Source organism: Chanodichthys erythropterus, chromosome 3 (genome assembly GCF_024489055.1).
Source record: "Chanodichthys erythropterus isolate Z2021 chromosome 3, ASM2448905v1, whole genome shotgun sequence".
Lineage (NCBI taxonomy): Eukaryota > Metazoa > Chordata > Actinopteri > Cypriniformes > Xenocyprididae > Chanodichthys > Chanodichthys erythropterus.
The window spans coordinates 70,683,014-71,835,756 of NC_090223.1; the positions used below are offsets into that span (position 1 = coordinate 70,683,014).

The window sequence follows — 1,152,743 nt, forward strand, 5'->3', positions numbered from 1 at the left end:
GATCGGGCGGATGATGAAATAATATTTTAATTAAATTCGGGCGGGTGGCGGGCGGTTGAACCAATCAAATTAAAAATATATGTATACATTTGTTAAATATTGTTATCTGACTATACCTACATCCATGGGCGAGGCTAGCCCCTTTTTAGGGGTGCTTCAGCACCCCTAAAAAGGAGCTCAGCACCCCTAAAATATAAAATACCAAAAATATAAATCTTTTTTTAAAACATCGCCAAGTAAAATGCTGTGTTTATATAGAACTGTCTCTTTACGACACAACAAACGGGACACTTTTCATTCTGACTTCACCTCAGCGCCAGGCGCAAGTCAAACGAGCACGGAAAAGATAGGCTACAGGTGACGAGGAGCTTCAGTTGAACAACAGTGAACTAAGGTCAGATGAGATGCTGTCAGGCTATGTCGGTAAAACTCAGAAAAATTAACATGACTGTCCAATCAGCCGTTATTCTGTGCTCGTGGCGTGCACTCAAGAATTGCATGCGCAAATGCACCGGCGCGCTGCATAATTACTTTATTATAGCTTAAATAAAGCGCAAAAGAAACTACGAGCAATGACCGTCGTTGTTCTGTTGTAAGTTAAGTCATGAAATTACCAACATGCGATTAAAGCTGCCTCAAAACTGTGCAATGCATGTATTTGTTGACATGGTTTTAAAGCTATTGTTATCCAATTTGTTGGCCTTAAAACGTCTTAAAATGCACATATGTACACCAGGGAAATCTAAATTTTCTCGGGGGACCATGCCCCCGCACCCCCCTAGCAAACAACATTTTCTGACCTCGGTAATTAAAACCCGGCGTGCGGCCCGGCTAATATTATATCTAATGAAATCTGAGGTAAACGTGTATTTCTCCAAATGTGCGCAATTTTGGACTTAAAGTTTGTATGTGTATGCACTGTGATCGAAAATAAATGGGACCAAATGCGATTGAATGTAAATTTGTGTCTCGTTATTCAATTAATAACTACCGATTGATTTCGCAATTCTATCAGAAATGAAGAATTATTAGTGTCATTGTAGTGTTGCAAATATCTAAGCTATCTAATACTTCAAATCTCAAGGTTAAATCAGATTTTTTGTAAAAATGTTTATGTAACAGCTGCCAAAAATAGTATATAGCTCCACTGTGGTTTTTAACAAATTTTCAAAAAAAAAACCTTTTCAAAACATCCCCCACTCTGTTTTTTTTTCACAAATCGCACCCTGCCTATAATAAGTGTTTATTATCAGACTATTTTAGTCCAGCGGGTCGCCGCCGCTATGGAGTAGCACAGGATCTGGGTGACTCGTCCATAGTCATAAACGGAGAGAAGTAGCGCCGGTTACAATGTTCTTCCGCAAGACGCATGCAGTACTTTGTTCAATGACAATAAAGTTGAATCTAATCTAACCAATCTGATGACTGTTGATACAAAAGGAGGCACATGGAGTTAACGGTCAGGAAAACCAGCTGAGTGAAGAAGGTTTTGTGTTTGTTACAGGGGGCTGTCTGTGTGAACTCTCACATTAAACTGTGCCCATTAATTAGATGTACAAGGCAATGGTAAGTGTTTGGGGTTGTTATGGATAACTACAAATGTGAAAATTATAAATTGTAATTGTAAATGGCCCCGTTATTTTATTCGAGCTTTCTATCTATTTGCTAAAAAATAAAGTGAAATAGGCATTTAGTAGTAGGCTAAATAGCAGCATGTTGAAATGATGTGCCAAAATGCGTTTTCTATTAGGCTACAATTAAAATATTGTACAGTACAGTGCGTTTAATTTAGGCTATTTATTTATTTTGTCCCTGTGCGCCAATCGGAGACGGAGTTCACTGCTGATATTCTGAGAGCTTTCTAGTCTCGCGGCTGTCATCAGCAGCGCCTTGCATCGCCCAATCAGCAGATGGCGGGCGGGTGAGGTTTTGAAAATTGGTCAAAAACGTTGGTGCGGATGGATGACGGACGGATGATGAGTTTTGTGATGCGGTTGCGGATGAAATAATAGCCCATCCGCGCATCTCTACTGTGTATATAAGCCCTGTGTTCCCAGTCTTGTGTTGTCTGGTATTGTTCATGTCATGTTGGTATATGTTCCTGTGGATTCCAGTTTATCTCCTAGTAAAGTCTTATTATAACTCTATCTCCTTGTCGTGCACTTGATGTACCAGCTACCGTAACAGTATCTTCATGACGCCAAGTTTTAGTTTGTGCAAAAGAATAGGGATAGGACTCGGGAAGAAATCATGTTCATGGATGCGATTTATTAAAATTACTGTAGTATGAAGAAGAGCAGTGCCGAGTGTTGTGGGAGCTGAACGAGGCCGCTGGAGCGATTGACCAACACACGAGCAGCGGAGCTTTTATTATGACACAGTCGCCGGGGCTGCTTCCGCTTTTCCGGTCATGAGCATGAGGTGACGCAGCTCTGTTTATCATATTAGATACATGTGAGTGTGTTGAAAATGATGTTATAACGTTACTCTGTGCGTTCACTCGGCGGCTGCTGTGAGACACTGTTACACACAGATAGATCGATTTTACAATATCATATTAAATGCTGGATGGCTTGTGTTGATAGATGACATGCAATTCATTTTAACATACTATGATGGAGAAAATTCTATATTACTGTTAGTAAAAATAAAGCTGCATCTGATTATGCTACGTTATCTATTATGGTGCGTTCACACCAGATGCGAATGAACAGAGTAGACGCTGAGAGAGGTGTGACGTAAGCGGGAAAGCAAGACCTCGCGCTCACAGGACAGTGCTGGTGACATTTGAAAAGTTACTGAGGTTTGTCCAAAAAGTCACTAGATTTGTCGCTAGGCGCTTTTTTGAAAAATAGTTGCTAAAGGGGTCTGAAAAGTCGCTAAATCTGGCGACAAAGTCGCTAAGTTGGCAACACCGGAATTGCCTTCTCCGGCAGCTCCTTAAAGCAAAATTGCAGCCTCTCAACTACCGACACCTGAGTCTCTTTGCCACAATACACTTCAAAACCTTCACCTTGTGCACCTACAAACAAATGCTTTAATTACTGTACTGAAACATTCCTAATATTTCCAAAAAGTTCAATATTAGTAGAACTAACCTTAAGTTGTCCTAAAAACAATTTTAATGAAAGCTTTTTATCTTTACTTCCACCACACATTCACTACTGTTTATTTAAATATAAACACACTAAAAACATCATAATGTAAACTCTACTTACCAATCCGTTTAGTGAAGTTCTTGACTTTGATGGGGCTTTGATTCTTCTCAGCCTGCATGAATGCTGTATGCATATATTTTCGCCATATTTTTGAAATCGTCCCGATTGGTCTGTAGCACTGCGTTAAAAAGTCTTTTCACCAAAGACACCTTGCACTCACTGACATGGTGAATGCATCCAAAAATTGTATCATCATCCTTGATTTCTAATTTCGCTTGCTTTACAGGCGACGCCATTCTCCTTATCTCCTTCACCTTCTCTTCTAATGGTTAATTGAATCCTACTGCTGATAGGTTGTTTGCAAACACGTGAGTCTGATAACGCGCGGAACACACATGGAAAAAAACACCCTCCACGTGAATTGAGAAAAATTCCAAATTATTTTTAACTATTTCTGGCTTGTGTTTTGAATATATGTTCCCCTGCACTTCAGGCATTTTGCAGTTTGACTTGATCATATTTCATTTTTTAATTAGGCTATTTTCATTTATTAGAACGGTATATTCTGTTCTAATTCAATTCTGTAAATTAATGTTTGATAAAAAAAATTATAATTTTTAATTAAATTTTTTTGTTTTTTGGTGCATCAATGTTGCACAGATTAGTTAAAGCTCGCACAGACAATTTAGCCGATGTAATTTGATTTGCCGATATATGAAATGTACATCTATCTGCAGTGTGGCCTTTCTGCAGTTATTAATATATATATATTTTAAAGTTTATTGATCCAAAATGTTTTTATTCATTTTCTTCTATATCTTTGAGAATGTTCTGTATATCGTGGCTGTGAATGTTCATCCACATTGCCTTTCATTTGTTTAAAAAAAGATACCGTTCGGTTGGTTTATTAAAAAAATATTTTTCTGTGCTTTGTGTGAAAGAAAATAAAAGTTGTCTTAAGCCGCAGGTAGACTATAGCCAGGCCTTACTTCATTTTCCGTGTCCCACTCCATCTCGTGTACAGTCCTGCATGCGAACCTTTCAAAGTCCGTGCGCACTTTCTAGTGGACTGCTGTTTTTCCAAGACTACTGTTTTTCATGTCAAACTGTACCCTGACATGGGACCATCTGCCCTATATTTAAGGCCAAAGGTACAAATTTGCTTGAGAAATGGCCAGTTTGTTTTATAGTATTGACTTTTATACTGTGCTTACATGAAATCAGTGTTGATGTTGTTTGTAAGGTGGATCTTGAGGATAGTGAATCTGAGTTCAGTGTTGTCATGGACAGGTTTGTTGTGTCTTCCATCTTCTTGACATTTTTCAGTTGATAATAACAGAATGTCCAGTTTTAGTTTTTCCCTCATGTAGTCAATCATTTTATCCCTCCAAGCTGTTATTTGATCATCATCATGACATATTTAAACTTTTTCCTGCTTTTAAATAGCTTGAATTGCTTTTAGTATATACACAGTGTCACGGTTGCTGATCCGCTCTCTCACCCTGTGGTCTTGTGTACGTGTGTTTTGTCACGTAATCAGTTGTGTGGGCGTCGCCGCTGATTGTCATGATCAGCGGCAGCTGTTTGTCATCATCATCAGCCTATTTAATGCCCTGTCTTTCGTCTCACATTTGTCAGATAGTTGTTTGGAGTGTCTCGTGTGTTTTCCCCGTGTTCCTCGTGTGTTTTCCCTGTGTTCCTCGTGAGTCTTACCTGTGATTGGAGGTCTTCGTGTCTACATGTTCCTCTCTCTTGTTTCCTCGTTGGATTTGATTCATCACAGACTTCACAAGACTCTCACTCACCACGGAACACCACAGATCTTCACCCACCACGGACCAGATTCCACGATCTCCACTCACCTGTTCCACGGCCCATTGAAGTCCCTGCGATCACCACTCTCCTGCTGTCTGCCCAGTACTACTTGTGTTTTCCCTGGTGTGAAGCTCAATAAATGAGATATTAACTTGCACTTGCATCTGCCTTATTATTCCGTGACACACAGATGTATGAATATGCAAATGTGTCCCCGCCCACATTCATTCACAGCAGCTTGGAGTCCACAAGGTTTACTATAGTAAATGCCACACAATGGCAAGTGGAAATATTGGGTTAATATGTTTGAACCTGAAAGTGATTCAGAAGAAGATCAAGAGTGAATTATTCAGGCTTTTCTACTAGTCCTTGTGTCAGAATGATTGTGTTTTCTGCATTGCTCTCAACAGTGTCAGACACATTGTAGTATGTCATGATTACACACATTATGATGGATAATAAAGTTTTACTGTGATTTAAGGTTGACCTAAAGGACAATGATTCAGAACCAGAGAGCAATGTTACACAGGTTTGTTTTTTAACAATGGCCCTCATTTGGCATTGAACTTTGGTATATCACAGCTGTATATATCTGGCTTGTTGTACTTCTTTCTGTCATTGTTATTAGATGACATTAGTCGAGCTCATATCAGCTGACCCTCATGTAGGAGGATGATTCCTGTCACATTTGAACATGAAAACATGCGATTCACCATGAAACAATGAGTTTTACTTTACTGTTGGTGAACAGAATGGTTATGGACGGCACTGATCTACTCTCACTTCTTACTGTGTTATTCCTAGAGTCAAGGCAGTGACTTTAAAAGGTTCAATATTGTAAAAGATTCAGGCGATCATGTGACTTTCTCTTGAGCCATGTAGAGTCTGAGGACAGTGACGTCTCACAGGTTGTTGTCACGCACCGTACACTGTTAAAAAACATGAAGTTCTTCTGATATCACTTTGAATGTTTCAGGAATGGAGGGTGTGGCGAGGGGGGCGTGGTTCAGCGAAGTCTGCGGCGGGAGAGAGCATTGGGAGATCTTTGGTGAGTGAGCGAGTTAAATGTAAATCACGAACACCTGTTTCTAATTTCGGTAATTGGCGCGGAGACAGGTTAAAACGCCGCGAGAAGCAGGAGTCTGAGAGAGAGAGGGGAACTGCTGACTGAGCCGCTGGTGCACGACAACGTTTCCGCTCCCTGGACCTGGGCGAGTCCGGCCGGCCCTTCGTGTTGGCCCAACAGCTCCGGGACTCGTGCCGCAAATGGCTACTGGCTGAGGGAAGCGACGTGGACCTGGTTATCGATCGCGTGGTACTGGAGCAGTTTATCACTCGGCTCCCCAAGAAAACCGCCGAGTGGGTCCAGTGCCACCGCCCCACGTCGCTGGACTCAGCCATCCAACTGGCGGAGGACCACATGGTGGCGTGCCAAAGGGTCGGCGAACCCTTACCATCTGCCTCTCTCTCTCTCCTTCTTTTAATTCCCCCTCTCTCTCTAAACCTGTCCCTCTACCCAGGTCTCGTCCGCCCGGTCCGCCACGTGTTCCGCCCCGGGGGCGGGGTGGAACTGAACAGGGCTCGTATTATGGACCAAGAGCCCGCTCAGGGGGGCGGGACTCCCTGCTGCCGGGCTGGACTCCGCTCCTGCTTCTCCCCTCTCTCCGCGTCAACCATTTAACCCGCTCCCTGCCACAAGAGCGGCGGGCAGGTCTGGGCCGGCCTGTTGGCGTTGCGGGGACCCAGAGCACTTTGTGGACAGGTGTCCAGTGATGGAGGTTGGGACGTTGATCCGGGTCCCGGACGACCCGCAGGCTGCCCCCGGTCAAGCTGGCGAGTACCAAATACCTGTGAGTATCAAGGGGGGTACCTATCGGGCTTTGGTGGACTCAGGATGTAACCAAACCTCGGTGCATCAAAGCCTGATTTCGTCCAGGGCATTGGATGCAGGCCGCTTGGTTAAGGTGAGGTGTGTGCACGGGGATGTCGTGAAATATCCGTTAGTGCCCATCATTATTCAATTTAGGGGTCAAAAGCATAGTGTGGAGGTGGCAGTTAACCCGCAACCCGCAGTTAACCGTGGCAGTGCACCTCCGGCATCCGATAATTTTGGGTACGAATTGGCCTGCATTTAATAAATTATTGGGGTGCTTATGCTCGAATGACTCTTGTGGGGAAAAATCACGGGATAAGGAGGTGCGAGTGCAGGTGGGAGAGACTGATCAGGGACCAGTGAGTTCAGCTTCAGGGGAACAGAGCGAAATTGGAAGACTTATTCTTTTGGATCGCGATGACTTTCCCCTGGAGCAGTTTCATGATGAGACGCTAAAAAACGCGTTTGAAAAGGTCAGTACCATCGATGGTCAGCCTCTCCAGCCTGGACGTCCACTTTCTTATCCGTATTTTGCGATCATAAAAGATAGGTTGTATCGAGTGACCCAAGACACAAGAACAAAAGAAGATACGACCCAGTTATTAGTTCCAAAGAGCCGCAGGGAAATGCTTTTCCTCGCGGCTCATTCTAATCCGATGGCTGGGCATCTAGGACAAACGGCAACACTAAATCGTCTCATGACCCGATTCTTTTGGCCGGGCATTCACGAGAATGTGCGCAGGTGGTGCGCGTCTTGTCGGGAATGTCAGTTGGTTAACCCACCGGCCACCTCAAAAGCGCCGTTGCGCCCCCTCCCATTAATGCAGGTCCCCTTCGAGAGAATTGGTATGGACCTCATCGGGCCATTAGAGTGATCAGCAAGAGGGCATCGCTTTGCATTAGTCATCGTGGATTATGCAACGCGATATCCGGAAGCAGTGCCGCTCCGCAACATTTCCGCTAAGAGTGTGGCGGATGCACTGTTTAGTTTAATCTCCCGAGTGGGGATTCCGAAAGAAATCCTCACTGATCAAGGCACGGCATTTATGTCACGCACGTTACGCGAACTTTACGAATTGTTGGGCATTAAATCCGTTCGTACCCGCGTCTTTCACCCACAAACGGACGGGCTGGTCGAACGGTTTAATCCATGATTCGTAAATTCGTTCAAGAGGATGCCAAAAATTGGGATAAGTGGTTGGAACCTCTGTTATTTGCAGTGCGAGAGGTCCCGCAAGCTTCCACGGGGTTTTCCCCCTTCGAGCTTCTCTTTGGACGCCACCCCCGTGGGGTATTAGACGTCCTAAGAGAGACTTGGGAGGACGGACCATCTCAGGCCAAAAATGAAATTCAGTATGTGCTGGACTTGAGAACAAAACTCCACACGTTGGGGCGGCTGTCTATGGAGAATTTGTTACAAGCCCAGCACAGACAGAGCCAGCTGTATGACAGGGGAACTAACTTATGCAAATTTTCACCGGGAGATAAAGTACTTGTATTGCTTCCCACTTCAAGCTCGAAATTACTTGCAAAGTGGCAAGGATCATTTGTGGTTACACGGCAAGTCGGCGAGCTCGATTATGAGGTTGTGCGTTCCGATAGGAGGGGAGCACGTCAGATTTACCACCTCAATCTCCTTAAAAAATGGAATGAGGCGGAATCAGTGATGCTGGCGACGGTGATTAGCGGAGAGGATGATCTCGGGCCAGAGGCGAATATCAAAAAACAGTCCCTCGCTCTGGCCTCTGGGGGAGATCACCTCTCGCCCTCACAGCTCACTGATTTATCCAAGTTGCAAGCAGAGTCGAAATTCGACGCGTATCCAATGCCTCGGGTGGACGAGTTGCTTGACCGGCTAGGTACGGCTCGATTTTATTCGACACTGGACTTAACGAAAGGGTATTGGCAGATCACCTTGTCGCCATTATCCAAAGAAAAGACAGCTTTCACGACGCCGTTTGGATTGCACCAATTCGTTACCCTTCCGTTCGGGCTGTTCGGGGCACCGGCTACCTTTCAAAGGCTCATGGATAAAATTTTGCGGCCCCATGGTGCATATGCTGCTGCCTATCTGGATGATATTATTATCTTCAGTAATGACTGACAGCGGCATATGCAGCATTTGAGGGCCGTCCTGAGATCGCTGAGAGGGGCCGGGCTCACGGCCAACCCGAAGAAGTGTGCGATTGGGCACGTGGAAGTAAGGTATCTGGGCTTCCACTTGGGGCATGGACAGGTGCGTCCCCAAATTGATAAGATGGCAGTGATTGCGACCTGTCCGCACCCCAAGACCAAAAAGGAGGTTAGACAGTTCCTCGGGCTGGCGGGATATTATAGGAGATTTGTTCCTAATTATTCGGCCCTCACCAGCTCGTTGACTGATCTAACTAAAAAGGATGCTCCAGATACGGTCCAGTGGACGGAGCTGTGCCAGCAGGCCTTCACCCAAGTAAAGGCTGCTCTGTGTGGCGGGCCATTGCTTCACTCTCCTGATTTTTCTCTCCCTTTTCTGTTGCAGACTGACGCGTCGGACAGAGGGCTGGGTGCTGTCCTGTCCCAGGAGATAGAGGGGGAGGAACGGCCGGTGCTGTACATTAGCCGTAAGCTCTCAAAGAGGGAAGCTAAGTACAGCACCGTTGAGAAAGAGTGTTTGGCGATTAGGTGGGCCGTCCTCACCCTCCGCTATTATCTCCTGGGACGGGAATTCACTCTCTGTTCGGACCACGCTCCCCTGCATTGGCTCCACCGCATGAAGGATACCAATGTGCGGATCACTCGTTGGTATCTGGCATTACAGCCTTTTAAGTTCAAGGTGGCCCACAGGCCGGGTGTTCAGATTATATTTTATTTTCTGACAACAACAGGAATAAAAGTAACCATCACAATAATATTGATCAACAATCACATGTTCACAGTCCTGCTGAGAATCAGTGCGTCACTCGGGTAATTCTCGCCTACTGATTACTGAGGTTTCTGACACACTTATTCTCTAGCCTGCTGCTTTTCGCCTACTATATAGTAGAGAAGTAGACGGTTTGAGACTCTTTCAGTCAGAGTGTCTCAACTCTCATATTTAATGAATGAATAGTTGTTCTCACTGTCCAATGACAGCGCGTGTTACATTCACAGTGACAGAGGATTGGCTCTTCACACTGAGGTGAAAGCTGATTGGTTGCTCCACGTGTGTCTTGACCAATGGCGTTTTTAACTCGACTGACAAACGGATAAAGAAAAGCAATTGGCCAGTGCTTTATAAAAAGAGATTTAAAATGATTTATTAATGTACGTTTTAAAACATGAATCAAATAAACAGTTTTAAATGTATTTATTGATACGTGTAAAAATGTCCATTTCTGTCTGAATGATTAAATTGATAAATTGATTGTTGATGTTATTTTTCAGTGGGTTAGTGGATCTAAATCTTTAAGTGTCACTCCTGCTCCTCATAACGACACCACATGACACAATATACATGAACGCTGAGTTCAACATTTATTACAGTATTTCAACATTTATTTCATCATGTGATATTGAGTCATTAACACACATTTATTGTGTTGTGATATTTCAGTGTTAATGTCATGAAGAGACTCTATAACATTTGATTCATCATCAGCTCAAAGCATTATGGTTAGAGTCTCTGTTCTGATTCATCATCAGCTCAAAGCATTATGGGTAGAGTCTCACTGTCACTGATTCATCATCAGCTCAAAGCATTATGGGTAGAGTCTCTGTTCTGATTCATCATCAGCTCAAAGCATTATGGGTAGAGTCTCTGTTCTGATTCATCATCAGCTCAAAGCATTATGGGTAGAGTCTCACTGTCACTGATTCATCATCAGCTCAAAGCATTATGGGTAGAGTCTCTGTTCTGATTCATCATCAGCTCAAAGCATTATGGGTAGAGTCTCTGTTCTGATTCATCATCAGCTCAAAGCATTATGGGTAGAGTCTCTCTGTTCTGATTCATCATCAGCTCAAAGCATTATGGGTAGAGTCTCTGTTCTGATTCATCATCGGCTCAAAGCATTATGGGTAGAGTCTCTGTTCTGATTCATCATCAGCTCAAAGCAATATGGGTAGAGTCTCTGTTCTGATTCATCATCAGCTCAAAGCATTATGGTTAGAGTCTCTGTTCTGATTCATCATCAGCTCAAAGCATTATGGGTAGAGTCTCTGTTCTGATTCATCATCAGCTCAAAGCATTATGGTTAGAGTCTCTGTTCTGATTCATCATTAGCTCAAAGCATTATGGGTAGAGTCTCACTGTCACTGATTCATCATCAGCTCAAAGTATTATGGGTAGAGTCTCTGTTCTGATTCATCATCAGCTCAAAGCATTATGGGTAGAGTCTCTGTTCTGATTCATCATTAGCTCAAAGCATTATGGGTAGAGTCTCTGTTCTGATTCATCATCAGCTCAAAGCATTATGGTTAGAGTCTCTGTTCTGATTCATCATTAGCTCAAAGCATTATGGGTAGAGTCTCACTGTCACTGATTCATCATCAGCTCAAAGCATTATGGGTAGAGTCTCTGTTCTGATTCATCATCAGCTCAAAGCATTATGGGTAGAGTCTCTGTTCTGATTCATCATTAGCTCAAAGTATTATGGGTAGAGTCTCTGTTCTGATTCATCATTAGCTCAAAGCATTATGGGTAGAGTCTCACTGTCACTGATTCATCATCAGCTCAAAGTATTATGGGTAGAGTCTCTGTTCTGATTCATCATCAGCTCAAAGCATTATGGGTAGAGTCTCTGTTCTGATTCATCATCAGCTCAAAGCATTATGGGTAGAGTCTCTGTTCTGATTCATCATTAGCTCAAAGTATTATGGGTAGAGTCTCTGTTCTGATTCATCATTAGCTCAAAGCATTATGGGTAGAGTCTCACTGTCACTGATTCATCATCAGCTCAAAGTATTATGGGTAGAGTCTCTGTTCTGATTCATCATTAGCTCAAAGCATTATGGGTAGAGTCTCACTGTCACTGATTCATCATCAGCTCAAAGTATTATGGGTAGAGTCTCTGTTCTGATTCATCATCAGCTCAAAGCATTATGGGTAGAGTCTCTGTTCTGATTCATCATTAGCTCAAAGCATTATGGGTAGAGTCTGTTCTGATTCATCATCAGCTCAAAGCATTATGGTTAGAGTCTCTGTTCTGATTCATCATTAGCTCAAAGCATTATGGGTAGAGTCTCACTGTCACTGATTCATCATCAGCTCAAAGCATTATGGGTAGAGTCTCTGTTCTGATTCATCATCAGCTCAAAGCATTATGGGTAGAGTCTCTGTTCTGATTCATCATCAGCTCAAAGTATTATGGGTAGAGTCTCTGTTCTGATTCATCATCAGCTCAAAGCATTATGGGTAGAGTCTCTGTTCTGATTCATCATCAGCTCAAAGCATTATGGTTAGAGTCTCTGTTCTGATTCATCATTAGCTCAAAGCATTATGGGTAGAGTCTCACTGTCACTGATTCATCATCAGCTCAAAGCATTATGGGTAGAGTCTCTGTTCTGATTCATCATCAGCTCAAAGCATTATGGGTAGAGTCTCTGTTCTGATTCATCATTAGCTCAAAGCATTATGGGTAGAGTCTCTGTTCTGATTCATCATCAGCTCAAAGCATTATGGGTAGAGTCTCTGTTCTGATTCATCATCAGCTCAAAGCATTATGGGTAGAGTCTCTGTTCTGATTCATCATCAGCTCAAAGCATTATGGGTAGAGTCTCTGTTCTGATTCATCATCAGCTCAAAGCATTATGGTTAGAGTCTCTGTTCTGATTCATCATTAGCTCAAAGCATTATGGGTAGAGTCTCTGTTCTGATTCATCATCAGCTCAAAGCATTATGGTTAGAGTCTCTGTTCTGATTCATCATTAGCTCAAAGCATTATGGGTAGAGTCTCTGTTCTGATTCATCATCAGCTCAAAGCATTATGGGTAGAGTCTCTCTGTTCTGATTCATCATCAGCTCAAAGCATTATGGTTAGAGTCTCTGTTCTGATTCATCATTAGCTCAAAGCATTATGGGTAGAGTCTCACTGTCACTGATTCATCATCAGCTCAAAGCATTATGGGTAGAGTCTCACTGTTCTGATTCATCATCAGCTCAAAGCATTATGGGTAGAGTCTCTGTTCTGATTCATCATCAGCTCAAAGCATTATGGTTAGAGTCTCTGTTCTGATTCATCATCAGCTCAAAGCATTATGGTTAGAGTCTCTGTTCTGATTCATCATTAGCTCAAAGCATTATGGGTAGAGTCTCTGTTCTGATTCATCATCAGCTCAAAGCATTATGGGTAGAGTCTCTCTGTTCTGATTCATCATCGGCTCAAAGCATTATGGGTAGAGTCTCACTGTTCTGATTCATCATCAGTTCAAAGCATTATGGGTAGAGTCTCACTGTCACTGTCACATCAACAAAGTTTCACTGATGATCCTCTATAAACCCAAATCCCAGGATAGAGCGGTTGAGTGAATGTGGTCTGGACTGTGTGGATGAGGATCATTGTGTCTCCAGAGACGCTGTAGAAGGACAGAATTCCTGCACTGTGATCCACATACACTCCTACTCTACTGTGATTCTTCATATACGCGTGAATTCTACTGATCTTGACATTTTTTACATCATCATCATCATCATCATTCACTCCTGTTCTCCTGATCTTGATGGACTTTACAGGGAGATCAGTCCGTATGTTATTGTGCCAGAATGAGTAACCATTAGGAGAGCAGCTCAAACTCCAGGACTGATCATTACGTCCAAACATACACTCATCACCCCGTCCCTTCCTGCTGATGCTCTTATATGACACTGATATATACACACCTCCACTCCACTCAATCTCCCAGTAACGGCGTTGATCACTCACACTCTCTCTACACAACAACTGACGCACATCATCAAATCTGTCTGGATGATCAGGATACGACTGAAGCTCTGTGTCAGTGCCAGTAATCACTGTGTTGCTCTCAGACAGATGGATGTATTCATTCACTGTGTTCAAATCCAGAATGAGCCGAATGGAATCTGATGGAGATAAAACACATCACAATCAGGAATCATCAATCTGTCCATCTTTTAATCTTCACTGTAAACATGATTTCTGCTGCTTGTTAAATGAACTTCATTAAAATGAGTTAAAGCACACAATTACTGCACATTCTGTCCTGATTTAATTGAATAAATCCACTTAAACACGTCAAACTGAAGTTCACTTCATCATTTGTGTTGAATGAACTGAAACTGGACAGTTCCCAGCATGCTTTGCTCTGGTCTGGATCTGTTCCAGAATCTTGAGTTCATGTAGGATTTGTCTCAGATCTGAACTTGATTTAGGATCTTCTCGTCTCTCCATCAGTTCGGTGATCGACTCTCAGGTCTGTTACCAAGAGCAGCTGCTGTGAAGAAACGCTCCAGATTCAAATGGAGGATCAAAACAGGTGTGCTTTAATGAAGTTTGATCAAAGCCTGTCACTGTATTTCATGAGTCTGTCATTATTCATCAGTGTTTCAGGTCAAAGTGCAGCTCATCATGTGACCCTCACAGAGCTGGATGTTGATATTCAGATACAGATATTCAGATACAGAGATTTTTCAATACCAGGATTGATGGAGTTCATCAGTTATCAATCAAATCTGAATAAGCTCTTATGAACCGTCACGGATATTATTAAGATAAACATAAGAATCTTTTCAACTCCAGCCAAGCTCAAGATCACAGTGGCATTGAGGAAAAGATGTTCTGGGTCAATATATAATTGAGGGAGTTTTCATGTCCATGAGATTTATCTCGCAAACATGATTATTAAAATAAAATTTTAAAAGTCTTCAGTGTTCTTCATGATCTTGTCTTTACAAATTTCATAGTTAATTATTATGGAAATAATCATATATTTATAAAAATTTACTAGATATCCCTAAAATGTCAACTAAATAACCGTCCGAAATGAATTACAACCACAATCTCATTACCTAAAAAAACATTTAAAAAACTTATTTAAAAACAGTTTTAATTATATTATTTACATTAAGTTGAAGTAATTGTGAACAATGTGTCTTTTTGGGCAATATGTCACATTTTCAATAGAAATTGACAAATTGAATATATGTCCGAGAAGTCGCTGTCATCTAAGTTACCCATAGCAAATACACCCCTCAAGGAAGAGTGTGTTTTCCAAATCACATGACCTGCTCCACATGATGTCATTTCCTCCTGAAAAGAATAGTAGCAAGACTCCAAGGTATGTTCTCCCTCCACATTTTCAGTTATTTCACCTAAAGTAGTGCTTAGGGCAAATGTGTACTTATCATATGTCAACAATGTTACTACAATGAATTCATAAATAACTTTGAATTTCAATTCCACTCAGTTGTACATATACTATTTAGAAGAACCTCTCCGTAAAATGCCATGTGGTGTCTGGTGCTAGGCAACCATTTTGATTTTATCCCTAAAAACAGCAAAAATGTCAACTAGGTTACCAGTCACCTATGTTACTCTGCAAAGGTAACTTAGTTGACCAAGAGTAACATAGTTGACATTCATGACATGTTCTTATAGTTTTCAGGAGTTCATTTAATATTCTAATTGTACAGTAACTATAAAATACTTTGCAATAAATATTATAAAAGTAAACTTGTTTTCAGGCAAATGCCACGATTATCTGCTGCAGAAAAGATGTGCTCAGGTTGATTCCTGCCCCACAGCACGTGACAGCACGTCATGTTGAAATAAAAAGAGATGGGAAGATATTGCCAAATCATATCTTACATTTTTTCTCCATTGGTTTGGCTCATTTCTTGAAACAGAAATTACATTCTCAAAACTACATGGACAAACCTCTAAACCACTTGGCAATTGTTCACAACAGAATTTAATTTCTCATTCATTTTGCAAATTGCAAATGTCTAAGTACATGTCTCAATGTCTCACTACATCTTTGCAAATGATTAAGTACAGGTAGCCTACATTTAGCACAATTTCCAAGTGAATAGATCTTGTTGATCTAAACTGATTGTCGATTCTCAGTCTAATGGTTGTTTGCTCCAAAACGTGTCAGCGTCATTTCATTGTATAAGTCATCACACGCACAATAGTTTGTTCAATTGTCAAAATTAGTCAAGAACATAATACCATGAATACCATATATGAATCCTTGGAACATTTGATAAATTATTACAGCAATTGACAATCAGGTGAAACTAGAACTTGACTAACATGTAACATGTAAGTCAGTTACTGGTTGTCCATCATTATAACTTTTTTACAATTAAGCAGTTGTTCCCAAACTTGTTTGGCTTCAGTACCCACTTTACCTCATTTGTGTATCCAGGTAATCCAGGTATGAAAGTATTTGACTTATCTGACTTCAACATTTTGCCTAAAAACTGCAGCTTACTGTATGATGCAATTATCATTATAATCCTTATTTTGAAGAATATAACATACAATAAGAAAAAGGGTCAAAGAGCTGCAATTAGTGCCTCCCATGTAAATCTAATACTGTGGGTTTTACTGTAACATTTCAGTAAGTCTAGTCATTGATGATTTTCCCCCTCCCCTTTCTGTCAAATACCCCCTGTAGTACCTCTGCATAGGGCTACATGTACCCCAGGTTTGGAACCACTGGAGTAGTGGCCAGTAGTATAATGAAGTTGTGGAGAACATAGAACATTCCTATGTAATTGTCTGTAATGTAGTGTATGACTCTTCTGTATGACTGATTTGATGTTTTCTTTTTTTACGCTATTGTAGAGAATAATGGCATTGGAAGGAAACGAGCGACCAGTGAAGAACTGTTAGTTGTGAAACTCCAGCTTTATTTACAGCACTGTAGGCTGCATATAATTTTCATTATTTTTTGTTTGTGTGTTTATATTACAGTATATTATGCTGTATACATTTTCCTTTTACTCTGATGTATGGAAGTTACTTTATGTGTGTGAATGATAATGGTTACAATTTCCTTGGCAGTATGAGTGCAATATATGATGTCAAACCTTGGAGGCTACTCTTACCCTAAAATCCTGTCTTTTTTCAGTTTTACACACAATTGTATTCTGTTAGCTAGACAAAAACTGTACAGTAACCATTGTCAGTGAAGGACTGGACTAAGACTGAAAGGTGGACATGAGGGATATTTGCCATAGTGACAAAACATCTAAACATTTTGACTTGCAGTGCTTACACAATGCCAAAGGAACTAAGCATTTTGGGGGCACTGACTGTTTAAATGAGAAGGAAATTTAGTTTTGACACAAACAGTTTAAACTGATGTGCGTCTGTATTTCTCCTTTATGTCATGAAATATTCAACAGGTCTTAATAAATGCAATAAAAGATTAGTTAACATATAATAATTGATATAGTTTAGGATTGTGTTTGTTAAATACATCATCCTACTTTGTCATGTCCAGTCAACTATGTTACTTTTGTCAACTATGATACTGGGCTGTCAATTAAGTTACCATTATGTTTTTTAAAAAATATATGTATTTCAATGGTTCCCTAATCTCCAAGTAAATATTTAGAAACTGAGTAGCTGTCAAATATATACCTCAGCATAATTTAATCAAGAAAATTATCATGAATCAAGCAGTTTGGAAACAAAATATACAGACTGGTTACTTCAGTACTTGAAATTTGGGGTTTCAATTGAACAAAATGTGTATTTTCTTAATTAATTGGGTATTTTAATTGAAAAGGTAGGTAAATAGACACATATTCTTCCAAGAGTAATGATTTTTTTAAATGTCTGCCATTTACATAAAGTTAAAACTTATAGGTTTTGTCCGTAACATAGTTGACCAAATAATGAGTAAACTTCTTGTTTTTAAAACTAAATATCTGAAATCAATTATGCCTGAGCTTGGCAATTACTAAAAACAAAATATTTCAGGGATGATTTATCAGGGAAGATAATAATATTTTGTAAATAAATATATTTTTTCCCAGAATTATTCCAACTCAAAATCTCCCACAATTATATATTGACCCTTCTGATGTTGGTTTAAGAGTCAAAAGTGATGCTGAAGATGTTACTGAAACTCAACTATTGTGAGAAATCTCTCAAAGCCTCCTAAAGAGTGTGTGTTACTGCCCCCTAGAGGAACATGATGAAGTTGATCTGACTGAGATTGATATTCAAACATTTAATACATTCATTTAAATTCATACAGTGTTCAATCTCATCTTCACAGGGAGTGTCTTGATACTTGCACCTGAAAGATCATTTACATTCATATATTTATGTCATTTGTAATTCAGGATTAACCCTAAACCATGTGACATGGGTGACACAAACATTTGAGAGGCTGTGGGGAGAGTCAGGGAAAGTTTGGGTCTAATTTATAATGAGTGTTTGTTGTGAATATTTAGATATATTGACTTTGTTCATAAATTTGTTTATCTTACAGCCTGCACTTAAAAACAGCATGACCCCCTGTAGTGGGAAATCTACTAACCTGATAAAACTTGATATATACACATATATACAATATTTAAAATGTTGGTGTTGAGTGTTAGCTAATTATGTTTATGTTGAAGTTTTATGAATTTAAAATGATTAGCCTGTAAATGTTTGTATCACCCACGTCACATTGCTCATTTGGGGGTATAAATCAGCTGAAAACAGAATGCTTGTTTGGCAATGCGTATTACAACATTATGGCCAGATTTATTCACTCAAAACTTTAAACATTCTTTGTAAAAACCTGTTGAACAATCAGTATAATGCCTATTTATGAACATATTGTATAATATTTAATACACAAATTTCTAGGCCCTATAAATGATCAATATGACCAAAACTTTGCTGAAAAACTTGTTGTTCATGTAGTGATATGAACTCAAGTAGTCATCTATGTATTGTTTATCATTAATATTATTAGTTATCATTTATTAAAATATGGTTCTTGGGTTAAATGTATATGAAAATAAATTTGTATATAGTACTGTGCAATGATGCCAACTTGAACATCACTTATACCCCTTTTCCACCAAGGCAATTTGAGTGCTGGTTCGGAGCCAGAGCCTAGTTTCAAATCAGTTCTTTGTCTTTCAACACCCAAAGCACCAGCTCTGAACCAGGAAAAGTGGTTCGTAAGTAGCACCAAAACATTGCTGGGCTAGAAGTAAGATCCGCTTGTGTCAGGGGATCTTACTAAAGTTACTAAACCGGGGTTACCGTGACCAACAAGAAACTTGTGACCGGCATTTTTGAAATAGCAGCTAATCGAGCTAATAGGAGCTCGGCTGTAATCTCCGTCTATATACAAAATACGGCAAGCCATGTTTGGATGCCGATGTAGGTTCGCAAAGCCATGAGCATCAATAGTAGCGAAGCGTCCGCCATTGTTGATGGAAGGCTTGTTCGAGATGCATCGGAGCAGCGCGGACCGATTCGGGGTTTGGGATCGTTCTCGCAGTGCTTTGATGTCATGCGCCGATTGCTCTGCAAGAAGCCGATGCATCTCGAACAAGCTTGTTGTGTTTGTGTTTGGCACTGCAGCGCTAGCTTTGCTGTGAAATATGAGACGTATACAGTGACGCAAGACCTGGCTCTGTGCTGCTCTCTATCCCGTGAAAAGGCAAACCGGTTCTTAGAAGGCTCGTCAGTTGAACAACTCTGAACTGGCACTAGCACTAGCTCTGAACTAGCAACTGGTTTGTGCTGGTGGAAAGGGGGTATTAGACCTGTAGACGCTGGCGGGTGACGCTAGAGGGTGATCGTGAGCCGCAGGACAGGGAGCTTCATTTATATATGAAGAAGTCACTCTGACAGTCACTGAATAACTAATTCCTTGCTCTGTTTGTGTGTTTTTACAGGTAAGATCATAGACTGTAAAAAAAAATATGGATGACCACAGAACAGTTTTCCACTTTGCCACAGTCCACTTTAAATGAGCCTTGGCCCAGAGAAAACACCTGCGCTTCTGGATCATGTTTAGATATGGCTTCTTTTTTTGACCTATAGAGTTTTAGCCGGCAACGGCGAATGGCACGGTGGATTGTGTTCACCCCCAATGTTTTCTGGAAGTATTCCTGAGCCCATGTTGTGATTTCCATTACAGTAGCATTCCTGTATGTGATGCAGTCCCGGTTAAGGGCCTGAAGATCACGGGCATCCAGTATGGTTTTCCGGCCTTGACCCTTACGCACAGAGATTGATCCAGATTCTCTGAATCTTTGGATGATATTATGCACTGTAGATGATGATGACTTCAAACTCTTTGCAATTTTTCTCTGAGAAACTCCTTTCTGATATCGCTCCACTATTTTTCGCCGCAGCATTGGGGGAATTGGTGATCCTCTGCCCATCTTGACTTCTGAAAGACACTGCCACTCTGAGAGGCTCTTTTTATACCCAATCATGTTGCCAATTGACCTAATAAGTTGCAAATTGGTCCTCCAGCTGTTCCTTGTATGTACTTTTCCGGCCTCTTATTGCTACCTGTTCCAACTTTTTTGGAATGTGTAGCTCTCATGAAATCCAAATGAGCCAATATTCGGAATGACTTTTCAAAATGTCTCACTTTCAACATTTGATATGTTATCTATATTCTATTCTGAATAAAATATAAGTTTATGAGATTTGTAAATTATTGCATTCCTTTTTTATTCACAATTTGTACAGTGTCCCAACTTTTTTGGAATCGGGTTTGTACTTTAAACATACTATGGAAAAGCGTGATTCTTTCCACAGCAATAACGGATGGGTTAATATAACTATAGTGATATACACTCACCTAAAGGATTATTAGGAACACCTGTTCAATTTCTCATTAATGCAATTATCTAATCAACCAATCACATGGCAGTTGCTTCAATGCATTTAGGGGTGTGGTCCTGGTCAAGACAATCTCCTGAACTCCAAACTGAATGTCAGAATGGGAAAGAAAGGTGATTTAAGCAATTTTGAGCGTGGCATGGTTGTTGGTGCCAGACGGGCCGGTCTGAGTATTTCACAATCTGCTCAGTTACTGGGATTTTCACGCACAACCATTTCTAGGGTTTACAAAGAATGGTGTGAAAAGGGAAAAACATCCAGTATGCGGCAGTCCTGTGGGCGAAAATGCCTTTTTGATGCTAGAGGTCAGAGGAGAATGGGCCGACTGATTCAAACTGATAGAAGAGCAACTTTGACTGAAATAACCACTCGTTACAACCGAGGTATGCAGCAAAGCATTTGTGAAGCCACAACACGCACAACCTTGAGGCGGATGGGCTACAACAGCAGAAGACCCCACCGGGTACCACTCATCACCACTACAAATAGGAAAAAGAGGCTACAATTTGCAAGAGCTCACCAAAATTGGACAGTTGAAGACTGGAAAAATGTTGCCTGGTCTGATGAGTCTCGATTTCTGTTGAGACGTTCAGATGGTAGAGTCAGAATTTGGCGTAAACAGTGAGAACATGGATCCATCATGCCTTGTTACCACTGTGCAGGCTGGTGGTGGTGGTGTAATGGTGTGGGGGATGTTTTCTTGGCACACTTTAGGCCCCTTAGTGCCAATTGGGCATTGTTTAAATGCCACGGCCTACCTGAGCATTGTTTCTGACCATGTCCATCCCTTTATGACCACCATGTACCAATTCTCTGATGGCTACTTCCAGCAGGATAATGCACCATGTCACAAAGCTCGAATCATTTCAAATTGGTTTCTTGAACATGACAATGAGTTCACTGTACTAAAATGGCCCCCACAGTCACCAGATCTCAACCCAATAGAGCATCTTTGGTATGTGGTGGAACGGGAGCTTCGTGCCCTGTATGTGCATCCCACAAATCTCCATCAACTGCAAGATGCTATCCTATCAATATGGGCCAACATTTCTAAAGAATGCTTTCAGCACCTTGTTGAATCAATGCCACGTAGAATTAAGGCAGTTCTGAAGGCGAAAGGGGCTCAAACACAGTATTAGTATGGTGTTCCTAATAATCCTTTAGGTGAGTGTACATCTGTATTATGTAATGTACGTTGCCTTAATAAAAATGTTCATGAACTTCAGCATTGCATGGTACTATTTCAAAGTGATTTCCGTCACAGATAATAAATTGTATTTACCTGTGAAAACAAATCTGGAAAGAGACGTGAGGTTTTGAGGAGAAAAACGAGAGAGTGTTCCTTCATTTCAGTGAATTATTAATGGGATATATTGTAAATTATATCAGGAGAACAAACCACAAATGTGCAGTATATGTTGTCCTTTTTCATACTATTACAGCGGTATGCAAAGAGACAAAAGAAAATAATCACGAGGATAGAAAGCAACGACTGAAAAGAGCTTTTGCCATAGATATTCTTGTTATAACATGTTATGTTAAAATACCAAGCGTTACGTTATTCTCATGATGTCTGAAAATAAAACAAAGAAACATTGACAGCTCATTCAGTCAAACTGACGGATAAGCTTTATTTGTAGGGCAACCTTATGATTTGAAATGATTTGTTTCAGTGTTTTTGTATGGAAGTTCCCCAAACCGGAAGTGCAACCCATAATTCAAAACGCAGTAGGCTAGTCAGGAATAAGGTCAATAGGCTAAATAACATGTATTGAGAGCGTGTTATAGGCTAAATAACATGTTATAGCCAGATATGACAGCGCTACTGCTTCACACATCACCACAGTTGAGCTCATATGAAGAGATTTCTTTTATTTGTATTTGATTTAGAATTTGTTTTAAAATTTCAATTTAGTTGTTATAAAGATATTTCACAAAGAAATATGCAGAATTTTGTGTGAGAAATAATAAAAAGACATTTTCTCATTAAAATCTCATTTTGTAAAAAAAAATCATGAGAAAATCGAATTGCAAAACCAGTATCGTGAATCTTATCGAATCGTGAACTAGTGAATTGTTACATCCCTAGTATTTTGGTTTTCAGATAACCGATACCAATCAAAATAATGCATGAAACTCGCAACTCGTGAGCTATCATCACAGCCTCGGATTCTTCATCTGCCAAACAATCTGGTAGGCCTGTCATCCCTAAACAAATAAAGCTGGTCGATTCATTCTCTTGCGGTGCACCATATGTGAGAAATAGTAAAAAGTGGGTAGAGTTTTTACGTTTCACATAGCCAAAGAAATGATACCTGTCAGTACCGTGGAAAAACCTGTGCTTTAAACGGCTGCTAAAGACAATCGACCCCCCTGATACAATTTGCCTTGCCGTAAATACTTTGCCCAGGATGCACTCCTGAAACTGTATTTTAAAATTCACGAACAGCTGTCACAGAAGCTTTCTCGGATAATGCACTTCACGACCACTTCTGATCTATGGACGAGCCGAACCTGTGAACCCTACATCAGTCTTACCATTCATTTTATTGATGGCTGGGAGCTGAAATCCACTTGTCTGCAAACCAGTTAACTTTCTTTCCGAATAAACACACCGGGGAGATCATCGCAGATGTTTCTTGGAATTTGAGAGCTGAGCAACAAAATGTTGACAATATCGAGATATCAAATATTTTTATATATCGCTCAGCACTAATTTCTGCACAGACGCATTTCAGTACATTCACGTTGTTTTCACACACATTCAGGACAATGTTTGGATTTGTCCTGTGTATGCTGCTGTGTACTTCAGTAAATATGCAGGTCAAAGTTGGTTTAGGTTTTTTTGGCATCTCCATGTGGTCCTGTTCAGTATCACAACTTCACTTGTCTAAAATGTAAACAAGCTCTTTGCTGTTGCACACACTATACACTGTGAATTCTTTTTCATGGGTGATTTGGAGTACATAAATGTATGTATTATATGAAATCATGTCATTTGGTTATTTGGTGTCCTTTTGGAGTCTGCAAGTGTCCTTTTTTTTGGAAAGACACCTAAATTTACCTTGAAAAAAGCTGGAAAATACAGTTTTGTGAAAATCACACTTCAATCTGATGGTTTACTTTGCTGGATATACAGTTGTGGCCAGAATTATTAGCCCCCTTCATAAATATGATCAAAGATGACTCTAAAAATAAATCTGCATTGTTTATCCTTTTGATCTTTAATTTATAAAATTAGCAAAAATCTAACCTTTCATTGAAGGAAAAGAATTGAAAGTGGGGGGAAAATAACATCAAGAAATAAATGTTTTTCTCCAAAACACGTTGCCCACAATTATTAGCACCCTTTTATTCAATTCTTTTTGCAACCTCCTTTTGCCAAGAGAACAGCTCTGAGTCTTCTTCTACAACGCCTGATGAGTTCGGAGAACACCTGACAAGAGATCAGAGATCATTCCTTCATACAGAATCTCTCCAGATCCTTCAGATTCCCAGCTCCATGTTGGTGCTTCTTCTCTTCAGTTTCACTTCACTCATTTTCTTTAGGGTTCAGGTCAGGGGACTGGGATGGTCATGGCAGAAGCTTCATTTTGTGCTCAGTGACACATTTTTGTGCTGGTTTTGATGTTTGTTTTTGATCATTGTCCCGACGGATGATCCAACCACAGCCCATTATAAGATTTCTAGCAGAAGTGGTCAGGTTTTGATTTTTTATCTGTTGGTATTTGATAGAATCCATGATACGATATATCTGAACAAGTTTTCCAGGACCTCCAGCACAAAAATAGGCCCACAACATTAAAGATCCAGCAGTATATTTAACCGTGGGCATGGGGCACTTTTTATTCATATGTGCACCAAATCCATCTGGTGGGTTTGCTGCCAAGAAGCTCTTTTTTTAGTTTCATCTGACCATAGAAGCCGTTCCCGTTTGAAGTTCCAGTCTTGTCTGACAACAGTATATGCTGGAGATTGTTTCTGGATGAGAGCAGAGGATTTTTCTTGAAAACCTCCTAAACAACTTGTGGGGATGTAGGTGCTTTTGATATTTTTTTTTTGGCTTTCTGAGATTCAAGACTCAACTAATCTCTGCAATTCTCCAGCTGTGATCCTTGGAGAGTCTTTGGCCACTCAAACGTTCCTCCTCACCGCGCATTAGGATGATTTAGACACACGTCCTCTTTCAGTCAGATTTGTAACATCTTTAGTTGATTGGAATTTCTCAATTATTGCCCTGATAGTGGAAATGGGGATTTTCAATGCTTCAGCTATTTTCTTAAAGCCACTTTCTATTTTGTGAAGCTCGACAATCTTTTGCTGCACATCAGAACTATATTCTTTGTTTTTTTCTCATTGTGATCAATGATTAAGGGAATTTGGCGTTTGTGTTTCCTCATGTTTGTACTCCTGTAGTCATGGCTGGACAATTTCATGTTCATGATCACCCCGGTGAGCTAAAAATGTTTTAATATGAATGGGAATATACTTCAGAGATATTTTACTCGTCAAAAATTCTAGGGGTGCTCATAATTGTGGGCAATGTATTTTGGAGAAAAACATATATTTCTTAATGTTATTTTCCCCCACTTTCAATTCTTTTCCTTCAATGAAAGGCTAGATTTTTGCTAATTTCATGAATTAAAGATCAAAAGGATAAACAATGCAGATTTATTTTTAGAGTCATCTTTGATTATATTTATGAAGGGGGCTAATAATTCTGGCCACAACTGTAGGCAATGATGGCAAAATGGACATGTTAAACAAGATAAATGGTGTATGCTTAATTTCACCATAAGTGTGCAGTTAATCACAATTAATCATATTTTTTTTTTATCTATTGACAGCCCTAATATATATACAGGTGCTGGTCATATAATTAGAATATCATCAAAAAGTTGATTTATTTCACTAATTCCATTCAAAAAGTGAAACTTGTATATTATATTCATTCATTACACACAGACTGATATATTTTAAATGTTTATTTCTTTTAATTTTGATGTTTATAACTGACAACTAAGGAAAATCCCAAATTCAGTATCTCAGAAAATTAGAATATTACTTAAGACCAATACAAAGAAAGAATTTTTAGAAATCTTGGCCAACTGAAAAGTATGAACATGAAAATTATGAGCATGTACAGCACTCAATACTTAGTTGGGGCTCCTTTTGCCTGAATTACTGCAGCAATGTGGCGTGGAATGGAGTCGATCAGTCTGTGGCACTGCTCAGGTGTTATGAGAGCCCAGTTTGCTCTGATAGTGGCCTTCAGCTCTTCTGCATTGTTGGGTCTGGCATATCACATCTTCCTCTTCACAATATCCCATAGATTTTCTATGGGGTTATGGTCAGGCGAGTTTGTTGGCCAATTAAGTACAGGGATACCATGGTCCTTAAACCAGGTACTGGTAGCTTTGGCACTGTGTGCAGGTGCCAAGTCCTGTTGGAAAATGAAATCTGCATCTCCATAAAGTTGGTCAGCAGCAGGAAACATGAAGTGCTCTAAAACTTCCTGGTATACGGCTGCGTTGACCTTGGACCTCAGAAAACCCAGTGGACCAACACCAGCAGATGACATGGCACCCCAAACCATCACTGACTGTGGAAACTTTACACTGGACCTCAAGCAACGTGGATTGTGTGCCTCTCCTCTCTTCCTCCAGACTCTGGGACCCTGATTTCCAAAGGAAATGCAAAATTTACTTTCATCAGAGAACATAACTTTGGACCACTCAGCAGCAGTCCAGTCCTTTTTTGTCTTTAGCCCAGGCGAGACGCTTCTAACGCTGTCAGTTGTTCAAGTGTGGCTTGACACAAGGAATGCGACAGCTGAAACCCATGTCTTGCATACGTCTGTGCGTAGTGGTTCTTGAAGCACTGACTCCAGCTGCAGTCCACTCTTTGTGAATCTCCCCCACATTTTTGAATGGGTTTTGTTTCACAATCCTCTCCAGGGTGCGGTTGTTCCTATTGCTTGTACACTTTTTTCTACCACATCTTTTCCTTCCCTTCGCCTCTCTATTAATGTGCTTGGACACAGAGCTCTGTGAACAGCCAGCCTCTTTTGCAATGACCTTTTGTGTCTTGCCCTCCTTGTGCAAGGTGTCAATGGTCGTCTTTTGGACAACTGTCAAGTCAGCAGTCTTCCCCATGATTGTGTAGCCTACAGAACTAGACTGAGAGACCATTTAAAGGCCTTTGCAGGTGTTTTGAGTTAATTAGCTGATTAGAGTGTGGCACCAGGTGTCTTCAGTATTGAACCTTTTCACAATATTCTAATTTTCTGAGATACTGAATTTGGGATTTTTCCAAATTTTTCCAAATTCAGTTATAATCATCAAATTAAAAGAAATAAACATTTGAGATATATCAGTCTGTGTGTAATGAATGAATATAATATACAAGTAGGGCTGGGTATCGTTCAAAAATTTTCGATACCGAGACGATACCGATAACTTGACTTCGATACCGATACCTAAACGATACCTTTTTCGGTACCAGTTTTATAAAATCTGTTTAAACAAGATTACATAACCTCAAAAAAATCTTTGGTTTTATATTTTAACTTTGTTGACTTTTTTTCAGACTCAAAGACTCATCTCCTGAGCCACTGCGGGGAATAAAAAAAAGCACAAATTAACTAAATTTACCCAACACAATAAATCAGTGCAAATAGTTTTAATAAAGTTTAGTTGTCAATGCAAAAATTAAGTATGTGAGGCTCTTTTTAAATCACTCAGCAATTGTTCTTCTTCAAAAAATTAATTATTATTAACAAGATCAAAGCGGAAGTAAGAGTGACGCAAGTTCGTTGCGTCTTACCGTGAAATAAGAGTTCTGTGTCTTTATTAAAATCAACACATTAATGATTCATCTCTCATCCACCCGCAATTAATTTGAATGTTATTTTTTTATTACTTGGCCCGACCCGCAAATTATCCGCAGTATCAGGAGGACGCTGATACCTCTTTTTCAGCAGAATTGTTCGCGTTCTGGAGCCAGAGGCAGAGCCTGTGCTCGTGCAGGCGAACGAGCCTGTCACGAACCGGTCGCGTGTTTCCATAGACTTGAGGAACGAACGCTGATGTAAAGCTGCTGTGTGTTGTACCTGTCCATAACTAGACTATAAAAAACATTGCGCGTTCCGCTGTTTCTGCAGGCAGTGCGACACTTTTGTTTTCTGTTAACAGTATCTGTAGTGAACCGGCTGCTCACATAACAGCCGTTTCTCACCCGTCCATTCGGAGATAAACTGAAAACGAAACCGTTATATCCCTATAGGGATATAACCCTATAGGGTCTCTCTCGCGCGTATAGTTTTATATATTTAGATATAAATAACAATGTAGCGCAACGTTACGTGCTCCTCAACGAGACAGCGAAAGCATTTCTCCGCCCCTCTCCTCGGCTCCATTCTGAGGTACTGAAATTTGGTACCGAATGACAAGACACTTTTCGATACTCGATAGTATCGAGGCAGTTCGATCGGTACCTAAAAAGTATCGAGTTCGGTACCCAGCCCTATATACAAGTTTCACTTTTTGAATGGAATTAGTGAAATAAATCAACTTTTTGATGATATTCTAATTATATGACCAGCACCTGTGTATATAATATATATATATATATATATATATATATATATATATATATATATATATATATATATATATATATATGAGTCATTCTATAATTAGGGGTACATGTCACGTCCATGGACTCTATTACCAATTTTACTAATTTTCATTAACTTTTCATTTCAAGCAATGATCACTTTTATATCAGGGGACATTTCTAATTAATTTAATACAAAAATCTAAAAGATCCAATCTTTCATCTTGCAAAAATGCCATATTCTATACTGGAATTTGCTATTTTTGTGCTGTCCGATTTGTTAAATGTGAAGTTTTGGTCTTCAGATTAGCTCTAAAATACATGTTTATATATATTTTTCTTATACATATTTGTCCAAAATAATTATTACATTATGAGAAAGGTGTTTTAGAAAATATTTTGCTCATGCATCTACATTAAATCATCCATTTTGTGTATGTCCGAGAAATCAGTGTCAAACTGTGTTACTCCCTATAAAACCCCCTATAAATCAGCAATGGTTTGTTCCAAAGTCACATGTCCAACATCACCTGATGTATTTTCCTCTTTTGGAGGGAAATTTGAAGACAGTGTGGTAAGTCATAACTTCTCCTCTTCAATATTTTATCTATATTATTGTCTGCACATAGAGTGGATTAATTGATGGTCAACTGTGTTATAAACATGTTCTGGGGAACTTGCATCACATGTTGTATTTATGAATATGTAGAGAAAGAATATGAAAACATAAGTTATTCAACGTGATGTACTAACTAGTCCAAGGTCAGCAATTTGCACAATGCCCTAAAATGGCCGAAATGTCAGCTGTGTTACCTGTCAACTGTGTTATCCATCAGCTGTAACACAGTTGACAAGGATTGACACAGTTCACAATTTTGGCAATTCAGTGTCAATTTATGCTCACACGGAGTGTTGTTAATAAAAATAAATATTCACAAACTATTATCATTACACAGAAATTACATAGAAATTGTTTAAAACCATGATTTGGATTAAAATGGATAAACTTAACTAATCACGGCCACACTTTCTGTGAACTCAGTATCCATATATTATATACACTTTATATTCACATTTGCAAAAGATTATAAAGCGTTCAGAATTCCTTTAAGTGTCATGATGCATTATAAAACTGTTATTTTTAACTTTATAGTTAAATAATAGGAATAACTAATAGTAATAAAAAAAAAAACAATTCATATTACAATGATTTTCATTCATTAATTCGATACGACTCCATAATTTGAAATAAGCCTACCATAGTATTAAACAGAGTTATTTGTGTTTTAGGGAGATGGGTTTATCTGCTGCTGAGAAACAGCGCCGGTACAGGGCTCAGCGTGATTCTGATCCTGAGAGAAGGGCTGCATATTTAAAGAAACACAGAGAAAAGTGGCATGATGACAGGAAGCTAGGAAAGGTGAAGACAATGAAAGATTTAAGTGAGAGGGAGAAGAGAAGGAAAAGAGCATACTGGAGAAGAGCCCAGCGTCAGAGCAGAGAGAGAAAGAAGGTGACAGAGAACCAGGTTACTCCACCTCAGAGTCCTGAAGATGATCCTCAGCCTCAAATGTCGAGGTACAGGTTTATTGATCAGATAATAGGTTCAGCAACATGTTTTATTATGGAAGCATTCTTTGGTAGACATAGAGCTAATTATCATGATGATCATGAATACACCACATGACCAATAAAAAGTTATTTGTGTATTATTTCAGACAGGGAACAGCTGGAAGGAAAAAATCAAGAGAAGGGAGTCTAAGTTGTACAGGGAGATTCAGGTTCTGAAGGAAGCACTAAAGCAACAGAAAAGAAAAACTGACAAATTCAGAAAAAGATGTGAGAGACAACAGCAAAATACAGAGTCACCCAGATCAAAAACTCAACACCTGTTAGGAAGCATACCTGTGTCTAGAGAAGTCCGCAAAACTTTAGTTTTCCATCATGCCCTAATACACAACATCAGCAAAACATATGCTTCTGCCAAACACAAAAATACTAGGAAGATCATTGCATCTCTGGTGAAAGGAAAGATCTTGAGAAAATACAAGTTAACATACAAACTTCAGGAGTCCCTAGCAATTTCTAGGAAACAGCTGACCAACAGTGAGCAATCTAACCTCTCCAACAAGTTAAAGTATAGATCCTTGTGTCACAGACTACACAATAAAGTGCTATCTTTCATGACAAGGGATGAAAATAGTCGTCTCACAGCTGGAAAATCACAAACAATAACACGGGGGAAGATAAAGATGCAGAAAAGGTTCTTAAATGACACCATGAAAAACTTGCATAGGCGATTCCTCCTTGAGAATCCTGACTGCAAAATCTCATATTCATTGTTCTGCCGCATACGCCCATTCTGGGTAGTCCAGCCATCCATTGCAGACAGGGAATCATGCCTTTGCAAGGTACATGAAAATCTTGGATTTCTTGTAGAGAAGCTGCATTCTCTTGGATTCATTGGTGGTACAGACTTGGAGGAAATGGCAGAGTCAGTATGCTGTGACTCAAACTCAAAGGATTGTATGTACAATGAATGCCCTGCCTGCAAAGATAAAGACTTCTCAGTAGCAACTGAGGGGGACATCCAAGCAAGTGTTTTCTTCACACAGTGGACAACTGAGACTGTTGTCAGAGAGAAGAGCAAGGAAGGTAAAAAAGAGAAAGTGCCTGTTAAGATCACAGTGAAAAAGAAGACAGAGACGACTTTGGAGAATCTTCTCAAGCTCTTCCAAAACCAGCTTACAAACTTCAAAAGACATCTCTTTAACATAAAACAGCAATTCACGTACTTCCGGGAACTAAAGAAAAACATGACAGATCGTGAATGCTTAATTCATGTAGATTTTTCGGAAAACTATGCCTGCAAGTACTCCTCTGAAATCCAAGCTGTACATTTTGCATCCAACCAGCAGCAGGCAACACTCCACACTGGAGTTCTACATGTTGGTGGAGTGGATGAACCTATGTGCTTTAGCACAATCAGCCCATCAAAAGAGAAGGGCCCTGCTGCCATATGGACCCATCTATCCCCAGTACTTGAACTGGTTAAGTCGTCCTATCCAAATGTTACTATGGTGCATTTTTTCAGTGATGGGCTATGCACACAGTACAGGCAGAAAGGCAATTTCTATCTGTTCTGTACTAAGCTGCAGGAGTGTGGGTTTCAGTCAGGCACCTGGAACTTTCTGGAGGCTAGCCACGGCAAGGGTGCTCCAGATGGCATTGGAGGCTTTTTAAAAAGGACCGCAGACAGGCTGGTCAGCCACGGAAAAGACATCCCTAATGCTGAGCTCTTATTCAGTGCACTGCTGGATATTCAGATGTCAGTAAAGTTGTTCTACATCAGTGAAGAGAACATAGATGAGGCCATTAAGAGCATGCCCAATAACCTCCCAGTGGTGCCATCAACCATGCGCATTCACCAAGTTGTAACACTTACCCCAGGACAAATCATTTACCGTGATGTGAGCTGTCTTTGCTCAACAAGACAGACCATGGAGTGTCAGTGTTACAACTCCAAAACCTTTACCTTTGAGGTTCAGGTAACAGCATCTACACCTGAGGGCAAGAGTCAGAATTCATCTGAAATTCCTTGGCAAAACTCTTGACATCATCGGCCAGTGGTGCTGCGTTAAATACGATGATGCAATTTATCCTGGATTGATTCAAGATTTGAATGAAACTCATGTCAGTGTGAAATGCATGCACCGGATTGGAGTCAACCGCTTTTTCTGGCCAAGACAAGACGATGTCCTATGGTATTTGCATGAAGATGTTATCAGAATGATTCCTCCTCCTACTTCTGTGACCTCACGTCATATGGAAATTGATAGGGACATATGGTCTAAAATCTCAGATTTGTGAACTGACAATTGAAAGCAACACATTAAAGAAAACACAACTAAAAGAAAAGAACTGACTGAAAGAAAAAAATGACTGAAAGCACACAAACGAAAACAAAAGATTGACTCTAAAAGCAGTTAAGAAATACTTAATGAATGAGAAGAAGAAACACAAAAAACAAGAAGATTAAATACAATCAGTTAGAAATATAAATGAGTTATGAATGAGTTAAAGTACTGTTATACTGTAGAAACCACAGAGACACGATACATCGTAAACATATGGATTATACAGACACCAATGAGACATGTTCCAGAAACACATCTGGACTAGACAGACTGTTCTTGTTTGTTCTTGTTTGCAGTAGACACTATCAATTAAAAACTGTTGTTTGTTGTTAAGGTTTTAATAATTTCTGTAATGTTACATTTACATTTCATTGTAATATTAACTTAATCTTTTTTGTTTAACTGAACTCTGATTAACTGATTTTACTTAAATTTGTTGAATAAAAATTGAGATTTTATCTTAAAGAATGTTTTCTATTTTTCTTATAATGTGTCCTTTCAACTGTGTTACTCATGTCAACTGTGTTATTTTGTCTGTCAACTGTGTTATGTGTGGTTTTTATGTCATAAATCTTTTAAATGTGAACTAAACCATCAGAAAAAAAGATGGGGATATTTCTGGAGATGGATGTATTTGGTAAGTATGGTGAATAACACCAAATTCAGCATACTGTGGACTTATGTTGAATAAAAGTTTCATCCTTCATGATAATATCCCACAGAACACCCGTTATGATGCACCAAATTCATATTTTCAAATCAGTTAGACAGATAAACTCAAAAACTCTGGTGAATGGACACAAAACCCTTCAAACAAATGTGTTATCAAAAATGTGGTAGTTCGTTCATGTTTCATTTGACACAGCATTTGTCTGTAACACAGTTGACAGGATAATGAATTGAATGTTAATTTTTGTTAAGATATTTAAAAAGTCATTAGAGCTTAAGCTTGCCAAATAATTAATTAAGCATATTAAGGGGATATATTATTCAACCACCAAGTTTATTTGTCAAAAAATAATACTGATTTTCTGACTTTTTGGCTGACCTGAAATGTACCCCTAAATATAGAATGACCCACGTGTATTACACGTCCGTCATGACCCTCTGTGAAATCCTTGTTCAATATGCAAAAGCTGTGATTACACCTTGGTTAATACTGCAATAATTAAATAAAGTGCACCAAGTAGTTTTTAAGAGGGTTTTAAGAGGTTGTGAATAGACGTCCACAGACGTCTTTTACACGTCTCGTCAAGCAAGACTAGCAGGGGGAAAAAATAATTTTCTTTATGAAATACATGATTTGTATACAAAGTATATATATTTAATTTATCTTGTTTAAATAAATTGTAATCATAAAGTGCCCAGTGTGGTAAAGTGATTGCAAGCTACTGATTTTTAGTCATTATTTCAACCTGATTTATGTAGGTCTATTCGTTGTTATTATTTTCATGGAATGTACGCATATACATGTAAAACAGATATATATCCGGTCACCATATAGGTCTCAGTAATTGCAAAAACTGCGCTGCCAACATGTAGTAACAAATCTGGGGATATTCCAAAATCCCGCGATAGGATAGATTATCTCGCGGTTCCAAGAAAAGAAACTGATGGGAGTTCTGTAAAGTAATGCAATAAAGAATATATGGAGAAGTTTAAGTATTTAAAAAAGACAATATTAATGGAAAGAGTTTGAAGATTTGAATTATGTATACAATATCAGGATTATTTTATTTATTTATTTATTTATTTATTCTTCTATAGTTAAACCGTGTACGTTTCACACTCCAGACCAGTAGGTGGCGGACATGCACCTTTTACGATGGTTGGCCAATCCGCCAAAAAAACTCGAGAGAAAGATGATTATTTATGATTATTTCGCGATAGTGGTTAAGCGTTCACCTGTCCTGGAACATACAACCACGAGGAGAGGAGCAATTGAGGAGGGAGTTGTGTCTGTATATATTTATAAAATCTACTGTTGGGTAAGTACATTTTGTATTATTTGATTAACGCGCTTGAGTTTTACGCGTTTGACACGAAGGAACCGAGAGAAATGATGCGTACATTGTCAACTGAAATTCACCAGGTATGGCTAAAATTAGCTAACGTTAGGCTAGAAATTACTTTGAATTTATACATGGTACACCATAGTATAAAGTATATTTAATGATACAGTCAAAGTTATTACTGTAAATTATTAATGTAGCCTTTTGAGAGTTTCTTTCAGAAAGTAAATTATCTGAAAGAGATTGAAATGTTTAGCTGGATTCGAACATGTTTGTTTTCAGTAACTGCTTTAAAATATTTTGTAATTTTAGAATTGCTAATCATGTCCTCTGAGTACCAAAAGATATGAAACTCAAAAATTTACATAAATTATTTCAGTGTATTTTGTAAACACAGGTGATAGCACACAAAAAAATGTCACTTTTGCCTTTAATATGTCATTCTCATTTAGAGGTAAAAATGTATTCCATGAGTCCGGGTTTTGCCTGAATATCAACATAATATCCAAAAAAATTGATTTTAAAAAGTAATTTATTTTAATATTTTAGACAACTATGTACTTTTTTTTTTTTTTTTTAAATACATTTTGCATGTGTATGTTTATTGTACTTAATGAAATTACATGCAAGGTGTAATTTGTCTCGCAGGGTCGCATAATGAACAGCCATCTTCCAGACAGAGAAATCAGGAATTGTTCTGCAGGCCATCGTGGACAGCCGAAAGAGGCATAGTATTGTTTTCTTGTTTAATGTCATACACCTAAAGATGATTTTTATTTATTTTTTGGTAATTGTACAGTTATGCTGTTATTCATTCATTAATGTGACCTTTCTGACCTTAAATAACTTGCAATTTGCAATAACGTGCAATTTGTCTCTCAGGTTCACATAACGAACAGCCATCTGCCAGACGGAGAACTTATGAAACGTTCTCCAGGCCATCTGGGGCAACCGAAAGAGGCATAGTATTGTTTTCTTGTTTAATTTCATCCACATAAAGAGGATTTTTAATTAATCGTACACTTACAGTGTTCAACAATTAATGTGACATTTTCTACCTTAAATAACTTTGCATTATTTTTCACACCTTTTGTTTGTAATGTGTATTCAGTATTGTCTCCTGTCCCAAATTCTTCGCTGGCACCGCAGTCCCAGAGGACGCCCCCATCCCAGAGGGCACCCCAGTGTATGTGAGAACTTTAGTCACATCTTATTTTAAACGCAGTCCACCTTAGTGACAACACAGCTCAATATACACTACCAGTCAAAAGTTTGGAAACTGTACTAATTGATTGTTTTTGAAAGAAGTCTGTTTTGCTCATTAAGGCTGCATTTAAAAAAAAGTAAATAAATAATGATAAAATAATATTGTGAATATTTTTAATTTCAATAACTATTTTTTATTTTAAAAATAGTATAAAATGTCATTTATTCCTGTGATCAAAGTTACAAAAGCTTTATATTTCAGATAAATGTTGTTCTCTTGAACTCTATACTCATCAAATAATCCTGATAAACAGTTGTGTACAATTTTTCAACATTTATAGTGATAATACATGTTTCTTGAACATTAATTCGGAATATCAGAATGACTTGTGAAGGATCTTGTGACTCTTAAGACTGTAGTAATGATGACAAATTCAGCTTTGAATCACATCTTCTACACGATGGTCCGGAAAAATTAATAACAGCAATTCGTAATGTTGTTTTGCCTCTTGACAGCTGCATCGAGGAGTGAGCACAGACCTGACGGTATGTTTGTTCCAGCCATGGGGTTGTCCTATCCACAATTGAATTAACATTTTACAATGTTTTATCTATTTTCTTTTTTTTTTTTTTTTTTCTTTTTTTTTTCAATAGGTGGTACCAGACCCTCAAGGAGCGCCTACCCCATGTCAACCACAAGTAAGAAATATTATATGTGGTGGTTTTAAAACACTGGCCAGTAAAATAAAATGCAAATGCAATTTTTGTTAAAGTACTAGTTTATGGTTTTAAACCAAGTATTGAATGACAATAAGTGTTTTTGCTCACTGTTAATTCAGTCTTGCACTTCTGTTTTCACAACCTTATTTTTACCTGAAATCAGCAGGCAAAAAAGACTGGGAAAAAGTGTCCAAATAAACTGTAAAATGTTATGCTCTGCATAAACTCAAATTGTGACTGCAAGTGTCATAATGAAGAATTTTTAATTATTCAGGTGTCCAGTTGTGTGTACATATTACTCTAATTTTTCTTTCAGAATTTCAAAGGAAGTTCTTTTCAATGTTGTTCGATTTGAAAGATCAACTTAAGCAAATAGTTGGCATTCTGGACCCTGGCAGGTCTACAACATCTCTAAAGAAGATGGATTCAGAGAGTGACCTAAAACTCTCTGAAGAATCCATCTAAGATGTTGATGTCAAGTTGATCTGTCAAGTTGATCTTATTTCAATTGTTTTCACATTTAGGTCCAGCAACTGTCCAGGGTTGGTGGATATTCTGTTCGAGACTTTCAACAAAGTTATGAACAGAAATAAAAATATATATATTCTCTCCCCTTAGATGCTGTGAAGAGGTGGAGCCCAAATACTACCGACACCGAAATAGATGCAGCAATGGCGGAACATCTGAAGCACGCTCCAGGAAGACCTGGGGGTGGAGGATAGAAAAAAATAAGCCAAACCGCTGTAATGTGTTTAAGGGAAAGTTCACCCAAAAATGACCAAAAAAACGTCATGTTTCAGACCTGTATAACTTTCTGATTTCGGCTGAACACAAAGATATTTGGAAGAATGTAACCAAGCAGATCTCGCCGCCTTAACTATCATAATAATTTTTTTCTATAATGGTAGTTAATGGGTTGTGAGATCTGCTTGGTTACAAACATTCTTCCAAATATATTTGTGTTCAGCAGAACATAGAAAGGTATAGAGATTTGAAACATGAGGGTGAGTAAATAACAGAATTTTCATTTTTGGGTGAACTATCCCTTTATATAATTAAGTATTTTGTACTTGTTGTTTTAATTTGGTTAACAGATGCTAAACCGTTCCAAAAAAAATAAAAAGTGCTAAATCAGAACATGCTTCTTTTTTGCTTATGTCCACAAATAATGTGTTCTTGTTTGTGATGTACACGTGATTTTTTTTAATGTATGTTCAGGTCTGACTGGACCAATTTTGAACCTTTTGTCAAGTTAAACCTCAAGACATAATTAATTGCCTTTCACGATGTTACACAATGGGTGTGTGATTATTTCATAATCAGGCTTATATACACTTAAATATGCAGCAACACATTTACACATCCAGAAGACGACGCACTGACATGTCCAGAAGACGACACATTTAGACGTCCATGGACGTGCAGAAAAGACGTGCAGTTCACGTCCAGAAGACGTCAAAGACGTCGGTTCAACTTTCATTTTGGAACTATTTTTCAACCATGACGGGACGTGTCGGACGGACGTCTTTTCAACGGCCAATAGACGTCCGAATGTTTGCTGGGTAATGACACTCATCTTCATCAACCACTGCTGCTAAATAACTATGAATTAACTATAACTATGAAACATGGTTTGATTGTATGATAAGATTCATTGTAATAAAGTAATTAGATCTTGTAACATGTAACAGTTTTATGTGCAGAAACTGAAAACTCTCCCCGTCTCAGACTCACAAATCCTGCTGGAAAGATCTAACTTAGAGAAAAACTCTGAGATTTTAGATTTCTACTTAAACTATTTGCAATTTTTGTAAAGCTTTCATTCGTTGTATGGATATCATTGCATAAGGAACTACTTTGTCACTTCCTGGAACATGTTTATATTTTTTGTTAATATGGTCATTTATCTAAAACCATTATAAATGTTTTGCTTTTGATTTAGTATGACGTTGTTATTAAACAGTGTTTCGTTTTGTATCTGAATGAATCTACGTTTTGAGCGAATCAATCGGGTGAATCAATTATTCAGATGTGCACTCATAAAGAGAGCATTTACTTCATTCCTGAAAGCCGTTTGAATGAATTGAATGATTGGAAAGGACTCAATAACTCACTCATTAAGACATTTACTTCCACCTACTGGCAGTTTTAAATTCTTTTTTAGAGTATAACTTTAATAAATAAATCGTTTTTCCATATTAATAATTATCATTTACTCACCCTCACGTTGAATCAAATAAAATATTTAACGCTACTTTTTTGTAATGTCTCTTAGATGGTCTTTTGGAGGTAATTTCTCAGACAAATTTTACATGGGATTAAATTGTGATTAATTAATCGCCATATTGTGTAATTAATTAAATAAATTAATTTATCTAAAACTAAATGTTTTGTTTTAATATGGTAAAATGTTTAGCAGTAGTGGTTGTTGAAGATGAGTGTCATTAGTGTTTGTTTTTGTATTATTGGTGTTTTATCCATGTCATGTTGTGAGAAATATTTAAGTAGAGCAGTTTATAGGACTCCAATAATGGGTTTCTATCAGCAAACACTCTGATGATCTGCTAATGATGTGAATGTCTTGTTGAATGAGTGTTGATAGTCTGATGATCATCAATATTAACAGAGAAACTGCTGAAAACACTCTTTATTTCATGTCAATAGTTCCTGTTTTCACCTCATTTATTATGCTGATGTCTTCAGATCTGCTGTAAATTGACACTTAAAGCTCATTTCATTGCTGTCAACAGACTGAGGGGATTTGTGGACCTCAAATATGAACAATTATTTTTGTCTTTGTGCTTTTAACTGTTTTTCTTACAGTTTTTTACTACTTTTCTAGATATCTGTCAATATTTTATTGGAGAAACAGAATAAACTTCTGAATTAGCATCAGTTACTTTACGATAGACCGATATAAATTCGTAATGCATTTAGTTTATGGGTAAAATACAAAAAGGGTTAATATAGGGTAAAAAAATCATATTTCAGTCATTAAAAAAAAATAAAACTTGTCAGAATGAGATGAGAATCAGTTGATGACATTCAAACACTGTATAGGATCACAGTGAAGCCCAAAATACTCTTTGTCATATTAAAAATGTATACTTTATAAATCTTTATTCAACTTTCCTTCAAACCATTAGCTTTCACTCGTTTGTCAACAAGAAGATTTTAATCATTTAAAATATAATGAAATTTAGTATGATCTCTTATTCTTTTATATATATTTTTATAAAGTACAGGTCAAAATAACTGATTCCTTTTTGCATTAAATATATCAGTTACACTAAATGATAATGGCACATTAAAACATTTTGTTTTCACTAAAGTAATCTGAAACATTAAACAGACACATTTCATTTAGTGGGTTTTCTATGTAAAATCACTTTTGTACATTTCATTTGATGCAGACACTACAGTTTGATCTCTGGACTTCAACCCTATAAAAACAAACACCGTAACTAATTTATTTTTTGATTTGCAGTTCAGTCAACAAAGCCCCGCCCACTGCAATTCACTTAATGAAGCTCCTCCCACATCAGTTCTCCAATAAATGCTGGAATATTCCCATCAGACGAGCACTGAAGCATCAGGAAGAGCTGAAAACTGCAAAGAACACGAGTGATCCAGAACCCTGCAGAATGAAACACACTGAAGATACTGAAGAACAAAGAGGTTGGTGTTTATTCTTCATTCATTCATGATGCTGAACAACATTCATGTTCTTGCACATTTAGATAAACTATCAAATACATACTAAACTTTTAACGACAACATTCATGTTAGAAAGATTCAAACACTTTTGCACATTTAGAGAAACAGTTGAACTATGAAATGATACATAATGTTCATTTTTAATACTTTAATACAAAAAAGTTTGAGAAATCTTCATATTGATTGTCAACATCAGATCAAACTAAATATTTATTTTAGTGTGTTTCATATCTGGTTCACAATTTGCAGGAGTGTTACCCAAATAGAGGCATTTTCAATATAGTTTTCAACACTGTTATTTTTAGGAATAAACTGTAACACCAAAATGTATGAAGTAAATGAACTTTCCAGAATGGCTGACAGGGTTGTGAGTGTAACTTGAGCAAAATCTCTTCTTACAGTAACTTTGGTAACAGGGTTGATGAATGCAGTCATTCATTTGTGTAAAAACTGAGACAATGGATTGAGATTATTTTCTTGTCCATTTTCTTGAGTCCAGATGATGTCAATTCCTGGGTGTTTTTGAAAGGAGGAAAATCATGTCAGAAGTAACAGGGTTGAGTGAATCATGTAGGACACTGATAATAACACATTTAAAGATGCAGTCAGTCTAGACTTTGAGCATGTGAACTTTCTACAGACACGACAACCATAAAGATGACATGTGACATATTTTTAAAAACATAAATAATAATAATCTCTAAAATAATAATCACTCCAAAATTTTAAAATATACAATCTACTCCACTTTACTGCAGGCTTCACTTGATCTTGTGTTTCTGGTGTCCCACATTCACATGTGTATTAGGGATGGTAAGATTCACCGATTTGCATCGGTGCATCGGCATAAAAGCTTACGATGCGATGCATCGATTTAAATAAGCGTGCATCGGATACATTTGGCATTTGTATCGCGATGCATCGTTTCTAACATCTGCATCGGTAAAAAACGATTTATTCATATATAATTATTAGTAGATGCGCTATTCTTTTACTATTTATAAAGCGAGCAATATTTTATGTAACTTTTAGATTGATTTCTCCTTTCTGAACTGTTGCAAAAGCGCGTTCTCTCATCACCACTCCAGCTGCTAAGTGATTATGACGTATGACAACAACACTACGGAGACCGAGAGGAGTCCTCTTGAGAGTTACCACCAAGAACGGATTGACATGGCAGACCCGGAACTCTTTCTTCCACCAAATCATTTTAAAAAATAAAATAATAAAAGTTAAATATCTACATATTGAATTGCACAGCATATTATTTTTCTCCATTGCATCGTATTACACTGAATCACATCGTGTTGAATCGAAATCGTATCGCACCGCATCGTAATAGCAGTGAATCGTATCGCATCGCATCGGTAGCTGCCTATATGTATCTTTAATGTATCGCATTGTTGGCTATGCATCGAGATACGTATCGCATCGGCCTCAGTTATGGAGATGCACATCCCTAATGTGTATGAAAGGAAGTCAGTGGAAGGAGAAGTCTCTGTGAACGGCCCTTAATAATTACACATGTAGCAAGTGGCTGTTTAGTAGTGACTACGCCACCCCGAAATAACGGGGAAATAACCAAAAGAACACGCAAATACGTTCCACTTAGCAAAGGCAAGAGGCGTGAGTTCCCGTTTAAACAGTTATTTTTCTTTATTAAAGTTAAAAAGGTTTACAAAATTTAAAATCCCAAACACAGCATTTAGATGGTCTTAGTCGAATGAGAAAAAAAGAAAAAAAAGAAAAATATGAAATTACTTGATGTAGGGGCTGAGGCTTCCTTTTATGAGAAGCGGGCTAGTATGGTGCACTCAGTGCACAAAAGAAATCCCGCCAATCAGAATCACATCCACAAAATTCACTGCAAATAATGACCAAAAATAGTGACACAGCAATAAGTGACAATCCTTGTCGAAGTGAAGCCTGTGCAACCCAGCACCAGCCCGCTCCCAAGGAATACTCAGCTCCTGGAAAACACAAGAAGAAAGAAAAAAAACAAAATCACTATACAAAATAAACCAAACCAACATAAGCAAAATCAAAATCAATATATGAAAAATATAAAACACCACAAAAAAAAAAACAACTTACAATACTCAAACAATATAAGGGTACAAATAAAAATACAAATATTACAGACAGAAAACAACGTATACTGTCACGACAAAGATCACAAACTCAGAACTGATCACGGCTCAAGATTGCTCGAGATCATGAATACCGCATAGCGGTAACTCCCTCCAATAAATAATGACTGTTATCACACAGTCAAAATCACAAACTGAGAGTTGGTGACAGTAATACAAAAAAAGAAAATAAATAAATAAAATACAAAAAGAACAAACAAGCCAAACCAAAAATAACCACAAAAGAGAAAACAAAGAAAACAAATATCTAGCCCACTTAACCGCTGGACCAGAGGTGTCAATGACCCAAAGCAGCAGCGCGGTCCAGAGCATGGGTTGGAGAGAGAGAGAGAGAGCGCGCAAGAGAGGAAGCGTGATGCAATGCCTTAACGAGGACCCTAAACACAAATGTTTATTACACTCAGCTTAAAGCATACAATAATTTGCAAGAGAGGAACAAGTTACTCACCTTATTAGACGACGTGACACTCACAACCATACACACACACACACACACACTCATAAAGTCATATGGTAGCTCCTTTAGTTAGGTCGATCAACAGCTGGCGCTCCAACCTGGCTATTGTGCTGCCCTAACGCACAGGTGGGCACCCTGTAAACACACAGCGCTAAAACGCATAACTGTAGGTAACTCAAACAAAACTTCCCACAACACCGCGACTGTACCACATGAAAAAAAAACTTACCTGGGGGTAAGCAGTACACCACACACACAGCCTTGGCGGACCAACGTCACACTAAAATAAAGATTGCATGATATCACGGCATAGCATTCGAATCCAACAACAAAGCTACATTGCTAAAAACACGTACCTCTGCGATCCACAACAGTGAAAGGAAACAAAGAGGGGCGGGCTTTCGACCAAGACGCAATCCAGGGGGCATGAACAACGAACTTATATACAAAAGTGGAGCGGTACCTAATTGGCCACGTATTCAATGATGGTGACGTTTCGGACACGTCACAAACATCACTACATTCTACCCCCCATTTTTGTGTCGTCGCCCCGACGATAAATCATAAACTCACCTAGCATTAGTCCCATGGCCTAAACAACCCAGAAGTGATGCTAGATATAGACCCCGGAACACATACCACATCCCTTACATTCTCCACTGCTCGAGGAAGATGATGGACATTAGAATGTTGCCCCGCTGTAGCTCGCCTCGTCCTGCGCACAACTCCAACGCCATCCCTAGGGGGATCCGAGGGAAGAAAAGCAGACGCTCCCATGAGGCCCAGATCAATATCACCCACCAACTCACCACTTATAGAAGGCACAGGCACTACAGAGGGTCCTGCCACCTCCAAAGAAGATTGTACTGGTTCTTGTGTTACAGAGGACACTGGTGACTGATACCTAGCTGACACTGCAGGCTGTGGTGCCATGGCTTGACCTAACCCGACCTGAAGAGCATTTGGAACAGCCACCCAAAGGTCCAGCTCCTCTGAATCACCAGACGAAGACAACGTTCCAACTGGGGGGCTGTCCGGGCGAACAACAGTTGAAGAATCTCGTTGGATTCGTGTCTTCATCAATGAGCGGTGCACATGCCGGATCTTACCCAGATCATCCACGGGTGCAACGGCATATACAGACCCACCATCTTTTGGTGCTCGCACAACCTGATACACCACTGAGCTCCACAGGTCCTGGATTTTATGACGGCCTCTCACACTATGATCGCGGAGATAAACCAGTTGACCCTCCCTCAGTGGTGCATCAAGAACATGCTGGTCGTGCCGTTGCTTACGGCGTTCAGCAGCAGCCTTCAAACGCTCCCGTGCCCCCTCAAAGGCCACATGCATCCTGGCTCGATGCTCTACAATCCACTCATGAATACCACCCTCACCAGGTTCCTGGACCCTACCCAAAAGGAAATCAACAGGGAGCCTAGGTTCCTGGCCAAACATAAGGAAGTACGGAGACTCACCTGTGGCCTGGTGAGGAGTGGTGTTGTAACAGAACAAGACCTGCGGAAGGCAAGCAGCCCAATCCCTTTTTCTGGAAACAGGCAATGTGCGCAGAAGATTATGAAGTGTTCGATTGAACCGCTCGCACTGGCCGTTGCCGGCTGGATGATAGGGTGTGGTACGAGATTTTTCAATCCCATAAAACCTACAGAGTTGTTTCATAAGGGCCGACTCAAAATTCCGCCCCTGGTCAGAGTGGATACGACCTGGGACCCCGAACCGGAAAAACCACTCTGTAACCAAAACCTGTACTACCGTCTCAGCCCGCTGATCTCTAGTCGGGACAGCCAGTGTATACTTACTAAACACATCTGTTAAAACTAAAACATTCTCATGTCCGGAACAAGAAGGCTCAAGCATCGTAAAATCCACAGCCAAGATCTCATTTGGCTTGGAAGCTAAAACATGACCCATAAAGCCCCGAGCAAGTGGTTGAGTATCTTTAGCCAGTTGACATCTCTCACATTCCCTACACCACTGTGCCACCTCTGCTGACATCCCTGGCCAATAACACCGCTGACGCATCAACTCAGTAGTGCGCTCAACGCCCTGATGTCCATGGTGTTGATGCAACTGCGTCAATACGTCATGCTTCAATGACACAGGCAAAATCAACTGAAACATTTCCTCACCTCCATCAGGGCGTGACACACGGCGATAAAGAACACCATCCTTTTTCAAAAGACGGTCCCATTGCCGAAGCAATGTCAGAACAGACTTGGGAAGCTGCTGGCGTGCTGCAAAACTGGGAAATAACCCCTGCTCCCAAAATGCCAAAACCCTCCCAATATCAGGATCTGCCTCCTGTAGTGAACTCAGATCCTCGGAAGAGAAACTGGGGAATGCCGTAACAACTGCTTGGTTCACCTGTACTACCGGTTTTACCTCCACTGCCTGCCTCACCACTGCTGGAATAACAGTCCCTGGTAAGAAACTCTCCCGCATCTCCTGACAAAACTGATTCTGTCTGGAGAGGGCATCAGCGTTCCGGTTGCACCTTCCAGAACGATAACGGATCTCAAAATCGAAGGCTGCCAACTGGGCAGCCCAACGCTGCTCGGTAGCCCCCAGTTTAGCCGATGTCAGGTGGCTAAGGGGATTGTTATCCGTATAGACAATACACCTCTGACCCAGCAGGTACTCCCTAAATTTCTCGGTCATGGCCCACTTGAGCGCAACAAATTCCAATTTCATGGAACTATAGTTGGTCATGTTGCGCTCAGTGGGCCTAAGACCACGGCTAGCATAAGCAATAGGGCGCACCTTACCTTCTTGCTCTTGCGAGAGTACTGCGCCCAACCCGCTATGGCTAGCATCCACCTCTAATATAAAGGGCCTGGAGAAATCTGCATATGCTAACACTGGGGCAGAAGAGAGCCTACCCTTCAATCCCTCAAAGCTCACCTGACACTGCTCTGTCCAAGCCTCAGAAAACCCCTGATCGGCTCGCTTTCTGGGTCCCGAACCAGCACACAACGCCACCAACTTATGCAGGGGGCCCGCCAACTTGGCAAACCCCTCCACAAAGCGGCGATAATAACTGGCGAAACCCAGAAATGAACGTAACTCTGCCACATTAGATGGCCGCCGCCAGTCAGCCACAGCCTCAATCTTTGCAGGGTCGGTCGATACCCCTTCAGCAGATATGACGTGGCCCAAATACTTTACCTCTCTTTGGAAAAACGCGCACTTGCTTAATTTAACCTTAAGTCCTTCACGTTCTAACCGACTCAGGACTACCTCCAAGCGCTCCAAATGTTGATCCACAGAGTTAGAAAATACTACCACATCATCCAGGTACAGAAGCAAGGATTGACACTGTTGATCCCCGAACAGCCGCTCCATTAACCTCTGAAAGGTGCCTGGGGCATTGCATAGGCCAAAGGGCATACGGTTCCACTCAAAGAGTCCGAAAGGTGTGCAAAAAGCAGTCTTAAACCGATCTTTCTCCGCGACTGGAACCTGGTTATACCCACTGGCCAAATCAAGGGTCGAAAACCAACAGGCACCACCCAGGGAATCAAGGGACTCGTCAATTCGGGGCAGAGGAAACGCATCTTTCCTAGTTTTGGCATTAAGTTGACGGTAGTCAACGCACATGCGCAGACTACCGTCTTTCTTTTTAACCAACACGATTGGTGAAGCATACGGACTACAGCTTTCTCGAATGATTTCAGCCTCGAGTAACTGATTTATATGGGCCTTTACTACCTCATACTCTGAAGGGGGTATCCGCCGGAAACGCTGTCGAATAGGAGTCTCATCTACCAAAGGAATGTCATGAGAAATTAAATTTGTGCAACCCAAGTCACCCTCCTGGGCAGAGAATACTGACTGAAACTTATAGAGTAAAGCCCTTACCTGCCTCTGTTCTCCTTCTAACAGACTCGACAGATCCACTGCTTCAACCTGCTCCTGTACAGCAAGTCCCACTTCTGCATTCTGGGCACCCACAACAGCCACGACTGGCTGGACCTCGGTCACACCTGTGGGCAAACTCACCACATAAACACTACGCAATGTGCCAATCGGGGAACGAGGATAAAGCATGACATCAGTCACACCAACATTAATCACAGGTATATAAGCCGTCCCCTGGTTAACCTGAACTACTGCCGGTGAGGACAACAACCCAACAGGCAAACCAGCCTCAGGAGGCTCAAAAAGTACGACTCCACTAGAATATTCGTTGGAGCAAGTTGCAGGAACAAACTTGAGCATGCCCCCTGGAATGCGACAAGGCCTACGGCCCCGAACCCGAACCCTACCAACGCGACTTACGCTAGTTATAGTGTTCACATCAGAGCAATGTTGTAAAGCCTGAGATACAAAATGCGGAGCTTTTGACACATCTGGCAGATCAAAAAGAGCGGGGCCATGTTGTCCAAAGAGCTCCTGGTAGCATCGTTTCAAAACATTCATTCCGAGAACCCCCGGAATCTGATCACACAAGCCACCAGGAGGATCTTTGACAACAAGCACCCCACAATTTGAAATAACTTGGCCACAGAGCTCAATATCCAGCTCCATATAACCAAGATAGGGAATGGAAAGACCGTTGGCGGCACGAAGCTGTAACCATTGACATGACCTAAGTCGCTCCTGACCCCAAGGTTCAAAATGCCGCAGAAAACAGCTTTCTGTAATCGTGGAGACCATGGAGCCTGTGTCAACCAAACAGGGCACTGGCACTCCACCCACAGAGGCAACAAGATGAGGACAAGATGACATTAAGCGAGACGCTGAAACAGGACCGTTTGACAAATCAGAGCCGATATAATCCCCAACCGAGCTGTGGCTCTGCAGCCCGGTGGGCACTAGTTTTCCGAATGCGCAGGAGTAGAAGACTGCTCGCCCCCAGCAAAAGGTACGACGGAATGCGAAGTGCGCTGGGGTACCCGCTCCCCATCACACTCTCGAGCGAAATGACCTGGCCTTTGACACCGCCTACAAATTATAGACCCATTACGAGGAACTCGACTACGCATTTCTGGACCTTGCAATCGGGCGAAACTTTGCGTGAGGCGATTTAACTGCTCTTGCTGTACTTTCAGCATTTCTCTCAACTCACCCAATTCAGATGTTTGATGCGAGCTACGAGCCCCCACCCTTGAATCTCCATGAACACCATACTGAATTCCATGTGCCAATGGAACAGATAAACTTCGAGCCCTTGCACCGCCCGGCATCCCTTCCTGCTCCCATCGAAGAGCTTCGCTCCGTACCTCTAACAAAGTGGAATTTGGTTGTCGGCGCACCAGCTGTTTAAGCTCCCGTCTCAAAGTACTATCATTAACGTATTCAACAAATTGATCACGTAACACAATTTCAGTGTTCACCATGGCATTTGGCGACTGTTGCTTAACCTTCTCCAGGAGACTCATCAAGGCGAGGGAAAATTCCAAGAGTGTTTCCCCCTCTTGCTGCCTCCGGGAGAAGAAAGCCTCCTGCAAAGCTACATATGACAGTGAACATCCATACAACTCACGCAGTGCTCTAATAATTTTCTCGGGATCCCCACGCTCCTCATCTGAACGATATCGTATCTCTTCTCGTGCCTCCCCCTCTAAGTGATCGAAAAGAAAGAAGGCTTGATCCGCAGGTGACAAATAACGAGTTCTCATACATGCTTTAGCTTCTTCGACCCATTCATTAATATCCACCCCAGACTTCCCACTAAATTTTGGGCACCTTCTATCTCTAGGTACAAATACAAACCTGTCAGTTACTGGAGTATTAGTACCAGTCAGTGATGGAAGTATAGGGGCTGTAGCCGCAGCAGAAGTACTAGGTCCTGCCACACTAACCCCTTGCGGTTCAGATGCCCTCTCCTGTCGCAATCTCTCATTGTCAGCTCTAAGTTGAGCCACAAGCTCTTTAAGTTCCTGTAGTTCTCCCTCCATTATTAGAACACTTACCCAATTAATTTTTGCAGTACTCAGCACCACAATAAGCGGCACCTGAAGAAGTCGAACCAGAAGCTGCAATCTCCAGAGCACGCGCTGCTGCTTTGTTCCTACAAAAAAAGAAAACCAAACCCAACTACTTACAAATAAACAGAAATATACGGTCCCACGCCTCTGCCAAATATTCTGTGGACCCTGCCGACTACGCCACATGTAGCAAGTGGCTGTTTAGTAGTGACTACGCCACCCCGAAATAACGGGGAAATAACCAAAAGAACACGCAAATACGTTCCACTTAGCAAAGGCAAGAGGCGTGAGTTCCCGTTTAAACAGTTATTTTTCTTTATTAAAGTTAAAAAGGTTTACAAAATTTAAAATCCCAAACACAGCATTTAGATGGTCTTAGTCGAATGAGAAAAAAAGAAAAAAAAGAAAAATATGAAATTACTTGATGTAGGGGCTGAGGCTTCCTTTTATGAGAAGCGGGCTAGTATGGTGCACTCAGTGCACAAAAGAAATCCCGCCAATCAGAATCACATCCACAAAATTCACTGCAAATAATGACCAAAAATAGTGACACAGCAATAAGTGACAATCCTTGTCGAAGTGAAGCCTGTGCAACCCAGCACCAGCCCGCTCCCAAGGAATACTCAGCTCCTGGAAAACACAAGAAGAAAGAAAAAAAACAAAATCACTATACAAAATAAACCAAACCAACATAAGCAAAATCAAAATCAATATATGAAAAATATAAAACACCACAAAAAAAAAAACAACTTACAATACTCAAACAATATAAGGGTACAAATAAAAATACAAATATTACAGACAGAAAACAACGTATACTGTCACGACAAAGATCACAAACTCAGAACTGATCACGGCTCAAGATTGCTCGAGATCATGAATACCGCATAGCGGTAACTCCCTCCAATAAATAATGACTGTTATCACACAGTCAAAATCACAAACTGAGAGTTGGTGACAGTAATACAAAAAAAGAAAATAAATAAATAAAATACAAAAAGAACAAACAAGCCAAACCAAAAATAACCACAAAAGAGAAAACAAAGAAAACAAATATCTAGCCCACTTAACCGCTGGACCAGAGGTGTCAATGACCCAAAGCAGCAGCGCGGTCCAGAGCATGGGTTGGAGAGAGAGAGAGAGAGCGCGCAAGAGAGGAAGCGTGATGCAATGCCTTAACGAGGACCCTAAACACAAATGTTTATTACACTCAGCTTAAAGCATACAATAATTTGCAAGAGAGGAACAAGTTACTCACCTTATTAGACGACGTGACACTCACAACCATACACACACACACACACACACTCATAAAGTCATATGGTAGCTCCTTTAGTTAGGTCGATCAACAGCTGGCGCTCCAACCTGGCTATTGTGCTGCCCTAACGCACAGGTGGGCACCCTGTAAACACACAGCGCTAAAACGCATAACTGTAGGTAACTCAAACAAAACTTCCCACAACACCGCGACTGTACCACATGAAAAAAAAACTTACCTGGGGGTAAGCAGTACAGCCTTGGCGGACCAACGTCACACTAAAATAAAGATTGCATGATATCACGGCATAGCATTCGAATCCAACAACAAAGCTACATTGCTAAAAACACGTACCTCTGCGATCCACAACAGTGAAAGGAAACAAAGAGGGGCGGGCTTTCGACCAAGACGCAATCCAGGGGGCATGAACAACGAACTTATATACAAAAGTGGAGCGGTACCTAATTGGCCACGTATTCAATGATGGTGACGTTTCGGACACGTCACAAACATCACTACACACAGTTTTAGGAAAATTAAATATCAATCTAAATGTTGATGTCAAAATATGGCTGTTAATATCACATTAAATCATTCGGAGAAAGTCTCCTCTGATAACAAATCATTCTAAATTATAATGTTGATATGAATTTCCTGTAAAGCTGCTTTGAAACGGTGTATTGTGAAAAAGCGCTATACAAATAAGTGTGAATTGAAAATTGATAATTTTGTCTTTGATCAAATATATTTAATAGTTTTCACTACAGATGCATTCTCTAATGTTTTAAATATAAAATTGTGTAAGACTTGATTTTCCTGCTAAAACAAAAGCTGAGATAAAACACCCTGCAATAAAACAATAAAACCCCCTGGGGAGAAAGAGAAAGTCCTCAGGACACGCCTTGACCAAACTTTTCTCCTCATTTATCTGTGCAAAATAAAATGTTATACTTGACTCATTCTGGACTCTGCATCAAAATGATCTGAATATTTTAAAGCAGTTGTCTATCACAGCAAGTCTCGATTTTATGACCTTTAACTTAATATTTCTCTCTCGATTATTTTGATGTAATGAAAATTAAATGACTTTTTCTCTCTCATTTCAGACCTGATGGAAGAAAGCAAGGAGAGTGAAGAACTAAAGACATTTCTAAAGAAAAGGGCCAAGAAATCTTTCACCTGCACTCAATGTGGAAAGAGTTTCTCAACCAAACAACATCTTAAGATTCACATGAGAGTTCATACAGGAGAGAAGCCGTTCACATGTGATCAGTGTGGGAGGAGCTTCACACAAAAAGGACATCTTAAGGAACACATGAGAGTTCACACTGGAGAGAAGCCACACACATGTGATCAATGTGGGAAGAGTTTAACGCGATCATCACACCTTAAAGAACACATGAGGATCCACACCGGAGAGAGACCGTTTACATGTGATCAGTGTGACAAAACATTTCTTGGGGAATCAACCTTAAAGAAACACCTGACAGTTCATACAAAGGTGAAGCCACATTCATGTTCTGTGTGTGGAAAGAGTTTTTCACTGCTGAAAAATTTACATAGACATCAGAAAATACACACTGGTGTGAGAGAGTACATGTGCTTTGAGTGTGAGAAGACTTTTACTACAGGGAGTGATTTAAAAGTGCACCAGAGGATTCACACTGGAGAAAAACCTTTCAAGTGTTCACACTGTGACAAGAAATTCAGTGTGTCATCATATCTGAAAACACATGAGAGGATCCACACTGGAGAAAAACCTTTCAAGTGTTCACAGTGTGACAAGAGATTCAATCAATCATCATCTCTGAAAACACACGAGAGGATCCACAGCAGAGAAAAGCCGCACACGTGTGATCAGTGTGGAAAGAGTTTCACTTTTAAAAGTCAACTGAAGATACACATGAAGATCCATACTGGAGAAAAACTTTACAAGTGTTCTCAGTAGGGGTGCAACGGTTCAAATTGCTCACGGTTCGGTACGTATCACGGTTTTAGGGTCACGGTTTCAGTATGTGCAATGTTCAGGGAAAATATGACTACTGTCAAATAAAAATAAAGAAAATAAGAACAAATAATAATAATACAAGCAACATCACAAATAAATACAACACAGCAAATATTCAAATAAATAAACACTACTTTTCAGGTTTTTCAGGTATCTAACAGTAGTTTTCATGTACAGAAAATGGATAAAGTAATCAAATATAAAATAACTCTGCATATTATCATCACTGGTTAATAAATTAATTATTAACCATTTTTTAGTTACAAAAGCTATTCAGTGAAGAGCAGTGAGTGATTTGTTGTTGGATTTAACATTAAAAACAGGCAGCAGGAATAGTTTTTTTTCCCCCTTTAAGACATGCACGATTCAGTACTGTTACACATACAATGTCTTTCTCGACTATTATACGTTCACTTAAGACATAACCGGCTATGTTTGCTAGGATACTCGCCAAGACGGGGATGTTGATATAATTTTATCTGCTGAAGCGCAAGACTTGAAAGAGAACTCAGTATTTACGCTTCGGATGAGCGCACACACAAATCTCATCACAGCGCGCGAGTTCTCTTTCGCATCTTGCTCCTGAATGTTTAAATTAGCAAGGCTTAAATGAGTTTAGTTTAAACACAGATAGTAAAGTGTGCTTGCGCGCTATCAACACCCAGGTGATGACGGCGTAAATGACTGGACATTAGAGAATACGGCACTCGCATTGAACAAAGTTTACAAAGAGTGACTGTTTTGCCCACGCTTTCTGATTATTGTAACATTTTTAGATGCTGGAATGCACATCCATCGACTGAAACATACATTATCTGAACTCTGTTTTCCACATTGCTATTTCAAGAAACCATATTAGCCTATAGATGTGTCGTCATTCGAGATGGACCGTGGTGCAAGTGCGTGCCATACCGTAATTGGAGAACGGTACGGTTCAATTTTTTACAGAGAACCGTTGCACCCCTAGTCCTCACTGTGACAAGAGATTCAGTCAGTCAACAGATCTGAAAACACATGAGAGGATCCACACTGGAGAAAAATCTTATAAGTGTTCACAGTGTAACAAGAGATGCAGTGATTCATCACATCTGAAAACACATGAGAGGATCCACACTGGAGAGAAGATACATATGAAGATCCATGCTGTGAAGGGCCACATCACTAAGGCCTGAAATCATGATAAGTAGTTCATCTTATGTGCTGAACAACAATGCCTCTTCTGTGAAAAGTAGACAAATCTCTCCTCTTTACCTATAGTTGGCGCTGTTGCTCTGTGGCTGCTGTTGAATTATCCAGGTTGTGGATGAGGAGAGACCTTGAAATGCCTCATTCATTCATTCATTCATTCATTCATAGTTAGCCGTTTATTGATATGCGTTCTTGTCTATACTTGTGTGAAACGTCATCAGTCTCTGCCCAAGTACTGTTCCGATTCAAAGTTCACATCTAGCCAAGAACAGTTCAAATCCCTGGATGTGTTCTTGATCCGCTCCTTTTATCGAGGATGCATCGAGAGGGGACTTGTGCGGACTTGAGACAGCCAGCTATCCCAGAATGCATTGCACACTAACCAGTAAGTGCTAATAGTAAAGCAGAAAACCTGTGTAATTCAAATATACTACAGTTATTATGTCATGATATGTAGTATTAAGTGTTTTCTGGCACCCCGCCGAGAACAGCCTAACATCAGCTAATCCTTCTGATGTATGCCACTGGCTCTGATGTCTCTGTAATGCTTTAACATAATATAATTCATCTTTTGTAAATCTAATGAGTGATCTTTGGTCTCATAAATCTATAATTTGTTGAACTAAAAGTGAAATCTCATAACTTATAGTTATAGTTTGCTGTTGTAGCCTACTCGAGTGCTGACTTTGTATGTTTGACCGAATCATTTGCTTTATTTTTTATTGTAGCTTCTTATACCTTTTGCTTATACTTTTATAATGGGTATTTGGCAATTATTGACCATTAAAACTGACATTTAACAAAAAGAGTCCGGGGTGTGTTTTATATTTGCAGACTATATGCACATATTGCCACAAAGGTTTAATATTGGAAACAAAAAGAGGAAGAACTGTGTTTTATAGTTTGTTTGGTAATAACTATACATGCAATGAAGACTGTAACACTCTGCCTAAATAAATCAGACTACACAAATAAAGTTTGTTCTTTTCCCTCCTAAAACTGTTTGAATTAATGCTACCCACTGTTAAAACTTAACTGTGGTTTATCACACCTGAGTTCAGTTTGTCACACCCAGGCCTGATTACTGCCACACCTGTTCACAATCAAGAAATCACTTAAATAGGACCTGCCTGACAAAGTGAAGTAGACCAAAAGATCCTCAAAAGCTACACATCATGTTGAAATCCAAAGAAATTCAGGAACAAATGAGAAAGAAAGTAACTGAGATCTATTCGTCTAGAAAAGGTTATAAAGCCATTTCTAAAGCTTTGGGACTCCAGCAAACCACAGTAAGAGCCATTATCCACAAATGGCAAAAACATGGAACAGTGATGAACCTTCCCAGGAGTGGCCGGCCGGCCGACCAAAATTACCCCAAGAGTGCAGTGAGGACTCATCCAAGAGGTCAAAAAACACCCCACAACAACATCCAAATAACTGCAGGCCTCACTTGCCTCAGTTAAGGTCAGTTCATGACTCCATCATAAGAAAGAGACTGGGCAAAAAGAGTTCCAAGATGAAAACTGCAGAGCAAAAAAGAACATAAAGGCTCGTCTCAGTTTTACCAGAAAACATCTTGATGATCTCCAAGACTTTTGGGAAAGTACTCTGTGGACTGACAAGACAAAAGTTGAACTTTTTGGAAGGTGTGTATCCCATGACGTCTGGTGTAAAAGTAACACAGCATTTCAGAAAAAGAACATCATACCAACAGTAAAATATGGTGGTGGTAGTGTGATGGTCTGTGGCTGTTTTGCTGCTTCAGGACCTGGAAGACTTGCTGTGATAAATGGAATTATGAATTCTGCTGTCTACCAAAACATCCTGAAGGACAAAATCCAACCATCTGTTCGTGACCTCAAGCTGAAGCGAACTTGGGTTCTGCAGCAGGATTCTTCCAAAAGACACAGCAAGTCCACCTCTGAATGGCTGAAGAAAAACAAAATGAAGACTTTGGTGTGGCCTAGTCAAAGTTCCGACCTCAATCCTATTGACCTTAAAAAGGCGGTTCATGCTCGAAAACACTCCAATGTGTCTGAATTAAAATGATTCTGCAAAGATGAGTTATCACAGTTATCACAAATGCTTGATTGCAGTTGTTGCTGCTAAGGGTGACCCAACTAGTTATTAGGTTTAGGGGGCAAGCAATTTTTCACACAGGGCCATGTGGGTTTGGATTTCGTTTTCACTTCATAATAAAAACCTTCATTTAAATACTACATGTTGTGTTTACTTGTTGTAACCAGGTCTTAAAACGAAGTCTTGGCATAATAATCCCTTTCTTAAAGTTAATCGAGTCTGGAGATAAATGTTTTAAGTTAATTGATCAAAGTACATTTTCTATGTATTGGAGAAAAAAGAGGAAAAAAACGTCATCTACAATAAGTGATCAAATGCATAAAAAAAAATAGAAAAAGAGCGATTTCCCCCCTGGAAAGATTGTTCGCACTACAATTCCCATGCTCCTTTTTGTGAGGAGCTGACCAATCACTGAGCTCCAAAGCTTCAGGCAATCGAGCTCCGCCTTGACTTCCTGTTAGCTACTTCCTGACTGAAAGACTGCATGGCTGTTCGTTGCCTAGCTGAATTCTGAATAAATTGCCATCCATAGGGTAAGAAACATAAATATCCCCTCCAACGGGATTTCATTAATTAATGAGGATGTTAAACATATGATGACGGCTATGTTGTCATGTTTACACTTTATAGAGAGCGCGATCGGCAGACGGCTGCCGCTGATCAGACAGCCAATTTAGAGAGACCCACTCATTGACTCAACGGTGAGTGAGGAAAAAACTCTGAGACCTGTTAGGTTACCTGTAAAGGAACTAATTATGCTGGAAATGGTAACAGTTGATAAGCTGCCGTTTAGAAAGGCTGTTAACGGCTGTAATAGCTACTCAATGCTGTATCACGATGTTAATGCTGCTAATGTGAGCCTAGCTACCTGCTAGCTTGAGTGTTCAGTGCTATATACACTCTTATCCTTGCAAAAATGGATTTATTTTCAGTTGGGTTTGCAAAAGATGCTGTTTTCTATATCAATATGTTTGTTATGTGTGTAAAAGGAAAGAGAAGTGTTAAAGTATATGTATGTGAATTCCTTGTCAGTGATTTAAGAGGTCAAATTTTTAGTGCATTTCCTCAATGTTACCGGTGCAGGGAGGGATGATAAAGCACGCTTAGCCCTACTAGTACCTCCTAGATTTCTATGAATGTTCTTGCATTATTTGTTTTGCACAAATTGTAGCTCTTATTTGTATTGTAATTGTATTGTGAGCCGTTACTAACTTGAATAGCAATAACCATGAATACTTGAAATTGGTTTTGTTAAAATGAATGAACAGGGATGTAAAGCGCTTTAGGATATATTTATAGTTCACTACTATAAACATTTTGGTTTTTGATACATGATATATTATTGTCGTGCGACTGAACCTCCTTGAGAACATGATTTGAACCAGTTGATATAAAGTGAAATGTTATTGACTGGTGATAATTCATGAGATAGACAGAATATGAATGTAATGAGCTTTTGGATTTCCTCTGGCCAACCCATAGGTCAGGTTTTTTTTGCCAGACTCATTCCAGTGACGCACATGGATCGGGAGTCACGCTCGACCTGGAGTTGAAGCCTTCCGGTTGAATTGGGATTGGATGTTCGTACCCTGAACCCCTGAAAGATTCCCAGCGTACGTTGGGTGGCGAGCCACGGACCCACGAGCATAAGTCTATGCGCAGTCTCACTTTCCCTCCTTCACGGATTGTATGGTAGGATCCACGAGCACTGGCATACTGATACTGTCACGACACTGATTCAACCAAAGAAAAAAAGGGCCCCAACGAGCAATAAGACTATTTTTGGAACTGGGTTTTATTTATTTTGTTTTAAGGGAAACTTATGCCGGCTTTATTATTTTCTTATTTCTTTATGTACATTCTCTGAACTAAATTGTTACTGTTTGTTATTGTTCCAGTTGTTAAACAAAGAGTGATCGCAATAACGCAAATTATTGTTTCTGTCTTTATTGATGTCAAACCACTGGCTCTTAAAGATCTAGTATCTTCTGTTACTGGTCCAAATACTATTGAGGATAACTAATTACCTGTTACCCTGTTACTATATCGTGTAGAGGGTTACATTGTGCTATCTTTGATTAATACTTTAATGTTTCAGATCATCAAACAAATTTAAGTGAGACAAATATGTAAAAAAAATAAATAAAAAAATCACACTGTATGTGTGTGTGCAAGATTGCCCTTTTAAGTAGTTTTGAGTTCGGGAGCACATTGTCAGTTATAATTATCAAAATTAAAAGAAATAAACATTTGAAATATATCAGTCTGTGTGTAATGAATGAATATAATATACAAGTTTCACTTTTTGAATGGAATTAGTGAAATAAATCAACTTTTTGATGATATTCTAATTATATGACCAGCACCTGTATGGGGTATTTTAATTTGTAGCTGGAGCAAGAAACACCCCAGATACTAATTTTGTGCCCAAAAGATCCAAGGGAATGCAGTCGGCCCGAGTTTCCAGGGTACATGACCTGGAAGCTCAGATCCCCTTTGGCTTCTGCAAACTGTATAAGCCAGGGGAGGAGCCGCACCTTCCTTTGGGAGGACCTGAAGGGTGCTCAAAGTAATTAATGGATTCTCTGTAGGATCCAAATTTGGCTTATACTTGAAAATCAAGCAGAGCACAAAGTTTTACCGTTAAATGATACTGTACAGAAATATAATTGATTATTAAAATTATGGGAACCAGAAAACTGGGTGGAATGTTACCTGAATGTGTTACTAACTAATATGTTTACGAATTATAAACAAATGTACATGTTACTGTAAAAATTTGAAGTGAACAACGTGTTAAATAATGAGTCAGGATAATTGCATGAAGGGGGTGTTGTGTTATATCAAGAAAATGCAATTACCCTGCCTCCTTGTTAAGATTTTGGATGTCTGTTGCTACACATTTGGCCAGTGTATTAAATATTAGGCATTGCTTACAATATTATTGTTATTTATATTGGTTTGTTTCTAAGAAATGCATTATACTGTATGGCCAGAGATGTACAGTTATTGTTAGATATGTGTGTGCCTGTCCATGAGAAGGAGGGGCAGAACTGGACTGCAGCACACAGAAGTGTGTGTGGTTCTATGTGTGTGTGCTCAAGGACACAGAGAACTGTGGTTCTACTCCTAGAACCTTATGAGGACATCAGCAATCTTGGCTGAGTTTACTGGAGTTCAAGGACACAAAAGCCAGACAGCTTGCACCTGCGAGGCCTTGAGAAGTGTCTGGAAACTTTGGGAAAGTTACAACGTACGTCAATCAAGAAGATAACCAAACGTCTGCAATAAACAACACGAGTATAAAAGACTGATGAGCTGATTGCCTTCGGATACTGATATGTCAGTACCCCCGACGCCTAGAACCCAGAGCTGAGGACAAGAAACCCCAAGCTGAAGATGGGAAGCCCAGAGCTGACTACACCTTTCACTCAAGAGTGATTACTGTATTTTATACTTTAATGATGAAGCTTTATTTGCCTTTACATTTTTGTTTATTATAAAAGTAACCAATTAAAAGAAATTTAATTGATTACAAAAGCTGCCTACCTTAGCTTGATTTATAGTGGTTTAAGACTTTGAACGAGAACGTACCACAGAGGAGTCTTCTGACCAAATTGTAAGTAATTTAAAATGCTTATAATTTAGGCCAGACTCGACTTACTTTACCTAACCTGAGAATAATAAATAATAAGGTTAAAAGGTGTTAAGATCAAAATACACACCGTAAAACAAGTTCTTTGATGGTGGATGGTGTGGGCCAGGACTTGATTGCTTCCACTTTCCCCTCGTCCATCCGGATGCCACTGTGATCGATGATGTAACCGAGGAAATGGACGGAGGGTTGGTGAAATGAACACTTTTCTGCTTTGAGGAAGAGATCAAACTGTCGTAGGCGTTGGAGGACCTCCGCAACGTGTCGGCGATGTTCGGCCAGGCTCCGGGAGTAGATGAGGATGTCGTCTATGTAGACCAGGACAAACCGATGGAGAAACTCCCGGAGCACCTCATGGATGAAATCCTGGAATACGGAGGGGGCGTTGACCAGGCCGTACGGCATTACCAGACATTCGTAGTGGCCGGTGGGCGTGACAAAGGCGGTCTTCCACTCGTCCCCCTCGTGTATCCGGATGAGGTTGTACGTGCTGCGGAGGTCCAGCTTGGTGAACACAGTGGCACCACGGAGATGTTCTAGGGCAGCTGGGACGAGAGGAAGGGGATACCGGAACTTTACTGTGATCTTGTTGAGTGAACGATAGTCAATACAGGGCCGCAAGCCTCCGTCCTTCTTCGCCACAAAGAAAAAGCTCAAAGCAGCAGGGGAAGTAGACGGGCGGATGTAACCCTGGTTGAGCACCTCTTTGATGTAATCCTCCATGGCCTTCTCCTCCGGCACTGATAGGGGGTAGATTCTTCCCCTAGGCACTAGCTCACCAGGTAGCAGATCGATGGCACAGTCCCATGGCCGGTGTGGGGGCAGCTTGGAGGCACGTTGAGGGCAAAAGACGTCACTGAAGGGGGCGTAACAGGATGGAATATCCACGGAGCATTTCTCTACCGGGCTTTCGATGGAGGTGGCACAGAGAGAGAGAGATCTTTTCTTTGAGGAGACTGCTGCTTCAGCCACGGACGCCCCAGAACCACGTCAGAGGTGGATTCCTCTAGAACCAGCAGATGAATCCATTCTACATGCAGAATACCGATCCGTAACACCAGGGGGCCCACGCACCGACTGATCTTCTTATGGCTTAGGGGTTTTCCCGTGATGGAGTGGACTTGGTAGATGGTCGACAGCTGGAGCTGTCTGCAGAGGGAGCCGGAGATGAAATTGCCTGCTGACCCTGAACCCTGAGCGCCACCACTGGAAGAGGTTTACAAGAGTCGTGAGTGGTTTCATCTTCTTAATGGAGGGAATGATAGCACTCACTGTTGGACGAGGAGGATGAATGGGGCATGGTAAAGGCAGAGATGGAGGGTCAGCCGGCGTTGTCGCTCTGTAGACAAGAGACGAGATGAGTCAATTTGCATAGGTTCTGGAGCGACCGGCGGTGATGGTGGTGCTGGTTGGTTGGTGAGAGCTTGACGGAGAGCGTCCACGAGCTCTTGGACGGGATCCGGGCGACTCATACTGGCATCCGCTGTTTGTTTCGGTCTTCTGTTACAGTACAGAAGGGATGGAGGCAGATATAAAATAAACAGGTACGTTTATTGATGCCAGCAGAGTGTGAATGGCAGTGCAGGTGATGATAGGTGAAGAATGGTAGTGATATCTTGCCGATGCTTGCAGGAGTGAAGAGACTGTATCGCGCTGGAGACTTGGAACACAGGAGACTGGAGAAACTCACACACACGAGGAGGAACACAGGAGGTAAATTGGAAATGTCGGAGACAGGTAAGTAGATCGTCTGGAGTTCTTGAGGTAAGCATACAGGTTAGTAAGTTTACAACGAGACCGGACAGTGAGTGTGTGTGAGTGTTGGCTTTTTGTAGTGCTGGTGATTGTGGTGATAATGATGTGCAGGTGGCGGTGATTAGTATTTGGGAGATGGAGTGCGCTGGGATTGAGTGAGGGTGGAGCCTGGCGTGTCTGTTACAGTAACGTTAGCCTGGCGTGCTAAAAATATAAATATAAATTCATTGCAAAATTGTCAGGCTAATGTCTCGTGTTTGTTCCACAAGACTTATGGATAAGCTGTTTGATTTATAATTATTAGGTGATTTTCACAAATTTCACTTAACCTGCTGTGGATGAACAAAGCTGTTGCTCAATAAATTGTGTGTTTCCCATTTGAATGGTCAGCGTAGGCGGCTGCTGCCTGCGCTGGGAGCTTTAGCTTCAATTTTGATCAAATTATTTTCTAATCGGTTGCATATTATGTCGTGGATATATCCCTTGAATGCATACTGCAGTCCCTTTTGTCTTGCTCTCTCAGATATTTCACCTGTTCACCAGAAATGACTAATTATCTCCTTGAATATGTCTGACACCGGTGCATACATACTGTAAATGACTTGCCAGACGCGAAAGCTTGACAGGTGTAGCAACAGTAACTAAGGAGGGAGGGGCTTAGCGAAGGGTCCATTCAAACGCTGATATCGCAACATTGTTTAATAATGGTGACTGGGAATAAAGACAACTCCTTTAAGTTTTCATTCCATTATCCACTTAGCCGTGCTGCGTAGTTCAAAGTAAACTAGTGAAACACCTGAAAACAGCACTATTTATTCTGTATTTGTTGTTACTAACCGAGAAACATCTACATGCTGTATCTTTACCTGCGGGTGTCACATTTGGACAGTGTTCCTTCAGAAATACGAGTGACTTTCACTCTTTTTAATGTCATAATTTGTAATATTTGTGTTGTTTTATATGTAATATGGATTAGTTTCTCATCCTATTTCTTTTCTCCCTTGCCTCCTCAGAGTAAACGCTCCTGGGTTTATTAGTTAAACATTAATGTTTTACCTAACATGAACTAACCATAAGAAATACATTTGTTACTATATTTACTAATCTTCATTGATGTTAGTTAATGAAAATCCAGTTATTCATTGTTTTTTCATAGCAGTTTTCACAGAGCATTAACTAATGTTAACTCAATTTTAATAATGTATTAGAAAAAGTTGAAATTAACATGAACAAAAATTAATAAATGTATTAGTGTAGTTCAGTATTAGTTCATGTTAACTAATAAACCTTATTGTAAAGTGTTACCAACGCTTTTAACATTAAATAAAGCACATAAACAGTACCTGATATTATCATTGCCATACTTTGTATTGCTGTTCCAATACAATACAATTCTAAAATAAAACATTCACATGTCGCTGTCAACATGCCTTTTATCACATGATTAGGGCACTGTGTGAAGCACTGTTGCACGACCATGTAAAACACGCAACAACGCCACCTAGTGTCTTTGCAACATGCAGCACTTTGTCAAATATACATGACATCTCTGCATTGCACATGGGAATGTAAGCAGAAGCAAACAGTTCTGATGCACACATAAGCAGTTACAAAACATATAGGGCGAGGGAAAATCTTCCATTAGTTAATCAATTGCAGATGGTTTCATTATCTTGGGTGGATACAAACGTTTAAGAGGATAAAAATAATTAAAGCATAAACGTGACAAAAAATCCTTCCCATATAGAGTCCCCCCAATGAATCTCAGCCATTTCCAGCCCTGTATAAGCCTGTAGCCCATATTACATCATCATATGTTCTGTCATATAAACAGTATTTACAATAAAATAACAGCACAATTTACTTGCCTCAAACAACTCAGTATGTATTTTTAGTATGTGAATTACTATTTAATATGTGAATCATATTATTGAAAAGAACACATTTCGCGTCATCAAGCTTTTGTTTGTGCTTAATGGATAAACCACGGAATTGCGCACTCAGGTTTATGAGTGCTGTAAACTTTACCTCAACAAACAATCATCAGACAAACAACAAATTTTCATTTTTGTGTGAACTATCCCTTTAACTTGACACTGAAATCTATCAGGTTTTGGCTCTCCATGAACAGGACTTTGACACCTTTGACTTACTGTAACCAATCATCAAGCTTACTATCCTATGTACATTAATTACTTTAAAAATATGAATATTAAAATAAAATTCTCCTTATTAATCAAAATATTGTTTCCCTTTTTTGATAAAAATGTTATTACTAAAATGTTATGTACTTGAATTCAGATTTTTTGATTACAGATCACCAAACTTGAAGCATCCGTCCACAAAATGGACATTTCCACCAGCACTGTCACAGTACGTGACAATAATTGTGAGGTGAAGAACTGCAGCCTGGCAGACCAAACAGGAACAATCACACTGTCCCTATGGGACTCGCAGATAGATCTTGTGGAGTCAGGGAGATCTTACTGCTTCACAAATTTGTCTACCAGACAATACAACACCACCACCACACTGACAACTACACAAATCCACTATAACACCCATACACACAAAAAAATCTGTACCCACTACTAACGTACAAACACCGCCACCCACACTACACACAACTACAACAGACATCACAGGAGCAGCAATTACGATAAAGAAACAGTGCCCCAAGTGCCATACAGCCCAAGTCACATTAACCTCAAAAGACAAATTTCATTTTCACAAATGTTCTTACTATACAACAAAAGAACCAAGAAATCTCACTATCACAAACTCATTCATCACAAAATTTGTTAACAGAGAACAAAATGTCAGCACCATGGACAACCAAGACTTAGAGGAATACTTCATGACATGCAGTCCACTCTCACACTCACATACACTGAAGACAGACAAATAATTGATCTACATACAGAAAGCGAAAAGCAAATCACACCAGAACAAAATGACAGTGATAATGAACTATCTTCTGTAATGATAGACATCCCTGAAGTTTACTCACAGACACCTGACAATCAGGCAAACATTCCATCCAAACATATTTAGTTTCATTCTACAATTTAAGTATACTTTTTTTCTAGCTACTGTTTTCACCCTCTGTTTAACAATAGTACTGTAGTAACATTGTTTTTTTTTTTTTACATTTTATTAGCAAAAGCTAGCAAAACATATACATATTTTACATATACATACGTACATATTTTAAGTTTCAGCTAGCAAAACATGCATATTGTACATGTACTTTTTTCATATACATGCATAAATATTTGTTTCATTGTACAGTTAACGTATATACATACGTATACATATTTTTTTCAAGCTACTATTTTTACACCCTTTAAATATATAACTCTATTAACATTTCTATGTAAAACTGCAATTTTATGAAGTTAAGTTTTTCTACTATATAAAATCATTGCTTAAGCCTTTTCTTTCTCCATATTTCTTTCAAAATATATCATAGCTGTTCCTCTATAATTCCAGTGGCATACATGCTAAATATAAAAATTCCTTTTTACGCATATGTGATTAACCCTTTCGTACATAAGTTTAAGTTATTCTGGCTAACCCCCCAGCGTGAGTTTTTTTTAATGTGACCATTATTCAGAACATATCACTTTATTTTTCCATGGTGACACGTCATTGCTTGTTACTTGACACACTGCAGCACTGTATGACTGATGATCTGCTTTTATTTCATTTTTCCTTTTTTATTCAAAATATTCACAAATTTGTTAACTGTAGCATAAAATATCTGATATTCCGATTGCCAAATATATAAAAGTGGATGTGCTTTGCTGTTTAAACACCTTTTATAACAATCGCATTAGATGAGCTAGATGCACCACCATGTTAGTATTAATATTATTATTTTTCTTCCATCATAAAATGCATTGTGCAGCCTAAACCGTAAGGTCTACACACTTGAAACTTTGCCAGATAATAGCATATTAAATGTTAAAGACCAAATGTCAAAATTTTGATAGGAAGTGGCAAAAAAAATCCAATCAAAGTCTTTCATGGGTCATTTTTTATGCTCTCTTATATATGTGTCTATAACTTCAAAACGAAATGAGATATTTTCACCAAATTTGGCACACATATGTATGGGCACACTCTGAGGACACCCCAAAAAAAGTGGAGATCGGGCAACAGATGGCACTATAACTGTCAAAAAACCTTTAAAAACCATGTTTTTCCTTACTGGATTGCCTGTATTGGCTGTAAATGGTCTTTTCCATCTATGATCTAAATGTTTACATGCTTGCTGAATAAGATATAATAACTTAAAGGCCTTAAATGCTTGAACCCCGGTAAATGCTGCTTGCAGCTTTAATTATGGGCCAAGCACCGAAGGTGCTGTAGTCCCTATTGTAATTGTACGTTTTCTTATTATTATTAGGGGCCTAGCACCGAAGGTGCTATAGCCCCTATTGTATCCGTTAGTTTTATTATTATTATTTTTCCCGAATGGGAGTCTATGGCAGCCCTATCAACGGAACATGAGAAAATGATGAAATTTGGCACACTTGTAGAGATGGTCATGAAAAGAGATTGGACCATATTTGGAGTCTCTAGAACCAACTCTATAGCGCCACCACCAGTTCAAAATTTCACTAATCTAATGGTTATAACTTTTGAACCATATGCTCTAGAGAAATGCAACTTAGTACATCCGGTTTGTCTCTTCATGCTGATGCATTGCAATATCTTACATTAAGACTCCGCCCATGACAGTAGCAGCCATTTTGAAATGTACAGTTTGCAGTTTTTTTGCTACTCCTTCAAAATTTGTCCAATATTGTCCAAACTTTGATCAGATCTTTGGTCTGAGCCGCACAGAAATTATTGAACAGAATTTTTTTTGCTATAGGTAAAAAAAAGTTATAATGTCACAAACTTAATGAGGTCAGCCCAAAATTGGTTCAGAATCTGTATCTCGGTCAAACTTTGAGCAATCGAAACAAACATTGGTATGCTTGATCAGGACCATGATCTAAGGGTCCTTGCAAAATTTTGGAACAGTGCCACCTACAGGTCATGAGATCTTAAAAATTGCTATTTTGGCCAATAACTTTTGAACACTTTGTTAGAAAATCAATATCTTGGTGTCTATGGATTCCTTGGGCCATGCCGAATCCGAGGATGTCAAATTTGTCAACATCAGATGAACCACGTGTCCGCCATTTTGAATTGTGTCATAAATTGCAATATCTTTTAAACAATTTGACATATCTTCGCAAAAATTGGTACGTATGACCATCAGAAGGTCCTGAAGGTACCTGAAAAGTTTCAACACAGTGCCACCTAGTGTTCCGCAGATATAAGCCTTTTTGCAAATATCGTTATAACTTTTGAAATAACTGTCCAAAAATTGTATGTTTTATGTCATTACATTCCCTGGCTTATGCCGATTCTGCCGATGTGTCATTTGTCATTTTCCTTAAATGTACCTGTCCACCATATTGAAGTAAATGAAAAACAGCTTTTTCGCTACTTCTCCTACAAATTTTGTTCAATTTTGTCCAAAATCAGTTCAGGTGATCTTTGGACCAAGCTGCACAGAAATGACTGAACGGATTTTTGAAATTCGCTACCATTCCTGAAATATTAGTCTCTGAATGTGACCTTGCTTGTGTTTGTTATCTTATGCTAGTTAGCTTAGCATGTTAATTGGTTATTTTGTACAAATTGCTTCTGTTCCCGATATTGCATGTTTCTGAGAATGATCTAAACTAAAATTTATAAATATAACATATGGTGCATTTTTATAAAAATTCTTCATTGTGAGTTCATTCTCATGAACTACTGAACTCCGACAGCTGTGTGGCACTGTCTGCTCAGTGGCGCAAAGAGTTGAGTGACAGACACATGATATAGAGACTGTGGGTTCAAGTCCCGTGTGGGGCAACTTTATAAAATTGTTTGTAATGTTGTCATTTCAATTCCTTTATTATCCCAATAGGTATTGTACTAGTCTTTCTTCTTTTAATTAGAAATAAATCTATTTTTGTTAATTCTGTGTTCATTTTCATCTCAGCTTCTGGACAAATTTTCATGTACATTCAATTTCTGCTGTTTTTGCTCAGCTTGCTCCGCATTGCGCTACAACTCAGATATTTGAGTGCTTGAAATGCTTGCTGTGTTGCTCTGCTTTAAAAGCTGCTCTTTTTGCTGTGCTGCTCTGCTTGATGTTCTGGTCTGCTTGGTGTGCTGCTCTGCTTGTGGTGCCTTCGGTGCTTGGCCCCGCATTGCTGCTTGCAGCTATATTTTACTATTGTTATCTTAGATTTTTCCCCATTTAAATAGACAAAATTTTCTTGACAGCTAATAAAATATAAATTACTTTTCTTTTAAACATAATTTTATATAATGTTTAATTGTATTTGTTTTTATTGAAAACTACTTTAATGAATAACCAAGAAAATAGGTTTTTAAATTTGTCCCTGGGTTGGCTGAAAACTCCTGGACTAAATATTGTCTGTTTGATAGGTTTCTGTCAAATGTGACAGCTACAATGAAGGTTTTTATAATGAGGTGCATCAACCAAATGTCTACAAGTTCTGTTTATATCCCGGCTTTTATCTCTTATTTGCAGGCAAGTATATGGTATTAAAAATTAAAGACAATTAAATGATAAAAATGAGATGTCTCACATGGAGAGTTTAACCAGTTGTACCATGTGATGAAACCTAAGCATGATAATGCAATCATACATTTCTTTAAAGTGTACCTCTTCTTTCAGCATAATTCATTAAGTATTTTAATCACCAATAATAATCACATTTTCTTTCATGTTTTGTTTTTTAACTAACAAATTATTAACCATTTCTTTCTTTCTTAATTTTCACAAAGAATAGGGAAGAGGAAGAGACTGGAGATGGATCAACTGAGGTAACAAAACAAAATAACATTGTTTAGTATACAGTATGTATTGCCAGGTTATATGTCATTACTGTATTGTTAAATTAAATATTTCAATTTCAGGATGACTATGAGGCTCCGGAGCTGATTGTGGAAGACATGGAAACAGGGCATTTGAGTGGGAACTATGAGGTATATTCAAGTTGAGAGAAGGGGTGCTATCAGAAAAAAAAGTGTAAAAAGTGTAGCTTTAGTTAGTCACTTGGGCTGTTTACTGACATAAATATAATATTTACCTAAAAACCTGCATGTGTATGTGGTATACTTATTTTGTTTATACTTTATACTTATTCTTTTCTCTGCTTACTGTTCAGAAATTTAAATAATATATTCAGTTTACCAAAATAATAATAAAAATCCTTGCTGAAGAAAATGGTGAGAAGACCACAGGATCCTGTGCAACAAATTGTCAGGCATGTTTATGAAAGGCAGTTATTTGCTTACATGTCTGAAGAAATGCCTGAAGATGTTAAACTGACACAGCTTCATGAATCTGGACCAATGCTGACAGAATTTCCCATGCATCGGTATGTTCAGTACAAGATGTATAAACACAAAGACACAATAATCTCAAACTCTACTGGTACCAATTGTTTTGAACTTGAGGGAAGAGTTGGGATTGTGCGGAACATTGTGCATTCCACTGGAGGAACACGTGGTGTATGAACTTTTTGAGACAGGGACATGTTTTTTTCAACTACCCCATCAATTCTACATCTCTAGGAATTTGTTTGGTATCAAAAGAGTCTGGTCAGCTTTCCAGTGCTCCAGTAACAGACTTCACTAAACCACTGCTTTTATTGCCTCTTCAGAATATGTTTGTGGCTTTGCCTCAGCTACATAGCACATGACTCATTGAATTTTGCAGGGTGTCCTCATTCAGTGTTGTGGAGTTTGTGGATGAAGTTGACCCTGATGGAAGAAAATGGACATCATTCCAATAGAGTGGTTCAAGGGCACAAACAGAAAATTATGCTGGTGGCCACCAGCCTCACTGGTCAATGTAACCAAGGCAGTGAAGGAGCACACTCCACCAACCAGCAACTGGATAGTGTGTAATGTGCGTGCAATGGGAAATGCAGGTAACTGATTTTCCTCCTTTAATAAATATAGTAGAATAAATACTGCTATACTTACCTAAAGTAGTTATTTGACCCTTGAATTCTTTAGTTTTTTGTTAATTTCTTTACATCTTTGTTTTCCAAATTAATACATAAAGGGCTGATATAATTACAGGTTTTTACTCCTACCAAGCAGAATCACACCAGGTTTGACAGTTTATTAATCAAATCAGATGTGCTCTTGCTAGGTAGGAAAGAAAACCTGCAACCACAATAGCACGTTGCAGATATGATATGAAGTTTGATTTATAGGTATATGCATATATTCTAGAGCAAATGTTGCTTTTCTGGTACTAAAAGCTTATGCAAATTTCAAAATCTGCCCCAGTTCTGTTATTGTGTATCATTGTGTTTTACAGCCACTTATGCTGAAGCCAGAGTTAAACTCCACCAAGCTGAATATTCATCAGACTTGACAGACAGAAAATATCTCAAGAAAAAGAAGGTAGGTGTTTGTGGAGCAATGCAGGTCAAATTCCATGACCTCTAGAAATAATATGAAGGTATAAGGTGTGCCTTAGATGTTTGTGTTAACTTCTCTAGGCCAAGTGCAAAACTTCTCCAGAGTCAACTGAGCACCCAACTGGAATCAAGTGAATATTCAGATTCTTCGGAGGAGCTTCCACCCACTCCACAAAGTCAACACCTTTGGCCAGCAATGAAGGAAGTGAGTGAGTACTTTCAAAATCTCACAGCCCGAGGAGTTACCAGCCCCACAACCCTAGGAGTTACCAGCCCCACAGCCCGAGGAGTTACCAGCCCCATACGGAGTCAAATTAATGCCTTAAAGTTTTGCACAAAAATAAAAAAAAGAATTGGGCAATAAAAAAATGTTTTGCAAACAAAAATAAAGAATTGCAAAGGAAAAATAAAGTATTGAGTGGAAAAAATTAAGTTTTGCAAACAAAAATAATAAATTGCAAAATAAAACAAAATAGTGCAAAAATAAAAATATAATCAATTACAGAAATCAATGACAGCTGTAATCCTATTTTATCTTTGCCACATATTTTTCATGCTCAAACCTACTAAATCATTTGCAACGCTCATTTTATTCTGCGTTTCAGTCAAGCGTGCACTCAGGATACCGGTTTTCCTTTGCGCTGCACTTTTCTGCGCTGTTCTCTTTATGGCACTGGTTTGACGTGGGGGTGGAGTCAAGAAATGGGGGCACGCCCCTGCGAAACACATCATCGGCAGGAGATGCAGATCGCAACAGAACAGATCAAGCATGGCAGAGCAGAGGCAAGTGGGAGGATTCCAGGTATGTAAAGGTGATTGTTTCCTTTTATTTATCGGTAAAATGTGCATTGTTTTTTTTTTCTAAATGCGATTATTATTAACGCCGTTTGCCAAAGAAGTTAGAGATAATTTGCACGTGAACTTGTTGTAAAAGGTTAGCATCTTACGTCAGTTTTCGTAATTTGCACGCTTTTTTACTGTTGATGAATTAGTCTATTATGATTTTTGTTTTTTGATCAGATTGCACATGAATAAATAAAAAGTAAATTGATTTAAACAAACGTCCCATCCCAACATTTTTAAAATTCTGTTTAAAGTTTAAACGATGCTCATTGTTAATGTATGATTAATTTGGTAATGCCATATATTTATTTTGCCATAACACGTTTTTAGCAGAGAGAGAATCCAGATGTTGCTACTGTGGCACACAATTTAATAAATCTTCTGACCCAAAGCCTGGGTCAGATTCAGGCAGCTCAGGTCGTCAGCAGCAGCAGCAACAACAACAGCAGCCTTCTGCTATTACTCCAAGAATAGAGCAGGATATGACCAGGTTATCATCAGCACTCTCTCCAAACAATTAAATGCTTTCATTTGTCTTATCTTTTGCACCTTTTAATAAAAGGAACACTGTTTTATTGTTTTATAGAGCTTTTCCTGGGATGTAAAAAAAGAAAAACTGCACACCCTCAAGTGCAATCAAAAGCAACAGCTTGGAAGCCATTTAGAATTCACATTTATCTTTTAAACAAAATAACTGACACCTCACCCTCGCCATCTGAAGAGCTTGAACTACTCCAGGCAGGGCTGGGCAAACGTATTTGTACAATTTCTTCAAACATGAACCATTCTGAAGTAAGTACAATTTTACTGTAGTATTGTTAAACATTTGAAAAACTTTGTGGCTATGTTGATGTAAGGTCACCCGCCCCAAAAATGACAGTGTAACATGGTAATTGTAATACGAACATTTATAATGAATAGGAATTGTATGTGTAGGTATGTATTGGTATAGGTATATACATATAGGTATGTATTGTATGTGTAATTGTATGTAGGTGTCCCTGAGGTTTTTCCAGTTTTTTTGCGTCTTCAACTAAAACACAGTGCGTTTTGTAATGACAATTAGACACATAACAGAGTTAACCAGTCAAAATCATTCGACTAGAAACTGTAGATATCACACAAAGAATGTATAGTATACTAAAAGCAGCCCTAAATAGTCTCACTACATTTTGTTACGTGTTCAAAGTAAACACGGTCTCTGTCTCTATCTTTGACGATAATAGTGTTAGCTTTCTATCCCAAATGTAGTCTAGCCTGCTATAGCACAGGACTATACAATGACAAATAACTATTAAACAACATACTTACGGTCATGATAGCCGAGTTGTTTGGCAATGCTACGCCACACGTTGTCTTTTATATCGTTGTCCTTGTAGTTTTTATTAGTTTTGTCAAACGAATCGGGATGCGTCGACACACAAGCTATCAGATGATCTGTCATTGTTGCTGTGACGTCACCTTTGTTTCCTTGTATTTGATTGGTTGAAGCCTTTTCTGTCACCTCGAAAGTGAAGAAAAATCGTCATTGGTGCACAGCAGCACATTCGCGTTTGGTGTGGAAGCACTCATTACACAAACAGCTGATCAAAAAATAAACCATCGCATGAATAATTCACGCGTCAAAATCGCATCCAGTGTGAAAGGACCTTAAAGCAGTGTTTTGAAATTGGCCATTTCTAGATATTGTTGAAAAGTTGTTTTGTTTTTTTGGCACACAAAAGTATTCTCTGTTTTAAATATATTTTTAGTAGCTTTATGGATTTTGAAAAGTTTGGTGTCATTGCTAGCAATGTAGGCCTCACTGAGCCATCGGATTTCATAAAAAATATCTTAATTTGTGTTCTGAAGATGAATGAAGGTCTTATGGGTGTAGAACGACATGAGGGTGATTAATTAATGACAGAATTTTCATTTTTGGGTGAACGAACCTTTTAAGATGATATTTTGTAGTTTCCTCTACTGTAACAAACATACACCCTCATTTATTTTCTAATTATGTTCATCTACTAAACAGTTAATTTTTGACATTGTTTATTCTGCGTAAAACTGTTATCATACTGTTTAAATATAGAGCAACACTAGTACTCTCCTCCCCCTCTTACCACATATTTCCACCCTTTGGAAGTACCCACAAAGCTTTTTCTCAAGTCCCACAGTGATATCTTTGTGCATTGGTGTCTGGTCTCTAGACGCATAAGATTGAATATTCATCTTGGAAACTTCACCCTCTCTTTGTCTATTAAAAATGACTATCTGTGTTAGCATGACTTTGCAAAGATTGGCAAAGTTTTTGCCATTTGGTTTTTATTGTAGGGCATCCACATACTCCTGCTGTTTTGAGCCAAAGATGAGTGCAGTGTTTTGACATCCTCTGTAAATGGTTGGACTTATTCCATGTAGCTTCACCCAGAGCAGTCAGTACAGCTGCAGACACTACCTCATTCCATCTGGTTTCATACAAACGCCTGAAGTTTTGAGACTCTGCAGCCGTGTCGCATCCTGACATCAGTGCATTGCATTCCACGGAGTTGGCAATCTTCACCAAGCTGTGTCCAAGCTTCAGTGCCAGCAATGGAATATTGTTGGTGTTTGTCTCCTCACTAAATCTTGCCACTGCTCTTACTGCTTTTATAAGGTGAGGATAGTTGTAGGGTTGGTGAAGTCCTCCATGTTATGAATGCGTGTCAGTGATCTGGTGGTGATGAGCAGCCTTGTACATCCCTTCATTTTCTGCTTAATGTAGTAATTTCTCCTGAGAATGTATTTCTAACAAGCACAGTGCTGTAAATACATGACATCCAATCAAAATACCACATCTCAAAACTGACTGCATCCATTTCCACATAAGCAGCGTGCATACGGGTGCCTATAGGTTGCGTGCAGAGTGTGCTGCCTTAACAAAACGCGCTACGTTACTGATATTCTCGACAGTATCTGTAGATTTAGCACTTACTAGGATGAAGAACAAAAATAGCCTGGCACAGGGAGTGCATAGAGATCAATTTAAGATTTAAACTCATGATACAAAACATACCTTTTGTGAGTTCCTGTTTTAATGTTGATAATATTATATGGGCAATAATGCAAATTCAAATATGTATAAAGTGATGTTCTTCACAGTATTTTTAGTATTTGCTCTATTTTGCAGTGAAATAATAGGTCCAACGAAAGCAATGGCAGAACTACAGCACACAGCGCTGTTTCATGAAGAATCTGCGGCTTTGAACGAATCGTTTGTGAAAGTAATTGATTCAATGATTATAAATACAGCCACTTGTTTGTTACAGAATGATGACTCACGCATTAAAACAGTGACTTACTGACACTTATTGGCGGTTTTAGTATTTAAAATAATTACTTTTCACATTATTATCATTGCATATTTCTCTATTGAACATTTTTTACTTATTTAAAACATTATTCAAGTTGTAAAGGTATTTATAAAGTTTAAAAATGCACTGGAAAGTCAATTTAGGGGGCAAATAAAAAGTGCAGTCTAAGTGGAAGAGAGGGGGTATGCTGAAGGATGGTAAATAGGGATGCACAATATGAGAAATTTGAACCGATACCAATAACCGATAATTAAGTCCTTCTCATGGCCGATTCTGATAACCAGTAAGTTCATATTTTTATTATTATAATTTTCATATAATCTGCAGTTTGTGCTCCCCGGAGAATATCTAAGATGCACTGATGAAACTGATATTTTAGTAGCTCTGGCCTAACTTTAATAGCAAACATCAGTCCTGACTCTTCAAATGTTTTTATTTTTTGTGTAAGGCACCACAATACTTAGTAATAGAAAGGGTTTAAAGGATTAGTTCACTTTCAAATTAAAATTTCCTGATAATTTACTCACCCCCATGTCATCCAAGATGTCCATGTCTTTCTTTCTTCAGTCGAAAAGAAATTAAGGTTTTTGATGAAAATATTCCAGGATTTTTCTCCATATAGTGGACTTCAATGAAGGCCAAAATTAGTTTCAGTGCATCTTCAAAGCGTTCTACACAATCCTAGACGTGAAATAAGGGTCTTATCTAGAGAAACCATCAATCATTTTCAAAGAAATTAAAAAAATTATATACATTTTAACCATAAAAGATTTGTTCAGTCGCGCATGCGCAATATTCTATAGGTTCTGTACTGCTAGTAGTAGTTCACCTGTTTCAGTCAATGCAGAAAGAGAATTGATTAGTTCATCTTTCGGTTCTTCGGGTTGTTCGTTTTTTTTGTCCCGTGACATGATAACATTGGCTAGAGAAATTAGTTAATTTACAACCTTCCTTACAAATGGGTGTATAGTAATTATTATTATTATTATTATTATTATTTATTATAAATATTATTTACTCGTACAGTTACGTGATGCATTTCTGGTCTCAAATTGTTGCCTTTAACTTCTGTCATGATGGTACTTTTCCATAACACTGAATGTGGTAATAAAGAGTTGGTTATGCTTTAAATTTTATCCATATGATGGCGAAATCACTTTGAAAAAGAAGAGATTTTTTCTCTATCTGTTTGTTTTTGTTTTTTACAGTGGATTCTAATCTTCAAAAATTATCTTGTTGTATGATTTATGTCTTTTGAGTTCACCCTTCAGATTAGACTATAGAAGTGTAGTGTTACTTGTTTAAGATTCAGGAAACATTTTTGAGTCACTCACTATATCTTTAGTCTATTATAAATTACCTTCAATGTTTACAAGTTGTTTTTAACTGAAAAGTCACATGTACTTACCAATGATACTCAATTACTTGTAACTATTTACTTTTATACTTGATAACTTAATTGTGCAGTTATTAACTTTATAAACATTAGAAACACTGTGTACATACTTTTGAATTGTTGTTTATTGTTATTATTGTGCCAGAAAAGCTTTATAGCAAAGAGGATAACTATTCCAAAATAAAATAAATAAAAATAAATAATTCAAAATGAAATTAAAATTAAAAGATAATAAAGCCACAGTAATAATAATAATTATAATAATTATAATTAAAAATGAATATGTTGAAAATAAATAACACTTTTGTGCCAAAAAAAAACTTTATATCAAAGAGGATAACTATTCCCAAAAGAATTTTAAACCATTTAAATAAAAAAAATGAAAATCAAGAGATACTAAAGCTACGGAGCCTTGTAACAAATTACCTTTAAAATCACAACAACAACAAAATATTGCACAACAAGCTAGTCTCTTTCTAAATAAATAAAAAAAATTAGATTTAAAATAAAAATAGCACACTGTGGCTATATTTTTAGGACTTGCTTTAAGGCATGTTTGCATTCAAAAAAAACAACAAGCTCCCGGACCTTGGATGGGCTGAGTCTGTTTGTTCTCTCTGAGATAATCTGCCCAGTTTTAGAAAAAATTCTTTCAGATGGCACAGATGTGGCCACACTGCAAACTTTTGTCTTTGTGACTTCAGAAAGAGTTTTGTATACTGGTGAACATCTCTTCCACCTGGTCAGAGGATCTGATGTGCCTCAAGCTTGCTACCCTCTCATCAAAGTCTTCCCAAAATTCAAAACATGGCCCCTGCACTGGCAGTCGCACCAGGATCTGAAGTATTCTCCTCCTCACTCTGAGCTGGGTTAATAGCTACTGCAGCTGCTGTAATCCGCTTTACTGTCTCCTCTGCTGCCTGGTGATTGACAAAAGCTTGCTTTTTGAACCTTGGGTCCAGGCAAGTAGCATCAGCAAGCTTTTCAATGTGTTCCACTTTGCCAAACCTCCTAGTCATTTCTGACATCAGGGCATCCACTAGTTTTTTTAACAGGGTCAAAGCTGGAGGGATTTCTTTGATATCAGGCAACAATCCTCTGAAGACCTCTTGTCATCAAAATGACTTTGGATGCAGTCACAAACCAATGAAGAATACAAATTGTTTATAAATTAATTATAACAAAATAAAAATCAGTACTGCATATACTTCTCTGTTAAAAATAAGGCTACAGAAAAACATGCATCAAGAGATGGTATAAAATGTGGTTTAAAATGAATAATAATTAAAAAATGTCCTAAAACTACTTACTTTTCTGCACTCACTTCTGTGGTGACCTCCTCAAATGGCTTAATAATGTCCAACATTTCTCTGGAAATTTTCCACTCCTCTGGCGACAAGGTTGGCAGAGATGCATTAGTTAGTGCCAGGGTGGAGATGATTGGATCTTTGATTTCAGTAAATCTTTTCAACATGTAATATGTTGAATTCCACCTTGTGGCCACATCCTGTTTTAACCTCAACGGCTCTTGACCCATCTGTTTCTGTGTGGCCTTGAGCTTGTCTGAAGCAACTGTACTTCTATGGAAGTATTCAACTACTGTTTTGACCTTTTGCAATATTGCTTGGACCTCCTTCAATGCAGCTCTGGCAATGAGGTTCAGGCAAAACAAGGTATGTGGTCCCAGTGGAGATGGTCTTTCAGGGCTGAAACAATGTTGCTGGCATTGTCTGTGACACAAGCTACAATTTTGTCACCCACACCCCATTCATTTGTAACCCTTGTCAGCTCACTTGCCAGGTAAGCAGCAGTGTGTCTGTCTGTCAAAACAAAGCATTCCAGGAGATAGGAGGTCATCTGAAAGTCCTCTATGGAATGACATGTCACAGTCATGTAACTTGTTGTAGTCAAAGAGGTCCAGTAGTCTGTTGTGAGACAAACAGCAGAGGCAGTCTTGATTTTGTCCATTATATCACCTCTTAATTTGTCATACAGCCTAGGCATTACAGTTTTTTTATAATGTTTTTCTGCTAGGTAGAGTGTATGATGGGTCCAGAAGATGTGAATACTCATTAAAGCCCTGGTCCTCCACTATAGAAAATGTCTGAAAGTCACAAGCAATCATTCTCACCTGAGCCTCATCAAGTTTGCTTTGTCTTAATGCAGGGGTCGGCAACCCAAAATGTTCAAAGAGCCATATTGGGCCAAAAAACAAATCAGTCTGGAGCCACAAAAAAAATTAAAAGCCTTATATAAGCCTTACATGAAGGCAACATAGGCTGTAAGTGTATATTAGCTATATTAGCCTACTATCAAAATGACTAAATAGACTACAAATACATAATGAGCATTCATGATTAAATGTTTATTTTCCCTGCAGCGCATCCTGGAGAGAATGACGCACCACGTGACTACTCTGCTGTACGATATTTGGTGCTTTAAGTTTAACTTCCATTACAATACTAATGTATTATGTTTTGTTGCATTGATGCAATTATAGAAATACAATAAAGAAATCAGATTTTTGGTGTCATTTTTATTTTGAGGATTTGAAAAAAACAAAATGGAATGTGCATAATAGGCCTCCTGTAATTTCAGACCTCCCCATGGAAATAAAATGCAGTCCTCTTCAAACCTCAATAACAATACAATCCTCTTCTCTTTCCCCCCCTATCTGGGCAACAGAGTGCAATAAAACGCAGCCTGCAATTATAAAAATAAAACAGCCTTTTGAAAAGGTCAGTAGGCTATATAAATATCTTTGGCTCTGTAAATAAATCACGTTGCACGGAAGGGCTATTGTGGGCTGAGCCATCATTTTAACATCTGTTATGGACACTCACTTTGGCCCCAAGTGAGTGGTGGATCTCGCTTTATCACACAGTGCATCTCAGAGCACAAACCAAGCCTTGAAGTCCAAGCAATTGTCTGTAGACCTCTGAGACAGAACTGTATTGAGGCACAGATCTGGGGAAGGGTACAGAAAAATTTCTGCAGCACTGAAGGTCCCAATGAGTACAGTGGCCTCCATCATCCATAAATAGGAGAAGTTTGGAAACACCAGGACTCTTCCTAAAGCAGGCCACCCGGCCAAACTGTGAGATCGGGGGAGAAGGACCTTAGTCAGGGAGGTGACCAAGAACCCGATGGTCACTCTGACAGAGCTCCAGCATTTCTCTGTGGAGAGAGGAGAACCTTCCAGAAAAACAACCATCTCTTCTGCACTCCACCAATCAGGCCTGTATGGTAAAGTGACCAGACAGAAGCCATTCCACAGGCACATGACAGCCCACCTGGAGTTTGCCAAAAGGCACCTAAAGGACTCTCAGACCATGAGATCAACAAAGATTGAACTCTGGCCTGAATATGTCTGGAGGAAACCAGGCACCACTCATCACCTGGCCAATCCTATCCCTACAGTGAAGCATGGTAGTGGCAGGATCATGCTGTGGGGATGTTTTTCAGCGGCAGGAACTAGAATACTAGTCAGGTTTGAGGGAAAGATGAATGCAGCAATTACAGAGACATCCTTGATGAAAACCTGCTCCAGAGAGCTCTGAACCTCAGACTGGGGTGATGGTTCATCTTCCAACAGGACAACGACCCTAAGCACACAGCCAAGATAACAAAGGAGTGGCTACGGGACTAATGTCCTTGAGTGGCCCAGCCAAAGCCCAGAGTTGAACCCGATTGAACATCTCTGGAGAGATCTGGAAATGGCTGTGCACTGACGCTCCCCATCCAACCTGATGGAGCTTGAGAGGTCCTGCAAAGAAGAATGGGAGAAACTGCCCAAAAATAGGTGTGCCAGGCTTATAGCATCATACTCAAAAGGACTTGAGGGTGTAATTGGTGGCAAAGGTGCTTCAAAGTTTTGAGCAAAGGCTGTGAATACTTATGTACGTGTAATTTTTTTTATTTTTAATAAATTTGCAAATATTTCAAACAAAATTCTTTTATGTTGTCATTACAGGGTATTGTTTGCAGAATTCTGAGGAAAATAATGAATTTAATCCATTTTAGAATTAGGCTGTAACATGACAAAATGTGGAAAAAGAGAAACGCTGTAAATACTTTCTGGATACACTGTACATTGACTGATTTTGATGAAACTTCATCCGTGTATTCTTTGTAGGAGACCGATCACATGGATGTGAATATTGTGAGTCTAAGTTATAGCGCCACCAACTGGCAGAAAGAAGTACAAAATGGTTTGAATCACTTTCTTATTTATCAGAATAAAGTCAAGACACTGCAGATGTAGAGCTGTGAAAGGATTTTTGATATCTTAAATACTGTTGCCATGGTGACGTGCCACATTTTAATATTCATTTTGGGTGTTTAGTCTCTTAGCATGCTTAAAATTGCATTAAACCCGACACACATCAGAGATGCTGTCTAGTAGAGATGGTCAAAGCCAGCGGGGAGGAGGGCCTCTATAGCGCCACCTTTTGACAAAAGTGGGGGTGGGTTAGTTTTACCTACAGTCACCAAGCTCATTACATATATTGTTCTTATCAAGCTGCACAACTTTCTAATGTACAGTCATTAGCTCTGACCAGCAAGACATTGACTACTTTGGTTTAAATGTGGATTTTAAAAGGAAGAAAAAAAAATCAGGCTATACTATTAGAGGGTTTATATAATTCAGACCAAACTTTTTTTTAACATGGTGCTTAGACATTGAAGATATTAAATTCTTAACGAATATTGGATATCTTGAACAGTGTTGCTGTCATGATCACTGTCAGTTCCCGGACTACATTTCCCATCATCCTCTCTGCCAGTCACATGCACACACTCCACACCAATCACCTGTCGCCACATACAGCATAGCACTAAGCATGTGACGGTATCAAATTTTCATGTTGCGATTAATTGATGAAGCTTTTATCATGGTATACGGTATTATCACGATATTAAAATAAGTTGCAAAAAAATGTCATAGTTTAGCAGGTTTAAGAACTCTTTTTGTAATAAAACAAAAACAACTCTGAATGTTTAAATACAATAATACAATACAAAAAATATATAAAGTGAAATTTTCAAACAGATTAAAATGCAAAAGATTTAGGCTATAAAGAACAACAGATAACACTTTACAATAAGGTCTCTATTTAATGCATTAACTAAGATTGAGCAACAGCTACATATGTTACAGAAAGTTTTATTTTTTGTTAATGTTAGTTTAGAAACACAACTGATCATTGTTAGTTTTATCTCAGGTCCATTAAATAAGTTCTTTTGATTTTAGTAATGTTATTAAACAGTAAATAAGAAATTAACAGTAACTAAGAATAATTAATGCTTTATAAGTATTTTTCATTGTCAGTTTTGTTATAATGAATTAACATGTTAACTAATGAAGCCGTATGACTTTAAGTTTTACTGGACAATAACAAATAATCAGAACATTTCTAATCATTAGGGCATGTTGTATTCCAGATTAAAATATAAAAATGTTTAGGTTTGAAAATAAATATCCTTTTAAGTCTTTTTAATTATTCAGTTTTTGGTGCTGTGATGAACAACACTGAAGGTGCGTCCCAATTCGCGTACTTATGCACTATTCTGTGACGTTTTTAAGTATAAATAGTGCGAGTAGTGCGTTCACACTGAAAATTCCAAAAAGAAAAAGTGCACTTTAAATACCCGGATGATGCACTAAATTAACGGAAAAAACGAAGTGTGGAATGTTGGACACTTTGTGCACTCAACTGTCGCAGCTTTAATTACGTAGTGGACTGGAAGGGAGGATCGGACTCTGTTGTTAAATGACAAAATAACCTTATACAATTCACGCACTACATGGATGAGTGCATAGTGCACAAGTACATAGTGTATAAGTGCATAGTGTATAGTGCGTCATTTGGGACGCAACTTGAGATTACAAAAAAATGAATGGCTGTTTGAAGCATTTTAAAAACTTCACTAGCGCAGTTACTTTGTTTGCACGGTTTCCATGGTAACTGCTGCACACTGCTGTTCCATCAGCGCCCTCTGCTGTCAGAGAGTGAACGCGCACTTTCATTCAGTGCGTCTCCTTCACTCGTTCCGCCATGTGCTTCTCGTGCACGCTGGGCTTGTTTACATCTGAGCGCGTGTCCTTTTGACGCACAATACAGCGGTGTTGTGCATTTTATACGATTGATGGGGAAAGTATTCTTAATTGCATTATAAAAAATTAATAATTGGTAATAAATTATTATTTACGGTATTCTGAAGTGCCCACGATTACAATATCGTGCATATTCATTATCGCGATTTATCGCATTACCGAATATCGGCACAAGTCTACTTAGCACATCATCTGGACTATAAAGGACTCACACACAGTGTGAAGTCTTGTTTACCTTGTGTGCAATTCTAAGCATTATTATCCTGTCTGCCTGTCTGTTACTGTTCCTGCCTGTTACCTGTTTACGATCCTCTACTGCCTACCCCTGACCTGTGTTTTGTATACCGACCTGTGAGTGATATCTGCCTGTCCTGATCTTTGCCTGTATCCTGACTACGACTCTGCCTGTCCCTTGCTGTCCCTGTTTGTTCCTGCCTTGACCCTGCCTGTATGACCACTCTGTCACGGGAAATAACAAGGGATGCAAGTGCAAGTCAAAATATCTCATTTATTTGAGCTTCACGCCAGAAAGTCAGAAGACAAACACACAGACAGCAGGAGAGCGGCGACACAGGGACCTTGGTGGGCCGCGGTGAGATGATCGTGGTGAAGTCCGTGGGAGTGAATCAGAAGTGAAGAATCCAACGATGAAACAGTAATCCAGAGTGAAGACACGACGAACCAACTCCAAACGGAAGCACACACGAGGAAATCAGGAAACAAAACAGGGAACTCCAACAACGATCTGACAAACACGAGACGAAAGACAAGGAAATAAATAGGCAGTCCAGATTGAACACAGCTGCCGCTGATCGGCAATCAGCGGCGACGCCCACATGAAACAATTAACGTGACAGCACAACATACACAGACCACAGAACGAGACTGCGGATCTTCAACCGTGACACACGCTCACTTTTAATAAAAGCTTTGCATTTGGATCCCTGCCTGAGTCCCGCTTTGTTACAGTTGCCATGGCAAGAGATTAAATAATGTCAAAAAGGGAAACAGCAAGAGTTTCTTATCTTCTAAACAATACATAATACAGCATCAATTTCTATATAAAACAATACAAATGTTAGAAATAAACACTTCAAATTTTATCAATTCAAGAAGCATGTCTGAATTAAAAAATGAGGAAATTAGCCACCTCTGGTCATACATACTGTAAACACTAGATGAAAGTATTTGCATATTTTTAAACTGGGTTGAAAAAGCTTGAGGGCATTGTTTGATAAGAACATGTGGTGTCAAAGCCACAAATAACTTTTTTCATAATAATGACTTAAAATATCACAATAATGTGAAACTTTCCAAGCAGTCAGAAAAATGTCCTTTCAGTAATCATAGCTGTAAGGAAACTAACTTTGCTTCTCAGCACATGAAGAACTAGTCACTGTGATTGTTCAGACTGTGGTGATGTGGTTTCTCCACTGCATGGATCTTCATGTGTATCTTCAGCTGATTTTTAAAAGAGAAACTCTTTCCACACTGATCACACGTGTGCGGCTTCCCTCTGCTGTGGATCTTCTCATGTGTTTTCCAACTTGTTCACTGATTGAATCTCTTGCCACAGTGTGAACACATGTAAGGTTTCTCTCCAGTGTGGATTCTCAGGAAGATCAAGATATGTTTTTCGTGTGAAGCTGTTCCCACACTGATCACATGTGAACGGTCTCTCTCCCATATGAACTCTCAAGTGAATCTCAAGATGATGTTTCATTGAGAAGCTCTTCCCACACGCATATGGCTTTTCTCCGGTGTGGATCTTCATGTGTTCCTTAAGATTTTGTTTGTATGTGCAGCTCTTTCCACACTGATCACATGTGAACGGCTTCTCTCCAGTATGAACTCTCATGTGAAGCTCAAGACTCTGTTTGGTTGAGAAACTCTTTCCACACTGAGTGCAGGTTGTAGATTTCTTGGCTCTCCTTTTCTTTGGAAATGTCTTTTTAGTCTTTGAGCGACTCAAAGGGTTTTCTCCAGGTTTGTCATGATGTTTCTCCTCCGCTTCACTCAGTTCTTCACTCTCCTCGCTCTCTTCTGTCAGCTCTGAAATCAAAGAAAAAGAATTTAATTGCATATTCATCAAAATCTTTCAAAGAGAGAAATATGAAGTGAAAGGCAATTTTTGTCTCATTTTTTTACACAAACTGTACAGTATTGATCATATTCATCAGCCCTGTTTCCAAAGTTATTATTATAAGAAGAATAATCTCTATAACTCTGAATAATTTCTACAATTTATGAGAAATACAACTTTACCTATAAATCAGATTTAGCTAATATATATTGCTATATATTATATAAGTTGCTTATATATATATATAGAGAGAGAGAGAGAGAGAAATAAACACCAACCTCTTTGTTCTTCAGTATCTTCAGTGTGTTTCATTCTGCAGAGTTCTGGATCACTCATGTTCTCACTGTCCTCTTTAATAAACTCAGTCTTTGCAGTGTTCAGCTCTTCCTGATGCTCTGATGCTCGTCTTATGGGAATATTCCAGCATTTATTGATCAACTGCTCTGGGAGGAGCTTAATTGGTGATATGACAACTGTGGGAGGAGCTTAATTAATGATGTGACTGCTGTGGGAGGAGTTTCGCTGACTGAACTGCAGATTGGTTGGATCTGCCAAAATAAAATAATAAAAATATATCAGTTACTGTGTTTGTTTTTATAGGGTTAAAGACCAGATCAAATTAAATGTACAAAAGTGATATTACATAGAAAACCAATTAAATGCATGTGTCTATTTTAATGTTTCAACTTTTGTGAAAACAAAATGTTTTAATGTTCCATCATCTTTTAGTGTAACAGATATATTTATTGCTAAAAGGAAAAGTTATTTCGACCTGTACTTAATAAAATATATAAAAGAATAAGAGATATCATACTATTATATTTTAAATTATTAAAAACTTCTAGTGGTTTGAAGGAAAGTGGCAAAGTATAAAGATTTAAAATGACAATTTAAGAGTATTTTGGGCTGCACTGTGGTCATTAAATAGTGTTTGAATGTCAGAAAATGATTCTTATTCTAAATACTGACAAGTTTTTTTTTTTTTTTTTTTTGCTATATTCCTTTTTGTATTTCACTATTAAACTAATTGCATGAATCATTTATATCCATCTATCATAAAGCAACTGATGCTAATTCAGAACTTTTTATATCTAAATCAAACATTATTCTGTTTCTTCATTAAAAAAATGAAAGATGTCTAGAAAAAAAGTAAAAAAAAAGTTGAAAACATGAATACAGGAATAAACACATAAACACCATCAAATCCCCTCAGTCTGTTGACAGCAATGAAATGAGTTTTAAGTGTCAATTTACAGCAGATCTTGAAGACATCAGCATAATAAATGAGGTGAAAACAGGAACTATTGACATGAAATAAAGAGTGTTTTCAGCAGTTTCTCTGTTAATATTGATGATCCTCAGACTATCAACACTCATTCAACAAGACATTAGTAGATCATCTCACTTTATTCTGAGTGTTTGCTGATAGAAACTGATTATTGGAGTCAGAATATATGAGGAAAGACTATAAAACTGATCTATTGAAAGACAATAATGTTATTTCTCACAAAATGACACATAAAACATAATACAAAAAATAAAGAGCACCACAAAGCAATATTTAATCATTCCAGTATCAATCTGTTCATATTTATATTAACATTGAAGTACAGATTTAAAATATCTCATGGCTAGTGCAGCAGCAGCATGTGAGGAAAATATGTTGAATTCATTCAGACCTGAGCGATTTTGTGTTCGTTTGTGTGATTGTTTTGATGTTTTATAGTGAAAACTGCTAATGAATGTCAAGTTGATGCAGAAACTTGGGAAAATGAGATCCAGGCAGTAGATAATGTTGATGAAAAAATATTTATTCATTACAATTAAATTTAGCCTCACGCAAACTTTAAGCGATAATGAAAATACTTAATAAGACCAAAAGGTAAAATAACCATCATAAAGGAGTAGTCAATAATTAACAATAAATTTAGAGTATTGTAAAATCCAGAGTATTGTATCTAATAGATGAAAATCAAAAAGAATTTAGATAAGATAATAGATAATAGATTAGATAATTTCAGATAAGAGAGAAGAAGCAGAAGCCCAGGAGAGCAAAGGAGACGAAAAGCTCAATTATCAACAACTCAGTCCATATTATACCATAAGCATACAGAGAGATTCCCAACCCGCTCAAACTGATGTTTTTGTTAAAATGAAAAAGGTTAATTTCACCCATTACGTCGTCCACTGGTCCAGTGTCAAAAATAGTTGTTTTAACCCTTAGGGAATTTTGCAAATCTTGCACTATTAAATGTCAGCAAACACTGATTCTGAAAAACATCACTTCTGCAGTACTTGGCAGGCGTCCAATGTCTAACCACAAACGTGTCAGCGTGACCTGTCACACTTGAACACTTTGAAGAACAACTGAACATAACAAGCATACTCTCTTAAATATAAAATAAGAATAACCATGAGGGTACAATAACAAGTAAATACTTGAAAATATGATAAGAAGTAATATATATATATAAAGTATGAGTACATAAATATAGGAAATCAAAAGTGAAACTGACAAATCATAAACGATTAACATAAATATTAATAAAAATGCATGAATATGAATATTGACCATTTCAGATCCACCACCACAAGTCAAAAGTCAAAGTTTGAGAACTGATGGGAATCGATCTCTAGTTTTTCTGCTGCCATTTTCTTTCTACTCTTTTAACATATTTAGATTAACTTTGTCAGTTTACATTATTAAAACACACTGGAACAGAAAGTGCTAAATTCATTGAGCCCATAACGAGCCACGTGAGATATTTTAAATCTATAAATGAATAATTAATATAAATATGAATAAAAGTTTGTCACTGGAAACATTAAATTGATTTGTGGTGCTGTTTATTTATTTATTTTTTTAAATATTTTATGATAATTGCAAGTTTTTCTATCTAATTACATTATTGCAATAAATGTAGTTCCTAGAAAATCAAACTATTCATATTCATTATGCTGCTGTAGTTATTCATCTCATGGTTGATGCCATTAGTGTTTGTTTTTGTGTTTTATTCATGTCATATTGTGAGAAATATTTCGGTTATTTAACAGTATTGTCTTTCAATAGATCAGTTTTTATAGTCTTTTCTCATATATCCTGACTCCAATAATGAGTTTCTAACAGCAAACACTCAGAATAAAGTGAGATGATGTGAATATCTTGTTGAATGAGTGTTGATAGTCTGAGGATCATCAATATTAACAGAGAAACTGCTGAAAACACTATTTATTTCATGTCAATAGTTCCTGTTTTCACCTCATTTATTATGCTGATGTCTTCAGATCTGCTGTAAATTGACACTTAAAGCTCATTTCATTGCTGTCAACAGAATAATGTTCGATTTAGAAATAAAATGTTCTGAATTAGCATCAATTGTTTTGCGAAAGACTGATATAAATTCTTAATGCAATTAGTTTATGGGTGAAATACAAAGAGGGGCAAAAAAGCAAACAAAAAATACTTGTCAGTACTTAGTACAAAAATCATTTGATTATTTAATGACCACAGTGCAGCCCAAAATACTCTGTCTGTCTTTTCAAATCTTTATACTTTTTATAGTGTATATTTATACACTATCCTTCAAGCCACTAAGTTTTTAATCATATAAAATTTAACAAAATGTAGTATGATCTCTATTTGTTAAGTACAGGTAAAGAATAAATGTTGTTTCCTTTTTGCATTAAATATATCTGTTACACTAAATGATGATTGCACATTAAAAACATTTTGTTTTCACAAAAGTCGTTTGATACATTAAAATAGACACGTGCATTTAATTGGTTTTCTATGTTAAATTGATTTTTTACATTTATTTTGATGCAGACACTAACATTTGATTTCTGGTCTTTAGCCCTATAAAAACAAACACAGTAACGCCTGTTTCACACATAATCCGTCTGCAGTGCGTGTGCGGTCCGTATGCAGTGCATATGTGTTGCTGAAGCAGGAAGCGGCCATTGTGCTTTCACACAGCACACGTTTGCAGTGCGTAAAGTTATATTCATTACGCTTATATATTGACAGTTGCTGGAGTAGTTTAGTACACGTAAACATGACACAAAGATTTGAAAACTTACTGTCGACACCAACAGTCAACGAAACTGCTTCCCATGCCTTTTCCTTCGCATTCAAATCTTTATACAATACATTCTGCGGGTCACACAGAATTTTATGTTTTTCCACCTCAACGATGAGACGAGTGTCATCAATGTCACCTTGTTTTTGAATAGGTTGGTTTAGGTCCGCCTGTCACGTACTTGGGTAAAGTTGGTTTTATATTCGCACATTCGGACTTCTGATAAATTCAGACTTTCCAATAAATGTGCAATAAATTAATGTTTGCGAATTTTAAGCAGCGACATGATATTGACAACCAACAATTGTCAACTTACAACATTTTTCACAGTCGATCAAAATAGGCAAGTATTTTTTTAATGGCATATTTACTTGTGAATGTCCACTGAATGTCCAATGTAGTGTGATTAACAAGGCTATTGAATACGGATGTCCGAATGTGTGAATATAAAACTAACTTTACCCAAGTCTGTCACGTCATTGCCTGCTGGGATGCGAGTTTCCCTCCAACGATGGGGAAAAACATATCTGATCGCATTATGCAAGTAAACACTGTTCATTTTTTAAAAATAAAATAATTGTTTTGAAATGATACAACTGAACTGTGTATCCAACAATCCATGTTCAAATTGAAATGTTTCCTTTTGGCATGAATATAGCTTGTTGCTGGAATGGCGTTAAATCATAAAAAAAAAAAAAAAAAAAAAAAATTCTTTATGTAATGTACTAAATATACAAAGAAGTTTAAATGTGCATAATTTCTTTTTTTTTTTTTTTTTTACAATTTCAGGTCAATCCATGTTCATTTTGCCCACACACAATCTGCTGGTACGTAAACGATCGCTGCACTGCTGCAGACGCACCGCTCCTGGAACGCAATGACGGACCGCAACCGCGTGCAGTGTGAACGCTCTAATCCGTTAACATGGGTGCGTAAAAAAATACGCAACGCATACGCACTGCAGACGGATTATGTGTGAAACAGGCGTAACTGATATTTTTTATTTCTGCAGATCAGCTCCTCCCACTGCAGTTCATCATCAGTGAAGCTCCTCCCACGGCAATCACATCATCAGTGAAGCTCCTCCCACAGCAGTTCATCATCAGTGAAGCTCCTCCCACAGCAATCACATCATCAGTGAAGCTCCTCCCACAGCAGTTCTCCAATAAATTCAGAATTGTTCCCATTAGATGAGCATCAGAGCATCAGAAGAGCTGAAACATGAGTGATCCAGAATCCTGCAGAATGAAACACACTGAAGATACTGAAGAACAAAGAGGTTGGTGTTTATTCTTCATTCATTCATGATGCTGAACAACATTCATGTTAGAAAGATTCAAGCACTTTTGCACATTTAGAGAAACAGTTAAAGTTCTTTATATTATTAAATTTATCATTTCAATATCTGCTTCACAGTTTGCAAGAGTGTTTCCAGAATTTAGGCATTTTCAATAAAGTTTTCAACATTGCTAATTTTAGGAATAAACTGTAACACCAAAATGTATGAAGTAAATGAACTTTCCAGAATGGCTGACAGGGTTGTGAGTGTAACTTGAGCAAAATCTCTTCTTACAGTAACTTTGGTAACAGGGTTGATGAATGCAGTCATTCATTTGTGTAAAAACTGAGACAATGGATTGAGATTATTTTCTTGTCCTCCCATCATGCTGTAGAAAGCGCCCAGATGATGTCACTTCCTGGTGTCAGTTTTAAGAAATCCTCTGTCTTTAAAAGGAGGAAAATCATGTCAGAAGTAACAGGGTTGAGTGAATCATGTAGGACACTGATAATAACACATTTAAAGATGCAGTCAGTCTAGACTTTGAGCATGTGAACTTTCTACAGATGCTGAAACGATCATGATGTGATGTCACACTCTGTGAATCTCTTTTAAAAACATAAATAACAAATAATAATCACTCCAAAATGAAAAAAATATATACAATCTACTCCACTTTACTGCAAACTTCACTTGATCTTGTGTTTCTGGTGTCCCAAATTCACATGTGTATGAAAGGAAGTCAGTGGAAGGAGAAGTCTGCTGTGAACGGCCCTTAATAATTACATAATTTTTAATAATTATTTTTAGGAAAATAAATTAAATATCAACCTTAAAGTTCATGTCAAAATATGAGATATGAGAAAAATATGAGAATATTAGATAATTTTGTGATTGATCAAATATATATATTTAATAGTTCTCACAACAGAAACATGCCTCTAATGTTTTAAATATAATTGAGTAAAGAGCACAGGACACAGCTTGCCCAAACTTTTCTCCTCATATATCTGTGCACCCCTCCCCCCCCCCCCCTCTCCCTCATCTCTTCCTCTCCCTCTGATTCAAGACACTGAAAGTTTACTAATGTTTGTAGACCACATATGATGTTTCTTGTGAATCTCTTTCCCCTTTCATGTTTGTCAAGTCAAGTCACCCTTATTTATTTAGTGCTTTTTACAATGCAGCTTTACAGTGATAACTGGTATATATTTTTTTTCTGCACAGCAGCTCTTAAAGCGATAGTTCATCTAAAAATGAAAATGTGATGTTTATCTGCTTACCCCCAGGACATCCAAGATGTAGGTGACTTTGTTTCTTCAGTAGAACACAAATGATGATTTTTAACTGCAACCGTTGCAGTCTGTCAGTGGCATAATGCAAGTCATTGGGAACTTCATCTATAAGAGTAAAAAAAAACATGCACAGACAAATCCAAATTAAACCCTGTGGCTCGTGACGACACATTGATGTCCTAAGACACGAAACGATCGGTCTGTGTGAGAAACGTCTCGGTTACGTATGTAACCCTCGTTCCCTGAAGGAGGGAACGGAGACGTACGTCAGTAGTGACCGACGAATTGGGATATCGCTTAGAGAGCCCTATCAGCTTCGTGTGAACTAAAACAAGCCAATGGAATTGGCGTGCGATATTTGCATAATGCGCACCGCCCCCGACAGGTGTATATAAATAGGAAGCGGATGCAATCACACTCTGTTTTTCGCTGAGGAGACAACTGGTGTCCGCACTACAGCGAGGGTACAGAAACTGTGGCGACGGGACGTACGTCTCCGTTCCCTCCTTCAGGGAACGAGGGTTACATACGTAACCGAGACGTTCCCTTTCAGTCGGTCACGTTCGACGTACGTCAGTAGTGACCAACGAATTGGGATCCCAACTAAAGCGCCACAGTTACGAAACCCCTTCCAGTGCTCAACACGAGCTCTATCCGCCCATAGCACCAGAGGAGCGGAGAAGGGGGTGAGCTTACGCCGAGGAGTTTACTGCTGTTTACCTAATACCCACTAAGTAAACTAGACTACACTGGGAAAACGAACCCGTAGGGGACGCTGCGGAGGCCACTACCTACCCAACGGGGGAGGAGTTTACGTGGAGAATACACATATGGACTGGCCCGGGGGGCAGTACGCATATGGAGTCCCTGGGATGGCTCCACCTGGGTAGGGGGAGACTCATCTGACAGGTGACAGCAGAGCTGGCTCTGCTAAGGGAAAGACACGGACTCGCCGTAGGGAGTTTTAACCGTGGAAATTACACATATGGGACCACTCACGTAGAGGGGTCACGACATATGGGCCCCAGCCAACAGACAGCGTCAGCGACGGATGTAGGCCTGGCATCAGACACTCCGCAATGTCCGAGCCGAAGGGGGAGGCGGAGGAACTCGACAGGGTTCGCCAAGCGGGGAACACGACTGGAGTGAAAAGTATGCACGTATCCGGCCAGGGGGCGGGAATGGCATTGCAAGCCGACACTTAGAGCGGGTACAACACGTCTACCGACTAGTGGATGCGAGTACACGTGAAGATACCGGCTCTACACGTAGGCTATAAAACCTAGCGAACGTGTTAGGTGTCGCCCAGCCCGCAGCTCTACAGATATCTGTCAGCGAGGCGCCATGATCCAGCGCCCAGGAAGAGGCCACTCCTGGTGGAGTGGGCTCTCAACCCGAACGGGCAAGGCACGCCCTGGGATTCGTACGCCAGGGCGATGGCATCCACTATCCAGTGGGCCATCCTCTGCTTGGAGACAGCCTTTCCCTTCTGCTGGCCTCCGTAACAGACAAGAGCTGATCTGAGGTCCTGAAGCTTTGCGTTCTGTCTACGTACACACGCAGAGCGCGGACGGGACAGAGCAAAGCTAGGGCTGGGTCTGCCTCCTCCAAAGGCAGCGCTTGCAGGTTCACTACCTGATCTCTGAAGGAAGTGGTAGGAACCTTGGGCACATATCCGGGCCGGGGTCTCAGGATAACGTGAGAGTCACCAGGCCCGAATTCCAGGCACGATTCGTCGACCGAAAATGCGTGCAGATCCCTAATTTGCCAACAACTGCATGGTGATGTGCGGCGATAGCGGCAACATACACCTTGAGGGTGGAGGGAGACAGCCTTCGCTCCAGGCCCTCATGCAGGAAGGAAAGCACGGATCTGCCGAGCATAATCGGGGGTCCTCTCGAGAGAGGAGCACCATTCAACGAACCAGTTCCACTTCAACGCATAGAGGCTCCTAATGGAAGGAGCTCTAGCGGAAGTGATGGTGTCTACAGCCGCTTGCGGGAGATCACTCAGAACCTCCGCATCCCGTCCAGGGACCACACGTGGAGGTTCCACAGGTCAGGACGCGGGTGCCACAGGGTGCTCCGTCTCTGGAGGAGGTCCTTCCTCAGAGGAATCGGCCAAGGAGGGGCTCTCGTGAGGAGCATTAGGTCCGAAAACCAGGTCCGAGTGGGCCACAACGGAGCCACTAGCAAGACCTGCTCCTCGTCCTCCCTGACCTTGCACAGGAGCTGTGCGAGAAGGCTCACTGGGGGAAAACGCACATAGCGTAGACCCCGGGGTCAGCTGAGTGCCAGGGCATCCGTGCCGAGCATGCCGCCGGTCAGGGAATAGAACCACTGGCAGTGGGCAGTTCCTGGGGAGGCGAACAGATCTATCTGGGCCTCACCGAAAGCTGCCAGATCAGCTGGACCGCCTGGGGATGGAGTCGCCACTCATCCGCAAGTGGAGGCTGCCGTGAGAGCTCGTCAGCTGCACGGTTGAGCACACCTGGGACATGAATGGCACGAAGCGACCTCAGATGCTTCTGACTCCATAGCACGAGATGGCGGGCGAGTTGCAACATGCGACGGAAGCGTAGACCACCTGATGGTTGATGTACGCAACGGCCGCAGTGATGTCCAAGCGGACCAGTACGTGCTTGTCTGACAGCAGCTCCTTGAAGCGGCCCAGTGCAAGACGTACTGCTAGCAACTCCAGGCAATTGATATGCCAATGCAGTTGAGGCCCCGTCCAAAGACCCGACACTGCATGCCCGTTGTACGTGGCCCCCCATCCGGTGGCAGAGGCATCTGTGTGGACCACAGCGTGCCTGGACACTTGATCGAGGGGCATTCCTGCCCGCAGGAACGAAGGGTCCGACCACCGGATGAGGGTGCGACGGCAGCTCGGTGTCACGGGGATACGGAGCGTGCCGCGCTCCCACGGCCATCTCGGGACCCGGCCGCGGAGCCAGTGTTGAAGCGGCCTCATATGGAGCAATCCGAGCGGCGAGACCGCGGCTGCAGATGCCATATGCCCCAGGAGCCTCTGAAGTCTTTCAGTGGGGCCGCTGTCCTGCGCTTGAGCGAGCTCAGCCAGTTCAACACCGACGCGCAGTCCGTGTGACCGAGTCTAGCTCGAGACCGAGATAAGAGATCCTCTGCCCGGGGGCGAGTTTGCTCTTGTCCCAGTTGACCCGAAGACCCAACCGGCTGAGGTGAGCTAAAACCATGTCCCTGTATTCGCACAACTGCTCTCGCGAGCTGGCCAGGATCAACCAGTCGTCGAGATAGTTGAAAATACGAACGCCTTGTTCCTTGAGGGGAACAATGGCCGCCTCCGCAACCTTCGTGAAGATGCGGGGTGACAGGGCCAGCCCGAAGGGTAGGACTTTGTACTGACATGCCCGACTCTCGAACGCAAACCGCAGGAAGGGTCTGTGTCGAGGAAGAATCGAGACATGAAAGTACGCGTCCTTCAGGTCGATCGCTGCAAACCAATCCTGGGGACGGACGCATTCGAAAATGCGCTTCTGCGTGAGCATCTTGAACGGCATCCTGTGAAGATACCGGTTCAAAATGCGCAGATCCAGGATTGGCCGTAGCCCACCACCCTCTTTGCTACAATGAAGTAAGGGCCATAGAACCCTGACTTCATATCGGCTGGAGGGACCGGCTCGATTGCATCCTTCGCCAGGAGGACAGCAATCTCCGCCCGGAGAACAGGTGAACTGTCCAACGACACCTAAGTGAAGTGGACACCCCTGAAAACCGGGGGACGCTGGGCGAACTGAATCGCATTGCCGAGTCTGATAGTGCGAATGAGTCAGTGGGACGGGCTGGGGAGCGCTATCCAGGCTTCCAGACACCGAGTCAGCGGGACCAAACGCACCACAGACGTACCGGGGGTGGGGCAGCGAAGCAGAGTACGGGGACCCGACTCGGACGGCATGGTAGCGGCCCGGAGTGTGACCAGACTCTGCAAGGTAGCAGTGCGTATGGGAGACGGCACACGGGGTGCGGCCTGCACCATCACACTGGCACCTGCTGGTGATGTGAGAGGGGGCTGTGCGTGGCAAGGCGGGGCCTCGCACGCTGACAGCCACAAGCAGAGTACAGGGACCCGACTCGGACGGCATGGTTGCGGCCCAGAGTGTGGTCAGACTCTGCGAGGTAGCAGTGTGAATGGGAGACGGCACATGGGGTGCGGCCTGAACCATCACACTGGAACCTGTAAGTGAGAGGGGGCTGAGAGTGGCAAGGCGGGGCCCCGCACACTGCCAGCCACACCCTCTCGGGACCTGGAGGATCAGACAACAGTTCTATTCGTGGGTACCGCTGGACTCTGGAGAGCCAGCGGCGGAGCAGACCAGAATTCTCCCCCCGGCCCTCCTCCGGGGAGAAAGAACTGTTTACCTCAGCTCCAGGTCGCCATATCTCCAGGACCGCTAGCCAACTGGGTTGACTGCGGGCTAAGCGGGCTGGGTTTTAGGCCAGCTTGTGAGATGAGTGCATCGAGAAAGCGTACTTTGACGACGACACATCCCAGCAAGACTAGCCAGGGGTGCTTCCGGACCACCACGGTGGACATTGTCTGGCCAGAAGCCTGCGCTATGACTTGCACCATGCGTAGCTCAACCCCGACTCAGAACTACCCAGATGCAATGAGTGCTTTGGCCTACCACGGACTTGCCGGTGACCAAGACCCATGCAGGGCAGAGGTGGTGTGATCGTAGCACTGCCACCCCACCCCAGAGGGTAGTGAGAGAGAAAAAACTTGTAATGCAGATTATGGCCCCTTTGGCGTTCCATATTTGACACCAAAAAAGGCTACAAACCGCCAAGTTTTTCCATGCACGTCTGGGCTAAAGACAGGGGGCGGGGCAAGGCGAGTACGCGTCGCACCACGCCCCCAGGGGCCCGGGAAAGCTTGGTTGTCAAGTCTGAATCTGATTCAGCATGAGCACATCACAACCGTGGGACACTCAGCCTCATCTTCACGTTCAGAACTCAACAATACTCTCTCCAATGTAGCAGTCGACGTCTGATCCTCTGCTGGAGCCCTGACTAAGACGCTAGGTCCCTCATGAGAAGGACCAGCAATCCATGCAGAGGCTACCAGCCATGTTGGACCGTGAACGTGGCCATCCAACTGGACGACACACGGCGCACCGGGCGCCGACGTGGCTATGTTGAACTAAACATGAACCACCCACGAACAAAGTCACAACATGTTTGCAATGCACTAGAGGAGTGGGGGGCCCACAGAGAATGGCTCGGCGGGTAATGCCCCACTGTGATCCTCTGGTCACCCAGGCTTATTAACCAAAGTAGTATTTCTCTGATTCAGAAAAATAAACTAGATCGGGGAATAAGTGGGGGGACTCCACCTCATTAAAGGCACTCGAGTCTCGACCGTGCATCTAGAGCGCCAGACAGCGCGCAGGGTCGCCATGGCAACGCGCGCTGTCAGCCGGCAGCTCGACGGCACACGGCGCGCTGAGCGCTCAAACCCTTACGAGAAAGGCGAGACAAACAACGCGCCGACGTGGGCATATTCTCATAAGAGAATATGAACCACCCACAAACACATTCTCAGCACGCTAAGCAGACATGAGAGAAAGTGATTGTGGCCGTCAGTGAGGATAGGAAACGACCGCCTCCAGAAACGCACAGACAGAATGACGTCTTGAAAAAGACGCAGTGTCTGTCTGTGAAGCTCTTTTAGAAGCTTTTGTTCTTTGTGCCGAAGCACACAGGGAACAGCCGCGATGTGACTGCAGGAACAGCTTTCACTCCCTGAGTCACATACACAGAGGAACCGGCCCAAATCGCAAACCAAACGGGGCAAATAATGCTGTGAAAACAGCAGTTGAGAGCTGAATAACAGCTCGGAAAGCTCACTCTGGAAAAGCTCGCAGCCTCGCTGTACGGTGCCATAGTACCAGCACTGTAGAACGAAAGCTCTTCAAAGGCTTGAGAAGTCACTCTCAGTCTAATAGCAGGAACACACAGGTTGGCTCCGAAGCGAGAGACAGAGTGCGATTGCATCCACTTCCTATTTATATACACCTGTCGGAGGTGGTGCACATTATGCAAATATCGCATGCCAATTCCATTGGCTTGTTTTAGTTCACACGAAGCTGATAGGGCTCTCTAAGCGATATCCCAATTCGTCGGTCACTACTGACGTACGTCGAACGTGACCGACTGAAAGGGAACTGAACAATATTTATATACATTTACATTTAGTCATTTAGCAGACACTTTTATGCAAAGATATCAGAGCTTATCGATACACCAGTCTTTCATAATTTAGCCCCAGGGCCAATTTAATACCGGGTTTCAGTACCCATCCCTAGTCCTGACACGTGTTGTCTAACCAATAGAGTTTAGAATGTCTGTAAATGCCAAACTTAATGAGTCTTTTTTTATTATCTACATGGATATTAAAATCACCAACAACAAGGACTTTATCTGCAGCTAGTACTAACTCTGAATCAGAAAATAAGCAAATTCTTTGATAAAGTCAACTTACATGATGTTACATAAAGTACCATCACTTTGAAGGAATTATATTTGAAAGACTTTTGAGTTGTAATGAAAATATTACTATAAATTACAGCAACACCTCCTCCTCTGCCGTTTCGATGAGGATTGTGTTGATAATCGTAACACTGAGGGATAGACTCATTTAAAGTAATGTAATTGTTTGGTTTTAGCCAGGTTTCTGTTTGCCATCTGAACACACACACAAATTGACATTAAACAATGTTAAATGGTTAAAAAAAAACTTTCATTGGTCCTTTGTGGACAAAAATCAGCACCACAGGAAATGAATGGGGAATACTACAGTAGGTATCCAACCAGAATAATAGAGTTACCGCTCCCACGGCCCCAAAATTGGAAACGTGTGTTTACTGCCTATAAGTGGTGCTATAATCATAGACTTTTAAAAAATTAGAAAGTAAATATGTCAGTTCATTCTGTCAAGTATTAATCTGAACAAAAATAAAAAATAAGTGGTGGAGCCACTCCTTGTCTCCTGATATATTCCTATATATTTTTTAATGGCTACAACATTTACTGTACAGAGAAATTGAGGTAAATCAAAATGATTGACATGATTTGACCCAAATGTCACATCTTTCCATCACCTGCTTATTAAAAAAAAAGTTTCAATAATAATAATAATAATAACAACAACAACAATAATGATAAATAGTAGGCCCAATCCATGCCTGACTGCTGCACTCGCATTTGTTTCTAGAGTTGGTATGAACGCTTTCCTCAGTTCATTTTCAGATAGTTCCCGATTGACAATCCACACTGCTCAAACATTCTAAACTTCCACAAAACCAGTTGAAACAAACATCACAATATTCATAACTTGATGGACACATCGAGAGTTTTATCCTGAAAGGAACTTTGCCTGCTCTTTAAGTTAAAAAACGTATATCATCCGGCTGGCTCTCCGACACTCTCCATAAGAGTATGATTCACACCTCTATTGTTCTGCTCCCCCACAATGAAGCTACTGAACTGCCTCTCCCAACCCCCAGACTATCTGTTAGGAGAGGAGTGCCTCTGACTACTATAAACAGAGAACTCGCAATTCAGACTTAATTTGCTATTCTAGACATTAGGCTAGCATTACTGTTGATCATGAACAATGCAGGGTACATTACTTCACACCGACGGTTCTCTCACTGGTGTGATTGCATTAAATCTATCTATCTATCTATCTATATGTCAATTTTAAGCTGCAGTGCATTTACATTTAATTTCTCATAACTATGAGAGGGCACATGCCTCCTCGGTTTGACTATATATAACAGTGACCATATATAACATAACTGTTGCGTTTTTATTATTTTTCATTTATGACTACAGCTCTGACGTTTCTTACATTTCAAAATGCAAAAATTGCAGCTGTTTTGCAAAATGTCCCTTTGTAAACGGCTTTGATATGTGACTGGTTTATTTTTGCTGTGACAGCTGGCGCGGTGGAAATAGGCATTCTGGTTGAGAACCATTTGTATAATTCAGAGCAATGTTTTCTTTATTTCTTAATATTATTTATAATGAATTATTAAGAATTATTTAAGGAAAGGTGGCAGAGCAGCTATTTGGGAAATTCTGTAGCCAGAAGACGTCCATTCAGTGCTGATTGTCTTAATTTAGTAAATCTAAATGTAATAACCATTTGAAACTGAAGTCAAATGAAGTGCAGAGCTAAAGTAAAATTGAGACTAAGCAGTTTTCTATCAAATCTCAATTTTATGACCTTTAACTTCATATTTCTCTCTTTAACTTATATTGATGTATTGAAAATGAACACTTTTTCTCTTTAATTTCAGAGCTGATGGAAGTGAAGGAGGAGATTGAAGAACAGAGTGAAGTGGAGGAGAAACATCATGACAAACCTGAAGAAAAACCTTTGAGTTGTTCAAAGACTAAAAAGACATTTTTAAAGAAAACAAGAGCAAAGAAATCTTTCACCTGCACTCAGTGTGGAAAAAGTTTTACATACAAATGTCATTTTGAGCGTCACATGAGAGTTCATACTGAAGAGAAGCTGTTCACATGTGATCAGTGTGGAAAGAGCTTCACCAAAAAACAACGTTTTGATCTTCACATGAGAGTTCATAGAGGAGAGAAGCCGTTCACATGTGATCAATGTGGGAAAAGTTTCTCACAAAAAGTACATCTTACTGGTCACATGACAGCTCACACAGGAGAGAAGCCACACACATGTGATCAATGTGGGAAGAGGTTCTGTCTAACATCAACCCTTAAAAAACACATGATGATCCACACCGGAGAGAAGCCATTCACTTGTCATCAATGTGGGAAGAGATTCCGTCAATCATCAAGCCTTAAAAAACACATTAAGATCCACACCGGAGAGAAGCCATTCAAATGTGATCAATGCGGCAAAACATTTATTGGGGAATCAACCTTAAAGAAACACCTGACAGTTCATATGAAGGAGAAGCCACATTCATGTTCTGTGTGTGGAAAGAGTTTTTCACTGTTACAATATTTACATGTACATCAGAAAGTTCACAGTGCTGTAAGAGATCATGTGTGCTTTGAGTGTGAGAAGACGTTTGTTACAGCAATGTAGCGTCTGGACCAATCAGCCACACAATTATTCATGGTATTTAATGAATTACCCATAAACTCACTCTCACTATCAAAGTTCTCTGAACTCATCCCCCTAAAACTGCAACCAACATCCCAAGTGTAGCTAGCACACAGGCACAACTAGGTGTCCTGTTACAGTTATATGGTACTTTTATGATCCATAAGAATGCTGTAGAGACTAGTGACTCATCCTTCCTGAGAAGGACAAATAAACTCTCTTAATCCTACGTATTCTCTATATAACCACTTGGGAAATGTATAAACATGTATCCAAGTTTCCCATCTCATGACTTTCCTTTTATAGGCTTTATTCTATGTATTAATTCTCTCTTTTGAACTATTTTGGTATTAATGTTCCATAGTTGCAAATGTATAGTTAACTGAGATCACATTGGCAGCATGCTTGGTATCTACGGACTCCAACTTTCATTTCCTATTTGGTAATTTATGTTACATGTTACTAACTCTGTGACACATTAGTATTATAAGAATCTAGAGGGTTCTTCTCTCAAACATCCAATCCAGTGTCTTATGCTAATATCTTGCTACAGAACAAAGACTCGTAAAACTTCCCTCCGAGGGGGGAACTCCTTATTGGCTCAGACACCTTAAGAGGGTGTGATGTCTCCACCCCTTATATTCATGGATCACAAGATAAAACCTCTCTCTCTTCCTGCTCTTCCTCCTCTTCTTCTCTTTTACTGACGAATGCTGACGTCAAGATGATGCTTTAAGAAGCTAGAAGCTTCTAAGGAACCCCAAGCTTGTGCCAGGCCTCGGCCTAGACCTTCCATTCACCAAAGATCCTCTGAATCCAGCCGGTTCTCTTTCGTCAAGAAAATATCAGCAAAGATTCAACAGGAGCCTCCACAAATTGCATCAGGACAGTTTTAATTCAACTTGGAGAGACATGCAAGTATCAAACTTAGTCTCATTATCGGATACATTGAGTATCCTTACCCCTTTTAAAGAAGGGCCTGTTAAAACTAAACTGATGGTTTGCTCAAGGCTGTTGATCTGCTGAATGTCCAACAATGCTGTAACTTCTTGCTTCCTGTACTCTGCTTTCTCTCTCTCTCTTGGTAAACTGTATGCATGTATGTGTGTGAATGTTAGAGTAGTTTAAGTGTTTAGTCTAGTTAATAAAGTCTTGTTCATGTCACACGTAAGGTTGTCCGTGTTTTGCGCTCATGTACGGGAGTCCCTATTCATGTCGGTCCTGACTACAGGCTTTTAGTAGAATAAGATTGTTATTTCCTATAACCTGGAAATGAACATTTCTTAGTTAATAAACAATTAACACTGTGTGTTCATTGAACAACAGGTTAATTGATTGTAATATTAATTTTATTACATTAAGTTAATTTTATTGACTGATTAAAATATTAATAATTAATTATAACTAGTTATGATTAATTATTCATATTTATTTTGAGCTAATTTGCTACAGCAAGCAGTTTAAAAAAGCACCAGAGAATTCATACTGGAGAAAAACCTTACAAGTGTTCACAGTGTGACAAGAGATTCACTCAGCCATCATCTCTGAAAACACATCAGAGAATTCACACTGGAGAAAAACCTTACAAGTGTTCACACTGTGACATGAGATTCAGTTATTCATCATCTCTGAAAACACATGAGAAGATCCACACTGGAGAAAAACCTTACAAGTGTTCACACTGTGACATGAGATTCAGTTATTCATCATATCTGAAAACACATGAGATGATCCACACTGGAGAAAAACCTTACAAGTGTTCAGTGTGACATGAGATTCAGTTATTCATCATTTCTGAAAACACGAGATGATCCACAGCAGTGTGTGATCAGTGTGGAAAAAGTTTCACTATTAAAAGTAACCTGAAGATACACATGAAGATCCATGCAGTGGAGAAACCACATCACCACAGTCTGAAATCACGATAAGTAGTTCATCTTTATGTGATGAGAAACAAAGTCTCTTCTGTGAAAGTTAGCCAAATCTCTCTTCTCCAGCTATAGTTGGGGCTGTTGCTCTGTGTCTGCTGTTGAATTATCCAGGTTATGGATGAGAAGCGACCCTTCTCCAATAATACATATTAAAGTGCTATATAAATGCCTCATTCATTCATTCATTCATTTATTAGTTAACCATTTCTTAATTTGCATTCTTGTCTGTTTATATGAAAAATCATCAGTTGCTGCCCGAGTACTGATCCAATTCAAAGTTCGCATCTAGCCAAGTACAGTTCAAATCCCCGGATGTGTTCTTGATCCGCCCCTTTTATCAAGGACACCTCAAGAGGGGACTTTTGCGGACTTGACATGGCCAGGTATCCCAGAATGCATCTTGCACTAACCAGCAAGTGTCAATAGCAGATTAGAAAACCTGCATATTTTAAACATATTATTATGTCATGTCATGATATATAGTTTTAAGGCAAGAATGTACTGGTTTAAAGATCAAATCTGCTGTTTATTGATAAAGATAGTGCCTATTTTAAAAGATTTCTGATGTTTTGGAGTTCACTCAGTGCTCATGTACCCCGCAGAGAACAGCCTTACCTCGGCTAGTCCTTCTGGCGTTTTCCACTGACTCTGTAGTGGTTAAACATGAGATATAATTCATCTTTTGCATATTTAACAGGTGATCTTTGGTCTCATGAGTCTATATTTTGTTACCTGACAAATAATTTTGGCAGAGGGCTTTATATATTTAGGCCATTTAGCTTTACCTTTGTATCCTACTAGAGTGCTGACTTTGTGTTTGATTATGTTTGTTTACTTTATTTATTTTTGTAGCTTCTTATACCTTTTGCTTATACTTTTATTACTGCTACTATTGATCATTAAAACTAACATTTAACAAAAAGATATAGGGTTGTGTTTTATGTTTGCCACATATGTTTAATATTTTTAAAATTTAAACAAAAAGAGGAAGAGCTGTGTTTTAGTTTGTTTGGTTATAAACAAACATGTAGTGAAGATAATCAATGAAAATGTTGCCTGAGCCACATGCATGGCTATTCATATGTTTATGATTTTTTAAATGAAAACAAAAAAGAGTGATGTTTTATAACATATTTAATTTTATAGTTTCCTAAAATATACATACAGAGATAACTGGAGTAACCAGAGCGAGCTGTGTGACGTTATCAAGTACGTATCACAGCAGCGTACCGCAGAATCACCGGACTTGTGTCCTCCCGTCCTCAGAAGTCTGTTTTCCGGAGTCTGAACTACCAAGAACCCAAGTCCGAAGTTGGCATACTTGGTATTTAGAAACGCCTCAAGTGTGCCGCACAAGTCCTGAAAGCGTCTTGATCGCCTCCAGCTGGTTGATCCCAGTATAGTTCATAAACCCTGTCCTGTCCTTTTTACGTCACTTTGGCACCTCCTAGTGCCGTAATGAGGTAATCTATACAACCGTTATTTGAAGTGGCAAGTTTTAAAATGTAATTTGATCTGATTGAATTGAGATCACCATCTATAGACACATTGATGTGGACATGTCCACATTAAAGCATTTCAGTGGTGGGATTAAACAGATCACCCTTTACAGCAGATTTAGTTCAAAAACAACAGACAGATGTGACCTAAATATGATTTTCAGTTACAATAAGTAATACATTCAGAGGATCCTCCAGTTCTTGGCTAATTATTTTAATTAAAATATTTAATTAAAATTAATTAATAAAAATACTTATGTAAAGTACAGATACTTGAAAATTGTATTTAAGTAAAATAACGAAGTAAAAATACTTTGTTACTGTCCACCACTGGTTTTAAATGCATTAAAATGCATTAAAGGTATTCAGTTTTCAGTAGGAAAGGTGTCATTTAAGCAGCGCCTAAAGTAATAATTAACATTTTTGTACAATGGAAGTGATTCAATCAAAAACCAACTTTAGCGTGATAAGAAACAATATGTATTGTGAAAAGCGCTATATAAATGAAGATGACATGAGAGGACTTTTAAATCATATCATCAGCTGGATTGAAACACTATAATACACCAACAGTATCGGTCATAACTAATGGTATTGTATCAAATCAGTTTTACTTAAAAAGAGGTACCAGACAAGGCTGCCCACTATCAACGCTACTCTTTGCTGTCAGGGTATGTCACAGCATTCTAACAGAGGAAGAGGATGGTAAGACAGGTGAGATCAGACCCAGGCAAAGCTAGGCTGAACAACCAAGGAGATAGATGGGGTTGCAGCAGACAATGACAACAGGCAGTAGCTTGAGGCACCGGAGGCTTAAAACTTTGAGCTGCAACTGAAGCTGTATCATTCTCACTGCACGGCCTTGAGGACAGCAGCCAGGGTGGGTCGGGATGCAGGACAGGAATGGAATGCCTCACCGTTGATAACTGTCTGTCTGTCTGTCTGTCTTTCAGCAACACGTGATCCGCGCCAAGAACAGCCCAAAATATCTCACAAACCACAAAAAAGGTGATTTTATAAGTTTAGTGCAACATAATAAAAGAACAACAAAGAAATAATCTTACCTTAAACCAGGGGTCTCAAACTCAAATTAGCTGGGGGCCTTTGCTGTGATTGACATCTCATAGGAGGGCCATTTTAACATTCAAGCACAAGAAAGCGCAACATTTCTGAAAATTTATTTTCCTTTGCATTATTTCTCATTTAACCAGCAGTGTCTCTATTAGTATTGTTTTTGGCGGCCTGTTTTAATTTTAGTTTTAGTCTAGTCTTTGTGTCAAGCGGTAATTTTAGTTTTTATTAGTTTTAGTCACGTTCATACTTTTTAGTCTAGTCAAGTTTCAGTCGACTAAAAGTCTGAGCATTTTAGTCTTATTTTAGTCAGAATTATCCATGACTATTTTAGTCTTGTTTTAGTAGACGAAAACTGATGACATTTTAGTCTAGTTTTAGTCAATGAAAATTGTATTTTAGTCTCTTTATTTAACCCAGTCAATATAGAATAAGTACCTAGTAGTATAGACAAAACCAAAATGTTCTTTTAAGCAAACCCATTTCAAACAAGGTTATCTTATTATATTATTGTTATGTTATAGATAATATCTTATAATGCCTTGAAATGTCTCTTAACCCTTTAAGACCTGAAGGCTTTTTTAGAGTTTTTTTTCTTCTGAGCGACACACAAAGACTCATAACTCCAAAACTGTAGCAAGGAGAGTCAAAAGGTAGGTATCTTGATAGAACACTTTTTAATTTTTTAGAAAATATAAATTACATTACATTTGGACATTTTCATGCTGAAAAACTGCTGATAAAAGACTATATATATATATATATATATATATATATATATATATATATATATATATAAATATAAAAATTATTAAAAAAAAAATATTTATATATTTTTTTTTGTTTGACATGGAATAACTCAGGAAGGCAATAAGATCAGAGAAAAATTATTTTTTGGTGATGCTCTCCTACATGTGAGCTGCATCTGGTTCAAATTTTGTGGCATAAAGTATAGTTAAATAAAGTGTTATTCGTTTTTTCACAGCTAGATGGCGCCCAAGGGTGGTGAACTCAGGTTTAAAAGGCACTTCTCAGCACTCATTGGGAGTTTTTCAAAATGGTTCGATGCATTAAAAAGCTGATCTTCTAAGCTTTAAGATAATACCTATTTTGTGTTATTCCACGTTGGAAAACGAACATGGATGGGTACATGCATTGGATACACACTGCATCCCAGAAGGAGACACGTTTTTAGCCAAGTATGCTAAATCATTTCCTGTGTAATTTCTTGTGAACAACGCAATATATTATGTTGATTTTGGATTCATTTCGTAAGAATCGTGAGAATCTGCTTTAAATAATGATGTGCATGTTCTATGATCTGTGCGTTTTTCATGAAGTTATGAGCACGTGAAATATACATATTTCCCTTTCTCTGTGTCAGACTTAACTTTGTTTGTTGTCATTTATGCTAAACTCACCGCAGCTGCATCTTCTAAATAATGCCGCGAGTGAGGCTTGAGGAAGTGATGTCGCCTGCGTCTGCGCAGTGCGACCTGATGCGAGTCTGAAGTGAGACACAGGAAACAGAAATACTGCAAAATAATAATAATAGCGCGACTAAACGAGACGAAATAACGTTATAACATTTCGTCTCGTTTTGGTCAATGAAAATTAAGAGACATTTTAGCATAGTTTTTATTTTGTAAACCATATTTAGTCTCATTTTTATTCGTCAACAATATTGCATTATACATTTAATTATAGTCATTGTCACATGACCAGCATTTATGTCACATCTCGTCTCGTTTTCGTCACGTGATAAAGGTTCGTTGACGACGATATTTAGTCATAATTTTCGTTGACGTAAGCAACACTAGTCTCTATCATTGTTACATACAGTAGGCATATTAGTTTTTAACAGTTAGTGCTTTACTTACTTTATTTTAGCTTAAATATCAACAAAATCTTGCACTGAATAACGCTGTACTGTACACATGCAATACATGTGTACAGTATTGCATACATTTGCACACTATTATATTTCTTGCCAGACATCTGGCAGCATCTGCTAACACAGCTGAGCCACAGATATCGTTTGAGCATCGGTAACGTTTATTGGTAGCATCGGACGCGTTTCGGTGATTTAAATCTACTTTTAGTGAAATTTTGGCAAGCACGCTCATAATAGAAGCGGTGCGGCAGGCTCGTTTTTTCCAGGCATGCCTATGCCGCAGCGAGATGGAAACATCTCAACTTTTCAGATATCCGCAAATGCACTGCAGGTCATGTGACAAGAACCAACCTATGAGCTTTGGCCTTTCCTTACCGACACCGAATGCTCAGCTGATCATAGCTGTACAGGGTGGGTTTTTATTTCTCATCTCCATGAATATATCTAGTAGTAGAGCTAATTCAAGGACTAGAAATCAATTATTCTTTTGCTGAAACTTCCTCATTGTGGAGAGGGCAGTTCATGGTTGCATAGCAATGACAGATGCCACGGGAGTGAAAGCGCTTTGGAAAAAAGGAGAAAGCGGCACAGCCGCTTATGTGACACGATATGTGAATGGCCCCTTACAACAGTGTCTTTTTCTTTGCATATCAGACAGGTAGCGTTTCCATTATACTCCACAAAAAATACTGCAATGCCCATCTTTCTTGAAACTGACTGTGTTCCTCATCCATTTTCCTTTTTCGTTTGGAAAAAAACATTTAATTCGCACAGCCAAACAACAAATAAACTACGAAAGCCCAGCTCTCATCAAATCTCTCTCTCTCTCCCTCTCTCTGAGCGGATGCTGTGAGTGAGTGGGCGGAGTCAGCGTGTGAGTGAGACTGCTGCGGTACGAGTGAGTGTTTTTTCTTTTTCTCTTCTCTTTTACTGTCGCTGCTTTAAAGTTTTGTTTACACGTTTGTTTGAAAATAAGGCTAGGAAAGTTTAAGGAGGGGGTTTTGGGTTTGTGGAGCGCTGTCAACCAGCGTTTTGCTGGTCGGCAATGGCGGGTCCACGCCAAACAAAGTTTGAGCAGCTTTCTCGAAGGCATGGGATAAAACTCGCGCCTGTGATGAACTGCTCTGTGGAAGACTGTAGCCTGGCTGTTGGTGAAGTTGTTGGTTTTGACAGTATTATGTCGGCTTCACGAATGAACAGTGCTGTTGTCATTTTCCTTGATACTATTGAGAAGGTAAACAGTGTAGTTCAGAGCGGGGTAGTAATTCAGGATACTTTTACTCCAGTAATGCCGCTGGTTCAGCCGGCAAAAAAGATAACGCTGTCGAATGTGCCACCTTTCATTAAAGATGAGCTCTTGGTTAATGAATTGTCTAGACATGGAAAAATTGTGTCCCAAATGAAAAGGATTCCACTGGGGTGTAAGTCGCCCTTGCTTAAACATGTTGTATGTTTCAGACGGCAGTTACATATGATCCTAAAGAGCGATACGGATGAACTGAACGTGACTTTTAAATTCAGGGTTGATGGCTTTGATTATGTCGTATTTGCATCGTCTGATACTATGAAATGTTTTGGCTGTGGGCAAGAGGGCCATGTTAGGCGTGCATGTCCTGAGAGAGAGAATGAATTACTAGACTCTGAGCCGGGCCCGAGTAGGGAAATTGTGCGTGACAGTACTAGTGTAATAGCGACTGATGATGATGATGATGGTAATGTTGTGGGGCGAAACACAGAAAGTGTGAGGAAAGAAGCCGATACAGTGTTTACTGTTGGTGCAGGGGAGAATACAGAGAAAGGAATTAATGCAGTGTTTACTGATGTTGCGGGGGAAAGTTCGGGGAGTGGGGAGAAAGAAACTGCTGTCATTGAGTCTATTATGGAGGAGGAGATGGTGACTGACATTGTTCGGGATGAAACACTGTTCAAAATACCCAATACTAAGAGGAAAAGGGCTAGAAAGAGTACGGAAGTGGCTAAAATGAGCAGACTAACAAAAATACAGTCTGAAAAACACTCTGATATTGAATGCAGTACAGTTGATGATTCTGACAGTGATGTAGTGAACAGTAACACAGTACGAAGTAGACGCAGTGATTACAATTTTGACAAAATAAGGTCTTTTCTGCAAAGGACTAAAAATGTGAAAAATGTCCAGGTTGAAGATTTTTTTGCTGACCGCAGAATGTTTATCAACTCAGTGACAGTGCTAATGAGAGGTGAAGGAGGGGAACAGTTTACAGTGCAGGAGATCTATAGATTGAAGAAACTTGTTTCCAAACTGAAATTGGAATTACAAACTGAGGATGGCTTTGAAACCACATAATCTGTGTTTTTCTATGCTGTTGTTTGGTTTGTGTCCTCTCATACTACTTTTTATAATGAGTGTGATGAGGGTGAGCTCGCTCAACTTGAATGGGGCCCGAGACATGCATAAAAGAGCATTGCTGTTTGAACTTATCAAACAAAAGAATATTGATGTGATGTTTGTTCAAGAAACGCACAGTGACTGTATTAATGAAATAGACTGGAAAAAAGAATGGGAGGGTGATGTGTTGTTTGCTCACTTGAGCTCTACTAGAGGAGGGGTGGCTGTTCTCTTTGCTAAGAATTTTTTGCCTATTTCATGTGATGTTAAACATGTGGTTTCTGGCAGATTATTATGCATAAGGGCTCAGTTTGAAAAATTCAAGGCTGTTTTTATTAATGTTTATGCTCCTACAAATGGAAGTGAAAGAGTACTTTTTCTTAAGGATGTTAATACCATCCTGCAGAATTGTAGTTCTGATGATTTTTTGTTTTTGGGTGGTGATTTTAATTGTACCGAGAATTATAGAATAGACAGGAATCACATTGAACCTCATGCTGCTTCAAGCCGAGTTTTAAATGAATTAATTGAGACTCACAGCTTGTGTGATGTATGGAGGGAGCTAAATAATAATGTAAGACAATACACATGGGTACATAACAGAGAAAACTTTATTTCCTTGGCCAGGTTGGACAGGATTTATTGTTTTAGACATCATTTTAATGTTGTGAAAAGTTGTTTTATTACACCAACTGGTTTTTCTGATCATTGTTTAGTATCATGTAATGTTTATATAGCAAATGTGAAGTCAAAGAGTGCATATTGGCATTTTAACACCTCCCTGTTAAGTGATGTGAATTTTAGAGATGTGTTTATTTCCTTCTGGAATAATTTTAAATTGAGAAAGTGTTGTTTTAAAAATGTGCGTGAGTGGTGGGATTATGGGAAGATTGAGGTGAAAGTATTTTGTCAACAGTATACTTTCAGTGTTTCTCGGGACATCACTAGATCAATGAAAAAACTTGAATCTGAAATAATAGAAGCGCAGGGGTTAGCAGAGGTTACTGGGGAGGGAAGACATATTGAGACACTTAAAACTAAGACATCTCTTCTTGCAGATTTGCTCGGCATTAAAGCGCAGGGGGCTCTGGTCCGTTCTCGTTTTCAGAATTTAACACAAATGGATGCCCCATCTAAGTTTTTCTTTAGTCTTGAAAAAAAGAATGGTCAGAGTCGTTATATTCACTGTCTACGCTCTGAGAATGGGCAAGAGCTAACACAGACATCTGATATCAGAAAACGAGCTGTACAGTTCTATGGCAAATTGTACAGTAGTGAATACAGAGAGGACAAGGTGTTATCCGCTAGCTTCTATGAAGGTCTGCCAAGTGTCCTGGAGGACTCAAAAGCAGAGCTGGAGAGGCCTCTTTCTGCTGAGGAACTTCTGAATGCTCTGAAGGGCATGGAGAGCGGAAAAGCTCCTGGGATGGATGGACTCCCTGCTGAATTTTATAAGGAGTTTTGGGCTGTGCTGGGCGAGGACCTGTTGGCAGTCCTAAATGAAAGTTTGTCTGTTGGCTCTTTGCCCTTGAGCTGTAGGAGAGCAGTGATCACATTGATACCAAAAAAAGGTGACTTGCAGGAGATCAAGAACTGGAGACCTGTGAGTCTGCTTTGCTCTGATCTTAAAATTCTTTCTAAGACCTTAGCAAATAGACTGAGAATGGTGATGGGGCAGGTTATTCATTTTGATCAGACGTACTGCGTGCCGGGCAGATCAATTATTGATAATGTTAGTCTCATACGAGATGTTTTAAGTGTTTCAAGTCTTTTAGGGGTTAATTTGGGTTTTTTCTCTATTGACCAACAGAAAGCATTTGATAGAGTGGAGCACCAGTATTTATGGGACACCTTAGAAGCATTTGGTTTTAGTTCTGATTTTATTGGTATGATAAAAGTGTTGTACCAGGACACTGAAAGTTTGCTGAAGATCAATGGTGGTTTGAGCGCCCCTTTTAGAGTTAGTAGGGGGATCAGACAGGGTTGTGCACTGTCCGGTATGCTTTACTCATTAGCTATTGAACCAATGCTGAATAGACTAAGAACCGTGATTAATGGTTTAACATTGCACCATGATATTCAGCATCAAATTTCTGCTTATGCTGATGATGTTATGGTCATGGTAAACGGACAAGAAGACATTAATAAGCTGGTTTCTGTTATTAATGATTTTGGAATAATTTCAGCTGCCAAAGTTAATTGGGAGAAGAGTGAAGCATTGGCTGTTGGGAAATGGGAGGGAGGTCTTCCAAAATTACCTAGTGGGATGATTTGGAAGAGAGAAGGTTTTAAATATCTTGGTGTGTATCTTGGGGATTCAAATACCCAACAAAAGAATTGGGAAGGGGTTTTTGAAAGGATAGAAGGAAAATTGAAAAAGTGGAAATGGCTTCATTCACAATTGTCTTTTAGAGGGAGGGTTTTAATTGTCAATAACTTGATTGCTTCAACATTATGGCATAAATTATCTTGTGTGGATCCACCTGTTGGTTTGTTGTCCCGATTGCAGACAATTTTAGTGAATTTTTTCTGGGACAGTTTGCACTGGGTTCCTCAGAGTGTGCTCTTTCTTCCTAAAGAAGAGGGAGGACAAGGGCTAGTCCATTTACCAAGCAGGCTTGCTACTTTTCGTCTGCAGTTCATCCAGAAATTTCTGACTGGGCCTGTGGATCTGGTGTGGCGGAAGGTGGCAAAAATAATCTTACACACAGTGGATGGACTCGGACTGGATGCTGCTTTGTTTTTAATGGATGTGAAACAGTTACGACTGGCTGGACTGTCTCAATTCTACTGTGGACTTTTTAAAGTGTGGGGACTGTTCAGTGTGTGCAGGATGGAAGAGACCAAATCTTTGTACTGGCTATTACAAGAGCCTCTTATTAAAGGAGCTCGTATGGACATTGCGGGTGGGAATGTTCCAGGACTTGTACAGAGACTGTGTGCTACCAAAGCTGTGACATTGAAGTACATAATTGATGTGGCTGGACCCGAGCTGAATGATATAAATGCGGTGGCCTGTTTGTTGGGTCAGAAATCAACTCGTCACACGTCACTAATAATGGAGATGTGGAAAGCAAGGCTAACAAATGAGGAATTGTCTTTGATTAAGGATTTTAAAAATGGAAGAGCAACTTTCAATGTAAAAGACCCTTTTCCAAAGCTTGGGTTGACACCAGACCTAAAAGGATTATCTGGTCCTTTATTGGACCTTAATGGGCTACAAAATTTAGTATTGAGTGAAGTAGGAGGGAAAGTGATGTATAAATGCTTTGTTAAGGTTTTAAATAAAGTAACATTAAATGGAAGGACTGATACAGTGTGGAGAGGCAAACTTGGGTTGAAGGAAGAAATGAAGCCAGTGTGGAGGGTGCTGTACAAACCACCATTGATAAAACGATCTGGTGATTTACAATGGAGGATTTTACATGTGGCTGTGGCCGTTAATGCTTTTATTTCAGTTATTAATCCCAATGTTGATGATAAATGTGTGTTTTGTGGATTAAGGGAAACCATTTTTCATTGTTTCTTAGAGTGTAAAAGACTCCATGCACTTTTTAACTTGTTGGATTTATTGTGTGGTAAATGTGGGGAAAATTTTACATCAGGGGTTTTTATTTTAGGGGCTGGATATAATCAGAAGCAAAAGATCAAATGGCAATTGATTAATTTTCTGTTTGGACAGGCAAAGATGGCAATCTATAAAACAAGGAAGAACAGAATCGAAAATAGGTGTGGTCAAGAGATTACGTCTTTATTTAAGGCTTTTGTCACGTCAAGAATTGTTGTAGAGTTTAAGTATTATAAAGCAATGAATGATATAGAAACTTTTAAACTACAGTGGTGTTACAATTCGATCTTTTGTACGGTGACGGAGGAAGACTTAATTTTTGATCTGGTTTGGATTTGATGTGTGTTTAATATTTATGCTGTTATGATTGAATAAAGTCAAAAATCTCTCTCTCTCTCATATATATATATATATAAATCATGTCATTCTTCTGAATATGGAATATTATAGAGAATAATAATTTAGCGGGCCGGATTATGTTTTATTTTTGAGATCAGTTGTGGGCCGGGTGGAGGGGGAGGGCAGGCTGCAAATGGCCCGCAGGCCGGCAGTTTGAGACCACTGCCTTAAACAGTTTCCTTCTTTAGATGCAGACAATTGTAGATAATTGTATCTTTAGATGCAGAAAAGGCCTTTGATAGGGTAGAATGGTCATTTCTCTTCTCTGCACTTAGTCACTTTGGTTTTAAATCATATATCATCAGCTGGATTAAAACACCCTATAATACACCAACAGCATCGATCATAACTAGTGGTATTATATCAAATCAATTTTACTTAAATCTAACCATGAGGCAACAAGGAGCTTGTGGGGCATTGATTTTGGAAGATCAATGTTTCGGGCCACCATGACATTGAAAATGTTTCACATGCTTTCAAGAATCGTCAAACTGACAAGCTGGCACCAGTAAGAGAAATCTGGGAAAAATGGGTGGAGAGACTGCCTCTGATGTACAATCCAGATGTAAATGTGACTGTGGATGAGTGCCTGGTCCCATTCAGGGGGCGTTGTGCTTTTAAGCAATACATCCCGAGCAAGCCTGCAAAATATGGCCTCAAGGTCTGGGCTGCCTGTGATGCGACAACAAACTACTGCTGGAATATGCAGGTATATACAGGCAAACCTGCAGGAGGCCAGCCTGAAAGAAACCTGGGCAAGCGAGTCGTTTTGGAAATGACACAAGGCCTACAAGGACATATTGTCACATGTGACAATTTTTTCACATCATAAGCTCTTGGCACAGAGCTTCTCCAAAAAAAATTAAGAATGCTTGGAACAGTACGCCGTAACAAGCCGGAGCTTCCAAACTCCTTGACCAATCCCAAAGGCAGGGCTCAACATTCATCACTGTTTGCCTTCACGGAGTCGCACACAATTGTGTCATACTGTCCTAAAAAAAACAAAAATGTGCTTCTCATGAGCACAGCCCACAAAGAGCCAATTATCAGTGAGAGAGAGGACAGGAAGCCTAGAATGATTGAGGATTACAACAAAACGAAAAGTGGAGTGGATGCTCTTGACAAGGTATTTGCTACTTTGTATTATTATTATTATTATTATTATTATTATTATTATTGTGATTGTTAACTTCTATTCTTAGCTAATTAGCATATAAAGTGAATTTAACTGTCACTTGATGAATGTATTTGTGTATGTTGTATGTGTTTATGATGAATGTTTTTGTATGTGTGTTTTGTATGTTGTATTCCAGAATGTTGCAACATATTCATGCAGGAGGAGGACAGCGCGCTGGCCGATGGCACTCTTTTATAACATGCTCGATGTGTCGGCATACAATGCTTTCGTGGTGTGGAGGGAAATTAATCCCACATGGAAAGAAACAGCTCCAAACTTCAAGAGGAGATATTTTCTGCAGGAGCTAGGGAGAGCGCTAGTCTCGCCATATGTAAAATCAAGGCAGCATGTCCCACAGACACCAGCCTCTCTGATTTATATGAGAAAAATGCAGAACGAAGATGAAGCAGCTGGTCCATCCACAGCTGGCCCCTCCACTGCAGGCCCCTCCAGAGCTCCTCTCTACAGAGCAAACCCCTCCACGGCTCGCCCCTCCAGAGAAGGTCCCTCCACGGCAGTCCGATCCAGGGCAGGTCCCTCCACGGCAGACCCTGCCACGACTCTCCCTTCCAGACCAGATCCCTTTGCGGCTCAGCCCTCAGGAGCAGGTTCCTCCATGGCAGACCCCTCTGAGGCTGGTGCTTCCTCAACCAAGAGGAAAAGATGCCGAAGATGTTTCCCGAGGGATGTCAAGACCTCTTTGGTTTGCAAGAGATGCAAAAATCCTGTTTGCAAAAGGCACGGGATTCTAATCTGTGACCTCTGCTACAATCTGTAGTGTAGTTATATAGTATGTAGTATGTAGTAAGCATATTGCTATTATGGTAGTTATTATATATAGTTATAGTATGTAATTAGAAATATAGAATATATAAAATATAGTATAAATCTAAATGTTGTATATAGTTTGTATAGTTGTTTCTATTTTTCATTTACTGTAATTTGTTCATTTTTGCTGTTTACCATTTTGTTACTATTCACTGACTTACACAAAATTGACACATTAATTAAAAAAATGTTACATAAAGTGTTATCATTGAATGAATTGCATTTTTTTTTTTACAAATTCTGAATTAAAAAATGGGTAACAAAATGCTTCTTTGTGTTCTCTTTTTAACACAATGTTTAGGTTTGACTGTAATCATAAATCAAACACTAACACTTTGATTCAATATTTCTTACAAAAATATATCTAAAACTTGATAAGAAATAGTCTTTGAGATTGTCTTAATATATATTCATATCCTCAACCTAAAAAAATTAGGAAAATATGTCCAGGGATTCACTTGGGATTCACATTTCTTTCAGTACAGCTCTATGAAGACATCTAGTGTTCACATTAATGCACATTAATGCACATAATTGCTATATGCTGCCAGCAGGGGGCGCTAAAAAATGTAAAAAAAAAAAATAATAATAATAATTAAAAAAGCCAAGACTCTGGTGTAAACTAAAATAGAGCAGTATTTAAAAAATAGTGAAAAAATATTAGGAAAAATTTTTTTTGTATTATTTTCAATGGGAAAAATTGATCATAATTATTGTATAAATATAAATTAATATCATGAAATTCTCTCAAAATACAAAATAAAAAAGTAAAAATATTATTGAACAAAAATAAATTACATTGGTTTTGCTGAGGGATAAAAAAATTTAATTTTAGGGCTCCGGTCACTTTTGACCGCGAAGAACACCAGTGTGATTCTAGAATGAGGAGCACCTGAGGGCTAGCCCTTAATGGGTCCTTGGGGTCCAGCTGACCCCACTGGCATTTTCCTTCGTTTTTTAAAAGTGTTCCCTTCATCTCAGGGGCATGAAACTCTGGGACTTTTCCTAAATAATCTATCTAAAAATGCACAAAAAATCTGGGCTTGATTTGGTTGTTCTAAAGGTGCGTAAACAAAAAATCTCAGATTTAGTCCCTCGGGGTCAGATTGACCCCACATTGAAAATGAATGGGAAAATGAAAAAATGCAATTTTTTTCAAATAATTTGTCAAAAAAAAAAAATAAATCCAGAATAAACCTGAAATGTTCTACATTTCCATAAAGGTCTGGTCCTAGACTATAAACACTAAGTGGAACGAACTTTCTATCTCATACACACACACACATACACACACACAAACACACACGTGTGTGTATGCAACAAAGAGCATTTTTATAGAAATTGTCAAATAAAATCAACAAAACTTGCCTAAATCTGAAAAACTTTACATGTAAATAAAGGTCTGGTCCTTGACTATAAACACAAAGTGGAACGAACATTCTATCTCATACACACACACACATACACACACATAAACACAAAAACACACACGCACAGACACATAGACACACACACGTGTGTGGCTGCAACAGAGGGCATTTTTGTGGAAATTGGCAAATAAAATCAACAAAACTGGCCTAAATATGAAAAATTTTACATGAAAATAAAGGTCTGGTCCTTGGCCATAATCACAAAGTCGAATGAACTTTCTAACTCATACACACACACACAAACACACACATGTGTGTGTATGCAACAAAGAGCATTTTTATAGAAATTGTCAAATAAAATCAACAAAACTGGCCTAAATCTGAAAAACTTTACATGTAAATAAAGATCTGGTCCTTGACTATAAACACAAAGTGGAACGAACATTCTATCTCATACACACACACACATAAACACAAACACACACACGCACAGACACATAGACACACACACGTGTGTGGCTGCAACAGAGCGCATTTTTGTGGAAATTGGCAAATAAAATCAACAAAACTGGCCTAAATATGAAAAATTTTACATGAAAATAAAGGTCTGGTTCTTGACTATAAACACAAAGTGGAACGAACTTTCTATCTCATACACACACACACATACACACACATAAACACAAACACACACAGTCAATATTGAGCCTCTATTGACCTCTATTGGAAAGTTTTGGCCATTGCACCATAATTCTTTAACTATAACCCATAAACTTTTTCCACAAACCTCTAGATGGTAGTATTCTATCCCTACCACATGGAGCAATGTCCAAATACAATTTAGATTTAATTAAGTTCATCATTAAAGTGATTTTTTCATTAAAAATCAATTTTTCATAAGCCAATTTATGACATGGTTAAGTAATTGTTCAGTAAATAGGTAAAAAAATACAAAATATCCACAAAAACACAGCATAAATGCATAGATGAGAAGTAAATAAAAAAAATGATATATACTTTATCGTATAAAAAATTTATATTTCCTTATGTAATCGCTCTGTAAACGTTTGGGGTCAATCTGACCCCAAGGGACTAAATCGTCGGTACAACGAAGGGACCATTAAGGGCTAGTCTGATGATTCAGCTGTGCAGATCCAGATGTTAATACTGGCTTGTCTAATGCCTTGATCATGGGCTGGCATATGCAAATATTGGGGGCGTATATATTAATGATCCCGACTGTTACGTAACAGTCGGTGTTATGTTGAGATTTGCCTGTTCTTCTAAACAAATGAGATTTACACAAGAAGGACGAAACAATGGTGTTTGAGACTCACTGTATGTTATTTCCATGTACTGAACTCTTGTTTTTCAACTATGCCAAGGTAAATTCAATTTTTAATTCTAGGGCACCTTTAATACACATTAAGTAACATCTAATACAACTTTTCTTATTTCTTGCTTTTAGTTGGCAAAAAAAAAAAAAATCAAAAACAGTACTGAACAATAACAAATAAATTCAATATTTTATTTGACATTTTCTTTGACAATTTTATGATTTAAGTGCTACAAACAGAATTGTGCATTAAATGTAGGGTTGTGTATCAGCAAGGACCTCACAATAAGATACATATCACGATGCGATATATAATGATACAATATATCACGATATATATATATATATATATTATTATTATTATTATTATTTATATTTATTTGCAAAAGTACTTGTATTGCAGTATCACTGAACAGTGAACACACTGAAATGTATGAAGTGCATATTGTGCACAAAAATCATATAAAAATAAATATGTGCCTTTATATTTTCCATTATGCTTGATAGTGTTTATTTCTGAGACACTGGCCTTATGAATATGACAGACAACTGTTAGTTTTACAGACAGCGAGTCAGTGACATCTGCGGGAGCAGAGGAGGTCGTTTGACACACAGAAGAATTTCATTACGTTATTTTAAATCATTTTAAAACATGATTCTTTAAAAAGTATCGATAGTAGAGGTTGGAATATCGATACACTATCACGAAAACTAACTATCACGACAGTTAGCTGTATCAATATTTCTAAACTGCCCTAAAAGTTTAATTTGCAGGTATGCAACATAACTCATATACATAAGTTCATTCTTTATACCCTCATCAGACAATTAAGTTACTGTTTTTAACCCATTTTACAATCATGGGAAGAAGAACCGAAAAATCGAGGGCCGCATTTCCCAAAAGCACCGTGGGCCTAGGGTAGGGAAACTGGGCCCTGTCCTGTTCCGATTTTCATAGAAGTTATTTGGACTCAAGGCTTTTTTTCTGTGATTACAGAAAAGTTATTAAACTATAAACCAACCGTTCACTGGGTGTCTTAATCTAGGTGTCATCACCCTAGAATCTGAAGTCGACGGCTGTTCCAGACTCGATGAGGATGATGCTGTGTGGGATTGCATAAATAGCTTCAGCTTCAGCTTCATGTTTTTATTTCTGGAAAATAGGTTATATATTTTGGCATAATGCGAATAACGTTAGGTGAAAATAATTTACAACTCTCCAGTTGATCTGCCACATCCCGTAGCAAGCTAGACAGCGAATTGCTACTTGCTGCCATTTTCTTTGAAAACTCCGTTCTCTATCGTTTAGCTGGCCTGAAGATTCTATGCGTGAGCTCTTAACCAATGATGAACTGAAGCTACAGAAGGACCGCCTTCCTCATTTCAATGTTACACACGGAAATGTAAAAATAAACGAATCAATAAATAAATAAATCTAAAAATAAATACATGTGGGAATAAATAAATTTAAAAAATAAATGAATGCATATAGACATAAATACATCTAAAAATAACTGTAAAATTTAATAGAAAAATAATTAAATAAAAATTAGAAGTAAAAAACATTTACAAAAGTAGAAAAGTATAAATGCAGAAAATAATAAATAAATGGGAAAAATAATAGAAGAAATTAATTGTATTAAAAATGAATCACATTTACTTTATCAAGTAATTTATTAATTTATTTACCTATTTATTCATTTATATATTTATTTATTCATGCATTTATTTATTGATTTATGCATTTATTTCTTTATTCATTCATTTTTCATTTCTGCAGGTTTGGTCCTCCATAAACCTGTACAAAAAAGTGACTTTAAAAGATACAACCTAAGCTATTTTTTTTTATTATTTTCCTGAAATAACTTGATAGAACTGTATAAAGTCTTCACAACTTGGAGAATCTTGTTGAATGTTGAGGTATTCCTGAGTTGTTTTGTTCACTTTAGCACTGTGGCATTTTGTTGTGGATTTCTTGTCAGTGTTTTTATGACAAGTCATTAATAAAAATCTCTGAAGCCTTGCGGATTTGTTCTCCCTTGTTGACTTCATGGAGTGATGTTTGAAGGGCATCATCATCCTGTGGCTGCTCAAGTGTTTCACAACTCTCTGAGTGTGGTGGGGTGTCGATGATTTGCAAATTTAAGTTTTCACAGAAGTTGTGTAGACAATACATGCTGTGACGATGTATTTTATGTTGCTTGTCCTCGAGTCATTCCTTTTCCGCCATCTGCCCTTAAGGCGTCCAAATGTGGCTGTGATAGTCCGTGTGGTAAGCTGAAGGTGCAATGATGGGGATGTGAGTGCCATCTAGAACACCCCCACACATTGGGAATCCACTCTTTCTTTCAAAGCCATCAATGATAGCTTGCATTTCTGCTTCATTTTCTGGCCTTGTGACATATTTCTTCTTAATTTGGCAAAGTGCCTTGCACATCTCCCAAAATATGTCGCATGCCGGAACTCCATGTTGCTCACCAATTTATAGAGAGTGATGGCCACTCTCTTTTCCAGGGGTATAGGACTTTTCATTGCAGTTATTTGTGGGTGAATGAGAGGTGCAAGGTCATTGCAAAGTTGATAAAATGCTGTTTTTGGCATCCTGAAATTGAGGTACCAGCCATCATCATCGAAATGTTGTACATCTATATCCCAGAAATGGTCGTTTCTGAAGATTGTCTTGGGTGGAGCATGGCATAAAGCATCAGCTGAAGAGTAATATTAAGAACTATTAAGAACATAAACAATGAAAATAAATGTATTTATATATAACGTGTATATACATATATATATATATCCATCCATCCATTTTCTTCCGCTTTATCCGGGGCCGGGTCGCGGGGGCAGCAGTCTAAGCAGAGACGCCCAGACTTCCCTCTCCCCAGACACTTCCTCCAGCTCTTCCGGGGGAATTCCGTGGCGTTCCCAGGCCAGCCGAGAGACATAGTCCCTCCAGCGTGTCCTAGGTCTTCCCCGGGGCCTCCTCCCGGTGGGACATGCCCGGAACATCTCCCCAGGGAGGCGTCCAGGAGGCACCCGGAACACCTCCCCAGGGAGGCGTCCAGGAGGCATCCGGAACAGATGCCCGAGCCACCTCAGCTGGCTCTTCTCGATGTGGAGGAGCAGCGGCTCTGCTCCGAGCTCCTCCCGAGTGACAGAGCTCCTCACCCTATCTCTAAGGGAGCGCCCAGCCACCCTACGGAGGAAGCTCATTTCGACCGCCTGTATCCGGGATCTCATTCTTTCGGTCATGTCCCAAAGCTCATGACCATAGGTGAGAGTTGGAACGTAGATTGACCGGCCAGTTCACACTCAGCTGCAAACCTTCCCAGTGCGTGCTGAAGGTCCTGGTTTGATGGAGCCAACAGGACAACATCATCTGCAAAAAGCAGTGACGAAATCCTATGGTCCCCAAACCGGACAAAGGACAGGTCCGGTGACAAAGGGCAGCCCTGCCGGAGTCCAACACGCACCGGGAACAGGTCTGACTTACTGCCGGCAATGCGAACCAAGCTCCTGCTATGGTCGTACAGGGACTGGACAGCCCTTAGCAAGGGGCCCGGACCCCATACTCCCAGAGCACCCCCCACAGGGTGCCACGAGGGACACGGTCGAATGCCTTCTCCATATCCACAAAGAACATGTGGACTGGTTGGACAAACTCCCATGAACCCTCCAACACCCTGAAGAGGGTATAGAGCTGGTCCAGTGTTCCACGACCGGGACGAAAACCACATTGTTCCTCCTGGATCTGATGTTCGACTATCGGCCGAATTCTCCTCTCCAGTACCCTGGCATAGACTTTTCCAGGGAGGCTGAGGAGTGTGATCAGGGCGGATTTCATCCACCCCCGGTGCCTTGCCACTGAGAAGCTTCTGAACTACCTTGGTGTCTTCAGCTTGGGTGATGGACGAGTCCACCTCTGAGCCCTGCCATTTGGACAGGACTAAAATCACAGAGAAGCTCTGGTAATAATTACTTTACCCTCACGTCCCCATTGTTATGATCGCCGTCTGTTCCTGTCACTTCCCAGACTACATTCCCCATCATCCTGTCTGCCAGTCACATTCACACGCTCCACACTAATCACCACACCCAGCTGCAGCTCATTACCAGGACTATAAAGGACTTCACACACACCACCTCACCGCAAAGTCTTAATTACCCTGTGTGTCAATTCCGAGCGTTATCCCGTGCTTATCCTGTTTTCCTGTCTGTTCCTGTTCCTGCCTTTGAACCTTGCCTTGTTATCCTGTTCTGTGATTGATATCTGTGTAGGGCCTCGCTCGAGAGAACCAATGACCTCATCAACATGACCAAACAAAGCTTCATTTGAGAGATTCATTAGCTGACCCCCAAAAATCCCCAGGGGGCACTGGATAGCTCCTAATTCCAGCTAGTCAGCATTAAGAGAAGTGGTAACTGACATAAGAACAGAGAATATCTGTTCCGAGGCCTTCCTGATCACATTAAATCTATCGATTCTCTCACAAAACCCTCTTGTATTATCAACGGACCAGGAAAAGACCAATCAACGGATTTAAGACCAATGGGTTTAAGACCAATACCTCCTTTGTATCAAACAAATGGAACAGGAAACATTAATTAATGGACCTAAAACATAACCTATCCACACAGACATCCCCCGATTCGGAACTCCTGTTGACCCGGTCACTCGTGACTCCGGTCACTGTTTAACTCTGCTTACAGACTCAATCTTGTACCTCAAAAGGACAATTGTCGACCATTTAAAGTATTAACTATATCCAGAATAACCCATACTATGACGTGATTATTAACATGTTGGATTCGATGCATTATATGTTTGTATTCCTGTATGCATTTTCTTTCTCTTGTAACCATTGTTTTAATTAGGTCAATCTAGTAATATGTGTATAAGGAAGTGTGTCATGTTTGAGTTCTACATATAGGATTTATAATTCTCTTTAGTTCTGTGTGCATAAAACATTGAAATTTGGTATCAGAAAGACATTAGGAAACTTTATAAAGTTACTAATATCACAGGATTATGTTCCACGGATATCACGCGATGTAATCAATAGACAATAGACGGGGTGTGCCTAAGCTCCGTAGCAACGTCTCATTGGAGGATCGCATCTGAAGGATGGAGCCAACTTGCTCCTTTAAAACTATGCTGTCCAAACAAGCTAGTTGTCAGAGTACCGGTTGAAGTAGGTCAGAAGTACATATCAAAGATATGTCGAAGTACAGGTTGAAGGACCGATAGCCTACTTTGACCACGGCTGAAAAGTTGCGTGGGTCATGCTGAAAAGAAGAAGTTGAGAACTGATCCTTTACCGGGGCTGATTTTCCATCTAACAGTCGCCGACTTCATCCACGAGCCGCGCCGCTGACCACCCAACAACCGTCACATCCAGACTCCAAAACACTCCGTGAACTATCTGACCAAAGTCTCTAAAGAAGAAAACTGCTCAGAACAGCGCGTTTCACCAGCCGGCAACAACTTCAAAGTTTCCGCGCAACCAAACGAAGGGCTTTCCCGAGAAGACGTCACCTCAAAGACAGCCAATCCAAACTGGGATTCCGCTGCACGCGAGTCACGGAACAACCCGATTACCTCAGCTGTCAGAGCAAACGCAGGTACAAGCAAACTTCTCTCTCTCTTGCTGGAAACTGGTGAAATTCCTTGAAACTCCTTTAAACCTAAAGAATCAAGCCAAGGCTCTGCTTTTGTGATTTTCCTCAGGTTGCGATGTTTAGTTAATATTTGGGACTTTCTTCATAACTCATATCAACTCCGCGAATGTGTGTGTGCGTATGTATGTATGTGTGTGTGTGTGTGTGTGTGTTTAGCCTTAGTTTCTTGTAATCATTAGTAGTCAATAAAGCCTTGTTTTGATTTTCACATATAGAAGTTTCTTGTGCTGTGTGTGTCAAATTACTGTCTTAAACTCAAAGATAAAGTTACCTCTTGCTTATAATAATCATAATAAAATATTGTTACTGTTGGCCACAGAATAATATTTCATCCAGAATTGATAAAATACTGTAACCTCAATTTTTCGCTGGATGAATAATTGGTTAAATGTTAAATATTAATTCTGAATCAGTTACGATGAATCATTTACAGTTGATTCGATTCCTATTCCCTGTAACTCAATTACCCCTCGTTATAATTATTTGAGCTAATAAATAGGGTGAGTCCCTACAATGTGCAAATACCGACATCTTTGTCTGGTGCATATGCCAATATTAAAGTTATTGCAGGGCTGTCTGTTATCTGAAGATGATGTTCTGCGTCTGAAGTCAGAGTTGTATGGGTTGATGGTTGCTGGTCTTGGAACATAGCTGGTGGATTTGACAGAGGCTGTGTCTGGGCAGTGGTGAATGGAGGGGTTAATCTGTGGGCATGCGATGGTAGAATGAGCTACTGACCTGCAAACAGCGCATGAAATATTCCTGCAGCCAAGGAAAACAATGCTGTGCAGGTCAGGGCTGGGCGACCCTGACCGCGCATTTAGCAGAGAAGAGCTTATTGTAGGTGTAGAAATGTCCTCCCCCATAGGACAACGCGAGCTCAGCCATGAGCAATAGGTAGTCATTCAGTTCGCGTCGCCTATGGGGGAATGCTGAACAAATAATTTCTGTGAAATGGCTGAAAGCAATAGCAAATTCGGAAAAGGAAAGTAAACGTGATGTATGAATGTTTTGGTTTTTTAACGTGACAGAAAAATCCCTGCAGTATATCTGGCGGTTAGAGTCACCTACTGGAAGCTGAGAAAAAAGATTAGCCAGATCTATGTCCGCACCTGCCAAGATCTGTGCTCGGATGTTGTGGGCCACTGGAGGTGGTTCCGCGGTGACTGCATTTGATGGGACGGGCATTGGAGTTGCTGTGAACAGAGAATATTGTGATTTAGAATGTAGAAGAAGATTGTAGGGGAGAGTAGCTGGGGCTGCGACTGTTGGCGGAGGCAGCCTCACGCTTGAGTCGGCCTGTAGGGCTTGAGGAGGAAATTGGAGAGAAGTAAAAGAGGGAAATTGAGGGAAAGACTGAGATGTGTAGGCCTGCGATGCAAGCGGAGGCAGCCTCACGCTTGCTTGTGCTGCTGGAGCTGCAGGCCACTGAAAAAGGGAGGGGTTTGCGGCAATCGCAGGAAGGTGATGGGATGCTTGAGCCGTTAACGGAGGCAATCTCACGCTAGCATCAACTACGGGAGCTAAAGGCCACTGCAAAGGAAAGGGGTTAGAAACAGCAGGAGGACAGAACTGCGAGGCTGAAAGAGGTTCCGGCGGGCCTGGCTGCGTGTGCTTCGGCGGGAAGAGCCGTGGTGAAAAGCTGATCCGAAGCGGGAGGTGCACAATGCCTTGGCGCTGCGGAATCTGGGATGCGGCCCAGGCTCGCTGAAGGCCTGGCACCACGGCCCGACACACACAGTGCGCCAGACCTTGTGCGGGAGGAAGATGGTGGAGTTGGATGAGGCGATTTCTAGGCATCACGGGATTTAGTTTGCCTGTTGGATGCCTTGGAGGCTGGAGTGGACTTAGGTGAGAGGTTGGCTGATTGCAAGGTGACATACAGCTTGTATAAATCTGCCTTGTTCATTCTGCGTGACGGTTGCACATCAGAATTAATCAGCGCTTGCCTCAAACTCAAAACTGTCCACTTCCCAATAGGTGGAATCGTTGGCACGGCCGAACGATATGAGGATGCCAGAGAGAGAACTGGGATTCTCTCCGGTGGAGGCGAGGGTAGGCGTCGGCGTCTAGGTGAGCGGGAGGCTGATTGTGTTGGCCGGGGTTCAGGTGCAATGTTGGGTAGAGGAGGAGTGGTCCTGGGGCCGGCACTTGGCGGCGCGGGATCCGGAGAGAAGTCAGACTCGTCGACGGATGGGAAAAGCTGGAGCTGAGATATTGTAGCAAGACGGTCAAACCAAAATGCTGATGAACTGTCAGACGAACAGAGGTAAGTCTGTTGTATTTATACCTCTTGTCCTGATTGCATTGATTAACTGAATGCTCTCCACCTGAGCTAGTTAGGTTAATTATTGGCACCTGTTCCTCCCGAACCTTGTTTAATAAAACATAATTTTGAAAAAATGAACTGTGAACTCTAACCCAGCCGCGAGTCCTAAAGCACCAGATACAGCTAAGCAATAGCAGCGTCTCACACAGTTACAGACTACTTGTTATAGCCTAAATGTGGCAAGAATAAAAGGTAAAAACATATTCTTGAAGTATGCTCTTTTGTTCTCTCCATAAAAAAAATAAAAAATATTGGAATCGGAATTGAGAATCGATAAGAACCGGATTCGATAAGCAGAACCGGAATGGGAATCCAAAACTATACCCAACCCTACTCTCGACTGGATTTCATCCAAACTTCGAAAAACTTGAAAAAGTTGGCATAGAAATCAAATAATTTTATGTGTTTTTAGTCATTTTGACTGAAACAATCTTAAAATGTCTTTAATTACTCATTGTTGCAGTTGGTCTGATGCTACTAGCTAGGGCTGCACGATTAATCGCATGCTATTCTCATGCGCATTTCGTCAGTAAAGCCGGTTCCCTGATTACCGCTAAATCGCCATCACCTGCTTTCAAATGAAGCGGCATTTAATAGACAGAGCCGTAGATCACTGAAAAGCCACGCAATATCGCGTTCATATCGCAGATGAATCGCCTGCGATAATGAACGCGATATTGCGTGGCTTGTCTGTGAACTACGGCTCTGTCTATTAAAAGGCGCTCCGTTTAAAAGCAGGTGATGGCGATTTAGCGGTAATCAGGGAACCGGCTTTACTGACGAAATGCGCGTGAGAATAGCATGCGATTAATCGTGCAGCCCTACTACTAGCCATATCTGCATGATTCATCATGCCTTTTTTTGATTGGCCGCGTTAATTGCTGCTTGCAGCCATCATTTTTTTTTTTTCTTCTTGTTAAGCTGTACAACAATATCCATTGTAAAAGGTGCTGTATAGGTAAATTGATGATTAAAAGCACCTGCCAGATGTATAAAGTAAAATTTAAAAGTAAAATTTGTAAAATTGCTTGCACTTTCTAAGAGTAATGTATTTATTCTCTCATGTTGTTTTTGGTACATTTTCACACTGTTTGCTCTGTTACAATTTTCTTGTATAGTCTAGTACGTTTCCTCATTGTAATTAGTCCTGCACATCTGTTTCAGTCAATTATCCCCTGTCTATTTTAGCCCTGTGTTTCCTCAGTTCATTGTCCAGTCTCATCCATGATATGTGCAGTTGTTATTCTCCAGCAATCTCCTGAGTTTACAGTTTGTGAATCTATAATAAATACAGTTTTTGGTCTCCACCTCCATCATGTGCTTTACTATAGCCACACGTGTCAGAACCTGTGAGCAAGTAATAATTAACATAGGTATATATAAATAAAACCCCAGCTCACATTACGGTATTGTAAAACAAGTCGTATATAAACATTATCTTAAGTGCATAAATCACTTTCCCAGAATCTAGGGCATTCTAGCATGTGAAAAATTGTAAATCAGGTTAATAATTATACTTTATGTTTTTTGTCATTGAACTTAAATTGCCAAGTTTTTATTAAAAAGGTTGTAAACCATTTTGTGTTTTACACATATACCCTGTCATCTTCAGTATATATATAATTATACATTAATGACAAGGAAAGAATTAAATAGATTTTTGTGGATTCCACACAAGTTAAAATCCATCAGCAACATTTGTGACATATCAGTCACCACAGAAGTAACTGTCAACTCGTTCTTTAGATAAAGCAGTAAACATCTTTTTTTTTTATTATTTTATTGACAAAACACACTATTCTACATCCTGCCCAATGTTGCCCTATAAACAAATGTGCAAACTGAACACTATGAAAACATATATAATGAATGTATCAGTGGCATCAGAGGCAGTGCCTCCTCCAAAAAATAAGATGAGAAAATAATCCATATTACAAAAATAAAATAACGCAAACATTACAAAATGTTTTTCTTTTCTTTTTTTTAACAGTATATTTATTGAACATTTTCCAACTTAAACAAAACACACATGAATATAAACCATATTCATTGAAGAAGAAGATGTATAGAAGAAAAAACAAACAAACAAAAAAAGGTAAAGGCAAAATAACAATAAGCAGATTTATCCTAGGTCACTAAAAAGGAAAAGAAAAAAATTAGATTGAAAAAAAAAATTACTTGAAAATTAAATGGATAACCACACTAAGTACACAGTGGTAGTACAAAACAAAGTTTGCAAATTCATGCATTCACTTGGGGTACATGAATAGGAAAACCCTTCATCAAGATAGTTGACACAACAATCCCTAGCTTACTGATATAAGGCTTCCAGACATTATAAAACTGATCTGGATGATCATTAACAAAACATGTTAAATATTCCAATGGGATTAGTTCCATTAGAATCTTGTGCCATCCAGATATAGTCGGAGTCTTATCACATATCCATCTCAATAATATGTTTTTCCTGGCTGCGAATGTGAGAAGATTGTAAAGTCTCTTTTCATTTGATAAAGTCAAAGCTTTATCCGGCAGACCGAGGATCAACAATAGAGGATCCAAAACCAACTCCAAAACCCAATCTTATCAAAGATTTTACTAATTTCAAATAAAATCTTGGTATATTTGTAACTTATTACATGGCCAAAGACACTGAGTGAGGGTGCCAACTTGTGTTTTGCACTTAAGGCATAGAGGTGAATGGGTATTGTTAAATGCATGTCTACAGTTTGGTGAAATGTGTATTCTGTGTACAATTTTAAATTGTATCTCCTTGACATGATTGCATACTGAAATGGATTTGGCATACTTCCAAATATTACCCCATTCTTCCTCACCAATAGAGATAGAAAGTTCCCTCTCCCAGGCACATCTAGTATTTAAAGTTACTTGTCCTTCAAATGTAACACTAAGAACCTTATATAACAAACTCACTGACTTCTTCCCAGGTGTTTGAAAAAGTAGTTTTTCTATAGGAGATAGACTTCTGTTAGAACATAGTGAGGTATCCTTCAAGATATAATTTCTAATCTGTAGAAAACGAAAAAAGTCTTGTTTTAATAATTGGTATTTCTGTCTCAGATCCTCAAAGGACATTAGGCCTTCTTCATCAAACACATCCATTAGCCGATTAATACCTTGATTAACCCAGAATTTAAACCTTCCATCCAATCTGCCCGAAGGGAAGTCTGGGTTGTTCACAATTGGCGTAAGAGCAGAGGTTAGTTTAGTTCTTCCCTCAAAATGACAAACAGCCTTCCATGCCTTAAGTGCATTTACAGTTATGGGGTTATCACAGTTATCCAATAAGGATTTCATTTTTTTGAAAAACAACAAATCCACAAGAGGAAGTTTCGACAAAGACTGTTCAAGGTCCAACCAGGTAGGGGAGTTATCGAGAACAACCCAATTAGAAATGTATCTTAAATGAGCAGACCACTGATATAGCTTAATATTTGGTAAATCCAGTCCTCCAATCGAACCTGGTAAATGTAATACAGAAAACTTCAATCTTGGTTTACGCTTACTCCAAATAAAAGAGCTAAGCCAACCATTCACATCTTTTAAAACCTTTTTAGAGAACAGAATAGGGATCATCTGAATTGGGTACAAAAGCTTGGGAAGAACAGTCATTTTTATAAGAGCCATTCTACCCAACCATGAAATAGGTAGAGTGTCCCATCGGTTTAAATCTTTTTACTAAATTTTTTTACTAAATAATTTTACTAAACAACGGAATAAAATTATCTTTGAATACATTTTTAAATACAGGGCTCACAAAAATACCCAAGTATATAAATCCTCCCGGGGACCATTTAAATGGAAATGAGGGGCTAATATTTGGCATTGTCTTCATAGAACCAACAGGCATAGCCTCTGACTTGCTTAAATTGATTTTGTATCCTGAGAAGGTACTGAAAGTATTAATAATGTTTAAAAGAGATGGTACTGAAGACTCAGGATTTGAAATGAAAATGAGCACATCATCTGCATATAGGGCTAATTTATGATGTTTTTCATCAGTCTGTAGACCTTCAATTGAAGGCTCTGCTCTGATCGCTTCAGCTAGGGGTTCAATAGCGAGTGCAAAAAGCAAGGGTGATAGTCCCCCTCTGTAGTGAAAAACTTGCTTATCTGGAACCATTAGTAAGAACATAAGCTTTAGGTTCTTCATATAACACTCTAACCCATCTGATAAAAGCATCACCAAAATTAAATCTTTCCAAAACAAAAAATAAATATGACCACTCAATGCGGTCAAATGCTTTCTCTGCATCGAGAGAAAGCACCAACCCATCAATCTCACGTTGCTTAAAGACTTGTATAATATTAAGAAGATGTCTCATATTATTACAAGATGAGCGGTCTCTTATAAAACCTACTTGGTCATCTTTAATAACGTCTGTTATTACATTCTCCAAACGAGATGACAAAATTTTGGCTAGCACATTCCTATCCGAATTTAATAAAGATATGGGCCTATATGAAGAGCAGGCTTCAGGAGATTTACCTTTTTTCAGTAAAAGAGAAATATTAGCTTCTCTCAGGGATTCAGGGAGATGCCCAATATTAAATGAGTAGTTAAACATATTGAGCATGGGTTCCAATAATAAAGTGTGCCATTCCTTATAAAATTCACAACCATGCCATCTGTACCTGGCACTTTTCCGTTCTGCATCTTTGAAATTGCCTCCATTAACTCTTCCTTAGAGATAGGAACGCTTAATTTAGCTTTCTGCTCGTTTGAAATAGTTGGTAAACTAAATTTGGAAAAGAAAAAAAAAGCTTCTAATAGTGCAGTATTACTACTGGACACTTCAGTACTGTATAAGTTCATATAGTAATCTCTAAATGTGTTATTAATTGACATACGGTCATAATGTAACTTATCATTTGTGTCTAGTTGATATGACTGAACGTGAATCACTTTTCTTTTTAGTAAGGTATGACAAAGATTTACCTGGTTTATCCCCATGCTCATAGAATTTCTGTTTCACAAATTTCAATTTGTATTCTGCATCCTGGGTAAGCAGTGAATCTATAGAGCACCTCAATGCTGATATTTCTTTAAGTAGCGCCATGTCTGCAGTCTTAATATATTTTTCCTCTTTATTCTTCAAGGCCTCCTCTAATAATCTTTGGGTTTCTTTCTTTTTCCGTTTCTTAGAAATAGAAAAAGACAAAATGAATCCCCTTATATAAGCGTTACTAGTCTCCCATAAAAGAGAAGAGTCTTGTGTGGTTTGAACATTAATATTGTAGAAAGATGTAAATTCCCTAGAGAAAAAATGTTTAAATAACTGATCTTTAAGTATTTTAGTGTTTAACCTCCATTGCCGAAAATGATCTCTGTTTGACACATTTAAGTCTAGAACAACCATAGCATGATCTGAGATTACAATGTTGTTAATATAACATGAGGCAGCTAAATGCACTGAACTTTTAGGCATAAAAAAATAATCGATCCTTATATAACATTGATGTGGTGGGGAGAAAAAACTGTATTCTTTACCAGATGAGTGTAGAGCCCTCCAAACATCTATAAATTCTAAGTCTTCACAAATGCCATTAATTTGTTTAGCTAGCTTAGATGGAGCCACTATTTTGTGGGGAAATCGATCAACGAGAGGATTTAACATACAGTTAAAATCACCTGCAGCAATCATATAATCTGAACTCAAATCATGAAAGTCTGCAAATGCCTTAATAAGAAAATCAGAAGGGTGCCCTGGAGGAAAATATATATTTAACAAAGAAATGGATTTGCAGTCAGTCTCTTCTAAATGCAGTAATGAGACAGAACAAACATAACTCAAAGTCCAAACCATGACCACCGAAAGGTTACACCACATCCACGCCGGCACTTATTGAGAGTCAAGAAAAGCAGTCACTTCCTCCAGAGAAGCGAACTTTTTGCGTGCATGGCCGACTTTGACGCTGAGTGTGGCAGGGTAGAGCAACGCGTAGTCCATCTGTAGCTCTCAAAGAAGAATTTTGACCTCGTTGAACGCCCTTCTCTTCTGCACCACAGCCGCTGAATAATCGTTAAAGAAGGAAATTCTCGGTGTGACTGCATCCTGCGAAGATGCTTGCTTACTGTTAAGCGTGAAGCGCTTACTGGCGGCTGCCATCACTCTTTGTTTGTCCTGGAAATTATGAAATCGATTGATGACAGGTCGAGTACAGCGGCCCTGATCCGGCTTTGGAGCAAGGGAGCGGTGAGCTCTTTCCAATTTCAATTTGCCTGCCTTCGTATCCAGGTGAAGGTATTCCGGAATCCATTTTTCAAAGAATTTGAGCGGGTTCAAACCCTCCGTATCCTCCGGTAAGCCAATGATACGCACATTACATCTCCTTCCGCGATTTTCCAAGCCGTCTACTTGCTCAGTCAAATCACGTATTTGTTTTTCCAAATACTGAATCTTGGTTTCATTGGCGGTGCATGTAGTTTCCGTCACTTCGATTCTGTCCTCTGCTTCTTGAACTCACTGTACAATACTTTGAATTTTAGACGACTGGTTATCAATCGCTTCGAGGACCGTCGAGATCTTAGCATCAATCACTGCAACTATGTCGTCCGCCATGCTCTTCATAGCCTGCATAAGATTAGGGTCGGTAGAAGGATTGTTTGAAGGGATGACAGCAGTCAGTTTCTCGGCCTCTTCATCGTGGATTAACCGGTCTGTATCTGATGTGTTATCCGTGGCCATGGCGGCCGGTCTTTGCGTGCTTCTCGGCACTGCTTTTTTCGCACTCCTCAAGGAAATACCCAACGATTTGTTAAAATAATAGTTGAAGTTCCCTTTCGAAAGGGAACGTCTCAGGTTACGCATGTAACCATGGTTCCCTGAGAACAGGGAACAAGACTCTGCGCTTTCCTGCTATGCTTCGGGATGCCTGCTGAACAGTCCCTCAAAGACTAAAAGATACTGGCTGCTTCCGCAGGCGCTCCCTTTATACGTCATGGTTTGCGCCGTTGGACGTGATAGGCTGTCGCCGTGTTGTGATTTCTGGCATTTCGAACACGGGTCACGAGTGACGTTCCCCATAGCGCAATCAGCGCAGAGTCTCATTCTCAGGGAACCATGGTTACATGTGTAACCTGAGATGTTATGGTAAAAATACAAAATAAACTTATATTTGGTTTCTTTTTGATGTAATGTAAAGTTCATTTATCAAGGAAAATGTGACAACATTGAAATTAACGGACATGAATTTACTTTGATTTGATTTATAAAAATTAAATAAAAAACTGAGGTCATTGTTTGCCTCCTAAATGTCACAACACCACTGCATGCCACTGATCTATATCGATGCTATATGCAAAAGAGCTATAAAGCAAAAAGACAGTTTAAATCCCTACACCAAAAATAAAGATAATAAGATAAAGGGAAAAAAACACAAACTCAGTGTTAACAGATAAGAGGAATGTTCTGCAGGAACACACACATTCACTCTAAACACAGTAAAATGTATGTCCTGTAAAATGTCAGAAATGTCTTAATTTAATATTAATAAGTTGTTACAGCTCTAATGTAAACATCACTTGATTTTTTCAGTGTAAATTTACATTCGGTGTTTCTTCCTTTCTTTCAGCTGGTAGTAATTTTTGTAATATGCATGTGGATACCAGAAAGTGGTGTGAAAATCTATCAATTTAAAAAGATGAGTTATTTTCTGTTGTGATGAACATACAGTAGTGCCACAAACATTGTGAATAGAGTTAAACATCTACTGAACCCGGAACATTCCTTTAATTATGATTAACAATTAACTTGAACTACTTTTATTATCTGGAGCAATATAAACAAGTACAAGGACAGTAAATCAGGCCACTATAAAAGGAACATGAGAGGCTGTGGGATGACAGAGCAAGAGCTGGAAGCATCAGTGAAGAATGAAGGCTTTAGTATGTATACTGCTGCTGTTGGAAACCTTTGTGTTTGTCGTCCAGCAGCAGGTAGATGGAGGACTCAGTGAGAATGAGATCAGTCAACAGATCAGCTCTGAGGACGGAAGACAGAATCCACCTCAAACAGACACTTTGAGAGCTGAAGCTTCAACTGACAGCCAACAGTACTGTGATCTGGGCATCCCTGACATCCATGCAGCACTGAGAGAACTGACCGCCACCGTTACAGAGCAGAAAGCAAACATCAGAGAACTGACCGCCACCGTTACAGAGCAGAAAGGACACATCAGAGCTTTAGAGATGCAACTGAGGGAAGAGCTGAACAAGAAAACTAATGGTAACTCACCAAAAACACTCACTCTGTTATCAATGATCTTCAGAGGATAACCCCAATGCAATACACTACATAGTGTAAATGTTAGAGTAAAGTTGAGTGTATACTGTGTAAATTATGTTATTTATCCATTACATAAGCATTATAAATTTCACTTAACACAATTTTTATTGATTCACAGAAATTTCAAATCTTACTCACAGTCAAGTGGGGGAGTTGAGAAAGGAAATTAGAGGTAAAACAGTGTGTTTAAATTATGCTAATACATTCTCAGGTCAATACAGTAATATCAAAGTATTGCAAAATGTTTTCCAATAACAGACAGAGAGATAGCGTTTTCAGCCACACTGATGAAATCTGGAGGTGGAAATATTGGTCCTTTTACCACTGAAATCACAGTAACCTACAGGAACGTCTTCACAAATATAGGGAACGCCTACAACCCAGTTACAGGTAATTATCAGTGAAATAGAGTCATAAACTCAGTTTATAGTAATGAAAACCTTCTGCTTCATTCAGACCTCTCTGCAGTTGTGTAATGTGTATAAGAGAATCAAATGAGTATGGCTGGTAATTAAGAAATCATACAGGAAACAGCTGATTCTGTATCTCTTGTTATTTGATTTAGGTGTTTTCACAGCCCCACTGAAAGGAGCATACATGTTCAAAATCTCTATCTATGATCATGCTAGTCAATCAAATCCATCAACGGTCTCCCTTATGAAGAATGAAGAGAAGGTGGTTGTAGCACATGCTCATCAGGCTCAGTATGTGGTAAACTCCTCAAAAGGAGTTGTGTTGATCCTGGAGGTTGGAGATGTCGTCTATGTCAGACTTTGGTCAGGCAGGAGGATATACGATGACCATAATAATCTTAACGTTTTCAGTGGTTACCTACTGTTTCCCTTAAGAGGATAGGAGCTTTACAAAATGTGATTCCAATCATTCTGAACATTTGTTGATTAGATTTAAGATGAAAATCATTAACATACGAACCTGTATTGATCAGAACTAATGGGTGTTTGACATTTGCAATAGATAACTGTATAAAATCAGAATAATAGGTTATACTCATAAGTTCTGAACTGTCTATGCATGTAACTTTGTATAAAGGGTTTCAGCACTGATCCAGAAAGGATCACATGTGATTCAAATATAATTTGTTAAATTAGAAAATCTAGATAGTTAATAAAAGTGTAGCCTCTTACTAATCCCTGACCTTTATATTTGATCCTACATTAAAAAGGGAATAAAGAGACATTATTGAGGCCTTTTCTTTTCCTCATGGTCTTGAATATTTCACCAACAAACCAGTAGTACAGTATATGTTATTTAGTGTCCATGTAATTCACAATCTTTGTCTGTAAATCAAAATTTGTATTAAAAATAAACAGGTTTATTTTTTGTGTCACGTATTCTCATAAAAAGGTAATTTTACATTGGTCTCAAGTCACAAACCAGGCTTCAGGCAAGAACTCGGGCAGTTTTGATAGGGTGATGCACCACCCAAGTGAGAAAGTGTAGGAACTGTGGACGAACCAGACAAATGAATCATTCAGATGATTCTTTCAAAACATAATTCTAATTCAGAATTGAGGTTCCGGCTCCGGCCCGTCTGCAGATAAAGCCAGGCTGATTACTTTTACGACACATGCTTCCTGATAGCAGAAGCGACATACCAAAGGGTCACCCAAGAAGACAGAGAGACAATCCAGACCCTTTTGTTTCCTTACTTCACAGGAAAGCCAAAGAGACTGTTGAACAAATAAATCTGCTTCAAAATTGTTCCAATAATTTTAACGGACTTATCAAACATCTTTTAACTACATACATTTTGCATTAAGTGTCCACAAGTACTACCTGTAAACAGTTAGGCTTTAGAACACTCACAATTCATGTAAATGTGTTAACTCTTGACTGAATGACTGAAAGTATGCCTTATTTGGACTTAATTTGATTCTTTCCCCCTTTCCTATATCCTGACTTGAATGAAACCTGTTTAAAATGTATTGTATTCCATTTAATAGCAATTATGTTAAAATGGCACTCTGCTAAAGCAGAGACAGACCGGGATGTAACACTTATGTTTTATTGGGGGCAGAGGAAGGCCCTCTTGAAACAGGACAATGTCTGATTGGCCAGGACTCCTCAGAGGTGTGACAAACAACTAAGTTTAAATGATCATTTTGCAAGATAGTGAACGGAGAGAAGTTGGTTAGTAAACGAGAAAGGAGTTGGTTCTGTTCTGGGAAAAGAAGCCAAGACAAGTACCAAGAACAATGGAGTAACAAGAAAGAACAGACAAGCAGCTCATTCAAGCCATTCAACCTTCACTCACTTTTCTTTTCTTTTACTTAATTCTCCTTTACCGCTGAAAGTCTCGTGTCCTAAGTTTCGCCGCAAAGTTCAACCAACGACTTTTGCCGCTTCAACTCCAGCGACAAAGAGACTTCCTTCATTGTTCCACACGGACCTGATCTGGACCAATCATCGACTTGGGAAACCCCTCTCTGCACTGTAGGGAAATTCACCTTTAAGTCAACGCAAGCAAGTACCTCCAGATGAAAACTGAACTGGTGCATTTAAATGAATGATTCTTGGTTCGTCTGGTCTTTGAAATGCATTGATAGGAATTCGGTTAATCAGATCTCTCTCTCTCTCTCTCCCTCTCTCTCTCTTTCAAAACTCTTTCTCTCTCATTTCCTTCTTACTGCAACGCGTATGAATGTGTGTGTGTGTGTGTGTGTGTGTGTGTATGTGCGTGCCTTTGTGTTAGATTAGTTTGTGTTAGAATAAATAAAATCTCTTGTAGATTTTAAAAGGAAAGTGTCTTGTATTATGTGCTTTATGATTTAATGTCTTAAACTGTGATCAAGCTACCTGCTTTAATCAGGGTTTTCACGATTGTTGGATATTTATATCCGTTACCAGAGTTTAATTACGGCTCGAGCAAATGAACGCTGGACGAATCAGTTGCTCGGTCGTAATCTAAACAACTCTTTATAATTCCCTATAAATATTTCATTTGAGCTAATTTTACTTCCTAGGGTGTTTTCCCTACACTACCGTATACCAGGAAAATTCTGTCAATGGTGGGAAAGTTTTGTGTCATAAATTATTCTCAAAATGTGTCTTAAACCAAAATTAAGGGTGTACTCACACTTGAGCACTTTTGACCCTCAAAGTCTAGTGTGACTACTCCGTACCATGCCCTGGCCCGCTTGAAGAGATTAGGCTCGGTACGGCTGTAGTGAGATCGCTAACCGTGCCGCAGTATGAAACAGCTTCTACTTTTGTGTGTGCTATGTCTGACATCATTACAACAACAAATATCTTCTATTACTAATAGCATAGTTGACTTTTCAATTAACTTAATTAATTCAAGTATATTTAGGTTTATAACAGTTCTGGTTCTCACCTTATTGGTGAACAGGAATAGTAGTCTGCAAATATCTCTATCAATGTCAGGTCTTCTCTAACAAGCTGATGATCTTCACCAGATGTGAAAAATACAGGAGACATACAAAATGTGCAGTGGTGGGTCCCTGTGGACCAGGTTTGAAAACCACTGGTGTACTGAGTATAAGATCTATAGACGGGATGGTCAACTCTGGTCCTGGAGAGTTTAGCTCCATCCTTTATCAAATACACCTGCAAAATTTAACCCAACCCCAATATTTAACCCTTATTCTTGAGGACTGCTTGAAAATTACAGGCACATGTATTTAAATAGAGATAAAACTGAACTATGCAGGTCCTCCAGGACCAAAGCTGCCCATCCCTGATCCATAGGGTAGGGTATAGATCAGGGGTGTCCAACCCTGCTCCTGGAGAGTTACCATCTTGCAGACTTCAGTCCCAACCCTGCTCCAACACACCTGCTGTAATTATCAAGGAACCCTGAACATCCTGATTAGCTGGTTCAGGTGTGTTTGATTGGAATTGGCTACAAAGGCTAAAAAGGAAAAATCTGGCTAAAAAGACTTCCTCACGAAACAGAGTTCAAAAGACAGGAACTAAAAGATATTTCACCTGCCAACAGTGTGGAAAGAGTTTTGATCAACATAGAAACCTTCAAGTCCACTTGAGAATTCACACTGGAGAGAAACCTTTTTCTTGCCGGCAATGTGGAAAGAGTTTCAATCAAAAAGGAAACCTTAAAGTCCACATGAGAATTCACACTGCAGAAAAACCTTACACCTGCCAACTGTGTGGAAAGAGTTACATTCAAAAAATAACCCTTATAACCCACATGAGAATTCACACTGTAGAGAACCCATTCGCCTGCGTACAGTGTGGACAGAGTTTCAGTGAAAAAGGAAAACTTGAAATCCACTTGAGAATTCACAAAGGAGAAAAGCCTTACACCTGTCAAGAGTGTGGAAAGAGTTTCACACAAAAAGGAAGCCTTAAATACCACATGCGAATTCACACTGGAGAAAAGCCTTACACCTGTCAAGAGTGTGGAAAGAGTTTCACACAAAAAGGAAGCCTTAAATACCACATGCGAATTCACACTGGAGAAAAGCCTTATACCTGTCAAGAGTGTGGAAAGAGTTTCCATTATAAAGGAAACCTTAAGGTCCACATGATAACTCACACTGGAGAGAGTCCATTCACTTGCCAACAATGTGGAAAGAGTTTCAGTGAAAAAGGAAAACTTGAAATCCACACAAGATCTCACACTGGAGAAAAGCCTTACACCTGCCAACAATGTGGAAAGAGTTTCAGTGAGAAAGGTAACCTTACAGCACACATGAGAATTCACACTGGAGAGAAGCGTCATACCTGTCAAGAGTGTGGAAAGTGTTTCAGACAAAAAGAAAAACTTGAAATCCACATGAGAATTCACACTGGAGAAAAGCCTTATACCTGTCAAGAGTGTGGAAAGAGTTTCAGTCATAAAGGAAACCTTATAGTCCACATGAGAACTCACACTGGAGAGAGCCCATTCGCCTGCCAACAGTGTGGAAAGAGTTTCACTGTAAAAGGAAGCCTTGAAAGACACATGAGAATTCACACTGGAGAAAAGCCTTACACCTGCCAGCAATGTGGACAGAGTTTCAGTCAAAAAGGACACATTAAAGACCACATGAGAAGTCACACTGGAGAAAAGCCTTACACCTGCACTCTGTGCGGGAATGGCTTTACACGGGAACAAATCCTTAGGGAACACATGAATATTCACACTGGAGAGAAGCCTTTTACATGTGATCAGTGTGGAAAGAGTTTCGCATATAAATTGTCACTATATTTTCACATGAGAATTCACACTGGAGAGAAGCCATACACATGTGATCAGTGTGGAAAGAGTTTCGCACATAAATTTTCACTTTATTTTCACATGAGAATTCACACTAAAGAGAAGGCATTCATGTGTGATCAGTGTGGAAAGAGTTTCAGATTCATGGGTAACCTTAGGGACCACATGAGGATTCACTCGAAAGAGAGCTGTTTTAGAAGTCGTCACTCTGGAAAGAGCAGAGGTGTAAAGAGTACCTGAAAACCATACTTGAATAAAAGTACAGATACCTTATCTGCCTCATCTCCTAAATCAAACACCTGCGATTCATAACTAACTGCTAATACACTTGCATTCATGTAAAGTAGCCTTGTTGGCAAGTTTGGGTGAGTAAAGGCAAACATACAAGATATAGTACCTACAATGCCTTCTTTATAGCAGAAACTGCTGCAGAAAGTTTACTTGTTTACATTTACTTGTTCATAAATGTAGTCAAGTAAAGAGTAAAAGTTGCTAATATCCTGATACAAAGTAGCCAAAAAGATACTTAAGTACAGTAACTAATAGCATTTACTCAAACACTTTACACCACTGGGAAACAGTTCCGCAGACAGTCTCCATAAATAGCAGATTTAAAGAAAATTACAGCAGTTTGGCAAATAAATAAATTATGGACAGTTACAAACACATTACCAATTATGTAGGCTTTAAACATGAAGCTTATGTTTAAATGTTTTTCCACTTGTGTGAGCAACATAATATACAAATCAAAAGTATTAGTTCATACAGGGTTCCCATGGGTCATGGAATTTTAAAATTTCTCTTCCGCACTTTTAAAGTCAGGAAATGTTATATTTTTTTTGTCCAAGTCATGGAATATCAGGGATTTTTGTTTGTTGCTTTAAATTTTAGTTTCCATTTATCAAAATGTATTCTATACCTTATTTTTTGTTTTTTGTCACGTTGTTTCACTCGTTTTGTATTGTAGTGGTTAGGCTATTTTTCAGCGCCATTTTATTTCCTTGAGCTCGTCAACTGGCAATCACTTAATCCAGGGGTCTCCGAACTCGGTCCTGGAGGGCCACTGTCCTGCAGAGTTTAGCTCTAACTTGCCTCAACACACCTGCCCAACAAAGCAAATGGGCATTCATTTAAAATTTTAGGACAATGATGCTGTCATTACACGCTACTTCACTTCTGGATTCATGGGCCACAGCAGAGGATATGGTGGAGGTCTTCCACAAGTCAACAGAGGGGTTGAATTACAAAAGTCTTGTACAGCTTTCAAAGGATGGACCTAATACAAACTGAACTTGGACAAGATGTCAATACTGTGTTACTAATTGTGGGTAGCTGTGGCCTACATATTTTGCATGGGTATTTGAAAATGGTGCAGATGCCTCAAACTGGAACTGTAGACCAGTTCTTAAGTAATGCTTATTGGCTACCGAAAGATTCCCCTGCCTGAAGAGAGGATTATGCCAAAGCTGTCAGACAACCCAGGTCAAAAAAAGTGCCGTAAAATACACTTTTTTTTTAGTATACTTAATACACTTCCATAATGTACTTAAAGTGCTCTATTTTCGTGAACTTATTTTGTACTTAATGTAATAAAAGCTGTACTTTAGTACTTCTTCATATAATCTTAAGAACATCTAAGTGTACTCAACTGTGCTATTTTAAGACAGCATGAAATTGAACTAAAATGTGCTTTTAACACACTATCTCTGTATTAAAAAAATGTACTTAGTAACATCTTGTAGTACACTTGAACCCATCTATCATACACTTTTAAATGTACTCATCAGACATAGGAAATACACTTAAGAATCATTTAAAATATAAGAATAATATATACAAAATGTATTCACAATGTTGTATGCATACATTATAAATACATTTTGTATATATTAATCTTATATTTGAAAAACATCATAAGTGTATTTTTTATGTCTGTTAAGTATATTATAAAGTGTATGAAAGATGGGTTCAAGTATACAACAAGTGATAACTAAATACATTTTTTAAATACAGAGATAGTGTGTTAAAAGCACATTAGTTCAATTTCATGGTGTCTCAAAATAACACAGTTGAGTACACTTAGATGTTCTTTAGTACTTCTTATGAACATCTTAAGAAGAGCTTTTAGTATATTAAGTAGAAAATAAGTGCACGAAAATAGAGCACTTTAAGTACATTATGGAAGTGTACAAAAAAGTGTATTTTATGGCACTAAATATATTTAAATTGTGCTTTGTGGACACTTAATATATTAAATTATACTATACTAAGTGCATATTAAATGTATTATTTTGAAACAACTTGAAGTATAATAAGCATATTTCAAGATGTACTTAAGTTCATGTTTTAAGCTATTTGCAATATATTGAATTAAAATGGACCCATTTTAAGTACATTTAGTGCAATTTAAGTGTATTTTTTTAAATATATTTACAATGTACTTTTAATACTTCTGCTATTACAGTTAGAGTATATTTGAAGTATTGTCTTAATGTGCTTTATGTACATTTCCAATACAATTTCAGGTCATTACAAATGCATTATCATAACACTATAAAGCTGTTTTTATCTGTATACACACACACACACTTTGAAATCTAAAAAAAATTTAATGCACTACATATTGTGTACACCATTACAAATATTCTTACAGTACATTAAAAAAGTACAGCAGCATTTAATCTTTTGACCAAAATACTTTCAAAAAAGTAACTGAAAAATAAAGTGCAGAAGTGAAGTGCATTTTTTAACAATTGTAAGCATGCAAATGCCTGAACCAAACAAAGAAACAAGAGTTTAAATGTCACATCTTCATCTTCAAGTGGAGGGTCACTTCTTTGAGCACAACGTGCACTTTCTGCAACTGAGGGCTTGTAATTCAGACACTGTACTATTTGAAGGCTGCTTTATCACAGGATCTGTGAAAGGGAAAAAAGAATTTGTATAAAATTAACAAATGAATAACAGTTTTTATATCCTCATCAAGCTTGACATATGAGTGTCCATTTTATCCTCTTCTCTGTCGTCACTATGCAGCAATCTGAGTTACACTAAACATAAGATTAGAAGCCCAACAACCTCATTTACAGTGAGGAGAGTTCTATCACAAAGTCACTGATATTTATATTTGAAGCAATAAAGCAAATTGTGAGTATTACAGGATAAGTTTTTTTTTAAATCGTTATAACACAGGTGATACGACATTAAAACACTCTTCGCTTGTCTCTGCACTCAGATTTCAGTTTTTTATTTTTTAATTTATGCAAACAGCATACATTTTCTTTAAGCAAACAGCAATTAAAAACTTACCAGTAACTTCTGCGTGCAGCATCTTCATCTAATCGCGTCTGATTGGTCAAACTGAATGTAGGCTAGCTGCATTGAAAAAGACGCGCTGTTACACTTTGTATCAAAAATACGACTAGCATATAAAAGTAAAGTTAATCAAATACAAATCTTACCTGGAGTCACAAAATAACGGGGTTCCAAAGGCCACACGAAAGAAAAACTGAGATATTTTAATGAAATCTCAAGAGATTTCCATCCGATGAAAGACGATTCACCAAAACGTTTCAAAAAGTCATCTCAAAAAACTAATGCATATGAATCGCGTGGTCTCTTCCAAGTGTTCTAAAGTGACACGATTGCTCTAGTCTATAATTTAAGAGTTTAAATTTAGTCTTCTATTAACATTCAAGGTACATAGGCCTTGTATGTGCAGCTTATCTGGTAAACAGGTTCTCTCAGGTGAGAGCCTGCAGCTCATTATCATAAGAACCAATCAGAGCTGTTCAACGACCTTGGAACCAATCAGGTTTCGTCACGTGTGTTACATAGTTGATTAAATTTAAACACAAGTAAATATATAGCTAATTTTTAAGCATCATTAGAAAATTGATTTATGGTGCATTTCAAATAATATGATGTTGAAATCCTTGTGGGAGTAGTACTCTATTACAATTAACATAGCCTATGTAATGGACAACAGCCTTTTTTTAAGTAGCATAACCGTTTACAGGTACAAATAAGTAAGTAATAAGTAATAAGTAAAACTGAACAACATATTAAACAACATTTTAAATATGCTTATGGCAATGCTTAATAATAGTTGATAAATGTTTATAATACATTAAGTTTGTACATTGTAAATGATAAAATCTTTTTCAAAATATATTTTGAAAATATTAAAATTCTAAATATATAAATATTTAAAATAGGCTATATTGCAGTAGGCCTACACATGGTTATTAAGTACATTTAAACCCACTTAAAGCTGAATCCTTTTGCTATTTTCTTAAAGTACATATAAAAAATAATTTAAGTAAGAGTAACATAACTATGTTTTCTGTAAATACACTAACTTCAATAAAAATATACTTGTGTTTAGCATATTTTTTTAAAAATGTATCGAAGCATATATTTATTACCAATGTTGGTAAACTGTTTAGGAATGTATTAAAAATATGCTTGTTTTCAGAATATGTGTTAAAACTGTAACTAAGCATATATTTATTACCAAAGTACTTCTAGTATACTGTTTAGAAATTATTATATTATATATTAAAATGCAATTCAAAATATTTTTAATGCACTTTTAATAAGCATGTTGGGAATACAAATGTAATATTAACAACTTGCATTTCAAGTATATTTTTTAATACATTTAATAATAGGCCTACGTTTTTTTCACCTGTTTACTTGTAATTAATTCATTTGTACTGTATTTTTCATGAAAATCCATTATATATAAATATATATATACACTCACCTAAAGGATTATTAGGAACACCTGTTCAATTTCTCATTAATGCAATTATCTAAACAACCAATCGTATGGCAGTTGCTTCAATGCATTTAGGGGTGTGGTCCTGGTCAAGACAATCTCCTGAACTCCAAACTGAATGTCAGAATGGGAAAGAAAGGTGATTTAAAGGTCCCGTTCTTCGTGATCCCATGTTTCAAACTTTAGTTAGTGTGTAACGTTGTTGTTAGAGTATAAATAAAATCTGTAAAATTTTAAAGCTCAAAGTTCAATGCCAAGCGAGATATTTTATTTAACAGAAGTCGCCTACATCGAACGGCCAGTTTGGACTACATCCCTCTACTTCCTTCTTTAATGACGTCACTAAAACAGTTTTTTTGACTAACCTCCGCCCACAGGAATACACAAGAGTTGCGTTTGTAGAGTGTGTTTGTCGCCATGTCGTCGAAACGCTGTCATTTTCATCCCGCAGTCCAATCACCGGGTCTGATTCCGGCTCAAATTGATAGGGTAAAATTAAAGACATTTTTACAATAACACTGAGCGCATGCATCTCCACGTTATGGTAAGAGGCGTGACCTTTCCGGGCAAGATGCGCTAAACTGCTGTCGAATCACAACACAGGAACCGCTGGCACAATCAGAACTCGTTATGTATTTCTGAAGGAGAGACTTCATAGAACAAGGAAGTCATCAGCCCGTTTTTATGACAGTGGAAACAGCGGTATACAGATAAGTAAATTATGTGAAAAATACTGTTTTTTTACACGCGAAACATGAATACATGTTATATTGCACACTATAAACACAATCAAAGCTTCAAAAAAACACGAAAAACGGGACCTTTAAGCAATTTTGAGCGTGGCATGGTTGTTGGTGCCAGACGGGCCGGTCTGAGTATTTCACAATCTGTTCAGTTACTAGGATTTTCACGCACAACCGTTTCTAGGGTTTACAAAGAATGGTGTGAAAAGGGAAAAACATCCAGTATGCAGCAGTCATGTGGGCGAAAATGCCTTGTTGATGCTAGAGGTCAGAGGAGAATGGGCCGACTGATTCAAGCTGATAGAAGAGCAACTTTGACTGAAATAACCACTCGTTACAACCGAGGTATGCAGCAAAGCATTTGTGAAGCCACAACACGCACAACCTTGAGGCGGAAAGGCTACAACAGCAGAAGACCCCACCGGGTACCACTCATCTCCACTACAAATAGGAAAAAGAGGCTACAATTTGCACGAGCTCACCAAAATTGGACAGTTGAAGACTGGAAAAATGTTGCCTGGTCTGATGAGTCTGGATTTCTGTTGAGACATTCAGATGGTAGAGTCAGAATTTGGTGTAAACAGAATGAGAACATGGATCCATCATGCCTTGTTACCACTGTGCAGGCTGGTGGTGGTGGTGTAATGGTGTGGGGGATGTTTTCTTGGCACACTTTAGGCCCCTTAGTGCCAATTGGGCATCGTTTAAATGCCACGGCCTACCTGAGCATTGTTTTTGACCATGTCCATCCCTTTATGACCACCATGTACCCATCCTCTGATGGCTACTTCCAGCAGGATAATGCACCATGTCACAAAGCTCGAATCATTTCAAGTTGGTTTCTTGAACATGACAATGAGTTCACTGTACTAAAATGGCCCCCACAGTCACCAGATCTCAACCCAACAGAGCATCTTTGGGATGTGGTGGAACGGGAGCTTCGTGCCCTGGATGTGCATCCCACAAATCTCCATCAACTGCAAGATGCTATCCTATCAATATGGGCCAACATTTCTAAAGAATGCTTTCAGCACCTTGTTGAATCAATGCCACGTAGAATTAAGGCAGTTCTGAAGGCGAAAGGGGGTCAAACACAGTATTAGTATGGTGTTCCTAATAATCCTTTAGGTGAGTGTATATAAATATATATACAGTATATATAAAAATAAAAAAATAAAAAGCATTCATAGCACATAAGTAATGCACTTATAAAACACTGTATATTTGGTTTACTTTATCTGACTACACTTAAAATCATTTGAAATGTTAGTTCTAATTGGTGCATTTATATTAAGTGTACTTAAGTACCACAGTTGGGAAAATGCACTTATAGCTAGAACATTAGTAATATATTTGTGATTGTCATTTAAACTTAGAATTACTATGTAAAAGTCTACTAAGATTGAAATAAATTTTAAAGCACTGAAAGCACACTTTTAAGAATTACACTAATAAAACTCTTCTGTATATTTTTGCAGTAGTATACTTTATTTCAATGCACTAATAAACTATTTAAGTGTTAGTGCGAATTAGTGCATTTATATTAAGTATACTTAAGTACCACAGTTAGGAAAATGTACTTATAACTAGAACATTAGTAATATATTTGTAATTAAATGAATTTAATTTAAACTTAGGATTACTACATAAAAGTCTACTAATATTGAACTAATTTTAAAGCAATGAAAGCACACTTTTAAGAAATACACTAATAAAACTCCTCTGTATATTTTTGCAGTAGTATACTTTATTTCAATGCACTAATAAACTATTTAAGTGTTAGTGCTAATTAGTGCATTTATATTAAGTATACTTAAGTACCACAGTTGGGAAAATGTACTTATGACTAGTACATTAATAATATATTTGTAATAGAATGAACTTCATTTAAACTTAGAATTACTACATAAAAGTCTACTAAAATTGAACTAATGTTTAAAGCATTCAAAGCACACTTTTAACAAATACACTAATAAAACTCTCATGTATATTTTTGAGGTAGTATACTTTATTTCAATGCACTAAAAATATATTTAAGTTGTATTAGTATTTAGTATCCTTTTCCAAGTGCAGTGAAGTACAACTAAAGTACAAATATACTTTAAAATAGTGTATTTATAGTGTATGATTTTGACACTTTTATTTAGCACCAAAATAAAGAATGTACTACAAATGTACTTGCTTGTATTTAAGTATTTTTTTAATGCACTCAAGTATACTTTTTTTTGACCTGGGGAGACAAAGATGATAATATTTTTTTAGATCTGCAGAATAACTGTTATGATCACCGTCTGTCCTGTCACTTCCCGGACTACATTCCCCATCATCCTCTCTGCCAGTCACATTCACACACTCCACATTAATCACCACATCCAGCTGCAGCTCATTACCAGGACTATAAAGGACTTTCACACACACCATCTCACCGCAAAGTCTTGTTTCCCCAGTGTGCAATTCTAAGCGTCATCTCCCCGTCTTCCTGTTTGTTACTGTTCTTGCCTGATTCCTGTTTTATGACCCATTGCTGCCTGCCTCGATCCTTTGCCTGTACCCTGACTACGACTCTGCCTGTTCCTTACTGTTCCTGTTCGTTCCTGTTTTGACCCTGCCTGTACGACCATGCTCACTTTTAATAAAAGCTCTGCGTTTGGATCCCTATCTGAGTCTCCCATCGTTACAGAAGACCTCGCCACAACAGCGATCCAGCAGCTTTTCTGATGATCACTGGTCTGGTAGGAACTTTGCATTTTCATTATTAAAGCTCAAACAGGGCTCACGATCACTGGAGGAATATGTTGTGGAATATTTGGACATTGCTTATCATTCAGACTTGCCGGACTGTGCGCTGATAGACTTTTTCTGTGAGGGCATTAATCAGCCACTCAAATCACAACTCATTCGTGAGGGACCCCTTTCATCTCTAAGTCAGTTTTTGGATTATGTTTTATTGTGTGTTGGCTTTCCATTTACTGTTGGTGTCGTGGAGAAATGCGACACCACGGTGAATCATGTAATGGCTGCCGCTAAGGAGAGCACTCACAAAATGGCTGCCGCTAAGGAGAGCACTCACAAGATGGCTGCCACAACAACAACACAAAGTCAAGGCACAGTTGATCTCCGTGAGCCAAGTCATGTCTCAGCTGATCTTCCAGAACGACGTCACGTCCCTGCTGATTTTCTAGAGTCACGTCCCGTCTCTGGATCTGTCCGGGAGCAGAGAGGATTGCGTTCCAGTGTGGCTGATCCACCGCTAACATCAGCATGAGCGGCTGGCATTCCTAAGCCTCCGACGACCGCTTCGCTCTCAAGCCAGCCGGCCGCTTCGCACTCAAGCCAGCCAGATGCTTCGCACCCAAGCCCGCCGGACGCTTCGCACACAAGCTCGCCGACTGCTACGCACTCAAGCTCTCTGGATGCAAGGGACAAGATGGCCGTTTCGCCAGTGCCCACGGGCAAGATGGCCGCCCCTTCAGAGTCTCTGAACATAGGAGTCGTTCCAGCCATCGAGTCCGCTCCAGAGCCCAAGCTCCTTGCCCTGCCGGAGCCGCCCAGGCATCTTGCCCTGCAGGCGCTGCTCAAGCTCCTTGTCCTGCCGGAGCCGCCCAAGTGTCTTGCCCTGCCAGTGCCACCCGAGCTCCTTGCCCTGCCAGCGTCACCCAAGCTCCTTGCCCTGCCGGCGCCAGCCAAGCTTCTTGCCCTGCCGGCACCACCCAAGCTCCTTGCCCTGCCGGCACCAGCCAAGCTCCTAGTCCACGAGCCCTTCACTTCCACCATTGAATCCCCCAAGAATTTTTTTGGGGGGGGTGTGGGGCATATACCTACCTGCGGGTGGGGAACTGGTGGGTGGGGAACCAGTGGGTGGGTTTACAGGTCCGATAGGGCCGTCTATGGACTCTGAACTGCCACGGTCACCAATAGCCCCTGTATTGCCAGGGCCGTCCACGGCACCTGAACCTCCGTGGCTTCCCGACACTCCTGACCTGCCATGGCCGCCCGAGCCACCTTACCTGCCGTGGCTGCCCAAGCCACCTGACCTGCCGTGGCCGCCCGAGCCACCTGACCTGCTGTGGTTGCCCGAGCCACCTGACCCGCCATGGCTTCCCGACACTCCAGACCTGCCGTGGCCACCCGAGCCACCTGACCTGCTGTGGCTGCCCAAGCCACCTGACTCGCCGTGGCTGGCCGAGGCTCTTGACCCGCCGTGGCTGGCCGAGGCTCCTGACCCGCCGTGGCCGTCCGAGGCTCCTGACCCGCAGTGGCCGCCCGAGGCTCCTGACCCGCTGTGGCCGCCCGAAGCTCCTGACTCGCCGTGGCCGCCCGAGGCTCCTGACCCGCCGTGGTGCCTAGAGTTCCTGGACCTGCCCTGGAGACCTTCATACCCGTCTGCACATCCAGTATTACCTGCCAGCAGGTCTCCAGGGCACCCACCCCCCCTCCCCAGTTGTGCTATCCACGGCGTGAGGACACGCTTTCCGGGAGGGGGACATTCTGTCACGAATCCTGTCAGTTCCGGACTACACTTCCCAGCATCCTCCTTGCCTGTCACATGCACTCACTCCACCAATCACCTATTGCCACATACTCCTAAAGCTCTCTACTTGGACTATAAAGGACTCTCACTCACACACACACATTGCGAGATCTTGTTTACTTGTGACAATTCTGAGCGTTTGAATCCTGTTTGCCTGTCTGTTATTGATCCCTGCCTGTTTCCGGTTGATGATTCTCTGCCTTCTGCCTTTGGACTGTTTATTGTTATCTGGACTGTGAATGATATTTGCCTGCCCTGATCTACTGCCTGTATCTTGACCACGATTCTTCTGTAACGATGGGTGACTCAGATAGGGATCCAAATGCAGAGCTTTTATTAAAAGTGAGCGTGGTCATACAGGCAGGGTCAAAACAGGAACGGTAAGGAACAGGCAGAGTCGTAGTCAGGGTACAGGCAAAGGATCGAGGCAGGCAGCAATGGGTTGTAAAACATGAATCAGGGAAGAACAGTAACAAACAGGAAGACAGGGAGATAACGCTTAGAATTGCACACTGGGGAAACAAGACTTTGCGGTGAGGTGGTGTGTGTGAAAGTCCTTTATAGTCCTGGTACTGAGCTGCAGCTTGATGTGGTGATTAATGTGGAGTGTGTGAATGTGACTGGCAGAGAGGATGATGGGGAATGTAGTCCGAGAAGTGACAGGACAGACAGTGAACATAACATAACGCTCCCCTCCCGGAAGGCGCGCCCTCCCTAGCTGTTCCTTTTATGCAGCGAGGACGTGCCTTCCGGGAGGGGGGCGTTATGTCACATTAATCACCACATCCAGCTGCAGCTCATTACCAGGACTATAAAGGACTTTCACACACACCACCTCACCACGAAGTCTTGTTTCCCCAGTGTGCAATTCTAAGCGTTATCTCCCTGTCTTCCTGTTTGTTACTGTTCTTGCCTGATTCCTGTTTTACGACCCATTGCTGCCTGCCTCGATCCTTTGCCTGTACCCTGACTACGACTCTGCCTGTTCCTTACTGTTCCTGTTCGTTCCTGTTTTGACCCTGCCTGTACGACCACGCTCACTTTTATGGATCACTATAATGGCATACTGGTAAGATGCTAATGAGACCGGACAATGAGTGTGACTGAGAGTGAGTCCTTCATTCTGACGGTAATGAGTGTAAAAATGATGTGCAGGTGTGTGAGCAGGATCAGCACTCTGGTGACAGGGAGCGTTGTGATTGGTTGATGGTAGAGCCTGGCGTGTCTGTGACAGTACCCAACGGGGCCGTATCCTTCCCAGTCGACAAGGTATTCTAAGCGACCACCACGGCACCAGAGGAAGTTGGAGCTGATAAGTAACATGATTGATCTGCTTCACAATAGTAAAGGGACCAATGAATCTGGGACTTAACTTTCTGCACAGCAGGCACAGTCTGATGTCCCGGGTGGACAGCCAGACCTTCTGTCCGGGTTGGTACTGGGGACCATTGGAGCGACGAAGGTCAGCTGTCAAGCTGCGCCTGTGCAGTGCTCGCTGGAGTTGATGCTCTCTTGGAACCAGAAGTCGACTGCTGGAACATCCGAGGGTTCCCCTGACCAGGGGAACAGTGGGGGCTGGTAACCGAGCATGCACTGGTGTAAGGCCAGTGGTAGACTGCCGCAGGGAATGCTGTGTATACTCGGCCCAGCCCAGGAACTGGTTCCAAGAGTTCTGGTGGCCGTGACAGAAGGTACGGAGGAAGCGACCGATCTCCTGAATCTTCCGCTCTGTCTGCCTGTTCGTCTGTGGGTGGTATCCAGACGAGAGGCTTACGGTCACACCTAGGAGAGAGAAGAAAGCCTTCCATACTCTGGAGATGAATTGGGGCCCTCTGTCAGACACAATCTCACCCGGGATGCCGTAGTACCTGAAGATATGGTTAAACATAAGTTCAGCTGTCTCCATGGCTGTCGGGAGACCCTTCAGGGGAAGAAGATGTACAGATTTAGAAAACCTATCAACAACTATTAGAATGCAGGTACAGTCAATGGAAACTGGCAAATCAGTGATAAAGTCTACTCCTAGGTGTGACCATGGTCTATTGGGAACGGGCAGAGGCTGGAGTTTACCAGAGGAAAGATGCCGTGGGCTCTTGGAAATGGCGCATTCCTTACATCCCTTCACGTACCTTCTCACGTCAGATGCCGTATTTGGCCACCAGAAGCGATCTTTTCAGAAGCGAGAGGGTTTCATTGACCCCAGGGTGGCCAGTGAAGTATGGCTGGAATGTATGAGGGGAATGCGCCGGATTCTTGGGATGTATTGTAATCCTGGGGGGCAGCCCGGCGGAGTGTCTGCTGAGGCATTGGAGGAGGGCAGAGTCTCCTCAGTCTATGTGATGGGACTTACAATGAGTTCATTGGGAATAATAGGTTCTTGCTCTTCTGATTTCTCCTCTGGATTGTAAAGACGAGATAGGGCATCAGCTTTGACATTCTTGGGACCAGGACGATAGGAAATGGTGAAATTGAATCTTGTGAAGAAGAGTGCCCACCGTGATTGTCTAGGATTGAGTCTCTTAGCGTCTCGTAGATACTCCAGGTTCTTATGATCAGTTAACACAAGGAAGGGGTGTTGAGCACCCTCCAACCAATGCCTTCTCTCTTCTAAAGCTAACTTAATAGCTAGAAGTTCTCGATTGCTGATGTCGTAGTTTGCCTCCGCCGGGAGAAGAAGGCACATGGATGAAGTCGACTTGGATTCCCCTGCTGCTGAGACAGGACGGCTCCTACACCAGTTGTAGATGCGTCAGCCTCCACCACAAAGGGTTTCTCAGGATCTGGATGGACCAGAAGGGGCGCTGTGGTGAAAGCTGGCCAGTTGGTAGTTGGAGTTGGCCAGTTGGTAATGGCTTCCACCTTGCCCTCGTCCATCTGGATGCCACTGCTGTCGATGGTATATCCAAGGAACTGCACTGAGGGTTGATGGAATGAACATTTTTCAGCTTTCAGGAACAGATGGAACTCCCTCAGGCTTTGCAGGACCTCCGCAACGTGGTGGCAATGTTCGGCCATACTCCAGGAGTAGATCAAGATGTCATCGATGTAGACCAGGACGAACTTGTTTAGGAACTCCCGGAGCACCTCATGGATGAAGTCCTGGAATACGGAGGGGGCGTTGGCTAGTCCATAGGGCATGACGAGATACTCGTAGTGGCCAGTAGGAGTTATGAAGGCCGTCTTACACTCGTCCCCCTCACGTATACGAATAAGGTTGTATGCGCTGCGGAGGTCCAGCCTGGAGAATACAGTGGCACCTCGGAGATGTTCCAGAGCAGCAGGGACGAGAGGAAGGGGATAACGGAACTTCACAGTGATTTTGTTAAGTGCCTGGTAATCGATGCAAGGCCGCAAGCCTCAGTCCTTCTTGGCCTCATAGAAAAAGCTCGAAGCAGCAGGGGAAGTCAAAGGGCGGATGTAACCTTGTTTCTTTTACATATTCTTCCATGGCCTTCTCCTCCAGTTGTGACAGTGGGTAGGTCCTTCCTCGGGGCACTGGCTCACCTGGAAGCAGATCTATTGCGCAGTCCCATGGCCGGTGTGGAGGCAGCTTAGAGGCTCTCTTCGGGCAGAACACATCACTGAAGTGGGCATAACATGGTGGTATATCAACAGATTGTTTCTCAACTGGACTTTCAATCGACGTGGAACAGACAGGAAGTGACTGGGAACAGGAAGAAGATGGCTGAGGTAATTTTGAGAAACATGATGGAAAACAATTCTGACCCCACTTCAAGTATCACGTCAGCAGTGGATTCCTCCAGAACCAGAAAGTAGAGTTGTTCAATGTGCAAAACACCAACTTGCAGTTGTACGGGTCCAACAAGGTAATTGACTTTTCTTCGACTGAGCGGTTTCCCTGTTATTGAGTTGATCTGGAAGGTAGTTGACGTATTGATGGTCTTGAGCTTGAGTTGGCAGCAGAGGGCACCAGAGATGAAATTTCTGGCTGACCCTGAGTCGAGGAGCGCATTAACTGAAACAGAGATATCAGCAGCAGTAAGGTTTACAACAATGGAGAATGGTTTCATAGAATTCAGAGGAGGGAGAATAGCACTCACCATGGGACGAGGAGGACGGATGGGGCAATTGGCTATCATATGCCCTGCAGCCCCACAATACAAACATAGCCTCAGGGTCAGCCACCTCTGCCGCTCAGTTGTTATCAGACGAGTGAAATCCAGTTGCATCGGTTCGCTGACTGGTTCTGGAGGGCTGACGGATTCAGGACGGCGGAGAGATAGCGTTGGTTCTAGCTGGCCCTGGTGCTCTGCGAGACACAACTGCATACGAGTGGCGAATTGTATTGATAGTTGAATGAAGCGTTCCAGCCCAATAGTGTCTTCGTATGCAACGAGATGCAACCACACGCGTGGATTCATTCCTTGACGATAGGTGGTGAGAAGTGATTGCTCGTTCCATCCACGGTTGGCTCCAAGAGTTCTGAATTGCAGAGCATTTTCATTTACAGTCATAGATCCTTGTTTCAAATGATAAAGTTGCTCACCGATTGACGAATCCCAAGGAGACTTTCCGAAGACTTCCTTGAAATGCGAGATGAAACTGGAGAGTGATTGGGTGGTTTCATTCTTCTGAGTCCAGAGAGTTTCAGCAATTCTGAAGGAGAATGGAGAGGAATGGAATGATAATACTGTCCTTAGTAGTTGCAGGATGATGAATGACGAACGGAGGTAGTATTCCACACAACACGAGGCTGAGGGACTTCACGCACATCTAACAAGAGTTAGAACATATAGGACAGGAGATGAACAGAGTCACAGATAGGTTCCCAACGAGGTCCTTGTGGAGAGCATACTGGTAAGATGCTAAGGAGACTGGACAATGAGTGTGACTGAGAGTGAGTCCTTTATAATGACGGTAATGAGTGTGATAATGATGTGCAGGTGTGCGTGATCAGTACTCTGGTGACAGGGAGCATTGTGATTGGTTGATGGTAGAGCCTGGCGTGTCTGTGACAGATAAGGCATTGGACCTGCACTGTCATCAATCTGTTCACAGTGCGATTCAGGGGAATCTGGTGGGGAGAAGTCTTCCACTTCCAGACAGCTCTCAGAACCGCTGTAACTGCTGCTGTCGGTATCGCTATCCATGTCACCTGTGTCTGTGTGTGTGCATTGCCGGTTTGCAAATTAGCTAATTTTAATGCACCCAATGACACTCCCCTATTTATGCAAACCATTCCCTCTTTCCACACAATACCCATCCCACCTTTTCGCAGTCGACCACGCCCCTTTTTGGAAGCCTTTTCAAATCGAAAGTGTGAAAAAACACTGCTGCAGCAGAGGGGTTTCATGACCCTTTAAATTACATCCAGTTTATCAGCAACACAGCGCACAAGCGTGAATCCCACGATATCCGCCTTTGATCTCACAGATGTCCTCTTGCCTGCACATTTTTCACTCCTTCCCTCACTGCAGCCGCCTACATTTCAGGTGAGGCTAGGCATGTCTCAAATGAGCCTACTGTTTCAAATTGTTTGAATTGCCACAAGCTCAACAAAAACTCAGGCCAAACATGCATAAAAAAGCCTTTTACAAACACATTTCAGGTGTTTTATTGAAAGTAAAATCTTTTTAAAGTCCCCCTGTAGTCAATTATTTTATCCCTTAAAACTCATCTTTGTTCACCAAAATGACATATTTAAAAAAATTCAAGGGAAAAAAATTTCTTCATGCCTTAAAATAGCTTGAACGTAATTCTACACCCTTGCTTCATTTAATATTAGGGGTGTAACGATATATCGCAGTACAATATTTCGCGATGCAAAAATGTTACGATATGCATCATAGAGTGATGTCGATACTTTTACGATATGATGGCAGTAGGGCTGGGCGATATATCGCATGCAATTGTCACAGCTGTTGCTGTGGCACTGCGGTGAAAGAAAGCCACGACTTTTCTCACGCGACCAAGCAAGAGACTGATGCGAGAAACACTTACTGAACTAGAGAGCTGATTGAACCCGGCTTCTCTCACTGCCACCTCCATGTTGTAGAGTAGGTCACGTCAGCTCAACCAATAAGATTAGACTGCCGTCTAGGGCTGGGCGATATATCGCATGCAATTGTCACGTGCATTTCGTCAGTAAAGCCGGTTCCCTGATTACCGCTAAATCGCCATCACCTGCTTTCAAATGAAGCGGCATTTAATAGACAGAGCCGTAAATCACTGAAAAGCCACGCAATATCGCGTTCAATATCGCAGATGAATCGCCTTCGATATTGAACGCAATATTGTGTGGCTTTTCAGTGATCTACGGCTCTGTCTATTAAATGCTGCTCCATTTGAAAGCAGGTGATGGCGATTTAGCTCTCTAGTTCAGTAAGTGTTTCTCGCATCAGTCTCTTGCTTGGTCGCGTGAGAAAAGTCGTGGCTTTCTTTCACCGCAGTGCCACAGCAACAGCTGTGCTCACAGAAAAGCAAAATATGCTTGCGATGCTTTGCTTTAAGTTAGGGGCCGTTCTCATATTGCGTCTTTTCCGCGTGCAAGTCAGTTATATCAAATGTAGCCACGCAGCAGGCGCGCTCATAATGGAAGCAACACGGTCGCGACACGCATGCGGTGCGTTTTCCAGGCGCATCGAGATGAAAAATTCTCAACTTTTCAGAATGCTGCAAGCGCACCGCAGGTCATGTGACAAGAACCAACCGATCAGCTATGGCCTTTCCGTAACAAAACATCAAAATCTCAGCCAAACAGCTGATCATAGCTGTACAGGATGGTTTTTATATCTTATCTCTATAAATATATCTAGTAGTAAAGCTAATGCAAGGGCTAGAAATCAATTTATCCTTTGCTGAAACTTCCTGATCCTCTTGGCGAGCACAGTTCATGGTTGCATAGCAACGACCGACGCCACGGGAGCGCAAGCACTTTGGAAAGAAGGAGAAGTGGTGCGGCCGCACCTTCCGTCGCGTTTTAGACGCGATATATGAACGGTCGCTTAGGATTCATAATTCTAAGTTAAATTCTCATGTTAAATTTAACTTTTTTTTTCAGTGACAGACCTATTCAGCTGTTAATTTGAATACAGAAGGTTTTTATTAAACCTGAAATGTGATCTTGTATGTACAACAAGGAAAATTATTGAAATTTGTTAATGTTTTTTAAATAAATGAACCTGACCTGAGCATATCGTTACACCCCTATTTAATATACATGGATCAATGAATATGCAAATTAGCCCCGCCTCCACTCGCTCACGCCAGCTCGGAGTATATATTGTTGCTTTAGTGACAAGCAATTTGTTGTTTGTGTTGGATATTTAAGAAAAAAGCTTACTTCGCTTTGTATATTCAGTTTAACAGCTCTGCAACTGAACTGTTCATATTTTCTGACGCTTAAATTGTGTTTCAAATTATGAATTGGTAAAACGCCTTTGTAAAACATTCTGAATCCACTTTAAAAAAAAAAAAAATTCAGATGAGATCCTGCAGGAGCCCGTGCCTTCTCTGTACATGAAATAAATGCACATCCTTGAATGAGCGCGGTTTTCCAGCATATTTACTTGAACTCATCAGGTAGGCTAATATCTATGGTTTGATCCATTCCAGAGGTTGCCAATTTCAGAATTTATAATGGACTGAATAAAGCTCTCTCAGAACTTGACATGCGATTCCACACTTACTGAATATGAAGAGTTTCGTTGCAAAACGAGATAACTCCGTTTTTAACATTTTTGTCAAAACATGTTTATTATTATGTATTATGTATAAAACAAACCAACTGCAGTTGAATTGATATTAATTGGAATGCACAACCAAAAAACAAGATTTTTGAAAAATTAAAAAAACAGAGTTATCTCGTTTTGCAACGAAACTCTTCATATGCACACGAATCACGGTCACACGCTCAGAGCAATATTGTTTTAGCTATGTTTTATTGTATTAAAGTATTTTGAAGGACAAAAACACGAACTTTATTGGCTTTACTTTAAATCAGCTGTCACTTTACTTTGGTGCGAGCCGCTATGCGCTCGCACACTTGGCACAGCACTTGCGACGGTTAATTTGTATGTGTCTGATATGAATTAATATGATTAGCCTTGCTTGACTATGTTATCAAACAGCCAATAATGTGTTGCTAATGTTACACACACCGTTCCTGTTCTTCATCTCAGAATCAGACAGCTGCCTTCTAACAATCATTATCCTTACAAACACTTTGAACGACTCAGAACGTCAGTGGAGAAAGGCATATAGTTCATCATAACATCGCAATAGACTCGCTATAATGATAAATCTACACAATTTTTCATACCAACAGAAAATATACCTGGATAACCTTGCTTCTCTCGAGACTTTCCTGCTTCAGAGCGGTCTTAGTTAATGATATGCTAAAGCCTGCCGGTGAGTTGTTGTGATTGATTACAAGGTAGTCTGTGACATCACAAACACCACCGATTTCTAACCGAGGGTTTTTGGTTTACTGCAGTTTCAAACATAAAATACTCAGCAATGGTGCTGACTTATGAATTTGCACATGGTTTGTCTTAAAGCATATTAAAAACTTAATTTTGACCACAGGGGGTCTTTAAATGCAAAATACCAAATCATCTAATAAGATGGCCGGATTTGAGCATTTTGGTAACCCTAAACCCTAACCCTGACCTATCCCTCCATCTCTGTGTATCAGGATTCGTTAGGTTCGATCAGCAGATACAGATCAATACATACAAATGACGACTGTGACCATTTATTATCTGCACAGTGCTCTGATGTATCAGGTTTTTCAGAGTCATTCAGAGTTTTTGAGCGAACAAGACCAACAGTCTAGAAGAAGTTTTATTTATTGTTTTTTTTTTTTTTTTTCCAGTCTTGGGATTTCTGTGACTTACAGCCTCTGATGCCCATACATGTTTAGAGCAGAAAAATTGACAAAACAGAACAAATACAATAATTTTGCAGCACCTTCAGTGCTTTGACCCCTAAAACACAATTGGATTACACAATGTTTAACAAATCTCAATTATACATACATGAAATAATAAATGATTGATGTGACACTACAGTAAGAACTTAATGAAGGTGATTCCCATCAACACAAACAGATCTTGAGAAAAGCACAGGTACATGCCGTCACCACACTGATCTAACTATCGATGTATAAGGATTTATTACACACATTAATTCTGATATGTTATTTCTGTGACAGAATGAAGAGACTCTAAAACATCTCACTCTAACTGATATATCATGAGCTCAAAGCATCATTGGTAGAATCCCACTGCAGTCTTACTGATTAATGAACAGTTTCACTGATCCATTTTTAAACCAAAACCCGGGACAGAGCGTCTCAGTGAATGTGGTCTTGACTGTGTGGATGAGGCTCATTGTGTCAGTGACGCTGTAGAAGGACAGAATTCCTGCTTTGACATCCACATACACTCTTATTTTACAGCTTTGGGGCTTTACAGGGAGATCAGTCTTTATGTTTTTGTACCAGAATGAGTATTTGGAGGGAGTGCAGTCCAAACTCCAGGACTTATCATTACATCCAAACTTACACTCATTACCATTTCCCTTCCTGCTGATGCTCTTATATGACACTGCTATAGACACATATTCACCACTCCACTCAACCTCCCAGTAACAGGATCCACCCACATTCTCTTTACACAACACCTGAGGAACGTCATCAAATCTGTCTGGATGATCAGGATACGGCTGGACTGTGTCAGTCTTGCTAATCAGTGTGTTCCCCTCAGACAGACTGAGGTATTTATTCACTGTGTTCAGATCCAGAGTGAGTTGAAGGGAATCTGATGAAGATAAAACACACCACAATCAGGAATTATAAATCTGTCCAATCTTTTAATGTAGCTGAACCCTTCATGTTCAATACATCAGCAGTGTCTCAGTACAGTTTAGTCATCATTTACACGATCAACTGTAAAACTCTTCTGTCATGTTTTTTTTTTTTCTCCTTCTCAAGGAAGAACATGAACACACTCAGTGAGTTTTTCTGCCTGTTTTTTCTAAGTGACTTATGTTGTAGCAAGTTGTTCCTGGTCCTGGGAACACTGTCTGTGGAAATCAAGAGACATGAAGAGTGTGATTATCATGTCAGGAGAAAATGATCCCAGCATCCATCGCTCACACGTTCAGAAATCCTCCAACACGGAAGATATTTAGAAAGATTCCTCTACTGTTTACAGATTCCAAATCCTGACACTACTGAGGGTTTGATATTATTGACACATCACCATATATTTGATTTGTCTTCTGTAGACATGAACTGCTCCAGGATTTGGAGGGAGGAACAGGGCTCAAATTTCATTTTGTTCTTCATACAAAGTAATCATATTGCTTCACAAGACTTGGATTAAACTTCAACCTCCTTAGTGATATTTTTCAAAGAGACTTTGATTGATCAATAAATGTCTCCTGCTCAATCATTTGATTAGCCGACAGTATATTATAGTTCTACTGTTTATTATGAACATTTCTGTGAATACATGGAAGACACATTTTAGTTCCTAAAATCATAAAAATGCATCATTGATGTTTGGGTTAAAACACTGACATCACAAAAACATTTCTCAAATTCTTAATAATGTAATCTTCATTCAAAGATATTAATTCAAAACCTTACTTTTAAAGTACTTTTAAAATGGGTGATTTTAACAGTAAATGTTAGTGGTGTTAAAGGTGACCCAGTTTTGGGATGCGTTCAATGAGTCGATCTCTGTTGGTGCCTGAAACTGCACCAAAATTCCCTCCTCCCGGACAGCACGCCAAATACGCATAACTTTTACCCTAATATAATACATTGTCCAGAGTTGGATATTATGTAAAGTAACTAAATTATAGGATCAGATCAGGGGTCGAGAACTGGTGCTGCATTCAACAATGGATGAATTCAACCAAGGCAAAAATGCCTGGAGAGATATATTTAAATGTTTTTTTTTTTTTTTTTTTGTATGATCTACATAGAGCCATAAATGTTTAATATGAAATGTTATATATGGTTCCAGTTCAATCTAATAATACAAAAATACAGCAAAATGTTTTTTTATTGAAACATGTTTAATATTTTAATGCAATTTCTTGCGTACATTTAAAACTTATTGCGCCCATCTCTCTCTGTCTGTATGATGCACACAAGAGCATCTTTCAAGTTGAACAACTCAGCCGCTGTTATGGCAAACTGTCGTGTTATGGAAATATGCTCATGACTTTCAATTATAATATTTTCAGAGTGAATAAAATAAAGCTAAAATGTAAGTTATCTGTTGCAGAAAAGCAGGCTCTGTATATTTTTTAAGGTTATTTTTCATTCTTCACTTATAGGGGTAAAAACCTAAATACCTTTGCAGTAAGTGTATTTTAAACAACACAAGCACACTTTATTGTCTTGTCCATTTTGGCTCAAGACTTAGTGGCAACTCCTGCAGTTTGACACTGTAGATTATACAGTGTCAAATACAATTGTGACTTTATCATTATTGCTTATTTTATGATGCACTTATCATTTTGTCTGTAAAAAAAAAAAAAAAAACACTTAAAAATGTCGGCCTTGTAATTTTCATTTAAAACAAATTAAGCTGATAATTAAAAATAGTGTGTATATTTTATTAATAAAATTGTGGTTCAGTGTTGTATGGAAAATATTGGGAACATTCCACTAATAAAACCAAGAGATACATTTTCCTAATTTTTTTTTTTTTAAAGGAAACTTTCACAGTTTTGAGGCTTGAATTGAGGAATCGATGAAGCTAATAAAATTAAGGAAAGAAGGCTACCTATTTATTTTATGAGAATTAGCTCAATTATGTGGTTTTATTTAGATGCACCATTGTTAGTTCCCCTCATGCTTTGCATATGGCTCGAATTGGAGAGTAAATATTGAAATGAAGTGTTATTTTAAGTGTTTTTGAGTGAAGGCAAATATCTGTTGGTGTTTAATGTTCAGTTATGTTTGACATTTGAAAGAGTTTCTGTTATGTTGAAGTTTTGAGCGTTAGCACCATTGTGCAGAAGAGTAGAGCTCATGGTTAGCTTGTGAATAACTGCACGTATTAGTACTTTTGTGGCATGTTGCTTTGCTCAATGAGTAATACCTTTGCTGTTGCCAGTGCGGTAACAGGTTTGTTCTTACTTGTATTGTGCTAGCAGGATACAGTCTTTTAATTGTACATCATAACTCAAACAGGTCATTTCCATTCGCTCTAAATCACACACTTTTGAGAGTCAACTTAAAATGAAAAAGCACATTTCACTAAAAAAAAAGTTGTGTCATAGACTAAATAATTTAAGAGATTTTAACATGATTTATTCAGGTAGATTCCATTAAAGAATCAAACCTTAAAAACTAAATATCATGTGTACTTTTGTTACCACAATTTTTTTAAGTAGGCTAAATAGCAGTTACCATTTGGTCTTCCTTGGGCTGCCACTTCAATGGACTCTGATGCCATGGCTGCAGTAAATAACAATAAACAACAGTGATATTTAAACATTTGAAGTTTAATAATGACTACTTTATCATTCTAAAACTATTTTTACTTGTTACTCATTCACATTATTTTAAAATTACTTAAAATGCAATCAAAGTTTAAAAAATTCAAAAACAAAGGCATACATCCGTCCTTCACTGAATGCACTCCATTAAATGATTTCTAACCATTGGATTCTGTGAAATAGTGTTGTCAAAAATATCAGTATTTCGATATGTATCGATGCTGAAATATCTGAAACGATTCTAATACGCCTTTTCTGCAGTATCGATACACCGATACCAGCTGCCCATTCTCTTTGACAGCGAACTGACAAGTACCCGCCTCCTCCGGTGCGCGAGCAAGAAGCTCAACTTTCATTGGCATGAACTAAAAATGCTCCATGTACTCCACTCGCTTTGCGCCAGTGGACATGCACCGTTGCACCATTTAAGCGCGACTTAAGTGTTGCTCTCATAAACAGCTCGCGAGAATTAAATAGTCTTCTTTTTCGTGGCCTATTGCGATTAAACGGTCAAATTAGTTAGGGACGTAATAGAGTGCCCCAGGGATGACACGTTTTTGTAGGCCAACCCGGAAGTTAGCGGCGCACGGGTTCCCTCGGTCGAAAGCCTATGCATTTTTCCCATAGACTTTTGGAAAATCGCAGAAAATAAGCTCTGTGTTTAACAAAGGGTTATGACACTTACACGTTTTGTCTATCAAGATAATCTTTACAAGTGAACACAACATTTATAGATTTTGAAGCCTAAATAAAGTCGTCAGATATAAAAGGCTAACAGTAGGCTATAAACGGACTACAGCACGCCATGGTCGCGGATCAACGTCGTCACCACCAAGCGTCCTTAAACTTTTTTTTTTTTTTTTTTTGCGTCCTCAAACTTTATTTAGAAAACAACTCTATTTAAAAACATGCTCACTGATTATGATCTGCGCTGTGTATGAATACTTATCCACTTTTTCATGAGAAATGCTGTCCAAATGTCCTGTTTTTAATGATGACGTCTAAAGTCCCCGCCAAAGGAAGTAGTCCCTTTTAGCAATTTGTTAGCAACCGCCGATTTGAAGACGCAGTAAAAGTTTAAAAAATCACAAGTGGGTTATAACTGGTTCGTTTTATATCATAGATCAAAACGTGAAAGTATTTAGAGGCTTTGTTAACCACAGACCTTATTTCAGGCGATTAAGCAAAAACCCATTCAAAAACCCATAGACTTTACGGCGTTGGAACCGGAAGTCCAAAAATGCTAACTCGCTTCCGGGTTTTGCCTACAAAAACGCGTCATCCCTGGGGCACTCTATTAGTTGTGAGAAAACGCATGTTGTGAAACAGTATATTGGATCCTCCCAGCAAGCTCTTAAAAGGACAGCAACCTAATAAACCTGCTGCTGTCGTGTTAATCAGAGAACAAACGACAGAGAATTACTGCTCTTGACTGAAAAAACAATAAACAAACAAACAAAAAACTTTTGTAATTTTAAGCAGGCTGTAAGCATCCATCTGTAATTCATTTTAACAACGAAAACTATCCAGTGTTATTTTACATTTGATTACTTTCATTTCTGTATTATTTCTTACCTGAATTATACCCACTTGAAAAACTTAAAACATGTTTATTCCATTTGTCTCTTTATTCTATTGTATTTATTTGTGCCATCGTTTGAAATTTGTTTATTTGTTCTTATTTTATTACTGACTGTTGTCTTTTTTTGTAAATGTAGTTCAATCATTTGAATAAAGCCTCCTTTGTGCTATGTGTAAGATATTACAACAAAATTACCCAAATTATCAAAACAATTATGAGATGATCTCAAATTATTTGTATGACGTATTTTCCCCGTGGTATTGAAAATTTTATCGAATATCAATATTTTTCAAGGTATTGTATCGAAGTTGGAAATTCCAGTATTGTGACAACACTACTGTAAAACGACACATGCCTCCAATTAGTTTGAAGGCATATTTTTGTTCTTAAATCTGTTTGAGTCTTCCTGCAATACTGTAGAGATGTAAACACCTCATAATCTGTTGATGGCTATTCACACTTTCATAACATTACTTGTTCGTTTCATTATAAAGTGGTGTCTCACCTGGGGTCCTTGCGTGTATTCGGTGTGTTAAGAAATGAAGTCGTCTGGTAATGTCTTCAGTTGAAGTCTGAAACCAACTGGGTTCTTTGGTCATATTTATAGTACTATTGTTCAGGAAACATTTCCTTAAAGCATTTTCACTTGAAGAAAAACTTCCACAGAAATGTATCTGGTTAAACAATGTATCATTGTAGTATCAGTGTATTGCTCAACAAGGTAATGAATAATTACCTGGAACCACTCCCTCCAGTTATTATTTGGTTTCTGTTACTGTAACCTCCTGTCCCTTGGCTTGATTTGCCTGAGGTTGTCAAGTCTTGTTTTTCCAAGTCTTGTTTGTCCTTCTCAGTATTAGATTAGTTGACTCGGTATATTGTCTACATTGTGCTGCTGTTATATTAGGAATCTGGGTTGATTGTCCAGGACTTTGCAGCCCTTTATTCTTCAGTTCTTCGTTTTCCCTCGAGGACACAATGCTATTCCTTTGAAGTATATAATAAAGTTTCTGTACTATGTGTTGTTACATGTTTTCAAAAATGCACATACAGGCAGTGTGACCATTGAGAATGTTGCAATTAAGTGCCCCAGAAATGGCCTTTGACAGGTCTGTGAAGTGTCACGGTTATGACATGTAATCTTGGTTAACTGTTTTTTAGTAAAAAGTTTGTTTTTGTCATCTTAGCTTAAAAGATTAGTTCACTTTCAAATTTAATTTTCCTGATAATTTACTCACCCCCATGTCATCCAAGATGTCCATGTCCTTCTCTCTTTGGTCGAAAAGAAATTAAGGGTTTTGATGAAAACATTCCAGGGTTTTTCTCCTTATGGCCTCCAGACGGTTGAAGGTCAAAATTACAGTTTCATTGCAGCTTCAAAGCGTTCTACGTGATCCCAGACGAGAAATAAGGGTCTTATCTAGAGAAACGATGGCTCACTTTCTAAAAATAAAATAAAATAAAATTGTAAACATTTTAACCATAAACGCTCATCTTGAACTAGCTCTCTTCTTCTTCTTCTCTATTTGAATTCCGGCAGTGTAGACGCTGCTAAGTGTATTACTGCCCTCCACAGGTCAAAGTTTGAACTAATTGTTATATACTTGCGCTAGCATATTGTATGTGATGACAACTTAGTCTATCTGAATAATTGGTTGAGTAATACATTAATTGCTAATAATTATATGTCTCATGTAATCATTCTTTACCAACATATAGTGTTATCTAATAAATTAATGTGTCAATTGCCACAATTGGCCAAAGCCATGTACAGTACAGTCCAAAAGTTTGGAACCACTAAGATTTTTAATGTTTTTAAAAGAAGTTTTGTCTGCTCACCAAGGCTACATTTATTTAATTAAAAATACAGTAAAAAACAGTAATATTGTGAAATATTATTACAATTTAAAATAACTGTGTACTATTTAAATATATTTGACAAAGTAATTTATTCCTGTGATGCAAAGCTGAATTTTCAGCATCGTTACTCCAGTCTTCAGTGTCACATGATCCTTCAGAAATCATTCTAATATGCTGATTTGCTGCTCAATAAACATTTATGATTATTTTCAATGTTGAAAACATTTTTTTCAGGATTCCTTGATGAATAGAAAGTTCAAAAGAACAGCATTTATCTGAAATACAAAGCTTCTGTAGCATTATACACTACCGTTCAAAAGTTTGGGGTCAGTAAGAATTTTTATTTTTATTTTTTTGAAAAGAAATTAAAGAAATGAATACTTTTATTCAGCAAGGATGCATTAAATCAATCAAAAGTGGCAGTAAAGACATTTATAATGTTACAAAAGATTAGATTTCAGATAAACACTTTCTATTCATCAAATAATCCTGAAAAAAAATATTGTACACAAATATTTTGTACAATTGTACACATTAAATGTTTCTTGAGCAGCAGATCAGCGTATTAGAATGATTTCTGAAGGATCATGTGACACTGAAGACTGGAGTAACGATGCTGAAAATTCAGCTTTGCATCACAGGAATAAATTACTTTGTCAAATATATTTAAATAGTACACAGTTATTTTAAATTGTAATAATATTTCACAGTATTACTGTTTTTTACTGTATTTTTAATTAAATAAATGTAGCCTTGGTGAGCAGACGAAACTTCTTTTAAAAACATTAAAAATATTAGTGGTTCCAAACTTTCGGACTGTACTGTACTTCAATGCCCAGTTGTCTGCTTTTAATTGAAACAATCTCAAATGCTTAACATGAAAAATGCTTAATGTGGCTTAATGTACCCCGAGGCCTTAATCCGTATTTGGAAAGGCATGAAAAGTCAATTACCTAAAGGGACATGGTTAGGCTTGCTAGCGGTAGCCTGTTACATGACAGTACATCAGATTTCACTTGCCATATAAAGAGAGGAAGGAGAGATGGCTGGTAGGACAATGGTGAATGGTTTACAGATGCTGAGTGCCACTGACAAATATCTAATCTTGTGAAATGTGTAAGTACTGCCGCTCCCTATACACAGAGGAGCCTACGTGTGATCGCAAATCTATAAATTGGAAGTAAGTAATTGGAAGTGAAAAGCGAGCTCGCATTCATAAGCGATTTCAATACCCCGCATATTCATAGCGGCTCCCTGATGGCCGCATATTATGTACGGTATTATAACCCAATGTCAGGGAATACAGACTCGATGGCACAGGTGAGTAAACTGGATGAAACGGTTTGTCAGCGGTTTATTAACAAACGGATGAAACAATAGCATATGAGGAATAGCAGCCAGATTGGATGAGTAGCGAAAACAATCCAATGGGTTAAGTTGCACCACACACACCTCTTTAATTGCTGCCCAGAATATGAACGCGACATGTTTAATTCAACATGTTCTCCAACCAATACGACCATATAGGTTGTTTGCCGCTTCCCTGAAATACGACTCATATGAGCGCTTACTAAAGTGGCGCCCCTATCGACAACAGGACGCTTTCATTTTAATGGATGAAATACGACCCATAGGAGCGTTTGCTAAAGTTGCGCCCCTCTCAATAACGGGACATTTTCATTTTAATGCATTGTTCCCTTTTATCTGCGTCATATTTCGGGTTTCGCGTAGCTCAATTGGCAGAGCATTGCAATAACAATCCTCCTGGGACCCAGGAATAGACTTCTGCCCTCTGTAGTGGACATTATATTTTAGTGATTTTCTCTGACATCATACATGGCACAGTTTTAAGTCTGGATGTCCTGTAAAGAGCACATTTAGGGCTTTGCAGAGATACCAGATTTTTAGAGGTTTCGCCATTACAACAACAACTTCTTGGTCTTTAATTATGACTGAAAATGAAAATTAGCACTCTTATGGAAATATGATAATATTTTGTGATTAAATTTAAAATTTATTTAAATCGGATTAATTTTCAAATTGTTGTTATTATAAATCAACATCTCAGGAAAATGTTATGGGGTTTCAAATCAAAATATGACTTTCTGTTATGAAACAGAACATTGATTTCATACATGTCCACTGTAGAGGACACCAGGACTTAAATCATGTTTATCAGGCATTTTAGGAGACACAACAAGTGAATAGGGAAAGAAATTATATGTCAATATTCCTATTAATTATTAGATATTATTATGAAAAGAATACATTAATGTGCAAATTAGATACAGTGTATAGATACATTGTATTGAATGGGAAAACCGATGTATGGCCATTTTACCCTCATATTGCATAAAGTAAAATGGTATATCAATTAATTCCATTATATGTTTCATAACATAGTTGAGAATCATCTTTATACAAAGTTTGGTTAAAAACAGTATTGAAGCCTAAAAATTGATTGGTGATTAAAAAAAAAATCCAATTGTTTTTGCCTATAAATGTCATTTCATGTCATTTTATTTTTTAAACAACTTAGTCCTGGTGTCCACTACAGAGGACATATCATAACATATGAATAAAATATAATTTTTAAAAAATGTTATTTTTTCATTTGTTTCTTATGCTCTAAAGAAAAAATAATGACGTGAAAAAAATGCTAAATTCAAAAAAAAAAAAAAAAATGCTGGGTCTCAGGAGGACATGCAATCGTGTGATCATGCGATCGTGGGTTCGATCCCAGGGAACGCATGTGCTCATAAAGAGTGTATGCACTATAAATCACTAAGGGTAGGTTTAGGGATGGGGTGGGTGTAGTCGTTGATGGAGAAATGAGTTTTGCTAAATGGAAATAGTAGAAATGGTGTAAAAAGTTCACACATTGCATTTAAATGAATGCGCATTTTCATTGGTAACGACAGCCATACGTCATTTCATGACGACAGACGTAACACGACACTGTCATTATTTTTACGCCAGCTTAAAATTATTTTAAAACGTAAATATAGGTCGTAATATGGTGCTTGAAAAACGACCTATAGGGTCTCTTTTTTTTTTTTTTTTTTTTTTTGGTGGACAGTCTCGGTTAATTACACATTGAGCGCTTTCCTCCCATAGAAAACTGTTATAAATAAAATGATTAACGTGGCCCAATGCATTAAAACATTGACATTAAAAGACCAAATTCTGTACACACCTTATTAATAAGGCAGCATACTATGTGCAGAACAGCAGATGAGCCGTTCTGGGATCTTAAATGCCCACACCGCCATACTGGGAGGATGCCTGCATTTGAGATGTGAAAAGTGCACACAAGCACAAGGATGTAGATGCAGGAATGAGTTAACCCGAAGGAACTTGAGAACCGGGGTTGACCCAACATCCACAATGTAAAATCTGATGAATTTGTGCAGAGAGGAATGAATCAGACTGCAGCAGCACAGACATATTACAAAGATGCACCCCTTGTCAGCGTCTTTGAGGCAGCCACACTTTTGGGGAAATGAGCCTTCACATCTAGAGGTGAAGCGAGACCATGCACCTCATAAGCATGAGACACTGCATTCGAAACCCAGCGAGAGATAGTTTGTTTGGAAACCTGGGTTAAGGTGGCGCTGTTTCACACCATGATGAAACAAACAAAAAAAAAAGATGCCATTAAGAGCATATAGTTTTGTAGTGGGTGAAGCCCTGGCATCGAGGATGGTATCGACAACCTCAGTTTAGAGACTGATAGAACAATCAAGACTGAACAGATAGAGCGAAATGAGTAAACGATGAAGTGAAGAATACTGCAAATCTAATCATAACTTTGAATATAGGACTATTTAAAAAAAAAAAAAAAAATTGCAGATACGAGTTTTAAGGGTAAGGTAAAAATGTGCCCTGAGTGATATGGCAATGTTTGTCAATAAAATTTAATAATAATAATAATAATAATAACACTTAATATCAATAACTTTTGAATTGCAAGGCCTCTTAGCTACTCTTTATACTTTGGAGCTACAGTGCAGTGGCAAAATCGGCACTCGGTTGCTAGGGTGCTGTAATTGGTTGCTAGGGCGTGGCTATGAAGTTGCTATGGCACTACTTATTGGCTGCTTTAAAGGCCGAGTCAAAAGAGCCCAGCCCCAAGTCTCTATGACCTTCTGATTCAAAGATAAGATCTCACAGATTTTGTCCAAATGTTAAGTCTATGGGACTTTTTTCAGCCGATTTTTCGTACACCGCGCAAACATCGTACACCCGATCGCTTAGAAAAGTCAAAGTACACCTCTCCTCAATAAGCCGGTCGATTTGACACCTTATTCTACGACAAACGGTGCGGGATGAGTTACGCGCCAAAGTTTTGTCCAGGTGAATAGTAATTACAATACTAGAATGTACATTTCCTGAAGAAAATGTGAATGGTGCTTGCAGTGGCAAAACTCGGCACTCTTGATTAGCATGATGCTAACATAATTACCGTCCTGCTAGGATGTTTTTAACAAGATGCTAACATGATTAGCAAAAAAGCCAACCCCCATGTCTCTACGATGTTCTGATGCAGAGATATAGGTCTTGCAAAACGATTGCTAGGGTACTCTGTTTGGTTGCTAGGGAGTGGCTTGGCATCTGCCAATGATGATACTCCAAAGGCTGCTTGTCAATATAAACCAACTCCCATGTCTGTACGATGTTCTGATGCAGAGATATAGGTCTTGCAAAACGGTTGCTAGGGTACTATTTTTGGTTGCTAGGGAGTGGCTTGGCAGCTGCTAGTAATGATACACCAAAGGCTGCTTGCCAGTATGAATGATATAAACCAACCCCCATGCCTCTATGATATTCAGATTTGAAGATATCCCTCTATGCTTTGGGTTGCTAGGGTGCTCTAAATGGTTGCTAGGGCGTGGCTATGAAGTCTTGAAGGTGATTCGTGATTGACCGTATGCTGCCCCGAGTCAAATGAGCCCACCGTCATGTTTCTATGACACTTCTATCCAAAGATATTCCTTTGATCTTTTTCAATGGAAGTCTATGGAGCTTGTTACTAAGGTGCTCTATACGGTTGCTAGGGCGTGGTTTGATAGCTTCACAATGATCCTGAGAGACTGATTGGTTGCCTGAGTAAAATGATCCCACCCCCTTGTCTCTATGACATTGTAGGAAATCAACCCAAATATTGAATCAAAATGTAATTAAATTACACTGAATAAGAACCGGATTAACCGTAAATGATTCAGAATCAATATTTAACACTTTATCAATTATTCGTCCACCAAAAAATTGAGGTTACAGTATTTTACCAATTCTGGACAAAATTATTTTTCTGTGGCCAACAGTAATAATATTTTGTTATGATTATTAATTATAATTATGATTATGAGCAAGGTAGCATGATCTTTGTTTAAGGCAGCAATTTGGTAAGCACAGCACAAGACACTCGTATGTATGGAAAATCAAACAAGACTTTATTGAACTAAATCTACCACGCACAAACTAATCTAAAGAAAAACATATACTCACACACACACACATTCATTCAGTTACAGGGAAATGGTGTTATTGTTTGGAGGTGAACGGATTCCCCAATTGTTTAGCTTTTAACAAGTTTCTCGGACCGTAACCTGAGAGAATTAATACACTAGCAATTCAACCATAGTTTCATTTGCTTTATAAAATTGCACCAGCTCAGCAAAATTAGGAGACCTGTGTTACTTGCGTTGGCTGCTCCTTTAAGCGCGTGTTCCCTTCGTGACGGAGTTGAAGGAAGCGGCGTGGCTCGGTTCTGAAGGATGACGTCCGTGGGGAAGTAGTTGGCTTTGCAGAAAATGGAGTCTTCGTCGAATAGCCGCAGGGTTTACGCGTTGCTGCGTGAGTGTCTCTCTGCGTCTCAAGGAGTTGCTGGAAACAAAGGACTTTTGGCGAGTCCTCTGCTGCGAAGTTCAACGAAGTTTCTTGCAGGGGTTTGAGTGAGTCTTGAAGTGGTTTGGCTTGCAGGCAGGACGATGTTCGGTCCGCCGCCTCAGCGAAGGCCAAGACGAAGTGCAAAAGCCAAAAAAGGAAAAGCAAAAGCCCTTTCACAATGCGCGGTATTGAGTTTTGAACGGTTTGTTGGTTCCGATTGTTTTAGCCAACCAGGTCCTGTTTTGGGCGGGGTCCAACGCCCAGTTCTCCTGTCCTTGTATGCAATTAGCATACTGTCCTCACAGTCCTTTGTTCTCAAACTTAGGGATTTTGGTCAGAACTTTGAGACGTTAATTTTGCTAGTTCAAAAGTCATACATCTTACATAAATCAATTTTGCACCAAAATACTGGAAAGCATTCATCCATCACAACCATACCAAACAGTACACACTTTCTGTAATAGAGGTAGATTTTCTTCAAATTTACCAGTAATCAATATTTAAATCACACAGAAAGAATTACATGCGTTCCATGAACAACATAAAACATACTTAATACATATGACATGTTAGAGACTGCTTTTTGGTGATAAGTTCATATCTCTAGCAGTATTTTTCTAAATTGTCTCTGTTGAACTTTGGAATGTCTTTTGAAATGCAAAGCTGGGCAGAGGGAATGTTTCTTGTGGGTGATTCCCATGGTGCCCCGCTGTGATTTTCACCTCGAGATGTGTCGCAGGTCTAGGTTTTCCTGATAACAGTGGGAATTTACGTCTTGTATCTTGGACTTTGTTGATCCATCTGTTCCTTCGTCAACAAGTGAGAGATAGTCTTTTTGATCTGTCCCTTCAGTAAATGGTCTCCAAATAGTGGCAATTGGAGAACAGGATCTTTCAGCAATATTGTGATTCATGTAGGTCTTGGTGAGGGAAGGAGTTGATTCTCTTTGATCTTTTGAATGTGGAGTGTTTTGGTCATTTAATGTGCTTCGTTCAGTAATAATCCTACAACATTGTGATCCAGAGTTATGTTCGATATAAAATCCCTATGTAATTTCCCATAGTAGGAAAAACACACTGGTTCATGGGTCCAGGACAAAAGCTGCGGGACAAGTTGTGTGTACGGAACACGACTCACTCTCGGAAATGCGATGATTGACAGCTTGGAAACCATGGCGACGTTCTGGCGTCTCTCGTTTTTGGTATCCGTTATCGTGACCACAGTAATATTAAAGTAATATTAAAGTGACAAAACTTTTCAGCAATTCGTCGCGTTTTGTTTATGCTTGTTTCACACAGCGCGCAGCACTTATTCTGTGTTGCCATGGTCACTCATTATAAGCATTTTGGGCTCGTCTCATAAAGCAAATGGGTTTATGGAGTTATTAAAGTGAGCAGACATGAATCGCAATTTTCAGCATAAAGCAATTGGATAGGCTTGTGCTTTCCCTGTGATCTGCCGCGCATACACGAGAGACACACGTTACGCCGGCGCGCGTAAACGTCATTAACAACTAGTTGTTGAACAGTTCGGTTCCGTACACACTGCGTGGAATTTCTGTAAATGCGGTTGTCACTCCCATATTTTGCTGAACTGTGTGTGTACAGAACGCGATTAAGCACTAAAAGGTGAACTGACAACCGAATTTAGCTGCAGTGTGTACGTGGCCCATGATGCCTTTCATCTTTACGTCCGAAAAATCCCATAGACTTAACATTGCGACAAACTTTGACGAGTCATAGCTCCTAAAGAGAATTTCATAGAAACATGTGGGTTACCACGTTTGAAGAGGCTGGCAGGCTCTGTCAGACAATACTTCAAAATGTGGTGTAAGTTGTACCCCTGGGGTGCAAGAGCTGCCCAAAGTTGCTCCATATACATACTATGGTGAAGCCGTGCCCATGAACCAGGAAGTGACTGGGTTTTTCCTACTATGGTAAATTACATAGGGGTTTTGTATTGAACATAACTCTGGATCAAAATGTCATAGGCCACGTTCACACAGCAGCAGAATACAGTTTTCAGTCCTGTATTTGAGTCGTTAATACGGTTACGTTCACACCCAGTACGGTTATCTACGGGTGTGACAACCGCATTCTGTAACTGTAACAGAGACTGACTTGGTTGAGTGTTTGAATCCATGTGCGGAGGTTTATTAAGCACAACAGCAAAAACAGAGAGAGATATAGAGCAGGGATCAATACTTTGCAACATGATGCACAAACAACATGGCTTATAACTAGCGTAGACAGGAAGAGAGGAATGAAGAACCAGCAGCGTACAATATTCGGGAGACGGCTCCCTCTGGTGGTTGGAGGAATGGATGGCGGATGCAGAACCGAACTCACACCCGTAAATTTTCAGGACTCAATGACATGAGTATTACAACGTAAACATTCCTGTGTCCTCGTAAACCAAATGGCTTAAAACATACTACAGTGTAAAACAAACAGTGTTTTTTTTTGTTGTTTTTTTTTTTTCAATTTAAAAAATGTTGAATGTTTTCTGTGATGGGTACAGTAGGTTTAGGGGTAGGGGTAGTGTAGGGGATATATACAGTTTGTACAGTTTAAAAACCATTATGCCTATGGAATTAAACCACATATACAAGTGTGTGCGTGCGTGCGTGCGTGTGTCACATGATATTTTTCTTAAAAACATTTTTTACAGACCTGCATTTTTTCCACAATGTATTCTGACACACCTATTCAGTGGAAGTTCAGTGGAATTCAAAGATACCTTTTTTGCATATCCAATGTTTTTTTTGTTGTTGTTGTTGTTTTTTTTTTTAACTCTCATACATTTGGCATGAGGCACAAGCTTTGTCTCATGATACACAACAAAATTTCCCGGCCAATAACAAGCAATCTGCTCAACAACTTTTTCTGACTTGTTTAGTCTAACACAGATAGACTTTTCTTAATTTGGGTAACATTTTAAAATACTGCTCAACCATTAATGAATGACTACAGGAACAAATGAGTAACACAATATCAACATTATGGTAATTATTATTAACTAACAAGACACTCCGATTAATGAATTAGTAAGTAATAGTGCTCAGTTGAATGAGGTACTTTACTATTAGCTAATCATTAACTACTATTTTTCATACCTCTTAGAGAACTACTAAGAACTGCTGTATACAGGTTCATAATTAATAGATGGCGTAAGTCCAGTGGCCACGTTTAGGAGGCTGTGCACTAGAAACCCTGATAGAGGGGAGCACAAACCAGCCTAGGGCTGAACCTCAGGAGGAGGCCTCATGGAAGCCTACAACCCATGATCAGCTAAAGCCGCGCACACACTTAACGATTGTAAGGCTGATTATGAATGTAAATTGATACTTATACTTATCGCGCTCAAACGTGTCCAGTCAGAGCCAGTTGCGTTCAGTCTGCGATTACAGTCAATACAGTCAGGTGTTCAAATTCCATGTGAAAGTAAATAAATCTGCTTCAGTGACAGGAAACAATCGCTGTATGTTGAGCACAGTCTTAGAATGTTTTAGCTAGTTGTTAAATGTGTGCCCGGCTTTAGGGAGCTAAGCACTATTACACAGACAACCCTAACAGGGAAGTACAAAGCTCAACCGAACAGTTAGACCATACTGTGGGCACATAATCATGAAAGTGAAGTGAAGTGAAGTGACATGTGGCCAAGTATGGTGACTCATACTCGGAATATGTGCTCTGCATTTAACCCATCCAAGTGCACACACACAGCAGTGAACACACACATGCTACGCAGGAGGCCCATAGGGCCTACCTTAGTAAACATGTGACATCAGCAAGTGGCAACCATAACTATACCAACCATTAGGCCATGCATTCAAAGATTTAGTTTCCAAAAGGAAATGCATATTACACCACATACTCCATGAGAGGCCTGCTTAAGGCCTACTCAACAGAGGTGAGGCGTGGCCGACAGTGGTATTGGATTCACAAGCATCCTGTCAGCATGTCATCTAAAAAGGAGGCCTATAGGGCCTACAATCTCAGCAACAAGTGGCGTTCAGCCCATTTGTCCATATAACACAAACTGTGCCAATGTAAACTATAAGGCAGCCTTATTAGGGCCTGCCCTAGTAAACACATGGCATCAGCCAGTCCAAGACCATACCAACCAACAGGCCATGCATTCATTGCAAAACCTTTCACGCATAATACTGAGAGAACGAATGCATATTACGCCACCATACTCCATGAGAGGCCTGCTTAAGACCTACTCAATAGAGGTGGGGCGTGGCTGATGGTGGTATGGGTTCTCGGATTCCCAGGCATCCTGCCAAAAGTCAGCTAAAAAGGAGGCCTTATGGGGCCTACAATCTCAGCAACAAGTGGCGTTCAGCCTGGTTCCAGAATAAAACACAAACTGTGCCAACATGTGAACTAGAAAGGAGGCCTGTTGGGGCCTGCCGTTCCTAACGACACGTGGCTTCAGATCGTGAAATAAAGGGAACCAAGCTACAGGGGACCAGCTCAAGTCCAACAATAGCTGTGGGAAGCTAACTGCAACCTGAGCTAGGCTACACATTCCAACAGGCAATGTACCCTAAATCATGTGACTAAAGGGAACCAAAATATGCCAACATGGTCTAAGGGAGGCCTAAAATGTCCTACTGCCTCAAACGGACACGTATCAAAAGCCTGTGGCAGTGTAAACTATGTGAGCAAACTATGATCAGCTAACAGCACTTGTTAGAAATACAATTGCTAACTAGAAGGAGGCTAATTAACCATAAGAGCCTACACTCAAAGTTATATGCAATATAGCTGTTAACAAGATCACAAAAAGGGTGCTAATAGAAACCAGCTTGTCTCAAAAAGTGGTTCCAACAGAAAAAAAATGCAATCCAACAGGTGATGCACTCAGTAACACCAATAAACCTACTAATGGGGAATATTAGGTCACCAGTGCCTCCAATAGCGGCTACATGAAAAAGCCTGCTATTATGAGAACAGGTGCTAACCTGTTATTAGCTAACATTATATATTGTTGTGTATATACTGTTGTGGTTATATGTAAATAACACACCTAATCTAGCTCTAGCCTGGCCGCTAAGCTACGGGCCTTCTTACAGGGCCACAAGCCTAGTGAAGCCTGGGCTTCACCTTCAAATCACATGGATAAGAGAAAGAAAGTGAAGCTCAAATAATGTCAGGCGGCCGATTAAGGCCAACCTAAACATACATATTAACTGAAGTGACGAGTGCTTACTCAAACTACTCAAACTACTCTAGAAACAGCAGGGGCCGTATTCACAAAACATTTTATCTTACCACTGAGAGTTCTCCTAAATAGCTCCTAAAAGTTCTTAGCTAAGAGTTTTCTCTTAAAACCTATTCATAAAGCTGCTGAGACAAACTTTTACTAAGGAATAGAGAGAAGTCTTAAGCTAAGAGTAAGGGCTGGGTTGATCTCGTTGCTATGGAATATAAACACAGTGATTGGCTGATGGGGGTGGAGTCAGCGATTTAATCATAGAAATATTTTGTAGAATGAGGTGTCATGTTTCCACATTGAAATAAAGGTTTTAAAAAGCAAATGTTGGACTTCCGGTTGGAGTGGCGCCATGTAAAGACGTAGAGTTGTTGAGCTCCTCACAAGCAACTTCAAATTTCGTTTTATATAGCTCTTATTTTATGTACTAGTATCCTAAAGCTGCCTTTGCGTGTTAAGGGCTTAACAGTCGGTTTGAATGCAGTTTGAGCCACTTTTGAGGCGAAATGAATAAGAGCCGGAGTAACCGCAGAGATGCAGAATCTGCTGCTAACAGTAATGCTAATGTCGAACTCCAAACTACTTCAAAGAAAGACACAGCGAGCGACAACTATGTGGTTCTCCAAGGAATTAATTCACTCAAAGAGGACTTGATTGCGAAAATCGAAGAAAACGCTGCTGCTCAATCAGTTGAACTCTGCAGCCAAGTTGAACAGCTCCGGACCGAGTTACGCAATGCCGTGGAGCGTGTCAATGCAAGAGTGGAAGCAGCGGAGGAACGGGTGACCGGATTGGAGTCCGCGATGGGGGGATATTCAGACTCCATTACTACCCTTGAGAAGGAGTTTACTGTTATGAAAAAGGAGTTGGCCGTACTGAAAGAACGGAGTGAGGATCTGGAGGCGAGGTCACGCCGCTCAAACATTCGCATTACAGGAGTAAAGGAGGGTCGAGAGCACAGCAAACGGATAACTGAGTTTGTGGCCGGTCTTTTGAAAGAGGCCCTCAACCTCGAGAAAACCCCACTCTTGGACCAAGCTCATCGCACCCTTCGCAACAGACCAACTGACGACAATGAACCACCGTGCGCCTTTGTGGTGAGGTGTCATTATTTCTCTGAAAAAGAGGACATTCTGAAGAAAGCCATAGAAATTAAGTTAGTCACCACAGCCCATGGCGATCGAATACGGATCCTTCCTGATTTCACCCAGACGGTGAGCAAGCAGCGAGCAGCTTTCAATGAGGTGAGGAGTTTACTCCGCAACTGTGAGGGGGTTCGCTTTGGGCTGAGATACCCTGCAGTTTTGAGGATCACGACACGGGATGGAAAAGAGACAAGCTTCAAGGACCCGGTAAAAGCTAAAGACTTCATTTTGAAAAACCTGACTTGTAAGGACAAGTAACGATCGCGCATACACCAGATGCTGTCGGTTGGCTAAACATGAGAATCGGGTTAATGACTGTGTAGTTCAAGTTTAAATGCGGGTTGTGTTACATTATTATGGTTACCGGGTGTTAAATATTACTCTTAATTTTATCTTAATGTTTGCATGTTATTTACTCCAAGTCTATATTGAGTCCTGGGTTATCAGCCGACGTTAAATGCTATAGTTAAGGGACACTACAAGTGAATGCGTGTTTAAACGTCTCTGACAACTGCTGCTCAATGTGTGCTAAGGATTTTGGTATAAAGAGCCTAGCCAGCAGATGTACAGGTGATCAGTAGCCGCATGGCTAATGAAGATGGATGAGGAGGCATCGTTGCTTTGGTTACGTTTAATACCAAATGCAAAATGGACAACTTTAACTGAATGTAGTCCATGCCTGCACAAAAAAAAATCCAAACATGAATGAAGAGTATTTCTGTCTAGCCTTTTAAAATACCAGTTAGCTTTGAAAATAACATATATTGGTTAAAATGAACCACTACCCATTATTCTATTAACAAATGAATGCTTGACAAAGAAATTATTTAAATGACTTACCCAACTTTAGCAAGTTTTCATTGCTTGTCCATGATGTGCGAAACTTAGGAAGTAAAATTGCAGCAGATATGAGTTCTGGGTCATTCATCATTTTTCCAAACCGCTGCTGTATTCCTTCCTGAAGAGCAGAGATCAGTGGCTGGCAGAACTTGGATGAAGTTTGGAGGCGGTCCAGCTTCACAGTTAGGAGCGTTTTAGTGGGTACCAGCCATCCCCTGTGGACATCCACCTCTCCCTGCAATATGTTGAGTGCCTTAGAGACTGGGTTCATGGTTGATGCATAGTCAGACAAGAAAGCAAATTCTGCAGGGCTGAACCTGTAAAACACCATGTGAGAACATGCATAATGCCAGCATGATAAGCATAGGCTACACTATTGCAGTTCAATTAAATGGAGTAAATCATTAGTAAACAACATTATTTCACACAATCAATAGCCTACCACATCACAACTACGTATCTGCTCCATGAAAAACTTACATTGGGACTTTAAGTGCAATGGTCACTGCTCTGACGACTCCTTCTCCACTTTCCCTAATTATCCTCAGTATTCGCTCAACTGCAAGGAAGAGAGAGTTCCACCTGGTCTCAACTGGACGGATCAATTGCAGCTTGCACTCCCTCTCAATAACCTCTGCAGCTGTAGATGACCGGGCACTCTTATTCCAAAGAGCTGAGCACTTGGCAAATGCTGCACGAGATATCTTCTTGTACATAACATTTGATTCAGCTTTTCTGGCATCTACGGTTGAGATCAAATTCAGAATATGACAGGCACAACAGTGATGCTTTGGAAGCTGATATTCAGAACACTCATCTTCTTCCTCCATCAAAGCTTCCACTTCAACACCCTCTGTCTCCTCTTCTGCATCCTCCTCTTCACTGTCATTCACACCTTTACTCTCATCTTCAGTTGAACTTCCTTCATCTTCACATGCATAAACTCGGAAGGCCTTAATAAAGTTTGAGGCATTATCTGTTGTGGTCCTAACAATTTTTTCACGGATGTTATACTCACTGTGAATATCATTAAGTGCACTGGCTAACACATCATAAGAATGTGTCCCTTTCAGCCTTTTACAAGCCAGAGCCACAGACTTTCTTTCTAGGGTATCTGGCTCTATCCAGTGGGCAGTAACCCCAATGAAACTTTGCCTATGAGCTGTCCAACAGTCTGTAGTCGTGGCGGTATACTTAACAGTCTGCATTGCATTCTTCAATTTTTCTTCCATTTGCTTTGTGCACTTATCAATTCTCTCTCTCAATGTTGTACGTGACATGACTGTGTAATCAGGTTGAGTACAATGTATTAAATCAACAAACCCAGTCTGTTCTACTACTCCAAAAGGGTGCAAACCCTGGACAATAAAGTTAACCACTGCAAGGTCTATGGTCTTCTGAGATGCTTTGATGTCCTCAAGTTTTCGCTGCTTTATTGAAGAGCCTCCATCAGCAAACAATGTCCCCTTCTTTTTAGAAGAAGTTGCTGCCAAGTACTCCTTCAGAAGTGGTTAGTCTGTGCTTTCTCTATAAAAGATAGTGACAACATAATTAATACACGTTTAGCATTAGTAGTATTAGTATTTAGTAATATAGTCAATCTACAACCAAAATAAATCTCACAACATAATGTAAAATATTTTTTAAGGGTTCAACAATTAATCTAAACCACTACTAGTTAAGTGCAAGTGCAAACACTAACCTTACATCTTACTAGCATATTACTTTGTTATGACTGGCAACATGTAAGTACCACACAAGCAAAAAGCTACTGTATTTGCCATGTTAAACTAAGAGTTTGGACCCTAAAGTTACAGGATTTTACATTTACGTTAATACAAAACCACAGTGTATGGGGCACTGAAACGCGAAACCAACGTGATTACATCTTTAGACTAAAAAAGACAAGCTACTGAAGCTACTGACACTTACAACCAAGCATATCACAGGGGTAAAATTGGTTTGATATTCGCATATACTTTCGCGCTAAATTGCTAAATATATATATATATATATATATATATATATATATATATATATACACACAGTACAGGCCAAAAGTTTGGACACATTACTATTTTTAAGAGACTGTCCTCCAAAAAAAAACGACCCTATAGGTCGTTTTTCAAGCACCTTATTACGACCTATATTTACGTTTTGAAGTCATGTGCCCTCTAGTGGGCGTAAAAATAATGACAGTGTCGTGTTACGTCTGTCGTCATGAAATGACGTATTACTGTCATTACCAATCAAAATGCTTGTTCATTTAAATGCAATATATGGACTTTTTACACCATTTCTCCTATTTCCATTTACCAAAACTAATTTTTTATTAACGACTACACCCACCCCCATCCCTAAACCTAACCTTAGTGACTTATAGTGCATACACATTTTATGAGCACATGTGTTCCCTGGTATCGAACCCACGATCGCATGATCACATGATTGCATATTGTTATTGCAATGCTCTACCAATTGAGCTACGCGAAACCTGAAACATGATGCAGATAAAAGGGAACAATGCATTAAAATGAATGTGTCCTGTTGTCGAAAGGGGCGCAATTTTAGCAAACGCTCCTATGAGTCGTATTTCATGAATTAAAATGAAAGTGTCCTGTTGTCGATAGGGGCGCCACTTTAGTAAACGCTCCTATGGGTCGTATTTCAGGGAAGTGACAAACGACCTATATGGTCGTATTGGTTGGAGAACATGTTGATTTTTAATGTTTTTGAAAGAAGTTTCTTCTGCTCATCAAGCCTGCATTTATTTGATCAAAAATACAGAAAAAAATGTAATATTGTGATATATTATTACAATTTAAAATAATTGGTTTTCAATTTATTATACTTTAAATTATCATTTATTTCGGTGATGCAAAGCTGAATTTTCAGGATCATTACTCCAGTCTTCAGTTTCACATGTGACATCCAGTCTATCACATGATCCTTTAGAAATCATTCTAATGTTCTGATTTATTATGAGTGTTGGAAACAGTTCTGCTGCCTAATATATTTGATGAATAAAAGGTTAAAAAGAACTGCATTTATTCAAAATATATATATATTTTTTTAAATATAAATCTTATTTATTATCACTTTTTATCAATTTAACACATCCTTGCTGAATAAAATTATTGATTTATTTAAAAAAAAAAATAAAGAAAAAAATTACTGACCCCAAATTACTGACCAGTAGTGTATATTGTTGTTACAAAAGATTTCTATCTTGAAAACATTTGCTTCTTTTTCTTTTTTTCTTTTTTCTTTTTCTTTCTTTTATTCATCAAAGTATCCTAAAAAAGTATCACAGGTTATGAAAAAATATTAAGCAGCAGAACTGTTTCCAACTTTGATAATGAATCATCATATTAGAATGATTTCTAAAGGATCATGTGATAGACTGGAGTAATGATCCTGAAAATTCAGCTTTGCATCACAGAAATAAATGATAATTTAAAGTATAATAAATTGAAAACCAATTATTTTAAATTGTAATAATATATCACAATATTACTTTTTTTTCTGTATTTTTGATCAAATAAATGCAGGCTTGATGAGCAGAAGAAACTTCTTTCAAAAACATTAAAAATAGTAATGTGTCCAAACTTTTGGCCTGTACTGTATATATATATATATATATATATATATATATATATATATATATATATATATATATATATATATATATATATATATACATATATATATATATATATATATATGTTTGCAAATTCTAAAAAATGTCATGATATTGACAAAAAACAACTGTCATAGTTAAAAATTGTTCACAATCGAATCAAACCAAGATATAGTTTTGCCTGCATGCTTACTTGTGAATGTCAACTAAATACCCAATGTTGTATGGTAAAGAAGCTAGGGGCCGACGCCGTATAAAAAGTTTGAACATTTTTTCATCGAGTCAAAACAAACAGCTATTTTAGCCAACTACGAATGTACAGATATAGCAGTAGTTTGCTCATCTCCAAAAATGTAACGTACTAGCAAGCTATCGTCCCTGCTGTGCTAATAACCAGCTAAAGAAGTTGCCCTGTTAGGGTACCACTAACTTACGTCAAACAAATATTATACTGGTGTGATATTTTTGTTATGTTGACATCCGTTTTTCTATAACAGTCATAGCACCATGTCATAGCAAGTTTGTAACTTAAATATTAATAACTAGAATTGCATGTCTTACCTCTATATGTTTCTTCAAATTTGAAGGGGAGTTTTTAAACGCCAACAGTTCTTTGCGTTGAGGTAGGCACTTGACACATTGAAAACGCCAGGAGTCATTCTTTGAACCTTTAAATTCAAATAACTTGCTTAAATAAGGCCAGGGATGCCTCTCAGAATCAGAGCTGCAGGGCACAGGCTCAAGCTCAGTCGACGTTGTTGGCTCTTCGTCCATGTTTGATATTTGGTGTCCACCGTGTCCTTTTCTTCGATTTACATCAGTTCCGCTTGTGTTGTTTCAAACGCGCGCTGAGCGCGTGAGTTCTTTGACCAATCAGATCTCCGATCTGTTTCAACGTGCATTGGCCAGCAACGCCAAAATGTCAGTTGACCAAAATTTTTTTTATGCAAGATTCGGAAGGATGTAACGACACGCATTTTAATAATGTAGTGGAGTACAAAGTACAGATAATTGCTGAAAAATCTACTTGAGTAAAAGTATAAGTATGCATTAATTTTTTTACTTAAGTAAAGTATAGATACGTAAAAATTTACTTAAGTACAGTAACGAAGTACAAATACTTCGTTACATTCCACCACTGACAATCTGTAATCAACGTATCTACCCAATCGGCATGAGTTCAGGCCTGTATATAATCACAGTCAAAACTCAACTCAGATCCTCGACAGTTTCCAGAATTTGGTCCCGCCCTAAGTTCCCAACATGTCCGAAGTCGCGTCCGATGAAGAATCTTTCATCCTCGAGGAATCTTTGCCACAATCCTCTGGCCTTAGGAACAATTTTTCTCCAATCCAACAGCATTATTTCGGGAGGGGGGGGCGTCAGCCCAAACAAACAGGTCCCTGCATGCCAAAACGCTGAGGCCTGGCACCACGTCCGAATCATCCGTGATCTCCTTCTGTGTATTTCCCTACTCCGGCCCATTCAATCATTACTGTCATAGAGAAATGGAGAATAAGCGAAGGAACGGGCCTTCTTCCAGCGCCAGGCCGCCGCAGCAGGCCTTCAGTAAGCCCGGAGCCGCGCCGCAGCGCAGATCCAGTTCCCAGCCAGCTCACACTCTCCACCACATCAGCTCAACCCCGCAAGAAGAGCTTTTAAGAACTACATCAAACTGTTTCCACATTAAAGAAGCCTAACGAATGCTTATCAGCTAGGTTTCCAGCTCCAGCTCATTTTCTCACACATACCCACAAGCCATATCGAACTCAACTATTACAATCATTCCTATAAAATGGGAATGATCTCATTGCCAGTGCAGTGATGTCGCCTCGGCTCCCGCAGGAGCTCAATTCTTCTGGCCCTTCTCTCCACTGCCACAGCAGTGATGTCCCCTCGGCTCCCGCAGATCAGTTCTTCTGGCTAATTTCTCCACTGCCGCAGCAGTGATGTCGCCTCGGCTCCCACAGGGGCTCAGTTTCTCTGGCTTTTTCTCTCCACTGCCGCAGCAATGTCACCTCCATTCCCGCAGGAGCACAACTCTGCCTAAAACTCGCCCTCATCCAATGTTGCAAGAAATCTCCCGGTCTTCAAACTAACCCTCTAAACAGATGATTCAAACCACCCAGTCAAATCAGTCAAACTTCAATCTGACACCATGAGTATTGAGCGCCCATAAAAACATCAGAAACAGTATAAACTTTCTCTTCTCGTTCAACTATGGCTGGGCTTACCCGTCAGATCGCTGCGAGTATTGAACTCCCGTCGGACGGTGCGAGAGCCCTCCCAGTCGGAAATAGCTAAACGTTTTGCATTTACGCCAGCAGGGGCTTACCCGTCCAATCGCAGCGAGTATTGAACTCCCGTCAGACGTCGCTAGAGCGCTTACCAATCTAAAATAATTAAACGTTTACCTCACTGCCAGCAGGGGCTTACCCGTCCGATTGCAGTGAGTATTGAACTCCCGTCGGACGCCATGAGAGCCTCCCAATCCAAAATAACTAAAGCTAACCTCACTGCCAACGGGGGCTTACCCGTCCGATTGCTGCGAGTATTGATCGCAGCGAGTATTGAACTCCTGTCGGACGCCGCTAGAACCCTCCCAATCTAAAATAACTAAACATTCACCCCATGCCCCATTACCTGTCCGATCGCAGTGAGTATTGAACTCCAACTCCATTCAATTAAATTCACAATTATTTGTATAACGCTTTTCACGATACATATCATTTCAAAGCAGCTTTACAGAGAATGCATGTCAACATCACAATTTAAAGAATGCAGTTAGCAAATAATGTAATAATTTAGGCAATTAATTTACAATCACTGTTAGCAGTTTAACTGAACGTAGAAGCAATGAGCTCCTGAAAAATGAATTACATTAACAATGATTAGGATATATAGAAATTGTGTAATGTGCATGTTGATCCAGATGATTGCGTCTTCTGAAGTCCTCACAGGAGTTGGCGCCGTCTCTTCATAGGTGTTGGTCATCTGAGGTCTTCTTAAGAGGCTGGATCCAAACTGAAGCTGAAGTCATCTCTAGTCACCTCGGGACGGGTGTCCCGAGGCAAAACAGAAAAGCAAATGGAGAATAATTAGCGTAGCTGCTGTTCATAACATTAAGCAAAGATAGTCATGTGCAATTGATCTGATATGAGATGCATTATGTGAATGCTTGGCTAAAGAGATGCGTCTTTAATCTAGATTTAAACTGGGTGAGTGAGTCTGAGCCCCGAACATTATCAGGAAGGCTATTCCAGAGTTTCGGAGCCAAATGTACAAACGTTCTCCCTCCTTTAGTGGACTTAGCTATCCTAGGTACAACCAGAAGTCCAGAGTTTTGTGATCTTAAGGAGCGTGAAGGATTGTAGAGCTAAACCATTTAGAGCCTTATAGGTCATTAGCAATACTTTATAATCGATACAGAACTTAATGGGTAACCAGTGTAGAGATAATAAAATTGGTGTTATATGATCATATTTTCTTGACCTGGTAAGAACTCTAGCAGCTGCATTTTGTACTAATTGTAGCTTGTTTATTGAGGAAGCAGGACAACCAGCTAATAATGCATTACAGTAATCTAGTCGAGACGTCATGAAAGCATGAACTAACTTTTCTGCATCAGAAATAGATAACATATTCTGTATCTTAGCAATGTTTCTGAGGTGGAAAAAGGCTGTTTTTGTAACATATGAAATATGATTTTCAAAGGACAATTTGCTGTCTAATATAACACCCAGGTCTTTAACTGTCGAGGATGGAGTAACAGTACATCCTTCTAAATGCAGATTGTAGTCTGAGAGATTCTGTGTACAGGTTTTTGGTCCAATAAGTAATACTTCAGTCTTATCTGAATTTAATAGAAGAAAATGACTAGTCATCCAATGTTTTACTTCTTTAATACATTCTGTCAGATTGGATAATTTAGAGATTTCATCTGGTTGTGTTGAAATATATAACTGAGTATCATCGGCATAGCAGTGGAAACTAATTCCATGTTTTCTTATAATATTGCCGAGTGGCAGCATGTATATTGAAAATAGCAGAGGGCCTAACACTGATCCTTGCGGCACTCCATAGTTTACTATCGTGATCTTAGATTTTTCCCCGTTTATATAAACAAAATTGTGACCGTCTGATAGATACGACCTAAACCACCGTAATGCCTGTCCCTGAATACCAGTGTAATTTTGTAGTCGATCTAGGAGTATTTTATGATCTATAGTGTCGAACGCAGCACTGAGATCAAGTAACACTAGTATTGAGACACAGCCTTGGTCAGAAGCTAGAAGTAAGTCGTTTGTAATTTTAACGAGCGCAGTTTCTGTGCTATGATGAGATCTGTATCCTGACTGAAATTTTTCATAGATAGTGTTTTTTTGCAAGAAGGAGCATAATTGGACTGACACCACTTTTTCTAGTATTTTAGACATAAATGGAAGATTTGAAATGGGTCTGTAATTTGCTAATACATTTGGATCTAATTGTGGTTTCTTAATGAGAGGCTTAATAACTGCTAGCTTGAACGGTCGTGGGACGTGACCTAGAGATAAAGACGAGTTGATAATATTGAGAAGAGGCTCTTCTGCTACAGGTAACAATTCCTTCAGTAGTTTAGTGGGTATTGGATCTAATAAACATGTTGTTGGTTTAGACGCAGTGATAAGTTTATTTAGCTCTTCCTGTCCTATAGTTGTAAAGCACTGCAACTGTTCTTGAGGGGCGATAATTGAGGCTGAATCATAAAAATCTGTTAAACTTTGTACATTTACAATTGTATTTCTGATGCTTTCGATTTTCTCAGTAAAGAAATTCATAAAGTCATCACTACTAAATTGTAATGAAATGTTTTGTTCTGGTGATATCTGTTTATTTGTTAATCTAGCCACTGTACTAAACAAGAACCGTGGATTGTTTTGGTTATTTTTTATGAGTTTGCGGAGATGCTCGGCCCTGGCTGCTTTTAGAGTCTTTCTATAACGGGACGAGCTGTCTTTCCACGCGATTCTGAAGACCTCTAAACGAGTTTGTCTTCATTTGCATTCTAGATTGCGAGGTTTTTTTTTGATAGAGCGAGTAATACTGTTGTACCAAGGTACAGTATTTTTCTCTCTAACCTTTTTTAATCTCATCGGTGCAACAGTATCTAATGTACTAGTGAAAATGGTGCACATGCTGCTAGTCATTTCTCGAGATCATTTGTGTGTTTAGGTACGATGAGCAGTTGAGACAGATCAGGCAGGTTATTTGTGAATTTATCTATAGTTGTCGGGAGAATTGTTCTGCCTAGTCGATATTGCGGCGCAATTTGACAAATATCATCAGTATGCAGTACGCATGTTACAAGGTAGTGATCAGAGACGTCATCACTTTGCGGTAGAATTTCTATATCGGTTGGATTGATTCCATGTGATATAATTAAATCTAGTGTATGATTAAAACGGTGAGTGGGTCGTTTTGTTTGACCCCAAATGAGTGTAGTAAATCAGTAAACACAGCCCCTAACGCATCATTTGTATTGTCAACATGAATGTTAAAATCTCTAACAATAAGCGCTTTATCGACGTTGACCAATAGGTCTGAGAGAAAGTCTGAAAACTCTTTTAGGAAATCAGCATAAGGCCCTGGAGGTCTATAAACAGTAGATAAAGCAAGAGATAGTAGCGACTTTTTATTTATATCTGAGAGTGTAACATTTAGCATAAGAATTTCAATTGAATTAAACCTATAGTTTGTTTTCTGAGTAACATTAAGATTATCTCTATAGATTGTTGCTACACCACCGCCACGGCCAATCAGACGGCATTTGTTTTTATAACAGTAGCCAGGTGGACAAGACTCATTAACCCTTTAAGACCTGAAGGCTTTTTTAGAGGTTTTTTTTCTGAGCGACACACACAAAAGTAAAGACTCATAACTCCAAAACTCTAGCAAGGAGAGTCAAAAGGTAGGTATTATTTGATAGAAAACATTTTAACTTTTAAGAAAATATAAATTACATTACATTTGGACATTTTCTTGCTGAGAAACAGCTGATAAAAGACAAAAAATATATATAATTTTTAAAAAATAATTTTTCTTTTTTTTTATTTGACATGGAATAACTCAGGAACACAATAAGATCGCTAAAAAAATTCTTTTTTGGTGATGCTCTCCTATATGTGAGCTGCATCTGGTTCAAATTTCGTGCTGATAGCATAAAGAATAGTTTGAAAATTGTTGTTCATTTTTTCGGCAGCCAGGTGGCGCCAACGGGCGGTAAACTCCGGTTTAGAGGTGCTTCTCAGCACTCGTTAGGAGTTTTTCAAAATAGTTAGATGCATTAAAAAGATGAGGTTCTAAGCTTTAAAATGATATCTATTATGTGTTATTCCACGTTGGAAAACGAACATGGATGGGTCCGGGAACATTGGATACACACTGCATCCCGGAGAGATGAGAGACATGTTTTTAGCCAAGTATGTTAAATCATTCCGTGAGTAATATCTTGTGATCAACGCAATATATTATATTGATTTTGGATTCATTTTAATCTTGTGAATCTGCTTTAAATATTGATGTGCAATTTTCTATGATCTGTGCATTTTTCATGAAGTTATGAGCACGTGAAATATACATACTTGTATTCAGTTAGCGGCTGTGCTATTTTTGTTGTAAACGCATATTACTCAGACTCATTAGAGGGTGAAAACAACGCAACAGAAGCATGTTGGAGGCTTGATATGAAAGTTTAAAGTCTCTGGTTTTGTATGCAAAAAGAATTTTTGTGCTACCTATATGGATTCAATTTTTATTGGCTTTTAAAGAGAGACACGCAAATGGGAGCGCCGACGCTCCATCCGGTCTTAAGGGGTTAAGACCGAAATAATCATTTGGTTTAAGCCATGTTTCAGTAAGGCAAATTAAATCAAGACTATTATCTGTGATCATTTCATCTATAATAACCGCCTTAGGTGTCAGTGATCTAATGTTTAGTAGCCCTAGCCTTAGAAATTGTTTTTATTCAGTAATTTTGCGAATTTCTGGTTTGATCACGATCAGATTTTTTCTAGATCCTTTATTTTTATTGTTAGACCTCACTATTCGGGGAATAGACACAGTTTCTATAGACTGTACTACACTCACATTTCTATCAATTAAGTGGGCAGAACACAGACTGTGATTTGAGGTTTGACTTACTAGTCATATGGTGCAAAGCGTCTTGGAGATGTTCTCCGACAGAAGATCAGCTCCGATTCTGCAGGCCATCAGCACGGAAGAGCCTAGGACGCTCCCAGAAAAGATTCCAATTATTTATAAAGAGCAGCTTCTGTTCATTACACCAAGACATCAACCATTCATTTAAAGCAAATAATCTACTGAACCTTTCATGTCCTCGTCGGTACGTCGGAAGCGGTCCGGACACGATGATCCTCGTCGCGGGCAATGTGGCTCGTACTGTCTCGATCAGGCTCCTGAAGTCCTGCTTCAGCACCTCCGTCTGCCGCAGCCTGGTGTCGTTCACCCCCACGTGCAGCACTGTAATGACTGAGGCAAATCAGACACAATTATTGGTTAGTTAACCAATAGTTTTAAGCTCACTCTGGGGTCTGTCCCCATCCCCCGGGAAGCTCTCAGTTACAAGTTTATTGCGCCGAGGAATGTGGTTGCCGCATGGAGAGCAGAGAAGAGACACAGAAAATCTGCATCTTCCCTGCATTTTCCACACAGAACACAGACTCTATGGCATTAATGTTTAGACAGACTGTGCTATAAATGAATCCTTCTCAGGAAATGGTATCCATTATTACTGTTGTTGTATTGTACTCATTGTATTTACATGTTTGATGATTTTTAAATGTTATGACCTGCACGGTAATTTCAATTATGCCATGTTTGGTGTCTATGCGTTCGTATCGGGCAGATTTAAATGATTGTGTATGCGGTATGTCCATACCTGCACAACACATAAGTGTTACAAGGATCTTTAATAGTCCTTCTTCAAAGCTCAACCAGTTTAATCTTGCTCGGTCATAAAAGCCCCACCAAGGGGAGGTGTGTGTCACCCGGAAATACAACGACCTCATTGGCCCCCATCATTCCTAAGAGGTTGGCTTTGACCAGAGGTTAAAAACGATTGAACAGGGCCACTCCTTCTCTTGTTCCTTACTTCTGGACGACCGAACGGTCCTCCTGGCAATAACTTCGGACTGAATCCTCAAGACCTCTCCTCAGATGGCAGAGCTGATTCTCCTCAGCCTAAGGGCATCTTGCAAGTATCTTACATAACACTAAACAGCGATTTGGTATTAATTTGTAAGACTTACCTTTGCTATTGCTGAAGAAACTGATGATTCCTTTCCAGATTGCCTTTGACATTTCATGTAGCTCTAGTAACAGCATCTCTTCCGGTTCAACTCTATCATTACTCATTCTGACTTGCGTATGTGTGTGTGACCCTTTGTGTATGTTATGTTACGTGTTTGTTAGTTTAGTTATGTGTTTGTGAGTTAGTTAATAAAGATTGTGCACAAGACATGTTTGGTTCTGACTCCGTCTGCTAATGAATTGCCTCTTAAGTGATAGATCCGGACTATGTGCTCTGAGTAGTACAGTACAATAAGAAATATTATTTTTCCATAACTTGGAAATTAACATTTCTTAGAATTAATAAACAATCAACACTAAGTGTTCCCTGGACAACAGGTTAATTGATTGTAATATTAAGATTAATGTAGCTATATCCAGTAAATCTGATTAACCGATTTACATATTTATAATTAATCATAATTAATAAATCATATTGAGTTATGAATAATTATTAATATTTCCCCTTTGAGTTAATTCACTACATATTTGGTGGAGAATGAAAGGCATCATTTTAAGCAATTGTTTGCAGATGGACCAGTAATCAATCATGTGTTTTGATAATCTTTATTGACATCTTATACATGCACATACAAATTTCTGATAAAATCAGCAAAACTGGGGCTTGAATGCGCATTCCCTTGAACAGCAGAACGTTTCTCGATGCTATAATGCATATTTAAATTGCACGAAGAAGCTAACCTGAAATTATCGAAGAAATCATAATTTCAGTTGCTAAACGAGCGTAAGACTTTTCTGACGACGGAATCGCAGATTAACAGCGCGTACAAAGGGTATTAGAATAAATTTACCTGAACTTGGGCGAAGAAACCCCCACTTTCAGCTTGAAATGCATAAGTCTTTCTGACGATCGAATCTCAGATTAGCAGCACGAACAAATAAACTACCCTGATCTTGGGCGAAGAAATCCCCACTTTCAGCGGTAAATGCATAAGCCTTTTTCTGATGACAGAATTCCAGATTAAGCAGCATAAATTTACCTGTGTGACGAAGAAATCTCACTACAGAGTTTGTAATGGTGTTCTGGGCGAGACTCCCCATTCACCGATTAAAGGCCTTTTTACTATTCGTTACGTCACCGTATTCATATTAACGCGCTGGACCGCACATATGAAACACACACAACGAATTTGTGGTGTAAATTCTAGCTTAGCTAACTAGCAATTCGCCACTCTCTGTGAAGTGATGTGTTGTTGTGATTTGTGAGTTATGCGTGACCACACTGGAGTTCTCAATGCGGGCTTGCAGCACGGTTAGAATTCTGCTCTATTCTGATCGTGTTGCAGGCTGGCATTGGTCTCCTGGCAATGCATGACAACAGAGCGTGGAGAGCAGACACCTCTGAAAGTCTGATAACAGCACCCACATCACAGACTGTTGTGCAAACAACAAACCTTGTGTAGCCAAATCTAGCTCTATAGAAATCCTACACGTATACCCTACAAGTTAAAACCCTTTTGCTCAACTAAAAGCTGCTAGCACCCTGCTAGTCCCTAGCCCCTAGACGCGTGCAAGCGTGAAGCATTCAAGCCGAAGACTTTATAGACTTTGGGATCCCTTTTAGGAGGGACTTTGATTTGAACTGTTGATGGGAACACAAAGCTTTGTGAAGCTCGGAATCAAATGAATCAATTGAGTCACAAACGATTCACTGAACCGCCAATTGCGAGTCAGAACAGTAAGCGTAGTGAAGACTTAAAGAGACATCTTTAATAAACCATTCACAAATGTTTTATTGAAGTTGTAATCAATTAAAAGTGATCAAAGAATCATCTAATATCCTTAAACATGAGGTTTCTGTTAAGACATGATATTTCAGTAAACTGTAGAGCTTGTTAATGAAAACTGGACTATACCAGACAAACATGACAATACATCTCTTCTCGCTGCCAAATGTGTCATTTATATGTGTTAAACACATTTAATACACAAATCAGGTATAGACATGGGTTCATGGGACTTAGAGATGAACCATAGACATTTCAAATCACTTTGAAACCGCTATGACGCATCATGAAGCCTCATCAAGTCCATTGGATTGGACTTGATTAGGAAAGCCACACACCTGTTACCTCAGTGTACCACTGCTCTCGACTGCTCGACGCTCAACGCTGCTGCCTGCTGTCTGACCTACGCTCGGAGCTTCGTGGAGTTTATCCTAAATCCTTCTCTTTATTCCTATTCACATAATATAACTTTCTTATTTTTCACTAGATTACTTAACCTATTGCATAGTATTACTAAACGGAACGATTTATTACTAGCAATCCACCAGCGTAATCACCTAGTGTTAGCCATAGCCTGCTAGCTACCGTCTACTTTCTTTTTTCCTCTAAACCAACCTTCCTTGTCGATTAAATGGCGGATTTATCCGATGTATGTTATTCTGATCTGTCCTCGCCAGATCGGGAAGCTGTGGAGACGTTGCTGCCCGGCATTCATCGATCCACCGCGAGGTACAGCGTCCCGCACATCACCCTCGCCCCAGGCACCGGCAAGCGACCGAGACATCCAGCCAGCGAGTCCCGTGTGCGTTGCAGTTTTCGGACGGCGTTCATCAAACACACGGTCAGTCATGTCCGACGATTATCATGTGTATTAAATGCAACATGTACAGCTTAGCTCTTTCTGTCAGCAGTGAGACTTACACATGTGATAAATGCAGGGATATTGTCAGGCTGACAGAGAGAATCTCAGAATTAGAGACACGCATCCAAACTTTAATTGAGGATAGTGAGAATGAAAGGGCCTTAGATACTGCTTTGGATGCGACTAGCCTAGTAAACACTGCACATTCGGTTCCGGTTGTAGAAGCCACGCAGCAGGCTAACTGGGTGACTGTGAGGCGGCATAATGGCAAGAACAAACACCACTCTTCCGTTCCGATTAGAACATCAAACAGGTTCTCCCCACTCAGTGACGCACCCACTGAGAATCCTGTTGAAAGTGCCCTAGTTATTGGCGATTCTATTACACGGAACGTGAAAATAGAGACACCAGCCACCATAGTCACATGTTTGCCGGGGGCCAGAGCACCTGACATCAAAGCAAATTTAAAAGTGCTGGCTAATGCTAAACGTAAATATTCTAAAATCATTATCCACGTCGGCACAAATGATGTTCGACTTCGCCAGTCGGAGATCACTAAAATTAACATTAAAGAGGTGTGTGAACTCGCAAATTCAATGTCAGCAGAAGTAATTTGTTCTGGCCCTCTTCCTGTTCGTCGGAGTGATGAGATAGTTAGCAGGTTATCATCACTCAATGGCTGGCTGTCTAAGTGGTGTCCGCAGAATAATATAGGTTTCATAGACAATTGGAAAAGCTTTTGGGGCAGACCTGATCTGTTGAAAAGAGATGGTATTCATCCCTCCCGGGATGGTGCTGCTCTTCTATCTAGAAATTTGGCAAATAGTCTTAGAGCTGAAACATGACAAACCAGGGCCCAGATCAGGACGCAGACAAACTGGCTAAACCGACCGTCTGCTAGCCGCCTCACGTCACAGAACTCAGATAATTCACAGCACATAGAAACACTTTCACCTAGATATTATCACATAGAGACTGTGTCTGTACCTCGAACTAGTAAATACAAAAAATTTCCGAAACCTTTTAAGGGTAAAAATTTAATTGATGTTCAAAAAATGAAAATCACAGATAAATCAGATAAACAAATGATAAAGCTTGGGTTACTGAATATTAGATCTATTTCTTCAAAAGCACTTATTGTAAATGAAATTATCACAGACAATAAACTAGACTTGCTGTGTTTGACAGAAACCTGGCTAAAACCAGACGATTACATTACTTTAAATGAATCTAGTCCTCAAGGTTATGATTATCGACACAATCCTCGACAGAAAGGCAAAGGGGGAGGTGTTGCTGTAATTTATAGTAATATATTCAGAATTATTCAAAAGAATTTCAAATATAATTCCTTTGAAGTGATGGTGCTTTATGTAACATTATGTAAGTTGACATTTGTGCTGGCTACTGTATACAGGCCACCAGGGCACCATACTGACTTTATCAAAGAATTTGCTGATTTTCTATCAGAGTTAGTACTAGCTGCGGATAAAGTCCTTGTTGTTGGTGATTTTAATATCCATGTAGATAATAACAAAGACGCATTTGGATTGGCATTTGCAGACATTTTAAACTCTATTGGAGTTAGACAACACGTGTCAGGACCCACTCATTATCGTAATCATACCCTAGATCTAATACTGTCGCATGGAATTGATATTGATGCTGTTGAAATTCTACAGCAGAGCGATGATATATCAGATCATTATTTAGTCTCGTGTATAATACAATTAGCCAAGGCTACAAAACCACCACCCAGCCATAAATATTGTAGAACCATCACGTCTACCACTAAAGATTACTTTATAAATAATCTCCCCGAGCAGTTTCATCGCCTTAGTATACCTGATAACTTAGAAGAACTCGATGCTGCAACAGAAACTATTGGCTCTCTCTTTTCCAGCACATTAGATGCAGTCGCTCCTTTACGTCTAAAGAAGATTAAGGAAACTAATCCAACGCCGTGGTATGACGAGCACACTCGGGCTCTAAAACGAGCTGTGAGAAAAGCTGAACGTAGTTGGAAGAAAACAAAACTAGAAGTTTTTCGCCTTTCGTGGAAAGAAAAAATGATTGAGTACAGAACGGCTATAAGAAATGCTAGATCTACTTATTTTTCAAATCTCTTAATAGAAAACAAACATAATCCTAGGTATTTATTTGACACAGTGGCTAAATTAACTAGAAACAGAGATTCAACTGCTGACGTTTCCATAGAGCACAGCAGTAATGACTTTATGAACTTCTTTACTTGCAAGATTGATAATATTAGAGAGAAAATTAAAAACATGCAACCGTCTACAGTTTCGCTTCAGACAGTGCACTGTAGTGTCCCTGAGGTAAAACTAGAATCATTCGCCGCTATAGGAGAGGAAGAATTATCTAAACTTATCAAATCATCAAAATCAACGACATGTATGTTAGACCCAATTCCGACTAAACTACTGAAAGAAATGCTTCCAGAGGTCGTAGGTCCACTTCTTGATATAATTAATTCATCGTTAACACTAGGATACGTGCCAAAAACCTTTAAGCAGGCTATTATTAAACCTCTTATTAAAAAACCTCAACTAGATCCGAGAGATTTAGTAAATTACAGGCCAATCTCGAATCTACCTTTTCTGTCAAAGATACTAGAAAAGGCAGTTTCAACACAACTGTGCTCCTTTTTAGAAAGAAATGGAATCTGTGAGGATTTCCAGTCAGGATTTAGACCATACCATAGTACTGAGACTGCTCTCGTTAGAGTTACAAACGATCTACTCCTATCATCCGATCGTGGCTGTATTTCTCTATTAGTGTTATTAGATCTCAGTGCTGCTTTTGACACTATCGATCACAACATTCTTTTAAAAAGACTTGAAAACTATATTGGCATTAGTGGAACTGCTTTGTCATGGTTCAAATCGTACTTATCTGACCGTTATCAGTCTGTAGTAGTAAATGAAGAGATGTCGTATCGATCACAGGTTCAATATGGAGTACCACAAGGCTCAGTACTAGGACCGTTGCTTTTCACTCTGTACATGCTGCCCTTAGGACAGATAATTAGGAAGCATGGTGTTAGTTTTCACTGCTATGCTGACGATACTCAGCTCTATATTTCCTCGCGCCCTGACGAAACCTACAAATTCACAAAACTAACAGAATGCATAGCTGACATTAAAAACTGGATGACAAGAAATTTCTTATTATTAAATTCAGAAAAAAATGATGCTCCATTAAACCTTCGTCCTCAGTTAGGAACCTGGGTGTGCTCTTTGATACCAATCTTTCATTTGAAAGTCATGTTTCTAGTATCTGTAAAACCGCATTCTTCCATCTAAAAAATATATCTAAATTACGACATATGCTCTCAATGACAAATGCGGAACAGTTGGTTCATGCATTCATGACCTCAAGACTAGATTATTGTAACGCTCTACTGGGTGGTTGTTCTGCTCGGCTTTTAAACAGACTACAGTTGGTCCAAAATGCGGCAGCTAGAGTTCTTACTAGAACCAGAAAGTATGACCATATTAGCCCAGTTCTGTCAACATTACATTGGCTCCCTATTAAACATCGTATAGATTTTAAAATCTTGCTACTTACTTATAAAGCTCTAAATGGTTTAGCTCCCCAGTACCTAAGTGAGCTCTTAATGCATTATAGTCCTTCACGTCTATTGCGATCTCAGAATTCAGGCCAGTTGATAATACCCAGAATATCAAAATCAACTGAAGGCGGCAGATCCTTTTCCTATTTAGCACCTAAACTCTGGAACAATCTTCCTAGCATTGTTCGGGAAGCAGACACACTCTGTCAGTTTAAATCTAGACTAAAAACACATCTCTTTGCTCTTGCATACACATAACACATTATCAATACATTAACATTTTTCAAATCCGTTAAAGGATTGTTACGCTGCAATAATTAGGTCGGCCGGAACTGAGAACATTTCCTATAACACTAGATATACCTGTACATCAGAATAAGAATGGCATCTACGCTAATATCTGTCTCTCTGCTTATCCTGAGGTTTGCCGGGTGCTGGATCCAGGCCGTATCCAGATCAGATGGAGAACCTGTGTCTGGACCTGCCTACAATGTAGCCCAGGAGACAATGGGCCTACAGATCCAGTTCTGGCTGCATCTATAATTCTGATTTTTAATCCCCGTATCCGCTTACATATATTTATATATAATCTATTTTTAATCTCTATAATAAAATGTATAATTTAGATTTTGATCTCCATATCCATTTACATATATTATATATATCTTCCAAGGGGTTTTTTCCCTCCTAGGACTTTTTTCCCAGTGTTAGCACGCTGGGTTTTTCTCCTAGGGGGTTTTTTCCACCCCTGGGAGTCAGCCGACATTGGCTTAATGTAGCACCATCTTGTATATGTTACATATTACCACGCTTGTTTGTACAGCTTATTTTTAACCACTTCCCTTTTTTATGTGCTTCTAATATGTAAAGCTGCTTTGAAACAATTACCAATTGTAAAAGCGCTATATAAATAAATTTGACTTGACTTGAATTTGACTTGATTTACTGAAATCACATGACTAGCAGTTCGACACACGCTCCGAATCACTGGTTAAAGACAAATGATTCACAGGCGTCCGAAGCTTCACAAGGCACGCCTCAAAGGCGCCTATCTCTGGTTTAAACCATTTAGGTGTGTGTGTGTGTGCGTGGTGTCACTCACTGTGTTAAGTCTGAGTATCTCTATCCAGTCCAGTTGAATTTAAATTTAATTTAAAATTTAATTAAATCAAGTTGCTCAGTTTCCAATCTCCTAGAGCTCAAAGTTTACTCTTTATTTTTTTATTTTTTTTTTACCCTATTCCTCTATTTTCTTTCCACTTCATTCAAATACTTCGTTAACCTGACTATCCCTATGCAGCCAAAATGAATTTAGTTAAATTTAAAAATTTAATAAAATCAATTTTGTCTATTTACCTTTCCTTTTAGATTCTTAAATCTATAAGGAAATTCTAAGTTCATTTTTATTTCAACTTTATTCCCCCTCTATGTGTCATTTTATTTCATTCTTCTTTTGCTTAAGCCTGAATATCTCTATTCGGCCAAGTTGGTTTTAATTAAACGTAGCATTTAATTAAATCAACTTGGGTATTCACCTTCCCTTTAGGTTCCCTAGAGCTAAAAGGATCTTCTGTTTTTACCCTATTTTTTTGTTTAGTTTTGGTTATTTTACCATCACTATCTTCCTTCTTTTTATAGGATTACAGTAGTTCTAGAAACTGTTGTTTCCTTAATGAGGCATAATGAGTTATAGGTTATTACTATCCTAATGTCTATCTCTTAGCTACCCCTCCTCACTCCTTAGTGCCGAGTACATGAAGTACGGCCGCCGTCCAGTGCACTTTTGGCTCCGGAAAGGACTAGAAACTCTTCCTGTGTTTCTTTTTCTCTGACCTCAAGGCATCTGGCGTTTCTCTGTTAGCCTAGAGATTAGGTCATTACTTGAACCAGTGACACCTGCTTAACCATATTTCCTAGCAAAACTAAATAGGTAAAAACCTCTTTCCTTTCCTTCCTTTTCCTTTTCTTATTTCATTTTCTTTTTCTTCTACCAGTTTGTTCTATTCATTTACCTTATGGTGATCATTTCTGGAAAGGAACCATCAGTATTCTGAGTAATAGTTTAATGACATGTACCAGCCCCGTCATCAGTCAACACAGCTTACAGCCGTCATCCAAGATAGTTAAACCCCTTAGTCACATACCGGCTTCCCCCACTTCAGCCATTCATTCCCTACATGGCCCACATAGCTGTACGAACTTGCATTTGCCTGTGCCATCTCTCTCGCTCATGTCCCCAAAGTGTGTCAGTCTGCCCAGGACATCCAGGACCCCTGGAGACCCAGTGGAACAATGTGATGGTTGCCCTTCAGTTAAAGCAGTCAACGACCTGCAACCGCAGAGCAAGGGACAGCGAGATCGGCAGCACCAGTGGACACTGGACACCTGGCCTGAGCCACAAAGAGCTTCATCCTCTCCTTAGCCCATGCTCATACGGGCTTCCAACAGGTGGTAATTGAACGAATGCTGCAAATCACTGAGTTCCACAGAGAAGTAACCCACTCAGCATGAGAAGACACAGGACAGATGCAAGGACCATGACAGAACAGATCAACTGAGGGAGGTCACCACTCTTCAGGAAGTTCGGACAGTTGTTGAACTTAGCCATTTAAAGAACGTAAGGAACTGTTTGAATTTAAAGAGACACTAAAGCTAAGGCCCTTGAAGGCCATCCGCATGCAGAATTGAAAGCCAAACACTGACTCCACAATTCAGCAGCATGAGAGACAAACACATTGTGGTCCGAAAAGAACTGAGACAGTCCGAAAAAATACAAATGGACCACACAAGGAACCTGCAACCTGATGGACTTCACAGCTGCTGCAGCAGCAGCAGCAAAAGCTCCCCCAGCCCTGCACAAAGGGGGGAGGGGCCAGAGCCTGCAGCTTAGAAGACCACAGCGCCAATGCCAACATAATAGACATTCCCTTTGCCCGAAGTCCCTGACTGGCGTGACCCACCAAGACGGGCTCTCTGTTCTTGTTCTAACCAGAATCACCACGATTTCTGACAGCCAGTCAACCTCCAATCAGACTATTAGCAACTGAAACCAGTCAGCATAAAGGACTCCTCAGACCCATAAGTCTGAATGCAGATTGAGTGCTGCCCTCGACACCAGGCAAGGCAGATCTGAAAGTCCCAAGGTTACTGCCACAGACTCAGACAAAACCTGGAATGAATGGAGGACACCCACAGGACCTTTGCCTCCTACACCAGTTAGTCACCTCTTTGGACAGCACAACCTGCCCTCACACAATGCCACTCATGTGACCTGACACACAAGGCCCCTCAGCAGGGGTTCTTAAGACCCCAGTGACTTTGAACTGCAAACGCAGTGCTTTACCCATAGCTTCTACAAAGGTTCCTAGGCAGCATAGGGCATAAAGCTTTTAAAGTAGATGAAAATGTGTGTTCGCAGAAATGCAGGAGTCTGCATTAGGAGTGGAAGGAAACCTTGTGTGAATGTGTAAATCTCAAATGCTCATGACCATCCACGACGAGCTATTTTGAAATATGACACTAGATTGAGCCGGTTAAGCTAGCATGGCCTAACGCCACTCGCTTAAACCATCGTCCAACTAAAAGTGTGTTTAATAATTGATAATTCCGACATGACGTTTGACAACTTTTGATTCGCATTGTAGATCGATGGTGCTGGCTAGTTAGATGCAGATAAAACTATAGCTTGAAGTGACACCTCTGCTGTAACAGAAAGAGTTTTAAGACATTTTAGCATATATTCAAATGGTATCAGTAAAGTTAATCTGATTTTAGCGAAGAAACCCTAATCTCAGTATTAAAGCATAAGACTGTTTTGACGAAGGAATCTCAGCTCAGCGGCATGTAAACTGTACCAGAATTGATTATCCTGCTTTGGTTGGACAAATACCAATTGCAGTACTGCTTAACCTGTTTCTGATGAGAAATCTCAGTACAGTGTTATACGAATGTAGATTCGGATGAAGGTTTCCTTTCTACAGAGTAAAGGCCTCGGAAATTATAGTCAGAGGGACTCATTCATCTAAATTTTAGCTGCATCTACAAGCATATCAGCTCCCTGGTGATCAATACTATGTTTCATTGGCCGATAGAAACATCAGTATTTATTCACAAGTCAAGACTTTGGCGCACTTAGACCAGATTTGACTCGCGGCAAATCTGTGTAACTACTCTTTAAATTTGTCAAGTATAGAGAAGAATTTTACATGAGTAAAATTTGCAAATTTGCAAACCATACTCGCATCTTACTGAATTTAAGTTTGAATTATTAAAGTATAAGCGCTCCTTTTTAACTCGATGCGTAACTCGTTTCAAAAGTGCAGACATTCTTCATAAACTGTTGAATTGCTCTGATATGCATTGGTTCCCATGACAACGACTTGTCACAGGAAGTGCTAACTCATCACCTTGTGATGCCATATTGTAAACAAACCAGGCTAGGTGGCTAAGCTAACCCCACCTAGCAGCCCTTCAACTCAGGCTAAGCTAACTAATAACTTGTACAGTTAGTGGTTAGCATCATTTACGTGAAGCCTTTAACTATAGCTTGTGTGTATGCATTGTGAACTGACCTAAACCAACTTCCTTTAACCACATTCCTGGTTTTCTGATTTTTCTTTATCCTCACCTTTAATTCTTCTCAGCTAATTTCACCTGCACTTAGGTGCGTTTCTCCCTGAACGCTGTTCAGCTAAATCTGCAGTTACTAGGGTAATTAAACCTAAATTTAATTACATGTAAACTGTGTAGCTAAAGAAGAATTCTAGGATTTATTGAGATTTTTCAATAGCACGTTGACTAAACTTCAGGGCGACACACACACATGGTGTGGCCCTGAACATGCGGCAGCTGTGATCAACTATAGAGTGATTTCCAAAGCTAATCTATTTGTTAATAACTAGTGCTATTGACTATTCCCAATACCAGGTCATTCTGCTGTTTTAATCACTTCTTTAAATCTTTTATTGATTTTAATCATAATAGCAGTCAGCTATTCGTTTTTACTAGTATTATTTCTTTCATCTACGTGATTTATTTACATTTTCCTTTTTAGTCTTGTGTGGTTTAATTTCCCAATATAACCACAAGTAATTAGACATACTTTCCTTCTTGATTTTGTTTATTTACAACAGTTGTTTCAATTTTATGAGCCAGTTACAAAAGTAATCTGAACGATTGCTATAGCATAATTTTGAGCACCACTAATAAGCACAATCTAATAGGAAAGCTCTCCTCTTCCTGGAAGAGAAGAAGTAAAGGCAGATGACTCAAACCAGAGGTATGATCACGATGATCTGACTGAAGTCAACTTCTTCCTGGCCCACAACCTCACTGGCTTGAAACAGGAGGTGAACGCCCTCCAACTCCTGATCACAGAGACTCACGAGGAGCTGATGCATGCTAAAAGCCACATAGACCAGCTAGAGATGGAGACTCAGGACCGGCACAAGGACCCTGACAGAATAGAGGCACAGAAGAAAATCCACAAAACTTCAAAGGCTCTGACAGCTGCTCAGCAACGAGAGCAGCTGGAAAAGGCAGCCAGAGAAGACTTGGTAAAATAACTTTTTCACAAAGAGTCACTGTTAAAAATAGCAAATTCTGAACTCTAGGACAAAGATGACACAGTCAGGACCCCTGAACGTCCTCTGGATGTGTCCAGATCTGGGACTGAAGCTCCGACCCAGCAGCTGGACAACACCAAAGATGAACTTGACATGATCCAAAGAGAACTGAGACTCTCTTGCCTGCAGCAGAGAGAACCACAGCAGGAGAAACGTCTCAAAACCCCACATAGAATCAGCAGAAGAACCTCCCCCAGCCAAGCACAGAGGTACAGAGGGGGGAGCCAAAGCCTTCTGCTTGACACCTTATCAGCCAATTGCCTGAAATCCTCTAAAGCTACAGAAGGAGAAGGATTAATTCAGACAGACCCAGGCACCAGACCTACCACAGGGAGAAGCCATGGATGGAAACATCCTCTTCCTGCAGACACAGCATGATCTCCAACAGCAGGTAGCACAAGGGCGACCGGACATGCCTGCATCGAACCTGTAGGAGCTTCTAACGCTAGTAAGGAGCCCCTTGAACAGTACTTACTTGAGAAGTACTCAGAAGCACAAGCTTCTGACCACTCACACAAGACCACTCAGACCTGCTCAAGTCGGCGCTGCCACAAGAGCAGAGGGACACAGCAAACTTTAGACTCCTTCGGACTGAGAGCAGAGGTAACAAACGCTTCTGTCATCAACCCTAGGTCAGTCTGAAACACTCTTCACACTAAAACTCCCATAACCTCTTCCTGCAACCACCTGCTTCACGGGTGTCCGAATGACAGATGACACTGTCATGGCACCTGCTACCTCGACACCTGCTGAGCAAGCTCAAAGAGCTGATCCTTGCCACCAGCAAACCTCTTGCCCCCACTAACTGACTTTAGAGTGAGAGGTGACATACTGTCAAGGCACTGGATGCTTTGATTCCTGCAGCACCAGCTCAGAGACCTGAGCTTGCAGACTGTCTGCATCAACCGCCATGAAACGACCACCACTCCAGGAGACACACACAACCAGGGCCCATCACCGCCTTCCAGCCTTGTGTGCCAGTGATGTGTCTGATCTTCCTGCACCTTCAACGTCGCTCACTGTTGCCATAAGAGAGACAATAACGAGCGAAAGGGGGGGGATTATGTAATGACTGAGGCAAATCAGACACAATTATTGGTTAGTTTATTGCGCCGAGGAATGTGGTTGCCGCATGGAGAGCAGAGAAGAGACACAGAAATTCTGCATCTTCCCTGCATTTTCCACACAGAACACAGACTCTATGGCATTAATGTATAGACAGACTGTGCTATAAATGAATCCTTCTCAGGAAATGGTATCCATTATTACTGTTGTTGTATTGTACTCATTGTATTTACATGTTTGATGATTTTTAAATGTTATGACCTGCACGGTAATTTCAATTATGCCATGTTTGGTGTCTATGCGTTCGTATCGGGCAGATTTAAATTGTGTATGCGATATGTCCATACCTGCACAACACATAAGTGTTACAAGGATCTTTAATAGTCCTTCTTCAAAGCTCAACCAGTTTAATCTTGCTCGGTCATAAAAGCCCCACCAAGAGGAGGTGTGTGTCACCCGGAAATACAACGACCTCATTGGCCCCCATCATTCCTAAGAGGTTGGCTTTGACCAGAGGTTAAAAACGATTGAACAGGGCCACTCCTTCTCTTGTTCCTTACTTCTGGACGACCGAACGGACCTCCTTGCGGCCGGCCTAGGCCAGGCCTGCAAGGCCAGGCCTGCAAGGCCTGTAGGCCTCGGCCTACAAAACTAGCCATGTGCTCCTCATCCAACATGGAAAAGACTGGCAATAACTTCGGACTGAATCCTCAAGACCTCTCCTCAGATGGCAGAGCTGATTCTCCTCAGCCTAAGGGCATCTTGCAAGTATCGTACATAACACTAAATAGCGATTTGGTATTAATTTGTAAGACTTACCTATGCTATTGCTGAAGAAACTGATGATTCCTTTCCAGATTGCCTTTGACATTTCATGTAGCTCTAGTAACAGCATCTCTTCCGGTTCAACTCTATCATTACTCATTCTGACTTGCGTATGTGTGTGTGACCCTTTGTGTATGTTATGTTACGTGTTTGTTAGTTTAGTTATGTGTTTGTGAGTTAGTTAATAAAGATTGTGCACAAGAAGGTTCTGACTCCGTCTGCTAATGAATTGCCTCTTAAGTGATAGATCCGGACTACGTGCTCTGAGTAGTACAGTACAATAAGAAATATTATTTTTCCATAACTTGGAAATTAACATTTCTTAGAATTAATTAACAATCAACACTAAGTGTTCCCTGGACAACAGGTTAATTGATTGTAATATTAAGATTAATGTAGCTATATCCAGTAAATCTGATTAACCGATTTACATATTCATAATTAATCATAATTAATAAATCATATTGAGTTATGAATAATTATTAATATTTCCCCTTTGAGTTAATTCGCTACAGCACTACAGTTCCGATGGTCTCAGCACCGTTGAGGATCGCGGGAACCTGCGCAGCGACATGGAGAACACGAGCACCAGGAAAACAGTGACTGCGCACCTTACCTTTGGATGTGGTAGCGTGGACATGGCGGACGATGGAGTCTCTGATGACCACGGCGTTGCGTTCCGCCTTGCGAAGGGGGGAGAAGCGGTTCCGTGTCAAGACCTCGAAGATCGGGGGCGGTGGAGGAGGAGAGGTCCTGGTCCGAGGCCTGGCTCCCGCCTTACGCTGCTGAAGCACCCAAGGTCCCCTGTGAGATGGCGCCGGAGTGAACGAGGGCTGGGATGAACGCGTTCTGGGTGCTCGGGCCCTGTGTAGAGAAACACACGGCATAGAGGAAGCAGGAGTGTTAATATCGCGCTGTAAACTTACCAAGGAGCGGTGAGCGTCAGCACGGGAAGTCTCCAGCGCTGTCTGCCGCTCGCGTAGCTTGGCCTGCTTCTCGAGAAGGGTCCGGATCTGTCGCTCCACGTCCTCCAGTTCCAACTGCACCGCATGCAGCTCAAACGTGTCCTCACCTGCACACAAAGGTAGAGAAGCATCCGATACACTCGCCATTAGAATAGATGAACAATAATATAGTGAGAGAAGAGTACAAATGCTAGTGTGCCACGCCGCTATTGCTAACGTGCTAAAGCTAATAGCGAATGTTCGGGAAGGATAAAACTAGCAATATCAAGGTAATCCGAGTGTTTTTTATGTAAAATATTGTTGGGGATGTGTTCCCCCGCTGAAAAAGAAAGAGTGATATGTTATAAGTTTGATTTTTAAGAGACAAAAACAAGCAATTAGGAATCAGCTCGACGGAGCTCTAGCTCAAACAACGCGGCAGCAACAAAATTACTAAACGTCCACCCCACGATCAGTGGGGGCTTACCCGTCCGATCGCAGTGAGTATTGAACTCCCGTCGGACACCGCAAGAGCCCCAATCTAAAATTACTAAACGTCCACCCACCGTCAGCAGGGGTTTACCCGTCCGATCGCAGTGAGCATTGAACTCCCGTCGGACACCTAAAGGGGCCCCCTCAGCTGAAGCTACCCTTCCAGTCGCCGCGAGTATTGAACTCCCGTCGGATACCATTCCTTCTTGATGTTCTGGCCGGTGGGGTTTTACCCATCCGATCGCTGTGAGTATTGAACTCCCGTCGGATGCTGCAGGCGCCCCCAGCCAAAACATCTAAACCTTATCTTAGTTTGCAGGTCGAAGAGGTTTATAGTCATCGGTTCACTGTGAGTATTGAACTCCCGTCAGATAGAACCCTCCCGATCCCGCAGACGGCTTTCTCCTTGCAAACATCAGCCTTATTTCTATATTTTTTTGGGGGTTACAGTTTCAGTCCCCGGCTGCTGTCCGTAGTTAACTTTTGCATTTTTGGGGGGGTACTCTGTGTTCGGGCCGATTACCGAGCTCGGAGCCCTCTCCCCGGACAGCACGCCAAATACGTTTATCAATTTATTAACCTGACTTATTTGTAAGTGTGAACTCGTGAAATTATGTTTTATTAACGTAGTTCAGGAGGAACAAGTCAAATAAGCTACCCAATCATTACGTCATCTTAATGATTACGTCATCTCAACCAGCTGTCAACAATCTGTAATCAACGTATCTACCCAATCGGCATGAGTTCAGGCCTGTATATAATCACAGTCAAAACTCACCCAAGGATCCTCGACAGTTTCCAGAATCCCTCCACCACCCTGTCTCCTCACACTCTCTGGGTTTCTTCATATAATCAAAAAGGGGTGGGGGGGGGTACTCTGTGTTCGGGCGATTACCGAGCCCTCTCCCCGGACAGCACGCCAAATACGTTTATCAATTTATTTACCTGACTTATTTGTAAGTGTGAACTCGTGAATTGTGTTATTGCAATTATATATTTATTTTAAGCCATATGTGTTAGTGAATGTGTTTTGTTGTGCAAGTACCTTTATAATGATCGCGTTAGTAGTTGAACTATATGCATGAGCCATGTTTATGCCGCGGTCAGGAGAATAGATCTGTCGGATTTACACTTGAATTCTTCCACTTCTTTTGAAATACACAGATAGATGTAAGTGTCCAGTGAATTGGGAAAAGAACAGGGTAGACTTTATAGTTGTTTGCCTTACTCACAGCAAGCACATATGTATCTGATATGAATATGAATCGATGAATATATCGCGTTGTCTAATTATAATGGCAAAGATTATTACTGCAGCTTCCACAGACATTGCATTTGTAAAAATGTTAGCCACAAAAACAACCCTGTCCATGCCTTTTCAGTGCTTAGATTTTCACTGCATGTCTTTAGTAAATCCTGAAAAGTAGTTTTTTTAAAGGTGCCCTAGATTGTTTTTTTACAAGATGTAATATAAGTCATAGGTGTCCCCTGAATGTGTCTGTGAAGTTTCAGCTCAAAATACCCCATAGATTTTTTTTAATTAATTTTTTTAACTGCCTATTTTGGGGCATCATTAACTATGCACTGATTTTTTTCAGCACGGCCCCTTTAAGAGATGCGCTTCCTCTGCCACACGAGCTCTCAACTATATATACATCGCATAAACACAGTTCACACAGCTAATATAACCCTCAAATGTATCTTTACAAGATGTTCGTCATGCATGCTGCATGCATGCTTCGAATTATGTGAGTAAAGTATTTATTTAGATGGTTACGTTTGATTCTGTGTTAGTTTGAGGCTATGCTCTGTGGCTAACGGGCTAAAGCTAACATTACACACTGTTGGAGAGATTTATAAAGAATGAAGTTGTGTTTATGCAGACTGCACGTGTTTAAAAATGAAAATAGCAACGACTCTCGTCTCCGTGAATACAGTAAGAAACGATGATAACTTTAACCTCATTTAACAGTATATTAGCAACATGCTAATGAAACATTTAGAAAGACAATTTACAAATATCACTAAAAATATCATGATATCATGGATCATGTCAGTTATTATTGCTCCATCTGCCATTTTTCGCTGTTGTTCTTGCTTGCTTACCTTGTCTGTGCAGATCCAGACGTTAATACTGCCTTTCCTTGTCTAATGCGTCGAATGGGCTGGCATTATGCAAATATTGGGGTCATACATATTAATGATCCCGACTGTTACGTAACAGTCGGTGTTATGTTGAGATCCGAGTGTTTTCCGGAAGTCTTTTAAACAAATGAGATTTACATAAGAAGGAGGAAACAATGGGGTTTGAAACTCAATGTATGTCTTTTCCATGTGCTGAACTCTTGTTATTCAACTATGCCGAGGAAAATTCAAATTCTGATTCTAGGGCACCTTTAACACCAAAATAGGGTTTGTGCTAATGCAAACTGTTAGTAAATCTTACATTATGTTCTAACTGATTGTATACTTTAAACTTGAGATCCATGCTTGCTTTGGTTTTGTCTTGTATTTAATATGATCACTGTCTGTTTGCCTGTTCATGTTGTTGTCTCCTGATTGTATATTTGTAACTGTCAATATTATGTAAAGTGTCCTTGTGTTCTTGAAAGGCACTATGTAAATAAAACATGTTAATAATAATATTAATAATATTTAAAAAAAAAAAAAAAAAAAAAAAAAATATATATATATATATATATATATATTGCACAATCAGAATGATAACTTAGTTAAGAATGTTATTAAGATAAGTTATTCTATTTTCTTGAGAATATTTTCATGTCTGAACAAGTCAGTCAGATTCCTCAGAATTATGTGCAACTTGGGTTTGGATCATTTGGTTAGTTAATGATAAATAATTCTGAAGAACAAGACTGACTTGTTCAGACATGAAAATATTCCCAAGAAAATAGTTACAAAAGTATTATATTATATTATATTATATTATATTATATTATATTATATTATATTATATTACATTATATTATATTATACTGATTGTTTACTTTAAACTTCAGATCCATGCTTGCTTTGGTTTTGTCTTGTATTTAATATGATCACTGTCTGTTTGCCTGTTCATGTTGTTGTCTCCTGATTGTATATTTGTAACTCAATATTATGTAAAGTGTCCTTCTGTTTTCCCGCCACAATCAGTCACCATGGACACTGCATTAATCATCACAGCTGTTTATCATTTTAGCTAATCATCTGTGTATATAAGATCAGTTAATTTGTTGTGTCTTGGTCCGGTTTTGTTTCAGTTAAGTGTGCCTCTGCCTGTTTGGATTATATTAAACCTTGTATTGGAACTTTATTCGTCTTTGTCTTCATCTGCCTGCCAGTTTACAGACCTTACAATCAAAGATGAATAATCAAACATGAAATACAATCAAACATGAGTAATACACAATATTTGCCCTGGATAACTGTTGTTGATATGAGCCACACCCTGCTTCAATGGGAAATGCAACTTTTCTAGGCTACTTGAACCTCTTCTGCTTATAAAGAATAATAATGACAACACAACTGTGATTTAAGAGAAAAAACATTTATTGAAATAAATGATTTATGAGTAATAATAATAACAACAACACAACTGAGCTTTGAAGATAAACAGAAGTTAGCTGTTTATGAGGTACAGCTGTTATGAGAGATATATAGATAACTTGTTTATGGGTAAACAGTGAAACAAAATGTTTGATAACTGTTTATATGATAGCTGTTTATTTGATAACTGTTCATATAAACGGAAAGACTGATATCTGTTCATGTAAACAGAAAGATTGATATCTGTTCATGTAAACAGAAAGATTGATATCTGTTCATGTAAACGGAAAGATTGATATCTGTTCATGTAAACGGAAAGATTGATATCTGTTCATGAAACGGAAAGATTGATATCTGTTCATGTAAACAAAAAGATTGATATCTGTTCATGTAAACAGAAAGGTTGATATCTGTTCATGTAAACAAAAAGATTGATATCTGTTCATGTAAACAAAAAGATGTGATCACATCAAAAGAATGTAGAAAGAAAAAGAGCCCAATAGCATATATATTAACCACTGAAGAATGAAAGACAACTGGTATTGTAACGTCTTTATTAAAGCATGTATTAACCATTAAAGAATGACAGACAACTGGTATTGTAATGCCTTTATTAAAGTATATATTAATTACTTACTAAAGAATGACAGACAACTGGTATTGTAATGCCTTTATTGCATGTATTGATCACTTATTAAAGAATGAAAAACAACTGCTATTATAATGCATTTGTTAGTAACATGTTAGTAAGTTAGAAAGGAACTAATATGTATTAGAAAGAAAAGCAATCTTACCGTTGAAGGATGTCTTGATCAGAAGAGCAGGTGGGCCAGAACACCGCAGCAGAGGAGAAGAGTCCAGAACAAAGAGGAGAGGCCTCTATATATAGACATATGAGGGGAATTCCCAAGAAGATGACACCAAGTGGTCAGATAGTCTATAAAAGGCTGGACCATGAAGAGAGCAGGGGGGGCTGCTTCACACCTGAGGCTGTACCTCCGACACCAGAACCAGCTGATGATGCCTCCATCGCTGATATCGCCTTGACTGAAGAACTTTTCAATACTTATACTTTATTTAATTACTTGTATAGAATGTTAGTAGAATATATGTAATGCTAGTAATCCTAATGTAATAAATAAATGAACTTATAACTTTATAACTAAACTCGGCCTCATGTGGCATCAATTTAAGTCGTTGAGCCTGAACAGACCACGGAGAAGTCTTCTGTCTGATTGTAAGTATTTTTAAAATGCTTATAATTTAAGTCAGATTTGACTTTCTTACCTAACCTGAGAATAATAAAAATAAGGTAAAGGTGCTTAGAGACGCATCGCAAAACATGGCGCCCAACGTGGGGCGGATTGATCATCAGTTACTGGCCAGGACTGATGACCAAATTGCTCGACAGTTGGCTTAATACTCGCTAGTGTGTTAAATATGTAGAGCATGAGATGAGAAGTTACTGAGGAGAAAACTATATCCTGTAAGACCCAAAACAGAATAGAATAATTCTAAGATGAATTATTAGGTTCGACCCAGAAAGGGTTGAGTGCGCACATCAAAAAAAAATAAACCGTACAAGCTTAGAAAGCTGTAGAGTTTATTTAGCCAATAGATGTGAGATAAGATCTCATATGGCAGGTCTCAGAGAGGCTAGAATAGCAAAAGAGACAGGGCTTTCTGTCAGGAGAGGGACACCTCACTAACAGAGAGCCAGACTCTTCATTCAGGTTTATGTGAGTAATATGCTTGAATGGGAGAAAAAGTAGCTTTAAAAGTGAAATTATTGATTAAAGAATTTGAAATGAGTAAGCTGATCCTTTGGATCCCGTCCAGATAGGGTTAGAGAATAAGCAAAATACCTAAAAGTAAGTTAAAAGTGGATGATAAGACCTAAATGCTAAATATTTTAAAAATAAATGAAATGGTGAATGTAGGATAAATACAGTTTAACATGACAAATTGAGGAAAAATAAAAATATACTGTGTATTAGGAAGTTAAAAAGAGTTCAGGAAGAAAAATGCAAGGCTATATTGTTAAAAGTATCATAAGATCAAAATAAGACATTGTAAATTAATCAGAATATAAGAAAGAGAAAAATAAAATAATCAGGGGATAGATTCATATTAGCCTGGAAAAAATGAGAAGAGCTTCAATAGATGTTTACCAAAGTAATAATGAAACGGTTAAGCCCGGGGCAGAAACAGTGAGGTGTGTGAGTGTTTAAAGAGAAAGGGGCCTCAGACAAAAAGTGTGCGTAAGCACAGATTAGATTTAGGAGTGTGTGTACATTTAAATCCACGACACCACTCATATGTTTAAAAACTGTCTTTGATACGGAAATGTGCTTGAAGTAACATCAGGGTCTAAACAAATGTATGCATTTTCCTTGTCAAAAGTACAACAGGTTTTTGGAAATTTAGGTAATAGCTTTCACTTCTGAAAGTAAGGCATACGCATGTTTTCTCATGTGTGTGCGTTCATTCTAAAAATCACATATGCACAGATGAGAAAAGATTATAAGGTCAAAAATAGGACCTTATATTCATTTTAAGAACGAGGTCCATGGAATACAAATCTCTTAGAGGAGTAACAGTACAGATAAGATCTGTTTTCTAGTAACTGAGCTAAAGAAAAAGCCTATTATAAGACAGGATTGCTGTGAGGAAGCTTTATCTGCAGAGCAAATTTAATGTTTAGAAATAAAAACCACACAAATAAAAGTAAATAATATTAAGATAAAATGAACTTAAATTGAGACAAGACAATTTGAACATACAGTAAAATTAGTAATTGATATGTGAAATCACAAACGTAACTGAAATAAAATAAAAATGTAAATCTGTTAAAAGTAACAAATTAGAGAGAACAATAGAACAAATGTAACAGATAGAAATGATAAGCAGGGAATGAGCAGCTAGGATAGTTGCGGCTCGTCTGCAGCCTGTGAAATGCCTGCAGTGAGAAGATTTACTACAGTCACTGTGAGACAGTTATGGTAGTGAGAGTTTAAATGACTCTTTATAGCATATGAAGAGCAAACAATAGTGAATTATATTATAGAATACTAAAGTTAGCATTTATAGAATATTAGAAGAAGTTGACTAATTGTGAATGAATGGGGAAAATATAAATATATATATATAGTTGAAGCAGAGAAGAAGAAAATAAGTGTAAAATGTGAAAGGGACTAAAAATTAAATAAAGGCAAAAAAGACTTGTTAATGAAAAATGACAAGTAAGTTGTCCCAAGAAGAAATTTAACTATCAAAAAGAAATTATTAATTAGTTGCATAGTGTTACGCAGCTTGAGAATCGATTAATGTCTGAAATATAGTGTATAGGACGATTGCAATTTAGAGAAGAATAAACAAATAATAATAGCCGAATAAAAATAATACTTTTTAGGACTAGAACTTTAGAAAGGAGAACTTTAGAAAGATTTAAAGGAAAAATAAAAGAAAAAGGACCTTTGAAATCTGTCTAAAAACTGAGAGAGAGGGGGAGAAGAGTCTCGGAGAGCAGAGAAACAGATAAACCAGAGACATGAAGATTTACGATTACCCCAGACACTGGGAGTTTAGTGAGAGCAGAAACAGAGAACAGAAGGTCTAAAGAAATCAAATGACAAAATAAGAAAAATGTAAAAATAAGTATAGTAACTCGTTGGTGTTACGGGATACAGGAGACGGACACAGTAGTAACAGGTATTGGTAGTTTTATTGACCACAGTAGAGCATGCAACAACAGACAGGTGAGTGAACTGATGATAGATGGATTTAAGCAGATGATATGAGGAATAGTTACTGTGCTTTCTTTTGCAGGTTGAGATACGTTGGAGCTTTGAGATCGCTGGAGTTATCTGGAGCTGGCTGACACACACCTACACAGCAGACGAGGCACACGAAGGGAATGTGAGACGCTGGAGACAGGTGAGTATACGAAGAGGAGTCCTTAAGGTATGCATCACATGGAGTATATGCGAACGAGACCGGACATAGAGTGCTGTGTGCGTGTGTGCTTTGTAGTGCTGTTGATGAGTGAGGTGATGAGGTGCAGGTGGCGGTGATCAGTACTCTGGAGACTGTGAGCGTTGTGGTTGGGTGACGTTGGAACCTGACGTGTCTGTGACAGAACCCCCCCCTCCACGGCCCGCTCCAGAGGGCCGAGGACCCCGACGCCGTGGTGGTCGTCCTCTTCCCCGCGGTGCCGGTTTCTCAGGGTGACTGTCGTGGAACGTCTGGAGTAGGCTGGGATCCAGAATGTCGTTTCTTGGGACCCAGGAGCGTTCTTCAGGGCCGTATCCTTCCCAGTCCACTAAGTACTCCGGCTGACCACCACGACGCCGGGAGTCCAAAATCTCATGAACCTCATACGCAGTTCCGTCCTCCAGGATGAGTGAAGGGGGGGGGGGCTCGGCGGGAGCCACGTCAGGTCCTGTGGGAAGAACAGAAGGGTGGTGAGCTTTCAGTAGTGACACGTGGAAAGTGGGGTGTATACGATACCCTTGTGGAAGTCGGAGTTGATAGGTGACTGGGTTGACCTGCTTGATGATGGGGAATGGGCCAATGAACCTGGGACTCAGCTTTCTGCAGGGCAGACGCAGTCTGATATCCCGAGTGGACAGCCAAACCAACTGACCAGGCTGGAAGACGGGAGTGTTGGAGCGTCGGAGGTCGGCTGTCATCCTGCGTCTGCGCAGGGCTCGTTGCAGTTGATGGTGTGCTGAGTCCCAGACCCTCTCGCTCTCTCGGAACCAGTAACCCACTGCTGGTACATTGGAGGGTTCCCCATCCCAGGGGAACAGTGGGGGTTGGTAGCCGAGTACGCATTGGAACGGTGTGAGTCCAGTAGTTGACTGACGAAGAGAGTTTTGGGCGTACTCGGCCCAACCCAGGAACTGGTTCCAAGAGTCCTGGTGGTCATGACAGAAGGTACGGAGGAAGCGGCCAATCTCCTGTACCTTCTTTTCCGTCTGCCCGTTCGACTGCGGGTGGTATCCGGAAGTCAGCCTGACGGCCACACCTAGGAGGGAGTAGAACGATCTCCACACTCTGGATATGAACTGAGGTCCTCGGTCATAGACAATGTCTTCTGGTATTCCGAAATATCTGAAGACTTGGTTGAAGAGTATTTCGGCGGTCTCCATGGCAGTGGGTAATCCTGGGAGAGGAATTAGACGGCAGGACTTTGAGAAACGATCCACAACGACTAGGATGGTGGTATTTCCTTCTGAGACAGGGAGATCAGTGATGAAATCCACTCCTAGGTGTGACCAAGGGCGATCTGGAACGGGCAGCGGAAGGAGTTTCCCAGATGGCAGATGATGAGGACTCTTGGAGATGGCACACTCCCGACAGCCCTGCACGTACCTTCTGACATCCGAAGCCATCCCTGGCCACCAGAAGCGTTCTTTTAGCAACGAGAGGGTCTCATTGACCCCCGGGTGACCAGTGCCAAGTGACGTGTGAGCTGAGTGAATCGTGGGAGTGCGTCGTGTCTGTGGGATGTAAAGCAAGCCGGGTGGACAGCCCGGCGGAGGGTTCGTGGAGGCATTGGAGGAGGGGATGGTCTCTTCTGACCAGGTAATAGGACTCACGATGAGAGAGCTCGGAATGCTGCTTTGACGTTTTTAGTACCTGGGCGGTAGGAGATGGTGTAATTGAATCGGGAGAAGAACATGGCCCAACGAGCTTGTCTTGGGTTTAATCTCTTAGCAGACCGAAGATATTCAAGGTTTTTATGATCTGTCAGCACCAGGAACGCATGTTTGGCTCCCTCCAGCCAATGCCTCCACTCTTCCAAGGCAAGCTTAACTGCAAGAAGTTCCCTGTCACCGATGGAGTAGTTGACTTCCGCCGGGCTGAGCTTGCGGGAGAAGAAGGCGCATGGATGGAGTCTACTTGGCGTCCCCTGCTGCTGTGACAACACCGCTACCACTCCAGTGGTCGAGGCGTCCACTTCGACGATGAACTGTTTCTCGGGGTCTGGATGGACGAGTAAGGGAGCGGTGGTGAAGGCTTCTTTTAGACGGTTGAAGGCGTTGGTGGCTGCTGGGTTCCAGGACAGAGACTTGGGCTTATTACAGAGCAGGCTGGTGAGTGGATGGGCAATGGAACTGTAATCCTTGATGAAACGTCTGTAGAAGTTGGAGAATCCGAGAAAGCGCTGTAGTTCTTTGATGGTGGTGGGTTCTGGCCAGCTGAAGATGGATTCCACCTTCCTCTCGTCCATCCGGATGCCACTGTGGTCGATGTTGTAACCCAGAAACGAGACAGAAGGTTGGTGGAAAGAACACTTCTCTGCTTTGAGGAACAGGCTGTGCTGACGAAGTCGGGTGAGGACCTCCGCAACGTGTCGGCGATGTTCGGCCTGGCTCCGGGAGTAGATGAGTATATCGTCGATGTACACCAGAACGAAGTGATGGAGAAACTCCCGGAGCACCTCATGGATGAAATCCTGGAATACAGAGGGGGTGTTGACCAGACCATACGGCATGACAAGATATTCGTAGTGGCCAGTAGGGGTGATGAAGGCGGTCTTCCACTCGTCCCCCTCACGTATCCGGATGAGGTTGTACGCGCTGTGGAGGTCCAGCTTCGTAAACACAGTGGCACCACGGAGATGTTCCAGGGCCGCTGGGACGAGAGGAAGGGGATATCTGAACTTGACAGTAATCTTGTTAAGTGAGCGATAGTCAATGCATGGCCGCAAGCCTCCGTCCTTTTTAGCCACAAAGAAGAAACTGGAAGCAGCAGGGGAAGTAGACGGCCTGATGTAACCTTGGGCGAGGGCTTCCTTGATGTAATCCTCCATGGCCTTCTCCTCCGGGATGGAAAGTGGGTATATCTTACCCTTTGGCACTGGTTCACCCGGAAGCAGCAGTGCTGACGGGTTCGGATCGACAGAGGAGCGTGTTGGAAAGTGCCTGGTCCTGGTGCTCTTGAATGCACGCCTGCATGCGAGTGGCGCAGCGAATGGAGAGCTGGATGAATTTTTCGAGGCCGATGGAGTCCTCGCATGCAGCGAGATGCAGCCGTACCCGAGGTTCTAATCCTTGACGATAGGTGGTTATAAGGGCTTGTTCATTCCATCCGCTGAGTGCTGCAAGCGTTCTGAAGTGCAAAGCATAGTCGTAAATAGATATTGCTCCTTGTTTTAAATTATAGAGTTTCTCACCAGTTGAAGAATCTGTGATCGGTTTCCCGAACACTTCCCAGAAGTGGGAAATAAACGCCGAGTAGGCTGGGACCAGATGGAATCGGCCCACTTCAATGCTTTGCCGCTGAGCTGAGAAATGATGAAAGCAATCTTGGAAGTATCACTCGGGTACAGGTGCGGCTGCATCTCCAGGACCAGTGTGCATTGCAGCAGGAATCCGCTGCAATCCTCCGCCGATCCTGAGAAGGGCGCCGGTTTGGCCATGGGACTGGCGTACGGCGGTAGTGAAGGAGAACTGTTGACATCGGTGTTGGAGCTAGCTGGTGCAGGTGAGGGGACAGTAACTGGAGCTGGCGGTGGTGGATTGATGGTAAGTGTGCGTCGCAACGCATCCACCAGTTCCTGGAATGGATCCGGTTGGCTCATACTGGGTCACGGTGTGGGTCCGGTCTTCTGTTACGGGATACAGGAGACGGACACAGTAGTAACAGGTATTGGTAGTTTTATTGACCACAGTAGAGCGTGCAACAACAGACAGGTGAGTGAACTGATGATAGATGGATTTAAGCAGATGATATGAGGAATAGTTACTGTGCTTTCTTTTGCAGGTTGAGATACGTTGGAGCTTTGAGATCGCTGGAGTTATCTGGAGCTGGCTGACACACACCTACACAGCAGACGAGGCACACGAAGGGAAGGTGAGACGCTGGAGACAGGTGAGTATACGAAGAGGAGTCCTTAAGGTAAGCACCACATGGAGTATATGCGAACGAGACCGGACATAGAGTGCTGTGTGCGTGTGTGCTTTGTAGTGCTGTTGATGAGTGAGGTGATGAGGTGCAGGTGGCGGTGATCAGTACTCTGGAGACTGTGAGCGTTGTGGTTGGGTGACGTAGGAACCTGACGTGTCTGTGACAGTTGGATTTAAAATACTGATTTGAAACAGAGAATAAGGGAACAAGAAATTATAGTCCTGTATTAAAAAGGTAAGGTGAGGCATATGAGAAGAGAGAAAAAACAAAACCCAACTTATTCCTGAATAAGAATATAACTTGTAAGTGAATAAGAACTACTGATTAATTAGCCCACATTACGTTGTACAAAAAACTAAGAACAAGAAATGTCGAAAAAATATGCAAGAAGTGTAGAAAATATTTTTGACAGTGGTAATTTAACAAAAAGATGCTGAGCTATAAAACTGAGCTGGATAAGATAAAGGATAAGATAAAGGGAATAAAAAAAAAGTAATATGTGTTAAGCAATTAGTTGCATTAGATTATTAAAAATATTAAGTAATAAATAAAAGCAGATCTGATGAGATACATCCATGAACTCCTGACAGTAAAACACTTAAATAATCTAGTCAGACAGCTTGATTATACGAGCCTCAGAGGAAGCAGACTAGAAATCAGAGTAAAAAACTTAAACATATTAGTGTTAAAATTATAAGAGATAAACAAAATCAATAAGAAGACAAATAGGCGGTGAGGAACACACAAAAATCAGAAATATGCTGATTAATTGAGAAGGACTGAGAGAGTGTCCAACTATGATTGATGCTGGAGCATTACCTAAGATAAGATTATTAGAGTAATATTACCACTTAAATTAAAGAAGAATTTAAGTAAACAAAATGAGTAATTGAATTACATGACCAAAGAAACATTAAAAAATAGTCATGGAGAAAGAGCGAGTCTAGGTCAGATCAGTTTTAATAAAGTAAACTACACAAGCAAAAGATTTATGTGACAGTAACCAAGTGAATGGAAAAAAAAAAAAAATCAAATAAGACTTTTAAAGTTGGATTAAACACGAAGGTAATAGAAAAAGACATCATACAATAAAGAAAAAGTGTTGGAAAATAGCTACTAACATATTTGTTTAGAAAAATAATAAATTAATAAACAATTAGAATGACAGAAAAGATCAAAATTATGAAACAGATTAAGCTATGGAAAGGCTTTGGTAGAAAAAAAAAAGAAGTTTAATAAAGAAACAAATGTAACCAAGAAAAAATAACGACATAAAATAATGTAAAATTAATTACCATACAAGTAAAAGTAAATGGCATTATATATCAACTATACATGATGCAGACGTATGCAAAGACAAGCAACATATCAATAAATATAAAGGAAAAAAGGAATACAAATTTAAATTGTAAATAGTAATGGATATAAGGTTCAAAAGTGATGGAAAATGAACAGATTAGACAATACAAAAATATTTTTATAAGCTAAGAAATATGTGTAAAGATGGACAAAGATATGAAAAAAAAAAAATAACTAAATAACATATTTAGCAGATATTGTTGAAAAAAAAAATAACAATATCAAGATTAAACAGATATATGACTCTTATTAAAGTGTAATAGGAGGATTAGAGAAGTTCCAAAATATGAAAGCACATGAAACTATAAAACGGGGGAGGTTAATTATTAGAATTTAACAGTGAGTAAAAGTAATGTTTTTACAAAATGCTATTAAGAAAAATAAGTGAGAATTAAATACTTTCTCTATAAACAATAGAGAAAGATTGCCATAAGGACCTACATAATAATACTTTATAGCAGGAATGATATTTAAAATAACGTTTGTCAGTTTTAGTCAATGCAAAGACTATAAAGATAACGATAAAGAAGCTTGGAAAAGCAGGACTAAATATGAAGAATGATAAAAAATGAGTTATTAACAAATACATGTGTATTTAGAGGATATTAAATATTTACACACTAAATTGGTGAGAGCATAAGCTGGTTTGGAATCTCTAAAATGAAAAGGAGTTTTTGAGACAAAAAGACCAAAAGGAGACTTGGTTAATAAATTGAGTCAAAATAGCAAATTTAATAAAGTAATAGAATAAAACAAAAGATAAAGATATTTGTTAAAGAAACAGTAAATGCTACAGTTTACAACATTATGAAGAACAAAGATGAACCAAAAGCTCTAAAATAACACATAAATCCAGTTATGAAAGTACATAGTACATACCTGTTTGGACGTTGAAAAGTCCCGAGATTGAATTTTACTTGTAAACAGAAGAATAACAGCGTTGATTTAGAGTTATAATGAGCTCCAGGATAAAAATACGACATAGCTTCCTATAAATAAAGTTATAAACATAAAGGATCAAAAGTCTAATAAAAAATATTAAGAAAAATACAATAACATATAAAAGAATAATAATTAAAAATGAAGAGCAGAAAAAGTCTAAGGAAAGGGACTTTTTACTTGGTTAGAGGCATGCAGTGTTTGCTAAGGGAGTTAAAGCAGTAAGGTCAGAAGGTCAGGAGATAGAGCCACTCCGTGACGGTAACAGACGCAGCTCGCTGAGTGTGTGTGTGTGTGTTGTGAAAACACTGCAAGAATTAGTGTAGCATGATAAATAAATGAAGCTAAATGAATCTTAATATAGATTATGTAAAAACCAGTATAACTAATAATTAATTTAGAAATGAAACAAAAAGGTTGTGATAATCATTGTGGTAGTATAGGAAACACATATAGACTATGACTTTTCCCTTAGTGAACTCCTGATTTACTGCTTGTTAGTAGTTAGTGAGGTATAGTTTAGCTATTGGGTAGAATTAAGGATGCAGAATAAGGTCATGCAGAATAAGGCATTAATATGTGCTTAATAAGTATTAATTAGCCAGTGTTAATATGCTTCTTAAGTAATTAGTTAAAAGACCTCAAAATAAAGTGTTATTAAAATTATATATATTAAAATGTGAATAAAAATAAAGAGAAAAAGTTGGTTATAATAAGTAGAATAATTAAAATTACAGACTGTTATTAAAGGTATGTTGAAAAATAGTTTCATATAATTCAAAAATATATGAAATATATAATTTTTCCAGTCAAAAGCTATATAATGGAGTATAAATATAAAGTTAGAATTATTGGTACAAAGAGTACAATAACAAACAGAACTAAATAGAAGGGTCATTATAAGACTGTTGAAAAAGAGCAGGAATAATGCTTATTGTTAGAGGACCAGCTAAAAACTACTAACTGTAAAGAGAAAACATGGTTCTGAATAAAGTCTGAGAATTAGTGTCTCGGGACGTGAAATGAGTACTTTGAAAAATAATTTGTGAAATAATGACTTACAATAGGATAAATGTGCAAGATTAAAATTTAATAAAATATAAACTATATGGAGTTAAATTGAAAAAATTGGAAATATAATTATAAACTTAAGAAAGGATTTAAGACAAATTAAAATGAAAATAAGGGATAAAACTTGTTAAATTAGACATATAAAAAAAATAAATAAAATAAAGAGAAATTTAAATAAAAATGAGAAAAAATAAATAACAGTTGTTGTGACTGACTGAACTGAGATAGAATAAAATATCAAAGTAAAAAAAGATTAGCAGAGACTAATTAAAAGCAAAAAGTTATAAAGGTTAGACCTAAACAAATATATGAAATATAATACCTGTAGTATTAAGAGTCTTTGATAAACTCGTAAAAAAAAAAAAATGACATATAACTTGTGTGTGTATTCGCCAGGAATACAAAACAACACATGTCTTAGAAAGGGCCATAAATAATAGCCTAAGTGTGTTTCTGGACGGGGTACACCATTGGATCTGTGAACATTAGCTATGAGATAATACTCAATAAGATATGTCTATTGATGAATGATAGGCAGAATTTGGGCATGGATTTAGTGACTAACAGAAATTATAATACTAAACTCAAGGCAATATGTAAACAGCTTGGTGATTCTGGTGTCGTTAAATTTATGGTAAAATGATAAGAAACAAGACAAGACCATTCTAGTTGATTGGAAAATCCAAAAGAACAAAAACTAGACTTTAAATTCTTGATTTGATATATAAAATACAATGTTTCAGCTTAATGAGGAACAATATTCAGCTGAAACAATAATTGACAAAAATATTAAAAAGAAAATGAAATAGATGATTAACTTCCTAAAAAGAGGACAGTTGGAAGTAAATTACTTCAGTACTTTGGACAATTGGATAGAACATATTACTCTTAATAAACAATTATTAACAAATGATTAATGATTGATTAAAGCTACAAGTACTGATGCCAGAATATCTTCTAGAAGGGGGGAGTGATCCATCTGTAGAAGATCTTCTGACATGCAAACACAGATTTTAAAGCAATAGTTAATCTAATGACTATTGTTGGAACACAGAATCCAGTCTGTGAGTATGTTAAGGGTTTCTGTGGTAAGATTTATGACCAGAGCTGAGGCACAGAAGGGTCAAACTTTCTGCTGGCATAGAATGGAGACAGAGAAACAAAATGAAGAATGGGCAATGAGCCAGACAAAATGCAAAGATTATGAAAATCCTGCCTGTATAAAATAATTATAAAATAATTGTAGTTATAATTAACAATTATAAATATAAACAAAACAGGATTTTGGCCTTTATAAGTACTGTATATAAGCATTTAAGTGATTCAGACAATTATGAAAGAAGCAAATAATATGGAGAATATAGGCCTGGGTTTTGTTAAAACAGACCAAAATCTAGATATGATGGAAAATAAAGAACATTAAAAACTTAAAATAAATAAATAAATAAATAAAAAGTTAGGCTAATTAGAATAAATTACGTTTTAAGAATATAAAGATTCAGTTTGGATAGAACTAAGATTTGGGAAATGGAAACATGGCTTTATCTTAAAGATGTGAAGATAAAATAAGACCTAATAACAGAGTGACAGAAATACAAAACAAGTTATGAAAGTCACTGGTAAACAGAACCTTACTAAAGGATGTGCTTAGATGCCAAAGTAATAATAGTAAAGAAAAAGAGACTGTAAGTAATTAGGTGATAGCTTAAATCATTTGGTTTAATAGGAGATATTGTAGTTCAATCAAAAATTATAGATATAGAAAAATGCTTCAATTCTATTATTTCAATAGAGAAACGGTAATGCATAACAAGGTGAAATAGAGCCCTCCATCTAAGTAAAGGAAACCAATCGTTGATTGGAAAAGTCACTGTAGAGGCTCCAGTTCCCATAGAAACAGGAAGCTAATGAATGGGATTGCACATGTGCACTGGCTGATTTAGTTTAGAAAATAAGCCTTTTAACTATATTTAAGTATGGGAAACAACACTTATGTGACAGTTCATGTCAAAATTAGTTGCTAGTTTGAAATATGATATTAATCATGTAGTAGAGTAATTGCGAGTTCTGTGAGCAGCTTCTGAGATTTCAGGATCCCCCGTTCAGATAGACAGGACTTAAATGTTTGAAATAGCAATTACAAATATGGACGACAAGCAAACAGATATATCTTTAAAAGGATTTTGATTTAACAATTCAAGATGCAGTTACAATGACAATTGAAGAATAAATAATAATAAAAGACCTAGGAAAATATTAGGCAATGTAAGTATATAGATTAGAATATACAAACAACATAGAGCAAAATTATTAGGGTGAAAATCTTGAGTACTGCAATAAATATATAGCATCAAAAACCAGAATGTTCTTTAAAGGCTTCTGAGTTTTTTGGAATCTGCAGTTTAGCGGGAAGGAATGGAAAAATGTACGAAGGGAGTGAAATAGTCATCTGAGCAGGATTTATAGGTTAGTCCTTCAAACAGGTGAATAGGTGCTCTGAAAGCTCATAAAACAACATGCTTTAAATAATATAGACACAGAACAAGAGAAACTTGGCAAAACAACCTGGGATCTAGAGAGAGATGTAAAAGATAAGGAGACTTAAGTATTTAACTTCAAAAGAGTTTGGACAACAAAGCTACTAAAGAAAGATAAGCAGCTACAAATAGAGAATGATAATATTTAAATTAAAGGTGGTACAGAGGATGTTTTCGTCGACTGAGTTTTTGAAATGAGCGTTTGAAATGATACACATTTTACGACTAGCTAAAACATTCTGACTGTGCTCAACATACAGCAATAGTTTCCTGCTCCTGAAGCAGATTTATATACTCACACATGGAATTTGAACACCGACTGTAATCGCAGACTGAACGCAACTGGCTCTGACTGGACGCGTTTGAGCGCGATCAGTCATAAGTATCAATTTACATTCATAATCGGCCTTACAATCGTTAAGCCGTGCACATACTTAGTGGATTCATTATGTCGGACTCACTAGGGATGTTGCGGTGACGGATTTTTTCCACCGGTTAATCGATGTGTAAAAAAACGGTAATCCCGGTGTCACCGGGGTTGCGTGTCGGGGATTTCGGGTGGCCGAAAATGCGGTCGTGCAGACGTGCGCACGTCTCAATTTACTTTCACTTTAATTAGCGGCAATTCAGTAGCATTTGTTTGAATTAATCATGGGTTAATTTATTTTATTCTTAATAAAAATACACAAAACAATAAGACACTCGCTTGTATTACACACATCTTTATTGCAAAATGAATAATAACTTAACACACCATGCAAAAACTAAACAAAAGCACTTATGAAACACCTTTAAAGTGCATTTATTAACAAAACGAACCACTGCACACATCGTGCAAGTATCAAACAAGAAATTATATAAAAAAAATTCACTATTCGTTAAATAAAGTGCCTGCCTTTTTCAGCAAAAAAAACAAAAAAAAACAAAAAACACCGCACAACCATCGAATATGAAATGAACGAACATCAAAAACTTCGATAGCCTAAGGTAGCCTACCCGAATAATCACTGGACACTTAAGTGCAAAAAAAAACTAATATAAAAATTAAACTCACGTTAAGCTGTTAAAAAAAAAGAGGTAGGCCTATTAACTGCATACACCATAAAAAAATTATAAATAGGCTAAATGAGAAACAATAAACGAAAAACCTTCATTTTAAATTGCAACAGGGAACAAAACGTGATCACACTGCTTGTTGCATACATTCTTACATATTCCTGGCCAGAAAAGCCAACATATTTACCATTTCTGGTTTCAAAAGAGATCTTGTTGGGGTGATTATGTTTCCCATCGTGCTGAACACTCTCTCGGATGCGCAGCTTGTTGCACAAACACAAAGATATTTTTTGGCTACTTTTGCCAAAACGGGGAGCCTATTTTGATTTTCTTTCCACCACACCAGAGGATCTGTCTCAGCATTAATGGAGGACTCGGGCTCCTGAACATAAGTTGCGATTTCTGTGAGCACCCTTTCTGGAACAGTCAGTGTTGATGCAGCGCCTGTTTTTCTTTTTAATAAACTTGCTAGTGTTTTCCTCTTGTGCGGCGGCTCCTCTGTGCTTTCATCCTTATTTCCCCCTTCCTGTTCTGTCATGGATTGCGCTGACTGTTCTCTCCTACCCAAAAGGACCGCTTCTTCCTCAATTATCCTCCTAGTCTCATCAACATTTGGATCGTAGTTACCCCGCTAGCGCGGGTCCAGGAAAGTCGCCTTGCGCATAAGCTCCTTGCTTTCTTCAGGCAGCGCTTCTTATTTCTCATCTAAAATAGCTATGATGCCGGCTTTTAGGCTGGCTGTCAGTTGTCCATCCTCAGTTGATGGGGCCAAAGTGTCCTCTTTAATGAGATGCAGCATAGGCAGAAGCGATGACACGGTAACATAGTTCTCGCCGGACAGGATGTCGGTGAACTCGCTTACTGGTTTCAACGCTTTATTTACCGATTGCAAAACATCCTCGTCTTGCCATGTGATGCTCACATTTGCTTTACGGTCATCTGCAAGTACTCGATTGATGGCCGGCCTCTGCTCTAGCATCCTATCAATCATTTTCTGCTTATATCCCCAGCGAGTTGCACAGTCCTCATGGGAGAAAATAAAAACATTTGTTATAGCCAGTCGTTATAACCAGTCGTTTAAAAATGCAATATTACAAATCACTATTAAAACATATAAAAATATTAATAATTAAAAACATGGTTTATTATAATTATTTATTATCATTGTTTTAATGTTTTTTTTTTTTGTTAACAGATGCTTTTGTCACAAACTATTTGAGGCTACAATAAACTTACCGTCACCAGCGAGTGTTCAGGAAGGCCAAGCTCGGCTTGGGCTTTTTGCAGTTCCCTTCTCCTTCTCCAGCTGTGGGAGAACATGCCGTTTATTGCACGACACACAGCTAGAGCACGGTCTGTGCGGGCTTTCTCTGTCTTGTCGATTGTGTTGGACACAGCTAGGTTTAGGTTGTGCCCAAAGTAGCTTAACCAGGGCCAGCCTAAATTACGAACAGCTGCTTTTACATTAGCTCCACTGTCCGTTGTGATACAAGATATTTTATTCTCGTCTAATCCCCAATCACTTAGGGCCTCCTGCAAAGCGTCGGCCAAGTTAGCTCCAGTGTGATCCTCTGGCAAAAAACTAGTTTGTAGGCATTTTGATTGTAGTCCCCATTCAGTATCAATAAAATGGACAGTCAGAGACATATAAGGGGTCATCTTTGTGCTCGACCACATGTCCGTGGTGAGTGAAAAATGCTCAACAGTTGAAATAACGTTTTGCAACTCACTCCGGACACGGTTGTAGGCACGTGGGACAGCTGTTTTGGTGAAATAGTAACGCCCTGGCAGTTCATATTGGCTGTCGAGTGTGGTTATGAGGTCTCTGAAAGATTGCTTTTCAACAGTATTAAAAGACACCATTTCTTTGCATATGTATTTCGTCACTACGTCAGTGCACGTGTTCCACCTCGCACTGTCCCTTTTATATTTTGTGCATCGCGCAAATGCACCACTTATCGAAGGCTGTGTTTGTGTGTCAGGCTTTTGTGGTCGATTTTTTGCCGCTGGACCCATCTTGCCCGCTTCATTTTTGTGGTGTGCTTGAAGATGTGCGTGTAAATTCGAAGTGTTACCTTCGGATGCTGCCACTTTCATCAGGCAAAGTTTACAGGTTGCCTAGTTAACATTTTCAGGTTCCCTGTTGGCATTTGGTTTGAATCCAAAATATTTCCAAATAGGTGCTTTTGCATTTCGCTTTGAAACCAGATCTTCCACCATCCTTTGCCAGTTACCTCGCCTCACTCTCCTCAAATGATAAATGAAATCGGACACCGGCTGCTGCTTTACTGCGGCGCTCGTTCCGCTTACGCTAAATTACGAAGGCACGTAGTCACTAACTGAATTAAGTGCTTTATTGCTATAGGCTAAAACTTCAACACGATGGGGACGGTGCCGGTGGTCAAGTGCTATGACCGGTAGGTGGGTTAAACACCGTGTATCACCGGTAACACCGACTATCGCAACAAGCCTAGGACTCACCTCATAATCTGCAGTTGTTACTCCTGTCTCCTGACAAAAACATTGCATGCGGCGCATGTAGAGTTGCGGAAAGTTACTAGAGCGCACAGACGCGCACATCTCACAAGGAACGTCATGGCAGTGATTGACAAACCAGAGGGCCAATCCGCGCACGTCTCTCACAATGGCAGTGATTGACAAGCTAGAGGGCCGATCATCGCGTAAACGATTGGCTGATGTTTTTAAGGCCCTACCTCGTGCACAGATGATGTATATTAATAATATTCCTTTCAGTGCACCTAATAAATAGTCTTTTATCACTTAGTAAACACAGTTTCAAGTAATATTGCAAAAATGTATAAAACAAAACATCCTCTTTACCACCTTTAATCGATTGACAACAAGCATAAGTGACAAGTCAGATGAGTTTATACAATGAGGTGTATAACGCTGTTGTGTTGTATATGCCTAGAAAAATGAATGTATAAATCAATTGTAATGTACAATGTGAAGGAATATGTATGCCTACATTTCCATTTTGTTTTATTAAGACTGCAGAGTAATAGTGCATGCATGTAATACAGATACATGTTGTCTTATTGGAAATTAGAAAAAGATTATGAAAACTAGTTTTTTTTATTTGAAAGAACATTTTAAGAGTAACTTTGTGTTATCAGACGCTTATTAGCTGCTCTCTGTGCAGATATTCTTTTCTGCAAGTTTTACAAATAAGTGAGCCCAAACTGTAATAGCAATTACAAAGGCCTGTGAAAATGCATATATGTAACGTGATGGAAAGAAAGAGAATAATGAATTACTTTTAGACATTGTGAAATATAATAATTACAAAGAAGGATAGTAAAAACCTAGAGAAAACTGATGTTAGTAAATATTATTGTTAAGCAATATTTACTATGAATAAAAATGCTTTAAGGGCAAATGAGCAATTAAATAATGTGAAAATATAGAACAAATGAACATTTTAAAATGGTTCCACCCAAAGGTCAGAGATCTGTGTTATGATGGGCAAATACAAAACTAGGAGATTATATGTGCTTTACTTGCCAAATAAATATGGAACTTTTAAATATAAAGAAGGTGTTTTAAAACTAAGATTAAAAGGAATAAAGTAAGCCCTTGAAACATCACCTCTTGGTTAAAGCACAGTGAAATGCACGGCCCATGGAAAGGTATAAATACCAAGAAACCATGATTCCCATGACTGACATCTGTAGATTGTCTAGTCACTGGAAGGGGCCGTATGTTTCTATGTGAAGATCCCAAGAAGGTATTTGATTTAATAAGGAAAACTAATAAGGTACAAAATAGTACATTTGTGATGGCAATAAAGCAGAATACAAACATTTGAGACTCTGGTAAAATTAAGTATTAGAAAATGAATTGATTAATCAAACACAAATGACCCTGGGTGGACTAAATGAATGTATATTAAATAAAGCTTATAACAAAAACAGGACAGGCATCAGATTAAAATAGCGCAATAAAAGAGGGAGAGAAACATGCAATAATTAAGAGTAAACAAACAAATGTAGAACAAAGCTGCATGAAGGGGGGTGTTGATATGAGCCACACCCTGCTTCAATGGGAAATGCAACTTTTCTAGGCTACTTGAACCTCTTCTGCTTATAAAGAATAATAATGACAACACAACTGTGATTTAAGAGAAAAAACATTTATTGAAATAAGTGATTTATGAGTAATAATAATAACAACACAACTGAGATTTGAAGATAAACAGAAGTTAGCTGTTTATGAGGTACAGCTGTTATGAGAGATATATAGATAACTTGTTTATGGGTAAACAGGGAAACAAAATGTTTGATAACTGTTTATATGATAGCTGTTTGATAACTGTTCATATAAACGGAAAGACTGATATCTGTTCATGTAAACAGAAAGGTTGATATCTGTTCATGTAAACAGAAAGGTTGATATCTGTTCATGTAAACAGAAAGATTGATATCTGTTCATGTAAACAAAAAGATGTGATCACATCAAAAGAACATAGAAAGAAAAAGAGCCCAATAGCATATATATTAACCACTGAAGAATGAAAGACAACTGGTATTGTAACGTCTTTATTAAAGCATATATTAACCATTAAAGAATGACAGACAACTGGTATTGTAATGCCTTTATTAAAGTATATATTAATTACTTACTAAAGAATGACAGACAACTGGTATTGTAATGCCTTTATTGCATATATTGATCACTTATTAAAGAATGAAAAACAACTGCTATTATAATACATTTGTTAGTAACATGTTAGTAGGTTAGAAAGGAACTAATATGTATTAGAAAGAAAAGCAATCTTACCGTTGAAGGATGTCTTGATCCGAAGTGCGGGGACGCAGCAGAGGAGAAGAGTCCAGAACAAAGAGACAGGCCTCTATATATAGATTCATATGAGGGGAATTCCCAAGAAGATGAAATCAAGTGGTCAGATAGTCTATAAAAGGCTGGACCATGAAGAGAGCAGGGGGGGCTGCTTCACACCTGAGGCTGTACCTCCGACACCAGAACCAGCTGATGATGCCTCCATAGCTGATATTGCCTTGACTGAAGAACTTTTCAATACTTATACTTTATTTAATTACTTGTATAGAATGTTAGTAGAATATATGTAATGCTAGTAATCCTAATGTAATAAATAAATGAACTTATAACTTTATAACTAAACTCGGCCTCATGTGGCATCAATTTAAGTCGTTGAGCCTGAACAGACCACGGAGAAGTCTTCTGTCTGATTGTAAGTATTTTTAAAATGCTTATAATTTAAGTCAGATTTGACTTTCTTACCTAACCTGAGAATAATAAAAATAAGGTAAAGGTGCTTAGAGACACATCGCAAAACACAGTCAATAGGATTTCTGACTTCTTTCACCAGTGGTGAGTCATGCAAAGTAAAACTTTTTTTTTTTTTTTTTTTCATTAGTATGGCATTGCTGTTTATACTGGTAGAAAAACTCCATAACTACTAACCAGCCATCACCCACTTAAGATGAGTAGAAGAAATCATGCTCATTTTGCATCTGTTTATGGAATATAGTATTGGTCTTCTTCACTTTTTCATCTGTGTCCAGATGCTTGTTCAGCAGAGCTTCGTAGTCCTCCTCAGGATTGCCGTCCATATTCTCCTTCTTCCAAGTGTAGTATGCATTATTTGGAGGTGTTTTGAGATTTTCAGCAAGCCACACCCAGAGTCTGGCACAGGGCAGAAGACCCACAGCAAAGTTGAGTGGATCTTTCATTAGCTCACTGTAGAACGACAGATATTTTGTCATAGCTGGAGTTTGCTCAATGTTAGGCTCACCCTGTGGAAATGAGAGTATTAAGCATCTTCATTGAATTCAGAAACATTTGGAAAGTCTTTGATTTCTGTTCTTACCTTAAAAGAAAATCTTTGAAGCATTAAGGCAGTATATTTTTATAACTTAAGTATCTGTCTTTTATGAAGTCCCTGAGGTCATCAGGCTGGATTTGTTTTCCACTCATATCCTCCAACATTTACGTCACCGTCAGTATGTAGTGGATGTCTTGCATGGTGAAGCTGATGTATCGCTCTGCCTGCAGACTGCCACTCTCCATTTGTTGTAGGAAGTCTACTTTAAGTGTCTTCAAGGCAATGTCAAAGTTGCTTTCCTAGAGATTTTCATAAACATCTTCCACAGGTATCATTTCCAAACTGTTCGTGGGGCAGGTATAGAGTGTGCAACTGTTACACACACATACCATTACCAAACTGAATTCTTAAACAAGAGAGTTAATAAAGAGGTAATTGTTACAAAACCAGAGAGTTATGTACAACTTATCATGCATTTCTGATTAGCAAAAGTCCTGATAAAAATCAAGGGCGGGCCATTATATTAAGATACCCATTTATTTTAGAAATTAAGGCAAGGCAAGGCAATTTTATTTGTATAGCACATTTCATACACAATGGTAATTCAAAGTGCTTTACATAAAGAAGAATGATAAAAATAGAACATAAGGAATAGAAATAACAGTAAAAACAGAGAATTTTGCTATCTGGATGGATGAGCTAGGAAGTCTTAGGGAGTTTTTTTGTTGTTGTTGTTGTTGTCCGTCAGAGTGGATCTAAACGGATCTATCCATCAGAGCGGATCAGAATGGATCTTCCTCACACAACAGGACTGCTACCTGTTAAGGCACTTCAAACTGATAAAAACAGTTTCAATCTCCCCTTTTGCCAAGACACCTCAAACTGCACCACACAGCCCTAATCCCCCTTCCGGAGATATCTTATCTATGCAACGCAGTTCAAATTTCCCCTTTGGAAAGTGTCCTGACTGTAATCCAGAGATATCTTAACCATGCACTACAGCTCAAATTTCCCCATGGTTTGTCCCCTTATCCAAATTGACCAAATTTTAACCTAATCACAAATGCTTTCTTCCTAATTCCCCCAGCTCTTTCAACCAGACAGCAATATTTAAAATGCATTAAAAGTCAGAATAACAATATGATACATAAAAGATATAAAATATATTAAAAGTGGAATAAAAACAGGAAAAGGAATTAAAAGAATAAAAAGATAATACGTATAAAATAAAATAAAATTAAAGTGTTTTTAGATTGGATTGTCCAAAGCGTGGGTGTTAAATCAAAACTCAGTATTCATGCCAAAGTTGCTGTATCATGAAAGTAAAAGACCTTACCTAAAATATAAGAAACTAAAAACAAGAAAGGCCACAGTCTTCATGTTTCTTGGGTATTGACTTGAACTTGTCTCCAGCTCACTTTGGACTTTGCACTTTCAACTTCATTGTAAGACTTGATTTTCCTGCTAAGACAACTGAGAACAAGCACCCTGCAATAAAGCAATAAAACTCATCTGGAAAGAAGATCTCAAAGTAATAGCATAGGACAATGCCTTGCCCTCACACATCTACAAGATGCAACCCCTCACACACACACACACGCGATTGGTAAAATTTCAATTTCCAAAATTGGTCTCAATTTCACAGCCATCACTGGTATTAAGAAGATTGACAACCAAGGAGAATTCTGTCCTCCTTTTGGGTGTTGAAACACGCACTCCTCTCCCCCAAAACAGGTGTTGGTGTAATAAAAATTTACAATCCTTTTGTTCTGGTCTTGGTATATAAGGTAAAGTGTAAAGCAGTCATGCGGGATCGTCTGTAGCCAGAAGCCCCCATACAGAGATGGGTGAATGTCTGAAGACACTCACACATCACTGTGTGTATATGCATTTCTTTGAGTAATTGATGTTATGCATTTATTATTTCTGAATTGGCTTATAACTATGTAATTGGCATGATACATTTATATTATTATATAGTTTATTATGTATTATTCTTAATTCATTATTTCTAGTAGATTAAAGCGAAGGTATTACCTCAAATCTGTGTTCAGGATTGATCATACGGAAGGTTTAATAGATGGAGCATGGGGCACATCAATTAAGTCCATTTCGATTTCTGACTATCGCTGCCTTAAATAAGTTGCAGTTTTCGTAAATATATAAAAACTATGCTTTTTGTTACGAGTAAGCAGAGCGTGACCGCCTTAAAGGTAGATATTTACACTGCATCCAATGTTTAAGGTCAGACTGACGAGTTTGTGTCCGGGAAGAGCATTCAGTCGGCCGAAGTGACTTTTCTAAAGCGATACCTGGACCGCATTGAACAAATAATTAAAGATATAAGGTAATCAGAATAATCAAAAATCTAAATTAATGCATAACCAATGATTAATTTCTAATTGGAAACACAACCTAAGATTAAAAATCATTTGAAATTGGAGTCAGTTCAAGCGAGTGAAATTAAGTGAACTTCACAGGGGCGCTGAAAAGACATACACGCGTTAACCTTTGCCCAGGCCGTCGGATTACGTTTTTGGGCCGGTGGGGGTTCCCTACATCCTCAATCTCCAATCCAAGCACTACAGTTTCTGCAAAGAGCCTTTTTTTATATATGCTTGTTTATTTGGTAATACATAGTTACAAATACAAAAACAGCAGCTGTAAGTCAAAGTTGCAGGTTAAAGTTCCAAGGAACTTCTACAGAGATGGACTAGATCAGCTTTCTGCTGCTCTGTCCAAACAAGTTCAGGCTCAAAAGAGTGATTCATTTAGGAATGGGGTGTAGCTCATGCCCCAGAAAACAACGACAGCGCCCTTTGAATAAACCAAGCATTTCTTAACATGTAGGCTATTGTATCAAAATAAAGTAACAAGAAGAACGTCGCCCAGCATAACAAAGTAAAAGTACTTTTTTTTCATTAGAAATGTACTTGAGTTAAAGGAAAAGTATACCCACATTTAAATCTACTCTTAAACGTAAAGGTCTTCCCAAAATTTACTCAGGTAAATGTAAACAAAGTAAATGTACTTTTGTTACTCCCCACATTGTTTAACTGTTATGCCACCCACAGCTGGAACTAGTTTCCAGAGGATGTCAGATGTGCCTGTCAGTAGTTACCTTTAAGTTCAGATTAAAAACACTTAAAATCTGTTTAACGGTGCATTTTATGATTGAGCACTGTTTCTGTGCTGTACCAGTCATGCTACGCTGTTCTTTTCTGTCCATTGAAACCCTCCAAATCTGTATCTGATATAAAAAAAATTCCAATCTTTTTTTCTTTTTTTTAATCAAAATATTTGTTCATTCAATGTTTTTTTTTCTTTCCCTGTTTTTTCTAACTGTTTAACAGTCTTTTGAACCATAGATATGTATACAGTCATGTTGCAGCAGTGCATTCAGTGGCCTATCACCATGATCAACGATCACGGCACCAGTTGTAGCGGTGTGTTTTCTGCGTTGTGTCAAATTAAGGACAGACTGCGAAAATTTTTGCCATCAGGTCCTCATTTTATTCTGGATAACACAAATGGAAATATATATGAGGGCTTGTGCAGCATATAAACCAGTGTGCGGCAGCAATGGACAATGCTGAGAAAGAGAGAAAATTACAGATATTAAAAATAACTAAATAATCAATGAAACATCTGAGTGTACATCACAGAGGGGCTTTGAATCACAATTGTACAAATATATCATGTGAATTCATCTGTTACATGAAGTACGGCCCTAATTGAATCACCGCAAAACTTGTGCAACCTACCGCTGTGACGTCTCATGCAGACTGGGAAGCAGCAAAGTGCATCAACCCCCAAAATCAGCAGGGTGGCAGGTAACCCCAAATATTGTCATGGAATCGCAAAATAATTTTCTAAAATACACACCTGCTACACCGATTCTGAGCTATAATACCTTAAAACCTGACTGAAAAACTTCAAACACCGAGTTTTTTTCTAAAAATGTTTGTAATTGAATAAAGACTAACTTCTCTAAGACTTGCAGACTGAAATCGGTCTAAAACTAGATAAATCTGCAGAATCCAAGTTAGATCGGTTTAATAAAGGCTGCACTTTAGCATGTTTAAAGTAGGCTGGCACGGAACCCGTAACCAGGCAGCAATTTATTAGGATTAGAATACTAGGACCCACAACATTAAAAACCTGTTTCAAAAGACGAGTCGGAATAATATCTTGGGGACTAGTAGAGGGCCTCATGGGTTTAACAACCTCTGTCATGGTCGTAATGGAAACAGTCTGAAACTGGTGAAAGACAGCAGAGCATGTCAGTTGAGGGACTGAAAGATCATCATCAGATGGCTGAATAGTAGATCTAATATCAGAAATCTTATCCAAAAAGTGTAAACGACCGGCATCCGTGACAATGGAGCAGATGTGATGAAACTTACTTGCGTAACTTTTTTTCACATGAATATTTTCAGGAGTGTCAGTCAGTCATGTTCCTTTGAAATATGTGTAACTTTATTGTTACCCAACCTAATGATCAAAATGCACCTGCAAGTTGCACATAATTCTGAGGAACATGTTTGAACATTTTTCAGTTATGAAAATATTCTTGAGAAAAAAGTATGGTTGGACATTCTGGGAAATGCTAATTATCATTCTGGGAAATGCTAATTATCATTCTGGGAAATGCTAAGACTTGATTTTCCTGCTAAGACAAAAACTGAGAACAAGCACCCTGCAATAAAGCAATAAAACTCATCTGGAAAGAAGATCTCAAAGTAATAACATAGGACAATGCCTTGCCCTCACACATCTACAAGATGCAACCCCTCACACACTTATTCCCCATATCCGCTTACATATATTTATATATAATCTATTTTTAATCTCTATAATAAAAATGCATAATTCAGATTTTGATCTCCATATCCATTTACATATATTATATATATCTTCCAAGGGGTTTTTTCCCTCCTAGGACTTTTTTCCCAGTGCTACGCTGGGTTTTTCTCCTAGGGGGTTTTTTCCACCCCTGGGAGTCAGCCGACATTGGCTTAATGTAGCACCATCTTGTATATGTTACATATTACCACGCTTGTTTGTACAGCTTATTTTCAACCACTTCCCTTTTTTCTGTGCTTCTAATATGTAAAGCTGCTTTGAAACAATTACCAATTGTAAAAGCGCTATATAAATAAATTTGACTTGACTTGACTTGACACACACACACACACACATGCGATTGGTAAAATGGTCTCAATTTCACAGCCATCACTGGTATTATGAAGAAGATTGACAACCAAGGAGAATTCTGTCCTCCTTTTGGGTGCTGAAACCCACTCCTCTCCCCCAAAATAGGTGTTGGTGTAATAAAAATTTACAATCCTTTTGTTCTGGTCTTGGTATATAAGGTAAAGTGCAAAGCAGTCATGCGGGATCGTCTGTAGCCAGAAGCCCCCATACAGAGATGGGTGAATGTCTGAAGACACTCACACATCACTGTGTGTATATGCATTTCTTTGAGTAATTGATGTTTTGCATTTATTATTTCTGAATTGGCTTATAACTATGTAACTGGCATGATACATTTATATTATATTATATTTTTTCACAAGAATATTTTCAGGAGTTTTTCAGAAAAAAGTGTGGTTGGACATTCTGGGAAATGCTAATTATCCAATGGCAAATGCTTTTCACTGAATGGAGCAGACTTGATATAGCACTGAAAAGCACTGTCCACAGATTTACTAACAGCATTGTCTAGATAGGAAAAGGTATTACAGAAGCATAGGATAATCCTTAGGAAACCCCCTATCTTAAAACTTATTTGAAAGTCACCGGTAACAATCACATTATAACAGTTCTGTCCGAGAATGGCGTTACATTTATTAACCTTTTGACACGTACAATCACATCATTCTCGGCTGGTCCCTGCAGCACAAACAAACATGCCAGGCCGGACTTATCATTGGGCTTGACTGGGCTCAAGCCCATGGGCCCCGCCCAATAGGGGGCCCCGCCCATTTACGTTAGATTTTTTCAATAATATGTCAGTCATTTAATTTTTCATTTAAAGTTTGTTGATTGGACTAGCATTGTTACCTGGTCCTGCCCTGCAATGAAAATTTTAATTTAATCTTCTAAATAGTACTATGTTAATATCTTTAAAATGAGATGACATACATGAAGTCATAACCTGATTACCTTTCTCTCTCTTTCTCTACCTTGCCTGTTGTTGTTTTAAATGATCAGCCTCTGGATTCTGTTGTTGATGTCTTGCTTTCTTAAGATATGATAGTGTACTATTTTTATTTTATTTTATTAACTGTACATTTCTAATGTGTGTGCATAGTTTAGATTTTTCACTACAACACTTACGTAATGCATGCACACACACACAATTTATCTTGCACTTTGTTCAATGAGTTATTTTGCTATATTCTTGCAATTGAAGGCACTTCCTATATTAAAATTGCTATCTTATATTAGCCTACCACTAAATTTGAACAAAGTTAGGCATGTTCTATGAAGTTCTATTTATGTATTTTTGCTAGAGTACTAAATTACATCTAATGATCTTTAAAATGCCATGGTAATGAGAAAATGCTTATTTAATTTTGTTATATATTATTCTCTAAGATTGTAATTTATGTGATGTAGTAGACATACTGTAGGTCAAAGTCAGCCTAACACTGCCTATATGTATACTGGAGATGTATATAATCTATACAATATGTCAGTACTTACCAAGAACATTTTTTTAAAGATTTATACACTCATAGATTTAGCTATTTATATGTAATACAAATGATTTGTAATGATTGCAACCTTACAAGGTATTTGTTTGTTTTTCAATATGTTTTCCAGGTAAATAAGTGTTTTATTCTCATTCTGACCAAGATATTTGTGCATTGCAATAAACACCATGATCACTTTGAACTTTTTTAATCATTATTTATTTATTAGAAAAACTTTTTTAATCATTGATCATATAAATAAATTATAACGGTCTTTTTTTTTTAACATGTAACTCTGTATACTGTACTAGTCACCTTTTGAAAGTAGCTTTGCACTTCAAATAACGATTGGATCGATTATATTGTTACGCCACCAGATGGCGACAAATGACTTAAAAAACATTTGTCATTGAATCGTTCATTTAGGAGATTTGTTCAAAATGCTGATTCATCTATGAAACAAGTGTATTTGATTGAGGAATTGAATCATTCATTCAAACCCAAGTTTTTTTTAAATAAATGATTCAGATTAATTAAACATTTTTATAGACTTCAGCAATAAACATAAATTATGTTATTTTGTTTAGTTGTTTGTTCAGAATCGTGATCTCTATTTTTATTCTCAGTTTATCCAGAATTGTGTAGCTCTAATACATAGCTTGTGTATGTATCATTTTGTTCTATTTAAAGTAATGTATAGAAGGTAGGGCCCGAAAGTGACTCAAGCCCAGGGGCCCCCACCACCCTAAGTCCTGCCCTGCCGGTGCCCATCGCACATATACTGTAGCTCAGCTGATGCAGAGATGGGAAGAAACAAAGTACAAATACTTCATTACTGTGCTCAAGTAGATTTTTCAGGTATTAGTAATTTACTTCACTATAACTTTTTACTTTCACTCCACACATTTTTTTTAATGCAAATATCTGTACTTTCTACATCTTACATTTTCAAACCAAGCTGGTTACTTTAGTTTTAATCTGTATTTGGTGGTTCACCATTCAATAATAAATCTCTAATAAATCATGATTCGGTTAGTCTTCGAAAGACTTGAGAATGGAGTGGAGCAGAGAGGCAAAACTACTGACCTGTTCAGGACAAGTGCAGGTCAGTTTCATCTGTAAATTAGCTATATTGTACTTCTGTCTTTATTTATTTAGTTAAGCATTAAATTGCTAGCAACTGTTAGTAGTATGGGATGATTTTAGTATTAAAATGATTAATAAATGCACGCACAATTATCCATAAGCTTGATAAATGTTACAGATATGTTTTACTATCCACAAACAAATGCCTTTTAACTTGCATGTGCAAAATTCAGAATTAAATGAACGTGCAGCAATTTGTTCAAATGGAGACATTTTTGTAAATATAAATGTTTTCTTTTCTATTGGTGAATCATAATTTGCACATTCAACAAAGAAGTTGTGTATTTGTGGATCAAGTGACGCGTGCATTCATTGACTTTTTTTTTTTTTTTTTTTTTTAGTTGATCTCATTTGTTTCTTTTGCATTTTGAGACTTTCTTTTTGTGGTTTTCAAGCATTTTGTTACATTCACCGTCTCGTCCTGTTTGTTATTGACTGTCACGTGCTCCTTTGTTTTCAGTTCCCGCCACTAATCATTCACCATGGGCACTGATTACACTCACAGCAGGTTTGCACCCTGAATTAATGTTATTTCAATGATGAAAAATAGATCAAGATGGTTGTAAAACCAATCACTTTTCAACCTAAATTGAATCAACATAGAAACAATATAAATCAATCTTGCTTCATGTACAGCAAGATTCTATGCTACTTAATTGTCTTTTTAATTTACTCCTTTCAATGATCATGTAGTGCAGCTATTAATATTGCTTTTAACAAGTAAATAACATACTTCATGTAGCGCTTTTAACCCTGTCCTATTTTCAGAAAGGTAAGAGAGCGCCCTGAGTTCGTATTAATAAACTTGGTATTTTCAACTGAATGGGTTGAGTGTGATTCTTTACTCACTTTAACTTATTTTTGTGTATCTGTGTGTGTTACATCTTTCCTTGGGTTCCCCTAAACTGCATTCGCATAAATAATGAAATGGGATTTTAATGTTTCTCGCTACTGAAATAATGGATTTACCAATAAGTAAGTCTAAATATATATATATATATATATATATATATATATATATATATATATATATATATATATATATAACCCTTTCTTTCTCAAATTAATACACAGAAAACAATTCAAGTATAATGAAATTAACAATTTACTGAAATGTAAAATACTCAACCTTCAGGGTTTTTCAAAATGTAAAATGAAATAACAATTATGTAAATAGGCAATAGGAATTTCACAAATTCACTGATAAATCCCAAAAAATATCAATTACCACATTTTCACATATTCACTTTGTAGTAAATAGTCCTCATGTCACTTTTGTTCAGATATAAACCTTAAAATTTGAGCACCCAAACAATAAGCTTGCAATATGAGCCAACTCTAAAATTAACTCAATATGTCTGTTTTTTTTTTTTCTTTGTTGCAGGCCTGTTTGATGCTGGGGTACGTTGTGGTCAAAAAAAAAAAAAAAAGACCACTTCACTCTTCTCGGAGCAAACATAGGCGGAAAATACCTTTAAATCCAATGAAAAGAGCGTTTTTCACCATCCAGCGCTAGATGTCCATCAAACTCGCGATCGCTGCGATTTCCTCAGGGCCAAAGGAATTCCAAGCACTCCCGCTAACTAAGAAGTCTATCTGGAATCATCCTCCTATGAAGCTGCCACGAATCCTCGCGCTGACGACTCGCCAACCGAACATGCAGTCCATCCGAGCAAGATGGACACTGTTCTGTCTCTGTAGTACAAGTTTCTGTTCTCGGTTTGACAACGCACTTACTACAGCAACTATTGTAACACTCTACAGAATTATTCATGCTATATAATTTTGTGAAACAATATGATACCAGATCATTGCACGCTATTTTTTCCTCGTGCTCTCCTCCTCCTTCCTAGTTAACCCTTGCACTCCCCTCTTCCCGCCCTTCTTTTCTTAATCTAGAAAACTGATTGGCCACCCAACATGGACAAGAACACGATTGGCTTAACAATGAAAATGTCAAAACACAAAAATAATAAAAATAATAAATACCTCATCGATGTAACAAATATACATTCACAACCATTTACATTATAATTTGCACATAAAAGAAAATATAAAATAAAACATTTTTAAATTATTACACTGGGTTACACCCTCCCCTTTCTAATTGTCTGAATGTCCTCATCAGACATTGAATTCAGAACTTTAGGGTGTATACCTTATTATTCCCTTTGTTATTTTAATTCTGACCTAATTTAATAATGACCCCTCTATGGACTATTTCAATTAGGTGGTCACTACTTTTTCCTGGTTTGTCATAAGTCAATCTTATAACTGGCTTCACAGGTCTTTTACTACGGGATCTCTGACTAATAGGCGTAACCGCTTTGGGTTTTGGACTTTCAGAGATAATCGCAGTGACTGGTTCAATTTCTGGTTCTGATTCAGATTCAGCAACTATGTCGCTGTCAGTGCACTCATCCTCAACCTGATCACTTGCCTCCTGATCCATATCACAAGCCTCTTGCTCATCTCCAGTGTCATCAGAAGATCTGTCCCTGGTCATCCTGTTTTCTAACAACTTGTGCATGTATGTCTGGTAAAGCATATTAAATCTTTCCCCCTCCGACTCTGAGGAGTCTGTCAACTCAGGTAAGTGTTCTTGGGGTTCTTTTAACCTATTTTTGTGTGTTTTGTCTGAGTTTGAATGTTTTCTTGTCTTTTCAGGTGATGCATAACTGGGACTCTCCAGCATTCTCACCGACTGTCCAATGGGTAAGAGGTGATCCCGATGGATGGTTTTGACTCCTCCTCTACCATGTTCAGGTTTCACCTTATATACTGGTAAGTTGGGCATTTTGTCAACCACAACATATGGGACTGAACTCCATCGACTCTGAAGTTTGTGTTTTCCTCTTAGTCCCAGATTCTTCAGCAGCACTCGGTCACCAGTATCCAAGACTTGGAATCTCACTCTGCTGTCATATGCCTGCTTATTTCGTTGGTGCACTTTGGTTGAAGCTTCTGAAGCTAGTTGATAAGCTTCTTTTAGATCTCTTTTCAGCTTGGCAACATACTGAGAATGTTGTTTTTTCTCTGTTCTATCAGTAGATGTCTGAAAGCAAAGATCGACAGGGAGTCTCGCTTCCCTACCAAACATCAAGTAGTAGGGTGAGTACCCTGTAGCATCACATTTTGTGCTGTTGTATGCATGGACCAGATACCCCACATGCTGACTCCACTGACGTTTTTTCTCACATCCTAAGGTTCCCAACATCGAGAGCAAGGTACGATTAAACCTCTCGGGCTGAGCGTCACCTTGAGGATGATATGGAGTGGTACGTGATTTGCGGATCCCCAAGAGTAGCAAGAGCTCTTTGATTAGATGACTCTCAAAGTCTCGCCCTTGGTCGGAATGGATTCTCCCAGGCAAGCCATAGTGCACAAAATACTTGTCTACTAAGATCTTGGCTACACTACGAGCCGTCCGATTCCTTGAGGGAAACGCCTGGGCGTACCTTGTAAAATGAACTACTAAGATGTTACTTATTCCTTTTGAGTCAGGCTCAAGCGAGAGGAAATCTATACAGACGAGATCCATCGGCCCATGACTGGTAATTTGGTGTAACGGAGCTGCTCTATTGCATGGTGTTTTGCGCGTAATGCACTCCCCACAATTCTTGATGTAATGTTCTACCTCGCAAGCCATTTTGGGCCAGTAGAATCTACTTGTAATGAGATCTGTGGTTCTTTCTACGCCCAGATGACCCATGTCATCATGTAGCAACTTACACACCTCCTCCCTGAACTCCGTGGGCAGAACAAGCTGGGACATTTCTTCTCCAGAGGGGGTTTTACTGTCTCTGTAAAGCAAATCTTCTTTCATTACAAGTCTATTCTTCTCACGTTTCATGAGCCACAACTCAGAATTCATCCTCACATCAGTAGGCCATGTCCCTTGCCTCAACGCTTCTATAACCTTCCTCAGAACGTCATCATTCTTTTGGGCTTTTACCAAATCAGCCATGGATTTCTGCTCCAAGAAATCACAGTCCAGCTGACAAGGGAAAGCATACGCGTCAGGGATGCACTCAGGTGAGGAACCTAGTTGTTCCACATACCTAGGTGATTTTTTTAATCTTTATGTCAACATGAACTCTCTGGCTTATGGACCTTACTTCGGCCTCAGAGATGCTTTGCCAACCCTCTGTGTTTTCTTCTTCTGCCAGGTTTCGAGACAGCAAATCTGCATCAATATTTTTCTTGCCCGGTCGGTACAGCACATCAAAGTTGTAGGTGGATAAAGCAGCCAGCCAACGATGTCCAGTGGCACTGAGCTTAGCCGTGGTAAGAACGTACGTTAGTGAGTTATTATCTGTACGTACGGTAAACTTGGCTCCATATAGGTAATCGTGGAATTTATCCACGACCGCCCATTTCAAGGCAAGAAATTCCAACTGGTGGATAGGATATTTTTGCTCTGAATTGCTCAGTTTTCTACTGGCAAATGCCACGGGCTGCAGACCGGAAGAATGCTCCTGATATAATACAGCACATAGCCCTTTAAGACTGGCATCTACATGCAAGATGTAGGGTTTTTGGGGGTCTGCAAAAGCTAGGACTGGGGCATTAATGAAACATTGAATAATCTGCTGAAAAGCATCTGTGCACGACTGGTTCCATCGGTCTCCAAAAGGCTCAGACTCTTTCAAGTAGGTTTTAGATTTACTTTTTTCCAACCTTCTATCTCGCTGGGTAGGTGCATAACCCTTGGTGAGCTCAGTAAGAGGTCGGACAATGCCAGCATAATTGGCTATGAACCTACGGTAATACCCGCAGAAGCCAAGAAAAGATCTTAATGACTTAAGGTCCGTAGGCTGTGGCCATGTGCTGACCGCCTTTACTTTGTGAGGGTCTGTTGCAATGCCGTCAGCTGATACTATGTGTCCCACATACTTCACCTTGGTCTGACAGAATTGGCACTTGTCCAATGATACTTTCAGCCCCACTTCTTCAAGTCTGTCCAGGACCTTCAGAAGTATTTCCTCATGTTCTTCCAACGACTTCCCAAAGACGATCAGGTCATCTAGGTAGACAAGAACCTGAAGCAAGTTCATATCACCAACAGCTTTTTCCATCAAGCGTTGGAAAGTCGCAGGTGCCCCAGTAATGCCCTGTGGCATACGTTCGAACTGATAGAATCCTAAGGGGCATATAAAGGCAGTTTTTTCCTTATCCTCTTCAGACATGGCTATATGGTAATAGCCACTTCTGAGATCAAGGACGGAAAACCATCTACTCCCTGACAAACAGTCTAATGCATCGTCAATGCGGGGTGTCGTATACTGGTCAGGCACTGTTCGAGCATTAAGTGTGCGATAATCTATGCACATTCTTACACTTCCATTCTTCTTTCGGACAACTAAAATAGGGGAGGCATAGGGGCTTCTTGATTCCGTGATAATACCAGCTTTCATAAGCTCCTGAATATGTGTTTTTTGACATCATCTATATCAGCGGGAGCTAAACGCCTGGAGCGCTCACGAAAGGGTCTAGGATCCGATAGCCGAATAGTGTGTTTAACTCCTTTTGCCAAACCAACATCCCACTCATGCAGTGAGAACACAGACTCTCTCTCTTTCAATGCCTGCCTAAGCCTCTCCTTCCATGACTCAGGAATTGGAGAGTCTCCAAAGTTAATGAGGTTTGTATCCAACTCTCCTGTCTTTGGAGCTGGGGTTACTGGATTTGTTGGATGCAGGTGACCTACCACTGTCCCTATCGGAATCACTGTGTCCTTATGCGACTCATTATGCATCAGTACTGGGAAATGGTTGACATCCATTTCAGAATGTGGCACTACCATGGGCTGTAGTAACACTCCAATGGGAAGTGTGGAGTCTGGAAAAGCCTCTACTAACAGAACCTCTTCCCCCAACGGTTCGATTAGCTCTACCTTACAGATTGCCACACAATCCCCTCCTGGGGATAAGGACAAAGATCCAGGGCCAAGCCACCTCTTCACTAGGGACCTTAGCTGTGTCACATGACAATTCTTCAGGAACTGGACATAGATTTATGCCCAAAGTCTGCACAATGTCCACTCCAGCACTTTCTCTACACAGCCGAGCCAAACGTTTGAAGAGGTTAGCATTGGTGCCCAAAATAACTGGTGTTTGATCTGGACTACAGGGTCCCGGACAGATTAAGGCTAAGACTAAAAGGGCTTCCTGAGCTTCTGTAATTTTGGCTGGGAACTCAACATCTACCATCATATACCCCAAATAAGGATAGCAACCAACCCTTCGGGAATGTGGTTTTCTTTTTGTATGTCTACTGCACTCCTCTTTACTGAACAGTCAGTTGTGTTGTTTTTTTTCTCAGATGAAAACAAGTCTCTACTTTTAGCTTTTTTCAGTGACTGGATTAACCTGCGAATGACTTTGGATTGGTTTTCTGGATTTCTACATTTTGCTGCAAAGTATCCGCTTTCTCCACAGTGATAGCAGTAATATTCATCTGCTTCACTGGATGTAGTCGGCTTATATGTACCAGGGAAATTTCTAGAAGTTTCCACAGGTAAGGATGAAACTGGGGCAATAGGCTTTTTGTTTTGAACTTTCTGGTGCAATCTTTTGACTTGTTTTTTCAGTGCAGTCACTTCAGGGTCAGGACAATTTTCAAATGTGGTTTTCATGACTGGACCTGCAGACACCTCTTCTTTCACAGCTCCATGAGGGGTAGCAGTCATGTAAGCAAACATAGCTTTCAGTTCCTTCAGCTCAGATTTTAGGTTCTGAATTTCTGTATGCTTACTGTCCACCTCTGCTTTAGCCTGTATCTTATGCACAGTGGAGTTGAGTTTAGCCCTAGTGGCTTCATATTCTTCCTCACTGCGAATCTCACTTAACAGCTCTAAAAAGGATGGAGGGTGTTCCTTCCTTTCCCTCAACTTAAGATTAACAAGCATTAGATCAGAAGAAACTGCTCCTCAAAGTAACTGTTCCACTCTGGCACGGTTTGCAGAGTCAATCGACAGACCACCTCGCTGTATGACTTTGGTCAATGATTGTTCCAGTCTTTTAAGAAAATCTGACAGTTTTTCACTAGGTTTTTGCTGCATTAACTGAAAAGCAATATACAGCTCTTCCCCTGATTCAGTAGAACAAATGCACTTTCAATGGCCTCCAAGCATTGTTCGGGCTTGAGATCCACAGTGGTTAAACGAGCAGCTTTTACTATTGCCAAGGCTGGACCTCATAGACTCTCCATAATCCGACGTCTTTTCTCTTTGTCTGAGCAATCGCCTTCTTCTACCATAAGATGAGCTTGCTCAAGCCAATGTTTTAAAGACTCTTCTCCCGCAGGGGTTGGTACAGTACCAGAGAAAACACGGAGGCGACAGTAACTGCTGCTATCACTCACTGGTTTTTCTATTTTAGATAGCAGATCCCCCACAGCACGAATAATAGACTCAGCAGAGCCATCATTACCACCCAACAATTCCTGAACATTGCTATCATTACCAACGGTAGACGAATTGTTCTGCTTTGCACCAGCAGGAGCACCTGGTGAAACTGGACTTCGTGTCGCCATGACAATCAGCCAGGCTACGGTTCCACCTGTGGGAAGTATGTCAGGAGGGACTTTAGAAGGGTCTACAACTTCTTTGCATTCACATAAAACAGTCAAACTATCCAGTCTGCTGTTGTACATTCTTCCTCTCACACGCACCCGCCCCAAACATTTAACAGATTGAAGGGTTTCTTCAATTTGAGTAATATCAATTTCTTCAGGGATGATTACCATTAGCACATGTGCTTCGTTGAGCATTTCTCCCCGACACCATCCTCTAAGCTCATCCACCAGCCCAGGATACACAGAATGAGCAGTCATGGTCATACGGTACTTAGCATATGCTCACTGAGACTTGTTCTGGTTCTTCTTTTACAGCACTCAACAGTTTCGGGACACCCAAAGATCCCAGCGGTGCCTCCAATTTATGTAGCGCTTTTAACCCTGTCCTATTTTCAGAAAGGTAAGAGAGCGCCCTGATTTCGTATTAATAAACTTGGTATTTTCAACTGAATGGGTTGAGTGTGATTCTTTACTCACTTTAACTTATTTTTGTGTAACTGTGTGTGTTACGTCTTTCCTTGGGTTCCCATAAACTGCATTCGCATAAATAATGAAATGGGATTTTAATGTTTCTCGCTACTGAAATAATGGATTTACCAATAAGTAAGTCTAAATATATATATATATATATATATATATATATATATATATATATATATATATATATATATATATAACCCCTTTCTTTCTCAAATTAATGTTGCCAGTTAACAAAAAGAAATCATTTGACACTGAATCACGTTTTATATTTTGGTGATTTATTTTGTTCAACTCAATCAGTTGTTTGGAGTTTCTTTGTTGTGGTCTTTTAAAAAAAATACTAAATGAATAGTTTCACAAATAACAGGTATTCAGTATCACTTAACAAACCAAAGACAGTAATACTCAAAATTCACCACACGGGGTCACTATAACAGCGTATAATCTCCAAACTCGGATTTCACAGGAATATTAACTCCCTGAGGTCTGAAAACGCGCCGGCACGTTTTGCAGGTTTTTTTTCACATTGCAGCAAAACAGACTTAAAATACTCCGTCATTTTTTGTCATAGAGACATAATTAATATATCAATTGAAACTATAGAATGTCTTCTTTTATTTGTACACTCAGAGTAAAAACAAAATGTTGTGCTTTTTGCAAAATAAAGAAAACTAACATGATGCATGATCTCTCGTCTCCCTCTGAACAAAGTCCAATCTGATAGTTCTCAGAAAATGAACTGTAACTTAGTGAATACTAATGACAAAAAAGTTAGACTTATGTCAAAAGAAACGTTGAAATGTCAGGTTTTAAATCGTGCAAGTCAAATCGAAAACAAAAATTCTGTGTTTATGTAATCTGTATGAAAAGAGACACATGTCAGAAGTCTGTGTTTCAGCTCATTATCCACTAATGCGGCCACGCCCACGGAGCCAGCGCTATTCAGAGGCAAATTCAGAGGCAATACAGGCATACATCGTCTCAATCATGTATTTATTGTCTTGAAAAGTGTTTATCTGTATGTAAAAGCCATGGTTAACGACCTCTGGAAGACATACCGTTAGTTCCTGATATGTCCTCTTCTCCTTTAGAATAATTTGTGGACTAAATGTGCACAGAGAGCGCCCTCCGGCTGCAAGTATGAATTGAAAACACCATTCCTGAAATGTCCTCTTCTTCTTTAGAATAATTTGTGGACTAAAGGTGTACAGAGCGCCCTCCGGCTGCAAGTATGAATTGAAAACACCAGCGCTCGTAGTAATGACAATGAATATAGAATAAACTCTGTATAGAATAAAATCTGTATAGAAAATTGACATAAACATATGAGAATCCATCAATATTTCTCCAAATGTGCTTCTTTTAAACTAAAAACCTATAGTCAGACTCTTTGCATCACAAAAATACATTATATTTTAAAGAATATAATAGAATACCATTATTTTAAATTGAGCTGAGACATGATTACAGAGGGTTTTTTCACACCCTACCTGACTGAAAGGCCTCATTAATATGCAAGTCATTTCAGGTCATTATTATGTGATTGTTTTATCTTCTCAGGTGTAAATGGCCCATTATTCATGATGATTCACGCCTCCACGCATACTGTGTTTCTTGACAAAAAGTGACTTACAAAAACTAAATCAATATATTGTTTTATATGAACAAGTAGGCATTATAATTTTTACATAATTTTGAAGCAAAAACTCTAGCCTACAACCTACAATACCCAGAAGTCTTGTAAACACAGATTTAATATATTTTTTTTGTTTTTTCAATAACCACACATAAATGTTAGTCCTTCAAATACACAAACATGTGCAAACATGTTCCTCACATATTATTATAGTCTAGTTTGTGCTGAATACAGTGTAATGACACTTTTTTCCATGAATATGTTTATGAACAACTGAAAAAAGCACAAATGTCAGGGCATGTCAAAACTTCTCCAGGTCCCAAATCAGCCTCAGACTCCAGAGGGTTAAACGAAAACTTTAGCAAACTAAAATAAAGTGTCAATTTGTACTAATCTTCTTAAGTTACAAATGTTAGGGCACACATCTAGGGTGAAACAATACACTTCAGAGCTATACAAACACGGTAGTGGCACCCTACACAAACACAAAACCCAACGTCAGCATTTTCATCACATTAATTGAAATACCAATATAGAAAAATCAAATATAACATGCTCATGATCTTATGCACATCATTCTTACACGTTATGCACGTGAACATCACATTGAACACTTACCAAATTCTGTTTTACAGAGAACTCGTAACACCCCTCACGTGCAATTGCACACAATCGTTGATCATCTCGAACCCTAACCGTAAAACATATGTTACATAAACGGGGTGAAATGAAGACTATTACATCATATTAAATGATTCATCATCACATTCACTCACACAAATCCCCAGGATGATAAAAGATTCGATTGGTCTCATGCACTGCTTAGCCGTCTGTCTCAATATCGCACACTTAGTGCGTCATCATCAGCGGCTGCTCTCTTAAAGGGGAAGTACACATTTTTTTGGGGGGGGGTATTTTCTAATACTACCCTGTTACATTAATACACAGAAAACAATTCAAGTATAATGAAATTAACAATTTACTGAAATGTAAAATACTCAACCTTCAGGGTTTTTCAAAATGTAAAATGAAATAACAATTATGTAAATAGGCAATAGGAATTTCACAAATTCACTGATAAATCCCAAAAAATATCAATTACCACATTTTCACATATTCACTTTGTAGTAAATAGTCCATGTCACTTTTGTTCAGATATAAACCTTAAAATTTGAGCACCCAAACAATAACCTGGCAATATGAGCCAACTCTAAAATTAACTCAATATGTCTGTTTTTTTTTTCTTTGTTGTAGGCCTGTTTGATGCTGGGGTACGTTGTGGTCAAAAAAAAAGAAAAAAAGACCACTTCACTCTTCACGGAGCAAACATAGGCGGAAAATACCTTTAAATCCAATGAAAAGAGCGTTTTTCACCATCCAGCGCTAGATGTCCATCAAACTCGCGATCGCTGCGATTTCCTCAGGGCCAAAGGAATTCCAAGCACTCCCGCTAACTAAGAAGTCTATCTGGAATCATCCTCCTATGAAGCTGCCACGAATCCTCGCGCTGACGACTCGCCAACCGAACATGCAGTCCATCCGAGCAAGATAGACACTGTCTCTGTAGTACAAGTTTCTGTTCTCGGTTTGACAACGCACTTACTACAGCAACTATTGTAACACTCTACAGCATTATTTATGCTATATACTTTTGTGAAACAATATGATACCAGATCATTGCACGCTATTTTTTCCTCGTGCTCTCCTCCTCCTTCCTAGTTAACCCTTGCACTCCCCTCTTCCCGCCCTTCTTTTCTTAATCTAGAAAACTGATTGGCCACCCAACATGGACAAGAACATTGGCTTAACAATGAAAATGTCTAAACACAAAAATAATAAAAATAATAAATACCCCATTGATGTAACAAATATACATTCACAACCATTTACATTATAATTTGCACATAAAAGAAAATATAAAATAAAACATTTTTAAATTATTACACTGGGTTACATTCAGTTTACACACAAATGTATTTATTTATGCCTCCACAATAAAATACCACAGTCACAACAAAATTAGCATTTAGCATTTTCTGGTTGATACAATTAAGTACACATTAAAAGCAAATGCCAGAACAGAGCGGTCAGTGCGGATGGAGCGATGCGGTGGCGTGCGGTGGCATGCAGCAGTCACATACTCACATGTAGCACTTGAGCGGCCTGTAGCTGGTCACCAGCACATACAGACGCAGGTCGAACTTCTTCCCGCCGATCAGCAGAGGGTTGTCGATGTAGAGAGAGATGACATACGCCTCCTTCCCGCTGTTCGCTGCCACGAACCTGTCAAACGCCATCAGTTCAGACTGAAATCCAGCTATTTAATGTGTTTGACTGAAGATGAGCGTCTTACGTGGACGTGCGGCTGTCTCGAGACCACTTCTTGATCTGAGAGAGCTTGTTGATAAGGAAGATGCCTTTTCCCTGCGCCTTCCCGCACGGCTTCATGATCCACGTGCTGGACGGACTCTTCCTAAACTCCTCCACGAACAGGTTGTAGTCGGCCGGCAGCATGAACGTCACCGGCACGAAATCTACGGTCAGAGTCATGGTGCGTTCACACCAGACACGAATGAAGCGTTAAAGGAACACTCCACTTTTTTGAAAATAGGCTCATTTTCCAACTCCCCTAGAGTTAAACAGTTGAGTTTTACCATTTTCCAATCCATTTTCCAATCCATTCAGCCGATCTCCGGGTCTGGCGGTACCACTTTTAGCATAGCTTAGCATAGTCCATTGAATCTGATTAGACCATTAGCATCTGCGTGATATCATTGCGCCTGCTGCACCCATGGTATGGCAGCAAAGTTACTTGATTACTACGCTGGAATGAGAGTATAGTTCCTAGCCATATCAGCCTAGAAAATCACAACTTTTCATTTTCCGTCGGTCTTAGTACACGATGTAACTACAGAAGAGTCAAATTTTAAATAGGAAAAATATCAAAACGCTTCTGTCATTTTTAAGCAAGATGCTAACGGTCTAATCAGATTCAATAAACTATGCTAAGCTATGCTAAAAGTGGTACCACCAGACCCGGAGATTTAGAAAATGGTAAAACTCAACTGCTTAACTCTAGGGGAGTACATCCTGAGGCGCGAATTGAGCGTTTCAAGAGCTTGCTCTAGTTATTATTCTCTCTAATTATTCATTCCAGTGTCTATTTCGCTTTAAAACACAAACTCTCTGTCATATTCTGTGATTGTATCTGAAGAGCGCGAGTCCTCCCACCTCACTGTTCCTGTCTGAACGGAACGTGGAAACATCCCACCGCTGTATGGCCAGATGATATGAAAACTATGTTTCTCGGCTGGATAAAGCAAACCAGCGTCTCACTATGAAAGTTTTGATGGATGAGGATTGCAATCAAAGTAAAAAGATTGCGGTGACGTACAGAAGCACGCGTGATGAGTCCGTTATATTGACGCACAAAAAATCATGTATGAGGGCTCTTGACGCACTGATCGCACACTGTATTTATGCACAGACACATTTCAGTACATTCACACACATTCAGGATAATGTTTGGATTTGTCCTGTTTATGTTGCTGTTAGGGTTGGGACCGTTCAGTTCTCCACTCACAGTTCGGCGCGCTTGCTTCTCAAAAACAGACAGGCTAATGTATGTTTCAGTCGACAGATATGCATTCTGGTTTCCCAATACGTTACAACAGCGATGATCAAAAGAACATGGACAAAACAGTCACTCGTTGTAAAGAAATGTTCAATAACATGCCGAAAGCTCTATGACAGTCATTTACGCCATCATCATTCTCTTTCAAGACTTGCACCTAAATGGACAAATTCACACAAAATGATGTCAACATGCCCATCAGTAGTAATATGATGGACCTTGTGTCAAAATGATTGATGATGACCTTTGACCTCTGTGACCCCTGTGACCCTTGTGGGCCACCCACGACGTTCCCCTCCCCCACGGACCACCCACGAAAGTTTCCCATCCCCCACCCATGTTTGACCGTAGTATCACCCCAATGACCTTTGACATGGTTGGTGATTCTCCGGGGATCAATATGACCTTTGTCCGCATATTTGGAATAGTGAACCTCTGGATGTCTTCTGGGTGATCAAATGGCAGACGGATGATTTTAAAGGGTCTAGGGTCATTTTGAACTCTGACACACCATATTTGAGGGTGTGATGTGACGGCATCCGCATTCCGGATTGCTCTGGGTCATTTTATGAAGCTCTCATCTCTCTCTGTCTGTGCAAACGATAAGCAACACGAGTCTAGAAACAGTCGGGTCAAAAGAATACACATATTTTATGAAATAGATTACACACATTTCAATCATTCGATCTTTTCAGGAAGTTGGTGATAAAATTATAATACACTGAATTACAAACAGTTACTAAATTTACTGAGACCAGTTAATTATAGTTTTACCTAAATGAAAAATGCTTATAAAATATATTAAACACCCAAAATGAGGTTGTAATGATCAGCCAAATCGGTTGAGTTACAAGATTTAAAATGGGGTCGGATGATCAGATTTTACAGTGTGAGTTTGCTAGTGGTTAAACGAATGAGACATTTTCTCATAAAAACATAAAACAGTAATACGTTTAAATAAGAATTGTGTCTTTACAATATCCACAGGAAACTTTAAAACATCACAATAAAGCCAGGAAAAGATTTCCTTGTGCAATGATGTTCGAATGAATTTGGTTTACAAAATCCTTATGATATATAAAACACGCAAAATGAGGTTTATCAAGTAGTTGAATGTTCATTTTTAACTTTGTCAAAGCATAAGAGGTTTTTGTGGACATGGCCATGTTTTTGTGGAGACATTTCATAGACATGCCTATTTTTCTATCATTTATCCCTAAAACTCAAATATCATAGTAATTCAAACAGTTGATTACTTATAAATAGTGTTTAGTATATTTAGTATATTTCAAAAAGTTGATTGAAAACCATTCACTTCTTTTAAAAGTTTATAAATAATTGTATAAAATTAAACATGCTTCTAAAGCAGTATTGAATATTTATTTACAAAACAACATATTTTTCAGAGAGTAGGGGGGGAAAAAGCAGTCCTTACTTTTTTATGATATCCTTAAGATGAATAAAGTTGAAGTCTAAAAATCTCTCCCTCAGGGTGTCTTCTGAAGTAACCGTGCTGTGAAACCTGTGAAAATTCTGTTTTCTCAAAGCAGCGGGTGATTGGGACAGAGAGCTGTTTACAGAGTTATTTCCCAGGAAAGTCTGGATGCATGTATTTTTACAAATGGATAATTGTCTCTTCAACATATGTTTTTAAATATTTTATTCTAAGGGTGCCCGATGCCTTTTGGGTTCGTAAAACGTCGTTTGAGCTAAGCACACACACACACACACATACACACATGCGACATTTTATTCGCTCTGCCCCGCTATAAGAATGCTATGATCCCTCTCAGATCGTATTAGATCATTCAGTTGGCGATTTATTCTATTTAAAACTATAAGCTAAATAAATCCAATAGCCCAATGTTCCCCTCTCACGCTCTTATGGTTTTTAGTCAAATTAAAATGACCGTTAGCATTCTGAGACAACAACTCTGAAAACAGATTGCTCTGGAATGTTTACGGCTGATGTCTTATACAAACTCATTTTGTGTCGCCCACAGTCACACACATTTTAAAAGTTTGTTTAAATAACATCTTGTCTGGGGGGAATACCACCTTCACATATGGGAAATCCTTTCCAAAAGCATCTTCTGTTGTCTTTCGGATGCACTCTGACATTTGGGGCAATAATCTGGCTCATACGGCCTTTTCACCCCTACGGCTGTGAAAAAATGGAAAAAACAGCTGGGTCTTACAGGTACGATATATAGTGCTCTGGCGCCATCTTTTGGTCATTGATGAAAATGGTATTCTCTCTAGATTTAATATGGAACACAAAATTATTTAACTAAAAAGAAAACGAGTTCTGTATGATAAAGCAATCAGTATATTTTCTGTTTAAAACTCTCTTAGAGTTTGATATTTTTAAAAACAGGTTATAACCCAATAATTCAAATGTGTGTATACACATTCTCATCTATCTATCTATCTATCTATATATATATATATATATATATATATATATATACAAACACACGCACAATTTTCTAATATCTATTTTTAACCTACATCTTGTTATACATATAGTAATATATACAAAAACGTGCACAATTTTCATACATATCTATATAGTAATATATGGTTTTATCATTCATCTCAACGTAATTTAAAATAAAATTCACTCTGTATGTCATTATCTGGCAAGTTAATTTGTTTAACACATGTTTACACCCAACGCGGAAAATAAAACAAGCCTTTAGCCCCTGCTGTGACGGTGTCTGTATATAAAGTGGACTGTCTCACATCTCAGCTACACTTTTCTGCGAGTTGAACTCAATCTACAGCTGCTTTTCTCCAGTCTCCGAAAAGATGCCAGCGAACGGTTAGTTTCTTTTACTATTTAAGCTGTGGTTTTTAAAATGCGCGTTTTAGTAAGGATGACTGTATTTCATTGAAAAGAGGAAAAAGTTTCTATCATTAAATGTTTCTAGCACCAGCTGACGCTAGCCTATATGAAAGATTGTTTTTCTACGATCTACATTTGTGTTATGTTACATTTGTATCATTATTTTGATAGCTACGCTGTTTTCATAATTGGCGAAAGCCTTATTCATCTTTTTATTGTCTGTATGACTTTTCTGTTTTTATACATTGATATTATGCTTCGGGCTGTTATGTCCGGCTGTTATTGGCTCACAAAGACAACGTCATAATGCTGACGTAATTTTTATGAGACAAATGTAGTTTTCACTTTACAGTCGTGTAGTTTCTCATACGCGCAAAACAACGGTTGATTTTACACTCATTTTCACATGTGGAAAAAAGTTTTATCGCCTCGTTTAAATGGTTTTCACATACTGCTGATTTTATTATTAAAAAGTTATAATGTATGAATGCTTTTGCTCTTGTTTATATGCTTCGGGCTGTCATGTTCGGTTGTTATTGGCTCACCAAGACAACGTCATAACGCTGACGTAATTTGTATGAGACAAAATGTAGTTTTTTGATACAATGTTTTTATTGGAAATAAATTCTGGTTTAATCAATGTTTTAATTGAGAAAAATCTGATTTAAATATTACATATTTCACGCACTAATTTATACATTTTTCACTTTGTAAAAAAGTTAAACATATTACTCTCCATTTAATTACGTTATTTGCTTTGTTAAAAGTATGCATCGGTTATGTAGTGCTGTTTCTACATTGAGCCACCAGATGCCGCCAAAGTGTCAATTTGATGCAATGTTTTATTGGAAAGAAATTCTGGTTTAATTAATGTTTTAATTGAGGAACGTACTGCTCTTTTTTAACGCTTAATTTAGTGGTTTATTATTTGCAATGTCTGAATATGAATCTTATTATTTGTGTAAATTCATAACAGGTTTTTTTTTTTTTTTTTTTAATCAAATGTTGAACAGGCTGCATTCACTGCCATAAATCTCTGTAAGCGCATATCTTTATTTATTTTATTTATTTATTGTTATTTATTTATACAAATTAAATTTACCAATTTGTTATTTGTTTAAAGTAACGGGAACCCCGGATGACGTACATGTCTCAGACACAGGTAATTATTTTTTGTTCTTCTAATAATATTATATAATGTTAATGTAAAATATTAATCATATTTATCTTTTATAGAAATTGCACTTCTAGTGACACAACCAGGGTTTATTGATCTGACGCAGGATTTTGAAGAACATGATCCTAGCACCACAGATGCTGATAGGATAACAGACGCCCTGCCTACTTACGCAGCAGCGAGATCTCCGGCTGAACAAATCAGTACTGCTGAACTGGTAGACCTCACGTCAGATTCAGACGATGAGTCTGAGCTGAGTGTCGATGTACCTCCCAGGAAACGGAAAAACATAGATGACTCTACACCACGCCAAACTCCTCAGGTTAATCTAATTAATGGTAAGACTATCTTTATAATTTTATAGAAATTTTTATAATTTATAGAATTTTTTACGATATTCAACGCATTACATTTGATATAGAAAGTAGTTTTTATTTATTTATTTATTTATATTTATTTTATACAGATAGAGGCATCGGCTGTGCTGAACAAATAATCGACCTCACATCGGATTCTGACATAGAGTCTGACATTTCCGTCGTTGAACCTCAGAGGAAGCGGAAAAACATAAGAGGATCTAATTCACACCAAACTCCACAAGGTAAGACTATCTTATTTTCAGATTTACAGTTATCAATGTATTCCACAGCATAACGACAATTAATGTGGAAAATCTGTTTTAATGTTTTTCAAAAATATTCTATACAGATAGACACATCAGGAGCGCTGATGATATTTTAACATGGACGGAATCACAGGTCGTTGAATGGGATCGTTCGTCATGGACCAGTGATCGATACGACAAGGCTACAGTGAGAGCCAGGCAGACACCGTATCCTTTTTTACATTGCTACGAAGAAAGAAGACGAAGTAGAAGAAGAGGTGCGGGAGACGGAGAACAGAAATGATGAGCAGTATGATGTTCGGACTCTGTTTCGTGAAATCATTAAAAGATTAGATGGTGAGGCCATAGCGAGACGTAACAGTACAACTACCATTAATAGGCGTTTTGATGAACTTAATAGCAGGTTGGATGACATTAATATCAGATTGGACGGTCACTTCAAAGAGAATCAAAACAGAATCGCCTCTGAATTTTTAGCGATTCATAACAAATTGGATTACCACTTTCAAATAAATTGTGACAGAATAGCGGCAGAGTTTTTTGAAGTTCATAACAGATTGAAGCCGGTTAATGCATTGGTTCCTGAAATATTAGACCGCTTATATCAGCTGAATCAGTCATTAGAGGAATCTCTCCATAGATTGCAGACACGTATCGAAGAGAATCATGAGCGTATCCTTAGAGAATTAAATGATCAGTTGAGAGAAAGACAATTAACCGTTAGTCTTCTCAGCGCCATGGTTACCTGTGTGCATCCAAGTTAGAAATGTATAATGGATTATGTATTCAATTCTATGGTATTAGTTACATCTGATTGTAGTACCTTTTTCAGAACAGAAATGTCATCATTTTCCTGATTGTTGTATCTTTTATTTGTGTTTTTTCTTTATTTTGTTTTATTGCATATTATGTTTTCGCTTTTGACCTAAAAATAAAGATTAAAATGGATGCTGAGAAATCTTTTTCCACAGCTGAAGCGGCCAACTGTCAACCAGACCAAACTCTCTCAGACTTGTTACAGAGTATGCTTGAAATACAAAATGCAAATCCGCATCTCTTGTGTGAAAGATTACAACAATTGATAAATTTGTTTCCAGATTTTGTAGAAACAACTTTTAATGATGTACCATTACAGCAAACTTCTAATTTGGAACATTTGCAATCTTCTATTGACCAAATTCCTGATATTAATTTGTCCGAACGATTACAGAAATTATTAAACACATGTAACATACGATTAGCACAAGACGGTGGAGTTTTAAATAATAGTCACGGATCAACAGGTATTGCATCTACTGTCACGGCACAGCCTACAGTTCCGGTGCGAACGTCAACCAGCAATGCAGCACCCCCTGAACCCCCTACAGGTACGTCACGACTAACACAGCCAGACATTGATACTTTGATTCGTGAGGGCGGTGAAGTAAATGGTTACCGTATATTACCGAGACCCCGTTTCAATAGTGTACAATTGCGAAGACCGCTGAATCTGAGAGAGATTAACTCTACAGATTTAGCATCGTACCACAATTCTTTTACACTACGCTTTTAGCGAAATAGTGGAATTTGCTAGAGACATTGGCGGTGACGCTAGCGTTATCAATATGGCCCTTACGGGGGCTTCTCTGTCATCGCCCATTCAAACCATTTTAACAGATCAGAATAATTATGACATCAATCTATTTACCGATCAAATTGAGAGAGTTTTACAAAGTAATGAACAGATATTGACGGACGACGCACTCACGGTCGAAGTTGATGTAGCCATGAACAGACGAGGAGGCGGTCGTCGTAAACTCACAGATTTAGCACTTGATCAGGTCATCAAACGTAAAAAGATGTCGTTATTCTGCCCCACGAATATATCAAATAAATTGTGCTTCTCTATCTGCCTTGCGCATTTCCTCAATACGCAATCGCCCGAGAATGAGTTAGAAAGACTGGCCGCGTCCATCCAAAATGACGCAGGCTTCTCAATTCAAGACAAAATTGGTTTGGGTGATTTAAATGCGTTTGAAAGTATTTTAGACATTAAAATCGTTGTTTTTTACAGGACGAATGCCGGTGCGTTAGAAGCGTACAAAAATAACGATGAGCCTCACCCTAAAACGGTATATCTCTATTTGTACGACGAACATTACTATAGAATTCTGAATTTGACCGCATTCATCTGCGTTGACTATGTATGCCAATTTTGTTTCAAAGGCTACTCAAGCCCTAGAAATCATCAATGCAAGCACGTCTGCAACGTATGTTTTGACACTGATTGTTACAAACATCTTGAAAGAACCACGCATTGCCCCGATTGTTTGCGATTTTGTAAGTCGAGTTACTGTTACAACGCCCATAAAAAAACACACCCTGTATGGGAAAAAGCACCGTGCGATCCTATAAAATATTGCAAACTGTGTAACAAATGATACAACGTCATAGGTCATGGTAAGGGTGATCAACACAAATGTAGTCCCAACCGCTGCAGCCATTGTGGCGAAGATCTGCATGATCATGGGCTACACCAATGCTTCATACAACCCATAGTGCCCAAGGAGCCTAACAAGAATTACATTTTCTATGATTTTGAAACGCGATATCAAAATGGGAAGCATATAGCCAACTTTATTTGCGCGATCACTTTTGAAGGAGAAAAATTTGTGGCAGAAGGCCCCGGGTGTATTGCACAGTTAATCACACACTTCAGACAGCCGCAATACAAAGGATACTGTTTCATAGCTCATTACGCGGCCAGATTTGATTTGTTTCTGATTCTGGAGTATTTTTGCAATGCAGGTCTTGTGCTCGATGTCATAATGCAAGGTTGTAAATTAATCTTCATGTACGACGAAGCTTTCGCACAACGATACATCGACAGCTATGCATTCATACCAATGGCTCTGTCTAAGATGCCTGCGGCCCTAAACTTAACGACTACGGAGAAAGGATATTTTCCCCATCTTTTCAATACGGTGGATAATGAGAATTATATAGGACATTACCCTGATAAAAAGTTCTACAACTACGAAAACATGTCTGATAAAGACCGTGTAAAGTTTGATGCGTGGTACAGCAGCGTTTCGGGTAAATTGTTTAACTTCAGGAAAGAGCTGTGTAAATACGGCGTGAACGATGTTGTCTTGCTACGCGAAGCATGCATGAAATACAGAGAGGCATTCATAGAATGTGCTGAAATTGACCCATTCAGCTTTACTACTCTAGCATTGTGCTGTATGGGGGTCTTCAAATCGCATTATCTCAAAAAAAGCACGCTGGCTCTGACACACAATAATGCGTACGTCCAACAGAGTAAGACCTACTCGAACGCTTCGATCAAATGGCTCGAGTATGTAAAAAAGACTCGAAATGTGGATATTCATCATGCTGCAAACTACGGTGAAGTGTCGATCGGTCGTTTCTTTTTAGACGGTTTCCATGAAAAGTCGGGGGTGAGGTATGGTCTAGAGTACAACGGATGTTTACATCATGGTCAAGAATGCCGCTTTGAACCCCATCGGACGCATCCCATGTCAGGAGTGCCCTATGGGGTTCTTAGGAGACAATTTGACTATAAGGTTGATATTCTGCGGAATGCGTACGGTTTGCAAATTGAGGTTCTTTGGGAGTGTGAATGGGAAAAGATGAAGCGAACCGACCCCTCTGTGATGGAATTTATGAGTACCTATTCACCCCCTGAGAGACTGAAACCGAGAGACGCCTTGTTTGGGGGATGTACTAATGCTTATAAACTCTATCACAAAACGGCCGATGGTGAGAAAATAAGTTACGTAGATTTTACAAGCTTATATCCTTTCTGTCAGGCTAGGAAAACCTATCCGATCGGTCACCCCCAAATCATTTTCAAAGATTTTGAACCGATTGAGAATTATTACGGTCTTATCAAAGCTACCGTTTATCCACCCCGCAAATTACTGCACCCTGTTCTCCCTTACCGATGCGGCGGGAAACTAATGTTCCCTTTATGTCGTACGTGCGCTCACGTTCAAAACCAGACAACAAGCTGTAGCCATACGGATGAAGAGAGGGCCCTCACGGGCTGCTGGGTCAGTCTCGAACTTTTAAAAGCCATAGAGAAGCCAAGATCAATGAAGTTTGGCATTTTCCTCAAAGGTCAGATACAATGTTTCGCGATTACGTAAAGACTTTTTTACGATTGAAACAGCAGGCATCCGGTTACCCATCAAACGTCGTCACCGATGCTGAAAAACGGGCTTACATACGCGAGTATTATGAGAAAGAGGGTATTCGCCTCGACCCCGAAAAGACCTCCCACAACCCCGCGCAGAGGTCTATCAACAAGTTATTGTTGAATAGTCTTTGGGGGAGGTTCTCTATGAGGGAGAATCTTCCTCAGACTACTCTTGTGAAAGACCCTGAACATTTCACCAGAATTGTTTTTCGTAAAACCGACAGTCTGTCATATTTCATATTTCGGACGACGTTGCTCTTGTCCAGCATCGCTCTGCAAAAGATGAGGTTACATTTGTGGAAGGAATACCTGAGAGTCTCAATGATGATGATTTATTACCTGTGACCAAAAAATCTTTTGATTCTGGATGATCTAATGAACGAAGCGATGAACAAACAGGTCGAAAATGTTTTCACTCAATTTGTACATCATCATAATCTCAGCGCTATTTATATCGTACAAAATTTATTCGCTCAAGGCAAAACCAGTAGAACCATTAGCTTAAACACAAATTATATGATTTTGTTTAAAAACCCTCAGGATGCCAATCAAGTAGCGGTGCTAGGACGTCAAATGTATCCTGGAAATGCAAAATACTTTATGGAGTGTTATCAAGACGCTACCAGCAGGCCTTTTGGATATTTAATGATAGACTATAAAGCAAAAACTCCTGAGCAATACCGTCTCAGAACAGGCTTGCTTTCAGACCGCCAAGTGGTTTATCTACCGAAAAAAAGAAGCTAGTGATCGAGCGTCATGTCTGCCAGACTTTGTAAACATCTACCGCTGTTAAAACTGATACATAAAGCTACGCCTAAACAACGCCATCTTATTTTACAATCGGCGTCCGACGAACTCATTTTAACATTGTGCGAAGTGGCTCTTAACATTCTCTGTGGTACGATTCCTATAAACCGGAGACAGTACCAAAAACTTAAAAGGAGAAAAAAGGAAATTACATTTGTTGCCAATAAAAAAATCGGCCTATCTGCCAAGAAGCGAGTCTTCAATCAGACTGGAGGATTTCTTTTACCGCTCCTTAGCATAGCAGTACCCTTTATTTCCAGCTTGATATCATCTAGACGCGGTTGAGGATGGAGTATGCTGAGAAAATGTATTTAGTCCCGCAACATCAGCTGGAAAAGCTGAAAAATGAGAATGTTCGTGAAAATATTCAACAGGTTGTAGAGAACGATCTCGATACTTCCATAAGGAAAATCTTACTCAGGTCTGATTTGAATCAGTACGAAAAAGCCAAACTCTATGCGAACATCCTGACCCGTTTTTTGACGATCGTTAAACAAGGCGAACGGGAGAGTAACGTTTTAACGTTGTCACTACCCATTTCTGAACCACCCCATAAAGATGAACGATCGCCAACTATACCTGAAGATGACGGAGGAGCGGATGACATCGTGAGTGAAGTTCTGAAGAATGTACCATCAAGAAGTGTGAAAAACAGCCGGTACATATTAGACAAAATGTCTAAAGCTAAAGGACTCAGTGCATGGAACGAGTCAGGGGACTTTGTGTTCAGGGGAAAAGTCGTACCCGGGTCGCACATGGTTGATTTGATAAAAAATGTCACAGCTCCGCAAAAGGTCCGGGATGACAGAAGACCCCCAGGATGGTCGGAGTTTATACATGCTTTTGCTGAGTTAAACATTCCGTTTTCTACTCTGCCGAATCATAATGTTAGATGGGCAATTAATTCTTTAAAGAGACCCGATACTGACGCCCCGGAATATGAAAGTCTTTCTAAAGTAAAAAGTTCTGATATTGTTACACCGGAACGTAAAACGTATTCTAAAAAACCAAAAAGAAAAAAAGCACGCATGTCGGGTACTTCAGAAGACCCCGTGTTCAAATCACCGTCTATCAATGGAAGTCAATGGTTAGAATTTTAAAATGTTGTGTAATATTTGAAATGTTATGTATATGTACTATCTGCTTAAATAAAAACACAATAAAAAGATTTCAGTTTTAAGTCTTTATTTATAATCAATGCGAATTGAAAACTCAAACATGGGGGGAGGGGGATTGGGGGGATTTCCAAAACTGTCGAAAAAATAGCCAGTACCGTCACTATGTAAATAAACAGCCAGCCAATGTTCGTCTGGTAGCAACGCGGGATGTGTGTTAATAATTGATGCGGATGGTGAGTTCCTTAATGGCGTTTCAGGTAGTTGATCGCTCGGGAGTACCCCAAGAAAATGAATGCCGCATGATATTTTGTCCATGATACCGGTGAGCTGTACTGTGTTCATTTCAATAGTAATCGACCAGTACCTGTCTGCGGTTAGAGAGTTCAATGATACTATCGAACACTGCGTAGATTAATAAATTAATAGTCTGCGGCAGCGGTTGTCGGAAACGTGCCTCGAGTCTGATGTTGCCAGACTTGATGAGCGATATGTGCTGACCGCACTCTTCGTCAGGTGTGAGGTTGAAAGCGTAAAGTGTGTATCCATTCAGAAAGTCATCCCTGTCAATACAGAGTGCTTGGTTTTTAAGATGTCTTCCAGAGGCCATAGCCAGTTGATAAAATTCTCGTACAGTGGCCCTAGATTCAAAATTCGGTTGTAGCGGTTTGGTAGGAAATTGCTGGCCGTCGACGTAGACTGCTAGGAACTCCAAATTGTAATGTTTGAAAGCGAAAGGGTTTTTATTGTAGGCACCTGTGAATGCATCGTTATCGACCATAGCCAGGACGATAGATTTTGGTAGCGTTCCTAAAAACAAATTTTCTTGATTCGAAACACAGGACCCTGCTGGTATGGAGAATTTTTTTAGATAAACACGATCTATGGGATACTTTGCGGTAGTCGATAGCGAGGCTTGGGCATGACCCAGTCTTACAGGGGGTGATACGGAGACTTTCTTGACAAATAGGCTCGCTGACATAATATTTAATTTGTACGCCACATCGCCGTCCCTCATCAGACAGAATTCGTCTTTGGCTCTGATCATTCTCAGTTTAATGTCAACATTATTCAGCATCAATTTTTCTTGAAAGAAAATATTGCTGTGAATGGGGGCCAACAGTTCCACCACTCTGCTGTTCACTGTGTAGGCGGCCCTCTTTGCCAGCCCCTGTCAGTCGCGTCCATATGCCCGGCTGTGTCTTTGTAAAACAAGCCTGCGGAGAAAAGCGATTCCAGCGCATCTTTACTGTAGTTGATCAGACTCTCGATGATACATCGGTAAGGATACGTGCTCGAACTCTGAGATATCAAACGATCGCCCAGGCTCACGTCGACTTGTGAAAATATAGTAGCCCCGGGGTAATTTATCATGCCAACCTTGGCATCTGCTGGTAAATCTTCGCCGTTAGGCTTCGTGATTTTAAGACGCAAATACAACAGCGTGTTATTTAGGTCGACATAATCGTCGTCATTCCCCACTATAAAAAACTCCAAAGGTGAAGAGTCCGATATAGCCGATAAAGGAGGCACTTCTAAATAACTGCTTTTCTCAATAACTGTCTGCGTCAGAGGAACCGTAAATAAGTCCAGCTCAGACTTGATGCACTCTCCTGACATGCGGTGGAGTAATGCCATGTTAGAATATGGTTCCTTTAACTGATAAGTTTCGCTTTACAGCTTTCTTACGCTTTCTGCGTACGACTGAATGTTTCTTGGGACCACGCTTTGTTTTCTTCTTTATTGAATGACCACGCCTCCTTATACCCGGTGGTTTAGACATTCTCTTACGAGCCATGACCATCAAACCCGACCCGTCTTGAGATTTAGCGTTATCGTTATACGTTCTCGACAACGCGTTTGAGACGACGTCGGATACTATATTTTTAGCAGCCGATTTTAGGTGGGGTTTAGCAATACTGAACCCCCTTTTCAACAGCGGTATGGCCATCCTAAACAAACCTCTGAACAACCCCCCTAACCCCACCCCGTACATGACGCCACCCCCTGAATACCCCGGTAGACCACCGCCGGCCTGATTTTGGTAATAGTTAACATAATCCGTAGCATCCATCCCGCGGGGGTTGTAATATGCCATTTTTTAAAAAATGGATTGTTTCGACGGTTTAAAGTTAGTTTTACGATGACTTTGCCATAAGAAAATGGTATTTCGCGGTTTTGGTCGTCCTTCAGTTCGATGGTAATATCTGTGATGAGCTCCTTGTTGACCGATGCGTAATGTGGTTTGTCGTATCTAACACTGACGATATCATTGTTCTCGCCCGTTATATGTACGCATCTCAAAAGGGGGACATACGAATCACCGACCGATTGATATTGGATAATGTCGGTGTAAACGTACATAGTATAGAAACCGCCGTTGATATCGGTTTGATGAGGAGCAAATGTAGTTTGGCTCTTTGTAAAATCAGCATCTTTATGGTAGGGCGAACGGCCGATAGCATCATCCGGATTCACTTCTAAAATAGCGGCGAGTTTCCCAAAGAAGGATACTGAAACGTTAGGTTTCGCAACCATATACATTTTGTTTTTTAAAGAATCATGACCGAATACAGCCGTTGGTACGAGAGCGTTACCTATCGCCCGGATCACTTCACGAACATTCGCATAGTACCCACTGTCTATTTGTACCTTCCTTGATACAAAAAACTTTGATGAATCTTTAAACGGGTGTGGGTCTGGGGCAGGTTGGGTATGTTTTGGGACTGGTGCGGGGGCGGTGTGTAGGGTAAAAATTCCGTCTTCATCATTAAAGGAGTACCAACTTCTAGGGTATTCAATTTCAACGAGTGTGACCTCCTATTTACCTTTCAAGTTGATAGGACTCTAACTACTGTAACTAGAGATACGATTTTCCGGATAAACCGACAAAGAAGCGTTGCACGGCAGCATACCGTAGAATCTGTTGTCGCCCATGGTACCCCGTTTACTCAAATGATCAATTCCTGTAAAGCTTCGCCTTGTCTTTGCAGCAGAATATGTAAACGCACTCATCAGACTTCTTTTTAGAGTGATCCCCGACCACTCGGTAGCGATGATTAGGAGTAACCCCATCCCACTCTGAGATGTACAAAGGTTCTTCTCCACTGTCATTCAGATCTTTCCAGACACGGGTGTAGAATAAAGTCCAGTCCTTATCAGGAAATACCAGACAGGGGTCCCTTCCCGATATAAATTCACCGGCACTGTCAATGGTGTAGAGCGTCACGACTCGTGATGGTTTATGGAATATGTAACCGAATACACGGTTACTATTCAACATAATTTCATCTTTCACATACTCCTTATTCTCATGGAGAAAGTCTGTCAAATAGACATGCCAGCGCTCTTTTCTCGGGGCCAGAGTCAGACTTTTCATCATCTCTTCACCCCATTCTCTCTCAGGCGTTTTAGGTGAGTATAAACCAGCCATGTTTCACCCCTCTTTTTTCTTTTTTACACAGAATGCCGCAGTGCCTATTTATATAGATGCGTTCTGACACAAAGCACATGTGACCCTCGACCCTTTAAAATCATCCGTCTGCCATTTGATCACCCAGAAGACATCCAGAGGTTCACAGGGCAACATCGCTATTCCAAATATGCGGACAAAGGTCATATCGATCCCCGAGAATCACCAACCATGTCAAAGGTCATTGGGGTGATACTACGGTCAAACATGGGTGGGGGATGGGAAAATTTCGTGGGTGGTCCGTGGGGGAGGGGAACGTCGTGGGTGGCCACCAGGGGTCACAGAGGTCAAAGGTCATCATCAATCATTTTGACACAAGGTCCATCATATTACTACTCCCATCTTAGCGAGTATCCTAACAAACATAGTAGGTTATGTCTTAAGAGAGAAACGAGACAGCGCATGTGTGTCAGTATCAGTGTACTGGATCTGTGAATTATGTCTTAAAGGGACAGCAGTCTAATATTCCTGTGTGTTTAATGTTAATCAAAAGACGAAGAAATCACTCTTGACTGAACTCTTGTAACTTAATGTTTCATCTTTAATTTTTATTTTTATTTTATATTTAATTACTTTGTTCAATTTCAATTTAACTGAAAACTATTGTTAGATAGTTGAAAAACCTGTAAAGTGTTGTTGTTTTTCTTTTTATGGGTGCTTTGGTGTACATAAATGTATGAATTATATGAAATCATAAAATTTGGTTATTTGGTGTCCTTTTTTGGAAAGACATCTAAATTTACCTTGAAAAAAGCTGAAAAATACAGTTTAGTGAAAATCACACTTCCGTCTGATGGTTTACTTTGCTGGATATATACTTTCCTGCTGACAGAAGTTGTGTTTATTCAGAGGAAGTGTGCAGAAGTGGGAGAGTCTGGAAACATATTTAAAGGAGATGGAGAACCCTTCTCATGACGCGAATCCGCATCTGTTGTGAAGTGAATTTGATGTGCGAATCAAGCGAATGTCACGCACAAATGAAGCAAGTAAACTCACAATGTTCAAGCATCCAACTACGTGCGAATAGTCATGATTTATTCACTCAAGTCGCGTCTGGTGTGAACGCCCCATCAGAGAGTGAGCGAGAGAGGAAGAAAGCAGCCGCTGGTTTTACCCAGGTATTTCCCGCTCTCGTCCTTCTCGACTAAGGGACTGGCCTCCTTCTCCAGGTCTTTGCGGTAGCGCTTGATGTTCTTGATCATCAGGTCCTTCCTGGTCAGCTCGTAGTGTCTACGCCGAACACGCTGCGGATGGTCTGGACGCTCATCCTGCGGACGACATGAATATTACACACACGTTATTATAGAGAATACGAATGTGACGTCACGTTGCGTTGGATTCTGGGTAGCTTTGTTGGTAGACGCCATATTGACAGGATCGCGCGTATCTTCTGCTAGTGTATTTGATACGGTGTTTTGACTTTCTTTTGTGATTTTGGAAAATATCATTATGGTAGGTAATTCCTGCTGCATTAAAAACTGCAATAGTAAGTCACACAGTCGTTCAGGAAAAAAACTGAACAATGGGATAAGTTTTTTCCAATTTACAACTTGTAAACAACGCAAAGGAAAACATGTTGAAGAGGTAACGAGAAGACGTCGCATGGCGTGGGTTGCAGCAACAAGACGAAAAGACATAAGTTATAGCAACATCTCTAAGTCAATTAAAGTGTGTTCTCTGCATTTTCAGTCATGTGAGTCCCATGGTTTGCAATTTTGTTTTAAAATTTCTTATGACTTCACTGAATGTACGAAAATTTGGTCCGGTTTCACAGACAGGGCTTAGCTTAAGCCAGGAGTGGGCCTTAGTTAAAAATAGGATAGATAGAAAAAACATTACTGGTGTGCATTCTGAGACAAAGTAATGGCATCAGTTTCCATCAGCTTGTATAACATATGAAATTGCTGTGTTTATAGGAAAGCCAGCGTATGAAATGCTTGACACCCATCCTGACTGGGCACCATCTTTGCTTTTGGGCCACAATGAAGTGAATGTTACAGACCAAAACAGGTTTGCACGTCACTTAAGGAGACATGGGAGGTCTGGAGTCCGGACAGGAGAGGAAGCGGATGACAGGGTGCAAAGTGAAACAGTGGAGAAGTCACAAGAAGATGAAGAGGTACAACTGAAAGAGAAGATGCATTTTATTGTTTAAAAAGTAAAATTTAAAATGAACACAACATTTCCAAAAGAAAAAATATTGTCCTTTATTAAAGGACATTTTTATTTTCATCAGAGTACATGTTGTAACTAAACCTAATTTTACTAAATTCCAAACACCTTTGTAAGTTTATTTAGAATAAAGTAAAAACAGTGCCACTATTATATGAATTTAAAATGTTTCGGATTCCCTTTCATTTTAATTTTAAAGTTATTGCTGTGTTTTAAATTGCACAATTATTAAATTGTTTAAAATTAATGATATTAATTAATTAATTTTAATTTTGAGTGTTCAATAAAACATGTTCACTTTTTTGTTCTCTCTTTTTTTTTTTTTTTTACAGATTTTCAATGAGGAAGTGGAGGTGAGACAGCTGGAAATGGAGGAGGTGAGGCAGGACTTGGAGGAGAGGGAGGTGAGACAACAGGACGTGGAGGAGAGGGAGCGGACACGACAGGACGTGGAGGAGAGGGAGCGGACATGACAGGACGTGGAGGAGAGGGAACGGACACGACAGGACGTGGAGGAGAGGGAGTGGACACGACAGGACGTGGAGGAGAGGGAGCGGACACGACAGGACGTGGAGGAGAGGGAGCGGACACGACAGGACGTGGAGGTGAGACGACAGGACGTGGTGGAGAGGGAGGTGAGACAACGGGATGAGCCAGTACAAAATCTTCATGACCACGGAGTACAGGAATGTGGGCTCTGTCAGTCTAGGCATGATGAAATAAATCGCCTACTAAATGAAAACAGACAGCTGACGCAAGAACTTGATAAACACAAAATAACAGAGGAGTTTTTTAAAGATGACAATATTAAAGTAATTTTAAATTTTAAAGTATTACACTGCTCTTCCGAGTTATGCCATTTGTCAGGTTTTGTTGTGCCATATCCTGCCTTTTCTGCCTACAAGGAAGAAAAAAATGACACCTTTTCAGATGGTTCTTCTCACCTTTATGCGTCTCAGGTTGGATCTGCCAATTCAACACATAGCCCATCTATTCAGTGTACACAGAGATACTGTTAGTGCTGCCTTTAAGGAAACTGTGAGTGTTTTTTATTCCCGCTTGTCTCCACTTGTGCACTGGCCAGATAGAGAGAGTTTGCGAGTCAGTATGCCACACCAGTTTGTGGAGGCATTTGGAAATCGTGTTGCTGCCATTGTGGACTGCTTTGAAATTTTTATTGAATGACCCTCAAATCTTCAGGCAAGGGCACAGACATTTTCAAATTACAAGCACGGTCACACTCTGAAATACCTAATAAGCATTACTCCACAAGGAGTCATTTCTTTTTTCTCCAAAGGATGGGGTGGGCGCACCAGTGACAAACGAATTACTGAGAACTGTGGATTTCTGGACAAATTACTGCCAGGTGACTTGGTATTAGCGGATCGAGGATTTGACATAAAAGAGAGTGTGGGATTGATGTGTGCTGAAGTAAAAGTTCCAGCATTTACAAAGGGAAAACAGCAGCTGGAAGCGAAGGATGTAGAGGAAACCAGACGCATCGCTCACCTGAGGATACATGTGGAGAGAGTCATTGTTGTTGTAAGAAACAAATACAAAATCCTATCATCAACAATTCCTATCAGTATGGTTCTTCCCTGTGAAGGTGAAAATTTTAAATTTTTAGACAAAGTAGTTACGGTTTGCTGTGCGCTAACTAACATGTGTCCAAGTGTTGTACAGTAATTACTTAAAATAATAGTTCACCCAAATATAAAAAATTCTCTTATCATTTACACTCTCATCTTGTTCCAAAGCTGTATGAATTTCATTCTTCAGCTAAACACAGAAGATATTTGTAAGTAAGATGACTACCATCAGCCGTTTGGTTACCAACATTCTTCAAAATATTATCTTCTGTGTTCAGCTGAAGAATGAAATTCATACAGGTTGGGAAAAACATGAACTATCCCTTTAAATATTGTAGCCATGTGAATTTGTTTGCTGTACATTGAACAGTTTGTACAATGTTTTTGAGGGGAAAAAAAATCTTTAATGCTTGACTGAACTGTCTTATACAACTTTCTACACATGAATCAAACATAATAAAAAATTTGAAATGACATTAGCGAAATCTTATTTCTTAAAAAACAAGAATTGAGCAAAAAAAACTAACAATATAATAATGTGCAAAATAACTGTACAACTGTACAATAATCAATACTGTAATACAAATAAAATTACTTAAATTACTTAAAGTCATGTAAAACATTTAAATACATTAATTCAAATATAAAACAACCATTTGTAACAATGTATAATAATGTGCAAGATAACTTTAACAATGTATAATAATGTGCAAGATAACTTTGTAACAATGTATAATAGTGTGCAAGATAACTTTACAAGTGAGGAAAAACTGCATAAATATAATTTTCATAGAATTATCTAACAGTAAGCAAAACACCTGTTAATCAATAAAAAAGTACAAAGTAAATAAGCAAATAAATAATAATCAATATTGTAATACAAAAAAATAAATACTTCACGTCATGTAAAACGTTTAAATACATTAATTCAAATATAAAACTGTTTGTAACAATGTATAATAATGTGCAAGATAACTTTGTAACAATGTATAATGTGCAAAATTACTTCAAGTGAGCAAAAACATTTTATAAATGTATAATTGTCATAGAATCTAACAATAAGCAAAATAAATTGTAATCAGAGTAATAAATAACTGATCTCAGATGCAATGTTTGTAACACAACATTTTGCAAAATAACTAAACTTACACTTGATCTAAAAAAATGAAATTTCTCTCATCATTTACTCCACCCTCATTACATCCACAATGTCCTGTACATAGGGGATGGACTGAGGGTGGAGTAAATGATGAGAGAAACTTCATTTTTGAATGAACTACAAACCACATTTGCTTGTGATGCAAGGTGGACAAAACCAGACATCATCTGCTGCAGGGGTCTCCTCAAGTCCAACACAACTCAGATGGAACCACTGGACCCTACAGTTTTTATTATCGCATGCCACCATGTCTTCTTTGTCCTCAGATCCATTACAGAGACACCAGAGCCGTTTTTGTTTCTCTGCGTTCTTTTTATCTCTGTTACCTGTCTTTCTCACATTTTGTTGAATTTCTCCTAGAGGCAATCTTCTGTTGCTGACTGGTGTTCCAGAGACTTTTTGGGTGAAGTGTTGTGCAATTATCTCAGGGAGGGAAACTCTGATGAAAAACTGTTGAGCCTTCTGAAGGCGTTCCCTCCAAAACTCAGGGTCTGGATCAATTCTTAGAACTACACAGTCTTTGAGTGTCCAAACCACAAAATCACAGTAGCTGCTATTTGACACAAATATTTGTGTCTGAACTTGCGTGTAATATCGGTGGTCTTGTTTTAACTGTAGCCTTCCATCCACAAGTTTGAGATAGAAATCTTTGGCAAAACATGCCTCCTCGATGGTGTTATATTTAAACTTGGATGGGCACTTGATCTCGACACAGCCTTTACCACAGCAAGTGCATGTAACTATGCCATCAGGTGATGCACCAACTTCAGGGTAATTGGGGTTAATGAAAAACCCACATGCTGACACACGATGGTTACTGTGTTGTTCCTGGTTTTTCTTAATATAGGCTTTTCTTGCTGCATTTTCATGTGTTGTACCCCAGCTAAGATCAGCTGAGGTACATTTGCTGTCCTGTGGATAGCAAATCTTCTTTACTGTTGACAGAGCTGGTGACTTCACATCAGTAGCATAAACATCATGCATATTAGAGGCAGTGATTCTGCCTGCCCGAGCAGCAAACCAGAAAGATGATTTATGCTGTGTGCGTGTGATCTTTTCGATTTGTTCAGCCTGTTGTTCTGAAACACAAGCTTGTTTTTTTTTTCCTGGCAGTGCTGTTCCACAATTGAGAAATCACACTTGTCAAGACTGGTGTCACGTAGGCAGAGAAGGGATTGAGCATTTGTGACAAACTGCACAGGATCCTTGAACTCTTCGCAATAATGTGGCAGCACACTCAATATAGCAGATTTGCCATCAGCTTTATGAAGATCTTCATAGAATTGGGTTAACTCTGAGTGTGTTGGTGGTGGTGTAGTGAGATTCCTGGCAAAAGTCCTCAAACCAGGCTTGCTAAAAGTCTCAGCATTAAGAAGACAGTTCAGGGATTTCCGTGTGGCAGAAGCAGAAGTATAATCAATCTGGTGTCCTACCTCAGAATGTACTTTGTTTACATTGCTTGGTAAGATCCAATATGCAGGTTTGTCAGTGACAGTTCTCATTTCCCTGCACCTAACGGTTGCTTCCATTTTGAATAGTAGGGCCTCATCGTGAGTGCATGTCTCTGCAACACCCACCATGCATGTACAATGGGCTGAGGAAACTTCACCACTGGAGCTGATGATGACCCAAGCCTTGAGAGGAGCCTCGTTTAAGCGCTGTGAGTGCATGACCTGTTGAACAACAGAAATATTATTAAGGGTGTTGTGTAATAAACAACTGAACAAGAGATGAGTAACTGCAGGGGCACATCAATGTCTACTCATTACAAAATACTAATCATCTTCCCACATAATGTTGTAGTGATTTGTACAGTTATTAATCAATTTATGGGTGGAATATGAATATAATAATTCATAAAGCTTTATGAATAATTATTATGCATATACCGGCCCAAGGGGGAATTAACCATATATGGTGAATTAATTACAACAAATTATAATCAATTACATATATGCTTAGTTCTGGTTTAATAATTATGTAGAAAACTATCGGTCCGTCCAGCAAACCGGTAAGTTATCCACAGACTATTACGACAGAAATGTTATCCTCTGGCCACAAGGATAAATTCCTATGATAGCATCCAAACGTAAAGCAAGGATATAGGATCGAAACGTTAAAGTGACCTGGCTTTTGTTGAAATGAGCAAAAAGAACAATCGAGCATGAATAATGTGTTTAATATATGCAAACTACGACTACAGAGGTTATGCGTCTAAATACAGAATATGCAAATATATACAAAGGGAACGTAGAGACAGGACAGGAAGGATGGTCAAAGAACGGCAAATTATGACAGTTAACCCCTTTGAAAGCCAGCACAGAAATCAGTTTAAACAAATTTCAGAGAAATTATAATACTTGCTCATGGTTCCAGTCGGTGTGCAGCAGAGTTTCAATGCGCCTGGCTTGGTTGGTCCTTTCCGAGAGGGTTTCTCCGGCGGGGTTTTCAAACAAGGTTTAACTGACACGTAAGATGACGGAGAAGAAAGAAGAGAGAGAGAGTCCAAGGAGATGGTCGTCCCGGAAGGAGAGCGTGTGATGACAGCGCCGTCGCCTGAGGCAGTTCAGGGGCAGTCGAGAGACAAACGGGAGACAACGGAAAAGGTGTGTGTCATTGTTTTTATGGAAACCCAAGCTAACACACCTCCTGAATTGTAGCGGCCAATAGATGCGCAGCACTATTTGGCGGGCAAAGTTCCTTTGTTTGGTCTCCTAGCTGAATTTATGACTATCAGCTCAGATTTCGAGATGAAGTATTTTCTTCACAGTATCATTAAACACATAGAAAAATGCATTTGTCAGCAGTGAATAGCTCGAGTCCGGAGCTTTACGGAGAGATCAAACTCGATAGATCAGAAAGGCATATAAAAGAAGTTATGGTTTACAGACAAAATTCCATCATTAAAATGCACACTAGCACAAATACACTAATTTAAACACTAGGAAACATGCATACGCTCGAAATACAGGATGGGTATATTTTGGCATAGTTGTATTTTACATATACAGTCAAAAATGTATGTTTGTGTGTTTCTGTATGTGTCTGTGTGTGTGTGGTGTGTGTTGGAATGTGATCTGGTCCGTAGTCCACATGAGTGACCCTTTGATGTCCCAAGAGCTGGAAGTGGACATCTCTGTTTAGTTTCGGCCAGGCCGCAAAGTTGTCAAGTGGGCTCATCTTTTGCAGACCGGTCGGAGCCGAGATGAGATTTTACAACCCAGTCCAGCATGCTAAAAGCATTCTGAACATTCTAAAGTTTATTGATTATCCTGATACGTGTACATATGCTACAGTTTGCAAAAGGCAAAGTTCTTTGGAAACTGCATTTCTAAGTAATAAGGGAAGTCTGCGCAGTTTTTGCTGTACAGGCTGTACTGACTCTCCCAGGCATTGTAGTAAACTGGCGCGCTTTCTCTCTTCTGGCATAGATGGTGACGAGTTTTAAGACATCTTCTGCCAAGTATTTATCAGTACCGAGGGCTGACTCGGGCATGGCAGGAACAAAGCAGGCATAGGTAAACAGTGCTGCCATCCTCATCACCAAAATGTTATATTTTGCATTAATATTAATAAAAGAAAATGCAGCAGTAATAAGTGTGCAGTAGCTTAACACACCATCCTTTTATTCTGCTTCTTTATGTTCCTAAACACTTCAGGTTACTACTGACCCCTAGTGGGCAGAGCATATTTACCCAGCATAACATTTTAAACAGACACAACACCATGGTTACAGAAGATTCACAACTAAACTAATTACAATTCTAACTCTGTTATACTAACATAAATATAATAATAAAACAATAAATGGCTCATAATTAAAACACACAAACAACAAATAATCATCTTAAAACACAAACTGTTGACTCTTAAAATCACTGTATGATGGCATTTCTGCAGAAAGACCTCAGTCATCCCTGAAACCTAAATGATTATGATTAATATAAATAATACATTTAACTAATGCAAATCTCATAATTTATATTCTTTAATAACAATTATTATTACGGTATTCTCTGTTGTTCTGTTTTCAGTTTTGTCTTTTTGGCTTAAAGCATGTTTCATTCATTAAAGTCTTTGCATTGATTAAATATAGTTCCCTATATCTGACATTAAATGCCCATACTCAGTGACACTATTTGTAACAACAATGCATTTGTGAACATGAAGGAAACACTGATCTGTATAATGACTGGATTGCTCATTGTGTTCTGAACTGCCAGCAAATTTTAACTACTTTAAACTGAAAACCTTCAAACTTCAACATTTTAAAACTAATTCAAACTTTCTGGTCCGGCTTTGTCAACCCAACCTAAAGTTTGCCTCAAATTTCTTTTTTAATCTAGTTTCCTATTAATTCAGTAGAACGCAGCCAAAACTGGCCCACCAGCAATAATATTATTTTTATTATATTTTTAATATTATTATAGTTACTTTTATCAATTCTGCATCACCTACATATGTGTGTTTTAGCAAGGCGGTCTGTGTTGCAAGTTGGTGAGTGATGATACTTGCCAGGTTACATGTCACTACTCTGCTTTATTAATTTATCCAGTGTAAATTGTGGCTTTTTGTTAACCCTCTGGAGTCTGATGCTGTTTTGGGGCCCTGGAGAAGTTTTGACATGCCCTGACATTTGTGCTTTTTTCAGTTGTTCATAAACATATTAATGGAAAAAGTGTCATTACACTGTATTCAGCACAAACTAGGCTACCATAATATGTGAGGAACATGTATGTACATGTTTGTTTTTTGAAGGAATAACATTTATGCATGGTTATGGAAAAAACAAAAAACTTAAGACACTGAAATAAGACCACAAAACGTATCAGGTTCCACATGTAACCATGGTTCCCTGAGAACAGGGAATGAGACTGCGTTTCAGTACGCTTTGAGGAACACCACTTGTAAACCGATGTCTGAAAGCTAAGAATCAAAACACTCCAATACCATTGGCCGGCAACAGCCTATGACATCATAATAGTGCGACCCAGAAGTATATAAGGAGCGCCAAAAGAACCAGTCAGTATCTTAATGACTTGAGAGACTGTTCAGCAGGCAGCCCTGAAGTATGCCAGGGCAATGCAGAGTCTCGTTCCCTGTTCTCAGGGAACCATGGTTACATGCGGAACCTGAGACGTTCCCTTTTGAAAGGGAACTCAACTCTGCGTTTCAGTACACTTTAGGGAATGATATACCCACGCCGCCATGCTTAAGGAGAGTGCATGCCAAAAGATGGCTAGACAAACGTCAAGCAGTTTCGAAAGAAACGCCAGATAGCAACTCGGGACCCTCGGGTCGCACATAGGCTGTCAGTGGCAGCATTCCCTATGGCCAACAGCCCAAGCTGAGCCTCAAAGAGGCCTTCCGTAGAAAGCCTATCAAGGCTGCTCCAAGGCTTCTGGGACCCTAATGCTACCAGGGAGGCCCAAACTTAGTCTTGGCCAACCCTGTCTGAATACAGATTCTCAACAACGCATTCTTCAGAGAAGAGAGCAAGTAAGAGCGACTGCAGAAGGGGCAGTAAGCAACTCAAACCCACGCGTAGAGACGGGCATCCTGGAGAGCAGAACTCAGCTGAATGCTATGAACCCTCATATCGAGGGGAGTAAAGGTGCATTCACGCGGCCTCGTAATTCCTGTAGTTATGAGATTCTAGCTTGTAAAAAGCGTTCACATCCTCGTAGAGCTCATAATTACAGCTTGTAAGCTGGGAGTTTTCTGAAAGCTCCCACATGTACCACGTGGCCGCTGTACCACCTGACCGCTGTAGATTCATTTAGGCGTTGATAGTGTGTCAAAATGTTTGTGATTTTAACATACAGCTTATGTTTAAATGATTTGCCACTTGCATGAGCAACGTAATATAAAAATCAAAAGTATTACTTTATATAAATCTAAAGTAATGACTTCGCAATATGTGGATGCGTGTGTGGCTTAAATAGTGTGAGTGTGATGTGGTGCAGGTGCGTGTGCAATCAGTCCCAGGAATGAGGGCCTATGGGAAACGTAGTCCAAATGATGGAAAGTCAATATTCAGGTGACGGCTCCCTCCGGTGGTGCGGAGGAGAAGGTGTGGGAGCCACATCAAAGCCACTGGAAGGCAAGCCTGCAACCTTTAGCCAAAAAAGCGTAATGGCTAATGCTAACACTCCACCCCCCACAGTATGCAGGGAAGGAGACCAGAGGCTGTTTTTTGAATGGAAGTCAATGGATGAGAGGCTTCACTATACTGATTAAACAGCTTTTTTTGGGGAAATAGCTAATCATTTAATTAATGGACAGCCTGTTTGCTAATCTTCAGAATGTTTTACACTAAAAAATACTTTTTTGGGGAACTATATGTAGATTTTAGCTTGATAAAAATGTATCTTTTAAGAGAAGGCAGACTAGGGAACGTTGCGACTGACGTCACTGCCATTACATGATAGGCTGAGAGGTGCCACATGTGATTAAGTTAGCCGTTACGCTTTCTCCAATGGTAAGAGATACAGACCCTCTTATCTCCCCATTATATACAATCTCTGGCCACATTCGTGACAAACTAATAACCTTGTCTAATTTCGCCAGTTTGAATTAAAAATAGGCCTATGTAATGTTATAATTACTAACTGTCATTGTGAGGGGACAAGAAACATTTGAGAAGCTGTTTTCATCAGATTAATAATGATTGTGTCCATATTGTGAACTAATATAATACAATTAGTAGCCTTCAGAAATGAAAAAAGCTCAGCATTAGGAGGGGAAGAGACAGAGCAAGATAAGGAGACAAAACAAAGGAGTAATGGAGATGAGGAGAGAACAGATATATGACAAATACTGCCAGCCGACATGGTTTTAAAGCTATTTCATATCCTTTCTAACCCTGTAAGACCCAAATATAGAAAAATACTTTATTTTTCACCTGTCAGATGTTAATAATCACTCAACAGTCAACTTACGTGCTGGTGCTGTAGAGATTAGGCAAGTATGGAAATCAACAATAATAATGGCTTTATTTGTAACAAGGAGCAGAATGACAGCTTAACACACAATAAATAACAACAAGAACAGACAAGGAGTGCAGGGAGTGAGTCCAACTTAAAGGGAGTGCTGACGAGGACAACAGGTGCTGGGAATCCGGGGAGATGGAGGGAAGACTGATGAGGGAAGTGCAGACAGGTGTGGAGAACAAGAGGATGCTGGGAACTGGAGTCCGGGAAGGCATGAATGTAACACAGTCATATTTTTATGAATTAGAATTTATGCAAAATAAAAAGATAAAATATTAAATACAAAACAGAATGAAAACTTTGTCACAGAAACAATGTCCAGTGTTCACCTGTAATGGTGTCCGAATGCATTTCAACATCACTCTCTCCATTTTGGTATCACCTCTTTCTGGTGTCATTTCTGAAGTGGAAATAATAGTTGTAAGAGTTAAGAGTATGTTCAAGTATAAATAATTTAAATGTAAATTAATCCTATTTATGTGATTTCATTCCACTGAAGTGTAGGGTCTGCACAGTCTCAAGGATGAGCAGGTCCCACCATAAACTGTGTTTAAGCCTCAATTCACGGAACTTTGGTTTGTAAATCTTACATCGATTCCGGCCCGGCAGACACTAATGGATCACGAGACCTTCTTTTTATGACTATTTCGATAAGTCCCAAACCTCTCCTCTGTGACTTCAAAGGAGATGTGAACGCCACGGATCGGGTTTCGAAAGACAGGCCCGAATTCCAAACGGTCATAAAAAAGGAAAATACACGCACGCACCCACAGACACACACACACATACAAAGCCCTACATAAAGACTGTATACACAAATATTATACCTGCAAATATGAATGTATCTGCCATTATGGTGCTTGTTGCATGTATGTGTTACTAATGTAGAATCGTAGGATTGACTGTAGTAGGTTAGTTTTCATGTTAAACGATAGTATTAGAGTAGAAAGTGTATCTTCTTTATGTGATGAGAGACACCTGTCGAGTTTGGCCTCTCCGTAAAGCTGTGAGTCCGAGCTATTCACCCATGTACGTTACATTTCTGTCAAATGCATCGTTCAATTTGTAATAGTACTATGAAGAAAATGCACCGATTTGACATACCATAAATTAACCGTGGACAGGACAAAGGGATGTGGAGAACCGCCAAATTGCAACGCTATCATTGGAGGACGTTATCAGTAAGGCGTTCTGGTCTGTTGTCTTTAAAATACCACAACACGCGTCTTTTGGATGCACAAGTTTTCTGCACGAGTTCCTGCCGTCAAGACGGACTCTCTTCTTTATTTTCCGGTCATATTACAACAGTTAAACCTTCGTTTGAAACTTCGCCGAAACAACCTCCGGAAGAAGAAGCAACTATCAAACCGAGCGCTCCGAAACTCCAAGCACCCTGACTAACCTATGCAAGTATAACGTTTTTACGATCTTAAATACTGAGTTTCCTTGCTGGCTCTTAAAGGTGAACTGTTGCAATTTGACCTGCTTTGATCATCTCTTTCGTTTCTGCCTTTCCCTCTACTTTGTATGTATTTGTATTTACTTGTGTCCATTTAGCCGTATAACCTGTGTATTACCCGTTTCGTATATTAAACTCATTTTATCCATGCTTTTTGTTCACTTGCTCATTTTAGCAACAACCGAGTCACTTTAACGTTCTGATTCTAATATCCTTGCTCTATATTTGAAGGCTATGATAGAAAGTTAGTCTCCCGGCCCGAGAATAACATTTCTGTCATGATAATCTGTGGATAATTGTCCGTTTCGGTGGATGAACTGATAGTTTTCCACATAATTATTCAACCAGAACTAATCATATATGTGATTGATTATAATTCGTTGTAGTTAATTCACCATATATGTTTAATTCCCCGTTGGGTCGATATATGAACGTCATAAAGCTTTCTGAATTATGATATTCATATTTCATCCATAAATTGATTAATAACTGTACATCGCTACATTTATTTGGTGGAGTATTCGCGAGCATCGTTTTAAACTTGGTTGTTGAAAAAAAAAGCAAGGTAGAATAATTGGTGTGTGATTTAATGTTCATGCGCGCTTTATTCAGTGAGAAGACGCACGAGTCCTCACACTACTCACCGTTAACAAGCTGCTTTTGTGTCTAAAAACACGGTAGTAAATTGTTGAACGTGAAATACACTGCAGTCCATTAATATGTCAAGCTCTTATCTGTGAAGGACGACAATCTTTGCAGTAAGTTACAGTTTTGAATATTAATTTCCGCTTGAATGAAACGAATTGATCGTCATTAAGCGTATTCTGAAACGAGATTTTGTAGCGAGTTTCCTATTTAATCTCTGCAAAAGGCCTTATCTGCCGCTATTTTAATTGAATTATTTGTGTCGTCCAATTATTCAAAAATAGCGTCTCGCTCCCTTGGTAACTAATTGGACTAGCTACCCAAAATACGTTACCAAATACAAGTCTAATCTGAAAACAGTTTACCTGCTTTATCCGATTTGACTTGTAAAGTTGGAGCCAGTCGAAAAAACGCCCTGATCCAGCGTGACTAATAACAGCAGTGAATTATCCTGCAGTTACATATTTGTGCACTAAAATTTGTGCAAAAACGGGGTCACTAAACCCTGAGGTTCCAAAGTTTTATACTTAGGATAAAAGGTTGCACCAGTCCAGTGAACTGGCACAGAAGAATCCGCCGAGATTCTAAAAAGAGTTTGTATGTGATATGTGCAGTTAGATCAGCTGAAACGCTAATTTAAAAATATCACAGAGGTGGATGCAGTAACGCTGACCAGACGCCAGAGGGCAGTCTGTCCAGGTGGGGCACCCCTCCCTACTTCATTGTTGTGTGGACTCAGTAACGCCACCGTTTGGACGTTCTGAGTTAAAGCTGCTCTCCGTACTTTGAACTGAATTGTCTCCAAATTCGCCCGTGACTACTTCAACGTTGCTGTTATAACTGTTTGTTGATGGTTATGCTTTCCAATCGTTTTTGGAAGGTGGTTTACTTATTTAAATTTGGTTTAAACACGTTTTAAATTTTTAATTTAGATTAAGTTGCCCTTCCAACCAGAGAATTCACTTCCTGGAAGTGCTCCCCCGTGTGGACGGATCCGGAAGTCAATTCCCTGCCATCTGTGTGTCCTTTCCTCTCCTTGGTTCCTTTGGTCACAGATTTATTCTATTCTATTCTATTCTATTCTATTCTATTCTATTCTATTCCATTCTATTTTTATTTTACGTTACTCCATTCTACTCCTTTGGGTTAACTCAGTTTTGTTTGTTCTTCTCCCTCTCTTTCTCTTGAGTTATTATTTTATTTTATTTTATTTTATTTTATTAGTAATTGTTTTTTTGTTGTTTTGTTATTTATTTTGCTTTATTTACTTCGGAAATTCTTTCCCTTGTATTACTTAATGCGGTATTCTATTCACTCTTAGTCCTGTGTCCTGTATGTTATTGGCTGGCAATAACATACACACACACACCCAAGCCTCCCTTATTTCATACACTTATTTTTAAATTTAATTGAACAACATTCAATTGTAATTTAAGATTAAGTAGTGTCAATCAGTTGGCATTCTGCTTACCAAGAAGCACTCCCCATTAGGGAATTCACAAATAGGGAAGGCTTTCTCCTCTCTTTGCCCCATGCTGTTCTTCTGTGCATTTATTTCAATTTAATTGAACAAGAGTTCAATTCAAATTTGAATCAAATGCATCTGAATTGTTTTGTTTTATTTCGCCTTTTGTCCGGCTTCCAGCTCAGTTAAGACCCCTATCCTGTTATCCTACACACTTGATTATTTAAATTTAGTTTAAACAAGATTTAAATTGAGATTTGAATGTACAATTAAGTTGTGTTTACTTGACTGTTTGTGTACTTGCAGACAAGGCCCTCTAGCACCCGGTGGTGAGTTGACGGTTGTTCCAGTGGGTTCCAGTGAAGTGGAGTTGCCTGGCCTGGCGAATCTGACACGTGCCTGTGCGTGAATCGCAGGACGTTTCTGGCCTCACACCACGGGCAGCACGCAGAGACATTAGCAGGTTGGGGGTGTCAGGTGCAGGGAGGCGACGAGTCCAGTTGGAACCCAAGGCAATTTTGTTTAATTTCCCTGTTTCTGCTCGACAGAACCGCCCTTTGAGTAACTGCCTGCGGGGTCAGACTCAGGGGTTGGGAAAAATTCAATTTTGACCTGCCAATCTGGCCGTCGGCGTTAATACCTCGCCTGAAAACGCAATTGTGCTGAAGGTCACTGTTTGAGAGGCTGCGTCGTGGTGCAAGGAGGACAGGACGTCCGCGGACACCGCAGTCAGGTGTGGGAACGTCTAGGAGAGGCTGCCCCATCACTGAGTTCTCATCTGGGCACTCGCAATTCACCCCAGGCCTAGAGTAACAACGTACAGTCCCTTCCCTTAGTGAAAACTACAAGATATTACATATCTTTCATTCCTTTAGGTTCTGGCCAACGCTGTTACTTTTAAGCCATACCCTCCCTCTCAGTTTTATGACGCAACGGCGCCCTCGCCTGGCCCCGTCATAATCCCAGAGGTGATAGGAAGTTTAAGCTCAATTTCTCCCCTTTAGCCCTTCACGTTTTTATTTTATTGCTATTCTACGTCTATTCCTTTCTATTTGTTGTCTGCTTTATTTTTAGGGATGAGCGAGTACAGCATTATCTGTATCTGTATCTGTTAACCATATGAATTATCTGTATCTGTATCTGTACTCGGAGTGGGTGGGGCCTAACCCGGAAGTAGGCAGGGCTGGTCTTGAAATGGGCGGGGCTTTAACCGGTAGGTTATTTTAAGCATGCAATTGATATGGGTTGATCAGAAATTGTTAGATTTATTGCTGATTAGAAAAATATTTACAGGACAGCATCAGGATTGAGCTTCAGATCAATGGTTTTGATCACGATAGCAAACTATATTACAGAACAAGTTTTGCAACAATGAAAACAAAACAATGCAGTGCAATTATGAAGTAAAATGTAATGAACAACATAACTTTCTTTTTTAACTTTTAATTTTTTTATGATCAGTGTGATTTTTTTTTTTTTGGTTCTTTTTTATTTTTTTATTCCCATACCAGGTGTGTGTGTGTGAGAGAGTGAGTAGGGAGAGCGAGAGAGAGAGAGAGAGAGAGAGAGAGCGGGCCTCCTAGTGATGTGAAATATGAGCGGGAGTTTACACAGGGTGATTATTTTGACTTTATTTTGTATTTGAGCTGCGTGTCTTGGACGCGGCGTCCGTCCAAAATAGGCGAGGTGCCTATCTTTAGCGAAACGCTGCGTCGAGGCGCTTCTGGGACGCAGCCGTAACGCGCCGCACACGCGTGCAGTGTAAACGAGGCTTCACTGTGAGTGAGCAGAGCGAGACACAGCAACAAAATACATCTGTATGTGTGTAGGGGAGTGGCGCTGTGACTAGCCTATCACAGAACGCTGACACAATCAGCTACCCAATGATGATTTTCATTCAATCCGAGCACAGATATTGACTCGTATTACTCGTATAATACTCGTACTCGGCAGAAGTGCTTTATCCGTACCGGATACTCGTTTCAGCCGAGTATCCGGCTCATCTCTATTTATTTTCTCATTTAATTGCATCCATCCCATTCTGTTCTGTTTGCCTTTCTGCTGTGTTTGTTTTTTTTCAGTTCACGTAGAAGCAGAACCTGTGAGAGCCACCACGGAAGCTGAATAATAGATAAGACGGCCGAGCAGCCAGAGTCATTAGAGGACTTGCAAAGCCCCGCCTGTCAAAATTTATTTTTCAATCCGGCACTCACTCACACGAATTGACCTACGGGGTCATCCTTGGTTCGACAATTAAGTGTCTAACCTACCTTCCATTAACTGTCTGCACCAGTTAACTGGAACCACACGAAAGAATTATCTAATTACGTATTACGTAACCGTTAGTCCCTGCGCAAGCTTGCATTGATTCTTGTCTTTGTTGTGCTGTCTTTCTCTCATCAACAGTAGAAGCCACTATGTCACAAGCATCCAGCCCTGACACCCACTGGGACCATCTCGAGACCTGGCTGGGCGTCATGACCAACCCGTTCCTGCCCAATGCCGCCGGCATCCTCCAGCACCTGAGCCGCGAGCAGCTGGACGGGGACTTGAATCGACTGATGGCCCACGATCCGATGCAGAGCTACAGTCACAAAGAATGGGCAAGACTCATCGGAGGCCTCGCCCACAACCTCATCGCCCAGGCAAGGCTCAATGAAAGGAGCAATGCACTTCTGGAGCAGGAAGTCGCGGCGCTCAAGCTCCAGGCTGAGGAAGCCCGAAGGAACCAGGCTCAGACCCAACATCGTCTTGATCAGCTACTCCTCGAGACCGCAGATCAGCGTAGGACAGCGGAGGAATCTGATCCTGAGCTACAGGAGGAAGTCGAGAGACTCCAAAAGGCCCTCGAAGAGCTCCACTTGGAGACGGGGCGCAGAGAGCAGATGGAAAAGCAATCCATAGAGGAACTAACTGGAAAACTCCAGCAAGGTGAAGCTCTCCTAGCAAGAGCAGAGATTGAACTGAAAGAAAGAGTTGCTAAAGCCCGGGCCTGTGAAAATCACCTTAAACTGGCCCGAAGTGAGATCACTGCTCTGAAACAGCAAAGAGACTATCTTAGAGATGAATTGGACACTGTGCACCGAGAACTAAAGCATTCCTATAAACTGCAAAGCGAATTGGGAGGAGACTTGCATGCCATGCAGCTCCCTCTAGCCACTGGACCTAAGTGCCCCAGCCAAGAGTCCCTAGTTCGCGAGGGGGGTGAAAGCCCACTGCCAAAAACGTCCAGCCTCCAAGAACCATGGTCAGGAGCAAAGGGATGGGAACCACCCCAGAAAAGCCGCGCTGCGAGCTATGGCGTGATTCCCAAAGAGCTGGACAAGCTAGCAAAGAATATCCCCACTTTCACTCCAAACCCAGCAGGGGGTGTCGACGTGCACGTGTATTTGCAAGACATTGACTTCCTGTTGCAAAATGTGGCCAACGTGAGTGCATGGGACAAGTTGTATCTACTCCGCATCACGTCCAGCCGTGACGTGCGCAGCTTCCTGGATCGGCAGCCAGAAGCTGTCAAAGCAGACTACCAGCTGCTGCGACAGGCTCTGATCAAAGAGTTTTCTGACCCTGAATCGGACCAAGGGCTCCTCGCGGCCATGGATCTTAAACAGGGCCGACTGGAAACTCCACAAGCATATTACAACCGTATACGAAAGGCCTACTTCGGAGCACGCAACGAACCAGGAATGGAGGAAGATTTCAACTTTAAGACTTTGTTTCTTAGAAACCTGCACACTGCAGTAAGTCATCATCTGGGAGTCCTGGCCTGCCCACGAAGTATGTCTATTCAACAGCTGCGAGATTTAGCCTACAAAGCTTATTCCAAGCAAAGGGCCATATCTGAAAAGACTGTTAAAAATCCAACCATCTACCCGGTCTCTGATCACTGCCCAGAACTAGCCCTAGAGGGCGCACACACACACCACAGTGACAGACCGTTCAACCGAGAGGCACGGCAGTTCCCAGCCAGCAGAGGGCAGCCTCACCATGAGGGCGCCCGTCCCAAGCACCAGAGCAGACACTCTGAAAGATTCTGGGACAAGCCACATCCAGCCAGCAACCAAAGGGGCGGTTCCACATGGGAGACCAGCCGGCGACCCAGAAATGGCTGGCCTTCATCGGATAGAGCCTCAAGCCCCAATCGCCAAAGACAGAAGGCCTCTCGACGTGCATCAAACAAGTCCAAGTCCGAGCCCTCACAGGAGCCGAGTCTGCAGAGATTCTGAAAGTTCTGAAAGAACTGATCCAGAAAAAGCCCAAAAAGGAAGACAAGAAGGACAAGTCAGACTCCTTATGACTAGAAGCAAGGTCTGCCCCTAGCGTCTGCCCTGACAGCCCTTTAACACAACCTCACACCCAACTCACAGTTGACCAGAGACTTACCACACAGTCAGTTAGTACATCACAGAGTGACCTCATCACACAGTCACCTCAGCCAACAACCGCACACTCCGAGCAAACCAGCTCACATCAACCCACCGACGACCAGGACGCCACGGTACCAGAAAGTGCCGTTTTGGTTGTCTGCCTCCCAAACGAATCACATGACACCAGCCCCACTTGCTTATCGGTCAGCACCCAAGCCCCGGTACCAAGACTCCTGGGAAACCTTATCGAAAAGGGGGTGGCCCGAAAGCTGTACATAGCCATCACTGTGGAAAACGATGTGAGGATTGAGGCCTTTGTAGACACGGGAGCAGACCTAACTTTGATGTCAACTAACCTTTTTGAAAGACTCAGACATGAAGCAAAGAAACAAAATCGAACTCTCAAATCACAAAAATGTGAGCTAAATGTGCAGTCATACAGCCAAACTGAGATCCAACTTCAACAAATAGCTCCCATTCATCTAACCATCGGTCCAATGAGTTTGGTACACCCCGTATACATCTCACCGATGGACACGTTTCCCATGCTCATTGGCAAAGACTTGCTAGATCGCTTTGAGCCCCTATTGGACTTCAGACAGCTGAAAATTTGGGCTCAAGTACGAGAACCGCGGCCTTTCCAGTCACCCAGGTCATCTGAGCCAGACTGTCAGGTCACAGAGGTCACGGGAAACCCCACAGCTAGCCGCGGGAACCCCGTCTCAGCACCAGGGCAAAGTTCAAGTTCGCTCCTCTGCACCCTTCAGCTCACCACAGACTCTGACTCCTTCTGCCCCAAGGTCACACCAGACCTGCAGCTGAATGGCTTAACAATAACAGACACTGTCCTCGCACTGTGGGCTGACAACTCAGCCATCAACCATAACGTGTTCAATGCTCTCAAGGAAAACGCACCGGACCTCCCATTCGTCAACAAGCGCACACGTTTCTCTTTAGACTCTCGCCTGTCAGCCATGACAACGGCCAAAGGCGTCTGCGCTCTGAACTTGAAATGGAACGGCCGGTTTCTAACCCATTACTTTCTGGTCCTCCCAGACCTAACGCATGATGTTTACATTGGAGCAGACCTCCTGATTCGCCTCAAAGCTCACGTGGACATGGTTAATGAGGTAGTGTGGGCACCAATGACTGTACAGCCCCCTGTTGTTCCGGTTGACCTTGAGAACCTCGTGTCTGGCCAGACCATTCCAGAAGTCTGCTTCCTGGTCAACGAACAGGAAACTGTAGTACCCGCTTATACCAAAGGGGTCGCTATTCGCCTCAACATGAGACAGGGCCAAAACCTGAATAACACACTGGGTTTCTTCCAACTTTCACCTGAAAGCGTGGAACTTGGACTCACCTTGGAAGCCACACCCCTCACTGAAGTGTCATCCCGTGTAATCTACATTTTGCTTAACAACTGCATGGCTACCCCCATCAGAATTCCCAAGGCCTACCGGCTGGGATGGCTAGTAAGCCACGACTTCCATGACTTTGAACTCACGTTACCAGTCATCGGGTCAATACCAGCTGCTATGATACCAGAAGGGAGCCCAGACAACACGGTTTTAACTGCACCCTTCAAGACCATCTCCATCACTGCCATCATGCCGGTACCCACAGAACAGGTGTGCAGAACGGAACTGATGGAGGACCAACACCTTGCAGTATACACAGTCTCTAGCCAGCCGGCCTGTGAAACCCAGGAAAACACGGCACCACTGACAGCTGACACCACCACAGAAGAGCCATTCCCAGGGTTCGAGTCTCAAGTCCAACAAATCCTGAAGGATGCAGATGCCCTAAAGTACGAGGCAGACCGCCAGAAACTCAGGCAGGTCCTGTACAAATTTAAAGCATCATTTGCCAAAGACTCTTTAGACTGTGGACTCACTAACCTCCACACGGTGCGCATTCCAACGCGCCCAAACGCTCCTCCCACCTTTGTCAGGCAGTACAAAATTCCCATCGCCTCACACGAACCAGTGCAGGAGATTATCCGCTCCATGGAAGAGAAAGGTGTCATCCGTCCTTGCAACAGCACATACTCAGCCCCCATCTGGCCTGTTCTCAAACCAAATGGCAAGTGGCGACCAACCATTGATTACAGGAAACTGAACCAGCAGGTGCCACTGTCACGGTGGCCCATGACACAGCTGGAGCAGGAACTACCTAGAGTCAAAGGGGCCACTATCTTCTCGACGCTTGATGTGGCATCAGGATTCTGGACCATACCCGTACACCCAGAGGATCAACACAAGCTGGCTTTCACTTTTGGCAACCGGCAGTACACTTTTACAAGGTGCCCATTCGGCTATGCCAACTCACCAGCTGAATTCAACATCTTCCTGAACAAAGCATGTCCAGATGCAAGGATGAGAGGGAACCTCATCTATGTGGACGATGTGCTCATGAAAAGTACGACTGTGGCGGACCACCTGATGGCATCATGTTTTGAACCAACTGACCACCGCCGGCGCCAAAATTGCCCTCCACAAAGGACAATGGTGCCGAACCAAGGTCAACTACGTGGGTCTACTTGTCGGTTCACAGGGCATTGAACCGCAGTCCAGCCGCATTCAAGCTATTCAAACCATCAAACCTCCCACTAACATCTCAGAGCTGCGTAGCTTTCTAGGTGTGTGCAACTACTCGCGACAATTCATTGAGAACTACTCGGACATTGCAAGACCTCTAACTACTCTGTTGAAAAAGGACTGCCCGTTTGTCTGGACGGACGCCAAAACAAGTGCAATGAATGAACTGAAACGACATTTGTGCACAGCCCCATGTCTGGCTTACCCCGATCCAAAGAAGGAGTTCTACTTGGAAGCCGGATTCTCCAAGAACTGCCTGAGCGCTGGTCTCTACCAATGATACGATCAAGACAAAAGAGTCGTAGCGTATGCCAGCAAAACACTCCTGCCACCGGAGTGCAAATACTCAGACTGTGAAAAGGCTTTGCTCTGCACTGTATGGGCCATCCAAAGATTTTCCAACTACATTGGGGCACAAAAGGTTATAATAGAGACCTGTCACCAACCTGTCACCTTCCTCAACAGCCAACGCATCCGAGATGGCGTAGTCACCAACTCACGCATAGCCACATGGCTGATGGCCCTCCAGGGGCGCAACGTCGAGGCACGATACGCCCAAAATCACAAGTCGGCTCTTGGCAACGGCTTGGCGGCCTGCCAAAACTGCTCCGATGACACTCCAGCTTCGACACCGGAGATGGAAATACCCCAAAACCAGCAACCGACCTGCCACCGGTACTTCGAAGAGAATGCGTGCCAAGGTATGCCCACTGCCTACGTAGATGGATGTTCGTACAACCATGAGGGCATCCTAAAGGCAGGTGCAGGGGTGTTATGGTTAAACGACCAACCCTGCCCACCACAACACTTCAATTTGGGCCCCCAGTCATCGCAGTATGCGGAGGTAGCTGCGATCCTCATCGCCCTCCAAATCGCACTGGCCCACAACATCAAAGAACTCCTCATTTGCACAGACTCAAACTATGCCCGACTCAGTTTCACATGCCACCTCCCAGGCTGGAAACTAAATGGCTTCAAGACCGCAAACAACAAGCCGGTCAAACACCAACACCTGTTCCAAGCATGCGACGATATCACGATGACAGACAACATGATCGTTTACTGGAAGAAGGTGAAAGGACATTCGAAACTACCTGGCAGGGACAAAGACTTGAATGACCAAACTGATGCCCTTGCCAAGACGGGCGCACTACGGGGTAATCTGTGGTCACCCCCCACCCAAACACCCACCCCTGCTGTAGCAGCAGTCACCCGCAGCCAACGTACTGCTCCCGTCCTTGCTCCCACACCACAGCCGCTGTCACTAGCTCCACAACTTTCCAACAATGACATTGCCGACCTCCAAGCCTCGGACTCCGCCATACACACCATTAAAAACCTCCTCTCAAACCCCTCCTGCCCCCCGATCACGAAGTCCAACTTCGACAACAACCCCAACCTCAAACGACTACACTACGTCAAGCACATGCTGCATCTGAAAGAAGACATTCTGTGGTATGCCCCTGATGATCTCACTGCGCCAAGGCTTGTGATACCACACGGCCAAATGGGGGTTATGCTCATGTATGCCCACGACGCACCATGTGCTGGACACCATGGTACCAGAGCCACTTACGAGACACTGAAACAAGTGGCATACTGGCCTGGCATGCAGCAGGATGTGGCAGAGTATGTTAGAGGATGCCTGGTGTGCTGCCAATTCCAACCGACAAACCCAACTCACAGAGCTCCACTGCAACGCAGAGGAGTCACATTCCCATGGTCAGACCTCCAGATAGACTGGGTGGGGCCCCTGACCAGATCGACGAGAGGAAACAGGTATTTTCTCGTGTGCCAATTCACCAAGTGGGTAGAGTGTCTTCCAGCACCGAACGACACGGCCCAGACTACAGCATACCTCCTGATGAACCACATTTTCAGCAGATTTGGGCTGCCATTGAGAGTCAACTCCGACAGAGGTACTCATTTTACTGCCGAGATCATGCAGCAAATTTGGAGACTCCTGGGCGTACAGAGCCAGCTGCACATCAGCCACCATCCAATCTCGTCAGGGCAAGTGGAACGGACCAATAAAACTGTGGTTAGCATGCTAAAAAAATATGTGTCAGCCAACCAGAAAGACTGGGATGTGAAACTTCCCCTGGTACTCATGGCTATTAGAGCCACTCCGCAGGAGTCAACTCGGGTGTCCCCCTTCGAACTAATGACGGGGCGACAGATGACCCTGCCGCTGCACCTGCTGTACCAACCGGGAGATTCCAGCCTCGTCACTGCCTACACGACCCACCAGTACCTCGATGAGCTACACCGACACCTACGAACCACGTTTGCTTTTGCCCAACAACAGCTTCAACGAAGCGCGGAAGGCCAGAAAGCATACTACGACCGTAAGGCGTCACACCAGGAACTGGATGTGGGTGACCGGGTCTGGTACTACCTTTTCGCTCAGCAACCCAAAACAGCCTCCCAACGGCTGTCAAAGAAATTTCTTCCTCGTTGGACGGGACCTCATGAGATTGTGGACAAACTCTCCCCGGTCGCATACCGAATCAAGTTGAGCCGAGGGCAGAAAGAACCAATTTTCAAATGGGTCCACCGTAACCAGATTAAGAGACATGTGGCTGTTGACAGAGAAAGGCAGGGAGGGAACAATGCAAGCTAATCCCAGTTGCAATCCTCGGAAAACTGTCCTCACCAACCACGGACATTCCCCGCTGACCAACCATGCCTCTCTCTCTCTCTCTCCTCCCCTCTTCTCTGTAACAGGATGCTGCTGTGGTTCACCCTCGTGTGCCTCCTGCCAACCAGAGGACAGCCGCAATCCGACATCACATCACCAGGTCCCGCATCTGGTATCGTACTGAGGGAACAACCGGGACTTCTCATCACCAACTGCCGGACTTACACGCAGAAAGTGTATGTGCGGTTGGACCCCCGCACCGTCTACAAAGCACACTATCCCAGCCATGTCGCCCAATACAGCTGGGCAGGGGCCCGATGGACGGAGAACGCCCTCACTCACGCGGAAGCCGACGTCCAGCACATGCTCGCCCAACTGGAGAAAATGACTGTCACACAAGCCGAGTTAAGTGGACACAACCAACGCACCAAACGGTTCTTGGGAGCTCTGCTCGGAGCCGCCGCTGCAGTCGGGACCCTATTTAACCTCGGCATGTCCAGTGTCAACGCGGTGAGCCTAACCACCGTAAGGCGGCATGTGGCCGAAATCCAAACGGAGATCCCCCAGCTGAGAGAACAACCCACCACACAGAACCAAACCCTTCAAAGCATCGGGAAAACTCTGAAAGGCATTGTAGTGATTCTCAACACCCACAGTGTCCTGCTGAACCAGACAGTGAACTCAATGAAGCAACTGTTTACTGTCTTCCAAAATGACATCGCTCAAACTCAGCTCGTCACTGCTCTAATGACAGACATGCTGCGGGAAGTGAGCTCCTCCATGGACAACCTGGCCATGGGAAGGATTCCCCCATACCTCGTACCCCTGAGCCTCGTACAAACTGTGCTGGCCTCTGCTGCCGTCAGACCCACGGACCCTATCCAAACCCACCTTGCCTACTCCCTGGGTAGTGCCATCCTACTGCATGTCGACCCCGAACAAAGGGAGTTGGCCTTCCTCCTAAATCTACCTATCATCGAACCAGATAACATCTACCGACTCAAAGACATTGTCAATGTCGGGTTTTGGAAGGGTAACACCCACATCAAGATACACACTCCAGCTGTGGTAGCATACCACGACAGCAACCCCCAACTGTACCTGGCTCCCAATTTACGCATGTGTGTTTTCATTCATTACCTCTGCCCTAGCAAACCTTTCCTCAGAGACAATACTGAAGGAATCTGCGGGTTACAGCCCATGATCAGCGACACACGCTGCCCTGCCGAGGCCAAGCCTCGCACCCAAATCGTCGGAGCACAAGCTGAGATTGTGGGCAATTGATGGCTTGTTAACACTCCCACTCGCACCGCCACCCTGACTTACGATCAGCACGACACTGCCACTCGTGTCAGCCTGCCCAGTCAAAGTATGTGGATCCAGGTACCCCTGGGTGCCATCCTCCACCTCGATGACCTGGCCTTGTACCACATCTCAAGTGAGGAGTACCAGTCAGAACTGGAGATCCCACCCTTTTTCATGAACCACAACCTCACTTTGGCCCCCGAGCTGGAACTGAGGATTGAGAAAGGGGGGTCCCAGTTAATTGACATTGCTCCTGTCGACGCCGCCCTCCAAGCACTCTCCCGACTGCCCATCCTGACCAGCTCACCTATAGCCCAGGCTTGGACTGCCGTCGACACAGCCCTTTTTTTTTTATGACTATTTCGATAAGTCCCAAACCTCTCCTCTGTGACTTCAAAGGAGATGCGAACGCCACAGATCGGGTTTCGAAAGACAGGCCCGAATTCCAAACGGTCATAAAAAGAGAAAATACACGCATGCACCCACAGACACACACACACATACAAAGACTGTATACACAAATATTATACCTGCAAATATGAATGTACCTGCCATTGTAGTGCTCGCTGCATGTATGTGTTACTAGTGTAGAATCGTAGAATTGACTGTAGTAGGTTGGTTTTCATGTTAAACGATAGTAATAGAGTGTAAAGTGTATCTTCTTTATATGACGAGAGACACCTGTCGAGTTTGATTTCTCCGTAAAGCTGTGAATCAGAGCTATTCACTCATGTACGTTACATTTCTGCCAAATGCATCGTTCAATGTTTAATAATACTATGAAGAAAATGCACTGATTCAACATACCATAAATTTATTCGGGAGACAGGACAAAGGAATGTGGAAACCCGCCAAATCGCAACGCTAGCATTGGAGGAGGTTATCAAGAAGGCGTTCTGGTCTGTTGTCTTTAAAACACCATGACACGAGTCTTTTGGTGGCACAAGTTTTTCTGCACGAGTTCCTGCCGTCAAGACGGCCTCTCTTCTTTATTTTCCGGTCATATTACAACAGTTAAACCTTCGTTTGAAACTTCGCCGAAACAACCTCCGGAAGAAGAAGCAACTATCAAACCGAGCGCTCCGAAACTCCAAGCACCCTGACTAACCTATGCAAGTATAACATTTTTACGATTTTAAATACTGAGTTTCCTTGCTGGCTCTTAAAGGTGAACTGTTGCAATTTGACCTGCTTTGATCATCTCTTTCGTTTCTGCCTTTCCCTCTACTTTGTATGTATTTGTATTTACTTGTGTCCATTTAGCCGTATAACCTGTGTATTACCCGTTTCGTTTATTAAACTCATTATGTTTTTGTTCACTTGCTCATTTTAGCAACAACCGAGTCACTTTAACGTTCTGATTCTAATATCCTTGCTCTATATTTGAAGGCTATGATAGAAAGTTAGTCTCCCGGCCCGAGAATAACATTTCTGTCGTGATAATCTGTGGATAATTTTCCGTTTCGGTGGACGAACTGATAGTTTTCCACATAATTATTCAACCAGAACTAATCATATATGTGATTGATTATAATTCGTTGTAGTTAATTCACCATATATGTTTAATTCCCCGTTGGGTCGATATATGAACGTCATAAAGCTTTCTGAATTATGATATTCATATTTCATCCATAAATTGATTAATAACTGTACATCGCTACAGTATTCTAGAATGAGCAAAGTGGGTACGGCCTCTAGAATATTAGTCATCGCCTCTGTCTAATGACCAAGACTGACGAGATTGTGCATATGAGATCGTATGCCCGGCCGGTGCGAGACTCAAAGCGTTATAGGAATCTGAATGAATGAGTACAATAAGAGTAAAGAGTTAAATAGAGTAATCAAATGTATAGCTAAATTATTATACAAATGACCAATAATCAGGTGACATTCTAAACTAAATTCGAGGTCATAATAAAATGGAGTCAGATAAAAGTTTAATTGGAATTAAACTACTTTGCCACACTGGAAAGACGCGCAAGAAACCTTCCCCGTCCTGTGGGAAACCACCGTTGGGCCGATTGGGCTGGCCTTACACTCAGCTCACGGTGTTGACATTTACTTTGCTTAAATTCGATGTAAATAATAAACGCCTACATTTATTTTCAGTTCTACATTTGTAGGCTACTATAATTTCAGCACTGTGATTATGAATTCATTTATCCACAATATTTAAATTGAATTCATCTCTCAACGAGCTGCGGCAGATTAATACTTAAGAGAACGAACTGACACATACTTTCTAATTTTTTAAAAGTCTGTGATTGTAGCATCACTTAGCGATAAAAGGCAGCAAACACACGGCCCAAAGTATTATTACATTATGAAGTATTATTCTGGCTGGTTACCTGCTGTATGTGGTTACTAAAGTGTCCTGTGTGGTTGCTAGGCGTGATCTTGGTGGTTGCTAAGGTGATTTCATGTGATTAAGTTAGTCATTACGCTTTCTCCAATGGTAAGAGATACAGACCCTCTCTGGTAAAAAGCGCTAATCACATCTCTATACGATGATCTGATGCAGTGATATAGGTCTTGGTAAACGGTTGCTAGGGTACTCTGTCTAGTTGCTAGGGAGTGTCTTGGCAGCTGCCAGTGATGATGCTCCAAGCACCATTAATAATAAGTTTAAACACCATTTCTGCTTTTTCAAGCCAACTTATGGTGTTTTCACACCTATGGATCGCTTGTTTTGTTCCGAAACAGGGACTACATTTGTTACAATGTTGCATTTTCTTCTTGGTTCGGTTCGCTTTCACATGGCAACATTTCAAAGCGTACCAAAATGCATTCAGGCAAGTCACATGCGAGTACAACTGTCCTCTTATTGGTCAGAGTTTTCGCTGCGTCATCCATCAAAATAATGATTGACAAGCTAGCTCCATGAGCTTATTGTGGCTTTATTTGTAACTGTCGAGACACACACAAACACTTTATAAATGTAGCCGTCTCTCCCGCAGTTAATTCGCTGCGGCAAATTCAAACCCGCGCTCTTTCTCTCTCTCCATCTCTGGATTTCCCAGCGCTGTCTGGTAGGCGACCTGTTGTCCGTGTGTTTGTCGAGAGAGACCATTTGAATTTTTTATAATGAAGCAGAGCGGGAATTGAGACTTCGTCGGGACAGCATTCTCGCACGGAGAAGTGTAATTACACACCAGAGGCGATCGTTGGCTTTCAGATATTGTAAATAATGTGCTCACTCACAGAATCAGACATTACTGATTTTTATATCATATTTTCCGTTATGAAAATGATATAATTTGGTTCGTTGGTCCGTTAACTGGGTCGATTGCTTTCACATCTCAAGCGAACCGCTCCAGAGTTCGTTTGAAAGCGTACCGAGACCACCTCTTCAAGCAGGTCTCGGTACGCTTGTTTGGTCCGCTTTTGGTGCGCACCCGAGTGCGATTGCTGCTTTCCCACCTGCCCAAACGAACCGCACCAAAGGGGCAAACGAACTCTGGTACGATTCAACCGAACTAAATGAGGCAGGTGTGAAAGCACCCTTAATAATGTTGCTTCTGTGCTTTGACTCCTGAAATACACTTGATTACAAGATGTTGAACAAATCTCAATTCTACATTCATAAATTATAATTGATGTGACACTATAATAGAACTAAATGAAGGTGATTTCCATTAACAGAGATTGAGAAAAGCACAGATACACACACTGATCTGTGTGACACACTTTTATTCTGACATGATATTTCTGTGTCACAGTATTAATGTAGAAGAGACTCTATAACAGGGCTGGGCAAACTCGGTCCTGGAGGGCCGCTGTCCCTGCAGAGTTTAGCTCCAACCCTAATCAAACACACCTGAACCAGCTAATCAAGGTCTTCAGGATTACACACAGGTGAGTTTTATCAGGATTGCAGCTAAACTCTGCAGGGGCAGCGGCCCTCCAGGACCGAGTTTGCCCAGCCCTGCTCTATAACATCTGATTCATCATCAGCTCAAAGCATTATGGGTACACTCTAAAAAATGCTGGGTTGGGTTGAAAAAGGACAAACACAGCGATTGGGTTGTTTTAACCCAGCAGTTGGGTTAAATGTTTGCCCAACCTGCTGGGTAGTTTTACTTAACTCAACTATTGTTTAAAAATTACAGTATTGCTTACTTAAAATGAACCCAAAATATCTTGAAAATCAATGTTTATTAATATGTTTAATAAATCAACATTTTAATTTCATTTTAGATTCATTTTTTCATTTTTCAAGATTTTAATGTTATTTAAGCTAATATAAAGTAAGGGAAAATACTTCTACTAAATGTTAAAAACTAATAATGTATGTAACAATGAGAGATTTTTATTTTTTGGCAAAATAAAGTTGATATATATATATATATATATATATATATCCAGTTTTTTGTTATTTCTGACCCCTCCACCACAAGTGTTGCTGGTTTTGTTCCTAAATTACACATTTTTTTTATTCCATGCACCTTGTTGGATGTGAGAAGTTGCACCAGACTATTGCAATTAATAGTATTATATTAGTGTTATATTAGTAAATTAATAGTATTATACTAGTAATAGTAGCCTATTATATAATTATATTGCACTCTGTAACAACGAGAGAGACACTGCTGTTTACATTTAGTATGGTAAATAAGATATTTATAGTATAGGTATAAAATATTTTAGTAGGCCTAATGAAATTTGAAGTAAATGAGAAATAATGCAAAGGAAAGTAAATTTTCTGAAATGCTGCACTTTCTTGCGCTTGAATGTTAATATGGCCCTCCTATGGAGGTGTGAATCACAGAAACGGCCCCCCGCCAATTTGAGTTTGAGACCCTTGATATACACTAATGTGTGTTTGATGAGGAGTTTGCCGAATCAGATGAGAGCTTCTTTTTTTTTTTTTTCCCAGAGGAGAGCTAAACAGTCTTGTATTAGTAGTTTAATAGTAGTAAAATAGTGTGTTTAATTTATCTATAACTCATTGTTTAATATTTACATAAGTTTTTTTTGTCTACATGTTTTAGAATAAATTTGCATTCAAAACATTAATCTGATGTTTTTATACACAAATGGATTTAAAAGGTTCCTCTTAATTATGTCCGACAGCAGAGCACAAGCTAGTGTTAGTGCCAGCTACTTTGATATTTACTGCAGAAGGAGCAAAAGCCCTCGTCTACAACTCATTGTGATATTGTAACATCTGGTGAACTCAAAAACAAAGGGAGAGCTGGATTCACCTGCAAAATAGTTTAATAATAAAAATAAACAAGCATAACCACAACAGAGACCAGAGAACCATGAAACAGAATGAGAAGCATCAGACATACATACATGTAGGACAAGACCTGACAAAGATCACCGGTAACACAGGGGTATAAATACACACGGTCAAACAAGCTAAACAAGATAAGTTAACCCTCTGGAGTCTGAGGCTGATTTGGGGCCTGGAGAACTTTTGACATGCCCTGACATTTGTGCTTTTTTCAGTTGTTCATAAACATATTAATGGAAAAAGTGTCATTACACTGTATTCAGCACAAACTAGGCTACAATAATATGTGAGGAACATGTATGTACATGTTTGTGTTTTTGAAGGAATAACATTTATGCGTGGTTGTTGAAAAAACAAAAAACTTAAGTCACTGAAATAAGGCCAAAAAAAGTATAATAAATCTGTGTTCATAAGACTTTAGGGTATTGGAGGTTGTAGACTAGAGTTTTTGCTTCAAAATTATGTAAAAATTATGCTGCCTACTCCTTCATATAAAACAATATATTGATTTAGTTTTTGTAAGACACTTTTTGCCAAGAAACACAGTATGCGAGGAGGCGTGAATCACCACTGAAAATGGGCCATTCTCACCTGAGAAGACAAAAGAATTGGATAGTAATGAGCTGAAATGACTTGCATATTAATGAGGCATTTCAGTCAGGTAGGCTGTGAAAAAAAACCTTCTGTGATGTCTCAAGCTCATTATGATATATGAAACATACAGAAAAATATTATTACAATATAAAGTAATGGTTTTATATTATAGTTTAAAATATAATGTATTTCTGTGATGCAAAGAGTCTGAATATAGGCTTTTAGTTTAAAAGCATGCACATTTGGAGAAATATTGGATTCTCATATGCTTATGTCAATTTTCTATACAGAGGAGTTATATTAACTTAATATTCATTGTCATTACTATGAGCGCTGGTGTTTTCAATTCATCCTTGAAGTCGGAGGGCGCTCTGTGCATTTTAGTCCACAAATTCATCTAAAAGAAGAAGAGGCTATTCCATGAATGGAGTTTCCAATACATACTGCAGCCGGAGGGCGCTAAAGAAACAAAAACTCATCTAAACTTCATCTGTAGAAGACAAGTAAACAGGAAGTAACTGCATGTCTTCTAGAGATCGCTAACCATGACTTTTACATCCAGATAAACACTTTTCAAGATAATAAATACACGATTGAGACGATGAATGCATGTATTGACTGAATTAGCGTCTGAATAGCGCTGGCTCCGTGGGCGTGGCCGCATTAGCAGATAATGAGCTGAATCACGGATTTCTGACATGGCTCTCTTTTCATACAGATTACATAAACAAAGAAGGTTTGTTTTCGATTTGACTTACATGATTTAAAACCTGACATCTTAACGTTTTTTAGACATAAGTGTAATTTTTTTGTCATTAGTATTCACTAAGTTACAGTTCATTTTCTGAGAACTATCAGATTGGAGTTCGTTCAGAGGGAGAGGAGAGATCACGCATCATGTTAGTTTTCTTTATTTTACAAAAAGCACAACATTCTGTTTTTACTCTGAGTGTACACAAATGAAAGAAGATATTCCACAGATTAAAATGGTGTATAACTCTTAATTGTATGTGCAACATTGACAGAGTATTTTGAGTCTCTTTCACACTGATAAGAAAAAAACCACGGTGGTATCGCCGGCGATACCGTCAGACCTCAGAGTGTTAACAAGACACACCTGGAAAAGAGTAATCAATGGGGAAAACTACAAACATGGCCACAGGACACAGGAAAGAACACAGAGACAAGAGGAACATAAAAACACTTCAACATAAAAGTCCATACAAACCAAGACCCTGTGTAAAGTGTGTCAATGTGTGTTTAAATACAAGTGTTTTTGCTAATTAAATATGTCATATGTCACAGAATCAGTTGCTCTTTTTTTATTCAAAATACTCTCATTATTTACTTTCATCTTTGATATTACAGATATGCAAATTACTACATGGCCTATTATTTTAGCAGCTAATTTAACATAAATAAAATGTTAATTGTTATGGAAAGCTTGTAGAATAGAACTAATACATTTCATTGTGAATATACTGCAGGTTTGATCATTTAGTTCCATATAGTTTCATATCAACGCTGTGTTAAACTGAATCCTGATTCACAGTGCTTCATGTTTTTTCCACATTAATTTTTTTTCTATTTTTTCTTTTTTTGTCAATGAAATACATCATTTTGTGGGAAAAAAAAGATTGAGAATGTTTCCTAATAATATGAAAAAAATAACAGGATTTAATAAAGTCTCTTTAAAAATATTTACCAACTGAGCAAGCAATTAAGAAATTGACAGAACAATCACAGTAGTATGTATATATGTCTGATTATCTACATAACAATAATATCCCTCACACTTTTGCCAATTGTCTTCTCCATATAGTGAACGTGCTGCAGGGAAGCAAATATCACTGTCTCATGTTTCTACACTGCAAAAAATGCTGTTCTTACTTAGAATTTTTGTCTTGTTTCTAGTCAAAATATCTTAAAGTTCTTAAATCAAGAAGCATTTTCTTGACAAGTACAAATTATTTTCTTGTTTTTAGGAAAAATAAATCAAAATTAAGTACTTTTTTCCTTAAAACAAGCAAAATAATCTGCCAATGGGGTAAGCAAAATAATCTTAGTCCAAACTGAAAACAAGATTATATAGCTTATTCTTGGTTTGAAATAAGATTATTTTGCTTACCCCATTGGCAGATTATTTTGCTTGTTTTTTGCAGTGTATTCATAGCAAGCAGATTAACACACTTTACACAGGGTCTTGGGATCCCACACAAATTAAAGTTTGGTCTGCTCTTGTGATTATTTAACTATATTTAAAGTACATTAACATGTTTTCTTGCATGTGTGCAATTTTTGAAACATATTACATATAGAAATTCAAGTCTACCCAGATTAGAAGTGCTTCTGCAAACTAGGAAAGTTCACTGCTGCCTTCACCACAGGAGTTACAATTAATATTATTATGCTACCATACATTTCAGCAAACTTTTAAAACTATATGCTTAAAAGACTCAAGGTAATACAGAAACAACAAAAATAGTCTACTTAAAACGCTATTGGCTCGTTTAGCGAATCCTAACGACACCTCTGGCGAATCATTGGCTGTGTTCATATCAAACATAGATAACACATGACACGACATAACACAAAATAGCTTATATATAAAATTGTGTGCTTCAATAACAGTTAGAATATAAGCTTGACCTCGTTTAATGCTGAAACATATGCTAATTACCTTTAATGTAAGCCGAAGAGCATGCACTAACATTTTCAGTGGCGCTTTAACTCAAAACAGGAAACTCGTGAATATTCATGTAAGCTCCGCCCAGTGTCACCGAAAATATCAGACACCGAATATTTCATAACAGGGGTCATTACAGATATGCAGAAAAATTTATTTAAAACAAAATTCTTTGTAACAGTGACGTAACCTTTAACTATAGTTTGACTGGTTTCCAATGTTTGACAGGATGGTCCTTGTAAGAACTAAGAACTAAATCATCATTAAAATATATCATTCATAATCAATATTATTGTGACTGTCAGTGATCCCCAGCAGTTTCACCCCAAACTAAAGATCTCTGCAGTGGTTGCAGCAACATTCATCATTTATCAAGCCCTGTTAAACTTGTGCCATGAGCTAAAATGCTAGGTAATCTCCATCAGATCACAACTACTGAAACCACCGGGGTGAGTTAAAAACAACCACCACAACAATGACACAGGTCCAAGCCAACCAGGTTCTCATCCTGGACTGGTGACTGAGAAGTGCAAGTAGGAATCTCTGCAGAACGCCAGCGGGTGTTCCTCCATCATCTGGGCATTGTTGAAAACCACAATGGGTTGTTTTCAACCACTTTACCCAACTTGCTTTAATCCACTGGGGTGGGCTTTTATGATTTAAAAGAAGTCGGGTAAAGTAGTTGACAAATACCCACTTATTGGGAAACAGGCTTTTTGTTCTGCAGAGATACCTAACTGATCCTTCACAAAGACCCGTCCCCCTTAGTTACTATTGCTTTGACGGTCAAGCCATGCCGCTGTCATGCCACACAGAGTGAAAAATACTTTGCAGAGCAAAGAGGACACTGACAACACGTTGACAGACAAGACAAACCAGGTTACTTTTAATATTAAACAAAGTCCCAGCTTTCAAACTGTGTCATTTTTTAATAAATTCGAACAATAAAAACCATTTTGTGGATCTTTAATGTGTCGTGACAGATTGCTGTAGCGCCTCAGCTCAAGAGGTTTGTAAACCGATCATCTCTTCCTACTAGTTCATTTGTAGCATTAAATATGAATGAACATGAGAAGGAATGTTATTTCAAATGCAGAAAGATGACAATACACACACTTTTTCAACTTCAAGTCCACTGAGGTTAATCTTCTAACTGACTGCTTTGCCGAACAAAATGGCGGATTCGGCGTTATGATTGGTTAGATCGCTTGTCAATCAAACTCCCGGCGAAGGGTCAATTGACACACATGGCAAGATCCTTTGAAAATCAAAGATGAATCTTACGCAGTTCCTTCATATTGGTTATAGTTGAATTGATGTCCAAGTGGGAGGGAACTTCAGGGAAACTTGTGACCCTCGAATACAGCTGTTGCATCTGTGCGAGTCAGATGGTACTATGGTGGGACGTCCATTGTACTTGCTTCCGATAAGCACCATTGAAACTTATCTCTCAATGGGTCAAACTGCTGGAAACATTGCAAAGTTGTTTGGTGTCTGTGAAAGAACTATACAGAATAAGGAAGGCGCAACATGGTTTAAGGTAAGCAGCAGCTCCTAGTAGCCTAGCCTTATAATCTACTTAGCTTTCACATTAGTGTTTGTATGTGTGTGTTGTGTGGTTGATAATGGGTTTATTTTATTCTTATAGAGTAAGCAACCTGTTCTCAACTCTGGAGGACGCTGAACTGGATGCTTTGGTAGAAGATGTGCTTAAGCGTCACCCAAATGCCAGATATAAAATGATGGTTGGACATCTCGGTGCACAGGGCATTCAAGTACAGAGTAAGGTGGGTTTTGTACCTTGATATATTAGCATCCCTGGGTAAAAAGCATGTAAAATAAAAATTAAGTAAATTTAGTTTTTTTTTTTTTTTTTCCCTAAATTTATACAGCTTTTTATATACATATTTTTATTTACCGCTGTATTACTGTGAAGCTGCTTTGAAATGGTGTCAGTGTTGCAAACTTCATTATTAAGTGATTTTAAGCTAGTAAAACATCTCAGAAGTGTGTCCTTATTCAGCTCAGTTAATTTCAAGTTTTTGTATTCACATCTGATGGTGTCAGTACAGTGATATTTTTGAATACTGTATTTTAGGTCCCCACTGAGCATGCCAAAGGTGAACTCAAAGACTGAAATATTAACTATGCATATATTGACGAATTTACATTTCTAGAGCGACGTGTTCAAGAATCCATGAGACGTGTGGATCCTCAGGGTGTCAGTCTTCAACTGAACCCCTGAAGGCATAGGAAATATACAGTCCCTGCACCCAACAGTTTATTTACATTTACATTTAGTCATTTAGCAGACGCTTTTATCCAAAGCGACTTACAAATGAGGGTAGTAGAATCAATCAAATCAACATGAGAACAACAATATGCAAGTGCTGAGTGAAGTCACAGTTATGTCAGTAAAGTGCCATTAGCGAAATTTTTTATTTTATTTATTTTTTTTTAATAAATGCACAGATAGGAGAAGCATATTAGTCAAGGTAAGTGCTACTACTACTGGGTCAAGTGCTGACGAAAAAGATACGTCTTTAGCATTTTTTTGAAAATGGCTAGAGAGTCAGCTGCTCGGATAGAGCGTGGTAGGTCATTCCACCAGCCAGGAACAGTCCCGGAGAACGTCCGTTTATGGCACATCGATGGTAACCATAAGGTATGCTGACAACAGTACAGTATTATTTATTATTTATCATGTTCATCTTGATGCGTTTTCTATGTTAGAATAGGAAATGTCTGTACAGTTTAACAAAAGAAAATTAAATGAATGTGTAATTGGTGGGATGTGTTTATAGCTTCATTTAATGCAGATCAAAATCACATTGATTCTCAGCATTTAAATTTCATAACTACCATGTAGACTGCAAGTGTGAATTTGTTGGGGTAAGGTTGAAAGAACTTTGTTATAAGAAGATGGTAATAAGACCTGTCCTCTCTTGCCAAAATCCTCAATTCACTGTTCTAAAATGTATCGCTGAATGTTGTTTCTCACAAGAAGGATCTTATTCTTATTATTTAATCTCAACAGATGGACACAAAAAAATATGCAGTGGTGGAATTCACAGAGGACAGTGCAGTTGAACTAGTCAGAGACCAAAGAGGCATGTTTTTGGTTTCAATAAGCTTTCACATTCATTTACAGTATTAATGTCTGTTCAAGAATGGTAAAGCAAACTCTTTTTTTTTTTCTTCAGGGAACCGTCTGTTACTGGACTTATGGAAACGTAAGGCAGCTAGTAAAAAACTGCACAATGCCAGACAATGGAAAGTGGAGGTGGTGTCTGATAAAAATAAAATTGGCTAAGAACAGGTAATTTAGTAGTTTTTACATTATTTAAATTAATCTACAGTATTTCAGTGAGGATTGTTAAAATAATATCCAATTTTCAAGAAAATGTACTTTAAACCAACAACATATTTTCCAGACTCATACACCAAAGGTGTCCAGAAATGCAGGCTGTGGCGACCAGGGCGGGCGAGAGCCGTGAGGGAACGGCCTTGAGTCTCTCACGGAGGAGCTCTGGATGCATAAAAGGAGGAGCGACGACCCTGACAGACGAGAGAGGACCAGGCCTGGACTTTATTTTATGTTTTATTATGTTTGTGTGGCCGGCAGACGTCCGCGAGGGTCTGCCGGCATTACTTTCGTTTTGTTCTATGTTTATTTTGAATTAAAGTTTTGTTGAACGTTCGCCGGTTCCTGCCTCCTTCGTCCCACATCTACGAACCGTGTTACACCGGCGTGTTGTGGAGACCTCAAATATTGAAACAGAGGAAAGCTCCACAATGAACAAAAAGAGGGCACACAAAAAGCCACCAAGATTTCTGTCTGAAACAGATTCCTCCTCAGATGGTAAGTATTCAATAATGTTTTTGAGGAAGAATTTTGTCCATTTTCTAAGTGGGGTCTAATCGTAATGTAACATTATTGAAAAAATTATTATTATTATTATTTTTCAGTACAAAAAATGCTAAACTTTGACAAAAGTAATTTTATTGTTATAACTGTGATTTCATAATATTTAGATATGGATCTAACTGAAAAAGAAAATCTTGTGAAAAGATGTCTTGCAGTTAGTAAAATAGCACATAGCAAATAGTAAAGCTCTGGAGCCATTTACTGGTGAAAGTGATAATTTTTTACTTTTAAAACTGCATTTTCCAAAAGATGGGCAAAAATCTTACACTAAACCATGTCAAATGATCCATGTTATCCACATGAATGAAAGTTAGAAATGTGGGTCTTTTATAAAGTGAATTTAAGATAAAAAGCTGTTTTGTTCTATTTGTGAACTCTTTTTAATTTTAAAGCATGTGTATAATTTAGATGATAGCAGAGTTTTCCCAACTGAGAATACAAAAGTTTCAAAACCTCTTCCACCCAAATGGAAGTTGTTAAACATATAACATGATTAACACATAACTTTTAACCAACCTATTAGATGCCTTTTCCTTTTTATTTTGTATTCACAGATAAGCCATTCTTAAATTTTCACCCTCTGGACAATGGTTTGTAGAATATATGTATTGTATTTCCTGCACTTGATGCATGTATATTGTGTTCATTTCTCATCTTCTTCATTTTCCAAATCATCTCTCTTCTGAAATAATTTCTAAGACCCTCTGAGCAAAGAATTTTTTTGCCATATTGATCGATTATCAAGAGCCACACACACACACAAAGCTATTTACTTTTGATGTGCCACCCACAATTTGCAGCAAGAATAGATTGTGAGAAAATATAGAATATTTGTTTTGAAATAACATTGTGCAGGTTCCCGAAAGATGTACAGTAAATTCACACTACTGAAGGTGAAGTGTGTGGGAATATGTGGGAGCAGAAAGGTCCTTGACGTGACACAAAAACGCGTATGTGTATATGTTTTAAACAGGTGTCAGGTTGTGTCATATTATCTAACAGGAAGTGGAGTATACCCCAATCAAGGTAGGTATTGTTCACTCATTCAACTGTCTGTTTTTTTTTTGTTTTTGTTTTTTTTTTAAATCACAAAACATATCTCACAATCTTTACATCTAAGCAGAGCCTGTGGAAAGGAAGAAAGTTTTCGTCACGTTTCCGTCGCCTGCTGCTTTCTCTCACTCCCCACCAGAGGTCTCATTTTCACCATTAAGACTTTATTGCACACATGCAGTCACTTCACTCTTGACTACATTTCCCACAATTCCCAAACTAGGAACTAATCACACACTCACACTCAAATGTTTTTTTTGTAATAAAAAATTTATTTTGTACTAGTGTTTTGATCTGTAACAAAAACGAATTTCTAAAGAATTTCTTTAAAAATCATATTTCAATATTGGGATAATATAAGTTATATTATGCTCTTTATATTAACAGATAAACAAGAATGTATGTGTCATGCTTGGAATTAAAAGGAGCCTTTGTTCACTGTACCATTGTTACGTGCTGTGTGTTTTTGGGAATGTTTCTGTTTTTGTTTCTGCCCTCTGTTCTCTGGCTTGTGCTGTCTTGCTCGCAGGTCCACGCTGATTGGAGTAGGTGACTGTCACTCTTCATTACGGTGTCGTCTCTGCAGCCAATCAAGTGCCGCCCTGGAAGTTTAAAAGTCTCACGGCGTGTCTTGTTCAGCAGTGCAGTTTGTGTGTGTGTTTCAGGCGTTTTAGTTAGAGCCTGTTATACTCTGTATGTTTTGTTCCTTTGGCGTGTGAATCCAACACTTGACTTTGTCTTAATATGTTAGAATGTCGAGAGTTAAGAGTAACTGATTACCTTTTGGGGAAACAGTGAACAGGTAAGCAGGTTGCGCGACATACATATTGCCCGCAGTTATTAAGTGTTAGAAACACCAGGTAAGAGGTGAGCGCCCTTCTTGTATTTTGGTTTTTATTAAAGGGTAGGTATAGTTATGGCGTCGGGTGCGCCGAAGATCTCGGTTTTTCTTTTCACATTTTTCTTTGGTTAGTAAGTTTAGAGGGTTTGAGAATTTAGTTTATGAATTGTTTTGTTTTATTCTTTTCTTTAATTTGGCGCCACCCTAGTTCTTTTTCCCCATTAGTTAATTGTAACTTTCTTTATCCCTACTTCTATATAAATGCATTGTATCATAGCGCACTCACACACTGATTAGTGGCTTCGGCTTGATGTACCAACAATAAACAAATTGATTGTACTTGCTTCTGTGTGCCTGGTCTTTTCTGCTGCCCGCTCCATTACAGCAATGTTAAAAACTAAATGTTGCGTTCTACCCTAGACCTTTAAAAGTTCGTAACAACCATCCTCAAACGAATGGACTGGTAGAGAGGATGAATGGTACAATTCAAAGGTAAGGGAAATTGTTCATTTAACACATATTCATCTATACTTAATGTACATTATTGTCATATGTATGGTCTTCAATCTACAGCAGCAAATGCAAGTGGGATCAAAATTGATCTGTTTGGGAGAATTCTACTGTCAGTTAAAATTCTTTTTTTTTTTTTTTTTTTTAGAGCTCTCAGCAAGCTGGTGGCACAAAAAAACAGAAAATTGGGATGAGTACTTTGAGGCAATAATGTTTGGGTTGAGGATGAAAAAACAAATCACCACTAAGTTCTCCCCATTCTTTTTGATATTTTGACAGTCTTGAGAATCCTTTTTCTAAGTTCACAACAGAAACAAAATGGAAAAAGTATTTCTTTGAGACTTGGGGTGTTGTAGAACCTGTTGAAATACCTTTAGGACAGAGATGTGACACTAGGCGAAATACAGCTACAGGTACAAGTGAGGAGAGAGAAATTTTAAGAGTTTTGTGATGGTAGCTATTTTAAAGAACTCTTTTATGATGATTTTGAAACCTCAAATCCTCTGGAATCCAAACATGGCATGCATAAGGTTGGGAGTATGTATTTTGTTTTGAGAAACCTGTCTCCTAAGATCAACTCTGCCCTAATGAATATTCATCTTTTGGCACTTTTTCACACACAAGATGTCCAGCGGTATGGCTTTAATGCAATCCTATTGTGCGTGATATTAAAATTCTTGAGAGTTCAGGAATTAAGTTGCCACTCTCTGAAGAACCAATACGTGGAACAACAGCTCAAGTAACTGGTGATAATTTGGGTGTGCACACACTCTTTGGGTTTGTACAGTCATTTAGCGCAAACTATTTTTGCAGGTTTTGTCTAATTGATAAGCTTTCTTCTCAGACCATTTTCTTTGATGACCATCCGGACATCATACTGCGTGACAGAGTTTTACATGCTGAGCACTGTCAAAGCCTCCTTACTGATGATGCTTCACAGTCATCATTTGGTGTCAAAAGAACATGTTTACTTAATGAATTGGAGTATTTTAATATTTCTGAAAACTATGCAGTGGATATCTTGCATGACTTGGTAGAGGGAGTAGCACAGTTAGAGATGAAGTTGCTTTTTGATTATCTGTCGGAGAGCAAAGTTGTGTCCTTACAGTCTGTGAGCAACAGAATTTACTCGTTTAACTATGGTTATGTTGAACGTAAAAACCGACCTACCATGGTTAAATTTGAACAAGCTGGGAATGGGTTGGGTCTCAATGCCATCCAGACATTTTGCCTCATTAGAAATCTGCCTCTGATTTTTGGAGATCTGGTTGAAGTAGGAAATAAGCACTGGAGATTACTGCTGCTTCTACTGCAGATAGTAAATATTGTGTTTTCTCCAGTCATCTCAAATGGAATGACTGTTTATCTGAAACATTTGATCTGTGAACATCACACGCTGTTCAAAGAACTCGATCCAAGCATCACTTCATGATCCACTATCCCCGATGCATCAGGAAGATAGTCCCGCTTGTTCATGTTTGGGGGATGCGCTATGAGGCAAAACATCTTTTTTAAAAAAAGTGTAAAAAATTTCAAAAACATTACCAAGTCATTAGCACTTAAACATCAGATGGCTATCGCATACCACTGGGAATCTCAGCCTTTCAAGGGTATGGAGTGTGGACCTGTAACAAGCGTTCAGCTTTGTAACTTGCTGGATTGTGAACTGATTGCAGAAAAACTGCAACTTGACATTGACCCTTTCTTGGATTTCTTGTTTTTGGGACAGAATACCGCTCAGGACTTCTTGTTTGTTCAGAATTGAAAGATGATATTCCTGTCTTCAGTAAAATTATCGACACATTTGAATTCAGTGGTCAGTATTTATTGTTGACTGCGGATTTTGAAACTGTATGTTTTGTTAAACATCTTCACTCATTTCAAGTCCAAGAGGGGCTTTGCAGGAAAGTTTCCCTTTTGAATGTTGAAACCTTGCATTTCTTTAAGCCTTTTGACCTTCAAACATTGTACGGATTTCAGCAAAATGTATTGTTTCATTACATGTTTTACTAAAAAGCACTTTTTAGAGCTTTTCCCAGAGTGCTTCAGTGCTCTGGTCTTCGAATTTGTCTGTTCCTTGTAGTTTGTACTTTTATCATTTTAATACAATACATTGTGTTTGTAAACACAACATGAGTTGCATTTCTTTGTGGCCTGTTGAATCTGAGAAAATAAATGCAATTGGTTTGAAAGGATTTTTGTGATACGTTTATATATATATATATATATCATACATACACACACACACACACACACACACACAATGCAAAATGCTGAACATTTGGAAATTTAGAAGTGTTCTTTAATTCCAGAGTGCTAAAAGCACAATTAATCTTTGTACATTTTTAGAATAAACCTGTGTGGTAGGCACTTTACCCCGTCAGTGAAAAAAATAACCTTTTGAACTGGTGTATAATACACTCTTGCAGAGAGTAATACACAGTGTACACTAGAGTATATTGTACACTTTTGGTGTAAAACAATGTACACTATCGAGGGGTATATATTCAACACTTTTGAAAGTGTTACTTAAACACCAGGCTGGTGGGACCTATATATACACCAGAGAAGTGTAAAATGTACACTTGTGGAGTTAAATGAACACTGGGCAATTTGCTGTGTGCAGATGTTTCCGCCTCATGTTTTTCAGAGACTCCTTATATCTGGTACAAGAAGGACAATTGGCTCTAGCAACCTGTCTTGTCTTTAAAGGACTAAGTTTTGGAACTTGTTGTTCAGCAGAAGGAGACTTTGCGCTGGGAACTGTGGTGGTAGTGGAGATTCCACAAAATCTTGGCTACATACCCCTTCAAACTGACTGAATTCTCGCTCATTAGTTAGCTTTCTGTATCAAATAGCTTCACTTTATTTTTTGCCTGCTCTTCAGTCATTTCTGGTATGTTTCTCTTGCAGTTGCAGCTCTGCTGGATTCTGCTGTGACATAGAGAAAGAGAATGTGTTCATTTTGGATCAAATGAGGATATGGTCGATCACTGTACTTGTCCAGGAGGTGCTGTCTGGCTAGACCTGGCTGTGTGTTGGGCCCCTTCCTTCTTTTCATAATCAGCTGTAAAGACAGAACATCAAATATTAGTCTACATAATCTATATGATTCAGAGAAATTGGACATAAATGGATTAATCAACATGGCTTGTGTGTTGCAGGATACTTTGAATAAAATAGTAAATAAAATTAATAGAGACAACAAGCAAACATTGACTTTTTTATTACATTCATAGATCCAATGAAATGCCACTTTTAATTTTATGTACACAGTTATGAATTGTGAGGATTTGCTGTATTCAGCTAGAGCAGTGGTTCCAAATTAGGGGGTACATGGAAACATTTAATAATTTATTTCCTTGAAAATATATATTTTTTTAAATTTAAAAATGAATTTACTTATCCTCTTAGAAATTCCAAGAAGAAAATGCCTGAGAATTAAATGTTCAAATTAAGGAGATGAAATAAAATGATTTTAATTTAATAATCATGTGTAATTTAATCATTATTTTCATTTAATAATCAGTTTGCAGTTATATCTAATAAATAGTTTAATTATGTTCTACTTTTGAAGAATCGTCAACACATGAGTGAGGGGGTACTAACTCATGGTAGGACAAAAAGGCTCAGGGGATAACTTATACAAGACAAAAAAGGTTATTAGCCTATTTAGACAGAATTAAAGGCAAGTCCTCCATAATTAATGTATTTCGAAGTAATCTAAACTATGTTACTATTATATGTCAGGAAAACCATGAGATACATATTAAAGTACACAGTAACACTTTCAAGGAAAACATGGTGAGAATGAGTTTTATTTTTTTTATTTTTTTTAGAATTTTTTAGAACGATGACTGCAGTGGACGTTCTGACAGGACGCTAATCTACCACCACAAATGTGACCACCAAATTTCCACGATTTATTTAAAGGTGCTAAAGAGGATGTTTTGTTTTATACATTTTTGCAATATTACTTGAAACTGTCTTTACTAAGTGATAAAAGACTATTTATTAGGTGCACTGAAAGGAATAATATTAATATACATCATCTGTGCACGAGGTAGGGCCTTAAAAACATCAGCCAATCGTTTACGCGATCATCGTGTAAACGATTGGCCCTCTGGCTTGTCAATCACTGCCGTGACGTTCCTTGTGAGAGACGCGCGACTGCGCGCTCCAGTAACTTTCCACACTTCACAGGCGCCGCATGCAATGTTTTTGTCAGGAGACAGGAGTAACAACTGCAGATTATAAGTTACCTGAGGTGAGTCTGACATAATGAATCCACTAAGTGTGTGCGCGGCTTTAAGCTGATTACGAATGTAAATTGATACTTAAATTGATACTGACTCAGAGCCAGTTGCATTCAGTCTGCGATTACAGTCGGTGTTCAAATTCCATGTGAAAGTATATAAATCTGCTTCAGGAGCAGGAAACTATCGCTGTATGTTGAGCATAGTCAGAATGTTTTAGCTAGTCGTTAAATGTGTGCCCGGCTTAATAACACAGCGAATGCCGGTGGTAAACAAACACACTCGTGCACGAGTTTTGGGAGGCGTTCACTTGAAATGAGCTGTGAAGGAGGGGGATTGTTCTTCCGCATGTGCTCATTTCAAAAACTCAGTCGACGAAAACATCCTCTGTACCACCTTTAAATACCTTCTCCACCATGAATTTCAATGAAATTTCATCAGTACCAAGATAAAAGGTATATATTCATGTCCACCTACCTTTCATTAGTGTCCAGAGTTTAGATGAAGCCCGCTGACCGGTTGAAAGTCACTCAAATCTCGACGTAGTTTTTGTCGTATCCAGGAAAAACATACTCCCACTAGGCAGCGAGGAGTGGATATTGCATGACACACATTTTAACAGGAAGGCAAAAAAAAAAAAAAAAAGTTGAAGAAAATTTTACTGAAGAATAGTTTGCAGTTTCATCAGCAGAAGCCAGCTTCAAGTCTCACAAGGAGTTCGTAGGCCGCTCAGAGTATAATTGTTGAGAAAATGTGATTGTACGCAAACAGAGTCAACTAACTACGTCATTACTTCAGGTTGAATGATTCTGATTGGATAAGAAAAAATAGACAAATTTGGAAATCTTCCACAAATGGACAGATAGTCAGAAGCATATCTCCATTCCTCACAATGCTGATGAGGGTACCCTGGATTTGGGTATTGGGGTCATGACATGGCGTCTGCTGGTCTTCAGCAGAGTGCCAGTTGTCCACCAGTAACGAAGGACCTGCACAGAACACTTAGCGCACATACACAGATACACATGATTCACAACTTGATCTGAGCTCTGCTCTGAGCAGGAAACTTTCCCAAAACATACTGATAACATCTTTTCTCTCAGTGAGAGGTACAGACAATATTCAAAATTATTTTCTAGTGTTTGAAAAGGAAAATAAATGCTTTAACATATGTTGAAGAAGCCATTCAAATAATTTAACAGAAAGATAAATGTTGATTAATAACTTAAAAGATATATATTTGAAGCGGCAGTGGATTCCAGAATCCACTCCTTCAGGGAAATGCCAATTAGACCTTTAAAGGTGGTGTGATTTTTATAGTTGGAAGAAGTTTCCGACTGTAGTTAATAGAGAAGATGATGTTTCACAACAGATCTTGGTGCAGTCTATTATCACTCTCACCTGAGGGCAGTAGAGCTTAAACTTGTCAGGCATTGTGACCTGCACTTGCTCTCTTGTCATCCACAATGGTAGCGAGCAATGGTTTCTCACTTCGACATTGCACCACCATGGCCCAGAAAGACCCAGATCTACTAACTGAGAAACTTGTTTCGTACGTTGACTACGTTAGCAAGGCTGTCAGTTCTAAAAAGATTTTAGAAAAGGACATCATTGCAATGGACGAGACTGCAGTTTGGTTCGATATGGTGTCTCCCTCTACTGTTGACACACGAGGAGCAAAGAGTGTGGCTCTAAAAACCACAGGACACGAAAAAAGCCATCTTACCGTTGTCCTCGCTGGCAAAGCCGACGGCACCAAACTGAAGCCTTATATCGTTTTTAAAGGGGCTATTCGTGAAGTGAAGGCGATACAGCAGCAGATCTCCAGCACAGTAATAACCACTTCTGTGAATGGCTGGATGAATGACACTCTCACGGCTGACTGGCTGAAGTCTGTGGTGGGAAAATTCAACTTCACCCCGTGGCTGCTGGCGTGGGTACCGCTGCCACATCAGTGCTGCCACCAGAGAGGAACTAAAATGTGGCTACAATATCACAACAGCGGTGATCCCAGGAGGCTGCACTAAATATATCCAAGCCCCCGATGTGATGTGGAACAAACCCTTCAAAGCGAGCCTGCACAATGCCTACGATCAGTGATGGCAGGGGATGCAGATAAGGAGTACACAGCCGGAGGTAACTTAAAAGCCCCCGCCCGACGCCTGCTTGTGGACCGGGTGGTTCGCCGCCTGGGACAAACTGGACGTGGATATGATCAAAACGTTTTTCAAAGTTTGTGGACTGTCTGTGAAAACTGACTTTAATCAAAGTTACGGTATCCAGAGTAGCGTTACTTCAGATTTGTTGTTGTTGTTTTCATACCGATAACTTATGTGTAGCTCTGAGGAAACAGAGATTTTTTTTTTTTTGTCATGTTCATGCTGGTAATAGATACTGTCTGTAATGTTAAACATTGTGCTGCAAACCAGCAATGTGTTTTACATAGCTACCATATGCTCTTATTGTGATCTACCAGCAATACTGTAGCACCTGTATTTGAAATAAACACTCTGTACATTTACAGGGTTCAAACTGACACAATGGTGGTGTTTGATTTCCGTAATTCCGACCCAAATTGCTTTGTCGCCCTTCTGGCTGTTGTTGTATATGGTGATATTTGCAAAAATATCTTAAATTAGTGAACTCTGTCTACTGGAACGCTATCGCTTTTAATTTAAAATGGTTTATTTAAAACAATTATTTATCAAACAGATGGAATTAGAAATAAAGGCCTGCCTCTAATAAAAGCCTACTTCAAATAAAAGCCTGTTACCTTCTACCATTCAGGTAAATAAAGGCCCCGGTTTTTATTTGAGGAATTACAGTATTTTACATATTTTAATCAAAATTTTAATAAATAAATATTTATATTTCCAAAATGTCCCCCTGATCTATAAATCATCATGATGGCAGCCTCCATTTTAGAAAAGTCTTGAATTAGGCTAATTTGTCTGCGGTGTTACTGTCTTTCCTGGTAACACCACAGACTCTATAGCAACTCCACAGACAATATACAACCAGAAATGTTGTATTTTTAATAAAACACATAGGACATTCATAATCATATACATGTAACTCTCGTCAGGTATGGCAAGATTAATAGACAGTGCAGAGATGCACACTAGAGGGCTGCATTGGGTTTGGGCTCCCGCGGGACCCAACGCAAACCTCGCGGGAGCGGGCGGTTTTCCCTTTGCTGCGGGCGGGAGTGGGTGGTCAGAAAACTTTGCAGGAGACCCGCAGGAAACGGTGGGATTTGGCGTGAATAGAAACGGAGTCAACAAATGAAGTTAAGAAGAAAATTAAAGCAGCTCTTTACTTGACAAAAGCAAAGCAAGACAAGTCAGACACTTGGAAACAATTCTTAAAATTTGCGCGTTTTATTTTGAGCATTCTTGCATCTAGTGCACCGTCAGAGAGGGCATTAGTGTGTGTGGGCGGATCATGGAAGAAAGATGCACAAGTCTGCGACCGCACTCAGTCAGCAATATACTTTTCCTTCATAGTAATATGGAGTAAGCAATGCAAGGCCCAGTGATCAAATTTGTTTGTTTAAGTAGGCTACGTTATTTTTATTTATTTATTAGTATTATTTATTTTCTTTGCAATAGCCTGTTAAGCAAGGCATTCTATTTATTTTATTTATTTCGTTTTGTATTTAATTTTTTTAAAGTATATCTAGTATGTGTTTATATAATAAGTTAAAGTTATTTCGTATTGTGCTTTGGCTTATTTACTTAAACTGTTATTTAAACTGCTTGTGTAATTAATGGTTCGGTGGGTGTGTATGCAATAGCCTGCGTTTAAAAACTGAGGTGCTGCTAGTTGTGGTTTTGTTTTAACGGTTAATGTTTTATAATGCTAATAAAACATACCCATTGTTTTTATGATGTGTGGTGCTTTGGTTTTGCGGCTACTTCATCTTATTTTTACGCAATCATGTTTAAAGTCTGTTATTCTGGATGTTAACTTGAACGAATTTAGTCTGAGAGTATTTGTTTAGGCCTATTTTTTACAAGCTCTGAGAAGACGTCCGTGGGAGCAGGCGGGAGTGGACACAAACATTGCGGGCGCGGGCAGGAGTGGAACACGCGGGTTGCAGGAGCGGGCGGTCCTGGTCAGATTCAGCGGGAGCGGGCGGGTGCAGGTTAAGGAAATCAGTGCTCTAATGCACACCCAGTTCCCCTGTCGAAAAAATCCAGGACCAGCACTTGACCAGCATAAACCAGCATCCCAGGTTCAAAACATACCTTACCAGCATATTCAAAAGAAACAGCAGACAAATGTAAAAAACATTCAGTGCAAAAAAAAAAAATACAGAATATGAGATCTCTCAGAGAGGGGAAAGAGAGAAGAAAAGAAGAACTGGAGAATATATAAGGCAGAATACAGGGCAAGAAAGTGCAGAGTCACAACAGGGCCCCTTGACTGAGTCCAAGAGGGATTCCCCACACATCCAGGTTAGGTTTTCTAATGAATAAAAGGGACTGATGATTTAACAGTAAATCATATTTTCTATGTAAATAATTCAAATTATACTTAACCATTTGTAAGTGATGGCACATGGCTTACTCGTACTTTGACATATTTCAGGCAAAAAATCCATGGAAAAAAGAGAATACACAGAGAAGGAAGGCAATGCTACCGACAACTGAAAAAGCTGCAACAAACTTGAAATGGAGGGAAAAAAAGCTGCAAAATATAAAACAAAATGTGCCCGTCTAAAGAAGAAAATGCAGAACTTGAGTCCTCAGAGCCCCACATCCAAAACAATAAACATTCTTAAGGGAAGTGTAAGACAAATGCTGGACTATCTGGACCAAGAAAGGGCTACTCTTTGAGAAAACAAAGGAAATTAACATTTGAACTCTCTCTTGCAAAATTAGCATCCCCATTCGAGTCAATTCCCCATTCACACCTCAGCAATGCCTTAATCTATATTTCCTTTCCTTCACCCCCTCTTCTCCCTACATGCGGAGATGACCTGAAATTCACCCAAAATCTATATGGTTTAAAGTGAACAGTTATCATACAACATTATACATGTTTGGTATCATTTGAAATGTCTCAGTGCGACTGGTACAAAGGTCTCATTCCCACAGAAGTAAACCAGAAGGTAATAAAGTGTGGCGACCAGGGCGGGCGAGAGCCGTGAGGGAACGGCGCGAGGCCGGTGACGCAAGTGATAACAAGCATCACCTGGGAGGCGCACCGGCCTTGAGTCTCTCACGGAGGAGCTCCGGGAGCATAAAAGGAGGAGCGACGACCGTGGAGGACGAGAGAGGACCAGGCCTGGACTTTATTTTATGTTTTATTATGTTTGTGTGGCCGGCAGACGTCCGCGAGGGTCTGCCGGCATTACTTTAGTTTTGTTTGTTTATTTTATATTAAAGTTTGTTGAATGTTCGCCGGTTCCCGCCTCCTTCTTCCCACATCTACTAACTTCGTTACATAAAGGTTTAAAGATTTTAGAGATATTTTGCTCTCTGTAATGGGTGTGTCCACCTTCACAGGGTCTTTCATGCAAATGGCTTTCTGTCCTCAAAAGATGTAAACTACTCAGTCTAGGACCCTGATTAATGTAAATTCCCATTGGGAACTCATGTTTCCATTTGAAAGAAGTTTCTGTCTTGGTCTGGGTATTTAAAGAGATGTTGCAGGAGGCACAGGGCGCGATCCAGTAATCAGATCAGCCCTCATTACTGGGTGTCCAGGACACTCAGCAATGTGCATTTTTCTAATGTCAGGTATTCATCTTTTACTCTGTTCCTGAGCATTTGATGTTTGTATTGATCATCTTTGAATTGATTATGTAATTGGCATGATACATTTACCTGACTAATAAATTGTTACATTTGACTTTATTCTGACTCTGAAATGATAGATTACGTTAAGTCCATAACCCCACAAATCTACGCTCAGGTTAGTAACGGACTAAAGTACAGTTTAGGTGGAGCAGTGGGGCACACCAACTGATATTTTTGAGCTCCGACTAGCACATTGGCATTAGTTAAGTATACTTAAACTGTGTAGCCTAATAATGTTTTTTTTCCTTTCAGAGCAACAGAGTGTTGCTAGATCAATCTAAACAGGGTGAGCCTCAACCTCTGGTTATGGTGAGATTATTCTAACTAAGTGTCTGTGGGTAAACCACTGTGTGATTATGTAAAGTTACCACTAGAGGAAGCTAAATTGGTCAGCCTGATTTTATGGTAATGGTCATGGCCCCTAGTTAAAAGTAATTTTACCTTAATTCTGTGAGTTCAGATCTATGGGGACTAAACGGCGGGAAACCGCCGGTGGGCCGATTGGGCTGGCCTTACACTCAGCTCACGGTGTTGACATTTACTTTGCTTAAATTCGATGCAAATAATAAACGCCTACATTTATTTTCAGTTCTACATTTGTAGGCTACTGTAATTTCTGCACTGTGATTATGAATTCATTTATCCACAATATTTCAATTGAATTCATCTGCTACCACAGCTCTCAACGAGCTGTGGCAGATTAATACTTAAGAGAACGAACTGACACATACTTTCTAATTTTTTAAAAGTCTGTGATTGTAGCATCACTTAGCGATAAAAGGCAGCAAACACACGTCCCCAGGTATTATTATATTATGAAGTATTATTCTGGCTGGCTACCTACTGTATGTGGTTACTAAAGTGTCCTGTGTGGTTGCTAGGTGTGATCTTGGTGGTTGCTAAGGTGATTTCACGTGATTACATTAGCCATTACGCTTTCTCCAATGGTAAGAGATACAGACCCTCCCATCTCCCTGTAATAATAATGTCTCTGGTAAAAAAGAGCCAATCACATCTCTATACGATGATCTGATGCAGAGATATAGGTCTTGGTAAACGGTTGCTAGGGTACTCTGTCTGGTTGCTAGGGAGTGTCTTGGCAGCTGCCAGTGATGATGCTCCAAGCACAATTAATAATAAGCTTAAACACCATTTCTGCTTTTTCAAGCCAACCTGATAATGTTGCTTCTGGGCTTTGACTCCTGAAACACACTTGATTACAAGATGTTGAACAAATCTCAATTCTACATTCATAAATTATAATTGATGTGACACTATAATAAAACTAAATGAAGGTGATTTCCATTAACAGAGATTGAGAAAAGAACAAATACACACACTGATCTGTCACACACACTTTTATTCTGACATGATATTTCAGTGTCACAGTATTAATGTAATGAAGAGACTCTATAACATCTGATTCATCATCAGCTCAAAGCATTATGGGTAGAATCAGCCTGTTCTGATTCATCAAATCAGTTTCACTGATGATTGAGATAAAACCCTAAACCCAGGATAGAGTGGTTGAGTGAATGTGGTCTGGACTGTGTGGATGAGGATCATTGTGTCTCCAGAGACGCTGTAGAAGGACGGAGTTCCTGCACTGTGATCCACATACACTCCTACTCTATAGTGATTCACATCATTCACTGTTCTGCTGATGATGGGCTTTACAGGGAGATCAGTCCTTATGTTATTGTGATAGAATGAGTATCTGCCAGGAATGCAGGCCAAACTCCAGGACTGATCATTATTTCCAAACAGAATCTCATTCCCTCCCTTCCTGCTGATGCTCTTATATGACACTGATATAAACACATCTCTACTCCTCTCAACCTCCCAGTAAGAGCGTCGATCACTCACACTCTCTCTACACAACACCTGAGGATCACTATCAAATCTGTCTGGATGATCAGGATACGACTGAGTCTCTGGGTAAGTGTCAGTAATCAGTCTGTTCCCCTCAGACAGACGGAGGTGTTTATTCACTGTGTTCAGATCCGGAGTGAACCGATGGGAATCTGATGGAGATAAAACACATCACAATCAGGAATTATCAATCTCAAACTCTTCATGTTCAGTATTTCATCAGTGTCTCAGTACAGTTGAGCAGATATCCTGTTAAAATCATCATTATCATGATCAACTCTAAATCTCTTCTGTCATGTTTTCTCACTCAGTGAGTTTCTCTGCTTGTTTTCTCAGTGACTTACATTTTAGGAAGTGGCTCCTGGTCTTGGGAACAAAGTCTTTGTCTGTGGAAATCAAGAGACATGAAGAGTGTGATTATAATGTCAGGAGAAAATGATCCCTGCATCCATCGCTCACACATGCAGAAATCCTCCAACACAGAAGATATTTAGAGAAATGCCTCTGCTGTTTCCTGACACAGACACTACTGAGGGTTTGATATTATTGGCTCGTCATCATATTTGATTTGTTTTCTGTAGACATGAACTGATCAGAGGGAACAGGATCAAATTTCACTTTGCTCCCCATACAGAGAAATCATATCGCTTCATAAGACTTGGATTAAACTTCAACCTCCTTATTAATGTTCTTCAGAGAGACTCTGATCAATCAACAAATGTCTCCTGCTCAATCATTTGATTAGCCGACAGTATATTATAATTCTACTGTTTATTATGAACATGACTGAATACATGGAAGCCACATTTCAGCTTCAGTTATTAAAATCATAAAAATGATGTTTTGGTTTTAAATTCTTCTAATAACATATTTAGTATCATCAGTATTTGAATGTGTGATTTTAACAGTAAATCTGGGCTACAGTAGACTCATGTTAGTGCTGTTAGAAGTGACCCAGTGTTTGACGAGTCGATCTCTCCTTCAGTTCACCAGATTGAACCGGTTTTACCTGTTTTACTCTCATTCTGCAACTTTTCCATCCTTACATTAGCAACATTATGATTTCACACTGGTTATGCTTCTCAGATAATCTACCAGCAACACACAAATCTTGATATTAATTGTTATTATTATATGATCTACAGTTGCATAGATGTTTAATAAACAATATAAACTAGAGTTGTAAATTATGTAAAATAACTAAATTATAGGATCAGATCAGGGGTCGAAAACTTGGACAAATTCAACAATGAACGAATTCAAGGGAACAAAAGATATTTTTAATTTTTTATTGTATGATCTACATAGGACCATAAATGTTTAAAATAAAATAAATGATACAATATAAGGTTCCAAAATATTTATTATGAAATGTTACAATATATTATAAAGTTCCAGTTTAATAATTCAAACATACAGAAAAGTGTTTTTTTATTTAAATAAGACAACATTCCTTGTGTACATTTACAATTTGAGCGCATCTCTCTCTGTCTGACACACAAGAGCGTCCTTCAACCATTCAGTCGCTGTAATTCATTGCAGAAAAGCATCTCTCAGAGGCTCTGTATATTCCTCATTTAGAGGTGAAAATCTTTGCAGTAAGTGTATCAAACAACACAAGAACTGTGGGTAACACTTTAGAGCACTGTTTCTTACTTACTGCATCACTAATAAGAAATTACTGAAGAACTTATAGGTAAATCTTCATTAACACTTTAGTCACTACTGTTAACTATGATAATGAAGATGTGTTAACTAATCAGTATGAAAGAGAATCTTATGGTTATGTTGAGTAACAGTTAGCTAATCAATAACTAATGAATTCTGTCATAACTCCTGAAGAACTACTTTTAATTATCTACTAATTAATGTTCAAGAACAATAATTATGAAGTAACTACTAATTAACAAAAAAATATTCATTTTCAAAATTACTTGAGTAAAATTACAATTACTTTGTACTACTTTGTCACAGTCCACTATTTATTATTATGGAAATTAAATATGCATTTATATGCTGCACTCCCAAAAAGACTCATTACTAGAAATTGTTTTGTCTGTATGGTGATTAACTGCTTTTGTGCGCATGTTCTATAAGAAATCAGCTTTGGAAAGGAACCCCACCCTTACCATAATTATCCAACTTACCACAGATATAAAATGTTTTATTTATTTATTTATTTTCGTGTATGTTTTATTTGATCTACAAAATCATTGCTGTATTGTAAATCATTTTATTTTATGAATGTCAACATACAGGTATGCAGTGTCAGTCACCTGACTAACGAGTGTCACATCGGTCTTTGCATGATGCAAACGCCTGATCCCTTGAATAAAACACAGATTTAGTATCTTTTAAAATAAAATACTAAGTACTTAAAGGGTTCATGAAACCCCAGAACACATTTTTTGAGCTGTGAACAGATATGTATAGGCTGCACATCATTGAAAACACTAAAGGTACTCATTAATTTTATTGAAAAGTTTTTGCATTTTTTCAGAGCGATTTCTGTCTTCCGGTTTGAAAAGCAAAGTTGGAGCAACGTCACAAAATCTGAAGCAAGATCAGCCCATACTGGTTGGATCTACCGGGGTGGCACGGGGTGGCAACTGCCACCCTAAGAAAAAGCTTTGCCACCCCGTCTGCCACCCAAAAATTATCAGAGAATAAAATATAAAAGTTAGCAGTGTTTCAAGTAGGCTACTACTGCTTTTCAGCAGCGGCGCTTCAATGTGATGACATAAAAAAGACAGCGTATTGCAAAATAATGACAAGAAAAAACGTCTTTCAATAGACAATGCAGCGTCTGAACAGGACTTTTATTTTGGAGTGACGACATGACGTCATAAGACTGCGCTGCGCTCCTGCATCTGTTGTGTTTCTGCTGAAGAAAGGTTTGTTTTAAGAATTTAATCTGTTTAAATCGATAGAAACAGTTCAATGATTTATAGTTGTGTGTTTTGTTTTAAACAAGCGATGTGAAATGAGTTTATTTACTATTTAATGTAACATTGTGATTCTTTATCTAACTGTAATGAAGGATATTTGTGTGAGTAAATCTCATATCCACTGATGAGAAACAGTAAACCTGCGTCTCATTTCTCTCTATATTTATCATAAATCAGTTTATCATGAACACGAGTTCAGTCTCTGGAGAGTCATGATGGAGAAACTGAACTTTTCAATTGAATCAAATACTTTGAGAAATGATTCAGTGAATCACGACTCGCGCTCAAACAGTGAACATGAACGAGAACAACAAACACTAACAAACTAAACATGTTTTCATCAGTCATAAATGCCTTAATATTAAGTTTATTCATTTGCAGCGTTAGTTTTTAGAGATTTGTTTTGTCTAACAGGGTCATTAGACCATTAACTCTGTTAATTATTCTCTTCTTAAAGATGGAGTTTAAAAAAGAGGAGGAAAATGAAGATATAAAGATGGTGTTTATTAAAGAGGAGACTGAAGACATGAAGATAATTATTAAAGAGGAGACTGAAGACATGAAGATGGCATTCATTAAAGAGGAAGAGAGTGAAGATATAAAGATGGTGTTTATTAAAGATGAGACTGAAGACATGAAGATTGAAGAAACATTCAGAGTGAAACATGAAGAAACTGAGGAACAAACAGGTTGGTTTTATTCTCACAGCTGAACTCAGTCATTTGATCATTATTAAAATGTCCAGATCTACAGAAATAGAGAATACAGAAGTATAATCTTGAAGAAAAGTGTCCTAATTCACTCAGTCGGTTCATTCATTTCTTCAAGTGGACATACTATAGAGTTAGAGTTAGTGTTTGGTAACTTGTAATTAAGCATTATTAACTCATTACTATAGTGAGTAAATGTAGTAATGTGTACATCACTTTAAAATACAGTGTTTCCATTAAATGTGATCCTGGACCACAAAACCACTCTTTAAGTCGCACGGGTATATTTGTGTATTTGGGGGCACCTATACTGTAACCTACTATTTTAATTATAAAAAAAATATATAAACGTTGAGCCAAATCTAATTCATTTAAAGCTAAACTGAAACAGAAACTGGCATTATAACCTATAATTTGGCATAATTCCAAATGTTTCCATATTCACGATTTGGCTAAACTATATTATTTAAACACTTTTATTGTTCACATACTACTATAACTTTTTACATATTCGGTTGAATGTATGTTATTTTTACAATTAACAGGCTGCAATGTCAAGTTACTAAAACTGATATATGTTGTGTGTACGTGAGGCGCTGGCGCGATCACTTGAATTTTCTTATAAAAGCAGAAACAACTCTAAAATAGGCTACTCTGACATTTATGGTCACATGTCGAATCTGTGAAGGGTTAAAGGTACAATAGGTAATATTTTTGCAGTAAAATATCCAAAAACCACTAGGCCAGTGTTATGTATTTTGTTCACTTGAGTACTTACAATATCCCAAATGTTTACAAAAATGTGTAAATCATGAGAAAATTGCAATCTTAACCAAGGCTCCGGGACGTGTGAGGAGTCGCCTGTCAATGGTGTCATACCCGCGTTACCCTCGGTTACCAATTTTATTTTGTAGAAACCATGGAAACACCAAAGTTTTAAGGGAACAACTTAAAATAAATCACGTTTTAAGGGAACAACTTTTTTTTTTGCCAACTTTTCATAGGCAGAAAATTATCGTTATATAGTTTAACACGTTTAGTCTTATTGTTTAAATCTAATTGTCTTGTGAGTACTATGCTTTACCATGCCTCAGAGAAAAACACTATTTTGTGAAGTAGCTAACATAACATAATCAGATGCAGCTTTATTTTTTTTCTCCATCCAATACGTTTTAAAATTAATTGCATGTCATTTATCAACACAAGCCATCCAGCATTTAATATGATATTGTAAAATCGATCTATCTTACAGCAGTGTGTAACAGTGTCTCACAGCAGCTGCCGAGTGAACGCTCAGAGTAACGTTATAACATCATTTTCAACATTCTCAAATTTATCTAATATGATAAACAGCTGCGTTTCCTCATACCAAAGAGTATATTCTTTGCTCATACTAAGGACTGGAAAAGCGGAAGTAGTAGTTTAATCTTCTTGTAATAATAATTACCATTATCAATATTTTTTTTTTAACAAACACTGATTGACAAACAATATCTTAAGCACCACCACCAGTTCTGCTTAGTTAAAATGACAAATATGCATTCATGGTTTCAAAATATGTCTCTGTTTTCTCCTCGTCCGGCACCAACACAACCTTGTTTCTGCAGTGACTTTAAACATCTTTCCTATAACAATGTCTGACGTTTTTGTTTGACGAGGCGTGAGCAAGTCAAACAAACCACGCTAAATCTGATCAGAGCGCTCAGACTGAAACAGACTTCCAGAAATACAATTTTTGAATAGGATTTCAGACCACATATGAATGTAGCTGGAAATGGATTTGTATAAGTCACATTTCATGTTGTGGTGGTATGTTTGGTCATGGGAGCTGATCAATTGTTGTTCATGGTTATTGGACCACCAGCTGGCAGCAGTAAGTGTGGCACATAATCAAGCCTTTAAAATAATCATTTTATAGTGGAACATAAGTGCATCTGCAAATCAGCTCCATGGCAGATTCCAAGCAATCAAGAGCTTAGAGAGCTACATTTAACCCTTATAGGGTTTACCCTTTGGGGTCTTTTTAGTGTTTGTCCAAATGAAATTAAACTTTGTATAGTGGTTAACACTTTCTACAAAAAAAAAAAAAAAAAATTGAGTGATATCTTGTTTTATTCACACTCGGGGAACAAGATGTAATTTTGTAACTAAATAATTGTTCTTTAAAAAACAAACGTAATTTTACTCTTTTTATTAATGTTTTGACTTCATATTTGTGCAGTTTTATAAAGGATTTATCATTTCTTTTACATTTATTTAAATAAATAAATCTTTTTTTGAGTAGGTTTTTATACAAAAACAGCTTTTTATGTGCAATTCACTTTTTAAAAGACCCAAATTTCTAAATTTCATTCATGGGGATCACATGGATAATTTGACATGGTTTAGTGTAAGATTTTTGCCCATCTTTTGGAAAGTGCAGTTTTAAAAGTAAAAAATGATCACCTTATCCAGTAGATGCTGCAGAGCTTCACTATCCTCAAGAAACTGCACAAATGTTGAATAAAAAAATATATAAACAGAGTAAAATTACATTTGTTTTTTGTTTGTTTTTTTAAACAACAACAACAAAAAATTATGTTACAAAATTACATTTTGTTGCCTGGGGTCTGTGGAGACCCCGAAGACCCTGGGTGTACTTTCCAAACGAAGACCGCACACGGGTTAAAGTAGTAGACAGATTCTGTTAGTTCAGAGTAAACAATGATGTACATCTGAGTCCTTAAGATGGAGGGAAGTTAGCAAGGGAAGGGCATAAAAATCTGAACTTGAGTACAGCCCTGGAGTACCTCAACGGGACACTTTGTAGATTTATTTGAAATATCCATCAGTCTCAGATCAGAGAATCAGTAACCTAGAGCAGGAATGTCCAATCCTGTTCCTGGAGATCTACATACATGCAGAGTTCAGATCCAACCCTGATCGAACACACCTGCCCCTGAAGATCTTAGTTCACTGCTTCAGGTGTGTTTGATCAGGGTTGGAGCTGAACTCTGCAGGAAATGTAGATCCAAAGCCACTGGAAGGCAAGCCTGCAACTTTTAGCCAAAAAAGCGTAACGACTAATGCTATGCTAACGGTACACAGAGAATGAGACCAGAGGCTGTTTTTCGAATGGATGAGAGGCTTCACTATGCTGATTAAACAGCTTTTGTGGGGAAGTAGTTAATCCTTTAATTAATGGATAGCCTGTTTGCCAATCTTCAGCATGAGTTCAGCATGTTTTACACTAAACAATACTTTAGAATAGATAGGCTTACCTACAGGGTACACACAACGCAAAAATATAAATCAGCCATAAGTCTTCAGGAATGCTTGAAAATTAAGGGCAGGTGTATTTGATTAGGGATGAAACTTAACTCTGCAAAACAGTGGCCCTCCAGTACCAAAGCTGCCTATTTCTGATCCATACGATTGGATAGGGTATAGATCATACATGTTGTTGATTTTGATGCTTTAAATGTCTGAATTGTTTTTTGTTTTGTCTATTTTTTGTCCTAGACCTGATGGCACTGAGAGAGGCAAGTCATGAACTTAATGAAAGGGAAGAAGAGAAAGAACATTATAATTTAATGAGTGAAGAAAAACCAACAGAGTTTTCCTTACAAAAAGGAGCTCAAAAGACAGGAACTAAAAGTTGTTTCACTTGCCAACAGTGTGGAAAGAGTTTCAAACATAAAAAACACCTTATAGACCACATGAGCATTCACACTGGAGAGAAACCTTTCACCTGCCAACAGTGTGGACAGAGTTTCAGAAGAAAAGGAAACCTTAAAGTCCACATGATGATTCACACTAGAGAAAAGCCTCACACCTGCACTCTGTGCGGGAATGACTTCAAACGGGAGCAAAGCCTCAGGCAACACATGATAACTCACACTGGACAGAGCCCATTCACCTGCCAACAGTGTGGAAAGAGTTTCAGAGACAAAGCAAAACTTAAAGTCCACATGAGAGTTCACACTGGAGAAAAGCCTTTCACCTGCCAACAGTGTGGACAGAGTTTCAGTCAAAAAGGAAACCTTAAAGCCCATATGACAACTCACACTGGAGAAAAGCCTGTAACTTTGATTCATTATTTTGTAATATCAAAATAAAATTGAACAGCTCAATATTGCAATAAATCGAGGTTGACACAACAGTTCACAAAGCTTACGCTACTATCACAAACTCGTTTACGGTTGATCAAATTTATCAAACCAAGAAACCACAATGAGCTTTTATCATTTACATAACTTGTATCTTTTTTTAACTTTAAAAGTTGTCACCTTTTATAGCATTTTGTGTCTGCTGGTATTGAAATGAATATGGAACCTGCTTACTTTGTTTTTAACTTTGTTAAATATTAACATTCTTCATGGTATCGTTTGCAGTGAAGAGAAGATATTTTATCCCTTTAAATGATAATTTGGTGTGTAGCGTCTGGATGGATCTGTTCGTAGTCAATAAACTTTGGAATGTTCAGAACTCTTTTAGCAGGCTGGACTGTTCAGTAAAATCTCCCCTCGGTTCCGGCCGGTCTGCAAAAGACAAGCCCTTTTGACAACTTTACCACCTGGCCGAAGCTGACCAGGTGGCTATACTGCCAGCTCTTGGGACTTCAAAGGATACCCCCTGTTGTGGGTCCAGAGACTCAGTACCAGATCACACACCAACACACACATAGACAAACACACACAGACACACACAAACATGCCTAGAGATGGTATGTACAGTTATTCTCAAAATATGACTGTGCCAAAAGTACCCATCATATATACACATGCATGTATGTTTCCCAGTGTTTGTTACATAATTGTAGGTGTGTTAGTTTATTGATGGAATTTGCCTGTAAACTATAACTTCTTCTATATGCTGTTCTGATGTGATGAGTTTAGATTCTTTTTAAAGCTCTTTATCTCCCTTATTCCATAATGTATCTCACATCCCTGTAGAATGTATTGTTCTATTTTTAATAGAGATGTTCCGATACCCCTTTTCCATTCCCGATACCGATTCCGATACCTGAGCTCAGGGTATCGGCCGATACCGAGTACTGATCCGATACCTGGGTATGTATTCTGTATAAACAGCTGTATATACTACTAGCCCTGTATAAATTAATAGAATTATTTATGGTGTGCTTCAGACTTATCCCTTAATAAAACAAGAACAAAAAAATACAATAGAGTATTTTTATTATCTGACATACATTTGTCAGTTATATTATTTATTTTAAGTGAAAAAGAACTTCAAATGCAGCCACAAATCTAACACTGTAAACTGAAAAGGGTATTTTAGTTTTACAATATAACTGTATAAAAACAGTGCAACAAATAAATCTAGGAATATAATTATATAACAAAATAATCTATTTAAAACTTAAAGTCCAGAAACAATTTAGTTAAATAAAAATTCCACGTTTTCAACAACTGACAGCGGCTGGTCATCCAGACGACAATTTTGTCGGTTATCTTTATTTGTCTCTTGAAAACTTTTCTCTTTGTTTGAATGAAGCTGGCACGCCTCATCCTTCTCCGTCCTAGCCTTTCTGTAACCATTGTGTTGCGCGAGGTGACACGTCTTCAAATGCTTTATTAAGTTATTTGTGTTAAAGTTGCCAATACTTGTGCCACCCCTCGAAATTGCAGCATTGCATATGAGACATATCGCCGTTTTACTGGTCTGAAATACTGCCAAACAGCAGACATACTGCTAGCGTGTTTTCACTTCTCCGCTGCTCTAAACAGCGGTTGCTTGTGGCAACACAGCACAACTTCCTGTGTTTGCATTCTGGGCCGCGAAGAAGAATTGATTTCCGATTTTTGCTGTGTTAAGCAAAGATAGCGGGCACAACTAGGTATTGTTTAAGAAAATGGTATCGGATCGGTACTGTAATGATTGAGACAAATCAGACATGATTATTTGCTAGTTAACCAATGGTTTTAACCCCATTCTGGGGCCTGGCTTCCATCCCCAGAGAAGTTCTGTAACAAACTTTATTGCACCAATAAATGCCGCATGGAGAGCAGAAAAGAGACACACAAAACTCTGCATTTTCCCTGCATGTTCCACACAGAACACAGATGTTACTGCACTAACTTATAGACAGACTGTTCTATAAAAGAAATGGTAATCTCAGGAAATGGTATCCATTATTACTGTTGTTGTATTGTACTCATTGTATTTACATGTTTTATGATTTTTAAGTGGTATGACATGCAAGGTAACTTCAATCATACCATGTTTAGTGTCTACGGGTTCCCAGCGGGAAGATTCGAATGTTTGTGTATGCGGTATGTCCATACATGCGCAACACATAAGTATTACAAGGATCTTTTAATAGTCCTTCTTCAAATCTCAACCAGTTTAATCTTAATCGGTCATAAAAGCCCCAACAAGGGGAGGTGTATGTCACCCGGAAATACAACATCCTCATTGGCCCACATCATTCCTAAGAGGTTGGCTTTGACCAGAGGTTAAAAGTCAGTGGATAGTGCCACTCCTGAACGACCGAACGGACTGTCCTTGCGGCCGGCCTAGGCAAGGCCTGTAGGCCTCGGCCTACAAACGAGCCATGTGCTCCTCATCCAACATGGAAAAGACTGATAAAAACTCCGGACTGAATCCTCAAGACCTCTCCTCAGATGGCAGAGCCGATGCTCCTCAGCCTAAGGGCACCTTGCAAGTATCGTACATTTTAACACTAAATAGCAATTTAGTATTAATTTGTAAGATGTACCGTTGCTATTGCTGAAGAAACTGATGATTCCTTTCCAGATTGCCTTTTACATTTCATGTAGCTCTAGTAACAGCATCTCTTCCGGTTCAACTCTATCATTACTCATTCTGACTTGCGTGTGTGTGTGTGTGTGACCATTTGTGTATGTTATGTTATGTGTTTGTTAGTTTAGTTATGTGTTTGTGAGTTAGTTAATAAAGATTGTGCACAATACACGTTTGTTTCTGACTCCGTCTGCTAATTAATTGCCTCTTAAGTGATAAATCCGGACTACGTGTTCTGAGTAGTACAGTACAATAAGAAATATTATTTTTTCATAACTTGGAAATTGACATTTCTTAGAATTAATAAACAATCAACCCTGAGCGTTCACTGGACGAACAGGTTAACTGATTGTAATGTTAATTTTAATGTAGCTACGTCCAGTTAATCTGATTAACGAATTTTGCGTCTCCGGTGACCACACACCTCCATTGCGCTCCTCTTTTGGGAACACCACTTCTTTGGACTCTCTCTCTCTTCGGTTAAGTTACTCTTTAAACCTCGTTTGAAAACCCCGCCGGAGAAACCCCTCTCGGAAAGGACCAACCAAGCCAAGCGCACTAAAACTCTACTGCACACTGACTTGAACCAATATGCAAGTATTATGATTTCTTTGAAATTCGTTTAAACTGATTTCTGTGCTGGCTTTCAAAAGGTTTAACGGTTGTAATTTGCCATTCTTTGATCATCTTTCTTTTCCTGTCTTTTCTTCATTTTCACTCTTGTGTGTATATATATATATATATATATATATATATATATATATATATATATATATATATATATATATATATATGTGTATATCTTCTGTATATATTTAGATGTATAACCTCGGTAGTTTTCATATATTAAACACATTATTCATACTCGATTGTTCTCTTGCTCATTCAACAAAAACCAGGTCACTTTAACGTTTCAATTCTAATACAATCACTCTATGTTTGATGCTATCATAGGAATTTATCCTTGTGGCCAGAGGATAACTTCTGTTATAATAGTCTGTGGAAAACTTACTGGTTTGCTGGACAAACGGATAGTTTCTGTACATAATTATTAAACCAGAACTAATCATATATGTGATTGATTATAATTTGTTGTAATTAATTCACCATATATGTTTAATTCCCCCTTGCATCGGTATGTTCATAATAATTATTCATAAAGATTTATGAATTATTATATTCATATTTCACCCATAAATTGATTAATAACTGATCGCTACACGTGATCACTACAGGTGTTTTCACATCAGTTTTTTAGAATTCGGTTTACAATGTTGATCTGATTACCATGAGAACAGTGTCACATGCTGCTGCTTCAGCAATCATATTATAGAAAATGTCAGAATAAATAAATGTTCAACAACCTGACAGAAGTCGATCCATTTCTGTGTTGGTAGGGTGTAAATGTAACTGTAAATATTCACTTTCCCATATGGCCATGGAGGAGAATCTGATGGCCATTCAGCGGACAGACACTGACACACTGTATTTTTTTATTTTTTTTGTATTTATTTCAACAAATGACAACCAAAATCAAACCCATAGAAGCGTATGAACAGTTTTTAAGTGGCTGTGTTCAAGTTATACTCATTCACAAGCCGAGCGAGACTCATACTCGCAAATGTAATGTTAATTAAAGCTGCAAGCAGCACTGAAAGGGCCCTCGTACCCGGGCTCACCCATTGGCCTTCGGAAAAGAGTGAATAGTGGGCGACATGCATGTAAGTGTGTAAATACAGGAGAATAAAAGCAAAGTCATGTCAAAGTGGCACACTTCCTGCTGCCAACAGGTGGCGCTTTGACCGTAACTGAATATTGTGATATAGATGTGTTCAGGCCATAAATATTATCAAATGTCTTAAGTTTGGAGCAGATCGGACATTGTATGCCTAAGTTATAACAACTTCCTGTTTTGTGGCGTTAATCGCATACATTACCACTTAGCCAAGTGCTGCATGATTTAACGTGTCTCGCATGTTTGGTACTTCATGGCATATTGAAATGTGTTTCTGGTAGTGAATTAAATGTAAAAATGCCATTTCCTTTTGCCAGCAGGTAGCGCTATGACTGAATATTGTCATATACAGGTGCTGGTCATATAATTAGAATATTGTGAAAAAGTTCATTTTTGTATTGTAAATTATTTTTAAAAATTAAACTTTCATATATTCTAGATTCCCTACATGTAAAATAAAACATTTCAAAAGTGTTTTTTTTTTTAATTAGAATTTTTCATTTGAGTTTCATTAAATGACCATCCCTACAGTATACATTCTGGGTATCTCTTGTTCTTTGAAACCACACTAATGGGGAAGACTGCTGACTTGGCAATGGTCCAGGAGACAATCATTGACACCCTCCACAAAGAGAGTAAGACACAGAAGGTCATTACTGAATGGGTTGGCTGTTTACAGAGTGATGTATCAAAGCATATTAAATGCAAAATTGACTGGAAGGAAGAAATTGGGTAGGCAAAGGTACACAAGCAACAGGGATGACCACAAGCTTGAGAATACTGTCAAGTAAAGCCGATTCAAACACTTGGGAGAGCTTCACAATGAGTCAAATGAAGCCGGAGTCAGCGCATCAAGAGTCACCACACTCAGACATCTTCAGGAAAAGGACTACCAAGCCACTTCTGAAACAGAAACAACGTCAGAAGCATCTTACCTGGGCTAAGGAGAAAAAGAACTGGACAGTGAACAGTGGTCGAAAGTCCTCTTTTCAGATAAAAGTAAATTTTGCATTTCATGTTGAAATCATGGTCCCAGAGTCTGAAGGAAGACTGGAGAGGCACAGAATCCAAGCTGCTTGAAGTCTAGTGGGAAGTTTCTGAAGTTAGTAATGATTTGGGAGGGCCGTGACGTCTGCTGGTGTTGGTCCATTGTGTTTTATCAAGTGCAAAGTCAATGCAGCCATCTTCCAGGAGATTTTGGAGCACTTTATGCTTCCATCTGCTGACAAGCTTTATGGAGATGCTGATTTCCTTTTCCAGCAGGACTTTAGCACCTGCCCACAGTGCAAAAACCACTTCCAAGTGGTTTGCTGACCATGATATTACTGTGCTTTATTGGCCAGCCAACATGCCTGACCCTGAATCTATGGGATATTTTCAAGAGAAAGATGAGAAACAGTCGATCCAGCAATATACAGATGATCTGAAGGCTCAATAGTGCCTCAGCAGTGCCACAGGCTGATCACTTCCATGCCACACTTCACGGATGCTGTAATTTGTGCTAGGAGCAAGTCATTTGCTGTAATATGTGCTGCCGACCAAGTATTGAGTGCACAAATGAACATACTTTAAAGAACTTGAACTTTTCTGTTTTGAAAATCCATTTTTTGATTGATCTTAGGAAATATTCTAATATTTTGAGATAGTGGATTTTGGATTTTCATTAGCTGTACGCTCTCATCAAAATAAAAAAATAAATAAATTTTTTTTTGAAATGTTTTACTTTACATGTAGGGAATCTAGAATATATGAAAGTTTCATTTTAAAAAATAATTTACAATAAAAAAATGAACTTTTTCACGATATTCTAATTATATGACCAGCACCTGTATACTGGAGAGGTGAGACACACTCAGTCTGTTGCCAGGCTCAGGGTGTGTGTTAAACGCCTTATCCGGCGGGTGAAGGAACACAAGTTGTTTGACGCAGTCATCCCCTTGTCCATTTCTGGTAGCATTAATCAACTGTTTGCAGTGTCATGTCTTCTCATTAACTTAATCAGAAAGGACCATTTGTCAAGGCATGGGCCCAGTGAGTCTACACAGTGTCATTCTTGTCTGTGTCTTTATTATTTGGCACATTGAATTGTAAATATAGTCTGGAAACTGTCAAATTTTCTTACTATGATTGCCTAATAGATTTTGTCTTATCGTAGATGTTTTTGACTTGCCACATATAATTCTGTGAACTGTCAGAATGGAGCACTTGTCAAGGCATGGTTTGAAATATTGTAAATATTTTCTGAAAACTGTCTAATTTTCTTACCATGATGGCCTGTTTTTTGCTTGCCTTTACTACTGAAGTTCAGAAGTACATCCTGATTCTGTTCACGCATGGAGATGAACTGGAGGATCTGGAACAGGCATTGATTAACATCTTAAACTGAAAGATCGTGATGTTGACTGAATGTGGAGGACAATTTTACTGTTTCAATATCAAGAGTAAATCAGACATTCAGGTACAAGAACTACTACAGAAGATCGAAGTAATGATGATGGGAAATGGTGGGAGATTTATCATGGAATGAATGAAGAGGAGCAACAACAAGTTAATAGTCAGTTGTAGGTTGTTTTAATGTTATGTTGTAAATGACAATAATAGAAACATAGCAGTTTGTTCACTAAGTGTAAGTCACTAGTTTGTCAAATTGACCTTAAGGGAAGAATCCATACAGTCTGTTTTAACAGTGATTTGATCATTCTGTTGTAGTTTCAGGAGAAGATTCAGATTTTCCAAGCAGACACTAAGCAACCACCAAACGGTCCTGCTGCTTATTGTGGCTGTAAGGAAACTACTTTGTTCCTCATCACATAAGATGAACTACTTATCGTGATTTCAATCTGCAGTGATGTGGTTTTTCCACTGCATGGATCTTCATGTGTATCTTCAGTTGATTTTTAGAAGAGAAACTCTTTCCACACTGATCACACGTGTGCGGCTTCTCTCTGCTGTGGATCCTCTCATGTGTTTTCAGATTTGATGAACAACTGAATCTCTTGTCACAGTGTGAACACTTGAAAGGTTTTTCTCCAGTGTGAATTCTCTGGTGCTGTATTAAACATCTTGCTGTAGTAAAAGTCTTCTCACACTCAAAGCACATGTACTCTCTCACACCAGTATGTATTTTCTCATGTTCTTGTAAACTACACAATTGTGAAAAACTCTTTCCACACACAGAACATGAATGTGGCTTCTCCTTTGTATGAACTGTCAGGTGTCTCTTCAGGTTTGATGCCCAGAGAAATGTTTTGCCGCATTCATTACATGCAAACGGATTCTCTCCGGTATGAACTGCACTGTGAATCTCAAGATGTTGTTTTAATGTGAAACTCTTCCCACATTGATCACATGTGAACGGCTTCTCATGTGTGCTTTAAGACTTGATGATTGACTGTAGCTGTTCCCGCATTGATCACATGTGTGTGGCTTTTCTCCTGTATGAACTTTCATGTGCCTCTTAAGATGTCCTTTTTGTGAGAAACTCTTCCCACACTGATCACAAGTGAACGGCTTCTCTCCTGTATGAACTCTCATGTGAATCTCAAGATATTGTTTGGTTGAGAAACTCTTTCCACACTGAGTGCAGGTTGGAGATTTCTTGTCTCTTCTTTTCTTTAGAAATGTCTTTTTAGTCTTTAAGCGACTCAAAGGTTTTTCTCCAGGTTTGACATGATGTTCCTCCTCCACTTCACTCAGTTCTTCACTCTCCTCCTTCACTTCCATCAGCTCTGAAATTACAAAAATAGTTCATTTTCAGAATATTAAAGTGATTCAAAATGAGGATTATGAAGTGAAAGAACATAAAAGTGAACCTTCATGTACTGAAATAAACGACTGCTATGAAATATTCTGATCACTTTGATGCCTTTTTATATATTTATTATATGTCCCTGAAACAATTATTATATTTAAAACATTATAGACAAATCACCATGTTTCTGTAGTGAGAACTATTAAAGATGTTGATGAATGACACAATTATTGTCATATTTTAACACCAACTTTTAGATTTAAGATATTTAATTAAGATATTTATTTATTTAAGATTTTAGATATTTATTTAAGATATTTATTGTACTAAAACTGTTTAATTATTAAGAGTTAGTCACTTTTTCTTCCACACATGTGAATTTGGGACACTGAAAACAAACTCAAGTGAAATTTGACCCTCAACCCTGTTATGAATTTTCCTCATCTTAAAAGTGTGACGCCCAGGAAGTGACATCATCTGGGCTCTTTCTACAGCATGATGGGAGGACAAGAAAATAATCTCAATCTATCGTCTCATTTTTACACAAACTGTACAGTGTTGATCACATTCATCAACCCTGTTACCAAAGTTACTGCAAGAAGAATAATCTATATAACTATGAATAACTTCTACATTTTATGAAAAATACAACTTTATCAATAACTATAAATCAGTTTTTGCTTAAGTCAAGCTTACAACCCTGTCAGCCATTCTGGAAAGTGAATTTACTTGATTCAGTTTGGTGTTTACTGATATTACTGATATTTTTTTTAAACATGTCTAAAATTTTGGTTACATTGTTGGAAATTTTAAACCAGATATAAAAATATGTATTTTGACCTGATGTTGACAATTAATATGAACATTTTTCAAATCTCACTTTACTGACCATTTGTTGAATATTAGATTAACTGCATATCTAAATGTGTAGCTGAATCTTTCCAACATGAATGTTGAATGAAGAATAAACACCAACCTCTTTGTTCTTCAGTATCTTCAGTGTGTTTCATTCTGCAGGGTTCTGGATCTCACTGTCCTCTTTAATAAATTCAGTCTTTACTGGTTTCAGCTCTTTCTGATGCTCCTTTAATGGGAACATGCCAGCATTTATTGGAGAATTGATGTGGGAAGGGCTTCACTGATGATGTGACTGATGTCGGAGGAGCTTCACTGATGATGAATCCCAGTGTGGGAGGAGCTGATCTGCCAAAATAAAAAATATATATCAGTTACAGGGTTTGTTTTTATATTAAATGATAACAATATAATGTAACGAAATGATTCCAAATATTATAAATGGTAAGGAAAACAAAGACAAAAATAATTGTACATATCTGTAGTCAACAAATCCCCTCAGTCTGTTGACAGCAATGAAATGAGCTTTAAGTGTCAATTTACAGCAGATCTGAAGACATCAGCATAATAAATGAGGTGAAAACAGGAACTATTGACATGAAATAAAGAGTGTTTTCAGCAGTTTCTCTGTTAATATTGATGATCCTCAGACTATCAACACTCATTCAACAAGACAGTCAGATCATTAGCAGATCATCTCACTTTATTCTGAGTGTGTGCTGATAGACACACATTATTGAAGTCCCATAAACTGCTTTAATTAAAGACATGGATAAAACACCAATAATACAAAAACAAACACTAATGGCACTCATCTTCAACAACCACTACTGCTAAACATTTTACCATATTAAAACAAAACATTTAGTTTTAGATAAATTAATTTATTTAATTAATTACACAATATGGCGATTAATTAATCACAATTTAATCCCACAATTTAATCCCAAAAATTTGTCTGAGAAATTACCTCCAAAAGATCATCTAAGAGACATTACAAAAAGTAGCTTTAAATATTTTATTTGATTCAACGTGAGGGTGAGTAAATGTCACGGGGCAACCCTGTGATCATGTTTGGACTATGCACATACACCATATCTAACACACACGTACATTGTTGCAGCATTAACATTGTCTGTTTATTGACACTGATATCATGCATATGCAGACTTGTGCAATGTTTTTGAATGTATAGTGTTTTATGTGTTTAAGATATGAGGGGGTACAATGTGCATTTGTTTGTTAGGTGTAGTGGATGTACAATGTGTTAGCATTAGCATTGCTCAATCATTGTTAGCATGAATAACCACAATACACGTGTCTGATTTTTAATTTTTTATTTAAGATGGGCTTACACAGTATAACAAATATAACTTACCTGCTTGTAAAACACCAGTGATCAAACCTGTATTGTTTTAAAAGTAGAGTATTTAAACATGGTGGATGTGCCTTCTGAATGGGAGAAACCATGTTGGGATGATGTCATAGGGGGGTTTATAATATTCCTGTAAAACAAGGTTTATCTTTGTTAAATCATTTGTTAAATTGTTATATTGTGTTATAGTGTCATTTAAATACAGATAGATGTTGTTTTATATGCATAAGTGGATAAGAAGTGCATATGTAAGAAAGTACAACTTACCTGTAGAATGGTACACTCCAGGGTGTGGCCTAGACTACAAAATGGCTGCCAGAGGTAGCACATGTTGAGTAGAGTGAAACTGAATCTAGAGGGTCAGGTTGGTTGTGTGGAGTTGAAGTGAATCAAAGCAATAGGAGCTTCTGTTCACGAAAGTTTGTTATTCAAACTACTAACTGCTGTTGTGACTACATTCCCACAAAGAACTTGTAAATATTTTTTTTCTCAACATTTATTATTTTTTTTTGTTGTTGTTTGTTTTTTTTTCTCTCGCTGTGGGATTTGCACTGTCTGCACAATAAATACACCTCAACTGGGATTTCCTGTCGCCATGGTCTTATTATGCCTCTGATCGCGAGTGCAATCGCTAACAGATGGTGTCAGAAGTGGGATTAAGAGGCCAAAATAGACCAAAATGCCACCCAAAACAAGAGGACAGCAGACGGTGAACTTGGATGTTGAGGATGGACAGCAAGCAGCAAGTGGAACTACAGAGGGAAGTGCGCAACCGGCTTCCGAACCTCCAGCAACCACAGAAGGGGCAGCCCTCACCGCATTAGCGGGTATGTTTCAAACTTTCTTGCAGTATCAGAAGGAGAGAGATGAGAGACAAGAAAGGGACATGGCTCGACGAGAACAACAGTTTAAAGTACTTACTCATCAGGTCACGCAGATGCAGATGGATGTTGAGCGAACCAGGTATGGAGCTACCACTGCAGGCCACTCAGCCTCTCGGGGATCAGCTCCGGTGCCACAGTTGCCGAAGCTGCAAGAGGATGATGATATTGAGCAGTACTTAACCACTTTTGAAAGAATGGCAGAAGTGTATTTGTGGCCGAAGGAGGACTGGGCTATTCATTTGATTCCTCTACTCACGGGGAAAGCGAGGAGTGCATTTGTTGCGATGTCACCAGCACTATCTTTGGACTATGATAGAGTCAAGGAAGTGATTCTCAAGAAATATGAAATCAGCGCTGAGACATATCGGCTGAGATTTCGTTCTCTCGATACACCGGTTGACGAATCCCCAATGGAATTATATGTTCGGCTGAAGGATTTATTCTCCAAATGGGTGCGACTAGAAACAAGCAGCAAAATGGACATGTTGGAGACGCTGGTACTAGAGCAGTACATGCGGGTGTTGTACCCGGAGGTAAGAACTTGGGTGAAGGAGCGAAATCCAGTAACTGCAGGAGAGGCAGCTAGCTTGGTTGAGGCCTACATCACAGCGAGGAAGGTTTCCTCTGGGACATTTCGGTATGCTGGAAGCCTACCATCTAACAGAGGTAAGTCTGTGGGGTTCGGGGGTAGTTCGTACTCTCAATTGCAAACCCAGATTATAAAACCCACCCACCCTAAACCCAAACCGCCTGTAACAATGTCAGACAAAAAGGATGTGGTTTGTTATAATTGTGCAGAACCAGGTCATACTAGTCCACATTGTCCTTTGAGAAAGCCTAAGTCGGCTCGACTATGTTATATACCGACCCCTACATTAGTGCCCAAAATAAACAACGAACCTACCGTTTCTGTATTACTAAATGGTAAGCCAGTAACAGCCTTGGTAGACACCGGTTGTGCTCAAACTTTAGTGCTGGCGCAATATGTTCCAAGAGATTCCTGGATTGAGGGTACAGTTACAGTATGTTGTGTACATGGGGATAAGTCAGAATTGCCTACTGCTGAGGTATACATTGAGATTAATGAGCAGCCGTACCTGATGAGAGTAGGAATTACTTCAACTTTACCTTATCCAGTTTTGCTAGGTACAGACATGCCTATATTAGCGGACTTGGTGCAGGAAACTGCATGGTGTGGTGTTGTTACTAGAGCACAGGCTCAAAACTTGACTCAGTTATCACAGCTCCAAGATTTTGCACAGAACACCCTTCAGGAAATGCCGTTCTTTACTGATGAGATAGTAGGTGAAACCAAGTCAAGTAAAGAAGAAAGGCTAGAAAAGAGAAGAAAATGGGTAGCCGATGTAATGAATACCTCAGAGCAGTTGAATGTTGAACTGGAAGAACCAGAAGTTGATGAATTGGACGTGAGCATATCTAATGATATAGCTAAGCTGCAGACAGAAGATGTAACATTGGCAGATTGCTTCCACAAAATTACTGAAGGGACTGCTGTGAATTTGTTGAATGCTGAAATGTTTGTGATTAAGCAAGGTCTCCTTTACAGACAGTCTAAAGAAGACGGTACACAGCTGGTGGTGCCAAAACTTTACCGCAGGGAAGTGGTTGAACTTGGTCATTCTAGTCCTTGGTCAGGTCATTTGGGGTTCATGAAGACCTTAATGAGGATAGCTAAAAGGTTCTATTGGCCTGGTATGTACAGCGAGATAAAGGATTACTGTAAAGCTTGTCCTGAATGTCAGTTGGCAACAGGCAGAACACCCAGCATAGCACCGCTTGTACCCATTCCTGCAGTCAGTATTCCATTTGAAAGAATAGGTGTTGATGTTGTGGGACCTGTGGAAAGAAGTCAGAAAGGGAACAGATTTATTTTGGTAATTTGCGATTACGCAACCAGATACCCTGAAGCTTATCCTATGAGGGAAGTTACCGCAAATCAGGTTGCAACCGCTCTTCTGCATTTCTTCTCACATGTAGGAATACCTAAAGAAATACTGACTGATCAGAGCACCAATTTTATGAGTCATACTTTACATCAGGTTTATCAATTGCTGGGTATTAAGAGAGTGCGTACTACTCCATACCACCCCCAGACTGATGGTCTTGTCGAAAGATTTAACCAAACACTGAAAAGCATGTTGAACAAGTTTGTGTCCGAGACTGGCAAAAACTGGGATAAATGGTTACCCTATCTCTTATTTGCCTATCGAGAAGTTCCTCAAGCAACTACTGGATTTTCGCCTTTCGAACTGCTGTTTGCTCATCAAGTCAGAGGTCCACTGGATGTGTTGAGAGACAGTTGGGAAGACAACAACAAGTTGCGTAAACAGAACATACTCTCGTATGTGCTTAAAATGAGAGAAAAGTTACAGCAAACTACCACCATAGCTCAAGAGAATCTGCGACAGGCACAGCTTAAACAGAAAGCTTGGTATGACAAGAAGTCTAGAGCAAGAACATTTCAACCAGGGGAGCAAGTATTGTTGCTACTTCCAACATCAGACAACAAACTTCTAGCGAAATGGCAAGGGCCATACCAGGTAAAAAGGAAAGTTGGTTCGGTGACTTATGAGATTGAAATTCCATCGAGACATCAACCTTTGCAGATCTTCCACATTAACATGCTGAAAAAGTGGCATGAACAAGCTTCCCAGCCAAAGACGACAGCAAACGCTGTTAAGGAACTGCTGGTGAGAGCGGTTCAGGAGGAGGATGAAGTGGAGGAGCAGTACTTACCTGTTCAGCAGGACGACTGTTCCTTGGATTTGCAACATTTGAATGCGGAACAGAGGGGACAACTGCTGGAGAGCATCCCTCACCAACTATTCCTGAAAACACCAGGTAAAACAGACCTTGTCCAACATCACATTTACCTAAAAGACAATAAACCAATACATCAACGTGTTTACAGAGTTCCAGAGAAATTAGTAGTCACCATGAAGCAGGAGATTGAGACAATGCTGAAAATGGAAATCATAGAACCTTCTTCCAGCGAGTGGAATAATCCCATCGTACTAGTTCCAAAGAAGGATGGAACACTGAGATTCTGCTTGGACTTCAGAAAACTCAATGCAGTGAGTAAATTTGACCCATACCCCATGCCCAGAGTTGATGACTTAATAGAAAAACTTGGTAGTGCAAAATTTCTCACGACATTGGACTTATGCAAAGGCTATTGGCAGATACCGTTAAGTTCAGACAGCAGAGAGTTGACAGCCTTTAAAACGCCTTTTGGACACTACCATTTCCGGGTCTTACCTTTCGGGCTTCACGGAGCACCTGCTACCTTTCAGAGAATGATCGATCAGATTCTCCGGGGAACTGAGAAGTTTGCAGCTGCATACCTGGATGACATAGTCATTTACAGTGAAACATGGGAGGAGCATCTACAGCATCTGACAGAGGTACTGGCAAGAATAAAATCAGCAGGACTTACCATTCGCCCGGACAAGTGTGCTATTGCCAAAAAGGAAACTATGTACCTGGGATATAAACTAGGACATGGAGTTATTCGTCCTCAACTCGGTAAGATTGAAGCCATCAAGCATGCCGAGCGACCTACTACAAAGAAGCAGGTACGATCTTTCCTGGGCCTAGCTGGATGGTATAGACGTTTCATTCCTCACTTCTCTGCAAGAGCTGTAGCTCTCACTAACCTTACAAAGAAGGATAAACCCAATAAGATTGATTGGACTACAGAGTGTGAAAGTTCTTTCAAGGATTTGAAAGATGCATTATGCAAGGAGCCTGTTCTACAGAGTCCAAACTTTGGTCAGGCTTTTACAGTACAGACTGATGCTTCAGAGTTCGGTCTGGGAGCTGTACTTCTGCAAGGACAACCTGGTGAGTTGCAACCCATTGCCTACATTAGCAGGAAACTTCTTCCAAGAGAATCCAGATATTCAACGGTAGAAAAAGAATGTTTAGCTGTGAAATGGGCTTTGGATTCCTTTAGATACTATCTGTTGGGCAGAAAGTTCACCCTAGAGACTGATCATCGGGCTTTAGCTTGGCTGGGCCGCATGAGGGACGCTAATGCCCGTATTACACGTTGGTTTTTAGCTATACAACCCTTTGACTTTGAGGTGTTATATCGGACTGGTCCTGAGAACTATGCGGCTGACTTTCTCTCTAGGACACCACAGGGGGTGTCAAAGGGAAGGGGGAGGAAATGTCACGGGGCAACCCTGTGATCATGTTTGGACTATGCACATACACCATATCTAACACACACGTACATTGTTGCAGCATTAACATTGTCTGTTTATTGACACTGATATCATGCATATGCAGACTTGTGCAATGTTTTTGAATGTATAGTGTTTTATGTGTTTAAGATATGAGGGGGTACAATGTGCATTTGTTTGTTAGGTGTAGTGGATGTACAATGTGTTAGCATTAGCATTGCTCAATCATTGTTAGCATGAATAACCACAATACACGTGTCTGATTTTTAATTTTTTATTTAAGATGGGCTTACACAGTATAACAAATATAACTTACCTGCTTGTAAAACACCAGTGATCAAACCTGTATTGTTTTAAAAGTAGAGTATTTAAACATGGTGGATGTGCCTTCTGAATGGGAGAAACCATGTTGGGATGATGTCATAGGGGGGTTTATAATATTCCTGTAAAACAAGGTTTATCTTTGTTAAATCATTTGTTAAATTGTTATATTGTGTTATAGTGTCATTTAAATACAGATAGATGTTGTTTTATATGCATAAGTGGATAAGAAGTGCATATGTAAGAAAGTACAACTTACCTGTAGAATGGTACACTCCAGGGTGTGGCCTAGACTACAAAATGGCTGCCAGAGGTAGCACATGTTGAGTAGAGTGAAACTGAATCTAGAGGGTCAGGTTGGTTGTGTGGAGTTGAAGTGAATCAAAGCAATAGGAGCTTCTGTTCACGAAAGTTTGTTATTCAAACTACTAACTGCTGTTGTGACTACATTCCCACAAAGAACTTGTAAATATTTTTTTTCTCAACATTTATTATTTTTTTTTGTTGTTGTTTGTTTTTTTTTCTCTCGCTGTGGGATTTGCACTGTCTGCACAATAAATACACCTCAACTGGGATTTCCTGTCGCCATGGTCTTATTATGCCTCTGATCGCGAGTGCAATCGCTAACAGTAAATAATTATTATTATTATGGAAAAACGATTTATTTATTAAAGTTATACTCTAAAAAAGAATTTAAAACTGCCAGTAGGTGGAAGTAAATGTCTTAATGAGTGAGTTACTGAATCCTTTCCAATCATTCAATTCATTCAAACGGCTTTCAGGAATGAAGTAAATGGCTCTCTTTATGAGTGCACATCTGAATAATTGATTCACCCGATTGATTCGCTCAAAATGCAGATTAATTCAGAAACAAAACGAAACACTGTTTAATAACAACGTCATACTAAATCAAAAGCAAAACATTTATAATGGTTTTAGATAAATGACCATATTAACAAAAGATAAAAACATGTTCCAGAAAGTGACAAAGTAGTTCCTTATGCAATGATATCCATACAACGAATGAAAGCTTTACAAAAATTGCAAATAGTTTAAGTAGAAATCTATAATCTCAGAGTTTTTCTCTAAGTGAGATCTTTCCAGCAGGATTTGTGAGTCTGAGACGGGGAGAGTTTTCAGTTTCTGCACATCAAACTGTTACATGTTAAATCTCTAATTACTTTATTACAATGAATCTTATCATAAAATCAAACCATGTTTCATAGTTATAGTCAATTCATAGTTATTAAGCAGCAGTGGTTGATGAAGATGAGTGTCATTAGTGCTTGTTTTTGTATTATGTTTTTTTATCCATGTCATGTTGTGAGAAATAACAGTATTGTCTTTCATTAAAGCAGTTTTTATAGTCTTTTCTCACATATCGTGACTCCAATAATGAGTTTCTAACAGCAAACACTCAGAATAAAGTGAGATGATCTGAATGTCTTGTTGAATGAGTGTTGATAGTCTGAGGATCATCAATATTAACAGAGAAACTGCTGAAAACACTCTTTATTTCATGTCAATATTTCCTGTTTTCACCTCATTTATTATGCTGATGTCTTCAGATCTGCTGTAAATTGACACTTAAAGCTCATTTCTGTAGGGACTCGTTCGACAGACGTTACCAAATGGCTTTATCAGCCAGAGGCATGATTGAACAAAGCTTCATTTGGTCCAAAAGATCCATTTCCTGACAGGAAATACCTAGCTTTTACAGGAGTGATGACGTGACTTCTTTTAACAAAGGACTCTGTCTAAAGGACTTCTTTGCTCATCAGCAATAAACTAATCAGAACCCATCACGTGGATCTGATCACATTAAATCTATTGATTCTCTCACAAAACCCTCTTGTATTATCGGACGGAACAGGAAAACACCCATCAACGGATTTAAAGACAAATCTGTCCTATCAATACCTCCCTTGTGTGACCGTCCATCGTGACCCGGTCACCCATGACTCCGGTCAAAGTTTAAACTTTGCTTAAGGACTCAATCTTGAATCTCAAAAGGGACAATTGTCGATTACTTAAAGTATTAACTATATCCAGAATAACATTTGCTATGATGTGATTACTAACATGTTGGAGTCAATGCTTTATATGTTTGTAGTCCTGTATGCATCGTCTTTCTCTTATAATCATTGTTTTAATTAGGTCAGTCTAGTAATATGTGTGTAAGAAGTGTGTCGTGTTTGAGCTCTAAATGCAGAATTTATAATTCTCTGTAATTCTGTGTGAATGAAACATTGAAATTCAGTATCAGGAAAATATTAAGAAACTTTATAAAGTTGTTAATAAAACAGGAAAATGTTCTGTAGATATCACGCGATGTGATCAATAGACAATAGACGAGGCGTGTCTAATCTCCGTAGCAACGTCTCATTGGAGGATCGCATCTGAAGGATGGAGCCAGAATTGCTCCTTTAAAACTACGCTGTCCGAACAAGCTAACGTCAGTTGAGAAATATGAAATAAGGTCAGAGTCAGAAGCTGGAAGTCAAAGATCGGTCAGAAGTAGCCGAAGCACCGCTACTTTGACCACGGCGGAAAAGTCGCATGGGTCATTGAGAACTGATTGACCGGGGCTGATTTTCCATCTAACAGTCGCCGATTTCGACTACGAGCCACGCCGCTGATCATTCAACAGCCGTCACATCCAGACTCCAAAAACCTCTGTGAAATATCTGACCAAAGTCTCCCAAGAAGAGAGCCGCTCAAGCCAGACGCTCAGATCAGAACAGCAACATCCTTCAAAGCTTCCGCGCAACCCACAGGGCTTTCCCGAGAAGACGTCACCTGAAAGACAGCCAATCCAGAACGGGACTCCGCTGTACACGAGTCACGGAACAACCCGATTACCTCAGCTGTCAGAGCAAACGCAGGTACAAGCAAACTTCTCTCTCTCTTGCTGGAAACTGGTGAAACTCCTTTAAACCTAAAGAATCAAGCCAAAGCTCTGCTTTTGTGATTTTCTTCCGGTTATAAGTTAAGTTAGCTCTGAACTTGGGACTTTTCATAACTCATCAACTCCGCGAATGTGTGTGCATGTATGTATGTGTGCGTGTGTGTGTGTGTTTAGCCTTAGTTTCCTGTAATCATTAGAAGTAGTCAATAAATCTTGTTTTGATTTTCACATATATGAGTTTCTTGTGCTGTGTGTATCAAATTACTGCCTTAAACTCAAAAGATCCTAAAAGTTACCTCTTGCTTATAATAATATAATAATTACAATAATAATAATAATAATCATAATAAAATATTGTTACTGTTGGCCACAGAATAATATTTTATCCAGAATTGGTAAAATACTCTAACCTCAATTTTCGCTGGACGAATAATTGATGAAGTGTTAAATATTAATTCTGAATCATTTAGAGTGAATCATTTACAGTTGATTCAATTCTTATTCCCTGTAACAATTAAATTGAGCTAATAAATAGGCTACGTCCTTACATTTCATTGCTGTCAACAGACTGAGGGGATTTCTTGGTTACAGATATGTACAATTATTTTTGTCTTTATGTGTAGAACTGTTTTCCTTACCATTATACATATTTGGAATAATTTTGTTACATTACATTGTTATCATTTAATTCAAAAACAAACCCCATAACTGATCATTTTTTTTTATTTTGGCAGATCAGCTCCTCCCACACTGGGATTCATCATCAATGAAGCTCCTCTCACAACAGTAACATCATAAGTGAAGCCCCTCCCACATCAATTCACCAATAAATGCTGTAATATTCCCATCAGATGAGCATCAGAGCATCAGGAAGAGCTGAAACCAGTAAAGACTGAGTTTATTAAGGAGTACATTGAGAACATGAATGATCCAGAACCTGCAGAATGAAACACACTGAAGATACTGAAGAACAAAGAGGTTGGTGTTTATTCTTCATTCATTCATGATGCTGAACAACATTCATGTCAGAAAGATTTAACAACACATTTAGATATGCAGTTAAACTCATTTTCAACAAATGGTCAGTAAAGTGAGATTTGAAAAATGTTCATATTGATTGTCAACATCAGGTCAAAATACAGATTATTTTACATTTATTTTAAATCTGGTTCAAAATTTGCAACAATGTAACCAAAATTTTAGACATGTTTCAAAATAAAAAAAATAGTAATATCAGTAAACACCAAACTGTATCAAGTAAATTCACCTTCCAGAATGGCTGACAGGGTTTTAAGCTTGACTTAAACAAAATCTGATTTATAGTTATTGATAAAGTTGTATTTTTCATAAAATGTAGAAGTTATTCATAGTTATATAGATTATTCTTCTTACAGTGACTTTGGTAACAGGGTTGATGAATGTGATCAACACTACAGTTTGTGATGATGGATTGAGATTATTTTCTTGTCCTCCCATCATGCTGTAGAAAGAGCCCAGATGATGTCACTTCCTGGGCGTCACAGTTTTAAGATGAGGGAAATTCATAACAGGGTTGAGGGTCGAAATTCACTTGAGTTTGTTTTCAGTGTCCCACATTCACATGTGTGGAAGTCTGTGAAAGAAAAAGTGTGACCAACCCTTAATAACTAAATAGTTTTTGCAAAATTAATATCCATCTAAAAGTTGGTGTCGATATGTCAATAATTGTGTCATTCATCAAAATATTGAATAGTTCTCACTGATTTGTCTTTAATGTTTTAAATATAATAACTGTTTCACGGACATATAGTAAATATATAAAAAGGCATCAAAGTGATCAGAATGTATCATAGCAGTCGTTTATTTCAGTACATAAAGATTCACTTTTATGTTCTTTCACTTCATAATCCTCATTTTGAATCACTTTAATATACTGAAAATGAACTATTTTTGTCATTTCAGAGCTGACGGAAGAGAGCGAGGACAGTGAAGAACTGAGTGAAGTGGAGGAGGAACATCATGACAAACCTGGAGAAAAACCTTTGAGTCGCTCAAAGACTAAAAAGACATTTGTAAAGAAAAGAGCCAAGAAATCTCCAACCTGCACTCAGTGTGGAAAGAGTTTCTCAACCAAACAATATCTTGATGTTCACATGAGAGTTCATACTGGAGAGAGACCATTCACATGTGATCAATGCGGGGAGAGTTTTGCATCAAAACAAAATCTTGAGACTCACAGTGGAGTTCACACTGGAGAGAAGCTGTTCGAATGTGATCAATGTGACAAAACGTTTCTCTGGGCATCAAACCTGAAGAGACACCTGAGAGTTCATACAAAGGAGAAGCCACATTCATGTTCTCTGTGTGGAAAGAGTTTTTCACAGCTGTATTATTTATATCAACATGTGAAAATACACACTGGTGTGAGAGAGTACATGTGCTTTGAGTGTGAGAAGACTTTTATTTCAGCAAACCAATTAAAACTGCACCAGATAATTCACAATGGAGAAAAAGCTTACAAGTGTTCACACTGTGACAAGAGATTCAGTCTGTCATCAAATCTGAAACGGCATGAGAAGATCCACAGCAGAGAGAAGCTCTTTTAAAAATCAGCTGAAGATACACATGAAGATCCTTGCAGTGAAGGGCCACATCACCACAGTCTGAAACCACAATAAGTAGTTCATCTTTATGTGCTGAGCAAGAAAGTTATTTCCTTAAAGCCATAATATGTGGCAGGACAGTTTGGTGGTTGCTTGAAAAATCTGAATCTTCTGAAACTACAACAGAACAATCAAATCACTGTTAAAACAGACTGTATGGATTCTTGCCTTAAGGTCAATGTGACAAACTAGTGACTTCCACTTAGTGAACAAACTGCCAAGTTTCCTTCTATTATTGTCATTTACAACATAACAATAAAACAACCTACAACTGACTATTAACTTGTTGTTGCTCATCTTCATCCGTTTGATGATAAATCTCCCACCATTTCCCATCATCATTCCTTCGATCTTCTGCAGTAGTTCTTGTACCTGAATGTCTGATTTACTCTTGATATTGAAACAGTAAAATCGTCCTCCACCTCCACATTCGGTCAACAGTACAATCTTTTAGTTTTAGATGTTCATCAATGCATGTTCCAGATCCTCCAGTTCATCTCCATGTGTGAACAGAATCATGATGTACTTCTGAACTTCAGGACCAAATAAACACTTCGAAATCCAGGATCCTCTAGAGGAATGGTGAGCAGAACTAAACTGAGACCTGCTGAACAACCAGACACCAGCTGCTCTTTCATCATCTCCAGGGGCCAGTTGTTCAAACGTAATCTGATCGGATTTTGGATATCGGATTGGATAAAATCTTGAAAATGGGTTGTTCAAAAGGAAACAAGGATTCTGAAATCAAATTAGATCACAAAATCCAATCTTGGTTTTGATCTGGATAAAACCTTTAGTTTGTGTTGTTCAAAACTTGTCAGTAGGATTTGGATAACTTTGATCCAAAAAAACAGGATTATACTGATCCCAACAGAAGGGTGGATTTCAGGAACAAAAATGTGATAAAACTTTAAAACTGGTCAAAAAATACAACTTTTATATCATATAATATACATACACACATTTTTATTCTGCTCTTGATTAGTTTAAGTGTTAAAAGTAATAAATTAGAAGTAGACATTTGCCTACAGCCTTTCGGTAACCTACTGTAAAGTTAAAAAGAGATTTTGGTGCCATAAAACAATCCTCAAACAGCTGTAAATATCCAACAAAAATATTATATTTAATTCAAAACTCATATTCTTTCTATCAGCATATCCCTTTAGGGGCTCCGTCGAGTACTGGTAATCCAGATTTGGTTATCTGGAAAAGTGTGTATTTATCCAATTTTTCTTTGAAAATCCAGCACAAAAGTAAGATGGATTACCTGATCCTGGATGGTAAAACATGGGATTTCCAAATCCAGATCATTCTGATCCAGATTAAACTTTTTGAACAACTGGCCCCTGGTATAGTGTTTCCAGATGAGCTTTTCCCAGAACCATTTCTGTCCATTAGAAGATTCCGGATCACTGGATTATCTGGATGAAAGTTGGTCTCTGAAATGTCTGAAATAAAAACATGGAATATGGAATTTAAGTTAATGTCATTCTTCTCACTGGAGGTCAAGAGTAAGAAAAGAAAATGTCTATGTTTCACAAACAAACATAAAATATTGTTTTAAGTGTGTAAATGAGTCTTAAAGCAGAAGCATGTGAACTTTATATCCACTGGAATAAAAAAAACTGCAATCGTTTAAAAAAACTCTATATTAAGTTACAAGTGATCAATCCAATCAGCTGATCTAAACAATGATCATTCAATATTGGAATTAAATGTTTTAATGTTTGATCTGAAAGCCTGTTCACATTCAGGCTGGATTGAGTCTGAATCAAATCTGAATCAGTGTTTTATTAGTGAATTAGACATATTTATCAGATGAAACTCGCCTGCAGTTTCATTCCTCACTGAAAAACACATTCACACTTACAGAAGATTCACCTCAACAGTCCAATATAACAAACAATAATACATTTAATGTGGAATATTACAAATAATCAGATAGTAAATAGTATGTGAAGCAGTACTTGTATTTGGCGTGCTGTCTGAGGAGAGGGCTCCGAGCTCGGTATTTGGCCCGAACCCAGAGTACTCCCCAAAAATTGCAAACCAATGCAGGACAGCAGCCAGAAACATTACTGATGACCCTCAAAAATTACTCTGCGTAGGCTGATTGTGCTGTTTGGAGGATTAGTTTGAAGGGCTGGGAAAGTTCTCGTCATATTTGATGAAAACAATGCTGCAGCAGTGAAGGCAAGGTGAGTTTAGACAGGGCTGAACTCCTGCGGGAGTCGAGGTAACATCACTGCTGCGGCAGTGGAGAGAATAGCCAGAGGAACTGAGCTCCTGCAGGAGTCGAGGTAACATCACTTCTGCGGCAGTGGAGGAATTGGCCAGAATAACTGAGCTCCTGCAGGAGCCGAGGGAACATCACTGCTGCGGCAATGATAGAAAAATTCCACTGTATTGGAATAATGTTATTAGTTGAATTGGATATGGTGGCTTGCAGGTATGTGTGAGAGAACAAGCTGGAGCTGAAACTAGCTGACAAGTGTTTGTTGGGATTCTTTAATATGGAAAATGGTTTGAATCTGATGCTGGGAGAGGCCTTTTTTGGTGGCTGTAGTTGCTGCACACTCCCACTGTGCCCAGCCCACCATCCCCGGTTCCATCTGGTGATCACTCTGTCTGAGCCACGGAGCCTCAATTGCCAGCCCCCACAGTATATTCTGGTGAGCCACAATTATGCTGCTCCTTTCGGACTAAATGTTCCTTGTTTTTTGCTCTCTAGCCGTCATTATTTCCTTCAGAGGAGTCGAAAGTGGCATTTGTGATAACATTATCGGGACGAGCAGCGCTGTGGGGAACGGCAGTTTGGGAGTGAGGTCATCCGTGTTGTGCATCGTTTCAGAATTTTAATGCAGAGCTCAAGAAAGTGTTTGATCGCTAGGTCTCTGGGAGAGAGGCGGCACAAGCATTGGTGGACCTCCGTCAAGGAGAGATAACTGTTACGGACTATTCCATTGAATTCCGAACTCTGGCGGCAGAGTGCAATTGGAACGCGGAGGCACAGTGGGATATCTTTCTACATGGGCTGGTCCACCGTATCCAGCTGAATGAGATCTACACGCTGGATTTGCCTACTACATTAGACGAATTGATTGATCTGGCAATCTGGGTGGATACACGGCTGCAGCGTCGAGATCAACGTGCTTATAACAGTCGGATGTCTGCTGTGGAAAGGGAGTGTTCCAGCGCGGCTGTTGATACGGTCGGCCCTCGTTTGCTGCGACTCTCCTCCCGGTAAGACTGCAGTGGGGTGGTGGGAGTCATAGGTGTGAAGCCCTCGTGGACTCCGGAGCGGAGGGCAACTTTATGGACATTAACTTGACTTAAAAGCTCAACATTCCTGTGAATTCACTTACTCATCCGATATCTGTCAATGCTCTGGGTGGACAGCCGCTGTCACCCATTACTCATTCCACGGGGCTGGTGAGTCTCACCACACCCGGCAACCACACAGAGAGAATTTAATTCTATTTTACTGACACTGCCTTGGTTCAAGTGGTGCTGGGGCATCCGTGGCCTCCCAATGGATGTGGTTTCTGACAGGGGGCCCTAATTTGTATCCAAATTTTGGAGAGAGTTTTGTCGTTTACTGGGTGTGAGTGTCAGTCTGTCTTCTGGTTTTCATCCTCAGAGCAGCAGCCAAACTGTGCGGGCCAACCAGGACTTTGAAAGAGTGTTGCATCTCATGGGTAAAGTATGCACATAACTCGTTACCCGTGTCATCCACGGGCCTTTCTCAGTTTGAGTGTAGCTTAGGTTACCAGCCACCTGTGTTTCCTAGTCTGGAGTCCGAAGTTGCGGCCCCCTGTGCTCACGCCTTCATCCAGAGGTGCTGTCTTACTTGGAGAAGAGCCCAAAAGACTCCTCCAAGTGGGAGCGCGCACTAAGGCTCAGGTCGATCACCACCGGTCAAAGCCTCCTGTCTATGTTGTGGGTCAAAAAGTGTGGCTTTCTTCCAAAAATATTCCTCTCCACTCCATGTGTAATAAATTAGCTCCCAAATTCATCGGCCCATTTACTGTCACTAAAATTCTTAGTCCAGTGGCAGTCCATCTCAAACTTCCTCCGGCGTACAGGAGAAATCACCCTACCTTTCATGTTTCTAAAATAAAACCTGTTTTTTTATTCCACCATTAATCCGCCTGCTCCGGTGGGGATTCTCATCCAACCGTGTTTGTCTGGACTGCCGTCTGCCTGTGTGGATCTCAGCATGCTGCAGTCTTGTTGCCACCTAAAGCCTGTCATCTTGCATGTGTCTGACCATCTTGCCCTGTTTTTGTGGATTAATAAACTGTTAACACTCGCTACTGGATCCAGTGTTTTTTCCTGACACATGTGGATTGTTTTGCTGTGATCTACTAGTACAAATGGAAAATTTTTTCACATGAGATCTCATTACAGTGGAGAATTCAAATGTCACAAAAGCGCTGTTCATCACCTCTGTGAGCTTTGAAGGGATGAAGGGTGTAGGGATCAAAAAAACTATTTTTGGAATGCACTTCTGTGTCATCTTAACATGACAATCAAGGAGGAGTAGATTGTGCAAGCTGCACCTTTTTTAACGTTAATATATTTATTTTAAAACGTTTATATATTTATTTATTTTTGGTTTATCGCACCATATTGTATATTGTATCTATGAATTTGAAACATTTAAATTGACTATAAAGTATTTTTGTGGAAGTGCAATGTCGTTTTGACCATGTTAATGTACCAAATCTTACTCGTATAAATATTACAGTAGTATAGAAAAATGCTATGCATACATTTATAGGTAAAATCTAACTCTGAGTCCCCTGTACCCATTCTGTGACGTCAAACAACTTCCCTGTGCAAAGGATCATGGGGGCCCAAAGTGTCCATCGTTTGTACCCTTTGGCCAGTTTTGAGCACTTTGGTTTGGAACGACCCTTCATTATGGAGGCCATGGTTATTTTCACCGAAGTGCCCTTCGGAGGGCGATATATCCCGTTTGGAACGCACCGCCTGTGTGCCATGCAAAGGTGACAATGGTAAACCGGTGACCTCAGGTGGGGAGTAGCAGGAAACAGCAGGCGCAGGATACATGACAATATATACTTTCACTCATGCTGATTGGGTAGATATGTCGATTACTAATTGCTAACAGCTGGCTAAAGTGACGTGATGATTAGCCAGATTTTTTGAACATTGCTCCTCCAGAATTTTGTTAATAAAACATTAAGTGAAATACTATAGCTCCATTATTAACCATTTAACTATAATCTTCAACTCGCATGTATATTTGCAATTTACTACAAACATCTAAAACATGAATAATGATTTCCCTCAACAGAAGACGACATCAGTATAATCAAAGTGATCGTATAATCTGATGACAGATGTAAATATACACGTGCATGAACAGATCATGCACGGTAGTTAAACATGCTTAATTAGTTGCTTAATTTAGTTACAATAACGTCACTCAATTTAATGCCAGATTACAAGCTAAACTTTCTCATAACTGTATATCAACAGTAAATAACTCACTTTATAAGATGAAAGCACTAGAGGCTAGTGAGGGAAGGAAAATGTGCTAGACAAAATGTGGCTAGTTTAACAGTTTTACCACAAATATCGTCTTACAGATATTACAGATAAGTCAAAATCGAAATCAAAAATAAAATTAGCTCAATAACACACGCTTAAAGTGTAAGCAGATGTTTGAATGTTTAGTTCTCTCTCGGCTCTCAGCTGGACGCTGGTGTTGCAATGGAACGTTCTATTGAGTGTCGCTTCTTGTTAGTGTATATTCTTTGGTATAAAGCCCTGTTCAGACCGCCAGCGACACGCAGTGACAAAGCGACAGTGACCGTTGGCGACAGAATGTCATTCTTGATTCAGTCTACTGAATGAATCGTTTGAATAAATAACTCAGTGGCTCACTCATTAAGATGGTCACTTGCAACCATCTACTGGCGGTTTAATTTCATGTTTTAAAGTATAAATTTCCCACCAACATTTCTGTTGTAGGCGTGTCCAGCGACAGGAGACATACAACGAAAGTAAGGAAATCTCTATTTTTATGCAAATGAGGAGTGCATTTTGCTAGCGACAGCCAATAGGAGTAAAGGTTGTGGAGCTCACGTCACCATCTTGAGTGCAGGCAAGACAGACAGGAATAGTTCCGGAACGATTTCACTGTACATGCATGGATATAATAAAACAATGCGTGGAAAAGAAACTGTTGGCAGTCTTGTGAATTTGATTCATACATTTTGTGTTGTTAATTATATGATGTTGTGACTGTTACAGTTCATATTACAGTTTCCCTGCATTGTGTTGATTATTAGGGACAAGACAATTGTATAAGGTTTAATGCACTGAGCTCTGTGGTCACAACACTCTACTTTTAATTACTTTAAACATAATTCCTAGTCAAATTAGAATGATTTCTTAGTTTTACCAATGACATTAGAGCGACAGCACTAGGAACGCCCACAAGCGACTTCACAGTACAGAGACTAGTGACATACAGCAAAAAAGTCGCTGGCGGTGAGCTTAAGCTTGAGTGCAGAGCCATCTTCTTGTGTTTGTGAGTTATGCTCTTTACACAGGGATTGGGGATCTGAATTTTAATCTTTTTATAACTCTGAGAAGAATCTGCTGAAACAGTGAATGTTAAGTCTGTTTACTGTACATTTAGATAAATAGGCATGCAGCGGTGGTTTGTGTGGAAATGGGAGGCTGATATCTAAATTATTAATGATCAAAACAAAATTTATAACTTGATAATTTATGTTTCATTGACCAACCGAGGGCAGATCTGATGACACACTGAAGTGATAGTGAAAGCTGATTGACCTTAAAGGGTTAGTTCACCCAAAAATGAAAATTCTGTCATTTATTACTTACCCTCATGTCGTTTCACACCTGTAAGACCTTCGTCAATCTTCAGAACACAAATTAAGATATTTAAGTTGAAATCCAATGGCTCTGTGAGGCCTTCATAAGCAGCAATGACATTTCCTGAAGCAGTGTTTTGAAAACGGCCGTCACTAAATAAGTCGTTATTTTGATTTTTTTGGCACTCCAAAAATATTCTCGTCGCTTTATAATATTAATATTGAACCACTGTACTCACATGAACTGATTTAAATATGTTTTTAGTAACTTTATGGATATTGAGAGAGGAAGTGTCATTGCCTCCTATGAAGTTCGCTTTGGCAAGCTGCTTTGAACTTCCAAAAAGAACACGTTTTGGCCTGATTTTGTTCGAAATGACGTCAAATCAGTTCGTTCTTCGAATTAGTTTGAAGTATACCGGGACCTTTATGTACCTATCGCTGCATTTGCCACCGTACGCATCTGAAATAAACATGTTTACTCCAGAGGGAGAAACTGCCACTAAATATTTCACAGTGTTGTTGGCATAGTAGTGACTGTATGATGCACTTCTATTTTTGGCTTTCTGCAAGACAATCAATTACACAGGTTGTGTTTGAAAAGTGTCCTTTAAATTGCTTGGGGCAACATCGCTTTTATTGTATCATGACCACATATCATGCAACCACATAACAAGATCCTTGGTGTGTTCAGACAATATGTCTGTCCAGATTCGAACAGTCTTGCTGACCTGACCTGATGTTTTAAATTGTCGTGCTAAATCAGCCGTGACAAAGTTTTGCCTTAGTTGGTCCACAGCCGACATGAATGGTGAAGTAGGGGCAAATACTTGCAGGCCGGATACAAGGGTTTAAACTCAATGAGTGGAATCCCTGTAAACAAGACCGAGTCTGCATCACTCTTCAAAGTACTATCTGATAATGCTGGCGATGGTGGAGCACTCATTCTGCAGGTGATGGAAGAGCCTCTTGAATAGGTGTGGTCCTCTATCTCTGGGTCTGACCACTGTGTTTGGACATCACAGAGCACGGCTCCTCATCCCAATCCATCTAGTCAAGCTCATCTGACAGTACAAATACAGTTCAATTATTAGGGCATTAGAGACATTATCACTTTACTTTTTTCGGGTGGTCTTTCATAGCCCGACCACAAAGTAGGATGCAGGTTTTCCTCAGTTAGATTTTTAGATTTTTGTCGACGAAATGAAATGAGCACATGACAGTGTTTTGGGTGGTCTCTTCAAGTTTAGGTTTTTCAGCCACATTCTTCTGTATTTCTCGTCTGTTGGTAGGCGAAGGAACCTGTACCGTTTGTCATAAGAACAATCCCTTAAAGTTAATCAGAAGATTTTTTGTAAAAATGTTTCTGTAACAGCTGCCAAAAAATAGCTATATAGCTCCACTGTGGTTTTTAACAAATTTTTAAAAAAAATTAAAAATAAATAAAAATTAAAAACATCCCTTCTTCTGTTTTTTTCACAAATCACACCCTGTATATATATTGTTTGTACCATATTTGTCACTATTTTAATTTTAATATATACAAATTCTTGAAAATCTTGTAAAATAGTTGGATTTCTATGCACTTCTGTGATTGTAGACAATGCATGACTTTTATTTTGGAGTGGCGACATGACGTCATAAGACTGCGCCGCGCTCCTGCATCTGTTGTGATTCTGCTGAATAAAGGTTTGTTTTAAGAATTTAAGCTGTTTTAATCTACAGAAACAGTTTTATAGTTTTAATAGTTTTACCAGCGATGTTAAAATAGTTTATTTACTATCTAATGTAAAATTGTGATTCTTTATCTAAGTGTAATGAAGGATATTTGTGAGTAAAATTCATTCACTGATGATAAACGGTAAACCTGCGTCTCAACTCCGAGTCAATTGAATCAAACACTTTGAGAAATGATTCAGTGAATCACGACACGTGCTGCTCAAACAGTGAACATGAACGAGAACAACTAACAAACTAAACATGTTTTCATCAAAGAGTAATCATTTAAAAATAATATATAATTCTTTAAATACTAAAATGTAGATCATAAATATCTAAATATGAAGTTTATTAATTTGCAGCGTTAGTTTTGAGTGTTTTTGTTGTCTAAACAGGTCATTGAAGACTTATAACTTTAATTATTCTCTTAAAGATGGCGTTTATTAAAGAGGAGATTGAAGACATGAAGATTGAGTTTATTAAAGAGGAAAGTGAAGAAATGAAAATAATTATTAAAGATGAGACTGAAGATATGAAGATTGAAGAAACATTTAGTGTGAAACATGAAGAAACTGAGAAACAAACAGGTTGGTTTTACTCTCACAGTTGAACTCAGTTATTTGATCATTATTAAAAATAATGATCAAATATAATTTGAATCATCTCTCTCTCTCTCGACACATTGATCATGTTGTATTTCTGCACACACATTTCAGTACATTCACGTTGTTTTCACACACAGGATAATGTTTGGATTTGTCCTGTGTATGTTTCTGTGTACATTAGTAAATATGCAGGTCAAGGTTGGTTTAGTTTTTTTTTTTTTGTTCTCTCCATGTGGTCCTGTTCAGTATCCCAACTTGACTGGTCTAAAATGTAGACAAGCTCTTTTCTGTTGTACATACTGTACACTGTGAATTCTCAAACGAGTTTTGCTGTGGTTTTTGTGTGGGTGGGTATGTATGTATGTATATATATATATATATATATATATATATATATATATATATATATATATAAATATATATATAATTGTTCTAAACACAGTATTTAGTTTAATTACATCAGAAGTAACTGTAATTAAATTACAGAAAAAATAGGAGTAATGGATAATTTGACATGGTTTAGTGTTAGATTTTTGCCCATCTTTTGGAAAATGTAGTTTTAAAAGTAAAAAAAACATTTTCACAAGTATTGTTCAGTTGGATTTATATGTAAATATAATGAAATAATTATAACAATAAAAGCTACTTTTTGTCAAAGTTTAGTATTTTTAGTAATAATCAGGTTTTTTATATTGTTATGAGACCCTACTTAGAAAATGTAAAAAAAAAAAAAAAATCCTCAATCAACATTTGAGAAACATTTTCCAAAATTTGAGAAATTTTTTTTTGCTAAACTTTGATTAAAAATTTTTTATTGTCATAATCAATGTTCTATGGAAGCCCGTTTCCGCCACTAAAAAAAAAAAAAAAAAACGCCACTTAAAAAAAAAAAAAAAAAAGCCACTAAAAAAAAAAAAAAGATTAATTGCGACTTTTTATCTCAGAATTGCGAGTTATAAAGTCAGAATTCTGAGATATAAAGTCGCAATTGCGTGATATAAAGTCAGAATTCTGAGATATAAAGTCGCAATTGCGTGATAAAAAGTCAGAATTCTGAGATATAAAGTCGCAATTGCGTGATATAAAGTCAGAATTCTGAGATATAAAGTCGCAATTGCGTGATATAAAGTCAGAATTCTGAGATATAAAGTCGCAATTGCGTGATATAAAGTCAGAATTCTGAGATATAAAGTCGCAATTGCGAGTTATAAAGTCAGAATTCTGAGATATAAAGTCGCAATTGCGAGTTATAAAGTCAGAATTCTGAGATATAAAGTCGCAATTGCGAGTTATAAAGTCAGAATTCTGAGATATAAAGTCGCAATTGCGAGTTATAAAGTCAGAATTCTGAGATATAAAGTCGCAATTGCGAGTTATAAAGTCAGAATTCTGAGATATAAAGTCGCAATTGCGAGTTATAAAGTCAGAATTCTGAGATATAAAGTCGCAATTGCGTGATATAAAGTCAGAATTCTGACTTTATTTCTCGCAATTGCGACTTTATATCTCAGAATTCTGACTTTTTCTCACTACTGTGAAACGTTAAACAGTTCTTACTTTGCTTGCGTTTCCTTTCATTGCGACTGACCATCAGGATTACTGCTTTGTTATTATTATACATTAAATAGAGGACATCATAAAGGATTATTTCTAGCGCCGATTTACCAATAAAGAAATATTGAATTTACTGGAGGAGACACATATAGATTAGTCTCCGGACATATGCATTACGCAGGAATATGCATATAGAATGTTTCCACGGTAACCTTGTACACAGCGTTTCAAGGAGAAAAAACAGCTTTTACTGCCATCTAGTGGGCTTAATACTAAAACAACCAATACCTATCATGTTTCATTAACTTTGCAACTCAAGGGTAGAAATAGAATCATGCAATTCTGCAAATTACAGTCGAGGTATTTGGACAATAAAAGTTGTTTTTAACAGAATGGATACACTAATGAATTTTACACGATAATAACAATATCATAATAATCATAAGAAGAAGAAGAATCAGCTGTGGCGGAGGCGCAATAAATCAGACAAAGCTGAAGTGGCACATTTTAATACATCCAACAGCTTCAGACTTCACTGCAGCACGGCTTTCGTTGGATGCGCTGTTACAGACAGAGATACTGACCATCAGTTAATTGCGAGAAAAAAAGTCAGAATTCTGACTTTTTATCACGCAATTGCGACTTTATATCTCAGAATTCTGACTTTTTATCACGCAATTGCGACTTTATATCTCAGAATTCTGACTTTTTATCACGCAATTGCGACTTTATATCTCAGAATTCTGACTTTATAACTCGCAATTGCGACTTTATATCTCAGAATTCTGACTTTATAACTCGCAATTGCGACTTTATATCTCAGAATTCTGACTTTATAACTCGCAATTGCGACTTTATATCTCAGAATTCTGACTTTTTATCACGCAATTGCGACTTTATATCTCAGAATTCTGACTTTTTATCACGCAATTGCGACTTTATATCTCAGAATTCTGACTTTTTATCACGCAATTGCGACTTTATATCTCAGAATTCTGACTTTTTATCACGCAATTGCGACTTTATATCTCAGAATTCTGACTTTATAACTCGCAATTGCGACTTTATATCTCAGAATTCTGACTTTATATCACGCAATTGCGACTTTATATCTCAGAATTCTGACTTTTTATCACGCAATTGCGACTTTATATCTCAGAATTCTGACTTTATAACTCGCAATTGCGACTTTATATCTCAGAATTCTGACTTTTTATCACGCAATTGCGACTTTATATCTCAGAATTCTGACTTTTTATCACGCAATTGCGACTTTATATCTCAGAATTCTGACTTTATAACTCGCAATTGCGACTTTATATCTCAGAATTCTGACTTTATAACTCGCAATTGCGACTTTATATCTCAGAATTCTGACTTTTTATCACGCAATTGCGACTTTATATCTCAGAATTCTGACTTTATAACTCGCAATTCTGAGATAAAAAGTCGCAATTAATCTTTTTTTTTTTTTTTTTAGTGGCTTTTTTTTTTTTTTTTTTAAGTGGCTTTTTTTTTTTTTTTTTTTGTGGCGGAAACGGGCTTCCATAATGTTCCCTCTTATTTTTTTTTTCTTGCTGAGCAAAACTTTTCTCTGTTGAGCAGCACACATTTTGGCCACCTGAGCTAAAACATACTTTATATCAGACCTGTACAATGAACATAAACACACACAAAAAAAATGTTTTTATCATACAGCTGTAACATTTAACTTTAATGTGCCATTTCTATTTTATTTGACGAGGGATGGGCGGATCGATCCTAAAGTATCGATACTTTCGATACTGGCGTGGTATCAAAAAGATCGATTATCAAATGGAAGTATCGATCCTATCTGTTTTTCTTTTCTTTTTTTTTTTGTGATTTTGGGATATTTTAATAATATTAGTACGCCTTATATTATTTACAATTTACTTAAATAGGAATGGCAATGGGAACTACATCTTCTTCCGCTGTTTCTCTGCTTGTTCACTCTGTCAAAGACAAGCAAGCACGCACAGCGCAGGATTTTAAAGGGAGACGAGTGCGTGGCTGCGGTCATGACTGAAAGAAAAAGAAGCATAATCTGGAGTTATTACACTCCAGTTAACAATGAAGCTTCGTGTGACGTTTGTCAAAAAACAATACTCCACACTTTTTTCAAAAGCAAGAGATTTTGATCAGTCAAAGAAAAACAGGCTGAAGAGGAGAATGTCAACATTCACTTTGTTTCATCTCAAAAACCTATAAACGGAAGAAATGTAGAAACGTGACAATTATTGAGAAAAGGTTTGTGAGACATGTTACTTTTTTTTTGTTATATTTGTTATATTTTGTTTTTAGTTTACAGTGATATCTTTGTTCATTTAATTAATGTTCAGTATTTTTAATAAATGTAAAAAAAGAATCATGTCAATTGCAGTTTATTTAATATTAATAATGATGGCTATCAAAAAACAATATAAAATCACTCACATGAAAATATTTAATTGGAGTATCGGTATTTGTATCGATATCGTCGATACTTGTCTTGAAAGTACTTGGTATCAGATCAGAAAGAAAATGATTGGTATCGCCCATCCCTATATTTGACCCTTGATGTTTGAAAACAAGCAGTTCAGTCACTAAATTAAGCACATTTTAGGTTACTTGAGATTTTTTCACTGTACCAGTCTTTACCAAGAAATTCTATTAAATTATTTCTGTCCTCCTGCAGGACAGTTCAATTCTTTATAATAATATAATATGAGCCGTTACAATGATGGTTTGGGACAACCATAATGTGTTTTTGTACTGTAAATTATTAGCAACAGACAGTGTTAAATCATTAAAATTACATGTTTATTGCTTATGAATTTCCCAGATTTGATATACCAGGGGCCGGATTCACAAACATCTTCTTAAGAAAATTCTTAAGATGAATTCTAAGAAGTTCTTAAGAATGTTCCTAAGTGCAATTCTTGAAAAAATCTTAGGAAGTTCTGAAAATTTTCTTAAGAACTTAGGGCAAGATCTTAATTTTTTACTTTATTTGATTGAAAGGGGGTAATTGCTGAAGACTCGCTGAAAAACACCTCAAAGCCTGCCACTGCATGCAGATTAGGCTACCGTAGATATCATAATGAGCGCAAATATCATAATGAGTGCAGACTATTTTTGTTGTGGTTGTTTGATGGGAGCTAATCACTCTGTTATGTTTTTAATGGACCATTAAAATCGTTATTTTAAAAAAACCTGTCTCAAGATGCAACGTTCTTTCCTATTCATTTGTACACTGTCTTTTTTGCGCTCTCTCTGGAGTGAATGTGTCCTGGATCCGTGTGCGCTGCCGCGCTAGTTCTAGCTTACGGTGCCCCACACATGACATGCAGGAAAAAAATAGTAGGCTAAATCATGCACACTGTTTATAAAAAGAGGGAAACAAATTAATAAATTGTGCTAACATCTTGTGCCGTTCTCTGTACAAGCTTGAGTGCGCGCATCATATACAGGTACGTGCAAATGATCAATAGTGTAATTACAGACTTTAGAGTGCTCGTCCACATTCAGGGTACAAGTAATATGTATTATATTTAGCTAGCTAGTGTTATGTCATATGCTTATCATTTGAAACGACCCAATAAATTTGTTGAGCATCTATTTAAGACAGGTTGGAGGTTATCCTAACTTTAAGAAGTTATTTACGATGATTTTTAAGAACATTCTTTTCAGGAATATGAATACTTCTTAAATTTGATCTTAAGAACAATCTTAAGAAAAAAGATAAGACCATTCTTAAGAAGAGTTTTTGAGAATACAAAATATTCTTATCTTTTTGCTTAAGTTTGAAAATAAGAAGAAATTAGCAGTTAAGAAGAATTTTATTCTTAAGAATGTTTTGTGAATCCGGCCCCAGGAGGTTAAGATTTTTCATGGCAAGGAGCCCTAAACAATCCCCTTGTGAGATCAATTTTTTTTATTAGGCTTACATTATAGTATAATAAAATATAATATTTAAGTATTTAAACTGATATACAGTATTATATCAGTTTAAATGTTTCCATTTGTTTTAATATATTATATAGTGAAGATAAACTGAAGCATTTAAACAGATCTGATCTAAACATTTTTATGAAAAGTGAACGTTAACTCTTTTATAGTTATCTAAACATCCCTGAAACCCACACCACCACACACAAAAAGCTATTTAAACTGAGGTATATCACTGATGTATTTTGAGTTTGCAAGCTACACCTGTGGTGGGTGTGTGATTGTAAATGTCTCAGAGTTTTGTTAGCATTCTGTGCCCATCATCCGTTATTTCCACCACTTTTCATTAAAACATGATGTTTTATTTCACATTTCTTTTCGTTTCGCATTGCCTCTCGTATTGATGTATTTAGTCCGCAAACATTACAGTATTCTTACCGCGAATGATTTGGCTCAGGGCCAGCCAGCTCACACGCTTTCAATCGTTCTCTTTCTATGAAACCTGTAAACTGTAAATCTGTACATCGAAGCCTCCGCGCAGTAGTCTATGTGTCTGGTCTCTGCGCTCCCAAAACGTAATCAACATAAAGCTGCAAACATAGTAATCAAATTCCAGCCTCCAGTCTCCACGAGTGTCCAGTCAGTCAGTAGCTGTGTCTCATTTCATTTAATTTCGAAGGCTGCATCCTCAAGAGGACGAATCCTGTGAAGGATGTGATATATGGAGTGTCCTTAGCCAAAATTAAACAAGACGTCCTTCGTAGGATACACCGCCAGGAAAGGAAACGTCTAGGTTACGTATGTAACCCTCGTTCCCTGAAGGAAGGAACGGAGATGTTATGTCAGAGACTGATGAAATGGGGTCTCGCCCAAGAGCCCAATCACCTTCGAGTGTTAACAAAACGAGCCAATGATATGAAGAGTATCTTGGTCTGCGGAATTTGCATGCGCAAGCTCCGCCCCACTCTGTGGGTATATAAGGAGCAGTGCGAGCAACTCGCATTCAAGTCTTTGCTGAGGAGCCGAGCCAAGTGGCCTTTCAGTTCCCTTTCAGTCGGTCACTTTGACGTTACATCAGAGACTGACGAAATGGGGTCCCTACCAAAACGCCACAATAGCTGTCTTCCAGTGAGACGGTGTAAGTAATAGCACCTTGCCGTGAACACACAAAAGGTACTACACAAACACAGAATGCACTCAGTAGCACATTCCAACAGGAATACGCTAACAGGTGCCTACACATGGAGGTCTTACAGAAGTCCACCAGCAGAGCGGTGATAAGAACTGAGGTAACCAACCCACAGGGTGGAATTAGACAGCAGAGATAGCATGTGGCTTGCCAGGGGAAGACCCAGAGGGGAATCACAACACATGACGGCACCTAGTCCAACACAAGGGCTGTCCGAAGGGGAATGCACGTAAGTGTAGACATCGACAGTGCTGGAGGAACCCAGGGTTCTGAACAGATGAACTCAACTGAGGAATGGCGCACGCATCCAATCCGTAAAGTGGAATGGCGCAGCAAGCGATGACACAGAGCCAATCCAGCTACTGGCCTGAAGAGGCGAATGTACGGGAGGATAACGGCTTTACGCTGAGATTATAAAATGTTGGGTGTCATCCAGCCCGCTCTACAAATATCTGTTAGCGAGGCGCCATGCGCCGCTGCCCAAGAGGAGGCTACACTCCTAGTTGAGTGAGCTGACTCTCCCAGGGGGCATGGCAGGTTTTGAGCCTGGTAGGTTAAGAGAATAGCGTCCACTAGCCAGTGTGCTAACCTCTGCTTGGTGACAGCCTTCCCCTTCTGCTGTTCTCCATAACAGACAAAGAGCTGGTCTGAAGTCCTGAAGCACTGAGTTCTGCAAAGCGTTCTCGGACCAGCTCTGAAGGGGGAAGGAGGAGAGGGGGGGATGAGAGTGGTACGGAAAGACAGAGCACACTGTCATCCGCACCCTCTTGAGACCTGGAGGTAGAGAAAACAGCTCTCTTAGTAAAGATTTGGGTACCACTGACTAGGGCTGTATACCTTGGAGAACCTGGCGATACGATGCATACCTCGATACACAGGTCACGATTCGATATGTACCTCGATACAGAGCTGTCTCGATACCATTTGATACAATGTGACACGATTCGATACGATTCAATAAAAATACATGGGCCAGAGCCAATTAGTTTATTGCTGAACACATTGACTCAACAAACAGAACTCTGCATTTTTCTTCAATTTATTGAAGACAAAAGTGCATTATAACAAAGTGCATTTTGCTTAAATGTTTGCAACTTTACTTTAAGTGCTCTGATTAATTGTACACAAATTGTATTAATCTGGAAATTACCACAAGTCAACATTTAACTTTCCGAGGGTACAGTCTGAGCTCACACAAGCACAAAATCTTATTATTCTTCATATTAAATCTTCTTATAATTCTTTTTTGTGACACCATGTACTGCCATAACATTTCACTATGAAATCACTTAAATGCTGCATCTTGCTTTAACATTTGGCACAACAACAAATCTAATCTACCTCATAACAGGATGGATTTTTAAAATCTTAAGGCTAAACCAGGTTTGTCCTCAAAAAGGCAGGTTGAACAAAAATCACTGCAGCAACAAAACAATAACCTGAGGATACTCTTGGTAATGCTAGCTTTATCCTATGACTTAAGATTTTTGTTCAGAAACAGAAGTTGGTCAACATGCTTTGAGCTTAGTACACTTCTCTGTGCGGTTACAATATCACCTGCCTTAGAGAAAACGCGCTCTGAGGAGACACTAGTCCCTGGAATGCACAGGTACACTTTGGCAAGGCGTGACATTAGTGGATATTCATTCTGGTGCTCTTTCCACCAACTGAGTGGACTTCCCTCAGCAAGAGACAGGGGTGGTGCCTCCTTGTACCTTGACATCTCCTCTTCTGCCTGGGCCTGTGTGGTTCTGTGTCTCACCGTAGGACCTGCACTGTAAGTTGAACCAAGCAGATCAGCCAAACAACACAAGTCCTTTTTCTTCTTGGGTGGTGGGCTGGCAGGAATGTCATCCTTGTCTTCCACATGATTGTCCTCCTCTCCTGGTATCATTTCAGCCTCTTCCTATTTTGCAAAATATAGATGTTTTATCAATAAACCCATAGTTAATTCTATAAAGAGCATATTCAAAGACATATAATAGTTAGTTTGCCTTTTATTTAATGCAATGAACTGACAAACCTTTACAATATATTGTTTTGCTAGTATAGTGCTTTACATGAAGTATATGTTTGAAACCATTTAGTTTTTTAAGCTCTAACATACTATTATGAATTTGAAATTATGAACTGAATATTTTGTTTTATTACACTTGGTGTGTGTGTATATATATATATACATACATGTGTGTGTGCGTGTTTGTTTGTTTTTGTTTTTTATGTTTTTTTAACCATGAAAACATTCAGGCTTACCTGAACTAGTTCTTGAATTCTTCGAGCTTCTGCAGTGATTCTCAAGTATATTTCCTCTCGTTCATCATCAGAAAGGAAGGGCAAAGCTTTGAATCTAGGATCAAGTGCTGAACATACATACATGGTCTCTTTCTGCTGATCCATGTACCTCTTGCTCAAATCTTGGAAAATAGCCGCTTTGATTTCTTTCACTATCTGCTCTGCTCTCTTGGAAATCCTGGATGAGCTGAGCATGAAGAGGGGCCACAACTGACAGTGTTGGAGAGCTTTCTTTTGACATTACAAGAGTAGCAATCTTCATGGGCTTCATTGCATCCACTATCTCCTCCGCAGATGTAATGTCCGACTCACATAGGGTGCAAACTTCTTTCTCGGTTTTCCTAAGCTCGTAGGACAGAAGAGCAGCGGAGACAGCGGGTTGCTGCTCAAGAAAGCGCTCAAGCATATCATGCGCGCTATTCCAGCGCGTCACAACATCAGTGATCAGTTTATGTTCAGGCAACTCGAGCAACTTCTGCTTCTGTCGAAGTACGTGGCTGGCTGTGGTACTGCGCTTAAAAAAGGTGGATATCCGTCTAACACGTCCCAATAAACGAGCGACAGCAGGAAGCTTCAGTGCACGCTGCGAGGCAAGGTTTAAAGTGTGAGCGAAGCACCTGAAATGCAACATACCGGCAAGCTCCGCTGCGAAGCTCATATTTGCGGCGTTGTCAGTCACAATAGCTGGGTCTTTGGATACGAGGTCCCACTCCTCCAGCGCCGCTTTCAGTAACTCTGCAATATTTGACCCCGTATGGCTCTCGTGCATGGCTCGCGTTTGTAAAACGTGCGACATCAGTTCCCACTCCTCGTTAACGTAATGGCAAGTGATTGTAACAAAAGCTTCCGTGGCTCGCGATGTCCACGCATCACAAGTCAGTGCCACTCGTGTGACAGAACTCAGGGCTGACTTAACATTGACTTTGTCATGTATCCTCGGTACTGCTTTGTTGGTCATGTAGCTGCGGGTAGGGATCACATAACGGGGATCTAACGTGTTGATCCATAAGCGAAAGCCTGTGTTCTCGACAACACTGTAGGGACACAAACCTTTGCAAATATAATGCACCACAGACTCCGTAATCTTCTGTGCACGGACCGAGTTAGATGGAAGCTTGGATGTTGTGTTGTCCAAAGTAGTTTGCGTGGCGTTCCGTGTTTTTTTGGGCTGCGGCGAAGCTAGCTTGTCTGCATGGTGTCTTTGCAGGTGGGCGCGCAGGTTAGTTGTATTACCGGTGTAGCATATAGAAGCCTGGCAATGCTTGCAGATTGCATTTGTTTTATCGATCCCTTGGTTTCCTTCCTTTGCTTTAAAACCAAAATGTGTCCAAACATCTGCCTTTAGGGACAACGGCGCTTCTAAAATCTTTGACATTTTCCGTGAGTTTTTTGAAACTCGCGGGCGCCACTGCGCCCCCTAATGGCTGGGCGGAGTATCGATACTAAGGGCTAGAATGTCGATACTGTATCTTTTTTTATTATATCGGTATGTATCTAAGAATCAATATTTTGAGCACACCCCTACCACTGACAGAGCCAGTGGCGAAAAAGATGGAGTGGTTCTCACCCGGCCCTCCGACGGGGGAAGGAGCGGCCCTGCTACCTTCTCCTGAAGAGCAGGTGGAGGGGCAGAGACAGGCTGTGCCGCCTTCCCACGGCCATCTCCTCCCTGTGGCCGGGGTGTAGGCTGCTGCTGTGGCTGAGCGGGAGCGGAGGGGGCCGCGAGAGGGTGGCCTCGGCGACGAGCAGACTGAGGCACATGGGCCAGCGTAGATGCAGGAGCAGCAGCTGGCCGCCGGGGCAGGATATGGCTGATCGCCTCAGACTGCTTCTGAGCAGCTGAGAAAAATAAATAAACAAACAAACATTTTCTTAGAAAAATTAAAATCTGAATGTTTATTGTACTGAAATCTTACTGATATGTCACTTGTATAATAATTTGGAATGCAGTGTATGTACATTTGCCGACCACACCATTTATTTTGTTTTTTCAAATAAATGACGGCTGTTAACAGCGATGCAAAGAATTGTGGGCTATCTGCAGCAGCGAAGGATACACCTCATGCATCCTCCGAATTCCTGCGAAAGAAGGACGCATTCCAAGGTCACGTTCGGAGAGTCCTACTTACTTTTCTGAAATGATACAGCCTCAATGATGTATGCAACCTTTGAATGCGACCTCCGGAGGATGCACAGCTTCTCTCTCAGCCACTTCCAGAAATATAAATCGGCCTTAAGTCTTCAGGAATGCTTGAAAATTACAGGCAGGTGTATTTGATTTGGGATGAAAGACAGTGGTCCTCCAGTACCAAACCTGCCCATCCCTGATCCATAGGATTGGATAGGATAGGGTATAGAACATACATGTTGTTGGTTTTGATGCTTTAAATCTAAATTTTATGTTTATTTTTGTCCTAGACCTAATGTCACTGGAAGAAGCTAGTCATGAACATAATGAAAGGGAAGAAGAGAAAGAACATTACGATGAACATCATGATTTCATGATTGGAGAAAGATCAACACAGGTTTCCTCACAAAAAGGAGTTCAAAAGACAGGAACTAAGAGTTTCACACACAAAAAACACCTTAAAGTCCATATGAGAGTTCAAACTGGAGAGAAACCTTTCACCTGCCAACAATGTGGAAAGAGTTTCAATCATAAAGGAAGCCTTAAAATCCACATGAGAATCCATACTAGAGAAAAGCCTTACACCTGCAAACAATGTGGAAAGAGTTTCAGTCATAAAGGTAGCCTGATTGGCCACATGAGAATTCACACTGGAGAGAAACCCTTTACCTGCCAACAGTGTGGAAAGAGTTTCACACGTGAAGAAACCCTTATAGTCCACATGAGAGTTCACACTGGAGAAAAGCCGTATACCTGCCGACAATGTGGACAGAGTTTCAGTCAAAAGGGAAGCCTTACAGCCCACATGAAAATTCACAATGGAGAAAAGCTTTACACCTGTCAAGAGTGTGGAAAGAATTTCAGTAATAAAGGAAACCTTGAAATCCACATGAGAATTCACACTGGAGAAAAGCCTTACACCTGCCAAGAGTGTGGACAGAGTTTTAGTGTGAAAGGAAACCTTACAGTCCACATGAGAATTCACAATGGAGAAAAGCCTTACACCTGTCAACAGTGTGGAAATAGTTTCAGTCAAAAAGGACACCTTATAGACCACATGAGAATTCACACTGGAGAAAAGCCTTACACCTGTCAAGAGTGTGGAAAGAGTTTCAGTCAAAAAGGAAGCCTTAAAGATCATATAACAACTCACACTGGAAAAAAGCCTTACACCTGCAGTCTGTGTGGGAATGGCTTCACACGTGAGGGAAACCTTAGGGAACACATGAATATTCACACTGAAGAGAAGCCATTTACATGTGATCAGTGTGGAAGGAGTTTCATATCTAAAGGTAATCTTAAGGTCCACATGAGGATTCACTGAAAGAGAACTGTTTTTGAAGTTGTTGCTGTGGAAAGAGCAGCAGAGGTGTAAAGAGTACCTGAAAACAATTCTTGAATAAAAGTACAGATACCATTACAATGAAAATTACTCCATTACAAGTTATCATTTCTAAGACTTGCAGCCTGCATGGAGAGCTTCTTGAGACTCCAGAGACACCAGCAGCTTCAAATACCTGTTTGCTGCTCAACACTGGCTTTTTTTATAGCTGCCCTTTTAATACAATTAATTTTTTTGATAGGAACTTTCATTAATAAACCTTTATCTGACCGAGTTCTGCTGTGCTCTAAATCACTCACAAATCTTATTTATTATTTGATTATCTCCATTCAGTTTCACACAATATTAGTTGTTTTCATGCCTTTTGCACAACATTGCACCATTTCATGCTTTTCATCTTCAAAAAGATCTTTCTTCCTCCCCAAATTGCATGAGAACTGTGACTTGCTTAATAATGTGGAACAACCTCTAAGTAGGGTTTCCATAGATCTGGCGAATTATTTTGTCTTGAGATTGATACCAGTTATCTAAAAAGACATGGATAAATAAACAAACACACATTTTCTTAGAAAAACTAAAATCTGAATGTTTATTGTACCTAAATCTTACTGATATGTCAATTGCATAATAATTTGGAATGCAGTGTATTGTGTTATATGAACAAGTAGGCATTATAATTTTTACATAATTTTGAAGCAACAACTCTAGCCTACATCCTCCAATACCAAGAAGTCTTGTAAACAGAGATTTTATATATCTTTGGTCTTATTTCAGTGACTTCATTTTTTTGTTTTTTCAATAACCATGCATAAACGTTATTCCTTCAAAAATACAAACATGTACATACATGTTCCTCACATAATATGGTTGCCTAGTTTGTGCTGAATACAGTGTAATGACACTTTTGTCATTTATATGTTTATGAACAACTGAAAAAAGCACAAATGTCAGGGCATGTCAAAACTTCTTTAAGCCCCAAATCAGCCTCAGACTCCAGAGGGTTAAAAATGTCTTACAGATTTTGTAAGCATATTGCGTAGTTGTGCTTGGAGTCAAGATATTATATTAAAAAATATTAAAAAAAGAGTTAAAAGGTGGTACCAAAAAAACTGATACTGATGAGGTGCGACACGTGCAGTTGAAGACCAGATAGAGGGGATTTTTGTGGTACCACACGGGAGGTTAACAAACTTTCTCTGTGAACTTCTGTGGATATACCGAGGGCGACGCAGAAGTCCAAGTTGTCTAATGGCTGTAGTGCAGGGTGGAGCAGTGATCCTGTTGAGACTCAGCAGTTGAGAAGTGGAATATTTCAACATCGCGGCCAATCCTCCAGTAATTTCGGGCAGTATCGGCTCATTAGTGAGGTTGAAAAAGGCAGCAGCAGTAGTCCCCCGTACAACAGAAATGTTTTTGTTATACTGACTGAATCCGTGTTTAATAGTCATTTGAACAAATAGACTCACTCATTGAGACAGTGACTTGCTGCCACCTACTGGCAGTTTAGTTTAGCTTCATATTTAAGGTACATTTTAATTAAAAAGTTAAAATTAGAAAAAAAAATCCATATTTAAATATTGAATTAAATTTATGTAGACAAATTGTAAATGCTGTGTAAATGTATTAATGCCACTTCTCATTCTGTGTCACCTCTGTATTGCAAAGATGGATTTTGTTGATGATTTCATTTGATTGGTAACAGCCATAATGCTAGGCTAGTATTAATTTTTATTTCTTCAGGTCTTAAAGCCCTAAATTTGACTTTAAAAAAATGTGCAGCAACCCTGAAAGAGAAAAACTAAATAAACAAAGTAAAAATTATTTAGACTGATACAATTTGTTCCCCCAAGGATTCTATAGGTATCGCGATATATCGTGAATTCATTTGGCCACAATAACCGTAGTGTGAAAAATCTATTATCGTGACAGCCCTACTGGCAAGGCAGATCTTGAATGGGATTTGAATATTATTTAAATATCTTGACACATACCTTCAATTTTTTTTTTTACATTTTGTGCATACTTACTGAAATACCAGTCAGAAGAGAGCATAAAGGGGTTGATAAGAAAACTCTTTTATTGTAGTTGTGAAACCCACTCATGTTCCTGAAACCAGACCAGGTTTTAGCAAACAGGACACTCCTTGGCATAGAAAGAAAAATAAATCAATTCAGTTTGATGTAATTTGTTTGTGTACATTCTTTATAAGAACAGAATGTTATTCATCTTACCTTTTAAATTGTTTAAATATTCTGTAAACAGTTGCTTGTCGGTTGATGAGTATTTTGCTTTCAAGATCTAGAGAACATGGCCCAGGACAGTATGGGCACTGTACTTCTAGTGGTTCAAAGTTTTCAGGAATGGGCTTCTCTGCTGTGGTTAAATCCACTGGAAGGTCCTCTGGGATTCTTTTTGAAATCCAAAAGTAGTTGGTCTGTGTGATGATACCACTATGTGAATGTTCAGAATGATGGTGGATGTCATCAGGGGCACTGATCATCTCCTCTACATCTTCAATTTCCTCATTTGAGGTGTCCAATGCATTTTGTAGAAGCTGAGGATGCTCTTGGAAAAGCCACCCCAGAAAATAGGAAAGACACAGTCAACATCCTCAGAGCAAGCCTTTTGGTTTAACGCTGTGCATTCCTCTTGTCTTGATTTTGAAAAAGGTCCTTTTTCCAGCTTCTCCTGCAAGGAATCATTATGCAGTGCTTCTGGGGGACTATATGCTGTTGACAAACATCCTTTCCCAGGCTTTCCTTCATTTGCAGCTATGCTCATGAAATCCATGCATGCCTACACTTTATAGGCAAAATATTTCCTAACTGAAGACTTTTGCACATGTACAGGTACTCTCAACCCATGGGATTCTTTTGTTGTCACATATATTCCATTCATAGAATCGACGCACATCATTGGTTCCTGCCTGCCATGCTGTTGTCTTTCATGTCTTTTAAGGTTGGATGTGTTGGTGAAATGACTCCCACATTTCTCGCTCAAAAAGTTCCCTTTCTGAACTGTATCAACATGGGTGGTGTCCTGGCAGGTTTCTTCATTATCTGAGTAATGATCATGATACATGGCATTAAGACATTTTCAATGTTAGGCTATTTCAGTTACATTGATGTAGTATAACTGTGTAGGATGATTATGTGTATGTGCTGACCTGAGGGTCCTACAGCAACCATCAGATCTGTTGTTGCCACACCACAAAAACAAACAAAAGTAAATGACTGAAGACGAATTAAGCATCTAAAAAATATAGAGTACAAATATCACAATTGAAAATAAACTTACCATGTTTTTTTTAAGTGATTCTTAAAATCAAAATATCTAAGAATTATTTTGCAATATTTTGAACAGTGCCAGTGGCTCCTTTTCCTACTCTCTCTGTCAGCACAGTGACATGGTATTGAGAACTTCTCTACAAAGGAAGGAAATTATGGATCTTGAATATTAGGCTACAATTAATAAATAAAATTATAATATGGATATTAAAAAATATTACAACATAGATCATTTAAAAAATGCCATGATTTAAAAAAAAAAAAAAAATACTTGCCACCAGCACTATAGTGGATGGCACAATTTATGTGCCTTTTGGTTATGTGATCCTTGGATGCTGTAACTGATATTCTGCAGTAACAACAGTCCTGATCTTCAAGACTTAAAGGGTTAGAAGACAATGCTTGTTATTTTTGGACCAAAATGTATTTTCGATGCTTCAAAAAAATTCTAATGACATGATATGGACATGGACAGTATACTGTACATACATTTTCAATGGAGGGACAGAAAGCTCTCGGACTAAATCTAAAATATCTTAAACTGTGTTCCGAAGATGAACGGAGGTCTTACGGGTTTGGAACGACATGAGGGCGAGTCATTAATGACATAATTTTCATTTCTAGGTGAACTAAACTTTTAAAAGCCCTTGTTCACTCACAAATTCAAGCTTCCTTCCTGAAAATGAAATGTATGAATAATTGGACCAAGGGGAATAGTTTGAGTAAACATATCTATAATGTTTTTTTAATGACAGACCATTATTCTAAAGTAGAGCTGGGCAATATCCTCCTGAGACCCAGAAAAAAAACGGTTTTTAAATGTAGTATTTTCTCACGTCATTATATTGTTTAGTGTATAAGAAAAGTTTTGAAAAATTATATTTTATTCATATGTTATGCTATGTCCTCTGTAGTGGACACCAGGACTAAGTTGTTTAAAAAATAATGACATGTAATGACTTGAATAGGTAAAAACAATGGGATTTTTTTTTTAATCACCAATCAATTTTTAGGCTTCAGGATTGTTTTTAACCAAACTTTGTATAAAGATGATTCTCAACTATGTTATGAAAGATATAATGGAATGAATCGATATACCATTTTACTTTATGCAATATGTGGGTAAAATAGCCATACATGGATTTTCCCATTCAATACAATATATGTAATTTGCATATTAATGTGTTCTTGGAGCAACATGTAATGAAAAAAGAAGTGTAATAATGGGAGTAATAATTGGCAACATTTTCATAAAAATATCTAATAATTAATAGGAATATTCATAAATTGTTCTGTCCTCACTAGAGTGAATAACTAACGTGTATCTTCCAGCTAGACAGACAGTGAACAGGCGAGATGTTGGGTCATGGCTTTTACTTCCCAGTAGCTTTCATGAATCTTTTCTCATTTAACCCTCATGTTGTGTTCGGGTCAATTTGACCCGAACACCAATTTTCTTTTTCCCGAAAATACTAGTTAATGTTATCGCTTTGGACTGAAACTTAGTGACTTTGTTCCCAAAGGGTATAACTAAATCTCAATATTTTTTTGGACATTTTCTTAATTTTTTGTGGGGGTTTTGTTACCTTGTTACACTCGTGGTGTTCCCGGTCAAAAATGACCGGCCCATAAAAAATAGCTTATAAATCACTCATTATACCATATTTTCACCCAATCTTGGATTCAATCTTTTTGTCAACTTGTTCTCTTTCAATTAGGACTGGTTTTATATTTCTGTTTGCATCTGATTAATCGTGGGCCTCATTTATCTGAGAGTAGGCATCTCATTTTTTGAGTAAATTTTTTAAAATTTTTGAATAATTTTGGAAATATTAAATAAAATCTGAAGAAAATTGGTATTGTTGATCACACTAGTCTACTCTAATGTTTCACCAGGAATTTTGTTTTGAAACTTGTTTTGTAAAAAATATGGCACATAGTCACACTTGTGGTGTTCCCGGTCAAAAATGACCGGCCTATAAAAAATAGCTTATAAATCACTCATTATACCATATTTTCACCCAATCTTGGATTCAATCTTTTTGTCAACTTGTTCTCTTTCAATTAGGACTGGTTTTATATTTCTGTTTGCATCTGATTAATCATGGGCCTCATTTATCTGAGAGTAGGCATGGTCAAAAATGGTCACAATGGCCGACCATTGAAAGTGAATGGGAGAGACTGAAAATAACCGAACAATTTAGTTTTCAGGAGCATGTTCATTATTTTCATGTACATATATGAGCATATGTGCTTGCAAACATCGAGCCCTTGGACCTGTGCATGTATCGATACATTTATACACACGCTACCCAGACACACACACGTTAAAACATACAAACTTTTTTGAGTATTACACACATTCTTTTCCACAGAGAGAAATTTGATCCTACCCTAACCTGCATCTAATATACATTTATCCATCTGACATTACCACACACACACACACACACACACACACACACACACACACAAACACAAACTGGCCGTGACTGCAGTGACCCGGCTTCAAAAGAAGAAGGATTTGCTTTATAATTAAAATTTCCTGATAATTCACTCACCCCATGTCTTTCTTTCTTCAGTTGAAAGGAAAATAAGGTTGAGGAAAACTTTGCAGGATTTTTCTCCATATTGTGGACTTCACTGGAGTACAACGGGTAACTTCTTCATGAGTTTGACAACACATGTGCTGCAAAAGTTCACAACGCAACCAAATACAAAAACACGCTGCAAAAGTTCACAACGCAACCAAATACAGAAATGCGCTGCAAAAATTCACAACGCAACCAAATACAAAAACATGCTGCATAAGTTCACAACGCAACCAAACACAGAAACGCGCTGCAAAAGTTCACAACGCAACCAAATACAAAAACATGCTGCAAAAGTTCACAACGCAACCAAACACAGAAATGCGCTGCAAAAATTCACAACGCAACCAAATACAAAAACATGCTGCATAAGTTCACAACGCAACCAAATACAGAAACGCGCTGCAAAAGTTCACAACGCAACCAAATACAAAAACGCGCTGCAAAAGTTCACAACGCAACCAAATACAGAAACGCGCTGCAAAAGTTCACAACGCAACCAAATGCAGAAACGCGCTGCAAAAGTTCACAACGCAACCAAACACAGAAACGCGCTGCAAAAGTTCACAACGCAACCAAATACAAAAACGCGCTGCAAAAGTTCACAACGCAACCAAATACAGAAACGCGCTGAAAAAGTTCACAACGCAACCAAACACAGAAACGCGCTGCAAAAGTTCACAACGCAACCAAATACAAAAACGCGCTGCAAAAATTCACAACGCAACCAAATACAAAAACGCGCTGCAAAAGTTCACAACGCAACCAAATACAAAAACGCGCTGCAAAAATTCACAACGCAACCAAATACAAAAACGCGCTGCAAAAATTCACAACGCAACCAAATACAAAAACGCGCTGCAAAAGTTCACAACGCAACCAAATGCAGAAACGCGCTGCAAAAGTTCACAACGCAACCAAACACAGAAACGCGCTGCAAAAGTTCACAACGCAACCAAATACAAAAACGCGCTGCAAAAGTTCACAACGCAACCAAATACAGAAACGCGCTGCAAAAGTTCACAACGCAACCAAACACAGAAACGCGCTGCAAAAGTTCACAACGCAACCAAATACAAAAACGCGCTGCAAAAGTTCACAACGCAACCAAATACAAAAACGAGCTGCAAAAGTTTACATGCACAGGTCCAAGGGCTCGATGTTTGCAAGCACATATGCTCATATGTGTACATGAAAATAATGAACATGCTCCTGAAAACTAAATTGTTCTGTTATTTTCAATCTCTCCCATTCACTTTCAATGGTCGGCCATTGTGACCATTTTGACCATGCCTACTCTCAGATAAATGAGGCCCACGATTAATCAGATGCAAACAGGATATAAAACCAGTCCTAATTGAAAGAGAACAAGTTGACAAAAAGATTGAATCCAAGATTGGGTAAAAATATGTTATAATGAGTGATTTATAAGCTATTTTTTATAGGCCGGTCATTTTTGACCGGGAACACCACAAGTGTGACTATGTGCCATATTTTTTACAAAACAAAAGTTTCAAAACAAAATTCCTGGTGAAACATTAGAGTAGACTAGTGTGATCAACAGTAGCCATTTTTTTCATATTTTTTTTTAATATTTCCAAATTTACTCATAAATTATTTGTTTTTTACTCAAATGAGATGCCTACTCTCAGATAAATGAGGCCCATGATTAATCAGATGCAAACAGAAATATAAAACCAGTCCTAATTGAAAGAGAACAAGTTGACAAAAAGATTGAATCCAAGATTGGGTGAAAATATGGTATAATGAGTGATTTATAAGCTATTTTTTATAGGCCGGTCATTTTTGACCGGGAACACCACAAGTGTGACTATGTGCCATATTTTTTTACAAAACAAAAGTTTCAAAACAAAATTCCTGGTGAAACATTAGAGTAGACTAGTGTGATCAACAATACCAATTTTCTTCAGATTTTATTTAATATTTCCAAAATTATTCAAAAATTTAAAAAAAATTACTAAAAAAATGAAATGCCTACTCTCAGATAAATGAGGCCTATGATTATTCAGATCCAAATCAAAATATAAAACCAGTCCTAATTGAAAGAGAACTTGTTGACAAAAAGATTGAATCCAAGATTGGGTGAAAATATGGTATAATGAGTGATTTATATGCTTTTTTTTATGGGCCGGTCATTTTTGACCGGGAACATCACATGTGTTATAGGGTTTTGAACACAACCTGAGGGTTAACTTTAACATTGTAAAACTGTAAACACACATAGAAAATAAAGCAATTAGAATTGTATTCAAATTACATATTCAAAATGTATAGCTGACAGAGCAGTATTAACTGCCTAAAAGCATTCAAAAGAAACATTAAATCAACACATTAAGCATTAAACATAACACTGTCATGTGCATTTGTTAATTATATTCTTAGTTTTAGGTAATGGCTTGTAATCGCGAAATCCAAATTAGCCTAATAATCATAACAAAAAACCGCTACCTAATGCTCACACTTTGCACTTTACGTTTTGTTTTTAGCAACATTTGCATCTCTAGATTAATTATTTTACTGTCAAACTTCTTTGACCTACTAAACATCATACTTATATGACAAATAATAGCGACTTACAGCCTTATGCGGGACACGACTTCATTGTACGAGCTGCTCTTCAGCCATGACGCATTCACAAATGAATAACTCAACATGGGATATACGGAAATTACCATACGAAATCCTCGCCACAAGAGGGCGCTTAAAGGTCAACATATAACCAAAATCACCTTTCTTTATAATTAAACTGAACCATTACATAAAAAATTATATGTGATATAAAGTGAAAACTCAAATTCACATTCCCACCCAGACTAAGTGAGACGCCCCTACTCTAAGGTAAGTAAAAAAAGAAATAAAATAACCTTCAACTGTATTTCTTTTAACAATAATTAATTTATTCCTCCTTTCCTTAGGAAACTGTATTTTTGTCTTGTGTTTTGTCTCAATAAAATGAAATAATAAAATTATTTTTTTCAAAATTACAAGTTTTGGAATTTCTTTTCAATATTGGTAAACCTTCCAAAATGTTAACATCTCAAACAGTAAAACACTTCAAATATAAATTTCTCAAAACTATTTTCAATACCAGCTTCCAAACTGCTTATCAAACACTGGACAGGTCAAACTCTTCAAGTTTAACTTGATAACTCTTTTCAAATAACTCGTTTCACTTAACACATTTCACATAGAAAACACTTGTGACTTCACTCCAATGACTCTTAAGAATCAGTTAATGATTCAATTTCCTTTTGATTCAGCTTGCACAGACACAGTTCAAATGGACACTCAGTTCATTTTAACACTCAGTTCGGTTCAATCAGTATCAGTAAAGTGTTTGTGTGTGTAACGAACTCTTGTACCAGTCTGTAGCGATGGTGACTTTAATGAGATGACTCGCAACAATGAGACAAGTGAGACAGAACAGGGAGATGTCGTGAGGATGGCAGGGTAATAAACAAAAAAAGAAAAGTTTCAGCACGGCCCAAAAGACTCGAACTCCCTGGAACAAAATGGCGCTCAGCCACGGAGTGCACGCGACTCACTAAACAGCGTCTGGCTTATAGTGCTTCTCGGGGATTTCAGAAGTAAAACTTGATCGTGATGATCTCAGTCTCTCCAAAAGTGCAAAAATACAAAAAAAAAAATAAATAAAAGGAAAAATAAATAAACCACTCCGTAGGAAAACTGTAGTTCAGTTCAGAAACACTCGCGCACTAACAAGTGCACTTAAGTAACTTGCAGGAAGAAATCAATGTCTCTCGCTCTATAAGACATGGGTGACTTGTAGATTCAGTGTCTAGAAAAGGGTAAAAATACTTAAAAAGAAATCACTCCGTAGAAAAGGAGTGCAGTTTGAAAACACAATCTTGCACACTAACAAGCACACTCAAGTGACTTGCAGGAAAAAAAAATCAATCTCTCCAAAAGACAGTTCACGGATGAATCGAAAAAAACAGCACATCTCTCAAAATGCTCAGTCGAACGTGCAAAAAACAACAACAGTGCTCTTGATGAAACTCACGGCCTCCAGCAGCTCTCTCTCGTGCTCTCGGCCAGTCTCCAACACCACTCCATCCGATGACGCACTCATCCGAACGTCTCCGGCTTCACACCATAATGTCAGTGTTCACAAAACTTAAACTGAATGTATACCACTGTCTTAGGTTAAACAACAGGTGGAAAAATAGACATCTCCTCACACAGCGAACATGGTGTGTCTGGTCATTACGTACTTTTTCTTCTTCTTCTTCCCAGATGTCTTTGCATCTCCCGCGGACATACAGGAGACAGAGCAACCCATCAAAATAAAAGTCCCTCAGTGGAAAATATCTCTGTTACACCAGGAAGAGGAGTTGATGATGCAATTGCAACCCTGCTCAACTTGTCACTAACTCATCTCAAGGAAGCAAATGCTCTGGTCCGTTTTGCTTTTTATAGACTTCTCATCAGCATTTAATTGCATCCAACCCCACCTATTGGCGGAGAGACTTAAATCTATCAATGTACACAATACCCTCATTCTGTGTCTTATTGACTTCCTAACAAATAGGACCCAGCAAGTCAAAGTTAATGGCACTCTGTCTAACTCCTTGGTGTCCTCTACTGGTGCACCTCAGGGTTGCATTCTTTCTCGACTGCTGATTGTTTTATATACTAATATGTGTCAAAGTCGCCCTAAGAACCACTATGTTGTTAAATTTGCTGATGACTCAGTTATTGTTTCTCCTGAAGGTGGTCAAGTGTCCCAGGAAGCAAACTGACTTTTATTGTTCCAGTTTTGTTATTGTTATTATTTTGTTCAATAAATGTTTTCAAAGTTCCTACTGTCATGTCTGTTTTGATGCAAAACACATTTCTTATACACATTTAATAAAAAAAAAAAAATGAGGGCAAAATAATACTGACAAAAAAAGGGGAAAAAAACAGTTGGGGTTAGTTCACCAGTACACACTGCTCATAAAGCTTTATCGCAAGATTCTTATGAATTATAATCTGTATATATATATATATTTTTTTTTTTTTTTGGCCTAAATCTGAGCATCCAGGTCTGTTATTTAAGGCCATGATCCCGGAGGGTCATCCTTCTGGTGGGACATTTATTTTTATACATTTGTTTTATTATAAATTGTACGCATGCAAAATCTTTCGGCATTGATCGATACAGTATGGGTTACCGGTAGACACCAACGTAATTGTGATGTTTATATATATGTATATACATAGATGAATTTTTCAGCCTTGGAAGGTCACTGCAATAAAACAAGTAAAAACATTTAAAAAAGTCATATCTTAGTCTAAACCTAAAGTAATATTGACAAACTCTATATAATTTGAAAGCTTGCAGTCTCTAGTTGTTATATTTGTTGTCTGCTTTTCCCCCCAAAAAAACAACTACATGCGTACAATAATTTATTAATGTTATAAAATTCTTCTTTACAGATCATGTCAAAAAGATACAGCTCCGGTAAGTTGAACTATTCTGTGATCCTAGTTCCTTTTGCCATCACAAAGTGTTATGAATCGTTTATTACACAGTAATAAATCATTTTGCGTCATACACTGTGTTCAAAATTTTTTTTTTTCATTTTTCTCCTATTAAAATCATCTTTTCATATAGCAGTCAAGTGCCCTATGTGCCCCGCATGGATCGTCAACATCAGCAAACACCCGAGGACAGTCCATGAACTAGAACAGAGAATGCAGAACAGAGAGGCCTCTTGGCCCAGCTTGGCCGCCACAGAGTGAGGCTGGCCAATTTGGTTTGTCCACTCTGCGGCAAGCTGGTGAAATACCCCAAGAGGCACCTGGAAATAGGCCACAGGGGCATGTCGGTCTTAAAAGTCTTATAAGTGATTGCTGACTGACTGATCGTGTTTGACCAGTTGTTTTACATTAAACAAACAGCTATTTCATACATTAAAGAATACTGAAATTGTTTTTATAATGTTTAAGTTGTCGTTGCGGTCAAAGACGGTGAGTTCACTGGAGAGGTCGGTGACTGCGGGGAAGCTTCAAATCTTGCGGGATTCAGAGCCGGCCATCCCCCTGGTCTCCGACTTCTCCCAGGCTGAGGCCCCACCCGACGACCTGCCGGACGTTCAACTGCTTTGGGTGATTCCAGATTCCAGGTTATTGAATGAGGTCCAGATAATAGGTTCATGGACATGGTGTTTTTAAACTTTCCTGTCAAAAAATTTAAATTAAACCTATTTACCTGCACTCAGCAGGCCCCCCCTGAGTTAGCAGATACAAGTTTCGTCGCAAAATTCCACCGTTCGCGAATCCATTATTCAGTTCAATGAAATAAACTAAACGTGGGATCTCCGTATCTCGGCTCAGGAAAGTTCTAGCCCTACCAAACTTGCACTCCTGTCTACGTCCCAGCGCCCTCTATCAGAATCCTGAGTTTCAAGAAGATCAGATAAACTTTATTTATATATTATTCTGATAGGGGCGCTGAGACGTAGACAGGAGCACAAGTCCTGACTCTAGACCTCTTTGGGGCTGAGATATGAAGATCCCAGTTTAAGTTTATTCCATTGTACCGAATAATGGATTCGCGGACGGTGGAATTTTGTGACGAAACTTGGTGCTACAGACTTGGGGGGAGGGGGGGGTAGCTACAGTTCAACTTGTTGAATGATAATGGTTTAACTGGTGAACAATTATCCCTGTGGCGCAATAAAGTGATCCCAATGCAACTGCAGTGTTCAACATGGGCAACAGTTCATTTGCCAACTATAGTGGGTAATCGGACATATAGTGGGTCCGTGGGATGGGGGCGTGGCTTGGGAGTGGTCAGAGAGGGTCGTCGGGTCATTTGCCAATTATAGTGGGTAATCGGACAAATAATGGGTTCGTGGGGTGGCTTGGGAGTGGTCAGGGATATTCACCTGATCATTTTCCCACTATAGTGGATAATCTGACAAATAATGTGTGAACTGTAGCTTTTTTAGCTCCCCGAGGTCAGTTGGACAGGGTGGGGGCCTTTTTAAAAATAAGTTTAAATGCAGACTTCTATCTACTGAGGCTTACTCAATGTTTGAATTTCAGTTAATTATGTTGAATTCTTTTAAATATGTGTGTGGGTGCTAGATGTTTTTCAGTCCTTGTTCTGGTCTGGGACCTGAGGAGGTGATTATCCAGTTTAACTCTTCATGTTCTGAATTCTATGGCTCCTTTGAAAAACTAGGAAGGGGAAAGTCAAGACTCAGCCCTGGTTGAACAGCAATAGCAATACTCTTAGGCAAGAGTGCAGGAGGGCTGACCGTTAATGGCTCAAAGATAAATTACAACTCTTGTATAAATCTTTGAGAGATTGGTTGACGAAGTTTCAAAAAGTAGTTAAATAGATCAAACAGTTTTTTTGACATTACTTTAAAGAATTGTCATAATTCAAAAATACTCTTTTCTACTATTAAAGTACTGGTAAGATTGTTGGACTTTTAGTAATGATCCTGCTATTTTTTTGCTTCTTTTTCACAACTTCAAGACATAGTTGCTGTAACGAAGTGGGACTCAGGCAGGGATCCAATTGCAAGTTTTCATTATAAAAGAGTGTGTTCATACCGGCAGGGTCAAACAGGAGCAGACAGGTATAACAAGGGACAGGCAGAATCGTGGTCAGGATACAGGCAGTAGATCGGGCCAGGCAGATATCATATGCAGGTCCAGGTAACATTAAATAGTCCAAAGGTAGGTGGCAGAGAATCGTAATCGGGTAACAGACAGTATCGGTAACAGAGGGGGAGACAGGATAATAACACTCGGAATTGCAACACAGGTTAACAAGACTTCGCAATGAGGTGGTGTGTGAGTGAGTCTTAAATAGTCAAGATAATGTGCTTCAGCTGTATGTGGCAATTGATGATTAGTGTGGAATGTGTGCATGTGACTGGCAGGGAGGATCATGGGAATTGGAGTCCAGGAACTGACAGGAATCGTGACATAACGCCCCCCTTTCCGGAAGGTACACTCTCACACTATGAATGGCATAATCAGGGAGAGGGGGTGGGTGCATTGGAGACCTATTGGCAGACAGGTAAGGGGTCTCCAATGCAGGTCCAGGAACTCGGACAGCCACGGCAGGTCAGGAGTGTCGGCTAGCCACAGTGGGTCAGGAGTGTCTGGCAGCCACAGCGGGTCAGAGGCCGTGGGTGTCCATAGCAGTTTGAGAGCCTAGGCGGGTTAGGAGAGTCGGGCAGCCATGGCAGGTCAGGTGCCATGGATGACCACGGCGGGTCAGAGTCCGTGGATGATCACGGCGGGTCCATAGATGACCACGGCGGGTCAGAGTTCGTGGATGACCACGGCAGGTCAGAGTCCGTAGATGACCATAGTGAGTCAGAGTCCATAGGCGACCATCGTGAGTCAGAGTCCATAGGTGGCCATAACTGATCAAAGTCCCCACCCACAAGTTCCCCACCCACAGGTATATGATATATATATATATATATATATATATATATATATATATATATATATATATATATATATATATATATCATATTCAACATTTCGAATCGGCCGAAAAAAGGCCGACGAGGACCAACTTCAGCCGACGGTGCGGAACACACTGAGAAAACTTAGTCGGCCGACGAAGAAAAACTGCCCGACGGCCGACCGTCGGCTTGGTGTGTTCTGGCCTTAAAGGTTCAGTTCTCTTTCGAGTGAATCCTCATGTGGACCTTAAGGTCCCCTTTAAATATGAAACTCCTTCCACACTGATCACATGTAAATGGCTTCTCTTCAGTGTGAATATCCATGTGTTCCCTAAGGCTTCGTTCCCGTGTGAAGCCATTCCCGCACAGACTGCAGGTATGAGACTTTTCTCCAGTGTGAATTCTCATGTGGTCTTTAAGGCTTCCTTTTTGACTGAAACTCTTTCCACACTGTTGGCAGGTGTAAGGCTTTTCTCCAGTGTGAATTCTCATGTGGACTTTAAGATTTCCTTTTACAGTGAAACTGTGTCCACACTCTTGACAGCTGTAAGGCTTTTCTCCAGTGTGAATTCTCATGTGGTCTTTAAGGCTTCCTTTTTGACTGAAACTCTTTCCACACTCTTGACAGGTATGAGGCTTTTCTCCAGTGTGAGTTCTCATGTGGACTGTAAGGTTTCCTTTCTCACTGAAACTCTGTCCACACTGTTGACAGGTGTAAGGCTTTTCTCCAGTGTGAGTTCTCATGTGGACTGTAAGGTTTCCTTTCTCACTGAAACTCTGTCCACACTGTTGACAGGTGTAAGGCTTTTCTCCAGTGTGAATTCTCATGTGGATTTCAAGTTTTCCTTTATTACTGAAATTCTTTCCACACTCTTGATAGGTGTGAGGCTTCTCTCCAGTGTGAATTTTCATGTGGGCTGTAAGGCTTCCCTTTTGACTGAAACTCTGTCCACATTGTTGGCAGATATATGGCTTTTCTCCGGTGTGAACTCTCATGTGGACTTTAAGGTTTTCTTCATGTGTGAAACTCTTTCCACACTGTTGGCAGGTGAAAGGTTTCTCTCCAGTGTGAATTCTCATGTGGCCTATAAGGCTTCCTTTATGACTGAAACTCTTTCCACATTGTTTGCAGGTGAAAGGCTTTTCTTTAGTATGGATTCTCATGTGGATTTTAAGGCTTCCTTTATGTCTGAAACTTTGTCCACATTGTTGGCAGGTGAATGGCTTTTCTCCAGTGTGAATTCTCATGTGGTATTTAAGGCTTCCTTTATGTCTGAAAATATGTCCACATTGCTGGCAGGTGAAAGGTTTCTCTCCAGTTTGAACTCTCAAATGGACGTTAAGGTGTTTTTTGTGTGTGAAACTCTTAGTTCCTGTCTTTTGAGCTCTTTTTTGTGAGGAAACCTGTGTCGATCTTTCCCCATTCATGAGATCATGATGTTTATCATAATGTTTTTTCTCTTCTTCCCTTTCATTAGGTTCATGATTCGCTTCTTTCAGTGACATCAGGTCTAGGACAAAAATAGACATAAAACAATTTAGACATTTAAAGCATTAAAATGAACAACATGTATGTTCTATACCCTATCCTATCCTATGGATCAGGGATGGGCAGGTTTGGTACTGGAGGACCACTGTCTTTCATCCCTAATCAAATACACCTGCCTGTAATTTTCAAGCATTCCTGAAGACTTAAGGCCGATTTATATTTCTGCATCACGTGTACACTGTAGTACGAGTACCACGTGTAGCCTACGACGTAGCCTGATGTGCAACATCTCTGTGCTATAATGTAACAACACATCAATTCTACACAGACCGCAAGCGCTGTGATTGGTCTGTTAGAATCCCTCCCTCGGGTCAAAAGATTGGTGTGGAGCAATAGGAGAAGAGCGAGTGTGTGTCAAGGGGGGCGTGGTTCAGCAGCGGGAGAGAGAGGCAGGAGACGAGCGGTGCGCAAGTAGGTCAAGTGCAAATGATAAACACCTGTGTTTCATTGCAGTAATTGACATGGGGAGATCAGATAAAGCCACCAGGAAAAAGTGGCTGAGAGAGAAGCTGTGTCTCATTTCGAAGGTTGCATCCTCCGGAGGTCACATTTGAAGGTTGCATACGTCATTGAGGCTATATCATTTCAGAAAAGTAAGTAGGACTCTCTGAACGCAACCTCTGAATGTGTCCTTCTTTCACAGGAATTCGGAGGATGCATGAGGTGTATCCTTCACTGCTGCAGATAGCCCACAATCCTTTGCGTCGCTGTTAACAACCATCATTTATTTGAAAAAATAAAAAATAAATAAATGGCGGCATCTGCAAATGTACATACAAGTGAAAATGTGTTTAAATGTAAGTAGTTTCATGCTTGTTTTTGTTTTAAACTTTGTTCTTCCTATCCTCCTCCTTTGTCTCTGTAACAGATATCTGTTGTATATAAGCTGTTGTACAGTTCCTCAAGCAATCAAAATAAAAAATAAAACAAGTACATTTTCTTTTCAAATTACATACAAATTCATTAATAAATATAGCTGCAAGCAGCAATGCGGGGCCAAGCACCGAGGCACCGCAAGCAGAGCAGCATTTCAAGCAGAGCAACACTGCAAGCAGAGCAGCACTGTAAGCAGAACAGCACAGCAAACAGAGCAGCACACCAAGCAGAGCATCAAACAGAGCAGCACTGCAAACAGAGCAGCACATCAAACAGAGCAGCACTGTGAGCAGAACAGTACAGCAAACAGAGCAGCACTGCAAACAGAGCAGCACACCAAGCAGAGCAGAACATCAAACAGAGCAGCATTGCAAACAGAACAGAACAGCATGCTGAACAACACTGCAGGCATAACAGCACAGCAAAAAGAGCAGCTTTTAAAGCAGAGCAACACAGCAAACATTTCAAGCACTCAAATGTCGGAGTTGTAGTGCAATGCGGAGCAAGAAGAGTAAAAACAGCAGAAATTGAATGTACATGAAAAACAGCTGGTTCAGAAGGACAGGTGAGAATGAGCTCAAAATGACCAGAAGCTTATTGGGATGATGAAGGAATTGAAATGACAACATTACAATTAATTTTTAAAAGTTGCGCCACATGGGACTCAAACCCACAGTCTCTGGATCATAATTCTGTCACTCAACTCTTTGTGCCACTGAGCAGACAGTGTCATACGGCTGTCAGAGTTCAGTAGTTCATGAGAATGAACTCACAATGAAGAGCAACACAGCATACATTTCATGCACTCAAATGTCTGAGTTGTAGCGCAATGCAGAGCAAGAAGAGCAAAAACAGCAGAAATTGAATGTACTTGAAAAAAGGTGGTTCAGAAGTAGAGGTGAGAATGAACTCCAAATGAACAGAATAAGAAATAAGAGGGAAAAGGAATCAAATTGACTCACTGCACACAATTGTATAAAGTTGCACCACACAGAATTCGAACCCACAACCTCCAGGTCCAATGTCCATTTCTCATCTCATTGCACTACTGTGCAGGTGAATTTTGGCACACCTGCCGAAGTTCATTAGTTCATGTGAAAATGAACTCAAAATGAAGAATTTTAATAAAACTGCAATAAATGTTATATTTAATAACTTTACTTTAGATCATTCTGCAGCTCATCATGCTGTAGCGCAATACGGAGCAGGAAGAGGAAAAACAGCAGAAAATTAAAAAACATGAAACAGCTGGTTCAGAATTATGGGTGAGAATGAACTCAGAACTTACAGAAGCTTAGATGAAAATGAACACAGCATGAAACAAAAAGCATTTATTTCTAATCCAAGAGGCAATAAAGGAATCAAATCACACTATTTCATAAAACCGCTCCACCCAGGATTCGAACCCACTATCTTTGGGTACAGGGATCTTCTGGTACCTGGCTTTACACATTGATCTACTTCAGGACACATGCTCAACATGCTGTGGAAGAGAGCTTTTAGTGTAACAAAGAATGTACAAAAAAAGCATTACTAAGCATACTAACCATATTAGCATGCTAAGCTAACTTTATGCTAATGAAGCGTATGGTTAACTTGATAGCTGAAGAGCCACATTAAAAAGAATGACAACTGGTTAGCATGTTAAGCAATTAGCATGCTAAGCTAACTAGCATAAGACAACAAACACAAGCAAGGTCACATTCAGAGACGAATATCTTGGGAACGGTAGTGAATATCAAAAATCTGTTCAGTCATTTCTATGCGGCTCGGTCCAAAGATCATCTATACTGATTTTGAACCAAATTGGACAAAATTTGTGGGAGGAGTAGCGAAAAAACTGTTTTTCTTTTATTTCAATATGGCGGACAGGTACATTTAAGGAAAATAACAAATGACACATCGTTGGAATTGGCATTAGCCAGGGAATACAATGCCATTGTTTTCAAAAGTTATAAGCGTTTTTGCAAAAAACATTATATCTGTGGAACAGTAGGTGGTGCTGTTTTGAAACTTCTCAGGTACCTTCAGGACCTTCTAAAGTGTAGATAGTTTGTGAAGATATGTCAAATTGTTTAAAAGATATTGCAATTTATGACAAAATTCAAAATGGCGGACATGTGATTCATCCAATGTTGACAAATTCGATATCCTCGGATTCGGCATGGCCCAAAGAATCCATAGACACCAAGACCTCGATTTTCTGACAAAGTGTTCAAAGTTTTTGGCCAAAATAGCTATTTTCCAGATCTCATGAACTGTAGGTGGCGCTGTTCCCAAATTTGGCATGGTCCTGATGAAGCATACCAATTTTTGTTTCGATTTTTTCAAAGTTTGGCCGAGATACAGCCTCTATAGCAATTTCGGGTTGACCTTGTTAACTTCATGACATCATAACTTTTTTTTCATTTCTATGCGGCTCTGTCCAAAGATCATCTGATCAAAGATTGGACAAAATTTGAAGGAGGAGTAGCGAAAAAACTAAATACTGTACTTTTAAAAATGGCCACTACTGTAATGGGCGGAGACTTAATGTAAGAAATTGAATAGCATCAGCATGAAGAGACAAATCAGATGTACTATTTTATTTTTCTAGGACAAATGGTTCAAATGTTATAACCTTTAGAATGTTGAATTTTTGAACTGGTGGTGGTGCTATAGAGTTGGATCTAGAGACTCCAAATAATGTCCAATCACTATTCATGAGCATCTCTACAATTGCTCCAAATTTCAACATTTTCTCATGTTCCGTTGATAGGGCTGCCATAGACTCCCATTCGGGAGGAAGAATAATAATAATAAAAGGGAAAACTAACAGATACAATAGGGCAGGGATGGACAACTCCGGTCCTGGAGGGCCAGTGTCCTGCAGAGTTTATTTCCATCCCTGATAAAATCTCACTTGCCTATAACTTTCTACTAATCCTAAAGACCTTGATTAGCTGGTTCAGGTGTGTTTGATTAGGGTTGGAGCTAAACTCTGCTGGACACTGGCCCTCCAGGACTGGAGTTGTCCATCCCTGCAATAGGGGCTACAGCCCCTTCGGGGCTTGGCCCCTAATAATAATAATAAGAAAACGTACAATTACAATAGGGGCTACAGCCCCTTCGGGGCTTGGCCCCTAATAAAACTAACAATTACAATAGGGGCTTCAGCACCTTCGGTGCTTGGCCCCTAATAAAAGGGAAAACTAACAGATACAATAGGGCAGGGATGGACAACTCCGGTCCTGGAGGGCCAGTGCCCTGCAGAGTTTATCTCCATCCCTGATAAAAACTCACTTTCCTATAACTTTCTACTAATCCTAAAGACCTTGATTAGCTGGTTCAGGTGTATTTGATTAGGGTTGGAGCTAAACTCTGCTAGATACTGGCCCTCCAGGACCGGAGTTGTCCATCCCTGCAATAGGGGCTACAGCCCCTTCGGGGCTTGGCCCCTAATTTTCATTCATTTGCTGAGAGTGCAACAAGGCTGCCGTGAATGTGTTGGCATAGCAACAATATACTTCCTGTTTCCTTTCCTGCCTGTGTGTCCTACGAAGGACGTCTTGTTTAATTCTGGCTAAGGACACTCCATATACCGCATCCTTCACAGGATTTGTCCTCTTGAGGATGCAGCCTTCGAAATTAAATTAAATGAGACACAGCTACTGACTGGACACTTGTGGAGACTGGGAGACTGGAGGCTGGAATTTGATTACTATGTTTACAGCATTATGCTGATTAGGTTTTGGGAGCGCAGAGACCAGATGTATAGACTATTGTGCAGAGGCTCCGGTGTAGGTGCGACACAGAAATATAAATCAGCCTTTACTGTTACATTTTGGGTTTGGGCTAATTTTTTCCCCAAGTGTGTTTGATCAGGGATAGAGCTAAACTCTGCAGAATAGTGATAAAAATATGTAAAAAATGTTATTGTCAATATTATGAAATCACAATTATGACAATAAAAAATTTTTAAATTGAAGTTTAGCAAATTTTTTGTTTCTCAAAACATTTTCTAAGTAGGGTCTCATCATAATGTAACAATATCTAAACTGATTTTTATTACAAAAAAAATACTAAACTTTGACAAAGTAGCTTTTATTTGTTACGGTATAGAGACACGGAGGCAGAGATAAACAATCCAGGTGAGTTTATTAGTTATAAGCAGAGCACGGGGTTATGGTAAGCAGATAAAGAGTACTGGAGAGATGAAGGGAATATAATACTGTCCTGATAATGTCTTGCAGATGCAGATGAAGAGATGGGATGGTTGAAGCTGGCGGAGACACTCACACACACAGGCAGGTAAGCACACAAGGAGGACGGGAGATGGAGGAGACGTCTGGAACAGGTAAGTATGGTGTTTGGAGTCCTTAAGGTTAGCATACATGGGTAGTAGTGCAAACGAGACCGGACAGTGAGTGTGTGTGTGTGGAGAGTCTTTGTAGTGGTGTTGATTGCAGTGCTGATGAGTGGCAGGTGGTGGTGATTAGTACTCCGGTGATTGGGTACGTGGGTATGGAAGTGAGGTGGAACCTGACGTGTCTGTTACAGTACCCCCCCTCCCACGGCCCGCTCCTGAGGGCCGCGGACCCCGACGTCGTGGTGGTCTTCCTCTCGGGCGTGGGGCAGGTCTGTCAGGGTGATTGGCATGGAAGTTCTGTAATAGGATAGGATCAAGGATATCATTCTTGGGAACCCATGAGCGTTCCTCGGGACCATAGCCTTCCCAGTCGACGAGGTATTCCAGCTGACCACCACGGCGCGGGGAATCCAGGATTTCGTGAACCACGTAGGCTGTGCCGTCCTCCAGGATGAGTGGAAGGGGGGGCTCGGCGGCTGCCACGTCAGGTCCTGTGGAGGGAACAACAGAAGGGTGGTGAGGCTTAAGCAGTGATACGTGAAATGTGGGATGGATTCTACTGTACTGTGCTGGGAGTTGAAGACGGTAGGTGACGGGGTTGATCTGCCGGATGATGGAGAACGGGCCAATGAAGCGGGGACTCAGCTTCTTGCAGGGCAGACGCATCCTGATGTCCCTGGTGGACAGCCAGACCTTCTGCCCCGGTTGGTAGACGGGAGCTTCGGAGCGCCGAAGGTCGGCTGTCATCTTGCGTCTGCGCAGGGCTCTCTGCAGTTGGTGATGAGCTGAGTCCCAAACCCTCTCGCTCTCCCGGAACCAGTAGTCGACTGCGGGGACGTTGGAAGGTTCCCCATCCCAGGGGAACAGTGGGGGTTGGTAGCCGAGTACGCACTGGAAGGGTGTCAGTCCAGTTGTGGCTTGGCGGAGGGAGTTCTGTGCGTACTCAGCCCAACCCAGGTACTGGTTCCAGGAGTTCTGGTGGCCGTGACAGAAGGTACGCAGGAAGCGGCCTATCTCCTGGATCTTGCGTTCCGTCTGCCCGTTCGACTGAGGATGGTATCCAGATGACAGGCTGACGGTCACACCCAGGAGGGAGAAGAAGGCTTTCCAGACGTGGGAGACGAACTGGGGTCCTCTGTCGGAGACTATATCTTCAGGTATTCCATAATGACGAAAAACATGATTAAACATCAATTCAGCAGTTGCCATGGCGGTAGGTAGACCCTCCAGGGGTATCAGGCGGCAGGACTTTGAGAAGCGGTCTACCACCACCAGGATGCAGGTGTTACCGTCAGACTCAGGGAGATCTGTGACGAAGTCCACTCCCAGGTGTGACCAGGGTCTCTCAGGAACGGGCAGAGGTAGGAGCTTGTCGGTGGGAAGGTGGCGTGGGCTCTTAGAGATGGCGCACTCCCTGCAGCCCTGCACGTACCTTCTGACATCGTTGGCCATGTTGGGCCACCAGAAGCGTTGTTTGAGCAACGAGAGGGTCTCATTGACCCCCGGGTGACCAGTGCCAAGTGATGAGTGGGTATTGTTATTATGCCCGGGTGACGTATTGCAAGCCTTGGGGGCAACCCGGCGGAGTGCGTGTGGAGGCATTGGAGGAGGGTATGGTTTCTTCGGACCACTGGATGGGATTCACGAAGATGGACTCCGGCAGGATTGTTTCAGGGTCTTCAGGCTTTTCCTCCGGGGAATGGAGGCGAGACAGAGCGTCAGCTTTGGTATTTTTAGAACCAGGGCGGTAGGAGATAGAGAAATTGAACCTTGAGAAAAACATGGCCCAGCGAGCTTGGCGAGGGTTGAGTCTTTTGGCAGCTTTTAGATATTCAAGGTTTTTGTGATCAGAGAGAACTTGGAATGGATGAGTAGCTCCCTCCAACCAATGCCTCCACTCCTCGAGGGCAAGCTTGACGGCCAGGAGTTCGCGGTCACCGATGTCGTAATTGACCTCCGCCGGGTTGAGCTTGCGGGAGAAGAAGGCGCATGGATGGAGTCTAATAGGTGTCCCCTGCTGCTGTGAAAGAACCGCTCCCACTCCGGTGGTGGAGGCGTCCACTTCCACGATGAATGGGAGCTCTGGATTAGGGTGGACGAGGAGGGGAGCGGTGGTGAAGGCTCTTTTAAGGGTCTCGAAGGCGTTGGTGGCTTGTTGGGACCAGGACAGAGACTTGGGCTGGTTACGGAGTAGGTTGGTTAATGAACTGACGATGGTGCTGTAGTTCTTGATAAACCGGCGGTAGAAGTTGGAGAAACCTAGGAAGCGTTGGAGTTCTTTGATTGAAGATGGAGTGGGCCAGGACTGAATGGCGGAGACCTTCCCCTCGTCCATCCGGATGCCACTGTGATCTATTACGTACCCCAGGAATTGGACAGAGGGCTGGTGAAAGGAGCACTTTTCAGCTTTGAGGAAGAGGTGGAATTGCCGTAGGCGTTGGAGGACCTCCGCAACGTGGTGGCGATGTTCGGCCAAGCTCCGGGAGTAGATGAGGATGTCGTCTATATACACCAGAACGAACTTGTGGAGAAACTCCCGGAGCACCTCGTGTATGAAATCCTGGAATACGGAGGGGGCGTTGACCAGGCCATACGGCATAACAAGATATTCGTAGTGTCCGGTGGGCGTGACAAAGGCGGTCTTCCACTCGTCCCCCTCGCGTATCCGGATGAGGTTGTACGCGCTGCGGAGGTCCAGCTTAGTGAACACAGTGGCACCACGGAGATGTTCCAGGGCCGCTGGGACGAGGGGAAGCGGGTAGCGGAATTTAATGGTGATTTTGTTGAGGGCACGGTAATCAATGCAGGGCCTCAAGCCTCCGTCCTTCTTCGCCACAAAAAAGAAGCTTGAAGCAGCAGGGGAAGTAGACGGGCGGATGTAACCTTGGTTGAGGGCCTCTTTGATGTATTCCTCCATGGCCTTCTCCTCCGGTATTGACAGGGGGTAAATGCGTCCCCTGGGCACTGGTTCACCCGGTAGCAGATCGATGGCACAGTCCCATGGCCGGTGTGGAGGAAGCTTGGAGGCGCGTTGCGGGCAGAAAACGTCACTGAAGGGGGCGTAGTCCGGGGGAACATCCACGGAGCGTTTCTCGACAGGGCTTTCGATAGAGGTTGCATTCATGGAGAGAGACTTGGAGAATGGAGACTTTGGAACAGGAAGCGTTGGGAAGCAATCTGGAAAGCAGTGGTCGCCCCACTTCAGGACTTCGCCCGTGCGCCAAGAGATGTTGGGGCTATGTTGTTCGAGCCACGGGCGCCCTAGAACCACGTCAGCGGTGGACTCCTCCAGAACCAGCAGATGAATCTTTTCAGAGTGTAGAATACCCACGCTGAGTTGAAGTGGTCCCACACAATGACGGATGTGCTTACGGCTCAGGGGTTTGCCCGTGATGGAGTGGATTTGATAGTTAACCGGAGACGGGGAGATCTTGAGCTTGAGTTGTCGACAGAGGGCGCCGGAGATGAAATTTCCTGCAGACCCTGAGTCGAGGAGCGCCACCACTGGAACAGAGGTATTTGCAGCAGTAAGGATTACAACAGTTGTGAGTGGTTTCATTTTATGGATGGAAGGAAAAAAAAAAAAAAAAAAAAAAAAAAAAAAAAAACGCACTCACCACGGGCCGAGGAGGACGGGTTGGGCATGTGGAGAGAACATGCCCCGGAGATCCACAATATAGGCATAAGTTAAGAGTCAATCTTCTTTGTCTTTCATTGGAAGTTAGACGGGAATGGTCGATTAACATTGGTTCGGTGGCTGGTTCTGGGGAGCTGACGGGTTCAGACCGGCGGAGGAGGTTGGTGGCAGGTGACTGGCCCTGGTGCTCGAGGAGACACGACTGCATACGAGAACCCACGCGGATGGCGAGTTGGATGAAGCGTTCAAGTCCCATTGAGTCCTCGTATGCAGCGAGATGCAGCCGCACGTTGGGTTCCAATCCTTGACGGAAAGAAGTGATGAGGGCTTGTTCATTCCATCCGCTGGTGGCGGCTAGCGTTCGGAACTGCAAGGCATAATCATTCACAGAGAGATTTCTTTGCTTTAGATTGTAGAGCTTCTCACCAGTGGAAGAATCCTTCAGAGGTTTCCCGAAGACCTCACGGAAGTGAGAGACGAACGCCGAATATGATTGTACAACAGGGCCTTTCTGAGTCCACAGGGAATCTGCCCATTGCAGGGCCTTACCTTGCAATTGCGAAATGATGAACGCAATTTTTGCTGTGTCGGAAGTGTAGAGGTGCGGCTGCATCTCCAGGACCAGTTCACATTGGAGAAGGAATCCGCTGCATTCCTCCGGCGATCCTGAGTAGGGCGCCGGTTTGGCCATGGGACTGGCGGTGAGTGCTGGAGAAGGAGAGGTGACAGAAGGTGCGGAAGCTGTAGTGGTGGATATTGATGGTGAGGATGGCTGTGGTGTGAGTGCTCGGCGCAGTGCGTCCACGAGCTCTTGAAATGGGTCGTTGGTGCTCATGCTGTGAAGTTGTTATGGTCCGGTCTTCTGTTATGGTATAGAGACACGGAGGCAGAGATATAAACAATCCAGGTGAGTTTATTAGTTATAAGCAGAGCACGGGGTTATGGTAAGCAGATACAGAGTACTGGAGAGATGAAGGGAATATAATACTGTCCTGATAATGTCTTGCAGATGCAGATGAAGAGATGGGATGGTTGAGGCTGGTGGAGACACTCACACACACACAGGCAGGTAAGCACACAAGGAGGACGGGAGACGAAGGAGATGGAGGAGACGACTGGAACAGGTAAGTATGGCGTTTGGAGTCCTCAAGGTTAGCATACATGGGTAGTAGTGCATACGAGACCGGACAGTGAGTGTGTGTGTGTGGAGAGTCTTTGTAGTGGTGTTGATTGCAGTGCTGATGAGTGGCAGGTGGTGGTGATTAGTACTCCGGTGATTGGGTACGTGGGTATGGAAGTGAGGTGGAACCTGACGTGTCTGTTACATTATTGTTATAATTGTGATTTCATAATATTTAGATATAAATCCAACTGAACAATACTTGTGAAAATGTCTTTCAGTCAGTCAAATAGCAAATAGTGGAGCTCTGCAGCATTTACTGGTAAAAGTGATTTTTTTACATTTAAAACGGCATTTTCCAAAAGATGGGCAAAACCCTAACACTAAACCATGTCAAATTATATATTACTCCTATTTTTTCTGTAATTTAATTACAGTTACTTCTGATGTAATTAAACTAAATACTGTGTTTAGAACAATTATATATAATACAATAGTGTATTTAACATCAAAATTATGGCCGTCAATAGATTCAATTTTAATTGCAATTAATCACGATTAATCTCACACTTATCGTAAAATTAAGCATACATAAGATTGAAGTGTGATTCTCACAAAACTGTATTTTTCAGCTTTTTTCAAGGTAAATTTAGGTCTTTTCAAAAAGAGGACACTTGCAGACTCCAAAAGGACAGCAAATAACCAAATAAGTCCAAATAAATCATACATTTATGTACACTAAAGCACCCGAACAAAAAAAAACACATTTGAGAATCCACAGTGTATAGTGTATGTAACAGAAAAGAGCTTGTTTACATTTTCGACCAGTCAAGTTACAATACTGAACAGGACCACATGGAGATAACAAAAAACCTAAAAAAACTGTCTTGACCTGCATATTTTCTGAAGTACACAGAAACATACACAGGACAAATCCAAACATTATCCTGAATGTGTGAAAACAACGTGAATGTACGTGTCTGTGCAGAAATACGGCATACAGAGAGAGAGAGAGAGAGAGAGAGAGAGAGAGAGAGAGTGCACTCATACATGATCAGTTTGAATATAACAGACTAAAATAACAGACAAAATATCTTAATAGAACATGATCTTTACTTAATATCCTAATGCTTTTTTGGCATAATTTTGACTCATACAGTGTATTGCTGGCTATTATACAAATATACCCATGTGACTGATGGTTTGGTGGTCCGGGGTCACATTTAATGGAAACTAGTGATGGGACGGTTGATACCGGGGCTTCGATGCTCCGACACAGTTTTCAAAGCACTATTGTATCACACAGTGTACCGATGCTTGTATCAAAATGACAATACCACGTGATTGATGACGTTTGAAGCTTCAAACGTCATGCAGTATCGGAAAGTCGAGACAGCTGGTTTGAAAACATTGGCGCTTCTCTGATAGCCTACATAAAGGAAAATGCATTTAATCATGTTTTATTGCTGGGGTCTCAGAGAACCCGAACAGAACATAAGGGTGGAACAGCTCATCTAAAATATTTTTTAACTACTCATGTCAGTTATGATCACATCATTGCATATTTTACATTACTGATCAAATATGTGATTCTGTTGACCATGCACATTACACATGACACGAGTTGTGGTCTCATTGTCACAAATTAATTTAGATGAGATTACATCAGATTAGATAAAAACAGATTCAAGACAACAGTGATTCCGTATGTCACGGACTTGAAGCTTTGGTCATGTGATTTTTCTAGGGCTGTCAACTTTAGTCGTTTAGTCGACTAATCGGTCGATGCCGTTTTGGTCGACTGACATTCTCATTGGTCGACCAGTTGCAAATTTTTTTTTTTTTTTTTTACCAATAAAGAAATTTTCATTGATTTACTCCTTGATATTTATTCCTTTTATTAGCAGTTATATATTACTGTATTCTAAATATAATTAGCCTATGTTTTATACCAAACTTTAAATGCTTTAATTTAGGCTATTTTATAACGGCGCCGTAGTTAAGCGCACCACGTGAACACTCGGGAACCGCACCTGTGGCTGGCTGCACTGCTGCTTCGCGCTCCTTAAGGAATATAGGTAGTTCATTCAGTTAGAACGCTACTTGTTTTGGGCTTTAGTCGAAAAAATGTCCAAGAAATGTAAATCTTTTGTTTGGCTGCATTTTACAAAAAAAGACGACAAGACTGTGGAGTGCAAGCTATGCAGCCTAAAGCTAACTTACCATAGCTCAACGACCAATATGACCGATCACCTAAAAGCGGTAAGCGAGATATAAATGTGTCAGACAGCTTTGCTATGTCTAATGTCGAAAAGTTTATATATTTTATTGGTTATGTTCTAGGCACATCCACAGGCAATGCCACAGGCGTTTGTTTGTGTTTGTTTTAAAACGCCTAGATCGTTTGGACAAAAGTTAACCCATAGCTTTGAAAGTAAAGAAGAATATACAGCCTGTATAATCGAGAGCTTTTGTTAGGATTTTTCATTATTTGGCAGTTTTTGCAGTTATATTTTTTGTAGCGTGTGGTGTGGTCAGGTGCGCGATTGTGACGGTCACTATAGACCTAGGACAGAACTCCTCACTTTGCAGTTTAAAAAATAACCTAATTTCCAAAGAATTGTATTATTATTATAGTTTTATGTATTATTGATGTTTTTCGTTGTTGTTTTATAAATGCTCTATTATAATTGTTTAATAAATGTTCAATCAAAAAAGACATCGCGTCTGTTTTTTTTTTTTTTTTTTTTTTTTTTTAGTCGACTGATCGTTGCGCAGGACAGGACTTTGGTCGACTAAGCATTTCTTTGGTTGACTACAGCCCTAGATTTTTCAAACTGTAGATCTGCTCCGCAATGATTTAGATATGGTGAAGAAAACCAGTTTGACCACCAGATGTCACTAATGCGCACTGTGTTAAAAGCTTCGAGTAATGAACCATTTTTCGGCACAATTTGATGAAAGCCTCAAACGCTTCAGAAAGCCTCGTTTCCCATCACTAATGGAAACACTGAATTTTAAAGTGATGTAGTTACACATTACTACATGTACTCACTATAGTAATGAGTTAATAATGCTTAATTACAAGTATCCAAACCATACACCAAACCCTAACTCTTGCTCTACAGTAAATGCACTTGAATGAAACGACTGAGTGAATTCAGACACTGAGTGCGCCGGAAGAGCTGCTGTTTTCACACAGTTTTCAGCACTGTTTAATAATCATTTGAAACTGGAAATTCATTCAGCATGTGCAAACCTTAATTAAACCATTTCATGAACAATTAAACAGGAATTTATACCTGAATGATATTATGCTGGAATGAATGGATTCAGTAATATTCTCTGTAAGATTATACTTCAGTATATTCTATTTCTGTAGAGCTGGACATTTTAATAATGATCAAATGAGTTCAGCTGTGAGAATAAAACCAACCTGTTTGTTCCTCAATATCTTCATGTTTCACACTGAATGTTTTTTCAATCTTTATGTATTCAGTGTCTTCTTTATTAAACTCAATGTTCATGTCTTCAGTCTCCTCTTTAATACAAGCCATCTGTAAGAAGAGAATAATTAACAGAGTTAAAAGTCCTCCATGACCTGTTTAGACAACAACAAAAAAAACACTCAAAACGAACACTGCAAATTAATAAACTTCATATTTAGGCATTCATGACTGATGAAAACATGATTAGTTAGTTTGTTAATGTTTGTTGTTCTCGTTCATGTTCACTGTTGGAGCAGCACGTGTTGTGATTCACTGAATCATTTTTTCAAAGTATTTGATTCAACTGACTCGGAGTTGAAAAGTTCAGTTTCTCCATCATGACTCGCCAGAGACTGAACTCGTGTTCATGATAAACTTATTTATGATTTATAGAGAGAGAAATGAGACGCAGGTTTACTGTTTCTCATCAGTGGATATGAGCTTTACAGAAATGTCCTTCAATACAGTTTGATAAAGAATCACAATGTTACATTAAATAGTAAATAAAAATATTTCACATCACTTGAAAAATATTAAAACTGTTTCTGTCGATTAAAACCGATTAAATTCTTAAAACCTTTCTTCAGCAGAATCACAGTAGATGCAGGAGCGCGGCGCAGTCTTATGACGTCATGTCGTCACTCCAAAATAAAAGTCATGTTCAGACGCTGCTTTGAAATCTATTAGTATTTCTACAATACTATATCACTATATTAATATTTGTATTAAAATTAAAACTGACATATTTTACAAGCAAACATGTTAAAAAGGTTGTATGAGTCACTCATGTTACTGAATTGAAACTAGTCAAAGTCAGTGTGAATTTCTTTTTAATAAAAAATTAAAGTCAGTGTTTTACCAGCAGTCCGTTGGCCATATCCAAACGTTTTTAGTTTATTTTGGTTAATCTTTATTCCAGGCTTGCAAACAAACTGCTTTGTAATAATTTCCCAAAATTTAATTTATGGAAATATTTATGAAGTCTGTAAACAGGAAGTTAACACAGATAAAAAATACGGACACAAAGAGGAGAACAGATGCGCCAGCAGAGAAAATACTGCACCATGCACAAGATCACTGTTGGCAAAATATAGAAAGAATAATATAAATATTGAATTAGGGTTGATATGAATGAGTTTTGATGACATTTCCTTGTCTCCGTATGAAGTTGTAGCCAAGCAGCACTGCTTTGCGTATAGTGGTAACCATGGAAACGCTATATCGCTGCTGTTCCATGAGCGCCACCTACTGTCAGAGAGTGAATTTACATTTCATTCAGTCCGTCTGCTGATTGTGCAGGTGTCTTATGAAGCATCATTTCACAAAGCTAAAGTCAGACCATGCTGTTCTTGCTGTTAATCTTGAAATTATACAATAATTTAAATAAAAAACAACTGCTTATGTGCATAACATCATTGTTGGGATTGTGATAAAAATGCAGTGTTTGCCTCTAATATCAAAGGGCTACACATTTTTGTTAAAGGCCAGTTTGGCCTGTGAAAACATTAACAACAAATACATTTGCTTTAAAAAAAAAATGCAATCAGTACCAGAATCGGCCAATTTGCTTCAAAAAAACAAAAAAAACAACAACAATTGGCCATGAAAAATAAAAAATATTAAATAAAGCATCATTTAAATAAATCTAATAGTCGTTTTGCTGTAAAAACAAGAGCATGTACTAGTTGTCTCACAAATTAATTTGTTGTTTATATGGTTAATATTATTGCAATTATAAGCTCAAAGGTTAAAAAGCAAAAAATGTACAGTTCTGCCGCACATTGTTACAATTTTTTTTTAATCCGGCCATAAACCTAAAATGAGTTTAACACCCCTGCTCTAGACAGTGTTAGTTTACTCAGTTGATTATGACACAGCAAAAAGTACTTCTAATATGTTTTATTGAGAGTGGCCTACATTTACCTGTGGAGACGTGCCTTCACAAGCACCTGTAAGAGCTTTTGTGATGTTTGAGTCGACGGAGGCGGGACATGCGAAAGGTGCGTTTGAAAAACATGCTGTATTTTTGTAATCTGCTAGGTGCCGCTTGTATCACAGAAACTACATACTTCACCTTTAATCGTATCAGTTTAGGACACACATCTAAATCAGACACGACAAATAAAAAAAACACCATGGTGTCAATTTGAATGTATGCCAGAAGTACTTATTAATTAATAATTAAAAATAAGCAGGCATATAATTAGTATTAGTAGTATATTATAAATAAAAACTAGAATGTAATTATAATAAAATAAGTAGGCTATAAAAATACAAATATCAGTATTCTTTAAAAAAATAAGATGAAATTATGCAAACCGATGACTTTAACAAATGCACAGACTATTGATTAACATCCTCTGATAGTTACAGTAGGACTTAAACAATTTATTTTGTTTTCAGTTTCCATACAGAAATTAGGCTAATTTCCTTGTGGAGAAAATTAAATACTATGAAAATAGTGTAAGTTATGATTTTTCCCCATTTGGCTAAGTCTAGTTAGTTTTGTATCAAATAAAATGTGATTTTCGGTGATCGAGATCTGGCAGCAGCTCAGTTTTCCTCTTGGGCGAGCGGCTTATCCCATAGACATCATATAGGTAGACGCCCTATTGAACGCTACTGCCTATTAGCACAGTCGAGCCGTGGAGCCGCCATCTTGGATCGGTCGCCAGCTCCACTTAGTGTAACTTGTTTGACAGGTGCAATGAGCTGTCAGCGCATTTAATTAATCATATCTCTCTGAATACCTAACTGATTTTGACGCGGGTTTTATTGCTGCAAAGGTCATTCATGTAACTATGATACAGGACACATTGTTCAGTGTATTTTAATATTCATAGTAGGCTTAACAGTTATATAATATTCTGATATAAGATATAAAAAGACCAGACGTCCAAAATGTGTGTGATTTATAAATTACCCATATAAGGTAATTTGTAAATCACACACTATAAATATGATAAAGAAGCAGAAACAGATAGTTGCAGTAAAATAATGTATTTTATTAAGTTGAAGAAACATTTTATAATGATTTGTGACATACACACTCTCTACTCTTTGGAAGTGAACCAGGAAGCTGAAGACGGATGGAATAACACCATCTTGGAGTCGGACAATCTGACCCGTCCTATCAAAATCACCATGCTTAAAATGATGAGAACAAAGTACTGATGTATCACTTGCATGGAATCCTTCTCTCCTCAAAGCCACTTCCCACTTCTTCCTCACATCTTTGTCCTTGGGAAACCTTCAAAATGAAAACTGAAGATTTGGAGAGTCTACTACACAAAAACATTTCACAAAGGAGGTCAAGCTTATTTTCTTTCTTCACATTTCTTAGAACCTTTCTTCAACAAAACTCCTATTTTGAAATAGGACTACTGAAAACTTACTTCATTCAGTAAATAGTGAAGCTAACAACAAAATACTAAGTTCGCTGGCCAATGTTAAATATAAATACCAATAATAATTGTTTTATTTCTACATAGCATTCTTGTGTCAATTACAATCTAAAGCCCCATTCGGGCGGGATTAACTTTACATGGGTAGATGAAGTAATAATGTAATTTATACACAGATGTCTGTAATATTAATGTCCAATTCGCACAGGATAAGATATCTCAGTAATACTAGCAGAAGTGGGAGGGGGAACTCGATTTGCTCTTTGCCGTCATGTGTGTATACATAGCTACCCGATATCACGAGCGCAAACACAAATAACAGTTATTATGTCCGGTCGAACAATGTATGTATTAAATTCAGATTGGATTGTGTTGGTAATAGGCACTTAACGTTACCTAATGCTAAAAGTAAGTTTCGTGCATCTAACAAGTGCTTTTGAACTTCTTTCTGATCTGAATAGTAAGTTATGTGGAAAACACTTGAGTTGAGGGAGGGAGATGCATAGCCTAGCTAACGTTAGCTAGCTATGATTTCAGTACAGTACTATCAAAGATCCTTGCTCCTTCTCAATTCTCTGGATTTAAGGACAAAATACATCCAATAGTACGATAGTAATGTTAAATCTTACTTGTGAAAAGTAATCCCCCGAGCCCTACTTGCGATGGTCCGCCAATTAGAGCAGGAAAATGCTGCACAGTGCTCTGGCATCTTAACTGCTGCTACGCAACGAAACTAGTGCTGCGTCCCAATTCGCCTACTTATACTACGTCCTAAAAGTATGTACTGTTTTTGTAAAGAAAAAGTACATACTTTTGAGTGTGTAGCAGAAGAGTATGAAAGCTTTGGGACATACTAACTCGTCATAACTGCGTCTTTAACGGACGTTCTGTTGCTTATTTACGCAACCTGTAACTGTTTCTGTCGCTTATTTACGCGACCTGTAGGGGAAAGTGGGGTGAGTTGTGCCAGTTTTTACTCAAAGTGACTTTAAAGTGAGGCCATGGCAGTAATGCCTTCAACTTAAGAATGTACATATATTTCAGGATGTGGTGCATGCCTGAGAACAATAACTTTGGATCTGAAATAAATTGTTTCAGAAATATACCTTTTGGAAAAAAAGTGGAATCGTGGCACAACTTGCCCCTGGTGCGGGGTAAGTGTGCCTTTGGGGAGAATACATAGGGGTAATTTGTGCCAGTCATTTCTGAAGTAAAACAGAACATTTTAATGTTATGAACTGTAATGCTATATGAAATCAAGACAAATTAAATACAAAATTACTCATTTAGGTTTATTTAGATATTGTCACCCTATTAATCTGTTGGAATAGGCTAAGTCATATTTTGTAGTTTTTGGGAAAACACAAAAAACTTAAATACACAATATATGATATTTGTGAATCATTTCAGGCAAAAAGGCTTTGGCAATAGATGCCTGTTGATATACATAGAACGCTGTCTGTCAATTATAAGAATAACATAAGAATACGCCATGTTACAAATTATTATGCTAGTGACATATCAGTAAGATTTAAGTAGAATAAACATTCAGATTTTAGTTTTTCCTAAGAAAATGTTTGTTTGTTTATTTATCCATGTCTTATAACTGGTATCAATCTCAGACAAAATAATTTGCCAGGTCTATGGAAACCCTACTTAGAGGTTGTTCCACATTATTAAGCAAGGCACAGTTTTCATGCAAAATGGGGAGGAAGAAAGATCTTTCTGAAGATGAAAAAATGGGGAGGAAGAAAGATCTTTCTGAAGATGAAAATACCTGTTTGCTGCTGAACACTGGCTTTTTTTATAGCTGCCCTTTTAATACAATTATTTTTTTTTGACAGGAACTTTCATTAATAAGCCTTTATCTGACCGAGTTCTGCTGTGCTCTAAATCACTCACAAATCTTATGATAATTCAATAATCTCCATTCAGTTTTCACACAATATTAGTTGTTTTCATGCCTTTTGCACAACATTGGACCATTTCATGCTTTTCATCTTCAGAAAGTGCGTTTTATAAGTGCGTGGCATGATGGGTTTTGGTCTAAAATCAAGAATGTCACATAGTTTAACTGCTAAAATGTAAGAGTACAATGTACAATTACAAATTAATAATATGTTGAAAATAATCATACGTGGGGGTGAGTTGTGCCACTGGCACAACTTAACCCGGGCCCTCTGGCACAAATCACCCCGAACCACAAGATTGAAAAACTAGCATGATCCAGCAGTTAAGAGCTAACATCATGCTAACTGTATAGACTCATTGTGTAGCCTGCTAAAGCACTAAAACATGTGTGAAATGTTTTCAAACTTATCTATAATTGTTCAGACACTACAATCAAAAAACCTTGATCATAGAAATTTTACTTTGAAAGGGAAAAAACAGTTTTTTCAGCTAAAATGTGCTTTCCTCTCATGCCATGTGTCTCTCTTCTTTGGAGGATGAGTAAAATGGATGGCTTTTCAAAATTATGTGGTCACATGACCAATTTCTTCTATGGTTTTCCAGAAACAATGGGTGGAACTACTTCCCCCCTGGCACAAATCACCCCACTCTCCCCTAACTGTTTAAACTGCCCTGTCAATCATCTTGTCACAGTTAAAATCCTGTTAAAAATACAGTTAAAATACACATTGAATTAAATTTATTTTCCTATTGTTTCAGAGAAAAATGTAGTCGCAGGTTTATCTGCCAGTCATGGGTCTATCATGCAGATAAACTCATCTCCTCATATTTGCAGAATGATGCATTTAAAAGTTAATGACCAAACGCATCGTTATAAAAGTTCACAATGCTGTTGCAGATGAAATATAATGTGGATAACATTTAATACATTTCTTTTCGTCAGGTTGGATACTGATTATTAATCATTCAAGCCCCTTTAACCGCTCTGCTAACTGTCGGATCTCGCACGTCCGTCATGTTTGTAGTTTTTTAACACTTTATTCGTATTTGTAGTTCTAATCGAATCCTCGTCCACAGCACAATGTGTTATGGGCAATATTATGGGATACTGTACCCTTCTGGTGGCATTGGTATGTCAACCAATTGACGACCCCTGGCTGTATGCATTATTTTAAATGGACCTGCTCTCTTTAATGCAGGGAACACCTCTCCAATTGTTTTGGTAAAATCTGCAAAGGATCCATTCATATCCTCAAATCTGACTTTTTTTTCCCCAAGACCACTTAATTTTAAAATACTGTTTTCCTCTGGTGTGGGTAAATTATTGCATGATGGACTTGCCATGCAATAGAATTCATGCTCCCATGCAGAAGGGCCTAACCTGTGAAGAGCTCTTGAGGACCTTATATTTACATATGGTTGAAAGAGTCTACTAAGGGCTGGCCCAGTGTGCATGTTTACAGGTGTGCCAGTGTGTAATAGAGATGCTGACTGGAGAGCGGATGCTGTATGCACAGTAGAGGGGCTGAAGAGAGGGGGTGTGCAAAGGTTTGAAGAGCAGGACATGGGAGATGAGGATGATGTTAAACATCTGCTTGTTGCTGGTGTGGAAGCCAGTGGTTGTGCAGTAGATGGCACTTGAGACAAAGATGTAGAGGGAGGGTTTAGCAGCAAATTATTGGCCATTTCTAGGAACCTAGCTACTTGTTCCAATCGTGTGTTACTGCTGAAATGGGGAAAAATATACAAATAAAAGGTATGGAATAAAATCACATGTACAGCACAGCAATTACCTTAAATTGTGTTAAATGGGTGATGAACTGAGAAATTGATTTATAAGAATATCCTGTAAATTTCAGAACTGAAAACGTTCCTTGTTAGTCCAATAAAAGCTTTTATTGACAGCAGGCACAGCGAAGGACAAGTTTTCCAAAGTGGGGATGTATGACGTCAAAGGGCATCAAACACAGCAGAAGATGATCAACGCCTACTGCCTGTTTAGCCCCGCCCACTGATTTGAGCATTACATGAAACTCATTATAATATGCAAAACTGTTATCCAATCATAGCAGTGGGCGTTTACCTGCAAATCTTGAATGCGGCACGCCCATTAAAAGCGTTTCAGGAGCTAGGCCCAAAACCAGGGTAGAAAATAGTCTATTACTTATTCATTTTGACGTTTTTGAATGTAAAAACCAAGCAAACGTCATAAGTGGACTATACCAAATATTTTTTATTTTAAAAAGCCAGTTCATTACCCCTTTAAGTTTAAACACCAACAAGCTGAAAAAAGTAATTCAGAGTCAGCAGATCTCGTTTAAGGCATTTACTTTCTAATTGTGATCATTTAAACAATTAAAGGAAGTGTCAGTTTTTTTGGTTCGTGGTTTATCACTTTAATGTTTATGGTTTAAATATTTCATTCGAGCAAATAAACCACACGATAGATCAAAACAATATTTAAGCAGAAAAGGCCTCGTCGCCTATAGTGCTGAAAGTTGCAGTAGGCCTATCGCCTATGTCACCTGTAATGTGTCACGACAAGTGACGTTAAATATCGCAAGTACAGTATTTTGGCACGGCATTGTGTATGGTTAATTATTTTATTTGATAACATGCGATAAAAATTATTTCCTATCAGTGATTCATTTTCTTACTGAAAAATAAATTGACCATGACTCATGACCCTGAATAAACGTTAATGATATGTCTTATTTAGCCACAAACAAAAATGAGATATAGATTTTGTAAAACCAAACTAAAAGAAAGGCCGTTAGCCTATGTAGGCCTCCATTCAAAATGCTGTTGTTCACTAATGATTATGTTAACAAAATCAACTTAGTATAAAACAATGGATTGACAAAAAATATCTAGCAAGAAATTAACAGATAAATTGATTATATCTCAATAGCTACACAATAGCCGCAATAATAGTCTATTACTGATATATGAAATCAAAGTCAAATACCTTGAATCTTCAGCTGACATTCTTGAGCTTCTTAACATCTGCCTACCAGATTTTAAACTGTGCGGGAACAGGAAGCATCGCAATTCAATTGGCGGGCTGTATAGAGATGACCTTAAGGAACGCTATTGACAAAGTATTTTATCTTATCCTCTAGGGTCGTCCTTCCTAGCTAGGAGTTTTATCTTAAAACCTTCACAAAACTCTAAGAACTCTTAGGTTCAGGCTGGGGTTGACCGTCTTTTTTAGAGCGGTCTTTTAAATCGCCCACATTTAAAAAAAAAAAAAAAAAAAACTGTAAAACACCACTTAATAAAACATCAGAGAAATCATATTCATAAGTGTACATATTTAAAGAATATGCTAAAATACACAAATTATACAGAGATAAAAACTAAATAAATACTAAATTCATTTTATTTGACAAGCAGCTGTAGGTCTACTATTCTAAATTATTTATCGATTACATTTAGCAATTTGACAAAAGATAACAAAAATTTTAATAAGGTGCCTTATAAAAATAGAAAATGCCTTATAAAGGCAAATAATTGCCCCTTGCCCAAATAAACTCATATTTATGGTAGAATCACAGCCAGCGACTTAGCATACAAAAAATAAGTATGCAAGTATTTTCTAGACAAGTGTTATAAATATAAAAATAACATTTTTTATTTACAAATTATTAATTAGCCTACAACACAACTTTCTAAACATTTAAATATTAACGGTGATAGTTTCACCAAACATTATTGCGTCTCCTTGTACGGAAAGGGCTATATTACCCACCTTATTCTAGTAAAATATCTACCTTGTTTCAGCTCAATGCCCTTAATAAAATCATGGGCAAAATATTGAAGAGTTATCAGTGTTGACAGACTTCTAAAACCCTGCAGGTTTTATACCCTTGGTTATTCCTCAGTACATTGTCACGCTTCACAACACAACATTTTGATTAAAATAATATTAAGTAGAGGAATTGTGGGTGGAAGAATTTGCATTTATTTGTACAAATGTAATGTAATTGTTCAAACTAGAGTCAATTTTTGTATCAAATTGAAAAGTAAATCTTTGGCCAAAAGAAAAGAAAAAAATAATTTCACAAGTTTTCAGCAAATAGTTCTGGGCTAATCTTAGGCACTGAATGTAAATGTCAATGCCAAAGACATCACTGCTCATGAATGGGTCAATGGTTTGGCTCAAGTAAGCCTCAATTTCATCCTGTAGGGCAAGTGGCGCTTCTGGAACAAGGACTTCGTGGATAGCATCTGGAACTGCAACAGGTGCATCGGTCCGTGTATCTTTTGGTCATTTGATTTTTTTTTTTTAGAAACGGGTATTAAAAAATAAAAAAAGCGTGGCTATTTGATTTTCATTTTAAAATACAAAAACTACAATTGAAATACAACGCGTTTTTCTTTTTCATGGTCAAAAACGGATGATTTTCATTTTATATTTACAAAAAAATAAAATCACCAGAAAACAGAAACGAAAAAAGGCCAGTTTTTTATATTCCGAGACCGGATGTGGTCATTTACATGACAAGAGCACAGGGGCGGCACCAGAGAATTTTGATGGGAGGTGCTGAGGGGGAGATAGATACAGGTTATTATTTTTTTTAATATGAATAATAAAATAAAACTCGCTCACTCGATTTGGTAGTATTCTCTAATTATGTAGGCTAGTCTGTATGAAAATGTGCACGCCCCATGGCGAGTCAGCATTGGCATTCGGCAACTTCATCTTTTCAGCCGATAATGACTCAGAAAGCACTTAGTTTATTAATAAATAATTAAAATGTCTTTTCCCCTGACGCATTCATAATCAATTTGCTGGTACTTTGAGGCAATTGCTTTATGCGCGAGCTTGAGGTGGAATAGGCTACTGCCAATATATTAAAGGATGGTTTAGTAATTAGTATATTATCATTAATCAGTTTAATATAGGCTAACGTACGACTAGTTCACTAGAAATATCTTTAGTTGGGGGCAGGCCTACTTAGCACAAGTGCTCCATTTTTAAAATAAAATGCTATATAATGACATTACAAAAAGTGTGACAGCTGAAAATTACTTCGTTATTGCACTGCGCGAATTAGGCCTATGCGTGCGTAAAGACTCAAATGTTTTTTAATTATTTATTTTGTTTATTTTTTTATTATCAGCTTATTTATATATAGGCTACAGCCTGCTGATCCCAGGAAAAAATCTGTGGGGGGTGCTATAGGGGTGATTTTGTCTTTCTTGGGGGTGCTGAAGCACCTGCTATAGGACCTCATGAATCAGAGGTATATAATGTAAGGGAGTATGTGGGGTCAAGATATGGGGAACATATGCACATTTTCACAGATGCTTCAAAAGATCAAAAAACAGGTCATGTGGGTTCTGCATTCATAATTCCAAAATTAAAAGTATATAAGAACAATAAGATATCGGATCGTTTATCAGTGTATACAGGAGAGATGTTTGCAATAATTATGGCAATAAAGTGGATTAGTGAAGTTAAAATATCCAAGGAAATTATATATTCAGATTCTAGCTCAGCTCTAATAAGTCTGAATAAGCAGAAGTCAGAAACTAGACAAGACTTGGTAATAGAGATTATTCAAGAATTATATTCACTTAATCAAAATAATATAAAAGTCGAGTTTTTGTGGGTTCCGGCTCATATTGGCTTAAGAGGAAATGAAAAGGCAGATGTTTTAGGCCATAGAACGAAATTAAATCAATAATCAAAAATAATATTCTGAAAATATGGCAACATCAGTGGGATTCAGATATAAAAGGTAGACATTTCTTTCAAATTCAGCCGACAGTGGGTAAAGGAAGAGTGTCAGGTAGGAGTAGATCTGAAGAGATCATAATTACTAGATTAAGATTGGGGCATACAAGATTGAACAGTACTATGCTAAGCAAACATCCAACAGGTCTATGTGATGTATGTGGTGTTAATGAAACAGTTGTAATGCATTGTGGGAGATATATTGTTGAAAGAAATGAATTAAAGAATTAACTAATGAATAAGAGTGAGCACTTTACAATAATACATTTATTAAATCCAGGTAGAAATATAATGCCAATAATGTTAAATTTTTTTACAAGCGTATATAAGTGTTTTTTTTAATTTATTTATTTATTTATTTATTTATCTTTCCCGCCATGAGGCTGAGTGAGGAGCTGAACACGCGGATGAAACTCTATGAAGCATCTATGTGGGTATAAGAATAAAGAGTGATTGTATTGGTAATTGGAGTAAGAAATCATAGGGAGAGTGTCAATGGTCCTTTTGTGCGATAGGTGGCGGTAATCCACTTAAATGTCTGCGATCTGCCGTAAAGCAAGAAAAAGAAGAAGAAGCAGCACCTGTTATAGCCCCTCCCTAGCGCCGCCCATGCAAGAGCGCCAAATTTGGACGGAGCTGTGGCACATTGGAAGAAAAGAAAAAAATAAATAAAATAAGGACGTACTGTGTAATCGACCGTGATACACGGACCGACATGGATCAGTATGTCGTTTTCCGAAACAATAAAAGAGTGTCTCTCAAGGAAGACGACATGACTGCAGAAAAACTTAGTCGCATATTTCAGGTAAAAAAATGCATCAAGCTGTAGCTTGATAGCTTGCTATAATGTTAGCTCAGACGTTACAGGGTGTCATGTCAAGATTAACTGTCAAGATTAAGTGGAAAATTTGGCTTGACATTCAACCATGCTGCAGCCGTGAGGTTAAAAGACAAACATGCCACATACAAGTGCTGGTCATATAAGTAGTAGTGATGGGAAGTTCGGATCGTTTTACCGACTCGGACCTTTGAGTCTCGTTCAGCAAAATGAACAAATCTTTTTTCGAGTCATTTCATTCATTTTAGCAAAATATAATTAAAATGATACGTGTTACTTTCCTAACACATGTACTACTGCAAATAATACTGCAAATAATACAAAACTAATGGTATAAGAAACAGAAAAGATTAATTCAATGTTTACCTGGGTCTTTAGTCTATGATTAGCTCACCTCACCTCTTATCTGACAAGTCTTCGTTCATCACGTGACAGCTTCGTAAGCTACGGGTTTGAGTCAAAAGAACGAACGACTCAAATCCGAAGACTCGGGAGGTGAACTAATCAATTCTCTTTCCGGCTCTGACTGCATTGGTTAAGCGTATGGGGCTGTCACGTGATGAACGAACGACTCAAACCCAAAGACTCGAAACAGGTGAACTAACTCCAGTAAAGGACCCATAGAATGTTGCGCAATACGCATGCGCGACTGAATGAATCACTCTCCGAGACGACTCGTTCTTCCCGAGTCACATTAAAGATTTGTTCAAAATGAACGAATCGTTCAAGAACGACCCATCACTAATAAGTAGAATATCATCAAAAAGTTGATTTATTAATTCCATTCAAAAAGTGGATCTTGTACATTATATTCATTCATTACACACAGACTGATATATTTCAAATGTTTATTTCTTTAATTTTGATGATTATGACAACTAAGGAAAATCCCAAATTCAGTATCTCAGAAAATTAGAATATTGTGAAAAGGTTCAATACTGAAGACACCTGGTGCCACACTCTAATCAGCTAATTAACTCAAAACACCTGCAAAGGCCTTTAAATGGTCTCTCAGTCTAGTTCTGTTACAAAATCATGGGGAAGACTGCTGACTTGACAGTTGTCCAAAAGACGACCATTGACTTGGCATCTGCACACAGTGCCAAAGCTACCAGTACCTGGTTTAAGGACCATGGTATCCCTGTTCTTAACTGGCCAGCAAACTCGCCTGACCTTAACCCCATAGAAAATCTATGGGGTATTGTGAAGAGGAAGATGCGATATGCCAGACCCAACAATGCAGAAGACTGAAGGCCACTATCAGAGCAACCTGGGCTCTCATAACACCTGAGCAGTGCCACAGACTGATCGACTCCATGCCACGCCGCATTGCTGCAGTAATTCAGGCAAAAGGAACCCAAACTAAGTATTGAGTGCTGTACATGCTCATACTTTTCATGTTCATACTTTTCAGTTGGCCAAGATTTCTAAAAATCCTTTCTTTGTATTGGTCTTAAGTAATATTCTAATTTTCTGAGATACTGAATTTGGGATTTTCCTTAGTTGTCAGTTATAATCATCAAAATTAAAAGAAATAAACATTTGAAATATATCAGTCTGTGTGTAATGAATGAATATAATATACAAGTTTCCCTTTTTGAATGGAATTAGTGAAATAAATCAACTTTTTGATGATCTTCTAATTATATGACCAGCACCTGTATACCCACATGATAACAGGGAGGTGATGGCGGTGCGTAAATCGAGTTACCCCTCCCACTTTTACTGAGATGTCTTGTCCCGTGCAAATTGGCCAATTAATATTACAGACGTCCTGAGGTAAAATTGCATTACTCCACCTCCACATGTAAAACTAATCCCATCCGAATAGGGCTTTAGTCCACTAAAGGAGGGAGAGCGTTTACACATATGTATACTATATGTATATTATATATGTACATTTCTGAAATTACATAATTTGGACACAGTCCCCTCTGATAACGGATTACTCTAAATAGTAATGTTGACATGCACTTCCTGTAAATCTGCTTTGAAACGATATGTATTGTGAAAAGCCCTGTACAAATAAATGTGAATTTGAATATACAGATTTTGTACAGAGCTGAAATCCAAACCCATAGTGTTTCATCTGTTGCTTTCAGGCTTCGTACAAAGGAATGTCATGAAGAACATGTGAAGTGTGCAGGGAAACCTCCACTCTTATGTCCTAACCAAGCACCTTTCACATTTCCAAGTCACCAAAGGATATCGTGCACAATATCTTTGAAGGTATTGTGTCAGTAGAGCTGGCTTGTTGCCTCTCTGTGTTGATTTCAAAGAAATATTTTTTCAGTGGATTTTCTGAACCTTTTGATTCTGAACACTTTCTGTACAAGTGGGGTGACAAAACGAATAAGCCTCATGTCATCCCACACACATTCTCGATTAAGAAATTTAAGATTTGTGAGCTTTTTTGAAGTGCTCATTTGCTAATGAAGCACTATTTTATTTGGAGCACTACCTTTGGGAGACTTGTATGTATGTGGATGATGAGATTCGAATCAAAGCATAGCTTCTTTAAACAGATTGCTCGCCAAACCTACTGTTTTAAAAACATAGCTCTCACGCTATCAGTGAAGCACCAGCTAATGATTACTTTTCACTTGCCTTAAAGGTGATAGAGAGGATTTTTTCGTCGACTGAGAATCCAAAGACTGTTAGTGAGTTTTTGAAATGAGCGCATGCGTAAGAACAGCCCCCCTCCTTCACAGCTCATTTCAAAGGAACGTGCACAAAATTTGTGCACGAGTATTGGAACACGAGTGTTTACCACCGGCATTCGCTGTGTCGTGTTTTTTGGATTCATTATGTCGGACTCACCGCAGGTAACTCATAATCTGCAGTTGTTACTCCTGTCTCCTGACAAAAACATTGCACGCGGCGCCTGTGGAGTGTGGAAAGTTACTGGAGCGCGCAGCTGCGCTCGTCTCTCACAAGGAACGTCACGGCAGTGATTGACAAGCCAGTGGGCCAATCGTTTACGTGATGATCGCGTAAACGATTGACTGATGTTTTTAAGGCCCTACCTCGTGCATAGATGATGTATATTAATATTATTCCTTTCAGTGCACCTAATAAATAGTCTTTTATCAGTTAGTAAAGACAGTTAAGTAATATTGCAAAAATGTATAAAACAAAACATCCTCTTTAGCACCTTTAAGAAGCCATTATTTGAAGTAACAAAATGTTTCATTGATTCCAGTTGATGTGTTGAACAAGGAAATAGCTTGCACCATCAGAGATACCCAGATGTAATGGAAGTTAGTCAAGTCTGTTAATGCAAATGGAATGATTCTTGCTCATGGATCATGCACAGGCCTCCCTGAATTTGTTGAAATAATGCCAATTTGCATTTTTCAAGACAAGTTGAGTTTAATTTGCAAGAAGTAATGTTGCTGGAACAGAGAGTATTTTAGAGCATTTGAAGTAAATCCATCACATCTGAGAGAGTTGGTCATTGTCGAGCATGCTGAACTGTTCGATGACTATCCACTGGTGTGCTACTTGATTGGGGCTGTCCAGATGCTGACTTTGAAGAGATACATTCACATAGCAGAATAATATATGAGAAGTTACTTAATCATGTAAGTTTAAAGTTCTTTTTTTCAGTCCAAATTACAACAAATCTTCAGTTTTTATTATTGTTTTCCCACAGGCTTGCAGAAAATTACTCAAAGTCTTTTTTATATAATGAGCCAGTATAATATGAATCCATCTTCCAAACCATGTATTTGTCTTATCCTGATTCATTTCACTATGCCTATAATAAGTGTTTGTATTTGGACAATTTTGGACCTAGCAGGACGTCAGTCACTACAGAGTAGCACAGTACCTCTGTGTCTCATCAATCATAGATATAAACATAGAGAAGTAGCTCCGGCTACTATGTTCTTCTGCAAGATGCATGCAGTTTTGTTAACCGCTAGAGCACCAAAAGTTACAGAGTATTCCTTTATCTATCCATTCTAAAAGCACTTATTGCCTTATTTCTTATTTGTGTAATTTGTTTTTAATATCCTCTCTTCAGAATTATAAATAGAGCAATGGCTCGACCAGTGAAACTTTGAGTAATTTTAGCTGATGATGATGGAAGTTGATCCTGCCTGAAGGGCTTCCTAGTTCTACTGAGAACCTTGCACAAAAAAATCACTGCAATGTTCCAGCTTGATGGGGATATCCGCTTGCAATATCAAGACAACGATTTTGGTGGTGAGTTTGTGAATTTAACAACAATAACTGATGTTCAAGACAAAGGGACCTTAAAGGTCATCTTCAAGACTACAGGAAAAAAAACAGGCTGCAGCATCAAATCTCTGGCTCTCCAGCTCTGCTTGTGTCGGCCTGTCTCTATACACAGGCTGTGGTCGCTCAAACAAAACTTCGCCAGGAGCTTTCTCTGACAATAGTCTTTCATTTTGATCATTTGATTTATTCTGTAGAAGTACTTCAATTTATTTATTTGTGCTACTTTGATCTGCCAATCATGGATGTATTCTTCCTGGGTTCGTTTTCCTATTTCTTTCATTTTTGAGAGTTTTAATTGAATTGTTGAATTTAGTTGGTGTGTTTCCACTAAACAGTGTAAGGGGTCATTTTCTGGGTGTCCTGCCCTGTATGTGAGAGCGCAGTGATGGTAGGCATCTGCCTGTGAGTTTGACAGATGGAGCCAGAACTTCGCTGCTCTCTTCTGGATTTCAGATAGGAGAGGGAATCTGCCCAGTTCTGCCCGGCAACTCAGACAACTCAGGGGCATTTCTGTGAAGACCCAGGATGTTTTTGCAGAACTTGGTGGAAAATGTCAGTGGGGTTTTTATCCCATGATTCATAATTTAATTTAAATTTGGGGCCCCAGATTTCACAGCCATACAGAAGAATGGGCTTAATGATGCTTTTGAAAATTTTCAGTTTACTTATTTGGATCAATTTACTTAGAACACGTAACTCTCAAGGGAAAAGAAAAAAACCTAAGTTATTTTTGCTGCAAAGTTTAATCAATGACTCTACAGTCTTTGCCGCCTCAAAACTTCGGCCATGAGGGAGACTTCACTTCTCTGCCAGTCCACCAGAATGTGATTGGCTTCCCACAACATCAATCCAGACACGAAAAGACCTTCAGTGAATCAACAGGAAAACTCCAACAAAGGGAATCCCTAAAGACACAAATAACAAATGGAAGTACACCTCCAGATTCTAGCTGGTGCAGTGAAGTCTAATAACCTGCCTAAGTGTTAGAATGGTTAAATTAATGATTGATGGTTCATTCAGATCAGGTCTTTTGGTGTGGGAGAGGACAGAAGACGGGCATCAAGTCACAACCTGTCCGGGAAATTCTACTGTGTAAGTTTTACTAGGTTAGCAGTAACAGGCCCATTGAGAAAGATTTCATCAATGTTCATTTTTCAGTATATATATATATACACAATTGTGCTTAAAAGCTTCAAAATTTTCAAAATCGGGCTAAAATCATGTAGTCTAAACCTTACATTAGATTGGAGTGATAAGGCTTGTATTTATTTATTTTTTCTCTTGCCTTCTATTGCAGGTTACTGTGAAGGCAAAGGTCATCCATAGCCAAAGCACTGGACGTGATTTCGTTAGAGACGACAGCTTTCTGTAAAATATGTTTGCAGTTGCAGACCTTAATATTATGAAGAGACGAGAATACATTTTGTGCACCAAAAAAACAACAACAACAAAATAACGACTTTATTCAGCGTCTAGTGATGGGTGATGTAAGACAATCAGCTTAAATTAAATAATTAATTTAAAGGGAATTTTAAAGAGAGTCACTTAGTTTACGACCGAGTGAATGAATCGTTTTGTTGCAGGTTCGAATTGATGTGGGGGAAAAGCCAATTACGTTCCATGTGCTGGCAAATGAATGGAGTCTCCTTCGTGGCTGAAGTTTAAAGTTGAGGCATCACAAGACTGTAGTTTTGATTAAACTATGTGGCAAAACTTCACTTAGAACAAGAGGGGAAAGGATGGAAATGTGAAAAAAAAGAATGGGTCTCCTGATCTCTTAAATTCCCACTCTCGGCAGAGAATACAGTTTGTACATGATTCCTATAAAAGAATGATGCATTTTACACCAAGCCAAGCTTTGAATTGAAAATAGAGATTTGCATTCATACCAGACGAGGCTTCAATTTACTGTTCAATAGACTAGTTATAACAATTACATGAATTGTGTGTGTTTTAAGCATACTGGTCACATGTAGAATGTGTAGACATGATATACAATTTATGAAGTTGCTCTATGTTTGATAACAAGTCCGTTTAGAATTGTTTTGGAATAATTCATAATTTGTAAAAACAGCCTCTGTGTGGATTCCTGTGGATTTCAACTGTGTCACTCACAGGTCACTCGGGCCTGCGGTGGAGATCAAAGACTCTTGCATTATCTTCTTGTGGCTCCAGTTGCATTGTCTTTCCAACCATTTGGATTCTACAAATGGCTTAAGTTTGACACCCTTCCTTAGCTGGAAAACATGCATGGCAATAGAGTCCTTAACAGGGGGTTGTTGGTAGACTCAAATGAAACGCGAATGAGTTTGTCTGAGTTTGGGCCCTATGTGTTGATTTGGGAGTCTGGAGTTATGTTTGAAAAAATCATCTGAAAGATTAATTTGTCTGGTTCGTCCTTGATACCTACAGTGATTTCAAAACACTACCTTTATGAAGCTTCAAAGCTGTACAAATCTTTTGTTTTAAATCAGTGGTTCAGATCGTGTTTCAAACTGCCAAAGTCACATGATTTCAGTAAACAAGGCTTGGTTACATAATAAGTGTTTTGAAACATTTTGAAATTTCATTGGTTCACCACTGGGGGGCGTGACTTTGGCAATTTGATGCACGCTCCGAACCACTGATTCAAAACAAAAAATTTGTAAGTTGAAGGTTGAACCACTGTAGTCACATGAATGTTTTAAATATGTGTTTAGTAGCTTTCTGGGCATCTGCAAGTGTTGCTGGCAATGCAGGCCTCACTGAGTCATCGGATTTTATAAACAGGGATACAAACAGCTGGGGGGGGGGGAAGGTGAGAACATTGTGCAGGGGCATGCTGCGCGCTTATTTTTATTTTTTTTAAGTTATTTGCTTTACTTTCTCATTTGTAGTTACTTACAGGGTAATAAAAAATAAATGTCCAAAACTAATTTTTCATGCAAAAAAATAACGCTGTTAACATTTTACTAAAATAAACATTTGGTTAAAATCTCATGTTATAAATGACAAAATGCTATGCAGGATATTCTCAGACCTCAAATACATAAAATATTACATTATAGACATAGTTTTTAAAGTAAAGGAGACATTGTACAGTTACTAGCGTTAGCTTTCCAACAGAGACAGCAAATGTTGTGTGTGAGTGAAATGTTGTCCACAAGGAGATGTTTTTTGGAATGTAACGGTACACAATTACAGTGATGCTGACTGGGTTAAGAATTTTAGGATGAGTCGAGATACTTTTATGTCTTTGGCTAATGAAAGCTCTACAAAGAAAGATTACAAACTGGTGAAAGCCAATTGATCACAGACGACGACTTCCCGCTGTCATTTGGTGGTTTGCTACACCCTGTGAGTACAGGACTGTGGCTGAATTGTTTGGCATCGGCAAGGCACATTGTGTAAAACTCATTTGGGAAGTTTGCCGTGGAATTCAACGATTAATGCTTAGAAAATACATTCATCTTCCACATGGCCCTAATCTTAAACACTCATTATCTGTTTTTTCCAATCAAGGAATGCCTTTTTGCGTGGGTGCTACTGACGGTACAAACATCCTAATCATATCACCGGGAGAAAACCAGCAGACTATCATAATCACAAAGGCTGGCATTCAGTAATCCTACAAGGCGTACAAAATGTGGCAAGTAACTATACAGACAGTTTTCTTTCCTTTGGTTAATTCATTATTTAGGCTACTAATCACAATCTGATTCATTTAGTTTATAGTTTCACAGATGTTTACATTGGGTGGTCTGGAAGGACACATGATGCTAGGATATTGGCAAATTCAGATATTTATTGTCTTGCTGAGCATTGACAGGGTGGTTATCTTTACGCAAGAGAGAGGAACAACCAGTTGTTCTGAGATTGAGAATGGATGCTTCTGAGTGTTAAGTTTAGTCTATTTTATTCTCAGTAAGAACCCGCAAAACGTAGAACTTCAGCCTAAACTTTACACATTAACTCATAACATCAGCAGTCACAACTGTTTTTAGCATTGTAAAAACATTGTAATTAAATTTTAATGTGTCACCATATGATTTTTACAATGCTAGCTTCTTTACTTTGAATCAAGAACTCTGGGCAGCCTGTAAATGTGTCGTTAGTAATGAATTGAGAGTTGCCTACTGATTTCAAAGTAGATTTATTTAGCCAATCAAAATACAGTTTAGAAGCCACTTTTCCATGTCAATATAGTTAGTCATTTTTACTACTCTGCTGCTGTAATGTGATTAGAACCTCTTAGCCTATTACTAAAACAAACGTATATCAAGGTCTATAAATATCTTTTTTTACAGGTGTACTTGTGGAAATTGTGCATGCATGGCCCTCGAGAGAGAAAATATATGTTGCTGTGAAATACCACAGGTATTTCACAAATACACTGGATTGAATTTTTCTCAACCTATGTGTGTGCTTTCTCCTACTTCAAAAGTATGAATTTGACATTGTTTTTTTCTTTTGCGGGTGACAAAAAGAATAAGCAAAGTTCCTAATGAGATTTTATGCATGACAGGCCTTCCCGGCCTTGAACCTGTGTGTCTAAATATATATTCTTTGCAAAATGCAATGAATGTTTACAGAGCTGACCATGGGTGTGTTAGACTCAGAGGGATGGAAAGGTAAGGCCAATCTCACACACTTGTTACATGTTGTGTAAATAGAGTTTGGCTCTGTTACATCCATATTACATTATGAGTTTAGAGCATTGCACAGCCATATTAAATTATCTATGTTTGAAATGAAGAAACATGCAATAATGACAGATACTTATTGATGTGACACTTTTAATGTGTCTCAGCATCATACAAACATGACCCAATAATAACCTGTGAACAAAATAAATACTAAAACAAACAATATGTGCTTTTATCTCCCTCTCTCCCTGCAGGCAGTTCAGACACTTAGCCTACAGGCGGTTTGTCAGCTGGTGCTGGGGTTTCCTTGGACGAAGTGTAGGTGTCGTCATCCCTTCATGTGTGGTGCTGCGTATAAGGAGGGAGTTTCATGATGTTGCAGGGCAATATGTTGGAAACGTGACACATGCTTAGCAACAGCTTCTTCCATGTAGGGCTGCACGATATATTGCATGCGATTGTCACGCGCATTTCGTCAGTAAAGCCGGTTCCCTGGTTACCGCTAAATCGCCATCACCTGCTTTCAAATGGAGCGGCATTTAATAGACAGAGCCGTAGATCACTGATAAGCCACGCAATATCGCGTTGATATATCATGCGATATATCGTGCAGCCCTACTTCCATGTATAACAAAACTCCTACTACTCTGGGTAAGAGGCTGTTATAAATCTGAATTTTGGGAGGACTCAATAACTAACAATAAATATAAATTAGACAGTTTGAAACCAAGCAATTAAGCGTCATGAATAGTTTATATACCATATGAAAGTATAGCACCAAAAACCAACAACTGAACAAACAAACAAAAATAACTAAATACCAAATCTTTGAATCAAATATAAATGAAAAATTAATTCAGATAAAGAGTTATATTGGGAGTATGATGACTGCAAGACAATTTGTTAAAGATTGTCCGTTGATGAAATTGTTCCTTGTAGTTTGAGGTAAAGCAAAAATCCGTGCATGTAGAAAAATCCCAGAAGAAAAATAATCCCCCAAAAATCCATCAAAAAAAAAAAAAAAAAAAAAAAAAATCACATAGAAAGAAGTTGATCTTAATCCTTGTGTGCAAAATCCCACAGGATCCACAAGCGATGCCAACAAAGTTCAGGATAGAACAGAAATCCACTTGATCTCTGCTTCCAATGAATTACACCATAATTTCACATACAATGTTCAAGGAGTCCTTCTATAAACACAGATGAACTAACATTAGAAAAATGGCATGATCGCAAACACAAACGCAATAGCTATGAAAACACATAAAATAACATCAGAAAACACATTGCTGGAAATACCCTGCACAGATAAAACAAAATAATATCTTACTTCGATTGAGCAGGAAACCAAAAGTTTCTCAATCAGGACATCTTGACTTGAGACGATGCAGCAGGTAAGCCATGCTTCCTTCTGCTCAAACAAATCTGTTTTCTTCTACTACGTACCTTGATTTATACCTCATACTTGAGTATACTAGCGCCCCCTTTTGGTATGTAGTAGCAAACCATAACAGACTTGTGTCTGTTATACATGGAAGGTCTATCATGCTGAGCAGATTCATATTGCCATTGTGACTAAGTCAATGTTTTTATTTAACATTAAATTATGAATATTTTCAAAGAACTATTTTAAAATACAGTAAAGTTATACCATTATGTGAACTGTAAACTCTAACTGAAAGGCACTTCACTTCAGGCCTTTTATTTAGAACAGCTCCATAATGATTTTGCATTTTGGTGGTGAAGTATTGACTGTTAAACTTCATGTCTCCTGGCCATTGTTCATGATCGATCATATGCAAATATTTGGGGCGTACATATTAATGATCCCGACTGTTGCGTCACAGTCCGTGTTATGTTGAGATTCACCTGTTCTTCTGTGTTTTTTTGCATAAACAAGATTTACATAAGAAGGAGCAAACAATAGTGTTTGAGGATCACTGTATGTCATTTCCATGTACTGAACTCTTGTTATTCAACTATGCCAAGGTAAATTCACTTTTCAATTCTAGGGCACCTTTAAATGAGGCAATTGTAAAAACCATCCTAGATGTTAATCAGTTAATCAGACTTGTTCTTCTGCACATTTGCAACTACAATGAAATTATGGGATTAAATTGTTCCCTAAATTATTGCAGTAACGGATCAAAAAAATAATAAATAACTTTTTTTGTGTTCAAAATGTACAAGTAACCAACATGAATCCATTTTCCAATAATATAATATAGAATATAGAATATTCGCGCTGCGTTAACCAATCAGGAGCTTGCTCTAATAATGATGTGATTATAGGCTTGTTTGAGATGAGCAAATTCTGCGCAGAACCGATCACCGGTGATCACCGCGAGATGCATGCCGGTTAGAAATGTGTCCGAGTGTGGGCCGCCTTGCTCTGATGTCATGCCGACGTGTGTCAAAAACCTTTCGCAAGGGTGAGGCGACCTCATCAGATTCTGCAGTCGAGCGCAGTTGCTCTCCACCGACTGCACTGACCAAAAGCACGTTGGGAAACGACTTGATGACAAAACAGCTTAAAGCTTATTGGTTTAAACAACCGTGATGTATTGAACTCTTTTAAAATGTTTGATTTTAAAACTCTAATAGCATGTTTTTATGTGTAAAAATAATGTGCAACTATTCCCAAACTCTCTGACAGTGCGATCTCTCTATAGGTTATGTGATTGTTGTCATTTATAAAAATATATAAAAACATGTCTATAATTAAAGTAAAAATGATTGATACACATTCCTCGAATGGTGTATTGTTCATTATGTATATTTTCATATAAAAGAAACAGAACTTTAGTTATATCCAGTTTATCAGAAATACAGCGCACGAGTGTGAATCCCGTGATATGCACCTTTGATCTCATAGGTTCTGATCCACTAGGAGAACAGAGAACTGTCCGTCTGTCCTGCACATAGACTGTAAAAAAATATGCACGTAGTGTCCGTGACGTCACCCATAGAGTTCTGAATAGCAGTTTTGACCAGTGCCCAAGGAAGTCGACCGGAAGTTGAAGTCGGCCGCGTGCCGCCATCTTGTAGCAGAACTTCACTTGCGTTAGCATCCCATTGACTCCCATTCATTTTGGCGTCACTTTGACAGCGAATAACTTTACATCTGAGGCGTTTAAAGACTCCATTTGTCCATTATTTATTTCTAAAGATACACGACAATGTATAAAGGGCTCCATTACCTTCTATGTTACATTATGGCCCCGTAGAAACAGTTTTTGTAAAAATAGGCTAACGATTGCGTCATAACCACTCGACTCTCTGTCGCACAGTAGAGAAATTACCGTACAGACAGGAGGAGAAGCTCGCAGGCAATAGTATGCATTAACTTAATATGGCGTACTGGCGTTACATGTTAAAATACTATACAAAATAATTAATCAGAATACTTACTCCTGCTCACTCACGCCAAAGAACTCCCCGCTCAAGCTCGCCGTCTCTGCAAGATTAACGATGGCAGTTTGCACGCACAGCTACTAGAAGATTTACATCTGTCAGACAGGTTGCTGACGTCATCAAGCTTAGTTTGAGTCTGCGCGTCAGAAACGGAAGTGCTAAAAATCGCTAAAAATGGGCTTCACTTGTCTCAATTGAGTTCCAATGGGGTCGCTGTGTCCATTTCTTTTACTGTCTATGGTTTTGACGCGTAAATGGGGCCGCGGCCATCTTAGCTGCACGTGACCGCACGTCACTCACGGATAACTGAAAATGGGCAAAGAGGCGGGATGTAGTTGGAGCCCATGCGACTTGTTGCTGAAACCACGCCCGCCTAGCATATCTATTTTAGATACTATCTAAAATATTAATAAAGATAACAATATCATTAGAAAGTACTAAAGTTTTACTGTCAATCTACGGTGATTTTTAAGATAACGTTATAGATGCTCTAACACCAGTAGGCTAATTAATTTGTGTGGGGTGTGCAAATAACACAAAAAAATAAACTGGGACTTCATACCTTTAATGAAATAGAGATCGCGAGATGAATCCAATCCGTTGCACTTGGGTAAAATGTCAATTTCAAAACATAAAAAAACCTACTTTTTGTTCATGAAAGCGTTAAATCCATGAAATCTTTATATATTATCCATAGTTTGCATTACATATCTAAGGAATGATTTGCTCTCCATCATTCTTCAAGAAAGGATGCAATCTGAGCATTGTATAATGTAAAACTCTATACGTACAGTACCAGATATCTGCATAACTCTTAAATGTTCTCTCAAACTGAGCACGTATCCAAAGTATAATTTTTCAAAATAGTGCAGCAGTTTTGGTTATAATATCCAAGCAGTGCTGTCGGAGTTGTATATCCTCCTGGTATTGTCATTGTAGTAAATCTCAGGAACAAAACTTTTAGCCAATGCCACGACGATCCAACAACGTGTGTTCCGCATGCGAGCACATGTACACAGACTGACATCTGTCTCGAGTATGCAGCAAGCCATATATTGTATAAAATATTCCAGAAAAAAGCACAAATACGGCTGAGATGCCAAATTCAGCGGCTGAAATGAGCTGCTGAGGTAACATGACGGCTCAGAGACAGCAGCGCCAATCCACCTGTCACTCAAGTGACCACGCCCTTAATTATGCAGAACTTTAAGGCTTAATATAATTTAAACGGATGAGTTATAAAAAAATGTATCCCCCTCAGAGTTGTCATGAAGGGCAAAATTAGCAGTATAGACCAAAACTCAATTTGAACCAGAGTGTAAACATGTTTTTTTCTGCTGTAAACTTGGCTGTTTTAACATTATGGTCAATGAGATTCTGCTCTCTTTTGGAGCCTGTCCCTAGCGGCCAGTCGATGAATCGCAGTTAAAGTTACTTCCGTATTGGCTTCACGAGAAACTGGGGGAGGTTGCCGCTTGGTCCTGCACTTTTTTCACTCCTCCCCTCACTGCAGCCGCCTACTCGCAGCTGAACTTCAGGCGAGGTTAGGAGCATCTCAGGCTACGTTTACACGTGGGCGGCTATTTTCATAAACGGACATTTCAACCTCTCCGGTTTCAAAAATAACATCGTGCACACATGTCAGTTTTCAGAAAAGTGTTCATTTACACGTTCCCGTGTATATATGACGTCAAGAGTGTAACGAGCAGCTCAAGCCCACGTAAGCCAATCAGAATCCCGAAAAAGAATCCCGAATTCCTCTTGAAGTGATTCGAAGTTGTTGCAAAATTGCTGATCTCCGAGCACTCATTCGTCTCTGCTCCTCGACATAATGGAGCAGCTGTATTTGCAAATGCAAACACACGAGAAGAGTTTGCACCAACATAAATGTGACTGCTACTCTAAACGTTTCCATGATCACATGTAAACATAGGTTGCACTTTTGACATAGGTGCGAGCTCTGGCGCATACTGTGACGTTGGCTGCCTAAACACCCGTTTGTCTCAGTTTACATGCAAACGTGCAAACGAAGATTTTCAAAATCTCCACTCTGGCCGGAGTTTTTAGAAAGACTCGTTTTCAGAGGCGAATTCTCCGTTTGCGTGTAAATGAAGGGCGCAAACGAAGGGAAATGTCTCCGTTTTTCAAAATAACCATGTATGTGTAAACGGGGCCTCAAACAAACCTTTTGACTATCCCATTAACTATCCCATCTTCAATCGTACACGTGTGAAGATGGATAATCAATGTCAACTGGCAAATGCCAGACAATCTCAGGTCATTGAACACAAATGTATTGTTAGTATGTTAAATGTGTCCCTTGTGCATTTGAACACCAACCACAAGCTGATCAGGTAGGTTAAATTATTTTTGTAGATGTTACTTGTACAGCAAGATATTTATTCTGTTTTCAGAACTGTTTAGGTACCTGTGTGGATAAGATGTTCTTTTTTTATAATCAGATATGGCTTAGAAATATTCGGGGGCACAGATGGCTACTCAGGAAAAGTAAGTGGTAGATTATGAGCCTATACAGTCATTAAATAATTGTGTAAAGATGTTTTTTTTATTATTATTAATTTTTTAGATACCAATAAAGCGTGTTATTCATCAGGTCATGTATCTGGGGGCTGCAACCAATAACAGGGCAGAGACTGCTCTAGCTTTCTTCCTCAAGGCTGTAGAGAAGCATGGAGTTTCCTCATGGTATGCATGTATGTAATTGTAGAACTTAAAACATTTCCGAAAATACAGCTTAACTTTGTTAATGTAGATATAAGTTGTGCAGATGTCCAACTGGTTGAGATAGGAAATATGTTAATAAAAACTAACATGCTTTATGAAATGACAACTCAAATCCAGTACTACAGGGTATTTAAACTCTGTTAAATGCTTCCCCTGATTTTATGGCTTCTACAATTACACATTTAAAGTCCTCATATGTTGTCATGTGTGCTACTGGAAAGGTAATAGTTTTAGTGCAAGCGCTCACTAATGGGAATATGGTGTGCTGTGTCATTCGTACTTGATTGTCATGGTCAAATTTAAAAACAATCTGAAAAGCCTTCTGTTCCTAAAGCAGTAGTGGCTTATGTCCCTGGCCAGTAATCCAGTGCATGACTCTAGGGACAGTGAGGTGGAATGGCTCTGTTTCCACTTCTGCTGCATCTTCAATACTCTCTATAGCTTTATGTAAAAACACAAACAAGTGTTATGCAAACAAAGCACTGATAGACTAGTTTCATTGGAATACTTTGCTACATTACACTGAGAAGACTGAACAAGTCTGAAATCTCATTTTCTAAAAGTCTCTTTCTCTATCCCAGCGTAGCTTAATCTAATTCAGGGGTTCCCAAAACCAAAACATGAGCTTGCTCCTAAAGAAGTAGAAGCCACCATACTGCAGACCTCCACTTCCATTGCATTGATCCTCGAAGCCAGCCTGGCCATTTTCCTGTCCACAGCATCCATCCTCTTGATAACAGATTCCCCCATGGCCTTCACTATTTCCTCAACCCAACCGTATGTTTAGCTGCCTCTATAGCCCGAAGTGTCCCGGCAATTACGAGATATTGATCACGCTATTATGACTGATAAAACCCCACAGGTGCACAGATACTAACTAAAACTAAAATGTAGCTATCACGTGGCACTTTAGCTTATAACTTCATGGAACATGCATAGATTATAGAAAATGGCATTACTTACAGTGGATGCTCTCGATTAAAATGAGTCCAAGATCAACATAATCTTATGCAGCTATCATGAGTGTGAAAGAACGATTTTAAAAATGCCCATCAGGGAGTGCCAATGGATAAACAAAAAAGGCTACAGAAGAAAAAGAAGCGTCGTACTATATTCCACCTCTAATCCACCAACAGAAATCCCACGAACAGGTTCACTGCTGAACCACCGTCACCTGAGCTGACAACAGTCGGATAACAACTTTTGTTTTTTTTTTGTGGCAAGGTCTGGCATGTTGCAGTTCTACTATGGCAAAGTCGCTGCCTACGTGCCTGCAACATTGTAACAATGTGGAATTGTAAGACACGACAGGGCTGTAGCAATGTTGTTACACAACATTGAGCAACTGCGAGACGATACTCTGGCATTTTTTGTTTTTAAAATTATAAATTTGGTTATATTTTGAGGTTCATTTTTAAATGGTCATATATTAGGTAATTAAATGGTTTTAAAATATTGGATATCCTTATTATGGGCAAACAGTATAATCAATGCATGCAAGTCTAAACTTTGAAGACAAGGCCAGCAACTTAATTCAAATTTGTTAAAAGACGGCATATAATTAATTATCAGTGAATGGCATGTTAGAAAAAATATATATATATACATATGTATATATATATATACACTGCCCTCCAAAAGTTTGGAAACGCCCTAGAAAAGGGGGGTTATATCTCGCATTGAGTAGCCTTGGAGGAGGACAGGAGGACACAAGCTAGCGCGAGCAGACATGAGAAAATAATCTAGCAAAGAAACAAAGTTAACTAATAGAAGACAATTCAAAGAAAGAATAAACTGGTGGCAATCATCCTAGAGACTGATAGAGACACAAAAACAAACACTTGAGGACAGACATATCAAACCCTGTTCCTGACAGATACATCACTTCAGTGAAATCCTAGTATCCATTTCCAATTGCAGTTTGTTTAAACTTGAGACATTTACAGTTCAAGCATATATCAAATCTCAAGTCAATTATTTTACACTTTAGGTCTTTAATACCACATGCCAGCAGCTATATCACCCTGTAGCCCAAGACTGGTTGCCCACTGAAGCTAAGCAGGGCTGAGCCTGGTTAGTACCTGGATGGGAGACCTCCTGGGAAAACTAGGTTGCTGCTGGAAGAGGTGTTAGTGAGGCCAGCAGGGGGTGCTCACCCTGTGGTCTGTGTGGGTCCTAACACCCCAGTATAGTGATGGGGACACTATACTGACAAAAAGCACCATCCTTCGGATGAGACGTTAAACCGAGGTCCTGACTCTCTGTGGTCATTAAAAATCCCAGGATGTCCTTCGAAAAGAGTAGGGGTGTAACCCCGACATCCTGGCCAAACTTGCCCATTGGCCTCTGTCCATCATGGCCTCCTAATCATCCCTATACACTGATTGGCTTCCTCACTCTGTCTCCTCTCTACCAATAAGCTGGTGTGTGGTGGGCGTACTGGCGCAATATGGCTGCCATCGCATCATCCAGGTGGATGCTGCACATTGGTGGTGGTTGAGGAGATTCCCCCTTCAATATGTAAAGCGCTTTGAGTGCCCAGAAAAGCGCTATATAAATGTAAGGATTATTATTATTATTATTATTATGATATATTTTTTAAAAGTGTACTATTTCATAAATGAACTTATGAAATTAAGTAAACTTAACTGAGTTAAGTAAAAATAACAAATAAAATAAGTAATTTTAACTTGGCCAGTAAAATGTTGAGAAATTTCTACTTAGTTGAAGTTTCTTTTGAAATATATTTTACTCAAATAATATAACACCGAATTAAACCATGCTTTTAAAATTATGTTTTACTTAGAAACATCCAACTTAATGTGGCGACACGAGGGCACTCTCATATTGAAATATATATAAAGTAGCGACTACACCACCCCAAAATGAATCAGCCGGGGAAATATCAACTAAGGGCACACAAGTTCGATTTTCTTCCCACAATCACCAAACAATGAGACGTGGATATGTACAAAAAAAGCACTTTATTGAATCATAAATAGTTTTTTTTTAAAAGAATCACGGGTCATAAAACAACGCAATGCTGGTGGCAGTCAACCACTCCAGACTACTAATATTTAGATAAAGAACAAATTGATCACCACACAACAACAATTCTCGCCACTGAGCTGGGGTGCGCCCAGAGGAGGGCAGGCTAAGCAGTGGGCTTCACAACGACCCCCGTTGAGTATCCCCCAGCGCACAAAATCTCACAAGCACCCACACACTTAGTGCAATCCACGGCAAGAAAATCCACACCACACAAGTTTGGGAAAGGACAATTTCCACCCTCCAAAAATAGCCCGCCTGCCCACTTCGGGTCACCCCGGCTCCTACAAAGAGATGAAAGGAAAAAAAAAAACACAAATTAATAACGACAACAAACAAAAAAACAAAAAAAAGGGAATCAAAATACAAAGGCAAAACAACACTAGTTATAAATCACACCACAATAAACAAAACTAAACACAATCACAAAATTTAACGGGTCTTTAGAAAAAGGAAACAAAATAAATTATATTAAAGGGCTCAAAAATATATTATACATACTTGGCTATCAAAAACAAAAATGACACTAAACAAAACAGAGCCGTACAACTACAAGATTATTAACAAACCAAAGAAAAAGAATTCAACAAGAGTAACAGATTAAACTGAATAAATCCAAAACACACAAAGACAACATAGAACAAATAAGAGAAAACAGGTCGGATATAACAAACCCAAAAACAAGCAAACAAACAAACAAACAAAAAAAAGAATAAAGAAACAAAATAAAGCAAAACAGCAGCATTGGAACTAGGCCATGCAGCGATAGATCCCACCCAAGTTACCGGCCTAAAATACATTAAACAATTTAATTAAAATAACATACCTTCAGGACGGTCATAGGGACATAAGTGGGTTTACATACCAACCAGCAGGACCTCCGATTAAATATCCGGCAGACCAATTCCTTAAAGTTCACTGAATGGAAAAACAGCGCGTTACACATTCACCCAATAAACTCATTTCATGCACGCCCCTAAAAAAAGAAATACACCGTACATACCTAGAGGGAGAGCAGCTGCCCCTCACAGCACACTGTGTTATACATTCCAGCGTTTTCTTTTCATACGGGAACTATAGCGATAACGCAGGGGAGCCAACACTTTTAAGCAGTCTTAGAGTAACCACAAACAGACACCAGCTGCACAGAAGAGTCAGTCACCAAACCATATGAATACCAAACCATATCCATGACAAGCAAACACCTACCTCGAATAAAGCAGCGGACTACCGGAAACCCAGACACAGAAATGATGTAATGACGCGATCGCACACTAGCCTATGGAAGCTCTCTATATATACACACCTACCGCTCAATCATCTCTCCTTATAGGCGGAGATACCCGTGAACGCCATTTCACCACAATCTACCCCCCACTTTTGCATCGCCGACCCGACGATGAAAAAAAAACTAATGGCAACTATACCACATCAATTCCAAGGCCTAAAAATAGCAACTACAGAATTAGATGCAGAAGGAGTAGAGGATACAACCCTCCCTGTGCGAGGGAGATGATGGGGATTGGAATGATAACCAGCAGTTACTCGTCCTGTACGCCTTACCGAGGTCCCCCTTGCCTCCGGCGGCCCAGCCCCCCAGGGACTCAATACTGGTGCGGGGATGATTTCTACTACCTCCAATTCACCAGAAGAACTTACTGGTTCGGAAGTAGCCAAATCTAAAGCCCCTCGCGGTGACTGAGACCCAGTTCGCATGGGCAGATCTGATGTCCCAAACTCCCCATGCACGGCAGCGGGACCTCCGATTATCACCCCTACCAGGTCTACTTCCTCCTCTTGCTCCTCTTCCTGTCCTGACCCTTCAAGGGACTCTAACTGTTTACCTGAAGATACCTCAACGGGAGCATCCTTCAGAACTCGCCCTTTGAGCAGTGAACGGTGTACATTCTTTACCTTGTTCAAGTCATCCCTAGGTGCTATGGAATAGACCCCACCACCCTCCTTAGGGGCCCGCACCACCTGATACTCGATCGGGCTCCACAGGTCCTGTATCTTATGACGACCCTTGTGTCCCTGCTCTCTGAGATACACCAACTGACCCTCCAACAGGGGTATATCCCGGACCTGCTGATCGTGTCTTACCTTACGTCTCTGTGCAGCTACCTGTAACCGCTCTTTGGCACCCTCAAAAGCCACTTGTAGCCGGGCTTGATGTTCCCGAATCCATTCATGCACACTGCCAGCAACCGGTTCCTGCACTCTACCCAACAGGAAGTCCACAGGCAACCGTGGTTCCTGTCCCAACATTAAAAAATAAGGTGACTCTCCAGTTGCCTGGTGCGGGGTGGTATTATAATAAAAGAGGACCTGGGGCAAACATGCCACCCAGTCCCTCTTTCTAGATACCGGCAGAGTGCGCAACAGATTATGCAGGGTCCGGTTGAAACGCTCGCACTGCCCGTTTCCGGCTGGATGGTAGGGGGTCGTGCGAGACTTCCCCACTCCGTACAGACCACAAAGCTGATGGATCAATATGGACTCAAAATTCCACCCCTGGTCCGAGTGTAGATGACCTGGAATGCCAAATTTGTAAAACCATTCATTAACCAAGGCCTGAGCCACCGTTTCAGCCAGCTGGTCCCGAGTAGGAACAGCCAGGGTATATTTACTGAAAACGTCAGTCATCACCAGCACATTTTCCACCCCTGACCTGGATGGCTCCAGCACTGTAAAGTCAATGGCAAGAATTTCATTTGGCCTTGAAGCCAAGAGATGGCCCATAAAACTCTGGGCCACTGGTTGAATGTCTTTAGCAGACTGACATCTTTCACATACCTGGCACCAACGAGCGACATCTGAGGCCAGACCAAGCCAGTAACATCGCCGCCGAACCAGCTCAGCCGTTCGTTCAATGCCCTGATGCCCATGACACTGATGTAACTGTGTAAGCACTTCTGACTTCAGAGCGGCGGGCAACAATAGCTGCAAGATCTCCTCCCCACCATTAGGACAATGGACCTTATGATAAAGTACCCCGTCTCACTCCACGAAACGGTCCCACTGTCGGAGCAACTTCAAGGCCTCACTAGACAGCTGCTGACGTTCATCCATCCCCGGACGAGCCTTCCTCTTCCAAAAGGGCAGAATCTCGGAGATGACAGGGTCCTGTACCTGAACTAAACCAAAATCAATACCAGAGGAATTTGGCAAGGTAGTGATCACCGATTGTTGTACCTCTACCACTGGCTCGGCCTCTCCCACTTGCTGCAACAGCGCTGGCACTGCAGTTCCTAGCATTGATTCACCAAGCACTTCGTTCCTTGGAAAATTCTGCTGGGAAAGGGCATCAGCATTCTTATTGCTTTTCCCTGACCTATAACGGATCTGAAAATTGAATGCAGCCAGCTGGGCGGCCCAACGCTGCTCGGTGGCTCCCAGTTTTGCTGTAGACAAATGGCTTAAAGGATTATTATCCGTGAAAACTACACACTGGCTACCCAAAAAGTACTCTCTAAATTTTTCAGTCATGGCCCACTTGAGCGCCAAAAACTCCAACTTCATGGAGCTATAATTATCCATGTTGCGCTCAGTGGGCCTCAGACTGCGACTAGCATACGCAATTGGACGCACCCTCCCTTCGTGTTCCTGTGAGAGGACCGCCCCCAACCCACCATAACTGGCGTCCACCTCTAGGATGAAAGGTTGCGAAAAATCAGCGTACGCGAGTACCGGGGCAGTAGTGAGTTTTACCTTTAAATCCTCGAAGCTCCTCTGGCATTGTTCACTCCAGGCGGACATAAACTTTGCTCCAACTTGCTTTCTGAGCTTGCCCTTGCCACCGGAGAATTCTGCGGCCAACCTATGCAGAGGGGCTGCAATCTTAGCAAACCCCTCTACAAAACGACGTTAATAGCTAGCAAAACCGAGAAAAGAACGTAGCTCAGTAGCATTAGACGGGCAGCGCCGTTGAGCCACTGCTTGAATTTTACTGGGGTCTGTGGCCACACCCTCAGAGGAAATAACATGGCCCAAGTACCTTACCTCTGACTGAAGGAACATACACTTCTCTAGCTTGGCCTTGATGCCCTCTCGCTCCAGTCGTCCCAAAACGATCTCCAGCCGTTCCAAGTGCTGCTCGACAGAGGAAGAAAATACCACAATATCATCCAAGTACAGTAGTAATGACTGACACTGCTGGTCACCAAACAAACGCTTCATTAACCGCTGGAAAGTACTGGGGGCATTGCAAAGCCCAAACGACATTCTATTCCACTTGAACAAACCGAATGGGGTACAAAAAACAGTCTTGTGTTTGTCCTTCTCATTGACGGGGACCTGGTTATACCCGCTAGTTAAATCCAAAGTAGAAAACCAGCGGGCACCGGTTCACACGTCCAGAGACTCCTCAATACGAGGTAAAGGAAATGCATCTTTCCTCGTCTTGGAGTTCAGCTGGCGATAGTCTATGCACATGCGTAGTTTAGCAGTTTATGGAGCCTGTTGAGCATTTTAGGAATAGATCCCTCTGAGGACACATTGTAAACTGAGAAGAGACATTTAAATCATGTGAAGCAAACATTACATATCTGCATTAGATAAATATAATTAAAACAGAACTGTAACGATCGGCCCTATTGGTCGATTTTACATTGATTAAAATTGGGGTCAGATTATACTGTGTACTGCTCATGAGTGTTTAAAAAGATAAGACAGACAACAAAAATGAATAAATAAGGTGTATTTACAATATTTACAAGGAACTTAAAACAACACAATAAAACTATAATAACTTACGCCGTGTAAAGGTAACATTACACACTGTTGGAGAGATTTATAAAGAATGAAGTTGTGTTTATGAATTATACAGACTGCAAGTGTTTAAAAATGAAAATAGCGATGGCTCTTGTCTCTGTGAATACAGTAAGAAACGTTGGTAACTTTAACCATATTTAACAGTACATTAGCCACATGCTAACGAAACATTTAGAAAGACAATTTACAAATATCACTAAAAATATCATGATATCATGGATCATGTCAGTTATTATTGCTCCATCTGCCATTTTTCGCTGTTGTTCTTGCTTGCTTACCTAGTCTGATGATTCAGCTGTGCACAGATCCAGACGTTAATACTGGCTGCCCTTGTCTAATGCCTTGATCATGGGCTGGCATATGCAAATATTGGGGGCGTACATATTAATGATCCCGACTGTCGGTGTTATGTTGAGATTCACCTGTTCTTCGGAGGTCTTTTAAACAAATGAGATTTATAAAAAGGAGGAAACAATGGAGTTTGAAGCTCAGTGTATGTCTTTTCCATGTACTGAACTCTTGTTATTTAACTATGCTGATATAAATTCAATATTTAATTCTAGGGCACCTTTAATAAGATTAGGAAAAAATCCTAAAATCCCCTGAAAATCAATTAAATCAATTACAGTTCATTTCTGACACAGACAGATGGCAATAAATAGGCTATAAAAATACTCTCTATCTCATTATTGTTAGTGTTATTTCAGGGTTTTGATATATTGCCTAATATTGATACAGTATAATTGTTATCTTTTTAAGAGAGCATTATAATGGTTATTTTTAACACTGTTTTAACATTTTTCCCTTTATTTATTTATTTTCCTTTTTTTAAATGTGTGATAGCCTATTTCAAATTGGCATAAACGAGTTCACCTCCATCATCAAATCATCCAATTCGCATTTTAAGTCCATCTCTCTATAGCACCACTTTGATGAACTAATAACATGTAATATATTTTCATATATTTCAAATTCATCCCATGTCCAAAACTCGGTGCTGTCTAAAACAAAAGTTATGACTGCTGCATATTTACATCGATAGGCTACTGATTTGCACTTTTTAATTCACTGCCCAGTTCGTCGAGCAGCTTCGCTAGATTTTTATAGTTGGTAACTTCAATAAAACAGGCATTGTGCCAACGTTGTAGAATGAGGGTAATTGTATGCAGCTGCAAAGTAAATTAATATTTCATGAGAAGGAGATGAAATGTAGAATAAACGCGCTAAGAATCCGTACAGCTGTAGAGCGAGGGACTTTTATTCTGTTGAGCAGAACCGATGAACAACTGATGACGACACGGTTTGACATCTGGTTGACCAATCAGCGGAAAGAGGCGTTTCATTCCCGCCCACATGTAGAGATCGATTATTCAAAGTGCCATTTGTTTCCAGCCCCAGAATGAAAAAAGAAAAATCAAGCCAATTGTGTTTTTTCGTTTTCATTTTAAAAATGAAAAGCAAAAAAAGTGTGATTTTCTCATTTTTCTGATTTCAATATTAAATCAAAACATGAATGAACGGAAGATACCCTGATTCTGAATCATATTGGATTTATTACCACATATGAGTGAGGCCTGAATCCGATCTGAGAAAATCGGAATCCATGCGTTTTTTTTCCTGCTTACACGTTCACATGTCATATCCGATCTGTGCCACATGAGAGGAAAAAAATCGGAATTGGGTCACTTGAACCATGCAGTGTAAATGGGGCCTTAGAGAAAAGATTGTGCCGCATTTGATCTAATGCATGACATCCAGACATTGTGCTTTGAATCAAATCCTACCTGAAAGATTATCAGTATAGTTTAATAAAGAACAGAGATTATACAAAACTCTGCTTTGCAAACTGCATCAAGCTTTTATTGAAACATTGCTTTTTGGAAACATAACAGATTGAAAAATGTAAGCGGCACAGCATTTTTTTTTTTTTTGTAATTTGTATTACAGCATCAAGCCCCATATTGTTCTTCAGTCCCACTGTGATTACTAGTAAATCATGCTGTTTAATAGCAACGGCGTCCTTCTATTTTTCTTGGTGCTTCATAGTGCACAGGTTCTCTGTTGGCACAGCCAACAGTTACAACAGAGTTGACCGTAGTACAGGAATCAATGACACACACTCCATCTCTTGTGTGGCTTCTGACCTGGTACACTGGGAAAGGTTGTATACTTTCGTAATTGTCTCCCACCATGTGTCTGCCAGTATTACAGATATTTATAATGCTGCCTACCAAACCCTGGATGAAAGTTATAGGACTGCCACAGAGATTTCTTTTTGAAAGGAGATTCATCCAATTATCTTCATTACCAGTGATGAATTTAGTTTTTATGATGTGTCTTTTCTTGAAATTAGCAAATGGATCAATGATACGGTGACTCTGAACATCGCTGAGAGCCAGTATGAAGAGGAGCAGAAGAAGGGCTGCAGATCTCATCCTGAGGAAAAACAGGAGAAAAGGATTAGTTCATTCAAATTTCCTGATAATTTACTCACCCCCATGTCATCCAAGATGTTCATGTCTTTCTTCAGTCGAAAAGAAATGAAAGTTTTTGATGAAAACATTCCAGGATTATTCTCCTTATAGTGGACTTCAATGGAGCCCAAATGGTTGGAGGTCAAAATTACAGTTTCAGTGCAGCTTCAAAGGGCTTTAAACAATACCAGACGAGGAATAAGAGTCTTATCTAAAAATAATAAAAATATATGTAAGTTTTAACCACAAATGCTCGTCTTGCACTGCTCTGTGATGCTCCACACATTACTTAATCACTAATAATAATATTAATAATTACCAATAATAATACTTGTACCTCAGTGAAGTTCAACATATGGAGAAAAAAAAAAATCCTAGCATGTTTTCTTCAAAAACCATAATTAACTTTTCGACTGTAGAAAGAAAGAGATCTTGGATGACTTGGATAATTTACAGTGAGTAAATTATCAGGAAATTTAAATTCTGAAGTGAACTATTATGAGAGAGAACACTGGCTGTGCAGTGCTGGGGAAGTCAGTCTAATAAGTCATCAACATTTTCAAAACATTTACTACTGTTTGAATGTCTAATTGACCAGCTGTCATAAAGCAGTATGACAATTCAATGGCAATGATGGTGTTAAATTATGAAAGCTTTACACTAAAAGGGGCAATGTGACATGAGAGATACAAACATTTGAGAGGCTGTGGGGATAGGCAGGGAAAGTTTGGGACTCATTTCTTGGTTTTTATGTTGAAAGGGTGATCGTTGTGAATATTTAGATATATTGACTTTGTTCATAAATTTTTTGTTTAGCTCACAGGCAGCATTTAAAAACAGCATGACCCCCTGTAGTGGGAAATCTACTAACCTTCTGATAAAAGTTGATATATTTCACATATTTACTAGACTGGGTAAACCCAGCCTAGCAACTCAGTCTGGAAACCCGTACATTCATTTCTACTGCTTCTGTTACACTTTTGCGGGAACCAATCACAGATTGGCTTATCCACCTTGCTCGCTATTGGCGGGTATAACACGATGAAGATAGAGAAGCGACGACAAGCAGCTTTTTGTTTACATTGAACATGGCAGCCGCCGAAGCGCAGCAACCAGTTGATGCCGCTGTCGATGCTGTTTTAAAAGATTTCAAAGGCAAGTTTTCTTTGAAAACGGAACAGAGACTTGCCCTGGAACAATTCATAAAAAAGAAGGATGTGTTTGCCTTACTACCGACCGGCTTTGGTAAAAGCCTAATTTACCAGCTAGCCCCACTGCAAAGTACGTCACCCGGATCATTGATCTGATTGGTTGAAGGACTATCCAATTGCGTGAATAATGCTCGTTGATCACGCCTCTTGTGCAGTAGAAAATACATAGCAGATTCTCCAGACCAATGTTCAATTTTAAATTGAGCTTGGTCTGGTGATAGCCAGACAACATATTTACAATATTTGGAGGGGACTTACATGTTTAAAAAGTTGTTGAGTGTTAGTTTATTACGTTTATATTGAAATTTTGAACTTAATTTGAACATTTTTCATTATTTTACCATGTCAGCGAGAAACTTACGGCTTATATATTATTCTCTCATGGCATGCATTTAAAGATGCAGCGTTTTGACTGAACCACATCTACTTCTGCCACACGAGAGATGAGATGAGAACACATTTTTACAATTTTCTGGGTCTTGAAAGAGTGTTTTTGCAATATATTTCCTTCTTCCTTTTCTGCAAAATGCTCACTCTGTCCGGATGCATTTAAATCTGCACTAAGGATGCATTTCTGTCATAAATCACACATGCGCACTTCAATAAGCTGACAGAAAAAGCATGTTAATGCGTTTACATGCTGTGCGAAATCGGGATCGCACATATCTGTTCCGTATATATATAGATATATCTGATTTCGCACAGATCTGTTCCGACTGGGGCCAAGCACATATCGATGATGAGCAAGACTCTAGACTGCGACCAAAATGGTTGCAAATGCGATCTTTTTTTTTTTTTTTTTTTTTTAATGTGTGAGTTAAAATTTCACATGGTCACACTGGTGCCAGTGCATAATGTTCAGGTTGTTTTGGTACCTGGCTGGCACATGGTGTAATCTACTGTGTGTTTTTTCTTGATAATGTTCGGGGCTCAGACTCGCTCACCCAGTTTAAATCTAGATTAAAAGACGCATCTCTTTAGCAAAGCATTCACATAATGCATCTCATATCAGATCAATTGCACATGACTATCTTTGCTTAAAGTTATGAACAGCAGCTACGCTAATTATTCTCCATTTGCTTTTCTGTTTTACCTCGGGACGCCCGCCCCGAGGTAACTAGAGAGTTCATCAGCTTCAGTTTGGATCCAGCCTCTTAAAAGGTTTAGTTCACCCAAAAATGAAAATTCTGTCATTTATTACTCACCCTCATATTGTTCCACACCTGTAGGACCTTCGTTCATCTTCAGAACACAAATTAAGATATTTTTGGTGAAATCCGATGACTCCGTGAGACCTTCATGGCCAGCAATGACATTTCCTCTCTCAAGATCCATTAATGTACTAAAAACATATTTAAATCAGTTCATGTGAGTACAGTGGTTCAATATTAATATTATAAAGCGACGAGAATTTTTTGGTGAGGCAAAAAAACAAAATAACGACTTATATAGTGATGGCTGATTTCAAAACACTGCTTCAGAAAGCATCGGAGCACAGATGAATCAATGTATCGAATCTGCTGTTCGGAGTGACAAAGTCACGTGATTTCAGCAGTTTGGCGAGTTTGACACTCGATCCGATTCATGATTCGACACACTGATTCATAATGCCCTGAAGCTTCCTGAAGCAGTGTTTTGAAATCGGCCATCACTATATAAGTCGTTATTTTGTTTTGTTTTTTTGGCACACCAAAAATATTCTTGTTGCTTTATAATATTAATATTGAACACTGTACTCACATGAACTGATTTAAATATGTTTTTAGTACCTTTTAATGGATCTTGAGAGAGGAAGTGTCATTGCTCCCTATGGAGGCCTCACTGAGTCATCGGATTTCAACAAAAATATCTTAATTTTTGTTCTGAAGATTAATGAAGGTCTTACGGGTGTGGAACGACATGAGGGTAAGTAATAAATGACAGAATTTTCATTTTTGAGTGAACTAACCCTTTAAGAAGACCTCAGATGACCAACACCGGCACCAACTCCTGTGAGGACTTCAGAAGACACAATCATCTGGATCAACATGCACATTCCCAAATTCTATATATCCTAATTACTGTTAATATGTAATGGATTATTTTCAGGAGCTCATTGCTTCTACCTTCAATTAAACTGCTAACAGTGATTGTAAATTAATTATCTAAATTATTACATTATTTGCTAACTGCATTCTTTAAATTGTGATGTTGACATGCATTCTCTGTTTATAGATTTATAGATATTTATAGATATATATAGATTTATAGTTTATAAATTTATAGAAATAAATGTGAATCGAATTGAATTGAAAAGACAAACAACAACCAGGAAAAAAATATTTTCTCGCACATTTTTTTGTTATCAACAGCATCTACTGTTAAGACAACGGCAACATAAAGTGGAAGTACCAATATTTTTATATTGTTTCTAAAGGTTTAAATTAGTAAAAAGTAATTAAATTAGTTTTAATTTAATATCACTGTTTAAATGCATTGAGCATTTTCTTTATAACAGTATTTTAGCCAAATTTCTAGGAAAATGCTTAACGTGTTGGCTAATTAATTGCGTTCATGTGGGCTCATCTGCTTGTCTGTACCCTACATATGCTTTATTTACAAATTTGCTCCTCAAATATCCTCAAGTAGCTTACATTAAGCCAGCATTTTCACATTAAGCGCTTATAATGTCCTGCTTCGTTGGACGCGTTTGCCGCCAATATAGCATTCTCTTGCACATGCGGCAGTATAAGTGAGAATGGGTTGACTTTCTAATGGGAACAAGAGTGGAGCCATCTCGCCCGTCACCATGTTGGGACAGGTGTTCTGCAATAAGCGATTCAGTTTTAAAATCAAGTCATCTGTTATCATGGTTTTAGAGATGGCTCTGGAAAATGTGGGAGAAACAATCATTTTACAAAAAAAAATAAAAAATTTCTTCGACTTTAATCTGTCCATTTTTAATTTTGGTTTATAAAGATGCAAAATGTAATAAACAAAAATCTGAAAATAAGTCAGTATTTATTTTGTGCGCACTAAATTTGTGTATTCAGTTTTGACTTCAATTTTGGTATTCACCATAGCATTTAAAAATACAATAATCGTTCATTTTTTGTTTTTCTCAACGGGGTTAAAAACCAAAAAAGGAATGGACGCAAAAGTACACGGACCAAAGACATCAACGTTTTCCAAATTATAGATTATTGAGGTAGTCTGAATGACTAATTGTCCAGATGGTTATAAGGAAGTCCTGAATAAGTAGGATCCTCCAGACTGAGATCAGACACTAGTTGCTTAACATACATTTTATTGTCATGTTCTTGAATGTTAAGAACAGTATGCATTAAATTGTTAATACTTCAAATAAAAGGAGCTAGTTAATTTTGATCAAATTAATATCTACTGTTGAAAGATACATTTGAACTGCATCTATTAATTAGTCATGTATGGAAACTGTGTGACCCCTAAAGTTAGTTTTTCTTTTTGTGGCTGTAGGAAGTCTGTTCTACTCAAGTTCACACAGATGTAAACAAACACATTATCTGTCATCATAATGTCTTAATTTTAACACTAGGATTATTATTACATAAGCAAAAATAATATACTTTACACTCAATGTATTGCACCAAAGGGGCTGTAAAAAACTGATGCACATTAATGACTTTTATTATAAAAAGATTGTAAGTGGTTCACTAATTTGAACAGAATGCAGGTTTACCTTTGTGCTGTTCTTGAACTGGTGTAAATGAGAGCGTTTTGTTGGGTCTGATCTGAAGTTCAGAGTCAAGTCAAGTCAAGTCAAATTTATTTATATAGCGCTTTTACAATTGGTAATTGTTTCAAAGCAGCTTTACATATTAGAAGCACAGAAAAAAGGGAAGTGGTTAAAAATAAGCTGTACAAACAAGCGTGGTAATATGTAACATATACAAGATGGTGGTACATTAAGCCAATGTCGGCTGACTCCCAGGGGTGGAAAAAACCCCCTAGGAGAAAAACCCAGCGTGCTAACACTGGGAAAAAAGTCCTAGGAGGGAAAAAACCCCTTGGAAGATATATATAATATATGTAAATGGATATGGAGATCAAAATCTGAATTATACATTTTATTATAGAGATTAAAAATAGATTATCTATAAAAATATGTAAGCGGATACGGGGATTAAAAATCAGAATTATAGATGCAGCCAAAACTGGATCTGTAGGCCCATTGTCTCCTGGGCTACATTGTAGGCAGGTCCAGACACAGGTTCTCCATCTGATCTGGATACGGCCTGGATCCAGCACCCGGCAAACCTCAGGATAAGCAGAGAGACAGATATTAGCGTAGATGCCATTCTTATTCTGATGTACAGGTATATCTAGTGTTATAGGAAATGTTCTCGGTTCCGGCCGACCTAAGTATTGCAGCGTAACAATCCTTTAACGGATTTGAAAAATGTTAGTGTATTGATAATGCGTTATGCGTATGCAAGAGCAAAGAGATGTGTTTTTAGTCTAGATTTAAACTGACAGAGTGTGTCTGCTTCCCGAACAATGCTAGGAAGATTGTTCCAGAGTTTAGGTGCTAAATAGGAAAAGGATCTGCCGCCTTCAGTTGATTTTGATATTCTGGGTATTATCAACTGGCCTGAGTTCTGAGATCGCAATAAACGTGAAGGACTATAATGCATTAAGAGCTCGCTTAGGTACTGGGGAGCTAAACCATTTAAAGCTTTATAAGTAAGTAGCAAGATTTTAAAATCTATACGATGTTTAATAGGGAGCCAATGTAATGTTGACAGAACTGGGCTAATATGGTCATACTTTCTGGTTCTAGTAAGAACTCTAGCTGCCGCATTTTGGACCAACTGTAGTCTGTTTAAAAGCCGAGCAGAACAACCACCCAGTAGAGCGTTACAATAATCTAGTCTTGAGGTCATGAATGCATGAACCAGCTGTTCCGCATTTGTCATTGAGAGCATATGTCGTAATTTAGATATATTTTTTAGATGGAAGAATGCGGTTTTACAGATACTAGAAACATGACTTTCAAATGAAAGATTGGTATCAAAGAGCACACCCAGGTTCCTAACTGAGGACGAAGGTTTAATGGAGCACCCGTCAAGTGTTAGAGAGTATTCAAGGTTTTTTCGTGAGGAAGTTTTTGGTCCAAAGATTAGGATATCAGTTTTTTCTGAATTTAATAATAAGAAATTTCTTGTCATCCAGTTTTTAATGTCAGCTATGCATTCTGTTAGTTTTGTGAATTTGTAGGTTTCGTCAGGGCGCGAGGAAATATAGAGCTGAGTATCGTCAGCGTAGCAGTGAAAACTAACACCATGCTTCCTAATTATCTGTCCTAAGGGCAGCATGTACAGAGTGAAAAGTAACGGTCCTAGTACTGAGCCTTGTGGTACTCCATATTGAACCTGTGATCGATACGACATCTCTTCATTTACTACTACAGACTGATAACGGTCAGATAAGTACGATTTGAACCATGCCAAAGCAGTTCCACTAATGCCAATATAGTTTTCAAGTCTTTTTAAAAGAATGTTGTGATCGATAGTGTCAAAAGCAGCACTGAGATCTAATAACACTAATAGAGAAATACAGCCACGATCGGATGATAAGAGTAGATCGTTTGTAACTCTAACGAGAGCAGTCTCAGTACTATGGTATGGTCTAAATCCTGACTGGAAATCCTCACAGATTCCATTTCTTTCTAAAAAGGAGCACAGTTGTGTTGGAACTGCCTTTTCTAGTATCTTTGACAGAAAAGGTAGATTCGAGATTGGCCTGTAATTTACTAAATCTCTCGGATCTAGTTGAGGTTTTTTAATAAGAGGTTTAATAATAGCCTGCTTAAAGGTTTTTGGCACGTATCCTAGTGTTAGAGATGAATTAATTATATCAAGAAGTGGACCTACGACCTCTGGAAGCATTTCTTTCAGTAGTTTAGTCGGAATTGGGTCTAACATACATGTCGTTGATTTTGATGATTTGATAAGTTTAGATAATTCTTCCTCTCCTAAAGCGGCGAATGATTCTAGTTTTACCTCAGGGACACTACAGTGCACTGTCTGAAGCGAAACTGTAGACGGTTGCATGTTTATAATTTTCTCTCTAATATTATCAATCTTGCAAGTAAAGAAGTTCATAAAGTCATTACTGCTGTGCTCTATGGAAACGTCAGCAGTTGAATCTCTGTTTCTAGTTAATTTAGCCACTGTGTCAAATAAATACCTAGGATTATGTTTGTTTTCTATTAAGAGATTTGAAAAATAAGTAGATCTAGCATTTCTTATAGCCGTTCTGTACTCAATCATTTTTTCTTTCCACGAAAGGCGAAAAACTTCTAGTTTTGTTTTCTTCCAACTACGTTCAGCTTTTCTCACAGCTCGTTTTAGAGCCCGAGTGTGCTCATCATACCACGGCGTTGGATTAGTTTCCTTAATCTTCTTTAGACGTAAAGGAGCGACTGCATCTAATGTGCTGGAAAAGAGAGAGCCAATAGTTTCTGTTGCAGCATCGAGTTCTTCTAAGTTGTCAGGTATACTAAGGCGATGAAACTGCTCGGGGAGATTATTTATAAAGCAATCTTTAGTGGTAGACGTGATGGTTCTACCATATTTATGGCTGGGTGGTGGTTTTGTAGCCTTGGCTAATTGTATTATACACGAGACTAAATAATGATCTGATATATCATCGCTCTGCTGTAGAATTTCAACAGCATCAATATCAATTCCATGCGACAGTATTAGATCTAGGGTATGATTACGACAATGAGTGGGTCCTGACACGTGTTGTCTAACTCCAATAGAGTTTAAAATGTCTGCAAATGCCAATCCAAATGCGTCTTTGTTATTATCTACATGGATATTAAAATCACCAACAACAAGGACTTTATCCGCAGCTAGTACTAACTCTGATAGAAAATCAGCAAATTCTTTGATAAAGTCAGTATGGTGCCCTGGTGGCCTGTATACAGTAGCCAGCACAAATGTCAACTTACATAATGTTACATAAAGCACCATCACTTCAAAGGAATTATATTTGAAATTCTTTTGAATGATTCTGAATATATTACTATAAGTACTATTACTAAGAGTCAGTGGTGCCTGAGATGCTCGCTGGACTCTGATAGTTATTGGAGGCAGGTGTGAAAACGCATCTTGTTTCTTGGAAATGTATTGCACATGTAACACTTTTTATTCAATATGAGTGTTGCTGCATCTATTAATAATATAGGTGGTTTAAAGGCAAAAGTGCACATCACACTAAACAATGAGCTCTTCACACTCAGTCCATGTGGTTCACACTTGTGTTTAACTAGCAAACAGAGCCAAAGTGCTTGAGCACAAAAAAATGCACAAACTCATCAGGGGTGAAAAAGTGACAAAGATGTAACCCACAATTTCAGTTTTTTTATTTATTTGCCTCAAACTGTTAATATCTTTTGTATATACTGCCCAGCCAGCAATGACAAGTGGGGCCCAGATGGGTTAACTACGGGTTCCATGGGTACTGTGTGGGCATGGGCTTTGGCTGGGTGAAATCAGCGGGTCCCATGTAGGTTTTGTAGTACGAGTCCCACATAGGAAGCCCATATGAGCTGATTACATGGGCCCCATAAGGGACAGGCATGGGTTTGATCTGGGAACACATATATGGGTCTTGAATGGCATATTTATGGGCCAAGTGGGCATGGGTTTGAACTGGGAACACATATATGGGTCTTGAATGGCATATTTATGGGCCAAGTGGGCATGGGTTTGATCTGGGAACACATATATGGGTCTTGCATGGCATATTTATGGGCCAAGTGGGCATGGGTTTGAACTGGGAAAACATATATGGGTCTTGAATGGCATATTTATGGGCCAAGTGGGCATGGGTTTGATCTGGGAACACATATATGGGTCTTGAATGGCATATTTATGGGCCAAGTGGGCATGGGTTTGATCTGGGAACACATATATGGGTCTTGCATGGCATATTTATAGGCCAAGTGGGCATGGGTTTGATCTGGGAACACATATATGGGTCTTGCATGGCATATTTATGGGCCAAGTGGTCATGGGTTTGAACTGGGAACACATATATGGGTCTTGCATGACATATTTATGGGCCAAGTGGGCATGGGTTTGAACTGGGAACACATATATGGGTCTTGCATGGCATATTTATGGGCCAAGTGGTCATGGGTTTGAACTGGGAACACATATATGGGTCTTGCATGGCATATTTATGGGCCAAGTGGTCATGGGTTTGAACTGGGAATGCACATATGGGTCTTGCATGACATATTTATGGGCCAAGTGGGCATGGGTTTGAACTGGGAACACATATCGTCGCTGTCCGATGAAAACCACGTATGTCCATTTTGCCGATTTTGAGATTTTTCGACGGATTGAATGTCCAGGTTCATTTCCGTATACAGTATGCTTCACATATCTAAATGGCCAATGAAAAGTTGTGAAATCATGTCATCTGATTTTCACGTATATCCATTTGGTGTCAAAGCTGTCAATCACGCCGCATATCTCCCGCCCTGTGGAAGCATCTCGCCGGTCTCATGAAGTTTCATCGAAGCTCAGCACTGGATAGCCGAATAACACTGTGAGGTAAAGTATCGGCAAATGTTTGTTTGTTCTCAACGTACGTCTAGGAGTGACAAAATTACGGTAGGACTGTGCAAACAAAGTATCTGTCTAGCATTACCATGTCAGTGTATTGATTCATTGTCCCTTCATAGTTTGCAAGAGACATTTAATAAATTTATAATTAATATTAAATAAACTAAGCGTATTTAATAAACTAAGACGTAGGCTATTTAATAAACTGAGCGTATTCATCTGTCAATATGAAACGCGACTTGGCCATTCTAATTAATGATCGGAAGAACACGTATCGACCACCGTTACTGTAAAATATGCACGTATGTCCATTTAAACTCAATTTTGGTCAAATGTGAGTTATATCATTACACTGGCAAGAATATGGTTACATGTAAAGATGCCGTACCAAGTATGACAACGCTACATTCAACTGCTTTTGAAATACGGCGTTTTTTTCACTTCCTGAAAAGTAACCGTTTTGGACATACGTGAGTTTCATCGGGCAGCGACGATATATGGGTCTTGAATGGCATATTTATGGGCCAAGTGGGCATGGGTTTGAACTGGGAAAACATATATGGGTCTTGAATGGCATATTTATGGGCCAAGTGGGCATGGGTTTGAACTGGGAAAACATATATGGGTCTTGAATGGCATATTTATGGGCCAAGTGGGCATGGGTTTGAACTGGGAAAACATATATGGGTCTTGAATGGCATATTTATGGGCCAAGTGGGCATGGGTTTGAACTGGGAACACATATATGGGTCTTGAATGGCATATTTATGGGCCAAGTGGACATGGGTTTGATCTGGGAACACATATATGGGTCTTGCATGACATATTTATGGGCCAAGTGGACATGGGTTTGATCTGGGAACACATATATGGGTCTTGAATGGCATATTTATGGGCCAAGTGGACATGGGTTTGATCTGGGAACACATATATGGGTCTTGCATGACATATTTATGGGCCAAGTGGGCATGGGTTTGAACTGGGAACACATATATGGGTCTTGCATGACATATTTATGGGCCAAGTGGGCATGGGTTTGATCTGGGAACACATATATGGGTCTTGAATGGCATATTTATGGGCCAAGTGGGCATGGGTTTGAACTGGGAACACATATATGGGTCTTGCATGACATATTTATGGGCCAAGTGGACATGGGTTTGATCTGGGAACACATATATGGGTCTTGCATGACATATTTATGGGCCAAGTGGGCATGGGTTTGATCTGGGAACACATATATGGGTCTTGCATGACATATTTATGGGCCAAGTGGACATGGGTTTGAACTGGGAACACATATATGGGTCTTGCATGACATATTTATGGGCCAAGTGGGCATGGGTTTGATCTGGGAACACATATATGGGTCTTGAATGGCATATTTATGGGCCAAGTGGGCATGGGTTTGATCTGGGAACACATATATGGGTCTTGCATGACATATTTATGGGCCAAGTGGGCATGGGTTTGAACTGGGAACACATATATGGGTCTTGCATGACATATTTATGGGCCAAGTGGGCATGGGTTTGATCTGGGAACACATATATGGGTCTTGCATGACATATTTATGGGCCAAGTGGGCATGGGTTTGAACTGGGAACACATATATGGGTCTTGAATGGCATATTTATGGGCCAAGTGGACATGGGTTTGATCTGGGAACACATATATGGGTCTTGCATGACATATTTATGGGCCAAGTGGGCATGGGTTTGAACTGGGAACACATATATGGGTCTTGCATGACATATTTATGGGCCAAGTGGGCATGGGTTTGATCTGGGAACACATATATGGGTCTTGAATGGCATATTTATGGGCCAAGTGGGCATGGGTTTGAACTGGGAACACATATATGGGTCTTGCATGACATATTTATGGGCCAAGTGGGCATGGGTTTGATCTGGGAACACATATATGGGTCTTGCATGACATATTTATGGGCCAAGTGGACATGGGTTTGAACTGGGAACACATATATGGGTCTTGCATGACATATTTATGGGCCAAGTGGGCATGGGTTTGATCTGGGAACACATATATGGGTCTTGAATGGCATATTTATGGGCCAAGTGGGCATGGGTTTGATCTGGGAACACATATATGGGTCTTGCATGACATATTTATGGGCCAAGTGGGCATGGGTTTGAACTGGGAACACATATATGGGTCTTGAATGGCATATTTATGGGCCAAGTGGACATGGGTTTGAACTGCGTACATATAAACCGGTCCTGCATGGCATATTTATGGGCCGAATGGGCATGGGTTTGATCTGGGAACACATATATGGGTCCTGCATGACATATTTTTTGGCCAAGTGGCCATGGGTTTGGGTGATTGGTTCAGGTCCAGCAATATTATGTAATGCTCATCTACAAACAAGCATCAAAAATAAAATAAAATAAGTTTAACTTAGGATATCAAGGGGAGCCTTATCATTCAAGCTCCTCTTGGCAAAGCAAAATCTGCTCGTCACAACATGGCAGACAGAGCATCATTCTGCTTGCTTCGATGCTGGACAGGACAAGAGGAAAAAAGAAATAAAGGAAAAAAGGACTTGCAGGAGGCCTCATCATCAATCTGTCTGCCACTTCTGTGTTGTTAGATGTCCTTGGACCAAGGAGTAGCATGTGTTTCTATCAAGGTGTAGCTCATACACCAACAATGGCTGATGTGTTGGCTGTAAAAGGTACAGTAGATCTGTTTGGTTAGGCTATCTGAAGATCTTCAGGATGCATTGACATATACATGGTTTATGGTTTAAGACGGTAAAGGGAGGGGCTGAGGTAGTTAAAGAAGTAGGCCTGTAAGGACAGAGGCCCTTTCAATTTAAGTAAAAGAATAAAGCTGCAGAAAGCCTTCCGACAGTGCATGGAGCATTCACATAAACACTTTCATTGGTGCAGTGACCCAGATTGGGACAGATTTATGGGGATAAGTGTAAAGGAGACAGCATTGCTACTGCTGGCATTTGAATATTTACAATATTTATATTGTATGAATATTTTGCTAACTTAACATAAGTTGCTTATAACATATAGTTGCCTGTAGAATGTTGGGTAAATCCCTCCCTGATGCCTCATAGGACCCATTTTGCTACCCAACTGGCTTTTGGTCAGTTTGCACATCCATCTACCACGCCGGATACCCAGATTCAAGACCCGCTTGGGGAGTGGTTTCTGGTATCAGAGGTGGAAGTCATTAATTACAAATACTCAGATTACTGTAATTAAGTAGTTTTTTGGGGTACTTGTACTTTTATGAGTAGATTTTCAAGCCTGTACTTTTACTTGTAATATTCATTAATCCATGTAATCTATTAAGTTACTTTTAAAATCATAGTTGAGTACTGAGTACAATTTTAATTCATATCCAAACCTTTTATCTGCATTTTTGTAGCCAGTAAGGTGATTTGATAGCAAACAAGCCGATGAAAACTGGGTCATGAGGAGGGAAAACAAAACAAAACAAAAAAAGGACGTTAATGATTGATCTTTCATTGATTCTGAATGAAGAATTTAACCAGTTAAAAATGTATTCATGGATATTTAATCAATAGTCATGGCTCCTCATGTAATTTAGTTTTTTGTCTGCCGGAGACATTTGCTTAATAAGGAAATAAAAACTTAAATGAGAAAAAAATGAGGGAAAAACATTAGTTTTGCATCTTATCAATCATTAATGATTAATAGATTGTTGGCATGTTAACTTCTGGTAAAGGAAAACACACAATTTCCAGCCCTAGTCTGGAGAAGTGACGGTGACATCAGTGGTTAAAAGTAACTAATACTCTGAATATTTTCTTTTTAATATATTTTCTTAGTTTTTTTTAAAAAAATTTTTACAAACTGTACTTTTACTTGAGTATTTCTCTAACACCGGTACTTTTACTCGTAATTGAGTAATATTTTAGCAATGCACTTAATTGTACTTGACTACAGATTTTCAGTACTCTCCACCACTGCCTGTTATGCACAACAACACCTAATTAGGCTCATTCATAATGAAGCAAGCAAAGCAGTTAAGTCGTTTGTTAATTCTCTCACATATCCTTTAATTTACGAATTTTACTGTATTAAATTGTTATTTGGTCAGGCAGTTCGGACATCTCTGGGGCCTGTATGCAAAGGCCGTGTTTCGTGCTCAAAACGTTAACAGTCCATTCGGAATCGGAAAGCAAGCTGGCTGTGACTTGGAGGTGAAGCGCATATTTCTTCCGACCAACGCCGAATTTCCATAAAATTAAGGTAAGTTGAAATATTATGTTGCCATAAAAATAACACTGCAGATTGTACAGTAGTCTGTATTTTTGGTTTGTGCTGTTTAATCTGATGTAGAATCTAACCAAAAGGAAAAACAGCGGGTTTGGTTTAGCTATAGGGCTGGACAATAATTCAGTATCAATATTTCACAATATACTTTTATTCAATAACGGTGTTATGATATAAAATATATTCATCATTATTTCACTTCAAATTCATCTGAGTCAATATCAGATTCAGAGTTTGGTTCCATCCCGAACCCTTCTTCATGCTTTAAACATAAAAACATATTGCATAACACATACTTCAACATATTGCACTGTCCCCACCTTTTGCTCTAAGAATAAATTGGAACAAATCAAATCAAACTAAATGTGTAAGCAAACAGTCTCAAATGTTTTGGGCTTGTAAACATCATAATGTCGGTCTCCCTGTGCATCTTGCTGGCTTCTATCGTTAGTTGTAGTGTTGCAGTTACAACTGCACTAGCAGCTAATACAAAATGAAGGATAAATATTGACTAAGGTTGTGGAAATGGTTCACAGGCGCACGTGACCGTGGCGGGGAGAGGGCTGCAAGAGCCCTAAGAGAAAAAAGAACATTGACAACACAAACGCCATGACTGTTTTGGATGTATTTTTTGGAGAGATGTTTTGTTTTCTTTTTTTCAGACATTTAAAAAAAAAATGTTTTTTTATGTATTTACCGGTACGTTGTAAAATTTAAATTGTTAAAGATTATGTTTGTTGTTCAATGTATTATATAATGAGTGTATTTTGTATTGTATTTTTGGAGGGTTTTTTTCAGAGATTTTTTTTTAATATATTTTTTAGTTTACCATATGTTGTGACATTGTTTTTTAAAGATATTTTTTGTTGTTCAATTTAATATATTTCTTGCAGTTCAAAGCATCAAGTGTCTTGTATTTATCTTGTACTTACATTCATTCTTCGTTTTTAATTTTTCTTAGATTGTTTCCTTAAATGAATGGTTGGGCTTACCTTGCATGAATTGCCCAGTTAGGACCAACATAAGATCCTTACAGAGCCCACTTTAAGCCCATATGGGCATTCACGGTTGAATCCTGGTGCAAGCCCGCTTTAAACCCCTTTAGGCAGGTGGGGCCCAAATGGGTCTGACACAAATTGCCCGGTTAAGACCCACACAAGACCCTTACAGATCCCACTTAAAACCCACCTGGGCATCCATGGCTGGCCCCCATGTGGATCCCAGGTGCAAGCCCACTTTAAACCCCTTCAGACTGGTGGGCCCCAAATGGGTCTGACATGAATTGCCCAGTTAAGACCCACATAAGACCCTTACAGATCCCACTTAAAACCCATCTGGGCATCCACGGCTGGCCCCCATGTGGATCCCGGTTGCAAACCCACTTTAAACCCCTTTGGGCAGGTGGGGCCCAAATGGGTCTGACATGAATTGCCCAATTAAGACCCATGCAGTACCCTTACAGGTCCCACTTTTAGTACGTCTGGGCTTCCACGGCTTGCCCCAATGTGGATCCCGGGTGCAAGCCCATAATGGGGCCCACATTTGCCGCCCATGAAGCCCTCATCTGGGCCCCACATGTCATTGCTGGCTGGGTGGTGATGTGGTTTCTCCACTGCATGGATCTTCATGTGTATCTTCAGGTGGTTTTTAAAAGAGAAACTCTTTCCACACTGATCACACGTGTGCCGCTTCTCTGTTGTGGATCTTCTCATGTGTTTTCAGAGATGATGACTGACTGAATCTCTTGTTACACTGTGAACACTTGTAAGGTTTTTCTCCACTGTGGATCCTCTCGTGTGGTTTCAGATGTGATGAATCACTGAATCTTTTGTCACAGTGTGAACACTTGTAAGGTTTTTCTCCAGTGTGGATCCTCTCATGTTTTTTCAGATGTTCTGACTGACTGAATCTCTTGTCACAGTGTGAACACTTGTGAGGTTTTTCTCCAGTGTGAATTCTCTGGTGCACTTTTAATTGGTTTGCTGTAGTAAAAGTCTTCTCACACTCAAAGCACACGTACTCTCTCACACCAGTGTGTATTTTCTCGTGTTGATATAAATATGGCAGCTGAGAAAAACTTTTTCCACACATAGAACATGAATATGGCTTCTCTTTTGTATGAATTTTCAGATGTGTCTTCAGGTTTGATGCCCAGCGAAATGTTTTGCCGCATTCATTACATTCGAACAGCTTCTCTCTGGTATGAACTGCACTATGAATCTCAAGACTTTGTTTTGATGTAAAACTCTTCCCACATTGATCACATGTGAACGGCTTCTCTCCTGTATGAACTCTCATGTGAATCTCAAGATATTGTTTGGTTGAGAAACTCTTTCCACACTGAGTGCAGGTTGTAGATTTCTTGTCTCTTTTCTTTAGAAGTGTATTTTTAGTCTTTGAGCGACTCAAAGGTTTTTCTCCAGGTTTGTCATGACGATCCTCCTCCACTTCACTCAGTTCTTCACTCTCTTCCTTCACTTCACTGAGCTCTGAAATCACAACCAAAAAAGTTAATTTTCAGTATATTAAAGTAATTCAAAATGAGGATTATGAAGTGAAAGAAAATAAAAGTGAACCTTCATGTACTGAAGTAGATGACTGCTATGAAATATTCTGATCACTTTGATGCCCTTTTATATATTTATTATATGTCCCTGAAACAATTATTATATTTAAAACATTATAGACAAATCACCATGTTTCTGTAGTGAGAACTATTAAATATGTTGATGAATGACACAATTATTGCCATATCTTGACACCAACTTTTAGATTGATATTTAATTATTAAGGGTTGGTCACACTTTTTCTTTCACAGACTTCCACACATGTGAATGTGGGACACTGAAAACAAACTCAAGTGAATTTTGACCCTCAACCCTGTTATGAATTTTCCTCATCTTAAAACTGTGATGCCCAGGAAGTGACATCATCTGGGCTCTTTCTACAGCATGATGGGAGGACAAGAAAATAATCTCAATCCATCGTCTCAGTTTAACTTTGAATAACTTCTACATTTTATGAAAAATACAACTTTACATCAGCTTTTGCTTAAAGGTGGTAAAGAGGATCTTTTCGTCGACTGAGTTTTTGAAATGAGCGCATGCATAAGAACAACCCCCCTCCTTCACAGCTCATTTCGAGTGAATGCCTCCCAAAACGCGTACACGAGTATTGGAACACGAGTGTTTACCACCGGCATTCGCTGTGTTATTAACGACTAGCTAAAACATTCTAAGACTATGCTCAACATACAGCGATTGTTTCCTGCTCCTGAAGCAGATTTATATACTTTCACATGGAATTTGAACACCGACTGTAATCGCAGACTGAACGCAACTGGCTCTGACTGGACATAAGCGCACACACTTAGTGGATTCATTATGTCAGACTCACCGCAGGTAACTCATAATCTGCAGTTGTTACTCCTTTCTCCTGACAAAAACATTGCATGCGGCGACTGTGGAGTGTGGAAAGTTAATGGAGCGTGCAGCCGCACGTCTCTCACAAGGAACGTCACGGCAGTGATTGACAAGCCAGAGGGCCAATCGTTTATGCGATGATCGCGTAAACGATTGGCTGATGTTTTTAAGGCCCTACCTCGTGCACAGATGATGTATATTAATATTATTCCTTTCAGTGCACCTAATAAATTGTTTTTTATCAGTTAGTAAAGACAGTTAAGTAATATTGCAAAAATGTATAAAACAAAACATCCTCTGTACCACCTTTAAGTCAAGCTTAAAACCCTGTCAGCCATTCTGGAAAGTGAATTTACTTGATACAGTTTGGTGTTTACTGATATTACTGTTTTTTATTTTAATACATGTCTAAAATCTTGATTACATTGTTGGAAATTTTGAACCAGATATAAAATAAATGTAAAATAATCTGTATTCTGACCTGATGTTGACAATCAATTTGAACATTTTTCAAATCTCACTTTACTGACCATTTGTTGAAAATTAGTTTAACTGCATATTTAAATGTGTTGTTGAATTTTTCCAACATGAATGTTGTTCAGCATCATGAATGAATGAAGAATAAACACCAACCTCTTTGTTCTTCAGTGTGTTTCATTCTGCAGGGTTCTGGATCACTCATGTTCTCACTGTCCTCCTTAATAAACTCAGACTTTACTGGTTTCAGCTCTTCCTGATGCTCCTTTAATGGGAATATCCCAGCATTTATTGATGCATTCCAGTGGGAGGAGCTTCACTGATGATGTGAGTGATGTTGGAGGAGCTTCACTGATGATGAATCCCAGTGTGGGAGGAGCTGATCTGCCAAAATAAAAATATATCAGTTACGGGGTTTGTTTTATATATAAATGATAACAGAATATAATGTAATAAAATGATTCCAAATATGGATAATGGTAAGAAAAACAGTTAAAAGCACAAAGACAAAAATAATTGTACATATCTGTAGTCAACAAATCCCCTCAGTCTGTTGACAGCAATGAAATGAGCTTTAAGTGTCAATTTACAGGAGATCTGAAGACATCAGCATAATAAATGAGGTGAAAACAGGAACTATTGTCATGAAATAAAGAGTGTTTTCAGCAGATCTGTTAATATTGATGGTCCTCAGACTATCAACACTCATTCAACAAGACATTCACATCATCTCACTTTATTCTGAGTGTTTGCTGTTAGAAACTGATTGGAGTCAGGATATGTGAGAACATCCTATAAAGTGCTCTACTGAAAGACAATACTGTTATTTCTCACAACATGACGTGGATAAAACACAAATAACACAAAAACAAACACTAATGACACTCATCTTCATCAACCACTGCTGCTTAATAACTATGAATTAACTATGAAACATGGATTGATTTTATGATAAGATTCATTGTAATAAAGTAATTAGAGATTTAACATGTAACAGTTTTATGTGCAGAAACTGAAAACTCTCCACGTCTCAGACTCACAAATCCTGCTGGAAAGATCTCACTTACAGAAAAACTCTGAGATTTTAGATTTCTACTTAAACTATTTGCAATTTCTTTAAAGCTTTCATTCACTGTATGGACATCATTGCATAAGGAACTACTTTGTCACAACATGTTTTTTATTAATCTGGTCATTTATCTAAAACTATTATAAATGTTTTGTTTTTAATTTAGTATGATGTTGTTATTAAACAGTGTTTTGCGCGTTTTGAGCAAATCAATTGAGTGAATCAATGATTTAGTGGTGCACTCATAAAGAGAGCCATTTACTTCATTCCTGAATGAATCAGGTGTTTGAACGAATCGAATGAATGGAAAGGACTCAGTAACTTACTCATTTAGACATTTACTGCCACCTACTGGCAGTTTTAAATTCTTTTTTAAGTATAACTTAAATAAATAAATCACATTTCTATAATAATAATTAATAATTATCATTTACTCATCCTCATGTTGAATCAAATAAAATATGTAAAGCTACTTTTTGTAATGTCTCTTAGATGATCTTTTGGGGGTAATTTCTGAGTCAAATTTGACATGCGATTAAATTGCGATTAATTCGATTAATTAATCACCACATTGTGCAATTAATCAGATTAATTTATCTAAAACTAAATGTTTTGTTTTTATTTGGTGAAATGTTTAGCAGCAGTGGTTGTTGAAGATGAGTTCCATCAGTGTTTGTTTTTGTGTTATTAGTGTCACATTGTGAGAAATAACAGTATTGTCTTTAATTAAAGCAGTTTATAGGATTTTCTCATACATTGTGACTCCAAAAATCATTCTAACAGCAAACACTCAGAATAAAGTGAGATAATCTGCTAATGTTGATCTGCTAATGTCTTGAATGTCTTGTTGAATGAGTGTTGATAGTCTGAGGATCATCTATATTACCAGAGAAACTGCTGAAAACACTCTTTATTTCATGTCAATAGTTCCTGTTTTCACCTCATTTATTATGCTGATGTCTTCAGATCTGCTGTAAATTGACACTTAAAGCTCATTTCATTGCTGTCAACAGACTGAGGGGATTTGTGGACCTCAAATATGAACAATTATTTTTGTCTTTATGCTTTTAACTGTTGTTCTTACAGTTCTTTACTACTTTTCTAGATATCTGTCAATATTTTAATGGAGAAACAGAATAAAGTTCTGAATTAGCATCAGTTGCTTTACGATAGACTGATATAAATTCTTAATGCATTTAGTTTATGGGTGAAATACAAAAAGGGTTAATATAGCACAAAAAAATAATTAATTAAAAAAGGAAGAAAGAAAAATAAATAAAACTTTTCAGGCATATTTAGGAGAATCAGTTGATGACATTCAAACACTGTATTGAAGGATCACAGTGAAGCCCAAAATACTAATTGTCATTTACTTTAATTGTCATTTTAAATCTTTAGACTTTATACCACAATCCTTCAAACCACCAGTTTTCACCAATTTGTCAGCAAGAAGTTCTTATATAATGAAATCATTTATAATTTATAATGGTATGATCTCTTATTCTTATATATACTCTATTAAAAACAGGTCAAAATAACTGATTCAACATTTAATTAATTGAATGATTAAATGATTAAATATATCTGTTAGACTAAATGATAATGGGACATTAAAACATTTTGTTTTCAAAAAAGTAATTTGAAACATTAAAACAGACACATTTCACCTGATGGGTTTTCTATGTAAAATCACTTTTGTAAATTTCATTTGATGCAGACACTACAGTTTGATTTCTGGACTTTAACCCTATAAAAACAAACACAGTAACTGATTTATTTTTGATTTGGGCAGATCATCTCCTCCAACCAATCTGCAGTTCAGTCAACAAAGCCCCGCCCACTGCAATTCACTTAATGAAGCTCCTCCCATAGCAGTCACATCATCAGTAAAGCTCCTCCCACAGCAGTTCATCAATAAATGCTGGAATATTCCCATCAGAGGAGCACTGAAGCATCAGGAAGAGCTGAAAACTGCAAAGAACACGAGTGATCCAGAACCCTGCAGAATGAAACACACTGAAGATACTGAAGAACAAAGAGGTTGGTGTTTATTCTTCATTCATTCATGATGCTGAACAACATTCATGTTGGAAAGATTCAAGCACTTCTGCACATTTAGAGAAACAGTTAAACTACGAAATTAAACAATGTTATTTTCTAACAAAAGCCCAGTAAAGGGAAGTTTGAGAAACTTTCATATTGATTGTCAACATCAGATCAAACTAAATATTTACGTATTTTACATTTATTTCATTTGGTTCTCAATTTGCAATTGTGTTACCAGAATTTAGCCATTTTCAATATAGTTTTCAACATTATTCAACTTTCCAGAATGGCTGACAGGGTTGTGAGTGTAACTTGAGCTAAATCTCTTCTTACAGTAACTTTGGTAACAGGGTTGATGAATGCAGTCATTCATTTGTGTAAAAACTGAGACAATGGATTGATATTATTTTCTTGTCCTCCCATCATGCTGTAGAAAGAGCCCAGATGATGTCACTTCCTGGGTGTTTTTAAAAGGAGGAAAAACATGTCAGAAGTAACAGGGTTGAGTGAATCATATAGGACACTGATAATAACACATTTAAAGATGCAGTCAGTCTAGACTTTGAGCATGTGAACTTTCTACAGACGCTGAAACGATCCTGATATGATGTCACACTCTGTGAATCTCTTTTAAAAACATAAACAAATAATAATCATTCCAAACTTTTAAAATATACAATCTAGTCCACTTTACTGCAAAATTCACTTGATCTTGTGTTTCCAGTGTCTTACATTCACATGAGTATGAAAGGAAGTCAGTGGAAGGAGAAGTCTCTGTGAACGGCCCCTAATTGTTACACAGTTTTAGGAAAATAAATTAAATATCAACCTAAAAGTTGATTTCAAAATATGGCTGTTAATATCACATTAGATCATTTAGACACAGTCCTCTCTTATAACAGATCACTAATGTTGACATGCATTTCCTGTAAAGCTGCTTAGAAACGTCATGTATTTAATGTATTGTATCTAATGTATTTAACATAAATAGATTTAATTACAAGTGAAAATTGTAGATTTTTTTAAAAACTAAAAAAGAGGTTAAGTTCATTACAACAATGGTTTGCTCAAAGCATAAATCTAAGCATAAGAAATGTATACCTGACTGAGGTATATTTTTTTTTTATGTAAAATAAACTTATTTTTATATTATATTACGTTACTTAAGTAAAAAAAATCATTCCAGCAAGTTCAGGCAGCCGAAACCTAAAATTGTGGTAAAAATTATGTTAAATTAAGTTTCAGCCTATATTTCAGCCATTGAGTGCTACAGCCATATATTGGCTATTGATATCTTTGCTGTTTTTATACCATCATATGTCAGCCAAATTACCACAATTTTAGGTTTCGGCTGCCTGAACTTGCTGGAATGATTTTTTTTTTACTTAAGTAAAGTAAAATAACATAAAAATAAGTTTATTTTACATAAAAAAAATATACCTCAGTCAGGTATACATTTCTTATGCTATATTTAAGCTTTGAGAAATTGATGTTATGTATTTCTTATTTTTAAATTGTCTTCTAAATGTCTAATTGTGTAACTGGCATGATACATTTTTACCTGTCAAATAAAATGTTATACTTGATTCATTCTGGACTCTGCATCAAAATGATCTGAATGTTTTATAGCAGTTGTCTATCACAGCAAGTCTCAATTGTATGACATTTCACTTCACATTTCTCTCTTTAAATTATTTTGATGTACTGAAAATTTAAATGACTTTCTTTCATTTCAGAGCTGATGGAAGTGAAGGAGGAGAATGAAGAACTGAGTGAAGTGGAGGAGGAACATCATGACAAACCTGGAGAAAAACCTTTGAGTCGCTTAAAGACTAAAAATACACTTCTAAAGAAAAGAGCCAAGAAATCTACAACCTGCACTCAGTGTGGAAAGAGTTTCACAACCAAACAAAGTCTTGATGTTCACATGAGAGTTCACACTGGAGAGAAGCCGTTCACGTGATCAATGTGGGAAGAGATTCAGTCAATCATCAAGCCTTAAAGCACACATGAAGATCCACACTGGAGAGAAGCCGTTCACATGTGATCAATGTGGAAAGAGTTTCACGCGATCATCACACCTTAAAGAACATATGAAAGTTCACACTGGAGAGAGACCGTTCACATGTGATCAATGTGACAAAACATTTCTAGGGTCATCAGACCTGAAGAAACATCTGACATTTCATACAAAGGAGAAGCCACATTCATGTTCTGTGTGTGGAAAGAGTTTTTCACTGCTGCAATATTTACATAAACATGAAAAAACACACACTGGTGTGAAAGAGTACATGTGCTTTGAGTGTGAGAAGACTTTTACTGCAGCAAACTGTTTAAAACTGCACCAGAGAATTCACAATGGAGAAAAACCTTACAAGTGTTCACACTGTGACAAGAGATTCAGTCAGTCAGTAAATCTGAAAACACACGAGAGGATCCACACTGGAGAAAAACCTTACAAGTGTTCACACTGTGACAAGAGATTCACTCAATCAGAACATCTGAAAAAACATGAGAGCATCCACACTGGAGAAAAACCTTACAAGTGTTCAGACTGACAAGAGATTCAGTGATTCATCAAATCTGAAAACACATGAGAGGATCCACAGCAGAGAGAAGCGGCACACATGTGATCAGTGTGGAAAGAGTTTCATTATTAAAAGTCACCTGAAGATACACATGAAGATCCATGCAGTGGAGAAACCACATCACCACAGTCTGAAATCATGATAAGTAGTTCATCTTTGTGCTGAGAAACAGTGTCTCTTCTGTCTAAGTTGGACAGTCAGATCTCTCCACCTGTAGTTGGCGCTGTTGCTCTGTGGCTGCTGTTGAATTATCCAGGTTGTGGGTGAGGAGCGGCCCCTGTGATTGTGATTGTGAAGCACTTACGGGCTGCGTCCAAAAACTGGAAAATGCTGCCTTCTGAGGACACATTTCAAGGTAGTAAGGCATCAAGGCACTTCCGAATCCAATGTTAGCTTCACTTCCTGTCTCATGAGATACCTTGCTCAGATCGATTTTTGAAGGAAGCATAGATGTATCCTTAGCTGCCTTTGATATCCCACAATCCTGTGCTTCCCATTCTGTGACAGTTGAGCTAGAAAAATAAAGATGGCGTCCGAAAGTTGCATTTGCTGCTCAGTTTGTGTATAAATGTACGATTTTGACCAACATACTTCAATTTTGATATAATTTCTATCGAGAAATTACTACTGTAATAATTAAATATTTGTTTAGTTCTCACCAAAGCTCTCGCTATATTGCTGTAGATCATTAAACTTTTACGCTGCCTCAGAAGTCTGTCCGAAATCAGTTTCGTGAGGTGCCTTCATGCACAAACGCTGCTGTACAAGTCATTCTCTTATAAGACAGCGAGGCAGCAAGACAGCTACCTAGGTTTTCGGACGCAGCCACGGTGTACAGTAATACGAATCAGCCTTCAAGAAACACCTGCAAGTTCATACAAAGGTGAAACCACATTCATGTTCTGTGTGTGGAAAGAGTTTTTCACTGCTGCAATATTTACATGGACATGAGAAAACACACACTGGTGTGAGAGAGTACATGTGCTTTGAGTGTGAGAAGACTTTTATTACAGCAAACCAATTAAAACTGCACCAGAGAATTCACAATGGAGAAAAACCTTACAAGTGTTCACGCTGTGACAAGAGATTCAATAAGTCATCATCTCTGAAAACACATGAGAGGATACACAGCAGAGAGAAGCCGCACATGTGATCAGTGTGGAAAGAGTTTCTCTATTAAAAGTCACCTGAAGATACACATGAAGATCCATGCAGTGGAGAAACCACATCTCCACAGTCTGAAATCACGATAAGTAGTTCATCTTTGTGCTGAGAAACAGTGTTTCTTCTGTCTAATTCAGGGGTAGGCAAGTTCGGTCCTAAAGAGCCGCTGTCCTGCAGAGTTGAACTCCAACCCTGAAAAAGAAACTCACCTGCCTAGAGCCTTAGTAATCCTGAAGAGCTTGATTAGCTTGTTCAGGTGTGTTTGATTAAGGTTGGAGCTAAACTCTGCAGGACAGCGGTTCTCTAGGACCGAACTTGCCTACCCCTGGTCTTTGACAGTCAGATCTCTCCACCTATAGTTGGCGCTGTTGCTCTGTGTCTGCTGTTGAATCATCTAGGTTGTGGATGAGGAGCGGCCCCTGATGTGATTGTGAAGCACTTATGGTGTACAGTAGTACATAGTAAAGTGCTACATAAATGCCTCATTTATTTGTAGTTAGCCGTTTCTCAATGTGTTCTTGTCTATACTTGTGTTCTTGTGAAACATCATCAGTTGCTGTCCAAGTACTGTTCCAATTCAAATTTCACATCTAGCCAAGTACAGTTCAAATCCCCGGATGTGTTGTTGATCCACCCCTTTTATCGAGGATGCATCGAGAGGTGACTTGTGTGGACTTGAGACAGCCAGGTATCCCAGAATGCATCTCGCACTAACCAGCAAGCATCAATAGTAAAGCAGAAAACCTGTGTAATTCAAACATAATACAGTTATGATGTCATGATATGTAGTATTAAGAGTTTCCAGGCAAGAATATACTGGTTTAAAGCTCAAATTTGTGGTTTATTTTTAAAAGTAGTGGTTATTTGGAGTTTGGGCGTTCAGTGCTCTTGTACCCCGCCGAGAACAGCCTAACCTCGGCTAATCCTTCTGACATTTGCCACTGGTTCTGATGTTTCTGTAGTGGTTAAACATGATATAATTAATCTTTTGTAATTCTAACAGTTGATCTTTGGACTCATGAACCTATAATTTGTTGAACTAAATGTTTAATCTCATAACTTATAGTTATATTTTACTGTTGTGGTCTACTAGAGCGCTGACTTTGTATGTTTGATTGAATTGTTTGCTTTATTTTTTATTGTAGCTTATACTTTCATAATGGCTATTTGGCTATTATTGACCATTAAAACTGACATTTAACAAAAAGAGTCAGGGTTCTATTTTACAAGCTCTCCCAGGATTAAATTAAATTAGAAAGAGAAACAAAACCAAACAACGTGGAGGATTCCCTTCAGTCCTCTGCCCCAGAAATGTGAATGAGCCACTCAATGATATAAAATAGATTAATTTTAATTATGCAGGGAAAATGGAAGCAAACAGTCTTCAGGAGAGGGGCTAGCCAAAACAACAAACAAAGGAATTACTAACTGTTAGAAGGAGAACTAAATGACCTATGTAGATAAAAGAAAAGAAATAACACTGGCTTCCCTCCACTCCCTGGCTAACCAAAAACAGGGATAAACATTACAAAAGAAAAAGTGGCACCCCCTTCCTATAGCATCCTTTAACATAAAAAAATATTTAATGTTAGAAAGAAAAAAGAAACCACTTCCTGGTAACAATAGGCCTGCAACACTGTTTTATCACTAGAGCACACAACAACCTCAGGGTGTGCAAAGTAGACCTTCAGACCAAAAGCCAACACATTGGTTTTTCCACTCCGTTGCACAGAAAACACATAAGTCTGGTGCAGGGGAGAAGTGGAACTCCAACAAGCAGTGTTCACTCTGCTCTTTTATAGTGGTAGCTCTGCCGCACACTCCTAATGAGCAACAGGTGTGGCTAGTTAACTGCAAAGCAAGCAGAGTCAGGGAGACAGACAGAGCACAAGACAAATAATACCAATAATAGGGTAATCTGAAATTGGTTTGGAAAGTGAATTATGCATAGGAAAAACCTTAAAGACATTGTTCTAAATGTGAACTTTAAGCTATGCGAATGAACCTCATGCAAGAGGGGGGTCATCCAGCTGCCACCTCTGACAGCATCAGCCAATCAAGACACTGCATCTGAAAGGCGCCAATTTGCATTTCCCTCCTTCTTGGGACAGGTTAAAAGACTTCTTTCTGAGACAGATAGGGGTTTCAGTTGGGTTGCTGCAGTTCCCGTTCTGGTTCCAGGCTCCAATTCCTGTTCCAGTCCCGGTTCAAGGTTCCGGTCCCAAGATGTGCTAAGCTAAGTCCAACTCTACAGAGTTGTGAAGTTGCTCTCTCAAGACTCTGAAGCTCTAAAGAGAGAAACAAGGAAGTTCTGCAAGAAGTGAATTTGGGGAGTTTGAAAACTGCAATGGAGACAACGACTACAAGCTTAGCCCCCCATCTTCAAGATATCTTCTGTACCAACTTCAAAATCCTCTCATCAGAGATCCTCCAGATCTGCGTGTTACAGACTGCCCAGGGGTCGTATTCACAAAACATTTTATCTTACCACTAAGAGTTCTCCGAAATAGCAGTAAAAGTTCTTAGCTAAGAGTTTTCTCTTAAAACCTATTCACAAAGCTGCTGAGACCAACTTTTACTAAGGAATAGAGAGACCTTGTTGCTATGAAGTAAACACAGTGATGGGCTGATGGGGAGGAGTCAGCGATTCAATCATAGAAATATTGTAGAATGAGGTGTCATGTTTCCAAATTAAAATAAAGGTTTTAAAATACAAATGTTGCCCTATTCAAATAAATATTTTTTAATAAAAATGTTGCCATTATTAAAAATAAAATGTTACCATACTGTTGCCATAAAGGTTTTAAAATGTAGGCTAAGTGTCACTAATTAAGTGAAGTTAATAAACTTAATTTCGAGAGGAGTACGCCCATCTAATCTTCCAATGAATACCAAGGTATACAAACCAGCATCTTACCTCTTCCTGTTGTTAGTTCTTTTGGCATTTGGCCCGCCCAAACCGCATCATGACTGACTTCCAGGAAATCGAACTGTTTCCCTCCGACAACGAGTTTTCTAATGTGCCAGAAACTCCTGCACGTTTTTCGCCAAACAGGTTGGATCCTCCTTCACATCATATTTCACCTGTTGATCGCCCAGGTTGCCAGTCTCACCGTTCCACAAGCCAGCTCAACACAACTCGCTCAAGAAGACCTCTTTCTCCTCCTCCATCTAGATCAGTAATTCTTAAAGTGTGGTCCGCAGACCACTAGTGGTCCGCCATCGATCCCTAGTGGTCCGCGAAAAGATGACCTAAACTAGGCAAGTGTTTATAAAATCGTCACTTATTTAAGTAGATTTTTAATGTACTTGCGAAACAGTTCTTGCCATTCTGTTTTAATAACGTAAAAATGGATCGGTGGCTAAACCAAAGAGGAGTCAAAAGAAGAGATCAAGCGTCCACTGAATGCAGCAAAACTACAGCACCACAAAGGCCCACTGAAGCCGGAACCGAAGATACCGAGTCACGGCCACTGGCCACCACACTCCCGCATACCACGGAGCTAGCGCAACGTGGAAAACCATGTGAGAAAGTTAAGCGAAAATATCACAATGAGTACATGAAGTTTGGATTTTTCTGGACTGGGGATCTTGAGGATCCTAGACCTCACTGTGTTTTGTGTTATGAAATATTGGCTAATGAAGCAATGAAACCATCGGAACTCAAGCGTCACTTTGAGTCTAAGCACAAAGATTGTACAGATAAACCAGTGTCATTTTTTGAGAGAAAACGTGATGAGCTTGAGCGACACATGAGTAAAAACACCTCACAGTTTTTTATGCCCGGTGAAAATGCAAAGGCTACTGAGGCATCATACAGAGTGTCTCTACTCATTGCAAAAACGGGAAAACCCCATTCAATTGGAGAGACTCTAGTTAAGCCTGCTGCAGAAGTTATGGCAAACGTAATGTTAGGGAAGAAAGCTAATGATGACATGCACAAAGTACCTCTGTCCAATGACACTGTCCAGCGACGCATAACTTCAATGTCCGAAACTGTCCAAGAGCAGCTGATCACACAATTACACCAGAGTCCCTTCTTTTCTCTTCAGCTGGAGGAGTCCACGGACATTGGTAACGAGGCAAATCTTCTATGTTTTGTGAGATACATCCATGCGCGCTCAGTCCACGAGGATTTTCTCTTCTGTAAATCCCTTCCAACGAACACCACAGGAGAAGCGATCTTTGATGCACTAAATGCCTTCATTGTGCATAATAAAATTGACTGGAAATGTTGTGTTGGAGTTTGCACTGATGGTGCAACTGCGATGACAGCCAAACACAAGGGCCTGGTAACGCGTGTGCGTAATGTTGCTCCATCCTCTGTGTCAACTCATTGCTGCATTCACAGAGAACAGCTCGCGGTGAAAAAGATGCCAAGTTGCCTTAAAACTGTTTTAGACGAGGCAGTTAAAATAGTCAACTCAATCAAAGGCAAGGCGATCAACTCGCGTCTTTTTAAAGTCCTGTGTGAAGAAATGGGGAGTGAGCACACAAAACTTTTGTTCCACACTGAAGTGCGCTGGTTGTCCCGTGGCAAGGTCCTGTCTCGTCTCTTTGAACTGCGTGATGAAGTAAAATTATTTCTGCACCAAGCTGATGAACTGTATGATCGACTTCATGACTTTATGTGGCTTTCAAAACTAGCCTATCTTGCAGATATTTTCAGCATGCTCAATACGCTCAACTTAGCACTGCAAGGAAAAACGGTCACAGTCTTCACTGTACAGGACAAAATTAAAGGGGCCCGCACCAAATTAAAGCTCTGGTGCGCACGTATCGATCGCCGTGAATTTGACTGTTTCCCCACTCTAGCGGACTTTCTTCTCGAAACTGAAGAGACCCTGGGTGACGACACCGTCACAGCCATAAAGGAACATCTACAAGGCCTTCACATGCAGCTGGGCAAATACTTTCCAGAGCTAGATGTGGACTTTGAGTGGATCAGAAATCCGTTTGGCGAAATCATTGAGCAATGTACCAAGCTCTCAATACAGGAAGGCAATAGTCTTGTGGACATTGCATCAGATGGAGGTCTCAAAATGTCATTCAAACAACAGCCCTTAACAGACTTCTGGGCTCAGCTCCTTCCTGAACATCCAAAGCTTGCAGAATCTGCCCTCAAAGTGCTCATGCCCTTCCCAACTACATACAACTGTGAAGTTGGGTTTTCCACACTGGTTGGTTTGAAAACAAAACAGCGCAACAGACTAAACGTGGAGCCTAGTATGAGACTGAAACTCTCCTCTTTGGAGCCAGACATTCAGAAACTGATGTGTGATAAGCAGCACCACCCGTCTCATTAATATTCATGTTAAGTTTTAGATGGAAATCTCAAAATCTAAAATCCACAGATCTATTAGTTTTGTAATGTACTAGTTTTTGTTTCATGTGTAAAATCCCAGTAATTTCAGTGATATTGGACATTAAGGGGAACATTCTTTTCAGCATTTTATTGTTACCATAGTTACAACCATAGACTTCCTATACCCACCACCTCAGTTTTAAACTAATGGCTCTTTGAAATGGCATTAAGTGGGACCTAGGCTGTTACAGTATGTTTAATTTTTTCCACATGTGCAGTTTGTTGTTCATATTAAGCTGCAACTCATTTCACATTTACTTTTTCAAATTAAATAAAAATTAATATAATAGAAACCAGCTATGACCAGGCTGGGAGACCAGCTAAAACCAGCATGACCAGCTTATTATCTCAGTTTTTTTCAGCAGGGCAGGCTGGAGTGACCTTTGATCTGTGCTGCCTGTTAAAGATTTAGAGAAATAAAACAGGAAAGAGCTCAGGTTTTGGATTTGCCTGTTGTGACTCATGATTAATCAGTTTCCTTAGGAAGAAAAGCCGAAGCCTTGCACTGAATGTGATACTTATAGCATGGATCCTTTTGGCCAAGTTTTTGGCCCCGTGCCACATGTCCAGGCTGTGCAACACCCCTAAATCTTACTTCCCTTTGTCTGGTTCATAAAAGTATAATGTAAATGATATATTTTGTGTCTTTTTCACGTGAAACAACGAATGAAATATCCATTTGATTATTTTTACATACAATTATGATGCAAACTTACTCATAAGAGCAGAGATCTGAACATGGGCATCTGTACAGACTTCGATGAGCTTCACCTCATCAGACGCATGTCTATTGTTTGGATGAAAGCCTCTTTCTCCATGATGACCGAATTTTTTTTGCGTTTCCCTTTTGTCGATAGTGATGATGGAGATAATTTCTCTGGACTCGTTTTCCATTGCAGTGTATGTGCAGTATTGGGCACAGCACCCAGGGCTGTCCATTTGTCCATCTGCTGCTGGCATAGAAAATAACTAAGATCTGTTTTCACTGAACCTTTAATTTACATATCAACATGTTAAAGGGATAGTTCACCCAGAGATGAAAATTTTATGTTTATCAGCTTACCCCAGGGCATCCAAGATGTATGTGACTTATAATGCATGTCAATGGGAACTCCATCTATAAGAGTAAAAAAAACACGCACAGACAAATCCAAATTAAACCCTGCTGCTCGTGGCAACACATTGGTGTCCTAAGACACAAAACGATTGGTTTGTGCAAGAAGCCAAACAGTATTTATATCATTTTTTACCTCTAATACACCACTTTGTCAAACTGCCTTGAGCATCCGGTGTGCGAGGTCTGAACGCACTCTGATAACGGAAGTGATCTCTCGCAAGTGTACCTCAATGAGTACGATGTAATGTTTAGAACTCCACATTAAATGTAATGTATAGGTACTTTATTGCAAAAAAACATCTGGAATGAAATTCTTATTTGCTTACGGACTACAGTGTGAGTACAGGCAGTGTAGAAGTTCATACATCAGTACACAAACAGTAAATAATCAAGGTGAAGAAGTGTAAATTCATATATTATAAAATGTTTGTACAGTAATACACTGTTGGCTTCTACAGTGTAGTATGAATATAACAATCTATATAACATGTAAAATACAGGTGTGTATTTCCATTGCTTTTGAATATGTTTACTGCAGTTGAAGTTGCTCTTCAGTTTGTTAGGCTTTGCTTTGGTGGCATTTATGGGTCAGTTTTGGTTTAGATCATAAGACTCCTAAATTATGAATCGGAATTCATATTTCAGATTGCATGCTTTGATGACAAAACCTGCTTTAGTGTGTTTTTGCAAAAATATAACCTGTGTTAAAGTCATGGTTCAATGTGAGTCATGGTCCAGCTTTTTAAATGCTAAAATCAGTACAGACAATAAAATATGTCAGCAGACACTATTCACGTAATTTGCACGTTTTTTTTCATCAATCATGCACCAGCCTGCAAAATGTACTTTTGTTCTCTTGTACTTAATTTTGACTTGCTGCCAGACATGTTTGTTCTATAAGAAGGATAGATAAATGTTTGGAGTGTGTTATTATCTTATAATTATATGTCTTATACCAATAAATATAATAATAATATCTTTTTTATTTAAATATAATATCTTTCAGTGCAGCTTCAAAGGGCTTTAAACGATACCAGACGAGGAATAAGGGTCTTATCTAGAGAATCCATTGCTCATTTTTTATACATTTTAACCATAAATGCTTATCTTGAACTGCTCTCTTCTTCTTCTTCTCTATTAGAATTCTGGCAGTGTAGACATTGCTAAGTGTATGACTGCCCTCCACAAATCTGTAGTTTTACTAGTTAATAAAATACATAAAAAGTAATTGTTCAAAAATGATTAACTGTAATTAAATGTTGAATTTAAAAAGACAAATATCTGATCAAAGATATGTTTATAAATGTAATGTGGTAAGGGAGAGGCAGAGTAAAAAAGCATGTTTGATGAAAAGCATGAATGGCATGCTTAAAATTACATATGGTATGTAAATTAAATTGCCTAAATTATTACATTGTTAGTTAACTACATGATTATATATGTACATTTCTGAAACCATATATATATGAACAGTAAATTGTAATGTTGACATGCATTCTCTGTAAAGCTGCTTTGAAACAATGTATTGTGAAAAAACGCTATTCAAATAAATGTGAATTGAAAAATGTTAATTAAATCTACTTTTCTAGCAACTTTGAACAAACAAAAAGGATAAAAAAAATAGACCATGACAGAAAGACAGAATGATAATGATTATATATTAATCATGATTTATAAATAATCACAACTTCATATTTAAGCTGCATTGACTTTATGCAGGGCTATGAATTATTAAGGAAAAATAGCCTGATTAAAAACAAGTAAAAGCTGAAAGAATGCTGATGATGATGATGATGATGATGATGATAAATTACATTTTCACAATTACAATCCTTTTTTCATTCTGGAAAAGTAACTTTTTTTTTTTTTTATTGGACAAGTGAATGACCAAAGGACAAGCACATGACAAGGCTTAATGTGGAGCCCAGCTTTATGTAACAGTTTAAGCTCAAGGGGTTGTTTCCCAATTAAATTTGGCTGTTGGGTAGTCAATTAAATTAATTTAAAAAATTCAGCATGTACCTATTTTCTTCTTCTTCTTTTTATACTTTTAGACACCCAAAACTGAGGAGGAATGGCAATGTAAAGATGTCAGTCTCCGCACTGCTTGGGTTTCCTCGATGGGAAACACATCTTTATTAAGCCACCAGCAAACAGTGGGAGCACATTTCACAATTTCAAAAGCAGATTTGATGAGTGGAGATGTGAGTGAGATGAAATATTGGTGGATATGGTGAGGGTGGCTGGTGTGCAAGAAAGGGTGGGTATGGTGAATAATTTGGGGTTGCTCTGATTCCTCTGCCTCATAAATTGTATTAATTATTTTACTCTTTACACAAATTCACAAAGTGTGATCTTTAATGTTACTAATGTAGTGATCACCACTGTACATTTCTGAATTGCTGTGTCTCCAGATTCAGGGTTCCTACACATTTTCCATTTCCATTCCATTTCCTTTTCCAGACTCAAATTTCCAGACCTCCTTTAAAACGATATTCTGCCATTAGTAAGCCTCGGCCTCCTTTTCTCTGTTTTCTCTGCTTCATGTTTGTAGTAGGGGTCTTACAGTCTTTTAGTGATTTTTAAATTAGTGTTTGATTGTTGAAATAAAGTTTCGTATTTAGTATTCACGTCTAGGCCCTTCTCTTCTTAAAACCACATACCTGTGAGACTTTTGTTGGGATTAATCTACAAGTACTAATATATTCCCTGTTTAAAAGGGTGGCGTAGTGACTTAGTTTGTTTCCCTTTCCGACCATACCACTCGCTACATAGGCGTAAATATTTAATTTGTTTAACATTCTAATAATTCGACACATTTACTTCATAGACATCCTTCTCTGATTTATCCATTCTGCTCTGCGTTTGTCTGTTGTCTGTATTTGTTGTTGGTATCAAAGAATTTCTATAGAGTAGCCTACGAGTAGCCTACACAAGCGCAGTATAAGTGCAGTAATATATTTAGAAATGCATGAGTTTATAAGCATCTGCAAAGTCAAAAGAGGTGTAAAAGGTGATGTGTAGGAACTAAGTTGTCGTAGGGGGGTCTGGGGGCATCCTCCCCCAGGAGAAGATTTTTGTGATTTTAACATGTAAACGAAGTATTCTGGTGCTCTCTGACAAGAACATAAATGAAAAAACAACAACATTTGCTTCAAGTAAAAATAAATAAATAAATAAATAAGTAAATAAATAAATGGCAGTACGGCTGAGCATTGACACAAAGTTCACAATTGAATGTGATTTTGATTCAGAAGCTTGTGATTTAATTTGATTTGATTACCTTTCAAGAAAAAAAATCTCTCTCAACTAATGCTGTAAACTACACAGAGAACCACAACTGGTACATCATTATAATATTAGGTTAAAATTGATTGTAAGCTACTTACATACAGGCTAAATTACACAAGGAAATTTATATGAATTTTTAATGACAATTATTTTTCTATTCTTTTTTTATTTAGGCCTAAACATTTAAATGGTGGCTGTCATGAAACAGATTTATACATTCAATATTAAAGCATGTGTTAAGTACAAATACAATGATCATGCAATAGCCTATAGTGCATATATTTAGCAAAGTGCTCAAAGTTCATTTTTGTAGCTGAATAATGAGTTTTTGGACATTGAACGTTTTTCTGAGGTAGGCTATTTTTACAAGCTGTTTTATTGACGCCTTTCTGCGGTTGAAACACTGATTGATCGATTGCATGTGACATGATACGGATTTTGGCAAGTTGTACTGTATCTTTCAACATACCTTTGGATGTTCATTTATGTTTATTCTGTGTTATAACTAGTAAAGCAGAAGAGATGGTCAGTTCACGAGCACTACAGCGATCTATCACGCCACAGAGCAGCAAGAAAGAGCACGACTCACTCCAGCCTATGGGAAAGTAGCCCATTTTCAAATCTTGTGAGAATGCTGAGACACACACACTCGCCCCGAAAAAAACCTCTTCGGATCTACACGATTCACATAAATTATGTATTTTAATTCAAAAGGGCTATTTCGCTGTAAACTGACTAGTTTACAGGTATGATAAATTAGAAAACTGAATAGAGACAATAGTCTGGAAACGTCTCGGTTACGTATGTAACCCTCGTTCCCTGAAGGAGGGAACGGAGACGTACGTCAGTAGTGACCGACGAATTGGGATATCGCTTAGAGAGCCCTATCATCTTCGTGTAAACTAAAACAAGCCAGTGGAATTGGCGTGCGATATTTGCATAATGCGCACCGCCCCCGACAGGTGTATATAAATAGGAAGCAGATGCAATCGCACTCTGTTTTTCGCTGAGGAGACAACTGGTGTCCGCACTACAGCGAGGGTACAGAAACTGTGGCGTCGGGACGTACGTCTCCGTTCCCTCCTTCAGGGAACGAGGGTTACATACGTAACCGAGACGTTCCCTTTCAGTCGGTCACGTTCGACGTACGTCAGTAGTGACCGACGAATTGGGATCCCAACTAAAGCGCCACAGTTACGAAACCCCTTCCAGTGCCCAGCACAAGCTCAGCCGCCCATAGCACCGGCTGGCGGTGAAGGGGGCGAGCTTACACCGAGAGAGTCTACTGCTGTCTAACCACTACCCACTAAGTAAACTAGACACACTGGGGAAGCGAACCCGTAAGGGACGCTGCGGAAACCTATACCTACCCATGGGGGAGGAGTTTACGTGGGAATACACACATGGACTGGCCCGGGGGGGCAGTACGCATATGGAGTCCCTGGGATGGCTCCACCTGGTTAGGGGGAGACTCATCTGACAGGTGACAGCAGAGCTGGCTCTGCTAAGGGAAAGACACGGACTCGGCCCGTAGGGAGTTTTAAACCGTGGAGAATACACATATGGGACCGCTCACGTAGAGGGGTCACGACATATGGGCCCCAGCCAACAGACAGCGTCAGCGACGGATGTAGGCCTGGCATCAGACACTCCGCAATGTCCGAGCCGAAGGGGGAGGCGGAGGAACTCGACAGGGTTCGCCAAGCGGGGAACGCGACTGGAGTGAAAGTATGCACGTATCCGGCCAGTGGCGGGAATGGCATTGCAAGCCGACACTTAGAGTGGGTACAACACGTCTACCGACTAGTGGATGCGAGTACACGCGAGGATACCGGCTCTACACGTAGGCTATAAAACCTAGCGAACGTGTTAGGTGTCGCCCAGCCCGCAGCTCTACAGATATCTGTCAGCGAGGCGCCATGAGCCAGCGCCCAGGAAGAGGCCACCCCTCTGGTGGAGTGGGCTCTCAACCCGAGCGGGCAAGGCACGCCCTGGGATTCGTACGCCAAGGCGATGGCATCCACTATCCAGTGGGCCATCCTCTGCTTGGAGACAGCCTTTCCCTTCTGCTGGCCTCCGTAACAGATGAAGAGCTGATCTGAGGTCCTGAAGCTTCGCGTTCTGTCCACGTAAACGCGCAGAGCGCGGACGGGACAGAGCAAAGCTAGGGCTGGGTCTGCCTCCTCCGAGGGCAGCGCTTGCAGGTTCACTACCTGATCTCTGAAGGGAGTGGTAGGAACCTTGGGCACGTATCCAGGCCAGGGTCTCAGGATGACGTGAGAAGCACCGGGCCCGAATTCTAGGCACGTTTCGTCGACCGAAAATGCATGCAGATCCCCTACCCTCTTCAGGGAAGCCAATGCAACCAGAAGAACCGTCTTAAGAGACATTAGTTTCAGGTCGACTGATTGCAAAGGTTCGAAGGGATGACCCCGGAGAGCTGTGAGAACCAGGGTCAAATCCCAAGAGGGTACGGAGGAAGGGCGAGGAGGATTCAGTCTCCTGGCCCCCTCAGGAATCTGACGATCAGATCGTGTTTCCCCAGGGACTTACCCTCAACTGCATGGTGATGTGCGGCAATGGCGGCAACATACACCTTGAGGGTGGAGGGAGACAGCCTTCGCTCCAACCCATCTTGCAGAAAGGAAAGCACGGATCCGACCGAACATGATCGGGGGTCCTCTCGGCGAGAGGCGCACCATTCGACGAACAGGTTCCACTTCAGCGCGTAGAGATTCCTAGTGGAAGGAGCTCTAGCGGAAGTGATGGTGTCTACGACCGCTTGCGGGAGATCACTCAGAACCTCCGCATCCCGTCCAGGGACCACACGTGGAGGTTCCACAGATCGGGACGCGGGTGCCACAGGGTGCCCCGTCTCTGAGTCAGGGGGTCCTTCCTCAGAGGAATCGGCCAGGGAGGTGCTGTCACGAGGAGAATGAGGTCTGAGAATCAGGTCCGAGTGGGACAGTACGGAGCCACTAACAGAACCTGCTCCCCGTCCTCCCTGACCTTGCACATGAGTTGTGCGAGAAGGCTCACTGGGGGAAACGCATGTTTGCGCAGACCCGGGGGCCAGCTGAGTGCCAGGGCATCCGTGCCGAGCGTGCCGCTGGTCAGGGAATAAAACCACTGGCGGAGGGCAGTTTCCGGGGAGGCAAGCAGGACTACCTGGGCCTCGCCGAAACGCTGCCAAATCAGCTGGACCGCCTGGGGGTGGAGCCGCCACTCGCCCGCAAGTAGATGCTGCCGTGACAGCTCGTCGGCTGCACGGTTGAGCACACCTGAGACACGAGTGGCCCGAAGGGACCTCAGATCCTTCTGACTCCACAACAAGAGATGGCGGGCGAGTTGCAACATGCGACGGAAGCGTAGACCACCTTGACGGTAGGTGTACGCAACAGCCGCAGTGCTTAGTGAGCGGACTAGAACGTGCTTGCCTGACAACAGCTCCTTGAAGCGGGCCAGCGCAAGACGAACCGCTAGCAACTCGAGGCAATTGGTATGCCAATGCAGCTGAGGCCCCGTCCAAAGACCTGTCACTGCATGCCCGTTGTACGTGGCCCCCCATCCCGTGGCAGAGACATCTGTGGAGACCACAGCGTGCCTGGACACTCGTTCGAGGGGTACTCCGGAGCCAGTGTTGAAGCGGTCTCATATGAAGCAATCCGAGCGGCGTTACCGCGGCTGCAGATGCCATATGCCCCAGGAGCCTCTGAAAATCTTTCAGTGGAGCCGCTGTCCTGCACTTGAGCGAGCTCAGGCAGTTCAACACCGACTGGACGCGCACCTCGGTGAGACGCGCAGTCCGTGCGACCGAGTCTAGCTCGAGACCGAAACAAGAGATCCTCTACCCGGGGGCGAGTTTGCTCTTGTCCCAGTTGACCTGAAGACCCAACCGGTTGGGAGCTACAACCATGTCGGGTAGGACTTTGTACTGACATGCCCGACCCTCGAACGCAGACCGACCTAGGAAGGGTCTGTGTCGAGGCAGAATCGAGGCATGAAAGCACGCGTCCTTCAGGTCTATTGCTGCAAACCAATCCTGGGGACGGTCCAGGATTGGCCGTAGCCCACCGCCCTTTCTCGGTACAATGAAGCAGGGGCTGTAGAACCCCGACTTCATATCGGCTGGAGGGACCGGCTCGATTGTATCCTTTGCCAGGAGGACAGCAATCTCCGCCCGGAGAACAGGTGCATTGTCCAACGACACCTGAGTGAAGTGGACAGCCCTGAAGACCGGGGGACGCCGGGCGAACTGAATCGCATAGCCGAGTCTGATAGAACGAATGAGCCAACTGGACAGGCTGGGGAGCGCTATCCACGCTTCCAGACACTGAGCCAGCGGGACCAAAGGCACCACAGACGCACCGGGGGTGGGGCAGCAAGGCAGAGAGGGACCCGACTCGGACGGCTTGAGGGCGGCCCGGAGTGGGGTCGGACTCTGCGAGGCAGCAGTGTGCATGGGAGACGGCGCACGGGACGCGGTCTGCACCATCACACTGCCACCTGCTGGCGAATGGGGAGGGAGCTGACAGCAGCGAGGCGGAGCCTGGCACACTGGCAGACACCCCTTGTTGTGACCTGGAGTTTGAGGAAACTGCTCTTTTTGTGGCAAAGTGGGTACCGCTGGACTCCGGAGAGCCAGCGGCGGTAGATAGACAGCCGCCACAAAATCCCCCCCGGCCCTCCTCCGGGGGTGGGAGAGCAGATGGAATACTCTCCCAAAGGGCAGGAACCTTCCGCTCCAGGGCTGGGCACCACGTCCGCGCCCGGCACCCTGCTGTTTGGCTGGTGTAGGCTGCTGCTTTGCCAACTTAGCAGGGGCGGAGGAAGACGCAGGCGGGCGCCCTCGGCGACGAGCGGGCTGAGGCTGAGCCACGGGCGGCTGGGTGGAGGCAGCAGCGGACCGCCGTGGCATGACATGTCTGATAGCCTCAGCCTGCTTCTGTGCAGCGGAGGACTGTTGGGCACAGCTCTCCACCGCGTCGCCGAAAAGGCCGACCGGAGACACGGGGGAATCCAGGAACCGATGTTTGTCGGTCTCCCTCATGTCTGCCAAGGTCAGCCAGAGGTGGCGTTGCTGGGCTACCAGAGTAGACATCGCCTGGCCAACAGAACGCGCTGTCACCTTCGTTGCCCGGAAGGCAAGGTCAGTGGCAGCGCGCAGCTCCCCAAGCAGCTGTTGGTCAGGACCTTCCTGGGGCATCTGCGACAGCGCTTTTGCCTGATAGACCTGCAAAAGGGCCATCGCGTGCAGGGCAGAGGCAGCCTGCCCACAGGCACTGTAAGCTTTCTCAGTCAGACCGGCTGAGAATTCACAGGCCTGGGACGGGAGACGCGGCTCACCGCGCCAGCCAGCGGCCGTTGGACACAACTGCGTCGCAACAGACCGCTCGACTGGCGGGATCTTCGCGTACCCCCTGGCTAGCCCGCCGTCCAGGGAGGTGAAGGCGGACGAGGGACCAGGCCCTGTACGAGCCCCATGCGGAGCTTGCCAAGACCTGGTCACCTCATCGTGGACTTCCGGGAAGAAAGGTATTGGGGCGGGACGCTGGATTTGACCAGCGCGACCCCCCGCCAAGTACCAATCGTCCAACCGAGATGGGCCGGGACAGGGTGGAGGGTTCCACTCAAGCCCGACGCACAAGGCGGCCCGGGAGAGCACAGCCGTGAGCTCGGGATCCGACTCGGGCAACGCTACCGTCCCGGGCGGCAGCGCGTCCGAATCCTCCCCCGAGGACTCAGGCTCACCTTCCGATGCAGCGATCGACATCCGATCCGCCGCCAGCACACCAAAGGTAACGGCTGGACAGTCCGTAGAGGGCCCAGCGGAAACCAACGGTGGCACGATGGGTTGCGGTGCTGATGAGGCGGCAGGGGCCCGAGGAGCGTTTCCGCTCGGCGGGGAAGCCCTGACCGTAATCCTCCGGTCACCCTTCCTATACAGCGCCGTACCGTCATTCCGGTTCCCAGGGCCGGAAAAAACGGTCGTACGCGGCATAGGAGAGGGGACCCCCGCTTCCTGAGACTTCAGGAAGGAGAGCCTCGACCTCAGTACCGCGATGGTCATGTTCCCGCAATGGGAACATGAACCATCCACAAAAGCTGCTTCAGCGTGCTGATCGCCCAAACACGAGATGCAGCGATTGTGCCCATCAGCAGGGACCAGGGAACGACCGCACCCATTAACGCACAGACGAAATGACATACTGTCAGGGTTCGTCTGTAAAGCTCTTTTAGAAGGGGAAGTCAACTCACTCGTGCTGAAGCACCCAGGGAGCGACGCGATGTGTCAGGTACACCACTCCCTGACACACCGAGGAACCGGCCCAAATCGCTACACACGCACACACTCTTTGTGTTGCTGTGAAAACAGCAGTTTTCGAGCTTATAGCTCAGCTCCTCGGAGACTCGCAACCTCGCTGAACGTGCCCTTTCACCAGCACTGAAAGCTCGCTGTAAATCCTCTTCTGAGGCAATGTTTTAGAATAAAACAAACGAAGAAAGGAGTCTTCTAAAACAGGACACCAGTGAATGGCTCCGAAGCGAAAGACAGAGTGCGATTGCATCTGCTTCCTATTTATATACACCTGTCGGGGGCGGTGCGCATTATGCAAATATCGCACGCCAATTCCATTGGCTTGTTTTAGTTTACACGAAGATGATAGGGCTCTCTAAGCGATATCCCAATTCGTCGGTCACTACTGACGTACGTCGAACGTGACCGACTGAAAGGGAACACAAATATTTTTCCATACTCTGATTTCTTTTTTTCCATACTTTTCCAGACCTGGAAATTACTCAAATCAAATTCCATACTTTTCCAAACCACGTAGGAACCCTGCAGATTGTTTCTGTTGTTTCTTTAGTTGTGTTTTTTAGTTTAAAAACACTCTTTTCATTGCAAGTATCAGTTTGAGCAGTCCCAGGCTGATTTTGAACTCTTGCGTCCAGGTCAGATCCATCTGACACGCAGTCTTCTTGCTCACTCGGTTCATTTGGGTTCTTCTCATCTCCTTTCAACAGTTCCCTCATCAATGAGTCAAGCTGTAAATTCAATAATTAATTGATAAATAAAGAAATAAAGAAAAGGTAACTTTTTTAAAATCTAGTTTCATGAGTTTGTGTGCACATATAATCTTATAAATGGTAAACAGATTTGGCTTGCTGTCTGCTATAGGATATCCGACTCAAGCTCCGATTGCCCCCCTATAACAGGCAAAAAAATAGTACAAAAGGAGGAGAAGAGGAGGAGGAGGGATGCCGAAAGAACTAACAACAGGAAGAGGTAAGATGCTGGTTTTATAACTTGGTATTAATGGAAAGATTAGATGGGCGTACTCCTCCCGAAATTACATTTATTAATGTCACTTAAAATACATTTAATTAATCAATCACTTTTAAAAATGTAATTTGGTGTACTGAAGTAAAAATAACAAATTTGAATATACATTAGTGTACACAAGATCATTATTATTATTATTTTTAAATAGAACACATTTTAACATCTTTTTTTTTAACTTAATTTTGAATCAGTTTTTCAACATTGTCATATTTCTCCAATCAAAAGGGCCCTTTGCAGACATTTTATTGACATTTGGAATACAATAATAGTAAATCACACTATGTTTGAATTAACAGTAAGAACACATGAAAAGAGGTTTAAAATTTGTGAAAGTAAAAGGTGTGACGTTGCAGAAGTCCACGAGCCTTCCAGCATCCGTGCCCATATTAGGAGGAAAAAAATTAAGTGAAAACTTATAAAATGACATCAATTTGTAGCCAGGATGTGAAGTGTTCGAGAGAGGAAACAATGGACTTACCTGGTGAAGCAGCTCCAACTCCTTCGTGACGCGGCTCGCAGCATCTGCCATGGCTAAACTGGAGTGAGACCAAGAGGTTCATTGCTAATACTGGCTACGGAGCAAGATCGTGCCGTTTCCCTGCAGAAGAGTGCAGAATAATTCGTACCAGCTCTTCTGAGACGACGCGACTCGCATCTGCCGTGGCGAACGGAACGAGTCGAGTGAACAAAACAAAGCCTTACTCCTAACAGTAGCTGCAGACCTGTGCCGTTGTCCCAATAGTGCTCAGGTATTCCATCTCCATGCATGTCCTCTGAAAACTCTCCAAACTCTCTCGAAGGCCTCACCACAAAGAACAACCCGCACGCACACACACACTCACCAAAACAATACACACACACACACACACTATACAGAGTCACGCATTCACATCTTTACTTTCGTTATCGCCTGTTGGCATATTGTTTTTTTTCTGAACTTGGGAACTGTTGAGTTTATTTAACCAATTATTTGCATCGCTCCTTTGTTTTGTTTTTTTCTTTTCTTTTCTTTTTTTTAATTATTTTTTTTATGGCTCATTTTGGAGTTATAATGTGGAGCAAAACGGGACACCTGAAACGGTGAAACTGCCGTTACTACAACCCAGGACGTGAATATATGGTATTGTTTTTTTTTTCTTGCTGTTATTATTTTGGTTGAACGTGTGATCTCTGTGGTATAATTGCATTGCAGTTTCTGATTGACTGAAAAAAAAAAATATATATATATATATATTCACTTGAACTGCATACCCGTTTATGTCTCATGATTTAAAGTTTTGTTTTTTTTCATGTAACTGGTATATTTTATACCTGGCGCCCGAACTTTATTTGGTTAAAACAAAAAAATTTAAAAGATTAATTTTGGATGGGCCGCCACCGTTACAAAGGGACTTAATTAATGAGATATAACAAGAGTTTGGCCAATAAATAACTGTTAAGCAGTGTTGTCATCACTTCTCTGTTACCATTCTGAAGAAACATTGACATGATTTAGAAATGTAATCGTACAGGAAAGTGTGCACTAACTCTTTTCTACAACATGTTCACAGTTCACAGTGTACTACAGTCTCCCAACTCATTGCCTATACAACAAAACATGTCTGCAATGGAGAACAAAAGTGGAATACTTACACTGGTCTCTGTGTGGCGTGACGTCATGTGTTTTCTTAAGAACTCCATATCTATATGATACCATATAATATAATACCAATAATAATAGATACCAATACATAAAAGAAGCACTAAGACAACTCAACGATCCAGAACTCTACTTAAAGATAAACAATCCGATCTACCCACAATCGATACCCATAATTAAAGAACTTGTTGACAAAGTCTTGCAAAAAGGTTATATAAACAAAAAACAAGCCACATATTTGATAGGAGAAGGAACCCCTAGGCCGAGACGCTTTTATATTCTACCAAAGATACACAAAAACAAATCCACATGGCATTTTCCAGACATTCCTCCAGGTAGACCAATTGTATCAGACTGCAACAGCGAAAGCTACAGAATAGCAGAGTACATTGACTACCACCTTAATCCTCTCTCTATTAAACACGACAGTTATCTCAAAGATACCTATGACTTTATAGAAAAAATCAAAAACATTAAAATTCGATCCACTTCTAAACTCTTCTCCATATATATTAACAACCTATATACCAACATAGAAACAGAGATGGGTTTAAAGGCGATCCAAAAGTATTTGACAAAATACCCAGATAAAACAAGACCAGATAAAATCGTACTAAAATTGCTAGAAATAGAATTCAACAATGAATGGTACCTACAAATAAAAGGAACAGCGATGGGAAAGAAATTCGCCCCAGCCTACGCCAACATATAAATGGCAGATTGGGAAACCACAGGTCTCAAAAAATGTTCCAAAAAACCAACCCAATATCTTAGATTCTTGGATGACATCTGGGGAATTTGGGACCACTCAGATGATGACTTCAAAGAATTCATTGAGATTTTAAACAACCATCACAGTTCTATCAAATTAAAATATGAACTACATGATCAATCCATTGACTTCCCAGACACCACAACTTACAAAGGCCCAAATCTCCAAGAAAGAGGAACACTGGACGTTAAAGTATTTTTCAAACCAACGGATACCCATGCACTCCTACATAAAAGAAGCCATCACCCCAAACATACCTTCAGAGGAATTATTAAATCACAACTACTCAGATTTCTAAGGATCTGTACACAACAAACAGAAGTAAAGAAGGCAACACAAACATTATTTAAATCCTTAAAGGGGTTCAATGCGATTACATCCACTATCAGTCGCCACTTAAGCTAGATTAATCATTCTCGCGTTTTGGTTGTTATTGACATTTTAATCAAGCTACTTATCTGGTCAGGGAAGTAAAATTCTCTTTCACTTCAAAAAATCCACTTGTCCCGCAGTCAACGTCAAGCGTATGTCGAGCCCTCGTAAAGCCTATGTGCCGGGGCTCAGCTCCGGACGGCCCCGGCCCAATTTAACCCCTGATTATAGGGCCCATTGTCTTTTAAAGTTATGGGAGTTTAATGCCTACAAAAATGCCCGGTTTGGACTACAACAAGCTTCTTCCCGGGTTGGTGACATCATAAACCCTTGCTATTAACATAAACACGCCCCCGGGAACACGCAACAAAGTGGGCGAGGCCATGTGGCGCAGCATAATGAAAGCGGAAGAGTTGTGTACACTGGATGCGGCGCTGAAGACAGATTCCAGAATCTACACGAGTTCAATGCTGGATTTACACAAAGGCTTTTACTGAAAGAAACAGTTTCCACTTTAAAAGCAGAAGCTGCTGTTTATCAGCCCCAAACTGTAAGTGCGTTTTATTGTTTTTACATTACTTTTAAACGTAATGTTATAGTTCTGTTGTTTGTTTTAATGCATCAATGACATATACAAAGAGCAACTCCTTTCTGCTAGCCAGTTAGCTAAATTCTACAAACACCAACAAACTTCTATGTTCATAGACAAACAGCTGTTCATGCTATAAATTAAACGCTACCTTTACAAAAATGCGATTACTCAGTTATGTATTCGGCTACAGTAAAGCTTTAATCAGGATAAAACTGTATATTGAAAGCTAACAAACAGCAGTGACAGCATATCTAAACACTTTGACACAAATACTAAATGAAATACCATTCATAAAACTCCTTTAAAAGCTGTGATTGCAGCTTTACCCTCTTCATCTGGGTCTGATTTGGCTCAATTTGATACAGCAATATAGACGGCATTATTTACGTTTCCTCTCAAGCGCTAACTATGAATGATAAGGGGCGTGGTGTTTCCGGACGCTTTAGCAAATCACGATACACTGGGCCAGCTACTGATGGAGTATTTTATCCATCCTATAGAAAACAATTGTAGAATTAGTTTGCTTATTATAAAAGCTAGAAGTGTTTTGAGGCCTCTTGGCCTTTGTAACTGTAAGGGTCAAGCAAGTTTACTTGGCCACTGAAAATATTTTGTTGGTAATTTTCCACCAGACAACAGGTGGCTGTGAAATGAACAAGACCATTATTAAGGGTGTCACGTGAAGGCTTCTTGCCTCCGGGGAGGATTGACTGTTTTGATACAATGTTTCATTTGGCCAATGGGAAAAGAGTTGACCATCAATTGGCAGAAGGCCATGAGAGATTAAGGTAAAAGATGTACAGTAGTTGGCAGTCGGTCACCCTTACTAAGAAAATTGTCCCTTACATAAGCAACACCTGAAGTTTTAATTGGTGAAATGACTATGGCGGAAAGGTTGGGGAGTACATGGGAAGGAGGTGTGGGAGAAGCCCCCGTAGATGATATCATGGAAAATAACTGTTAGGGTGAATAATACCAGCCAATGATATTACTTTGGTGTATTTTAAGAGATAAGAAATAGCCAATGATATTAAATTGGTGTATTTCTTCAAGACCAGATCTGAAGGGACAAAAAGACATCGAATCTGCCACGACACTACCAACCTGCTAACCAATCTGAGCACACTGCGTATTTCGGAGGGAGTGGCTTCATAGAAGCAGGAAGTCCAACGAGCCGTTCATATGATAATGGAAACAGAGATGTAGAATAAAACTAAAATATATGAAAAATACAGCGTTTTCAAAAAAACGAAGCATTAAGACATGTTAAACTGTGCCCCAAAACACAATCAAGCCTAGAAAACACTGAACCACCCCTTTAAGGACAAGGGGATACTCCAGATCCTTCCTCCGTTCCATCCAAAAGACCATGCTTAACACAAAAAATAGTGATGAAAATCCACAGGAAGAGAAGATTTTACCTTTAATTCTAAATTCTTCAAATAATACTAGATTTGCTAAAGCGATACAAAGGAACTTCCAATTGTATAAATCATCTACAATACAATGCAAAATGTTGGTAGCATACACCAGACACAAAAACTTGCCAGATTTATTGGTCCATAGTCAACTTAAGAAAACTCAGGCAAAACACAAGGAAAGACCACTGGGAAAACGTTTTGTCAAGAACACCAAAACAGGCAAGGCCTTTCAGATTCCAGGAATATCCAGATCTACAAAAAACTGTAAAATGCTTTTCACAATCATGGTGACTAAAACTAAACTTTCATTAAAACATTAACATCTAAACATCTGTTAATTCTCAGTAAGAACTTTTGTTGATGTATGACAGAAATAAAATCAAAGTGGTTAATAATAAGTAATAATGTTTAATGGCTGGAAGTCAGTTGTAGATGTTGGCTGCGTCCGAAAACCTAGGTAGCTGTCTTGCTGCCTCGCTATCTTATAAGAGAATGACTTGTACGGCAGCGTTTGTGCATGAAGGCACCTCACGAAATTGATTTTGGACAGACTTCTGAGGCAGCGTAACGGTTTAATGATCTACAGCAATATAGCGCGAGCTTTGGTGAGAACTAAACAAATATTTAATTATTACAGTAGTAATTTCTCGATAGAAATGATATCAAAATTGAAATATGTTGATCAAAATCGTACATTTATACACAAACTGAGCAGCAAACGCAACTTTCGGACGCCATCTTTATTTTTCTAGCTCAACTGTCACAGAATGGAAAGCACAGGATTGTGGGATATCAAAGGCAGCTAAGGATACATCTATGCTTCCTTCAAAAATCGATCAGATGAAGGTATCTCATGAGACAGGAAGTGAAGCTAACATTGGATTCGGACGTGCCTTGATGCCTTACTACCTTGAAATGTGTCCTCAGAAGGCAGCATTTTCCAGTTTTCGGACGCAGCTGTTGTGTCTCTCTCTTTTTCTCTTGTTGTTTCTTCAATGATTCTGCTTATTAACATCAGGTGTCCCCACTAATTGTCAATCATCACTTAATCATCAATCAATTATCTCATTAACTTTAACACTGCTTCAGTGTTCATTTTTAACACCCGGCAAGATGGACTCATATGGAATGTTTAAAAATGTGTTTAAAATGAAATGTTGTAAAATGTGAAAATGAAAAGGATTTAATAAATTCTGATTTTAATTCAGTGTGTGTGTGTGTTTGTGTGTAAAAAATATATATCTCATTATAGTCAACGATTGTACGCTGTCAAAGCCAATTTTTTACCCTTTTTGAAGGGTCAATTTTTGTACTGTTAAATAAAGGTAAAAAACTGGTCTCTTAAGGTACAAATCACAAGGGTACAAATTTGTACCTTTGTACCATTGTACCCCTAAAGGTACAATTAGGTGTGTTCGACATCAGCTGCGGCCGGATGCAACCGATCGACGAGAGTATCCGTGCACAGTCAGGGAGGAGCTGAAAACGGAGACATGAAGTCGGACACTTTCTGCTTCCCGTAGTGACGCTCGCGCTGCGTTTGCATACTTTATCACAGCTGAAGTGAATTAAATGCATTATTTGACTAATACACTGATGTTTCAGAGACATTTTCATTCAATACTTTATGTACTGCTTACAGTGTCTGTTTTTACAAGAATAAAGTTCAACATAAGCATATATTATTTAAATACCAATGTAGCGGGGTCTACTTTTTTTATCAGTTTTATTTTGATAAACATGACACAATACAACATCACGACTACATGAAAAGAGCTTTAACTGTTATAAAAACACAGATCTTTGAGCATTACTGGAACTGAAGGCGTGACAATAAACACGAAACACATGTGATCGTTGTCATGCGGTGAATCCGGCCAATCGTGAAACAGCTGTGTCGTCATCACAGCTCGTGCAGCTCCTCTTGAGAAACTGCGCTGGCTGCCTCAGGCGGCTGATCTCGAATCGCTCGTGGTACTCTGAAGCCATACGTCACAGTCACATGGTGTCGGCGCTGTCTCAAGTCCGACAAAATTTCTTACCGGCATGCACTGCTTCAAATCAGCCGCCGATCGGTCTGTGCGGCGCTGCATAAGCTCGAGCACACCTAATGTGTACTTTTTTTTTCTGAGAGTGTGAAAAAAAAACCTTCAGCTGCCTATGGCCTTAGTAATCCTCAAGAGCTTGATTAGCTTGTTCAGGTGTGTTTAATTAAGGTTAGAGCTAAACTCAGCAGGACAGCAGCTCTCTAGGACAGAACTTGCCTATCCCTGTTTTAGGCAGTGCCCAGAGTATCATAAACTACAACAGAGAGGGATTAGAGGTTATTGAAAGGATCAAAATAAGTCTTTTTTTTTTTTTTTTTTTAAATCTTTTCTGTCTTTTGAATATTGCCAGGGATGCTGCATTCCGGATGAAGGCAGGAAGATCATTTTGTGCCTCTCTGTGATGGTACCACTAGCCTTCGCTCCTTTAATGAGCGTAGGCTTCTGGTAGGGATGTAGACTCGTACGAGTGAGTGGAAGCAGGAGGGCCTGAGCCTGTGGTAGATCTGTAAGCAAGCGTCAACGCCTTGAATTTGATGCGAGCAGCAAGTGGTAGCCAGTGCAGAGAGATGAAGAGAGGCGTGACATGGGCTCTTTTGGGCTTGTTAAAGATGAGACGTGCTGCATAAGTAGTATCTAAATACATTATTTAAATACAGAGATAGTATATTAAAAGCACATTTTAGTTCATATTTAATGCCGTCTCAAAATAGAACGGTACACTAAGGTGTTCTTAAGAAGTACTAAATATGAATTTTTAGTATATTAAGTACAAAATGAGTGCACAAAAATACTAATACTAATGTACTTTAAGTACATTATAGAAATGTACTTTTTTCACCTGGGATCTGGGACTGCTGCTATCATGGCAATGCTACGATCTGAACAATAACTTTATAATTTTCACCACGGAGATGTTTATGTCCCTGGCTGGCCTCAGTGGATTGTTGAGTGGGTTCTTCATCCCTACTTCACTCCTCCTCACTGCTGCTTGGCTCCTGTTGAGGAGGATGGTAATCAACATCCTCTACGGGGTCATCAATATCAGACCTCTGAGTCGTCCCCACGGATTGACTCCAGTAGTAATTCAAGTGGAGGAAGATGAAATTCAGAGGAAGATGTTCTGGAAATGATATCATGAGAAAAATAAAAATCAATGTAAAGTTATTTATCACACATGCAATGTTCATTTATACTGTTGTAAACTATTGTTAACTGATGTTTTCTAACAAATTGTTCCAAAACTACTTTTCACAGTTACATTTTTGGCTCATATTTTTACATTTTCAACTAAGCTAAGTCCCATTGTCCACATATGTGGCCCCTAAGTGTAGCGGCATAGTAAATCTTTACTGTTATGAAAATTTGTCAAATTTGCATACCATATTATTCATACAACACGATTATGCATAACTTAACAAGAATCAACAATTAAATTTAATTGGATTTTTTTACCTTGAGGACGTTTTGGTCTAGTGACGCTTCCTGACTTTTCAGATGTTGTCTCTGCCATCTTGAAATATGTATGTAAAGTGTTTTTCTCTTCTGGCACCGCTAGACAGCAGCGCAAGTGTCCAAGTTTGTGTACAAACAGGTTCCAGTTAACTTAAACAGAATTAAGTATTATGGTGCACACAACCAAAAATGTGATGTCCACGTATGTGGACGCCAGGTCGTAGGAGGTTCAGAAGTGCATTGTCATTTTATATATTGTATTGCTATTTTGCCTGATAAATTTTAAAATGATTTTTGCTACCCATATGCTTCCATAACTTTTGGCCTAAACGAACGTCCCACGTGGCGGGAAGCATTTATCGTTAGCCTAAAGTCATTAACAACCCTGTTTCAATTACAATGATTAAACACACCTGGAAAATCCTCAATTTTCTCGGCCCACATGTCCTTGAGTCTCAAAGACACTCTTTTATTCCCTTTTATCAGCACATATGTCATATTTGCAAGTTAATGTTAATGTAAAGATGCAATCAGATAAAGAAGATCGACAGCTATGACGAAGATGGCGATGGCGCAGTAGGGGTGGGCGGATGGATCTTAAAGAAGTAATTCATAGAGGAGTAGTGATTAACTTCCAGCCATTTCCACGGGAAGTAGGGATGCTGAGGGTGCGGCGTTAAGTAAATTTAAATATTGCACCAAATAAAATTAATTTTGTTAATTAATATGTTCATAAAAGTTCATTGAAAATGTTGCCTAGCTATAAATCTATGATTAAAACGTTCTAAATTGGAAAAAGAAAAGAAAAAAACATTAACATCAAACAGAAGCGCATATCTGTAGTGGAGCAGTATGCAATCGGTTTTATAAAATCTTTATCAATATACTGGTTTACATAGTCCAGTGTGGTCCAGCCTATTCTGTCCTGCTCAGTTTCCTTGTCTGTGGACCAGATGCATTTTGTTACTATAGCAACCCCTCTGTCACTTTAGCTTCTCAGGGAGGAGTGTGTAAAATTAATGACAAATGTAAGCTGCTGGTATAGGTTGTAAGCTTTAATTACAACTTTATTTCTTAATTAAAACCAGAAATCCGTTACATCAGTGAAATGATCATGCGCATTTAAACCATAGAGACATCATCATGATGTCACCGCGCTACAGATTTGGCGGTAACTTTGTTTGTTTGGTTTTTTTTACTTTTCTGGTGTGCCATGGAGTCCATATTAGATCCATACGTAGGTATCATACGAAACATGATGCATAATGGATGCACGGACCAGCAAGTGTCAGAATTTCTGTAATTTAATTGTGGCATTTCAAAGGACGTGAGGAAAGGAAACGAGGATGCACAAATAAGAATTAAGAAGCACCCTCATCTCGTGGACTTAAATTGCGCGTACTCGCCGAGTCTACGAGTCCGTAGGCCGTCCCATTCAGCATTTTAACTCTCTGAAGTGTGCTCAGCAGCGCCCCCTTTGTACCCTTGAAGCGGTCTTCCGCGAAGCCCGCATAGATGCAGGCTCCGCACACTTTAACTACCCAGGAATCCTTGCGAAATGCCAATCAGACAACGGATGGGAGGAGATTTCGCTCAGGAGCAATTGATGACATGGCTGAGAAGAAAATATTTAAGTGTAGGTATCATTACGGTTTTTATGACCTAGGTGTACATTTTACCAGTTGTTACCTACAGTTTATACAAACATTATGGTCATCGACCAGTGGTTGATATCTCAAATATAATAATAGCGCGTTGAATAATACGATCGCATTATGATTCATTAAATAAATAGAACCGAATGTCAGGGCTTTACTGAGTCATATGTAAACCTAGTATATATATTTAAACCTGAACGCATCTGCTCAAGGGTTTGAGTAAGTATGAATTGTGTTCATCACTTTTGAAATTGTATGGTATTGAACACTGTTTACACAGATTTATTTTATATCTTTTAGGGAGATTATTAAGGATATGGGACTGCAAGGCCAACTCAATCCCCAGCAAGCCAAAAAAAAAAAAAAAATTGGAAAACCTTAAAAGAAAATATAAGGTATTTTCAATACATCCCCTACAAACACAACTATGTAATTGTTACAGATTTGAGGCCAAAATATATGAGTTTAAGCTGTAAAATTTACAGAGAATTTTTTTCTATAAACATATTTGTTAATATTAATATTAATACTGCTGTAGGATTTGTGCCTGCCCAAGACGGGATCTGGAACAGATGAAGGGGAGGTGACAGCAGCATCACTGCCTGTGGCCACCTTTTCTTCTGGTCCCAGTGCACAAATTTCCCCATCAGATATGGCAGGTCCCTCAAGTGCTGTAGTTGCAGACTGCCTGCAGCCTCCCTCTACCCCTTCTTATTCAGAACCAGCAGTGCAGGATGCAGTAAAACCAGGATCATCAGGGGCTGAAGAAAGTGTAGGTCCAGTAGCAGAAGAGATTCCCGGACCATCTGGCCAGGCCAAGTGGAGGAAAGGGTAAAAGCCCCACAGAAAGAATGAGGTGGAGTGAGCTTACTTCACTTGAAGTTATAAAGGAAATCGCTGAGAAACAGGACCGCCATCAGATGGAGTCAGACGCAAGAGAGGAAGAGCGGTTTGCGAGGGCAGAAATCAGATGGACCAGATGCTGACCATCTAAACCCAATTAGTAGCTCATGTAGCAAAAAAGTAAATAGGTTTAGCAACATTTCTGTTGTCACTGTTCTTAAATTGTTTGGTTATAGTATCATTTGAGTCTTATATTGTTCATGCTTTAGAGTGTACTACAGTAAAAGATAAAGATAAAGTACAGATACTTGAACATTTTTTATTTAAGCACAGTAACAAAGAAAAAAATACTGTCTAAAAAAAACTTCTAAGTTATTGTTCATGTTACTGTTGTACTGTTCTGTTTTATATTAAATAAACGTTCTTGAGAATTATAATTTGCTTTTATTGTGTCCACCTTACTTTTAAAAAAGCAGAACAATATTTATATATATCCTTGGTGAGGTTAGAAACTATTCTACATGTAATGGTACAGGCACATTTGTTAACAAAGTAAATGTCCTATTTTCACATTGCAAATGTACAAGAAAACTGCCTGTCTTTTAGCACATTTTGTGGTAAGTTTGGTTTAAAGGTTTGATAGTCCCCCGTTCTATAATCAGTTGTTTGGATGATGATAATTCACAAATAAGAACAGCTATATCTGCATTAGATGCGTAATAACACTGACCATGTCACTGAATTGTGTAATTTATTTAGGTAACTTAAAATCAAGGAGTAAAGGGAACTGTATAAAAATTTATTGAAAATTCTTTACAAATATAAGAAACTGTATAAACAACTGCCACCAAGTAAAGGAAAATAAAATTATACAATTTTATACAGTGCACAATATTAAATGTTCTTCAACATGTACAATACAAACTGAGGTAGATGTACACAAAATGTTTTCTTTTTCAACTATTCAAAGTCAATAATCAAAAGGCACTTCAAGATAACACAATAATTACAGTAATTGTAAAACAAAAAATTTTTTCTCAGTCACTCAGTGTCATCAGTTTAAATAAAGTTCTTCAGTTTTGTAAGTTCAATAAAAATAAAAAAATACTATAAAATGACTTACATGTATACAAAATATTTTCTTTCTCTACAGTACTATTCAAAGGATTTAACTCCATATAAAAATTACAACTAAAATTAAATAAACTCTCCAACAAGAACATCAAAGAATAGCATCTGTTCTGCTTAATCACAGAGTGTAATCATGCTCCATCAGTGGACGTTGGACACCAACAGGAGCAGAAACCCGTGCAGCCAGCCTGTCCCTGAACTGGACTCCAGACCTATCCACAAAAACTGCTGCATCAGGAGAAGGTGGGGATGTGGCGTCAGCATCCTCTGCATCCTCAGGCTCAAGCACATCACCATGCGTTAAACAGACATTATGTAGGAATGCGCATGCAATCACTACTTTAGTGCAGAAGCCCACTTTCACCTTCAAAGCTGAGAATAATGTTCTCCTCCATCTTGCTTTCATCATTCCGAAAGCTCGCTCAATAATTGTGTGGCCTCGTGAATGGCACCGGCTGAACCTCTCCTGCACTGGTCCTTGTAAGGGCATCTTAAATGGTGTGATGACGCAAATGGGCGTATCAATACATGGATACCCACCATCACCAAGAAGAAAATAACCAGGTGGAGGATACTCAGCATTGTAGTAAAGTGGACTGTTTTTAAAAATACGTGTATCATGAACAGATCCTGGGTAGCCAACAAAAATATTCAGAAAACGACCCGTTGAATCACAAACAGCCTGCATTTGTATGCTATAAAACTGTTTGTAATTAAAATAATCCTCTTTATTGCGTCCTGGTGGCTTGATCCTGATGTGGCAGCCATCAACTGCTCCAACAGCCTTTTGGAAAGCAGCATGCTGTGCCAGTTGTGCAAATCCATGGCCAACTCCATAAAGTTGGCCTGGGAGAGGATAGCAAATGACCCTGCCTGCTGCCACTACATTCTTTATTTGATGGCCAATTTTATGCACAATTCTGCACACAGTAGATTTTGGAAAAGAAAATGTCCGTGATGTAACTCTGTAGGACAATGCGTGTGCAAACCAGTACACAAAAACAAGCACTTCCATATTGTCCACAAGGTGGATAGTGAGAATGCAAATTAGATGATAAAAAATCAAATTGTGCATGATAGAAAACAGAAAGTCATGTGTTCATGCCCCTCTCATTGTATTGATGGCAATGAAAGTATGAAAGCTCAAAGAAAAAGAAAAGAGCCGGGACAGCCTTCAACCCACAGGAAATTTCCACAGGTCACACCAAAAAAGGACGACCGGCCAGATAAACAGATGAATTAATCCATGTTGTCACTAACAAAAATACTTAAGGTTTGCATTCAAAGGTGACAGCAACCAGGAAATGGTTCACTTCACCAATAAGGACCAGTGGGTGTGTGATCTCAGCGAAAATCTAGCAATGATCAGCGAAATGGTTGTAGAGTGTGACACCAGGGTCCAAGCACCAACCAGCCTCAACATTACACAGCATAAAGTGAGGGATCAAAGGTGCGTGCTGGTAACGCCCTCCCTCACCAACGAGGGAAAGCCCATTGCAACGGCTCGCAAAGAGTCACCCTGGTGAAGATGGGATGTCCATGGGGCGAACGAGATGACCCACACACCTGGAAGAAGATGTAGACCAACTAATAGTTTAGGTTTAACAGAAGAATCCATTTGTGTGATGATTTAATTTGATTCAATCAAACTAAAGGGCTGAGTATTGATATCAATCTCATGATTTGATCAGTTACTGATTCGGTTAAGATACGTGTAAATCGGAAAGTGGAAATTCTTTTAATTAATGCTGTACACTATAGGAAATATTACTGAAGAAATTTGAGAGTTTGAAAAAAAATTCTAATGCAGACATTAGATCTAATGAACTATATTATTAGTTACTTGGCTAAATAGCATAACCACATTTCTGACATACTGATAAAGATTTCATTGTTTTAATAAATCTCAGAACATGAATTTAGCATAAAGCTAAAACCTAGACCAAGAAAAATGTGATCAAAACATGTTAAACCAGAAAAATTAATGTGAACAGTTTAAACATCAAAACCAGCAAAATAGAGCTATTCTTATGGCAAAATCTGGGTCATATACAGTAGAAGGTAATAAAAAATAAATAAAAACTACATTGTTTAACAATACATTAAAATAATAACATTTTATCTGGTTAGATCTTATTAAATAGGTTGTTAAATAAAGCTTACTAAGTAAAACCATTGCCTGCTTGTATTAAAAGCTAACAAAATATGATTAGGAAAATGGAGAAGATAAATGGAGCTGGGCATGGATTACTGGGTTAATAACAAAGGCTGAATATATATATATAGGTGTCATGATTGTATGTGTCATCCTGACAATACTGATATTGATGTGTTTGGCCTTTAGTATCTGGGTTATCAAATGATCAGACTGAACAACAATGATGAATGTTAGAGGAAATGTAAAAACTTTAAGGTGATTAAGAATAATCAAAAGGGAGGAGTATGTAGAGGGATTTTTATTGTTTGTCATTTATTTTCTTGATATATAAAATTATGCATTAATATTTGTTTTCTCTCTGTCTTCTATGACATTTAAAAACAGCTTGTTCAGTGGAAAATTACTGCTTATGCTGTTGTATTTTAAGAAGCACTTCTAAAACTAACAAAGGAAGTGAGGCGAAGGTGCAAATGTGTTTGTCTAGACCGTTTTAGACCCCTTTCCTTCTTTTTTTATTCTTCTGATCCGTATATGGTAACATGTGTTAAGATTGGTTTGGGGTAACGAGGAACAATAAGACAGCCACACTGGGTGAGGGTGTTCTTCTCTGTACAACTCTGTATCTGCACTGAACAACCTTCTTGCAAGAATAAAATCAAGTGTTTGTTTCATTACATTCTTACCACTAAAGGAATAAAGAATTTTCCGACCCGGATTTGAATTCATGGGTGTACATATATCTGTTCCCAATGTCTCTCTGGTCTACAGATAAGTGAGCTTTACTGGTATACTAGGGGGTGTGTGTAAAATACCAGTAAAAGGCAAATTCCTAAGCTGTGCCATTATTTTTAAAGATCACTTTATTGTATTAGAAGCACACAATAATGATGCCATTAGCACACTTCAAGTGTAGGAGTAGGTTGGTGGCACACAAACAGTTCACAAGTAGAGGACAGTTGCCATCAGTGTCATCATGCAGGGGTGGAAGGGGAACGTCCCGGGGTTAAAGCGTGAACCGTCCCCGGGGTCCCAGTCTGATGACCCATACAGCTGAACTATAGGCCCTGAGCTGCCAATGCAGGGGAACCTGCCAAATAATGAGAGCATGATATTAAGGTCAAGAGGTGGCAAGACAGCCTTAATCTATCAAAACAAACATCTATTTTCCATCTCTTTACACTCATCAAGGTTTGACACAAACAATTTTACTGTCACTCATGTCAGAGCTTTATATGTTTTTCAAGCAATGTCATTTCCATTTTGTACCTGTTGTTGGTCTCACCTTTGGACACACGTGGTCTTATCCACGCCCCAGGGTTAAAGCGTGAACCGTCCCCGGCTGATGACCCATACAGCTGAACTATAGGCCCTGAGCTGCCAATGCAGGGGAACCTGCCAAATAATGAGAGCATGATATTAATTATGGTCAAGAGGTGCCAAGACGGCCTTAATCTGTGAAAAAAAATAAAAAAAATCTCTTTTTCTTATGCTTACTTTTCTTATGCTTCAGTTTTTCTTTTAAACCAGTCATGCTTCAACATAGCCTGTAACGTCATCCATGACTTTACATCATGAAGACGCTCAAGAAGATCCAGGCATTCTGTAAACGTTTTTAGAAGAGATCTGATTGGTCATGTTTGACTGAGACATGTAGTTCATGTAAGGTAATGTTACCATGAAATACACTGCATTTGTTACTATGACTTTCTCTGGATGCCCACTGATAATGTCACGGTCACTCATGTCAGGGCTTTATATGTTTTTCACACTAGTTATTGGTCTCACCTTTGGACACGCGTGGTCTTATCCAAAAGCAACGAGTTATTCTCGGGACCAGCAGATCCAGCAGTTTGCGTAAGTCCTCAGTTGTTGCCCATTCAGCGTATTTTCTGATTGCACTGATTAATATAGGTTCATCATCTCCTGTCAGAAACACATGCTCAGTGTTCAGTAAAACACCATCAGTGAACTGTAGTAAATAAGTCATCAGTGAACTGTGCTTAAAAAGCCGACTCACGTCTTTCTTCGACGAGCAGTGCGTCTCCAAAGTCCATCAGCTTTACATGCAGGGTATTTGTGTGGACAAGGATGTTTTTCATATGCGTGGGACGATAAACACCTCGACTCGTGCAGTGATGAAGAGCAACAATGAGCCTCCGAGTGATGAGTTTCACCTCGGTTTCTATCAGGCCACTTCTGTTTCGCTCGACATACTCAAACAGGCTGATGTAGGAACGTGGATACTCCATAATCAAGATGTCTTGATCTTCCATGACAAAGTGATCATATAATTGTACGAGATGCTTGCTAGTTGGAGGCTTTTGCACCATCAACATTGCAGCTGCCTCTTGACTTAAAGGGTAGGAATACCCAGGCTAAAGAAAAGAGATTGACAAAAGCTTAGTTAACTCCTTACTGATCTCAAATCTCCTAAATAAAGGCCCGGTACACTTCATTTTCCACTCTAGGGCTGCCGAAGATGAAAGCAATGTACTTTACAACTGATGTTTCAATGATATCTTATACTGTCTACATACAAACTTTAATCAATTACCAAATTAGAATTCAATAAAACATTTTATGAGGAATAAAGTCTTTTCAACTTACCAATTCCACTAGTTTCTCAGACCGGTTCTTCTTAATAAATTTGATGAACACCTGAAAAATGAAGACATTTTTGTAAAGTGATTTATTCTTGTTTGTGTACATCTAATCTAATCAAAACTGTAAAAACTGATGTTTTCATCAGGACTGAAAGAGTAAAGACAGAAATATACAGAATATATGAATATATATGTGTATACAGAAAGGGAAACATACTAGTTTGTCATCGGAGTAGCGAAATCCTATATGATTACTGACACCACGTCTCGACTTCAGTTTCTTTCCCACATAATAAAGAGATTCAAAGGATCCTGAAAAATGCACATGTTAATATACAGCATGAGAATGAACTCCAGCAGCATCTGCTTGTGACGAAATACACCTGTGCAGATCAGCAGAAGACGAGGAAAAATGAAAACTAAACCCAGAAGCATCAGGCTGACATAGACATGAATCAGAGTGGTAATATCTGGAGACTCACGGTCTGTTGGCTCAGACGGATCTGTGCCTGTCGGATCCACTCTGGATGTGTGTGGAAGCTCCTGCGATGGATCCTCAGGCACAAAAGCACACACTTGGGTTTCTTCCTGGGTTTGGAGGGAATCTTTCTTAGACTTCCACGCTCTCCGGAGGCCAGCAAAGAGTTTCCTCCATCGTGTGCGCTTTTCTGCAAACAATCAGAGTGAGAAAGAGCGGTAACACTTTACTTGAAGGGGTGCATAAGACTGACATGACACGTGTCATGAATATGAAGGAGGGTTTATGAATGTTTATGACAACTGTCATTAAGTGTCATTCGCTTAATTATGTCATTTTTAATGCAAAGATGACATTGTTTGAGATGTCCGAGTTATGACAACTTGACATAAACCAATAGATCATAACCTGTCAGTGTCTTTGTCATGACAATTTGACATTATTTAGCTTTATGGGTTAACATTACATTAAACTGTCATGTGGTTGGTTTTGACATTGGCTGTCATGAGGCCATTATAATAGTGTCATGAATATGTATCTTGAGCTCAAGTACAGTGGTACAAATTGAACTTGTCATTAAAATGTCATTAAGTGACAATACTCTGACAAATAATTTTATAACAGCGTCATGAATATTTTTCATTTCATGTTTTTTTTCCTCCAAAAGAAGGTCAGATAATAGACAATTTCAAATTTCGTAAAAAAGATGACACTGTTACAAAATAATGGTAACACTTTATTTTAGGGTCTTTTAACTAGTTGCTTATTACTATTAGCATTCATATGGCTAAAATATTGGCTATTTATTAGTACTTATAAAGCACATATTAATGCCTTATTCTGCATGATCTTATTCTACATTCTTAATCCTACCCAATACCTAAACCTAACAATTAACTATAATAAGCAGTAAATTAAGAGTTTATTGAGGGAAAGTCATAGTGAATCGTTTATATATGTGTTCCCTATACTGAAGTGTTACCAAAATAATGTAATGTAATGTTAACCCATAAAGCTAAGTAGTTTTTTTAAGTTTGATAATTACTCTGCTATGTCATGTTTATGACAGGTTATGATGTTTTGCTAATGTCAAGTTGTCATAACAAAGACATCTCAAACAATGTCATCTTTGCATTAAAAATGACATAACTGAGCGAATGACATTTAATGAAAATAAAACCTCCTTCATATTCATGACACGTGTCGTGTCGTGTCAAGATTATGAAGGTGTCAGTCTTATGCACCCCTTCAAGTAAAGTGTTACCGAAAGAGCTTTATTGCCAGGTATGTTTACACATGAGAGACAGAATGACAGTGACAAGACACAGATAATAAAATAGAAGAAGTAAACAGGAAATAACATGCAAAAAATATATATTTAAAAAAATACACAATAGACAAAAATAGATAGTACGTGTATTAATGTTGATTAGAAACATCTGTTTTTATCAGCACAGATTTCACATTGAAGTCACACCGTAATTATCCTAATTGTGTGTACCATAAAGGGCACTAACCTAATGCCAGTTTTTCCCCAAATTGGTTATTAATCTGTGTGCACTCATGACATACTAAGAAAGCAAGAGGGAATGAGAATAAATAAAGGTGTGCGTGTTGTGAAGTCAAATGTGTGTGTGTGTATGGGTGTGAGATTAGTAAAGAGAAATCTGATTGGCTAGTTTAGTTTTTAGTAATTAGCACTTTTTCCACACACTAAAAAAATACAGATCTTTTGGTGGTCTTTCAGGTGAGGAACCAGCAGAAGACGAGGAAAAATGAAAACTAAACCCAGAAGCATCAGGCTGACATAGACATGAATCAGAGTGGTAATATCTGGAGACTCACGGTCTGTTGGCTCAGACTCCCGCGGATCTGTGCCTGTCGGATCCACTCCGGATGTGTGTGGAAGCTCCTGCGATGGATCCTCAGGCACAAAAGCACACACTTGGGTTTCTTCCTGGGTTTGGAGGGATCCTTTTATCGACTTCCACGCTCTCCGGAGGCCAGCAAAGAGTTTCCTCCCTTGTGTGCGCTTTTCTGCAAACAATCAGAGTGAGAAAGAGCTTTATTGCCAGGTATGTTTACACATGAGAGACAGAATGACAGTGACAAGACACAGATAATAAAATAGAAGAAGTAAACAGGAAATAACAACATGCAAAATATATATATATTAAAAAAAAAATACACAATAGACAGTATATGAATGAATGTTGATTAGAAACATTGTTTTTATCAGCACAGATTACAGCTACATGATTCACTAGTAAAACTGTCCTAATGCAGCGAGTTCATGTGAATAATTAGCAGGTTTTGCATTTTTTCTGAACACAGCAAATTTCCAAGAACACTTGAAAAGTTAAAAACACAGTGCTGATGCTGTTACATAGAAGTCACAAAGTAATTGTGTCCTGCGGGTTATTTTTGATATATAATGTCATTTTTGGTTCATTAAGGTTGTCAGTACCTGTTGAATCGTCCTCCCAGGCGACTCTAGGGACAGCCGGTGGTCGAGGCGCCTCTGTCGGGAGCTGTTGGCAGCTGCTACTGCAGGGCTTTCTGTCAGCCGGCTTCACAGCGCCACCCAGCGGCTCAACTTGAGCGTCCTCGAACGAGCCAAAGCTGCTGCAACTTTCCAGCTCCAGTGGAAAGTTGGCAAACATAGTGTCCAATGTGACAGTCGTCAGATGCTCCATCTCAACGATCTGTTAACACTGTATTTACTGTTGGTTCTAGCGGTAGACTTGTAACACTCAGTACTACAGATCGATCGCCAGTGACCATCGAGCAGCTTCAAACTCCGACAAAGAGCTGAATTTCAACTGACTCGATTTATGAAGCGGCTGCGCGCACTGTGACGTCACAATAACGCGTTCCACGATTCCAAGCGGTCTGGACGAAGGGGCGGGGCACAATTTCATTGGTTTAGAATTCAGCAAATCTTATTGGCTTAGACGCTTCGAGCCTGAGCGTAAACATTCCTTAATGTACGATTTTGTGAATGATTTGGCCATATACAGAAATATTAAGTGCTAACTATGATTGTATCTTATTATCTGTTTAGCCAATAGATCCTAAGTAAAATATTAATGTTTCATTGTACTTAAGAGACAGAATAGATGAAGTTATTATTTACAAACGAACGCTTGGTACCTTTAGGCTTAATATAGCCATATGTATTTAAATAAATAAAAAAATTCACATCAGTTTTCAATATTCAAATGGAAATGTTCAAGCAACTCTGTGACAGGGTAAATTCTGTGTACAATTTTATAGGATACTTCTCTAATTTTATTATTAATAAAATAAAGCGTATTTTGTTATTACCATACTCTTTTCCAGTTAATATTTTCATATTTAGTAGATCAAAACACTGTTGAACAAGGCAAATTGTTTTTTTTTTTTTTTTAATATATTTTTAATATATTTGTTACTGCATTTATCTATAACTATAATAATATCTTCAATAAATATTGAATATTGTATCACTATAAAAACTGGTTTGACGATCAACGTTTTCTTTTGGCCTCACAGGAATCATAAATCTATTGATAAATTCAGAATATGTTAAAAGTAAACCTTGTTCATTAAGCGACTGACTAACAGTAAGAATTACATCCAACATCCCATTTCTGATTAAAGATTGACTTCTTTTTGTACAAGATGTCTTTATTATTCCATATGAAGTATTGATGCGGTGAAACATTATTTTTATAGATTAATTGCCAAGCCAGCAGTGCCTGCTTATGAAAGTTTGCAGGTTTAACTGGGATTTTCTCGACCAAAAAAATACATTTTAAAAGAAAATGAATGCCACCCAAAGAGTTAAATATGTAATTGGGGAAAACATTCCATGCATCTTTATTTTTAATAAATCCAATTATCTATTTTATCTTAAACACATTAAGATGTGCCTTAGGATCTGTAAAATTTAAAACTTCAAGGCCACCAAAGTCTCTATTATTGTTTAGAATATCTTTCAGTAAATAGTGTATTTTCTTCCTCCAAATAAAATCATAAAGAATCTTGTCTAATTCCTGACAACATTGTTTGGAGCGTCTGCTGACATCCATATATAAACAGACCTTGAGATCCTTCTGTTTTTGAGAGCAGAACACGTCCATTCAGGGGCAGATCTCTCATGAGCCACATACTGAATCTGTTTCTTAAGAATTAATTCACTTTCAAATTAAAATTTCCTGATAATTTACTCACCCCCATGTCATCCAAGATGTTCATGTCTTTTTTTTTTTTTTTTTTTTTGATGAAAATATTCCAGGATTTTTCTCCATATAGTGGACTTCAATGGACTCCAAACGGTTGAAGGTCAAAATTAGTTTCATTGCAGCTTCAAAGCGTTCTACGTGATCCCAGACGAGAAATAAGGGTCTTATCTAGAGAAACCATCGCTCATTTTTTTTATTTTATTTTTTTATTTTATACATTTTATAACCATAAATGCTCATCTTGAAATAGCTCTCTTCTTCTTCGGGTGCTTCCCAATTCTTATTTGTGCATCCTCCTTTCCTTTCCTCGTTTCCTTTCCTCGCGTCTTAGCTCCACCCCTTCAGGATGTGAGGGAAGGAAACAAGGAACAGATGCGAGGACAGATGAATTGAATTAAGTGAAATGATATCCTCGCTCCCTTTAGCGTCTCTTCAAAGCGTCATCAGCTGCACTCGAGAGATCTACCCACATGTTGTTAAAGTTTGGCTATTTAAAAAAAAAAATTATAAATATGAATAAAACAAGATGCCCCGTTGAAATATGTGAGATGTAAAGTTTATTTAAACTGCATACATTAAAGCATCTATTTAAATTATTGTGACAGATATGAAGGGGGAGGAGAATTTATACGTGCGTCACGTTTCTCGACGAGAAAGACTTCCACAAAGGATGCACCTGTGTATCCTCGCTCATGACTCCTCAGGAAGCCTCCTCACTCCTCAATCCTCACCTCCTCATGGTGCAATTAGAGAATTGAGATGTCTGAGCTCGATCGGTTTCTGGGTCATAGGATGGAGGACGGAGGAACGAGGAAACGAGGAGGATATTGGCTGCGTCCGAAAACTGGAAAATGCTGCCTTCTGAGGACACATTTCAAGGTAATAAGGCATCAAGGCATGTCCAAATCCAATGTTATTTTCACTTCCTGTCTCATGAGATACCCTTCTTCTTCTTCTTCTTCCTCTTCTTCTCTATTTGAATTCCAGCAGTGTAGACGCTGTTGAGTGTATTACTGCCCTCCACAGGTCAAAGTTTGAACTAATTGCTATATACTTGAACTGGCATATTGTATATGACAATTTAGTGTCCAGGACACTCAGCAATGTCTATTTTTCTAATGTCAGGTATTCATCTTTAACTCTATTTTTGAGCATTTGATGTTTTGTATTGATCATCTTTGAATTGATTAAGTAATTGGCATGATACATTTACATTGACTAACGCTTGACATTAGTTCAAGTGTACTTAGACTGTAAAGGCTAAAAAGGGAATTTCTGTTTAGGACAACAAAATGTTGATCGACCAACCTAAATAGGGTGAGCCTTACCTCTGTTTATTGTAATGTTACTCTAGCTAAGCATACATGGGAAACCATGGCATAACCAAACCAAATACTATCAGAGGAGTAATATTGGTCGGCTTGTCTGTAGTAGAGGTTGTGACCTCTGACTAGACTAGAGATAGTGTTACTTTAATTCAAGTGTATACAGATCTATGGGGACTAAACAAATACTTTTAGATAGAATGAATGTGTTACGATATTCGGCATCTGTCTTGTTTTGTGTGTGGAGTTGGTTTTTCCCTTTAAATGTCTATGCAGGGATTGGTTGCTGTGGACAGATCACCATTGGCTGGGCTTGCGGCTGCTCCGTTTAAAAGGGCGGCGCTCTGGGAAGATGGTGAGCTCATTCTGGCGTTGGCCTGCTGGTGTGAGGAGCTCCGGATTCCTTCTCCCGTCGGCAGATCGCGAACCACAGTTCCTGTTTTGTTTAAAGTGCTTCAATTATGTTTTTGTTTATGCTTTAGGAGCGTAGGGGTGTCCTGCCATTTATTTTGACTTTCTTTGCGATTTGTTTATGTTAGGGAGTTAGGGAAGTTGACTGTATTTTTGTTTCTTTTGTTAGGGTAATTATTTATTTTATTTTTAAGCTGTTATGTTTATTGTTTTGGCCTTGGGGCACCCTGAAGCCATGGCTCCTTTTATTTGATTCTTTTGTGTTCCACTTTAATAAATTTTGTGTGGATCTTAGTTTGTTGTCTGTGGTGATCTGTCGGCTGGAGTTGGTTTCCCTGATAACCAACGAACTCACGCCAGCCCCTTCTTTTAATAGAACGGGACGTAACAAATGGGGGCTCGTCCGCTCCTAAGGAATTGGGACGCGTTCGATGGTAATATATTCGTCGTATGGTATGTATAATTTTTTTTTCTTCGTTTTGCTGGTGTTTGCGTTTGATTGGCAGTTTTTTCTTGGGTATCGGGGAAAAGAATATAGAATAATGGAATTTAGTATTGAGGCGTTTCGACAAAAGCCTTCGCATGAAGCATTAGAATTATGTCGTAAGGAGGATTTGTATTTGATTGCTGATTATTATGAAATTTCTGTAGTAAAATCAGCTCGTAAGAAAGAAGTGCGGGACGTAATACAAGCTGCATTGATTCGACAGGGTGTGTTAGCAGCAGTTCAAAACGTTGAAAGTGGGGAGACAGGGGAAAGTGCAAGTGATGAAGAGCAGGTTCCGAGCAGTGATCCGGTGCTTCGTTCTTTGAGTGGGGTAGGTACGGAGGATTTGAAACTAGCTATCCAATTGAAACAACTCGATTTGGAAATTAAACGTCAAGAACACACTACCCAACTTTTACGCTTTAGACAATGTGAATTGGAGTCACATGCTGGTCACCGATTGCCCGGTGAGTCTAAAGCAGAAACTATACCTGCTATTGGTCGAACCAGTCAGAGCTTGCAACATGTTTCTGATTCATCGTTGCCTATGCCTTCTGTAACCTCTCCGGATTTTGATATTAGTAGACAGATCAACCTCGTCCCACCGTTTCGGGAGGCCGAGGTTGACTCATATTTTGGAGCGTTTGAACGTATTGCTGCTGCGTTGAGTTGGCCGAAGGAAGTTTGGCCTCTTTTGTTGCAATGTCGCTTAACTGGAAAAGCCCAGGAAGTTTGTTCCGCTTTGTCCCTTACTGATAGTCTCGATTATGAAAAAGTGAAGGCCGCTGTGTTAAGAGCCTATGAGCTTGTCCCCGAGGCTTATCGCCAAAGGTTCCGTTTGCATGTGAAAAATGCCAATCAAACGTTCGTTGAATATGCGCGTGAGAAAAGCGTGCTCTTTGATAAGTGGTGTCAGGCCAGCAAAACGATGAATTTTGAGCAGCTTCGTGAACGTTTTGATTGAAGAGTTTAAGAATTCGTTACCGGATAAAATTGTAGTGTATTTGAATGAGCAAAAAGTTTTGACTCTTGCTGAGGCTGCTGTGTGTGCTGATGAATTTGTATTAACGCACAAAAATGTGTTCGTGGCACCTGCTCGCCGAGAGTCATCAAACTTTGTGAGTTCTGAGAGAACTTTAAAATCACCTAAACTCTTGAAATCTTCAGTGCAATCTGATGTTCGTGAGTGTTTTTATTGTCACGAAGCTGGCCATTTGATTGCGGCGTGTCCCGTTTTGAAAAATAAAAATAAAGCTAAACCAAAAGGAGTTGGCTTTGTACGAACTGTTACCAAATATCCGAAGCCAGAAATTGATGCAGTTTTTGAACCTTTCATTCGGCAGGGAATGATTTCTTTAACTGATTTGGAAAATGATCGAGCGCTTGTTACCATGTTGCGTGACACTGGTACTGCGCAGTCATTTATTTTAGAAAGTGCGTTGCCATTCTCGGAGAAAACGTATTGTGGTTTTGATGTGCTAGTCCAAGGAATTGAAATGGGAGTAGAGAAGGTTCCTTTGCATAAAATATATATTCGATCTGAGTGGGTAACCGGTTTCGTAAAAGTGGCCGTTCGTTCACAATTACCTATAAATGGAGTAACTCTGATTATTGGAAATGACCTGGCAGGTGGGAAAGTTTTCCCTCTTCCTGAAGTTATCGAAAATCCACTTTACGAAGCTTCCGCTGTGTGTAAGGAAGAAGCAAATTTGTCGGCGTTTCCCGCTTGTGTCATTACACGAGCTCAATCTCAAAAATTTCCGGCCGTGATTGATCTTTCTGATAGTTTTCTCGTTAATAAGAGCGTGACTGAATTGGGTACGTTACAGTCAGATGTGTCCGCCAAGAAGCACCAACCTGAGATGCCCGCGTCTACGCCGCTGTCCGCTAGCAGTGGTGCTGAAGTTGATTGCGCTGATATGTTACTATCTGCAGATCGTACGTTATTGGTAGCCGAGCAAAGGCAAGACCAGTCGCTTGAATTCTGTCGAGAGTTAGCTGTAAATAAAAAAGAAATTATGAGCAAGCCAATTGGTTATTTCTTTGAGGAGGGAGTGTTAATGCGGAAATGGACACCTTCAGTGTCGGATAATTCAGGTTGGGACACATTGTACCAGGTTGTTGTTCCCACTTGCTTTCGAGAACAAGTGTTAAGCGTGGCGCATGATAATGTGGCTGGCCATTTAGGTGTGGCTAAAACTCTTTATCGTGTTCTGCGTCATTTCTTTTGGCCTAAGATTAAATCGGATGTTACAAAATACTGCAGATCATGCCATGTTTGCCAAATGGTTGGGAAACCCAACCAGGTTATTTCTCCAGCACCTCTCAAGCCGATTCCTGCTATCGGAGAACCGTTTGAGCGCATCATATTAGATTGTGTGGGGCCCCTACCGAAAACAAAAGCAGGGCATACTTATCTGCTTACGCTTATGTGCGCAGCAACTCGTTACCCCGAAGCAATTCCACTTCGTTCGTTGAGAGCTAAAGCAATTGTGAAAGCCCTAACTGTGTTTTTCTCTACTTTTGGACTTCCAAGGGTCGTTCAGACAGATCAGGGAACGAATTTTATGTCCCGGTTGTTCAATCAAGTCCTGTCCCAGTTGCATGTTAAACATGTCGTTTCCAGTGCCTATCACCCTGAATCTCAGGGAGCACTGGAACGATTCCATCAAACATTGAAGACTATGTTACTGTGCTTACTGTGTTGATTCAGAAAAAGAGAGGGACGAAGGATTACCGTTGCTGTTGTTCGCTGTGCGTGAAAGTGTTCAGGATTCTCTGGGATTTAGCCCCGCGGAGGTAGTTTTTGGGCATGTGGTGCGCGGTCCACTTAAGCTGCTAAAAGAGAATTGGTTGTCTGAAGAAAGGCCCACTTGTAATCTTTTAGATTATGTTAGCTCGTTTAGAGAACGCTTACATAAAGCTTGAGATCTTGCTCAGTCCGCTTTATTAAATGCTCAGGTGAAGATGAAGGAGCGTTTTGATAAAAATGCAATTGCACGTTCTTTTGTGAAGGAAGACAGAGTTTTAGTTTTACTACCACTTCCTGGCTCTGCTCTGCAAGCAAAATTTTCTGGACCCTATGTGGTGGAGCGAAAGCTCAGCGATACTGACTATATTATCTGTACTCATGATCAACAAAGAAAGACCCGTGTGTGCCATGTCAATATGTTGAAGCGCTATGTTGCTCGGGGTGAACAAGTGGAGTTAAAGAGCTCTACTGTTCCAGTTGCTTCTCTTTCGGTGGTACCACCTTCCTGTGGGAATGAAGATTGTTTAAACCTACGGAGTATGCCAGTATCTGGTGTCAGACTGAATAATTCTGAAATTTTGTCAGATCTTAATTCTCATTTGTCTCATTTAATTGAGAATCAGCGAGCTGACATTGGGAATTTGATTCAGTCTTTTCTTGGACTGTTTTCGGATGTGCCTACCCGGACAAACGTCATTCAACATGATATTGAGGTGAACAACCATCCACCTATTAAGCAACATGCGTATCGTGTTAATCCAGCTAAACGAAAAATCATAGATTCTGAAGTGAAGTATCTAGTGGATAATGGTTTGGCTGTTCCGAGCTCAAGCGCTTGGAGCTCGCCCTGTTTACTTGTTCCGAAGCCGGATGGTACCCATCGATTCTGTACGGATTACCGTAAGGTAAACGCGATCACAAAGCCTGATTCATTTCCTTTACCGTTAATGGAGGATTGTGTGGATAATGTGGGGTCGGCTCAGTTCGTTACAAAACTCGATCTTTTAAAGGGATATTGGCAAGTCCCCTTAACTGAACGTGCAGCCGAAATTTCTGCTTTTGTCACCCCAGACAATTTTCTGAATTATACTGTGATGGCTTTCGGGCTTCGGAACGCACCAGCAACGTTCCAGCGTTTAATGAACACCATACTGGCTGATGTTAAGAACTGTAAAGCCTACTTGGATGACATCGTGGTGTAATCGTCTAGCTGGGAGGAACATATAGACACTCTAACCACTGTTTTTACGCGTTTGCTTAATGCTTCCCTCACGTTGAACTTGGCTAAGTGTGAATTTGCCAAGGCAACTGTCATGTATTTGGGAAAGCGAGTTGGACAAGGACAAGTGCGTCCTGTCGCCCAGAAAGTACAAGCCATTGTTGATTTTCCTGTACCTCAAACCAAGCGTGATCTTCGCCGGTTTTTAGGAATGGCAGGCTATTATAGAGCCTTCTGCCGAAATTTTTCTGATGTGGCTCTGCCATTAACTAATCTTCTCCGTGCCTCGCAAAAATTCCTATGGACTGATGACTGTCAACACGCATTTGAAGCCGTGAAAAGTTTGTTATGTAGTACTCCAGTGTTATCTGCACCGGATTATTCACGTGCGTTTAAACTTGACATTGATGCTAGTGCTACTGGAGCCGGAGCAGTTCTTTTGCAAGATGACATTTACGGAGTTGAGCATCCCGTAGCGTACTTCTCAAAAAAGTTTTTGAAACATCAGTTACACTATAGTGTTATCGAAAAAGAAGCTCTTGCTTTATTATTGGCGTTACAACATTTTGAAGTGTACGTGGGATCAAGTTCTATTCCGGTGCTCGTCTTTACTGATCACAATCCACTGGTATTCTTGTCTCGTATGCGCAATGCAAATCAGCGAATTATGCGCTGGTCCTTGTTTATTCAAGATTTCAATCTTGAGGTTCGTTATAAAAAGGGCAAGGACAATGTATTAGCAGATGCCTTATCTCGTTCTTTTAGTTTTGTTTAAAATCAATTTGTATTGATTTTTCTTTATGTGTGGGGGTGTTACGATATTCGGCATCTGTCTTGTTTTGTGTGTGGAGTTGGTTTTTCCCTTTAAATGTCTATGCAGGGATTGGTTGCTGTGGACAGATCACCATTGGCTGGGCTTGCGGCTGCTCCGTTTAAAAGGGCGGCGCTCTGGGAAGATGGCGAGCTCATTCTGGCGTTGGCCTGCTGGTGTGAGGAGCTCCGGATTCCTTCTCCCGTCGGCAGATCGCGAACCACAGTTCCTGTTTTGTTTAAAGTGCTTCAATTATGTTTTTGTTTATGCTTTAGGAGCGTAGGGGTGTCCTGCCATTTATTTTGACTTTCTTTGCGATTTGTTTATGTTAGGGAGTTAGGGAAGTTGACTGTATTTTTGTTTCTTTTGTTAGGGTAATTATTTATTTTATTTTTAAGCTGTTATGTTTATTGTTTTGGCCTTGGGGCACCCTGAAGCCATGGCTCCTTTTATTTGATTCTTTTGTGTTCCACTTTAATAAATTTTGTGTGGATCTTAGTTTGTTGTCTGTGGTGATCTGTCGGCTGGAGTCGGTTTCCCTGATAACCAACGAACTCACGCCAGCCCCTTCTTTTAATAGAACGGGACGTAACAGAATGAATGAATACAATAAGAGTAAAGAGTTAAATATAATATTCAAATGTCTAAATTATAAATAGAAATGGTCAATAATCAATTTGCATTCCAACCTAAATTCAAGGTCATAATAAAATGGAGTTTAATTAAACTACCTTGACACACTGAAAAGACAGAACGTGCAAGAAACCTTCCCCGTCCTGTGGGAAAACCACCGTTGGGCCTGTTGGGGGTGCTTTACATTCCTGGATCCAGTGCTGTGTCTGGACCTGACACTGTAGTCCTTGGAGCATCACTGGACCTGTTATTTTATTTATATTCATTTTTATCACTTTAACATGTTTGTTTATTGCTATAATACGTTTACTATTTGTCTGTTTGCATTCTGTTCCTCATTTATTTTGGCACTATTTTGTCTTATTTATATTTTGTCTTGTTTTTTCATGCTTTAAAACGTGAATTTTGGTTGTCACCAAAATGAAAATCGTTGACTCTCTTCACAGAGCAATGATGCCCACAAACACAAATTAAATATAAGTATCAACTTGATACCGAAGTACTGGTAAATTTGACAACTCTACCCAACAACACTATAAATAAAGTGTCATTTATTTGATCTCATATCATATAACACTGACTGGATCTGACCGGTTGCTTTGTCTTGAACCATTACTGTGCCCTGATGTGATGCTGTGCCCTGTGTTTTGTTGTGTTTTGCATGTGGAGAGTCTGAAAAACACACAAAGATCATTCTTATTTAGCATGATTGTTTCTTAAACAAAAGAGTGGCTGATTTAATGTGATGAATAAATACTCACTGGATGTGTTCATTCTGTCCCCAGACCCACCAGCAAACTCAAGTGGACTGGGCAAGGCTGGAATTTCAGTGTCTGAAACATGAAAAAATAAACCTGTAATGGCTTTTATGTTATGTAAAATAAATAATTTTTGTATTTAATAAATTATGTCATCAATACTCACAAGTTGAATTTTCAGCTACTCCATTCATAATTGGCTTTAACTTTGTTGGTGCAATGGGAAAGGGGGCAGCTTGTTTCCTACAAAGATTCATTTTAAATCAAAAGTAAGAAATAACCATCTCCAACATAATTAATGAATAATGAATATAATGCCATCGTATGAAATAGTTACCCATCATGCTCTCCTCCTCCAACTCATCAGAATCTGTTAAGAGTGCAAATCAACATTTGTTTTAAAGCATGAATGTTGGTGAAAAATGGTGTTCAATTAATAGATTTCAACGTTTGAGATTTGTTTATTCAGTGAGAAACATACCAACAACATAGTCATCAAATGTTTTTTTTTGCTCTTTTCCTCTTGCCCGAATCACTACCTCTTCCTCTTCCTCCTCCTCAACTTGGCTGGTCAGGTTATAGTTTTCACAGTCACGAATTACCTAGAAGTCACATACAATTGTGCAATGTAATAAACATTGTAACACCTGTATTAAACATACTAATAATGTAATAAACAATATTTCGAACCATTCTTTAATCTAAACTTACCTGAAGTCATTTTTCTCTTAATTAGTTGAAACATCAGCCAGTCGTCCTGGGGGTCCTTCTTCATCTTGTGTGCTTCTTTTACTCTAGTGTTTGGCCATCTAACTGTTTTCTTATTTATGTCTATCCAATTATTAGGAACTGTATCCTCCGTCTCCCTTCCATTCTCCACCCACACAGCCCTGGCATACATGGCCTGAAAAAGACAGTAAATGCATGTTGCTTTAAGATGCATGTTATTTTTTTATTTAGCATAAGTCCATATCCATATCAGCTTGTAGAATAGGAGAAAGTATAGATTTTTATCAGAATGTGGTCACTAAGAATTAAACCTGTGACATTGCTAGCACCTTATTCTACTAGTTCAGCTACAGGAACACCTAACATGAATAAAATCATTAACAGTGTACTCTTCTAGATAGAAGCACAGGTCCTTAATACCTGCAGGGCATTTCTTCCTGTTGCACCTCCGCCGGTGCCAATGGGCCACAAGGTCATCAGCTGGAAGCCACCCATCACAGATGTTTCCCCCCTATTAATCCCAGAACATCTCTGGATGGTGGGGCAGCAGAAGGGACGTCTCCCTACCGCTCCCTGTGGCTGACCCAGTGATCCTTAGTTTCCCCACCTGGGGTCTTTCCTTCTGAGCCATAACCAGAATCTCCCTTTCTCTGCCTCCTCAGCCAGTTCCCTGAGTGCCACCTTTTGCTTCAGTAACTGATCCAGTAATTCCAAACCGCTTCAGTAGCTGTTGGGTGGATTTACCATCTGTATCCGACTTCAACAAGAAAGATACATGATCCCTTCCCATGATACTGTGAGCTCTGCCATGATTACTCTTGATTACATACTCTTCTACAGTTAATTAAAATAGAGATTAGACTAAATTCAACCTTTAAGATTTGTGCTCCATGCCATGGCGTAGGGGTATGAGGGCATAACCTCCAGATTCTTGTGGAAGGCAGGCCACTTTTTGAAGAAGTAGTCCTCTTTTCATCCTGCCCTGCCCAACGTCTGGTGACTTTTTTCCATTCCTCACCCATTTTTTGATTTGTTGCAGGAAATTCTGAAAAGGAAAACAGCTAATCTCATTTAGTGAGCAGTTGAAGTGTGTGACATCTTCATGAAGATGGATCAGTCCATGTACACTGTACACTGGGAAACACTTTCCATACAGGTCAGCACTGGACATGACAAAGTGCTTCATCAGTTCTTGAGTAAACTGGAGGTAATCATTCCTTGTCCTGTCATCTGACTCCAGCATTATTGACATGGCTACTGTCAGTGACAGGAAATGCTTGTACCTCTCAGGAGACAACACATTTTTCAGCACCACAGGTCCTGTCTGTGTACAACAAAAACTATGAATTCACTTGGCATCTTTCCTCTCAGCGCACTTAATTTTTGGGTTATCTCTTCCTTTTGCCTTGCAGATAAACGAAAGACTTTTGGGCCACGAGTCAAGAATGTCAAGAGGCGTCTGACTACTCCCAAGATGAACAAATGCATGTAATCTAATACAAAGGAGCTTACACAAGGAATTCCTGTGGGAATTAAGGGACTGTCACTGGTTTGATGGTTGGTGTACTCTGCTCTACTGAACGCTTCGTCTGATCGAGAGGGACATTCATTTTCAGTGAACACAATTCTTCCCTCTGATTACACATCTTTCACAGCTCTCGTAAGAATTGTGATTCTTGATACATTTCATGTATTCTCTTGCTGGAGCATCACAGATCAGAGCTTCAATATTGACGGTGTAAGTCTGGTCTTGATAACTTATTCCTTCGTCCTTCAGATGCTTGTACTCATTCCCCTAGTGAAAAAAGTATACTTTATTGTATTTTAAATATATTCCCTTTATCTATAGTACATTGCAAATATACTAACTAATGTGAACTTAATTTACTAATCCTTTAGTAAACTATCTTTAAATATATAAAAAGTATATTAGGATCATATTTTCACAATACAACTTTTAACACACTTTAAAATAATTAGTATTTTAGAAAAATATACTTTAAGTGTCTACATTTAGTTTATTTAAGTGTATTTATTTGCACTTTATGCAAATATATTTGAGCTATATTTTAACTGTGTGCTGAAAAATGATCATTGTAACAATGAACTGAAAGTATATTTAAAAAATACATTATTTAATATCCTGAAGTCGTAGTGTATCTAAAGTTAAATTTGAGTATATTTTTTAAGTTTACTTATTCATCCTTGGAATTCATTATATTACTTGTGCTTATTTATTTCAGTATAACTAATGCATTAAAAGCCCATTTAATATATGCAGTGTAGCCTATAATTTCCAAATATGTGTAAATATGTTTAATAAGTTTACACTGGCAGAATCATTTCACAATCTTACACACAAATCTATATTGAACAACACACCAGTAGCACAAGTAACGTTACATGCGAAAAAAATATGTCGAGTGGTTGAACTTGAGACTGTGGAATTCAAATATCTCTTCAACTTGGAGTTGTTCCAATTTAGCACACAAAAGTACACTAATATACTTAAAGTTGTATTTTAATACAACTTAATTACAACTAAAATATACTTAGTACAAAATTAGTTACTTCAAAATAGCACACTTTAAGTTAACTGATCATTAACACACTTGAAATATACTAATAATTAGTCTTGCTGCAAGAATACTTAGCATACTTTTTTTTCACTAGGGCAACCATTTGTCAGTTTATGCTACAGAGTTATTGGCACTATTATTGGCCCTGCAGTGGTTAGAGGAGAAATAAATAACACAGTTATTGCATCTGATAGTTATTCTGCACTGGAAAGCATAAGATCTGGCAGGTCATCTTTTAGGATGGACATAATCAATTTAAAGATTAAGGGCAAATCAGTACAATTAATTTGGGTTCCTGCTCATGTCGGTGTGGAAGGGAATGAGAAGGTGGATATTTTGGCTAAACAAACTCTAAAATGAAAACAGATTGATCAACAAGTTCCATTAAGCAATACAGAAGCTAAAGCGCACATCAGGAAATATGCGCATTCAGTACGGCAGGTACATTGGGATCAGGGATGGGCAGTATTTATGATACATGTATTTCAAATATGTAATTCAAATACAAAATAGTATTTTGTAATTTGTATTTGATTGGGTTGATGAAAATAGCTTCGTATTTTTTATAAAAATACTTTAGTGTTTTGTATTTTTGTATTTTTAAAATACTGTAAAAATACTTTGTAAGAAGTCTACATGATGACATCATAAAATTGCGGCCTCTGATTGGTGCCAACTCAGTAGTTTGCCCAGACTAGATCGGGATCGATCAAATAGGGCAATTGATGGAAGGTTTGTGAAGAAGTTTCATGCTCCCTTGTAAAAGTATTTTTTAGTATTTTTAAAATACAAAAATACAGTATTTTATTTTGATACATGGTGTGGCTGCTGTATTTTGTAGTTTATTTTGATACACTTAAAATTAAGGTATTTTGTATTTTATTTTAAAATACATTTTGATGTATTTTTGCCCAACCCTGATTGGGATGGCATTGAAACAGGCAGACATGTATATAATATAAATATCAAGTTGGAGCTGTGAGGAGGGAGAGCAGGAATCGAAGAGAAGGAAGCATCATAACTCGGATGAGAATAGGTCATACTGGACTTAACAGTACACTAAATAAAACTGGAAAACATCCAACTGGGGAATGCACACACTGTAGCCAACAAGAAACAGTTGAGCATGTACTACTCCATTGTAGGAAATATAAGAATGAGAGACGTCACCTTGTTCAATCATTGTAAAACATCATGATTTTACTTTGTCAGGTTTATTATGGAAAACAGCTAGTAAGCTGTATGATTATATTATTAAATTTGTGAAAGAAAGTAAATTATATAAAAGAATTTAGCATTTTGATTGTTTTTTTGTTTTGATCTATTTTCCAGTTTATTTATTTATTTTGTACTTTTTTATGTATATATGTGTATGTGTGTGTGTGTGTGTGTGTGTGTATATATATATATATATATATATATATATATATATATATATTCCATATACAAGCAAGTATCTTGATCCATACTCCATTCCAGTCGGTGGCGGTAATGCACCAATAAGACCCAATAAACCAAAGAAGAAGAAGAAGCTCCGTTGCTATGGGCCGCTGCTGCTGTTGTTGTGATGCTCATCTTCTGAACTAAAGCTCATTCAGCATGAACTGATCGCTGCGCGTGATTGACAGCTGTGATTGTGAGTCCAATCCGCCGTGTTTTATTGATCACATGATCTGTAGTCTGTCAGTTTAGAATGAAACACTCGAGCAGCGCAGCTGTAGTTCAGATCATCATCCGTGTTCAATAAGACACAGAAATCGCATCAACATCTGCTGGATTATCACACACTTCACTGAATGACACTGTGACACATGATTCAGTGTGAGCTTGTGTTAATGACAAACTTTATGTAATAATACCGTGTGTGTAATATGACTTTACAATAATGTTTCATTAGTTAACATGAACCAATAACACTTCTACAGCATTTATTAATCTCAGTTTGTGTTATTTTTAACATTTACTAGTACATTTTAGAGCAAAAGTTGCACCTGTTAACATTATTTCCATGAACTAACACTGAACAGTTGTATTTTGAATTTATTGAAAGTAAGAAACTATTGTGAAATCAGTGGAACACAATCAATAATCCCCAGTGATGGACCTGCTGCTCCTGTTTCATCAATGTTGTTGTGGTTCGGCGTCTCTGAGAGGGGAGTGTGTGTGTTTCTCAGGAGTGTGTGTGTGTGATGGCTGGGAAGGTGAAGTGGGTGACGGACATCGAGAAGTCGGTGCTGATCAATAACTTTGAGAAGAGAGGATGGATCCAGGTGACGGACAGCGACGACTGGAACTTCTACTGGCAAGAGCTCGATTCATTTGATCCGTTCACACTGACACTGAAACACAGCTGAACTAGATCCTGAAACACTGATTTGATCAGATCACTTCATGTCATCCGCAGGATGAGCGTCCAGACCATCCGCAGCGTGTTCAGCGTGGACACCGGCTACCGGCTGACCGACGACCAGATGGTCAACCACTTCCCCAACCACTACGAGCTGACCAGGAAGGACCTGATGATCAAGAACATCAAGCGCTACCGCAAAGACCTGGAGAAGGAGGCCAGTCCCTTAGCCGAGAAGGACGAGAGCGGGAAATACCTCTACCTGGGTAAAACCAGCGGCTGTCAATAGATTAAAATTTTTTTTTAAAAGCACACATCGTGAAATTAAGAATACACCTTTTTTTTTTTTTTTTTTTTTTAACATTTGTCTATTTTGCTATCATTGCCTATATCCAGCAAAGTAAACCATTAGATTGAAGTGTGATTTTCACAAAACTGTGTTTTTCAGCTTTTTTCAAGGTAAATTTAGATGTCTTTCCAAAAAAGGACACCAAATAACCAAATGATATGATTTAATATAGTTTCATACATTTATGTACATTTATTGTCACCGCAGTCGTCTTTACTTTGATTTCAATCCTCATCCGTCAAAACTTTCATAGCGAGACGCTGGTTTGCTTGATCCAGCCGAGAAACATAGTGTTCATATCATCTGGCCATCCAGCGGTGGGATGTTTCCATGTTCCGTTCAGACAGGAACAGCGATGCGGGAGGACTCACGCTCTACAGATACAATCACAGAATATGACAGAGTTTGTGTTTTAAAGCGAAACAGACACTGGAATGAATAATTCTCTCTGCCATCTCTGATATAATCAACATGGACTTTAAGATCATCTGACTGCGTGACGTAAATTACGTTATGACGCAATTTCACATGCTTCTATAATGTTTTTGCATTAAATTTGCATTAAAATATTTTAACGCCTTAAGGATTTTGAATTAATCGCGTGTGTTAACGCATTAATGTTGACAGTCCTAATATACATAGCTCAAATTGAGTAAAGACCGTTTTTCACAACTTACCAGATTGTCTGACCTCCTCACTCACTTTCTTCCCAGCAAGATCCTTTTTATTCCTGCTTCTATAAAAGTATGAAAAGTACAGGGATGATTTTGTCCTCCATTGTTGTTTCGGATTTCTGCCTCCGCTCGCTACGTCGAAATCACGTCACTACTAGAGCAAGCTCTTTTTCAACTTTATGCGTTATGCGTGTCAAACGCTTGAAACGCTCAATTCGCACCTCGGGATGTACTCCCCTAGAGTTAAGCAGTTGAGTTTTACCATTTTCTAAATCTCCAGGTCTGGCGGTACCACTTTTAGCATAGCTTAGCATACTTCATTGAATCTGATTAGACCGTTAGCATCTCGTTCAAAAATAACCAAAGAGTTTCGATATTTTTCCTATTTAAAACTTGACTCTTCTGTAGTTACATCGTGTACTAAGACCGACGGAAAATGAAAAGTTGTGATTTTCCAGGCCGATATGGCTAGGAACTATACTCTCATTCTGGCGTAATAATCAAGGAACTTTGCTGCCGTACTATGGGTGCAGCAGGCGCAATGATATCACGCAGATGCTAACGGTCTAATCAGATTCAATCGACTATGCTAAGCTATGCTAAAAGTGGTACCGCCAGACCTGGAGATTGGCTGAATGGATTTGAAAACGGTAAAACTCAACTGTTTAACTCTAGGGGAGTTGGAAAATGAGCCTATTTTTTTTAAAAAAAAGTGGAGTGTTCCTTTAAAGCTTCATTCGTATCTGGTGTGAACGCACCATGACTCTGACCGTAGATTTCGTGCCGGTGACGTTCATGCTGCCGGCTGACTACAACCTGTTTGTGGAGGAGTTCAGGAAGAGCCCGTCCAGCACGTGGATCATGAAGCCATGCGGGAAGGCGCAGGGAAAAGGCATCTTCCTCATCAACAAGCTCTCTCAGATCAAGAAGTGGTCCCGCGACAGCCGCACGTCCACGTAAGACGCTCATCTTCTGTCGAACACATTAAATAGCTGGAATTCAGTCTGAACTGCTGGCGTTTGACAGGTTCGTGGCAGGGAACAGTGGGAAGGAGGCGTATGTCATCTCTCTGTACATCGACAACCCTCTGCTGATCGGCGGGAAGAAGTTCGACCTGCGTCTGTATGTGCTGGTGACCAGCTACAGGCCGCTCAAGTGCTACATGTGAGTATGTGACCGCCGCACGCCACCGCATCGCTCCGTCCGCACTGACCGCTCTGTGTTTCAGGTACAAACTGGGCTTCTGCCGCTTCTGCACGGTCAAATACACGCCCAGCACCAGTGAGCTGGACAACATGTTCGTGCACCTCACCAACGTGGCCATCCAGAAACACGGCGTGAGTCGCTCGCACCCACAGCTAGATTCTGAGTGCTGCACAAACACTGATTCAAACAAAAGATTCGTCAAGCTTCATGAAGTTTGAAATCGCTCATCACTAGATACTGGGAAATAATGTCCTTATTTTGTTCTTTTGGCGCACAAAAAGTGTTCTTGTCGCTTGGCTGGGTAAAAAATATTGCTTTCTCGATTTTAATGGATTCTCATTTTTACGAACCGATATCGATTCTTAAATCCCAAGATTTACTTCAAATCTTTTCAGCTTGGCAGTTTGACACGCGATCCGAATCACTGATTTGAAACAAAAGATTCGAAGTATCGCTTTGAAATCGGCCATCACTAGATATTGTTGAAAAGTCGCTATTTTGTTTTTCTGGCGCACAAAAAAAATCATCCAAAATATCTTAATTTGTGTTCAGAAGATGACTGAATTTTTGGTATTTTGGGCAATTGAGCATGTTGATTGACGAATATAGACTATTGATACCTGCTGATATAGAGCCATATTTCCTGACTAGGGTCGCAAAGGGGCGGAAACTTTCCACGGGAACTTAACCTGGGGAATTTTGGAAATATTTATGAGAATTTATAGGAAATAATTGGAAGTTTTGGTCAATTTTTATAGATTTATAATATTTATATAAAATATATAATATAAAAACAAATAAAAACAATTTGTTTGGTCATAACATGAAATAACAGTTATTTATTTTTGCATTCAATTAATTCTAATTTGTAAATATGTGAAATAAATATATTTTTATTGCAGCATTTATTTATTTATTTATTTCAGTGTCACATGATCCTTCAGAAATCATTCTAATATGCTGATTTGATACTCGGTTATTATCAATGTTGGAAACAGTTGTGCTGATGAATATTTCTTTGGAACCTGTGATACTATTTTCAGGATTCACTGATTAATAAAAAGTTAAAAAGAACAGAATTTATTCAAAATATAAATATTTTCTAACAATATAAATCTTTACTATCACTTTTTTTATCAATTTCACACATCCTTGCTAAATAAAAGTTTCAATTTCTTTCAAAAAAGAAAGAAAAAAAATTACTGACCCCAAAATTTTGAACAGTAGTGTATATTGTTACAAAAGATTTATATTTTATATAAATGCTGTTCTTAATTTTTATTCATCAAAGAATCCTGAAAAAGTATCACAGGTTATAAAAAATATTAAGCAGCACAACTGTTTCCAACATTGATAATTGAGCATCAAATCATCATATTAGAATGATTTCTGAAGGATCATGTGACACTGAAGACTGGAGAAATTATGCTGAAAATGATCACAAGAATAAATGATATTTTTATGTCTATCAAAAAAGGAAAACCATTATTTTTAATTGTAGTTCTGTTTCACAATATTACTGGGGGAATGCGCAGTGCATGCAGGGGTGTGCATATATTCCCGTTAATTCCCATATATTTGAGCGCAGGACGACTACAATCACGTTCACGGCGGGAAGTGGACGGTCAGTAACCTGCGGCTCTATCTGGAGAGCACTCGAGGACGGGACGTCACCAACCACCTGTTTGACCAGATCCACTGGATCATGGTGCAGTCGCTCAAAGCCGTGGCTGTGAGTCCAGATCATGAGGGAGCGACTGTTCTGATGAAGCATGAACACATGTTGAGCTGAAGCTCACAATCATAATAATGTGTTCTTCTTCCCGTCTGCAGCCCGTCATGAACAACGACAAGCACTGCTTCGAGTGTTACGGCTACGACATCATCATCGACGACAGGCTCAAGCCGTGGCTGATCGAGGTCACATGACATCTCTGGGGTTTGAAAAGTCTTCTATATTTCTATCGCTCATTATTTCAGCGAGTGACCGTGTGCGTCTCTCTCAGGTGAACGCGTCTCCGTCGCTCACCTCCAGCACGGCCAACGACCGCATCCTGAAGTACAACCTGATCAACGACACGCTGAACATCGTCACGCCCAACGGAGAGATCCCCGACTGCCGCTGGAACCGCAGCCTGCCCAAAGAGGCTCTGGGACACTATCTAGTGCTGTGAGTGAGTGCAGACGCCTCCGCGTGACGTCTCGTCCCGTGAGTGGCTCCTCTATATCAGTCTCTCTCTCTCCGTCTCACAGATACGACGAGGAGCAGGCTCTGAGCGAGAGCGCCGACCTCAGGAGCCGCTCGGGGCAGTCGCTGGGGTCAAAGGGCAGCAGGTCCGGCAGCGTGCGCCCACCGTTCCCCGCCACCTGGAAGTGACGCATGAGGCCTTCACTGGAGCTGTGCTCTGAAAGAAATGAATGCTTTTATTTATTCATCATTATTGAATTAAAGTGACAGTACAGACATTTATAATGATTTCTGTTTCAAATTAATGCTGTTCTTTTGTGCTTCTGTTCATTAAAGACTCCTGAAAATAAAATCTATCACAGTTTCCACAAAAATATGAACTGTTTTCAACATTGATAATAATCATAAATGTTTCTTGAGCATCAAATCATCATATCAGAATGATTTCTGAAGGATCATGTGACACTGAAGACTGGAGTAATGATGCTGAAAATGATCACAGGAATAACTATATATTCACATAATAAACAGTTCAATGTCAATATATATTAAATATAGTGTATAATATATATAGTGAATATATCACAATTTTACTGCATTTACAATCAAATAAATGCAGCCTTGTTGAACAAAAGAGACTTATTTGAACATTTCTTTTTTCTATTTAACAAAATATTTTGTGTATTTCTGTTTAGTTTCTGCTGAAAAGGCTTTAATAAGCTGTTCGATGACAGATTCTCATTGTGACAACATGCCCCGTTACTGGGTTTGACTGCGTTTACACTAAACCCCAGAAATATTCACTGGAGTCTCATAAATATATACTGTGATATAAGAAGGATAATGTTTTATATACTTGAAAAATTAATATTATTTTTAGTATTTTTCTATTTTTTTGTGTGTGTGTGTGTGTGTGTGTGTGTGTTATAAAGGGCAACAACCTTACGAATAATTAAATCAATATAAAAATATCTTTATTTGTTCATTTTGCTGATGAATGTACTATTTCTACCACAGAAAGTAGCAAAAGTAATATGTTAGTATGCGCTTCTGAATTTAGTAATGTCATATATGAGAGCAGAGCTCGTGCACGGAGGGTAGTGATGACGGGAGAAACGAAGATTCGAATCAATGGAACCAATTGTTTCACAAAATGATTCACGGTTTCAAAGCGTTCGAAACACCACACGCTGGCGCCACCTGCTGGACAAAATAGAGTAAAGCAATGAGATTAGTCCCAAATATAATGACACCTTTTACAAAACAATTGCAAATATCTTCACAACAGTGTAATGTTTTCAATATAATATTTACAAATCATTAAAAACCATTAAATGTCAGTGCTTGTATTTTGTGTTTTAGTTAGTTACTTTTGTTAATCAGACCATTTATATGTAATTTCCACTTCTCTGGTTTGAATCCTATCTCACAAGAAGGTCTTTCAGGGTTGCCTGGAGAGGGGAGGTATCCAAAGCTCATCAACTGACCACGGGTGTTCCTCAGGGTTCAGTGCTTGGACCCCTCCTCTTCTCCATTTACACTACATCACTTGGTCCCACCACATGGTTTCTCCTACCATTGCTATGCTGATGACACACAACTCTTCCTTTCATTCCAACCAGATGATCCCACAGTAGCTGCACGAATCTCAAGCTGTCTGGCGGACATCTCGGCATGGATGAAAGAACATCATCTACAGCTCAACCTGGCTAAAACTGACCCAGATAGCAAGGTGACATTGATTCAATGTTGAAATTCTATCAGAATCATCATTTTGGTTGAGATTGAAAATTCAATGCTTTTCAGTGTTGAAAAAGACAACACTGAATCAATGTTGATTTTTGGTCAGCTTCATCACTGGTGGACCTTACCCAGATAGCAGACCAACCTTGAATCAACGTTGAATCAATGTTAATGCCTTAACCAAAATAACATTGAATCAATGTTGATCGACGTTGAATTTTAAGTTGATTTTTCATCAGGTTTGCACCCTGAAATAATGTTATTTCAATGATGAAAAATAGATCAAGATGGTTGTAAAATGTTTTTTCAACCTTAATTAAATCACCTATTTAACACTGAATTAACGTGGAAACTATTAAATCAATCTTGCTTTATGTACAGCAAGACTCTAACAATGTAAGGGCGGCAGTTAATATGGTTTTAATGAAGAATACATTTGTATGTAAACTGAAGTAAGTTGTGAATTTATTTATAACCACACACTGTTTGAACAGGAATTAACATCACATTCAGGAAAAACAAGTGACTGTAAAAATGGCATTTCATGGTGACTAAAACAAATAGACCTGGGGCCTGTACCATGAAGCTGGATTAGCTGGCTAGCCAGGTAAATTTCAGATTAGTTAGCGCCAATCCTGGGTTTTAGGTACCATGAGAGTGACTTGGCTTTTAGGTGTTCATCGCCATAGTAACTTACGCTCCACGGCTAACCTGCCCCAGGGCAGGTTATGTTCTGGGTTAGAGATCTCAAACTGAAATTGGACCAATCAGATGTAAGCTAAGTGACACTGACACACTCAACACAATAAAGTCACTCCCCCAGTTTCTCTTCCTCCAAATTAAAGGTCATTATATAGTAAAAACAAATATTTAACGATGAAAGTGTCAAGTTTTAATCATAATCAAATTATTTTATGATTTATATGATTATATGATCTATATTTTTATTAATCCATTACACACATGCATGTTTAGTTTAACAGTTGTTATTAAGTATTTAGTTTCAATGAATATTAATATATATAGATCATATGTAATATAAATAAGGTGTAAATATTAAATATGACTACATGTGACCTTATATGTTTGAGTCTATATCGCTATATATTATCAACTATATAAACTAACGTCACAACTTTCACTTGCACTGATCTTTCACTTGTCCTCTTTCACAGACTAGTATTTTCCATTAGTGTAAATGCATTTAAATTCTTCATTTTCAGCGAAAGAGTTTTGAATCGCGCTGGCTCTCTCGCGAGAAGTGAATCACAGTTTATTTCTGTTGCAAGGCATGTGATTGGCTGTTCGCCACTGATGTCACACATTCATGTGCACGCGCTCCACAAACTCAGGATCAAAGCCTGAGTTGACAGAGAAAGTTGATGATCAGCAACAAAGCCGGATTGGAGTGGTTTGGTTTTGTCAACTCGAAAATAATCCTATAACCCTGAGTTTGTTCATCTACCATCATGGTACAGGCCCCTGGTTTCACAGACAGAGTTTAGGCTAAGCCAGGACCAGACCTTAGTTCAATTATTTAAGTAGATTTTATAGACATGCCTTAGAAAATTATCTTGAGACAAAACAATGGCAGTGACATATTTTAAGATATGTTTTCAGTTAAAACAGCTCAGACATACATTTTAGTCTGGGACTAGATTTAAGCCTCGTCTGTGAAAGGGGTTAAGCAGTAATAATAAAAAAAAAAAACATTATTGGCATTCATCTTGAGACAAAACAATAGCACAGACAAATTTTAATATGTCAGTGCAAGTTACTTTCAGTTAAAACAGCTCAAACATGCATTTTAGTCATTGGAAAAAGAGCCTGGACAAAATAAACACAATCTGCATCTGTAAATTTTAAGTAAATACAAATGGAAACTCACCAACAAAGACAGAAACACAGTACTACAGACTGAAACACTACCACAGTTCACTGACTTGAAGCTCTTCTGATGCAAAAAGTATGTCCTTATTCATTAAATTGATACTCTGACGAACTCAGGGATTTCCATCATGAGCAATGCCCAAAGCTAATCAGGAACATAGCGGAGCCAGTTTTGCAGAAACAGAAAATACAAACTTTGAGGCCTCCTTTTCCTCAGCCTTCACTTGATGTAAGGCATCTAAAGAAAACAAAAACCAACAGGAAGTTAGAACTACACAATGTAGTGTATGACTGACAGAAGGTGGGTCAAATATATTTAGGGGCCAAGCACCGAAGGTGCTTAGGCACCTATTGTTATTGTTGGCGTTCCGTACGCTTATTAGGGGCCAAGCACCGAAGGTGCTTAGGCACCTATTGTTATTGTTGGCGTTCCGTACGCTTATTAGGGGCCAAGCACCGAAGGTGCTTAGGCACCTATTGTATCTGTTGGCGTTCCGTACGCTTATTAGGGGCCAAGCACCGAAGGTGCTTAGGCACCTATTGTTATTGTTGGCGTTCCGTACGCTTATTAGGGGCCAAGCACCGAAGGTGCTTAGGCACCTATTGTTATTGTTGGCGTTCCGTACGCTTATTATTCTTCTTCTTCTTCCGCTCTTGAAGTCTATGGCAGCCCATAGAACCGCTTGCGGGAAAGTTGTGAAATTTGGCACACAGTTAGAGGACAGTCTGACCTTTGTCCATAGCAAATTTGGAGTCTCTAACTCAATCCCTCTAGCGCCACCAGCTGTCCAAAGTTGCACTTATGTTTATGTTAATAACTTTTGAACCGTAAGGGCTAGAAACAAAATTCTTTTCCCCCCTGATTCCTTGGCTCAAGTCGAATCGACTGTAACATATGACGTCATTTTCCGTCATGAAAATTTTTCCGCCATTTTGAATTTTCTGAAAAACGTACTTTTTCAAACTCCTCCTAGGCCGTTACTCCGATTTTCATGAAAATTGAACCAGATCATCTTCAGAGCATGCCAAGAAAAAGTTATGGAATTCAAGTCAATTCCTCAAACCGTTTTCGTAAAATAAGCGAACGAATTGTACGTAGTGCTTGTGAAAATAGAAGTAAGGCTGTATCTCTGCAACACTTTATCATATTCAGACCAAACTTGGTACATGTCATCACAAGCATGTCCTGAGGCACCATGCAGCGTTTCGGCGCAGCGCCACCTACTGGTGCGGAGATATGAAAAATGGGTTTTTTTGCTTATAACTTCTGATGGGTTTGTCCAAAAATCATAGATTTGGTCTCGTTGGATTCGGGGAATCATGCCGAGTCGAATGATATGCAATTTTCCCACTTCGGCCATTTTGGCCGTCGGCCATTTTGAATTTTGTGCTAAAATGCTGTATTTTACGAACGCATTAACGTATCTTTACAAAACTTGGTATGGGTCATCAGCACAATGCCCTGAAGGAGCCTGAGAAGATTCGGACCAGCTCCACCTTGTGGCCAAAAGTTATAACAAAATGTACAAAAATGCTAATAACTGTTGACTGTATTCACCAATTGTAATGAAACTGGTCTCAGTAGATTCCTTGGGTCATGCTGAGAACATAGATATCAAATTTGCCATAGTCAGCTAAACTTCATGTCCGCCATATTGTTTTTCTTTAAAAACCTACTTTTTCGAACTCCTCCCAGACCGTTGCTCTGATTTTCACTAAAATTGAAATGTTTCATCTCCAGACCATGCCGACAAAAAGTTATGGCTTTCAAGTCGATACGTCAAACCGTTTTCGTATACCGGAGCAACGAATTTGAGGATGATGCAAAACCCACTCTTGAAGCTGTATCTCTGCACTGATTTATCATATTCAGACCAAACTTCGTACATGTCATCACAAGCATGACCTGAGGCATCATGCAGTGTTTTGGAGCAGCGCCACCTACTGGAGTGGAGATATGAAAAATTGCTCTTTTTGCTTATAACTTCTGATGGGTTTGACCAAAATTCACAAATTTGGTATGGGTCATCAGGACAATGCCCTGAAAGAGCCTGAGAAGTTTCGGACCAGCGCCACCTTGTGGTCAAAAGTTATAACAAAATTGACAAAAATGCTAATAACTTTTTTTTCTAATTGCTCACTGCTGCTGTTGGTCTGATGCTCCCAGCCATGTTGGCTGGCTTCTTGTGCCGTTTTTGTGCTTGTGCCGTTTTTGTGCCCCGTAATTGCTGCTTGCAGCTATATTTAGGGGCCAAGCACCGAAGGTGCTTAGGCACCTATTGTTATTGTTGGCGTTCCGTACGCTTATTAGGGGCCAAGCACCGAAGGTGCTTAGGCACCTATTGTTATTGTTGGCGTTCCGTACGCTTATTATTATTCTTCCGCTTCTTCTTCCGCTCTTGAAGTCTATGGCAGCCCATAGAACCGCTTGCGGGAAAGTTGTGAAATTTGGCACACAGTTAGAGGACAGTCTGACCTTTGTCCATAGCAAATTTGGAGTCTCTAACTCAATCCCTCTAGCGCCATCAGCTGTCCAAAGTTGCACTTATGTTTATGTTAATAACTTTTGAACCATAAGGGCAAGAAACAAAATTCTTTTTTCCTCTGATTCCTTGGGTCAAGACGAATCGATTGCACCATATGACGTCATTAGCGTATCGTTATGAAACTCGGTATGGGTCATCAGCACAATGCCCTGAAGGAGCATACCAAGTTTAGGACCAGCGCCACCTTGTGGTCAAAAGTTATAACAAAATTTACAAAAATGCTAATAACTTTTGACTATATTAACCGATTGTAATGAAACTGTTTTCAGTAGATTCCTTGGGTCATGCTGAGAACATAGATATCAAATTTGCCATATTCAGCTGAACTTCCTGTCCGCCATATTGTTTTTCTTTAAAAACCTACTTTTTCAAACTCCTCCTAGACCTTTGCTCCGATTTTCACCAAAATTGAACCGTATCATCTTCAGACCATGCCGACAAAAAGTTATGGATTTCAAGTTGATAAGTCAAACCGTTTTCGTATACCGGAGCAAAGAATTTGAGAGATGATGCAAAAATTACTCTTGAAGCTGTATCTCTACAATGCTTTGACATATTCAGACCAAACTTGGTACGTGTCATCACAAGCATGACCTGAGGCATCATACAGTGTTTCGGCGCAGCGCCACCTACTGGAGTGGAGATATGAAAAATGGCTATTTTTGCTTATAACTTCTGATGGGTTTGACCAAAATTCATTAATTTGGTATGGGTCATCAGGACAATGCCCTGAAGCAGCCTGAGAAGTTTCGGACCAGCGCCACCTCGTGCTCAAAAGTTATAACAAACTTGACAAAAATGCTAATAACTTTTTTTTCTAATTGCTCACTGCTGCTGTTGGTCTGATGCTCACGGCCATGTTGGCTGGCTTCTTGTGCCGTTTTTGTGCTTGGCCCCGTAATTGCTGCTTGCAGCTATATTTATTCTTCTTCTTCTTCTTCTTCCGCTCTTGAAGTCTATGGCAGCCCATAGAACCGCTTGCGGGAAAGTTATGAAATTTGGCACACAGTTAGAGGACAGTCTGACCTTTGTCCATAGCAAATTTGGAGTCTCTAACTCAATCCCTTTAGCGCCACCAGCTGTCCAAATTTGCACTTATGTTTATGTTAATAACTTTTGAACCGTAAGTGCTAGAAACAAAATTCTTGATTTCTTGAAATCTCCTGATTCCGTGGGTCAAGACGAATCGATTGCACCCTATGACGTCATTTTCCGTCATGAAAATTTTTCCGCCATTTTGAATTTTCTGAAAAACCTACTTTTTCGAACTCCTCCTAGGCCGTTACTCCGATTTTCATGAAAATTGAACCAGATCATCTTCAGAGCATGCCAAGAAAAAGTTATGGAATTCAAGTCAATTCCTCAAACCGTTTTCGTAAAATAAGCGAACGAATTGTGCATAGTGCTTGCGAAAATGGACATAAGGCTGTATCTCCGCAACGCTTTATCGTATTCAGACCAAACTTGGTACATGTCATCACAAGCATGACCAGAGGCATCATGCAGTGTTGTGGCGCAGCGCCACCTACTGGTGCAGAGATATGAAAAATGGTCATTTTTGCTTATAACTTCTGATGGTTTTGTCCAAAAATCATAAATTTGGTCTCGTTAGATTCAGGGCATCATGTCGAGTCGATTGATATCCAATTTTCCCATATCGGCCATTTAGGCCGTCGGCCATTTTGAATTTTGTGCTAAAATGCTGTATTTTACGAACGCATTAGCGTATCGTTACGAAACTCGGTATGGGTCATCAGCACAATGCCATGAAGGAGCCTGAGAAGTTTCGGCACAGCGCCACCTTGTGGTCAAAAGTTATAACAAAATTTACAAAAATGCTAATAACTTTTGACTGTATTCACCAATTGTAATGAAACTGGTCTCAGTAGATTCCTTGGGTCATGCTGAGAACATAGATATCACATTTGCTATAGTCAGCTAAACTTCCTGTCCGCCATATTGTTTTTCTTCAAAAACCTACTTTTTCGAACTCCTCCTAGACCGTTGCTCCAATTTTCACCAAAATTGAACCGTGTCATCTTCAGACCATGCCGACAAAAAGTTATGGATTTCAAGTCGATAAGTCAAACCGTTTTCGTATACCGGAGCAAAGAATTTGAGATGTGATGCAAAAATTACCCTTGAAGCTGTATCTCTACAATGCTTTGACATATTTAGACCAAACTTGGTACATGTCATCACAAGCATGACCTGAGGCATTATACAGTGTTTCGGTGCAGCGCCACCTACTGGAGTGGAGATATGAAAAATTGTTATTTTGCTCATAACTTCTGATGAGTTTGACCAAAATTCATAAATTTGGTATGGGTCATCAGGACAATGCCCTGAAGGAGCCTGAGAAGTTTCGGACCAGCGCCACCTCGTGGTCAAAAGTTATAACAAAATTTACAAAAATGCTAATAACTTTTGTCTATATTAACCAATTGTAATGAAACTGGTCTCTGTAGATTCCTTGGGTTATGCTGAGAACATAGATATCAAATTTGCCATAGTCAGCTAAACGTCCTGTCCGCCATCTTGTTTTTCTTTAAAAACCTACTTTTTCGAACTCCTCCTAGACCGTTGCTCCGATTTTCACCAAAATTGAACCGTGTCATCTTCAGACCATGCCGACAAAAAGTTATGGATTTCAAGTCCATATGTCAAACCGTTTTTGTATACCAGAGCAAAGAATTTGAGGCATGATTCAAAAATGACTCTTGAAGCTGTATCTCTTCAGTGCTTTGACATATTGACACCAAACTTTGGAAGTGTCATTGTCACCTCACTCTGACCATACCACAACAATTTGGACACAGCGCCACCTATTGGTCGAAAGTTATGAACCAGTAAATCCTCATTTTTGATAATTTTTCAGCTCTTATGCCTAAAATGATCTTAATACGTCTTTAATTGTTCACTGTTGCAGTTGGTCTGATGCTCCCAGCCGTGTTGGCTGGTTTCTTGTGCCGTTTTTGTGCTTGGCCCCATAATTGCTGCTTGCAGCTATATTTAGGGGCCAAGCACCGAAGGTGCGGAGGCACCTATTGTTATTGTTGGCGTTCTTTTTTTTTTTCTTTTTTTTTATTCTTCTTCTTCTTCTTCTTCTTCCGCTCTTGAAGTCTATGGCAACCCATAGAACCGCTTGCGGGAAAGTTGTGAAATTTGGCACACAGTTAGAGGACAGTCTGACCTTTGTCCACAGCAAATTTGGAGTCTCTATCTCAATCCCTCTAGCGCCACCAGCTGTCCAAAGTTGCACTTATGTTTATGTTAATAACTTTTGAACCATAAGGGCTAGAAACAAAATTCTTTTTTCCTCTGATTCCTTGGGTCAAGACGAATCGATTGCACCATATGACGTCATTTTCCGTCATGAAAATTTTTCCACCATTTTGAATTTTCTGAAAAACTTACTTTTTCGAACTCCTCCTAGGCCGTTACTCCGATTTTCATGAAAATTGAATCAGATCATCTTCAGACCATGCTGACAAAAAGTTATGGAATTCAAGTTGATTCCTCAAACCGTTTTCAAAAAACTCACGAACGAATTGTACGTAGTGCTTGCGAAAACAGAAGTAAGGCTGTATCTCCGCAACGCTTTATCGTATTCAGACCAAACTTGGTACCTGTCATCACAAGTATGACCTGAGGTATCATGCAGTGTTTCGGCGCAGCGCCACCTACTGGTGCGGAAATATGATAAATGGATATTTTTGCTTATAAATTCTGCTGGGTTTGTCCAAAAATCATAAATTTGGTCTCGTTGGATTCGGGGCATCATGCCGAGTCAAATGATAACCATTATTACCATATCAGCAATTTTGGCCATCGGACATTTTGAATTTTGTGCTAAAATGCTGTATTTTACGAATGCATTAGCGTATCTTTACAAAACTCGGTATGGGTCATCAGCACAATGCCCTGAAGGAGCCTGAGAAGATTCGGACCAGCTCCACCTTGTGGCCAAAAGTTATAACAAAATGTACAAAAATGCTAATAACTGTTGACTGTATTCACCAATTGTAATGAAACTGGTCTCAGTAGATTCCTTGGGTCAAGCTGAGAACATAGATATCAAATTTGCCATAGTTGGCTGAACTTCCTGTCCGCTATATTATTTTTCTTTAAAAACCTACTTTTTCGAACTCCTCCCAGACCGTTGCTCTGATTTTCACTAAAATTGAAATGTTTCATCTCCAGACCATGCCGACAAAAAGTTATGGCTTTCAAGACGATACATCAAACCGTTTTCGTATACCGGAGCAACGAATTTGAGGCATGATGCAAAACCCACTCTTGAAGCTGTATCTCTGCACTGATTTATCATATTCAGACCAAACTTGGTACATGTCATCACAAGCATGACCTGAGGCATCATGCAGTGTTTTGGAGCAGCGCCACCTACTGGAGTGGAGATTTGAAAAATGGCTCTTTTTGCTCATAACTTCTGATGGCTTTGACCAAAAATCATAAATTTTGTCTCTTTAGATTCGAGGCATCATGCAGAGTCGAATAATATCCAATTTTCCCATATCAGCCATTTTGTTCTTCGGCCATTTTGAAATTTGTGCTAAAATGCTGTATTTTACGAACGCATTTGCGTATCATTACGAAACTCGGTATGGGTCATCAACATAATGCCCTGAAGGAGCCTGAGAAGATTCAGACCAGCGCCACCTTGTGGTCAAAAGTTATAACAAAATTTACAAAAATTTTATTAACTCTTGACTGTATATACCGATTGTAATGAAACTGGTCTCAGTAGATTCCGTCGGTCATGCTGTGAACACAGATATCAAATTTTCCATTGTCAGCTAAACTTCCTGTCCGCCATATTGTTTTTCTTTAAAAACCTACTTTTTCGAACTCCTCCTAGACCGTTGCTCCGATTTTCACCAAAATTGAACCGTGTCATCTTCAGACCATGCCGACAAAAAGTTATGGATTTCAAGTCGATACGTCAAACCGTTTTCGTATACCGGATCAACGAATATAAGGCATGATGCAAAACAAACTCTTGAAGCTGTATCTCTTCAGTGCTTTGACATATTGACACCAAACTTTGCAAGTGTCATTGTCACCTCACTCTGACCATACCGCAAGAATTTGGACACAGCGCCACCTATTGGTCGAAAGTGATGAACCAGTAAATCCTCATTTTTGATCATTTTTCAGCTCTTTTACCTAAAATGATCTTAATAGGTCTTTAATTGCTCACTGCTGCTGTTAGCCTGATGCTCCCAGCCGTGTTGGCTTGCTTCTTGTGCCGTTTTTGTGCTTGGCCCCGTAATTGCTGCTTGCAGCTATATTTGGAAATGTGACTGTTACAATGTACTACAAAATTAAGTGAAACTTGGAAAAAAAAGGTTTAAGTTAAAACACGCTGAATTCAAATGTATGACTATTTAATATAAACCATTATAGGTTGATGTATATCATACCCAGAAGCAGGGCACAAGCTGATGTGACTGAAGTGAGTAGATTCAAAACTTTATCTCCCTCGATCACAATGCCAAGGTCAGCAGGTGGTTCATGAAGTTCTCCAGCTCCTTCAGAATAATGAACACCACCATGAAGAGCTGCTCAAGGTCACCCTCACAATCATCTGTCTGGTTATCCTAAAGTTGTGCACATGAAACAAACCAGTTTCATCGCCTTTTGCTAGAATGACTACAAAATAAACAAATTTATACTTTTTTTCTGAAAAAATAACACATGGGAACACAGGCAAAACAAAACACAAAAGTCACATGCATTTGGGATGGCATAAAGGTGAGTTAATAAACATCTGGTTTAGACATTAGTAATTTATTATCTATTAACAACTATATCAGTTTTAATAATAAATAAAAATAAATTAATTGATTAATAAAAATAAATAAATAAATCCTGCCAACTGAAGTGTAGATAAACTCCAACCAGTTGGAGGTCAGTGAGATGAAAAAGCTGGACATTATTATAATAACGTTACACTCTTTCAACTTAAACACTTAATTCACAACTACTCAAACATCTCACCTGCACTTTAAGGATCGCGCGTCTGACGTCACGAGCGTCTTGAACTTTCTGCTCGAAACTATTTTCTCGCACTGAAAGGTAGGTTGAACTTGGAAATTTGTTTTACTTTATATATTGGATAATATAGCGTTTGAATGTGTGTTTTACAGTTAATTAACGTTGTTTGTGGACATGAATCCTAACAGCATCGTATTTAAAATGAATTCCTCCTTTACCGTGTAGCAGCGTCAGAGTATCAATTTAATGAATAAGGACATACTTTTTGCATCAGAAGAGCTTCAAGTCAGTGAACTGTGGTAGTGTTTCAGTCTGTAGTACTGTGTTTCTGTCTTTGTTGGTGAGTTTCCATTTGTATTTACTTAAAATTTACAGATGCAGATTGCGTTTATTTTGTCCAGGCTCTTTTTCCAATGACTAAAATGCATGTTTGAGCTGTTTTAACTTAAAGTAACTTGCACTGACATATTAAAATTTGTCTGTGCCATTGTTTTGTCTCAAGATGAATGCCAATAATGTTTTTTTTTAATTTATTTTTTTATTACTGCTTAACCCCTTTTACAGACGAGGCTTAAATCAAGTCCCAGACTAAAATGTATGTCTGAGCTGTTTTAACTGAAAACATATCTTAAAATATGGCACTGCCATTGTTTTGTCTCAAGATAAATAATTTTCTAAGGCATGTCTTCTAAGGCTTAGCCTAAACTCTGTCTGTGAAACTAGGTCTGTTTGTTTTAATCACCATGAAATGCCATTTTTACAGCCACTTGTTTTTCCTGAATGTGATGTTAATTCCTGTTCAAACAGTGTGTGGTTACAAATGAATACATTTGCATGTAAACTGAAGGAAGTTGTGAATTGTTCATTAAAACCATATTAACTGCTGCCCTTATATTGTCTCTGATTGAAATTAGAGTCTTGCTGTACATAAAGCAAGACTGATTTGATATTGTTTCCATGTTAATTCAATGTTAAAGGGTGATTTAATTAAAGTTGAAAAAACATTTTACAACCATGTTGATCTATTTTTCATCATTGAAATAACATTATTTCAGGGTGCAAACCTGATGAAACATCAACTTAAAATTCAATGTTGATTCGATGATAATTTGGTTAATGCATGATTCAACATTGATTCAAGGTTGGTCTATCTGGGTTGTCTTTTAAATATTTACATTAACAATATAATCTCCATTATCAGTGACTGTCATGGATGTCAACTAGCACAAATATGGTTTTGTTTGTCTTGCTGGTTTTCTTGTGAACACCTTTTCCCAGTTTCCTTCTGTTGTACAAACAGACCACAGCTCTGAACAGAGTTGTTTTCAGGTATATCATTTTATCATATCTTTTCATATTTACATTATTATTTTTCATGACTATTTATCTCACCTTGCTTCAGCATCAGTAATGTGAACTAGCCAACTGCAGGGGTTTTCAAACCTGTCCTGGAGAACTTCTTCTTCTTCTTCTTCTTGTTTTATGGCGGGTGACAGCCAACGTTATTGGTGTATTACCGCCACCTACTATACTGGAGTGTGGACCAGAATTCTTACCCTCTGCTAAACACATATTAATGTTAAATGAAATAAATAAACCAAATATACATATATACACATACACATATATACATATATATAAAAAAAACAAAAAACAAAAAACCTTTACAACCTATTTATCAGCCCTGTTTCCTTCAAGAATACAATTAATGAATTATAATTTCCTGTTTGACTGAGAATTTGTTTTATTTCTATCTGCTGTGATGTCCTTCTAAATATTTCCCTTTCTGTGGCATATTTCTGACAGTGAATTAATACATGCTCAACTGTTTCTATTCCCTGACCACATTCACACAGCGCTGTTGGATGTTTCCCCATAAGGTGCACCGTACTATTTAGTCTTGTGTGACCCAGTCTCAATCTTGATATTACATTCTCTTCCTTCGTGCTTCGTCCTGTCCTCCTCATCTTTCCCACCTCGTTCTGGATGTTGTAAAGGTGTCTGCCTGTAGTTCCCTGTTTCCATTTATCTTGCCATTTGTTAGTGATTTTGCTTTTAATCATTGCCTTTATTTCTGTTCTGCTTAATAAAATCTCCATTACATTTTCCTGTTTAATTGCTTCCTTTGCTAGTGAATCTGCTATCTCATTTCCTTTAACCCCCCTATGTGCTGGTATCCACAAAAATATAACCTCTATGTTCCAATTATGAATTCTAAAAAGTGTTTCATATATTTCATTAATTATATCTTGCCTACTCTGGGATGAAAATGATTGTATTGACATCAATGCTGAACTTGAGTCTGAACACACAATAACTTTGCTTATATTGGCTAGTTCTATCCAATTCAGGGCTGACACAATTGCTACTAACTCGACTGTATAAACTGCCAGATGATCTGTTGTTCTCCTATTATTAGATATCTGTAGGGATGGTATAGTAAATGCATATGATGTTCTCCCCGTAGGGTCTTTAGATCCATCTGTATATATTGCTACATAATTCTGGTATACTGTGTGAATTCTGTCCTCTACCACCGCTGCTAGATTTCCTATGTCTTTGAATAAATGATAATTTTCCAGTAAATACAAGTCGACAAACACTTGAGGAAATATCCACAGAGGCGTTACCGTTATTGGTACTGTAGGAATATAAACTTCTTGATTTAACCTCATTTCCCTTGCTATAGTTCCTGAGATCCAGGCAAAACTATTACTTTTCGCTCTCTCACTTTCCCAGCAAGGGATAAGTACCTTACTAGCTGGATTTTTCCCTTCTGACTGTCCTTTTAAGTTTACCCAGTAGTTCATCATAAGCTGTACCCTTCGAAGGCATAGTGGCATTTCTCCCATTTCCACATGTAGAGCATCAACGGAAGTTGATTTAATCGCACCACAACATAGTCTCAGAGCTTGAGAATTCATTATTTCTAATTTCTTTAAGGATGTTTTAGCCGCTGATCCATACCCCAAGCTTCCATAATCCAATACTGACCTTATTAATGCTGTATATACATTTTTCAATGCCTCTCTACTTGCTCCCCATTCAGATCCTGTCAGACATCTCATAACATTTACCACTTTCTTACATTTACTGAGTATTTTATTGATATGTTCATTCCAGTTTAATTTAGAGTCAAACCACAACCCTAAAAATTTAAACACTTTAACTTGCTCAATTATTTGTCCATACAATTTAACCTCCAATCCATTACTGTCTTTTTTCTTTCTAGTGAATATAATTGATTTTGTTTTTTCCATTGAGAATTTAAAACCCCACAAGTATGACCATTTTTCTACCATATTAACTGACTCTTGTATCTGTCACGGTGCACACAAAAACAAGAAGATAGGATCCAATTGCAGCGGTTGTTTATTGGGTAATCCAAGGTCGTATTCCAAAAACAGGCAAAGGTCAGAATCCAGAAAGGCAGTCCAAACAAAACAAGCACAAGCACAAGCAAAAAAAAACAAGAAAACACAAGGAACAGAAGTGTGTGTAACATTAAACAACGAACCACAACCAAAGACAGAAACAGCTCACTATATATAGACAGACACTAATGACATGATACAAAACAGGTGAGTGCAATGATGTGAGATGATTAGTCCGGGAAGTGTGTATTGGGATATGTAGTCCATGTAACAGGTGGAAATAAGAGTCCGGGATGGAGTGCCCTCTAGTGGCTGAAAGGGCACTCTCACTGGTGATCATGACATTACCCCCCCTCAAAGGAGCGGCTACCAGACGCTCCACCAGACAAAACACAAAAACACAAAAAAAAAACTCAGGAGGGAGGTGGACAGGAGGAGGATCAGGGGGAGGGACGGCGGGCCAGATCCAGGGTGCCCCCACTGAAATCCAGGGCGGTGCTGGAGGAACTGACCAGGCTGGTACCGGCAGGTCTGGAGTCCCGGCTGTTTGCCAGGTCGGCGCTGGAGGAATTAACCAGGCGGGCACTGGCAGGTTTGGAGTCCCGGCTGATTGCCAGGGCGGCGCTGGAGGATTTGACCAGGCGGGAACTGGCAGGTCTGGAGTCCTGGCTGTTTGCAAAGGCGGCGCTGGAGGAACTGACCAGGCGGGCACTGGCAGGTCTGGAGTTCTGGCTGATTGCCAGGGTGGTGCTGGAGAAACTGACCAGGCAGATTTCAATGGTTCAGGCGGCCTGGGCAGAGGTAGCAGGGCAGAAGGCTTGGGCGGTGGTGGCAGAGCAGAAGGCTTGGACGACGGCGGCAGGACTGGCGGCCTGGGCGGCGGCGGTGGCGGCAGGGCTGGCGGCAGGGCAAGGCGCTTCGTTGGCGCCGGCAGGGCAAGGCGCTTCGTTGGCGCCGGCAGGGCAAGGCGCTTCGTTGGCGCCGGCAGGGCAAGGCGCTTCGTTGGCGCCGGCAGGGCAAGGCGCTTCGTTGGCGCCGGCAGGGCAAGGCGCTTCGTTGGCGCCGGCAGGGCAAGGCGCTTGGAGAACCCACGAACAACCCCTAGAGTGGTCTCCAGGCCTTGTAGGACAGAGGAAGCCCTCTTCCTCCTTCTCCTCCGCTTATGAGGGTGAGGCGGTGGCTCACCCAAAATGGACTCACTGGCTGGAGCGAGCTCTGGAGCGGACTCGCTAGCTGGAACGGGCTCTGGAGCGGACTCACTGGCTGGAGCGGACTCACTGGCTGGAGCGGGCTCTGGAGTGAACTCACTGGCTGGAGCAGACTCACTGACTGGAACGGGCTCTGGAGCGGACTCACTGACTGGAACGGGCTCTGGAGCGGACTCACTGACTGGAGTGGACTCACTAACTGGAGCGGGCTCTGGAGTGGACTCACTGACTGGATCAGACTCTGGAGTGGACTCACTGACTGGATCAGACTCTGGAGTGGACTCACTGACTGGAGCGGGCTCTGGAGTGGACTCACTGGCTGGAGTGGACTCACTGGCTGGAATGGACTCACTGGCTGGAGTGGACTCACTGGCTGGAATGGACTCACTGGCTGGAGTGGACTCACTGGCTGGAGTGGACTCACTGGCTGGAGTGGACTCACTGGCTGGAGTGGACTCACTGGCTGGAGTGGACTCACTGGCTGGAGTGGACTCACTGGCTGGAGTGGACTCACTGGCTGGAGTGGACTCACTGGCTGGAGTGGACTCTGGAGCGGACTCACTGACTGGAGTGGACTCTGGAGCGGACTCACTGACTGGAGTGGACTCACTGACTGGAGCGGGCTCTGGGGTGGACTCACTGACTGGAGCGGGCTCTGGAGTGGACTCACTGACTGGAGCGGGCTCTGGAGTGGACTCACTGACTGGAGCGGGCTCTGGATTGGACTCACTGACTGGAGCGGGCTCTGGAGTGGACTCACTGACTGGAGCGTGCTCTGGAGTGGACTCACTGACTGGAGCGTGCTCTGGAGTGGACTCACTGACTGGAGCGTGCTCTGGAGTGGACTCACTGACTGGAGCGTGCTCTGGAGTGGACTCACTGACTGGAGCGTGCTCTGGAGTGGACTCACTGACTGGAGCGTGCTCTGGAGTGGACTCACTGACTGGAGCGGGCTCTGGAGTGGACTCACTAACTGGAGCGGGCTCTGGAGTGGACTCACTGACTGGATCAGACTCTGGAGTGGACTCACTGACTGGATCAGACTCTGGAGTGGACTCACTGACTGGAGCGGGCTCTGGAGTGGACTCACTGGCTGGAGTGGACTCACTGGCTGGAGTGGACTCACTGGCTGGAGTGGACTCACTGGCTGGAGTGGACTCACTGGCTGGAGTGGACTCTGGAGCGGACTCACTGACTGGAGTGGACTCTGGAGCGGACTCACTGACTGGAGTGGACTCACTGACTGGAGCGGGCTCTGGGGTGGACTCACTGACTGGAGCGGGCTCTGGAGTGGACTCACTGACTGGAGCGGGCTCTGGAGTGGACTCACTGACTGGAGCGGGCTCTGGATTGGACTCACTGACTGGAGCGGGCTCTGGAGTGGACTCACTGACTGGAGCGGGCTCTGGAGTGGACTCACTGACTGGAGCGGGCTCTGGAGTGGACTCACTGACTGGAGCGGGCTCTGGAGTGGACTCACTGACTGGAGCGGGCTCTGGAGTGGACTCACTGACTGGAGTGGACTCACTGGCTGGAGCGGACTCACTGGCTGGAGCGGACTCACTGGCTGGAGCGGACTCACTGGCTGGAGTGGACTCACTGGCTGGAGTGGACTCACTGGCTGGAGTGGACTCACTGGCTGGAGTGGACTCACTGGCTGGAGTGGACTCACTGGCTGGAGTGGACTCACTGGCTGGAGTGGACTCACTGGCTGGAGACTTCTTCCTTCTCCTCCTCCTCCCTTTACCGGGGTGAAGCTGAAGCTCAGTGCCCACCTCCCCTGTGCCTTCTGAAACGGATTCATGGGCTGGAGCATGCACACTGCCTGGTTGACTCGGTGAGGTCCATTCTCTCCGATGGCGGAGATATGCGGCGAATCTCCAGAAATCTAAAATCCGTAGCCCTTCCATCTCACATTGAGGCAGAGGATCGTCAAGGCAGCAATTAAACACATTCTTCAAAGCCGCGTCATTGTAACCCAGCCCCACCGCCATCGTCCAAAAGACCTTGGCGAAGCATCCTACCTCCCATTCCTCTTGGCGTAGAGCCCTCAACGCCCGCAGTTGATCCAAACGCTCCCTGGTAGTGGCTGGAGGAAGGATTCGGAACCCCACACTGCTGGATCCTTGCATGGGTGGTTCGTTCTGTCACGGTGCACACAAAAACAAGAAGATAGGATCCAATTGCAGCGGTTGTTTATTGGGTAATCCAAGGTCGTATTCCAAAAACAGGCAAAGGTCAGAATCCAGAAAGGCAGTCCAAACAAAACAAGCACAAGCACAAGCAAAAAAAAAACAAGAAAACACAAGGAACAGAAGTGTGTGTAACATTAAACAACGAACCACAACCAAAGACAGAAACAGCTCACTATATATAGACAGACACTAATGACATGATACAAAACAGGTGAGTGCAATGATGTGAGATGATTAGTCCGGGAAGTGTGTATTGGGATATGTAGTCCATGTAACAGGTGGAAATAAGAGTCCGGGATGGAGTGCCCTCTAGTGGCTGAAAGGGCACTCTCACTGGTGATCATGACAGTATCCTTTTCCTTATATGATCAACATTCCTTCCCCGTTTCCATAACGCTCCATCATCTGCAAATAATGAACGATTAATATCTGATGGAACTTGAGAGAACACATCATTTATCATAATAGAAAATAATAATGGACTAATGACACTCCCCTGGGGGGTGCCATTATCCACCAAATACTTCCTGGATACAACTGCACCAATTTTAACCCGAATAGATCTTTCAAATAAAAAACTTTTAACCCAGTTAAAAACTCTTCCTGAAATATTCCTATATTATGTAATTTAATCATTAATCCCTCCTTCCAAACCATATCGTAAGCTTTCTCAACATCAAAGAAAACTGCCATCACTGATTCTTTGTTCACCTGTGCTTTCTTGATTTCTGTTTCCAGACATATAATTGGATCCATTGTTCCTCTCCCTCTCCTAAACCCACTCTGATATGGTGATAGGAGTTCCCTTGACTCGAAATAAAACGTTAATCTCTCAGTAACCATTCTTTCCATTATTTTGCCTAAATGTGACGTTAACGCTATCGGCCTATAATTCTCAGGCTTTGAAGGGTCTTTCCCTGGTTTTCTAATAGGAATAATTACCGCTTCTTTCCATGCAGTGGGTAGTTTTCCCTTATCCCAGACTTTATTATAAAGGCCTAGAAGATTCATCATTGCTAATGGACCTAGATGTTTCAACATTATATAACAAATTCCATCATCTCCCGGTGCTGTTATTCCAGATCTTGCTATTGCTCTTCTCATCTCACTTATAGTAAACGGAACGTCCAACACACTATTTCCTACCTGTCTTTCCACCAGCACCCCAGGATAAGCCTCTCTTGTCCTTATTCTTCCTCTTCTAGCATCTTCAGTCAAATTATAAGAACTATAAATTTTGACCAGCTCTTTTGCAATCATTTCTGCCTTTTCTCCATCAGAAATTGCAGCTTCCTCTCCCTTCTTTAAAACTGGATATTGGTATTCCTTTCTTATACCTCTCATTTTTTTAATCATTTCCCATACCTCCCCAACTGGCGTTACTCTGCCTATTTTATTACAAAACCATTGCCAGCTAACTCTTTTTGCATTTCGTATTATTTTCTTAACCTTAGCTTGTGCATTCTTATATACAATTAAATTCTGCAAACTATGAGTTCTTCTTAATATTCTGAATGCTTTATTCCTATCTTTAACTGCTTTTGCACACTCATCTGACCACCAAGGGACTGCTTTTCTCTTCATCTTACCTTTACTTTTTGAAATAGCTTGATTTGCTGCTTCTATAAAAATGTCCCTAATTTTCCCCTCAACAACTTCAATGTCTTCATTTAAATCTATGGTGCTCATCTCTGTTTCACAAATATAAGTAAATAATTCCCATCTTGCACTACTAAAAATCCACCTCCCCAACATTCCACCATTTCTCTTACTTTTCCCCAATTGTAATTGACAGAATACTGGAAAATGATCACTACCGATTGTGGTGTCTTCATCTACATCCCACTCACATCTACCCCCTAAATTTCTAGAAACTAATGTTAAGTCTAATACTGAGGTGTTTCCTGTGTACACATCTATTCTAGTCCCTCTTCCATCATTTAAACAAACCATTTGTTTTTCTTCTAGTAATTCTTCTATAATCCCCCCATTTGCATCTGTTTTAGTTCCTCCCCATAACGTGCTATGTGCATTAAAATCCCCACAAATCACCACTCTATCATTTTCCATCCCGTCAATTTCAACTAAACTGTTTAAAGATAACCTTTTACAAGGATTGTAAAAATTAACAATTACAACCTTCCCCTCACCTGTCCATATTTCCACAACTACATACTCACTTCCCTTATTCACCTCTCTAAATGCCATATCATCCTGAATAAACGTAGCACACCCCCCACCAACTCCCTCTTCCCTGTCACTTCTTACAGATGAATAACCAACTATTCTAAATTCTAAATTTGATTTCAACCAAGTTTCCTGCACACATATCACATCTGGCTTGATTGGCAACTCATCTACAAATTTTTTAAACTCCTGTCCATTGGCCAATAAGCTTCTTGCATTCCATTGCAGAAATAAAACCATTAATCAATTGAGTGATCTTGACTCGTTTGGATGCTCAGATCATTTCTGACCTCCTCCCAAGTCAATCCTCTAAAATCTAAATGATTAACAGCTGCTTTTGTAATAATCTGTATTCTCTCAGTTTTAGACTTGACCCCCATTGTTGCATTAAGCACTCCTGCTATGAACGTGACTAGCTTTCTCATATCAATCAACATCTTCTCTTCATTAGCCTGCACTGGATCCATGTCTTTATTGAGAGGTTTCCCTGTATTATCTCTGTCCCCATTCTCTCCTCTCTGATTTACTATCTTCACTGCCTCTGCATATGACATCTTACCCTGAGTCCTCACTTGTTGTACCTTTTTTTCCCTTCTAAGCACTTCACATCCTCCATAAGCCACACTATGATTTCCTCCACAGCTGCAACATCTGGGTTGCTCTTTATGATTACAGTCCTCATAGTTATGATCTTCTCCACATCTAGCACACCTTCTCCTACCTTTGCATGTTTTTGCTGTATGTCCAAACCTTTGGCAGTTGTAGCATCTCATTGGTATTGGTATATATTCCCTAACATTATAGCTCATGAAGCCTAAAGTTACTTTTTTGGGAAGTACTTCGCTTACAAACTCCAGTAGAATAGATTCACTATCTCGTCTTGCCCCCTCCCGATTTACCTGTAATCTCCGGACATTCCTCACACTTCCTCCCTTTAAGTTTGCTTTAATTTCATCCATTGTGACACTTAATGGCACACCCCAGATTACTCCTTTAGCCCACTTTGTTCCTTGTCCAATGTAACTTGTACTCACTACTTTGTTTTTACCTATTTCTTTCATTTTAGCGGCCCGTTGCCTTTGTTCCTCACTTTTACACATAATCAACAAATTACCATCTCTCAAAACCTTTGCCATAATAATATCACCAACCTGATTTTTTAAAATGGTTGTTAACTTTACCGGACTCATTGGCAAAATTCCCTTCTCCTCATCAAATCTCAAAATAATTTTAAATTCATTCACATTAACCTCCTGCACTCCCTTCTCGTTTACACTGGTTCTTAGTTTCTTTGGCCTACCTCCTGTTACTTTGTCTCCTCTCTTCTCCTTTGTTCTTACACTTCCTTGATTTATATCCATACTGTCATCACTTTCTCCTATTTCAGTCTCTCCCCATTCTGGTCCATTCTCAGTATAGTTGCGTTCACCCGCCATCCCTTGCTTCCACTCATAATTCTTCTTCATTTTAGAAAGTCCTTTAACACGACTGCCTGCTGACAGTCGCGATCCTATTTCTTAGGTCGCTCTCCAAAACCGTGCGGCGGAGCTGCGAACACCAGCCTGGCTCCTGTCCTGGAGAACCCCCAGCCTTGCACATTTTGTACGTCTCCCTCATCTATCACACCTGATCTGATTCAACTCATCAGCTCATTAGAAGAGACAGAAAGACCTGGAGTGGAAGTGTTAAATAAGGGAGACATACAAAATGTGCAGGGCTATAAAATATAGCTGAACTTTAGCTTCTTAAATTTAGCTTTGATTAAAGATAACTTTATGTTTTTGCATTTTTTACAAAAACTGGGGGATACAGAAAAAAGTTTTTTTTTGTTTTTTTTTTTTTTTAAATCGATAAAATTGGATGTTTTCAAAGCTTTTTTTATTGGAGTAGCTTTTTTGAAGGGATGACAACAGTAAATGCAGATCAGAAGCAAATATTTTACAGTTAGGATTAAATTTAAAGGTATCTTGCGTTGTGAATGTGGTATTTACCCATCATACGAATAAAGTGCAAGACATCATCTAGCTCCCTAGCAGAAAAAAGAATCAAATGGATCGGTGCAATACACAGAAAGCTGGACTCCAGCCAGAGAAACATAGATTTGCATTTATCATTTTGTCAAATTGTTGGATTTTGAGGTAAAATCATTCCATATATATTGTATTGTTATATATTATGTTGACAAATCATCAATTAAATATTTTCCATCTTAATTGTGTGTTTTAAAATAAACACTGACAAAAACTATACTATAAAACTATATGTTTTAGGGCTGGACAATATGACGATATATATAACATTGATTTAAGTGATTACGTGGATTTAAACCTACCTATATTGTAGTTATATAAAATATTCGCAGGCAGATTTGCTTTATGTATTTCCTCGGCGTCAAATCAGGCACATATAAATGTCAGGAAACACGATTCCTGGCCAATGTTCCCTCTAAGCTGCGCGCGTGCGCGGCCGCGCAGAAAAAATAATTGCCGCGCAGAGAACAGACGTGAAAATGACTGTAGTAGTTTAAATGAGAAATAATTGCAGTGCTCTGGACAACCGCTATAGAGTTATTGTCGCTATAGAGTTGGAACCGGTGAATGCGGTTTACAGGTTCCATAGAAAGAGAACGATTGAGCGCGTGTGAGCTGGCTGACCCTGAGCCTAATCAGTCACGGTAAGAATACTGTAATGTTTGCGGACTAAATACCTCAATACGAGAGGCAACGCGAAACGAAAAGAAATGTGAAATAAAACGTCATGTTTTAATGAAAAAAGTGGCGGAAATAAAGGATGATTGGCACAGAATGCTAACAAAACTGAGACATTTACAATCACACACCCACCACAGGTGTAGCTCAAAATACATCAGTGATATAACGTTACTACAGTTTAAATAGTTTTTTTGTGTGTGGTGGTGGTGTGGGTTTCAGGGATGTTTAGATAACTATAAACGAGTTAACGTTCACTTTTCTTAAAAAGCTATCAGTTTAAATGCTTCAGTTTGTTTTCACTATATAATATATTAAAACAAATGGAAGCATTTAAACTGATATGATACTGTATATCAGTTTAAATACTTAAATATTATATTTTATTATATTATAATGTAATGATCTCACAAGGGGATTGTTTAGGGCTTCTTGCCACGAAAAATCTTGAAACCTCCTGGTATAAAAAAATCTGGGAAATTCATAAGCAATAAACATGTAATTTTGATGGTTTAACACTGTCTGTTGCTAATAATTGACTGTACAAAAACACATTATGGTTGTTCCAAACCATCATTGTAACTGCTCATATTATATTATTATAAAGAATTGAACTGCCCTGCAGGAGGACAGAAATTATTTTTAATAGAATTTCTTGGTAAAGACTGGTACAGTTAATACAGCAATGTGAAAAAATCTCAAGTAACCTAAAATGTGCTTAATTTAGTGACTGAACTGCTTGTTAAATGTTACAGTTGCATGATAAAACCATTTTTTTGTGTGTGTTTACGTTGATTGTACAGGTCTGATATAAAGTATGTTTTTGCTCAGGTGGCCAAAATGTGCGCTTAACAGAGAAAAGTTTTGCTCAGCGAGAAAAAAAATTAGAGGGAACATTGCTCCTGGCTACATGTCAATATCCATGGATTAGGTTTATTTGACAAGTTGTAAGAAACACTTTCGAGTCCAACCTTTAGTGTAATTCGTTTGTTTTACTCGCGTTTTCGCAGTTTCCTCTATTAAATCCAGTCACGCAACAGGTTCTTTTGCCACTCAGTCCAGCTGAGGGAGCGCGCTTTCGGCGGGAAAGTGACGTCGATGCATACTGGTGCGTGACTGGATTTAATGCGCCGCGCTGAAACGTGTGTCGCAGGCTATGACGCAAATCTTCGTTGACAGAAATGTTGAAATTTAATATTTATTATACACATTTTTACAGCATTGGAAAACGTTAAGAATGTTTGTGTCATGTTTGTCCTCCTACAGAAACCAAATGAAAACAAAAAATATATCCCCCCCTCCATCTTTTTCCATTTTTATACATTTTTTTTTTTCAAAATAAACAAAGAACAAAACTAAAGTAAGGCCGGCAGACCCTCGCGGACGTCTGCCAGCCACACAAACATAATAAAACATAAAATAATATCCAGGTCTGGTCCTCTCGCGTCCTTCACAGTCCTCCTTTTATGCTCCCGGAGCTCCTCCGTGAGAGACTCAACGCCGTTCCCTCACGGCTCTCCATCGCCCTGGTCAGCCACAGTCATGATCTCCTGTTTTAATGTTACAATAAATTCACAACTTGTTTGACACAAACAATGCTGTTAGAGAATGTTTCCCAGATAATCAGCATCAGTTTTTCATGAGTGTCTGTAACTTAGCCAACAGTTTTACAGCCTGTTCACTGACAACACCTGTTCAGAACAAGTAGTCTAGGCCTAGTTATATTTTCGTTATCACACGATGACTGACATTTTGTCACATTAAACATCTCTCTCCAAATAGGCTTAATAATTTTATTAGCACTAAATAAATTAAAGTGTATTACATCGTCGATGTTATTGGTCACTTTACAAATCATGTCATGTGGTTGGAGATGTCACTCTTGCCTGTCTTCAAAACTTGAGAGCCCTGCTCTGGCCACTGTATATTTGGCCATCTGCTAACGTCTTCTATCCACTCCACTACACGGATCTGGTAGCCGGATACCATTTGATAAAGTCAACTTTTTAAAATAACTTTCTCTGTCTGCGTTGCTTATCCACTCGCGTAGCTTGTCGCGCTGCAGATATATATAAAACTTTCGGAGTTGCTAACACGTTAGAACCACTGGGGAACAACACCACTTCCGCTGCCAAAATGCGCGCGCATACGTTGCTACGTCATCATTGTGTACAAACAGTAAAAGGGTCTATAGATCCAGACTCACTATACATTGGGACACCAGTGATGCGCGGGTTGATCCAAAATGAGAGGGTGCCTGTGATCACCCACGGTTACCCGCGGTTACGAGTCATCCAAAAATATTTTTAATGATATTCGGGTCGCGGTTGGTTGGGTCGTTTGAAATAAAGATGCCAATTAAACCTTTGTAATTTATATAGTACTAGACACAATTTTCTATGAAATACATAGGCCTACACTTTATTGGCTGAATAACTGGCGCGAAGATGACGCATGAGCTCAGTCTGCATGACTGCGCTGGATGATGCCGATGATGGGGGCCTAACGAAGGAATTGGAGCGGTACCGTGCTGCACACTTTACGCTGGATGACTGTGACGAGGACTGGTTTCTTGAATTTTGGGAGAGACAGGCACCCACCTTCCCAAGGCTTCGTGCATTGGCAAGGAGGATCCTCTGTGTTCCAGCATCAAGTGCAGCCAGTGAGCGCACATTCAGCTCCACAGGTCGTGTCATAGAGGCGAGAAGAAACCGTCTCAACCCAGGGACGGTTGATTCAATATTATTTCTACACAGCGCGAGGAAAGCTAAAAATAAGTAGGCTAATCTTCTGTTTTAGGCCACCAACGGCACCTCTTAGCCCTTTTAAGCCCAAGTTAGGCTTACTGTATCTGATTTAGGTTCCTGTGTTAGTTTTATGGATATATTTGTGTAGGCTAAACAATGCAGCCTATTTTATTTTCAGAATTCACACCCACAGCGACTCCAAGGAGTCAACGGGCGGGGAGAAGATGAAGCCGTGGTGTGCGCGGAGCATCAGGCAGGGGACGGGCAGGCCTGTTTTGAAATTATCTTAGTTGTGTAGTTCTTAAAAAAGTGAAACAAATCAAGCAGGGATACTTACTCGTCAAGCAGAAATGTGGCTGACTCTGTATCGGTTTTTAACCCTTTCAGGACACGTAGCTCCCTCCACCTCGGAAAAACCGCTCCGATATTTACCCTCGTTTTATTTCGGGCTCTATCTAATTCTTTCTTTTTGGCTTTTTTATCATCGTCATCTGTCTTTTTCCGTTTACCCGTCTTTATTTTGTGAGCAGGAGCCACTCAAGGAATTGGCAGTTTGGATTGTTTGTCCGGCATAAGCAAAGCTGCAGCACACCGGTAATCTTGAATTTGAACGCCTGTACGCGCTGTGCATGAGAGGAGTGTGATCAGCGCGCACGCGAGCTTGATTGACACTGCTAATGCCGAGTTCAGACTGCACGATTTTCAAAGTAGTCGGGTCACTGTTCTTTTCACACTGCTTGACTATCTTGGCCAGCATTCAGTCGCTGCCGTGTTCGCACTGCATGATGGATCGGCGACAGAAGGTTTCACACTGCATGACTTTACAATAGGAAGAATCGCCGACAACTCTGTCTGGCACGCAAACTACGTTTCACAACCAAACACACGTGAGATGTGACAAGGAAACAACGCGATATCACACGTTCAAGACCGGAGTTCTCACGTGAGACTAGCCCTGCGTCTCAATCAGCTCCCTAGCTCCCTAGGTCGTGAATCAGTATATAATGAAAGTGAATGTGGCTGATACCCTGATCAGTGCCCTGACTACTGAACTAGGGAGCTGATTGAGACACATGGTGGGATTATTATTATATAATAATTATATTATTATTATATAATACCTTATATGTTTGAGTCTATATCGCTATATATTATCAACTATATAAACTAACTTCACAACTTTCACTTGCACTGATAGAGAAAGATCATTTCTTTTATTTGTCCTCTTTCACAGACTAGTATTTTCCATTAGTGTAAATGCATTTAAATTCTTCATTTTCAGCGAAAGAGTTTTGAATCGCGCTGGCTCTCTCGCGAGAAGTGAATCACAGTTTATTTCTGTTGCAAGGCATGTGATTGGCTGTTCGCCACTGATGTCACGCATTCATGTGCACGCGCTCCACAAACTCAGGATCAAAGCCTGAGTTGACAGAGAAAGTTGATGATCAGCAACAAAGCCGGATTGGAGTGGTTTGGTTTTGTCAACTCGAAAATAATCCTATAACCCTGAGTTTGTTCATCTACCATCATGGTACAGGCCCCTAGTTTCACAGACAGAGTTTAGGCTAAGCCAGGACCAGACCTTAGTTCAGTTATTTAAGTAGATTTTATAGACATGCCTTAGAAAATTATCTTGAGACAAAACAATGGCAGTGACATATTTTAAGATATGTTTTCAGTTAAAACAGCTCAGACATGCATTTTAGTCTGGGACTAGATTTAAGCCTTGTCTGTGAAAGGGGTTAAGCAGTAATAAAAAAAAATAAAAAAAAACATTATTGGCATTCATCTTGAGACAAAACAATAGCACAGACAAATTTTAATATGTCAGTGCAAGTTACTTTAAGTTAAAACAGCTCAAACATGCATTTTAGTCATTGGAAAAAGAGCCTGGACAAAATAAACGCAATCTGCATCTGTACATTTTAAGTAAATACAAATGGAAACTCACCAACAAAGACAGAAACACAGTACTACAGACTGAAACACTACCACAGTTCACTGTTCAGGAATTGAAGCTCTTTTGATGCAAAAAGTATGTCCTTATTCATTAAATTGATACTCTGACGAACTCAGGGATTTCCACCATGAGCAATGCCCAAAGCTGATCAGGAACATAGCGGAGCCAGTTTTGCAGAAACAGAAAATACAAACTTTGAGGCCTCCTTTTCCTCAGCCTTCACGTGATGTAAGGCATCTAAAGAAAACAAAAACCAACAGGAAGTTAGAACTACACAATGTAGTGTATGACTGACAGAAGGTGGGTCATATATATTTGGAAATGTGACTGTTACAATGTACTACAAAATTAAGTGAAACTTGAAATATGATTAAAAAAAAAAAAGGTTCAAGTTAAAACACACTGAATTCAAATGTATGACTATTTAATATAAACCATTATAGGTTGATGTATATCATACCCAGAAGCAGGGCACAAGCTGATGTGACTGAAGTGAGTAGATTCAAAACTTTCTCTCCCTCGATCACAATGCCAATGTCAGCAGGAGGTTCATGAAGTTCTCCAGCTCCTTCTGAATAATGAACACCACCATGAAGAGCTGCTCAAGGTCACCCTCACAATCATCTGTCTGGTTATCCTAAAGTTGTGCACATGAAACAAACCAGTTTCATCGCCTTTTGCTAGAATGACTACAAAATAAACAAATTTATACTTTTTTTCTGAAAAAATAACACATGGGAACACAGGCAAAACAAAACACAAAAGTCACATGCATTTGGGATGGCATAAAGGTGAGTTAATAAACATCTGGTTTAGACATTAGTAATTTATTATCTATTAACAACTATATCAGTTTTAATAATAAATAAAAATAAATAAATTAATTAATTAATAAAAATAAATAAATAAATCCTGCCAACTGAAGTGTAGATAAACTCCAACCAGTTGGAGGTCAGTGAGATGAAAAAGCTGGACATTATTATAATAACGTTACACTCTTTCAACTTAAACACTTAATTCACAACTACTCAAACATCTCACCTGCACTTTAAGGATCGCGCGTCTGACGTCACGAGCGTCTTGAACTTTCTGCTCGAAACGATTTTCTCGCACTGAAAGGTAGGTTGAACTTGGAAATTTGTTTTACTTTATATATTGGATAATATAGCGTTTGAATGTGTGTTTTACAGTTAATTAACGTTGTTTGTGGACATGAATCCTAACAGCATCGTATTTAAAATGAATTCCTCCTTTACCGTGTAGCAGCGTCAGAGTATCAATTTAATGAATAAGGACATACTTTTTGCATCAGAAGAGCTTCAAGTCAGTGAACTGTGGTAGTGTTTCAGTCTGTAGTACTGTGTTTCTGTCTTTGTTGGTGAGTTTCCATTTGTATTTACTTAAAATGTACAGATGCAGATTGCGTTTATTTTGTCCAGGCTCTTTTTCCAATGACTAAAATGCATGTTTGAGCTGTTTTAACTTAAAGTAACTTGCACTGACATATTAAAATTTGTCTGTGCCATTGTTTTGTCTCAAGATGAATGCCAATAATGTTTTTTTTTTATTTATTTTTTTATTACTGCTTAACCCCTTTCACAGACGAGGCTTAAATCTAGTCCCAGACTAAAATGCATGCCTGAGCTGTTTTAACTGAAAACATATCTTAAAATATGGCACTGCCATTGTTTTGTCTCAAGATAAATAATTTTCTAAGGCATGTCTCTAAAATCTACTTAAATAGTTGAACTAAGGTCTGGTCCTGGCTTAGCCTAAACTCTGTCTGTGAAACTAGGTCTGTTTGTTTTAATCACCATGAAATGCCATTTTTACAGCCACTTGTTTTTTCCTGAATGTGATGTTAATTCCTGTTCAAACAGTGTGTGGTTACAAATGAATACATTTGCATGTAAACTGAAGGAAGTTGTGAATTTTTCATTAAAACCATATTAACTGCTGCCCTTATATTGTCTCTGATTGAAATTAGAGTCTTGCTGTACATAAAGCAAGACTGATTTGATATTGTTTCCATGTTAATTCAATGTTAAAGGGTGATTTAATTAAAGTTGAAAAAACATTTTACAACCATGTTGATCTATTTTTCATCATTGAAATAACATTATTTCAGAGTGCAAACCTGATGAAACAACTTAAAATTCAATGTTGATTCAAAGATAATTTGGTTAATGCATGATTCAACATTGATTCAAGGTTGGTCTATCTGGGTTATCTTTTAAATATTTACATTAACAATATAATCTCCATTATCAGTGACTGTCATGGATGTCAACTAGCACAAATATGGTTTTGTTTGTCTTGCTGGTTTTCTTGTGAACGCCTTTTCCCAATTTCCTTCTGTTGTACAAACAGACCACAGCTCTGAACAGAGTTGTTTTCAGGTATATCATTTTATCATATCTTTTCATATTTACATTATTATTTTTCATGACTATTTATCTCACCTTGCTTGTTTTTTTTACAAAAACTGGGGGATACAGAAAAAAGTTTTTTGTTTTTTTTTTTAAATCGATAAAATGGGATGTTTTCAAAGCTTTTTTTATTGGAGTAGCTTTTTTGAAGGGATGACAACAGTAAATGCAGATCAGAAGCAAATATTTTACAGTTAGGATTAAATTTAAAGGTATCTTGCGTTGTGAATGTGGTATTTACCCATCATACGAATAAAGTGCAAGACATCATCTAGCTCCCTAGCAGAAAAAAGAATCAAATGGATCGGTGCAATACACAGAAAGCTGGACTCCAGCCAGAGAAACATAGATTTGCATTTATCATTTTGTCAAATTGTTGGATTTTGAGGTAAAATCATTCCATATATATTGTATTGTTATATATTATGTTGACAAATCATCAATTAAATATTTTCCATCTTAATTGTGTGTTTTAAAATAAACACTGACAAAAACTATACTATAAAACTATATGTTTTAGGGCTGGACAATATGACGATATATATAACATTGATTTAAGTGATTACGTGGATTTAAACCTACCTATATTGTAGTTATATAAAATATTCGCAGGCAGATTTGCTTTATCCCTGCCAACACACCCATGTGGGGCCCATAAGGGTTGGATATGGGCTGGTGAGTGGGCCCCATCTGGGCTGCCCAGATGGGGCCCAGTTAGTTTTGTCCGGGGGTTCCATGGTGGCCCCATGTGGGCAAGCCCAGATGGGCTGAAGTTGGGCTTCACATGGGCCCTAGCTAAAACCCACACGGGCAACCCAGGTTTCTCCCATCTGGGGCCCACACTTACCTGGGCCCCATGTGGGCTGCACATGGGCCCCTGCTATTCTACCCATAAGGGTAATAACCATTATTATGGGCTAACAAATTCATCTTATTTTACAGTCAGCCCATACAGTTTTGTAACCCATGTTCATATTTTTTTTACACAGCTAATTTTACTGGGTCTGGTGGACCCACCATATTATTAGGCTTTTAAATCAATACAGCCATAACAATTCATGTAAAAAATACTTGACAGATGTTTACTTTAGCCATTTACCCCTGTGAGATCGCATTTATGATTGTTTGTTTTTTGTGAGAAACCAAGGAAATTCAATAAAAAAATAAAAAAAACATAGAAAAGATTATATCATTATTAGAGATTATTTCTTAGAACTTAATCAGAATAGGTGAAAATGCTTGAAATATAACAATTTTGTAACTTTGTGTGGGAATAGCAGGTGCAGAAAGACAACACTCCTGCACACAGACGGCCAATGAGTTTGTGTTAGAAAAAAATAATAAATAGCATATTTTTCTTTTAGCAACCTTTAAAACGGGTCCTTAAGACCCAAACATCTTGGGTTAAATGAGCTACAATAATAACAAGACCAGTAATACAATTAATTACCTTTTTATTTAAGTAAAATTAACAAAAACATTAAGAAAACTCTCATTAAGAAAACTTTTGCTCAGTGTTCCCTCACTGTTAGAGACAGGATTAGCTACTTTCCACCTCAAATGAACCCGAAGCCTGAAGTCCTTGGAGGGGTTGCCTGTCGGGCCTGTCTATTACCCCCCAGTCCCTAGCACCAATGAGCCACTTGGAGACTGCCTTCTCTACATCTTTACAGATGATTTGGCTGGTCATGGTGCTTTTCTTTAAGCCTCCTGCAAGAAACAAATATAACAGTCACTTACTTTATATGTGCCACCACAACTCTCAGCCAGGACTGTAAAGACAACTATGGCTACGTTCACACTGAAGGGCTTAATGCTCAATTCCGATTTTTTGAAAAAATTTGATTTTTTTGCAAGGCCGTTCACATTTTCAATTAAATGCGACTTTTTGTTATCTCCTGTGTGAACGTGAAATGACCCAAAAGTGACCCGCATGCGCAGAAGAGTACGCAACGGTCAACGACGTCACTGCGTTGTTTGTGGAAGTAGTCGGCCACCTTGTTTGTTCCAGGCTTTAACCCTCCTTTATTTGGCTCGGAGGCTTTTTATTTGTCGCTGGCATTGGAGCCAGGATCGTCTGTAACCACGCTCGGCCATTTTGCTGGAAATGTTTTCGTAAACCGCCCGGTTCCGATAAGAGCCCTCGAGTTTGGCCTGAATAGAGCTGTCACCCCAAATATTAATTAAATCTGTGACCTCGCTTCCCTTCCATTGACTGGTCTCAGCAGCATCGTCCGCCATGGTTGTTGTTTATCTTCTCGTTCCCGCCTACTTCAACGCACAATTATGACATTTGTAGCATATCAATGACGTACGGGTCGGATACATGTGGTCTGGCCGTTCAGACGGAGGTCGCATTTCAAAAGATTGGATACGTATCGGATTCAGGACCACATACCCAAGTGGCCTGGGTCACATTTGAAAAGATCGGATCTGTGTCGTTCAGACTGTCATGAAAAGATCAGATACAGGTCGCATAGGGGCAAACAAATTGGAATTGGGTCGTTTCAGCCTGCAGTGTGAACGTAGCCTATGTAAAGAAAAGTGCTATATAAATCAATAAGATTATTATTAGAACTACACACATACTCTTAAACACACAAGTTAGGCAACTTACTTGCAACTCCATACACAGTGGCTACGTTTACATGCACCAATTTTCACCAATCCGAATGAATTGAATCTGATTGCAGATCTGTTTACATGTACTCTAAACATTGTAATCTGATTCAACTATCCATTTATATGTGTTTTATATACATTATGATTAAAACGTTTGCGCACGCACTGTGCGTGCGTGACGTCATATCAGTCACACATGCGGTAACCCAGGTTGCGTCAACAGACGATTATCATGTATCGACGATAGCGGGAGATATTGTCAACAGCTTCAAATCTTGGCAATATTAAGAGGATTTAGTATTTCCAATTAATGTAGGCGTGTTACATTCTTCTAGTCTTATTAGAACTATTAGGTTCAGCTTCTTTTATTATTAAATTAATATTATATGTGCTGTGAGGATAATAAAAGATTAGGCTTTTAGCTATCTTTAAAAATGATTTAATTTTTTTTTTAGGTCTATTATTACAATGAATTATAGCCTATAATTAAAATTATTTAGAGTGTAGGCTATAATACTATTTCCTAACACTGCAGTCATCAATGAAAATTAAGTGCAGCGTTACTTCAAGCACCGACTAAAAAAAAAAACTGTTTAACACAAAATAATAATAGACAAATAAACTGGCGAATAAACAAAGAAGTTACCCAGAACTCAATGTGGCGTGACGTCAGATTCGTATTCTCTATTATTCTCACTTGTTCCACTTGCCTATATGTACAGCCACCAGATAAATAATGGAATAAATTATTTTTTTATATACCGTTACCAGCATATTATATTGAAATTCATCTCTGAGAGAATATGCTCCGTTAATGCAGCGTCAGACAGCTCCGTCACTTTTTACTTTCACTTTCTGTGACTTTTTCACCAGCAATAACTCTTGCGCAAAGTTTGCACGTTACTTCTTTTATGATATCCATTGGCTCCCCTTCTTGTTTTTAAACGGAAATATTTCCAATATTATGATGAAGGGATACAACTACGTCACTGCCTGTTGGCATCTTTTCAACTCAAAACGTGAACGTGACTTTGTGCACTGCGTAATGTGTGTCAACATTGCACTGCGCATGTGCCCCAGATCTTCTGAGAATGAATGAGATAGTAGTCGGATTCAAGCGTTTACATGGTCATTTTTTGCTGTTGGATTGGATTAGAAAAGGAATAAACCACCCCTTTCAATCCGATCTAAATTTCATTCGGATCAAGCTCAGTCGGATCGATTAAGGTGTTTACATGAACGTCTTTCAATTTGATTGAGCCGTCAATCCGATTACAAATGTATTATTTGGGTGCAAGTAAACATAGGCAGTAAATAATGTTTATAACTTTGGGGTCTTGTGACAGCTTTCTAGTATCAGTACAACTTAAAACATTATCTACATGCACACCTACCATTACTTCATACAGTTTTAAGGCCTTGAACTCTCTCTTCCCGTTTCGGCCCACAAAGTTGTACTGCCAGTTGGATGGAGGCCGTGGAGGTGTCAGCAGAGATCTGAGGGTGGATGGAGCCGGTGGATGGAGCCGGCACAGATCAGAGGGTGGATGCAGCCGGTGCGCTGTAAAAAAAAAAAAAAAAAAAAAAGAATAATTTTGTTGTGTTGGTTCAGCAAAAATCCACACTGTAAAAATCTTGTACAACAAAAAAAATCTTATATATATATATATATATATATATATATATATATATATATATATATATAATTTAAATTCTTAAGTACTTCTGTATCCAATAGACATTAAATGTTGAATTGGCTCAACTACAAAAGATTTGGTACAGAATAGTTTTCTCCAGAAAACAAATAATGTCAAGTTGACTTACATTTTCTTTTTTTATAGTGGAGGTGATGACCTGAGGGTGGATGGAGGTGTAGGCCTGATGGGGCTCATCCTCACTGGACAAAATCACTCGCCTAGAAATCTATAATATACAAGCACAATCAATGAGTTTAAGTGTTTTAAAAACAGTTGGTTAAAAAATATATACATCTCTGGTATCTACACTCTAGATACCAGAGAGACCCTCACATTGATCCTTAACATCTGTTCCAACACCCTATGCTCCCTTCAGGCATGCACACATCCATTTGTATACATCTCTTATCCCCCCAAAACATGTGATCGTTATTTTTATTAACTGACATTACATTACATTTAATATTATTTATTTCTTAATCATATATCTGTTGTCTACCTCCCTCGTTTTGACAGCTTTGAGCCAAATACACTTAACAAAACTCCCACAAAACATGTCCTTCCTGTATCATTGGGAAATTTTTCACCATCCATTTAGTAGTAGTAATTCAAATAGCCTCACCTCTTTCTGCGCTTCCCCCTTCCCATATTCTCTGTAGAATCGGACTCGGTTCGTACATCTGTGTTCATATTCGACTAATTTTGTGCAGGCAATTTCATACGTTGCTGTGGGAGACATAGTGGCAATTAGTTTCATTCAGAGCAAATTTTACATTTCTAATGACACCCACAACCTACAAACAAAATATATTAAATTAATTATTATCAGTAAGTGTATAATATTTAAAACACATTGAAATAAATGAATAAACTTTTAATAGCAATAGAAGATAACTACTTCTCTTGTTAGAGAAGAGTCAACATTTTTTGAGTGCACACCCACAAAAGTGTCCGAATGCGCCATGTGCAAAATGGATTGGGTCTTCTGACCTTTTGATTTTGATTAATATGTGAAATATGAGAGAGTTAAGACAGTGCTTATTTTGAAGACAGAGAGAGGGGCGGGGGAGGGGCTCTCTGCTCGTTCTCTCTGTCACTCAGTTAACATGCGCTCTATCACAAGCGCAGCAGTCATCTACATCAGTCATAGATCACAATAACTGATCAAACCAGGCTTTGGCGGGACAAAAATTAGTTTTGGCAGCCGCTAAAAAAAATTAACGCAGGAAAACCCTGTTAACGTTTGGTGATTTACGGTAGAAATCTAAAGGCACAAGTTGACAAAATATAATGAAATAACCACCTTATTATGTAATGTTGACATTTTTTTTTATTTTTGACATTAAAGCTTAAATGTTAAGGGAGCAAACTGGCCCAAAATCTAAAAATTGATCACTGCATGAAAAAACCGATGTTTTCACCTGCCGTGTCTCGAAGTGCAGCAGAGTGCTCGCGCGCTCCCGCGCTCCCGCGGCCAGGGGATGCAAATCATGGCGGGATATAGTGCCTTAATTGGCACGACACCCTGGCCGATAAAACTTTGCTGACATTCACATGGACTTTCATCAGTGTTTTTGCTTTAACTGTAAATGCAACAAGTACAAATATTAAAATTCCACGAGCTGGTAAAAGCGGCTGAAATTTACAGACTTTTTAACAGCTTGCCAATACTTGTTCGACTGCCTTGCTAAGAAGTTTACTGTAACCAAATAGTTCTAAACAATATATTTAAGTCAACCACTCAAAACACAACGTTACTGACAACTTAAAGTCGTCTGTTCAACGCTTTAACCAAGTTTAAGCTACATCTGCTAATGCACAAACATTTGCTAAAAGCTTTCCTCGAAACTAATACTTTACAAAAAGCTTTAGGTTAACATCATGTGGTAAAATCATCCCCAAGTTTATTATACTCTTACCTGCCTTTTGTCCACACGACGACACCGGTGAACTCGAGGATCCTTAACGGACAGCAGACTACTGAAAGGCGGCAAAGTTGTTGCTGGGCAGATTCTTTCGCTCGGCGATGGGGGTGGAGCTTTCCAGATGTGCGCTGCACAGAGTGCGCACTGCTTACGGTTTGAACATTTTGTGGGGAAACCGTACAAACTTGTCTTTTTGAAACTCGTACAACGTTCTTAAGACAACTGATTAGCTGCAGTCTCCAATTTGGCGCTCTAGCGATTAATAAACAGAATTATTCTTGCGGAAGAACACTGCAGCCGGAGATACGTCTATGACGAGTCACGCAGGGACTTTGCTCCTCCGCAGCGATTCCTACTTGACCGGCCTGAAATAGTCCCAATATAAACACTTATTATAAATGTATAATGATTCGGGGTAAGACAAAAACACGGTTAGGAAAATTGATTGTTAGATGGATGGTTTGAAAATGAATGTTGTACATTTTCATTATAAAATTTTTGTAAATCTTAAAACACACAAAAATGTTACAGACAGCAGCTAATCTAATAAAATTTGTATAAAAAGTGGACCTAGCCCAGAGTCTATATTGTTAAAAATAGCATCCATGTCTGACAGTCAATTTTGAATGGAGCCCTTTAGCCTATCTACTGCCCATGTGGGGCCCAACAACAACAGCCCACCCTGAGCCCATGCCCAGCCGAAGCCCAACTAGCCCAAGCGAGGCCCATGTGGGCCCCAACTGGACGTGTTTGCAGGGATGTATTTCCTCGGCGTCAAATCAGGCACATATAAATGTCAGGAAACACGATTCCTGGCCAATGTTCCCTCTAAGCTGCGCGCGTGCGCGGCCGCGCAGAAAAAATAATTGCCGCGCAGAGAACAGACGTGAAAATGACTGTAGTAGTTTAAATGAGAAATAATTGCAGTGCTCTGGACAACCGCTATAGAGTTATTGTCGCTATAGAGTTGGAACCGGTGAATGCGGTTTACAGGTTCCATAGAAAGAGAACGATTGAGCGCGTGTGAGCTGGCTGGCCCTGAGCCTAATCAGTCACGGTAAGAATACTGTCATATTTGCGGACTAAATACATCAATACGAGAGGCAACGCGAAACGAAAAGAAATGTGAAATAAAACGTCATGTTTTAATGAAAAAAGTGGCGGAAATAAAGGATGATTGGCACAGAATGCTAACAAAACTGAGACATTTACAATCACACACCCACCACAGGTGTAGCTCAAAATACATCAGTGATATAACGTTACTACAGTTTAAATAGTTTTTTTGTGTGTGGTGGTGGTGTGGGTTTCAGGGATGTTTAGATAACTATAAACGAGTTAACGTTCACTTTTCTTAAAAAGCTATCAGTTTAAATGCTCCAGTTTGTTTTCACTATATAATATATTAAAACAAATGGAAGCATTTAAACTGATATGATACTGTATATCAGTTTAAATACTTAAATATTATATTTTATTATATTATAATGTAATGATCTCACAAGGGGATTGTTTAGGGCTTCTTGCCACGAAAAATCTTGAAACCTCCTGGTATAAAAAAATCTGGGAAATTCATAAGCAATAAACATGTAATTTTGATGGTTTAACACTGTCTGTTGCTAATAATTGACTGTACAAAAACACGTTATGGTTGTTCCAAACCATCATTGTAACTGCTCATATTATATTATTATAAAGAATTGAACTGCCCTGCAGGAGGACAGAAATTATTTTTAATAGAATTTCTTGGTAAAGACTGGTACAGTTAATACAGCAATGTGAAAAAATCTCAAGTAACCTAAAATGTGCTTAATTTAGTGACTGAACTGCTTGTTAAATGTTACAGTTGCATGATAAAACCATTTTTTTTGTGTGTGTTTACGTTGATTGTACAGGTCTGATATAAAGTATGTTTTTGCTCAGGTGGCCAAAATGTGCGCTCAACAGAGAAAAGTTTTGCTCAGCGAGAAAAAAAATTAGAGGGAACATTGCTCCTGGCTACATGTCAATATCCATGGATTAGGTTTATTTGACAAGTTGTAAGAAACACTTTCGAGTCCAACCTTTAGTGTAATTCGTTTGTTTTACTCGCGTTTTCGCAGTTTCCTCTATTAAATCCAGTCACGCAACAGGTTCTTTTGCCACTCAGTCCAGCTGAGGGAGCGCGCTTTCGGCGGGAAAGTGACGTCGATGCATACTGGTGCGTGACTGGATTTAATGCGCCGCGCTGAAACGTGTGTCACAGGCTATGACGCAAATCTTCGTTGACAGAAATGTTGAAATTTAATATTTATTATACACATTTTTACAGCATTGGAAAACGTTAAGAATGTTTGTGTCATGTTTGTCCTCCTACAGAAACCAAATGAAAACAAAAAATATATCCCCTCCTCCATCTTTTTCCATTTTTATACATTTCTTTTTCAAAATAAACAAAGAACAAAACTAAAGTAAGGCCGGCAGACCCTCGCGGACGTCTGCCGGCCACACAAACATAAGAAAACATAAAATAATATCCAGGTCTGGTCCTCTCTCGTCCTTCACAGTCGTCGCTCCTCCTTTTATGCTCCCGGAGCTCCTCCGTGAGAGACTCAAGGCCGGTGCGCCTCCCAGGTGATGCTCGTTATCACTTGCGTCACCAGCCTCGCGCCGTTCCCTCACGGCTCTCGCCCGCCCTGGTCGCCACAGTCATGATCTCCTGTTTTAATGTTACAATAAATTCACAACTTGTTTGACACAAACAATGCTGTTAGAGAATGTTTCCCAGATAATCAGCATCAGTTTTTCATGAGTGTCTGTAACTTAGCCAACAGTTTTACAGCCTGTTCACTGACAACACCTGTTCAGAACAAGTAGTCTAGGCCTAGTTATATTTTCGTTATCACACGATGACTGACATTTTGTCACATTAAACATCTCTCTCCAAATAGGCTTAATAATTTTATTAGCACTAAATAAATTAAAGTGTATTACATCATCGATGTTATTGGTCACTTTACAAATCATGTCATGTGGTTGGAGATGTCACTCTTGCCTGTCTTCAAAACTTGAGAGCCCTGCTCTGGCCACTGTATATTTGGCCATCTGCTAACGTCTTCTATCCACTCCACTACACGGATCTGGTAGCCGGATACCATTTGATAAAGTCAACTTTTTAAAATAACTTTCTCTGTCTGCGTTGCTTATCCACTCGCGTAGCTTGACGCGCTGCAGATATATATAAAACTTTCGGAGTTGCTAACACGTTAGAACCACTGGGGAACAACACCACTTCCGCTGCCAAAATGCGCGCGCATACGTTGCTACGTCATCATTGTGTACAAACAGTAAAAGGGTCTATAGATCCAGACTCACTATACATTGGGACACCAGTGATGCGCGGGTTGATCCAAAATGAGAGGGTGCCTGTGATCACCCGCGGTTACCCGCGGTTACGAGTCATCCAAAAATATTTTTAATGATATTCGGGTCGCGGTTGGTTGGGTCGTTTGAAATAAAGATGCCAGTTAAACCTTTGTAATTTATATAGTACTAGACACAATTTTCTATGAAATACATAGGCCTACACTTTATTGGCTGAATAACTGGAATAACTGGAATAACTGGTTCCTGTGTTAGTTTTATGGATATATTTGTGTAGGCTAAACAATGCAGCCTATTTTATTTTCTTATATAAATGCATATTTTGCGTTCATCTTGTATTAGGCTACTTTCTTTTTTTTCACCAACAATTGGCACCCTTTAGCCTTCTTTTTAAGCCCAGGTTAAGTTTACTGTGTGTTTCAGTTTTCAGTTTTACTTTCATGGGTATTTGTGAACATTTATTTATGGATATTGTAGACTCAGTCTTTGGCTTAGCCTAAGCCTACTAATACAAGTGGGAAATCCTTATTTACCTTTTGAATGTTGAGCGTTATTAAAGCTGCAGTAGGGAGTTTTTAGAAAACGTTGACTTAGCCCAAAAATTTAAACAAGCACAACTCACAGGTCACTCCCCCTTGCTCTCTGCTGCGCTACAGCCCTCCCTCCACAGCTCCTCCCCCATCACAACGGAGCCTGCCGTGAACGCGCAGGCTAGTAAGCAAGCAGGGCCACCGATGACGGCGGATAAACAGTTATGGCACATTCACTGGTACGGACGAAACATCAACAATATGATTCACATTGACTATGGCCTGCCCATACTTTGACTACAAACTTGATCCTCAAAACATTATGTATTTTGCAATACATGTAATGTAACTATATGACGTTGCACTATTTCTATTAGTAAAAAATAGCTAGTAAAATAATATATTGGTAACTAACGTTACAGTATGCAAGTAATTATTCTATCGATATGTAATGCTAAATAAGGTTTGCTAGTACATTATTTCAGCAACATGACAAGCCAGTGAATTAGTAGGTTTCAATAGTTGCTTTGCACAGTGCGTGACATTTTATCTGTATGTTATGCGGCTAGAGTTTGACACCGAGTCAATGGGCTCCGACGAGGAATTCACACCCACAGCGACTTCGAGGAGTCAACGGGCGGGGAGAAGAGGAAGCCGTGGTGTGCGCGGAGCATCAGGCAGGGGACGGGCAGGCCTGTTTTGAAATTATCTTAGTTGTGTAGTTCTTAAAAAAGTGAAACAAATCAAGCAGGGATACTTACTCGTCAAGCAGAAATGTGGCTGACTCTGTATCGGTTTTTAACCCTTTCAGGACACGTAGCTCCCTCCACCTCGGAAAAACCGCTCCGATATTTACCCTCGTTTTATTTCGGGCTCTATCTAATTCTTTCTTTTTGGCTTTTTTATCATCGTCATCTGTCTTTTTCCGTTTACCCGTCTTTATTTTGTGAGCAGGAGCCACTCAAGGAATTGGCAGTTTGGATTGTTTGTCCGGCATAAGCAAAGCTGCAGCACACCGGTAATCTTGAATTTGAACGCCTGTATGCGCTGTGCATGAGAGGAGTGTGATTGATTGACACTGCTAATGCCGAGTTCAGACTGCACGATTTTCAAAGTAGTCGGGTCACTGTTCTTTTCACACTGCTTGACTATCTTGGCCAGCATTCAGTTGCTGCCGTGTTCACACTGCACGATGGATCGGCGACAGAAGGTTTCACACTGCATGACTTTACAATAGGAAGAATCGCCGACAACTCTGTCTGGCACGCAAACTACGTTTCACAACCAAACACACGTGAGATGTGACAAGGAAACAACGCGATATCACACGTTCAAGACCGGAGTTCTCACGTGAGACTAGCCCTGCGTCTCAATCAGCTCCCTAGCTCCCTAGGTCGTGAATCAGTATATAATGAAAGTGAATGTGGCTGATACCCTGATCAGTGCCCTGACTACTGAACTAGGGAGCTGATTGAGACACATGGTGGGATTATTATTAAAAATAGTAGCCCGCAAGAAGCTTGAAATACGAATTGCCTGTGCGCTGATTTGCAGATAAAACAACATAAAGAAAAGAAGAATATGGAGGAGGAAATGTTTGGGGAGACGCGAAGAACAAGGATTGTGTGTTCTGCAACAAGAGTTGGAGTACATAACTACAAATACATAACTTTTCAATGTGCTGCTGTTGCGGATGGTCAAGCAAATGTTTGTGCTTTGGTTCTGTTTGATAGAATTGTAATGTTTATGTGAATGAAGCCATGCTTGCTGATGTTGTGGTCTATAACTCCTCCCCGATCCCCGCTGCTCTGTATCTTGCTCTCTCATTGGCTGTCGGTCATCGCCGATGTAGTTTTCAGTCAGAACACTTTTCACACAGCAGGATTTTGAATCGCCGACAGGTCCAGATATTTAGCATGCCAAATATCTCACGGGCGTCTGCGACTTGTCGGCGATTCTCTCAGATCGCGTCTTTGCTCATTCACACTGCGTGATTGTCACTCGCGTGAACGAGCACCGATTTGTCTGTGATTTCGGGCATTTGTCGGCGATTTCTCAAAACCTGTCGGCGAGCCAAAATCGGGGCTAAAATCGTGCAGTCTGAACTCGGCTTAAGACACTCCTCCTGGCTCTGATTGGTTGTTTCTTACCGGGAGCTGTGTATTTCTGCAAATGGCAATAGGACCACTGGGAGGAGGAGCTTGATTTTTTTCACAGATTATCTGTCTCATATTCTACTGTCAGGACATAATGACAGGTTTAACAAATAAGTTAAAAAATAGATTTTTACAAAAGTTACCTACTGCAGCTTTAACTTTTGAATAAATGCTGACACGGGACAAAATGCCCGATTTCCAAACACATTTACATGAGCAATGCCATTGTACCATATTAATAGGCTACTTTTAAACGAATATAGCTCAGTAATGTCAGTTTTATGTATTTTCTGAGAGGGGGCGGGATTTTTGGCGGGATTTGATTGTTACATATCCCTGCACTGTTTCAGCTGAAAATTATGTATAGATACTATTAGTAGATTATGATCATTACCTGTCTAGATATGTGTTTATGTTGAAACATAATTAAAAACCTTTTTTTTTTTTTTCAAATCTTTCGCATGTAATGTGTAAAGATATAAGGGTGAGTAAATGATGACAGAATTGTAATTTTTTGGTGAACTATACCTTTAAGATAAATGTTAAAGTGTGCCCCCTAAAGGCTCAAGTGGCCCCTGCCTGCCCCCCCGTTCCCATGATCTAGAACCGCCACTGCCCAGAGCTACGACTCAATATAATACACCGCTCTGTATAATAATATTTTTGTGTATCAGAGTTTTTAAATGGTTTTACATGTTACCTTGCCCATTTGAACTACTCTTAAGAAATGTGTGTTTGTCTTTAATGTCTTTAACAATTCCACTGATTCCCACACACTTTTTAAAATCTTCTCTTCTCTTCTTTGCCCTCCTCCCCTCCCTCCCATCTTAACGGAAAACACACAAACTCTCTCCTCCTTCATGCTCTCGGAGGCAGACGTTTCAAAACTCATCCTTTCCAATCACCCCACTACCTGTCCGCTAGACCCTATCCCCACTCATCTTCTTCAGGCCATCTCCTCCTCAATTCTACCTGCACTCACTGACATTATCAATTCTTCCCTTCACACTGGAACATTTCCTACAGCTTTTAAGCAGGCTAGGATTACCACACTGCTTAAAAAACCCACTCTGAGTCCAGCACTTTTGAAAAACTACAGACCAGTATCCCTTTTTCCTTTCATTGTTAAGACACTTGAGAGAGTTGTATTCAACCAACTGTCTACTTATCTCACACAGAACCACCTCCTTGACGACCACCAGTCTGGTTTCAAGAGTGGCCATTCAACTGAGACTGCCTTGCTCTCAGTCACTGAAGCCCTGAGACTGGCACGAGAGACTTCAAAATCATCAGTACTCATCTTGCTGGATCTGTCTGCTGCTTTTGACACAGTTAACCACCAGATCCTCCTGTCAACACTCATGTCGAAGGGCATCTCGGGAACCGCACTTCAGTGGTTCAAGTCTTACCTCTCAGGTAGGTCCTTCAGGGTATCTTGGAGAGGTGAGGTGTCCAAGTCACACCATCTTGCTACTGGGGTACCTCAGGGCTCAGTGCTTGGACCACTTCTCTTCTCCATCTACATGTCATCACTAGGATCTGTCATTCAGGATCATGGTTTCTCCTATCACTGTTACGCTGATGACACACAACTCTAACTCTCATTCCAACCAGATGATCCGACGGTTGCTGGTCGCATCGCAGCCTGCCTGACAGCCATTTCTGCCTGGATGAAGGACCACAACCTTCAACTCAACCTTGCAAAAACAGAACTGCTTGTGGTCGGTGCCAACCCAACACTTCCTCATAACCTTTCAATTCAACTTGGGTCATCAACCATTACTCCTTCCAGGACAGCTAGGAACCTTGGAGTGGTGATGGGTGATGGATGATTCTTTAAGCTTCACAGATCATGTTGCGACAATGGCCCGGTCCTGCAGATTTGCCTTGTACAACATCAGGAAGATTAGACCCTTCCTATCAGAGCATTCCACACAAATTCTTGTCCAAGCTCTTGTTCTATCCAGACTGGACTACTGTAATGCTCTCTTGGCTCCTTCCAGCATGCACTGTCAAGCCTCTACAACTGATCCAGAACGCTGCAGCAAGACTGGTCTTCAACGAACCAAAGAGAGTGCACGTCACTCCTCTCTTCATCAGTCTGCATTGGCTGCTCACATCCAATTCAAGGCTCTGATGTTTGCCTACAGAACGACCGCTGGCTCTGCACCGCTATATCTTAACTCACTACTTCAGACTTATGCGCCCTCCAGAAACTTGCGTTCTGCAAGTGAACAGCGCCTTGTGGTGCCATCACATCACATCACAAAATCGCTCTCACGGACCTTCTCCGGGTCTGTTCCTGGCTGGTGGAATGACCTGCCACGCTCTATCCGAGCAGCTGAATCTTTAGCCATTTTCAAAAAAATGCTAAAGACGTATCTTTTTCGCCAGCACTTGACCCAGTAATAGTAGCACTTACCTTGATTTCTATTTTCCCTAAAAAAAATGTTGATAAAAAAATATGTCTCATGTTGATTTGATTGATTCTACTATTCTCATTTGTAAGTCACTTTGGATAAAAGCGTCTGCTAAATGATTAAATGTAAATGTAAATGTAATGGATAGGACTCTACCTGTCATCTGCACAACACATGACAGGAAGTAGAAAGTAACCTCTCTTGCCAAGGAAAAAGGAGCTGCATGACCTAACACTAAGTCCTGACATCTAAACGAGACTCAGGTCAATGACCATCTACTGCCTTGACTGCAGAGTATACTTTTGTTGACTTTTGCCATGCCTTACTGACTCAGAGCGAAACGAGAACAAACACTTAACTTAACCTTCCAAGAACTTTCACTCGCACTTTGGATTACAACACAATCCAAATGTGGACTGTGTGAGCTAAATGAAATGAGTGCAGTCAGTATGTCTGTGGATGGCATACTAACTTCACAAAATGGAAGTCTGTGTCTCAATGCTGAACGATTTAATGACAATACAATGTAACATGTATTTCATGTGCAATTTATCTTATAATCCAAGATAATCTCAGTATAATCCCTTGGGAAAATAATTTTGCTTATTTCTGTACTTTATTCTCATCTCTGCTGCCGGTACATCACTCCTTTCCTTAGCATATCAAATGTAATATCCATTTTACAACAGTTAACAGTACACCTGCCAAATTATGCTGCACTCCCCAGGTCCACTATATATCCACCGTATATCTATAGTCTTCGGTAGAACCAAGCGTGCCACTCGAGTCCTGAAAAGTAAAGCTAAAGCATCTCGATCTCCCCCAGGTGACTGGATGCAGTATAGGTCATAAAAAAACATCTTCTCCATGTAATGTAATGAACGTGAGACAAACTAAACAGTCATATTACACGTCAAATATTTTATGCTGTCCTTCCCTCTTGTGTGAAGAGTAGAATTCTAGCTAGTGTCAACAGAATCCCAATAAACAGGCAGAAGACTGGTATTTAGGTTTATAGAGTCAATCTTCTTTTCTTTGGTTTATTGTGTCTTTCTTTTTCGTGAGACTACAAGTAAAACAGAAAATACTACAATATCAGTGTCATATTGTCTAATAAGCATTTGTGTAAGCTAACATAACATAAAATAAGTTCACGTAGAATAAGCACAAACTTTGACAAATGCCAGAAATATTGAACAATACAGCTGTAAAATGATGCTACACATAAAGAGAAATGAAATAAACTTACAGCCGATGCCACATTTTAAAGGATTACCACGGATGGAGTTGAATTGTTGAGAGACTCTCATGTTGCTGCCATGTGCTCTCTGGCTGCTTGAACTAATAAAGTAATTGGAATGACCACTAGAGGCAACACTAACTTTAAGATTAATACAAAGACAGAACACTCCCCGTCTGACATGGTGAATGTCACTAAACACCATAAACAACAAAAACAATACTTGCAAATAACATTGTAACTGTGTATTAACACTCTGAGGTCTGAAAACGCGCCGGCGCGTTTTGCAGGTTTTTTTCACATTGCAGCAAAACAGACTTAAAATACTCCGTCATTTTTTGTCATAGAGACATAAGTAATATATCAATTGAAACTATAGAATATCTTCTTTTATTTGTATACACTCAGAGTAAAAACACAATGTTGTGCTTTTTGTAAAATAAAGAAAACTAACATGATGCGTGATTTCTCCTCTCCCTCTGAACGAAGTCCAATCTGATAGTTCTCAGAAAATGAACTGTAACTTAGTGAATACTAATCACAGAAAAATTAAACTTATGTCTAAAAAAACGTTAAGATGTCAGGTTTTAAATCATGTAAGTCAAATCGAAAACAAACCTTCTGTGTTTATGTAATCTGTATGAAAAGAGAGCCATGTCAGAAGTCCGTGATTCAGCTCATTATCCGCTAATGCAGCCACGCCCACGGAGCCAGCGCTATTCAGACGCAAATTCAGAGGCAATACATGCATTCATCGTCTCAATCGTGTATTTATTGTCTTGAAAAGTGTTTATCTGGATGTAAAAGTCATGGTTAGGGAGCTCTAGAAGACATGCAGTTAGTTCCTGTTTTCTTTTCTTCTATAGATTCATTTTAGATGAGTTTTTGTTTCTTTAGCGCCCTCCGGCTGCAGTATGAATTGGAAACTCCATTCATGGAATAGCCTCTTCTTCTTTTAGATGAATTTGTGGACTAAAAATGCACAGAGAGCGCCCTCCGACTTCAAGGATGAATTAAAAACACCAGCGCTCATAGTAATGACAATAAATATTAAATAAAAATAACTCCTCTGTATAGAAAATTGACATAAGCATATGAGAATCCAATATTTCTCCAAATGTGCATGCTTTTAAACTAAAAGCCTATATTCAGACTCTTTGCATCACAGAAATACGTTATATTTTAAAGTATAATATAAAACCATTACTTTATATTGTAATAATATTTTTCTGTATGTTTCATATATCATGATGAGCTTGAGACATCACAGAAGGTTTTTTTCACAGCCTACCTGACTGAAAGGCCTCATTAATATGCAAGTCATTTCAGGTCATTACTATCCAATTCTTTTGTCTTCTCAGGTGAGAATGGCCCATTATTCAGTGGTGATTCACGCCTCCTCGCATACTGTGTTTCTTGGCAAAAAGTGTCTTACAAAAACTAAATCAATATATTGTTTTATATGAAGGAGTAGGCAGCATAATTTTTACATAATTTTGAAGCAAAAACTCTAGTCTACAACCTCCAATAACCAGAAGTCTTGTGAACACAGTTTTAATATACTTTTTTTGGCTTTATTTCAGTGTCTTAAGTTTTTTGTTTTTTCAATAACCATGCATAAATGTTATTCCTTCAAAAACACAAACATGTACATACATGTTCCTCACATATTATTGTAGCCTAGTTTGTGCTGAATACAGTGTAATGACACTTTTTCCATTAATATGTTTATGAACAACTGAAAAAAGCACAAATGTCAGGGCATGTCAAAACTTCTCCAGGCCCCAAATCAGCCTCAGACTCCAGAGGGTTAAGGTGCAATAAGAAGAACAAGTTCTGATAGAGGTCTCAAAAACAGTTTGGGTCCATCTCCTCTGAAGACTCTGACCTCAGCTTTACGTACCATACTATCTTCGCTAGGGAAAACCTGAGTAACTATCCCCAAGGGCCACTCGTTTCTCTTCAGTTATTGGTCCTTGAGTAGCACGACACTTCCTGGTTCCCAGTAAACCTATAGATCGTTGGGGGCGCTGCACTGTGGCGACCTGTAGAAGCAGCAACGTCGGTGTCGGTAGCAACACTGTTTGTCCTTTGTTTGTTTGTTTTTGAGTTTGTATTTAAAGTATCTAAAAGTTCCAAAGTTACTTTACTCTGAAGCTGTCCTTTGTCTACATTGATCCATCATGATGATATATTGCATGTTTATCAACTATTTGATTGTTTGGCTACTCCTTGGATATTCTGTGAGAGGAGATCGGCTTCATTATAGTCGTGATTTTCTCATGGAGTGCCCTGCTTTCAACTTCGGCACGCTGGATCATCAAATCCACGACTGGCCTTCGGAAATTTTAAGGACTGATCTCTCTCGGGTGGGCACAGAGGAGATTGCCAGTCAGAAGGTGAGGAAACATTGCCTTCTATAATTCTAGCTAGTGCCCAGTCCCTCCGAAACGAATTACAAGCAAACGTTCGGTTTCTCTCGGACTACAGAAATGCCTGTGTTATTTAATTGACTGAGACTTGGCTCAAAGAACACAATCTAGACTCTGATATGGAAATAGATGGCTTTGGTGTCCCGCTGCGGTTGGACAGGGATGCCGCAGTGACTGGAAAATCCCTGGGTGGAGGTGTATGTATCTACGTTAACCAACGCTGGTGCAAGTCTGTGATTGTGAGGGAATCGGTGTGCAGTCCTGACATTGAACTCTTGTCGGTATCACTTCGCCCGTTCTACTTACCACGGGAGTTTCCACAAATATTTATCTCTGTTGTATACATCCAAGGGCTAATGTGGAAAATGCATCTGATATTTTATGTAAAACGGTGCATCGGTTGCAGAGCATCTCTCCAGACGCACCTAACATCGTGATGGGAGACTTTAACCATTGTAAAATGGAGAATTCACTTAGCCATTTCGACCAATATGTGGACTCTCCTACTAGATGTGGGAAATGTCTGGATCTTTGTTATGGGTCTATTAAAGGGGCATATAAGTCGTCATTGAGAGCCCCTCTGGGCCTGTCTGACCATCATGTTGTCTATCTGGCCCCTGTTTACAAACCTGTCCTCAAAACGGAAAAGACTGAGATAAGAGTTGTACCAGAGGGCTGTTTCATAAAAGATGCTAAGAAAAGCGAGGATTAAATTCCAAAACCTGACTTGAATTAACCTAACAAATGAGTTTGGGCTAAAACGGTTTCATAAAAGGTAATTGAAGTTCACGCAGTCCCGCTAATTCGATCCAGGTTCACCTAGTCAAGATAATTTAGCGTGCACGCTTTTCTTAAGCAGCCCTAGAGGTCGATCATGGATCAAATCGATCCACCATAGGAAACGGCATACATTTTGTGCTATTTTATGCTTTTGAGACATGGTGTTTTCCTTAGTGCATAACTTACTTTTCACAAGTTTATTCTCCATCTGTAAATGTTAGAAAGTAATGCAAATATTTCCATTTTGAGGCTAAACTTCACACTGAACGAGCGCTGCTGCGCGCATGTGCGCTAAACAGACGGGACGCAATAGAAGCGCAATAATTCTAAAATATACATTTCGCTAAAATATTTGATGTTGGACATTAAATGTGCCTTATGTACAGTTTCAAACCTACAAGTAAGTGTATTTTTATGATAGTAACTGTAAATGGACTATTGTAATGGGGTAAATCAGTATACTTTGGGACAATTACTGAGTTTAGATTCATCTTACCAATTAAAATTTAGTCTGTGCATATTTAGCTATTTTAATTTTTAATTTTGTGATTTTAATTTCTGCTCTTCTAATAACCATAAAGAGTACTACTGCCAAACAAAACCAGAGAGAAATGTATTCATATATTTTAAACCAATCTAATTAAATATTGGGCACAAAACATTTAGCCAGTAAGAAAGGAAAACATATATATATATATATATATATATATATATATATATATATATATATATATATATATAAAATGAGACCAGAGTATAAATTAAATATGGGCCTTGGAAAAGGCTCGCTGACTTTATTGTGCTTTGACTTCAGTGGGTAGTTCCAGTGTGGACAACAACCATGCATGTCACTTCAGCAGGCTGCATCTTACTCTGTCACTCTTTTCATAGCTTTTGCTGGCTCTGAAACACTCACTTGGTATTTCTCCTGCTCTTTGTCTAGCAAAAAAATCACTCATCACTTAATGAAAGCTTACAAATGAAGGCCTGATTGTTTCAGGGGCCTTGTCACAGGTTTATTGATTTTGAATTTCTGTGTTACTTTTGCTATATTTTCACACTTAAAACAATGATTTGGTAATCCTCTTGTGCTCTTCTGTGCTAAGAAATAAGTCTCTGACAGATTTATCTTGCTTCCTTATCTTGCTTTTGTGCAATACCCCCCTGTGTGGTCTGAGGACTCAATTCAGGAGCTGAGGGGGTGCTTTGATTGTACTGACTGGGATTTGTTTAAACAAGTGTGTACTGATCTAGACAATCTCACAGAAACTGTATCAAATTATATTGTATTTTGTGAAGATTTGGTAATTCAAAAGAAAAGGTGTATAGCATTTCCAAATACCAGGCCCTGGATCACTAAACAGGTTAGGAATGCAGTCATGGTAAGGAATAGCTACTTCAAACATGGTGATAGTATTCGATACAGAGAAGCCCACAAACTAGTGAAAAAAGAAGTAAAATTAGCAAAATTGCAGTATAAGGAAAAGATAGAAACTATGTTTACTAACGGGAGATCTCATGTAGCCTGGGATGGAGTGAAGTCTATAATTGTAATTAAACAGACAAAGACAAAAGGTATTACTTTACAAGGGAAGCTTGACTATGAACTAGCAGAGAATTTTAACTCATTTTATACACGTTTTGATACTCATGATTTTACCGCTGAAGTGTTTGATTATCTTGGAAATCCAGAGAGTGTAGATAATGATAAATTTCATATTCGTGAAGCTGAAGTATGTAGATGTTTTAGCCAGGTTAAGGTTAATAAGAGTCCAGGTCCTGATCTCATTGGTGGCAGAATGTTGAGGATGTGTGCTGAGCAGCTTTCAGGGATTTATTCATTTATTTTTAATAAATCCTTGAAACTTTCAAAAGTCCCTTGTCTCTGGAAAAATTCTATTGTGCCAATTGCGAAAATAAGAAATCCTCTTTCTCTTAGGGTGCGTTCACACTTGTCATGTTTGGTTCGATTAAAACGAACCCTGGTGCGATTGCTCGGTTAGTGCGGTTCATTTGAACATATGTGAACACTGCCATCCGAACCCTGGTGCGCACCAAACAAGCGGACCGAGACCGCTGAAAAGATGGGTCTCGGTCCGCTTCCAAACGAACTCTGGTGCGGTTCGAATGATATATGAACGCAACACGGACCAAAGACATGTAACCGAACCAAAAACAGGAAGACGAGACCCTAAAAAGGACAGAATCCTCACGCATGTCAGTTTTTCTTGTCATAGTCGCGAGTTTGCCCATGACAGGCATCAGACGCGGGTCTCCACGCAGCAGATCGTTTGTGTGTGTGACGGATGGATTCCTGCCGCTGTTTTGACTACTTTACACATTTTATAAGCTCTTCACGAGTTCCCAGCTGGCCAAAATACCATCACATGCAGGCTACGCACCGCTACGCACACACAACGAGCGCATTTACCTCAGCAAACAGCATTGTTTTGGATGTTCGGTAAGTTCTGTCTCAAAATAGGCAGTACGTCATAAAAACCGACCAATCACGTTGTGAATGTATCCCTGTGCCTCTAGGTTCGGTATCTTTTGGTTCGGTGATAAAATTGCCAATGTGAACGCTAACCGGACCAGGACTAAATGTTTTTTTTTCTTCTTTGGTCTGGACCAAATGAACCAAACGAACCGAACTACAAGTGTGAACGCACCCTTAATGATTATAGGCCTATTGCACTTACTTCCCTGGTAATTAAATATTTTGAAAAATTAGTAAGGGAGGGAATTTTAGCTCTAACTCAGTCAGTCCTTGATCCAATGCAGTTTGCTTATAAATCAGGTAGAGGAGTGGAAGATGCCACTTGTACCCTTCTAAATATGATTTTAAAACATTTGGAAGGCACTAATAATCATATACGTTTGCTTTTTGTTGATTTTTCCTCTGCTTTTAATTGTGTTTAGCCTCATATTCTGGCTAAGAAACTTATTGTACATTTTCATTTAGACTCGGCCACTGTGTGTTGACTGGTGGATTTTTTAACTAACAGAGTCCAAAGAGTGCGTGTTAACGGTGTTTTGTCTAATGCAGTGTTATCGTCCACTGGTACACCTCAGGGCTGTGTTTTATCCCCTCTGTTGTTTTCTATATACACTGATGACTGTCGGAGTGTTTTTGAAGGAAGACACATTATTAAATTCGCAGATGACTCTGTAATTGTGTCTCTTCTCACTGAGTCAGATGGGAGCCATGGTCCAGTGGTTGATCATTTTATTCAATGGTGTGAGGATTCTTTTTTAAATATTAATGCTTCTAAAACTAAAGAGATGTCCATTGATTTTCGTAAGAAGAACTCTGTACCTGTGCTACCTGTTGTCATTAAGGGCCAACAAGTAGACGTGGTTAAACAGTACAAATATTTAGGGACTATACTTGATGACAAACTAAAATTTGAAGCAAATACTGATAGTATCAGAGGAAAAGCTCTTCAGCGTATGTATTTTTTGAGAAAACTTAGAACTTTTAACATGGATGTTTCTTTTATGAGAATGTTTTACTCCTGTTTAATTTAATCTGTTTTAAGTTTCTCTGTTATTTGCTGGTATGGTAATTTAAATGTTAGGAATAGGAGTAAGCTGACCAGTATTGTAAAAATGTGCAGCAAGATTGTTGGAGTTGATCTAAGGACCATTACACAAATTTATGAACAGAGGGTGACTAGGAAGGGCCAGCTAGTCCTTTCTGACATTACTCATCCATTGTGTACTGAATTCCAACTGCTTCCATCGGGTCGGAGATTTAAACTCCCTTTGTGTAAAACTAACAGATACAAAAACTCCTTCATACCGGCTGCCATTATGTTTTTAAATGATCTATTATAAATGTGTGTTATCTAATGTGTATTGTGTTGCTGTATGCACATGTGTCATCTAATGTGTATGGTGTTGCTGCATGGACACGTATGTATACTGCTGTCTACAAAAAGAATTGCCTTTAAGGACAATAAATATTAAGAGAGAAAGTTGGATTCTTGTGTTTGCCACTTTCTCCTAGGTTGCAGAACAGACAGGTACTGTTTTCTCCATTTGTTCCAAAAGGTTTGTGCCAGATGTTGAACTTGACACCATTGCTGTTTGTGAAGATCTTTGACATCAGAATCCTCAGGTGGAGCAGATGGAATGCTTATTTTCTGAGTCAACAGAGTGGATGGGGTGAGTAAAACAGGATCGGTGGACACAGACACCAGAGGTCTTGCATTAATGATAGCTGCCACCTCAGCCATCAATGTCGTAAGTACTTCGTGGGTGAGTTTTGTATGTCCAAGTTGAAGAAACATGGAATCCAAGATTCTTCTGGCTATCCCAATCATCCTCTCCCAAGATCCACCCATATGAGATGCATGGGGAGGGTTGAAGGTCCAGGAACAGCCTTTTTCGGCCAAATACTTGTTGACCGTAGTAGCATCAATGTTAGAAGGTACTTTGAGTGCAGCAGAAGCTCCAATAAAGTTTGTCCCTCTGTCCGAGCGGATCCGTTTCACTGGGCCTCGTATTGCAAGGAATCGCCTGAGAGCATTGATAAAGCTTGAAGAGTCGAGAGATTCTATGACCTCTATGTGGACTGCTCGCACAGTCATACAGGTGAAAATAACAGCCCACCTCTTGCTATGTGCAAGGCCGCCTCTTGTACGACGAGCTTCAACACTCCAAGGGCCAAACACATCAAGCCCCACGTTGGTGAAGGGAGGCTCCAAAGACAGACAGTCAGTGGGCAGATCAGCCATCTTCTGTATAATAGGGGTGCCACACAACTTTCGACATGTCACACAGTGGTGTATTAGACTGCTTATACACTTCTTCACTCCTGTTATCCAGTAACCAGCTGCTCGGATAGCACTTTCCGTGAAGAGGCATCCTTGATGCAGTGTTTGTTCATGGAAGTATCGAACCAACAGCACAGCAATGTGATGTTTGCCTGGAATGATTATTGGATTCTTTTCCTCAGTTTGAAATTCTCCATGTCGAATGCAACCTCCAACTCGGAGGAGATTATCTGCATCAATGAAGGGGTCCAAAAATCTGAGTGGACTGTTCCGAGAAAGCTTTATGTTTTTCTGTAAGCACGCAAGTCCTTCTGCATATGTCTCTCCTTGCACAGACCGAATAATGACCTTTTCTGATTCTTGAAGGTTTTCTGCAGTATATGCATTCTTACACAGATACCATCTTTTGCAGTTCTGATGTTCTGTGACCAGACTTGAGCAGTAGCTTTGGGAAATGTGGCGAAGGTGAGCAATGGCACTTCTTAGAGAGGACCAGGAGGAGAACTTTGTAAACCGTTGAGATCCAAGCTGCTCTACTGCAGTCTGTGTCTGTAGAGTGGATACTTGTGCTCAAACATCTGGATCTGCATTTGGGCTAATGAGGTCATAGAGATCTTGAGGCTCTTGAGAAGGCTCGCACAAAGAAGGAGGTCCAATGAGCTAAATGGTGTCCTTGAGTTGAGCTGCTGCAACACTTCTTGTCACAGAGTCTGCAGGGTTTTGATCAGAAGGTATGTAATTCCATTGACTTGGACTGGATGATCTCCGTATCCGAAGAACACGATTGCTAATGTACACATAGAAACGTCTTGTCTCGTTGTAGATGTACCCGAGCACGACCGTGCTATCTGTGTAGAAGGTTGCTGCGTCAATATCCAAGTCAAGTTCAGATCTTACCAGATCTGCTAATTCCACCGCTAATACAGCAGCGCAGAGCTTGAGTCTTGGAATGGTGTGTTCAGGTTTTGGAGCCAGCTTCACTTTTCCCATTACAAAGGCTGCGTGAATATCTCTAATGTTGTCGGTAAGTTTCAGGTAAACAACCGCTGCTATGGCCTTTGTTGATGCATCACAATAGACACACAGTTCTTTCCGTTCTGCTATCGATGGAGAAATGGCAGTGTAAGGTCTTGGCACTTGCAGATTTTTGAGATCTTGTAAACTGTCTCGCCAAGATTTCCACTTGTCTTCCATTTCCTGTGGAAGTGGTGAATCCCATTCACCTTTTCCTTGAGTGAGCTCCCTTAAGATGTGTTTTCCCTGAATTGTGACAGGGGCTGCAAATCCTAGAGGGTCGTAGACACTGTTCACCACTGACAGTACTCCTCGTTGAGTAAATGGTTTCTCCTCTGTATCAACTTTGAACGTGAATGTGTCTGTTCCCAAGTCCCAATTTAGTCCCAGACTGCGTTGTAAAGGTGGTGTGTCTGAACCGAGATCCAAGTCTTTGAGATCACTAGCACGATCTTCAGGTGGAAAAGCTTCCATGACTGTTTTGCTGTTAGAAGCTATTTTGTGGAGCCTTAGGTTGGAGTTGGCAAGAACATCTTGTGTCCTCTTGATCAGACTGATGGCACTTTCAGCTGTCAGGAGGGACTTGAGACCATCGTCAACATAAAAGTCACGATCCACAAACTGTTTCACCTCAGGGTCATGGTGTGGAGTCTCTTCTGCAGCTGACTGTCTGAGGCAGTAGATTGCAACTGCTAGACTGGGACTGTTTCCAAAAACATGTACAGTCATGCGATACTCAATGACTTCTTGATCTAGGTCGTTGTTCTTGAACCAGAAGAATCTGAGGAAGTTGCGGTCGTTTTCTCTCACAAGAAAGCAGTGAAACATCTGCTTAATGTCTGCTATCACAGCAATGCCTTCTTTGCGGAATCTTATAAGGACTCCCACAAGCACATTGTTCAAGTCAGGGCCCGTTAGCAGTACGTCATTCAGTGACAGTCCTTCATACTGAGCACTTGAATCGAATACTACACAGATGTTGTTTAGCTTCCTGGGATGATACACTCCAAAAAGAGGCAGATACCACTGTTCTTCGTGTTCTCGCAGGGGAGGAGCAACTTCAGCGTGACCATTTTCAAATATCTTCTCCATGAACGTAAAGAAATGTTCCCTCATTTCTGGTTTTCTCAGCAGGTTAATCTTGAGAGAAGTGAAGCGTTTGAGAGCCAACTGTCTATTGTTTGGGAGACATGGCCTGGGATGTCTGAACTGTAGAGGAGCTACCCAGCTGTTGCTATCATTTTTCACAAGACCTTGTTCCATGGTTGTGAGGAAGGCTCTGTCTTCAATAGATAAATTTGGCTTGTTATCGTTTTTTGTAAGTTGAAAGACTGTTTGACCTAGGCAAGATTGGTCTTCATCTTGAACATCCCGAATGTCTTTAAAACTGTATTCCTCTTTAACTCGAAGAACACTTGAGCATGGTTCAAAGATGGTAGGGCGACCTTGTTGCAGAGCATTAGTGAAGAGAGTTTTCACACTTGTGGGTTTGTGACCACCCCCAAGACAAACGGTTCCTACTAGCACCCATCCCAGATCTAATCTTTGAGCGTAGGGAGCATCAGAAGGACCATTAATATTCTCACGTACCTTTAGGAGACTAATGGCATCACGACCAAGAAGCAGCAAGATAGGGGCTTGGGCATCCAGTTCTGGGATCAGATGAGCAATCCGTTTCAAATGGATGTGATGAACTGCAGCATTGGGAGTAGGTATCTCTGCTCTGTTGTCCGGTATTTCTGCACACCCTAACCCATACAAATTAATGCAATGCAAATATGTATAAGGCTACTCTACAGTTACTTTGACAGCCTATTTCAAGGCCTGATACTTATTTTTGCTAGGCCTGTCTGACCTAAGCTACTCTAAGGTTACAATAACTGGATTTACTTTCAAGGATTCATTTCCTACACTACCCTGCATATTGTTCAACTGTCATTCATACCAGCTGTAGCTTTTCAAGATAGAAAACTATTAACAAAACTGCAAATGTATGTGTGCAAGTTACATTAACATACAGACTTCAGGCAATCTGGCTTGGAATTATCAAATTTAATTGAGGCTATATATCAGAGGGAGACCTTCATCACTGAATGAAAAACATATTCAGTTTTCAGTTGTGATTATTATTTTTTTTGTAATTTCTTTCACATATTTTGTTAAAATCTTTTATAAAATAGAACACAATTTAAGTGCAGATCAACTTCATCACACGTATGATTGCTTGAAAGATATAAAGGGCCTATATAGGCCTATGCATCTCACAAAATTTAAATTTGATTTAGAAACTTCAGAAAGGTTTAAGACTCCAGCTTCGATATTTAACCACTGTTTATAATTAAACTGGTTTGCAGTGACATTAATTTCTTAATTTATGCTAGGAGTGCAAAATAATTAATCTGTAACGATCGTTATTTTGAATAGAAATCATTATACTCACACAACATTTATTCTCGTCTTCTCCGGTTTATTTGTGTTCAAATACATAAAAAATACAGCATCCGCCAGGCCTATTAGTCCAATGGTGCGCATATTTGGAGAAATAATGATTAGTTATCATGTTAGTAAAATATTTCGTCATACAGAAAAACATTTTTATTCATTTTTCACTGAATTATGCGATCTGAAGAGCTAAAACAGCGAACGCAGCCAGATGTGTCTCCTCTTCCTGATTTGCGTCAGACCTGTCAATCATCTCACGTCACGTGGTTCATCATGCGTGATAACTAAGCTAAAGTGACATTTCTTCACTGAAACAAGAAGCTAATAAATGCACAATTTAAGTATTTGTACGATTATGTGTTTTGTATGTGATTTTCGTGCGATTTGGGGTTTTCATATAAATAATGAATGTCCAAATTGCGAGTGCATCGAGCGCATCGCGGGGGCCGGATTGAAGCAATATGCGGGCCGGATCCGGCCCCCGGGCCGTATATTGCCCATGTATGATCTAACCGCTTCCAAATCATCTCAAGACCTAGATCTGGCTGGTTGATGTGTATAGATGTATGTGCGCTTGGCATGCTCCGATGACTCTTTTCCTAGCCATTTGACGAGAAGATCCATTTTTTCATCACACATTACATCCAGATCTCTCACCGCATTACAGAATGATTTGCGCCATGCTCTGTAGCTTTCAGGTTGATCATTGAACTGGAGCAAACCAGTTGTAACAAGCTCACGTCTGGCCAGAAATCTCACAAAGTCTGTCATGTGACTGTCAGAACTACGTGGAGGCTGCCGTACTAGGTTGTGGGGGTATGCATCCCTGTTACATGGGGTTTCTCTGTATTGTGGCTTGTTTGTTGGTTGGTATTGTGAAGGAGTGGCGTATGAGTCATCATGCACATCAAAGGTTATACTCCTCGTTTGACTTTCTTGTTTCGGTTGATAATATTTATCATCTGTGATTTTGAATGGATTAGGAGACTTAAGTGGTGTTGAAGAGAGCAGTTGAGTGTTAGGAACGTAAGCCTTAGCCGTAGGAAATAAGTCACTTGTAGCATTGAGATGTATGGCGTGTACAGTGGGAAGCGCTGTTGTCCCAATGTGTGGCTCTTTTGTCTCGTCTAGAGTGATTAAATCCTTTAGTGGTGCTGGCTGTGTGTCCTTTAACATGTTATTTTGCTCCTTCACGAATTCTCTTGTTCGTTCCACAGGATCTATAGATGGTGACAGCAAAGGTGTATTGCCGGAGTATTTTCCATCACTGTTTCCGGTTACTGCTTCTAAAGCCTCAGCTTTCGCTACTGCTGCAGCAGCTTCCTTTTCAATGGCCAACATCTCCATGGAGGCTTCAAGCTGAGCCTTTTGCAGCTTGAGCTCCATTTCCCTACTTGCGAACTTGAGACGTGCTTTGGCTGCTTCTGCGTGAGCTCTTGCGCGTGCTGCAGCTGAACTAGTTGATGATCTGCGTGAAGACTTATTTGAAGCAGAAACTTGTGATCTTGTCTCACATTGAGATGCATTTTCTTCCTCCATAATGTACACGTGGTGTTTTATCCTCATCTGATGAGAGACGGCTTTTCACTATGCTGTCCTTCCCTCTTGTGTGAAGAGGCAACACTAACTTTGAGATTAATACAAAGACAGAACATATTTTTTCTTACAAAGATGGTTTCTGTCATTTCAGGCCCTTTTTATCACGCTGATGTTAGTTAAAGTGTTTGTTCTTTAAAAAAGTTTGTTTTTAGTTAGTTATTTGATGCTATAAAAACGCGGGTTTTGGCGTCATGATTGACAGCTACAGCTTCTTTGAGTGAAGTCATCACTGAGGCACCAACAGACTTTTCTCTGGATCTTCAGGAGGAGATTGGAGCTTTAACTTTAATTTATACATTTCCAGAACTGTTTATTTCACACTGACATAATGTGTTGTTCTGCAACATTAACCGATTTTGCAGGAGTGTGGGCGGGACATTGATATCACGGCTCCACTTCGTGCTCACTACTGCGCAGACTCTGGCTCCAAGTTCACTATGCACAGACTCAACGCTCAAGATGTCAGCACCATATTAATACACTGGCAGCTTCAGTTACATCAATGGAAGAGAGTGAAGGTGCGTCGTCCATATTTTTTTGCAGTCTATGGGTAGAACTCAGAGAGCTAATGCTAAACACATCTTCAACGCAGTGACTCATTTAAACGCCTCTTATTGGCCATTGAGTTCAACAGACATGTCTGTGGTTGGCTACAATGCTCAAAGCTGCTAAAGCACACTGTAAACAGTATTCTTTGATGCAAAGAGAGAAAATATAAGTATAATGCTATAATATGCTTTTTTCATGAATAAGTAATTGCCGTAGCTGTAATCATATTGACAATTACTTTTCTGATTAATTGTTCAGCTCTATGACAAAGACAAGAATTAACACAACATTAGCTCACCCCTAGTGCCGCCCCTGCCAGGGACCTCAAATCCAGACAGAACAGACTTTTTTATGATTATCTTATGTAATTTAAAAGGGCAGTTCACCCCACAATGAAAAGCTGCAGTCGGAGAAAGGGCAGAAACAGAAAAATTCTTCCTACATATTATATGCAGTCAGTGATCTGTCTGGTAGTGTGTCTGAGGTCAAGATGACAGTGATGCTACATTATTGTCAGAGACATATGCATTACATTTTAATAATACTTAATACTGTATATTTTATTATGGGAGTGACAATGAAAAATATTAACGTTAGCTTTGATTGAAGATAACTTAATATATTTTTATTTAATGCATTTTTTTTCCACGGCTATTGACACAACCAGGTCCTTTACTAAAATAAATTTGAAATATATTTCCTTTTTATATCTCACAATTATATAACTCATTAAATCTTCACTAAATTTTCAGATGATAATGACTTCTGGACCGAGCAATTCATCATATGTTGCGTGCCATGCACATTTGGCAAATTAAATTGTCTTTAAATATTTACATTAACAATATAATCTCCATTATCAGTGACTGTCATGGATGTCAACTAGCACAAATATGGTTTTGTTTGTCTTCCTTTGAACACCTGTTCTCAGTTTCCTTGTGTTGTACAAACAGACCACAGCTCTGAACAGAGTTGTTTTCAGGTATATCATTTTGTCATATCTTTTCATATTTATATTATTATTTTTCATAACTATTTATGTATCACCTTGCTTCAGCATCAGTAATGTGAAATAGCCTACTGTATGTGGAGGTGAGAAAATATAGCTCAACTTTAGCTTCTTAAATTTAGCTTTGATTATAGATAACTTTTATGTTTTTGTTTGATGCATATTTTACAAAAAAACAACTGGGGGATACAGAAAAAGTTACAATCTATGTAAAAAAAAAAAATCAATAAAATGGGAGGTTTTCGAAGCTTTTTTTATTGGAGGAGCTTTTTTGAAGTGTTAACAATAATAAATGCATATCAGATGCAAATACTTTTTAGGGTATCTTGCTTTGTGAATGTGCACCAGACAGGTTTCTGAAACTGGGTGCCATGTGCCATTTTTACAGTGGCAGTAGTGATGAAAAGAGTAATTAAAAGGGTGGTTAAGTGTTTTTTTTTCTAGGCTTGATTGTGTTTTTGGGGGCACAGTTTAACATGTCTTAATGCTTCGTTTTTTTGAAAGCGCTGTATTTTTTATATATTTTACGTTTATTCTACACCTCTGTTTCCACTGTCATATGAACGGCTCGTTTGACTTCCTGCTTCTATGAAGCCACTCCCTCCAAATTACGCAGTGTGCTCAGATTGGTTAGCAGGTTGGTAGCTGGCCCAGTGTATCGTGATTCGCTGAAGCGTCCGGAAATGACACGCCCCTTACCATCCGTTGCTTCAGTCAAAATGTAAATAATAGCGTCTATATTGCTGAATCAAACTGAGCCCGAATTAGACCCAGATGAAGAGGGTCAAGCTGCAATCGCAGCTTTTAAAGGATGTTTATGAATGGTATTTCATTTTTTTTTTTTTTGTGTCAAAGTGTTTAGATATGCTGTCACTGCTGTTTGTTAGCTTTCAATATACAGTTTTATCCTGATTAAAGCTTTACTGTAGCCGAATACATGACTGAGTAGTTGCATTTTTGTAAAGGTAGCTTTTAATTTATAGAATGAACGACTGTTTGTCTATGAACATAGAAGTTCGTTGGTGTTTGTAGAATTTAGCTAACTGGCTAGCGAAGTAAAAACAAGTTGCTCTTTGTATATGTCCTTGATGCAACCAAAAAATAGCAACAGAACTATACGTTTAAAAGACATGTACAAACAATAAAACGTACTTACAGTTTGAAGCCAATAAACAGCAGCTTCTGCTTTTAAAGTGGGAACTGCTTCATCTTTCAGTAATAGCCTTTGTGCATTTAGTAATAGCCATCCAGCATTGAACTCGTGTAGATTCTGGAAGCGGTCTTCAGCAGCGCATCCAGTGTAGAAAATATCACAGATTATAATGGGTTCTATTATCTTTTGACGCGTTGCGCCGCTCGCGTCCAGTGTACACAACTCTTCCATTTCCACATGCTGCCCGACATGGCCTCGCCCACTTTGTTGCGTGTTTTGCAGGGTTTCTGATGTCACCAACCCATTGTAGTCCAAAACTGGTCGTGTGTGTAGTCATTTAACTTTAACCCTCTGGAGTCTGAGGCTGATTTGGGGCTTGGAGAAGTTTTGACATGCCCTGACATTTGTGCTTTTTTCAGTTGTTCATAAACATATTAATGGAAAAAGTGTCATTACACTGTATTCAGCACAAACTAGGCTACAATAATATGTGAGGAACATGTATGTACATGTTTGTGTTTTTGAAGGAATAACATTTATGCGTGGTTATTGAAAAAACAAAAAACTTAAGTCACTGAAATAAGGCCAAAAAAAGTATAGTAAATCTGTGTTTACAAGACTTCTGGGTATTGGAGGTTGTAAACTAGAGTTTTTGCTTCAAAATTATGTAAAAATTATGCTGCCTACTCCTTCATATAAAACAATATATTGATTTAGTTTTTGTAAGACACTTTTTGCCAAGAAACACAGTATGCGAGGAGGCGTGAATCACCATTGAATAATGGGCCATTCTCACCTGAGAAGACAAAAGAATTGGATAGTAATGAGCTGAAATGACTTGCATATTAATGAGGCATTTCAGTCAGGTAGGCTGTGAAAAAAACCTTCTGTGATGTCTCAAGCTCATCATGATATATGAAACATACAGAAAAATATTATTACAATATAAAGTAATGGTTTTATATTATACTTTAAAATATAATGTATTTCTGTGATGCAAAGAGTCTGAATATAGGCTTTTAGTTTAAAAACAATATTGGATTCTCATATGCTTATGTCAATTTTCTATACAGAGGAGTTATTTTTATTTAATATTCATTGTCATTACTATGAGCGCTGGTGTTTTTAATTCATCCTTGAAGTCGGAGGGCGCTCTCTGTGCATTTTTAGTCCACAAATTCATCTAAAAGAAGAAGAGGCTATTCCATGAATGGAGTTTCCAATTCATACTGCAGCCGGAGGGCGCTAAAGAAACAAAAACTAATCTAAACTTCATCTATAGAAGAAAAGAAAACAGGATGCTAACTGCATGTCTTCTAGAGCTCCCTAACCATGACTTTTACATCCAGATAAACACTTTTCAAGACAATAAATACACGATTGAGACGATGAATGCATGTATTGCCTCTGAATTTGCGTCTGAATAGCGCTGGCTCCGTGGGCGTGGCCGCATTAGCGGGTAATGAGCTGAATCAGGGACTTCTGACATGGCTCTCTTTTCATACAGATTACATAAACACAGAAGGTTTGTTTTCGATTTGACTTACATGATTTAAAACCTGACATCTTAACGTTTTTTTAGACATAAGTTTACTTTTTCTGTGATTAGTATTCACTAAGTTACAGTTAATTTTCTGAGAACTATCAGATTGGACTTCGTTCAGAGGGAGAGGAGAAATCACGCATCATGTTAGTTTTCTTTATTTTACAAAAAGCACAACATTTTGTTTTTACTCTGAGTGTATACAAATAAAAGAAGATATTCTATAGTTTCAATTGATATATTACTTATGTCTCTATGACAAAAAATGACGGAGTATTTTAAGTCTGTTTTGCTGCAATGTGAAAAAAAACCTGCAAAACGCGCTGGCGCGTTTTCAGACCTCAGTGTTAAAAGACAATATCTCCGTTTGCATTGAACTTTCAGTGCTGTAACTTTGCTGATAATGTTTATGCTCAAGCAGCAACATTGCACGTTAACTAAAGTGAAAAAAAAGTGAAATCGCATTTAACCACCCCTTTAATTGTGCCCCTTTTAAGCTCTGTGAAAAAGAAATTACTCTATGACCAAAGCAGAGAAGCATGAAGAGGCTGCGGCGTGCGAGTAGTAGTGTTGGCCGTTCATGGTACAAGATCATTCACAGCTGTATGTCATTTTAGTTAATAATCTGTGTATTTAAGTTCCCGTTTTCCCTGTGTTCATTGTCCGGTCTCATATATTTCTGTGTTGTGCTGCGTTCCTGCCTGTACCTGTTGGATTTCGTTGTGTGTTCCTGCATGAGCAAGGCATTACAGAAGACCGGACCACCCTATGGATGAATGGGTAAAATTCGTTGGCTCAGGAGAGCCATGATTTTTTTTTGTTTACATTTGAGTTCATCCGTCTTGCCGTCACCAGCCAGCTGGAGGATGAAGGCCTCTGTTCCGGGGATCGTGGCGAACTTTCACCACCCTAACAACCTCCCAGACACCACCGGACTGAACTGGAGGGAAGCTGTGCTGATGTGTCTGGAGAGCATGCAGCCCCGATCCAGAACCCCGCCTAGCCCAGTGCCCAGCCAGAAACCAACGGACGGCGAGGAAGGACAGCAACAACCCACCGCAGATGGAGTGAGCGACGCTACTGTGATGTTAGAGCCCGCGCTTGGAGCGATCAAGCTTGACATTACACTGGAGCCTAAGGTGAACCCATCTGAGGAGAAGTCTGAGTCGGCTGTCCCATCCTGCGGTGAGGGAGTTGAGGGGTTGGACAGAAGCCCCGCCACCCGCCCTTCACTGAGAGTGAGTTTCTGGACTACACAATTCTGGATTTACTGGTCCCACCCAGCCTCCCTCTCCCACCTCCGCTTCTAAATGATTTGGTCAGCCCGTCATCCCAGTCTTCCTCCCCGACCCCAGCCACTTCTGCTGTCCTGCTCGAGCTGTCCCCCGTCAGTCCCGTGGTACCACTGTCATCTCCTCTCAGTGACATGGTTCCATCGCGGGCCTACCATGAGCCACCTTCTTCTGGGCGTGAGGATCCCATGACTCCACCTCCGGCTTCTGTCCTGGTCACTCCACCTCGACCCGTCGCCCTGACTCCTTTACCTACACTCCTTTCTCCCTCGACGTCTGCTGGGACTTTCAAGACTTGCGGGCAGTTTGCTCTCCGGCCCTCCATCACAGCGCACTCCATCACCAGAGTACTGATCACACGCACCTGACACTTATCACCAGCCCAATCAGCAGCACTACTAAAGACACTCACAGTCAATCAGTCATTGTCCGGTCTCGTTAACGCATACTTACCTGAATGCTTACCAACGGACTCCTTACCTGTCTCCTGTGTGTTCCAAGATCCTCCGTGTTCTCCTGTCTTTTGTGAGTGTGTCTGTATATCCTCTGCACAACTTCTGTCCTCGGACATCTATACCTGGAGTGAAGATCAAGTCAAATATTACTGCCTTGATATATTATCTGTCTGAACTATCTCTGCAATCCTTACCTGCTCACTGCTCTGGTTGTCTTCAATAAACATCATAACCTGTACCTGTGTCTCCAACCTCCTCTGTACCTAACAATAATAATGAGAAACTTTCTTATAATAATGACTTAGTATCTCATAATAATAAGAAACTTTCTCGTAATAATGAGTTAACATCTCATAATAACGAGAAACCTTCTCATAATAATGACTTAACATCTCATAATAACGAGAAACTTTCTCGTAATAACGACCTAGTATCTCATAATAACGAGAAACTTTCTCGTAATAATGACTTAACATCTCATATTACTGAGAAACTTTCTCGTAATAATGAGTTAACATCTCATAATAACGAGAAACGTTCTCGTAATAATGACTTAACATCTCATAATAACGAGAAACTTTCTTGTATTAATGAGTTAACATCTCATAATAACGAGAAACTTTCTCGTAATAATGAGTTAACATCTCATAATAATGAGAAACTTTCTCGTAATAATGACTTAGTTTCTCATAAGAACGAGAAACTTTACCGTAATAATGAGAAACATCTACGCATGCGCAAAGCAGCGGAGCAGTGACACGCTAGCGTCATCCGCTAGTCAAATGCGAGAACTCCGCAAACATGGTACGTTCTGCAAAAGTGTAATCTATAATATCATTAAATAAATGACATTATTGATAAATTATCAGTAGCCTATATGAGATGGGATATAGTCGTTTATTCATTTGTATTTTTGTGTATGAACAAGCAGAAACATAGAGTGGTGATCCATGGATTTCAATCAGATAGAGGAGATAAGATTTGCGAAGCTCCCCCTACAGGTTCCTTCAGTGAATCACACTGTCGTAAATACTCCAAGCGCAGCTCTGGACTACAACGACTACAACGTTCACCAGCGCAGTAGTTTTGCAAATACAGTACAAGAAATCTCGATGGAGGTGGGTAATTTTCGAAACTTTCTCAATATAATGAGATGTTAAATCATAATTATCAGAAAGTTTCTCATTATTATGACTTACAGAATTATATATTTTTATTTTATATATATATATATATACTCAGCAAAAAAAGAAACGTCCCTTTTTTCAGGACTCTGCATTTCAACAATAATGTTGTAAAAATCCAAATAACTTTACAGATCTTCATTGTAAAGGGTTTAAACAATGTTTTCCATGCATGTTCAATTAACCATAATCAATTAATTAACATGCACCTCTGGAATGGTCGTTAAGACCTTAACAGCTTACAAAAAGTAGGCATTTAAGGTCACAGTTCTAAAAACGCAGGACACTAAAGAGACTTGTCTACCGACTGTGAAAAACACCCAAAGAAAGATGCCCAGGGTCCCTGCTCATCTGCGTGAACGTGCATTAGGCATGCTGCAGGGAGGCATGAGGACTGCTGATGTGGCTATAGGGCAATAAATTGCCATGTCCGCACTGTGAGACGCCTGAGACAGCGCTACAGGGAGACAGGAAGGACAGCTGATCAGCTGTTCATACAAATATTTACACATTAAGTTTACTGAAAGTAAAAACAGTTGAAAGTCAGAGGACGTTTCTTTTTTTGCTGAGTATATATATATGTTATGTTATATAGTATATATTTCTGTTATATAGTTATATATTTCTGCATCTGCTATCAAGGTAGCAGATGCAGAAAAATGCCTAGATATTAAAAGTCACACTACAATACAAGATTAGTTGTCAAATAAATAAATTAATATAAATATATTATATAATTAATATATATACTATATTAAAATAATAATTAATAATAATTAATTAATATTAATATATATATACAGTGCCCTCCACAATTATTGGCACCCTTAGTAAATATAAGCAAAGGCAGCTGTAAAAATAAATCTGCATTGTTTATCTTTTTGATCTTTCATTAAAAAAATTCACAAAATTCTAACCTTTCATCGAAGTAAAAAAATTGAAAGTGGGGGGGACTCACATTATGAAATAAATGTTTTTCTCCAATACATGTTGGCCACAATTATTGGCACCCCTAGAAATTCTTATGAGTAAAATATCTCTGAAGTATATTTCCATTCATATTTACATTTTTTAACACACCAGGGTGACTAGGAGAATGAAATTGTCCAGCCATGACTTCCTGTTTCACAGGAGTACAAATATGTGTAAACACAAAGGCCAAATTCCCTTAATCATCCATCACAATGAGTAAAACCAAAGAATATAGTTCTGATGTGCAGCAAAAGATTGTTGAGCTTCACAGAATAGAGAGGGGCTATAAGAAAAAAGCTAATGCATTGAAAATCCCCATTTCCACCATCAGGGCAATAATTAAGAAGTTCCAATCAACTAAAGATGTTACAAATTTGCCTGGAAGAGGGCGTGTGTCTAAATTGTCCTAATGCACAGTGAGGAAGAAAGTTTGAGATTCTCCAAGGATCACAGCTGGAGAATTGCAGAGATTAGTTGAGTCTTGAGTTTCAGAAAGCCTTAAAAAAATTATCAAACATAACCTACATACCCACAAGCTGTTCTGGAGGGTTTCATGAAAAATCCTCTGCTCTCATCCAGAAACAATCTCCAGCATATTCAGTTGTCAGACAAGACTGGATCTTCAAACGGGACCGGCGTCTATGAAGGCTTCTATGATGAAACTAAAAAAAAAAAACATTTTTTTGGCAGCAAACCCACCAGATGGGTTTGGTGCACACATGGATAAAAAGTACCCCACGACCACGGTTAAATATACTGCTGGATCTTTAATGTTGTGGGCCTATTTTTCTGCTGGAGGTCCTGGACATCTTGTTCAGATACATGGTATTTTGGATTCTAACAAATACCAAAAGATAAAAAATCTAAACCTGACCTTCTGCTAGAAATCCAATAATGGGCTGTGGTTGGATCTTCCATCAGAACAATGATCCAAAACAAACATCAAAACCAACACAAAAATGTGTCACTGAGCACAAAATGAAGCTTCTGCCATGGTTGTCCCAGTTCCCTGACCTGAACCCTAAAGAAAATGAGTGGAGTGAACTGAAGAGAAGAAGCACCATCATAAGCTGGAATCTGAAGGATCTGGAGAGATTCTGCATGAAGGAATGGTCTCTGATCTCTTGTCAGGTGTTCTCCAAACTCATCAGGCATTATAGGTGAAGACTCAGAGCTGTTATCTTGGGAAAAGGAGGTTGCAAAAAGTTTTTAGTAAAAGGGTGCCAATAATTGTGGCCAATGTGTTTTGGAGATAAACATTTATTTCATGTAATCTTTTCCTTCAATGAAAGGTTACAATTTTGTGAATTTTTTGAAAGAAAGATCAAAAGGATAAACAATGCAGATTTATTTTCACAGCCCACTTTGCTCATAATTACTAAGGGTGCCAATAATTGCGGAGGGCACTGTATATAGTGTGTGTATGTGGGTAAAAAAAACAATATCTTCTTTAATGTTCAGCAGAAGAAAGTCATATTTGGAACAACATGAGGGTGAGTAAATGATGACAGAATTTAAGTGTAAATGTAGGTGAATGTTAAAGTGTAAGACATGTTTTACTTAATTTAGTGATCTAATTTTTTTTTGTGTAATCACCTTAAAATGTGTTTGTTATAGATTAATAATATAAGATAATATAAGTTCCTCTAACTCAAAAAATGCAATTTTTTGACAACAAAGCAGCTTTACAGTGAAAGAGGGAACATCATTTTGGCTGTAAAGCAACTCTAGAAGAAAATAGTGTCATAGTGTCCAGCAGATCAAAAACATTGTCGAATATCAAGTGTCCCCAACTAAGCAAGCCAGAGGCAACAGCAGCAAGGAACCCAAACTCCAACAGGTGACAAAATAGAGAGAAAAAAGAACCTTGGGAGAAACCAGGCTTAGTCGGGGGGCCAGTTCTCTTCTGGCCAACAAACGAACAGTCCATGATTATGATTCAGGCAGCATTACAGTTCAGAAGTCAGTTTGGGATTGGAACAGTCAAAATATTGAATCCAGTGCCATCTGGTAGAAAAGTGGATTCATCACACTGGTATGGAGATGGGTTTGTTGAGGATCTGTGCCACTGGATGTCGTGCTGATGTGGCCTTCGCAGGGGATGGTCTAGTTGACATGATCTCTGCTAACATTTCTGGATGTGTTGTGTCGCCTGACTAAGATAAACCTTGGGATAAACAGAGAGATGTAGGAAACTCAGAAGCAAAGACCAGGAGACCTGGATGTATCTTCAGTCATCAGTGATATACTGTAGTTTATATACATTTAAGAGGGAAGTGCTTAGAGATAGAGACAAAGCAGCGGGGAGATGACCTTAAACAAAGCATGCAAATGAAGTATTCAGGTACAGGAACCTGCCCCAGACTCTAGTGTCACCAGTCCTAATCCAATCTGCATAACTTTTCAAAGAATAGGACAGCGGCTCCATGAGCCTTTAATGACAATAGGTGAGAGTCTCAGTAATCTGGCCCATTCGACTTACAATAAAAAAAACAGGAACTGGCAGAAAACTCTTGCTGGAAATTGCTTAACAGAATCATTCATCTGATGTCATCATCTTGAACTTATAATTCTAAATACATTGTCCTTTACCTTAGTATTGCATGTGATGTTATGTCAGAACATAGGATCAGCAGATCTTAAACAGATTCTTAAATTTGTAATCCCACAGAGACTAATATTATTGTAGATGGCATTCTCCTTTTGATGTAACGAGTACATCGTGTGTTGAAGGAAGTGTTCCCAGTTCCGGCTGACCTAATTTATGCAGCCTAACAATCCTTTAATGGATTTGAATATTTAAATTAATAATGTGTTATGTGTATGCCAGGTTAAAGAGATGTGTTTTTAGTCTAGATTTAAACTGACAGAGTGTGTCTGCATCCCGAACAATGCTAGGAAGATTGTTCCAGAGTTTAGGTGCCAAATAGGAGAAGGATCTACCACCTGCAGTTGATTTTGATATTCTAGGTATTATCAGCTGGCCTGAATTCTGAGATCGCAATAAACGTGAAGGACTATAATGCTTTAAGAGCTCGCTTAGGTACTGGGGAGCTAAACCATTTAGTGCTTTGTAATTAGCATGATTTCTAAATGTATAAAATGTTTAATAGGGAGCCAATGCAGAACTGGGCTAATATGGTCATACTTCCTGGTTCTGGTAAAAACTCTAGCTGCTGCACTTCGGACCAGCTGTATTTTTTTAACAGGCGAGCAGAACAAACACCCAGTAGAGCGTTACAGTAATCTAGCCTTGAGGTCATGAGCGCATGAACTAACTGTTCTGCATTCTTCATTGAGAGCATATGTCGTAATATATATTTTTAAGATGAAATGCTGTTTTACAAATGCTTTAAATGTGGCTTTCAAATGAAAGATTGGTATCAAAGAGCACATCCAGGTTCCTAACTGACGACGAAGACTTAACAGAGCAGTAGTTAACAGAGCAGACAAAGTAGCCTACAGTTGGCCTACAACCACAGGCTGTAGCCATGACAAATGTGCTGTTGTTATGCACGGATGTTGTGCATCTCGTCCTGATCAAACGCTCAACTTTCAAAGATCAACATAGGTGCTCCTGACACTGTATTCTGCTGTATTTGATTATGAGTCAGTATTTGCATAATCTACTTTTTATTTAATTTTGTCATCACATTTGATGGGTTTAAAAGTAGCAAAGTGAAAAAAAGTATAACAAAGTGAAAAATAATCAAATTGTTGTTCTTTCTTCCTAAATCAGACATTAGAATGAATAGAAATACACTTTAGGAATTATTAAACAGGCACCGTTCACAGTTTATACAGAAGAAAATGATTATGATTCATATTACGCTATTATAATAAATATTTAATTAACATAACATTTGTTCTACCAGTTTATCTAACATCATTCTGCAAAATTTGCTTTTTATGTGTACAAAAGTCTACATATCAAACAATTACACGTCATCCTCATGACTTTAAGATACACACTTGACATTAGTTAAAGTATAAAAGCTGGGCTCTTTCTGGAACTTCACAACATCTTCTACTGAGATTCTGAAGGCAACAACCAAACCAAGGTGAGATTTTGGAACAAAAACCTACTGAATAACATTTCTAAAATATCTTTGTTGACTTGATTGAGAATCCACAGTGTGCAGCATGAGTGCAGACGTTTAACTTTTACTGCTTATTAATTTTTAGGTTCATTTCAGGTTCATCATGGCAATGCTGACAAGTCTAATGCTTCTTTTCATCATCTTCTCCATGGGGAATGCAGAAGGTAACCAAAATATTTAATTGTAAAAACTCTGTATATTTCCAAAATGCTTTTAAAATGGAATAGCAAGTGTTCCATTTACTAATATTTACATGATTAATGAGGGATTTACAGTGTCAAAGTACAGATAATATAGACACATAATCACACAAACATAATATAAGCTAGATAAAATAATAATGAAAAAATAAAAATATTCTTCACTGTGAATATTACAAAAAAAGTCCTAACATTTATGTACTGGATGCAGTTAATTTAGTCATGAAATGCCCCGCTGGATGGTCAAATTTTGGACTCCGGTGCTTCAAGTTCTTCCCTCAGTCGGTTAACTGGATCACAGCAGAGGTAATGTGTTAGTTACCACAAGGTGATTTGGTCACACTTTACATTAAATAAATAAATAAATATATAAGGTACAGTGTACTTATTGTGTTGATGTTGTATTGCAAACCACTTTCGCTGCCATTGAGGTGGGGTACAGGTAAGGTTAGGGACAGTTTTGGTGCTGTGGTTAGGTTTAAGGGTGGGTTAAGGTGTAAGGGAAGTTCAACAGTGTAATCATTGATCTAATTACAAAAATTATTACAGCTGTAATTGCATGCAGGTATTTTTTAAAATGTAAGCGCAATGTAAAAGCATGTATGTAAACTATAAGTGCAATGAATAAAATGATTAGTTTAAATGTTAGTACAGTAGTAGTTAAAGATACTTAATATAAAGTGGGAATGGATTTTTTTTTTTTTAATTAATTTTTAAAGTAAACTGTTCTTTTCTGCAAATAAATAATACAGAAAACTGATACTGCAGCAAATAACAGATCAGAGCATAATTTGTTTGAAAACGACTAAAATGTCACTTATACTTTATGGTAAAAAGATTAGATTTTGTTTTGACAAAAAAAAAAAAAATCTGTCTCCTCAGAGAAACTGCCAAAGTCTTGGTGCGCATCTCGCATCTGCGCATAATAAACTGGAAAATGAATTTCTGCTGGGTCTGTTGCCTTCTCCTTCCACACTAACTTGGATTGGTGCTCATGATGGAGAACAAGTAAGTTAAATTGTGTCCTAAAAAGACCTATTTGTTTGTCTAGACTGAAATTTCTGCTTTAAACAGTGAATGCAATGTTTCTAATGAAGATGGTTTAAAACTTAATTAGCTTCTTTCTGAGTACATTAGTGCACTCTTATAATCATGTCTTTGCTCTTTAGGATGGACAGTGGTTGTGGACTGATGGAACTCTGAATGACTATACCAACTGGTGCCCTATAGAACCAAACAATTATCGTGGTCCAGAGAACTGTGTGGAGATCAACTGGGACGGTGAGAATGCAGTCTGGTTTTTGAATACTTTCAAATTACAATTTACAATATATAATTTCATATCACTCAGTGACATGTTGTGGCTCATTTTTATTTCACAGTGCCTTAGGTTAAACATTATTTTATTTTGATTCTAACACCACTTTAATGATCACAATAACCTATTTCATTTTTCCACCCTACAGGTAAGCGCTGCTGGAACGATGCAGCCTGTTCAGTCCAACTGAAATATATTTGTGTTATAGACCTGTGAGATCATATGCAGTCAAGCTGCTCCACAGTTACTTTGATTGTACACTTTCTGATCTTATCTTTACCAAAAAATGTTGTTCTGAAATTAAACATCATTTAAATCTTGTATGTCTTCTTCTGTACCTCTTCTACAATTTAATCATCTTTAATGCATTCTCTGAAACACTCCTCTAATCAATAAAAGCATTGATAAAACAAATCATGTGCATTGTGGACAATCAAATTCATGAATAAAATAGAAGTATATTGTGTAGAAAGTTTTAATCATCAACAACAAGAGAGAGTGAGAGTGTGTATGTGTGTGTGTTTTACAAATATTAGAGTATACAAGAAAATACATAAATGTAACAAAGAGTTGCACATAAGGGGGCTTATTGTAGATCTTCATAAAGTATTGACACATTTTCAAATTTTCAAAGTTTTAACTGCTTTTTGCTTAATAGAAAATCAGATTGAATCAATATAATGCTCCACTTCCTTCTTGAATTATGTAAAACAGTTTTTTGTTTTGTTTTGTTTTTTTTAACAGAAAACGTACATTTGTGAACATGGAATTTTGTATGGAAGTAAAATAATGTAATATGTTTTTGAAACAGAAAACATCTTGAATTGCACTTCTAGAAAAAAATATTGTATTTTTAGGGCTTGCATTTTTATGGGTTGAAATTCAACATGGTCGTATATTTAAGCTGTGAATATTTCAATTCAAAACATTTCACACACATTTTTATTGTTAAAAAATGCAATAATCCATATTCACCTTTCAGATTTCACTTCCAACATATTCATTCGGTTTAAAAATACAACCTATAATATTCAGCAGGCAAATTTGGTCCATTTTATTTCACATCCACAAATTCAGTGGTTCAAATTTCAACATTTCACATCCGGGAACTGCAGGAAAAAAAGGAAGTAAATTAATGCCAAATGTTCTTGAAATAAAAAAGCTTGTTGAATTTGAAAAAAAAAAAAAAAAAAAAAGATTGGCAAATTTAATTTGAATCTGATTTTCTTTCTAAGAACTATAATTGACAACATATACAAACAAAAATCTACTTTTCTTCAACGCAAAGTTTTATTTTCATAAAATAAAAAAATACAAGTAAAATGCAATAGAATAAAGAGAAGTATGAAACTACGTTTTTCAGGTTAACTGGGTTTTTATTCAGGTAAGAAATACTACAGAAATTAAAGTATAATGTAAAATAACACATTCAGTGTACATTGGTTACCTTGATTTCTGTAGTTTTTATTGTAAATATTAATACAGACCAATTCTTACCATTAAAGTTACGAAACGTATTCAGTCAAGAGTAGAAAGTTATTTTCTTTGTCTTTTGTTCTTTGATTAACATGACAGACAGCAGCAGGAATATTGGACTGCCGTCCCTTTAAGAGTTTATGAACGGTGTTCAACGGACCCAATACTGTTACACACAAAAGGAGTTCACTTTCTTAGCTATTTAAAGATTCAAATGGAATTCAACAATAGAAAGAGTGAAGCCAGAGTGTCTGTGGAATGGTTGTTTGGGCACATAGCAAACTACTTTAAGTTCATGGACTTCAAAAAGAATCTAAAAATTGGTTTGAGTAGTGTTGGAAAACTGTATGTTGTATCTGCTTTGTTAAGAAATGCACTTACTTGTCTGTATGGTAATCAGACATCACAGTTTTTTAACTTGGAGCCTCCACACATTTGTGACTATTTTTCATGAGCTAACACATGCACAGCTACACTGTGTTACATATAAATAAATAAATAAATAAATAAATGAACAAATTAATAAATATATCGTAAACAAACACAATATAAACAATTTTAAAAGAATGAGACATTTTATAAAAACATTTTCATATTAACAAAAATATAGACTTCTTATATACAGTATAGTTAGTTTAGGACACAATATATATAGCACACAAAATTGTATTAGAAATGTGATATTTTATGTTACCATTTTATATTTTAAAATGTTTTATTAATGAAATTACAAAGAAATGTTTTTTTCAAATTGCAAAAGACTGAAAGAATAAAAGAATCACTATTTCTTTGACATACAGTACATTCAATGAGACTAAGTAATGCTTGCCCTTGCTGTTGCTGAAGTAGCATAGTCTGCATTGCATTAGTTGCATCATTTCACTCATCTGCCTTTGTGCCTGTTGTACTGCTTTTGCTTGCTCTTCAATTTGTATTTTTCTTTATTCCAATTCCTTTTTCCTTAAAAACCTTTCAGTCTGGCTTCTCTCCTTCTTGGAGTTTGAGACTCACTGTATGTCATTTCTATGTACTGAACTCAACTATGCTGTGGTAAATTCAATTTTCAATTCTAGGGCACCTTTAATAAAGGTTCTTATTTATAAATATGTACAATAATTTGAGAATGCATGAAGATAAGACAGAAACGCATATGTGTTTTCAACCCACAGACAACTAAGAATCTGTATTAAGTCATAAACTGCATATTTATACCTGAAATTAATTCTGATAAACTTGATTGTAATATTATCATGGCTTAAAGAAATATGTTCAATGACTGAAATGGCCCACCCCGTCAACATTTTGCTAATAGTTCAATCAGCAACAACTAAGCGACAGACCGAAATTCATGTTTATAAATCACTGCAATGAAAATGAAGCTCTTCACCCGACCCTGACTGTGATGTGGGCAAATCAGGTGACAAAGTGGGAAATATCCCTTTAAGAAAATTACACCAAGACCATTGTTTGTGTTTCAAATATCAATGTCTGGTGAGAATTCCTTAATGTTTGTGATCTTTCTCTTGAACACTTCAACACAGAATTTGAGTGGCAGTTTTGCTAATAAATCATTGATTTCTATTGGCCACACATCACAGGGTAGCATGTATTCCTTCATGCCTTCTTTCAGGACACAAGGAGGAACTGTTCCAGATCTGCATGATGTTGAATGGAGGTATAATAGTAAAAGTATATAATAACTTATAGAAATGTAATAGCTTTTAATGGATAGAAAAAAAAAATCCCACTACAATCTAACCTGAATTTCCAGTCAGATGCACTCCCGGAGGTGTTCAATCTGAGATGCATGTCTTCAGGTTAAGGGCCGTCTCCACCATTTTGAATCTTTCGGATTTCTGTGCGTATACAACAGGTAAAAGAATATGCTTTTTGATTTAATATATCTGCAATGTTTTTACAGTACAATTCACACAGGTGAGTTTGATCAGGCTTTACTTGGTCACATCTCTTTAAAGCCCCCTTGTAGTCAATAATTTTGTCCCTTAAAACTTATTTGATCACTAAAATGACACATTTAAACATAGCTAGATTTTTAACCCTTATAGGGTCTTTGGGTTCTTTTTAGACCCTAAACTACATTTGCTCAAATTTAAAAAAAAAAAAAAAAATGTTCTCTTTGTCCAAATGACATGAAACTTTGTACAGTTGTTAACACTATCTAGATCTACAAAGAAGAAAAAAAATCTTGTTTTTATGTTAGTGTAGAAAAAAAGTCACACTCTTTGGGGTCTCCACAGACCCCAGGCAACAAAATGTAATTTTACTCTGTTTATTAATGTTTTTACTTCATATTTGTGCAGTTTTTCAATAAATTTATATAAATATTATACAAAAACAGCTTTTTATGTAAAATTCACTATATAAAAGACCCACATTTCTAACTTTCATTCATGGGGATAACATGGATAATTTGACATGGTTTAGTGCAAGATTTTTGCCCATATTTTGGAAAATGCAGTTTTAAAAGTAAAAAATGATCACTTTTACCAGCAGATGCTGCAGAGCTCCACTATTTGCTGTTTGACTGACTGTAAGACATCTTTTCACAAGTATTTTCCAGATGGATTCATATCTAAATATTATGAAATCACAATTATGACAGCACATCCCTAAACACTCACACAGGATAAGGTCAATTCATGTGTGAAAATGATTCTTCATGCTCTCTGAAGCACTCTCACAATTTAACCCTGATTAACATTGACATTGTCAGTCTGGAATATGGCCGTGATCTGTCTTCCTACATGGTTGATTAAGAAATGAAAAGCTACACACTCCATCTGTCGAGGTTAAAAGAACCGATGTCAAACGTAAAACATCCTGGAAAAATAATAATCACTGTAATAATGATCCATTCATAGGTTCTTAAGTATTTACCTGTTAAAATCCAAACATTGACTTTTCTTTTGGTCAGTATCACTGATACCAACACTGGCTATTCATTAGATTTTTCTTAGTTTATGTGAATGAAATGAGTATTGCCATTCAACGATGTTCATTTTTAACTCTTTATAGACCTTTTTCACAAGAATCGGAAATCACGTGACGACGGGTAAAGTTAGTTCCGCTGTGCGCTTACGGCTATTAGATTGATATGCTTTTTCTCAAATATCGCTTCTTACCTTTTCTGTTTTCCAACCTGCTGTTGTATAATCTACAAATAAATTATTTTCTACTGGTTTGTAGCTTATACGCTTGTACGGCCACTCAGACCATTGCTCGTATTTACCGGCAGGTGGATTTATATCACCAGCTGTCATACATTAAAGGCTACACAGCTACTCATTCAGCAATTTCCCCGATCGTATCACGTACGACAAACATTATTTATATAATTTATTCATTAAAAACATATTGTCGTTTAATATGTTTTAAAAATATATAGCATGTAATCTCATATGGCATCACATCCCACAGGATTAAACTAAGACATAATTAATTTCCAACACCACACTTTACAACTATCAGTCTTTGCATTAATGTTGCAACAGCACAACACTGTGCATAATACACACTTTATGATGATGACGACAGGAAAATACGAGTGAGAGACTGAAGTGTTTATATCCAGAAATATCAGGGTGCGAGCAGTCCTGTTTCATGAATCAGAGGATCAGGCTTGTGTGATAAGGGAGCTGCCAGCTGATCATTTCCCCAGCACGTCGCTAAAAACAATCTATATAGCCTACATCCCAATATGCATATCCAACCTAAACAGTACTGAATATTACTAATGTCACATAGACTATTTAGGATGTATAGTATGCACGTTGAGAAGCAGGCACTGTCTTTACAGCACATGGAGCGTGATAATGCACAGCCGCGCCAAACAGACACGAATAATTTAACCAGTTTAACCGCCATCACTTTGAATTATTTATTAAATGTAGATCTTAATGAGAGCTCTGTAGTCTCACCAATAATTCACCAAGAACGTTCAAACATTTTCATGGCATTTAATTCGTAAAACGACTTTGATTCCCGAGCTGGTTCTGAACAAGGCTATCTATCAAAAACTTTTACACAGCGAGGGCCATTCCGGAAGCCAAAAACCCAGAAGTGTGAAAAAGGTCTATAGGCTTTATCTTAGTAGACTGAGGAGCATTAGCCAGTTCTTGCTTTAAGGTGTAATTTCACTTTTCAATCAATCCCTGCTATCATTTTCAAGTGCGTTCCACTTTGTGAAGTTTATATGGACAGATTTTGACTGAGGGAGCAAGTCTACTTCTTTTTTAAAAGATTATTTTGTTAATTTCAATATTGCCTCAACATCAGCGATGTCGAATCAATCACAGTGTAATGTTGATTCAACAGTATTACCGTTGATTATTTGTTCTGCATTGTTTCAACATTAAACGTGATACTGAACCAGCATCACTTCATAATGTTGATTCAATGATTCTTTTTTTTTTTTTTTTTTGGAAATCTCAACATTGTTTCAACAGTAACCGAGGGTGCAAAATCAATGTTGAATCAATAATATTTCCATTGATTTGAGGTCGAAATCTCAACATTAGCTGAGGGTACAAGAATGATACTGAGGCAACATCACTTTCTAATGTTAATTTGTAAGACTTGGTTTTCCTGCTAAGACAAAAGCTGAAATCAAACCATAAAGCTCATCAGGAGAGAACATCTCAAAAAAACAGCATAAGACACCGCCTTGCCCAAACTCTCCTCACTCATCTATACAAACACTTTCCCCCAGACTTCAGTCACTGAAAGCTCTCTAAGAAAGACTTTACACTGCGTATGATGTATTATGTGAATCTATTGTTTTTCACTTCTCATGTTTGGTATCATTTTAAAGGGTTAGTTCACCCAAAAATGAGATTTCTGTCATCCTCATGTCGTTGCACGCCCGTAAGACCTTCATTCATCTTCAGAACATCATGCTCCGTCTGTCAGACTAACAGTAGCATGTGGTGACGGACACACCCGTGCGTCATCTAAAACGGGTTTACGACCTGTGGGGCACGAGCACCTGATCTTTAGTCTTCCACGAGAGGGGCAATTTGACTATTCTGCCAGCTAATTGTTGGCTATGTTACAGCAGGTTTGATGCAACTGAATTTGAGCAAAAACAGGAGTGAAATGTGATAAACGTAGGGGTGCGTGTGTACAAAAGATTGAAAACCTTTTTATTATCTTTTTAGTGTGTGTGTGTGTGTGTGTGGTTATAAAAATAAATCAACAGTGAACAACAGTCTTTAAAATGACTTAAAACAATGAGGCCGTAATAAATGTTTTAATGAAAGTAATTATTTTATGTTTTTTTTAACAATGTAAAAATACATAATATAATACACTATGTAATCAATCAACATGCGTACATTATGTCAAAAGCCTGCAGAGGGCGCCAGCGGCTAGATGATGGTGGTTGTTACACTTCTTGCTATTGTTTTTACAGCAGATCAAATCCTTTTTTTAATATTGGCCAAACAACATTTAATTCAAATGTCCACTTATTCTTTAATATTTGGACACTTCTTTATGATATTAATGCTACATCACTGTAATTTCTTCAACAAGATCATGTTATCAAAACATGCAGAGTCAGAGCGAGAGTTTAAACGAGAGTTTAAACTTTTATTTTGAAACCGCGGTGAACATTTATAAACATGTATTCTTCTGTGTTAGCATAGGTTTATATATGATAGCACTAAGTTATGCTATAAATTAAGCCTTAGAAAATTGTCTAATTATGATTTGACTTTTTATTTAATATATTGGTGAAATTGAGCACTCATAATTAATCGAGGAATCATGAAATCTGGCTACAAATATCTTTACCATGGTTCAAAACCCAATGCATAGCACATTAAAATATTGACATATAGCTATGAAAAATTGCATTAGTATCAAATCAGATGCGTTGATGGTGGTCAAATCATTAACTTCGTTAAAGACGTTTAATTAATCTCACCCATTAACTACAATAGTCAAAAATATAAAGTTCCACATGTGAACATACCTGAAAATGATGCACGTGGTTTATTTATATATTTAATATGCGTATAGGGAGCGGCAGTACTGATGTTTAATGTACCTGGAAGACTTTAATAAGCTTGTGTAGCCATTAACACTATCCTGCAGACTATACGAACTAACAATACTTTTACAATGTTGGCTACATTTCTACTAATAAGCTATTAAGATAATGTAGCATCATTAAGGTCTAACATGAGCAATAGACAAAAGGTTGTTTTTACCCACACTCTCTGACCTCCTGAAGGTGGTTGTGTAATTCACACCCTGACTAAGACACATTGGGGGAAGCATTTCAGTAACCCTGTGAATGAATATAAAAATGCAGAATCAAATCGCATTAATTGAATCACACTGAATTTGAACCTAATTGCAAGGTTAAAAGGAAAAGCACAATGAAATGCTCATGTATGGTGTGCTTTATCCTAACATTGTACGAAGTAAATGTCTTCATTCAGTCAGGGATGACAAGGAGAACCTGAACTAAAGCTGTGTTCACGCCACCATGTATTTACCGGAATCTTGAAATGACAACACGTGACGTTATATTCGGAGCTGTTCACGTCCTTTTGGTCCTTGGACTGGGAATTATGCGTTTCCATGGCACTACTATCAACGCCTAATAAATCAATCTACAGCAGTCATGTGGTACAGCGGCCACGTGGTACATCTGGGAGCTTTCAGAAAACTCCCAGCTTACAAGCTGTAATTACGAGCTCTACGAGGACGTGAACGCTTTTTACAAGCTAGAATCTTGTAACTACAGGAATTACGAGGCCGCGTGAACACACTTTAAATTTCTCAGCTCCAGTGATTGTCCGGGAAACTCATGAATATTCATGTCCGCTCCGCCCACTGAAACCGGAAACACCGTCACACCGGACCGTTTTTTAATCATTCAAATTTTGCTGTGTGATTAATAACACGTTTTAATGTGGAGTGACAAACTCAGAACACATATTGAATATGTCACTTAAGTTATTGTCATGTCCCTGGGCTGATGTCTATTTGTTCCCCTGTCCTGTCGCGTGTTGTTGTTGTCGTCTGTAGCACATGTGTGCGCTATCATTGTGGCGTCTTCCCCGCCCCACAAGCTCTGGACTATATATACATTGCAAAAACAAAGTTCACACAACTAATATAACCCTCAAATGAATCTTTACAAGATGTTCGTCATGCATGCTGTATGCATGCTTCGAATTATGTGAGTAAAGTATTTATTTAGATGGTTACGTTTGATTCTGTGTGAGTTTGAGGCTATGCTCTGTGGCTAAAGCTAACATTACACACTGTTGGAGAGATTTATAAAGAATGAAGTTGTGTTTATGAATTATACAGACTACACGTGTTTAAAAATGAAAATAGCAACGACTCTGTCTCCGTGAATACAGTAAGAAACGATGGTAACTTTAACCACATTTAACAGTATATTAGCAACATGCTAACGAAACATTTAGAAAGACAATTTACAAATATCACAAAAAATATCATGCTATCATGGATCATGTCAGTTATTATTGCTCCATCTGCCATTTTTCGATGTTGTTCTTGCTTGCTTACCTTGTCTGTGCACAGATCCAGCCGTTAATACTGCCTTTCCTTGTCTAATGCGTCGAATGGGCTGGCATTATGCAAATATTGGGGTCATATACATTAATGATCCCGACTGTTACGTAACAGTCAGTGTTATGTTGAGATCCGAGTGTTTTCTGGAAGTCTTTTAAACAATTGAGATTTACATAGGAAGGAGGAAGCAATGGGGTTTGAAACTCAATGTATGTCTTTTCCATGTACTGAACTCTTGTTATTCAACTATGCCGAGGTAAATTCAAATTCTGATTCTAGGGCACCTTTAAAGGAAGAAAAATCATAACCTAGTTTCCCTCAGAAACCGTTTGTACAATTTTCATGCATGTTCAAATTCATTCTGCACAGTTAAGGCAAAAGCCCAGCAAAGAGAATCCGAGCTTCCTCCCAACGGATTCAAAGGCAGACTGGAAACTGGCCAAGATCTTTGTTCGAAATGCAGAGTTTGCCGTTCACGAGGTCGACTTTCACCTGCTGAGAACTCACCTGCTGGCAGAGGTGTTCACCGTGGCGACGTTACGCAATCTTCCGCCTCCACACCCTCTCTACAAGGTACTGAATCTGTCATGCATGAGTTGGTTTGATTTGTGAACTCTTAGCAAAACGGGTATGTTCCAGACATGCCATATCCACAGAGAGAGAATGATAATGAGTTAATTAATATACACTATATTGCCAAACGTCAACTGTTAGTATTAAAATATAATGTATTTCTGTGATGCAAAGAGTCTGAATATAGGCGTTTAGTTTAAAAGCATGCACATTTGGAGAAATATTGGATTCTCATATGCTTATGTCAATTTTCTATACAGAGGAGTTATTTTTATTTAATATTCATTGTCATTACTATGAGCGCTGGTGTTTTCAATTCATCCTTGAAGTCGGAGGGCGCTCTGTGCATTTTAGTCCACAAATTCATCTAAAAGAAGAAGAGGCTATTCCATGAATGGAGTTTCCAATACATACTGCATGTCTTCTAGAGATCGCTAACCATGACTTTTACATCCAGATAAACACTTTTCAAGACAATAAATACACAATTGAGACGATGAATGCATGTATTGCCTCTGAACTTGCGTCTGAATAGCGCTGGCTCCGTGGGCGTGGCCGCATTAGCGGATAATGAGCTGAATCACGGACTTCTGACATGGCTCTCTTTTCATACAGATTACATAAACACAGAAGGTTTGTTTTCGATTTGACTTACATGATTTAAAACCTGACATCTTAAAGTTTTTTTAGACATAAGTGTAATTTTTTTGTCATTAGTATTCACTAAGTTACAGTTCATTTTCTGAGAACTATCAGATTGGAGTTCGTTCAGAGGGAGACGAGAGATCACGCATCATGTTAGTTTTCTTTATTTTACAAAAAGCACAACATTTTGTTTTTACTCTGAGTGTATACAAATAAAAGAAGATATTCCACAGATTAAAATGGTGTATAACTCTTAATTGTATGTGCAACATTGAATTTTGAGTCTCTTTCACACTGATAAGAAAAAAACCACAGTGATATTGCCGGCGATACCGTCAGACCTCAAAGTGTTAAACTACATGTCAAGACATAATAATATGGGGGACATTGGGGGTATTTTCAGTCAGCTCCAGTCCACTACAATTTAGAGTGGTTTAGGCCCGAGTCATTTCCCACGTTCTGCTCCATCTCGCGCACAGTTGAGTGTGCAAGCCGTGTCTCGTGTGCAGTCGTGTCCATCATCTTTCAATGATATCTTTCAAAGTATACTAAACCACGGATGCACATGGATCACCGAGTTCGACACATGCGCAATAAAACATTTTCTTTAGTATTACCAGACATCATGTCATCAATGGGACATTCGCTGGGCAGGATCGAAGAAGAAAAATAGTGCATCCACCATTGCAACATAGTTCAGAAGATGCACCAAGAGAACAGGAATTAAAAAACAATGGGGAAAGCATGCCTCTGAGAGAGGGTTATAGGGTACTATGTGTCAAAAATGATTGATGTATGACCCCCATAAAAATATCCCCCCCACCCCTCCCTCCGGACTGGACACCTGTTTGGACACCTGTTTTTGTCCTCCCCCCACTACCCCACTACCCCTCCCTATTACCCCTACTAAGGAATTTATGACTGTGTTTTGGACTTTGTGTGTTTTTGAAGTGAAAATGTTTGAAAACGATCAAAAAGTATTCAAAAATGATGCTTAAACTTTAAAACGTAAAACAGTGTATCGGGACGACAGACATGTTTTTAAAGAGTTGTTTTTATTAAAGAATGTTTTTTAAAAAGACATTAATGAAATGCACAATTTAAAATGTAGTTAGATTTTCTGAAACAAAAGTATAAAGTGCATTAACAAGTGTATTAAACAGTATTGTTAAAAGACAAATTTTTTTTTTTTTTTTTAAAGCAAAAAACATTTCTAAGATTGCAATTTACTGTTAACATTTTGGCAAAAAATAATTCTTACACTGCTCTGTGAAACACATCCTATCTCATCCCTGACAAATTCAGAATGAAGTCAGAACAGCCTGTGAAGACGCTCACAAGTCTCCGCCCCTAACACGCCTCCAAACATCAACGTCATCTGCCCCTAACAGGCCCACCTCAACACCTAGATAGAACGTGTATATTTAAAAAGCCCAGTTAAATAATTTCAAACAAACAATCGCATTAGCATTAAGTATATTAAACAATAGGTGTTAAAAGACAAATGTTTTTTAAAAAGCAAAAACATTTCTAACACTGCAATTTACTGTTAATGTTTTAGCAATAAATAATTCTTACACTGCACCATGAAAGACATCCTATCTCTTCGTTGTCAAATACAGAATGAAGTCAGAACGTCCTGTGAAATCGGTCCCAAGTCTCCGCCCCAACACACCTCCAAACATCGATGTCATCCGCCCCTAACACGCCCCCCAACACCAGAGGGATAGATGAGAGCAGAGATGCACATTTAAATGGTAATAAAAGAAAATAACGCTTATAAATAATGATGTTTTAACGTTCTTTAGTTTATTAACTCATTAACTGTTCATTAATTTGAGTTCATTAATTGATTTATTCACTCTTTGATAGCATCATCCACCTCTCGCACTGGGGAAATTTATATATGGAGTAAAGTATATTGAAACTGTTTAAAACTATGTGCTTTAAAATTAAAAACATGAAACATGGGAGGTAAACAGTTTTTCACACACATATAACACTTTCACATCATGCAACTTTAAAGTGATGCGGTTTGTTAAAGACAAAAAACGTAGGCTAGCATTCAGGCATAGTAAAATGTTATCAGAAAAGGTCAAATGTGATATACAGCTATGGAAAAAATTAAGAGACCACTTAACATTGATTTCTGAACTTGGAGTGGTCTCGTAATTTTTTCCAGAGCTGTATATATATATATATATATATATATAGTAAAACATTATGCTTTAAAATTTTAAAATGTGAAAGAATGTATTGGGTGACAGTGACAGACATTAGGGAGTCAAGGGATGTTTTTATTAAAGAAAGTTTTGTTTCCACATACATTTGTACAGTTTTTATTTTGAAGACATACAAATAAAGTGTACCGTTTAAAACACGAAGGCTTAAAATATATTTTAAAGAGGTTACCAGAAAAAGTAAAAACAAGTTAGAGAAAGCATTTCAATTACATTAAAAACCAAAAAGTCAATGTTCAAACATTTAAAACATTTTCAGAAAAAAAGTAAAACAAGTCAGAAAAAGCCTTTTCATCACATGAAAAACTTTAAAGTCAATGTACAATCATTTAAAAATGTAAAACAAGTTTTCCAAACACAGTTTTAAAAAGGGTAAAAACAAAAAAAGTCAGACATTTTAAAATATTATCAGAAAAAGTGCTTTGAACTTTTAACAAAGGTAAGAGAGGTTAGAGTTACGTAGAGTTACATTAGAGAACGTTTTTTCACATACATTTGAAGAAAGCTTCTTTCACAATAACAAACATTTCACATTGTGTCTACAACTTTAACTTTTAAAATGATGTATACTGTTAAAACCCAAAGGCCTATCCAGACCTTTTTAAGCATTATCAGAAAAATGTAAAACAAGTTAGAGAATGTCTTTCACACAAGATAACAGAAAAATAACAGGGTAAAATATCAAACACGTGCATTAGCATTAAAACTATCAAGCAACAGTTGTTAAAAAAATGATAGTTTCAAGCAAAACATTTTAACACTGCAATTTGCTGCAAAGGATTTGTTTAGTTTTTAACAAAAACAACTCTTACACTGCTCCATGCAATACATCTTCACTCACCAGCGATAAAAGTAGAGTGAGAATAGATCGGCGTGTGAAGCCGCTCCCAAGTCTCCGCCCCCCTAACACACCCCCCAACACTGGAGGATAGACATGTGCAGAGGTGCATATTTAAATGGTATTAAAATAATTAAACAAAATAATGTTTGTGAATAAAGTTTTTAAAAAAAAATGTATCCATTAACTTATTGATTTATTCTTTCTTTGAGCATCCTCTCCCACTGGGGGGGGGGGGGGGGGTGTTTATATGTGTTTCACTGTTTGAGAATGTGTTTTTGGAGTAAATATTGAAAACTATGTGCTTTAAACTTTAAAAACACGAAACACTTTTTCACACACATGTAACACGTTCACATACAACTTTAAAGTGATGCGGATCGTTGAAAACTAAAACGTAGTATTCAGACACAGTAAAATGTTATCAGAAAAGGTTTCTGAAAACCATGTAAAACATTATGCTTTAAAATGTAAAAATATAAAACAAGGTTTTGAGGTTAAACAATGCAATCAAGGGTTGTTTTATTAAACCTCTTTTCATATATACATTTGAAGGATGTTTTCCCCCGCAAACAACATTACAAATGTTAAAAACAACAACAACAACAAAACCCAAAACAAAAAGTTTTTTCACATGATGTTCAGCAATCTCAAAAGAGGTCAAAAGTGCTTCTAAAACAATGTCTCAAACATGCTGTAACGCAAAGTTAAAAACAGTTAGAAAAATAGTGTTGTACCGGGTAAAAAAATGCACGAGAGCTGTCATGATTTCCCCACGCCCCAGGGTTTAATAGGGTAATATAGCTAAACTTAAACGTCCGCATACATGAAGTGAGAAAAAATATACAAATAAGCATTCAAGTTGGGTCACAAATAAAAGAGGAAAATTAAACAAAGAGATGCGGGTATCTCTTCTGCTGCTCACCTGAGCTATGTCCCTCTATGCACATGCGCAGTTGTCATTCTAACTCAAATTATGAATGAAAGTGACCGTTACAATGCGTAAAGAATTAAACATAACACACAACAGTGGTTAAAATATGTCCAATAAGAAGTTTTCCCATTTTTAACATTTAACAGTGGCTTAATCTGTCCCGTTTCAGATGGCATCGCTCGCAAATGACAAAGATTTGAAAGACGATTTTGTGTAAAGCTGCACGTACATCCAAAGGAAAGACATAGCCCACAACAAACACAATAGCCTAATGAAATATACAAAATAACATTTAAAAATATGATTTTTGTTAATTTTAGTTAATTTAGTTATATTTACTCTTAGATCTTTTCAAGCCTAATACTTTCAAGGCTCTCCCCCCTCCACAACAACAACAACAACACACACACGCGCACACACACACACACACACACACACACACACACACAGTTGAACGTCTAAACTTTTACGACATCACGAGTGATTGTATCATGCTGTTAGATAACGAGAAAGGTTGTCTGGTCAGGACGTAGAATCAGTAACGTGTGGATATTAGCACTTCAAAGACTGTAAAACATCTAAGGATGTTTCGGAGTGTTTTACAGCAGCTCTGGTGAATCTGGAAGAGTCTGACATTGTGAACTCTGGCATTGTGAACTTTGTTTGGCTTTGTAAACCTAGGATTAATACAGGTCGATTAGGACATTTTTTTCCAAGTCATCTCAATGGCAAAATGTGTCCCAATCACCCCAAATTCATATTGCGTAGGTTTTCTCTACAAGAAATTGATGAAAACAGTAACATTACTGCAACTTTTAGTTTATCAAGTACTGGTATTTTACTGAAACAAGACAAAAAGAATGTTTCATTTACCCCCAACAGTTATTTTTCCCAGTTAGCCATTAGCCATTCCTTTTATTTTTTTTAGACCTAAAATGTTGATCACTACAGGTATAGTTCAAACATGCAATGATCAAGAAAGCTCATTTTGGTGTAATCTTTGTAAGCTCTCACCCAGAACACAACACTTTGTATTAGGTGTTCTAGACAAAAGCTTCATACTAACAGAAAATATTATGTAAGTTAAACTGTGAGTGTACTTTAACGTTATTCAATATTTTCAATATGAATATTATGGTTTCATGTTGCTTTAAAGATTTTTGTTTGTTATTTGCTAATACTTTTTCAACTAACACTTCAACATCCATCCCAAGATGTACAGTATGAGCTAAGGATCTTAAAAGGCTGTTAATCTTAAAAGGCTAAGGCTGTTAAAAGGCATTCCACACTCTGGTAAAACCATTAGTTCAAATTTAAAAAAAAATGTGTTTGCACAAAACTAAATTCAAGATATGAGTTTACTACAAAAGAGTGTATAAGGCATATAGGGCGGCACAAATTAAAGAGATGTATGAGCTATGTATGTTGTGTGAACTTCTTATGAATGTACCAAGTGAACACATTGGTTGACTCTTTAGACTAATGCAGTTGCTCACAAGTTCATGACTCAAGCAAAAAGACTTAAATAGTCCATATTTTACTTGGATGTGGACCATACATATGTGCGCTATGGTAATAAACAATTTTGATGGCATTGCCTGTGTAGACTGAGGTTGGGCATCTAAAGACCTCACTGAAACTATGCCTGGGACAAGGCTGTGTCTATTTAATGTTGAAATTAAATCCTGACGGACTAAACCAAATACAGAGTTGGAAAGGTCTTGGTCTGGAGAGTAATGTATGTTAGTATGAAGATTGCAAATGTCTCCTGCTTTGAAATATTGGCCTCTGAACCTTGACCTCAGTATTGTACAGCCGAAGTCGTACTTACACTGTATTTAGAAGATCTATGTTAAGAAAAAGTAAAGATGTTGGTTTATTTAAGATATTTTAGAGCAGCCTAATAAAAACATTAAAAAAAAAATAAATAAATAAACCCAACTTATTAAGGTTAAGTACGTGTTGAGAGTTTCAAATCGTTTGTTTGGCCCATTGCTTTACTAACCTGCCCTAGTGTGCTTATGCTAGCATTAGCAGTTAGCAGTGCATTTCGTGTAGCCTTAAGATTGTGCTTTATAAAATAATGCTATTTGGGTGAATATGGCGCTGTTTGTAATTCGTTAGCGTTTACTTTCGCACATGAAAAAAAAAAAGTATTTACTATAGTAAATTGTAGTAGACTGTATTAAAGTATGTACACCACTTTGTTAATGAATGCTACAGCATACTGTTAACTACTAACTGATAAACTGTAATATACTTTACTATTAGTAGAGTAACTTGTATATCCTATTTGTAGAAAACTCAGTACAGTATTGGATAATTTGTTTACTATAGTTGTCATATTACAACAACTATAGAACAATAGTATTACTGTAAATTACTATAGGCCTAGTATTTTTTCATGCTGACGTGCTTAAAAATGACACAAAAACTGTTTCAATTTACCCCAACCATCAATTTTTTTTTATTCTTGTCAAAACTGATGTATCATAAACAATAAGTTAAAAACTGATGCATGTTCTCCATCATAGTTTCTGCAACCACTTCACCAAATTTGGAAAGCATTTTGGAAAAGATGTATTAAAATGGTAATTGTGTACAGGCAAAATAGTGTAAAGTGGTGCAAGAATAAAAATAAAATGGGTGCTTTTTTTTGTGATGCCATCCAGGAGATGTCTTCATTTTTTCTTCCTTGCTGTCGCCATAAATACGGTATATGCCATGATCCTACAGCTGTTTGGGTCCATGTTTTTTTAAAAAGCAAAATTTGGGTTATCATAATCCATTTCACTTAAGCCTGTAATTAAAAGGTTCAATTACATCTACATCACTGAGCATGAAGTATCAGGGTCGCAAGTACAGCTAGACTTTATGTATTGCATGTGATCTTACATGTGTTGTACAAACTTGTACAAGATAAAAATACAAACTATGACATAATGATTAGGACAAGTGTGACAAGTTATTAGGACACAGCTGTAGCTCATCTATAGTTCATCATCTGTAGAGGCATCTGTGGAGACATGCTCATATGGGTCTTCTTCTTCTTCTTCTTCTTCAACAACAACAGTTACACCATTCCCACAAATTTGGAAGTATGTTTCTTTCACAGCTACCATGTCTGTCTTGAGTGCCTCAAGGATTTGGAGGACAGCACTGCGCAGGCCATGGTATGCTTGACCAGAAAGTCCTGAAGGGTAGCCTAAATATCAAATTGTGATAACAATAAAAAAGTATTTAGGAGTGAACACCAAATATGGCACTATCTATGAATTAGTATATCTAAAACAGTTTAATATAACTACATGAATTAAACAAACAGCATTAAAGGGTTAGCTCACCCAAAAATTAATATTCTGTCGTTCATTACTCTCCCTCATGTCGTTCCACACCCGTAAGACCTTCATTAATCTTCAGAACACAAATTAAGATATTTTTGATGAAATCAGATGGCTCCGTGAGGCCTTCATAGGGAGCAATGACACTTCCTCTCTCAAGATCCATTAATGTACTAAAAACATATTTAAATCAGTTCATGTGAGTACAGTGGATCAATATTAATATTATAAAGCGACAAGAATATATTTTTGCTGTGCAAAAAAACTATAGTGATGACCGATTTCAAAACACTGCTTCATGAAGCTTCGAAGCGTTACGAATCAGCGTGTCAAATCAGCAGTTCAGAGCGCCAAAGTCACGTGATTACAGGAGTTTGACACTTGATCCGATTCATGATTCGACACGCTGATTCATAACGCTCCGAAGCTTCCTGAAGCAGTGTTTTGAAATCGGCCATCACTAAATAAGTTGTTATTTTATATTCTCGTGGCTTTATAATATTAATATTGAACCACTGTACTCACATTAACTGATTTAAATATGTTTTTAGTACATCAATGGATCTTGACAGAGGAAGTGTCATTGCTCCCTATGAAGGCCTCACTGAGCCATTGGATTTCATCAAAAATATCTTAATTTGTGTTCCGAAGATGAACGAAGGTCTCTTACGGGTGTGGAACAGAATGAGGGTGAGTAATTAATGACATTTTTTCATTTTTGGCTGAACTAACCCTTTAAGAAATTAGTACTCACTCTGTGTGGCCAGGTCATCTGATAGTACACTAGCCTGGTCCTTCAAGGCCCTGTAGCTTCTTGTAAGATGCGTCCAATGTTGTTTCATTTCTTCTACAAGAATAACCTCTTCCTCAACCAGTCTCTCCAGCTGCATCACCTTGTCGAAAACCTTCTTCTTCACGCCTAAGGAAGTGTCAGTTTCTATGAAGACAAATGACCAATTGAATTAACTACCATATTAAAATACTACCTCATAAAGGAATAGTTCTTACACAAACACATCGATCCGCTTCAGAAGGTCTTTATTAACCCCCGGAGCCGCGTGGAGCACTTTTATAATGGATGGATGCACTTCTATGGACTTTAAAACTGATCTACCGATTCACTGCCATTATAAAGCTTGGAAGAGCCAGGACATTTATAACTCTGATTGCATTCGTCTGAAAGAAGAATAATTTTAATTTATGGGTGAACTAACCCTTTAATGCCTTTTTGTGAGTAAAATCTGTACAATTCTTTGTCCCTAGAACATAGGCAACAATTAACTGGTGTTGAATCTACAGTGTGGGAAAAGAAAAGGGCTAACCACCTTGACAAGTTAATCTGAGGAGTCAGACCTTTAGTCACTTCCTCTGAAGTGTAGTTTGAGTGGGCAAAAAAGAAAAAAGTTTTAAAAAACAAAAAATTGGAATATTGTCTGCACATTTCTATTGTCTGAAACAAAATGAAAAGCACATAGGCCTCTTTCCTTTGAAAGTCAGAGTTTAATGAAGTAAGTGTTTAATGAGGATTCACTAAAATGATTAATGTCAAACTTTACATACCAGAATCCCAAGGCCAGATAGGGCTTTCTGTTGCCAGAAGGTCTTCAACTGAATCTACAGATACTGTGGTGGTTGGAAGATCATTGTATTGGGATATGGCTTTTTCTTATCCTCTCAAATCCGTCTTCGGATCTTGTGTCGCTGTTTGTTACGGTCTGCAGAAGAAAAAAAACAGTAAAAACAGGTTTAAGGAGGATAACGCATAAAATTGGTCATTGTGCTAATGGACATCCAAAAGGCACCTTACAAATTATGGTATAAAGCTCACATAACATCAGCAAAGCCATAACTAAATAACCTGGAATGTGGCCAATGTTCAAGTAATGCAGGGAGTTGTGTGATGGTAACATTGGACATATAGGAAGGTAGGACTGTTCACACAATGTACGAAGGTTATGTAGTGGTTTAAGTGCAGTGTGTTGACTGAAGACTATGTTAAGAGTTAAAGTGTGATAATTTAAATTACTTAGTTATAGCCATAGATATCACATTTTAAAATGACTTCCACAAGTACATGAAGGCTTGGAGGCTACTTACCAGTTGCTCTATACAGATCCCTCTTTTTCTGCTGGATGCCCAAGAATAAGCCTTCAATCAGATGTTGCAATGCCACTGGATCATCTATTCTGAGGTTATTTGGAGCTGTAAAGAATTTGAAGGTATGATCAGTATCATACATCTTCTGTGCCATCAAAAATAGAACAATTATACAATTTCTATAAAACACCTTATACATACATATTTCAGGCTAAGGGGGTTGACAATATGGGAAAAGGGGGATTTAATAAGAAGAATGTAGTAGGAATACATGTAAAAACAAAAAAGGACATCCACAAACGTTCTGCCAAAGAACCTGAAAACATTTGCTCAGTTTGCTAATTTTTTAAGGGTGAATAAGTATAATAAAGTTTTGAAGGAGAAAGCTACATCACCCAAGTTTACTTATTGAAAACACAGAGTTCCCAATCATGATAATCTTTTAATACCGTTTGGTGTGGCCCCTTAATGTCACTTAAGGGGTCAGGTGTTAAAACACAAACCAGCAAAGAAAAGTAACTTATTCAATCATTTTTAAATTTATGATAATTCTCTATCAATAAGAGACAGCAACAAGTACATACTTACTGTCAACTGCCCACTGTCTCACATCAGTGACCCACTGTTGCAGTTCCTCTTCAGACCTTTGTGTGCTCTTCTTTATAGCCTCAATGTCATCTTTGACTTCCTTTGTCTTTCGGATAGTCTCAAAAGTATAATTAATGGAAAGTCTCACAAACCTTTGGCAATACTGAAAGTATTAGATACTAAGTATATACAATCAGTGGACAGTTTAAATTTAACCTTCATTGATGAAATCTTTATTTTTTTACTTACCTTCAAGTACCGTGTAGACAAGTACTTGTGCAGGTTTCTTTTTTTTTTTTCGCACATTCCATCCTCTGGCATGCAATGTGATCATATCTACTCGTGCTGTAATGATGAAAGAGTTAAATGTGCCTTTCATCTAGTGGTTAGTCATCAAGTATGATGTTTATTAAGTATGATGTATGATGAAAATTAACAAATATAATGTTACCAAACTTTAAAAAAGGGCCACTTACCAGCCTTACTCATGTATTTTGTTGTTAGAGCTACACGGGACAAAAAGCTGTTCACTTGTTCAACTTCTTCACCGATGGTTGTACCTGCCCCTGTTTGGTTTTTGCCACCCCACTGCACCTACAGCATACACATCAGATGTCCAAACTACCATTTCGATGTCCCTGAACTTTGTATTTTCTCTAACAATATGGTAAGTCCTTTAAAAATATCACTTACCTCACATTTTGTTGAGTGGCCCTTTGCATGCATAACTGAGAGAAATGGCTTCATCCGAGTCAAATTTTGCATTTCTGGGAATGCTTGAGCCACCTTTTGCAGATAGGGCCAATATCGACACATGATGTCAGTGCAGAAAAACTTGCAGTTTGTCTTTGTGGCCAGTTCGTTTTGCAAAAACAGAGGGTATGCAAATATCTCTCCCCTAAACATGTTCAGACCTCTAAGCAATATGCAGTGTCTGCAAACTGCCACCTCTAGGCCTTCTTCATCACATTTGGTGTTTGTCTTCTTAGAGGTCTCCCTAGCTGCAGCCCATGTTGATGTTCCACAGATGCCTTTTCCATGTATCTTTAACACAATGTCATATCAAATAAATACACAAACTAAATCCAGATTCACTTTGTACAAACCCAAGTCTTTTGACAAATATCTTACTGGATTGGTCTTCTCATGAACACAATCAACAAATGTTGCTACATCTTTGTCATTGGCAAGAAAAACCCTACACAAAGAAAATACGGTAATGTCCAAAAATATATTCACAAGAAATGTTGACAGTGAAAAGTTATCAATAATAATATACCCCTTTGTTTTGCTGAATCTATATAGTTTTCGGTTTCCATCTGCAGACACAGCAACTGTATCTGGGGTGCAAGCTGGGCAAGTGAAGTGGTCAATGCCACAGAGTTTCTCTCTTTTATGACGACAATATGTCCATTCAAGGAAAGCTTTTTGGAAGACATCGCCACAAATCTTACCACTCTGGAATTATCAAAATTTGAATAAGTGACATGATAGTTAGACTTGCATAAATGCAGAAAACAAAATGGCTTTCCAAGTCTTACCCTTCCAAATTGTTGTGAGCGCTGTTGTAACATTTTCACAAATGCTTGTCTTGAAAGCCCAGGTGCAGTGATCTTCAGGTCCTCAAAAGATGTGAAAAGGTCTACCTGGTATATGGTTTGAAACCCAACAGTACCTGGCCAGTAACCACTAAACAGCAGGTCCACCACCTCAGGTGTCCATGATGCATGACATGTTCTGCAATTCATAACTGGCAGGAAGATGTCATAGCGACCTGCAAAGAAAAAAAAAAAAAAAAAATTGTAAACACACATTGATACTCTTCAGTCATCTCTCAGCAGGTTAAGCAAATAGAGAAATACAATACAAAACATTGCAAGTCATACCATTTATACAGATGAGTACAACTGATCGCCCAGCGACAACAGACAGGTTTTGAGGGTCACAATCACAAATTTTGTCAGGTTGTGTAATGGGCAGCAAACACACTAGATGAAAGGAAAAATATATTACATTTAATATATTAAAAAAGGAAATAAATAAGTTGTTTTTAAGCTATGAAGTACGTCTTACCTTGTTCATATATGATATTTTGGCCACTGAGGTCTTGAACAGCAGTTGATGGAGGGACAGGTTTATAGAACCCATCTATAAGAGTCTCTCTGTTGTGAAAAAACATATTTTGATGCATAGAAACGTCACACTGCCCACAGTAACGGGGTTTTGGCAGACAGTCTTTGCATCTGATGACTGCTTCTTTCATGTTGCAATGATCACAAGGACCACGACGCACGCAGTTTGAAGCAAGCAAACTGTCAAGAAGTTTTGGCCTTGCTTCCTGTCAGCGTTCTTCAGACAAGGTTTGCCTCAATGCCCAATCATGAGATGCTATTGATCTGGGTTCATCACAGTCCATTGCATTTTGTAGTAGATGTAGTTGTAAATCTTGCAATAAAAAAAAATAAAAATTACATTAGAGTTCCTTACATGTTACAAGCTTGTAAACCAAGAGCACAAACTCAGTTTATGTTGTTTAAAAAGACAAATAAGTTTTTATGTTAAATGTACAATGTTGGCACTTTTATCCATTCAGATGAACTTTATGAAGACAGTGATACAGTTCTGATAGGTCAAAACATTTAAAGGGGTAGTTCACCCAAAAATAAAAATTCTGTCATTAATTACTCACCCTCATGTCGTTCCACACCCATAAGACATTCATTAATCTTCAGAACACAAATTAAGATATTTTAGTTGAAATCTGATGGCTCAGTGAGGCCTGCATAGCCAGCAATGACATTTCCTCTCTCAAGATCCATTAATGTACTAAAAACATATTTAAATCAGTTCATGTGAGTACAGCAGTTCAATATTAATATTATAAAGCCACGAGAATATTTTTGGAGTGCCAAAAAAACAAAATAAAGACTTATTTAGTGATGGCCGATTTCAAAACACTTTGGAGCGTTATGAGTTATGAGGATCTTGAGAGAGGAAATGTCATTGCTGGCTATGCAGGCCTCACGGAGTCATCAGATTTCAACTAAAATATCTTAATTCATGTTCTGAAGATGAATGAAGGTCTTACGGGTGTGGAGCGACATGAGGGTGAGTAATAAATGACAGAATTTTCATTTTTGGGTGAACTAACCCTTGGTAAACTTACCAATAATCTGTTGTGCATCGACATCTCCAAAATGTTGTTTGGTTGTAGAGGCTTCAGATGTACAGGCAGTTCCTAGAATTATACAATTTTAAATGCAGTATCATGTATGCAAAGAACAGAACAGATGCAAATCAACATGAAAGGGGATTACTTCTAGGGAACGGAGAAGGGAACTGTCTGTTAGTATAGACAGACTTCAGGGTATACATGTCTAAGGTATGTCAAAGAAATACAGTATATGGTTAAATAAAAGCGTCTGCCAAATGCATAAATGTTAAAACATGATTGTGCATAGAATAAAAAAATAAACAATATCTTACCAAGATCAACTTCTTGAAGGTTACTTGCAATGGTTGAGGCCCCTGGTCTTCCAGATCGGTCTAGAGTAAAAAAAAAAAATTGATTTACACAAAACTTAGTGAAAATCAAAGGATCTAAAACATCAAATCATACCTGTCCTCAGTTTGCGCTTCTCATAGACCAAAAATCCTTCTTGGTCTCTCCTTTTCCACTGCAGTTTTAGATCAAACTTCTTTCTTTTTCGTGTTTTATGTGGTGTTTTGACTGCTTCCTCACTCTGTATTACTCAAACATAAGAGGTAGAACAATGACTTCAGAATATAATATAAGAGGTAGAACAATAACACGATTCAGAACATCATTTATGGAAGTTGCAAAAAATACAAACAGTGGTAGTACTATATTATAATGATTCATTTTATTTACACACACACATATATACATATATATATATATATATATATATATATATATATATATATATATATATATATATATATACACACAGTCCAGTCCAAAAGTTTGGAACCACTAAGATTTTTAATGTTTTTAAAAGAAGTTTCGTCTGCTCACCAAGGCTACATTTATTTAATTAAAAATACAGTAAAAAACAGTAATATTGTGAAATATTATTACAATTTAAAATAACTGTGTACTATTTAAATATATTTGACAAAGTAATTTATTCCTGTGATCAAAGCTGAATTTTCAGCATCGTTACTCCAGTCTTCAGTGTCACATGATCCTTCAGAAATCATTCTAATATGCTGATTTGCTGCTCAAGAAACATTTATGATTATTTTCAATGTTGAAAACAGTTGTGTACTTTTTTTTTTTCAGGATTCCTTGATGAATAGAAAGTTCAAAAGAACAGCATTTATCTGAAATACAAAGCTAGCATTGTACACTACCGTTCAAAAGTTTGGGGTCAGTAAGAATTTTTATTTTTTTTGAAAAGAAATTAAAGAAATGAATACTTTTATTCAGCAAGGATGCATTAAATCAATCAAAAGTGGCAGTAAAGACATTTATAATGTTACAAAAGATTAGATTTCAGATAAACACTGTTCTTTTGAACTTTCTATTCATCAAATAATCCTGAAAAAAATATTGTACACAAATATTTTGTACATCTGTACACATTAAATGTTTCTTGAGCTGCAGATCAGCATATTAGAATGATTTCTGAAGGATCATGTGACACTGAAGACTGGAGTAACGATGCTGAAAATTCAGCTTTGCATCACAGGAATAAATTACTTTGTGAAATATATTCAAATAGAAAACAGTTATTTTAAATTGTAATAATATTTCACAATATTACTGTTTTTTACTGTATTTTTAATTAAATAAATGTAGCCTTGGTGAGCAGACGAAACTTCTTTTAAAAACATTAAAAGTCTTAGTGGTTCCAAACTTTTGGACTGTACTGTATATATATATATATATATATATATATACACATATGTTGGTGAAATACTGCTTGATGCACAATGCGTGGTACATAATTTTATAAAAAATACCTGTATCTCCTCCAAATCAGCCATTATTTCATCAAGATCAAGGTGTAATTCCTCCTCCATATTTTTCTCTGGTGTAGGCTGATCAGATGACCCTTTTTTAACACCTGAGGGCCACAAAAAAACAAAATACACATAAAAACAAGTGAATATATGTGGTTTGCACACAACTTCCTGGAGGGTTTAATGTCCATGCTTAAGGTGGGAGACATCCTTGATGTTTCTTTTGCTACCCAGGCAGTGCTTAGATAAATGTTTTCAATGCTGGGTAATCGGGTGCCAGTGATGCATTCGGAAGTTGCCAACACCTGCTGGTGTGTTTATGGTCCGATGTGGGGCAGTTGCCATGCTGTCAATAGTACAGGCGGATATAATTATAAATAGTGATATTTTACAATTATACTTTAAATACAATAGCTAGTTACAAAAGTTAGTAACTGTTTACTCAAATGACTCAACTTTGCTCCATCATAGGGCCAGAAGACCACTTTTTTGGGGGGATATTTTGTTGTCTAATTGAGTTAGGCAATTGTTGTTAAGGTGTCAGTTGATGACATACATTGTGAACTTGTTTTGTATGCATTACTTTTATTCCTGTTTCATATTCACTTGGCTATAGGTTGACTTACCGACTCTCCCCAACAGGGAAAAAAGATAATTCTAGACTTCTATACAAAAAAGGTAAATATAACAGGTATGCACAACTGCAACACAACGGCAGTGGACAGTGTGTATCAACACTGCAGGAAATAAAACAATATATGCAATTGTAGGTTCTACAGACATGTGGTGTGTGTTTTTCTTCTGCATGTTTACATCTGTCACGTTATTGTGTTAAGGTGTGAAAAAAAAATGAAAGGATCGGTCATTTTCAAAAAATGTAAAAAAAAAAAATATGTAAAAATGTATATATGTTGTATTATAATGTATTAACCTACTTTTCTTATCTTGCACTGCTCTGTGGCACGCCAGTGATTATGTAATCACGTCGGAAAGGTCATGGTTGACATAGACAGAAGTACCACCCCCATGTTTGCAAAGTGCACATGTGAAGACTAATACAAAAGTCCTTTAACAACAACAACAAAAAAGTTAAAACAATGATGTCAGATGATTTGAAGTTGAAGATGGAGGTTTTTTTTTTGGTAAAGGGCGTTTGTATTAGTCCTCGCATGTTCGTTTGGGGTGGTACTTCCGCGTACGTCTAGCGTGACCTTTCTGATGTGATTACACAATCAATGGCGAGCCGCACAGCAGCGCAAGATGAGCAATTTCAGTCAAAAAGTATATACAATATTTTTCAAATGACCGATTGTTTCGCTAGATAAGACCCCAGCTGGGATCATAAAGTGCCTCTGAAGCCCTTCTTTTGAACTGCATTGATTTGGACTTTCAACATTTGGGTTACCTTTGAAGTCTATTATGTAGGGGAAAAAATCCTGGAATGTTTCCTCAAAAAAAAAAAAAAAACGAATTTCTTTTCGACTGAAGAAAGAAAGACATGAACATCTAGGATGAGATTGGGGTGATTAAAATATCAGGAAATTTCCAATTTTGAAGTGAACTATCCTAATCCTTTAAGAACCTATTGGTTATGTCAATCACAGTACAGATTGCCTACACCAAACATTGATCTCTAAACCTACCCGTTACTGTAACCAATGAAATTAGCAGCAGGGCGGGATTTCTGGTGGTTTGGGGGAGAGAAAAAAAAAGCGCTTTCATCTTTAACCTTATGCCTAAAAATCCTTTGGAAATTGGAAACCAACATACAACAAATTGGGTTCCAGGGGTGACACAGGGATGGGGAATCACCATGGATATGTGTATATATGAAGACTTCAGATGCAAAGCTTTGCATCTGAAGGATATGTATATACATCTAATGGGGAGTCACGAGGTGACATATTGGGCACGGACGCGGCTTCTGATGTCACACTTGGCTGTGGGCGGAGTTGGATGTCCACCCCAGGCTGCAGCCTACTTGAGATAGTCCTCACTGCAGAACACAAGATCCAAGGGGCGGAGTGTATCTCCTCCCACTTTCCATAGCCCTAAACCTACCCGACTCCGCCCCCTGGCTCTAACCCTACCCATCACCACCTCTTAGTTCTAGATCCAACTCCTCCCACTTTCCATATATCTTAACCTACCCAACTCCGCCCCTTGGATCTTGAGTGTTCTGAAGTGAGGGGCTACTGGCCTAGACGTAAGGGCAGATTCAACAGCTACATTAAAATGCATGTAGAATACATACATAAATGTAGTAATGCGCACTCACAAGCAATGGCTATGGCACAAGTTGGTGCTACATGGAAAGACTAACCTGCTGCTTTTCTATCACTTTCATATGTCGGGAACCTGCAAGCACATATAAAATTGTTTGGTGATGTAAACGTAGTTTCTTACTGTGGGCACGCGCGCACACGCACACACACACACACAAATTGATAGTGCGCATGTTTGCACATGGCGTTTTATGGCAACACATAATTGGTCGACAGTTTCATGGGATTTGTAGTTCTTAAGGTATAAACGCAGATTAACCTCATCTAATAATACATCGAAAGTAATGCAATGTATATCGCATTTGTTTGCACATATGGATGTGCTCATAACTGGTGAACTGGTGATTTGCTGAATGTGCGTATGTGCAAACATATAAGTTTTATGTTCAGACAGTTCACCGTTAGCTCACCAACGTTAGCCACCTAGCTAGCTACAAAATGTACTACAGAAACATAATTGAAGGGCATTGCTTTTATCAGGAGTGCTCACACACGATTCTAACATCACATTTACCATTACAGCAAACATTTATCACTAAAAAAAGAACTTAGCAAGCGCTAATTTTAGTTCACTATAGCCACCTGGCTACAAACGTACCTACTTTGCCAGGGTTCGGTCGATGTATGCTGCGGCTGTAATTTTAGTACTGCAGAGTATGTAATGTTAATTGAAGGAAGCTAGCTAAATTAGCTTATCTGTTCTACTTGAGCACTCTCATGATTCTAACGTTACATTTACCATCAGATTAAACATGTTTCAGTAATATAACACGAATCACGTTACATTTATCACTAAAATAACACAGTTTTAGGATAATTGGATATGCTGTAGTGTACATACCTCTGACTGTTAATCGAAATGTAACATGTCCTTCTCTTTAGCGACCCCAGTGGACGTTTTTGTTTCAGAACTATAGCAATACGTACCTGGTGGTACATATTTGTGGCGCTGCAAAAAAGTGCGCAGAGGTACGTATTTCCTATGAGACCAGGTTGGAAATGGGTCTGTAATTAACACAATCATCTCTATCTTTCCCCTCCTTGGGAATCAAAGACACAATGGCTTCTTTCCAAGTTGGTGGAATGCGGCCTTCCTTTATCGTCCAGTTAAACGATCTTAATAAAATTGGGTTCAGATTGTCACTAAATTTTCTGTACCATTCCGCAGGAAGCCCATCACCACCCGGAGGAAAGGACATTCCTTATGTTCACGATCTCATCTTGTGAATAAAGTTTTTGATAATATTCTCTAAAAATCTTTTAAATCTCCTCAGGTTTAGTTTCAATTTTCTGTGATATTGGGTTTTTAATTTTGTGAATTGCAGTATCCGTATGTTGTTTCCGCAGTCTACGAGCAAGTAACTTTGCTGACTTGGGACCAAGTTCATAATAACTTTGCTTGATGTATCTTTCCTTTTTCTCTACTTCTTGATTAAGTAATTCTTCAATTTGTATTTTTACTTCCGTTATCTGTTTTTGTGTATTTAATTCTCTTTTATGCTTAAATTTATTTTCTAACTCTTACAAAGTATTCATCAATTTTTCATACTTCTCTTTTCTAACTCTCTTGAGTTGTGCAGTTATAGCTATTAGTTTTCCCCGCAGCACAGCCTTCAACGCATCCCAGAGAATTAAAGGATCAACTTCCCCATTATCATTTTCTCTAAGAAATGTATCAATTTCTTGCTTAATATCATTCACAATTTTCTCATTGTTGAGAATACCCACATTGAGCCGCCACACAGAGTTTTTGGGTGTGAAGTCTATTTGGATAGTTAAGAAAATTGCATTATGATCAGAAATATCAGCGACTCCAATTTTACAGTCCAACACTCTGTGACATGTTTCCTTTTGCATTAGAAAATAATCAATCCATGTATGTACAGAGTGCGGGACAGAGTAATGGGTATAGTGTCTTTGTGTGGGGTGTAATAGCCTTCATACATCTACAAGTCCAGTTTCTTTAGGTGTAGTGTTTACAAATTTTCCAATTGTTTTTTTATTTCTGATTTGACTAGTTGTGTCGAGATTATAATTCAGTATTACGTTGAGGTCCCCACCACAAATACAAATTCCCTCAGATTCTAGAGAGATCACATCAAATAAGTCTTTAAAAAAGTGTCTATCACTATTTGGAGGTGCATATATACAAACTAAAGTCAATTTGCTGCTTTCAGCTTTGCCCTTCACTATAACATAGCGCCCCTCTTTGTCTTTTATTTTTTTTTATATTTGTCCAATTTTGTCCAGACTTTGATCAGGTGATCTTTGGTCTGAGCCGCACAGAAATGACTGAACAGATTTTTTTTATTCATCTTTGTTCAAAAGTTATGATGTCACGAAGTTAACGAGGTTGACCCAAAATTGCTATAGAGGCTGTATCTCGGCCAAACTTTGAGCAATCAAAACTAAAATTGGTACACTTGATCAAGACCATGATCTGAGGTTCCATGCCAAATTTGGGAACAGCGCCACCTACAGGTCATGAGATCTGAAAAATGGCTATTTTGGCCAATAACTTTTGAACACTTTATTAGAAAATCAAGATCTTGGTGTCTATGGATTCCCTGTGCCATGCCGAATCCGAGGATATCGAATTCGTCAACATCGGATGAACCACGTGTCCGCCATTTTGAATTTTGTCATAAATTGCAATAACTTTTAAACAATTTGACATATCTTCACACAAATTGGTATGTATGACCTTTAGAAGGTCCTGAAGGTACCTGAGAAGTTTCAACACAGCGCCACCTACTGTTCCACAGATGTAATGATTATTGCAAAACCACTTATAACTTTTGAAAACACTTTCCAAAATGTGTATGCTTTATGTCATTTTATTCCCTGGCTTATGCCGATTCCGACGATGTGTCATTTGTCATTTTCCTTAAATGTAACTGTCCGCCATATTGAAATAAATGGAAAACAGTTTTTTCGCTACTCCTCCTACAATTTTTGTCCAATTTTGTCCAAAATCAGCTCAGGTGATCTTTGGACCGAGCCGCACAGAAATGACTGGATGGATTTTTGATATTCGCTATCATTCCCAAGATATTCATCTCTGAATGTGACCTTGCTTGTGTTTGTTGTCTTATGCTAGTTAGCTTAGCATGCTAATTGCTTAGCATGCTAACCAGTTGTCATTCTCTTTAATGTGGCTCTTCAGTTATCAAGTTAACCATGAGCTTCATTAGCATTAAGTTAGCTTAGCATGCTAATATGGATAGCATGCTAAGTAATGCTTTTTTTGTGAATTCTTTGTTAGACTAAAAGGTTTCTTCCACAGTCTGTTGAATGTGCATCCTCAAGTAGCTCAATGTGTAAAGCCAGTTATCTGAAGAACCCTGTATCCGAAGTTAGTGGGTTCGAATCCCAGGTGGAGCGGTTTTATAAAATAGTGTGTTTTGATTCCTTTACTGCCTCTTAGATTAGAAATAAATGCTTTTTGTTTCATGCTGTGTTCATTTTCATCTAGGCTTATGTACATTCTGAGTTCATTCTTGCCCGTAATTCTGAACCAGCTGTTTCATGTTTGTTCATTTTCTGCTGTTTTTCCTCTTCCTGCTCTGTATTGCGCTACAGCATGATGAGCTGCAGAATGATCTAAAGTAGTTATTAAATATAACATTCAGTGCAGTTTTATAAAAATTCTTCATTTTGAGTTCATTTTCACATGAACTAATGAACTTCGGCAGGTGTGCCAATATTCACCTGCACAGTGGTGCAATGAGATGAGAAATGGACCTTGGACCCGGAGGTCGTGGATTCGAATCTTGTGTGGGGTTCCTTTATACAATTGTGTGTAATGAGTCATTTTGATACCTTTTTTATCCAAATAAGGATTGTGCTAATCTTTATTCCTCTTCAATGAGATACAAGTATTTTAGTTCATTCCGTGTTCGTTCTCTGAACTTCTATTGATTTTCATTTCATTTCCACCTGTCCTTCTGAACCAGATGTTTTGCATGTACATTCAATTTCTGCTGTTTTTGCTCTTCCTGCTCCGTATTGCGCTACTGCCCCTACTGGGGCTTGGCCCCGAATTGCTGCTTGCAGCTATATTCTTTCTTTATTTTTGTCATTACCCTTGCTCTTTTGATTGCGTTCCCAAGACGTTTACATTCAGTGACATTATTTCAAGTTTTTGTATCATCAGATAATAGTAAAATAAAATGTAGCTCTTCCTCCTCCCAAAGCCTCCAAAACAAAAAGCAACAAAAAAGAACTAATGAACAATATATATATTTAAAATGAACACAATGACTTCCAAAATGAGGTACTAGAAGTACACTCTGGGTTGTAATCCCAACATTAAGTGAGGGGGAAAAGCCTCACACGAAGCAAGGGCCCCCTCCCAGAACTAGTGATAACGCAAAATGAGTTTCACTCATTCCAGCTCAAACTTGTCATCCTCAAAGTAGGGTAAATTTATTCCTAACGCCTAAGATAGCATCAATTTTGTAAACTACAACCGTAGATCTAATCAGCATGTTTTATGTGTGGGTTATTGGTCTCAAAATAAACAAGCGAAAAGCACCTGTAGGACATGCCGAAATTTAGCTCCCTTGTCTCTGTGGCGAGGGGCGGGTTGCCATGGTGATGCGCTCTCCAGCTGATCCAGTAGGACAGCCGTGTCGAGACCTCCTGGGGTTCTTCCACCTCGATTCTCTGATTTCTCATCTTACGTAGAGCCTCCGCCGGGGTGTGGTACAACCGTGGGCCCGTGTCCCAGTGGATTCGAAGGTTTGGCCTTTAGCGCACTCTTAATATGTTTATAAGCTCGGCGCTGTTGCACCACTGCCGTGGTGTAGTCATGGTCAAACGTTACGGGCTTATCTCGTATGAGTATCTTTTTCTGCCACGCGTTTTTCAGTACAGTCTCCTTGATCCTTAAATTCAAGAAAGTTCATGATGATGCATCGTGGGGGGGCATCCGCGGTGGGGTTGGGGCCAAGGGAGCGATGAGCTCATTGTATTTGCGGGTCAGTACCCTCACTGATCAACTTTTCACTTCGAAGTAGGTTTTCAACGAAGGTCTTTGTGGAGTTGCCCTCTTCTCCTTCGCGGACCCCGTAAATTCTCAAATTATTCCTTCTCCCCCTTGATTCCAGGTCGTTAATCTTGTCCGACATCTTCTTTTGCTCCTTTAGTAATTGTTTGAGCGCGTTGTTAGCTGCCGTTGACCAGGTCTCAAGTCCTCCTATGCGATTCTGAGCTTCTTCGAGTTTTTCACTCTGTTCCTGCACCGCTAGCTTTGTCACTGTTAGTTGTTGGTGGATGTCATGTTTAAGAGTATTCATCTCTTGTTTCATGTCTGCTTTGAATGCATCCAGATCCGATTTCAGCTCCGTCCGTAGGCCACTTATCTGTTTGCTAATACTTAGCATAGTTTCGTGTAGGGTCTGTGTTGATGCCTCGCCGTCGCCATCTTCTATTTCAGCGTTCGCATGTGCTTCGTCTTCCCCCTGGCATATTTTCAGACAAAATTTGTCTATTTCCAAAGCAATCAATTTGAATTTCAGGGGAAAGTACAACCCAACTTTGAGGAGCTCAAAGACTAATCCGCCATACTGATCAGCCGTCAACCGGAAGTCTCTCTATTTTCTTGTTTTTAGTAAAATTAAGTCAAAATTAAGTGAGTTTTGTGAGCAAAATAATCTTAATCCAAACTGAAAACAAGATTATATATCTTATTTTTGGTTTGATATAAGATTATTTTGCTTACACCACTGGCATTTTTTCTAAATGTTTTGTTTGTTTTACTTGTCAAGAAAATGCATCTTGATTTAATAACTTTAAGATATATTGACTAGAAACAAGACAAAAACTCTAAGTAAGAACAGCATTTTTTGTTGTATCTGTACCCCTTACTGGAAGATTTTGGTTTTATAACTTAAAGAAAAACACTTCCTACACCACTTCATTTTATTTGAATTTTATTTATTTATTCATTTATTTATGTTCATTGTCTTTCCTTTGTCTTTAACTTACTGTTTGTAAATCTTTCAATTGTAATTGCCTTTTTGTTGATCTTCAATATGCTTATGAAAAACAAAAGGGATATAGACGTAGAATGAATGTTTTGCGCTGAGGCCGCACATCTGTCAAAGCGCCTGACAGGGCCATTACACTAATGCATTAGCTCGAAGCTTAAAATAAAGAATTCTCATGTTCTGATCAGCTTTGATCTCCTACCTTTCCTGCAGCTGCTCAATCTTTTTCCTCGCTGCAATTAAAAAAAAAAAAAAACGGACAATTTAATGCTGCAATTAAACACTGATTAAGGCTCTCAGTCCTTTTTTGTAAGAAAAACATTTTTCATCGGAAACGTTGAATAGACTGTCAGTCTATTCAGGCTAGAGCACAAATCTTAAACTACAGTTTTGAGTGAAGGAGTCACATGACTGTAGCCTGAGCTGAAACAGGAAAAACTACTTGTTTTTATCTGGATACTGCGGTGTCACAGTGAGCGCCAATACTGAGTGGAGGTAGTGCTTATGAAACTGGAAATAAATCATCTCATTGATCGTCTTTAAAGTCTGTTTCTCTGTTTGTTCCACTGTCATCGACAAAGATGGATCTGTATCTGGCCTGTCTTACCCTTGCTGTTTTCCTCTCAGCTGATGCTCAGTGTAAGTTCATGCTCTGTATATTAAAATCCTTCCACAGATTGGTAACGTTGTTGAATGACTACACAGTGATATGTTTATCTGATCATTCAAGCAGTCGATGACTAGTTGACTACCAATGGTTGATAATAAGTAGTCATTTAACACATTGAATGTTAAAATCATCTTCACATTTAAAAACTACTGGTGCTTTAAATCAGTGACAAATGAGGTTTTGTGTAAATTCCTTTAATAGTTAAATCTGCTATGCAATTCATCCTTTATTTCTCTGGGTATTTCTCATTTATCTTTTGATGTTTCTTTCATTTCAGATACACACAACTTTTTCAGCATTAATGGGTGTTCTGATACAGAAAAAGAGTCTATGTATGGAACTGACGGAGAGGAGATGTGGCATGCTGACTTTACTCAAATGAATGGAGTAGTTACATTACCTGATTTTGCAGATCCTATGAGCTTTGCAGGATTTTATCAAGAAAGCATTGCAGAACAAGAAGTGTGCAAGCAAAACTTAGCTGTATGCATTAAAGCTTACAAGAGCCCAGCAGAGGAAATGGGTATGATGTGAATTTCAAGTATGACTACAGTTTGCATGAGATTTTACGTCTTCCTGTACTATTTTTCTTAACATTGATATTTGGAAAAAGAAATGATATGAGCTCCATATTTTGCATTCAGTGTCATCAAGAGTGAGTTTTGTCTCACAACTGTATCTGATTTGTTTTCCTATGACTGAATTTTATTTGAATCCTGCAAAGTTCAACACATTTTTCCATGTGCACAGACCCTCCTGAGACCTTCATCTATCCGAAGGATGATGTTCAGCTGGGTGTTGAAAACACCCTCATCTGTCATGTGACGGGGTTCTTTCCTCCACCTGTCAGCGTCTCATGGACTAAGAACAATGTCATTGTGACAGAAGGAGTGAGTCTGAGCCAGTACCGCCCGAGGAACGATGGATCCTTCCACATATTCTCCTCTCTGAACATCATTCCTGAAGAGAGAGACATTTACAGCTGTACGGTGAACCACAGAGCCCTCCAGGGACCACAGACCAAAATATGGGGTAAGAGCCGCTCTCAAAGAGAAATCAAATCAAACTACAGTGAATTGACCCTTCGCAAAGATCCCCCCCCCCCCCCTTAGTTATTGTTGCTTTGTCCGACAAGCCAGAGTCACGCCAAACACAGTGAAAAATACATTGCGAAGCAGACAGCAGACTGTGGACAGACAAGACAGAGCAGGTTATTGATGATATTAAACAAAGTCCCAGCTTTCAAACTGAATTATTTTAAGAAATTAAAAAAAAAAAAAAAACTTTTTGTGTCGTGACGGATTGCTGTAGCACCTCAGCTCAAGAGGCTCATAAACCGATCATCTCTTCCTACTAATCCATTTATAGCATCAAACAAACATGAATGAACATCAGAAGGAATGTTGTTTCAAAAGCGGAAAGACGTCAATACACACCATTTTTTTAAGTTCAAGTCCACCGAAGTTAATCTTCTAACTCCTGACTACTTTGTTGGACAAAATGGCAGATTCTGTGTTTTGATTGGTTAGATCGCTTGTCAATCAAACTCCCAACGAAGGGTCAATTGTGTTATTCCCAGTTGTTATCTCCATGATAACGAATGATGTACGTATAAAAGAACAGTCATCATTCTGTGACAAATGATATCAGCATTACAGCACTGACAATCACTCACCAGTTTTTACAAAGAAACATCAATGTAACATTCACACACCTCACAATGATCAACAGGTGTCCGAGAGACGGCTGCTCACCCGCCCAGTCTGGGTCCGGCGCTGTTCTGTGGAGCTGGATTCACTCTGGCGCTGCTGGGAGTGGCTACGGGAATCTTCTTCTTTATTAAAGGAGCTGCGACTGACAACACAGATATGGCAAAAAAAGAAAAACATTTCATGCAATGGACCTACCAATAAAGACAGTTTCTCAAGGATTTTGAATACAGTGATACAGTGCATTTGTGTGTGATTTGAGATGATGGACACCTCTGCTGGTGTTGAAGATTGGCGGATACATAAATGTAAAGATCTGGTTGAACCTTGGATGAAATCACCTCATGAAATCTTTGCTTGCTAATTTCTATGTAGCACTGTTCATACATTACATTTACAGTTCATCAAGCAATCTGAACAAAACATAAGCTTGACTTAATAATTAAAATAGACACTTTTGCTACCTTCATACTAAATGTACTGAGAATGTACTTTTTTCATGAACTGAGATGCTTAGCTGTTTTTGTACTTAAAGATACACAAAGTAACTTTTGCTGCTCTAGCAGTTAATAAAGAAAATTAAATGTGGTTGAAAATGAAGTATTCTTAAATCCCATTTTTTCTTATATTCCAAATAAATATTTAAATATCTAGGGCAGTTTTACTGATTGATTTGCATATGCAACTTTCCCTGGAAAAAGCTGTTGGATGCAGATGCAGGAGGAGAAATGGACATACAGAAGAATATTTTACAGTGATATAAAGCAGTCATTTTAGCAGTTTCTTTGGAAATAGACATATGGAGTAGAAACCACATGATGGCCTTTAAAAACAGAGGAACTAAAAACAGTGAAGTGAATAACTGGAACAGAAACTGGTATGTGAGAAACCAATGAGCAGAAAACAAAGGCAAAAGAAGAACAGGGAAAATGAAATCAAAATATATAGAAACGACACAGACAGTAGTCACAACTATTTTAACAATGTTTTTACTATGTTTCTGGGCCCTGAATGTGGTAATTTCATTGCTTTCTATAGGAGATTAAAAATAAAACAAACTCTGATTTCATCAAAAATATCTTAATTTGTGTTCTGAAGATGAAGTCTTACAGGTGTGGAACGACATGAGGTAATTACTGACAAAAACTTCACTTTTGGGTGAGCTAACCCTTTAATTAAATATTTGAAATGAGTCATATATTTTAATCTTTCTTTTTTATGTTTGATTTGAAGTAACTACTTATGAGCAACAGTAGCTTATGAGAATCATCTCAATGTTGAACTGAGTCTGGCAAACTGATTAAAGTTATTGTGAGACTTTTGTTTTTGTTGTTTTTGTCAATTGTGAGCCGATGAACTACAGTAAATACTCATTTGATTTCACTACATGCTTTACTCTAGAGTGGATGGAACAAGCTGAACTGGTTTGATTTGGTGATTGTTGTTGCTTTGGAGTTTGTTTTATTGGCGATGGAGTGCGAGTGTGCACTTATTGGCCGAGTATTTGCCATGTGATATAACTGGGGACCCTGCAGGCTGTGTTATTTCCTCGGTTGTTGATTTGGTTTCTTGCCTTACATAAGTTACATAAGTTAAAAGATCATTGTTTAATCTGTTATTGCACCATTATTTACTTTTTTGAGCTGTGATTTTAAAAAAGAAAGCAGGATATTGCTTAGCAACACCTGACACATGATCAAGGAGCAGCTGATTGGACAGCTGTTTCAGACACTGACCTCATTAACATGAACAGTGTATTTGCTGCTCTCAGTTGTGATAGATAGTGAAAATGTCTGTGTTAAAGCTCTTTCATCACATTCTGATGCTGTCTGTATTCACTGGAGCAGGTGAGATAAATGGCCTTTACTAAGAGACAATGAAGAAATTATGATTATTATAGACATAGTGATGGACATATTAGTGTTTAACAGTGTTGGTAAGATTTAACAGCTACATTTTCTTAAACACTGTTAGTTATGATGGTTTACTGGTAGTGAAAGAAGGTACAAGCTCAGGGAGCTGCAGTGCCCCCTACCGACAGCTCTTTCACTGTATTGGAATTTAAGATGACATGGTTTAAAAAATTCTACTTTTTTAATTTGTTCATAAAATTACTCTAAAGATTATTTCACTTTTATATGTTGTTGAATGTGCATCAGTGACAGCGCTCTGATCCAATGGCCAAATGCAATCACCGCTTGATTCGCTGACCATAGCCCCGCCTCTTAAAGCGCTGCGCTCGTTCTCTTTTGACTTCTGGTTTGTATTTCCAGACGGATTTATGAATGAGCCACTTGTTTTAAAACCTTCCCGGTCTACTGACATTTATTAAGACATCTGCTTTAAACATTACAATGCTCATGATAACTTTTGTTAACAATACATTAAGTAAATCTACACCAGATGAAAAAGGTGACTTGACTAGAAATATACAGAGCTACTACACAAATGGAAGTTCAAAGACAATTTGCACGTAGTAAACACTCAATTTATATATTTTAAAATATCAACCTGGTCACACTGAGCCAATCTGATGACTTTCCTGTGACTGATCACGCTATTATACATGGACAGTACGAGTAAAGGCAGGAACAGAGAAACAGAGTGTTTTTTCATTCTTATGCAAGTTGAAAAAGCTTGCTTTTCTCCGAGAGCAATGCGCCAGTTTTTTGACCCAAGGGAGGGGTTCTTGCAGACCAATCACAGCGCTTGCAGTCCGCGTAGAAATGACGCGCTGTTACATTTTTGAAGAGGTGCACATCAGGCTATGTCGTAGGCTACACGTGGTACAAACAACCTACGCCGTAGCTACGCCGTTCACTCGACGCAGAAGTATAAATCAGCCTGAAGTTTTCTCAGTGTTCTACACCGTCAGCTGAAGTTGGTCCTCGTTGGCTTTTTTCCGTCCAATTCGACATATTGAATCGACGTTGGAGCTCAGTCGGGCCATATCATTATTCTAATTGGCTGTTCGGATACTGCCACCTGCTGGTTCGGAAAGGCATTTCATCTCACGCACCCCCCAGCACCCCCTGATAAAATGTGTTCCTGCGACTATGTACAAACTCTATAGATATTTCAATATTATGGCCATGATGGGATGTTTCAGAATTCTTGTAGAAATAACCTCACAAAGACTTTATTTTTCAGCTGATGGATATTATTATTACCGGTGGACACAGTGCATCTACAGCTCTCCTGATCTCAGTGACATGGAGTTCATTGAAGGCTCTTACTTCAATAAATATCCATTCTTGAAGTTCAACAGCACTGTGGGGCAGTTTGTGGGGTTTACAGAGTTAGGAGTGGAAAATGCAGAAAGGCTGAACAAAGATCCAGCGATCTTACAGCAATATAGGGCTCAAGTGGAAGTATTCTGCAAACATAATGCTGAACTTAACGAAGCAGCTATCTATAATAAAACAGGTATGTGACACAAGGCTCACATAGAACACTTCTTTTAAACATTTAAAAATAAATCAAATCATTTGTAAATGGTGTATCGCACCTTTCATGTAATCACAGTATACACGCAGTACAATGTGATTTAGGATGTGGCTGTTGTTGGTTCAGTGCAGCCCAAGGTGAAGCTCAGTTCAGTGATGCCGGGCGACAGCAAACATCCAGCTCTGCTCATGTGCAGCGCGTACGACTTCTACCCTCAACCCATCAAAGTGTCCTGGCTGAAGGACGGTGCGGCGGTGACGTCTGAAGTAACCTCCACTGAGGAGCTGCCTGATGGAGACTGGTACTACCAGATTCACTCGGAGCTGGAATACACTCCCGGATCTGGAGAGAAGATCTCCTGTATGGTGGAGCACGCCAGCTTCACCAAACCCATGATCTATGACTGGAGTAAGAGACAACACCCGTCAGATCACACCTTCATTAGCAAACGACACACCAATACAGCATCATACTAGATATAAACTGACCCTTCCGGTCAAACACTGCACTGTAAACATCAGTAACAGCTTTCAGTTGTCAGTGCTGGTAAATGACCACGGTACGACGTGTGTCCCTCACAGACCCGCCAACCCCTGAGTTTGAGTAGGATATCCAGCTGATATTCACTATTGAATCTGCCGCACTGCTGCTGGGAATCATCATAGCAGCTGCTGGATTCATCTACTACAAGATCAGATCAACACGTCTGTAGAGGTGAGAGCGAGCCACTCGTACAAACATATTCCAGTAATAGATTAATGTCATGGCATTATATGTTTCAGTTAATCTTTTTATTTTGATAGACAAGATCCTGGTATCACATTAATTTACTCAGGTATGACAAATTACAGCATTTCTGTGTGATCAAACATTATGTACCAATCATACTGAATAACATGAATATTAATCACACAAACTGCAGGTGCTCAAACTGACTGAAAGAAGCCTCATCGTGGAGAAGCACAAGCACACACTCTTTTCGACTGATGTTTCACAATAAAACACGATGATGGAAATAGAATTCAATATTTCAGCATCTGTAATCTTATTGACAGCAAAGATGTGAATGATTGCTGGAATGATGTCTTCTTTCTCCTCTGCGTCAGTTCTCTCCTCCTCTTCCTGCTCCACCACTTCTTCTTATTCTTGTTCTTTCTCCACTTTCCACTAACAATTGTTTGCTCTGGGAATTCACATCCCCATTTAAAGTTTATTTTTATAGCTGTGTAAAGAGTTTAATAAAGTGCATTTTCTGTGCAATGGCAGTCTGGCAGATACCAGATAATTGGTGTTAATTGAGAAGATACTGTGGGCCTCATTTATAAAGTGTGTGTACGCACAGATTTGATCTTAGAGTGTGCAAACTAAAATCAACGTCAACGCTCATATTCATAAAAACAGTCTGACATTGAAAAGTGCTTAGTGTGGTGGTGTGGGTAGGCCTAAGGGGTAAAGGAATGATGAATGTAATTACATTTCTGTAACAACATTTAAAATTACACAATATTTGCAGCTATTTTACAAATATTGTGCATGTAAAACATATAGTATGTACACAATAAGTGTGTTAGTTTAAATGTCAGTACATAGCAGTTAAAGACATCTAATAGACGGCGTGGGGAGAAACAGTACTTTTTTGCCTCGCCTATAGATGATTATGTACACTGTATGGGAATATGTATGATAAATGCTAAAAAGCCTACCTTAATGAAAAACAAATGTGATTAAATAATTTTTGTGTGCAGCTGATAGCTTATTTATAAACCCTGTCGAAGCCTCTGCAGTTTAGTTGGAATCGATCTGCCATGTTTTTTGCATCTTCATCCAAACAAATTAAATTTCTGCCTATTTATTTAAGTATAGACAAAGCTTCTGTGTTTGTTCTTGGTGCTTACTGTTTAAAACAGTCTGGTCAATAAATGGACACATCAAATGAAGTGTGTTTAAACTCACTGTACCACGTATTAATATGTGAGGTGTGTTCACACGAGGAAGAGTTTGATATGTCCGGGAGTCAGATTTCAGTACAGGCAGAACATAAAACTTCAGATCGAGGTTTTTTGAACTTGGTGTAGAAATGCCACATAGCAGCTTTTTGGCATTGCACCAAGCAAAAATAATGATTGTTACAAAGAGAACAGATGAAGTGTTTTCCCTAAAGCAAATACTCACTTTATTCCTGTTTTCTGCTTCTGCATTTTACAGACCCAATTAGATAAATGATGCAGCTATAATTGTGTGGTGTGTTGGTGTGGATGTTTATGTGTTTAATAAAAAAATAATATTTGAGAGAGAAAAACATTTCCTGAGAACAGGGAACGAGACGCTGCGTCAGAGTGCTAGAAAAACCGCTGTCTGAAACACTTATCCAATCTCAGCCCATGACGTCATAATCATGTGACCTGAAAGTACAGATGAGCTCAAAAGTTTACATACCCCTTGCAGAATAGGCAAAATACTGGAAAATCAAAATGTCAGTTTCAGTGCAGCTTCAAAGAGCTTTAAATGATACCAGACGAGGAATAAGAGTCTTATCTAGAGAAACCATCTGCCATTTAAAAAAAAAAATGCAACTGTATATACTTTATAAACACAAAATATTGCCTTGAACGTATTTCCAGTTTCTGTATTCTTCAAAAAGCTTATGCTGTATGACCTACGTCTTCCCTATTCTACTTACAGAAAAAAACAGAACTTAATTAATTTCATGTTTTGTGTATTTGAATTACACTTACTCAATTTGTCAATTTCATTGTTGAGTGTATTGTTTGTGTCACGGGTGTTTTGGTTTTGGTGTTCACGTTTATGATTCTATGTCTTTTATTTTGTAGTTGATTCATGTTGCTTGTTTGTGTCTTGTTTCCCTTGATCCTCATGTTCTTCCTTAGTCCATGTGTCATGTTCTCATTGGTTGTTTTTGGTCATGTGGTTTACAGTTATGTTCTGTCATTGGTTCTTATGTTCCTTGTGTCACTTCCCCATTGGTTGTCCTTGATAATAATGGTAGACTAGCCTCTTCATCTAGTTAGTACAGTAATTAATTTATCACTTAAAACTTGCATATGAAATAATAATTAGATTTAATTTAAATCCATTTTGTTGGCCATTTTATTTATTGTTTTTTCCATTGCTGCTGACACAATTAGCAGATATAGGACGGCCGGGCTGAGCAATTGAACAGTAATTTTACATTTATTTTTAAAGCTTTAAGTCTAAAATAGCAACACAAAGGAGGATTTATAGAGTGTAACTTACACACTCTTCTTAGATCTCATTAAGTTTATGTGATGTCAGTTCATAATTCACCGTCATTGGTAAAGTGCTGTCAGACAGATTCACAATCAACACAATGTGTTTCTTGTATTTATAAAGGCTACACTAGTATTTTATTCACTGATGTTTTTTCTTTGTTATTCTTCTGAAAACAGGCCATTGCTTCTGTATAAATTTTAATTGACACTTTCTAAATTCTCAGTAAATGTACACACATATGAAATATAGATATGTGGTGAGTATTTCTTTTTTTCCTTATTGATTATCTCTAATTTATCAGACAACAAACCTGACAACCACATAAAACCATATAATCTATGCAAATTAGCTCAAAAAGGAATCATGAATAATTAATCACAACTCATTTTAATTAATCATCAATATTTAAATCAGTTAATCAAATGAACTTGATTAGCTGAATTAATATTACAATCATTAATCTGTTCAGCCAGTACTGATTGTCCATCAACTCTTCAGAAAGGATATTTACCCGTGGCCACAGAGGAAATAACTGTCTTCGGTAGCTGTGATCGTATTCGTTATCAGTGTCATTGATTAATAAGCAGATCAGAATCAGCTCGCAAGAGTGTGCACACAAGTGTTATTTAGCTAACTCAGGACGAAATACTAGACTAAACACACACAGACACACACAAACACACTTACACAGGAAATGAGAGAGTGGACATGAGTTGAACTGTATCATAACAGGAGAATGGAGCGATGAAAAGAGTCATTTAACCAGCTTGAAGAACCATCAGTTTCTCTCTCTAAAGCACATTTGTTAATAAAGGGGTTCACAATCTTAATACTAAATCTGTGCTGTTCGGATCTGCAGTCTCAGGAGAAATCATTGATGGTCTGGTCCGATGATGCTGAAGTTGTAATCAATATCTTCATTAAAATTAGAAAATGAAGACACCTCGTATCATTAATTGAGCCGGTTGACAAGGAAGTTGCGCATGGCTTAAAGGGAACGAGGCCTGGAGCCGGGTGGGATCTCACGTGAGCAGTCCGTAAGTGTCAGCGGGAACAAAGAAGAACCAGAAGAGAGAACACAATCTGCGTGAGGTTTTTTAAGAAGTCACACCTCTGAGTTTTGGCTTGACCAATGAGAAAAGTGTGATTCTCAGGTGGGAGGGTTTCTTTGTTTGAAAGCGAGTTCATTTGCATGAGGGGAGTCAACTAGTAAGTTTGTGTCCATTTTTGCTCTGATACATATAACAAATATACAATGTATTCTGTGATATTGAGATGTCCACCAAAGTCATTAGGAGTAATTTAATATGAAACACTACCTAGATGGACTACAATATCTAGACGTATCTAGAAGTGTCTTTTTAGTGTGTAAGTGAGTGTGTGTGTGTGTGTAAGTGTGTGTGTGTGTGGCAAACGGGGCAGACCTTCAGGAATCTGCATGCTGTGAAGTTTGACATACAACTGTGTGTTTGATCACTCTAGACTCGACATCAGAGAACCAGAAAGTCTCTTTTAAGAGCATCCACATCACAATTTGATTTGCTAAATAGGCAGCAACTCACACAAATGACCCTTGACATTGAAGACTTTACTTGTTATTGATTTAATTACAAATATGCGAAAATTTCATTTTTAATTGGACTGAACCTTTTAGCAATATTTTTGGTATTGAATAAACTACATTTATACATGAAATTTTGCTTATTTTACTTGATTACTGATTCTTGAGAGATAAATTGTGTTTCAGTTTAGATTGACACATGAATGAACTCATACAACCTTTTTAACATGTTTCTTTGTATCTTATTTGTCACAGTTTTTATTTCAATACAAAGATTATCTGGTAAAACAGTTAGATTTCTATGCACTTCTGTGATTGTAGACAATGCAACGTGTGAACAGGACTTTTATTTTGGAGTGACGACATGACGTCATAAGACGGCGCCGCGCTCCTGCATCTGCTGTGATTCTGCTGAAGAAAGGTTTGTTTTAAAAAGTTAAGCTGTTTTAAATGATAGAAACAGTTCAATAGTTGTTACAGTTTTTTAAAAGCGATGTGAAGTGAGTTTATTTACTATTTAATGCAACATTGTGATTCTTTATCTAACATTAATGAAGGGTTTTGTGTGTAAAGCTCATCCACTGATGAGAAACAGTAAACCTGCGTCTCATTTCTCTCTCTATATATATCATAAATCAGTTTATCATGAACACGAGTTCAGTCTCTGGAGAGTCATGATGGAGAAACTGAACTTTTCAATTCCGAGTCAATTGAATCAAACACTTTGAGAAATGATTCAGTGAATCACGACACAGTGAACATGAATGACAACAACAAACAGTAACAAACTAACTAATCATGTTTTCATCAGTGTAATCATTTAAATATAATATATAATTAATTAAATTACCAAATGTAGATAATAAATGCCTAAATATTAAGTGTTTATTAATTTGCAGCGTTAGTTTTGAGTGTTTTTTAACCGGTCATTGAAGACCATTAACTCTGTTATTCTCTTCTTAAAGATGGCGTTTATTAAAGAGGAGACTGAAGATATTAAGATAATTATTAAAGATGAGACTGAAGACGTGAAGATCGAAGATATTGAGGAACAAACAGGTTGGTTTTATTCTTATTGTTTTATTGATCCTAAAATGTCCAGCTCTACAGAAATAGAGAATATTTTGTGCAACATTAAACCCAACATCTACTTCTGAATAGACAATGAAAAAAAATCGTTGAGCATCTTAATGCTCAAAAGTGCTTTACTTACATTTTAACATACCTGAACATAAACAGCAGTAACTGAACATTAAATCAGGCAAAAAATAATTATTTTATAAATAATAATTTAATGTGTGTGTCATATGGAGAAAAGTCAGCAGGGGAAGTGTGTAAAACATTTTGAAGTAGAATCGAGTGAACTGATAATATCCGATGAAACCAGTGAAAATATTCACCATGTCATTTGTGGTTCAGGTGTAGGTTGGAAATCAATAAGCGCTGGCAGATGAAATGGTGTGAAAATGACATGTTGTGACAAAATTATCATGGTTGTCGTTTACATGTTTTTGTTAATGTTCTGCAAAAGTTCTGATACAAACTGAAATAAGTTCAAAAGGTCTTTTATTAAACTAACAAATTAAATTAGCAGTGTACAAATTTTAGTTGAAATCCGATGACTCTGTGAGGCCTTCATAGGGAGCAATGACATTTCCTCTCTCAAGATCCATTAATGTACTAAAAACATATTTAAATCAGTTCATGTGAGTACAGTGGTTCAATATTAATATTATAAAGCCACGAGAATATTTTTGGTGCACCAAAACAACAAGATAATGACTTATTTAGTGATGGCCGATTTCAAAACACTGCTTCAGGAAGCTTCAGAGCACAAATGAATCAGTGTATCGAATCTGCTGTTCGGAGCGCCAAAGTCACGTGTTTTCAGCCATTGACGGTTTGACATGCGATCTGAATCATGATTCGATACACTGAACAGAGCTGTTGCAAACATATCCACATTGCTATGATCAGATGCTTTCTTTATGCTGCCACCGCCAGTGGCGTAGCGTCTGGGCATGCAAGGTATGCATGTGGATATGGGCCCGGGCAGATTGGGGGCCCGATACGGCCTACCCCAAACTACCCATCCACGTGCACGTCTGCACATTTTAAGATACTGCACAAGATGTGAATAAATGTAACTCGTACACTCATTGGGGTGGATACTCTTTGTTCAACGAAATAAAATGCACATAAAATGTGATGGAAAAATATTTAGAGAAGAAACTTATAGTAAATTTATTAGGAATAAAAAGTGCATTAAAAAAGACAGAATAATTAATTCATAACTGGAATAATCTTCGGACTCATCGCATCTGAAATTATGCTATGATCATTCTGAAATTCCAAAGCAAGAGTCGTATCGGTCGAATTCAAACATAGACTGTGTTGAGAAGCCGTTTTATCACTCCTATAAATGTTTTTACCATTTCCGTCTGCATGTTAGTGATAATATCATTCATAAATAAATTGAATCTCATCATAGATTCAAATCTATAAATCAAAATGTATTGCATTTATGAAGAAAAAGTTGAGCACCTAAGGCTCTCTCGCTATTGCCTCAATGGTGTACAGAGTCTTTGGGTGGATTAGGACTGTTTGTGATTTGGTCTTAGTGATTTAGGAGTCCTCTGGTCTACTCCTAACGCTTCACAGATTTAGGAGCTAGTTTTAGTGCTAAAATGCTTTGTGAAATACTCTTAGAGCAAAAATCTAGGACTCCTAAAATTAGGACTGACACGCCCATTTTTTTTAAGAGTTTCTCCTAAATCAGCAAGTTAGGAGCTACTTTTAGCCTTAAGATGTTTTGTGAATATGGCCCCAGGTTTCTTTCTGCCTGCCGCTCCACAACAAACTAAAAAACAACTTCCGTCTGAGAACACGAGTAATTCAGGCAGTTGTACAATAATACAATCTGTTAGCACCCTCTGCTGGACTGTCTTGCACTTTTCTTTACAACAATACTGATATGACTTCTCCCGATAGTGAAGGCAAAAGGTCAGAGACAAATTGTGTGGGGTTGCCCTTCTCGATGTTCTCAGAAAGACCAGCTATCTTGATAATTTGTCAATGAGATCTGGCCTCTAAATCTGTTACCTTGGACTTCAGAGATGCATTCTCTTGTGATAAACTTGCTAGAGTGCCCTCCACTGTGTCGGCTGACGAGGACGAGCCTTTTTGACAATCTTTTTAGATTTATTCATCATCAGCATGTTAATTATGTTGAGTGATCAATTTAAGCAAGAGCAATGAAGTTTTAAATGATTCATTTCAACAAGTGTGACGGAGCTAAGTGAGAACGGTTCCTACTTCATGTGCTGCTCTCTAGCGCCCCCTTCCGTCATCATTAATCCTGAAGTATTTCTACACCTCTAACGCCTGTTTCACACATAATCCGTCTGCAGTGCGTGTGCGGTCCGTATGCAGTGTGTATGTGTTGCTGAAGCAGGAAGCGGCCATTGTGCTTTCACACAGCACACGTTTGCAGTGCGTAATGTTATATTCATTACGCTTATATATTGACAGTTGCTGGAGTAGTTTAGTACACGTAAACATGACACAAAGATTTGAAAATTTACTGTCGACACCAACAGTCGACGAAACTGCTTCCCATGCCTTTTCCTTCGCATTCAAATCTTTGTACAATACATTCTGCGGGTCATACAGAATTTTATGTTTTTCCACCTCAACGATGAGACGAGTGTCATCCATGTCACCTTGTTTTTGAATAGGTTGGTTTAGGTCCGCCTGTCACGTCATTGCCTGCTGGGATGCGAGTTTCCCTCCAACGATGGGGAAAAACATATCTGATCGCATTATGCAAGTAAACACTGTTCATTTTTTTTTTTAAATAAAATAATTGTTTTGAAATGATACAACTGAACTGTGAAATTGAAATGTTTCATTTTGGCATGAATATAGCTTGTTGCTGGCATGGCGTTAAATCATTAAAAAAAAAAAAAAAAAAAAAATTCTTTATGTAATGTACTAAATGTAGGCTACAAAGTAGTTTAAATGTGCATAATTTCTTTTTTTTTTTTTTTTTACAATTTCAGGTCAATCCATGTTCATTTTGCCCACACACAATCTGCTGTGCTGCACTTGCAGCACAGCAGAAATAGACTCGGTGCGGAAACGATCTCTGCACTGCTGTATACGCACCGCACCTGGAACGGATCGACGGACCGCAACCGCGTGCAGTGTGAAAGCTCTAACCTGTTAACATGGGTACGGAAAAAAATACGCAACGCATACGCACTGCAGACGGATTATGTGTGAAACAGGCGTAAGGCTGACATTGTTTCTGCTGCTGCCGTCGGTGTCTCTGTGCTTGGAAAATTCTGTCAGTTAGGTCACGTGAGGTATCAGTCTTTGGTATTGTGGGTATTTTTACGAGTACGTGTACAAGTATATGAGCTTGGTATCAGGTCCGATACTGATACTGGTATTGGTGCATCCCTACTGAAAACCCCTGATTTAGATCATGCTGAGGTTGTATGTGTAATCATGGGAGCTGATTAATTATTGTTCATGGTCATGATGCCACCAGCTGGCAGCAATAAGTGTGGCACATATTCAAGCATTTAAAATAGTTCTTTATTATTTTTTTATAAAAAACTGACAACTGACTACAAGTCGGCTCCATAGCAGATTTCAAGCAATTAAGAGCTTAGAGAGTTACATGTAAAGTACTTGACAGATTCTGCTAGTATTGGACATTTACAAGTAACAGTATAACTGTAAAATGTAAGTTTTGTGCTGAGGAAAGCACATCTCATAAGCATTAATTCTTTAATTGTTATTTTTTTTTAAGTTGCCAGCCATCACCAGCATTTTTGATTATTTTTACAAAACTTTAATGACCCCAGAAGATTTTGTTGTATGAATAGCTGAACATGCAATATGTCAAGAAAAATAACACAGATGATTGCATTAGTTTGCATGTACTTGATCAAAGCTTTTATCACTTCTTCCTGCTGCTGCTGCTTCTTCTGTGTTTTGATCTGGAGGTTTTGTACTGATTCAGATAAGTAAAAGCACCCCTACCGTATACCAGGAAAATTCTGTCAATGGCGGGAAAGTGTTGTGTCATAAATTATTCTCAAAATGTGTCTTGAAACAGAAATTAGTGGGGTACTCGCACTAGGCGATCGAAAACGTGCCGAGCACTTTTGACCCCCAAAGTCTAGTTTGTTTGGCTAGTGTGATTGCTGTAGTGAGATCGCTAACCGTGCCACAGTACGGAACAGCTACTACTTTTGTGTGTGCTATGTCTGACAGCATTACAATGACAAATATCTTCTATTACTAATAGAATAGTTCACTTTTCAGTTAAGTTAATTAATTCAAGCATATTTAGGTTTATAACAGGTCTGGTTCTCGCCTTATTAGTGAACAGGAATAGTAGTCTGCAAATTTCTCTATCAATGTCAGCTCTCCTCTAACAAGCGAATGATCTTCACCAGATGTAAAAAATACAGGAGACATACAAAATGTGCAGTGGTGGGTCCCTGTGGACCAGGTTTGAAAACCACTGGTGTATTGAGTATAAGATCTATAGACGGGATGGGCAAATCTGGTCCTGGAGGGACACTATTCTGCAGTTTACCTCCTTGATCAAATACACCTGCAAAATTTAACCCAACCCCCAAATTTAACCCGTATTCTTGAGGACTGCTTGAAAATTACAGGCACGTGTATTTAATTAGAGATAAAACTTAACTCTGCAGGTCCTCCAGGACCAAAGCTGCCCATCCCTGATCCATTGGGTAGGGTATAGATCAGGGGTGTCCAACCCTGCTCCTGCAGAGTTACCGTCCTGCAGACTTCAGTCCCAACCCTGCTCCAACACACCTGTAATTATCAAAGAACCCTGAACATCCTGATTAGCTTGTTCAGGTGTGTTTGATTGGAGTTGGACCTGAAATCTGCAGGATGGTAGCTCTCCAGGAGCAGGTTTGGACACCCCTGGTATAGATCATACATGTTGTTGGTTTTGATGCTTTAAATGTCTAAATTGTTTTGTCTATTTTCCTCCTAGACCTAACGGCACTGAGAGAGGCTAGCCATGAACTTAATGAAAGGGAAGAAGAGAAAGAACATTATGATAAACATGATTTCATGACTGGGGAAAGGTCGACGCTGGCTAAAAAGACTTCCTCACGAAAAAGAGTTCAAAAGACAGGAACTAAAATATATTTCACCTGCCAACAGTGTGGAAAGAGTTTTGATCGACATATAAAAGTTCAAGTCCACATGAGAATTCACACTGGAGAGAAACCTTTTTCTTGCTGGCAATGTGGAAAGAGTTTCAGTCAAAAAGGAAACCTTAATGTCCACATGAGAATTCACACTGTAGAGAGCCCATTTGCCTGTGTACAGTGTGGACAGAGTTTCAGTGAAGAAGGAAAACTTGAAATCCACTTGAGAATTCACAAAGGAGAAAAGCCTTACAGCTGCCAAGAGTGTGGAAAGAGTTTCATACAAAAAGGAAGCCTTAAATACCACATGCGAATTCACACTGGAGAAAAGCCTTATACCTGTCAAGAGTGTGGAAAGAGTTTCCATTATAAAAGAAACCTTAAGGTCCACGTGATAATTCACACCGAAGAGAACCCATTCACCTGCCAACAGTGTAGAAAGAGTTTCACTGGAAAAGCAAACCTTAAGGTCCACGTGATAATTCACACCGAAGAGAACCCATTCACCTGCCAACAGTGTAGAAAGAGTTTCACTGGAAAAGCAAACCTTATAGCCCACATGAGAGTTCACACTGGAGAAAAGCCTTACACCTGCCAACAGTGTGAAAAGAGTTTCAGTGAGAAAGGAAACCTTGCAGCCCACATGAGAATTCACACTGGAGAAAAGCCTTACACCTGTCAAGAGTGTGGAAAGAGTTTCAGTCATAAAGGAAACCTTATAGTCCACATGAGAATTCACACTGGAGAGTGCCCATTCGCCTGCCAACAGTGTGGAAAGAGTTTCATTGGAAAAGAAAGCCTTGACATCCACATGAGAACTCACACTGGAGAAAAGCCTCACACCTGTCAAGAGTGTGGAAAGAGTTTCAGTCATAAAGGAGGCCTTAAGCGCCACATGAGAACTCACACTGGAGAAAAGCCTTACACCTGCACTCTGTGTGGGAATGGCTTTTCACAGAAACAAATCCTTAGGGAACACATGAATATTCACACTGGAGAGAAGCCTTTTACATGTGATCAGTGTGGAAAGAGTTTCGCACATAAATTGTCACTACATTGTCACATGAAAATTCACACTGGAGAGAAGCCATTCATGTGTGATCAGTGTGGAAAGTGTTTCAGATTAATGGGTAACCTTAAGGAGCACATGAGGATTCACTCGAAAGAGAAATCTTTTAGAAGTCGTCACTCTGGAAAGAGCAGAGGTGTAAAGAGTACCTGAAAACAATACTTGAATTAAAGTACAGATATCTTATCTGCCTCATCTCCTAAATCAAACACCTGCGATTCACAACTAACTGCTAATGCACTTGTATTCATGTAAAGTAGCCTTGTTGGCAAGTTTGGGTGAGTAAAGGCAAACATACAAGATATAGTACCTACAATGCCTTCTTTATAGCAGAAACTGCTGCAGAAATATTAGGTGCCATGCAAAATATAATGTAAGTATTGGAGTAAAACATACATTTACTTGTTTACTTGTCAAGTAAAGAGTAAAAGTTGCTAATATCTTGATACAAAGTATCCAAAAAGATACTTAAGTACAGTAACTAACTGTATTTACTCAAATACTTTACACCACTGGGAAATAGTTCCACAGACAGTCTCCGTAACTGGCAGATTTAAAGAAAATTACCATCATTTGGCAAATAAATAAATAAATTACGGACAGTTACAAACACATTACCAATCATGTAGGCTTTAAACATAAAGCTTATGTTTAAATGTTTTTCCACTTGCGTGAGCAACATAATATATAAATCAAAAGTATTAGTTCATACAGGGTTCCCACGGGTTGTGGAATTTTAAAATTTCTATTCCACACATTGAAAGTCAGGAAATTTTATATTTTTTTGTCCAAGTCATGGAATATCAGGGATTTTTGTTTGTTGCTTTAAATTTTAGTTTCCATTTATCAAAATGTATTCTATACCTTATTTTTTGTTTTTGTCATGATGTTTCACGCGTTTTATATTGTAGTGGTTAGGCTATTTTTCGGCGCCATTTTATTTCCTTGAGCTTGTCAACTGGCAATCACTTAATCAAATGCAGTCACCTGTACCACCTGTTAACTAAGGCAAACATGCCAGGAATATGTCAATTCTGATGGACAGAATAAGGTCTCTTAAGGATGGATGTGTTTTCCTTTTTGATGAAAGCTTTAATCAGAAGACCCAAACAAAACAAATGGGCATTCATTTTAGATTTTAGGACAATGATGCTGTCGTTACACGCTACTTCACTTCTGGATTCATGGGCCACAGCAGAGGATATGGTGGAGGTCTTCCACAAGTCAACAGAGGGGTTGAATTACAAAGGTCTTGTACAGCTTTCAATGGATGGACCTAATGTTAATTTTAAATTCCAAGACCTTATACAAACTGAACTTGGACAAAGACTCTGTTACTAATTGTGGGTAGCTGTGGCCTACATATTTTGCATTGGGTATTTGAAAAGGGTGCAGATGCCTCAAATTGGAATGTAGACCAGTTCTTAAGTAATGCTTATTGCCTACTGAAAGATTCCCCTACCTGAAGAGAGGATTGTGCTAAAGCTGTCGGACAAACATTTCCTCTTATGCCACCCAAATTCTGTAAAACAAGATGGGTAGAGAATGTCCCAATTACAGATGGAATGACCAAACCCTGGAACTAAATCCTATACTACTGTTAAAGAAAGGTGCAGAGACCCACTGTTGCCTGCAAAGGTTGCACCTTTCTTGAATCTATATCAAACAGACTTTGCTAATGTTATCAGGTCAATTATGGATCATTTTATCAAGCCTGATATGACACAGGTCAGGTAGATACCCTATTTTATAAAAAGGCAAGAGAAAAGGTGTACGAAACACTGTGGAATATTGTGTCTCTCCTCCTAAAGCTCTCGCATGGAAATGCAACTGTGGAGCGAGGTTTTTCAGTCAATAAACAAATTGAGGTTGGAAACATGAAGGAAAGTGTGAATCATTTGAGGTCAGTAGGGGGAATTGATAACTTTGTGGTAAATAAGGCCTTCAGTCTGCATCCTTGTCAAGACAATACATCTTTCATCTTGAGGAACAGAAAAGACTTAAAGGAGCAGAAAAACTAAACATGAAAAGGAAAACTCTCTTTGATGAGATTGATGAGCTGAAGAAAAAGAGAGCACGCCTCCAGGAGGATGCCTCAGCTATGGAGCAATCTGCTGATGACCTTGCATTAAAGGCAGAAAGTGTAGGCAATCTTACATTGATTGCTCAGTCAAACGGGTGCGTTTCCCAAAGCAAACTATGGTTGCAAGTTCCGTCATTACCAATAGAGTCCAATGGGACTTACGACCATGGTTCACCAACGATGTTTTCGGGAAACTCACCCCAGTCTAACACGGTCTGCAAAAATTAAATGTGAAGAATGAACTTGATCACAAACAGAAAATCCTTGTTTAACCCCTGAAAACAATTAATTTCTGTAGAAATAGTTCAGAAAAATATCAGTCCATTTAACAAATAAAAGAAAACAAAAAGTAGCGTGAATGTGTTTAAGTTAGTTTTGTAATAAAACAACTGTGAATAAGTAAATAAAGTTTGAAAAACACTGTTTGTGGCTGTTTTTTTTGTCTGCTCAGTGCTCCATTCATTATAGGTCATGGAAATTCAGCTTTTTAGTTTGTGAAGTTCAAGGAAAAGTCAGGGAATTTGACATTTGGCTTAGAGTGGGAACCCTGTTTACATAAATATAAAGTAATGAATTTAATAAAACATTTAAACGTGACATCTATGAAATATAGTGTATACAAAGAGAATCACAATGCTGACAAGACATGTTCAGTAACAACTTTTGGATTTAAAATAAAAATAAGTAAATGTTGTGTTTGTGATAAACAGCCTCAGATCAGTTGAGCACTGCAAACCTGGCATCTGTGAAAGCACAATAGCATGTGCTGCTCCTGCATCATACTGCAAAGACATGACGATGGTGCGTTTCCGCTCTCCTCCGCTGGCCTTCCTGCGTTGTTAACCAACGTTTCATTTTGCCAAAAATATCCAAAGCTTAAAACCTAAAGAATTACCTATGTGCAGATGCGTCGCAATAATTTAACATGAAACAAAATTGCACCATCCCGTAAATAACTGGACAAAACATACGAGTATGCCAATCTCCTCTTGCAAAGGCCTCGGAGACTCCCAACTGTCACTGGCCTGAGGTTGTAGGCTTAACGTTACAGTAGGTGTGCTGCTTCCAAGTCCTGCGAATGCCACAGGATAGTTGATTCTAAGATGTGATCTAAGATTAGTGGTATTTCCTCAAGAAACCGATATTTTCTGCTACAAATACGGTATATTGCCTTATCCAATATTTCACAGACCTTGAAAATCTGTCTGCAACGGCAAAATCCAGCCAAAAGTCCTGTAGTTTTACATTCAAGGAACTTCCTCAGGACTCAGTGTCTAACTCAGTGTTTCCCAACCTCTGTGCCGCAGTACACTAGTGTGCCATTATTAAATTATCAGCCCAGGTCTGCTGTCCAAAGCAGACAGACCTGGGGGCTACAGGCTAGAGCCCTGCATTTAAGCCTGAGCGGGTTTTGACTCATTTATGCCTCAGGGCCAGGTTAGGGCCTTTCTACAGGCAGTTTCACAATTTCTCAGAGGGGAAGGACTAGACACTGAGCAGCATAATGCTTAGGTCAGACCAGTTTGTTTTTTGTTCAGGTCATTAAACTGGCAAAACATATTGTGACAGTTCATGGATGACTGCGGCTTGCCATGCTGCATATACCGCTCCTGTCACAAATCCTGTCAGTTCCCGGACTACATTTCCCATCATCCTCCCTGCCAGTCACATGCTCACACTCCACTCCAATCATCATCAGCCACATACACCTGAAGCACATTATCTGACTATAAAGGACTCACACACACCACCTCACCACGAAGTCTTGATTACCCTGGTATCATTTCTGAGCGTTTATATTCCTGTCTGTCTGTCTGTTGCCGTTATTGTCTGTTCCCTGATATTGACCCGTTGCTGCCTGTCCTGACCCCTGCCTTGTCTAACGTCCTGTGAATTATATCTGCCTGTCCTGACCATTGCCTGTTCCCTGGTTACGACTCTGCCTGTTCCTTGCTGTTCCTGTCTGATCCTGAGTGACCCTGCCTGTACGACTACGATATTCTTAATAAAGCTTGCAAATGGATCTCTGTCTGAGTCCCGCTCCGTTACAGCTCCACAGCATACGATGCAGATGTCAAAAGACTAAAGCACTTGATCTGGCTAAAGGAAGCAGTTAAAATGTATTTGTTGACATATTTGTTTCTTAAAGTGAAGTCCTAACTGTTTTTTCGCCATGTTTTTCACTTTATTACAGGCTGCCAGAAAGAATCAGTCTCTACTGTTGTTGCTGTTCCTTTTTGATCCTTCTTTTCCTGGAGTTCTATTTATAGTGTTATTATAGTTAAATCGTGTCTGTTCATTATATAAGAGACAGTTATCCACAACCAATTAAGATATTTTTTCACTCAATTATGTACGTCTGTGTTTGATATTAGGATGACAAACGGTTTACAAGGTACTTTTGTTTTTTTGCTGGTCTGCCTCAGTGGTCTAACAGCGCTCATCAGTGTCAAAATGACTGAGATGGCCAATCAAATCAAAGCAGGCGGGCTTACCGTTCACTGTAGCAGAGCATGTATTCCACCAGTTTAGCGTTGAAGAGAGCGAGGTGAGATGAAGTTGCTAATCATTTAATATCAGCCAACTGTTTTACGATAGAAATGTTAAATGACCTACATCTATATCTAGAGATGCAAACTGTTCGAGTTTTCTCAAATATGGCCATTTTGAGGGATGAAAATTGGATGTGTTCTGTAACAAAGGGGGCAGCGCGATCTCCAAGAAAGCGTCAATGAAAGCAGTGCATATGGGGTCTCATTCATGAAACACGAGCAGAACGAATTTTTGTGTAAATCGTGTGTAAAGTGGTTCTGGCATACATTTTCGGATTCATTAAAATGTTCATATTTTCCAAATGTTAGTTGGTACGAAAGAAATCTACACCTGCTCCCAGCCACGCATAAATAGTGCGTTTAACATCTGAACGTTTTGCTCATTAATAAGGCTGCATTTTAATTCACCTTAATCAGGTACATATTTACACAGCATTTTGAAAAAATTGTAATGTATAATGTAGATATGCTCGATGATGATGGTGGTCCTCCTCCAGTTTGAATACGATTTTTTTCGAAGTGAACTAATTTGTTTTTTGCAGTCAAGCTTCATGTCGAACCATTTTCTTTTCACTTCTGGGACTGTTCGATTAACAGATGAAACTCCATTAACAGCATCTGTAATATGCTGCCAAGCTTCCTTTTTTTTAGGACCGGATACGCCACTATGTACGCTTGAAAATAAAATGTGGCGTTTTGAATGAACTTCTGATAATAAAACTTCAATTTCTGCATCTTTTCTTTTTCATTCGCTTTTGAGAAGACATGTTAAAATCCTTTGTTTGGTGTCATAATATGATGCCCATATATAGTTGTCAGTCGGATTAAATGGGCGGGATTTATGATAATTGAGAATGAGCGTGCACGCGCGTCCCATTTACGACTGATTGGAATTCATTAACACACACATTTCACTATCACATCTGACGTTTATGAAGTATTTGTGAATCAGGAGAAGAGTTTTCGGGAATATCTCTTTACACGCAAATCACTCAAATCACACAAATATTTACTCGTATATTTACGAATGTTTCATGAATGAGACCCATGGTGTGTAATTTGAAGACATGACTTTGGGCAGGTTTGACATAAATAAATTATAAAGGTCCTAGAAAGGCCATGCAGAGTGGCTGGGATTTACAGCTTTGCACCGCCCACACATCGGCCGGAGAGCATTCGCGATCAGATGTCGACGTCTTGACATTTTCTCAATTAGCAAATGCTCTCCGAGCTACATCCTAGCCATGGAACTTTGTGCATCTGCTGTCCATATCTATCTATCTATCTATCTATCTATCTATCTATCTATCTATCTATCTATCTATCTATCTATCTATCTATCTATCTATCTATCTATCTATCTATCTTTGTCTTTCTTTCTTATAATATTTCTTTCTTCAAATATATCTTTCTTTCTTTTTTCTAATTGTAGAACATTGATTATATGTTCTTAGCTATACCTTAATCGCATTTACTTCACAGGTATCCTTAGTTATGACGTCAGTATCAGCCCCGAATGTGTACAATAGTTGACTGTCTGAAACTACATACAGTTCTCCAGTAAAGTATTAACGTCATTCATAACTGATTATGTGTCCATCGTTCATCATGGTGTCAGAAGATGGTTCGTGGAAAGGAGAAAGGCCTTTAAAGAAAGTCAAGTTTCATCAAAAACACTTGAAAGGAGAAAGTTCCGCTTACCTTGTTAGAAATGGCAGAAGGCTTCCGAAGACCTGAACCATTAGTGTTTGATGGCAACATTTCTGAAGCTTTGTTCACGAAAATAAAAAGTGGAGTGGAATTAAACTTATCGAAGAACACCAGGCTCATAGCCTATGGAGGTGAGGAGATACCCACAGCAGGCTTTGCTACTTTCACCTGCCACTCATCAGAAAGAGCATATAACCTCTCATTCTATGTGGTAAAAAGAAATGTACAACCATTGATAGGTCTACCAGAATGTTTACAAATGAAACTGGTTTTGTTCAATAAAGAAATTCATCACAAAAGATTAAGTTTCAAGCTTTGCAAGCCAAATTTATTCTGAATATCCAGACCTTTTCAAGGACGAGATTGGAAAGCTTCTGGTAACATATTCAATGAAACTGGAGACCAACAGCTGTAAAACCTGCACGCAAAATCCCAGCAGCCATGCAGGGTAGGGTTGAAGCAGAATTACAAAGAATGGTCCATATGGGAGTTCTTAGTCTCGGAGCCCACTGAATGGGTATTATCGATGGTGGCAACCCACAAGAAGAGACCAGGGCCGGCTAAACGAACCGTGTCAGGGCACAGTTTGGAGCAATCACACTAGTCAAACGTGCTCAGGCATGGTTCAGAGCGCCTAAAATCAATATCTGTCTATCTTTACTGTTTATGCAAACAACCTGAATCTCAGACAGTAAAAACAATAACAATTAAACTGCTAATTTCTCACATTTTTCATATTATGAGAGCATACACAGTACACTTCATCATTTCATCAAAGAACCCTGAGGGCCCTATTTTAACGATCTAAACGCAAAGTGTAAAGCGCACGGCGCAGGTGCATTCAGGGCGTGTCCAAATCCACTTTTGCTATTTTAACGACGGAAAAAACGGTCCGTGCGCCGGGGCGCATTTTTGAAATGGGTTGTCCCTATTCTCTTAATGAGTAATGGGCGTAACGTTCAATAAACCAATCAGAGTGTCATCTCCCGTTCCCTTTAGGAGCGAGATGCGCTCGCGCCATGGCGGATTGCTATTTACATGGCGGAATTTGTTGGCGATGAGTCAGTTAATATATATGTGTGTGCATTGGCGCGATTGTTCAATTAATTAGCCAATTTCGTTCATCATTATAAGTAGTAATAGGCTGAATTGAAAATAGGTAGCCTAATTCTAATACACACAATGACTATTCATCATTACATTTTTATATTTATGTAGCCTACACAATAATATTCTTTTACACTGTAATCCTTTTGTTTTTAATATTTGGCATGTTTGTGTGATGCGCATCCCTGTGTGTAATAAGCAAAGTCAACGCGCACTGTGGACGCGCCCAGAGGCGCAGTTTCTACCAACGCGCTCTAACAAAAAAATATTGCGCTTTTGACTTTAGACTTTAGACCAGGTTTGAGTTGGTCTATGGCGTAGTCTATTTTCAGCTCCTTAAAATAGCAATGCGCCTGAACACACCTCTTTTTTAGACCAGCACGGTCATGGGTGCACTAACTGGCGCAAATGCATTTACTAATTTAAGGACGTGGCGCTGAACGCAAACTAGCAAACACACTTGCGCTGCGCCTTGTGTCGCATTGCACCGGGTGTATTATAGGGCCCTGAGAGTTTCTGTTCAATCAATCTTTAGGAAGAGAGAAAGAGGGAGAAGGTGAATAATGGAGAATGTGAGAGAAAGGCAAAATAGGAGGAGGTCGGTTACACTTCTGAAGTTGGGTTGCTGCTCATGTAAGACTTGATCCAGTTCTGGTACTGAGAAACTCTGGCGTACACACCCGGATATTTGGGTTGAGCACATCCTTTACTAAAACTCACAATGCCAGACTGAATCCACAGAGAGTCTTTCTTACTGACCATTGGACCTCCAGAGTCTCCCTGTATTCACAAACATTCAGCATTTATATATCTGACGATATACAGTGAACAACTGTTATAGATATAAGCATGCAATAGTTAAGACATGTTGATATAATTTAGAGACTGTCTTAAGAACTAGTTTGACTTAAGGCAAGCTCACACTACACGACTTTTAGCTTGATTTTGCTGTCGCAGACAGATTTCCAAGTTCTGTGACAAAAAGCCCAGATCGACAAATTGGTGGTCACTGCGTTAGGCAATGCTTGTTCAGTATGAGCAGGTCAGTGATGTGATCTGAGCCTGATCTGAGCATTTGTATTTTTTCCTGCACATATGACTTTCACAACGGGCATGAGCATCTCTCTAAATTCTCACATGAATTAATGTGAGAAATTTTTTTTCATTCTTGATCTTGTAGATCTTGTAGTTTGTGCATCTTGAAAGTGTTGTGTTGTGTAATATGAGTGCTGCTAATACAAGATGAGAAAGAAAACTTTGTGTTGTGTGAGCACCTTGGCGAGTGTATAGTCATCTTGTAGTCCTGTAGTGTGAGCTTGCCCTATCAAGCAAGTGGTAATCAGTCTTACTTTTTGTATTCAAATTAGACCGATGTTTTCAAGTAACTGACTTAACAGAAAAGTTATGAACAGTAGTTTATGCAACCGGCCACAGGTGTGGTATGAAAAGCAGTCATAGTGTACGAGTTCATGATCAGAGGAGTAAACTCTGGGCTTACATAACAACTAGGTTGGCAGTGTAAAGTTTTCAGGTGACCAAAATTGGTAGTGTTTTGTAAATTAATTTGGATTAAAAAGTGTTAAAATGAAAAACTGGTGTCTTACCTGACATGAACCTTTTCCTCCCTGATTTAACAATCCAGCACAAATCATATTGCTTGTGATGCTTATGTTGATCCCTTCATAAGCTTTATCACAGTCAGTTTTGTTCACAATGGGTATCATCACCTCCTTCAGTGTATCAGGAATCTGGCCTGTGTCAGATCAGAGGACACATTTTATGGCTTTGAAAAAGATTTATAGGTAAATTGTTGAGGTTTACACACTGTAAAACCTGATAGGTTACAGTAACTCAAACCATTTGAGGACACAGTTAGCCTTAAACCATTTAAGTTTTAAAATATACTGTAAACAAATATAAATAAATATGCGTACTGTTGGTTTAGTCAATCATTAGAGTAAAATCAGTTTAAAGATTTTAAGTTTATTCCACACATTCAGTTTGAGTTCAGGTAACAAATCGTAACAACTATATAGCTATTTCAATGGTTTGAGGAAACCAGTAACCTTAAATGGTTTAAGTTCATCAAACTCAATGTAATAAAGGTGCCTAAGCAAAAACTAACATTGGTGCAAAGCAATGATGACAAAATTGTTTGTATCTGGTTAATTGCCAAGCGAATGTTTCCTCACCTCCATATTGTAGCCTGCCCCATCCAGTGACCCAGCTCTTTGTACCTGCAGAAAATATACTTCCAGCCACCGCCAGACAGACCGGCTTAATGTAATCAGAGAAATTCACAGAAGAGGAGAGCTGGATCAATGCTATGTCACTGTCAATAGTAGAACTGTTATAGTTAGGATGTCTGATGATTCGACTCGCTGTCCTGGATGTCTCTTTAGGGTTTGAGCCGGATTGGTTCAGACGCCCGAAGTACATCAGTGTGTTAGACACACCAAAACTGTTAACAGAGAAAGTCTGCTTTAATCTCACTATTATCAATCTACAAATGTATCTTGAGCTTTATTTAACTTCATACTTCTGGAAGCAGTGAGCTGCAGATAAAACCCAGTCTTTAGTGATCAGTTATGGCCAAAGCCGATGACATGAATGCTGACTTGCCATGGCCAAGACCCTGCTGTCGCATTCTCCCCTCCAACAATCCTGGTGTTGAGAGGGGCTCGACCACACACTGATGAGAGAAAGAAGATATGAGCTTTCTTTCTTCATGAGCACATGAAGAAAGAAAGATAAAGTCTTTCACCTGAACTATGGTGTTTATTGTTTTTAGCCAAAAAATACCTTTATTCATTTCATATGACTTTGAATCATTTAAGTAACGAACCTAAATTAGGTCAGTTTCACAAGTGTGTGAATTAGATACTTCTGAATTTCTACAGGGTTATTTCTGAGTCTATAAAATGGCCATAAATTATTATGTAAAAGTGATTTGGATGCATGAATGAGGACCCAAACCCCAGAATGTAGCTATATTTAAACAACTTGCATAATCTGTATTTATTGAGATTTACTGAATATAAGATAGTGTGCTTGTCTTTGTGTGCGTTTTTCAAACAATGTGCGAGTAGTTTGATCAAGCATTTTACAACATATAACAAGTGTTACGTCCCGGTAGTTGTGTGCCTCTGAGTTTTCTTTCTCTCTCTCACTCTATCAATTTTCTTAGGAATGTTTTTGCAGCTAATATAATAATATTTAATCACAGTAGTCATAATAAGCATATTTCCAGTACGTGCCTCATAGTATCATCAACTCCTTCCATCAGACTCCTTGGTAATCCTCAGCAAACTTCGACATTCAGTTGGACCGACTCCTTTAATTCTTTTTGAGTCGGACATGCTACTTCGGCTGTGCATCTTGCATCATCAACTCGGAGCTAAATTTCGATTAAGTTCGATTAGTGAAGCGACTCATCCGGTTACTTCCTGCGAACCAGCTCAAAAGAACGATACTTTCAAGAATCGAACATCACTGCTACCTAGTACTTTTTTTTGCTAAAGTCTGTAGGGTGTTATTTGTAGAAGCCACTTAGAGTTCTTCCTTTAATTATAGTCCTATCTTGATCTGCCTTGTTCCTGAGTATTCTTTCCTCCTCATTTGATCTTGCTTGGTCCTCTCTGTTTTCCTCCAGTCTTGCTCTGCCAGTCTATTACTGCTACCTGCTGTCATTCTGCCTCATCCCTGCCTGCTGTTTGAATGGGTTCACCTCCTCACCATATCTTGAGTTGTCTGCTGTTTTGTTAATAAACCCAGTGAATACTCATTCTGCATGTTGAGTCCTCCCTCACAGATCCAGGGTTAAATGTTGAACTTGAGTTAGTCTGGGTTTGTTTTTGATCTTTTCTTTTCTTTAGTACCACTTTCATCCTTTTTCCTCCTGTGGACTTATTATTTTCAATTCAATTCACATTTATTTGTATAACGCTTTTCACGATACATATCATTTCAAAGCAGCTTTACAGAGAATGCATGTCAACATTACAATTTAAAGAATGCAGTTAGCAAATAATGTAATAATTTAGGCAATTAATTTACAATCACTGTTAGCAGTTTAACTGAACGTAGAAGCAATGAGCTCCTGAAAAAATTAATTACATTAACAATAATTAGGATATAGAAATTGTGTAATGTGCATGTAGATCCAGATGATTGCGTCTTCTGAAGTCCTCACAGGAAGTCCTCACAGGAGTTGGCGCTGTCTCTTCATAGGCGCCGTCTCTTCATTATTTTGTTGTATTGCATACATACATTAGTATAGCCTATATTTTTCCTTTTTTTCCTTTTATTATTAGTATTGTTATATCTTGTTTTCATTAATTGTAAAAAAAAAAAAAAAAAACTTCCTTTACTGGCACTTTTGTATAGCATATTGTCTCTTGCCAGCATCATTACAGCACATATGGTCACAATCTCAATGTTACCTCTTCTAACCCTATACCAAAATTAGGAAGTTGTATTACAAACCCGATTCCAAAAAAGTTGGGACACTGTACAAATTGTGAATAAAAAAGAATGCAATAATTTAAAAAACCCCATAAACTTATATTTTATTCACAATAGAATATAGATAACATATCAAATGCTGAAAGTGAGACATTTTGAAATGTCATGCCAAATATTGGCTCATTTTGGATTTCATGAGAGCTACACATTCCAAAAAAGTTGGAACAGGTAGCAATAAGAGGCCAGAAAAGTTAAATGTACATATAAGGAACAGCTGGAGGACCAATTTGCAACTTATTAGATCAATTGGCAACATGATTGGGTATAAAAAGAGCCTCTCAGAGTGGCAGTGTCTCTCAGAAGTCAAGATGGGCAGAGGATCACCAATTCCCCCAATGCTGCAGCGAAAAATAGTGAAGCAATATCAGAAAGGAGTTTCTCTGAGAAAAATTGCAGAGAGTTTGAAGTTATCATCATCTACAGTGCATAATATCATCCAAAGATTCAGAGAATCTGGAACAATCTCTGTGCATAAAGGTCAAGGCCGAAAAACCATACTGGATGCCCGTGATCTTCGGGCCCTTAGACAGCACTGCATCACATACAGGAATGCTACTGTAATGGAAATCACAACATGGGCTCAGGAATACTTCCAGAAAACATTGTCGGTGAACACAATCCACCGTGCCATTCGCTGTTGCCGGATAAAACTCTATAGGTCAAAAAAGAAGCCATATCTAAACATGATCCAGAAGCGCAGGCGTTTTCTCTGGGCCAAGACTCATTTAAAATGGACTGTGGCAAAGTGGAAAACTGTTCTGTGGTCTGACAAATCAAAATTTGAAGTTCTTTTTGGAAAACTGGGACGCCATGTCATCCGGACTAAAGAGGACAAGCACAACCCAAGTTGTTATCAGCACTCAGTTCAGAAGCCTGCATCTCTGATGGTATGGGGCTGCATGAGTGCGTGCGGCATGGGCAGCTTACACATCTGGAAAGGCACCATCAATGCTGAAAGGTATATACAAGTTCTAGAACAACATATGCTCCCATCCAGACGTCGTCTCTTTCAGGGAAGACTTTGCATTTTCCAACATGACAATGCCAGACCACATATTGCATCAATTACAACATCATGGCTGTGTAGAAGAAGGATCCAGGTACTGAAATGGCCAGCCTGCAGTCCAGATCTTTCACCCATAGAAAACATTTGGCGCATCATAAAGAGGAAGATGCGACAAAGAAGACCTAAAGACAGTTGAGCAACTAGAAGCCTATATTAGACAAGAATGGGACAACATTCCTATTCCTAAACTTGATCAACTTGTCTCCTCAATCCCCAGATGTTTGCATACTGTTATAAAAAGAAGCAGTAGCCCCTCACTGCAGAACACTCGAGATCCAAGGGACGGAGTCGGGTAGGTTTAGGGCTATGGAAAGTGGGAGGAGTTGGATCTAGATCCAACCCTTTCCCTTGGATCTTGTGTTCTGCAGTGAGGACCATCTCAAAAGAAGAGGGGATGCCACAGAGTGGTAAACATGGCCTTGTCCCAACTTTTTTGAGATGTGTTGATGCCATGAAATTTAAAATCAACTTATTTTTCCCTTAAAATGATACATTTTCTCAGTTTAAACATTTGACATGTCATCTATGTTGTATTCTGAATAAGATATTGAAATTTGAAACTTCCACATCATTGCATTCTGTTTTTATTCACAATTTGTACAGTGTCCCAACTTTTTTGGAATTGGGTTTGTACAGTATATGTACAGTATTTATCAGTATTTTACAGTTTATTATAAGTATTTTGCTTCATAAAAGTTTAGACACTATTCATTTCTTTTTTATTATTATTACTGTTATTTTTCACAATTTAGAATAATATTAAAGTAATCAAATCTATATCTAAAATAATACTATGGGGTTTATGTAGTGACCAATCACTACAATTATGTAGTGAGTATCTTTTAGATTCTTCAAAGTCACTCAACTGCATCTGATTCTTGAGATCCTGGAATTTACATGAATTAAACCCATTCATTAAAATACATAAATTATGCATTTGTAAAGAAATTCTTACAAATGCAGAACTTGTGTTCATCTAGAACTAATTTCAAGCGTTTAACCAAAGTCTTCAGGTCCAAAGGTTTTTTATAATCATAAGAAACATAAATTGTCAAGTGTGTCTACAGAGTCAGGAATTCAATGTTTTGTCAGTTATTAAAATAAACAAACCCTGTTAAAATGTACATCTTCGTTATGTTACACTTTTGTAAGATCTTACCTGCTATGTAGTAAAGTATGATTCCAGCAACACTCAAAGCGATGTTAAACTTCATAATTATTATTTTTATTTGTGATCTGACTGCTGTTTCCTCGACTGTCAGCTTTCTAATGGAAAGGAAAGCGAGTACCACTGCATTTATCAAGAGTCCTCTGCTCCACCCCACTGCTGCGCCAATCTCTGACTCATAGTTTGTCCAAACAAACAAACTAACAAACAAAAAAGCTTAATGCTTGAAATAGTAAAAGTGTTTAAAATAAAAAACTGACTAATATGACATCTACTAGGGGTGTAACAGTGCACGTATTCGCCCCGAACCACTGAATTAAAAAAAAAAAAAAAAGATGCACAGAGAAATCAAGAAGAGAAACAGTTTTGTTGTGTAGATGACAAATAATGTGAGTACATCAGACATCTTCAGCATTTTAATTTTAGTGTGCTTTTATGAAGAACAGATTATCCATTTATAACCTACATAATTCACCTCGATATAGTGTGACTTCTGGAAACTGTTTTTACCCGTTGTGTGACTGTCAGTGAGCATCTACTTCCTAATTCCTATTACATTCTTCAAATGTTATCAAAGGATCATAACTACACGTTCACATAACTACACACTGTTAAGACAGCTCTGCACACCCACAGGCCTGATAACCTGAACTCTTTTAACACAAGAATCTTTAAAATGATTGATAGTTCTGGAATGTGACAAACAGTTAGTTTACGAGACGGGACGAGACACTAGACTGGATTCATGAGAACAAGACAAGATTTTTGCATAGTATTTTTAAAAAATCCTCAATTACAAAATTCCTGTCTGGAAAAAATAGTCTGCAGGTGCATTTTGTCACAGTCACATGGACTTTCATTTTGTTTGTTTTCATTTGTCACGCGTTCCTTTGTTCTAGTCTCCCGCCACAATCAGTATCCATGGAGACTAATTACATTCATCACAGCTGTTCGTCATTTGAGTTAATCAATCAGTGTATTTAAGTTCCTGTTTCCGTTCAGTATGTTGTGAGGTGTCGTTCGTGTCTATTACGGTGTGTGTTCCTGTATTCTCCTGTTGGATTTTCAAGTAAAAGACTTATTTGACTCTTATCTCCTCGTCGTGTGCTTTATACACCAGTGGTATTGTAACACATTTGAAATGTTTTCACTAATCATCTTGTAATGAATTTAATTTCAGTTCTACTTCCTGAGTATGAATTATCATATGCAGTAAAAGACAATAATACTCAAGCACTGTAAAAGCTTTTGCCACAAACTCAACCGACTGCTTCTCTCCTGTATGATTTCACATGAGTCTCTTCAGACCTTAGACATGGTTTATGACAGGGGTGTCCAAACTTGTTTTAAAGGGTGTTTTAAAGACTCTGAGTCTGGGGACTGGTTCCTTTACTATATATATATATATATTATATATATATATATATATATACACACACTTTATATACACTTGTGAGCAGATGAAAAGTGGATGTGGATTTCTGGAGATATTTCAGTGAGAGCTGTGGCTCAGAGGTTGGTGTGTTGCTCCTGTCATATAAAGCTCTTGGAGACCTAATAAAGCATAAAAGAGCTTCATTTCAGAAGAAGAGATGCTGATGGAGATTTTCTAGTGATCAAGGCAGCAGATTGAAGCTCTGAAGCTCCAGAAAGACTGAATTACCAACGGTGTTCAGCAGCGATACTGTGAGTGTTTGTAGTGAAGACAGAGAAATAAAGCACACTATCAGGAGACGACGGGATTTCTTCATTCTGCTGATCTGAATCACATTCACATCATTCACAAACCAGTTCAGGATTAAATCAGTCTCAAATGTACCTTTATTCAATCTGATGAACAATTTACAATATGAATATTAAAGCAACTTTATTACCGTTTATTACAGATTCAGAATAGTGTGTGTGTCTGATCTAGATGTGTAACTTCTAGATGACAATAAAAAACATGAATTAAAAATGAATTAATACAAATGTAGTGAAGTGATATTTGATGAGTGTAAATCCTCTTTCTGATCTTCACACACAGAGTGTCTCTCTATCCTTTAATGTCACACAGAGACACTGAGAAGGAATAATAATAAACCCTAAATCCAGCACAGAGGGGTTCAGTGAATGTGGTGTTGAATGTGTGTAAGCGTGTGAGTGTGTGTGTGTGAGAGACGCTGTAGAAGGACAGAGTGCCGGCCGACACATCCACATACACTCCTGCTCTCTTAGAGGATGAACAGACAGCAGGTGTAACAGTTTTGTTATTATTGTGACGGACAGAGAATCCTCTATCAGAGCAGTGCAGACACCAGGATTTGTCATTCCTTCCAAACATGAAGTCATAACTCTGTCCTTCCCTGCTGATTCCTTCATATGTCACTGATATATCAGTATCTCCGCTCCATTCAGCCTCCCAGTAACAGCGTCCAGTCAGTCTCTCTCTACACAGAACATGAGGATACTCATCAAATCTCTCTGGTTGATCAGGATACGGCTGACGCTCTGACATACGCGTCACCTTCCTGTTCCCATCAGACAGAACGAGTCGAGTGTCTGCTGTGTTTGGATCCAGTGTGAGATCACAGGCATCTGAACACAAGAAGAGAGAAACATCAAGAACAACAACAGTGAAGATGTGTGTGTGTGTTTACAGCTTCACAAATGTCCTCACTAATCCAGTGAAAGCTGTTGAACAGAGACTAGAGATTCACACTTCACTATCAGTGCCGGTCCTAGACTTCTGAAGCCCTAAACAAAACTGTGCGAAAAAGCTGTCGGGCCTGAAACAGAGCAGACTAGTGTTGTCAAAGGAACCGAAGCAACCCTTAAATGTGAAGGCGTAATGATAGCAGGCTTTCTGCAGTAGCAGCTCGGTTCATTCCTGTGTGTGTTTGTGTGATCATTGTAGCCAATCACAGACATGTTTGCTGATCATGTGAACACAACGGTTTAGTCAGAATCAGCTCAATCCTCCAGAGTTTGTTCAGCGTGAGCTCTGCACTCTCCAATGGTTTCTCTATAACCAACAGTGTGAACATGATGTCCATAAGAGATAGAGACAGATTTGATGATCGTAACAGCAGTTTTCACTCAGTTTGTGCTTCGGCTGAACTGAAGTCAAATCACATTCATTGATTATAAAGAAACACATTCAGAATTTGAGTGACAGTTTTATTGTTCATGCTGCTAAGTTCACACAGTTTCAGGAGTTACAGCCGTATTGAACTGAATCTGAAACTGTGATGATTGACATTGTGATATAAGCAGAGCAACAGACGGACAACAACAATCTGATATGAACAGATCTGTGCATTAAGACTTCAAGTTTAAAACAGACCTGACACTTGTTCTGTTTCTTTTTCATTTCATTACTAACTTTTCATTTGATCTTGATCAATGTTCACTTTACTGAACAATATGTGAAGACTACATACTAATGTTTTAATGCATTAACATAATAATTATTAACAGCAATAATAAAAACTTCACTTATTTAATGCTTTCATTTTCAAATAATTACATTTAAAAAGCTATTAAAATAAAATTACAATTACAAACCCGATTCCAAAAAAGTTGGGACACTGTACAATTTGTGAATAAAAAAGGAATGCAATAATTTACAAATCTCATAAACTGATAATACTGATAACATATCAAATGTTGAAAGTGAGACATTTTGAAATGTCATGCCAAATATTGGCTCATTTTGGATTTCATGAGAGCTACACATTCCAAAAAAGTTGGGACAGGTAGCAATAGATTACCTCAGGGATGACGTGTTTTTGTAGGCCAACCCGGAAGTTAGCGGCGCACAGGTTCCCTCGATTAAAAGCCTATGCATTTTTCCCATAGACTTTTGGAAAATCGCAAAAAATAAGCTCTGTGTTTAACAAAGGGTTATGACACTTACACGTGTTGCCTATCAAGCTAATTTATAGACATTTATAGATTTTGAAGCCTAAATAAAGTCGTCAGATATAAAAGGCTAACAGTAGGCTATAAACGGACTACAGCACACCATGGTCACGGATCAACGTCGTCACCACCAATCTTCCTCAAACTTTATTTAGAAAACAACTTTATTTAAAACATGCTCGCTGATTATGATCTGCGCTGTGTATGAATACTGTGTATGAACTTTTTCATGAGAAATGCTGTCCAAATGTCCCGTTTTTAGTGATGACGTCTAAAGTCCCCGCCAAAGGAAGTAGTCCCTTTTAGCAATTTGTTAGCAACTGCCGATATTAAAACAGTCAAAGTTTAAAAAAAAATCACAAGAGGGTTATAACTGGTGTGTTTTATGTCATAGATCAAAACGTGAAAGTATTTAGAGGCTTTGTTAACCACAGACCTTATTTCAGGCGATTTAGCAAAAACCCATTCAAAAAACCCATAGACTTTACGGCGTTGGAACCGGAAGTCCTAAAATGCTAACTTGCTTCCAGGTTTTGCCTACAAAAATGCGTCATCCCTGAGGTACTCTATAAGAGGCCGGAAAAGTTAAATGTATTGTATTGGCAACATGATTGGGTATAAAAAGAGCCTCTCAGAGTGGCAGTGTCTCTCAGAAGTCAAGATGGGCAGAGGACGACCAATGATGTTATCAGTGCTCAGACAACCCAAGTTGTTATCAGTGCTCAGTTCAGAAGCCTGCATCTCTGATGGTATGGGGCTGCATGAGTGCGTGTGGCATGGGCAGCTTACACATCTGGAAAGGCACCATCAATGCTGAAAGGTATATACAAGTTCTAGAACAACATATGCTCCCATCCAGACGTCGTCTCTTTCAGGGAAGACTTTGCATTTTCCAACATGACAATGCCAGACCACATATTGCATCAATTACAACATCATGGCTGCGTAGAAGAAGGATCCGGGTACTGAAATGGCCAGCCTGCAGTCCAGATCTTTCACCCATAGAAAATATTTGGCGCATCATAAAGAGGAAGATGCAACAAAGAAGACCTAAGACAATTGAGCAACTAGAAGCCTGTATTAGACAAGAATGATTAAAACACCTTGCTGTTAGTAAAACACATTAAACTGATTTAATGCCTACATATTTTAATAATAAAAATAATAGCCTATTTAAAATTCATCTAGGCCTATGTAATAATGTCTCCCTATATTTTAGAAGGTTTTATTCAAGTAATGATTAATTTAAGAGGTAAAAAAAAATAAAAAATAATAAAAATTAAATTAATTTTAAAGCAAGCTGTAAAGTAATCTCTGGATTACACTTGCTCGCAAGAATTGTGGGTATAAAGTAGTGAACGAATGTAGGGAATGAAGTCGTTCACTCAGAATTTGGACACCACTATCGGTCAAATGGCCGACATCCGATATAGTAGACTATAGTGGATAGGGAGCAGTTTCAGACACAGATTTAGGGCTGTAGCTAACCATTATTTTGGTAATCGAGTAATTGTTCTATTATTCTAATGATTACTTGAGTAATTCGAGGTTTCATATATTTAAATACACATAAGTACTAGTACTAGTGACAATACATTTAGAGTTTGTAAAATATACACTGATGTTTATGGAAGCTGCAATAATAATCCTGTCCTTTAAAATTAGACGACGCATTATATTCATATCAGATTCATATTACATACTGTGAGTATCACCATGTCCTAACCAGATGCGATGAGATAATATTCCAGTGACGAGCAATTTGACTGTCCACACTAGACGTGACGTGACAATGAGAAGTGATAAATTCAATCAAAACCACAGCCAATCAGAGGAGAGTGTGGGCGGGCTCTCATGGCAAGAGCACAGCAGACACAATAAAATGGGCAAGTACATAGTAAAATTCATAAATATTACACCATTTAAACATTAGTACAAACGGAGTTACTGATCCAATCTTTGTCATAAAATACCCTTGTTTGTTCGCATTGAGTTGACAGTTTGAACGTTCTTGTGCCCATTTATTTATTTTCAAGATCTGAGGTGAATTAGCCAGTGTTGTTTTCATTACAGCTAAAAAGCTAGGAACACAGAATGATATTCAAACTCACATTAGACGCTTTTAACATTAAATAAAGCACATAAACAGTACCTGATATTATCATTCTCATACTTTGTGTTGCTGTTCCAGCCGCGACGTGGTGGAGAAATAGAAACCGTTTCTAAAATACAATATTCACATGTCGCGGCTGGTTAGGACAAAAACTCTGATTAACATGGAAAAGATACCTTTTATCACTTGTTGCGGCGTCGCGTCTGGTTAGAACATGGTGTAAGGCAAGCAACTATAAAGTTTACCCTGCTCTTCTCCCAATTCACCGGACACTTACATCCATCTGTGTATTTTGAAAGAAGTGGATTAATTCACGTGTTGTACATATATGCACACATATAGCTCAACTACTAACGTGATCATTATAAAGGTGCTTACACAACAAAACACATTCACTTACACATATGGCTTAAAATAAATATATAACAGCAATAACACAATAATAATTGATTCATGTAAAGTATCAAAAGCAATTAATAGTATGGTTTTATTGAACAAAACTGTTAAAATACATAATGTATTGAATTGTATAATGTTCCTTATGTAGTATAACTGCAGAGGGCGCCAGCCGCCTGACGATTGTTTTTGCACTTTACAGCGCGATCTAGTTTGAGTTGAGACGTGCCACTCATGTAAATGATAACAGTTCACGTGTATGAGGGGCGGTCCGTGCCATTGATTACCAACCAAAGGAAACAGTCGTCTACTTTTTACGTGTGAGAAGGGGCACGTCGCAACACAGACGCGTGACATCAACGCCGGAGAAAGGGCACGTGGCCACCACATAAGATAATTAATATCTTACCCTCATGTTTTTGTCAATTACTTTTTTCTTATATTTTCCTGTGGTCTGATGACACTTTGCATACAAAGTTGTATATGTAATCTCTGTAGCCTACTATTTAAAAATCTAATAATTAAAAAAAAAAGAATTCATTCACTTTCTCCTTGAGATTAATGACTGTACAAATTATACACCACCAAAGTAGCAATTTTATGTTATGTTCACGATTATTACCAACTTCAGATTCAAGCACGTAAAATTTAGAACTATAATCTAGTATTATGGAATAATTTTGGTAGTGTTGAGAGTTTTAATTAATACAGCTGAATATACAATGTGTGAATAGAATAGCTCACAATATCAGACTATGTGCGATATTGAGTCATTTTAATATATTTTCAAGAAATCAACATTAACAAAATATAGGAAAATACTTATCACAAATTTCATAACAATGCAGGTTAATTTTAAAATGTTTTAACTAGGGATCTCAGTAGGCTAATGATTATTTCATTAATCATTTGCTAAAGATTTTTTTTTTTAAATTAAGATAAGTGAACAATAGCTTTTAATATGAATTAAATACATGTAATAATGAGGCAATAATAATTGTTTGAAATGAAGTATTAAAAGTCATATTGCTTTACTAATAAACACTATTAACCTACATTAAGAAATGTATAAACAAAAAAATAGCGTGTTATAGACTAACGAATGCCAGCAGATGGCGACAGCGGCCTGACGATTGTTGTTCAACTTTACATCACGAGCAAACCATTGTTTCTGTCATGTTTAATTGCTTTTAATCTGTGTTTGGCCACATTTATGATAGAAAAATTAAACCCAACAGTTAAAGTTGTATTTTGAAACCCTAAACATTTAATTATAAACATATTGATACATTCATGTGTTGCTGGCGTATGTTTTTAAGTTGCTACAAATAATTTCAACACGACAAGTTTTGTCCACATTCCCAAATGCAAGTTATTGTGTAGAATTAAAATTACAAAGATTAGAATAAAATAATACAAGGACTGTAAATGGTTCTGCCACAAACTCAATTGTTGAACTGAACAGTACCAGAAGGTTAAAGAGATCGAGATGCATGTTGTCCCAAACACGTATTTTTTCTTTATTCTCTGGAAAATAAAATTTTAAAGGAGACTTATGTAACTTTTCTATGTCCCTTAAAAATATTATTAGTTTTCTTAAAATAAACACAATGGTTCATTGCAGAGAAATTGTGAACTCTTAAACATTAATACATACTGTACCGCTCAGTTGTACATATTTATGTGTTAAATTCACTGTTATCATTTGAAGTGAGCTAATAAATTAATTTATATAAATTCATTTTACAATAATTTATTTGTAAACTGAAGTATTATTTTTGTTATATTTATTATCATTTATTATTTGTTTTTTATTGTGGGTTACAAACATTTACTATTTAGACATGAAAAAAAAGCAAAACAGACACATAATGTTGTTAAACATTTTTTTTATAACACAAAATTATTATTTCAACAAAAATACAAAATCAAGAATGAAAAAAGACAAAGTAATCAACATAAATAATACTGCCAAGTCCAAAATGTGAGGACTGAATTTAGGCTAGTCCAAAATGCGGTGACTGTACAATGCCTAAAGTCATACTTTCATTAAATGATTCATAGGACGCATGCAGTGGAAGCCTCAGGACTAATCCACATGTGTTAGCCACTGGATACATTTGTGGAGATCCATTTACTGGAACGTGTAGGAATTCGAGTGTGGGTTCTGGATCGAATCCCAGTGCTGGGATCCTGTCTGTTCCTGTGGCAAACATTAAAACACTTTCAAATGTTACTTTGACCTCTGTGTCCTCTACTGTCACCACAGCATCTCCACCTGAAATATAAAAGGAAGGGGGAATTAAGAAATTTAAATATGTTAAGTCTGCATAAATTAAAGCTATGCAGGCCTTTTCTTCTCTTTTGTAATTTATATCTGCACTTGAGTGGTCAGTACACACAAAATTACAGTATTTAAAAAATCCTATCTATCAACGCAAACATAGTTGGTTATGTATTGTGTAAACATTTAAGGAAAAACATTTGATGTGTAACATTACATTAAATCTGTATATATGGTCATAACAAGCTGTGGTATGTCATTAATGTTCATCAAATAACATAAAAGATAGAATTATTACTTTCGAAGTGACCATTTTTCAGCTACAATAATGAGTTGTTTTGGAATAAAACACTAAAGAGCAAGTAGTGACTGTTTTAAATGTATTCAATTTCTATTTTTGTTACTTGAATGCTTCTGTCTAGATCTGAATATTTAAACTAATTGTACAATGAACTTAAAAGGATAGTTCACCCAAAAATGAAAATGTGATGTTTATCTGCTTACCCCCAGCGCATCCAAGATGTAGGTGATTTTGTTTCTTCAGTAGAACACAAATGATGATTTTTAACTACAACCGTTGCTGTCTGTCTGCCGTATAATGCGTGTCAGTGGGAATTCCAACAGTTGGAGTTAAAAATCATCATTTGTGTTCCACTGAAGAAACAAAGTCACCTACATCTTGGATGCCCTGGGGGTAAGCAGATAAACATCACATTTAATTTTTGGGTGAACTATCCCTTTAATTGTAAAAAAGCACTGTTGATTTAATTTGTTTCTTATCATTGTAATGTTTGTCATTTTTATGAACAACACAATAACAAAAAGCTAGATTGTGATTATCAATATAAAGAAATAATTTTGTTTGACAAAATAATTGGTTAAAATGATGCAATCAAATTGTTACCATCTGAATCGTAACTGAATAGAATAATGAGGCAATACATATTCACCTCTTTTAGAAAGTATTCATATATTCTTTAGGTTGTTCATTACAAAAGGAAGCCAAAAGAATAATCCATACTGTGACAACAGGCACACAACAGTCCAGAATGTGGCAAATCATAATGAATTTGTGAGAACTATTATATTGTTCAGTATATACACCCACGTGTCAGTGTTGATGTAAGTACGTAAACAGTGTGTTAATTTGTAACATTACTATGTAACAGTGTTTGTTTTTTGCATTTTCCAATTGTACTTAACAAACTGTGTATACCCTCTAGGTCAATCAACCAATCTCTCCACTTGCCAACTGCACGTTCCTCCTGCAACCGCCGAGAGGTGCCTCTTTCCGAATATCTGACCTTAAAGAGGTCAGTTAATGTTTTTGCAGTCAACGGGGCAGGGGGACCTCCAATAAAGAAGTTCCATAGGGCGCTGTCACGTTGGAGTGCCTGTAGCACCCCCAATGTGTCCAAGCCCTCCTGCAATCTAGTGAAGACATTACATAAAGTCCAATGAATAGTTACTTTACTACCTGTTTGTAAAAAAATTCTTGTGACAATAACATTTTCTTATGTATTTGCCAATCTTATGAAGGTATTAAAGGTATAGTTCACCCAAAAATGAAAATTCTGTCATTAATTACTCACCCTCATGTTGTTCCAAACCCTTAAGACCTCCGTTCATTTTTGCAACAGAAAATAAGATATTTTTGATAAATTCTGACAGCTCTCAGACAGCAAGGTAACTACCACGATCAAGGTCCAGAAACATAGCAAGGAGATCGGTAAAATAATCCATGTGACATCAGGGGTTCAACTGTAATGTTACGAAGCAACGTATGCTCTCCTGTGTCAGCTGCATCATATGTTACATTGCTTTCTTTCAAATCAAAGCATACATACCACATAGAAAGCATATTTGTGTGTTGAAGCTGACACAGAATGGCATACGCTACAAAAATATTCTACAAAATGACACCAGGGTGATGCAGAGTACACCAATTTTTTGCGTAAAAAAAGTATTCCCGAACCTTCATAACATTACAGTTGAACCCCTGATGTCACATGGATTATTTTACTGATCTCCTTGCTATGTTTCTGGACCTTGATCATGGTAGTAACCTTGCTGTCTATGGTGCTGTCAGAACTCAGGTCTTAAGGGTCTGGAGCAACACAAAGGGATATAATTAGTGACAGAATTTTCATTTTTGGATGAACTATCCCTTTTACCTCTTAACTGTCACCCATGCCTATGTTTACTTCATTATATTCCAAATAAATCCTAATGTAATCATGACAAACTATATATATCGTTGGATATGTCTAAGACTCGTTAGTTGATATTTTACCACTGCAATAGATGAATTTATGACAAGAATGCACCTCAAAAATTTACATCATAAAATGAGTTCTAAGCTTTGTCACAAAAAGTGTTTCTTTGTTGCCTTTTTTTTTAAATCATATTTTACAAATCATTATAAAGTATATTTCAACTGAAAATGTAAAACATCCTTTAAAAGCCATAAAATGAGACACTGCATATCCAAGAAATAGAACATCATAATCATATTATAATGAAAACTTATAATTCATTATATAATTATAATTTAAGTTTGGATAGTGCATTTTCATGTCTATTTTTAAAAATGGGGGTGACAGCTGCAGCAGTCAGGGCATTTACTTGCACAAATGTTTATGTACCAGAAAGAACTGTCACAATAAAAACACTTACTGTCTCAAAGGTGCTTCTAGTCTACCCTCCAGATAATACTGTAAAGAGGAGTCCAAAATGTCATCACCGGACGACAGTCAAGGACCCTAAGAGTGCCAGATTGGAGGCTGCCTCTTCTACAGCATCCCTTGTTTCCTCCACTGTTTTTGCTTGTTGTATCTACAATAAACACAACAATTATATTTACTGTTCATGTGATAAGTACATGTTCTGTTAGTAGATTTCAGTATGAAATATAACTGGTATCTTGTAAATGTTACTTGAATATAGGTGCAAAGCAAGTAATGAGTGGACCAGAAATTTTTACCTTTTTTCTATAAAATTTTTTTCCTGTCAGGCTCTGGAGGATTGACTAGCACTATAATTTTTTTATTTAATATTGCTAATAGCTGTTAATAATTAACAGTTAATATTCTTATATGATCCATGTGTTTTGCCTCCGCAGTATGTCTGAGATAAAAAATAAATATTTCAATGATGTCATCTGGCAAGTATGAGTGTGCATCATCATTGATGACATTGAAGTATTTATTTTTTATCTCAGACATACTGCGGAGCCAAAACACATGGATTATATAAGAATATTAACTGTTAATTATTAACAGCTACTAGCAATATTAAATACAAATGTTATAGTGCTAGTCAATCCTCCAGAGCCTGACAGGAAAAAAAACTGAATGTATCTGAATGTGAATGTGAATGTGTCAAAACTCAAAATGGTAAACCTGATTAAAAATGATGGAAATGTCTTAAATGTAATTGCTTTAATTTGCAACTGGCCTTCAGAAACTGTTGTTTTAGTTCTTCGTCATCCACCTCCATAATATCAACAGGTGGTCTTGGCTCCCCCGTCAACTGGCAAAGAAGCCTGTGTGAAAAAACATGGGGGCCTATCCCTCCATGCACCAGGCAGACAGACAATATGGTCCCAACAACTCTGTAGTTGCCCCTGCTGAGTCCTGAAAATATAAAAAACATTTGCAATTCTGTATGATTATATGTTTAGAAGGTAATATTCCATTTCTAGACTGGAGTGGAAGCTGCAGTTGTTTTATTTATAGTTTGGCTTTAACTGGTTAGTTGTAAAAAATGATATTTGGCTCTATATCAAACTACAATGCAGTTTGTTCTCATGTACTGCAACAGATTAGACATTTCTTGGTTTAAAGGAACATTCTCAAGTTCTCAAACAATTCTGGGGGCATATATGGTCACATGTATGTAGCTTGGCACTGCAAGGTGATCAGTCCTTTCTGTCTCCATGCAACTTTGTGTTATGGTACATATGGATATTGCATTTTTTGCTATGTCCATATCAAGACCTAAAGGCTCCTGCCCATTCCCAGCCTCAGCCCATTCAGAAGTACCAGTACTTAGGTAGAAACCTATACATAGGAGCATAAAAAAAATGCTAATTCTAAATAAACTTTAGACAAACTTTGAGGTTTTTGCCATAACTAAATAAAGGCTTTTTTTATAAATACATATATATATATATATATATATATATATATATATATATATATATATATATATATATATATATATATATATATATGTATATATATATGTATATATATATATATATATATATTATATATATATATATATATATATATATATATATATAAATAATAATACATAAATACATACACATACACACAATTATATTGGTTGTTAATAAGATATATATGCTGTACTGTCATGTACATACCTATAGAATCCAGTCCAAGGTTTTTCCTCCACACAGGACCCACAAAAAAACGTGAGTTTATTAGTTCTTTCATGAGAAGGGTCAAAAATTTTCTGGTGGGTCCCCCACCGTCTACAGCTCCTTCTCCCTGGCCACACGTGTCTACAAAGACTATGTCCAGTTTTAATTTTGGGTCAAACTGCCTTCTTCTGAACGCCCTGAATGCACATTCGAGGACGTCTCCCCTTACAACATTTATTCTATTAGCTGTGGGTGGCAGTTCCTCAAAATTAACTCTTTCCTGGAGAGTGCGGAGTACCACCCTCAGGTCAGACTCTAACGTCAAAGGACTGCCTGGTGGACTCCCTGGAGGGGACCCAGGGGAAAATTGTGGTAGAGACTCTGCAGAAACTTGTGGTGTTGACCCTGGAGAAAACACTGGGGAAGCCTGTGGAGACCGTGGTGGAGAAAACCCTGGGGAGGTCTGTGGTGGAGAAGACCCTGGTAAAGCCTGTGGAGACCGTGGTGGAGAAAACCCTGGGGAGGTCTGTGGTGGAGAAGACCCTGGTAAAGCCTGTGGAGACCGTGGTGGAGAAAACCCTGGGGAGGTCTGTGGTGGAGAAGACCCTGGTAAAGCCTGTGGAGACCGTGGTGGAGAAAACCCTAGGGAAGCCTGTGGTGGAGAAGACCCTGGTAAAGCCTGTGGAGACCGTGGTGGAGAAAACCCTGGGGAGGTCTGTGGTGGAGAAGTCCCTGGTAAAGCCTGTGGAGACTGTGGTGGAGAAAACCCTAGGGAAGCCTGTGGTGGAAACCGTTGAATCATGGCTACCATTCTTTTTTCCCCAATGTTAGTAATTTATTTCTACATTTTGATTTAATTTAATTACATTTCCTTTTTATTCTTTAATTTTATTACTGTTTTGATATCACTTTTGTTATCAAATTTTGATTTCAGTATTTCCAGATGTTAAAATAAACTTAATTTAAATAACCTGATCAGCTGGTCTCCAGTGAATAAATAAGGTTGTTGTCTCCAACAACCCACACTCTCTCAAGGTTCCAGTCTGCTGACTGTGCAGGTGCAAAGCTGGATTTATAGATGTTAATATGAAATCCTCTGTGGCATTGGGTACAGCCCCAGCAAAAGAAATGAGGCTCTGTAAACAAAGAAAAACATAGCCAAGTATATAAATATTATACCGTTGTCAAATACAAATGTACATATGAAAGGAAAGGAAAAAAACAAAAAACAAACAAAAACAACAAACTTACAAATTTTTTTGTTACCACATGGTTTTATCTGCAGCCAAAGGGGATTTGGGTGATTGAAGTGCAAAATTACATTATAGTAATCTGATGTAAAATACATTTAACTTTATTTTTAAAAGACACTCTGCGATGTAATGCGATTCATCTTCCTGACTAGACTATGGCCACTTACAGGTGCTCTGCAGTTCATCGAATATACTATAAATGGAAGTATTTTCACTGTTAAATTGTAATACTTAAAATACTGCAAAATTGGGTAGAACGGCATGAAATATCATTTGGTGAAACCATTTTTATTTGAAACAATATTGAAAAAGTGTCTCAACTTATCAAAATATGTTTTTCTGTGTTTAACAGAATAATGAAACACATACAGGTCTGGACCAACTTGTAGTTGAGTAAATAATGACAACATTTATATTTTAGGGTGAACTATTTAAGAGTAACTACCTATCTCTGGCCCTACAATAAGAATTGGTGTTATTTCTTGTGGCTTACTACAGCAGTTCACATATTAAATTAAGTGTAACACTAATACCATCTGTACATCAACATAATTGAACCCCTGCTAGTACTTTCCCACGTGGCCAGAATACATCTGAAATTAAGTTTCTTTGTACTGCTTGTATTCATTAAGTGCTTTAAAATTAACAGGACAGTTACTTTGTAATGAATGGCAATTGAGATCACTGGGACAGTTTCTTCCTGCAGACCATTTCTGTTTTGAACAGTTAAATACTTATACATATACATGTATTTTTGCTGTATCTGTATTTGTGCATTGGAAGCGTCAATACCAAGAAAAAGTCATTGTGAAAGCATACTTGCCAATGGCGATTTTTATTATTGTGATTCTAATGTGTGGTGTAAATTCTAAATATTAAGATTTTGTTGGGTAATTAATAGAATCTGTACGAATTCTATTAATGTGCAAATATGTACAGTAACATGATTTCAAGTCTACATGAAAGATACAAATTATCATTAAAATAAATGAAATATGCATCCCCAAAACAAAAAAATAAAAAAAATAAAACATGAATATACCACATAAAATATATATTTAAAATAAACCATGAAACTGTTTCATGGTTGTGTGTGCCTCTGTGTATCTTTTTTCCCATTGTTAATGATGTTTTTGGTATGATAGGAAATGACAGGAAGGATAGGAAAACATGACTGTTTCCCATCACTGCAAAACATATATCTAGAGTAAAATACTAATACTATTGCTGAGTAAGACATACATTTAACTTTCATATAAACTTTGCAAGTGTATAGGACCTTTAATGACATTGTAAGATTTACTGCTTTGCAGGTGTGAAGCTAATAGCAGGTAGGTATACAATAATACTGTATCTTGGATCTTCCACGCACCTGGATAGGGCTATCCAGATGAAAAATCCTCCTGCGGTAACTTCCATCTGAATAGCGGAACTGGAAGTTTGTCCCATTTGTTGCAGAAACTGTTTCTGCTTCAGCCATTCTTTGAGTCACAATCTGTATTAAGATCAGTTATATTAAACTTTTCAAATGAATAATATGCACAAATTATATCACCTAGTATATCTGTTGCGTTTTATCTCAATAAGATTCATTAGGAGAAAGAATTGAGGAGGTTGACATTACATCAACCATTCATTCACAAGACTTTGGTCAACAACTTGCAAATTGTTATATTATGATTACATTTTACACAAAGGGATATATTAAAAAAACATGTTGTTCAGTTGTACAGTCAAAGTACACTTACATGTACACGCCTCCTCTCTGCCTCTTCTTGGATTCTTGCTGTATTCTCTCTCTCTCTCTGTATCTGCATCTGTGGAAATGGCAGACACATCTTGAATACTTTATTTCTTTTTTAATAAGACTTGATTATTTTTGAGATCCTTACTCTTTGTCTGTCTGTTTCCACACATCTTTGGAACTCTGCATTCTGCTGAAGAATGAGGTTTCATCTTTGATGAAGACTCTCCTAAAATGTGCAATAATTAAGTCTTTTTGGATATCACACTAAATAGAGAGATAATCTGGGCTGGGGTTTCCCGATAACGATAGATCTTAGAGCTTAAGAGCATTTTCTGTGAGTCATTTTATGAATGTTCCTTATAGTTTCATGTGTGTTTCCCAAAAATGCACTTAACAATCGCACATACCCGTGCTGTAAGTGCTACTGAGGAGTCCCTGTCTGTTTTTCAAGTGCTGAAATGTCAATTTATAGAATGGCTCGTATTTCAGTGTTCCAGACAGCAGAAGTGATAAGTATAATATTATTGTACTATATATAATATTATATAATATATTATATATATGTAGTACAATAATATTATACTTGTAGATTAATAATATATCATAATATTATATAAAATATTATAGACGTTATTTCCAGGTTGAAATTACGATTCACGTAGGGATTTACGATTACTCCAGAGCACATGCTTTAGGGAAACGCAGCCTTGTTCGAACTAAATATGCAAAACTCTTAAAATAAAGTCTTTAAAAGTTAATCGTAATACCCAATACTTAAGCATAGTTTCCTGTTTTTATGACATGTGGACTTAATAAATCGTTATCTTGAGCAAAATAAGCAAGCTAACATTAAGTACAATGTAGATATTTTATTTAGAATTTACAAATGTCATTTATATATTTTAGTTTGTTAAGAGATTTAAAGGTCCCGTTCTTCGTGATCCCATGTTTCAAACTTTAGTTAGTGTGTAATGTTGTTGTTAGAGTATAAATAAAATCTGTAAAATGTTAAAGCTCAAAGTTCAATGCCAAGCGAGATATTTTATTTAACAGAAGTCGCCTACATCGAACGGCCAGTTTGGACTACATCCCTCTACTTCCTTCTTTAATGACGTCACTAAAACAGTTTTTTGACTAACCTCCGCCCACAGGAATACACAAGAGTTGCGTTTGTAGAGTGTGTTTGTCGCCATGTCGTCGAAACGCTGTTATTTTCATCCCGCAGTCCAATCACCGGGTCTGATTCCGGCTCAAATTGATAGGGTAAAATTAAAGACATGTTTACAATAACACTGAGCACGTGCATCTCCACGTTATGGTAAGAGGCGTGACCTTTCCGGGCAAGGTTCGCTCAGAGCTGCTGTCGAATCACAACACAGGAACCGCTGGCACAATCAGAACTCGTTATGTATTTCTGAAGGAGGGACTTCATAGAACAAGGAAGTCATCAGCCCGTTTTTATGACAGTGGAAACAGCGGTATACAGATAAGTAAATTATGTGAAAAATACTGTGTTTTTTTACACGCGAAACATGAACACATGTTATATTGCACACTATAAACACAATCAAAGCTTCAAAAAACCACGAAAAACGGGACCTTTAAAGCACCATTTTTGAAGAGTGTGCATGGGCGTACGTGTTCTGGTAGGTCAGAACAAGCATTTGATTTAATCTTGAAATAAAGCAAAATAACTGGGGAAAATGAGAATTAGTCCTCTAATGCCATGTCCGTAATTTATAGCAGAAATTCTAGCATTAATTCAATCTCAAATGGATCCATTTAAAGAAGTTATTACTCCACCACCTGCATAATGTGATTCACCAATGTGGTTGAACGACAAGTTTGCGACAATACGGTTTCGGGAAACAGTTGTGATTAGCTAGTTGATTTGTTCAACGATGCATCGTACTTCGGTAGTTCAGCAGTGAGTTACATCGTTGTTCGGGAAATGCACCCTGATTGTTTGATTGGTTAGTATGTGATCTAGATTGATTAGAAGTGGCACATAAATCAATACCATTTGGGGTTGATCAGTGGATTCCAAAAATGCAATGGAATCTCCAGCAGCTCTGTCCATTGAATCCTTTGTGACATGCCAACAAATTAAGTAAAACTTGAGATTAACCAGTTAATAAACTGAAACATTATTTTGAAAAACCAAATAAGTGAATAAAATGAGCAGTAACCAGTTTTATTTAAAAATGACTACTAGCTTGGTGTAATTTAACAAAAGCTCCAAGTGCATTTTTTTAGTGGCCCATAAATACCATTTGTGGTGGATCAGTTTCCGTAACTGAACTGCAGTCTCCTGTATTGTCCAGTGTTTCCTGTGTGACATGTCAACATAACACATACCAATTCAGTATAACATCAAACCACTTATATTTTATTGTTATAATATTACCACTGATTATTTTTTCACCTATATTAAACTTTACAGTCACGTAATCTAAACATCACTACAGGGGGCAGTTCCACTTTATTAGAAAACAAAATCATTACCATTTGTGGTTGATCAGTTTCCGTAACTGAACTGCAGTCACTTGTATTGTCCAATGTTTCCTGTGTGACAAAAAGAGATTTAAATGTTACACAGCTAATTCATTGATAGGGACCTTTAGTAAGTTATGAGTTATGAAGGATAAGGGCTACCAGTCACTTCAATGTGGTGTCAAGTGCTGACACTAGGGGTCACACATGGGAGATCCAAACACCTCTAATATTTATACTAACTACTTTAAGACCTGCACAAACTAAATGAATACTGTATGCCTTTTCAATATAAAACCATACAATTGAATAAAATAAGTTCTTTATCATTACATAATAGTCTGTAGCATATTAATTTGTACACCAGATTAACAATAAATACCAAGAACACATAATATATTTCATACTTTCATATTTATGGGAATTGTTTTAAGTTCAAACACAATAAAACGCACAAAGTACAGATACATCCATATTGCAATTTGCTTTTTCTCTGTGTTGTTGAAGAAAGGCAATAAAAATTATTGAAAAAATAAAAATTATTCAAAAAATTGAGACATAAATATGCACATTTACAACATCTAGAAAACCATTATAATGTAAAACCCATAATGTAAACAATGTAGTTCATCAAAAGTAAATCATAAGTAATTGTTAGGCATAAATGTGCAGTATTCACCTACTACAACTTATTGTAGTTACACAATTAATTGTACTTACAAATCTTATTGAACATCCCATAGGAAAAATGTGTTGCTCATCTGTTGTTCAATCTCATCTCTTGAGATCAATTTGAGCTTCTCATATTCATATCATTCTGTGATCATTTGTTTCTGAGTTACTTCTCCTAAGGGTCCCTTAGGAGCAAGACATAAGCTAAAAAGAGACAAGACACCAGTAAGACAAAGGAGGTTAAATTGAGAAAACCATTTGAGCAATACTTGAGAAGTGGGATAAACAGCGGAGATCTCATAATTGTATACGCCTGATCTCAATTATGTCTTGGTTATTTGAAGGAGAATTAAAGAGAATAACATGAGATGAACCTGAGACTTTTATGAGACAAATCTGAGAATTATGAGCCTTAAAAGAGATCTTATTATTGTGTGTCCAACGTCTCTTCCATCTCTTGATTATTTCTCTTTAATGTCTTACTGAAGCTATATATGAGAATGATATCCGAGGTATATTTGAGAAATACAAGAACAAATTGAGAATGCAATTTAAAGATTAATTATCTTTATTAATTAGAAATAACTGTAAAACAATACTCAATATTGAAAAGTTGAAAACTATTTGTGTAACACCAGTACAACACTTCAAGACAAAAAAAACTGACCAGCAAGTGGAATGTGGGATACGTGGAACAACAATGTTAGGCTCACACATGAAAAGTATGGTGGCCTGGAGGTGTTAATATCAATATTATAACACGCAGTGACGCAGCGACATCTCTGCATCGGGACCCCTCTCTCGTTACGCTGTTTATGCATTCAAACTGGCGCAGCGCTTACTTACATTAAAATGCCTAATTCAATTTATTAAACATGAAGAGGACATATACGTCTGGCAGGCAAAAGCGAAAAAAAAGAAAGCATGAAGAAGCATAAAGATTAAACAAAGAGCGCCGTTTTTCTCCAAATATTATCATGATTACACAAGTGATATTGATTTTATTCAGCGTACAGTTTAATGAACAAGAACTTAATCAAGTGACTTACATTTTAGACACCAAATCGTCTGTTTCGCTGTATTTCACCAACGAAAATAGTTCCAAAGTCCACAGAATTGTTTTGCGTCTCTGAGCAACACTTCCTGAGTGAATCAGCCGTTTGAATGAATCGGTTGAATCTCAATGATTCGCTCATTAACAGTGATTCGCTGCCACCTACTGGCGGGTTTAATTTCACATTTGAAGTGTCTTAATTTTTTTTTTAATAATTTCAAATAACAGTAGGCTATTTAACGTTTTATATTTTCAACATTAAAACATTTTTATGCATCTGTAACTGCTCTTGAACGATTAACTTTAATAAATCTTAATCTATTCTATAATTCTATAGTTATACATTAGATTACAATTTCTGTACCTGAAAATCTCCTGTTTAAACCTACATGAAAACTTGAAAAGCACCATTTATTTAATTTATATGTTTGTTCTGTTGTATTTATGTGTGCTATTACTCGTAATTTGATTATTTGTTACTCTTTTATTACTTACTGTTTATTTGTCTAACAATATTTATAATATAAATTAATCTAGTAGCTTTTGGTGCCGTAACCCTATTTATTTAGGTTAAATGTAACAAAGACAACGGAAACAATAAATATGCTTATTTTATAGGCCCATTTTCTTGTCTTTTACTTTTATTAATTTTTTTGTTGTGGGGCCAGTAAAAAATTGAGCCCTGCCTAGTTTGTCCAGCTCACATTAATATAAATAAATATCAATACATTTATTTAGTTGACATTATTTAATTAGTAAGATTTGTTGACACATTTTGTAAATTAATTAATTAATTAATTTTGACTGTGTTATATGTTGTATAATTACGTCACTAGGTAACAAAGATATTTTAACTATAAAATCTTTTAGAAGGGCCTCATTTATGAATTTTGCCTGGGGCCCCCACTTAGTGTCGGTGCGCCTCTGCAGCTGATATTACAACTTTAGCACATTTGTCAGCTAAACATTCATTCAGTGTTTCCCAATGACCCTGTGCCGCCGCCACCGTTTCATCATAAACCAAAAATTTAAAACATAGGCCTACAAAGCTTAAATGGTCTCTAAGTTGTATTTTAACAATGAACTAAAATCGAAACCGTGATATGCCAAATACAGTGCCAAATAATGTACATTTTCTGAACAACAATACTACAACAAAAGCTCCTTTCATGTCAGTAAAGCTGTTGTGAGTGAGAGAGTGAGAGAGTGAGAGAGAGAGAGAGAGAGAGAGAGAGAGAGAGAGAGAGAGAGAGAGAGAGAGAGAAGAAATGTAACAAAGTTTAATGTTGTATGTAAACTGTGTTTGTGTAACGGATGGGACTCACAGGCAGGGGATCCAAATGCAGCGTTTTTATTGAAGTAGAGTGGTCGTACAGGCAATGGTCAATAGGAACAAACACAGTGTCAGAGAGCAGGCAGATTCGTTGTCGTGAAGCAGGCAGTAAGAGGTCAGGGCAACAGGCAGAGTATCAAAGTCCATAAACAAAGCAGTAATCCAACAGGTAACAGGCAAAGCTTCAACCACGATAAACAGACCAAGACGGTAACAGACAGACAGGGATAGATGCTCAGAAATGCAAACACAGGGTAAGACAGGACTTCAAAATTGACATGAGGAAACAGACAGCTTAAATACAAATCTGATGAGCTACACCTGTGAGGTAATCAGAGTCCAATCACGGGGCTTGTGAGAAGTGTAGTACGAAAGTGCGTGGATGTGTGTCAGTGATTGAATGATGAGGATCAGCTGGTCTGTAGGTGTACAACCAGAGTCCAGAGACAGGGATTGTGGGAAATGTAGTAAAGCAGTCTGTGCGTGTGTGTGAGTGACTGAATGCTGAATGGCAGGTGCAGGGTGTATGGGAAATGGAGTTCTGGTATGAATGAATAGTCTGGATTGGAGTGCCCTCTGGTGACTGTGCCCTCTGGTGACACTCTCTTCTGTGATCATGACAGTTTGAGAGAGAGAGAGAGAGGGAGGTGTTCAGAGAGGAGTCTGTTGGATGTTAAGCTGTTATTTGTTTTATGGACTCAATGTTGAAAATTTAAAACATTTCAAACACTGTTGGCAGAAGTGAAAAATAAATAATTTTATGAAGTTACAATTTTGTTTGATTCCATGATGTATTTTACTGAACATGAGTATTTACAATGCAAATCCAAATTATTTTCATTTACTGACAGTTACTTATATCTTGTCTTTTCACTTTATAAAGATCAGATTCTGCAGGTAGAATTACAATAATAAGGTGACTTGACTTGGACTTGACTTGACCTACTACAGGACTTGACTTGACTTGACTTGACATAGCTTGTGACTTGACTTGACTTGACTTGCCCAAGAAAAAAATACTTGGGACTTACTTGAGACTTGAAGGTTAAGACTTGAGACTTACTTGAGACTTGCACATGTGTGACTTGGTCCCATATCTGGTATGTGCATCTTGGCTTGGTCACAACTTTAAATAGTAATAGTGCTTAACTGAACATCAATTATGCACCTATTGTATTTTAATACAGGCTGATAACAATAAGATAAAACTACTGCTGAGTGAACAGAAAAGGCCCCAGGATTAATAAATCCTGGCTGTTAGCCTGGTCTGGAGCAGGCTAGCTGCACAGAATAAATCTCCATAGTAACTAAGGTGCCTCTGCTTTTGTGCAAACAAGTCAAGACTAAATTCATCCAGGATAACTGGAAAATCCCAGCTTAATCCCTTATCCTAGTTTTGTGCAATACCCCCCAGGAGTTCTTTACGAAAGTGGGGGTAAAGTGTTTTGAAAGATGTGCAATATAGTTGTCAAACATAAACAGAAATCGACAATTAAAAAACACTTTGCCACGACTAAATATACGCGGAGAATTCATTAGTTGTCAGTTATAATCATCAAAATTAAAAGAAATAAAACACTTGATATATATCAGTCTGTGTGGAATGAATGTATACATTATACAAGTTTCACCTTTTGAATGGAATTACTGATATAAATTAAATTTTTGATGATATTCTAATTATATGACCAGCACCTGTATATCACAATAAAGGAAAGTGAAAAATACAAAAAGCATAATATGAGCACTTTAGGTAAAAATCTACCTTTGCAGTTTTAACCTATAAAAAAAATTGCAACTTTCATCACAACTTTTTAGAAAACCTGCTGCAATATTAGGCATTTTAGGGGGGGTTTAAATAGCCCGCCCTATTTGGATGAGGAGGGCATGTGACTGATCAGCTGATCAGCATGGGCGCAGCTTGAGTTGTCTGCCAGAAGTAGTTTCGCAGACTTTGCATCAATCATTGCTACACTGTCATGATTGGATATAATCATTCCCACTATCCTGGCCTAAAAACACACAGAGCCTAATTTTGAAAAAACTTACTTAGGATTCCGTCAACTTTTTTACGGTCAAGGACCTGCTTTCCTTCCTTTCCTGAGGGGTTGTTGCCAGGGCGACCAAAGGGCACTGCATTTTGACACTCCTCAACAGTAAAGAAATTATCAAAAAGTGCATGAAACAGACGCATGCAATTTGGTTTTGATGCGTGATTCATGGCAGCCAGGCGGAATGATGAGATGAATATGCCGCTCCCAGGAAACAGCTCCTGCTGGCCTGATGGTGAAGCTGGGCTGCCACAATATCTCTCTCCAATTAAGTCGCAGAGAGTCTGAAGCTCTCTGACCTGGCCTGGATCTGAAAGGGAAAAATAATACAAACAATACAGGAGTAAGAAAATACCAAGCTAGATACCAGAATAAATAAATACCATGCCTAGATAACCTTGCATAGGCTACAACACCACAAAAAAAAAAAAAATATTTAGAGAGAGACACTTTGGAATATGTCTGTGGGAGGTATATAGAATGAACACTTGAAGGATCATTAATAAAACCAAGGCTTGACAAACAAACCATAATAAAAAAAATCTTAATTCTTGTCACAAGAAAACATTTCCATTTAATTTTTTTTTCTTGTCATTTTTTGTCAAGCCTTGATTATATTGATTACAGCTGATGTCCTGTGTTAATTCTAAACATCTATCTTCCAATGATGTTTACCTGAGTATTCCCCTTTTCCACAGCTGATGGTTATTGCACTTATGGGACCAATAGATGCATATACAGTAGCTTGTTCGTGTGGTGTCATGCCTGAAGAATGCCTATGTAAGGCCAAACATATAGGCTTGTTTTAATATGTCCCAAGACTTAAGTAGCCCACCATTAACTAGTGTGTCCCCTACAAAGGCTTTACTTGGGTGGCCCGCCCAAGAAGATGAAACAAGAACTCAAAACTAATACTGCTGCACTTAATTTATATTAATATTGAGGAAAAAGGAGTGAAAATGGATTTTACTTAATTGTACAAGTTCAGATTAATTTGATCACCTTTAGCCCATTTACGCACTTTCATTAAACTATCACAATAATAATTCATATAATGAATTGTTGTGCTGTTAAATTATGTTCATACTATAATATATTATTGCTATAATTAAGCGTTATTTTTTAATTTGCTAACAATATCAAGGATTATGTGCAATAAATAAGCTTAGTTTATAAACCCTCCCATACCATTTATACTTTTTAACGCCACAACCTACTTTTCTGCCTTTTTTCTAGGATAGTTCAAACAGTGTTATGTGTTCAAGGCCCAATCACTAATATAGGTACAGAACAATTACATCACGAATGAATTAGCAATTAGAAATTACTTGCCTATTCTCGAGATGACTTCATCGATCCTTCTCTTTTCCTGTAGGATTCTTTCAAACTCCCCCTTACAATCCTGACATGGTGTCCATGCATTTTCTTGCGGGCTGGCTGCATGGCCTCTGCCAGGTGATGGACCAGAGGTGTTGAGGCTGTACGGTGATGGGCTGGGTGTATGGCCTCTGCCAGGTGATGGACCAGAGGTGTTGAGGCTGTACGGTGATGGGCTGGGTGTATGGCCTCCACCAGGTGATGGACCAGAGGTGTTGAGGCTGTACGGTGATGGGCTGGGTGTATGGCCTCCACCAGGTGATGGACCAGAGGTGTTGAGGCTGTACGGTGGTGGGCTGGGTGTATGGCCTCCACCAGGTGATGGACCAGAGGTGTTGAGGCTGTACGGTGATGGGCTGGGTGTATGGCCTCCACCAGGTGATGGACCAGAGGTGTTGAGGCTGTACGGTGATGGGCTGGGTGTATGGCCTCCACCAGGTGATGGACCAGAGGTGTTGAGGCTGTACGGTGGTGGGCTGGGTGTATGGCCTCCACCAGGTGATGGACCAGAGGTGTTGAGGCTGTACGGTGATGGGCTGGGTGTATGGCCTCCACCAGGTGATGGACCAGAGGTGTTGAGGTCATACAGTGATGGGCTGGGTGTATGGCCTCCACCAGGTGATGGACCAGAGGTGTTGAGGCTGTACGGTGATGGGCTGGGTGTATGGCCTCCACCAGGTGATGGACCAGAGGTGTTGAGGTCATACAGTGATGGGCTGGGTGTATGGCCTCTGTAGGGTGATGGACCAATGGTGTTGAGGCTGTACGGTGATGGGCTGGGTGTATGGCCTCCACCAGGTGATGGACCAGAGGTGTTGAGGTCATACAGTGATGGGCTGGGTGTATGGCCTCTGTAGGGTGATGGACCAATGGTGTTGAGGCTGTACGGTGATGGGCTGGGTGTATGGCCTCCACCAGGTGATGGACCAGAGGTGTTGAGGTCATACAGTGATGGGCTGGGTGTATGGCCTCTGTAGGGTGATGGACCAATAGTGCTGAGGCTGTACGGTGATGGGCTGGGTGAATGGCCTCCACCAGGTGATGGACCAGAGGTGTTGAGGCTGTACGGTGATGGGCTGGGTGTATGGCCTCCACCAGGTGATGGACCAGAGGTGTTAAGGTCATACAGTGATGGGCTGGGTGTATGGCCTCCACCAGGTGATGGACCAGAGGTGTTGAGGCTGTACGGTGATGGGCTGGGTGTATGGCCTCCACCAGGTGATGGACCAGAGGTGTTGAGGTCATACAGTGATGGGCTGGGTGTATGGCCTCTGTAGGGTGATGGACCAATGGTGTTGAGGCTGTACGGTGATGGGCTGGGTGTATGGCCTCCACCAGGTGATGGACCAGAGGTGTTGAGGTCATACAGTGATGGGCTGGGTGTATGGCCTCTGTAGGGTGATGGACCAATAGTGCTGAGGCTGTACGGTGATGGACTGGGTGTATGGCCTCCACCAGGTGATGGACCAGAGGTGTTGAGGTCATACAGTGATGGGCTGGGTGTATGGCCTCTGTAGGGTGATGGACCAATGGTGCTGAGGCTGTACGGTGATGGGCTGGGTGTATGGCCTCCACCAGGTGATGGACCAGAGGTGTTGAGGCTGTACGGTGATGGGCTGGGTGTATGGCCTCCACCAGGTGATGGACCAGAGGTGTTGAGGCTGTACGGTGATGGGCTGGGTGTATGGCCTCCACCAGGTGATGGACCAGAGGTGTTGAGGCTGTATGGTGATGGGCTGGGTGTATGGCCTCCACCAGGTGATGGACCAGAGGTGTTGAGGTCATACAGTGATGGGCTGGGTGTATGGCCTCCACCAGGTGATGGACCAGAGGTGTTGAGGCTGTACGGTGATGGGCTGGGTGTATGGCCTCCACCAGGTGATGGACCAGAGGTGTTGAGGTCATACAGTGATGGGCTGGGTGTATGGCCTCTGTAGGGTGATGGACCAATGGTGTTGAGGCTGTACGGTGATGGGCTGGGTGTATGGCCTCCACCAGGTGATGGACCAGAGGTGTTGAGGTCATACAGTGATGGGCTGGGTGTATGGCCTCTGTAGGGTGATGGACCAATGGTGTTGAGGCTGTACGGTGATGGGCTGGGTGTATGGCCTCCACCAGGTGATGGACCAGAGGTGTTGAGGCTGTACGGTGATGGGATGGGTGTATGGCCTCCACCAGGTGATGGACCACAGGTGCTGAGGTCATACAGTGATGGGCTGGGTGTATGGCCTCTGTAGGGTGATGGACCAATGGTCCCCCCTTTGGCAGAGCTATAATAAATTACATGGAACCAGAGATGACATTTCTGTAAACACAAATTGCCCAGAAGAGATTTGACCAATAACTACAAAGAACTGACTGGCATAGACATAAATGAAGGGTAGATGCTGCCTTGACAACTGGGGCTGTCTACTCTTTTTTTATGTATATGATGGCCAGTACCAATAATGAAAATAAATGTACTATGACCAAAATCTGCCATATTTATAATCATTTTATACTTTAAAAAAAACATAAAACATTTCAATACTGGAAATAGCTGATCAACAAGATCACAATATGTTGTGACATGTGAGCTCGTAAAAAGATGAACGTAAACTATTCTGATCATTAAGCAAAAATAATAGCAAATAATTTCCATCAGGGCCCACGAGTCATTCACATACTATTTACTGAAATACAGTAATGGGCTCTACGCTCAGCTCCACTACTTCCTGAATTTAAGGCAGCTTCTTTGTTTCCTGTCTTACATTATTGGACAAACTGATTAATCCACTTGTGTCTGACCATTGTGACTCAGACACACGTTGATTAATCAGTTTGTCCAATAATGTAAGGCAGGAAATAAAAGAGCAGCCTTAAGTTCAGGAAGTAGTGGAGCTGTGCATATAGCCTATTCTATTATCATAGATTGGATAACAAAGTTATCCTAATGCTGTTTTTTTTTTTGGTTTTGAACTTTGCCAAATCTGATCGGATAATGATAGTCTTATAATGGTGTCAGACCCTGACGTTATGTCTGATGGCTCATCGCCTTTTAACATATTTAAAAAGGACTCCTGTGGAGTTGGGTGGCCTTTTGGCAGCTTAGCCTGATCTTCCCCTGAAATATATTCAACAGTGGCCTTATAAAATTTACCATCTGACTGATCTAAGATCTTGCAGCTGCACAGGAGCCTCATCTCTTGCCAAAATGTCAGATCCTTTAAAGATTTTGCCGGTATAACCATCCTCCCATCTGACAAATGCAACACACCCTGAGAGAGAGAGAGAATGTTTAATTTCTATTTCTATTTGGCCACAACAATTTAGACTGGTATTTTTAGACATTATTTGGACAAAAATGTTATGATTATTACCCCCGTATATAACAAAAAAAAATTATGTTAATACTTACCAGATTGCTCATTTGGGGGAGGGGAGCTCAGGTCCTTCATTTTCTGAGTGGGAACCCGTAGCCTCTTTTTTTGCCAGCACTTTGTTTTTCTCCATCCTGTTAATGAAAAAAATACATTTTAGATCATAACCTAATACACTTCATATCTTTGAGGCAAGAATGGTATCAAAATGAGCAAAAATCAAATCAAATTATTTTCCTAATTGATTGTTAGTTTTATAACCTATAAAACCACCAAGATTAAAATAATTTAAAGATCATGAACCATGATAGCATCCCTATTCTTGGGTGAGCTTTTGCAGAAAATCTGCTCACAACATACGGACTCGTGACACAATATTTATGAACTTGCAGATCTGAAATTTCAGAGATATTTAGCTAGTGTAGAGCAAAAATAGGAGGGCGAGTCCAGTCAACTAAGTCAAATTTAAATTTAATTAAATCGTGACCTTTATTTTTTTTTAAATCAAAAGTCAAATCAAATCATGGTTTTCAAGAATTGCCACACCCTAGAATTTCACAGTCAAAGAAAATGAATAAAATAAATGAACATCTGGTAACATGTAGGCTAATCAATATTTCAATTAGATATTTCACAAGTGTACTGCTCGTGGATCTTAATAGGCTCTATGCACAGCTTCACTACTTCCTGAACTTCAGTCAGCTCCTTGGTTTCCTTTCTTCTATTATTGGACAAACTGATTAATTCAGGTGTGTCGGATTAGTGTTTCTGTGACTACATAGGTCAGGCACACCTGGATTAATCAGTCTGTCCAATAATAGCAGACAGGAAATTAAGGAGCTGACTGAAGTTCAGGAAGTAGTGAAGCTGTGCATAGAGCCTATTGGGGAAGCTGAGCACATATTACTGAGCGGACTGAGTTGTTGGCAGCCACCACAGGTGGATCTTAATTAGCTAGGGCGAGTTCATGTTACGCTCGGGACTGGAGCGAATGGAACGAAACAGAATGGTATTGCATACTGGTAGGGCTGGGATAAACGATTATTTTTTAAACGATTAATCTGGCGATTAATCTAACGATTAATTTTTTCAGACCGATTCGATTTCGATTATCTCCCCATTAATTGACTACTAACAATTTATACATGTTGATTTACATATCTGAATGAAAAAAACATGAAATCCTTAACATTGCAATATATGTTTATTGCTCTTAAAATTACAAAATAAAAGACTGACTAAGAATGCATTACTTTGCACTTGTATAGAGATAGCATTCAATAAAACCTTGAAGCCTTGAAAACACATAGCTTACTGAAACAAGCTTACTGAACACATAGGGCCTAGCTTACTGAAAAAAAGTTCTTCTTTCAGATGAAAATAACAACAACTTGATGTCTAGCATTCAATAAAAAAGGTCACCCAAAATACTTGTTTAGAGCAATTGAAAGAATACAGTAACCAATGTAAACTTGAGGGCTTTAAGCTAATACAGAGAGTGCTTTTTCAAAAAAAAAAAAATTAACAGTGGGAGCCAGCAGCCTGTCATGGAGAAAATTTTTTTTTTTCGAATGCTCCACGTGAAACTTTGGCGTTCCGCCCTTTTTCTATCTTGTCTAATGATTTTGGTTAATATGCACGAGGGAGGGAGAGCAAGACAGAGCTCGTGTAGTTTGAAGACTGTGAGTGCGCGAGCGCGCGTGAAACTTTGGTGTTTCGCCCTTTTTCTATCGTGTTTAATGATTTTGATTAATATGCACAAGGGAGAGAGAGAGCAAGAAGCGCTCGTGTTGAGAAGGAGGTCTCTGCGGAACAAAAAGGGGCGGTTCCCAACTTTGGGGTGTTATCACACGGGAATAGGTGTTTTTCAACCTCTTTACCTGATTTGCTCAAATCGAGTGGGATATTTCCGAAAAAAACAATAAGAGATATGTATTGTATATGAATGTAAGTGTATTGTTTAAGTTGTTTAACAGTTGTTTAACGTTTCTTTGTGTGAATATGCTTGCTAGCTCGTTGTAAAAAGCTCCAAGCAATCTTCCACTCACTTCTAGCGATAACTATTATTAGCTAACATTCGCTAATCTATTTGATGTATCTGTTAGTCACTTGATTTAGTTTTGCAATTAGGTTGTGGCTACAGTGTCTGTGGTCAATAAAATGATTATAAAGTTTAAAGTCTTCAGAGTCATCATTTCAGGTTAACACTTTTTTTTTTTTTTTTAAGTTTACCCAAGGTCAGTAAGTCAGTAGTCTTATTAATGCATATAAAGCTTATACTTATACAATATACGCTGAGGCAGTCATGTGTTTCTGTGGTTGATAGCCTATAAAAAACAAACACTTAAAATTAAAGTTAATTATATCACAAGCACTGTCTAGCCTACGTATTCTCTCTGCTTGTCTGTTGATAGTGCAGTGGTTATGTCATTTTAATATTATATAATATATATAATATATAGCTTTGATGACGAAGGTTTACATTATGCACGTGAAATTTGGCATGCGAGAGATTAAATAAAATAGGCTGTTGATCGCGTGCCTGCTCTTCTGCGTTATTCATATTGAAGAGCATCAATTATTAAACAAGACTTGTAGCACAAGAAGGATCTAGCCTTAAGAAACTATTTGAGGTGAAAAAGGTGAGGTGAAAAAATACTGTAGTAATTTATAGTAAGTACTATAGTGTTTTTGAACCATACTTGAATTAATTTGTTGTGGTAATTCTATAGGCTATTGCTGTGGTAATATAACAACTATAGTAATATAAACAAATTACGTTACCCAATACTGTACTATGTTTTCTTTAAACTATATTATACTACAATACACGCAGTTAACTGTAGTACAAACTAAAGTACTACAGCCTATGCTGTAGCAATAATTAACAAAGTGTTGTAAATACTATAATATACAGTATATTTACTGGTTCAAAAACACTATTTACTATCAATATAGTATTTTTACACCCCATGTCCAACCAAATGACGCCGATTGGATAAGTTCAGACAAATGACTATTTGTCTATGTAAAATATATATATGTCATTATAATTCGTAGGCTAGTTTATGCAAAATAATAATAATAATAAAATAAATAAATAACTAGCACTAAAAAAAACTGAGTAGGCTAATAAAACTTGCATAAATTATATATTTCGCCCTCTCGAGCTATAAGCTACAGGTCCTGTAAAAATAGTTCATACTCTTCAAAATAAATGAATGCATTATAGTAAAATATATCTAGGCAGGCACTCGGGAAAAACGCATAGTTTCCCTGTTACGGAAGTCAAGCATGCAGCAATATTTTATTTATTTTTCATTATCTCGACATAATTGTTTCTCTGGATCTAAACATTAAAAAAGTAGTTGTAATCATAAGAAAACAAGAAAAAAATAAAATAATAATGAATGGCCTTTCGTACTTAAAAAAAAAAACGCATATCCCGGCTTCCGTACTTTTTTGGTTGGATCGTTATAAACACCTCTCTCAGTTAGAAAACACCCCAAAATTGGGAGACGCCCCTCTTTTGTTCTGCAGAGACCTATACTTGCTCGTGTTGTTTGAAGACTGCGAGTGTGCGCGCGCAGCCGGGGCTCTCTCTCGTACGCGCCCTGTCAGGCACACCAGTCATTCTATTCTACATCACTCACCGATCAAATAAGGCTTTGACAGCCGCCCAAAAAAAAAAAGATCAATGCAGAAAAACACCTGGATTGGTTATATAACGTTGGACAGAATGTTGATCCGGCCATCACGTATATTCAGCACACATAAGGTAAACGTTTTTTAAAGAAATAAAAACAGCTCGACGCGTTGTCCCAGCCCTACATACTGGGTTTTGTGCGTTGCGGCCCGTTCCATAAGCTCCAGTCCCGAGTGTAACATGAACCCGCCCTAGCAAATTAAGATCTACCGGCCGCAGCTGCCACCAACTCAGCGTGCGACACCATCCTGTTTCTCCCAGTCCGGTCATTAATATGAGCTCAGCTTCCCCAATAGACCTTTTTCACACTTCCGCATTTTTAACCGGAAGTTAGTTGAGAACGTGCAAAGACACTTCCTGTTACCGTAGTAGTAGATAGCGGAAAATGCAAAAATGGCAGAGTCCAAAAACAGAAGTTTTTGTTGTGTCCCGGGTTGTTCGTGTTGTAACCAAAAACAACCATACCTCTCATTTCATTCATTTCCATCTGACCAAGCAACAAGAAACTTGTGGATTCATGCTGTAAGAAGAGAAGAAGAGCCGAATTTCTCTGTGAGGAAAGGCAACACTTACGTCTGTAGCAGACACTTTGCCAAGGAGGATTACTTCGGTGGAACAACCATCAGTCGCCTTAAAAGTGGTGTTGTCCCAAGCCTGTTCCCTTGGAACAATTTTACAGCACCACTCAAAAGGGAGTCTGTATTTGAAAGGGTGAACAAACGTCAGCTGGTCCCCTCCCAGGCGGATGACAACAGTGCAGCTTCTAAGGCTATTAAAATGGATCACGACTATGTGACACACCCACCCACAGGTAAGGTTTAAATAACGTCTAAACATTACAGTTGTGTTATAAATATAAAATGTACACATCATTGCAAGTATGTTTTAAGTGGTTTAAAATGTGATACATCAGCATCCTTTAGTGGTATTCATGGTGTCTGAGAAAATTTTAGTTGGGGGATAATACACATTTAAAAATGTATTATTCCTGTCAGTGTTTAGTTTTAGAAACACAGTTTTAATTGTTACATCACCACTCAAAAGGGAGTTAAGGAGACTCTTTATTATTATAAAGAGAAACAAAATCTAATGTATCCTTTATGTACCACAGAGGTGTGTAAACGTGAAGCAAGCTATATTTAGGTTTTTCAATTAATACAAAATATTATCATAAATGCATATTTTTTAATAGTATTAACCAATTTATAGTTTTATTAACTAATATAATTGATTTGTTTTTACAGGAGCACTGGATGAGGCCCTGGGTTACATTGAAGATTTGGAAGCCAGACTGAAGAGAGTAGACCTGCCATCTCCCACCCTCTTCAGCAGATATTGTGCATCAGATGACCAAATCAGATTCTACACTAAATTTCCATCTGAGGGTTTATTTAGAATCTTTTGGGAGTCTATCGCACCATCTGCCTCTCGACTGGTGTACTGGACCAAGGCAAAGAGGATCGGGGATGAAGCCTGTCCTGAACCCAGCCCACCTTGCATCATGCCATTAATTAATGAGTTTTTGATGTACTCTTTCCAGGTTGCTGTGGGCATGAAAGAGCAGCTAATTGCTGACATGTTTAATGTGAGCATTGCCACTGTCAGCAGGGTTACCATCACCTGGGCTAATTATCTTTTTATTGTGCTGTCCTCAGTCAAAATCTGGATCAAAAGGGAAAAGGTCAAATTAAGTATGCCACCGAAATTCCAGAAATACTGTCCTAATGTCAGGGTCATTCTGGATTGCACAGAAATTGCTCTGGAGAACGCCTCATCCTTGACCTTGCAGTCAGAAACCTTTTCCAACTACAAGAACAGAACAACACTGAAAGGCCTCATCGGAGTAGCTCCCTGTGGTTTGATTACATTCATCTCACCTCTTTACACTGGCTGCATTTCAGACAAGGAGATCACCAAAATTTGTGGAATCCTTCCCATACTGGAGCCAGGGGACGATGTTATGGCAGATAAGGGCTTCCTTATTGAAGACCTCCTTGCTGAAGTTGGAGCAAAGCTGATCATTCCACCTTTTAAGCATTCAGCAAGGAAGAAACGGCACAAACCCAAGCCATTGCCCGCCTCAGGATTATAGTGGAGAGGGCGATAGCCAGAGTGAAGTCCTTCCACATCTGGGACTCCCCTGTACCACTTACACTGATTGGAAGCGTGAATCAGATGTGGCTCAACTGTTGCGTCCTGTCCAATTATCAGGGACCTTTTTGTCTTGAGGAATAAATTAATCAAATGATGTTGTAATGTTATGTAAATATGTAAATAGTCAATAGGTTCCCTGCATTTTGTACTTCATATTTACAATTTGTCAATAGTTATTGAAAAGTAAAAATTGATCAGTAATTAAAACAACTTTGATCAAAATGGTGAATCCTTTTATTTCATAGAGTAGCTACTTTTTTGAAGCTTTTTGAAAGTATTTTTTCATAACTTATTTACAATTTGAGTTGAATAAATACAACTGGAACAGGTTTTTAAAAGGTACAAATACAAAAAAAAAAACACTAGAAAAAGGTAACTGAATCCATATGATTTAAATACCTTATCTCCTCTAAGTGCTACAGACAATGGCCTTTTTAAAAAGTTAACATAAAAATACATAAACATACAAATTATTTAATTTGATTCAATGTACACATCCATGTAGCTGTTGTAATAAAACAAATCTAGTTTCTCCTTCATTTCTGTAATAAAGTGATTATCGCGCCATACTCTCTCTACAGTTAATGTTGTCAGTGTGTCAGTGACAAAGTCACACCATTCCAGTCCAGACACTGCCAATTGGCCCTGAACCTGCCAGTAATAGGTGTGAGAATGCCTCAAAGTGGCATTACCATCCTGCATCTTGAGGTGAGCAACCTGAGACACATCATTCTTTGTGCTGCATTTTACCTCAACAAGACCGAATGGGGGTGATTCTGAGGGATCATACACCCTCCCGTCTGGGCTGGCTCCAAGATGTGGTGAGTTAGGATGAATGATGAATCCTACAGGCAGCACATTCACACGCACAAGTTCAGCATAGTTTGCCAGCACCTCAGACTCCATCAGCAAACCACGCTTCATTGCTGTTGTTTGTCTCGCTGAGCCTCTGATCATTTGAGCAGCTGATGCCCTGGCTGCTGACTCCTGCTCCACACTTCCCTTCTTGTAGCAACATGCACCCCGAAAACGACTGGCCGTCAGCCTTGAACGTCGAAGCTGTGCCCATGCAGGACATTTGGACTGCTCTCTTGTTCCCTTCTCACACTCAGAAGACATTTCAGCTGACACTTGCAAAGATTGGAGATGCATTAGCTGATGTATTGTTGGCACAAATTGCAGGCTAGACAAACTATGCTGCATCAAAGGAAGAGTTGGGAATTCTGGAGCCATGTGGTGCAATATGAAGCCAGTGGTTTTTTCAGGTGGACAATGATAGGACATTGGTGATCCACGTGGCACAGGCCCAAATTTCGATGGTGTCAGCTCCAGCTCCTCTGAGTCATCTAAAACAAGAGCCATGAGTCACTGGGGGTGCAGCTGGCGGAGTTTGGCTCCTGATGCCATAATGTCAGGATCTGGAAGTGGTCCTTTAGAAATAGATAAATAATAACAATCAATTATTGGTCAAACAAAAAATGAATACTACTAACCATAAAAACCATACAGGGAGAATTGGCACCTGAATATGCTCTGTACAGTGTAGACCTCAGACCACTCTTGCCCACTGTTTTTGGCTTTCGCACAACAAGCTCACTGGCAGCTTCAGGATGGATCCCCTTAAAAGGTAAACAAACAGTTAAGTTAGGCTATAACAACAGACACAATTATTAGAAAAAAATTGTATTGCAAGTAACCAAATGTTCAATGGTCATGCTGATACACAAATAGAAAAACAAACAAGGTAGCTTAATTTTATCACAAACCCACCTGTGTTCTTGGTCGGTGCCATCTCTGTAACTCACTAGTGCAAGCCAGAGGAGGTGGAACAACAGGCAGGCAGAGCTGTGAAAAATGTGCAGTCTGGTACAAGAGTGCAACTACATGGTTGCAAAACCCTTTTCCAGCCACACAACTACATCTAAAGGCAGTTAAGTTTGCCCTTTCTGTTCCCAGTGAGATCTACACAATCATAAGAAATAACAAATGTGTTAGATTACAATACTTATATTATATCATTACATCTGTTGACATGATCGCTTACTCTGAACTTACTGGAAAAAAATGAAAGGGCTGCAACCGCAGCAAGAAGAATATTAAACACCAGGCCAAAGCAGCAACTTCAGAACTTCTGCCAACTGGCATTCTGTTTACTATCAAACCTCCAGTTTGTGAGGCTCCTCGTTCTTCCTCATTGACCTGAAGCATCTACCTCTCACTACAACCTGTTCCTCGAGTACATTTGATACTATGAATGCCAAAAGGAAAACAAAATAGTCTGTTTTACAAAACTTCACTTATGCTGCCTTAACTTGTGCTGCCAGTAAAAAAAAATGCTACACATTGCACCGTTTACTGTATCTAATTGTAAAACAAACAGCTATACTATATTATAGCATTATCATTATAGAAAAATGCAAACTACAAATGTATGTCGCTGTGATACAATTCATTTTCAGACATAATGAAGAACACTAATGTCCAGCATAACATGGTATTTGCGGTAGTTTGCTAAACGCTAACGCTAGCTAGCATTATAGCGATTGGCTTTATTTACCTTGGTAATCGTGGATAAATTCTTCATGAAAGAATTTGTAGCCTTTGTCTAGTTTAGTGGTCTTGGTGGAGGAATTTGCGTCCACTATTTTTACCACATCTGCAAAGGTGAGCTTTGGGAGGTTTAAAAGGCTCAGAGAAAACACTCTGCCGGTATACATTTTGCCGAGTAGCGCGAAGCGGAAAAACGTTTGCACGTCCATGACGTATTTCCGTTTTTTGTGAAAAAGGTCTATTAAGATCCACCGATCGCCAGTTCTCAAACTGTTTTCATTTCAAGGACCCCCAGTTTGATATGCAACGTATAACCTAACATTAGCCGTTAGCTAACGTTAACATTAGCTAACTTAGCCAACAATCCCATTTTCGACGGGCTGAATACAGTTCGGAGTTTCTTTGTCAATTACTTGTTGGACAGACACCTAATTACCTAATCCCCACCTTCCATTATTATGATAATGTCAAAAGAATTTCATTCTTACCTCTTCGGCGTGGCAGGGGCAAAAGCCAACAGGTGCAGCAGCAGTGACCAACGCACTTCTCTCACCCCAGCGAAATTACGAATTGGCGCCAAGACCCGCCCTCCAATCTCTGGCGGTTGACAACTTGTTGTTGTATTACCGCCACCGCTGGACTGGAGTATACCCACAGATTATATTTCCTTTATACTATTAAATTCTTTTTAAAAGCCCTGTATTCTTTAAAAAAGATAACAAAAATTTTATTTGTTCAGGTCCTATCCCCTGACCAATCCGCTATCCTAACCTTAACCACTCGAGGTGAAAAGTCTAATCAATCGTGAGCCATGCAATGAGCTGCTTCGTAGGGCGGGTCTTGGCGCTACCGGTCACGTCTCCCGCGCGTGCAACGTTCAGCTTCTTCTTCTTTTTTCGGCGGTTACTGCACTGCCCGCTGTGGATTGTGGGGCAGAAATGGCTCGAGTTTGGAAGAAACAGCAAAGCTCTCTGTAAAGGATAACTACTAACGGTAAGTAATAGTAGTGGTAATAGTAATAACGGACACTTTTATCACACATGAGGTAGGATTCTTGGAGTAATGTCACCGCATTGCGAATGCCACATTCAAGGGGCTACCACTAGCTATGCTAACGTTACTTAGCTACACCTAGCTAATAGGCCTACTGTAAATGTTTGTCTACAGAACTCTAGTCTGACTATCACCAGAACAAGTTCAAGAATCAAATCGCCGGCAGAGAGGGCAGGGTTTACCCAGACTAGCAGAACTCTATTCTTTATTAAAATAATTACAACTCGCTATATCTATGGTTACAAATCTCCTAGACTTCAGACTCTTCAGAAATGTCCAAACATACGAGAAATACACGTGTGTATTTGTGGAATTATTTGGCACAAAACATGTCTTAGTGACATTGAAACTCTGGTATTCATTCAATGGTGATCATAAGCCGAGCTGTATTTGTTCTTGATCATTTATATTTCATGCTACTACATAATTAATAGATTATTTATAAAAAATATCAGGAGGTATAATTTACATGAGTTAGTAATACAAATAACTTGCATTAAATTTACATTTTGGTGATCAATTGATCATCAATGATCAATACTTTTGGTACTTAAAGAATATGATGTTAATAATTATTTTGTAGTTTTACTTAAGATTTTTAAATTGTGGTACATAACAGTGCAGTAGCCGAGTATTAATAAAACAGCTCTATATTATTTCTGATACCAGTTATTGCTATTATTGTTAAAATGACCGTAGTCTCCCTGTTTCCCCCTGCTGTTCAGTAAACAGAAAATGCATTTTCGGGATATTCATTTTATCCAGTTAGGAGAGAGAATTCATGCAGGATGAAGAATAAACAAGTGAAAGTAGAAGTGATAAAATAAGAGAAACTTTATCTATCGTAGGGGGAAATTAAAATGGTACAAAGAAATTAACAGAGAAAATTGGAAGAGGAACATTTACACTTTCTAAGAAATGTATTTCTGTTTACTAAAGAGCTGATTAGATGTAAACCTCTGTTACTGAATAAACACTTCATCAGAATATAGAGTTTTACTTTTACAAAAAGTTCCACTGTATATTCTATTAACTTGGGTCTGTATTTATATAGTATTGGAGTGTCAAAATGACCAGACGAAAACCTGGAAAACGATGGAGAAGGACTGGTAATGAAGAAGACCCAAATAAACGACCAAGACGGGCTGCACAATTGGTGAGTAGCCTGGCATAGTTGTGTTGCAGTAAATTTGCAGCATATAGGATATTTAATGCCTTATTTTCCTCCCTGCAGTCATCCCTCCCTGCAGCTGCCAGTGTTCATGTGGAGACTGATCAGCAATATTTAGGTAACTTATGAAATGTGTTGGTGTGTGTTTAATGTTCAAAAGCCACACCCAGTCCCATGTGCAGAGGAGAGAGAGATCCTGAACAGAATTAGTTCTGATTAAGAATCACAGGCCCTGTAAATAGATAGATTAGTAGATAGAATGCAGTCTACAGTTGGTCAAACCAAGCATGGCAAAATAGCTTTCTCTTATTCTTCTCTTTTTCTTTTTTTTATCTTTTGAGTTTCTTACAAGAAGGTTTTCGGGTGAGAAATCTGAAAAATGTAATTTAAGCAAAATGAGACTCTAATATTGATCTAGAAAAAAAGTGTGAACCACTGATGTGTCCTCTTGTCTGTATCAGGAGGTAGGGGGGGGGGCCTCCTGGAAGAACCCAAAACGCTGCACTTCAAGGGGAACACGCCCAACATCCAGGTGTCCATGCAGGATGTATCGCACTCACTCTCGGACATCAAGTCTCTCACCACCTGCCAGGTACACACACCCTGTCTGTCTTGTCTGTAATGATGTACAGTATATTTTGTCACTGAGCAGGGGTCTCATTTATAAAGCGTGCTTACGCACAAAAAAGGCCTTGAAACAGGCGTACGCCACTTTTGACGCATAAGTTGTGATTTATAAAAACAAACTTGATGGGATAATTTGCGCACCTGCACGCAAACTCTGACCCATGCGTACGAACGTTTTGGAGACGGCGCAGTTTGGCGACACCAATGGTGAGCTGGAGTTAAATGTATTTTGGTCACTTTTAGGCAGAAAATCAAAGAAAATTATACTGCTACAGAAAGATAATACAAATATAATTTCACTCACCAAGCATATCACTTGAAGCAAATATCCATCCATTCTTAAATGTCCGTGTCAGCGAGCGCGTTGGGCCGTTTAGTGAAACTGACGCATAATATAGCCTGACGTAAAACCGTAAATCTTCATTATGAGTAGTAATCAAATAGGCTACAGTGCATGTTCACAATAACAGTTTAAATAAATATATTAATAATTTACTAAACTATATGTTTTACTTCTAATATTAAACATTTAGATTGAACCATTCTCATTGGAGTTAAACACTTAAAATAGGCCTACATGAAATCATTACATCGCCAGACAAGTTCATTTGATCTTGGTCTGTAGAGAGAGAAATAATCTGCGAACATAGATTAAAATGCACATAATCTTAGAATAATTTCTTAATGCGCATGTGAACGCCATCAGCGTTTCTCACAGGTTCGCGTTTAAAGTCTGTGTAGAGAGAACGGTGTCGTCTTAGCGGCCCCTAATTTAATAACTAATGAACGTTGCGACGGAAGTGAATTAATCACAACTAACTTTAGCTAGAAAAAGCTAGATAAATAGCTAGATAATACCAAGTATTATCCATTTGTCTCTGTAAAGCTGCTTTGAAACAGCCTACACTGTTAAAAGTGCTATATAAATGAGGATGACTTGACTTGACAAAAATATTAAATATTCAATAAATAGAAATATTTGTTGTGGATGCAATGCTTTTGAACACTTTTCTTCTGGCATGCTGTGCTTTAATGTTTTAACTATAATTGCTTATCATTATAGCTGAATATTAAATGAATAGATGAATAATTGTCTGAGAAAATAGCTTTGTGCAAATAATGCACAACATGGTCTAAATCTGTTTCAATTAAAAATACGATTTAGCCCGTGGAAAAGATTGAGAAAAATAAATGTATTTTACACTATTTCATTTATTTATTTAAAATAAAAGGCAAACTAAATTATTTTTATTAATGTGACGTGACGCACATCCATATTTCATATTGACTAATGTCTTGTAGGCTACCTACCGGTAAACATGTTAGATGATCACGTGGATGAATAATCATATGCAAATGATATGCAGATGAGGATCTGCATAGTAAAACTAGGCGTTGTAAGCTCCATATATGGTTATTTCGGGGAGGAGACGCATGTGCGCACAATCTTCCGCTGACTGGGATTTATAAAGTGAATGTTGCGCAGGTTTTGGCATACGCACGGTTTTATAAGTCTGAATATTTTTTTGTGCATGCCATTTTTGGCTTTCAGGCGCACGTACACTTTTAGTAAGGATCCTATGCACAGTTTTATAAATGAGACCCCAGATCCTGCTAAAATATGACACAATAATCTGAGTGTAAGAAAGTGATATACAGGTTGAGACGATATAGGTTTTGTGTTGTGACAAGATGTTTTTTGACCCTTAATGATTTTTATTCTATTTTATTACCAGCACAAGGTAGCGTGGCACAAGAGAGTATTTCAACTGTTAACTCTATCGAAGACAATGAAGAACCATCTTCCAGATCAGCCTTCAGAGATCCTCCTGATGACCTAACAACTGAACTACATGGCAATGCTGAGTATGATCCATCTCAATTATTTGAGGAAGCTCTCCCTGATGTGGGGGATTGGACATATGATGATGGACATTTGTTCAATGAGGGATTTGAAGAGGGTTTGAGTGAGGACTGTGCAGAAGAGTCAAATTTCAAGGACACAGCACACAAACCATTATATGACAATGCATCAATAACTGTTGCAGAGAGCCTTCTGATCATCATGGCTTACGTAAACTGTCATAAAGTAACTGATAAGGCCCTTAGTGATTTGCTTAAAATGTTTAAGTTGGTTTGTCCTGATAGTCTGAATACAGACTGCTTAAACAGTGTACAGAAGTTAAAAGACTTTTTTTTCTCACATGCTGCTTCATCTCCTATTGTATTGCATAAATATTGCAGTACTTGTTTTGGGTCATTAGAAGGTGAACAATTACAATGTCTATCTTGTGGGACCAGTGTGTCAGAAGAAAGATCCTCATCCTTCATAGAGGTTCCAATTGATGCTCAAATTAGGTCATTGTTTCTCAAGCCAGGTTTTCAGGAGAAACTTAACTTTAGATTAAGCAGGAAGAAGACAGATCCTAACAACATTGAAGATATATATGATGCAGAAATTTACAAACAGCTTGTAGATGGGGGTGGTCCTCTTAGTGACCCTAAAAACATCTCACTTACTTGGAACACAGATGGGGTACCTATTTTCAAATCGTCCAAGTTTTCAGTGTGGCCTTTTTATTGCATCATCAATGAACTGAGTTTCATGGAACGCACAAAAAGAGAGAATATGATATTTGCTGGACTTTGGTATGGGGACTCAAAACCATCCATCGTTACATTCCTTAGACCACTAGGTGACACACTGAGTAAACTTGCAGATGATGGAATTCTTGTACAACCTGCAGAGTTGACATCTGAACCTTTTGTGTGTAAAGTGCTCACCATTGCTGGAACATGCGACTTACCTGCTAAAGCATTAGTCCTTAATTCAGTGCAATACAATGGGAAATTTGGATGTCATAAATGTGAGCAGCCAGGAGAGACTGTAAAGACGGGGGAAAGGGGACATGTTCATGCATTTCCATACCAACATAGAGATCCAAAAGGCCCACTGCGCACAAATGAAAAGTTTGCTCTGGATATGAAAATCTCAAATGAGACCAAAACCCCCGTTAAAGAGGTGAAGGGTCCCTGTTGGCTTAGCAAACTTAAATGTTATAACCTTATCAAAGGCACTGCCATAGATTACATGCACTCAGTCCTTCTTGGAGTAATGCGCCTTCTGATGGTTCTGTGGTTTTCTCCAGAGTTTTCTCGTCAGCCCTTCAGCATGGCAAAAAATGCAAAGAAATTGACAGGCGATTTCAGGATATCTCTCCTCCATCCTTCACTCGATATCCTCGATTAGTAACATCTCACAGAATGTTTTTTAAAGCATCAGAATATCGGGATATTTTGCTCTTCTATGGACCCGTTGTTTTCCGCGGAATTCTTGCAACACTGTACTACAAGCACTTCCTTCTACTAAGTGAAGCCATTTTCATTTTGTTGATGGAATCCATATCAGTTGAACAGATTGATCATGCAGAGAAACTACTGTGGAACTTTTGTTCCCAAATGGCTAATCTATATGGTGAGCGGTACGAAACTGCAAATGTACACCTTCTTGTGCACCTAGCAGACAGTGTGAAGGCCCTTGGTCCATTATGGACTCATTCGTGTTTCCATTTTGAGGACAAGAATGGCTCTTTGTTAAGGCTCATACATGGCACTCAAAATATACCTATTCAGATGGTCCATGCAGTCAAACTTGTGCAGTCTATTCCTGTTATTTCACAAACCATAAAACCAGGGAATGCCATAGCTGAATTTTACACACGGATGACTAAAGATGATAGTTTCTGTCAGGAAAACAATGATTTGTCTAGGACCAAACTATATGGAGCATCTAGTGAACTTCAACTGGACACAGTTCAACTCTCTACATTGGAAAGACATACTGGTCATTGCATCAGTTCTAAAACAGTAAGGATCTTTCACAGGGCACAAGTTAAGAGAAATTATCTCACATTAAAACACTATGGGAAAGGCAATAGAAGAAACAATTTTACAGTCGTTTTTTCTAGTGATGGACAAAGAAAGTATGGACAGATTGAGTACTTCTTTACCTCAGAACATTCATATGCCAAATGGTCCCTTGTTCATGAATTCAAAGTTGCTGGTTTTTCTTTGCTGCATGATAGTGTAACAAATGGTACATGCAGTCATGTTGTTCCCCTATTGGAAACCTCTGTTAATACAGTAGTTTCCTTGGATCATATATTGGGTAAAGTTGTTTTCTTTGACTTGACATCTATGCCTGGCATTGTTTTTGCAGCTAATTTCTCAAACACACTTGAAAAGTTTTAACCCCTTAATATTGGGTTTATACTGGATGCAACAGTGGGTCATGGTCAGGGTGTGTGGTGGCAAGATGAATTGCCTCTATTGTGTTATCAGGGTGCTTGAATGAATTGAATTAAAACAGCATGTGCTCTATTATGTGTTACACACTCTTTTACTGCTCTATACAATAGAGCTTTGCTGTGAATTCTGTCAAAACAGCACAATGTCAACATTTAGAAAGTTCACAAAGGTGTCTTTTGAGCACATCATGGCTTATGTTTTGATGGGTTACGTTTTGGAACTCAAAATTGTAATTAATGAATTGTATGGCTTGTGTCAGAAATCAACACATTTTGTAAGTTGAACATTATGTAAACCATCTCAAATTATTTGCCTGAATTGATTACTTCTTTTCTTAAATTTTGCGCTGAGATAAATTGAGATATGATTGAGCTATAATATTAAATAATGTCTCATATTGAGACTAAGTCTCAATAGCTTGCACTACTCTATTTTTTCTTTTTGCTGAAACACTAGAAAGAGACAACTGTAAGAGAATCTGAGAACTCAAATAGTGAGCAGTACGAGACGTATTTCTCACTGAGATATAACTGAGATCAAATTGAGACATATTTGAAAGCAGCACAGTTTGTCTCATTTTTCTCTTAGTTGAGATCAGGAAAAGAAACAGCTGTGAGAGAATTTAGAGAACTTGCACTGTGCTCAATGTGAGACTTAATTCTCAGGAGAGACATTTGAGAAGAATGAGAAAACCACTTTGGTCTCAATTAGTGCTCATTTATATCTAGGAGATGTAAATGTGACATAAAGGAGATCTCATCTTCAATTTTGCTTTGCTATGGGTATTTATAATGTTGTATTGTAGCTAGTATGCCACACCACCAGACTGCAGAGCAGCTTTCCCCCCAAGCTATCAGGCTACTAAACTGATTCATCCTAAGCACTGCTCCATTGATTATAGTTTATTTCTGGTGACCATTTTTTATAATTGATTCTGTATTAATGTAAATTGTGTTGTATACAAAACACAATTTCACTCTATAACGTGTTATTGTGACAGTAAACCTTTCTACTTACCTAGTATTCATAGGATTACCCTTTTGGCATAGTAACTGGATTTAATTACAACAAGTAACCAGTATCATCCTTAACTTCTCAAGATTTCACGAATCAAATTTAATGAAAATCTGTTTTAAATTCAGTGCTGCATTACCCAATACTAGAAGCTCCAACGTGGCGGGCGGCCGAAAAAGGTCAAATCCATCGCGCCCATCGATGTTAACGTTAACGTTACTTATAAAGGGTCGAACTTTTGACCACATTGGTGGTTAGGTTGTCATGACAACAATGTCGAACACTCTTAAACGCTGATTGATTATTTGAGGTTGACATCACTGAGCTTACTAGCCTTATTAACGTTTAACGTTATCCATTGCACTGTAGGGTTAGCTAAACTCATTGCACGTATATTCAGCTAGGTTACAACAAGAGCATTTAAACAATAGCAGTTATACTCACTGGACTTTGGTTGGGAGTAGAGGTCATCTTAATTAAAGTATTAATAAAATAAAGTATTAAATAAAGTATTTATTACGCTATACGTGTGCAAGCTGCAGGAAGAGGCCTCCGCCATGGGCTAAAATCTAACGTTAAGTGTAAAAAAAAAAAACGTTGGAGTGAACCAACTGAGGAGAGGGGGAAAAGGGTCCATATCAATGTGCGGAATATGATATAGGCCTACTACTGTATCAAATATAAAAGCTTTATTGTGATGAAAATATGTTTTGTAATCTTTCGAATGTTAATTAGTTTATACAGTAATTTGTGATGTACAACTTTGGCAAAAAAAAAAAAAAAATATATATATATATATATATATATATATAAATATAAATATATATATATATATATATATTTTTTTTTTTCTCTTTCTGGACAGTCTGTATAACCACAGGCCGGTGCAGACTTGTTCTCCCTCTATCCAATGTGTCCCGGTCGACTATTTCTGTAGGGAATTTTTGTTTTGGAGTGGTGAAAAAAGTATTCACTTTCTTTAGACTACCTCAGTAAAAGTAGTATGACCAGACTGTGAAAACACTACATGACAAGCAAAAGTCCTGCATTGAAAACCTTACTTAAGTGAAAGTAGTAGTGACATTCACCTAAACTATGTAGAGTAAAAAGTCAAAATGCAGTATAACGATCCCATCAGCGTTTCATAACCATGATGTTCCTGTATTAATGTTAAGCTGCATTAATGTGCATGTTGGATTTCAATGCTGTAGCCTAGATGTTTAAGGTTTAGCTCATTTTATATGCTTCCTTCTATAGATATATGGTTACATATCTATCTATATAGTGATTTAGTGTGTAGGTAGTTGCCAGTGTGTGATGAGCATACGTGGCACAACAATGAGCAGCAACACAGGGACAGCTGAGGGGAAAGACTGTTTTGCCTGTAACTACTAACTGTAGTTTCTAGATTTCTGTAGATTTGTAAAACCTTTATTCTGTTAGTGAAAATACTATAGAGGGGAATATATATATATATATATATAAACCTGATCAAAAACCACTATGGCAAAAGCCCTCAAATATGGACTAGATTGCACCAGAGAGGTTTAAGATGCTGAATCGACATAAGACTGCAACGTCACTATCCATGCGATTTGATGGTAATACAATTAAAAACAATATGCTTGATGACAAAAAATGGCTATTTTGTGTGTGGATGTAATAAAGACACAAGTTTAAAATTCATAACAAATTTAATAACAAACTGGATAAAGCCATCAAGTTCTTAAAAGAACTCCAGCACAGAGAAACAAACAAAAAAACAAACAAACACACACACACACACACACACACACACACACACACACACACACACACACACACACACACACACACACACAGCAGCTTGGCAGGTCTGGAAACAGATTGGGCCACCTCCGGTCCGGATTCTGCAGACAAAGGGGGGAGAGGGGGGAAGACATGAGCACATAGCTTTCCAAAACACTAGCAGGTTGTTTACCAGACAAAGGCTGCAAGAAAACAGCGCAGCTCTGTGTTGATCAATAAAGAGTAAATTTGATGATACACAGGGCAACATTTGAGCAATGTTTCTGGGCAATGTTGCCATAAACGGTCAACCAGATGAGACACAGGGCCCACGACCGATCTAAATTATCCAGATAGCAATGTATTGTATTTTTTCAATGGGAAAGTGCCCAAGCAACAATCACTCGGCAAGATTGCCCAGCAACAATGCTTAAAAAGTTGCCCCATGTACCATCAACCAGCTGAATTGTCAGGCACTGATAATAACTGAAATGACAGCATGACTATGAGGGGTTGTTCTAGTTAACGTTAATGCTATGTTCAGTGTGTCATTAACTTACATATTTGCCATAAATGCTACGGGGACACAGTGCTGATACGTCCCCAGCGAACGTTTATTTTGTTGCTGTTGGCACAAAATGTGCAAGAACTGCCAACGTTAACTGTATGTGCTGTTGTTCTGTGCTGTAAACACAAGTTTGGTTATAGCCAGCTATAGCTAAAGCTAAATGATATTATTAGGCTAATGTTCGTTGGACAAGTTATGGCAGTGGTCACCAACCTTTTTAAGTCCAAGATCCCTGACCTCGATCTTTTTGAAAGACAATCTACTTGATTGAAAAAGACAGCCCAGATTTAGTATCTTTGGCCAATGTAGATTATGATTTATTTATTTATTTATTTTACAAGGAAATTGGCCGATTCTGATACTGGTTGCAGGTATTTATTATTAATATTATTATAATAAACAAAAATACATAGCCATTTCAAATTAGAGGGAACCACTGCTTTTTAATCACAATCCAAACAAAGATGCTATGAACGTTGCATGAGCAGTTGTTTTTTTTTTGTTTTGTTTTTTTTAAAAATTGAATTAGAATTAATTTCAAGATTTAAAGCAAAAACAGAACGGTCTGACTTTATCTTTGTGAAATTATAAATGCTACCCACACAAAAAGAGCAGGCTGAATGGGACGCAAATTCACTCTCTGGCAGCAGGTGGCACTTATGGAGCAGCAGTGATACAGTGTTTCCTTGGTTACCGCTGTAAACAAAGCTATTCTAAGGAATACTTTAGCTACTTTATTTTGAGGAAAATAAAATGCCATTGGCATCGAAATCTTTCTGAAGACTGATCTCCTTTTAGAGATGCATATAACCCCTCACCCACAATTCAATATTTATATTTTCTTCCTATATTTCGAGCATCGTGAACAGTGAGCTGCTCTGCCGGCTACAGAATTTTCTCCTCTTCGTGTTTGTCTTCAGCGTCTCTGGCCTCTTGTGAACGGCCTTTTACAGACTCAGACATGATGTGGGCTAAGTTATTTACCTTTATCACTGCCCCAATAGCTCCCGAAAATAAAAAATCCAAAAATACAGTACAAAGACAGGAGAAATGTCATGTATTTTTGTACTACTCATATTTCTGTTATTTTTGCGAGCTACTTGAACAGTAAAGATCGACCACTGAGCTATGGGGCTAACTGGCTAACGCCAGGCTGTTGGTGAGCCGGTTTCTGGGCAGTTTTAACGACAGTGCATAACGTTAACGTACTGGGGTGCGATAAAGTTATTCTTTAAATGTCACACAGCTACTTAGTCGAGCGACCGCTTACCTGACAACCCATCTTGTGAGCGTCGGTCGGCCCGTCCTTTCCCAGTGCTGCCCAGGCTCTGTCCGCCTGTCAGCGCTGTGACACCGGTCCACCCATCAGAGAAGTGTCAGCTCTTATTTTGAAAAGGGCTTATTGAGGGGGCGTGACATCACATTGAAGCAATACCCCTGATTGGCTGACTACACGTGTGGATCGTAGTCACACAACTCTGCGGAAAGGTAGTGCCAAAAAGATCTGTAGACGTGTGGAGAGGGATCTGTGAATGCCCTGTGATCTGCAAACACAGATTCAACACTTGCATGCTGAGCTTTGCACAGAATGTGTAAGAATGTCTTTTTACAGTGGTTTGAAAATACAAGTTAGACCGTGTTTGTTTGCAAATTGTGAGGAGGGCATTTGTAGATTTTTTAATGGAAAAAACAGCGAAATATCTGTGCCAAAATTCTGAAAACAAATGCAACACAATCTACAAACAAATAATGACCCTCGTGCGCAGACAAATCTCTTTGCATTCATTCAAATTCTGGTTGTCAAGTACAAGTCACTGATTTCTATTTGTGAATCATGAAGAGTCTGTTTGTGGATTTTTCATCTATTTGTAGATCTTGTTTTACATTTGCGGATCATGAGGAGTTTGTTTGCAGATTTGGAATCTATTTACAGATTGTGTTTTACATTTGCAGATTTTAAATTTATTTGTAGATCTTGCTTTGTGTTTACAAATTGTAATATGCATTTTTGACTCATAGTCTCTTCATTTTCAATGATTATGGCATTATTTTGTCACAACAGCGAAACAATAGTGCCAGAATTCTGAAAACAAATGTGACACAATCTACAAACAGAACATGATCTTCACCTGCAAACAAGTCACTTTACATTCATTCAAATTCTGGTTTTCAAGTACAAGTCACTGATTTCTATTTGTGAATCAGGATGTGTTTATTTGTGGATTTTTAATCTTTTTGTAGATCATGCTTTATATTTGTGGATCACAAAGAGTTTGTTTGAGGACTTTGTATCTATTTGTAGATCTTGTTTTACATTTGCGGATTATGAGGACTTTGTTTGCGGATTTTTTTTCTATTTGTAGATTGTGTTTTGTGTTTACAAGTTGTAATATCTATTTGTAACTTTTAGTCTGTCCATTTTCAATGGTTTTGGCATCAATTTACCCCCATACATAACAAGATGAAAATACTTATCACTGAGATGAAATGGCTAATCCGTAGTGAAGAGGCGAGGATGGTGATTGCAGCCGTGACTAACCCTTTGATGATATTGCTGAAACAAAATTCGAAAACAAAAGAAATCCGTGAAGGGAGAACCTGCATGCTTCTGAAATTAAACTGGAATCTTCTCCTATTGCCGTAACAGCTCAAACATTCGAAATGATAGGCTGACATGAACTCAAATGACACTAGCTACCACGTCTAAGATTAACATTTTTACATGGAGTAGTAAATCAATATATACAAACATTTTGTAATCTGTTTGATTATTTAGATAATCACGATAATAGTCTGTACATGCATCGAGAGAGGAATATTGTTTACAGTGGTTTACTGAAGCTTGGGTTTTAGATTGAAATAAAACACTTTTATACTCCAAGTGTTAGATAGTGATTGGTTAGATCTGACTTAATAAGTGACGTAACATTTGAGTCTTCCCGACAGAACTTGCGCTAGAGCTTCATTTCCCTGAGATACTTCACTCGTACTGAGTATGGGGAAAGGTCTCCTTTTTCCCCGTTACTGAAGCCTTTTTCAATAACGCAATGTAACTGCATCATCATTGGTTCAACAACTTGTCACCTTTATTTATATAGCGCTTTTTACAATGCAGATTGTGTCAAAGCAGCTTTACATTGACAACTGGTACATAATTTTGGCTGCACAGCAGCTCTTAAAGTATACTGTCAATGCAGGCAGATCAAAGCACTGTTGAATAAAAGTCAAGAATACTGTTGAATATCAAATGTCAAGTGTCCCCAACTAAGCAAGCCAAAGGCGACAGCGGCAAGGAACCCAAACTCCAACGGGTGACATCAGGTGGCAAACAAGTGGCAAATAGGTGTTAAAATGGGAAAAAAAACCTTGGCAGAAACCAGGCTTAGTCGGGGGCCAGTTCTCCTCTGGCGAACAGTGCTTTGTTACGAATCAGATTGCTATCATAAGTCTGATAGGATCACAACAATCAAAGTATTTATTTCAGTTCCATCCAGTTGAGGATCGTATTCATCACGCCGGTATGGATGGATTGTTGAGGAACTGTGCTACTAGCTGTTGTGTCGATGAGGCCTTCACAATGGATGATCTAGTCCAGGGGTCACCATTCCTGCTCCTGAAGGGCCGGTATCTCTGCAAAGTTTAGCTTCAACCCTAATCATACACACCTGAAGCAGCTAATTAAGGTCCTACTTAGCATACTAGAAACTTACAGGAAGGCATGCTGATGCAAGTTGGAGTTAAACTCTGCAGGACACTGGCCCTCCAGGAACAAGTTTGGGGACCCCTGATCTAGTCGACTCGATTTCTGCTGATCTTTGTCTATGAGTGAACCAATGACGGCGCGGTATAGCTGCGCTGCCTATGGTGACAAAGCGTGCGAAGAAGCCCACCTAAATGGGCGGGGCTACGGCTATATAAGCAGGCATTTCGCCATAGGATTTCAGTTCTCTCTCCTTCAGCGACGACTTCACATCGCTCTTCACTGATCTCCGGCTGAAGCCTTAACCGCCTGGAAGAAGCTATCGCCGTCGTCGAAGAGGCTCCTGCAGCGGACTGAGCTGAGTTCGCCGGACGAAGACAGCGCTGGCGCCCTCACAAACTGCCGCCTCGAGCGCCGCTCTTGAGCCGCCTGCTTCCGGCCGCCATCCGGCGTGTCTAAAAGAGCATTTCCTGCAGTTTATCACCGCTCTAAAAGAGCTTTTCTCAGCAGTTCAACCACTCTAAAAGAGAGTAATCACTGTTTTCTGTGGCACAGCTGTGGCACATGCAGAGCCTCGCACTGTGGATCTTCGCTCTCTAGCAACTGTTCACCGCACCGCCCTCGTGCCGCCTTCAGCATCTGAGAGCATTCAGCTCGTCCCCTGTTGTCTCTGTCAGGTGAGTATAGAGTTTTCTTTCTTCTTCTCACTGGTGTTGCAACGCCAATGTTATACATGTTCAGTTGATACAGCTTATTTCTACCGAGTTTGTTTGATTTCTCAGCCCGTTGCTCGCCGGTTCTGGCCTGCTAGCCGCATTCTTTGAGAATTATAAAATGACACACTTGGGTGATACTTATGTTATGTATAGCGTATTACAAGTCTCTCTGCGTGTCGCTTGCCGGCCCCATCCCTGCAAGCCACGTTCATGAGGATGTATGCGCTCATTGTATGCGAGCTAATTGCTCTCTCGTGCTCGGTGGAATCTTCGTATGCTCATTATTATAGTCCTCTGATCATGTCACTTGCTGGCTCTGCCCCGCAAGCAATGTTCATTTGAGGAAGAGCGGTCTCACTTCTGACACCACTCGGCTGAATATAACTTGACGCTCCCCCCTGTCTATGGTGGGACTCGTGATGTATATTCCTTCTGAGAAGCATAATTTTTCATTGTTTTGGCCGTTTTTCTCAGTGTGTCACTTGCTGGTCTCACCCCGCAAGCCACGTCCTTGAGAAAGAACATTTTCACTGAGCACATATGAGCATCTTCCTGGTATTTTTATAAATGCCCAGCCTCTCAGCATGTCGCTTGCCGGCCCAGCTCTTCAAGCCACGTTCTTCGAGGACATACGCTCTCTGTGGGAGCGCGCTCATTTATGCTCAGCTTTACATGACACATGCTCTCTGATCCATTCCCTTACACATGGGCTGAAGCTGACAGGCCATCTCCGGGGTGTCACGCTGGAAGCTGGGGATAATATTTAAGGCTGCAGTTCGGTGATCTCGGATGACGCTCATGTCCTCCGAGCCAAAGTAATGTCTCTGAGGTAGGGAGCTATAGAAATAGTATTCCCCCAGCAAATCAGGGTTCTACAGCCGTTACTTCTCATCCCCAAGAAATATGGTGGTCTCAGACCCATCTTTGACCTAAGACTCCTGAACCTCTCTCTGATGAGATGGAAGTTCAAAATGTTATCGCTGAAGCAGATACTCGTGCAGGTTTGCCTCGAGGACTGGTTCTGCTCAGATGCAAGAGGCTTGCTTTCACATCCAGATAGCCGCCCATCACAGCACATGAGTGCCTTAGACTCAGGGTCAAATTTGCCAAGAGCTCACTGCTCCCCAGCCAGCGTATTACGTCCCTTGGTTCAGTTCTCGACTCGACAGGACCAGAGTGCGCTCTGGCCATTCAGCAGCTCGCGGCATCAGTCAGGAACAGAGCCCTCTGAAGTTCTTTCAGAGGATGCTAGGGCTGATGGCTTCCGCCTTCCTGGTTCTGCAGCTCGCCTTTCTCGGATGCGGCCTCTGCAATACTGGTTGAAGTTTCGGGTCCCTCTTCACGTCTGGCGGTGCGGCCACCTGCATCAATTGGGCCTGTTTGAAACCCTGGACGAACCCTGTATGGCGGTGTCCAGAAGGACAGTGCTTTTGACAAATGTGTCCAACACGGGTTGGGACGCTCTTTCCGAGGGCAGACTGGCCTTTGGCTCGTGGTCTCACAAGGAAAGCCATCTGCATATCAACTGCCTAGAGATGCTGGCAGTGATCCGAGCCCTCCACGCGTTTCAGGCTCACCTGACAGGACGCCACATCTTAGTCCAGTCAGACAGCATGACAGTGGTGTCTTACATAAATCACCAGGGTGGTCTTTCGTCCAGCCGCTTCTGCGCTCTGGTGAAGCGTCTTCTGGAATGGGCATTACCAAGGTTCCGGTCGCTCAAAGCGACTTGCATATCTGGGAGAACGAATTTGGGAGCAGATATGCTATTTCGGAGCAACATCCCCTCAGGCGAGTGGATGCTCCACCCCCAGACAGTTCTCACAATCTAGGAGTTCTTCAGGAAGACAGAGGTAGACCTCTTCGCCTCAGAAGACAACTCTCACTGCCCAATTTATTTTTCAAAGGAGAAATTTGCGCTGACCCACGTCTGGCCCAGCACCCTCCTTTACGCATTTCCCCCGATCGCTCTGATCTCTCAGGTCATCAGACGAATCAGGGAAGACAAGCACAGAGTCCTCCTAGTGGCCCTGCTCTGGAGGAGCCAAGTCTGGTCTTCAGAGCTGTTCAGGCCCGAAAGCCCCGTGGCCGATCCCCCTGAGACGGGACCTCCTCTCTCAGACGAAAAGGACGATCTGGCGTTCCCAGACAGAACTCTGGGCTCTGCACCTCTGGTCCCTCGATGGGAGCCTGCAAACCTCCCTGGGGACGTACTAAATACCATCTCTCAGGCGAGAGCTCTGTCCACGAGATGCCTCTATGCCCAGAAATGGTCGGTCTTTGTTGACTGGTGCTCTGCACGCAACATAGACCCAGTGGAGTGTGATGTATCTCCGATATGGTCTTTCCTCCAGGAGCGTTTAGATAGGGGTCGCACCCCTTCAACTCTCTGCTTATGTAGGAGCCATCGCAGTGTTTCATTCTCCTACTGCTGGCCAGTCAGTGGGACGAAACAGCCTTGTGGTGCGTTTCTTGAGAGGTTCTAGGCAATTGAATCCACCTCGTTGTCTCAACATTCCCACCTGAGACCTCTCTCTGGTCCAGGGGCGTAGCACCAAATTTTGGGCCCTGGGTACAAACCATCTTGCTGGGCCCCTGTACCAAATACCATAGTGATACCAGTGGGTGGGGTATTGCATTTTTATAAAAACACTTAAAATGTAAACAAAATAAGCCACACTCCGATTAATATATTTTTGTTTTATTGTCAAAAGTACTACTAACTTGCTAAAATATCCTTTATTGTCACAATACCTTTTTTAAAGTGTAGGCTAAGTACAAGTTAATTGCTGATTATTTGTCTGTTTAAAATAAATGCAGACTATAGAATCACAGGGTACACTAACCGCCAAACTAGACATTCAGTCTTTGAATTACGTTTTAAAATAAGTCATTTTCAATCATTAAGATGTGCATTAAACTGAGAACAGTCCTGTACTTGATGTAAGAGTGTGCGCGAGCTGATTTGCATAACAATGCGGTAAAATAGGCGCTAACGATCTGTGTTTTCGCGGGTGTTAGATTTTGATAATGGAGGGAAATATACAGTGTTTTCATGTAAACTTCTGACTCTGGGAAGAATGGGAGAACTGCAGCAGAAGAGGAGACGAGCTGCGCAGGCTCCGCCTCCGTCTGCTTCTCACTCCGTTATTTACCCAGAAATATTGTTTGCTCGCTATGTAGGGTGTGATACTATAAAGTATTGGTATATTATTCAAATAGAGTACGAACATAAATGTATGCTATTCTACCTGGAGTAGATATTTATGTTAAAACAATGTCAATGCTCGATGATGCATTTGGAGCTCACCTTTCTTTTCAAAAACCTGAGTGAGCAACTGCTTGCCCTCATTTGCCTTTCTCTCTTTAATCTTCTTTTCTATTCGTTTTTGAGCCCCTGATTTTCCTTTCTTATGGAAAGACATGACTCTTCCCCTGTCTTCCTAGTTCATATCACGGCTAACTCCAGCTCCTGTCTAATTAACTTATTCACCACAGAAGCACCTGACCTGCGGGTTGTACCATTTACATTGATTCGAGAGGGGTGGTGGGGCGCTGCACAACATGAAAATGACTTTTTTTATACCAAACCAGTGCCTAACTACAAGTTTAGTTTTGCACAGTAACTTTTTTATTTGTTCATAAATGCTATACAAATGTCAGTGCATGTGTATATATATGTATAGAAAACTGACTTCTAAGGGCCCCCCCCTGCCTCAGGCCCTGGGTACTCGGTACCCTTTACCCCCCCAGTCCGACGCCCCTGCTCTGGTCCTCAGAGCTCTCAAATGGCCTCCCATTGAGCCACTGCGTTCAGCTGACCTCAGGCCTTATCTGCTTTGTCGGCCGCACCAAAGGGTCTTCGGTCTCAAAGCAACGTCTCTTGCGTTGGACAGTCAACGCTATTGCTCTTTGTTACTCCTCTATGGGCCAGAACTACCCCATAGGAGTCAGAGCCCACTCCACTAGAGGAATGGCTTCCTCTTTGGCCTGGTCCAGTGGAGTTTCTATTAAGACATCTGTGAGGCGGCCGGCTGGTCCTTGCCATCCACCATTGTCAGATTTTATAATTTGGATGTCCCGACTTTACTAGCTCGGGCCCTCTTGGTATGATACAGTGGCCTCTATCGAGCTCCGCTTCATGCCACTCCGGGAGTTAACTTCCGTTTGCGAGATTAACTATGGGTTCGACGGCTCCGGCCTTCTCACTTGTCCACTGGTTCCCTCGCGGTATCCAAGACAAGTCCAGTCATTCCCTGCTGTGGCACGGCGCGGTTGAATTCCTTCCCCATACGCAGTACAAGTGAAGTATCGAAAGGGAACGTACTCGGTTACTAGCATAACCTCGGTTCTCTGAGATACGGAACGAGTACTGTGATACATGCCGTGCCACAAGGCTGCGGCTTCAGTGTCGTCGCTTCAGTCGAATGACCTGAAATGCTATGGCGTAATGCCTGCTTATAGCTGTAGCCCTGCCCATTTAGACTGGCTTATTTGCGCGCTTTGTCGCCATAGGCCGCGCAGCTATGCCATGCCGTCATTGGTTCAACAACTTGTCTATAAGTGAACCAGTGATGATGCAGTTACACTGCGTTATTGAAAAAGGCTTCAGTAATGGGGAAAAAGGAGACCTTTCCCCATACGCAGTACCCGTTCCATATCTCAGGGAACCAAGGTTACGTTAGTTAGTAGTACGTTACATTTACACTCTACCCACAAAGAAATGGATCAACTTCTGTCAGCTCGTTGAACACATTTATTTATTCTGACATTTTCTACCATATGATGGCTGAAGCAGCAGCATGTGACACAGTTTTCATGATCAACATTGTAAACCGAATTCTACAAAACTGAAGTGAAAACACCAAATTATCATTCAATGGGATAGAATATATTCTTATCAATCACTCCTTCCCCTCCTGCCACATTTCGCGTGCAGCACTGACATCATGTGCAAACAACCTATAGAGAAGGCATAGGATGTAGCGTAAGCTTTGTGAACTGTGAGTTTCACACTTTTAACATTTAAGAGGCTGTTGTGTCAACCTTGATTTATTGCAACATAGAGCTGTTTTATTTTGATTTTAGAAAACAAACAATCAAAGCTTAAGGCTTTTCTCCAGTGTGAGTTCTCATGTGGTCTATAAGGTGTCCTTTTCGACTGAAACTCTTTCCACACTGTTGGCAGGTGTAAGGCTTTTCTCCAGTGTGAATTCTCATGTGGTCTATAAGGTGTCCTTTATGAATGAAACTCTTTCCACACTGTTGACAGGTGTAAGGCTTTTCTCCAGTGTGAATTCTCATATGGACTTTAAGGTTTTCATTTCTAACAAAACTCTTTCCACACTGTTGGCAGGTGAAAGGCTTTTCTCCAGTGTGAGTTCTCATGTGGTCTTTAAGGCTACTTTTATGACTGAAACTCTTTCCACATTGTTGGCAGGTGTAAGGCTTTTCTCCGGTATGAGTTCTCATGTGGTCTTTAAGGCTTCCTTTATGTCTGAAACTCTGTCCACATTGTTGGCAAGTGAAAGGTTTCTCTCCAGTGTGAATTTTCATGTGGACTTTAAGCATGTCTTTACGTGTGAAACTCTTTCCACACTGTTGGCAAGTGAAGGATCTCTCTCTATTGTGAACTCTCAAGTGGACTTGAAGGTTTCTATGTTGATCAAAAGTCTTTCCACACTGTTGGCAGGTGAAATAACTTTTAGTTCCAGTCTTTTGAGCTCCTTTTTGTAAGGAAAATGTTGTTGATTTTTTTTCACTCATTGAATGATGTTTTTTCTCTTCATCCCTTTCATTAAGTTCATGACTCGCCTCTCTCGGTGCCATCAGATCTAGGGCAAAAATAGACAAAAAAAAACAATTTAAAGCATTAAAATTAACAACATTTATGATCTATACACTATCCTATCCTATGGATCAGGGATGGGCAGCTTTGGTACTGGAGGGCCACTCTTTTGCAGAGTTAAGTTTCATCCCTAATCAAATACACCTGCCTGTAATTTTCAAGCATTCCTGAAGATTTAAGGCTGATTTATACCTCTGCGTCGTGTGTACCCCGTAGGTACGCCGTAGGCTGTGAGTGCCACACGTAACCTAGGATGTAGCCTGACGTGCACCTCTTCAAAGGAACAGGTTTGGTCATTCCTGCTCTAGGTTCAACTCATCAGCTCTGATACTCTGATCTGAGACTGACGTATATTTCAAATAAATCTACAAAGTGTCCTGTTGAGGTACTCCAGGGCTGCAATCAAGTTCAGATTTTTATGCCCTTGCCTTGCTAACTTCCCTCCATCTTAAGGACTCAGAAGTACATCATTGTTTACTCTGAACCAACACTGGCAGAATCTGTCTAGCTACTTTAACCCTTGTGCAGTACACTCAAGTGTAGCGTATGCACACGTATCAGGATAATCAATAAACTTTGGAGTTTTCAGAACGCTTTTAACCTGATGAACTTTGTTTGTTAATCACTAACTCGGCTCCGGACGACTGTGACTTTCGGCAGGTTTGTGGACCTGAGAGAGTAAACAGAAAACGGCAACTTCCTCACTTTGCTGACTTCAAAAGGAGCACCCCCCCCAGAGACTGACCAGATCCACATTCCAACACCCCACACACACAGGGACACACAAAAACACACACACAGACAGACACAGAAACACACAATCATACATTTTGATCTGTATTTGTAAACTACCACTATGCTGAAATATATATTTCATATATTTTTAGGGCCTATGCATGTTTCCTAGTGTTTAAATGAGTGTATTTGTGCTAGTGTGCATTTTAACGATATAATTTTGTCTGTAAACCATAACTTCTCTCCTATGCCTTTCTGACCTATCGAGTTTGGTCTCTCCGTAAAGCTCCGGACACGAGCTATTCATTGAGATGTCACACAGCTGACAAATGCATTTTTCTATGTGTTTAATGATACTGTGAAGAACACACTCCTTTTGGAGATCTGATCTGGTAGTCATAAATCATTGGATTAAGTCGTGAGGCCAAACAAAGGGAAAGCTTTCCCGCCAACTTTGCACCCAGGTTATTGGCTACCCCACCTCAAGGAGGTGTGTCGGCTTATCTGTCATAAAAGCAAAGACGCACAATTTCTTGTGTGTTCTCTCCCGATTGTCTCACGAGCATCTCGTGCACGTTTTTCCCGGACCTCTCCGGTGACCACGCGCTGCCATCGCGCTCAGCTTCGGGATCGCCATCTTCCAGCGAAACTCACTCTCGTCCTCAGTTCAAACCTTCCCGCTGAACGGAGGAAGCCAACGAACTGCACCAGCGCTAACCTGAAATTCGCGCACGCACCCAATGCAAGTATACTGCCGTTTCTCAATCTTAGATGATGAAACTGATTTCCGTGCTGGCTTAGGACTGGTTGTGAGTTTGCTACTTGCCTTCTCTCTTTCCTTCTCTACTTCTATTCTTGTACATAGGTGTGTATTTTCTTGTATATATATTTAGATGTATAACCTCTGTATTCGTAGTTTGCATATATTAAAACGTTATTCATGCTCGATTGTTCTGTTTGTTCTTTCAGCTGAAAACCAAGTCACTTTAACGTTTTTCGATCGCTTTATGCTTTGAGTTATTTTCATGGCCAGAGAGTAACTCTGTTTATAATATTCTGTGAGGGACTTAGTTTGCTGGACAAACGAACAGTTTCTCTAAATAATCATTAAACCAGAACTAATCATATATGTAACTGATTATAATTCGTTGTAATTGATTCACAATATATGTTTAATTCCCCGTTGGGCCGATATATGAATCATAATTTATTCATAACCTTATGAATTATTATATTCATATTTCATCCATAAATTGATTAATAACCGCTACACTTCGTTACACAAGGGCTTGCACACCGGACACGTCTTTAAAATTTGAACGCATTGTTTTTTGAGTCATAGCTGGGCACTTCAGACAGGTGCCGAATGTCACTGCCGGTGTGCGTACACTCATAGAAAACAATGCGTTCGAATTTTAAAGTCGTGCTGCGCTGAGCTTCACGTCCAGTGTGCGAGCCCCTTCAGGGTCTTTGGGTTCTCCACAGACCCCAGGCAACAAAATTTAATTTTGTAACAAAATAATTGTTTTGTTTTTTTAAAAAAAAAATAATAATAAATGTAATTTTACTCTATTTTTTTTTACTCAACATTTGGAGGATAGTTTTTGGAGGATAGTGGAGCTCTGCAGCCATCTACTGGTAAAAGTAATAGTTTACTTTTAAAACTGCATTTTTCAAAAGATGGGCAAAAATCTTACACTAAAGCCGGGCACACATTTAAGCTGCGCACACACTTAACGATTGTGAGGCCGATTATGAATGTAAATTGATACTTATGAATGATCGCGCTCTAACGCGTCCAGTCGCGTTCAGTCTGCGATTACAGTCGGTGTTCAAATTCCATGTGTAAGTATATAAATCTGCTTCAGTCGCAGGAAACAATCGGTATGTGTGTTCAGTTAAATCTTAGAATGTTTCAGCTAATCGTTAGGTGTGTCCCCGGCTTTAACGACTATCTAAAACATTCTAAGACTGAGCTCAACATACAGTGATTGTTTCCTGCGGCTGAAGCCGATTTAAATACTTATACATGGAATTTAAATGCCGACTGTAATCGCAGACTGAACGCAACTGGCTCTGACTGGACGCGTTTGAGCGCGATCAGTCATAAGTGTCGATTTACATTCATAATCGGCCTTACAATTGTTAAGTGTGTGCGTGGCTTAAACCATGTCAAATTATCCATGTTATCCTCATGAATGAAAGTTAGAAATGCGGGTCTTTTATAAAGTTAATTTTACATAAAATGCTGTTTTTGTATAAAAATAAAAACTGCACAAATATGAAGTAAATTGACATTGCCCGTAATGATTACTGAGATGGCACATTCGGACGGGACTAAAATCACTGAAAAGCTCTGGTAATAATTACTTTACCCCACCTCCTTATGTAAAACTAGGCTTCAGTCTGAGCGCTCTGATCATTTTGCGTGGTTTATTTGACTTGCTCACGCCTCGTCAAACATAAACGTCAGACATTGTTATAGGCAGTGTTGGGTAAGTTACTCAAAAAAAGTAATCCACTACAAATTACTACATTAAAATTGTAATTTGATTACATTCATGATTACTGAATGTAAAAAGTAATCAGATTACATAATTACTAATTACTTTGCATTCAAGTTATTTTGAAACCTACAAAAATACACCACAAACTAAAACTCATAGTTCTTTATGTAATTTAATATTGACTGAAAAATATTACAGAAGTATGAAAACAGCAACTTGACTTAAAAATATTTGTTAATCATCTCTAGGTAGCTTATTCATTCAAATGCAATCATAACAGTTGCCTGAGGCACTCAACGACCACGTCATCTGTGAGCATGAGATTCTAACAAACTAAAAACAACTTAAAATAAACGAATAAATATATGAAATATTGTATGTTTATTTTTGTTTGCAGTTTTTTATAGTATTTAATGATTATAAACACATATTAAGCATGACAAACCATACAATCGATTAAACCGAGGGGAACGCGGGTATGACATCATAGACAGGCAACTCCTCCCACGTCCCGGACCCTTGGTTAAAATTGTAAATTAAATATTGTAGGTACTCAAGTGAACAAAATATATAACACTGGCCTAGTGGTTTTTGGATATTTAACTGCAAAATTATTTTAACCCTTTAACCTTTAACCCTTCACAGATTTGAATGGTGTTACATCTATGTGGCCATAAATGTCCGAGTAGGCATAGCAAAAGACAAAGTGGAAAATTTAATAAGTAAATTCAAGTGATCGCGCCTCACGTACGCACAACATATATCAGTTTTAGCAACTTGACATTGCAGCGTGTTAATTGTAAAAATAACATACATTCAACCAAATATGTAAAAAGTTATAGTAGTATGTGTACAATAAAAGTGTTTAAATAATATAGTTTAGCCTCCAAATCGTAACTATGTAAAAATTTGGATTTGTGCCAAATTATAGGTTATAACGCCAGTTTCTGTTTCAGTTGAGCTTTAAATTAATTTGTTTTGGCTTAACGTTTATTTATTTATTTTTTTCATAATTAAAATAGTAGTGGTGCCCCCCAAATATACAAATATACCTGTGCGACTTACGACTGGTTTTGTGGTCCAGGATTAGATTTAATGGAAACACTGAATTTAAAGTGATGTAGTTACACATTACCACATTTACTCACTATAGTAATGAGTTAATAATGCTTAATTACAAGTAACCAAACACTAACTCTAGCTCTATAGTAAGTGCACTTTAAGGAGTGAATGAACCGACCGAGTGAATTAGGACACTTTTCTGTAAAATCATACTTCTGTATATTCTCTATTTCTGTAGAGCTGAACATTTTAGTAATGATCAAATGACTGAGTTCAGCTGTGAGAATAAAACCAACCTGTTTGTTCCTCAGTATCTTCATGTTTCACACTGAATGTTTCTTCAATCTTCATGTCTTCAAACTCCTCTTTATTAAACTCAATCTTCATGTCTTCAGTCTCCTCTTTAATAAACACCATCTTTATATCTTCATTCTCTTCCTCTTTAATAAACTCCATCTTCATGTCTTCAGTCTCCTCTTTTTTAAACGCCATCTTTAAGAAGAGAATAATTTAACAGAGTTATTGGTCTAATGACCCGGTTAGACAAATATTCTCTAAAAAACTAACACTGCAAATGAATAAACTTCATATTTAGGCATTTATAACTGATGAAACATGATTAGTTAGTTTGTTAGTGTTTGTTGTTGTCGTTCATGTTCACTGTTTGAGCAGCACGTGTCGTGATTCACTGAATCATTTTATAAAAAGTATTTGATTCAATTGACTCGGAGTTTAAAAGTTCAGTTTCTCCATCATTAATCGCCAGAGATTGAACTCGTGTTCATGATAAACTGATTTATAATATATAGAGAGAGAGAAATGAGACGCAGGTTTACTGTTTCTCATCAGTGGATATGAGTTTTACCAAAGTCCCTTTAAGACAAGTCATTTCACTCGGCGGCCATCTTTGAAACGCCTCTCGGGCATCCTGGGCATCATGCAGCTCCTATCTCTTTGAATGGGGAAACATCAGATTCTCCAAAACTGTTCGTCAACCTTACGATTAAATTTGATATTTGAAATCACCAATGAAATCTAACAACAACCGACTCATAAATTTAGTTTCTAAACGCTCGAATCATGACAAAAAAACTATTTTTTTTCAGGCTGGATCAAGCTAATGCGCATGCGCAGACCTAAATGCGCGTCTCTAAGGAGGCGTCTGACTGTTTCTATAGAAACCGGTGATTCTAACGGCCGCTGAAGTGACGCGATGACTTTACCAGTCGGCGATTGGCTCTTGACTTTAGAAGGCGGGACTTATTCCGCCATATTGCGCGTTACACTTTTTCCCATTCAAAACAATACGAGTGACACGTCTTGTGTTATTCTATAGTCTTTGGTTTTACTCACACAATTATCCTTCATTACACTTAGATAAAGAATCACAATGTTACATTAAATAGTAAATAAACTAATTTCACATCGTTTGTAAAAATATTAAATCCTTTAACTGTTTCTATAGATTTAAACAGATTAAATTCTTAAAACAAACCTTTCTTCAGCAGATGCAGGAGTTCGGTGCAGTCTTATGACGTCATGTCGTCACTCCAAAATAAAAGTCCTGTTCACACGCTGCATTGTTTACAATCACAGAAGTGCATTGACGGTTTTACCAGTTAATCTTTGTATTAAAATTAAAACAGTGAGAAACATGATACAAACAATCATGGTAAAAAAAGGTTGTATGAGTTCATAAAGAGTTCATTCATGTGTCCGAATTGAAACACATTAAGTGTAGTTTAAGTTTGTATACAAATCAGTTAATTTTAACCTTCAGTGAATGTGTAGTTTACAGCATTAGGGTCATTCTACGAAACGGGGGCCATTTGGGTCCGCAACATTTGGTCAGATGTTCGTTTTGACATAATATATGATCAAATGTTTTTTTTGAAGATTAGCATACTATTTTTAATTATTTTTCATTATTACATAGCCAATTTCACATGTCCGTGTTAACCAACATGACATTTGCATCTAAAATATCACCAAATAAGTTATATATTTTTTTCAAACATATACTATTTTCAGGATTATATGTGTGTCCCTGTTTAAACAAAATATATTTATTCACAATAAACCTTATTTTTTTGTAAATATTTTATGATTTGTGCACGTCCCTCAGTTTGACTTACCACCCCGTCACACTAACTTGTTTTATCTATAAATAATGCTCTGTTCCTTTAAATGACATCACAAAGCCTAAGTGACATCATTTGAGCCTTATAGCCACCGGGAAAAAAAGAAGGCAACTATGAATATTTTTTTGCATTGTTTATTTGTTGCTTTTTCATGTTAGGCAGGGCCCGTCAAGCTTACACTTACCACCCCGTCACGCACAATAGATAGGGAAAACTGTTTTTTATTATTTTTTTACATTATTAATACAAAGATAATTATAATTCAGATTGAATGCATGTATGCTAGGTGAGAAACTTGACCACATGGGAGATTTGCAGACATTTTGGGATGAAATTTACCACCCCGTCACATACCACCCCATCACAAAAACGTGACGGTGTGGTAAATTTCATCCCAAAATGTCCCCTGATAAAAATCATATTCTGGGGGGTAAAACTTTTTTAAGGGTTCCCTTGGTAAAATGTGCATTCCAAGGGCTAAATATCATGTTATTTGTGCTCGCTTCAACCCGTGGACATGAAAAACAACCCGCGGCAACAGTGTAAAAGTAGCCTAGCCCAATTTCACAGGAAAAACACAGACTTGGCAACACTGTTTGGTTCATTAATTCACTCACTATATCACTCACACACTTTATACTCAGTTTGAATGTCTCCCTCCCCCAGTTTTTAAAGTTTAAAACCAGCAGATCATATAGAGAAACACTTTGTCCATACCACCCCGTCACATCAGTTACCACCCCGTCACAGGGTCATTTTGTTAAAGGTTCATGTTAAAGAAAATTAAATATTACATAAATTAATGTTGAATGATGTTCTTGTTGTGTGGACTGATCAGACAAATGTAACTTTATTTGTATTTTTTAAATTCAATTTTTCAGTACAAACAATGAGGCCATTGAAAGGTCAAATTCATGTTTCATGAATAAAAATCTAAAAATAAAAAAATATATTAAATTACAGACTTTCTATTGATGGTTTCCAAAAAAAGGACATATTTCTATTAGGAAAACATTAGATTTTAAAAATCTATTTCTTGTTTTACTGCTCCAATGGCGTACACATTGTCCGTGACGGGGTGGTACAAGAATGGCTTCCTTGCCTGAATAAAAAGGATAATATTAATAAAGATTTTGTGCTTGAGGTGGGAAAATATGTTTTTTGGAGGATTAACATATCTTTCAATTTGTAGGTTTGTTTAAAAAAAAGTTTGTTCATAATGAAAATTTTGAAAAATGCAAAGTGGAAATGGCACCCGTTTCGTAGAACGACTCATTAGTTGAGAGATTTTTTTTTCTTGAGAAAATTTGCCATCTACTGTACCTGATATACAGTATATGCAAAATAACATTATTATTGAATCATTATTATTGATATTGAATCGAATTTCAAGTTAGTGAATTCAAATGCATAACTATGATGACAGATTAGCAGGAAATGGTGCAAAACAAAATCCAAACGGGACTTCACAGAATACTCAGTACAAAAAACTACACTACACCACTGCTTCTAAAGTTAACTTTTTTTGCCAACTAAATGTTCCTCAGTAAAGTTTTTACAGTGTTGAATTAACATTAGCTAATAAAGTGCTAATAAGCTGCAAATTTATTTTACTAGCTATGGCTAGTCACACTGTACTATGTCAATTTGCACAGGATGAAGATAAAATCAACAAGCATCTCTAATTTTTTTAAGAAGAAATGTAGCACAGAGGAGTGTAGGTCTGAGGAAGGTGAGAATACACTTGAAGATAATGTCCAAAATGAGGCAGAGCAGCAAGCCCGTGAGCAGGCAGAGTCTGTTACAGCGAGAAACAGACAGAATCAGTGATTCTTGGGCCAGCAGGTGAAGTTAAATAGACATGATTGTTTAGGTTACACTTGATAATGAAATGGATGCTAGAGCTCAGCAGTATAATAACTTGACTGATGTTTATGGTATTTAGTGACACTTTTGTCCAAAGTGACCTACAATGACATTAATAAGTAGGCCTATACCATGCACATTAAAGTTAAAGGATTAGTTCACTTTTAAATTAACATTTCCTGATAATTTACTCATAATTTACCCCATGTCATCCAAGATGTCCATGTCTTTCTTTCTTCAGTCGAAAAGAAATTAAAGTTTTTGATGAAAACATTCCAGGATTTTTCTCCTTATAGTGGACTTGAATGGGCACCAAACGATTGAAGGTCAAAATTAGTTTCACTGCAGCTTCAAACTGTTCTGCACGATCCCAGATGAGAAATAAGGGTCTTATCTAGTGAAACAGTCACTCATTTTCTAAAAAAAAAATTGAAAATTATATAAGTTTTAATCTTAAATTCTCATCTTGAACTAGCTCTCTTCTTCTTCTCCTCTATTAGAATTCCAGCAGTGTAGACGCTGCTAAGCGTATTACTGCCCTCCACAGGCCAACGTTTGAACTAATTTTTATATGCAATATGCTAGTTCAATAGTATTTAACAATTAGTTCAAACGTTCTGAGCCTCTAGCCTGCGAGGAAAGAGACATCAACAAACACTATGTTCAGAGTTTCCGTCCAGCAAGACAGTGACGACATCTGCAACAAGGTTAAGCTCAGGAGAGCAAACCTTCACTTCAAGGTACCTTCATCTGTGTGTTCCAGATTGTTAAGGACCTTCTGCACCTACACCAGGGCCTCATCTGCGTGTTCCAGATTTTAGGACCCTTTGGTGCTCCAGGAGATCAGCATCACACAGAGCTTCGTGTTCAAGACTGTTGAAACAGATTGTGGCTCCTCTCCCCACTGCATTGTCACCCCGCACAACCAGTGGAAGACATCACCGTCATCGGACTCGACCACGTGGAATGTAAATATCACTTAACCAAACCTCTTTCCAGAGACCTTGGCATTGTTGTATTTTATCAGTATATAATTTCCTAATTCACATTAGATGTAATATAGCTGATGTTAGTTAATAAATAATCTTTCATTTATTTGTTTAGTGTATAATAAGGCTCTCCACCTTATTATTTTCAGAGAAACAGTTTATCTTTCCATAAGATAACGTAACTCTTCCATAGCCACACCCAACTTAATCACTTGTATTCTATGTATCTTATGTACTTTATTCTTTTATCATTCATGGTATTCATTTAGTAGTTGTGTTAGTTATTCTTGTTTATCTTTTTGTTAATAAAATTTATTTTTATTACACTTGTGTCTTCCTTGTGCTGATAATACAGAAGAGGTTCTACAAGTTAGCAATATCACCAATCTTTCAGAAAAATCAGCTGACCACTTTACATTAATTCTAAATGAATGAAAGCCCCTGTTGGGAGTGTTCTCATACCGCCAAGGTAAAACACCTTGACTGGTGCCCTGAACTAGGGAAAAAAGGGGAAGTGGTCATCTGATGTACTCATAATCACCCCTTAAGAGACGTGTGATCCTAAAATCACAACGTCAGCGGTGATGTGAGTACCAATCCCTACTTTACTTTGTGTCCTTTGATGGACAAAGTAAAAATCATTACATCACTATTAGCCGCATATTCAAGGTCAAATTCCACACTGCATTTTTGAGCCCTTGAAGGGCACTTTGAGAAAAGGACGCCATTAGTATTAGAATCCCTTTACTAAGGGCCTATTAGTGAAGGGTACATGCAATGGTCACTGAGAGGAAGTAATCTTATCATTTATGGTCATGTGACCCAGCGAATACTAGTGATTCATATTTAAACTGAAATGACAGGAGAGTTGGGGTGTGACAGTATGGGATTTTTTCAGACTGGTTGTATTTTTGAAAGCTTCTGACAACAACAGGGCCGGCACAGTGTTTGACCAGTTTGTTTAAGCCACAGCTAGGTTTGGGGTTCCATCTCGAGTTAGATGTGACCACAGAGGAGAAAACAATACAGTTTGTTTGTTTATGAACATCTATCGTGGATCTGAGAGAGGAAGTGCCATCCGTGGTAGAAGTGTGCACAACCAAAGAATTGAGAGACTTTGGGGAGATCTTTGGCGGGGCATGACTAATGTGTACCACCAGCTTTTCTCTGTTCTCTAGAGTGATGGAGTCATTGACTGTACCAACGAGCTACACATGTGGGCACTGCATCATGTGTACATTCCCCGGATTAACCGGGACTTGGAGGTTTTCAGGGAACAGTGGAACAATCATGGATTGCGCACTGCTGGTCACCACACACCATATCAGATGTTTGTCAGAGGATGTCTTCAGAGTCAAACACCATCACTCACTGCCATGACAGATTTTTGGGGACACACCTGCGCAAGATGGTGCAATTCCTGCCGTGGATTGGCAGGAAGTTGTTACAGTTCCTGCTTACCAATTCAGTCCATCTCAGACACAGATGCAACAACTGCAGGATGTGGACATTCTTGCAGGACCTGTTGGTAGTCCAGCTATTGATGCACAGCAAACCATAATTAATATTCTGCATCAGTAGCTTCCTGTTGATTTGGTTCTATTGTGATAGAGCTGTTCAATGATTTATCATGTCCAAAATAAGAAGTCTGTGTTTACATAATATATGTACGGTGCACCGGACATGACATGCAGGAAAAAAATAGTATGCTAAATTGTGCGCACAATTTACTAATTTGTTCCTTCGATTTACTAATATGTGCACACGGTTTACTATTTCGTAACCCTAACTGTAACAAGTTGGTAACTTGTGCTCACGTTTTAGTAAATCAAGAGAATGAATAATTAAATTGTGTGCAATTTAATTCTTTTTTTTTTTATCTCTTTAAGATAGGACATTTCTGTAATTTAATCCCTGTGAAGCATCATGTTGTTAATCAAAAACAGATTAAATTTTTAAATTTGCATTGATCAAGAAGCACATCTGTACCCTGTATCCTGTTCCCTAATCAAATGTTTTTAATGTTAGAAAACTTCAGGTGTGTAGAATAGTTTTACAGCTAGAATGCCTACTAATGTGCAAAAAGGGGCAATCTTATCTTGATAAAAATATTTTTCATAAAACTATATTCTAATATTATAATAATAATATATTATTATAATAACATTATAATAATATTTATAACAATGTTTTCTAGGTTTCTTGCCACTGGGGACTCATTCAGGACCATAGCGTTCAGCTACAGGGCTTTTTTTTTTACAATGCCCCTTTTTATAATGATATTTTCTTTGGACTACACAAGAAAAGGAAGAAAATTACAAAAGAGAAAAAAATGGGTCTTTAAATGTGGTGGGGGTAGACTACTTCTGCTGCTGTCAGTAAAGTTCTTATACATGACCTGAAAGTCTTAAATATTTAAATGTCATTTTTAAGTACTTTACGACTTTAAATTCATTTATTGGTAATATCGCCTGCATGTTTGTCTGATGAGTGCATAATTAGCTCCACCTGCTGGTGATAGCTGTGAGCACAAGAAAAGCTCACATTGTTTTCCAAAGATTACACTGTCTGTCTTATGCTGTGTTCACACCAAACGCGAATTGAGCGTCTGGCGCGAATGATTTCAATGTTAAGTCAATGTAAAGACGCGTTTACGCGCGTCTGGAGGTCTCGCGGCGCGAATGAGGCGTTTAGCGTGGTGCGGAAGACGTGAATTCGCCTCATGGTGCCCAATGGTGCTTTTTGTGCATTTACGCGTTTGACACGAATTCGCATCTGACGCCCGAGTTGAAAAATTTGAACTTTGGCATAAATTCGTGCCGCGTTAACCAATCAGGAGCCTGCTTGCTGCTGTGGCGGCAGGCCCGCCCGGAGTCACTCATTCAAAATGGAGGAATGACTGATATTAATAGGTGAGCAGTCACCCAGAGATTTATGACACAAGTTCATACTTCTATAGAGACAGGAATAAAAAGGACCTCGCTTGGAAGAGTGTCGGTGCAGGAGATTGGGCAACCTGGTAAGTTGTAAATAAACGTGTAGGTGACTCAAAAGTGAACTGTGTATCGACCCGCGGCCTTCCCGCCGTTTTTTACAACTATTCCCCCCCTACAGCTACTTTTCGCTAACAAGATAATGTGTTTATTCAGAGAACGTGTGCAGTAAAAAATGGAAAAGCCTCAGGGACACGTACCTGAAGGAGAAGAGGAAGGAGATGAAGAAGAGGAGTGGGTCAGCAGCAGGGTCAGTGAAGAAGTGGAAGTACTCACAGATCCTGGGATTCCTCAAGCCCTTCGTCACCCCATGGGAGACCACCAGTAACATGGTGGGGGTCGAGGCCCAGATCATAGAGTACAACCACCCCAGGGACCAGGGAGAGGGAGAGGCAGAAGCAGGGGATACGGAAACAGGTGAGTTTTCCAATTAAGCCAATTTACAAGGCATATATGCTGTCATTGTGTACAGATGAAGAGTATAATGTATTCTCTCTATGACTATTGTTACCAACGTGTTGTATTAACATATAGTATTGTCTTGACAGAGCCTACAGATAATGAAGAGGCTGATCCGAGATCCCCTGCCGCTTCTCCTGTCTCCCCAGTCCCTGGTCCTTCACCCCCTGCTGCTGCACCCACAGGTGTGTGAAGGCAATAGTACAAACAATATCTGAACATGTTACGTGCAGAAAACTCCAGTACAGTATCCACTCATAGCTCTAACATTCACATAAAGTCCAAACAATTTGTGAATTAGTCCCTTTACTAATAATCAATTCTATTGCAATGTATGCCACCAATCATCTGCATACATACTTTTTAACTACTGTTCCTTTACATGTTTATCTTCCTAATGTTTATATGTCTGAAGTATAACTTTAATTAAGTAAAATATATTAAAGCAAGTTCAAAACAATTTCACACTTGTATTTAAGCACTGGCTATGTATGTCACTCACTCCCAATATCTAGACAATTTTGTTATTTCAATTAACATCTTTCTGTCTTCTCATTGGACTTTGTGTTGTATTTTTGATTTCACAGGCCAACAGAGGAGGAGAGGCACCAGGCGTCCCCGTGATGGTCCGTCGGAGGTGGAGCAGACGCTGCTTGAGCTCCTGATGCGTCCTCCACCTCCACCACCACCACGACCACCACAGTCTGCCGACGAACACTTCCTCCTCAGCCTTCTGCCTTTTCTGCAAAGCATGCCGCCTCACACTAAAGAAATTATAAAATTTCAAATGTACAAATTGGCGATGGAAAACGGCACCGTTGTGCTAAATTTGGAACAACTGGACCCCCACAGCCCACAGTAGGCTTTAAAAAAAATGAGGCAGCAGGCTCTGCAGGAAACGCAGAATGCCCTCCTTCCTCTTCTCCTACATTTTGTTCCCTGAGGCTCTTCCACGTTCCAAGCGAGGTCCTTCTTATTTCTGTCTCTGTATGTAAATAGTTTGTACATGTTGTATTTTTTTAAGATTATATTCAAATTATTTTATGTTTGGCCTGAATAAATTATTTTGAAATATGACTAAATGCCTGGTGTGGTTCTAATGCACAACAAAGCAAGTGTTTTATCACATAAAAACTTGATTTCAATATATGACACATATTCATTTTGTATGCTATTTATTCCATATCTAAATCTTGATTATATGAAACATGTATTTTAATGTAAAGACAACCAACATACTTTAGTGTGTCTGGACAGTGTTGTGTGAGGAAAACAAAGAAATCACGGGACAGGTTAATTACTTTTGGAGGTTGGCTCCATTTATCATCAAAACAAAAAAAATGACAGATTATTTTACAGTAATAACCTGAACAAAGAAACGACACAGACCTATAGAATTATTATACATCAAATGAGGAATGACCTTGTTCAGCTATTGTAACTATTAATGTTTTTATCATTTTACTTGCTTTTATCATTTTACCTTATATACTAACGTGGAAAACCTACCATTTGAAAAAGTTAATGACTCAGGGTCTAAAATTATTAAATGTGCATTGTTGTGGTGGACCTGACAGCCTGGAACTGGGCCAGCAGGAGTAGAGCAGACAGATAGACCAGACACAGTGCAGCCATGACCTGCAAACAGAGAGGAGGCAGAACAAAACAACATACAAACCAATAATCTTACATAGAACATATTGCATTTAATCTTAAAGGTGCCCTTGATTCAAAAATTGAATTTACCTCGGCATAGTTGAATAACAAGAGTTCAGTACATGGAAAAGACATACAGTGAGTCTCAAACTCCATTGTTTCCTCCTTCTTATATAAATCTCATTTGTTTAAACGACCTCCGAAGAACAGGCGAATCTCAACATAACACCGACTGTTACGTAACAGCCGGGGGCTCCGCCCCCAATATTTGCATATGCCATTGCCAGCTCATATTCAAGCCATTAGAAAGGGCAGAACATCTGGATGTGCACAGCAGAATCAACAGACTAGGTAAGCAAGCGAGGACAATAGCAAAAAAAGGGCAGATGGAGCAATAATAACTGACATGATCCATGATATCATGATATTTTTAGTGATATTTGTAAATTGTCTTTCTAAATGTTTTGTCCCCAGTGGCAAGAAACCTTGAAAACATTGTTATAAATATTATAATAATATATTATTATTAGAATATTATTATAAGTACACTGCAATAGTACCACTTTAATGAATTTAAAGGAAGCCTAAATCACAAATTAACAAGGATTAAAATGTGACTGAAAAAGGTCTAAACCAGGACAAAAGTAGGACTCAATCAGGTCTAAACCACGATTATACCAGAACAAAATCAGGTTTAAATAAAATTAAATCAGGACTTAAAATACAAAGACCTACTGAGTATCACTAGAAAGAGTACCAACAGTGGTATCCGTAGTTTGAGAAACATTGATAGCATAATGTGTTTTAGCATACTGTATTTAATATATATATAATATACTGCATTTAAAATACATACACATTTACTAACCGAAGACAGATGGACAGGCGCTCCGCAGCTGGGATAGAGCGCCTGTAGTTGGTGTCCTGGAGGGTGATCCTCGCTCCGACGCGGGACAACAGGTCATCAAATTGGGCGCGAGAGAGGCGGAAGTACCGCTGAAAGCGGCCGTCGTCCAGGCGCAGCTCCTGGAGCAAATGATGATACTCGCCAAACTGGGAACGCCTCCAGAGGGTCTGGTGGACCCAAGTACGGCGACGCTGACCCCTACGCCGCTGTTCTGCTCTCCAGAGCAAATACAAAGCGGTAGCTCTCTCGATGAACGCATGATCAACATCAGCCATCTTGCAAACAGACAAGCGCCTAGCACTTGCCCCTCCCACAAGAAGCGGATTTCGCCTCGGACGCGTGTCAATTTCGCTTCAAACGCTTGTTTTTTACGCGAGTCTATTTCGCTCTAGACGCGTGAATGCATTCAAAATTCGCGGTAGACGCGAATTTGACGCTCTATTCGCGTTTGGTGTGAACGCAGCATTATACTGTTTGTCCTTTTATATTTACTGCACACTATTACTTCTACAAACTTAAACTTTTCTTCTACATTTCAATTACAATACAATTAACTATTTCTGTAAGTATTTTTCTCAGAGAATATCTTAATGCTCATGATTGTTGATGTAAATGTTATGAAATGTTTTTATATTTCAAATTCATCTTTAAAAGGTGAAGACCCAAATTTATGTATGTTTTTTAAGATTCCCTTATCTGTCAAACATATTTTATTAGATTGTCCTGGACTTAACACAAGCTTAACTTTCCTGATCATCTTTCAAAAGTTTGTCACAGCAATTTTTTTTAACACATTTTGTAATTGATTACGTGTTCCTATAAACTCATTATGGTCCGCTGTGGCATTGCTAAAGGGAAGACAGCCAACGTTCAACCACAGGATGACACCACGTGTCTCTCAGCTGTTGACGTCATCTGTGGTACCAGCTGAGGACGATGATGAGGACAGCATTGCATCCTCTCCCTTTGAGCAAATCACTGGTGTTGTGTTGAACCATAGATATTTAGCAACAAACTTTGGGTGCCTAACTGACAAAGCGCTTGTTTACATTGCGGGATTTGTAGTTGGGCAAGTCATGAGAAAACTTGCATGTAAAGAATGTGGTAGTAGTTTGGTAGCTTTGACCATACCATCTTTTGGCGATACATACCATCTGCTTACTCTCAGAAACAACAGAGGCCTAGTAATACCAAGTCAAGGTACCGTTAAAGTGATTCACTCGGCTGAGCACTGCATCTGACGGGCTCTGAGGACATATTTGGTCTTCGTGATCACATTGTTGAGACTCAAGATGGCATAGACAACCACCACTTTTGGTGGGTTCTGTATGAATGTGACTTTAGAACATACTTGTTTAATGTGGCAAAAGTATTGCGGGACAGGAATAAAGAAAAGATTGAATGGTCTTTGGCACCTCAACTATCCAACTTTCACATTATGTTCCTCTCAAATGTGTGATTTGCTTCCACCTGCAAATTGCTTTGTGTATCATATCTAATAAACCAATACAATATAAATGTTTAAATTAACATGTATATAGTCACACCATTGTAGCAATTTTGCATGCAGTAGGCTAAGGTAAGTAGCGATAGTTCATTCGAAGTTTACTCAAGTCGAAAAATGTGACTAATAAACTTAGGCCTACAAGCACTATGCATTATATTTTTAAAAACTAGATTATCTTAATATCAAAACCTTAAATTTTCTCTGGACTCAATGATACATACATGTCTGACCATTGGAACAAACCAAAATATAACTCGAAAATCGCATTTAAGATGATTTATGGTGATTTTATTTCCGTTAGACCTTTGACTACATTGACGCTGATGCATTAAAGAGGAGGGGCTCCCTTGTTCCAAGATGGCGGCTCTATTGATGCATTCGTGCCAATGAACTGCCAAAGCGACATCTAGTGTATATATCTATGTAAGAAACTTCATGGGTACCGATGGATGTACGCCAAATGCAGAGAGAAGGGTCTGCGTGTGAGAAAAGAGGATGTGCGCTTGGTGCTGAAGGAGCTGGGCCCTACAGGAGATTCAGTGAGGAGAGCCAGACGTCTCAGACAGCGCAGCTTCTTTGCTAAGGGACCCAACTTCATTTGGCCTCAAACAATGTTAAAAACATATGGCATTTGTATCAATGGTTGCATTGATGGCTTTTCAAGAAAGATTATCTGGCTTAATTTGGAAGCAAGGTTATCTTTCCCTCACAACCAAAAACACACTTCTTTGGTGACATTGTTGATTTTGTGGTCTAAAAACAAAGTGATAAATCTTTCTCAAGCAAGTACTGTGCAGCGCTGCCAAACGAAGCACGTTGATGGCCGTGCTCTTGCTCTCTCGCTCTAGTCGACGTGTGTGCGCACGCGCTCTTCCAGGAGAAGTGCCCGTACAAGAAATTCCGAGCTTTCTGATGTCACACAGCCCCATACTTGGAAAAAAAAGACTGCGAAATTTATGAGGATTTGGAAAAATATTTTTGGCAAAGAAATACTTACGTCCAACTTGTGTTTTGAAACTTTGGCCATGTTTAGCATGAGAATCCACCTCTTTAACAGTGTAAATAAGTCAGAAGGTGTAAAATTGGATACCCCCCGCCCCGGCTTTCAGTAAATTACACTTATTGACCATCAATGTGCGGTGAGTTTGAAAATAGAATTTAACTAGACAAAAATGTTGAACACGGGAATACATTTTTACTGCTTTTTATTTAGAAAAAATCTGAAAAGTAATGGACGAAAGAATCTAACACTTCAAACTTCAAAAATGAACTATAATACATCTATACAAGGCTTTTTTGTCACACTGGGTTGCAGAGTTTACACTCAGGAGCCTTTTCTTTCTCCAGGTGTTTTTTGATAATTCAGTCCAGTCACTCTCTGAAGCAGTTCCTATCTAATCGCAAGCATAGGCCCACATCACACTCCTGGCACTTCCATGGGGTGCTCTTTTTGCATCGTACGAAACGACACCGACCCATGCTGGCGTTCTTCGATGGGTCCTGAATGCCACTCACAGGAACAGATAGATGATCGCATCGCCATCCAGGGGAATGACTGTGAGCTGAGCAGCCAGCAGCTCCTGAAAGGTTTGCCGTGTCATGGGCTTGTTCTGATGGATGGCACACAACTCTGTGTGTAAAATCTTGAGCTCATAATGTAATAACAAGTTTTACATTATGAGAAATGTATTATATTATAAACTCATCAAAAACATGTCATATTTTCATAATTGTAATAGCTTTTAAAACATAATTAGTATTCCCTTACAGTACATTTTTAAAAATCTAAATAGTCTTAAACTACCTGCAAAATTCAACATTTAAATATTCATGCAATTATTACAGAGTGCCCCAGGGATGATGTGTTTTTGTAGGCCAACCCGGAAGTTAGCGGTGCACGGGTTCTCTCGACTGAAAGCCTATTCATTTTTCCCATAGACTTTTGGAAAATCGCAGAAAATAAGCTCTGTGTTTAACAAAGGGTTATGACACTTACACGTTTTGTCTATCAAGATAATCTTTACAAGTTAACACAACATTTATACATTTTGAAGCCTAAATAAAGTGGTCAGATATAAAAGGCTAACAGTAGGCTATAAACGGACTACAGCACACCATGGTCGTGGATCAACTTCACCACCACCAATCTTCCTCAAACTTTATTTAGAAAACAACTCTATTTAAAAACATGTTTGCTGATTATGATCTGCGCTGTGTATGAATACTTATCCACTTTTTCATGAGAAATGCTGTCCAAAATTTTTTTAATGATGACGTCTAAAGTCCCCGCCAAAGGAAGTAGTCCCTTTTAGCAATTTGTTAGCAACCACTGATTGTGAAGACACAGTAAAATTTTAAAAAATCACAAGTGGGTTATAACTGGTGTGTTTTATGTCATAGATCAAAACGTGAAAGTATTTAGAGGCTTTGTTTACCACAGACCTTATTTCAGGCGATTTAGCAAAAACCCATTCAAAAAACCCATAGACTTTACGGCGTTGGAACCGGAAGTCCTAAAATGCTAACTCGCTTCCGGGTTTTGCCTACAAAAACGTGTCATCCCTGGGGCACTCTATTATTCTCATATTTTATTAAACATAATGCACTCATATTCCTTTACAGTAAATTTTAAAAAAATCTAAATTCAGTCTAAACCTGTCTAAAAATCCACCAGATTAATATCACTTACATTATGAGTTGCTACACCTCCTCCAGGTCTGAAGAGTCCTGCTCAGCCTCCTCCCTATAGTGTCACCAAAAATAAACTCAATCGCCTCCTCTCTTGTATACCCTGTTTTTGTCCATTTTTTAATAATGTTTTGTAATCGAAAACTCTGTAAACTTTTCAAATTCTTCCTTCCCGCTCTCCCTGAAAAGTTGTCATTTGCTGACGGAAAGCGTAAAATTACCGTAATAAGCCGTATATTGGAGTAAAGCGCATGTTGTCTACTGTCAGGAGCACTATTTTGATATTTTGAATTATTTTGCTAGTGCAAACGGTTAAAGAGTTACAGTATTGTAATATTGTGGGTGTTCTCGGGGCTTATAGCTTTCCTAAGATAACTTTAGGAACATATAAATAAAACCCTTGGACACTGACGAGATCTTCTTTTTATCCTCTCCTTCTTTTTAGTCCCTTTTTTCTCTATGCAAACGTAATTCACATTAGCTTTTAAGAATAATGACACAAATGTTGGGAAAGTGATAATGCGGAACAGGGGTGTGTTTCCCAAAAGCATCATCAATCTGGAAATAAAGCAAAATAACTGAGAAAAACGAGATTTAGTCCTCAGATGCCATGTCTGGAATTTCTAGCAAAAAAATCTAGCATTAATTTGATGTCAGACGGATTCATATAAAGTTATTACTCACCACCTGTGCGACATTTTTCACCAACTTGGCTGCTGAACGACAGGTTTGCAACAATATGGGCCTGTATACCATGTTTAAAATTTTAGTATCCAGATATAAATTAAACGGCACATTTAGAGTAGGCCTACTGAGAGTTCAGGCCGATGTTTAGAGTTCAGGGTTGGCAGATGGCCGATATGTGCTGCCGATTTTTTTGGCCGATTTTTTTGGCCAAGATCGCTTAGTTTTCCTCTTCATTTGCATGCTAAATTGTCACAATAATAATAAGCACAACATTTCTAAACTTAGCATCATTTATTGAACACTGACATCTCTCCAATCTTAATTTTGTGCACTGCACTGTATTAAAATAAAATATTTATCCAAAGTTAACTGAACAAATCAATAAACTGACCAAGTATTAAATATATAAAACAGGTAATATTAAAAAAAAAAAACTGCCAATCATATACATAAAAGTTTTAGAGCATTTATTAAGTAGAATTTTTCAAGTTTGTAGGAACATAAATGTAAACTTTAATAAATACAACTTTATAAATAAAAATCAATTAAACTGAAAAATATAAAAAATAAAAATATATAAAAAATAAATAATAGTAGTGCTGCAAACACACTAGCAACCAGCAGCATTTGTGTTTGGTATAAATGACACAGAACATCTAAAGTGCATTCTAACTTTCTGCATTTTTATATAAAACAAAGTCCTCAAGTAACCAACTTAAAAAAATTTAAAGATTTCGTGCACTTGACTTAGCAGCATTAAAAAAAATTAGCAAATCCCCTCATTTTTGAGTGAAGGAAATTTTGTAAACATTACAGAACAATATAAAAAGGAATGTGCTAATTTTCAGTACTCCCAGTTTAAGGACGGCAGGTTGTCATGCAGGAAACACAACTGTTCTGCATGTTCTCCTGTGAGGCGGCTCCTCTTGTTGTCATAAATATTCCCAATCTCACTAAATACCCTCTTTCCTTGCCGGTGGTGCAAGAAGGTGTAGGCGGGATGTATTCTGTTTCCACCATTCCAGTGGCTGACCAGTCTGTCTGTCAATCAATGGCTCACGGAGGTACTGATCCAGCTGCTCAGAGATGTGATGCTCATCATCACCCTCCTGAGTAGGAGTTTCATGAGGCCCCAAGATGTTTGCATACATTTGTTCAAGAACACTGGAGGGACCAGGTAATTCTTCATCTTCCACCCTTCTCTGTTTCGGATCTGATCCTTGGTCTTCAGTGGTGGCTGTTTTCAGTTGCTCGGACACAATGGCATGCTCTTCTTTTATCCATTGCAAAAAAAGACATGACCCTTATAACGAGGGTCCAGCAGTGTCGCTAGCACCAAAAATTTTGGCTGATGAACATGTTGCTACTGCACTCCCCCAGTGTGGGACCCAGACATGGTCTTGGCATTTAGGACAACTTGTTTCCTTTCCTAGTTGTCGTCAATGAAGTGACATGTTAGGCTCATCAGTGCTTCAGTGTCCCCAGACCAACAGTCTGTTGTGAAAGATAAAAAAGGGCCAGCATCCTCTGCGATCAGTGCTTTTACTTTCTTCTCAACTTTTGCAACGATACCATCTAGGATGTCTGTGCGGTAGTGCTTCTCAGTTTTTAGGTTGTATCTGGGCTCCATTGCAGCCACTAGCCTCCGAAAACCAATACCTGAGACAAATGTAAATGGCTGATTGTCTGTGGCAATCATTTCCGTAACTAAAATGTTCTGAATTTTATGATGTTATGATCTTGTGGTGTTTTTCTTTTTACCTTTTTCAGCGCCCAAGCTCACCAGTCCATTGCAGATATTGCACCTGCCCGTGGATGTGCCTGACTTTAAATCGGCGCTACCAAACATGGATATCGGCTGATGCCGATATATTAAAAAATGACAAATATCGGCCCGATATATCAGCCGACATATATATCGGTCGACCTCTAGTATTGACATAGTATTGATAATCTCAAAACAAAATTGCCATTATTGCTTACCATTTTAAATGCCTGTGCAGGGCAAATTTCAGCACCATTGAAATAAGGTCTTCCACATCAGTTGCCTTTAAAGACCTAAAAGTCTTTTGTGTTGCTCCTAGAAGAATAATATAGAAGGTTGATTATGTTAAAATTGGTGTTAGATTTGAGGTATGGTATTATTTAAAATACAGTATTTTGCAACCATAACAATGTGTATTTTATTTACATATATACATATATTTATTAAGTGCAAAATGCAAAACAATAGCCAGTTGTGGTAAAAAAACTTGTCTATAATTATATCACAGATAATTAAGTCTTTGAAAGCTAGTTTGCCTTTTTTCTCTTTCAAACTGTAGGCACTCAAGACGTCGTTTATTGCAACCTTGTGTTACACTTTTAAAAAGGATGTGATGTCCGTTCTTGGGGCAACACATTTAATTTCTGTTAAAACATGAAAAAGACAGGTTCACAAGGAGCACTTTCCGTTGCATTTGCACTCATCACGTACTGAATACTATTTCTATTCTGTTAGTCAGTTACTGATGCATAGTACGACGCTTGGGTGCCCCCTGCTGGCGAAGCTGAGTTTAACAAGATCCATTTTAAGCAAAACACAGTGCAATCCAGTAATGCAAATTAATTTCAAACTAATTTTCTTTGTTCCCAGACAACAGTTATTAATGAGTTAAAAATTTGAAGGGTGCATTTTTTTTATCTGTCTTTTTTAAATACTCAGGGCTACACTTGCGCAACATTTTGTGCACGGCTGCCCCTATAGATTTGTTACTCCGAGGGATTGAAGCAGTTCATCTGTTAGAAAACAAACAAAACAGTCATAATTAAACAACACGTTTATTTAGAATTTTGTCATTATGATAGCAGCTGAAAGAATATTTTGTTTGTTTGAATGGAAACTGCTAAATCCATGGCCGACGTGTTGAAAGTTTATAAATGAGGAAGGGAGAAAGACAGAAGTGCACTCATCTCCATTGTTAAGAATGATTATTTCTTTAGATGCATTTGCACAGGCACTCAGTTTGATCAGTCTTGCTGGTCACAATGTTCGCATAACACTGAGAAACAAACAAAAGACAGCTTTAGACCTGGCTCACTGAGAATGATCTCTTCCAACCCTGATTTAAAGCAAATGCACATCCGACACCATAATATGTAGTTGTTATGGCTGTTCATCTCATATTATAGCTGTATATGCTTGCAGCAGACTTGGAGAAAGATTAGCTTTGTCTATGACATCTTGAGCCACCCTTTTAAATGTAACTAATCAGTTTGACTTGCATCTCTTTTGCATCAGTCCAGTGGTATGATACTGAATTACTCTAATTGTTACCCTCTTTTTATGTTTTTCAGCTGAAAACAGTGTCTCTCTGGAGGATATTCTTGTTTTCTTCACTGGATGTGACAGCATTCCAGCTCTGGGTTCCTCTCCAGAAAAAATTCTTCGCATACCAATTCATGCAGTATACACTGCTTTCAAAGCTGACATTTTTTCCATACGCAATTCACCAGGATTTGGAAGAGCGTGAGAGGTAATATAGTTGAGGGCTTGTAGAACTTTAGTGAAAAAAACATTTCTCTTTAATTTATGCTGATGCTGTTTCATTTTGTTATTATCTGATACCAAAATTCAGTATTTACCGTAACAAACACATGAAGAAATATACAGAAAAAAGTTATTTGTTACATTTAAGGATATATTTAAACTCATAGTGTTGTGTTCCCGTCTTCCAGCCTGAACAAACATGTTGCTCTATTCCATTGCTAGGGCAGATTAAAGCTTTAGTCATGTTGATTTTGTTTTCTTTTTTAGTTATTTCATTTTGTTACACCCGATACCAAATTTTAGTGTTTACTGTAACAAACACACAAAGAAATATATAGTAAGAAGAAATGTAAGTTCTTTGTTACATTTGAAAATATATTTCAAGCCGTGGTTTTGTGTTCCAGTCCTCCAACCTGCTATGGCATATTGTTCCTTCTCTATAGGCTGGTGTATGGCCTTATAACAAATAAATTATTCTGTGTTCATACTTTTTATGTACTGGCTTATTGCATTTTTGTGTCTACAGTATGTGCACTATAAATGTCTTTTTTTTTTTTTTTTTTTTTTATAATACAATATTCCCTACATATGTGGTGATAACATTCAATGATTAATCATGAATAAGTGTATTTTTAGTGTTTATACATGTGACCTAGGGACTCCTCTTGTCCATTGTTTTACTTCAAAGTGAAAGAAGATTAAACTAGTCGTGTCAAATGTCATTTGAACTAATCGGTTGACTCACTCATTCATTAAGACAGTGACTTGCTGCCACCTACTGGCAGTTTAGTTTCATATTTAAGGTACATTTTAATTAAAAACTTAAAATTAGAAATAATTCCATATTTAAATATTGAGTTAAATTTATGTAGACAGATTGTAAATGCTGTGTAAATATATTAATGCCACTTCTCATTCTGTGTCACCTCTGTATTGCAAAGATGGATTTTGTTGATAATGATTTCATTAGATTGGTAACAGCCATAATGTATAGGCTACTAGACTAGTATAAACTTAAAAAAGCCTTAAATTTGACTTTAAAAAATGTGCAGCAACCCAGAAAGAGAAAAACTAAATAAACAAAGTAAAAATTATTACTTCCATTTGATGTATTGCCATTGTTGTGATTTTTAGGCTTCCCTGGCTGATTCTTTTTGGGAGCAGATGTATCCTCTCCAGGCTTTGAAACTGTAGGTTCCTCTTTTGTATCCGTTTCTGTGACTGCAGTTGCTCGTCCCATTGCTGTTGTGCCATGACTTTTGGCCTTTTTTTAGGACCTGGTATCAGTGGTGGGACAGAAAAGAACTTGGACTGTCCCAGCTTAGAAGAACCAGTCTTTTCCTCTTTTTTGGCCCATGATTCCTCAGCGAATCTGATGTCCTTTAAATTCAGGGGGGGGGTTTGAAAAGTTTTTGAGAAAAGCCACGGTGCATTATATGTTCCATGTATCTTCTTTGCAGAGAAGCATACATTTTACGGACAAAGTTGCCCGGACGCAGTCTACGTGCCTTCTGTAGGATGTGTTGCTTCACAGTGGAAACCATCCTTCTACATGGCAGTTTGTTTCTTGTGTCTTGTCTAGTCTTTGTTCTCCATCTTCCACTGATGTTCTGTCTTTGTCAGCTGAATGCCTTTTTAGGTCACACCCAGCATGACTGCACTCCACATGGGAAAGATAGCCATGTTTGTGTTGAAAAGTGTTTGAATGATTCTTGGACTGTAGTACGTGTTTTCCTCTGGAGACTCTCGCTCTTCAGTGACTGCTGTATTTGCCTCATCAAACGCTCTTCTGAACACAGCCGAGAAGCGAGACCTTCCCACAATTGTCAAAATTGTCAGAATTTCACCTGTAGTAAGTCAGTCTGGTCACTAGGAAGGTACTACAAGCTTTAGAGCTTCATTTGAAATGTTGGTGAAACTCCCATAGTCCACTAAACCAAGTTGTCTCCTGTGGTTGTACAGTGTTCAGATGTTTACAGACATTCGTGATATGGCCATCCAGCTAAATCCTAAGTCTCGCATGTGAATCAATAGAGCAGCTGGTATATTGTACCTTAAAGGAGAAAAAATAGTGTTTTAATCATTTTTATTATTTTGTTTGCATCTTGCAAAAAGATTAGATACAGTATTCTTGAATCATCCTCCATTTACATCCACCTCTATTATCATCACTTACCTCAGCCTTCCTCTCTCTGAAGCAGAATCTGCACCTATACCATGCACTGCTATGTCATCTTCTACCTGGAGTGCTGTTTCAGCCTGAATTCCAAAATAGAGATTCCCATATTCCTTCCAGAATGTTACATAATGTTCTTTCAGCAACATTTTGCTACTTCAAGTAAAATAGCTACTTCATTCACTAAACACCTACCAAGCAACCTCATATAGATGCGCAATACATCTTAAGCATAGATGGCTTGACTGCAGTCATTTGCGAAGATGATATTAGGGGGCAGAGCTATATAATCAGAGTCTCATATCTCGTCCTGCTGGTAAGTCGCATCAATAATTGCTTTGTCTTTATAACCATGTTTAGATCATTTTCAAGCCCAAGTCTGAACTTTAAACTACACAAAAATTTAATTATTTTGTCTGTCAGCCCTTAGTTGTGTTAGTTGAGCCAAATATGTATTATTTGTGATGATAAGATGAAGAGCCTGCTTGTGAATTCTGAACTTCTGTTTATTTAATTTAAGACTTCTCATGCAACATTGATGCACTGTATTCTGATCAGCCTTTTGGTGCTGTTTGTCCCAGTCTTGTCTTGACCATCCACCTGATCTCAGCCTGAATTATTCCATCCAGCACACACACAGTCACACATGTGCATCACTAATAAACCGAGGGAACGAAATAGTAAATCATGCGCACAATTTGATGTTTTTTCATGCATGCCGTGTGGGGCTCTGTAGAATACAGTATCCCAGATCCCACCCTGGAGGTATCACAAGCTCAGGAACGAATCCGCAAAATGGGTCTGGAACGGAGTCCACTTGCACAGCGCAGCAGATAAGGATTGTGGATCCAGAGATCAGATCCGGGGCAGACCCACCCCGTGTCTGCCGATAAAGTAGTTCATCTGCCGCGGATCCAATCTGGACCCGTTAATGGATACCTTTCAGATCACTCACGAACTAGTATTCTGGCCAAAACTGGCTACACAGAATTATTTAAAATCTAATGGACCAACATCAGATAGACTGGATTGCTCTATAAAAGCTTGAATATTTAATGCCTGCCTTTATTTATATTACAGTTTTTTTCAACTGCTTACATACAAAATCCTTACTTGTCACACAATTTCTGAAAGCTGACACCAAACAGCAGAACCACACACCAAATCTGCAAAACCACACACTAATTCTTGGCCTGTGACTCATTTTTCAATTTCATAAAACACTTTTTGCAAAACACAATACACAATTCTCTATGTAACACACAAAAATCTAACAGGAAGTATCTTGATTTCCTTTTTGAAACACAACCAATCAAAATGCCACACTAATTCATCAGTGCCTCACACTAACTCCTCACATGCACAAGCACTCATTGCTTTACTTACAGTTTTTCTCGATTGTTTACACACATTTTCTGAAAGCATGCCTCATTCTCTCAGAACTCTACACACAAATCAAAAAACACAATGGGCAAAACTCCTCAGTTCTCCTGCAAAATGAAACTTTACATTCAAAACAATGTTCTTTCTTCTCAAAATGGTATTTTGTTTTCAAATGACACACACAAACCATCATATGAATAGACATTTATAAGAACCAGTTGAACACTGATGTGCTCTATGTAAAACACAGTGATGAATGGAAAACACTTCTCCATTCATCATAATGACTTTGGTCTTTATTTGGTTCAATGTTACACTTACTACAGACAGTACATACATAAGTGTGTTGTAAATATATATATATATATATATATATATATATATATATATATATATATATATATATATATATATACCCACACAGACTACAACTATTTTACAACACACTTATGTATGTAAGTGTAAATTAATAGTTTTTATAGACAGAACACACAAATACACAGTAACAAATATATTTTATTTTTCCAACAAAAACAATGTACAGTGCACATCCAAACCAATGCAAAGTTGCACATACAGTGGTATACATAAAAAACAACAGAATAATTTACTGTATACAGTAATACATTTTACTGTTTACAGTATAAAAACAAACTACAGTATGCTGCTCTGCCTCTGTTTCCATTGTTGGCATCCAAAACAGAAGAGCTCACCTGTTGCCCTTTTATGCTAAAGCTCTGTTTGCTAATTGTAAAAATGTGTGAGATTTTTCTGCCCGAAAATTGTGCCAAATGCAGAGAATTGTGTGTAGTGTTTTGAAAAAAGTGTGTTTTAGAACTGCAATGTGAGTGTAAAGCAGGAATTGTGCTTGTAGTTTAGCAGAATTGGTTCAGGGGGTTGGTGCATGAGTTACATGTTGTGGTCATTGTGTCTCAAGTACCAATATTTGTGTGTAAACAATTGAGAAAAACTAATTGGTTAGTCGCAGAAAAAAAAATCTCCACAGGAAGTGGCGAGGTCACGCAGTCCTAGAGGCACAGATCATTAACTGCAGGAAATCCAAACATTCACCTATCATTTATCGACCTCAAATATGGCTTATCACTTGAAACATGTAAGTCGCAACTTTAGTCCATTCTCTTTAATGTTTGCCTATAGATAAATGTGCGCTATTATTTGGCGCATATCCAAGTGTTTGTGTGGAGAGCGTGTTTACTGCATGACATGGAGGCGCCAGTGTGATCACTGCACTTAACTTAAAATACTCCATCATTTTTGGTCATAGATAAGAGTAATGCAAAATGTAAAAGGGTCTACTTTTATTTCTGTAAACTCACAATAGAGCTAGTTCAAGATGAGCATTTATGGTTAAAACTTATATAATTTTTTTCAGAAAATGAGCAATGGTTTCACTAGATAAGACCCTTATTTCTCATCTGGGATCGTGTAGAACAATTTGAAGCTGCAGTGAAACTAATTTTGACCTTCAATCGTTTGGTGCCCATTCATGACCACTATATGGAGAAAAATCCTGGAATGTTTTCATCAAAAACTTTAATTTCTTTTCGACTGAAGAAAGAAAGACATGAACATCTTGGATGACATGGGGGTGAGTAAATTATCAGGAAAAGTTTATTTAAAAGTGAACTAATCCTTTAAGTTTAAGACTTGACATTCATGACTTGACTTGAACTTGAGCTAAATGACTCGAAATAACTTGTCTTTTGTTTAATAAATTTCTGTTTTTGAGTGCACCGCAACCTAACCACGTGACGCAGCAGACAAGCAGGGAGAGCTATCGTGAGCATGCAGTCCTGACTGAACACAGAAGGCGCTATGCCAAGAATAATTAAGTAAAAAAAAACAAAAAAAACATTTTGGACATGTTAAGAGTTGACTTCGAATTGGTTTTGTGTTCATTAAACATAAAACTGGGTTAAAATCAGTGCTGTCAACGTTTTCCAGTTTAACGTCAAAAATATTTAACGCAAACGCAGCATCCGTTTTTTCTGTCATCCTTTGGCTAGCATTACAAATATGATCACGCTCTTATTCATGCAAATGTTTTTAAATCATTTAAGCATGGCAAAAGAGAAAAAGAGTGCGCTGTCTGTGAATGTCCTGTCACACACGACGCACGCCAGAATGTCACACTTGAACGAACAATAACACAAAAAAATGTCATTTTGTCGAGTATCCTCATTAGAGCAGCCTTGAATGAGTTAAACAAAGTCTTAAACGAAAGTAAATAGTTGTGAGAAAGTGGGACGCAAGTGAGATCCGTGTCATGTGCGACAGATCTTAAAGTGACAGCAACCAATGCTGTCTGTCATTGAAGAACAAAGGTAATAGAGAAAATGATCACATTTAATTTTATGGCAAGTGCAATGCATTGTAAATGGTTAGTCACTGTTAATAAGGAAATGTCAGCTTTTTTGCAATAGCACCCCAGACAGCAGGTGACTCCGCGCCGGATCCGTTTCCAAACCGGTAAATCCGTGTTACAGTCACCTCCGTTTTACTGCTTTAATACGGATCCAGCCCGGACCAATGTTTCAGTGGGCAGGAACAACAGTCGCAAAGCAGATTCGGGCCGTATCCGTGGAAACGAGCACGCGATTTTTCTTTCTGGATTTTTTGAAGAGGCAGCCAGTTACTTGCTTTCCTTTTTACTATCACTACAAAACTTCTCACAGGTAAGCCATACAGTGTTATAATGAATTAATTTCTTGATTATGTTGTGTACTCATTAACTTAAAAGGTTTTAGTGCTCTTTAGATCAGTATTGAAAAGAATTAGCTAATTTTATGTTATAAGAGGGCATGCTAACGATGGTCCAGAGCTGTAAAATTATATGTAATCAACGAATTTGACTGCTTATATTAATTATTATTAACTATTTTATATTAATTTTTGCTTTTAAAATTTGCAGCGTGGTATAGTGATAAGTTATCGTTAATGCAAGCTTGCTAAGGCCTCTTATGGTGCGTTCACACCGGACGCGAATGAAGCGGTAAGCGCGAGTGAATTACATGTTAAGTCAATGCAAAGACGCGAATAGACATCCTGCGGCTCAATTTCAGAAAAATCTGAACTTTGGCGAATTTCCGCGCCGCGATAACCAATCGGGAGCTTGCTCTAGTTGTGACGTGACGTAGCGAGCTGAGGCAGAAATTCGAAACAACAATGGAGGATAAAATCATCATCGCTGTACATCTTCATACATTTATAGAAACAGAAATAAAAAGGATTGTGTTTGAAAGAAAGTGAGTGAGGAGGTCGGACAATCTGATAAGTTGTAAAAAACGGTCTTTACTCAATTTGATATATATACAGCTATGGAAAAAATTAAGAGACCACTCCAAGTTCAGAAATCAATGTTAAGTGGTCTCTTAATTTTTTCCATAGCTGTATATATACATATTAAGACTACAAGCTAACTAAAGACGATCAATTGAGCTTATTCGCTGTAATTTACAACTATTTCCCCACTGACAAGTTTATTCAGAGGAAGTGTACAGAAAGCAGTGGGAGAGTCTGGGACACATAAAGGAGCGGGAGAGCCCCCCTGTTGCCCCCCTGTTGTGAAGGAATTTTCACGCGCGAATGAAGCGAGTAAACTCAAAATGTTCACGCGTCCAACTACGCGCGAATAGCGATTATAGTACCTATCAAACGTTTGGAAACATATCAATTTTTTTATGTTTTTGAAAGAAGTCACCAAGGCTGCATTTATTTAATCAAAAGTGCAGTTAAACAATAATTTTGCGAAATATATCAAAATAATAACAGTTTTCTGTGTCACATGATCCTTCAGAAATCATTCTAATATGATTTGGTGCTCAAGAAACATTTCTGATTATTATCAGTTTTAAAAACAGCTGTGCTGCTTCATATATTTGTGAAAGTGGTGATAATTTTTTTAGGATTCTGTGATGAATAAAAAGTTCAATGAACAGCATTTAGTTCATTTCATTCATTAAATGTATTAAAGCATTTATTAAATATAAATCTTATGTAACATGATAAATGTCTTCACTGTTATACTGTCATATAACGTCTCAGGTTACGTATGTAACCATGGTTCCCTGAGAACAGGGAACGAGACTCTGCGCTGACTGCGCTATGGGGGAACGTCCTCCGTGACCCGTGCTCGAAATGCCAAAAATCACCACACTCCAATCCTATTGGCCGGCGACAGCCTATCACGTCAAACGGCGCGAACCGTGACGTATAAAGGGAGCGCCTGGGGAAACAGCCGACATCTTCTTGTCTTTGAGTGACTGTAGCAGGCATCCCGCAGCATGGCATGAAAGCGCAGAGTCTCGTTCCCTGTTCTCAGGGAACCATGGTTACATACGTAACCTGAGACGTTCTCTTTCGAAAGGGAACTTCTACTCTGCGCTGACTGCGCTATGGGGAACGATATACCCACGCCGCCATGCTAGAGGAGAATGCCAGTCCAAATGTCAGGACACACATCCGGCAGTTCCAGGGAAAAACCGGGGGCAGAACTCCAAGGCTGTCAGTGACAGCATTCCCTACGGCCAACAGCCCAAGCTGAGCCTAAAAGAGGCCTTCCGACAAAAGCCTACAAAGGCTGCCCGAACATCTGGAACCAACAGCCCGAGAGGGGGTGGTCCCTTTAAGGGAATGTGGCCAAGGAACCACAGGAACCTCGGCCAGTCACTCGGGGGGAAAAATCCATCCCGCTGCCACCAAGGAGGCCTAGCCAGATCCAGCGAAGTTAAATCCGGCCTAGCCAACCTCGTCTGATATACAGAATCTCCAAGCGCAAACTCCAGAGAGGAGAGCAGGAAAGAGCGACTGCGAAAGGGCAGTAAGCAACTCAAACCCACACGCAGAGATGGGCATCCTGGAGAGCGGAACTCAGCTAAACGCTCTGGACCCTCGTATGAGGGGAGTACAACCACTCATCCAAGGATCTACTCAGCCATTAACAAGGTGCTGAGGAGGCTGTGCGCTAAAGACCCCTGACCCAAGGGAGCACAAACCAGCCTGGGGGCCGGTCTAATGGGAGACTTCATAGAAGTCTACAACCATACCAGCTTAGGGAGCTAAGCACAATTACGGAGTTAACCCCGAAGGGAAGTACAAAGCTCAACCTAACAGACAGACCGAAAAGCGGGCACAAAGTCATGGAGGCCGGGAAAAGGGCCTACAACATAACCAGAGTTCACTAGAGAACTAGAACTGAATGCAGACGGCGGTAGCCCAGGATGGCCTGTAGGGCCGCACCCTATTGCATATCAAGGTGGTTCTTTTTTTAGCAAACACCAAGACATAACAGCTGCAAGTGCCCACGAGACAGCCCATCCAACACAAACCAACGAGCAGTGCACTCGGTGAAGTACCTTCTACTCTTTAAGCAAGAGGAGTACAACATACACCATCATGCGCTAAGGAAAGGCCCCGTGGGCCTATAATCCCAGCAGGCACGTGGCATCAGCTCGTGGCAGTGTTATTTGCTGTCAAAGGTCAGCATGCTCCACAGGAGGCCTTTACGGCCTACCCGTCACACGCGACATCAGCCAGCGGCCACTAAAGTTCTAGGAGCAAAAATAGAACCTGTTAAATAGACAGAGAAATTATTTTAGCTCGACTAGAGCTAAAGGGAATAAACGCACAAAAATACTCAATAAAAACATCTTTTACTCTCAGCGAGAGGAGTACCAAGCTAAACTCCGACATGCTAGCAAAGGAAGGCCTGAAACGGCCTGTAACCTTAAAAATGCACGGCAATAGCTAGTGCGTTAATATAACACCCAAGGGGTATGAGACATACAGAAACCCATACAAGCAGTGCCAACATGCTAGATAAAACATGAAAGGAGGCCCCAACGGGGGCCAACAACTTCCATAAACACCTGGCAACAACAGAGTAACGTATGACTCATCATGGAATGATGCCCGTACATGACCAGCGTAGCTGGGCCAACAGGAAGCTATAAAAGAGGCCTGGAGAAGCCTGCTATTTAAAGAACCATGTGGCACTAGCCCGTGGTCATGACAGGGCCCTAGCTGCCAGGAAGGGCCAGTATAACCTAAAATGACAAATTTAAGGGAACTTAGTGCCTAGGAGTCTAGGCATACACATTCCAGCAGGCAATGTTAACATGCTAAACAGCGTGAGCGTAACGAGCATCGTAAACCAACAGCGCTGTATCCAAACAAGCTGCATACAGAGAGGCTAAAAACAAATAGCCAACAATCAAACAGCAACGAATCCCAGATGCTGTGGTGCGAACGACCGTGAGAAGTCGGGTAAACAAAACTCCCAGCACTCATACCGAGTGTGCGATCCAACAGGTGATGCACTCAGTGAAGCACAAACCCTAACCGGGGAGTACAACAACCACACCGTATTCAAAAATAGAGGCCGGAAAAGCCTGCTATCATAAAGAACAGGTGTAACCTGTGGCAGCACAAACACGCTCACATAACACGCCTGCATAAACATATGAAGGGGAAATATGGGCAAAAATACGGCCAGCAACTTCCTCAGAAGGAGGCCAGAACTAGGAACTATACAATCACAGGGGAATAGTCATGACAGGGGGATGTAAACAAACATACACCTAACCTAGTTCTAGCCTAGCCGCTAGCTAAGGACTGTATGTAGACCACGCTACACTCGGGCTACAAATTCCTAAACACACGGAAAAAGCAGCGCGAGCGACAGCATTAGGTGGCCGAAAAACCGGCCAACACATAACTGACAATAGCGAAAGCTAGTTCTAGCTATACACAGTATCAGCCGAGAAACTACATCAACGCTAAAGCAACAAAGCGGCCATAAAGGGCCTGCCTGTCACAGTCAGCCTATCATACAGTTATTTGCTCAAATAACCCCATAAAACATGAACAGATGACAACTATATGCACGGGAAGCTATACAGGAAAAGCAAGGTCTATATTGAGAATAAAAAATGGACCTGGCTTACCTCCTGCAGCTCATAGAACGCAGATTCCTCCCCGATTCGTCCCACGGAGGGGAAAAACCAAAGTTCCAAAGCCCAAAAGCACTTTCACTATCAAGCCAGACGGCGGGCCGTCAGAAAAATATTCATCATAGGCCCACTACATCAGCCTGACTGTAAAGCCCGCAGCATATAGATGTCACAAAACGCTACCGGGAGGCGAAGGAAGAGCGAGGACGAGAAAAAGCCCTCGCGAGAGAGGGGATCGATTACCGGCGCTGCTGGCGCCGCCCCTCGATCACCTCCCTCAGATCTTGCTTCTTCCTTCTAGCGTCTCGCCGTCTCTGCGACTTACTCCGAGGAGGAGGAGGCGCCCAGGCGGCGACACTTTCCCTCTGGGCCTGCCTCTGAGCCTCGGCTCGAGAAGGCCCGGGACCTTCCGGCTGTCTGGGCCCAGAGCTGGATCTGAGCGGGATGCAAGATCTATACGCCGCGGAGCGCGTCTTCGCCTCCCTGAACTTCTCAACCACCGCCTGCACGGAGGTGCCAAAAAGCTCAGTGGGCGAAACCGGGGCATCGAGGAGAAAATGTTTCTCTTTCTCCCCGATGTCCGCACAGTTGAGCCACAGATGCCGCTCAGTGGCCACCATGCCCGCCATAGATCGACCGTTCGAGGCGGCAGTTTGTTTGGTGGCTCTCAGAGCGAGATCCGTGGTCCGACGCAACTCCGCGACCGCCTCAGCGGAAAGACCTTGACCCTGATCAAAATCCATAAGCAGATCAGCCTGATACGCCAGAAGCACTGACATAGTGTGCAACGCCGCACCAGCCTGACCTGCAGCGGCGTAAGCCCTGCCATTCAAACGTGATGTCATCTTCAACGCTTTGGATGGCAGCTTTCAGTGTCGGTGCACTCCCTGTAGTGAGATAGTTCGCAAACGTCTCTTCCACAGGAGGCATCGACACGTACCCATGCTGGCCCAATCCCTCAACATCAGCGAAGTCAGCTCGCTGATACTGATGCTGATGGATTCGGGCCGAGTACGGGTTCTTCCATGCCTTCTCGATCTCAGCATGAAGATCGGGAAGGAATGGAAGGCTCGCTGGAGTTGCCGGGTTATGAATAGAGAGAAACCGATCGTCTAACCTGCTGCGAGCGGGTTCCCTCCTCACGCGCTCCCAGGGCAGCTGCAGTCTGCTCGAGGCGCGTTCCACAACCTCCAGCAACTCAGAAAACGCCGCGCAGGGAGGCATAGCAGGAGCCGCGGGCTCGCCCGCTACTTCCACCTCGGCCATCTCCTGCTCTCCGGGGCCTTGAGCCAAGAGAGCACTCGCTCCTGGGTCTGAGGATGTTAAGGATACAACATCATCGTCATCCGCCAGAAGCGCGTCCTCGTCAGCCGCTTCAGTTTGAGAAAGATTAACACCCCTCTCAAATTCCTCAGCGAGTTCCTCGAGCTCCACCTGTGAGCCCCATGATTTCAATCGCCGCTGAGCCTCAGCACGAGCGGGGCCGGAACCACCAGGCAGCGGTGGTGGCACCTCTCCCCTCGAGAAGAGGGCCAAACGAGAACGGAGCGTTCTCATAGGAAAACGCTCACAGTTAGCACAGGCAGCACCCTCGAGTACTGTCCGTGCGTGCTCCTCGCCCAGACAGAAAACGCATAAGTTGTGTGTGTCCTCCGGTGTCAGAAACCTGGGACAAGGATCAGCACACTTCCTGAACGATTTAGCAGACATACTAACTTTGGCAGAGTGAAAAAGGCACGAGCAAAAGCAGTCGCGAAAAGACAAGAGGATGTCGGCTGTTTCCCCAGGCGCTCCCTTTATACGTCACGGTTCGCGCCGTTTGACGTGATAGGCTGTCGCCGGCCAATAGGATTGGAGTGTGGTGATTTTTGGCATTTCGAGCACGGGTCACGGAGGACGTTCCCCCATAGCGCAGTCAGCGCAGAGTAGAAATTCCCTTTCGAAAGGGAATCTGAAATATTTCTTAAGCAGCAAATCATCATATTAGAATGATTTTTGAAGGATAATGTGACAGGAGTAATGTTGCTTAAAATTCAGCTATCAGCTTCGTCATTTCCTCCTGATCACTCCCACTTCTTTAAATGCCTTTGAATTAATATTAAATGATTAGTATATAATCAAATAATGTCTGTCTCTGAATTATAGTAAGTTCAGCCTCCAGTCTTTTGATCTCGCATATTATATTACCATATAGCTTCACTGTGAAACTAGAGGGCTTACTTAAAAGTGGTAGTACATTACACGGATTTCTGATTTTTTTTATATATTCTGGCACCTTAGTTTTGTGTGCAACTCTTTTTACAGGGGACATAGTGTTTTTTGTCTCCTTACTACATATTTTAAAGGCAATACCAGTTGAATTACTTTGCTGACTGTCAACAATATCAAGAACTATAAGGATTTTTTGTCATAATTAATCTTTTTTAGAAACAATGAAAAGGAGGGAACCACCTCTAACAAGCTCTGGAGTCAGACGGAGGGTTCGCGCTTCCCTCGAAAAATGACTGCATGACATTGCAGAAGACTGTCTATTAGAATCAGAACCAACTCAAGCTCACAAGTTGACACAGATTACGACACAGATTCCATCACCACACACACCAGCAATGACTCAAGAGCCCCTCAGATACAGGACCATTTTGATTCTGTTTGCACAGATGATATTGGAGAAGTGACAAAAAGACGACATGTTTCAGAGCCGACTCTGAATCATAATCTGAGCTTGCAGATGAGCCAGTCAGCCTTGTTGAAAGTTTAGCCAATTGGTCTGTACAGTTTGTCATTTCTTTAGTAGCCCTCACAGCCCTCCTTAGTTTGTTGAGATTTTACCACCCAGAGCTGCCCAAGAATGCTCAAACCATTCTTAACACAAAAACTGAATACAAAATCCAACAAAAATGTGGTGGTTTGTATCATTATAGAGGTATCCTGACAGCTGTGCATAACACCCTAAAACAACAATTGAAAATATGAAAAATGAAAAAACAATTGAAAATATTGCAGATGGCTTTGCCGTTTGATTGCAGATAAATATTGATGGCTTGCCATTATTTTAGGGCTTTTTTGAGTGTCCCAATGAAAGAACCTGTTGTTCTTGAAAAGAAAAAAATTTAGTGACAGACATGAAGGCCCTTACAAAAAACCTACAGGAATCCTGAAGGGTTTGTTACGTCCAATGTCTTGTTTGAGTGTTTTTGTGCAGGAGAAGGTGTGGCCTGCGCAGAGGTCCTGATTGGTCTGGGCCCAAATCCACTCCTGAATTTAATCCCTTTGTTTGTTTATTTTCATTATATTGTGTTAATAAATCTACCTTTGTTGAAAATTTTATCATCGAGTGAGCACACATTCATTTATGTTACTGCTGGCCCTAGACGGTCGTAACAGGTTGTTCCTGCATGACTTGTTCTATGTGCAGGAATCCTGTAGGACTAAATAAAAATCCTACAGGACAGGGTGTTTTCCTTCAGGAGTCCTGTAGGGTTGTTCCTGTATGACTGTTAAGTTCTGCAGGAATGCATCACTCCTGCAGGATTTACTATGTACTTACAGGATTCCTGTAGGTATGTCCACTGACTTCTTGTAGGAATGCAAAACAATCTACAGGAATTATAAGATACCTGTGGGATATAAAATTTATGGTTTGGCTGGAATGTTTATGTTTATTTCTGATATGAACCTCATTAATAATTGTTACATTAATTACATTATTAATAAATGTTGTTACATTACAAAGGATTTTTTTTTTTTTCGAATAATTATATACACAGCATGTTACGGTATTACATAAAATATTTATTTATTCAACTGGCCCAAATAAATTTTCCAAAATTCCAAGATGCTATTGGCATAAACAAACAATCCAAAATGTATATAAAATATACTAAAATAGCCATTTATCTCATTGTACATATATAAAACATTTATAAACATTTATAAAAACTGAGTTATTTCTTATTGTAAAACAATATTTATCATTGTACATTTATAAAACAGAGATCAGTGTACATACAATAAAAACTGAGCTATTTATCACTGTACATGTATTAACTGCAGATGTTTAAGAATGTTCAAAATAATCATGTTAAAGTGTATATATACTTGACAAAAATAGAATAGTAATTAATCAACTTCCCATTTGTTGGGTTGAATGCAAAGTAAATTCTGTACAAGCCCCACATCCTGTAAGTACACACAAGTTGTTCTAATCTCATTGCAGTTGATTAATTTAACATCAGTTGAGATATAATTTTCCCTAACTATCCCAGAGAAAGCAGTTCCTGTTTGTCTATCTTTAACCATGTTGAACTTGGCTGTAATAACTGGATCAATGAAGGCAAAACCTTTATCAAAACCCACATCAAAAAATGATCTCACCAATGCCATTGTGCCTTGTTCTGTCACAACTGCATGGTTGATCCTTCTTGACAGTGTTGTGCTTGTCTTTGAATGAATCCTGTTTCCATTAATTATAGCTCTTGAATAAAATGCATATTGGTGAACATCAATTCCCTGTTCTCTGAACAGAAATGCCTCCCTAGGTGTTGGCATTCTTACTGTTGGTAAGCCCAGAAAGATTATGTTTGTCTTTTTTACACAGTTTGTGGCAAGTCTATACCCACGTAGCATACGGTCAACAAAATCTGTGCTTGTTTTTTTAACACTCTTATCGTAAACAGTAGATAGAAGCCGGGGAATACTTTGAAAAAGAGAAAAGCTATTGGCTATTTGTTCTGTAACTGCCTGAGTGCCATGGAAGAGCTTTTGCAAGTTACCATTGTGGCTTTCAAAAATAAATGCACTTTGGCACCATAGTGGACCCCAGTTTCGTACTGACTGTGCTGCATGCTGTAAAATGTGCACTTTAAAACTAGCATGACATTTGCCATACAGTCTCTCAAACCGGCTCACAAAAGTTTTTAACAGGTATTCAGCTACATCTATGTCATGAGAACTCATGTCATCTTTTAATAGTAAGTATGTTGCTTGGACAAGGAGTAGTAGGTGTTCTAGGTAATCACATGATAAAATGCCACTCAAGCATGGAAGGCTGTAAAACAAAAGAAAATTCCTGTACTCTGAAGCCTTCCAATATTTCCGTAACCTTACAGAGCGTGGAGGTCTTGTAATATTAACTGGCAGCTTGATTTGAAGTAGTAGTTTATCAATGGTGATTATCTCTCTCCCCAAATACCATCTCTCTCCATGATATTTTGAGTCAAACCATAAAGTTGTTAATTGCCGACTGACACCCAGTAAAATGCCATGCATATAGTCAAAAGCAAAGCCCAGAATTATATTAAAAAATGTTAAAAGCATTAAAGGGGATGGCCCTTTGACTCCCTTAACACATTTGCCTGTTTCGACTGCTGTTTTAACATCATCAAAATGTTGGCTGTGGGTACGTGGTCTCACATCTCTTGTTTGCGACACACCCTAGTGAATCCATTTCCTTTAGCTACTACTTCTCCCTTCTCGTAACACCAGTTGCATCCATATTCACCATTAAATTGCTTAGTGTTTTGGACAGAGCAGCGAGCCACCGAGTCACATACACAGACAAGATTAAACACATACATCTGTGTACTTTGTCCTGTGTGCTGTACTGTTAGACCTTCCTGCTCTAACTGAATGCACTCATCAACAAACGACTGCAAAAAGGAATTCATTTTAGGCTTAGAAGCACCAAACCACAAACCAGCCAGGAGAACATGCCTACTTCTCATATCTGGGGAAAGTTCATTAATTACTACTTGGATTGGCCAAATGTGAAAAGGAGAAGACTTAAAAATAGGGACACCATCAACATTCCATGTAAGTGAAAGGTTAAATTGATTTGGATCATTCAAGGGACCTACTGACTTATACATTTCACCATCATATATGTCTTGAACACTGTCTGGATTGCTTTTGACTCTGGTCCATTTGTAATTCAGTGCTGCTGTAAATGTCGAATCTGACATTTTTTCTTCCAGTTGTTTTCTTATGGACAATTTCATGAAAATGTCACCAGATTTAATAAGAGAGCTCTTATCCCCAGGTTCAGAACCACATGAATCACAATTTGCTGGGATTTCATTACCAAAGTATTGATGACATGTAGGGCAGATGTACACAATTTCAAATGAATTATAATCAAATTCCTTTAAGAACTTGTAAAGACTATTCGGTGCTCCATTGGTTCCTTCTGGGCAGTGCAGGTTAATTAGGTCTAATAAGTCACCAAGAGCAGATTTTGTTGTAGTGTGCCTAAGAGCATAGCATAAAATAGCCAGTTGCGATTCTTCATTACTAATCTTAGCAGTGGGATAGATCTTGTCTTGCGTTGTTTTTGGGTTCTCTCTATCGTAATTGTGTGCGTTGTCATATGCTTCAGCATCCATCAAAAATGTATCCATTTAAACAACTTATTTTGTACACATACACTACAGCTGCATCCCAATTTGCATATTCTATACCCTAAAAGTATGTACTATTTTTGTTATAGAATAATATATACATTTTAGGGAAAAATACAGCTCTTCAGATCTTATTTTATTTTAAATGAATGAGTTAAAATTTCCAGTGGTAATCAACATCACAGATGCTGTTTATAGACTTTTACACTGTATTTGTCCCATAGAAAACCAATGCAGTGCACTATTGACATAAAAACAATTTATAAACTTACAAAAAAAAAAGAAAAGAAAACAAGTCTTTTGACACTGGAAATCTACTTACTCTGGTGTCCTCAGGGGTTGTCATATGCCCGTTTTGTGGTTCATTTTCACTGTCAGATTCTCTCTAGTTCTTTTGTACACTAAGTACAAGCAGTGCCAAATAGATGCAATTTTATTCTAATTTCTCAATTTAAAAAAAAATGTAATATTGACCATGGTATGGTTTTGTGTTGTGTGGAGTTGGTCCCAATCCTCCTCTTCACTGTCAGATGTGTCCTCCTTGCAATCAAAGCCATAGATATATCCAGTCAACAGATAGCCTTCATTTAAACATATAGTAAGAACAGCTGAGCTGAAATATTAGCAACCTACTGTGGTATGATCTGATTCTGTGTCAGTCTTATAGCATGGGGAACTGTTCTCATCTTCACTAGATGTGTCATCCTGGTAACCAGACACATGGAAAAGTAGTCAACAGATAGCCCAAGTTAAAATATAGTATATAGCAGAACAGCTGAAATTACAGCAACCTACTGTGGTATGATGTGGTGCTGTTTTAGTCTTATAGCGTGAGGAACTGTTCTCATTTTCACTGTTAGATGTCTCATCCTTGTAATCAGAAACAGATACAAATACAGTATGTGACTTTATTGCTTACATTAAAAATAATCATTTATGTGGTGTTCATTTTAGAAATGATATAGGTGTTACAGGGCTCTCCAAATCTGGTCCTGAAGGGCAAGCACTCCAGAGTTAGGCTCTAACCCTGATCAAACTTACCTACTAGTGATTTTCTAGTGATACTGAAGACCTTGATTCATTTACTCGGGTGTGTTTGATCAGTGCTGGAGCTAAACTCTGCAGGTGTAACGAAGGCGGGACTCAGAGTGAGATCCATATGCAAAGCTTTATTAAATGTTGAGCGTAGTAATACAGGCAGGGTCAATCAGGAGCAAACAGGAACAGCGAGGGACAGGCAAAATCGTGGTCAGATAACAGGCAGTAGTCAAAAGGCAGGCAGCGATCAATCACAGAACAATAGAACCAGACGGGGATCAGTAACGGGAACCGGAACAGACAGAGAGACAGGAGAAACGCTTGGAAGTGTAACACACGTGAAAACATTTAATAAAGCTTTGCATATGGATCTCACTCTGAGTCCCGCCTTCGTTACAGAAGACCTAGCCCCATCAAGGTCCAGCAGCTTTGTTGGGCGTCCTAGTCCCAGCATGGATCCTGCAATGCGCCTTGTAGGCCTTCGTCAAGGTAACTGCACCCTGGAGGCACATATTCAGATATTCTTGGACATTTCTCATTTTTCTGATTTACCGGACTGTGCCCTGATTGACTTTTTTGCCCATGGACTAAACGAACCTCTTAGGGGGTATTTAATCGCTAATGGTCCCCGAGGGACGTTTAAGGAATTCTTGGACTTTGCCCTGCTTACCGTTGGTTCACGTTTTACTGTGGGTGTCGCGGAGGAACGTGAAACCTCGTCTCTTCATGTAATGGCGGCTACCACAACAACACCAAGTCAAGTCTCCGCTGATCTTCCAGAGCAACGTCACGTCTCCGTTGATCTTCCAGAACCAAGTCACCTCTCCGTTGATCTTCCAGAGCCACGTCACGCCTCCACTGATCGCCCAGAGCAACGTCACGCCTTCGCTGATCGCCCAGAGCAACGTCACGCCTTCGCTGATCGCCCAGAGCAAAGTCACGTCGCCGCTGATCGCCCAGAGTCACGTCAGGTCTCTAGATCAGTCCGGCAGCGGAGAGGGTTGCGTTCCAGTGTGACCGATCCACCGTTGATTTCAGTCCGAGCAGCTGGCATCCCCAAGTCTCCGCCGGCCACTTCGCTCTCAAACCCGCCGGCCGCTTCGCACTCAAGCCAGCCGGCCGCTTCGCTCTCAAGCCAGTCTGCCGCTTCGCTCTCAAACCTGCCTGTTTCAACGCTCTCAAGCTCGCCGGTTTCAACGCTCTCAAGCTCGCCGGTTGCTATGGACTCTTGTTCGCCGATTGCAGTGGACTTAAGCACCCTGGACGCGATGGACGAAATGGCTGCTTTGCCAGTGCCCACGGGCAAGATGGCCGCCCCTGCGGTGCTCAAGGATGCAGGGGTTGTTCCAGCCATTGAGTCCGCTCCAACCAGTGAATCCGCTCCAGCACAGCCTGCTCTCCTGGTCTGTCCTGTCTTGGCCCAGAGGGCTGTGCTCACTTTTTATGTCTTGGCTGTCCTACGTGCGTTGAGGAACTCAAGCTCTATTGCCGTCCCGGAGCAGCCCGAGCCCGCTGCCGTCCCGGAGCAGCCCGAGCCCGCTGCCGTCCCGGAGCAGCCCGAGCCCGCTGCCGTCCCGGAGCAGCCCGAGCCCGCTGCCGTCCCGGAGCAGTCCGAGCCCGCTGCCGTCCCGGAGCAGCCCGCTGCCGTCCCGGAGCAGCCCGAGCCCGCTGCCGTCTCGGAGCTGTCTGCTCTCCTTGATACGGCCACGGAGGCCGTTACCGAGCTGCCTGCTCTCCTTGATACGGCCACGGAGGCCGTCACCGAGCTGGCCGCTCACCCTGATACGTCTGCCCTGCCGGCGCCACCGAAGCGCCTTGCCCTGCCGGTGCCACCGAAGCGCCTTGCCCTGCCGGCGCCACCGAAGCGCCTTGCCCTGCCGGCGCCACCGAAGCGCCTTGCCCTGCCGGCCTTGCCCTGCCGGCGCCACCGAAGCGCCTTGCCCTGCCGGCGCCACCGAAGCGCCTTGCCCTGCCGGCGCCACTGCCATTCAGCCAGGACCCCGACCCTCTTAGAGCCCCCGTGGTCTGTTCCACCGGCTCCCCCCTGGCCTTTGGTTGGGGGCTCTGGTCCTGGCCCACCATCCCTCCCCCTGATCCTCCTCCTGTCCACCTCCCTCCTGAGTTTTTGTGTTTTTTGTTTTTGTTGTCTGGTGGAGCGTCTCGTAGCCGCTCCTTTGAGGAGGGGTAATGTCATGATCACTAGTGAGAGTGCCCTAGTCAGCCACTAGAGGGCACTCCATTCCGGACTCTTGTTTTCACCCCTTGGACTACATTACCCATACTCACTCCTGGACTCATTATCCCACTCATTGCACACAGCTGTTTTGTGTTTATTCATTAGTGTCTGTCTATTTATACCTGGTTTGTCTCTGCCCTTGTTATGGTGTCTTCACGAACGTTCCTGGTTTCTCTGTTTTGGTTTTCGTTGTGTTTTTCTTGTTTTGTGTACGGACTGTTATCATGGATTTTGACCCTTGCCTGTTTCTGGATTTACGCTTTGGATTACCCCAATAAATACCTGCAATTGGACCTACCCTGTTTGTCTTCGTGTGTGCCGTGACAGCAGGCCAGTGGCTCTTCAGGACCAGATTTGAAGAGCCCTGCTGTATTATGATAGTAATGTAACATCTTATTATGGTATGAGACATAAGCTGCATTTAAGCTTTGTACTTACTTCATGAACTTGATCTTGCAACCATGCTTTATATTGCTTTTTCCTAAAACCTTAAAGCAACAAAAAAGAATTATCAGTTCCACCTCAAATCAGTAATAATGAAATACAATACAATGTTCACTAGCCAGTACCTTTATGGCAATCACTCCATCTTATTTTAGTAGTCCTTGGAATTTTTCTCTTGCTTTGCAGGTACAATTTATACTCCATTGTCTGTATAAAGTTACTGACTGCAAGATAACAATACAGTACAAAATCAACATATTAAGACATTGCATCAGAATGAAAAGTACAAATATAAGAAATAGTTAAGACTTTAGGGTTACTAGAATGTTTCTTATGATCTTACATTCTATTGATTTAAAGTTTATGCTTAACCGTTTGACATTATTTTGTCATACACCATATAGTGTTTGTACAATGTTTTATTCTTACATTATAAACCAGACATGAAATGTGTCACTTTTAAATAAATAATTGTTTATTAATTATTATTAATTAATGGATTAATGCAATAAGAGTCCATCTAAATTTCAATATTGCATAATAATATAACAAAAAAACATAACTATTGTAGCAAAACCTCAGTTGATGCCTGGTTGCCATAGCAACCATGTTTTTTGTTTTATTTGTTTAACAGTAAAATATAGGCCAGGCTACAGATTGTAACACCTTACATTTTTTAAAATTAATTAAAATAAATAAAATAAATAAATAAACGCAGTACTTACCATGAAAAGTCAGTTGTGTTGCTGGTTTTAAATCGGTTACTTTGTTGTCACAAAAAGAATCCGTTACTTTGTTGCTTGCGCGTGCTCGAGGACACACGTCAAACACGCTGTGAATTCCGGAGAACAGTGCAACTGCGCCGTCTATTGGTGAATCGGGTAAGTAAAGTTTAATTTTCCATCAATTAAAATACTTGCACGTAAAAAAGACACCTTAGAACAGTGGTGTATTGAAAAATAAGGATAAAATGCAGACTGTTAAATTTCTCAACAGAGTTAACTGTAGGCAAATATGTTACCATGGAAACATTAAGCAACAATGAAGTTAACGGTTTTGTGTTGCTCGCTATTCAGACAAATGATTAAATCTATCTATCTATCTATTTTTCTATCTATCTGTGTTTCTATCTATCTATCTATCTATCTATCTATCTATCTATCTATCTATCTATCTATCTATCTATCTATCTATCTGTTTCCATCTATCTGTGTTTCTATATCTATCTATCTATCTATCTATCTATCTATCTATCTATCTATCTATCTGTTTCCATCTATCTGTCTGTCTATCTATCTATCTGTGTTTCTATCTATATATCTATCTATCTATCTAAATATCTGTGTATCTATCTATCTATCTATCTATCTGTGTTTCTATCTATCTATCTATCTGTTTCCATCTATCTGTTTCTATATCTATCTATCTATCTATCTATCTATCTATCTATCTATCTATCTATCTATCTATCTATCTATCTATCTATCTATCTATCTATCTATCTACCCTTACAGAAAAACACATGAACTTCACATGTGCAAAAACACATGTGGTCACATGTGACCACATGCACATGTGATTTTTGCACATGTGAAATTTAACATGTGAAAACATGTGAAAAGCACATGTGATCACATGTGACAAAATGCACATGTGAAATTTAACATGTGAAAAGCACATGTGTTCACATGTGATCACATGTTTTTCACATGGGAAATGTGTGCTTTTGGAACATTTACACATGTGAAACCCATGTTTTCCCATGTGAAACCCATGTAAACATGTGTATATTCCCATGTGAAACCCATGAAATCACATGTGAAACATGTATAAAATAGCCATGTGAAACGCATACATTCCCATGTGAAAACCATGTAATCACACGTGAAATGTATATTCCCATGTGAAACCCATGTGATGGAATGTGAAACCCATAAAGTCTCATGTGAACCCCAAGTAATCACATGTGAAATGTATATTCCCATGTTATCACATGTTAAACCCTTATATTCCCATGTAAAACCCATGTAATCACATGTGAAACGCATATTCCCATGTGAAAACCATGTGATCACGTGTTAAACCCTTAAATTCCCATGTGAAACCCATGTAATCACATGTGAAATGTATATTCCCATGTGAAACCATGAGATCACATGTGAAACATGTACATTCCCATGTGCGATCCTTGGAATAACATTTGAAACCCATCAACAATCATTTCTAACAAAACAACAACAGAAAATGATAGCATGTTCTTATGTAGGGCCTATAGCCATGTTTCCCAACATTAAAACAAACAATTCAAATTTATTTACAATTCTTTATTTATAAACAATTATTTTATTTAATTTCATTAGAAATACAAATGTGAATATGAATTTTTAAAACAAAAAAAGCAAAACCAAATATAAAAATATGAATTGTGAGTTTCTGAATGTGTGGAATGTCGTTTCAGTCCTCTGTGTCTCCTTCAGCAGGTTTCCTGTTTTGGGATAGTAAAACAATCAGATTAGGGCAGTGCAAACATCTATCCTGATTAAGTAAACTTAATAAATAAAGTAAACTATCCTGATAAAGTAAAGTTTTATTTCTTTTCTTTATGGATTTCAGGATCATATATGATATGTTATATTGGTAGTAGCCAATCATATCCTGTGCGCACCTACAGCATGCCCTCTAGAAGCCATCCAAAATGGGAGTTCTAATGACTCTAAGGATTTCTAGTGAGGTAAAAACATAGCATATAAAGATTTGTATCTGACTCAGAGTATTCTATTTATGTCTACGTATATGCAGGGTTCGTACGGGTGCTTGAAATCCTTGAAAGTGCTTGAATTTTGATGATGTGTTTTCAAGGTTTGAAAAGTGCTTGAATTTTGGATAAAGTGCTTGAAAATCCTTGAAATTGTAACTGTATTTCTTTTACAACAAATACCTATCTGTTTATTAAATGGAGAAATAAAATGGCACGTTTATATTTTCGCCTGGCTCCGCATTGCGAGCATAGACCGTAAAATAGTGATATGTCGTTCATGAACGATTCGTTCATTTTGAACGAGTCTTAAATATGACTCGGGACAACAAGTCATCTCAGAGAGCGATTCGTTCATTTTGTGTTGACCGCGCATGCGCAACATCACATAAGCATACTACGGGAAACAGAAAAGATTAGTTCATTTCTCGAGTCCGCGGGTCCGAGTCGTTCGTTCATCAAGTCACAGCTCCATATTAGGGCACGGATATGCAGTCTGTACTGGCGGAAACAGAAAAGATTAGTTCATCTCTCGAGTCCTCGGGTCCGAGTCGTTCGTTCAAATCCCCATAGGCTGAATACAGAAACAGAAATGATTAGTTCATCTCTCGAGTCCTCGTTTATAATAATATTTATTTTAAATAATTTAAATAATAAAAACACCACATTTAACAATAAAAATATTCTTACACAAACAAGATGGAACTTTCTTTTTGTTCAGATGTTTATTGCAGACTTATTTTGATAATTTTATGATAATTCTTAAATATAGTAAAATATACAGTCTATAATCCGAATGTAATGTTGTATATTTTGCGAGACACTGGACCGGGAAGCGGTCACGTGACAAAAGAACGAGACTCGGACCCGAAGACTCGAGAGATGAACTAATCATTTCTGTTTCTGTATTCAGCCTATGGGGACTTGAACGAACGACTCGGACCCGAGGACTCGAGAAATGAACTAATCTTTTCCGTTTCCGCCGGTACAGACTGCATATCCGTGCCCTAATATGGAGCTGTGACTTGATCGGACTTGATGAACGAACGACTCGTACCCGCGGACTCGAGAAATGAACTAATCTTTTCTGTTTCCGTTACCGCATCGCATTGCTTGGGCTGTCACTGCCACGACCACATCAGAGTCAGTCACTGACGTATCGACTGCGGAACTAACAACTCGAACAAGAGGTGCAAGAGGTGAACAGCATTCCGGGGAACAGCAGCCCTGCTGGAAAAACCAGCATAGACCAGCATACCAGCACCAGCATCCCATTTCAGCAAGACCAGCATAAGTTGTGTTTTGGTGCTGGTTTGCTGGTCATCAGCATACCAGCACCAAAACACAACATATGCTGGTCTTGCTGGAATGGGATGCTGGTGCTGGTATACAGTTTTATTTTATTCTATTTACAACTACATTGAATTTTGTTATGATGAAAATCATGAAAATACAAGCTTTCATTAATACACATAAGTTAATGTAATAATAATAATATATTGTTCAGTAAACAACATTAACACAATAATAATAATTTTTTAACAAAAACAACAGTCATCTGGCTCAGCAAGCAAATTACAATAAAACATTAATTCAACAATAATTCATTGTAAGTGCTCAAATTTTTAAGGATTTTGTTTTTTTTTTGGTCTGTTGAGTTGCGAGTTATAGTCAGAATTGCTTGATATAAAGTCAGAATTGTGAGAAATAAAGTCAGAATTGTGAGAAATAAAGTCAGAATTGTGAGAAATAAAGTCAGAATTGCGAGTTATAAAGTCAGAATTGCGAGGTATAAAATCAGAATTGCGAGATATAAAATCAGAATTGTGAGTTATAAAGTCAGAATTGCGAGGTATAAAATCAGAATTGCGAGATATAAAATCAGAATTGTGAGTTATAAAGTCAGAATTGCGAGGTATAAAATCAGAATTGCGAGATATAAAATCAGAATTGTGAGTTATAAAGTCAGAATTGCGAGATATAAAGTCAGAATTGCGAGTTATAAAGTCAGAATTGCTGTAACATCTAGTAACCTTGCTGGGCATCCTGAGATAGAAAGAGAAACAGCAACAGCAACAAGAGAAAGATTAGAACTTCCGCTTTTAATGGACTTTGATATGATGATTTGCTGCTCAAGAAACATTTCGGATTATTATCAATGCTGAAAACAGTTGTGCTGATTAATATTGGTGTGAAAATTTTTTAACAGTTTAAACCCATTTTTATTATTATTATTTATTTATTTTTTTTCCCCACAGGATTTGTTGGTCCCAAACCTATAAACTGTAGTGTACTCTAATGGGGTCAATATATATATATATATATAAATTTTTTTTAAAGAAATTCACATTTTTATTCAGCAAGGATGCATTAAATTGACCAAAAGTGAGAGGAAATATTTCTGTTTCAAAAAAATGTTGTTCTTTTTTAACTTCTATTAAACAAAGAATCCTGAGGAGAAAAAAAAAAAGCAGCACAACTGTTTTCAACATTGATAATAATTAGGGGCCAAGCCCCGAAGGGGCTGTAGCCCCTATTGTAATTGTACGTTTTCCCTTTTATTATTATTATTCTTCCTCCCGAATGGGAGTCTATGGCAGCCCTATCAACGGAACATGAGAAAATGATGAAATTTGGCACAGTTGTAGAGATGCTCATGAATAGTGATTGGACCAAATTTGGAGTCTCTAGAACCAACTCTATAGCGCCACCACCAGTTCAAAATTTCAACATTCTAACGGTTTTAACATTTGAACTGTTTGTCATAGAAAAATTAAATTTAGTTCATCTGATTCGTCTCTTCATGCTGATGCTATTCAACTTCTTACATTAAGTCTCCACCCATTACAGTAGCGGCCATTTTGAAAAGTACAGTATTTGTTTTTTTCGCTTCTCCTCCTTCAAAATTTGTCCAATTTTGTCCAATCTTTGATCAGATTATCTTTGGACTGAGCCGCACAGAAATGACTGAACAGATTTTTTTTATTCATCTTTGTTCAAAAGTTATGATGTCACGAAGTTAACGAGGTCGACCCGAAATTAGTATAGAGGCTGTATCTCGGCCAAACTTTGAGCAATCGAAACAAAAATTGGTACGCTTCATCAGAACCATGGTCTGAGGGTCTATGCCAAACTTGGGAACAGCGCCACCTACAGGTCATGAGATATGAAAAATGGCTATTTTGGCCAATAACTTTTGAACAGTTTGTCAGAAAATCAAGATCTGATTGGTGTCTATGGATTCCTTGGATCATGCCGAATCCGACGATACCGATTCTGTCAATATTGGATGTATCACGTGTCCGCCATTTTGAATTTTGTCATAAATTGCGATATCTTTTAAACAATTTGACATATCTTCACAAAAATTGGTATGTATGACCTTTAGAAGGTCGTGAAGGTACCTGAGAAGTTTCAGCACAGCGCCACCTACTGTTCCACAGATGTAATGATTATTTCAAAAACGCTTATAACTTTTGAAAACACTTTCCAAAATGTGTATGCTTCATGTCATTTTATTCCCTGGCTTATGCCGATTCCGACAATGTATCATTTGCCATTTTCCTTAAATGTACCTGTCTGCCATATTGAAGTAAATGAAAAACAGTTTTTTCGCTACTCCTCCTACATATTTTGGTCAATTTTGTCCAAAATCAGCTCAGATGATCTTTGGACCGAGCCGCACAGAAATGACTGAACAGATTTTTGATATTCACTACCATTTCCGAGATATTCATCTCTGAATGTGACCTTGCTTGTGTTTGTTGTCTTATGCTAGTTAGCTTAGCACAGTAATTGCTTAGCATGCTAAACTATTGCTATTCTTTCTAATGTGGTCTTCAGTCAACAGGTTAACCAAAACTTAGTTGGCATTAAATAACTTTGCATACTAATATGGTTAACATGCTATGAAGCTTTTTTTTTTTTGTGAACTCTTTCTCACACTGAAACCTCTGCTTAGCATACTGATGAACTTGCATGGCTGATTAGCTCAATGTGTTACGCCACGGATCCCGAATGCTCTGCATCGTGGGTTCGAAACTCAGTGTGACACATGCCCAGACCGCATGAGGTACTGTGGCAGGAAAAGATGCAGAACTTGTGTCTGTTCTAGGCATTCTGCCTAAAACTGGTCTAATCTGAAGCTATCACATGCAATTCCTTTATGTCCAAATTCGTAGTTATTCTTCTTCCCCCTGTATGGTAATCAATGAACCATAAGAAGGAAAATTATCAAATTTGGCATGCTTGTAGTGATAGTAATTAAAAGTAATTTGACCAACTTTGGAGTATCTAGGACTAAGTCTATAGCGCCACCACCAGTTCAAATATTCACTTTTGTAAAGGTTATAACTTTTGAACCCTTTGTTCCAGAAAAATGAATGTCAATACAACTGATTCCTCTCTTCATGCTGATCACATTCAATATCTTACATTAAGTCTCCACCCAGTACAGTAGTGGCCATTTTGAAAAGTACAGTATTCCGTTTTTTCGCTACTCCTCCTTCAAAATTTGTCCAATTTTGTCCAAACTTTGATCAAGTGATCTTTGGTCTGAGCCGCACAGAAATGACTGAACAGATTTTTTTTATTCATCTTTGTTCAAAAGTTATGATGTCACGAAATTAACAAGGTTGACCCAAAATTGCTATAGAGGCTGTATCTCGGCCAAACTTTGAGCAATCAAAACTGAAATTGGTACACTTGATCAAGACCATGATCTGAGGTTCCATGCCAAATTTGGGAACAGCGCCACCTACAGGTCATGAGATCTGAAAAATGGCTATTTTGGCCAATAACTTTTGAACACTTTATTAGAAAATCAAGATCTTGGTGTCTATGGATTCCCTGTGCCATGCCGAATCCGAGGATATCGAATTCGTCAACATCGGATGAACCACGTGTCCGCCATTTTGAATTTTGTCATAAATTGCAATAACTTTTAAACAATTTGACATATCATCACAAAATTTGGTACATATGACCATCAGAGTGTCCTGAAGCTACATGAGAAGTTTCAGCACAGCGCCACCTAGTGTTCCACAGATATAATGATTTTTGCAAAATTGCTTATAACTTTTGAAAACATTATCCAAAATTTGTCTGCTTTATGTCATTTTATTCCCTGGCTTATGCCGATTCCGACAATGTGTCATTTGTCATTTTCCTTAAATGTACCTGTCTGCCATATTGAATTAAATCAAAAACAGTTTTTTCGCTACTCCTCCCACAAATTTTGGTCAATTTTGTCCAAAATCAGCTCAGGTGATCTTTGGACCGAGCCGCACAGAAATGACTGAACGGATTTTTGATATTCGCTACCATTCCCAAGATATTCATCTCTGAATGTGACCTTGCTTGTGTTTGTTGTCTTATGCTAGTTAGCTTAGCACAGTAATTGCTTAGCATGCTAAACTATTGCTATTCTTTCTAATGTGGTCTTCAGTCAACAGGTTAACCAAAACTTAGTTGGCATTAAATAACTTTGCATACTAATATGGTTAACATGCTATGAAGCTTTTTTTTTTGTGAACTCTTTCTCACACTGAAACCTCTGCTTAGCATACTGATGAACTTGCATGGCTGATTAGCTCAATGCGTTACGCCACGGATCCCGAATGCTCTGCATCGTGGGTTCGAAACTCAGTGTGACACATGCCCAGACCGCATGAGGTACTGTGGCAGGAAAAGATGCAGAAATTGTGTCTGTTCTAGGCATTCTGCCTAAAAGTGGTCTAATCTGAAGCTATCACATGCAATTCCTTTATGTCCAAATTCGTAGTTATTCTTCTTCCCCCCTGTATGGTAATCAATGAACCATAAGAAGGAAAATTATCAAATTTGGCATGCTTGTAGTGATAGTAATTAAAAGTAATTTGACCAACTTTGGAGTATCTAGGACTAAGTCTATAGCGCCACCACCAGTTCAAATATTCACTTTTGTAAAGGTTATAACTTTTGAACCCTTTGTTCCAGAAAAATGAATGTCAATACAACTGATTCCTCTCTTCATACTGATCACATTCAATATCTTACATTAAGACTCCACCCAGTACAGTAGTGGCCATTTTGAAAAGTACAGTATTCCATTTTTTCACTACTCCTCCTACAATTTTTGTCCAATTTTGTCCAAAATCAGCTCAGGTGATCTTTGGACCGAGCCGCACAGAAATGACTGAATGGATTTTTGATATTCGCTACCATTCCCAAGATATTCATCTCTGAATGTGACCTTGCTTGTGTTTGTTGTCTTATGCTAGTTAGCTTAGCATGCTAATTGCTTAACATGCTAACCAGTTGTCATTCTCTTTAATGTGGCTCTTCAGCTATCAAGTTAACCATGAGCTTCATTAGCATTAAGTTAGCTTAGCATGCTAATATGGTTAGCATGCTAAGTAATGCTTTTTTGTAAATTCTTTCTTACACTAAAAGTTCTCTTCCACAGATTGTTGAATGAGCATCCTCAAGTAGCTCAATGTGTAAAGCCATTTACCTGATGAGCTCTGCACCCCAAGATAGTGGGTTCGAATCCCAGGTGGAGCGGTTTTATGAAATAGTGTGTTTTGATTCCTTTACTGCCTCTTGGATTAGAAATAAATGCTTTTTGTTTCATGCTGTGTTCCTTTTCATGTAAGCTTATGTACATAAGTTCTGAGTTCATTTTCGCCCGTAATTCTGAACCAGCTGTTTCATGTTTGTTCATTTTCTGCTGTTTTTCCTCTTCCTGCTCTGTATTGCGCTACAGCATGATGAGCTGCAGAATGATCTAAAGTAGTTATTAAATATAACATTCAGTGCAGTTTTATAAAAATTCTTCATTTTGAGTTCATTTTCACATGAACTAATGAACTTCGGCAGGTGTGCCAACATTCACCTGCACAGTGGCGCAATGAGTTGAGAAATGGACATTGGACCCGGAGGTTGTGGGTTCGAATCCCGTGTGGGGTGCCTTTATACAATTGTGTGTAATGAGTCATTTTGATACCTTTTTTATCCAAATAAGCATTGTACTAATCTTTATTCCTCTTGAATGAGATACAAGTGTTTTTAGTTCATTCCGTGTTCATTCTCTGAACTTCTATTAATTTTCATTTCATTTCCACCTGTCCTTCTGAACGAGCTGTTTAGCATGTACATTCAATTTCTGCTGTTTTTGCTCTTCCTGCTCCGTATTGCGCTACTGCCCCTTCTGGGGCTTGGCCCCGAATTGCTGCTTGCAGCTATATTTATTATTATTCTTCCTCCCGAATGGGAGTCTATGGCAGCCCTATCAACGGAACATGAGAAAATGATGAAATTTGGCACACTTGTAGTGATGGTCATGTCTAGAAATCTGACCAATTTTGGAGTCTCTAGGACCAACTCTATAGCGCCACCACCAGTTCAAAAATTCAACATTCTAAAGTTTATAACTTTTGAACCATTTGCTCTAGAAAAATACAATTTAGTACATCTGATTCGTCTCTTCATGCTGATTCTATTAAAATTCTTACATTAAGTCTCCGCCCATTACAGTAGCGGCCATTTTGAAAAGTACAGTATTCCGTTTTTTCGCTACTCCTCCTTCAAAATTTGTCCAATTTTGTCCAAACTTTGATCAGGTGATCTTTGGTCTGAGCCGCACAGAAATGACTGAACAGATTTTTTTTATTCATCTTTGTTCAAAAGTAATGATGTCACGAAGTTAACGAGGTTGACCCAAAATTGCTATAGAGGCTGTATCTCGGCCAAACTTTGAGCAATCAAAACTAAAATTGGTACACTTGATCAAGACCATGATCTGAGGTTCCATGCCAAATTTGGGAACAGCGCCACCTACAGGTCATGAGATCTGAAAAATGGCTATTTTACATCCCTGTATGTGATGTTGTCTTGTAGATTAGACTAGTGGGTGCGCATTTAGAGTGCACGCTTTCACTTTGTTAATATCACATGAAGAGTGCCGTTTTTCTCCAGACATCAGCATAACAAATGTTATATAAATTTTATTCATGTTTACATTTTAGACATCATTGCCTGTTTCTGCACAATTTCGCCAACGAATATAGTTCAGATCAAATCCAGAGCATTAAATTGCGTCCCTGAGCAACAAATGCCGCTGTTTCTTTACTGAATGAATCAGCTTTTTAAACGAATAAGTTGAATCAATGAAAATTGGAAAAGATAGGCTACAAGTGACGACAAGGGAGCTTCAGTTGAACAACAGTGAACTGCGGTCAGATGAGATGTTGTCAGACTATGTAAGTAAAATTCAGAAAAAGGAACAGGTCCAATCAGCTGTTATTCTGTGCTCGCGGCGCGCACTCAAGAATTGCATGCGCAAATGCGCCGGCGCGCGCTGCATAATTACTTTATTATAGCTTAAATAAAGCCCAAAATAATACGAGCAATGACCGTCATTGCTCTGTTGTAAATTAAGTCATGAAATTCCCACACATGCGATTAAAGCTGCCTCAAAACTGTGAATGCATGTATTTGTTAACATGGTTTTAAAGCTATTGTTATCCGATTTGTTGGCCTTAAAACGTCTTAAAAATGCACATATGTACACCAGAGAAATCTAAATTTTCTCGGGGGAGCATGCCCCCGAACACCCCTACCAAATTATATTTTATGACCTCGGTAATTATGAAACCATAATGCAATTTGAATGCAAAATGTGTATTTCTACAAATGTGCACACTTTGGGACTAAAGGTATGTGTATGCAAATAAATGGGACCGAACGCGACTGAATGTAAATGTTTGTGTCCTCGTTATTCTATTAATAAATACCAATTGATTGTGCATGTATGTATGTATATGTATATACATATAGGACATGCATTTAGAAAAAGAAATATACACATTGGTTGCCCTATTCATGAGCATACATCAGCAATTACACATGTTTAGGGGAATAGGGCATTATTAATATATCATGTAAGGTGGTATGTGCTAGAAATGAGTAAACCATTATCAGCGAGTCTGCCCATGGGGTGGAGTCACCGCCTCGCCAGGCAGTGTCCCACATTGTCCCTCAGAAACATACCCCTTGTCCCCCCTTGGGCTTATTAGCAGGTGGTCACCCTACATACAGGTTTGGTTTTCAGCAGCGGTGTGGAAGGAGCCTCCACTCTTTCTGTAACAAGCTACAAGTCGTTTATCTAATTAACTTAATCTTACTTATCTAAATTGTAACTAATCACAAATAGTCCAAAGCTGTTTAAGGATGGTTGAAACGATAAACATCCTGCAGTTTGTTTGCTCTGACAGCTCAGCTAGCCAGGCAGCGCAACGGTGCTTTTTTTTTTTTTACATAAGTTCTGAGTTCATTTTCGCCCGTAATTCTGAACCAGCTGTTTCATGTTTGTTCATTTTCTGCTGTTTTTCCTCTTCCTGCTCTGTATTGCGCTACAGCATGATGAGCTGCAGAATGATCTAAAGTAGTTATTAAATATAACATTCAGTGCAGTTTTATAAAAATTCTTCATTTTGAGTTCATTTTCACATGAACTAATGAACTTCGGCAGGTGTGCCAACATTCACCTGCACAGTGGCGCAATGAGTTGAGAAATGGACATTGGACCCGGAGGTTGTGGGTTCGAATCCCGTGTGGGGTGCCTTTATACAATTGTGTGTAATGAGTCATTTTGATACCTTTTTTATCCAAATAAGCATTGTACTAATCTTTATTCCTCTTGAATGAGATACAAGTGTTTTTAGTTCATTCCGTGTTCATTCTCTGAACTTCTATTAATTTTCATTTCATTTCCACCTGTCCTTCTGAACGAGCTGTTTAGCATGTACATTCAATTTCTGCTGTTTTTGCTCTTCCTGCTCCGTATTGCGCTACTGCCCCTTCTGGGGCTTGGCCCCGAATTGCTGCTTGCAGCTATATTTATTATTATTCTTCCTCCCGAATGGGAGTCTATGGCAGCCCTATCAACGGAACATGAGAAAATGATGAAATTTGGCACACTTGTAGTGATGGTCATGTCTAGAAATCTGACCAATTTTGGAGTCTCTAGGACCAACTCTATAGCGCCACCACCAGTTCAAAAATTCAACATTCTAAAGTTTATAACTTTTGAACCATTTGCTCTAGAAAAATACAATTTAGTACATCTGATTCGTCTCTTCATGCTGATTCTATTAAAATTCTTACATTAAGTCTCCGCCCATTACAGTAGCGGCCATTTTGAAAAGTACAGTATTCCGTTTTTTCGCTACTCCTCCTTCAAAATTTGTCCAATTTTGTCCAAACTTTGATCAGGTGATCTTTGGTCTGAGCCGCACAGAAATGACTGAACAGATTTTTTTTATTCATCTTTGTTCAAAAGTTATGATGTCACGAAGTTAACGAGGTTGACCCAAAATTGCTATAGAGGCTGTATCTCGGCCAAACTTTGAGCAATCAAAACTAAAATTGGTACACTTGATCAAGACCATGATCTGAGGTTCCATGCCAAATTTGGGAACAGCGCCACCTACAGGTCATGAGATCTGAAAAATGGCTATTTTACATCCCTGTATGTGATGTTGTCTTGTAGATTAGACTAGTGGGTGCGCATTTAGAGTGCACGCTTTCACTTTGTTAATATCACATGAAGAGTGCCGTTTTTCTCCAGACATCAGCATAACAAATGTTATATAAATTTTATTCATGTTTACATTTTAGACATCATTGCCTGTTTCTGCACAATTTCGCCAACGAATATAGTTCAGATCAAATCCAGAGCATTAAATTGCGTCCCTGAGCAACAAATGCCGCTGTTTCTTTACTGAATGAATCAGCTTTTTAAACGAATAAGTTGAATCAATGAAAATTGGAAAAGATAGGCTACAAGTGACGACAAGGGAGCTTCAGTTGAACAACAGTGAACTGCGGTCAGATGAGATGTTGTCAGACTATGTAAGTAAAATTCAGAAAAAGGAACAGGTCCAATCAGCTGTTATTCTGTGCTCGCGGCGCGCACTCAAGAATTGCATGCGCAAATGCGTCGGCGCGCGCTGCATAATTACTTTATTATAGCTTAAATAAAGCCCAAAATAATACGAGCAATGACCGTCATTGCTCTGTTGTAAATTAAGTCATGAAATTCCCACACATGCGATTAAAGCTGCCTCAAAACTGTGAATGCATGTATTTGTTAACATGGTTTTAAAGCTATTGTTATCCGATTTGTTGGCCTTAAAACGTCTTAAAAATGCACATATGTACACCAGAGAAATCTAAATTTTCTCGGGGGAGCATGCCCCCGAACACCCCTACCAAATTATATTTTATGACCTCGGTAATTATGAAACCATAATGCAATTTGAATGCAAAATGTGTATTTCTACAAATGTGCACACTTTGGGACTAAAGGTATGTGTATGCAAATAAATGGGACCGAACGCGACTGAATGTAAATGTTTGTGTCCTCGTTATTCTATTAATAAATACCAATTGATTGTGCATGTATGTATGTATATGTATATACATATAGGACATGCATTTAGAAAAAGAAATATACACATTGGTTGCCCTATTCATGAGCATACATCAGCAATTACACATGTTTAGGGGAATAGGGCATTATTAATATATCATGTAAGGTGGTATGTGCTAGAAATGAGTAAACCATTATCAGCGAGTCTGCCCATGGGGTGGAGTCACCGCCTCGCCAGGCAGTGTCCCACATTGTCCCTCAGAAACATACCCCTTGTCCCCCCTTGGGCTTATTAGCAGGTGGTCACCCTACATACAGGTTTGGTTTTCAGCAGCGGTGTGGAAGGAGCCTCCACTCTTTCTGTAACAAGCTACAAGTCGTTTATCTAATTAACTTAATCTTACTTATCTAAATTGTAACTAATCACAAATAGTCCAAAGCTGTTTAAGGATGGTTGAAACGATAAACATCCTGCAGTTTGTTTGCTCTGACAGCTCAGCTAGCCAGGCAGCGCAACGGTGCTTTTTTTTTTTTTAAATGCCCACTGTCCCTATGTGAAGCACAAGCACACAGACGTCCGTAAGTTGTTATCCGACCTTTTCATTCAGGGACTGCCCTGGATTACTGGCACACGCCATAGTCCCATTATGTTTGTTATGGCATTATGTTTTTGAATATTATGAATATTTACGATTAATTGATTAATTATTGTTAATTTTCCCACTGATGATCCAAAAGATTTCTTCAAATGCCCATCCTTAACCCAGGTGCTATAAACTATAGTCTAAGATGGCCTGTTCAATCTTGGGTAGAAGCCAGAGGTGTAGCCTTTTATTCAATTAATTTATGATTTTCAGGTTCCAGAAAAAAAAACACAGACAACCTTATTAATACCTTTTCTGTACTCCACAGGTGTTAGTAAAGACAGAGTCTCCAGAGTGGTGAAATACTTCAGTCAACATGGTGAAGCCAGACCAGAGTGCAGGGGTGGAACCAGAAACGTTGATGAGAAGATGGAGAACAGGCAGGCAGTAGTTCAGCATGTGTCCTCATTCATGTGCAAGGCCAGCCACTACGCTCGTCGTGGTGCACCTGGACGGAAGTACCTCCCAAGTGACATGTCAGTAACCAAAATGCACCGGCTGTTCCAGGAGCAGAACCACAGGGACATCAGCTACTCCCTGTATTACAATGTTTTCTGCACCTCATTCAACTTGGGATTTGGGCATCCAGCAAAGGACTGCTGTGCCACCTGTATGAGCTCGAGACTCCGTATGAAAGATCCTCACCTTACTGAGGAAGAGAGGAAAGCAGAGATCGTGTTTGTCATGCTCCACCGACGCAGAGCCCGGGTGTTCTACACATTGCTAAATGCAGTGGAGGACACAGTTACTGTCTGCTTTGACATGATGCAGAACCTCTCTCTGCCCAAGTCTCCCATTGGCCAGACCTACTACTCTAGGCAGCTTTACATGTATGTGTTTGGTGTTCTGGTCCACCATGGAGAGAGGAGTCTGCAGGCACTGAGTGACTGTCATCTCTACGTGTGGCTTGAAAATCAAAATAGAAAAGACAGCAACATGACCACCTCTGCCCTGGACCACTGCCTGAGAACCAGTCTAGCCGAAGATGTCCAACAGGCTGGCCATTTGAGGCTCTTCAGCGATTCCTGCTATGGACAGAACAAGAACAGTACAATGGTGGGAATGCTGTCCAGCCTACGAAGCACTATCTTTAAAGATGTGAAAATGGAGTGCTTCTTCCCTGTCCGTGGCCATAGTTTTCTCCCTGTTGACAGAAGTTTTTTAAGAATTGAGCAGGATATTCGTAAGCAGGACACCATCCTCCTGCCAGACAAATACAGTAACATCCTGAAGAAGCATGGCTCTGTGTATGTGTACGGGAAGGACTGGGAGAGATTTGACCACAAAGCTGCAGCCAAGGCTCTCATACAGTCCACGCAGTCTTACAAGATCAGCAAAGCCCGGGTGCTGGAGATCGATGGCAAAGGGTTGGGGGTGAGAACCACCTTCAGCAGTCCCACCTACCAGCACACTCTCCTGAAGAGAGGCAACAACTGGGGCCAGTATAAAGCAGATCCCCTGCCCATGATGACCACAGTGAAGGCTGTGAAGAAGAAGGACATCATCAGCCTGCTTAAAGCCATTGGTGCCCCAGCAAACGTCGAGGCCTTCTACAATCACGCTTTGGCTGTGACCAGTGATGTCCACAGGGGGGAAGAGTAGACTAAAAGGCACACACTGGCATCTGAAGCCCATGTGACACTCAAGAAAATACACACACACACACACAAACAAAACATTGATTCACTAGCTTTTCTTAATGGTATTACAGTATTAGAATATAGCCTAAGATGGATATATGGAAAATATATATCCATATATAGAAATATAAAAAAAAATGTTATGTTGTGTATGTTCTGGCCAAAACTAACTCAGAATCTTATTATTATTAATCAATCTTTGTATATACTATTCCATATATTTATGATGTATTGTTTTTTTTAACCAATTTAAGATGTTTGACAATGTTAAGATAAATATGTTGCATTTTGGCATGGTTTTTGACTTATTTATGAACTATTTATGGACATAAAATTAAATAAAAAATATCCTGGATTTTAAGAATATTGTGTCCCTGGCCTTCACTGAGCTCAAGTAATAGTTTAATGTACAAAAAATTGAATGAACTTGACTTGATGTCTTAAATAATAATGTCAAATAACCAACATTTCTCAAAATGGATTTTTTCGTTTTGCAACGAAACTCTTCTTAGATTATATATATATATATATATATATATATATATATATATATATATATATATATATATATATATATATATATATATATATATATATATATCAGTACAGTAGGCATAAATCTAAGTAAATCAACTAACATTAGTCGTAAAGAAGAAAGGGCCATAACCTGATACTGAGTTTCACAGTTCATTAATAGTTACTTAGTAGTTATTCCTCCTGAAGCTGACTTAGTAGTTACTTAATCATAGTTCTTCAGGAGGCATGACTGAATTGATTAGTTACTGATTAACTAATAGTTACTTAACACAATTAAAAAACGCTATGACATACTGATTAGTTAACACATATTCCTTAGTAGTTAATAGTAGTGACTTGAGTGTTAATGAAGAACTACCAATTAATTCTGCAGTAATTCCTTATTAGTTATGTAGTAAGTAAGATACAGTATTCTAAAGTGTTACCGAAAACATGTATAAACACAGAAATTCTAAGATAGCTGCTGAACTAGAACTATACAGCAGCGGAGAAAAAAAAAACCCTGAAATTAATTCTGATAAACTTGATTGTAATCTTATCATGGCTTAAAGAAATATGTTCAATGACTGAAATGGCCCACCCCGTCAACATTTTGCTAATAGTTCAATCAGCAACAACTAAGCGACAGACCGAAATTCATGTTTATAAATCACTGCAACGAAAATGACGCCCTTCATCCCTAAACCGACCCCGACTGTGATGTGGGCCAATCAGGTGACAAAGTGGGAAATGCCTCTGTTTATCTGGTAACTCTTATTACTATCCTGCAGAGACCTGTGCTTGGGAAAGCTGGCTTAATCTTAACAGGGATCGAAGAACTGTGTCACAGATAAAATGACTCTGAATGCAAATACTGAGAACGTGTTAGTGGGCTTATTTACAGAGCTGAACCAGCAATCTGATTAGGAGAGGAAACAAATTAACTTCTCAGTCAAATAATATATAAGTCTGTATGGACAACATAAACTTTATGCATATATAACAAACATATAATTTGAATAATATATATAATTTGGGGCAGCATGTATTCCTTCATGTCCTCTGTCAGGAGAGAGATGACATCCTCATTTCGGACATATTTAGAAAGACCTGTCCTACTGACTCTGTTGTCTTTTCAAAGCAGTAGTTCTGTGTTTAATAATAACAGCCTCTGTTTTTCAGTGCCTGAGGTTCAGCCAACAGGCATGAGACACAGTCCCTCTTCCCAGGCACTCGACAGCTGCGTATGCACTGCATCATATTCTTTTCCACCGCTCCAACCTCTTCTTCCGACCACTTCCTTTTGACGCTGAATTGTCATGTGGTTAAATTAAATGAGACCGTATGTTTGTTTTTCCCCTCTGATGATTGGCAGACATTATGCATGGGAAGATATGTGGATGTTTTGTGATACCAGGGGCTCTCCTGTGTGATCTTCTACCTGTTCTGTACATCCTCAGAAGATGTTCTGATCATGCAGTTTGTCCCAGAAAAGCTGCTCATTATGTCACTTACAGTAACACTTTTCAGTGCTGCTGCAAACTCTCGGGCAGGTGGGTGGAAGCGGTGACCCCTCTTTCCACAAATGACTGAAAATAGGTTGTGGTAATGACACATAAAGGAGAGAGATGTTTAAAGCCTGAGTTCTTCTAGAAGAATGGTGTGAGGTTGGGTTCGGCGGTTTGTACAACCAATGGAAGATTAGATTGTTCTGGAATATGTTGTAAAATTAAGTTTTTTTTTGCAATTCTGCTTTGATACCATCAATGCATAAATCACATACTTCAGCTTTAACATTGGGAAAAAAGAGTTTATGTTGGCGGTGGAAACAGTATAGACAGTATTGTCGTGTTTATGATTGTTAGTGCTCATTTTATACTTATAATCTTTGTTTTCTTGTTTTTACAAAAAGTTATGGCTACCTCAATGCAGTCTTGATTCAGATGGGATGTGCACAGGTGTGTTGCTCCTGCCTGATGCAGTTCCTCCTGCACTTTCAGGACACAAGGAGGAACTGTTCCAGATCTGCATGATGTTGAATAGAGGTATAATAGTAAAAGTATATAATAACTTATAGAAATGTAATAGCTTTTAATGGATAGGAAAAAAAATCCCACTACAATCTAACCTGAATTTCCAGTCAGATGCCAACTGAATGCACTCCCTGAGGTGTTCAATCAAAATTGAGTCTTTCGGATTTCTGTGTGTATACAACAGGTAAAAGAATATGCTTTTTGTCCTTGATATAATGTAACTGCATTTTTTTTTTACTGTACAATTCACACAGGTACGTTTGATCAGGCTTTACTTGGTCGCATCTCTTGATCACCATAATGACACATTTAAAAAAAAAAAAAAAACTCTTCATGCATTAAAATAGCTTGAATGTCACTCTATACCCTTGCCTCATTTCATGGATATATGAATATGCTAATTAGTCCTGCCTCGACTCTCTCGCACAAACTCTAAAGATCCACTCGGTGAATTTACTGAGGTAAGCGCTGGCACGTTCTTTTTCACTGTGGTTTTAAATCAGAAAATACTTAGCAACAGTGTTGACTTATGAATTTGTACATGGTTTGAACACCGCATCTTAAAGGTGTGGTAAGTAGATTTTGAAAAACACGGTTGGACTTTGTCACACTCTTCATTGCTCTGCCACCAAAACTTAAACACCAGTCCTAACCCCTCTGCTCTGAGTCGGTCTCGAACACTGGCCGACCGCTGCTGGCAGGCAAGACGAGTGCACCATCAATGACGTTAAACATTGCATTCTCTACAGGTGGTCAGTGTGCAGTGGTTTACCTGCAAAACTCTCACTATCTGGCCACAGTTACACACGCAATACATGAGTGGATGTCTGTTTATCACAGCTGACGTGCAACCAAATGCTTCACAAAAAAAAAGGTGCAGATGAAGGAACGACAAGGAAGCACATTTGTACTGAAATTAATGATATGTTAACTGTAATAATTGGAGGCACATTTACATTCAGGCCATATTTCTTGAAGTTGTTCCGTTTTGATTTGAATAGATTTGAAAAATGATAGAGATGGCCTTCCCTCCAACACTGATAGTGTGAGCAGATTCGGTGCCGTCTTTCGTATTAAGAGAAGCACCAAGGGGTTTTAACGCCAGTATATTAGTTGCTGCCTGGTCACATTTTACCTGTAGATAAGAACCAAATCAGTTTTTTGTGTATCTGTAAGGAAACCGTGCTTTAATAAATAAATTACTTGCCATTAATCCTGCAGATTCTAGGTGTCCTGTTGCATCTTTTAGGAGAGAGGCGATTCGGTTTCCTGTCATGGATGTTCTTGAGAAAAAAACCTATGGCCTGCATGGAGACATAGTTTTACACAACATTAACATTGTCAAAGCCAGTGGCATAAGTTTAAACTGGGACTGTCTGTTTGACAAATGATAGATTTGGGTGAAAGATTCAGCTGGCAATTTTATTTTAACCGTTATTTTTGCAATTTGTTTAGGTAACACTATAAAAAAAAAAAAAAAATTATTTAATACCCGTTTCCATTTTTTTGCTATGCCATGGACCATGAAGACCATTGCCTGGCAAGCATAATGGCCATCAGGTGTAAGGCCTTCAATGATGTCCATCTTCTTGTTATAGTCTAGATTGTCGTTGATGGCCATCTCATCAAAGACAAGAGAGCACATCATGTCCTTGTCCGTCATTGTGCCTGCCAGGTTTTTTTATCTGGTAAATAACCTTTTTGAGGAATCCAGGCTGAAAATTGGCAATATTTTACATTATTAGATACAATTTAGCCATACAAAAACTGTTAATTGCTGTTGTGTGACCTACTTTGATGAAAGAATCCCACACGTTTCATCACATGTTTATTTAGTGTCCAGGGAGATGGACGGGCAAATATTCTTCTGAGGTGGCGGTAGCACTTTGGGCTATGGTGGTAAAGCTGCTGCGCAATTTCTTTGAAATTATGGCTAAATCGCCCGCCACTTTTTTTGCCTTCCTCCGAGTTGCAGTTGAGTTTGTACAGATTCCTTGCACTCCCCAGGTAGGTCCTCCAGGACTAGAGTGACTTTATGATTACTTGTATTTTTCAGGACCTGCAACTCCTTGAAATCAGGAAATATTTTGTTATATATTTATATATTTACTTGTTTTTGAGAGAGATGATTTTATTTCAGATATTTGTCTCCTTTTTCCAGGGCATTCTCCAGAGGCTTTATTCTCTGACAAAAGTTGAAATTAATGCATTATTAATTATCCCACCAATCCGGGTCACAGTGCTAGCAATACTAGAAACACTAAATGCAGGAAATACCAAGATAGTTACCTGAACTATGGTTTTACTTCATTTTCTGCAGCAAAGTCCTTGGTAACACATGCATGAGGCCGTCCAAACTATGAGACATTTTCAGACAACTCATCCCCAATACTGCAACAAGCCCAGGGCATTTTTTGAGCACAAGGCAAAAGAATTGACACACTCCCAAAATGAGATGAGGGAAGACACAGCTACTGACAAGAAACTTTTAAAAATATCATACACAGTTGCTGAAAAAAAAAAAAAAAAAAAAAAAAAAAATCGCCAAAGCAAAGAAAGGACATACAATTGCAGAAACTTTGATTTTGCCATGTGTAACAGAGATTGTCAAGGAATTATTTGGAGAGGATAAGTCAAAACAATTGGCTAAGATACCATTATCAAATAACACTGTCAAACGTCGCATCGAAACAATGTCAGAAGACGTGAGGGGTTAGCTTTCTGCGTGACTTCGTTGTAATAACTTCGCATCTTCAAATAGATGAGTCTACCAACGTGTCATGAATGGGAAAACGAGATAAAATACGATTTTTTGTTTTGTAAAGAGCTCCGTACCACGACGACGGCAAACAATATTTTGAAACTTTGGATAATTTCATGAGATCAGATGAGATAAACTGGAGCGACTGTATTGGGATCTGTACTGATGGAGCTGCCGCGATGACTGGCAGTACTCTGGCAGGCAGTCTGGAGTAGTTCAGCGTATCAGAGAGGTTGCTCTTCTTTCTGTTTCAACGCACTGCTTTCTGCACAGAGGCGCTTGCTACAACAGAAATAGAACCCAGTCTACATGGAGTTTTAGATGTGGCCGTAAAAAACGTGAACTTTGTGAAAGGCAGAGCCACCAACTCCTGGATATTCACTGCTCTCTGTGAAGAGGTAGGCGCTGATTACCATACCCTGCTGATGCACACTGACGTGAGGTGGCTATCCGAGGGAGGAGATGCGTGACTTTCTTGCAAACAAGAGACCAGAGCTTGCAGAGTTTTTGGACGATGACAAATGGCTCGCTCAACTCAGCAACCTTTCAGACATATTTGGTGAAATGAACAAGCTTGCCTTCTCCATTATGTTTTTTTGGCTAAAGTTGCAGGCTTGCCTTCCAGTGGCTTTGGCTGTACCCATACTGGCATGGTAAGGCCAGTTGTACATTTCCAGGATGCACCAAATTTGATTTCTACATATTGGAAGAACCTGCCAAAAATGCAGACTGCGTTTTGGTTAATGTGGAAGTTTCTGGCCAAATAGACCATTCAAAAGGCCTTACATTTCAAAGACGCACTAGCAGTGAAAAGGAAGCGTTAAAGGTGAAGCTGAGAGAATTCACACCTATGCACCTTCACATCAAAAAACTTGCTGCTGGAGATGAACAAAAATGAATGGAGGGAAACACAAATAAGGTTCCTCCACTCACAGTACTGCAAAAAATCTCAAGTGAGAGCAATCTTGAAAACAGAATGGACACAAATCCACTTCTAGATTCAGAAAGAGGAAGACTTGAACCAACACTTCAGTCCTCTGCAGCATCAGTATGTACAGTCTGAGGCAATTTCCCCTTTTATAATCCTCAACTGATCAACTCCAAATACTGAGAGACTTGAAGAAGAAAAATACTCTTCTTCTGTACCTCGATTCAACAGATATTGTTGTGGCCAAACCTGAAGATTGCAAAAGTGTACTCTATTATGTAGATGTCCTGTTACATCAACCACAGGAACAACAGTTGTCAGAGACGCTCTCATCTGATCAGAGCACACCTTCTATCCAGCACTGACTAACCTGTTTTTCCTTTAAAATGTTTAAATAACACCTCTAGCCTCAAAAAGTTGAGACAGATTTCAGCTGGGCAATGATTCATGGATGTGTTCATGATTTCCTCCAGAATGACACACATGTACCTGTCTCACATGACACACTGCGTTATATCAGCAGAAACAAAGGGACGAATCAGAAGAGGACTAAACTCTGATCTGCTCAGAGGTATTTAACTTCTACAGAAAATATTTGTTAATATTTTACAAACATAAATAATGATGAAAGAAAAAGTGTTAAATGTCACATATGTATATTAGTAATTTTGTAGAGTGTGGTCAAAATTACAGTTTCCAAATTGCAGGGGGGTAAAAATGGCATTACACTGTATATTACAGTGGTCAAAACCCAAATGTGGGTCACTTTGCATACAGCTGATACTTTATATGTTTAAAGGGGAATATCTGAACAGCATATAATGTTTCATCATAATTTATTCAATTTCTGACGTGTGAGCCTCACAATACACTCATGTGGTGCGGACATTTAAATCTTTGTTACAGCCACTGCTATAACACAAAAGAGGGATGACACAACGGCTCGATCAAAAAGGGGAATTTATTAATAAAACGGAATATAACAACAAGTGGGAGAAATTAGACAGGAAAAATAAAAGGGATAAACACAAAAGAGAGCGCAGCTCCGACTCGGGACGGCCGCTCAAGTTCCGCCGCCGAAGTGTGGGAACTTGACTTCCTTTAAGCTCGCGTAAATAGTCCACAGTTGTAGAGGATCTGCTAAATCAGAACAATGGTAAATCACGCTTTTCCTGCCCCTAGAGGGCAGGCAAATACATAAATATACATGCATGTAACACCTTCATCCCCCAAAAGTGAACCGTCACCACAAGAAAGTGCATCTACTAAAAGACACCTTTCTCAAAAACATACGTTACCCACAGGCCTATCCAATCCGGGATAGGGCGTCAGCGACCACGTTGTCCCGACCTCTGACATGTTTAATGTCAAGGTCGTATGGCTGCAAGTATAAACTCCAGCGCATAAGACGCTGATTAAAATTGCGCATGGAGTTCAAAAAGATAAGCGGATTATGATCACAATACACAAGGATCGAATAACAGCTGGACAAATACACCTCGAAATGTTGAATCGCAAGAACTAATGCTAATGCCTCCTTTTCAATAGTAGAATACTTTAACTGTGCAGTATTAAACTCTTTAGAAAAGTAACACACTGGGTGTTCCACATCATCAGCACCCATCTGCTGTAGGACAGCTCCCGCCCCAACATTGCTAGCATCCACCACAATACTGAACTGTTGTGAATGGTCAGGTGCGGCCAACACGGTTATCACGCATTGCAAGAGCAAAGACCAAACATTTTCAGGCCACTTTAATGAAGCTGCAACCCTCTCGAAATGACAAAAATACTTCTCAACGTCCTTCTCACAAAAAGGAGGGACCATCCTCCGATTTCGGCCGACATCAAAATCATCAGAGGCAGCGTGAGCAGTCTTAGAGCTCATCTCTAACTCCATTCGTTTCAAAGCAAACTGATGATCAAGTTCACGCTTTCGCAGCTCTAATTTGGCATTCTCTAACTCCAATTCTTTTTCTTTAACTGCCAACTCTCTCAATCGAATAGCATTCTCACTTACCGAAGGATCAGCCACTTCCTCCACAACACTAACGTTTTCTAATGGCATTTGTAAAACGCCTAACTCCACCAGACAGCCTTTAAGGACGTTTCGCAAAGTTTCCTTCAAAGTCTTATACCTAGGAGCGATTTCAACTTTATAAGACTCTGCAATTTGCAATAACTGCTCTTTTGTGCACGATAAAAGCAGTTCTTCAGAAGGAGACTCCCGAAATATATCAACTACCGAAGTCATTTCGACACACGTAGGCTACTCACCAAAAATAACGAAAATAATGGTTTCAACACAATTCAGAAAAATACTCATAAATGAAACCACTAAATCGTTTTCACAAATCCTAAACTTTACCGGTCAAAACTAAAGAAAACAGTGATTTTGGCCGCTACACGAAATTACCACGCATGATACGAATTAAGAATAAACTTCACTTACCGATTTAAATTTACAAAGTGAATAACCAAAAGCGATCCCACAACACACGCGTATTTACCCCATTTAACATTAAATTAATTCCCTAGTCTTCAGTGGCGTTAGGGGCTCGAGGCCACTTTAAACGCTGAAATCATGAACACCTGCACACCGATCCCATTAACAAGATCAGCTGCCGGTGAACTGAAGCGTGCCTCCACGCCGAATAACCACTAAAAATAAAAAAAGCAAAATAACAAAGTGGCAGGTTCAAACCTACCCGACGACTACTGAATAAATAGGGCAAATACTCACCTGGGACGCTCGTAGCTACTCACAACCGAAAAGTAAATCAAACAAACACAACGAAAACACGGCCATACAACTTTTCTTTCCTCCCACACTAAACAGCTGAGAAAAGAAAAAAAAAGAAAAACGACGGACGAGCCCCCAATTATGTTACAGCCACTGCTATAACACAAAAGAGGGATGACACAACGGCTCGATCAAAAAGGGGAATTTATTAATAAAACGGAATATAACAACAAGTGGGAGAAATTAGACAGGAAAAATAAAAGGGATAAACACAAAAGCGAGTGCAGCTCCGACTCGGGACGGCCGCTCAAGTTCCGCCGCCGAAGTGTGGGAACTTGACTTCCTTTAAGCTTGTGTAAATAGTCCACAGTTGTAGAGGATCTGCTAAATCAGAACAATGGTAAATCACGCTTTTCCTGCCCCTAGAGGGCAGGCAAATACATAAATATACATGCATGTAACAATCTTTAAATATAATATTTAAGTATTTCTCGTTTATTTAAAAACCCCTAACTTGTCATGAACTTTCTCATTTGGGTAAACTAGATGTTGTTATTATTAAAATGTTGCATGAATCTTTGTCGATGAAATATAAGGTTTTTGCATTGAAGTTTTGAACATGCATCGCTGAATAAAACTTTGGACTGACTGTCTATAGGACGTAAACAGTGTAGAAGAATGACAGGGAGAGGAGAAACAAAAGGTTAAAGTGAAGGAGGCAGTTCAGTCATTGTGAGGGAAACCTTGTGTGGCCACAACAATATTCAACTGCTTTCTTAAAACTGAAATTATCATTGAGAGAGATGCTGATCACTCACTCATGGCCTGATTACTGCAGGCTCCTCCCACTCGTCCTCCTCCTCCAATCAGAATGCTGGAAGACTCATTGATCACAGCTGCACTGGAGTACAGGAGCTTTGAAAAGCTCTCGTGGTGAATCAGTGTCTGTTTGACGCTCGCTCAGATCTCTCTCATTTTCCTCCCTGCGGTATGGTAATATAATGTTTCCTCCTTTCAGCTCCAGTCTCTTCTGGGCTGGTTGTTCTTTTGGCTTTTATCAGTTTGGGCCTCTATGTTGGGCTCATTATGGGGGAACCTTTTGACAAAACCATTTTCAGTCTCTTACTCATTTGCTCATGATTTTCTGTCTAGCTGACAATCTCCATGAAGAAAAGTTTGCCCTCAGACCATTTCAAACCAGAAGAAAAGAAGTGGATATTTTTCAGCATTGATGATGTTGCAGTATAAGATGGTTGTGTTGGTCAGTGAATCCTGAAAACAGACACCGTATGGCGGTTTCCACACTTCATGAAGCAGCACAGCCATTTTCAGCTGTGAGGAGAAGAAAGGTTTAATCTCAGCAGGATTTCTGAAGATCAGTGTTTGTTTGAAATGAACTCAAGATATAATATTATATGAATAAAACACAGACTAAGGTTCACCTTGCATCTGTAATGAATGGGATCCAGAATAACATTAACATGGGGGTTATGACAACAGGCGGTGCACGGAGCATCGGGAACACGGGAGCACCACGATGCGACCGCAGAAGGCACTTTCACTTTCACGATCAAAGTGCACGCCACTGATAAGCATTGTAAACGCAGTATTACAGTATATACACATACCAATTAAATGCACAGATCTCCTCCACTGGATGAGGCAATATCACTTTCGTTTCTATTTCAGATATCTCTTTTGTAGATGTCACCAATGCTTTCGCCTTTCAAGATGTAGCCTAATTACCGAAATCAAAACAGTCCGGACGGTTTGGCATGATTGACAAACGCTAATGTTCGGACATGATTTATATACCATCGACCTGTCCTAAAACATTAGCACGCTTTGATCGAGTGTTTGGAGATCGCGTGTTTCTCAGTTCGAGAGCGCATTTCCTGTTCACATCCGCAACAAAACAGCTGATTATTTACGAATGGAAGCTCGCAGAAATGTGAAAATGGTCTCATTTGAAAGAAAATATCCAAAGCTAAAAGATGATATAGTGTGACTAATTGAAGCAGCCCTTATCAAAAGTGCGGGGGTCGATTTCTGTCTTTTCAAAACTGCGGGGGGTCCTGACCCCCCTGTCCCCCGTGCCAACGGCGCCCCTGGCAGTTAGCAGGAAAACCAAGTCTTACAACGCCAAGACAAAAGCTGAAATCAAACCATAAAGCTCATCAGGAGAGAACATCTCAAAGAAACAGCATAAGACACCGCCTTGCCCAAACTCTCCTCACTCATCTATACAAACACTTTCCCCCAGACTTCAGTCACTGAAAGCTCTCAAAGAAAGACTTTACACTGCGTATGATGCATTATGTGAATCTATTGTTTTTCACTTCTCATGTTTGGTATCATTTTAAAGGGTTAGTTCACCCAAAAATGAGATTTCTGTCATCCTCATGTCGTTGCACGCCGTAAGACCTTCATTCATCTTCAGAACATCATGCTCCGTCTGTCAGACTAACAGTAGCATGTGGTGACGGACACACCGTGCTTCATCTAAAACGGGTTTACGACCTGTGGGGCGCGAGCACCTGATCTTTAGTCTTCCACGAGGGGGGCATTTTCGCCAGCTAATTGTTGGCTATGTTATACAGCAGATTTGATGCAACTGAATTTGAGCAAAAACAGGAGTGAAATTTGATAAACGTAGGGGTGCGTGGGTATAAAAGGTTGAAAACCTTTTTTATTATCTTTTTAGTTAGTGTGTGTGTGTGTGTGTGTGTGTGTGGTTATAAAAATAAATCAACAATGAACAGTCTTTAAAATGACTTAAAACAATGAGGCTGTAATAAATGTTTTAATGAAAGTAACAAAAGCAAGTTATTTTATGGTTTTTAACAACATTGTAAAAATACATAATACAGTACATAATTTAATACATATATCAAAAGCCTGCAGCTAGATGATGGTGGTTGTTGTTACACTTCTTGCTATTGTTTTTATAGCAGATCAAATCCTTTTTTAAATATTGGCCAAACAACATTTAATTCAAATTAAATTAATTAAATTCTACTGATTCTGAAGACTTTGAGAAGCTCAGAAGTGTTTGACCAGAGCAAGATTTGAGGAACCCTGGATTTTTATGGATAATCTAAGAGACTGATCTCAGAACAAACAAACACAGATTTCCACAAGAATAAATCAAAAGCCTTCAGACTGAGACAAAAACCGTCAGAGAGACTCACCTGAATGATGGCCGTTTTCCAGCTGTGATTCCTCCAGATCTTCCATCAGGAGATCAAACCTCAGCAAGGATCAGCTGTCTCATCAACCAATCACATTACAGCCTCGACTCTGAGCAGCTACTTCATTTCAACAAGTATTGACTCGACGAGCGCTAAAAGAGTACATACTTTATAGCCTGATCACGTTAAGAGTGAATGTGATCATCATCGTTCATCACGTGACCTATGGCGTTATCACAACAACTTAAAAGATATGAGTGACAGGTTTAATTCATCGATCTGTGAATATCTTGATATTGATTCAACTAAGAATTATTCAAAGATATTTAACCATGTCGTTGTTCTTGCTGAAAGCTCAAACGTGATGCGTAACACGAGAATGAATCTCATTGGTTCTTGAAGCTCAAACGTGATGCGTAACACGAGAATGAATCTCATTGGTTCTTACACGTCAAACGAACATGCTTGAGCTTCAGTTCACCACATCTGATGTGAGTTGATGAATGTTTATCTGTGAAAAGCATAAATTCAGTCTGTTCATCAAATAAAGTGATCCAGTCTCTTCACAAAATTTGGACTAAATCACTGAGTTTATATGGATTAGTTTTATGATTAGTTTTATGTTTTATATTAGTTTAGTTTTATGATCGTTTTGAAGCATCAAAGTGGTAGTTATGTGGACTGTCAATGGAGGGACAGAAATCTCTCAGATTTCATTAAAGTATCTTCATTTGTGTTTCGAAGATGAACGAAAGTCTGTCAGGTTTGGAACGACATGATGCGCGTAAATGACAGAATTTCATTTTTGGGTGAACAAACTCTTTAAGGCCAATTCACAGCGCACTGACAGACACCGACCATAACAAAATGATCCTGTGTCACTTCTCAGACGCAAAACTCATCAACTGTCTGTCGGTGTTTGTGGGCATCGCTCTGTGCCGTGTGAATTGAGCTTTAAAGCACCGAATGAAGGGAATAGAAAAATATAATGGTTCCTTCAGCCAAACACAAATTATTGAAAGAAAGATTAGAAACACAGTGTGCAAAGAAGAAGATTTGTTATGATATTTGCAATGTTTACAACGGATGCGGGCTAGAACAGCTTTATGATATCTTAATCTTGATTACCGTCACCATCACACTGGTGGGCTCAGAGCTGCTGGTGGTGGATGGGAAGGTGGCGAGGAGCTGGTGGACGGCTGCACACATCATAGATCAGGTGTTAAAGGAGAAATGAATGGAGCTTCAGTGTGAAATGTGTTTCTGACTGCAGATTCACAGCTTCAGGATCAGGGCTGGTGTGGTTAGTGTGATACAGAAGTGTGCAGCTGTTGCTCTCTAAATAAACACGTGGACTGAACAGCTGAGCTGGGAAAATGTAACCATGTGACGCGTGTCTGAGATGACGACAGTGAAGTGTGCTGCGTTTGTGTCCTTCACTCCAGAAAGTTCAGCATTTACACAGACAGACAGTAAAAGCTTCAGCGTCGTGTCTGATTATGTAGAGACTGATCAGAGTGTGTGTGTGTGTGTGTGTGTGTGTGTGTGTGTGTGTGTGTGTGGACCTGAGCATCTGTGCAGTTCTCGTGTGTGTGTGTGTGTGTGTGTGTGTACTTGTTTTTGTGAAATATCAGGACACAAATGTGTATAATGACATGGGTATGACATAGGTATTACAAAAAGAGGTGAAATATGAGGACATTCAGCATGTCCCCACTTTTCAAAAGGCTTATAAATCACACAGAATGAGTTTTTGTGACAAAGTAAAAGTGTGCACAGTTTCCTGTGAGGGTTAGGTTTAGGGGTAGGGGTAGTGTAGGGGGATAGAAAATACGGTTTGTACAGTATAAAAACCATTACGCCTATGGAATGTCCCCACATTTCACAAAAACAAGTATGTGTGTGTGTGTGTGTGTTCACTTGGTAGTTGAACCTGAAAGACAGAGAGACTGTGAGAAGAGAGACTGACAGGTGTGTGACACGTGACCTACATCAGGTGTGTGTGTGTGTGTGTGTGTACCTCTGAGCGTTGGGGGTGCCCGTTTGCTCTACAAACTCTATTGTGAGCTCCTCCCCATGAGTGCTGGCGTATCGGCGCAGGCCAGTCGAGCAGCCCTGGGGGCATTCACATATCGCGTCACATATGCGGTCGCGCCGCATTCTTCTTTCCAATGTGCTTTCGCTCCAGTGGCGTCTGTCGTTGCTATGCAACCATGAGCCGCGCTCTCAACCGCGTCGCTTCTATTATGAGCGCGCTTGCCTAAATTACAGTAAAAGCACTCGACTTTAAGTCACGAGTATCGATTTTTAAAACCACCGAAACGCGTCCGATGCAACCATTAAACGTTACCGATGCTCAAACGGCATCTTGGACAAATGAGTCTCAGCTGTGTGAGCAGAAGCGCTGCAGGTGTCTGTCAAAAAACAGAAGAGTCTACAAATGTATTCAGGGATTGTATTTGTTCAGTACAGTGTTGTTCAGTGCAAGATTTTAATGTTATTTAAGCTAACATGAAGTAATGGAAAATACTTCCACTAAATGTTAAAAACTAATAGCTAATGTGTGTAACAATGAGAGATTTTTATTTTTTTTGGCAAAATAAAGTTGATATATAGCTCCAGTTTTTTGTTTATTTCTGACCCCTCCACGCCACAAATGTTGCTGATTTTGTTCCTAAATTACAATTTTTTTTTTTTTATATCTTGTTGGATGTGAGAAGTTGCACCAGACTATTGCAATTAATAGTATTATATTAGTATATTAGTAATAGTATTATATAATTATATTACACTCTAACAATGAGAGACACTGCTGTTTACATTTAGTATGGTAAATAAAATATTTATAGTATAGGTATAAAGATATTTTAGTAGGCCTAATGAAAGTAAATGAGAAATAATGCAAAGGAAAGTAAATTTTCTGAAATGTGGCGCTTGCTTGTGCTTGAATGTTAATATGGCCCTCCTATGAGGTGTCAATCACAGAAACGGCCCCTCGCCAATTTGAGTTTGAGACCCCTGATTTAAACAATACAAACAAACAATAATACAACAAAACAATACAATAACAAATTAGGAACCATATAAGCACTTTCTCTAGTGTCTCCAGAGTGTAAGGCTTGATTTTCCTGCTAAACAAAAACTGAGATAAAGTGTCCTGCAATAAAGTAATAAAACTTTAATCTGGAAAGAAGATCTCAAAGAAGTAGCAATGGACAACGCCTTGCCCCCACTCCAAAAGGACAACGCCTCCCCCCACCACACACACACACACACACACACACACACACACACACACACACACACACACACACACACACACACACACACACACACACACACACACACACACACACACACACCTCCCCTCCCTCTGGCTCAAGTCACTGAAAGTTATTCAAAACATATAATGTAACTTGTGTATCTATGGTTTTTCCCTTTTCATGTTTGGTACCATTTAATTTGTCTCAGTGCGGTTGGTAAAACGGTCTCAATTTCACAGCAGTCACTAGAATTATGAAGAAGATGGAAAACTAAGGAAAATTCTGTCCTCTTTTTGGGTGGTGTCTCTTCTCCTCTCCCCCAAACAGGTGTTGGTGTAATAAACAATTTCTGAATTGGCTTCTAATTGTCTAATTGTAATGTAATTGGCATGATATATTTTTACTTGACAAATAAAATGTTATATTTGGTTGATTCTGTATTATTCTTAATCCATTATTTCTAGTAGATCAAAGCAAAGGTATTACCTCAAATCTGTGTTCAGGATTGTTCATACGAAAGGTTTAATAGATGGAGCATGGGGCACGTCAATTAAGTCCATTTCGATTTCTGACAATCACTGCCTTAAATAAGTTGCAGTTTTCGTAAATATATCAAAACTATGCTTTTTGTTACGAGTAAGCAGAGCGCGACCGACTTAAAGGTAGATATTTACCCTGCATCCAATGTTTAAGGTCAGACTAACGAGTTTGTGTCCGGGAAGAGTGCTCAAATCGGCCGAAGTGACTCTTCTAAAGCGATGCCGGGACTGCAGTGAACGAAATAATTGAAGATATAAGGTAATCAGAATAATCCAATATCTAAATTAATACATAACAAATGGTTAATTTCTAATTGGAGACACAACCCTTAGAATAAGAATCATTTGAAATTGGAGTCAGATTAAGCGAGTGAAATTAAGTAAACTTAATAGAGACGCTGAACAGGCATACACGCGTTAACCTTCCCCGTCCTGTGGGAAACCGTCATTGGACCCATTAGGCGGGCCTTACACAAGCTCAGAGCTAAATGTGACGGTGCTCTGCTCAGGCATTGTTAAAACATTTATAATATCATTGTGTGAGAGATCAAGGCACTTCATAAATGTATACACAAAATTCCGAATCACCGCACTTAGTGTGGGAACATTATTTTGAACAAATAACAGACTGGCACTTGTCCATCGAGGGACCTTTAATAACATGTGAACTGCATCATTATATGCAACCTGCAACTTCCTATATTTACTTTTACTGAAACTGAACCACAAATGGGAAGTGTAAAGCGGGGTGCAGTAAGCTTTAAACACACACTTTTACCTTATTTGAACACATGTGAATTTTGCGTGCCAGCATATTTGCTTGTGCATACAATTTACAATACTGTCTCTGAATGTCATCATCATCACATAGGTCACTCCTGATAATGTGACCAAGATATTTGACCTTTTCCACAACAGCAATCTCCTCTCCAGACAAGTAAAACACAGGAAACACAGACTTAAGGTTCTCTTTTGTTCTTACAACCATTATTACACTCTTCTTTGAGTTAAACTTGATGTCATATTGTTCTCCATAATCTGAACAGACTCTCAGCATCTGCTGCAGTCCTGCAGAGTAAGGAGACATGATGACCAAGTCATCAGCATAAAGTAGATGGTTTAAGAGTCTCTCACCCAGCATACATCCTGTCTTACATTGCCTGAGTCTTTGAGAAAGACTGTCCACATACAAATTGAACAGCAAAGGTGACAGGATCCCACCTTGTCTCACTCCATTTGACACTAAAAATGGTTTGGATGTTACAGCTCCCCATCTTACTTTCATTGTTTGCTGTGTGTACCAAAAATGTATAATTTGAATTAAATAGGGGGGAACCCCTCTTTGTTTCAACTTCTCAAACAGTTTGCCATGATTAATACGGTCAAAGGCTTTTGAGGCATCAAAGAAGCACAGAAACATAGTGGAGTTCTATCCTTACTGCCTCTTTTAATGAGTAAATACACATCAGTTCTGTGTTTACTTTTAAAACCAAACTGCTCATCAGTGACACAAATATAACGCTGAAACTGCTCTAAAAGTATTAATTCCAATACCTTGGATAGTACACCGGCTAATGCAATAGGCCTATAGTTTTCAATACTGGAGATTTTTCCTGTTTTATCCTTAACCCTCAGGGGTCTGAAGATTTTTGGGACCCTGGAGAAGTTTTGACATGCCCTGACATTTGTGCTTTTTTCAGTTGTTCATAAACATATTAATGGAAAAAGTGTCATTACACTGTATTCAGCACAAACTAGGCTACCATAATATGTGAGGAACATGTATGTACATGTTTGTGTTTTTGAAGGAATAACGTTTATGCGTGGTTATTGAAAACAAAAAACTTAAGTCCCTGAAATAAAGCCAAAAAATATATATTAAATCTTTGTTCAGAAGACTTCTGGGTATTTGAGGTTGTAGACTAGAGTTTTTGCTTCAAAATGAGGTAAAAATTATGCTGCCTGCTTGTTCATATAAAACAATAGAGAGATTTAAATTTTCTAAAACATCTTTGGTCAAGAAACACAGTATGCGTGGAGGCGTGAATAATCATGAATAATGGGTGATTCTCACCTAAGACAAAAGAATTGCATAAAGAACCTCTAATGAACTGCATATTAATGAGCTCTTTCAGTCAGGTAGGCTGTGAAAAAACCCTCTGTTGATCATGCCTCAAGCTGATCATAATATAAATCAAACATACAGAATAGCAATACTGTGAAATATTATTACAATTTAAAATAATGGTATTTTATTATATTCTTTAAAATATAATGTATTTCTGTGATGCAAAGTGTCTGAACAATTGTTACCTCTGGCATTTCATATAGGCTTTTAGCTTAAAAGCATTCACATTTGGAGAAATATTGATGGATTCTCATATGTTTTTCAATTTTCTATACAGAGGAGTAATATTTATTTAGGATTTATTGTCATTACTATGAGTGCTGGATACTGTGTTTTTAATTCATACTTGCAGCCGGAGGGCGCTCTGTACACCTTTAGTCCACAATTGCCTGCTAAAGAAGAATAGGCAATCCAGGAACTAACCGAACTAACAGAGGCCAGAGATCGCTAACTATGGCTATTCAAAACACTTTTCAAGACAATAAATACACGATTTAGACGATGAATGCATGTATTGACTCAGAATTTGCGTCTGAATAGCGCTGGCTCCGTGGGCGTGGCCGCATTAGCGGATAATGAGCTGAATCACGGGCGTCTGACATGGCTCTCTTTTCATACAGATTACATAAACACAGAATATTTGTTTTCGATTTGACTTGCACGATTTAAAACCTGACATCTTAACGTTTTTTTAGACATAAGTCTAATTTTTTTGTCATTAGTATTCACTAAGTTACAGTTCATTTTCTGAGAACTATCAGATTGGACTTTGTTCAGAGGGAGACGAGAGATCACGCATCATGTTAGTTTTCTTTATTTTACAAAAAGCACAACATTCTGTTTTTACTCTGAGTGTACACAAATGAAAGAATATATTCCACAGATTAAAATGGTGTATAACTCTTAATTGTATGTGCAACATTGACAGAGTATTTTGAGTCTCTTTCACACTGGTTAGAAAAAAAAAACGCGTGACCGCCGACCCGAGAGTGTTAATTACAGGTAGAAACAGAACAGACAGCATAGAACTGGGCAATGTACCATGCATTAATAATCCAGTAAAACATAATGAAAGCATTACCCCCAGTCTATGACTGGCAATCTTGAAATGTTCTGTTGAAATCTGATCTAGGCCACTGGTTTTACCCAAAGCTAATTTCTTAACTGCAGCATTAATTTGTTTAACTGTGACTACCACATTTTCATGACAGACATCACCAATATTAAGTACTCACTTTTAACACAATTGAATAAATCATTATAATGTTTCTCTAGAGTTCAGCAATATTTTCAGGCCCAGTAACCCCCTCAATAATAGAAGGTTGGGGGACTTTAGCAGCATTCATTACTTTCACCCTTTTCCAAAAATTCTGCACTTCATTTTGTAACAGTTTTTGGGCTAAAGAGTCAGCACAGAATGTATGCTCATTATTTTTTATGAATTGAACAGCATATTTATCTGTTTAACTGTTTGTCTCTTTGCTTCACATACAGGGCCACTTCTTGGTTTACCAGTAGTAACCCAGTTGTTAAAAGCGTCTCTGACATGCTTATGAAGTTCCCTCAAAAATGCGCATTCCATCCCGGTCTAACATTATGTTTCTTATACCTTCTGTTACAGAATGATTTACTAGCATAAGTTAGCCCTGTCACTATTTCATCATACATATGACAGAGAACATCTTTATGATTCTGGTTAACACAAATGATATCACTGCAAATTAACGCTTCATGAGGAATTTGAACATTTCCTAGGTAATTTTCAGACAAATTGTAATAATGCTGTAGATCATACTCAGTGAGTTTAGCCCACTCAACCTTCACATATTGTGCATGGTTATTCTTATCAATGAGCTCTGGCAGGCTCTCCAGATTCAACATAAGATACAGGTATATGGTGGCCATCCCATACAAGATTTCAGCCTTCACAATACTTCCATGAGCATCAGCAGTACATATACAGTGGTCAAGCCATGAGGTAGTGTTCCAAGTCTCACTCACATATGTGTAGCTGTCATGGGGCAAGAGGGCCTTACTTGACAAGCATAGCTTGTTACTCTGACAGAATTGGGTTAAATGCTGACCAAATGAAGACTTCACATCAGATATACACTCACCTAAAGGATTATTAGGATCATTTAAACGATGCCCAATTGGCACTAAGGGGCCTAAAGTGTGCCAAGAAAACATCCCCCACACCATTACACCACCACCAGCAGCCTGCACAGTGGTAACAAGGCATGATGGATCCATGTTCTCATTGTTTACGCCAAATTCTGACTCTACCATCTGAATGTCTCAACAGAAATCGAGACTCATCAGACCAGGCAACATTTTTCCAGTCTTCAGCTGTCCAATCTTGGTGAGCTCGTGCTAATTGTAGCCTCTTTTTCCTATTTGTAGTGGAGATGAGTGGTACCCGGTGGGGTCTTCTGCTGTTGTAGCCCATCCGCCTCAAGGTTGTGCGTGTTGTGGCTTCACAAATGCTTTGCTGCATACCTCGGTTGTAACGAGTGGTTATTTCAGTCAAAGTTGCTCTTCTATCAACTTGAATCAGTTGGCCCATTCTCCTCTGACCTCTAGCATCAACAAGGCATTTTCGCCCACAGAACTGCCGCATACTGGATGTTTTTCCCTTTTCACACCATTCTTTGTAAACCCTAGAAATGGTTGTGCGTGAAAATCCCAGTAACTGAACAGATTGTGAAATACTCAGACCGGCCCGTCTGGCACCAACAACCATGCCACGCTTAAATCACCTTTCTTTCCCATTCTGACATTCAGTTTGGAGTTCAGGAGATTGTCTTGACCAGGACCACACCCCTAAATGCATTGAAGCAACTGCCATGTGATTGGTTGATTAGATAATTGCATTAATGAAAACTGAACGGGTGTTCCTAATAATCCTTTAGGTGAGTGTATGTCTCTCTATATATGCATGTCTCATCAGGCCTGTTCACCTTGGCTACCTGTCATCATGTGTCATCCTCACTGTTATTATCATCATCATCATCATCATCATCTGTATCACCAAGATGTTTTCAGTTATTATTGTTCGTTACAGATGAAAAAAATGCACTCACCTTCTCCCTAAATTCCGGGTGTTAGGCCTCTGGCTCGGCCTGGACGCGACGGTAACCCACGGCGAAATATCTTGGCGGAAACATGACGTATCCATCGTTTGCAAAAAACGGTACCTTGTTCATGGTTTTTGGTGCTGTTTTTGCGGAGATATTTGCAGAAAACCAGCGGGTCCGATTCAAAATGGCGGCCATGCTTCAGAACGCGAGAGAGTTGCTTCTCTGTGTATTATTCCTAATCCAACAGAAATAGCACCTAGAAAGCCGCACACCTGAACGTGGCAACAACTCCTGTGGTAAAAAAAAAGATGCAATTAGTATTCACTCCAGGAGTACAAATATCTGCTTACAAGACAAAAATGGTATGCATTTTTATGCATTATGTCTACATACCTTGTCCTTTTGTGCCAAAGTCCTTGAGGGCCAGGCCTGTCCACTTTTGATTCTGGATCATAGTGATGATCCATGGATCCGACTCGACCTGCACCCTAGTGGCGGGTCTCCACTTTGCCACTACATCCTCGGGGCAAGGACAGTTGCCAGTCCAAGCCTCTTTTTGGATCAGCCGTGACACCTTGCTGACAGACGGGGGCCGTCTTGAACACTGGGCTGTCAAAGACAAATGTTAAATTAAAATTAAAATTCTTGTCCATAATGTGAATTGTTACTTTTATTATAGAAATATGTATTCAATTTTTTATAGTAAATCACACCAACTTACACAAGAGGAGCTCCTCCCGCTTGGCCAACTGCACAGACCTCCACCTGTCATAAAACATTCTGTCAGGTGGAAACCCCGCAGCGGTCCGCTTCTTTTTTGTGGGCGGGGTGCTACTCGCCGTCGCTGGAAACTGCAGGGGAAATGCTCCAAAGTCCCTGTCATCCTGGTCAGCTGGGCCTCTGCCTCTCTTCTGTTTCCGAACTCTCCTCTCATCGGCCGGCTCATCAGAAGAAGAGCTGAAAATTTGAGAAGATTTCCACATTTGGGCTCTTCTGGCTTGCTGGCTTGAAAAGCTTGGTAAATCGTACCTGCAATGAAGAACAAATCTCAGATTAATCCTCAATTCTTTCAGTGTATTTTTCTTACAGAAAATAATATTATTTGAACTTTATGTAGTACATAAGCCAGACTATCAACTTAATTATTTTATATTTCTCGGTACAGTGCATATAAATGCATACACTATTATATATGATTCTGCTAAAACTCACTGTTCATGCAGACGCCTGAGGTCACTCGTGACGTTGCCAACTGGCAGTCCTTGTTTGGACAGGAAAAATCTGCCCTGGTCGTCCTGACTGTCCTGCAGACATCTTGGACGAATCTTCTGGAAGTATGCGTCCAGCATCTGTGGAGATCAGATATGAAGTTAATGCATACCGAAAACTTTAAGAGATCTGAACTCTGACCCTGATAAGATTCTCCCCAGGTGTTGCATCCTTATCCTGCTCTCACCAAATTTGACCTAGTTTATTGTAAAGTATAAATTGCATATCACATAACTGCATATTCTTTTTTTTATTCTTTATTTTAAAAGGGACAATGCACATTTTCTTTATTAGTCTTCAAATGAATTAATTAGTATAGTTTATTAGTATAATTTATTGGGTAAGCTTTAAATGTGTGCATCATTAACCATATATTTGAAAATGCTGGGCAGAAATCCTGTTAGAGAACTTACAGCAGAGTCCTCCTCTGTGAGGGAAAATTTTGCACTCTGCTTTGTGGATTGCACATCCATGTGAATTCGTCCATCAACATTTCTCTTGTTGATCCAGTCTGAAGCCTGGAAAACAAAGAACACTGTGAGCAGTGTTGGGGGTAACGCATTACAATTAACTTGAGTTACGTAATCAGATTACTTTTTCAAGTAACTAGTAAAGTAAGGCATTACTTTTTCAATTTACAACAAAATATCTAAGTTACTTTTTCAAATAAGTAACGCAAGTTACTTTTCACAGTTAATGACTGACAGCTCTCCTGTCCCCATATTGAGAGAAATAAAGTGCAGATGTGTATGCTGTGTGAACATTATGGTTATTGTAGTTTTAGACTAAATGTGAACATGCATTTACTCATCTCACTTGCACGAAAACATTCAGTATTCCTCAAAATGAATAAAAACAGTGAAGTGCAATCTCAGAATTTCTGCAAACCTGTAATAATAAACTATATTAAAGGAGCTGTATGTAAGAAATCTATTTCAATTAATCATAAAATGGCCCTGATGTGTCACTAGACATTAAGAAATCATGTTCATTTCAAATACTTATATCACTGACAAAAGTAGTTTGGCCAGGATATTGCCATTTAAAAAGTGGACTTGCAGCCCTCAACTGATGTTGATGTTGTCATTTTGTGTTTTGGCCTGACGCGCCTCCCTCCACCTATCTACCAATCACGAAGTCAGTAGTGTTTCGGGATCCGTGTTGCCAGCTTTGCTGTAACCTACCCTAACTCCAGTCGGATACAAATGGCTAATGTTACTAAATCAAAAAGACCTCGTTATAATTCAGAAATTCGTCATGACAAAGTCCGAAATAAAACCAGAATTTGTATTCGAGATGCTTTTGAAAGATGGAGACGGCTGAAAACGGAGAAGAATTTGAACACAGACGCCAACGTTGCTAATTTTCTCCTGGACCGGTAAGATTCATCTATGCTTGGCTAACTTGTACTTGATGTCAATGGACATTTCATATATTAATGACAGTCGAACAAAGTTATGCATGTTTGTGCAAAGTAACATAACGTTAGCTCACATGGACGTATGCTCTGTCATTATGCTGAGACGCTGAGGAAAACAACAGCACGCCCATTATGGCAATTTGAAACGTAATTGAGACAGTAGCCTAATGTTACCTCAGTAAAAATGATTCGTCATTTGTTCTTCACGTATATCGTATTTTTTTCTCAGATTTTTTTTTTATTGTAATTGTATTTATATGTTCAAAACATTATATGTACTATGTTAGTGATGGTTTGGAAGCACTACAGTAGGTGCAATTCCAAGGAAAAATAACTTTTTCTAATGTCCATAACACTAATGAAAAGCACAGTGTAGCCTATGATGTGAAAAATTTGGGCCATTTGGAACGTTTTGTAGCCTACTTGTTTTTCATGCAAGTTCTACAGCCAAAAATAATAGAATGTCATGTAATCTTTCACATCACATATTTTAGCGTTATGGACGTGTGCTGCAGGGTAAGTAAAAAAATACAGCTGGCCACTTTCACTTATTAGCATCAGCTAAATGAATAGCTGTATCTTTGATATTGGTTACACATAGTGACATAGGCTTGTGCTTGTACTTACATTAATGACAGATAAATAACGTTACAAGTTAGACTAACAGTTACCGTTTTGTCTGTCACGTACGAGCATAAATCTTCACGATTATATTTAACTAATGACAATTAGTACATTTTTTAAATACATAATTACTTATCAAAATATCTCTCATGAAGCATAAACAGAATTATCAGAAAAAAAAATTACTGTGTACGTCTGTTCGTCACTTGCCATTGGAAGCTCATTGAAGCAGCCTACGTTTCTGCTGAATCCTGCAGCTCATCTGGCAACCTCGAGTCAGGGGGTAGGGGATACACCGCTCTACAGTATTTTTATAGTGATTGCAGTACCAGTTTAGGCCACAATCCTACATACAGCTCCTTTAAATTACACAAATATACTTTATGTATTTAATCTCAATTATTAACCAATGCCTTTGCTGCTGACCTTCAATATACCTAATTCAACCATACTAATAAGCAAAAAAATACTTTAGATTAGATTTAGAGATAAGAGTGTTGAACTCTCTTCTCCTGTATCCTATTCTTCTTCAATCCGGAATAGCAGCATGGCTGAAAGGTTTATTTGAGCTGCGCCCTCTACTGTACAGGTGTAAATATGCATTTCCTTCAGCCTGAGGCTTATTCATTTCAACTTTTTTTGTTGTTATTAAAAAACAAACAAGCAAGCTCAGCCCCGGTGAGAAAAAGTAACGCAAAAGTAATATAACGCATTACTTTTCATAAAAAGTAACGAAGTAACACATTTAGTTACTTTTTTAGGGAGTAACGCAATATTGTAATGCATTACTTTTAAAAGTAACTTTCCCCAACACTGACCGTGAGTGACTGACTTTATACACACTGAGGAAACACTGTAAAGTAAAAGTACTTACTTTAACCCTTTAAGACCTGAAGGCTTTTTTAGAGTTTTTTTTTCTGAGCGACACACACAAAAGTAAAGACTCATAACTCCAAAGCTCTAGCAAGGAGAGTCAAAAGGTAGGTATCATTTGATAGAAAACATTTTAAATTTTAAGAAAATATAAATTACATGACATTTGGACATTTTCTTGCTGAGAAACAGCTGATAAAAGACAAAAAATATATATAGTTTTTTTTTTTAAATAATTTCTTTTTTTTTATTTGACATGGAATAACTCAGGAACACAATATGATCGCTAAAAAATTCTTTTTTGGTGATGCTCTCCTATATGTGAGCTGCATCTGGTTAAAATTTCGTTGTGATAGCACAAAGAATAGTTTGAAAAATTGTTGTTCATTTTTTCCACAGCCAGGTGGCGCCAACGGGCGTTAAACTCAGGTTTAGTGGTGCTTCTCAGCACTCGTTAGGAGTTTTTCAAAATGGTTAGATGCATTTAAAAAGATGAGATTCTAAGCTTTAAAATATCTATTTTGTGTTATTCCACGTTGGAAAACGAACATGGATGGGTCCGGGATCATTGGATACACACTGCATCCCGGAGAGATGTTAAATCATTCTGTGAGTAATATCTTGTGATCAGCGCAATATATTGATTTTGGATTCATTTTAATCTTGAGAATCTGCTTTCAAAATTGATGTGCATTTCTTTATGACCTGTGCATTTTTTCATGAAGTTATGAGTACGTGAAATATACATACTTGTATTCAGTTAGCGGCTGTGCTATTTTTGTTGTAAACGCATATTACTCAGACTCATTAGAGGGTGAAAACAACGCAACAGAAGCATGTTGGAGGCTTGATATGAAAGTTTAAAGTCTCTGGTTTTGTATGCAAAAAGAATTTTTGTGCTACCTATATGGATTAAATTTTTATTGGCTTTTAAAGAGAGACACGCAAATGGGAGCGCCAACGCTCCATCCGGTCTTAAGGGGTTAAATGCCCTCACTGCTTCTGGTCGCTGGAAGTATCTCAGGACCAGGATGGCTTCGCAGAAGTACCGGAACAGCGTCCTTTGGTCCTCTTCCACATGCTGCTGATCCAGGAGCTTCCTGTGGATGATCAGCATGTCCGCCTTTGATACTCTGAGGACTCTCTGGCAGTCTTGGAGAGTCGGCTGAGCAGGCCTAGAATGATTAGATGAAACAAAAAACAAATAAGGATGCGAGTTAGAGATGTTTCTGTATGCGTGTCTGGCAGCATTCCAATATTAAATTTACTCTGCATTAAATGAAAAGTAATGCTAGTAAATAACAACTCACTTTTTGTTGTGCGTTTCCACTGCAGCGCCTGGTGGACTGGATTCAGCCTGTGCGTCCTTGGGGTCGTTCAGGATTAAAAAATGCCTTTCACGAAGGTCTTCCAGAAGAGCCTGTCTGCAAGCCTCATCGGGGTACCGCTTGACCATCTCGTTGTAGCCCCAGGTTCTACCTCGGAGGGTCCAGGCCTTCATGGACTTTTTGGCTCTCTCCACCTCTGCATTCCTCTCCTCAGAAGTCTGGTTCTTCATGCAGACCCTTAAGAGGTGGTTGGGTAGCATCTCCTGTGGCCTGAAACACTGCAGACAGGAAATGATGCGACGATCCTTGTCACTGTGAGAGAAAGCAAAAGAATACAGAGAGTTGACTTGTGAAAACTATTCTTGGTATTTGGTGACTTTGGTCCCACTTAATATTAAGTGGTAGTTACACAAACATTACAGCTGTAGATACTATGTACCAGTGTGTACGTACACTGTAGTTACATACTATGTACACATGTAGTTACACACGTAGTTCACAGGTATTAGAGCCACTCAATATAAAGTGGGACCCTTTTTCTCATTTATTATCATGAACATGCATGCAAAGTTGCAACATGCTGTTGTGTTTTGACATGTATGTACATAATTCTTTTTACTTTCGTAGAATAAAATCAAATGTTTACAGTTTATGTCAGGTATATCAAATGATCTGAACTTACCGCTTGGGAGACATTCTTCACAAATGAAAAAGCTGGTTTAACAAGCAGGAAGTGCAGGAGGAATCTTCAGTGTTTAGACAAAAACCCTTTGTCTTGAAGAATTGAGTAACTGGTGCCTCTGAGGCTCACCTTTATTGACCACTTTACGCAGCTGATTTTAAACTTTGACCTGAATGGTGGATGGTGTAAGGTGAATGGGCAAATAACAGGATGAAAATGGGCCCATTTTAAACACAATGACTCATTCCAAACTTTCCAAAAGTAAAAAGTGCTAATTACAGGCTGACTTTCACACCTTTCCAGGCTGGTGGGGGCAAGATCTGATTATCTAGTTTGAATACCTACTTAATGGTCATTGCAGGTCAACTCTTGAAACAGTTAACTGTGTGTCTTATAACAAACTAGGAGAATCTTTGACAACATGTGTCAGTATACAAAATGAGATGTCCTAAAGTTTTTATTTTATTTATTTATGGTTTAACTTTTTTTTTTTTTCATGAAGTCAAGTCAAATGAAAATCAATACAAGTATAAAAACGTTAACTATATATTCAATTTAATTCATATATATTCAATTTAATAATGTTGTAAGGTATCATGTATAAACTGCTGGTGGGGAAAGTGTTAATAATTTGACTTTATACTATTTTATTAACAAGATTAATCAAAAGTTACCTCAAGTATAAAGTTCATTTTTTGGGTCAGACCAGGAGAAAATTCTCCCCAGGGGAGCATTCCTAAAATATTTTATACATTTAATAAATATATTGTTTTATTATTTGTTGTTTTTGTTTTATTTTTGACCTTAAATCTCTCAATATTTACAACATTCTGATAATTTCCAGATACTGGGTCCTCCCACCCGATAAACAATAGCAATCAACCTGATTGGTCTGCTTGACGATGACATCACACAACTGGGGGTGTATACACACTGCAGGTAGTGAATCACACATTCACTTTGTTTTCAAATCGGATTACGGATACCACCTTTTGACATTTGCAAGGACATCTTGAACTTTGAACTTGAAACTTGAAACTGGCATCAGAATCCAACATGTAAGTTCAAATTTCTTTTCTCTAGATGATTTTTCCTATTTGTGTTGTGTCTGATCCAAACTTTTTTCCATGTTATTGTTATATGCGGTTATTTGCCTATTTGCTTGTTATTGCCAGTTATTGTTATATGCCAGTTGACATAGTATGGATAAAAACATGATAAAACTAATCTTGAGCAAATTGTGAAAAACTAAAGGATAGGTTTCCCTCTTTGTTTTTCTACACTGTAAAAAAGAAAAGTTGACTTAACCTACAATTATAAAGCAACTTGCTGCACAGCTTTTTTTGAGTTTACTCAACTATAACATCAGTTAAATAAACTCTATACTTGAGTAAACTCAAAGCTGTGCATCAAGTTGCCTTATAATTTTAAGTTAAGTCAACTTTTCTTTTCTTAGTAAGACTTGTTTCTCATCCCTAAAACTAAAATAGGTCAAGGGTTAGGTGTGAATTGGTCAGCCACTTTAGCACACACAATGGCCTCTGTGGTAAGGCGGCTGAAAAACTGGTTCTGGTAGTATTACAGTAGCTTTATATGATAAGTTTTGCTGGTTAAGGGTCACATCAGGCCTCTGTGTTAAGAATGCTGTCTTCATTCATTTTTACATATGTAATCTTTGGTGTGTCTGCTTTGTCTCACAGCCAGAAATCTGACCGTCGCATTGTTCACTGCCTGCTGTGTGAAAAACCACAGGAAATGCTGACGACGCACCTGAGCAGGGTCTGCATGAAAAATGGTACACCTGAAGAACGGCTGGAGGAGGCGAACAGGGCCTAGGAGTCCACCAAGGTGTGGACACGGGAAGCCAGAAACTGGGTCTGTGGGGGTAACGTTTAACCATCTCCTTGTAGTCCATCTAGGCTGGCTCTTCTGGAAGAGCTGCGCCAAAGAAAGTTTTTCATGGCCAATGCTCCTAACCAGGCAGACCTGGAACCCGAAGAGCCGTCCACCAGCACAGCTTTCGTTCCCACAGCCAGTGCAAATATGCGCAAATATAAATTCAATTTCACATTTTTATTCAAAAATATTATTTTTTCACTGTGCTGGACCTTAAGCAGCTTTTTTTTACTAATCACATCCCCAGCTTTAGAAAATATTAGTTTGTTTGAGTCCAGTGTGACATGTCAGCGAGGTCACAAAGCTTCATTTTCACAGGTCACGTGACAGCCTCATTTTGAGCAATGCTCCGGAACACTGTTTCTTCTGCACCTAGATTGATCGATTGCATGTGACATATAGATTTCGGTAAGTTGTACTGTATCTTTCAACATACCTTTGGATTTCAATCATGTTTATTTTGTGTTTTAACTAGTAAAGCGGAAGAGATGGCTGGTTCACGAGCGCTACAGCGATCTATCATGCCACAGAGAGCCAATAAAGATCACGACTCATTCCAGTCTATGGGAAAGTAGCCCATTTTCGATTCTTGTGAGATTCTTGTAACACACACACTTAAGCCGAGTTCAGACTGCACGATTTTAGCCCCGATTTTGGCTCGCCAACAGGTTTTGAGAAATCGCTGACAAATGCCCGAAATCACAGGCAAATCGGTGCTCATTCACGCGAGTGACAATCACGCAGTGTGAATGAGCAAAGACGTGATCTGAGAGAATCGCCGACGAGTCGCCGACACCCGTGAGATATTTGGCATGCTAAATATCTGGACCTGTCGGCGATTCAAAATCCTGCTGTGTGAAAAGTGTTCTGACTGAAAACTACATCGGCGATGACCGACACCCAATGAGAGAGCAAGATACAGAGCAGCGGGGAGTTCGGGGAGGAGTTATAGACCACAACATCAGCAAGCATGGCTTCATTCACATAAACATTACAATTCTATCAAACAGAAACAAAGCACAAACATTTGCTTGACCATGGGGGCGCTATGGAGCCTTGAACCAAGATGGCAGCTTAAAGTGAATGCTCTGTGTAACCTGCATCAAAAATTCCAAAAAACCCAGCCTTTGAAGCGTAGACTGAATCATAAGATGTCAAAATCTGCTACTCTCAAGGACTGTGATATTTTCACACGAAAACGCGGTTCCCAAAAACCAGCTAAAACTGACATTTCGGCAGCAGGTCAAGACAACGTGGGGACTGCTAGCACGGATAGCATGTGTGATCTTACCACGGTGTTAGCTGAACTTCGGTCATTGCACTCGGAGTTCAGTGGATTTGGTACCAAGCTGGACAGCATAGATAATCGCATGGGTGAAATGAGTAAGTCCATCGCTGCTTTGGAGAAAAACATGACGGAGGTGAAGCAAAATGTAGCCACTAATGTTACTCGACTGGAGGAAGCTGAGAATAGAATCATGTCGGCGGAGGAGCTCCTAGAAAAGAGCACGGTCGACCTTAGCAACGCCATGAAGCGAATATCCTACCTAGAGGCAAAGACTGACGACCTGGAGAACCGGGGCCGCAGGAAGAATCTTCGCTTGTTTGGCCTCCGGGAAGGCACCGAGGGTCAACGACCGCTACTGGAGTACATTCGGGAGGCGCTGCCGCGCTGGCTGGAGACCGACAAATCCTTTGCCATTGAGAGGGCCCACCGAACCCTGGCACCTCCAAAGCCAAACCAGCACAGAGCAGTCCTTATCCGATTTCTGAATTTCCAAGATCGGGAGTTTGTTTTCCGTTCCACAAAACAACGTAATATCGAACACGAAGGAAACAAACTTTTTTTCGCCCAGGACCTTTCAGCTGAGACCATCCGACAACGAGCCGAGTTCAGCACCGTCAGGAAACTGTTCGTTGAAAAAGGCATTTTCCGCGGATTCCAATACAATCCATGTAAGATGAAGATCCTCCACAATGGGAAGCTACAGCTGTTTTCATCCCCAAAGGAGGCTGGGGATTTTCTCCGCAGACATGCTGGACAGGACTAACTATGATGGTGAGCGATTCAGTTCCCGAACTAGAAAATCAGCTGTCCATACTGACACATAATAACTGCACTTTAAGGTATTTTCTACAATACTTTTATAACGCCACTATAGGCGCATGTGTATGTATGCATATGTATATATATGTGTATACGTGTATATATTTTTTTCTCCCTTTTTCTAAACATATTAATACTACATACTTTGGTTAAATTTTTATTCTTGAAAAGGAGACAAAATGAGCAGATAAAAGACATTGCTGTTGAATAATTTCATTGAGGGACTGTTAACATGTTCATATGGGTTTGCTGTGTTTATTTCTTAGTTTGGTGTATGCATGGTTTACAGACACCACTGCTGCTTTTTGAAGTTGGGTTTTATAGCTTAGCTACTCCCCTTATTAGTGGATTAGCATAAACCCCCATTTACTAATCTGAGTAAGGGAAGGGGCGGGGGGATTTTAAGTGTTATGTGTCATTTTCAGGAATTTCTTTTTTTTAGTTATTTGCTTTTTTTAATTCAAAAGTTATCTGTATTTCATACTAACTCGGCACAACGTATTGCTATTTTAATATGTCTGAAAAAACCAACAAAGTATGGAACAAGTGAATATTCATAATGTCTGATATAAAAATTACAAGTTGGAATGTCAGAGGACTCAGGAAAAGAATTAAACTAAAACAGGTTATCAACAGGATTAAGCAACTCAAATCGAAAATAATTTTTCTTCAAGAAACGCATCTTACAGATTGTGAATTAAAATTTGTAAAAAACAGATGGCCTGGTCAGGTGATACACTCATCATACAATAACTATGCAAGAGGCGTAATTATTTTGATTCATAGGAGCATTCCATTCCAAATGCTACAAATAAAAAAAGACCCGGCTGGTAGATATGTAATCGTCCAGGGTAACATTCTCTCAATCACTCTGAACTTAGTGAGTGTGTATGGCCCAAATTAAAATAAACCAAAGTTTTTTGAAGATCTATTTCTTACCGTATCCACTCTGCAAGGACTCTATATAATTGGAGGAGACTTTAACTGTACCTTGAATCCAAGTATAGATCGTTCAACAGGCTCAGATATCTATAAAGCCCAAACTAGACATTTAATAAATCAATATATATTGGATATGAACTTGGTGGAAGTGTGGAGGGAACTAAATCCTGATAAAATAGAATTTTCCTGTCACTCAGGTATACAAAAATCCCGCTCACGTATAGATTACTTTCTTGTCTCAAGGGAACTTTTATCAAGGATCAAACAATGTCAGTATGATAGCATAGTGATCAGTGATCATGCAGCTATCTCACTGAATGTTTACATGGACAACTTTACCCACAAACAGTTTCGTTGGCGGTTTCAAGCAAGATGGCTACAGAATTCAAACTTTGTTAAATTTATAGGGGAGAAAATAGATAATTACTTTGAGTTGAATACAGATCAAACTTGTGCCGCAATGAGATGGGAAGGATTTAAAGCATATATTCGAGGTGAAATTCTTAGCTATACGAGTACGAAGAATAAACAACAATAACAAATGGAAATCTTGGATAAGCAAATTAAATCTTTGGAATTAGACTTAAATGCTAGTGATGACCCAATAAAACAAAGTGAATTGTTACATTTGAGAACTGAATATAATAAATTGTCTTCTGATGCAGCAGCAAAAAGTTTAATGTGGTTAAAGCAATCTTACTATGACCAAGGTGAGAAAGCTGGAAAGCTCTTGGCATGGAGAATAAAGAAAACACAGAGTGAAAGAGCAATTAATAACATAAAGACCCCCTCGGGTAAGATAACAGTAGACCCATCTGAAATTAACGATAGTTTTAGACAATTTTATGAAAATTTGTATAAATCTGATTGTTGCCATACCTCGGAAGAACAAGACCTATTCTTGGACCAACTTCAGTTTCAGACACTCACAGAAGACACACAACAAGAGCTGGACAGAAATTTAAGTATTGAAGAGATATCACAGGCCATACAAAGCATCAACAGTGGTAAAGCTCCTGGGTTAGACGGATTTACGATTGAATTCTACAAAACTTTCAAAGAAAAAATAATAGTTCCACTTTTTAACATGTATGAAGAAGCATTTAAAAATGAGGTTCTCCCACCCACTCTAAGACAGGCCATGATCACTTTGATATTAAAACCAGGTAAACCTCCTGTAGAATGCTCATCATTCAGACCAATAAGTCTGATGGGGGTTGACACTAAAATACTTTGTAAAGTTTTAGCAAAAAGATTAGACCCCTTTATCTCACATCTAGTTCATAATGATCAAAATGGCTTTGTACCAAAACGTCAAGGGTTTTATAATATAAGAAGAGTTTTGAATATAATTCATGAGAAATTTGATGCTAAAGATACAGCTTTATTATCACTTGATGCCCGTCAGGCCTTTGACAGAATAGAGTGGTCATATTTGTTTAACGTTCTTCCGAGGTATGGATTTGGATTTAATTTTCTCAAATGGGTTAAACTTTTGTATACAGATCCTAAAGCCAGTGTTTTGACAAACAACATAGTCTCTAAACCTTTCACATTGGAACGTTCCACTCGCCAGGGATGCCCGTTATCTCCAATGTTATTTATTTTGGCTATGGAACCCTTGGCAATGACGATAAGAAAACGAACTGATATATTTGGCATCCAGTTAGGAGATCAAGAGCATAGATTGGCCCTATATGCTGATGATCTGATAGTTTTTTTGACAAGGCTGTCCATCAGTGTCCCAAACTTGATGCAACAAATAGAACTATTTGGTCGATTTTGTGGTTATGAAATAAATGATTCTAAATCCTCTATTCTATTTTTGAATAGGGACGAGAGGCTAAATCCAGTCATACAGACCCCGTTTATCAATGCAAAAGAGGGATTTGTGTATCTTGGTGTTAAAATTACCCCAGACATTAAAACTATTGTACCAATGAATTATGATCCTTTGATTAGTGAAGTAAAGGAGTCTTTAGATAAATGGGCAGTAATGCCTGTGTCAATGATTGGCAGAATAAACATGATCAAAATGAGCATATTACCAAAATTTTTATATCTGTTTCAGGCACTCCCTGCGTTCAGCCATATTCTACTTTGCAACTGAGTCACCCCCAGCATGGATAAAAATTGAACAATTAGAAACAAAACTTAACTTGAATCTGTATTTATATTCTGCATGCCCCAAAAAATTGGGAAAATTGACAAAAAAACCCTTTTTAAAAAACACAATTGATATTTGGTATAAGGCTCATCAGTATATGGGAGGTATTCCTCCCATCTCTCCTTTTTCACCTATTTGGGGCAACACAGGTTTTAAGGCAGAAGAGCTGATGGGGGTTTCAAAATCTGGGCAGATAAAGGTGTACAGAAGCTGGCAGACCTTTATAAGGATGGCAACCTTCTTACATTTGAGCAGTTATGCCAAACATATAACATTCCAAAGAAACTTTTCTATAAACACTTACAAATTAAGCATTTTATTATGTCGAAATATAAACAGATTGAATCTGAACCAACACTGTCAAACCTAGAGAATATTATATTGCAAAATCTTGAAACGAGAGGTCATATTTCTTTATTTTATGCAGCTTTACTAACACATGATGAGGAATCCACCGCTGATAAGCTGGATGCATGGAGATCTGACATTCAAGAGGAGATAAAGGTGGCAGACTGGGAAGCTGCATGTTTAAAAGCTCAAAAACAGTCAGTTAGTACCAGGATGAAACTCCTCCAATATAAATGGTTGATGAGAACCTACATAACTCCGGTCAAACTGAACCGTTGGTCACCTAATATCCCAGATAGCTGTAGTAAATGTTTAGATGGAAAGGGTACTCTTTTTCACTGTGTATGGGATTGTCCAAAATTACATCAGTATTGGAAGTCAGTCATGCAGACTCTGTCAAAGATTGCTGGAGTAAAAATACCTGTTGAGGCAAAAATATGTGTGTTGGGTATATATCCAGAGAACTGTGTTTTTAGCTCCAGACAAATAAAACTGAATGACTTTGGACTCCTGCAGGCCAGACGGTTAATATCTTTTTACTGGAAGAAAATGGATGTACCCTCAAATCATATGTGGCTGAAGGAGATGGCATCATGTATGGTAATGGAACGACTCACTTATATTGTTAGAGGAAAGGGAGAAAATTTTGAAGAAATATGGTCACCATTAACTGAGTTCCTGAGACATTATGAAGGAAATTAAGAAAATAAGCAGACTGCCGAGTTTTTTTTTTTTTTTTAATTATTGTCTTTGTTACTCTGTTATGTGTGATGTTTTTTTTTTTTTTGTTTTTTTTGTTTTTTGTTTTTTTTATTATTATCATTTATTTCTATTTACTTTGGGGATTAGGTTGTGAAATATGAAGCTTATGTCAATGTATCACTTGTTTGTTTTGTTAAAATTCAATAAATATAATGTTCAAAAAAAAAAAAAAAAAAAAAAACATTTGCTTGACCATCCGCAACAGCAGCACATTGAAAAGTTATGTATTTAGCTCCAACTGTCATTGCAGAACACACAATCCTTGTAGTTTGCGTCTCCCCAAACATTTCCTCCATATTCTTCTTTTCTTTGTATTGTTTTCGCTGCAAATCAGCTTCACAGGCAATTCGTATTTCAAGCTTCATGCGGGCTACTATTTTTAATAATAATCCCACCGTGTGTCTCAATCAGCTCCCTAGTTCAGTAGTCAGGGGCACTGATCAGGGTATCAGCCACATTCACTTTCATTATGTACTGATTCACTACCTAGGGAGCTGATTGAGACGCAGGGCCAGTCTCACGTGAGAACTCTGGTCTTGTGCGCGTTGTTTCCTTATCAGGTCTCGTGTGTGTTTGGTTGTGAAACGTAGTTTGCGTGCCAGACAGAGTTGTCGGCGATTCTTCCTATTGTAAAGTCATGCAGTGTGAAACCTTCTGTCGCCGATCCATCGTGCAGTTTGAACACAGCAGCGACTGAATGCTGGCCAAGATAGTCATGCAGTGTGAAAAGAACAGTGACCCGACTACTTTGAAAATCGTGCAGTCTGAACTCGGCATTACCTTGAAAAAAAAACTCTTTGGATCGAAATGATTCAAATAAATGACGTATTAATTCAAAACTGCTAATTTCACCAAAAAGTTACTAGTTTGCAGGTATGAGAAAACTGAATAGAGCCAATAGTCTGGAAAGACAAATATTTTTCCGTTTTTCCATACTTTCCAGACCTGTAAATTAATCAAATCAAATTCCATACTTTTCAAAACTGCGTAGGAACCCTGAAATATTAAACCTATGTGGCAATATGTGCATATAGTCTGCAAATATGAAACACAACCCTGACTCTTTTTGTTAAATGTCAGTTTTAATGGTCAACAATAGCCAAATACCCATTATAAAAGTATAAGCAAAAGATATAAGCTACAATAAAAAATAAAGCAAACGATTCAGTCAAACATACAAAGTCAGCGCTCTAGTAGCTACAACAGTAAACTATAACTATAAGTTATGAGATTTCACTTTTAGTTCAATAAATTATAGATATATGAGACCAAAGATCAACTGTTAGAATTACAAAAGATGAATTATATTATGTTTAAGCACTACAGAGACATCAGAGCCAGCAGCAAATGTCAGAAGGATTAGCTGAGGTTAGGCTGTTCTCAGCGGGGTACATCAGCGCCCGGTGATCGCCTGGATCTCACAACTCCAAATACTACTACCCAGCAAACACAGTAGCCTTCGTTGTGACATGGAGTAAATCATGGACCTTATAATAAAGATGATGCATCTGATCAGAAAGACAGCATGGCCAGCTTATCCCTGGCAACAGACCTGGCCTCCTGGGCTTCTCACTTCCAAGTAAAGAACAATGCCGTTGACAATCTGTTGAAGATTCTACAGAAACATGACCATACTCATCTTTCATCCTCTGCTCGAAGTCTGCTCAAAACTAGGCAAATGCTTCATTTAGGAGTCAAGTTCGGCCTGAGCATCACAATGGCGATACTCCACTTATCCAGCTGCCCATTGACATGATAAAAAGCTTCCCAATCGATTACATGCATCAGGCATGCTTGGGGGTGATGAAGAGGCTTCTTCTCTATTGGACCTGTGGAGAAAGAAGATTCAGGCTCTCCGCTGACCAAAACAACAAGTGAGCTCTAGGCTGCTTCAAATCCGTAGTCAAATACCCTCCATCTTTTCTCACTCCCCTCGAGGCCTGGATGAGCTTGAGAGATAGAAGGCAATGGAAATCCACCAATTCATGCTCTATACAGGCAAGATTGTGTTGAAAGGAATTGTTGAGCATGACATGTACCTACATTTCTTGGCATTCAGTGTGGCAATGTGCTTTTTAGTTTCCCCAACACAAAAAGCACTCAGAATATGCAAGATGCTTGCTGAGCTAATCTGTCAGCAGAGGACGAGAGCTCTATGGGAATGAGTTCATAGTGTACAACGTCCACTCAGAGCTCCACATCACTGACGATGCTATACATTTCAATGGTCTGGACAACTGTAGTGCGTTTACATTTGAAATGTACTTGCATTCGGTCAAGAAGATGGTATGAAGTGGAACACATCCTCTTACCCAGATTGCTAACAGGATTGAGGAAAGACGTGCATCCACATCGAAATCCTGCACTATTGTTCATGGAGCCCTGCCACTCATTTCTTCTGGGGGTGTACAGCTATGTTAGAAAACAAACGACAATGAGGTGGATCCCCAAAAAACGAATTGAAAAGAGAGCGATCAAGATAGAAAATGAAGAAACAGTGACATTCATGGCCATCTTACACCAGCAGTAAATCTTTGATAACAGTGTAGGAGAATCTTAACAAATGCACATATTCCTTGAAATGCAATAAGCAATGGTTTTGGTAAATTACTGACATCCCTTCCTTAGAATGTATATTATCGTTGAATTTACAGAGGAATCTGTTGGCATCGCAGCCAAGAACTGGACATACCAAGAAAATGGAGTGCAAGAACATTTTTTTGTAATTTTCCACATCAACAATATCAGACCTGCCAACCTTGGAAAATTTTTTCGAGTACCACTATTTAGAGACCACTATTTAGAGTTTTATTTTGACATTTTCTTCTGGCGCTCTGCTGACGCCATTTTCAAGTGACTGTGCGCATCTCGCCAGTTCACATTGGATATGCTGGGGAGAGGTAATCGTTATTCCGAGAGAATTAAGTTAAAATGTGTTTAAATCGATTAAATATCTTATTGTAAGTGGTACTGAGACTATTTACAGTGTTCTGTTGCATGTTTTATGCGTATGTGGATTAGGAATGTGAAGTTATATTGTGTGGGCCGTATGATATGCTATTCGCATGATTTTGAGTCATCAATTAGCTAAGAAATGTTATATCATACAGGATTGTCTCATGAAACGCCCACCAGAGTGAGATATGAACTTTATTCATGTTAATCCTTAGGTATTTCACACAAGATGAACTGTTCAGTTTGCATGAATTGGCATACCAACTACCCGGTTTCATATGGCATATTTCTACATTCCCAGACCTTCTTGTTTATGCAGGCATGACAGACATTGTTGATTTGGCATGTGCAAACTTGGAGGAATCAGTGAGGTTTGCTTACCCACAAATGATTAGCTATGACACATTTCAAATGGGGGATTTTTATGTGTCTGCTGGCAGTGAGAAACACTGCACTGGTCAATGACCCGGTGTATCCAGTTGGCTTCATGTTACATGAACGTACATTCATGCAGCACCATGAGAAATTTTTGACTGAGATTTTGGGAAAGCTGGGAGTGGACTCCAAAAGATACCAGTGACAGTTGACGGAGAAAAGAATTGTAGGTGCTTTGGGAAAAAACCCACTAAACCAATATAAATATTGTGTTCTGCCGCAGCCACATCTTACGAGATGTGGAATATTGGGTTAAGACACATGGGGGCAAAAGGGATGATGTGAAGGTCCTAAAAGACCATGTGGAGCAGCTCATTGATTCCTCCTGTCCAGATGAGTTTAATGCCCGCTATGATGCCTTCACTAAAGGATGGTCAGAAGGATTCCTGTGCTACTTTGACCATCACCTGAAAGCAGACATTTGTGAAAACATGGCTGCATACTACACCAAACAATTCTATGCATTTACACCAACAAACAATAAAAGTGAGAGCATCAACAAAATGATTAAATCCCAAAATGAATGGCGAGAACTTGCTCTCACTGTACTACATTCAGTCATTCTTTTTATTTGAATTTCAGAGGGCAAAATGTGGCTTGGAAGGTTCTGCTTCATTATATAATTTTAGTGTAGCAGTGACAGATGTGTGGAAATACCCTCTTTTCTACTTATTGTGAAAAGGATCAACGCCAACACAGTTTCTTATTGTAAATAGGATCAATGCCAACACAGAAAATGAGCCATGCAAAGTTGAAGAAGTTAAACTTATGTCATCCTAGATATCTTTGGCTAAGACAGTCATTGAAAGGGGTCTTGTGAGTCTAAATCTATCATTGGGAGTGTTTGTGGACGAATCAGTTTGAAATACTGCCAATAGTGCATTATGCTCTTGTCCCAGCACTGGGAAATGCTACCACATATTTGCAGTTGAAATGGCTCCCGCTTCACTTTGCTACATAGCGAACATACAGCCTCTCAGTGATGCAGAAGAGAGGGAGAGGCAATGAAACAAAATCGGGCCGGAAAAACCCCAGAACAAAAGACTATGATTATTTGGTCAACCCGGCACCAGACTCCTTACTGTCTTCAATGCCTGACTCTCTGGTAGACAACATTCCACCAATTCCTATGGATGCTGAAAAGGAGGAGGAAAAACAGAGCAGAATAAGTGTTCTGATACAGCTGCTATGTCTGAGGAGACACCGCAGTCTGATGCTGAAAAAGATACTTGCCAGTTTAGGTGCTCATATGAATCGGACTTGTTGGTGGACAGCATGTTGAAAGATGCTTGCATGTACACTTCATCAACAGAAAACTTTCAGGCTTCTGAATGGAAAACATCAGATGTAGTGAACACTCCACAACAATGAAATGGGTATGACTGTGGTGTCTTTGCTATTGTGAATGCTTGTGCTATCATTGACAACACACCATTAGGGCCAATCAACAGCTTGAAGGCAAGAATGTGGATTCATTCCCTTATTGAGAAGTATGAGCCTCCAAAGATCAGGACTCTCACAGGAAAAACGGCAACAATTTAAAGGTGCCGTAGAACATCTTTTCAAAAGATGTAATATAAGTCTAAGGTGTCCCCTGAATGTGTCTGTGAAGTTTCAGCTCAAAATACCCCATAGATTTTTTTTTTTTTTGATTTTTTTAACTGCCTATTTTGGGGCATAATTAAATATGCACCGATTCAGGCTGCGCGGCCTCTTTAAATCTCTCGCTCCCTGCCCTCCCAAGCTCTCGACTATAAATGTAGTTATACAGTGCATAAACAATGTTCACACAGCTAATATAACCCTCAAATGGATCTTTACAAGATGTTCATCATGCATGCTGCATGCATGCTTCGGATCATGTGAGTTTTATTTATTCGGATGTTTACATTTGATTCTGAATGAGTTTGAGGCTGTGTTCCGTGGCTAACGGCTAATGCTACACTTTTGGAGAGCTTTATAAAGGATGAAGTTGTGTTTATGAATTATACAGACTGCAAGTGTTTATTAATGAAAATAATGACGGCTCTTGTCTGTGAATACAGTAAGAAACGATGGTAACTTTAACCACATTTAACAGTACATTAGCAACTGGCTTGTCTAATGCTTTGAACGTGAGCTGGCATATGCAAATATTGGGGGCGTACATAATAATGAACCCCTACTGTTACATAACGGTCGGTGTTATGTTGAGATTCACCTGTTCTTCAGAGGACTTTTAAACAAATGAGATTTATATAAGAAGGAGGAAACAAGGAAACAATGGTGTTTGAGACTCACTGTATGTCATTTCCATGTACTGAACTCTTGTTATTCAACTATGCCAAGGTAAATTAAATTTTTGAATCTAGGGCACCTTTAATTCTAAAGTAAAGGCAATGGTAACCCACATGCAGGGGCGGTTTCTTCATTAGGGCAATAGGGCAACGCACCACCAAAAGTGAGAAAGAAACGGATTTTTCAATCACTTTCAACCACAGAGTTACGCTAGCTGTCACTGCTAGACTGTTTGTTCTGCCTCTGAATATAGTCCAATCAGCGTCGAGTCACGCTCTGTGGAGTACCGCCTCTTTTTGGGCGATTTCAGTCTGGTCGAGATTTGCCCCGAGTGCTCCTATAGACTTCCATTCAAAGAACTTTTTTTTCAAACTGCAGGCACTGCAATGCATTCTCTATGGGTTCCGGGAGGGCTCGCACTAACGTGCTTTCGTCATCATACGTAACCTTAACGATTGGTGGAAACAAACATACCTCTATTAATATTTTTTTAAGCTGAAGTGACATCCAATAATTTCCTCAGTGCATAATTTACATTTCACAGACATATTCTCCATCTGTGAATGTTAGAAAGTCGAGAAAATATTTCCATTTTGCAGTCAGGAGTGGACGAGCCTTCAGCAAACACAAACTTCCATGAACGAGCGCCGCCGCGCGCATGTGCGCCAAACAGACGGAGTTCAATAGAGCGCAATAATTCTGAGTAAATACATTTTGCTAAAAATATTTGTTGTTGAAAATTTGTTTTTGTTGGCGAACATAATTATGCCATATGTAGAATTGCGAACCTACAAATAAGTGTATTTGTACGATAGCAATAACTGTATAAAGTGACTGTTGTAGGGTAATCAAAATAGCCTAATAATTAGTCTGTTATTTTTTTTTTTAATTTTTTTTCATTTTTAGTTTAGTGTATTTAACTAATGCTTTAAAAAAACATTTACATTTACAATTTTTGAATATAGCCTTGTATATAGCATATACTACACGGTTACATTCAGGTTTGTTTTTATAGCCTTCAATATGAACATTGTTTCTAGGACAATATTGGGCAGGATGTGAAATAATTTTTTTTTTTTTTTTAAATTAAATAGATTTTTTTATTTATTTTTTTTAGATCCCAGCCCTATGGTATGCTTTACTGAATTTTCCATGTTTTAGATAAGCAGTAATGATGCATTATTATATAACTTGTTAAATGGTTATTTAACAATTAGCCTGTTCATTCCTGCATTTCTAAAAAAAAAAAATGTTTTTGCGCCCCCCCCCCAAAATTTTTTGCACCAGCCGCCACTGCCCACATGTAATGATTCAAGTGTTACTACATCCTTCTAAAGGAATTACTAATGATTTGGATCAGGATTCTAAAGTGAAGATCCTGATAACTCTCTAGTAGTGACTGAAATCATAGCTTTTGGGGTTTTTGTAAGGTTTTGGATGGCAACACTTCAGTCATTACTAGAGCCTTACTCATTTGTTCCTATGTATTTATTAATTGATGATGGAACAGTAAGGCCCAATCCCAATTCTATTTTATACCCCTTACCCTTACCCCTTGAAACAGAGTGTCAAGGGGTAGGGTTGAAAATATTCCCCTAAGAAATGGCACACCACTATTAGACCGTTACACGTCATCATAAGTCATCGCTAGCTCCTACGTCATAGATGCGCCAATGTTTATCACGCACTTCTAAGATGCCATTGATAGCTTGCTCATTTTCTGCACGAAAACGCCTGCGTGTTTCCTCAGGAGTCCCTTGTTGATACAGTACATGCAATACTGATGAATAAGCACGCAAACTGAATGCACTTTTTGTTCATATCATGTAACGTACACGTATTTATGGACGTAACCACAACAAAACAATACATTAATCAGGCATGCGGCAAAAAGACAAGTTAGTTGCCACCAGATTTGAATTTATGTTGTCAAATCAACGCGGGTTTCAATAAAATATAAAAAAATATGTTGTGGAACTATCATAAAGTAAAAAACATTAGCAAACTTTTTTCATAGCGATTTTAACAAATCTTTTTTCAGAGAACATAACCATATACATGAACAAGATTAAAGGCAACATAAAACAAGTGATTATTTATTACTAAAATACTGTTTACCGTAAAAAAAACAACTTACATTTATGGGTCTCTCTGCTCGCTCGGTCGGCCATGTTGGAAATTTATCATACCCCTTCGTCTGAAGTGTGGTCCCGAAAAATCTTTGTTTGAAGGGCTACCTGGCCCTTCCCCCTAGTCAAGTCAAGTCACCTTTATTTATATAGCGCTTGTTACAATGCAGATTGTCAAAGCAGCTGTACATTGATAACTGGTACATCATTTTGCTGCACAGCAGCTCTTAAAGAATAGTGTCAATGCAGGCAGATCAAAGCACTGTTGAATAAATGTCAAGAATACTGTTGAAACTAATGAGAATTGGGACACCGCGAAATAAAAGTGGAAGGGGAAGGGGGAATGATTGGGCCTAAGTGTTACCATCAGTTGTCCAACAAACTACCATGCTTAAATGTTAGCAAAACCATGGTTAATTTGTGGTTTACGTACAATAATCTTTGTAGTAAAAACATGGTTATTTTGGTAAGGGTATCTACTCAATGTCACACATTCAAAACTGAATGCCAGCAAAGCTCCATTAATAAGCTTTCGGAAATGGACCAGTCATACTATTGTGGTTCGCCCATATTACCTGAATTATTTTAGAATTGTTTTCAACCATCATGTCTTCCTCTCTCAATGTTACCCTTCTAAATGAAGTGAAAAGAACAAATGATACATCCATTTCGTCGCAATTATGTTGCCTCCGAGTGTACATGAAACACCTGCGGTTATGCATTCACATTCACATTCATTATACATTCATTGCGCATGCGCAAAGCGCAGCACGCAGCTGTAAACACCGTGAGAACTGGGAAAATAAAGAAAAACGTAAATTAGCCGTATTATTTCTTTTTGGTTTTTCGGTTTCAAGCTGAAAACTGGAAAAAAAACATCTGCTTTCATTTTTTGGTTCATACAGAACCACTGAAAAACAAAATATCGACCTGTTTTGCCCGTTTTTTGTTTGCCAGATTAAATGAAATAATTGAATGATCAGATTATAAACGGACCGTCTTAATGAGTATGTCAGTGAGTCATTAATTCAAACAATGAAATGAAATCAGTGTCACATTTTCAGTTGTGATGGTGTTCAGCACTCTTGGTTGTGTGATGTTGCTGAACTGTATCATGTTGAAAGTATAAAAACTCCACATTTTGAGTTTTTACTACAGTGTTTAAAGGGTTAGTTCACCCAAAAAATTAAAATTCTGTCATTAATTATTCACCCTCATGTCGTTACACACCAGTAAGACCTTCGTTCATCTTCAGAACACAAGTTAAGATATTTTTGATAAAATCCACTGGCTCGTGAGGCCTGCACTGAGAGCGAGTTAATTTAGACCTTCAAATGCCCAGAAAGGTAACTATTACTAAAAACATATTTAAAACAGTTCATGTGACTACAGTGGTTCGACCTTAATGTTATGAAGTGAAGAGAATACTTGTGCGCCAAAAAAACAAAACAACGACTTTATACAACAATATCTAGCACTCGTCACTGAATTAAACACTGCTTCATGAAGCTTCGAAGCTTTATGAATCTTTTGTTACGAATCAGTCGTTCAGACAGAGCAGGTATCAAACTGCCAAAGTCACTTATGATGCGATGAAGCCTTGTTTACTGAAATGACTTTGGCAGTTTGGGATCGTATGATACATGCTCGTTATTTAGTCTTTTTTGTGCACAAAATGTATTCTTGTCACTTCATAACATTAAGGTTGAACAATTGTAGTCACATGAACTGTTTTAAAAATGTTTTTAGTAACAGTTACCTTTCTGGGCATTTGAAAGTCTAAGTTAACTTGCTCTCAGTGCAGGTCTCCCAAGCCATTGGATTTTATCAAAAATATCTTAACTTGTGTTCCGAAGATAAACAAAGGTCTTACAGGTGTGGAACGACATGAGGGTGATTAATTAATGACAGAATTTTCATTTTGGGGTGAACTAACCCTAAAACTGAGTTTCTTTGAGTGAGCTGGGCACATTTGTTGCGATTTTTTATTTTTTTTTGTTACCGTCAGTACATTATATATTATATTATTTTTACTATCGATCACCATTTACACTAAATTAATCCAGAACAATTCTCATGTTTTTGGTGATTCCCTAGTTATTTTTTGTTATTGGCGTTTTTATCAGGCTGCTTGTCCAGTTGGGCAAGTACAGTTCTCACTCAGTTTTCACTTGCCCCTTCAAAAAATCCACTTGTCCTGGTTATTTTTTTAAAGTTAATATTATTTCAGAATATTATTCTTTTTAATGTTTTTTTTTTTTTTTTTTTTTAATCAAATAAATGCAGCCTTGATGAGCAGAAAGAACTTCTTTCAAAAGCATTTTAAAAATAGTACTGAACTTTTGAATGGTAATGTATTGTATATTTTTTTTACTTGAATGTGAATAAATGAAATTATTTGAAACATGTGTTGTGGCAAATGCAAAGTAGAACTAATCTTGTTGTTTGTTAAAGCCAAAGGTATGTTCTTACACATCTGTGCATTGTTCACAGTATGCCCACTGTTTCCGAGTATACTCACAGTATACCAATACTTGCTGTGGGCCCACAAACTTTTAACTAAAATTAAAATGAAATCAGAATGAAATTAAAATGAAGTTCAAAAATTAAATTGAATTCAAAATATTAACAATAACTATAATAGTATCTCAGTGATACTAATGACACTAAAATAACACTGCTTAGTATAATGAAATCTGTTCATTACAGTGTGTTATGTATATTACGTTAACCAGGAAATGTGCGGGATGAGTAAAGTGCTGAAGTTATGTCCAGAAGAAGAAGTATGGAGAAGAACAATAGTGATGCTTCACCAGAGGCCAGCACCACTAACTAGAATGTCCTGAAGAAAAGCCCTACTTCAATTGCTACATTTTAGCTGGTCTCCCAGCCTGGACATAGCTGGTTTAACCCTTTGATGCACAAGCTATGAAAACCCCTTCTAATGCATAACATGGGTCAAAAATGACCCGTATTCATTTCCTATATAATTTCAATAACGGTCGAGTGTTTCTTTGCTGAATCTTTAAAAGAAATGTATTTTATCATTCGTTTATTCCAGGTATTCCTTAAATATCTTGTTTTTGATTGACAAAAATCATTATGTTCATTTTTTCTTTCTTACTTTATAAACAAACAGTTTTTGTTTGTCTACATCAATTTTACACACATGGGTCAAAAATGACCCGTATTCATTTCCTATGGTATTTCAGTCAAGACTGAGTGTTTATTCGCTGAATCTTTGAAAGAAATGTATTTTTATCATTTATTTATTTGTTATTCCTTAAATATCTTGTTTTTGATTTTAACAAATCATTGTTTTTATTTTTTCTTTCTTTTTTTATAAACAAACACAGCTTTTTGTATTTCTACATCAATTTTACACACATGGGTCAAAAATGACCCATATAGAAACCTTTGCAAATTTTTGCAAGTAGGAACATTTACTGCAGACAACTATTCATCCACCACACATTTCACCTCTCAACATGGCTGCTTTTGTATATTTGATGGATGAAAGTCATATTATATTTCATATAATAGGCTGTATATTATATTTCATAATTTGTATTTTTTGTCATAAACCAATGCTACTGGTCACCTTTTACATCTATCAGTGTTCCTGAAAAGTAACAGTTTTGAACAAGGTTTCTGTCCAACAGTGAAAATATATAATAAGTGAATCGATCAACAGTGATTTTGATTTTCTTTATCTAGAGTGTTAGTGGCTGGTCCTCAACAGAACGCAATTTAAATGTGTATGTGCAGGTTAGGTTGTGTAAAATTGATGTAGAAACTGTGTTTGTTTACAAAGTAAGGAAGAAAAAAATATTTAAGGAATACCTGGAATAAATAAATGACAAAATAAATTTCTTTCAAAGATTCAGCAAATAAACACTCAGTCTTGACTGAAATACCATAGGAAATGAATACGGGTCATTTTTGACCCATGTGTGTAAAATTGATGTAGACAAACAAAAACTGCGTTTGTTTATAAAGTAAGTAAGAAAAAATGAACATAATGATTTTTGTCAATCAAAAACAAGATATTTAAGGAATACCTGGAATAAATGAATGATAAAATACATTTATTTTAAAGATTAAGCAAAGAAACACTCAACCATGATTGATATTACATAGGAAATGAATACGGGTCATTTTTGACCCATGTTGCGCATTAGAAGGGTAGTGATACAAAAATGATTTTTATTAAAAAAGTAAGAAAGAAAAAATTTAAATGAGGAATTGTTATGATCAAAAACAAGTTAATTGAGGAATACCTGGAATACTGAATGAAGAAATTAATATCTTGCAAAGATATAGAAAAACTCAGCCGGGTCATTTTTGACCCATGTTGTGCATCAAAGGGTTAAGAGGGTTTTTGTTTAGGAGACTGGAAGGATGGGAGACTAGCTTAAACCAGCTGAACACCAGCTAACCCAGGCTAAAAAATTCATGATATACATAAATTTTACAGTAATTAGTTTGTGTGTTTTATCATCCCAAGTGTAGAAAATGCCAAAATCGCGGAAAGGACAGGCAGCTGCGAGATCAGACATCTGGGCAATAGCTGGTGGTGTAGATGCTGTTTTAGAAAGTTTCCTGTCCATTGAAATATTAAAGCAAGACACCTCTTCAAAGTCGCCAGTGTGTCAAGATTGGCACTAAAAATATTTCAGTGTGACATGCTGAAAAATAGAAAATGGCTGTATGTTGTATAGACATTCAATAGAAAAAATATCAAAAGACTAATTGAAGTGCAGAGCTTAAAAAAAAAAAAAAAGTTCTCCAGGGACAGACATTAGCAGTGAAGGTGAAATTGACAATACAGAGGTGTCCAGTGTGAGTCAGGAAGAAAAATTAAGAGATTCTTCAGAGCCCGATCACAAAGACACATTGAAAACAGTGAGTAAGAAAGACTCTACACAGCAAGCCAGACATGTCACCTATGGGACGGAAGGAGAAAAGGATATTCTTAACTCTGAGGAAGTAGAGGTAGAGTCACAACATCCTGAGGTTGAGGCACTTGAAAGTGAAGGTGAAATAGAAACACAAAATGACACAACATCTATGAATAAGTCAGATGGAAAGGAAGTACTGGACAGTCCTGTGGTGTCAGGTTATAGTTATGTTGATTTGCCAGACAGCACAAAAGAAGTGACATCTGACAGTGATTCTGAGACATCATTTCAGAAGGACACAGAAAAAGACACAAATGCTACAAAGAAATGCCATGTACCAAAGACAGACACTAGGGAGAAAATAGAAGGTTTGCAACAGAAACAAAGCAGAAAGTGAATCTGAAGAGAAGAATCAGAATCTTCCACTCCCAATGGTTTAGGGAAGACAGCCAGTGATCAAGAAAAAAGGAAGTATAGAAAGTTGCCATGTATTCCATCCAAATTATCATTTCTCGAAAAGATTGGAAGAAGATTGCACCTCAGAAAGATTCAAGAACACTTCAAAAACCTTGGACCAACATACTGTACCAACAGTTCAGACAAAAAAATCCCTGCTGTGCTCTTTATAGGCAGCTGCAAGAGACATGTGCCTTATCTGAAGGTACAAGCAGTTTGTAAAATTTCAACTTGTTATGCACGGTACTCTTTCATAATGCTGAAAGAGCCCAGTCGACTGTGCTCTAGCATTACGATGACAGTCCGGCGTACCGGTTCTGAAAACGGAAACCAGATTTATACCAGCAAGAAACATACGGAGAGGAAAAATAGCTAGAGCTATTCCTCAGGGTGTAAGCCATGCCTACTACAAAAGATTAAGATCAACACCTGTTCAAGAGTTGATCTCCGGAAATCTCACAGAAAGCTTGAATAAAAGCATACTTAGCCCTTTAAAAACCCAGTGGACCGCCGGCAGGACGATAGACTGTTATGAGGTTAAGAGCAGCATAGTAGACCAAAAATAACATCGAAATGAAATTATTTTGGTTCTGTGTTCGCATATATCGGCTTTACAGACAGCTGGATAGTATTGGAAAATCATGTTTAACCCCATTTAGACCATTAGCAGCTTAGGCCCAGTGGAGTAAATCAAAATACAAATGATCCGATATTAGACGATGATTCAGTTAGTTCTGTGCAATTTCAATGTTCCCCAATTATCTTAGTACACTTTAGAGGCTGTTTATGTCAGAATTTTAAGAAAATATAGTGTAAATCACACCTTCATAGCATGGAAATTTTCTGCCTGTTTTGGCCCGTATGATTGGCAGCCTTTGCTTTTCCGCCACACACTGAAGCGTGTGAGTGTAATGCGCCTCTTATTTACAATCCAGTTCATCTGAGATCTTGACACAGACACATCATTAGTCATTAGTGGTAAGAAATGTACATATGTGGATATCATTGATAAGAAGTTGCCGAAATGGAAGTTTTCCCTTTCTCCCTGTAACTGTAGCCTATAAGTCAACATAACCAAGTACACATTTGGACGTGTAATTAATGTTGAAAAGATGTCAATCCAACACGTCCCGTCATGATTGAAAAATACTTTCAAAATGAAAGTTGAACCAACGTCATTGACGTCATTTGGCCGTGAATTGTATGTTTTTTCTGTGTGTCCCTGGATGTCATCTTCTGGATGTTCATAAGGTGTGTTGCTGCATAATTTAAGTGCATATGTAAGCCTGCATATAAAATAATCACACACCCATTGTGTAACATCGTGAAAGGCAATCAATTATGTCTTGCGGTTACCTTGACAAAGGTCCAAAATTGGTCAGTCAGACCTGAATGTCCATAAAACGGTTTAATCACATGTACATCACAAATAATAACATTTGTAGACTCAAGTAAATTAAGAGTGTTCTGATTTAGCATAATATTTTATTGTGGATATAACATTTTTGAACAGAAACAAATTTTCTTCAGTTTTACATTAATTAACCAAAAAACATTAACCAAATAACAAAATAAAACTACAAAATACTGAATTATGGTTAACATGTGAAAGTTGTTTGGCTTATTTCCTGTATTCACCTCCCCCAGCTCTTCCTGGAGCATGCTTTAGGTGTTCTGCCAATGATGCATCAATTTCCGAGTCAGTGGCATTTGGGCTCCACCTCTTCACAGCATCTGAGGGAAGAGAACATGATGCAAAAAACAATTTGAGGTAAATGACATGCACTTAATTTGAAAATGTCTTGTGGTTCTACCACTAAATTTAAAATACAATGGAACAAGATTGTGTCCATTTCATGAATGAAACATTAGAGAATGGTAATCAACATGCATTACATTTTATTTTACTGTATAATAATCTTATGTCAATAATAGATGTTCTGCATTAAATGTGCATAAGATTAGAGAGGAGAAAAACAAAACAGGAGGTCATTTAGAGAATTTCCCCTGATTTTTTCAATGTCATAAGGCTAAAATTACTTTGAATTACAAAGTATAAAGGTGTAGCCTTGAATGGCTTCTTTTCAAGGTTGCCACCGCCCCTCATATTGAACTTCACCATTAGACATGATTCTGTGAAAAAAATACATCACATAAGGTCAATATTACAATTAGCAGTAATGCAATGCAGCATGCAATGTTAAAACATACACTTTCACAACAAGTCATCTATCATGTAATGTCATTGTGCTATGAACTATGACCTTATCCATGTTCACAGTTTTTGTGAAATAATGACTGTCATTTATGACTTACACTGAAATTATGTTTTGATTTCTTGTTTTCCGTCTGGCTGACTGTAAGTCAGTATGGACACCTTAAAACTTCTGAACAAGTGGTGTGTGACAGATTATATCCCGAATTCAAGTAATATAAAAGGCTATGTTTATTATGGTGCCAATCATATATATATATTTCCTGAAATATTATGCAGCACTACAACCTAACAATGCAAGGTAAATACGTACCTTTTCATGACTTTGTTAACACAGTCTCTAACAGAAGATCCCCCAACTCTGGACCGTTTCTGAACTTAAATGTGACAACACAATCGAAATAATGTAATATGATATTTTAAAAAGGGCTCTTGATCGATAGATAAATATGGATAAAGATATAAACCCGATTCCAAAAAAGTTGGGACACTGTACAAATTGTGAATAAAAACAGAATGCAATGATGTGGAAGTTTCAAATTTCAATATTTTATTCAGAATACAACATAGATGACATATCAAATGTTTAAACTAGGGCTGTCAATCGATTAAAAAATTTGGTAACACTTTACAATAACAGTACATGAATAACCATGAACTAATACCTGAGTTAATAGTTACTTCAACATGAACTCAAGATTAGTTAAGATATGAACTAATGAAGAGTGATCCAGGAGTCATAGGGATTCATGCATGAAAACAGAAGCCTTAACTACGCGTTAATACATGTTTGATAATTAATGCATTAATTAACATTTAGGGTAAACTAAATCAAACAGTCTCTATAAGAAGGAATAATACATATTTGGACTTTGAAATAAATTTAAACAATTTATTATTGTCAGAATTTAAACTACTGACATCAGCAGCTTCATTATAAACATCACTGAAAGGCACAGGATTAGTTTGCCATTATTTTCACTTATCCTCCTTATCAAACATATAAAATACTAAATACACTATTTATCTTAAAAGGTCTTAATCTGTTTTGTGATATTCTTTCCTATCAAACTAAACTACTGTGACTTACATCAGTTCCTGAGGAATCGGTTCCCAAAAAAATAACCAAACAGGAAACATGAACTAAGGTCAGGGAGCGTTTGCTGGGATCAGATTCAGAAGATCACTCTCCATCCAGACGCAGGCCGTGATCATATACTGTACCTCCATTCTCTGACTTTCTGAAAAGTCACACAACATCACTTAACTGGGCTGAATACTTATATAGTTGTGTTAGTACAAGTGTATTTGATAGTAAGTTAATGATAATCATGAGCTGAATTTGGTAAGTAGTTAACTGTGAATTAATTATGATTGTGCCCCTTCAAGTAAAGTCATGACATAAGTATACATTAACAAACCATTAGTTGATGTTAGTATATGCTTAGTTAATAATGAGTTAATTATGATTGTGCCCCCTCAAGTAAAGTCATGACATGATGCACATATCACACATCATTAACTAATATATGAATAAACACTATAGAGTGCCATCCTTATTCCTTTACACCCCGGTACAAAAAAATAAACTAAAATAAAAAGTATTTGTATTTTACTTTTATTTATATAATTAAACATATATGGACTTGAAAGCAAGCCATAAACATACCTGTAAAGACACACATAAGGCACATTTACATGTAAAATAGCGCGCATCCACAAGCTAATGTTAATCAAAGCATATACATTTAAACGACAAAAATACAAATACAGTTAATAACTGCACATAACCTCCTGAAAACCCCAATAAAACACACATGTAAATATGTCTTTAATTATTAATTCGGCTTACCAAAGCAGTCAACATTTATTAGTTTAAAATGCCAGCAACACAACAAACGCGCCAAGAGAACACCTAGCGTGCGCCACTAATGAGTGTCCCGCCAGAAACAAACCTTACATACTTTAGTTCCGGGAATAAACTATGACTATTTAGCTATATGACTAAATATAAATGAACTGTAAAAATCAGAAAACAGTTTAGATCAAATTAAATTTATTAGTGGTAGTTAGTCTATTTTCCACATTTGATTAGACAGATCTATGTAATTAATGGCTAAATAATCATGTGCCATTGCAATTATTTGTCACAAAGCTGCAGATGGCAGATTATGATATTACAGTGTAAATTATGACAGTATTAAATCCTGTTTAATTCAAATTCAGAGTACTTCTTGTTTACTCTTATGGAGGCTGATTTATTTAGTTTACCCCTAAATGTTAATTAATGCATTAATTATCAAACATGTATTAACGCATAGTTAAGGTTGCTGTTTCCATGCATGAATCCCTATGACTCCTGTCGTAGTTAAGGATCACTCTTCATTAGTTCAAATCTTAACTAATCTTGAGTTCATTTTGAGGTAACTATTAATTTATGTATTAGTTCATGGTTATTCATGTACTGTTATTGTAAAGTGTTACCAAAAATGTAATCTAATTAATTACATACTCTGTGATTAATTAATCTAAATTAATCCCATACATAATTTTTGTTGCGAAAGTATTAAATATTTCAATTCAAATGAATCAATGCAGGGTTTTTCCTGGGTCAAAAAATGGTCTTTGGTGGTGACAGACATGGTCATCCACACAGTCAGCAAAAAGTGCCCTACCCACGTGATCTGTGAGCCCAATACTGACAAAAAAGTACCTGTCACTTTAATTCTTTCTTGCCCTCTTTGCAAAAAAAAAAGTGATTTTATAGCTTTGTAAGAGAAGATGCTTTTTTGCTGAAAAGTATTAAAAAGTAGCATTTAGAAGTTATATTAACTAATAATATAATTTTCTACCATATAAAATCGAATGCACCTAGCTAACAACAACTTGCTTTGTTCTGGTTTCACCTCACTCCAGTCTAAACTAACTGATTTTATAGGTAGGCCTAATTTACTACACATTGTCATTTAAATAACCTGAAAATATTGTGGATTATTAAGGCTAATTTTACTAACCACTCTTGCTAAATGGGGTAAGCACACTTATGTTCTCATTTCTGAGTTGTTCGAGTAAATGATTCATTATAGACCGTGTGGACAGATCAGTTGTTGTCATGATTCATTAAAATAAATCTGTTCAAATGAGTCATTAGGTCGCAAATTAGACATTAGCGGACATTGACGCATTGCGTGCGAATCGTGACTGTTATTAGGACATCGCAAAAGATTTGTCAACACAGAAAACACTTCACCACTGGATAGGATTTTCGTTTTGTTTACTGAAAGTGTGGTTTATGTCAGCTGCACGTGCAGGGCGCCTGTCAGAGAAGATGAGGTGACTTTCGTTTGAGCACTATTCACACCCAACGGTTATTCAGGAAAAACATTCTCCGAATGCGCCTCGTGAAACATGGATTTGTGTCAGTAGATTTAGATTATTATGTGTGAGGTAGAGAGAGTGCAAAGACGGTGCTTACTTTGAAGACAGAGAGAGATCGCGCGCACGAGAGAGGAGCTCTCTACTCGTTCTGTCCGTCAGCGCAGCAGTCATCTCCCTCATTTATAGTCGGCTAAAACGGCTCCAGGTTCAAAGGTCAATATGGATTAATCTGTGTTATTTTTTTTTAATGCGTTATTTTTTCTCAGATTAATTAATCGAAATTAACGTGTTATTTTGACAGCCCTAATTTAAACTGAGGAAATGTATCATTTTAAGGGAAAAATAAGTTGATTTTAAATTTCATGGCACCAACACATCTCAAAAAAGTTGGGACAAGGCCATGTTTACCACTGTGTGGCATCCCCTCTTCTTTTTATAACTGTCTGCAAATGTCTGGGGACTAAGGAGACAAGTTGCTCAAGTTTAGGAATAGGAATGTTGTCCCATTCTTGTCTAATACAGGCTTCTAGTTGCTCAACTGTCTTAGGTCTTCTTTGTCGCATCTTCCTCTTTATAATGAGCCAAATGTTTTTTATGGGTGAAAGATCTGGACTGCAGGCTGGCCATTTCAGTACCCGGATCCTTCTTCTACGCAGCCATGATGTTGTAATTGATGCAGTATGTGTCTGGCATTATCATGTTGGAAAATGCAAGGTCTTCCCTGAAAGAGATGACGTCTGGATGGGAGCATATGTTGTTCTAGAACTTGGATATACCTTTCAGCATTGATGGTGCCTTTCCAGATGTGTAAGCTGCCCATGCCACACGCACTCATGCAACCCCATACCATCAGAGATGCAGGCTTCTGAACTGAGCCCTGATAACAACTTGTCCTTGTCCTCTTTAGTCCGGATGACATGGCGTCCCAGTTTTCCAGAAAGAACTTCAAATTTTGATTCGTCTGACCACAGAACAGTTTTCCACTTTGCCACAGTCCATTTTAAATTATCCTTGATCCAGAAGCGCAGGCGTTTTCTCTGGGCCATGTTTAGATATGGCTTCTTTTTTGACCTATAGAGTTTTAGTCGGCAACAGCGAATGGCACGGTGGATTGTGTTCACTGACAATGTTTTCTGGAAGTATTCCTGAACCCATGTTGTGATTTCCATTACAGTAGCATTCCTGTATGTGATGCAGTGCTGTCTAAGGGCCCGAAGATCACTGGTATCCAGTATGGTTTTCTAGCCTTGACCCTTACGCACAGAGATTGTTCCTGATTCTCTGAATCTTTGGATGATATTATGCACTGTAGATGATGATAACTTCAAACTCTTTGCAATTTTTCTCTAAGAAACTCCTTTCTAATATTGCTCCACTATTTTTCACCGCGGCATTGGGGGAATTGGTGATCCTCTGCCCATCTTGACTTCTGAGAGACACTGCCACTCTGAGAGGCTCTTTTTATACCCAATCATGTTGCCAATTGACCTAATAAGTTGCAAATTGGTCCTCCAGCTGTTCCTTATATGTACATTTAACTTTTCCGGCCTCTTATTGCTACCTGTCCCAACTTTTTTGGAATGTGTAGCTCTCATGAAAACCAAAATGAGCCAATATTTGGCATGACATTTCAAAATGACTCACTTTCAACATTTGATATGTTATCTATATTATATTGTGAATAAAATATAAGTTTATGAGATTTGTAAATTATTGTATTCCTTTTTTGTTCACAATTTGTACAGTGTCCCAACTTTTTTGGAATCGGGTTTGTGTGTATATATATATATAAACAAATTATTTTAACAATCTAGCAAAGACTGTGAAGTTGAACTGAAAAAATTAACATGAATTTCACAATGTCATCATCTTGTGAGCTTTAGTGGAGTCAACAAATTTGTCTTTACACGTTAGCCAGACATTTTGTGCTACTTGATTGAGAAACTTATATGACTGCACTCTTGCGTGAATGTACATTATTTGAAACATATCTCAAAAGCACTATTAATATTTTTAGTGGTAAAACATTTGAATTCAAAAGAAAAAAAAAGTACATCTTAAAGTGAAACCTTTAACCTGCTGTGCTAAAAATACTTTAGAGGAAGTGAAACTAATAAGTGGTTTCTGTCGCTAAGAGATATTTTCTCACATAAGATGTCTTAACTATATCACAGCATATTTATATGCTCATGTCAGGTGGGCATCAGTTAGCCTACATTTTAAAACCTTTATGGCAACAATATAGCAATTTTATTTTGACTATGGCAACATTTTTATTAAAATATATTTATTTGAATAGGACAACATTTGTATTTTAAAACCTTTATTTTAATATGGCATGACACTTCATTTTACAACATTTCTATGATTAAATCTTTGACTCCTCCCCATCAGCCAATCACTTTACTCCATAGCAACGAGGTCAACCCCGCCCTTATTCTTAGCTTAAAGGTCCCGTTTTTCGTGGGTTTTTGAAGCTTTGATTGTGTTTATAGTGTGCAATATAACATGTGTTCATGTTTCGCGTGTAAAAAAACACAGTATTTTTCACATAATTTACTTATCTGTATACCGCTGTTTCCACTGTCATAAAAACGGGCTGATGACTTCCTTGTTCAATGAAGTCCCTCCTTCAGAAATACGTAACGAGTTCTGATGGTGCCAGCGGTTCCTGTGTTGTGATTCGACAGCTCTGAGCGCACCGTGCCCGGAAAGGTCACGCCTCTTACCATAACGTGGAGATGCATGCGCTCAGTGTTATTGTAAACATGTCTTTAATTTTACCCTATCAATTTGAGCCGGAATCAGACCCGGTGATTGGACTGCGGGATGAAAATAACAGCGTTTCGACGACATGGCGACAAACACACTCTACAAACGCAACTCTTGTGTATTCCTGTGGGCGGAGGTTAGTCAAAAAACTGTTTTAGTGACGTCATTAAAGAAGGAAGTAGAGGGATGTAGTCCAAACTGGCCGTTTGATGTAGGCGACTTCTGTTAAATAAAATATCTCGCTTGGCATTGAACTTTGAGCTTTAAAATTTTACAGATTTTATTTATACTCTAACAACAACATTACACACTAACTAAAGTTTGAAACATGGGATCACGAAGAACGGGACCTTTAAGACTTCAGTCTATTCCCTAGTAAAAGTTTGTCTCAGCAGTTTTGTGAATAGGTTTTAAGAGAAAACTCTTAGCTAAGAACTTTTACTGCTATTTAGGAGAACTCTTAGTGGTAAGATAAAATGTTTTGTGAATACGGCCCACATATGTAAATTTTAATCCTCCCAAAAAAATGCTAAAAAATAAACATGTGAGTGCGTATTATAGACTAAACATGTTACTGCCAGATAGTGCTGTTGCCACACTCTCTCCTATTGCGGTCTTTCATTTTGAAATTAGCTGATGATCAATAAAATGCAGGTCATATTTGTTGCTTTAAGTGACACATTTATGTGGCCAAGTGTAAATGGAATTGTTTTGATCAATCAGAAAGCCATTTGATCAGTAAAAATGCATGAAGTGACCAGGTGTAAACAGACCCAAAGAGAGCCTGGGTGGATGTCAAGATTTTCTGTTAATATTATATGTTAAGTTTTGTGGTGTGTTATTTTTATTCAAAATGCCTGATTGCACATAATTAACATAATTAACAGCCTCATTGAATTAATAAAGTTCAAAACTTTTCTTGAAGCCTTCTTTAGTGTTGCATATTTTAACCTTTAGATGCACTAATATTAGATCAATTTTGTTCTCCATTTCTGACCAACTAGTGCAAGAATACACGAGCATAGCAGCCGATTTATGCAATGGAAGAACAGTCTTTAACCACAATTAAGGGTGACACTTTATTTTGATGGTCTGCTTAAGACATTCTACTGAAGTATCTTTTTTTTTTCCACCCATAATCCAAGCTAATTCGTTACACTGTACAACAACATTAAGTGTAATTTAATTTTTATGTTTAATAAAGATACATTGTTCTACAATTCACATTGTAGAGAAAGTTGTAAAAAGTTTAAATTATATTAATATCAAAGGATTAACTTACAAGATGAAGGGGGAAAGAAAGAAGAAAAAACAACTTTGATCTGTATCCTTCACCAAAACATTTTTTATATAAGCAGACAGGAAATGACTGCTCAGTGCGGACACAGTGGTGTAGTTCATGTTCAGCTAATAAAAGCATCAGTACACAGCAGCGTCCACACGAGCAACTCACACAATGGACTCCAAAAGACCGAAAATCTACAAGAGGACTCACGGCAATAGTAGCCCTGAGATACAAGAACTGGACAGAGAAGATGGTGAGGAGATGATCACTGATGCCAACAGAGACACACAGAACCATCATGAGGTCAGGACAGAGACAGAGAACTCAGACACTGCCATATATCAAACACTTCAACACTCGGGTACTAAGACTCATTTCATTACAGCAACATAACATTCAATTCAAATGAGTGTTTGAGAAATATTTATCTTCATATCTGTAATTTACAGGAAGTGTTTGTGTGAGGATCAGAAGCTCCAGAGCAGCTCCAGTGTGTTTGGTGCTGCTGTGTGTTCTTCTGCTGACTGCAGTCATAGTGCTGGCCATCAAACTCACTCAAACGGTTGATGAGTTTTACATCAAGTACAAAAACATCACAGAAGAAATAGATGAGTTAAGAAAAAGAAAAACAATCTTGGAAGAGAATACTACAAATTTATCAAATTATAATGAAACCCTGAATACAGAAAAATTGACATTACAGAAGGAGATGAAAGAACTGAGGCAACGGATACATAAAATAGGTAAAAAACAACAACAACAACATTACACTAAAACTACACAACTATTCATTATTAAAGAATATAGTATGTATGTTTCAGGTTACCTGTTATAAATAAGTTGTGTCAGTCAGTGTGGAAGGAAATAAAGAGCTAATTGTTGTACTGGTTGTTCTTACAGATGGATGGAGTTGCTATCAATCCAGTCTTTACTTCATTTCCTCTGAGAAGAAGAGCTGGACTGAGAGCAGAAGATACTGTACAGACAGAGGAGCAGATCTGATCATCATAAACAACACAGAGGAACAAGTGAGTGAAAGAGAAAGTTTGTTTGTGACCATACCTAAGTTTGGAGCAACAAAGGCTACGTTCACACCAAGGATGCTCAATTCTGATTTATGGCTCAGATCCAATGTTTCTGTAGAGCTGTTCACATTGTTGTTTTAAATGTGGCCAATATCAGATTCCAGTGTGAACAGATCATGGTCCTGGACTGACCCGCATGCGCAAAATAATGATAAAAAAGACATCACACACCACACTGTCATACGAAAGTTAACACTGAGGACATTAAAGTAAGTCATTACACATTTATAGTGTGCTATAGTGTGATTTATAGTGTGAAAAAAAGAGGAGGATGCAATAAAAGAGATAAAAGAGAAATTTATGGTAGGAGTCCTCGTGTTTTGCTTGTATATAGAGCTGTCACTGTAATACTTATGAGTTCTGACACATCATTGTCCTTCCACGTCGTGTATGTAAAACCCTTTGAAATTGACTCCCATGAGTGCAGAATTGTGACGAATGTTGCTCTAGACTAGAGTGATGTAAAAGTCACATGAATTCTGATTTGACTGTTCAAACCGAGGTCGCACTGCAAAACATCTGATCTGTACCGGATTTAGTACCACATATGAAAGTCGGAATTGAAAAGATCAGATTCCATGTGGTTTGTGCTGTTCACACTGTCATGACAAAAACAGATCTGAGTCACGTGAGCAAAAAGATCTGATTTGGGCTACATTTGCCTGCAGTCTGAACATAACCAAAGTCTGACAACACCTTCCTTTGTGGACATTTTGTGAGCGACGTGAAATTTGTCTGAACTGTACATCTTTGTTTGCAATGAATTTCTTGAATGAATGTATTAATTATTCGGCCAACTTAGATAACAGTTTTGCTGCTTTAAGTATGTTTCTTCATTCATTAGGAGTATTTAAAACAAGTTCCAGGTGGCACTGATTTCTGGATTGGTCTGACTGACAGTGATGTGGACAACACATGGAAATGGGTTGATGGCACCAACATGACCTCTGGGTGAGAAATCACTCCTGTAAAACTACATCCACCAAACTCGGCACAGACCTACAGTCTGTTCTGACTTAGTCTGTCAATCTATCAATATATTTCAGCCCTTTTATAATCTATCAATACAAAACCACCATAGCAACAAAGTACAAACTTCCTGGAAATGCCTAAGCAACCAGATAGCATGCCTTGGTAACTGATCAGAACACTTCAGATACACCGTTGCAATCATAAAGTACACTGTAGCAACCATATACAAACACCCAAAACAACAACCACTTGAGCAACTGCCTACAGTCATTCTGTACATCTGTGTGACTGTACAGCCATTAAAACAAGCTTTTAAAATGCTTTTAAACTTTAAGACAAAGTTAAAGTTAGTCTTGACAAACTTTATCTCACAGTCAGTATCATATCGCACAGAAAGCAGCACTGAACATCTAATGATCTGTTGCAGGTTCTGGAGGGATGGAGCACCAAGTGATAGCGCTGGTGATGAGGATTGTGCCATAAATCTGCCATCAGGGTTTGCTGATTATTCATGTAAAAAACCTTTTAAATGGATCTGTGAGAAGAACACATCTTAATTTACATTGCTATAAAGGGTTGTTACAACATTTGTCTCATTTCTCTTTTTGTTCTGAAACATAGTTCTGCAAGTTTCCATGTAATAAATCATCTTTATCATTAAAACACTGAGTACATTTATTTATGATTCTATTATATTTTGTTAGTGATACATGTGTGCAGCTCCTCATCCACCATATTCACAGTGAAAGCTGAAGTGTCCAAATACTAACATTACTGAATGTGTTTCAATAGATTAACCCTCTGGAGTCTGAGGCTGATTTGGGGCTTGGAGAAGTTTTGACATGCCCTGACATTTGTGCTTTTTTCAGTTGTTCATAAACATATAAATGACAAAAGTGTCATTACACTGTATTCAGCACAAACTAGGCTACAATAATATGTGAGGAACATGTATGTACATGTTTGTGTTTTTGAAGGAATAATGTTTATGCGTGGTTATTGAAAAAACAAAAAACTTAAGTCACTGAAATAAGGCCAAAAAAAAGTATATTAAATCTGTGTTCACAAGACTTCTGGGTATTGGAGGTTGTAGACTAGAGTTTTTGCTTCAGAATTATGTAAAAATTATGCTGCCTGCTCCTTCATATAAAACAATATATTGATTTAGTTTTTGTAAGGCACTTTTTGTCAAGAAACACAGTATGTGTGGAGGCATGAATGATCATGAATAATGGGTCATTTACACCTGAGAATACAAAAGAATCACATACAAATGACCTGAAATGACTTGCATATTAATGAGGCCTTTCAGCCAGGTAGGCTGTGAAAAAACCCTCTGTAATAATGTCTCAGCTCATCATAAACAGCAGTACTGTGAAGTATTATTACAATTTAAAATAATGGTATTCTATTATATTCTTTAAAATATAATGTATTTCTGTGATGCAAAGTGTCTGAACAATTATGTTACCTCTGTGGCATTTCATATAGGCTTTTAGCTTAAAAGCATTCACATTTGGAGAAATATTGATGGATTATCATATGTCTATGTCAATTTTCTATACTGAGAAGTAATATTTATTGTCATCACTATGAGTGCTGGATACTTTCAATTCATACTTGCAGCCGGAGGGCGCTCTGTACACCTTTAGGCCACAAATTCATTCAAAGAAGAAAAGGAACTAGGAACTAACGGCATGTCTTCTAGAGATCGCTAACCATGGCTTTAACATCCAAATAAACACTTTTCAAGACAATAAATACACGATTGAGACAATGCATACAAGTATCGCCTCTGAATTTGCGTCTGAATAGCGCTGGCTCCGTGGGCGTGGCCGCATTAGCGGATAATGAGCTGAATCACAGACTTCTGACATGGCTCTCTTTTCATACAGATTACATAAACACAGAATGTTTGTTTTCGATTTGACTTGCACGATTTAAAACCTGACATTTCAACGTTTCTTTAGACATAAGTGTCATTTTTTTGTCATTAGTATTCATAAGTTACAGTTCATTTTCTGAGAACTATCAGATTGGACTTCGTTCAGAGGGAGACGAGAGATCACGTATCATGTTAGTTTTCTTTATTTTACAAAAAGCACAACATTGTGTTTTTACTCTGTGTATACAAATAAAATAAGACATTCTATAGTTTCAATTGATATATTACTTATGTCTGTTTTGCTGCAATTTGAAACAAATCCTGCAAAACGCGCCGGTGCGTTTTCGGACCTCAGGGAGTTAAAGTTTAGTCCATCTTTAAATAAACTTTTCCTGATAATTTACTCACCCCCATGTCATGCAAGATGTTCATGTCTTTCTTTCTTCAGTCGAAAAGAAATGAAGGTTTTTGATGAAAACATTCCAGGATTATTCTCCTTATAGTGGACTTCAATGGGCACCAAACAGTTGAAGGTCAAAATTAGTTTCACTGCAGCTTCAAATTGTTCTACACAATCCCAGACGAGAAATAAGGGTCTTATCTAGTGAAACCATCACTCATTTTCTGAAAAAAAATGGAAAATTATATAAGTTTTAACCATAAATGCTCATCTTGAAAGTTTGTTTAAAAGTGGACTAATCCTTTAACTCAACAAATGAAGTGAGATTGGGGTGTGGCTATTTTTTTTTTCTTCTTCTTTACTTAAATTCTCTATGGTGAGGCTAGTAATGCGGAAACTTAACACTTAAGAGGAAAATAATCAACTTCAATCACTTACAAGAAGTAAGAAATGTTATTACATTGATATAAAAGGCTTAACAACATGACTACTTTTACTAGTATTGTACAAAAATATTTTAACATAAATCGTTGCTGTTTATCTGCAAAACCTTTTTTTTATATAAGCAGGATATGACTGCTCAGTGCGGTCACAGTGGTGTAGTTAACGTTGAACTCTAAGGGTGCTTTCACATTAGCACTTTTGGTGCGCACCCGGGTTCGATTGACGTCAGAGTTCGGTACATTTGGATGATGTGAATGCGATCTTCCGAACTCGGGTGCGCACCCGCGAACCGTACCAGAGTCCGATTAAAAAGGGTGGTCTGGGGTACGGTTCATGTGAACCCCGGTACGGTTCGCTGCTGATATGAACGCAATCGTACCAAATCGCGGAAGTGAACCGCTGTTGATGACGTGTAAATTGGTTGACACGACAGCCGTCAGTCGCACACGCGTCACATTCAAGATGAGCGGAAAGGGTTTACTTTGGTCATCAGTAGAAATCGAAACCTTGTTAGAGGTATGGGCTGACGAAAACATAAAAACACAGCTGGAAAATACACATAAAAATGCTGACATTTTCAGAATGTTCAGTGAGCACCTGAAAACGAAGGGATTCACAAGAACGGCAGATCAATGTCGCGTGAAGGTAAAAAAACTGCGACAGCAATATCTGAAAATACGTGATTCCCTCCGAAAGACTGGAAGCTCAACGGAAGAGAAGGAGAAGTTTCCGTGGTTTGATGCCATTGACAACATTATTGGTTCTAGGCCCACAAGTGACCCTCAACACATAATCGAATCACATCCACCTACACCTTCATCCTTCCATGAAACCCCCGATGACCAGCACGAACATTCGTCAGTTTCAGAGCCATCATCCGAAACTACAAATGAGCTATCAAGCAGTGAGTATATTTCTTTAACCTATGGATTATATTATTGCTAATATTATAAGCAAAATTGTTCAAATGAACATTAATCATGAATGCGTAATTATTCTTAATATTCTTATAATGCAACAGGGAAAATATTTATATTATTCTTCATAATGCAACAGGGAAAATAAGTTTTGGTCTAGTTAACGCCCACCATTTCTTTTTCTTAACTATTTAATCACATCTGTCTTTACTGTTGAAATTATTCCTGCATAGAAAGTACAGTTTATTATTGTATGTAATTATTATTGATTATTATGATGCAATAAATGCTGTATGAGGAATACAGATAGAGGAATTAGCAAAATGCTGTTTAAAATTAGTTTTCCTTGTTCTGTAGTGTAGATTTTATACATCTAATCACATATGTCATCACAGTGTTTTCCTTAAAAATATGCACAATTTAATAAAGAAAGCCTTTGTTGTTAATTTTCCATGTCTGTTTATAAACCTTTTAGGTGAATCTGACAGAACCAACTCTACCCAAGCAGAGAACATCCGGCCCAGATCGGTCTGCAAGAAGAGAAAGGCCAAGGTGGACCTAGCAAACATGCTGGAATCCTATGTAGATCTACAGAAAAAACAATATGATGACTTCATGCAGGCTGAGCAAGTTCGGCAGCAACAGGAGAAAGAATCACTGGACAACTGGATGAAAGTGCAAATCGACATGGAGGAGCGCCGCTACCAAGCACAAAGGGAGGAACGGCAGGAAAATAATAGAATGTTCATGACAGTGCTTAACAGAGTGTTTGACATTTTTGCACCTTCATCACAACAGCACGCACCCCCACAGTTACAACCAAATTCTTTACATCATGTTTACTTATCTCGTGACAACATAACATACACAAACCTACATCCTCATGTTCAACAGCACATTCACTCTCGTTCTGAAGTGCCCTACTACACTGAGACAAAAGAAAGCCCATCTCCGTCCTATCAGGAGTTGTAAGTTTCAGAACAGTTTAGGTTGGAATGCAGTTGAATTAATGTTTTCAAAAGAGATTGTTTGATGTTATTTGTTTCACAAGATTTAACATAAGCAGAGTATGCAGAACAATATTTACGATAACTTCTAGAATTGTTTAATGGTGTTCATTTGTTGTTGTTTTTTTTTTCCATGAATAGTTAGGAGAATCTGGAAAACTTTTTGTTCAACTGACATTGTTGTTAAAATATTACTATATTTTATTTACTCTTTTGCTTTTCATATGTAACACTGCTTGTCACAGAACATGTTTAGAAATGCTTTGATAATTGGCTCGCCGAAATGAGCCTTTATTCTGTTTCCAGTTGTTTTCAAGTCTGTAATCAAGTTTATTCTTAATTCAAAAAGTTCAGCAAGACTTCTTATTACACTTTCAATAAAAGTTTGGAAAAGTTTCTTGAATCCCTTTTTTATTAACAGATGAACTTTAAATGGAAAAAAGTTAAACAAAACTGCAACATGAGTTGTCAAATTAAAAAAAATTCACATTGATATGTTAAAGAGTACATTTCTCTAGCTCACATAAAGAGTATCAAGCAGTGACTTTACAGATGTCTTTTTAACTATATTTCATTCAATAAACTTAATGAAATAGAATACAAAATGAAATTAATAGAATGAATGGCATAGAAATTAAAAGGAAAATGCAGTCAAGCAATTATTAATTATATGACAGTTAAAGGAAATTCCATGTTCACTCAATCATGCTGATTTTTGTGGACAATTGAGAGTGAATTGTATGTTTCAGAAACATTTGACAAAAAAAAGGTAACAATTAAACACTTGAAAAATAAGAACATAGGGCATCTCTAATTGAGTTGGCAGTGTTGCTTGACTCAAGGGCATTTGATTCGCTGGACTCATTCGCTTCATTTTCTTCATCATAAACCTCATTATGAATTTCACAAAAATTGTGAAGAACACAACATGCCGTGATCGTAGTGTTAATATTTTTGATGTTACAGTCGTATCTTTTCATCAAGCACCGCCATCTTCCCTTGAGACGGCCAAAAGCCCTCTCGACAGTCATCCGTGCCTTGCTTAGCCTGTGGTTGAAGACAGCCTGTGCCAGTGTTGTTCCTCTGTTTTCTGGGTATGGTTTCATTAACCAGTTTAGGAGTGGATATGCTGCATCCCCTAATAACATTACAGGCACATCAACATCTTGAAACCTCTCTGTGCACTTGGGGAGCAGTGTACCACTGTGGCCTCGCTGGTACAGTGACGAATTTCCAAAAACCCGGGCATCGTGAACTTTGCCTGGCCAGCCTACATTTATGTCCCAAAACCGCAACCTATGGTCTACTACCCCTTGTAGAATGACTGAATAAAAGCCTTTGCGGTTATAGTAGTCTGCAGGGCTGTCAGGTGGACATAAAATACCAATGTGGGTACCGTCTATAGCCCCACCACATTGTGGGAAGCCCCAATGGTCACAAAACCTTGAATGATGACCTTAAATTCATCTTCAGAAGGTGTTTTGATGTACTCTTGGAGCAATTCCTGTACAATGACTGATGTAACATTTTTTGTTACCCTACATGCAGTTGACATTCCAATCCCAAATAAATGAGAAAGTGACCTGAATTCCAGGTTTGTAGCCAGCCTCCAGACACATATTGCAACTTGTTGTTCCACAGACAATGGCCTTCTAAATCTGGTGATACCTCTTTCAAGATGTGGCCTGAGGATATCACAGAGCTGCATGAATGTGGTCCTCTTCATTCTAAAATTCTTGCGCCATTCATAGTCTGTCCAGCTGGTTAGGACATGCTCCCACCACACACCAGATCGATGACGGATCCAAAGTCTCCTATGACATGAAAGGAAATGAAGCATTACATGATATATTCTATAAACAAGGAAGTAGAATCATAATTTTATTTTTAAGCTCATTTATTAAATTCTATAAAGTATTGTGTTATATCGGTAACAGTACATATAATTTTACATCAACAAAATATTAGTAATACTACTCTATGAAGTTCGTACCAGTTAACTGTACAAATATTTTATTAGTTTTGATAAACGTTAACTATTATGCATATATATATATATATATATATATATATATATATATATATATATATATATATATATATATATATATGTATATGTGTGTGTGTGTGTGTGTATATGTATATATATATATATATATATATATATATATATATATATATATATATATATATATATATATATACACATATATGAATAGTTAGTGCCATCTGAAATTTTGTTCTAAAATGAGCATTTTTATCAAGCTTGTATGTTTATGTTCAGTTATTTCACTTTAATGGCAATGAAAATTACCTATTAATTGACATTAAAGTGAAATTACTGAGCCTAAACATACGAGCTTGATAAAAATGCTAATTTTAGAACAAAATTGAGATTGTGAATGTGTGTGTGTGTGTGTGTGTGAGAGAGAGAGAAAGAGAGAGAGAGAGAGTGTGTGTGTGTGTGTGTGTGTGTGTGTGAGAGAGAGAGAGAGAGAAAGAGAGAGAGAGTGTGTGTGTGAGTGTGAGTGTGTGTGTGAGAGAGAGAAAGAGAGTGTGTGTGTGTGTGTGAGAGAGAGAGAGAGAGAGAGAGAGAGAGAGAGAATGAGTGTGTCTGTGTGTCTGTGTGTGTGTAAGAGAGAGAGTGTGTGTGTGTGTGTGTGTGCAATCGAACTCGAGTTCGGACCAGGCAATCGCACCAAGTGTGAAAGCACCCTGAGTGTCTGAGTGTTTGGTTATTCAGTTACAGCTGAATAGCCTCCTGGATAAATCGGGCAGCTTGCAGACAAGAAATCACAAGATGGCGCCGCGCATGGCAGCCACAGTGCTTAGCTCTCCAGTGTTTGTACTGTTTTTGTTAGTTTTTCCTGTTTTTTGTTTTTCTAACACCATCAGTTTTACCAGGGATGAAATGCTGAACATTCGGCAGTACACACCACAAAATCTTTTACCGGATTTCGATTATTCAGACGTTTTGTTGAATGTTGTAGTCGGCGGAGCAGCAGCGCTGTTTAGACGCTTCAGGACGCGCAGACGGGGGAAGCGCACCGGCGCCCTCATGAAGCTCAGACAGCGCGGATTAAGAACGCCGCTGTCTAGCATCCATCTGGCGAATCTCCGCTCTCTGCCCAACAAAACGGGCGAACTCCTTCTGCTCTCCCGGACAAATAAGGATTTCTCGAACTCGGCTGCTCTGTGCTTCACGGAAACCTGGCTGAATGACGCCATTCCGGACAGCGGGTTAAGTCTGCCGGGCTTTCAGCTGTTTAGATCAGATCGCGACGCAGAATCAACGGGGAAATCACGTGGCGGCGGGATGTGCTTTTACATCAACGAAAGGTGGTGTTCAGATGTAACTGTGTTAAAGAAGATGTCCAGATCTTGAAACACTCTTCATTAACTGCAAGCCGTTCTACTCGCCGCGGGAGTTTTACTCGTTCATTCTGATGAGTGTCTACATTCCTCCGCACGTGAGCTCAGTTTTACAGATACTCGCTGATATGATCACAGAGAGCGAGCAACAACACCCGGACTCTGTTCTTATCATTCTCGGGGACTTTAATAAAGCGATTCTCTAACTTGAACTGCCTAAATACAGACAGCATGTTACTTGTCCCACCAGAGACAGTAATTCACTGGATCACTGTTACACAGCAATAAAGGATGCATATCACTCTGTCCCACGGGCAGCTTTGGGGCTCTCTGATCACTGTCTAGTTCATCTCATACCGACCTACAGGCAGAAACTGAAATCAGCCAAACCTGTAGCAAAGACTATAAAGAGATGGACCACCGAAACGGAGCGGGCTTTACAAGCCTGTTTCGAATGGACTGATTGGAGTGTTTTTGAAGCTGCTGCCACCAATCTGGACGAGCTCACAGAGACTGTAACTTCATATATCAGTTTCTGTGAGGATTTGTGCATTCCTACAAAGACCTATTTAACTTACAACAACGACAAACCCTGGTTCACTGCAAAACTCAGCCGGCTCCATCAGGCCAAAGAAAATGCTCGCAGAAAAGGGGACAGAGTCTTGTACAAACAGGCCAAATACACACTGGAAAAGGAGATCAGAGTGGCAAAGAGGAATTATTCTGATAAGCTTCGGGATCAGTTCTCTTCTAATGACACCGCTTCAGTGTGGAAAGGCCTGAAAGTTATCACCAACTACAAGACACCATCCCCCAGCTCTGTGGAGAATCAACGACTGGCAGACGATCTGAATGAGTTTTATTGCAGGTTTGAAAAAACACCATTAACACCTCCAACAGCCCCCCTCTCCCCCACACCTGCAATTCAGAAGATGACGTGCGCCAGGTCTTCAGAAAAAACAAGAGAAGAAAGGCACCAGGCCCAGACAGCGTTTCACCAGTCTGTCTGAAAACCTGCGCTGACCAGCTGGCCCCCATCTTCACATAGATCTTCAACAGATCACTGGAGCTGTGCGAAGTCCCCTCATGCTTCAAACACTCCACCATCATCCCCATCCCAAAGAAACCCAAAATTACTGGACTAAATGACTACAGACCTGTGGCTCTAACGTCTGTGGCCATGAAGTCATTTGAAAGACTGGCTTATCTGAAGGACATCACTGGACCCTTACTGGACCCCCTGCAGTTTGCTTACCGAGCGAACAGGTCTGTGGATGATGCAGTCAATATGGGACTGCATTATGTACTCCAGCATCTGGACAGACCAGGGTCTTATGTGAGGATCCTGTTTGTGGACTTCAGCTCTGCTTTTAACACCATCATCCCATCACTCCTCCAGCCCAAACTAACTCTCCGTGCCCACCTCTGTCTGTCAGTGGATCACCAGCTTCCTGACAGATAGGCAGCAGCTAGTGAGGCTGGGAAAATTCTCATCCAGCACCCGCACCATCAGCACCGGAGCTCCTCAGGGCTGTGTCCTCTCCCCACTGCTCTTCTCCCTGTACACCAACGACTGCACCTCTAAAGACCCCTCGGTCAAGCTCCTGAAGTTTGCGGATGACACCACACTGATCGGCCTCATCCAGGATGGTGACGAGTCTGCTTACAGACTGGAGGTTGAACAGCTGGCTGTCTGGTGCAGTCAACAACCTGGAGCTCAACACGCTCAAGACAGTGGAGATGATCGTGGACTTCAGGAGAAACCCCCTGCTCTCCCCCCACTCACCATCATGAATAGCACTGTGACTGCAGTGGAGTCATTCAGGTTCCTGGGCACCACCATGTAGCATATGCACACGCATCAGGATAATCAATAAACTTTGGAGTTTTCAGAACGCTTTTAACCTGATGAACTGTGTTTGTAAATCACTAAATCGGCTCCGGCCGGCTGTGACTTTCGGCAGGTTTGTGGACCCGTGAGGGTAAACAGAAAACTCCAACTTCCTCACTTTGGTGACTTCAAAAGGAGCACCCCCCCCAGAGACTGACCAGATCACATTCCAACACACACACCCAGACACATACAGAAACACACAAATATACATTTTTGACTGTATATGTAAAATACAACTATGCTGAAATAAATCCATCATGTATTTAGGGCCTATGCATGTTTCCTAGTGTTTAAATGAGTGTACTTGTGCTAGTGTGCGTTTTAATGATGGAATTTTGTCTATAAACCATAACTTCTTTTATATGCCTTTCTGATCTATCGAGTTTGATCTCTCCGTAAAGCTCCGGACTCGAGCTATTCACTGAGATATGTCACATAGCTGACAAATGCATTTTTCTATGTGTTTAATGATACTGTGAAGAAGTACTCCATCTCGGAATCCGATCTGATAGTCATCAGTATGCAAATTCAGCTAGGAGACCAGACAAAGGGAAAAGCTTGCCCGCCAACTTTGCACCTATGTCATTGGCCATTCCACCTCAAGGAGGTGTGTCGGCTTATCTGTCATAAAAGAGAAACACCAGGATTCTCCTGTGTGTTCTCCCGACGGCCCTGAATCATCCTTCGCCCACTCACGCACGTCTCTCCCGGACGTCACGGCGACGCGCTTCCATCGCGCTCATCTCTCGGGACCCACCATCTTCCAGCGAAACTAACTTTCAAGTCCTCAGTTCAAACCTTCCCGCGGAATGGAAGAAGCCAACGAACTGCACCAGCGCTAAGCTGAAATTCGACACGCAAAACCAATGCAGGTATACTGCCGTTTCTCAATCTTAGATAATGAAACTGATTTCTGTGCTGGCTTCAAGGACTGTTTTGTAAGTTTTGCTTGCCTTCTCTCTTTCCTTCTCTACTTCCACTTTTGTACATATGTGTGTATATTCTTGTATATATATTTAGACGTACCTCTGTAGTCGTAGTTTGCATATATTAAACACGTTATTCATGCTCAATTGTTCTGTTTGTTCTCTCAACTGAAGACCAAGTCACTTTAACGTTTTTCGATCGTTTTATGCTTTGATGCTATAATAGGAATTTATTCTCGTGGCCAGAGAATAACTCCGTTCATAATATTCTATGAAAAGCAACGGTTTGCTGGACGAGCTGGTAGTTTCTCTAAATAATTATTGAACCAGAATTAATCATATATATAATTGATTATAATTCGTTGTAATTAATTACCCATATATGTTTAATTCCCCCTTGGGTCGATATGTGCATAATAATTATTCATAAAGCTTTATGAATTATTATATTCATATTCCACCCATAATTAATAACTGTACGAACCGCTACATCGTTACATATTACAACCATCTCCCAGGACCTGAAGTGGGACAACCACATTGAGTCCATTGTGAAAAAGGCCCAGCAGAGGTTGTATTTCCCAACCTGCCGCAGGAGCTGCTGAAACAGTTTTACTCTGCCATCATCGAATCCTTCCTCTGCTCTTCTATATCTGTCTGGTTCAGCTCAGCTACCAAATCTGACCTCAGAAGACTACAGAGGGTAGTCCAGTCTGCTGAGCGAATCATTGGCACAACCCTCCCCACTCTCCAAGAACTGTACTTATCCAGAGTGAGAAAAAGGGCAAAGAAGATCACTCTGGACCCCTCACATCCAGCACACTCCCTCTTTGAACTGTTGCCATCTGGTCGACGCTACAGAGCCCTGAGCACCAGAACGACCAGACACAGGAACAGTTTCTTCCCTCAAACAATCCATCTCATGAACACTTGACAAACACGGAACACACAACACTATTGCACATTATTTACTTAAAACACTTATTTATATTTCAAATTTGCACACAACTGTACATACAAATTGTCTATATTATATATTGTTATTTGCTTTTTTTGCACTTTGTCTATCTTGTAAATTTGTATTTTATTATTTGATTATTTTTATTATGTGTCTTGTCTTGTCGCTGTTACTCTGTTGCACTGTGGAGCTTCTGTCACTAAAACAAATTCCTAGTATGTGTAAACATACCTGGCAATAAAGCTCTTTCTGATTTCTGAATCTAACGTTAATGTTAACCAACTGTCTACTTATCTCACACAGAACAACCTCCTTGACCACCACCTTCAACTCAACCTTGCAAAAACGGCACTGCTTGTGGTCGGTGCTAACCCAACACTTCATCACAACCTTTCAATTCAACTTGGATCATCAACCATTACTCCTTCCAGGACAGCTAGGAACCTTGGAGTGGTGATGGATGATTCTTTAAGCTTCACAGATCATGTTGCGACAACGGCCCGGTCCTGCAGATTTGCCTTATACAACATCAGGAAGATTAGACCCTTCCTATCGGAGTAATCCACACAAATTCTTGTCCAAGCTCTTGTTCTATCCAGACTGGACTACTGTAATGCTCTCTTGGCTGGCCTTCCAGCATGCACTGCCAAGCCTCTACAACTGATCCAGAACGCTGCAGCAAGACTGGTCTTCAACGAGCCGAAGAGAGCGCATGTCACTCCTCTCTTCATCAGTCTGCATTGGCTGCCAGTAGCTGCTCGCATCCAATTCAAGGCTCGGATGTTTGCCTACAGAACGACCACTGGCTCTGCCCCGCTATATCTTAACTCACTACTGCAGACTTATACGCCCTCCAGAAATTTGCGTTCTGCAAGTGAACAGCGTCTTGTGGTGCCATCACAAAGGGGCACAAAATCGCTCTCACGGACCTTCTCCGGGTCTGTTCCTGGCTGGTGGAACGACCTGCCACGCTCTATCCGAACAGCTGAATCTTTAGCCATTTTCAAAAAAATGCTAAAGACGTGTCTTTTTCGCCAGCACTTGACCCAGAAATAGTAGCACTTACCTTGATTTCTATATTTCCTTCCATCTACTTTATATATTTAAAAAAAAAAAATCCTTGCTACGAGCACTTTACTGTCATAACTGTGACTTCACTCAGCACTTATGTACTGTTGTTCTCATGTTGATTTGATTGATTCTACTATTCTCATTTGTAAGTCGCTTTGGATAAAAGCATCTGCTAAATGACTAAATGTAAATGTAAATGTAAATGTTATACATGAGACCGCTCCACAAAGCCTGGTAAACCTGCTCTGTGTTCGACTTCATTACACCATCAGCCAGATGATGGCCAGTTGAAGTTGCTGTGACTGTTGTTCATGACTAACGTTAACGTTACCACATGGCCAACTCAAGCATGTTCAAAGAGAATATTTTTGTGAGGTAACGTTAATAGGCCTATTCAATTCCATTTTCAATTCAATTTGTTTTAATTGTGTAATTGTAACAATAAGCACTCAAACACACCAAACCAACAATTACTAAAAACACACTTAAAAACTGATTTTGCACGGGCATTTTGCACTAGTATTTACAACTACATTGTCAAAGCAACCAGACAAGAGACAATTCCAACGAATATTCCTGTCATTCGGTATTGCCGTTAGTGAAAGAGCTAAAACAAATCACGAAAAATACTTACTTCACATACAGCAGAGCAACAAGTAGGTAATTGCTAATATAATTTTTCATTGCATTGATATTTTCACTGACGAATCACAAAAGCATATTGCTTTTTGTTAATCTTTCTGTCTCCCTTGGTCATCATCACTTCTCCCCGAGAGGTGCCCCGGTGTTTGGACACTACATCTAAATGGTTCACTAGTCCTATAGTGGTTAGTAAGTGATTCCGAACACAGCCAACATAGGTTGGATGGGATAGTAAAGACAATGCATTGGCCATAGCAAGGCAGCGTAGATGCATATCATTGTTATGATTTTCATTATCCAGATCCATTGTTCTAAAATTTCCAATTCTTGCAGGAGGAATATACTGCAATAGCTGATGCTGCACAGTCGCTAATATCATTGATTTCGAGAAGACGGCAACAACCTGAAGGCAGTGGTCAAGGAGGAAGAGGGCAACCACCTCGAAGGTTACAGTCAGATGGACACAACACCCCAAGTACATCAGTTGGAACAAGTCAGCTGCCGACGATCCAAAATGAAATGCAGAGGTAGGTGCCGCCACACTATATTGCAATTCTTCATATACATATTACTTTTTTTTTTTTTTGACTGATTACTATGCTGACTTTGGTCTTGCAGTGTATAATGTTACAATACACTTGCTTCATATACCAGAACATGAAAAAAAAATACAAAGATAGAAAACTAGATAACCTTTTTAAAGACCCCCTACACTCACGTTAAAATTCTGTTGTGGTTAATATTTGTTTTACATGGTTTTCCCACATACAGTGTTCTAAAAACCTCTGAAAAGGGTCTGGAAGCACATCTACTCTTTCTCCCTCATTTAGAAATTCTGGATCTATGAATTTTCAAATATGTAAATAGAACCAAGTTTCAAGTCATACCACGCCAAGGTGTGAGAAAAAAGGAAAACAAGAAAAGTTTGTGCTTGCTGCAACTATTTGATGTAGTAGATAAGTACTTGAAGTAGATCTGGAACAAGTAGAAGCACAAAGGATCTCAGTACTTGAGGCAGTGCTGGAAGTAGTAGTAGTATAATGGGTTAAAATACTTAAAGTAAAGGAACAAATTTAATTGTTTAATTGACAGGGACAAATGCATGACACATTGCTTCATAATACAGGCAACTTAATTCAGAAATAGTTGAATGAAATCTTCATGGTGTAGTTCGCTTAAACAGTGTAAAAGTAGTTGGGTAACGAAATTTAGATGGAAGAATAATGTAGAAATAATTCTTGCTTTGATAAAGTAAGGGCACTGTATTTCACTATATATACAAACCTTTTGAGTGATTCATACAACAGTGCAGTTGCATATTTAATAAAATTTACTCTAACACTAAGCATCACTGCTTTTCATGTGAAATCTTTGTTTAGATTGTCTGTCAACTTGAAGAGCAGTACCCCAAGTTGAAGCAGTTGTCCGGAGGCTGGCTATGTTATAAATCAACAGGTCAGGTAAAGTGAGTGTAGGATGAAGAAACCTGCTGGAGCTTTTAACCCACTGAATGAATTTGAAGTCGTGCTTTAGAGCAACCAGTTTTGGACATGAAGCATAGTCGCCCCAGTGTTTTATCTGCAAGTTTAAACAGTTATGGTGGTTTGTGTTTGATACTGTTTTTTAATAGTATTTGTCTTGTATAGTAAATACTTTATTAGTAAAGCGATGTTATTTGGCATCTCATAGTTGTAAAAAAAAGTAAAGTAAGTTATGTATTTGCTTTTTGTATTTAGGTGGTCAAGGACAGAGAAAATTGAGTGTTGTCGCTACAGAGTCTGAGGGCTACACTGGACGACTCCTTAAAACGGTCACAAATAATGGCAAACTAATTCTGTACATTGTCCCACTATAAGAGGAGCTAGATGCAAGCCCCCTCCCCCACAATGCTCCAGAATTTTCCAAAATGCCAAAGTCCTCATGCAAAAACTGTGGAGTTGTTCCCAAATTTTACGTAGTTTATTTTAAAACTTATTTTCTAACTGCCTATTCTTTTTATTTTTTATTTTATTTTAAAAGGGACAATGCACATTTTCTTTTTTAGTCTTCAAAATAATTAATTAGTATAATTTATTAGTCTTCAAATCTAGAAATTCTAATCTAATTTATGTTAGATTAGAAATATTACATAGAAAGGGTAAGCTTTAAATGTGTGTTTTATTGTATCAGACCAAGAAGCTTCCAAGAAATGATTAGCTGTTTTAGTGCATAGAATAGAATCTTTATTGTCTGTCATGTACATAATAAAATTGAAAACAGTGTCAAAAATGTGCAAACAACATGCAGTGTATATATTTTTTCAGAGTGCAAATATGTTTGTGGTCCGTATGGTCCATCAGTCTTGGCCTTGGACTTGGACTGGTGAATGAATGGCCTGATGTGTTCACTCATCCAGCCTGTCGAGGTTTATTGCTTCTCCTCGAAAAGATTTGCGCTTGACGCCGTAATCAAACAGCAGCTCCTCACATAAATGAATGTCTCTTTTTGCCCGGAACAGGATGACATCCCTCTGTCCTTCAGGGAAGTTCATCATGCAGTGGACTGGCCTCAGGTTTGCTCTCTTGGAGGAATGATTGATCCTCCGGCCCATGGTGTTTTCTGTTGGGTGACACTCACAAGGGAAAGTCTCAGCGTCCACACAGAGGTCCCGACCAGCAGCGTGGAAAAAGAAAAGGTAGCCCATATCACCCTTGATGGACTCGACCAACTTCCGGCCCTCTGCTCCTGTGATTACCTTGCCATGGTAATCACAAACGATGGAGCCCATGGCAAAGGGTTCGGTGGCAACAACTCCTGTGGTCAAAAGAAGGTGCAATTAGTATTCACTCCAGGAGTACAAATATCTGCTTACAAGACAAAAATGGTATGTATTATTATGCATTATGTCTACATACCTTGTCCTTTTGTGCCAAAGTCCTTGAGGGCCAGGCCTGTCCACTTTTGATTCTGGATCATAGTGATGATCCATGGATCCGACTCGACCTGCACCCTAGTGGCGGGTCTCCACTTTGCCACTACATCCTCGGGGCAAGGACAGTTGCCAGTCCAAGCCTCTTTTTGGATCAGCCGTGACACCTTGCTGACAGACGGGGGCCGTCTTGAACACTGGGCTGTCAAAGACAAATGTTAAATTAAAATTCTTGTCCATAATGTGAATTATGTTACTTTGATTATAGAAATATGTATTCATTTTTTATAATAAAGCACACCAACTTACACAAGAGCAGCTCCTCCCGCTTGGCCAACTGCACAGACCTCCACCTGTCATAAAACATTCTGTCAGGTGGAAACCCCGCAGCGGTCCGCTTCTTTTTTGTGGGCGGGGTGCTACTCGCCGTCACTGGAAACTGCAGGAGAAATGCTCCAAAGTCCCTGTCATCCTGGTCAGCTGGGCCTCTGCCTCTCTTCTGTTTCCGAACTCTCCTCTCATCGGCCAGCTCATCAGAAGAAGAGCTGAAAGTTTGAGAAGATTTCATGTCAGCTACTTCCAAGGTCTGTCTAGCTTTCTGTCAGAGTTTGAACAGACAGAAACTATATGAATGTTGTGCGTTTTGGATGATGACACATACCATGCCATAGTAATTTGGGCTCTTCTGGCTTGCTGGCTTGAAAAGCTCGGTAAATCATACCTGCAATGAAGAACAAATCTCAGATTAATCCTCAAAGTCTTTCAGTTTATTTTTCTTACAGAAAATAATATTATTTGAACTTTATGTAGTACATAAGCCAGACTATCAACTTAATTGTTTTATATTTCTCGGTACAGTGCATATAAATGCATACACTATTATATATGATTCTGCTAAAACTCACTGTTCATGCAGACGCCTGAGGTCACTCGTGACGTTGCCAACTGGCAGTCCTTGTTTGGACAGGAAAAATCTGCCCTGGTCGTCCTGACTGTCCTGCATACATCCTGGACGAATCTTCAGGAAGTATGCGTCCAGCATCTGTGGAGATCAGATATGAAGTTAATGCATACCGAAAACTTTAAGAGATCTGACCTCTGATCCTGATAAGATTCTAAAGAAAGTTTATTGTAAAGTATATATTGCATACTACCTAACTGCATATTCTTGTTACATGTGCACTCCGTTTTGGACTTGTTGTAGTTTTATTTCCGCTACCAGTTTGTCACCATAGCAACTCATCACATAATCACCCTGCTTGTTAGCCCTTGTATATAAACCCTGTGTTTCTAGTCTTGTGTGGTTTGGCATTGTTCAAGTTCGTGTTGGTGTATGTTCCTGGTCTCTCCTGTGGATTATCTAGTAAAAGACTTTGTTTCTATTCTATACTCTACTCACTATTCTTTGTTTTAAAAGGGACAATGCACATTTTCTTAGTCTTCAAATGAATTAATTAGTATAATTTATTGGGTAAGCTTTAAATGTGTGTAAAAGTGTGAAAATGCTGGGCAGAAATCCTGTTAGAGAACTTACAGCGGAGTCTTCCTCTGTGATGGAAAATTTTGCACTCTGCTTTGTGGACTGCACCTCCATGTCAATTCGTCCATCAACATTTGTCTTGTTGATCCAGTCTGAAGCCTGGAAAACAAAGAACACAGTGAGTGACTGACTTTATACACACTGAGGAAACACTGTAGAGTTTTTGTCTTGTTTCTAGTCAAAATATCTTCAAGTTCTTAAAGAGGCATTTTCAAAAAAAGTTTTTCCTTTAAAACAAGCAAAATCTGCCAGTGGGGCAAGCAAAATAATCTTATATCAAACCAAAAATAAACTATATAATGTTTTCAGTTTGGATTAAGATTATTTTGCTTACCCCACTGGAAGATTATTTTGCTTGTTTTAAGGAAAAACTCACTTAATTGACTTATTTTTCCTAAAAACAAGAGAATAATTTGTACTTGTCAAGAAAATGCTTCTTGATCTAAGAATTTTTAGATATTTGGATTGGAAACAAGACAAAAACTCTAAGAACAGCATTTTTTGCAGTGTAAAAGTACTTACTTTAAATGCCCTCACTGCTTCTGGTCGCTGGAAGTATCTCAGGACCAGGATGGCTTCGCAGAAGTACCGGAACAGCGTCCTTTGGTCCTCTTCCACATGCTGCTGATCCAGGAGCTTCCTGTGGATGATCAGCATGTCCGCCTTTGATACTCTGAGGACTCTCTGGCAGTCTTGGAGAGTCGGCTGAGCAGGCCTAGAATAATTAGATGAAACAAAAAACAAATAAGGATGCGAGTTAGAGATGTTTCTGTATGCGTGTCTGGCAGCATTCCAATATTAAATTTACTCTGCATTAAATGAAAAGTAATGCTAGTGAATAACAACTCACTTTTTGTTGTGCGTTTCCACAGCAGCGCCTGGTGGACTGGATTCAGCCTGTGCGTCCTTGGGGTCGTTCAGGATTAAAAAATGCCTTTCACGAAGGTCTTCCAGAAGAGCCTGTCTGCAAGCCTCATCGGGGTACCGCTTGACCATCTCGTTGTAGTCCCAGGTTCTACCTCGGAGGGTCCAGACCTTCATGGACTTTTTGGCTCTCTCCACCTCTGCATTCCTCTCCTCAGAAGTCTGGTTCTTCATGCAGACCCTTAAGAGGTGGTTGGGTAGCATCTCCTGTGGCCTGAAACACTGCAAACAGGAAATGATCCGACGATCCTTGTCACTGTGAGTGAAAGCAGAATACAGAGAGTTGACTTGTGAAAAATACTTGATTTGTTGACTTTGGTCCCACTTAATATTTAGTGGTAGTTACACAAACATTATAGCTGTAGATGCTATGTAAGCATACATGCCACTTAATATAAAGTGGGACCCTTTTTCTCACTTATCATGAACATGCATGCAAAGTTTCAACACTGCAAAAAATGCTGTTCTATGCTGCGTTCACACCGAACGCGTCTGGGGCGTCTGATTTACATGTTAAGTCAATGCAAACGCGCGTCTAGAGGTCCTGCGGCGCGAATCAAGCGTCTAGCGCGGCGCGAATCGGCCGTTGACGCGCGAATGGCGCGGCGCGAATTGAGCGTTCACGCGGCTGACGCGCGAATTGAGCGTCTGACGCCCAAACGCCCGAGTTGAAAAATCTGAACTTTGGCGTAAATTCGCGGCGCGTTAACCAATCAGGGACTCTGCTTTGGTAGTAACGTGTTTATGATGTGATCAGGGATGCCGGAGACCAGAACAAAGATGTCGCTGTGTGTGGCCACCCTGAGTTCTGTGATGTGTCATTATATTTTTATCGAGACAGGAATAAAAAGGACCTTGCCTGGAAGAGAATAAGCGAAGAAATCGGACAATCTGGTTAGTTGTAAAACTTTCCAACTGACGAGATTATGTGTTTATTTAGAGGATCTGTACAGAAAGAGATGAAAGCCCCTCCCATGACGCGAATTCGCGTCTGAACACACTTTGTTTAGACGTGCGAATTGAGCGAATTTTACGCGCGTCTGACTTCAAAATGTTCAAGCGTCCAACTAGACGCGTCTGGCGCGAATTTGACGCCCCAGACGCGTTCGGTGTGAACGCAGCAAAGAGTTGTATTGTTTCCAGTCTAAATATATGAATTCTTATAAAATATTCTCTTGTTTTTAGGAAAAATAAGTCAAAATTAGGTAAGTTTTACTTTAAAACAAGCTAAATAATCTGCCAGTGGGGTAAGTAAAATGATCTTAATCAAAACAGTAAACTATATAATCTTGTTTTCAGTTTGGACTAAGGTTATTTTACTTACCCCACTGGCAGATTATTTTGATTGTTTTAAAGAGAAACTCACCTAATTTTGACTTATTTTTCCTAAAAACAAGAGAATTTACTTGTCAAGAAAATGCTTCTTGATCTAAGAATTCAGATATTTAGACTGGAAACAAGACAAACTCCTAAGTAAGATCAGCATTTTTTGCAGTGAACATGCTTTTGTGTTTTGACATACATACAAAATTCATATTACGTTTGTAGAATTAAATCAAATGTTTACGGTTAATTCTGTAAGGTATATCAAATGATCTGAACTTACCGCTTGGAAGGCATTCTTCACAGATGAAGCAGGAGGAATCTTCGGTGTTGGCTTCACCCTTTGTCTTGAAGAACTGAGTAACTGGTGCCTCTGAGGCTCACCTTTATTGGCCACTTTGCAGAGTTTTAAACCTTGACCTGATTGGTGGATGGTGTAAGGTTGGGTGATTGGGCTATGAACAGGCTGAAAATGGGGCCCATTTTAAACACAACTCCCTCCAAACTTCTGATTGACTTTCACACCTTTCCAGGCTGGTGGGGGTAAGGTCTAATTATCTCATTTGAATACCTACTTAAAAGTTTCAAAAGTTGTTTACTTTCCAGGTTTTTGCCATGTTCTTGTTATATGCTGTTATTTGCCTATTTGTTTGTTATTGCCCATTTATTGTTATATGCCAGTTGACATAGTATGGATAAAAACATGATAAAACTAATCTTGAGAAAATTGTGAAAAACTAAAGGATAGGTTTCCCTCTATTTTTCTACACTGTAAAAAAAAAACAATTGACTTAACCTACAATTATAAGGCACCTTACTGCACAGCTTTTTTTTTTTTTTTTTTACTCAACTATAACATCAGTTAAATAAACTCTATACTTGAGTAAACTCAAAAAAGCTGTGCATCAAGTTTCCTTATAATTTTAAGTTAATTCAACTTTTCTTTTCTTAGTAAGACTTGTTTCTCATCCCTAAAACTAAAATAGGTCAAGGGTTAGGTGTGAATTGGTCAGCCACTTTAGCACACACAATGGCCTCTGTGGTAAGGCGGCTGAAAAACTGGTTCTGGTAGTATTACAGTAGCTTTATATGATACGTTTTGCTGGTTAAGGGTCACATCAGGCCTCTGTGTTAAGAATGCTGTCTTCATTCATTTTCACATTTGTAATCTTTGGTCTGTCTGCTTTGTCTCACAGCCAGAAATCTGACCGTCGCATTGTTCACTGCCTGCTGTGTGAAAAACCACAGGAAATGCTGACGACGCACCTAAGCAGGGTCTGCGTGAAAAATAGTACACCCGAAGAACGGCTGGAGGAGGCGAACAGGGCCAAGGAGTCCACCAAGGCGTGGACACAGGAAGCCAGAAACTGGGACTACAAGGAGATGGTTAAACGTTACCCCCACAGACCATCTAGGCTGGCTCTTCTGGAAGAGCTGCGCCAAAGAAAGTTTTTTTGTGGCCAACGCTCCTAACCAGGCAGACCTGGAACCCGAAGAGACACCCACCAGCACAGCTGTCGTTCCCACAGCCAGTGGCCTTTCTGCAGCAGCCGGTGGCAGCTCTCAAGTGGCTGGTGGTGTCTTGGTTTTCAGAGATCAAGCGCAGCCGAGCACAGGTGTGCGGGTCAAAATGATGAACATGGGGCTCTATCAAAAATTCCCTGCAGAAGAGGCAATGTTGACAGACTTCATGGGCTACTTGATCAACACCCTGCAGGTCACAAACTGCCAGCAAGTGGTAAGATACATCCCATTTCTGTTTCTTTTTAGTCTGTTCCGTATTGCTCTCGGGTGTCTGTGTGTGGCTGGCTGGTGTGTGGCTTTTCTTCTCACTGCATCATCTCCCACTTCTCTTTTTCCATCACAGATAGACAACGTTTCCAGGATGCTAAGATACATCCAGCCAAGTGGGGATAAAGTCACCTTAGACTTCCTTCTAAAGTCCACTGAGACCAAGGACTTCCTCACCCAACTCCGCCACGCTGACATGGGCCCAGCCACCATACTGAACTACATCAAGAACATGATCCGGTTTGTTCAGTATCTGAAGACCCACCTCAACTTGGTTGCAGCAGATCCTGACTTCTACAGGAAGTGCCAAGCCTACATTGACCTCCTCACCTCCCTCAGAAAGCCAGTTTCCAAGTCGAACAGCAAGGTCACTTGTAAAATCAGGTCAGTTGCTAATCTGCCTTCCATTTTGTTTTCTTTCATGACTTCCTTCATGTTGATAGTACTTATGTGCTGGCTTTACATCTGGGGTTATGTGCTACAGACGTGTGTAATTCTCCGCCGCATTGTTGTCTTGTATGTCATTCACTGCAAAAAAGTGCACTGCAAAAGTTTTTGTCTTGTTTCTAGTCAAAATATCTTAATGTTCTTAAATCAAGAAGCATTTTCTTGACAAGTAAAGATTATTTTCTTGTTTTCAGGAAAAATAAGTCAAAATTAAGTAAGTTTTTCCTTAAAACAAGCAAAATAATCTGCCAATGGGGTAAGCAAAATAATCTTATTTCAAACCAAGAATAAGCTATATAATCTTGTTTTCAGTTTGGACTAAGATTATTTTGCTTACCCAATTGGCAGATTATTTTGCTTGTTTTAAGGAAAAAAGTACTTAATTTTAATTTATTTTTCCTGAAAACAAGAAAATAATTTGTACTTGTCAAGAAAATGCTTCTTGATTTAAGATATTTTGACTAGAAACAAGACAAAAATTCTAAGTAAGAACAGCATTTTTTGCAGTGTTCTAGGTATGATCGGTTCATTGAGGGTGAGAAGAGCCTTCGTGAGTGCCAGGCAGTCCTCCGGAAGGCCAAGAAAGACATGCTGTCCGTTTATGGGAGGATGCTGGAAGGTGACCACGTGGCTTCAGAGGAAAAGACCATTTTCCGCTACTACTGTGAAGCAATCCTGATCCTAGGTCACTTCCTGAGACCAGGAGCAGTGGAGAGATTAACTGTAAGTGGTTTAGACCTCAGTTTTTGTGGGGACATCAGCCTAAACAGATTATATTAGGTAGTCTGCAAAGAGGACGTTTATGTCAGTTATTCACTCTGTCTTTTTTTTTTCTTCTTTTTTTTACCCAGATATCAGAGTGGGATGAAAGGAAAAATTCTGGGGGAAAGGTGTGTGTGGCTGTCAGCGAACACAAGACTGCGGCAATGCAGATTGCCGTGTTTGCCCTAACAATGGAGGAGGCAGCAGTAAGTACACTTTGCACAGGCTAAATTGCCTTACCATAAAATACAGTAACACCAGCAATGAACCAACAGATACTTTTTTTGTTTGTCTCTGCAGATGCTGGACGCATACTACACTTGGATCCGCCCTGAATGCATCCGGTCAGGTGTAGAACATGGAAACAGGTTGTTTGTTTCAACATTGGGCACGAAGATCAGGAGTGCAACCAAGGACCTCTGTCGTCTGAACGCACAATAAGTATTAACAGCAGTCCAAAAATATCTGTTGGATTAGCATTCAGCTAATAACGGATTTGTGCATTTATTAAACGAATCAGCCTCTAGAAAATGATATAATTCAAGTTCGGGAGTTTCATCTGATATTTCTGCCCCATTGCAGCTACAAACTGCCCAACATCAAAAGCCAGCAGGTACGCAGGACCGTGGAGACGGATGCGGCTGCAAACCTCACAGAGGAGCAGAAGGTGTCTGTCGCACACTACATGGCCCATTCGACGGCAGTGGCAAATCAACACTACCGAATGAAGACCCTGGACTCTGTGGTGTCAACCTCAAACCTGCTCAGCTCCCTGAGTTGGTATGTAATTATCTGAAACCGTTATAATTATAATGTCTCTCAACACACATCCGTCAGTTTGTCAGTGTGTAACCGTGAAACCTTTTCAATGTTGCAGCTACTCTTCTGACGACTCTGAAGAGGGCGCCCAGGCAGAGAAGAGAAGGCGAGTGGAAGAGGTGAGCAGCCCAACACCGGACTTTGACCTTTTCCTACAGGCCTTCCCTGTAGGAATCACTGGCCAGCCACCCAACAAAACCCAAGAGAGCAAAAGCTGGGTTCCCCACCGACAGAGTCTTCTATGACAAGTGGAGAGCTCTGCAGTACAGCAAGCGGGAGCAACATCTTTTGTGTAAGTGTATATACTTTCTTAGCCAATGATTTTTTTATATATGTAAATAAGATTTTATATATATAAATTTATATTTAATATAAATATTAAATCCCATATATAAGAATATATTGCCTAATATATTACGTTATTTTCCAATATATTTTTGTTTCATAAGGGTGAACCTGAATTTTAATTTAAATGTTCTCTCTTTGACAGCAAAATTCTCAAGATATGCCCCAACTGCAGCGAAGGTGGCTAAAGTCATTGAGGCAGAGGGGTGGACGGCCAATCATCCCCGTCCAAAGGATGTCATTGCAAAGTGGAGGCCACTCAGCAGACCACAGGCACAGAGTGACCCAGCCATCATCAGGGGGGTGACCAGTCAGAAATGGTCGGGTCTGGCTGTGAAGGATTTTGGGGGGCAGAAAGGTATAAATTGATATATGAATATAATATCATCATGAACAGCACATTAACGACAAAATGTAGTAACATAATTCCTGTTACAAATGTGTACTTACTGAAGTGTTTTTGACCACAGGAGTTGTTGCAACCAAGGCCTTCGGGAAGGGCTCCATCCTGTGTGATTTCCACGGAAAAGTGATCACAGGTGCTGAGGGCAGGAAGATGGCAGAGATGCAGGATGAGCTGGGCCACCTGTTTTTCTTTAACCCTCAGGGGTCTGAGGATTTTTGGGGCCCTGGAGAAGTTTTGACATGCCCTGACATTTGTGCTTTTTTCAGTTGTTCATAAACATATTAATGACAAAAGTGTCATTATACTGTATTCAGCACAAACTAGGCTACAATAATATGTGAGGAACATGTATGTACATGTTTGTGTTTTTGAAGGAATAAGGTTTATGCGTGGTTATTGAAAAAACAAAAAACTTAAGTCACTGAAATAAAGCCAAAAATTATATATTAAATCTGTGTTCACAAGACTTCTGGGTATTGGAGGTTGTAGACTAGAGTTTTTGCTTCAGAATTATGTAAAAATTATCCTTCCTACTCCTTCATATAAAACAATATATTGATTTAGTTTTTGTAAGACACTTTTGGTCAAGAAACACAGTATGCGAGGAGGTGTGAATCATCATGTATAATGGGTGATTCTCACCTGAGAAGACAAAAGAATTGAATAATAATGACCTGAAATGACTTGCATATTAATGAGGCCTTTCAGTCAGGTAGGCTGTGAAAAAACCCTCTGTGATCATGCTGATATAACTCTTAATTGTATGTGCAACATTGATGGAGTATTTTGAGTCTCTTTCACACTGATAAGAAAAAAACCACGGTGGTATCGCCGGCGATACCCTCAGACCTCAGAGAGTTAACATCAAAACATTAAAACTGGTTACCTGAGATTGTCGATTCGGCGGATCCATCTTGATTGAACTCAAGTGATTCTGATTCAATGTGCGGTTCAATATCAACCAATAAGATACCATGTACTATGTCTCGTTTTCATTGGTCAGTTGTTGAAGCCTATTTCTGATTGGTTGTTGCCATTTTGACTGCTTTTATGCCAAGAGCAAAGAGAAAGAAATCGTAGAGAAGAGTACTTAGGCATGCGCGAACGCACGGGACACAGTCTGTGCACATACACACTTACTTTAAGTGAAGAGGAGAGATTCGCGATTGCACTGTACATGTTTTAAGTGCAGGCATATTCTCTGAGCGAGCCCAGAGAAAATCTTACAAGAGCAGCGTCTATCTGAGAGCGCGCGAGCAGTTCCTGTGCGCGAACAGAGATATTCGCGCTCACACATTATATTAATGTACTTTCGCAGTACAATAATGCGCTCTCGACATTTGACAGGAAAATAACGCCAAATAAACATGGCATAATTAAAGTTACCTTAAATGTATCATAAAACATGTGAATACAATGAGTGCAATACAACAACAGTAACAATGGATACCATTTCCTGGGGATGTGCGTGTTCATTTATAGAACAGTCTGTCTATAGATTAATGCAGGAAAGTCTGTGTTCTGTGGGGATAATGCAGGAAAGATGCACGATTCCTGTGTCCCTTCTCTGCTCTCAATGTGGCAACCACATTCTTTAGCGCAATAAAACTTGTAACTAAGAACTTCTCGGGGGATGGGGGACAGACCCCATAATGTGCTTTAAACAATTATTGGTTAACTATAACAAATAATTGTGTCTGATTTGTCTCAGTCGTTATAAGAGTAAATATAACCATACCTCTTCAAGCTGGAAAAGTGCAGGCCAACTGGAGTTTTTAAGTCCTGAATCGTTGGACTGTTCTGTACCACATTCCTCCTCCTATAGGCGAATGTTTTGGACATGTTCTCTTCTTCTGTCCGAAATCAGTTTTTCAAAGTTTTCATCCATTTCTCCAATTGGATTAGCAGGGCAAAAAGTAACCTCTGCTCTCTTCGGCTTCTTCATATTTTTGGCCGGGAAGCATTCATCCCTGGGCTTGTTTTTTAGTGAATTCAGAATCACTTTGGGACATCCAAGGTTTCTCATCTTCGTCCGGTAATTAGCCATTTTGTGCTTAAGGCTGAATATCCAGCCACTGTACCCATTCATCGATCCTTTTTTTTGTAAACAGAGAAATTTGTCAACAAGTGCCTTAGCAACATCTACCTGTGAATCAGCAGTGAACTGGAAAATCTCCTCTGCCAGCTTTTCCAAGATACCCGACTTGAAGCCTGGCCTGATTTTCAGAGAGGTTCCAGTGCCAACAAAAATCGTTGAAGCTCCACTTCAATATCTTATGGGAAACGAGGAATGGGACATTTTTGTGGCCATGTCAGTACTCGTAGTGCCTGAAGTTCTCCATCAGATGTTGGGATAGTCACAGTGTGTAAGGATGCGTACAGAGAGAACTCAAAGGCAGAAGGAAAGTGCAATAGCTTATTGAACACTTCTGGATATAACAAACAATCCAAGTGTAGACACACAAACGGGCAAAACCAAAGGAAGGTGCGAGTTCCAGAGCGATCCGTACAGAACCCTGCGGACACAGGCTGTGGAGACCACCTCGGGTGTGATACCCAACGGGACGGGGAACGAGACAGACAGCAGTGCACGGCCAGCTGTATAATCCTTGTCTAGACGTCCTGGGCACAGCAGTAAAACAGGTAAGAAAGCAAAAACACACGGAACAGGTCCAAACACATGAGACGATCTACTAACAATCTACTAACAACAAAGGACAGATACCGCAGAGAATGAAAAGGGAAATAAGCAACAGGTGAGGAAATCAGCTCGTGATCTGTGCACACCCGCACCGAATAATCAGCGCTGTTGCCCAGGTCACGAGACAGGACACACAGAGACAACAGGTAAAAGTCGATGATGCACCCTGAACCGTGACACAGTGTCATCTGAATCTCCTCCAGATAACAACAAAGTAGAAGAGGAAAGGATTGAGCATTCACTTGACAAGTTCTAAATGGTTCAGAGGCACTTGAAGATTGCTCGATTGGATGGTCAGGGCTTGGATGAGTGGCATGTGCCAAATACACCAACTTGATAGTAGCTTTGTCTGTTATGTCATGAATTGATGACAGATTCATGAATTCATTAAAGTCTGCATCCATGTAATGAAGCCGGAAGTCTCTTTCAATACCAAATGCTTGGCGAACAGCATCATGTAGTGTTCTCAACACTATCAGGTATTCCAGATGAGAGGTCTAATCTTCTGAAATCATTGTCTTCCACAATGACTCTGAGCTTCACACTTATATTTAATCTAATTAGGAGACAACTCATTAAATTAGCCGAATTACATTGATAATGGACAGCAAAATTCTCTGTTCAGGAAAAACTGTCAAGTTCAAATGTTCAGGGCTCTATGCTAACTTTTAAGGAGCATTTTTGTAAATATGCTCATAAAAAAAAATAAAAAATATATATATATATAGACATATATATATATATATATATATATATATATATATATATATATATATATATATATATATATATATATATATATATATATAAAACCTTAGAAACATTCAAAAATGCACTTTCTGATCAATATCAAACATTAAAGGGGTGGTTCAGTGGTTTTTTCTAAGCTTGATTGTGTTTTTGGGGCACAGTTTAACATGTCTTAATGCTTTGTTTTTTGAAAGCGCTGTATTTTTCATATATTTTACCTTTATTCTACATCTCTGTTTCCATTATCATATGAACGTCTCGTTTGACTTCCTGCTTCTATGAAGCCACGCCCTCCGACATACGCAATGTGCTCAGATTGGTTAACTGGCCCAGTGTATCGTGATTCGCTGACGCGTCCGGAAACGCCACGCCCACCATTCGTAGTTACCGGTTACGTGTGCTTCAGTGGAAATGTAAATAATGGTGTCTATATTGCTGTATCAAATTGAGCCGAATCAGACCCAGATGAAGAGGGTCAAGCAGAACCTCTGCAATTGCGGCTTTTAAAGGACGTTTATGAATGGTATTTCATTTAGTATTTGTGTCAAAGTGTTAGATATGCTGTCACTGCTGTTTGTTAGCTTTCAATATACAGTTTTATCCTGATTAAAGCTTTACTGTAGCCGAATACATGACTGAGTAGTCGCATTTTTGTAAAGGTAGCATTTAATTTATAGCATGAACAACTGTTTGTCTGTGAACATAAAAGTTTGTTGGTGTTTGTAGAATTTAGCTACACTGTTAAAAAAAACTGTCAAATTTACGGTAAAATACCGGCAGCTGTGGTTGCCAGGAATATACCGTGAAAAAAATGTGGAATCTGTAAAAGACAATACGGTATACTGGTTTTGTAACCCTAAATTTTACAGTAGACAACGTTTTTTTTTTTTACCAAAATCATGGTAGAAAAAAACAAATATATTTGTCAATTATACAGTAATTTTATGTAAAAAATGCAACTTTCCATAGCTTTTTATGGATATTTGCAGTAAAAAAAAAAGTTATAATATAATAATATATACAGTAATATACAGGACAGACCCTATTATGGTAAATAACTGTAAAAATAACAGAAATATATTAAACCTTATTAAAACCAGTAAAACACAGTAACAAAACACAGTTAAATTGTATAACAAATTACAGCATTTTATTTTAATATTTAATATCAGCATTCTATTTTAAATTCCTGGCAACCACAGCTGCCGGTATTTTACCGCTAAAAATACAGTACAATATGAGGAACATAAATAGTTTACCGTACATTTTACATTTGCAACCGCTAAATATAGAAAAATCTAAAGATGGTCATATATAACCAAGGTAGTGAATATTACTGATAAACAATGAGAAAATTTGACATACCATTTGAAAACAGACTAAACATATAATTTTCTCTATTCCTACCAAACAGCATAGATCTTGAGAATACAGCATGTGTCCATATATATGGCTGGTAATCCATGGAGAAATGAATAAACATGAAACAAAAAATGACCTGCCCCTGACCGATCAACAGTAATGAGTCACTGGGTCGTGCCTTGGTGAAGGAAAGCACTCAGTGGAGTTTCTAATGTGCATGGTGTCGAAGATACAAGCTCTGCAGGAGTACTTCAATGTCCATCAGGAGTTCACTTTGGACTTGCAGGATCCTCTCTGCAGCAAAAAAATGGATAAAGTTTCAAATGTTTGATCAGTGCTTGAGCAAATTGCACAGAAATGAACAAAACATGCTGTCAAAAACAGATCTAATGATAAATGATTTCTTAGGTGTAAAGTATGTAGTTCTTAAAGGATTAGTTCACTTTTAAAAACATTTTTGCTGATAATTTACTCACCCCCATGTCATCCAAGATGTCCATGTCTTTCTTTCTTCAGTCGAAAAGAAATTAAGGTTTTTGATGAAAACATTCCAGGATTTTTCCCTATATTATGATCTCCAATGGGACCCAAACGGTTCAAGGTCCAAATGACAGTTTCAGTGCAGCTTCAAAGGGCTTTGAAAAGAAATGAAAAGTTGTGATTTTCTAGGCTGATATGGCAAGGAACTATATTATCATTCCGGCATAATAATCAAGAAACTTTGCTGCAGTACCATGGCGTCAGCAGGCGCGATGATATTCGGCGATGCCTCTCACAAACGTCTCCATGGTTACAAGGCACGTTCCCTGTGCAAACGGGATCACAGGCGCTACATAATATCATTGCGCCTCCTGCAGCCATGGGACAGCAGCAAAGTTTCTTGATTATTACGCCGGAATGAGAATATAGTTCCTAGCCATATCAGCCTAGAAAATCACAACTTTTCCTTTTCTGTCGGTCTTCGTACACGATGTAACTACAGAAGAGTCCAGTTTTAAATAGGAAAAATATCGAAACCCTTTGGTCATTTTTTTTGATCGAGATGCTAGTGGTACAATCAGATTCAATGAACTATGCTAAGCTATGCTAAAAGTGGTACCGCCAGAACCAGAGATCGGCTGTATGGATTCAAAAACCGTAAAACTCAACTGTTAAGCTCTGGGGGAGATGTAAAATGAGCCTATTTCCAAAAAAAGTAGAGTATCCCTTTAAATGATACCAGACCATGAATAAGGGTCTTATCTAGCGAAACGATCACTCATTTCAAAAATAAATAAAAAAGTTTGTTTTATAAGCACAAATGCTCGCCTTGCTCTGTTCTGTGATGTGCGTTAGTGACGTCACGTAATACGCAATTACGTCGAAAAGGTCAAGTTGACGTGTTTACAAATGTGCGGAAGGAGGACCATATACACCACATGTTTTTGTGTATTTGTGTCAGTTTATCGTTTAAAATGCCCATTTCGTGTGCGTATCCTGGGTGCTTTAATATTAAAAAGCCTAAAAGAAAATTTTCTTCAGGACATAAATTTTTCAGGCGTGACCTTTTAAACGTAATTGCGTATTATGTGACGTCACAAACGCGCATCACAGAACAGAGCAAGGCGAGCATTTGTGCTTATAAAACGTACTTTTTTATTTATTTTTGAAATGAGTGATCGTTTCGCTAGATAAGACCCTTATTCATCGTCTGGTATCGTTTAAAGCCCTTTGAAGCTGCACTGAAACTGTCATTTGGACCTTGAACCGTTTGGGTCCCATTGGAGACCATAATATAGGGAAAAATCCTGGAATGTTTTCATCAATAACCTTAATTTCTTTTCGACTGAAGAAAGAAAGACATGGACATCTTGGATAACATGGGGGTGAGTAAATTATCAGCAAAAGTTTTTTTTTAAGTGAACTAATCCTTTAAATCTACTTATTTACATTGACAACGCAGCCCTAATCACAATCATAATTTGTTGGAAAACATTGTATTTAAATTTCCTATTGATTTATCATAGAACTTGAAGTTAATGACTGAATGCATGGTGATGAGACCTATCATTCAATCTACATTTTATAGCGTCAGGTTCCTTCATCGTATGAAACTGCTCACCTGGACATGAACCTGAGCTCGGCTGATTAAGATTAGTGTCTCCTGTCCATCTTTCTTTTGCAAAACTTGAATAATATCACTGCTTACCTCTTATTGAATCTTTGGGTGCAGACTTAATTGAAGAGCCTCGTATAAACAGGGTGTGATGTTTAGGGAAACCAAAGAATACAGGCGCCATCATTTCTGCCAGAAGACTCACAGGGGGGCAACGAAGCTTTCATTGTGGACTGGCTAGATCCCTTCTGCATTCAGAAAGAAAACAAAAAGGGCATACACCAAAAATAATAATAACTGACAAAAATAATGAGACAAGAAAATAAGTGCAAAACAAGTTTCCCTGTGTTGCAGTGTAGCTGAATGTTTTTCAACAATTTGATTTACGGTAAAACACGTACCAAATATTTCCAGCCAAGGTTTGATTCAATCTTCAGCATGCTTTTCCTGCCATTGTCTTGAAACTGTTTCACCTGTCACTCTCATTTGATGCTGTTTACAAAAACAAAACCGCAATATTGTAAAGGGACAAAGGAAAATTAAATTAATGAAAAAAAAAGGAAAGATTATGACCTGAAATCTCACCATTTCCTGAGAGTCAAAGGTCCTTTGAGTATCCTTATGGTTTCTGCTCAAATTCAGTGTCTGAAAAGGGCAGGAACAAAACAAACCTTTTTAATCATAATAAAGGCAAAATAAGATTTAGAGACAACAGAAAAATGTGTAAAATATCTTCTAGAATCTGTTTACTTTACTAACCTTGAAAGAGACTCTCGGGTCTTAGCTGTGTCACCACCCTTAAACCTTAAACACATGCATCAGAAAACCACTGCAACAAAATCTCAGATGTCCTTCACTGACATTTTTATTGTCTTGAACATATTTTGACCTCCACACACTTGCTGCTAGTCAAATATATTGCTTTAAACAAATAAAGGCAGAACAAGCATCTAAAGCTTCTCCAAGCATTATGAAAAAAGAAAGCCAAAACTGCTTAAGCTCTGCACTTAAAGTCAACTAACAAATGTATATTAACCATTTTCAGGAAAACATGAATTACATTAATTTCCTGAATTCTTTTAGCAAAAACAGAAAAATGACTGCCTCAATGAATAACTGACAAGAAATGCAATAGCATAATTTTTAAAGTATGACTTTACATAAGTAATCAAGCACATAAGCTAGTGACATTAATTTTGCAGAACCTTACAGCTACAAAATGCTATAATAACAGTTAAAGTCAAGTAATGTTTGTAACAGACAGTGCTGTTTAAATTTCAATGTTAACAGTTCAGTGCAACACTTAACTTGTTTGCTAATTAGGGCAATACAAAATTCAAATAGTTTAAACTCTGTTGTATAGAATATAGAACATCTCAGAAACATCAAGAGTACAGTTCTCAATAATCCCTAGTTAGAGGGATTGTTTAAAGATCTAAGATCAAAACCTCTGAAACAGAAATCAGGTAAGAGTACTCAATATCAGCTGGGACAACTGAAAACATAAACAACACAGTAGTTCCCAGTCAAGGTACAGTTAAGCTGTCTTTAAACGGTCTCTCACCACTCGTGATCAGAGAGATCGGCGATGAGGGTGAGTACTCTTGGGTTCACATGCAGTGTCTTCTTAGTTTTTTCAAGTTTTGTTCCCTTCTCTGGGTTAATGTTGAAGAAACACCTTGATAAACACAATAATCCATAATAAAACCCTATACAACGAAAAAAAAAAAAAAGGGAAAGGCGAGGGAAAAGTAAAAAAATTACCTCTGAAGGAATTCAAGTGTGGAGCCAAGTTCCAGTGGATAGTGGATGTTCAGGCAGTAGTAGCTACCAAGCATCAGACAGATTGCAGAGATGAAGTCAGTTATTTGGTCATTCACGACTTTGTGGTCAATGCTGAGCATGAACAGTCTCGATGCATAGCAGGAGGATCCTTGGAATGAAATACAAGTGTAAAAGAATTAACTGTAAAACCCCCTTTACCATTCAAATGTGTCTTAAAATAGTGAAAGTGCAGACATTTAATATAGCATATCCTTGCATTAGCTTAAGTTCTGTGCAGTTGTACTGATTTTCAACTCACCACAAACAATGATACATGGTGTCACAGGCAAGCTTTCCACATGGACTTCTTTTGCCAGACATGTTTCATCAACATTGAAAAAGAGGAGACCCTCTTCGACTTCGAAATAGGCGAGAAGGAGGAGCATCATATCTTTCACGTCTTCTGAGCAGCCCTTCAGCTGTCCCCTCTGCATTCGAAGCTTTATGACAGACTCCAAGACACGCTTGCTCTTGTCTGCACAAGTGTTTTTCAGAAAGTCCAGAAGCCGTTTTCCCTTCTTTTCCAGACTGGTGAGGAAAGTCTCTTTCAGCGGTACCCCAGTAAGTTCTTCAAAGTGGACTATCATTCCAATCGCCTGAAACAAAAAAGGCCACTCTTCTATGATGGTTTGCATGTCTGCTCCGCTTTTTATTGCTTTGCGCTGAGAGTAGTAGGTGCAATTCATTAGAGTTTTTACTTCATCATGACTGAAGCTTGTCTGTTCACTGAGAATCTTCATACGTTCTTTCTTCTCCTGCTGGGTTTCCAGTGTCTCAGTGACTGGCAAAAACTTCATGTCCCACTTTATGCAGCCATATGTGTCTTGAACAGATGCTCGCTTTTCAGGTGTGACTTCATTGGTGTCATCTGATCCTCTCAGTTTGCGCTTCTGTAACACTGGTGAAGTAGATCTCTTCACATTTTCAATTCGTGCCTGAATCTGTTTTACCAAAGAGTGGTACCCCTGTCCTACCACATCCCCCTCGATGACATCCAGCAGTGACTTGGGATACATCGCAACCAGTTTTTTTGCAATTTCAGTCGAGGCTCTTCTAGTTGGAGAGGCACAGGCTTTCATCATCTCCTTCACAATGATGCGGATCATCTCCCTCCGCAATCGAGGCTTTGGTCTTTTCTCTCTCTGAAGACACTGGATCAAGTCTTCTGGAAAATCTTCACATGGAATTCTAAATTTATCTACCCAGTCTAGAGAATATATTGGACTGGGTGAGGGGGAGGCAGAAAATGAGGAGCAAGAAGATGAAGACGATAGGCTGGCCTGGCTTGAAATGTCCGTATTTGGTGCTGTAAAACAAAATCACAAACGATACGATTAATTGTACTTTTTGGACCTTGGCCAAAGTATAATAGAAAAAACAGAAAGCCCTTCATGGCTATTGTGCAATGAAATCATAATACTTACTGGTTTGTTTCCAGGCAGCCAGCAGTTTTCTTGCCTGAATTGGTCTCAGGACAGAGTTCAGATCAGTCTCACTGATGAACTGCAAGTCCTCAGATGTCTCCACTCCTAATGATTGTAGTGCCTCCAGTACAATTTCAAGGATTGAGGCAGACAGGTCCGGCAGCACCTTAGTAATGGAACTCCTTATGCTGTCCCCCATTTCTGAGATGTCTGATAAAATAATGTGAATAAAGGTCAGTTTACACCAAGTGGTACCTTTGGTGTTAAAATATGAAGCTGATCTTGCTTAATACTACACTTTTATACAGTGTTTCATAGATACCAAACTAACAGCCCCATTATTGTGACAGCACACAGTGTTTCAATGGAACCATCTGGTACCCATACTTCATGTAAGATGTTAATGGATAGAAATCAATTAAGTCAATGATGTTCACACACTGCATCTTTTCTTTTTCTTTTCTCACTGAGTGCAGATGATACTGAGAATGGTATTCTGTCACGTGCAGACACCAGAAAATAAACACTGTCATTCTTAATCAAAATGAAAACTACTTCACCAAACTCAACAGAGTCAGAGCCCCCTGTGACAAGGAAGTGTCCTTTCTTGTACTGTGTTCCCTTGTACATCATTTCTAATGTGACCTTTGTATTGGTTTCAGTAAAGTCAAACATTTGGACTGCATCTTGAATGGCTTTACTGTACAGCACTGAGTGAAATGGAGAACCATCTTTGACTTTCAAGACAGATTGACACAATGAACCTGCTGCTAGATAGGCCTGAAACATCTGATGTCTTTCAGAGAGTGTATGGCAGAGGTTTTTGAAATTTTTCAAATTTCTGGCACATCTCTTGAAATAACTGTGCTTACTTTCAAAGCACATTGTCCATAATCTTATCAGTGGGCCAAATTTCAGAATCAGTGCTGGGTAATGGCGTAGAAAATGGTGTTTTGGTCTCAGGTTGCATTCTGGGAACAGAGCTTTTCTTGACTCTAAATATTCTTGAATAAGAATATCAAGATATGCTACCTAAGCCACTGAAATTTTCTGAGCACACACCATGTCTACAATATCTTTCAGCTGCAGAGTTAAGTTCCACACATCATCTGTGGGGTCTGTCACTATGTCACCAACTATGAGAGGCAGCAATCGGAGGAAGTTCCAGTTCTGTACAGCCTGTCCTGAGAGTTTAGCTGCTTGAGGGCTGACCTCAGATGGCTTTGTAGAAGCATCAGAGGCATGGTAACTAAACTGTTTGATGCGTCGGTTCAGAGTGGAGTAAGTGGACCATGCTTTTTTCTTTATGAAGTACTTCAGATACAGTGCCACATCATAAGCCAAAACTCCCTCAAAGATATCGTGACCTAGACATGGTGGCAAGCCTGGCATACAAACGTTGAAGTATTTGAGTGATTTGAACACTGACCTGAACTTCACTCCTTCAACGTCTGGTGTATTTCTGCAGAAGTACTTTGAAGAACTAAAATTTTCAGTGAAGCCACCAATACAGTGAGAACCCAGATTATCACCAGCAATGCAAAACAAAGTTCCTTTGACTCTAGTTTCATCTGATGCAACAATCCCACTGTCCTCCAATTCTTTCAAGTCTGCTAGTAATTCAGAGAACACATTAGCATGACCAAACTCTTTAAAATCTTTCTCCCTGCACAGTAAGACAAGAGACATGTGGTCTGTGTCTGAGCGTACATGAAGTGGCAAGTTTGCCACTGATGCATATACAGCTAATACCTTGTGTTTTGTCCTTGCAGAGCCTAAAGGGATAACGACTTCAAAGGCATCCTGGTAGAGTACTAGCTTTAGGCATGATGGGTTTTGACCAAAAAAATCATTTGATTTAAACAGCTTACTATCACTTATGTCACACAGAACATCAGCAGGAGGCTCAGTAGAGGGCTCTTCTGATTTCTGCCACAGATCAGACTCTAGCAGACATCTCAAAGTCTCTCTTAAAGGCACATAATAGGCAAACCTATCTTTTCTGTTTTCATCTCTCCCTAAAAATATTTTCTTTGGTTCCACATAGTTAAAGGCTTTTTTAAAGGTCTGAGCTCTGGAGTACACTGTCCTCAATGGCCCGGTATGACATGCAGAAAACAAATCATAGCTTTTGACAGACTCGCAAACTTGTTGATGTCCTCCTCTGATAATGATGTGTCATCTTTTAATAGTGATGCAAGTTTACCCAAAATGTGTGTCTGTCCCAACTCATGTATGTTCTGCATTTCCTCCACAATGTTCTGTATGGTTGAAGCAGGCAGTAGAAACTGACCCTGCAATTTTAAGTAGAATTGTGAAAAGTTTCTCAGAAAAAGATTACAGAATTCAGGGGACATTTCCGTGTTATCTTCATCTGTAATAGACTGTGCAGCAGGCTTAAAAATGAAGGGTACAAAGTCATCTGATGTGGTTGGAACAGATGATGATTGACATGCAGACTCTCTATATAAATCACCAATGCTGCTGTCTGAAAACTCTCTGTGTTTACGTGACATGTGGGCAGTAAAAGATGATTTAACTCTAAAGGTATTTGTGCATCCTCTTACTGGACAAGTGACCACGTGTCCTTCCACAATATGGCTCTTCAGATGAGCTATTAACTCTTTAGAGTTTTGACACTGACGTTCACACATCGCCATTGCACTTGTAAATGCAGAAACCAACGCCACACCAGTGACATGGGTAGGGGCAGAGTGAATGAATGAATCAGTATTGAACCACTTCATCAATTGTTTTGAAAATGGGTTCATTCATTCAAAGCTTTGTTTCAGTGACATCTAGTGGTGAAATTGTAGATAGCAATATAATGTCTGTATATACTTCGGACTTGTCACGCACTCGGGTGAATTTGTACTCGGACTTGACACGGACTTGAACATTTTGGACTCTGAAAATATTCTGAGTACAGTCGAGTCCGCGTCATGTGTAACAATAAAACCAGCATAAAATTGAGATGAGAAATTAATTAATGTCTCCCTGTCTGTAATTTTACTGTACCACACCGGCAGGCAGCAGTAGCATATCATCTTATTTTTGCAGACGAAACACACACATCACTCACTGTTTTAGTAAGGAAATTAACATATCACCACTAAAATGCAGGGACTGTAAATATAGTCATTTTAAATTTAAAATGATTTGCTCTTAATGTAATGTAATTATTTTCTATCAATTACTTAATGTGATCTGAATTGCAATAACTAGTAAAATAGTGCTGTCTATTCCAGCATCCTCTGCACCAGTAGAGCATGTCTTTAGCAAAGGTGGCCTCATCGTGAGACCACATCGTGCACGCTTAACTCATAAAATGGTCACAGCGCTTGTATTTTTGAAAAGCAATAGGGCCCTGGTTTAGTGCTTGACTGTGCACTATAGTACATTTCATGTTCAGTGTTCATTACAACTCATGTTACAAGACCAGAGAGCTGTGTTCAGAAAGGAGTTTGTTGTTGATTAAGCACCGCAATAAAGCTTTAAGTTTGTTGTTATGACTAGCTGATAGATTTAAACTCTAGTCTGAGTATTTCCTCAGCCTATTTAAATGTGGGGGAGGCATTAAATAATTGAAATGTCAGCTTTAACTGGAGGACAATATAGTGTGATACAATAATAAAACAGGTTAATTTGTATTTTCATGCACTTGTAATACAATAAAAGTTCTACATATACCCTTCTTTTCTTTGAAACCTTTTTTGATAGGAAACTAGTTCTGTTGACATAAAATAAAAATGTTCAATGGCAATGACAAGATGTAATAGTGGTATTTTTTATTACATTTTTATATTGCCATTGGTTTAATGGGTTGAAAGGTTAAAATATTAATAGAATGTAAAAATTTACAAAACCAATTTATAATCTTTTTTTAATTTAATAACTTTCTGGACTCGGGCGGACTCGGCCTTTAAGAACTCGGACTTGAGTCCAACTCTGCCCCTTTTGGACTCGGTCTTGGACTTGGACTTGATGTTTAAGGACTTGGTCTTGACTCGTACTCGACAAAGGTGGACTCGGACCCAACTCTAATACATAGTATAAACAACGTTAAAAAAACACACAACAACAACAGGCCAGCTGGGGAGCGAACAGTCATGCAGGAGTTAACACAAGTTTTAGGCTACCCCAAACACTGGTGACTGAATGATTCCAGTTGTCATAAAATGAAAAAAATCTTCATATTTATGCCCAATGGGCAACTTCAAGGTGATGGCACAAGTGTTTTCTTCTGGGAACATCTGCCGGTTGCCATTCAGTTCCTCATGAAGACATTTAATTGTAGGATTCTCTCCAAATCCAAATGCAGGTATGGCAGATGCCCCAGAAGCAAACACAAGCACATCTTCCAGGGTGATATCAATTTTCCCTCCACCTTCTACCTCCACTGCTGCATCTCCATCTGTAACATACAAACCAAAGAAACAATCTTAAAAAAAAAAAAAAACAGATTAAAATGTTTGTCAATCATTAACACCTACAGTTGTAACCTGACATTTGACACATTTAGGCCATCCTTAAAAATGATCTTGTTTGCCGTAACCCGACCGAACCTGTCAATTTAGGACCGACTCAAATTTTTATTTTTATTTTGCTTTAAGTCCGACCAACTTGCTGGTTGTAAATTTTTGTTAAGACCAACCAATTTTTTTTTTTTTTTTTTTTTTTTTACTCTTCAAACAACTAATACAAAAGCAATAAAATAATATTAATTATATTTTAGTAAGTATTGTAAATATATAAATTGCTTAGGCCTACATACAAACGAAGGCTACGTTCTTTATTTTAAATAAAAACCTGTGGCGTCATCTATGTTTTCACTATTGGTTAACGGATGTCACACTATGGCCTGTGCGTTAGCTTCGTCTCATACTCTCATTCACTGCCAGAGTCAACGGTTCACGCTTGGTACTGATGGCTGTGGCTGCAGTAAACAAAATGTTCGTGGTCACCGTTCAAAGTCATACGGGTTCGGCACCATAATGCATCTAAAAAATTCATTAAAACAGCTCGACACCGCTTTAACTTGGCATGAAGTTCTGGAAAAACTGTGCCCAGATCTTTTCCCATCCCTTCTCCCGTCTAGTCTAACCGTGACCGTGTTGACTGACTTGAAGGAAACCACTAAAATGTTGGTGGAGGAAACTCAAAATATTGAGTACATGCTACAATTTGACCCCCCAACAACACGAGGAATGCATTTTCCATCATGATGGGCCAGGCGAAGACCCCAAAGGACCCGATGCTTCGTTCCTGCAATAATGGTGAGTTTGCATTCTTGAGTAGCAGAGCAGGGGTTTTTATTTAAAGCTAGCATGCATAACCTACTAGCCTTCCTGTTAACGTTGGAAGCTAACTTCAATAGTGTATGAGATGGAGAATTTTGAGATATGCTTGTGAAATACGTCTGTATGACCCTACATTTAGGCGCGCATTATTCGAAATGAATGGTCATTACCAAGGAGTAGGCAATACATGGAGTTGTGCTATAGGCTTACAATGACAGCTAGCTACTGGTTGGAACCTTTTCTTATGGAGCTGTCACTTTATGTTCGAAAATCTATTGCACGAATTGATTGGACCAACCAACACAAGTTTCGAAAACGAAAATTGATTTTAACGGCCTTCTCTCAGAGTGCGTCCAGGTATTTTTTTTTTGGAACGCGTCACACAGCAACTGCAACTTCGGACACACACGCATAACAGCAAATAATACTAATGCACAATGTTTCTCTTTTTACAACAGAAATGTAAATTCTGCCGGTAATCACCATCACCAAAATTGTACTTTTTTTTTTTTACAATGAAACTTAAAAATATAAAAAATATAGACCTACCTACCGACCCTTTTTTTTTTTTTTTTTTACTGTTACTGCAAACCAATATATTTTTAAGGATGGCCTTACTGGAGCCAGGTGACGAGGTTATGGCCGATAAGGGCTTCCTCATTGGAAAGTTTTTGGAGGATGTTAAAGCAAAGCAAAATTAATCATCCCCCCTTTCAAGCACAGTGACCAGTTTAGCAGAGAGGAAACTGAGAGCACTCAGGCCATTGCCAGACTCCGCATCCTTGTTGAACGTGCAATTAGACGAGTAAAAGAGTACCACATTTGGGATTCTCCGGTTCCTCTCACTTTAGCAGGCACTGTCAATCAGATGTGGTCCTGCTGTTGCATGATGGCAAATTACCAAGGTCCTTTAGATCTTGAAGGTGAGATGAAATACTGGATAGACTGAACATGCTGTTAGCCTGCTATATTTCATTCATTGCAGCCAAATCTGGTGCCATGTGTCTCCTCTCTACATTGCTTTGTGACATCATCATAACACCAGCTAGTAACATCCTCTTATCCTTGTCACCCAGTGCCATCATTCTCACCTACTTACCTGCCAGTAGCATCGGCCTCTCTTCATCTCCAGCCAGTAACATCGGCCACTTCCTCCTCATCTATAGCCAATAACATCGGCCACTTCCTCCTCATCTATAGCCAATAAAATCGGCCACTTCCTCCACATCTATAGCCAGTAACATCGGCCACCACCTCATCTCCAACCAGTAAAATCGGCCATTTCCTCCTCATCTATAGTCAACAGCATCGGCCACTTCCTCCTCATCTATAGCCAATAACATCGGCCATTTCCTCCTCATCTATAGCCAATAGCATCGGCCACTTCCTCCTCATCTATAGCCAATAACATCGGCCACTTCCTCCTCATCTATAGCCAGTAACATCGGCCACTTCCTCCTCATCTATAGCCAATAACATTGGCTGCTACCTCCTCCTCATCTATAGCCAATAACATCGGCCACTTCCTCCTCATCTATAGCCAATAACATCGGCCACTTCCTCCTCATCTATAGCCAATAACATCGGCCACTTCCTCCTCATCTATAGCCAATAACATCGGCCACCACCTCATCTCCAACCTCATCTATAGCCAATAACATCGGCCACTTCCTCCTCATCTATAGCCAATAACATCGGCCACTTCCTCCTCATCTATAGCCAGTAACATCGGCCACTTCCTCCTCATCTATAGCCAATAACATTGGCTGCTACCTCCTCCTCATCTATAGCCAATAACATCGGCCACTTCCTCCTCATCTATAGCCAATAACATCGGCCACTTCCTCCTCATCTATAGCCAATAACATCGGCCACTTCCTCCTCATCTATAGCCAATAACATCTGCTGCTACCTCCTCCTCATCTATAGCCAATAACATCGGCTGCTACCTCCTCCTCATCTATAGCCAGTAACATCGGCCGCTTCCTCCTCATCTATAGCCAATAACATCTGCTGCTACCTCCTCCTCATCTATAGCCAGTAACATCGGCCGCTTCCTCCTCATCTATAGCCAATAACATCGGCCACTTCCTCCTCATCTATAGCCAATAACATCGGCCGCTTCCTCCTCATCTATAGCCAATAACATCGGCCACTTCCTCCTCATCTATAGCCAATAACATTGGCTGCTACCTCCTCCTCATCTATAGCCAATAACATCGGCTGCTACCTCCTCCTCATCTATAGCCAGTAACATGGGCCGCTTCCTCATCTATAGCCAATAACATCGGCTGCTACCTCCTCCTCATCTATAGCCAATAACATCGGCCGCTTCCTCCTCATCTATAGCCAATAACATCGGCCACTTCCTCCTCATCTATAGCCAATAACATCGGCCACTTCCTCCTCATCTATAGCCAATAACATCGGCTGCTACCTCCTCCTCATCTATAGCCAGTAACATGGGCCGCTTCCTCATCTATAGCCAATAACATCGGCTGCTACCTCCTCCTCATCTATAGCCAGTAACATTGTTCTTTTTATCAACAGTGTGTGTAAAATATACCGTAAAAATCTTCAGTCAACCTCATCCCTTGCTAGGTAAGTAATTTCTCTAATTTTCATCTTCACTTTATTTTGTATTTTGGTCAATATTCTTATTAATTGTGGTCACGTAGAACTTAGCATTAATGCATCACCTACACACATTTTATGACAGACACATTATCTCTCAATTTCCTTTAACAGAACCAGAGAAGAGCTTGTCCTGAGCTAGCCTACTTTGTGACACTGTCGTCTATCTTCTGGTAAGTTTGTTTTTGTTACCCTTTTCAGACAGGGTTTTAAGTTATTATATGTATGACATTTTACCTTTTTCTCTCTTTTTTTTAAAATCAATATTATTTTTCCATTTTAACATGTAAACTTACTCTGTTTTGACCTGCAACATCCTCTTTCAGATTTTGAACACATTGACATTGACTGACTGACTTATCTTTCCAGCTTGAGAAATGTATGTTGCAACTAGAGATGTTCCGATACCATTTTTTCCCTCCCGATACCGATTCCGATACTCGTGCTTTGGGTATCGGCTGGTACCGAGTACCGATACCAGTGTGTTAAAAGAAAAAAGGAAAAGATCATACTACGCCTGCATAACTGTGATATTATCATTGTGGTAAGGTCTGGCTCAGGTTAAACCCTTTGTAAAACATGAATAAATACAGGAAATGGAAGCCATTTATTTTTAATTATTTTAATGTTTAAATAGAACAGGATAAAACAGTAGCCCAACAGCAACTTCAATGATTCATTTTTTTTTTAAAAAACTGCAGTGCAGCCATTATGTACTAAAAAGGCATTCAAACCTTCAAATAGTGCAGTATTTAACAATAGTGCAAAACCAACCTATTAAGTAAACATAAACAAAAATACAAATCAAAAGAGTAGCAGCTACATATTAAACAAAAAATACTTTACATTCAAGTAGGCTACACATAGCAGTAGCATTTTGTCACGACGCCTGGGTGATTTATGGTGCGTGTGTGTGTGTATGTTTATTTACTTACCTGTTGGTGGCAGTTCCTCGCGTGTGCACTAGCCCCTCCCACTCGTTTCGGTAAGTGTTCACCTGTTGTGTCTCATTAGCTGTTTTCTTTAAGTAGCACGCTGTCCTGTCCTTCGTCGCGCGCTCATTGTCTTGGTTGGTCACAGTCACGCTGTCTGGTCCAGTTATTCATTTTCTCTCAGTTTCTGTCTCTGATTCAGTCGCCGGCATCTGGAGGTTTGTCTTTGCCCGGAGTTCACACGTCTGTGAGTGTTCGTGAACTTGACCTCGAGTGAATCCTACCTTGTTTTCCGGTGAAGCTGGTGCGCTTTGTCTTTAGGCGAGATCCAGTCTCCTCCAGGTTGCGGTGAGCTGTCTCCTTCTTTGCTGGTGTGAATCACATCTTCAGTCATCTGTCGTGTGAGGATTTCTCTCCGGTCATCGACCAGAGTGGATTACATCGCTGGACGCCGCGTGTGGTTCTTCACCTGTGAACTGTGACTGTTATGCTCTGTCTGACCCTCTCTCTATCTCTTCAAAATAAACATTGTGAACTTGCATTTGACTCCGAGACTTCTTCCCTGACACATTTAAGCAATTTAGTATTGCTCATAATTTCAAGAGCAAAGGCAGATTCTTCAAGAAGATGAGCATTTCTGCCATCTCTCCTCCTAGCCTGTTCCTTCTTGCATCAATAATGTTGGATGCTACACTGAACAGTCTCTCACTGTCAACACTGGTACAAGGAGCACAGAGAAACTTTGCAGCAGTGGCAGCCAGGGTGGGAAAACAAATTTGGTTGACTCCCCAGTACTGGAATGGGCTGTCTAAGCGTGGGACCGTTTGCTCTGTCAAATATGTCTGTATTTGATTTTGAACTTGTGTGCTAGTGCTACTTGCCCCACGTTCCTCATCATGCTCCTGCAGGATTTCCTCAAACAGGCCTTTCAAGCTGCTCTTTCTGCTGTTGCTGCTGTCTGGCTGTGCTTCCAGACGTGGGGCTTTATGGGGGTTTTCTGGCACTGCCTCTGCTCCCTCAGGTGTTGTCCTGCTCAGTAACTTCTCCACTTCTTGGGTCAGAGCATCTTTGGCATGCTTGTTGCTGTCTGCTCCTGTGAAGTATCTAAAAACAATGAAAAATAATAAATAAATGTCTTAATGTTTAAAATAAACATATAAACAACCTCTATAGTAGCTTTTAGTGGTAACATATTAATGCAACAGTAATCAATGATAATGCAATATCTAGTTATCCAAAACACCATTTCAAAATTTTGTTTATAATATAGACATTTAATAAACATAATAGACATACCTGTCTTTGAATCGTGGGTCTAAAAGAGTGGCAACTGCATACAAGGGCTCATTCTCGATATTCTTGAATCTTTTCTGGACAGCCTCAAGAAGGTTTGTTTTCATGGTTTTTATACCCGTGTCCCCCTCGTTCTCCTGAGCAAGCAGGCGTTTCAGCACTGTGACTGAGGGAATGACTTCAGCTGCAGAAGAGGTGGAGGAGCTAATCTGTCTGGTCAGTTCTTCAAATGGTGCCAGAACAATGATGATTTTCTCCAGTAAAGCCCACTGGTAAGACGTAAGGGTCACTGGCAGGTCGTGGTCAGCTCCATAAGCTGAAATTGACCGCTTCTGCTCCAGTATACTTTTGACCATATAGTAGGTACTGTTCCATCGCGTTGCTACGTCTTGGTGCAAACGTTTGGTGGGCATTTGGAGATCTTTTTGAATATCCTCCAGGCGTGTAGTAGCTAGAGGCGAGTGTTTGAAATGAACGACTATCTTTCTACAATTCGCCAGTGCATCACTCACACTTCTCTGTGACAGTAGCCCTTCATGCACCACCAGCTGGAGAGTGTGGGCGAAGCATCCCAAACTTGCTACATCCATCTCGTCCATGGCTTTCTTCATGTTGCTAGCGTTGTCGCGCAAAACAACATGAACATTGGACTTGGGGATTTTCCATTTTACTAGCATCTCTTCAATTGCTTCGGCAATTGATGTGCCAGTATGTGACCCTCGGAACTCGTTCGCGTGCAGCACTGCACTTCGAGGGGTAAATGTTGACTCTCTGTGCACCCAGTGTGACGTTAAACTTAGCAAAGATATGGGGCACACATCAGAGCTCCAAATGTCTGTGGTAAAGCTGATTGCATGCACGTCTTTCAGCATACACAAAATGTGTTCTCTAACTGTCTCGTATAATTTGGGAAGCGCAGTTTCAGAAATATATTTACGACCTGGCAAATGGTACCTTGGCTCCAAATGCTCCATTAAGCGGCGAAATCCAACATTTTCGACGACAGAAAGGGGTTGGTCATCCAGGACAATAAACTTCACAATTTTGTCGGTTATCTTAAAATAAAGGGTTAAAATAATTTTTTGCCTTTTTTACTTCATTATAAAGATATTTATAATCCTGTATTGTCCAGAGTATAGGAAACATTTTATCAAAGTCAAGAGTGACATGTCTGTATGATGCCTGGGTGACTACTAGGTGCTTTTATCCAAAGCGACTTACATTGCATTATACTATACATTTTTATCTGAGTATGTGCAATCCCTGGGATCAAACCCATGACTTTGACATTGCTAGTGCCATGCTCTAACCACTGAGCTACAGGAAAGTTGATTCATCAAGACTTTGAAGTTGGCTTGAGAAAGAGAATCCTGAAAATTTAAACTAAAAACTTGAAGTTTGAAACCGTTTAGACAGACAGAACATTTCATGACTGAGGTTAGAATAACTTTTGTAAACGGACAATATAATGTTCATAGATGATTTTAATTTTCTAGTGACAACACTCATGGACTAACCAGACTTTTCTTCTCTTTCTTCTGCCCATCTCTGCGAACACATCATCCCTAATAGCAAAAATCCTCCTGGAGCTTTGCTTCCAGTAACCAGACCCTGTGGAGAAAAAAAAAAAATAATGAAAGTCAGAATGAATACTGTCTGGTAATCATGTAGTAATTTACTTTTTCAACATTCATCCCTGCCTAAAAACACAAACCTGTTGTACCAGGGGTGTCAAGGAGAAGATGTTCTTGACTATCAGTCAAAAACATGTTTTCCTCAGAACCCATGTTCAGTGCTTCTTTCACTTTTGACGTAATTGTCTTTAGACAAGCCTCTGACTCCTCAAAGGGTATGACTAGGGATTTATCTTGTACAATTTTGTCACCTTCCAGTTGTCCTAGGAAAATAGTTCTGTAGGAACAAAGAAAAAAGTTCAGTATCCTAAACTATACAGACACAGAACTAAGGGTTGGTGATATGGCAAAAATGTTGTGTCATTTGTCATACCAAGTTGGTTCAAGTTCAACGATCTTATAACGATTCTTTGTCATATTTTTTTTAGTTTGTAGGTTTTAAACAACATGTTCTCCAACCAATACGACCATATAGGTCGTTTGTCACTTCCCTGAAATACGACCCATAGGAGCGTTTACTAAAGTGGCGCCCCTATCGATAACAGGACACTTTCATTTTAATTCATGAAATACGACTCATAGGAGCGTTTGCTAAAATTGCGCCCCTTTCGACAACAGGACACATTCATTTTAATGCATTGTTCCCTTTTATCTGCATCATGCTTCAGGTTTCGCGTAGCTCAATTGGTAGAGCATTGCAATAACAATATGCAATCATGTGATCATGATTGGGTTTGATCCCAGGGAACACATGTGCTCATAAAATGTGTATGCACTATAAGTCACTAAGGTTAGGTTTAGGGATGGGGGTGGGTGTAGTCATTAATAAAAAAAATAGTTTTAAATGGAAATAGGAGAAATGGTGTAAAAAGTCCACATATTGCATTTAAATGAACACGCATTTTGATTGGTAATGACAGTAATACGTCATTTCATGACGACAGACGTAACACGACACTGTCATTATTTTTACGCCCACTAGAGGGCGCATGACTTCAAAACGTAAATATAGGTCGTAATAAGGTGCTTGAAAAATGACCTATAGGTCGTTTTTATTTGGAGGACAGTCTCGTTTTAAATGTACATGATGATAAGCAATTTCACAGGAAAGAGTGCTTTTCCCAAATCTGAGCATGACTGAAAATGTGATATTGACAACGGATCAATAAACAATAAGTTAATTTTGAGTGAGTTCTAAACTATGTATTTGCTCGACTATATCAACTATTATCTAACAAGTGTTAGGCACATAACGGTTGTACTCACTGGTTGCAAAGCAGGCACATATAACATTAACAGGCTGAGTCAAAGGTGCATATAATGGTCATAGGTTGTGAGGCAGGTGCATACAAGAGTCGCGGGTCGAGTGGCACCTGCCTCTAGTGGTGCCAGGTCAGTGGCAGGTCTCCTTACACCAGCTAGCACCCTAGGTAAACGTGAGTAAAGCAGTCTATGGAAAAAAATATTTTTAGGCCTGTTTATCCCCTGTCTTTCATTCAACCTATAACAAAAATTTTACATTTTATTTACAGTAACTGAAAAAGTAAATGCCAGAAGAGTTTAAATTAAGTGGAGATGTTTAAAATAGGTCTGGAAGAGTATGTGCATCTACATTGGCTCCACACATGATGAGGTGGTTTAGACAAAGTGCAATAATGCAACCTACCTTTGGAACATTTTTGGGCTTTGATTACATGGCCGAACTGCTGTTGCACTGGCAGACCATGTAAAACTAAAACGTGGTCTGCTCGGTCCAGGGTTCGACTGAAAAGAGGCAACCTGGTTTGGGAGTACCACCCCCATGTCATCACCCATCACCTGGTAGGTGACCCCTCCAGTCATAAGGTCCATAGAACTGAAAAATCCCTGGTCACTGGTAAGGTACATCTGGTACAACTGGTAATCTACAGAGGGAGATAAAGAAAACAGCACAATATCAGGAAAAAAAAAAAAAGACTATGACAGAATGGTAAAGCTAGTTTTACATTTGTTACACATTCGTTTTCATACCCATTAAACTCTGTGCATTTCATGTTTTGAGCCCGAAACAACTAAGCACAAGACTTGGTTTAAAGAAATACAATATATATTAATTATACATATAAATCAATTAAGCAAGTTAATGCCTAAATGACATAGACTAATAGTAAAATGTTCAGAAAAATATCCCTTTTATCTGTGTTTTTGCAATTACCAACATATAACCTTATTGCATACTTTTTGAGTTAAAAAAAATTATTATAACTGTAAATCCATTAAACTACAACATCCTTTGGCCTAAACTAAAGGTATCAAAACAACTGTAATTATTCCCCATGTTGCGCTTGTTTTTCAGATGATTAATCTGGTATTTTTTATATACAGTTATTGAACCCATTTAAATAAATTAAACTAACACCATTTGACCTAAAGGTATTAAATAAATTAAATTTAAATTAATGATGGTATGTATAACATGGTATATTTATTAAAGTGTTATTACAATACAATTTTATTATGCTTGAAATGTGTTTTAATGTCACTATTAGTAAAATAATAGTATGGCCTCAGTATAACATAAATGTATGTCCAACACTCTTAAAGTATTTAGAATTTCCGAAAACAGTCGAGTGTCTGGAGGCGTGTCGTTGTGAGCGGAGATAGAGTGACGAGCTGTCACGTGTACGCGCAGCTTTTGTGTAGAGATCGTCTACAAGCTATCAATGGTCAGCTAAACAACTGTATTTAAACACACACAATACACCATCGCATTATCCATGGATAACTTTTGAATCACTATAATGAATATAGTGTATTGTAAATGATGAATAATGAATTTATTAATTCACTACGTTCGTGTTGTTTACATTATTTGCACTCAGGCGCCTATTGCCAACAACAGACATTTGAAGCAGTTTTACTCTCCACCAGCTGTTTCGCAGTACCCGCTCCATCTCTATACGATCTGTAAATCCAGCGCTGAACTGGGCCTTGTTTATGAAACCATAAGCGCCGATCCTGAGGGCTCGAGCAGCCATGGAAAAACACGAGATATTCTCCATTCATTTTAACCAATAAAAACGCGATTGCAACAATCAGTTTCTATGGTTATTTTAATAACAAATATCGAGAGCGCATCAATGTATTGTGTGAGCACAAAACTCTCAGCTCCTCTTAACACTAGGTTCTTTGGGAAACAAGGTTATCTTTCCCTCACAACTAAAAACACACTTCTTTGGTGACATTGTTGATTTCTTGAAGTCCTGTGACCTGTGCAGAGCTGCTGATGAATTCCGTAAACCCGAACGCACGTTGATAGGTGTGCTTTTGCTCTCTCGCTTTGGTCTGTGTGTGCCCTTCTGGGAGAAGTGCCCGTATAAGGAAATTCCGCACTCGTTGATGTCACTCAGACCGATGATTGAAAAAGAAATCCGACCACTGTGACGATTTGGAAGAGAATTTTTGGCACAGAAATACTCTGTCATATGTCCAACTCGTGTTTTGAAACTTTGGCCATGTTAGCATGAGAATCTAACTCTTTAACAGTGTAAATAAGTCAGAATACATGAAATAGCATTATATCCTCCCTTTAATAAACAAGTTAATATTTAGTGACACCATATTGCCTTTTATTTCTCTATTTTGCCAATGAAAGTTCATGTGCACGTAAAGGCAGGCGTCCCAAAACTTTTGGCAATATAGTGTGTGTGTGTTTCCACTAGAACTCACAAAAGTTTTCACGCCTCGAGGAAGTGGCGGGTATTCGGGGTATTGCTTTAAAGTGGTTTAGGTCGTTCTTATCGAATAGGAGTTTCTCTGTTAATATAGGCCAGGCCTATTCATCTTCTGCCCCATTGATTTGCGGTGTCCCCCAAGGATCCATTCTTGCCCCTATTTTATTTTCTTTGTATATTTTACCTCTAGGGACAATCTTTCGCAAGTATGGAATTTCCTTTCATTTTTATGCGGATGACACGCAAATTTACTTGCCCTTAAGGAAAAGTAATGAACAAGCTCTGGGTTCTCTAGTGAACTGTTTAAAGGAGGTTAAAGTCTGGCTGTCAGCAAATTTTTTAAACTTCAATGAGAGAAAAACGGAGCTTGTTTGGTTCAGTGGTCCTGCTCTTCCTGAACTGTCAAATTTAGGTGAGCTGACCCCTTTTTGTAAACCTGTGGTTAAAAATTTAGGGGTACTATTTGACAGTTCTCTAAAATTCGATAAACAGATAAATTCAGTCGTTAAAACAAGTTTTTTTCATTTACGTCTCTTGGCGAAGGTTAAACCTTTTCTTTCTTTTGATGACTGTGAGAAGGTGATCCATGCTTTTGTGTTCACACGACTTGACTATTGCAACTCTTTGTATGTAGGTGTTTGTCAAAAGGCATTGAACCGGTTGCAATTAGTCCAAAATGCTGCTGCTAGGCTCTTGATGAGGACACGCAAATGGGACCATATTTCTCCTATTTTATCCTCTTTGGGTTGGTTGCCTGTCCAGTATAGGATTGATTTTAAGCTCCTGATTTTTGTTTATAAGTGCCTGAATGGATTAGCTCCCTCGTACTTGTCAGAGATTTTACAGGTGCATAAGCCTTCCAGGTCTTTAAGATCTTCTGATCAGTCTGTTTTAATTATTCAGAGGACGAGATACAATCGGAGGGGTGATCGGGCCTTCGCAGTGGCAGCACCAAAGAGATGGAATAGTTTACCATCTCATATTAGAGTATCCTCTACTCTAAGCATTTTTAAAAGACGTTTGAAGGCTCATCTTTTTAGTTTAGCTTTTGAGTCTGTAGTGTGTTGAGGCATTGGCTTTTGTGTGTGTGTACTGTTTTAGAGGTTATGTTTTATTTTATGTAGAATTTTTGCATTGTACAGCACTTTGGTCAACGCTCTGTTGTTTTAACAGTGCTTTATAAATCAATAAATCAAATCAAATCAAATCAAAAGTGTGACAAATACCTCTGTGCACAGAAAACAAACCATAAATGGCAGCATGCTTTGTCTTCAGGATAGCATCACTGAGGTTCAGGTATCATGGTCCTGGGCAGTTAGGGTACTGTGTCTCTTTAGGCACAAAGCATTCAGGTATCACCATTTCCCCTTACAATTAACTCTTGTGGAAGATTTTCGTGAATTCTCTTGCACCCTAAAAAAGTCCTCTGCCATTTTAATCACTGCTGATGCTGTCTTATTTGATGGTTGTATGTCATCATCCCTCTCTTGTTCTTTCTTCTCAAGGTCCTCTATTTCTCCAGGACTTGAATTTTTTCTTAGTAATGATGGATGATCCTGGAATACCTACCACATGCATACATATCTGTGGACACAACTTAATCTGTGTTTGCTGCCCCTACACTGACAGTGCCATATTCCAGACATTGTGTCAAATGTTATGGCTCGCCCAAGCTGACACCAGCTGCCTCTGTGACAGGCCATATCCCCCCATAACACAATCAACCTCTGCAGACCTTCAGAAGTAAGTCCTTACATTCCTGTACTCTTGAGTTTGAGATTAGTCCTTTTTAGTCCATTTTGTCTGAAGACGCAGTGTCTAGTGGTGGTGGAGGAATATACAGTGGTGCTCAGAATTATTGGCACCCTTGGCAAATATGATCAAAGATGACTATAAAAATAAATCTGTTTATCCTTTTGATCTTTAATTCATAAAATGAGCAAAAATCTAACATTTCATTGAAGGAAAAGAATTGAAAGTGGGGGGAAAATCACATTATGAAATAAATGTTTTCTCCAAAACATGTTGGCCATAATTATTAACACCCCTAGAATTTTTTATGAGTAAAATATCTCTTAGGTATATTCCCATTCATATTTACATTTTTTAGCACACCAGGGTGATCATGAACATGAAATTGTCCAGCCATGACTTCCTGTTCCACAGGAGTATAAACATGAGGAAACACAAAGGCCAAATTCCCTTAATCATTCATCACAATGAGTAAAACCAAAGAATATAGTTCTGATGTGCAGCAAAAGATTGTTGAGCTTCACAAAATAGAAAGTGGCTGTAAGAAAATAGCTGAAGCATTGAAAATCCCCATTTCCACTATCGGGGGGAATATAAGAAGTTCAAATCAACTAAAATCTGCCTGGAAGAGGACGTGTGTCTAAATCGTCCTAATGCACGGTGAGGAGGAAAGTTTGAGTGGCCAAAGACTCTCCAAGGATCACAGCTGGAGAATTGCAGAGATTAGTTGAGTCTTGAGTCTCAGAATGCCTTAAAAAATATCAGACAGCACCTACATCCCCACAAGTTGTTCGGGAGGGTTTCAAGAAAAATCCTCTGCATGGAGGAATGGTCTCTGATCTCTTGTCAGGTGTTCTCCAAACTCATCAGGCATTATAGGAGAAGACTCAGAGCTGTTATCTTGGCAAAAGGAGGTTGCAAAAAGTATTTAACAAAAGGGTGCCCCCCCCCGCTTTCAATTCTTTTCCTTCAATTAAAGGTTATAATTTTTATGAATTAAAGATCAAAAAGATAAACAATGCAGATTTATCTTTATAGTCATCTTTGATCATATTTACCAAGGGTGCCAATAATTCTGAGCACCACTGTAATGCTGTGCAGAGAATGTTCTTTGAAGATGGTGGCATTCAGTTCCAGGGTGTCCAATTCTAGCTGCAATCTTTGCCACGTCTCTACAAACTCGTAGTATATTTTACCCAGAAGAAGAGATTTAATTACATGGACTGGCACTCTTGGCCCATGTAGTTTCTTTGGAGTGACATATACCAGAATATGTGAGTGGAGCGGGGCAGTCTGTTAATTTTAATTTTTTTAACATCACAAACATCTGTGCAGAAGACACAGTGTAAAATAAAAAACACAGTAATATGAGGAAAAACAAACTTTATTGGAACAGTAATATTAGCTCACACCAGTAATGAACTATCATTTAGGTCCCTTTAAAAAATGTGTGATGAGCATAACAATAATAAATTACCAAAAAGAAAAACATCACATTAAACAGTAAAAGAAAAATCATTGCCTTCTCTTTAAACAAACTTTTATAATAACCTTGAGACGTATAATTCTCTGAAAGGAAATGGCTGAATAAACTTTCAATAATCAAAACTAGATCTCCAATGCTGCATTCACCTTCAGGCAGTGGCAGGTTTCAAGCAATCAGGGTTCTAAATTAACTTTTTTGATCACCAGCCAATCAGAATTTCCACTAGCCAAATTTTTTTCCATTGAAAATAAGAGAAATTATGAGTGCCACTGAATGCATTTGATCATTTTATTAACATTGTTGGCATGAAAAACACAAAGAACAATGCATACAACAAAATATGCACAGAAAGTGCAAACATTTCATCTATCTATCATTTGAATCGCAGGTCTTCAGAGCTCTTCTTCTTCTTCAGAGGTGACATCAGAATCTGAGCCACCCTCTGTTCAGTTAACTTTAAAATTATTAGTTCCCAACACAAAATTGCTTGTTTTGTTTTTTGGGTGAGTAAATGATTACAGAATTTTCATTTTTGGGTGAACTAACCCTTTAACATGACCACAACAGAGAACTTTGTGAGGAACCCTTTAATAGAGATTATATTTATAGTAAAAAGAATGCCAAATAACAAATCCTCAGAGCCAGACGGGTTACCCTTTGAATTTTTAAGTCTTTTGGGACTCTTCTTTACGAAGCTTATTGAGTGTGCAATGAAAGGTGAATTGGCAGAATGAATGAAACAAGGCCTCATCTCTCTTATACTCAAGCCTAATAAGGATAACAAATGTTTAGATAATTGGTGCCAAATCACCCTTTTGAATTCTGATTATCTGATTATTGGCTTCTGTATATGCTGAAAAGATCAAACCTTGTTTAGCAGACATAATTTCTAACACTCAATCTGGTTTTTATAAGGTAGACATATCTCTAGTAATATTAGATTAATCATAGATTATTCTGAATTTATAAACAAAGATGCCTTAATTTGGTTTATCGACTTCTATAAAGCTTTCGATACAGTTGAGCATTCCTTTATTTTTGAAGCCCTTTCTAAGTTTGGTTTTTGGTAGATCCTTTATTAAAATGATTCATACTCTTTACAAAGGAATTAATAGTTGTGTCTTCTTAGCTTCCGGCACTTCCCCCAGATTTTCTGTGGATCGAGGTATTGGCCAGGGATGCCCCATCTCTCCTTTTCTTTTTCTGTTGGCTGCTGAGCTACTAAGCTCGCATATAAAACACTCAAATATTGAAGGCATAAATATTGGAGAGAATCCTTTAATAATTATTCAGTTATCAATTTTTTTTTTTTCTTAAAAATGAATCACAAGTCTATGTTGCCGTAAGTAATTTTAATCTTTGTATGTACATGATTCAGATCAAGTTTCTGTCGATGGCATTACAGTTAAACGGCGTGTAAAATATCTTGGGGTCGATATTTTCAGATCAGGTTTTGAAAGTCTTCATTACAATTTTCAGCCAAGGTTAGATAAAACTAAGAAAATACTATGCTGGCTTCAGAGAGACAGGAGAGTAAGGCTGAGGAAATATCACACCTAGTTTACCCTGCTCTTTCCCTATATATTGATATTGATAATAAAACTGTTAAATCTGTTGACTCTCTGTTGTTCTGTTTTATTTGGAGAAATAAAATAATGTGTTCAGAGGAAATCCTTGGTAAGAAGTTACTAGAAGGGTAACACTTTAGATTTGGTCTTAATGCTTTAGATTTTCAAACTATTAACCAGACATTCAAAATTAACTAGATTAAGAGTTGTGTTTCTAATAATGGATTACCCTGGTTTTGAATCACTAACCTAATCTTCAAACACTGTGGTGGCCTTAAATTCTTACTATATTACTAATATTAAGTGCAGCAAATTACCTATCAAACTCTTGAATTTCCACAAACAACTCTAGATTCCTGGAAGATGCTTTCAATCATAATCTTTCCCACACACGTGTATTATGTGGACTAATGAAAATGTAATAAATCCCATTTTTTAAAGGAATGGATGAGTCAAAATATATTTGTTTCTGATTTGTTTAGTGCCGAAGGAGACCTTCTCTCTTTTTCTGATTTTGTGTCTTTGAAAGGTGCAACAATTTCATTAAAGGTACTACAGAGGATGTTTTCAACGACTGAGAAACCAAAGACTGTTAGTAAGTTTTTGAAATGAGCGCATGCGTAAGAACAGCCCCCCTCCTTCACAGCTCATTTTGAGGAAACGCTTCCCTAAACTCGTGCACGAGTATTGAACATGTGTGTTTACCACCGGCATTCGCTGTGTCGTGTTAGTGGATTCATTATGTCGGACTCACCGCAGGTAACTCATAATCTGCAGTTGTTACTCCTGACAAAAACATCGCATGCGGCGCCTGTGGAAAGTTACTGGAGCATGCACGTCTCTCACAAGGAACGTCATGGCAGTGATTGACAAGCCAGAGGACCAATCGTTTATGCGATGATCGCGTAAACGATTGGCTGATGTTTTTAAGGCCCTACCTCGTGCACAGATGATGTATATTAATATTATTCCTTTCAGTGCACCTAATAAATAGTCTTTTATCAGTTAGTAAAGACAGTTTCAAGTAATATTGCAAAAATGTATAAAACAAAACATCCTCTGTAGCACCTTTAAGAGACTTTAATAAGGTGATTAAAAGTATTCCTGGCAGTTTGAAAACTTTGATTAAAGATTTGTTTAAACAATCATATTCCCTCACTTGCAATCAATGGTGTTCATGTATTAGATAAAACTTCTTTATTAGAAATGATTTTTCTTCAATAACCTTCCCTAAAGCACAATCTACATGGAGTATCTGTTATCTGAACTCTGATTTAAATGGATTAAAAGTAAAATTAAAGAACTCCATTTTAAAGTTGCTCTTAGGTGTTACACTTGTATTTTTGAGCAGGTTTTCTGAGAATGTGTCTTTCTTTATGTTCCTTTTGCAATCCTGAAGAAGAATCAGTTCTACATTTGTATTATCAGTGCTCATTCTCTAAGTCCTTTTGGTCAGAAGTTACCAACATGTTAGTTTTCTTCTGCTAACAAACTGGTACAAATGACTGAATCTATCATTTTCTTGTCTGATTCTCATACTTGAATACACTGTTTTACTGATTTGTCTTCTGGGTAAATTTCATCTTCACAAAGCCAGAATTATCCACTGTAAACCCAATTTTAGTTTTTATTTATTTTTAAAAAATGTCAAAACATTTCAAGTCAAAGGTGTCGGAAATGTTTAACATCCTTGAATTTGTTGTAAAGAACCTTTACATTTATAATTTAATTTACATGGACAAAATGTAATACTGTGTTGATTTAAAGCTGCAGTCTGCAACTTTTTTTGGTTAAAAATGATCCAAAATCAATTTGAACAAGTACATAACCAGCCAGTGTTCAAAACTATCTAATTATTTTGTCTCGATTCACGACGGTTAGCTTGTAATAATGTTTTATAATAAGAGTGAACTGGCGGATTTCCGCGGGAAATTCAAGCATGCAGCAGTTCCTCTGTGCGTCATTACGTCACGTCCGTAAACAAATGAAGGGGTCCCAGGTTAGTCAGTTACATCATGCGAGGAAGCTGCCGGTAAGCGGATCATTTATAGCCTTTTCTCACAGCAGCTGAAATAATTAAACTTATCATTTTGATGGCGGATTGTAATCCAGAAAGATCCAAATGATAATCATCAGTGACAACTGGAGATTCACCCGTAGTCAAAAAGCAAAAGACTTCGGACTGTTGAGTGGCTACAGACATTGAAATCTACAGGTAACGCTAATACACACTAAATACACGCAATGCTGATGTTGTTAGCATTAACAATTTAAGAGCAACATAACAGTAATAATCATTTGCACGGTTTGGTGTGATCAGAGCTAAGCGATTGTTAGATTTAATCATCATTGGCAGCGTGATTTATTGTAGGCCTAATGCTTTTTTCCTCAGTTGGTCAGAACAAAAGTGGCAAACATGTTACTTATACTACTTATGATATTTTCCAGTGAAAATCTTATATTGGTCATACTTTCAAGACGTAGAATCTGTGATTCTGAAGTGCAGTATCCACACCATTGCGGTGACTGACAGCAAACATTAGATTCATCCGCGCTGACGAGCTGTGCCGACGCACAACGCACGTACAGATAACTGTTCCGCATATGACTGCAATCGCATGTTTCAAACAGAGATGGCGACAAAGAGGAAAAACTGCGGACAGCAGCTTTAATTATTATAATCTTTTGTGATGTCCGTATGCACATTATTTTATTGCATTTTTTCTATATGTATACTTAATGTACAATTTAAAAAGAAAATTGAGTTTCAATTTAGATTGACACATGAATGAACTCGTACAACCTTTTTAACATGTTTGTTTGTATCTTATTTGTCCCTTTTTATTTTAATACAAAGATTATCTGGTAAAACATTTCTATGCACTTCTGTGATTGTAGACAATGCAGCGTCTGAATAGGACTTTTATTTTGGAGTGACGACATGACGTCATAAGACTGCGCCGCGCTCCTGCATCTGCTGTGATTCTGCTGAAGAAAGGTTTGTTTTAAGAATGTAAGCTGTTTTAATCGATAGGAACAGTTCAATGTATTATATATTTGTTTTTTAAAAAGCGATGTGAAATGAGTTAATTTACTATTTAATGTATTTATTTATCTAACTGTAATGAAGGATATTTGTGTGAGTAAAACTCATATCCACTGATGAGAAACAGTAAACCTGCGTCTCATTTCTCTCTATAATTCATAAATCAGTTTATCATGAACTCGAGTTCAGTCTCTGTCGAGTAATGATGGAGAAACTGAACTTTTCAACTCCGAGTCAATTGAATCAAACACTTTGAGAAATGATTCACTGAATCACGACACGTGCTGCTCAAACAGTGAACATGAACGAGAACAACAAACACTAACAAACTAACTAAACATGTTTTCATCAAAGAGTAATCATTTAAATATAATATAATTCATTAAAATACCAAATGTAGATCATAAATATCTAAATATAAAGTTTATTAATTTGCAGCGTTAGTTTTGAGTGTTTTTAACCGGTCATTGAAGACAATTAACTCTTGTTATTCTCTTCTTAAAGATGGCGTTTATTAAAGAGGAGAGTGAAGACATAAAGATAATTATTAAAGATGAGACTGAAGACATGAAGACTGAAGATATTGAGGAACAAACAGGTTGGTTTTATTCTCATCGTTTTATTGATCCTAAAATGTCCAGCTCTACAGAAATAGAGAATATTTTGTGCAACATTAAACCCAACATCTACTTCTGAATAGAGAACAATGAACAAAAAAAAATCTTTGAGCATCTTAATGCTTAAAAGTGCTTTACTTAACATTTTAACATATCTGAACATTAAACAGCAGTAATTGAACATTAAATCAGGCAAAAAAAATCTTAATGTGTGAGTCGGCAGGGCAAGTGTGTATAACATTTTGAACAGAGAGAAGTCAGTGAACTGCTAATATTTGATGAAACCAGTGAAAATATTTACCTTTTCATTTGTGGTTCAGGTGTAGGGTAGAAATCAATCAAGCGCTGGCAGATGAAATGGTGTGAAAATTACATGTTGTGACAAAATTATCATGGTTGTCATTTACATGTTTTTGTTAATATTCTGTAAAAGTTCTGATACAAACTGAAATAAATTCAAAAGGTCTTTATTAAACTAACAAATTAAATTAGCAGCACTGGATTTGTGTGAATAAACATTAAATGGAAGGTTGACCCAAAAACAAATTCTGTTGTCGTCCCAAACCCGTATGAGTTTCTTACTTCTGCTGAACACAAAAGAAGATATTTTGAAGAATCTTGACCAAACATTGACTTCCTCAGTAGAAGAAAAGTAGTGGAGGTCAATGAAAACCGTCAGCTGTCCGATTTCCAACATTTGTGTTCAACAGAAGAACTTGTACAGGTTTGGAAAAACATAATGGTGGGTAGATTTTTCATTACTAACCCATTAATATTGCAAGCCAAAAACCAAAATTTTGATTGCAAGTGCCAAAAAAATACAAAGTCGGACATGGGTCATTGTTATGTGCTCATAAATATAAATTTGTCTGTAACTCCTAAATGAGATATTTTATATTTTAAATGAGATATGTTTGGGCTCACAGTGAGTGGTGAGACTGTGGCACTTTGAGGGTGCTATAATTGAACAAAACATGAAATTTCCTTTTTCTACAGTACCATTGTACCTTGAGAAACAAAAAAACGTCACTGCAAAATTACCAAAAATTATCTAAAGCCATAACTCTGCAATGGTTTTGCATATTGACACCAAACTCTGTGTCATTATTATGCCACACTGACCACATCAGTTAGGTGACAGTGCCACCTAATGGTCAAACACAAACAGCAATTTAATTGGTTACTTTATTTTAAGGTGACGTAGATACATTGTAATCACTCATAAATTAATTTTTCAATTTATATAATATATATATATATAAAATATACAGTGGGTACAGAAAGTATTCAGACCCCCTTAAATTTTTCACTCTTTGTTATATTGCAGCCATTTGCTAAAATCATTTGTTAATTTTTTTCCCCCTCATTAATGTACACACAGCACCCCATATTGACAGAAAAACAAAGAATTGTTGACATTTTTGCACATTTATTAAAAAAAGAAAAACTGAAATATCACATGGTCCTAAGTATTCAGACCCTTTGCTCAGTATTTAGTAGAAGCACCCTTTTGATCTAATACAGCCATGAGTCTTTTTGGGAAAGATGCAACAAGTTTTTCACACCCGGATTTGGGGATCCTCTGCCATTCCTCCTTGCAGATCCTCTCCGGTTCTGTTAGGTTGGATGGTAAACGTTGACAGCCATTTTTAGGTCTCTCCAGAGATGCTCAATTGGGTTTAAGTCAGGGCTCTGGCTGGGCCATTCAACAACAGTCACAGAGTTGTTGTGAAGCCACTCCTTCGTTATTCTAGCTGTGTGCTTACGGTCATTGTCTTGTTGGAGGTAAACCTTCGGCCCAGTCTGAGGTCCTGAGCACTCTGGAGAAGGTTTTCGTCCAGGATATCCCTGAACTTGGCCACATTCATCTTTCCCTCGATTGCAACCAGTCGTCCTGTCCCTGCAGCTGAAAAACACCCCCACAGCATGACGCTGCCACCACCATGCTTCACTATTGGGACTGTATTGGACAGGTGATGAGCAGTGCCTGGTTTTCTCCACACATACCGCTTAGAATTAAGGCCAGAAAGTTCAATCTTGGTCTCATCAGACCAGAGAATCTTATTTCTCACCATCTTGGAGTCCTTCAGGTGTTTTTTTGCAAACTCCATGCAGGCTTTCATGTGTCTTGCACTGAGGAGAGGCTTCCGTCGGGCCACTCTGCCATAAAGCCCCGACTGGTGGAGGGCTGCAGTGATGCTTGACTTTCTACAACTTTCTCCCATCTCCTGACTGCATCTCTGGAGCTCAGCCACAGTGATCTTTGGGTTCTTCTTTACCTCTCTCACCAAGGCTCTTCTCCCCCGATAGCTCAGTTTGGCCGGACGGCCAGCTCTAAGAAGGGTTCTGGTCATCCCAAACGTCTTCCATTTAAGGATTATGGAGGCCACTGTGCTCTTATGCTGCGTTCACACCGAATGCGTCTGGGGCGTCAAATTCGCGCCAGATGCGTCTAGTTGGAAGCTTGAACATTTTGAAGTCAGACGCGCGTAAAATTCGCTCATTCGCGCGTCTAAACAAAGTGTGTTCAGACGCGAATTCGCGTCATGGGAGGGGCTTTCATCTCTTTCTGCACAGATCCTCTGAATAAACACATAATCTCGTCAGTTGGAAACCTGTAGCGGCAATTTAACTCGGTTATGCCGGCCGACTTTTGCTAGCTAGAAGGTGGGCTAGTATCAACGGCTAAAATCATGCAAAAAGTTTTACAACTAACCAGATTGTACGATTTCTTCGCTTATTCTCTTCCAGGCAAGGTCCTTTTTATTCCTGTCTCGATAAAAATATAATGACACATCACAGAACTCAGGGTGGCTAACGTTACACACAGCGACATCTTTGTTCTGGTCTCCGGCATCACTGATCACATCATAAACACGTTACTACCAAAGCAGAGTCCCTGATTGGTTAACGCGCCGCGAATTTACGCCAAAGTTCAGATTTTTCAACTCGGGCGTTAGACGCTCAATTCGCGCGTCAGCCGCGTGAACGCTCAATTCGCACCGCGCCATTCGCGCGTCAACGGCCGATTCGCGCCGCGCTAGACGCTTGATTCGCGCCGCAGGACCTCTAGACGCGCGTTTGCATTAACTTAACATGTAAGTCAGACGCCCCAGACGAGTTCGGTGTGAACGCAGCATTAGGAACCTTAAGTGCAGCAGAACTTTTTTTTTGTAACCTTGGCCAGATCTGTGCCTTGCCACAATTCTGTCTCTGAGTCTTTCAGGCAGTTCCTTTGACCACATGATTCTCATTTGCTCTGACATGCACTGTGAGCTGTAAGGTCTTATATAGACAGGTGTGTGGCTTTCCTAATCAAGTCCAGTCAGTATAATCATACTTACATACTTAAAACATATTTACAGCTGGACTCAAATGAAGGTGTAGAACCATCTCAAGGATGATCAGAAGAAATGGACAGCACCTGAGTTAAATATATGAGTGTCACAGCAAAGGGTCTGAATACTTAGGACCATGTGATATTTCAGTTTTTCTTTTTAATGAATCTGCAAAAATGTCAACAATTCTGTGTTTTTCTGTCAGTATGGGGTGCTGTGTGTACATTGAGGAAAAAAATGAACTTAAATGATTTTAGCAAATGGCTGCAATATAACAAAGGGTAAAAAATTTAAGGGGGTCTGAATACTTTCCGTACCCACGGTATATAAAATATAATATATAAAATATCTGGATTATGCAGGCCACCAGCAGCTAGGAATTAAGTCCTACCATGATGTACAGGGTACTACAGACCATATTTTATTCCTTTAGCCCTTAGTTTCTCCCGTGGACCATCAAGCAGTTTGCGTTGGGAAGATACCTCTGCTGGAAAGTCCGGAAAGATACTGATATGACTCCCATCAAAAGAGAGCAGGATTTGGTTACGGGCAAGCCGCAGTATCTGTCTTAACAGTATCATGATGTATCCTGGCAATCATAACTCGCGGTCCGTTGTTCACGATGCGGCCACTGCGGTGAGCTCTGTCAACCTTTGTCACATGGAAAATGAGCTTCTCCCGATAGTGAAGGCAATACGCCAGAGACAAATTGTGTGGGGTTGCCTTTCTTGATGTTGTCAGAAAAACTAGCTATCTTGATAATTTGTCAATGATATCTGGCCTCTAAATCCGTTACCTTGGACTTCAGAGACACATTCTTTTTTGATAAACTTAAAGAGTGCCTTCCATCATGTCGGCTGACGATGACGAGCCTTTTTGACAATCTTTTAAGATTTATTTATCATCAACATGTTAATTATGTTGAGTGATCAAATTTAGTAAGAGCAACAATGTTTTAAATGATTAATTTCAACAAGTGTGACGGAGCTAAGTGAGAACGCGTCCTACTCCATGTGCTGCTCTCTACGCCCCCTTCCATCATCATTCTTTCTGAAGTATTTCCACACCTCTAAGGCTGACATTGTTTCTGCTGCTGCCGTCAGTCTCTCTGTGCATGGAAAATTCTGTCAGTTACGTCACGTTAGGTATCAGGCCGGGTTCACACCGCAAGCGGCAGCAGAGCAGTGTGTATTTTTTCGGCGCCCATGTTAACAGATGAGAGCGTTCACATCGCACGCAGAGGCTGCGCGGCAGCATGGAGCAGGAGCAGAGCAGAAGCAGCAGTGCCGCGATCGTTTTGGCGCTGGGTTTATTTTTGCTGCGCTGCTAACACTCAATTAAAGTGAAAGTACACCTTTGATGGACAAAATAAACAAGATTTCACACAAAGTGCTCAAAATGCACAGAATAAGCATATCTAGTGTGTTTTAACAAGAATTGAAGTATGTCAGGAGAGAAAATTAATATTAAATATTTATAGAAGCTTTACTAATTTAAACTTGTTTTTAGTTATTCAGTTTGGGTTAAAGTATGGTATATTATAGAAAACTAAACTAAACTAGCCAGAAAATATTATTTATATACTATAATTATTTAGTTATTACACAGACAGCAATTTAGGCTCTTGCATACCCAAATCAAACCCGAGTTTGCTGGCTTTTTCGCTGTGTTTGCAGTCTTGTAAACATGTTCATGCGTCAGATGATGTAAAACACAAAGCTTAACTCATTCGTGTGCAGCAGTGGATGACACGAGGCTTTTATTTATTTATTTTTTTATATATTTTACGTTTATATGTGAGTGTTGTACACCTTGCATGTTAACAAACTTTCAAGACTATCAAGTTTAACAATGACCAATTATAAAAACAAATTTATAGCTGTCTTTGTAAAGAAATGCTCACTTTATATGTAGCTTCGAGCCGCTGCTGTGACGCTGTACAAACGCTTCCAGTGAGAATACTCGCGCGTCTCTGCAGCTGCAGTTCACGCTAACGCGCTGCTTCCGCTCTGCTGCCGCTTGCGGTGTGAACCTGGCATCAGTCTTTGGTATTGAGGGTATTTTTACGAGTACGTGTACAAGTATATGAGCTTGGTATCAGGCCCGATACTGATACTGGTATTAGTGCATCCCTACTGAAAACCCCTGATTTAGATCATGCTGAGGTTGTATCCATGATATCCATGATGGTCATGATGCCGCCAGCTGGCAGCAATAAGTGTGGCACATATTCAAGCCTTTAAAATAGTCCTTTATTTGTTTTTATAAAAAAAAAACTGACTACAGGTTGGCTCCATAGCAGATTAAGCTTAGAGAGTTATGTAAAGTACTAGACAGATTCTGCTAGTATTGGACATTTACAAGTAACGGTATAACTGTAAAATGTAAGTTTTGTGGTGAGGAAAGCACATCTCATAAGCATTAATTCTTTAATTGTTATTATTTTGCCATCACCAGCATTTTTTATTATTATTACAAAACTTTAATGACCCTAGAAGATTTTGTTGTATGAATAGCTGAACATGCAATATGTCAAGAAAAATAACACAGATTATTGCGTTAGTTTGCATGTACTTGATGCATGTACTTGATCAAAGCTTTAATCGCTTCCTGCTCCTGCTTCTTATGTGTTTTGATCTGGAGGTTTTGTACTGATTCAGATAAGTAAAAGCACCCCTACCGTATACCAGGAAAATTCTGTCAATGGCGGGAAAGTGTTGTCCTAAATTATTCTCAATGTGTCTTGAAATCGAAATTAAGGGTGTACTTGCACTAGGCAATCGAAAACATGTGAGCACTTTTGACCCTCAAAGTCTAGTTTGTTTGGCTAGTGTGATTGCTCCGTACCATGCCCTGGCCCACTTGAAGAGATTAGGCTCGGTACGGCTGTAGTGAGATTGCTAACCGTGCCGCAGTACAGAACAGCTACTACTTTTGTGTGTGCTATGTCTGACATCATTACAGTGACAAATATCTTCTTTTACTAATAGATTAGTTCACTTTTCAGTTAAGTTAATTCATTCAAGTGTATTTAGGTTTATAACAGGTCTGGTGCTCGCCTTATTGGTGAACAGGAATAGTAGTCTGCAAATTTCTCTATCAATGTCAGCTCTCCTCTAACAAGATGATGATCTTCACCAGATGTGAAAAATACAGGAGACATACAAAATGTGCAGTGGTGGGTCCCTTTGGACCAGGTTTGAAAACCACTGGTGTACTGATGGTCAGCTCTGGTCCTGGAGAGTTTAGCTCCATCCTTTATCAAATACACCTGCAAAATTTAACTTGTATTCTTGAGGACTGCTTGAAAATTACAGGCATGTGTATTTAATTAGAGATAAAACTTAATTCTGCAGGTCCTCCAGGTCCAAAGCTGCCCATCCCTGATCTATAGGGTAGGGTATAGATCAGGGGTGTCCAACCCCGCTCCTGGAGAGTTACCGTCCTGCAGACTTCAGTCCCAACCCTGCTCCAACACACCTGCTGTAATTATCAAGGAACCCTGAAAATCCTGATCCAGGTGTGTTTGATTGGAGTTGGACCTGAAATCTGCAGGATGGTAGCTCTCCAGGTTTGGACACCCCTAGTATAGATTATAAATGTTGTTGTTTTTGATGCTTTTAATGTCTAAATTGTTTTGTCTATTTTTGTCCTAGACCTAACGGCACTCAGAGAGGCTAGCCATGAACCTAATGAAAGGGAAGAAGAGAAAGAACATTATGATAAACATGATTTCATGACTGGGGAAAGGTCGACGCTGGCTAAAAAGACTTCCTCACGAAAAAGAGTTCAAAAGACAGAAACTAAAAGATATTTCACCTGCCAACATTGTGGAAAGAGATTTGATCAGCATAGTAACCTTCAAGTCCACATGAGAATTCACACTGGAGAGAAACCTTTTTCTTGCCGGCAATGTGGAAAGAGTTTCAGTCGAAAAGGACACCTTCAAGTCCACATGAGAATTCACACTGCAGAAAAACCTTACACCTGCAAACTGTGTGGAAAGAGTTTCATTCAAAAAGGACACCTTAAAGTCCACATGAGAATTCACACTGGAGAGTGTCCATTCGCCTGTGAACAGTGTGGACAGAGTTTCAGTGAAAAAGCAAACCTAATAATCCACATGAGATCTCACACTGGAGAAAAGCCTTACACCTGCCAACAATGTGAAAAGAGTTTCAGTAGGAAAGGAAACCTTACAGTCCACATGAGAATTCACACTGGAGAAAAGCGTCATACCTGTCAAGAGTGTGGAAAGAGTTTCGCTCAAAAAGAAAAACTTGAAATCCACATGAAAATTCACACGGGAGAAAAGCCTCACACCTGCCAACAATGTGAAAAGAGTTTCAGTAGGAAAGGAAACCTTACAGTCCACATGAGAATTCACACTGGAGAAGAGCCTTACACCTGTCAAGAGTGTGGAAAGAGTTTCCGTTATAATGGAAGCCTTACAGGCCACATGAGAATTCATACTAGAGAGAGCCCATTCGCCTGCCAACAGTGTGGAAAGAGTTTCAGTGGAAAAGGAAACCTTGAAAACCACATGAGAACTCACACTGGAGAAAAGCCTTACACCTGTACTATGTGTGGGAATGGCTTTTCACGGCAACAAATCCTTAGGGAACACATGAATATTCACACTGGAGAGAAGCCTTTTACATGTGTTCAGTGTGGAAAGAGTTTCACACATAAATTGTCACTATATAAACACATGAAAATTCACACTGGAGAGAAGCCATATACATGTGATCAGTGTGGAAAGAGTTTCACACATAAATCGTCACTTTATAACCACATGAAAATTCACACTGGAGAGAAGCCATTCGTGTGTGATCAGTGTGGAAAGAGTTTCATATATAAAGGTAACCTTAAGGAGCACATGGGGATTCACTCAAAAGAGAACTCTTTTAGAAGTCGTCACTCTGGAAAGAGCAGAGGTGTAAAGAGTACCTGAAAACCATACTTGGATAAAAGTACAGATACCTTATCTGCCTCATCTCCTAAATCAAATTTAAAGAAAATTACTGTCATTTGGCAAATGAATAAATAAATTATCGACAGCTTGCGTGAGCAACATAATATATAAATTAAAATATTAGTTCATACAGGGTTCCCACGGGTCGTGGAATTTCTGGAATATCCTGGAATTTTACAATTTCTATTCCAGACATTTAAAGTCAGTTTTGTCCAAGTCATGGAATATCAGGGATTTTTGCATTTTTTAGTTTTTCCATTTGTCAAAATGTATTCTATACCATATTAAACTGAACTTGGACAAGATGTCAATACTGTGTTACTAATTGTAGGTAGCTTTGGCCTACATATTTTACATGGAGTATCTGAAAAGGGTGCAGATGCCTCAAACTGAAATGTAGACCAGTTCTTAAGTAATGCCTATTATGCTAAAGCTGTCGGACAAACATCTCCTCTTATGCCACTCAAATTCTGTAAAACAAGATGGGTAGAGAATGTCCCAGTTACAGAAGGAATGATCAATATATTGACGAACTTGAAGAAATGTGGATGCAGTAGAGGCAGGCAAATCCCTAACCCTGGAACTAAATCCTATACTACTGTTAAAGAAAGTTGCAGAGACTCACTGTTGCCTGCAAAGGCTGCACCTTTCTTGAATCTATATCAGACAGACTGGCCTATGATTCCTTTTCTGGCTGCTGATCTTTCTAATGTTATCAGGTCAATTATCAAGCCTGATATGATTGCTAATGCAAACACAGTATTAAAACTGATGTCAATAGATGTCACAGACAAAAACAATCTCATTCATGCAACTAAAATTCATGTGAGGGTTTTCTGCTGACAAAATGCTGAAGGAACTGGTGTCATCACAGAAGATCAGTGAGAAGTGAGTGTTGGAGTTCAGGATGGATTGCAGAAAGTGCTTACTGACACTTGAAGGGAAATAACAAGAAAAATCTCCACTTGTGTGCAGCATGGATTGCCTAGATCCAGGGAGGATGGCAAGCAATAAAGGTTCATCATGCATCAACAAGTTGAAAAACATCCTCAAACTGCTCACTGAGACCAAACGAGTAGATGAAAATGAGTGTGATGATATTCTCAAACAGTACAGGAAGTTTATCAATAAGACTGCTGAAGAGAAGGGCAGATTTCACTGACTTCAATCCAGGTCACAGGTCAGGTAGATACCCTATTCTATAAAAAGGCAAAAGAAAAGGTGTGTGAAACACTGTGGAATGTTGTGGCACTCCTCCTAAAGCTCTCACATGGAAATGCAATCGTGGAGTGAGGTTTTTCAGTCAATAAACAAATCAAGGTTGAAAACATGAGGGAAAGTGTGGGTCATTTGAGGTTAGTAGGGGGAATTGATAACTTTGTGGTAAATAAGGCCTTCAGTCTGCATCCTTGTCAAGACAATGATACAACTTTCATCTCGAGGAACAGAAAAGACTTAAAAGAGCAGAAAAACTAAACATGAAAAGGAAAACTCTCTCTGATGAGATTGATGAGCTGAAGAAAAAGAGAGCACGCCTCCAGGAGGATGCCTCAGCTATGGAGCAATCTGCTGATGACCTTGCATTAAAGACAGAAAGTGTAGGTGATCTTACATAGATTGCTCAGTCAAACAGTCTAACACGTTCTGAAAAAAATAAATGTGAAGAATGAACTTGATCACAAACAGAAAATCCTTAATTTCTAAAGGTCAAAGTCCATTTAACAAATAAAAGGAAAAAAATGTGTATGTGTTTGTTAGTTTTGTAATAAAACAACTGTGAATAAGTTAGGGCTGGACAATAATTCAATATCAATATATATCGCGATAATTTTTTTTTTTTTGATAATGGTGATATGATTTTTAAACACATTTCCGGTATTTCGATATATACATTACAGCATTCATTGACTTGAGGCGCAGCCGTTAGAAAGAGCAGAACGCGATTGGCTATTTGCGTGATGACGTACACCACAGAGACATGCAGTCACCAGACAGTTCTCAGTACGCTAAGATCAAACACGAACGCGACAAGTTTTACAAAATGAGTACACCTGATGCAAATGCGACAGAACAAGCTTCCACAACTTGATGAAATATGTGTGCATAACTACACCGTGCTGGTTAATGTTTGGTGTGTAGGAGAATGTGTGAAATAAAAACTTTAAACTTTGCCACGTGGCTAGTGTTAGGCAAGGCAAGTTTATTTTTATAGCACATTTCATACACAATGGTAATTCAAAGTGCTTTACATAAAGAAGAAGAATAAAAATAGAACATAAGGAATAGAAATAACAGTAAAAACAGATAATTTTGCTATTTGGATTTAAAATGCATTAAAAGTCAGAATCATGATGATACATAAAATATATTAAAAAATACATTAAAAAGGTAATAAAAACAGGAAAAGAATTTAAAGAATAAAAAGATAATACGTATAAGATAAAGTGCAGACAGTTCGGACATAGCACAGTGCTCAATCAGCAAATGCATAGATAAAAAGTTTTGAGTCTGGATTTGAATGTGGCTACTGTTGGAGCACACCTGATCTTCTGGAAGCTGGTTCCAGCTGCGGCTGGCGTAACAGCTAAAAGCAGACTCTCCCTGCTTTGAGTGAACCCTTGGTATTTCTAAATGACTTGATTCTGATGATCTGAGTGATCTGTTAGGTTTATATTCTATGAGCATATCTGCAATGTATTGAGGTCCTAGACCATTGAGTGATTTATAAACAAGTAACAGTACTTTAAAATCAATTCTAAATGCAACTGGAAGCCAGTGCAAGGACCTGAGGACTGGTGTGATGTGTTCATGTTTTCGGGTTCTGCTCAGAATTCAGGCAGCAGCGTTCTGTACGAGCTGCAGCTGTCTTATGGTCTTTTTGGGAAGACCAGTGAGGAGCCCATTACAATAATCCACCCGGCTGGTGATGAAAGCATGAACAAGTTTCTCTAAGTCTTGACTGGAGACAAAGCATCTAATTCTTGCAATATTTCTGAGATGATAATATGCTGATTTAGTTATTGTCTTTACATGGCTACTGAAACTCAGGTCTGACTCCATAATCACACCAAGATTCCTGACTTGATTTTTAGTTGTTTGACCCCTAGAGTGAAGGTACATGTTCACTTTGAGAACTTCATCTTTGTTTCCAAACACAATGACTTCAGTTTTGTCTTTGTTTAACTGAAGGAAGTTTAGGCACATCCAATTTTTATTTTCATCAATGCATTGACACAGGGAGTCAATGGGGCTGTAGTCGTTGGGTGATAGGGCTAGGTAAATCTGGGTGTCATCTGCATAGCTGTGATATGCAATTTGTTTTTTTCTCATTATTTGGCTCAGTGGCAGCATATATAGGTTGAACAGGAGGGGTGCAAGAATTGAACCTTGAGGGACTCCGCATGTCATGGATGTCCACTCAGACATATGGTCACAGATACTCACATAATAACCTCTCCCTTCTAAGTATGACCTGAACCATTTAAGGACCATCCCAGAAAGCCCAACCCAGTTTTCGAGCCTGTCAAGAAGAATGTTGTGATCGACAGTGTCAAATGCAGCACTGAGGTCAAGTAGAACCAGCACTGATAATTTACCAGTATCTGTGTTTAGGCGAATATCATTTATTATCTTTATGAGTGCTGTTTCTGTGCTGTGATGTGGTCGGAAACCAGATTGAAAGTTATCAAAGTATCCATTCAGGCTTAAGAACTTGTTCAGCTGATTGAAAACTTTTTCAATGATCTTGCCTATGAAAGGAAGATTTGAGATTGGCCTGTAGTTGCTCAATATGGTGTTATCCAGATTGCTCTTTTTCAGGAGGGGCTTAACAACTGCAGTTTTCAGGGATTTTGGAAAAGTCCCAGAGAGAAGTGAGGCATTTACCACTTCTAGGAGATCTGCTTCTAAACAGTTTATCACTCTTTTGAAAAAAGATGTGGGAAGTGTGTCAAGGGTGCAGGTTGATGTTTTAAGGTGCTGTACTGTTTCTTCCAAAATTTTACCATCAATTGCTTCGAAAACAGACATAATAGCTACTTTCTGAGGTTGTGATCTGATCTGTTTTACCCCAGTGCAGCTCAAGGATGTGCTGATCTCCTTTCTGATATTATTAATTTTCTCAGAGAAGAAGGAAGCAAACTCACAGCATTTGCTGTCTGAGAGCATTTCACTGCGAATCTGACTTGGGGGGTTTGTTAGTCTCTCTACTGTAGCAAAAAGAGTGCGGGTGTTGTTTAAGTTTCTGTTTATAATATTTGAGAAGAAGGTCTGTCTAGCTTTGCCTAATTCCACATTGAAAGCATGAAGAATATCTTTATAGATGTTATAATGGATTTCAAGTTTTGTCTTTCGCCACATGCGCTCAGCTTTTCTGCATTGTCTTTTCATATTTTGCACTGCTGTTGAGTTTCTCCATGGTGCTTTTTGTCTGCCACTTTTCTTCCTGACTTTCACAGGAGCAATGTTATCAATAACATTCTGTACTTTTGAGTTAAAAGAATCAAGGAGAAAATCAACAGAGTCTGCAGATATGCTAGGTGTTAAAGATATAGCCTTCATAAACAGTGCACTAGTATTCTCATTTAAGCATCGCTTTTTGACCGAGACAGATCTAGCTTCAACAGTCGGACAGATCAATATTTCAAAGAAAATACAGAAATGATCAGATAGCGCTACATCCTTAATGACAATGGATGAAATGTTTAGACCCTTACTGATAATTAAATCTAGAGTGTGTCCACGATTGTGTGTAGGTCCATGTACATGCTGAGTCAGATCAAAAGTATTCAAAACAGTTATGATTTCTTTTGCCATATTGGATTCTGCACTTTCTATGTGGATGTTAAAGTCCCCAGTAATAGCAAAACAGTCAAACTCTGAGGAAATTGCTGATAACAGTTCTGGAGTTTGTTATTAAACTCATCGCGGAGCTCCGCGCTGAAACCGATCATATGCGCTCCGCGTGTATATCAAAATAACAAACGTATTTTTCATGTGTTCATATTCAAACTCCAGTTCTGACCGCATCGCGAGCAAAATACAAACAAAACGTGCTGCTTTGCTGAGAGAAATGGCCTACGGCTCGCGTGTTTGAACGTAGCTAGAGCAGGCAGAGGTGAATGAGCAGCACTTTTGTGACATTTGAATTCTCTGCTGTAATGCGATCTCACGTGAACATATTTTCCATTTGTGCTGGTAAATTACAGCAAAACAATCCACATGCACACAAACCTCTGCTCTGGTTGCAGGAAAACACATTGTGTTGTAGCACTGAGGAAACGAACACCAGCGATATATCTCTGAATGACAACTGACCGAGGCGAGAGAAGTGATGCTTCCTCATGCATAATACTGCAATTATAATCTTTTGCATACTACAGTGCAGTGATTGGATTGAATGAGCTTTATGTCATGAATATATGTCGAGAATAACTATTTTTCACTTATAAATAACATTGAGTACCTTTTAGTGTTTTCAATGATGTGCAGCCTATACATATCTGTTTACATCTGTTTTGGGGTTTCATGACCCTTTAAGAATAATAAAATCAGCCTACGTTATAGTTTAATGTTAAAGATATTAATAATACTAAAGTGAGAGAGTCTTATGTTTGTATGAAGGCTAAATACAAATAAAAACTAAACATAAATTAATTTGTACTGTTTTTATTTCTAAAATATTATATAGTTTTATAGGAAGAGATTTCATAGATTTTTACCTCCCTGCTAACAGAAGAAACAGGAGAAAATAGTTATTAAACAAAAAAGGGCCTCCCACTAACAAACGGTCTGCATGGGAAAGGGGTAATTGAACATTTACCGGCCTATACCCCAAACAATTTGTACTCCACACCAGGATTTACTTTAAAGGCTAATCCAGCAGCATCACTCACTCACACACATTCCTGTACATCTATCAAAGTGAGTACCGAGTCAATTAACCTGCAAAGCGAGGACCACCATTTCTGCTACAATTACTGGTACATCTATACTATGTTTCAACACTAGGTGTGTCCATGATTCAAGTTTTTAGCTCAGCTTCTTGAAAAAACACAAGGAAAGAACCAGCATTTTACCAGCGGAGTGAGGACATTTCTTACTTAATTATTTCAACTTTAACTTAAGTTTGCTTTTTTGGCCATATTTTTGTTTTAGTTTGGACAGCTCAAAGTCCTTATTTAACTGAACTTTACTTCAGCTGAATAAGGACTTGCCTCATTATTTGATCATTTTTTTCCTGTTTTCATGTTAAAGCTGCTTTAAAAAAATCTATATTGTATAAAGTGCTAGAGAAATAAAAGGTGACCTGACAATTAATGCATTTTATTTTGAGTTTCATAAACAGTCTATGTAAACATATTTAATTAATGTATTTATTAGACTTTAAAACATGATTTTTCTTGCAGTAGACTTTCTTTTGAGGGTTAGAATTGTATTATGAACAAGATATTTCACATCTTTCCAAGTTCTGTCCTTCAGTGCCTCTTCCTCTTCTAGGTACTTCATGCAGTCCAGTTTTCCTGGAACCCTGCGCTCCGCCATGAACTTTCCCAATCGTTTATTTTACCGCCCTTCTCTCTTCTTCTCGCCACAGTCTTTTCAGGATTATCCTGGATGTTTCTACATATGACAAAAATACCATATATATTATGTGAGCTTAAAAACAGACACTAAAACGTAGGTTTCTCAAACAGCTTTTGCTCAGTCACAGAAAGAACACTAATGTGGGGCTGCTTGATATGGTCAAAAAGTTATTCAATTCTCAAAGTAAAAAAAAAAAAAAAAGACTTTGTCTTTAAAGAATCAAGAACTGCACTGTGTTGTATACTGTAGCGAATCATGAGATTAGTATAGTCAAATGGTCAAATAATAGAATAGTCAAATAATTGTCCCATATATCATTAGTTTTATCAAATATCAAAATAACTAATTGCAGCTCTGTTGCTGAGTAATGACAGCAGGTATCCCCCTCTTTTTTAACTTTCTCCATATAATTAGAAAAATATCTAATTATCAAAGATGCTTCAAAAAATGAATTCCTCTTCTCAAGAGATGTTTAAAGATTAGGTTAATAGAGCATTTTCTTGAGCACTTCAACAGGTGCCTTCCATGTGAGGGTGACAGTGGGTTTTAGAGGGACATTCAAATGTCAGAAAGCTCTTGGGTTTCATCAGAAATATGGTAATTTGTGTTCTGAAGATAAACGAAAGTCTTATGGGTTACATTTTTTTTGGTGAACTAACCCTTTAAAGGAACACTTTTTTTTAACATAGGCTCTTTTTCCATCTCTCCTGGAGTTAAACATTTGTGAATCAAATCCATTCAGCTGATCTCGATCTGGGGGTACCACTGTTAGCATAGCTTAGCATAGATCATTGAATCGGATTAGACCAGTAGCATCTCACTCAAAAATGAGTTTCTATATTTTTCCTATTTAACACTTGATTCTTCTGTGTTTAATGATATTATGCAATGCCTGAAAATAGTCCCTGGCTAGTTAACTTCCATGGTTAGGGTTAGGATTGTGTAATATCACTGCCGATCCCATGGTTACGGCTGCAGAATTCCTTGATTGTTAAGCCGGAGTGAGAAAATTGCGCCTAGTCATATCGGCCTAGAACGCTGGGTTTTTCTCCTAGGGGGGTTTTTCCACCCCTGGAAGTCAGCCGACATTGGCTTAATGTAGCACCATCTTGTATATGTTACATATTACCACGCTTGTTTGTACAGTTTATTTTTAACCACTTCCCTTTTTTCTGTGCTTCTAATATGTAAAGCTGCTTTGAAACAATTACCAATTGTAAAAGCGCTATATAAATAAATTTGACTTGACTTGACTTGACTAGAAAAACACAACTTCTGATTTTCTGGTGGTCTTAGTACACAATTTAAATACAGAAGAATCAAGTTTTAAATAGGAAAAATATAGAAACTCATTTTTGAGTGAAATGCTACTGGTCTAATCCGATTCAATGATCTATGCTAAGCTATGCTAACAGTGGTACCCCCAGATCGAGATCAGCTGAATGGATTTGAAAACGATAAGACATAAATGTTTAACTTCAGGAGAGATGGAAAATGAGCCTATTGTTTAAAAAAAAAAAATTTGGAGTGTTCCTTAAGGATCAACAATTGTTCACTGTTTTGTGCTCAGTCATGCATATATTTGGCTCTGGTAGACAGTAACAGAGCGCAGCAAACACTTTAAACGAACATACCCTTCGATATGGTCGTCTGTTTTCCCCTTTTCTTTCTCTTCGGTGAGGGCCTGTTGGTCTGGCTTGCTCTCCGACTGTGATCTGCAACAGAAAAGCATTCGCAGCTGTTACTGTGTGAATCCTCAGGTATTGTTGGATCTTCAACGTTCATGTGTACTGAAGGGCTGACAGGAAAATCTGACTAACAGTCTTTAACAATGGCAGAGTTTATTCACATTAATTTAACACATCCTTCAATAGTGAATGGCTAATTCATTAGGGTCCTATAACTAAAGGCAGGTTTTCTAAAAAGGATGATTTGCCTTTATGTAAAACACCATTCAACTCACCATCTACATCCGAGTCCCCATCCTCACTGCTTTGGGCAGGTGTTTTTTGAGGGGAAAAAAAGAGGTCCGAATGTTTGTCTGAAAAACAAAAAAACGTGTTATCAGATCTTCTGCAGTGTAAACAGACATTCTGAAATCAGTGACCATGTCTCGAAGTAAAGCTGCATTTTTTTAAGATGATCTGAGCCTCATTTTAACAAGTAATCCTACAAACCCACTTATATATCAATAAATGTAGAACGCTGTGTAATTTAAAAAACTGAATTCATGATTAACAAACAATTAGAAGGACAGTTCACCCAAAAATGTAAATTACAGTATTAATTGCTCATGTGTTCCTAAACCCACAAGACTTTAATATCTTTCTGGGGCTTGAAAGTGTCATTTGCATTCAAGTCTATCGACGGGTCAGAAAGCTCTTGGGTTTTATCAAAAATATGTTAATTTGTAATCTGAAGATAAATTAAAGTCTTAAGGGTTTAGAACAACCTGACAGTTCAAAGAATCAACAGTTGTCCACTGTTTTGTGCTCAGTCATGCATGTATTTGGCTCTGATACACTCTCAGAAAATAATGTACATAATTGTACCTTTAGGGGTACAATGGCTTGTCAGGGTACAAATTTGTACCCTTGTGATTTGTACCTTAAGAGACCAGTTTTGTACCTTTGGTGACAATTTTGTACCTTTATCTAACAGTACAAAAATTGACCCTTCAAAAGGGTACAAAATTGGCTTTGACAGCGTACAATCGTTGACTATAATGAGATATATATATATATATATATATATATATATATATATATATATATATATATATATATATATTACACACACACACTGAATTAAAATCAGAATTTATTAAATCCTTTTCATTTTCACATTTTACAACATTTCATTTTAAACACATTTTTAAACATTTCATATAAGTCCATCTTGCCTGGTTTTAAAAAGTAACACTGAAGCAGTGTTAAAGTTAATGAGATAATTGATTGATGATTGAGTGATGATTGACAATTAGTGGTGACACCTGATGTTAAAAAGCAGAATCATTGAAGGAAGAGAGAAAAAAGGTGTTAATTAATGTTTTATTGAATGTTTAATTTCAAGTCACCATGAAAGAGGTCAGCGTTTGCTTTAGTTGGGCTCTTGACTCTTTACCTTTTATTATTAATTGTTCTCTGGCTGCTCCAACTTTGTGTTTGTAAAGCACATTTGTTATGGTCAGAGAAAATAGGAGTGTTTGACATCGGCTGCGGCTGGATGTAACTGATCGGCGAGATTAGCCACGTGCAGGCGGGGAGGAGCTGAAAACGGAGACGTGAAGTCGAACACGCTGTGGTTCCCATAGTTTGCTGCATTTTTCTTGCATGAAATTGAGCACAACGAGCAACAAAGGTGAGTAAAGGTTTCATGTAAAAAGTATTCATTTCCGTACTTTAATAAACAATATACAATTATTGTTATAGTTTAATAGTTATTACCTAGAATCTGAAACCTGTACATCGAATAAAATACTGTGTGGCAAACCAAATTAAATGACCGAATTGTTTATAGCTTTACAATGTATTATTGATGTAATTAATTTAATCAAGAAACAGCTTCTGTAATCAGTAGTGGCTTGCTAGCCTGTTTGTTTAAATATAAAGAAATTCTAATTCTGAAAGAAAATAATGGGCTTTTATTACAATTTCAAAACTCCTGAATACCCTTATTATTATTTTATTAAAATCCTACTTGAACATAAACCTTGAAATTAGATTTGTTAACTACCTGTGTTTTCAGTTCCACATATATAGTGAGTACAATTCCTCTTTCTGATATATAGAATGCTTCCAAAAATAATGAATTTTGTGGATGATGTTGTCTACAGTCTCAGAGGTCATTTCAGGATTTCCAAAGAACAAGTGGAGGTGTGTGTACTAGACAATATAAAATAAATTTACTTATTTCAATTGTTAGCATGTTGTCTTGATAACCTATTTTCTACCTTTGCAGGATGTCATTACCACCCTTGGTCCTGTTTATATGAATTTACAACAGACCCAACTGCCACTCATAAACAGTGTTCTTGCCTGCCTTTGGACGTTGGCCAATCAGGAGTCATATCGTGGGGTGGCAGATAGATTCAACATGTCAAAATCCACTCTTGCCAAGCATCTCCATGAGTTTTGTTGCTATGTTAATACATACATGTACAATAATTTGTTGCTATGTTAATACATACATAGCCCACCACATATCCTGGCCCAGAGGCCAAAGGCTGGAGATGTCAAAGTTAGGGTTTGATGCAGCAGGTTTCCCCAACACTGATGTGCAGTGGATGGGTGTCACATTCCTACAATGAGACCTGATTGTGATAATTGTAATTGACATGCATTTGTTAATTTATTGACACCACTGCCATAAACTATACACTTGTATCAGATTGTGTATAATTTCATTTAGCATCTCCCTGTTCATTAAGCGGATTTCCCATTTTCATTCACAGCTTTATCTTTGAATTACAATAAACGGAGTAGTACCAACATGCAGTTGTGTCAGTGCAATGAACTTGAGCATTTGTAATTTATAATTGCTAAAGTTTAACACATGTAAAAAGTGTTTAACATATAGCTGAATGATAAAAGGCAGGATTTGTGTTGGGGGAAAAAAACAATAGTACTCTAATGAACACTAGAATAAATGTGATATTCTAGAAAATATATTCTTGATTGAATAAGTTTATCATTTAGAAATGGCATAACTTGGGAACATTGAAAAAAAAAAAATGTGGATGTGACACTCATTCATTCAACAGTTGACAGTCATTCAAGGTTTAATGATCCAAACTTCCGAACGCTTGTTTTTTACTTAAAGATTTAAGATTACAGCAACAATATTTGAACAATTAAAAAATGTTACAGTAATAGTAATGTATTAATTTATGTAAGGAGTGCACATCAATCATGCTAAATCTAACTGATATTTATATTGACATAAAAAGAAAACACAGACCTATTCAGTTGCGCCTGCTTCCATTTATTTGCGATCACAAGAACGCAAAAAACAACTCCACTAAAGCTTTTAAATCCAAAGGCTTACATATTTAGAAATATATTGATTACATACCCTATGTTTACGTCACTTTTCTGAGCATTTCTATTTATTTTCCTCTAAATTATGCAATGATTGCTATCCGAGGACGTTTGCGTGATCTCTCTGTCTATCTATCCTGATCTTTTCAGCCAGAGCAACAGAGGGAGCTCATGAGAAGACAACAGGAGTTATGAGTTATACGAGTTAACCGGAGTGTGTGAATCTGTGAAAGATACGCATTTGTCAGGAATCAACAGGCGCAGGGAAGAGACAGATAAAACATTAAACCAAATAAATACACGATTATAATCACATTGTCTTTGCTCCTCAAGCAGTCTCTGATATTTTCCATAAACGTGTGTATTTATTATCGCAGTGGTTAACAGAAGTAGCCTTTAGCATCGCATATATGACAGTGGAAACGCGACTGGCTCTGGTGCGCACGACACGTTAGGAGTCAATAACATCATAAGGCTTTGGTGCATCAGTGACTGGTGAAGTACAGACAGCGGGTTGTTCATGTATTGCAGGATCAGGATGCTCTAGTCATGCAGCAGCACTTTTGTGGAAGGTCAGTAAAGTAAAGAGCAATTAAGGACACGAAAACTGTTTATTGTGTTGTGATATTATTACCTAATAATGTAGTAAACTGAGATGTTGTCCCTGAGCACCGTAACGACATCTCTCATAAAGATTTGCAACTTTACAAAGTAAACAATGATCCAGAAAACACTTAGCCTCTTCGCTAATTAGCACACAAAATACCATTGGTATGCTGCTTCCGCCGCCTCACCGGAAGTTGTACCCACGTCATTTTTTACAGTAGCGCCCCGCGGAAACAGGTGGATATAGATAGATAGTAGTGGACATTTTGGGGAAGGTGGAAATCAAAAAAGAGAGTCTACATGCTCTTTACATTATCATTTTATTCAGGTTTATTTGGGTTTTGTAGAAGGTTTATAATTTGGTCTTGTTGTTTTCCCATTTTCTTTAGTTCCTCCACAATGGTTCCTAAGCTTGTCAACATCTTTCTCTCAAACGATCGCCTGCGCCTCTCCTTTAGCCGCCGCCATCTCTCCAGGTCTGGCCTCACCAGGGACTCAAGCACAGCAGTCCTTCTCTCTGCATGCGCTTCAAAGGCATCCAGAAATTGTGAGGGTTGTGATCGTCTCTGCCTGCTGCTGAGGGTTGTGTTGTGCATTGCAGAGGTTCCAGGCTGTGCATCCATCACAACACCTGCTGGCTGGTCTTGAGAAATGGTGGGCCTTTCGGAGGATGTGTCTTCCAAACCCAGAGGAGTGGATTGAATGGTGCCAGGTGGTGCAGTACCAATCCCTGATGACCCAAAAAGCTCATCCATTTGCTGAGGAGTGGAAAAAAGGGCATGTGAAAAGTACAGTGAAAAATGACCAATATTTCAGCCTTATAAGACATGACAATGTTATTTTTAGATACTTGAATATAATAAGGTCTTAAACTTACTGTATAGTACTCCCAGGTGTGCCTCCCCTCCCCAGTTGACGGCGCCGGTCCTTTACTCGCTTATATGTGGTTAACATGTTGCTAGTTTTTTTCTAATTTTTTCACTTGACAAGTTGTACCCATTTCGTGAGAATGTATTTTGCACCTTTTTATAGAAAGCCATTTTGTTTCTAAAGTAGAGTTGCTGATGAGTCCTTGTTAGCTCCAGTAGGAATAGTGTCATTTTTATGTGTTATTTCTGTAAAATGTAAAGAGAAATATTTTAACACCACAAAAAGAAAAAAATAAAGTAATTCAACCACAGCACTGGCATTTATATTTTTTCAGTCTTTGATACAATACCTTGTGACTCATGCCTGTCTGACTGGATGGAGGGGGGTGACATTTGAATGGCTTCTGAAGGGTTTCCACATACTGCACCAGATTGGAGACTGGCAGTGGGGGTAAGTGGTAAAGGGGGCCTAGTGATGGTAACGGGGCACTGGCTGGCTGAGGGTTGCAGTGGCTTCATAAAACTGAGGTTTAGGGGTACAGGTGACCTACTGGAGGTAGTGGGGCATGGAGTAGAAGGTTTGGGGAGGTTTGGAGCACAAGCTGGGCCACTGATGAGAGCTGTTTGGAGAGAAAGGTGTAGATGTGGTCATTGTCACTTCACAAATATGTTTGCAGTATGTGCTTGTTCATCAAGTAAATGTGTACCTTGTTTTGTTTCAACGGCTGATACTTTCTTCATCACAGAGGAAAGGAACTCTTGATCTGGAGAAATAATCAATAAAACACTTGTACAAATCATTGAATTGTAATTATTCCATAGTTCTGATGTTTTACATACCATTCTTCATCCTTTCAGCGATGTCCTTGGAAACTGTTAGAGTGACAACATTACCTTTGCTGTCTGCCACATTAATCATTAAATTGTCCATTTTGTTTTGTTACATAGGGTACTGCAGTTTCTTTATATAACCAAATGAACCATAGTCAACACCTTTTCCATTCATTATTACTTATAGTTAACAACAAATGCAATTACCATTTTAAGTCAACTTTCAGTTTCAGCTTTCAATTAGCAGTGATTGCCATGGTGTTTTTATGATTTAGCAATTAAGTAGCTTTATGGATTCACAAACTTTTAAGTAGTGTGTACAAGCTGATCACGCTCTGACAATGGCAGTGATGTCTCGTGCTTATACTTCAGTGAGTCCAAGACATCACTGCCATTGTCAGAGTGCGATCAGACATCACCAAGCTATTGCTGAACACAGTTGAACATAGTGGTGTATTAGAGGTAAAAAATGATATAAATACTGTATCGTTTCATTTCGTGTCTTAGGACATCAATGTGCCGTCACGAGCCGCAGGGTTTAATTTGAATTTGTCTGTGCGTGTTTATTGACTCTTATAAATTGTGTGACCATTGACTTGCATTATACAACTGACAGACGGCAAAAGTTGGCGTTAAAAATCATCATTTGTGTTCGACTGAAGAAACAAAGTCACCTACATCTTGGATGCGCTGGGGGTAAGCAGATAAACATCAAATTTTCATTTTTGGGTGAACTATCGCTTTAATAAAATAATTCACTGATGGTTATGAGCATGTATGTGTTTTTCTTTAGAAAGTCAACAGGATTTACACTACCAATCACCTCTTTTTAACATCTTTAAGACAAACATCATTACATTTCATATACAGAAAGCACTTTTGTATTTCGATCGTGATGTACACCAACTCCAATAAAGCGAACAGAATGTTGGCTTGTTTATTTGAAGATGCAACCTACGTTGTTTGCATGTGCAGGTGATGTATGATGAACACAGCAATAGAAACTAAAGAATATGAAACCATATGAACAAATAGAGGAACATAATGTATTATGCATTATTTGTATTGGAGGATATACAATTATGACCACATCAAATGATGTTTTTAAGATTGACATTTGAGTTACTCTTTAAAAAAGTATAAATACTGTAAACTTATGCTGAATACTGTAAAAGTTTGTATGAAAATGAAAGTCCAAAATAAACCTATACACAAAACCTTTATAAACAAATGAATCAAATAACAATAATGTAAAAAAACAAAACAAAAAAAAAAAACAGTAAACATGATTTGTAAGATGAAAACAACATGAAATATGAATTGTAGGCTACTGTTTTGAAAGTGCGTGTATGAGCATGAGTGGAACTGAAGAGGCTTACACTTACAGCACCTGTTTTTTACAAGAATAAAGTTCAATATAAGCATATATTATTTAAATACCAGTGTTGTGGGTCTACGTTTCTTATCAGTTTTATTTTGATAAACATGACACAATAACATTGTGACTTCATGAAAAGAGCCTTAACTGTTATAAAAATACAGATTTGTAAGCATTCGTGGAACTGAAGGCGTGAAAATAAACACGAAACACACGAATCCGGCCAATCGTGAAACAGCTGTGTCGTCATTAGAACTCGTGCAGCTCCTCTTCTGAAGCTGCGCTGGCTTTTTAAATAAAGTTGAACTAACGTTACAATATATATATATTTCGTTTCATAAATTTTCATTTTTTTTATTTGACATGGAATAACTCAGGCAATAAGATCATAGAAATTCTTTTTTGGTGATGCTCTCCTACATGTGAGCTGCACCTTTTTCAAATTTTGTGGTGATAAAAGTGTTATTCATTTTTTTGCAGCTAGATGGCACCCACGGACGGTAAAATTAGGTTTAAAAGGCACTTCTCAGCACTCTTAGAGGAGTTTTTCAAAATGGTTCGATGCATTAAAAAGCTGACTTTCTAAGCTTTAAGATGATACCTATTTTGTGTTATTCCACGTTTGAAAACGAACATGGATGGTTCCGGGATCATTGGATACACACTGCATCCCGGAAAGATGAGAGACATGTTTTTAGCCAAATATGTTAAATCATTCCATGAGTAATATCTTGTGATCAACGCAATATATTATGTTGATTTTGGATTCATTTTAATGAGAATCTGCTTTAAATAATGATGTGCATTTTTTATTACGTTATGAGCACGTGAAATCTACTTATTTACCTACAAATCGGTCCCTTTCTCTATGTCAGAGGAAGTGACGTCGCCTGCGTCTGCGCAGTGCGACCTGATGCAGCCCCTGAAGTGAGACACAGGAAACAGAAATACTGCAAAATAATAATAATAACGCAACTAAACGAGACGAAATAACATTATAACATTTCGTCTCATCCCGTTTTGGATAATGAAAATGAAGAGACATTTTAGCATTTTGTAAACCACATTTAGTCTCGTTTTTATTTGTCAACAATATTGCATTACACATTTAATTTTTGTCATCATCACATGACCAGCATTTACGTCGCGTCTCGTCTTCGTCACGTGATAAAGGTTCGTTGACAACGATATTTAGTCATAATTTTCGTTGACGAAAGCAACACTACTGAATCGTAAAAACCGTCTCGCATGTTACTGCTTCTGATCATGTCTGTAATAAATTCCTGGATTTCTTTGGCACTAAGGTTGAAAATGTTTGTAGAGGTTTGTGTGCCTCTACTTCATTGTCTTCTTCAGCTGTTTTCATTCCTTGTTATTCTGGTTCTATGTTTTCAAAATTTTGTACATTTGACGCATATTCTCTTTTAGCAGAGGTCTCTAAAATGAAAGCAGCCACTTCTCTACTAGATCCCATACCGTCTGGTTTGTTTCAGTCATGTTTTGCTTCTCTCTGTCCCGTTGTTCTGAGCATTATAATTGACTCTCTGTGTACAACTTTTAAAATGGCTGCGATTACCCCGTTACCTAAAAAGACTGATATTGACTATGAGAATCTTGCTAATTTCCGTCCCATATCTAATCTCTCGTTCCTTGCTAAACTTTTGGAGCAAGTTGTTGCTACTCAGTTAATTTCTCACTTAACTGAGAACAATCTCTTTGAGCCGTTGCAATCTGGCTTTCATAAATTCCATAGTACAGAAACAGCTCTGGTTAGGGTTACCAATGACCTGTTAATTGCTTCAGATTCAGGCTGCCTTTCAGTTTTGATCCTTCTTGATCTCAGTGCTGCTTTTGACACTGTTGATCATTTAGTTTTGATTTCTCGTCTTGAAACTGTCTTTGGTGTCTCTGAAACTGTTCTAAATTAGTTTAAGTTCTGCCTCAGTGATTGGAAGCAGTTTGTTGCCATGGGTGGATTTAGATCTGAGGTTAATGTTGCTCAATATGGAGTGCCCCAGGGATCAATTTTGGGCCTTCTGCTTTTTAATATTTATGTTTTCCCTCTTGGCCAGCTGTTGAGATCACTTGGTCTAAAATTTCATTTTTATGCAGATGACACTCAGATCTATATTCATTTTAAACCTAATGATTTTATTTCTGAATGTATCTTTATGATGAAAGGATGACCGAAAATTTTCTTTGTCTTAACAGTGAAACGACTGAGATTATGCTCATTGGTTCACCCCACCAACTACGCAAAGCTCGGTCAGCCAAGCTAACTCTTGACGGTTCAAATGAGTTTCAAACTATCTAGGGGTAATTTTTGATGAAAATTTAATGTTTGAGCCACATATCAACAATACTGTTAAAACTTCTTTCTTCCATCTCAGAAATATTGCCAGATTGCGCCCAATGCTGTTGTTTACTGTTGCTGAGAGACTGATCAACACTTTTTTGTTTTCACGTATTGATTACTGTAATGCCTTGTTGGCTGGAGTGTCAAAAGCTACCTTAAACAAACTGCAGGTTGTGCAAAACTCGGCTGCCAGAATCCTTACAAGAACTAAGTTAAGAGATCATATTACTCCCATATTGGAGTCTTTGCATTGGCTCCCCATTAGGTTTAGGGTTGATTTTAAAATTTTAATGCTTACCTACAAGGCCTTGTTGGCACCTCAGTATTTGACCGAGCTTTTAATTCCTTATACTCCAACCCCTGACCTTTGTTCATCTGAAACTGGTCTTTTAACTGTTCCCTTAACTCGTTTAAGATTGATGGGTGATAGGGCTTTTGCTTCACTAGCTCCAAAACTTTGGAATTCTTTACCAATTGAGATAAGGCAAGCTAAATGTCTTGGCATTTTTAAATCTGCTTAAAACTAATTTTTTAGGGTAGCTTTTAATTGAATAATTTTTTCATTGTGCTGAAAAGACTACTGCTATTCATGTATACTGCTGGTGACTCAGTTTTGGGGCTGGTAGAGATAGCTTTTCTTATTGCATTGAATCATCATCATCCAGTGGAGATTCCAGAAAAGAGAACACCAAATCTGAACATAATGAGCTAAACTCAAACGGCGAACAAAACACATTCAAATGCACATGAACTCAAGCTCTGCCATACTGCTCCACAGTACTGTTACATGGGGTTTCCACCAGATATTCAATTCAATTCAAATTTATTTGTATAGCGCTTTTCACGATACATATCATTTCAAAGCAGCTTTACAGAGTGTAAATGTGAGAATGCATGTCAACATTACAATTTAAAGTATGCAGTAGCAAATAATGTAATAATTTAGGCAATTAATTTAGAATTACTGTTAGCTGTTTAACTGAAGGTAGAAGCAATGAGCTCCTGGAAAAAATAATCCTATGACGAATGAGGGAAACCCTAGTATTACAACACAGCTCTGCAATATATAGTTAAGGAAAACAGAGAGAAATATATGTCTACCTCAGATTTAACGTTTGAACTGTACATCAGCTTCGGAGGATAACGTTATAATCTCATTCACTGGAGAGAAAGCTGCTTACATGTAGCCTACACAGGGAAGGTAACCGTAAAGACATTGAATTAAACATAAATGCAGCTTTTGTATATTTATCAGCTTTTCTGCATTTATACTGTCCCTGAAAATCATCACACATCACTTACCACAAATCCGTTTTTATGAATGATGACTTACTAGCCGTTGCTATGGTCTTTGTAAACAGCCGCTAGCAGCACCTGCTGGTGATGACGACTAACAGCAGATGGAGATCATGCATCAGTACTCTACTGCTTTTCCTGCAGTTCCCAGATGTGAAATGTTGAATTTTGTGCCGAAATTTGAACCAATGAAAATTGCCAGTTGAATATTATAGGTTGTATTTTTGAACAGAATGAATATTTTGGAAGTGAAATCTGAAAGGTGAATATGAATCACTGAATTTCTTAACCCTGGAGTCTGAGGCCGTTTTGGGGCCCTGGAGAAGTTTTGACATGCCCTGACATTTGTGCCTTTTCAGTTGTTCATAACTATACTAATGGAAAAAGTGTCATTACACTGTATTCAGCACAAACTAGGCCACAATAATATGTGAGGAACATGTATGTACATGTATTGTGTTTTTGAAAGAATAGCGTCTATGCGTGGTTATTGAAAAAACAAATAACTTAAGTCACTGAAATAAGGACAAAATGCAAATATTACATATGTGTTCACAAGACCTCTGGGTATTGGAGGTTGTAGACTAGAGTTTGTGCTTCAAAATGATGTAAAAATTATCTTGCCCACTTGTTCATATAAAACAATAGATTTAAATTGTATACTGTGTTTTCAATTCATACTTGCAACCGGAGGGCACTCTGTGCACCTTTAGTCCACAAATTACTCTAAAGAAGAACAGGCATACAATGTGACTTTCCAGGAACTAACAGAGGCTTCCAGAGATTGCTAACCATGGCTATAACATGCAGATGGACACTTTTGAAGATAAAAAATACATGATTGCAACAATGTATATTGACTCTGAATTTGCATCTGAATAGCGCTGGCTCTGTGGGCGTGGCCGCATTAGCGGATAATGAGCTGAATCACGGACTTCTGACATGGCTCTGTTTTCATACAGATTACATAAACAGAATTTTTGTTTTCGATTTGACTTACACTATTTAAAACCTGACATTTAAATGTTTCATTACGTCCTGTTTGTTGCTGCCGCGTTGTTTGAGCTAGAGCTCCGTCGAGCTGATTCCTAATGGTTTGTTTTTGCCTCGTAAAATCTAACTTATAATCTATCACTCTTTCTTTTTCGGTGGGGGAACACATTATTTTATATAAAAAACATTTGGATTACCTTGATATTGCTAGTTTTATCCGACTTCCCGAACTTTCGCTACTAGCTTTAGCCCGTTAGCATTAGCGGCGTGCCACGCCCACGCTACGCTAGCGTTTGTACTCTTCTCTCTCACAATATTATTGTTTCATCTAAGTTACTCTAATGGCGAGTGTATTGGATGTTTCTCTACCTTTGTGTGCAGGTGAGGACACGTTTGAGCTGCATGCGGTGCAGTTGGAACTGGAGGCCGTGGAGCGGCAGATCCGGATCCTTCTCGAGAAGCAGGCCGAGCTATGCGAGCGGCAGACAGCGCTGGAAACTTCTCGCGATGACGCTCACCAACCCTCGGTAAGTTTGCAGCGCGATATTAACACTCCTGCTTCCTCTACGCCGTGTGTTTCTCTGCACAGGGCCCGAGCACCAACGCGTTCATCCCAGCCCTCGTTCACTCCGGCGCCGTCACACCAGGGACCTTGGGTGCTTCAGCAGCGGAAGACGCGAGCCAGGCCTCGGACCAGGACCTCTCCTCCGCCGCCCCCGGTCTTCGACGTCTCAACACGGAACCGCTTCTCCCCTCTTCGCGAGGCAGAACGCGACGCTGTGGTCATCGGAGACTCCATCGTCCGCCACGTCCACGCTACTACAGCCAAAGGTAAGGTGCGCAGTCACTGTTTTCCTGGTGCTCGTGTTCTCGATGTCTCTGCGCAGATTCCCGCGATCCTCAACGGTGCTGAGACCATCGGAGCTGTAGTGCTGCACGCGGGGGTGAACGACACCAGGCTGCGGCAGACGGAGGTGCTGAAGCAGGACTTCAGAAGCCTGATCGAGACGGTACGAGCCACATCGCCCGCGACGAAGATCATCGTGTCAGGACCGCTTCCCACGTACCGACTAGGGCATGAAAAGTTCAGCAGATTATTTGCGCTAAATGAATGGTTAATGTCATGGTGCAATGAGCAGAAACTGCTCTTTGTAAATAATTGGAATCTGTTTTGGGAGCGTCCTAGGCTTTTCCGTGCTGATGGCCTGCACCCCAGCAGCATCGGAGCCGATCTTCTGTCAGAGAACATCTCCAAGACGCTTTGCACCATATGACTAGTAAGTCAAACCTCAAATCACAGCCTATGTTCTGCCCACTTCATTGATAGAAATGTGAGTGTAGTACAGTCTATAGAAACTGTGTCTATTCCCCGAATAGTGAGGTTTAACAATAAAAATAAAGGATCTAGAAAAAACCTAATCGTGATCAAACCAGATTTTTGTAAAATTACTGAACAAAAACAATCTCTAAAGCTAGGGCTACTAAACATTAGATCGCTGACACCGAAGGCAGTTATCATAAATGAAATTATCACGGATAATAGTCTTGATGTAATTTGCCTTACTGAAACATGGCTTAAAGCAAATGATTATTTTGGTCTTAATGAGTCTTGTCCACCTGGCTACCATTATAAAAATAAATGCCGCCTGATTGGCCGTGGCGGTGGTGTAGCAACAATCTATAGAGAGATACTTAATGTTACTCAGAGAACAAACTACAGGTTTAATTCATTTGAAATTCTTATGCTAAATGTTACACTCTCAGATATAAGTAAGAAGTCGCTACTATCTCTTGCTTTGGCTACCATTTATAGACCTCCAGGGCCTTATGCTGATTTCCTAAAAGAGTTTGCAGACTTTCTCTCAGACCTATTGGTCAACGTCGATAAAGCACTGATTGTTGGAGATTTTAACATTCATGTAGACAATATAAATGATGCGTTAGGGGCTGCGTTTACAGATTTACTAAACTCATTCGGGGTCGAACAAAACGTCACTGGACCCACTCACCGTTTTAATCATACTCTAGATTTAATTATATCACATGGAATAAATCCTACTGATATAGAAATTCTACCGCAAAGTGATGACGTCTCTGATCACTATCTTGTAACATGCGTACTGCATACTGATGATATTTGTCAAATTGCGCCACGATATCGACTAGGCAGAACAATTCTCCCGACAACTATAGATAAATTCACAAATAATCTGCCTGATCTGTCACAGCTGCTCATCGTACCCGAACACGCAAATGATCTTGAGGAAATGACTAGCAGTATGTGCACAATTTTTACTAGTACATTAGATACTGTTGCACCAATGAGATTAAAAAAGGTTAGAGAGAAAAATAGTGTACCTTGGTACAACAGTATTACTCGCGCTATGAAAAAAGATACTCGCAATCTAGAACGCAAATGGAGACAAACTCGTTTAGAGGTCTTCAGAATCGCGTGGAAAGACAGTTCGTCCCGCTATAGAAAGACTCTAAAAGCAGCCAGGGCTGAGCATCTTTGCAAACTTATAGAGAATAACCAAAACAATCCACGGTTCTTATTTAGTACAGTAGCTAGATTAACAAATAAACAGATATCACCAGAACAAAATGTTTCATTACAGTTTAGTAGTGATGACTTTATGAATTTCTTTAATGAAAAAATCGAAAGTATCAGAAATAAAATTGTAAATGTTCAACCTTTGACAGAGTTTTATGATTCAGCCTCAATTATCGCCCCTCAAGAACAGTTGCAGTGCTTTACAACTGTAGGACAGGAAGAGCTAAATAAACTTATTACTGCATCTAAACCAACAACATGTTTATTAGATCCAATACCCACTAAACTACTGAAAGAACTGTTACCTGTAGCAGAAGAACCTCTTCTCAATATTATCAACTCGTCTTTATCTCTAGGTCATGTCCCACGACCGTTGAAGCTAGCAGTTATTAAGCCTCTCATTAAGAAACCACAGTTAGATCCAAACGTATTAGCAAATTACAGACCCATTTCAAATCTTCCATTTATGTCTAAAATACTAGAAAAAGTGGTGTCGGTCCAATTGTGCTCCTTCTTGCAAAAAAACTCTATCTATGAAAAATTTCAGTCAGGATTCAGATCTCATCATAGCACAGAAACTGCGCTCGTTAAAATTACAAACGACTTGCTTCTAGCTTCTGACCAAGGCTGTGTCTCAATACTAGTGTTACTTGATCTCAGTGCTGCGTTTGACACTATAGATCATAAAATACTCCTAGATCGACTACAATATTACACTGGTATTCAGGGACAGGCATTGCGGTGGTTGAAGTCATACCTATCAGACCGTCACAATTTTGTTTATATAAACGGGGAAAAATCTAAGATAACGATAGTAAACTATGGAGTGCCGCAAGGATCTGTGTTAGGACCTCTGCTATTTTCAATTTACATGCTGCCACTCGGCAATATTATAAGAAAACATGGAATTAGTTTCCACTGCTATGCCGATGATACTCAGTTATATATTTCATCAAGACCAGATGAAATCTCTAAATTATCCAAACTGACAGAGTGTGTTAAAGAAGTAAAACATTGGATGACTAGTAATTTTCTTCTATTAAATTCAGATAAGACTGAAGTATTACTTATTGGACCAAAAACCTGTACACAGAATCTCTCAGACTACCATCTGCATTTAGAAGGATGTACTGTTACTCCATCCTCGACAGTTAAAGACCTAGGTGTTATATGAAATATGATTTTCAAAGGACAAGTTGCTGTCTAATATGTTACAAAAACAGCCTTCTTTCACCTCAGAAACATTGCTAAAATACGGAATATGTTATCTATTTCTGATGCAGAAAAGTTAGTTCATGCTTTCATGACGTCTCGACTAGATTACTGTAATGCATTATTAGCTGGTTGTCCTGCTTCCTCAATAAACAAGCTACAATTAATACAAAATGCAGCTGCTAGAGTTCTCACCAGGTCAAGAAAATATGATCATATAACACCAATTTTATCATCTCTACACTGGTTACCTATTAAGTTCCATATCGATTATAAAGTATTGCTAATGACCTATAAGGCTCTAAATGGTTTAGCTCCTGTGTACTTAACCGATCTTCTATCGCCCTACAATCCTTCACGCTCTTTAAGATCACAAAACTCTGGACTTCTGGTTGTACCTAGGATATCTAAGTCCACTAAAGGAGGGAGAGCGTTTGCACATTTGGCTCCGAAACTCTGGAATAGCCTTCCTGATAATGTTCGGGGCTCAGACTCGCTCACCCAGTTTAAATCTAGATTAAAGACGCATCTCTTTAGCCAAGCATTCACATAATGCATCTCATACCAGATCAACTGCACATGACTATCTTTGCTTAAAGTTATGAACAGCAGCTACGCTAATTGTTCTCCTTTTGCTTTTCTGTTTTACCTCGGGACACCCGCCCTGAGGTGACTAGAGAGTACATCAGCTTCAGTTTGGATCCAGCCTCTTAAGAAGACCTCAGATGACCAACACCTGTGAAGAGACGGCACCAACTCCTGCGAGGACTTCAGGAGACGCAAACATCTAGATCAACATTCACATTGCACAATCTCTATATCCTAATTTATTGTTAATGTAATTCATTTTCCAGGAGCTCATTACTTCTACCTTCAGTTAAACTGCTAACAGTGATTGTAATTACCTAAAGTATATTATTTGCTAACTACATTCTTTAAATTGTAATGTTGACATTCATTTTCTGTAAAGCTGCTTTGAAATGATATGTATTGTGAAAAGCGCTATACAAATAAATTTGAATTGAATTGAATTGAATTAAACCAAAAAGGAGTAACGTAAACTAAAAAAACTCAGGATTCCCATCAGTCCTCTGCCCCAGAAATGTGAATCAAGGCAGGAAAAATGGTCAATAAAAATGTAAGCAAACAATCTTCAGAAGAGGGACAAGTCAAAACAACAAACAAAAGGATTACTTACTATTGCCCATTCTCTAGCTCAGAATTCCAGTTAAATTCAGCAGTGAGCAGAATCTCATATTTTGAGTAGTTAATTGAAAATCCTGTTCCTTTACCAAAATGGCTTAACAGATTATGAACTGACAGAAGTGATGAAGATGGGTTTGTGATATATAAAAGAATGTTGTCCGCATACAAACTTATTTTATGATGGTGATGTTTTGATTGGATTCCATATATGTTATGTAATTGTTGTATTGCAGCTACCAAGAGTTGAATGAAAAGTGCAAGGAGTTGCAGTGATAGTGGGCAGCCTTGTCTGGTACCTCTTTTTAAGTTAAATTGATTTGATATAATACCACTAGTTATGACTGATGTTGTTGGTGTATTATAGGGTGTTTTAATCCATCTGATGATATGATTTAAAACCAAAGTGACTAAGTGCAGATAAGAGAAATTACCATTCTACCCTATCAAAGGCCTTTTCTGCATCTAAAGATCCAATTATCTACAATTGTCTGCATCTAAAGAAGGAAACTGTTTAAGGCAGTGGTCTCAAACGGCCGGCCCCGTGGCATCTGTCATTGCTATGCAACCATGAACTGCCTTCTCCACAATGAGGAAGTTTCAACAAAAGAATAATTGATGTCTAGTCCTTGAATTAGCTCTACTACTAGATATATTCATGGAGATGAGAAATAAAAACCCGCCCTGTACAGCTATGATCAGCTGAGCTTTTGGTGTCGGTAAGGAAAGGCCGAAGCTCATCGGTTGGTTCTTGTCACATGACCTGCAGTGCATTTACAGCATTCTGAAAAGTTGAGATGTTTCCATCTCGCTGTGGCATAGGCGTGCCTGGAAAAAACGAGCGTGCCGCACCGCTTCTATTATGAGCGTGCTTGCCAAAATTTCACTGAAAGTAGATTTAAATCACCGAAACGCGTCCGATGCTACCAATAAACGTTACCAATGCTCAAACGATATCTGTGGCTCAGCTGTGTTAGCAGATGCTGCCAGGTGTCTGGCAAGAAATATAATAGTGTGCAAATGCATTCAGGGATTGCATGTGTACAGTACAGTGTTGTTCAGTGCAAGATTTTGTTGATATTTAAGCTAAAATAAAGTAAGGAAAAATACTTGCACTGTTTGCACTGTTAAAAACTAATATGCCTACTGTATGTAACTATGATAGAGACACTGCTGTTTAAATGAAAAATAATGCAAAGGAAAATAAATTTTCCGAAATGTTGCGCTTTCTTGTGCTTGAATGTTAAAATGGCCCTCCTATGAGATGTCAATCACAGCAACGGCCCCCAGTTAATTTGAGTTTGAGACCCCTGGTTTAAGGTAAGATTATTTCTTTGTTGTTCTTTTATTATGTTGCACTCAACTTATAAAATCACCTTTTTTGTGGTTTGTGAGATATTTTGGGCTGTTCTTGGTGCGGATCACATGTTGCTGAAAGACAGACAGACAGACAGTCATCAACGGTGAGTCATTCCGTTCCTGTCCTGCATCCCGACCCACCCTGGCTGCTGTCCTCAAGGCCGTACAGTGAGAATGATACAGCTTCAGTTGCAGCTCAAAGTTTTAAGCCTCCGGTGCCTCAAGCTACTGCCTGTTGTCATTGTCTGCTGCAACCCCATCTATCTCCTTGGTTGTTCAGCCTAGCTTTGCCTGGGTATATTGATATAATACCATTAGTTATGACCGATACTGTTGGTGTATTATAGAGTGTTTCAATCCAGCTGATGATATGATTTAAAATTCCTCTCATGTCATCTTCATTTATATAGCGCTTTCCACAATACATATTGTTTCTTATCACGTTAAAGTTGGTTTTTGATTGAATCACTTCCATTGTACAAAAATGTTAATTATTACGTTAGGCGCTGCTTAAATGACACCTTTCCTACTGAAAACTGAATACCTTTAATGCATTTAAAACTAGTGGTGGACAGTAACAAAGTATTTTTACTTCGTTATTTTACTTAAATACAATTTTCAAGTATCTGTACTTTACACAAGTATTTTTATTAATTAATTTTAATTAAATATTTTAATTAAAATAATTAGCCAAGAACTGGAGGATCCTCTGAATGTATTACTTATTGTAACTGAAAATAATATTTAGGTCACATCTGTCTGTTGTTTTTGAACTAAATCTGCTGTAAAGGGCGATCTGTTTAATCCCACCACTGAAATGCTTTAATGTGGACATATCCACATCAATGTGTCTATAGATAGTGATCTCGATTCATTCAGATCAATTTACATTTTAAAACTTGCCACTTCAAATAACGGTTGTATAGATTACCTCATTACGGCACTAGGAGGTGCCAAAGTGACGTAAAAAGGACAGGATAGGGTTTATGAACTATACTGGGATCAACCAGCTGGAGGCGATCAAGGCGCTTTCAGGACTTGTGCGGCACACTTGAGGCGTTTCTAAATACCAAGTATGCCAACTCCGGACTTGGGTTCTTGGTAGTTCAGACTCCGGAAAACAGACTTCTGAGGACGGGAGGACACAAGTCCGGTGATTCTGCATGTGATACAGCAGCGTACTTGATAACGTCACACAGCTCGCTCTGGTTACTCCAGTTATCTCTGTATGTATATTTTAGGAAACTATAAAATTAAATATGTTATAAAACACCACCTTTTTTTGTTTTCATTTAAAAAATCATAAACATATGAATAGCCATGCCTGTGGCTCAGGCAACATGTTCATTGATTATCTTCACTGCATGTATGTTTATAATCAAACAAACTAAGACACAGCTCTTCCTCTCTTTGTTTAAATTTTAAAAATATTAAACATATGTGGCAAACATAAAACACAACCCTATATCTTTTTGTTAAATGTTAGTTTTAATGATCAATAGTAGCAGTAATAAAAGTATAAGCAAAAGGTATAAGAAGCTACAAAAAGAAATAAAGTAAACAAACATAATCAAACACAGATTCAGCACTCTAGTAGGATACAAAGGTAAAGTTAAATGGCTTAAATATATAAAGCCCTCAGCCAAAATGATTTGGCAGGTAACAAAATATAGACTCATGAGACCAAAGATCACCTGTTAAATATGCAAAAGATGAATTATATTTCATGTTTAACCACTACAGAGTCAGTGGCAAATGCCAGAAGGACTAGCTGAGGTAAGGCTGTTCTCTGCGGGGTACATGAGCGCTGAGCGAACTCCAAAACATCAGAAATTTTTTAAAATAGGCACTATCTTTATCAATGTAAGGTTTCTCTCCAGTGTGGATCTTCTCATGTGTTTTCAGAAATGATGAATAACTGAATCTCATGTCACACTGAACACCTGTAAGGTTTTTCTCCAGTATGGATCTTCTCATGTGTTTTCAGATATGATGAATAACTGAATCTCTTGTTACAGTGTGAACACTTGTAAGGTTTTTCTCCAGTGTGAATTCTCTGATGTGTTTTCAGAGATGATGGCTGAGTGAATCTCTTGTCACACTGTGAACACTTGTGAGGTTTTTCTCCAGTGTGAATTCTCTGATGCTTTTTTAAATTGCTTGCTGTAGTAAAAGTCTTCTCACACTCAAAGCACACATGATCTCTTACAGCACTGTGAACTTTCTGATGCACATGTAAATATTGTAACAGTGAAAAACTCTTTCCACACACAGAACATGAATGTGGCTTCTCCTTCATATGAACTGTCAGGTGTTTCTTTAAGGTTGATTCCCTAATAAATGTTTTGCCGCATTGATCACATTTGAATGGCTTCTCTCCAGTGTGGATCTTAATGTGTTTTTTAAGGCTTGATGATTGACGGAATCTCTTCCCACATTGATGACAAATGAATGGCTTCTCTCCGGTGTGGATCATCATGTGTCTTTTAAGGGTTGATGTTAGACAGAACCTCTTCCCACATTGATCACATGTGAACGGCTTCTCTCCTGTATGAACTCTCATGTGAAGATCAAAACGTTTTTTAATGAAGCTCTTTCCACACTGATCACATGTGAACGGCTTCTCTTCAGCATGAACTCTCATGTGACGCTCAAAATGATATTTGTATGTAAAACTTTTTCCACACAGAGTGCAGGTGAAAGATTTCTTTGCTCCTGTTTTCTTTGAAAATGTCGTTTTAGTCTTTGAACAACTCAAAGGTTTTTCTTCAGGTCTGACATGATATTTCTCCTCCACTTCACTCTGTTCTTCAATCTCCTCCACTTCCATCAGCTCTGAAATGAAAGAGAAAAAGTGTTCATTTTCAATACATCAATATAAGTTAAAGAGAGAAATATGAAGTTAAAGGTCATAAAATTGAGATTTGCTTTGATAGAAAACTGAATAGTCTCAATTTTACTTTAGGTCTGCACTTAATTTGACTCCAGTTTCAAATGGTTATTACATTTAGATTTACTAAATTAAGACAATCAACACTGAATGGACGTCTTCTGGCTACAGAATTTCTCAAATAGCTGCTCTGCCACCTTTCCTTAAATAATTCTTAATAATTCATTATAAATAATATTAAGAAAATAAAGAAAACATTGCTCTGAATTATACAAATGGTTCTCAACCAGAATGCCTATTTTCTAGGGATGTCCAGATCCGATCACGTGATCGGAAATCGGGCCCGATCACGTGGTTTCAGACTCGATCGGAATCGGACGTTACCTCCCGATCAGGACTCGGATATATATGTATTAGGGGTGCAACGGTTCTCAGTAAAAAAACGATCCGCACGGTTCTCCACTTACGGTTCGGTACGCACTTGCACCGCGGTCCATCTCGAATGACGACACATCTATTGTATGGTTTGTTTAAAAGAGCAACGTGGAAAACAGACAGACAGAGTTCAAATAATGTATGTTTCAGTCAATGGATGCACAAAACGTTACAACAACGATAATCAGAAAGCGTGGACAAAACAGTCACTCTTTGTAAACTGTTAACTGCCGTCTGCTGTAATGTCCAGTCATTTACGCCGTCATCGCCGTTGATAGCGTGAGCGCAGGTGAGAACTGAACAGCACACGTTGATATCTGTGTTTAAACTAACTCATTTAAGCCTTGCTGATTTAAACATTCAAGAACAAGACGCGAAAGAGAGCTCTTTCAAGTCTTGCGCTTATGCGGACAAATTCATACAAAAATTATGTCAACATGCCCGTCTTGGCGAGTATCCTAGCAAACATAGTCGGTTATGTCTTAAGTGAACGTATATTAGTCGAGAAAGACAGCGCATGTATGACAGTATATGTACTGGATCGTGCATGTCTTATAGGGGAAAAAACTATTCCTGCTGCCTGTTTTTAATGTTAAATCAAACAACAAATAACAAAGAAATCACTCACTGCTCTTGACGGAATAGTTTTTGTAACTTCAATAATGATTAATCTTTATTTTATACAGTAAAGATAATATGCAGTGATATTTTATATTTGATTACTTTATCCATTTTCTGTACGTGAAAACGACTGTTAGATACCTGAAAAACCTGAAAACCACTGTTCCTGGATCCTGGATCTGTTTTTTCGCTCTTCTTTATTCTTTTTCATGTATTATAGAAGTATCGGATCGGGACTCGGTATCGGTAGATACTCAAAATCAAATGACTCGGACTCAGACTCGAGGGCAAAAAAACGTGATCGGGACATCCCTAGTGGAGACCGTCGGAAAAAAATAACTCAATTAAAACAGCATATGGCTTCATTTTTTTTCTTTCGTTTTGTTAATCTGTTAATTGTTTAAGTGAATATATTTTGTGTATTTATTCGTTTTATTTAGGCTATATGAGTTTATTTTGCTGCGGGTGCGTGATGTAAATCCTCCTTTTCTGTTGTTTGCGCGTGTAAAACGAAACCACTAGAAAACAAATGTGGTTATTTTTAACGAGTCATAGACATTTAGGCTATCCATTCTAATTTAATTTAATTTAGCCTTTTCATTCTAATTTAACAATCTTGTCGGTTTAAACAGAAATGTAGGCTACATTATTAGCGCCGCGGGTATAGGCCTAGGTTGATGTCAATGCACGAATCCAATATAGTCTGTTACACACATGTGTGACGTGTGACAAAACTGTGTTTACTGTGTAACTGACTTTTAATATCGACAGCGTGATACTTCCAAGACATCGTCTATATACGATAATATCGTCATATCGCCCAGCCCTAACACACACACACACACACACACACACACATACTTGTTTTTGTGAAATGTGGGGACATTCCATAGGCGTAATGGTTTTTATACTGTACAAACCGTATTTTCTATCCCCTATCCCTAAACCTAACCCTCACAGGAAACTGTGCACACTTTTACTTTGTCACAAAAACTCATTCTGTATGATTTATAAGCCTTTTGAAAAGTGGGGACATGCTGAATGTCCTCATATTTCACCTCTTTTTGTAATACCTATGTCATACCCATGTCATTATACACATTTGTGTCCTGATATTTCACAAAAACAAGTACACACACACACACACACACACACACACACACACACACACACACACACACACACACACTCACTCACTCACTCACTCACTCACTCACTCACTCACTCACTCACTCACTCACACACACACACACACACACACTCACTCACTCACTCACTCACATACACACAATCACTCACTCACTCACTCACACACACACACACACACACACTCACTCACTCACTCACAAACACACACTCACTCACTCACAAACACACACACACACACACACTCACTCACTCACTCACATACACACAATCACTCACTCACTCACATACATACACACACACACACACTCACTCACTCACTCACATACACACACTCACTCACTCACATACACACACACACACACACACTCACTCACTCACTCACTCACAAACACACACACACACACACACACACACACACACACACACACACACACACACACTCACTCACTCACTCACTCACTCACTCACTCACTCACTCACTCACACACACACACACACACACTCACTCTCTCACATACACACAATCACTCACTCACTCACTCACTCACTCACTCACTCACATACATACACACACACACACACACACTCACTCACATACACACAATCACTCACACTCACTCACTAGCTTTTAAACTACTAAAACTAAAACTTAAACTATTTCAAACTTCAAGCTTTTAAAACTACTCCAAACTTTCTGGCTTTTTCAAGCCAACTTAAAGTTTGTCTACGAAATTTACTCATCTAGTTTATTCTGTTATTTTATTGTCTACTTTCAAAGTTGCTGTTTTTTTCCTCATAGGGCAAAGACATTTATATCGAGGACATGTTCGTTGACATGGAAGGATACACAAAGCAACATCACTGCCAACTTCCCAGTGTGTGAATATAAAATATGTATGGTGTCACAAAAATGTAGATCTGCATAATGACAACATTTTTCATTGTTAGCTTTTTTGTGTTAAAATTTACAAAAATTATATAATGAGAATATACAACATGAATCCATTTTCCAAAACGTGTTTTTTTCTTATCCTGAATCATTATGGTACACTTATAATAAGTGTTTATATTCGGACTATTTCAGACCGAACTGGTAGGATTCACCGCAGAGTATCACAGTAACTGCGTGACTCGCCATAGACATACACAGAGAAAAGTAGCTCCGGCTAGAATGTTCCTCCGCAAGACGCGTGCAGTTCTGTTTATCACCCGCTAGAGGGCCAAAAATCACGGACAGTAGCTTTAATGTTAGGAGGATGCTGACATGAAAGACTTCTTAGTCTTTCCAGGTTGGACCAAAGCAAACGGGCCAGAACACTTTGTTCTCTGTGTAAGGGAATGTTACTGTTACTAAATACTACATAGTATACGTATTGGTAATTAACCCTCTGGAGTCTGAGGCTGATTTGGGGCCTGGAGAAGTTTTGACATGCCCTGACATTTGTGCTTTTTTCAGTTGTTCATAAACATATTAAGTTGGTTAGTTCATGTGTATTCCAACAAAGTGAACTGCAGCTCTACTCTTTGTCCTAATGACTTTTAAACTTATGTGAATGTCTTTAACCATTATCATATTATATATAGATCATGAAGCCACTCCTGAGAGAGATCCTCTTTTTAGACTCGCAGTACACATTGCACAAGTCTGGGTTTGGTGATGCTGAGTACAGAGCCATATTTAGGTCCACATTTGAGGCTTACTGTTTGTAATGTTCATATAGCAATTTACATTTTGGCTACGTTCCTATAGCCTGTACTGATATGTTTCAGCTGATAATGTCTCAGTGGTTGTCACATCTATCTGTTTCAAATTATTTATATTTTTTCTTGTATAGAGATCTTGCTCAGAAAATTAATCCAGGGAGCTGGACTGAGAAGACTGGGCATGATATTGTGGTGAATAATATATTGCATAATTTGATATTACAATGAAATATGATTGCCTGTAATCTGCATTTCATATATAAGACATGTGACAGAGAAGACTGTAGCTTTGATCTACCAGTCATGTTTCATGTATAACTAATCTTACCTTATTTTTTTGGTTGATTATAGGGCTTGCCATGCCAGATCTGTGGAAATGACTGTGGGATTTTTATGCTTATGGTAAAGTGTCCCTTTTGTGTGTGTGTGTGTGTGTGTGTGTGTGTTTGTTTTTATTACATAGTGGGGTCCTCAACACGTTAGCACATTCACATAGTGGGGACCAAAAACATAGTGGAGACCAAATCCCCGGTCCCCATCGGCTCAGGAGGCGGTGCTGATATGCAGTTTTTTTCTTGATCCCCTCCTTGAACAAAAACTGGATTTCTGTGTGTGAGTGTGTGTGGCTGCGCTGCCGTACAGCGCCCCTGTAGCCTGGTCACGGAACTGCACCTCTACACACAGAAAGGAAGACTTCCACGAATTAATTATGAAACTGCTAAAACTAGGGAATAAAATAGGAAATCATGGCCATGAATAAACAAGGCAGTGAATGATTTCTTATTTTTGTTAACACTAGTATTGCTAGCAGGACTCGTTTCTTAATTGGTAACATTATAAATGTTAAATATACAGTAATCACATACGTTTTAACTATGATTTAAGTGGTTTAAAAATACTAAATAAGTAACCACAATTATTTTATGGGATCTGGGTCCATTGGAATATAAAGGATATGTGTTTTTTTGTTTGTTTTAGCAGTTTTAAATTGCTCTTTGTGATAGTATCTGTAAATTAATGAAAGAAATAAGCATGAGCTATGAAAGAATGTTGAATACATTGGTTAAACTATTACAAAGCATAAAAGTTGTTTACATTTGGCTAACCATCAATCAAGTAATTTTCATTTTGTTCAAATCCAAATTTGTCTTGTTGTGGTTTGTTAGGCTAAATGGTCAATTTTTGTTTCCTGAAGCATTGATGCAACTCATGAGGATGGCTCCCTTATAAATAATGATCACATAAACCCAATTTGTACAATGAAAAGGATTATTGTTGAGGGAAACCCCCGTTTGTGCCTGTTCGCTGCAAGAGATATCATTCCTGGAGAGGAACTCACATATGACTATGGAGGAGGTCACTGGCCTTGGAGAAAGGTTTGGCAAAATTTTATAATATAATACTTTTATAATTTGTACAGTAGAGGAAATGGAAAGTTTTTAATTAAAGACACAGTATGTGCATTTTGTAAGATTAAAATATATAAATAAATTAGAATAATGCTATACAGGTGCTGGTCATATAATGGTCCAGGAGACAATCATTGACACCCTCCACAAAGAGAGAAAGTCATAGAAGGTCATTACTGAATGGGGTGGCTGTTTACAGAGTGAAATATCAAAGCATATTAAATGCAAAGTTGACTGGAAGGAAGAAATTGGGTAGGCAAAGGTGCACAAGCAACAGGGATGACCACAAGCTTGAGAATACTGTCAAGTAAAGCTGATTCAAACACTTGGGAGAGCTTCACAGTGAGTTGAATGAAGCCGGAGTCAGCGCATCAAGAGCCACCACACTCGGACATCTTCAGGAAAAGGACTACCAAGACACTTCTGAAACGGAAGGGGGGGGGGGGGGGGGGGCGCACTTTATGCTTCCATCTGCTGACAAGTTTTATGGAGATGCTGATTTCTTTTTCCAGCAGGACTTTAGCACCTGCCCACAGTGCAAAAGCCACTTCCAAGTGGTTTGCTGACCATGATATTACTGTGTTTTATTGGCCAGCCAACATGCCTGACCCCTGAATCTATGGGATATTTTCAAGAGAAAGATGAGAAACAGTCGATCCAACAATATACAGATGATCTGAAGGCTCAATAGTGCCTCAGCAGTGCCACAGGCTGATCACTTCCATGCCACACTTCACTGATGCTGTAATTTGTGCTAGGAGCAAGTCATTTGCTGTAATATGTGCTGCCAACCAAGTATTGAGTGCACAAATGAACATACTTTAAAGAACTTGAACTTTTCTGTTTTGCAAATCCATTTTTTGATTGATCTTATGAAATATTCTAATATTTTAAGATACTGGATTTTGGACTTTCATGAGCTGTACGCTCTCATCAAAATTAAAAAAAAAAACTTTTGAAATGAACTTTACATGTAGGGAATCTAGAATATATGAAAGTTATATTTTTAAAAATAATTTACAATAAAAAAAAAATAACTTTTTCACGATATTCTAATTATATGACCAGCACCTATATATTTGTCTCCATAACAATGATAATTTAGGCCATATTTTTCAAAGATAGTACCAAGAGGGAGCATATGTAGAGAAAATAACAAGGGAGCTAATGTGGAGCCCTGAGGAATCCCACAGGTCAATGGTACAGAAGATGAAATTTACCAATATTGACAGAAATACTACCCAAAAATAACCTGCAGGGAATGTTCTCTTTAGGTTGCAAAAAAAGAACCAATAGAGAACGTTCTTCTTTGGTTCCCCAAAAAATAACCAAACAGGAACCATATGGGAACGTTAGGGGAACATTTGTGTTTGCTGGGTTTATTCTTATTTGAAGGGTTTTGTTAACATATTTGTTAAAATTAAGGACGTTACAAAAGACATACAGAAAATACAATAAAAATAATGTAAGTTTGTCCGGGCAGCTAATTTTTTCCATATAATTTCCATCAAAACTGGCTAATTATTCAACAAGAGCAATAGGCAGAGTTACTCAACATTGTGCAACACAATTTGGATACCACATGCCAACTTATAATGCTTGACTTTTTCAGAAAAAAAGGAGTGGAGAGTTTTTTGCCGCTTTCGAACTCTTCTTGACCTCTATGAATGTTGAATACAGTTAGCGCGGGACCGCGGGTGCGACTGTGGGTGTGTTGTGACGTGACAAGTGAGTGACTGATTGCCATGGAAACATTAATGTCATGTATAGACTATCCTGTCTCTTTGAATTTTAAATCATTCTGCATTTATATACATTGCTCCATTAAAACCCCAACAGGTCATGAACAACTTTTTATAAAAAGTTCTTACGTATTCTACACCCCTGAACTTGCGGTTCATCTTCTCAACTTTCTTCTGACTCTACTTCAGTGACAATGGTGTTGATCAGTGCAAGATCTCTGTTATTTGTAAAAGTAAGTTTAAATGCAGACTTCTATCTACTGAGACTTACTCAACATTTGAGGTTCAGTTAATTATGTTGAATTCTTTTAAATCTGTGTTGTGTACTCTTATTTACAGATCCCACATCATAAAGATTGTATAAGTGATTTTTTTACAGATAATATTTATTTTGGGGGATTTTAATGTTCACGTGTGTTGTTCTTCCAGACCAGAGTTTAATCATCTATTAGAGTCATTTGGTCTATCAGTGTGTTTTAGGCCCTACACATGAACGTGGTCATACTCTCGATATAGAGTTAACACTTGGTTTTTCTGTTGGCAGTGTGCAAATTGCTGACACTGTATTTTCTGAGCACAAGACTGTTTTGTTTAACCCTACTTTTTCTTATAATGGTCAGGCTAATGATGGTTTGGTTGCTGTTGAATCTCAGGTGCTAGATGTTTTTCAGTCCTTGTTCTGGTATGGGACCTGAGGAGTTGATTATCCAGTTTAACTCTTCATGTTCTGATGTTTTGAATTCTGTGGCTCCTTTGAAAACTAGGAAGAAGAAAGGCAAGACTCAGCCCTGGTTGAACAGCAATAGCAATACTCTTAGGCAAGAGTGCAGGAGGGCTGACCGTTAATGGCTCAAAGATAAATTACAAGTCTCATATGAATCTTTGAGAGATTGTTTGACGAAGTTTCAAAAAGTAGTTAAATTAGCTAGATCACACAGTTTTTTTTACATTACTTCAAAGAATTGTCCTAATTCAAAAATACTCTTTTCTACTATTACAGTACTTCAACCAGTTGTCCCTCCTTCAATTTCTTTTTCTGTGGACACATGTGAAAAGTGAACATTTTTACTGGTAAGATTGTTGGAATTGGCTCTTGGATTTCATCTGTTAGTAATGATCCTGCTACTTTTGTTGCTCCTTTGAAAAAATTGAGTTTTATTCCTGTGTCTCTGTCACAACTTCAAGACATAGTTGCACATATGAAGCCTACTTGTTCCTCATGTGATGTTATCTCATCTGCTTTAGTTAGGAGGTGGTGAACTCAATTAGTCCAAGTGTGTTATCATTTGTCAATAGTTGTGAATCTTGATGCCTCTAACATGAATAACTTTCGTCCTATTTCAAAATGATCTTTCATTTCAAAGACATTAGAGAAAACGGTATTTGTACAACTGAATGTTAGAAATAATATCTCAATAGATTTCAATCAGGCTTCAGAGCTGGTCATAGCACAGAGTCTGCTCTATTGAGGGTTTCAAATTATATTTTATTAGATGTAGATTCAGGTAGTCCTGTTGTTCTATTGTTAGATCTCAGTCCTGCTTTCAATACAGTCGATCATGTTAAGATTTTTGATAAGCACAGTATAAATTACCATCTGTATGCTGATGATTCCCCAATTTACTTCTCTATGAAACATGGGGAGCTATCTTCTCGAGTCTTTCTTTAACTGTTTGGCTGATGTGAAGTGTTGGTTGGCAAACAACTTTCTCCAACTGAATGAAGACAAGTCTGTTGTCTGAGGATGTGATATGGATTCTAATAAAAACCTGTTATTGCTTCCTGGGGAAAAACTTTCCTTTGTGAAAAATCTTTATTTTTGACTGAGCTTAAATTTGATCATCAAATCTAGATCTCTAGTCAAGTTGATGTCCATCCTCTCTTTCAATGATTTGGAGAAGGTTGTTTGTGCCTTTGTGTCTTTCTTGTTTGGATTATTGTAACTCTTTGTATCTGGGTGTGAGTCAGGCCTCCCTCTCTCACCTGCAGCTGGTTCACAACTCTGCTGCTAGGCTTTTAACTGGTTATTTCACCCAAAAATGAAAATTCTGTTCATTTATTACTTACTCTAAGTAAGACCTTCGTTAATCTTCAGAACACAAATTAAGATATTTTAGTGGAAATCCGATGGCTCCGTGAGGCCTCCATAGGGAGCAATGGACATTTCCTCTCTCAAGATCCATAAAGGTACTAAAAACACATCTAAATCAGTTCATGTGAGTACAGTGGTTCAATATTAATATCATAAAGCGACAAGAATATTTTTGGAGCACCAAAAAAACAAAATAACGACTTATTTAGTGATGGCTGATTTAAAAACAATGCTCCAGGAAGAATCAGATCACAGTGAATCAGTGTATCGAATCTGCTGTTCGGAGCACCAAAGTCACGTGATTTCAGCTGTTAGCAGTTTGACATGTGATCTGAATCATGATTCGGTACACTGATTTATTTGTTGTATGTTTACAAATCTCTCCATGGCTTGGCACCAGAGTATATTTCTGATTTAAATAATTTACATAAACCTTTGAGATCTCTTCGCTCCAATGATCAGTCTTGTCTGGTGGTTCCTCTAGGGTCATTTCAGTGGGTGTTAAAAACGTATTTATTTTCCATAGCTTTTAATGTGTTGTAAACTGAATGTATTTGTTTATTTTTTGCTATTTTCATGTACAGCACTTTGATACCCACTGTGGTTTCTGAAAATGCTCTAGAAATAAAGTTGAGAGTGGCATATTTAATCCAGATGTGTATATCAGAGGTAAAACCATTTAAAATCATTCTGTTTTACTTCATTGCTTTGCTTACGCACAGTTAAGAGTATGCGTATGGTGCGCACAAATTTATTTTTTATAAATCCTGATATATGTGTGGAAAATGCATACCCACATTTTAAAGGATTAGTTCACTTTCAAATATTTATTATAATAATTATAATTATTTATTAATTTACTCACCCCCGTGTCATCCAAGATGTCCATGTCTTTCTTTCTTCAGTCAAAACGAAATTAAGTTTTTAATGAAAACATTGCAGGATTTTTTTCCTTATAGTGGACTTCAATGGGCACCAAACAGTTCAGGGCAGTAATACACTTAGCAGAATCTACACTGCTGGAATTCTAATAAAGAAGAAGAAGAAGAGAGCTAGTTCAAGTTAAACATTTCTGGTTAAAACTTACATCATTTTCAATTTTATTTCAGAAAATGAGCGATGGTTTCACTAGATAAGACTCTTATTTCTCATCTGGGATCGTGTAGAACAATTTGAAGCTGCAGTGAAACTAATTTTGACCTTCAATCGTTTGGTGCCCATTGAAGTCCACTATAAGGAGAATAATCCTGAAATGTTTTCATCAAAAACTTTAATTTCTTTTCAACCGAAGAAAGAAAGACATGAACATCTTGGATGACATGGGGGTGAGTAAATTATCAGGAAAAGTTTACTTAAAAGTGAACTAATCATTTAATGCCTTTTTTTGTGCGTATGCAATGTTTATTCATCAGGCCCCAGAGGTGTAAACAGTTATCTGTCTTCCTCGTCTACTAATGATCCGAGGGGTGGTAAGCATAAATTGAATTGCAACGTAATCAGTTATTCTTTCTTTGGTCCTCTCTCGGTTTTGCATGTGCTCATAATTTCTTTGTATGACAGCCTGGCCTAAAATTATGTCACACAATTAAACACAAATAAAACAATTGACTCAAAGCAAAACTACACAATATGCTTGAAAAATCTTTAAGACATTTTTAATATTTGAATTAAAGCCGGGTTCACACTGTGCGATTTATAATGGTCCTTTGCGATGGTTACTTGTCAGACTGTACGAACATGATCCTCATATCACACTGTGGGATCTCAGCTGTCATTAATGTCAGACTGCACGACAGTCAAAACGCATTAAAAACGGACGCACACATGAAAACTTATCCGGAGTTTTACATCATCAAAACACACACATTTGATGACAGTGAGCTGCGTTACACGCGGGACTGAAATGGTGGCTAACAACGACATCTCTATCATTAATTTTGATCATGGCTTGTCTTGAAAAATGAAGACAATTTGACGTTCGTCGTAGGAGAAGTCACACTGGAGGATTGTGGGCCAAATCTTCTGACACTGGCAGAATTTCGTTGGAGGTAAAATTTGATCGCAACAGTCATTAACTGGCTGTCGGTGAACATGTCAAACTAGTGATCAAAGACAACAGATTTTAGGCTAGGATTATAGGAATCTTTTAGGATTTGCAAAATCCAAAATCGCACAGTGTGAACCAGCCTTAAGGGTGAATATTAGGGCTCTGAATCGATTCGATTCAGGAATCACAGGTGTTCGTTTTGTTCTCGAATTATTTTTATCAAATTCAGAACAATTCTATTCGAGACGATTCACATTAAAATTCGATGCGATTCGATTAATTTGATTCCGCATTTTTATATGCATTTATATGCAACTATTTAAACAAGTTATGAAGTCAAATATTGAGCTTCCACCAGACCGCCTTCCTTATTCAAGTTACGAAGAAGGTGTAAACTGGCATCGTGTCAATTACACTTTTTCCATAAGCTGAAAAGAGAAGACATGGGACGTAGTGTAAGCTTTGAGAACTGCAAGAGTTTTACACTTTTAACATTTAAGAGGCTGTTGTGTCAACAAATATTGAGCTGTTCAATTTTATTTCGATTTTAGAAAATAAACATGATTTCCATTAATCAAAAAATTTTTTTTCTTATTTTCACTGGCATTTCTGGACTAGTGCATCTTTGAGCCTAAATTCAGCATGAGTAAAATACTTAAGTACAGTTAATATCAGATACTCCAAGACTTTTACTCAAGTTGTCTTAGAAATGGTAACTTGTAATGGAGTAATTTTCATTATAAGGTATCTGTACTTTTATTCAAGAATTGTTTTCAGGTACTCTTTACACATCTGCTCTTTCCACAGCAACGACTTCAAAAAGTTCAGTTCTCTTTCAAGTGAATCCTCATGTGGACCTTAAGATTTCCTTTATATATGAAACTCTTTCCACACTGATCACATGTAAATGGCTTCTCTTTAAAGTGAATTCTCCTGTGTTCCCTAAGGCTTCCTTCCCGTGTGAAGCCATTCCCGCACAGAGTGCAGGTGTAAGGCTTTTCTCCAGTGTGAATTCTCATGTGGGCTGTAAGGCTTCCCTTTTGACTGAAACTCTGTCCACATTGTTTGCAGATATATGGCTTTTCTCCAGTGTGAACTCTCATGTGGCCTATAAGGCTTCCTTTATGACTGAAACTCTGTCCACATTGTTTGCAGGTGAAAGGCTTTTCTCTAGTATGGATTCTCATGTGGATTTTAAGGCTTCCCTTTTGACTGAAACTCTTCCCACATTGTCGGCAGATATATGGCTTTTCTCTAGTATGGATTCTCATGTGGATTTTAAGGCTTCCTTTATTGTGTGAAAATCTGTCCACATTGCTGGCAGGTGAATGGTTTCCCTCCAGTGTGAATTCTCATATGGACTTTAAGGTGTTTTTTGTGTGTGACACTCTTAGTTCCTGGCTTTTGAACTCCTTTTTGTGGGGAAACCTGTGTTGATCTTTTCCCATTCATGAAATCATGATGTTCATCGTAATATTCTTTCTCTTTTTCCCTTTCATTAAGTTCATGATTCGCTTCTTTCAGTGACATTAGGTCTAGGACAAAAATAGACATAAAACAATTTAGACATATAAAGCATCAAAACCAACAACATGTATGTTCTATACCCTATCCTATCCTATCCAATCCTATGGATCAGGGATGGGCAGGTTTGGTACTGGAGGACCACTGTCTTTCATCCCTAATCAAATACACCTGCCTGTAATTTTCAAGCATTCCTGAAGACTTATGGCCGATTTATATTTCTGCGTCACATGTACGCTGTAGGCTGCAAGTACCACGCGTAGACTGATGTGCAACATCTCTGTGACGCATGTAATGTAACGCATCAATCGTACACAGACCGCAAGCGCTGTGATTGGTCTGTTAGAATCCCTCCCTCAGGTCAAAAGATTGGTGTGGAGCAATCGGAGAAGAGCGAGTGTGTGGCAAGGGGGGGGGCGTGGTTCAGCAGCGGGAGAGAGAGGCAGGAGACGAGCGGTGCGCAAGTAGGTCAAGTGCAAATGATAAACACCCGTGTCTCATTGCAGTAATTGACATGGGGAGACCAGATAAAGCCACCAGGAAAAAGGAAGTGGCTGAGAGAGAAGCTGTGCATCCTCCGGAGGTCGCATTTGAAGGTTGCATACTTCATTGAGGTTGTATCGTTTCAGAAAAGTAAGTAGGACTCTCAAAAACGTGACCTTGGAATGCGTTCTTCTTTCACAGGAATTCGGAGGATGCATGAGGTGTATCCTTCGCTGCTGCAGATAGCCCACAATTCTTTGCGTCGCTGTTAACAGCCGTCATTTATTTGAAAAAATAAATAAATGGAGTCGGCAAATGTACATACACTGCGTTCCAAATTATTATGCAAATGACATATCAGTAAGATTTCAGTACAATAAACATTCAGATTTGAGTTTTTCTAAGAAAATGTTTGTTTATTTATCCATGTCTTTTTAGATAACTGGTATCAATCTCAGACAAAATAATTTGCCAGGTCTATGGAAACCCTACTTAGAGATTGTTCCACATTATTAAGCAAGTCACAGTTCTCGTGCAATATGGGGAGGAAGAAAAATCTTTCTGAAGATGAAAAGCATGAAATGGTGCAATGTTGTGCAAAAGGCATGAAAACAACTAATATTGTGTGAAAACTGAATGGACATTATTGAATTATCATAAGATTTGTGAGTGATTTAGAGCACAGCAGAACTCGGTCAGATAAAGACCGAAAATTAAAAAATGAATTGTATTAAAAGGGCAGCTATAAAAAAGCCAGTGTTGAGCAGCAAACAGGTATTTGAAGCGGCTGGTGCCTCTGGAGTCTCAAGAAGCTCTCCATGCAGGCTGGCAGTTGTGCGTAAAGATGCATTTTAGACACCACTAACCAAACCTGGTAAAAGTTACACTAAACCATGTCAAATTATCCATTACTCCTATTTTTTCTGTAATTTAATTACAGTTACTTCTGATGTAATTAAACTAAATACTGTGTTTAGAACAATTATATATAATACAATAGTGGATTTAACATCAAAATTATAGCTGTCAATAGATTAAATTTTAATCGCAATTAATCACGATTAATCTCTAGTGATGAGAAGTTCGGATCATTTTACTGACTCGGACTTTTGAGTCTCGTTCAACAAAATGAACGAATCTTTTTTCGAGTCATTTCGTTCATTTTAGCAAAATGTAATTAAAATGTTACGTGTTACTTCCCCAACACATCTACTACTTATGCAAACGTTGATCCTACTACAAACAATACAAAACTACAATGCTATAAAATTCAGAAATGATTAATTCATTCTTTACCTGGGTCTTCAGTTTATGGCAAGCTGATTAAGCTCACCTCACCTCTTGTCTGACAAGTCTTCGGGTTTAAGTCATTCCTTAATGACGTGACAGGCAGTCCCATGCTAAACCAATGCAGTCTGAGCCGGTAAGAGAATTGATTAGTTCATCTCATGAGTCTTTCGGGTTTTTGAGTCGTTCCTTAAACACGTGACAGACCCATACACTAAGCCAATGCATTCTGAGCCGGAAAGAGAATTGATTAGTTCATCTCATGAGTCTTTCGGGTTTTTGAGTCGTTCCTTAAACACGTGACAGACCCATACACTAAACCAATGCAGTCTGAGCCGGTAAGAGAATTGATTAGTTCATCTCATGAGTCTTTCGGGTTTTTGAGTCGTTCCTTAAACACGTGACAGACCCATACACTAAGCCAATGCATTCTGAGCCGGAAAGAGAATTGATTAGTTCATCTCATGAGTCTTTCGGGTTTTTGAGTCGTTCCTTAAACACGTGACAGACCCATACACTAAACCAATGCAGTCTGAGCCGGTAAGAGAATTGATTAGTTCATCTCATGAGTCTTTCGGGTTTTTGAGTCGTTCCTTAAACACGTGACAGACCCATACACTAAACCAATGCATTCTGAGCCGGAAAGAGAATTGATTAGTTCTTTTTATGAGTCTTTCGGGTTTTGAGTCGTTCCTTAATCACGTGACAGACCCATACACTAAACCAATGCAGTCTGAGCCGGTAAGAGAATTGATTAGTTCATCTCATGAGTCTTTCGGGTTTTTGAGTCGTTCCTTAAACACGTGACAGACCCATACACTAAACCAATGCATTCTGAGCCGGAAAGAGAATTGATTAGTTCTTTTTATGAGTCTTTCGGGTTTTGAGTCGTTCCTTAATCACGTGACAGACCCATACACTAAACCAATGCAGTCTGAGCCGGTAAGAGAATTGATTAGTTCATCTCATGAGTCTTTCGGGTTTTTGAGTCGTTCCTTAAACACGTGACAGACCCATACACTAAACCAATGCAGTCTGAGCCGGTAAGAGAATTGATTAGTTCATCTCATGAGTCTTTCGGGTTTTTGAGTCGTTCCTTAAACACGTGACAGACCCATACACTAAGCCAATGCATTCTGAGCCGGAAAGAGAATTGATTAGTTCATCTCATGAGTCTTTCGGGTTTTTGAGTCGTTCCTTAAACACGTGACAGACCCATACACTAAACCAATGCAGTCTGAGCCGGTAAGAGAATTGATTAGTTCATCTCATGAGTCTTTCGGGTTTTTGAGTCGTTCCTTAAACACGTGACAGACCCATACACTAAACCAATGCATTCTGAGCCGGAAAGAGAATTGATTAGTTCTTTTTATGAGTCTTTCGGGTTTTGAGTCGTTCCTTAATCACGTGACAGACCCATACGCTATTTCTGACATTTCTGTCACTTTTTTTGTTACTGTTTCTTGAGGATCTGTGGTGTGTTATTATAAATAAATAAAGCCCTGTTAATAAAGTATTGATTAATTTATCTTTTTGACTGTCTATCTGTAAATAAACACTAGGCTATATAATAATATAATAATCCAAGCCTACGATACAAAGTATTTATAGCCTAGTTTGTTCATTTTTACTCCAATTTTGATTTTGCTGTTAAAATAATTGCTTTTCCTAGTCAGACTTGACATATTAGTCTAATATATTTATAAGAAGATTGCTCAAAAAGGACATAACGACATAAATTAAAAGCAAATAACATTTTGAATTTGAATTATTAATGTTAGTTTAAGACATCAAGGTTATGATAACTTCAGCTTTAACAGTTGTAACACAAACTCAAACAAAACTGGAGAGTTAAAGTTTACTAATAAATATAATGTGCTTGGGTCACACAGCATAGCGTATGGGTCTGTCACGTGATTAAGGAACGACTCAAAACCCGAAAGACCCATGAAATGAACTAATCAATTGAATCATCAGGTGAACTACTACTAGCAGTACAGAACCTGGGGCCAGTTGCACCAGCTGTGCGCAAGTTACAACGTAGACTAGTTTTGACGTAAATGGGCACTAAGTTACAATTTACGCACTACTAAATATTTTTGTGTTGCACCATTAAACTTAGTTGAAGCGTAACTCTACGTATACACTAAATATTTACGGAAGCCTCCTATCAGGAGTAACGGTTGGAATAAAATAGCAGACTGACTGAACTGCATCAATAAGCTCTTGTTTTACCTGACAGACTTCATTCTTTACACATATATGATGCTGCTGACATTTACACTCTCTTAAATTTTAAGAGAGAGAACATCATGTGAAAAGATTACTTTGTTAGACACTCTTCAACACGAACCCGTTAAACAGCGCACCGCTGTGTGCATCGGTCCTATCACTCTGTGTTGTGCATGTCAAATAAAATCAGTCATAATCAATAAATGTAATTTCTTATGTTTTTGTTGTTGTTTCAGTATTTATTTATTGATCCTTATTAATTTCGTTTCAAATACAGTTTCTGAATGTTATTTACATATAAAAGCATTTATGATTAAGTAGCTAGTAGGCTATTATATTTAATGGGAACTTATTTTTACTGTTAGCTACGTGAGGCAAAATAAGTCAGAATGAAGGATAAACTGAAATTCACGGAATTTCAACAACTTCTGCTCATGTATTTGAAGGATAACTGAAGGTAAACGTCATATTATGCGACTACGCATTACTTTAATGAGACCTTACGAGCTACTAGCTACGTTCTGCCTTAAGAACAAATGGTGCAACCGAACAAAGTACAGCGTTAGTTACAAACTAGCTAGTAGTTACTAAGCCACTAGTGTGGACTTTACGTTCCAATTTAAGAAAGAACTTACGAACGGCTGGTGCAACCCTTCCCTGTAGAATATTGCACATGCGCGACTGAACGAATCACCCCCCGAGACGACTCGTTCTTCCCGAGTCACATTAAAGATTCGTTCAAAATGAACGAATCGTTCAAGAACGACACATCACTATTAATCTCACACTTATCGTGAAATTAAGCATACATCAAATTGAAGTGTGATTCTCACAAAACTGTATTTTTCATCTTTTTAAGGTAAATTTAGGCCTTTTCAAAAAGAGGACACTTGCAGACTCCAAAAGGACAGTTGGGTAAAGTTAGTTTTATATTCGCACACTCAGACTTCTGATAAATTCAGACTTTCCAATAAATGTGCAATAAATTAATGTTTGCGAATTTTAAACAGCGACATGATATTGACAACCAACGATTGTAAACTTACAACATTTTTCACAGTCGATCAAAATAGGCGAGTATTGTTTTAATGGCATATTTACTTGTGAATGTCCAATGTAGTGTGATTAACAAGGCTATTGAATACAGATGTCTGAATGTGCGAATATAAAACCAACTTTATCCAAGTCCAAAAGGACACCAAATCACCAAATGCTATGAGTCCAAATAATTCATACATTTACACTAAAGCACCCACACACAAAAAAAAAAACCAGCAAAACTCGTTTGAGAATTCACAGAGTATAGTGTGGCAACAGAAAAGAGCTTGTTTACATTTTAGACCAGTCCAGTTACGATACTGAACAGAACAACATGGAGAAGCTTAAAAACCCTAAACCAACCTTGACCTGCATATACTGAAACACAGAAACATACACAGGACAAATCCAAACATTATCCTGAATGTGTGTAAAACAGCGTGAATGTACTGAAATGTGTCTGTGCAGAAATAATTAATAATGATCAAATGACTGGGTTCAGCTGTGAGAATAAAACCAACCTGTTTGTTCCTCAGTTTCTTCATGTTTCACACTGAATGTTTCTTCAATCTTCATGTCTTCAGACTCCTCTTTAATAATTATCTGCATATCTTCACTTTCCTCTTTAATAAACTCAATCTTCATGTCTTCAGTCTCCTCTTTAATAAACATCATCTTTAAGAAGAGAATTAAAGTTATAAGTCTTCAATGACCTGTTTAGACAACAAAAAACACTCAAAACTAACGCTGCAAATGAATAAACTTCATATTTAGACATTTATGATCTACATTTGGTATTTAAAGGATTATAGATTATATTTAAACGATTACTCTGATGAAAACGTGATTAGTTTGTTAGTGTTTGTTGTTCTTGTTCATGTTCACTGTTTGAGCAGCCCGAGTCGCGATTCACTGAATCATTTCTCAAAGTGTTTGATTCAATTGACTCGGAGTTGAAAAGTTCAGTTTCTCCATCATTACTCGCCAGAGACTGAACTCGAGTTCATGATAAACTGATTTATGATATAGAGAGAAATGAGACGCAGGTTTACTGTTTCTCATCAGTGGATATCTTTTCTCACACAAATATCCTTCATTACAGTTAGATAAAGAATCACAATATTACATTAAATAGTTTTATCAGCGATGTGAAATGAGTTTATTTACTAGTAAAACTACAAAACTGCTTCTGTCGATTAAAACAGCTTAAATTCTTAAAACAAACCTTTATTTAGCAGAATCACAGCAGATGCAGGAGCGTGACGCAGTCTTATGACATCATGTCGCCACTTCATAATAAAAGTCATGCATTGTCTACAATCACAGAAGTGCATAGAAATCCAAATATTTTACCAGATAATTTTTATATATTAAAATTAAAACAGTGACAAATATGGTACAAACAATGTTTAAAAGGTTATGAGTTCATTCATGTGTCCGAATTGAAACACATTAAAAGTCATTGTTTACCAGTAGGCTATTGGGTCATTCTTTATTTGTGGTGGCAAATGGTGTCCCTCTAATTTACAACAGTTAAAATACACTTTAAATACCAATAAATTCAATTTTTTTTGCATGTTTGTATTCTGTAGAATAAACACAATTTGTGTACTATTAATAGTTAAAGTTTTGTTTTAAATTACATATTTAATTAAGTTCAGAAGATTGCATTTGTAACAAAATATGCACGTTCCCGCCATACCTCACAGAGGTATCATGGAATGTGATTGCAACAATATTACATTTTTAACACAAATAAAGTGATTAAACTGGGAATATAGATTTTATTTAACATGTACAATTGTATTAAATTGTTTTAAAAAATACTATTTTTTTTATTATTTAAGAAAAAAGTAGTGTCCCCCAATTTCATGTCTGTGGTGTTACTACAATGGACGTCCCCCTTTAAGAAAAGGGGGAACTCTATTTGGACTACTTCCTGTGTGCAAAGTTCATTGCAGGTCCTGATTGATCTGGGCTGCGTCCGAAAACCTAGATAGCTGTCTTGCTGCCTCGCTATCTTATAAAAGAATGACTTGTACGGCAGCATTTGTGCATGAAGGTACCTCACGAAATTGATTTCGGACAGACTTCTGAGGCAGCGTAACAGTTTAATGATCTACAGCAATATAGCGCGAGCTTTGGTGAGAACTAAACAAATATTATATTACTACAGTAGTAATTTCTCGATAGAAATGATATCAAAATTGAAATATGTTGATTAAAATCGTACATTTATACACAAACTGAGCAGCAAACGCAACTTTCGGACGCCATCTTTATTTTTCTATCAACTGTCACAGAATGGGAAGCAGAGGATTGTGGGATATCAAAGGCAGCTAAGGATACATCTATGCTTCCTTCAAAAATCGATCAGATGAAGGTATCTAATGAGAGATGAAGTGAAGCTAACAATGGATTCGGACATGCCTTGATGCCTTACTACCTTGAAATGTTTCCTCGGAAGGCAGCATTTTTCAGTTTTCGGACGCAGCCCTGAGGTGTGCATCATGAATACATTTTTTTTTTTAATTTTTCTTAAAGTTAGCTAAATTTATGACAATTTCATGTGTCGCACTTTATTAGTGTCTGTGGTGTTACGTTGATAACTTGCAGATTTTACATATTTTAATCCAAATTTTGATAAATACATACTTATACTAATATTTACAAAATGTCCCCTGATCTTGAAATCATCATGATGACAGCCTCCATTTTAGAAAAGTCTGGAGTTAGGCTAATTTGTCTTTGGTGTTACTGTCTTTCCTGGTAACACCACAGACTCTATAGTAACTCAGACAATATACAGCCAGAAATGTTGTATTTTTAATAAAACACATAGGACATTCTAGTCATATAATTGTATCTCTCTCGTCAGGTATGGCAAGATTAACTGCTACTGAAAAGCAGCGTCTTTATAGACAGCGAAGGATGCAGAGTACCTCATCAGACCTATTTAAAAAAGACCTATGTGCAAAAAAAAAAAAAAAAAAAAAATTGTCTATTGAAACAGATCACACATTATGATTGCATCACAATCCAATTAAAGGGATACAATTTTTTGTTCACCCTATCATCATTCACTAACCCACAAGTTGCTCCAAACCTGTATAAATTTCAGATAACACTTTATTTTAGGCTCTTTTAGTTGTTTATTATCATGCATATTACTAGAATGGCTGTGTACTTTTAGTACTTATTAAGCACATATGAATGATTTATTTTGCATGATCGTATTGTACATTCTTAATCCTACCCAATACCTAAATTTAACAACGACTTTACTAACTAATTATATGTGTTTCCCATACTGAAGTGTTACCAAATTTCTTTGTTCTGCTGTACACAAAGGAAGATATTGGAAGAATGTTTGTAACCAAACAGATCTTGCCCCCCACTGACTGCCATATTTTTTTCGCTACTATGGTTGTCAATGGGAGGTGAGATCTGCTGGGTTACAAACAATCTTCCAAATATCTTCCTTTGTGTTCAGCAGAACAAAGAAATTTATACAGGTTTGGAACAATGTGAGGGGGAGTATGATGACAGAATTTTCATTTTTGGTTGAACTATCCCTTTAAGGAGTGAGAAACAGGTTACAGGTTGTTTTAATTATATATTTTAATACAGTTTTTCTCTAAATGTTCTTTTATCAGAATAGATACTTCTTGTAATCCTACTTATGATGAAATTCATTATTTTGCTCAACAAACTTTTAATTGTTAAACCTTTTATGCAATATAAAGTCTGTGGTGTTACTTCAGTTCGTATCTGGAATTTCTTTCCTACAAAACCTTTTAATCTTTTAATTTAATGTTTTTAGACTGTAAGGTGGTCTTAATATTTTAGAATAAAGACTATGAAAGTTGCATAGACCATTTTTCCTGCCTTTTCTGATGTATATCCAAATTTTTAAAAAAGAAACAATTCTTCTTTGGCAAAAATAGAAGCCAAGATGAACAATTAAACATTTATTTTAAAAATGAAATTTAAATAATCAATAAAACTGAGTCCTTAAAGTACTTTAGTTATTTATTTATTTATTATTACTTAAAGTTGCACATCCCTGCTCATTTTAGAACAAACCAAAATTTGACTTCAAATATTGGTAACACCACAGACATAAGTGTTTGTTTCACCAGTGTTTGATTAAAATTATTTAAAAATCTAAATATTATTAAGCTTCAATTTTAATGGATATAGCATATTAAACTAATCTTAAATGCATAGCAGTACATTTTATTAAAAGAAAACAAACAAGAATTTTTACAATTTCTGCCTCTCATTTGCCACTGCAATTGAAGAATGACCCATATATACAGGGTGTGACTTGTGAAAAAAACAGAAGAAGGGATGTTGTCAATGAAACATAAATTATCAAGTTATACATTTTGTTTTGATCATTACTAATTTAGATATCAGCCTCCCATTTCCGCACAAACCACCGCTGCATGCCTATTCATCTTGTACAGTAAACAGACTTAACATTCCACTGTTTCAGCAGATTCTTCTCAGAGTTATAAAGAGATTAAAATTCAGATCCCCAATCCCTGTGTAAAGAGCATAACTCACAAACACAAGAAGATGGCTCTGCACTCAAGCTTGAGCTCTGTTCACACCGCCAGGGACTTTTTCACTGCATGTCACTAGTCTCTGTACTGTGAAGTCGCTTGTGGGCGTTCCTAGTGCTGTCGCTCTAATATCATTGGTAAAAATAAGAAATCATTCTAATTTGACGAGGAATTAAGTTTAAAATAATTAAAAGTAACATAGGCTATTTTAGTCGGTTTAATCATATAACTTGCTGATATATTTTTACTTAATCTGTAATTTGTTTGAACAAATATGTCATGAAGCATAATATCTTCATTTTCCCTTTTGGTTTTCGAATGAATTAATGAACGAATGATAAATAGTTTCAGTTGTTCCCATAATTATTTTCATAAATTTAGAATACATTTTAGTTCGAGAGTCAAGATTCAAGATTATTTGCAAGATTAATTGCTCGGGAGCACTTTGACTTGGCGCAGCAATATCTTCACTCGTGAAACTATTACTACTGGTGCAGGTCACGTTGGTTTCTATTGACGGAAATGGGAGGGAGGAGGAGAGGGAGCGGGGGCCGGTGAGAGGACTTTTCACGAGTGAAGATATTACTGCGCCAAGTCAAAGTGCTCCCGAGCACTTGCTATGGTATTCCGCCATACAATATAGTTATCCATTTTACACGCTTAGAAAAGCGCAACGTTTTGTTTTGTGTCACCGTCCTAGGTCGAGTTACACTACTCGAGTAACTGTATTTAAATAGGGAAAACGTGGAGGTGTTTGGTAGCTTCTCTGCTTGGCCCCTATTGAATGAACTGGGCTAAGCTAAGTGCTAACAAAGTTTCGCGATTTAGTACACGCACTGAGACGAGAGAGGTATGTATCAACTCGTCTTAGTTAAGGGAATAACATAGTTTAATATGACAAAACGGTGGAGTATCCCTTTAATTATGTGTTTGTAGCACACCCACTGCTCAGTTGAGAGTACTGCAGTTAAATTTATGTGACAGAAAAGTCTGCACAGTAGTGATTGATTTGGAGCCTGTTCAGTAGTGAGCATTGGAGTGACACGTGTCTACACAGGACGTGAGCGACGCGTCAAAAGACAATAGATCCCATTATAATCCATTATATTGTCTACACTGGATGCGACGCGACAAATTCCCGACAGTAAACCGATTCCCTGTTCAATTTGTGACATAGTCCAACGGTCGTATTGTCACGTTCAGTGTAGACAGCTTTTAGTCATGTCTGGTGTAGACACGGTGTGAGCCTGATCTGTGCTATCATAGTCCTGTCCAAACTACTACAGACCAAATAGAAAGTTCAGTCATGATGCTTCACCCCATTTTTATAACATCATATGACTAACAAAACTTCAAAAAAACTTGAACATTTGAGCATTTACTTTTTGAAGTTTCTGCATGAGAGGTCGTAATCTTGTCAGTGTTGCTTGCAGTTAATTTAGATTTTTTTTTAAATAGCCTTTTTTTAAAAAATAGCCTGAGGACAGTGTGACATCCATTGAAGAACCTACTTCCACAGTATATTTGCAACAGCACGCAAAGTCAGCCAAAAAGAGAGGTGAGCTTAGATTCATATTATTAGACATGTAGATGCAATGGTACATATAGTCAACAAAATGGGTCAAAAGAGACCATCAAAATTAAGTGAAACCATAGTCGATATCGCATATTTTCCATATATATCTGGGGGTTTCAGCTCAAATGAAAAAGTTCATAAACATATATCTTTTTTTATGTATACTTAGGCAAACAAACTGCTGTCAAAAGAAGCTGGACCGCTGTCCGCAGATGAATGTGCTGCTGTTGAAAGGAACCTAGAGAAATTCATTGTGAGGAACCAAGATCCAGGGAAAATGGACTGTCAGCGTTGCATTGATGCAGAAGCTCAAGTTTTAGCAAATCGAGACTGGAAGGCAAATATTTCATAAAAAAACGCATTACTTCTTTAAGAAGAAAAGTAGGGTAAAATGCAGGTATCTCAACCTTCACTAGTGTTCACCTTGGGACAAACGTTGTAAGTGTTTTCAACAAAAGGTCAGTCTTTTTCCCTTTGTTTTCATTGTATTATCCTCTTAACAACACTTGTGTGTGTTTACTCATGGTTTATGAGGACTCGTGGTTTATGTTTTTGACAATAGTGAACTGCTGAATCACATTTTGTAGCAATAAGACAATTTCACTTCAGGTCTTGTTACAACGAGTGAAAAACTAAATTGACAAAAGTGTTAATAAACCTCTTTAGCAGAAGTGACTTCACTTCCCGTTATGGCTGCAGCGACAGGCTCATGGACAAACTGGAACAACTGGATGATATTAGTATAAATACTTGAATATCATTTGGAAATATTCTACCACAGTGAGAACGCCATGGCAAGTCTTGTCCTCCATAATCATAGGTGATCTCCTCATCTTTATTTATGTCTTTTATGGCAAATAAACAAAGATGAGGCTTTCCGCCCAGTACAATTTTTTCAATTTGGCTTTTGACTGTCATTTACAAGTCTCCCAAGAGAGCCGTCATCAAAGGAGGCATTGATGCTATATGGGAAAAAAATTATTGTTACAAATGTACACTAAAGTTATGCTCTAGAAAGGAATACATCATTAGTAATCACTTTAATGTGCCCCAAAACTGTGTGTGATATTTAGTTTCAGGGTTAAAAACAATCCACAGGGGGTTGCATACAGTAAAATACAGGCTACTCACCAGCAGTTATGCCGTGTTTGAAAAAGTATGCATAATTATTATTAATATAATATTTTCCCAATTTCACTTTTTCCACTAAAGTTCCTCTGTACTCGAGAATAAAGGAACCTTGTGAGTTTTTGCAAACGCACCCCGACCTAAATGAAATAAAAATCAACACAAAACTGTTAAACAGTTTAAAATGCCAAATTAAACTATTAAGATCTGGAAAAAATCCATGCTCTCTATATAAATACTGTTATGTGTATCTGTGGTGTTTGTACTTGGATGAAGTAAATGGATGAAGTTGACTGGAATGTATTAATGACATGAATATATCTTAATTTTCCTTTCAATATTGTAGTTGATGCCATCATTCAGCAATTCACATCCTTTCTCTCTGTTGAGAGCAGAGAAGAAGAATTTGAAAAAAATATGGTACATGTAATACCAGGACAAGTTAAAAAAAAAAAAAGTTAAAGAGTTGAATAAATCCTTACACTATACATCTGGCTTCTTATTTGTTCAACAAAGGCAGACACTCTGGCATCTTGTGCGATGAACAGTCCATCAAAAAGAGGTGGTTCGTCTGTCCTGTCCTGAAATTTTCATCAACAACAATTCAATAATCATAAGTGTTGCATTTACCTTAATTAATATGAAATTTAACCATAAATGTGCCACACATTCAGGTCTGTATGAATCTGATCTGGAACACTGTGTTCCACTGTGTGTATCAGCTTTTATTTGTCATCTGTCATCATTGAAACGTACTGTATCAAGTACAAAAATAAATAACATTGTTAAAATGGTAGTTTATGTCTTGAGGCTACAGAAGGGAGAAAAAAGTTATTGAACAATTTACCATATTATTGCCATCGAACTCTAATGCCACAAGCTGGTTTACAACAGTGATATCTTTCAAACCGTTTTTAAAGTGCACCAATTTGGATAAAATTAATTTACATTTGAATGTTAAGCAAGCAGTCATGCATTTTACACATTTTATTACTTTCCATGAACTTCAAATAGAAGTGTAACTTTATAAATTTATTGACCAACAAACTCAAAATTGTTTTCTTGATGCCTTGATCCAACATTTTTATATTAAAGAAATATGTTCATATGCCTGAACATGACTGACATTATATGAATGTGGAAACTCACATTTTATAGCAATAAGGTGCAGCACAGTTTCTCTATAAATAACTATCAAGTCCATCTAACCAATAGCTATGCTTGCTTTTCCTTTAGAGGGTCATGGCATGGGGGTTCTAGAGCCTATCCCATCTAGCACTGGGATCTAGCTTTACTGTCTGCAGTCAGCATGCAATTTAAAATTTCTGGCATCACAGCCTTGAGTTTTTTTCAGAGATGGCCTGTCTTTTTGTCCACGCAGATATGTCTTCTTCCACTAATGCAGAGACAGTGACTGAATTTACCAGGTCTTTTAGTCGCTGAAGATGTTGATCTAAATTAATAATAAAAAAGATAATAATAATGATGATGATAATAATAATAATGAGGAAAAAAGTTACAATGATGCATTTAATAAAGCAAATTTGCAATTTCGGTAACACTTTGCAATGAGGTTCATTAGTTAACTACATTATTTATCATGAACTAATAAGGAACTGCAGCATTTATTAATCTTTGTCAATGTTGATTTTATCAACATAATGGCTTTATCACTTCATGGGCATTACGGAAATGGTCAATGCATACTTTTGCCTAAATTTGAAATTTTTTAATTTAAATATTAAGGCTGATATTTTAGGCTTTCAATTCAATATGCTTACCAAGATTTTCGACCTTTTGTTGAATTTCATTCACCTCCTCAGCTTCTGAAACTTTAGTGCCAGAGGGTTTCACTGCAAACACAAAATGTAATGATATGGAAAACATTACTTCTGACCAGAAGCATAAACACTTGTGAACAACAGCAGACTATATATTTTACTGACCAGGGCAATGTTTCTTAAAAGCATCGTAAGCTTAAGTTTATTGGAGCTACGATCAACTTAAGCTTACGATGCTTTTGTGAAACGCCCAGATCAATGCTTCATAATCCTATCATGATGTGGTAGGATGTTACCATGCTGGTCTCTCTTCCTCCAGGAAACATTGGAGAGTTTAGGTCCCTTTTGTTCTGTTTTCTCTTTTGTCTAAAAGTAAAAACTAAATTATATATTTGGGGGAGACATGTGCAGAGCCATTTTCTTAGAGAAATAATGTATGAAGAACCTTACTTTTGGGCTTTCTAATTCATCTGCAGGGTTTTTGCTGCTTCCAGCTATTCCTTAAATTTTCTGGATGATATTTTTTTAAAGAGAAATAATGAAAGGATAAAGGTATAAAGAAATATATAAAGGGAGAGCGATAAATACAAGAAAAAAGAGAAACAGAGACAGGAGGAAGAGGCTCTTAAAATAACCATTAGATTTGAAAACTATTTCACAGCGTCTGTCCACTGCGACTTTTGTGGTCCTTCGCCTCTTTATATTTCGCTTTGATGTTTTTTATCTTGCGTTGGCATTGCAGCCAGGTTCGTCTGTATCCACCCTCATGTATGGCCCGTGATATGTGTTCATAAACAGGGCGATTTCTGTACGAGCCGTGTAATTTGGCCTGAATTGACGCCTCTACCCATAAAGACAAATTCTTGCGTGCAACAGGTGCGAAATGTATTTGATGTATTTAACTGTGTTATGGCTATTAAAATGGCAGCATTTTCACACAACCAGTCTTTACTCGGGGCATAGACCTACCTTTTGCTTGAGAGGAATCTCAACACCTCCATCATGCTGGTCCTCTTTCAGACCATGCTGTGTCAGGACCTCAATGAGGTAGACAAACTGTGAGTGGGTGACCCGGACATGGCGGAAAAATGTCTGCTCATCCATATGGAACAGAAGCTCCCATTCTACGCCAGTCTTCGTTGTCTGTGTCAGGATAAACTGAGCAATTGCATTTCTGACAAGTAAGATAACACAGGCTTAATGAATGAATAGCAAAATCTTCATAATGGGATTCATTCTTTAGGAGCTGGGCCATTCACTTCACTGTAGGATATTGAATTTTTTGTCTTCACCAAACTGTGTGTAGGATATTGGTGTTTGTGTGTGTGTATGTGTGTGTGTGTGAGAGAGAGAGAGAGAGAGAGAGAGAGAGTTGAAGCAGACAAAACGTCTAGTTCTCACATTCACATTGCTCGTCATGCCCATAAGCTGGTGGTCAGATGCCTTCAGATGTCAGGTTTCTCTAACGTTACAGAAGGGCCAAGTCGTTCATTAAAATAAGGTATTGCTCTAACATTATTTATCTGCAAATGTTATGCATTATCAGCAGCTTTTTTAGCATTAGCTAGTTTTCAGTCCATTGACTGCAAGAATAAATTAATACCAAATACATTTCTAAATATACAAATAACGTCTCGGTTACAAAAGTAACCCTCGTTCCCTGAAGGAGGGAATGGAGACGTACGTCGGACAGACCGACGAATAGGAATAGGAATCTCGCTAGAGAGGCCAATCTCCTTCGAGTGTAACTAAAACGAGCCAATGCACATTGGCATGCAATCATATGCATCAGCTGCTCGCCTCGCAGCGCGGGTATATAATGAGCAGCAGGTGCGTTGCATCTTCAGGTTTTCGCTGAGGAGCCGAACCGGATAGGCGGCAGCATCAGCGGGGTACAGCGACTGTGGCGACGGGACGTACGTCTCCGTTCCCTCCTTCAGGGAACGAGGGTTACTTTTGTAACCGAGACGTTCCCATTCAGTCGGTCACGTTCGACGTACGTCGGACAGACCGACGAATAGGAATCCCTACCAAAGCGCCACAGGAGCTGCCCCCTTCCAGCGCTCTGTTGTAAGCCACCTGAACCCCCTTGCCTGAGGATGGTGGGACAGGGCTAACACAGAGAGAGTCGTTCACTGCTGTTCCCCAAAACCCATTCAGTGAGACTATTGGATAACGCTGGGAAAGCGTACCCTTCGCTGGGAAAGGAACGCTGCGGAAGCCACATCCTTCCCCGAAGGAGTTATGTGGAGAAGTACATATGGACTAACCCTGTAGGGCTGTGCTACATATGGAAGAGCTGGGGTGACTCCAACCCGATGAAGGGTAGGTTCTCCCAGAGGGAAAGACACGGGCTTCGTTTAGGAGCAACCGTGGAACCAACCATATGGGATCCCCGTAGGGTCACACATATGGAACCCAGCCTAAACCCGGTTCTCAAGGATACAACAGAGTATAGGCCTGGCGCCAGACGCTCCGCCACGTCGGCTGCCGAAGGGATATCGGAGGACTCAACAGGGTCTGCCTTGTAGGGACTCTCTGGAGAAAAGAAGCGCATGTAGCGCAGCAAGCCGACACTAAGCCGGGGCCTCTCCGTGCCTCTGACCTGTGGTGAGAACATGGGAGGAGACCGGCTCGACACGAAGGCTATAGTATCTAGCGAACGTGTTAGGTGTCACCCAGCCCGCAGCTCTACAAATGTCTGTCAGCGAGGCGCCACGAGCCAGCGCCCAGGAGGATGCGACACCTCTCGTGGAGTGAGCATGCAACCTGAGCGGGCAGGGCACGCCCTGAGCTCGGTAAGCCAGGGTGATGGCGTCCACTATCCAGTGGGCCATCCTCTGCTTGGAGACAGCCTTTCCCTTCTGCTGGCCTCCATAACAGACAAGAGCTGGTCTGAGGTCCTGAGGCTTTAAGTTCTGTCTATGTACAGTCGCAAAGCGCGGACTGGACAGAGCAAAGCCAGGGCTGGGTCTGCCTCCTCCGAGGGCAGCGCTTGCAGGCTCACCACCTGGTCCCTGAAGGGAGTGGTAGGAACCTTGGGCACATAGCCAGGCCGGGGTCTTAGTACCACATGGCTATCACCCGGCCCGAACTCCAGGCACGATTCGCCGACCGAAAATGACTGCAGGTCCCCTACCCTCTTGATGGAGGCCAATGCCCCCAGCAGCAAAGTCTTCATAGACAGAATCTTTAAGTCTGCTGACAGCAAAGGCTCAAAGGGAGCAATCTGAAGTGCTCTCAGCACCAGAGTGAGGTCCCAAGAGGGTATGGAGAGGGGACGAGAAGGATTTAACCGTCTCGCCCCCCTAAGGAACCTGATGACCAGGTCGTGCTGACCAACAGATTTGCCATCTAAGTGGTCGTGGTAAGCGGATATAGCAGCAGTATGGACTTTGAGGGTGGAGGGGGGACAGCCTACGCTCAAACCCTACTGCAAGAAGGAAAGCACGACTCTGATCGAGCATCTTCGGGGGTCTTCCCGGCTCGAGAAGAGCACCACTCGATGAACAGGTTCCACTTTGAGGCGTAAGCACGTCTCGTAGACAGTGCACGTGCCGAAGTGATGGTGTTAAGTACCTCAGGGGGTAAGTCACCTAGAACCTCCGCATCCCATCCAAGGGACCAGACATGGAGTTTCCAGAGGTCTGGACGCGGGTGCCAAAGAGTGCCCCGTCTCTGAGAAAGAAGGTCTTTCCTCAGAGGGATGGGCCAGGGAGGGGCTGTCGCGAGGAGTGAGAGTTCTGGGAACCAGGTCCAGTTGGGCCAGTAAGGCGCAACTAACAAGACCTGCTCCTCGTCCTCCCTGACTTTGCACAGGGTCTGTGCAAGTAGGCTCACTGGGGGAAACGCATATTTGCGCAGGCCCCGGGGCCAGCTGTGAGCCAGTGCATCTGTCCCGAGTGTCCCCTCGGTCAGAGAGTAAAACAACTGGCAGTGGGAGGTTTCTGGTGAGGCAAACAGGTCTACCTGAGCCTGTGGGTGGAGTCGCCACTCTCCTGGCAGCGCAGCTCGTGATAGCTCGTCGGCCACACGGTTGAGCACACCGGGGACATGAATGGCGCGAAGCGACCTCAGAAGCTTCCGACTCCACAGGAGGAGATGGGGGGCGAGTTGCGACATGCGACGGGAGCGAAGACCACCTTGACGGTTGATGTACGCAACGGTCGCAGTGTCCGTATGGACCAGTACATGCTTGCCCCGTAGCAGGCCTTTGAGGCGGCTCAGAGCAAGGCGTACTGCCAGCAACTCGAGGCAGTTGATGTGCCAATGCAGATGGGGTCCCGTCCAAACCCCTGACACTGCATGCCCGTTGTACGTGGCACCCCGGCCGGTGGCAGAAGCATCTGTGAACACCACAGCATGCCGGGACACCTGTTCTAGGGGCACTCCTGCCCGAAGAAACAAGGGGTCCGACCACGGACTGAAGGTTCGGCGGCACTCCTGAGTGATTGGCACCCGGAATGTGCCGCGCTGCCACGCCCATCTCGGGACTCGGCCGTGAAGCCAGTGCTGAAGCGGTCTCATATGAAGCAGACCGAGCGGTGTTACAGCCGCAGCAGCCGCCATATGCCCCAGGAGCCTCTGAAAGAACTTCAGTGGGACTGCTGTCCTGCCATTGAATGTATTCAGGCAGTTCAACACTGACTGAGCACGTTCCTCTGTGAGGCGTGCTATCTGCTCGACCGAATCCAACTCCATACCGAGAAAAGAGATCCTCTGCACCGGGGCGAGTTTGCTCTTTTCCCAGTTGACCTGAAGCCCCAACTGGCTGAGGTGTCTGAGCACAAAATCCCTGTGTTTGCACAACTGATCCCGGGACTGTGCTAGAATGAGCCAGTCATCGAGATAGTTGAGAATGCGAACACCCTGTTCTCTCATGGGAACAAGGGCTCCCTCCACGACTTTCGTGAAGACGCGGGGAGACAGGGCCAGCCCGAAGGGTAGGACTCTGTACTGATATGCTCGACCTTCGAACGCGAATCTCAGGAATGGCCTGTGTCGCGGAAGAATTGAAACATGGAAGTACGCGTCCTTCAGGTCAATCGCTGCAAACCAATCTCGGGGACGGATGCACTCGAAAATGCGTTTCTGCGTGAGCATTTTGAATGGTAGCTTGTGGAGGCTCCGATTCAAAACTCGCAGGTCCAAGATCGGTCGTAACCCGCCGCTTTTCTTGGTTACAATGAAGTAGGGGCTGTAGAACCCCGACCTCAAATCGGCTGGAGGGACCGGCTCTATATCGTCCTTCGCCAGTAGGACTGCGATCTCCGCACGCAGGACAGGGGCATCGGCATCTTTCACTGTAGTGAAGAGGACGTCCCTGAACTTGGGGGGGGAAGCCGGGCGAACTGAATCGCAAAGCCGACCCTGATAGTCCGAAGGAGCCAGCGAGACGGACTGGGGAGCGCTAACCCGGCTCGCAGAGACTGTACAAGCAGGACCAAAGGGACCACCGGTGTACCCGCAGCAGGGCAGCGAGGTGGAACACAGGGACGCGGCTCGGGGGGCTCTCTTTGTGAGGCGGCCCGAAGCGGCGTCACAGTGTGCTAGGCAACACTTACCTGGCTCCACGGATGGACAGAGGGAGCAGTCGAGGCTTTGGCTGCCCGCTGCTCGCTGCTGTCCGCTGGCGACAGAAGAGGGGGATGAGAGTGGTGAGGTTTTTCTCCTCCCACTGCTCTCCAAACCCTCTTCAGACCTGGAAATGGAGGAACTGCTCTTTTAAATTTGGGTACCGCTGCCTCTTGGGTCAGTGGCGGAACAGAAACAAACCCAATAAAGGATTTACCACCTGGCCCTCCTTCAGGGGTGGAAGAGCAGCCCCATCCATCTCCGGGTCGCCCGTCTCAGGGGTGATTCTCACCAACCAGTTAAACAGCTGCAGAGACGGGAGGCGTCATCTCCCCGCAATGGATACAGCAGAATATGCTGGGCCGGAGTTTCTTGCAGGGGATGACACCCTTGGCGACGAGCAGACTGAGGGGCGGCCCAAGAGGAACTCAATGGTTTGTCATGGGAAGCTCCCCGATCCGCTACTAACTGAGGAGAACCGCTGGGCTCAGTCCTCGACAGTGTCACCGAAAGGCCACCTCGTAAGATGGGAGCATTGAGAAAGCATTTAGCTTGACAACCTCTCACACCTCACAAGGTAAGCCAGGGGGCACTTCTGGACCACGGAGGTGGACATCGTCTGGCTGAGGGCCTGCACCGTGACTTTGATCACGGTTAGTCAACAAGCGCAGCTCAACCTCAGCACAGAACTACCCTCATGCAAAAAGAGTGCCTTGGCGTCACATGCAGGGTGGGTGTGGTCTGTGTACAGCCACCCCATCCAAGAGGGTAGTGAGAGAGGAAAAACTTATGCAGATTGGCACCTTTGGCATTCCATATTTATGGCACCAATATACCCCCATACTGCCAAGTTTTCCATGCACATCTGGAAGACCCAGGAAAGCATGGCTGTAAACTCTGAATCTGAGTCAGCATAAGCACACACCATTACAGTGGGCAGCGTCACCCTCATTTCCAGAGCATAACAGCACTCTCTCCGATGCTGCAATCGACGTCTGTCCCTCAGCTGGAGCTCTGAATGAAATGCTAGGTTCCCCTATGAAAAGGACCAGCAATCCAATCCAGAAACTGCACAGCTTGCAATGCGCTAGAGAGGGAGGGGCCCTAGGGGTTGGTTCCCCGAAGGAACCCCTCAACCTCATGTCACCCAAGCCATATCAGCAAAGTAGACCTCTTCTGGTGCACCAGAGAGGGCGCTACAATGGAGATTACGCAAGGGAACCGCGCATCTAGAGCGCCGAGTGAGCGCTGGGTTGCCGTGACAACCCGCGCTGCAGCTCGGCAGCTCGACGGCACACGACACGCAGAAGAGCGAGAGGTTTGCTCTCGTTGATCTCCACGGTCTCCCAGAGTGTCGGGCAGACCCTCAGCTGTGCTTTTACACACAAGCGGCAGCTGGCCAACAACAGAGGGGACTCAAGCTTCCCGGAGAAAGAAGAGTCACGACCGGCGTGTCGACGTGATCATGTTCTCATATGAAAACATGAACACCCACGAACATCATTTCAGCACGTGCCCAGACATGCGAAACGGTGATCGTGGCCATCAGTGAGAACAGGAACGATCGCATCCAGAAACACAAGTAGGATGTCGTCTTTAAAAAGACGCGAATCTACTTGTGTAAGCTCTTTCAGGGACTTTACTCTTTTAGAAGTGCTGAAGCACGCAGGGGAACGGCCACCGCAACACAGACAGGGATTGTGTGCAGCCTGTCGTGTGCTTTCTCTCTCTTTGAAGGCGCTCACTATTACCAGCCGTAAAAACGGCTTTTCAGCGCTCAAAAGCGCACCGTACCGGCCGTGAGAACAGCCTTCTGACGCTGTCAAACAGCTATTTGCTCAAAAACGGCAAACGAAACAAAAACAGAAAAAGAGAGGACTTCGACCCCGCTGCTGTGCTGTTCGCCCGCACTCGGAAAAAAAGAGAAGTTCAACCAAAAAGCTTGACTCGTCTTCTAGCAGACACTCGCTTGCAGAGAACAGGAACAAACACCGTTCGGCTCCGAAGCGAAAAGCTGAAGATGCAACGCACCTGCTGCTCATTATATACCCGCCCTGCGAGGCGAGCAGCTGATGCATATGATTGCATGCCAATGTGCATTGGCTCGTTTTAGTTACACTCGAAGTAGATTGGCCTCTCTAGCGAGATTCCTATTCCTATTCGTCGGTCTGTCCGACGTACGTCGAACGTGACCGACTGAATGGGAACGTAAAATAAAAGGTATACAGTTTCTCTTGCCTTATGTGCTGTTTTTTCTCCTCCATTTCCCTCAAATAAGCAAGCAATAGGCATTGTTGACGATATAAATTATTTGTGACGAGCAGGGCGGGCGAGAGCCGTGAGGGAACGGCGCGAGGCCGGTGACGCGAGTGATAATGAGCGTCACCTGCGAGGCCTGGTCCTCTCTCGTCTTTCATTGTAGTCGCTCCTCCTTTTATGCCTCCGGAGCTCCTCCGTGAGAGACTCGAGGCCGGCACGCCTCGCAGGTGACGCTCATTATCACTCGCGTCACCGGCCTCGCGCCGTTCCCTCACGGCTCTCGCCCGCCCTGCTCGTCACATTATTATACATTAACATAAGCCCCATACGGTCAGCCATGCTTTGTTTACATCTAGCAACCACAATTCCTTGCGCTCAGGCAGTTTGCCGTGACTTTGTCTTTGTCTTCAAAGTCGTGAGTCGTGGTTTGAAGTCGTGACTTACGGGCTCAAAAACCTGCCTGGAACGCAGCATGATTCTTGTTCTAAATATGCCTGACAAGTTTTGTTTTTGCTATATTAACCCCTTTTGTATTTCACCCTTAAACTAATTGCATTAATCATTTATATCCATCTATCGTAAAGCAACTGATGCTAATACAGAACATTTTGTTTCTAATTCTAACTTTATTCTGTTTCTTCATTAAGATAATAACAGATGTCTAGAAAAGTAGTAAAGAACTGTATGAAAAACAGTTAAAAGCATGAATACAGGAATAAATGTACATATTTGTAGTTATCAAATCCCCTCAGTCTGTTGACAGCAATGAAATGAGCTTTAAAGGTCCCGTTTTTCGTGTTTTTTTTGAAGCTTTGATTGTGTTTATAGTGTGCAATATAACATGTGTTCATGTTTCGCGTGTAAAAAAACACAGTATTTTTCACATAATTTACTTATCTGTATACCGCTGTTTCCACTGTCATAAAAACGGGCTGATGACTTCCTTGTTCTATGAAGTCCCTCCTTCAGAAATATGTAACGAATTCTGATTGTACCAGCGGTTCCTGTGTTGTGATTCAACAGCAGCTCAGCGAACCTTGCCCGGAAAGGTCACGCCTCTTATCATAACGTGTGCTGCACATAGTTTTACATGTGGATTATTGTGGTGTTGTGCCGAATGAACACAAAAGACAATAATTCCCGAGAGACTGAACTCTTTAATCTCCACAAGCAGCGACAGAACATGTACAACGTTAGCACTCACTCAGAAGAGTACCTCATACGGAAAACAGCCATATACATAAACATAGTCCCCTCTTGTGGCCATTATGTGCACTGCAGTCCAACATTAACTATTGCAGTTAACTACCACAATTATAATTTTCGGGAACCGAGTTAAACATAAATTGTAACCATTGATCTCTAAGTACATCGTCCCCAAACAAAGGTGATTGGACTGCGGGCGACAAACACACTCTACAAACGCAACTCTTGCTCTTCTCCGTGGGAGCGCAACAAGACCACGCCCCCTTTTTTGTGTATTCCTGTGGGCGGAGGTTAGTCAAAAAACTGTTTTAGTGACGTCATTAAAGAAGGAAGTAGAGGGATGTAGTCCAAACTGGCCGTTCGATGTAGGGGACTTCTGTTAAATAAAATATCTCGCTTGGCATTGAACTTTGAGCTTTAAAATTTTACAGATTTTATTTATACTCTAACAACAACATTACACACTAACTAAAGTTTGAAACATGGGATCACGAAGAACGGGACCTTTAAGTGTCAATTTACAGCAGATCTGAAGACATCAGCATAATAAATGAGGTGAAAACAGGAACTATTGACATGAAATAAAGAGTGTGAGAATCTGCTGATGATCTGAATGTCTTGTTGAATGAGTGTTGATGGTCTGAGGATCATCAATACTTTATTCTGAGTGTTTGCTGTTAGAAACTGATTATTGGAGTCACGATATGTGAGAAAATCCTATAAACTGCTCTAGTGAAACACAATACTGTTATTTCTCACAATATGACATTAATAATACAAAAACCAACACACACTCACCATCACCAACCACTAAAGATGAATAACTACAGCAATATGATAGATCTGAACTGAAAGTTTGATTTTCTAATAATAAGTACATTGATTGCAGGAGTGAAATTAGATCAGAAGAGACAATGATCACAAAACCTTTCAAAATAAAGAGCAGCACAAAGTAGAGTTAATAATACAGAATCATCTCATATTTAAGATATCAAAGCAGTGATCTGTATTAAATCCAGTATAATCACCAGTATAGGCTACATGTAAATTAGAGAGGAAGAATTAAAGTGTGAACTCAATGTAAATGAAATACACTGAAATGATTTTTCAGAAGTATAAACCAGAATGAGAGTCTGAGGAGTGAAAGGTTTCCTCAGATGAACTGCATTAAGTGAAGATTATACAGATTTTTAGCTTAAGCTGATTTAAGTTTTATCTGTTTTGTATCGTTGTGACCAATAAAAAGTGTTTATATTGTCATGACCGCCTCCTGTGAGACTTTCCTTAAACTGAGTCTCAAGGCAGAAGCTCAAGAGAGTCTTCTTCATCATTCCTGAAGATCTTCAGAACTTTATGATTGATGCAGATCTGACTATCCTGACCCTACCTGAATAATCACAGGGTTAAAGCTGAATGATTAAAAGACACGGTGACTGACAGTATATGTGACATTTGAGTGTGTTTTGTAATATTTGTGTTGTATAATCTGCAAATTGATATGAGCTTTGTTCATTTTGAACTTTGACATCACACATTTAAACTCCTCAGGATTGTTTTTGGTGTGTCATATCAGGCTCATCTGTAGAGCATGTGTTGGTATCTCCTGCTTTCACACTCCATCACTGTGAGAAAAGAAGAAACTGTTACATTAACACACAAACATTTCATTTGAACAGACCACACAATTATCTTCTTTTAAATTACATGATTATAAATAAAACATATATATATATAATCACTCTGTGTAAAAGATCTGGTAGAATTACTTCAAATTCTAATTATTATAATGAATGTTATCATAAAATCATACAATGTTTCATAGTTATTTAGAAGTAGTTGATGAAGATGAGTGTCATTAGTGTTTGTTTTTGTATTATTGGTGTCCTATTGTGAGAAATAACAGTATTGTCTTTCATTAGATCAGTTTTATAGTCTTTTCTCATATATCCTGACTCAAATAATCAGTTTCTAACAGCAAACACTCAGAATAAAGTGAGATGATGTGAATGTCTTGTTGAATGAGTGTTGATAGTCTGAGGATCATCAATATTATCAGAGAAACTGCTGAAAACACTCTTTATTTCATGTAATTAGTTCCTGTTTTCACCTCATTTATTATGCTGATGTCTTCAGATCTGCTGTAAATTGACACTTAAAGCTCATTTCATTACTCTCAACAGACTCAGAGGATTTGATGGTGTTTATATGTCTGTTTATTTATGTATTCATGTTTTTTTTTACTACTTTTATAGACATCTGTCATTTATTGAAGAAATAATGTTTGATTTAGAAATAAAAAGTTCTGAATTAGCATCAGTTGCTTTATGATAGATGGATATAAATGATTCATGCAATCAGTTAATGGGTGAAATACAAAAAGGAATATAGCAAAAAAATAAGAATAACTTGTCAGTATTAAGAACAAGAATCATTTTCTGACATTCAAACACTGTATTTAAGGATCACAGTGAAGCCCAAAATACTCCTTTATTGTCATTTTAAATCTTTAGACTTTGCCGTCCTTCAAACCACTAGATTTCACTCATTTGCCAGCAAGAAGTTTTTAATAATTTAAAATATAACGAAATTTAGTATGATCTCTTATTCTTTTATATATTTTATTAAGTACAGATCAAAATAGCTGTTATTTCATTTTTATATTAAATATATGTTACACTAAATAATGATGGAACATTAAAACATTTTGTTTTCACAAAAGTTGAAATATTAAAATAGACACTTGCATTTAATTGGTTTTCTATGTAATATCACTTTTGTACATTTAATTTGATCTGGTCTTTAACCCTATAAAAAACAAACACAGTAACTGATGTATTTTTATTATATTATTTTGGGAGATCCAACCAATCTGCGAAAATCCTCCCACAGCAGTCACATCATCAGTGAAGCTCCTCCCACAGCAGTCACATCATCAGTGAAGCTCCTCCCACAGCAGTTCATCAATAAATGCTGGAATATTCCCATCAGACCAGCACTAAAGCATCAGGAAGAGCTGAAATCTGCAAAGTCTGAGTTTATTAAAGAGGACAGAGAGAACATGAGTGATCCAGAACCCTGCGGAATGAAACACACCGAAGATACTTCATCCATTCATGATGCTGAACAACATTCATGTTAGAAAGATCCAAGCACTTCTGCACATTTAGAGAAACCGTAAAACTATGAAATTGTACAAAATGTACTTGTTTGTTTGTTTTCGACAAATGGTCAGTAAATGGAGCTTTGACTGAAAAACTATCATCTTGACTATCAGCATCAGTTCAAACTAAACTTTATTTTAGCTGTTTCATCTTACATTTTGTACATTTGTCAATATGTTTTACAAAATTGTAATTTTTAAAGCAATAAACAGTTAAGACCAAAGTGTATCGAGTAAATTAACTTTCTAGAATGGCTGACAGGGTTGTAAGCATAACTTAAGCTAAATCTGATTTATGGGTAAAGTTGTATTTCTCATAAATTGTAGAAATTATTCAAAGTTATAGAGATTATTCTTCTTATAATAACTTTGGTAACAGGGCTGATGCAGGACTTCTTGTTTGCTGAACTGTGGTATAAAATCAATATTACATTTGCAATGACGCTCACATGCAGTGTTCACATCGTTAATGCATCAGTTACAACATTATGGTATGATAAACATTGCACATCCTATTATGTGAAGTAACTTATATTGGTCACATGTCTTAATTTGATATGAAAACTCTCCGGTCCCCCACATTTATATGTGTTTGAATGAAAGTCAGTAGAATGAAACATGTAGTGGGACCATCACCTTATTGATTATAAAAGTTTTTAATAAAATTATTATCAATCTAAAAGTTGGTGCCAAATTTATGGCAATAACGCATTATATTTAATGTTAAATATTTACATTAGATAACTGTGTTATTGATTAAATGTTTTAATAGTTCTTTACAGAAACATGGGATTTGTCTGTAATGTTTAAAAATAGATCAAGGTAGCTCATTCATGAAAAGTTTAAAATAATTTATAAAAATGCATAAAAAATATGCAAAAACTGTCCTTTCACTTCATATTTCTCACTTTGAAAGATTTTGATGTATTGAAAATGCAATTGAACTCTTTTTCTTTCATTTCAGAGCTGATGGAAGAGAGTGAGGAGAGTGAAGAACTGAGTGAAGTGGAGGAGGAACATCATGACAAACCTGGAGAAAAACCTTTGAGTTGCTCAAAGACTAAAAAGACATTTTTAAAGAAAAGAGACAAGAAATCTACAACCTGCACTCAGTGTGGAAAGAGTTTCTCAACAAAGCAAAGTCTTGAGTATCACATGAGGATCCACACCGGAGAGAAGCCGTTCACATGTGATCAATGTGGAAAGAGCTGCACATACAAACAAAATCTTAAGGAACACATGAAGATCCACACCGGAGAAAAGCCACATGCATGTGATCAGTGTGGGAAGAGCTTCTCAATGAAACAACATCTTAAGGATCACATGAGAGTTCATACTGGAGAGAAACCATTCGCATGTGATCAGTGCGGGAACAGCTTCACACGAAAAGCATATCTTGATCTTCACATGAGAGTTCACACCGGAGAGAAGCCGTTCACGTGTGACCAATGTGGGAAGAGTTTCAATCAATCAGCACATCTTAAGAGACACATGAGGATCCACACCGGAGAGAAGCCGTACGCATGTGATCAATGTGACAAAACATTTTTCGATTCATCAGACCTGAAGAGACACCTGACAGTTCATACGCAGGATAAGCCACATTCATGTTCTGTGTGTGGAGCGAGTTTTTCACGGCTGCCATATTTACGTAAACACGAGAAAATTCATGGTGTAAAAGATCATATGTGCTTTGAGTGTGAGAAGACTTTTACTACAGCGATCTGTTTAAAACTGCACCAGCGAATCCACACTGGAGAAAAACCTTTCATATGTTCACACTGTGGCAAGAGATTTAATCAGTTAACAAGTTGGAAAACACACGAGAAGATCCACAGTAGAGAGAAGCTGCACACGTGTGATCAGTGTGGAAAGAGTTTCTCTTTTAAAAATCACCTGAAGATACACAAGAAGATCCATGCAGTGGAGAAACCACATCACCACAGTCTGAAATCACAGTGACTAGTTCTTCTTCATGTGCTGAGAAGCAAAGTTAGTTTCCTAACAGCCATGATTACTGAAAGGAAATTTTTCTGACTGCTTGGTATCTGCTTGGAAAGTTTCTCATTATTGTGATATTTTAAGTCATTATTATGAAAAGTTATTTGTGGCTTTCACACCACATGTTCTTATCAAACAATGTCCTCAAGCTTTTTCAACCCAGTTTAAAAATATGCAAGTACTTTCATCTAGTGTTCACAGTATGTATGACATTTATTTACTTTCTCAACCAAAGGTGACTAATTTCCTAATTTTTTTATTCAGACATGCTTCTTGAATTTATAAAATTTGAATAAAGCGTTTATTTCTAACATTTGTATTATTTTATATAGAAATGAATGCTTTATTATGTATTGTTTAGAAGATAAGATCCTCTTGCTTTTTCCCTTTTTGACATTATTTAATCTCTTGCCATGGCATCACCGTTCAAGATATCCAATATTCGTTCACAATTTAATATCTTCAATATCTAAGCACCATGTTAAAAAAAAAAAGTTTGGTCTGAATTATATAAACCCTCTAAGAGTAGTTTATTTATTAGATTTTTTTTTTTAATCCACATTTAAACCAAAAGAGTCGATGTCTTGCTGGTTGGAGCTAATGACTGTACATTAGAAAGTTGTGCAGCTTGATAAGAACAATATATGTAATGAGTTTGGTGACTGTAGGTAAAACTAACCCACCCCACACCCCCACTTTTGTCAAAAGGTGGCGCTATAGAGGTCCTCCTCCCTTCCTGTTTCTAAGGCTTTGCCCATGTCTACTAGACAGCATCTCTGATGTGTCGTGTTTAATGCAATTTTAAGCTTGCTAAGAGACTAAACAGCACCCAAAACAAATATTAAAATGTGGCACATTGCCATGGCAACAGTATTTAAGATATCAAAAATCCTTTCACAGGTCTACATCCGCAGTGTCTTGACATTATTCTGATAAATAAGAGGGTGATTTCAAACCATTTTGAACTTCCTTCTGCCAGTTGGTGGCGCTATACTTAGACTCACAGTAGTCACATCCATGTGATCGGTCTCCTACAACAAATACATCGATGAAGTTTCATTAAAATCAGTCAATGTACAATGTATCCGGAAAGTATTCACAGCGTTTCACTTTTTCCACATTTTGTCATGTTACAGCATAATTCTAAAATGGATTAAATTCATTATTTTCCTCAAAATTCTACAAACAATACCCCATAATGACAAGATAAAAGAAGTTTGTTTGAAATATTTGCATATTTATTAAAAATAAAAAAATGACATGTACATAAGTATTCATAGCCTTTGCTCAATACTTTCTTGAAGCACTTTTGGCACCAATTACAGCCTCAAGTCTTTTTGAGTATGATGCCACAAGCTTGGTACACCTATTTTTGGGGCAGTTTCTCCCATTCTTCTTTGTAGGACCTCTCAAGCTCCATCATGTTGGATCTGGAGCGTCGGTGCACAGCCATTTTCAGATCTCCAGAGATGTTCAATCAGGTTCAACTCTGGGCTCTGGCTGGGCCACTCAAGGACATTCACAGAGTTGTCCCGTAGCCACTCCTTTGTTATCTTGGCTGTGTGCTTAGGGTCCTTGTCCTGTTGAAGATAAACCTGCTCCCCAGTCTGAGGTCCAGAGCACTCTGGAGCAGGTTTTCATCAAGGATGTCTCTGTTCTTTGCTGCATTCATCTTTCCCTCGATCCTGACTAGTATCCTAGTTCCTGCCGCTGAAAAACATCCCCACAGCATGATCCTGCCACCACCATGCTTCACTGTAGGGATGGGATTGGCCAGGTGATGAACGGTGCCTGGTTTCCTCCAGACATGACGCTTGCTATGTTCAAACCTCTCCTTACTGAATGTATATCGTAGACCGATGCATTCTTTGTGACAACCACTGGTTCTGTAAGACCTGGTGGGGTTGGCCCAGGGCAATAAGGGCATGTTTTCTCTGTGGGCTCAAATATTTTCGGAACCTCACTTGCCTGAAACCTTAATTCCTGTCGCAAATTTTCTGGAATTCTTTTGTTTTGCCAGAGATAGTTTGTCATTGCAACCAGTTGGTGCTTCTGCAGTCCTTTTCCAACATCAACAAGTTCAAGCTCTTCATTTTCAGAGGGGTCCCCTGACAAGTCACTATCAATACCAGTGTCCTGCCACTATGTCAAATGACACTCTTGTCCATCTAAAGAGGCACCATCTTTCCATCCTTCCTGTATATATAGAAAAATAAACAAATCTGCCAGAATATCAATGTTTCTCATAAAAAACTGGAAACACAGAGCAGATTCCCTCAACTGATGCTTGATTTTGTGCACTCTGCCATTCTCTGGGCGGAAATCAATCCTTTTTTGTGCATCATCTTTAATGATTCTTCTCTCAGAGGCTCAGGAGGAATGTATGGTGGAGCAGAGGAAACTCTGAGCAAATGCTCACACTCCGCTCCAGGCTTCCCTCCAAGTTTAGCAAGAGTCATGAAGTCCCGGCACTCTGCTACTTCACAGGCAATTACTCGAGAGGTGGTGCATTTCTTCACATGTATTGGAACTCTTTGGCCTCTTCTATTTTTTGCTGTGAAAAAGAAACCTTGCTGTACATCAACACAGTACACAGGATCTGATGTCACATGAAACTCCTTTTCATGTCTTCGAAGACTCCCAGCTGTAGCAAAAGAGCATGAGCAGTGGCAACACAGAATACTCTGCTCACCGACAGAGGAACTCATTGCATTTTCAGAATCTTTCTTTGGCTCACCTACTAATTAAAATAAATGACATTAACAGTTTCAGACTTAATGAGTTTAATTAGTATAACAATCACTTAATGCACCAGGCTTAATTATTAGCTTTGGTCCAGGTTATATACACATACTGTAGACCAACTCTAAATGCCATATCTGTGACAGCAATCAATAACCAGTTAGAGAATTATGAAAAGTCTGAAAACATTGTGAGGTAGGCTTAAATTATCAACAAAACAAGAATGCAAATATAGATTTAACAAATGCATACTTTTCTTTGGCAGATCTTTGAATGGTGTTACAATGCAACCTGCAAAGCAAGTGTTTTAAGACAATGAGAACATTTTAACTTTGGCAATGGAATGAATAATAATCATGTAATGGCAATTATTTCCTACCATGTTTCTGTAGATGGTCTTCAAATGCATCTCGCCTGTGCAAAATCCGGTCACACTTAAAGCAATGCCAGTGACTTCTTTTCAATTGCTCGATTTTGTCACAAAAGCTAGGCACTGTGAACAGATCTGAAGCACAAAGTGAACAGTGTATAATAAAAACAATTTAATGAATAAAATGTTACAAAACCAACACAAGCTTACCAAAATCCCCATCTTTAAAGTGCACAGAATTTTTAAAATGCCTTTTTTGTAGGTGTTCTTCTGACCCAATCAAAGCCTGTTTACATAGCTGTCCGTTTTTTCCTTCATTGGCTTTAATTAAACTAATATGGTCTTTGAACGTTTGGGCCTAAGGGGACAAAACAATGTATAAATGCAACACTTACCTACAATTGCGCCAATGTATCCATCTCTTATGCAATTCATACAATTACACAATTACAATTATTATACAAATTACAATTCTTCACCAAAATGGTGGCTTATATATTATAGTGGTATACACAAACAATATACAATATTTTATGATACTTTGAGACTACGTTAAGGCACTAGGCCTACCATCATCAATATTATCACTATATTGCAAATTATACATAAATGTAATAAGCAATGGACTTACCTACATCATATTGACCTGGTTTCACAGACAGGGCTTATACTAAGCTAAGATTAGGCATTCGTTCAATTAGGCCATTTAGGTAGCATAAACGTACTCTAGAAAAGACAACATTATGTGCATCTTGAGACAAAACAATGGCAGTGACATTTTAGGATCTGTCAGGGCAAGTTGCCTTCAGTTAAAACAGCTCAAACATGCATTTTAGTCTAAGACTAGCTTAAGCCTTGTCTTTGAAACCGGGGGTAAAGGTATTCTATTTTCGGCATTGAACCTCAATGTTTAAGATTACATTGGAATGTAATATGCTAATGTAGTGGCACCTGCTGGTGAAGTAGACTAACAGCAGATGGAGATCATGCATTGTCACTCTACTGCTTTTCCTGCAGTTCCTAAATGTGAAATGTTGAATTTACTGACGAATTTGAACCACTGAATTTGTAAAGCGAAATAAAATGGACTGAAAATTGATAGTCGAATTTTATAGGTTGTATTTTTAAACAGAATGTCAATATTCAATATTTTGAAAGTGAAATCTGAAAGGTGTATATAAATTATTGAATTTTTAATAATGAAAATGAGTGTGAAATATTTAATTAAAACATTCACAGCTTAAATATACGACCATGTTGAATTTCAGCCCATAAAAATGCAAGCCTTAAAAATACAATGCATCTAAATGCAAGCACAGCTAATGTAATGCATATTTTTTTCAATTAGTGCAATTCAACAAGCTTTTTATTTCAAAAACATTTGGCATTAATTTACTTCCATAGCTGAAGCCCAAAAACAAGTCTGCATTGCTGAGAGCAGTAATGATGAAGATGAGCAGCCACCTGCCAAAATGTCTAAACTCTTCTCTAATTACCGGAACAAAGCCAGCAAAAAGAAAGATGTAAGCTTGTCTGTCCGAGCAGAGCTAATGCGCTACATTCAGGCATCTTCTAATGAAGATGATGTTGATTGACTGGAATTTTAAAGAATCCACGATAAAGACTTTCCAAAGCTTAAACAGGTGACATTGAGAGTGTTGGCAGTTCCTGCTTCCAGTGCCCCAGTGGAGAGGGTGTTTAGCCAAGGTGGACTCATTATATGTCCTCATCGCTGCAGGCTAAGTGCAAAAACACTATCAAATTTAATCTTTCTGAAATGTAACCAGTCTGCATAAAACTTTGTCTTTGGACATGAAAAGATCTTCTTTTGTCACAGTAGAAGAAAACAGTACTGTATTGTAAATATTCTAGTGTTATGTATACCTGCATAAAACATTTTACAATGAATTTCTTTGAAAATGTAAATGTTCTGTTTCATTGATTTTATCTTTTGAATCGAAATTCTATGAAAATTTACTGTAGAAGAAAACAGTACCATTTTTGTAATTATTTTAGTGTTATGCATACCTGCATAAAACATGTTGCAATTAATTTCTCTGAAAATTTCTCTGTTCTGTTTCAATGATTCTTTTGAATCGAAATTCTATGAAAATTTAAAATGAAAATTATATGTTTACCATATTCTCATCTCATGAATTTGAAAATATATTTGCATGTCTTATTAGATAATGTAGATCTGCATTTTAAATTACATTAAGTGGATCAGATGTAATAGTTTGAAAGTTGTTTTTGATTGTGTATAAAAATAAAAGTAATGATTTGAGTAAAACCTTGTGTGCTTTATTAGACCATTTTGGAAAAAAAGACATTCTGTAGAAGTAATCAGTTGTAATGGTTTTTAAAATTTATTTAGCCTCATACACTTCTAAAATAGCTAGCTGAATGAATTATTGCTAAACAAAGACTTGAGACTTGACTTGGACATTTGGGACTTGTGAACATCTCTGCAATATACAATACTGTTCAAAATTTGGGGGTCAGTAAGTTTTTTATTCCTTTTTTAAATAGAAATGAATACTTTTATTCAGCAAGGATATTTTAAATTGATATTAAAGATTTGTATTGCTATAAAAGTTTCTATTTTAAACAATTGCAGTGCTTTTTAACTTTTTATTCATCAAAGAATCCTGAAAAAAGAATCACAGCAGCACAACTTTCCAACATTGATAATTGAGTATCAAATCAGCATATTAAGAATGATTTCTGAAGGATCATGTGACACTAAAATAAATAATACATGCATAACAATTGCTGCAATAAAAAATATATTTATTTTACATATTCACTAAATTAGAATTAATTGGATGCGAAAAAAGAGAAATAACTTTTATTTCATGGTATTATGACCAAACTAAATTTTCATATTTATGTTTGTATATGATTTATATCAAATTTATATAAATTTCCCATAAATTCTGGTTAAGGTTCCAAATTGGAATATTTCCAAAATTCCCCAGGTTAAGTTCTTGTGGAAATTATGTCCAAATATAAATTCTTAAATCAAGAAGCATTTACTGGATAAGTAAAATGGGATAATATGTTATGTCCTGTTTTCTGCCGAGGTAAAACCTTAAGTGAGTTTTTGTTTAAAACAAGTTAAATTATCTGTCACTTGGGGTTTTCAAGGTTTGTACTAAGTTGAAAATATCCTCAGTGTAGATGATGAATTAAACAGATGTTGTTTTCACACATAAAGAGCTTTTGTTATGTAGAAGCAGAGCATCTGAAGGTGTCGTGATCAGTGATTTACAGCACATCTGATGTGTAAACGACAGGACCTGTACTAATGAAGCAGTGTTAATGGAGTCACATATAAAGTCTTTGTTATGTAGCAGCAGGTAATATGACGGTCATGATCACATGATGCAGTGATTTACAGCACATCATCTCTAATGTGAAAAGTGACCTGTACTAATGATGACTGCAGTTTGATGGAGTCACACATAAACCAGCTCACAAAACATGCTTCTGTCATTTTAAAGTAACATAACTTTGACCAACTATAACTCAAAACACTATTTACAGTCAAAGAAATTGAAAAACATCAAAATATGTGAAATTGAAACACCTGAAAAGCTTTGTGATAAAGTATTTAAGACAACAGTCAAACTATATAATATACATATCTGTGATCAGTGTCAGGTTTGTATGCAAAAACAACATGTTTACAAATGACAAAATGTAAAAAAAAGTAAAATGTTTCAAATATTTTAAATAAAAACATTTATTATATGTGAATGTTACATTATATACAGTATATCAACAATAAATGTACATGTACAGTTCTCAGCGTAAATGAGTACACCCCCTTTGAAAAGTAACATTTTAAACAATATCTCAATGAAACTGAACAATGTGTAAGTTATATTATTGACCTTGCTTTCATGTTATAAGTTAAACAGATGTTATATTAAACTTAGTCTTGTCAACAATTGTTTTTGTGTTCACTGAGATATTGTTTAAAATGCTCCTTTTCATTTACGCTGAGCACTGTAAATGTTACATTATACAGGGAGTGCAGAATTATTAGGCAAGTTGATTTTCTGATCATATTTTTTTTCCAAGCACATTTTACCAATTCCAATCCACATCAATCTTAATAACTACTATTAATATTGTTTTTAATCATTTATAAGTGATACATAATTGTTCATGAAGGCTGGAAATGAAAAATGCCCTATATTCAGGTGTGCAGAATTATTAGGCAGGTTTTCTTTTACAGATAAAATGAGCCAAAAAAGAGATTTAACTCAGACTGAAAAGTCAAAAATTATTAAATACTCACGAGAAGGACGCAATACTAATGTAGTACTAGAAATTGCAAAGTTAAAGCATGACCATTGGACAGTGAAATGCTCATTGGGTCAGCGGGTCATACAAAAACAGCTGGAGAAGAAAAGACACGTTAACTGCAAAATAATTAAGAATTAAGGTGAAGAATTAAGTGTGAAACCATCAGGAACCCTTTAGTCTCCAGCGCCACCATTTCCCAGTACTGAAACCTACCTGGAGTCTTCAGAAGTGTGAGGTGTCAAGATCTCAGAGACTTAGGTTAGGTGAAGAATCCTAAAAAATGACCTGCTCTTAATAAGAATCACAAGCTGAAGTGTTATAAAGTACATGAAGACTGGGTTTTTATAGGCCTTATAGACAGACAGCTTGAGAGTGACTCCTGAAGGACCAGCACCACATCCTCTTGTACCACTGTTTGAAGAATTCATCTTCCAGAATCTGGCAGTAAGGTGTGGGAGTTCACTTTTAGTCCATCTCTTATCCTGAAATGTCAGGATAGTACTAACATACACAGCACTTAGGAATAAACATACACAGTGAAACATACACAGCACTTAGGAATAAGTATGTGCAGTTATTGAGAAGACATGGGCCAAAGAACAGAATGCAGTGTTGAGCAGTAAGAAGTCAAGAGAAACAGAAGTTGTCCTCTGTGGAAATGGCTGGTGTGACTCTCCTGGTCATTGTGCCAAATATTGCACCTACACTTTTTTAGATGTGGAGAGTCAAAAAGTTGCAGACTTCAAAGTGATAAGCTGCGCTCAAGTTTCAAGCTCTAATGCCATGGAGATAAGAGGTTTTAAGGAAGCTCTTAAATCCAGAGAAGAAAACGGAGTGAAGGTCTCTACCATTTCCACCGACAGGCATCCACAAATTGTCAAAGAAATGAGGGTCAGTAACCCAGAAAAACACCATGAATTTGACCCCTGGCATGTGGCAAAAGGAGTGTCCAAAAAACTGGCCATTGTAGCAAAGAGGAAAGACTGTGAAGGCCTGAGAGAGTGGATACCATCCATTGTTAACCATTTATGGTGGAGAGCCCAAACCTGTGAGGGTGATGCCGAGGTGCTGAAGAAGAAATGGGTGTCAGTAATACACCATGTTACCAACCGACATGACTGGCCAGGTAACAGACATTACCGGATGTGCTCATGAGCCCCTTGATGAACAGAGCGAGAGAAGGAAGCTTTGGTTGAGTCCAGAATCTGAAGCCCACAAAGCACTGGTGAGGACAGTTAAAGACAAGCGACTTCCGAAAGACCTGGACCACCTGACGAAGTGCATCCATACTACAACACTAGAGGTATGTTTAGTTAAAACTATATACAAAGTTTAAAATGAAAATGTCCATCTAAAAGAAACATTAAACAACATTAAAAAGATCACCTCTGTGAATATTTTTTCTAATAAAAATTCGTATTTACTAATGTGTTTATTTATTTCTGTCAGGTCATGAATGCCTACATGTACCTTTTGGTACAGAAATACAACCAGCATTAAACAGAAAAGGCTGCATGGATTGATTCTTTCGAAATGAGCGACATCTGGAAATATAAAAGAGCAAAAGTCAAGGTTAGTACTATTTGCAAACTGCAATATAAATGTGATTAACACAGTTGTAAGTTCTGTAGTGATCTTCATACAGACAGTGTATTATACACAACTTATATACAGCAGATACTTATATTATACAACAGATACTAGAGATAATGTGAGTTTTGGTGCCATGTCATCTCCTGTGTGGGGTGGGGGTGGGTGGGTTCCAGGTGACCTCCAGTACTGGAGTCACCTTGACAATATATATAATCCATCTTGTAAAGCCTCTTACTGTTTTATCAACACAAGGAAGACACAGTTGTAACAAAATAGATTTTTTTAACAAAAGATATACACTACCATTCAAAAGTTTGGAAACATTTTTGAAATTCAATAAAATTTGGGTCTAAGAATGGTTTCTTGTGTGTTGCCCAAATGTTTGTGCATTAAATGTAGAATTTATTTCATCTGAAATTTCAGATGGATCCAAAAAAATTCAAATATATCTTAGGGGTCATCAACGAGCACCACCACTGGACTCTGACGGTACTGTTTATGTTTTATAAGCAGTCTTAATTATCTTTTATTTTCATGTAGTTGGGTACAATATATATATATATATATATATATATATATATATATATATATATATATATATATATATATATATATTTAGCATTTTAGCATTTAAGGTTTTGTTGTAATCATTTGCAATATCTTAATTATTAAGATTATGATTCCACAAGAGAAGAGGGCTGTGTTCCTGGATCCTCTAGGGGAGACCACAGCAAAAATTTAAAAATGTCAGAATGTGACAAGGTAAATCAACATTTTAAACAAGATCTTCTACAATTCTAAAGGTGTTTCTTAATATTCAGTTTTATCTAATAAATTCAAGATTTATGATTTTATTGTCATATGTACCTATATACAATGAATTCTTATTTTGTTGATATCCCATAATCATAAAACAAAAATCATAAATATTACAGGACCTTCATGATACAGAAGGGCTACAACATGCCCAGATGGGCATGTGACACGATACCACATTCGTGGCAACAGGATGGCAGTTCCTGTGGGGCTTTTGTCCTGAAAGTAAGTTAAATGTATCATAATGCCATATACTGTTTGAATTTCTTTCATCAGTGTAACACCAGGGGTAAACATTAATGGAGACGGTCACCCTGGATGGTAGATGGATAATAAATGGACTATAAAGATAAAGAGAGAATAAAGTTTTTTATTTAAAAATATTGAAATTAATGGTGAATTTTATTAAAAAAGAACACAAGGAGATGTTATGAAGAGTGTTCCTGCTGGCAATGTAAGTTAAGGGCGACTTTCTCGCACTAATCATTCTTGTAGTGACATCTTTCTTTAAAATTACCTCACTTGTATTTTATTAAAGAAGGACAGTCTTGCAGCATTAAAACACCCATCGAGTGAAAATTAAATAGATAAATAAAGAGAAAATTGTCATTTTGGAGTGAACATGTAACAACCCCTTGGCAATTTCTGAGACAATTTTTTGTGGTGTTCCACCAGCTGTTGACAGAAGTGTTGGATAATGTAAACATTTCAATTAGGGTGATTTGGAGGAATGCCATCCAGCCTGCTGTCCACTACAAATTCAACCTTTTTTGCAACATAACTATTTTTATTATATAGCAAATCCTTGTTGTAACTTATTGGAATAACATTGTTTACATTACAAACACATCATTCTCAATTACATAATCCCTTTTCTTTTTTTCTAGTTTGCGGAATGTTTCTTAAAGAACGAGCCCCTACACTTTTCCACAGCTGCAGAAAATGTGGCGGCTCTGAGAATGACTATAGCTGCTTCTCTCCTGCAGAACTCTGGTATGTTTTAGATACATGTCCTTGTTTCAAATTTCAAATATTCATTTATTCTTTGGTACACTAACCATTTAACAGTGTTGGTAAAAATGTGATTACTTATTTGTTTGTAAATACTTGTGTTTTAAGAACATGTTTTATGATCACATAAAGCTCCTCGGTCCAGCAGGCCATCTGTTCATTCTGATTGGCTGTTCAGCTACTGCCACCTGCTGGTTCGGAAAGGCATTTCATCTTTTCATTTCATCTTTGGTGTCTCAGGGCAACATTGAACACAGATGCTACCGACGTGAGCCAAACCCACAGTCTGCTTTCGGCACCATTAGTTCGTCAGTGTTGGCTTGGTGTGTTCCTGCCTTTACACCTGCACTCTGTGCGGGAATGGCTTCACACGGGAATGAAGCCTAAAGCCCCGGGTATACTTCACTTTCCGCGCCTGCACGCAGTCCTGTCCGTGTGTCTTTCAATGTATACTACACCATGGATGCGCGCAGATGTTCACGTTCGACACATGCGCAGTACATTATTTTTTCTATGCTCTACCAGACATCGGAGGGCAGCACTGAGTCGTGTTATCAACGGGACATTCGCTGGGCATGATCGGAGAAGAACTGTAGTGCATCCACCATTGCAACATAGTTTGGAAGAAACGCTGGACAATCAAAAACGATGGAGAAGGATATGCTTCTAAGTTTATTCGTCTTGAAAGAAGAAGAAATTAAGAAGAAGAAGAGGAGACGATGGTGTGTGTGGCCGCTGAACCAGAAGAGACTTGTGGATGGGTAATTTAGCACTTTGCTTGCAAGAGATGCGGAGGATGGACGGCGAAAAGCATTTTCAGTATTTTTGAATGTCGGCTTTCATGTTTGAGAAGTTGTTACATCGAATCGCTCCCAATCTTCAACACAAGTCAACACATCGAGCTCCAGTTGGTGCAGCGGAAAGGTTAGCAGTGACGTTGCGTTTTTTGGCTACAGGGTACTCGCTTCATAGCATAGCAGCAAGCTACAGACTGGCCAGGCGGACTGTGTCTTAAATCATTCCTGAGCTGTGCTAGGCTATTTGGAAGTGTCTCCAGCCAGAGCATGTTGCTGTCCCATCACAGGAGCAGTGGATGGACATCGCACAGGACTTCTGGCGAATTTGGAACTTTCCCTTTTGTGTTGGTGCCGTGGATGGTAAGCATGTTCAAATCAGAGCCCCTCCAAATGCCGGTAGTGACTTTTCAATTACAAAGGCACAAATTCAGTTGTATTAATGGCGGCATATGACAAACACTACCGTTTTAAAATGGTGGACATTGGAGCATATGGATGTGAAAGCGATGGTGGCATCTTCAAAGAGAGCGAGTTTGGCTCAAAAGTCCTTGATGGAACCCTGGGTTGCCACCTCCAGCTGCCCTGCCAGACACAGACATTTTGGGCCCCTACGCCCTTGTTGGAGATGCAGCTTTCCCACTACACGTGAATCTGATGCAACCTTATCCTGGTAAGTTTTGCTAAATCAAACATTTTGAAATATGAACATAGTAATGACATGTATGTATGTGATGTTTTAAATGAAAAACTGCTATTTTGTTTATTTTCTACAGGATCTAGTCTCACCCTGGAAAGCAGTTGTACAATTACCACCATTGCCGAGCAAGAAGAATTAATTGAGAATGCTTTTGGCATATTGGCGTCTTGGTGGAGGGTCTTTGGACGTCCAGTGGATTGGCTGCTCGAGCATCACAAGCCGCACTTCTGATGAGGAAGAACCTGGCAAAATTCTTTCAAACACCTCAAGGCTCTCTGCCATGGAGTCATCAGAAGAGGACAGCTCAATGTTGAAGGACAGTAATCAAACAGAACGATATGCCAAACACATTAGAAAATGAGAAATAAATAGCACAATGCGGACTGCTCAGTGCTTAAAATATTGTCTTTTCACTACCTTTGTATTATTTTTGCTTATTTACTATTTTGAATGTTTTTTATATGCATAAACAGTTGCAATCATTTTGTATATATGAAAACCCTGTAATAAATCTGAGACAAAAGCAGTTCTTTGTGGAAGTGTGCTTTTATTATTGTATAAAGATCAAATCAGCACAGTACCGTACAAATATAAAGTATGCATATATTTATACAGTAGTCAACAACATATTCAAAGCTCATTACAACAGTAGTAAATTTGCTAGATGTTGACTGCTCAGTGCCTAAAATATTGTCTTTACTATCTTTGTATTATTTTTGCTTTAATATTTATTAGTTCTAATGTTTTCTTTTATATACATACACAATTGCCATCATTCTGTACATTTGAACACCCTGTAACAAATGAGACAAAAGCAGTTATTTGTGTAAGTGTGCTTGCATTATGGTATAAATATTAAATCTGCAAAATATTTTAAAAATAATTAAAATTATGCAAATAATTATACACTAAACAAATATAAAGTTTTTACAAAACTATGTACATAAACCAGAGCTTTCTGTAGTGCAAAGTTACGTGCAAACATGGCGATTCAGAACAGATATACATGTATATCCATGTAAACAGTCATTTTTCATGTCAACTTTAAGCAAATTGGTTACATAAAACTATTTAAACATATCGTCTTTGCTTAACGTGTGTTATGTGCGTGTTGCGCAAAGTAGAAACAGTAGTACACAAGTAAAAAACAAAAAAACAAACAGGTAGTCTATTTTTATCAAGAGTCACAGCCCTCCATCTGCCACTTGAACAAGACTTGCGAAATTTCCAAATACGCGTGGGCCTTTCTTCTCATGGACAGTTTGCTCAGCCTCTTCCCCACCATCTTGCCAAAGCACATATATTTGTCCTAAAGTTCCTTGTCCTCGTCGTACTTCTGCAATCTCGCCATTATGCCTTCTTGGACTGGAGTTAACTGCTCTGTTTTCCTCTTCTTCAAAGCAAAGACGCGACGGCACAGATAAGTGTCTGATGAGGAAGATGATGGTGAGGACGGAAGGGCAACTGGTTCAACAGGGTCAACGGGGTCTGGGTTGATGCATTCCAGGTTGATTGACGACAAAGATCCAGGTTCACTCCATTTGAAACAATGTAACAATAAAAAGTCCCTATACTTTGAGATATTTTTACTGATCTCCCTCCATGAATTTGCCACCCTAAACACGTCTTTGTACTCTTTCAAACATGAATTGTACAAATGTGGGTACTTTCTAATCTCTTCACACAAATGCTTGTCGAGTTTGCCGTCTATTGTTGTGTTTTTCTCTTTTTTTCAAGCATGATGTTTCGACGGCTGAAAACCGTGCTCAATTCTGTGCGTATTGCCACCTAGTGGACTCTTCTGTACTACTTGCGCATGCACTGTTACACGCGGACTGCGCACAGACGGGGTGTGCAGCCGGCCGCGAGCCTTCCACATGACGAAAATTACATCATGCGGACGGTGCACTAACGCGGACGGACGAAGTATAGCAGGGGCTTAATTTTGTCCTTCAAAGTTTGGAGGTCATTGAAGACCACTATATGGAGAAAAATTCCTGGAGTGTTTTTATCAAAAACCTTAATTTGTTTTGGACTAAAGAGAGAAAGACATGAACATCTTGGATGACATGGGGGTGAGTAAATTATCAGGAAATTTTAATTTGAAAGTTAACTAATCCTTTAATTAGTCTTTAATTTGTGCCGATAGATGATAGTTTTGTGTGTCGATAGTCAGAGATATGGTGTTGTTTAAAGGCAAGGCAAAAATAGCATTGTTGTTCATCTCACACAACCTCAGTAAAAATTCCAGGGCAAATAAACTTCTGCCACTCTTCGACCGAAACTCGAACTTGTGTTTAGCCATTACTGGAAGCCAGGGATTGTAGTTTAAAGTTATAAATGTGGATATTTTTCTTACAAAAATCAGGGTTCCCACTCTTTTTCAGCAATCATTTTCCAGGACTTTTCAATTTTACTATGGGCCGGAATAAAAGATAAGCTTCAAGTCTCTTAAAAGATTCTCAGAGACTGCATGCATCATTATCAACAGTTTGTTAAAGCTGCTAAGGAGAAATATTTTTCAGCTTTAATTACACAAAATCTGCACTGTCCGAAAGTGCTTTTTCATACAATCAATTCAGCTCTGAATAATGGTGGCCTAGCCGTTCCTGCCAGTTCTGAAATATCATGTGAAACTTTTGCTCAATTTTTTGTGGATAAGATTGGTAACATTAGAGCTAACATCTCAGTCCCTGCCTCCAATTCTGTCCGTCTCTTGGATCAGGCAGACTACTGCACTTTTGATCAGTTTTCCAGGTTTGAGCCTGTTTCCTTGCCTGAACTGTTAACAGTTATTCAACATCTGAAGCTGTCTGTTTGTTCACTGGATGTTATTGCGCCTCGTCTATTAATTCAGATCTGGGATGTAGTGGGTTCTACAATTCTTCTGATAATAAATCAGAGTCTTGCTTGAGGTATAGTTCCCTCTTAATTTAAACATGCTCTGGTGCAGCCCTTGTTAAAAAAAATCCAACTTGGACTCTACCTTGTTAAACAATAGACCAATTTCGAAATTGCCTTTCTTGTCCAAGCTTCTGGAGAAGGTAGTTCTTAATCAACTTTCGACTTTTTTAAGTACTAATAAATTTTTTTATAAATTTCAGTCTGGTGTTAAGGGAAGTGTTTTAAGTTGGTTTTCATCTTATTTACAAGGTCGTTCATTTGCGGTGGAGCTTGGAGGTTCCATTTCCCCCACACAGTTAATATCTGCAGGGGTTCCTCAGGGTTCTTGTCTTGGTCCTGTATTATTCTCTTTATATATGCTGCCTGTGGGTGTGATCTGCCAAAAATGTAATGTGTCTTGTCATTGCTATGCTGACGACATCCAGCTGTATCTACCTCTGAGTTGTAGTGATGATGCCAATAAGATTTGTTTAAGTGCCTGGAGCAAAATAAAGGTATGGATGGTGACAAGCTTTTTGCAGCTTAATGACTCTAAATCAGAAGTGGTCATTTTCGCCAACCAGCTCTCTGTAAAATTAGGCCCCTTATCTAAGAACTTAAACACCCAAGTTAGGAACCTTGGGGTAATTATCAATTCTGAGTTAAAGTTTGGCAAACAAGTAAGGGCCGTTGTTAAAAGCAGCTTCTATCAACTGAGAAGCATTGCCAAATTAAAGAGAATTTTGTCCTTCAGAGACATGGAAACTGTGATTCATGCTTTTATTTCATCCAGATTGGACTATTGTAATTCACTTTATATGGGGCTGTCGAAGAACCTGTTTTTGCGGCTGCAACTGGTACAGAATGCTGCGGCCAGATTGTTGACTGGTACCAGGAAATGGTCTAGCATTTCCCCGGTGCTGGCTTCACTGCATTGGCTTCTGGTTGAGTACAGAATTCAATATAAAGTCTTGACAATCGTTTTCAAGGGTCTGCATGGTTTGGCTCCTGAGTATATTTCTTCTCTGTTACAGCAGCATTGCACCTCTAGACCGTTAAGATCCTCTCAGAGTTTGCTTTTAATTGTTCCTAGAGCACGGATGAAAACCAAAGGAGATCGTGCTTTCTCGGTGGCAGCGCGACGGTTGTCTCCCACTCCACATTAGATCCTGTGACTCTGTAGTCTGTTTTAAATCGATGTTGAAGTCGCACCTCTATTCTGTGGCTTTTAGTTGCCCTTAGTTTCTGGAACTCTGGCTGTGATGATTACTGTGGTACTGTGTCTGTTTTTAAGCTCTTTTTGTATTTTCGTATTACTGTGTTTTTTGAGATGTAAAGCACTTTGGCTCAACAAGTGTTGTTTTAAATGTGCTATATAAATAAATGTTGATTTGATTTGTTGATCACACCTGGTCTAAAGTGATATATTGCTTTCCAAGTCTTTAAAAGTCTTACAGTTTGCCATGACTTAACTATAAAATCAGTTTTTAATATAAGCTCTTAATCATACATTATGACTATGGAAGCTTTTTTCCGCCACAGAATAAAAAAAGTCGCAATTACCTTTTTTCTACCTACATTTTTTCTTGCAAATGCGAGTTTATATCACAGTTATGCAATTTATAATTCTGACTTTATAACACAATTGCTGTTTATATCACACAATTCTGACTTTATATCAAGCAATTGCGAGTTTCTATCACATTTGAGATAAAAAAGTTGCAATTACCTTTTTATTCAGCAGCGGACACTTCCATAGTTTATTGCCATGACCATAAAATAAGTTTGTAATATGAGCTTTCAATCATACATTATGATAAATTGTTCTTGTTACCAGTGTCCATATCATAACAAAAAATATTGGAACTATTTTAATGTCTCGTTTAACTATTTGAAAATAAAAATATTAGTCAAAGACAAAGTCGATGAACAATAAAGAAACCCATAACACATGAAAGAATATGTGGCAGGTCTATTAATTATTTCTGTCCTATCCAATGCTGGTTATCATCACGTCAGTCAATATAATTTTGGATTCAATCCCAGATTTAAATAAGTTAGTCATTTTCAAAACTTTGCAGGGTGTATACTGTAATAATCAATGAAGCTGGCTACACTGCACAATGAATCTCTTACTGACCTTATATTGCATCAAAATTATTAGTTAGCAAGTTAGTAAATTAGGTAGCTGCTTACCAATTAACATTTTCTATATACATTTGAGCAGTTAATAGCATTAGCTAACTGCTGCCAGTGGCAACACAAACCCCCAGTCTTTAGCCCAGTTTAGACGCTTCTGACGCTGTCTGTTGTTCAAGAGTGGCTTGACACAAGGAATGCGACAGCCGAAACCCATGTCTGTGAGTAGTGGTTCTTGAAGCACTGACTCCAGCTGCAGTCCACTCTTTGTGAATCTTTTTACAAAAAATCTTCTGATTTAAGCTTGAGATTTGAAGTATTAGATAGCTTAGATATTTGCACCACTATTTACACTGACACTAATAATTCTTAATTTCTGATAGAAATGCAAAATCAATCGGTAGTTATTAATAGAATAACGAGACACAAACCTTTACATTCAATCGCGTTTGGCCCCATTTATTTTTGTTTATCACAGTTTATCACAGTAATACACGTTTACCTCAGATTTCATTTGATAGATTATAAGCCGGCCGTACGCAGGGTTTCATGATTACCGAGCTCAGAAAATTTTGTTTGTTTGGGGGGTACGGGGGCATGTTTCCCTAGAAAATTTAGATTTCCCTGGTGTACATATGTGCATTTTTAAGATGTTTTAAGGCCAACAAACAGGATAGCATATAGCTTTAAAACCATGTCACTAAATACAGTGGTGTGAAAAAGTGACTTTTTTTTTTTAATTTTCCATGTTTGTCACACTTTAATGTTTCATCATCAAACAAATTTAAATATGAATCAAATATATCACAAGTAAACACAACATGCAGTTTTTAAATGAAGGTTTTTATTATGAAGGGGAAATAAAATCCAAACCCACATGGCCCTGTGTGAAAAAGTGCTTGCCCCCCACTGTTAAAACATAACTTAAGTATTTAAAGATTAACGGTATTCTGCTCTGTTGCTTAAATGAACAATGAAGAATGAGATTTATTTGCTCACCCTCATGATTTTGCCCACATGACTGACTTCTGCAGAAACGCAAAATATGGAAATACATTGTGAATCACTCAAGTGTCAGCAAACTGTGTGTATAATTCACCAATTATTAATTCTGTCAGTTTTGGTGACTAACAGCCTAGTCCAGGGGTGCCCAGTCCTGCTCCTGGAGGCCTGCACTGTCCTACAGAGTTTACCTCACCTGAACCAGCTAATCAGCTTCTTACTGGGCATATTAGAAACTTCCAGGCTACTGTGGAAGTCAATGGGTCTTCAAAATATCTTCTTTTGTCTTCAGCAAAGAAATGTTTACAGGTTTAGAATCGAGGGTGAGTAAATTTCATTTTTAGTTGAATTATCCCTTTAACTTAAAATAACTTTCACTGACATCTTAAGATAATAATAATAATCATTAATTAATAAATATCATAATAGAAGTAAGGACTAGTCATATCTTAAGCTAAGCACTGTCTGTGAAATCTTCCAATTAATACCAAGGTATAAAACCAGCATCTTCCCTCTTCCTGTTGTTAGGCAAGGGAAGGCAAGGCAATTTTATTTGTATAGCACATTTCATACACAATGGTAATTCAAAGTGCTTTACATAAAGAAAAAGAATAAAAATAGAACATAAGGAATGGAAATAACAGTAAATAGAAGGATAGAAGATCTAGGAAGTCTTAGGGAGTTTTTTGTTGTTGTTGTTGTCCTTCAGAGTGGATCTAAACGGATCTATCCATCAGAGAGGATCTGAATGGATCTTCCTCACACAACAGGACTGCTACCTGTTAAGGCACTTCAAACTGATAAACAAAGTTTCAATCTCCCCTTTTGCCAAGACACCTCAAACTGCACCACACAGCCCTAATTCCCCTTCCGGAGATATCTTATCTATGCAACACAGTTCAAATTTCCCCTTTGGAAATTTCCCCCTTTGGAAAGTGTCCTGACTGTAATCCAGAGATATCTTAACCATGCACCACAGTTCAAATTTCCCCATGGTTTGTCCCCTCATCCAAATTTACCAAATTTTTAACCTAATCACTTTCTTCCTAATTCTCCCAGCTCTTTCAACCAGACAGCAATATTTAAAATGTATTAAAAGTCAGAATCAGGATGATACATAAAAGATTTAAAATACATTAAAAATGAAATAAAAACAGGAAAAGGAATTAAAAGAATAAAAAGATAATATGTATAAAATAAAATGCAAACAGTTCGGACATAGCACAGTGCTCAATCAGCAAATGCATAGATAAAAAGATGTGTTTTGGTCTGGATTTGAATGTGGCTACTGTTGGAGCACACCTGATCTCTTCTGGAAGCTGGTTCCAGCTGCGGCTGGAGTGAACCCTTGGTATTTCTAAGTGACTTGATCCTGATGATCTGTTAGGTTTATATTCTATGAGCATATCTGCAATGTATTGAGGTCCTAGGCCATTGAGTGATTTATAAACAAGTAACAGTACTTTAAAATCAATTCTAAATGCAACTGGAAGCCAGTGCAAGGACCTGAGGACTGGTGTGATGTGTTCATGTTTTCTGGTTCTGCTCAGAATCCTGGCAGCAGCGTTCTGTATGAGCTGCAGCTGTCTTATGGTCTTTTTGGGAAGGCCAGTGAGGAGCCCATTACAATAATCCACCTGGCTGGTGATGAAAGCATGAACAAGTTTCTCTAAGTCTTGACTGGAGACAAAGCATCTAATTCTTGCAATATTTTTGAGATGATAATATGCTGATTTAGTTATTGTCTTTACATGGCTACTGAAACTCAGGTCTGACTCCAAAATCACACCAAGATTCCTGACTTGATTTTTAGTTGTTTGACCCCTAGAGTGAAGGTACGTGTTCACTTTGAGAACTTCATCTTTGTTTCCAAACGCAATGACTTCAGTTTTGTCTTTGTTTAACTGAAGGAAGTTTAGGCACATCCAATTTTTAATTTCATCAATGCATTGAAACAGGGAGTCAATGGGGCTGTATTCGTTGGGTGATAGGGCGAGGTATATCTGGGTGTCATCTGCATAGCTGTGATATGCAATTTGGTTCTTTCTCATTATTTGGGTCAGTGGCAGCATATATAGGTTGAACAGGAGGGGTGCAAGTATTGAACCTTGAGGGACTCCGCATGTCATGGATCTCCACTCAGACTTATGGTCACCGATACTCACACAATAACCTCTCCCTTCTAAGTATGACCTGAACCATTTAAGGACCATCCCAGAAAGCCCAACCCAGTTTTCCAGCCTGTCAAGAAGAATGTTGTGATCGACAGTGTCAAACACAGCACTGAGGTCAAGTAGAACCAGCACTGATAATTTACCTGAATCTGTGTTTAGGTGAATATCATTTATTATCTTTATGAGTGCTGTCTCTGTGCTGTGATGCGGTCGGAAACCAGATTGAAAGTTGTCAAAGTATCCATTCAAACTTAAGAACTTTTTCAGCTGATTGAAAACATCTAGGTTATGTATGTAACCCTCGTTCCCTGAAGGAGGGAACAGAGACGTTACGTCAGAGACTGACGAATGGGGTCTCGCCTGAGAGACCAAACACCTTCGAGTGTTAACAAAACAAGCCAATGATACGAAGAGTATCTTGGTCTGCGGAATTTGCATGCGCAAGCCCTGCCCCACACAGTGGGTATATAAGGAGCAGCGTGAGCAACTCGCATTCAAGCTTTCGCTTCGGAGCCGAGCGCATCGTGCCTTCACCGGAGTGTTTTCAGCGAGTCTCTGCAGTACTGGTGTGTCGGCGCATCTCAGCGGATTCCAGCATTCCTGCCTTACCTGTTTCCCCTGAGAGCTGAAGACTCGGCTGCGGTGCCTCCCTCTGGGAGAGCAGCGTTGTCCGAGTCAGATCCTGAGCTGACGGCCATGCTTGGCCCGGGCAGCCGAGGGCATTGGGTTGGAGTGGAATCCTCCACCCCGTCCTGAGCGCTCGAGGCTGGATGATTGTTTTCTAGGGGCTGCACGCTCTGGTGAACGCCAGGGCCCCCTTCCGGTTCCTTTCTTCCCGGAGGTGCATGAGGAGGTTGCCAGTTTGTGGAGGGCACCTTTACCTGCCCGAAACCGTTCTGCTGCCTCCTCCGCCTTCACCTCCCTTGACGGCGGAGCAGCCAGAGGGTATGCTGGGGTTCCCCCTGTGGAATGCTCGGTAGCGATGCAATTGTGTCCTCCAAGCGCTTCTATGTGGCGCAGTGATCCCAAGCTCCCGTCCAAGGCCTGTAAGTTCTCATCCATGCTTGTGGCCAAGGCTTACAGGAGTTAATCACAGTGTAAAACGTCTCAGGTTATGTATGTAACCATGGTTCCCTGAAAACAGGGAACAAGACTGTGTTTCCTTGCCATGCTTTGGGTTGCGTGCCTGCAGAAGAGTCCCCCAAGACGATAGCTGCTGACTGTTTCTCCAGGCGCTCCTCTACTCCGGGTCGCACCATATTACGTCATAGGCTGTCGCCGGCCAATAGGGATTGGAGTTGTTGGATAGTTGGCTTTCAGACACCTGGGTCACGTGACGTTCCCCATTCATATTCCAATGCAGAGTCTCGTTCCCTGTTCTCAGGGAACCATGGTTACATACGTAACCTGAGACGTTTTACACTGTGATTAACTCCTCATATAGATTCATCCAAAACCACATCATATAAGGTCAGTCTAATCTTAAGGGCTTAGCGATGTTACTCTGCAAAGATCTTGAGTTTTCATTGAAGGGTGTGTCCGTGGTGGCTTGACAAAGCCTGAGTCCTTCTTAAAGACATCTTTATGACAATATACAATATATGTAGCGCCACTAGCTGGCAAAAAGAAATGGCATGCTTCACACATTTCAATATGCCACAAAGTACCAAACATGTTAGGCTGCGTTCCACTCCAGATTTAGACATGCACTCGCGAACTTCCATAAACACTTCCCCTCGGGGGAATCTCTGCCATCATTTTTAAGTCAGAAGAAGTGTGTGAAATAAAGAAGAATAAAAGTGTGTTCCACTTCACGAAGTGGACGAGGGAATTTTATATGGACAGACCCGATTTTGTCTACTTCATATGTACACTTCAGGCAGCTCCATAACCCACAATACAGCACGTTTATGATATGACAGCATAACGCGTTTAATTTTCCCAACAAGAAACAACTCTATGATATTGTAATTATTATTTTTTTAAAACATTTAAAACTCATATATACATATAGAATGCTGTATTAAACAATTTTGTAAGGGCAAAGAATAAATAATAAATCAGCTCCATTCTGGAATGGAGGGCTTAGGACGTTCCAGTTCAGGCCATTGCAAGTTTCCACCAGTAGTGGGCACTAGTGCAATGTAAGCAATGACGTACATCCCAGTCAACGAGACTGAGGGAAGTTAGCAAGGGAAGGGCATTTAAAAAACGAACTGGAAGGAACACGTTAGAAACACGTTAAATCATGCAACACTTGTTAGGCTCCTCCTCTCCATCTCTCGCGCTCCTCCACTCTGTCTCTCGCTCATAGCAGACGAACAGTTGCAGAGGAGTGGTTTACGCGTTTTCAACCCAAGCCGTCAAACTGACGTAATCACAGAAGGAACGCCATTTCAGACTGGAAGTAAAAAGATTTTGATTAATGATTAGACAATTTTTTCTGTGTTTTAACTTGCACGGATTAATTGTTTACCACAAGACTAGTAATATGCACTAGTAAAGTTCAGAGTCGAGATCTCTATTCTAAAATACAGATTATCCAGAGTCATAAATTCCCGAGCCATTTTGATTACTCTCTGATATATGCATTTTACCGTGTAGCATGCGTGTGTTGTGAACACCAGTCAAGATGGCTTTCTAGGGACCAGTTTACGACAGGGCCTCTCTCTAACTGCCGGTGTGTAGGAAGATGTTCCACACCGTGATTGGATCTTTGGTCAATGAACATTAATAAATGTTCAGCAACATCAGATAAGATGTTGGGACAACTACCAGACACCTCTTCCAGAACAGGAAGGGGGACCTTCTGCACCCACCAAAACCAAGGAGAAGACTTCTCATTGGACGACACATTGACTCTAGCCATTAAACTCATTCCTAAGGTTTAGGCAAAGACTGCCATAAAAATTATTTCAGGACCTCCTGGATGGAGCAGCAGAGACTGAAATAAAGAGAGGCCACAGAGATCTATCTAAATCCATTCATACCTAGGTTTGGAGGCCTTAATTTGATCTAAACTGCATCACATCCACTCCATCTTCATGCAAAAGCACAGTTTATGTTAATGGTTACTGACTGCTAAACCAACAGGTCATGGGACAGACCTGTTAAGAGATAAACAAATGCATGGACGATGATTTAACCATTTCATATCGTGTTTGGTATCTATCTGTTCCCTACGATGCCTTTAATAATTTGAAAGAGGTTTGGTAAAGAAATAATGCATGGGTAAAATGTTAAAGACACTATTTTAACACTGTACTTTATGCTATGCAAATGAGTTCCACACTAGGGTGGGGAACACCGGGGCTGCTTCAGATAACAGCCAATCACACTCCAGGATCGGCAAAGCGCCACATTTCAATCTCCTCCTCATCAGAAAGGGATAAATATGTCCCCCAGGTAGACACACCCTTGTTCTGCGTTTCCAGCTCGACGGGGAAGGAGACATTAACAGACACTCCACGTCCTGAGTTTCTGACCTGACGAGGAAAGAGACTACAAGACGGTTAAGGTGAAGCTTTTGCGAGCAAAACCTTTTTCATTGCTTGCAGCTGCACTCTAGCTGCAAAAGGGCCCCAGCGTTGAGGGACCTCATCTGACCCTTACGGCTCCTACAGCAGCGCAGCACAGTCCGCAAAGGACCCCTGCATCAGCAGACATTACTTGTACCACACGGCTCCTCAGCAACGCAGCCAGTCTGCAAAGGAACCTGTGAAGATTCATCTGACCCAGCTGCCCAGTCCATCCTAAAGACCCTCTTGGCGCAACCGAAGTTCAGCATCCTCCAGCCCAGCGTGGCACGACTACTGGATCGCAACTCCGCGCCCTCCCACTGCACGCAACCTGCATCATCAGTGGAAGATGTCTCTGCTACCGGATTGATCACCCGACTGTGTGGAACGTAAATATAAACTTACCAAACCTCTTTTCTAGAGACCTTGGCATTAGTTTATACATGCAGCATATGTTTTTCTAACCTGTTTAGATAACAGTTATTTGAGGTCAGTTTGTTACAAATAATAGGAATATTATTTGTTGAATGATAAAGAAGCAATTATTTATCACCATTTTACCAGAGCCATTAGGTGGCTTCCGTAAGAAGCATTCCCATACAATTCTCTTCCATTCTACATTCAGTTCAACAGCATTGCATTTATCCGTTCTGTGTTCACTTCGTTTATGTGTTTCTTTGATTTAATTCAGTATTCTCCTTTGATTATTATTTTACTATCTTTTAGAATTGCATATTCATTATTTCATTATTAATCGTTGTGGTATTTACTCTTGCATGTCTATTGTTAATAAATTTCATTGACTTTTATTATAACTGTGTCTTCCTTGTGTTGATGACCAAAGGCTCTACTAGTTGACCGGACCCTCGCAAATCCTTCAGATAAATCAGTTGATCGACTCCCTCCATTTTATATTAATTCTGAATTATTGAACAGCTCTTTTGGAGCGTTCATAAATTGTTAAGATAGTATTCTTAACTGGTGCCCCGTATTACAAAAGGAGGAAGGGGTCATCTGATACACTTATAACCACACCTTAAGTGACACGTGATCAAAAATCACTACGTCACCGGTGAATGGAGTAAAAATCACTACACGTGTAAGAAATCAACATAAAAATAACAAATTGTTCAGCCACTGCACACAGCCACTTAAAAAAACTGTTCACAAGCTTCTATGGGTTTGATTTTGGTTGTCATTTGTTGATATAAATAAAATAAAAAATATGTTAGTGCCTGTCTGCTGAATGCCCATCCGATTCTCCTCCATGGCCATATGGGAAAGTGAATATTTACACCATACCAACAAAGAAATGGATCAACTTCTGTCAGCTTGTTGAACACATTTATTTATTCTGACATTTTCTACCATATGATGGCTGAAGCAGCAGCGCGTGACAGTTCTCATGCTAACCAGATCAACATTGTAAATTTAATTCAACAAAACTGAAGTGAAAACACTAAATAATCATTCAATGAGATAAAATATCTTCTCTTCCCTGAAACGATACTAAATGAAGTAAGCAGGTTCCATATTCATTTCAGTATCAGCAGACACAAAATTATATTTTTTAAAAAGTAAAAAAAAACGGAAAAAAAAAAGAATTATACAAGTTACGTAAATGATAAAAGCTCATTGTGGTTTCTCGGTTTGATAGATTTGAGCAACTATAACAATGCAAAAAATAGGAATTTTGATTCCTATATAGTAAAATCACTCCTTGCCCACCTGCCGCATTTCGCGTGCAGCCCTGACGTCATGTGCGAACAACCTATAGAGAAGGCATAGGACTTAGCGTAAGCTTATTGAACTGTGAGCGTTTCATGCTTTTAACATTTAAGAGACTGTTAGGTTGACCTTGATTTATTACAATATTGAGCTGTTCAATTTTATTTTGATTTTACAAAATAATGAATCAAAGCTTAAGGCTTTTCTCCAGTGTGAGTTCTCATGTGGGCTATAAGGTGTCCTCTTTGACTGAAACTCTTTCCACACTCTTGACAGGTATGAGGTTTCTCTCCAGTGTGAATTCTCTTGTGGACTTTAAGGTTTTCATTTCTAATGAAACTCTTTCCACATTGTTGGCAGGTGTAAGGCTTTTCTCCAGTGTGAACTCTCATGTGGTCTATAAGGTGTTGTTTTTGACTGAAACTCTTTCCACATTGCTGGCAGGTGAAAGGTTTCTCTCCAGTGTGAATTCTCATGTGGATTTTAAGGTTTCTTGTCTCATTAAAACTCTTTCCACACAGTTGGCAGGTGAAAGGTTTCTCTCCAGTGTGAATTCTCTTGTGGACTTTAAGGTTTTCATTTCTGATGAAACTCTTTCCACATTGTTGGCAGGTGAATGGGCTCTCTCTAGTGTGAATTATCATGTGTTGCATGAGGATTCGTTCCTCTGTGAAGCCATTCCCGCACAGAGTGCAGGTGTAAGGCTTTTCTCCAGTGTGAGTTCTCATGTGGGCTGTAAGGTTTCCTTTTTCACGGAAACCATTTCCACACTGTTGACAGGTGTAAGGCTTTTCTCCACTGTGAATTCTCATGTGGACTTTAAGGTTTTCATTTCTAATGAAACTCTTTCCACACTGTTGGCAGGTGAAAGGGTTTTCTCCAGTGTGAATTCTCATGTGGACTTTAAGGTTTTCATTTCTATTGAAACTCTGTCCACACTCTTGACAGGTATAAGGCTTTTCTCCAGTGTGAATTCTCATGTGGATTTCAAGGCTTCCTTTTTGACTGAAACTCTTTCCACACTGTTTGCAGGTGTGAGGCTTTTCTCCAGTATGAATTCTCATGTGAACTTTAAGGTGATTTTTATGTGTGAAACTCTTTCCACACTGTTGGCAAGTGAAGGCTCTCTCTCTAGTGTGAACTCTCAAGTGGACTTGAAAGTTTCTATGTTGATCAAAAGTCTTTCCACACTGTTGGCATGTGAAATAACTTTTAGTTCCAGTCTTTTGAGCTCCTTTTTGTAAGGAAAACTTTGTTGATTTTTCTTCAGTTATTAAATTATAATTATAATTTATAATTTTCTCTTCATCCCTTTCATTAAGTTCATGACTCGCCTCTCTCAGTGCCATTAGGTCTAGGACAAAAAAAAACAAGTTTAGACATTTCAAGCATCAAAATCAACAACATGTATGACAGCACTTCTCAAAGTTGGGACTCCAGACCCGGAGGGAATTCAATCCGGACCCGCCTCCATTTCGTATTTCAACAGCAGTAATTGTGTGTAAGGGATTAAAAGTCTGGATTTCCTACTTTGATAAACGCATGTCAAAACCATTTGTTTAGTGTTTTATGTCTTTTTGGAGATGGTCCGAAATTAAAGCGAAGGCGAGATATTTAAAGTTTTCCTCCGTGATTCAGTTGCCATGACATCCAGTGAGTCGCGCAACGCGACACTTCACTGCAGTAAGCGTTTGAATGGGTGTGGAGCAGTGGTTCTCAACCTGCGGCCCGTCACGAATGTAAATGCAGAGCGATATGCAGACCACAATTTTAAAAAAATAAAATAAAAAAAATAATAGCATACAATTTATTTTTGTTTTAAAATTTAAATTAAAGTGAATTAAATAAATATAAATGAGCTATAATGCTTTATTTGTCATATAAAATAATTTTGGTGAGCATTTATTATTTTCAGACATCAGGCAATGTAGGCTACTGACGCAATCACTCAGTTAACGAAACAAACAAGTGCGCGCTTAGGAAGAATTCAAACAGCAGCCATTATTTTTTAAAATTTAAGCCTCAAAATGGTCAAATTTGTTATTAAAAGGAGAAAAACTAAATGCGAGTTGCAGCATCAGCAGTAAAGGTAAGAAGAATGGAAGAATCAGTTTGCTGTTACGCCTAATGAGCGAGATGGGCAGCCTTCCTGTTTGCTCTGTAATAAAGTACTTGACAAGCAAAACCTACAATTTCAAAAGACTGAATTGTGAATTCGATGTTTGATGTGTTTTAAATCAGTAAAATAACCGCATCAGCACACCCGCGGCTGGATGAGCCCAACTCTGCGCGCGCTCACGGATCCGATGCTGCGCGAGGGATTGCGACATGACAGAAAGCTTGATATCATTAGAGATAATTAGCCTACAGTGCACTAAGTGTTGTTTGTAAAATGAGCTGAGTAACATTTGCTTATTAAGGCATTTGTGTGATTGTTTGCGATGCTGTTGAAGAGAGTCATACAGTCATACAGAATTAAATAGCAACTTAAAGGTGCCCAAGAATGCTTTTTCACAAGATGTAATATAAGTCTAAGGTGTCTCCTGAATGAGTCTGTGAAGTTTCAGCTCAAAATACCCCATAGATTTTTTAAAATACATTTTTTTAACTGCCTATTTTGGGGCATCATTAACTATACACTGATTTTTTCAGCATGCCGCCCCTTTAAAATCGCACGCTCCCTGCCACATGAGCTCTCGACTATATTACAGCGCATTTACAAAGTTCACACAGTTAATATAACCCTCAAATGGATCTTTACAAGATGTTCGTCATGCATACTGTGTGCATTATGCATTATGAATTATACAGACTGCAAGTGTTTAATAATGAAAATAACGACAGTCTTGTCTCCGTGAATACAGTAATAAACGATGGTAACTTTAACCACATTTAACAGTACATTAGCAACATGCAAACAAAACATTTAGAAAGACAATTTACAAATATCACTAAAAATATAATTCTATCATGGATCGTGTCAGTTATTATTGCTCCATCTGCCATTTTTCACTGTTGTTATTGCTTGCTTACCTAGTCTGATGATTCATCTGTGCACAAATCCAGACGTTACTGGCTGCCCTTGTCCGATACCTTTCATAATGTTGGGAACATGGGCTGGCATATGCAAATATTGGGGGCGTGCATATTAATGATCCCGACTGTTACGTAACAGTCGGTGTTATGTTGAGATTCTTCAGAGGTCTTTTAAACAAATGAGATTGATATAAGAAGGAGGAAATAATGGAGTTTGAGACTCACTGTATGTCATTTCCATGTACTGAACTCTTGTTATTCAACTATGCCAAGATAAATTCAATTTTTGGAATCTAGGGCACCTTTTAAGTGATTGTATATACAGTTTGTGTGTTCATTGAGCATTACTGATAATTATTGTAAAGCTAATGTCAGTAAGTTAGTTTTTATTTGTTATTTATTGTGTGCATCTACGTATAATAATAGTATTATCTGCTAATACCATAACATTAAATCTGACTGGTTTGCATTGATGACATCATATGTAAATTATATGCGGCCCGTGAAACTTGCACTTGGACCATTGTGCAGCCCACTGGGAAAAAAGTTTGAGCAGCACTGATGTATGATCTATACCCTATCCTATGGATCAGGGATGGGCAGCTTTGGTACTGGAGGACCACTCTTTTGCAGAGTTATGTTTCATCCCTAATCAAATACACCTGCCTGTAATTTTCAAGCATTCCTGAAGACTAGAGGCTGATTTATACTTCTGCATTGTGTGTACACAATATACACACCTGAAGCAGAGAACAAAGATCTTCAGGGGCAGGTGTGTTCGATCGGGGTTGGATCTGAACTGTGCATGTATGTAGATCTCCAGGAACAGGTTTGGGCATTCCTGTTCTAGGTTCAACTCATCAGCTCTGATACTCTGATCTGAGACTGATGGATATTTCAAATAAATCTACAAAGTGTCCTGTTGAGGTACTCCAGGGCTGCGCTCAAGTTCAGATTTTTATGCCCTTCCTTTGTTAACTTCCCTCCATCTTAAGGACTCAGAAGTACATCATTGTTTATTCTGAACCAACACTGGCAGAATCTGTCTATATACTTTAACCTTTGTGCAGTACACTCAAGGGGCTCGCACACCGGACCAGCGACACGTCTTTAAAATTTGAACGCATTGTTTTCTATTGTTCGTAGCTGGGCGGCACGGACAGGTGCCGAATGTCACCACTGATGTGCGTACACTCATAGAAAACAATGCGTTCGAATTTTAAAGACGTGGCGCTGAGCTTCGCGTCCGGTGTGCAAGCCCCTTCAGGGTCTTTGGGTTCTCCACAGACCCCAGGCAACAAAATGTAATTTTGTAACAATATTATATATATATATATTTATTTATTTTTTTTTAACAAATGTAATTTTACTCAGTTAATTTTTTTTTTACTCAACATTTGTGCTGTTTTTGGAGTATAGTGAATCTCTGCAGCCATCTACTGGTAAAAGTGATAGTTTTTTTTACTTAAAGATGGACAATAATCTTACATTAAACCATGTCAAATTATCCATGTTATCCTCCTGAATGAAAGTTAGAAATGTGGGTCTTTTATAAAGTGAATTTTACATAAAAATCTGTTTTTGTATAAAAGCCTACTCAAAAACTGCACAAAATATGAAGTAAACTGACCTGGCCCGTAATGATTACTGAGATGGCACATTCGGATGGGACTAAAATCACTAAAAAAGCTCTGGAAAAAAGTTCCCCACCTCCTCATGTAAAACTAGGCTTCAGCCTGAGCGCTTTGATCAGATTTTGCGTGGTTTATTTGACTTGCTCACGCCTCATCAAACATAGGCAGTATTGGGTAAGTTACTCAAAAAAAGTAATCCACTACAAATTTCTACATTAAAATTGTAATTTGATTACATTACTGATTACTGAATGTAAAAAGTAGCTCCTAGTACCTAGGAGCTTCCTAGGTAACAAATTGCACATGAACAATTACATATATGTGTAATCATTTGAAGCTTATTGTATGTTTTATATACAGCGAAATTTGCCTGCGTTTGACAGAAATTACAGAATAGCACTGTGAATATTTACATGATTGTCAGAGCATGAATAAACCTGGTGTCCTTCATGCAGCTGCATGCACAGACCTCTGTGAGGGCAGGGGTGAAATCGCATTCTGGGAGAGGAGAAATGGGAACGTGGGGGCACCGCGATGTAGAGGCTTACATAAGGCGGGACGGATTTTTCAGTCCCGCGCCCACTCGCCTGCTTCCCGTAGGAATCATTTGATTCTCCCTCAATAAAAGAAGATAATACTACTAGTAGTAGTAGTAGCGCTGCTTCTGGTCATGAGTATGAGCAAAGAATATACTCTTTGGTATGAGGTAACGCAGCTCTGTTTATCATATTAGATACATTTGAGAGTGTTGAAAATGATGTTGTAATGTTACTCTGTGCGTTCGCTCGGCGGCTGCTGTGAGACACTGTTACACACTGCAGTAAGATAGATCAATTTTACAATATCATATTAAATGCTGGATGATTGTGTTGATAAATGGCATGCAATTAATTTTAAAACTTATAGTATTATGGAGAAAATGCTTTAAAAATAAAGCTGAATCTGTTTATGCTGTTAGCTACTTGACAAAATAGTGTTTTTCTCTGAGCCATGGTAAAGCATGGCACTCACAAAAAAATCAAGAAAATTAGATTTAAACAATAAGACTAAACGTGTTGAGCTATATAACAACAATTCATTTTCTGTCTATATATCAAAACAGTTGTTCTTCCCTTGTCTATTAAAACATGTGATTTATTAAAGCGTCTTTGGTGTTTCCATGGTTTCTACAAAATAAAATTGGTAACCGAGGGTAACGCGGGTATGACGCAATTGACAGGCAACTCCTCACATGTCCCGGAGCCTTGGTTAAAATTGCAATTTTCTCACGATTTACATTATAGTTGGAAACATTTGGGATATTGTAAGTACTCAAGTGAACAAAATATATAACACTGGCCTAGTGGTTTTTGGATATTTTACTGCAAAAATATTACATATTGCACCTTTAACCCTTCACAGATTCAAATGGTGTTACATCTAAGTAGCCTATTTTAGAGTTGTTCCCGCTATAAGAAAATTCAAGTGATCGCGCCGGCGCCTCGCTTACACACAACATATATCAGTTTTAGTAACTTGACATTGCAGCCTGTTATTTGTAAAAATAACATACATTCAACCAAATATGTAAAAATTTATAATAGTATGTGTAAATTAAAAGTGTTTAAATAATATAGTTTAGCCTCCAAATTAGAATATGGAAACATTTGGATCTGTACCAAATTGTAGGTTATAACGCCGGTTTCTGTTTCAGTTTAGTTTTAAATGAATTTGTTTTTACTTCACACTTATATGTTATTTTTTCATAATTAAAATAGTAGTGGTGCCCCCCATATCTACAAATATACCCGTGTGACTAATGGAAACACTGAATTTTAAAGTGACATACATATTACTACTAGACTTATGCCGATATTCGGTAATGCGATAAATCGCGATAATGAATATTCACGATATTGTAGTCGTCGGCACTTCAGAATACCGTAAATAATAATTTATTACCAATTATTAATTTTTTATAAGGCAATTAAGAATACTTTACCCATCAATCGTATAAAATGCACAACACCGCTGTATTCTGCATCAAAAGGACACGCGCTCAGAGATGTAAACAATCCCAACGTGCACGAGAAGCACATGGCGGAACAAGGAGACGAGCTGAATGAAAGTGCGCGTTCACTCTCTGACAGCAGAGGGCGCTGATGGAACAGCAGCGTGCAGCGGTTACCATGGAAACCGTGCAAACAAAGTAATTTCATTCATTTTTTTGTAATCTCAGTGTTGTTCATCACAGCACCAAATACTGAATACTTAAAAACGACTTAAAAGTAATTTATTTTCAAACCTAAACATTTTTATATTTTAATCTGGACTACAACATGCCCTAATGATTAGAAATGTTCTGATTATTTGTTATTGTTCAGTAAAACTTACAGCTTCATTAGTTAACATGTTAATTCATTATCACTAAACTGACAATAAAAATACTTATAAAGTATTAATTATTATTAATTAATGTTAATTTCTTAGTTACTATTTAATAACATTACTAAAATCAAAATAACTTATTTAATGGACCTGAGATAAAACTAACAATGATCAGTTGTGTTTCTAAACTAACATTAACAACAAAAAAAACTTTCTGTAAGAAATGTAGCTATTGCTAAATCTTAGTTAAATTCATTAAATAGAGTAAAGTGTTATCTGTTGTTCGTTATAGCCTAATTCTTTTGCATTTTAATCTGTTTAAAAATTTCAGTCAGAGTTGTTTTTGTTTTATTAAAAAAAAGAGTTCTTAAACCTGTTAAATTATGACAAAAATGGTTTTGCAACTTATTTTAATATCGCGATAATACCGTATACCGTGATAAAAGCTTCATCAATTAATCGCAACATGAAAATTTGATACCGTCACGTGCCTAATTACTACATTTACTCACTATAGTAATGAGTTAATAATGCTTAATTACAAGTAACCAAACCTTAAATCTAGCTCTATTGTCATGATGAATCACAGGAAGCAAGTGCAAGTTAACTCCGTTTATTATAATATTGAAGGAGATAGACAATAATGGTCTGAGACAGGCAGGCGTGGCAGACAACAGGAACTGAGGTGATCGCTGCGTGGATGGTGCTGGTGTGATGAAGCGTGGTGACGGTGATAATCCAATCCAGACGGTGAACGAAGACACGAAGAAGAGAACAGGAACTGGAACGACGAACACAGGAATATCGGTCATGAACGGACACCACAAGACAGGACACCAAACAACGATCTGACAATGGATGGGGGAATGAGGTGAGTATTTGAAGGGTGACTGAATGAGCATCAGGTGGGGAAGGTGATGAGTGGCAGCTGGATCCAATGATGATTGTCGTGGCCTGGACACACCCACAAACACACTCGCACACACTCAACACGCGCACAACTGTCAAAACAAAGAACACGTGACAAGAAGGAAACAATGCATCTGAAAACCGTGACAGTACCCCTCCTCCTAGGAACGCCTCCCGGCGTTCCCCGACTCCCTTACCTGTCGATTGTAATCATCGATAAGGGTGTGATCCAGAATGTCCCTGGCAGGTACCCAACTCCTCTCCTCCGGACCGTAACCTTCCCAGTCCACCAAGTACTGAAATCCGCGTCCCCTCCGCCTAGAGTCCAGAATCCGATTAACCGAATAAGACGGTTCCCCATCTACGAGTCGCGGCGGTGGGGGAACCGGAACAGGCGGATTAATGGCCGAGTGAAAAACGGGCTTAATCTTGGACACATGGAAGACGGAATGAACCCTCCTGTACGCAGGAGGAAGTTTGAGGCGGACTGCTACCGGGCTAACAATTTTGGTAACAGTGAACGGACCAATAAATTTAGGAGCAAGCTTGTTAGAGACGGAGCGGAGAGGAATATCCTTAGTAGAAAGCCACACTCTTTGACCAACGACGTACACGGGAGGCCTTGACCGGTGGCGATCGGCCTTGGCCTTGGTGCGCTCCCTTACCCGGAGGAGAGTCTCACGGGCTCTCGTCCAGGTACGGTGACACCTCTGGACAAAGGCGTGTGCGGAGGGGACCGCGACTTCGGATTCCAGACCGGGAAAGATTGGTGGCTGGTAACCTACGCTACACTCAAACGGAGAAAGGCCCGTGGACGACACTGGTAACGTATTGTGGGCGTACTCCACCATTGAGAGCTGCTGACTCCACGAGGAAGGATTCTTAGAGACCAAACATCGTAACGTTCGCTCCAAATCTTGATTGGCTCTCTCAGTCTGACCATTGCTCTGGGGATGGAACCCAGAGGACAAACTAACAGTCGCCCCCAGCAATCTACAAAACTCCTGCCAAAATTTGGATACAAATTGGGGACCCCTGTCAGAGACCACGTCTACCGGGAGGCCATGAAGCCGAAAGACGTGGTCAATGACGGTAACCGCTGTCTCCTTGGCTGATGGTAATTTGGGCAAGGGGATAAAATGAGCTGCCTTCGAGAACCGGTCCACTACGGTCAAAACAACCGTATACCCTTGGGAGGGTGGGAGGGCGGTGATAAAATCGAGCGAAATGTGGGACCAGGGTCTCGAAGGGACTGACAGCGGTTGGAGCAACCCATCTGGAGCACGATTGGAAGTCTTACCAACAGCGCAGACTGAACAAGCCAACACAAAATCACGAACGTCACGAGCCATGCGGGGCCACCAGAATCGTTGCTTGACTAAAAATTTAGTTCGACAGACTCCTGGATGACACGCTACATTGGAACAATGACCCCACTGGATAACTCTGGACCGTAGTTCCTCCGGCACAAATAAGCGGTTAGGTGGACACTCGGGCGGAGGCGTTACCCCTTCTAGAGCCGCTTTGACTCTCTCTTCGACCTCCCATGTCAGAGTGGAGACCACTAATGTCTCAGGTAAAATACACTCGGGAGTAGACGGGCGTTCGGAACGATCAAAAATACGTGACAAAGAATCGGGTTTGATGTTTTTGGAACCCGGGCGGTACGAGATGGTAAAATCAAAACGTCCGAAAAAAAGTGCCCACCGAGCCTGCCTGGAGTTCAATCTTTTGGCTGTTCTAATATATTCCAGGTTCTTGTGATCGGTCCAGACTATAAAGGGTACCCCAGAACCCTCTAACCAGTGACGCCACTCTTCCAAGGCCAACTTGACTGCCAGCAACTCCCTGTTACCAATGTCGTAATTACGTTCGGCGGGAGACAAACGATGAGACAAAAACGCGCAGGGATGCATCTTATCGTCTGAAGAAGAGCGCTGGGACAACACTGCACCTACCCCCACCTCTGACGCGTCGACCTCCACCACAAACTGCCGTGATGGATCAGGGGCAACAAGAATGGGGGCCGAAACAAAGCGAGCCTTCAGTTTGGCAAACGCAGCCTCTGCTGCGTCTGACCACCTGAACGTAGTCCTGGGGGAGGTCAAGGCAGTCAGAGGTGAGGCTAGTTGGCTGAAGTTGCGGATAAACCGACGGTAAAAATTGGCGAACCCCAGAAACCGCTGTAGGGCCTTACGGGAATCTGGACTTGGCCAATCTACCACAGCCTTTACTTTCTCAGGATCCATGCGCACTCCCTCAGTCGACACGATGTACCCTAGAAAAGGAACAGACTGTGCATGAAAAACGCATTTCTCCGCCTTGACAAAAAGCCCATTCACTAGCAACCTCTGAAGTACTCGTCGAACGTGCTGAACATGCTCCTGGAGAGACGAGGAAAAAATCAATATGTCGTCCAGGTAGACATATATGAACTGATCGACCATGTCTCTCAGCACGTCATTGACGAGTGCCTGGAAGACTGCTGGGGAGTTGGAAAGCCCGAACGGCATAACCAAGTATTCAAAGTGCCCCCTAGGGGTATTAAAAGCAGTCTTCCATTCATCGCCCTCCCTGATGCGGACCAAATGATAAGCATTTCTTAAATCCAATTTTGTGAAAACGGAGGCTCCCTGCAATCTCTCGAAGGCCGAAGACATTAACGGCAAAGGATAAGTATTCTTTACCGTAATGTTATTCAACCCCCGGTAATCAATACAAGGTCGCAGAGATCCATCCTTTTTCCCCACAAAAAAGAATCCCGCCCCCGCTGGAGAAGAGGAATGGCGAATAAACCCGGTTGCTAGTGAATCAGAAATATATTTCTCCATAGCCTCTCTTTCAGGAACTGAAAGTGAATATAACTTGCCCTTAGGCGGAGATTTACCTGGTAATAAATCTATAGCACAGTCATAGGGACGATGCGGAGGGAGAGAAGCAGCCCTGGACTTACTGAACACCTCCTTCAGGTCGTGGTACTCGACAGGCACGTTAGACAGATCCACCGCTTCCTCCTGCAACACAGAACCAGAGACAGACGAACAGGCAGAAACGAGACAAGACTTATGACAGCTTTCGCTCCAGGCCACGATGGAGTTCTGGATCCAGTCTACCCGGGGATTGTGTTTCGTGAGCCAGGGGTGACCAAGTACAACCGGAGAGTTGGGGGAATCAAAAACAAAAAATGAGGTGAGTTCTGAATGGTTGCCGGCGATGGTCATGGTGATGTCATCTGTGATGTGCGAAATGGTGGGTAGGCGTTGTCCATTGAGTGCGTGAACTGTAATCCTGTCGGAGAGGGGTTTGAGTGGGATGTGAAGCTTGTTAGCAAGAGCTCTGTCCAGAAAATTACCCTCTGCCCCCGAGTCCAGAAGTGCACGACACTGGTGAACGTGAGTGGACCACCCCAGTCTCACCGGGAGGAGGGTGGAGGTGGTTGAGGACTTCCCGGCGGAGATCCCACCCGACAGTAGCCTCAAATTTACTGCCGGGTTAGCCCTTTTTAACGGACAACTATACGCAACATGTCCAGGTCTACCACAATATAGGCACAGTCCTTGGGACCTCCGCCTTTCCCGCTCCTCCCGGGAAAGCCGAGCTCGACCCACCTGCATGGGCTCGGGATCTTGAGCTGGGCTGACCGCGTCCCCGCTGCTGGACCTCAAATACTCCGTGTTCCTTAGAATCGGGTCACGCTGCTCGGCCCTGGTCAGCCGAGCGTCCACCCGAAGTGCCAAATCCACGAGTCCATTGAAAGTCGGGGGAGGTCCAGCGCGTAGATCTCCCGCTGGACGCGATCAGCCAGCCCATGCAGGAACATGTCCCACTGCGCTTCCTCGTTCCAATGGCACTCAGCTGCAAGTGTGCGAAATTCGATGGAATAATCAGACACCGACTTCTCTCCTTGGTGCAGTTCAGCTAGTTGTCTAGCGGCTTCTTTCCCCGTGACCGATCGATCGAACACTCCTCTCATCTCAGCCGAAAGTGCCTGGAACGAGGTGCAGCAGATGTCCTGGTTCTCCCACACTGCCGTTCCCCAGAGGGCTGCCCTCCCCGTCAGAAGGGTGAGAACAAACGCCACTTTACTCTGCTCCGTACTGAAAGTCCGTGGCTGCAAAGCAAAGTACATAGAACAGCGTGTGAGAAACGCTCTGCAATATTTGGGTTCACCTCCATAAGACTCCGGGATCGGAAGACGTGGTTCCAAACTGGGGGCGCCCTCTGGTGATGGTGAGCGAACAGGCGGTGTGGGTGGCGCAGCGGGACCACGAAACAGCTGGAATTGCTGGGTGAGCTCGGACACCTGCGCTGCCAACGCCTGCACTGCTCTACCTGTCTTGTTCAGGTCTCTCTCCTGCGACTCCATGCGGCGGATGCTACCGTTGACAAAATCCTCCAGCGTAGACTGTGACGAGCTTGCTGCTTCCGTTCCTTGGTCAGATCGTTCTGTCATGATGAATCACAGGAAGCAAGTGCAAGTTAACTCCGTTTATTATAATATTGAAGGAGATAGACAATAATGGTCTGAGACAGGCAGGCGTGGCAGACAACAGGAACTGAGGTGATCGCTGCGTGGATGGTGCTGGTGTGATGAAGCGTGGTGACGGTGATAATCCAATCCAGACGGTGAACGAAGACACGAAGAAGAGAACAGGAACTGGAACGACGAACACAGGAATATCGGTCATGAACGGACACCACAAGACAGGACACCAAACAACGATCTGACAATGGATGGGGGAATGAGGTGAGTATTTGAAGGGTGACTGAATGAGCATCAGGTGGGGAAGGTGATGAGTGGCAGCTGGATCCAATGATGATTGTCGTGGCCTGGACACACCCACAAACACACTCGCACACACTCAACACGCGCACAACTGTCAAAACAAAGAACACGTGACAAGAAGGAAACAATGCATCTGAAAACCGTGACATCTATAGTATGTCCACCTGAAGAAATGAATGAACCGATTGAGTGAATTAGGACACTTCTCTGTAAGATTATACTTCAGTATATTCTCTATTTCTGTAGAGCTGGACATTTTAATAATGATCAAATACAGCTTTGAGAATAAATCCAACCTGTTTGTTTCTCAGTTTCTTCATGTTTCACACTGAATGTTTCTTCAATCTTTATTTCTTCAAACTCCTCTTTATTAATCTCAATCTTCATTTCTTCAGTCTCTTCTTTAATAAACACCATCTTTATATCTTCACTCTCCTCCAGTTTTTTAAACGCCATCTTTAAGAAAGGAATTATTAACAGAGTTAATGGTCTTAAATGACCCGGTTTGACGAAAAAAAAAAAAAAAAAAAACCACTCAAAACTAACGCTGCAAATGAATTCAAATGAAACTTCATATTTAGGTATGTATGACTGATGAAGTTAGTGTTTGTTCTCGTTCATGTTCACCATTTGAGCGGAGGGCTGTTTCATAAAACAAGACAAACTTAAATTACTTCAAACTCAGTTACTCTGGCAACTACAATAGTCCATTTACAGTTATTATCATAAAATACACTTACTTGTAGGTTTAAAATTGTACATAAGGCACATTTAATGGCCAACATCAAATATTTTAGCGAAATGTATATTTTAGAATTATCGCGCTTCTATTGCGTTCCGTCTGTTAAGCGCGCATGCGCACAGCAGCGCTCATTCATTGTGAAGTTTGGCAGCAAAATGGAAATGACTTTCGAGACTTTAATTTTCCATGACTTTCCAACATTTAATAGTATTAAATTGTTTAAAACAAAACACACAACTATAAATTATTTAACTGTTTTTATAGATTTAAACAGATTACATTTTTAAAACAAACCTTTCTTCAGCAGAATCACAGCAGATGCAGGATCGCGGCGCAGTCTTTTGACGTCATGTCGTCACTCCAAAATAAAAGTCCTATTCAAACGCTGCATTGTCTATAATCACAGAAGAGCATAGACTGTTTTACCAGTTAATCTTTGTATTACAATTAACAGTGACAAATATGATACAAATATGGTAAAAATATTGTATGAGTTCATTAAGAGTTCATTCATGTGTCCTAATTGAAACATTATATATATATATATATATATATATGTATATGTGATATGTATATCACATTTATTTGTATAGTTCTTTTCACAATACATGTCATTTCAAAGCAGCTTTACAGAAGAATGCATGTCAAACCCTAACGGCACAAACTGAGCACAAACGAACAGCACCATTTTGTAACGATTTAAGAAGACATTGGGTGGAAATGATTTGTTTTTTATTTTATTTTTTATTTTAAAGTCAAAAAGTCATCATTTAGGGATTCTTTTAACGGCACAAACCGGCACAAATCGAGCACAAATGAACAATACCAGGTTGGAGCAATATGGATGGCATGGGGTGTGGAGAGTTGCATAGGCCTAACTGTTCATAAAACTTTTTTTGTTCTATTTAAGAAGAGGTCTTAGATACAGTGTGTGTTTTAACGGCACAAACCAGCACAAATCGAGCACAAACGAATGGCACCGGTTTGAAGCGATTTGAACGACATGGGGTGGAGAATGACGTCACACGACCAAAAAAATAATGCTCAATATCTCGGACACCAAACTAGCACAATCGTTCGTTTTTGCGGCACAAATCAGCACAAACGTAGCACAAACGAATGACATAGTTTTGGGGATTATTTCGCTCTATGGGGTGCCAACTTCAAGGAGGTCTGAATCAGGTGTGCTTCTCTGAAGCACTAGATGAAAGGCGGATATCGCGGGATTCACACTTGTGCGCTGTGTTGCTGATAAACTGGATGTAATTTACGTTCTGTTGCTTTTATATGAAAATAAACATAATGAACAATACACCCAAAGTACTTGTTATTTATTTCCATTCGAAGGATGTGTGGATCAATCATTTTTATTTTAATTACAGACATGTTTTTATATATTTTTATAAATATGATAACAATCACATAACCCATAGAGAGATCACACTGTCAGAGACTTTTGGAATATTCACACATAATTTATACGCATAAAACCACGGCATTAGAGTTTTAAAATCAAACATTTTAAAAGAGATCATTACATCACGGTTGTTTAAACCAATAAGCTTTAAGCTGTGTCGTCAGCAAGTCGTTTCCCATCATGCTTTTGGTCAGCGCAGTCGGTGGAGAGCAACTGCGCTCGACTGCAGAATCCGACACGTCCACCTCGCCCTCGCGAGAGGTTTTTGACACACGTCAGCATGACATCAGAGCAAGGCGGCCCACCCTCGGACACATTTCTAACCGGCATGCATCTCGCGGTGATCACCGGTGATTGATTCTGCGCAGATTTGCTCATCTCAAACAAGCCTATTCACTCGTATGGACAAACTCACGACCAAATACCATGTGACCAAACGAGACATAAGCAATCAATCTCAGATTAACAGATATACTCTAAAATTGCTAATTTGAAAAAAAATAAAATGCCTAAATCCATATATTTTTAACATTATTTCTTTACAATAATTATATTAAATAATAACAAAAAACAACTTAAATGTGACTACATAATTGTTTTTTTTTCCTTCAGACACATTTCTCACAAATAGTATAAGTGCATTTGACCTTTAGAAAACTCCAATGCAATTTCCTATTTAATTTCAGTTAATAACCCATTTATTTATATTAATTCTAATAACAATACAGCTGTTATATAAATTCTTCACATTTTTAAGCACAAAAATCTAATACACCTAATAGTAGCTACTATTGCTTGTATGACCTATTAATAACATTCAATTATTAGTAAATTATTATTTAACATTTTGACATTAAAACATGAAACCTCATAGCAACCTGTTGCAACCTTTATTTTGAAAACATGAATGAACAACAATTCTCACATTTAAAATAATTCACAAAATAAATATTTATATGTATATTTCTTTTGTGAATTATTTTAAATGTGAGAAGTGTTGTTCATTCATGTTTTCAAAATTAAGTTTGCAACAGGTTGCTATGAGGTTTCATGTTTTCATGTTTTTATGTATATACTGTATATTTTAATATCAAAAATAAGTACTTACTAAATGTACCAATTGTAAATTAAAGGTCCCGTTCTTCGTGATCTCATGTTTCAAACTTTAGTTAGTGTGTAATGTTGTTGTTGTTAGAGTATAAATAAAATCTGTAAAATTTTAAAGCTCAAAGTTCAATGCCTAGCGAGATATTTTATTTAACAGAAGTCACCTACATCGAACGGCCAGTTTGGACTACATCCCTCTACTTTCTTCTTTAATGACATCACTAAAACAGTTTTTTGACTAACCTCCGCCCACAGGAATACACAAAAAAGGGGGCGTGGTCTTGTTGCGCTCCCACAGAGAAGAGCAAGAGTTGCGTTTGTAGAGTGTGTTTGTCGCCATGTCGTCGAAACGCTGTTATTTTCATCCCGCAGTCCAATCACCTTTGTTTGGCCTTCCCAGGGACACTGTACTTACAGGGAGTGCAGAATTATTAGGCAAGTTGATTTTCTGATCATATTTTTTTTCCAAGCACATTTTACCAATTCCAATCCACATCAATCTTAATAACTACTATTAATATTGTTTTTAATCATTTATAAATGATATATAATTGTTCATGAAGGCTGGAAATGAAGAATGCCCTATATTCAGGTGTGCAGAATTATTAGGCAGGTTTTCTTTTACAGGCAAAATGAGCCAAAAAAGAGATTTAACTCTAAAATTATTAAATACTCATGAGAAGGACGCAATACTAATGTAATACTAGAAATTGCAAAGTTAAAGCATGACCATTGGACAGTGAAATGCTCATTGGGTCAGCGGGGTCATACAAAAACAGCTGGAGAAGAAAAGACACGTTAACTGCAAAAGAATTAAGAATTAAGGTGAAGAATTAAGTGTGAAACCATCAGGAACCCTTTAGTCTCCAGCGCCACCATTTCCCAGTACTGAAACCTACCTGGAGTCTTCAGAAGTGTGAGGTGAATTTATCTTCCAGAATCTGGCAGTAAGTTTTGGAAGATCATTTAGTCCATCTCTGCAAGATGGACATTTCAGGATAAGAGATGGACTAAAAGTGAACTCCCACACCTTACTGCCAGATTCTGGAAGATAAATTCTTCAAACAGTGGTACAAGAGGATGTGGTGCTGGTCCTTCAGGAGTCACTCTCAAGCTGTCTGTCTATAAGGCCTATAAAAACCCAGTCTTCATGTACTTTATAACACTTCAGCTTGTGATTCTTATTAAGAGCGGGTCATTTTTTAGGATTCTTCACCTAACCTAAGTCTCTGAGATCCTGACACCTCACACTTCTGAAGACTCCAGGTAGGTTTCAGTACTGGGAAATGGTGGCGCTGGAGACTAAAGGGTTCCTGATGGTTTCACACTTAATTCTTCACCTTAATTCTTAATTATTTTGCAGTTAACGTGTCTTTTCTTCTCCAGCTGTTTTTGTATGACCCGCTGACCCAATGAGCATTTCACTGTCCAATGGTCATGCTTTAACTTTGCAATTTCTAGTATTACATTAGTATTGCGTCCTTCTCGTGAGTATTTAATCATTTTTGACTTTTCAGTCTGAGTTAAATCTCTTTTTTGGCTCATTTTATCTGTAAAAGAAAACCTGCCTAATAATTCTGCACACCTGAATATAGGGCATTCTTCATTTCCAGCCTTCATGAACAATTATGTATCACTTATAAATGATTAAAAACAATATTAATAGTAGTTATTAAGATTGATGTGGATTGGAATTGGTAAAATGTGCTTGGAAAAAAAATATGATCAGAAAATCAACTAATAATAATTCTGCACTCCCTGTAGAGATCAATGCTGTCAAATCACAACACAGGAACCGCTGGCACAATCAGAACTCGTTACGTATTTCTGAAGGAGGGACTTCATAGAACAAGGAAGTCATCAGCCCGTTTTTATGTGAAAAATACTGTGTTTTTTACACGCGAAACATGAACACATTGCACATTGCATATTGCACACTATAAACACAATCAAAGCTTAAAAAAAAACACGAAAAACGGGACCTTTAACATCTATTTAAACATTTAACATTAAAATTACAAAAACAACTTCACAATGAACTTCTATCAATTTTAAACTGCAATGACTAATTATAAAACTTTAAAATAACTTCAAAATGGACATAAACAATCACATATGTCATGATCCTGGCTATTTCCCTCTTTCTCTGTCTCCCTCTTGTGGTCACACACTCTCACGCACACACTTCCACTTCTCCGCTCATTATCTCTTTCAGCTGGTTCCCCTTTCATTCCCTTCTCCTCACCTGTCCCTGTTTCCCTCTTGATTTTCTCTGCTTCTTATTCCCTCTTCCTAGCCCTGTCTTGTTGTTGGATTATTCTATGACCTCTCGTGAGAGATGCCAGCACTTATTGTCTTGTCTTGTCCCGTCAGAAGTTACTATATCTGCTGTGAGAAATAAGTCTGTGAATTACCCAGCTGTGCCTGTTTGCAGAGTACCTGTTCTGCGTTCGCCCTTGGCTGTTCACCCTGGCGGCTGTCCTCATTGTTTTCAACCGGCTGTACGCATCTCGGGGTCCCTGCCTCTGTCCTCGGGGAGGTTAAGACAGATTTCCTGTGTTCCAGTCGTTCTGGCAGTTTTTTGTTCTGGCTCTGTTTAATGCCAGTGTTTTGAGTTCTATCTGATAACCCTGTGAGGACCATTTATGTTTTTTATTAAAGACTGTTTACTTCATCCACCCCTGGTCTTCCATTTTCATCTAACAACATATTGCTACATTTTAAACTTTTATCCTAATTCTCAAAACCCAACACCACACCTACTTTTACCTTTAATCTCTAACAAACATATTTAACTAAAAAATAATAATAGTACTTGTGTTTAACACTTTTTCACTAAATGACTATTTTAACTTTTTAAACACAATTTAAAAAATTTAAAAAACAACTAAGTTGTAATATTTACAACTCCATAAATAAACATAATTAGTAACTTTTTCTTTCCTGAGTTCCCAGAATGCTTCAACTTTTTGTCACATTTGCCATACTTTGGACGTGCTGATGCTTCCGGCTCTTTTTCCTCACTCTCTTCAACAACCTGTTCTGTTGTCCTGCAATCAGTCAACTTGCCCTTGCCACTATGTTCACTGTTGGCGTCTTGTGATGGCTGTTGTCAGGTTCACATTGTCCACTACGTGTTGTTTTGGACACAAGTAGTCCACATCTACCTCTGCTGTCACAACTTGCCCTTCAAAAACTGTGTAGTTGTCAAAAACTCGAAATACCTCAATGTCAAGATCTCCTAACGTCATTCATTTTGACTGAGCTGTTGTGGATATGCACGTTTCTCCACCAAACTGCCGCATGGACACATTTGTCAAGTTGTACCACTTAGCATTTGAGAGAATTTCGCCTCCCCATACACATAAGGAGATGCTGTGTGTTTTATCTGCAACATCATAGGTTCATCAAATTTGCCATAGTGGCAAATAAACTTCCTGTACGCCATATTATTTTTCTATAAAAACTTACTTTTTAGAACTCCTCCTAGACAGTTTCTCCAATTTTCTCCAAAATTTAACCATATCATCTTCAGCCCATGCTGACAAAAAGTCGATACAACAAACAATTTCTATTTCTAAACAACAAATGTCTGGAACAGGGTGAAGCTAACCGTTCCCGCTCTGGTGATGACAGACCCTCTTGTAATATAGAAGAAACTGAGGAAAAGACCTCGCTCCAGCGGTCAGGTACTGAGCTGTGGACTAACTAAATAAGTGTTCTTAAAGCACAGCTGCATTTTCCTGAACCCTCTGTGAAATGCTGTAGTATTTCATTTTGATTCAGACTAAAGAGTATTTTGAGGTTCAGAACTGATGGGTTTTACAATGACAGTGCACTGCATCATGGTCAGTTACATGTTCATATTTATCCATTAATCTAATCGGGTTTCCAAAAGATGATCTCACTTAGGGATGCTCGATATATCGCATGAGATTGTCATGCGCATTTCGTCTAATGACCGCGATATTGCGTGGCTTTTCAATGATCCACGGCTCTGTCTATTAAATGCCGCACCATTTGAAAGCAGGTGATGGCGATTTAGCGGTAATCAGGGAACCGGCTTTACTGACGAAATGCGCGTGACAATCGCATGCGATATATTGTGCAGCCCTAATCTCACTGGTCCTTGATTACCTTAATCTGAGACTCTGTAGTCTAGAACTAGTCAATCCAAACTTAAGCAACATCTCAGAAAGTCAGTTGTTTAGTGTGGATTAATTTAAGTAGAATTAGCCTAGTCCTGGTTTATTTTAAGCCCTTAACGGGAAACTGGGCCCATGCGATTAAGACCTTAATCTTATTATGAGAAATAATCGCATTATTGGTGCAAATGTTTATTTATTTATTTTTAAATCTTTGAATGGTACAGTACTAAATGACTTCGTCTGACTAATTCAAATCATCAGAATTCAAAACACTGGAGGCTTACTGGCATGCACATGTGGCTAAGGAGAGGTTGCTATAAAAACCTGGTATGGAATACTTGTAATTCATTAGTCTTAAAGGTGCCCACGAACGTTTTTTTACAAGATGTAATATAAATCTAAGGTGTCTGCTGAATGTGTCTGTGAAGTTTCAGCTCAAAATACCCCATAGATTTTTTTTAATTAATTTTTTTAACTGCCTATTTTGGGGCACCATTAACTGCACTGATTTCACTCGACGCCACCCCTTTAAGACGCGAGCTTCCTGTCACACGAGCTGTCAACTATATTACAGCGCATTTACAAAGTTCACACAGCTAATATAACCCTCAAATGGATCTTTACAAGATTTTCTTCATGCATGCTGTATGCATGCTTCGAATTATGTGAGTAAAGTATTTATTTTGATGTTAAAAGTTTAATTCTGAGTGAATCTGAGGCTGGGCTCCATGGCTAAAGGCTAATCCTACACTGTTGGAGAGATTTATAAAGAATGAAGTTGTGTTTATACATTATACAGACTGCAAGTGTTTAAAAAATGAAAATAACGACAGTCTTGTCTCTGTGAAAACAGTAAGAAACGATGGTAACTTTAACCGCATTTAACAGTACATTAGCAACATGCTAACGAAACATTTAGAAAGACAATTCACAAATATCACTAAAAATATCATGATATCATGGATCATGTCAGTTATTATTGCTCCATCTGCCATTTTTCGCTGTTATTCTTGCTTACCTAGTCTGATGATTCAGCTGTGTGCAGATCCAGACGTTACTGGCTGCCCTTGTGTAATCCCTTTGATAATTGTTGGGAACGTGGGCTGGCATTATGCAAATATTGGGGCGTACACCCCCGACTGTTACGTAACAGTCGGTGTTATGTTGAGATCCGAGTGTTTTCCGGAAGTCTTTTAAACAAATGAGATTTATATAAGAAGGAGGAAACAATGGAGTTTGAGACTCACTGTATGTCTTTTCCATGTACTGAACTCTTGTTATTTAACTATGCCAGGGTAAATTCAATTTTTGAGTCAAGGGCACCTTTAAGGAGTGTGTGGAACAGGAGTCACTACACTTAACCAACAAATGGATAAAGGCCGAAGAAAACGCTCAAAAAACTTCAGTGAATTTGAGAAGACCCTTTTTAAACAAATTGTATCAAACTATCCTGTAATTGAAAACAAACCGCATGATTCAGGTACAGAAAACAAGAAGAAGGAGGCATGGATTTCCATATTGAATGAATTCAACTCAAATGAAAAAGTAACCAAATGGACACTCCAACAAGTTCAGGTAAGATTTATTGTTGCCCCATTCTTACAAATCAGTCAATTATAAATGTTTTCATTAATTAAATGTAAAAAGAAAACAATATTATATAGAACTCAGAGTATATTTTATCTTGTAAAGGTCCTGTGGAAAAACATAAAAATAAACCTGAAAAAAACAACTGCTGCTACATGTCAAGAGCGTTTCAAGACAGGTGGGGGACTCCCAGTTCCACCAGACACAGAGGAGTTGGGGGACTTGTTGGCTGGGATTATTGAAAGTCAGCAACCCCTGGAAGGTATTCCAGATGATGACCATTTGGACAGTTCAGGTGAGGAATCTTTCAAAGACTCATTTGATAGGACACGTCGCATTTACAGTAACGTGTGCTATCCCATCCAACATAATTAAATGCAAGTCATGTCTTGTAACAAAAATTATGTAATGACCTTTATTGTTGAAGTCGAATGTAATGCTACATTTTTTTTCCATACAAAGATGACCTGATCTTGACACAGGACTTGGGGGGCGCAGGGAACAGTCAAGATGCTCAAATGAATCCAGCAGCAGCCAGCACCAACATGCAGCAGCATCCAGTCTCCTGCAGTAGCATTAGTCAGCATCCAGCAGTCTCTAATCCAGGCAGCAGGTCAAGAGGGAAAAGGATGACCATTCATGAGAAACTTGCCATAGAGTTCCATGAACGTAAATTACAATATTTAAAAGAAGAACATGGTCAAAATGAAAATTCTTCATCTTGGGTTGTCTATGAAAGAGAGAGATGTGAGGCAGCAGCAGTGTCAATTGTCTTTGGAACAAAATCTCAGTTAAATAAATAATTTCCTGAATTTTTTTACCTGTCTATGCCAATCATTTATGTATCACTCAAGGCTCATTTATGAGAAGTGCTGCAAAGCAAAAGCATCTCTGTAAGCAAGTCCATTTCTGTCATTGGCTATCTCAGCGATAGGAACATGATGGTCATCATCATCTTCAATATCAGGGTCTGGGCAGCCACACTGTTTAAGAAAATTATGAAGCACTGCTGTTACAATAATAACAATGCAGCACCTCCTAGGTTCAAACCGCAGTGTATTTCGGAGACACTGGGAACGATTCTTCCATACACCAAACATGCACTCTATTAGCCCTCTGGTGAGCATGTGAGCTTGGTTATAGCGCTGTTGCTCTGGTCTGACTGGATGGAGATAAGGGGTGAACAAGAAGTTTGTCTGTGCATACCCACTGTCACCAAGTAGAATTCCAGAGTGTTGTCTTGTTTCAAACTGACCGTACAAAGAGGAGTTGTGGAAAATCCTTGAGTCATGAGTTGAACCTTTCCAACGTGCAACAATATTGGAGAACTGCATAGTGGGAGTGCACACTCCTTGTACATTTATAGAAAACCAGTTTTTACGATTTCTGAATTCCTCAGCATCTGCTGTAGAGGGACACTTGATGGGAATGTGGCAGCCATCGATACAACCATAGGGTCTCATTCATGAAACATTCGTAAATATGCGAGTGATTTGTGCGTATAGAGACTTTCCCGAAAACTCTTCTCCTGATTCACAAATACTTCGTAAACGTCAGAAGTGATAGTGAAATGTGTGTGTGTGTTAATGAATTCCAATCAGTCGTAAATGGGACGCGCGTGCACGCTCATTCTCAATTACCATAAATCCCGCCCATTAAATCCGACTGACAACTATATATGAGCATCATATTATGACACCAAACAAAGGATTTTGGACATTTTATAGGAAACAATTTCCATAACAAATAAGGGGCCATTAGTTTGCCCAACCATATTGAAATCTATCCATTATTTGATTAAAGTGCTCCGTTTGCAGATGCTATTACTGGCTCTCACAATAAAAGTAAAAAGAAAAAACGTATGTAATTACTATATATAATATTTTTTCAAAATGCTGTGTAATGTACCTTATTAAGGTGAATTAAAATGCAGCCATATTAATGACCAAAAATTTCGGATGTTAAACGCACTATTTACGCGTGGCTGGGAGCAGGTGTAGATTTCTTTCGTACCAACTAACATTTGGAAAATACGAACATTTTAATGAATCCGAAAATTTACGCCAGAACCACTTTACACACGATTTACACAAAAATTCTTTCTGCTCGTGTTTCATGAATGAGACCCAATGACTCCAGGGAAGTTCCCATATTCATAGAAATCTACCTTGTAGGTGGCCTGTTCAGCAGCATTTGGGAATTTGATTAAATCCTTTTTCAGTTCACATATAGCACTGCAGACTTTGTGTACTATTTTGCACACTGTTGATTCACCTACACCACACAAATCCCCAGTTTCACGATGGAAGGTTCCACATGCCAAAAACTTTAAGGCAATTAATATTTGTAAGGAAGGAGAAATAGGGGTGCCCCTGACTAAGTCACCTGAAAGCTTGGGCTGCAGCAAACCAATTATTTCTGTTGCATTTTCCTTTGACATACGGAAACGGTCAAGAAAATGTAAATCATCAAAATCATTTAGTGGGTTGGTCCTGTCTTTCAGCAACCTTCTTTCTGGTCTTGGTGGTGGTCTCTGATTGTTGTTGAAATTGTCGAGGTAATCCATTTTCTGCTACTGTGGACGTGAGCCTTGAGGCAAGAAGTTTTTAATCTGAGGTTAAACCTGCTTCTGACCAGGTTTAATTTAAGACTTCATTTAGATCTGAATTAGGTCTAATCCTACTTCTAGAAATCCGATTGTTTAAGTCTAGACTAGTGCAAGTCTGAGACTATTGTAATCCATGTGTGAGAAAGCTACTTCAATAAATCCAGGTTTAAAATGACATTTAGTCTACGACTAGGCTTAATCCCGTACGGGAAACCGGCCCTTTGTTACTTGTGTTAGGCTACTTTGTTTACCAATTAAAATTTTGAAGAAAAAAGAAAAGAAAAAAATGCTCTTGGAAATCATGTTATCTTATCCAGCCCCCAACAATAACCAGCTGCTGATGTTTTTAAAACCTAGTAACGCCGCTGGCTACCACTATTTGGTCATATGGAAAAAAGATGAACTAATCAGTAAGTAGTTCAATTTAGGACAAAGATAGTTCCTTAATAGGTAATCAGTAATTGCAAAATTAAATTAGCCCATCAGAAAATCTCACATAGAGACAAAGCTGTCCCACATCGCTACCAGCGGTAGATTCATCCACGGCTTATGACATTTCTGTATAAGAAGTAACAAAATGATCTTACTTTATATTTTTGTTTCAGGACAGGTTTTCCTTTTTTTTTTGTTCACAAATGCCGCCATCACCTTTCCTTGCAGGACCTGCTCCACCACAAAAGCTCTGCAGCTAATGCACAGACATTAAGAATCAGAAAAGTGCTGTAATAACTCTGTTTAAATTACAATAACTTAAGAATTAAATAGAAAACATACAACCCAGTGTCTTGCAGTTATGAAAATTATTTAATTACAATTAATAAATAAATGATCCAGAAAAACATACCTACATCAAACAATTAACCAATTAATAATGACTTATAATGAAAGTAACACATTAATAATGTACACATCTATTGATATCTATTTTTCAATACAATATACGGTGTAATATTTTAACTATATTTGTTTGTTCACACACATCTGGAGAGGTTTACTGTCTAGTGTAGTCATGTTCACCCAGACACACAGGCAGCTGTTCAGGAGCAGAAAGCTGAGCAGCAAGTTGTTCATGGAGACGGTTCCCAGACAGGTCCCTCTCATCCACTGCTGCATTATCCGTGTCCTCCTCGTTGTCGTCTTCTCTGTGGCTTTCCCCTTCTTCTTCCATCATATCACCTGCTGTCACACAAATGTTGTGGAGGATGCAGCAGGCACCAATCACCTTTGGGCCGAACAGAGGCCTTATCTCCAGGGCCCTTAAGAAAATGGCACACTCGATGATGTTCCTTGCCCTTGAATGATGCTTCAACTTGACCTGTTTTTCAAAAATCATGTAGAAAAATGTGTGGTATATTTCAAAGTCATGAAAGTAACCATTTTCTGTCATCTGTGTGTGTGTTCTTACCTAAGACAGGCTGGCGGTATGGTGTCATGATTGCAACAGGATGCTGCAGGCATGGGTATCCACCATCTCCTAACAGAAAGTATCCAGCTGGTGGATACAGAGCCTGCTGGTGCATCGGTGATCTATGCAGGACAAGGGCATCATGAGCAGAGCCTGGATCGCCAATGTACACATCTATAAATGTGCCCATGGCATCACAGGTGCCCTGCAGTATTATAGAAGGAAACAGTTTCCTATTAATGTAACACTTTTTTGTAGCTCTGCAGGAGGAAGAATTCTGATGTGGCACCCATTGATGGCACCAGCCAGGTCAGCAAAGCCAGCCCCCACCTGCTCCATCTCCTCTGGTTTAGGGAAATAAGTTTGTGGAGGATGGTCATCATCTCCTCCACAATGTTGTGAACAGTGCTACAAACCGTCGCAAGTGGCATGCTGAAAGTGTCTGAAGTGACCTGTAGGACGCTCCACAGGCAAGCCAATATACCATAACCAGAACTTTGATTTCATGGCTCCATCCATGGGCTTTCTGATGGGGCAGCATCTGGACCAGCATGTTGATGCTGTTTCTGGAGAGCCTGAAATCATCTCCAGAAAAAAACTTGACCAGGATGGGTACCTGGTCATTGATCTGGGTATAACTTGTTATTGGACGTTCTTCCTGTTAAAAAATCAAAACTATTTTTTAGAGTGTGTTAACACTGTTGTTTTAGTATGTATTTATTATATATGTATTGCTTATTTCATTGTCTTTACTGTCAAACCATAATATCACCATAGGCCAGTAGGTTCAATTATAGAGATGTAATAAAGACAACACCGGTTAAAGAATAAAGCAAATCTTTGTATTCAAATTAACTATTAAAGAAATTGCCGATTTTTTAAAGGGAAAAAATAAATAAAAATGTTAAATCAACAATTTGTCACAATTTTTGTTCAATAGCAACACAGATTTTTCAATTAAATTCAATTGACAGTAAGTGAACAATTTCACCTGACTCTTTGTTTGTTTGTTAAATTATTCTGTTGGGTGCACCTTCTAGGCTATATAATTTTCCTAGAGTACTACATTAATATCAATTTTCAAATAAACATTTACAAAGTTCACAGTTGTTAACTTGAGCAGTTCACTCAATCACTTTCCAAAAAATAAATCCTTGGAATTGAACACAAAGCAAAAATAACAGAAAGAATTTATCTGTGCAAGTCAATCTAAACAAAAAATAGTTTGTCGTGGTAATCTTTTGTAAGGAACACACAGTATGTGTGTGTCTGAGTCCGGGACTCTTGTGTTGAAGTGTATTCTTGTCATGTCCATCTTCACCTTGTGCTTGCCCTCACTCCCTTGTTGGTTACTATGGCCACCCTTGTTAGTTGCCTTGATGATTTTCCCCTCACCCTTGTTACCTCATTAGTCTTTCTCTGTATAAATAGGTCCCAGTTTTAGTCAGAGTTTGTCGGTTATTGTTTGAGTTTCTCAATGCCATGCCATGTTTGACCTGGAGTTAATGTTATTTTAATGGTACAATCTGTGATATTTTTTTTCCGCTAGAGGTCGCTAGAAGCCTATTCAAAACAAAGGCGTAGTTTGATGACACCAAGTTTTAGAGCGGAAACCTGGGACATGTGGTCTCCATCTCAACGGACGGTACAAAAGAATAGGGATTGAACTCGGGAAGAACTCATGTTCATGGATGCGATTATTAACGTTACTGTAGTATGAAGCAGAGCAGGACCGAGTGTTGTGGGAGCTGACCGAGGAGCTGGAGCGATTGATCAACACACGCCCCACGAGCAGCGGGACTTTTATTATGACACCAGCGCCGCTTCCGCTTTTCCGGTCATGAGTATGAGGTTTACGGACCTGTCCTTGTCGACAGAACCAGCGGCAGATGGTAAACAGTAATTATGTTCCATAAATAAGTGACACAATCCACCATAAAATGTGCAAGAAGTAAATAAGGAACTGCTTGAAGCAAGCTAGTGGTTTGCTGGATGCTAGACACTACTTCCGCATTTGTCCACGACACTGTTGTCATGTGGTTTCTACGTCAGTAAAGGCGGTAACAAAGGGTAACTGAAGTCATTGACAGGCGACTGCACTGCCCCGTGTCACTGTTTAGAATGGGAATTTTCTCATGATTTACAAGTAGTTGAAAACATTAGAGATATTGTTAGTAATCAGCTGGACAAAATATATAACACTAGCCTAGTGGTTTTTGGATATTTTACTGTGAATATCTTACAGATTGTACCTTTATGCAAATTGGTTACATAAAACTATGTAAACATACAGTCTTTGCTTAACGTGTGTTATGTGCATGTTGTGCAAAGTAGAACACAAGACATGTTAGTACACAAGTAAAAAACAAACAAACAAACAAACAGGTAGTCTATTTTTATCAAGAGTCACAGCCCTCCATCTGCCACTTGAACAAGACTTGCGAAATTTCCAAATACGCGTGGGCCTTTCTTCTCATGGACAGTTTGCTCAGCCTCTTCCCCACCATCTTGCCAAAGCACATATCTTTGTCCTAAAGTTCCTTGTCCTCGTCGTACTTCTGCAATCTCGCCATTATGGCTTCTTGGACTGGAGTTAACTGCTCTGTTTTCCTCTTCTTCGAGCAAAGAGGCGACGGCACAGATGTGCATGCCGATGAAGACATGCATAGTGAAGAGTGTGATGAGGAAGATGATGGTGAGGACAGAAGGGCAACTGGTTCAACAGGGTCAACGGGGTCTGGGTTGATGCATTCCAGGTTGATTGACGACAAAGATCCAGGTTCACTCCATCTGAAACAATGTAACAATAAAAAGTCCCTATCCTTTGCGATATTTTTACAGATCTTCCTCCATGAATTTGCCACCCTAAACACGTCTTTGTACTCTTTCAAACATGAATTGTACAAATGTGGGTACTTTCTAATCTCTTCACACAAATGCTTGTTGAGTTTGCCGTCTATTGTCGTGTTTTTCTCTTTTTTTCACGCAAGTTGTTTCGACGGCTGAAAACCGTGCTCAATTCTGTGCGTATTGCCACCTAGTGGACTAATCTGTACTACTTGGGCTGCGCGCAGACGGGGTGTGCAGCCGGCCGCGAGCCTTCCGCATGACAAAAATTACATCATGCGGACGGTGCACTAACGCGGACGGCCGAAGTATACCTGGGGCTTAATTTTGTCCTTCAACCGTTTGGAGGTCATTGAAGTCCACTATATGGAGAAAAATTCCTGGAGTGTTTTTATCAAAAACCTTAATTTGTTTTGGACTAAAGAGAGAAAGACATGAACATCTTGGATGACATGGGGGTGAGTAAATTATCAGGAAATTTTTATTTGAAAGTGAACTAATCCTTTAATTAGTCTTTAATTTGTGCCGATAGATGATAGTTTTGTGTGTCGATAGTCAGAGATATGTTGTTGTTTAAAGGCAAGGCAAAAATAGCATTGTTGTTCATCTCACACAACCTCAGTAAAAATTCCAGGGCAAATAAACTTCTGCCACTTTTCGACCGAAACTCGAACTTGTGTTTAGCTGTTACTGGAAGCCAGGGATTGTAGTTTAAAGTTATAAATGTGGATATTTTTCTTACAAAAAATGCATTGCTTTGCCCTGAACTCTACACTTTTGCTGAACTCTACACTTCGGATTGTGTTCTCATGATCAGTGCTACTTTTCATCTACCCATACCATTCAAAACCATGTGCATTTGTCTTTAGTAGCAGGAAGGTACTCTGGTCTTGAAAGCGAAGAAAGTGAATGTTATCTCAACAGTATGTCACTTTTTTCTTGATGTCTTTTATTTTAAGGTGGCATTCTGTATGTATTTAGATACCACTTACAGGTGCTGGTCATATAATTAGAATATCATCAAAAAGTTGATTTATTTCACTAATTCCATTCAAAAAGTGAAACTTGTATATTACATTCATTCATTCATTACACACAGACTGATATATTTCAAGTGTTTATTTCTTTTAATTTTGATGATTATAACTGACAACTAAGGAAAATCCCAAATTCAGTAGCTCAGAAAATTAGAATATTACTTAAGACCAATACAAAGAAAGGATTTTTAGAAATCTTGGCCAACTGAAAAGTATGAACATGTACAGTACTCAATACTTAGTTGGGGCTCCTTTTGCCTGAATTACTGCAGCAATGCGGCGTGGCATGGAGTCGATCAGTCTGTGGCACTGCTCAGGTGTTATGAGAGCCCAGGTTGCTCTGATAGTGGCCTTCAGCTCTTCTGCATTGTTGGGTCTGGCACATTGCATCTTCCTCTTCACAATACCCCATAGATTTTCTGTGGGGTTAAGGTCAGGGGAGTTTGCTGGCCAATTAAGAACAGGGATACCATGATCCTTAAACCAGGTACTGGTAGCTTTGGCACTGTGTGCAGGTGCCAGGTCCTGTTGGAAAATGAAATCTGCATCTCCATAAAGTTGGTCAGCAGCAGGAAGCATGAAGTGCTCTAAAACTTCCTGGTATACTGCTGCGTTGACCTTGGACCTCAGAAAACACAGTGGACCAACACCAGCAGATGACATGGCACCCCAAAACATCACTGACTGTGGAAACTTTACACTTGACCTCAAGCAACGTGGATTGTGTGCCTCTCCTCTCTTCCTCCAGACTCTGGGACCCTGATTTCCAAAGGAAATGCAAAATTTACTTTCATCAAAGAACATAACTTTGGACCACTCAGCAGCAATGTCTGTGCGTAGTGGTTCTTGAAGCACTGACTCCAGCTGCAGTCCACTCTTTGTGAATCTCCCCCACATTTTTGAATGGGTTTTGTTTCACAATCCTCTCCAGGGTACGGTTATACCTATTGCTTGTACACTTTTTTCTACCACATCTTTTCCTTCCCTTCAGCCAGCCTCATGCAGATGGCTCACGCCAGCCGCATGATGAAAATTACATACGTCAAATTCACAAACGCGGACGACCGAAGTATACCCGGGCTTCAGTGATCACAAAAATTCAGCTGCAGGCTGCCACTGTTCAGAGAGCAAAGCTAGTCCACAGTCTAGTAAGCGTTTCTTTGTAGTAGCGCCGACTGAAAACACATGAGAAACATCATGTGACTGGAGAGACTCAGACATTGCAGTACTGAATATTGAATAGTCCACGCATGTGGATTTGGATTAAACAGGTTATCGCTTTGATGCCATGCCTGAACACCTTTTATCCCTTCACAGTGGCGTATAGCAGATGGGCGCACAGGGCTGTTAATTATTATTATTATTATTATGCCACTTTTATTATTAAATTAATATCCCAATTCATTTAACCGACGCACTGCGAGCATAATAAATTATTTGTTAGATGGCATACTCCTCATTTAAAAAAACAGCTTGTTTAACATCAGCGGACCACTGGGTCATTAATGGGTTAAACTTTGCTTAAAATTTTTGTGAATAATTTGCTGATGTAGGTACAAAAAGACGTTTTGTAACTGCAATAAATAAATAAATAAATAAATAAAACTTGTCACCCATGGCGCCAACTATAGCTGGAGAGGAGAGATTTGGCTGTGGCTAACTTACACAGAAGATTTTTTTGTTTAGCACATAAAAATGAACCACTTCATTTCAGACTGTGGTGATGTGGTTTCTTCACTGCGTGGATCTTCAAGTGACTTTTAAAAGAGAAACTCTTTCCACACTGATCACACATGTGTGGCTTCTCTGTGCTGTGGATCATCTCATGTGTTTTCAGATGTGCTAACTGACTGAATCTCTTGTCACAGTGTGAACACTTGTAAGGTTTTTCTCCAGTGTGGATCCTCTCGTGTGTTTTCAGATATAATGAATGAATGAATCTCTTGTCACAGTGTGAACACTTGTAAGGTTTTTCTCCAGTGTGGATCCTCTCATGTGTTTTCAGATGTTCTGACCGACTGAATCTGTTGTCACAGTATGAACACTTGTAAGGTTTTTCTCCAGTGTGGATCCTCTCATGTGTTTTCAGATTTGATAACTGACTGAATCTCTTGTCACAGTGTGAACACTTGTAAGGTTTTTCTCCAGTATGAATTCTCTGGTGCTGTTTTAAATGGTTTACTGTAGTAAAAGTCTTCTCACACTCAAAGCACACATGCTCTCTCACACCAGTATGGATTTTCTCATGTTCATTTAAATATGACAGCAGTGAAAAACTCTTTCCACACAGAGAACATGAATGTGGCTTCTCCTTTGTATGAACTTTCAGGTGTCTCTTCAGGTCTGATGACCTTAGAAATGTTTTGTCACATTGATGGCATGTGAACGGTCTCTCTCCAGTGTGAACTTTCATATGCCTCTTAAGACCTCCTTTTCGTGTGAAACTCTTCCCACATTTATCACATGTGTGTGGCTTCTCTCCAGTGTGAACTTTCTTGTGATCCTTAAGATGTCCTTTACGTGTGAAACTCTTCCCACACTGATCACAGGTGAACGGCTTCTCTCCAGTGTGGATCCTCATGTGTTCCTTAAAATCTCCTTTTCGTGTGAAACTCTTCCCACACTGATCACATGTGAACGGCTTCTCTCCTGTATGAACTCTTATGTGAATCTTAAAATGTTGTTTGGTTGAGAAACTCTTTCCACACTAAGTGCAGGTTGTAGATTTCTTGGCTCTTCTTTTCTTTAAAAATGTCTTTTTAGTCTTTGAGCGACTCAAAGGTTTTTCTCCAGGTTTGTCATGATGTTCCTCCTCCACTTCACTCAGTTCTTCACTCTCCTCCTTCACTTCCATCAGCTCTGAAATGAAAGAGAAAAAAAGTCATTTAATTTTAAGTAAATCAAAATAATTTAAAGAGAGAAATATGAAGTTAAAGGTGATAAAATTGAGACTTGTTGTGATAGACAACTGCTACAAAACATTACGATCATTTTGATGCATTTGCATAAATGAGTTGCATATGTTCCTGAAACTGTAACATTAATCTTCCAATCGTAAAGGACCAGCTGTCGTTCCAGCGACAGAATCCAGTGGTCTGGTGAAGGTATAATGTGTGTACGTCTTTTCAGCGCTCCTGTGAAGTTCACTTAATTTTAGAATTTAGTCTCAATTTTACTTTAGCTGCTCGTTTAATCTGACTCCAATTTCAAATGTTTTTACATCAAGATTTACTGAATTAAGACAATCAGCACTGAATGGAGGTCTTCTGGCTACAGAATTTCCCAAATAGCTGCTCTGCCACCTTCCCTTAAATAATTCTTAATAATTCACTATAAATAATATTAAGAAAATAAAGAAAACATTGCTCTGAAATATTTTTGAGTAATATATTTGATCAATGACAAAATGATATTAACAGCCATATTTTAACATCAATTTTTAAGTTGATATTTAATTTTCCTAAAACTATGTAATTATTAAGGGCCGTTCACAGCAGACTTCTCCTTCCACTGACTTCCTTTCATACACATGTGAATGTGGGACACCAGAAACACAAGATCAAGTGAAGTTTTCAGTAAAGTGGAGCAGATTGTATATTTTAAAATTTTGGAGTGATTATTATTCGTTATTCGTATGTTTTTAAAAATATTTCACGTCATATCTTGATGTTTCAGCTTCTGTAGAAAGTTGACATGCTCAAAGTCTAGACTGATTTGTTTCAATATGAAGGACTAAAATAATGGGCAAAATATCTTAATAGAACATGATCTTTACTTAATATTGCATAATGCATACATTTTGACATGGTTTTGTGGTTTGGGGTCACATTTAATGGAAACACTGATGTGCAATAAATTAATGTTTGCGAATTTTAAGCAGTGACATGATATTGACAACCAACGATTGTCAACTTACAACATTTTTCACAGTCGATCAAAATAGGCAAGTATTGTTTTAATGGCATATTTACTTGTGAATGTCCAATGAATGTCCAATGTAGTGTGATTAACAAGGCTATTGAATACGGATGTCTGAATGTGCGAATATAAAACCAGCTTTACCGAAGTCCAGAAGGGCTGCTGATTTCACAGAGTTTGTGCTGCTGTTTATTAATCATTTGATTCATTCAGCATGTGCAAACCTTAATTAAACCATTTCATGATCAAGGAATTTATACCTGAATGATATTATACTGTAATGAATGGATTCTTTAATATTTTCTGTAAGATTATACTTCAGTATATTCTCTATTTCTGTAGATCTGCACATTTTAATAATGATCAAATGACTGAGTTCAGCTGTGAGAATAAAACCAACCTGTTTGTTCCTCAGTATCTTCATGTTTCACACTGAATGTTTCTTCAATCTTTATTTCTTCAAAATCCTCTTTATTAAACTCAATCTTCATGTCTTCAGTTTCCTCTTTAATAAACTCCATCTGTAAGTACAGAATAATTAACAGAGTTAAAAGTCTTCAATGACCTGTTAGACTAAAAAAAAAAAAAAAACTCAAAACTAACACTACAAATTAATAAACTTCATATTTCAGGCATTTATGATCCTCATATTGTATTTAATGAATTATAGATTATATTTAAATGATTACACTTTGATGAAAACATAATTAGTTTGTTAATGTTTGTTGTTCTCGTTCATGTTCACTGTTCGAACAGAACGAGTCGTGATTCACTGAATCATTTCTCAAAGTGTTTGATTCAATTGACTCGGAGTTGAAAAGTTCAGTTTCTCCATCATTACTCTCCAGAGACTGAACTCGTGTTCATGATAAACTGATTTATGATTTATAGAGAGAAATGAGACGCAGGTTTACTGTTTTACTCACACAAATATCCTTCATTACAGTTAGATAAAGAATCACAATGTTACATTAAATAGTAAATAAATTAATTTCACATCGCTTTAAAAAACGGTAACAACTATAAATCAGTTAACTGTTCCTATCGATTAAAACAGCTTAAATTCTTAAAACAAACCTTTATTCAGCAGAATCACAGATGCAGGAGCGCGGCGCAGTCTTATGACGTCATGTCGTCGCTCCAAAATAAAAGTCACGCATTGTCAACAATCACAGAAGTGCATAGAAATCCAACTATTTTACCAGATAATTTTTTGTATATTAAACTTAAAACAGTGACAAATATGGTACAAACGATGTTTTAATAAATATTTGTGAAAAGTTTTTTTTTTTTTGTTAAAAACCACAGTGGAGCTATATACTATTTTTTGGCAGCTGTTACAGAAACATTTTTACAAAAAATCTTCTGATTTAACCTTGAGATTTGAAGTATTAGATAGCTTAGATATTTGCACCACTATTTACAATGACACTAATAATTCTTAATTTCTGATAGAAATGCAAAATCAATCGGTAGTTATTAATAGAATAACAAGACACAAACCTTTACATTCAGTCGCGTTTGGCCCCATTTATTTTTGTTTATCACAGTTTATCACAGTAATACACGTTTACCTCAGATTTCATTTGATAGATTATAAGCCGGCCGTACGCAAGGTTTCATGATTACCGAGGTCAGAAAATGTTGTTTGTTTGGGGGGTACGGGGGCATGTTTCCCTAGAAAATTTAGATTTCCCTGGTGTACATATGTGCATTTTTAAGATGTTTTAAGGCCAACAAACAGGATAGCATATAGCTTTAAAACCATGTCACTAAATACAGTGGTGTGAAAAAGTGACTTTTTTTTTTTAAATTTTCCATGTTTGTCACACTTTAATGTTTCATCATCAAACAAATTTAAATATGAATCAAATATATCACAAGTAAACACAACATGCAGTTTTTAAATGAAGGTTTTTATTATGAAGGGGAAATAAAATCCAAACCCACATGGCCCTGTGTGAAAAAGTGCTTGCCCCCCACTGTTAAAACATAACTTAAGTATTTAAAGATTAACGGTATTCTGCTCTGTTGCTTAAATGAACAATGAAGAATGAGATTTATTTGCTCACCCTCATGATTTTGCCCACATGACTGACTTCTGCAGAAACGCGAAATATGGAAATACATTGCGAATCACTCAAGTGTCAGCAAACTGTGTGTATAATTCACCAATTATTAATTCTGTCAGTTTTGGTGACTAACAGCCTAGTCCAGGGGTGCCCAGTCCTGCTCCTGGAGGCCTGCACTGTCCTACAGAGTTTACCTCACCTGAACCAGCTAATCAGCTTCTTACTGGGCATATTAGAAACTTCCAGGCTACTGTGGAAGTCAATGGGTCTTCAAAATATCTTCTTTTGTCTTCAGCAAAGAAATGTTTACAGGTTTAGAATCGAGGGTGAGTAAATTTCATTTTTAGTTGAATTATCCCTTTAACTTAAAATAACTTTCACTGACATCTTAAGATAATAATAATAATCATTAATTAATAAATATCATAATAGAAGTAAGGACTAGTCATATCTTAAGCTAAGCACTGTCTGTGAAATCTTCCAATTAATACCAAGGTATAAAACCAGCATCTTCCCTCTTCCTGTTGTTAGGCAAGGGAAGGCAAGGCAATTTTATTTGTATAGCACATTTCATACACAATGGTAATTCAAAGTGCTTTACATAAAGAAAAAGAATAAAAATAGAACATAAGGAATGGAAATAACAGTAAATAGAAGGATAGAAGATCTAGGAAGTCTTAGGGAGTTTTTTGTTGTTGTTGTTGTCCATCAGAGTGGATCTAAACGGATCTATCCATCAGAGAGGATCTGAATGGATCTTCCTCACACAACAGGACTGCTACCTGTTAAGGCACTTCAAACTGATAAACAAAGTTTCAATCTCCCCTTTTGCCAAGACACCTCAAACTGCACCACACAGCCCTAATCCCCCTTCCGGAGATATCTTACCTATGCAACACAGTTCAAATTTCCCCTTTGGAAAGTGTCCTGACTGTAATCTAGAGATATCTTAACCATGCACTACAGCTCAAATTTCCCCATGGTTTGTCCCCTCATCCAAATTTACCAATTTTTAACCTAATCACTTTCTTCCTAATTCTCCCAGCTCTTTCAACCAGACAGCAATATTTAAAATGTATTAAAAGTCAGAATAACAAGGTGATACATAAAAGATATAAAATACATTAAAAATTAAATAAAAACAGGAAAAGGAATTAAAAGAATAAAAAGATAATACATATAAAACAGTTCGGACATAGCACAGTGCTCAATCAGCAAATGCATAGGTAAAAAGATGTGTTTTGAGTCTGGATTTGAATGTGGCTACTGTTGGAGCACACCTGATCTCTTCTGGAAGCTGGTTCCAGCTGCGGCTGGCGTAACAGCTAAAAGCAGACTCTCCTTGCTTTGAGTGAACCCTTGGTATTTCTAAGTGACTTGATCCTGATGATCTGAGTGATCTGTTAGGTTTATATTCTATGAGCATATCTGCAATGTATTGAGGTCCTAGACCGTTGAGTGATTTATAAACAAGTAACAGTACTTTAAAATCAATTCTAAATGCAACTGGAAGCCAGTGCAAGGACCTGAGGACTGGTGTGATGTGTTCATGTTTTCTGGTTCTGCTCAGAATCCTGGCAGCAGCGTTCTGTACGAGCTGCAGCTGTCTTATGGTCTTTTTGGGAAGACCAGTGAGGAGCCCATTACAATAATCCACCCTGCTGGTGATGAAAGCATGGACAAGTTTCTCTTGACTGGAGACAAAGCATCTAATTCTTGCAATATTTCTGAGATGATAATATGCTGATTTAGTTATTGTCTTTACATGGCTACTGAAACTCAGGTCTGACTCCAAAATCACACCAAGATTCCTGACTTGATTTTTAGTTGTTTGACCCCTAGAGTGAAGGTACGTGTTCACTTTAAGAACTTCATCTTTGTTTCCAAACGCAATGACTTCAGTTTTGTCTTTACCGAGTGTAGTGAGTGGTGGGGTCCTCCATGTCATTCATTTCCTGATCAGTCAGCTGAATCAAAGCCTCCTTAATAGGGTAACTGACCCGGTTGTTTATCTCCGGCCACAGTCACTCAATCCTGTGGTTCTGATTTAAAACTGTTAAAATTACAATCTTGCAGTTCACTACTTTTATGCGTACTGAATATATGGATCAAAAACATTAACTTATAGAGGGCCTACCACAGGGTTCAAAGAATATTTGTCATAAAAAAATTAAAAACTACTCACCTTTGTTGAAGGTGTCTGCTTGTAAGGCTCCCTTACTGTGTTACATCTGTATGCAGCTAGGATCTCTTGCATAAAGAGACATAAATAAAATTCTTTCCCAAAGTCTACATGTACTTGGTCCCAGATTCCATTGGACAGAACAGCTGTTCTGAAGTACAGTAAGGAAAGCGTTCATAAAAATCATATCATAAAAGCGTACAGTTGATATTAAAACACATATATATTAGTTGAGCTGAATGACTATCAAGCACATTAAACACCAGAACTCAACTGTACATATACACGGGGTATGAGGAAATAATACTATTCAAACACTGCATACATTATTACACAATTAAACTGAAAAGACAGACAACACTTTGTGATGAAATAGGCACCTGTAAACAAGCTTGGTGGTAAGATTGATGGACAAGCCTCAGTGCTGATCCAACATGGCGTTCTGAAACGTTGAGGCCAGATAACCCGTCATCATTTTTCTGCCAAAAGACGGTCCAGTCTGTACGAAATAATATGAAACCGGATATGTCAAATTGGAACAATGTGTGATGAAAACAAAATTAAAAAAATAATAAAAGAAACTGAAACTCGTTTTTTATGTCCACAAAAAGGTTTGAATATGAGATAAACTCACGGTTTCTTCCTTTTTCTTTTTTTTAAACAAAAACGAAAAAACTAATTATACGAAGGTACACGGACCGTAGATAAATACCCTAGCAATGACCCTGCTTTCATTTTATCTCACTCTTACTTTAAAGTTGTGTTGACTATACTGAAGAACTGTTGTTTTTTTGTTGTTTTTTTGTCACAGCACTCGCTAAACTTTACAATGTTAGCCTTGCTCTATTGTGGAAACAGTGAAAGGATGACAGTCGCTTACCTGGTGATGCAGTGAGCTTTGTGTGTTTCCATTACATGCAGTGCCACTAGCTGTCTGCAGTTAACACATGTTTGCTGCAAAGACCCCTCTGTCACACTGTCATCCTGTAATGCAAATCACACAGAGATACAATAGAGATATGAGATACAATAGACATAATACAAACAAAGAAGTAACTGATATTGCTTACCTTTTTATTGTCCCCATTTAGGGGGAGATCGCATTGCAGGGGGACAATCTACGTAACTGCTTTATTAAGGCTGCTTCTTTCCCTTAGATATTTAATAGTATATCCTTCTGGCAGCATACTTATGTAAAAGAGCTGTCTGCTCCTGCCGCAGCGCATAAGTTTGAAACCTCCTGCATGTTTTATTAGAGGAAAAGCCTCCTCAATTACCATCATAAATTGTTGTGGTGTGCACTGGACAAATTTGACCTTTTTTTCCCCAAGGCCATTTGCCTGGAGGCATAATTGCATTTGCAACAATTTTCTTGCTGTATTCAGCCACAGAAAGTCACTCCAAACATGACCAGTTTTTCATTTTGGTCCATGTGTAGCTTGTGTCCCATGTATCTGCAGTATATGGGTTTGGGTTAAAGTTACGGGTACCCTATACAAGCAAGAAATATGAATAACTTAGGTCAGCACAGATATAGGCATGTGCATGGAATACAAATCGTTACTCTTATAAACTCTTGTAATCTTATAACTGCTTTATAACATACTTTACTTCGTGGTATGAGGCACGGGCTGCTCTCAGAACACGTCCGATTCGGCATTCTCCTTCACGTACTCCAACTGATGACAGGAAGCCTTTCGTCATTTTATGACCATAAGTTGATCCAGTCTGTTAAAAACTATTGCTAATTCATTATTCATACCTGATGTAATGCACGAGAGACTGCAATTTCAAGGTCTGAATCAGAAGAGTGTCCTTTTCTCCGCAAATTATGTTTGGTAAGTTGTCTCCGGATACTGATCTCAGAGTTTCCCCGCTGGACACCTATTTCTTGCAGCCTTTCAGACATCTCCCCATATGTCACTCAATTCACAAACGTAATATCATAAATTACTGGCATGTATGACTCGAGTGATGCCATTGTGGGTCTTTCGGCATACCAGTCACCAGAAATGATCACAGGCTTATTGCGCAGCTATTCATTGCGCATGCGCAAAGCGCGGCACGCAGCTGTAAACTGTAAACTCACGCAGCGTGAGAACTGGACAAATAAAGAAAAATGTAAATTAGCCGTATTATTTCGTTTTGGCTTTTCGTTTTCGAGCTGAAAACTGGAAAAAAAAACATCTGCTTTCATTTTTTGGTTCATACAGAACCACCGAAAATCTAAATATTGACCTGTTTTGCCCGTTTTTTGTTTGCCAGATTAAATGAAATAATTGAATGATCAGATGATACACGGACCCTTTTTTTCCATAATTTTTCATTTTTATATTAATTTTATTTTTATTAACATTTTTGTCCTATCTTTGTAAAATATGTTTCATTTTTCCACTGTCTCTGAAGCAGCTGCAACATATAAAAATCCCCAGGACAGCATCAGTAGTCTTATTTTATCTTAATTATGTCATAAACAATCTTCCTCTAATGTATTTTTACGTTTTTTTTTAGGTGCACACATTTGCATATGAATTGGCCAGCAGTTATGGATGCAAATATCCAAGTGGATGGGATGCCACCAAGATGGTGGGAAAGGACTGGCTCACCTCCTTCTTTGAATGCAACAATACATTGTCCATTCACCGACCTGCATGTCCCGCTCCACCAGCTTCAATAAAACACATGTGACCGCTTTTTAACAACCTGCAGACATGCACACTAATCTAGGCCTGAGTTCCAGGACTTCTGCACAGGCTTTCATTCCAGAAGCTTTGCGTCCCTTTCCTAAGGCTGGTCCGAGAAAGGACACTAAACGAAGAGGTAAAAGGAGGTGAGTGGCATTTGGTTTTTGCTTTGTCCTGAGTTATTTCTTAATACATGCTGCTACCATGTGGACAGAGGATGAGCAATAACTGCCTGTAAATTTATACAGATGTTGACAACTATTTTTCTTACTTTGAATGTTGCAGGTCAACAGCGATCCTCACAGATTCTCCAGTGAGGGCAGCTCTGGAGGAGGAGCAACATAAGAGGATCCAGAAGAAGCCATCCGCTCTAAAGAAAAGGCTCCTTACTGTCAAAAACACTGCAACCACGGTTTCCCAGGACAGGGGTGAGGAATTTCTTGTGTGCGGGGAAACATTTAACTCATCCTTGCCGAGGGAAGTGTGGGTGCAGTGTCTCTTTTGCCAGCTCTGGTCACATGAGGCATGCAATGAGGGTGCAGAACATTGCTTCTTAATCCTAGTTTTGTTGGTTTCTTGGAATATATACTGTCATACTGTTGAACAAAAATGTTTTGAATGTCTTTAAAATGAATTGACATGGCCTATAAACAAATATTTTAAACAATTCAAGTTTGTTCTGTCAAGTTACTTTTGGGACATTTGATAAAACTAAAATTTTAAATGAAAATGTCATATATTTTGTACTTTATCTTTGCAAAAAAATAGATTAAATAATATGTTTCAATTTACATATTAACAAAGTCTTGGTCAGGTATATTTAATAAAACACAAGAGTAACAAAAACAAATCTAGCTTGTACTGTTGTGTTACTTTCGTCCCAACTGACGGAGTCCAGAGTAACAATGTAAATCTTCTATTCACAGTGAAATTATACTGAAGCCGTCCTACATTTGTACAAAATACCACCTGGTATTGATTGACCACCCTTGTGATTTATTGACCACCGCAAAAATATATCTATGTCTAAAACATTTTCTATTTTTGTGAAAATGGTACTTTCATCTCTGCTCTCCTCTAGTACAACTGAGCAGTACAAACTACTTTCCTCGTTTTAAAAATGTAGCCTTACAAGGTACAAAAATAAGAAAAAAGAATGACCATTTTGATCATTTGAGCCAAAGAAGGGGTGATCTAAGATGAAAATGATTGCATTATTTTATTTGTGTTATTAAAACTTATTACGTATTATACTTCTATAACATTTTAGTAGTGATCCAGACAAGCCCAACATCACAGTGTTGTTAATGTTCTTCTAGTACTATAACTGCTGAGCTGTCATTTTACAGATACAACCAGTGAGGATGACCGATGTGTGCAAGGCAGCCGTGTCCTCATCCTGGACCAAAAGCTGCTGAAGTTTCTCTCTGGAGAGACGAGTCTCTGTGTGAAATCTGTCTCAAAGACAAGGTGGAGCTCACACACCTCAAAGTTCTTCTTTTGGGGAATGGAGGAGGAAAACTTAATTCCTCATCCTGCAATTTTTATTTGAGTGAAATCTCTGTAACAGGATGTCAAGCCAGATTATAAATTGTATTTTCTTTATAACACATACTGCTGACAGGAAAGTAGTGACAGAGTGTATTGACATAACTGGAGTCTCCGAAGACAACGGATCCTCTGCAGAAATTTTCAGGAGTGCAGCTTTCCACAGAAAATGTACAATGGAAGGGTGGAGGATTTAATTCCCAACTCCCAACAACACTGAAAATCCAGCATATACACTAATGTGTGTTTGATGAGGAGTTTGCCGAATCAGATGAGAGCTTCTTCTTTTTCCCCCCCAGAGGAGAGCTAAACAGTCTAGTAATAGTAGTTTAATAGTAGTAAAATAGTGTGTTCAATTTATCTGTAACTCATTGTTTAATATTTACATGAGGGTTTTTGTTTCTGAGAATATTAGTTCACATTGCTCGTTGAGCTCTTCCTTTGTAACTTGCGATGTAACAGCTGATAGGCCTGTATAAATTTCTTTATAACTTTCATGCTTATTTGTTAAGCAACAAAAAACTGCTGGGAAAGATCAGTTCCACAGCAAAATATAGATGGGCAAACAAGGAGGATGAGGAAGAAAAACAGGATGAAGAGGAAAATGAGGATGAAGAACAAAAAATAAAGATATAAATATTTTTGTTAGTTTTTGTGAGTTTGTGTGAGCTATTTTTTGGTAAAATTTGGATTTATTTAGTTATTTACTATTTATTTATTAAAATTATTTATTTTTCTAATGCAGACGAGACATTATTTCTGTCTTTATTTCATTTGTTATTTTTGAAACTTGTCATTATAAAACATGTTGAGTAACCTCTGAGAAGCCTATCTGAATTTGTGTCTTTGGATATAGCTAGTGTTTTGTAATATAACAATTTTCTATCCACACAGAGGAGGCATACTTTAAATGTACTGAAATTATAAGGCATCTTTGAGTAAACTTCGAGTATCATTTGAGGATCTCATTGCCGGGCTGAGTGTCCTGGTTTTCGGTAATCAAAATATGGTCACCCTACCTTTGACCATAGCCCACAAAAGCCCTTGGTTACAACTCATTGTGATATTGTAATGTCTGTAATGTCAAAAACAAAGGGAGAGCTGGATCCACCTGCAAAATAGTTTAATTATAAAAAAAGACCAGAGACCCATGGAACAGAATGAGAAGCATCAGACATACATACATGTAGGACAAGACCTGACAAAGATCACAGGTAATACAGTGGTATAAAGCTGCATTCACGTCACCTCGTATTTACTGGAATCTTGAATTGACAACACGTGACATTATATTCGGAGCTGTTCACGTCCTTTTGGATCTTGGACTGGGAATTATGCGTTTCTATGGCACCACTATCAACGCCTAATGAATCAATCTACAGCGGTCAGGTGGTACAGCGGCCACGTGGTACATCTGGGAGCTTTCAGAAAACTCCCAGCTTACAAGCTGTAATTACGAGCTCTACGAGGACATGAACACTTTTTACAAGCTAGAATCTCGTAACTACAGGAATTACGAGGCCGCGTGAACGCACCTTTAATACACAGGGTCAAACAAGCTAAACAAGATAAGTTAACAAGACACACCTGGGAAAGAGTCATCAATGGGGAAAACTACAAACATGGCCACAGGACACAGGAAAGAACACAGAGAGGAACATAAAAACACTTCAACATAAAAGTCCATACAAAACAAGTACAACACGGGGATCATGTCAGATATGCAGAAAAAATCATTTAAAAAAAATTCTTTGTGACAATGACCTAACCTTTAACTATAGTTTGACTGTTTTCCAATGTTTGACAGGATGGTCCTTGTAAGAACTATGCTTTAAAATCATCATTAAAATATATCATTCATAATCAATATTATTGTGACTGTCAGTGATCCCCAGCAGTTTCACCACAAACTAAAGATCTCTGCAGCAACATTCATCATTTATCAAGCCCTGTTAAACTTGTGCCATGAGCTAAAATGCTAGATGATCTCCATCAGATCACAACTATTGAAACCACCGGGGTGAGTTAAAAACAACCACCACAACAATGACACAGGTCCAAGCCAACCAGGCTCTCATCCTGGACCGGTGACTGAGAAGTGCAAGTAGGAATCTCTGCAGAACGCCAGCGGGTGTTCCCCAATCATCTGGCCATTGTTGAAAACCACAATGGGTTGTTTTCAACCACTTTACCCAACTTGCTTTAATCCACTGGGGTGGGCTTTTAGTTCCTGTTGCGTTGACGATCAAGCCATGCCGCTGTCATGCCACACAGAGTGAAAAATACATCGAGGAGCAAACAGGACACTGACAACACATCAACAGACAAGACAAACCAGGTTACTTTTAATATTAAACAAAATCCCAGCTTTCAAACTATGTCATTTTTTAATAAATGCGAACAATAAAAAACGTTATGTGGATCTTTAATGTGTCGTGACAGATTGCTGTAGCTTCTCAACTGAAGAGGTTCGTAAACTGATCATCTCTTCCTACTAATTAATTTGTAGCATCAAACATGAATGAACATGAGAAGGAATGTTAGTTCAAATGCAGAAAGATGTCAATACACACCATTTTTCAAGTTCAAGTCCACTGAGGTTAATCTTCTAACTCCTGACTGCTTTGCCGAACAAAATGGCGGATTCGGCGTTATGATTGGTTAGATTGTTTGTCAATCAAACTCCCGGCGAAGGGTCAGTTGACACACATGGCAAGATCCTTTGAAAATATTGGTTATAGTTGAATTGATATCCAAGTGGGAGGGAACTTCAGGGAAACTTGTGACCCTCGAATACAGCTGTTGCATCTGTGCGAGTCAGATGGTACTACGGTGGGACGTCCATTGAACTTGCTTCTGATAAGCACCATTGAAACTTATCTCTCAATGGGTCAAACTGCTGGAAACATTGCAAAGTTGTCTGGTGTCTGTGAAAGAACTATACGGAATAGGAAGGCGCTACATGGTTTAAGGTAAGCAGCAGCTCCTAGTAGCCTAGCCTTATAATCTACTTAGCTTTCACATTAGTGTTTGAATGTGTGTGTTGTGTGGTTGATAATGGGTTTATTTTATTCTTATAGAATAAGCAACCTGTTCTCAACTCTGGAGGACGCTTAACTGGATGCTTTGGTAGAAGATGTACTTAAGTGTCACCCAAATGCCAGATATAAAATGATGGTTGGACATCTCGGTGCACAGGGCATTCGAGTACAGAGTAAGATGGGTTTTGTACCTTGACATATTAGCATCCCTAGGTAAAAAGCATGTAAAATAAAAATTAAGTAAATTTAGTTTTTTTTTTCTTTTCCTAAATTTATATAGCACTTTATACAATACAGATTTTTATTTACCGCTGTATCACTGTGAAGCTGCTTTGAAATGGTGTCAGTGTTGCAAACTTCATTATTAAGTGATTTTAAGCAAGTAAAACATCTCAGAAGTGTGTCCTTATTCAGCTCAGTTAATTTCAAGTTTTTGTATTCACATCTGATGGTGTCAGTACAGTGATATTTTTGAATATTGTCTTTTAGGTCCCCACTGAGCATGCCAAAGGTGAACTCAAAGACTGGCATATATTGATGAGTTTACTTTTGTAGGGCGACGTGTTCAAGAATCCATGAAACGTGTGGATCCTCAGGGTGTCCTTATGCGCAGTCTTCAGCTGAACCCCCGGAGGCGCAGGAAATACACAGTGCCTGTACCCAACAGCTTATGGCACATCAATGGTACACTGTAATGGATTTTTGTAATTTGAAGTATTTTACTGTAATATGTACAGTATAACACTGTTATATTTGCAAACAGTATTATACTGTAAATAGCAAAGGATTATGGGAAAATATATGCACACCGCTGTAATTCTTCACTACTGTAAATCCATTTAGTGAAAATGCCTACGAAAATTTGAAAATAAAAGTGACTTGTCATTGGTCAGTTTTCACGGACAGTGAAAAACTGACCAATGGTAAGGGAGATTACTTTTCTGTGTTTTGTTTTCATTTGGTGGGAGTGGTCGACAATGGAGGAAAGACTCAACAAAAAGGTTAGTACAGTTCTGTAATTATTTAATGTCAAATGAATTCACATATTAAGGAAAACCTAACATGAATTACTAGAGCAAATGAACTGACTCAAGAAAATGCTTAGTATTTTTTATCGATAAGCCTTTTTTTCTGGCTGTTGGTCAAGGGTGGTCTGATTGCAGTTGTAATTGTGTTATCCTCAACGAGGTGAATAAAGTTTACATCGACTCATATAGAAACCTGCTTTTTTAACATACATTAGCTAAGCACGAAACTTTACGTCAGCCGCAAACTATCCGAAATACTCAATAATAAAAATGGGAATGCAGTTTGCACATGCGTAGGAAACATGCTCAGCCAAATAAGGCTAGCTGTAGTAGACCTGCTCAAATGGATGCCATGATTTGTGAGGTTGCGGGATGCGAGCATACATCTCCCAATCTGCACCGCTTTTGCAACCATTTAAAATGACATACACGAGATGGGAAAAAGGTCACCTGCCCCTTTCCCAACTGTAAAAAAAAATCATGTGAAATCATCTTTCACATCCCACATAAGCAGGAAACACAGAGAGTATTTAGAGAACCCTGTAATAGATAACAATGCATCAAGCTGTAGACATGACAGTGACATTCATGATGACAGTTTTGAGCATTTTGAGATTGATGATTATTGCAGTGATGAAAACACATTTTTGACAGATTTGGCATTATTCTGTTTGAGGATGCTACCAGCCACCACGATCCATAGTTTAATTGAGGAATTTTAGGTGGTGCATGACAGCAACATGCAACATATGTTTTCAAAACTGAGAGAAGAATTTTAGAAAACTGAAAATGCCATCAACTGATTTTGATAACATCATAGCTGGTCTAAACAAGAGCAATCTTTTGAGGTTGTACAATGAGGGAATATTTAGGTCTGATGATACTCATAAAACATATTTCAAGAGGACTTTTAATTATGTGGCACCTAAACAGGTATATCTTGGTAAAAATACTAAAGTACTGCTTTTTACAGTATGTTTCAGTTAGGGAGACCCTCAAACTTTTGAGCCATGAATCCATGAAAGCGCAGTACACTGATGCAAAGGTACACAGATCAGCTGACCCAAATATACTGCAGGATGTAAGGGATGGCAGGAATTTTAAAGAAAAGGATATTTTTCAGCAGTGCATGTCTTCTGTCTCCATTATCTTGGATCAGGGAGAAAAAACACAAGGAGCTTGCTGTTTACATGTCCCTGTCAGAAATCTGGCCTCAAAATAGGTCCTGCATAGACCCCATACAACTTGTTTTGCTTTGTAAGGAGGAAGATTTGCAGTTTTTGGGCAAGAGAAAGTGTTTGGTCCTCTTGTAAGAGATTTGAGGGATCTTGACGAGGCAGGGGTTGAGCTGGACAGTGGTCAGATAATACAAGGGGCAGTGTTTGCAATAACTGGAGATAATCTTGGGTCACACATGATTGGAGGCTTCACAGAGAACTTCAGTAGAAGTAAAAATACTCCGTGGAGGATGTCATCAGAAAGGTCCTACCCACGCTTCAGGAGAATGACCTTAACAATCTCAAAACACACTTGACTGGGACTGGTGTGCAGACAGGCAGTGATCTACAATTTATCTTAGAAGACTTGATAGACAAACTTCCACTTATTGGTGCCAGAAGACACATACACCACTTCAATAACAAAGGTAAGAAATACCAGTGGTGTCCCTTGTTACAGTGCATATTTCATGTTATCCTATTTAAATAACAGAAAAAAGTAGAAAACTTAATAGTTCATAATCATTAATGTTACCAAAACCAAATTTGTCAAGAAGGTTATTTGTTCTCTCTTTTATAGTCAATTAAACAAGTGCCATATTTACTTGAGACTAATTCACATCCATGTGATGTAGCGTGTTGTCGAGCAGCCAGGGAACTAGGAAGCACACAAGTTTGCCCGAATACCAGCATTGGTTTATTTTTTCACGCCTTTCACCAGCAGGTGCTGCCAACCATAATACACAAAAAACAAAAAAGCAAAAATTATATATATATATATATATATATATATATATATATATATACATATATAAAATACAAAAATAAATTCAACACACATACAAAAGAAAATGCTGGGAGCAGCAAAACCTGACACTAACAGGGCTCAGCCTTAATACAAAAATGACTGTCTCACATCAGACAAACATGTTCGCGTACGCGCATCGTTCACTGCCCCCAGCAAAAACATACATACAAAAGAAAAATTTAACACATAATATTCGCACATCTCTCCCCATTTTAGAAAATGGTACGACCGCTCAAGAGTAATTGGAGCAATTCACTAGACATTAGAGATGATACTCGGATGAAACGAGTATCTGGTACGGATAAAGCACTTCTGCCGAGTACGAGTATTATACGAGTAATACGAGTCAATATCTGTGCTCGGATTGAATGAAAATCATCATTGGGTAGCTGATTGTGTCAGCGTTCTGTGATAGGCTAGTCACAGCGCTACTCCCCTACACACATACAGATGTATTTTGTTGCTGTGTATCGCTCTGCTCACTCACAGTGAAGCCTCGTTTACACGGCACGCGTGTGCGGCGCGTTACGGCTGCGACGCGGCTACCGGAGCTGATACACGGCCACTCTAGTCAATGCTTGTGTTTACACTAGCCGCGCCGCGTTTGAGAAGCGTCCCAGAAGCGGCTCGACGCAGCGCTTCGCTAAAGATAGGCACCTCGTCTATTTTCGACGGACGCCGCGTCCAAGACACGCAGCTCAAATACAAAATAAAGTCAAAATAATCACCCTGTGTAAACTCCCGCTCATATTTCACATCACTAGGAGGCCCGCTCTCTCTCTCTCTCCCTCTTACTCACTCTCTCTCACACACACACCTGGTGTGGAACCCAAAAAAAAAAAAAAAAAAATCATACTGATCATTAAAAAATTAAGTTAAAAAAGAAAGTTATGTTGTTCATTACATTTTACTTCATAATTGCACTGCATTGTTTTGTTTTCATTGTTGCAAAACTTGTTCTGTAATATAGTTTGTTTGCTATCGTGATCAAAACCATTGATCTGAAGCTCAATCCTGATGCTGTCCTGTAAATATTTTTTCTAATCAGCAATAAATTTAACAATTTCTGATCAACCCATATCAATTGCATGTTCAAAATAACATACCGGTTAAAGCCCCGCCCATTTCAAGACCAGCCCCGCCCACTTCCTGGTTAGGCCCCACCCACTCCGAGTACAGATACAGATAATTCATATGGTTAACAGATACAGATACAGATAACGCTGTACTCGCTCATCCCTACTAGACATCATGTGTTCCCAAATACAAGACCAGCCAGGAAATTAGAAATACAAGACTATGACATGTATATACAATAAACATATGCAAACCCATGTCAAAACATAACTAAATAAATAAATAACCAATAATACAGTGAACTGATGTTCACGTGATGATGACCTATGCCAGTGGTTCTCAAACTTTTTTCCCAGTGGTCCGCACAATGGTCCAAGTGCAGGTCTCACGGTCCGCATATAATTTGCATATGACGTCACCAATGCAAACCAATCAGATTTAATGTTATGGTATTAGCAGATAATACTATTATTATACTAAGATGTTGCACACAATAAATAACAAATAAAAACTAACTTACTGACATTAGCTTTACAATAATAATCAGTAATGCTCAATGAACACACAAACTGTATCACTTTAAGTTGCTATTTAATTCTGTATGACTTTATGACTCTTTTCAACAGCATCGCAATAGTCACCAAACAATCACATAAACGCCTTAATAAGCAAATGTTACTCAGCTCTTTTTACAAACAACATTGAGCGCACTGTAGGCTAATTACAATCTCTGACGATATCAAGCTTTCTGTCACGTCGCAATCCCTCGCGCAGCATCGAATCTGCGAGCGCGCGCAGAGTTGGGCTCATCCAGCCGCGGGTGCGCTGATGCGGTTATTTTACTGATTTAAAATACATCAAACAAACACATCGAATTCACAGTTCAGTCTTCTGAAATTGTAGGTTTTGCTTGTCAAGTACTTTACTACAGAGCAAACAGGAAGGCTGCCCATCTCGCTCATTAGGCCTAACAGCAAACTGATTCTTCCATTCTTCTTACCTTTACTGCTGATGCTGCGACTCTTCTTGTGTCGTGTCATTTTATCTTCCACATTTAGCTTTTCTCCTTTAATAACAAATTTGACCATTTTGAGGCTTAAATTTACAAAATTAGCCTAACTACTGTTTGAATTCTTCCAAAGCGCGCACTTGTGTTTGTTTCGTGATTGAGTCATTAGCCTACGTTGCCTGATGTCTGAAAATAATAAATGCTCACCAAAATTATTTTATATGACAAATAAAGCATTATAGCTCATTTATATTTATTTAATTCACTTTAATTTAAATTTTAAAACAAAAATAAATTGTATGCTATTTTTGTTTATTATTATTATTGTGGTCGGCATATCGCGGGCAGCATTTACATTTGTGACGGGCCGCAGGCTGAGAACCACTGCTCCACACCCATTCAAACGCTCGCTGCGTCACGCGACTCATATCCAATTACATCAAAAGAGTATATGCTCACTGGATGTCATGGCAACCGAATCACGGAGGAAAACTTTAAATATCTCGCCTTCGCTTTAATTTCGGACCATCTCCAAAAAGACATAAAACACTAAACAAATGATTTTGACATGCGTTTTTCAAAGTAAGAAATCCAGATTTTTAATCCCTTACACACAGTTACTGCTGTTGAAATACGAAATGGAGGCGGGTCCGGATTGAATTCCCTCCGGGTCCGGATCCGGACCGGAGTCCGGACTTTGAGAAGTGCTGCTATATAGTATGTGAGATTAAAATAAGTGTGTCCCAAAGCATAGTATGTTGAAAAGAGTATGGCAAAAGTCCCCGGATGGTCTACTATTTCCGGTATATTTTTTAAGTGTGGATCAGTGCACACTATAGAGGCTAATATTGCCCACAACCCATTGCGCGTTGGACGAGGATTGAGTTCAGAACTACAAACACGAGTAAAAAGTGTTAAAAAACTACAAAACATGGCGGATATGCACGGTCGACGCTGAGAGGTTTGAGTGACAAATAATCAGTTCAACCTGATAGAAAATATTTGTTAAATGTTTAGTTTTTATTTGGTAAAATGTTTAGCAGAAGTGGTTGATGAAGATGAGTGCCATTAGTGTTTGTTTTTGTATTATTAATGTCATATTGTGAGAAATAACAGTAATGTCTTTCATTAAAGCAGTTTATAGTCTTTTCTCATATGTCCTGACTCAAATAATCAGTTTCTATCAGCAAACACTCAGAATAAAGTGAGATGATCTGCCAATGATCTGAATGTCTTGTTGAATGAGTGTTGATAGTCTGAGGATCATCAATATTAACAGAAACTGCTGAAAACACTCTTTATTTCATGTCAATAGTTCCTGTTTTCACCTCATTTATTATGCTGATGTCTTCAGATCTGCTGTAAATTGACATTAAAGCTCATTTCATTGCTGTCAATAGACTGAGGGGATTTGTGGACCTCAATGAACAATTATTTTTGTCTTTGTGCTTTTAACTGTTTTCTTACAGTTCTTTACTACTTTTCTAGACATCTGTCATTATTTTAATGGAGAAACGGAATAAAATCTGAATTAGCATCAGTTGGGTGATTCTCATGAAATCCAGATATAGAAGGTGTCTATGTCTAGCATCAGAATTTTTAAAATGCCCTTGAAGCCAATTCTTTTTGCACATATAAGATTGAGGTCTGAACTTACTATAACCATTATTTTTAGAAAATTTAAAAAAATATTTCCTATATAATTTTTACATTTTTTAGATGAAGTCCATAAAAAAGTATCATTACCGCAACATGACATTACATTAAATATATGGTTAAAAATTTGTATTTTTGGCTAATGTTAAAGTAGACCCTTATTACTCCCGCTCAAAGCTATGTAAAACTCTGGAGAGATTACTTTTTCATATTTATTATTTTTTGTAATTTTCTCTCATTACCGAAACATACGTGATGATTTACAATTTCTTTTATTTAATTGTTTTACTAAAAGATACCATACACATTTGTCATGTAGCAGACCTTAAATAAGTAGTGTTGTATAATATGTATATACATTTTAAAACAAAATATGATTATCTAATTATTGCTTAATTTGTAAAAAAATATACGTTGCGGTAATGGAAATGTCATTTCGGTAATGAGGATCAATGTTTCGGAAATTAGATTTAGCTCACACATTCACTGTTGACAAAGGGTTTTGATGCCTAACCCTATTTTACATATTTAAAACGCATACAATTTTTAAAAGAACATTTATTTCATAAACAGTGTTTCATTTTCTCATTTATCGTAATCATCACAGTACCATGCCTTGTGTTAACAAGTTACAATCTTCTTAAGCATCATGTCATGTAGCCTACACTGTAGTACTAACAATTATACAACCATTAGTATACATTTTATCATTCTAGTTAAACATACAACCATGTGATGAGAACTTTTTCAATGTAACATATCATCATGTGGTCCTGAGAAACATTTAAATATAACAGCATCATGTGCTCTTGTAAAAAGATTTCAGTTTAGCTAAAACACTTTGGTCCTGACATTGAACCACACAACCTTTTTCTGAGAATAATTTAATGTGAAGAACTTGAATAGCAGCAACTCGATTTATGAGTTGGTCAAACAACTAAAACAAACAACTGGAACGACTGCTTTGTACCAATCACATTTTCCCTCAACTTTAACTCATTCATCAGCATTTCTTGTGTTTTGCCCATATGTCAGGTAAAATGCAGAGGAGGTGACAGGAAGTGGTTCTGGGATTATGTCCCGTATGTCCTGACGATAGTACCAGACCCTTTCTCCTGGAAATCTGATGCTTGGTACATAGAAGCGGTTCTCCCATGCACAATTCATGGTGTCGACTTCATACTGCCCTTCAGCAATCTGTTTTAAGAAACATTTGTATAGCCTCTACACATTTTGGCTGGACAGCATATACTATAATGTAATGTAACTGAGAAATATTCACACATTAACAGAAATCTTGAAATTAAATTCACCTGTGTGACTGTACCAGGGAACAAGTCACCATCGTATTCAACCAGGACCCACTGTCCAACCTCTATGGTGGCCTCTGTTCTGTCAGGGTCCTCATCTCTTCCCTCAGAGAACATGTGGCAATTTGTAGAAAAGCACTGGCAATTTTTTCCACAAAAGCATGACACCTCCCGTGTGTTTATGACTCCTGGTTTTGTGGATGTCAGCTGTTAGGGTGGAATTCAAGAAGACACATTGACTCAGTTACAGACATTATTTTATGAGATTATTTCAGATACTGGTGTGGTCTGCTTTCCATGTTAATTACATGGAGAATTTAACTTATTTATTTAACTTCTGTAACTACATACTACTTAACTACATTTCTTCATATATAATCATATAATTAACATAAATGTTGACTCACTTGGTGTATTTTCAGTGTCCCAGGAACTGCTTTCAGGTTGGGGGGAACCAATTCGCAGCTGGCCTTTATTTTCTCCTCTGATACTTTGTACAGAGTCACTGATGAATTGTTCTTCAGCTGCTCATACAGAGAGTCTGCATCAGGAATACTGGTCCCATAAGAAACAATTCTGTCCGCAAGATTCTTCAAGGCCCCACCAACTCCATCTGGTGCACCTTTGCCATGTGATGCCTCAGTATAGTTCCAGGTCACCCATTCAAATCCATGCATAAAGGGCACAGTGGAGGCTAGATAGAAAGATGTTTTGTTTCTATACTGGGAAGTTGGGCCATCTGAAATGAAATGTAGGTTGTGGACTTCAGGATACTTTCCTCGTATGTATCTCAGCACTGGGTCAAGATGAGCCCAGGTTGCCACTGCATCGTGCTGTAGAGATGATGAGAGGGATGCAAAGGCTTCCACTCTGCCCCTACTGAGATAGAGTACCCCGGTGTGGAGGGTTACCTGATCATTCCCAGTTCCAAAATGGGTGTCCTTGATTTCTTAGGCATATTTGCAGCTGTAATTTTCGCTGTAATCCACATGCACAGCAACAGCATCATCTGTCAGCGTATCTTTCATTGCTTTCAATGACAAATATTAGTTCTTGACATTAAACATGTGAATGGCAAAACCTGGAAGGTGTTCTGTTGTTAGGGCCAGCAACCGCTCAATGGAGGAGGTACGCTTTTCGAGGACCGTTTTCTTTGTCTGCCTTTCCTCTGTAGATCCATCCTTGAGGGTCTTTGTTACAGTGACAGACCTTGTGACCCACTCTTGCCAGCTGACAGTGTTCCCCTGAGTGAGAGGATCTAAGGATGTGGGAAAGGTCTTTTCAATGCATTTTTGACATCTGCCGTACATGCAGGACATGTTGCCAGTGTCACACACACTGGACTGCACAAGATCCTCTGGGCTTGATGTTTCAATGATACCCAGTTGTTGCATTCTTTTTAATTTAAAGCCAATGTTCTCGTGCATTTTACTTGCACACGTCTCTCTGTCTTTAACTTTAGGCCTAATAATCCAAAGTGGCCTCAATCTAAAGAACTGAGCTTTGGACACTGTTTGCTCAGGATGTTCAACAAGGAAGCGTTGATGGAGTTTTGCCAAGGTGTCTGTGAGTGCTCTTTTTCTATAAATTTGAATCTCTCCAGACTTGCCATTTATGATAGTTGAGACATTATCCCGATGTAGGAACAACCTTGCCAAGTTGTTTCCGCCTGCTAGTGATTGTCAGTCCCTTTTTAGCCTCTCTGATACTGACCCTCTGTGAAATATTTGCTGGTAGCATTGCACTTTTTGTTCTATTAGCCACCAGCCTTCTAATTTTTCTGTTTAGTGTCAGCAGTTGTGTTGTCTTTGCTCTAAGTTTCTCATCAACATACCTTAGTTTTGCTCTTAATTTGGCCACAGTCCTTGATGCCCGCTCTATTTTGTTAATGACTGGCCGTGTTCTCTGGGGGGTGGATGCCTCAATTGGCCCTTTCAGGTCTAAACCGTTCTTCTGCTGGTGTTCTGTTCAGACTTTCATTATTTGTGTCTAGTTCCTGTCTGTTATTTTCTTCATTTCCAAGGGAATTTTCTGTCTCACTTAATGAAGATGTTGGGGTTAGATCTAGAAGTGCTTGCTCTTGCTTTTTTTTTCCTGTAATATTTTGCCAAATTTTTCCAATTTTTTTTTTCTCTCATGCTGTCTACTTGTGAGGTCCTGAGTAGTCTTAATTTTACCATTTTCTTTACGTTTCCGATACCTGAAAAAAATAAAAAATAAATAATGAAAGGTGAAATGCAGTAAGCACTGACATAAATACAAACTTTGGAGTATGATCAAAATTGCATACAATTTTTCATTTAGGAATGGTAGGTGTGTGTGTGTGTGTGTGTGTGTGCATGTGTGAGTGCAAGCATGCACACACACATACGTCTGTGTGTGATGTGTGTGAAAGAGAGTGTGTGTATCTACAATATGGTGTATACTGTACAATTATGTCAGCCTTCACATTTGCATGTCAGCATCTGTGTGTGTGTGCGTGTGTACATATGTTTCTGTGCGCGTGCGTGTGTCTGTGTGGGAATGAGTGCAAGTGTTGGTCAAAACAATTAATCCAAGTTATATTTTCTCCCTATTATCACCCTGTCCCTTGACCTTTCTCTCTCCTTTCTTCTGTACTCCTCAAGTAACACTGGATTACTGTATATTTTTTCCCTATGCTTTGCCAGCCTGTCTTTCGCTGATGCCCTTTTCTTTTCAACTGATGCTTGCCTGTAACAGAATATACAATATCCATCTTGAGTGAATGTAACATTTCATAAAAAAGACATAGAAATACATTGCTTCTAGGGCTGGACAAAAATTCAATATCAATATATATCGCGATATAATTTTTTTCGATAACGGTGATATGATTTTTAAACACATTTCCGGTATTTCGATAAATACATTACAACATTTCTCACTGACTTGAGGCGCAGCCGTTAGAAAGAGCAGAACGTGATTGGCCATTGGCGTGATGACGTACACCACAGAGACACGCAGCCATCAGCCAGTGCTCAGCATTAATATGGTTTGTTTAAAATAGCAACATGGAAAACAGACAGACAGAGTTCAGATAATGTATGTTTCAGTCGATGGATGCGCAAAACGTTACAACAACGATAATCAAAAAGCATGGACAAAACAGTCACTCTTTGTAAACTGTTAACAGCTAGTGCCGTATGCTCTAATGTCCAGTCATTTACGCCGTTATCATACGGGTGTTGATAGCGCGCGAGCGCAGGCGAGACCTGAACAGCACACGATGCTATTTGTTTAAACTAAACTCATTTAAGCTTTGCTGATTTAAACCTTCAAGAACAAGACGCGAAAGAGAACACGCACGCGCTGTGAGAAGATTTGTGTGCGCTAATGCGACGCGCGCACACGCTTATTTTAGTCAGCGCGCAAATACTGACTTCTTTTTCATGTCTGCTTCGGCGGACAAATTCATACAAAAAATAAGTCAACATGCCCGTCTTGGCGAGTATCCTAGCAAATATAGTCGGTTATGTCTTAAGTGAACGTGTAACAGTCGAGAAAGACATCGCATGTGTAACAGTATATATGTAGCTACTGGATCGTGCATGTCTTAAATGGAAAAAAATATTCCTGCTGCCTGTTTTTAATGTTAAATCAAACAACAAATAACAAAGAAATCACTCACTGCTCTTGACTGAATAGTTTTTGTAACTTCAATAATGATTAATATTATTTATTTTATACAGTAAAGATAATATGCAGTGTTATTTTATATGTGATTACTTTATCCATTCTGTACCTGAAGACTGCTGTTAGATACCTGAAAACCTGAAAAGCACTGTTTATTCTATTTGAATATTTGCTTTATTGTACTTATTTGTGATGTACTTATTTGCTTGTAGTTTGATCGTTTGTTCTTATTTTCTTTATTTTTATTTGACAGTAGTCTTATTTTTAGGGTCAAGGTTTCGGTATGTGCTAATAGCACATACCGAACTGTACCAAAACCGTGACCCTAAAACCGTGATACGAACCGAACCATGAGCAATTTGAACCATTGCACCCCTAGTTTCATCAACACTCAACAATGTTCCTGCCCCAGCAATGTGTTTTTGTTGTTTCTCACTGTATTTTTCTGTTTTTACTTTTCACAATTTTTATCTTGGCTGAAGCATTTTTGTTTTAATCTACATTAAGGATAATAAAATCAGCCTACGTTATTGTTTAATGTTAAAGATATTAATATTACAAAAGTGAGTGAGTCTTATGTTTATTTTTTATGTTTGTATGAAGGCTAAATACAAATAAAAGCTGAACATAAATTTATTTTTACTGTTTTTATTTCTTAAATATTATATAGTTTTATAGGAAGAGATTTCATAGATTTGGCAAATTCATTTTTCAGACGTTGTGGCCGTTCTTGGCAGTTTTTCTGAGGCCATTATATAGTTCATATCGATATCAGAATTATATCGTATCGACCGAAATTAAGAATTATATCGTGATATAAATTTTGGCCATATCGTCCAGCCCTAATTGCTTCACAGTAAAAATATTAAATATTGCATTTATAGTAGGTGGCCTATACTGCACTCATACTGCTTTTTGTGGAAGCACTTCATAAAAATTAGTGACCCCTGCTGGGGGAGTTGTAATAGCTATTTTGTTTACGCAATCTGTTCAAGAAGTGTTTAAGGCAAATTTCAAGTTATATTGAAATGAGCAAGAGTTATAGTGCACGTTCCTCCTTCATAAGTCTGTTTCTCACTACTGAAACATTGAGTATCTCCACCGCAACAGGCCTTCAATTGTTGCGGTGAATGATAATGGTGTTGCGGAGGATGAGCGACCTTAAACATTTTTGCTTACTTTGGAAGCTAAATGTGGATTAGCTAAACTTTCCCTCTCTTTTTATATTTAGACCATAATGGGGTATATAGTAATCAAAAAATTAAAACGGTAACATTTTTTAAAACTTCACAAACTCATGTTTCGGTAATGAGAACTAAAAAGTTGTGTAGGTACTATGACAAACAAAATTTTTACTTTTATCTGGAGAAAAAAAATAAGAACTGCTTACCTGGTAGCCATCTTGAGTGTCACAGTCAATTATGTCCCTTCCAGCAAAACTCCTTGAAAATGTTAGTTCCATGAGGACTTAAACAATGATTGAAAATTGTTGCGGAGGATGAGAAAATTGGTCTTGGACACATTTATATTCCTTATTATTTTTACTACATTTACCAATGATCACCAAATACCACATGTTTATTTACTGTAAATGTTTATAGTATAACATGCACTGAAGCTTTTTATTTTTTAGTATTTTTTAGTTATAAAAAATTCCACCTCAAAGAACCCAAATCCAGTCATGGACACGTTGCGGTAATGAGAAATTTTCCCTTAAATGTAAAAAAAAAAAAAAAAAAAAAATAGTATTTATGATGTAATTTGAAATCATGTGCAAAATAGTAGATGAAGAGATGTTTATAACTGTATCCTTCTTATTTTGATAGCATTTATTTTTATCATCAAAATGTTTCATGACACCTCATAAGTCTAATTTCGCGAGAATCACCCACCTATGATAGACCGATATAAATTCTGAATGCATTTAAGTTTATGGGTGAAATACAAAAAGGTGTTAATATAGCACAAAAAATAACGTCTCGGTTACAAAGGTAACCCTCGTTCCCTGAAGGAGGGAACGGAGACGTACGTCGGACAGACCGACGAATAGGAATCTCGCTAGAGAGGCCAATCTACTTCGAGTGTAACTAAAACGAGCCAATGCACATTGGCATGCAATCATATGCATCAGCTGCTTGCCTCGCAGCGCGGGTATATAATGAGCAGCAGGTGCGTTGCATCTTCAGGTTTTCGCTGAGGAGCCGAACCGGATAGGCGGCAGCATCAGCGGGGTACAGCGACTGTGGCGACGGGACGTACGTCTCCGTTCCCTCCTTCAGGGAACAAGGGTTACCTTTGTAACCGAGACGTTCCCATTCAGTCGGTCACGTTCGACGTACGTCGGACAGACCGACGAATAGGAATCCCTACCAAAGCGCCACAGGAGCTGCCCCCTTCCAGCGCTCTGTTGTAAGCCACCTGAACCCCCTTGCCTGAGGATGGTGGGACAGGGCTAACACAGAGAGAGTCGATCACTGCTGTTCCCCAAAACCCATTCAGTGAGACTATTGGATAATGCTGGGAAAGCGTACCCTTCGCTGGGAAAGGAACACTGCGGAAGCCACATCCTTCCCCGAAGGAGTTATGTGGAGAAGTACATATGGACTAACCCTGTAGGGCTGTGCTACATATGGAAGAGCTGGGGTGACTCCAACCCGATGAAGGGTAGGTTCTCCCAGAGGGAAAGACACGGGCTTCGTTTAGGAGCAACCGTGGAACCAACCATATGGGATCCCCGTAGGGTCACACATATGGAACCCAGCCTAAACCCGGTTGTCAAGGATACAACGGAGTATAGGCCTGGCGCCAGACGCTCCGCCACGTCGGCTGCCGAAGGGATATCGGAGGACTCGACAGGGTCTGCCTTGTAGGGACTCTCTGGAGAAAAGAAGCGCATGTAGCGCAGCAAGCCGACACTAAGCCGGGGCCTCTCCGTGCCTCTGACCTGTGGCGAGAACATGGGAGGAGACCGGCTCGACACGAAGGCTATAGTATCTAGCGAACGTGTTAGGTGTTGCCCAGCCCGCAGCTCTACAAATGTCTGTCAGCGAGGCGCCACGAGCCAGCGCCCAGGAGGATGCGACACCTCTCGTGGAGTGAGCATGCAACCTGAGCGGGCAGGGCACGCCCTGAGCTTGGTAAGCCAGGGCGATGGCATCCACTATCCAGTGGGCCATCCTCTGCTTGGAGACAGCCTTTCCCTTCTGCTGGCCTCCATAACAGACAAGAGCTGGTCTGAGGTCCTGAGGCTTTAGGTTCTGTCTATGTACAGTCGCAAAGCGCGGACCGGACAGAGTAAAGCCAGGGCTGGGTCTGCCTCCTCCGAGGGCAGCGCTTGCAGGCTCACCACCAGGTCCCTGAAGGGAGTGGTAGGAACCTTGGGCACATAGCCAGGCCGGGGTCTTAGTACCACGTGGCTATCACCCGGCCCGAACTCCAGGCACGATTCGTCGACCGAAAATGACTGCAGGTCCCCTACCCTCTTGATGGAGGCCAATGCCACCAGCAGCAAAGTCTTCATAGACAGAATCTTTAAGTCTGCTGACAGCAAAGGCTCAAAGGGAGCAATCTGAAGTGCCCTCAGCACCAGAGTGAGGTCCCAAGAGGGTATGGAGAGGGGACGAGAAGGATTTAACCGTCTCGCCCCCTAAGGAACCTGATGACCAGGTCGTGCTGACCAACAGATTTGCCATCTAAGTGGTCGTGGTAAGCGGATATAGCAGCAGTATGGACTTTGAGGGTGGAGGGGGGACAGCCTACGCTCCAACCCTACTGCAAGAAGGAAAGCACGACTCTGATCGAGCTTCTTCGGGGGTCTTCCCAGCGAGAAGAGCACCACTCGACGAACAGGTTCCACTTTGAGGCGTAAGCACGTCTCGTAGACAGTGCACGTGCCGAAGTGATGGTGTTAAGTACCTCAGGGGGTAAGTCACCTAGAACCTCCGCATTCCGTCCAAGGGACCAGACATGAAGTTTCCAGAGGTCTGGACACGGGTGCCAAAGAGTGCCCCGTCTCTGAGAAAGAAGGTCTTTCCACAGAGGGATGGGCCAGGGTGGGGCTGTCGCGAGGAGAGAGAGTTCTGGGAACCAGGTCCGGTTGGGCCAGTAAGGCACAACTAACAAGACCTGCTCCTCGTCCTCCCTGACTTTGCACAGGGTCTGTGCAAGTAGGCTCACTGGGGGAAACGCATATTTGCGCAGGCCCCGGGGCCAGCTGTGAGCCAGTGCATCTGTCCCGAGTGTCCCCTCGGTCAGAGAGTAAAACAACTGGCAGTGGGAAGTTTCTGGTGAGGCAAACAGGTCTACCTGAGCCTCTCCGAATTCTCTCTAGATCAGCTGAACCACATGGGGGTGGAGTCGCCACTCTCCTGGCAGCGCAGCTCGTGATAGCTCGTCGGCCACACGGTTGAGCACACCGGAGACATGAATGGCGCGAAGCGACCTCAGATGCTTCCGACTCCACAGGAGGAGATGGCGGGCGAGTTGCGACATGCGACGGGAGCGTAGACCACCTTGACGGTTGATGTACGCAACGGTCGCAGTGTTGTCCATACGGACCAGTACATGCTTGCCCTGAAGCAGGCCTTTGAGGCGGCTCAGAGCAAGGCGTACTGCCAGCAACTCGAGGCAATTGATGTGCCAATGCAGATGGGGTCCCGTCCAAACACCTGAGACTACATGCCCGTATTACGTGGCACCCCAGCTGGTGGCAGAAGCATCTGTGAACACCACAGCATGCCGGGACACCTGTTCTAGGGGCATTCCTGCCCGAAGAAACAAGGGGTCCGACCACCGACTGAAGGTTCGGCGGCACTCCTGAGTGATTGGCACCCGGAATGTGCCGCGCTGCCACGCCAATCTCGGGACTTGGCCGTGAAGCCAGTGCTGAAGCGGTCTCATATGAAGCAGACCGAGCGGTGTTACAGCCGCAGCAGCCGCCATATGCCCCAGGAGCCTCTGAAAGAACTTCAGTGGGACCGCTGTCCTGCCATTGAATGTATTCAGGCAGTTCAACACCTGTGCTAGAATGAGCCAGTCGTCGAGATAGTTGAGAATGCGAACACCCTGTTCTCTCATGGGAACAAGGGCTCCCTCCACGACTTTCGTGAAGACGCGGGGAGACAGGGCCAGCCCGAAGGGTAGGACTCTGTACTGATATGCTCGACCTTCGAACGCAAATTTCAGGAATGGCCTGTGTCGCGGAAGAATTGAAACATGGAAGTACGTGTCCTTCAGGTCAATCGCTGCAAACCAATCTCGGGGACGGATGCACTCGAAAATGCGTTTCTGCGTGAGCATTTTGAATGGTAGCTTGTGGAGGCTCCGATTCAAAACTCGCAGGTCCAAGATCGGTCGTAACCCGCCGCTTTTCTTGGGTACAATGAAGTAGGGGCTGTAGAACCCCGACCTCAAATCGGCTGGAGGGACCGGCTCTATCGCGTCCTTCGCCAGTAGGACTGCGATCTCCGCACGCAGGACAGGGGCATCGGCATCTTTCACTTTAGTGAAGAGGACGTCCCTGAACTTGGGGGGGGGGGGGAAGCCGGGCGAACTGAATCGCAAAGCCGACCCTGATGGTCCGAAGGAGCCAGCGAGACGGACTGGGGAGCGCTAACCCGGCTCGCAGAGACCGTACAAGCAGGACCAAAGGTACCACCGGTGTACCCGCAGCAGGGCAGCGAGGTGGAACACAGGGACGCGGCTCGGGGGGCTCTCTTTGTGAGGCGGCCCGAAGCGGCGTCACAGTGTGCTAGGCAACACTTACCTGGCTCCACGGATGGACAGAGGGAGCAGTCGAGGCTTTGGCTGCCCGCTGCTCGCTGCTGTCCGCTGGCGACAGAAGAGGGGGATGAGAGTGGTGAGGTTTTTCTCCTCCCACTGCTCTCCAAACCCTCTTCAGACCTGGAAATGGAGGAACTGCTCTTTAAAATTTGGGTACCGCTGCCTCTTGGGTCAGTGGCGGAACAGAAACAAACCCAATAAAGGATTTACCACCTGGCCCTCCTCCAGGGGTGGAAGAGCAGCCCCACCCATCTCTGGGTCGCCCGTCTCAGGGGTGATTCTCACCAACCAGTTAAACAGCTGCAGAGACGGGAGGCATCATCTCCCCGCAATGGATACAGCAGAGCCTGCTGGGCCGGAGTTTCTTGCAGGGGACGACACCCTTGGCGACGAGCAGACTGAGGGGCGGCCCAAGAGGAACTCAATGGTTTGTCATGGGAAGCCCCCCGATCCGCTACTAACTGAGGAGAACTGCTGGGCTCAGTCCTCGACTGTCACCGAAAGGCCACCTCGTAAGATGGGAGCATTGAGAAAGCATTTAGCTTGACAACCTCTCACACCTCACAAGGTAAGCCAGGGGGCACTTCTGGACCACGGAGGTGGACATCGTCTGGCTGAGGGCCTGCGCCGTGACTTTGATCACGGTTAGTCAACAAGCGCAGCTCAACCCCAGCACAGAACTACCCTCATGCAAAAAGAGTGCCTTGGCCTCACATGCAGGGTGGGTGTGGTCTGTGTACAGCCACCCCATCCAAGAGGGTAGTGAGAGAGGAAAAACTTATGCAGATTGGCACCTTTGGCATTCCATATTTATGGCACCAATATACCCCCATACTGCCAAGTTTTCCATGCACATCTGGAAGACCCAGGAAAGCATGGCTGTAAACTCTGAATCTGAGTCAGCATAAGCACACACCATTACAGTGGGCAGCGTCACCCTCATTTCCAGAGAATAACAGCACTCTCTCCGATGCTGCAATCGACGTCTGTCCCTCAGCTGGAGCTCTGAATGAAATGATAGGTTCCCCTATGAAAAAGGACCAGCAATCCAATCCAGAAACTGCACAGCTTGCAATGCGCTAGAGAGGGAGGGGCCCTAGGGGGTTGGTTCCCCGAAGGAACCCCTCAACCTCATGTCACCCAAGCCATATCAGCAAAGTAGACCTCTTCTGGTGCACCAGAGAGGGCGCTACAATGGAGATTACGCAAGGGAACCGCGCATCTAGAGCGCCGAGCGAGCGCTGGGTTGCCGTGACAACCCGCGCTGCAGCCCGGCAGCTCGACGGCACACGACACGCAGAGGAGCGAGAGGTTTGCTCTCGCTGATCTCCACGGTCTCCCAGAGTGTCGGGCAGACCCGCGGCTGTGCTTTTACACACAAGCGGCAGCTGGCCAACAACAGAGGGGACTCAAGCTTCCCGGAGAAAGATGAGTCACGACCGGCGTGTCGACGTGATCATGTTCTCATATGAAAACATGAACACCCACGAACATCATTTCAGCACGCGCCCAGACATGCGAAACGGTGATCGTGGCCGTCAGTGAGGACAGGAACGATCGCATCCAGAAACACAAGTAGGATGTCGTCTTTAAAAAGACACGAATCTACTTGTGTAAGCTCTTTCAGGGACTTTACTCTTTTAGAAGTGCTGAAGCACGCAGGGGAACGGCCACCGCAACACAGACAGGGATTGTGCAGCCTGTCATGTGCTTTCTCTCTCTTTGAAGGCGCTCACTCTTACCAGCCGTAAAAACAGCTTTTCAGCGCTCAAAAGCGCACCGTACCGGCCGTGAGAACAGCCTTCTGACGCTGTCAAACAGCTATTTGCTCAAAAACGGCAAACGAAACAAAAACAGAAAAAGAGAGGACTTCGACCCCGCTGCTGTGCTGTTCGCCCGCACTCGGAAAAAAAGAGAAGTTCAACCAAAAAGCTTGACTCGTCTTCTAGCAGACACTCGCTTGCAGAGAACAGGAACAAACACCGTTCGGCTCCGAAGCGAAAAGCTGAAGATGCAACGCACCTGCTGCTCATTATATACCCGCGCTGCGAGGCGAGCAGCTGATGCATATGATTGCATGCCAATGTGCATTGGCTCGTTTTAGTTACACTCGAAGTAGATTGGCCTCTCTAGCGAGATTCCTATTCGTCGGTCTGTCCGACGTACGTCGAACGTGACCGACTGAATGGGAACTATCATTGTTTTAAAAAAATACAGCTATACATGCTTTATAAATAAAAATGATCATGTGCTTCCACCATTCCAATTTCCGTATTCTTCAAAAAACTTCACTGTAAGTTCTACACCTTCCCTGTTCTACTTACAGAAAAAAACAGAACTATCACCACATTCGTTCCGTACCTACAATAGAGAAGTCGTACGACAGACAACATAAAATTTTGAAAATACAGAAAGCAGAAACACTTGCAGGGCAATCATTTGTGTTTATAAAACATATACATATAGCCTTATTCTTTGTCTCCTATCATTTAAAACCCTTTGAAGCTGCACTAAAACTGTCATTTTGACCTTCAACCGTTTGGAGGCCATTGAAGTCCACTATAAAGAGAATAATCCTGAAATGTTTTCATTAAAAACAATAAAAAAAGAAGAAATTTTCTATTTGAATGTAAACTAATCCTTTAAAGGTGCCCTAGAACGTTTTTTACAAGATGTAATATCTAAGGTGTCCCCTGAATGTGTCTGTGAAGTTTCAGCTCAAAATACCCCATAGATTTTTTTTAATTCATTTTTTTAACTGCCTATTGTGGGGCATCATTAAATATGTGCCGATTCAGGCTGCTTCCCTTTTAAATCCTCACGCTCCCCCGCCCCCGAGCTCTCGACTCTAATACAGTGCATAAACAAAGTTCACACAGCTAATATTGTCACAGACACGCCAGGCTCCACCTCACCACAGTACCCACGCACTCAATCTCCAGCATATTAATCACCGCCACCTGCACCTCATTCACTCTGCAATCACCAGCACTACAAAGCCACCACTCTCACACACACTCACTGTCCGGTCTCGTTTGCACTACTCCATGTATATGCTTACCTTAAGGACTCCCCATCGACATACTTACCTGCTCCAGCGATCTCCTTCATCTCCTTCGTCTCCTGGTCCCTTCGTGTGCTTACCCTTCTGTGTGTGTGAGTGTCTCCAACGTCTCCCTCCATCTCAGCTCAACTCCTGGATCCACAAACCACACAAGGACAGTATTACTTTATATTCATCTCTCAAGAACCTGATAACAGCCATTATCACTCTGTGTTCCACATATTGTTCAATAAAGCTCACCTGGATTGCTTTTATCTCTGCCTCCGTGTCTATATCATAACAGAAGACCGGACCCTAACAACTTAACGGCATGAGTACCGACGATCCATTCCAGGAACTCGTGGACGTGCTGCGTCGAGCACTCACACCACAGCCCTCAACATCGTCATCCCTCAACACGGCTGTCTCCGCAGCCACCAGCACCGCTCCTTCACCTGCATTCACCGCCAGTCCCATGGCCAAACCGGCGCCCTACTCTGGATCGGCGGAGGAATGCAGCGGATTCCTTCTCCAATGCGAACTGGTCCTGGAGATGCAGCCGCACCTCTACACCACAGACACGGCTAAAATAGCGTTCATTATTTCACAACTGCAAGGGAAGGCTCTGCAATGGGCAGATTCGCTATGGACCCAGAAAGGCCCAGTCGTCCAATCCTATTCGGCGTTCGTCTCCCACTTCCGGGAAGTATTTGGGAAGCCTTTGACTGATTCCACGACTGGTGAGAAACTTTACAATCTAAAGCAAAGAAACCTCTCTGTTAACGAATATGCCTTGCAGTTTCGAACGCTAGCCGCCACCAACGGATGGAACGAGCAAGCCCTCATCACCACGTTCCGTCAGGGGCTGGAACCCTCCGTGCGGCTGCATCTCGCTGCATACGAGGACTCCATGGGATTAAAACGCTTCATCCAACTCGCCATCCGCGTGGGGTCCCGTATGCAGTCGTGTATTCAAGAACACCAGGGCCAGTCATCCATCACCAACCTCCTCCGTCGATCTGAACCCGTCAGCTCCCCAGAACCAGCCACAGAACCCATGCAAATCGATCATTCTCGTCTCACTCCTAATGAAAGACAAAGAAGGCTGGCCCTGAATCTCTGTCTCTATTGCGGGACTATGGGGCACAATCTCTCCACATGCCCAATACGTCCTCCTCGACCCGTGGTGAGTGCAATATTTCCCTCCATTCAGAAAATGAAACCACTCACTACAACTGTAACCCTTACTGCTGCTAACATCTCTGTTCCAGTGGTGGCGCTCCTTGATTCAGGGTCAGCCGGAAACTTCATCTCAGGCACCCTCTGTAGACAACTCAACCTCAAGATCTCTCCTTCACCGACGAGCTATCAAATCCACTCCATCACGGGCAAACCCCTAAGCCGCAGACACATCCGTCACTGCGTGGGTCCACTTCAACTCAGCATCGGAATATTGCACACTGAACACATCCATTTGCTGGTTCTGGAGGAATCCACCGCTGACGTGGTTCTAGGGCGCCCATGGCTGGAACAACACAACCCCAACATCTCCTGGCGCACGGGCGAAGTCCTGAAGTGGGGCGATCACTGCTTCCCAGACTGCTTCCCAGCGCTTCCTGTTCCGAAGTCTCCACTCTCCAAGCCTCTTCTCGTGAACGCCACGTCCATCGAGAGCCCTGTTGAGAAGCGCTCCGTGGATGTCCCCCGGACTACGCCCCTTCAGTGACGTTTTCTGCCCGCAACGCGCCTCCAAGCTTCCTCCACACCGGCCATGGGACTGCGCCATCGATCTGCTGCCGGGTGAACCAGTGCCCAGGGGACGCATATACCCCCTGTCCATACCGGAGGAGAAGGCCATGGAGGAATACATCAAGGAGGCACTCGAACAAGGTTACATCCGCCCGTCTACTTCCCCTGCTGCTTCAAGCTTCTTCTTCGTGGCAAAGAAGGACGGAGGCTTGAGGCCCTGCATCGATTACCGTGCCCTCAACAAGATCACCATAAAGTTCCGCTATCCACTTCCCCTCGTCCCAGCGGCCCTGGAACATCTCCGCGGTGCCACTGTGTTCACCAAGTTGGACCTCCGCAGCGCGTACAACCTCATCCGGATACGTGAGGGGGACGAGTGGAAGACCGCCTTTGTCACGCCCACAGGACACTACGAATACCTCGTGATGCCGTATGGCCTGGTCAACGCCCCCTCCGTATTCCAGGATTTCATCCACGAGGTGCTCCGGGAGTTTCTCCATAAGTCCGTTCTGGTTTATATAGATGACATCCTCATCTACTCCCGGAGCTTGGCCGAACATCGCCACCACGTTGCGGAGGTCCTCCAGCGCTTACGGCAGTTTCATCTCTTCCTCAAGGCTGAAAAATGCTCATTTCATCAACCCTCCGTCCAGTTCCTGGGGTACGTGATTGATCACAGTGGCATCCGGATGGACGAGGGGAAGGTCTCCGCCATACAGTCCTGGCCCACTCCTACCACTATCAAAGAGCTCCAAAGATTCCTAGGCTTCTCCAATTTCTATCGCCGGTTTATCAAGAATTACAGCACTATCGTCAGTCCACTCACCAACCTACTCCGTCACCAGCCCAAGTCTCTGTCCTGGTCTCCACAAGCCACCAATGCCTTTGAGACCCTGAAGAAAGCCTTCACCACCGCTCCCCTCCTCGTCCACCCTAACCCGGACCTCCCGTTCATCGTTGAGGTGGACGCATCCACCACCGGAGTGGGAGCGGTCCTTTCACAGCAGCAGGGGACACCAAGTAGACTCCATCCATGCGCCTTCTTCTCCCGCAAGCTCAACCCGGCGGAGGTCAACTACGACATCGGTGACCGCGAACTCTTGGCCGTCAAGCTTGCCCTTGAGGAGTGGAGGCATTGGTTGGAGGGTGCTACTCACCCGTTTCAAGTTCTCACTGATCACAAAAACCTCGAATATCTGAAGGCCGCTAAGAGACTCAACCCTCGCCAAGCTCGCTGGGCGATGTTTTTCTCTAGATTCAACTTCTCCATCTCCTACCGTCCTGGGTCTAAGAATACGAAAGCTGACGCCCTATCTCGCCTCTATGCTCCTGAGGAAAAGCCCGAAAAGCCTGATACCATTCTGCCGGAGTCCATCTTCGTGAACCCCATCCAGTGGTCCGAAGAAACTATTCCCTCCGCCAATGCCTCCACACGCACTCCGCCGGGTTGCCCCCAAGGCTTGCAATACATCACACGGGCACGTCGCACTCCACTCCTGCACAGCATCCACTCTTCACTTGGCACTGGTCACCCGGGGGTCAAGGAGACCCTCTCGTTGCTCAAACAACGCTTCTGGTGGCCCAACATGGCCAACGACGTCAGGAGGTACGTGCAGGGCTGCAGGGAGTGCGCCATCTCCAAGAGCCCACGCCATCTTCCCACCGGCAAGCTCTTTCCTCTGCCCGTTCCTGAGAGACCCTGGTCACACCTGGGAGTGGACTTCGTCACCGATCTCCCCGAGTCTGACGGTCACACATGCATCCTGGTGGTGGTGGACCGCTTCTCAAAGTCCTGCCGTCTGATACCCCTGGAGGGTCTACCTACCGCCATGGCCACCGCAGAACTAATGTTTAATCATGTTTTTCGCTATTATGGATTACCTGAAGACATCGTCTCCGACAGAGGACCCCAGTTTGTCTCACACGTCTGGAAAGCCTTCTTCTCCCTCCTGGGTGTGACCGTCAGCCTATCGTCTGGATACCATCCTCAGTCGAACGGGCAGACGGAACGGAAGATCCAGGAGATCGGCCGCTTCCTGCGTACCTTCTGTCACGGCCACCAGAACTCCTGGAACCAGTACCTGGGTTGGGCCGAGTACGCACAGAACTCTCTCCGCCAAGCATCAACGGGACTAACACCCTTCCAGTGCGTACTCGGCTACCAACCCCCGATGTTCCCCTGGGACGGGGAACCCTCCAACGTTCCGGCAGTCGACTACTGGTTCCGGGAGAGCGAGAGGGTGTGGGACTCAGCTCACCACCAGCTGCAGAGGGCCCTGCGCAGACGCAAGATGGCAGCCGACCTTCGACGCTCCGAGGCTCCTGTCTACCAGCCGGGGCAGAAGGTCTGGCTGTCCACCCGGGACATCAGGATGCGTCTGCCCTGCAAAAAGCTGAGTCCCCGCTTCATTGGCCCGTTCACCATCCTTCGGCAGATCAACCCCGTCACCTATCGTCTCCAACTCCCGGCACAGTATAGTAGAATCCATCCTACATTTCACGTATCTCTACTCAAACCTCACCACCCTTCTGTTGTTCCCTCCACAGAGCCTGACGTGGCAGCCGCCGAGCCCCCCCTTCCACTTCTCCTAGAGGACGGCACAGCCTACGTGGTCCACGAGATCTTGGATTCCCGGCGCCGTGGTGGTAAACTCGAGTACCTCGTGGACTGGGAGGACTATGGTCCCGAAGAACGCTCATGGGTTCCCAGGAATGATATCCTTGATCCTCTTCTGTTACAGAACTTCCATACCAACCATCCAGACAGACCTGCCCCGCGACCCAGGGGAAGACCACCACGACGTCGGGGTCCGCGGCCCTCAGGAGCGGGCCGTGGGAGGGGGGGTACTGTCACAGACACGCCAGGCTCCACCTCACCACAGTACCCACGCACTCAATCTCCAGCATATTAATCACCGCCACCTGCACCTCATTCACTCTGCAATCACCAGCACTACAAAGCCACCACTCTCACACACACTCACTGTCCGGTCTCGTTTGCACTACTCCATGTATATGCTTACCTTAAGGACTCCCCATCGACATACTTACCTGCTCCAGCGATCTCCTTCATCTCCTTCGTCTCCTGGTCCCTTCGTGTGCTTACCCTTCTGTGTGTGTGAGTGTCTCCAACGTCTCCCTCCATCTCAGCTCAACTCCTGGATCCACAAACCACACAAGGACAGTATTACTTTATATTCATCTCTCAAGAACCTGATAACAGCCATTATCACTCTGTGTTCCACATATTGTTCAATAAAGCTCACCTGGATTGCTTTTATCTCTGCCTCCGTGTCTATATCATAACAAATATAACCCTCAAATTGATATTTACCAAATGTTCGTTATGCATACTGCATGCATGCATCAGATCATGTGAGTAAAGTATTGTATTTGGATGTTTACATTTGATTCTGAACGAGTTTGATAGTGCTCCGTGGCTAAAGCTAACATTACACACTGTTGGAGAGATTTATAAAGAATAAAGTTGTTTTTATGAATTATACAGACTGCAAGTGTTTAAAAAATGAAAATAGCGATGGCTCTTGTCTCCGTGAATACAGTAAGAAACGATGGTAACTTTAACCACATTTAACAGTACATTAGCAACATGCTAACGAAACATTTAGAAAGACAATTTACAAATATCAGTATAAATATCATGTTACCATGGATCATTTCAGTTATTATTGCTCCATCTGCCATTTTTCGCTGTTGTTCTTGCTTGCTTACCTAGTATGACGATTCAGCTGTGCTGCTCCAGACGTTAATACTGGCTGCCCTTGTCTAATGCCTTGAACATGGGATGGCATATGCAAATATTGGGGGCATACATATTAATGATCCCGACTGTTACATAACAGTTGGTGTTATGTTGAGATTCGCCTGTTCTTCGGAGGTCTTTTAAACAAATGAGATTTATATAAGAAGGAGGAAACAATGGAGTTTGAGACTCACTGTGTGTCATTTCCATGTACTGAACTCTTGTTATTTAACTATGCCAAGATAAATTCAATTTTAAATTCTATGGCACCTTTAAAAGAGTTCAGAGCTGTTATTATTGAGGAGAAATAGAGCAGCACTGCTATTGAACTAAACCACTGTTAGTGATGTTAGTGATGCTAAAATAGATGTTGAAATCAGCCATCAACTATCATCATTAGTGTCAAATCCCAACGGACGCAGTGGATCAACAGTGTCCATTAATCCTTTGGAAATACGCTCATTTTCAGCTCAGTTTGAACGTTAAACAGCTGTTTCTGCACTTTCACTTTTCTCTCTCTCTTCTTCACACTATCAGGAGACGACGGGATTTCTTCATTCTGCTGATCTGAATCACATTCATGATCATTCATACTGTCATCAGTTCACATCAGTCATTCACAAACCAATTCAGGATTAAATGAGGCTCAAATGTACTTTTATTCAATCTGATGAACAATTTACAATATGAATATTAAAGCAACTTTATTACTCTGTTTATTACAGATTCAGAACAGTGTGTGTAACTTCTAGATGACAATGAAAAACATGAATTAAAAATGAATTAATACAAATGTGATGAGTGTGTGTGAAGATCAGAAAGAGGATTTACAGAGTGTCTCTCTATCCTTTAATATCACACAGAGACACTGAGGAATAAACAGTAAATCCAGCACAGAGGGGTTCAGTGTATGTGGTGTTGGATGTGTGTAAGTGTGTGAGTGTGTGTGTGTCAGAGACGCTGTAGAAGGACAGAGTGCCGGCCGACACGTCCACATACACTCCTGCTCTATTAGAGGATGAACGGACAGCAGGTGTAACAGTCCTGTTATTGTGATAGACAGTGAATCCTCTATCAGAGAAGTACAGACTCCAGGATTTGTCATTTAATCCAAACTCAGAGTCATAACTCTCTCCTTTCCTGCTGATTCCTTCATATGTCACTGATATTTCAGCTCTATATCCGCTCCATTCAGCCTCCCAGTAACAGCGTCCAGTCAGTCTCTCCCTACACAGAACCTGCTCAAACTCATCAAATCTCTCTGGATGATAAGGATATGGCTGATCCTCTTCTAAACGTGTCACCTTCCTGTTCCCATCAGACAGAACGAGTTCAGGGTGTGCTGTGTTTGGATCCAGTGTGAGATCACAGGCATCTGAACACAAGAAGAGAGAAACATCAAGAACAACAACAGTGAAGATGTGTGTGTGTGTTTACAGAAAATGTCCTCCAGATTCACAAATGTCCTCACTAATCCAGTGAAAGCTGTTGAACAGAGACTAGAGATTCAGACCTCACTAGCAGTGTCGGTCCTAGACTTCTGGAGCCCTAAACAAAACTGTTTTTTTTTTTTTTTATTACTAACGATTCATTTTGATCTTGATCAATCTTTACTTTATTGAACAATATTTGAAGACTACATGCTAATGTTTAAATGCATTATTAACTTATAATTATTAACAGCAATAATAAAAACTTATTTAATACTTTTTCTTTTCAAATAGTTACATTTAAAAAGTTATTAAAATAGTTACAATTAGTTACAATTTTACTACGGTATTGAAATTGGTAAAGAAATGTTTACTGGTATTGGTTTATATGTAAATATATTTACTTGTTTGTCAAGAATGTATTTTAAAACAATATAAAGACAAATGTGTAACATTTTACCAGATTTAGTGCTACACTTATTCACTTTTATTAAAGGATTAGTTCACTTTTAAATAAACATTTGCTGATAGTTTACAGATTAACATTTGGGTTAAGAACAGATTGAATAGTGGATAAAAGGATATTTAGTTTATGGCTATTTTTTTTTTAAATTAACTTTAGATAACTACACTTTGCAGCCTTAGCAGGTCACTGATAGGCAGAAAGAGAGTCATTTAAAATTTCATATGACACTTGTAGTTTATCTTTTTTACATTTACGTTCAGCCCTTCTACAGGTCTGTCTGAGAGAACGGGTCAAGTCATTTTGCCAAGGGATTGAATTGTGCTTATGTTTTTTTCATCTTTATTGGTGCAATAGAATTTAAAATACTAGAACAGGTAGCATTGAACAGACTTAGATGTTCATCAGCATCCAAGTGACATGTAGAGGAATTCATATAATGATTGGCACTTTGATGTAAATACATACTGCAATCACTTGAATGGCCAGTGATGATACGAGTCCAGCGTGAAAGTGGAGAATGTCTTTGAGTATTCCCATCCAAAGGTATAGAGAACAATATAGGCATATGATCAGACAAGCCTGCATTATTGATATTAATGCATATTAAACCACAGGATAAAATCAAGTCCAAAGTGTGTCCTTGAACATGAGTTGGTCCAGACACCCATTGCTCAAAAACAAAACTGTCAAGTAGATTAAGAAAGTTTTGAAAATGGCTTGGAGTCACAGCAGACGTCAATGTTAAAATCCGCTAAAATCAAGGTTCCATCATGATTAGTGATAGAATCAACCACTTTCCTGTAGCTCAGTGGTTAGAGCATGGCACCCATGACCTTGGCATTGCTAGTTCGATCCCAGGGATTGCACATACTCAGATACAAATGTATAGTATAATGCAATGTAAGTCGTTTTGGATAAAAGCATCTGCCAAATGCATAAATGTAAATGTAGTGACAATTTCCCCCATAAATTCAGCAAATTCATTGAGAAAATCCTTGTGTACATGAGGTGGCCGATATATAATTGCAAAAATCACTGGTTTGTTCAAAGAGAGCAGAAACAACTGAACTTCAGAAGTACTGAAGTGAAGTAAAAAAGTAATTTAATAAAAAAGTTTTGTTTACCAGAGAGTGCGCGTTGATCAAAGCCACCTTATATAGCGCAGAATCTCCCTAAAACTGTTTCGTCCGACACAACGGTCGAAGATTAAAGGTGTTCACACCACCGCGGCGAACACGGGGAGGAGGACGGCGTGAAGACATGGAGAGAACGCTGGGTACAATAGGTCGAAGCCATCGATGCGGAGCAACAAGCCGACTCCAGCGAGCGCCGCGTTTAGAGGCCAAACCAGGCCTATCGTACAACATAGGATGTCATTTCCATGTTGAACTCTTGTTATTCAACTATGCCAAGGTAAATTCAATTTTTCTTTCGATGGCACCTTTAATAATCGAGTATTTGAATTTAATTGAGGAATCGTTACAGCCCTACCTTCAACCATTTGCTCATTCTCAAAAGTCAACACTCTCAGTAGGAATCTCCTCATCATTCCTTACATTCTCAGTATTAATCACTTGATCTTCATGTGGACTCACTTGCTCTTCAGTTTTGATTTCACTCAGGCCTGCCTCAGCTCTAAGAGGACAAGATAACCTTATGTGCCTGAGAGCACCACATTCAAAACAAAACGCATCTCACTTGTGCTCATTTATAACATATACGACTTGCCTTCATACATGCATCATACTGACACATTAAGAGTCTGTGAATTTAAAACATAAATACTTGTTGACACCACGTTTCAAATACTTGTCGCTAATTGTTCATCTAGTTGTTTATCCTCGAGAAAAACCACCATCGCTTTGTTCATTCAGGACGCAGAAACAATATTCTCATGTCCCACACGTTCGGCCACCTCCAATAGCACATCTTCCACAGACTCTCCAGCATTCATGACACACCTGATGCCATGACGGAGTGACAGAGTGTGTGTGTGTGTGTGTGTAGACCTACACTTTCGTAGTCCTGCTGTCATCATGACCTCTCCTCCATGATCCACACTATGAACACACAAACACACATTAACATAGATCTGCATCATTCACACACATGTTCAGTTTGTCATTATTAGTGTTTGACATACTTGAGTATCTGCAGTTTATAGTTTGGATCCTCCATTTTGTGGTTGAGCAGCTGCACTCCTGACTGTCCTGGGTGATTGTAGCTCAGATCCAGCTCTCTCAGGTGTGAGGGGTTTGAACTCAGAGCTGAAGACACAGAACCACAGCCTTCCTCTGTCACCATACAGCCAGACAACCTGCAGACACACAACAGTCAGATCATCTACAGACACACACAGTCAGATGATCTACAGACACACAGTCAGATGATCTACAGATACGCACAGTCAGATGATCTACAGACACGCAGTCAGATGATCTACAGACACGCATAGTCAAATGATCTATAGACACACACAGTCAGATGATCTACAGACACAAAGTCAGATGATCTACAGACACACACAGTCAGATCATCTTCAGACACACACAGTCAGATGATCTAAACACACACAGTCAGATCATCTACAGGCACACAACAGTCAGATGATCTACAGACACAAAGTCAGATGATCTACAGACACACACAGTCAGATGATCTAGACACACACAGTCTGATGATCTACAGACACACAGAGTCAGATCATCTACAGACACACACAGTCAGATCATCTTCAGACACACACAGTCAGATGATCTAAACACACACAGTCAGATCATCTACAGGCACACAACAGTCAGATGATCTACAGACACACACAGTCAGATGATCTATAGACAGACACAGTCAGATCATCTACAGACACACACGGTCAGGTCATCTACAGACAGTCAGATCATCTACAGACACACACAGTCAGATCATCTACAGACACACAGTCAGATCATCTACAGACACACATGTGGACCATGTTGAAAATCCATATAAAACTGTTAATGTCACTGAAACCCCGCCCACTTTTGACAGCTGCAGCCTGTTGTGACTTCAATTAGTGGCCTTTAAGAAGGCTTGCTTCAGTAGAGTGGTTTACTTCCTTTTCTTGTCTTTGCTGCTCAGGAATTGTGACATGGTGCTGTGTACAATTAAACCAGTCTGATTCTGTCATGATTGACTACAGGAAGCAAATGCAAGTAACGTCGTTTATTCAACAACAAGCAGTAACAGAAACACAGTCAATGAAAATGGGGCAGGCTTCAGGTGGCGCAGGGACTGAGATGGTCGGCTGGTGACGTGACGTGGTGACTGAAGAGTGGCGGTGAGATGATTCCAGGTTCCAGACAGTAGACAAGGCACGAAGACAGTAATCCACAGAATGACGACGAACAACTGGGACTCCGGTCAGGAACAGACAAGACAACCACGAACAGGACACCAAACAACGATCTGACAAAGGAGAGATGAACGAGGTGAGTATAAAAAGACTGAGGTGATGAGCAGCAGGTGGGGAGAGTGATGAGTGGCAGCTGGGTCCACTGATCACCCACGTGGCCTGGGCACACCCACAAACACACTCGCACACAAACACAAACACACCCACTGCGGTCATAACACAGAGCACGCGACAAGAAGGAAACAATGCATCTGGGAACCGTGACAGTACCCCTCCTCCTAGGAATGCCTCCTGGCATTCCCCGACTCCCTTACCTGTCGATTGTAATCCTCGATAAGGGTGTGATCCAGAATGTCCCTGGCAGGAACCCAACTCCTCTCCTCCGGACCGTAACCTTCCCAGTCCACCAAGTACTGAAATCCGCGTCCCCTCCGCCTAGAGTCCAGAATACGAGTTACCGAATAAGCTGGCTCCCCATCTACGAGACGCGGCGGTGGGGGAACCGGGGCTGGCGGGTTAATCTCAGAATGAAAAACAGGTTTAATTTTGGAGACATGGAAGACGGAATGAATCCTCCTGTACACTGGAGGAAGTTTAAGGCGGACTGCCACCGGACTAATGATCTTGGTGACAGTGAACGGGCCAATAAATTTAGGAGCAAGCTTCTTAGAAACGGATCGGAGAGGAATGTCCTTGGTAGAAAGCCACACTTTTTGACCGACGACGTAAACCGGAGGCCTTGACCGGTGGCGATCGGCCTTGGCCTTGGTGCGTTCCCTCACTTGGAGGAGAGTCTCTCGGGCTCTCGTCCAAGTTCGGTGGCACCTCTGGACAAAGGCGTGGGCAGAGGGGACCGCGACCTCGGATTCCAGACTGGGAAAAATAGGTGGCTGGTAACCTACACTGCATTCAAACGGAGATAGGCCCGTGGACGACACTGGTAAAGTATTGTGTGCGTACTCCACCATTGAGAGTTGCTGACTCCAAGAGGAAGGATTCTTGGAGACCATACATCGCAATGTTCGCTCCAAATCCTGATTGGCTCTCTCAGTCTGACCATTGCTCTGGGGGTGAAACCCAGATGACAGACTAACAGTCGCCCCCAGCAATCTACAGAATTCCTGCCAAAATTTGGAAACGAATTGGGGACCCCTGTCAGAGACCACGTCTACCGGGAGGCCATGAATCCGAAAGACGTGATCAATGACCGTAACCGCTGTCTCCTTGGCTGAGGGTAATTTGGGCAAGGGAATAAAATGAGCCGCCTTCGAGAACCGGTCCACTACGGTTAAAACAACCGTGTTCCCTTGGGAGGGTGGGAGGGCGGTCACAAAATCTAGCGAGATATGGGACCAGGGTCTCGAAGGGACTGACAGCGGTTGAAGTAACCCCTCTGGGGCACGATTGGAAGTCTTACCAACGGCGCAGACTGAGCAAGCCAAGACAAAATCGCGAACGTCACGAGCCATGAGAGGCCACCAGAATCGTTGCTTAACCAAAAACTTAGTTCGACTGACTCCTGGATGACATGCCACGTTGGAACAATGACCCCACTGAATGACCATGGACCGTAATCCCTCCGGCACAAATAATCGGTTTGGTGGGCACTCGGGCGGAGGCGTTACCCCTTCTACAGCCGACTTGACTCTCGATTCGACCTCCCATGTGAGTGTGGAGATAACTAATCTCTCGGGAAAAATGCACTCGGGAGTAGACGGGCGTTCGGAACGGTCAAAAATACGAGACAAAGAGTCGGGTTTGATGTTTTTGGAACCCGGGCAGTACGAGAGAGTAAAATCAAAACATCCGAAAAAAAGTGCCCACCGAGCCTGCCTGGAGTTCAGTCTTTTGGCAGTTCTGATGTATTCTAGGTTCTTATGATCGGTCCAGACGATAAAGGGTACCCCAGAGCCCTCTAACCAGTGGCGCCATTCCTCCAACGCTAACTTGACTGCCAGCAACTCCCGATTACCAATGTCGTAGTTACTTTCGGCGGGAGATAAGCGATGTGAAAAAAACGCGCACGGATGCATCTTATCGTCTGCGGAAGAACGCTGGGACAACACTGCACCTACCCCCACCTCTGATGCGTCAACCTCCACCACAAACTGCCGTGATGGATCAGGGGCAACGAGAATAGGGGCTGAAACAAAGCGAGCCTTCAGTTTGGCAAACGCAGCTTCCGCTGCGTCTGACCACCTGAACGTAGTTTTGGGGGAGGTCAAGGCGATCAGAGGTGAGGCTAGTTGGCTGAAGTTGCGAATGAAACACCGGTAAAAATTGGTGAACCCCAGAAACCTCTGTAGGGCCTTACGGGAATCTGGATTTGGCCAATCTACCACAGCCTTAACCTTCTCAGGGTCCATGCGTACTCCCTCAGTCGACACAATGTATCCTAGGAAAGGAACAGACTGTGCATGAAAAACGCATTTCTCCGCCTTGACAAAAAGCCCATTCACTAGCAACCTCTGAAGCACTCGTCGAACGTGCTGTACGTGTTCCTGGAGAGATGAGGAAAAAATCAATATGTCGTCCAGGTAGACATATAAGAACTGATCGACCATATCTCTCAGCACGTCATTGACGAGTGCCTGGAAGACCGCTGGGGAGTTGGAAAGCCTGAACGGCATGACCAAATATTCAAAGTGCCCCCTAGGGGTGTTAAAGGCGGTCTTCCATTCATCACCCTCCCTGATGCGGACCAAATGATAAGCATTTCTTAAATCCAATTTCGTGAAGACGGATGCTCCCTGCAACCTCTCGAAGGCTGAAGACATTAACGGCAAAGGATAGGTATTCTTTACCGTAATGTTGTTCAACCCCCGGTAATCAATACAAGGTCGCAGGGAACCATCCTTCTTCCCCACAAAAAAGAACCCCGCCCCCGCTGGAGAAGAGGAATGGCGAATGAACCCGGCTGCTAGTGAATCAGAAATATATTTCTCCATAGCCTCTCTTTCGGGAACCGAAAGTGAATATAACTTGCCCTTAGGCGGAGACTTCCCTGGTACTAGATCTATGGCACAGTCGTAGGGACGATGCGGAGGAAGAGAAGCAGCCCTGGACTTACTGAACACCTCCTTCAGGTCCTGGTACTCAACGGGCACAGTAGACAGATCCACTGCTTCCTCCTGTAAGACAGAACCAGAAACAGACGAACAAGCAGAGACAAGACAAGACTTATGACACTCCTCACTCCAGGCCACGATGCAGTTCTGGACCCAGTCTACCCGGGGGTTGTGTCTGGTGAACCAAGGATGACCAAGGACGACGGGGGTGTGAGGGGAGTCAAAAATAAAAAATTTAATCTGTTCAGAATGGTTGCCAGCGGTGATCAGGGTGATATCTTCAGTGATGTGAGAAATGGTGGGAAGACTCTGTCCATTGAGTGCGTGAACAGCGATTCTGTCGGTGAGTGGTCTGAAAGGAATGTGGAACTTGGTGGCGAAAGATTGGTCCATGAAGTTACCTTCTGCCCCGGAATCCAGAAGTGCGTTGCAGTTGTGAAGGTGATGTGACCATCCCAATCTCACCGGGAGGAGGGTGGATGTGGTTGAGGACTTTCCAGCGGAGATCCCACCCGACAGTAGCCTCAAACTTACTGCCGGGCTTGCCCTTTTAACGGGCAGTTGTAAGCGAAATGTCCCGCCTTGCCACAATATAAACAAAGTCCTTGGGACCTCCGCCTCTCCCGCTCCTCCCGGGAAAGCCGAGCTCGACCTACCTGCATGGGCTCATGATCTTGAATAGGACTGACCGTGTCCCCGCCGCTGGACCTCCGGATTTCCTCACTCCTGTGGACTGGACTTCTCCGCTCGCCCCTGGTCAGCCGAGCATCCACCCGGAGCGCCAGGTCGACGAGACCATTAAACGTGGTGGGAAGGTCCAGCGCGTAGATCTCCCTTTGAACACGGTCAGCCAACCCATGCAGGAACATGTCCCACTGCGCCTCCTCGTTCCAGTGACACTCTGCCGCCAATGTACGAAATTCGATGGAATAATCAGACACCGACTTCTCTCCTTGGCGTAGTTCCGCCAACTGTCTGGCGGCTTCTCTCCCCGCGACTGAACGGTCGAACACTCTCTTCATTTCTGCGGAGAGTGACTGGAACGAGGTACAGCAGGGGTCTTGGTTCTCCCACACCGCCATTCCCCAGAGCGACGCCTTCCCCGTCAGAAGCGTCAGTACGAAAGCCACTCTGCTTTGTTCGGTGCTGAAAGTGCGGGGCTGCAGAGCAAAGTGCATGGTACAATGTGTCAGAAAAGCTCTACAAAATCCTGGTTCACCTGAATAAGCTTCGGGTACTGGAAGACGAGGCTCCGAAGCGGCGACGCTCGCTGGTGTGGGTGGGGAAACGGCCGGTGTGGGCGGCGCAGCGGGAACACGAAGCAGCTGGACTTGCTGGGTGAGCTCGGATACCTGCGCCACGAGAGCCTGCACGGCTCTTCCCGTCTCGTTGAGATTTCTCTCCTGTGACTCCATTCGACGAATGCTGCTGTTGACGAAATCCTCCAGTGAAGACTGCTGAGTGCTTGCTGCTTCCGCTCCTTGGTCAGATCGTTCTGTCATGATTGACTACAGGAAGCAAATGCAAGTAACGTCGTTTATTCAACAACAAGCAGTAACAGAAACACAGTCAATGAAAATGGGGCAGGCTTCAGGTGGCGCAGGGACTGAGATGGTCGGCTGGTGACGTGACGTGGTGACTGAAGAGTGGCGGTGAGATGATTCCAGGTTCCAGACAGAAGACAAGGCACGAAGACAGTAATCCACAGAATGACGACGAACAACTGGGACTCCGGTCAGGAACAGACAAGACAACCACGAACAGGACACCAAACAACGATCTGACAAAGGAGAGATGAACGAGGTGAGTATAAAAAGACTGAGGTGATGAGCAGCAGGTGGGGAGAGTGATGAGTGGCAGCTGGGTCCACTGATCACCCACGTGGCCTGGGCACACCCACAAACACACTCGCACACAAACACACCCACTGCGGTCATAACACAGAGCACGCGACAAGAAGGAAACAATGCATCTGCGAACCGTGACAGATGCACCCATGAAATTACTTATGTACTGTCATTGGTGAAAATAAAACTTTAAAATGTTGCCTCAAGGTGGTTTAACTGACGCTCCATTGTGATGGTCCCCCTGTGATTCAGCAGTATCCTAAGAGTCTTTTACATGGTCTTTTGAGCCGGAGCTGAGCATTCCAATGGACCAAGATCAATCAATTAGCCAATGCCATGTATCATCTCGTCGACAGTCTTCAAGACAGACCAAGCCTCCAGTCTATCTTGAGGACTATGAGAGGACACTTTCTAGTTTGAAGCAGTCCTTCAGTTTCCTCAGCCCCAGTCCAGAGCAGTACTAAATCTATTGAAAAGAGTTATTCTGAACTTTGTGACCCTGTATTACAGTAGATGAAGGAGCTTGTTATGGAATTGGGCCAAAGTGTGAAGCAGAAAAATAGTAAAGTTAATTGAATGTGCGCTTCAGGAAGTTCTTGGTCATCTAAAGCAAGTAGCCAACATTTATCTGCATCGTCCTCACCTAATATGGACTTACCTGCCCCTTCTACTGTGACAGAGTCAGCTGCAGCATTAACCCAAGAACTGTGATATTGTCTGCAGGAGCAGCATAATGAGCAAGCTAATCCTGAGTTAAAGTCACCATGCGCCATGTGCACCCAGGTGGAAAAAAACTACACTTCTATAATATACTTAAAGTGATCTATTTTCGTGCACTAATTTTGTACTTAATATACTAAAAATTCTTCTTTAGTACTTCTTAAAGGTGCCCTAGAATGCATTTTCACAAGATGTAATATAAGTCTAAGGTGTCCCCTGAATGTGTCTGTGAAATTTCAGCTCAAAATACCCCCTAGATTTTTTTTTATTCATTTTTTTAACTGCCTATTTTGGGGAATCATTATAAATGCGCCGATTCAGCCTGCTTCCCCTTTAAATAGTCGCGATCCCCACCCCCGAGCTCGCGACTGCCTTAAACAGCATAAACAAAGTTCACACAGCTACAGTATATAACCCTCAAAATGGATATTTAGAAAGTGTTTGTCATGCAGCATGTCTAATCGTGTAAGTATGGTATTTATTTGGATGTTTACATTTGATTCTGTATGAGTTTGATAGTGCTCCGTTAGCTACATTACACACTGTTGGAGAGATTTATAAAGAATGAAGTTGTGTTTATGATTTATACGGACTGCAAGTGTTTAAAAATGAAAATAATGACAGTCTTGTCTCCGTGAATACAGGAAGAAACAATGGTAACCACATTTAACAGTACATTAGCAACATGTTAACAAAACATTTAGAAAGACAATTTACAAATATCACTAAAAATATCATGATATCATGGATCATGTCAGTTATTATTGCTCCATCTGCCATTTTTCACTATTGTCCTTGCTTGCTTACCTAGTCCGTTGATTCGGCTGTGCTGCTCCAGGCATTAATACATACATACTGCCTTGTCTAATGCCTTGAACATGGGCTGGTATATGCAAATATTGGGGGCGTACATATTAATGATCCCGACTGTTGCATAACAGTCAGTGTTATGTTGAGATTTGCCTGTTCTTCGGAGGTCTTTTAAACAAATGAGATTTATATAAGAAGGAGGAAACAATGGTGTTTGAGACTCACTGTATATAATTTCCATGTACTGAACTCTTGTTATTCAACTATGCCAAGGTAAATTCATTTTTAAATTCTATGGCACCTTTAAGATAATCTTAAGTACATCTAAGTGTACTCAACTGTGCTATTTTGAGACACCATGAAATATGAATTAAAATGTGCTTTTAATATGCTATCTCTGTACTTAAAAAACTATATTTAGTTACCACTTGTAGTACACTATGGGTTCAAATGTACCATAAGTGGTAACTAAATACAGTGAAAGTCCTGCTATTACTTCTATTGAACTGTTAAGATCATATGGTCCTGTTGAACTTGATGGTAATTCCATTAGGAGAGAGTTGCATGTATTTTGTGATGACTCTGAACAAGCTTATGGGTCAGTAGCCTACCCGAGGATTGTAAGCCATGAGAGTGAAGTTCTAGTCTCCTTTGTGATGCCACAATCAAGAGTTGCCCCCCCTAAATCAAATTCCAAACCTCATCTTGATTTGTGTGCTGCCCTCACTGACGTTCAGGTAGCAAATTTGTTGCAGGGGGAACTTAACCTGCTTATTCAGCAAACAAAACTGTGGTTCAATGGCTGTCCTCAACTGGATTCGTTCTGATATTTGTCGCTACAGTATTTGTTGCTAATCACATTACAGAAATCCTAGAGCAGGGATCTCCAAACTCAGTCCTGGAGGGCCACTGTCCTGCAGAGTTTGGGGTTGGAGCTAAACTGAGTTTGGAGACCCCTGTCCTAGAGCACTCTACTCCTGAACAATGGTGCTATGTTGACACAAACAGCAATCCAGCTGATGACATCACCAGAAGCAAGAGCCTTACTGATCTAGCCAAGCTTAACCATTGGAGTCAAGGCCCTTCTTTCCTTTATTCTGACCAAGAACAGTGGCCAAGATTCCCTGACAGGATTGAGGACTCAGTTGATGCTGCAGAGCTAAGAAAGCCTTTGTTCTGTGGCCTCACTAATGCTGAAGAGAACCCTTTGACTCAGAATGAACTTCTGCTGTTGCAACAGGCCCAGAGAAAGGATTTTGAAATGAGTGGGATTGTTTTCCCCCATCTAATAGATTTATGTTTTGTTTTTTCTATCTAGTAGTCAACTGTATAACATTTCATCTGAGTTTGATCTCCTCAAGACTGAGAAGAGATGGGGACTACTTTTCAAATGTCAAAACACTAGGTGTGTTCATTTAGAACTGCTGACTAGTGCTGATGCTGACAGTTTCTTGTTGGCACTACGTCACTTTGTAGCTCGTCGAGGACAACCTTATGAAGTGATCAGTGATCAAGGGACTAATTTTCATGGGGGTGAAAGTGAGCTGAACTTTTTAGTATGCACGATTTGGATCCTGCTTCTCCCAAATTGCTCAATTTTGCTCAATTTGCTGAAACACACACATATCATCTACAGACAAACACGAACATTGTGACCATCTGACTGTATTTTATCCATTATATGTTTTTAAATACCTCAGGATCTGCAGCTGACAGTTTGGACTCTTCAGTCCATCAGAAATGAAGTTGACACCAGAGTCCTGTAGGTCATTGTTACTCAGATCCAGCTCTCTCAGGGCAGAGTTTGAGGATTGTAGAGCTGAAGACAAACTGTCACAACACTGAGCAGTGAGATTACAGCAAACAAGTCTGAAAGAGAGCAGAAAACACTCACATCAATAGTCAGATCATCTACAGACACACATTAACATTGTGACTGTCTAACTGTACTTTATCCATTATATGTTCTTAAATACCTCAGTATCTGCAGCTGACAGTTTGGACTCTTCAGTCCATTAGAAATGAAGTTGACACCAGAGTCCTGTAGGTCATTGTTACTCAGATCCAGCTCTCTCAGGACAGAGTTTGTGGATTGTAGAGCTGAAGACACAATTTCACAATGCTGATCTGAGAGATTACAGCCAGAAAATCTGGAAGAGATTAAATATTAAATAAATAAATACAATAAAGACATGTACAGTGGGTTTCCAGTTTTCTGCCCTCAGGAACGTAGGATGACATAATCTGAACACTGAATCACAATACAATGAGCTCCTGAGTGTGCGATAATCTGATCACTTTATCATTCCGATTAACAACGCGCCGTCGCGTTTTGCAGGATTTTCACATTGCAGCAAAACAGACTTAAAATACTCATCTTTTCATCTTTTGTCATAGAAACATAAGTAATATATCAATTGAAACTATAGAATATCTTCTTTTATTTGTGTACACTCAGACTAAAAACATAATGTTGTGCTTTTTGCAAAATAAAGAAAACTAACATGATGCGTGATCTCTCGTCTCCCTCTGAACAAAGTCCAATCTGATAGTTCTCAGAAAATTAACTGTAACTTAGTGAATACTAATGACCCAAAAATGAGACTTATGCCTAAAAAAACATTGAAATGTCAGGTTTTAAATTGTGTAAGTCAAATCGAAAACAAATATTCTGTGTTTATGTAATCTGTATGAAAAGAGACACATGTCAGACGTCTGTGATTCAGCTCATTATCCGCTAATGCGGCCACGCCCACAGAGCCAGCGCTATTCAGACGCAAATTCTGAGGCAATACATGTATACATCGTCTCAATCGTGTATTTATTGTATTCAAAAGTGTTTTGAATAGCCATAGTTTGCGATCTCTGGAAGCCTGTTAGTTCCTAGATTGTCACATGACTGTTCTTCTTTAGGAGGCATTTGTGGACTAAAGGTGCATAGAGCGCCCTCCGGCTGCAAGTATGAATTGAAAACACAGTATCCAGCGCTCATAGTGATGACAATAAATATTGAATAAATATTACTCCTCTGTATAGAAAATTGACATAAACATATGAGAATCCACCAATATTTCTCCAAATGTGCATGCTTTTAAGCTAAAATACTATATGAAATGCCATAGACGTAACATAATTGTTCAGACACTTTGCATCACAGAAATACATTATATTTTAAAGTATATAATAGAAAAACATTATTTTATATTATAATGATATTTCACAGTATTGTTGTTTTTTCTATATGTTTGATATACACCATGATGAGCTTGAGACATGATCACAGAGGGTTTTTTCTTAGCCTACCTGACTGAAAGGCCTCATTATTATGCAAGTCATTAAAGGTCATTATGCAAATCTTTGTCTTCACAAGTGTAAATCACCCATTATTCATGATGATTCACGCCTCCACGCATACTTTATTTCTTGACAAATAGTGTCTTACAAAAACTAAATCCATATATTGTTTTAGATGAACAAGTAGGCAGGACAATTTTTACATAATTTTGAAGCAAAAACTCTAGTCTACAACCTCCAATACCCAGAAGTCTTGTGAACACAGATTTAATATATTTTTTTCGCCTTATTTCAGTGACTTTTTTTTTTTTTTCAATAACCACGCATAAACGTTATTCCTTCAAAAATAAAAACATGTACATACATGTTCCTCACATATTATGGTAGCCCAGTTTTGTGCTGAATACAGTGTAATGGCACTTGTGTCATTAATATGTTTATGAACAACTGAAAAAAGCACAAATGTCAGGGCATGTCAAAACTTATCCAGGTCCCAAATCAGCCTCAGACTCCAGAGGGTTAATATTTGAAATCACATGAGCTCCTGACTGTTTCTTCAGCTAATGAATATTTTAAATTTTGCAAACTGTAGTAAAGTTTTCTGATGGTATAAAATATAAAAGTTTTGAGAGACTCTCCAAACAGTTGTGCATTTATTGCAGTTTTACCTTTTTTATTGGATTAAATCCTCATTGATAAATTGTTAATTTGATCAATATTTCATTATTTCACTGTAACAGTCGTCAAATAGCTGGAACATTAAGCATTAATGATGAATAATTACTGAAGATTAAATGGCATAATGATATATTATTATTGCTATTAATATTAGAAGTAATTTACGTCAATTTATCTTCATTCACAAGTAAAAATGTCTCAATTCAAGCTTTACTGATCAATGGTGTTGACCGTCCCTTTGCACCACCTGTTGGTGATTTCACCAACGAGTTTCACACGTGACTGGGTTGTGTTTACCTGTGGCGGTAACAGGCATTTTGGTGACTATCTACTGTATTAAAGAGATCTGTTATTGTATATTGTATCTGTTATTGTATTATATTTAAGATCCTATTATTGAGGAGAAAATCTCTCATTTAGGAACATTTATTTTAAAGGTGTCAGATTCATTATTAAATATGATACTTTAGTTAATGATTAAACACTCACAGAGCTTTTCTGCAGTTGATCACAGCTGGTATCAGTCTTCTTCTCCCCTCATCTTCTGTGTTGTATTTCATGGGGTTTAGCTCATCCAGCGGCTCCTCTGACATCTGGATCATGTAGGAGATTGTTGAGCAGTGAGACGGAGAGAGTTTCTCCTCTGAGTGTTTGTCTGATTTCACAAACTCCTGAATCTCTCTGGACAGAGACTGATCTTTCACTTCCAGCAGACAGAGGAACAGATTGATGGACATTTCAGTGGAGAGATCTCCATCTTCTCTATGTGAGGGTCCACGTCCATCTTTGATCTTCTCTTTAATGTCCTGTGTGATTCTCCTGATGCTCTCTGAGCTGTTCTCTGTGTGTGTCAGTAGATCCTGTAAGAGTCTCTGATTGGACTCCAGTGAGATGCCCAGCAGGAACCGCAGGAACAGATCCAGCTGTCCATTCTCACTCCTGAGGGCCTTATTTACTGCTGATGTTAGTAGAGCATACAGAGGGTCTTCATCAGATCTGTAAAATCTGAATTCATCCAGTGGTTTCTTGTTCTTGATCACATATGAATAAAACAGATAGAAAGCAGCGAGAAACTCCTGAAAGCTCAGATGAATGAAGCTGCAGACTTTCCTCTGATGAATCACAGATTCCTCCTTAAAGATCTCAGTGCAAATCCCAGAATACACTGAGGCGTCAGTGACGTCTATGCCGCTCTCTCTCAGGTCCTCTTCATAGAACATCACATTGCCCTTCATCAGCTGATTGAAAGCCACTTCAGCAAGTTTCACAATCACTTCTCTGTTGGACTGCAGCAGTTTCTTTGGATCTCTCTCTTCATACTTCTGATTCCTCATGTTAATCTGAATCAGCAGGAAGTGGATGTACATTTCAGTCAGAGTTTGAGGGATTTCTGCACTCAGATCTTCTTTCAGGAGCTTCTGAAGCACAGTGGATGAGATCCAGCAGAAGACGGGTATGTGGCACATGATGTGGAGGCTTCTTGCTCTTCTGATGTGTGAGATGATTCTGCTGGCTTGATGTTCATCACTGATTCTCTTCCTGAAATATTCCTCCTTCTGAGGCTCATTGAATCCCTGAATCTCTGTCAGACGGTTGATGTATTTTGAGGGGATCTGATTGGCTGCTGCTGGTCTGGAAGTGATCCAGATGAGAGCAGAGGGAAGCAGCTCTCCTGTCATGAGCTTTGACATCAACACACCCACTGATGAAGTCTCAGTCACATCAGAAACTTTCTGAGCGTCTGAAAACATCAGTGTGATTCTGCTTTCATCCAGACCATCAAAGATGAACACAACTTTACTCTCTTCATAAGTCTTTGAGTCCAGATCTTGAAGTTCAGGATGAAAGTCCAGCAGAAGTCTGTAAAGACTGTACTGATGATCTCGGATCAAGTTCAGCTCTCGAAATGGAAGCACAAACATGAAATCTACATCCTGATTGTCTTTTCCCTCGGCCCAGTCCAGAATAAACTTCTGCACAGAGACTGTTTTACCGATTCCAGCAATGCCTTTAGTAAGAACAGTCTTGATTTGGTCTATCTCCTCACATCCTGGTTCAGGTGAGGCTTTAAAGATGTCATTGCAGTCAATTGGAGTGTCTTGTGAGCCATGTGTTCTGGCTGTTTTCTCCATCTGTAAAACCTCATGTTGTTCATTCACTCCTTCACTCTCTCCCTCTATGATGTAGAGCTGTGTGTAGATCCTGTTCAGGAGGGTTTCATTCTCTTGGAGTTTAATTCCCTCAAATAATATCTCATAGTTGTACTTCATGCTGGTTTTGTGTCTGTTTTTGACTCTCTGAAGTTCATCATTTATTGGTTGATCTAGTCTATTCAGGGACGCTGTAACGGTTGAGAAAGTATTGTTCAGACTGAAGACTGAGGCAGGCCCTTGAAAGATGTTTCGGTCTAGAACTACTGTGCTGAAATAATGAAATGAAAAATAAAGGATTTAATGTACAAATTAAAATCTAAATATATACAGATGTCAGTCTTATATTTTCTGTGTAATTAATGTCTTTTTGCAATGCACATTGTTCCAAAGCAGCTTCACAGAAAACAGAACAGTAGAAAAATACAAAGGAAAGAAAACATTGTTTCAATTCTCCAGGGCGCAGGGGACAGAGACCAGGAACAAACTCACTTAGGTTTTTAAGAAATGAGGAAGAAAACAAAACCTCATCCTGACAGCAGAGATTCTGTTAGCCAATAAGTTTCTTATATCTGAACATTCGGATCAAAGTTCCAATCAGTGGGATCAAATCAATGGGATCAAATCCATCAATGAACTTTTGTCCACAGATTTCAGGTGAAATCAAATAAAAGCTAACTCATGTCTCTGTGTGTATTCAATATGTTTTTTGACTCTCATAGTAATGTCATCTCAAAGTTTCACTAGACCAAAGGGATAAAATGAGTTGTTAAATTCACTCAGAAATGACCATTCAGTCATTATTATTTATGTGCTCTGATGCTGTTCTAATGCTGTTTGAGCTTCTTTCTTTTTCTGAGCACAAAAACAGAAATTTAGAAAAAAAAATCCTGCTAATTTCAGCCATATAATGGCAGTATATACTAACCAGCTTCAATCTTAAGAAATGCAAAAGAATCACAGAATGATCCAATCAGACTCATGCTGTATATTCTAAGTGTTCTGATGGCATATTGATTACCATTTTAATTATTTATTGTTTATCGAAAATCCTGACCTTGGCCATGGTTTGCTGTTTACTCTGAGCATTTTGAGATCCAGGAAAAGCACACTACCACAGCATTTTGAGAAATTAAGATTACTTAAAACTAGGGCTGTCAAGTGATTACATTTTTTATTCTAATTAATTACATGATGTGGCAATTAATTAATTGAATTAATCGCAAATTAATTGCACATCAAATTTGGCTGAGAAATTACAGCCAAAAGATTATTTGATTTGATTCAACATAGAATTTATTACACAACCTTTTGAGGTTGAGTAAATGATGACTAAATTTTCATTTTTGGGTGAACTATATCTTTATTTTTTTATTATTAATATAGAAAAAATATGATTTTTTAAACTGAAATTATACTCTAAATAAGAAACTAAAACTGCCAGAAGGTGGTGGTAAATGTCTAATTCCATTCGTTCAAACAGCTGATTCATTCAAGAGTGAAGTAGTCTACAATAACACAATATTAACCTCTTAATTTAGATTTCTCTGATCTACATGTGCATTTTAAGATGTTTGAAGGCCAAACAATTGGACAATAATATCTTTTAAATCTCTCCTTGTCATCTCCATCATCACTTTCTCTTTCTTTTTTCCACTCAGTCTCCTTATCTTTGTCTTTTCCCCTCCTAAAGCTAAGCTTTGACCGATGGTCTTTTCATTTTCATCTGTGTCAATGTAGACACTAAATTGATATTTATGGTTTATGAATAATTTATTGAAGGCTACCAGGAAAGCTAGGTTTATTAAATTAATTCATAATATGTGCATTTATTATTAATCATATGCCTAATTTGTGATGTGTCACAGTTCCAGTTATTCCTGGACTCCATTTCCCATAATCCTCCCTGCCAATCACCTGCACTCACTCCACCAATCAGCAATCACCCACATCCAGCTGCAGCACATTACTTGGACTATTTAAGCCACTCTCATTCTCACACTCATTGCGAGGTCTTGTATTATTACGGTTTGCATTTTTGAGAGTTTGTCATTGTGTTTGTCTGCCTGTTACTGATCCTGTCTGTTTCCTGTGTACGATTCTCTGCTGTCTGCTCTTTGGTTTATTTGCCCTGTCTTGGACCTGTGATTGATATCTGCCTGTCCTGATCTACTGCCTGTTCCACGACCATGATTCTGCCTTGTCCCTGCTGTACCTGTTTGCCCCTTGCCTGTTTGACCACGAACTTTGCTTAATAAAGCCTGCACATGGATCCCATGTCGTATACCGGTTCGTTACATGATGAAAACGGCTTCGTTATTGTTTCTTGACCCCTCACATTGACAGTTAGGCTACTAATAATTATTACATGAATTACTTAATTATAACTATGAATTTTTTTTTTTAAATTTCACATATTTGTGGTCTGAAAAAGAAAGATGGTCATATGACAATAGAACAACAGCAGATTGAGTAAATGTAAATGACTGAATTTTCATTTTTGGGTGAACTATCTCAGTCAGTTAGACCTTTAACTAACTGGCTACATGTTTACACTCACACTGGGTCAGAGGTCACTGGTCCATCACTGAAATTAGGAGGATGAGAAATGGAGCTGTCACTCTTCAGAGACACACAGCTGGGCTCTGGAGATGAAGCTCTCTTTGTGCTTCCTTGATTATCCATAATGAGAGACTAATAAGAGGCAGATGTATGTAAAAAAACACAAATTATATGAGATATTCATTATTTCTTAAATTATATATTATTTATCAATATATCCATTATACTTTTAAAAAACGAGAATTGAGAATTCAGAGAAGTGCAATGAGTAAGATGATAATAAATAATCATCTCACAACCACAGTCTGAATGTTTTAGGCAAACAATGTGTGTGATGTGTCATGAAAATGTGGTGGCTGTTCCTTTGAGGAAAAAGAGATGAACACTTCAAAACTCAAAAGTTGTTAACACTATAAGATCATACTTCTGCATTTTTGTATCCTCAGATCAACAGAGGGGCCTCAGACAGCTACAGGCCGAGTGCATTATGGATGTTGAAGTTTTCCTACCTATTTGGGAAAACTGAACACTGCAGCATTTTTCCTCTGTTTTCTCTACTCGGGTAGCACTGATTTTTTATTTATTTATTTTTTTTTAAATAATAATTTCACCTTTCTACTGCACAGACAGTACGAACTCCCCAGGTCTATGATCCTAGTCAATGCAAATTCCAATTGTTATTTCATGCCTCCATTTGAATAATGTTTATCTTGGCCTGAGTAGGAAATTCTCCATGTGATTCTGCAGCCAGATTAGCCCGTAATACCTTTCGTACAATCATTTTGTTATTGTTATGCAGTTGCAAACCTACAGTGGTGCTCAGAATTATTGGCAGCCTTGGTAAATATGATCAAAGATGACTGTAAAAATAAATCTGCATTGTTTATCCTTTTGATCTTTCATTCATAAAATTAGCAAAAATCTAACCTTTCATTGAAGGGAAAGAATTGAAAGTGGGGGGAAACTCACATTATGAAATAATTGTTTTTCTCCAAAACATGTTGGCCACAATTATTGGCACCCCTAGAAATAAAATATCTCTGAAGTATATTCCCATTCATATTTACATTTTTTTAGCACACCAGGGTGATCATGAACATGAAATTGTCCAGCCATGACTTCCTGTTCCACAGGAGTATAAACATGAGGAAACACAAAGGCCAAATTCCCTTAATCATTCATCACAATGAGTAAAACTAAAGAATATAGTTCTGATGTGCAGCAAAATATTGTTGAGCTTCACAAATAGAAAGTGGCTGTAAGAAAATAGCTAAAGCATTGAAAATCCCCATTTCCACTATTAGGGCAATAATTAAGAAGTTCCAATTAATTAAAGATGCTACAAATCTGCCTGGAAGAGGACGTGTGTCTAAATCGTCCTAATGTGAAGTGAGGAGGAGAGTTTGAGTGGGCAAAGACTCTCTAAGGATCACAGCTAGAGAATTGCAGAGATTAGTTGAGTCTTGAGTCTCAGAACGCCTAAAAAAATGATCAAACATCACCTACATCTTGTTCAGGAGGGTTTCAAGAAAAATCCTCTGCTCTCATCCAGAAACAATCTCCAGCATATTCAGTTGTCAGACACGACTGGAACTTCAAACAGGACCAGCTTCTATGGTCAGATGAAACTTAAAAAAGAGCTTTTTGGCAGCAAACCCACAAAATGGGTTTGGTGCGCACATGGATAAAAAGTACCCCATGCCCACGGTTAAATATACTGCTGGATCTTTAATGTTGTGGGCCTATTTTTCTGCTGGAGGTCCTGGACATCCTGGACATCAGATTCATGGCATCATGGATTCTATCAAATACCAACAGATAAAAAATCAAAACCTGACTGTTTCTGCTAGAAATCCAATAATGGGCCATAGTTGGATCTTCCATCAGGACAATGATCCAAAACAAACATCAAAACCAACACAAAAATGTGTCACTGAGCACAAAATGAAGCTTCTGCCATGGCCATCTCAGTCCCGTGACCTGAACCCTAAAGAAAATGAGTGGAGTGAACTGAAGAGAAGAAGCACCAACATGGAGCTGGAATCTGAAGGATCTATAGAGATTTTGCATGAAGGAATGATCTCTGATCTCTCCTCAGGTGTTCTCCAAACTCATCAGGCATTATAGAAGAAGACTCAGAGCTGCTATCTTGGCAAAAGGAGGTTGCAAAAACTATTGAATAAAAGGGTGCCAATAATTGTGCCAACGTGTTTTGGAGAAAAACATTTATTTCATAATGTGATTTTCCCCCCACTTTCAATTTTTTTTCCTTCAATGAAAGGTTAGATTTTTGCTAATTTTATGAATGAAAGATCAAAAGGATAAACAATGCAGATTTATTTTTACAGTCATCTTTGATCATATTTACCAAGAGTGCCAATAATTCAGAGCACCACTGTATAGGGGGCTAGACAAAAATACTAATATTAGAATACTAATAAATACTAATATAATATATATAATATATAATATAATATAATATAATATAATACTAATATAAAGTATGAGGCGGCTTATTTCTTAGTACTAATTTTCATAACCTCTAATTATTGTTTAACTTAAGTTATAGTTAGGTTAATCATAGGTAGATAAACCAAATATACTAATAAAATATTAGCAAGCATTAGTTATTGATTACTGATTATTGTTTAAATTTAGTTAAGTTGTTATATAGTTATGTTAAATATAAAGGGCTAGACCAAAATAATATTGGAGATATTAGCAAGAATGTTGAGGCATATTTCATAGTACTAGCCATAACCTCTGATTATTGCTTGGGCTTTAACTAAGTTGTTATATAGGTAACTGTAGGGGATTAAACAGAACTACTATTTAAATGAGACTCAAAGAAACTTTGGAATCTGATTGAATGAGTACAATCTAAAGCAGTGGTCGGGAACCAATGACTTGCAAGCCACACCTAGCTCTTTGACAAAAATCATGTGGCCAAGTCTCGTGCCCTTTACCAATAAATGATCTACAAAAATTAGGCATATCAATAGAAATCAGCCTTCTGCAGCAAAAGCAGCCAATTGCATATCCTTTGTTGTACCTATCGAAGTTAATGAAAAGAGAAAAGCAGCAAAACTGTAAAAGTAGGCTATATAAAAATTGACTCGACTGAAACGTATCACACACACACACACACACACAAGAAGAGGAGGATTTATGTATATCGGGTGATAAACAACCTCACAGTGAAAGCCCTGCTAATTGACTGTTGTCCCAAGAAGAAAAGTAGCTATGGCTAAGTATAAATGAACAATAAAAATCCGAAAATGGTTTAGATCAAATAAAATATATTAGTGGTAGTTATTATTCTATTTTACATGTTTGATTAGATGGATCTGTGTAATTAAAGACTAAATTATCATGTGCAATTCCAATTATTTCTCACAAAGCTGCAGATCGCAGATTTTGATATTACAGTTTAAATTATGACAGTATTAAATCACTTGTTTGATTCAAAGTCAGAGTACTTCTTGTTTATTCTTATGGAGTCTGATTAGTTTAATTTAACCTATCAAACATGTACTAACATGTAGTTAAAGCTGCCGTTATTCATGCATGAATCCATATGACTCCAGTCGTAGTTAAGGATCTCTCTTCAGTGGTTCATAATTAGTTCATGACTTCACTAATCAAGACATGAACTAATAATAATGAGAATGATAATACCTAATGATAATATGACATGATATCAGAAGTAAATAAGTGAACTGACCGTGAAGTGTGACATTTATGACATTTTCCGAGTCTCCGATATAGTGTCTTCTCATCAATTAAGTTTTAACTGTTGTTCTGGATCAGCAGTGTTTCCTGAAGGAGACAGACACAATACCTGCTCCACCTGCAGAACATGTTTCAGAGCTCAGCTGACACGTGAAACAATAAAGTGGTTTTACCGTGAGGGGAAAGTAAACCCTGTCAGGCAAGTGCACAGATACAAGGCTGCCAAATCTCACACATTTAGCATGAGAGTCATGCAGTTGACACTGTGCCAAGGCTGGTTCTTGACATTTGGAGGCCCTACCCAGGTAAAACGATGTGCTATTAAATGTATTAAAAATAAACTAAAAATTCAAGTAGTATGTTTATAGTACATTTTGTATTTTCAACATGCTTATTTGAAGTGCAGTAAAAATATATTGTATTGCATTTTAATATATAAATTTACGTGCGTCTGAAGGTTTACTGTAGGGTTTGGTGAGGAACAATCTGAGACGGCAAGTTCTTACATTTATAAAAATCATAAAATCAGGTGTGCATCAGTTTACGGTGCTTCCTTTGGAGATATCAATAATAATACATTTTAATAAACACAGCCTACATTATCTCAGAAGAGTATGTAATTTAAATCTCTCTGTTGTTCTTTGGATGTCAGATGGTCAGAAGGACAGTTCTTGCGTGAACGTTGGTAGGCCTATTATAACCAAACCCAAGTCGATGTGTTATTCTTTCCTTTTTGTATTAGTGTGTAAAAATACTTAATTTACAACTAATCATATTTAATTTACATATAATTTCACTGTTAGTCTGGTCGTTTGATTAGAAAAAGAATAAATGTGTTTGCAATAAAAATGTTAAGAATCTTTCAACTGCAGTTGAGGAGGACTATTATTCTGCTGTGCAACTGAGGAAGAACTGCAGCACGTTCAAGCTCAAACCGGTGTCATGAGAAATCGAGTCTCCCTAGACATCGGGTCTCCTTTAGGACCCCACAGTGATCCCATTGGTTAAGCAGACTTTTGATGGTAGTATTTTTAGCCCGATTACAATTCCTGCAAAATAATGACCATTAATGTCGTTTGAATTATTTGATTCATATACTAGTATATAACTGAAGCTATAGGTTGTGAAATCAAGCATTTCTCGTTCTTACTGTTTTTTAGTTAGCTTACGTATTAGCATAGCATTCATCTACGCGATTACCCTGCTAGCTTAGCTTTATACACTACACATTTAAACTTACCCTACATATATGTGTTAAATGTCCAAATATTTCATTTATTATAATATGTTTGTATTATTCGTTTCATTTTTTGTATTATTATTATTATTATTAACACATCATCTAAGTAATTAAATAGTTTAATTATATTATATCAAATTAGGTGTGTCAAGGTATTTGTGTGTACTTAGCATAAAAATTAGTTTTTTATTCAAATGTTATTATAGTATTATTATATACTGTACCACATTACCGTTACTGTGTGAAATTACAATTAAATTACTTTTACAGAACATATAGTGTGTTGGAAGAAACATTATGTTGGTTTATGTTGTCTTTATTATTATCTTGTTTGAGAATAGTTTATTAAGTGGAAACAAATACATTGTTAGGCATGGTTGTGTTTCTAATGTAATACACAGGCTTTCATTTTACATTTCAAGCATGTTGTTAGTGCATTTAATGTAACAATATTATACAATAGTTTAATAGGCTTTAATTAGTCAACCACAATTATTACAGGTTATTAACACTAGAACTACCAAGGCAGTCATTTTGACTGTTTTAAAGATTTGCAATGTAATAACTTTGTTGAAAAAAAACCCATATAACTACAGTTCCATGACTTTTCTTAAATTAATGTAAATTTTATTTTAACATTGTTATTTTATTAAAATTACAAAACACAAAAGAGTTCTGAGTATTTCTACCTTGAATGGCCATAGCGGTCAATTTGACCGCACATATTACAGGCGTTGTATCTCCTCAGCGCTTTTTCTCGCCATTAAAGATGTGCGTAGCTGTTGCCTAGCAACCTTTCTCTGGCAGTTTTGTATGCTTTTGCTAAGCTAAAACTTAGCTTTACCGTCAAAATGGCAACAAGAAAGAAAATGACTGTCACTGAGGTTTTATCCTTGCTTGAGAACATTGATGATGCAGAGTCTGATGGTGGAGCAGAGAGCGATGTCTCTTGGTCTCTTGACAGTTCGTCTGACACTGATTCTGAGAGTGATTCAGAGATAATTCCGGTTCGTAAAAAAAGGAGAGTGGACACTTCAAATTCGACAACTGTCATTTCATCTGCTACTTTGGGTATGTTATCGATACTATCCTGGCTGTTAACAATAATTACCCACTTCAATATTATAATGAGATAGCCTCTAACAACAATAACAACAACAACAACAACAATATTATTATTATGATGTTTATTATCTGTCCTAATATAACAGAACTATTTATTCATTCTAGATTTCATTAGAGGCTGCATAAAATTGTTTCGTGTGGTCCGAACATTTCCGATAATGCTAAAGCATTGTAAACTCCAAAAGTCAAAATGTATTGAATAAAGACAGATGTAATAATTTCCAAAATTCACAATATGTTTTTATCTAACGAAATATTCTGCTTCATTTTATATTTGTTGACATTTTGACTTTCAAAAACAACATTTTAACTGCGGTGAAAAACTTTGATCTCCAGCTTGCCGGATGCAAATTGCGGAAAGCAAATTGCGGCATGCACGTTTGTGGGAGGTCTAGTAGCTCTTACACAATAATATCACGAACATATTATATTATGTATGCTTAAATTACCCCACATTTTTCATAAAACATGACCATAGAAGCTTTGAAGTAAATATAACATGACAAAAATGACATTCACTGCTGTCTGGTATGAACAGTCAAAATGACCGCTATTGGCAGTTCTAGTAGTTATAGAATTCCGGTAGTGCTAGTGTTAAGGTTTTATTTACACAAAAGAACTGCAAACTGTTGTGCCTCTATCATTAAAAATGTCCTCACTGTTGCTTGACACTTGATATTCAACACTTTTGATCTGCATTGACACCATTGTGTGTGAACTGAATTGAGCTGGATGATGACATCTGTCATGAATGAGGCTCCCTCGACTCATCCTCCGGACCACCGGAGGGAGCCGTCCCCTGAATATTGACTGTTGCCATTCGGACTTCATTTCCCATAGGCCCTCATTCCTGGGACTGATTACACATGCACCTGCACTATAACACACTCACTATTTAAGAGACGCTTACACGTCTATACCGCGCGAAGTCTTGATTTTCCGAGGTGATCATTTCTGAGCGTTTTTCCCGTGGACTGATTTTCTGTTATTACTTGGACCATTTATACCCTGCTTGATCCGTTGCCGCCTGCCCTGATTATTGCCTGGACTCTGAACTCTGTTTGCTTGCCGCCTGCCACGACCATTGCCTGTGACCCGACTCTGATTACTGCTGCCCGCCTAGACCCTTTGCCTGTCCCCGACCACGGTACTGTCTTTACCCTGTTATTGTGTTGTATTTTTAATAAAGCTGCAAATGGATCCACTCTCCACTAACCCTTCATTACAGAAGACTTCGCCGCACAGCGATCCAGCAGCTCTAGCTCAGATATCCTCTGAACTGTCCGCTCAAGCCAACCAACTGGCCATGCATCATCACCAATTGACACGACTCACCTCGTTGACTGAAGAACTGGTGAAAACTCTGCAAGGCCTTCGCCTCAATCCCGCCGAGGCGGCCACGCTGCAGGCCGCGGCAGCTGCCGCACCGCCCACTCCTAATCCACCTGCTGTAAACCCTCATCTCGCTCTACCAGAAAAATGTGACGGCATGCCCACAAAGTGTAAGGGGTTTCTCCTGCAATGCTCTCTGTATGTTAACCAGCAGTCCTCTCTGTACCCCACAGATTCCAGCCGCATATCCTTCGTCTGCTCTCTGCTCACTGCTCACCGGCAAAGCATTAGACTGGGCCACTGCCGTCTGGGGAGAGGATGGATCAGCTTTCACTACGTTCACCGCCTTTCTACAACGCTTCAAAGAAGTATTCGAACATTCTGCTGGTGGTCAGAACCCAGGTGAACAACTGCTTTCTCTGAGTCAGGGCAAGAGCTCAGCGGCTGAATATACACTCCAATTTCGCACTCTGGCGGCACAGACCAATTGGGTGGAGGACACATTGAAACTGCTTTTCCGGCGGGGACTATCCTTGGAGCTGCAAGCGGAGCTTGCTTGCCGCGATGAGGGCAATTCTCTGGGGTCCTTCATTGAGCTGGCCATTCACCTCGACAACCTGCTTCGTTCAAGCCGCTCCACCCGAGACCATACTCCCACCAGTCACAGTCAAGAGCCTATGCAATTGGGTTACACGCCCTTACAACCTGAAGAAAGAGAACGCCGACGTCACATGCATCTGTGTTTATACTGTGGCCAGGCTGGACATTACAAGATCAACTGCCCAATCCGTCCCAATCCAGCAACCTCCAAAGCGGTGAGTGCTCTTCCTCAACACAAATATTCATCCAACTGTCTCAAGATCCCCGTTCAAGTAATCGTAAATAATAACACCATCACCACTCATGCTTTACTGGATTCAGGGGCGGCTGGAAATTTCATGTCGGAGTCATTCGCCAAAGCCAATCATATCGCTCTTACTGAGTATCATTCTTCGTTAACAATGGAAGCGCTAGGCGGTAAACCCATCGGCGGAGGCAGAGTGGCTCACATCACCAAGGAACTGAAACTGCAGGTCGGAATCCTTCATCAAGAACTCATCCACTTCTACATCATTCAATCACCAAACAACCCCATTATCCTTGGTTTACCTTGGCTCCGCACCCACAATCCACATGTGTCCTGGAAGGAGGGGGAAATTCTGCATTGGGACAGTCACTGCCATGAGCATTGTCTACGCCCCGTAGTCCCATTACCCGTCTGAGCTGTGGAAATTTCTGAAGAGAAACTGGACAAAACTGACATTCCTGAAGAGTATGCAGATCTAGCTGTGGCGTTCAGTAAAAAGAAATCCACTGAACTGCCACCTCATCGACCCAGTGACTGTGCCATTGACTTACTACCTGGAACTACGCCCCCTAAGGGAAGAATTTTTCCGTTGTCTCAGCCCGAGACAGCTGCCATGAAAGCCTACTTTGAGGAAGAAATTGCCAAGGGTTTCATTCGTCCATCGACATCACCCGCCTCCGCGGGCTTCCTCTTCGTAAAGAAAAAGGATGGTGGGCTGAGACCTTGCATAGATTACCGTGCCTTGAACGACATCACAGTTAAGTTCCGTTATCCATTGCCTCTAGTACCCGCTGCTCTGGAACAACTACGGCAAGCTGAATATTTCACCAAGCTCGACCTACGCTGTGCATACAACCTCATCCGCATCCGCGAAGGGGATGAATGGAAGACCGCTTTCTCGACAACCTCTGGTCACTATGAGACCCTTGTGATGCCGTTCGGCCTGTCCAACAGTCCAGCGGTATTCCAGTCCTATATTAACCCTCTGGAGTCTGAGGCTGATTTGGGGCCTGGAGAAGTTTTGACATGCCCTGACATTTGTGTTTTTTTCAGTTGTTCATAAACATATTAATGACACAAGTGTCATTACACTGTATTCAGCACAAACTAGGCTACCATAATATGTGAGGAACATGTATGTACATGTTTTTGTTTTTGAAGGAATAATGTTTATGCGTGGTTATTGAAAAAACAAAAAACTTAAGTCACTGAAATAAGGCCAAAAAAAGTATACTAAATCTGTACTGACAAGACTTCTGGGTATTGGAGGTTGTAGACTAGAGTTTTTGCTTCAGAATTATGTAAAAATTATGCTGCCTACTCCTTCATATAAAACGTCTCGGTTACGTATGTAACCCTCGTTCCCTGAAGGAGGGAACGGAGACGTACGTCGGTAGTGACCGACGAATTGGGATATCGCTTAGAGAGCCCTATCATCTTCGTGTAAACTAAAACAAGCCAATGGAATTGGCGTGCGATATTTGCATAATGCGCACCACCCCCGACAGGTGTATATAAATAGGAAGCAGATGCAATCGCACTCTGTTTTTCGCTGAGGAGACAACTGGTGTCCGCGCTACAGCGAGGGTACAGAAACTGTGGCGACGGGACGTACGTCTCCGTTCCCTCCTTCAGGGAACGAGGGTTACATACGTAACCGAGACGTTCCCTTTCAGTCGTTCACGTTCGACGTACGTCAGTAGTGACCGACGAATTGGGATCCCAACTAAAGCGCCACAGTTACGAAACCCCTTCCAGTGCCCAGCGCAAGCTCAGCCGCCCATAGCACCGGCTGGCGGTGAAGGGGGAGAGCTTACACCGAGAGAGTCTACTGCTGTCTAACCACTACCCACTAAGTAAACTAGACACACTGGGGAAGCGAACCCGTAAGGGACGCTGCGGAGACCACTACCTACCCAATGGGGGAGGAGTTTACGTGGGAAATACACACATGGACTGGCCTGGGGGGCAGTACGCATATGGAGTCCCTGGGATGGCTCCACCTGGTAGGGGGAGACTCATCTGACAGGTGACAGCAGAGCTGGCTCTGCTAAGGGAAAGACACGGACTCGGCCCGTAGGGAGTTTTAAACCGTGGAAAATACACATATGGGACCGCTCACGTAGAGGGGTCACGACATATGGGCCCCAGCCAACACACAGCGTCAGCGACGGATGTAGGCCTGGCATCAGACACTCCGCAATGTCCGAGCCGAAGGGGGAGGCGGAGGAACTCGACAGGGTTCGCCAAGCGGGGAACACGACTGGAGTGAAAGTATGCACGTATCCGGCCAGTGGCGGGAATGGCATTGCAAGCCGACACTTAGAGTGGGTACAACACGTCTACCGACTAGTGGATGCGAGTACACGTGAGGATACCGGCTCTACACGTAGGCTATAAAACCTAGCGAACGTGTTTGGTGTCGCCCAGCCCGCAGCTCTACAGATATCTGTCAGCGAGGCGCCATGAGCCAGCGCCCAGGAAGAGGCTACCCCTCTGGTGGAGTGGGTTCTCAACCCGAGCGGGCAAGGCACGCCCTGGGATTCGTACGCCAAGGCGATGGCATCCACTATCCAGTGGGCCATCCTCTGCTTGGAGACAGCCTTTCCCTTCTGCTGGCCTCCGTAACAGATGAAGAGCTGATCTGAGGTCCTGAAGCTTCGCGTTCTGTCCACGTAATCGGCAGAGCGCGGACGGGACAGAGCAAAGCTAGGGCTGGGTCTGCCTTCTCCGAGGGCAGCGCTTGCAGGTTCACTACCTGATCTCTGAAGGGAGTGGTAGGAACCTTGGGCACGTATCCAGGCCGGGGTCTCAGGATGACGTGAGAAACACCGGGCCCGAATTCTAGGCACGTTTCGTCGACCGAAAATGCATGCAGATCCCCTACCCTCTTCAGGGAAGCCAATGCAACCAGAAGAACCGTCTTAAGAGACATTAGTTTCAGGTCGACTGATTGCAAAGGTTCAAAGGGATGACCCTGGAGAGCTGTGAGAACCAGGGTCAAATCCCAAGAGGGTACGGAGGAAGGGCGAGGAGGATTGAGTCTCCTGGCCCCCCTCAGGAATCTGACGATCAGATCGTGTTTCCCCAGGGACTTACCCTCAACTGCATGGTGATGTGCGGCAATAGCGGCAACATACACCTTGAGGGTGGAGGGAGACAGCCTTCGCTCCAACCCATCTTGCAGAAAGGAAAGCACGGATCCGACCGAACATGATCGGGGGTCCTCTCGGCGAGAGGCGCACCATTCGACGAACAGGTTCCACTTCAACGCATAGAGATTCCTAGTGGAAGGAGCTCTAGCGGAAGTGATGGTGTCTACGACCGCTTGCGGGAGATCACTCAGAACCTCCGCATCCCGTCGGGAGGTTCCACAGATCGGGACGCGGGTGCCACAGGGTGCCCTTCCTCAGAGGAATCGGCCAGGGAGGTGCTGTCGCGAGGAGAATGAGGTCTGAGAACCAGGTCCGAGTGGGCCAGTACGGAGCCACTAACAGAATCTGCTCCCCGTCCTCCCTGACCTTGCACATGAGTTGTGCGAGAAGGCTCACTGGGGGAAACGCATGTTTGCGCAGACCCGGGGGCCAGCTGTGTGCCAGGGCATCCGTGCCGAGCGTGCCGCCGGTCAGGGAATAAAACCACTGGCAGAGGGCAGTTTCCGGGGAGGCAAACAGGACTACCTGGGCCTCGCCGAAACGCTGCCAAATCAGCTGGACCGCCTGGGGGTGGAGCCGCCACTCGCCCGCAAGTAGATGCTGCCGTGACAGCTCGTCGGCTGCACGGTTGAGCACACCTAAGACACGAGTGGCCCGAAGGGACCTCAGATCCTTCTGACTCCACAACAAGAGATGGCGGGCGAGTTGCGACATGCGACGGAAGCGTAGACCACCTTGACGGTTGGTGTACGCAACGGCCGCAGTGCTTTGTGAGCGGACTAGAACGTGCTTGCCTGACAACAGCTTCTTGAAGCGGGCCAGCGCAAGACGAACCGCTAGCAACTCGAGGCAATTGGTATGCCAATGCAGCTGAGGCCCCGTCCAAAGACCTGTCACTGCATGCCCGTTGTACGTGGCCCCCCATCCCGTGGCAGAGACATCTGTGGAGACCACAGCGTGCCTGGACACTCGTTCGAGGGGTACTCCGGCCCACAGGAACGAAGGGTCCAACCACCGGACAAGGGTGCGACGGCAGCTCGGTGTCACGGAGACACGGAGCGTGCCGCACTGCCACGCCCATCTCGGGACCCGGCCGCGGAGCCAGTGTTGAAGCGGTCTCATATGAAGCAATCCGAGCGGCGTTACCGCGGCTGCAGATGCCATATGCCCCAGGAGCCTCTGAAAATCTTTCAGTGGAGCCGCTGTCCTGCACTTGAGCGAGCTCAGGCAGTTCAACACCGACTGGACGCGCACCTCGGTGAGACGCGCAGTCCGTGCGACTGAGTCTAGCTCGAGACCGAGACAAGAGGTCCTCTACCCGGGGGCGAGTTTGCTCTTGTCCCAGTTGACCTGAAGACCCAACCGGCTGGGAGCTACAACCATGTCGGGTAGGACTTTGTACTGACATGCCCGACCCTCGAACGCAGACCGACCTAGGAAGGGTCTGTGTCGAGGCAGAATCGAGACATGAAAGTACGCGTCCTTCAGGTCTATTGCTGCAAACCAATCCTGGGGACGGTCCAGGATTGGCCGTAGCCCACCGCCCTTCTTTGGTACAATGAAGTAGGGGCTGTAGAACCCTGACTTCATATCGGCTGGAGGGACCGGCTTGATTGTATCCTTCGCCAGGAGGACAGCAATCTCCACCCGGAGAACAGGTGCACTGTCCAACGACACCGGAGTGAAGTGGACAGCCCTGAAGACCGGGGGACGCCGGGCGAACTGAATCGCATAGCCGAGTCTGATAGTACGAATGAGCCAACTGGACAGGCTGGGGAGCGTGATCCATGCTTCCAGACACTGAGCCAGCGGGACCAAAGGCACCACAGACGCACCGGGGGTGGGGCAGCAAGGCAGAGAGGGACCCGACTCGGACGGCTTGGGGGCGGCCCGGAGTGGGGTCGGACTCTGCGAGGCAGCAGTGTGCATGGGAGACGGCGCACGGGACGCGGTCTGCACCATCACACTGCCACCTGCTGGCGAATGGGGAGGGAGCTGTCAGCGGCGAGGCGGAGCCTGGCACCCTGGCAGACACCCCTTGTTGTGACCTGGAGTTTGAGGAAACTGCTCTTTTTGTGGGAAAGTGGGTACCGCTGGACTCCGGAGAGCCAGCGGCGGTAGATGGACAGCCGCCACAAAATCCCCCCCGGAGGAGGGCCGTGGGAGAGCAGATGGAATACTCTCCCAAAGGGCAGGAACCTTCCGCTCCAGGTCGCTCGTGGGCTGGGCACCACGTCTGCGACCGGCACCCTGCTGTTTGGCTGGTGTAGGCTGCTGCTTTGCCAACTTAGCAGGGGCGGAGGAAGACGCAGGCGGGCACCCTCGGCGACGAGCGGGCTGAGGCTGAGCCACGGGTGGCTGGGTGGAGGCAGCAGCGGACCGCCGTGGCATGACATGTCTGATAGCCTCAGCCTGCTTCTGTGCAGCGGAGAACTGTTCGGCACAGCTCTCCACCGCGTCGCCGAAAAGGCCGACCGGAGACACGGGGGAATCCAGGAACCGATGTTTGTCGGTCTCCCTCATGTCTGCCAAGGTCAGCTAGAGGTGGCGTTGCTGGGCTACCAGAGTAGACATCGCCTGGCCAACAGAACGTGCTGTCACCTTCGTTGCCCGGAGGGCAAGGTCAGTGGCAGCGCGCAGCTCCCCAAGCAGCTGTTGGTCAGGACCTTCCTGGGGCATCTGCGACAGCGCTTTTGCCTGATAGACCAGCAAAAGGGCCATCGCGTGCAGGGCAGAGGCAGCCTGCCCACAGGCACTGTAAGCTTTCTCAGTCAGACCGGCTGAGAATTCACAGGCCTGGGACGGGAGACGCGGCTCACCGCGCCAGCCAGCGGCCGTTGGACACAACTGCGTCGCAACAGACCGCTCGACTGCCGGGATCCTCGCGTACCCCCTGGCTAGCCCGCCGTCCAGGGAGGTGAAGGCGGACGAAGGACCAGGCCCTGTACGAGCCCCATGCGGAGCTTGCCAAGACCTGGTCACCTCATCGTGTACTTCCGGGAAGAAAGGCATTGGGGCGGGACGCTGGATTTGACCAGCGCGACCCCCCCGCAAGTACCAATCGTCCAACCGAGATGGGCCGGGACAGGGTGGAGGGTTCCACTCAAGCCCGACGCACAAGGCGGCCCGGGAGAGCACAGCCGTGAGCTCGGGATCCGACTCGGGCAACGCTACCGTCCCGGGCGGCAGCGCGTCCGAATCCTCCCCCGAGGACTCAGGCTCACCTTCCGATGCAGCGATCGACATCCGATCCGCCGCCGGCACACCAAAGGTAACGGCTGGACAGTCCGTAGAGGGCCCAGCGGAAACCAACGGTGGCACGATGGGTTGCGGTGCTGATGAGGCGGCAGGGGCCCGAGGAGCGTTTCCGCTCGGCGGGGAAGCCCTGACCGTAATCCTCAGGTCACCCTTCCTATACAGCGCCGTACCGTCATTCCGGTTCCCGGGGCCGGAAAAAACGGTCGTACGCGGCATAGGAGAGGGGACCCCCGCTTCCTGAGACTTCAGGAAGGAGAGTCTCGACCTCAGCATCGCGATAGTCATGTTCCCGCAATGGGAACATGAACCATCCACAAAAGCTGCTTCAGCGTGCAGAATGCCCAAACACGAGATGCAACGATTGTGCCCATCAGCAGGGACCAGGGAACGACCGCACCCATTAACGCACAGACGAAATCACATACTGTCAGGGTTCGTCTGTAAAGCTCTTTTAGAAGGGGAAGTCAACTCACTCGTGCTGAAGCACCCAGGGAGCGACGCAATGTGTCAGGTACACCACTCCCTGACACACCGAAGAACCGGCCCAAATCGCTACACACGCACACACTCTTTGTGTTGCTGTGAAAACAGCAGTTTTCGAGCTTATAGCTCAGCTCCTCGGAGACTCGCGACCTCGCTGAACGTGCCCTTTCACCAGCACTGAAAGCTCGCTGTAAATCCTCTTCTGAGGCAATGTTTTAGAATAAAACAAACGAAGAAAGGAATCTTCTGAACAGGACACCAGTGAATGGCTCCGAAGCGAAAGACAGAGTGCGATTGCATCTGCTTCCTATTTATATACACCTGTCGGGGGCGGTGCGCATTATGCAAATATCGCACGCCAATTCCATTGGCTTGTTTTAGTGTACACGAAGATGATAGGGCTCTCTAAGCGATATCCCAATTCGTCGGTCACTACTGACGTACGTCGAACGTGACCAACTGAAAGGGAACAATATATTGATTTAGTTTTTGTAAGACACTTTTTGTCAAGAAACACAGTATGCGTGGAGGCATGAATCATCATGAATAACGGGTCATTTACACATGAGAAGACAAAAGAATCGCATAATAATGACCTGAAATGACTTGCATATTAATGAGGCCTTTCAGTCAGGTAGGCTGTGAAAAAACCCTCTGTAATCATGTCTCAGATCAATTTAAAATAATGGTATTCTATTATATTCTTTAAAATATCATGTATTTCTGTGATGCAAAGTGTCTGAACAATTATGTTACCATTTCATATAGGCTTTTAGATTAAAAGCATGCACATTTGGAGAAATATTGGATTCTTATATGTTTATGTCAATTTTCTATACAGAGGAGTAATATTTATTCAATATTTATTATCATCACTATGAGTGCTGGATACTGTGTTTTCAATTCATACTTGCAGCCGGAGGGCGCTCTGTACACCTTTAGTCCACAAATTATTCTAAAGAAGAAGAGGACATTTCAGGAATGGTGTTTTCAATTCATACTTGCAGCCGGAGGGCGCTCTCTGTACACCTTCAGGCCACAAATTCATATAAAGAAGAAAAGGAACCAGGAACTAACGGCATGTCTTCTAGAGATCGCTAACCATGGCTTTAACATCCAGATAAACACTTTTCAGGACAATAAATACACGATTGAGACAATGCATACAAGTATTGCCTCTGAATTTGCCTCTGAATAGCGCTGGCTCCGTGGGCGTGGCCGCATTAGCGGATAATGAGCTGAATCACGGACTTCTGACATGGCTCTCTTTTCATACAGATTACATAAACACAGAATGTTTGTTTTCGATTTGACTTGCACGATTTAAAACCTGACATTTCAACGTTTCTTTAGACATAAGTGTCATTTTTTTTTGTCATTAGTATTCATAAGTTACAGTTCATTTTCTGAGAACTATCAGATTGGACTTTGTTCAGAGGGAGACGAGAGATCACACATCATGTTAGTTTTCTTTATTTTACAAAAAGCACAACATTGTGTTTTTACTCTGAGTGTACACTCAAATAAAAGAAGACATTCTATAGTTTCAATTGATATATTACTTATGTCTCTATGACAAGAAATGACAGAGTATTTTAAGTCTGTTTTGCTGCAATGTGAAAAAAATCCTGCCAAACGTGCCGGCGCGTTAACGGACTCCAGAGAGTTAATGACGTCTTCCGGGATATGCTGAATCGATGGGTCATTGTATTCATAGACGATATTCTCATCTACTCAAACTCCTTCTCAGAACACGTCCAGCATGTACGAGCGGTGCTCCAAAGACTCATTCAACACCAGTTGTATGCCAAAGCCGAAAAATGTGAGTTCCGCCGCACTTCTACATCCTTCCTGGGGTACATCATCAGCCGAGACGGGGTGGCCATGGATGATGGCAAAGTAAAAGCTGTGCTCGAATGGCCCAAACCACGCACATTGAAAGAGTTACAGCGATTCCTGGGGTTTGCTAATTTTTACAGACGATTCATAAGGAACTTCATTAGCGTAGCGGCACCTCTAACATCCATGACTAAACGCACCACATCCGCCTATCCTGGTCTCCAGCAGCCGACCAAACATTACATGAATTAAAGGAACGATTCACAACGGCTCCCATTCTCCGCCACCCTGATCCAGAGCACCCGTTCGTTGTTGAGGTGGACGCTTCCAACACCGGGATTGGAGCAATTCTGTCACAACGACAAGGTAACCCTGTGAAATTATATCCATGTGTTTTCTACTCCAGAAAACTAACCTCCGCGTTGATGTAGGGGATCGTGAGCTCTTAGCCATGAAGGCTGCTTTTGAGGAGTGGCAGCACTGGTTGGAGGGAGCACAACACCAATTCACTGTTCTCACAGATCATAAAAATCTGGAATACCTTCGCGCAGCCAAACAGCTGAACCCTCGTCAAGCCAGGTGGGCCATGTTCTTCACTCGATTCAACTTCAAAGTCACCTATCGACCCGGGTCAAAGAATACGAAAGCAGACGCTTTATCCAGGCAAGCAGAAAACACCGATCAACCTAACCCAATCGAACCAATAATTCCTGAATCATTACTACTAGCTCCCGTACAATGGGACATAATAACCAAACTCACTCAAGCGAACGAACAAACCCCTCCGCCAGCGGAGTGCCCTCCGAACCGCATATATGTTCCAGCACCCCTGCGAGAAAGGGTTCTTCATCACGTCCACGACCTACCCAACTCCGGTCATCCAGGTATCACGGCCACTCACAATCTACTTCAAAATCGCTTCTGGTGGAAAAATATGTTGTCTGACGTCATCCAATTCCTCCACAACTGTCACGCCTGTCAAACTTCCAAATCCTCTCACCAAGCACCTGCAGGGTTACTCCAACCTCTACCCATACCGCTCTGACCATGGTCACACATAGCCATCGACTTCGTTACAGATCTGCCTCCCTCATGGGGCCACACCACCATTCTCACAGTAGTCGATCGCTTTTCCAAAGCCTGCCGCCTCATACCGCTTCCCAAACTACCCACTGCCTTGGAAACAGCTGATGTGTTATGCAAATTCGTGTTCCGGCTCTACGGACTCCCAGAGGACATAGTTTAAGATCGGGGACCACAGTTCACTTCTCGGGTATGGCCCGCTTTCTTCAGAAACCTCAACATCAATGTCAGTCTCACTTCCGGGTAGGGGTGTGCCGGTTTCAGAATTGGTGATGACGGTTATGACGTGAGTCAAATGTGACGGTTTATAACATAACCGTCAGGGGGTATTAGTTTGAATAAACGAGCAGACACTGATTAGCTACTTGCTCTACGTTTATTTAAAATGAACAGCAAGACAACTAGCAGTGAATGTGCTTTCCATTAAATGAATCACACACAGTGAACAAATCCTTAACAAAAAAAAAAAAAAACTTTGCAATGAACGTGCTTTGTTTTAAATAAATCACACACAGTAAACAAAACCTTTTAAAAAAGTAGGCTACTTAAATTCTATAAGAGCATAAAAATGAATGAGTAGCCTAGGCCTAAATTACATACCTTTCTTCACGAAGTTTTAATTTGAGCCGGAACATGTTCCGTCACCTCCGACGTTGGATCCTGAACATTTTTTATTGGATCCGGCACCTCAGTCCTATGTCACTATGGGAAATTAATCGCCTAAATTAAAAAAATTTAATTAATATTTGTGTAGTGTTAAATGTTGTTATCGATAGAGATACGCAGGGTATTATTTCATCCGCAACCACATCACAAAACTCATCATCCGCGCCAACGTTTTTTGAGCAAATTTCAAAGCCGCACCCGCCCGCCATCCGCTGATTGTTTTGCGGTCTATGGACGATGCAATGCCTTGCTGATGCGAGCCGCAAAAAAAAAGCCCTTGCCTGTTCTAGAAAGGATGCAGCAAAGATATTTAATGCTAATGTATGAGGCATAGGCGGCCTACGCTGAGTTTCATTTACGATGAGATGCGCTCTAGTTCACAGTGCAGTGCAAGTGAACGCGGCGCGCTGGCGCTTCCATGTCACGGTTATCATTGTCTGCTATATTTGCTTTTTATTTATTAAAATACATGCAATTGGTTGATGAAACATTTATTAAAATTAAGATAAAATTTGTACAAAACGAAATTTGTTTTTAAGAAAGGTTTTCTACAAAGCAAAATTTTATGAAGTGGTAAATATCATGTCTGACGATTTACAAAACTTCATTAAGTGGTAAAAACCATGTCTCCCGATATATTGCGCATCTTATGATCCTATCTAAAAATGAAAATAATTTTTGATAAAAAAATGTTTGTAAAAAATATTTTAATGACACGGTCTCACGGTTATATACTAACCGTCACACCCCTACTTCCGGGTACCACCCCGAATCCAATGGTCAAAAAGAACGCTTAAACCAAGAACTTACCCATTTCCTGCGCAAGTGGAGTCGCTTCCTGATGTGGGTGGAATATGCCCAAAACTCACTCCGAAAACCCTCCACAGGAGTCAAACCATTCCAATGTGTCCTGGGCTATCAGCCTCCTCTCTTACCCTGGTCCGCTGAACCCTCAGAGCTGCCAGCGATCAACGATTGGCTACGGAGGAGTGAGGAGACATGGGACCTAGCTCACCACCATCTTCAACGGGCTGTCAGGAGACAGCGAGAGCAGGCTGACCGACATTGATGTCCCTCACCCCAGTACACGGTCGGTCAGTGGGTCTGGCTATCAGCCAAGGATCTGCGGTTGAGACTCCCATGCAAGAAACTCAGTCCCAGGTATGTAGGGCCTTTCCAAATCATTAAACAAATTTCCCCAGTTTCGTTTCGGTTGAATTTACCTGCTAACTATCGTGTCTCTCCCACTTTTCATGTATCGTTGCTGAAACCCTCCGGGGGCCCGGGAGGAGAGCCGGAGGGAGCCGTGGACCGCAACCCCCCGCCACTACTGATTGAGGGCGAGGAGGCCTATCAGGTTTGGGAACTTCTCGATTCCAGGCGCCGGGGTCGGAAACTACAATACCTGGTCGACTGGGAGGGGTACGGACCGGAGGAGCGATCCTGGGTCGATGCAGATGATATTCTGGACCCCGCTTTGCTGGAGGAATTCCATCCGGAGAGGCCGGCCCCCAGACCTCGTGGTAGACCCCGACGTCCGCCTCCTCGCGTCGGGAGCCGCTCGCAGGGGTGGGCTCTGTCATGAATGAGGCTCCCTCGAATCATCCTCTGGACCACCGGAGGGAGCCGTCCCCTGAATATTGACTGTTGCCATTCGGACTTTATTTCCCATAGGCCCTCATTCCTGGGACTGATTACACATGCACCTGCACTATATCACACTCACTATTTAAGAGACGCTCACGTGTCTATACCTCGTGAAGACTTGATTTGCCGAGGTGATCATTTCTGAGCGTTTTTCCCGTGGACTGATTTTCTGTTATTACTTGGACTGTTTATACCCTGCTTGATCCGTTGCCGCCTGCCCTGATTATTGCCTGGACGGTTTGCTTGCCGCCTGCCACAAACCATTGCCTGTGACCCGACTCTGATTACTGCTGCCCGCCTAGACCCTTTGCCTGTCCCCGACCATGGTGCTGTCTTTACCCTGTTATTGTGTTGTATTTTTAATAAAGCTGCAAATGGATCCACTCTCCACTGACCCTTCATTACAACATCACTGTTTTATCCAGTGCTGATATATAGATAAATTAACTAAATTAATAACTATTGTTTCTTACATCGAAATGAATCAATACTGAATTTACTTAAGCTGGACAATGACACTATTTTCTTTAAGAGCTGCTGTGCAGCCAAAACTATACACCAGTTATCACTGTAAAGCTGCTTTGTCACAATCTGCATTGTAAAATTTTGTTTTATATAATTATAATAATATTGTTATATAAATAAAGATGACTTGACTTGTTTCAGCAGTTGGTCGAAAATCACACTATAATGCTTTAGTCTTTATACACATATAATTTCACAACCGTGGCAAGTGAAGAAATCACCATGAGATGGAGATACTGGAGGAAGAAACTTTGGGAGAAAGCTGGGAATACTGGGGGATCTCCTTTGGATATTCTGTCTGAACATATGAACAGTGACAAAAAGTAGTTAGTTGGTACTATAGGCTATTGATTCAGCTGTCAGTTAAAGTTTAAGGCCAGACAGGGCTTAGATTAATCCAGGATTAGGCCTTAGTTCAGTTCGGACATTTAAGAAGCTTTTTAAAAAGTGCCTTAGAAAAAAAACATTATTTGTGTGCATCTTGAGACAAAACAATGACACTGACATATTTCTACATTAGAGAGAATTATACTGCACTTTATGTCAGAATGATTGATTTATGGCACCCCATAAAAATATTCCCCCCACCCCTCCCACCGGCACCTGTTTGGACACCTGTTTTGGCCACCTGTTTTTGTCCTCCCCCACTACCCCCACTAAGGAATTTATGGCTGTGTTTTGGACTTTGTGTGTTTTTGAAGTGAAAATGTTTGAAAACGATCAAAAAGTATTCAAAAATGGTGCATAAAACTTTAAAATGTAAAACAGTGTATCGGGGTGACAGACATGGGTTTTAAGGGATGTTTTTATTAAAGAAAGTTTTTTTCACATATTTGAATGTTTTTAAAATGACATTAATGAATTGTACAATTAAAACACAAAGACAATTTAAAATGTTGTTAGATTTTCTGAAACAAAAGTATCAAACAAACGTATTAACATTAAGTGTATTAAACAATAGTTGTTAAAAGACAAATGGGGTTTTCAAGCAAAACACTTCTAACATTTACTGTTAACATTTTGGCAAAAAATAATTCTTACCATTTACATCACATTAAAAACATTAAAGTCAATGTCCAATCATTTAAAAATGAATGTAAAACAAGTTTTCCAAACACAGTTTTAAAAACGGTAAAAACAAAAAAGTCAGACATTTTAAAACGTTATCAGAAAAAGTGCTTTGAACTTTTAACAAAGGTAAAACAAGTTAGAGAACGTTTTTCACATACATTTGAAGAAGGCTTCTTTCACAATAACAAACATTTCACATAGGGTCTCCAACTTTAATAACTTTTAAAATGATGTATACTGTTAAAACCCAAAGGCTTATCCAGAACGTTATCAGAAAAATGTAAAATGAGTTAGAGAATGTCTTTCACACAAGACCGCAACCCCCCAAGTTTCAAGCAAAACATTTTAACACTGCAATTTGCTGCTGAAGTTTTGTTTAGTTTTTAACAAAAATAACTCTTCCACTGCTCCATGCAATACATCTTCACTCACCAGTGATAAAAGTAGAATGAGAATAGATCGGCATGTAAAGCCGCTCCCAAGTCTCCGCCCCCTAACACGCCCCCCAACACTGGAGGATAGACATGTGCAGAGGTGTATATTTAAATGGTATTAAAATAATTAAACAAAATAATGTTTGTGAATAAAGTTTTAACAATTGTTTTTTATCCATTAACTTATTGATTTATTCTTTCTTTGAGCATCCTCTCCCACTGGGGGGAATTTATATGTGTTCCACCATTTGTGAATGTGTTTTTGGAGTAAAGTATATTGAAAACTATGTGCTTTAAACTTTAAAATCACGAAACACTTTTTCACACACATGTAACACGTTCACATACAACTTTAAAGTGATACGGATCGTTGAAAACTAAAACGTAGTATTCAGACACAGTAAAATGTTATCAGAAAAGGTTTCTGAAAACCATGTAAAACATTATGCTTTAAAATGTAAAAATATAAAACAAGGTTTTGAGGTTAAACAATGCAATCAAGGGTTGTTTTATTAAAACTCTTTTCATATATACATTTGAAGGATGTTTTCCCCCCCACACAAACAACATTACAAATGTTAAAAACGACAACAACAAAAGACAAAACAAAACGTTTTTTCACATGATGTTAAACAATCTCAGAAGAGGTCAAAAGAGCTTCTAAAACAATGTCTCAAACATACTGTAACGCAAAGTTAAAATGTTGCGTAGTCCAAAGAGAAAAACAGTGTTGTACCGGACGAAAAGATGCACGAGAGAGTGAGAGAGAGCTGTCATCATTTCCCCACGCCCCAGGGTTTAATAGGCTAAATATAGCTAAACTTAAACGTCCGCATACATGAAGTGAGAAAAAATATACATATAAACATTCAAGTTGGGTCACAAATAAAAGAGGAAAATTAAACAAAGAGATGCGGATATCTCTTCTGCTGCTCACCTGAGCTATGTCCCTCTATGCACATGCGCAGTTGTCATTCTAACTCAAATTATGAACGAAAGTGACCATTACAATGCGTAAAGCATTAAACATAACACACAACAGTGGTTAAAATATGTCCAACAAGAAGTTTTCCCATTTTTAACATTTAACAGTGGCTTAATCTGTCCCGTTTCAGACGTCATCACTCACAAACGACAAACATTTGAAAGAGGATTTTGTGTAAAGCTGCACGTACATCCAAAGGAAAGACATAGCCCACAACAAACAAAATAGCCTAATGAAATATACAAAATAACATTTAAAAATATGATTTTTGTTCGTTTTAGTTAATTTAGTTATATTTACTCTTAGATCTTTTCAAGCCTAATACTTTCAAGGCTCTCCCCCTCCACAACAACAACAACGACAACACCACACACACACACACACAAACACAGTTGAACATCTAAACTTTTACGACATCACGAGTGATTGTATCATGCTGTTAGATAACGAGAAAGGATATCTGGTCGGGACGTAGAATCAGTAACGTGTGGATATTAGCTCTTCAAAGACTGTAAAACATCTAAGGATGTTTCGGGGTGTTTTACAACAGCTCTGGTGAATCTGGAAGAGTCTGACATTGTGAACTCTGGCATTGTGAACTTTGTTTGGCTTTGTAAACCTAGGATTAATACAGGTCGATTAGGACACTTTTTCCAAATCATCTCAATGGCAAAATGTGTCCCAATCACCCCAAATTCATATTGCGTAGGTTTTCTCTACAAGAAATTGATGAAAACAGTAACATTGCTGCAACTTTTAGTTTATCAAGTACTATTATTTTACTGAAACAAAACAAAACGAATGTTTTATTTACCCCCAACAGTTATTTTTCCCCCAGTTAGATATAGGCCTATAGTTATTCCTTTTATTTTATTTACTTTTCAGACCTAAAATGTTGATCACTACAGGCATAGTTCAAACATGCAATTCTCAAGAAAGCTCATTTGGTGTAATCTTTGTGAGCTCTCACCCAGAACACAAAACTTTGTATTAGGTGTTCTAGACAAAAGCTTCATACTAAGAGAAAATATTATGTAAGTCAAACTGCGAGTGTACTTTAACATGTTATACAATATTTTCAATATGAATATTATGGTTTCATGTTGCTTTAAAGATTTTTGTTTGTTAATTGCTAATACTTTTCAACTAACACTTCAACATCCAGCCCGAGATGTATGAGCTAAGGATCTTCTCTGCCCTCAAATAAACATGGAACATTCAATGTGACACAATATACAGTTATGTGCTTAAAAAGTTGTGCTAAAATCATATTTGTAGCCGACACGGCGACATATTTTGTCAGAGCTATGTCACACCGCTGTGATGCCATTTATAATACAAAAATCCATCTGTGACCATTTGTTAAAGTTTAAAGTTTAAAAATGGTTTTGTAAATGATGTTTTTATTACTCCACTAGTTGTAGTCATCTTGTTCAGATAGCAGATGATACTATTCATATTTTGTCTGTCAGACTGTATGTTTTTACGTAAAGACTCTTTGAGAGCTGACAACATTTAGTGTTTATAGGAATGAATGAAAATTAAGGATTTAAGTGATAGTCCTTCTGTTTGAGAGTGTCTGACTAAATTGATATTTCGTTTAGTGCAAATTTCCAGTTATCTACTGATGGGGGATCACACGAAAAGCAAGCCATGCTGTTTTACACTGAAAACTATTACAACTGGATCACATCTGACTATTGCACTGAAAGCTGCACATTCATCAAAGTTTGAGGCTGTTAAAAAGTGTTCCACACTCTGGTAAAACCCTTAGTTAAAATTAAAAATTGTGTTTGCACAAAAGTAAATTCAAGAGATGAGTTTACTACAAAAGTGTGTATAAGGCATATAGGACAGGCACAAATTGTGTGCAAATAGTTGTGCCAAAATCTTTGAAAAGAGCCAATTAGCTATAAATAATACAGAAATCCTGGTCTCCTGGTCTATTGCGAAAGTTTGGTGATTTGTAAATGACATTTTCCCCCACTAATCGCTGATGTTGTTTACATTTTGTTTCTTTGTTGTTGTTGTTGTTGTTGTTTTTTGTACATTTGTACAGTTTGTAAAGACTGCTCTCTAAGCATGGTCAAACATGTTCATGAAAACATAAATACAGCATAAAGAGAATTAAATGACAGCCTTTCTACATGACACTTCTTAAGACTAAACAGATGATATTTCTTTTAGGTCATCTTTCTGGTATGTCTACGATGTGTTACCTAATACAACTATTACACTTCAGGTTTTTCTAATTATTACACTTAAAGTTGAACATTTCAGTGTTCTTTTGTGTATGTCTCTAAACAACCATTAAGTAAATTAATTACAGAAGATAAGTAGTCATTTTAAGTAAAAGGTGGGATGATTCATGACTTTTAGGTGCCTGTCGGAGAGACGGGGAGTGCGGACATCCGCGAACCCTCCCGATGACGAACATTTTGCGATGCGAACGGTGCGCGGACGCCCGAAGTACTTTGGGGTTAAGCCCGTAATAGCGGCCCCTAATCCGCCCGGGCCCATATGCACGTGCATACCTTGCATGCCCAGATGCTACGCCACTGAGTCAAACCATTTTCGTATAACGGAGCAAAGAATTTGAGGCATGATGCAAAAACGACACTTGAAGCTGTATCTCTGCAATGCTTTGACATATTGACACCAAACTTTGCAGGTGTCATTGTCACCTCACTCTGAACATACCACAACAATTTGGACACAGCACAACCTATTGGTTGAAAGTGATGAACCAGTCAATCCCCATTTTTGATCATTTTTCAGCTCTTTTGCCTAAAATGATCTTTAAAGGTCTTTAATTGCTCACTGTTGGAGTTAGTCTGATGCTCCCAGCCGTGTTGGCTTGCTTCTTGTGCCGTTTTTGTGCTTGGCCCCGTAATTGCTGCTTGCAGCTATATTTATTATTATTATTATTATTATTTATTTTTTGCTGAAGAGAAAACCTACTCACTGCTACACACTTATCTAAAATGGTGCACTTGCTCCTATTTGAAAATAAAGGGGTTGACTGAAACTGTTGGGCCAGTATTGCTTCACTGTATAATGATGGCCAATTGAGAATGGTACTTCTGATTCACTTAACGTCTTGCTTCTCATCACTTGGGTGTGCTGGGGTTACATGATTTTCTGCGAACATGTTTTCTAAATATACAAATGATTCTCTGTATAACAGCATACAGTTTATTTATTTATTGATTTTTTTTACGGACTTGCTGAAGGTCAAAGCACACTCGGCCTTCTGGACATGATGAAAACTCATCACAGTGTTCTGTACATCAGAGATATTTGAAATCAACCCAAACAATCCCACCCCTCTCTTCATTGCTCCACCTCCAAAACTCACTCTCATATCCTAACCACTCTGCTCCGAGTTGGTCTCAAACCCCGGCCCAATCGCTGCTGGCAGGTGAGGCGAGTGCACTGACAATGACACTAAACACTTCATTCTCTAGCGGTCATCAGTGCTCAGTGGTTTACCTGCAGAACTCTCACTTTCTGGCCTCTGTTACACATGCAGTGCGAGTGGATGTCTGTGTATCACAGCTGACGTGCAACAAAATAATGCTTCATGAAAATTAAAGTGCCGATGATTAAAGAACGACAAGGAAGCACAAAAAATGAACGTACAGAACAGAAGAGTGAATACAAACGAGAGTTCATTGTTAGTCGCAAACGGGCCCATTTGTCGCTAACTTGGTTAGCTGGATTTGATTGATGATGATTTGACATGATCTTGGATTGTTTGGTTCTTCCTGGACTTGCTGTCATACTTGTTGTCAAACATCAGTGTATTATTCAAATATTGTATTTATTTCACTTCAGCTGTGATAAAGTATGCAAATGCAGGACGAGCGTCACTACGAGAAGCAGAAAGTGTCAGACTTTATGTTTCCGTTTTCAGTTTTCAGCAAATTGTTGAATAATGTCGTTATTTTTGTTTTGTTTTTGTGAACAAAAAGTATTCATTTCTTCATTACATTCAAGTTGAACCACTGCAGTCACATGACTGTTTTAACGATGCCTTTAGTACATTTCTGGACCTTGAAAGAGTTCATTATATTGCTGTCTACGGACAAGTCATATATATCTCTCAGATTTCCTCAAAAATATCTTAGTTTGTGTTCTGAAGATGAACAAAGGTCTTAATTTTCATTTTTGGGTAAACTAACCCTTTAACCCTTTTGTGTTCAGATACCTGCAGTCTCAAACTGGATCCAAACACGGCATACACTCAACGGCATCAATCAGAGATTTAAGAACTGCGAACAGGTTCTGTGTGAAGAGACAGTGAGTGGTCTGATGGCATCTTGGCATTCTGAAATGGAAAAAGTAAAAAAAAAAGAAAAAAGTTACATATACATATGGGTCTTATATTGTAGTAGATAAACTGAAAGAATAGACAGGGCGGTAGACCATGTGTTGAGGGTAGAGATCTAAGTATTATCCATCAAAGTATTATAATTTCAATGCAAATGCTTATCAAAATTCCACTACTACATTCAAACAATACTGTCTGGCTGGCCTATTATCTCTCTACTTATCATACTAAAGGAACACATGCATCCCCCAGAGCACTTACAGGTTCATGTTCAAGACCATTCACACCTGTCCCTGAACAATGCAATGCAACAGGCATTCAGAGCCTGTTTTTCTTTCTCCTAATGCTATAAACTGCTACTGGGCAATACTCATAAAAAAATCTCAGGATCATTTAGAAGTTAATAAACTACAAAGATACAGGGAGTTTCAGATATTGCTCTAGATGATGGAGTTCCACATACAATGTATTCCTGTGTTTAATTATGGTATTTATTCCTGTGTTTAATTATGGTATAAGCTAAACTAAGTACTAAGTTAGTTACAATGAATCATCTAACAGTTCAGTCAAACTGACAGATAAGCTTTATTTGTAGGGGAACCTTATGATTTTAAACGATTAGTTTGTCTTTTTTAATGGAGTAGGCTAGTCATCTTGTCAATATGGCGGATAAATGACATCTGATTCATATTCTCTATAATGAAACAGAATATATACTGCATGGAGATAGAACAGGTATAGTTATGAATTTTGCAAAATAGGTCCCCTTTAAAGACTTGCAAGATAACTTTTTACACATTTTATACCCATTTTTAGACTCAAATTAACTTCAAATTATATATATATATATATATATATATATATATATATATATATATATATATATATATATATATATATATACTTTGACCTTTAATGCACGTCTGTGATTGTAGACAATGCAGCGTGTGAACAGGACTTTTATTTTGGAGTGACGACATGACGTCATAAGACCGAGCCGCGATCCTGCATCTGCTGTGATTCTGCTGAAGAAAGGTTTGTTTTAAGAATTTAAGCTGTTTTAATCGACAGAAACAGTTCATTGACTTATAGTTGTGTGTTTTGTTTTAAACAAGCGATGTGAAATGAGTTTATTTACTATCTAATGTAACATTGTGATTCTTTATCTCTGGCGAGTAATGTTTGAAAAACTGAACTTTTCAACTCCGAGTCAATTGAATCACAATTCAGTGAATCACGACTCGTGCGCTCAAACAGTGAACATGAATGAGAACAACAAACACTAACAAACTAACTAATCATGTTTTCATCATTCATACATGCCTAAATATGAAGTTTATTCATTTGCAGCGTTAGTTTTTAGAGATTTTTTTTTGTCTAACCGGGTCAGTAGGCCTAGGCCATTAACTCTAATTCTAATTCTAAACTCCAATTACTCTCTTCATAAAGATGGCGTTTATTAAAGATGAGACTGAAGACATAAAGATTGAGTATATTAAAGAGGAAGAGACTGAAGACATAAAGATGGTGATTATTAAAGAGGAGACTGAAGACATGAAGATTGAGTTTAATAAAGAGGAGTTTGAAGAAACATTCAGTGTGAAACATGAAGATACTGAGGAACAAACAGGTTGGTTTTATTCTCACAGCTGAATTTGATCATTACTAAAATGTCCAGCTCTACAGAAATAGAGAATATCCAGAAGTATAATTTTACAGAAAAGTGTCCTAATTCACTCAGTCGGTTCATTCACTTCTTCAAGTGCACTTACTATAGAGCTAGAGTTAGGGTTTGGCTACTTGTAAGTAAGGATTATTAACTCATTACGATAGTGAGTAAATGTAGTAATGTGTAACTACATCACTTTAAAATTCAGTGTTTCCATTAAATGTGATCCTGGACCACAAAACCAGTCATAAGTCGCACGGGTATATTTGGGGGGCACCACTACTATTTTATATATGAAAAAAATAATATATAAACTTTTAGCCAAAACGAATTCATTTAACGCTAAACTGAAACAGAAACCGGCGTTATAACCTATAATTTGGCACAAACCCAAATGTTTCCATATTCACGATTTGGAGGCTAAACTATATTATTTAAATACTTTTATTGTACACATACTACTATAACTTTTTAAATATTTGGTTGAAAATGCAAAAAAAAAAAAAAAAAATTTTTTCCAGATGACAATATTATCTCTAAAAGTGTTATTATTCCAAATCTCTCTCGTAGAATAAACAAAGAATTTTCTGCCGTCTCGGTTTCCTTTCTGTGAACTTCTCAGAAATTAACCGAAACTCATATGGCCTAGTCTGTCACATTTTTCCCCTTTTTGTTAATATGTTAATTATAAATAAATTTTGCGCCTAGACATAAGCTATTATATTTTTATATAGCCTAATGTTATCTCTTTTTTTTTTTGTTCACAGAAGCGCTGCAGGAGCGTGATGATAATGAACCCTCATGTTCTGTTGTTTATTTTGCTATTTGTTCTTGTAGGCTAAAACTAAACCCCTGGGATTTTTTAATTATTCACAGACACTTATCAGTTCTAGTTTTCTTTAATTCTAATTTAATATAATCTTGTCAATTAATGACAAGATGATCGCAACTCTTACAACGTGATTAATATTCATGAACCAAGCAGCTCATCAATCTTTAGCGTGTTGTCATTAGTGGTAGAATTAGTAGTATTATCTTCTTTTAATAATAATTACCATTATCTATTTTTTTTACAGAAACACTGAATGACAAACAATTTCTTAAGCACTACCACCAGTTCTGCTTAGTTAAAATGACAAATATGCGTTCATGGTTACCAAGTTTTAGTTCTCGTTAGTTAAGTTCTATTATTAAATAATGCTTGATTGTCATGATATTATAGAATGCTTGACTGACTGAGCTTTGCCATTTCACAAAGATAAGCTAATTTGGTGGAATCATATATAATTTTTTGTTCCGGCTTTATTCCATGCTGTCGTCTCCGCTGGTTTCAAAATATGTCTCCATTTTCTGCTCGTCCAGCGCTTTGCAACAACACAACCTTGTTTCTGCAGTGACTTTAGTGACGTTTGTTTGACGTGGCGTGAGAAAGTCAAAAACCACGCAAAATCTGATCAGAGCAATCAGAAATAATTTTTTTTTAATAGGATTTCAAACCACATATGAATGTAGCTGGAAATGGATTTGTATACATCACATTTCATGTTGAGGTTGTATGTTTGGTCATGGGAGCTGATCAATTGTTGTTCATGGTTATTGTGCCACCGGCTGGCAGCAGTAAGTAAAATAATCGTTTTATAGTCGCAGTATTTTCTGGAACATAAGTGCATCTATAAATCAGCTCCATAGCAGATTCCAAGCAATCCGAGCAAAGAGCTCAGAGAGGTACATTTAAAGTAGCCAGACAGATTCTGCCAGTGTTGGTTCAGTGTAAACAATGATGTACATTTGAGTCCTTAAGATGGAGGGAAGTTAGCAAGGGAAGGGCATAAAAATCTGAACTTGAGCGCAGCCCTGGAGTACCTCAACAGGACACTTTGTAGATTTATTTGAAATATCCATCAGTCTCCATAGATGCAGAGTTCAGATACAATCCTGATCGAACACACCTGCCCCTGAAGATCTTAATTCACTGCTTCAGGTGTGTTTGATCAGGGTTGAACTCTGCAGGAAATGTAGATCCAAAGCCACTGGAAGGCAAGCCTGCAACCTTTAGCCAAAAAATTGTAACCGCTAACGGTACTCCTGGCAGTACACAGGGAAGGAGACCAGAGGCTGTTTTTTGAATGGAAGTCAATGGATGAGAGGCTTCATTATGCTGATTAAACAGCTTTTATGGGGAAATAGCTAATCATTTAATTAATCCACAGCCTGTTTGCTAATCTTCAGCATGTTTTACACTAAACAATTCCTTTGTTGGGAATTATATGTAGATTTTAGCTTGATTAAAATGTATTTTTTTAAGAGAAGGCAGACTAGGGAATGTTGCGACTGATGTCACTGCCATTACATGATAGGCTGAGAGGTGCCGCACGTGATTAAGTTAGCCGTTACGCTTTTTCCAATGATAAGAGACACAGACCCTCTCATCTCCTCATTATATACAATCTCTGGTAGATCTCCAGAAACAGGTTGTCAAGTGTTTCATTTCTATTCAAATGTGCTCCGTCTGTTTGATGTACGTGTTCATACTGGTATTTGTTCACTGAAGTCTGTGAAGTTTAATGGAGCCTGTTGTCAGAAAATGCACATTTGCATGATTTTATAACATTTACAGGTAAGAGTATAACCATAAAATGTAAGTTTTATGCTGAGGAAAACACATCTCATAAGCATTCATTCTTTCCGTCTAACATCACTAGTGTGATCTTTCTGTACTGTGCCCTGGCCCGCTTGAAAAGTCACGGTTGGATTAGGCTCAGTACAGTTGTAGTAAGATCGGTTGTAGTAGCGCAGTACGGTTGTAGTAAGATCGCCAACCGTGCCGGAGTATAGAATGGCTATTACTATTGTTTGTGCTATGTCTGACATCATTACAACAACAAATATCTTCTATTACTTATTGAATAGTAAAACACTTTTCAATTAATTTAATTAATTCAAGTATATTTAGGTTTATATTGTGTCTGGTTCTCACCTTAGTGATGAACAGAAATTGTAGTTTGCATATTCCTCCATCAATGTCAGCTCTCTTCTAACAGGCTGGTGATCTTAACCAGATGTGAAAAATAAAGCATACATACAAAATGTGCAGTGGTGGGTCCCTTTGGACCAGTTTTGAAAACCACTGGTGTATAGACAGGATGGGCAACTCTGGTCCTGGAGGGACACTATTCAGCAGAGTTTAGCTCCATCCCTGATCAAACACACCTGCAAAATTTAACCAAAACCATTATTTAATTGTAAAGGCTGATTTATACTACTGTGTCAGACCTACGCCGGAGCCTCTACACCGTAGTCTATGCGTCTGTTTTCATTTATACTTCTGCGTCGTGTTGAAATGCATGCAGACCACTAGTAGGCAGTGTCCACGGTCATGTTGAGTATCAAAGCCAAACGGGGCGCAGGAGACATTTTCAAAGTGAGGGGGACCAAACTGCGTTCTCCACTGGATGAGGCAATATAACTTTTGTTTCTATTTCAGATATCTCTTTTATAGATGCCATCAATGCTTTTGCCTTTCAAGATGTAATTACCGAAATCAAAACAGTCCACAAACTATAAATCCTCACGAAAACTTAAGTCAAGCCAGCTCTCGCGTCAACAGGAGATCAGCCTCCTTACCTTAAAGTGTCAAATTTCTCGGTTTCTGAATGGACGGTTTGGCTTGATTGACAAACCCTAACGTTCGGGCATGATTTATATACCATCAACCTGTCCTAAAACGTTAGCACGCTTTGATCGATGGTTTGGAGATCGTGTGTTTCTCCATTCGAGAGCGCATTTCCTGTTCACATCCGCGACAAAACAGCTGATTATTTACGAACGGAAGCTCACAGAAACGTGAAAATGGTCTCATTTGAAAGAAAATATCCTAAGCTAAAAGATGATATAGTGTGACTAATTGAAGCAGCCCTTATCAAAAGTGCGGGGGTCGATTTCTGTCTTTTCAAAACTCCTGGGGGGATGCAACTTAACTCTGCAAAACAGTGGTCCTCCAGTACCAAAGCTGCCCATCCCTGATCCATAAGATTAGATAGGGTATAGATCATACATGTTGTTGATTTTGATGTATTAAATGTCTGAATTGTTTTATGTCTATTTTTGCTCTAGACCTAATGGCACTGAAAGAGGTGAGTTTTGAACTTAATGAAAAAGAAGAAGAGAAAAAACATTATAATTTCATGACTGGAGGAAAATCAACACAGGCTAAAAAGTGTTCCTCACAAAAAGGAGCTCAAAAGACTGGAACTAAAAGTCATTTCACTGGCCAACAGTGTGGAAAGAGTTTTGATCGACATAGAAACCTTCAAGTCCACATGAGAGATCACACTATAGTAAAGCCTCATACCTGTCAAGAGTGTGGAAAGAGTTTCAGTCGAAAAGGAAGCCTTAAAGACCACATGAGAACTCACACTGGAGAAAAGCCTTACACCTGCACTCTGTGTGGGAATGGCTTCACACGGGAACGAAGCCTCAGGGAACACATGAGAATTCATACTGGAGAAAAGCCTTTAACCTGCCAACAGTGTGGAAAGGGATTCAGTGACAAAAAAAACCTTACAGCCCACATGACAATTCACACTGGAGAAAAGCCTTACACCTGTCAAGAGTGTGGACAGAGTTTCAGTCGAAAAGAAGGCCTTACAGTCCACATGAGTAATCACACTGGAGAAAAGCCTTACATCTGTCAACAGTGTGGAAAAAGTTTCAGTAGAAAAGGAAAACTTGAAATCCACATGAGAATTCACACTGGAGAGAAACCTTTCACCTGTCAAGAGTGTGGAAAGAGTTTCATTCAAAAAGGACATCTTACAGCCCACATGAGAATTCACACTGGAGAAAAGCCTCATACCTGCCAACAGTGTAGAAAGAGTTTCATTCGAAAAGAAGGCCTTATAGCTCACATAAGCACTCACACTGGAGAAAAGCCTTACACCTGCAGTCTGTGCGGGAATGGTTTCACACGGGAACAACGCCTTAGGGAACACATGAGAGTTCACACTGGAGAGAAGCCTTTTAAATGTGATCAGTGTGGAAAGAGTTTCACACATAAAGTGAGCCTTTATTACCACATAAATATTCACGCTGGAGAGAAGCCATTCACATGTGATCAGTCTGGAAATGGTTTCAGATTTAAAGGTAACCTTAAGGGCCACATAAGCACTCACACTGGAGAAAAGCCTTACACCTGCACTCTGTGTGGGAATGGCTTCACACGCAAACAACGCCTTAGGGAACACATGAGAGTTCACACTGGAGAGAGCCTATTCACCTGCCAACAGTGTGGAAAGAGTTTCAGTCAAAAACGACACCTTATAGACCACATGAGAACTCACACTGGAGAAAAGCCTCATACCTGCCAACAGTGTGGAAAGAGTTTCACATTTAAAGGAAACCTTAAAGTCCACATGAGAACTCACACTGGAGAAAAGCCTCATACCTGCCAACAGTGTGGAAAGAGTTTCAGTAAGAAAGGAAACCTTATAGACCACATGAGAATTCACACTGGAGAAAAGCCTTATACCTGCCAACAGTGTGGAAAGAGTTTCAGTCATAAAGGAAACCTTATAGTACACATGAGTGTTCACACTGGAGAAAAGCCTTAAGCCTCGTTTACACTGCACGCGGCTACTAAAGCCGATACGGCTTTACTCTAGTCAATGCTCGTGTTTAAACCAGCCGTGCCGTGGTGCATTTCAGAAGCATCCCAGCCTATTTTTGATGGATGCCGTGTCCAAGACGCACAGATAAAATACAAAATAAAGTCAAAATAATCACCCTGAGTTAACTCCTGCTCTTATTTCACATCACTAGGAGGCCAGAAACTGAAGACTAGAGATTCAAAGTTGAAATACTTGACATTTGTTTGTTCTTGTCATCCATAACTGGACTTTTTTAGTGTATTAACTTTGTCTGTAGGCTACAGCAAAATAAAGTATGGCATATCAATAAACACAATCAAATATACAAATATAACCATTTAGCCATTAAATAAATGAAAAAGCTTTAGGGGACACATGAATATTCACACTGGAGAGAGGCCTATTACATGTGTGGAAAGAGTTTCAGATTTAAAGATAACCTTAAGGTCCACATGAAAATTCACTCAAAAGAAAAACTCTTTTAGAAGTCACTGTGGAAAGAGCAGAGGTGTAAAGAGTACCTGAAAACCATACTTGAGTAAAAGTAGTACAGATACCTTACAGCAAAAATTATTCCATTACAAGTTTCAAGTCACCAATTCTAATACATCTTGAGTAAAAGTCTTGGAGTATCTGAGACTTTAACAGTTCTTGTGACGAGCAGGAAGGGCAAAAGCTGTGAGGGAACGGAGCGAGGCCGGTGAGGCGAGTGTTAACGATCTTCACCTGCGAGTCGCACCGGTCTTGAGTCTGTCACAGAGGAGCTCGGGAAGCATAAAAGGAGGAGCGATGACAGTGAAGGACGAGAGAGGACCAGGCCTGGACTTTATTTTATGTTTGGTTATGTTTGTGTGGCCGGCAGACGTCCGTGAGGGTCTGTCGGCATTACTTTAGTTTTGTTCTTTGTTTATTTTTGAATAAAGTTTTGTTTAAACATTTGCAGGTTCCCACCTCCTCCTTCCCGTACATACAAACTGTGTTACAGTACTTAATTAACAAATGCAATCCAGCTTATTCTTCAGTTTTTCCACCTTCAATGTCAAGATTTGTATGAAGCCAGACCCAAGTATATTCCTTTTGGTATTCATATAAAATCCCACGTGGAGAACATAGGCATTAATTTAAATAGACTTGCACAAACAGACTTGCCCTATTCCTCTTTGGAACATCAAAAAATTCAACATCATTTGGAATTTGGCCCATAAAAAGAAGAACTTGACTCATCCAAATGAATATAAACAAGAATTTGGAGGAATAAAATGTAGTCTTCCTCTCCATAGACCAGTGTATACAGATGGATCTAAGACAGTATCTAAGACGTATTCCAAGTGAAAGCTCAGTTTTTACTGCTGAAGCTTGTGCATTGCTTCTGGCTTTAGAACAAATAGAGAGAACACAACAACATTTTTTTTTTTTTTTTGTACGGATTCTAAATCTTGCCTCCAAACTCTTGAATCTTTTAAAACTGACCATCCTATAATAGTGAAGATAATAGCAAAACTCTTATTTTTAAAGGAAAAATATTTTGATATTTTCTGCTGGATTCCGGCTCATATGGGACTATTTGGGAATGAACAGGCATATGCTGCAGCAAAGAAAGCTCTCTCTTTGAGAATTACAGACTGTCAAATTCCTCCATCAGATCTCAAACCTGTGCTAAACTTGTGTATATATTTCAAAAATGGCAAATGGAATGGAACAGTTGCATTAATAAGTTATATGAAGTTAATCCAAGCATAAATGAAAGTTGTTTTGTAAATTTTATTTAAAAGTAGACATGATAAGACTGTTTACACAAGATGCCGAATTGGTCATTCCAGATTTATTTGTTTTTATTGAAAGGTAAAGTACCACCTGTTACAATACAGATATAAAAGCAAGTATGGTGTTTTATTGATATCTGCAGGTGACGGTGATTAGAACTCCGGTGATTGAGTGCGTGGGTATTGCAGGGAGGTGGAGCCTGACGTGTCTGTGACAGTACCCCCCTCCCACGGCCCGCACCTGAGGGCCGAGGACCCCGACGTCGTGGTGGCCGACCTCGAGGGCGTGGGGCAGGTCTGTCCGGGTGGCTGGTGTGGAAGGCTTGTAGCAGGTTGGGATCAAGGATGTTGTTCCGCGGGATCCACGACCGCTCCTCTGGCCCGTAGCCCTCCCAGTCTACGAGGTATTCCAGGAGACCACCACGGCGCCGGGAGTCCAGAATTTCACGAACCTCGTATGCAGCTCCATCCTCCAAGAAGAAGTGGAAGGGGGGGCTCGGCGGCTGCCACGTCAGGCTCTGTGGAAGGAGAGACAGAAGGGTGGTGAGGTTTTAACAAAGACACATGGAAAGTGGGATGAATCTTGTATTGTGGAGGGAGCTGAAGACGATACGTGACGGGGTTGATCTGCTTGAAGATGGTGAACGGGCCAATGAAGCGGGGACTCAGCTTTCTGCATGGCAGACGCAGTCTGATGTCCCTGGTCGACAGCCAGACCTTCTGCCCTGGCTGGTAGTTGGGAGCGTTGGAGCGACGAAGTTCGGCTGTCATCCTGCGTCTGCGCAGGGCCCTCTGCAGCTGATGGTGGGCTGAGTCCCATACCCTCTCGCTCTCCCGGAACCAGTAGTCGACAGCAGGAACGTTGTAGGGTTCCCCATCCCAGGGGAACAGTGGGGGTTGGTAACCGAGTACGCATTGAAAAGGTGTTAATCCGGTGGAAGGGATTAAGACAGACTTACGGTCACACCCAGGAGGGACAAGAAGGCCTTCCAGACCCGGGAGATGAACTGGGGCCCTCTGTCAGATACTATGTCCTCGGGGATTCCATAGTAACGGAAGATGTGGTTGAACATTAGCTCTGCTGTGGTAAGAGCGGTAGGTAAACCTTGGAGAGGAATTAGTCGGCAGGCTTTGGAGAATCGATCCACTACCACGAGGATGCAGGTGTGACCATCAGAAGGTGGGAGATCCGTTATGAAATCCACTCCCAGGTGTGACCATGGTCGCTCAGGAACGGGCAGAGGATTGAGCTTGCCGGCTGGCAGATGACGAGGGCTCTTTGAGATGGTGCACTCCCTGCAGCCCTGCACGTACCTTCTGACACCTACCTTTGACCCCCGGGTGACCAGTGCCAAGTGATGAGTGAGCCGCGTGGATGAGTGGAGTGCGTCGTGCTCTGGTGATGTACTGAAGACCCTGCGGGCAACCCGGCGGAGTGTGGGTGGAGGCATTGGAGGAGGGCAGAGCTTCTTCAGACCATTGGATGGGACTCACGAAGATGGATTCTGGAAGGACGGTTTCTGGAGTTTCAATTTTCTCATCAGGAGCATGGAGACGGGATAAGGCGTCAGCCTTGAGATTCTTGGAGCCAGGACGATAGGAGATAGTGAAGTCAAATCTTGAGAAGAACATAGCCAAGCGAGTTTGACGAGGGTTTAATCTTTTTGCAGCTTTGAGATACTCCAAGTTTTTATGGTCGGTTAGAACTTGAAAAGGGTGTTTGGCTCCCTCCAGCCAATGCCTCCATTCCTCCAACGCGAGCTTGACGGCCAGGAGCTCACGGTCACCGATGTCATAGTTGACCTCCACCAGGTTGAGCTTGCGGGAGAAGAAGGCACATGGGTGGAGTCTACTTGGCTGCCCCTGCTGCTGGGAGAGGACCGCTCCCACTCCTGTGGTGGATGCGTCCACCTCCATGATGAAAGGCAGGTCAGGGTCAGGGTGGACGAGGAGGGGAGCGGTGGTGAAGGCGTTCTTGAGGGCTTCGAAGGCTCTTGTGGCATCTTCGGACCAGGACAGAGACTTGGGCTGATGGCGAAGGAGGTTGGTTAGTGGATAGATGATGGAACTGTAGCCTTTGATGAAACAACGGTAGAAATTGGCGAAGCCTAGGAAGCGTTGGAGTTCTTTTATGGTTGTAGGAGTGGGCCAGGACCGGATGGCATCTACCTTCCCCTCGTCCATCCGGATGCCACTATGATCAATGAAGTATCCCAAGAAGTGGACGGATGATTGGTGGAAGGAGCATTTTTCCGCCTTGAGAAACAGTTGGAATTGCCGTAAGCGCTTGAGGACCTCCGCAACGTGGTAGCGATGTTCGGCCATGCTCCGGGAGTAAATGAGGATGTCGTCGATATAAACTCCCGGAGCACCTCATGAATAAAATCCTGGAATACGGAGGGGGCGTTGACTAGTCCATAGGGCATGACCAAATATTCGTAATGGCCGGTGGGCGTGACAAAGGCGGTCTTAACACTCGTCCCCCTCGCGTATCCGGATGAGGTTGTACGCGCTGCGGAGGTCCAGCTTGGTGAACACAGTGGCACCACGGAGATGTTCCAGGGCCGCTGGGACGAGGGGAAGTGGGTAACAGAACTTGATGGTTATCTTGTTGAGTGACCAGTAATCAATGCAGGGCCGCAAGCCTCCGTCCTTTTTGGCCACGAAGAAGAAGCTGGAAGCAGCAGGGGAAGTAGACGGACGGATGTATCCTTGCTTGAGGGCCTCTTCAATATAGTCCTTCATGGCCTTCTCCTCCGGCACCGAAAGGGTGTAGATCCTTCCCCGTGGCACTGGCTCACCCGGTAGCAGATCGATGGCACAGTCCCATGGCCGGTGTGGAGGTAGTTTGGAGGCTCGTTGCGGGCAGAAGACGTCGCTGAAGGGGGCGTAACAGGCTGAAATGTCGATGGATCGTTTCTCGATGGGGCTCTCAATGGAGGTTGTGCAGACGGTGATTTCTTTTGGACGTGGAGATGGAGGAACAGGAAACCCGGAGAAGCAGTTGGAGAAACAGTGTTCGCCCCACTTCAGGATCTCGCCCATGCGCCAGGAGATGGTTGGGCTGAGTTGTTCGAGCCACGGGCGCCCTAGAACCACGTCAGCGGTGGATTCCTCCAGAACCAGCAGGTGGATGTCCTTGACGTGGAGAATTCCTACATGGAGCTGCAGCGGTCCAACACAGCGACTGATCTTCTTGCGGCTTAGGGGCTTTCCGGTGATGGAATGGGCTTGATAGATACTAGGCGAAGGCGAGGTTTTGAGCTTGAGTTGGCGACAGAGGGCACCGGAGATGAAGTTCCCGGCTGACCCTGAATCGAGGAGCGCGACAACTGGAACAGACACATTTACAGCAGTAAGGTTTACAACAGTGGTGAGTGGTTTCATCTTGTTTATGGAGGGAATGATGGCACTCACCAGAGGTCTTGGAGGGCGGATTGGGCATGCAGAGAGCACATGCCCCGGAGAACCACAGTAGAGGCATAAATTCAGGGTCAGCCTTCGTTGTCGTTCGGTAGAGGAGAGACGAGAATTTTCAATTTGCATGGGTTCGCTGGCTGGTTCTGGGGAGCTGACGGGTTCGGACCGACGGAGGAGGTGGAGAGGAAGTGGCTGGCCCTGGTGTTCTTCGAGACACGACTGCATACGAGTGCCTACACGGATGGCGAGTTGAATGAAGCGTTCAAGGCCGATGTTGTCCTCGTATGCAGCGAGATGCATTCGCAACTTCGGTTCCAACCCCTGGCGGAAAGAGGTGATGAGGGCTTGTTCATTCCATCCGCTGCTGGAAGCCAGGGTACGGAACTGCAAGGCATAATCACTCACAGAGTTAGATCCTTGTTTCAAATTATAGAGTTTCTCACCGACTGATGAATCCGAGAGGGTCTTTCCAAAGACTTCGCGGAAATGAGAGACGAAGGCAGTATAGGATTTCACTACGGAGCCTTTCTGAATCCAGAGTGCGTCCGCCCAACGGAGAGCTTTACCTTGTAGCTGTGAGATTATGAAGGCGATCTTAGCGGTGTCAGTGGGGTAAAGTTGCGATTGCATCTCCAGGACCAGCTCACATTGCAGGAGGAATCCGCCGCAATCCTCCGCCGATCTTGAGTAGGGCGCCGGCCTGGCCATGGGACTGGCGTGCATGGTTGAGTGAAGCGAAGAAGTGAACGAGGAAGCGGCGACAGGTGCTGGTGACGGTGACGGTGGTTGTGGTGGAGTGAGTGCTCGGCGCAGCGCGTTCACAAGCTCCTGGAACGGGTCTGGTTGGCTCATGCTGATATCCTGTCGTTTTTGTTGGGTCCGGTCTTCTGTTACAATACAGACGGCACGGAGGCAGATATAAAAGCAAGTATGGTGTTTTATTGATATCAGCAGTGAGCAGGTGAGTAAATGGTAAATAGAGAGTTTGATGAGATGATAGGGAAATGATACTGTCCTTTGTTGCTTGTAGATGGAGTTTGTGGTAGATGACACTGAAGACAGCAGACGGGGAACACTCACACACAGAGAGAAGCACACAGGAGGAAGACTGGAGACGCTGGTAGCAGGTAAGTAGCAGGTTAGAGTCCTTGAGGTAAGTATACATGAGTCTGTGATACGTACGAGACCGGACAAAGACTGTGTGTGTGAGTGTGGCAGATATAGTGCTGGTGATTGCGGGGATAATGACGTGCAGGTGGCGGTGATTAGAACTCCAGTGATTGAGTGCGTGGGTATTGCAGGGAGGTGGAGCCTGACGTGTCTGTGACACCACCAGTATGTAATCTTTGTCAAACTACTCTGTCTATAAACGCCCCTCCTAACTTTACTTTTATGAGTGTCTGCAGAGCTGCTCTATTTAAAGATGTCTATCAATGCAAGCAAGTGTCATTTGGTGATTACTTGTCTTTCGAATACTTGGGTATCGTGTTAAAAGGTGCTCCTCGCATTCTACTTATAGTTATTTACAGGCCTCCAAAATACTTTCCAGCCTTTGTTGAGTGTCATGAATCACTCTAGACTTGCATGTGTCTTTTAGTGTTTTACTGAACACTTCCTCATACGTACATACGCATACATGATAACCAATGAGAAAGCTTGTTATTAACCCAAATACTATATATCACATCTCCCCCCTTTTGGGTAAAGTATATCAACGTTTTTACAAACAAAATTATAACACAAGTTCAGTTATAAACTTAAAACCTGGAAACAAATCTTTCCACATATAAAATCTCTGTGATGCACTTGTCAAACAACAAGAGAACATTCTGGGTATTTCTGTTCTTTGGATCTGTATTATGACTGGTAGCGCAAAGGCTTTCTTATCACACGCCCACAGCGTGTCCTTTTAGGCGACACTATAGCTGTGTCTCATTTCGAAGGTTGCATCCTCTGGAGGTCGCATTCGAAGGTTGTATACGTCATTGAGGCTGTATCGTTTCAGAAAAGTAAGTAGGACTCTCCGAACGCGACCTTTGAATGCGTCCTTCTTTCACAGGAATTTGGAGGATGCTTGAGGTGTATCCTTCACTGCTGCAGATTGCCCACAATTCTTTGCTTGCTGTTAACAACCATCATTTATTTGGAAAAAATAAAAGATAAATGGCGGCGTCGGCAAATGTACACACAAGCGAACATGTGTTTAGATGTAAGTAGTTTCAAGCTTTTTTTTGTTTTAAACTTTGTTCTTCCTAATATCCTCTTCTTTTGTCTCTGTAACAGATATGTTGTACATAAAGCCAGCTCCTCAAGCACTATCCAAAGTAAAAACAAGTAAATACATTTTCTTTTCAAATTACATACAAATTTGTTAATCATTTTCATTCATTGGCTGAGAGCGCAATGAGGCTGCAGTGAAGATGTTGGCATAGCAACGATATACTTCCTGTTTCCTTTACTGCCTGTTTGTCCTACAAAGAACATCTCGTTTAATTCTGGCTAAGGACACTCCATGTACCGCATCCTTCACAGGATTTGTCCAGATGCAGCCTTTGAAATTAAATGAAATGAGACACAGCTTATGTGTTGTGGAGTAGCAGCAGCAGGTTCTAAAGCCCCGGGTATACTTCACTTTCCGCGCCCGGATGCGTCATGCGCGCAGTCGCATCCACGCATCTTTCAAAGTATACTAAACCAAGGATGCACACGGATGACAGAGTTCGACACATACGCACTGCAAATTTTTCTATACTATTACCAGACAACCGGACATTCGCTGGGCTGGATCGGAGAACAAAAATAGTGCAGCCACCATTGCAACATAGTTCAGAAAATACACCAAGAGAACAGGAATCAAAAACGATGGAGAAGGCATGCCTCTGAGTTTAATGGTCTTGTTTTTGAATCGTCCTATACGCATTCTTCTTCGACAAATGCACGTTGTGCTCAGTACTGTGCGTATTGCCACCTAGTGGACACTACTTTCCTGCTGGTGCATGCGCTGTTGCACGCGCACCGTCTGCACGGTCTCGAAATTTGGGCTGCGCACGAACAGGGTGTGCGACCGGCCACAAGGCCTCCACATGACAAAAATTACGTCATGCGGACGGTGCACGAACGCAGATGGCTGAAGTATACCCGGGGCTTAAGAAAGGAACAGATGTTCCCTGATTCGCCTCAGGTAATTGACCCTTCGCTAAGCCACGCCCGAAAACTGCCACAGGCCAATCGTGGTTTAGCAACCGTAACTAGGCACGGGAGGTCTGTCAAGCTTTTGAGCGAGGGAAATATGCCGAAGCGTTGTGCACAGGGATTGTGTTAATTTGATACCCGGTATCCTAAAAGTTTGGATGGAGTGGTGGAATTTTTTTTCACTTCCCGAAACCTAAAACCCAACGGGAGAAATGCCAGTATTCTGACAATTTGTGTTACCCTGTCAGATTTTGCTATCTCTCAATGAAATAGTAGGTAACTTTAGCAAAATCTGTTAAAATCCAAAAAATGCTAACGTTACCTATCAGATTGTGCTTCCAGCATGATATTAACATGGTTTCACGCAGGACCACTTAAGTCAAAAATTACAAGAGACAAAATGTAGTCAATTTTTTATTGGCATATTTGTTAAAGTTACAATTTGGCGGTATGGCTCTGTTCTAAATTCCCAGTCCTATCATGAGCTCCATGAAAGCCAAGACCGGGAACAGCAGCAGCTTCTGGGGACAACCTCCCATTTTTTAACTGGGAGAGCAGCAGAAAATCCCCCTATTGAGAACAGAGCATGCATCAATGACAACAGAATGACACTGATTAAGTTATACACAAGTTTAAGGAGGAGCTGGGGAGGAGGTGGGTTGCAAGCAGCGTGCAGTGGAAGCAGCCAAGCAGGCAGAGAGACAGAAGCTGCGTTTAAGTAATGCGCCTTATTTTAGAGTTGCCAATGGAGTCCATAGAAATTAGATCAGCTGATATGGGTGGGGTTGGAATTTGAGAATCAGCTGATAGCGGAGCTTGACTACGAGGCCTGCCTGAACTAACGCTGACGCTTAATTTATGGCTTTATTAACATCTACACCTACCCCAATCCTAAACTTACCTTTATAATAATACAAATACAGTAATTTTGGGTAACACTTTATAATAACTGCACACTATGAAGCATTAGTTAAGCATTATTAGTAAATAGTCAATTCATCATTTATAAAGCATTAATATACATTAGTAAGCAGTTTATAAATACAGCTATAAATGCTTTATTCTTGATTTATAAGCATATCTATAATGTGTTTAATAATTGTATTGTCATACTTTATTAATGATCAATTTATCATTTGTAAATTAAGTATTACATTATTTACAAAGCAGTTATTTAGGAGTTGTCAGTGCTTCATAAGATCATTTAGGAAGTGTAAGTAAATGATTAATAAACTATTTAAATGTACACTTATACATCTTATTATTTAGACATTTAGTAATAGTTAGTGTGTTAATAAATGCTTTATTAGCACATATTCCTACTGTAATTCATGATTAATTCAGGTAGTTATAAAACATTTAGAAGTGGTCAATTAACTATTTTTGTGAGCTCATCTAAAGTGAGGACTATTTATGCTTTGTAAAGCATTCATAAAGGAGATTTAAAGGCTCAGTTATATTCTAAACAGAAAAAGGAAACAAACAACACAGAGTGATACAGAACATAGAAATATTTATTTCAAGATGCAAAAATTGTACAACTGTACACTTCATATAAAATGAAAAATAAACCTCTGCAATATCATAAAAAGAAAAAAAAAAACAAAATAAGCAAGAAAGTGAATATAAATAAAAAAATAAGCAACAAAATGACAGAGATAGAAAAACAAATATACTCAACAAATGATCAAACACTATTTGAAAATTACGTTTTATATAAATTCTTATATAAAGGGCTCTTATGCTTGTTACAGTGACTAAGTAATATTACTTGTACATTCTTGAAATGTCATGAATAAGTCTGCCAAAAGCACCATCATAGTGTTTCTTTGCCAGCCATTCATTCCACTCCATCACTGCAAGGTGGTCAGAAAGCAAACTCTCAGTCCGATTTCCCCTAAGCCTCCAGATCTGCTCCTTGTAAGATCTCCAGGCCCTTTCAATATGTTGGGTATGGGCACCAGTGTGGGAATCTACATACCACCTGCTGTGGTTGACAGTGTGATGGTTGTACCCTAGTGCAGGGAGTATGTGATAGGCACGCCACTCGTCACTGATAATTGATGACCCAGGCCTCACATGATGTGCAATCAAAGGGACTAGATGGTTTCGAGATCTTTTTTCCATAAGACGTAGAATAGGTTTTCTGGATTTTTTTGCTGATGCCTCACACCTAACATTCCAAAGACCCACTTCTTTCTTTTCCACCCACCAGCCATTCTTCCTCTACCATACTAATGGAGACAACAAACACAGAGGTAAACAGATACATTATAATAACAATAACTTTGGAACCTACAGTGGTATGCGAAAGTTTGGGAACCCCTCGCAGAATCTGTGAAAATGTGAATAATTTTAACAAAATAAGAGAGATAATACAAAATATTTTTTATTTAGTACTGTCCTGAGTAAGATATTTTGCATAAAAGATGTTTACATATAATCCACAAGACAAAAAAGTAGCTGAATTTATTCAAATATCTCAGTTCAAAAGTTTGGGAACCCTTGATTCTCAATACAGTGTGTTGTTAACTGGATGATCTATGACTGTTTTTTTGTTTTGTGATGGTTGTTCATGAGTCTCTTGTTTGTCCTGAGCAGTTAAACTGAGCTCTGTTCTTCAGAAAAATCCTCCAGGTCCTGCAGATTCTTCAGTTTTCAACCACTGAAATATTTTTTGCATATTTGAACCCTTTCCAGCAGTGACTGAATGATTTTGAGATTCATCTTTTCACACTGAGGACAACTGAGGGACTCAAACACAACTATTAAAAAAGGTTCAAACATTCACTGATGCTCCAGAAGGAAACACGATGCATTAAGGCGAGACACTACAGGTGAATAGGGATTTTTTTTTAAATTAAAAGATATCACTGTGAAACTTTTCCAGTTTATTACTGGCATAAACATAAGAAAAAAATGTATTACAAATTTTGTGTAAATTTATGTTTTAATATGCAAATGAGGCCTTATATACTTAAATATATGCTCATTTGCATACATTTCCAAAAACAAAATCTGAAAATTGGAATGGTCCAGGTTTAAATTTTTTGGTTATATTTGTTGACATATTAGATGAAAGGGCTTTTACAGAAGGGATTCTGGATATCTTATTTTGTGCTTTAGTAAATTAGAGAATACTGACAATAGCCTTAAAAAACCTATTTTCGCCATGTTTTTTTGAGTAAAATGACCCATAATTCAGGATAGGAATGATATATCAACAAATCCCTCTGTAAAAGCCTTCAGAATATAGTTAAGTATAAGTCTGGAAAAGTTGGTGCTTGTAGGTGCTACTGAAGTGGATATATCTGACTCTGAGAGTGAGAAAAAACTCATTTTGAGAAAACGGCCTTTAAAGTTTTTATATTGTATAAGTTCATTTATTTCTATTGAAACCCCCGACCTACAAACAAAATATATATTCAGTTTATTAATATCTGTATTATGTAATATTTAAAACACATGGAAATTGATAAATGAATAAATTATTAATAACAATAGCCTTAAGCTGAAGAGAACTACCATAACAAACACACATAACAGCAGTCACAAAAACTGCAAACTTCTGCAGTACCTATCTCTCTCATACAGACTACACTCCAGCAACACACTACTACAGAACCCATGATTCTGTGGATCGATGTTAATTTTCAGCCCTGATCCAGCACAGTTAGGAAAACACAAACACATGACTAATTCATACAATCGTGTGATGTGAATTATGAGCCATTCCTGTGTGGCGCGGCTGTCATTCCCAATCCCTCCAACACACTCTTTCCCTTTCCAAACAATAGGTTACGCGATGAGACACTCGATGATGGGGTTTCATCGTCTAATCTGTTGTTTACTTTCATTTTACTAGCTCTTGCAAGTGACAGCTGTTGCCGTATTTTGATTTCGGCGTTGTCAGCATTTTCTCTCAGGCGCAGAATAAACAAGGAAGCGTGACGCCTGAGAACCAATCACGTAGTCGGAAATTCACATCGATCAATCAGATGTGGGTTTCGGCTGTAGATTCCCCGGCAAACTTTCGCGGTTGGTTATTTCTACAAAGGAAATGTCCATATTTGGATTAGACAGCGCTGTTAATGAGACTGAGAGCTTTACAATGATACAAGGCATAATATGTTTCTGTGAATGGAGACGGCACGGGAGCTCGCGTTAGAATGCTAACTTTTGGTGATTTCCGATAGAAATCTAAAGGCGCAAGTTGACAAAATGTAATGAAATAACCACCTTAATGTGTAATGTTGACATATTTTTTTATTTTGACATGAAAGCTTACATGTTAAGGGAGCAAACTGGCCCAAAATCTCAAAATTGACCACTGCATGAAAAAACGATGTTTTCACCTGCCGTGTCTCGCCTTAAGAGTCGGGGGGTGAAAACTTTTGAATTCAAATATCAAGGTAAATTGTACTTAATTTGTCTTCCGGGAAACATGCAAATATTATGTTGCTTCCGAAGGGCAGTACTAAATGAAAAACAATGATATTTAAACAAAATAAGAAAAATTGTGACATCTTCATCTTGTTCAAAAGTTTTCACCCCCTGACTCATCAGGTAACCACACACAGTATTGAGAATCAATGGTTCACATACTTATGAATGGGGTCATTTTAATAAATTCAGCTACTTTTTTGTCTTGTGGATTATATGTAAACATATTTTTTGTAAAATATCTTAATCAGGACAGTACTAAATAAAAAATAACATGCATTTTGTATGATCTCTCTTATTTTGTTAAAATTATTCACATTTTCACAGATTCTGCAAGGGGTTCCCAAACTTTCGCATATCACTGTATATTTTAAATTTATTTAAAGTTGCTATTGCTATAACATACCTTTCTTTTGTGCCGAAAATGGCTTTCGTCGATCACAACAAACTCCCTTCTTCCACCAATCTGCTGACCTGTACGCCTTCTCATCCTTTCAACTGCTGCGACACAGACTTCCCTTATTTTCTTTGCCATTTTACTAAGTGTTGCTGAACTGCCTGCAATGCTGTCGTCCATCATGTCTATCTGCCGTAACCGCAGACCCTGAGAAAACCTTTAAAGCCAAAAAGAACATGTAATGTTTATGAATGCCATTAAATAATTTACACTGTATGCATTATTTTATGCAAATTACAAAGAGAACAGTGACAAAAGTGAGTTAATTATATACATATTTATATTACAACTGTTGTATTCCTACCTGTACAGGAATTGCATCCACCTACTGAAGGAGACCTTTGATCCACTGAATATTGATTTGTGCCTGACAGAAATTTGTTTTGCCCTTCCCTCATGTGCTCCTGCTTGTCGACAAATCCTATTGTAAAAAAAAAAAAAAAAAAAATCTTGATTGTTTCAATGCGATGCAAATTACATTAAATATATATATATATATATATATATATATATATATATATATATACATAAAATCTTGATTGTTTCAGTGCGATGCAAATTATATAGCCTACATACATTATATATATATATACATATATATATATATATATAGCCTGTGTGTGTGTGTGTGTGTTAGTGTGTGTATCTTACCAAGCATATTGGTCTCCACTGTTAGTCCTTTTCTTCATTTTCATGTCCCGATGACAAATTCTGCATTTATTTTTTGTTTTTAGCAGTTTCCTTTTCTGAAGCCACTTAATCATCTTCAGGGTTTTCTTTGTAGAGCTGGGCTCATTAATAAGCTTCTTTAGCTGGCTTAATCTGCTCATTTTTATTATTTATTTATTTATATATTTTTTTTTACAATTGCTTTCGATAGTAGGGATAGTGACAGCTAGTTTGATAGGTGGGAGAAATCGCGCTCCCGCTTTCATACGTAATGAAATGTACGTATCAATGTGGGACAAAGGAAAACTCGCGCTTTCGAACGTCATCAACAGGGGACAAAGGAATTGTGCAGCAGCAGTTTGTTTATGACATGGAGAACTCCGACAAAAGTAGAAAAGGCGTGCGGACCCAGGCCAAAAGGAATGCCAGCGTGGAGATGGATGCGTTGGATGAGACTTCCGTCGGTGGCACTAGTGGTAAGTATGTTACTCTCTTTACTGGCACACATTATTAATTATGGCTAACAAGCTAATTGCTAGTTAGAAGTCCTAATACCAGCGACACGCAGGGGGGCGGGAGCGCTGCGACGAACGCTGGGCAGGAAGCCTGGCTGTCAATAGATGACTTTTATAATGACATTTTTGACTCTCTTTGTGTAATGTACAGGGGCAGGCAGGATGGGATGAGAGTTTGTTGGACAACAAGAAAGTAAATAGAACATTTACAGTTCATTCAATAATGTATGTTTACTTTTAATTAGGTGTGCCCACGGCCCCCACTGCACATCTGGCAGACAAAAGAAAATCTGATGAGCTGGAGATGTGTAAGCTGAAAATAGAGTGGCAAAAAGACAAGATTGATGAGCTGACCAAGGAGAGAGACTATCTAAAAGAGCAGCTGGCATCAGGTAAGGCTCACAACACACAACATGTATTCAATAATAGTACAATTGAGTCTTATTATGTGAGTTAAGCTTTGTGTTCCTATGTACCATGTGATGCAAGCTGTGAGCCTTATGTATTTGTATCCATTTTAACAGCTCTTAAAAGAGAGGACACCGTTTCTAAGCAGACGATTCCCCTGTCTTCAGATTCCTGTCGTGACAGCTCAGAATCTTCCTCTGATTCTATATCTGACTCCTCTATATCCTCATCAGAGGGGGACAGGAAGAAGAGGAGGGTGAAAAGAAAGGGGAAAGGGAAAAAGTATGGGAAGAAGTCAAAGAAAATGGAAACAAAGACACGTCAGAGAGGTTAGAATGCTATTTTCACCCTTTCCACTTGTTTCTGACTTGGCTGGTTCTTCCTGCATGATGTCACATTGTGTGTGTGTGTCCCATAAGAATTGCATCGGGGATTACATCAGCTTCGATACTTATTTAGTTTTTAGTTAAATCCATGTAAAAGATTCAAAACAAAATGACAGGGTGACTTATGCTGCCTTCACATGCACATTGTAAATATGAGTTTTCTAGGTAAAAAGTGCACATGAACACCCAACCATTCCGAAAGTTGAATGCAATGAGCTCGTAATCACGACTTCAGAAGTGGGAATTGTCAAATTTCTGCTAGCACTTGAAGGCAGCATAAATAAGATGAATTTATTAAATTTATTAAATCATAACTTCATAAGCTACCAATTATTACACTTTTTAATTTACAGCAAACTACAGCAGGTACTACCTTTGATTAGCTAAAGTACTATGTAAACAAACCAACAAATCAGATTATATCAAATACAAAAAAAAATAAATAATTGCACACAACTGTATAATAAATAACTTTAGTACATATATGACTTATTCAATGGCTTAATTTAATCATTTAACATTGGACTGGTCTGATTATCTGGGTCTAACTGGTCTGCTATCTCTCTTTACTGAAGTTTGTGGAATGTGTCATACTATAGATAGAAACAATGTACAGTGTGTGTGTGTGTGTGTGTGTGTGTGTCAAAGGTGTGCGAGAATAATAAAACCAAATACTAAGACTAATTCCATTTTCTCTGAATTACAGCTCAAACACCACAGCAGGTAGTGGCCCGATATGAAAAAGTTCTTCGACGCTTCAGCAAAGGAGGGACCATGTCTGCTGCATTCAAGCAGGTTGGGGTGGACCGGAACACCATCGTAGTCAATGCACCGATTGCCGAATTGTACATCGCTGCACCCTGCAAATTTAAGGAACTCCTTAAATCCCACAGCAGTGAGGTTAAGCTCAGTATTTTTGCCACACAATGTGCTGCTGTGATTCATGAGGATCCAGCTATAGAAGATGCTATTAAAGCCCTTAAGGCTTCCGGTAAGCTGCTGCCAGTAAAAGGAAAGTGAACTGGTCTAGGATCAAGGTTTAGGATCAAGTTTTCAAGTTTTCACTCTAAATAAAACTAAAGTTGTACAATGGACTGAAACACGTCCACAATCTGCACTGCTGTTCTGTAATGTTTGAAACGTTCTGTAATGTTAATACTAAGGTAGTTTTTACACTGTAAAATATTTTATTTATTAAATAAAAAAATGTGATTTGTTGTATTTTATATGTTGTATTTTTTATTTTTATATTTTATGTTGCATTATCACTCCTGTAGCACTTAAAATAATTTTTTATACCATATTGCAGAGGCTTATGTTTACTGGAGGTGTACAGGGATTTTTTTTTTTTTTTTGTGATATTGCAGAGGTTTATTTTTCATTTTATATGAAGTGTACAGTTGTACAATTTTTGCATCTTGAAATAAATATTTCTATGTTCTGTATCGCTGTGTTGTTTGTTTCCTTTTTCTGTTTAGAAGAAAACTGAGTCTTTAAATCTCCTTTATAAATGCTTTACAAAGCATAACTAGTCCTCACTTTAGATTAGCTCACAAACATAGTGAACTGACCACTACTAAATGCTTTATAACTACCTGAATTAATCATGAATTACAGTAGGAATATGTGCTAATAAAGCATTTATTAACACACTAACTATTACTAAATGTCTAAATAATATGTATAAGTGTACATTTAAATAGTTTATTAATCATTTACTTACACTTTCTAAGTGATCTTATGAACCACTGACAACTCCTAAATAACCGGTTTGTAAATAATGCAATACTTCATTTAGAAATGATAAATTGATCATTAATAAAGTATGAAAATACAATTATTAAACACATTATAGATATGCTTATAAATCAAGAATACAGCATTTATAACTGTATTTATAAACTGCTTATTAATGTATATTAATGCTTTATAAATGATGAATTAACTGTTTACTAATGCTTAACTAATGATTAATAGCGTGCAGTTATTATAAAGTGTTACCCAACATTTTTCATTGCACACATGCAGTCACTTCACCCTGGACTACATTTCCCACAATCCCACAGCTAGGCACTGATCACACTCACACCTGTTTCCCATCAGTGACACTTTGAGCTGCACTCACACACACACACACACACACACACACACACACACACATACACATACACATGCTGCGTCCCAATTCGCCTACTTATACTACTCCCTAAAAGTGTGTACTCTTTCTGTGAACAAAAAGTACATACTTTTGAGTGTGTAGCAAAAGAGTAGACAAGCTTTGGGACATACTAACACGTCATACAATCGCGTCTTTTCTCTCTGTCGCATCCTGTCACCGTTAACTGACCTGTCAATCATCTTACATCCTCCACCACATTTCATTTAGTTAATTTCCTACCGTATCGGAGAGAAATGCAGCATGTTGACTTGCAGTCGCGGGTCTTTCGTGTGGAGAACTCTCCTCATATTAATGCATAATGATGCATTTAAAAGTTAATGGCCAATCGGATCTTTATAAATGGCCACATTGGTATTTGCAGATGAAAAATAACACAGATAACATTAAATAAATATTTTCTATCAGTTTGAACTGATTATTAGTCACTCAAACCTCTCAGCGTCGATCGCGCATATCCGCCATGTTTTGTAGTTTTTTGTTTGTAGTTCTGAACTCAATCCTCGTCCAACGCGCAATGGGTTGTGGGCAATATTAGCCTTTTTAGTGTGCACGGATCCACACTTCGAAAATCTACCGGAAATAGTAGACCATTCGGGGACTTTTGGCATACTCTTTTCAACATACTATACTTTGGGACACACTTATTTTAAAGGTCCCGTTTTTCATGGTTTTTTGAAGTTTTGATTGTGTTTATAGTGTGCAATATAACATGTGTTCATGTTTCGCGTGTAAAAAAAACACAGTATTTTTCACATAATTTACTTATCTGTATACCGCTGTTTCCACTGTCATAAAAACGGGCTGATGACTTCCTTGTTCTATGAAGTCCTTCCTTCAGAAATACGTAACGAGTTCTGATTGTGCCAGCGGTTCCTGTGTTGTGATTCAACAGCAGCTTAGCGCTCCTTGCCCGGAAAGGTCACGCCTCTTACCATAACGTGGAGATGCATGCGCTCAGTGTTATTGTAAACATGCTGCTCTGGATTCTGTGTTTCTCCCTGTGGATTATCAAGTAAAGATTTATTTAACTTTACTCTTCCTCGTCGTGTGTTTGATACACCACCATTACATAACACAGTACTTAATGTTTTTTTGTGCTTTTCCAATTTCCCAGATTCCTGCTGCTCCCATAGATTTTATAGACTTTTCCTCAGCAAAATCGAAAAAAAAGGAAAATGGACAATGCCATCGCTGGGAAATCAACTGAGCAAGCCAAGGTTGTGAAACCAGTTCAGTGTCCAAGAGTAAAGAAAGGGTCAGAATTTTTTTTTTTTTTTTGAGTCCTTAAGCAGAAACTGTCAAAAGAGTGCTGCACTGATGGCTAGGGAGAATCACTACAAGGATTTTGTTCCCAAATCTTGTATGCTACCTAAAACTGTTCTTGAATACAGAGCACCAGAGACTCTGCAGCTACCCCCCAAAGAGCTTGGAGAGCTGTGCCAGGATTTCCAGCTAGAAGAGCTTATCCCTTCTCAGGTACAGGCTAGAGAAGGCATCTCGAAGCCAGGTTGCATCCAGGATTTGATATCGACAAAGAGCTGGACGCATAACTCCAAGTAGTGATGGGAAGTTCGGGTCATTTTACCGACTCGGACTTTTGAGTCTCGTTCAGCAAAATGAACAAATCTTTTTTTGAGTCATTTTGTTCATTTTAGCTAAATGTAATTAAAATGTTACGCGTTACTTCCCCAACACATCTACTACTTATGCAAACGTTGATCCCACTACAAACAATACAAAACTACAATGCTATAAGATTCAGAAAAGATTAATTCATTCTTTACCTGGGTCTTCAGTTTATGACAAGCTGATTAAGCTCACCTCACCTCTTGTCTGACAAGTCTTCGGGTTTAAGTCATTCCTTAATGACGTGACAGGCAGCCCCATGCTAAACCAATGCAGTCTGAGCAGCAAAGAGAATTGATTCGTTCGTTTCATGAGTCTTTTGGGTTTTTGAGTCGTTCCTAATCATGTGACAGACCCATACGCTAAACCAATGCAGTCTGAGCAGCAAAGAGAATTGATTCGTTCGTTTCATGAGTCTTTTGGGTTTTTGAGTCGTTCCTAATCATGTGACAGACCCATACGCTAAACCAATGCAGTCTGAGCTGGAAAGAGAATTGATTAGTTCATTTCATGAGTCTTTCGGGTTTTTGAGTCATTCCTTAAACACGTGACAGACCCATACGCTAAACCAATGCATTCTGAGCCGCAAAGAGAATTGATTAGTTCTTTTCATGAGTCTTTTGGGTTTTTGAGTCGTTCCTAATCACGTGACAGACCCATACGCTATTTCTGACATTTCTGTCACTGTTTTTGTTACTGTTTCTTGAGGATCTGTGGTGTGTTATTATTTTATAAATAAATAAAGCCCTGTTATAAATAAAATATTAATTAATTTATCTTTTTGACTGTCTATCTGTAAATAAACACTAGGCTATATAATATAATAATCCAAGCCTACAATACAAAGTATTTATAGACTAGTTTGTTCATTTTTACTCCAAAGTTTGCTGGTATAATAATTGCTTTTCCTAGTCAGACTTGACATATTGGTCTAATATATGTATAAGAAGATTGCTCAAAAAAGACATAATGACATAAATTAAAAGCAAATAACATTTTGAATTTGAATTATTAATGTTAGTTTAAAACATCAAGGTTATGATAACTTCAGCTTTAACAGTTGTAACACAAACTGAAATAAAACTGGAGAGAAGTTATTTACTAAGAAATATAATGTGCTTGGGTCACACAGCATTGGTTAGCGTATGGGTCTGTCACATGATTAAGGAAGGACTCAAAAACCCGAAAGACTCATAAAAAGAACTAATCAATTCTCTTTCCAGCTCTGACTGCATTGGTTTAGCATATGGGGATGCCTGTCACATGATTAAGGAACGACTCAAAAACCCGAAAGACTCATGAAATGAACTAATCAATTCTCTTTCCGGCTCAGACTGCATTGGTTTAGCGTATGGGTCTGTCACGTGATTAAGGAACGACTCAAAACCCCAAAAGACTCATGACACGAACTAATCAATTCTCTTTCAGGCTCTGACTGCATTGGTTTAGCGTATGGGTCTGTCACATGAATAAGGAACGACTCAAAAACCCGAAAGACTCATGAAATGAACTAATCAATTCTCTTTCCGGCTCATACGGCATTGAATGAAACAGGTGAACTACTACTAGCAGTACAGAACCTATAGAATGTTGCGCATGCGCGACTGAACGAATCACCCCACGAGATGACTCGTTCTTCCCGAGTCACACTATAGATTCGTTCAAAATGAACGAATCGTTCAAGAACGACACATCACTAGGTGACGTCATGCGTTGCCGAACTGAATTATGGGTTCTGTCGCGTCGCTTCACTGGCATTGCAAGCGGCAGAAGTTGAAGATTTCTCAACTTTTCAAACGCCAACGCACGCGTCATCCAATCAGATCGCCCTATGCAAATACCTTAGAGCAGTCGCTAGCCAATAGCGCTCGTGCAACCCCAGGAAGTAATGTGATTGGCTGTTATCACTATAACGGTCGCGTCAACACAAGCTTCAGACACGCCCTCCATCAAGCGTTGGCACTGACACCCCGTGTGAATGCAGTGTGAAACAGGCCTTAACTCCCTGAGGTCCGAAAATGCGCCGGCGTGTTTTGCAGGATTTTTTTCACATTGTAGCAAAACAGACTTAAAATACTGTGTCATTTCTTGTCATAGAGACATAAGTAATATATCAATTGAAACTATAGAATGTCTTCTTTTATTTGTGTACACTCAGAGTAAAAACACATTGTGCTTTTTGTAAAATACAGAAAACTAACATGATGCGTGATCTCTCCTCTCCCTCTGAACGAAGTCCAATCTGATAGTTCTCAGAAAATGAACTGTAACTTATGAATACTAATGACAAAAAAATGACACTTATGTCTAAAGAAACGTTTAAATGTCAGGTTTTAAATCGTGCAAGTCAAATGGAAAACAAACATTCTCTGTTTATGTAATCTGTATGAAAAGAGAGCCATGTCAGAAGTCCGAGATTCAGAGTCAATACTTGTATGCATCGTCTCAATCGTGTATTTATTGTCTTGAAAAGTGTTTATTTGGATGTTAAAGCCATGGTTAGCGATCTCTAGAAGACATGCCGTTAGTTCCTAGTTCCTTTTCTTCTTTATATGAATTTGTAGCCTAAAGGTGTACAGAGATGAATTGAAAACACAGTATCCAGCACTCATAGTGATGACAATAAATATTACTTCTCAGTATAGAAAATTGACATAAATATATAAGAATCCATCAATATTTCTCCAAATGTGCATGCTTTTAAGCTAAAAGCCTATATGAAATGCCATAGAGGTAACATAATTGTTCAGACACTTTGCATCACAGAAATACATTATATTTTAAAGAATATAATAGAATACCATTATTTTAAATTGTAATAATATTTCACAGTATTGCTGTTTATGATGAGCTGAGACATTATTACAGAGGGTTTTTTCACAGCCTACCTGACTGAAAGGCCTCATTAATATGCAAGTCATTTCAGGTCATTATTATGTGATTCTTTTGTCTTCTCAGGTGTAAATGGCCCATTATTCATGATGATTCACGCCTCCACGCATACTGTTTCTCTTGACAAAAAGTGTCTTACAAAAACTAAATCAATATATTGTTTTATATGAAGGAGTAGGCAGCATAATTTTTACATAATTCTGAAGCAAAAACTCTAGTCTACAACCTCCAATACCCAGAAGTCTTGTGAACACAGATTTAATATACTTTTTTTGGCCTTATTTCAGTGACTTAAGTTTTTTGTTTTTTCAATAACCACACATAAACATTATTCCTTCAAAAATACAAACATGTACATACATGTTCCTCACATATTATTGTAGCCTAGTTTGTGCTGAATACAGTATAATGACACTTTTGTCATTTATGTTTATGAACAACTGAAAAAAGCACAAATGTCAGGGCATGTCAAAACTTGTCCAAGCCCCAAATCAGCCTCAGACTCCAGAGGGTTAAGTTCACAGTCAGAAACTCGTCTTCCCTCTGCTGCAGCTGTCAATCATTCAGCACTCAAACAGCGCGTCGCGTTTGGTAACGACAGTCAGCACGGTAAAACTCTCCAATATGATATATTCCCATTATAATACTTGATATGTAGATAAAGACCTGTGGATTTGCATAAAATGACTATCTTGCTGGAGTTTATTGCTGTTTCTGAACAATGTCATTATACTGGATACAGTGTGTCTGTTAGATCGCATAACACAAGGACTATAAATTTGCGTCACACGTGCAATAACTGGAATTTAAAAGTCAGAAGAAAAATATGATTAATAAACTGTTAGATGCAGATATACACAGGGATTCTCTTTGTACCGTGAACTTTTCAATGCACAGCACAGCTGCGCGCTCTGACTCAATATTGCTTCAAGCACTTCATTCTGCACCCGGGATGCGCATTAGCGGTTTTTTGCTGCTGTTTTGAAGCATTTCATATTATCATGGTTTTGCACACTGAAAAATTATTAATAGCCTATTTTGTTCTGTCGTATCTATCATATCTTGTTGCCCCATTAAAAAGCTGCACAATACATTTAAAATAAGCGTCTTTTAATATTACATTAATATAAATGCATATAATTCTTTACATATGAATATACATCTAATATAAATCGTTTTTTTTTTCATTTCATAAGTATACAAATAGTAATTTTTAACTTTTTATTAACATTTAGATTTATAAAATTACTGTGCAAAGTTTTTTTTTTTTTTTTCTCTCTCTCCAAGAATTAGGCTAGCATAACTTTTTGCTGCTGAATTATATACTCACCTAGTTTACTTATTGGTCAACTTATGATTATATATTTTTATTCATTTGATGTTTTTCTCCATAATGAAGTGGTGTTTAGTGCATTCTGGATTGTTTAACAAATCAAAGAGTGACCATGAGTTCCACAAATACAGATGCAGGCTCCCACTAATAAATTAATTCAACAAAGGTAACCTCTTTTGCTACATATTTTACTGGTTCGAATGTATACTCCAGTGGTTCCCAACCACATTCCTGGAGTACCCCCAACACTGCACATTTTGCATGTCTCCTTGATCAAGCACACCTGAATCAAGTCATCAATTCATTAGCAGAGACTCAAAGACCAGAAATGGGTGTGTCAGACAAAGGAGACATGGAAAATGTGCAGTGTTGGGGGTACTCCAGGAATGTGGTTGGGAACCACTGGTATACTCTACATGTTTGACCACTAATGAACTATCATTTAGTCTACTAGATGTTGTGTACGTGACTAATGTGCCCTACCATCACCAATAAATTAATTACTTTTAGAGCACAAAATTGTTTACAAGAGAACAAATTTCTTCATTAATCTAGTCACTTAATTTTGCTCTCAGAATTGCTAGGGGGACCCCCCTAGAGGAACTGATGTCCACCCACCACAGTCTCACAAAATCCTGTGGGAAACTCTGCAATCATGTTGCCAATTGACCTAATAAGTTGCAAATTGGTCCTCCAGCTATTCCTTATATGTACATTTAACTTTTCCGGCTTCTTATTGCTACCTGTCTTAACTTTTTGGGAATGTGTAGCTCTCATGAAATCTAAAATGAGCCAATATTTGGCATGACATTTCAAAATGTCTCACTTTCAACATTTGATATGTTATCTATATTCTATTGTGAATAAAATATAAGTTCATGAGATTTGTAAATTATTGCATTCCTTTTTTATTCACAATTTGTACAATGTCCCAACATTTTTGGAATTGAGTTTGTATATTCAGTAGACTTGTTAAAATGTTTGAAAAACATCAGTTTGATCATTAAAGGGGCTCTATGTAGGAATGACACCCAGTGGTCGAAATAGGTACTGCAGTCCAAATTCAAAATATTGTTTGCCCCGCCCCCTCGTTCAAAGACGCGGGTAGCCAAGGACACGTAACATGAGGGAGCGCAATTGACAATGAAAGCAGAGGAGAATTACACTGTAAGCTGATTTATCTGTTTTAATATGCTGTTGTTCATAGAGATATTTAGATGGATGCAGAGTCTTTTTAGGTCAGGTAGAATGTGCTATTCTCTGACCCAGTTTGTTTGCTTGTTTCCATGGCTGCAATGCACAGTGTTTTCCACCAGCTGGCAACCTGTGATGTCGAAATAAACAAAGACAGACATTCCGACACGGTATGCACATTTCAATGTAGAATATCTGGTCTTAGCATTGTTTTCTGAGAAACAAGTAGGTGAACTTAGCATGTTCCCTCAATATCTGCAAACATATTGGGCTATTTTTATGCTTTATTAAAGTAAAAATCGTACATATAGCCCCTTTAAGCATTGTTTGCGACATGTAATCCAACATACAATTTAGCAAATCTAACTTAATGTTTTGCAATTGTAACCAAGGTTACCAGAGTAATAAAGAAATAAATTATGTTATTAATATAATAACATACTAATGTATATACAAAACTATTGAAAACTACTCAAAATAAGTACATTTATAAAAGAAAATATTTATTTTTATACAAACATATATTTTTATTTGGTTATTAATGTAACCAATAGCAAATAGTTTTGAATATAACATGAGCCAATGAGAGCGCAGGATGTGGCGCAGCGGAGAAATAGTTTTCCGGATTTTGCACGAGGTTTGCTCGTGGAGTCAGAGGCAGCTCTCTCTATCGTGCATAGACGCTGATGAGCGCGGTGTTTGCTGATGCTCCGGGGAACAGAAACAAAGAAATAACTTTCTTGATGTGTTTTATCGATGGATTGATGTTAAAGAAAAGGATTTAAATTGGACACGCTGTAACCGCACCATTCTGGAAATTTCTGTGAGTTTAACGATCTCCTTGGTCAGGTTTTTTTTTTTTTTTTTCTGTTTTGTTTTCCTTGTTCTGTATGTATTGTATGTTAAACCAAACCATTCTCAGAGTCTGTTTACTGTTGTTGTTGCATCTTTCTCCATGAAGAATCTATTCTTCTGAGAGGCTGGTCCATAGATTGGCATATAACAAGTTAATTATTTATCAAATCTACAAGTTATTAGCCAGATAGAAAGTGTTACATAATCCTGGCTATTTTTTATCAGTTATCGGAAATAATGTGCGATTTGTCATATGGACTTAACTCAAAATATTGTGTTTATTACATCACAGAAAATGACGCTGGAGCTCACATGGAATGATAGTGCCATTTTTATCGTCAGTCAATGGGTGAAGCACAAGACCACGACAAACGTCTCGGGTTACGATTGTAACCCTGGTTCCCTGAAAAGGGAATGAGACGCTGCGTCAAATGCATTGGGATCACCTCTGTGTGATTATGTCTTGAAGCACTTGTGAAATCAAACCAATAGGGTGACGGGACATCAGAGCGGGCGACGTCACGGACCAGGAAACTATAAATCACTCCTGAGAACAAAGAACGCCAGCTTCTGATTTGGCTGAAGCAAGACACTCACAGACGTGCAAGGAGTATGGCTAAGTGATGCAGCGTCTTGTCCCTATTCAGGTAACCGGGGTTGCAATCATAACCCGAGACGTTCCCTTTCATGGGAACATCGGCGTTGCATCGAACGCATTGGGAACCCTATCCCAACTATGCCATAGTACCAAGTGTCTTTCCACACTCTTGACAGAGCACCGAGGACCCCAGAGTTGAGCCCAAATCAAAGTTATAAAACCTAATGAAGGTATGCTGAGAGGACCACCCAGCCGCATCACATATCTCATGGAGGGGACCCCCAAGATTAAAGCCTTTGCTTTTAGCCATTCCCCTAGTAGAGTGAGCCCAGTCAGCCAAGGGTGAAGGCTGTCCGTAAGACTCATAAGCAAGAGAGATGGTCTCAACCACAAACTTGCTCATTCTCCTGATCTGGATTAGTAAAAGGAGGACAAAAGGCCTGCAGTACAATCGGTCCTGGGACGTTGGTGGGGACCTTAGGTATATAACTAGGTCTAGGATGCAGGAAAGCCCTGACCATACCAGGCGCAAATTCCAAAGGGAGCAACCTAAAGTGCTTGAAGATCTCCAATTCTTTTGAGAGATGAAATTACCAACAGGAAGATTTTTAAGAGTGAGGAATCTCTCAGACACCTCCTCTAATGGTTCAAATGGAGCCTCAGCTACCCCTTCCAACACAATAGCAAAGTCCCAGTCCAGAGTTCTTGTACGCACAGAAGGCCTCAGCCTCTGGGAACCAGAGAGAAAGCCTATAAATAGGATGTTTCTTCCCACAGAAGAGTCCCCCACAGGAGCATGATAAGCAGAAACAGCCGCTAGATAAACCATCCAAGATTTATTCTTGGACAAATTTCAGCACAAGACTGATAGAGGAGTGGAACAGGTCCAGCTAACGTTGTCTACGGCAAGTAGAAAACAACTTCCATTTATATGCATATAGCTTTCTTGTGGAGGGAGCTCTGGAGTGGAGTATGGTCTCGACAACCTCAGTTGGGAGACCGGATTCTATGAGCCTAGCCCCCTCAGAGGCCAGGCCCACAGTTTCCACAACTCCAGGCGGGGGTGAATTATCATGCCGCCCACTTGAGACAGAAGGTCCTGTCTGATGGGGATCTCCATGGGGAGCTGTCTAGAAGAGACACTAAGTCTGCAAAATCAAACTCGGGTCGGCCAGAATGGCCAGAACAGTATGAGATGGACCCTGTCCCGGCGAACCCTCTCCAGAACTCCTGTCATTAGCATTATGCAACAACAAGGAGCCCCCAACACAGGTCCCTGGGACAGGGACCAAGGCTTCTTCCACATGACTAAGGCACAAAGGCATTGCCGCGTGACCTTAATCATGCGAAAAGGATTTCCTCTTCGGGAGAAAACGCCTTGGTCCTTAGCCACCACTGTAAGGGTCTCATGTGCAGCAGGCCAAAAGGTTTCACGTTGGATGCAGCTGCCATCAGACCCAAATGTCTCTGAAACTGTTTTACAGTGAGTGACTGGCCTAATTTCACCCCATTCATGGCTGAGAGAATGGAATTCACCCGAGCAAGAGACAGACTGCATCGTGGTGGAATCCCAGACTACCCCTAAGTAGATGGTAGTTTGAGATGGAAGAAGCACACTTTTCTTGGCATTGAGTCTTAGCCCTAACCTTCTCCTGAGGGACATAACTGGTATTTTTAATTAACTTGCCATTTTTTGCCATTTCCAGACATTGTACTTTAATGAACTCCTCTTAGAGCTTTAATCAGATCAAAACCAAACATGCGAGACACGTTAAATCATGCAACACTTGGCTAAATGCTAATGTATGCGATTAACGCCACCAAAAAGGAAGTTGTTGTAACTCAGGCATACAATGTCCGATCTGCACCAAACTAAACATGTTTGATAATATTTCTAGCCACCTGTTGGCCTTAATTTTCTTAATACATCTATATCACAATATTCGGTTACAGTCAAAGCGCCACCTGTTGGCAGCAGAAAGTGTGCCACTTTGAAATGACTTTGCCATAATTCTCCTGTATTTACTTGCTTATATGCTGTTTTGGATTTTGTTGTTGATATTGCTATTTACCTGTTTCAGTGTTTTTATTGGCTTGCTTTTAAGTTAAGGCCATATATGCTTGAATGCTTATGAAATTAAGTAAATGCAATACTGCTTTTGTTTGTTATAAGATAATATGACTAAGCAACAGTTGTGAAAGTTATGTTTTTGAGTTTGATGATTGTAACCAACCACAAAAGTTAACAATAAGGATGAAGAGAGCATGTTGCAGTCTAAAGCGGATGTGAGTCAGACGAAGACTTCGGTAAAGAAGAGCAAGAGTGCTAGAAGACGACCGCGTAGGCGACAAAGGAAGGACATCCAGCTTAGTAAGCAAGAGATACAGAGACTGATACGCCTACAGCAGGAAGATTGGATCATAGACAATTGATGAGTAATATGAAGTTGGAATGTCCCAAAAATTAGTATAAAAGTCTGAGGAGTAAAAGGCCTCTTCAGATGCTGCCTGCATTAAGCATAGAAGGACATCTGATACCCTAACGAGGGGCGCTTAACAGCATCTCCAATATTGCTGGGTAAAGCTAGGTTATAGAGCTTTTTAGCTTAAGCTGATTTAAGTTTTATTTTGTTCTATTTTGCATTAACTGCTTTGTATTGTAATCAGTGAAAGAGATATGTTATTGTTACGTTTGCCTTCCGTGAGACTTTACTTATAACTACAAACTGAGCCGCAACAAAGAACAACCACAAGGTAGTCTTCTACGTCATTCCGGAAGGACTTCAACTGGCCGGCGGGTGAGTTATGGTTTAAACTAGAATTGACTTTCCTTACCCTACCTGAATAAGCATACAGTTAAAATGTGTACTATAAATGTTCACACCGAATAACAATGCATGTCGCCCACTATTCACTCTTTTCCTAAGGCCAACAGGTGGTGGTTAGCCTGGGTGCGAGGGCCTTTTCATTGCTACTTGCAGCTTTA

At 39.4% G+C, this 1,152,743-nt stretch overlaps 18 protein-coding genes, 2 long non-coding RNA genes and 6 pseudogenes across 21 annotated transcripts in view; 16 read left to right on the forward strand and 10 right to left on the reverse strand.

Annotated features, from left to right (window-relative positions):
* LOC137005681 (uncharacterized) overlaps positions 1–325,237 on the forward strand; it is a 1,355,627-nt gene extending 1,030,390 nt beyond the window's left edge. The window contains exons 17-22 of the mRNA XM_067366462.1: positions 51,283–51,416; positions 64,698–64,705; positions 97,854–98,328; positions 99,858–100,161; positions 136,124–137,511; positions 324,030–325,237. Of these exons, the coding sequence (XP_067222563.1) occupies positions 51,283–51,416; positions 64,698–64,705; positions 97,854–98,328; positions 99,858–100,161; positions 136,124–137,511; positions 324,030–324,193 (2,473 nt within the window). The 3' untranslated portion in view covers positions 324,194–325,237. The remainder of the gene's footprint in view (positions 1–51,282; positions 51,417–64,697; positions 64,706–97,853; positions 98,329–99,857; positions 100,162–136,123; positions 137,512–324,029) is intronic.
* Positions 55,395–56,672, forward strand: LOC137007896 (uncharacterized). Its single transcript, XR_010892689.1, has 3 exons — positions 55,395–55,455; positions 55,553–55,623; positions 56,405–56,672. It is a non-coding gene; the product is annotated as an uncharacterized lncRNA (long non-coding RNA).
* Positions 111,654–113,090, forward strand: LOC137014489 (piggyBac transposable element-derived protein 4-like). Its single transcript, XM_067378828.1, has 3 exons — positions 111,654–111,937; positions 112,031–112,261; positions 112,449–113,090. Exons 1-3 carry the CDS (start codon positions 111,686–111,688, stop codon positions 113,088–113,090), a joined length of 1,125 nt encoding a protein of 374 aa, XP_067234929.1. The 5' UTR covers positions 111,654–111,685.
* LOC137007230 (caprin-2-like) lies at positions 131,710–133,518 on the forward strand. Its single transcript, XM_067368553.1, has 4 exons — positions 131,710–132,103; positions 132,282–132,335; positions 132,422–132,553; positions 132,729–133,518. Exons 1-4 carry the CDS (start codon positions 131,752–131,754, stop codon positions 133,016–133,018), a joined length of 828 nt encoding a protein of 275 aa, XP_067224654.1. The 5' UTR covers positions 131,710–131,751; the 3' UTR covers positions 133,019–133,518.
* On the reverse strand, positions 156,235–162,157 carry LOC137007434 (stonustoxin subunit alpha-like). Its single transcript, XM_067368880.1, has 3 exons — positions 161,991–162,157; positions 159,815–159,862; positions 156,235–157,202 (listed from the first exon to the last, which is right to left on the reverse strand). The coding sequence occupies exons 1-3, from the start codon at positions 162,082–162,084 to the stop codon at positions 156,676–156,678; spliced, it is 669 nt and encodes a 222-aa protein (XP_067224981.1). The 5' UTR covers positions 162,085–162,157; the 3' UTR covers positions 156,235–156,675.
* LOC137014495 (uncharacterized) lies at positions 176,154–180,856 on the reverse strand (annotated as a pseudogene).
* LOC137014501 (polyglutamylase complex subunit TTLL1-like) lies at positions 247,521–264,625 on the reverse strand. The gene is made up of 4 exons (XM_067378853.1): positions 264,572–264,625; positions 264,373–264,526; positions 247,733–247,913; positions 247,521–247,662 (listed from the first exon to the last, which is right to left on the reverse strand). The coding sequence occupies exons 1-4, from the start codon at positions 264,623–264,625 to the stop codon at positions 247,521–247,523; spliced, it is 531 nt and encodes a 176-aa protein (XP_067234954.1).
* LOC137014509 (uncharacterized) lies at positions 265,192–267,116 on the forward strand (annotated as a pseudogene).
* A 6,130-nt stretch (positions 325,238–331,367) lies between the features above and the next one.
* On the reverse strand, positions 331,368–335,174 carry LOC137005458 (zinc finger protein 568-like; annotated as a pseudogene).
* Positions 335,175–366,145: 30,971 nt separating this feature from the next.
* On the forward strand, positions 366,146–367,225 carry LOC137014514 (gastrula zinc finger protein XlCGF57.1-like; annotated as a pseudogene).
* Positions 367,226–381,748: 14,523 nt separating this feature from the next.
* LOC137006158 (zinc finger protein 585A-like) lies at positions 381,749–948,896 on the reverse strand. Its single transcript, XM_067366698.1, has 8 exons — positions 948,654–948,896; positions 930,124–930,314; positions 929,423–930,042; positions 776,338–776,347; positions 712,007–712,526; positions 527,059–527,094; positions 449,554–450,155; positions 381,749–382,846 (listed from the first exon to the last, which is right to left on the reverse strand). The coding sequence occupies exons 1-8, from the start codon at positions 948,805–948,807 to the stop codon at positions 381,749–381,751; spliced, it is 3,231 nt and encodes a 1,076-aa protein (XP_067222799.1). The 5' UTR covers positions 948,808–948,896.
* On the reverse strand, positions 487,795–488,691 carry LOC137014518 (putative nuclease HARBI1). The gene has a single exon (XM_067378888.1). The coding sequence runs from the start codon at positions 488,689–488,691 to the stop codon at positions 487,795–487,797; it is 897 nt and encodes a 298-aa protein (XP_067234989.1).
* LOC137006894 (polyglutamylase complex subunit TTLL1-like) lies at positions 511,035–515,798 on the forward strand. The gene is made up of 9 exons (XM_067368035.1): positions 511,035–511,147; positions 511,250–511,458; positions 512,991–513,171; positions 513,242–513,379; positions 513,444–513,552; positions 515,010–515,153; positions 515,255–515,341; positions 515,428–515,591; positions 515,675–515,798. The coding sequence occupies exons 1-9, from the start codon at positions 511,035–511,037 to the stop codon at positions 515,796–515,798; spliced, it is 1,269 nt and encodes a 422-aa protein (XP_067224136.1).
* Positions 587,813–589,760, forward strand: LOC137007501 (ladderlectin-like). Its single transcript, XM_067369034.1, has 6 exons — positions 587,813–587,830; positions 587,955–588,033; positions 588,281–588,375; positions 588,952–589,077; positions 589,239–589,350; positions 589,536–589,760. Exons 2-6 carry the CDS (start codon positions 587,973–587,975, stop codon positions 589,601–589,603), a joined length of 462 nt encoding a protein of 153 aa, XP_067225135.1. The 5' UTR covers positions 587,813–587,830; positions 587,955–587,972; the 3' UTR covers positions 589,604–589,760.
* Positions 623,524–625,787, forward strand: LOC137007349 (RLA class II histocompatibility antigen, DP alpha-1 chain-like). Its single transcript, XM_067368727.1, has 4 exons — positions 623,524–623,600; positions 623,909–624,154; positions 624,382–624,663; positions 625,363–625,787. The coding sequence occupies exons 1-4, from the start codon at positions 623,543–623,545 to the stop codon at positions 625,542–625,544; spliced, it is 768 nt and encodes a 255-aa protein (XP_067224828.1). The 5' UTR covers positions 623,524–623,542; the 3' UTR covers positions 625,545–625,787.
* LOC137007375 (H-2 class II histocompatibility antigen, E-S beta chain-like) lies at positions 627,100–629,819 on the forward strand (annotated as a pseudogene).
* Positions 634,566–643,291, forward strand: LOC137006620 (oocyte zinc finger protein XlCOF6-like). The gene is made up of 2 exons (XM_067367530.1): positions 634,566–634,659; positions 639,647–643,291. The coding sequence occupies exons 1-2, from the start codon at positions 634,566–634,568 to the stop codon at positions 641,026–641,028; spliced, it is 1,476 nt and encodes a 491-aa protein (XP_067223631.1). The 3' UTR covers positions 641,029–643,291.
* Positions 648,931–655,131, reverse strand: LOC137014523 (chymotrypsinogen A-like; annotated as a pseudogene).
* Positions 832,082–834,530, forward strand: LOC137014532 (C-type lectin domain family 4 member E-like). The gene is made up of 5 exons (XM_067378908.1): positions 832,082–832,277; positions 832,366–832,659; positions 832,817–832,944; positions 833,846–833,952; positions 834,401–834,530. Exons 1-5 carry the CDS (start codon positions 832,088–832,090, stop codon positions 834,528–834,530), a joined length of 849 nt encoding a protein of 282 aa, XP_067235009.1. The 5' UTR covers positions 832,082–832,087.
* LOC137014543 (gastrula zinc finger protein XlCGF57.1-like) lies at positions 892,773–901,177 on the forward strand. Its single transcript, XM_067378919.1, has 2 exons — positions 892,773–892,866; positions 899,880–901,177. The coding sequence occupies exons 1-2, from the start codon at positions 892,773–892,775 to the stop codon at positions 901,175–901,177; spliced, it is 1,392 nt and encodes a 463-aa protein (XP_067235020.1).
* A 21,646-nt stretch (positions 948,897–970,542) lies between the features above and the next one.
* Positions 970,543–971,349, forward strand: LOC137005463 (zinc finger protein 568-like). Its single transcript, XM_067366403.1, has one exon. It carries the CDS (start codon positions 970,543–970,545, stop codon positions 971,347–971,349), a length of 807 nt encoding a protein of 268 aa, XP_067222504.1.
* Positions 971,350–980,273: 8,924 nt separating this feature from the next.
* Positions 980,274–982,509, forward strand: LOC137007790 (uncharacterized). Of its 2 annotated transcripts, XR_010892663.1 has the most exons (6): positions 980,274–980,386; positions 980,831–980,896; positions 981,081–981,169; positions 981,343–981,448; positions 982,111–982,216; positions 982,475–982,509. It is a non-coding gene; the product is annotated as an uncharacterized lncRNA (long non-coding RNA). The 2 variants fall into 2 exon arrangements; XR_010892662.1 differs by lacking the exon at positions 982,475–982,509 and having other exon boundaries at positions 982,111–982,349.
* A 14,857-nt stretch (positions 982,510–997,366) lies between these two features.
* Positions 997,367–998,521, reverse strand: LOC137005470 (gastrula zinc finger protein XlCGF57.1-like). The gene is made up of 3 exons (XM_067366413.1): positions 998,101–998,521; positions 997,522–997,989; positions 997,367–997,485 (listed from the first exon to the last, which is right to left on the reverse strand). The coding sequence occupies exons 1-3, from the start codon at positions 998,519–998,521 to the stop codon at positions 997,367–997,369; spliced, it is 1,008 nt and encodes a 335-aa protein (XP_067222514.1).
* A 29,986-nt stretch (positions 998,522–1,028,507) lies between these two features.
* On the reverse strand, positions 1,028,508–1,036,883 carry LOC137005488 (zinc finger protein 431-like). The gene is made up of 5 exons (XM_067366434.1): positions 1,036,737–1,036,883; positions 1,035,855–1,035,958; positions 1,034,978–1,035,125; positions 1,029,230–1,029,473; positions 1,028,508–1,029,145 (listed from the first exon to the last, which is right to left on the reverse strand). The coding sequence occupies exons 1-5, from the start codon at positions 1,036,881–1,036,883 to the stop codon at positions 1,028,508–1,028,510; spliced, it is 1,281 nt and encodes a 426-aa protein (XP_067222535.1).
* A 47,648-nt stretch (positions 1,036,884–1,084,531) lies between these two features.
* On the reverse strand, positions 1,084,532–1,086,331 carry LOC137006806 (protein NLRC3-like). Its single transcript, XM_067367878.1, has one exon. The coding sequence runs from the start codon at positions 1,086,314–1,086,316 to the stop codon at positions 1,084,532–1,084,534; it is 1,785 nt and encodes a 594-aa protein (XP_067223979.1). The 5' UTR covers positions 1,086,317–1,086,331.
* A 31,757-nt stretch (positions 1,086,332–1,118,088) lies between these two features.
* On the forward strand, positions 1,118,089–1,124,782 carry LOC137006613 (zinc finger protein 84-like). The gene is made up of 2 exons (XM_067367517.1): positions 1,118,089–1,118,143; positions 1,122,296–1,124,782. Exon 2 carries the CDS (start codon positions 1,122,301–1,122,303, stop codon positions 1,123,789–1,123,791), a length of 1,491 nt encoding a protein of 496 aa, XP_067223618.1. The 5' UTR covers positions 1,118,089–1,118,143; positions 1,122,296–1,122,300; the 3' UTR covers positions 1,123,792–1,124,782.
* Positions 1,124,783–1,152,743: the final 27,961 nt, after the last annotated feature.

What these genes read in the sequence shown, in the direction of transcription:
- LOC137007501 (XM_067369034.1), top strand. Translation starts at nt 587,973, where the DNA reads ATGGCAATGCTGACAAGTCTAATGCTTCTTTTCATCATCTTCTCCATG. An exon ending in CTCCATGGGGAATGCAGAAG is followed by an intron (nt 588,034 to 588,280) that starts GTAACCAAAATA and finishes TACTGGATGCAG; the next exon opens with TTAATTTAGTCATGAAATGC. An exon ending in TTAACTGGATCACAGCAGAG is followed by an intron (nt 588,376 to 588,951) that starts GTAATGTGTTAG and finishes CTGTCTCCTCAG; the next exon opens with AGAAACTGCCAAAGTCTTGG.
- LOC137007349 (XM_067368727.1), top strand. Translation starts at nt 623,543, where the DNA reads ATGGATCTGTATCTGGCCTGTCTTACCCTTGCTGTTTTCCTCTCAGCT. An exon ending in GAGCCCAGCAGAGGAAATGG is followed by an intron (nt 624,155 to 624,381) that starts GTATGATGTGAA and finishes CCATGTGCACAG; the next exon opens with ACCCTCCTGAGACCTTCATC. An exon ending in ACCACAGACCAAAATATGGG is followed by an intron (nt 624,664 to 625,362) that starts GTAAGAGCCGCT and finishes AATGATCAACAG; the next exon opens with GTGTCCGAGAGACGGCTGCT.
- LOC137006894 (XM_067368035.1), top strand. Translation starts at nt 511,035, where the DNA reads ATGGCTGGGAAGGTGAAGTGGGTGACGGACATCGAGAAGTCGGTGCTG. An exon ending in CGGGAAATACCTCTACCTGG is followed by an intron (nt 511,459 to 512,990) that starts GTAAAACCAGCG and finishes CTCTGACCGTAG; the next exon opens with ATTTCGTGCCGGTGACGTTC. An exon ending in AGTCGCTCAAAGCCGTGGCT is followed by an intron (nt 515,154 to 515,254) that starts GTGAGTCCAGAT and finishes TCCCGTCTGCAG; the next exon opens with CCCGTCATGAACAACGACAA.
- LOC137007434 (XM_067368880.1), bottom strand. Translation starts at nt 162,084, where the DNA reads ATGACCAAAGAACCCAGTTGGTTTCAGACTTCAACTGAAGACATTACC. An exon ending in AATACACGCAAGGACCCCAG is followed by an intron (nt 159,863 to 161,990) that starts GTGAGACACCAC and finishes TATTTACTGCAG; the next exon opens with CCATGGCATCAGAGTCCATT. An exon ending in AGCCCAAGGAAGACCAAATG is followed by an intron (nt 157,203 to 159,814) that starts GTAACTGCTATT and finishes TATCTTCATCAG; the next exon opens with ATTCCCTTCAACTCACTCTG.
- LOC137014489 (XM_067378828.1), top strand. Translation starts at nt 111,686, where the DNA reads ATGTACAATCCAGATGTAAATGTGACTGTGGATGAGTGCCTGGTCCCA. An exon ending in AAGGCCTACAAGGACATATT is followed by an intron (nt 111,938 to 112,030) that starts GTCACATGTGAC and finishes CGCCGTAACAAG; the next exon opens with CCGGAGCTTCCAAACTCCTT. An exon ending in GAGTGGATGCTCTTGACAAG is followed by an intron (nt 112,262 to 112,448) that starts GTATTTGCTACT and finishes GTTGTATTCCAG; the next exon opens with AATGTTGCAACATATTCATG.
- LOC137006613 (XM_067367517.1), top strand. Translation starts at nt 1,122,301, where the DNA reads ATGGCACTGAAAGAGGTGAGTTTTGAACTTAATGAAAAAGAAGAAGAG.
- LOC137007230 (XM_067368553.1), top strand. Translation starts at nt 131,752, where the DNA reads ATGAAGGCTTTAGTATGTATACTGCTGCTGTTGGAAACCTTTGTGTTT. An exon ending in GTTGAGAAAGGAAATTAGAG is followed by an intron (nt 132,336 to 132,421) that starts GTAAAACAGTGT and finishes TTCCAATAACAG; the next exon opens with ACAGAGAGATAGCGTTTTCA. An exon ending in CGCCTACAACCCAGTTACAG is followed by an intron (nt 132,554 to 132,728) that starts GTAATTATCAGT and finishes TATTTGATTTAG; the next exon opens with GTGTTTTCACAGCCCCACTG.
- LOC137014532 (XM_067378908.1), top strand. Translation starts at nt 832,088, where the DNA reads ATGGACTCCAAAAGACCGAAAATCTACAAGAGGACTCACGGCAATAGT. An exon ending in TCAAACACTTCAACACTCGG is followed by an intron (nt 832,278 to 832,365) that starts GTACTAAGACTC and finishes TGTAATTTACAG; the next exon opens with GAAGTGTTTGTGTGAGGATC. An exon ending in TAAACAACACAGAGGAACAA is followed by an intron (nt 832,945 to 833,845) that starts GTGAGTGAAAGA and finishes TTCATTCATTAG; the next exon opens with GAGTATTTAAAACAAGTTCC.
- LOC137006158 (XM_067366698.1), bottom strand. Translation starts at nt 948,807, where the DNA reads ATGATGTTTATTAAAGAGGAGACTGAAGACATGAAGATTGAGTTTATT. An exon ending in AGAAACTGAGGAACAAACAG is followed by an intron (nt 930,315 to 948,653) that starts GTTGGTTTTATT and finishes CTTTCATTTCAG; the next exon opens with AGCTGATGGAAGTGGAGGAG. An exon ending in CGGGGCCAAGCACAAAAACG is followed by an intron (nt 450,156 to 527,058) that starts GCACAAGAAGCA and finishes TTCACATGAGAG; the next exon opens with TTCATACAGGAGAGAAGCCG.
- LOC137006806 (XM_067367878.1), bottom strand. Translation starts at nt 1,086,316, where the DNA reads ATGAAGTACAACTATGAGATATTATTTGAGGGAATTAAACTCCAAGAG.
- LOC137014518 (XM_067378888.1), bottom strand. Translation starts at nt 488,691, where the DNA reads ATGGAAGTGCTTGTTTTTGTGTACTGGTTTGCACACGCATTGTCCTAC.
- LOC137005463 (XM_067366403.1), top strand. Translation starts at nt 970,543, where the DNA reads ATGAGGATCCACACCGGAGAGAAGCCGTTCACATGTGATCAATGTGGA.
- LOC137014501 (XM_067378853.1), bottom strand. Translation starts at nt 264,625, where the DNA reads ATGGCGTCTACCAACAAAGCTACCCAGAATCCAACGCAACGTGACGTC. An exon ending in CGCAACGTGACGTCACATTC is followed by an intron (nt 264,527 to 264,571) that starts GTATTCTCTATA and finishes TGTCGTCCGCAG; the next exon opens with GATGAGCGTCCAGACCATCC. An exon ending in CGAGAGCGGGAAATACCTGG is followed by an intron (nt 247,914 to 264,372) that starts GTAAAACCAGCG and finishes CTCTGACCGTAG; the next exon opens with ATTTCGTGCCGGTGACGTTC.
- LOC137006620 (XM_067367530.1), top strand. Translation starts at nt 634,566, where the DNA reads ATGGCGTTTATTAAAGAGGAGACTGAAGATATTAAGATAATTATTAAA. An exon ending in AGATATTGAGGAACAAACAG is followed by an intron (nt 634,660 to 639,646) that starts GTTGGTTTTATT and finishes TTTTCCTCCTAG; the next exon opens with ACCTAACGGCACTGAGAGAG.
- LOC137014543 (XM_067378919.1), top strand. Translation starts at nt 892,773, where the DNA reads ATGGCGTTTATTAAAGAGGAGAGTGAAGACATAAAGATAATTATTAAA. An exon ending in AGATATTGAGGAACAAACAG is followed by an intron (nt 892,867 to 899,879) that starts GTTGGTTTTATT and finishes TTTTTGTCCTAG; the next exon opens with ACCTAACGGCACTCAGAGAG.
- LOC137005470 (XM_067366413.1), bottom strand. Translation starts at nt 998,521, where the DNA reads ATGGCACTGAGAGAGGCGAGTCATGAACTTAATGAAAGGGATGAAGAG. An exon ending in CTGTCAAGAGTGTGGACAGA is followed by an intron (nt 997,990 to 998,100) that starts GTTTCAATAGAA and finishes AAAACCTTAAAG; the next exon opens with TCCACATGAGAATTCACAGT. An exon ending in GCCTTACACCTGCCAACAAT is followed by an intron (nt 997,486 to 997,521) that starts GTGGAAAGAGTT and finishes AAAACCTTAAAG; the next exon opens with TCCACAAGAGAATTCACACT.
- LOC137005488 (XM_067366434.1), bottom strand. Translation starts at nt 1,036,883, where the DNA reads ATGTCTGAAAGGCTGCAAGAAATAGGTGTCCAGCGGGGAAACTCTGAG. An exon ending in AAAGCTCACTGCATCACCAG is followed by an intron (nt 1,035,126 to 1,035,854) that starts GTAAGCGACTGT and finishes ACTGTACTTCAG; the next exon opens with AACAGCTGTTCTGTCCAATG. An exon ending in GAGTTTCACACGAAAAGGAG is followed by an intron (nt 1,029,146 to 1,029,229) that starts GTCTTAAGAGGC and finishes TAAGGTCATCAG; the next exon opens with ACCTGAAGAGACACCTGAAA.